Raw genomic sequence first — 1,153,433 nt, 5'->3', positions numbered from 1 at the left:
AATTTGCTTGATTCATTATGGTATTATATGTGGATGTGCGTTCAGCATATTTTGTTATATAGTGTTAGGCCTTGGGGCGATACCTACGCACTGAAGTTAAGAACACGTACAAGTAAGCCTTTTGGTTTGTATTGCGTGGATATGCTTTTAATGATGCGTTACCGGATTGTAATTTTGCATTTTCTTTGCTAGCAAAGCACGAGAGGTATGGGAACAAAAGGTAGGCTTTTTTTATCGGTCAATTTGCTGGATTCATTATGGTATTACATGTGGCTGTGCGTTGGGCGTATTTTGTTATATGTTTGTGTGGATGTATATGTTGTGTTTGGCCTTGGGACGATAACTACTCACTAAAGTTCAAAACACGTACAAGTAAGTATTTAAATGTTTGTAGGGACGTACATGTTGGGTTTCTTTGTTGCTAATAGGAGCCTTTGTTACATTTAGAGGTTGTGCTTTTTCTGTTGTGAATGTGCGCTTACTGTTGTGGGCCTTTTTCAAGCGCCCCAGAACGCTAGCAAAGCACCGGAGGTATGGGAACAAAAGGTAGGCTTTTTTATCGGTAAATATGCTTGATTCATTATGGTATTATATGTGGCTGTGCGTTGGGCATATTTTGTTATATGTTTGTGGGAAGGTACATATGGTGTTTGGGCTTGGGGCGATACCTACGCACTGAAGTTAAAAACACGTACCAGTAAGTCTTTTTGTTTGTATCGCGTGGATATGCTTTTAAAATGATGTGTTACCGGATTCTAATATAGTATTTTCTTTTGGGTTACGTTGAATACTAATAATAACTACCATAAGTTTATTGGGGCTTGGGTGATAAGTACGCATTAAAGTTAGGAACACGTTCAAGCAAGCATTTTTTTGTATCGCCTGAATGTACATTTAAATGATGTGTTACCGGATTGATTTTTTCTAGTTTATTATCTGTCTGTGGGACACGTAGATGTTGTGTTATTACGTTGCAAATTGGTGCCGATAGCATCATGGCGCAGTTAGGGGTATGTAGAGGTTGTGCTTTTTTGGTGCGAACATGCGCTTAGTGTTGAGGGCTTTTTTCGGGCGCCCCAGAACGTTAGCAGAGCACCGGAGGTATGGGAACGAAAGGTAGCCTGTATTTATAGGTACATTTGATTTATTGATTATGTTTTAATATGTGGCTGGGCATTGAGCATATTTCCTTATATGTTTCTGGGGACGTACATGTGGTGTTTTATTTTCCCAATTTGCGTCTATGTTGTGCGTTTTTGGTGGTGGGCTAGAACCTGGACTGGATCTTTTACTGGTGGCTTATGCTGTGCTTTTCATAATTACAGGGTAGGCACTTTTTTAGGGACCATTACTGTCATGTGTGCTGGCCGTTTAACATTGCGCTACGTCTAATTCTAATAATCACTGTTAAAGGTTTATTGCAACTTGGGGCAATAAGCATGCACTCAAGTTACGTACACGTACAGGTAAGCTTTTTTTTGTATAAATATTGCATGGGTGTGCTTTTGTATGATGTGTTAGCAGCTTTTAATTTTATATTTTGTTATATGTTTGTGGGACATATAGAGGCTCTTTTTTATATTGCAAATTGGCGTGTTGGTTATTTGCTTTCTTTGGCGGGCCAGCATATGAGCAATGCACTGAGAAACAGGAACGGAAAGGTAGGCTTTTACATTGGAGGAATGTGCTTCATTGATTGGTGTCTTATATGTAGCTGGGCGTGAGGCATACACCTTAACTTTAATACATATATTTCCGGCCCGAGAGCACCAGGCTGCAGTTAGGGGCACGTAGAGGTTGTGCTTTTATGTTGCGAATGTGCATTTACGGTTCTTGGCTGTTTTCCGCCGGGCCACAACGCTAGCAGAGCACCATAGATATGGGAACGAGAAGGTACGCTTTTTTATCAGTGAATTCGCTATATTTATTTCGGTGTTATATGTAGCTGGGCATTAGGCGTATATTCTTATATGTTTGTGGGGATGTACATGTTGTGTTTCTATGTTCCCAATGTGCGCCTTTGTTGTGTGTTTTTTTAAAGTGGGGCAGAATGGCAGCACAGCACCATTGTTAGGAGAACGGAAAGGTAGGCTTTTACATTGTGTAAATTTGCTTTATTTAGTTGGCTCTTATATGTAGGCGGGCGTGGGGCATTTAACATAACTTTAATACTGATATTTCCGGGCTAGTAGAATCATACCACAGTCGAGAAAACACACAGAGGTTATGCTTTTCTGTTGCAAATCTACCACAGGATGCTATCCTCCTCACTCGCTGCCTTCTCCCTCATACAGCTCTCCTCACTCGCCTTTATCCTGCTTCATCCAATCGCCTCATCAATTCCCTTCCTTGTCCTCATGCTTTTCTTCTAATCCTCACTCTCCTTCCCAATTCATCACACTGCTCTTCGCCTCCTAACTCTATGCTTCATACTACTCCACAGCTAATAACAATTCAACACACATATTTCCACTCACATCACATACATACACTCAATAGCACATTGCTAAAACACTATACCGTTAGCAAAGCCAAAGGCTCTAACTTAAACAAAAGCGAGACCTAGTGCATTTACAATGCTTGTTCTTTATTACGACTTACAACAGCAATTTTAAGTTGTTGAGTTCAGGATGTTCCAGAAAATTCAGGGGATTTCCAGATAAACATGTACAAGAAGCCGACCTATTTGTGAAACGGAACAGTAAACATCGAGTCTGGTTTAAAGTGAAAGTGCAGGCCTCTTCCGGGAATTTTCAGAAAGGCAGGGAGTTCCCGCTGGCATTTGAGTTTTTTTCTACATACAAATGTTTGCACAAAACAGACAGCTTGAAAACAGGTTATATCCAGAGAAGCATCCCCGATGGCAGGGCTTTAAGTGGGATGAAAAAACTGGGGGGTCTCTCAAAGGGGCGTGGTCAAGTGTAATTTGGGGCGTGGCTTTAAAACACTTATGCAAAAAATCTGTTTAGCATAGTGTGCCGCACAACTTGTATTTTGCTGTTTCTGCCATTGCATCCAGATATGTGATAGAACAAGTAACATCTTACTTACAACAAGTAAGTACTATTTGCTTTGTCAATGGTTATTAGTTGCATAATATAAATAAGCTGCAACTATGGCTTGTTACGTATAATATTGAAAAAGCTTCCAATTAAAGCCCTGGTGACCCTACCACAATGGTGCTGCTCTTTCAAAAAGAGACGGAAATCCATAAAGAAAATGACTCTTTAAAGGATTTCCCTTCCCTCAAAACGCTCACCTGGCATGACGTCATGCCGTAACTTCTCCGCTAGTGAGAAGTGAGGGCAGGCAACATCGATGTGCTTGCTGTCTCGAAACGGGTGTCTATCGGCTGTTTTGCGCCCTGGCACTTTTTTCCAGACTACAGTGACAGCAAACTACTGTCACTGCAGTCCGGGGGAAATAAACAGACCACCTGTGCCAGGGCTCAAAACAGAGCCCGATAGAGACCCGTTTCGAGGTCCCCTTTAAAAAACTGCCGGTGCTCAGACCCCTGGAGACCCGGCCCACTTAAAGCCCTGCCCGATGGAAAGCTCTTCCCAGGCAGTTCAACTCTTACCCCTTGGTTCTAAGGCCAGATCAATGCCTAGTCATGTGGATCAGGTTGAGCTAAAATTTGTCCAGGGAATGGGCAATGTTGTATGCGCAGTGCATTTTAAATCTGTTTTAATGAACTGTATATCACTGTCGGAAAGGTCTTGTTTTCAATTTTTTTGTTTATTGTGAAAGTGGGTGGTCCACTGCTGCAGCGTTTCTGGGCCCTTCAACTTTCTCCATAATGTATGATGAGATCAATAGTCCTCTGATGGACTTTCCTCTGTGCTGAGAGGGATCGAATATTTGGGGATGCTGCAATTATCTAATTAGGACAAGGAATAGGGTAACTGAATCACAAGTTAGGTATTAAACCCAAATAGGTTAGTCTCAGGAAATTCCATTTATATAGAATACTAGCAGCCCGCCCGACGTTGTCCGGGTATGAATTGCTACCGGCCAGTAGTATATTGTTTTGTAGGATTTCGTTTTGATAGCATTTCTTATCTGTGACAGGCCTGTGAAACGCTCCGATTCACAGTGCACTGGTGATGCCCTTAAGAGTGCGCGGTCAGTAGTGTGTGAACTCAAGTTTCCCTACTTTATTTTTCCTTGCAATATTATATAGCGCAAACCCGACAACATGGCATGCGCACAATTTACATTCCAGAAGAACACATTCATTTGTGGTAGGCACGGGGAGACAAAGCGATTTGCCTGGAATCACAGGATGTTGAGCTGATGCCGAGATTCGAACGTAGCTCCCCAGCGCTAAAGTTCGCAATTCTAGAACTTGTGACGGGAGGTGTGTGTAAAAGTGTATGTCGGTGCTGGCCATCAATGAGAGAGACCTGTGCATTTTTCAAATGGGTGGTGAAAAAATATGAGTATGTTGGTGGAGATGTGGGCCGCCGTGCCACCAATGTACTTACCGGGGGAGGGTAAACACCCATTATTCCGCAACTTTCTTTCCGCATACCATCACTCCGCATACTTTCATTACGAAAGTACCATGACTCCGCAATGCCATTATAAAGCATGGCATTACATTTTATATGATTTTACCACGCATACATTTACAACGAAATTCGTTGTAAATGCATGAATGGTAAAAGCATGTTTTTTAAAAAATGTTTGGATAAGGTAAGTATGGGTATAGCGGTATATGTTTTGGGGTACTGAAGTATATGTTTTGGGGTGTTTGGGTATTTTAAGGGTTCAGATATAGTTTTGGGTTATGGGGTACAGGGGTATTTTAGGGTTCAGGGGAAGGTTTGGGTTTTGGGGTATAGGGTTATTTTCAGGGCTAGGTTTGGGTTTTGGGGTACAGCGGTATTTTTAGGGTTCAGCGGTAGGTTTGGGTTTTTGGGTACAGGGGTATTTTAAGGGTTCAGGGCTAGGTTTGGGTTTTGGGGTACAGGGGTATTTTAGGGTTCAGGGGTAGGTTTGGGTATTGGGGTACAGGGGTATTTATAGGGTTCAGGGCTAGATTTGGGTTTTGGGGTACAGGGGTATTTTTAGGGTTCAGGGGTAGGTTTGGGTTTTGAGGTACAGGGGTATTTATAGGGTTCAGGGCTAGGTTTGGGTTTTGGGGTACAGGGGTATTTTTAGGGTTTAGGGATACGTTTGGGTGTTGGGGTACAGGGTATATTTATAGGGTTAAGATGGGTTAGTGTTTAAGGGTGTTGGGGTATTTTAAGGAGTAAGGGTGGGTTATGATTATGGGGTGCAGGGGTATTTAAAGGGAGCAGGGTGGGATTCGTTTTTAGGTTGTAAAGGGTAATAAAATAAAATAATAAAAATAATATTAATAATGCAATTAAAAAAAAAAAATGTTTTAATTAAATTTTAAAAATGTATATAAATATATATATATCTATACTACTATTATAAAGAGAGAACCCAAACCTTTGAGCCGGGTAATCTCAAAAAGTACAGCACCAATCACTACACCCAATACACCATTGGAAAGGGGAGATGTAGCAGAAGGACATTATAGATGTGGACGCCATATACATTAAAAAAGACAAAACAACCAAAGTGGTAAAGTAGTCCCTTGTGGGCGTGGGCGTGTCAAAGGTGGGCGTGGGCGTGTCAAAGGATAGATGTGGGCGTTTCGAGGGGCATGGCCCAAAGTACAAACAAACATATGCCAAACGATTTCACTGATTTCATTGATTTCACTGTGCGAGGCACACACTTCAGCACACACTTCAATGTGCATAGTGCAAATGCGATTTCACTGATTTCACTCTGTAAGGCACACACTTAACTGTGCATACCGCGCATTTCCAAATCTATCAACAAAGGTGCGCACATTCATAAATAATTCACGCCTTCGTGGGATAACATCAAACAATGGCCGCGCCTTCAAAAATAATACACTGTCAGAGGGGGCACGCTTCAACACTGCCTATCACTCGCCTGAACATTCGCGCATTCGTCAGCATTACCCTTCCAACATTAACGCCTTTGTGAGATGACATCCAAAAAGGGGCGCGCCTTCCATAATAATACAGTGTCACAAATGGGGCAGGCTTACAAAAAGGCACGCCTATCATTAGCACTTTGTTAACATCGACGTTGCTTCGCACAGCCCACCAATCACGACACACAATGATTAACAGACACACGAGTTGCGATAATAAATATAACAAATCTTTAACCATTTGACAAACAACAACGTTGTCACTGGGGGATGAACGGAAACAAAAGAGGCACACATTTCTTACCCGAGAAAGACAGTCGACGGAACATTCACAAGACTTTACTCACCAGAATCTGACTAATTACGTATGTTGCGGACAAAATGTAATACTTAGACAAACATTTCCGAATTTCAAACACTCAGCGTTATCAGTGGTATACTGCCAGTGCTTGCGCCGATAATAAAAAAAACAAACAAACAACATTATTAAAGGGAACGAAAAGGTAAACAAGGAAATACCCTTTCACAAACAAGCTATTTGCTTCAAAACCAAAGTGGAACACTGCCAGTACTTGCGCCAATAATAACAAAAAAAAAAACCAGCAACATTATTAAAGGGATCAAAAAGGTAAACAAGGAAAAACCCTTTCACAAACAAATTATTTCCTTCAAAAACATGTGAGCAAGCACTGTAACACTTGCTGGACTTGCGGCGCAAATGAGAACATTTGGGAAACTACAACATTCGCACAGGGGGAACACTGTCAACAAGGACAACAAAACAAAATTAGGTGTGGCTCAATGAAAACCTGCGGCTGAATTAAACACACATTACTACGCAGACAAAAAGTAAAGGCAACACTGAACATCAGCAAAAGTACATTCATCCTAATTCTAAAGAAACAAAGAATGTTGTTTACTGCCAGATCTTACTATAATGTAATACTTCATAATTAACAACATTACACACTTCACTTTTCATCCCCGGACAACGTCGGGACGGGCTGCTAGTATATATATAAATACACATATATACAAACATATATTTGATGTTTTAATAATGTAACTTTTACAATGTATATGACTTTACCACACATTTATTTGCGTTATAATGACATGTGTGATAAAGTCATATGCGTTGTAAACGTTTTAGAAATGATGTCTTTGCAGAGTAATAGTCCTGCGTAATAAAAATTGCGGAGTGATGGTATGCATGCGGGATGTTGGTTTGCGGAATATCATCACATATTCCCGGGGGAGGGATTTTAAAACTACATCCATTTCATTAATAAATAATGTAAAAAGCAGGGGGGGCAAGGACACGGCTTTGTCTAATACCTCTCTTTACACTAAACTTAGGGGTACACTCTCCTTTGATGCCAAATTGTACGCTTGTTTGTAGTTTTTGATAAAGCCTGGCCAAAAAGAAAATGATGCCCTCCGGAGCCCCAAGCTGTAACAAGGTTGGCCATAGGATGGAGTGGTCCACTAAATCGAAAGCGCTGCTTAAATCTGCAAAGCAGAGATAAAGTGAACCTTGTTTGGCCTGGGTGTACTTCCCGATCAATAGATCTAGATTTACACATTGGTCAAGTGTACCCTGCCCTTTCCGAAAGCCATACTGGCTATTAGCCAAAATCCCTCTGGTCTCCACCCATTCTCCAGCCTGGCTAACAAAACTCTACTCGTGATCTTGACTGAGGAGTCTAAAAGGGAGATAGGACGGTAGTTTTTTGCATCTGACTTATCGCCCTTCTTATGAATCGGAATAATGATAGACTCCCCCCAAGTCAGGGGGCCTCATTGCATACAGCTGCATTAAAAACAATTGCTAAAATGGGGCTCCATAGCACAGGAGAGGCTTTATAGACGTCAATAGGGATCCCATCTGGCCCCTTGGCCTTCCCCCCTTTGCTGGGACAAATGCCTAATTCCACCTCGGAAACAGTAATATCCAAAGGCACAATAGGCCAATTACTGTGATTAATTCCAAGACAGTTATCAGACTTAAAAATCATAGAGAAGTGGGATACCAACCCCTTGCTAGAAACATGCGAATGAAGGTCAGGGATAGAATCCTCCTTAAGAAAAGGAGAATTGACCTTAGCCCAGAAGAGGGCACAATTAGACAATTCTGCGGCTTGGTTCAAATTATCCCATGCCTGCTGTTGTAGCTCTTTTTTCCTATATTTCAGGGCAGTTTTATAATCCAATCTCAGCTTAATAATCATTTCTGTATCCCTCTGCCTTTGCGTTAAAGCATGTTTTAATTCTGTTAAGAGTGTAGTACAAGAATGATCAAACCATCCCTGTCTATGTTTAAAGTGTCTTCTATCAGGCCTAGTGAATATAGCATCAATACCTTTGTTAATGTCTTTAAAAGTGTCTAAAACACGGTCTGAGTCATTATTATTATTTAGGATCAGGGTACACCCTTTAACAATGGAACTCAGTAATTCAACTGATTTTTCCCTTTTCCATCTCAGTCTTACTCTGTTGGGCCTATGTGGTTCGATATTCATAACTATTTTCCCCGAGTGGGCAGACCTATCTCCCCAGATTATAGTTTCTAGGATAATGCAGTTATGGTCACTCAAAGAGGAGACATCTATCCTAGGGGTCTGACAATAGGGAACAATATTGGAGGAAACAATTTCATGATCTATTATAGAACTAGTTTTCCGACTCTTAAACGTAGGAATAGTCTGGCCATTTGCATCTTTCGTGTAGGTCAGAATTTCCAAATCATAGCCCCCCATGAATGTATTAAGTATCTCTCCATAACTGTTGTGACGAAAATGCAGATCATCAAGACCAGCATTATTTTTGACCCCACAGACCCTTTAAGTAGACATTTCACAGATTGGAATGTTAAAATCACCCACCCAAATAAAATAAAAAAGGACATTAGTTTCTGCAATCAAATTTTCTATAACAATGGCCAAATCCTTTACAACTTGCATCCGGGTATTATCAAAGATTTTATTATAAAAATTAAGAAGAAGTACATTGCGGCCATCTCTCCCATACAACCATAGTATCTGTACATGATCACCCACTGTCAAATACCTTTTTACAATTATAGCTAGGTTGATAGAAACTAAAGTCAAAAGGCCACCTTTTGCTCTTCCAAACACAGACCTCTTTGCTATTAGATTGTATGAGGCATAACCCTCATAGTCGACAGGATCCGTGCACCACGTTTCTTGGAAACAAACTATGTCATGTGCATTAATTAAGTTCATCCAGCCCAAAATATCACCCTTGGAGTTCAACCCAGCGATATTCCAGCTAACGACTGAAGTTCCATTTTTCCCAAGGTTCCCAATCCTATCTATGGTAAGCACCTCTTCTTGAACAGCCCCTATATTATGTTCACCATTTAACAAATCACTACCGGCTGATTCCGTGCTTAAATTGTCCCTAAGTAAAAGTCCTCGATCAACAGATTGTTCCCTATTTTCATCAACCTGGCAGACTAGAGTCACTTTAGTCTTATTGTGACAATCTGGATTAAGTCAATCGTTAGCATCCAAAGTACTCAGGGTTTGATATCTATTTGACACTGTGACGTCAAACACCGGGCATAAGTTAGGGCATTTACTGGGAGCAGAAAACCCTCTGTTATCTCTATCAGCAGTTTCATTAATAATATGGCTATAAAAGAAACCAAGTGGGCGTAGACTAATACCTTTGTCAGAGTGTGGTAGCGAGGCATCTCTTAACAAAGCGGGCGCAAAATGTTGAGGGGATTTAAAATTAACAATGATACAGTCGCCTTCACTACTCTTTCGTGAGTTAACAATCCAATTGACCCTTCTAGTTGTAAGGATCTGGTTAGAATAATTCAAAGCGAACCCACATTGCTTATGGAGCCAGAACACTGTTTTGTTTTTAAGGGAATTATGAGATTCTTGTTGGTTTTGGTTCAGATGTTGTTCTTGGGGTGGTACATTTGTTAGGACAACCACGTATGGGGCACAATCAGGGGGTAGATTAATAGTATGGCTTCGCCTAACTTCATTCAGCGTCAAGCCATTCTCGCGTTCAACTACTGTCAGATTCTTTTTACCACTTGTCGGTTGAGAGTTAGTTTTATCTGTAGCTTTCGTGTTCATCTCCCCATTTCGTTTGGTCGCAACGTTGGGTATACCTTGAACAGCTTTGCTGACCGTATGTATTTCCACTTTGTCCCTAGATCCTTTAACCAATTTACTATAGACTGATAGTTGGTCTCCCAGCCTAGATACCTTGTTCGTAATAAATTCAAGCTTTTCTGTTAAGGGTTTAATTACATTTTCAATTTTCGCACTCATCATATTAGCTAACAGTTCAAACTGACCAACATTTAATGTTACTGTACTAGAGATACCTGTTAACTCTTCTCCCCCCAATTAACATATTGGCGATGTTTTGGCTCCCTTTTTGTTATTAGTTACTCCTCCTTTGTTGGGGCCTTTCTACATCTCCTTCTTGTTTTAGGGGCCGAAGACCTCTGAATAGAGGTGTTAGAGGTATCAACTAGTATAGTAGGTGATATGGGTATAGGAATTTGGGCTAAAACCTCAGGTGTTACACTAACTAAATTACTTGATTCCCTGCTCAATATAGGTGTAGTTGCCAAAGGTATCTGGGGCGTTACTGGCAAACTTCTTATGCAGAAGTGAAAGGTGGCGTTCTGATTTGTCAATTTCATTGTTTGTTTTATTTACTGCTTTCACCAGGTAAATATCGAGCGTGGCGCTAGCTAGCTCAAGGAGGATGTTATTGCCTTTACGCTTTGCCATTGTTAAAATACTAAGTATATGTTATTTCCACTGTGCAAAAGCTATTACGAATTCAATACTAAATAAACTGTACACCAAACTTCGTCATAAAGTTAATAGTGAAATATAATAATATGATAAAAATAAAACACTACAATCAAGCTATAGCAAGCTCATTGTCCCATTATATGTCCATTACTGGCACTTATGAGTCTTACTTCATTAAATGCGGTGTCCTGTTATAAGATAATAAGACCAAGAGATAGGGCCCAGCCCAGCCACGTCCAGCCTCAGACGGCCTCAGACGGCCCGCCCTTTGCCCGGGCTTAGCCCGGTGCAGCCCGCGCGCGATCCCGCGACGCGGGGGCGCAGCTGTGCTTTATGCGCCTCCGGGCACGGTGAAGGCATAGGCGGCTTCCGCCGCTAGGGAAGCTGGGAGTTGTGGTTTCCCTGCTCCTCGCACGCCTCGCTGCGGTGTTGTGGACTGAGGCGGCGGGAGGGGACCAACACAGGCAGCAGCAGGGCAGAAAAGTAAAGCAGCAGCTCCAAGGTGAGTGCCCCACAATGGTCAAATAGCTGGACCCCCAATATCAAATAGTCGACTTCAGAATGTGCCCTGTTCAAGCACCTCTTATGTTTGGTTTATTAGACCATGATGTTGCTTCATCTATGATAAGAATCTAGGGCACCTATAGGGTTTACATTACTACTGGTTTCCATCCTAGTTCACTAATGACATTGCCCTTATTGGCGATTCATTAATGTTTCTAAGCTCATGTTTGAAAACTATCACTTTTAATAATTGTCTGTCTAAAAGTGAAATAATCTGGTGTACAAGAGAGAAACGCTTCCCTTTGTTAAAGAAATACACTTTTTTTTTTAATTTTTAAGAGACTGTATCATTTTTCCACATTTTGCTTGTAGAACTGTATACATGCCAGATGTTTTCATGACTTGGCTTGCACACAGGTTCTTCTAGCCAAGCGAGAGCCTTGGCTCGGCCCTGGCTTGGTTCGCTTTAATAATTTGTTAGAACACGCACCTCTATTTGCAACTGGGGCTCAGTGAATGGGACTGTTAGCACCGTGACAAAATAAATTGCAAAAGGCAAGGACTGGAAAAATGGAGCCCGGCCTACATGCACCAGTTTGACAACTTCACCATCACGGCTTCTCATTGCAGAGATGAAGAGGAGTGTGTGCAGTGAAAATACATTTAAAATATATGATCCCAGGGCAGTGCTTCCAGGTTGTTGTGATGTACGTGAGCGTAGTCACGAGTTCACAGGGAGAACTGACAGGCCCTGAGGGGATGGGAACATACTTTCAGAGGGAGGGTGGGGGGTTAGAGAGTAACACCTGCAAATGCATGTGTGAGTTGGTAGTTTGGTCTGGGGGCACTGGGGCAGATATGCTATGTTTGTCTTAGGTTTTCTCATTGTTCTCATTTCACTAAGAACTTTTAACGTGTTAATTTTTTTTAAAAGAATTGTTAAATATATACAGTGACTGGTTTGCCAATAAAATAGTAAATCTGCACCCATAAAAGAATGGGCGTAAATGTACTAGTTTTGGGAATTCACAAAAATTAGCAGTTTTACCCTTGGAATGCTATGCCTGCCTCAGATTTCTAGGCACGTTACTGACAATCAAATACCCAAAAGATGATGAATTGAATACTTAAAAATAGTCTAGCCATTGCCAATTGCTAGGTGTAGCTTTCGAGCCCAATGTTTTTTGCCCATTGTGCCACTCTAAATAGAGGCCCACCTAATGCAAATCAATACTGAGAGCCCCTGTCTCATGGGAACAATTCCACCCAAGCCTTGGTTTTCTCACCCCTCCAACCTACAGACACTGCAGTTTTATTTGGGAAATTTGAGATTCATTCCCCGAATCTCAGAGACTCAGTAAGCTACGTCCCTGATTGGCCTGCAAAAACAATTAGATGTACATGAAAATTTCACAAATAGATATGTTTTGTAAAACCAACACACTAATTATATTTCATCAAACACTCTTTACAAAGCGATAGCTGGCTTTGCTGGCCTTGATCAGTGACATTAGCTTTGTTTCTAAACCTAATGTTTCTGAAAAACATTACGCCGCTGTTATTTAGTTGTTCACTTGTAGCGTGCCTGAGTAACAAGCATCAATACGGTTGAATGGCGTAGTGGTTCCTGTTACTGTATTTAATGGGATATGATTTTGTCCCTACTTTTTATGAATTGGCTTGACAGCCCAACTGCCTACATAAACTATTGTGTCTAAATCTTCTAAAATATAAATCAGGTGGACTTTTACTCTGGTTAGGCACATTTTTATTCTAACCCTTGTGCTATTGGCTGGTTGGTGTCCTGCTGCCTTCTAAGAAGAGGTAAGACTATTTAACACTGGGGAAGTCATCTGAAAAGAGACACATTAAATTCTTTATCTCATAGATGTTTGGCGCACAGAAACAATTCAATTATTTTTGGCTTTTTTTCTCAGCTGAAGGCTTTTTTTTTTATAACGTTTCATTCAGGACGCAAAATGCAATCCAGACTTATTGGTTTAGTAAATAGATGTCTTTAAAGTAAGCCTGAGCGTAGTTCGCGTAGCCGCACTCCGCAGAGCTACGCGAAGATGCACTTGCACTCCGCGAACTACGCATAACTCCGCGAACATGCGTAGTAGCTTGCTTGACCCGTTCGCGAGCCGTTTTTCGTCTTCGGGAGCGCCGTGGAACTCTGGAACCTGCTCGACACCACATCTCCAGACGTCGCCTTCCTCACGGAAACATGGATGAATGCCTCCTCAGCGCCCAACATCGCCGTCGCCATCCCGGACGGATACCAGATCACCCGGAGAGACCGCGTCAACCAGACAGGAGGAGGCATCGCCATCGTCCACAAGAACACCATTCGCATCACGACCAACTCAGACGACACCCTCACAGCCGCCGAACATCTTCACTTCCAGATACACACTGACCCCAAGACCACACTCAGAGGCACCCTCATCTACAGACCCCCAGGACCTCGCACACAATTCAGCGAAGACATCGCAGACTTCATCAGCCCGCACGCCCTCGCCTCCGCTGACTACATCCTCCTAGGGGACCTCAACTTTCACCTGGAGAACAACAACGACAACAACGGCACCACCCTGCTGGACAACCTCGCCAACCACGGACTCAAGCAACTGGGGAACACCCCCACCCACTACGTCGGACACACGCTTGACCCAGTCTTCTCCTCCAGCAAGTACATCTCCTTCAGCCACTCCACCGGACTCCACTGGACAGACCACAGCTGCGTCCACTTCAGCTTCAGAAAGACCATGACTCACCACCACCTGCAACAGGTTCCCAGCAGGAGCTGGAACAAGATCACAACCGACCAGCTCACCACTTCACTGAGCCAGAACCCTCCCGCCAGCTCAACGGACCCCAACCAAAGAGCCAACAACCTCACACAGTGGATCACCAACTGCGCTGACGACCTTGCACTTCTGAAAAACCATCCCAGCAGTCCCGGCAGCAAGAAAGCCTCCTGTTTCAACGACGACCTCAAGAACTCCAAGAACTGCCATACCCTCGAGAAAGCCTGGCGAAAAAACCTAACTACAGACAACATGGCCGCCCTCAAGCACGCCACCCGCTAACACCACCAGCTGATCCACACCACCAAGAAGACAGCATTCAAGGAACATCTCGACAACAATGCACACAACAGCAAGGAACTCTTCAGCATCGTCAAAGTGCTCTCCAACCCCAGCGCCGGAAACAACGACATCACTCCCTCGCAAGACCACCGAACCGACACCCCCCACGACCACCCTCCGCGACTGGACCCCGGTCAGCACCGAAGACACCATCCACACGATGAACACCATCCACTCCGAATCACCAACCGACCCATGCCCCCACCACGTCTTCAACAAGGCCGACTCCGTCATCGCACCCCAAATCCGGGACATCATCAACTGCTCCTTCAGCACCGCCACCTTCCCGGAGAGCTGGAAGCATGCCGAACTCAGCGCCCTCCTGAAGAAACCATCAGCGGACCCCGCCGACCTCAAGAACTACTGCCCCATCTCGCTCCTCCCCTTTCCTGCCAAAGTCATCGAGAAGACCGTCAACAGACAGCTTGCTGCCTTCCTCGAGACAAACGGATCCCTCGACCACTCGCAGTCCAGCATCCGCGCCCACCACAGCACAGAGACTGCCCTCATAGCAGCCACTGACGACATCCGAGCCCTGCTCGACAACGGGGAAACAGCGGCCCTCATCCTCCTGGACCTCTCCGCAGCCTTCGATACTGTCTGCCACCGCACCCTAGTGCAGCGCCTCAGCAACATCGGAATCCAAGAGAAGGCACTGGAGTGGATCATCTCGTTCCTCACCGGAAGAACCCAGAGAGTCCGTCTCCCCCGTACAGATCCAAGGCCACCAAAGTCATCTGCGGTGTACCACAAGGATCATCACCCAGCCCCACCCTCTTCAATGTCTACATGAGCCCCCTCGCAGCCATCGTACGCCAACACAACCTCAACATCATCTCCTACGCCGACGACACCCAGCTGATCCTCTCCCTCACCAATGACCCAGCCACCGCCAGAACCAACCTACACGAAGGGATGAAAGATGTAGCCGAGTGGATGAGGAACAGCCGCCTGAAACTGAACTCAGACAAGACGGAACGGAAGTTCTCATCCTTGGATCATCACCCTCCGCCTGGGACAACTCCTGGTGGCCCCCTGCCCTGGGCAGCGCACCGAAACCAACGGACCACGCACGCAACCTGGGCTTCATCCTGGTCTCCTCCCTCTCGATGACCAGACAAGTAAACGCCGTCTCATCATCATGCTTCAACATCCTACGCATGCTCCGAAAGATCTTCCGATGGCTCCCCACCGAAACCAAGGAAGATGGTCACACAGGCACTCGTTACCAGCCTACTGGACTTCGGAACACCCTCTATACAGGAACCACAGCCAAACTCCAGAAAAGACTCCAACGCATCCAGAACGCCTCCGCACGACTCATCTTGGACATCCCCCGACACAGCCACATCTCCAGACACCTGAGAGACCTTCACTGGCTCCCCATCAGCAAGAGAATCACGTTCCAACTCCTCAACCACGCACACAAGGCCCTCAACGACCTGGGCCCCAGGTACCTCAACAACCGCCTGACCTTCTACACTCCCACCCGCCAGCTACGATCGACCAGCCACGCCCTCGCCGCCGTGCCATGCATCCGAAGATCCACCATGGGAGGAAGATCCTTCTCCTACCTGGCAGCCAAGACTTGGAACTCCCTCCCCATCCACCTCCGCCTGACCCAAGACCACCTCTGCTTCAGTAAGCAACTTAAGACATGGCTGTTCGAGCAGTAGCGGACCCCCCTCCCCCAAGCGCCTTGAGACCCTCTGGGTGAGTAGCGCGCTATACAAATATCCTGATTGATTGATTGATTGATTGCCTGCATGCTCGGGATGTGTAGCGCGCGAAGTTACCCATTAGGTTTGTCCCGCCCGCTCGCGTCCCCTTATTTCCGGTCACTACTAACGTGTTCGCGAGTTATTCTGTGCCAGATTGCAGTTTCTGCGTGTTCGGCAACTCGATCTTACCGACAAGCATCCTCGCGCACGCGAAAATGCTATTGAGCACGCGAGAACTACGCTACGCAGCAGTTTGCGGAGTATTCGACAACTTCGCGTTCTCCGCGGAGCGCGGAGTTGCCGAAACTCCGCAAACTCCGCGAACGGAGCGTAGTTCTTCGCCCAGGGTTACTTTAAAGATGGCAACTGTGGGGTTAAAAATAATTGTCGGATCATCCATTAGCTAGAAAATCCAAGGGATTTTCAAATTTATATTTACAAGAAGTTGACCTATTTCCCGAAACAGCAGAGTAAACTCAGAGCCAGGTTGATGTTAAGGCACCTGTTTCTTTCTGGAATATACAAAAAGGCGGGGAGTTCCCACTGAGTTCTGAGTTGCTTTCAACATGCAAACCGTTTGCACAAAACTGACAGCTTGCAATGATTATATTCAAAGAAGAGTCCCCGATCAAAAGCTCTTTATTGTCATTTTGACTCTAACCCGAAACGAAAACAGGCTATAACCAGGGAGGGGCAGTCAACCACAAGGAGGTCTGCACACAGTTTTTTTGGGAAGTGGAGCAGTCCAATGACTGCTCGGGGGTTGTCCTTCATTTGGTGCCACATATGTAGCCCAAGGGATATATAATCGCCCATTTTGAGGTGTCAGCCTCCATTTTGTGTTGGTGACACAGTGGCATGGTGGAAGGTACCTGTGCGAGATTAAATTAGTATAAAGGTCCAGTGGTAAGCATAGTTTAGAGCACTTACTGCAATGGATTTTATTGTTGCTGGAGAAGACAAGGTGTCCCACCCAGGCAGAGAGGCTATTGACCGAGGCCGGGCACTTGGACCAGGCGTAGTGCCAGCGCTATGGTGAGGGGGAGGAGGGAGTAGAGGATGAGAGATGGGGTATTAATAGGAGCGCAGAAGCTGGGCAGGTGCAAGTTGATTTTCATGAAGTCTATGACCAGCTAATGCTGGAAGAGGCTGAGGCTGTGGATTGGGGAGTAGGAGGAGAAGTGACTGAATAGGATTGACTGTAGCAATGATTCCTGGCTGGTGAGGGCACCTAAGGGGGTCAGGGCAGTGAGGTGAGAATGGTGGCACCTGTGGGCCCCTGGGAGCCCCATGGGATTGCAGCATATTGGCCGCTAGTTTAGAATGGAGTGGGAGGGAGGAGGAGAATCAAAAGGAGGATTTGCATGAGGCTGTTAGGCCAAGATTGGGGAGTGCAGTCAGTGCCTTGGAGGTGAAGCCCCCGAGCAGACTAAATGGTAGGGTGAATAAAGCAAGGATATGGCAGAGGTTAGGGGATAGTGGAGAGACGGCAGGGGATGTCAAGTTGCCATCCAGGGTAGGCCCATACCCACAGAAAGTCACGCAGAGGAGGGAAGGGTGGGTTTTGGTAAGAAGGCAGAGAGCTTCAGAGCAGTGGCGTCACTAGGGGGGTGCGGACCGCACCGGGTGACACCCATCATGAGGTGACACCAATCTGGTTTACGTTACGGAGCTCCTGCGCCGCGCGCGATGGACGTAAAGACGCATACAGAGAAGACATTGCTTTGTTACTGTCCTATTCCCTAAGCTTCAGTCTATTTAAAAGGGTACAAGTTATGTAAGCATGCATCCGTGAAGTCAGATTGTGAGCCACTGGAACATTAAAAAGAAGAAAAGATTGTGTGATTTTACTCTTACAAATTAGCTGTCTGTTAAAGCATTTGTACCCTGTTAAAAGAGGCAGGTTTGCCATTTTTTATTTACATCGATTTCTTGCTTGGCATTGTGATACAGGTAGTTTTGCGTTTTGCTTTTTTTCAACAAAATTTCCTGGCACTCCTCAAAGGAGCTTGGCAATCACAGACATTTTTAAAGCTGAGTGCCACCTGCTGGCATGCAGATCCGGCAATTTCAGAAGTCAAGAACAATTGTTGTTCTGCAAGAGAGAAACCCACGGGTCAACGTCACCGAACCACGGAAACCCAAATGAATTCTAAGCTGATTTAACTAGGAAAGCCATGGCCACATTCCACCTATGGCGGATCCTCGAACTGTCATGTAGAGATGTCGGTACAGGAACCACAGAGGCCCAAAACATGCCACCAGCATTGCGCTACTTTTTTGTGGAGCAACTCGGCTGTGAAATACAGCCCTGTCATAGACCCCCTGCCTAATTGTGTCCTCTCCACTTACTGGGACCAGCGTCGAACTGGACCAGAAAGTAGAAGCTGGCACAAAAATGAAAAATGAAAGTGACCCTCATTAGCGAAAGAGATAAATTAAAAAAAATTGGATCTGTTCTGCAAATCGGGGTAGTTTTGTATTTATAAAGAACATGCTGTATAGGTGGAGTGCATGCATTTGTGTTTGTTTAAGGCAATCTGTGTCTTATTGTCAGAGAAATGTAAAGAAAAACTATCGTAGTAACAGTCAAAAAACGGCTCACCCACTGACCTGTCAGACCAGTCCTTCTGGCTGGTCTGACCCGTACAGGTAATGCCCCCCTACCATAAGTAGGTGTTTCAGGAAGTCACGGGTTCTGCCACGGAAATATGATGCACTGTTGATTCCCTTCGCAGGGAAGAGTAGAGTGACATCATACGCATTACATATGCCACCGCTGTGCCATCTCCATGCGAACGGAGGGCGAAGGTGAGTCACGAGTGAGAATCGATGGGCCTCTGTACCTTCCATTCGTGCCAGTTGCGCAACGGAATCTCCCAGTAGGTGTTACTGAGTTTAGGTTTGTTAAATATCACTGCGCTCCATCTGTTTTCCTATAAGGACCGTAAAGTACTGATAGCCACCGAGCGATTGCCAGAAATAGTCCACTCATTGGGTTTTCCAACAAGAAGACATTTACCACTTCAAAGCCCATATACCAATCTGTTAATACAAATGTATTTATTTAAAATCATGTCCCCCTGAGAGCCTCAGCCCTGCAATCTCCCAACAAAGAAAGTCACAGGCGGGCTCCAAATTCTGCGAAGGCATTCGAGTTTGAGTAAGACTTTGCCAGCTTCCAGCCCCCGCCCTCCCCTCAGGTGTGTCAGCCCTTCTGGCCAGCTTTATTCTTTCTTAACTCCCAAACTGTGGTGTGGAAGGGATGCAGCGAGGCGCTGCTGAGATCACAAGACCCCTCAATAGTGATGTAGCCAGGAGCAGGGGCACGTGCGCCCTTGTCATGGGAGACAAGAAAGGCTCGTGGCCTTGCAGTTTTTCTGCGTATTAGCATTAGTTAATTGCCTATGCTTGCTGCTTTTGGGGAAGAAGAAAATAGAATAAACAGATATTCCACACAGATAAGCAGGCTTGGGCCTGGCTCAATGCCTTTGTGTTTTTAGATTGTATTGCCAAGCTGCTTAATGCCTTGGGTGTTTATGGGGTGCAGTGGGACCCGGCGAGCATGGCATTAAGCTTCCACCTTGTCGGGTATAATGGCCCCTGCTATGATCTGGAAGCTATCTGTGGTGGGTGAGTCTGTTGCAGTAAAACCCAGGTGAACACCAGTTGTGAACCAGGTGAACACCAGTTGTGCAGCAGCATATTTTTGTCTCCTAATAGATTGATTGGTCGCACTGGCGGTAGGTCAGAGGAAGTCAGGAGGGTGCGGAGAGTGAGTCACTGCCTCTCACTGACGGTCAGTGTGAGTCACAGGCTCTGCACGACAGGCCGCAGGGCACTGGGTTCGGCGGTCGTAAAGAGCGACCCCTTGTGGACACTGATTCAGCCGGGAGGGGGGGTGTATACCCAGAGACCGCAAATTCAGCACTCCATCTGATCTGGGCCACCGTCCACCTCCGTCACTTCTTTCCATTGGCGTAAGAAAGCACTTCGGGTTAATGCTCCTACTGCAGCGATCCGATGGTCTCAGATTCAAGCTTGGGTGGGCTACCAGCGGCCTAGCGGCTGGAGCTGCCCACTTTGGAGCTGCAAACTAGGTTCGAATCCCGGCCACAGCTCATCAGCCTGTGATTCTGGGCAAATCACGTAACTTTTCCTGTGGAGGAGGTCCATGCGGTAAGTCATGAGGGGGGGTGACACCACATGAGTTCCCCGCACCGGGTGACACCAACCCTAGTGACGCCACTGCTTCAGAGGAGGGGGGTTTACCAGCACACCAGGCCTTGCTTCTATTTTTTAGGTCAGTGTGACGGCTAGGGGGGCCTTACTTGGAAAAGCAACATGAATCCCAATGACACAGAGGAGAAGAGACAGCGCTGCCCATGCAGCTAGCTGAAATTTGTAGGGTGACCTCAAGATCACTGCCCCAAAAAGGTCTGGTGGGGACTTGAAGGTGCAACGGGTGGAAGGATTTGGAGCATCCTCCGACAGGAAGGGCCACAGGACTATGCGTCTTGCATCATTGGAGAAGTGGGGGTGCAAGGTACGGCCCCCCTGATAGGTTGGCATATAAGTGTATTCTGCATGTAAACGGGCCTCTTAATTGGTAGGTAGACAACATTATACTAAGAGAATTAGCAGCACACCCTGAGCAAGCCATACTTTATTATGAAGATGAAAGTCTAGAGGAAAGGGATGATGATGGTGAGGACAGGCAGATGCCTTGCATTGGTGGAAGGAAGGTGTGGTGGGGGAGTCTTCTAATCCTTCTACAGCTAGTGTTTTCCCGGACCCACATGCGCAGCAGCTCCCAGTAGGACAGATCACGACCTGGCAGCAGGAGAAGGTAGCGAAGAGGTGGGACCCAAGCGAGGAAAAACCTTTGCCACCAAGTAAAATACCAAGATGTGGGCCACATAACACTTGCATAGTGTCAATTGGGCTGGAGGTTAAGGAGCCTCAGGAAATAGGGAGGCCCACCTAAGGAAGCGGCGGTGTGGTGTGGTCCTGAATTGCAGGGGGAAATTGATCCAAGCCTTGGCTGTCAGGTGAGAGAAGGACCGTCCTCCACTGTTGGCTCGATGGATCGTGGAGTGTCTGCAAGGGAGAGGGAAGCTGATCGAAAGTGTCTGGTCGGTTGGTGGAGACTCAGGTGTTTGTTGAAGTATGCTGGTCCTTCGTTGTGCAGGGCCTTGTCGGCGTGGGTCAGCATCTTGCACTAAAATTAAAGAGGTGGCATTTAAAAAGTTGCCTTATATGGGCATATCCTGCCCATTGGGGGCCCACCTCATGCAGTGCAGTAAGGAAAGGTTTTGGAAGTGGGAGTATGTTGAAATGCTAAAGGTGCTCCATAGGGAATTTGGTCCAAGGAAGGTTCTAAGGAAAAAAGAATTGGAGTTGTCAAAAGGGCTGACGGTGCCGGTGACAATAAGAAATTGGACAGCTACATTTCTCATGTATGCAAGTGTGAACTGTGAAGAGTACCCAGAGAGGTCACTAGCATTCTTTAAATACATAGATGTTATCAGGACAGTTGAATAATGGAGGCTATGCTTGGGCCCAATACAACGAGGAATTCCAAGCCCGTATGGCGGTAGACCCACATGCTTAATGGGAGGAACTGGACACAGATTTATGGCAACTCACTATATTTTTATCTCTAGCGGTTTGCCAGTGGTGTATAAGCCCTTTCAGGGGCGCCACATCTGGGAGGGGTGGGGGATTCAAGCAAAGGATAGGGCAACCAGAGTGGGTCCTGAAGGGACTCCAATAAAGGACTCTGCATGAGGGAAATTTGTAAGGTGCAACATGAATGTTCTAAATCCGCAGGCAGACACCCATTGGTCAACTGCTTTGGGGTAAGTAGGTCGTCCAGTTATGCAGCAGGTTATGGAAAGTAGCAAGGGGCCCCAGGGGGGCAGCAGGGGTTACATCAGGGCAACAACATGGACTGGCCATGGGCTGCTAGGCAACTAGGGGTGGTCTGGTATCAGGAGGGAAGGGATTGTATGCCCATTAGGTTACAGAGACTGTAACGCTGGCTCTCACAATATGACAGGAATGACAATGCTAGGCTACTACTACAAGGTTGCAAGGAAGGTTTCAGATTGGATTGACGTCAGCAAGCGAGCATGCAGAAGTGGCGAGGGATAATTTCAGCAAGGAAATTCAGGAAGGTAGGAGGGTGGGCCCCTTTGAGGAATAGCCATTGGAGCACCTCATTGTGTCTCCTATTGGCGTAGTTCCCAGAAAAGAGAAAGGACAGTTTAGGCTAATTCTGCTCCTTTCATGGCCTGAGGACAGTCCGTTAATGATTTCATACTTGCAGAATAGGTTTTAGTGACGTATTCATCTTTGGATGTGTCCTTGGCATTAGTAGAAAAAGTGGGAAAACCCAGTTCTGAAGACTGCCAGAGCCTGCTGGTCAGCTTCCAGGAGGACATGGGTCATTTGGGAGTGCCATTCACCCAAGAGAAGACAGTAGGACCCAGCTCAGTCTTGTCTTTTCTGGGTATTGAGACTTACTAAAAGGGCATGGAAGCTTGTTTGCTAGAGGAGAAAAAAACTAAGCATGCATACTATGCTGACATCAATGTTGGGAAAACCACAGATGGCGGTAGAGGAGATTCAGGTCCTATTGGGTCATCTAAACTTCGCCTGCAGGGTGGTGTAGCAGGTGGAACATTCTGTAGACAGTTTGGGGTGTCTCTCTGGGAACTGACATTACCTCATCACCATAGCAGGCTGTCAGAGTGAGAATGTGGAGATACTTCTTACAATCCTTCAATGGGATTACACTAGCAGCTTTGACTGACATAGAGGGGGACGCCCAGTTTCTTTCAGACGCAGCAGGGGTGCGGCTTTGGCCTTTTCTGGCAAGGCCATTGGTGTGCAGAAGATTGGCCAGCTTCATGAAAAGAAGGTGGTCGTAGTATTGCATTCCTAGAGTTTTTTCCCATGGTAGTGGCAGTGGTGCTATGAGGGGAACAGTCTACACATAGCAGAGTTCTTTTCAGAGTCGACATCATGTCGGTTGTGCATGTGGTTGATAGGCAGTCAGCCAGAGAGCCACAATTGTGGCAGTTGCTGAGAGTTTTTATCTTGCACTACTTGAAACTCAACATAATTTTTAGGGAGCCTAAGATCTGCCCAGTGAGTGCAATGACATTACTGATGCTTTGTCTGATTCACGGTGGGAGAGGTTCCATGGGCTGGCTACAGAGGCAGACCAAGTGAGGACAAGGATGCAGCAGGAGCGGTGGTCTCTAGGAGAGACTAGGAGGACTTGGTCTGAAACCCTAGCAGTGGGGGGCAAGTGGAGGTCGAAGAAATGGGACCGGGTAGAAGATGTGGTGCAATTTATACTGTCCCTCAAAGACGAAGGCCAGACAAGTGTGACGATTTTGGTCAAATGAGAGTGTATTGCCTTTATGGGCAAGCTTTGTGGAGTTATGCCCCATCGGCTGGTGACTTTGAGAAAAGGATGTTTGAGGGCTGGGTAAGGGGAGTTGCTCAAGGTGGGCGCAATTGGAGACCTCTGACCTTGGAACAGTTTAAGTGAGACAAGTAAGGCCCTTCTCAAAGTTTGCAGGGGGGATAGTGAAACAGTTCTGTTTTCAACCCTTCTGTTGCAGATGTTTTTGAGCCTTTCTGGTGTCTGAGCTACTGGGGGGCAAGGGGGGCTTACTTTGGGAGGAGGTTAGTTGCTGTGAGGATGGCTTGTGTGTTTGGTTGTACAAGTTTAAGAGAAACTGGAGGAAAGAGGGCAGGAGTGTTCTCCTGAGAATATATCTCTTAACGCACATGTGCCCAGTACAGGTGGGCGCAATTGGAGACCTCTGACCTTGGAACAGTTTAAGTGAGACAATTAAGGCCCTTCTCAAAGTTTGCAGGGAGGATAGTGAAACAGTTCTATTTTCAACCCTTCTGTTGCAGATGTTTTTGAGCCTTTCTGGTGTCTGAGCTACTGGGGGGCAAGGGGGGCTTACTTTGGGAGGAGGTTAGTTGCTGTGAGGATGGCTTGTGTGTTTGGTTGTACAAGTTTAAGAGAAACTGGAGGAAAGAGGGCAGGAGTGTTCTCCTGAGAATATATCTCTTAACGCACATGTGCCCAGTACGCTGGGGTTCAACCCTGCGACCTGGAGCAGTCATTGAGGGGAAGGTATTTAAACACATGGGTGGTAAGCCAGTTACATCTTTCGAACTGGTGTCTGTTATGCGTAAGGCATAGCCACTGATTGGCGTGACCCACGCAGATTTGGGACACATTCTTTCAGAATAGGGGTAGCGGGTAGGCAGGGTTGGAGTAAGGTGAACATCATGGAGCTGGTTAGATGGTCATCAATTTGCGTTCTGAGATATGTCAGAGGGAAGATTTGAGGCAATAAGCGGATAGGTTTTTCTACTTTATTTCTGTCACAGGTTCCATTCCCAGACCCCAAGCATCAGGGCTGAAGATCTGGATTGTGGGCCACTCTTTCATTAAGTGGGCGGATTGTCACACGAGGGTCAGCATTCATGGGGCAAATTTCAGGTTAATAATGTTTTATATTCCTTGCTTGGGTTGGAAAAGGATGGATGAGATGGAGGGAGCTTCTTTCCTGTCTGAACAGACTTTGCATTAGTGAGAAATGTCCCGATATACATCAGCTTCACTTAGGGGAGAGGACCCAGTGGTGCAGAAGGGCTTGGCGCTAATAAAATCTATGACGGAGGACATGAGAGAGATCCACACTCTATGGGGAGGTTGCCACATACTTTGGACAGAATTCATACCCAGAAGCGTTTGGCGTGGTGTGGTCAAGCCATCAGCCATAGGTAAGGCCCGGAGGAAGCTAAATAAAGAAATATCCGCTTTCTGCAGGGACATCGGGTTAGGTAAAGTAGTACCCTCATATCTCTGTTATGAGGATGTAGAATGTTTAGAGGAGAACAGGTCCATTTATCTTTCATGGGCATGGAACTGTACCTGTTATGGTTAAAGTTAATTTTGGCAAAGGTTCTAAATATTCATTATTGGGGGAATTCCTCTTCAACAACAGAGGAGGCAATTGGGTAGGGGCAGAAAAAGGGCGGAGCAAATTTGCCCACCCTTTTTTCTGGGTGGTGGTTGTCTGAGAAATTGCCATGATTTACAGAAGTTTATTGTTGTTGTCAGTGGCAGATCAGGCTGAAAGGGAACAGGTGGGTAAGGTCAAGCATGGATGACCTAGTATGTTCAAGGTTAGGTAGATAGTTGAATGGGTTGATTGGTTAATAGAGGTAAAAAAGGAAGGGATTTTCAAGGTTGACCAACACTGGTGCAGGTATGTTATTGCTGATTTAAGTTGTGTGCGTGGAAGATATTTTAGGGGTGGGGGAGCTATCAAATGTAATTAAATATGTATAGTGAGGTTGTAGTTTTGTAAGACAGAGCCCAAGGTTATTTAGTGATGTACACCTGTTTCAATAAACAGGCCTTTTTTACAAAAACCTGGTTTCAATGCTGCTCCGCTCCTCCCCAAAGAAGGACTCCCAGATTGAAAGCTTTTTGTGGTCAGTTTGACTCTAACCCCTTTAATCCAAAGCCACCACAATGCTCTGTCACGTGGATCAGGTTGAGCTGAAGTTTGTCCAGGGACGGGGCGATATTGCAGGTGCAGTGCATTTTGAATCTGTTTTCACAAACTGTAAATCACAATCAGAAAGGTGTTGTTTTCGATGTATTTATTATTGTGAAATTGGGAGGTCCAGGCAACTGCTCACTGCTCAGTTGTTAGTTGCTTATGTGTGGCGTGTCCATGGTTTCAGTGTGCTTATGATTGACATTCCATTGCCAAATGTGTACTGATGAGTAACACGTAAGTCAAGTGCATGTAAAGTCACAAATACGTTCTTTTGAGCAATGAGATGCTCAAAGAAGGCATTGAAATTCCTGTATAATCCGGAAATAGAAGGTCCCTAACCTTTGAGACAGAGTTTTGAATTTTCGAAGCTGTGCTTGTGTGTAAGAGAGACGGCATGCACTGTAAAATTCCACATACATTTGTTGAGTAATTAAACTGACAACAATGTATCTATCACTAACCTATAGTTTGCTGCTGAGTCGACCACCGAGTTCTGTACTCATTCGACGTGGTTCCTGGGTACGCTTGCAGTGAGGAAGAATGGCAGTGTTTAATTTGAGCCGGTGGTTTCCGGTGCTCAGCACCGGCACTTAATCATCACCACCAGCGCTTGAGCACCAGTTAAACACATTAATTTTTGGTAGGCACGGGGAGATTACGTGATTCACCCAGAATTCATGGGATGTTGAGCCGAAACTGAGACTTGGTTCCCCAGCTCCGAAGTCGGAAGCTCTGGCCATTGCACCACATCCTCTCCTCACTTAGGGGTTTCATTGTTAGTAGTTGGCAGTGCTAACAGGAGAAATAGGCTGGTCGAAGCTGCCTTCTGAGGAGAGCTCCGACCCTTCTGTTTTTTTTGCAAATTAATCACTGGAGAATGGGTATCTCTATACACAGCAGAGTCTGGGTGAAAGATGATCCAGCCAATGTGTGATTTTTTCCAGTATCAGGTACTAATATACTGACAACGCACTAAGCAGCCAAACCACAGCACACGATGTCACGGGGTCCCAGATGACATAAGGGACCTTTGAGAGCAGAGACATGCATAAAATATAAAAAGATGGGTCCAGAGATTCTCCACAATGACCTCCACCGGGCACAGCTCACAATTGACTGCCTGAGGCACAATACAAATAAGTAGCACACGCTGTAACACTGCATTTACAGCAGAGCTCATCGAGCATAGAGGTGTAAAAATAGATGTGACACTGCATTTTTGTGAAAACAGGCATTGAAAAAAATCATTAAAATGTTACCAGACCGGCAGGTCTAGTGATTTGAACAATCGATTAAATCTAACTTGCCCTTGACCCATAAACTTGTCTCAAATTGTGTGATCCAATGCTATTACTTCATTTAACTGAGTCAACGTTTCTTTCATTATCACATATGAGAGCGCATTCAAATGTGTGAGTTCAGCATTTGATATAATAGGCTACACGTTTGCTCCATGTATAATTGGGATCTTGCCCACATATAGGGTACACATGACCCCCTGATTTGATCTCAGAATTGCATAGACATCAGGGTGTTGGACAGGAATGTTTCTCAGTTCATGTTTGAAAATTATCGCCTTTAATAAATATATCACTATAACACACATTTATCACGTTTTATGTATTTTCGGAAATACAATATTAGCAAAACTAAGAAATGCTACATTGGACCCAATTACGAGTATGTTGGGAGGAGCGGAATTCCTCTGTGGTACTGTGTTTCCCGATTATGCCTGAACATTGGACCCAAAATTGCTTTGGGAATGGCTGCATTGCGGCCCAGACCAGTTCAGCCGACCCCACCCAACCCACAGTCAAGGGAACAGGGAGGAGGTGATGCTCTTGCATGTGAAAGGCAACATATTTCCCCTCCCTCCCTTCCTCGTCTCCCTCTTCTCCCGTCCCATATATTTATCTCCAGTGAGTGGGGGTGGAGGTGTGTGTAAAAAAAAAAGTGTGTATTAAACCCATGTGTGCGGTCTAGTAGTTGGTTGTCGGCGGAGTGAGAGGGGCCAAAGGAAGAGAAGGAGGAACGACAGGAAGGGGACAGTTAGGGTAGGGACGGTGAACCTGAAGGAAGTGTAATAAAGAGCTAGTGAAGACATACTTTCGTGTAGCGTCATTACTGGTAGCACGATGCTACAGCTGGCGATGAGGGTGGGATGGTGAGTCTGCCACCCCTGAACCCTTAAACACAAGTACCCGTCCCGAGCAGCACACCAAAGAAGTCGCCGTCGCGACACGTGTGCCTGGAAACCGCTGCCAAAGGAAGAGGCCAGCGGTGAATGCGCCGTGCTTTGTGACGTGACCAGCCGGTCATCGAAGCCCAGCGAGTGAAGCGCGGTCGAGCGCTGAAGTGACCCAGCGGAGGAAGCGCTGTAGAGTACTAGCATCGGGTGCTCACCCTAGATGCGTGACGAAGCGCGGGAGAGGTAGCGACGTCGGGAGCCCACCCCGGTCCTACCTGGTAGAAGGAGATCATGCGTGAAAGGAAGCGGTGGACAGTGAAGGCCCCAGCACCCGGCGTGGATCTCATCGGCTCGGTGAGTGTTTGAAGCCGGCCGAGGACTGGAGTGCAGTGAAGGGAGCCAAAATCTCGCTGAAAACGAGATTTCGAGTACGGCGGCCATCTTAAAGTCAGGCGGCCTATAAAGACGTCCCTGAATAGTTCCCCGGGCGGCCATCATGAAGTCAGGCAACATTAAGAAAGCAAACAAACACTGGAAAAGGAAAAGAAACAAGCATTGGCGAAGAGCAAACAAGCATTGATACATGCAAATCAACAAGCATTGGACAAACCTTGGCAAAGGAAGAAAACAAGCATTGATACATGCAAATCAACAAGCTTTGGACAAACCTTGGCAAAGGAAGAAAACAAGCATTGGCGAAAACCAAACAAGCATTGGCAAAGACAAGCAAACAAGCACAGGCTACGGAAGAGAAACAAGCATTGATACATGCAAATCAACAAGCATTGGACAAATCTTGGCATAGGAAGAAAACAAGCATTGGCGAAGACCAAACAAGCACTGGCAAAGACAAGCATAGGCTAAGGAAAAGAAACAAACATTGGTACATGCAAATCAACGAGCATTGGCAAAGGAAAATAAACAACCATGGGAAAATCGAGCAAACAAGAACTGACAAAGATATTAAACAAGCAGTGGCCAAGGCAAAACAAGTATCAGACCAACAAGCATTGGCAAAGACAAAACAAACATTGGAAAAGGAAAACAAGAAAACAAGCATAAGCAAATGCAAGAAGGGTAACTAAGCAAGCACAATCAAAGGCAGAAAGGCGCCAACTTAAGAAATAAGTCGCAGAAAAGGTGTGAATATAAGAAAACAAGGAAAGAAAAGGGAAATAACAAAGAACAGAGGAACCACCGGAAAAGGAACGAGCAGTAACAAAGCATAAGAAACAAGCATTGACAGATGCAAGAAGCTGAATCACCACAAGTAACAGACGAATAAGCATGAGGAAAAGTGATGGTAAATCAGTAATCAAACAGAAAGGAAGCAACACACAAGCGTAAATAAACACAATGGAATCAGCAACAAGCATGAGCCAAAGCAAGTGTGAGGTAGACAATAAACACACGCGACAAGCAAGTGAAACCCAACATCATCACTAACCATGGATAAATTCAAGGGTGCAATGTTGAACAAACACGAGTGAACCTAAGGAATGAAATTGTGGTGACTAAAACAAAACAAACATTAGCAAGTGTGGAAGCGAAAACATTGAGAAGAGCAAGCGAATACGCAGTGGCATAGGTGATGAAGGAACCCATGTCGGAGAAATCAAACAAACACATGCAAACACCAGGACTAAGCAAAGTGAACAGCTCAATGCCCCGCGACTACAACAGACCAGAATCTTCCCCTCTCATGGCGGGAGGAAACGTAGCACAGCGGTTCACTCCATACATTGAAGTAACGCCCCCAGCGGTGCAGACTGATGATTGGATCTCAGATCTCAAACGACACTGGTGGCTGGAAGCATTGGAGGATTTCCTAAAAGCCAATGGTGAGCAAAGAGAAAGAAAATGTCTGGTGCTACTCCTCCATCTGGTGGGTCCTGGGGGCCGATGCCCAATCAGAACATTTTCCAAAGAAGACGCGGAAATCTATGAAAGACTCCAAGAGGAGCTCTGTGCCCACCTCAATGCACAGGCAGATGTGGATCATAATCGCATGGTTTTCAACACAGCACAGCAGGAACCAGGCGAACCGTTGCCAAATTTCATCACTCGGTTGCAAAGCCTGGTACGAGGCTGCCATTTCAACACTTTTACAAATGAGGATGCGGTTCGACTCCGGATAATTGAAGGCTGCGCAAACCCTGACACAAGGCGTAAGATCCTGCAAGGGCATTGGTCGTTAAAGGAGATCATCAAGAAGGCCGAAATTGGAATGCAAATCAAAGCAAGAGACAGATCGAAGGACGTGCACCTGATAGCAAACCATCAAGACACCTGGGAAGACAATGGGAAAGACACAGTGCCAAGGAAAGCGACAAGGAGTACTCAGAGTCAGATTACTCAGCGTCCGACTCCTCAGAGTCAACCAAGGATTACTCGGAGTCAGATTACTCAGAGTCAACCATCCAAAAGACAACTCCCAGGAGTTATTTACCCCCCAGGAGTCCCTCAAGGAGTCATTCAAAGTATGACACACACTACTCTGATGAGGAGGGAGTGTCCAGTGGGACAGGTCGCACTCCTGGACCCGATGGCATTCTGCACAACGGGTCCAAATGGTCAACACCGGAAATCGGCGCAGGAACATCAGTCGCCACGAAGTGAAGACGAGTCCGAGGAAACATCTGGCAGGAGAACACATCATCCCCAGGTCAGAGGTGTTAGAGCACCAAACAAGCGGGAAGAAGAAACAGATCGCACCAGACGGACTGGTCCTCCACAACAACAAACAAGAAAAGATCCATGCATCTATGGCCCCGCGACAACAAAGGAACAGAGAGGAAATTGTTAATCTCAGGTGAGAAGGACAAAGAGGCAAAAGCTTGGGATCAAGCACAAGGAACAAGCACGGGATCATCAAACAATCTCCCGAATGAGACAACATTGAAGATGCTCCAACAAAGGCACACAGGGAAGCATCTCAAAGACAATTCAGAGGCAAGAGCAATTAGTCACAGACTACGGAATTCAAAAATCCATTACTCAAGACAGTTTCAAAGAAACGTTTGAGAAGGAAGGGGGAGACGGACCTCTCTGACTTAGAGTGCACATCTGTCCGATCCTGGAAGTCGACCAAAGATTCCTCTGAATCTGACAGCATGTCTGTCCAATCCGGTGAGTTGGCTGAGTCATGGTCCCGACCATGGCCATGGTATCAATCACCCGAACATGACATAGAATCACCTGAACATGACACTACATCCCTCCAGCGCACCCCGTCCCAAACTCAGGTGCCCGCAGACTCGATCACCTCACAAGACAATCCATCATGGCAGTCGCCGGTAACTCATGACCTGAAGCAGATGCCGTCACCCCTGGTGGGGTCAGCAAGGTTGACTCAAAGGGCACGCCGAAGGAAAACGAACAGAGGAGACCCTTCATGTCGAAGGAGAGAGGAAAGTGCACCTGCCCAGATAGCTAAAGGGGTCATCAGCCTGAGATGCGGAGGGGAATGGGTGAGACCATCAGAAGCAGCAAAGGAGTCCCCGGACCAAGTGAGGATGACTCGTTCAGACATTACCCTGCCGTCAAGCGTACATGGCTCTGAACGAGAGGACAGTGCTGCCTTCGACTGGACCGGACAAAAGTACACAGACTCACGCATGGGTGCTCGGAAGAGAACCAGAACAGCATCCGCTCATGACGGCGAGCAAGCGACAATCGCACAAAAGCCTGTCACAGTCACCTCCCGAGGGACAATTACCAACACCCCAGAAGATGAAGGTGAGCGGACAACCCGGAAGTACATTGGAATGTGCCATGAACTGGTAGACAAGAAGGTCACACAAGACATCATGCAGTTTCAAAGATGTAGTTGTGTTGTCAAGGAGATGCTTGTCAAGGCGAAGGAATATCACACCATGGACATGGATATGTACTCATATGGATTAAAAGGGGACAACTGCAGGCCTGTGTGGCTGACAGTATACTCAAACTATGAAGAGGCTCTTGACAATGCAAGGGAGCATCAGTTTCCTGAGAGGCCTGATCGGACAGCTGCAAGGCCAAAACCGGAAGTTCAAGCAGAGGGTGATCCTGACGACAGAGTGGTGGATCACGACAAAACATTCAATGACCCGTTCGACTGACAGAGCAATCGTGATCCATTTGTTTTGTTTATTTGTTAACAAAGGGGGAGATGTAATAGTGTGCGGTCTAGTAGTTGGTTGTGGGCGGAGTGAGAGGGGCCAAAGGAAGAGGAGGAGGAACGACAGGAAGGGGACAGTTAGAGTAGGGACGGTGAACCTGAAGGAAGTGTAATAAAGAGCTAGTGAAGACATACTTGCGTGTAGCGTCATTACTGGTAGCACGATGCTACGCCATGGAAGAGGAAATAGTGTGCAGAATACTGCCAGAAAATGTGGGTCTGCACAATTAGGGGCACATTACGATGCCGGACTGAAGACCATCCGTGCTAGTGGTGGAAAACATTCATATTCTCGCTCCAGGTGCGGTCATTGTGACCACCAAATTACAATAGTCCCACAGAGGCCATTTACTGTCCGGCGCAGTCTTTCAGGCTATGCACGATTTTTGCGTACGCAAGGGTGGTGGACGGAGCCAATAGAGCAGGACCGGGGTGCGTAAACATGTTCCGTCCGCCAAACAGATTACGATGTTGAGGCAGCCTTTCCCACCGCCGCGTAAAAACCACCATATTGCGGATGGCGGAAAAACAACAACAGAGAGGAAGAGCCGATACAGAACCCATCTAAACCCCTAGAGCTGCCATGGATCCTGCGCAACAGGCCTTCACGCGGCACTACCTGCTGCACCTCCGGCAGACAAGTCGCCGCCGCACTCAACAGCAGAGGTACGTACCAATCATCCCCCAGCATGCAACCCCTGAACAACTACAACTCTCAGTAAGCATGGCGGCACCACGATGAATGTGGCACCCTGCCAAATGCTAAGTGTGAGGCCCACCCAATCCTCATGAGTCTGTACATATGCGAGTGTTAAAGAGTGGATAAAGGTCCAAGTCGTGTGTTATGCAGCAGATCTTGTTGCGACCCTTTCTCTTTTTTGTACGTTGTGGTTAACATCCTCCGTGGCCTGGGCTGGTGGAAGTATGAAAGTAGACTCTGAGTTGTCGCCAGCTATGGGCTCTTGTAGGTTATTGCTGCTGCTGCTCATGTCCAAAGATCCCGGAGGCAACGGTGAGGCCATCAGCTGGTCCCCCCTTGCCCCAGGGTCTGGTGCCCCTTGCCCATTGTTTGCGTGTTTTGTGCCCGTGACACCGGCACCTTTGACGACACCTTTGCTTGAAGTGGTAGACTTTGTGTTAGTAAATTCCTTTAGGTCCGCCAAAAGCTTCGACATCACCTTCGGGAGGGCACTTAATTTGCTTATTATTGGTGAACAATCGCAGCTTTGACACAGGTGGTCGGTGGCCGCCTGGGCCAGTCTAATCAGATTGTTTAAGTTTGTGATTTACTCATCTATATTGGCAACATTCACAGCCAGTTTGTTTAATAAGCTAATTTGAATGTTCATTTTGTTGACTTGGTATGTCATAGCGTCTACTGACCTCTGTAAGATATTCAGTGCAGTGGCCCAGGACGATTCTTCCCCTAGTTTGGAACCAGTGGGGGAGCAGGGTGTTTAAGGGCATCTTTCCCCTATGATGAGAGCATAGTTTCCCACTCTTTAGATTGAATGTAGGAAATGTCCTTGTCCGGGTCAAGGGCGTCATCGTCATAAGGAAATAGTAAGATCCATCCCTGCCCCTGCCCCTGAGGTGTTCTTGGGACGAGCTCACTCGTGCCATCCCACTCACGCCATCCCCGAATTGTGGTGGATGCTCTGTTAGTTCGTTTAATATCTTGAACGATGTCTCCAAGCTTCCCTTGTTGCAAAGCATTGGCCATTTCTCTGCCAAGGCTGCTACCCCTACCTCTTTAATTAAGCTAGGTGAGCCAAATTGAATTTCGCCACCTTCTTGCATTGAGGAGAGTAAGGGCTGAGTGACGTTCCTTGTTGGCGAATTAGTGGAAGTAGGCTTACAAACTAAGCAGGCAGAAGGTTTAACTAAAATTGTGATCGGTTTCTGTGGAGGGCCTGCTGTCTTTCCAATTTTTGCCTGCCCCTCCATTGATGTAACCTCAAGACTGGCCAGCGGTGTAATTGGTAGACCCCTGTGGGGTGTGTCAAGCTCTGCAAGGTTGCTTGTGGCTAGATAATTTGACGGATTGCCAAGATGAAGGTTGGCGTTGGTGCTCCCCTTACTAACAATCACAGTTGCGCTCAAGGGAAAGGGTAAGCCCTTAATGCTCATGTTACTGGAGAAGACGGCGGTGCCTGCGTCTTTCAGAAAGGCAAATTTGGTCATGATTTTTGGTTGCAGGTAGACAGACTTGGGACCTACGGGGCCTATGGGTCTGGATTCCAAGGTGTGAGGTAGGGAGTATTTGCTATATTACTTGAGGGTAAATGTAGTGTCAGATCGCGTATCTGGTCTGTATCTACTGTAGATTTTCCGTAAGCCGCCTTCTGCTTCTTTTTCTTTGGTGGGCCCGCCGATACCCCTCTGTTTCCCAGATCGCATGCTGCTGTAATGCTAGATGGATTTGCTCGGGAGATGTATTACCTGCAGGTTCAGTAGATTTGATGTACTGGGGGGGGGGTGTAAGGGCGCATGGCCAGAAAGGACGAAGAGGAGAAGTCGCAAGGAGTCAGAAGCACAGGTGGTCAAGTAAGCAAGGGAGCAGGAAGCAGAGAGCAGGGCACACTGGTGAGAAGCAAGCCGCACCCAGCCTGGGCTGTTTCCGCAGGCTCCCTGGGCACGCACTCCGCAGCCGCCCCTAACTGTGGCAGCGCTCGCTTTCTTTCTCTTACCTGCTGCTGATACTGCTGCTAGATACTGCTTTCCGCCCTGTGGCTGACCTATTGGTCCGCTTTCCACGCTATCTCCTTCGCGTCCAGTCCCTTCTGCGCAGCGGCCACTGTCTAAAAGATAGACCAGGATGTGGGGTACTGAGTGCTGGTGTCGAGTGCTGGTGCTGAGTACCTGGAGCAAGGGGCTGTCTCAATTGCGGAAATGGAGCTGATTGCAGTGAGAGGGCTTGCTCGGACCATAGTCAGACTCGATCCCGGTCACGGCCTCGACCTCGGTTTAAGCCCGTCATGGCCCATTTCCTCCAAGGCGCTCCACTCTGCTCTCAGCGCTCCACGAACGCTCCACGTCACGCTCCACTCCTCACGGCCCCCCGCGGCCCTGCGATCCTAAGGCCCCTGGTCCACACCCCGCGCTTCACCGTTCCTCACTGCTGCTGTACTCGCTGCATCACTCGCCTCTCAAATCTGAAACATTGTGAGAAATAACCTAGAACAGGCCCAAGACTCAAACAAGAGACAATATGACAAAAGGACTGAGGAATTATTTTAAGGTCGGAGATTTCGTTCTTTTGATGATGACCTCCTCAGATCATAAGCTATTAGGACAATGGCAGGGACCATGTAAAGTCATAGAAAAGGTAACCCCAGTGATCTATTGTCTGGAAATGTATCTGGGGGAAAAACCTCCCAAATTTTCCATATTAATATATTGAGAACGTGGAAAGGGGCTATGCCAGATTTATTAGGGAAAAGTAAAGAGCCCCCACCCCTATATGGGCAAAGTATTGACCCTGAGTTACCCCCACCTAAAGCATAAATTGGTTACTCAGTTACAATCTTAGCAGGACATTTTTTCCTTATCACTCAATAGAACAACATTGTTAGAACACGCTATACATACCCTTCCAGGGAAAAAGGTACGGCTGTGGCCCTATCACATACCTGAAGTCAGAAGAGGCCTAACTGAGCAAGAGGTTCCACAAATATTGAAAATGGGGATAATAGAACCCTACACTAGCGAGTGGAATTCTCCTATAGTATTAGTCATTAAACTACTTTCCTCCATCAGGTTTTGCATTAACTTTAGGGAGGTTAACAAAATCTCCCAATCTGACTCCTACCCCCTCCCACTTGTAGACGAGATAAAATAAAAGATCGGAGAAGCTCAATACATCAGCACTCTTGAGTTGTGCAAAGGTTACTGGCTGGTACGCTTAAGACAACAAGACAAAGGAAAGACGGCAACCTCCATGGCAGGGGGTTTATATCATTTTAATGTGCTTCCCTTTGGGTTTGCACAGTGCCCCAGTTACCTTCCAACGACTAATGAACACTATGAACAACATGCAGCAGCTAATATTGATGATATTGTCATCCATAGTTCATCGTGGATTCAACACTTAGACTGCCTGACCAGGGTTATTCAAGTATTAGGAGACAGTAGATTAAAAATCAATCCATCCAAAACCATTTGGCTACTAAGTCAGTAAAATATCTAGGTTTCCTTTTGGGGAGGGATATATCAGACCTCAAGAAGAGAAAATTGCGGCTCGTCACCCAACTACCTTTTACCCAAATAAAGAAGGATCTTAGGGCCTTTATAGGTATCCTAGGATGCTATAGACGCTTTATCCCGAGGTTTTCACAAGTGGCTGCCCCATTGACAGACCTCTTAAAGAAAACCATCAAGACTGAAGTAGAACTCCACCATCCCTCTCTGGTAGTTTTACACACCGTCAAATGCTTAAAACAAACACTCACCTCTAAGCCCATGATTAGCTCTGGTTATACCAAATCATTTATCTTACAAACGGATGCCTCTGAAAATAGTTTGGGGTAGTTTTGTCACAACAGGACAGTAAGGGAGATGAGTGACCCATTAATTACATCATACGTAAATTATTTCCAAGAGTACAGAATTATGTGGTAGTGGAAAAAGAAGTGGGTCATCGAGTCCCTATGTTACTATCTTGAAGGTGGAGAATTCACCTTAAATACAGATCATGCCCCATTAGAGTGGCTGGCCCGAAAAAAGGGAAATAATGAAGGGATTTTAAGATATTCCTTGCCTTACAACCTTTCTGCTTTAGTACATGTCATAGGCAAGGAACTGAAGAAGCCAACACAGATTATTTATCCAGATACCCTCAAGAATAATTTCTTGCTGGCAAGAAAGTTAGGGAAGGGTGATGTAAGAGAGCTCAGGAAGACCCCTACGAACCCTCCTACCTACTTCATAGTCCACAGCTGTCTCCTTCATTGTCATCCTGCCTTCCAAGCCTGACCTATAAAAAGAAAAGAGAGACTAACATTAAGGCTCCAATATTATGAAAGGGCTACTCATGTCCCCTGCAGGGGGAGGAGACAAGAATCGAGATAACCTATTCTGAAGGAAAATAGGAGGAGAAAAGGAGCTCACTGCCAGCAGGAAGGGGAAGCCTGAAGTCGAGGATTTTGTAGCCAGAAAGGTGTGTCCAGAAGATGCAGAGAGCTAGGACCACACTAGCCAGATGCAGAAAGATGCCGATAGAGATGACCATGCCAGCTGGGCAGAAGAGGACGCCGACCTCAATGAGATACCTGACACGTGGAGCGAGGAGTGGTGGTTAACCTTGGAGAACGCGTACGAGTGACCGCATTGCATAAGAGTTGCGGCAGACGTGTATACGTGAACTAGAAGAGAATGGGAGACTGCTATGGGCGATCAGGACTTTGGCTGGGTATGGGAAGGCATACGCAGCTGCGTGGGGTGTGAAAGGTGTTATCTGTTCTTTTGTCTTCCCCGGCCTGCCTCTCATTAGCTTCTTTTGAGCATTAGGTTTCTGGCAGCATTTTGTTTTTTACAGAAGATATCTTGGGGAGAAAGCCCCAACTCCAGAAACTTCGTAAGGTCTATGAATTGCCCATCTGTATGATTATAGTTTTCCGTATTCTTTCCGTTAGGTAGGGCCTATCCAAAAGTAAACCAGTTGAGGGAATTATAGCCTGCTACCAATAAGCTCTTCTATTTTTTTCCTCCTTTCCCTTTATTCTTCATCCTCACTAAAATTACAATATTTAGACGGTACTCCACCATTCACTGGGTGTGGTGATGGTACCTATTCTTGCTGCTACTGAAGAAAGTACTTTTACTTACTGCTGCTCATTGTTTCTTATTTTTGAGCCTCTGGGTGACACCCTCCCATGTGGCATGAATGCTCTAGAAGAGAACAGATGAAAGAAGAAATTAGCAAAGACTACTCAAGAGAGCATAGCTATCAAAAGAAACTCTAATGTCATCATTTGTAAGCTATTACAATAATAAAAGACTCCATTATTAAGAAACACATTCAGCCTCCTCACCTCTTTTTCCGCCAATCCCTCCCACAATAATCTGGAAGGGGCCTTTCTATCTCAGTTCAAGGAGCGTGGGGGCTCTGTTTGTTCCTGTTGTTTCTGGGGGGTGAGCTGCGCCGTGCAATGGATCAGGGGTGCCGCTGGGGGAAGACTACACGCCCCATACCTCTGAGCATTTCTAGCATTTACCAAAGGGCCCAATGCTCCCGCTGTTGTGGGTAGCATGAAGACTCTGTTTGTTCCTGTTGTGGCTGTGAGGTGTGGTGTTGCGGGCTAGCCTTCGAACCACCACATGAGGTAGCGCGATGCCTCTTGGGATAGGCGCGCACCAGTGTGTATGGGGCACGGATTGTAGCGTATGCCCCGCGATCTCCCTCCGATAATAAAGATACCTGTAACCTGCCTTACGTTGTCAAGAGCTTCATTATGGGAAGAATCCAACTCTACAAACTGGCAATGAGGTGGAAGAATCTTGACTTGCAGCCGCCTACGTTCCGCAACTTGAGACGAGCACAGTGCAGAAGCACGCCACATACCTCGTTTAAGGTCAGTCGGAGGGGGAGTGCAGTGGTGAAGCAGCCGGCTGTGGGGGACATCCTCATTCCCTCCTGCACGCGCAGACTGGCCTCCCTGTCCGCCGCACTCCAGGAAAGTTTCACAGTCCAGTGCTGGTGCGCGCCCATTTTACTAGCCCCACGGGAGTGCGCAATGAGTCAACAGCCATAATTGAAGCGTGTGTGGTGCGTCTATGCGACGACCAACATCTAGTGCCCTCGTTATATTCCACGTGGACACATCACACAGACGTGCACCCAGGCCTTGCTTCTTCAGGCTGCAGATCCCTGTGCTGGCTAATTGCAGCATGTCTGGAAGTCCTCACTGTGAAACGCACACTTCCTGCATCTACAAGGCCCTTAAGACCAGGTTGGCGCGGCTTGTTGTGCGTGACATTCTTGGACACACAGGTGTTCAACCCTGCAACAACTGGCTTGGGGGTAAACTGGGACTTTTCTCCTTCATATAGTGCCAACCCTGTCTACGGTTGCAGACAGCTTGCTGTCGCACCTCCTCTTATCAGGTGTTTCCCCATTCCTACATCCACCTGTCAGCCATGATTTGTGCAGAGACCTTCTCGCATACATACCCTGTTCCGTTCCTGCTGAAGCAAGGGTGAGCCAGCCATGAAATGGGCTGATTGGAGAGGGTACTTCCTCAATTATCTATCTGCCCTGGAGGAGGAAGGAGAAGAGGCCTTCTCAAGTAAACGCAGGAAGAATTTCTATTGCACAATCTGGGTCCGGAAGGCTTGAGGGTATACAATAGCATGGTAAAAAAGCCTAAGGGTCCCAATGATGCAGATGTATTCCAGCACGGGTTGGAAGACTTGGACAGTCATTACCAACCAGTTGTTTACACTGCCATAGACAGATACAATTTTTTTCAGAGGAAACAAAACAACACGGAGACAGTGGAAGACTATGTGGCTGCCCTGCAAAGACTGGCCGTGAATTGCAAATGTGGCCACCTTCATGACGATCTAGCACGAGATCAGATCATAATACACACATTCAACACTAATGTACAGGAGAAGTTGTGGGTTAGTGGGATGCACCCCTTAACAAACTCATAGCAATTGTAAAGAAAGCAGAACTGTCCAAAAGATGTGCGGTAACTGCTAAGAGAGACAGTGAGAGCAAACCTACTGTGTACAAAGTGAGTGACACAAAAGCGCCCAGTGACAATCCACCTCCCAGCGCTGGGACCAGAAACAGTAGGAAGCCTATGAAGAAATATACAGGATCCAACAAACCCCCTAGTGACCAAAGGGGTAGTTGCTACAGATGTGGGATTCACACTCACATGGCTAAAGAAAGACGTGCCTGGCTTTCCGTGTCAAATGTTCGTTTTGTGGGGTCGTGGGACACTTTGGTAAAGTCTGCAGAAGGAAACCCAGCAATGCCATGGTCAAATGTGTTATGTATGATTCTGAAACAGAGGGTGGGGAGGGAGATGTTGATGATGATTGTATTTTATGCATTGACGACCAAATCATGGATATTGATTGCAACAGCAGTGGAAAGCCCTCCTGTATGTTAACCATTGGGAGTGTCTAGGTTTCCGTGGTAGTGGACTCAGGGTCCCTATACACCATAATTCAACAGAATGTCTGGGAAAGAGACTTTGTTAACACTATAGGGAGTCATCTACTCCCCACCGATGTACACCCAGTCACCTTCGAGGGAGAGAAAATCCCCATGGTAGGCTTCCGCCAACTTAGATTTGAATTCAAAGGGAGGGACTCCTTAGGCAAACTGTACATTGCGGAAAAGGGACCGACCAAGGAGAATTAGGCATCCAGCTCAACCTCAGGAGAGAAACACAAATACTGATGACAGACAACCCACCCGCATCTAAAGAGGTCAAACTGAAGGAAGAGTTCCCCTCGATGTTTGGCAGGACCATCGGGAATCTTTCCAAGTTCTCGCACAGAATACTAATGAAGGATGAAGCCTTACCAGTCAGCCATAAATTCCAGAATATTCCGTTCAACTGCAGAGAAGCGGTGCAGATGGAACTGAGGCGCCTTAAAGACAACGGTATAATCGAACCTGCAGAATGGGTGGGTCCCTTGGTTGTGGCACGGAAACCAAGTGAGAAGGTGCGTCTCTGCATAGACCTTAGTGAACTGAACCAAAACATACTCGTGGACAAATTTTCGTTACCAAGAATCAACGATTTGTTAGCTCAGACCAAAGGGGTCAACTGGTTCTCACCGATAGACCTCACAGCGGCGTACCATCAAATATCGCTCCCCCCCTCCTGCAAAAAGTTAACGTCATTCATCCCTCCATTCGGCTGCTACAGATTTCGGTGAATGCCATTTGGCCTGGCATCAGCGGCTACGGTCTTTCAAAAGTTAATGCACAAATTGTCAGGGTCTGACTAACGTGCCTACCTAGAATTGGACTACGTCTCCCAGAATGCCTAGCAAAGGGGGGAAGGCATATATTCTCTAGGACGCCATCTACTGGTGCTTGTGATTTGTCTTGCTGAGCCCATTCGGATGCGGACGCCCTGTCCCCGCGGAGTTCCAGGGAAGGTGTGGTTCGTGTTGTTCTGTGGCTGCAGAACAAGCTGTAGTGATCCTTGTTACGACAGATACCGGCTGGTACTGTCGAGCGGTTTCTACCGCAAGACGCGTGAGACGCCAGGATTGCCCCCTCCGCGTTCTTGCGCTTCTGGTTCCAATTGTTTATGTGAGTAACAGGAGACGCTTGGATTTCCCCCTCGCTGTTACTCACGGGACACGGATTTATCTGTGCATCAAACACCGGCGGGTGTTGTACTTCATAGGTGGCGTGGGAGACGCGGGATTTCACCCTCCACGCTCATCTAATTTCGACCATTGTTTCTCGGCTGAGAACTCTAAACGGGAGACGCAGGATTGCCCCCTCCTGTTCCAGGGACTTTACTTTTGTTGTTCTTTTTCCTTTTATCAGCGGATGCTGATACACCTTACAAGAAGCGCCTGGGAGAGACTGTTATCTATCCAGACGCCTCTTGAGAACCCCATGTACAGTCACAATTTCCACAGGCTACTGGTGAGTGAATGAGGGTGATACAGGTGGGAGATTGATGTGTGTGTTACTGTCAGGAGACAAACAGGCTATAACAAACTGTTCTTCCATTTAGTCTGAGGAAGATTCCATCAGAGGGAAGGGTCTATTATTTCCTGAGAGTTATCAGGTGAGGAATTACAACAGCACATGTGACATGATTGAGGAGTTAGAGTACAAGGAACTAACGTGTCCTTCCTTGTCGTTACAGGTCCTTTTCCCTGCTGTTCCTTCCCCTTCCCTGGTTTTTCCCTCGCCTGACTGCTTTTACACTCTGGAAATACTCAGTCAGAGTGTGGAGACGTCAGGAGGTGGACCCCTATTGAGCATCTTTCCGATCCTGAGGACTAGCAGCCGTGACACAAATTGTTCAAAGACATCAGTGCCGTCTTATATTTCCAAGACAACATACTCGTCATGGGGAAAACCAAAGAGGAGCATGACAAAAAACTGAAAGCGGTACTACGGACAGACCAAAGGCCTCACTGCGGAACTGGAGAAATGCAGGTTTTGTCTATGCACCGTCACATATTTGGGGCACAAAATTAGTGACAGAGGTATTTCTCAGAAGAAAGCCAATGTAGAGGCCATCAGGTCTGCATCCACACCTCGAAACAAGGACGAGGTCCACTTATTCCTAGGATTGGCCGAATTCTAGAGCAAATTAGTCTGGAATTTTGCCACTAAAACACACCATTTATGTCAAATTTTAAAGGAGAAGAATGCCTTCAGCTGGACATCCGAGTCTAACGAGGAATTCGAGAATGTCAAGAGGGACATTTGCGATGTTAATCCCCTGCACAGATTCGACAGCTCTGCTCCCAGCATATTGACCACCGACGCCAGTGAGAAGGGCTTAGGGGCTGTCCTTTCCCAAATTTCCACAGATGGCATGGAAACCACCATAAGTTTTGCCTCCTGTTCCCTCGCCCAGAACAAGGAGAAGTTCAGCATCATCGAGAATGAGATGCTAGCATCCATTTGGGCCATGGAGAAATTTTGCCAGGCTCTGGCAGCGCACTTGCCTGGAGAGATGGTGGCCTAGGCTCCCTCCCTTGTTCCCCTACTTCCTATGTGAAGACTGCAAGTTGTTTGTTGATTGCTCCTGATGGTCTACCTCGGGTCTGACTTGGTCGGAATGAATGTGAACTCGCACTGGTGATACGCTGACACGTCTGGGGGGGTGGGGGGCAGGGTTAGGGGTGGGGGGAGTGGATGTAGTTGAGAGGAGGGGGCAGGGGGGGTTGGGAGGAATGGGTGGGGAGAAGGGTTGTTGGTCAGGAATGGGGAAGAGGAGCTACCGATCCTACTGGACATTGTGCACGAGGAGGGGGACTATAGGGACGGAAAAGCAGCACTGTCATTTCCCGGATGACCGGTTGTCGCTGAGCCATTAAGTATTCTCCAGCACAAAACTCTGTCCGCTGTTGCGCCGCTCGACCTCCGGGGTGTGAGCTAAATGGCTGTGTGACACATAGGGTGGAGGGTTATATATATAAGGGTCAACGGAGGGAATGACGTAAATGCTCTGACTATACCACCTGTTTTGCTGCAATAAAAAGATATTTACATCTCTGGGGCTTCCGGTTTACCCTCAGAACGGACCACAAACCATTGAATAGAGTTCTCACGTCCAACGGTCATGCCAGTGCTACTCCTCACATCACAAAGATGACCCTCAGACTGTTGGATTTTGTCTACAATGTTGAATACCTACCTGGAAAGAAGAACAAGGTGGCGGATTACCTCGGCCGATCAGCTGCCATGGATGGGGCACCAACACACACGGAATGGGAGAAGTACACTGCAGTTTTCATGATGGACCAAGAGAATGTTATCAGCGCACAGGAGTGGGAGACAGCTTACAAAACGGATCCTCAACTCTTGCACGTACAAAAGCTGGTTACACAAGGATGGCCCGAGAAGAGGCATGTTAGCGACGACCTCAGGAAATTTTGGGAGGTGCGAGACCAACTATCCATTAGCGACGATGCTATCTTTTTGCTACGTGGAGACAAAGTCGTTCCCCCAAGACAGTTAATAGATCGCCTCCTCAGCATAATGCATGAAGGTCACTTGGGAATTGTGAAGTTGAAGAGGAGAATTAAACAGTCGTATTGGTTGCCCGCCATTGACAACCAGGTGGAGAAGTGCGTGAGCGCATGCGAACATTGCAGCAACGCAGACAAGTCAATGACCTTGCTAAGACCGCCTCTGGGAAAGTTCACCACTCCCAACAACCCCTGGGAGGAATTGTCAATTGACATTTTGGGCCCTATTCCAGACTCGTGGGGTATACCCAAATATGCAATTGTCCAGGTCAACAGATACTCCAAGTGGCCGGAGGTAGAAGTGTGCGAGAAGGTGGACACGGATGCTGTCAATGCCATTCTCACCACTGCATTCTTGAGAGAAGGGATTCCAAAAGTCATCACGAGTGACAAAAGTACCCAATTTACTTCAGAGAAGTGGAATGCCTTCATCAGGAGTAACAGAGTCACAACCAAAAACACTCCAGTGTACCACCCGGCAGGTAACGGCCTAGCAGAACGGTTCCACACGGTGCCTATGGGTTCCATTCAAGCAGCCATCAGTGCGGGTAAGAGCTGGGAGACAGAAATCAGAAACACGAAATGGGCATACCGCATCACACCCACCTTGACTGGCTACAGCCCATTCAAGATCCTACGATGACTGGAACCGTTCACAGGGACAACACTGTTTGGATGAACCTCAAACTGCAGAGCAAATGGTCCCCAGCCATAGTCAGAAGCAACTTGGAGAAGGCACAGAAAATTTACACGGACAACTATGATAAGAAGCATGGAGTGCGAGAGGTCTCCTTAGCAACGCGGGATTGGGTCAGGGAGAAACTTGGCCACCTAGGCAAGAAAGGAGAAGCAAGTTCAGCAGGCCAGGACTTACTCACGCTCCATCTTGCTGAGCGATGTCAAGGTGTGGTCGCAAAGTACAAAGGCCAAGTGCGCCAAAGTTATCTAATGGAACAAGGACAATTCTTCCACAAGCACTGGATATACTGGATGGGAGCCTGAAAATGAGGTAGACGGGTTGGCTACAAGCACACCGAGAAATGGCATGATGAGGGAGACAGGGGGTGATTCTGGGACCACAGAGGAGAAGAATAACTCTGAGTCCACACGACACACTACACCCCAAGCTACCAATGACATTCGCAACCCAGTCACCAGGCAAGGGACTTCTACTTCACATGACAGGGGCCCAGAGAGTAGTGCCGTGGAGGCCAGTTCCCACACAAGCGAAGCACATGAGTCACGGGTACCCTCACACGCACCAACACAGGCAGAGGTGTGGTGCTACCTAAGAGATACAGTGAATTTGATATGTGATTACCTACCTCCTGACATTCACGGCACTGTGATGTAATAACTCTCGCTCTCTCTCTCATCCTCCTTCTCTCTCTTCCCTGCCCCTCTTCATGCTCTGTGACAATAATAGTTACCTGTTGTTCTTGCACAGGCCTTGTTGAGGCGCCACCTATATTATGTAAGTGTATACGTATTGCTTAGTTTCTTAATTGGTTGTTGTTAAGGGGGAAGATATGTGGTGTCGCGGTCTAGCCTTCGAACCACCACGTGAGGTAGCGGAATGCTTTGTGGGATAGGCGCGCACCAGTGTGTACGGGGCACAGATTGTAGCATATGCCCCGCGCCCTCCCTCCGATAAAAATGAAACCTGTAACCTGCAAGAATCCAACTCTACTGTAGGTGGGCCGTACCATGGCTCAAGGGCGCAGCTGGAGGAGGAGAACATGCCACATACCTCCCAGCCTTTCAAGTGCTTATCAAAGGGTGCAAATCTCCTGCTATTCTGGGGAGTGTGAGGACTGTTTGTTCCTGTTATTGCTGTGAGGTGAGCCGCATCATGCTGTAGATCTGGGGCGCCGCTGGGGAAGGACTACACACCTCATACCTCTCATTAGTTCCAGCATTTAGAAAAGGCCGCAACGCTCTCGCTATACAGGAAGTGCCTAGGCAAAGCCTGGTCCAAGGGTGGGCCCATCTGCGCCTGTCCACGGTGGGTCATGCTGGGCCGAGCTCCCCCTCTAGGCCTTTTGCCCTGACCAGCAGCCTATGTTGGTGATTAGGCCCATCATATTATGGAGGTGAGAAAGTTAAAGCTATGGGGAATCGGAAAGCTGGAGAGATTGCTGAAGCAGCACACTCAGCAGTTACCACTGAAAGCATGCTTGAGCAGGCTTTTTAGGATTGTTTCTAGCAAAATAGATTTAACGAACGTAGACTCTAATTTTTTTTTTAACACTCTTTATTCACAGCTGTGCAGGACACAAGAAAGCAGTTACATATCGACATATGCATTCAACAGGCAATTTTTCAGTTTTCTCCCCAACAGTGTCTTCCCTTAATCGCAGGGTTACACATAAATCACGTACAGTGGGGTGAGTAATATAATGTCCTTGAATGTCTTTGATATATTACATATTTCCCGCACTAATGCGGATCAGCAGCATGCCCTCAACGTTGTCCTGTATTACAATAGGAAGGAAACAAAATGAAAAAACCCAATGAACCTCCCCCACCCCTAGTAGCCGTCCCGTACTCTAGCCCTCCCTCCTCCTGGTGGTAACAGAATCCTCCCTGAGCTAACTCCAGCCGACTATACCAAGTATGTACGCTGTCATGCACTGAGTCCAAATAATCTGTGCGCTTCCTCAGGTACTAACAGACCTCGCCAGAGTAACCTCCGTATTGTGTGCGGTCTCTACGCTCCATCCCCTTGTGCCAGGACTAGGTCTATCCCCTCCAGCGCCACCAACATAATCTCCCAGTCTTGTGATATAGGATATTTCCTCTGACCTCGTTCCTCCTCCCTTCGGATAGCTGTCCCCTCTGCTCGTCCCCACTTCACTATCTCTATCTGCCACAGTGATGCCCCCGGTGGTCTGGGGGATTTCCACCTCATCGTCAATGCTCTGACTGCCAGTAGGAGTGCCAAGTCAAGGAATTTCAGCTGATCCTTCAGTGTCTTACACCGCCTACGGGACCCCACCAGGCAGGGCAGAGCCTCTCCGGGCACTGGCAAATGAGTGACCGTCCGTAGTGCTTGGCATACCTCCGACCAATACCCCCTGTATGCGTGTGCAGGACCAGACCATATGGAGGAACCCAGCCTCCTCCTCCCCACAACGTGGGCAACAGTGGGGGGAATTTGGAAACATTTTGTGTAGCCTTTTGGGGGTCAGATAGGCTCTGTGCAAGACCATCACCTGTATAAATCTGAATTTAACGTTCCGTGAAAAAACGTAGACTCTCATTAGAACATGGAGCAGTGTCTTTTCAACATCATGGGGCTGATCGTGGCCTAAATCTGTGCCCTGCGGTCGAGGTAGTCACTAATGAAAAATTAGCACCACCAGAAAGAGCATGGGGATGCAAACAAAGTTACTATAGCTGTGGCAGTCCCTGATTTGTTGAACCAGGAAGACAGCTACACAGCGAGTCACCACATCCAACTTTAGTGGCCAAATGGAAGAGGCAGCACAGTAGCATTGTTGAGGCTAAAAGAAAATAGCCTGGTAAAAGGGGGGGGGTAAAAAGAAGCAGCTACCTCGCTGCCAAAACAACCAAGGCCCTAATCAAATCTTTCCTTGGATTAAACCATCGGTGGCCCCACTACAACTTTCATATGTACTACTCCCCAGACCTTTGATCCTCAAATACCTGAACTTATACTGCAGGACACGCACTGTGCTAAGTTTATTTTGTTGAACATTTTATTGTGGTTTTAAATTAACCAGGATCTCAAATATAGTACAATTACAGCAGAATCACAGAACAGTGGAATCGTCCAGAACCACAATACAGCATAAACAAATCAATATGCTCATTTGCAAATAATCTCAAGAAATATAAACATTTAAAGAAACAGGACAATCCTATCGAAAAAATATGGCAATTTTTGAGATCTGCTTTAGTACACATAGCACTGCGTTCAGCTTCGAACAAGTGGCGCACAGAAACGTACTGGGATAAGGTTGGGTCCACTTTGGAAGAGAAACTCAAACCACTAAGAGATCAATTGTGTCTTATTGAGGGTCTGTTGAGTAACTTGCGGTAAGCTGGGGGCCTCTGAAAATCCAATGGATGGTGGTCCATCTCGTCATGTTAAATGACATGCCCCATTGTCTCAATCATCCCGAATACCCCAGTTAACCCATCGTTTGGAGACAACTAACTCACAGGCTGCGAATAATAATCCAGTGGATCCCCTGGTTGGCATAGGGGGCATTCAGTCTAGTGCCGTGCCTAGGAGCTTATCTATTATCAATTCTAATACCAACCCACAGCCCCACAAGGCCTCATCAAATCATGTAACGTCAATAACTAATCCATCAAACAAATACTATGGCAGTCCTGTAAAGGCCCTTTGCAAAGATATTGTCTTGCTGATGCAGCATGCCCTTATGTTTTAATTGTGGCTGGGGTCCTTCCCCTAAAAGAGGATCAGCAGGAGTCTTGGAGCCAACTTTGGAGCAAGACTGGACATTGGTGTCTAACTTTAAAGCCCTGATACTTCGGGCTCAATGAAATTCTATTGGTGTAGAGTGGGCTGGCTGGGCCCCTCCCAGAAGAATATCCACAGTGACTGTATTGTTATCAATTTGAAAAGACCTGCTAGTGTGCATAAAATATTAAGAGAAAAATAATATCATATGCATAATGAAACTGTGATTGTTACTTTGACGCTAGCTTACTTCTACAGGCCACTGTTTTCCCAAGGGTCCCTTCTTCTCAAATGTTGCACTCTCCCAACATCATTCCTTGTGCCAATGCTTTTTTTTAACTTAGCGATCTTGAACATATGGATTGCCTAAAGTAAGTGTTCATATTATCATGACCGGGTGAAGTGAAGAACTATTAGACCCCTCCTAAGACAATGGCTGTAAAAGCTATATCAATCACTAACTCTAGCCACCTTCACACAGCATTTTGGTGTAAGGGCCAAGTGTTGGATCCACAAATAATCAGAGCAAGCAAAAGCCTATCACCATCTTTAACTCCTATCACTCCCAGCCATCTTATAATGTACCGTGCACTATGAGGGCTGCATGCAATACTCTGTTGTAAATATTAAGTTGGAATGTGGCGGGACATAAATCACAGATTCATATAACAGACTGGCAAAGATTCCTCAGGAATTATGATATAATCTTATTTCAGGAAACATGGGATATTCATCCCACACAATTTGATGGGTACCAATGTTATCCTCCCCTGCTAAGCCTTCGCCCAGTGGACGTGCCGCAGGGGGGTTGGATACTTGGATAATCATAAATACAGGGGGTAATGGGAAAGTCATTGCGACTCACGAGAATAGTTTCCAAGCCATCATTACTAAAACCTCTATTAACCTGTACATTGTACATTTTTACAATAGTGATTACACTAAAATACCTAATTCAAGGTTCCCACCATTATTCAAATTTATTTCTAACTTAATGGATAATATAGGCTCCCTTGGTCACCCCTTACACCTTTGTCTAGCTGGTGATTTCAATATGAGCATTCCGAATATTCCTGACGTCCTGTCATCAATGCTTGTACTACTGTTTGTTGTAATACTGATTCTTGTAGCTAGGAATTACTCACATTTCTTGTCTCAATGGGAAGGAAACATCCATTTACTGCTGTAGAACCAAGCGGTAGCAAGGTCCCCACATAAAGGTGTGGAGGAAGCCACTCAGTTATTGAGTACGTCTTTAATACTAATAACTTGGAAAGATCTAATACAACAGGGCATGGTCACCCTTGTCCTTCAGGTATGACAACCCAATTGAAATCATGCTACTACTCCCCTTCAGGAGAAAATTTAGAAGAGATCTTGGAGCTCCCAACCTCCAGCCTACAATTGATAACATGAGGGTGATTTGGAAGCTGCAAAACATTGGTCAGTTCTTTAAAATGTTAATCGGGGCCAAACAAGAACTAGTTTTTATTTGTCTGTCTGAAGAGGCTCAGGGCTTGACGGGGGTGGTGATAACTTTTACAGACGTGTGCCTTTAGATCAGGAAGTGTTTACTCAAACCAGCTAAGCCTGCAGTCAGTGCCCCAAGATGGTTTAACACCGAGGGGGTCATTTGGATAGCGGGCGGATCGCCACCGTCCGTATGGCAGTGGCAATCAGTCCGCCAAAAACAACCGCCCACATAGAATTTCCCCCCGCCACATTACCATGACGGACTGGACCCCGGCGGAATGGAAGATCGTCCACCGGTTTTCTGCCAGTAGGCAATCTGCCAGATTGCCTACCCGGCAGAAAAGCCCAGGAATATGGTGGCAGTGTCTGGTAGACACCTCCATCCATATTTGTACGCATGGGGAATTTGGCATTGGGGGCTCATAGAGGGCCCCCAGGGATTCTGGGGGGTGGGGGTGCACATGGGGGGCACCTATGGTACCCCCCTGCAGTTCCATGCACAACATGGCAGGCACCGCGCGGTGCCTGCCACGTTGTGCATGGAACTGCACGACATGCCTTCTTGGCACTGCGGCAGGCGGTGCTGAGAGCACCGGCCTCCACAATGTCAAGAATGCAGGATGTGCCCGCCAGTGTGGCGGGCTCATCCTAATGTCACCAATGAGACCCCCGCACCAATGGCGGGCGGTACCATTCAACGAAAGGATGGCGGGCGGACAAAGTCCGCCCACCATCCTAATGATGTCCTGAGTGTTCTTTAGTAAATAGGGCCCTTTGTGCAGTGTTGGTGGCTGAACTTGGGGCTCCAGCTTGGTGCATTTATTACACAAGCGATATAAACAAGTAATCAATACACGCCGACAGGAAGTTATATCATCTCACTGGGAAACACTTCTACAGGCATCATAGCAGGGTAATAGTAGGACATTGCGGTTTACTGTCTTAGAACTTAAATCTAGTTAAACAGTATCTTCAACCATTTCTTGCCATACTATTGGTAGTAATTGGGAAGAGCATTTTGGGGAAATGTATTCTCCCGCAACCTCTGTAGACACCTTCTTAGTTGACCGATTGGTAAGTGTCACGTTTCCAAACGAACCCGTCTGCAGTTGAGCTTACAATTACTCAAAGTACTGGCAGCAGGGTCCCACTTCTTATAAATGTTTTTAATGGTCTTGCAAATCTGTCTATGACTAGTAAATGGAACTCTTCAATTATAATTCTCAAATGTAAAAAGGGCGACCGCTCCTCACTATCATGTTACAGGCAGATCTCTCTTACATATACCACTGCCATAATATTGGGCCGAATTATTTATAATAGGATGATGGAGTGGGTGGATAATGACTCTGTACTATATGGATGTCAACACGGATTCAGACACAAACTGGGCACTACTGAGCAGTGCCTTACCTAGTGCTAGGTAAATATACGGTGGCTAAACTATCTACACTTTACCTAGCATTTACGGATCTGACGTTGGCATTTGACTGTGTAAGTAGGGTCAAAATATGGCGCATCCTTATTACTCGGGGTCTTGATACTACACTGGTACACTTTCTTGCCCATTCTGACGAGGGACTGTGGGCCAGGATCCGTATTAATCAACTTGAGGAGGTATCAGGAGACATATCGTGGAGTTAGGCAAGGCTGTGGATTGGCCCCCTTTTATTCATTTTATATGGACATCATCTCGACCCCTCACTTTTGTGTGCCACACAAGACATGCCAATTATAAAGGAAAACCCCTTCTAGCTCTGTTGTATGCAGTTGACACAGTGCTCATGGCACATACTCTGAGGGCACTGCGTCAGTTAGTAGACAGTTTTGTTGATTTTATGGCTTCCCTTTATCTTAAGAGAAATTTCACCAAGTCTCATATCATGTCTTGTGGCCCTAATTGTAGACCTTTGACAACCATGTCAATTTTTGACAGTTCTTTGACCAGCATTAGCACCTTTCCTTCTACTGGCAATATTCCTCTTTATAATCATGTCGCCCAGTATGTGCACCGAGATTAAAGTTTCTTTGGTGCGTGTTTTGAAATGTCATCAAACCAATTGTTCTGCAGGCTGGGCGACCTTTGCCTCCCAGTTAAAACACCAAGCAAAAAAGTTGCACTTTCGCTTTCAATGTTGACTGTTTATTCAGCAGTTGCAGTGCCAGGTCGATTCAATAACAGTAATTTAGGAAAGTACCTGAATGTTTATATTTCAAAATTAATTTTCCATCTGTTTGTCCCTTTCAATTAATATTAATCCTAGTGTTGTCACGTTTTATGGGAGAAGCAAGGACACCTTATCATATTGTCACAATAATTTGAAATATTCCGATATGCTCCACATACAAAAAATTATGCGTAAAATGTACCACAAAATGCACATTTTGGCCAGTTGCATGTCAGTATACTGTTCGTCTTTCAAAGTTCGCCTTTAGACACCGGTGGCAAATGAAATTCCTCTCAAAAGCATATTTTGAATCGGGACCACGGGACAGTGCATCTTTACGAATGGCTCTTCGGCAGGACCTTGGAGTGTTATTGCAGTGCAGTAGCAAAAGCAGCTCACATTGTATCAATTCTCCTCCATATGCTTCTTTCTTTCACCACAATACAATTCCTGCCTCTTTTTCCACTCTTGCAGGTTCTTCGATTCTTCCTCTACTAGTCACTGTTTTCCCATCTATATCACCCTCCTTCTCTCTCCCTTTCTTACACATGGTAAGCGTGAAGGTCTGATGATGAAAAAAGTTCCTGGGCTCCAAAACTAAGTGCCAGTGCCACCCACCTGCACAAATTAAGCACTGGGCTACAGATATCTTAAAACTTCAGGCATCTGGAAGTAAAGCTGTTTCTTAGGTTGTTTGTGAAGATCATCCAGACTGAGGCCGCAGAGACATTCCTCAGGTTATAGAGAGTGTACATGCAGTGACGGCTCCTCGAGGGAGAGCTGCGGGCAGTTGGGCGGGGGAGGGGCAGGGTGAGGGGTAGTAAACTTCGGAATGCGGCCAAACAGTGTTGTGTATATAAATAAATAAATAAAACGAATTACATTGCACGTGCTGTAACGCTAAATCGGCGATGCAGCGCGCAATTTAATTCGTTTTATTTATTTATTTATATACACAACTCTGTTCTGCCGCATTCCGGAGTTTACTACCCTGCCCCTCCCCCGCCCAGCAACCCACAGCACACCCTCGAGGAGCCGCTACTCTGTACATGGCTGAGCCTAAGGTATCATCGCTATTACTCCGGTGCAGAGATCCTCCAACCTCATGCTTTGAGAGCCTTCCAGGAGGTTAACATTTTCTGGTCATTCTAGATGATCATACAAAGTTCCCTGAGGTAGAAATAAGACATTCTACTGCAGAGGAAGTGATTCTAGTTTCATGCTTCTAACAATGTAGCTATCCCTTTAGTGTACAATGAGCTTACATGCTAATGGCTCAACCATAAGAATTATCTGTGGTGTTTCTATTTTTAGTTTAATATATTTATTAAAGTAAAGGCCAAACATACAAAAAGCAAACATACTCTTCCAGAAGTACATTATTGAAACTTCAAGATAAAAGTAACAATATATAATATGTAGATGCATTCAGAAAATCAAAATAGAAATGTAATTGAAGGGTAGCTATAAGAAAGTTTATCAGGAAAAGAAAAAGAGAGAAGGAACAGAGAGCAATAAAGATGAAAAGGGGGAAGGAAAAGAGCATCCTACATTAAATTATCTTATAACACTATCACAACCTTATAATGATAGATTATTACAAGCAAAAACAGAGCAAATAAAGTGTATAATAAGAACATTATACTAGGAAACTTGTTGTGTAGTTACTATAAACCTATATAGGATCTGCACGTTTAGACACCATAGACTGTGGGATTGGTGCCCAGACTGATTCCAGACACCCCCACCGGATAATAGTTCTTGGCAACTATTGAACATGACATCTCTGTCCCATCAGGGATCGTGGAAACAGTATGATACTTTTCACTCGTGCTCACTTTGTCTCAGAGAGATGCACAAAATAAATGGTGGGGACGTTTTCAATAAGCTTTTATTGAACCAGCGTCATTCTAGTGTAAAATAGGTGTGCTGAAACAACCATAAGACAGAAAGAGATATAAATTATTATAAGCCTCAACAGAGTAAAAGGATGTTATATTTCTACCATAGTGCTAAAACAATGAATACAGACAGGTATTAAAATGCATGACAGACAGCAAAAATGCGTACTCCTACGATGCGACCGTAACTAGAAGTACCTAGGTGTGCCTAGCATGTATGTAGGTGTAAAGCCAAGAATCTCTCTAGAAGAAAGCCAAACCCATTACCTGAAGTGAGAGGTTGTGGGACCCTGTCTTGGTCTCGAGATGGACACCCTGTGAGGGATGTCAGTGGACACCCTGTGAGGGATGTCAGACTACTGCGAGCGGGAGTGTCTGCATGCAGGAACCTCAGTGTCTTGCATCAGTTTGTCAGCATGGAAGTCCTTATTCTCCTCTCCATGCCTCAGCAAAGATATGGTGTTTATATACCCAAAGTGGTACCCTCAGGGCATCAACCTTGCTGTGTTTTGTCGGACTTAGGATGACGGAAGGAATGACCCCTATACATAGTTATTATGCAGGAGATGGTAGTCATGCTGAGTTTCCAAGAATCCTCATGCATAATGAATGAGGCTAGCTTTCAGGGAAAACTCCACGTCCTGTAAGCAGTACCCTAACTAGGTAAAAGGTCAGTCCCAAGAACCGTTATGTAGTGTAATGGCAGGGGAAGATATAGGTGAAAGGTTAGGTTGCTACCTGAGTCTATATTGGGGTACCTATCTGAACCATAACACCCACTCCTCATCCGACTGAATGATATACTAAAATTTTAATGTACTTCTAGGCATTGTACACAAACAACTAATTAGTCCATAAAATAGTGAGTAAAAAATGCTAAAATTGTATCTTAAGCGGTAGAAGGCTTACTAAAATATGTTCGTGTACATAGCTCGAACAACTATGAGTGTCTGAAAGCCAAGCAGTTCAGCAAGAAAAAGTGTCTATTCTTTAAAAATTCCAAATTTGGTTGTTTTGAAATAGGCCAAATTTTTTCCCAGCACACGATGAGCCAAATGTTTATGTGTCCTGGCTCGGAGACACAACATCACTGTTGCTTACCATCGCAGATGACGATCCCTGCAACACCTAACAGATCTGTTCAATCGAGCACAGGTGATCTTCTGTTCTATCCACAGCCGATGCTGGGGAAGCCTGTGTGACATCCAAGGCCTGAGTACTTGTTGAGGAGCCGGTATCCGTTCCAACAGGAGCTGAAGAATCCTGTGGTGGCTCTAAGAATGCAGACATCAACATGGGAATACGCCAAGGACACAGCAGTATATGGGCAGTTATCGGGTCCAGTAAAGCATCCACGTCCGGTGGCGCAACCAATGGAAGTGTAAGACAGAGATCCCACACGCATTCTTATCCGCAGAACAGGAATCGGAGGACAGGCAGAACACAGTTGATCCATACTGTTCAGAATGACTGGAACCAAGACTAGCTCAGTTTGTGAAGGTGAGGTGTGCCCAGATAGAGCACCATGTGATCACAGTAGCTGCGCTCCAGGAGGGTTTTTTCCATCTCCTTGGTGACTGGGACGACCATTGTGTAACAGAAAGATAACAATCAGGGTTCCTGCTATTAGGAACAGGATCATCGGAAGTTCTCTAAAAATGCTTCTGAATAAGGAGTGTACCAAGTTTGGAATCACTCCGAAGACGGTCTGAAAGGTGCTTAACAGTCCAGAACCTACGGTCCTAAATAGGTGTACTACACTGTTGTATCAGACATGTTAAAGATATGTTGTACCATTTCTGTGAAATGGAAATGGCAGTTTGCTCTTACTAGTGCCAGTATCTCAGCTGAAGACCTTGCGACCTGGAGATCAAAAGTCTGTCGGGCGGAGGTTAAGGGCACGGTTTTCTGTAAAAGCATGGATTTCATTCGGCTCTGAGTATCAAACCGTATAAAGGAAACATTCAACGAAGGCCATAACAGAGCCTCTCTGATTGTGTGGGTCAGTGGAAACAATACTTGCCTACAACAAGTAACCCTGGAGTCTACAGTGACAAAATATGCGATTCCCAGAAGCATCCCACAACAACCTTGATCATTCAGCATCAAGTAACTCCCATTTGAACGCAACTTGAAAACTGGATTAATCACGGCAGCTGGGGACCCTTTCAAATGACAGGATAAGTTTGCAACTGAACCATTACAGGCCCGTGAAGCATGATTTCTTGGCATATGAGAGATCCACTTAAAGAGTTCTTGCAGTTTGTACCGCTTAGAAACACCTCCATGTCCCCACTCCTGCATCAGAATCTGAATGGTAATTCCCAAGATTCCTTGATAAATTCCCTAACCATCGCTTCATATTTGCCTGCCTGTTGTTGTTCTAGGCAATAATGAAACTGGAAAGTTGTGACCGGTAATGTTATATGGCCATAGATTAACCATTCTGTGGAGGGTGACTCTACCACAGTGAAAGATAACTGGTCTAGTTTTTCAATACGCAGCATTGTATATGTTGCTCTCCTTTGTGCCATAGTTATCTGTTTTTAGTTAGATTGTATGTAGAGAACGAAGACATACTGCTGATAAATCACCAAGGCACATAACCAGCGCGTAATGATTGCAGCATCCAGCTTAATAACATAATAGAACGTAGCTGAGACTGTCCGTGCTCTACTATGGCTAAATCCTGTTCTAGTATAACTATAGCAGAAGATACAATGTTGCCCAGTGAATAAATCATGGATGTTAATGTAGTCATACCATTGTCAACTACAGCTAACGACTTTTCTATGTTAATCCTGTCTTTTTCACGAAGTCTCTCCACAGCTTCTTGTTGAGAGATTTTACAGATTTCATTATAGACAGCTTATAAGAAATGTTTTTGATGTGGCTTTTAAGGACCTTATAAAAAAATCCCTTAACTCCACCTCATGTGATAGTAAGGAGAAGTGCTTTTTCACCTGGGACAGTGTCGAGAGTTTTAGTCAATCGAGGCACAACGTCCCAACACTGTATGATGTCACTATCCCCGGATGTTCTCGTTGTACATTGCTTTGGTCCGGCCTATGGATAATAAACCCTTCGGTGGTACCCCTGAATCTTGTTTGACACCTATTTGTGTCCTTGGGCCAAACTAACATTCCCTTCCAACTGGGGTCTGATGAATTGTAACAAATGCTGCCATCTACTGTATCCCCACAATGTATTGTAAAGTTCTGCCACCCCTCAAAGTGTGACGTGTGGGAATCTGAGGCGTGTTCAAATCCTTGTTCTTGGCTATTCAAAGACAGGAAGTCTGTTGCACAGTGTCATTCAGAAATATGATGCTGTGGAATGAGGCATGCTTGAAATAGTGCTTCTGTTCCCTAAACTTGCCATTCCTTTGAGCCCCAGACTGATTTTATGTCTATAGTGTCCTTCCATAAGTTGAAACCCTGTTCAGACAGTTGGGAATAAATAATGCAGAGTAGATCTGTTTGGTGTTTGTTAGCATATTTTTCAGTGCATTTGTAGGTGCAACCTTGTAATAATATGAGGTCGCGTCAGAAGGGTTAAACCCTGAAAAGTAAGGACATTTCTGTGCAAATGTATTCAAACTACCTTCTGGTGGTGTCGGGCAATGTTCCCATTTGTGGTAAATAAAATTACCCGGGCATAATTTCTATACATTAATAAGAAATAAGGATAACTCATAAAATGAGAGGCAGAGTCCGTGGTGTCCGAGTCAGAAAGGGCTTTATTACAATGACTCGAGTCAACGGAGAATAGGGTTCCATCACCTCTAAGGTTCAGGAAGGGATATCTAACGTTTTATTCACATAACACATTATATATAGTAAAACCATACAATTGAAATGAATACAGTAGGCGGAACATGTGAAAGAGAGAGATAAGAACACATGGGCGTGAAAGAAGGCGTGTAAAGAGGCGTACACGTGGGTGTTCACTTGATGAGTCATAGAAGTGTCATAGGTGGGTGGATGCATAAAGGAGGTCTGCAGGGTCAGCAGAAACCTTTACCCTACAGATGCGCGCAAAACTGGTCATGACGTGAATTTGACGTGTTACTAGGGAGAGCTGGGGGAAGTTGACTTTAGCACTAGTAGAGGAGACTGGAGTCTGGGATGTCAGAACGACCTGCACCTTTGGCATATCTGATATCTTGTGTTTGGAGGATGTATTATCTGAAGTAAAGGTCGCTCGAGCAGAAGCTATGCCTCACTGGATGCTAGTGTGTGCATACATTTCTTCGTGCAATATGTGGGGGCCATGGGCCTTCTATGGCAACGGGTTCAGTAAATCACTTGCATGGAGACAGAAAGGCTAGGCCCTATGCTCTGCAGGCGGAATATGTTTACCTCTTTCATTAGACTGGAATGTGTTTCCTCGGAGCTGAGCAGATAACTGTAGGCAAAATACCGTCTTGGCAGGCAGGCCATGCCGGGCACCTCTCGGCTGAGCAGGAAGTAGGGGAGAGGTCAGGGACGCATACCTAAACTGCAGCTTTCAGAGTCAGAAGAGGCTGGGAGCCTGAATTCAGGGCCTGGCTCGGCTGGGCCACAAAAAAACGTGTGCATCTCGACATTTAAACGTGTACCATGTAAATGCATTGGCAACGTAGGCCTAAATGCGGAATTAATGTTTCATTCATGGAAGGCCTAATAACTGACATGTTAATGTTGAACGGAAATGCAGGAACGTTATGATTACATGTACAGGATGGGATTTACATGAATAATATGGACATACAGGGGCATAGGTACATGGATAGGGTGCGAGTGGGGGACACACTGGCTACATACATTTTCTGTTTCCTCATTCCCTCCTTGTTCCATACTGCGCCCTTCAGGATACATCTATTTTCATGAGACCATCTATCTGTTCATATAGCATCATTTGCTCGCCTTTTTTCATTCGTGCACGGGAATGTGAACGTGGACGGGGAATACAGGCAGTGGCACACAAGCCGCAAATCGCTGGGCCACATTGCAGACAGAGACAGCAACGGAATACTATGAGCAGTATTATTCCTAGGAATGACAATACTTTCCATCCCCAAGCTGAGATCACACTCCAGAGCCAACCGGACCAGGTCCAAGTGCCTGGATTCTGGTGCATCTCGTGAGCTATCTTATGGAGTCTTGTTATTGCTGCATACACTGATGGTGCGTTATTAGGAATAAACACACAACAACTCGATCCGATCACTCTACAAGCTCCGCCCCTATCGGCTAGTATGACGTCAAGAACAAGGCGGTTCTGAAGAACAACAAGTCTCATAGCAGACTGTTCCTCGGTCAAGTTTCCTAAAGCAGAAGTAGTCTCATTCACTACTGCTTCCAATGTTCTGGTTAATCTGCGTATTATTTTACTATTTTGGACGGGACCTATGAACCAGAAATAACCTTTAATGTAGTCCTTGTACTGGTCCCACGCTGACTCAGTATAATCGATAACTGGGGGAAGGTCCCTCTGATGTCTAACATGCATAAGTTGGGAATCTCGATGATAATGGGATGGGGCTAGGAAAACAGGTGGCAGTAGGAACGCAATATAACATGTTCCACCCCAATCTAAGGGCAGACGTACATAGGCTGTCTGACCACAAATGAAATAGGAATGGCGGGAAGCTTTGAACGTAGACTTTCCTTTATCATTGAATTCGACCACAGTATTACAATCACTGTGTCCTAGGTGTACTGAACCATTCTTTCTAACGCATAATTCACCTTTCACTGGTAAGACTGTTATAAACGATGTACCTATATTGGTCTCGGACTGGACGTTCAGAATCATGAGGCTAAGGGAAACATTCCCTAATTCGTACACTTCATTTTCTAGATCTGTTCCTGTCCTTTGGGGAAAACCATCTTTATCGGGAAAACATGCCTTATTCATGACTATATTCAGATTTCCCCATATCCAATCACTCTGGGAATTCGTGGACTGTCTGTCTTGTGTTGATGACATTAAAGCAAACCAAGCTCCGCACGAACCATTGTGCGAAAACGGATAAGGAAAGAGGGGCAGAACTCCCTTCATTTTCTGATAAGGTGGGAGTCGGCCACATACCCAGCAATTCGTGACATTGCTGGTCTGGTGAGAATGATGTAACATACGAATAAAAGTATTGTTGCGTAGTGCTAGTCGATATGACAGTTCATGGGGTGGCAGGTCACTGAATGTGTGCTCTGCAGTGTCGTTGAAGGAAGAATGTACATGTGAACCAAGTGGAGGAAAGAAAACATCAAGTGTCAAGCTTATACATATAATCGATATACTCAGGAAAAACATAATGATCAGGGTTACTATGCATCTACTGCGTAAGTTTTTGCAGTACTTTTCTCTCGTTTTCTTCTGCCTATCTCTCTGACTATTTGGGTCTACGATCTTATACATGTCAGGAACCTGTCTAACCGCTTCACCCGAGGGGGACTTAAACAATTAAACGCTGTCTGACTTACTAGACCGAAGTTTCAGTTTATACTCCTGTTGCGGAGTCTTTTCTAGCAAAGGGGGTTTAATGTCAATGTTCTCGGGACAGTTCTCAGAGTCTTTCACTGAACCAAGTCCATGGAAACGCTTCACGTGATGGGCATGGAGCCAGCCCTTCCTTCCCTCGACCTTGACGGCGGTCCTCGTTGTTAACATGACCAATTTGGGTGCTTTCCAGCGGGGCTCCAGAGGGCTTGAACGGTCGAAATTGCGAACACACACCAGGTCTCCTGGAACAATTGAATGATTCTTCACCTGGGTGTTGTCGGGGAAGGCAGCTGCAACCTGTGAACGACAAGAAAGGAGTGCAGACATCAAGGAAGCCAGGTAATCTGTCAGCATATTACTGTCAACACTAGTTATTTTTCGTGGCATAGGCGTACCCCACATATTCGGCGGTCTACCGAAAACCACCTCGTACGGGGATAGTCCGGTTCTGGAATGAGCTACCATATGCATGTAAAAGAGGGCAACCGGCAAGGCTACCATCCAATCCACGCCTTTTTCTGCACAGACCTTCGCTAACTTGGTTTTGAGAGTCTGATTGTGTCTCTCTACGAGACCAGCTGCCTCTGGGTGTCATACGCAATGGAACTTCCACTGGTACCCTAACAGAAGAGATACTTGTTTCATTCGTTCAGAAGAGAATGGCTGTCCATTATCTGTGTACACGACACGGGGCAAGCCGTATCGGGGGAAGAATTCGCGGACCAACTGCCTAGCAGTGGTCACAGCAGTATAATCTGGGACTGGGTACGCTTCTGTCCATCTAGATAGTGCACATACAACTACGAGGACATACTTGAATCCTCGACATCTGTCCATCTGAATATAATCCATCTGGAGGACTTCAAAAGGGTGGTCAGGAGGATGAAATCCACCTTGTTCCACGGGAATGCCTTTGCCTGGATTGAACTGACAACAGATCATGCAGGTACGCACTTTCTGTTTCGCTGCTGCACGTAGATGCTTGTTGAACCAGATGTTCTGTATACTGTCTAACATGGCTTTCTCTCCTAAATGTGCCAGACTATGTGCGGTATTTATAATAACTTGAACCATGGAGTCAGGGAGGAACCACGTGGCTTTGCCTTTTGTCATCCATCCCTGGTCTGTCTGGACCCCTCCTTGTTCAGTCCATTTCTTGATTTCATCTGGAGTGGCATGTGTCTGTATGTCGAGTACATCTTGTGAGGGATCCCTGACTGTCATACAATTCGTCAGTGATGATACTTCAGTCCTCGTCGTGTCAGCTGGAATATCTGTTTGAGTCTGAGCTGTAAGTTTAGCTGTTCGATCTGCCAGGTCGTTACCCTGGGAAATGGTGTCTGTGACTTTGGTATGTGCTTTGCACTTCATGATGGCTATGTCTGTAGGCAAGTGTATTGCATCTAACAGAGCTTGAATGAGGGGACCATGCTGAATCTTGGCCCCATGAGAGGTCAGAAAACCTCTCTCTTGCCAGAGGACACCAAAGTCGTGTACGACTCCGAATGCATACAGTGAATCTGTGTATATGTTTACTTTCAGGTTCTGGGCTCGTATACAGGCTCGGGTCAGAGCGATGAGCTCTGCTGCTTGGGCTGACAGGGTGTTAATTCAATGTGTTTCTATGACTTCAGTATCAGTGGTCACTGCATAGGCGGCCACTAACTCTCCTGTGCTTGTTCTCATACATGAACCATCTACATAAAGTGTCAGGTCTGGGTTGGATAATGCAATGTCTGTCAAGTCTTGTCTTGGCTTCGTCACTGTGTTAACTATTTCCACACAGTCATGTGGTGTAGGGTCTGTTGTGCTCGAGGGTAAAAGTGTAGCAGGGTTCAGAGTATTGCAACGTCTGATCTCTATGTGTGGCTGAAACAATGTCAGTTCATATCCTGTCAGTCTTGCTATGGTCAGGTGCTGTGTCTGTGTCCTGTTCAAGAGAACTTCCACTGAGTGTGGTACTTGTACTGTCAGGGGATGTCCTAACACTATAGAATCGCTTTGCCTGATTGCTAGAGCCGTTGCTGCAACTGATTTGAGGCACGCAGGCAGAGCCTGGGCCACTGGATCCAATGTACTAGAAAAGTAAGCACAAGGCTTGTGTTTTCCTGCTTGATCTTGTGTGAGAACAGATAATGCTGTGCCATCGCGTTCAGTGACAAAAAGTGTAAAAGGTTTGCTGTAACATGGTGTCGCTAAAACTGGTGCTTGACATAAGGCTTTCTTCAATTCATCAAATGCAAGTGTATGTTCCTGAGTCCAAGGGAGGACAGTCGAAGTCGCTGCCTCCTGTGTTGTTAACTGTATGAGTGGTTTGGCTAGATATGCGTACTGAGGAATCCATTGTCTGCAGTAAGAAGTGAGGCCAATGAAGGCCCGTACTTCCTTTTGTGTCTTGGGCTGTGGAAGATGTGCTATTAACTGAATGCGGTCTGGTGTCAACTGTCTACCCCTCTTGGACAGCAAGTGTCCAAGGTATACCACTTGCTGGACACAGAATTGTAACTTTGAAGGGGACACTTTGTGCCCCTTTTCTGCCAGGAAGTTTAAGACTGTCAGTGATGCACGTTCACAGTCTCGTTCTGTTCGGGCTGTTATCAAGAGATCGTCAACGTATTGTAGTAATGCAGTGTCAGTAGGCATGTGAATACTGTCTAGTTGTCTTTTCAATGCTTGACTGTAAATACTAGGACTTTCTGTGAACCCTTGGGGAGCCCTCGTAAATTTGAAGCTTCGTCCATTTAAACAGAATCCGAAGAGGTATTGGCTCTCTGGATGGATCGGGACACTAAAGAAGGCGTTCTTGAGATCTATTACAGTAAAGAACGTCGCTTCGGAATCAATTGCAGTCAATAATGAAGAAATGTCTGGGACTACTGGGTACTGTGGTATTATACATTTGTTCAGTTCTCGGAGGTCAATCACTAATCTGTAAACCGGTGGTGCATTCGGGTCAGTTCGTTTAAGAATCGGAATGATAGGAGAATTACATACATTGGAGTCAGTTTCTACAACCACTCCTTGTGCAATGAGTTCGTCAACAATTTTCAGTAATGCAACTACAGCATCAGGTGGCAACTTGTATTGTCGGATTCGTGGCAGTACAACTCCTTGCTTGAGTGTGACACGGTATGGTGTAATGTGCATGTAACCTACATCAGTCGGACCTTGTGCCCATAAATGCTGTGGTACATTCTGTAGTCTGGGGTCGAAATCTCTCAGTACATAATGTCCTTTAAAATCACGTAAAAACAATCTCACTCCTTCCGGAGAACAACAAATCACTGCACCTAGTTCTTTCAATGTCTTTACACCAAGCAAGTTTTCTGGACATGATTTAGTAAGCAACAGGTCTGTAGTACGGGACAATGGACCAACTTCTAGGGAAATTGGCTTTGACACTTCGTTAACAATAGGCTTTCCTGAAAATCCAAGGGAAACATTCTGTGAGCCTGAGAGGGGTGCCCCTGGAACCTCGTCATGACTGATGGTAGTTCTGCTTGCCCCTGTGTCAATCAGAAATTTTCTGTCTTTCCCTAATACATGACTATGTACATAGGGACCCTCTTGATCTACAGGTACCTCGATAAGGGGCAAACCAACCTCCCTCTCTAGGCTGTTTCATGAGTACTGTTGATAATCTGGATAATCTGACTGGGCGTACTGGTACATTTGTTGTGTGACATGTTGTGTGGCAGCAACGGGTTGGGGTACAGCTACTGTCTGTTGTGCGTTCTGTGGAGTTTGCGTGTTCTGCGGAATGTTATCCTGTCTAGGAGGACGCGGTCTTTCCTTTGTCTTGCCAGTAGCTATGTTGTGTTTCAGGACAGCACATTCATTTATATAGTGACCTGGCTGTTTGCAGTAGTTACAGTTCCCTTTGACAGGTGCCGTGCCCCTTTTCTGGCCATCGGCTGGAACTGATTGAGCGACTAGTACTTTCATTTTCGTATCTTTCATACGTCTCTTTTCGTGTTCTTGTTCGTCTCTAATTCTGTTCTGATGGTACTGTAACATTTGTAACATTTGGGAAGGACTATTGGCTTGCCAAGTACTCTCAACCTTCAGTACTCTATTTTTAATCTGTGGTAAGGAATTCTCTACTAATTTTGTTACAAAAAGATGTGGATACGATTCACTACTTGTCTTCAGGCCACTGTTAATAATAAAACATTTTTCGAATCTAGAATAAAAATCACTAGTGTCTTCATCTTGTTTCTGTTTGCAGGCTGAAATAGCATCCCAATCTTCCTTTTTAGTAGTCAATAATCTCGGCAAAACCTGTATCAATAACTCGGGTAATTCTTTAGCTCTGTCCCCAAGACCAATACCAGGGGCTCGTGTTTTATCCTCGTCTTCTAATTCTGTCCAACTAATCTTTTTCTCTCCCACCTCCCACTCTTTTTCTCTAAGCTTTTCGTAAATGCCTGCTGGTAACAGTACTTTCAATAATTTAATCGTATCAGCGTACGTGTACTCCCCCATGCGAAGCATGTCCTTTAACTCACGGTGGAACCCTGCTGGGTCTTTATCATGACAGGGCAGTAATTTTTTCATCTCCAATAATTCCATTTTCGTCAAGGGTGTGTAAACATATACTCGTTGAAGCGCACCTCCTGTAGTTCTAACGGGATGAACCTCTCGTAGGGGGTTCTGTCTGTCTATGTAAAAGGTCTTTCTTTCTTGGTGTGGAGCAGGAATCAAGTGCGGGGTCAGAAAAGTCAAGTACTTATGTCGTTGATCTAGAATGACATTAATTAATTCAGTACCTAGGCCTCTCCATCTTGCTAGGAGTAAATCGTCCAGTAATTTATACAAGGGACCTGGATCAGAATGCTGACTCTCATACAAAGTGATGAGATGCTGAACCATGTAAATACCAGCTAAACGCTGTTCTTCCAGTGGAAGACTCAAAAATGTTTGCGCTACTATGTCATCCTTATATATGTAAGAATTACAAGCCCATTGCACCGCTGACCGGGCTAGTTCCTGTTCATGTATAGTACTAAGTTCGCTACTCCCTACTCGTTTTTTCAGTGCATGTTCAGTAGCTTGGAATAGGTGTTCGAGAGAATATCGTTCTGGTATTGGAGAGAGGGATCGCTTATTGTAATCTAGGCGTATGGGTCTGTCAAACGGTCTTGCCCTACCTACATAATTCATTTTATTCATTTCCCCTGTTACTACATCATCGTCCTCTGAGACTTCGTCGTCCTCTTCCTCAGCTTGTTTCTCGGCCTGTTCTTTCTTGTGTATCTCAAATATTTCTTTACGAATTTTCCTGTACATGCTTTCTACTCTATTCTGTGTATCATGCTTTCCCATAGCTATATTATCACTCCAATTCGTCATACCTTTAGTTACTTCCTTATCTGGCTGGTCACGTTCCCTGATCAAACAATTAACCAAAAACTGTAAGAGCATGCGTTGAAGCTCCACTTTTCTATTTGACATGGCCTCATGTATACTTTCTGGTCCCTCCCCCGTCCTAATGAAGTGGTATATTCTGTCTAAATGTTCCTTCATGCCTGGTAAAGTAATCAAATAATCTGCAACGCGTCTTAATCGTATTGAGTATATGAGCATTGCTCCCTCACCTGGTACTGGATCATATATACAATCGGTAAGGGACTGTCTAAGGGTTGCTAATGTCATTGGTTTTGGCGTGTGTTGTAATGCTAAATCTCGTAGTGTTCGTTTTAGTGGTGGTGGGGTGTGCTGTATATCTCTAGAGGGCCCCCCTCCTGATGCTCCTAGACTAGAATCGTCTCGACTTGAGTCGGTTTTCTCTGTCAGTGACACTACTGGTAATGCGGGTTGGTCTTGTACTACGGGGGTTTGGTGAAAAGGATTGGTAGGGTTGGGAGGAGGTAAATCTTCATTTACATATTCTGGAGCAGCGTCGTCTAAATAGGAGGAAAGAAAAATGTCCGCTGCGGTCTGTTTATGACTACGAAGTTTAGTCGGGATCAGTGGTGGCGGCAAGTTACTGGGTACTTCCGGGGTCACTTTAGGTAGGCCCTCGGCTAGGTTGGGATACATGCCTTTAATAAGGGCATTTCTTTGTCTATCTACTTGTTCTGCCTTAACCCGTTCACCTTCTTCTATTAGCTCTTTTTCTTTGGCTTTTTCTGATACTTCTCTACTTCTTTCTGCTTTGTGAATTTCTTTCTCTGTTCTTCTATGCGCTTCTTTACGCCACAACTCTATGGCATCTTTCTGGGATTGTCTAGCTTTCTTTTTCCACAGTGCTTCCTCTACTCTCATGATGCAATCAGCATCCCATGTCCCTGAGACAGGCCATCTATATTTCTCTTCCAGATCCTTCGTGTAATCTACCCATAAGTCTAAAAACAGTATGGCATCTAGGCCATGTTTCTGGTACATAAAGTGTCCAGGAGTGTCCCTAGGCGGGACAGGAACTGCCTCTTCGAGTATCCCCTTCCTGGTTCCTATCTGACGTAATTTCGAAAACAGCGGCATGTTTGAACTAACTTGAACGAAAACACAATAAGCACAATAATAGACTGTAAACAATCATTCATACCATGACATTAAACATTAGAAACAGATACTAACTAGTACATGGAAAAAAAACACAATCCTGAATTACTTATTACTTTATGCACTGCTAAACAGTACAGTCATACCGGTCTCATGAAGAGACACGTCTTTACCGTATCCACCTAAATGGACACGTCTGTACCGGATCTGTGTACCCAGACCCGTCTTGACCGGGCTCAAGTATGAACCCGTCTATATGCGTTCCCAACAACGGTACTCACCAGGAAGCAAAACTGAAGGCCTCAGAAACTCGATACTGGACTGGACTGCTACGGCTTCTTGCTGCGCATGCGCCTCGGAACAGGTGGGCCTCAGGATACCTCGGACCTTGCTCTCTCGGCTTGGGCTCTGGTCGGGATAGTCCGCAATCCTCACCGCCTCGTGTGGATGCCTGGTCGCAGTCTCCGTCTCCTCCGTAGGCCTGAGGGAGCTAGCAGGAAAACCCGCGGATGTGCACAGAATGGGTCCGTCATGGCTATAGAAGTGGTCAGGGGGCTGCGCTTACATCACCGGTGAGTGGGGAAGGGGACAGTCCCTATTCAGGCACCAAATTAATGTGGTAAATAAAATTACCCGGGCATAATTTCTATACATTAATAAGGAATAAGGATAACTCATAAAATGAGAGGCAGAGTCCGTGGTGTCCGAGTCAGAAAGGGCTTTATTACAATGACTCGAGTCAACGGAGAATCGGGTTCCATCACCTCTAAGGTTCAGGAAGGGATATCTAACGTTTTATTCACATAACACATTATATATAGTAAAACCATACAATTGAAATGAATACAGTAGGCGGAACATGTGAAAGAGAGAGATAAGAACACATGGGCGTGAAAGAAGGCGTGTAAAGAGGCGTACACGTGGGTGTTCACTTGATGAGTCATAGAAGTGTCATAGGTGGGTGGATGCATAGAGGAGGTCTGCAGGGTCAGCAGAAACCTTTACCCTACATATGCGCGCAAAACTGGTCATGACGTGAATTTGACGTGTTACTAGGGAGAGCTGGGGGAAGTTGACTTTAGCACTAGTAGAGGAGACTGGAGTCTGGGATGTCAGAACGACCTGCACCTTTGGCATATCTGATATCTTGTGTTTGGGGGATGTATTATCTGAAGTAAAGGTCGCTCGAGCAGAAGCTATGCCTCACTGGATGCTAGTGTGTGCATACATTTCTTCGTGCAATATGTGGGGGCCATGGGCCTTCTATGGCAACGGGTTCAGTAAATCACTTGCATGGAGACAGAAAGGCTAGGCCCTATGCTCTGCAGGCGGAATATGTTTACCTCTTTCATTAGACTGGAATGTGTTTCCTCGGAGCTGAGCAGATAACTGTAGGCAAAATACCGTCTTGGCAGGCAGGCAGGCCATGCCGGGCACCTCTCGGCTGAGCAGGAAGTAGGGGAGAGGTCAGGGACGCATACCTAAACTGCAGCTTTCAGAGTCAGAAGAGGCTCGGAGCCTGAATTCAGGGCCTGGCTCGGCTGGGCCACAAAAAAACGTGTGCATCTCGACATTTAAACGTGTACCATGTAAATGCATTGGCAACGTAGGCCTAAATGCGGAATTAATGTTTCATTCATGGAAGGCCTAATAACTGACATGTTAATGTTGAACGGAAATGCAGGAACGTTATGATTACATATACAGGATGGGATTTACATGAATAATATGGACATGCAGGGGCATAGGTACATGGATAGGGTGCGAGTGGGGGACACACTGGCTACATAAATTTTCTGTTTCCTCACATTGGTGGTATGTAAAAACATTACGTGGGATACTGGATTTGTGTAAAAAGTGATGACCATATGATGGTAACAGTACATAGTGTAAAAATCAGATGTGTTCTCTAACATTTCCATGCTTGAAAATGCAGTGGATTGTTCTAAATCAGACAACATATTATTTGCAGTTTCAAAATCCTAAGCATCAGAAAATGTACTGAAGGTAATGATAATATTTAGATAAATTTTAAATACCTGAGGTATTTTTAAAAGTTCAGTGGGACCAAATAAATGATAATCAACCTTGTCCCAAACTATACCATCAGGACTTGGAACAGCTGTAATGTTTGCGAAGGACTGCTCTCTTTGTTCACGATGAGGTGATGTATGAGGTTTCAGGACCAAGTTCGCATTTGATACTGCAGAACATTCTGGAAGATAGTTTCCATTCATGAGTAAGCAAAAGACAGTCACTAGGCCAGTCCAGAACAGAAAAAACAGCATATCAGTTATTATCCAGAGCTAGAGCGAAGCTGATACTAGAAGTCACAAATTTGTTGCTTACGGGAAACTGGAGCTGGCGTTGTTTCAGGTTCACTGGGATCCAGAGAGAAGGTATCAAAATCGATGAAGTAGCCAGATGCAGTTTGATCTATTTTTGATAGCACAGGTTTTGTTGAAATGGCAGATGTCTCTTGTAGAGGCTCATTTATGTAGACATCGGTGTAAGGCTTTCATTTGTGTTTTCACAAATTCTGTTTCAAGAGGTACGAGTTCCATTTCATTGATGGGTATTCCATTACTTTGTATTGGCGACTCTTCAAATGTTATGAGACTTTCTGTCTGAACTTCCTGTATGGTAGCGAGAGGAGAGCATTGGCTACCCAGGAGCCCACAAGACCTGCTATTTAGTATCGGCCACATAGTGTGGTTTGATCAGATCGATGGAGACAAATCTCTTTTCTTTTTTGCCGGCAAGAGGCGGAAGAAGTACTGTTCTTGTTCCTTCGACAGCCAGGACAGGTACAGGTGCAGGCTTTTTGTATGATGGCCCAAACTCTTTCTTGTCCACAATCTTTTCTCTGAGCGGATCTCCGACTTTTGGGATCCAGACAGGTCTTGCAGTAACTGATTTGACTTCCCCAGTGACGGTACGTTTTACTTGCACATTGCTTTGCAGTGCCCAGAATTCATTGAGAGCCTGTAAAACAGCCAAACGTTTATTGATATCAAATGGTTTTTCATCCACCATTTGTTGCTTTCAAAATCAAGATCAGGTACCCACATTCTCGTCCCAAATAGGACTTCGTAAGGAGTGACACCTACTAGGGAACTTCTTCGCATATTATTGAGTGCGCGCTAGACCTCATATAAGTGATTGACCCAACTACCACCTCAACCTAATACTCTTGCTGTTAAAGATTGCTTTAAGTCTCAGTTTTTCCTCTCCATTACTGAATTTCCCTCAGGAAGGTATGGAGAGGAGCAATGCAATACTGAAACTTCCCATGGCTTCCTCGTAAGCCTTATTGCTAAACGCGGGGCTGTGGTCAGAATGTAATGTGTCAACTGCGTCTGTCCCTATGAAGACTTGCAAATCTTTTATAACAGTTTAAGCGTCAGCTGAGCGCTGAGGCCAAACCCACAGGAATATGGAGAATAAATCCACTGCCACCAAGATATACTTGTAAACCCCATCTGATTGTAGAGGGCCACAGTGATCCAAATAGACACAAGTGTGTGGTCTATCTGATAAAAGTAATGGTGTCTGTGCTGGACTTGCAATGGTGGAACTCTTCATCTGCTGACAGATGTCACAATTTAAGACAAAATTCTTTGTCAGTTTAGTTAATCCTGGCCACCAATAGTGTTGTTACCGTAAAGAAACCATCACAGTAATCCCTGCGTGTGCAGTACCAGACCATCGTGTGCAGCTAGTATTAAGCATAACCTGCTATCCATGTTTGGTATTATTCTATTCCCCCACTCCCGGAATTTGAGCATACGGAATGTTAGTTTCTTCTAACTTGTAGCAGTACTTGAGTGGAAAGCCTTTTGGTAAAACTGTGCTGTTTTTGCGTGAAGCAATGACAGCTACCATTATCTGTCCGTCTATTCTCGTTTTTGAATGAGTGATTGCAGCTACGGCAGCAGTTCGTACTGCCCCTTTTGCAGCTGAATTCCCTTCAACATGAATGCCATCACGTTGATGACTCAGCTTGTGTATCACGTAAGCTCTCGGTAGTTCATTTTTCAACTCAGCTACCTGCTCTCATAGCATTTTATGCTTAAATGTGCCACCTTTTGAGTCTTTAAAGCCATTCTGACCTCAGTAGTGTAGTTATTCATTGCATGACTGGACACAATAAAGGAACCGCACACAATCAGTGTGGTGAATTCTCGATCCGTATTTATTAGGGCCAGTAACAGGGCTTTTAGTTCAGCTAGCTGTGCTGTGAAGTCTCCTAGAGACTATGTCTTCGTACTACTAGGATGGAACTTGCCTTCCTGCATACAACCCTTCACAATCGCACATGTGACGCTGTATTGTTGTTTACTTGCCATGGCCGGCTGAGCAGAACCGTCAGTTTAAATAATGTATTCATACTGATCTAGAGGCATTATTTCATTAGGGAGAGGATATTCGTGTTCATATTGAACAAATACTTGTGCTTTTAGTGTAGAGTCAAATTTGTAATCTACATCTGTTGCAGGTAGAGAATTAGCCCATTGTACCCATCTTGGATTTAAAGCTTTAGCATTCGGAACTCTTGCTTTTGTAACAGCCTTTGAGGCCGGTACAAGGCCGGTACTGGAGTTATGACAATTATTTGTTTCCCTTGAGCCAGTGCTCTTTCTCTCACTACAGGGGTCTGTACTGCTGTCAGAATTCTTTCTGTAGAAGCAAAATGCATTTCAGCGTTTGGGTACTGTTTCTCCTTCATTGAAGGTTAGGTACCCCCACTATAACACGGATCACCAAATTTGTGGTGTTGACACATGTGTGTAGGTGTTTTGAAGCTATCTTGTCGGCTTGTAAGGAAATAAGGATATCTGTGTGTTCCTGTGTTCAATGCCTAACTGAAAAATCAGGTCTTATTAGGTCGTAGAAAAGTTACACTTTTTCTGCGTAATCTAGAATGTAAGTTCTGCCAAAATGTAGGAATCCCAATATGGATTCAGGTTTTTCAACAATTTAGGAGATTGGAGTAGCACACATTTTTCTAAACCGTTAGCTGCCAGGCTTTTCCCTTCACTTGAAAGCTCATATGCCAAAAGTAGGACATTGATTTGGGCTATTTCCGATTTTTTAAAGTTGAACTTGTAGCCCTCCGAGGCGAACTCCAAAATGATGTTGCTCACCCTGTCAAGTGATCCTTTAAATCATCATCCATGAGATAAATATCATCTACATAGGACAATGCCTATCCATCCAAATTCTAAAGTAACTCTGTTACGCTAGCAGAGAACAACCCAGGGCTATTCCTATACCCTTTGGGGAGTCAGCAAAATTGACGCTGTGAACTGAGCATTGAGAATGCTGTTAAATATCTGCTTTCAGGCGCTATATTTTGGCAGAAAAGTCCATTTGAGATATTTAGTGTTGTTTTGTATTTTTTCCGCACAATGTTATTTATTAATGTGGCACTGTATGCATTCTGTACTGCAGATGTTTTATTGCATGTGTTCAGATGTCTGTAGTCTGAATTATCAGGTTTCATTATGGGAAACAAATAATTATTCATTGAAGAGGTCCAACTTTCAATTACACCCTGGTGTTCAAGTTGATCTAAGATCTCCATGACCTGTTTTTTTGCCTCTTGTTTTATTGGGTACTGTCTCTGTGCAGTTGGAGTATTTTTTACTGGGATTACATGGTGAGGTGACTCAGCATCCCACCCAACATGGTTGCAATATAATACTGGAGCAAGTGCTCCGCCCACTCCGGCGCGTATGTATGTTTTAAGTATATTGGAACGAGGTCAGAAAAAGCCAGTAAAATTACCATTTCTCCCTTTGGGCAATCCATAACAGTTTCAGGTGGGCAATCTTTTTTCATCTAAAAGGATGTCATAGCCATAAGTCAGGTTCTCCCAAAAGAGACCTTTAATTTTTCTGGGTTTGTCCCCCTCCATTTGGAGTGTTATATCATGTAAGCTATGTGGGACACTTACACTTACACTTTGAGGTATTTCCACCGTGATATGTTCATTCAACTCTGCAGTCACCAGAAATTCCATCAGGTTCTGCCTGTGGACTTTGTACGCTCTTCTTGCCTCTGTTCTCACCGTTCTTCCCTCGCAGAGGTTTTTGATGAACCCTGAAAAGAATGAGAGGAACGTGTATCAGTATCCTGATAACTGTCAGGTTTTTTAATGTTATCTCTATTCCTAAGGTTGTACCTCCTTTCGGAGGGCTACTGTTGAGGAGACCCACCCTTGGATTGTGATCTATTCTCTCTTTTCTTTTGTTTTTTATTGCTATCCCATTTCTTTTTAGAGGAATGAGGTGCTTGCTTGGTGTTGTCCTTTTCAGGCAGCGAAACCTATACCCCAAGAGGTACAAGCCTCTATCTGGGGAGCTATCCCCTTTAACAAGCAGATTGTTAGCATTCTGTGTTTTTCTTGAGGGCATGTGCGTGGAAATACTGCCTTTAGCCGTGTTATTTTTTTAGCTATCCAGAATGGCATTTGCTCGCGTTTGGTGGGTATTTCAGCCATAACTGCATGTAGCGTTTGTGGTGTTATTTTAGTTGTAGATCCCTGAATTTGTCCTGCTTGTGTAGCTCTTGCTGGCTGAAGTGTGATTGTTCTCATCACGAACTGTGTCAGGTTTCTGTAAAGTTTTATTATTTCTTTATGAAGTGGACGTAAGTCTGCTACTGGCATAGTGTCAATATCTGGATGCGGTGTGTAAGCAGCTAGGACTGGCCAAGTTGCTCCATCCTTCCAAGCGGACTGAGTCTCACTTTTTCTTTTGTGTGTGCGAGGGCTCTTTTAAACCAGTGTATGTGCTCCTGGTAGGTGAGCGGAACTTTAATGTCCTCATACGGACAGTATTCATTTGGTGTTTTATCTTCAGTATAATAATTAAATGTATTTGTTTGTGCATCTGCTTGTGGGAATTGAAACCATGAATAGAATTCTTCTGTTTTATAAGATTCGTGTACCGCAATCACAAATGTTACTGTCCCACCCCTAGCTGTGACTCCATAGTCTGCTAGTTGTAAAGTAAAGGCAGTTCTGACATTTTCTGAAATGTTTATTTCCCCTTCTTGATCTTCCTCCCTAGCTGCAGCACATTGTGCTGGTGCAACGGTGTCTTTGTCAACCATTGTTTTGAAATAGAAGATTTTTCAAGGAAACTGAGATAAGGTTTTATGCACAATAGGAACTATTTGTCTTTCAAGCTTGATAAGCCTTCTGGGCCTCTGAGAATAGCACAACTGAACTACTTAGATTTGACCATTAAATAAGTACCAAACCAACATTGGTGGAGCCATGTCGTATAGTTCCTACGAACCTATATTGGATCTGCATGTTTAGCCAATATAGATAGTTGGATTGGTGTCCAGACTGATTCCAGACACTCTCACCGGGTATGTTTGCCTGTATACAAGCTAGTTCATAGTGCCACTAGAAACCTTGCTTACCAAGAAGAGAATAGTTCTTGGCAACTATCGAACATGACAGCTCTGTCCCATGAGGGATCATGGAAACAGTGTGATACTTTTCGCTCAGTCACTCATGCTCACATTGTCTCCGAGAGATACACAGAATAAACGGTCCAGACAAGTCAAGTCAAGCAAGCTTTAATCGACAAATGTCATAAAAGCATAAAATACATAGAATTCATCTCAAAAATAAAAATCTATAAAATTCATAATACCTAAGATATAGTTCATCTCAAAAGTTAAAAATGCATACAGTTCATAATACCTAAAATACACAATATACTACAAAAGCACAACATGGACGAATCACCCCTTGATAATTTTGCTCCTAATGGTCCAAGACCACCCTAGGAACTTTGCCGCTGCTATATAAACAGGAGAATTGGTACTTGTACAAATAATTCTAGCAGCAACCATGCCACTCCTGGTACCTAGTAACTTACACATTGGGCGCAACCAGATCCTGCGCGGGGCGGAATACGCAGGGCACCCAAATAGCATGTGGGTAATGGTTTCCATGGGGGCCGGACAACAGGGACAAGAAACTTTTCCACCATTTGACCACCTAGATGTGAATGCTCTAATTGGTAAACTACCAATTCTAAGATGGAAATAGAGCTTTCTATCCAGTGGCTTGGTTATATCATCCCAGAATGTTTCTAGGGTAATCACATCCTTGAAATCACGGAAAATCCCTGTGAGCGAAAGTGGAGCAGTAGTCCTAAAAAAAAATTGAAGCTACCACCTCCCAATATATACCCTTTAGGGCCTTTTTTGGTGGAAACCTAGCATTAAGTGGATCCTCCCATAACTCTTGCATTCCTAGTTCTCCAAGAATCCCCCTGACACCAGATAACCATTTGATTTTGTGAAAAGTGTCACATTTAATTATATCCATAAGTCCTGTTGGAAATATTCTTAATTCAGGAGTTGACCATAAGCGCCTCCAGTATAATACTGGTCGCAAGTTAGCAATAAGTTCAATTGGCCTCATTCCTAAATCATAAAAAACAGGACACATAGGGGTACTCTGGGGTAGGTTAATGAGATTGCGTAGGAACCTATTTTCAGATGCAGTCATTTTACCTAAATTCTCAAATCCCCAACTCTCTTCGCCGTAAAGGGCTGAATTAACCACCTTTGCGTCATAAACGCAAAGAGCAGGGCAATTGGTTTGGTTAGTGACTTAGCATGCTCAGAGCTCAACGCTCCAGCCAGTTGGCGATGTTTAAGCGTTGCCAGCTCAGCCTGTTGGTTCCATCGCAAATCATGTTGGATATTAACACCCAGGTAGCTAAATGCCTTTATTTGCTCCGGGGGTAATTCATTCATAAATATGCTGCCCTTGAAGGATTTGTGCTGATTAAAAGTCATGAATTTAGATTTTAAAACATTTACTTCAAGACCTCGGGTGGTGCAAAAATCTTCAAAAATACCTAACGCTTTTTGCAGTCCACTTGGGGTCTTTGCAAAGATTAAACAATCATCAGCGAACATTAAAATAGGTACTTTCGCACCTGCTAAAATTGGGCATCAACATTAGCTTAAATCGGTAGTTTTGCCACGTCATTAATATATAGAGAAAACAGGGTCGGCGCTAGGACGCAGCCCTGTGGTACCCCTCTTTCTACTGGAAACTGACTGGAGACGCTTCCAGGGTAACCCCATCTAATCTGCGCAAAATTATGCTCGTGGAGTCTCATAATTAGCGAAAGGAGGGCGCAAGGCATACCCATATCATGTAAAACGGACCACAGGATTGAGCATGGAACAAGATCGAAAGCTGCCCTTAGGTCAATAAAGGCAGCATATAAACTACCCTCACCTAATTGAACAGTCTTCCAATAAAGCATTGCAAAATGCAATACTTGGTCCACTGTGCTAATACAGGCTCTAATCCCTGCCTGGAGGTGCGATAAGATGTTCTGCTCACGCTCCCATTCCTGCACTTTATTTAAGATCAGTCTGCCAAAGATCTTTTGCATAGTATCAATCAGACTGATCGGGCGGTAATTAACGGGGAGTGACTTATCCCCCTTCTTAAAAACTGGTTCCATGATTCAGGTATGGGTGCTCCCTTTGCTATTGCATTTACTAGCAGCAAAATATACCTTCCCCAAGATTCTCTATCATGCAAAAATATGTCTGCTGGGACACCATCTATACCTGGCACCCTACCTGTTACCACAGAATCTAGGGCACAATTTACATCCCCAATATTAAATGCTTCTTCCAAAAAGGGTGTATACATAACCTCTACGCTTGTGTTTGATTCCACACCTTTTGCATATCGGGGTTTAAAATAAACCACCCAATCTTCCTGGGCTACCCACTTCTGTGGGTTTTCAGGTTTCCCACCACAGCCCCACTTCTGTATACATTTTCAATTAGCTTTTATTGAACCAGCGTCATTCTAGTGTAAAATAGGTGTGCTGAAACAACCATAAGACAGAAATGGATATAAATGATTATAAGGACCAACAGAGTAAAAGGATGGTAGATTTCTACCATAGTGCTTAAACAATTAATACATGAAAAACAAAACAGGGCTGGCTCTAATCAGCAAGGCTGAGCCTATATCATAAACAACAAAACAAAGATGCCAGTGCTGATAAAAGTGAATAAAAACTGGGATAAATCCTCCACTAACCGAAAGTCAAATTCAGAAAAGGGAATGCTTTTTAATCGCAGCTTTATTGTGTATTCAATAATATTTTATAAAATGCATTTGTACATTTGGAAATGAAACATTAAAGGAAAAACAAGGATGCAAAGGGGACACATGAAAAAGCAATCAAGTTAGAGCGAACCACCATTCGTTCCTACAATCATATCACTTTCACCAAGCATTCAACAGCACACAAGCTAGTCTCACACATACCATATATACATTATCTACAACAGGAGAAACAAGAAACACTGGAGCTGCCTTAATGTAAACACACTATTTGTACTCCGTAGTGACAAATGGGACATTAACAAAGGTTTAGCAATTTCGAACAGTTTTTCGCAAATCCGATAGAAATTAGAAAGTGTCCAACAAATAGCTAATGATCTATGTAGAGTTGTAACTCTTAGATCAATGGCAGACCAGTGTGAAGAAGGGCCTACGCGTTTCGAATCTCCTATAGTTCCTTGGAGATTCTCATCAGGGCCTCGGGCAACTGAACAAAAAAGAAAAGAAATAGAAGACATTTTTACAAAACATGAAGGATGGCGACTGACAAGCATAGCCAATACATAGCAGGTAAGAACATTAATGCGTCTCATGGAGAGGACACACACTTCAGAATCTCTTAAACTCAGTTCACCCCAGTCTTTAAACTGTTCCTGATTGGAGAAGAAACCATGGAGAAAAGGGCACAAGCAAAAGTGCTCAATGTTATGGTCAGTATGGACTGTTATAAAAAGAACTGTCAAGAGGACCATTAACCCCCTAATAGTAGTTAATGGCAGGGATACAGTTGGGGGCGGACTTACCACCTAGTGTTGCAGGCGGTGGTCCGCGGCAGGGAAGTGTCGGGGGAGTGGACCCAACCCTCTGTGAACAAAAGAATTAGCAGTATGAATTTTAGTTCCTCCTCGGGGGTATCGATGGAAGAATCACGGGGCGCAAGCCCAGGGAAAAGGATCTTACCGCTCAAGTGAGCTGAAATGTCCTAGCGCGTTGAAAGGGGTGGAAGGTCTGAACTGGCAGGGCTGTAAAGCGACGTATCTTATGCTGTATGCGTTGGGGCGTCCTATATGCCAAAAAGACAGAATTAAAAGGGATCAGGCCTCTAAACAGAGTAGCGCTGACACACTACGCAGCGTCATAAAGATAAAAATCACCTTTGAATCCAGGGCGGTGCGCCTGTCGTTAATCAGGCATCCTCCGTGAGAGAGGAAAAACAGCGTCAGCACAAGCAGGCAAATGTCCGGTGTGCCAGCAGAACCTGAAACGCACGGTGACATGATTAAAGATAACAGCGCTAGGCGGAGGCTACTTAAAAATACAAGGACTGGGTGCTGGGGGGCTGGGGGGGCAGCAAGTACTTACCAGGTTCAAAGGAGATGGTCCTGGAAACCCGCACTCGGTCGGCGTCGGTGCTAGCGCTAATCACTCGCGCATGCGCATCGCCTGATCGCGGGAGGCTGCGTGTTATATAGGGAGGATCAGGGGCGGACCTTAGCGAGCGAGTGGCTTGCATGCTGCAAGATAGCATGGTGTGCAGCTGAGTTTACAGATATAGCGGTAATATATACAATCTGACCTCCGAGGTGGCAGACAGTGAACCAGAGGCGTGGGGTGTCCACATAACTGTCCTAGGGGTTACAATTTGAAGATTTCAGAAAGCTCATTTAAACCAGACACCGCAGTGTCAAATTTGACAATTAGCATGGCTTCTCATTTGGACAGCAGAACGCTCATATCGCCTCCTCGGGGGTTCTTTTCTATCTTGGATATCACTGTCCATTTAAAGTCATTTAGTCCATGTTGCTTCTTGTTCCAATGGTTTACTAACGGGGCATTTTCGACTTTTCTCTTCAGTCTCGATTTGTGTTGCGTTATGCGTTGGCGCACTTCCTGCTCTGTCTTTCCAATGTACAGACAGTTGCATGGGCATATGACTCCATAGACTACAAATTTCGATTTGCAGTTGCTGAAAACCTCATGTTTCCATACACACAAATCCCTCAAGATGAGGCTGTGGCGGTTCTCTCTTTCTTTCTAGACTCACGTCCTAGACCCATGCAAGTCCCCACAGAATTCCTGCTAGAGTTGGCCTCATTTGCCTTGAAGAAAAATTATTTTTGCTTTAACAAAGAATTTTTCTATCAAGTAAAGGGGGTGGCAATGGGATGCCCTTTTGCACCGGAGCTGGCTGTGTTATTTATGTCTATGTATGAAGACACTCATATACATAACAACAACCCGCATGGAACATACATTCGTAAATGGTATCGTTTTATAGACGATGTCTTTATGATATGGACAGGGGGAGTTGACAACTTGATACAATTTCATCAATGGCTCAACAACAGGACACCAGACATTCAATTTAGCCTTTCCCACTCTGAAGCAAAAATCGCTTTTTTGGATGTGGAGGTTTTTCCGAAAGCAGGAAGGCTGGCTACGACTTTATTCACCAAATCCACAGATCGCAATAAAGCGTTACTCTATCAGAGTAATCACCCCAGAAGCCTCAGGGATAATTTACCTTATGGGCAGTTTCTGCGTGTACGCAGAAACTGCACATACGAAAATGATTTCTATCACCATGCAGAGAAACTTGTCTCCAAACTCTGTGATAGGGGGTACCCTAAAAGATTAGTGAGGGACTGTATGAAACGAGCAAGGTGGACCCCCCGCGAAACCTTATTGGAACGCAAAAAGAAACCCGAACAGAGACGACAAGTTTGCGTAACAACCTTCTGCCCGAATGCAAACCAGTTAAAACGCATCATCGGTCAAAACTGGCACCTGGTACGCAACCTGGATGAGAGCCTCAAAGATCCCCCACTTTTTGCTTTCAAACGAGAAAACAGTGTGGCTAACCATGTGGTAAGAGCCGCAATGCATACCCAGAACCAACCTTCCCTACGTGAAATGATGGGTTTGACACCCGTATTAGGTCACCATAGATGTGGCACCTGCCTTTGTTGTGAAACAACCATACAGGGCATGGTTTTCCAACATAGGGGAATATCATGGAAACATGAGGTTTTCAGCAACTGCAAATCGAAATTTGTAGTCTATGGAGTCATATGCCCATGCAACTGTCTGTACATTGGAAAGACAGAGCAGGAAGTGCGCCAACGCATAACGCAACACAAATCGAGACTGAAGAGAAAAGTCGAAAATGCCCCGTTAGTAAACCATTGGAACAAGAAGCAACATGGACTAAATGACTTTAAATGGACAGTGATATCCAAGATAGAAAAGAACCCCCGAGGAGGCAATATGAGCGTTCTGCTGTCCAAAAGAGAAGCCATGCTAATTGTCAAATTTGACACTGCGGTGTCTGGTTTAAATGAGCTTTCTGAAATCTTCAAATTGTAACCCCTAGGACAGTTATGTGGACACCCCACGCCTCTGGTTCACTGTCTGCCACCTCGGAGGTCAGATTGTATATATTACCGCTATATCTGTAAACTCAGCTGCACACCATGCTATCTTGCAGCATGCAAGCCACTCGCTCGCTAAGGTCCGCCCCTGATCCTCCCTATATAACACGCAGCCTCCCGCGATCAGGCGATGCGCATGCGCGAGTGATTAGCGCTAGCACCGACGCCGACCGAGTGCGGGTTTCCAGGACCATCTCCTTTGAACCTGGTAAGTACTTGCTGCCCCCCCAGCCCCCCAGCACCCAGTCCTTGTATTTTTAAGTAGCCTCCGCCTAGCGCTGTTATCTTTAATCATGTCACCGTGCGTTTCAGGTTCTGCTGGCACACCGGACATTTGCCTGCTTGTGCTGACGCTGTTTTTCCTCTCTCACGGAGGATGCCTGATTAACGACAGGCGCATCGCCCTGGATTCAAAGGTGATTTTTATCTTTATGACGCTGCGTAGTGTGTTAGCGCTACTCTGTTTAGAGGCCTGATCCCTTTTAATTCTGTCTTTTTGGCATATAGGACGCCCCAACGCATACAGCATAAGATACGTCGCTTTACAGCCCTGCCAGTTCAGACCTTCCACCCCTTTCAACGCGCTAGGACATTTCAGCTCACTTGAGCGGTAAGATCCTTTTCCCTGGGCTTGCGCCCCGTGATTCTTCCATCGATACCCCCGAGGAGGAACTAAAATTCATACTGCTAATTCTTTTGTTCACAGAGGGTTGGGTCCACTCCCCCGACACTTCCCTGCCGCGGACCACCGCCTGCAACACTAGGTGGTAAGTCCGCCCCCAACTGTATCCCTGCCATTAACTACTATTAGGGGGTTAATGGTCCTCTTGACAGTTCTTTTTATAACAGTCCATACTGACCATAACATTGAGCACTTTTGCTTGTGCCCTTTTCTCCATGGTTTCTTCTCCAATCAGGAACAGTTTAAAGACTGGGGTGAACTGAGTTTAAGAGATTCTGAAGTGTGTGTCCTCTCCATGAGACGCATTAATGTTCTTACCTGCTATGTATTGGCTATGCTTGTCAGTCGCCATCCTTCATGTTTTGTAAAAATGTCTTCTATTTCTTTTCTTTTTTGTTCAGTTGCCCGAGGCCCTGATGAGAATCTCCAAGGAACTATAGGAGATTCGAAACGCGTAGGCCCTTCTTCACACTGGTCTGCCATTGATCTAAGAGTTACAACTCTACATAGATCATTAGCTATTTGTTGGACACTTTCTAATTTCTATCGGATTTGCGAAAAACTGTTCGAAATTGCTAAACCTTTGTTAATGTCCCATTTGTCACTACGGAGTACAAATAGTGTGTTTACATTAAGGCAGCTCCAGTGTTTCTTGTTTCTCCTGTTGTAGATAATGTATATATGGTATGTGTGAGACTAGCTTGTGTGCTGTTGAATGCTTGGTGAAAGTGATATGATTGTAGGAACGAATGGTGGTTCGCTCTAACTTGATTGCTTTTTCATGTGTCCCCTTTGCATCCTTGTTTTTCCTTTAATGTTTCATTTCCAAATGTACAAATGCATTTTATAAAATATTATTGAATACACAATAAAGCTGCGATTAAAAAGCATTCCCTTTTCTGAATTTGACTTTCGGTTAGTGGAGGATTTATCCCAGTTTTTATTCACTTTTATCAGCACTGGCATCTTTGTTTTGTTGTTTATAAACAATTAATACAGGCAGGTATTAAAATACATGACAATCAAAATGCGTACTCCTACGATGCGACCCTAACTAGATGCACCTAGGTGTACCAAGTATGTATGTAGGTGTAAAGCCAAGAAACTCTGTAGGATAAAGTCAACCCCATTACCTGAAGTGAGAGACTGCAGGACCCTGTCTTGGTCTCGAGATGGACACCCCGTGAGGGATGTCAGACGACTTAGAGCTGGAGTGTCTGCTTGCAGGAACCTCAGCATCTTGCGTCAGTGTGTCAGCATAGAAGTCTTTATTCTCATCTCCCTACCTCAGCAAAGATATTGTGTTTATATATCCAAAGTGGTACCCTCAGGTGATCTACCTTGCTGTGTCATGTCAGACTTAGGATGACGGAAGGAATGACCCTTAAACATAGTTATTATGCTGGAGATGTAGTACTGCTGAGTTTCCAAGAATCCTAATGCATAATGAATGAGGCAAGCTTTCAGGGAAAAGCCCACGTCCTATAAGCAGTACCGCAACTAGGTAAAAGGTCAATCCCAAGAACTGTTATGTAGTGTAATGGCAGGGGAAGATATAGGTGAAAGGTTAGGTTGCTACCTGAGCCCATATCGAGGTATCCATGTGAAACATAACAAACTAGAAACTATGTATTGGAAGTCAAAGAGCCTTAATGAAGTGCAATAGTAGGCATGTACTTGGTAAGAGGTGACCATACCATATCCTGTTTAAACTAAATATGATGAGAATGCAATGGTATGTATCCAGTCTATGATTATGAAACACTAAATTCCACCAGAATTGAAAGGTAATATTGTCCTCAGATTTCCAGTTGGAGGTGTTCACCTGCAAACCAAGTGCAATTAGGAGGTCCACTAATCTTCCCATCTTTTTTTGTGAGTCCATAAATAGTGTAGGCCACCAGTCTAATGCATGTGGTGTAGAAATGCCCATAATAGACCCAATTCTAGCCCACAACTGTACCCAGAAATCAGAAAGTGTTCGGCATAAGAAAAACATATGAAGATAAGAACCAGGAGAAGTACTGCAATGGTCACAAGTATCTTGTTTAAGAAGTTTGCGTTTAAATAGGTAAGTGGGAGTGTGGCACAATCTGCTGAAGAACAATTATAAAGATTAGTTTTGGCCAGACAAACTGTGGAACAAATCTTCACCCATAATTTATCCCATGAGGAAAGAGCATCACCGACCGCCGTCCGGATTACGATGTGGGTTTTCAACGACCCGACAGTGGTGGTCCAACTGGCTGCCTAGTCATCGAACACAAAGGATTTGGGGTGCATACTCACCCAAATCCGCTTCTCTCCAGCAGTCTCCTCCAGGTCCCCCTAACCCCTATAATATGATCCTGTGGGTGCTGGAATCCAGGTAATCCTCATTGACTGGACTGCGCACATTCCGCCACACTCTAACAATGGGGTACATGGTGCACAAGGCACATCTCCAAATATGTGATGCAAGCCAAATTCACATGTTTTATGTGAGTTTTGTATGCATTTGCAGCAACATATTTGGGGATATGTGCTCTGTCGTAGCTGCGACCGCCTCGTAGCAGTGGTTGCATCACAATACGGTGGGGGAAGCTTCCTGTCCTTGGATGTCGGAAAGGGCTCCTGAGAACGGCAGTTGGATAGTCATCTTACCCGGCATCGTAATGAGGCCTAATTAGTTAATCAAGTGTTGAGTTAGATTTTTACTTAAAAAGATATAATAGTTTCTGCTTTGGGAATTATGTGGGGAAGAATAAAAGGAATATCCCCTGAGTGAAGGATGGGTTAATCTCCAGGAGTCTGAGAGGGCGTGTTGTGTTATAGTGAGTGAATGCTTTGTGAGCTTTGTGTGGGGCAAACCTTGCAGTGGAATGCCGATCCAGAAAAGGGTAAAACACCTGATTACAATCACTGCCTACCGAAAAGTTGTCAGTGGAGTGTTGTTTAATCTCGTGGAAAATCTTGTTTCACTAATCTGTGTTTAGATGTGTGGCATCATAGACATTCATTATTATAAAAATAGTATAACCTATTTAAAGTTGAACTAAGAACCACCTACCCTCTTCATCATTCTCCATGAGCAATATATTAAGGGGCTTATGGCAAAGCATGAGCACACCATCCTTATGAACTACAGAAGGAGAAAAATATAGTTTCCCACCCATTGTTTCGTATGTTTAACAATATCTATTTCTGTATGGTGCATTTCCTGAAGTAAGGCTAAAAGATATTTCAAGAGTGAGAGGTGGGATAGAACTCGTTTGATAGGATTTTTTAAACCTTTGATATTTCAGGATGTGATCCTAAGATTCATTCTTGAGTATAACATTATCAAACATGAATATAATAGATACAAATTGCAATCATGGGGGAATGGATAGACAAGAGGAAAATAAAGAAACTCTGCAGTAAGCAAGATGGTAGAACACAATCAATAAGAAAACACACATGAAAAAATGAAGTAGCTGAAACCTAAACTTATCACAGATGACAAGCAAAAAGGGGATTGCTGGCATGAATACAAGGAGAACATTATGGCAGGGAGGACGAAGACAAATGGAGGAGTCTACAGAAATGTTTGAATCTAAAACAACGATAGGGAATAAGACAATGGCATTAGAACTTAACACCTAAAATAAAGACACATAAGGACATGCATGAAAAATACAATTTGACAAATGGAATGACAATCAAGCTTTTGGCACTGGACCTGATATCCATTCCTTGTAACAATGCTGACGAATGAAGTATAGTAATTCGGTTGAATCTTCCAAGGTATAGGTTCGTTCATTGTAAGTAATTTTGAAGAAACATGGGTGAACCAACCCATATCTAATATTCATGAACTTGAACTGAGGACTTAGTTCATGGAAACATTTCCTTCTAGCTGCTGTTGTTTTGGAGATTTGCTGAGAAAAATGACCTTGTTACCAGACCACTGTAAGGTCTCAAGTTATTTGGCTGTGTAAAGAACTTGCATTAAGTTAGTAAACTGTAAAAAGAAAATAATTATACCCCTAGGTCATGTAGCAGATGATGTTGAAGATGTTTGGGGGCCTTGATGATGGGATATTTGAATGCTGAGAGGGTTATTCTCTTGTAGATGAGCAATGGAGGATATCGCAAAAAAAACGATCAAATTGGAACTTTCCAAATTTCCCAGGATACGATATATCTGAAGATTGTACCTCCTGTTTTCTAAATCTTCAGTAGTCCATTTAAGCTGTTCAAATTCCTTTGTCAAGTGGGTCACATACAGAATGGAATCCTCCACATCGCTGGCTCTTTGCCCAATGTCAGCAATGCGTGGGTTGTGTGAAGACCATTTGTCCTCAATTTTCCGAAGAGATGTGTTTGTTTCCACTACAAAATGTTTTAGAGCTCTAATTTCTTCCATAACATTATCTAGAGTTAGAGGAAAGTGATTTGGAAGGTGAGTCCAAGTCCATTTTTTGGGTCTTTTGTCTGAGCCAGAGGATCTATTCGATTATAGCTCCTAGGCCAGAGGTCAAAACCCCCTGTAATCACCAGCCCCTTCCATTAGGGTTGACATTTAATTAGGAGAAATGTCCTTTTGATGAGATTTATTCTTCATAATAGGACTATTGGAGGAAAGGAGAAGTCGAGCAACATTCTTCTGTTTACAAGGTCTGCCCATATATACAGAGGACTATGAACCGATTAAGGATAATGGGAGCAATAGTGAAGTCAGAGGAGAAGAAAAGTGAAGGAGGAGAGCGAAAGTGTTTTAAATCACCATGCAAGAAACTCAGTTCCATAAATATGATCTATTCACTGAGATATTTTTAAAAAACGCAGCCATGTAATAATGGCTGCGCCTCTGTGGGAAGTTAGAACGAAATAGTAGGTCATAAGCTGCTAGAGCACTATGCAAGTTGTTATATCTGGGGCTCTCTAGTTGGCAGAGGTAGGTACCAATGTCCAAATAGGGATCCTTGCTTCTAGTCAGGCTAAGGGGGATACACTCTTAGATAACCCCTGCTCACCCCCTTGGTAGCTTGGTATGAGCAGACAGGCTTATTAAAGGCACTGTGTAAAGTATTTGTACCAACACTCACAGTAACACAGTGAAAACACCACAAATGAACACCACACCAGTTTAAGTATCTTTATCTAATTTAGACAAGACCAAAACGACAAAAATTCAACATACACAGTTCAAGAATAAGCCTTTGAAAAGAGTTTGCGCCAAAATAATCCACAGTTACGTCACTTTTAGCCCAAAGTACCTGTAGATGCGACAAAAGTTCCAAGAGGCAAAGGAAGCTTCGAAAAACAAGCGATGCGTCACTCCTGAGATCCTGGGGAGGCAATGCGACAACCCCGCTGCACGCAGCGGGCGTGTTGCGACGAATCCGGTCTGTAAGTGGAGCGATGCGATATCTTGTGTGGATTCCGGCACGCAGCTTGTCCGGTAGGATGTGTCTCGCACAGGCATGATGCGACGATCTTTGGGCGGCGACGATCTCCGGTTCAGCGGCGATGCGCGGCGCAGCATTGATCCTCTTCTACCGCGGCCCCTGGATTCGATGGCGCTGGACTTTGCGACGATGTTCGCAGCGACTGGATGTGATCCGCAAGCAAGCGATGCGACGGTTCTCCCAGCAACGACAGGCTCTGCGACGATACTCGCAGCAACAGGAATCTTCCAGCACCGGGTCGATGCGCTCTGTTAGCGAACAATGCGTATGTTCTTGCAGCGGCAACAGGCGCTGCGATGATCTTCATGGCGATGGGAATTCTCTTGCACTGTTGACGAAGCGATCCACAAGTGAGCGATGCGTGCAAATTGTAGATCTTCTTTTCTTCTTTTCCAGCTCCCCAAACAGCATGAGACAACCTCCAGAGGCCCCACAAATGGATCAAGCACCCTAGGCTGGTCTGAACTCACACAGCAGAGTTCAGGGGGAAGCTGGGGGTGAAGTCCTTTTGTTCCTGGGACTTCTTAACAGGAGGCCAGCTCTCCTCAGGCTCTTGGAGATCTCTTCAAGCAAGGGGACACAGCAACAGCACAGTCCTTCCCCTCTCCTTGGCAGCAAAGAAACTGCAGGTCAGCCTTACAGCAGGTCAGTCCTTCTTCTACAGTCTTCCTGCTTTCTCCTTGGCAAAGGATTCTTCTTGATTCCAGGATGATCTAAAGTTCTGGGGTCTGGGTGTCCCTTTTAATACCAATATTTCCTTTGTTCTCTGAAGGCAGAGGCCTTTGACTTTTCCAAACCATTTCTGGTCAGTCCTGGAGCACTTTGTTTACCTGACTCCTTCTTTCCTTTGAGAGAGAGAGGGGCAGGGTCGTCAGCCGCCCAGCAGGAGGTGGAGCCATCATTGTGGAAGGCAGGCACAGCCATATTCAGGCCCAGGTGCTATCCCCTCCCACCACTCAAGATGCAGATGGAGCTATTCAGCCCTGGGCTGACTCACCCAGCCTCCTGGGGCCACCCCAGCCCCTGTCACTCACAAACTAAACAGTTAATGGCACACAAAGGTCAGACAAGAAAACAGCCACTTTCTAAAAGTGCTGTTTTCAAACACAGGATTTAAAAAACATCCTTCCTAAAAGATGGGTTATTAAATTCTGAGTTCAGGGATACCAGATTGCAATTTTTTACCTTGCTCCTATGGGAAGATATGCAGGTAGGAAGATATGCAGGTAAACATTTTCAGACAGCATTCCCGTTTCTAGCCTATGGGCAAGATAGTGAAAAATGAAAATGGTTGTAATTCATTATCAGAGCATGTCACCCACACTAGTATATGCTCCACCTTACACATACACTGCACCCTGCCCAGGGGGATACCTTTGGCCTTCCATAGGGGTGTCCAATATGTACAGAAAGGGAAGGGTTAGGCCTGGCCAGTATGGACACTGGTCAGGGCAGCATGGCAGTTAGCAACTGCACCCAGGCACTGGGGTAGCAGGCCTGAGACACCATTTTAGGGCTACTCATGTGGGTGGCACAATCAGTGCTGCAGGCCCACTAGCAGCATTTGAATCACCAGCCCTGGCACACTCAGTGCACTTTACTAGGGACCTACTGGTAAAACAAATATGCCAATCATGGATTACCAATCACAGTAACAATTTACCTAGGGAGCACTTACACTTTGACACTGATCAGCAGTGGCAACGTGCCCAAAGCATGTAAACCAGCAAAAACGAAATCCAGCACAGCATCAAAAATACAGGAGGTAGAGTCAAAAAGTCAGGGGAAACCACACCAAAGAGGCCAGGTCTAACACAAGTCATATTTGATATGCAGATATAGGCATTTCCCTGGAGTCCTCTGAGCACGTGATGATGCTTGAATTCTCCTCAGCGAATGCGAGGCCTATGATGGTGGCTCGGCATTACGTGTGTGATCCAATATGAAATGAAAATACAGCCCACGCGGTGCCAAAGAGAATTGAAAACAGTCCAATGAAGTAGCGCGCACCTTCTGATTTTACATTCTGAGGAAGAGGAGAGAAAGCATTAACCCCTTGAGCGCTCATGACTAGGTCAGCTCATCATGAGCCACGGCGCTCCGGTGCTCATGACGAGCTGAGCTCGTCACCACCGCGCCCGTTTCATGGAACGCTCGCACGCTGGGCAGATTCCCCTGCTGTGCTGAACGTTACATGGGAACGGGTGTGGCCATGACGAGCTCAGCTCGCATTGAGCAGCGGAGCGCCATGGCTCATGACGAGCTGACCTCGTCATGAGCACCGGGGCGCTGTACGCGCCCCTCGCCCCCAGCACAGCGGGGGAATGTGCCCTGCACAGAAGGGGTTAAGGGAAAATCCATGCTGTCAAAAGTCCGCCAGAGCCACTCATGAGCCTCAAAGGCCAGCGATCATCTTGCACAGCGTTCGGCCATGCACCATCTATCAAGTTTCAAGCATCTTACAGACAAGGCTTTGACAGCAAAACTGTTCCTTAGATTAACCCTCATCATACAGGCTAAGGCATCTCACAACAAAACTATTGTCTTCAGGTTATACAGCACTCCTAATCTTAGGACTCTGCCAGCACAGTGATTGTTTGTGTTACACAGTTCTGCAGTCATAGACATGGGCCTATCAGATCTATTATTGTGCTAAGTATTTTTTTTAATTTTTTTTATTTAATGCGATTTTATATAGCGCGAACTTTACCCGAAGGTGTCAGAGTGCTTTACATAAGAACCAGTTGCAAAACATTAGGATTTAGGATTACATGCGTTACATAAAAGATACACACAGAAAAAATTGCAAATGTACAAGATGTAAAGTCACACAAGGAAGAGATACAAACAGGAAGAAAAATTGCAAATGTACAAGATGTAAAGTCACTCAAGGAAGAGATACAAATGGATATACCCTAAGAGTCACATAGGAATGGTAGAGAGTACAAAGGTCTACTGCATATACTAGTGATTAGAGTTATCTCTATATACATAGGGAAGGGATATGAATGGATATACTCTAAGAGTCCCATAGGAATGGTAGAGAGTACAGAGGTCTACTGCATATCCTAGTGATTAGAGTTATCTCTATATACACAGGGAAGGGATATGAATGGATATACTCTAAGAGTCACATAGGAATGATAGAGAGTACAGAGGTCTACTGAACACACTAGTGATTAGAGTTATCTCTATATACATAGGGAAGGGATACGAATGGATATACTCTAAGAGTCACATAGGAACGGTAGAGAGTACAAAGGTCCACTGCATATACTAGTGATTAGAGTTATCTCTATATACATAGGGAAGGGATACGAACGGATATACTCTAAGAGTCACATAGGAATGGTAGAGAGTACAAAGGTCTACTGCACATACTAATGATTAGAGTTATCTCTATATACATAGGGAAGGGATACGGATGGATATACTCTAAGAGTCACATAGGAATGGTAGAGAGTACAAAGGTGTACGGCATATACTAGTGATTAGAGTTATCTCTATATACATAGGGAAGGGATACAAACGGATATACTTTAAGAGTCACATAGGAATGGTAGAGAGTACAATGGTTTACTGCATATACTAGTGATTAGAGTTATCTCTATATACATATATATATACAAATACTAGAATTGCGTGGGAGTAGGGAGGGTGGGAGGGATAGTGGGGTATGGAAAAATGGCAAATCAGAACCATTTGAGGATCGTCAAGGGGGAAACGAGGGAGAAGGGTAAAGGCAGAGGGAACGGACAAGATGGTGGGCCAGGGTCAGGAGAAGGAAGCGGTTGAGAGCAGCAGCAAAATGGCGGCCATAGAGGAGCAGAGCTGGGGGGGGCAGCCACAGGAGCAAGGAGGGAAAGGGATTGGGGGACCACCGAAGCCAAAACGAGTCAATTAGATGGGCAAACGCTCAAGGGCCACTGAGCAGCAGAGTCGTCGAGGATGTTTAAAGGCACAGTCTCTGAGTCGCAAGGGCAGCAGCAGACCCTATAGATTCAGAAGTAGACCCTATAGATTCAGAGATATGGATATGGTAAGGAAGTACCATGTATTAAACAGATCTAATAGAATTAGGAGCATGAGAGCGAAGCTATACCTTAGGTCTCTAAATAGGCAAAATGTCTTGCATCCTGTTACATCAGAGGTCTTCAAACTGTTTGATGCCAAGACCCCCTTGACAAAATTCTTTAGGCATAAGGACCCCCACCTGACAAAACCTTCTGGAACCTAGTACTCTTCATCATCAACAACAATCAACAACCATAAACGTGCCAATTGCCACAGCAAATAATTTTTGCGGTGTGGAAATAACATTAAACAGTGTTTAGCAAACCAAAAGTCAGTGAGCATGAGGCTGTGGTCAAAAGTGTAGCTAAAAACAAAGAGGCTCATTTAGGAGGAATTGGTTCAGGGCAGTGCCGCAAGTCTTCTTCCTGCTCGTCCCTACACCAATGTGAAAGGGTGGGAATGCACCATATTTATGAAATACAGTGCATTCTGTCTGTTTCTCATGCCCTGGCGCACAAATTGCTGCCTAGCACCAACATAGGCAGGATTGTTTTTGTGCAGGGAGAGCACCTTCCTTCACAAAAAGAATCATGAGAGGAGTTTTCCTCTTTCTATGTGAGCTGCAGAATACAGCACACATGGAAAGAAGAAAAACTTGGAGAAATTAAAACATTTCTCCACGTTACGCCACCGCTGGGGAGGCATATCTTTTTGGTGCTGCCCCAGGTTTACCTAATTTCGTAAATATGGGCCAACAACAAAATCCATGGGTGTTGCATTACACAAGAGCCATGGAACAGTGACTTGCACTGCTTTGTATTACTCCATATCTATGAGGGCATGCAAAGCCATGCAGGGTGACTTTGCGCCGCCTCGTAGGTTTGGTTGAGACGCATGTGCTGCCAGAGTGTCGAAAAAAGTGATGATCTGGCGGCGCAAGCCTCTCATAAATAAGCCCAAAAAAATCTGAATGTTTTTTAGGCCTTTCACCATCAGGTACCTACATAAAAAATAATGGGCAGCGTAAACGAAAAATGCATTTTCAAAGTTGTTAATCAGTGTGAAATGCACTGTAGTACTTTATGAAACCCCTATTAGTTAATGCACTGCAGAGGTCTGTGTGTAACCAGAGACCCACACAATTAAATCTTGGTTGGTGCACTGGAGAATAGTGACTTGTGTATTTTTAGTGCTATGAGGTCACAGCCTGTGACAGAAAGTACTGTGAATATGTAAGTATTTTTTTCATTCTTAAATTACCAGTGTAAGATCGACTGATACAAAATGTACAAATAGTTTTATGATCAAATGGTGCTTCCAAAATGTAGATTTTACTAATACCAGAGCATATGTCATGCAATTTTATTTTACATAACTGTCCCTTCAACACCTCCTTACAGGGTACTACGGGCTGTGTGAATACAGTTATGAGTAAAAGCAAGCACTTCACAGCCCAGTTGTTACCTCTTTGCACTACCACTCAAAAAACCCAAATCATTGCCATCACAAAGCTTGGAGTGATTCACTCAATTAAAGCCAGAACCGGCTCCCAAGCACCCTTTACACTTGTAGATGAACTAATAGCACACATTTGCATTTCATTCAGGCAAGCCAGCACCCTAGCCTAAATGCTTTTCACAGCACAGTAGACTCAAGTAAGGAAACTTCAGCTGAAACATTTTCACAATCGAAATCACCCGGCTGTCTTTTTCCAAAAAGAAAGCAAACGTTTTGGATTCCAGGCACAAGTGAAGCTGGGGAATGCGTGACGCCCTTCCCAGGACCCCACGGCCCCCCTGGGGGTCGCGCCACCGATTGAAGATCTCTGTGTTAGATAGATGCCCTTTGTTGCAGCCAACTGGGCTCAAACCTATGTTCTGTGCCACCATTCTGACTTGCAAGCCCTGAAAGCTCCTTCTTTACGGAAGAAGCAGCCGAACACTCACTAAACAACAGTGTGTATTCATTGGTTTACTTCATTTCATTTGTGAGTAGCTCAAGGCAGCTAGCTCAGTTTGAAATTTGTCATTTAACAATTAGTGTATAAAACGTGTGCAGTAATATAAATATCATCTCTTTTAACACAAAGGGTGTTAAAAACGTTGGTTCTACAGAAAAACCTGGTTTGGGACCATGAAAGTTAGTCTTACTGTCCAGACCACCTCAATATTATTATAAGGTAGCAGTCTTTCAGTCTTTTTTTCCTCTAAATGTATATATATGTCAAAATACAGTGTCTTGAAGCTCTCAAAGAAAATAATTGTCACAGTGCAACTGATAAGGACTCAAAGACCCCTAAAAAGCCATAAAATAAACAAAATTGCTGTACAATATGGTTAATACGGCCAATTTTCAACCTTCCTTTTCTTAACATCATGGATAGCTAGGTGACAAAACTACTTTAAAAGTGCACATAACTAAATCATCTTCTCTATAGCCATCATCATGATGCTGCCAAACATATTGATAGACACAAGGAAAGAGCTCCTATACTTCTTGAGGAGGACACAAAAACGTCTATACTCTTTAGCCTTTCTGAAGCCTCTGACACCATCAACTATACAGGTCTACTGGACAGCCACAAATATTGCATTGGCATACCCAAACCTGCAGTGCAAGGGTTTGAATCATGTCTCATCAATCGCAGAATTGAATCAGTTGAATTGTCCATCTACACAACCAATGTCATATGGTCTCCCTCAAGAATCCCTCTCATATCTTAGTTTTAATATCTGCATTGGCTCCCTAGCACAGCATCCTAAGCAGTACCAGGTGGCTCTCAGATGCACAACTCAAACGTCCAGTGGCGTTGCCCTACTGCTTTTGAGCAGTGCAAATCAAAGAAAATACAAAATGAGAAATTTGAGTTATTATCATTTTATGTTTCCTTTGTTCCTGCTCTGCTCTCGGAGCAGGGCAGGGAGGAGTGGTTTGCCCACTCCTATGTTCTCAATGACTGTTTGGTCGGCCCTCTCAGGCTGCCCAAAACAGTCATGCACGCTTTCCTTCTTCATACTGCATTATAGCCTGTGTGGAGAACATGCCCAGGCCCCTATTCCCTGGTTCAGCGTTGAATCGAGGCGCTCAAAACCAAACACAACGCTGAATTGCAGCATTGTGATTGGTCAGGGGAGCCTTGCGGTTGTTCCTGGCTTACTGTTGCTTGAGTTCCATGAGGCGAGCAAGAGCAAGGAGCAGACGCGGGACCCGGCAGCAAGGTAAGTTTATATTTTTTGTTTGTTTTGCGCAACCCCACACCCCTCCACCTTGTAGTCTTGTAGTCATAACATCCACATGGTAAGTAGAGCCTGATGGTCAATCATAAATGTAAAGAGTTTCCATAGAGGAAAAGATGAAAATGCTCAGAGGCCCAGACAATGGCAAGGGACTCGTTTCCTGCTGAGATGCAGTATCCGAAAAGATGCACAAAGTTCCCCTAGGGAGTAGTATTAGTATAGTGGAGTGGTATTGCTTCCTCTCTCTGAGTGTGGTTGTATGTGAAAGTCAGGGACAGGTATCCCTTGTCGGAACTAGGGATGCCTCACACAACAGGCTGGTTTAATGGCTGCTGTCATATCACCAGCCAATTGTCTCTTGTCATCATCGGCTTCCTGCTCCTACGTCAAGCCGGCGCTGCAATGCCTGACGGATAGCACTTAGTGCTACACTTTTGTGGAGATCTTTTGTTCCTGGCCGTGATTGAGTGAGTGTGAGGGGCCTAAGTGATTAAGTAGTGAGCGTGAGGTGAGGTATGTTAAAAAAGGTTAGTGTAGTCTACTCTGGTCAGTTTATTTATGTAGCTAACTACCTTGTTAAAATAAGAGGGGTATAGCGACTCAACCAAGCTATGGGTGGGGGACCCGTTCAACCCTCGTCAGTGATCAGGTCAACATGTTTCATGCCATCACGGCAATTCGTCAGGACCTAAAATAGTGCTCATAAACTAGAAAGGAGCCCAGGGTGGGCTAAGGAGTGTAGCGGATACAACCTGAAGGGTCAAAGACTGGAACAGGAAGAGTTCCTGTGTTGCAATCCGCCCCTCAATAGCTACAGACGGTCCCCACAGACTGCTCTCGTGGGACTTGCGCTATCAACTAAGTACCTTAGAGGCGCGAGGAAGTTACCTCTGCACCTAATCCCACAACACCGACGCGGCTTAGCACGTGAAGCAGCAAGGTAGTTAGCTACATGAATAAACTGACCAGAGTAGACTACACTAACCTTTTTTAACATACCTCACCTCACGCTCACTACTTAATCACTTGGGCCCCTCACACTCACTCATTCACGGCCAGGAACAAAAGATCTCCACAAAAGTGTAGCACTAAGTGCTACCCGTCAGGCATTGCAGCGCCGGCTTGACGTAGGAGCAGGAAGCCGATGATGACAAGAGACAATTGGCTGGTGATATGACAGCAGCCGTTAAACCAGCCTGTTGTGTGAGGCATCCCTAGTTCCGACAAGGGATACCTGTCCCTGACTTTCACATACAACCACACTCAGAGAGAGGAAGCAATACCACTCCACTATACTAATACTACTCCCTAGGGGAACTTTGTGCATCTTTTCGGATAGTGTTTGATGGGACGTGCACACTGGACCCCTCTAAATATTGTCCCTTCCCTGTCCCTCCCTGTTGTTCACTGCTGAGATGCAGGCCATTTCAAGCTTGGTGAGAATATAATGTGCATATGCGATTGGGTGCTGTGATGCTTCAGGTTCATTGTCTTGTTTTGCCAAAGTAGCCGCAAGTCCCACAGGGCTAGCATCAATGGTTAATTCAGTGGATGGTGTGGTTTTAATTATTCATGCAAATTGACATGCCTTACCTACCATACCTTACCAGTGGATGCAGTGGCATCATAATGGCCTAGATTGTCAGCCTTTGGATATTTGGTCACATATTTCTTGAAATGCAGCTCTTTACCTTTAGGACCAAATGTATCCTTTGGTTCCTATCAGGCTTTGTGCAGTATGATCTCTAGTATGGTACGTCGACGTTTCAGATGCACGTAGTCAGCGCATCACCAACAGGGTCGAAACGTCGACGTACCATACTCGAGATCATACTGCACAAAGCCTGATAGGAACCAAATGATACATTTGGCCTACAAAGACTATTGTATTGACAATTGACAATCCCAAATAATCTGTAAATTGTATGTGAGTCTGCCGCTGCACAAATTGCCTTATTCTTTCACATTTCACTTTGTATAGCATGGTATGTTTTGTATTTTATGGACAGTACAACCATTACTGAGAGAAATAGTCAAAAACATTGAGAAAGTTTTTCAGTAAATATTTACTTTCCAATGCATATGGGGTCAGTGTCAAATGATTGATACTACAACGTCTGTACCCCTCCAGGGACACACGAGTTGCATTACGGGCCTTGTATGGGTTCAGGGATGTTAAGTTCTGTCAACGTTTTGAGTTCATCCTTGACTTGCTTTTTAATACTAAATGGTAATGCCCGTAAAGTATTGACTCTGACTTCAGTGTCAATGCTGCTGAATATGTCAATATTTGAGCAAAAACATTCCATGTCTGCAGCTGCCTCCACCACATACACGTCTGTCAGTGATGATTAATCATCAACCTTAAAACATGGACAGAAAACACTGGACACTTGAGGGGTTTCTGTGACTGATAGAATTATATGCGCACGCAGGCCGATGCACTAAGGTTATGCAATCAGCTTTAGTCACCAAGTTGACTAGCTTAAGTGTATACAAATAAAGGATATAGCACACAATTTTACATTTTTTACATGTTCTCTCATATCTTGGTCGGTTTCATTGGCAACACTGCTCCAAATTGTGAAAACCTTTGTCTTTTGATGTCTTTTACTTCCAATGATGATGATTCTGACTAAGTATCAGATTTTAGACGAGCGACCACCTCTCTAACACTTTGGTTAGTGAGAGGAGTGTATTTTGATTGGCTCTCATGGACGATTTGTCATCTGAGCTCAGGGGTACCTGCGAGGTCTGGCCATTCCTTCCTCTACCCTGACACACTAACAGGAAATTATCTTTCTTGCCTCAGTTGTGCCATGTGCTCAGAGTTGCTGGGGCTGGGGCCGGGCATGCGCCAGAGTGGAGGAAACGGAAATCGCACCATGAGCAGGTGTGAGTGACACTACTGATGGCTCAAGGTGGAAAAAGAAAATGTTGTACACCTCTCGTGAATTCATTTCCTCATAACAGTAACTTTTATTACTTGTGTGGTGTGGAAAATATTAATCAACGTAGTATAGAATGCACACACATATACACTTGGGAATACTAATCTGCTTGCATGGAGAAAATATAACTGACTAATTAATGTTGTTGTCGTGATGTGAAATAATGCAAAAGCTTCGAAATAAACAAAAGTGGCATAAATGTGCTTTTTGTGCATGTATTTGTGGCAGATCCCTAAGGATAAGTGAGTATAAATTGCATATATGTTGCTTGTTTGCTAGGTAATAATTAACAGGGAAACCTTAGTATGGGGGGAGGTAAACAGAAGGGTCATATTTCCATAATTAACATTTATTTGTGTTTGTTTCTATGATAGTTCCCATTCTGGCTCGTGAGGCCTACCTAAAAAATTGAGGCTTTTGATTACTGCGACAGTGAGAGATACTGCGCACGTGTGGCAAAATCCGAGATTGAATGTGAGCTGCCTGTGCCTGAACGAAGTCAGCTCAAGGACAACATGCCTTGGAAGTCCTGATGACTGCCAAAAAGAATAAACGTTTGAGTTACTGAACGTGGGAAAAGTTCATGGAGTTGCTAGTTGAGGATGTGACTAGGCGAAAGACTTTCTTAAACAAAGGAATCTTTAAAATTCAGCTGACACAACGGAAATTGAATATTAGAATGATGAGGTGATGCTCATCCACCCCAAATTTGTCCAATCAGAATCTGAGTTCATATTGACAGTTACTTTTTAGATAGATAAAGTTAGTGAAATAGTGTATAAAAACCCCCGACTTTACTTAAGAAGTACCCTCCTCTTCGATTTCCTCCTGAGATGCTGTCGGAATGCTGATTTACCTGAGATGTAAGATTTTCTTGAATACATGTTTTATTTCTTGGAGTGAGAACTGAGCTTTAGATGAGGTTATTAGTTAGGGAAGTTAGGAGAAAATGAATTTTGGGAACTATCTGTCTTTTGCTAATACTTGCGTTCTGAAACCTAAATAATAATGTCTATTTCTGAGTTTCTGAAATAAAATGAACATAACGGTTTGAGTTAAAACTTCCTTCTATAAAGTTACTTTAAATAAAGAAATTAATAAAGTGAATAAAACATCAGACATGTTAAAGTTTGCTTTTAATAAAAAATTTGATAAATGGAGAATTAAGCTGGTCTTGTATTTTCCTACGCCTAATTTTTTACTAGCAGATTTGTCGACCATAATGGTGGTGTGTCTGAATAAAATGTCTTATTGATAAAAACTATGGTAAAACTCATTTAAACTGCAGGTGTAAATAGTATACATATTTAGTTTTGATTTAGACACTCCGCCATGATACAGCAGCTCTCCTTTGAATTTCACCAATCCATGAAGTAGGATGTAAGTGTTTTGTGAGAAACCCGCAGTGTTATGGGCCCCACTGATGAGTAGATGTATGATTTGGTACTTCAGGGAAAGGTGATATGGTTTTAGGAAATATTTCCGGAGTAGCGCTGCATCACTACCTTATAACTGATGGGTATTTTGCCAATATTATATATAGCTTCTTTGACCTCTGTCTTAACCTTGTGGTGTCCCAATATTTCTGCTTGGCTTGGTATTCATCAGCATTTGACGTTCTAGCCATGGACAATATGCCTTTGGGATGTCCTGGATTTCGTTAGAGTTTCTATCTGAAAGCCTCAGACCCCACGATTTGAGATCTTGGTGCTTCCTCAGTGTTGTAATTGTTAAAATCTCAGTCCTGCGCACATTCTTTCAGTCTTTTCTCGAATGTATCAATCGTTCCACCATGTGTCTGCACTGTTGAATGAAAGAAATACCTTTCATAGTCAACATTTGTCTTTGGTAGGAAATAGGTCATCAGCTGTTGTTTTAAATCACCACAAGAGGCATTGCCGATCTCTTCAAATTTGTAGGCTGTGTCCCATGCATCAGAGCCAACACAATGCATGATAAGGCAAATTAGTATGCTTTTTTTTCAATCCCAGCCCACCCCACCCCCATTATAAATGTTGAAATCTTTTCTCCATTAGCACCACCTGGGATCCAGGTGTTCCTGTTGACCAGACTGATAGGCATGGGTACCCCCAAACTGAGAAGGGTTCGGAGTTCATTGGGGCAGAAGTCACATAACACTATGGTAGGGTCACATAGGAATCAGTCAGTGTGGCAGGCTTCTCATCTTTAGAGGACAAAGAGGACATACTTCACTAAGTGGTGTGACAAAGGTGACCTCAGCAGGATCCGCTTCAGAGGAAGTGGTGCACCAACTTAGGTTGAGAGTTGTCGCCTATGTATTTCCTGGAATCACCAGGACCTGTGTTGTGCTGTATAGATAGGAACAGAGACAGATGAATCTAGGGATCTGCTTCTTTCATTTGTTAAAGTTGTGCCTATTCTTGAGCGCCCGCCCTTCTTCTCTTCGGAGCATGTTCCCCAAAGTGCATCACAGCTCAGTAACATTTAAAGGGTTTTTAGGGTGCTGATCAAGATACATTTTGGGGTTCCCCGTTTGGAAAAACTATGAATTTGTTACTGCCTTTTGGCTTATTCAAGCCCTTGTGATGCCAAATAATACAAAATTATTTGTTAAACCTTCAGAATCAGGGTAGCGTCAAAAAGACTAAAACTGCTTGATGTTTGTCAGTCAAATAGTACAAAAGGAAAGCTTGAAGTGTATTGATAAAGTGATTTCCTATTGAGTTAGGATCTAGATGTTTTTTTATTTGCGACAGCAACATCTTATACTGAATTTCGTGTCTAACCACTTTGTTACCCCCTTTATAGGCAAACATGCAAAGGGCAACTTGTTCGATTTTTAGTGGACTAGTGTACAATATTAAAATAAGACATATGCTATTAGCGCTTGAAATTGGAGCTTTAGTATCTGAATATCTATAATCGTAAATATATCCTTCTGTATTTCTGGCGTTCTTGTTGCAACAGTGAAAATCAAAGCAGTGCTCTGAGGATTTTCAGCATTTCAACAGTTAACTTCTAAAACGTTTTGCCTAATTTCCAGGGGCGACTACTCCACTAGGGTGGAGGAGCGTCGTCCCACTGCTTTCTCGCAGAGTGAGAAAGCCAAAACCTAAAATGATAATAACTTAAGTTTCTTCGCGCATTGCTACGGAGCTGCTCTGCTCTCCGTGCAGGGCAGGAGTGGTTTGCCCACTCCTGAGTGCACAAAGACTGTTTGGTCGGCCCTCTAGGGCCGCCCAAACCAGTCAGGGGCACCCTGCCCTTCTCCATGCAGGCTGCACTGCATGAGAACATGCCATCCCCTACAGTCCCTGGCTGGGCGCCGTCCCGACCAATCACAATGCTCCACTGGAGTGTTGTGATTGGCTTTGGGGAGGGAGCCTGGTTGTCTGCTTCCTTTTCCTGTCGGAGGCAGGAGAGCAGGAGTAGTGAAGACACGGGACCCGGGCCGGCAGGAAGGTAGGTTTAAATTTAGTTTTTTTTATTATTTGACCCCCGTCCCACAACATGTCCCCTCCCGTGCGACCCTGTGCCACCCTCACCCCGCGAGCCATGCCGGCCGCTACTGCTAATTTCTTTTCCCCTGTCTTGACCCTATTCTCTGATTTATATTTGTGCTCTTCTCTGTTTAGGTAGCTACCTGTGAACCTTGTGGGTAAGAGAAATAGGAAGGGGTAGAATAGAGTTGCCAGACAGAGATATAAAGATGACTGTATAGCAAGCAATGAAAGTAGATGGAAAGGGGGGTAGAGATAAAGATGATGTAGATAGATTTGTGAGGTAGAAAAAAAAGAGAAGTAAATATGGGTTGAGACAGAGATGATGTAGAAGGATATGTGAAGTATGGAGATAAGTAAAGTAAAGAGAGCAATGTGAGGCAATCAGAAGGAAAGATAAAGAGATGTAGAAATGGGAATATGTATGCAGAGAACAAGAGGTTTAGAACTGGGTATGCTTTTACAGTGCAGGAGAGAGTGGTGGAGATATGGGAATGGACTTGTAGAAAGAGGCAGATGAGTGCAGTACTGCAAGGGGTGAGGTAGAGAGAAAAGTAAGGTAGGTAAAGGCTGCTGAAGGAAGAGGTAGGCAGAGATACTTGAGAAACAAGCATTGGAAATGCAATAGGTCTCGCATTAGAAAAGTTGGAGCTATTGGTCTTGTAAATGACAATTATTTTATTTATGTGTTGGTTTTTAAAATAGCTAAATTGATAGCTTTTTCATTTACAATGCCAATAGTTATAACTTTCGCGAATGTGACACCTATAGCATTTGTAATGCAACATGTTTTGTATATACGTGACTTAGATGTATTGATATTACAAATAACAATGGCTTTTAATTTTTTCAAATAATTAATACTTAAATAAAAGTGATTGTAATTTATAATGGCAATAGTTTAAACTTTTGAAAATAACTTGTGTATTTTATTGTGATGAAAATTCAAGAACAGAAGTGAAATATTAACATTTTTTTTGTGACATTTGTAATAAAGCTTGAAACATTGAGAGAACATATTTGAACCAGTGATGCTGTGGTGGTGCTGAGTGATGCTGTGGTTGCACTGAGTGATGCTGTGGTTGCGCTGAGTGATGCTGTGGTGGTGCTGAGTGGTGCTGTGGTGGTGCTGAGTGGTGCTGTGGTGGTGCTGAGTGATGCTGTGGTGGTGCTGGGTGGTGCTAGGTGGTGCTGTGGTGGTGCTGTGGTGGTGCTGAGTGATGCTGTGAGGGTGCTGCTGAGTGGTGCTGTGGTGGTGCTGAGTGATGTTGTGGTGGTACTGACTGGTGCTGTGGTGGTGGTGCTGGGTGGTGCTGAGTGGTGCTGTGGTGGTGCTGAGTGATAATGTGGTGGTGCTGAGTGGTAATGTGGTGGTGCTGAGTGGTGCTGTGGTGGTGCTGAGTGATGCTGTGGTGGTGCTGAGTGATGCTGTGGTGGTGCTGAGTGATGCTGTGGTAGCGCATAGTGATGTTGTGGTGCCCCTGAGTGATGCTGTGGTGCTGCGATAGATAGATAGAGTGAGGGCGATAGATAGCTCGAGGGAGGGCGATAGATAGATAGAGTGAGGGCGATACATAGATAGAGTGAGGGCGATAGATTGATAGCGTGAGGGCGATAGATAGATATATTGAGGACGATAGATAGAGTGAGGGCGATAGATAGAGTGAGGGCGATAGATAGATAGAGTGAGGGTGATAGATAGAGTGAGGGCGATAGATAGATAGATAGAGTGAAGACGATAGATTGAAAGCGTGAGGGCAATAGATAGATATATTGAGGACGATAGATAGAGTGAGGGCGATAGATAGATAGAGTGAGGGCGATAGATAGATAGAGTGAAGGTGATAGATAGATAGAGTGAGGGCGATAGATAGATAGAGTGAGGGCGATAGATAGAGTGAGGGCGATAGATAGATAGAGGGAGGGCGATAAATAGAGGGACGGCGATAGATAGAGGGAGGGGGATAGATAGAGGAAGGGGGATAGATAGAGGGAGGGCTGTAGAGTGAGTGAGGGTGGTAGAGTGAGTTAGGGCGGTAGAGTGAGTGGGGGGGGTGAGGGGGTGTGAGGGTGAGGGTGCATGTGAGGGGGTGTGAGGGTGGGTGGGGAGTGAGGGTATGTGAGGTTGAGGGGGTGTGAGGGTGAGGGTGGGTGAGGGTGTGTGGGTGAGTGAGGGTGTGTGGGTGAGTGAGGGTGTGTGAGGGTGAGGAGGGTGAGGGGGCTGAGGGTGAGTGAGAGGGTGTGAGGGTGAGAGGGTGTGTGAGGGTGAGGGGGTACGTGAGGGTGAGGGGGTACATGAGGGTGAGGGTCAGGGGTGCGAGGGTGTGTGAGGGTGCGAGGGTGTGGGAGGGTGAGGGGTTGTGAGGGAGGGTGAGGGGGTGTGAGGGTGGGAGGGGGTGTGAGGATGAGGGGGTGTGAGGGTGAGGGGGTGTGAGAGTGAGGGGGTGTGAGGGTGAGGAGGTGTCTGGGGTGAGGGTGTGTGAGGGGGTGTGAGGGTGAGGGGATGTGGGGGTGAGGGGGTGTGTGAGGGTGAAGGGGTGGGTGTGAGGGTGTGTGAGGGTGAGATGGAAAAAATCCGGGCAGTAGATACCATGCGTAGCAAATGGTGAATGTAGCGAGTATTATCTACGATATGGGGAACAACCATGAGTTCTAAGCTACCTGCTCTGAAAGCTGTCACTCGTAAGGGATGTCTCAAAAAGTGAAATCTGAACAGACACTCCGTATTGAAACATTAGCTGTACGGCATGGAAAAGCGGTGCCTGCAGTAATGTGTAAATAAACATAATATTCTAAAAACAACGGAAAAAGTGTGACCACTGGTTACGTGGGTGTGGCATCCGGGGCAGTAGGAAAGGCTTTAGTGCATTGTCATCCTGATACAGTTGATGGATGCATCAGAAAGAATGGGCAAATGGCATAACAATGTGAAGTCTAAACTAGGAGACCACGGTGCTGATGGTCCCCCCTTTCGTCATTTTCAGCGGCTATGGAAGACCTCGGTGCTCTGCCTGTTCATCCTGCTAAGGTTTCCCACGTGCTACTATCTTTTGGGGTCCCCAGGGCGGCTGTGGAAGAGGTGTGCTGGCACTTGCACGTCGCATCAGTCCTGGTAGGGGTGGGCAAGTTAGAGCAGCAGGGAGGCGCCTGGCAGAGAAATGGCAGCAGAAGCGCTCACCAGGACGCTTGCAATACGGAAGGCTACCAAATTGCCTATTCTCCGGGGGAGTGCGCTAAATAACATTAAATACCTTTACATTTCCTTTTGATGTTCCCCACTAAACTAATTAACAGAAGTACTGTAAAGGGTTTGTGGGTGAGACGCAATGGAAACTCTTATCAGCCACATCTCTGCAGCTTTAGAATGTCTTGAAGACCACCTCTGCCCAGCTGCCACTTATGCGTTAATTAAACTTGTGAGTGGCGAAAGCAGCTTTCTAAAGCAAAGCATCCTTTCTAATTCTGCCCACGTTTAAAACAAGGAAAACTCGGCCTTACACATTTGCAATTCCGTATTTTTCGGATATTAAGCCTTTCATGTATTATTCCAGCGCAAACACCATGGAACTTTGTGAACAATATTTCCACTGCAACGCTAATAAAGATTATTTAAAGCAAAACATAGAAACCTGATGAATATGCCGAAGAGCGCCTAGAGGTGGATGGGCTATAAAATGTGCACTACTATTAATCTGAACTAACATAAAAATCAATTCACAAAACATCAGGGGCTATATTATCAAAACCTGCACCAGTGCACGAGTTTGCGGTGTAGTACCTGTGTTCGTTTTTGTGCCTGTGCCCATGATGTTTTGGGATCTGTTTTTTAATTTTTTTTATTTAGATATATTTTATTTTTTCGCTTTGGACACCTGGTCGCAATTAAGTTTGGGAAAACACGTTTTTAGCAGATATTTCAAGCGTTCTAATAATGCGCACATCGTGCAAGAGGCCCTTGAAGAAACACGCAGCTTGCATGCGCGCATGCGCCATTGATACACAATGAATGAACCTTTCTCAATGCGAGTTCCACATTTGTTGACAACAATGTGGAAAATTAGCAGCACCAGTCACACAATGTATGCGATGAACTACGTAGATTGCACTTGTACCATAGCAGTTTGTAGCAACATTTTCAGAATCAGATGAGAAAGGCAAATTTTTTTTGTATCATTGTTAACACACGTTACGAATTGAATAAACATTAAGCACAGCAGTGGGAAAGCGTCCAGACATACTGATAAAGCAAATCTACCCCGCTGCGGCAAGCAGTAATGGCCAGAGCGAAAGCAGATGGAAAGGGAGACAAGGTGAAGAGAAGACAAGCATAAAAAAAACAAGCATGAAAAAATAATGTCCAGAGCGAAAGCAGGGGGAAAGGGAGACAAGGTGAAGACAAGCATGAAAAAAAAATGCATTGCTGTGGGGAGGGGGGAGGAGAAATATGACACGGCCTGGCGGCCGTGAAAAGTGCGAAGAAGAAAGCCTTTGATGCAGCAGGGGGCGGAGCGGATCACTTTCAAGTGAAGCTGCTGGCGGCAGATGGCTGGCTTTCATGTGCATGCACCTTTGCGGTCAATGTGCTTGCGCATTGAGCTTGCTTTTTAGGGGCACTGCATGAAATCGCCCGTTTAGTTAAACTCTGGATAAGCCCCTATATTCTCCCAAGCTCAATGCGCAAGCGCATTGACAGGCGAGACCTAATCAATGGGCAAGCGCATTGACAGGACAGACCTAAAAACGAAGATGCAAGATAGACAGAAACAAAATGAGAAGACATATAGAAAAGCAAGGCAAGTAAAGACGGTAGTAGGGAAGAGAGAACGGTTAGAGAGAGGTCAAAAGTAGAAAGGGAAATGTGATGTAGCATGAAAAGAGAAAACTGTCACACATGAAATAGGAAAAAGAGGTGAGGTTTACACAAAGATTTTTGAGAAAAGACGGTGAAACAGCAAGATCAATGAAGAAAATGGTTGAGAGAGATAGTTAAGGGGCGGGTGAGTTGAAATGGGTATGGATTGAGATAGAGAAATAGAGAATGGGAGAAAAGAGAAAGATACTTAGAGAGATAAAGGAATGGGACAGAGGTAGAACGAGAGAAAGGGAGGGAGAAAGGTGAACAAATTAACTAATGTTGAATAAAATTGGGGTTAGGTAGTGAGAGGAAGAGTGGGGGAATAGGGATAGGTGAGGTAGAGAGGGAGATAAGAGGTAGACAGAGAAAGGAAATTGACACGAGGAAGAGTGGTGAGGTAGAGAAAGGACTGAGAGATAGGTAGAGAGATGTACGGTAGTAAAGACATGGAGAAAGAGAGATGGAAAGGTGAGATAAAGCCAGAGATGAGGTTGTATGAGGATTGAAGCTGTTGCATTAGAGATACAGGAAGGTTACATCGAAAAGTATAAGTGAAGTACAGAGAGTGGAATGAGGTAAAGAGAGCTGAGGTACAGAGAAGGGATCAAGAGTGATAGTTTTAACTTTTGGCACAGAGCATGACAGAGAGACGGGCGTGCCCTAAAAAGATATTATTTTTTTTGCAAAGCCCAGTCTGGCTATCTTAGTATAAGACTTTGCATCCAAAAATATGTATGCTTGTGCTGATCTGCTTAAACTACAGCCATGTTATTCCCCTTGATGCAGGTGGTAAGCAGCACTCTGCACTATTTGTGCTGTAAAAGGGGCCTTTCCAGCAGAAACCACGTTTGCGTTGGAGTGGAAATACCCTTGCAAGAATTTGTCCTGCTTTGTTTATGCCACTTTATGTAACTTTTCCCTGGCACGCACCCTAATGTTTCTGCTAAGCATCCTCGACTATCAAAATAGGAAACAAAGCTGTTTTTATGAGCAACCTTATTATGGCAGGTAGTAAGACCCTTCCACTCACACTACAAGGGGGCTATGGGGTCGCTGGAAAAGTGCCCACTTTACCCATGCCTTAAAACGTTTCTGTAACACTGCGCTGCGAGAGGGGCGCTGGACTCAGGGATGGTAAACATGTTATGTCACCGGAAAACCCCTAGGAGTCTAAATAAAAGTGAAAGTAGATCAAACTAAATACTATTTAAATGACGAAACCTCCTTTAGTCATCGTTGAGTGAGTGCAGCAGCGTGCAGCAGCCCAGAGCCAAGATGTGCCGCGGAGACTGCCAGGTCGTGCTCCGCAGCCCGACTGGCAATCGCGCCATCATTGACGTTGCTAAAAGCACGGAGGCTTTTAAGAAAACAACGGTCAAAAAATTCAAAGAGCTGGCGGTTGAAAGAATGCAGGAACCCACCTTAACAATAACAGGTAAGTTGGAGCGTAGCTCCCACCTGCTGCAAACTGCAAGAATTACAGTATCCTGGGTAGATTTATCAAGACTTTGCGCCACAACAAAGTCACCAATGTAGCGCCTGGTGGCACAAAGGATTGATAAATTATTTAATTTTCATAAAATAATACAATTGTGCTGGAAAGTTGCTTTAAAGTAGTACAAACAGTGCTTTGGACTTTGTTGTTTCGAGGAGGCATTAAAAGGGTGGTATTTGGGTATTCCAAGGCTACCACCCATAGTCAGACCATGCCTTGAATCAAACAATGAGACTTCCTACAAGCAAGCATGAAGTATGATAAACGTATTTATTTCGCCATACATTTCACTCATTTCATGTGTGCTTCACTGTGCAGCACACATTCAATGTGTAAAATGTACATACAAGTGTATTGCACAGGATTTAGTACTGGAGTGGTTTCCTTCAAGTAAACATGTATGTTAGACATCACACACATGATTTCGCGCTATGGCGCCTACCGCTATTAGGGCACTACTGGAAAGGGAAAATTGTAAGACAATGTGAGACTGTGTGTACGCCATCGTAGGGGAAGACAGCAGCAGCATGCCATTTTTTAAAATTGAATACGGCTCTGCATTGCCTTTTTCTCTTAGCACAATTCAAAAACGTGTGTTGCCTCACCTTTTCGCACTATAATTCGATATTGGCAGATTATATCTTCGCTGTTAGTTTAAATTGCACATCTCTTGCACACACCATTGTAAAGTTTTCTTTTTGTGTTTAGACGCATGTATGTGTTATGTAATTCATGTACTCTGAGGTACTTATGTATAGCAACTGGTTCTATTGTAAAGCAACACCTTCGGGTCAAGTATGTGCCATACAAAATCGCATAAATAAATACATTAATGACTAAACCTGCACTTGCTTTTTTGTGCATTAATCACATGGAACACGGTTTTGCCATAAAGTGTATTCATGGGGGATGTTTTACAGGGACATACAGAAGGGGTGACATAGGTCAATTATTGCTTACCTGACTGGTCAGTACCTTGGAGTCAGGAAGGGTGTGACTGGTGAAAATTATGTCACGTTTCTGGTTCCTGTGATTTGAATAGAACCAGTAAAAGTGTTTTCTATAACTTTGTTTTAACTGTATAATGTAAAGCCCCATTAATGGCAGTATTGAATTGAACGAGACAAGTACATTTATGCAAATTGATAGTTTTTAACTCTAAGGGGGTTATTTAACATTCAGTGTCGCAGAGTACCCTGTCCGTCAAACTGATGGTCAGCCCTCTCCATTTAGAATCGGGTAAACTGTCATGTTTCTGCAGGTGCAGACTCTGTTGCCTCTGCTGAGTAAACCTTAGACCAACAGCCCCAAGGTCAACGGATGTTCTTCAAAGTACCTCCGACTGTCCTCCCTAGTTAGGGCAGATGTACTTCTTTCCTGTTTGTGGCCACCAGGAAAAGCCTGGCAGACATGACAAAAACAAACTCCTGCTTTAGGAACTTTGTGTTTAAAAAACAAACAAGTTTGCGGGCAGTACAGAAAACATGGTGGCTACTCACTAAACGTACAGTGCCTTCAGAGGAGCTTTTGTTGCAGTGGCTCCTTAAGGCATAGAGATCTCTTCCGGGAAGGCAGAAATGTCCAAATGTCCATCTCCACCACCCCCTTTTGTACCGCTTTTGGCCGCCATAAGTGTGGCAGGGTATGCTCAGACGCGAGTCCCTTGCTCACTTTGCCACTGGATTCAAGCAAGCCGGGCTGAAGACGGCTGGAATGCCAGAAACCGGTCCTCGGAAGCTTGTTTCCGGTCCAGGGAAGACATGGCTTGGCAGTTCGGGCTGGACTGTTCCCATGAGACACAGGGTCAGACTGATTTGCATATAGCCATGTCTGAACTGGGGTGGCAGAGTGGGCTAAAGAACGGTGATGGATTTAACCCAGATCTTTTGACTGGGTATGAGTGTTTGATTGATTCAGATGCTCCGTCCATCACCACCCCCTTTTGTACCACTTTTGGCCGCCATAAGTGTGGCAGGGTATGCTCTGACGTGAGTCCCTTGCTCACTTTGCCACTGGATTCACTTTGCCACTGGATTCAAGCAAGCCGGGTTGAAGACGGCTGGAATGCCAGTAACCGGTCCTCGGAAGCTTGTTTCCGGTCGAGGAAAGACATGGCTTGGCAGTTCGGGCTGGACTGTTCCCATGAGGCACAGGGTCAGACTGATTTGCATATAGCCATGTCTGAACTGGGGTGGCAGAGTGGGCTAAAGAACGGTGATGGATTTGACCCAGATCTTTTGACTGGGTGTGAGTGTTTGATTGATTCAGATGCTCCGTCCATCACCACCACCTTTTGTACCGCAAATGTGGCAGGCAGTCATGCACTAAGGTGTTGGAGGCTATAGCCTCTGCCACCCTGGCTAGTCGCCATTGTTGAAACAACACTCTTAGCTTCATTTCTAAAAGAATTGACTAAACTTTTTTTTTGTTTTTTTGTTTTTAGTTCTGTAACTCTTAAGTATTGTTTCTGGCACCATTAAATTGAATAGGACAAGTGAAGGTATGCACAGTGACAGAGTATAACTTTTAACTCAAATCTTGTTTCTGGCACCAATGAATTGAAGGAGATGAGTAAAAGTGTGCACGGTGACCATTTTTTTATTCTATAAGTCTGTCTCGTCAGTGACATGGGTACTGGTTAGGCTAAGGAAAGGTGTACACAGTGGCCGCTTTTTTTTTAACTCAGTAACTTTAAAGCACTGACTCCAAGTTTTTTATAGTTATGTTTCTCCTGGTTGTGCAGGGGTTAGAATTCTGAGTTGGGTGGTATTTTTCACCAGGTAATTGCTAGATACAATACTGTATTTATCAAGCACCAACATCTGCATCTGCATGTAATACCACAATAGCTCAGAATAGGTGTGATTTATCTCACCTGATAAATCTAGACCAGCGTATCAGATTTTTTCGGGTGCAATAAATAGGAGTTTTAACTGACAAACTCAAAAACAGTCCCACAGTTTTTTCGGTCATTCAATTGAGGGACAAATAAAAGCGTGCTCGGTGACAGGTTTTAACTTCATAAATCGAAGTCAAATTCTGGTACCATTGAATGGAATGAGGAAATGTGTGCACAGTGACTGTTTTTTTACACCATAATTCTAAATCTGGCATCACTGATTTGCATGGAAAAATAAAAGAATGTGCTGACATTTTCTTTAACTTTCAACCTCTTAAACTAATTTCTGGCAACATTGAATTGACTTGGACAAGGTAAAATAAGCACAGTGACAATTTTTTAGTCCTTGAACTCTAGGTCTTGTTTTTCGCACTACTACACTTCATTTGTAGAACATTAACGTTTGCACAGTATTGCTTCTTTCTTACGATCTTGACTAAGGGTCTGTGTTAATATTGATTTGAAATCTTGGTGGGTTTTAGTGGCTTGAGGGTAAATTGAGCATCTATTTTTGTGAATTGCAGAATTGTTTGCGTATTTGTTGACATTAAGTGGATCCTTGGTTGATCCAACGTTTGTCCCAGCCCACCTATTATTGCCTCCAGGGCTTGCTCCCCTCCTTTCCCCTTCTCCTTGTCAAGTATAGGTTGTGTGTAGAGTGCCAGTGGCTCAAGTTAAGCTCTTTTCCCACACCCCAGATTCCAGTGGACTCCGGAGCCCTGCTATCCTTCCCTGCCATGGTCACCTCTTCTGAAGTGCAAAGAAGGCTTGGTGACGCCCCGAGAGAAAGTGTGGTCATTGGAAATGTGGAGTGGACTGCTCCAAGCTGATCTTCTAAATGAAACAAAGGAAGCAAGGGAGGGGGGAGTCTTCTTTCATTACGTTTCTCTTTTGTATTCTAAAATATAATTCCTTACTAATAGTAAAAGTGGAAGTTGTCTCAGAGGAAATTTCTAAAAGGGCTGGAGTATACCATTATTTAAAAGTAGAAAGAACATTGGGCTCTCAGATCTAAGAAATAGTACTGGGCTCACTTCGATAGGTGAAGACTAAAGTGTAACACGGGGTGAGGCCATTTGTTCTTGTGTCATCTGTGCAGAAACCTACTAAGCTCTTCAACTCTCACATGTGCAGAGTGCCATTCTGGCTAGGGTGTGAACCTTGGGCAGACTAGGGCTCGCCGACTGGTGCTTGTCCTCCTTTGGTCGCATAACAGAAGCTTGGGTTGCAATCCACTGCTCGAAATGATTGCTCCTTTTTGGCCCTCAAGGGTAGAAGAAATCTGGGCCTTTTAAAGATTGTGTAGCTTCTGCTCAGATTGCCAACCTTGATTCCCTTTTCACTTCTTTCCAAGCTTATGAAGTGTACTTGTGCAGCAGTAGGTACTGTCCTACTTTTTTTAAAGGTGCACTTGTTACCAACTCCTATTCTTGCATGTTTGCCACCATTTTATTGATTGGACCGCATCTCTGCATTGAGGATGTTGCCATGTGGATTATTGCACCTTGTCTTACTACCATTTTTGTGGTGTACCCGCACACAGCATGCTGTTGCCTCTCTGGCTAGGTCTGTGCTTTGTAGCTCCCTATATGCTTGAGTTCTGACTATAACTGGTGTGCCTATATCTCACACCTCCTGCTCCATCACACTGCAAGGAGCTGCACTCCAAGGCAAGATAAGAGCACCTCTCTGGTCAAAACATTTCTCTTCAGGGTGTAGTGTGCTACTCATATGAGTAGGTAAGAGCACCCCACTGAGGGCTAGACAGCGATATAGGATTGCTATAGTACAATGTAATAAAATAAAGATTCACAATGGCATGACTACAAGGTCTTCTCTGCCTTCCATTACTTTAAGTGCACTGCCTTACAAAGGATGTCACGGTTTATGATCTTGAAAGGCGAGCTGTTCTGTCCATGTCTGCCACAAATCGTATCACTTTTCGAGAACGAAGTGCTTTAGAAAGTAATGTTATGGTTCACAAATGAATTTCAGTTCACAATTGCCAGGATGAAGGCTGTTGATTTTTTATGTGTCCAAGATTTAATTGAGACTGCCGGTTGCCTCATTTTCTTTTTTATAAAGGTTTAATCTAACTTGAGTTGACATCTCGAAAGTCAGCAGCTTTATCGGTGTTTACAGCCGAGACATATTAATTTTGCAACGACTTGATTTTATTTCCCATTGTTTTTTAGACTATTCTTAAAGAAATTATGCAGATTTTTTTTTATCCGATGTTTTCTTGGGACTGTTGTTCCCCCAGCACACCTGCGGAGGATAAGGATTGCAGGACACACCATGGGTTTTTAAATGGTATACATTGTAATTATGTTGCAAAATTGCAAAATGCACCGTTTAGACAATTTTTAACTACAAACACTTTTCTGAGGAAGAGCGTCCTGCTGCATGAAATTCAGAATGACTCCAGTGCACTTCAAAGACAGAAACTTAAACTCTACTACTTTCAAGTCATCAGCTGCAACTCCTGGGAAATGAACTTCCTCCCATAAGCATATTTTGAAAAGGCGTGCGCCACACACTGTCCTTTTACTTCCACTGAAGATTCCTTCCACAAAAGCTTCATCACTTCGAGGACGCTGCCAAAACCCTGCAAGGGAGCCTGTATTCGCCGCCACGCCAAACCCCTGTAAGGGACAAGCTCTTGCCGCTCTTGCCGCTACGCCTCGCCGGACCCGCTTCGCGGGTCCCGCAGCGCGGCTCGAAGCGGATTGAAGAAACTGACAAGGGGGCAAATTCCAACCGACCGGCAGGGCTGCGAGCAACTGCGGGGACTCCGAGGACCAGGAGTCCCCGCGCGCCCCTGGACCAGCTGGGCTGCTCTCCCTGCCGGCTCCGCCCATCCGCCCTCAGTTTAAAAAGGCGGTTTCATCGGACAATCAGTGGATTCCTTCCACAAAAGCTTCATCACTTCGAGGACGCTGCCAAAACCCTGCAAGGGAGCCTGTATTCGCCGCCACGCCAAACCCCTGTAAGGGACAAGCTCTTGCCGCTCTTGCCGCTACGCCTCGCCGGACCCGCTTCGCGGGTCCCGCAGCGCGGCTCGAAGCGGATTGAAGAAACTGACAAGGGGGCAAATTCCAACCGACCGGCAGGGCTGCGAGCAACTGCGGGGACTCCGAGGACCAGGAGTCCCCGCGCGCCCCGGGACCAGCTGGGCTGCTCTCCCTGCCGGCTCCGCCCATCCGCCAGGTAATTGGACTGCTACTTAAAGGAGGCATCGCCCCCGCAGCGCGGGAGCGCGCGGGAGGGCGCCGGGAGAAGCCCGGGACAAGGGCGGGACCGTTTGAGGCCGTTCGAGGACTAAGAGGACTGGCCTGGCCCACCCCCCTTGGTTTGTGTCGTCTGGCCTGCACACCGCTACCAGTGAGTACATTGCTGGAACTGTAACTGAAATATATTATGAGTACACGGGGCAGTCGCAGCAAAACTGCAATGGGGTTGAGCAAGCCCAGCGGGACACTGGATGATTTTCTTGTGAAAACGAATCTGGCAATAGACGCCGAAATTACTAAAATGCAGAAGAGGGTTTCAATTGAGCTAGATGCTGCACGTAGGCTTTCTCAAACCTTTGCCAATTCCCAAAAATCTTCTCTAGGTAGAATTGCGTCTGCTGCATCTCCGCAACACGCTTCATGCCCTCCCCCGCTGATAATTCATGCCGATATTCACCATGCTCCCCCTTCTTCTTCCCTCCCACTAGAGCCCATATCCACCTTAACTACTGTGCCCTCTAAATCTCCTGAGGGAATTGTGCCCATCGGACCTGGAACTACCATCATCTTGCCGGACAGTCCTAACCCCCCTCTCTCTGTAGTAAAAAATAAAAATAAAGATGGCCCAACGCTAAAAAAGAAAAATAGCGCTAGATCTGCCTACGCCCGCAAAAAAGCAAAAATTGCAAGGCAGCAGTTTTTCAATAATAGGCGAACATTATCCACCACAGGGGAGTCTACACAAATGCCAAACTTGGATAACCAGCTAATAGGGGGGGACAGAGAACACAGCAATTTTAATATGGTCCCTGCCCCTACCCCAGAGCCCCTCCCTGCCTGCGGTGAGAAACCAAAAGAGGGAGGGCAAAGCGAGACAGGGAAGGATAGAGATAAGGCGGGCGACGATGAAGATTTTCTCAAGACAGTTTGGGTTACTTTAAAACAACTATTGTCACCTCTGGAACTCAGACTTTCACGTATTGAGAATAATCTTCTCGAGATGGACAAGACCTTAGTCTCCCTGGCCACTCTTAGCCTAAAACAACTGGAAGCTAGTTATCCCCGTATTGCTGAGGGTGTCCCCCAGGATGGCGATGATGGCATCCAATCGGCTCCAGAATCTAACGCTATTTTCCCTGCTCCTCTAATAGTGCCCCCGGTTTTGCCCCCACCCTTACCAAAACCTACTCCAATACCCAAACCCCGGACAATCCCAAATGTTCCCGTTCCTCTCATATCAAAACCCTCAAAACCAGTGACAAAAGGCTCCGAGAATCAGACTCTACCCAAAACTATCCCTAAGGCAGCTCAAAAGCCTAACAAGATCAACACCCCCCCTCCTCCGCCTATAACTAACCAACATCAAGGTCACCAGAACTTTCGTGGGGGCTACATCGATCTCCCTCCTGACGCCGGGCCCTACGTCGTCATTCTGGCCGGGGTACCACCACTTGATCCTCATTCTATGGAGACCCAGTGGTCCCTAAAGAATAAGGTGATTTACTGGCTCAACGTCAACAGGCAGCTCCCTAATACTATCAGGACCAGGGTCCTAATGGTCCGGAGAGTCCCATGGGTGGGTCGTACCTATAAATCCATCCCTGGAGACTGCATAGTGGTCTCATTTGCAGACCCCCACACAGCCCAACTTATCACCACATGGGATCCATATGACACTGACCAATCTATCGTCACCAGACCCCTTACTTTTTTCTACCCCCCTAAACAGACTGTTGAGCCACCTGGGGCTTGGTCAATAGCCCACAACCGTAGATGGAAAGGACAGGGGCACGGCTGGCAACCCACTAACAACTGGTGGGAAGGAGCACCCACTATGAACAGGTTTGAGTGCTTGGACCAGGTGGATTGACTGGGAACTAGTCTTCCCTCAATCCCTACTAATGCACATAATCCTCCAATGGATACCGTCACGAACGAAAAATCATTGCCCACAATCCAAAATCCAAGTCTAAAGGGGATAGACTTAACCTGCACTGAACAGCACGCCCTTACTGCACAGGTCACACGGCAGATAGAGCTGGCACACCCCCAAGTTCCGAAAGGCATAATGGGGAACGAAGGTCATCATCCTCAGGAAAGTGGAAACCCTATGCACTCTCTCCTTTCCTGGAATGTAGCAGGCCTGGGTAGTAAGATCACCCACAAACCCTGGCTGGAGATCGTGCAGAAGTATGGCATCCTTTGTCTCCAAGAAACCTGGCTTGTAGAGGAAGCCCACATCTTGGGCTACCGAACATTTCATTCACCCGCTGTCACATCAACCCAGGGTCGCAATAAGGGGGGCTTGTGCATATACATCTCGAATGTAGGGGATGTAAAAGTTTACAATTTTTATTCCAATCAGTACTTCCAAATTATACTATTTAAATGGGGCACTACACAAAAGGTGATACTTGTGAATTTCTATAATAATTTGCCAACTAGTGAAGTGGAATCGAATATGAACAATATGATCCATCATATCCACAAAATGAGAGATCAAGGCACGGGGGATCATATAGTGCTGTGGGTGGGAGACTTCAATTGTACCATCTGTCCGTCTTCTGAGTTAGGTTTGTGCGGCCTTTCAGACCTCGGGGAGGATTGTCCATTGCACTTCTCCCACACCAATCTGGGGTCTCTTCTCAACAACGTCATATTCACTTTTGACCTCACTTTTATCAACCAGGCATGCTCCCCGCCGGTTCCCTTTGTCCCAACGTATAATGGAAGAGGTTGTAAAACCACAATCGATTTTGCGCTGATATCACCCACTCATCCTGATTTTATAACTTTCTGGGAAATCGGGGACGACCCTATGAGCGATCATTATCCCATCACTTTTGGGGTAAAGCTTATGGAGGGTAAAGTAAAGGAACCTAGTAGGGTTTTATACCCACATGAGGTCACCCTAACCAAGACCAACGGGTACGTAATTAAATGGGAGAAAATGAACCCTATATCCTTCTTTCAAAATTTCCTATCGTCCTGCTCTACAGACATACTTGTTTGCTTAGAAGAAGATACTGACCCAAAGACCATCATGGCTGCCTTTTCTAACATTCAGCGACACATAAAAAATGCACTAACTAGGAGTTGCAAGGACAACGGGAGGCATACACGTGGGTGGTTTGATTCTAGATGCACATCTGCCCTGAAAAACCTAAAGAAAGCTTTATCTGCTATCCCAAAAGACAGGGTTCAAATTCGCCAGGCGAGACAAGATTATAAGCTGGCAATTAAACAGCGGAGGGCGACACTGAAGAAGGAGGCCTGGGAAGCTCTGGGGGAAGCCACTAGGAACAAGGACACTAATCTCTTTTGGAAAGTCATAAGATCCGTATATAACTCAAAAGATAGAGACAATTCTATAGATGTAGCAATAACGGCAGAGCTCTGGGTAGAACATTATGGTAATCTTTATACCAACAGCCAGGGTGACGCCCCGAACCCACGTAAGGTGACTTCATCTACGGATAGCATAACTGAGGATAACCCGCTAACTGTCCCTCCAGTACCCCCCTACCCGATTGAACTGGTATTTACCATTCTAGAAGTGGAAGATGCCCTTAGGGAAAGTCCGTCAGGGAAAGCCCCCGGCCCTGATCATACCCCAGTGGATGTCTATAAATCAAATCTGGATTTTTGGGTTCCCACCTGGTCAGACGCGATCGTAGTGCCCATTTTTAAAAAGGGGAATAGGGACGACCCTGCTTGTTACCGTCCAATATCGTTATTGGACGGACTTATGAAAATCGCAGGTAGGATCGTCCTTAAGAGGATACAACACTGGGAAGCAGAGAAAAAGGTCATCTCGGAGCTCCAATATGGGTTCCAAAAGGGACTAGGGACACTGGAGCAATGTTTAAACTTGTCTCTACTAGTCTCTAAATACACTGAGGCCAAAAAAGGGGACCTATTTGTTACCTTTGTTGACCTTAGCTCCGCATTTGATTGCGTGGACCACGCGCAGCTCTGGTCAACATTGGAACACATCGGGGTGGACTCAACCATTCTCACATTCATTAAAGAACTATACAGAGATGCTGGGGCCAGAGTAAGATTCGGGACCCAGGGGCAATGTTCTCAAAAATTTGCTATAAACAGAGGGGTTAGGCAAGGCTGCATACTTGCGCCCTTGCTCTTTACATTTTACATAAATTCCATCACTGAGAACTTAATAACTCTCCCAAGCGATTACCCAGCTGTCAATGGTAGGCCTGTACCCATTCTTTTATATGCCGATGACGCGGCAATCATGTCGAGGACAAAAGTAGGCTTGCAGAGAGCAGTAAATGAATTTTCATCTTACATGGGTAAAAGAAACTTGAAGGTGAATATTTCTAAAACCTTCTCCATGTCCTGCTCCCAAAAGAACAACAGACCACAATGCTCAATATATTTGGAGCAGCAAAAGATCGCGATCACGGACACTTTTTGCTACTTGGGCATTGTTTTTGACAGGAGGGGAAGGTGGAAACATGCAGTGTCAGCCAGGAAACTCGCCTTCAGCCGCGCCATAGGGGCCCTACGAACCTTTGCAGGCAAAATCGGGGGTAAACCCATCAGAGAAATGTTACAGATCTACCGGGCAAAGTGCATAGCTACGGCCACATATGGAGCAGGTCTTTGGGGTTTCGAGAACGTCTCCTCACTACAAACTTGCGAGAACATTTTCATTTGTTACTTACTAGGTGTGCACAAAACCACCTCGACCTTTATGACTCATATTGAGACCGGCCTTAAATACCTCAGTGACATTATAAAATTATCACCTTGTTTGCTTTGGTATAAAATTTGGACCACAGTGGAGTGCCAATTGAACAGAAACCTCATTAAAGACTGCATAACTTTGGATGGTGCAGCAAAAGTCAAGTGGTTGCGATACGTCCAGATGATGTTTTCTAACATTGGACACCCTGAATTTTATGATGATCCAGAGACTCTACAAACCTTGTCCAGGCCGGCCCTCAAAAAACTTCTAATTACACACCTAGAAAGTGCAAGATGGGACACAGAGAAACTTAAAGGCACTACTCTGAGCTATCAGCAAATTACCCCTACCGAAGGCCTACAATTTTACCTTGGGATTGAAACAGCACCCTACCCTCGCATGCTCTTGACTAGGCTGCGCTTAGGGATCTTCTTCCGCATGGTCACTTTGCCGAAACAGAACGACTGGGCCTCTTTGAACCTAATATGCCCATGCGATGACCATTCAACACAAAGTAACATTCATATCATGTTCTTTTGTAACCTGTACACCACCCCGAGGAAACTTTTCCTTCTACCACTACTTAAACGCTGGGGGATAAGAACATGTAAATCTGCATACTTGAGATTACTGCTGCTAGAAGATGAGGATGTTATCTTTGTTGTTTCTCGCTTTTTAATGTCAGTGATGAAATACAGAAACTCAATGAGTTAAGTATCACATGTCTAAATTAACTGATCACTGTAACATGAGGCCCTTCGTCCAAATGACTGCTGCAGATTTTAATCCTTGGAGAAATGTTTTATTTACTTTCGTAACTTTGTGTGAAAATTGATTTAAAATTTTTGTATAAATTGTACTTGCACGCTTTTATGATTTTTTGATAAATCGAATAAAGCTTATTTGATTTGATTTGATTTACTTAAAATGTAGAAAATATCGCCTCAGACCTTCATCGAATCTCCCACCGTAACCATACCCTATTCCAGTCTATTTAGCAGCGACAGAGTCCATCTTATTACAAAGGTATTAAAGGCTCTGAATTATGACAATAGGGCTATTTATCAGGGTATAGAGAATTTACAGGTTTACTCATATGTTAGCAGAGCTAGTCCCAGGTATTTCGAGATCTCAAAGTGTTAGAATCCCTTTCAGAGGGTCACAGGGCGCACAAGGGTTGCTGGGCCCTGTTGTGGAGGTTTAGGCCTTTTTAAACCTGATGTCTTGGGGCTGACCTGCAAAGGATTCAGAACAGCTGGGCCAAGTACCTCTTTTGCACAAGACTCTCAGGATAGTGTGGCCCAAGCAGTCCAAGGCACTGGAAGGTGGATACAGGGAAGTAGACATGGGCCCACAAACCAAAACACGTGCAGCAGCAGCAATAAATCTATGTCAAGCCAGGTACTCACCTTTGAAGAAAAATAGAAAGATGTTATTTCTACTGCTATCAACACAAACAAAAAACTGCACAGTCCCCTGAGGTTGGGGCTCAAGTGTTTCTTTAAGTGGATCTTCAAGTGCCACTCCCTACTCGCAATAGGGGTTATTCCCCATTCACAATAAGCAACATCCATGGTAAGCCGCACTAAGAGTCCTATTCTCAAGAGCCCACTTTGACTCTAATATAAAGTGAACAGTGTTACAGCACCTCAGCGCTAACTAGCAGCAAGTACCCTGGGGCAGACTGGCCAGAAATCCGTCTTATCCGCACCCACAGGTGTGAAGTATCCAGAGTTCTTGAGCATGCCCCATCCCCGGCTGCATGAAGCAGAACCAGCTGAATTCAGGTGAGCTTGCTACAATTGAACCAGGCAGACTGAACTTAGCGGGTGCAGAGATCCTCAAACGTGGTTGCACTCCTGAAGTGACCGGAGTTTCTTTGCAGCTCTGCCGGTGGTGAAAGTATTCTATCCTTCTCTGGCATATGGGGAGGTCACTGACTTTGCCCGTCTCACGAGTAATGATCTGATCAGTGCAGCAGAATATTCACAAAGGCACTCCTCTGACATACGGGGGTCACCGCCTTTGCACATAGCCCGATTGGTGCAGCCATGTCCTGACTCCTTACAAAATTAGTCCACTTGACAGGGCTCCTGATAGGACCTTGCTCCCTCCAACACTCTCCTCTTCCTCACAAATGAACCCTGGTCTTGGCAAGCAGGCAGGTGTTGGTGCACAAGGCTCCAGGGCAAGTGGTCTTAGATTCTGTTGGGGATGAGCCCTCACCCAGCAGGAAGACTAGCAAGCCTTGGTCCCCAGGCCGTCACAGGCAGACATCTTGTACAGCTTCCCCTCCTCACACAGCCTACCTGGCTGCTTGATAGATAAACATTTTTTGGGTCTCAAACTCATCAAAAAGTCCATTTCCAAACACCAAATATGATTTGGGGCAGGAGTGTTTGGCGTTTTTGTTGGAGGTCAGCTTCTTTTAAAATGCCCACTCCTGTTCCTCTTGAAAGCAATCTGTAACAGCAGGAGTGACTCCAACACTGGCAGCCCAGGCCATGGGAGTAATTAGAGCTCATACCTGGATCTTAGTGACAGTGATAAGTGTATTGAAACTTAGCACAAGGCCTCAGCCCTACTCTTTATGATTTTCTTATCAGATCTATCGCCTTCCTGAAATGCAACCAGGATCCTTCTATGTGAACTCTCTCTGAATCAAAAAGCACCCTTTGAAGTGTACAGGGGAAGCCTGGCTCGCCCCTCATTAGCGTGTCCCACCCAGCTCACAGGAATGCAGCAATACACAAATCTCTCTAGGGGGATTGCTCTACCTCCTCATGTTTTATCAGGCCTCACTGTACAGCCCTACCTTCTTTATGTTGTACCACTCACAGGCACACATACGCCAAGCGGTAACTACACAAAATATCGAATTCAGAATATCGAATGGACAAAATATTGAAGTCAAAATATAGAATGGACAAAATATCGAATGGACAGAATATAGTGGTGAAAAATATCGAATTGAAGGTAAGTAATTTAATATCGATTTTTAAAATGTAGAAAGTCAAAATATCGAATTTTTAAGTATATCGATTTTTTTTAAGTGTTTTGTATGTTAGTATATGTGTGGAAAATGTATATTATTTTTGTAATTTATTTTAAGTAATTAATTTTATGTTATTTAATTTTTGCGTAATTTAATTCTGTAGCGGGTTGTGGGTTTATAGGGGAATAGGGTGGGTAGCAATTTAATATATTAAATTAAATATACATTTTTAGAAATTACTAATTATTTTTAATTTAATTTTGCGTTTTAGTTCTGTAGCGGGTTGTGGGTTTATAGGGGAATAGATTGGGAAGTAATTTAATTGTAATTAATTACATATTTTTATTTATTTAAATTTAATTGGTATTTAATTTTTAATTGGTAATTAATTTTTATTAATTGATAATTATGTTAATTTAATTAATTTATTTACTGTAGCGGGTTGTGGGTTTATAGGGGAATAGGGTGGGAAGTAGTTTATTTGTAATTAATCAAATATTTTTATTTATTTATTGGTATTCATTTTGACTTAATTGTTGAGGAATTTTTAATTGGTAATTAATTTTTATTAATTGATTAATTGATAATTACGATAATTGTAATAATTTATTTTCTGTAGCGGATTGTGTGTTTATAGGGGAATAGGGTGGGAAGTAATTTAATTATAATCAAATACATATTAAATATCATTTTTGTGTATTGACAATTTACTGTTAATTACTTATTAATTGGTGTTAATTTTTATTATTAATTAGTTTTTGTTATTGAAAATTAACTATTTGTTAATTCATTATGAATAGGTAATTAATTTTAATAACTAATATTTATTTGTATTTTAAATGATTAGTTATTACATAATATTAAATTGGTAATTAATTGTAATTAATTATTTATTGGTATTGATATTTAATGTATTTTTATTAATATATTAAATCATTACTTTCCCTACTGTTGCACTTTCTGCAGTGGGAATAGTAATTTTTACCCCTACGCTATCCAACACTTTCCCCACTGTTGTACTCTCTGGAGTGGGAATTGTAATTTTTACCCCTACGCTATCCAACGCTTTCCCTACTGTTGCACTCTCTGGAGTGGGAATAGTAATTTTTACCCTTACGCTATCCAACGCTTTCCCTACTGTTGCACTCCCTGGAGTGGGAATAATAATTTTTACCCCTACGCTATCCAACGCTTACCCTACTGTTGTACTCTCTGGAGTGGGAATTGTAATTTTTACCCCTACGCTATTCAACGCTTTCCCAACTGTTGCACTCTCTGGAGTGGGAGTAGTAATTTTTACCCCTACATTATCCAACGCATTCCCTACTGTTGCACTCTCTGGAGTAGGAATAGTAATTTTTACCCCTACGCTATCCAACGCTTTCCCTACTGTTGCACTCCCTGGAGTGTGAATAGTCATTTTTACCCCTACGCTATCCAACGTTTTCCCTACTGTTGTACTAACTGGGGTGGTAATATTAAATTTTACCCTCCCGCTATCCTACGGTAAAAATATTGTATATTTTTTATTAATATTACGTTAATAAATATATATGTATTAAACATTTAAATTGTATGTTTTTTTTATAACTTAAATTAATTTTTTTATAATGTTAAGGTTATTTAAGTATTTTTAAGTAAGTTTTAGTTAATTATATTTATTATTTCATTAATTTTAAATTACTTTTAAGACATTTAAAAAAAATCGATATTTTAAATAACTATTTTTTACAACAATATTTTTGATTCGATATTTTTGTACTTACCTGTTTGTAGATAGGAATTCGATATTTTTGCATTCTATATTTTGGCATCGATATTTTGGTAAGTCTATATTTTTGAATTCGATATTTTATCAGTGATCCACGCCAAGCACCTGCATTTCACATGCACGCACTGCACAGCACAATGTCATTCCATGCATTGTACCCCTCCGATGCACACATACATCTAGCACATGCATTCACCATGCACGCACTGAGCCGTACTGCCTTATCCCTGTATTGTAGCCTATCCCAGGTTCACATACATTCAGTGCAGATACACCACTTATTCTCTTCTCAGTACTACACTAAACCCATGTAGGCCAAGGGTGAGATAACCACACAGCAGCAGAACTTTAACTGAATGAGCCTGTAGGCCTCACTCCAGTGACTCACGTTAAAAGGGACCTGTTTGCTATTACAGATCACTACAAGGTATGCATCCACTACCGCTCTTGTGCTGCTTGACTCCTGGTGAAGGCGGTAGCCTCTCACCACTATGAGGGCAGCACCTTGGGCTCCTCTTCCAGTCCAACAAACTGCAATCCATGAAACATACCTATGTTGTGTCATACAAGCATGATCTGTGTTTGACTGTGACAACAGACATTGGGCAGGGGTGCATGTCTCAAATCTCAAAATATACTTTATTCGGTTTTTGTGATACAAAACCATAAAAGTTCATAATAAATACAATATACAATCCAGATAATAATAAAAACATTTTAAGAGACCAGGATACTGTAAGGTAGGGTCCCAATCGTAAAAATTCTTTTCCACTCCAAGGTTAAGACAGAATCAGAGGAGTTAGTGGTTGGACGTAAGAGTTCATGGTTGGTCATTGTTACATATCCAGATGTTTCCCAGAAAATCATAATGCATTTAAAGGATCCTGCCACATGGGGTATGATTTCGGGAGGGGAGGAAAACACGGGATTATGGGGTAGAAATCATGTAAGTCCCATATAGATATTGGGCCGTCGCTTACTTGAGGTGGCCAAGTTTTCAAGTAAGGGACGATATTTCGGTCTCTAAATCTCACTAGTACCAGATCCCCTGCAACATCTTTAGGAAGGGAGCCCAACCAACCCACCCTTCTGACGCTCCTTATTGCTCCGTATAAGTTACGAGGCAGTGGCCTATTTTTGGACAGCCAGAATTTGGTTTTATTAGCTAAGTCATATTGACTCTCAGTTTTACCAGGTGGAAGAGCAGGTACACCTGCAAGGATGCACACGTATGGGGCCGCCTCCGGTGGTAAATGAATAGAATTAAGTTTATTATGACCTACTCTAGGTGCGGTCGGCTGGGGAAAGGAAACTTTAGCGGGGTATTTAGCTGTTTTTTGCCCTGAAGCACTAGGGCCAGCAGGTTGTGTTTGACGCCTTTTATCCTGCACAGGAGGTATAGAGCCTAGGTGGGTAGGTGGTGACTTAGGGCGATTGGATGTGTTACTGCATTTGTCAGCCAGCGAGTTTGACTTGATGGCTTTCTCTATTCCAGAAAGCCTATCCCCTAACATATTAATTTTTTCTAACAACGGATCTATCATAGAGTTAACCAAAGGGAAGGGGGTGTTATGACCTCTGGAAACTCGGCGATCGGTGGGATCATTGGGGAGTTAGCAGTGGATGGGCTTAGACACAGTTTTTGGGTTTTGGGGTTGTTTCCACCTTGATTGATATCATTATGTTTCCTTTTCACAGATGGGACCTGAGGGAGTTCAGTAGTTTGTCTGTTCGGGCTGCGAGATTTGTATAATGATATGGGAGGATCTAAGAGAGTAGCCTTATCCGGAAGTATACTAACACTTTTGGGCAGAGGGGGAGTTTCCAAAATAGCATATTTGGTTTTACATAGAAGGTTTAACTCTAACAGGGAGAACGTTTGCCCAGTACCTGCTACACTGATTGGATGATCCCCCTTAGAGGTCATAGTGGTAAGAGGATATAGGGCAGTGGTATGTAAAAAAGTCCACAAATATGGGAACAGATCGGTTAGAGGGGGTCTTTACCTTCTATATAATAGGCCTTCAGTGTGCCAGCCAAAGGGGGTGGCCCGTCCCGTCCTTATCCGGCCTTTGAGGGCCGCAGAGGGCCCGCCCTTTGCCCGGGCTTCGCCCCGGGCTATGTCCCACGCGCGTCCCGCGTCGCGGGATTAGGCGCGAGATTTAAGCACTGCAGGCGGGGGGGGCGGGAACGCCGAAGGAAGAGGCAGCAGCTGGGGAGCAGAGAGCCTGCTGGTCCTCGCAGTCCCTCGGCGTCTGCAGCACTCCAGGTCCTTGCCCCTAAGCACGCCCCACACAGAGTCACGAGCTCTATCAAAGCGCAGGAAATCCCACGTCGTCCTTCCATGGGATCAAAACACCGTGAGCGGGACCCGCGGAGCGGGGGCTGCGATAAGCTTTTATAATATCCAGGGGGGGGCGGGAACGCCGAGGGAAGAGGCAGCAGCAGGGGAGCAGAGAGCCTGCTCGTCCTCGCAGTCCCTCGGCGTCTGCAGCACTCCCGGTCCTTGCCCCTAAGCACGCCCCACACAGAGTCACGAGCGCTATCAAAGCGCAGGAAATCCCACGTCGTCCTTCCCTGGGATCAAAACACCGTGAGCGGGACCCGCGGAGCGGGGGCCGCGATACGTTTTTATAATGTCCAGGCGGGGGGGGCGGGAACGCCGAGGGAAGAGGCAGCAGCTGGGGAGCAGAGAGCCTGCTGGTCCTCGCAGTCCCTCGGCGTCTGCAGCACTCCAGGTCCTTGCCCCTAAACACGCCCCACACAGAGTCACGAGCGCTATCAAAGCGCAGGAAATCCCACGTCGTCCTTTCCTGGGATCAAAACACTGTGAGCGGGACCCGGTGCATGTCCATACCACGTGGAGGACTAATTCGTCCCAGCACACAGGCTCTAGCTTCAGGCAGCACTGCTGTCCTTCAGGTCACAGAGACCTTACGAGCTCGTAATTTTGACAACATAGATATGCTGTGGTGTAAAAGCATCTTCCCGATTAATGTGTCTAACAACATAAAAAAAATCTTACATGCAAAGAGTATCAGATATAAGAAATGTCAGGCTACAAACATCTTACAGACCCAGGCATGGGCAGCAAAACCACCCCATAGCTTACAAATGTCTTCCAGGCTCATATAACTCACCTTCGGGTAGGTTACACGGCTGTCGGAGAACCAGAATTAACTGGCAGGCTTCACAGGCCCAAGCCTGTGACGGCAGAGCTATCCTTGGCTTGTAAAAGATCTTACATTCAGGGTCTGGGAGTTAATATGCCCCACAGTACAAATCTCTAGCAGCGTTCTGGACATGACAGCAAAGCTATGGTTCAGATCTCCAATCTCGGAAATTATCTAGCCTCTGCTAAGGTAGTTTTTCACACTTATAGCAACCTGACTGTCTCATACCAATATACTGGAGCCCCATTTTGTTTTTCAAGCTTTGTATGTGTTTGCCACACACTCACTAAATAAATAGATGAAAGTATGAATTAAGTGATGTATATCATTACAATTGTGAACCGATAATGCTAGTTCAGTTTGCATTTAACATTTTTGACAATCAGTTCAAAAACGTAAAAAGCAGCATGACTTTTTACTAATGGGTAATAAAAAAGATCAGAATCAAAGTGCGCTTGCGACTTTAAGCTTCTCGTGTTTGGAATGATGCACATTAAAAAGTTGACTTTCACCTATTGTTTAGAAAGTTGTTTCTAAAGAAACACATGTGACTTGCAATCTTTGGAATTGGTCGTAATGTTCAAACCATGTCAATAAAACAGGTGTATTTTTTTTACTATTAATATTGGATATATATCATATATATGGATTGAGCACAGAGACAAAAACTTTCAGCGGCGACATGAAACTTATCCCAAAGCAATTGATTCAGACTCAAATCACCATCAAAACATACGCATAAAACATAAACGATTCGGTGCCAAAGCAATGAAGGAGCTTCCATAAAGGGCCTGCCTATCTGGTGTTGTTCAGTGTCTTGATTGGTTGATCTGTATCCTTCTGCTACTGATGTTACTTGCATTTAAAGAAGTATATTTTTTATTTCCTTTCAATCACTCCATGGAACTACACGGGTTTTCTTGTCCTCTCTCCCTTGTGCTGCCTCCTTTGCAATTTTCCAGACCCTCTTAGATCTACGTGTTGCTTTCTCTGTCCCTTCCAACCGCCCTTTAAAAAAAATATCCCTCCTCGCCACCTCCGCTCCGCTGTAGGTCCCTAACCACCCCCTTATTGTCTCCCCTTCCATTCCCATTTCCCACCAAATAAAAAAACAAGCATTTACAATGCAATGGTCTCGGCAATATTATAGGTAGAGCTATTGGCATTGCTTATTATTATTATTATTTTTTTTTATCCCTAAGTAAATGTTATTGTCATTTCTCTTGTCAATAGCTTAAGTGTTTGCATATGTGTTACATATTGCATTAGACATATTGCATTAGCAGAGAGAGAGTGAGGTAGCGAGATAGAGAGGTATTGAAATAGAGAGTGAGTGATGTAGTGAGAGAGTGAGGTAGATAGAGAGTGAGGTAGTGATGGAGAGTGATGTTGTGAGGTAGTGAGATAGAGAAAGATTGATGTATTGAAAGAGAGAGTGAAGTAGTGAGTGTTAGTGATGTTGTGAGGTATTAAGATAGAAACAGAGTGATGTAGTGAGGTAGTGAAAGAGAGAGTGTAAGTAACTTAGTGTATTTGAGAGTGAGGTAGTGAGATAGAGTGAATTAGTAATTTAGAAAGATAGAGTGAAGTTGTGAGGTAGTGAGAGAGTGATGTAGTTATTTTTTGAGAGTGTGTGGTGATATAGTGAGGTAGTGAGAGTGAACTAGAAATAGATAGAGTGATGTAGTGATAGAGAGGTAGTGAGATAGAGAGAGAGTGAATTTTGAGTAGTGTGTTAGAGTGAGAGATAGTTACTGTTGTAGTGATATTGTGTTGCTGTGAGAAAGAGAGTTGAGTAGTGAGTTAGAGAGTTAGTGAGAGAGTGTAGTATAGTGAGTGATAGTGAGGTAGTGAGAGATAGTGAGGTAGTGACAGATAGAGATGCAGTGAGAGAGTTAGGGAGAGAGAGAGTGACGTAGTGAGAGGTGTGGGGGAAGAGGGTGGTGTGGGGGAAGAGAGTGGTGTGGGGGAAGAGAGTGGTGTGGGGGAAGAGAGTGGTGTGGGGGAAGAGAGTAGTTTGGGGGAAGAGAGTAGTTTGGGGGAAGAGAGTGGTGTGGGGGAAGAGAGTGGTGTGGGGGAAGAGAGTGGTGTGGGGAAGAGAGTGGTGTGTGGAAGAGAGAAAGCAACACAGAAAGCAAACACAAAAAGAGAGAATCTAAGCAAAAAAATACAAAATGGCTTACTTGCTGGTCCTTGCACCACGGAGAAAGCCGGACAGCCACAACTGCAAACAGAGCTCACAGGACACGGGCACACCGGGGAAAGGGGTCCATACACGACGGGATGAACAGCTCACAGAGAAACATAGAAAGCAAACACAAAAAGAGAGAATATAAGACAAAATTACAAAATGGCTTACCTGACGGTCCTTGCATCACGGAGAAAGCGGGAAAGGCACTACTGCAAACGGAGCGCACAGGACACGGGCACACCGGGAAAAGGAGCACACCGGGAAAAGGGGGCCATACACGACGGGATGGTGACGCTGTCAAATCGGACGGGACAAACAGCACACAGGACACATCGGACGGGACAAACAGCTCACAGGACACAGGGAAACATAGAAAGCAAACACAAAAAGAGAAAATGTAATCAAAAAATACAAAATGGCTTACCTGCCGGTCCTTGCATCACGGAGAAAGCGGGATGGCCACTACTGCAAACAGAGCTCACGGGCACACCGGGAAAAGGGGCCATACACAACGGGATGGTGACCCTGACAAATCGGACGGGACAAACAGGACACATCGGACGGGACAAACAGCTCACAGGACACAGGCACCGGGCACCTGGCGCACTACAATGGGCAGACTGTAGGGCAGAGGTAAGAAGTAGGGTTGGTCTGGACCTTCTGCAGGCGAGAGAACCCCTTATAAAGGTGCCCCTAGACTCGGGCCAGAGGCAGGCATGTGAGATCCATACCAGCCTCTCTGGGTGGCACTGTTGGCACAGCGCCCTCCCACCCACGCTGCTTTGACACCTCACTTCATCCCCACAGAGGAACATGCAAGCTCAGGCCTGTTACAGGCATGTTACATGCAGACTGTCACAGGGTCCGCCAGGTTTGGAGCCCCTTCGCCAGGGTCTAGCTTTGCCAAGTGGTGTGCCAGGCCACGGTGCCCTCCTGTGCCACCCTGAGAGGGCACCACACCCACACCTGGATACATTGACAGCCAGCACTCCCTTCGCCATTTCTGTGGGTTATGAAACAGTGCCAGAGACCCTTAAAGTCGAAACCAGTAGCCTTGAGCTGTCCTGCAGCCGGTTTAATATCATATGCGATGTGACATCACAGAAAGGCTGCGCGACCATCATTGCCCAGCTGTCCTGGTGGCTGGCACGAGCTGCAGCAGCAAAAATGACTTCTATGCATCCGTAAAGTAAAAAATAACAAGAATAAATCGTCTGTTTTGTAAGTAGAAAAATGCCATTTCATATGCACATTTCATATACACGTGTTAGGTACATTTGCATTCACGCGAATTTACTAACCTACAGTAATGCTGGAAAGAACCGCAGCGCTACATAGCAAAAAAAAAATAAAAAATGCAACAATCTGTGAGAGATGGATATAATTGTACAGAATCTACATGAAATGGATAGAAGGATCCAAAATCTCCCTCACATTGATAAAAGTGTGATACATATTCTTAAAATCGATATATTTTCATTGAATGCTGAACTAAACACAATGGGGCTTATTCACGAGCCCCCGTTGTCCGGCAGGTGCGTCACTTTTAATATGGAAAAAAGTGACGTTCCAGCGCGCAAGGGGCTTGTACATAAGCTCCTATGTTCCCGAAATGCATGGAATCAAGGAACATATGTCCGAAACATATATGTGTGTATAGATTTCTCACACAGGCACGTAAGCACACACTCACTCTCTCTCTCTCGGAGAGCGCACGTTTCCGACGGTTGAGCGACTCTCATGAACTAACATTAAGTTGCAAAACATGTCCTTTAAATGGTTTTAAAACACCATGTTTGTCCGAAATTTTTTGATTCAACTGAATATCCCCGAATTATTGATCTTAATTAAACAGCCGCTCCACTTAAATTACTAAATCGTCCCCGTCCCCCCCAGTTCATTCTGGAATGGTGCATATGTGTCATAAATCTAATAATATTGAGAGAGCACAGCTCCTTCCGAGTGATAACGTGCTCTTGGGTGATATCCCAGCAATATCCCTCACGGAGAGACAGTCTCTGAAATCCATGTAAATGCCCAGACCAATATGTATTATTTGATGGTACCACGCCATTCTTTAATTCCTAACAGCCGCCAAATTATTCTGGAATTATTTAACTGTAGCGTCCACCACCCTAGCGCCTAAAATGACCAGGGATCGCTCTGAGAATAAGTGGATTGTACACACCGCACTTTAACGCCTAAAATGGCAACAAGTCAACTTGCACTTCATCTAATGGAGAGCGGGTGAACCTCAAAGTATCTTTCCAAGACTGCTGGGTGCTGACCACTGTATTAACGTCTTCAGTTTGCTAGGGGGGGCCAGAGCAAGACGAAGGAGCTGCGGGTGGAGGGAAGGGGGGGCAGAGCAGAACGAAGGAGCTGCTGGCAGAGGGAAGGGGGGGCAGAGCAGGACGAAGGAGCTGCGGGCGGAGGGAAGGGGGGGTGCAGAGCTGGACAAAGGAGCTGCGGGCGGAGGGAGGGGGGAGCAGAGCTGGACGAAGGAAAGCTGAGGGCGGAAGAGAGAATGTAAGGAAAAAAAACAATATGGCTTACCTACCGGTCCTTGCATCACGGCGAAAGCGAGACGATCCTCATGTGAAGACAAAAAAAAAATAATGGCGGACACAACGTTCCAAATTTTTCGGATTGGGGGCGTGTTCGGTGTTCTCAGAATGGGTGTGGCCTAAAAGTGGAAAGAAGAACACCGAACACACCTCCAAATCCGAAAAGGATGGAGTTCGGAGGGACAGCTCTCTCCTCCAATGGCTGGCCTCCGTTTAGGAAGCCAGCAAATGGGAGAGAGGCAAAAACAGAGGCGGGACAAATAGTCCACTCTAAGAAACATTAAATCTCGGTACTTCCGGTTCTGCCTGCGGCAGACCGGATATTACCTCGACCTAAAAATGGAAGGGAGACTCAAGCCAATGATACCAGTTCTAACAGATAGTATAAGCACAATCTTCAGAATGAGCACACATCTATCTCATAATTCCAAATGCAACAGCAACTATAAATTAGTCAAGTTAATTTCTTTAAAGAACATTATTTAAAGCGATGCATTCAAATTCACAACTGTGAAGCGGGGACTGACCTGAAATGAGAGGAAAAAGGATGTTTCTAAAAATTCTTCAAATCCATCTGTCACATCAAGTAAGTAAATGTATTGATTTCTGAGCCTCATTAAAAATGAAATGGCATATAGGTAGATACTGAATTAGATTGGAGGCCTGGTTTAGCCACGTACCGGCAGTTCTTTAAAATAAAAGTTATTCTACCAGGGGAAGGAAATAGCGTCTTTCTCTGGTCACAACATATCCTCCACTTGTAGCCACAGGCTCTCTTTGTGGAAGGAGTCATGGCTTTCATTAATGACGTTCATACCGAAAGATCCAAATGCAGGAGCCAGCCACAGACGCAGGGGTTGAGAAGAAACATCCTGACCAGGTATTGGGCATGAAGATGCAGACCAATCTAAGATGTGTGCCAGTGACGTGTATTGAATCTTTCTGACACAAACAAGCACTCTTGCTTCCGATTTCCAGACTATGCTCTTTTGTAAAAAAAACATTGTGTTAGCTTTTAATCCAAATTTTATCCTGAGCAACAAAAAAACGTGATTCTTGATGTCCCATATTTCTATGTATGATGCTGCATATTTAAGCAGGTGAGGAAGTGCTAGCAATAAACTCCCATTAAGAGGTGAAGGAAGCAAAAAAAAAATTACAATCATTGTTCAAAAACTATTTAGAGTAGCGTGAATACAATATACCCCTTTGCTAGGGTCTTTAAGAGATCAACAGTTTCAAGTTGCCAATCAGTACTTCAACCCTCTGAGACTGAAAGCTCTGCTGTGCACTGAAACCACTATACAGCTGCAGAATAACCCTATGTGGAGTCAGCAGAGGGTGAAATCAATGGTAGTTGACTGACTAATGTTAAAAGAATAATTACAAAAAGAACGGTTGCAGTAACAAGTGCATAATGTGGAGAAAAATATAATTTAACAATTTGATCTAGGCACACAGAAATTAAAGACAAAACATTTAAAAGAGTCTAGCCAAAAGGAAGCCTGTGGGTATGAAAACCGGTGCAGCAGAAGGCTTCCTGGTAATCTGAACAGGAAACCAACATAAAGAGATCAGGGTTGGTCATGACTTCTTTATCACAGCACAATGCGGGTTTATGGTAAGGACTTGTGGCCGCAAATATAAATTACGATTTGAAATATTCAGTCACGGCTGTATGTTTGACTCACCAAGGTGTAACCTCAACTAAATGGAAATAGAAACGTGTCTGAGAAAAGCCAAGGTACATTAAACAGTTACAGCAATAATCTACTTCAAAATCCGCAATATTTTTTTACACCAACCTCAGACTCTATGAATAAAATTTGTTGTGCTACACAGCACCCATCTGACCTTTCTGGTCACAACCATAGATTTTATTTCACACGCTTTCATTGTGCAGTTACATATCATAACGCTTCGATTTTGAAATGTGTGAAAGTCGGCGAATATAAATGATGTCTGTTACAGTCTACATCATAAACCCGCAGTAAGTTTTGTATCAATGCTGCACCATTTTCTAATAGTGTCTAGACGACAGAGTGAAGAGGTTTAGGAACAACACATTTTCGATATGAGGCTTCAAGTAAAACCCCGCTTTGCTAGAGAGAATCTTTTTGCGATTTTTTTAAACCGGACGTTCCCTCGGCTCGAGAGTTAAAAACACAAATTTTCGTATGAGGCCAGACCAAGTATTACAACATGGGCCTGTTCTAGTTCAAATAAAAGTCAAATCTAGAATAAAAGGACAAACGCACCAAAGATCTCATCTGACGAACGTTTAAAATGGAATATATGGTACCAGCACGGTTTGTTATTGTACCAGAGAACAAACTGGCTTGCTGCTCAATCAGTAACAGGAATTTTCATTTGGGCAGGCCAAGGGCGCATTCGGGTGGGCCACTGCAGGCCCAATTTGTCGCTTCTGGAGGTAGCCTTCAAGCCGTGATTACATCATATGTATTTGCAAACAGGCAGCATGATGCAACGGATTGCTTCTGTGTGTACAAAGAGCATGTGGAGAGTTATTTGAAAGTATTACCATGGTTTGGTCCTAACTGCAAACCCTCGAATTCCGTCTGCCCAAGCAGTAAGAGCAATGTAAACCTAACGTGAACTCATAGATGCTTTGAGAGGCACAGGCTCTCTTCTCAGGCAGCCACATACATGTTTCAGGGAGTTCTGTATAAATGACCGCATTCTCTGTGTGCAGTCTTTAAAAGGGGGTGAGGGGTGGGAGGCCTCCTGTGCAGTCTTTAAAATGGGGGTGGGAGGCCTCTACGAATACGAAGACATAATTATTTGGAAACATTGTTTTCCAGCAAATCTCAATTTACTTTTTTTCAGTCTTGACACTGTCTAAAAAATGATGTTTTCATAATATTCTGGTCACAAATCAGCTGGTCGACCACAACTGGCATATCTCGATAAGAAATAATTGTGACCTCTGCGGAAATCCCGATAGCTAAAAGACAGATAATACAAATGACACGACTAGTGTCTGTAACAACGGCTGACTTCGACATTGGACTGTTTATAACAGGCCATTTTTGAAGGCTAAGCTGAAAATTCAAAAGAAAAATCTTATACATTGAATGATTTCAACTTTGAACACATTTTTCATAATGTATTAGAACATGCGCAGGTAAAGTACTTTATAGCTGTACATACCAAATTAACAATGCAGTAATTCAACAAGAATGGGCTTATCAAGGCACAATTGTATTGTTGTAGATATTTGTGTATGCGTTATAAGTAGAGCTTTCTACCTCTTTCTTAAATAGTGGTTCAAAGGCATAAAAAGTGAAGTATAATTAATTTCATGTCTTAAAGCACTGAGCCGATGCCGGAGCCTGAAGCAGCTTTACCCACCATTGGTACAAATGTGATTAGAAAATCCTTCAGTACTTGTAGAGTGAAACAAGATTGAGTCATTCAGGCAGCTTGGTATTGAAACGGGGATATAGGTTACCCCACAGTCCTTTACACGCCACTCACAACAAAGCTCTAATTTACAATCAGTTTGTTTACTACCAACGAAGGAGCTGCGGGCGGAGGGAAGGGGGGCTGAGCAGGACAAAGGAGCTGCGGGCGGAGGGAAGGTGGGCAGAGCTGGACGAAGGAGCTGCGGGTGGAGGGAAGTGGGGGGGGCAGAGCTGGACGAAGGAGCTGCGGGCGGAGGGAGGGGGGGCAGAGCAGGACGAAGGAGCTGCGGGCGGAGGGAAGGGGGGGCAGAGCAGGACGAAGGAGCTGCGGGCGGAGGGAAGGGGGGGTTTCAGACCTGGACGAAGGAGCTGCGGGCGGAGGGAGGGGGGGCAGAGCTGGACGAAGGAAAGCTGACGGCGGAAGAGAGAATGTAAGGAAAAAAAACAATATGGCTTACCTGCCGGTCCTTGCATCACGGCAAAAGCGAGACGATCCTCATGGGAAGACAAAAAAAAAGATAATGGCGGACACAACGTTCCAAATTTTTCGGATTGGGGGCGTGTTCGGTGTTCTCAGAATGGGCATGGCCTAAAAGTGGAAAGAAGAACACCGAACACACCTCCAAATCCGAAAAGGATGGAGCCTATTCGGAGGGACAGCTCTCTCCTCCAATGGCTGGCCTCCGTTTAGGAAGCCAGCAAATGGGAGAGAGGCAAAAACAGAGGCGGGACAAATAGTCCACTCTAAGAAACATTAAATCTCGGTACTTCCGGTTCTGCCTTCGGCAGACCGGATATTACCTCGACCTAAAAATGGAAGGGAGACTCACGCCAATGATACCAGGTCTAACAGATAGTATAAGCACAATCTTCAGAATGAGCACACATCTATCTCATAATTCCAAATGCAACAGCAACTATAAATTAGTCAAGTTAATTTCTTTAAAGAACATTATTTAAAACGATGCATTCAAAGTCACAACTGTGAAGCGGGGACTGACCTGTAATGAGAGGAAAAAGGATGTTTCTAAAAATTCTTCAAATCCATCTGTCACATCAAGTAAGTAAATGTATTGATTTCTGAGCCTCATTAAAAATGAAATGGCATATAGGTAGATACTGAATTAGATTGGAGGCCTGGTTTAGCCACGCGCCGGCAGTTCTTTAAAATAAAAGTTATTCTACCAGGGGAAGGAAATAGCGTCTTTCTCTGGTCACAACATATCCTCCACTTGTAGCCACAGGCTCTCTTTGTGGAAGGAGTCATGGCTTTCATTAATGACGTTCATACCGAAAGATCCAAATGCAGGAGCCAGACGCAGGGGTTGAGATGAAACATCCTGACCAGGTATTGGGCATGAAGATGCAGACCAATCTAAGATGTGTGCCAGTGACGTGTATTGAATCTTTCTGACACAAACAAGCACTCTTGCTTCCGATTTCCAGACTATGCTCTTATGTACAAAAAACATTGTGTTAGCCTTTAATCCAAATTTTATCCTGAGCAACAAAAAAACGTGATTCTTGATGTCCCATATTTCTATGTATGATGCTGCATATTTAAGCAGGTGAGGAAGTGCTAGCAATAAACTCCCATTAAGAGGTGAAGGAAGCAAAAAAAAATTACAATCATTGTTCAAAAACTATTTAAGAGTAGCGTGAATACAATATACCCCTTTGCTAGGGTCTTTAAGAGATCAACAGTTTCAAGCTGCCAATCAGTACTTCAACCCTCTGAGACTGAAAGCTCTGCTGTGCACTGAAACCACTATACAGCTGCAGAATAACCCTATGTGGAGTCAGCAGAGGGTGAAATCAATGGTAGTTGACTGACTAATGTTAAAAGAATAATTAGTAACAAGTGCATAATGTGGAGAAAAATATAATTTAACAATTTGATCTAGGCACACAGAAATTAAAGACAAAACATTTAAAAGAGTCTAGCCAAAAGGAAACCTGTGGGTGTGAAAACTGGTGCAGCAGAAGGCTTCCTGGTAATCTGAACAGGAAACCAACATAAAGAGATCAGGGTTGGTCATGACTTCTTTATCACAGCACAATGCGAGTTTATGGTAAGGACTTTTGGCCGCAAATATAAATTACGATTTGAAATATTCAGTCACGGCTGTATGTTTGACTCACCAAGGTGTAACCTCAACTAAATGGAAATAGAAACGTGTCTGAGAAAAGCCAAGGTACATTAAACAGTTACAGCAATAATCCACTTCAAAATCCGCAATATTTTTTTACACCAACCTCAGACTCTATGAATAAAATTTGTTGTGCTACACAGCACCCATCTGACCTTTCTGGTCACAACCATAGATTTTATTTCACACGCTTTCATTGTGCAGTTACATATCATAACGCTTCGATTTTGAAATGTGTGAAAGTCGGCGAATATAAATGATGTCTGTTACAGTCTACATTATAAACCCGCAGTAAGTTTTGTATCAATGCTGCACCGTTTTCTAATAGTGTCTAGACGACAGAGTGAAGAGGTTTAGGAACAACACATTTTCGATATGAGGCTTCAAGTAAAACCCCGCTTTGCTAGAGAGAATCTTTTTGCGATTTTTTTAAACCGGACGTTCCCTCGGCTCGAGAGTTAAAAACACAAATCTTCGTATGAGGCCAGACCAAGTATTACAACATGGGCCTGTTCTAGTTCAAATAAAAGTCAAATCTAGAATAAAAGGACAAACGCACCAAAGATCTCATCTGACGAACGTTTAAAATGGAGTATATGGTACCAGCACGGTTTGTTATTGTACCAGAGAACAAACTGGCTTGCTGCTCAATCAGTAACAGGAATTTTCATTTGGGCAGGCCAAGGGCGCATTCGGGTGGGCCACTGCAGGCCCAATTTGTCGCTTCTGGAGGTAGCCTTCAAGCCGTGATTACATCATATGTATTTGCAAACAGGCAGCATGATGCAACGGATTGCTTCTGTGTGTACAAAGAGCATGTGGAGAGTTATTTGAAAGTATTACCATGGTTTGGTCCTAACTGCAAACCCTCGAATTCCGTCTGCCCAAGCAGTAAGAGCAATGTCTGGACCTAACTCCAAACCCTTGGATTCCAGCAGGCCAGGCTTTGACACAAGTACTTGAATGCTAAGCATATTATAAAGCATTCAAGATGAAGGAAGTCCCTATTACTAAACGAAAGCCTTGACACCAGTGCCCTCATTGCTCCAAAGCACCTCCCCCTCATGACCTCCTCCTCGGATTCCCTCCTTGCCATCCTCCAACACTGCCCTTCATCTCTCCATAGCATCTTCCCCTCATGACCTCTCCCTCAGACTCCCTCCTACCACCCTCCACCAGTGCCCCTCATCGCTCCATAGTCCCTCCCCCATGACCTCCTCCTCATACTCCCTCCCTACCACCCTCCACCAGGGCACCTAATTGCTCCAAAGCCCCTCCCCCACATGACCTCCTTCTCGCATTTCCTCACTGCCACCCTCCACCAGTGCCCCTCATCGTTCCATAGCAAAATCTAATTATACCTCATGACCTTCTCCTCAGACTCCATCCCTACCACCTTCCACCAGTGCCCCTCATCACTCCAAAGCACCTCCCCCATGACCTCCTCCTCAGACTTCCTCACAAACAACCTCCACCAGTGCCCCTCATCTCTCCGTAGCTCCACCCCATGACCTCCTCCTCAGATTCCCTCATTGCCACCCTCCACCAGTGCCCCTCAGCGCTCCATAGCCCCTCCCCCCATGATGTCCCACACGGATTCCCTCATAGCCACCCTCCAACAGTGCCCATCATCTCTCCGTAGCCCCTTTCTAGTATGCATTTTATTTGTTGTCTAGCGCTACTCGTAGTGTAGGGTGTCACAATACTTTACATCACGCACACGTTATGCAGAGACAATAAATCATACAAGTATGTAAATCAGCCTATAGGGAATGTCACATAAGCTAATGAAGATTACCAGGTGTAGGAATCACATGTCATCCATACTGCTGGGCAATATGTTTTAAGAGGGTTAGGTCTGGAGAAACACAAACACAGGATTTACAGCATACCCCAGTGGTTGGGGGTTGGCTTTACTGATTATGTGTAGAATGCCCAAATAAACTCTTTATTGCAACATTAGAATTATGGAAGACTGGGAAAATGTGAACTAACTAGCAATACACAAAAATAAAATCTAATTATACCAGTGGTTCCCAAACTGTGCGTTGTGGCTCCCTAGGGGGGCGTCAAACCTAGCCAAGGGAGCCACGCACCAAGCACTTTAATGTTTTTAATATTGAAGTGTCTGTTTGCTTCAGTTAAACTAATTAGACTTAAACGCATGATGTAGATGATTTGTAAGTGGCATGCCTAAAGCTGTAAACGTAGTACTTAATTGATGACATGTTGCGGGAGATGACCTCCATATTTCACTGGATCCCCACGTTCCAACACTCCCAAAGTAAGCGAAAGATGCCCGATTCGTTATTTTAGACTCGTTAATCGTTTACTTTTTTTTCCAAATGCATTTCACACCAATGCAAATTATCTCAAAAGTACAGTTGTCCTGTCTATTAAACACACAAAGTATTATTACGTTTTGAAACTTGTACTTGAATCATAGGTACTTCCAGTACGCATTTCTTTCAGTACACACACATTTACAGACAGGCCTGCTCTCTCCTTGAGCACAGGGTACGGCATAATGCCATCATTTGGAATCAAGATAGAGGGACGTTTTAAAAACAAAATCACAGGAATTTATTAGGCTTGCATTGATTTGGAGGCAATTTTAGTGGGAAGACCGAAATAATAAAACTGTATGTGGTTTAAAAAATCGTGAGTCACACTGCTGAAACAGGTATGACATGGGTGGAAATGGAAGTGCATGCAAACATTCTTCAAGCGCAGAAACACTTTGGCAATGGAGCCTACATGCATAGGGGTGCTATCTAGCACTGTAAGTGGGATTAAAAAGTTTGAGAGGGTAGTCTAAAAAAGGCATGAGCAAAGAAGTGTAACTAGGAATATTTTATTAGAGGCGCCGCCTTAGTAATATGAAACATACTGCGTATATGATTATAATACCTTCATCAGCATCATCCCAATTATTTTCAGGTAGAAAAATGCAAGTACTCCCAAAGCCAAGCTTACATCCCCCCACCCTCCAAAAAAGTAACATTGGGGAGCCACGGGCAATGGCCAATTGGTCAAGGTAGCCACGGGTTGAAAAAGTTTGGGAACCACTGAATTATACCACTCTGGTTTGAATGCAGGTCTTTGATGACAGTCCATAGGTGACTGTCCTATGGTACGATTGTAACTTCTGAACTGCAAGTAATCAAAGGATCTCTGTGACAAAGGCAGTCCCCCACTGAGCTATCCACGTTAACTACAGTTTTTCTGCATTTAAAAACTACAAACAGACAAAAGATTGCTCTCCAGCAGGATCATTAATCCCTAGAGTTATCTGGACATTTTATTAGTTGTGGTGCCTCCTTGGCAGAACAAGTCATGATAATGATACCAACAATTTAAACAAACGATTTAAATAAAATATACACAGCACACAAAGTATGTCTTGCTCACAGATGAAAAAAAAACGCAACAATAGCCACACATTATCTTATCTGCTCCTTACAAACTCTGTCAGAGCCCGATCTGAGCAGCTCAAGGGGTCAGGAAAATGAACCTGCATAAACAAGCTCCTCTTCACCAGAGCCAGTGCTGAAAAGAATGAAATATCCACGCAGCAGAACGGTACACAAATCCAGTGCCAACGAAAGTATTTGTCACCTTGGCACTGCCCCTATTGTATCTGCACGAGTGAGCGGGGACACAGCCCACCTTTCTAATAGGAGATGCAGATACGTGATTGGGGGAGCGAGCCCAGGCCCAATCACACAACTCCTAAAGAAAGAAAGAAAGAAAATAACATTCAGAGAACGTTTTAAATTGCAGTGGCCATTTTCTGTCGGCCTTGCTGATGTCATTGCCATGGCCAAGGTTCATGTTTGGGTGGGCCAGGCTCATGTTTGGGAGGGCCTGGCCCACCCGGCCCACCCTCTAAAACCGGGCCTGATCAGTAATACAGAACACTACCGTAAAATGGGCTCTGCGAGGATCTCCACCCTTGATTGTCCTGCAGCAGGACAGTAGGAGGCTTTTAGAAACATATAAACCTAACGTGAACTCATAAATGCTTTGAGAGGCACAGGCTCTCTTCTCAGGCAGCCACATACATGTTTCAGGGAGTTCTGTATAAATGACCGCATTCTCTGTGTGCAGTCTTTAAAAGGGGGTGAGGGGTGGGAGGCCTCCTGTGCAGTCTTTAAAATGGGGGTGGGAGGCCTCTACGAATACGAAGACATAATTATTTGGAAACATTGTTTTCCAGCAAATCTCAATTTACTTTTTTTCAGTCTTGACACTGTCTAAAAAATGATGTTTTCATAATATTCTGGTCACAAATCAGCTGGTCGACCACAACTGGCATATCTCGATAAGAAATAATTGTGACCTCTGCGGAAATCCCGATAGCTAAAAGACAGACAATACAAATGACACGACTAGTGTCTGTAACAATGGCTGACTTCAACATTGGGCTGTTTATAACAGGCCGTTTTTGAAGGCTAAGCTGAAAATTCAAAAGAAAAATCTTATACATTGAATGATTTCAACTTTGAACACATTTTTCATAATGTATTAGAACATGCGCAGGTAAAGTACTTTATAGCTGTACATACCAAATTAACAATGCAGTAATTCAACAAGAATGGGCTTATCAAGGCACAATTGTATTGTTGTAGATATTTGTGTATGCGTTATAAGTAGAGCTTTCTACCTCTTTCTTACATAGTGGTTCAAAGGCATAAAAAGTGAAGTATAATTAATTTCATGTCTTAAAGCACTGAGCCGATGCCGGAGCCTGAAGCAGCTTTACCCACCATTGGTACAAATGTGATTAGAAAATCCTTCAGTACTTGTAGAGTGAAACAAGATTGAGTCATTCAGGCAGCTTGGTATTGAAACGGGGATATAGGTTACCCCACAGTCCTTTACACGCCACTCACAACAAAGCTCTAATTTACAATCAGTTTGTTTACTACCAACGAAGGAGCTGCGGGCGGAGGGAAGGGGGGCTGAGCAGGACGAAGGAGCTGCGGGCGGAGGGAAGTTGGGCAGAGCTGGACGAATGAGCTGCGGGTGGAGGGAAGTGGGGGGGGCAGAGCTGGACGAAGGAGCTGCGGGCGGAGGGAGGGGGGGGCAGAGCAGGACGAAGGAGCTGCGGGCGGAGGGAGGGGGGCAGAGCAGGACGAAGGAGCTGCGGGCGGAGGGAAGGGGGGGCAGAGCAGGACGAAGGAGCTGCGGGCGGAGGGAAGGGGGGTTTCAGACCTGGACGAAGGAGCTGCGGGCGGAGGGAGGGGGGGGCAGAGCTGGACGAAGGAAAGCTGACGGCGGAAGAGAGAATGTAAGGAAAAAAAACAATATGGCTTACCTGCCGGTCCTTGCATCACGGCAAAAGCGAGACGATCCTCATGGGAAGACAAAAAAAAAGATAATGGCGGACACAACGTTCCAAATTTTTCGGATTGGGGGCGTGTTCGGTGTTCTCAGAATGGGCGTGGCCTAAAAGTGGAAAGAAGAACACCGAACACACCTCCAAATCCGAAAAGGATGGAGCCTATTCGGAGGGACAGCTCTCTCCTCCAATGGCTGGCCTCCGTTTAGGAAGCCAGCAAATGGGAGAGAGGCAAAAACAAAGGCGGGACAAATAGTCCACTCTAAGAAACATTAAATCTCGGTACTTCCGGTTCTGCCTTCGGCAGACCGGATATTACCTCGACCTAAAAATGGAAGGGAGACTCACGCCAATTATACCAGGTCTAACAGATAGTATAAGCACAATCTTCAGAATGAGCACACATCTATCTCATAATTCCAAATGCAACAGCAACTATAAATTAGTCAAGTTAATTTCTTTAAAGAACATTATTTAAAACGATGCATTCAAAGTCACAACTGTGAAGCGGGGACTGACCTGTAATGAGAGGAAAAAGGATGTTTCTAAAAATTCTTCAAATCCATCTGTCACATCAAGTAAGTAAATGTATTGATTTCTGAGCCTCATTAAAAATGAAATGGCATATAGGTAGATACTGAATTAGATTGGAGGCCTGGTTTAGCCACGCGCCGGCAGTTCTTTAAAATAAAAGTTATTCTACCAGGGGAAGGAAATAGCGTCTTTCTCTGGTCACAACATATCCTCCACTTGTAGCCACAGGCTCTCTTTGTGGAAGGAGTCATGGCTTTCATTAATGACGTTCATACCGAAAGATCCAAATGCAGGAGCCAGCCACAGACGCAGGGGTTGAGATGAAACATCCTGACCAGGTATTGGGCATGAAGATGCAGACCAATCTAAGATGTGTGCCAGTGACGTGTATTGAATCTTTCTGACACAAACAAGCACTCTTGCTTCCGATTTCCAGACTATGCTCTTATGTACAAAAAACATTGTGTTAGCCTTTAATCCAAATTTTATCCTGAGCAACAAAAAAACGTGATTCTTGATGTCCCATATTTCTATGTATGATGCTGCATATTTAAGCAGGTGAGGAAGTGCTAGCAATAAACTCCCATTAAGAGGTGAAGGAAGCAAAAAAAAAATTACAATCATTGTTCAAAAACTATTTAAGAGTAGCGTGAATACAATATACCCCTTTGCTAGGGTCTTTAAGAGATCAACAGTTTCAAGCTGCCAATCAGTACTTCAACCCTCTGAGACTGAAAGCTCTGCTGTGCACTGAAACCACTATACAGCTGCAGAATAACCCTATGTGGAGTCAGCAGAGGGTGAAATCAATGGTAGTTGACTGACTAATGTTAAAAGAATAATTACAAAAAGAACGGTTGCAGTAACAAGTGCATAATGTGGAGAAAAATATAATTTAACAATTTGATCTAGGCACACAGAAATTAAAGACAAAACATTTAAAAGAGTCTAGCCAAAAGGAAACCTGTGGGTGTGAAAACTGGTGCAGCAGAAGGCTTCCTGGTAATCTGAACAGGAAACCAACATAAAGAGATCAGGGTTGGTCATGACTTCTTTATCACAGCACAATGCGAGTTTATGGTAAGGACTTTTGGCCGCAAATATAAATTACGATTTGAAATATTCAGTCACGGCTGTATGTTTGACTCACCAAGGTGTAACCTCAACTAAATGGAAATAGAAACGTGTCTGAGAAAAGCCAAGGTACATTAAACAGTTACAGCAATAATCTACTTCAAAATCCGCAATATTTTTTTACACCAACCTCAGACTCTATGAATAAAATTTGTTGTGCTACACAGCACCCATCTGACCTTTCTGGTCACAACCATAGATTTTATTTCACACGCTTTCATTGTGCAGTTACATATCATAACGCTTCGATTTTGAAATGTGTGAAAGTCGGCGAATATAAATGATGTCTGTTACAGTCTACATTATAAACCCGCAGTAAGTTTTGTATCAATGCTGCACCATTTTCTAATAGTGTCTAGACGACAGAGTGAAGAGGTTTAGGAACAACACATTTTCGATATGAGGCTTCAAGTAAAACCCCGCTTTGCTAGAGAGAATCTTTTTGCGATTTTTTTAAACCGGACGTTCCCTCGGCTCGAGAGTTAAAAACACAAATCTTCGTATGAGGCCAGACCAAGTATTACAACATGGGCCTGTTCTAGTTCAAATAAAAGTCAAATCTAGAATAAAAGGACAAACGCACCAAAGATCTCATCTGACGAACGTTTAAAATGGAGTATATGGTACCAGCACGGTTTGTTATTGTACCAGAGAACAAACTGGCTTGCTGCTCAATCAGTAACAGGAATTTTCATTTGGGCAGGCCAAGGGCGCATTCGGGTGGGCCACTGCAGGCCCAATTTGTCGCTTCTGGAGGTAGCCTTCAAGCCGTGATTACATCATATGTATTTGCAAACAGGCAGCATGATGCAACGGATTGCTTCTGTGTGTACAAAGAGCATGTGGAGAGTTATTTGAAAGTATTACCATGGTTTGGTCCTAACTGCAAACCCTCGAATTCCGTCTGTCCAAGCAGTAAGAGCAATGTCTGGACCTAACTCCAAACCCTTGGATTCCAGCAGGCCAGGCTTTGACACAAGTACTTGAATGCTAAGCATATTATAAAGCATTCAAGATGAAGGAAGTCCCTATTACTAAACGAAAGCCTTGACACCAGTGCCCTCATCGCTCCAAAGCACCTCCCCCTCATGACCTCCTCCTCGGATTCCCTCCTTGCCATCCTCCAACACTGCCCTTCATCTCTCCATAGCATCTTCCCCTCATGACCTCCCCCTCAGACTCCCTCCTACCACCCTCCACCAGTGCCCCTCATCGCTCCATAGTCCCTCCCCCATGACCTCCTCCTCATACTCCCTCCCTACCACCCTCCACCAGGGCACCTAATTGCTCCAAAGCCCCTCCCCCACATGACCTCCTTCTCGCATTTCCTCACTGCCACCCTCCACCAGTGCCCCTCATCGTTCCATAGCAAAATCTAATTATACCTCATGACCTCCTCCTCAGACTCCATCCCTACCACCCTCCACCAGTGCCCCTCATCACTCCAAAGCACCTCCCCCATGACCTCCTCCTCAGACTTCCTCACAAACAACCTCCACCAGTGCCCCTCATCTCTCCGTAGCTCCACCCCATGACCTCCTCCTCAGATTCCCTCATTGCCACCCTCCACCAGTGCCCCTCAGCGCTCCATAGCCCCTCCCCCCATGATGCCCCATTTGGATTCCCTCATAGCCACCCTCCAACAGTGCCCATCATCTCTCCGTAGCCCCTCTCTAGTATGCATTTTATTTGTTGTCTAGCGCTACTCGTAGTGTAGGGTGTCACAATACTTTACATCACACACACGTTATGCAGAGACAATAAATCATGAAAGTATGTAAATCAGCCTATAGGGAATGTCACATAAGCTAATGAAGATTACCAGGTGTAGGAATCACATGTCATCCATACTGCTGGGCAATATGTTTTAAGAGGGTTAGGTCTGGAGAAACACAAACACAGGATTTACAGCATACCCCAGTGGTTGGGAGTTGGCTTTACTGATTATGTGTATAATGCCCAAATAAACTCTTTATTGCAACATTAGAATTATGGAAGACTGGGAAAATGTGAACTAACTAGTAATACACAAAAATAAATTCTAATTATACAGTGGTTCCCAAACTGTGCGTTGTGGCTCCCTAGGGGGGCGTCAAACCTAGCCAAGGGAGCCACGCACCAAGCACTTTAATGTTTTTAATATTGAAGTGTCTGTTTGCTTCAGTTAAACTAATTAGACTTAAACGCATGATGTAGATGATTTGTAAGTGACATGCCTAAAGCTGTAAACGTAGTACTTAATTGATGACATGTCGCGGGAGATGACCTCCATATTTCACTGGATCCCCACGTTCCAACACTCCCAAAGTAAGCGAAAGATGCCCGATTCGTTATTTTAGACTCGTTAATCGTTTACTTTTTTTTCCAAATGCATTTCACACCAATGCAAATTATCTCAAAAGTACAGTTGTCCTGTCTATTAAACACACAAAGTTTTATTACGTTTTGAAACTTGTACTTGAATCAAAGGTACTTCCAGTACGCATTTCTTTCAGTACACACACATTTACAGACAGGCCTGCTCTCTCCTTGAGCACAGGGTTCGGCATAATGCCATCATTTGGAATCAAGATAGAGGGACGTTTAAAAAACAAAATCACAGGAATTTATTATGCTTGCATTGATTTGGAGGCAATTTTAGTGGGAAGACCGAAATAATAAAACTGTATGTGGTTTAAAAAATCGTGAGTCACACTGCTGAAACAGGTATGACATGGGTGGAAATGGAAGTGCATGCAAATATTCTTCAAGCGCAGAAACACTTTGGCAATGGAGCCTACATGCATAGGGGTGCTATCTAGCACTGTAAGTGGGATTAAAAAGTTTGAGAGGGTAGTCTAAAAAAGGCATGGGCAAAGAAGTGTAACTAGGAATATTTTATTAGAGGCGCCGCCTTAGTAATATGAAACATACTGCGTATATGATTATAATACCTTCATCAGCATCATCCCAATTATTTTCAGGTAGAACAAGCATTAGAAATGCAATAGGTCTCGCAGCATTAGAGTTAGTGCTTTTAGAATTGTTAATGGGTTTTTTTGTAAATCTTTAGCATGAGGTTGAGGGTGAGTGAGGGTGAGTGTGAGGGTGAGGGTGGGTGTGAGATTGAGTGAGGGTGGGTGAGTGTGAGTGAGGGTGAGTGAGGGTGAGTGAGGGTGAGTGAGGGTGGGTGAGTGTGAGTGTGGGTGAGTGTGGGTGAGGGTGAGGGATTGAGGGTGAGGGGTTGAGGGTGAGGGAGGGTGAGGGGTTGAGGGTGAGTGAGGGTGAGGGGTTGAGGGTGAGTGAGGGTGAGGGGTTGAGGGTGAGTGAGGGTGAGGGGTTGAGGGTGAGTGAGGGTGAGTGGGGGTGGGGTGAGTGAGGGTGAGGGTGAGTGAGGGTGAGTGTGGGTGAGTGTGGGTGAGTGTGGGTGAGTGTGGGTGAGGGTGAGGGGTTGAGGGTGAGGGGTTTAGGGTGAGGGTGAGTGAAGGTGGGTGAGGGGTTGAGGGTGATTGAGGGTGAGGGGTTGAGGGTGAGTGAGGGTGAGGGGTTGAGGGTGAGTGAAGGTGAGGGGTTGAGGGTGAGTGAGGGTGAGGTGTTGAGGGTGAGTGAGGGTGAGTGGTTGAGGGTGAGTGAGGATGAGTGAGAGTGAGGGTGAGTGAGGGGTTGAGGGTGAGGGGTTGAGGGTGAGTGAGGGGTTGAGGGTGAGGGGTTGAGTGTGAGTGAGGGTGAGGGGTTGAGGGTGAGTGAGGGTGAGGTGTTGAGGGTGAGTGAGGGTGAGGGTAGGTGAGGGGTTGAGGGTGAGTGAGGGTGAGGGTGAGTGAGGGGTTGAGGGTGAGTGAGGGGTTGAGGGTGAGTGAGGGGTTGAGGGTGAGTGTGGGTGAGGGTGAGTGTGGGTGAGGGAGGGTGAGGGGTTGAGGGTGAGTGAGGGTGAGTGAGGGTGAGGGGGTGAGGGGTTGAGGGTGAGGTGTTGAGGGTGACATGGGCGTCCCAAAAGTGGGGACCCCGGTCAATTGCAGCCTCTTATGTGCCGTTGGAGGACGATGAAGGCATCCCACGGGACAGGTTGTTCAACGTCCTCAGCCCAAGAGGGTCAGCAGCTGTTTGCGCTCACACGTGGGAAATGGGGCCTCCTCTGCCACAAAACGCTTAGAAGATCAAACAAGCAGCTCAGCTAGTATTCTAGCACTGATCAGTACCTCATGTCAACACTTTGACTGCGGGTGACATGCCTGGCCGCCATCTTGAATTGTCGTGTATTCCGATGAGCTGCAATACAAGTACGCCTACTTCTCGGGTCTACATCATAAAAGCATAACGTTCGTACTATCGGCAGGGCTCGGCACTACGTAATACATATGAGGCGAAACCTACTATTTTAACATAATGTATTTACTGTTATACCTAACAATTATTAACTAAGATCTTAAGAGTAATTTCAATGATTTAGTAACGTTTGTAGTACTTTACGCTAATGTGCTCAAGAAGTACCCCATTCTAAAATGGCCGCTAGATTTGCAGTTTTCGGTCATCAAACCCACGATAACCAACATCAAATTGGTTTCTATCTCAGTTAAGGCTCATTGAAGTACAACCTTTGTATTCCTAGTTAATATATGTTTATGCAATCAAGAGCATTTCGAAGCGGCCGTCACAGGTTATCAACTTCAACTTTAGCCTCTCCTCAACCGCGCCTTCCCTCTATCTGCAATCCATTCAGATCGAGTAAGACACAATCCATGTGGCTCGGGGAGTACTATAAAACTGAAAGCGTTTGTGATTGGCTGTGGTAGAGCGAGCGCTCACTGTCCGGCTATCCGATTTGCTGTCATTGTGCGTAATTAAATATGCTTTGCTACTGTGTTTGTGACTGGCTCAATATTCCATGAGCAGCTGTGCCATTAATACAAAACTTTTGAGGAAGGACTGATGAGTAATGGAGCCTGCCGTTAATAATCGCGCTCCTAATTTTGAAGGGATGTCCTCCCCTATAGGGGGTGGCCCGTGTGCCCTGTGCATGACAGTCCCTTCGCGCTATACCTGCCCCCGATGTAACGTGTCTTACTGTGGCTTGAGCTGTTACCGTGGCGTGCGGCATCGTACTTGTTCCGAGGCTTTCTACCGGGATGAGGTGCTTCGGGGACTACAGGAGGCAGCTAGGAGCGAAGGGCGAAAAGGGGATATAGAAGGTATATTAACAAGGTGGAGATGAGGGTGAGCGAGGAGGGGACGGGGGGCGGGGGGGGGGAGGACTTTCACATCGAAGGGCGGTGGGGCCAGGGAGACGAGAAAGGAGCAGCGAATGGAAACTAGCGGCAGGCAGGCAGGGGAGGAGAGGAGGAGGGGGGAGGAGAGTAGGGGAGGCACGGCTCATGACCATAGCCGTGTTCGGGTAGTCAAGTAATGGCCGTCAGCCAGGCAGGATTAGATGAGGGCCGGGGGTGACATTCCTGTGCGGTTTGGGGTTTAATCGCGTCATTGTTGTCTCCATCGCGGCCATCAGAAGCACAGATATTTCTGCTCGCCATTGGAGCCGGCTCCGACATGGAGATCAAAGCAAGGTGGGGGGAGGAAGCAGAGGGGGCGCCCGAATGCAGCATTGTAACACGGCGTGCAGGGGAGGGGGCGGGGAGGGGAGGGGGCGGAGAGGGGAGAGGTGCGACACGGCAGGAAGACGGAAGGAAGAGAGGGGAGGGGGTGGAGAAATGTAAGTGCAGGGGAGAGTGGGTGTGGACAAATTTATTTGGCATGTCTGCAGAGCACATTACCTCCTGCACCTCGTGTATATGGAGAGTGCAATCTGTTGTCACTAAATGTGCTATTTGATGGTAAAAATGAAGTGTGCTGGGGAAACAAAAAAGAAGCCGGAGGGAAGAGAGGGGAGGGGGGAGGAGAGCGAAAGGATCGGAGACACGGCGGGTAAAATAAACAAAAAAAAGCCGTAGGGGAGGGGGGAGGAGAAATGCGACACGGCGGGAAGGGGAGGGGGCGGAACGGGGGCGACACGATGGGTGATTGCCAGTGGTCCACAAAACCAGCCTCTCTTGAGTGGTAAAGATCTACGATGATCTTAAAGTACGGTATACACTGTGGTGTTTTGTGAGTTGATGCCAGATGAACTAGTCACAAGTGCTCCCATTCATTTTCTGCTCGTGTGCATTGTTGCAGTGAAGTCGCACAAGCTTATGCACGGAGGGCACTAAATAGCACGAGGGGCTGCATGAAAGATACATGTTTGCCTCAGTTATTTAAAACGCACAAACACCGAGTGCAACAGAAGGACAAAGAGGGAAAAAAACAGCTCAGTGCTGTGCCAGGCACGAAAGGCCCAATCATCTCCCCCCAGATAAATCTCACAGCTAACGCTAGTTAGTAAAGTCCTGCCGTGAGGGCTATTAAATGGTTCAGCATATTGGGTACTGTCCCAGGGCATCCTCTAACGTGAAATGTGCACAACTGCCTTCTTACTGGGATAATAAACATGGCCGACGCTTCTCACGTGCGCTTGGTGCCCTCAGCAACGTTACCCAAGGGCTCCTGCAACCAGCCGCATGCCAGAGACTGTTCGGTCGCGTTCATTAATTGGTGCGGGCGCAGTAGTATATTGCATGGCGGGATTACTGGCCGCTTTGTTTCCTGAGAGGTTGCGGCGGCTTTGTGTTGGAGGCCGCTCCATCGACGGGAGAAGGTATTTACCATGATTAGCAGTGTCTGAAGATTACAGGTTGGGCCCGTCGGTATCATGCTTTCGGGGCGAGCTTCAGTATGCCGTAAATGCAGGATCCAGCCAAAGTGTACGTCTTGGCAGAGAGCTTAAGAACAGTTGTTTGCCATGGAGCCTGAGTCAGACCTCGGGAGGAGGAGAGGAGACCTAGCTAATAAAATACAGGCTTTCAAATCAGAGTGCAGGCATGATCTGCCAAAGACAGTGCAGGCATCTGTTGTCACTAAATCGGCGGGTAAAATAAACAAAAACAAAAAAAAAAGCCGGAGGGAAGAGAGGGGAGGGGGGAGGAGAAATGCGACACGGCGGGAAGGGGAGGGGGCGGAACGGGGGCGGAGAGGGGAGAGAGAGAGAGTAGGCAAGGGTAAACAAACACGGACGTGCACGCGCCCGTGACTTTTAAGGTCAATGCGCATGCGCATAAGCTTAATGCGCATGCGCATTGACCTTAAAAGTCACGGGCACTGCAAGGAATCGCCACGATTCCTTGCAGTTGGATAAAGAGTGGATGAGCCCCTATAGTCTCGCTTGCTCGATGCGCATGCGCATCGACAGGCGAGACCTAAAAATGCAAGTACTCCCAAAGCCAAGCTTACATCCCCCCACCCTGCAAAAAAGTAACATTGGGGAGCCACGGGCAATGGCCAATTGGTCAAGGTAGCCACGGGTTGAAAAAGTTTGGGAACCACTGAATTATACCACTCTGGTTTGAATGCAGGTCTTTGATGACAGTCCATAGGTGACTGTCCTATGGTACGATTGTAACTTCTGAACTGCAAGTAATCAAAGGATCTCTGTGACAAAGGCAGTCCCCCACTGAGCTATCCACGTTAACTACAGTTTTTCTGCATTTAAAAACTACAAACAGACAAAAGATTGCTCTCCAGCAGGATCATTAATCCCTAGAGTTATCTGGACATTTTATTAGTTGTGGTGCCTCCTTGGCAGAACAAGTCATGATAATGATACCAACAATTTAAACAAACGATTTAAATAAAATATACATAGCACACAAAGTATGTCTTGCTCACAGATGAAAAAAAAAACGCAACAATAGCCACACATTCTCTTACCTGCTCCTTACAAACTCTGTCAGAGCCCGATCTGAGCAGCTCAATGGGTCAGGAAAATGAACCTGCATAAACAAGCTCCTCTTCACAGGAGCCAGTGCTGAAAAGAATGAAATATCCACGCAGCAGAACGGTACACAAATCCAGTGCCAACGAAAGGATTTGTCACCTTGGCACTGCCCCTATTGTACCTGCATGAGTGAGCGGGGACACAGCCCACCTTTCTAATAGGAGATGCAGATACGTGATTGGGGGAGCGAGCCCAGGCCCAATCACACAACTCCTAAAGAAAGAAAGAAAGAAAATAACATTCAGAGAACGTTTTAAATTGCAGTGGCCATTTTCTGTCGGCCTTGCTGATGTCACTGCCATGGCCAAGGTTCATGTTTGGGTGGGCCAGGCTCATGTTTGGGAGGGCCTGGCCCACCCGGCCCACCCTCTAGAACCGGGCCTGATCAGTACTACAGAACACTACCGTAAAATGGGCTCTGCGAGGATCTCCACCCTTGATTGTCCTGCAGCAGGACAGTAGGAGGCTTTTAGAAACATATAAACCTAACGTGAACTCATAGATGCTTTGAGAGGCACAGGCTCTCTTCTCAGGCAGCCACATACATGTTTCAGGGAGTTCTGTATAAATGACCGCATTCTCTGTGTGCAGCCTTTAAAAGGGGGTGAGGGGTGGGAGGCCTCCTGTGCAGTCTTTAAAATGGGGGTGGGAGGCCTCTACGAATACGAAGACATAATTATTTGGAAACATTGTTTTCCAGCAAATCTCAATTTACTTTTTTTCAGTCTTGACACTGTCTAAAAAATGATGTTTTCATAATATTCTGGTCACAAATCAGCTGGTCGACCACAACTGGCATATCTCGATAAGAAATAATTGTGACCTCTGCTGAAATCCCGATAGCTAAAAGACTGACAATACAAATGACACGACTAGTGTCTGTAACAACGGCTGACTTCGACATTGGGCTGTTTATAACAGGCCGTTTTTGAAGGCTAAGCTGAAAATTCAAAAGAAAAATCTTATACATTGAATGATTTCAACTTTGAACACATTTTTCATAATGTATTAGAACATGCGCAGGTAAAGTACTTTATAGCTGTACATACCAAATTAACAATGCAGTAATTCAACAAGAATGGGCTTATCAAGGCACAGTTGTATTGTTGTAGATATTTGTGTATGCGTTATAAGTAGAGCTTTCTACCTCTTTCTTAAATAGTGGTTCAAAGGCATAAAAAGTGAAGTATAATTAATTTCATGTCTTAAAGCACTGAGCTGATGCCGGAGCCTGAAGCAGCTTTACCCACCATTGGTACAAATGTGATTAGAAAATCCTTCAGTACTTGTAGAGTGAAACAAGATTGAGTCATTCAGGCAGCTTGGTATCGAAACGGGGATATAGGTTACCCCACAGTCCTTTACACGCCACTCACAACAAAGCTCTAATTTACAATCAGTTTGTTTACAACCAACGAAGGAGCTGCGGGCGGAGGGAAGGGGGGCAGAGCAGGACGAAGGAGCTGCGGGCGGAGGGAAGTTGGGCAGAGCTGGACGAAGGAGTTGCGGGCGGAGGGAAGTGGGGGGGCAGAGCTGGACGAAGGAGCTGTGGGCGGAGGGAGGGGGGGCAGAGCAGGACGAAGGAGCTGCGGGCGGAAGGAAGGGGGGGCAGAGCAGGACGAAGGAGCTGCGGGCGGAGGGAAGGGGGGTTTCAGACCTGGACGAAGGAGCTGCGGGCGGAGGGAGGGGGGGGCAGAGCTGGACGAAGGAAAGCTGACGGCGGAAGAGAGAATGTAAGGAAAAAAAACAATATGGCTTACCTGCCGGTCCTTGCATCACGGCAAAAGCGAGACGATCCTCATGGGAAGACAACAAAAAAATAATGGCGGACACAACGTTCCAAATTTTTCGGATTGGGGGCGTGTTCGGTGTTCTCAGAATGGGCGTGGCCTAAAAGTGGAAAGAAGAACACCGAACACACCTCCAAATCCGAAAAGGATGGAGCCTATTCGGAGGGACAGCTCTCTCCTCCAATGGCTGGCCTCCGTTTAGGAAGCCAGCAAATGGGAGAGAGGCAAAAACAGAGGCGGGACAAATAGTCCACTTTAAGAAACATTAAATCTCGGTACTTCCGGTTCTGCCTTCGGCAGACCGGATATTACCTCGACCTAAAAATGGAAGGGAGACTCACGCCAATGATACCAGGTCTAACAGATAGTATAAGCACAATCTTCAGAATGAGCACACATCTATCTCATAATTCCAAATGCAACAGCAACTATAAATTAGTCAAGTTAATTTCTTTAAAGAACATTATTTAAAACGATGCATTCAAAGTCACAACTGTGAAGCGGGGACTGACCTGTAATGAGAGGAAAAGGGATGTTTCTAAAAATTCTTCAAATTCATCTGTCACATCAAGTAAGTAAATGTATTGATTTCTGAGCCTCATTAAAAATGAAATGGCATATAGGTAGATACTGAATTAGATTGGAGGCCTGGTTTAGCCACGCGCCGGCAGTTCTTTAAAATAAAAGTTATTCTATCAGGGGAAGGAAATAGCGTATTTCTCTGGTCACAACATATCCTCCACTTGTAGCCACAGGCTCTCTTTGTGGAAGGAGTCATGGCCTTCATTAATGACGTTCATACCGAAAGATCCAAATGCAGGAGCCAGCCACAGACGCAGGGGTTGAGATGAAACATCCTGACCAGGTATTGGGCATGAAGATGCAGACCAATCTAAGATGTGTGCCAGTGACGTGTATTGAATCTTTCTGACACAAACAAGCACTCTTGCTTCCGATTTCCAGACTATGCTCTTATGTACAAAAAACATTGTGTTAGCCTTTAATCCAAATTTTATCCTGAGCAACAAAAAAAGTGATTCTTGATGTCCCATATTTCTATGTATGATGCTGCATATTTAAGCAGGTGAGGAAGTGCTAGCAATAAACTCCCATTAAGAGGTGAAGGAAGCAAAAAAAAAATTACAATCATTGTTCAAAAACTATTTAAGAGTAGCGTGAATACAATATACCCCTTTGCTAGGGTCTTTAAGAGATCAACAGTTTCAAGCTGCCAATCAGTACTTCAACCCTCTGAGACTGAAAGCTCTGCTGTGCACTGAAACCACTATACAGCTGCAGAATAACCCTATGTGGAGTCAGCAGAGGGTGAAATCAATGGTAGTTGACTGTCTAATGTTAAAAGAATAATTACAAAAAGAACGGTTGCAGTAACAAGTGCATAATGTGGAGAAAAATATAATTTAACAATTTGATCTAGGCACACAGAAATTAAAGACAAAACATTTAAAAGAGTCTAGCCAAAAGGAAACCTGTGGATATGAAAACTGGTGCAGCAGAAGGCTTCCTGGTAATCTGAACAGGAAACCAACATAAAGAGATCAGGGTTGGTCCACTCTAAGAAACATAAAATCTCGGTACTTCCGGTTCTGCCTTCGGAAGACCGGATATTACCTTGACCTAAAAAGTGTGTTTGGCGTGCTATTGGTGGTGGTCAATCTTGAAACGGGTTTTTACCCATTTCAGGATGACCGCCTGAAAGTGCACTAGTCCAGGCTTGTGAAGTGAGCACCAAGAAATCATGAGGTCATATTATGTGAACAAATCCATTCAAAGATGGCTGCCAAAGATGCATGTATCCGCATCGCAATTGTCTACCAAAAAATCATTGACAAAGCCAATAGTTTTCACTGATAAGAATTATTGGGTTTGTAGTGCTTGGTGTAAAGAGGCTCAATAAGGCGGCATCTGTTTTTATTTAGTAGCTGACACATTGCATATAGATTGGGGCAAACCAGTGCAATTTTCACTCGCTCAGTCAGAAGAAAAACATTACTTGTGGCAGCTTAAAGAACAGTATTCACACTCAGGTAATTCACAATACAGATAGCAATAGCCATCAGTCACCCTAATAAAGGGGTCACTAAAAAGGTGGGGGCCTGAAACAGAGTCCTAGCTATTTGTTAAGCTGTTTCTGGAGCTAGGTATTTTAACTCCTCCCATTTCCATATTACTTTATGCAGTTGTATACCATTTTTAGTCTCTGAACATACTGTGGTTTTCACCCAAATACTATTCTTTGATATTTACAGGTTTTAAAAATATAGTTTATTTGCGCGCTGCACGTTTGCTTTTATCTAATTTTTACAATTAACAGTGAAATGTAGCGTTGTTACACTGCCAAGGCATTGTAGACCATTCCCTGACCATCATGCTTCTTTGCTAGCAAATATAATGACAGAGTGTCAGGGACCAGTTGTATGTCAATGTAAGCAATCAGAAGATAAGAAAAGAAACATGGTGACTCAGGCTTCAGTTCAAAAAAATTCTAAGTTATGTTTATGCTCCCTAAGATCTCAAAAACATTATTAAAAGGTCTCAGGAGAGTGAAGTATGGCTATTATTTAGCTATTAGTTAAATAAAGATGTAGGGTTAGTTACCACCTAAAGGATCACTGTACACAGTAAGAGAACACAATTATTGCATTCAGAGATACTTATGTTTATTGCTTGTTTCACTAAATGTGATCTTTTATTGTCCACAGGCTGTGGTGACCTCAGATTTGTATTTGAAAGCAAGCAGCTGGAAGAAAAGAAAACATTTGGCTATTATGGCATAGAGCCCATGTCAACTATAGTCACCGTTGTGAAACAGTCAGGTGGCTAGTGGCGGAAGCTCAAGCTGGGAATTCAGGCGTGTGGATACATTATGAAGGAAGTGCATCAAAAAGTGAAATTACCACGCCAGATACCTCTATATACCAAGTTTATTTAGATTTTTCATCTATAAATCCGTTTTATCAAGCCTTCATCTCTTGATTCATAAACCAGCCCTGCACCAAACAACACCCTAATCTTTTCCACACAAATGAAATGACAATATCTCGCAGTAATAACTGTATCATGAATCCATCTCTACCAGATGATCTCGGAGACAACCTTTCAGCTTCTTTCAGAATTAGCCAATCCCATTGTAGCCTGAAACATAACTCCCTGACCCAAATTGCCCAGTTAAATACTCAAAGTACCCAGTCCGCACCAGAGAATCTACTGTGAAATGCTGTGGTGACAATGATTAATGTGACTAAGAACAATATCAAGATGGACATTTGGAAAACTAAGCACACATTGAAAGAAGATGGACATACCATAATAAGGATGGAATCAAGTTCTTGGGGAAAGAAAAAAGGCATCAAGCCCAAAATCGGCACTACTCATGTTTGCTGTCATTCAGTTATCCTCATTAATTCTATTTCAGTAACACCAGTAGAACAAAAACATATATGCATCATTAAGAATTTTGGGACTCATTTATAGCCAAGCAAATAGTCATTTATAAAGCATTGGCAGGAATTGCTGTCATGGCCGTTCCTGTCAATGAATTTTGCTGTTTGGTGCAGGGCTATATCAGCATGGCACAACCCTGCACCAAACAGTATTCATTTTTTTTTTAATTCTGTTTTTTATTTTCATGTGAAATATAGGCAAATAAATCAGGTTACATATAAATACAAAATACAGATAGCATATATATCCCCCATACAAAATCTTGACTAATGACTACGATTCTCTGGTGAGTTCCGGTTGGCTCTTTGGATAACTATATAACACATTCCCAATATACATCTTATAACTCCTCATCCGAACTATCGTCTTCATGTTCTGGTAGTATTCATTTTTTTATTTAAAAAAGTAAATCCCAAAATGGGATTTTCTTTTTGAAAATGCAAAAAGTAATTCTCCCCTCAGGATGGGAGTCATCTCACATGGTGGGGTGGGGCATTATTTGTTTTTTTACAGTCCTTCACTGCCACCACTTGTCTAGCAGTGACGGAAAGTAAATACATGGCTAAACATCTGCCTACCGTTATCGGGTAGGGTGACTTATAGCCATTCCTCCGACAACCCTTAGTCCTTCGGGCCATTCGAGTGGTTTGGCTATGGTGGTGATGGAGCCAAACTGAAGGAGAGGCAGGCAGACCTTCATGATGGTGGTATACATAGTATATATACCACCACCATAGAAATCGGGCTCTTAATGTCCAAGATGGTGCCCTATTTTTTGTTAACTTAGGGGCTAGCATCTCTGTGGTTTCATAGGCAATTATGTCAAATCCTAAAAATCATTAATGAGCTGGTTTATCTTTTCTGAAATTGCTGCCACTAAGCTGTGCTGATCAATTTCCTAATGTGCAGGATACCACCAGTGGCAGCGACTCATTTTGGGAAGTGGTGGGGTGGGTGTAGGGGGAACACAAACAAAAACTAAAAGAATTTTAAATACATTTCCCTTACCTGCTCCGATGGCATCTGACTTGCTCCAGGTGTTTGTGTCCCGTCAAGGAACTGCTGCACACTGCTCAGCCTCCCAACGCCCAATCCCGGCGCTGCTGTCATGCTGGGAATACTACTCTCAGCATGTGAGCAGTGCTGGCATTGGTCTGAGCGCCTCGATTCGGCGCTCAGACATAGACTGAGAACCTGAGTTGGTTTCTTCCCCCAAGCTGTGCAACACAGCTGGAGTGGAGCCAAGCCGAGTGCGCATGATGGTTTTGCTGGCCGCAGATTGCCGGGCAAACCGTCATACGCACTTGGCGGTGCCCACCACTCCCCCCTCCTCCCTGGTGCTGCAGCGTCAGTGTGGGTAGCCACGACCCTCCCTCGGCTCACATTCACAGCCTGCAGGACGAAAAATAAAATGATAATAAAATGTTTTATTATCATTTTATTTTTTGTCCTTTGCCTCTTCTGGCTTTCAGCAGGGGTGCTTAGGGGTGTGATGCTTCTCTGCCATAACGGAGGAGCCACTCCTGGCTACCACTGTTGTACAATAGTGCAAACTGCCTTTACCACTGTGATGAATATCCATAGAATCGCCCACCACTGTTGAAGAATTTGCACATAAAAAATGTAATTAATTCTGCACCTTAAGATTTTCATTGTTTTTCCAGTGCAACAGTTTGCATTTAAAATATCCTATAATTTGTATTCATTACAGCCCGTTCCTCACACACACCCTCTTAAACCCCTGGGAATTAAACTGGTCTGCCTCTCAACAGTTTTTAGCTCATCAGTGCCATTACAGACAAAGATGAGCCATATGCAAATCATTACTAACCCCTACTGCAAAGAAAGGTCCAAACTATACTAGGGAATTCAAGCAACCCCAGACAAATTTCACCTTTGTTGGGTTTCATAAGTGAGGTTTTGCGAAAGGCAGTGAGAGGCAGTATCTACTCAGTATTGAAAGTTGCCTGGCACTATTTCCATCCTAAAGAATGCAGGTGAAGGAAAAGGCAAAAATCGGAACTCCTTGCAAACTAAAGAAGTCAACAATTGGAAAGGTGCACACAAGGAAATATGCACCATCAAGCATGGAACTAGCTCTGCTTGATCAACTCTCAGATCCCTGAAGAGATGATAAAATAAGAAAGATTGTAATTACCATGACATGAGTTTATTATGCTTTAATTAATTGACATTGGAGCAGCATAATTTGGGCCCCACCCTCTGTGTATACAATATTCATATTTTATCCCTTTTTGTAATTTCATTTCGTAATATATAGCTAGAACTAGTTTCTTCATGGAACACTCAATTTGGATAATTTGTATTCTTTACATATTGAAAATTTGAATTCTACCACTTTACAATATCTTGATTCAGGATGCATGAGTAACTTAATTTCTTGCCTGTGATCATATCTTTAAGTTATCCTTGTTAATTTTGATGATTTTATTAAACAAAAAATCCGAAAATAGAGTTTTCTAGTTGCATACCATCCTCTTTATCGTTATTATAGAATTGAATTGCTTTATTGAAATGTCAGTGACTTCTGAAAGCTCGCTCTCCGTCAACGTTTCAAGTTGACTATCAAAGGTCCATACTACCAGTAGGGGATGCTGTTTGATGACTATACTAAGGGATTGAGGTTTAGAGACCATCCGCCCAATCAAAATGTTGTATATGTGCTAAGGGCATCGGGTAATGAATTGGTTGTAGCACAAGCAACTTGTTGTCACTGTTTCTATACAGATTTTTTGGGTGGACATTGTGGGCTGGTTTACAAACTGCTGGATGTGGAGGGGAGATTGCAGTATGAAACCCAAAAGTCTTTCCAAAGGACATCAACTAAGACATGAGTTTAATTTCTTTGAAACTTTGCTAAGTATGTACCTTTGCCCAATCCCAAACGGAACCATATAATGACCACACACAATGCAGTTAGCAAACGTCTATTTATTTTAGATCAATAGACACTCATTTATATAATGAGATTCTGAGTTTTTGCTTAAAACCATCCTCTGACCATTTGCACACCTGTAAATTCTCGCTGCTCACCACCACAGTGTAGGCATTACTATTTAGAAGTGTTTGTCACTAAAAAAAAATGTTTGCAGATTTTGTTTCTTGAATCAAACAACCATTCACATATTTCACTACTGAAGTTGTCTTAGAAACAGGGCGCAATCGAAAAAAACATTTTTGAAAGTGCATGAATTTAAAAAGTTGCCCCCCTCTAAATCCACATCTGATAGGAGAGGAGCCAAGCATATGATGTTTCATGTGTTGTTTCAACTTGATCTAAAGTGCTCCAAAGATTTAAAGGCATTAGCCCCACACATGAAAAAAAGTGGCGTTTTCTCCCAGTCTACTAACTTTTATGGAAAACCATACTTATCACAGCACTAGAGACACTTTGGTAATTGATCGTATATGTGAACTTTGGGGCTATTTCACTGCATGATCAAACATTATAGTCTGATTGCAGCCTCAAGCGTCACCTCTTGCCATCCTCATGTGTATGTGTGTATGTCTGTGCACATGCGCACTTGCCAAATTATAGCCTGCAAATTTAAAGGGACAAAGCACAAGAGGAGAGAAGGAATACAAGATCAGTATGCAAGTGAACCTTACTTACTAGTAGCATAGTCATTTTTACAAAACATCCGTGTTGATGTGCAGTGGCTGCATTTACGTGTGAATGAGGTGTCCCTTGTAGACAATTCAATTCAATTCAATTCAATTGATTTATATAGCGCGCTACATACCCAGAGGGTCTCAAGGCGCTTGGAGAAGGGTGGGGAGTTACTTGTCGAATATCCAGGTTTTAAGTTGCTTTCTGAATGCTAGGTGGTTCTGAGTGAGGCGAAGGTGAATGGGAAGTGAGTTCCAGGTTTTAGCCGCCAGGTAGGAGAAGGATCTTCCTCCCATGGTGGTTTTGTTGATGCGAGGTACAGCAGCAAGGGCTTGGTTGGAGGAGCGTAGCTGGCGGGAGGGGGTGTAGAAGGAAAGTCGTGTGGTGAGGCATTCAGGTCCGAGTTCGTAAAGTGCTTTGTGTGCGTGGGTTAGGAGGCGGAATGTTATCCTCTTATTGACGGGGAGCCAGTGGAGGTTTTTCAGGTGGCCAGAAATGTGGTCTTTGCGCGGGATGTCTAGTATGAGTCTGGCTGAAGCGTTCTGAATGCTTTGGAGTTTTTTCTGAAGTTTCGCGGTGGTGCCGGTGTATAGGGTGTTTCCGTAGTCCAGGCGGCTTGTAACCAGTGCGTGGGTGACCGTTTTTCTAGTTTCGGTGGGGATCCAGCGAAATGTTTTTTTGAGCATGCGAAGAATGTTGAAGCAAAATGATGAAACGGCGTTGACTTGTCTGGTCATCGAGAGTGAGGAGTCTAGAATGACGCCCAGGTTCCGTGCGTGGTCTGTCGGGATGGGTGCTTTTCCAAGGGACTCTGGCCACCAAGAGTCGTCCCAGGCGGAGGGGGAGGTACCTAAGATAAGGACTTCTGTTTTGTCGGAATTCAGTTTCAGACGGCTGGACTTCATCCACTCGGTTACTTCTTTCATTCCTTCATGTAGGTTGGTTTTGGCGGTGTTAGGGTCTTTGGTGAGTGAGAGGATCAGTTGAGTGTCATCAGCGTAGGAGATGATGTTGAGGTTGTGTTGGCATGCGATGGTTGCGAGGGGGCTCATGTATATGTTGAAGAGGGTGGGGCTGAGTGAAGAACCTTGTGGTACGCCGCAAATGACATCAGTGGCCTCTGACTTGAATGGTGGGAGGCGGACTCTCTGGGTTCTTCCGGCAAGGAACGAGGTGATCCATTCCAGTGCTTTTCCTTGGATTCCGATGTTTCTGAGGCGTTGTAACAGGGTGCTATGACAGACTGTGCCGAAGGCTGCGGAGAGGTCGAGGAGAATGAGGGCGACTGTGTCTCCATTGTCCAGTAGAGTTCGAATGTCGTCTGTTGCTGCGATGAGTGCGGTCTCAGTGCTGTGTTTGGCTCGGAAGCCGGACTGTGAGGAGTCGAGGGATTTGTTGGTTTCGAGGAAGGCGGCGAGCTGGTTGTTGACAGCTTTCTCGATGACTTTTGCCGGGAATGGAAGGAGCGAGATGGGGCGGTAGTTTTTGAGTTCGGTGGGGTCAGCTGTGGGTTTTTTCAGAAGGGCGCTGAGTTCGGCGTGTTTCCAGCTTTCCGGGAAGGTGGCGGAGATGAGGGAGCAGTTGATGATGATTCTCCTTTGGGAACTAGAGTTGAGATAGTGTCACCATTTTGTTTTCAGGTGAAAGTCTGTACTCAGTTTCAAGCAGTCCTTGTTCGCAAACCATATTGTACTTAATACCGAGAACCATTAAACAGTGTTAATGAGTCTTTTGGCACACAGTATTTACATTTAACATGCTGCGGCACACCGTAGTACCCTTAAACGTCAGTTGCCACTACCACCCAGATGAATTGTTTAATTCCAGTGAACTGTAAACCAAAATGAACGTTCAAGCCAGTGATATACAGTGAGGTATATAACATGATGTGCTATGGTACACACTCCAATGCTGCAAGCATGACTTGTGTTATAAACCACACGTGTGTTCCCATAATAGGTGACCAACACTCTTCTAAGGTACCTGTTATCTGCAGTTTTTTCTCTGTATGGGAAAATAGTCCAGAATGAGACTAGTTTCATATTAAAACTGTAGTTATAATAAAATTATTTAATATCTAAGGATTACGTACCTTAATGGTGAATACATTGCCCACTTTATGGACATTTGGTAAGTTCCTGTTCGGTTTTGTATGCGTTAAAATAAATCTTGCCACCTGCTGAATAAAATAATAGAACCCGAACTCAATGACGTTTCAAAAGCCTTATCCAACTGTATCTGAAACTGAACAAAACATTGTTACGAGGCACTCCTGCCAAAACCATGTTGCACGCTCTATCCAAATTTGTGAATTCGTTTAATCTACGGGAATATGTTGGCTGCATCCCGCAGCTTAAATTATCCATTATTTACCGGTGTTCGGGCCAGCATTTCCGACAATCTTTTCTTGATGATTGCGCCTACTACCACGCCTGGACCGAGTGCCGTTTTTGTGTCATATACTCTCTACGTCACGAGTGTAAAAGACAGATCAAGTCTGCAGTACCAGTGCCAGCGTCCCGCACAAACGTTGTTGCCTTAGGCGGGCCTTGCAACTGAAGCTCTCTTCTTTAAACGGACCTCCCCGTTGTCATGAGGCTCTGCGGCCTTGACCACAATAGACTCCATCTTTAAACGGGCCTCCCCCCATTCATGAGGCTCCATGGCCTCGACCCCAGTGGACACCATTTTTGTGTGGGCCTCCCCACTCTCCTGGTGCTCAATATCCTTGGCCCCTTTTGGCCTGGAGCTAGACATGTGTGACTCATATTTAGGCATCTTACCTGGCGCCAAAGTCGGTACCTGCTCAGGGGCTAGCCCAGTGGTTCCCAAACTTTTTTGACCCGTGGCTCCCTTGACCTAATTGGCAGTTGGCTGTGGCTCCCCACCATTTTTTTACCCGCGCGCCGGGGTGTGGCGGCGCACTCTTTGGGAACCACGTGTCTACATGAAGAATCACGTCTAGACGTGATGAAGGATTCAGAGAGTAGCCATCACTGTCATAAAACTTTATTTGCAATCACAAAGATCTTATAAAGTACATCTCAATGCATAAAGCACTCCCACTAAAAGTAACCAGGCTAGAGAAAGGCTCAAGGAGGTCTGTGGCGTTACAAGAAGTTTACGTTAGGAAGTTTACGTGAGGTGGGCTCTGATCATGGGCATCCGCAGAAATGTTTTCGGGGGGGGGGGCACATTTTTAACTTCATCACCATCCTCCTTGCAACCTTACCCCCTCTGCCTTACACCCTTCTCCCCCTCCACGTTGCACCCTTCTCCCCCTCCCCCTTGTACCCTACTCCACCTCTGCCTTGCACCCTTTTCTACCTTGCACCATTCTCCCATCTGCCTTACACCCTTCTCCCCTTTGCCTTGCACCCTTCTCCCCTCTGCCTTGCACCCTTCTCCCCTCTGCCTTGCACCATTCTCCCCACTGCCTTGCACCCTTCTTTTCTCTGCCTTGCACCCTTCTCCTCTCTGCCTTGCACCCTTCTCCCCTCTGCCTTGCACCCTTCTCCCCTCTGCCTTGCACCCTTCTCCCCTCTGCCTTGCACCCTTCTGCCCTCTGCCTTGCACCCTTCTCCTCTCTGCCTTGCACCCTTCTCCCCTCTGCCTTGCACCCTTCTCCCCTCTGCCTTGCACCCTTCTCCTCTCTACCATGCACCCTTCTCCTCTCTACTATGCACCCTTCTCTACCTTGCACCCTTCTCCCCTCTTCCTTGCACCCTTCTCCTCTCTACCATGCACCCTTCTCCTCTTTGCCATGCACCCTTCTCCTCTATGCCTTGCACCCTTTTCCCCTCTGCCTTCCACCCTTCTCCTCTCTGCCTTGCACCCTTCTCTACCTTGCACCCTTCTCCCCTCTGTCTTGCGCCCTTCTCCTCTCTACCTTGCACCCTTCTCCCCTCTGTCTTGCGCCCTTCTCCCCTCTGTCTTGCACCCTTCTTCCCCTCCCCGTTGCACCCTTCTCCCCTCTGCCGTGCACCCTTCTCCCCTCCTCCATGCACCCTTCTCTACCTTGCACCCTTCTCCCCTCTGCCTTGCACCCTTCTCCTCTCTACCATGCACCCTTCTCCTCTCTACCAGGCTCCCTTCTCCTCTCTGCCGTGCACCCTTCTCCCCTCCTCCTTGCACCCTTCTCTACCTTGCACCCTTCTCCCCTCTGCCTTGCCCCCTTCTCCTCTCTGCCTTGCCCCCTTCTCCTCTCTGCCTTGCACCCTTCTCCTCTCTACCATGCACCCTTCTCCTCTCTACCATGCACCCTTCTCCTCTCTGCCTTGCACCCTTTTCCCCGTCTGCCTTGCACCCTTCTCGGCCACCCCCTTGCACCCTTCCCACCCAATGGAGGGGGCTGCCACCTGGAACAATGGCACCATTTCAAAAGCATGATGGTCTCCCCATGCCTAAAAATTAATGTGTCCGTCTGCAACGCGACTGGTGCTAATGTAAAGCGCTCTGATGCCTTCGGGTGGAGTTTGCGCCATATAAAACTGCAAAAAAATACTTGGTAGGGGGCCTTGTGCTGCTTTTGGGGAGCATTGAATCAGATGACGTAGTAAACGCCTGTAACCCTGCCCCCACCCACCCAACGCTCTCCACCAGGACCCTGACCCTGCACCCGCCCACCCAAAGCTCCCCACCAGGCCTCTCACCCTGCACCCACCCACCCAACGCTCTCCACCAGGCCCCTGACCCTGCACCCACCCACCCAATGCTCTCCACCAGGACCTGACCCTGCACCCACCCACTCAACGCTCTCCACCAGGCCCCTGACCATGCACCCACCCAACGCTCTCGACCAGGCCCCTCACCCTGCACCCACCCACCCAATGCTCTCCACCAGGACCTGACCCTGCACCCACCCACCTAACGCTCTCCACCAGGCCCCTGACCCTGCACCCACCCACCCAAAGCTCTCCACCAGGACCTGACCCTGCACCCACCCACTCAACGCTCTCCACCAGGCCCCTGACCATGCACCCACCCAGCGCTCTCCACCAGGCCCCTCACCCTGCACCCACAGTACCAAAAGCTACTAAGTAACCATAGTGCACCAACTCTGTCAGACTCTGTTGGGTATAATATGACTTTGTGGGGTCCTCCCCAGAGTGATGCAAATAAGCAACATAACATTATAGGACAGCCTAAATCAACAAAGAAAAAACAGAAAGTCCGGTTCCACTTAGATTCTAAGTTATTTTCTAAAGGCATATGTTTCTCTTACTTGGCATCTATCTAGGTTTTGGTTTTTTAAAGAACCTACGATTCTCTCTCCAACCCCTAGGTCGCTCTCACTCTTTCTCTGTCACTCTGTTACTCTCACTCCCATCTCACTCCCATCTACTCATATGGTGGCCTTTGCACAGAAGCCGGATGGAAAACAATGTCCTGCCATCTACATAGCACTTAACCCTAATATCCATCTACCCTGCACTGCACCTTTCAGGTCTTTCACCTTTCCTTATTCATTTATGTCAAACTTTTTTCTCTCTCCCCTTGTGCCCTACTTTTCCCTCATCAATCTTTCCTTTTCACTCGAGTCGGGAGAGGCGATCGACGCAATAATAAAGAAGAGCAGAGGTGCGGTGCAGTACAACAGAGAACCACACCTTTGCTAACAAGCAAGAGTAGGGCAGGGAGGGACAGAGACGGCATGTGGTGGAGAGGGCGGAGGACGGTGTGTGATGGAGAGGGCAGAGGACAGGGTGTGATGGAGAGGGACAGAGACGGCGTGTGGTGGAGAGGGACAGAGACGGCAGGTCTCCCCAAGGTAATGCAATCCTGCCGTGCGCGCGCTAGGCTTCTGTAACTGCAGTATGGCCCATTGTCATTCTGTGTGAGAGAATCGCCACAGACAGAATGACAATGGGGCTAATTGACAGACTGCAGGTCTGGGAGGAGCTGTTGAAGCCTCTTCAGCACTTCAAAGAAATGTGAGATGGCCTCCAACAGCGAGTGCTGCTGACGGCATTTCTCCCCAGTATGTAGCGCTGCCCTGCACTTTCCCACATCGTGCCGCGGCGCCCCTGGCTCCTCATAACGGCGCACCAGGGCGCCGCGGCGCACAGTTTGGGAATCACTGGGCTAGCCGGTTGGCCACTGTCTGCTGCTGCCAGGTGCCATCCTTCTGGATGTTGCCAGGCCTTTGTCTCCTGAAATATACTAGGTGCAGATGGATTAGAAGACCTCCCGCTGTGCCCCTTGCCACCATTGTACTAAGTTCTGCCTGCCCTTTGCTCTCTCCCCACAATTCCCCTTTCGCCAGACTCTCAACGTCATAATCTAGCAATGGGTGCTCACACTGTACCCCTGACTCTTTGCGAGCACCAATTTCAAACTGTTTCAGAAAGGGTTCAAGTTCAAGTACAATATGATCAACTGAAAACGTACCCAAGAGGCCGTACCTTGGCTTTCCACCGTCGTACTGATCAGGACATGTAGTCCCGTAATCCAGCCTGGCAGAGTATGGCCTGAATCATTCCACCAGTTGCACCACTGAGGTCTTGCTGGACACTCCTGTGGCCATGATCTTGCCGTCCATCACAGAATTCCAGCTAGCCACCCGGGGCTGCACTGTCTCTTCACCTCTGGCCTTTGAGCCACACATAGCACTCCAGAGTCTGACCCCCCAGCCCGCGGGCCAACCTGAAAAAGTGAAAGGTGGTCCAATGTGCTAGTAAATGGTACCCCCTCCGCCCTCGACTGTCCGAACACTTTCCTCAACCATCTACTTTGTGGGGCACTGGTGCACGGAGAACAAACCAAACCTGCCGATCTGGCCTCACCTTCCCCAAAGTCACCTACCAGTGGCAACCAGCTCTGCCCCGTATGACCCGTCCTCCAATACACCTTGCCCGGTGGCTTCACCACCGACAAGCTGGCTGCACTACCCAACCTCGGCCTAGGTTCTTTCTTCCCCCTCCCCTCTACCCCTCTCTCTTATTCTAATCCAAACTATCCACTGTGGCTAAGCGTCAGGGTTGGTCCCATGTGTGCTCATGAGCACCAAAGAGTTTACCACTTGGCTCCAAGGGGACCCAGCTGGACCCTGCCTGCCTTCCCTACCTTCCCTGCCTTCCCTGCTCAGAATGGCCTTAGCTCACGCTGGGACCCTGGCCAACCACGTTTTCCCACCCCAGGTGGTGCTATTAAGATCTTTCTTCCATAATTCCTGTTCGTCTACCTGTTGTCCCTCTTCCTCTGTCTCTACTCCCTCAGCCACCCAGTGTACAAACACTTCCCTGAAGTCTACTGCAGGCATGGGCTGGGCCGGGTCCATGCCCCTAAGCAGCTCCCTTATTTTTTCTTCCAGCCTCCCCCCCTGAAATGGTTCCATCTTTTGCCGACCTGTAGAGCCCCCACTAAACCACTGCCCTTCCCCTCCCTCTATACGAGTCTGGAGCATCCCACCCCCTTTTTGCATTGGCGAGGCCTCCCTCTCACTCCTGGAGGCCTCACGATGTGCGGCTACAAAAATGCCCTCTCAAGGCCCCGTCCCTTTCTGGGAGGCCTCGCGACATGCTCTTGCGTCATTCACCACCTCGTGGACCCGGCACATGGGCGTGGCTGAGCTTTCTGTTCCAGGCAGCATGATGCTGGGGCAGCCTGCATTCACCCCTCTGAGCAGGGCTGCTCTCTGAGTGTGAGAGAGGCCCCTCATGCTCGCCTGGGACACCTTCTGGGATTGCGGCCTGCGCAGGTTGGTTCAGGCCAACACTGCCTCCACGACTTTGCGAGAGGGCCGTACCCTGTCTGCTGTGCCCTTACCAGGAACCGGCCAAAACGCCCAACCTCAGTCATCAGCCAGATGGCCTGGACCACCTTTTCGTCTTCTGCCTCAGCAGGCACTGCCATCAGGTAGGATAAGCCAGAAGTAAAACCTGAGACTAACACGATGCCCCAACAGCAATTAATTAACCAAATTGTGCCAACAGAACACTATGTACCAATCACTGTGCTACGAAGACAACATTGTGGCTGGTACCCAAAATGGCAGGATATGTATATGTTGGGCTACGAAAGTGGCCCAAAGGGAGCCGAAATCTCTTGTGCAACCACTTCCCCAAAAATCCTGGACTAGACCTCCCTGTGGTCGGCTGCCCGCTACGTACCCAGTGTAGTGGTACAGCGCAAGACCTGTTATCGGTTAAGTGGAAGAAAGGAGGCAGAAACAGGTGGCAGTGTTTCAAACTCCAGCACGCAACTGCTTGTGGGCATGGCACTCCCTTTTCTATTTATTCTCTCATGACCTTTAACGCAGGGTGATGGTGCGGGTCATCTTGACGTCACAGGACATGACCCTGTGCCGCTTTACATTCCTCCGAAACATCGTGGGTCTCGATGTATTCACCCACAGACATAGTCTTCCAGCTTGTTGGGTCTTTTAATGCTGGGTCTCAGATTGCATGGGTGATGGTGGCTGGGAGCAGCCGAAGCGTTAGTCTCTAAGGCTTAGGACAGCTGCAGCTTCTGTTGGCTGGCTGGGGTTGTAGCCAGGTTTGATGTTTGAACTACCACAGTGTCATGGTGCTGGTCAATGACTTGTTCGTCTTCCCACCTGCGACTAGCTGTGGAAGGCAGCTGTGACCTTTATGGGCACGATTTTGGCTGGTGCCACATGGTGAAAGCCGAGATGTTCTTGGTAATGCAAACAAAAGTGGTCCTAGCTGTCATCATTATGCCTTATCTGGGGACAACCGGAAGGGGTTGGGCCTCAAACGAGGAATGGAATTTCCTCCCTGGATGCCGATCGTGCACAAGAACCCAGCCTCCTATATGAGTGTCTCAGTTTTTCTCTCGCCTGGTTGTGCTGGTCATTTTGGTTCTTTGCAGTTCTCCTCTTTCAGGTAGCTTCCAAATCTAGAGGTTCAGGGATCCATCCTTCTGCATGCAGGATGTTGTTTTGAACTTTCCTTCCAAACATGATATCAGTGGGTGCACTTTGGTTTTCACTGTGAAGGGTACGCTTGTCTGCCCCAAGTGTCTTATGAAGGACGTCTTCTACATCTGCTTGCTGCTCATAACCTATGGAGATTGCTATACGAAGAGTGCGCACCAGCCTCTCAACCACGCCATTGGCGCAATCATCTGGTGAGTTAGCCAGGGGCTGTATGTATTCCTTGAAGTCCCTGCTTTGAAAGGGAGGGTCGTTATCACTTTTGAGAGTTTTGGCACTCAAAACAAAGCAAATATCTTATAAAGGCACTTTCTGGTAGGGCTGAAAGTTGTGTTTAATAACACCTCAATGACAGGCAACTTTGAGAAGGGGTTCGAGGTTAGACCGAACCAGCATGAGCTGTCCATTGGGTGAACCACCCGAAATCCACACTGATCACACCAAAGACCTTGGCGGGGCTATCCGGAGTCTTGCAGACTTGGCAACAGTGGCACCGGGCAACCATGTCGTCAATTTCAATATTTAGGACAGGAAACCATACCTTTCGCCGTAGGTGAGCCTTCCTTTTCGTTGATCTTTGTAGCCCAGTGTGTGTGAGGAGTGTGCGAGCATGGTTGACGGCATCTGACGGGAGACTGCAATGTGGTTACCTCGGATGAGAACACTTTAGTCTGTACAGTGGTCGAAGAGCACTAAAAAGTACGTTATTATTCTAAACTTGCATTAATCACGATGGTTGCTATAAAATGACCAAAAAGGTTTAATGTAAAAATTGCTTTCAAAATCTAGATTTTAGTAATACCCAGACTGTACATAGTGCAACGTTTTTAATAACTGTCTTTTAAAAGCACACACTTCACACTTTAGCTGGTAACTCCCTTATTATATCTCTAAAAAAAATGTGCGTCATCATGAAACTTCAAGTGATTCAATCAATTAAAGCCAATTCCAGCTTCCAAGCACCCTTTAAATTTGTAGATTAACCATTTACATTTATTAGGGAAGCAGGCACTCTGGATGGGTTGTTTAGGTTTCTGCCCCTCCCTCCTTTCACAGCACAGGAGACTCCCTGCCTTACGCATCAGCTGAAGCATTACAGTTGTCTGAACGGGGTGGTTATATTTTTACACCAAGTAGGGGGAACTGTTATTTCTAAAATAAAAAAGGATGGGCACATCATCTCCCTCCACTTTGACCACTGTAATACTGAGTGCATGCTTGCTGTTTATTCCACAGAGTGGAGGGGTTGCATTGGGTGATGTCATCATACTTCTGGACGCCCTGGAGGAAGGCTTTCCATTATTCGAATGTGATCATTTCCACAGTGTTTTGGAGACATAGGTCTGATGCTATGGCGTCAGCAATGTCTCTGAGTGCTATAGTTTTTGGGCACCCAATTTCTGTGATCCAGCGTACTTACTCAGCAGCATCAGACAGCAGGCTTAGTGAGGTGTCCATGGACTGCCTTGGATGTCTGGTAATGTAGTCGTCGAGATTGTCACTGCCTTGTTGGTAGTACACTCTCAGTTGATAGTTTTGTAGCTGCAGTCCCCATTTCTCGATGCGGCTGGTGGGTGAGGCGTTGTGCCAGCAAAGCAGGACATGAGTGGTTTGTGGCCAGGTATGACCGTGAACAGCCGTCCATAGAGATAAAGGTGAAAATGAAGTTAGCCCCATTTGATGGTGAGTGCTTCCTTCTGTGTGGACATCTAGTGGCTGGACTGTGCCGAGGCCGATGGGGCTGGTGTCAACCACCAGTTCAGTGTCCTTTGCTGGGTCGAAGTATGCCATCACAGTATCGTTGAAAAGGGTATTCTTGCTGGTCTGGAAGGAGTATTCCTCCAAACATCATGACCAATAGATGGAAGGCTTTGTGAGACACTGGAATGAGCCTGGGAGTTTTGTTAGATCAGTGATGGACCTCTCACAGTACATTGCGAGGTGGAGGAAACTCTGGACTTCGGCAGCAGTGGTAGGCTTGTGGTGCTATACTTAAGGATGAGTGGTTAAGAGAGTTAAAGGAAGATTGAGTGTTACAAAGTGTGGTAGCATTTTTGGGTTCAGGGTGGATGAGAAAAGCTGCATGTGGAAAAGATGTGATTAGATTCTGGAATGTGAAAGAGGAATTCTCTGTAGGAGATGGGCTTATGATAAGGGGAAGCAGATTAATTCCACCGACGAGCTTGAGAGACCACACTAATTCTATGGCGCATGAAAGACATTTAGAGATTACAATAACAAATGCTAGGATTTGTTCTGACTACTGGTGGCCAGGATTGGATATAATGATGGAAAGGAAAGTAAGAGATTGTGTTGCATGTTTGATCAGGGATAGAATACTAAAATATAGGACCCAACTCATGTGTATTTGCAAGTTATTGTCTGACCCTTAGGATGGAATAGCTTTGGACATAATTGGTCCTAGTCGCACTTCTAGTGTACATCGTTACATTTTGAGTTGCATGAACATGTACTCCAAGGGGTCAGAATTATTGATTGTTTGTTCGATCGAAATGTGTTTGGTGGTTCATTTACTCGATGGAATATTTGATTTTGTTAACAGACAACTGTGTTTAACTGCCTTCAAGAGAGATGGAACATTTCTTGAAAGATAAGGGAATAGTGCACAAGAAGTTTTTATCATTCAGAAATTAATAGCTTGATTGAGTGATTCAGCAACAAAGGAGGTCATACAGCATGCCAAAGCATGAGGTACACCCTGGACAAAGGAAGTGACAGAAAAAGTGAGAGTTTATAGGTTTACCCCTCATTCCACAACAGGTGTGCCTCCATATGAGTTATTCCAGCGCAGGAAGCCAAATTGTTTGACGTGTCCTACTTGGGTGAATAAAAGAAGAGGATGTGGAGTTCATCGAATATCAAGGGAAAACTAGTGGCTGATGTGAGTAGAAAGGCAAATTTTAAAGAGAAAGGAGGAGTTTGATGATCGTAAGAGGGGTAAGGCGACTAAAACACTGGTTGGGAATTGGTACATGTACCAACATTTCCAAATTCAGCAGTCCTTTGAAGATTATCGAACTGTTCAAGAATGCTGTGAAGATTGATGCCCACCAGATATGGAATTTAAGCAGAGTGGTCAAATGTAGTATGGGGGGCTCTGTTCTTACTGGAATACAACTTGAAGATGTATAATTGCATTCCGGAGAAGGAATGACAAATCACAAGGATTTGCAGAACTGCAGGAGCTCTGATAGAGATGCTTTGCTTATATGGGGGCAAGGTGTGGGGTATGCTGGAATACTCTGTAAAGGGTGTTCTGAGAAGGTTTGCGTTCGAAGAGAGAAGATGGAGAGACACATGAAGGACAGCTGGATGCGGTTATCAGGATATTGAATAAAAGCTGTTGAAGAAACCATCATTGGATTCGCTGCAATGTACTTTCTTACACTTCTCCCCGTGGGTAAATACATTATTCTATTCGTCGAATACCTCCTAACTTTTCTGCCTTGGAATGTTGCTCTTTTGGTGTGGTCTCAACATACTAAAAGGACGGCTGTGTACTGACACCTATGTCTATTAAATGAAAGCAGATACAGTATAAGGTACTGCTTATCTAAAAATGGAGGATTTTCTTCTGCTTTGGTTAGCTTTTTCTACCTCGATAACTTGGATGATTGCTTAATAATGACTTTCTATCCTTGGTAAAATAATGTAAATTTTCACTTCAGATCAATGGTAGCAAATCAGTATGCCAGAGCTAATAAGGGGGTCTGATGTGAGAGGACTTAGGGTTGTTATAAGGTTGCACCATAAAATGGTTGATGGTCTGTGCTGACCAATTGACCATACAATTCGACAACACCGAATCAGACTCCTGACTGGGAAGAAAATATCTTAGAAGTGATATCCCAGAAAGGTGCTGCGATGCCCTGCTAATAGCAGATTGAGCCCAAGTGGTAATTTAAAGTAACTAATGGTTAGATATTTTATCAAACATTGTACACTGTTCTATCAGTCATTTCATAAGAACTTGCATGTCACTGCAAGGCTAATCATTGGCTGATGCCAGCCCACAGCCAGGTCACAGTACATGTTTGGTTGGTGTGAGGTTTTAGAAATAGAATATGTCCCAAACATATATTTCTATTATGGAATCCTACAAGGATGCACGTTTTTGCATGCCTGGAAAATCAGTGGCTTTAAATATGTTTAATAGCACATCAGACAATTCTTCTTCCTAGTGGGTGCTCCATCAGTGTTGCTCAGAGTCAGGGTAGACCACTGTATTTTAATGTTAAGCTATAGGAAGATTCTCCTTGTGGTAGCTGCAAAGGCCACTTTACTGATGTTAGGGTAGGCAGGAAGGTTTACCATTACATCTGGTAAAATATAAGCTGTTGCTGAATAACTGTAGTTCTTATCCCCCCCCATTTGTTTGGGGGAATACACTTTGTGCCTCAGTGGCTAAGACACAGGTTGATCTTTTCCTTTCTTTTGGCAATGATGGCCTGCATGTTGCCGAGCCTCAGCATCAGCTCCAGATAAAGAAATGGAAACTTTACTTTTTAGTCCTTGTTCTACATTGTAGGAATCTTTATCAAGGTCATAAACGTGATCATAATTCCCCTTTGCAATCAGGGATCATGGAACACTTTTTCAACAATATTTGTCTTATATAAGATCATGATTTAGCAGAGAGACTGAAGAATGCAACATGGTGATAGGTTGCTGTGCCCCTTCTGAAAGTATATCATAGGCAAGAATTTCCAAATCTAAGCTCCCGGAAAAAAATGTTTCTCTCTACTTCATTGCAAAAACTATGATAAACTTGCTGTCTTATGTTTAAATAATGAGGAATCAACAGCCTGATAGGCTTGGATTGAAAGAGCTGAAACGGGTATCCTGTCCTGTTAAGGCGAGAGGACCTACCACTGTCCATGATACCTTGCACTGGCAGATATCAGAGGTATGGAAGAATGACATCCCTTTGGCAGGTGATTGGATTATAACCTCTTTGTTGACACCATAAGCAAAATATTTTCTCTGGCATGCACTAAGATGCTTGCTTTCGTTTTCTACGTTCATGCATGGTTGAGGTAGATTTAGATGCTCAAATTGTCTAATCTCGGGAGCCAGGCTGATAAATTCAATTATTTCCTGTTCAGATGGTAAAGTTGGCCCTGAGGCCTGGTCAGCTGGTTCTGGGTTTCATGACAACCTCCACTGTGGTCTTAGTGAAACTTGCAGTAGATCTTGATACCATCAGTGCTTGGGTCAGTAGTTAGAAATAAGGATTTTTGTCACTTGGCAGTTCTGGAACTTCAGTATAACCACAGGACATAATTAAAGCAGAGGAAAAAGGCAAAGCTATGTCTTCAAGCAATGCATTAAAAAAGCATTGCCAAATGATCCAGGTTCCAGTAACATGGATGCAAAGTCTTGCCGTTTTTTTGTTTTTGATGTAGTGAAGAGGTCCATCTTCTGAAACTCCCTCTTAACGAAGATGTGATGTAATAAGTTGTTGTCCAGAAGCCATTTGTGATTCTCATTGTAGAAGTGACTTAGGAAATTCGCTTGTTGGTTCAAGGTTCCTACCTAATGTACAGCGTTTAGTGATGGCCCCTGACTAAGGACCACAAATAGATCTTTTGAAACTCCTAAAAGAGTTGTCTCAATCTCGTGCCTCCTTGTTTATTTAGATAGTACATGGTTATGTATTGTCTATTTGAATATGAACCATGTTTCTTGTCAGAGAAGGCTGTGAAAGCCAAATGGGCTGCTTGAGGTCTTGTACAAACAGCACTCCCAGTTTGCTCCCCGTTTAAAGAAGCATCTGTGTCAAACGTCTGAGTTAGGTGATCTTGCTGGAAGGGGATTCCTTGAAGCAAGCTTGCAGCTTTGTACTATTATAAGGAGAATCTTCTTGCCAATATCAAAATGTGAAGGTTGTCTTAAAACTGTGGTGTTTCTAAGACCATTGATGCTCAAGCTATTGCTGGAGAGGCATTAGGGAGTTTTGTATTTGAAACGGTAGAAATGCATGAAGATATAGAATGCAGTAGGGAGGAGACATTCCGTGCTGTTGGATTGGCAGTCCAGATTGCCTTTCTCCAATATTGACGACACTCTCCTCAGATGGAAGCACTTTCCTTACATTTTCGTTAGTGTTGCTCTGTGGTAGGATAGCACTTGAGCAGGTGTTGGTGTTGACGTTCTCACATTTCTCTGCATGCCTAGATGAATTAGTAGGGCTTTTGCAGTCCTAGTCCGTTATGTTGGGCTGTGCACTTTTATCAGCCAATTGTTTGGGTAAGGATAAAAATATTCCTTTGGCAAGCTATCTGGGCTGCCACTACTTCCATGCAGTTTGAAAAGGTTTGAGGAGCTGCCTTTAAACCAAAATACAACACTACGAACGGGTAATGTGCATTTCCTACTACGAGCAACAAGTACTTCCTGGGACTTTTGAAAACTGAGAAGTAGAAAAATGTATCTTGAAAATCTGCTGCACACATCCAGTTGGCTTGCTTGAAGTGAGAGAAAATGTAATGAAAATCTAACATTCAACACTTTTCCCTAGTGATCTATTTGCTATTTTACATATCTAATATGAGTTTGAAATTCTCTATTCAGGCCTTTTTTTTAATAAGGAAATATGTTAAATACTTGAATACATCCCTTGCCCTTTCAGAGGGGGAGAAACTTGTTTGATTGCTCGCTTTTTCAATAGTTCAGATGTTTCCTAATTCAATAAGCTGACAATTTGACGTCAGCTTTGGTGGAATTAGCAGAGGTTTTGCCTTAAAACAAAGCGGGTAACCACACTTTGCTATACTTAGTACTAGGGATTCAAACACTGAGCGAAGACACAACATAGACCACTATAGGCAACTATTAGGATAAATGTTTTAGAATGATTGAGTCTAAGGTCCCAGTGTCCAATTTAATGTTTTCTCTGTGGCAAAAGTTAATAATATGAGGTTATTTGGGCATACGTCTACGTGGAGTAGTGCGCAGTAAGAGGCCATTTTGAGGTTTCACCTGCACAGCACTTGAAAACTCTTGTAATGAAAAAAAATCTTTAAAAGTGGCTCTCACATCACTCTTGTTTCCTTGCATCCTATTGGTCAGCGGCTCCTCTTGTCCTCCGGCTTCCTCCTGGGATTCTGAGTCTTCGTCCATGCTGTTGAGCATGGAGCAAGTACTGCTTCCTGTAGCGAGTGCCTTTCCACTAGCCGCAGATTCCCTTTTTTAATCCTCCACATGCGCTCGTATAGAATGTATGTACATGCAATCCCTCTCCTTCACTGCGACCTTTCGTGGTTGTTTTTACCCCTCTCCCTCTGTTGTTTTTAAAAGTACTCCCAAAGCCCCCGCACCACCCCTCCAACGTTTCCACGTTGCAGCTGGCCCAGATAAATGTTCTTTCTTCTGGAAACTGTGGCAAGTGAGGGCCCCCCTTGTCTTCAACAACAAAGTGGGCAGTCAAACAGCTATTTTCCTGAGTCTTGGTCAAGCACCAGGGGAACCAGGCTGCATTAGATTGACTGCTTTGAACAGTCAAACTGAGGAGGACTTAATTGGTTTTCAGATGTTGCTGTTTATAGGTCTCGAAGAGACATGCGGTGTTTAATCTGTTGGCTTCAGCCCACCCTCAGGCTCTCTATTTGCTCGCTCCACCATCTATCTCATATTCTTTGAGCCATTTGTTCCTAACATGCATGGTCATGCCTTGTTTGTGTTTAGCCCTCCCCCTGAGCATGGACCAAGTACTTGTAAAGATACACTGCTGCCTTTTTTATGACCATTTTAGGACCTATGTTTTTATTTCTTTTTCAGAACTCTACACAGTGCTCATGCTTTTATCAGCTCCATCTGCCCCGTCCACAGATCATCCCCTCCCGTCACTGCTTCTCCCTTTGTTGCTGCATCTCCTTCCTCCCGTCTCTACTTGCTCCCTCGCACCTCCCGGTGCTTGCCCCATCCGCAAATCACCCACCTCCCGTTACTGCTTCAACCACATTGTAGTATGTTTTCTTCTAGTGAGTGGTGGTGTTCTGCCTTTTAATGTCCTGTTAATGTATAGCTGTTGTGCTGATTAGAGAATGCGTGCATGGCTGCTGTTACGTGGTACACATGTATTCTCTGTTTATTTTCTGCACTTGTGGTTACTAGGTGTGTGTCTTTCGGCAATGGTGTTTATAGCTGGAAAATCAGACCTCAAGTGAAACAGATGTGCATTATCACAGGGCATGTCAGAGCTTCTAAAGTGCCTGTGTTTTCTGCTGTAATTGCATAGCCACATTTCTCCTGTGCAAAATGATTGAACTGTTAGTGTCTCACCTTGCTGCTTCTCATTTCATAGGGTGGGACTCTATTTCTTCAAATTCCTCCCATCGGGGCACTTTCTTACTTTTTCTGCATTTACTGGAGGGTTTCTGTGCGCCATTGTTGCTTAACTTGAATTCTGTTCAAAGGAGTCAGGCTGAGTTTTGATATGTTATGTTATGTTACCTGTTTTGTAGAGCGCAACAGCTGCCCCAGCGATGGGGCGTCCCGGCGCTAGAACCGTAACACAATCTGCTGGATACGAAAGAGGGACCTACGGGGAGGGTATCATCAAGGTCTGCCTGCCCCTCAGTGTCCATGGCAAAAGTAGTATTTTAATGGGTTGTATGACGATACCCGCATGTGATTACATCGCATGCCTTAACAACGCGGTCTTTACCACAACCGCGTCTTTACCTCGCATGCCTTTACAACAAATTTCGTTGTGAAGTCATGATTGGTAAAGGCATATTCATGGTAAAAGTTTCAACCCAGCCCCCTGCCCTGAGCCGTAAAACCCAGCCCCCAGTCTAGAAACCTACCCCAACCACTTCCCTAAAAACATCCCAGCCCCTCACCCTGAGCCCTAAAACCGACCCCAGCCCTAAACGCTACCCTGATCCCAGCCCTAAAATCATCCCAGCCCCCGTCCTGACCCCTAAAACCAGCCTCCCCGCCCTAAAAACAGCCCAGCCCCCTGCCCTGAGCCCTAAAACCGCCTGAGTCCTAAAAACTACCTCGACCACCAGACCTGAGCCCTAAAACCTGGTACCTAGCCCTAAAAACGACCCGAGCCCAGCCTTGCCCAGAAAACTACTCACCAAGCCGAGCCCTGATCCTTCCAGTTCCTCAGCATCTTGTCCGGGCAGGAAGTATCTCGAAGTCTCCAACACCTCTCACCACTCGCCCATTCACTCCGAGTCTAGAGTGCTGACTGCCTTTACCATGCATATGCCTTTACAATGAAAATCGATGTAAAAGCATGCGTGGTAACAGAATGTGTGTGGTAAAGGCAAGCGTGGTTCAGACCATGTGGTTAATGGTGTATCCCATTTCAATGTGGTTACCAGTGCAATGTATATCCTCATCTTCACTCCTGTATTCTTTCCAATCTTTGTGCAGTTTTATAAAGTGCCAACACCACCCGAAGGTAGTGGAGCACTTTACATTAGCTCCAGTTCCATTTTTGTGCAGTTTTAGACAGCACCAACACCACCCAAATGTATTGAAGTGCTTATATTAGCACCAGTTCCTTTACACAAGGGTTCATCTATTTTTGTAGGCATAGAAAGATTAAGTGATTTGACCATAATCAAGGATGTTCAGCTGACGACTAAACTCAAACCTGGTTTCCCATCTCCGTAGTCTGCAGCAGTGACCCTTACACCGCAACCTCTCCCAAGAAGACGCCAGATCATCTCCCAAGCCTTGGCCTCAGTTCCCCATTTTGTGATTATGGCCAAATCCCTTAGGGACATATGTATGAGCCCTCTGTGCCGCCTGAGTGTCACTTTTTGGAACACTCTGGCAACGCACACTACAAACTCTTATTTATAAGGTCACGCAAAGACACTTTGCCTGGCTTTGAATGGCCTCATAGATCTGGACTAAGGCAAAGCAGCGCAACTTGCTACGCTGCCTTACTCGGCACCCATGGATTTGAACTCTTCCCCAGATTTACAAAACCATGTAAACCTGGGAATGCACCAAAACCTTACACCTCCCCATGGAAGGTGCGATGAGGAGAAATAACTTGTTTTTCTTCTTGTATTTTTCTCTTCCCAAGTGTGCTACATTCTGCAGCACACATAGAAAGAGGAAAAAGCCTCCCCGGACTGTTTTTGTGCAGGAAAGTGCTCCTTTCCGCACAAAAAATCCTGACGACATCACAGGCATCCTTCTGCCATGGTGCAAGGGTGCCTGCACTGGCGCTAGGCTGCAAAAACAGCACCAGCACGGGGGGAAAGGACGAGAATGCACCATATTGTATAAATACAGTGCATTCCTGCCCTTTCACTTTGACGTAGGGCAGTGCAGTAAAGTGACTTGCTGCACTGTCCTACACCAAAACCCCACAAATGAGGTCCTTAATCTCCCTGTGGAAGACGGCATTTGTTGTTGGTTGTCCATCCACCTTCTGCCCATCACTGCTTGCCCCTTCCGAACGCCAATGCACAGATCCCCTCCTTCCCTGACTCTGCTTTTCACATTTTTTAACACCACCCAAAGGTATTGGAGTGATTTACATTAGCACCAGTTACTTTGCACAAGGATACATTCATTTTTGTAGGCATGAAGACATTAAGTGATATGCCCAGAATCAAGGATGTTAAGCGATGTTGAAACTCAAACCCAATTTCCCAGCTCCATAGTTGGCATGTCTGGCCCTTCCACCACATCCTCTCCCACAAGGATGCCACATTGTCTCTCTAAACTTGGCCTGAGTTCCACATTTTAATGATTACTGGCAAATGGCTTAATCGCTCTGTGGCTGTCCGCATTTGCTCTTGGTTACCTGTCCACCCCCTCCCTGCGCTGCTTGCCCCCACTGAACTCTATTCTACAGAGCCCTTCCTCCACCGATTCTGCTTTCACATTTGTTTTGTGCAGTTTTATTTATCACCAACACCACCCAAACTTATTGGAGCGTGTTACATTAACACCAGTTACTTTTCACAAGGACACCATAAACGGGCAAATCCCTTAATCTACCCGTGGCAGCATGCATTTGCTGTTGGTTACCTGTCGACCTTCTGCCTGTCGCGGCTTGCCTACGCTGGACTCCAATTTCTCAGATCTCCACTTCCCCCAGATCCCCTCCTCCCGGAATCTTCTTTTCACATTGGATATTTTTGTGCAGTTTGATGTAGCACCAACACCAAGCAAAGGTATTGATATGCTTTACATAAGCACCAGTTACTTTTTTGTGTGCAGTTTTATATACTTCCAAACACTACCCGATGGTATTGGAGCAATTTACGTTAGCTCCAGTTACTTTACACAATTAAACTTTCATTTTTGTAGGCACAGGGGGATTAAGTGATTTGCACAGAATCAAGGATCTTAAGCCGACACCAAAAGTCAAACCCAGTTTCCCAGCTCCATAGTTGGCATCTCTGGCGCTTTAGCCAAATCCTCTCCCAAGAAAACACCACATCACCTCTCAAGCCATACTTCCACATTTTGTGATTACGGGCAAATCACTTAATCTCCCTCTGGCTGTCCACATTTGCTGTTGGTATCCCATCAACCTCCTGCCCATCACTGCTTGCCCCTGCTGAACTCCATTGCACAGACTCCCTCTTCCATCAACGCTGTTTTTCATTTTTTTTGTGTGCAGATTTATGTAGCGTTATATTTGCCATTAAGTGGGTGAAAGCTGTGACTTCATCTTTGTCGTGTATTTATGTTATCCGCAGAGGCCTAGCGGTAGGGCCCTGTGCTGTACAGCATACACTGATGCCAAACATTCTACCTCTTCCACTCTCCTACTGTTTTTCTAAACCCTGCTCACAAATCAAAATAATTTGCCTGAACCCTTCAACTGTCCTTGTGAGTGCTGCTCCCTAGTTTAAAATGTGTTTCAGTTTATGAAAAAATAAGAAATCGGAGATTACGTGTTTGCAAGACGCAGATGGTGTGCCTGGTTAGCTAAGTGCCAGTAATGTGTAGCATGAACACATTGCTTACCAGGCATTAGCCACTGTACGGCCGAATATGCATGGCAGTATGTTTTTTTTGTTTTTGTGTTGTAATTCTTTATGGAAATCGAGATCACATAACATGTGCACAGGTAGAAACAAAATACTATATGCAGTACATTTCATTGGGGAGGAGAGGGGGAAGAATAGAGGGAAGGTGGGGGAGGAGGGATCAAGGGGAGAGTTCACATAATGCACACAATACTGACTTTCCCTGCACTGTATGTTCCTTCAGGTGTCAGTTGACAGTGAGCCACTGTCTCCGGTAAGGGGGGTGGGGCCCTGGTCAGTTGGCAGCAAGAAGAGGGAAGGGGGGGGGGGGGATATGCCCCTGGGTGGATTTTGTTTTATATATTTTTATAATTTGTTTTCGCGAGGTTAAGTAGCAGATCAAGACAGAAACTATGCAACACTGTAACTCCAATTTAAGGGTATGTCTGTTCATTGTGTGTGTGAGTGAGGACCTGTAAACCATACTCTCATTCACAAATGCATACCTCTCATCTTGCAAATCAGCTTGGAGGTTGAAAGACACGCCCAATGACATCACAGGATCATTGGCCCAGTGACATATCAGAAAGTGATGTCACGCGACCCATGGCATCGAAGGACGTGATTATGTTGCCTCGGCCTCATCACAGAAAGTGAAATGATAACTCATCATTACTTAACCGCCCCCTTCATTAATGAACAGGCAGGTAAATAGCTTATGGTCGGTCCTCTGCACAGACTGTACACTGGCATTGCAGCTTAGACTTAGACATTTCTGACTGTCTTTGTTTACTGAGCCTTCTGCATGTTTTCATTGCCATTTATCGTCTTATCGTCCAGAGTTGCATAGATGTCGGGGTTTATCTCCTTCAAGCGCCATCTGTGCCAGACTCTGTTTCAACATTTCTTACCCTGCTCTACAGCTTCCCTCCATCCTTCTCTAGCGCCACTTTTCCTAGTCTCCCCACCTTAGCCAAAATTAGTCAACCCTCTTTGTCTTTGAACTTGTGCTTTTTCCATGTTCCATGCGCCTAGTCTCTCTCCCTCACTCCTGTGTCCAGATCACCAGATTGTATATTGCGGTACCACAAATGTTCCTAGGTAATCAATTTGAGAAAAAAAGCAGGCAAGCATTACTACTGATTTAAGGCCTTAAATGGACCATTATTACAGTGCACCAGAGATTAGCTCCATCAAAAATGTATCTCATCATAATGAACACAGCTCCAGCTGTGTTCTAATTTTGCTAATGACAGACAAGTATTATAGATCATTGAAATATCACGCCCAAGCTGACCTGCCATAAGTAACAAGAATTAGCAAAGCCAACAGGTTTTGCCTATGCGAGGTCTGTTGGCTTTGTCAGTGTTTTTTTCAACATGTTGCAAAGCAGCGCGGGCTGCTGTACAACATGACTGAAAGTAAAGAAAAATACATCACTATGAAGTGTTCAATGCTGGCTGTGTAATAGCGTTTTTCTTTTTCTTTACTTTATGGTATGTTGCACAGCATCCCACGCTGCTAAGCAGCATGTTTAAAAAACACTGACAAAGCAAGTCAATAGATCTCTCATAGGCGCAACCTATTGGCTTTGCCAGTGCTTGTTAATAAATGTGATTTTGAGCCTGGCACGCCCAGTCGTAACACTCGCGCTCTCAGGCTGTTGGTGGCAATTAAATAGAAACATAATCTTTCCATAATATTTCTCTCTCCTTACTTCACCTCTTCTACTTTAACCCTCTCTCTAAACCTCTCTATCCATCACTGCTTCTATATGTACCTTCATTCTTTCTCCGTCTCAGCTCTTTCCCAATATACCCAGTTCATGTCACTCACTTTCACCTCTTTCTTGCCCCTCTATCACCAACTGTGCCTACAGCTAAATCGTTCCCTCTCGTTCCACTCTCTATCTCATTCCTCTCTTTGCACTTCACTTGGCTTTTTCTACCTGACATCCTTATATCTCTCCACCATCTACTTCACCTGTACCAGATCTCATCTCTGTCTTTAGAATGTGCATTTGTAAAGAGCATGCTCACCCAAGGATATCTTGGCAGTGGATAACAGATGTTTATTGTTATCTAACTCAATGGTACTCATTTTTTTTTACCTCGGAAGGATAAAAGGCTGAGTGGACCTACCTGGATTCGAATGAGTGGACCTACCTGGATTCGAACCTGTGTCCATGAGGTCGAACATAGGAGGGTCCTACAGTGAATGCATTAGTCCACTAAGCCACCTGACCAAGCTCTCACCTCTTTCTCTCTCTCTCTCTATGTCTCTACTGCCTTACCTCTCTCTACGTCAACACTCTCCCTGACGCCTCTATCTCATTTATTTTTTCTACCTCACATGTCCACGACTACCTCAGCACTCTCACACCACCACTCTCTCTCACAACCTATATCTTAATTTACCTCACCATTAGTTCATTACTTAATTTCTCCACCTCCACTTCTCTCACCCTACCTGTTCCCATTCCTTCACCTTTCTAAATATCTTAATCCTTTCTGGCTTTTCGTATTTCTTTACCTCTACATCTATCCATTTCAACTAACCCATCCACCTCCATCTCTCTCTACCTTTTTCTTGATAGATCTCTCTACTCCACCATCTCCCCATCACACAAATCTCTACCTCTGTACAAACCTCACCTCTTGTTCTTAATTTCATGTGTTTGTCAACTTTCTCTTCTTGCTCTACATCACATTTCTCTTTCTACTCTGCACCCCTTTCTCTACTTCCCCTATCTTTTTGGATTCCCCACTACTGTTTTTACCTGGCCCATCAATCCGTTTAGATTCTCTATCGGAATGTGCTAGGGTTCACAATACCCTATCACGGTATGTCCAATGCTCCAATTAGGCTCTCTGGGGTGGTGTACTTGGGGAGAATATCTCAATTATGAGGCACCAGTCTACGACATCTGGACACCTGCCAGCTAAAACATGGGCAATAACATGGTTCTGACCAGGTAGGCATCAGAGTATTTGTGAGGGCAACATTAAACGGGAGCAACAGTTCAGATGTTGACAGACCGTAGAATTTCTGTCAAAACATTTGTTTTAGTTTCAATGGACAACAGCTGTAATTCTCGTACCTGTCTTTCCTTTGAGCCACCACTAAAAACAAGTCACTTTCTTCAGTTAGTGGCCCATGTTGTTAGTCAAGCTCTGTCTCAAGGAAGTTATAAAGGCTACAGGCATTTTGTAAATCAATGGGTAAGCAATCAGGAGTGTAATGATCAATCAATCAATCAACTACTCACCCATGAGTGTATTAAGGCTGAGTGGGGTGGGGGTCTGTGGTTAAGTCAAGAGCCAGGTCTTGAGGTCCGTCCTGAATTGCAGCAGCGATGGTGATTGCCAGAGGTGAAGAGGCAGGGAGTTCTAGGTCTTCGCAGCGAGGTAGAGAAGGATCTTACCCCAGCTGTGGTCTTGCAGATCCGTGGGATGATGGCCAGGGTCGGTTGGGTGGAGAGGAGATGTCTGGTGGGAGTGTAGAAGGAGAGGGGCAGCGAGCCATCCTCCTCACAATCACCATCTTCAATATCCTGAGTTGCCCCCTGCTCTGGCACAGGGTAAGTATAAGAGCCTAAAAGAGTAAGAGCTTCATGATGGCTGCTACATGGTAGAGGTACAGGTTTGAGCCAGGGTGCATGACAACAGGTTGCGCTTTTGCAATCTCATAGTGCAACATTGGTTGAGTTTGAGCTGATGCTATTTATGGATCTGACATGGGCATTGGTCTGGATCCTCCAGTGGTGTCAGTTGTGTCAGAACCACATCAGCAGGAACTGGTGTGGATCTTAGGGCTTGGGACATATGGCACCACAGAGGAACCTACTGGCAGTAATTAAACTGGAGGTCGCTGCAATCCTTTTGGACTCCAAGGCACGCCAGAGGTGCACTAAAAATTTGAAGTAACCTTCAGTAATGCCTTATCATTCATCCTGGGCTCCTCACCCTCCGCCTGGGACGACTCCTGGTGGCCTCCCGCCCTGGGCACCGCACCCAAACCGACAGACCATGCACGAAACCTGGGCTTCACCCTGGACTCCTCCCTCTCCATGACCAGGCAAGTCAACAGCGTCTCCTCGGCGTGCTTCAACATCCTACGCATGCTACGGAAGATCTTCTGGTGGATCCCCACAGAGACCAGGAAGACCGTCACCCAGGCCCTCGTCACCAGCCGACTAGACTACGGCAACGCCCTCTACGCCGGGACCACCGTCAAGCTCCAGAAGAGACTCCAGCGGATCCAAAACGCCTCAGCCAGACTCATCCTCGACATCCCACGTTCCAGCCACATCTCCGGACATCTGAGAGACCTTCACTGGCTCCCCGTCAACAAAAGAATCACCTTCCGCCTCCTCACCCACGCACACAAAGCCCTACACGACCAAGGCCCGAGCTACCTCAACAGCCGAGTCAACTTCTACGCTCCCAAACGCCACCTCCGATCAGCCAACCACGCCATCGCCGCCGTCCCCCGCATCCGAAGAGCGACTACAGGAGGAAGGTCCTTCTCCTACCTGGCCGCCAAGACCTGGAACTCCCTCCCGTCCGACCTGCGCCTGACCCAAGACCACCTCTCCTTCAGGAAGAAGCTGAAAACCTGGCTGTTCGAGCAGTAGCGGCACCCCCCCCCCCCCCAGCGCCTTGAGACCCTACGGGTATGTAGCGCGCTTTATAAGTGTATCTGATTGATTGATTGATTGATCAGGTAGAGAGACTATCTAGCCACAAATTCCTCACTTTAGAATTATCCCCGGGCATCAGACAGTACCCCTGCTCACCTGTAGGTGGTGTCGATCGTCTCGTCAGAAGTGACATGCGTGGTGCCTATATAGTCACCACTCCTAGCACTCTGAGGACAGTTTCTCATTTCGACTGTCCACACCAGAAGCGTGGCACCACGAAGAACACTGACCACTGGTTTTGAAAACTAGAGCCCTGAAAGGGGAAAATCCCTGTACCTAGAAATCTGTTTGCAGAGCGGAGAGGATGGGTGGTTTGGTATGGAATCTGCAGGTAGACAAAGTTTCTACCAGATAAGGCATTACCAAAGGTAAGTCATTTTTTCATCTGATAAAGACTTCTAGTCGCAGATTCCTTATCTTAAAATAGATACCCAAGCAATACCTCCACGGAGGTGAATCTGTGAAACAATTGCATAACAAAAAGTCCTGCAGGATCGTATGGGCAAAGTGCTCGTCCTGACGGTCCTGACCATCCAGCCAGTAGTATTTTGTGAATGTGTGTAGAGAGGCTCATGTTGCTACCTGGTAGGTGTCCTGGACTAGGACTCTGGGTGGTAACACATGCTAATGCTGTGGTCCCAGCCATGACTCTGGTGAACTGAGCAAGCAAGCCCTCAGGGGGTTACTTTTTGGTGAACTGAGCAAGCAAGTCCTCAGGGGGTTACTTTTTGTCCAATTCATAGCAAATTTTAATGTAGAGCATGATCCATCTGGATATGGTTTCTCTTCTTTCCTTTTTCACTCTGACATACCCCATGAAGAGTTGGTCTTCCACCTGGGACTCTCTCATGTGGTGGAGGTAGAATGACAATGCTCTTTTTGGGTTCAGTCGATAAAGTGGCTCTTGTTTTTCTGTACACCATGCCACAAACTTGCCCCAATCGCAGACGCATACCATTTTGGGAGAGGGATGCCTGACTGCCACAATAAAATTCTAGACTTCGAGTGGAAGGTCAAAAGCTAGCAACTGTCGTTGCTCAACCTCCACACAAGAAGGCAGAGCAGTGACATGTTCAGGTGGGGACTCTTCCCTGCTGCTGCAACAGAAGATCCTCCCAAAGGTGCAGCCTGATCGGAGGACCGATGGCCATGCTTAACAGCTCAGGATACCAAATCCTCAGAGCCCAGTATGGAGCCACAAGAATTACTTGGGCCCAATCGTACCAGATCTTCTTGGGAGCTCCGGGCAGGAGTGGTATGAATGGAAAGGCATTCAGGAAGACTCCGCTTCACTTGAGATGAAAATCTTGTATGAGCAAGAGCCATCTTGGAAACTCCAGCGTGCAAAACTTCTGACATTGTGCGTTATCGGCAGTGCCAAACAGATCTAACGAAGACTCTCTCCACTGCAAAATGAGACGACTTGCACCACCTCCAGATAGAGGCGTCTCTCTTGATCGTCTAGGCATCTTCCACTGAATGTGTCCACCCTGGCGTTCAGAGAGCCCCCCAAGTGTTGAAAAACCAGGGAAATGCCCTGATGTTACAACCATGTCCAGAGTTGCAGCCTCTTGACAACAGGTCCACCACCCCACCATGCCCTTGTTGTTGCAATACCACATGGCAGTGGTGTTGCCCGTCAACACCCGCACTAGACTTGATGGAGGGTAGAAAGGTTTTCAATGCCATCTGGACTTCCGGAGCTCCAGAAGGTTGATGAGTAGCCAGTATGTCGCTGGAGACCAGAGGACTTTGATCTCCACCTCTCCCAAATTGCCGCCCCATCCTAGAAGTGACTCATCCATCACCACTGTCAGATCTGGTTGGAGAAGGGGTCTGCCTTTGAATCAATCATAGTTTGTTAAAAACCACTGCAGATCTTGTGCAGTTCCCTCTAAGATCTGGGTCATGTTGGAGACATTCCACTGATGTTGTGCCCATTGGAACTTCAGGTACCACTGCAGAGCCCGCGTATCCCAGCTGATATGCGTCACAAGCAAGATTCAGGAGTCTGTGAGGCCAATCAGCCTTAGAGTCAGTCTCACTGAAATTCAGGATAGAGGCTGAAATATCAGTATCATAGCCTGAATATCCTGTGCTTGCCGTTCAGGAAGATAAGTCCGAACTGCACCATGTCCAGAACGACTCCATCCAACATCCTGGGGCTAGTCTGCCTTCAATAGCCAGTATTTGAGATAGGGGAAAATTGGCACCTTTGATCTACACAGATGAGCTGCGACCACCACCGTCACCAACTTCGCCGGAGTGGCACCGATGAGGCCAAAAGGGAGCACGGAAAACTGAAAGTGCTTGTGGCTCTCCGCGAACCACACGTAATGTATGTGGGCAGGCAGGACGTGAATGCGGAAGTAAGTCCAAAGCTACCATTCAGGTTGCCGGGTCCAGGGCAGAAAGGACTTGAGTGAGCATGAGCATTTTGAATCTCTCCTTCTTGAGAAAGATATTGAGGGAGTGCAGGTATAGGATAGTACAAAGGCCTCTGCCCTTTTTGGGCTCCAGAAAGTAGAGTTAATTGGGGGAGACCTGAAGGGGAGGGAGAATCCCCTTTGGGCAATTTGTAGAACCCATTGGTCTGAAGTTATAGACCTCCAGTAGAGCAGGTGATGGTGTATCCTGCCTCGCACTGGGTGCCCACAATTGTAAGAGGGCAAGCTATAAGGGTTAGGAGGCTGTGACTGCTGGGGCGTGGTGGACTGGCCCAGACTCTGGCTACCCGACCAACGCAGAGGTTGGGAAGCTTGTATGCCACGGCAGTTGGGAGGGTAAAGACGCAGCTGGAAACCCCTTCTTTGGCCACAAAAGGGTAAAAGGGGTATTGGGGTGGTGAGGGGCCATAGAAAGGCCCAAGGACCTGAACATAGCCCTGCTGTCCTTAAGGAAGTGCTCCAGTGCTGAATCCTCCTTGTCTCCAAAAAGATGAGAGCCATCAAAGGGCATGTACATAGGCAATGTTTGGACCCCCCCATAAAAGCCAATTGTCCTCGCCAGGTGTGGTGCCATAAGGCCACTCTCAATGAAATCGCTCTCCGCAGCGAGTCGTTGTATACAGTCCACACCTGATCGTGAGCTTAGCTGTGTCTCTCCCGTCAGCAACAGCCTGGTAGAGTACAGGCCAGGACTCCTCCGGGACTATTAGAAGCACCTGCACAACTGACTCCCATACAGTATGGGAGTAACGGCCCAAAGGGTGGTAACAGTCTAACGTGCCAGGCTGGTGGAAGAAAACACCTAAGGAGACCAGCCTCTTGGTTTCCCTATCCAGGGGCAGTAGGGAATGCACCAGGATTTACACTGGGGGCAGAGACTTATACTACCAAGATCTCTGAGGTGGGGTATTTTGTGAGGAATTTGAGGTCCCCTGGGGTGGTTGCAGAGGTGGCGGGCAATCGTCCTGTTCAGAGGAGCCCCCATGATGGGCTTGGACCAGATCCCAAGCAGGACGTCAGTAAGGGCTTCATTGCATGGGAGAGCGTTTTTTTTCCAGGCGATACTTGGGGCAGAAGCAGCTCTGTCAAGATGTTCGTCTCGACTGCCACAGAGGGCAGGCTAAGGAACACGACCTCGGCTGCCTTTCTCACCACCATTACAAAGGACGGTCCCTCCTCTACAGCCACGGTAGGCGGAGAAAGCATGCCAGTATCTGGAGAAGTGTCCAGCCCACTGGTCTCTGCCAAGTCCTCACTCCAGTCCATTTGTGGATCTAAAGACTTTATTCTTGAGAGCCCAGAAAACCCTCCTAATCTTTCCGGAGTTGTAGCCCATCGGAAAAGGGCTTAGGCACTGGCCTGGAAGCTATGACTCAAGTCTGCTCCATGTTGGTTTTGAGCATCAGAATGGGGACGGCGACACCATTAGAGCTGGGGGCATTGGCATCAGAGAAGGTCGAAGTGGTACAACTGGCGCAAGTCCATATCTATCCCTGGGTCCAAGAGGTTCAACGGGCACCGGAGCAGCCGGCGTGGAACCAGTAGAGGCTCCTTCTGAACCCATTGGGGCCTGGAGGCATACAAGCGGGAATGGGCTGCTAAAATATAAGGCGCATGGCCATTTAAAACTCCTGGAGTTGAGCGGGGAACGCTCCTGCTCCTGGAAACTCAGGAAAGCACAGAGCCAACCCAGACTCTGGCTCAACCGTGGAACCAGGCCTCAGATGTCAACACTCCCTCATCTCGTTGGAAAGGCGAAATCAAAGACTGCTTCAACTACTTTTCTTCTTTTTGTGATACTAACCCAAGTGGCCCTTGGAATGTGAGGAGGATCTGGGGCTCTGTGACCAATACCAGGACCTTCCTCTTATGTGCTGGAGATCGTAGCGTTGTTGCTCGACAGTCAGCAAGAAGCTTGAGGGACTGCTCCCTTAAGGTCTTGGGGTGCTTGGTGCGGCAATCAGTGCAGATGATCGTGTCATGGTTGCGATCCAGGCACAAGAGGCAAACAAGATGCAAGCCCATAACCAACATCTGTTGATGACAAGTGCAGCAGGGCTTGAAGTCCATCTTCCTAGTGGACTTCCCTGCAACCCTAGGAGAAGAATGCTCAAACACCTTTGACAAAATGTAAAAAAACCTCAGTCAAAAAGTGACTGCTGGGTTAGCTCTCTCCATATCTGTGCTGACTGGAGCGGAAAGAAAAGAACTGACGTCAGTGTGCTGGGATTGCGCCTATATTGGCACTACACATGTCACTTCCAACGTGGACAATACCCACGAGGCCACGCAGAGCTGATCGATGCCACCTACCCGAGTGGAGGGGTACTGCTCACAAAAAAGTTTCGGATGCAGTCTGACTCCTGGGGATAATTCTAAGATAAGCAATCTGCAGCTAGAAGTCTGTATCAGATGCAAGGCTTCTTTAAAAACCTCGATCTACTGAAGGGAATGGGCAGTGACTGTGACAGCGCCAGCCACTTGCTGCTGGAGCAGCATCTGTGCGAAGCCCGCAACTTCTTCTCATGTTGGACAGAATAAAACTTTGCCTCCCATTCTCAGATAACAGTGATGACAGCATGCAGGGGTGGTACTTATATGTGGCACTACTCTGTCACTAATGGGCTGGTATGGAGCCAGCGGAGAGTCACATGATGTCTCCCAGGGAGCATGGTAGTACTGCTACAAAATTCTCCAAACCCAGTCTAGTGCCTGGGGGACATTCTATGGAGAGGTATTTGCGGTTAGAAGTATCTCCATCAGAAATGTGTGATTAGATGTGGAGAAGTGTGGCTCAGGGGTTAGAGGCGGCAGACCCGGAAGCTGAGATCGGTCCTGGACCAGGGTTCAATTCCCCGCCTCGGCGGGTCTTGGGCTCAAAAATTCCACGGACTCAATAATTCTCATTACGGTGCGTACTTGACTCACGGGTTCACACTCAGCGACTCTGGGCAATAGCTTGCTTAATCTCCACTACGGCCCTTCGCGGCGGGATGCCTGGCTTTCACCTTGTGGATACCCTGCTGGGGTTATCTCACAGGGGAATACCAGGACGGGTTCCCAAGGCAAGCGCCTTGATGCCTTCGGGTGATACATGCGCTATATAAATCGCAATACATTTACAGATGTGGTGTCACTTCATGGGCTAAGGCTCACATGTTTGTACCTCTGTCCCAATCCTTCTTGTACAAACCACAAGACTCACCTATTCAACTGATACCTGTGTCTGTCACCCAGAATCTTGCAGGAATTGCCTACAGACTATAATGAATGAATGAATATGCGACTTCTAAAGCGCGAACTTAGCCCAAGGGCATCAAGGCGCTGAGACAGACATCCATCAGACAGAACCGAATCCTGCATAAATCGATCTTCAGGGGAACAACCATGTCTTGAGGGCTTTACGGAAAAGTGAATGTTCTTGTTGTCCCGAAAGGGAGTCCAGGAGAGCGTTTCAAACATTTGCAGCTGCAAATGAGAATGTCCTTCCGCCCCATCTCATCTTTTTAACCCTAAGAACCACAAGGAGATTATGTTCACATTATTGTACTAGATAAGTCTACATGTGTTTCATGTCAACTAGGGATGGGTAGAATGTTTCATTCAGCCTGTGGAATTGGCAGAATTTGGTGACTCAGTGTTAATGTTGTAACATGGAATTCTGGCCATATTCTGCCAATCGCTGCATGGCAGAATTTTTCCCGTGAGGCTCCAGAGGCTCCAGAAATGTGAACAGGATTTGACGTCCTTTAGAGCCATTTTCTAATGTGGATAGTCATGGTAAGAGAGCTGCTTCCGAGAAGATTTACTGCTGCTTGAGTAGATTTTGTGCTGTGCTCTCTTGCGCACCGCATTGTGCCATTGCACTGAGTTTTCAGCACTGCTCGCACTACTGGCGCTAAACTGCAGCGTAACATGCACATTTCCTTTAAATGGCAAAACCTCATGGATTCTTGATGATTTTTTATGTAACTCAGCAGCACTCCACAAGTTCCAACCTCCCCTAATGTCAACATAGCCCACCTTGAATGTTGTAAAATAACCTTATCAGTTGACCACAATTGCATCCAGGAATCTCACAAATGTATAAATAGTGTATTGGTGGTCAGTGTTCTGAAGTTTTCAGTTGTTCACTGGCCTCTGGGGGAATGGATCACCTCTGAAAGAGGCATAAGTTATTCAATGATACAAGCAAACATTAATGTTTGGTCTGTTGCCAGTGAGTAACTTTTTGGATCACAAAAATAACCTCCAGTCAGTTGTCCCTCTATTAGGAAACGTTCCAGATAGTTTCCAAAGACACCTTATTCACAGAATATACATAGAGACTGATCCACTTCATTTGTAGGATAAGAATATAAAACAAGTAAAGTACTAGAAGAGGGGAGTCTTCAGTGAGAGAGGTTAAGGAGTGAATAAGTATGGAGACTATGCCATTGCAGGTTCTAATTACATAAATTAGCAAAGAATGGAATGAACAACTTTGTCTTGTTTAAGGAACTCTTATAGATGGAAGCCAAAGAGAGCACATTCACAATGGGTGACAAGAATTGATACATCCAGTCAAAGTCTTTGACATGCATGGCTTTGGATACTAAACTTGCAGATGATGAGATCATACCATGGAGAGTACACAGACGTGAAAGATGATGGAGACTTATATTCTCTGTCTGCACTAGATGTGATTCCCTTCCATAAACAGTACAGCCTGTTTGTGCATTGCAACAGCATCCTTCTACCTCAATCTTGGTTTGACCTCGTACCCTCTGATAGCCCTAGTGTCAGCCGATCAAAGGGTAATACGAAGTTCCCTATCTGACCAGGAACATTCAGGAATGGTGCGATGTGTGACATAAACAAGGCTGGCTTTTTCAGTGCCTTAGGCCATCGACTGCTGCTGCTTTGCAAGGTGGGAATGTGTGATGCCCAATTCATGTCTCTCAAGGCAGGATCAAGTATATATGTCTCCCAAGGGCGGGAGGGTGCAAATTATACTTACACTGTGCCTACTCTTTGTTTTCAGAACAAAATAACTGATGCACCATTCAGAGTACAAATTACTTTATTGTTTGAATATTCACTCGACATGACTGATATTCAATCCAACCTATTATATTATGATAATTGTGCTATATAGAACTCTTTCCCATTGATTATCTATTTGGTATCACAAAATGGAATAGGATCAATTTAAAATAGTTTAAAAAAATATATACAATGAATAAAAAAAGTATAAAAACTGTAACTCCATATACGTTCCGAAGAGATTTCATTGATTTGTGTTCCTATGACAATGACCTGTTTCCTTGTTCCAAATGAAATTTATTTATAGGCTTGTTACGCGCCGGCATCACACCCGAAGGTGTATCTCCGCGCGGTGCTGTGAGGTGAGCAGGTCGAAGAACTCCTCCTAGAATAGTACAGTCTTTAGGCGTTTCCTGAAAACTGAGTGACTCTGGCATTCTCTAAGGGAGAGGGGGAGGTTGTTCCATAGACGTGGCCCCATGATGGAGAGGGCACGGCCTCCCTGTCTGGTCTTGTGGTGTCTAGGAACCAGAAGCAACTGTTGGTTGGAGGACCTGAGGGTGCGGGATGGACGGTGATAAACAAATTTATCAGCCAAGTAGTGTGGTCCCAGATTGTGTAAACTTTTGTGTATCACACAGCTGATCTTGAATTCTACCCGTTTCCGGATAGGAAGCCAATGAAGGGCTTTAAGGAGGGGGAGGGACGGTGTTCTGGGGGGGGTGTTGGTCACCAGCCGTGCTGCGGTGTTCTGCACCACCTGTAGTTTATTGAGCACTCCCTCATTGGCAGCTAGGAGTAAGCCATTACAATGAAATGAAAGAATGGTTGACATGGTCTACATGTGAGCAAAGAAAGTGAATGAATTTGGATGAATATTTGGCCTAGTGGTTATTTTGTTGAGTCTGGACCCTAGATTTATTGACTTTGGGACAATTACTTCATCACCATGTCCTAGATTAATTAATGCATTAAATACGGGAGCCCTTAGAAGCTAGGCAAATGTTGTTATAAAGTGCAATATGAAAAACTAGACATTTACAGGACAGCTTCATTGGGAGGATGGCATAGTGCTGCTACTGAGACAGGCGTATGGAGCATTTGTGTAGAGGGCTGGTGAAAACTACCACATGAGACTCAATAAGTACTAGATTCAAGTTCCCAAACAATCAGTAACAGTGTCATCTTGAGAGAGAAAAAGTGTGAAGATTCATAAAAGTACACCAAATAGAGGTACAACTTTGTCAATATGAAAATTATATGCAAGATTTCCTAGGTGTCAATACATTTTTTTTGTTCAATCCAGAGTAAAGCAGACATTGGTGGAGTGAGAATAGACCTTTCGAAATTGAACACCTTCTCAAGGTGATCCAGGCTTGCTTCGAATACTAAACACTCTTTTAAAATGTTCCTCAAACACCTTGTTTAGCTTCTCTCCAATCTCCAAAATATTTGGGTCCTGTAAAGAAAAGAAGGAAAATCAATATTTTAAACTAACAGGTTATGTGAAAGTATAATCTCACTAGCACAACGGTGCTAACTTTCTCATTTTGCATTTTCATGTTTTTTCATATTGCTTTTGCAAACTTCTTCCATATACTGCTAAAAATCATTTTGTCTGTAAAAATCATTTTGTGTGAATATAAGCAAAAAATCTATTTTGAAGACCTTGTTTTCCTGCATAAAAAAAACTTGTAAATTGCATGAAACATGCTATATTTTTCATAGGATTTCACAAAAGTTACAGCGACAAAATCCTGTGGTTTTTTATAACCCTAACGAGACAACATTATTAGTTACAGAGAATCCAAGGTCAGGGTAAAAAAGAAACGAATTCCGGAATATAACATTTGAGACATAGTAGGCAAAGGCTGTGCCTCAACTCATGGAAAGAATAATATACGCTAGAATGGGCATTGCTCATAGAATCCTGGGGTGCACAGAAAGGAAAATGGAGTCGAAGGTTGGACACACAGCATGGGCCTCGGGCACAAGCCCACCCCTTAGTTCCAGGAGGGCAGGGGAAGCCCAGATTCACCACAGTTTACCTAGCACAAAAGCCCAAATCAATAGAGCTGAGTCTCTAGAACTCAGGTGTTGGGCCCTACTGAGGAAAGAAGAAGGCTGGTTGGCTTTCCTTTGGATGATTTAATCATAAGCAACTAAATAATGTTGAAAATGAAAGTAGCAAAGCAGCCTGAATGAAACTATTGAGAAAAGAATTACAATGTTCACAGGACTTTAAAGCCAATTATTACTATTAACCCATCCAGCGGTTAATTTGTAAAAAATAAAGGGTAGGGGCTCTCACCAGGAGGCAGCTTCAACCCCCCCCCATTTCTACGGTTAGCGCTGCCTACCACAGAACCAACAAACCCTACAAGTGTGGAGAGGATGTAGCTAATGGCCAGAGCTGGCGACTCTGCAGCTGGGGAGCCAGGTTCGAGTCTGGGCGTCGCTCAACATCCTGTGATTCAGGCCAAATCACATAATATATCTGTGCCTACCAAAAACGAATGTGACCTTAACTGGTGCTCAAGCGCTGGTGTTGATGAATGAGTGCCAGTACTGAGTACCAGAAACCACCGGCCCAAATTAAGCACTGATTAAACCTCAATTGAACCACCGTTACTGAGCTGCAACGAGGAGGCAAGGAGAGATAAAGGACTGACACACACCATAGGCAGGAGTGGGGTTACTGTACAACACACACAGTGTCAAGGAAAGACAGAAAGTAAAGACAAATAGAGGGCATCAAGACAATAGGCATACAGCGCAGCAAACAAAAAGGACAAGGAAGGCTTAGGACAGATATTTAGCATAACTACTAACCCTGGGCGTAGTTCGCGAAGTAGCGCTACGCGTAGCTACACAAAGTGCACTTTGCACTACGCGAGATACGCGTAGCACTACGCGAACTGCGTAGTACTCTGTTCGCCATGATTGCACAGTGCCGGATGCTTGTCCGCACTGTGCAATCATTGAAAACGGCATCTTGCACAGTGCAAGCTGTCGTTTGCTGACGCTCGAGTAGATTTTTACTCGAGCGGCAGCTTTCTCAACGAGGACTGGTAGTTTCTCATCGCGAGCAGTCACGAGCATACACGACCACTCGCAATGAGAAACCTGACCTCCCCGCGTTGAGAATCTCGCTGGGAGGTTTATTTACCATGCTCGCGATCGGCAACTTTTTGTTGCTGATCGCGAGCGAGGAAAAAGTCTCGTCTGGATGTCATTTTGCTTGCTCGCGGTCGCCAATTTGACGTTGAGGACCGCGAGCAAGCAAAAAATTACTGCTGCGCTATGCGTGTTTGCACTGTGCTACGTGCAATTAGCGTAGGGCAAAGTAGCGCAAACTTCACAAACTACGCGAGCGTAGCATAGTGCTTTGCCCAGGGTTAATAACTCCTACATAGTTACTGAACAGCAAACAGATAGAAAAAGGAGAGAACTTGGATAGCCTTGACAATAGGTTGAGGGATGAAGTTACTGACACAGAAATGGGCAAGAGGTGCCTCAATAAAGGCAATCAAAGTGACCCAAGATCAAACTATTAGTGCACAGTACACAGAAAAGGACAGGCAACACAAAACATACACTAGGACATTTGGCCACTAGGTCAAGAGTTCACTGTCCATTATAAAGGACTTCGCATAAACAGAAGTGTTAGTGAAGTTAGTGATTCCACAGCAAGAGGGGAATGGGGTGAGTGGATTAAACACATATGTAGGGTTTGTGCTTAGTGCTGGGAGTAGAATGCATTGAGCTTCCTCTGTCCATTCTCTCCCAGAGATTCTAGTGTTGCCAGGTAGCCTTTCTGTTGGGGAATATATTGGTTTAAAGCACTGTAGGGGTTGGAGCTGGATGGAAAGCTGGCTGCGAAATCCGGTCGGCCGTGTAGCTGTTTACAATAAACCTATTTCAATCTACCTTCGCTCAGCGTGATTACTACAAAATATGGCAACGAGTTGGCGACACGGCTGCACCTTGAACCCGAAGTGTGCAGCAACCTTCAAGCCGTCTACTTTTTACTAACTTCCCCGTCCAGGTCCCTATGAGACTTCTATCTACCTGGAAAGCTGTTTTCTCACTCTCGTTACTGCTGTGCTACGTGGTGTGCTGGAGTTCCCAAATCAGCTGTGGCACTAAGCAGGACGTAAATTGGGACGGTACCTGTTATTACACCGGCGATTTCCTTCACTATTCTCCAGCGCTGTGCCTGTTTGCCAGTGAAGATACCAGTTCAGCAGTTTAATTCTCCATTTTGATGGTGTTGTTCCTGCAGTCCTGTATTTTGTGGTGCACTGCGGACCTACACTGGTATCACGAGGCACACCTTGCGGCAGTCAGATGAGATCATTTATACACGCACTCTTCTATAAAACATCTTTCACGTCTTGCCTGGTCAGTGAGTCTGATGGCATCGCAACGTCTTTCTTCAATGTGAAGTCCTCCATGTCTTGCCTGGTCCGTGTGCCTGAGTCTGCCACAGTGTTTTTAGGGTCGAGGGATCCTAGCAGCGAATTCCTTTGTGACGGCAAACAGCTGTTGTATTTTCTCTGCAACCTCTGACGTGGAAGCCTATGACTAGGTGGATCACAGTGATTCGCACCCCATTGTTCCGTACTCGTGTATGACGGCACCCAGCTCCTGGGTCTTCTCTTCAAGCCCTGATACTACTCGCTCTGAGTAGGCGGATCACAGTGATTCGCACACCAAAGTTCTTGTCATGAACGAATCACGTTCTGCAATTTCGTTAAATGGTGTACTGAGTGAGAAAACACATCATGGTGATTTGCACACCTTTTTAGCAAGCAAGAGGATCACAGTGATTTCTAGCACAGTTTTGTGCATTCTTGTTTTCTCTCCCACGCTGCTCAGTGATTCGCACACTTATTCTCTACCACAGTGCAATACTTAGCAAAATTACTCATGTTTGGCCTCTTATAAGTCTTGTATTCATACTGCAAGGTTGTTATAATTTTAGAGGATCTGTTTTTGCTTCTAGTTATTGTTTTTTCTTGGTGCTATGTGTACCATGCAAGCTGTTACACCTCCTCCCTCATTTTGAAACAATCCTGGCGAACCACCTGTTAGGTGGGAGGTATGGTTCTTCGCATTTGAAACCTATCTTGGGGCCATAGGCACTTTGAGATTTAGTGCTGAACGAAAGAAATGTTTATTATTCAATTCTTTGGGTTTTCAGGGGAGGTCTATATGTAAACATTTACCTGAACTGACACACCAGGCTGGTGACAATACAGATAAATACCAAGACATTATTACAAAACATAAGACTAGATTTGACAAACAATCTAGTCTCATGGTCCTTAGACATACATTTTTAAAAAGAAAATAGGGTGATGGAGAAGATATTGATGCTTATATATCAGTGTTATATAGGTTATCATCAGTTAGTCAATTTGAGATGTTCACTGATCAACTGATCAGAGATCAGTTTGTTTGCCAATGTAAAGACAAACAAATCAGACAAAAATGGTTATCTATGAGAAATCCATCACTAGAAAAAACAATCAAAGTGGCAAAAAGTATTGACATTTCTTAAATTTCCTTGAAAGAGTTGGATGATAAAGTTCTTGTTCATAAACCCGTTAATGTTGTTGGGAGTCGAAAGCTGAAACAAAAAGATTTTCGCAGTGGAATGTCGGCCAATGTTAAAGGTAAGAGTCAAGTTCACAGTACCAGTTTAAAAGCAATATGCTTTTGTTGTGGTAATCCTCCACTCCAAAGGGGGAAGATGTCATGCAGCTAATGTGGTGTGCAATTATTGCAGGAAAACTGGACATTTTGCCATGGTGTTTCTAAAGAAAACAATTCAAAAGAAAGTAGTGGCGGTGTGGTGGAATCTGATTATGAATCGGACTCAGAAGTCGTTTCGATTGGGACAGATGTTCAAGTGGGCATGTCGCCTGAAGGAACTGAACCTATTGAGGGTGATCCATCAAAATGTGTTGATCCTATTGTTGAAGTGACTGTTGGGGGTAAAGTCATTAATTTGTTGGTTGATTCTGGTGCCAGGATTACGATGATTACTCAGAAGCTGTTCTAGGAAAGTTGGGGTGATAGAGTACTTATGCCACCAGACAGTTCTCCAGTTTCCTATGAAGGGCGTAGTATTGAACTTGTTGGATACATTGAGGATGTACTCATGTTCAAAGGAAGGAGGATCAAAGCTAAAGTTTATGTTGCTCTCAAAGGTTTGAATATTTTAGGCTGGTTTCATCAAGGGTTGTCCGGTATGGTTCAAAGACCAGGTGCCAAGGAGCAAGTTTTAGTAGTTGGTTGTGATGAGGAAGAGTGCAAGTGGAAGAATTAGTTTCCCTCAGTTTTTGGTGAAGGTTTAGGGAAAATACGTGGTTTCAAACACAAAATTATTGTGAACGATGGTACTTCACCTGTAAAACACAAATTGAGAGGTGTCCCTTTAAGTTTGAGAGAAGACCTGGACCAAGAGCTCAGATCCTTGTGTTATAAGGGGATCATTGAACCCACTGACTCGTCTTTGTGGTTGTCTCCCTTGGTGGTAGCACGCAAGCGGTTTGGAAAATTGCTTGTGTGCGTTGACTTGAGGTCACTAAATAAAGAAATCTGGGTGGATTTACATCCTCTACCCAAGATTTGCGACTTGTTTGCATGTGTCAGAGAATCCAAATATTTCTCAAAGCAAGATTTCGCTAGCGCTGATCATCAGATTGAATTACATCCTGATTTACTTGCTTTTACAGCATTTGTTTCCCCTTTAGGAACCTTTCAGTACAAACAGATGCTGTTCAGTTTGGCATCTGTCGCCTCTGTATTGAGAGTAATGCAGAATTTGTAAGGGCCTGTGGAAGGTGGGTTAGTCTTTCAAGACAATGTTTTGGTTCACACCAAGGATGTTCAGTCACATGATACTATTTTGTTCAGCATCTTGGATATTTTTGAGAAGCATGGTGTTGTGCCTAAGACTGAAAAATGTAAGTTGTTATGTGAACAGGGCATTAGACCTAGGAAAGGACTTTTAGATGTTATTGTTGATGCTACTTTGAATTCCTTGTTTCTTAATTCAGGACTAAACAGTCCTGTAATAGATGCCTACTACAGAGATAATAATCATATATGTGACACGCAAACATTCAATTAACTCAGACTTCCATGGAACCATCAAAAAGAGCACTTACAGTCTAAAATCATATGTACTACGTAGCCGGTAAGTTTTGTGTTGTCAACAAGTTTATTTTTATTATTTATAAAAACAGAACCAAGTATAAAAAGCCTTTCAGTTAAAAACATACACATATATGTATTCCTTTTGGCAAATATTCACATATTCTTATTTGCATCCGTGCACTGTTGGTTTTAAAGCACTATGACAATTCAAAAGTACATTACTTTATAAAAGGAATTTGAGCAAACAGTACATTCAAAAAGATTTTTTTTTAAAACAAGTCGACGCGTTTCGGTGGATCTTTGCTGTGCGCACCACCTTCCTCAGGACAATATTTAAACAGTTCTGTGAAAGCAATTATTAAAAACAGTAAAATCAAACTTTATACTCGGCATACGTTTACAAAAATAACAATATGACCATACATGCTATCAATTTATATACTGGTTGTCCGAATACCATTAACTATTGTAAGCCTGTTGCAAGCAAGAATAGATTGTAGATACAGGACTACTCATTTTCTGTCTTATACATTCCTATACTTCTACTACCCAGTTTCATTGTCTTCTCTAAGCATTACAGTTGAACCTTTCCCTGTGCTAATTTTGTGATCCCAATGTCTTACATGCATTCCCACATTCATACATGTTGTTGCCTGTTCTAGCACAACATATGGTCTATACTAGATTCTTACTAGGGTGGGCCTCATACATATAAAGGTTAAGCACCCACCTTCTAGGTTGTCTTTTATCAGCATAAATCATGAGTCTCTTAATCAATTGAGTCGCTGATTCCATATGGTTATTTAATTCCTGTATCAATAACAGACAGAAGTGTCATAGTTTTGAAGCCTTATTCCCCTTCGGTTCATTGTATTTCTATACATAGTACTTACTAATAAAGAAAATGATGGGTTACAGATCAACGGGATTTCTTATATGTACTAGAAACCTCACGTCCTCATGGTCGATGAATATGTTCTTTAAAATACAAGAGGGCACCTATTAGTAAAGAACATTGAGATGTTTAAGGTGCTGTTCTGGCGATTGAGTCTCCATATTCAACTTATGTTTGATAGTAGTGGTATTTTTCTTACCAATGTTAAAAATGATTTGCAGATGGATGTAAGGTTATTGTATTCCTTTCATCTGAGATCTTGCTGGGGATTACTTCAATCTTCTCCCTTGCAGCATGCAGCTATATCAGATAAAATATTTTATTTAGGGACATACTGCTTTACTCTTGGATCAACTCAGTTATGTTTCTCGAGTGACTGGGCGGTGTTAATACCACTGTTCCATAGACCTTTAATGGTGACACACCAAGGCTCAGGATTAACGTTTATCCACCTGACATACTAGCTACATAGTCACTATTGTCACCCCGTGTTGCTAAAGATTTAATCAGGGTTATTTTCTGCTGGGTCTAATCATTTAGGTGTTGTCTTACAAAGCGCTGGTTAAGTATAAACATTGTTTATCGTGGGCTTGGGTTCGTTCTTTTTCACTCCCTCGTTATTATGTGGATAAAACGATTTAATCAGTGACCTTTATTCTATCGGAGGAACGAGCTACATATTGCTACTGGGAGAAAAACATTGGCTTTTTAAGGTGGCGGAATAACATATCTTTCCCAGTACCTCACTCCCTTACTGTTACTGCAGCTTGCAGAACATGGTCATACTCATTAAGTATACCTCGTGGTATCCTACACTAATTCATTACGAAGAACCCTTCATTATAGGAAAGTCAGAAACCCTTGACGCGACCCACTCTTACCTGGTGCCTCTCTGTATATCATCTCTCGCAAATTCTGATCGGTTGCTCGTCTCATTCGCTTCCTGTTTTTAAAGCGTTCAGGTCCGATCACGTGGTTTCACTTAATCGGCCCCGTTTGTTTCTATATTGAGAACTTTTCGGCCATCTTAGAGTGGTGTTTTGTCTCGCTTCATGTATGGTAATACGTACATCACCTTTAATGTTTAGTTGTACATATTAAGTTTGTTGGGACCTAATATTCGTTGGGAAATGCTATACTGTTTCCTTCAGCGTATATCCAATTATTATAACGCAAAAAAACTTTTTAAATTCACCTATCTCGGACGTCTTATATTCACCAAAACCCCATAAGCGGTGGTGTTTATTATTCTTGTTCACACTTCTGCCGACTCAGGTTACACTAACATTGTGTTTTGAGTTATTTATTTAAGTAATTTTGTATTGATGGACTTCCTAGGCGGAATTCTGAGTCATAACCTTTGAATGTAATTCGGCCTCCTATTTGTTATGCATTTCAGTTACTTATTCATGCTTTGCCTTGCTTTCATCTTGTAGTTCCTCACTCGATGTTTCTGTGGGGGGGGGGGGGGGGGGCACAGTTAGAAATACTGGTAGCCTAAATATTACAGTTTATTTGTATATTCTTTCCCATTCTTCACGATTATTTAATCCATGTGTAAATGTTTTAAATTTACACATGTAAAATTGCTCTCTTATTTTTCTTTAGTTTTCAATATTGCCTCCTCGTTTAGATAATTCTATTTTTTCAATGACACACCATCTGAGGTCTTCTACTTTGTGTTTGTTGTCATACCAGTGTTCAGTGAGGGGAGCATTGCATTTATTGTTTTTTAATGCTGATCTATGTTCATTTAATCGTGTCCGAACTTCTCTGCCTGTCTCCCCTATATATCCTAAGTCACAGGGGCATTGGATGAGATAAATGACATTTTTTGTTCTACAATTGAACATTTCCCTAGCTGTATGTTCAATTTTATTTATTGTTATTTTTTGTCCTGTAATGATCGATTTACAATTAACACAACCACTACATGGGTATGTTCGTATTACTTTTTTGTCGGTGTCTATGCTTTTTTGGTAACTAGTCTTTTTTTCTTTGTACGTTTTTACCAGTCTGTTTCTGATGTTCCAGTTTCTTCTAAAGGAAAACAGGGGTTTTTCCAGAGTTGCCATATTCTTGTCCTGTAACAAACTCCAATTTCTATTAATAATATTTTTAATTTTATTACTTAGTAGGGAGTAATTTGTGACAAAGGTGATTCTGTTCAACTCAGTTTTGCGGCTCTTGTCACTATCAAACAATAAATCACGATTATAATATTTGGCTCCCATAGAATAAAGATCACTGATTAAATCGTTTTATCCACATAATAACGAGGGAGTGAAAAAGAACGAACGCAAGCCCACGATAAACAATGTTTATACTTAACCAGCGCTTTGTAAGACAACACCAAAATGATTAGACCCAGCAGAAAATAACCCTGATTAAATCTTTAGCAACACGGGGTGACAATAGTGACTATGTAGCTAGTATGTCAGGTGGATAAACGTTAATCCTGAGCCTTGGTGTGTCACCATTAAAGATCTATGGAACAGTGGTATTAACACCGCCCAGTCACTCGAGAAACATAACTGAGTTGATCCAAGAGTAAAGCAGTATGTCCCTAATTAAAATATTTTATCTGATATAGCTGCATGCTGCAAGGGAGAAGATTGAAGTAATCCCCAGCAAGATCTCAGATGAAAGGAATACAATAACCTTACCCATCTGCAAATCATTTTTAACATTGGTAAGAAAAATACCACTACTATCAAACATAAGTTAAATATGGAGACTCAATCGCCAGAACAGCACCTTAAACATCTCAATGTTCTTTACTAATAGGTGCCCTCTTGTATTTTAAAGAACATATTCATCGACCATGAGGACGTGAGGTTTCTAGTACATATAAGAAATCCTGTTGATCTGTAACCCTTCATTTTCTTTATTAGTAAGTACTATATATAGAAATACAATGAACCGAAGAGGAATAAGGCTTCAAAACTATGACACTTCTGTCTGTTATTGATACAGGAATTAAATAACCATATGGAATCAGCGACTCAATTGATTAAGAGACTCATGATTTATGCTGATAAAAGACAACCTAGAAGGTGGGTGCTTAACCTTTATATATATGAGGCCCACCCTAGTAAGAATCTAGTATAGACCATATGTTGTGCTAGAACAGGCAACAACATGTATGAATGTGGGAATGCATGTAAGACATTGGGATCACAAAATTAGCACAGGGAAAGGTTCAACTGTAATGCTTAGAGAAGACAATGAAACTGGGTAGTAGAAGTATGTAAATGTAAATGTATAGGCATTTATATAGCGCACTACTTACCCGTAGGGTCCCAAGGCGCTTCGACCGCTGCGAAACCCTTCCTGGCTTCCCTGAGAGATGGTCCCTTAATGGGTATCTCCAGGGTGAGACCAGGCATCCCCGGCGGTCTGGTGGGGCCGTTAGTGAAGATGAGGCAAGCTAATGCCCAGAGTTGCCGAGTGTGATCGCTGATCAGAGTGGGCACCGAGGCGAGAGAATGATCGAGTCCGCTGACCCTGGTCCAGAAACCTGCCGCGCCGGGAATCGAACCCTGGTCCCGGGCCGTCCTCTGCTCTCGGGTCTGCCGCCTCTAACCAGTGAGCCACACTACTCACTATAGGATAGGAATGTATAAGACAGAAAATGAGTAGTCCTGTATCTACAATCTATTCTTGCTTGCAACAGGCTTACAATAGTTAATGGTATTCGGACAACCAGTATATAAATTGATAGCATGTATGGTCATATTGTTATTTTTGTAAACGTATGCCGAGTATAAAGTTAGATTTTATTTTTTTAATAATTGCTTTCACAGAACTGTTTAAATATTGTCCTGAGGAAGGTGGTGCGCACAGCAAAGATCCACCGAAACGCGTCGACTTGTTTTAAAAAAAAATCTTTTTGAATGTACTGTTTGCTCAAATTCCTTTTATAAAGTAATGTACTTTTGAATTGTCATAGTGCTTTAAAACCAACAGTGCACGGATGCAAATAAGAATATGTGAATATTTGCCAAAAGGAATACATATATGTGTATGTTTTTAACTGAAAGGCTTTTTATACTTGGTTCTGTTTTTATAAATAATAAAAATAAACTTGTTGACAACACAAAACTTACCGGCTACGTAGTACATATGATTTTAGACTGTAAGTGCTCTTTTTGATGGTTCCATGGAAGTCTGAATTAATTGAATGTTTGCGTGTCACATATATGATTATTATCTCTATAGTAGGCATCTATTACAGGACTGTTTAGTCCTGAATTAAGAAACAAGGAATTCAAGGGAACTCTCTTTATTTGTTTGTTTTCATATACCCTGTTCCCTTGATACATAAGGGTTACTCTCCTTTGATTTACATTGTTATTGTACGGCTGGTTAGCCGGAGAGGTAGTCACAACATTGTGTAACCCACAATGGACTCGATAAAAATCTTTGGTTTTACTGAAGACCAATTTTCGAAAATCATTGGAAGCTCCAAAAATATTAACACCTCTGCCTTGACGGATAGCAATGCAGAAAAGTGGAATAATTTTTGGAACCTTAAAAAGAAGGTTACACGGACTGAACTACACGCTGAGTTCCTCATTGAATATTGTAAGAAGGGCATTATTCCCATTGGATTACAGGTTAAGAATGAACCAGGCCTCTTTGTAAAAAATGATAAATTCATAGAGCACTGGACCCTGATAGCAAACAGATGCAGCAGGGACTGAATGCTGCTAATAATTGAAACTGCACAAGAATTTATCCTAATAGAAAAAAGAGAGTTAGATAAACTAGAAGAGGAATTAAAAGCCAATATGAGTAATGCACTAGAGGAGGCGAAACGTAAACTCAAAGAAATAGAAACTGATGTTGAAGGGTATAAAGAATATTTGATCAATAAAAAAACAAACTGATGGGGCGTGGCTTGCGCGCCGGACGGAGAAGACGCTCTTCCCGTGAGCTCCGTGTCGGACTTTCTTTGAAGATGCCGTGAGAGCGTTATAACCTGCTCTTTTGCCATCGGAAGCGGCTCCGTGGACAGCGGAAGGCAACGCGACCCAAATGCAGCCATCGGAGGTGGTTTTCGTGCAGGGAGGACTCTGACTGCACAGCGGTAATCATTCCTTCAGACGCAGCGCGGGCGGCCGCCATTTTGTGCGCTGCGCCCGTGTTGCCGTTTTTTGCTCTCTGCTGCATCTCCCTTCCTACTGCTGGGCATTATCCTTCAACTTTGCCCATATTATGCACTACATCTCGTCTTTTTTGCTGTTCCTGGCCTTTTTGGTTGCCTTTTAATTATGCTCTTGCATAACTCTACGCTCTCTGACAGGAAAAGGTGCCGCCATTTTTCTCATGCCATATTTGAAGTGCTATGTATGTTTTGCCCGCACACTTGACTTTTACCTCAGCGTTACTACACGCTTCTTGTTCCTTTGTTATCCAATTACCATCGGTATGTTTCCACTTCCTCCATGCGTTGTTCGTGCTGCCTGGTGAATGGCTTGGCGCTACATTTCTTTGACTCTACACTCCATGACGCCATGAAGGTTTGCCATACTGTCAACTATTCAAATCAGTGAATGCCTATTGTTTGTCCTCGTGTGGCTGTTTTTTCAACTGCGCATTGCTCAATAGTGCCTTTCAGTGTCCTCTTTTTTGCCACAAGGTGTGCACCTATTACATTTGGGCGTTCACATTATATTTTATTGTCGACAGCAGCATTGGTCACAACTTCCTTCCTTCAGCCTGCATTATGGCGAATCTCTCTACTTCGCCGAAACTGTCGCAAACAGGAACAAAACCTAAAAGGCAAAAGAATGATCCTCCCTCCCCTATAAACACTTCGAACAATCCTGTTCTTGACTCAATTCTTGAGGAGGTGCGAGGTCTTCAACCTTTTATGTCTGCTACCAACGCTAAACTTCAACAAATCGAGGAACGATGGGTTGTCATGGAAAATAAGGTTTTGAACTTAGAGCAACGTGTCAGCGATGTCCAAGACCTCTCAACCAAGATTCCACTTTTGGAACAAGAAATTCATAAGCTCAAATTGCACACTGAGGATTTGGAAAATAGAAATAGACGCAACAACCTACGCGTTTATGGTGTTCCGGAAAATTTGGAGGGGTCCGACATGGTCTCTTTTATTCGAAAACTTCTTCAGGAACTTTTGGAACTCTCCCCATCGACTCATCCTCTCAACATCCAGAGAGCACATCGTCTTGGCCGTATCAACTCCAACGCAACCAAACCACGTGGAATCATCATGCTATTCTTGGAGTTCACCGAACTCATGAATGTTCTAAAAGCTGCCAGGGCCAAACGTCACCTTCAGTGGTCTGGCCACAACATCTTCATTTCTCAAGACCTCTCTTCTGCTACCAACGCTCGTCGCAAGGAATTCCTGAACCTTCGTCCCACGATGCGTCAACTCAATATTCAATATGGAATTCTTCATCCCTGTTTCTGCAAGATCACACATAATGGGCGTACCAAGTCGTATGATGATCCTCAGAAACTTCGAGACTATTTGATGAGTATCACTCCTTCTACCATGGAAACTGCCAGCTAATGTCTTTTCGTTTTTCAATGTTTCTCCTTTTCTAAACTCACTCCTTCCAGTCATATATCCGCTCTTATCGTGTATCCCCTTTCTTCCTTGCTAGTACCCTCTCTCTCACATCTTTGTATATGTCCTTTCTCATATGTCCGTATCTGGTTTGCTTATGGGTCATGTCCTCTCCCTGGTGTACCCACGTCTCGCATGTTTTGGTTACTGTTTTCTTCTCAGATCAAGCCTGTGTGCCTTGGTCTGTTTCTTCATTATCTCTCCATCTTTCTGTCTCTTTCCTCTTTTTTTCTTTTCACTCTTTCTTCTTGCTTCCTTCTTCTCAGGCTTCCTCTGCTGTTTTCTTTACTTTTATATATCTTTTTCCCATGCTACCTGACTTTTCTTTCCCCTCTTGAAATGAGCGTTACCCTACCCAGAAGTTTAACCGTTATTTTTTGTCTCCTTCTATGTAGTGACCTCCTTGCTGTGTGTTGCACCCACTCTTCGCCCATTCCTCCCTTCATCCGACATGTGTAATTTTGTCTCTTGGAATGTTCGTGGTCTTGGTCATCCTGTCAAGCGTCAGAAGGTATTGTCTCACTTAACCAAATTTCATTCACAGGTTGCCTTTCTTCAGGAAACTCATTGCTCAGACATTGATTCCCTTAAATTGAAAAGACAATGGGTGGGTCAAGTTGTATTTTCTCCTGCTGTCAACAAAAAAGGGGGGGTTGCTATATTATTTCATAAGTCTTTGAATGCTCAAATTATCTCCTCTCAAAACGATGATGAAGGTCGTTGGGCAATGGCAAAGGTTGTTATTCAGAACAAGACGATGGTCTTATTAAATATTTATGGTCCTGTTCGTCCAGATCCCAAATTTTGGAAAGATATTAAATTGCTTATTTCATCCATTGATTGCCCTAACTTCATCGTTGCTGGTGACTTTAACCAATGGCTAGATCCTTTTTCAGACCGATTATCTTCCAGTAAATTTCAACCTGATAAAACCCATAAGGCCTTTCAATCTGCCATTGCCTCTCGACCTTTACATGACTCTTGGAAAGTGTGTAATCCTGATTTACTTGAATATACTTTTTTTTCTAATGTTCACCACACACGCTCAAGGATTGATTATATTATGATTAGTAAGTCTCTCCTTCCCTCCCTTCAAAAATCTGTTATTGGCTCTATCTTTATTTCTGACCATGCACCGGTCTATACTACCCTGGATTTATCCATTACTCCATCCACTTTCAGTCGATGGAAATTTAACTCTTTTCTTTTATCAGATGCCACTTTCATGAAAAAATGTACTGAGTTTTTTAATGAATATTTTTCCCTTAATAACCCCGTTGACACTTCCATTCCTAATACCTGGGATGCTTTTAAGGCTTCTTTTCGTGCTTTTACGATTTCCTATGTCTCTGCCAAAAAGAAGCTTAACAAGCAAAAGTATGAAGACCAACTTAAACATATTAAAACCCTTGAACATACATATTTCTCCTCCAAATCCCCTTCTGCCCTTCAGGACCTGATTTTGGCCAAAACTGACCTAAATAAAATTATCACCAATGAAGCTTGTCATACACTTCTTAAAATAAAATCTAAATACCATGGGGGTCAGAACAAGGCAGGCAAAATGTTGGCCAACTACTTGAAAATCAAATCGGAACGTAAAGCTATTGGCCCAATTTTTAATGACTCACTCAATAAGCTGGTTACCTCTGATGAAGATATTGCTGAAGTTTTCCACAATTACTACCAAGCTTTATATACAGATGACACTCGTCCTACAGATGCCAACCTAACAACTTTTTTTGATGGTCTTCCCTCTCCTCCAGCCCTTCCTGATGAATTTTCGCACTTAGAACGTGAAATTACCCTCCAAGAGATTACCTCAGCCATTCATTCCCTTAAAAAATCAAAAGCCCCTGGTCCTGATGGCCTTCCGATTGAATTTTATTCCGCCTTTCATTCTTTTTTTGCTCCCAAACTCCTTCAATTATTTAACTCCTTTATCTCTGATACTAAGGCCTCTGGTTCCTTTTTAGACGCCCTCATTGTCATCATCCCGAAACCTGATAAGGATCATACCCAATGTAAAAATTTCCGCCCCATTTCCTTAATTAATTATGATTGTAAAATTTTTGCTAAAATTCTTTCCTCTCGCCTCGATTCTATTATACCACGCTTAATCAATACAGATCAGGTGGGATTTGTCAAGGGCAGACTTGCTGCTGATAACGCACGTCTTTTTTCCAATGTCCTCTCTTATAGTAAAAATGTCAAAGTCCCATTGGCGGCCCTATCCCTAGATGCTGAAAAAGCTTTTGATCGTATTAATTGGCAATACATGTTTCAAACCCTTACTTGGTTTGGCTTCGGTCCAAAGTTTATAGCATTAGTTAAACTCCTTTACTCTTCCCCTCGTGCTAGTATTTTTGTTAATAACCAATTTTCCAGATTTTTCTCTTTAACAAGAGGCACAAGACAAGGATGTCCCCTTTCCCCTTTATTATTTATCCTTTGCCTTGAACCCTTTTTGCAACGTATTCGTTCCAACCCTCATATAACTGGTTTAAAATTCTCCTCTATTGAAACTAAACTCTCAGCGTATGCTGACGATGTCCTCATATATATGTCTAACCCTGAATCTTCCCTTCCGCCCTTTTTAGATGAAGTTCAGTTATATTCCTCTATATCGGGATATAAGCTCAACCTCTCCAAAACTGAAGTTCTTCCCCTTAATTCTTTGTGTTTTCAATATATGTTCAGTAACACTGATTTTGCATGGTGCCCATCTAAAATTAAATACCTCGGTATATGGTTCTCTTCCTCTCTAAAAGACACCCTTAAATTTACATTTGATTCGTTACTTAACAAAATTCAATCACTTTTACAGATTTGGTCTCCCTTATTTCTTTCTTGGTGGGGCAGATTGGACACCATCAAAATGATGATTACCCCTCATGTTTTATATACAGTATCTATGCTCCCTTTCAAAATTCCTAAATCCTATATTTCCCGTATCAACTCAGTGTGTACAAAATTTTTATGGTCCAATAAACATCCCCGCATAGGACTACATAAGTTAATGCGTCCTAAAAATGAGGGTGGTGTTCGTTTCCCTGATTTTTGCTCTTACCACTCTGCCTTCCTCATCAAACAATCCTTCTCATTAGCTTATGATTTCCTTGACACTCCTGTTCCTAAATGGGTGCTCTTAGAACGCTCCTTTCTGAAGGATTTCTCATTTCAACATGTTCCTTTCATGACAAATTGTACCTTTATATCCAAATACCCTATTTTGAAATATTGCCAATCTACATTGCAAAGTGTTTTTTCCTCCTCCCTTTCCCCTCTTCAATGTTTTTTATCATCTGTAGTTTGGTACAACAAATTTCTCAGATATAAAGGTAAATCATTCTATTTTAAACACTGGAAAGAAAAGGATATCATGTTTGTACATCAATTTTTTCTTGATTCTACTCTCCTCTCGTTTGTAGACCTACAAACTAAGTTTAACTTACCTTCTTCTTTTCTTGCTGAATACTCTATTATAAATTCTGCTATTCAGTCTCATCTATCCTCATTATCCTCCTCTTCCGACTCCTTTTCTTCTTTCACTCCTCTCACTCCACTTTACCCTCTCTTCTCTTCCCAACAACCCAAAGCTGCTCTTGTGTATTCGCTCTTATTATCTAACTGCTCTGTCCGAACTAAGTCTACAGTGGAGATTGCTTGGGAAAATGATTTGGATGTCTCCTTTGACACTGCGTTATGGGATCGTTTATGGTCTCGCCTCTTTAAAGTTTCTGTTGCTGCACGCACTACCCAATCCTTACTTTTTATTTATCACAGAGTTGTTATTACCCCGGTTACTATTCATAAATTTTCTCCAACATCTTCTCCTTTGTGTTGGTCCTGTTCCACAGTTCCTGGTACTCTACCACACCAACTTTACTATTGTTCCCCAGTTTTGTCTTTCTGGACTAATGTTTGGAATATATGCATGAAAATGTTATCTTTTTCTTCACAATTGTCCTTTATACACATATTTTTAGGTTCCTTAGCTGATGATATTGATATTCTTACACCTTCTTCTGCTAAACTGTTAGATCTTTTTATTGCTCTTGCATTTAAAGTTGTGTTATCGTGTTGGAAAGATAATTCGAAACTCTCGGTCCACACTTGGTGGAATTATATTTGTGACGAACATAGAATTTCTATTGCCTCTTCTACCTCTGTTCCTTTGAAAATTAAATCTGACTTACTATGGCTCCCCTTTACTTCATACCTCTCTTCCAATCCTCCCCCTCTACTGCGTGCTTCTCATCCCTCATGATCCCTCCTTCTCTCTTTCTCTTTCTTCTTTCATCTCTCTCCTCTCTCCTCTTTTTCTGTCTTCTGCTTTCTCCCTTTTCCTCTCTCCTTTCTGATCCTCTCCTCTCTCCTTTCTATCTGTCCATACCTTTTTCTTTTCTCTTCCTCTCTTTATAAATTACTGTAGATTGTTGTCTTTCATTGTTATTACACTCATATGTACTTTTTCCTAATTTTTCATGACATATTTCTTGTATCACCTTTTATTGCTTAATAAAAATTTCTTAAACAAAAAAAAAAAAAAAAAAAAAACAAACTGATCAAAGATGTGTCTAGATTTAGTAGAGAATTAATTTATCCCTATACAAAAAAAGACTACTATGATACTCCTGCACAGGATACTACTTATCAGAAAAAAACTTGGTATCCATATCGCCCTAGAGGTATGAAGAAAAACGTGAGTTTTTCCGACACCTCATATGCAAGCACTGAGTCAGAGGAGGAAGGTCAACCTAGTGACAAGAACAGAAATGATAACCATCAGGGACAACACAGGGAACAAAGACCTTTTTTAGGACAACAACAATCCAGACCGAATCAAGTAAACAGAGGGAGGGGACGTGGGAACTACCAACGACCAGCACAAACATACAGACCCCCATATATGAGAACGAGAAGCCAGAAACAATGGGATTAACACCCTACGATAAAGCTCCCATTATTAATTTATCTAAAAAAGTTCTAAATAAATCAGAGGAGGTAGTACTAGATTTAGGCTTAGGATTTGCACCCACGTCTAAACCCAATAGTTATGACATCCAGAAAGATATAAAAAGTTTATTTAGAAAAATTAGGTTAAAATATTTTTTCCTCAATAAAGAGCCAAATGAAAAAATAAACCTCTCTGGTTTAAAGCCGGCTTCTACGTGGACACCAGCTCGTACTATGGTACACAAAAATGTGGAATTATTTGAAAGAGCTGTGGACAAAGACATTGAAGATCTGTTAGACTTAGACCTCAAAATTTATAACAACAATTTGTCAAAGGAATGTAGAGATGCATTATTAAACTTAGAAAAATGTGACCAGCTCACAATAAAACCTGGAGACAAAGGTGGGAGTATCGTGCTGTTAGACACTGATGACTACAATAGAAGAATGAGGTCCCTGCTAGATGTAAATGAACACTATAGGAAATCAACTAGAGAAGAATGGAAAAACTTACAAGTCAATATAAAAAGAGTTCTCGACTTTGCAAAAGAAGATCAAATTATATGCACTGAAGAGTATGATTTTTTATATAATAAAGACCCAACCCTTCCAGCTATCTATGGACTACCTAAAGTCCATAAGAGCATAACAGACCCTCCAATGAGACCAATAGTTTCTAGTTTAAATTCAGCCACTGAACCACTAAGCATCTACGTAGATAAATTTCTACGACCATTGGTGGCATTACAAAGATCTTATATAAAAGACACCACCGAAATGATAAAAAAGGTAGAAGGCCTGAAATTTAACAGCAATAATCAATGGATGGTGAGCCTCGATATTGAGGCGTTATATACGAACATCCCGCAGAAAGCAACAGTAAATACGGTTAAGGAAGTCTTAATGGACGAAAATGGTGATCTATCTGAACACTCTTACTTTATAGTGGAGCTGGTTGAACTAATCCTCATGAATAATATTTTTATCTTTGAGGACGATCTATTCTGTCAAACGAAGGGCACCAGCATGGGGGCCACCTGTGCGCCGAGCCTGGCGTGTCTCTATGTTGGTGCTTTTGAGAATAAACACATACACAATGAGGCGGCCCATTTCTTTGAAAACGTGACCCAATGGTCACGTTTCATCAATGACATTTTCTTTATATGGACAGGGGAGGAAGCAACCCTACTAGAATTTATCGACTGGCTGAACTGTGGTGACCCCAACCTAAGATTTACACATAATATCAGTCAAGATCACTGCGACTTTTTGACATCAAAATACAAAATAAGGACAACATACTCAGCGTGGATTTATATGTCAAACCAACAGATAGGAACACCATGCTGCACTATGACAGTGAACACCCCAGATGTCAAAAAGATAATATCCCGTTTGGGCAGTTTCTGCGTCTACGCAGAAACTGCTCAGATAAACGAGACTTTGAGAAACATGCAGGCAATTTAAAAAGGAAACTATCTAGCAGAGGTTATCCCAAAGGAATCATCAAGCAAGCATATAAAAGAGCCAAATATTATAATCGTGATTTATTGTTTGATAGTGAAAAGAGCCGCAAAACTGAGTTGAACAGAATCACCTTTGTCACAAATTACTCCCTACTAAGTAATAAAATTAAAAATATTATTAATAGAAATTGGAGTTTGTTACAGGACAAGAATATGGCAACTCTGGAAAAACCCCTGTTTTCCTTTAGAAGAAACCGGAACATCAGAAACAGACTGGTAAAAACGTACAAAGAAAAAAAGACTAGTTACCAAAAAAGCATAGACACCGACAAAAAAGTAATACGAACATACCCATGTAGTGGTTGTGTTAATTGTAAATCGATCATTACAGGACAAAAAATAACAATAAATAAAATTGAACATACAGCTAGGGAAATGTTCAATTGTAGAACAAAAAATGTCATTTATCTCATCCAATGCCCCTGTGACTTAGGATATATAGGGGAGACAGGCAGAGAAGTTCGGACACGATTAAATGAACATAGATCAGCATTAAAAAACAATAAATGCAATGCTCCCCTCACTGAACACTGGTATGACAACAAACACAAAGTAGAAGACCTCAGATGGTGTGTCATTGAAAAAATAGAATTATCTAAACGAGGAGGCAATATTGAAAACAAAAGAAAAATAAGAGAGCAATTTTACATGTGTAAATTTAAAACATTTACACATGGATTAAATAATCGTGAAGAATGGGAAAGAATGTACTAATAAACTGTAATATTTAGGCTACCAGTATTTCTAACTGTGCCCCCCCCCCCCAGAAACATCGAGTGAGGAACTACAAGATGAAAGCAAGGCAAAGCATGAATAAGTAACTGAAATGCATAACAAATAGGAGGCCGAATTACATCCAGAGGTTATGACTCAGAACTCCGCCTAGGAAGTTCATCAATACAAATTTACTTAAATAAATAACTCAAAACACAATGTTAGTGTAACGTGAGTCGGCAGAAGTGTGAACAAGAATAATAAACACCACCGCTTATGGGGTTTTGGTGAATATAAGACGTCCGAGATAGGTGAATTTAAAAAGTTTTTTTGCGTTATAATAATTGGATATACGCTGAAGGAAACTGTAGCAAAATGCCCAAGTATAGCATTTCCCAACGAATATTAGGTCCCAACAAACTTAATATGTACGACTAAACGTTAAAGGTGATGTACGTATTACCATACATGAAGCGAGACAAAACACCACTCTAAGATGGCAGAAAGGTTCTCAATATAGAAACAAACGGGGCCAATTAAGTGAAACCACGTGATCGGACCTGAACGCTTTAAAAACAGGAAGCGAATGAGACGAGCAACCGATCAGAATTTGCGAGAGACGATATACAGAGAGGCACCAGGTAAGAGTGGGTCGCGTCGAGGGTTTCTGACTTTCCTATAATGAAGGGTTCTTCGTAATGAATTAGGGAAGGATACCACGAGGCATACTTAATGAGTATGACCACGTTCTGCAAGCTGCAGTAACAGTAAGGGAGTGAGGTACTGGGAAAGATATGTTATTCCGCCACCTTAAAAAGCCAATGTTTTTCTCCCAGTAGCAATATGTAGCTCGTTCCTCCGATAGAATAAAGATCACTGATTAAATTGTTTTATCCACATAATAATGAGGGAGTGAAAAAGAACGAACGCAAGCCCACGATAAACAATGTTTATACTTAACCAGCACTTTGTAAGACAACACCAAAATGATTAGACCCAGCAGAAAATAACCCTAATTAAATCTTTAGCAACACGGGGTGACAATAGTGACTATGTAGCTAGTATGTCAGGTGGATAAACGTTAATCCTGAGCCTTGGTGTGTCACCATTAAAGGTCTATGGAACAGTGGTATTAACACCGCCCAGTCACTCAAGAAACATAACTGAGTTGATCCAAGAGTAAAGCAGTATGTCCCTAATTAAAATATTTTATCTGATATAGCTGCATGCTGCAAGGGAGAAGATTGAAGTAATCCCCAGCAAGATCTCAGATTAAAGGAATACAATAACCTTACATCCATCTGCAAATCATTTTTAACATTGGTAAGAAAAATACCACTACTATCAAACATAAGTTGAATATGGAGACTCAATCGCCAGAACAGCACCTTAAACATCTCAATGTTCTTTACTAATAGGTGCCCTCTTGTATTTTAAAGAACATATTCATCGACCATGAGGACGTGAGGTTTCTAGTACATATAAGAAATCCCGTTGATCTGTAACCCATCATTTTCTTTATTAGTAAGTACTATGTATAGAAATACAATGAACCGAAGGGGAATAAGGCTTCAAAACTATGACACTTCTGTCTGTTATTGATACAGGAATTAAATAACCATATGGAATCAGCGACTCAATTGATTAAGAGACTCATGATTTATGCTGATAAAAGACAACCTAGAAGGTGGGTGCTTAACCTTTATATGTATGAGGCCCACCCTAGTAAGAATCTAGTATAGACCATATGTTGTGCTAGAACAGGCAACAACATGTATGAATGTGGGAATGCATGTAAGACATTGGGATCACAAAATTAGCACAGGGAAAGGTTCAACTGTAATGCTTAGAGAAGACAATGAAACTGGGTAGTAGAAGTATAGGAATGTATAAGACAGAAAATGAGTAGTCCTGTATCTACAATCTATACTTGCTTGCAACAGGCTTACAATAGTTAATGGTATTCGGACAACCAGTATATAAATTGATAGCATGTATGGTCATATTGTTATTTTTGTAAACGTATGCCGAGTATAAAGTTTGATTTTATTTTTTTAATAATTGCTTTCACAGAACTGTTTAAATATTGTCCTGAGGAAGGTGGTGCGCACAGCAAAGATCCACCGAAACGCGTCGACTTGTTTTTAAAAAAAATCTTTTTGAATGTACTGTTTGCTCAAATTCCTTTTATAAAGTAATGTACTTTTGAATTGTCATAGTGCTTTAAAACCAACAGTGCACGGATGCAAATAAGAATATGTGAATATTTGCCAAAAGGAATACATATATGTGTATGTTTTTAACTGAAAGGCTTTTTATACTTGGTTCTGTTTTTATAAATAATAAAAATAAACTTGTTGACAACACAAAACTTACCGGCTACGTAGTACATATGATTTTAGACTGTAAGTGCTCTTTTTGATGGTTCCATGGAAGTCTGAATTAATTGAATGTTTGCGTGTCACATATATGATTATTATCTCTGTAGTAGGCATCTATTACAGGACTGTTTAGTCCTGAATTAGGAAACAAGGAATTCAAGGGAACTCTCTTTATTTGTTTGTTTTCATATACCCTGTTCCCTCCTTTGATTTACATTGTTGATGCTACCACACCTGTTGACAAGATGGGATAAAAGACACTGTTAAGACTCTTCGAGTATTACTCACGCTTTATTCCAGATTTTACTACCATTGTATGCCCTATTAACAATCTTCTTAAAAAAATGGGTATAATTTGAGTGGTCCAGTGAGTGTGCTTCTGCCTTCCAGCAAGTCAAGTTGTGTTTGAGCGAGAGTGAGGCTCTCAAACCTTATGACTGTGATTTTCCATGTTTTATAATTGTTGATGCAAGGCAAGTTTGATTGGGTGCAGTTTTGACAAAACAAATTACGTAACGAAGAGAGCACTGTAGCGTTAGCTTCAAAAGTTCTTAAGAATGCTGAATTGTAGTATTCTGTCATTGAAAGGGAGCTTTTGGCTTGTCTGTGGGTAGTGGGAAATGTCACCACTATGTATGGGGCAGACATTTGCTGCTGCGAACAGATCACAAACCATTGGTCAATATCCTTGTCACAGGTGCTAACAAGTGTTGTACACCTAGGATATTGAGAATGGTTTCTCGTTTAATGCAATATCAATTTGATGTGATTCATATCTCTGTTGGTAGGAATGGTAGGACTGATTTTTTGTCCCGCTTTCTTTTGAGAAGTGATGAAAGTGATGGTCAGGAATTTTCATGAACTATGTGAAGAAGACTCTGAGTGTTGTTTCATAGCTGCTCTGGTGATACCAGAAATTAGTCTTGGCTCGGAGGAGAATTGGATCAGTGCCTTAAGGGATGATGTGGTTTTACAGCAAGTTTGCGAGGGAAACAACACTTACAACGCAACTTTTACAAACGCACTACCTTTACAACGAAACTTTTACAACGCAACATCCATTACAACGCATGCCATTACAACGCAACCATTACAACGCATGTCACTACAACGCATACCAGTACAACGCATGTCATTACAACGCAGTCATTACAACGCATACCATTACAACGCATATCTACACTATCCAACACTTACCCTACTGTTGCACCCCCTGGAGTTAGAATAGTAATTTTTACCCCTACACTATCCAATACTTACCCTATTGTTGCACCCCCTGGAGTTAGAATAGTAATTTTTACCCCTACACTATCCAACACTTACCCTACTGTTGCACCCCCTGGAGTTAGAATAGTAATTTTTACCCCTACACTATCCAATACTTACCATACATGCAATGTAATGGTATGCGTTGTAATGGTATGCGTTGTAAATGTAGTATGCATTGTAGTGGAATGCGTTGTAAAGGTAGTTCAAAGAATTCGTTGTAATGGCATGCGTTGTAATGGAATGCGTTGTAATGGATGTTGAGGTGTAAAAAATGTGTTGTAAAGGTATGCGTTGTAAAAGTATGCGTTGTAACGACATACATCCAGTTTGCTAATTAATCAGAAGCGGTTGGCCCAGGGAGAAGGTTTTATCTCCTCTTCTACAACCTTATTGGAAGGTTGAGATGGAAATATCCTTAGAGGATGGGCTTTTGCTGTGCCCAGATAAACGTATTCCTCCTCACAGTATTAGAAGGATTATTATCAACAAATCTCCTGAAGGTTATTTGGGCGCAACTCTCACCAAGCGTTTCATCCGTGAGATATTTTGGAGGCCTAGTAAGGATGCTGAGATCAGCGAAGTAGTGGAGAATTGTGTAGTGTGTGGTGCGGCAGACAAATGTTTGAAAGTGGCCACGCCCCTACTTTCCATTGGATGTCCTTTGGGCCATGAGTAAAGGTTGGGTTAGATGTTTTGGGTCCTTTTGAGTCTTTACCTGGAGGATATCGCTATATTTTTGTGCTGCTGGATATGCATCCAAGTGGTCAGAAATCAAGATGGTCAAGGCCCCTAGTGCATCTAGCCGAGCGTTGTTTTTCCAGGAGGTTTACATGAGAGAGGGATTCCCTGAGGTACTGGTTTCACGCAATGGTACACAATTTGTGAGTGGTGAGGTTAAATAGTTTCTTGATTCTTGCAACATTAAGCAATTGAAGAGTTCCCTTTATCACCCACATACGAATGGCCTTGTTGAGCGAATGAACAGAGTGGTGGGTGAGTGTGTCAGGTGGGCAAAGTCGGGCAAACATGATGTGGGAAAGTTTTTGGACAGCATGTTGTTGTTTTATAGAACTACTCCTCACTCCATGACCCAGATTTCTCCTTTTGAATTATTGAGGGGCACGAGAGCCAACACAAGTTTTAAACCAGGATAGATGAATGAGTGGATCAAGTCAGAGTCTGATGCAGTGAGTCTTATGGACATTGCAAAAGGGAATGTGTTAAAATCTCAAACTAAACAAAAGTTTTGGTTTGATCAAGAGAAAGAAGTCAAAACCGTTCCGGTGAGTGTGGGTGATTTGGTGCAGGTTACGTCACCTGTCCATGTGAAAAAAGGCTTGGACAAGTTTGGTGTTCCAACAACAGGGATAAAGGTTCGGCCAATGCTATCCAAGTTGAAGGAGGAAAATGGTGTAATGTTGGCAGAATTGTTAAGGTAAAGAGGAGGGGTAATCATGAAACAGGAGGTATTTGCAAAACTGAAGATATGGGTGACTCCAGAGGGGTTTTCGTTTGAAGAAGTCATCCCCAGTAGGTATTGTGTGTAAACATGTGTAGGATGTTGTGTATTTTATTTTGGTTTTTGTTGTTGCTGTTAACGAGGAAGGAGACTATGTATTGTTTATGCTTACTGCTGGGAGTAGAATGTATTGAGCTTCCCCTGTCCATTCTCTCCCAGAGATTCTAGTGTTGCCAGGTAGCATTACCGTTGGGGATGTATTGGTTTAAAGCACTGTGGGCGGTTGATGATGGCTGGAAAGCTGGCTGCGAAGTCCTGTCTGACGTGTAACCATTTACAATAAACCTACTTCAATCTACCTTCACTCAGCGTGATTACTACAATATACCATGTGGTTACCAATGTCCAAGTTTACTTTAAAGATAAGGGTATAAAGGAGAGTGAAGATAGCCTGACCAGAGGGGATTAGGAGAGGAGGTCACATAAAATCCCTCTTGGTCGGAAAACAGAACCAGGAGAATGAGGTCGCTTATCTTGAGAGGATACATACTGTGTTAAAAGATTTGAAGTTCATGAACATCAGCCGTATTTCTCGAACAAGTTTTCCCACTGTATTGTAGCAACGGCTATTAGACTGCGGTTCCTTCAAGAACATAAAAAAATTGTTCTTGGTGTTCTGCAATATTCTTTTCACTTGGCCCAGCCAGATAGGGCGCTGAATATGTTGAGAATAATGAGGGACCTAAAAAAATAAAACACATCACATTAGCAAGCATATCAGGTATACAAGTGCTAACACTGTTTTGGAGGTTTAAATCTAAGTCCATTATGTATTTGCTCATATAACAAAATCTTGTGTTTACCTTGGTATGGCTCAAAGCGGTGCATATAAAGTTTCCCAAACTTTTCCTTATTCTAGAAATTATTTTAGTATGGGGAAAAGTTTGAGAGTCAGTGTTTTATCTGTAGGGAGATAGAGTATTAGAGCCACACACTCACACACATATTCAAGGCACTATACAACTTAGGCCCCAACAGCTTGAACAGCCGTATTTCCTTCCTCCAACCACCCAGGCACCTCCACTCTGCAGGACTTCTACTCACGCACATCCTACGCATACACAGACCCGGATCATGATGGGCACTATGAAGAACCGGGCTTTTTAGAACCCAGCGGTGCCAGGGGCACGCCCAAAGTCTTCGGATTCACCTGTCTTGGTATACAGAGACACGGAAAACTTCTGGGTGGCGTCAGAGACCAAGTTTATTAGCTGCAGCTAGTAACGGTGATCCTAGAAGTCCAGCATGGAGTAATTCTCAGAAGACTGCTCAATTCTGTAGAGCAAGACATCTCTTTTTATACACAATATTCACTTTACAACATACACCCATTGCGCAAAATTCTGACCAATAAGGTACATTCTCAAACAAAGTATCACATGACGAAAAGCTCAGTCCACAGTAACCCAACCCAAAGTTAATCATTGGGAATGTCCCAAATCCAATCTCTACAAGCCGGACAAACCCATAATTGAAAGGCACAATGCCTGTAATAAAGAAGCATAGAAAAGGAAACAATGACTGTTAGCGAGCAAGATAAGGCATGTGTAAGGAGACTAAAAGTTAACGATGTCCTGAACAGTGATTGGCAATCTCAGACAACGATCAAACCAGGGAAATTGGCTCGGCAGGGTCAGTTTCAGGTGAAGGAATCAGATCCTTGCAATTCACCTAGGAGTCAAGAAAGACCCTGTTAATGTATACCAATACGGGAAGGCCAGGCCGCTTCGTTCGTTCGACCACATTCGTCGGCCTACGTGATGGCAATACAAAATGGAGGCTTGAACAAAATGGAACCCATGTTCGAGATGAAATCTCCGAATACGTAATGAACTCGCTAGTTAACGTGACAAATTCACTCCATATTAGCAGAACTCACTAAATACGGTTCAACATCACCAAAATCGTAACGGAACCATAACCTTACGAGACAAGGTCCGTTTTCACAGAACCTCAACTATCTTACATCTACCATAGGCTGTGCTGGGCCCACCACACTCACAGGTGATAGTGCACTTTACAAATGCACATAAAAATTGCATATAAATGTCAGAATCACTCTGTGTATCAAAAATGTTTCTGCAAGTTGAAAATATAGGAAACTTGAGGGAAGTGTCAGTATATTTTCATACCTGGAACTGAAGCCCGCCAAATCAGTTGAAGAATGGAGAAAGACATTAACACACAAAAGATGATGGAGGAACACTTTTAATATTCAACCCATCATTCTTTTGCCCACCATGCCACCTGAGTTTGGAACTAGACATATGGAAATCTGTCATGACCCTGCTCCAAATGGAAAAGTTCAGCCCAAACTGCCAGGCCAGGTCCTCCCTGAACCAGAACAGAAGAAACCCAAGCCCATTTTCACTTCTATTAGGGCTCATCAGTCTACTATTGCTTGGTTCCAGTGGCACAATGTGCACAGGAAGCACGTTTGGGCATATCCGACCCAGCTGGGCCATCAGACTGAAGCATGCAAAAAAGTGATTTCTGGGATGTTTGAATTAATCTAAGCCAATGGTAATTACTCGGGTCGCATCCTAGTCCATCGTTATTTTGCACACCATACCACCTCAGCTTGGATTTAGCCATTTGTAAATCAGTCTTGACCCTACTCCAGTGGGATCAGTCCAGCCTGAACTGCCAGAACAGGTCCTCCTTGAACAGGAAGACAAGAAACAGAGGTAGGTGTCACCCTGAATCAGGCTCATAAGTCGAGTGCAACTTGTTTCCATTGGCACAGTAAGCCTGGGACCCAAGTGTGGGCATATCCTATTAAGACAAAAACGGACCTCAGGTTCAGATTGGAAGGGAGCCAATATTGGTTAGGATATGGTGTAGAGGTGCTGTGGTCTTAATTATTACACTCTATCTGAAGTTATGCTAGTGTCTGGCCCAGATGATTCATAAAATCAATTCAGGAAGCATTTAAAGCGTGCAGGGAAGCATTGTTCAGCATCACAGACCATCTGTATGATGAGTTAGGTCTTTACAGTGACCAAAAGTGCACCATTGGGGCTTCTTGGGGCCATGTGAGTGTGCAATCAATGGAGCCTGACATCACTTATGTCACAGAAGAACCATTCTGCTTGCCTTATATGGTGTGGTATGCCTAGGAGGGTGAAGTGGCATGTAACGTGATTTGGGGGCATCTTTGACTTACCTCATGCCTTGCAGAAAGAAAATCACAAATGCTTACTGTCTGATGTGACCCTCTGTAAGCATGCATCAGCATAATATTATTGCACGCCAAAGATCTTTGTCTCTGCTGTTTACGGCACGAAGTATGCAGTTTTTGGGTATTACCGTCACACCCTGCTGTTGAAGATGGAGCCTATTCCAAGAGTCAGACTGGCAAAGAGACGCTTTGGATTATTTTCGCCAGAAAAAGCATAAATATAGTCAGCCCTTGATGGTGACATGGGACAATTTAATACGAGGCAATTGTACAATTTAATGTGTGTGTACAGTTAATGTGGATGAAGTCCTGGGTATTTCTGTCTTCGTGTGGTCCATGGCATGGTGCATTTGGCTCCTTACACTTTTATAATATTTGCAGAGATGGGTGTTTATAAGTGACGGCACTGGTAGTTATACGTCAATTGCTTTCTGGTTGCTTTGCAGTAAAGTTCCAGATTCATCCTTGTATCTGAATGCAGTATTTAATTATCAATGTAAATCATATTTTGGTTGTTCATATATGTGTGGATTACCTGTGGTAAGAATACTTTTATAGATATTTACATTTTGAAATTCTCCGTCGCTGCGTGATTCTGTTACTCAGAAGTTAGTGCATGTTGATGCTCATCTTTTCCTTCAATTGCACTGATCATTTTCTTAGGGGTTGCTTCGTCATAACCTTTATGTTAGGGTTGCTGGACATGGTCTCCTGTTTACATCGGGAAAAATAGTAACCTTGGTCTAGCAGGCTATCTTCTAGTTGCGTACATCACTTTCTGTAGCTGGATACTAATATTTTTATATCTGTTTTCTGCTTGGTGACTCAATTTGTGCTATTTTAAGAGATTTTATGTCTGTTTTTTTAGCAGAATTTTTAAGCATAGCACCATAATATAAATGATAAGCTAGAAAAATGACAAAGCATTTTGCTATTTTTTTTAGCAAAGACTTTAAGAATAAGATTCGACAGACATTCGCGGTAGCAGATTTTGGTTTTCAGTGGTGTTGTCGTGCTTCCTGCAAACAAAGCACCTCTCGACTTAAAGATGGGAACTGCCCAGAGTTCTCTCCTATTGCTCTACATTTGTATGTATGTATGTATGTATGTATGTATGTATGTATGTATGTATGTATGTATGTATGTATGTATGTATGTATGTATGTATCATTTCACTATGATTTATACTCCCTCACAGCAGAAGGTGCTGCAGTTGATGGAACAATGCTCAGAAGTTCGAAATCTCAGCTGGATGGTGCACTTTTCAGTGAGGATCTGACAACAAGGGAATGGGTGCATGGTTGAAAATGAGGTTTGTCAACAGGCCAGTAGTTGAGGGAGGTGTCAGATATTTTGGTACTGTGTAGTTAGTCGACAAGAGAGTTGACATAGCAGGCAATAAAGTTGCTTTAAATGGAGAAGACTGTCATCGTTTTAACATGGTTGATCAGGCGTGGGCCTCAACAATTGTAGTGGCATGATCCAAGGCAGCAGAGTAAAGCATTCTTTTAACTCCTTTCTATGAAGCCGGTCTAGCAGAAAAGTAATTGTAGAAGATTCTTCTGCAGATGAAAAGTGTGCCCCTCATTACAATGGGTTTTTGGTTGAAAAGGTCTTGCAGGTGTGATAGGTCACAGGGCAGACAATAGATGCTTTCCCCTTTTGGTTGGGATAACCACTACATAGTGTATTTAGTAACTAGATTTTACAGAGTGCAAAGACAGACTTTCTGATCTTGGCAGTTTTTTAAATATAAAGTGTGGTGTCAAAAGGTGCAAGACTCAAGCAGGGTTAACTAGTTGGAAAAGAGATAGATATTTCCCATGGATTCTCCAGTGAGGAAAATGCCCTCAGGTGAAACTCTTGAAAATGCTGTAACCTGGCATAAAAATGATCTACAATCAGAAAAATGTCCTCAGTATTAAAGGGTTTCCTTCTCTTACCAGGCAGAAGACAAGTGTACATTTTCTCGGTCCCTCGCAAAAGTAAGACACTCTGAAAAAGCATAGCTTTTAGAAGACTCCTAAGTGCAAGATGTGCAATAGAAACCTGACAATTTTTACCAACAGTTGAAGTTTAAGCATATCTGCCCCGTTTGCAGGCCAAAAGGTCCAAACAATAAGGTAAACAGGCTACACTAAGATGTATTAAACATGTATCTTTAATACTTTGTTGTTTATGTTAAAGTTACCAAGGAGTCCTACCCTGACAATGAGGAATGTTTCAAAAGCTTGTGAAGGCATGACATTACCAATACTACAGAATTGCACGTTAATTGTATCAGTTTCTTTAATTTACTGTTTGCAAATCTACGTAAGTTGCACATTTACAGTTCCAGCACTCAACTTGAAAAATATATTTGTTTCTTCTTGTTAGGCGTAGGATTTAATTAGCGATCATTACAATCTGGCACAATTCTGCAGAACTGTGTTTTTGTCTTTGTTTTAAAAATAGGCCAGTGCGTTAAGGTCATCACCTTTGGTAACCAACCATTTTCCATCCAAAGCTATATTTCCCTTCAGCTTTAGTAACCTCTAAATACTAATGAAGGCCAAACATCTATGTTGTTATAGTTAATGGTGGTGACATTTGTATTCTACTCTTAAAGTTCAATAAATCTTTATTTGGCTTAACCAGCCATAAAAGAGTACAAAAAAGGGCTTTCAGTGCATCAACAATAGCAGCATCGATTTCCAGCCTAGGACAAATGACCATAGAATAATACTACATAATTGACTAAAATTCTTTCGCTGGGGAAACCGTGATGGCTTCAAATGCCAATATACATACAGACCTGACTGGTCCTGAAGAATGCCTAGAACCATTTGGTCTAATTAGGCAGAAACATGTTGACCATAGACCAATAGGGAACATCCATATCCCTATTCACGCTTAGCTCTTTTTTAAACCTATCCACTGGGGACACTAATAAAGCATTGACCTTGTCTATCCAGGAGATAGTTTTAACCCACTTTCTGATTATTTGTTGTACTCTGCCCCTCACTCTGACCTACATTGGATGACTAAAAACACCTTACGCTCCTGTCCTATGGGGGAGTTGAAGCCCACACTGTGTACCTTGCGGTCACAGTGTGCAAGAGGGAACCCAATGATGAAGCATGTCACCTTAGGGTGAGTGAGGGTTCACATCTTAACATATGTGTATGTCTATCCCTCCACCATCCTAAACTCCCAGTTTGTGAGTTATACAGATACACCATCCGGTTACCTATTTTGTGAGTTTTTTTATTCTACAGTCATATACACCTTCCCAAAGTGTAAGATCTGAGAATTAGCTCCTGCTATGCACTTCAAGAGCGAAAGGGGCCTATGTGGGAGGCTGCTCCTTTGGCCACCTGGCCATGGCTCTGAAGCATGATCCCTCTGGATAAAAGGAAATTGTGTAACTACTTAGATTTTAGGGATGTTTTCGAAAACGTTTTTATTCTGCTAACTCATGTAATTTCTTCTGTGTAGCCCTCAGTCTTACTAGTGTCAAGCCCAAGGAGCCATTTTGGCGGTGGTGAGCATTAGAAATAAAATAAATAAACATTATGGTATAGGATCTCATGCAAATCATGTCTTGTGAAGTTCTCCCATATGGACTGGGTGTGATGTTAGTACTATACAAAGTCAAGAAATACAAGCTCTTAAATACTGGAATAAATAACCACCCTAAATGTACATTAACGTAAAGCACACCTGTAGTGGTAAAACGTTCCCTCATGATGTGCTGTTTAGTGTTACTCAGGTTTGTTGTAGCCATGTTTGCACCAATACAGTAGTTATTGGGGTCAATTTGCAGCATTGCCTCCTCAATCACCTTACCTTTATACATGGGTCCTCGATGAATAAAATGCTTTCATCTTCACAGTAAAGCAGCAGAAGCAGAAACTCACATTTCTATAAAGGAACAGAAACAGGTTGAGGCAGGCCAGAGAACACAAAAGACAGCAGACAAAATGGCACGAATGAGTGGAAGAGCTAGATTCTTCCACTGGCTGGGCGTCAGGGGCCCCAAGAAAACCTTGGCAGACATCTGACAGTGTCCTTCAAGGTGAGAAGGTATCAGGTGGGTCTCACTTTAACTGCTGCTCAAATATATATGGGCCTGATGTTGTAAAGGTGATAACAGGTGTGACACACTTGCAAAGGATGGAGTACGTTCATTCTTAGACAACAGCATTGAGCGGGCAGCCCCTTGCTGGCCAGGGTCAAACTGACCACCAAAGAACGTTCACCTTCAAACAAACACATTGAGTCTCATAGCACTGAGATTCCACTGTATAGACTGCGCGAGGAACAGTTTAATAAAGGCCAATACAAATCATCTCCATCCCTTATATACAACAAACAAACTAAATACAATGTGAGCTACTAGTGAATGACACTAAGGATATCACCAGAAAGAAATTACATGGAACTTTAAAAATATATTATAAACTAAACATCCTACACTGAAAGAGAGAGAAACATTAAATACACTATCAAGTAAAAATAACACATCAATTTATTTGTGTTGCAACACATGGGATGTTTTTTCAAAAACATATGTACAAACAACAAAATAATGAAAGCAAGGACTAATAAGCTAATAAAAATAGGGCCTTATTTAAAAAAAAATTGGCATAGGAAAATGCAGCAAGTCTTTTTGCTAAACAGCCCTATGCCAATTTGAAAGGGCAGGGATGCACTGTATTTACGAGAACCAGTGCATTCCTGTACTTTCAGCCAGCGACGGCGCACAATTTGGTGCCTAGCACCAGCGCAGGCACCCTTGCACCATGGTGCAAGGGTGTCTGCGTTGTAGGCAGGATTGTTTCTGTGCAGGAAGGAGCATCTTCCTGCACAAAAACAATCCAGAGTGGCGCTTTTCTCGTACTATGTGTGTTGCAGAATACAGCATTCATGGAAAGAGGAAAACATTAGGAGAAATGAAAACATTTCTTCTTGTTGTGCCTGCTCTGGGGAGTCGTAAGATTATTGCACTGCCCCAGGTTTAAACAAATTTGTAAATCTGGGGCAGCATCAAAATCCATGGATGCTGTGGAGGAACACCCACCGCAATGCCCATGGAATGCCTCCTTTACGCAGACTAAAGCAACGCAGAGCTTTGCGCTGCCTTGCCTTACCCCAAATCTACGAGGCCATCAAAAGCCATGCAGGGTGCCTCATTGGATGTAGCCTTACCGCTAGAGTGGTTGACCTTGAAGCTGGGAAACTGGATTCGAGAATCAACAACAACGCTCAACATCATGTGATACTGGGCAACTCACTTAATCTCCCAGTGTCTAACAAAAATGAATTTGTCCATCTGTAATGAAACTGGAGCTCATGTAAAGTGCTCTGATACCTGATAACTTCGGGTCTAGTACCCGCTATATAAAACTAAAAAAATAAATTAAAAAAAGATATGATTGAGAGACCTGCACAACCGGATCATTGGGCAAAAATTATGCTTCTGCAGAACAGACCTCTTGTAAATAAGCCCCTAAGTCTTTTAAATATGCTAATGGCCTCCGATCTCTTATACTCCTCCCTTCTATGGAAGTGACAAATCTCTTATAGTTCTCCCTTCTCTGGAAATCGGCAAAGCATAACTTAGGGCCTGATGTAGATATCAGTTGACAGATTACTCTGCCACAACGGTGGGGGATATTCCGTCCACTGAAATATAAATCCCATAGGATATAATGGGAATTCTATTTCGCCAAACAGGACATCTTTCACAATTGTGATACAGTAACCCATCTGCCGAGATCTTAATCAGGCCCTTAGTCTCACCACTCTTTCAGTCTGAGGGTTTGTCCCACTTTCTTCTTCCTCTTCCAAAGTCAACTTCCTACATCAACATGTAGCCACGACATCTCTCAACTTGCCTCACTAGACAATCTCCTCCTTTCTGATACAGTGCACCCCTACAGCGATTCGGCCGTTCGTTATTCTCTATAAGAACATGAAGGGGTAAAATGGGTACACACATTCAACTTTGAAAGGACCGTTTTGAATGACTTTTCACTCTGCCGGCTTTGACATTCACCAATCACCACTTTGACCACGCCTTTAGAAACTACATTTTCTTTGTTTTTTCTGCCACTTGACACCCATTCCTTCATCCAAGAGGGCACCAATTTGGTATTGTGAACTCTTCCCTTCTTCATTTCAAATGGAGACTTAAGGATTGCCTCCTGATTAGTGGTGTGAAACACCCACACAATCTCTTCCAGCGAACTCTCAACATCTTGTCCGGACACATCAGCAATTTGGATAATGTTATTTTATGTTATTATAACTTCTATAGCGCACGATTACCCAGAGGTGTCTTGGCGCTGAAATGAACTGACTCTGACTGCTCCTGCCTATCTTAATTCTGGAAAAGCCATGTCATTAGCATTTTCCTAAAAACGCCCAGAGAGGTGGAAGCTTTTATTTCCTTTGGTAGCGTGTTCCAGATTTTGGCTGTACGGTAGGCTATGCTTCGGCCCGCCCATCTTGCCGTTCGAATCCTGGGACCTACCATTAGCCCGGCATAGGAGGACCTCAGTTGTCTGCCAGGGTTATACCATGAGTATAGGCTTTTCAACGCAGTCAGTCCGATTTTATTCAGGGCCTTGTAAGCCAAGCACAGCGCTTTGAACCTAATTCGTTTTATCACTGACAGCCAATGAAGTTTTCTGATTTCTTCCTTAACTGATACACATTTTGGTAAGTTCAGTAGGAGCCTAGATGCTGCATTTTGCACCATCTGAAGCTTTTTTAGATGTTGTTTTTGTAATTCAAGATAAAGACCATTACAAAAGTCCAGCTTTGATAGCACCATGGTGGTGACTACTGTTCTCCTGGATTCAAGGGGAAACAAGGGCAGAACCTTCTTTAGTTTCTTTCTCAAATAAAACAATGCTGAGACTGTTGCATTCGTTTGTTGGGTGAAGGAGAGTTTACTATCTATCAGAACCCCTAGATTCTTGGCTTTTTCTACTGGTATAGGTGTTTCTCCAATTTCTGTTGGCCACCAATGCACGTCCCAGACCGGCTGGAGGTTGCCAAAGGTAACCACTTCGGTTTTATCTGAATTCAGCTTGAGGCAATGTCTTCCCATCCATCCGCTGATTTCTCTCATACAGTTTTGGAACTGAGTTGCTGGGGAAGGAGAATTTTTGTACGCCGCGATCACAATCTGGGTATCGTTCGTGTATGATGTTAGATTAAAACCGAAGTTTCGAACTAACGGAGCCAATTGTGATAATACCTTTCAACAATCGATTTGTTCTTTCCACTATGCCACCCATTTCGCAGTGGATTATAAAGAGTAGTGGGATGGTGTGTGATACCATGTCCCACCAACAATTCCTTGATATCATGAGAGACCAATTGAGTGCCAATATCAGTTATAAGTGCTGGTGGGACACCTTCTTCCAAGAAAATCTTTCTCAGATCGCGAATGTTGGCTTCTGTGGTAATTTCCCTCAAAAACTTTACATACAACCACTTTGAAAAAACATCAACACCAACCATTAGAAATCTGTACTCACTACGCAATTTGAATACTCGACCAATAAAATTTGCACACACACACTATGCCAAGCTTTCCCAGGATTCATAACGTGTTCGACTGTGTTCCAAATTTAAGAATTTTCTTACCTTCTTTGCAAACAGTACACCTTTCAATCCACGAGGTGACTATATCATCCATACCTGGCCACAAGAATCGATCTTTGAGATGGCGCTGAGTCATACTCTGTCCCAAATGGGCCACATGAGCTATAGCTATGTGTTTAGCTCTCAAACCCAATGGCGGTATAAATCTATCACCCCCTCAGCAACAATTTGTCTACACACATGGACTTTAATTCTAAAACCTTGACATAAGGCTGTACAGAAATCGACACACAACTCTCTTCTCTTTCCAGAAATCAACATGCATATGACTTCCATAAGAATCTCATCAGCATCCATCTCACGATACCACTTCTTTACTGTAAACGCACCAGCCTCTTCCTCCACAGCATCTTGCACTGAAGCTCCTGCACATTTATTTTCACAAGGTGGCACAGCAGGACCATCTACCAACTTCCAATAAACTGACATTCTAGACAAGACTCAGCTTGGATATTTTTCCAGCCCTGAATATGTTCAATGGTGTAACAATATTTCTGGAATCTAGCAGTCAGTCTTGCCAACTTTGCTCAGCCTTTACCACCTCCTCCAGGAAGAGGTACTTTAACAAGTGTTTGTGAAATGATCTCAAGATAACCTGTGTACCTCACACATAAGTCTGATAATACTCCACAACCTAGGCAGCTGCCAATGTCGCTCTCTCTCTCTATAACAGAGTAATTTCTTTCAGAACTTGTTAAGAGTCCTTGATGCAGTGCTACAGTTTTCTCAATGTTACCATGTTTTTGAGAATTGCACCGACTCCTGCTCTTCTCGCATCAACAGTTATGATGGATTTGAGCTTGATGTCAAACGGTACCAAGATCCCCGCCTCACAAATCTCTTTTTTTATCATAGTAAAAGTTTCTTGTTCCTGAGCCCAAGCACAATTCTGACCTTTTCCGAGCAACACCCTCAAACTCTCCGTTTTGTCCAGAAACCTTTCCATAAACTTTGCATAAACCGCTATCAAACCCATGAAGGATCTTAACTGCTCCTTGTCCTGAGTTGCTGGTGCCGGCTCAATTGCCTTAAACAGATTCTCTTTAGGTCTGCTGATAGGGTATACCTCAAGTATTCAACCTGTTCTTCCAAAAAGGAACACTTCTCTTTGCAGAGTGAGACCTACTTCTGCAATGCAAAGCCCACTTCAATATAACATTATGTGTCAGGGTTCCCCAAAGGGTAGGAGGCAAATTCCACAGAAGCGAAGATGAAAGTCCCCTACACTTCCAAACAGCAAGGACAAGAGTGGTTTAAACACACTCAATGCCGCCTGCTCCCAAAAAGTGTGGGGGGAATAATCCAAGGAGTGTACCAACTCTCCCCCAGCTGGATGATTGTAGCTGTAGTCTTGAAGTCAGGAGAAAGCTGTAACAAATATACAGTGCGTCTAAACCTCAAGTATAACCTCCAAAACTTACATACATGTGTTCAACATGAAGCTCCACTTACCCCAGCACAGTGAGCGTCTGATCTTGAGTGAAGAGACACCAGGATTACTCCAGAGAGGCAATGAGCCAGGTAGGAACGGAGTGACACCCGGCTAATAGCAACACAAGTGAAAGACACACTCACAACTAGGGGAAGTCTTACCGGCTATGCACAGAACTCAGCGCGGTAAGAACATGAACTAGCCAAAGAGGCCACCCAGTCCTGCTCTTAAACTAAAGACGGAGCAGACCGGGAATACAAGAAACACAGATGAAAAACTTCGCCCCACGATATGGAGCTAAAGACAAAATGGAACGGAATACACACGTCCGACTCATAACCTTAAGACAGAGCGGAACGGGTGTACACCAAACACGCGCACAAATAAGAAGCCCCGTCCTACCCCTAACCTGAAGACAGAGTGGTACGAGGCTCTCAAATGGCCAGAATGACACAGACTTACAGAAGACACAATGGAGTGCCGTCCGACTCTTAAACTGAAGACGGAGCGGAACGAGCACTTCACGGGACAGACACACACAAAGACTTTACTCATGAACACGATGTAGACAATACAAGGTGGAGGTGATAGAGGAAAAATCAGGGGAAGGCTGAATGCGGAGGTGCAGGATAGCGGGGGCAAGACACTCCGCTCCTCGAGGGAGGGTGAGGGAATCCGGGGAAAAATAGGTAGACAGCAAGATACCAAGGATCTATCCACCAAACGAATGGCCAAGGAACAATATCAGAAACTCGAGCAGGAAGGAAACCAGGAAACAAGGCTCCGGCAGCTTCAACGAAGCGCGAAGAGCGAACGCTGGTTAAAGGGGGCGTGGTCACGTCACAATCAGTAAGCCAAGTGGGGATTCACGTGAGAGACGTCCTTTTCAGTTCCTTATGGATCGTCTCCAAATTACAGGACAGGGCACAAGGAAACACAAGGAGCTCTATTAGGGGATATCTAAAAACATGCAATTCTGGTTAAAAGGGAACACAATGCTGAACACATGCTACAGAGGGTCTGTGAATCCGACCACCCCTAACATTATGTCCGTCAATGGTTTTGCCAAAAATGATCATGTCATCTTGAAAGTACACAATGTTCTCTAAGGGCCACATGCATCAAGCAAAATACCGTTCGCAGAATCTGCCCCCTTGCGACCGGTATTTTGCCATTTGGGATGCATCAATCCAAAAGCAATTCGCAAATACCTAATAGCAAATTTAGCGATTACCTATTTTGCAAATGCAGTTAGGGAATCTAAATGCGATGCATTATGAATTTGCAAATTGCTTTTTCGCAATATGGAATCGCAAATTACCATCAACTTCAAGTTGACGGTAATTTGCAATTCCTTGGAAAAATGCAAAAAAAGCATTTTTCAAAGTGCATTGTGGTGCATACACATTCCCTTAGGGCATATGTGTGCACCACATGTGCATATTTACCTTTTTGGGGGTGCATCAGGCTTGCCTTTTGGCCCCCATGCACCCTTGAAAGTGCATGCGCATTTTGTGAGTACCTATTTGGTACTTTCAAATTGCGAATGCAATCCCATTAATTCCTGTGGGCCTATGAATGGGAAGCCATTCCTTAATAGCGAATCGCAATTTGTGCTTCGCTATTAAGGAATATGTTGGAATCACATTTTTTTTATCATGCATAGATAATTGCAACTCCTTAATAATATATAATATATAATAATATCGATTCCTTAATAATTGTTCCTACCTTTGATGCATGTTCACCTAAGCCATTTAAAACTTCACTGATCATGGAGTTGAAAACACCTTTGCTGCCGATGATAAACCAAATGAAAGATTCCGTCCATAGTTATGAATGCGGTCAGTGGCTTAGATTCTTTGTAGAGCTTAAACTGATGGTAAGCACTCATTAAGTCAAACTTAGAAAAATACTTCCCCCCTTTCAACATCAGAACCAATTCATTAATGTTAGGTACAGGAAACATGTCTGCTACCACACTTTGATTTAGTGACCTGAGGACAACACAGATTTGTAACCGTCTATCAGATTGTTTTGTGATAACTACGGGCAACACCCAACTAGATTCTTCTGCATGTTGTATAATCCCTTCCTGCATCATTTTTGGACTCAATTTTTACCTCTTCCTAAAGCACCACTTCAACTCTCCTGAGTTTGTGTTGAACTGGGACAGCTCCTTTTTGTGAGTAAAATTTTATAAACTTATCATTTTGTTGTCCCAGCTTATCTTCAAAATATATGTTTTACACCAGTGGTTCCCAAATATTTGACTCCTGAGGACCCTCAGTGCGTCACTACTGGAAGATGGGGACCCCCAAGCAATTTGCACTATTTAAATTTCAAACATTGACACAGTAATTCATGAAAAATACACAAACAAGTGCACACCAAACAAATACTCAAACAGCTAAAGATTTTATTATTTGATATTGAAATAATTTGCAAAAATATGAAGATTTTAATGGGAAGGTTGGTGCTGCACCTCGGCAACTATCTTTTCAATGTTTGCTTTTATTTCGTGATACAAGGCTCCTGCTGCTGCCAGGGCCATACTGGAAACCCAAAGCAACCCTGGCAAATGCTGTCAGACCAGTACCTGTACGGTGCGCACCAAGTGCAGCGAGTGAGCCTCACCACTACAAAGGGAGCTTTGGGGGGCTCCCCCCCTCCCAAGAAAACTAGGGGGAATGGTGCATTACACATACATTTGTCACTATACATTGAATTGTATTAGCTTTTAAAGCAAAGTAAATGATGACCTTACTATGTACCAGGATACAACAAACTTTGTTGGGGCTGTTCAATGATTCCCACACTATCATCCTCCAAGACTGCCTCTTATCTCTCCATACCACTCTGTCACATATATTGCATTTGTTTTATAGCATCTCTCATACCAGTGTAAGGCAGAGACAATGAATCATACATGTGTAAATCAGTGAATAGAAAATGTTACATAAGGCAGAGGGGACTTCAACGCATAGGATTCACATATCATCTATACTGGTAGGCCTTTTTTAAGAGTGCTTGGTCTGGAGAAGCACAAACTCAGAACATAGCACAGTGGTTAGCATTGATGTTAATAATAAGAATGTATTTCTACCCAAATAAACCTTTATTAGCAGCATCAGGATAAGGAAAGACTGAGAGAAAACATAACTACTAACTTGTACCATGCAGTTTGAATGCAGCTCTTTGATGGCAGTTCATAGCTCACTGTGCCAGTTTATGATTGTAACTCATTTATTTATTTATTTATTTGTTTATTTACGAGTTTATATAACGCTGGAATCGACTCCAACTGGAGTATCTCTGCGCTTTTGGGCCGGTTTACATACACAGGGGAGTGAGTAATGCTGAAGCTAGATCTCGTTTTTAAACAACAGGGTTTTAAGGTGTTTTCTGAATTTCAGATGTTCAGTGCATAGTCTGAGAGTCAGAGGGAGTCCGTTCCACAGTGTGGGTCCTACTACAGATAATGCTTTGCCTCCGTGCCTGGCTTTTTTGGCGCAAGGTACTACCAGTAAATGGTTTGTGTTGGATCTAAGCGATCTGGAGGGGATGCAGGGAGTAAATTTCTGTTCCAGGTAGGTAGGGCCTTGTCCATTTAAGCTTTTGTGAATAATACAGCATATTTTGAATTTTGCCCTTTGTCGGATGGAAAGCCAGTGTAGTTTGTTTAGGAGTGGTTTAGATGCTGTTCTTGGAGGGGCATTTAGGACTAGGCGAGCCACCGTGTTTTGGACTACCTGGAGTCTAGCCAACACTCCCTCGTTAGCAGAGAGAAGCAAGCCGTTACAGTAGTCAATTCGACTCAAAATAAGGGCCTGCACTAGAGTTTTCCTGAAAGAGTCGGGCAGCAAGGGAAAAATTTTGCGCAGCATGCTAATGATGTGAAAGCATGAGCCTGCAACGAAGTTGCTGTGTTGTTTGAGCGACAATTCCTGATCGAGGCGGATCCCTAGGTTTTTGACGACCTGTTTGGGTTCTGGGACCGTACCAAGATTAGATGGCCACCAGTCCGGGGTCCACAGTAGATAGTTGGTAGACATCCACTGTGCAACGGCCTTCATGCCTCCAGAGAAGGAGTTCCTTAATTCAGCGGTGAGAGTTTTAAAGGGAAAGAGGAGCTGCGTGTCATCCGCATATGACACGGGGATGAAACCAAATTTGCGCATCACTCTTGCCAGGGGTGCCACGTAGATGTTAAAGAGTGTTGGGCTCAAACAGGAGCCCTGTGGCACCCCTTTTGAAATCTCTACCTCCGCTGATCGATATGCACCCATGGTGACAGTCTGGGTGCGATCGGATAGGAAACTCCTTAGCCAGGCAAGGGCTTTGTTCTTAACTCCTACGTTCGACAACCGGTCAATAAGGATGTTATGTGGCACGGTGTCGAACGCTGCCGACAGATCTAGTAACACTAGGATCACAGAGTAGCCTTTGTCCGGGAACATGTGCAAGTCATCGGTAACAGACAGGAGGGTGGACTCTGTGCTGTGTTTTGGCCTAAAACCAGATTGTGAATAGTCTAGGCCGCCAGCTATTTCAATGTAGCTGGATAAGTGTCGGTTTACGTATTTCTCTGTGAGTTTTCCCAAAAACGGTAGCAGGGAGATGGGCTTGAGGTTTGCTAGTTCGGTCTATGGTATAGCAGTGTTTTTCCTAATAGGCCCAACTAGTGCCTGCTTCCATTGTCTGTGGACAGAGCCTGTACTAAGTACTCATGAACTGCACAGTAACAACATAAGCTCTGTGACAAAAGCAGTAACCCACTGAGCTATGCACATAAAATATTGTTTTTTTAAATGCATGGTACACGTTCTTTGCAGGAGGCATATTAAACCTCTGAGCTTCCTTAGAGGAGTCAAAGCTGCCACTAGACAAAACTCCCTTCTCTCTCCAGCAGGTACATTAATCACTTTCACTGTTGCTTTGAAAATTGATGACTATACCCCTGGGTGTTATGGAACACAGCGGAAGCAAGATGGCGGTGTGACGACGCCACGGAGAGGAGGCTCCCGATGTGAACCCTCAGCCCCTCGCGCTCGCTACAGTTGAATGTTTGAAAATGCCGAATATGCCAGATATGCCCTTGTAATTTCTGAAAACGCTCTGGCTGCTGAAAAGACGGAGACAATCTTTTAAGAAAGCTTTTCCGAGTTGTGTCTCGCGCTACAAGCAAAAAGCCCTTCAATAGCGCTGCAGAGATACAATGTTACTTGCGTGATTGAGGGGAGGCCTGATTCTCTCGTCCCTTGCCGTGGCTGACGCTGCAGTGTCTTCAGCGCGAGAAAATTGCTGAAATTTGCTGTAGCTTTGTTCGACCAGGATTGGGCTTGGGCTTCGGCTCAGGGCGGCGGTGCTTTAGAGGGCTGCCGTTTGGAGGGCTGCCGTTTGCCAAACTGCCGGGAGGAGGAGTCACCAAGTCGGCGAACGTGAACGCTTGGAGCACCCTTGCAAGGGCGCTCAACTGCATTGGAAGTGCAAGTGGAGGCAGAGATAGATGTTCTCCCACAGCCTCTAAAGCAGGTAATAAACTGTGTTGGGGAGACAAACCACCGAAAATAGAGAGGCTGCCTTCACTGGCCGACTTGCCAGGTAAAATACGCTTTTGAGAATTTATTTATTTATTTATTTATTTTTTGAGGAGCTTTGTTCACCAGTGGCTTTTGGATGCATGCTACCATCGGCATATAGTCTGACTTGTCAGTAAGACTAAAGCAACTGTAATAAGAACTGTAGTAGAACTTAGAACCGGCGTCTGAAAATTAAGGCTAGCCCCGGTCTGATTGCTTGACGTGTTTGGGGGGAGCAACATTGTTAGTCCTTACACTACGCCAAGGGGATCAAGCAAGCATATTGCGCTAATGGCGCCCAAAAATCTCAAGAGCAAACTCACTAAAGGCACTCCCTTGAAAAACGGAGCGGGCGAGGAGACTCCACCAAATTTCAAACCGATTTCACCAGCAGTGGTAGCAAGGGTGCCCCGGCACACTGATAGGCAACCTGACAAGCAACATGCTATTCAACTATCTCCAGACGCACTGAACAAAACTAGTTTTACTACAACAGATACTATAAACAAAGATAAAGATAAAGACAAAGGCAAGGACAAAATCGAAACAGCAGGAATATCCACCAATAAATTTGATAAATCCAGTGATAAAGAAGGCAAAGCGATGTCGGATTTGGTGGGACGATGCGCTACCAATAAGGCGGACAAGCTGGGCAAGGCAGAACATAACAAGAACACGGTGGCAGAGGCCCATATCACGGATGTTATTACTAAGCCTGCTCCACAACCTGCGCAATCTCTCGACTCTCCATTGGGCATAACTCCGATTATAAATCATGAGAGAAAAGACAATCTTTTTGATGACGCTGATGACGCTGATGGCGTCGATGGAAATGATGGCGTTGATAATCAGATATTCTTGGAGGTTAACTCAGATGACCCGGAATATGAGGAGATAATTGAGGGTGGTGATACAGAGGGGGGAGAGAGCACACGCGAGGACATAGGGAATAGCTCTCTGCAATTAAAAACTAATAGATCCTCAGCTCTAAAAAAAAGGGAAAAGCAAAAAACAAAACTAAGAAAGGGGGGAGAAACATGATTCCCACGGCGTTATTAAATACATTAATACCAACCATTGCTGGAGGAAAATTGCTCGCAGATCAGAGCCCGCTGAGCAAATGGATTCAAGCTTCAAGAAGAGAAACAAGCAAATTACCATCGACTTTACCAGTTGCAGATGAAAACCTCAAAAAAGATCATTTAAAAAGCCTGCAGACTATTCTCCCCGGGAACACTGCCTTATTTAGGGCAGACTCTCTCCCCCTGCCTCTGCCTCCTACAATTGACCCCCCCGCCCCCACCCCCGCTCCTATGAATACAATATCTACTGGAAGCACTCTTGACGGCAATAAGGATACTATGGGGAGTATTGGGAACACTCAGAAAAATAAACCTCTTGTATCTACCTCATTTCATAGCGATTCCGCCCTAATATCTAACATTTCTTCACCACTGACCTCTCCATCGACCAACGCTGGTAATGTAAATGCTTCATCTTTAGACCTAATCTTAAAAACACTAATGGATCATCGCCAAGAAGTACAAGACAACTTCAGACAACTACGGGAGGATAATACTAAAATCCACAGCTCTCTCCAGGAAGTCACTAACAAACTGAATGGCGTGACAAAAGAAATTGAGGATATACAACAAAGAGTAGTTGAAGTCGAGGAAACGCTTGCTACTACTACGGCTTCAACGGATCAACACAATGTAGAAATAGGAACTCTGCAGAGTAAAGTCGAAGATTTGGAAAATCGGCAGAGGCGACAGAACCTGCGACTCTTTGGGATACCTGAAGGGTCTGAGGGGGCTGACGCAAGGGTTTATATGGTCCAAATACTACAAAAGGCCTTTCCGGATCTATCTGACTGGGACTGGGACTCTCAACTCCAGCGAGTACATAGACTTCCAATCATTCCCAGAACCCAGGAGAGTAAATACCCACGGCCCTTTCTAATCTATTTTGGTAATTATTTACTTAGGCAAGCAGTTTCAATGAAAGCCAGACCAAGAACTCCAGTGACAATTGATAACTTAACTTTTTTTGTAAAGTCAGACCTGAGCAAAGCAACAATGGACAGAAGGTGGGGCCTACGCAAATTGATTGATCCCATTAAGTCTCATGGAGCAATGGTCTATCTACAGGAACCGGCCTGCCTCAAAGTTATTATGTCTGGTCATAATTATTTTTTCACGACGTCAAAAAGGCGGAGCATTTTCTTTCGAAAATGGACTCTAAATTAAAACCTTAATTAAGAAAATAATGGGGAAAAAGGAGAGATGGAAATAATAAGATACATTTGCCTAACTTGTTATGATGCTAATCTGCTATTGGTGTTATATGTGTTTCCAACTGATTAGGGCAATTTCCATGTCCTCTGAACCCTGCTATACAGCTTTGGGTCATTTGTCTTTCTGTATGAGAGCAATACAGAGGGTTGAGGTTCCTAGGGAATCCTCTCTGGATGGCTGCCCCACAAGCGGCAGCATAAGATAGGGGGATGCTTCTGGGTGGGCACTGGGGGAGGGATCTAGGAGAATGGAAGGGTGGGAATGGTGGGGTGGTGGGAGGGGGAAAAAGAGAGAAAACCTTTATTGCAAGAAATGGGTATGCTTCAAATAAAAATACAAATTATTTGCACAATAGGGACTATAAACAGAGGAGACTCAATACTATTGAAAAGACTATAAGATATAAAAATGTTTAAATTAAGATTATTAAGTTGGAATGTGGCCGGTCTTAATAGTAAACTAAAGAGAAAATTGGTACAAGAAGAGATTGAAATGTATGAACCCCATTTTGCGTTTCTTTCAGAAACTCATATTAGCTATCAGGAAAGAAAACTACTATCCCAAATGGGTTATGAGTTGGTGGTATGCTCTACTTTGGGTGCTTCTATTCGAGGGGTAGCCATTCTAAAACAAAAACGAATTTTGACCGAAATTCTTAAGACAGCTTCAGATACACGGGGAAGGTGGGCGATAGCTCAGATACATTTCGAAAATAAAAAAATTGTTTTTTGTGTGGTATATGCGCCCAATATCGACGATCCTAAATTGTATGAGCAATTAAGCATAGAGTTATTAGAATGGGAGGGGGAAATTTTGTTAATGGGTGATTTCAATTGTGTTATTGATTATAAAATAGATTCCACTGGACTGGGCACCACAAATAGGATGCGCAAGGTCAGATCTGCAATACTTGAACTGGGAAGATTACATAATTTGAAAGATGTATGGCGCTCTAAATACCCTCTAATAGCAGGTTACACTTATTACTCAGCGCCTCATAGATCTTGCTCCAGAATAGACATGATTTGGGCATCTGATCAAATTGCAGACTATTGCAACATGGAATTATGCCCAAGAGTCACATCTGATCACAATCCGATGCTACTTGTCATTGAAATTAGAGACCAAAAGAGGGATACACGAAATTTCACATTCCCAAGATACTTATTTGTAGATTCTGGCTTTGTTACACTATTGAAAGCACATATTAAAGATTTTATAGCGCTAAATATTAATTCCGCTAACATAAATATTGTATGGGACACTTGTAAATGTAGCATTAGGGGATTTGCTCAGCAATATATATTGAGGACAAATGCAGATAGTCGTCGAACTATTAAAACAACTACCTCTAATATACTACAAGTAGAACAACAGCTTGCCGAAGCTACTATACAAGCAAAAACAAGTATTGATGAGCTAAGAATTAAGTTGGCGGAACTACAATCGTCTATTAAAAAGACCCTTAGAGAGAGATATAGCGCGAAAATTCATAAACACAAAATGGCTCAATATGAAGGCGGTGACAGAATTGGTAAAGTGTTGGCATACAAGACAGCCGATAAGAAAGCTAGAACTAAGATTAAGACAATTATAGGTTTAGATCAACGTGAGTATGAACAACCAGAACAGATTCTAAATCAATTTGTTAGCTATTATCAAAATCTGTACACTCGAGACAATATTCCCTCTAAAGTTACAATACTGCAATATCTCAATAAACATCTACCATCACAAAGAGACTTAGGTACTGCAACTTTGCAACAACTAAGTTAAAAAATAACACTAACTGAAATAAATTTAGCAATTTCCGCTCTACCTTTGGGAAAGGCAGTTGGAGAGGATTGTCTACCGCTAGAACTTTATAAAATATGTGCTCAGGAACTTCTACCTTTGTTAGAAGAAGTTATCAACTCTATAACCAACTCTGGGAAAGCTCCAACATCATGGAAAATAGCCAAAATATTTTTTTTCCTAAAAAAAGGTAAACCCTCGAAAGAATGTGGCTCTTATCGGCCAATATCTTTGCTTAACTCAGATGTAAAAATATTCTCTAAGATTTTGGCTAACCGTCTCGCTCCCATCATGCCAGACCTGGTTAACTTACAACAACACGGCTTTGTGTTAGGTAGAGACACTACGGCCCATGTAAACACTGCAATTACAGCCTTTGATGTTGCCGCAACTACTCTCACCCCACTCGGAATGGTCATGTTGGATGCGGAGAAAGCATTTGACCGAGTGGGGTGGGAATATCTGTGGGAAGTACTAAAGAAAAGGGGCATTAGTGGACAATATCTTGACTGGGTCTGTTCACTTTATGACAACCCGCTGGCCAAGATTAGCTATGGGGGGAAGGACTCTGCTAACTTCCGGATAGGAAGGGGAACAAGGCAAGGATGCCCTATGTCCCCCTTGCTTTTTGCCTTATCTTAAATGCATTAACTGAACAGGCGAATATTATCCCAACGTATCATGGCGAGAAAAGCTTAAAGATAACGGCATTTGCAGATGACATCGCGGTATACACAACAGACTTAGTCAGGGCTATACCCGAAATAGTTGAAGAAGCTACACAATTTGGCAAGGTGTCAGGTTATAAATTGAACGTGAGCAAGACACAAGTCATTACTAATTATAACCCAGATGAACCAATACCTGGCATATGTCAAAGTGCGACATATTTAGGAATTAAGATAGCAGCCAATATGGAGAAGATAATAAATATGAATTATGATTTTTTATTAAAGGAAACTGCTTTAACTTTAAAAAAATGGCATAAGATCCCGCTCAGCCTAGTAGGGCGAATCAACCTTGTAAAAATGAAGATACTACCTAAAGTATTATACCTTTTTAGGGCCATACCTTTACAACCTAATAAACTCTTTTTTTAAAAATTAGAAGGTATTTGTAGTAGCTTCCTATGGGGATATAAAAAAGCACGTAGGGCAATGAAACTTCTGGAATTACCAATTGAAAAGGGGGGTCTTTCTTTTCCTGATTTAAATTTATACTTTCTCGCAACCTTTTTTCAGCGCATAAGAAGCTTGATGAAAAGTGAGAATTCACTATTTTATCATCAATACATGCTGGGACCAGATTGTAATCAATTCTTATTTCGCTTACATGATCCTAACTATTTCAAACGTGTTAAATTTAAGACGGCTAAACATATTAAAAAGATTTGGGATCAAATTATTTTTTTAATGCTGAACTTACGACTATGGGGCAACCCAGGACTTCCAGATATATTTTCAGATGGGACAGGAAATCTTTGGATTCGAAGGGGTATCAGTACTCTGGGGGATTTATATGGCCCAAATGGCTTTCCGGATTTTGACATACTAAAAATCATATTTGGCCTAACAAATGATATGTATTTTAAATATATACAGATAAGAGATTACTTGATACGCAAAATGAAAATAATGGAAGTAACACAATCAGATACTTTAGAATGTTTATACTCTGAAAGAACAAAATAACTTATCAGTTTGGGTTATGAACATTTGTCACGTGGCAAATATGATGATAGTACTAAAATTGTGTCTAAATGGTCAGACAGACTTGGCATGAATATTAATTTGGTGCAGATCGCAACCTCATTATCACATATAAATTCTATAGTACACTCCTCTAATTTAAGATTACAATCATATAGAACAATCACACAACTATACTACACTCCGCAAAGAATTTTCAGTTGGACACAGGGCAATTTAGTAACTGAGAAAACAAAATGTTCGAAATGTGATTTGACAGCAGCTGGAATAGAACATATGCTGTTTTCTTGCCCAAAACTACTTACATACTGGGAAGGTATAATCGATGTTTTAAAAAGTAAACAAATTAATACCCCGTTGCTTTCAGCACATTTGGTGCTTTTGGATATTCAAGACGTTAATTGCTTGTATAAAGATCTTATAACTATAATATGTGCTAGGTTAGTGATAGCAAGATCATGGATTTCTAAAGAACCACCAAATATATCAGAATGGTATAGTCTGGTAAACGAAATAAGAATAATGGAACTCACGCTAGCAAAACACAGAGGCCCAAAAGCGTGCAAAAAAAAAGGAAAAGATTTGGAAACAGTTTTTTGAATTTTGAAAACTTAACTACATAACTTTTATTTTAAAATGAGGCCAAACGTATTTGTGATTTTGTATTTCGTGTTAAAGACTCTATTTGTTTCGTTAAAATGTATTTGTTTCTCATCTGACCTTTACATATGTTTTTTATTCTTTAATTTCTCTGGAATTAATTGAATGGTTTACTAAAGTATACTTTGATATTTTTCGTTATGTAAATGCAACCTGCTCTTTCTTGCAATAATAAACATACTTTTAAAAAAAAAAAGAAAATTGATGACTATACAAGGACCTTTGCAGTGCTTTTAAAACTGCTGCCTGCGGACCCCCTCAGAATGTGTCTCGGACTCCTAGGGGTACACGGACTCCAATTTCTGAAATGGATTCATCCTCCACCACCTTAACTTGAGAAGGAGCCCTCAGAATAACAATCATATACCTTTCGTTTTATGCCCCTCTTCTCAAATGTAATGTGTACCTCCATATACCCCAAGATATTGATAGTTGCACCTGGATATCCCCCTGGGGAAATATCTTCAGGCTTTAGTGCAATATCACTCCACTCATTTTCCAGCATTGATTTTGGAATTATTTGTGCATGGACCCTGTGTCCACCATAAGCTGGGCAAATCACCCATTTATTTCAGAAGTGGTCTTGGGTATATTTTTCCTCTTGTCTCCTTCCATCAATTCTCCCTCACATCCCACACTGAAAATCTTATCAGATATTTCAGTGTTAATGGCAGGGATATTTGATACCACTGCCACCTTGCTATGATTAATAATGTTACACATCCTAGCAAAATGAACTATACAGCCACATTTTCTACACTCTTTGTTGCTGGCGGATCAACATTTGGAGTCATTTGCAAGACTGGTTGCACCCCTAAAGATGTTGTTTAAGTTGTGCAGAATTCTTGCCAGACCAGTCATAGGTTTCAACATTTCTACTGTATCTATTTCTAATCTGCTGACTGGCCCCACCTCTGAAACTTCAGTACCTTGATTTGTCAACTCCATTTCCCTCCTACATAAATCAGATTTGATCGACAACTTTGGCAATATCTATGACAGCTTTCAATGTGGGATTCTTTACAACCCACAATCTCTCTTGAATTGTTTTACTTTTCACATAGTACAAACAGCTGGTCTCGGATGAGTTCTCTTGTAATTCCTCTAAATTGACATTTGGTTGATAACTCTCTTAGTCTGGCTACAAACTCCTCAATGGACTCTTCTACTTTCTGATGATGAGTATAAAATGTATATGTTGTCATGAACAGATTCTCTTCCTTGGCATATCTTATTTCCAATCTGCATCTGGCCTTTTTAAAAGGTTGTCTATTAGGGTCTAGTGCTTGCAGTAAATATCTAAATATACACGGACACTCTTTTCCTAAAGTGTTCAGCAACACCGCTTTTGCCTTTGTAGGGTGAAATAATTTTCTATCCAGTGTCACTAAGTAGTTATCAAACATTAGAATTCAATTCTTACAATTAATTGGTGTGGTGCCAGCTTGCATTTAAAACATGGTGGTGGGATAACTGAAACATGAGAGACTGGAACATGAGACACGTCTCCGTGTGAACTTTCCGAAGCTTACATTTCTAACTTACCTATATGTTATTTCTATTTTCTTTTTGTCAAATGTCTGGTACCAACTACCATTATGTGTTTATTTATTTTAAAACAAGCATTAGCCTCTTACTGATTTTGTGTAAAAGAATGTTAAACAACCATTGTGGAATATTTATCAGACTAATCATGATTATCAAGCACTCTAAATTACTGCTTCATGGTGTGCGCATCACCGTTGTGAGATGCACTTCAATATGATTAGAGGTGTGGGTATCACCAGCGCTCCCTCATCGCCAGTGTTCCAATACGATTAGAAGTGTGCGCATCACCGACACTTCATATGCTTGCAAGCCAATGTGTGATAATGCACTGATAAAAGACAGTGTGCACATCAAGGTGTGCGCATCACCAACACTCCAAACACTCGCTGGCTGATGTGTGATCAGTAAAAGGCATTACTGTGCCCTCGCTTTTGCCTCTTTATGGGCTTGACAGGTGTCCGGTGTGTGTGCCTACGTTACAATGTCAACTGCATGAATTACTCGTGCCGCAGATGGGCGTGTCACCGAAACATTCCTTCCCTCTACTGGTCGTCCATTGATTTATTTTTGTATCCAATAAGATGGACACCCAGCGTAAAGGTAGAGGTTAACGTCATACACACTATTGGACCTGATAATCTTCAGGTAGTGTTTCCTTAGACTTTTTGCTTTTTCTTCTGGAAGTTTGCTGATTCTCTTGTGTGGCCCTAGGGCTCAGGGTACTTTCCCACAGCAAATGCAGTGGGAACGTGTGTGCACCCTTCCTACACGTGTTAGGAAGTGCTGCTGACATGGTGTTCTTAAACACAGGTCAGGCTGGCCATTGCAGGCAGGCGTGCGCACTTGCATGGTTCATGCTTTTAAACATGTGTTCAATCTGCCAAGGCAGGTCTCGGATGGTGCCATTGGGAGTGTACTCAGGCTGGCCTTTCAAAACCACTGGCCATCCTGAAGGGCCCTTTCACTTCCACTCAGAGTGGAAGGTGAAGGGCCAGACAGGTATCGCTGTGTGTGCCCTGCCCAGGTAGTAGGGAAAACCCATGCCTATTTTCCCTACCTATGAGGCATGCTCTTCCCATAAGTTAGCATGGGGTACGGGTTGACAGTACTTCAGGCTGTAATAGTGGATTGCAGCGGAACATCCTCATGATGTATCCTATCAATGAATTCACAATGCCAAACCCTTTCCAGTGGTAAAGGGGAACGTGGCATTATTCGCTCAGAAATACAACTTATGGAAATGTGGACATTTCTGTGCTCTAAAACTCTTTGTGTGCCATGGTGCTTGGGGCCGGTCAACACCAGCTGCTAGGGAAGTGCATCTGGGCATTCCCCAGTGACAGCCATAAACCAGTGGGCATACAACTGGAATGGCCGACCTCTGCCATTTGCGGGCCTGGTGGAATAAACAGGAGGAAGGGGTTGTGGCCTCAGGAGCCAGATCATGGCCCCCATAAAGATAGAGGTATGCATTCCGCAGCCTCATGGCAGACAGGACGAAAATTTAGGGGACACTTTTGTGGTGCAAAGGTATACCCTTTGAACACCCCAACTTCAAAGACCTACTGCAGTATAACTATTGGTGCCACCCTACCACAAGGGAGAGATCCACTTGTGATCACACAGGACCAGAGAACCAGGACTGCATGGTGCTCATTGCCAGAGGAGTCATTTGGGCACCAGGAGGATTACTTCCATTGTGAAGGACCACATGCCCTTCCTCAATAGTGGCTGGCCTAGGCCGACTACCTTCTGAATTGTGGCACTCTGAAGTGGGCTCCTCAAGGACCTGTTGGCTGGTCCCCTGTTCTCTCTGAGATCTCAGGGACATCAAAGATCTTCTGCGAGGGATCCGCACCACCTACTGGTGACATCTGGAGAGGGGCGCCTTCTCAAGTGCCCACATCGCCTGCTGAACGGACAGCACAGTGTGAGCTTGGAACTAAAAATCGTGCCTGGAGACTGGAATGCCTAGTGTGGAGTCATGCCCGCATCTAAGGTGAAGTGGCCTCTGCACTGCTAGGACCTCGCCACACATAAGCATCTTGTTGCTGGCGAGTGGATTCACCAGTTACAGGATCCAAAGTGGCCCACTTCATTGATCGTGCTGCATATCTCTTGTGCGACTCGCCGACTGTCGGCTCATTGCGTGCGGTGTTCGATTCACAGGTTTGACCCTCAGAGTTGGGGGCTGTACCTATTGCAGTGTCTCATAGTACCTCATGAGATATTTCTGAACTTGCACCTGGGTGTATGGGATCGAAATCATCTGGTGCAACCTATATCAACGTGCACCAGACCAAGTGCCACATTTCCAGGGAAGTCCGGAATTCGCAACTCTTCGCCGTGGGATCTGAAGAGTATGGTGCGACCCATCTGGTTGTGCACCAGATCTTGTGCCCGGATTGCCTGGGTACAACTCTGATTGTGTACTGGACGGGGTGCCTTCTCAAGCTCAGAGGTTTCCCTTGTGTTATTCTCCATGCACCACTTGTTCCCTTTCTGGCCCAATCACGGTGGAAAAACCTGCCTTCTCACCACCTGGCCCTCTCGACAACTCCTTGGCGCCAGGTAGGAGTGAAAGTGATTGACTAGGCTGGAGGAACGCTTCTGATGAAGTTCAGAAGCAGGTCAAGAGACTGTGTGACCCCCCTCCTGTGCTTCACAGAACAGGCTGGTGCCCAGATAGACTCCTGTTTGTAACGGATTATTTCTCCAGCCCGCTTCTGCTTTGCAACTGGTTGGTGAACTTCCTGAGTGTCACCAAAACCCCCTTGTTTACACCTGAGTGTTGTTTATTCTTGCTAATTATCCCCACCTGCTTTCCAGGGACCCAAACTAAGTGTGACCTCTGCCACGTGTGGCCTCGTATCTGGAGGGAGGGGCTGGTGATTTTCCATCCGGGGGTATAGGACTGTAGGGGTGAATTGGTGAGTGGCGGGAAACTTGGAGCCACAGGGTCTGCAGCGTGTTATCCATTAACCTACTGGGTATCAGTTGCACCACATTAGGGTGGTGTATGTATGTGAACCAGGCTGGCACCTGTGGCACTGTGTAGCTGTGCAGAGTGAGTCTGTGTGTGTGCGTGGATGTGTATGTGTGTGTGTGTGTGAGTGACAGTCTGTCTACCGCCTGTAATTCACAACATTGATCTACGGTGTTGTTTTATATTGTCATTTGTTTCCTGCATGGCCCCTTTTAGTTTTCCCTATGTTAGCCTTACTACACACGTTGTAGGCCTCATCTTCCTTTGCAGGCATTTCTATATAAACATGCTTGCCTTTGTGCCACATTGTACTTTCACATGGAACTTGCATATGTTTTCGCGTTCCATTCTTTTCCTAGGATTTAGTCTGGGTACACCCTAAAAGGGCAAACAACAATGTCCCATGTAATTCTTTCTAGCCAGACACTAGCACCTAGACATAACACAAAAATGCAGCTATTGTTTATGTGCACAAATATCCTATCATATAGAGGAGTACCTGATCCACAGACACAGATGGAACAAGAGTTCTGAGACAAGAGCACTGCATCCGCTGAGATGTAGAGTGTCCATCTGTGCACGCTAAGGTACAGGGTCTGCTAGTAATACCAGAGATCTTTTATATAATTATCTAGCTTTAATAGTAAGGGAGGGGGGCTAGGTTACTCTGTCCTAAAAAATTAAAGGGATTTTCATGGTATATGGATTATTAACCATGCTATTAGTATTTCTATTATGCATTTGTTTCCTAATTGTGGCATATATAATGCATTTCAGAGCACAATAGTTTGAATACATATTGTAAACTCTCTGTGTCTCCTTGTTATCTTATTGTGAACAAGTATTAATACGAGAACAAAAGGGTGTGTCCTGTTACTGCGATCCCTAAGAGTGTTGAGAGTGTTGTACTCTGGGGGTGCCAATTCACTTGTTTCTCTGGTAAGGTTAGGAGGGCAAGTGTGGCACTATAGCTAGTCGGACTCGGGCTCATGGATACTAAGGTGGCATGGTGACTCTACATACTGATGTTCTATGGTTCCATGCATAGTTCTCACCACCCCCCCTTTTTGTAAATAGTTCTGTTCTAGAGCAGAATCTCTGCAACAATACTTTTTTTTTTTAAACTTTATTTTCAAATTTTGCAAAATACCATACAAGCATACATTTCTGTCAGCACGAAATGGATATGGAATACAGAAAGCATGGATCACCGTGGTATATGTAACATAGACAGCAGGTTTACATGTGTACTGCATGTTCTTGGAGGTACATTGTTCGAGACAGTTTAGACATAAGTAATACCCATTCTCACCAATATCACAGCTAACACATTTGTAGTACAGCATCCCACAGCAGGCGGATGCTACCCCAGGCAAATTAAGCTGACATATCCCTTCAGTAATACAGCAATATTTAATCAGTATCTTTCAGTAGGATGGTGTGATCTAGTCAATTCCCTCTTGCACTTCTGTTTCAGGGGTACGGGCTTCATCTGTCGGTGTCTCCAGTTGTAGAAGGTATGTTTGCAGGGGACCCCATATATCTGTCGGCTTAGAAGCCACAGGCTGAGTTTCTGCATATATTCTATGTTGTTCCTGGCAATATGTCATATCCTGCACGCATTCCTTGAATTTAGGGGCATGCCCTCTCCCCCATCTACATGCAAGTCGCCTTTTGGCCAAGAGTAAAAACACGTCCAAGAATTTCCTGCTGCCCCTCTGTATTTGTGCCGTGTAGCTAATAAAAATATCAGGGGGTCTATATCAATAGTAATAGCGAGCATTAGTTCCAGAGCTTCATGGACCTGTCCCCTGTATTGCCTTACTTGAGGGCATTCCCATGCCAGGTGTAAGAAGCCAGCTCCGGGTTGTCTACAACGTTCACAGCAATCCGAGTCAGCTAGATGAAACCTGTATTTACGGGCAGGGGTATAGTAAAGTCTGTGTAGAAATTTATAATGAATGATTTTGAAACGACAGCTGGACATTATGCTCCCTGTAACTCCACAGCAATATTCCCATTGCTCATCAGTCACTTCCCTGTCAAAATCTGTATTCCAATGTGTTCTAGCCGTGTCTGTCACTTCCTGAGTATGGCTACGAAGGCTACTGTAAATGCCGGAGACCAAATGTGCGCCATCAGTGTTGCATAAAACAACATTCAGAGGAGCAGTGCAGAGCGTCTCCTTTGGGTACTCTGGGAGCAGGGCCTTCATACTTTCTCTCAAACGAATATAATAAAAAACCTCCAGAGGGTTAGGGGTATATTCACCAAAGAACTGTTCCCGAGAACAAAATTCACCTCCAATAAACAGGTCCCCCCATGTGGCTATATTGAGTCGTCGGCTTAGTTTCTGAAAGCCCACTTCTTGTAGTAATGCTACCCGGGGATGATATGTAAGGGGCATTCGGGACGCATAGATTAATGACCCCTGTAGTCTATGCACTATTCTCTGCCAGGCATCGATCGTGCATGTCACAGTGGTCGGCCGGGTGTCCAGTGTACTGGCGGGGCCGTAAACAATGCCATTCAGGGGTAGGGGATGAGCAATCCAGTCCTCCACCGCTATCTGCGGCATGTAGCTAGTAGGTTTAACCCAATGATACAGATAGTGAGCCTGCACACTTGTAGTACGCCTCAAAGTCTGGTATATCAAAGACCCCTTGTTATAAGGTTGTGCCATAACAGCCCATTTGAGTCTCGATTGTCGCCCCCCCCCCCCATACTAGTCTAATCAGTTCAGACCTCAAAGTCTTAAAAAACAAAGATCCTGGGTGGTAAGGAATATTAAGAAAGTAATATAAAAAGCGGGGTAAGATGACCATTTTAATAAGGGAGACCCTGCCAGCCATCTACAAAGGAAGACCAATCCAGCGCGTATCTGTATCCGTTAGTTTGGTAATGGCCGTGCCATAATTGAGTCGTAACGTCTCATCCCTATCCCTGGAGATCTGGATTCCTAAATAACGCAGGTCAGAGTGACACCATTCCAGGGGAAAATCCAATGGGAATTCAGACACCACGGTAGTTAACGGAAAAAATGGTGACTTCCCCCATTTAATTGCCACTCCAGATAACCTACCCAAGACAACAAACTCCCTCAGTAGGGCATTCAACTTATTTTGCGGGTCCGTGACGTAGAGTGTGACATCGTCAGCATACAATGAGATGAATAGCTGTCATTGAAAGCAGCGAAAAGAGCTGTCCTGATGTAGCTGTCTTATACGACACGCCATGGTTCTATCGCGATGGCGAACAAAAGGGGAGATAGCGGACATCCCGGCCGGGTGCCCCTAGTTATCTTTAAGGACTTGGAGAGGTGACCATTTGCCAGTACTTTTGCCGTGGGCCCGGTATATAATAACTGTACCCACTCAACGAAGAGTGAGGGGAAGCCCATTTTCCGTAAAACAGTGAACAGATATCGCCATTCCACGGAATCAAACGCCTTAGAAGCGTCTAAAAAAAACGCAGCGAGTGGGAATTCCGGGGCTACGGTTTGTATGACTGAGAAGATAGTAGGCAAGTTATGGGAAGTTACTCTCGTCGGGACAAAGCCCGACTGATCGGGGAGTATAATTCTGGTCATAAGAAGTGACAGTCGCGTAGCCAACACTTTTGCCAGAATCTTAGCATCACAGTTTATTAACGATAATGACTGGTAGGAATCACATTGAGTAGGAATTTTACCCGGTTTCAGGAGAGACGTGATCCCCACCTCTCGCATAGACCGGGGCAGTATCCCCACCTCCAGAGAGTCCTTAAACACTTCTATTAACACTGGGGCCATTATATCTATGTAGCATTTATCGAATTCAGCTGGGATCCCGTCTAAACCGGGTGCCTTCCCGTTACTAAGGGACATTATGGCGTCTTGAATCTCATCCAATTCAATTGGGGCACTAAGGAATGTTCTATGTACGTCACTCAGCCAGCATAAGGCCACCTCCCGCAAAAAACCTTCTAGATCAATTTCCCCTGTGGATTGAGTAGTATATAAGTGCGCGAAATGTGTTTGAAGAGCAGCTAAAACGCAATCGTTATCCTTACAGGCCTCCTCCTCTGCATCATTGAGTTCTAAGATGGTGTTAGTACCCCGAGCAATCCGCACTGCCATAGACAGTGCTCTCCCTGGTCTCTCTCCCTCACCATATTTGTGAGCCTTCCAATATTTGTTCCTAAAATTCACTTCCCGCATCGCCTCCCCCTCATACTCCGAGAGTTTGGTTCGGAACTGTTGGTGCACATGTCCTGTACCGTCCCTCAACATCTGTCTCTCCAGTCCTTTCAGTTCCTCTTCTAATTTACGTATTGTGCGCTGAATGTCTCGTAATACCCCAAAACTTTTGGCAATACACCACCCCCGGACTGTGACCTTGAAGGCCTCCCATACCGTCTCGACACTGTCCACCATGTCTTTATTTTGAGGAAAAAAATCCTCTATGTCTTCCCTTAGTTCTTCGCGAAAGACAGTATCCAAAAGGGCAGTTGGTTGTAGCCTCCAGGGGCGCCGGGGACAATCATAGCCCGGCATAGCCAGTGTAATCAGCACCGGACAATGATCAGACTGAGTCCTGGCCAGATGTCTGGCGTCAGTCATACCAGGAGCCAAATCTCTGGATAAGAAATAGTAATCAATTCTTGCCCATGTCCCTGTATAAGAGGTGAAATGTGTTCCCTCCTGACGCGTGGGGTGCAAATGCCGCCAACTGTCGACTAGTCCGCCCTCCTCTACAATGCACCGCAATGTCTCCCTCATCCTGGGATGGTATTGTGCCTGTCCATCTGCTCTATCTAACGTTGGCGTCACTGCCACATTAAAGTCGCCCCCCAAAATGATGTGTCGAGAGCCAATATCCAAGATCTTTCCCCATATTAGTGTGAAAAAGTCTGGAGTATCTACATTCGGAGCATAACAATTGACAATGGTAACAGTGTCCCTGCCCAATCTCCCCCACAATATCACATATCTTCCAGCTTTATCTATTAGCTGTCCCAGGAGTGTGAAGGGAATCATTCGATGTATCAAAATAGCTGTGCCTCTAGCATAGGACGAGTAATAAGAAAACACTCTGACACCTGCCCACCTGCTAGCAAAGGAGGGATTGGTGTGAGGGGGTATATGCGTCTCCTGTAACAATACCACATTTACCCTGTGTCTATAGAGGTAGGCTAACACTTGTCTACATTTGCGAGCATCCTTAAGGCCTCGAATATTCCAGGATAGTACTGTACAACTGTTTGTAGATGACTCACCCATCAGGAGTAATCATGACATATCTGACATACAACCATAATGTCCACACCAATTCTGCCTTCTCCCATAGTCCAACACTGTCCAATATTTCCTCTCGTGCTTCCATAATCAACATAATAACTGGAATAATTTCCCTCTTCGCCCCCCCACCCACCGAGGCCCCCCAATCGAGCCCCCAGTCCCTTCCCCTGCCCACCCTTCCCCAACAGTGCAATCTGCCAGTACGGACCATGTTCCCAACCCCTTCTCCCTCCCACTGAAGCATGCCAGGGATAGTTCACCCCTCCCCCCTCCCTTCCCAAAACAGGCCCATAGAACAATATAGTAGGGGTAAACTTATTAGGGTCGCACTCCAGATGGCACGGTGTAACCTTGCCAGTAGCCCAGGAGCCAGACAAGTCTAGCAGTCCTGAATCCAGCAAGGGTGTCCGGTACTACAAGATGACTAACACCTTATGTTCCCTACTGTCCCGCTTCATATTGACCACACATATTTAGGGTACCAACTTGTTACACCAAATCAAGAGTCAAGTTACAGTGGTATACATTACAGTTTTCGTAGAGTATCTGTCGCAGAACAGGTCCACCAATGTCCATTACATATGTGGTTATCAGCGGTTACATCTCTGCCCGAAGAGCTCTGCATGGTGGCAGTCGGTCATTCCACGTCCGACAGTTGCGATTGAGTAGAGTCAGTTTCTGCTGACGTGGCGACCTTTCGTCTTTAAGAAATTTTTCAACTGATTGCGTTGTGGTGTGGATGCTTTGCTTTCCCTGGTGGGTAATACGTAGTCGCGCTGGGTATAGGAGAGCATAGTCTACTTGTTCCTGTCAAAGCTTCTGTTTCACCCCATTAAACTTTCGGCGTTCCTCCTGAACGCGAGCAGTGAAATCCGGAAAAATGGTAAACTGCACTCCCAAATAGCTAAGCTGCCGTTTGTCCCTCGCCACCTTCAGAACCACGTCACGATCTCGATAATTTAACAAGCGGGCTATCATGGGGCGAGGGGAATCTCCGGGAGGCGGTCGCGGTCCCAACGTTCTGTGCGCCCTTTCCACTATAAATTGAGCCGAGAGGGCACCCTCCTCTGTGATTGCCATGAGCATCTTCTCTACATACTGTTCAAGGCGTCCCTCCCGTGTTTGTACTTTCGGGTATTCCCAAAATGCGCACGTTGTTGCTGCGGCTTCTGGCTTCAATGTCCTCATTCTTCGCGTCAATTATCTGCATGAGTTTGTCCATTTGGGTCATAGCCGTTTTGAGCTGCTCTGTGACATCTTCAGTGTCGGATATGAGTTCTTCCGCTTCTTTGAGCCTACTTTCGTGGCCAGCAAGTTTGTGGGATATACCATCAATAAGGGTCGTTAATGTGTCCACCTTCGTCGCTATAGTAGCAAACCCTTGGCGCATTTCTGCTAGGATTGTTTGTAGCTCTCCGCCCTTATCCGTGCTTTTCCCAGGCAGCGGCTCCTCCTCAGTTGGTGCTTCTTCGGGTGGAGCTTGTTTGGGAGCTCGTTTGTTCTCAAAAGTGAGCCGTGGTTGGCGGGGATCAGGACGGCCCATACTGTCTCCGTAACGTCGATCCTCAGTAGACCAGGCACTCGCCTATACAGTATTGGTGCAATACAGGATACACAATTGTAGCTCCCACTATGGGGTATGAGGGGACTGTGAGGGGTTCTCTCCAACCACAGTGTGTAAAATGTCAGCAGTGGATGCAGTCAAGAGCGACACGGCAAGCTATCCAGGCGCAGTATCGTCGTGCGTCGCAGTTCTGTTCTCCCCCACAGAAGGTATCCTCAAGTATGCCAATCACCTTAGCCAGTTCGTACTATATTTATAGCCTGTCAGTAGAGTCACCGTGACATTCTGCCTCTTGTTGGTCTGCGGGTAGAGAGGAGGGCAACAATGACCCCCCGAGAAAAAGTCTCCAGGTTTACATCAGCCTATATGTCACGTGTGGGATCTGCCAGCCCTCCACGTCTCCTTCAGCAGTGGCCTGACTCCGTTTGCGCCTATAGTCCAGTGCAAAGGCCCATATATCCTGTGCGCGGTGTCTCCTGTCACTATATTATGTGACAGCGACACCTCCCGTGGGTCACAATGTATTATCTGCTTTCTGCAGTAGCTCTCTATGTTGCTCCCTGCACTCGAATTGCCTCCAGGCTGCACGCCGTCATATTACTTAGCACCCTCAATATATCCGCTTTAGCATGCACTCACAGCATACAGGCTATTAACTCCAGGGATGTGGTGATGGATAGTCCCAGCCTTCGCCGCTATGTCTTCTCTGCACAGTTCACCAGGCAGATTTAGGGTCGTTATGGAGCCTGTGGCATCTTACTTGCACTTCAGCAACATGGCCGCCGTCATGATTCCCTCCTCGCCACCGGCGCTGCAGCTGCCGCCTAACACACTGCTTCCCCAGTGACCAGACGCCGTTTTAATCTTATCTTGCTTCACCTTTGCAAGCCTCGCGGTACCGACACCTACCGCGGTATGGTGAGCGTTGTTGGGGTCTTTAATTGTCGTGCGGCCCACGCGCCTCGTGGGCACCACAGCGCTCAAGTGATTGCCGTCCCCCGGTCTCAGCTCCAGGCGAGTCCCGGATCGCGACCGCTGCAGCAGTCCGTAGCGCAAATCAGCCTCGCCTCCGCATCTCCGCCCGTCGGACGCTACTCAATCGTGCATACACCAGTTCCGCCACCTTTTCCCACCGAATGTGGGTATTTACAGGAACATTCCGTAAGGATAATTGTTATATAGGCTACCGGACTGCGGGAGCCTCGTTAGTAGGCGGCCATTCCGCAGCCCCTGTATCTCTGCAACAATACATTGATTTCTGGCCAAGCACATTTAATATTGGTTGTACCCGTGTAGCCTCAGAACGCTGTGCTGCTAAAAAGTATTATAATTCCTTGTATGTACATATTTCTGATGTTGTTGTGACCCAGGGTGCAACCTATAACTGAGTGATAATGAATTATGATAATTTTGGGGATGAGCCTGGGGCCGACAACGTGTTGCACCGCATAAGGGTGCTGTGTGGGGTGCAGAATAGGAATTAGCCCAGGTGTGCATGCTACTGATATGTTATGTTATGTTATGTTATGGAAATTTATATAGCGCTCAGCTGCCCCAGCGAAGGGGCGTCCCGGTGCTTGTAGCAGAAAGATGATCAAACTGTGGAGGCCCAGTAAGACAGATACCATGAGAGGAGGTGTTATTTTTTGGTAGGGAAAAAATGAGTCTTAACTGCCTTCCTAAAGGACAGTAGGTTGTCCAGAGCTCTGATGTGGATCGGGAGCGAATTCCACAGTTTTGCTGCCAGATAGCGGAAGGAACGACCCCCCGCTCTGCAGCGTTTAATGCGGGGCACCATGACCAAATGCTGTCCCATGGAGCGCAAACGGCGAGACGGTACATATGGAATTAACAAATCGTCAAGAACTTTAGGAGTAGCTAACTTCAGAATTTTAACGGACATACATAACGTCTTAAATTAAATCCTTTGTGCCAACAGGAGCCAATGCAGCCTCCGGATGGTTTCGGTGGCAGAGCAGAACCTAGGAAGGCCGACTAAGGCCCTTGCAGCTGCGTTCTGGATACGCTGCATCCGGATGATTTCGGCTTGATTAGCCCCCAAAAGTAGGGAGCTAGCGTAATCCAGACGAGAAAGAATGGTAGACTGAATTATCAGCTGCCTAGTGGATGCGTCAAAGAATTTTAAAATCGGTTTCGTGCCACGTAGAATGCCGAAGCACGTGGCCGCAACTTTTTTGGTATGGCCACAGAAACTGAGGGAGGGGTCTATCCATACCCCCAAGTTCTTAACCTCATTTTAGGTCTCGGGCGTTGAACCGCGCGAAGTGCGATCTCGCCAGAGACCTATTGTTAGGGATTCCTCTTTCCAGGAGAGGGGACAGGAGCTGGCCGCGCGCTCGGAATTGAGCGGGCCACGCGCACGTGAACGAGCTCGCTGTGGCCAGCTCCTGTCTCCTCTCCTGGAAAGCCGTACCACACAGCCACACCTCCCCTTGCTCACGGATGCGCACAAACAGAGACACACACACGAGCGCACCTATACACACACACGCACGCACACATACAGAGACCCCCGCCCAACCCCGCCGCACACACACAGAGACACACACACACACACGAGCGCTCCTACACACACACACACACATACATACAGAGCCCCCCGCCGCACACACACGAGCGCACCTACACACACACACACATACAGAGCCCCCGCCACACACACGAGCGCGTACACACACACACACACACACACACACAAGACCCCCCCCCGTAAGGACCACTTACCGCCACTCCGGACTTCAGCCGCCACCGTGGGGCTCTCCCTCGGGCATGGGAGCCCTGCGTCACCAGCACTGCTTCTCTCCGTGGGCGCGTGCGCGGGCTTCCGAAGATGGAAGTCCCGCCCCACGGAAGGTTTCGGTTTCGCTCACATCTTGTTTAACTGATGCTAGAGTCTATCAATAAACACATGTTGCCTCCTATGAAATTCATTGCTGCGCATAAAGACCATCGTGGTAGTTTACGGAGAATTGCAGCTTTTGATGTTATGATCCAAACTCTTAGAAGTCGCAAAGAAATGTCCAGTCTTTTTTGCTCACAAAAGTAGCTCTAACCGGTAGTCCAGACCTTCTCTCTACGTTTAGTTATTTAGTACGACATTGCTAGTTTGTATGTTTTTCTAGTACTCAAACTGTGCTGTGCGATTGTGGACATATCAGTGTGTATGGTTGCATGTCTGTTAATGAATGTCTTATATTGGATTAGATGGATGAGTGAGTGTGATGCCGATGGCCTGGCGCGTGGTCTGACTTGTGTAGACCTGATCCCTGTTGATGAGCGTGACCAAGCTGTTTACTGGCGTTACATAACTGACGTACAGTAAGCCAAACACTTATTTTTTATTACTTTTTTTCTCTAGTTGCTCAGAAAAGTTTTTTTCTTAAACCGCAGTGACCCTTGGCAAACATGTTTTAATACCATAAATAACCGTGCTGGAGGTGTTGCCCATGAGATAATTGTCTTTCCTATGCGCCCGCGATGGGTAGATAATTCGGTCGGTGGTATCTCCTACCGTGCAAATTTATGCAGTGCCCGCTCGCTATATTACCTCAGCAGAACTCCGAAGTTAATTTTTTTAATGACACACCACACTCAATTACTCCTAAACTCTTGTGTGTATTTGCTTCTGCTGAATTAGGGCCTCAAGAGGCTGTTTGCCTACTGTTGGCTGGGTGCCTTTTGGCTTTGACTTCTGAAGTCATATGAGGCCGATCCTGCTACTAGCAATCCCCCTTGCTCTGTCTTCCTTTGTTGTTCAGTTTTAGAAGTTGGCTGCTTTCCCATACGTGTTACACGGCCAAAACTTAGTAGAAACTGCAGGAGGATTTCTGCGCATGGGGCTTTGAGGTCCCGAGGACTGGTTGGTATATTTAAAATATCCCGGCTCGGTACAGAGTCTGTAGTATTACCCGATCTAGCGTGGGACATTCACAATTCCAAGTCCTGCATTTTTCAGAAAAGAGCATAGGGTGTTATGCAGACTAGTTCCAGCACGTTAAGTTCTTGGAAAATATTTTACGTGGTATTAACAGGTTGCGTGTCTTGCTTGGTGCTTACTGCTTGAAACCATCCTAACCCCTTCCCCAGCTCTCCAATGCTTGAGGTGCATCATCAGAGCTGTGTGAATAATAACCGCGTCAGCCCCGTGCCTGAGGTGCATCATCAGAGCTGTGTGAATAATAACAGCTGTGAGCCCGTGCCTGAGGTGCATCATCAGAGCTGTGTGAATAATAACAGCTGTGAGCCCGTGCCTGAGGTGCATCATCAGAGCTGTGTGAACAATAACAGCTGTGAGCCCGCGCTTGAGGTGCATCATCAGAGCTGTGTGAATAATAAATGCGTCAGCCCCGTGCGTTAGGTGCATCATCAGAGCTGTGTGAATAATAACTGCTGTGAGCCCCGTGCCTGAGGTGCATCATCAGAGCTGTGTGAATAATAACAGCTGTGAGCCCGTGCCTAAGGTGCATCAGAGCTGTGTGAATAACAGCGTCAGCCCCGTGCCTGAGGTGCATCATCAGAGCTGTGTGAATCATAACAGCTGTGAGCCCGTGCCTGAGGTGCATCATCAGAGCTGTGTGAATAATAACAGCGGTGAGCCCGTGCCTGAGGTGCATCATCAGAGCTGTGTGAATAACAGCTGTGAGCCCGTGCCTGAGGTGCATCATCAGAGCTGTGTGAATAATAACAGCTGTGAGCCCCGTGCCTGAGGTGAATCATCAGAGCTTTGTGAATAATAACTGCGTCAGCCCCGTGCCTGAGGTGCATCATCAGAGCTGTGTGAATAATAACTGTGTCAGCCCGTGCCTGAGGTGTATCATCAGAGCTGTGTGAATAATAACAGCTGTGAGCCCGTGCCTGAGGTGCATCATCAGAGCTGTGTGAATAATAACAGCTGTGAGCCCTTGCCTGAGGTGCATCATCAGAGCTGTGTGAATAATAACAGCTGTGAGCCTGTGCCTGAGGTGCATCATCAGAGCTGTGTGAATAATAACAGCTGTGAGCCCGTGCCTGAGGTGCATCATCAGAGCTGTGTGAACAATATCTGCATCAGCCCCGTGCCTGAGGTGCATCATCAGAGCTGTGTGAATAATAACAGCTGTGAGCCCGAGCCTGAGGTGCATCATCAGAGCTGTGTGAATTATAACAGCTGTGAGCCCGTGCCTGAGGTGCATCATCAGAGCTGTGTGAATAATAACATCTGTGAGCCCGTGCCTGAGGTGCATCCTCAGAGCTGTGTGAATAATAACTGCATCAGCCCCGTGCGTGAGGTGCATCATCAGAGATGTGTGAATAATAACCGCTGTGAGCAACAGCATACTCTTGCACACACTCTCACTTCTCACCAATTCAAAGTTTGCTAAACATTTTATGCAACGCATTGTCATACACAATGCCAATAACTCAAACTTTAATGCTGCGAGACCTATTGCATTGTAAATGCTTGTTGGGTATAGGGGTCTTACCTAAGACGGAGAACCACCACTGGTCACTCCATGTCTCGGTGTTTTTGCCAACTATCAGGACCTCAGTTTTATTAGCGTTCAGCTGTAGGTAGTTAGATGTCATCCAATCTGCCACCGCAGCCAGACCGTTTTTGAACTTAGAGGTATCATGGCTAGAGCTATCCGAAAGAGCCACCACTAGCTGCGTGTCGTCAGCATATGAAACCATGGTAAGGTCCCATTGCTTGGCGACAGCAGTCAGTGGGTGGACATAAAGATTAAATAATGTGGGGCTCAGAGCCGAGCCCTGGGGAACACCCTGCTCGATCGGATGTGTTTGGGATTGGAAGGGGCGGTGGAGACACAGAAGGATCTACCTGTCAAGAACGATCTGAACCATTCGAGGGCCAGGTCAGTGATCCCAATCTCTTCCAGGCGGCGAAGCAAGACCTCATGTGAGACCGTATCAAAGGCGGCACTGAGATCTAGCAGGATTAGTGCTGCCGTTTGACCAGAGTCAAGCATGGACCGGAGATGTTCTGTCATTGAAAGGAGGGCAGTCTCCGTGCTATGACCAGCACGGAAGCCATGTTGAGAGCCATCTAGAATGTTATTAGACTGTAAAAAGTTGGTGAGTATGCTGTTAACATGTGCTTCAGCCGCCTTAGCCACCCAGGGGAGGAGAGAGATTGGTCGATAGCTTTCAGGCTTGGTCGGGCCCAGGGTGGATTTTTTGAGGATGGGGGTGACCCAAGCCTGTTTCCACTTAGTTGGAACAGTGGCCGAAGTAAAGGAGGCGTTGATTAACTGCTGCAAAGGTATCAGACAGAGCGAGGAAGATTCTTTGATCAGAGCAGGCTTAAGCGGATCGGCTGGGGAGCCAGATTTAATTTTAACATATAGTTTACATAGTTCTTTGACGGAGATCTCTGGGAGAACGTTGAGGCATGAACTCGGCCTGGGTCTAGGGGGGATGTACTCCTGAGGTAAAGTTACGACCGGAAATGATCGGTAAATAGCCCGTACTTTTTCCAAAAAAAGGAGGCTAATTCTTCACAGTGATATTCTGAAGAAATTGCATGTGCTACGACCTTCTTAGTGCTGAGATCCTTAAGGATTTTAAAAATGAATTTGGCAGGGTTAGGACTAAGTCTAATCTCATTAGCGTAATAGGCTGCTCGCGTCTTACAAATGGCTCTATGATAGACTTTTTGCTCTGCCAGGTACAGTGCTTTTTTCCCTGGGTCATAGTCTTTTCTCCAGTCTCTCTCCATTTTTTTGCATGTCTTCTTCAATGATGTCAGAGTGTCGTTGTACCAGGGACTTGGTTCCTGAGAGCGGCATTTGCTTCAGGTTGCTGGGATCAAAGAGTCGAGGGCCCGGGTAATCCAGGCACAAAATGCATCATACCCTATCTCTACATCATCGAAGGGGTCTAAGGGATTGTCTTTAAGGAGATGGTGAAAGTCCTCAAGCTTAAGCTTCCTCCAAGGGCGTTTAAAGACAGTTCGTTCTAAGTTTTTATGGAGCTGTTCTAATACGGGAAGGGACAGTTCGACCATCAGGTGGTCAGACCATGCCACCGGGGTATATATCTTATCAACACGATTGCGCCTAGTACTACTAGTAATATTGGCAAGTGTGAGTTATACCCAGAAATACAAGATGTTCATGTTGCATTGAGTAATGTGTGTGTTGAATGCAAACAACATTTATCTACATCCGGTGTGAAAGTCTCTCATTTGTGTTGTGCAGTGCATTTACCATGATTGCGTACTGTGTGTTTGCTTTACAAATTGCCTCTGTGTTAAGCCTGACAGCCCAGTGGCAAGCAAACAAGAGTGAGCACGGGTTGTACATTGTGTGAAATCACTTTCCCTTGACAGGAGCGGTGAGTTCTGCCGATTTCCAACATATGCGCTTTACTGCTCTTACTTGCGGGTGTATTTTTTCCTTTTAAGATGGCCTACAAGCGTAAAGTTAGTAGTCATTCACACACTCTTCTGCACTGGTTCAAGGGTGATTCACTTGTGTAAAGTCAGCATCCGACATCATGCGCACGCTCAACTTCGCTTGTTCGATGGTGGGCTTTACGAAACACAAAACGTTAATACCCACTTACTTCGTTGCAAGTACTTGCCAAACAGTACACTGTTCATGATAATACTCGCACTGGTCCTTAGACACTGAACTGATCCGAATCGTGCGTCTCCATTGCTGCACAGGTTTCGTCTTTTCTTTTCGCACTGCTGCTGCTGTCTTCACCATTCACTGCGAATCTCCTTACTCTCCACTTGCCAGCTCATTGCCAAACTTTGTTGTAAAGGGAATGGCAGGTACGAGATGCTTGCAAAGGATGAAGCTCGTTTATTCTTAGACAACAGCATACAGCGGACACTCCTTTGCTGGCCAGAGTCAAACTGACCACCTTCAAGCAAACACATGTAATCTCACAGCAGGCAGATTTCACTATGCAGACTGCGCGAGGCACAGTTTAATAAAGCCCAATACACCACCTGACCAAGCCCGGACTGACCATAGCAGGCACCGGGCGTTCCCCCGGTAGGCCGCTAAGGTGGGGGCCGGTTTTGGGTCCCTGGGGGGCCGATTTTGTTACCGGGGGTCGGCAATATCGGCCCCCTGTAACAAAATCGGCCGAAACCGTCCGTTGCAACGTTGCAAACTGCTCGGCTGGAGGGGGAGGGAGGGGGAGGTAGCTGAGCAGTGTGCCAGGGCCGGTTTCAGTTCCCAGTCTGGCCCTGCACCTGACCTAATAGAGGTAGGTAATCAAGAATCCAACTTGAAACTAACAAACTCTTCTTGTGTGCCTAGGCCACCTATTTAGTGTCCGACAGGTGGCTTAGCTGACCTGCCATTTTGCAGAGGAAACTGCCTAAAACAATGGCTGCCCCAGTAGATGATTGGCAGTGGTTGGCATGTGTAATGCATCTGCTATGTTTATTCAAATAATTGATAGAATGAGTCGCCATGTATGATTGCAACTGATTTGCATCTATAATGTGTTTTCATTTACTTCCCTATAAAATGAGTTATGTCTATTGGGCAAATCCGCCCAGATGAATGGCATATGTTTTGAATTTCCACCGGCAATATTACACCTTTAAAAAGAACTAATGTAATTTATTATTCTAGATGGAATTTAATTGGGGAATAGTGAAGTTTTTCTTAAAATTAGAGAATAATGTGGAAGTAGCACTTCTATGCTATAGGAATTAACTAATCTCAGGCTGAAGGGACTTTTTTCTATCAGTACACTAGGGGCCTGATTATGAGTTGGTCAGTGTATTCCCACATGTGTCTAAACTCCTGTTTACGCACGGTTCAGAATTACGAGTTTGGTTGTGCTTAAAAACACCCGATACGGGGGCGTGGCCAAGATGGCGTCCGAGTAAGACGCACTTTCGAGTCCCTCCGGCGCCCGACCTGCTTAGCGTTGTATAGCATCGTCCACAGGGTGCTGACCGGCCTCCAGACACCTGCAGAGGCCACTGACATCGAGTGGAGCGGTCCGGCGTTGCCGGCGGGGCTGCGGAAGGCCGGAGAACGCCGTTGGAGGAGAGGCGACTTCCGGCCTTGTGAGCACCGGCCTCGCGTGGGAGGGAGGCCGGCCCTTGAGTGCGGAGGCACCCGGCGCCGACTGGGCGCGGTGTCGCGGAGCCGTAGAGTTCGTCTGCCCTCCGTAAAGCCTGCCGGTTCTGCAGCACGCCATCGAGGGTGACCTGGCGGTTTGGGACGCTCTGTTGCAGCCAGCTGTGGGGAGTTAGTAGCCGGCGAACCACGTGGAGAGTGTAGTCGGGCTATCGGCGGAGATGAGAGAGGTTGGGAGCGGCCATTAGAGGAGTGCACCAGAGGGGCTGGTTGCGGCCGCTGGAGGAGGGGGACGGCCCTACTACAGAGCAACTTTGGGATTTCTGGTGCCCTGACCGCAGCGTGAAACGGCTGGTGACGAGGGGGTAGGCCCTGACCGGAGAGCACCGGTCTGGGTTGAGAGCGGACCCGGACCCTGAGGACGACGCGGAGCTCCGCGGTACGAAGACTGCCACAGCCTCGGGCCTTCTGGGTGGATTGCCTGCCATCTGGAGCCGAGACACGGCGTTTGGTTTCCTGGGGGAGAGGTGCTGGGGGGTCCGGAGGCCAGAGACACGCCGAGGCCCACAGTAGTGGTGTGGCCTACATCGCCTGGCGGACTGGAGAACTGGCCTGGTCTATTCCCCGAATGAGGCCGTGCCATAGCCTTGAGAGGAGTGCAGGGGAACACTGCCGGAGCGGGGGAGCTCGGACTGGTGGCCCCGATCTACAGTGGCGGAGGACCCAGGATCGGGCGCAGTGCATTCTGCGGCCTTGGGCTGCCGGCCGCACGTATCACTGCATTGACTTTGGAAGACGCCTCCTGGCGGGAAGCTTTTATGACGCCATCTTGGCTGGGCAGCCACTGACTGTGGCACAGTTACGCGGGGGCCGAATCTGGATACCTAGTGAAGTCTTGCGCTGCGCCTGAGCACCCCCTGTCCCTGGGGAGTGAGTGACAGACCTGGTCCCACGCCACAGCCGGAACTCTATGATGTCCAACACGCTTCGTAAGGGAAGACTGGGAAAGGACGGCACCTCTAAGTCCTCGCAGCAGCCGGCCTCCCCCGGGGCCAGTGGTTCGTCCAAGCAGTCGGACGATGAAGCGCCCGCTACCAAGGCTTTTATGACTGAGCTATTCACCTCTATTAAAGAGGACATCTCTGAGCTCCGCGCCCAGTTGGCATCGGATCTCCGGGAAGTGCGGAGAGAGGTAGATGGAATTGGTGAACGTGTAGCGACGCTGGAGGATCACGATCTGAGTGTGGCGAACGACGTGCACCAACTACAACAGGACATCATCCATCTTACTGAACAGAATTTGGACCTGCAGACCCACTCAGAGGATTTAGAGAATCGTTCCCGGAGGAATAACATTCGCATAAGGGCGGTCCCATGGGACGAGAAGCTGGGGACCTCCGTGGTTATGTCCAAGCCCTGTTCTTACAGATTTTAGACGGGGAAGATGTGCAAGAAATTAAAATGGATAGGGTACATAGAGTCGGTCTGCCTAGAAGGGGAGGGGGTCCCCCTCCGGACATCCTTGTTTGTGTGCATGACTTTCAGGTGAAGGAGTGCATCCTGCGGAAGGCTAGAGCCATCACTTCCTTGCAATTCAGGGACCACCGTCCACAGCTCTACCAGGATCTGGCAGCGTCGACACTTCAGAAGAGGAGGGAATTCCGCCCTGTAACCTCCTTCCTGCGGGAACGCAACATTTCATACTCCTGGGGGCACCCTTTCCGTATCATATTTCGATGGCAAAATAGGCTGGCGCAAATTCGCTCCCTGCAGGTGGCAAAGGATCTTCTGGGCCTGGAGGACGTTCCTCCCTCCCAGGCGACACGTTCCTCACCATCGAGGAGACGACACCGGTCTTCCTCCTGGCATAGAATTGGTTCGTCCCCGAACCGGCGGCGACCGGATCGCGCTGCTAGCTTGCAGGAAAGGGGTGATGCGGTGGCGTCGGTGGCCTCGGCCACAGTAGCAGATTCTCAACAAAGCTCTGGAGCAGCGTGATCCCAGATTTTATGAAGGTTTGGCGCCGGAGGGACTCTGGCCCTAAGGTCCCGGGGTACTATTGTACTTTTGGAGAAGACACCCCGGACCGTGGCCCTGGGGGTCCCTGAGTTGGTGCCCCCACCCCGATTCCAGTCCGATGAGGGCCTTGTGAACTATGGTCCATTGGAACTGCTGAGTACTCTGTTCAGGTTCAGTGTTTTGAGTTATGCCTTATTGGGTTTTTGGTTGCAGGTGGGGTGGAAGGTGGGGGGTTTCGGGGGCAGGGGGCACTGGGCGAGTGTTGGGGTTTGGGGCGAGGGGCGAGGGGGGAGTGGTGGCGACCGTAAAATGTGTGTGTGAGGTATTGTTTGCGCTAGTGGTGTTCTCCATTGTGATTACTATCTTGAGCTTTACTGAGGAGTATACATTTTCTGATGTTTGCATGGATGGGGGTTCTCTGGAGCTCTGGGAAGGGGTGTGTACTGCTCCCCATGGGCAGGGGGTACTTGGGACATTGATATTGGTGTCTCTTTCCGATTGTTCTCAATATGCGGTGCTCTGCGGATTATCTTGTCTGACTGGCTCTGGGAGGTCCAATGCTGTGGAATTGCAGGAGGGAAGGGGGGATCTGACGAGTGGAGTGGAGGTGGTTGTTGGGAGGTGGGTCTGGCCCAGGGAGGTGATCGGGGACTGGGCTCTGATCATCCTACTAAGCACACAGAGCGGAGTCTCCCGCCATCATTATGCCTGTTAGTATAGGTACCTGGAATGTGAAGGGTCTCAATTCCCCGCAAAAACGCCAGAAACTCTGGAAGTACCTATCTGATCATCATCTTGATGTAGTTGCCCTCCAGGAAACCCACTTAGCTAGGAAAGATGAACATAGACACTTCCCCCTTATTTATAGGGCATCCGCGTCCACCAAGCATAGGGGGGTGGCCCTCCTGTTCCGGGCGTCTCTCCACTTTCAGCCTCTGGGGGTGAGTAGTGATAAGGAGGGTCGCTGGCTGATGGTGAAGGGGTCATTATATGGCCGACAATGTACGTTTGTGGTGGTTTATGCTCCTAATGCTGGACAGAATGGTTTTTTACAAGGCCTGATGGATAAGATGGGGGACTTTGTAGAAGGGCACTTGTTCCTATTGGGGGACTTCAATATGGTGTGGGACAGGGATATGGATAGTTCGGGGGCGCGCAGGGCAGACTCTGGGATCTTTACGGATGAAACGCAGCGGCAAATAGGCGAATTGGGGTTGGTGGACAGCTGGCGCTTCTTACACCCTCAGACCAAGGATTATACATTTTTCTCTCATGTCCATCGCTCGTACTCTCGTATAGACCATATTTCTATTAGCCAGGCCCTTAGGGGGGATGTCCGAATTGCTAGTGTTTTTCCACTCTCAGTATCTGACCATAGCCTGGTGGTTCTTGGGTTGCATTGGTCCGTGGGGGGGGACGGTTGGCGGAAGTGGTACTTCCCTGCAGCGTTGGTTCGGGATGAGGTGTCTTGTAAGGAGCTGCGAAGAGCTCTGGGAGAGTTTTTTGCTCTTAACCCACCCTCTGATACATCAGTATATACCACATGGGATGCATGCAAGGCCTCAATACGGGGTACAAGCCTCGCCCTCAATGCGAACCTCAACAAGCTTCGGAGGAAGGAGAGGGAGGCCCTAGAGATGGAACTCGCTGCTTTGGACCAGGCGCACAAGTCGAACCCCTATAGGGTGACCCTTCGACCACTAAAGGCGGTGAGAGGGAAATTGAAAGCCCACTACAACAACCGGGCTGAGTTTACCCTCTTGCGCCTCCGACGCGTCTCCTACTCTCGGGGGAACAAGGTGGGGCGTCACCTGGCCCGGCAGCTTCGTGATAAACGCGAGAAGGATTATATTGGGGGCATACAGGACCACACAGGCTCTGTTCGGCACGGGGATGCGGACAAAGCAGCCCTTTTTGGCCGCTTTTATGCAGATCTGTATTCGAGCGACGCCTTTGACCCGGATGCCCAATCTGCGTTCTTGCATGGTCTCCCTATACCACAGGTCTCCAGGGAATGGAATGACTTGCTGTCTTCCCCCATCACTAGGGAGGAGGTATTGGACGACATTAAGGCTCTGAAACTCCACAAGGCCCCGGGCCCTGATGGTTACACAGCCCTGTTCTACAAGACGTTTGCGTCGGACCTCTGCGATTACCTGGTTTCCCTCTTTAATGCAATGGCGTCTGAGGGGAGAACTTCTGAAACTACGGCCGAGGCTCTGATTACCGTCCTCCCCAAACCGGGGAAGGATCTTACCAAATGCGCGTCTTATCGCCCGATAGCGCTCCTTAATCTAGACGCTAAGTTGTATTCTTCTATTCTTGCTGGTAGGTTACAGGATTTGATGCCGGCCCTTGTCCACCCGGACCAGTCCCTGTTTATAAAAGGTCGGCAAACTCATGACAACTTGAGGCGAGTGATCCATCTAATCGAGAAGGCTAATAGATTTCGCATACCGGCGGTATTGGTAGGGCTCGACGCGGAGAAAGCCTTTGATCGCGTCGATTGGGGCTTTTTACATCGCACACTGGAGGCCTTCGGTTTTTCACCCCACTTCATAAGAATGCTTGAGGCTAACTATAACAACCCCACCTCTCGGGTGCTGATTAATGGCCATAGATCCGGGAGTTTCCACCATTCCCGCGGAACACGTCAGGGGTGCCCGCTCTCCCCACTTCTCTTTGCTTTAAGCATTGAACCGTTGGCCTTAGCGATTCGGGAGAACGAACAAATCTTGGATCTCCCCTTCTCAGGTGAACAACATAAGATTTCGCTCTTCGCGGACGACGTGTTACTTTCGATTAGGGATCCGGCACTATCGTTACCCTATGTCCATACGGTGCTCTCGGACTTTGAGACGGCGGCAGGATTCAAAGTCAATTTCGACAAATCGTATATTCTGAACCTGACTCTACCTCCCGAGGAGGTGCACCGAATTCGAGCGCTTACACCATTATCATGGTCGACTTCGTCCCTCTTGTATTTGGGTGTGAGACTGACCTCTACCCTAGGCGCACTGTTCCAGGCCAACTTTCCCCCGATGCTGGCGGCGATACGCGTGGAGCTGGAGAGATGGAAGCCGAAGTACATCTCGTGGTTGGGTAGGATTCATGCGCTTAAAATGGTCCTCCTACCAAAACTTTTGTATCTCTTCCAGGCATTGCCCATTCCGGTGGAGTTGGACTATTTCCGTCGACTAAAGACCTTGATGTTGAAATTTGTATGGCAAGGCGGCCGGGCGCGACTTTCCTATGCAGTACTTCGACGTCCTCGAATGGAAGGGGGGGTGGGGTTCCCAGACATGCACTTGTATTATAAAGCCGCCCAATTAAGAGTACTGGTGGAATGGTCCCAACAGCTCTCAGAAAAGCACTGGCTCCATATGGATCGGAGTGTGGCCGGAAGATCCATCTGGGACCTGGCCTGGAAACCTAAGGCGGACCGACCCAGAAACGCGTATATTAGCACCCCAACCAGCACGGTGCTGAAGGTCTGGGACACGGTCAGTGGTGACGACCGGTGGACCACCTTCCCGTCCCCATTTACTCCCATCCATTTCAACCCGGCCTTTCCTCCGGCCCTGACGGATGGACACTTTGGTGTCTGGAGAGAGGGTGGTTGCAGAGCCCTCACTCACCTGTTTCATGGTACGGTACCTCTTACCTTCCATAACTGTATGCAGGATTATGGGGTTCTGCCCACTGAGCGCTTTCGGCACCTCCAACTCCTACACTGGGCAACGTCGCCTGGAGTGGTGGATGCCGCTACTAGACCATTGACGAAGTTTGAGGCCTTTATTCTTCGCATGTCCACCATGAAGGGAACGATTTCCTTCATTTATGGGATGTTACTTGACACCACGGTGTCCCCCCGACCTCGATACATGGACCACTGGGAGACCGCATTGAGTAGGGACATTTCTGACAATGAGTGGAGGGGCCTTTGGCGAGATGTAGCGGCACATAATCATTCAACAGATCTTAGAGAGGCTCATCTGAAGCTTATATTTGACTGGTATCTATATCCATCTAAGTTACATCGGATATTTCCGACGACCTCAGATAAGTGCTGGCGTGGCTGCGGTATGCTGGGTGACTTCCGCCACATCTGGTGGGACTGTCCTACCATCCGTCCATTCTGGTCCGAGATCCTATCCCATATCAAGGATGTGATGGGCTATCCGATTCCGGATTCCGTGGAGTATGTCCTGTTGGGGCTTAGAGACCCGCTGTTGGAACACCAAACTAGGGCAGATAAACGCATTATATGGCTGTGTCTGGGAGCGGCCAAATTGCCTTTGGCAGCCGCTTGGAAAATCCCGACAGCTCCGGCTATCTCTTTATGGCACGCACGGTTATGGCGACTACTGAGTATGGAGAGACTGTCAGATATCTTCTTGGGGAATTTTAAAAACTTCATGTTCAACTGGGGACCCTTGGTTAGGTTTTTATCTCAAGGTTTGCCATCTGCGGTATGCCCCTCAGCTCTTCGTGCATTACATCTCTTCCAAATTTAACCGCCTGCTTGTAGGACGTTGTTTTGAGTGCATGATGGTTGCCACCACCGGGGACAGGGTGGGGGGTGGGGGGTTGTTGGGTTGGGGTTGTTGATCTACTTTTGGTTGCGACAAAATTTGCATGTGAAGACGGATTGCACGGCCTTCCTATATGATTGTGATCCTGGTTGGGACACCACCTACTTTTGAGACATTTGGACTGTTTGCTGAGACATTGGTGCTCCCTCCATCGAAGGAGAATGGCGAACAATGACATTTGCACTGCGTCTGACAACGCTAATTGCCGTCTCCCTTTATGTAATTTTGGTTTTTTCTGCAGCACTGTTCTCCAGCACCCCCTGTGTGGGGATTTATGGCGGGATGTCGCCGGTTTCTTTATTCTCTCCTCTTTCTTTTTCTCACTTTCTTTTCTCCTCCTTTTCTTCTGCTTAAAACTTTGAATAAATAAAAATTTTACAACAAAAAAAAACACCCGATACTGTATCTCAACCTTTGTTAAATTTCAGCGGGTCAAACCCTTTGTACAAATCATGAGGAGCACCTAACTAACATGCAATGCTGCTGGTAATGCTGGAGAAAATCCAGTTCGAAGAGACTGCCCGAACTTACTTAGACTAGTAATGAATATTAGCTTAACAGGAAGAGTATTCCAGCTTCTGGTGGAAAGGTCGGAGAAAATGTGACTACTCAATTATGCCTTAAAAAATAAAAAAAATAAGATTTTGGAACAAAACACATTATCTTAGTCAAGGTAATGAATGAAGATGGTGTGCATTACAGAACCTGGAAGTGTTTGATCAAATGCAACAGGCACTCTGGGAAACAAACACAGAAGGAGCTGGTGTTATTCAAACCACGGGTTTGTGAAATTTTTGTTATGCAAAGTTTGCAATTTTTTTTTACAGTGGTGTACTTGGGCAAGCAGAACATTTCTTGTGGAAGATAGGTTTAGGTAGAAAATGTTATGGTTTTGCATTCCATTTCCACGCAGGATACTTTGAAATTAATTACATGAAATTTAATGTACCTTTGCAAAAATACTATATTCTAATTTGAACATTGTTAACCTGCACAGGGTAATTACAGACTCTACCCATGTTTTTCCATAATCCTTCAAATAAGGCATGATATTACTCAGATTTCTCATATGAAAGAAACATGACAAAACAATAGCTGATATCTGTATAGGTAATGACAATTTAGAATCTATTTTAACCTCCAAGTTCCAATTGATATCTTCGGGCTTAGGTAGGTGTGGAAATCAAGAGGCCCTGCACATGAAAGCGGTAATGAATAGGTAAGACCTTTATTAAGCATACCTCACCCACTAAGGGCCCACCAGCAACTGACACACATTGAACCTTCAGCACCAAATTCCACGCTACCTAACATTCTAACACATCACACTTCTCCCTTCTTTATTAATACATGTATTTCATTTTCTTTTGTATTAACACAATATCTTTTTTAAACGCGAAATGAGAAACCAAACCTATAAAATGCAATTGAAATTAAAGAGCAAACCACAAATGTACATGTAACTGAAACATTTACATAATATCATAACAAGCAAATAATCAATCACTAATCTGCATAATTTGATAACTCATCCCACAAATACATTATTCACCATATATGAATGACAACAAAATAATAAACTTTTCATGGTACAGAGTCTTTCAAATAAACAGTTTTTACAATGTTCCTGCTACTTCTCCTGTCGTGTAGTTCCTATTAATCCTTAGAATCTGCGCATTGTATGGACAACATAAACTAGGGGCTTGGTGTCAAGATTGATTCCGGACACCCCTGCAGGATTTTTTGACCTATAGACCAGCTAGCTCACGGTGCCACAGTAAGCCGCCTAACGTATCAGGGAGCGATTTGTTTCTGGCAATCACTAAACAGGACAACCCTGTCCCCTAAATGGATCGTGGGAACAGTACAGAACCTTTCACTCAATCACTGGTGCTCACTTAACTCAGAGGAATATACAGAGAACACAAAGTGGGACGTTTTCAATAAATTTATTGAACCAACATTATTTTTGCAAAAAATATGGAGACAAAGCAGATAAACGTGATTACAAGCACCAAAAGTGTAAATAGTAGGTAGAGGTCTACCATGGTGCTGAAACAAAGTATATATGCAAACATATAAAACAAGACAGTAATCAGGCGTACTCCTATGATGCGGACCCTACTCTATGAGTACCTAGAGTGTGTGTCGGTGTAAAGCCAAAAATCCCCCCAAGGGACGATCCAACCCCCTTACCTGATGGGATAGACTGAAGGACTCCGTTTTGGTCATGAACTGGACACCCCTCACCAGATATCAGAACGCTGCGTGGCGATTTCTCAGCATGTAAGGACCCTCAGTGTCAGCAGGAGTGCCTCCTCTACTAATATATTGGGAAGCTTATCTTTTATAATAGAAAGCAGCCTTGTGATGTGCGTATAGATTTGTGATGTAGATATGTAGATAGCCCTGTCACCCCCTGGATGAAGATAGTGATGACATTTGTACATTGTACAAAATGCGACCTTATACATGATGTTCCGGGCGTTGAGATAATGTTGTGCAAAGCTAGATGCGTAAACAAGTTTAGTTTCAGGGAAACTAATCCAACATTGTCGTGCCCGTGGATATGTGCAATGGGTCACAGCTGAAAATGTTATGTGAGGACAATGTAAGAAATAAGCTACTTCGCTACGTGGCCTAACTCGGAAATGTAACACTCGTCAACCCACTTGTATCCCGTCGCAAACTTTGACTAGGATCACTCTATCGTGACCATTTAACAAATTTTGCAAGACATCACCTCGCCACACTTTCTGAAATGGACATTGGGATACTCTACTCAACTTAAGTTCTTATCATCATCTATCTTTACTGCATTCTCAAATAACTTGATGATCCACTTCTGACCAGAATATTTGGACCATGATGATTGTCCAGTGGGTGCTTTAACATTTGCTGTTACTCTGCTCCTGAGGCGGAAAGCCGGGAGAGTGCTTAATTTTAAACTTGTTATTGTAATCTTGTGTATTTTAAAAGCTCACTCACCCTAATTACTTTAGCTGACAAGCCGGATCGCCGCTAATAGGAAACGGCGGGGAAACGCTATCCCAGCGCCTCACTTCGATCTTAGGCCACGCCCCCTTCAGAGGCCACGCCCACCGCCCACTGCTTAAAAGGGACGCTGAATACGAGCGTCACCACTTGCTGTTACTCTGCTCCTGAGGCGGAAAGCCGGGAGAGTGCTTAATTTTAAACTTGTTATTGTAATCTTGTGTATTTTAAAAGCTCACTCACCCTAATTACTTTAGCTGACAAGCGGGATCGCCGCTGATAGGAAACGGCGGGGAAACGCTATCCCAGCGCCTTGCTTCGATCTTAGGCCACGCCCCCTTCAGAGGCCACGCCCACCGCCCACTGCTTAAAAGGGACGCTGAATACGAGGGTCACCACTTGCTGTTACTCTGCTCCTGAGGCGGAAAGCCGGGAGAGTGCTTAATTTTAAACTTGTTATTGTAATCTTGTGTATTTTAAAAGCTCACTCACCCTAATTACTTTAGCTGACAAGCGGGATCGCCGCTGATAGGAAACGGCGGGGAAACGCTATCCCAGGGCCTTGCTTCGATCTTAGGCCACGCCCCCTTCGGAGGCCACGCCCACCGCCCACTGCTTAAAAGGGACGCTGAGTACGAGCGTCACCACTTGCTGTTACTCTGCTCCTGAGGCGGAAAGCCGGGAGAGTGCTTAATTTTAAACTTGTTATTGTAATCTTGTGTATTTTAAAAGCTCACTCACCCTAATTACTTTAGCTGACAGCGGGATCGCCGCTGATAGGAAACGGCGGGGAAACGCTATCCCAGCGCCTTGCTTCGATCTTAGGCCACGCCCCCTTCGGAGGCCACGCCCACCGCCCACTGCTTAAAAGGGACGCTGAATACGAGCGTCACCACTTGCTGTTACTCTGCTCCTGAGGCGGAAAGCCGGGAGAGTGCTTAATTTTAAACTTGTTATTGTAATCTTGTGTATTTTAAAAGCTCACTCACCCTAATTACTTTAGCTGACAAGCGGGATCGCCACTGATAGGAAACGGCGGGGAAACGCTATCCCAGCGCCTTGCTTCGATCTTAGGCCACGCCCCCTTCGGAGGCCACGCCCACCGCTCACCCTCTCTCTCTCCATAAAAATGTGCCTCCACAGGAAGCGCAGCGGACAAGCGCAGCGGGCGCGCCGATGGCGCGCCGAAAGCGCGCCTAAGGAAAGCCCGTCTGCGCCCGTCCGCGACCGACCGAAGCCAGAGGCAGGTCACTCTGCCCCTCTTATCCAGTATTCCAGCTTGCAGCTGACCGAGCTACAAGGCAAGTGGCCATTGGCGAACGCCGCCGTTAACCAAATTACCAAACTTGTCCTCTTACCCTCCCATACCTCATCCCAATCGATCTCCCAGTCTCTGCCCTGCGCCAGTTGTTCTCCAGTCCCGTTTTCCACTGGCCACCGTTCCACAGCCGTCTCCTCAATGTATCTTAATACCAGATCGGCAGTTAAACATCAGCTCGATCTCTTCTCGCTATTGGAGTCCCACAAACCCGACTTACTATTCCTTACTGAGACTTGGTTCTCGGACAGTTCTCTCCCCTCCTTACTGGCTATACTCCCACCATCCTATTATGCTATCCGAGTCGATCGTCCTTCCGGAAAGCCCGGTGGAGGGGTGGCCCTGATTGCCCGCAAAGAACTTACGTTCCAATCTTTAGCATTCTCCTCCCTGGGCTCATCAGACTGTCTAGTTGCCCGTTCACTTTCCCTGACCCCCCCTCTCACGTGTGTTCTTATCTACCGACCTCCATCTTCCCCGCAATCGTTCCTTCCTAACTTCCAAGACCTGATGGCTACCCTAGTTGTCAACCACTCTTCCATCGTAGTCCTTGGTGATTTCAACTTCTGGCCCTCCGACCCCGCGGAATGTGCAACTTCCAAGGAGTTCTCAGACTCACTCCGTTCGCTCAATTTTATTTCTGCGGTCCAAGCCCCCACCCATAGGCTGGGACATATCCTTGATCAAATTTGGTACCGAGACTGTCCGGTCTCCTCACTCTCCATTTCTCCCTGCGTCTGGTCGGATCATTTTCTGATCACCTTTTCTTTATGCCCCCGCTCACTCCCCAAACCCCTTCCTGTCAAAAACGTCTGGGCTAAGCATGGGCAAAATCCGCGAATTCTCGCGATTTTTTTTTTTTTGTGTTCGCAAGTGTTTCTGCCAGTTCGCGAGGATTTGGTACTAGTTCGCAGTTGCGAACTTACTTGTCGGCTCGCAACGGTCGCGACTATGTTGTTTCTACGTCTGGTTCATCATCACAGCCTCCCAGCACCCTCTGTTTCACCACTGGCACCCTCTCTTTGACCCATGCCACCCTCTGTTACATCAATGCCACCCTCTGGTTCATCATCACTGTAGAAGATGGGGGGGAAAAGCAAGCCCACCTGCCCTGCTTGAACTGACATGAATTAATTTGGGGTTAGTTTATTAACAACACCTGCCCTACCCCAACTGACAATAATGAATTAGGGGCTAATTAATGTGTCACTGAAAGAATTTCAAGTTCCAGCCTGGCACCTGCTTGTCTGCTCCTTTAGCTGTAAATCAGGACCTTTGTGGCATACAGTTAAGGTCAGAGCAGGGTCACACAATAGTTGCAAGCAGGCAACCGACTTCTGGAGGGCCCCCTCAGGAAGCACTACAGAGAATCGTTACAAATCATGAGGTTGACCTTTTGCACCTGCTCATTGCTTTTGCTTTTGCTAAAATCGTTTTTCGGTTTTTTCGCGCTATTCGCGGGGCGCGGCGTCGTGCGAAACCGACCGCGGAAGCCGCCAATTCGTGCGAATGAGCATTTTATTTTTTTGCGGCTTGTTGTTTCGCGAGTTTTTTTGCAGTATTCGCGAGCCGCTTGCAGCGCAACACGCGAATTTACCCCAAGGTCGAGTACGGGCGCGGCCATTTTGTTTGCGTGACGTATTTCCGTTTCCGGCCGCTATGTTTAATCTCGCGCAGTAAGCGCATTGCGAGTAGAGGTTCGCACGAGATCGCGAGGAAAATCTCACGCGAACTTACTTTCGCGCTCGTGAACGGGCGCCGGCCATCTTGTTTTTCATTCATTTCCTGTGTCTGGGCATGGTGTTTAATCCTCTTGGTATCTTTGCCATCCTTTGCTTGTTTTCAGTTTTTTTTTTACGATTTTGCTTCTTATCTATCCCTCTCTTTTCCTAGCTGTATATTTTTGTCTTTTCTGCTATTTTTCTTTACTTTTAAACTACTTTTTTAAACTCTTTTCTTTTCTTCTTCCCTATCCTATTCTTTCTTAATTTTCTACTTCTTCCTACCTTACCTGCCCAGACCATGGTCAAGCCAGGCGCCGTGAAGCTGCCCAGGCACTTGAGGGCCGCAGCGGCGGCGGGGAGTAGTGCTGGACCCAGTGCCAGGACAGCATGCGGGAGATTGAGGGGGGAGCAGGTGACGCGACGGGAGATATTCAGCCCGGAGGAAGTGGGCGCGCTGGTCTACTTCGTCCAGCGCCGCCTGCCCAGGACCATCGCGGGAGGCGGCAGGATCGCGGCCGGCGGCTACAACATGCGGGAGCGCCGGAAGCGGTGGGAGAAGGTGTGCTGGGCCATATCCCACCTCTACGGGGTCCAGCGCACCTACAGCCAGGTCACCCATCGCTGGACGGACCTCCTGGACCGTGAGCGCGACCTGCTGGACCAGCTCGGCTTGGAGATCCCCGGGCTTGGTGAGTAGTAGTAGCCATTTAATCACTCACTACTATGATGTTTTCTCCTGCTCTGTGTTGTTGTATTGCAAATATTTGTTTTTTACATGGAGCAAGCCAATAATGCCGCTGATGACGATTACATTGTAGTTAAATTATATTTCAAAATCTTCTGTGCATTTCAGGTGCACTGCTCTCCTTCTCAGTGGCGTTGCTTCTATGCTTATTTGTTTTCTATTTCGTGGTCTCATTGGCCTGAGTAACTATTATGTATGAGTGTACTTTACAGAACTGCGTAATGCTAGACACTAGGGGGCAGATTACATTTACAAGCCCCTTGCGCCACGTTTACGTTGCCTTGCGTGACGCAACAGCGGCGTAAACGTGCCGCATCCCTGCGAGTCATTTACAGCATGACGCATCTAGGGAGATGCGTCACGTTATAAAGCCATGGGCCTGCACCACAATGGGTGCGTTCCTAGTACGCAGGGTGGGCGGTCCGGCGGCTGTGCGCCTCGCAAAATTGCCTGCGTGAAATCTACAAGATTTAACGCAGGCACTTCTGCGACGCTGCTACGTCAATTCAATTCCTTATGTCTGCTCGAAGCAGGCGAAAGGACTGACACAGCATGTTAAGTATTGGGTGGCCCTGAGCATTACTGGAGTTGCATTGCGTTGGCGACGTGACTCCAGCGATGCGCCGCTCTTACGTGACGAGATGCGTCACGCAAGTGCCTACCCTTGCACCAGGGCGCGGCGCATTGTAAATGAGGCGCATCTGCCGTGTCGCAAGTGTAGTTTTGCGTGACGCATTTGATCTGGCGCATCTCTGGAGATGCGCCAGAACGCGTAAGTAAGTATGCCCCTAAGGGGCAGAATTGCAATTACCGTCGCATCCCTGCAAAGTAGCAGGGATGCGCCATTAATTGTGCGGCCCACTACCACCACCAAACATGGTGCGCCGTATTTGCAATGCGGCGCACCATGGGCCCAAAACGTCACCGAAGCTTTACTGCTGGAGTTGCGTCACAACGATGGCGCAGCTCCAGCAATGCTCTGGGGTACCCTATCTCCCCAATGCTGGGTCAAGCCGTACGTCTGCTTCAAGCAGGTGCAGGGTTTGTGTGACGCATCATTGTCCTAAAGGTGACTGATTGAAATTTTGTAGATTTCCCTCAGCCACTTTTAGGATGTGTTCCAGCGCAGGAATGCCCTCCCTTGCGCCGGAACGCCCCCTGATGGCGCAGGGCTTTATAACGGGATGCATCTCCCAAATGCGTCACGTTGTTATAATATTATACGCCGCACCATGGCGCCCTTTTTTGTTTAGCTGCTGCGTCACAAAAGTCACGCAAGAACGGCGCAAAAGAGCCGCAAGGGGCTTAAATCTGCCCCTTCCTTTGTACCCCTGACAATAAGAAAAATAGTGGCGGTGGATTGATAGTTTGACTATTTAAATGACTGGTAATGTAGCAGGCACTGATCTGACTGAAATCACAATGGAGTTTGTCTGTCACTTTGCGTCTTGCCTGCGGACTGCTGCCTGCCAGTCCTAGGTGAACGTTTCAGTACTTTGTTTAGTGAGTTACGTGACTTTCGAAGTCACAGGTCCGCAAATAAATGAAAACTAACCCTAATCAATATAATTTCGCGGAAATATTTTGTTATTGTTCTTTTGAAATGTTTGATTTGGTTGACATTGACAAGCAACAATCATCCATGTTTTCTGTTCTTTCTTTCATGTTGTACGTCAGCTCCCCCCAGGGGCGAGAGGAGGACACAGGAGCAGCAGGCGGCGGATGCTGTTCAACAGGGCCAGGATCGGGCAGGCGAGGGCTCCTCTGCTGGCCCCAGTAAGTTTTCATTTTAGACTAGTACCTATTTTTCCTAGCGTTCCTCATTTGACTTTTTTCAAAATTGTCTTTGATCTTCTTGTAGACTGTATCTAAATTCTTATCCTGCCTCTACTATGACTCCCTGTGGTATTACTAGATTATTCTTATTAGTCTGTCTGTGTAGCTAACTAAGATTGCACGGTTGGCGAAACTCCCATGATTCTAGTCAGCAATAGCTCTATCAACTTAGTGCAGTCCTCTGGGATTGTCCATAATGTCTTTTGAAGTGTTCTATCTGGACTCATGCTTGCAAAAATTGCAAAACCTTTCGCTCAGTCACTCTAGTCTGGACCAAAAAACACAGATTGTATTTAAGTTTAAAAGCTTTATTAAAAGTAAACACATTTATTAAAATGAAGTCATAATAAAACTAAACGTTTAACTGATAATGGGAAGTGGTTAGTGCTGACGATTAATTGAAGACATTTCTTGTGGTCGAGCCGAGCTCTCACCTGGTTTCAACTTGATCTTGTTGTTAGAAGTCCATCTTCTGTCTGTGTGGAGAAAAATGGTGCGTGTTAAAAAAACAGCCTTCATCAGTTGTGCCAAAAAGTGCAGCAAGACAACCTTCCCTGGAAAAAGGGACATTTTTTTTAACTTTAAAGTAGACAGTCACAAATTACATTGTTTTCACATGTCTTCATTCCTAGACCAAAGACTAGTGAGTGCTTTATTCTAACATTCTTAAATGTACTTTGTAGGTGGAACATCTGGTGGCGGGGCCAGTGTGGAGGTGGTGGTGCTCGACACGGAGGCGGAGGGCGATTCTTCAGGGGAGGAGGCGGCGGCTGTGAGAGTTGAGACGGTGGTGGTGGCGGCCAGAGGTAAGCTCTTATATATTCCTTACTTATTGAGATTGAAGACTAGCTGGGAAGGCAAGAATATGAGATGCATGGCTGGGTGAATGATGAAGCAATGATGGGTGGAAGGACAACAGCCTGGGTGGGTGACACAGAAACTGTATGTGTCCATATACCTGGATCATGCTACTATCTGACTCTTAGATAGCATATGTGTATCTAGAGCAGGGGTACTCATAGTACGGCCCGCGGGCCGGTGGTGGCCCGGCAAGCCTTCCTTGGCGGTGCGCAGACCTTGCAGACAATCACTGCTCCCCCGGCCCCCACAGAGCAGAGGCTTTTTTGTATTTCACCTGTTAGCGCCCCTGCATCTCCACTCTGACAATCACTGCTCCCCCGGCCCCCACAGAGCAGAGTGGAGATGCAAGGCCACAAAGAGGTGAAATAGAACAAAGCCTCTGCTGTGTGGGGCCGGGCAAGCAGTGATTGTCAGGGTGGAGAAGCAGGGGCGCTACAACAAACAAAGCCTCAATAATATGTTAATGGTCTTTTAAAGACCTGTTAAGTACTTTGGTGTTGTTGTCTGTGTGTGCGCGTTGAGGAAGCGGTCTCAACCCGGGCTGAAGGCTGACACAGATAGACACACACACAGTGAGATGACAGAGGTGGAGGGAGAGGGAGGGCAGGAGGGAGAGAGAGATGGAGAGGGAGGGCAGGAGGGAGAGCAGGAGGGAGAGAGATGTATGTAAATGCTGGGTCTGGTGGTTCAGTGGATGAGGGCATCTGCTGCAGGGACCTGTGTGCAACCTCATGGTCACAAGTTATCGTTTTGCTTTAGCCCCGCCCCTCTGACTCCGCCCCCACCAGTGCGGCCCTCGGCCACAAACTACACTGTAAATTTAGCCCCTGAGAGAAAGTTTGTGAGTACCCATGATCTAGAGAGAGTAGACGGTCAGTGGATGAACTAAGTGTAACTTTGAAGAGCATGTAACACTGCACCCGCACGTCCGTTCCAGTGTAGGAAAGGCAAGGAAAAGAAGTTTTAATTTTGTCCAAATACTACCATCAATAGTAGCAGTAGTTTGTATTGCAAGCACAGCATAGATCCGGTTATTACGGTGGCCACTCCCTACCTCTCTTAATAAGTTTAGTAGTACTCAGTCATTCATGTGTGGATGTATCACTGGTCACTCAATAAAAAGCAAAGCACCTAAAGTCATCCCATATATAAGCAAAAACATCCCATGTGAAGTGATAGATAATCAGATTATTTATCTTCTTCAATTTTCCATTTCTAGTACTCATTTCCACTGTAGGGTGAAAGTTAAATTAATTAAGCAGTAGCCCTTGAGTTGTAACAGAGTATTCTCAGTGCCACCCGTAATAGAAAAGTAAGAGCTTCACCACCTGCATGTACTGGACGGGTACAGTAACGCAACGCAAGTCTAGGTCACTCCTCATGGCGTGCGTCTCTTTTTCTCGGGTGCAAGTTTACTGCGCTGGCATTATGCCGGCTTGCAGAAGATAACGTACCAATTTTCCTAAACAAGAGACAAGAAGAAGAATAAGACTGGTGTACTTTCATAGTCGACTCCAATGGAAGTCCATAGTGCTCGTAGAATTTGTTCCTTAAACTCCCACTAATGTTAGAGCAAGGATGAAGAAGTGTGAGGTTAGATAGATACTGGCCTCAATAGTTATGTAATGCGCTTGCAAGTTGCTAGTTGTAGTGCAACACAAATTTCTGCTGAATGATTGAGTTAATCTTAAAGAGCATTGGTTACAGACTATGTCTTTCTTTCTTCATATAGGTTCTCCTTCCAAACGAACAAGGAGGAAGGAGCTGGCTAGAGCGGCCCGGCAACGGAGGATCGATGCCACTGTGGCCGAATATCGGCGGCTGGTGGCCCTGGAGGACGAAGAAAGTGTGCAGTCGACCACAACAACTACGTTGTCTGCATCGGCCTCCGTTCCCCCACGGGCTGCCAGTGCCACCCAGCACAGTGGTCCACCCAGACTGAGCCGGGCTGCCAAAGCCAAACGCCACCGCCGAGTAGCAAGGACGACAGCTTCCTCTCACAGCCGTTGCACCTACAAGGCATTGAAGGCACGCCTGCGCCGCAGTACCCTGATGGTGTCCCGCCTCCAGCAGGAGCTCCACCACTTTTCAAAGGAGTTGGAGGGGCTCCGCGTAGAGCACGCCTTGCTCCGCCAGGAGCATGATGCCCTGGCCCAAAAAGTTGACAGCATCCACCCATAGTGTCCCTTGCCCCTTTTTTAGAGACTTTTGGGGGGTGGGAATTGGGAGTTGGGTTTTTGGGGACTTTTGAAGGACAATCGTTGGGGTTAGGGAGGGTCTTGCGGGAGATTATTTTGTTAGGGATATAAATATACTTTTTCAAACTTTATCTGAGCATACCCGTTTCTTACTGCTTGCCTGGTGGGTGGGGGTTTAACAGTGACTTTGTTTTCCTGAAAGTTTAGTTCCATTTTCTTCCTTTAAGTGTAAATGCCCAAATGTTTTCAACACTAAGTGCCTCTCACAGACTAAGTGAAGTGAATCCAAGAGTCCTAGGACTTTAGTAGTACTACCTTCAGTCTCTCGTCTCTCCTACTAATACTCCATTATACCCCCAAACCACAAAACGCTTATCTTACCTGTAATTTGTGTTTGAAAGTAGGGCTAGACCCAGGGCTGGCTCCACGGGAAACAGCGAATAAGGTTGGCAATCTTGGTCGGATAAAATTTCCTCATAGCGGTGGTACTAGTGGTGTGACACAGTGGCAGTTGCATGCCTATGAAAAAAAAGAAAATGAAATCTGGTTTGTCCTCCTGAGCAATTCAACGGTACAACTGAGAATATAGCAGGTGACAGAAGTACAGTAGAACAGTGCCACATTGTAGCCTAACAAATGGTAAAGTATAACTACTAATTCGGTTGAAGTTCTTTCACATTAGCAATGGTTCTTTGTCAAGCAGAGTAAGAATATATCCTCGGATTTCTTCACCAGCCTGTTGCTATCACCTTATCCTCCCCAGCAAGTGTGTGGATTTATTGCTGTAATTTAGTCACACATCAATCAAAACCACACAGCCCGGGGGAAGAGGGTTAGGGTTTGAAAAATGGATGGGTACGGGGGTTTTTGGGAAAGGTTTTGGGAGACAAGAAAAAATAGCACAGCATAGACAAACAATTGTGAACATAAACAAATCTTTGGGTACAAACCTATCCATCAATCTTTGAAAGTGCATGCACTACTGCATGCATGTCAGTGAAAAGTAAGTAGTACATTCGACAACTGTGGAAGAAAGAATGCGACAGTACAGGGCCTGTGTGGAATTATTGATAACGATATTCAACATAAGGTCTCTGTAGCCAGATACCCGAGAGCCTTGCTGGTCACTATAAATCCATTCACAACAACACTCAATGGGGTTGGTCTGGAAGGTATAGTAGATAGAAAAGGAGAAATTGCTTTTTTTCTAGGTGTCCCCTCACTCACCAGGGTTGCCCCTTGGTGACATGCTTCATCATTGGGGCCATCCCAGTCCTCTACGGCCTGGGGCGTGCTGCGACTTGCGAATTACGTAGGAGCACTTACAAATGACTATGTGTGGAGCAGATGTGATAGTGGAGTGGACTAAGTGATGTGTTAAGGGATCAATTTAGAAGCAGAGAGAGATCCAAGAAATGCAGTCACAGTCAGAGAAAAAGGCAAGGGATACTGTATCTATGTGGTTGTAGTGGTCCTGTTGGAAGTGGTAAGTAAGTTGCCTGCAGAAAAAAAATCCTCCTATTAGCGGCACTCCTCCATTGCAGCCGACGCTTCGTCCATCGATGTTGGTCACCAGAAGACACCCTGTAAAAAAAAGCACAGCATAGACAAACAATTGAACATAAACAATTCTTTGGGTACAAACCTATCCATCAATCTTTGAAAGTGCATGCACTACTGCATGCATGTCAGTGAAAAGTAAGTAGTACATTCGACAACTGTGGAAGAAAGAATGCGACAGTACAGGGCCTGTGTGGAATTATTGATAACGATATTCAACATAAGGTCTCTGTAGCCAGATACCCGAGAGCCTTGCTGGTCACTATAAATCCATTCACAACAACACTCAATGGGGTTGGTCTGGAAGGTATAGTAGATAGAAAAGGAGAAATTGCTTTTTTTCTAGGTGTCCCCTCACTCACCAGGGTTGCCCCTTGGTGACATGCTTCATCATTGGGGCCATCCCAGTCCTCTACGGCCTGGGGCGTGCTGCGACTTGCGAATTACGTAGGAGCACTTACAAATGACTATGTGTGGTGCAGATGTGATAGTGGAGTGGACTAAGTGATGTGTTAAGGGATCAATTTAGAAGCAGAGAGAGATCCAAGAAATGCAGTCACAGTCAGAGAAAAAGGCAAGGGATACTGTATCTATGTGGTTGTAGTGGTCCTGTTGGAAGTGGTAAGTAAGTTGCCTGCAGAAAAAAAATCCTCTTATTAGCGGCACTCCTCCATTGCAGCCGACGCTTCGTCCATCGATGTTGGTCACCAGAAGACACCCTGTCCACTGCCTGCCTGATGCTGAATTGTGGCTCGCTACTGTGAAGCCTGACTCCATCCTTTTTTCCCCATTGCAGAGACTGAAACCCGGCCTGTAATTATTCAACGAAAAACAGGAAGTGATATAATATTACAACACCACTGATAAATAAATATAAGGTATGTAGGCTGTGGAGTGCAAAAAGTCACAATTTGATTTTCCTAGTAGACAGTACAATATTTTTGAAAGTGCGTACTCTGTCTGAGTCACCTTTTGAAGGATAAATAAGTATGGGCAAATTAATGTAGCGGATCTTTCCCCTCAAGCTAGGTGTACTGTAAACTGTGTTTTAGAACAAAATTAGATCTTTCTAGCAGTGCTCCCACCCAGACCCTTACTAAAGCCAGTCGCAAAAATGTAGAAGACCCCCAATCAAATCTCAAAAAACGAGGCCTAGCAGAAAACTGGTGACAAAACTTACTTTGAAAGTAAAAGTAGGCCGAAGTACCCCCTTCCTAATTACCCCTTACCCACCGTGGATTGCATTCAAACCACTTGCAAGCAACCAAGCAAAATTAGCCATAGCCAGCATCGCTCCAAGACTCGAAATCCCCCCCACTCAAACACATGCAATAGAAATGCTGCTAACCCTAACGAACCCTAAGTTAAGAATAGTGGCAAAGGCTTTCTTTAACTATGCCAAATCCCCCCTTTCCCACCATGGATTTTCTTCAAATGACTTGCAACCAAAATTACACATTCTCACGAGTGCTCTAAGACCCCAGAACTCAGTTGCAAAAATCTAGAACACCCCGAAACACATGCAATCCTGCTGCTAGGGCTAACCCTAACGAACCCTAAGTTACAAAAAGTGCCAAAAGGCTTTTCCGCGAGGATTTTGTCCCAACCACTTCTACCCGGTATTAGACCTTCCCAGGAATGCCCCAAGACCCGCCAACCCACCCGCCAAGAAGCATAACACCCCCAAACAGGCCAAAAGCAAAATCTCATACTTGCAATATTTCTCGGCCTTCGGTCCAAACGCGCTGCGTAGCTAGGCCATAAGTCGGGGTTGCCACGACGGATTTCCTGAAAAGCAAATGCAATCAAGATTAGAGTGTCCCAGCAGTGCTCCCAGACCCCGAAACTCACCCACAAACACCAGGAAGCCCCCCAAACAGGCCCCCGAAAACGCTACATTGAGCAAAATGTCAGAAATAGCCCAAAAAAATCGGCCTGGATTTTGTCCCAACCACTTCTACCCGGTATTAGACCTTCCCAGGAATGCCCCAAGACCCGCCAACCCACCCGCCAAGAAGCATAACACCCCCAAACAGGCCAAAAGCAAAATCTCATACTTGCAATATTTCTCGGCCTTCGGTCCAAACGCGCTGCGTAGCTAGGCCATAAGTCGGGGTTGCCACGACGGATTTCCTGAAAAGCAAATGCAATCAAGATTAGAGTGTCCCAGCAGTGCTCCCAGACCCCGAAACTCACCCACAAACACCAGGAAGCCCCCCAAACAGGCCCCCGAAAACGCTACATTGAGCAAAATGTCAGAAATAGCCCAAAAAAAATCGGCCTGGATTTTGTCCCACTCCCAACCACTTCTACCCGGTATTAGACCTTCCCAGGAATGCCCCAAGACCCGCCAACCCACCCGCCAAGAAGCATAACACCCCCAAACAGGCCAAAAGCAAAATCTCATACTTGCAATATTTCTCGGCCTTCGGTCCAAACGCGCTGCGTAGCTAGGCCATAAGTCGGGGTTGCCACGACGGATTTCCTGAAAAGCAAATGCAATCAAGATTAGAGTGTCCCAGCAGTGCTCCCAGACCCCGAAACTCACCCACAAACACCAGGAAGCCCCCCAAACAGGCCCCCGAAAACGCTACATTGAGCAAAATGTCAGAAATAGCCAAAAAAAAATCGGCCTGGATTTTGTCCCAACCACTTCTACCCGGTATTAGACCTTCCCAGGAATGCCCCAAGACCCGCCAACCCACCCGCCAAGAAGCATAACACCCCCAAACAGGCCAAAAGCAAAATCTCATACTTGCAATATTTCTCGGCCTTCGGTCCAAACGCGCTGCGTAGCTAGGCCATAAGTCGGGGTTGCCACGACGGATTTCCTGAAAAGCAAATGCAATCAAGATTAGAGTGTCCCAGCAATGCTCCCAGACCACGAAACTCACCCACAAACAGACGGAACCTTCCCTAAGAGCACCTAAAAGGCAAGCAAGTCATCAAAAACACAAAAAAATTTCTTCCTGGGATTTGGTCCAAACCACTTTTATCCGGTATTAGAGCTTCCCAACAATGGTCCCAGAGCCGTCAACTCACCTGCAAAGAGGTACAACAACACCCCCACAAGTGCTGAGTCTTTCTTCATTGGGCGTAAACCAGCCCTCTGGTTTGATGGAAATAGGAGTCTGGAGGAGGAGGATAGAGGAGCATGTTCTTCTGAACTTGTGAACCTGAGGAATGCAGACTGCGGCAACTTCAAATCAATTAGCAAACCAGTGAAGACAGTTCTGCTGATGGGCTTGATTTTGTGATTATCTGATTAAAGTTTGAAATATATTAACTGTGCACAACAAAGAAAGACAGACACACAGGAATAAAAGTGAATAGGGACGAAAAAGAAAGTTATTGATTCGTTGTCTCATTTTCAGGGCTCGGTATCACGGTCCAGGAATAAGAATAAGGCTTCGTCATCATACTCTGCGAATTCAGGCAGGGTGAGCTCAGTGTCACCTGACAGAGTAGAAATTCCCTCATCTATGTTGCTGGCCACCTCCTCTTCATCCGGCACGCTCTCTCGTACTCTGAAATCTGGTGGTATGAGGTGCTGATTCATCTTGATCATTGTTAACCTCTCCACATTTTTGGGCGAGAGGCGGCTCCGTTTGGGAGTTACAATGCCACCAGCAGCACTGAAAACCCGTTCAGAAGACACGCTTGCGAGTGGGCAAGACAAGTAGTTTAAAGCCAGGTTGGTGAGCTGTGGCCACAATTCTTTTTTCCCATGCCAATACGCCAATGGGTCAGAATTAACATAGACCTCTGTTGAGTCATTCAGATAGTCCTTCACCATCGACTCAAGGTCCTCATCCAAGGTTCCTCCACTTTGCTTAGCTCTTGCTGTGCCTCTGACCTTTTGAGAACCAAACCCACGCAGAGCTAGCCAATCCTCTTCAGCCTCCAATGTTTCTGTTGTGTTTCGTGCAGATGATCCGGTTGCCGGTGTCTTTAACGGCTGAGAGGTCACTTGTGCCACAGCCACAGGTGCAGAAGTGGATTGTTTTGACTGGGGATGGCCTGCTGATGTACTGCCATTTCCTTCAATTTCCAGCCGTTCTCTTTCAAACCTCTTGGCTGACAAGGCTAGCCAACGTTTGTACTTTGGAACATGTTCATCATCAAAAGGAAAGAATGCTTGGCCTGCCAGCGCCTTTTTGTAGCGTGGATCCAGAATAGTAGCACAAATGTAATGCTCTTCTGAGTGGATCTTTTTAAGACGTTCATCACCTTGTAGGAGCTCTAATAATTTCTCAGCCAGAAGCAAAGAGTCTTGGTTTTTGTCATCGTCTGCAAACACAGAACACACCTCCTTCAGTTGGTCCTCCAGCATGTACAACAATGGGATAGCTTTTCCCAAATTAGAGTCCTCCTTGCTGACTGCACGCGTGAAGAACTCAAAAGGACGAAGCATGCGTGTCAGGCTTTGAACTATGTTCCATTGCGCCGCACCCATCCTCAGCTCCTCTGTACCCTCTGTAAGGAAATATTGATCGAGTTCCGTATACTGCTCATACAGACGCTCAAGCATGTAGAAGGTTGAGTTCCAACGTGTTACCACCTCCTGGATGAGTGCTTTCACTGGCATTTGATGTTGATATAGCAGGCTCCTCAGCTGCTTCCGGGCCTTAAAAGAATGGCTGAAATGCTTGCACATTTTTCGGCAGGTGTCCAATACACTGTACGCTGCACTGCCTTTATTACCCAAGAATTTTTGGACAACCAGGTTTATACAGTGCGCCAAACACGGCACTCTGAAATAGTCACCCAGCCTCATGGCCTTAACTATATTGGCGCCATTGTCCGTGGAAACATAACCAACCTGGCGTTTTAGTGGGGACAGCCACTTAAGGACCTTTGTGTTAAAGACATCCAAAATGTTTTCTGCTGTGTGACGTTTCTCCAAACCAAACATGGCTAGTGTTGCATGTTTCCGTGCAGCTTTAAAAACAATGTCCGTGTCAACACCTGTGTTTAGCTTTGCTTTAGCCCCTGAAAAAGAGACCCAGTGTGCAGTGATGCACATGTAATCAGCGCCTGCGCCACTGGTCCACATGTCTGTTGTCAGATGTATAGTGTGAACAGCACTCTTCTGCAAAGCTGCCCCAATCACCTTCAGAACATCTTCATGTAGTGCTGGAACCGCAACTCGGGCAAAATAGAACCGGCTAGGAACCTTCCATTTAGGGCAGAGCGCTGCCACTAATTCTAGAAAACCAACCCCTTCTACAAAAGAAAAAGGGAGAAGGTCCAGAGCAAGCATTTTAGCCAGCTTAGTGTTATACAGACGCGTCAGTGGGTGGTTGCGTTCATATTGCGCTTCTGTAAACAACATCTTTTTAATGTTGCCCTGGACCAAGGATTTACGGGATGATGATGATATCTTCGACCCAGTTACGCTCGCTGATGAACTTTTCCGCATTGATGTCTCACTCTCTCCCACACTCTTAGTGTGACTCACATGGGGTGTGCTGCTGACAGGGGTACTGGTTGTAAGTGAAGTGTTTGAATCGTCTTCTTCCTCCTCGTCATCATCAGATGAAAAATCAACATTTTCATTACGTGCAATTCTGGCTTGCTTAGACGCCTCTAGGTGCGGAAACCATTGGACAGCGTGCGCTCTCTCAAGATGACCTCTCTGGCCTCCGGTACCATAGTTAGAACCAAGCTTACCACGACCAACTCGAACCTTACAAATGCTACAAATGGCTACGTTTTCCATTTTTGGGCAAACACTAAAGAAGTCCCAAACTGGAGACTTGAAATGTCTTTGGGGGCCGGAGGAGGCGGCGATACTGGTGGTGGTGGTCCTGCTGCTAATGCCAGATGAAGTGGAGGATGTGGATTGCCGAACTTCAGTACGTTTTGCACTTTCACCACCACGAATTGAGGTCGAGGACGAGGTGGGTACCTTCTTGCGAGGAAGAAATATGGAAGCGGTAGGTTTTGGTGTACTACTTAACTCCAAATCTAATGATTCCATTTCCATTGCCTCCTCGCCGACATCATCATCACGCTCAGCAGCTTCTCGGGATAGGGTCAAAATGTCTCTTTGCTGCATGCCCGGTGGGGCTGCAGTGACCTTTGTGATGACTGGCTCGTCGTCATCGTGAGAGGCTTCATCACCAGCAGTATCTGTCACTTCTTGTTGAGCCTCATCACACTCCATAGGTATGAGTTTTTCGACAACCTTCCTTTTACGCTTAGGTACCTGTGTCAGATCATGGTGTGCCTCACTGTCAGACCGCAGTTGTGGTTCCCAAGACAGATCACTTGCATCAGAACGAGGTGGGCTTGAAGAAGATGTAGACACCCCCCTTGATCTTTTCCTTGCTAGGGATGTGGAAGACAATGAATGATCATCAGGAGGAGTGGCTTCCAATGATACCTCGGCTTCATTGTCGATTTCCTGATGTGCCCCTACTTCGGGAGGAACAACTATTGTGGGCACTTGTGAACCTCCATGCACCTTTGCTTGCGCATCTCCTTTTGCTGCCTCTCCTTCCACATGTACTTGGGCGTGTACTTGCACATGGTGTTGTTGTTGCGGCTGTGGTTGTTCAACACTTGTCAGATGAGTTACAACAACCTGTGTTGATTCAGGGACATTGCTGCTACTTTCTTGCGATGAGCCAACATCACTGGTCGATGGTGATTGGAGAAGTACACTGACTGCCTCTGAAGCACTCAAGGGCTTTGACTTAAGTTGGCGTGGTGGTGGAGGCACTGAACCCAATGGAGCAGGGGTGCTGCTCCCAGCTTGGTCCCCAGCAGATCCTGCTGCTGCAGGCGTACTTTTTTTTTTCTCCCAAAAAACGTGGCGGGTGGCACACCAGCCTCCTTGGTAACTTGCTTCTTCTGCTCCTTACTAGCAACTTTCTTGCTAGAGGAGCTACGGAGACCTTTTTTTGGGGCCATCTTCTTCAGAGCAGGTCAGACAGCAGGCCGCAGTTGCACGAATTGTAGAGTTGTCTGAGGCCAGACGTGACGTCGCGTGACGTTATGCTGCACACACACACCGCTGCAGGACTTCTTCCTGGCACTGGTGGTTCTCTTGAGTCTTGTGCACCTAAAAACAATGGAAGACAGAGGAACATCAGTTCAGTTATACAGCACAAAAAAATCGAAAAACACTGCAAAATCAGCACAATCCCAATCCATCCATGCCCTCCATAATGTTTAAATTCAAGACAACCCACAGAAAGACTAGGCCCATGCAAGACTCACTACCCCTGGGCATAAATAAAGGTTGAAAAGTAGGCAAAATGGTTGCAGGCCTAACAACAAAGCCTGCATTCAAAATGGCCACTTGCCTGCCAGCACATGGCCAGTGCCTGTAGCTGCACTCAAAATGGCCACCAGCCACATGGCCTGTCCCTCCCCATGAACACCCCCAAAAATCGAAAAACACTGCAAAATCAGCACAATCCCATTCCATCCATGGCCTCCATGATGTTTAAGTTCAAGACAGCCCACAGAAAGACTAGGCCCATGCTAGACTCAAATACCCCTGGTGAAAAGGCCACAAGTACAGGCCCAAAAAACGAAAATCACTGAAAAATCAGCACAATCCCATTCCATCCATGGCCTCCATGATGTTTAAATTCAAGACAACCCACAGAAAGACTAGGCCCATGCAAGACTCACTACCCCTGGGCATAAATAAAGGTTGAAAAGTAGGCAAAATGGTTGCAGGCCTAACAACAAAGCCTGCATTCAAAATGGCCACTTGCCTGCCAGCACATGGCCAGTGCCTGTAGCTGCACTCAAAATGGCCACCAGCCACATGGCCTGTCCCTCCCCCATGAACACCCCCAAAAATCGAAAAACACTGCAAAATCAGCACAATCCCATTCCATCCATGGCCTCCATGATGTTTAAGTTCAAGACAGCCCACAGAAAGACTAGGCCCATGCTAGACTCAAATACCCCTGGTGAAAAGGCCACAAGTACAGGCCCAAAAAACGAAAATCACTGAAAAATCAGCACAATCCCATTCCATCCATGGCCTCCATGATGTTTAAATTCAAGACAACCCACAGAAAGACTAGGCCCATGCAAGACTCACTACCCCTGGGCATAAATAAAGGTTGAAAAGTAGGCAAAATGGTTGCAGGCCTAACAACAAAGCCTGCATTCAAAATGGCCACTTGCCTGCCAGCACATGGCCAGTGCCTGTAGCTGCACTCAAAATGGCCACCAGCCACATGGCCTGTCCCTCCCCATGAACACCCCCAAAAATCGAAAAACACTGCAAAATCAGCACAATCCCATTCCATCCATGGCCTCCATGATGTTTAAGTTCAAGACAGCCCACAGAAAGACTAGGCCCATGCTAGACTCAAATACCCCTGGTGAAAAGGCCACAAGTACAGGCCCAAAAAACGAAAATCACTGAAAAATCAGCACAATCCCATTCCATCCATGGCCTCCATGATGTTTAAATTCAAGACAACCCACAGAAAGACTAGGCCCATGCAAGACTCACTACCCCTGGGCATAAATAAAGGTTGAAAAGTAGGCAAAATGGTTGCAGGCCTAACAACAAAGCCTGCATTCAAAATGGCCACTTGCCTGCCAGCACATGGCAAGTGCCTGTAGCTGCACTCAAAATGGCCACCAGCCACATGGCCTGTCCCTCCCCATGAACACCCCCAAAAATCGAAAAACACTGCAAAATCAGCACAATCCCATTCCATCCATGGCCTCCATGATGTTTAAGTTCAAGACAGCCCACAGAAAGACTAGGCCCATGCTAGACTCAAATACCCCTGGTGAAAAGGCCACAAGTACAGGCCCAAAAAACGAAAATCACTGAAAAATCAGCACAATCCCATTCCATCCATGGCCTCCATGATGTTTAAATTCAAGACAACCCACAGAAAGACTAGGCCCATGCAAGACTCACTACTCCTGGGCATAAATAAAGGTTGAAAAGTAGGCAAAATGGTTGCAGGCCTAACAACAAAGCCTGCATTCAAAATGGCCACTTGCCTGCCAGCACATGGCCAGTGCCTGTAGCTGCACTCAAAATGGCCACCAGCCACATGGCCTGTCCCTCCCCATGAACACCCCCAAAAATCGAAAAACACTGCAAAATCAGCACAATCCCATTCCATCCATGGCCTCCATGATGTTTAAGTTCAAGACAGCCCACAGAAAGACTAGGCCCATGCTAGACTCAAATACCCCTGGTGAAAAGGCCACAAGTACAGGTCCAAAAAACGAAAATCACTGAAAAATCAGCACAATCCCATTCCATCCATGGCCTCCATGATGTTTAAATTCAAGACAACCCACAGAAAGACTAGGCCCATGCAAGACTCACTACCCCTGGGCATAAATAAAGGTTGAAAAGTAGGCAAAATGGTTGCAGGCCTAACAACAAAGCCTGCATTCAAAATGGCCACTTGCCTGCCAGCACATGGCCAGTGCCTGTAGCTGCACTCAAAATGGCTACCAGCCACATGGCCTGTCCCTCCCCATGAACACCCCCAAAAATCGAAAAACACTGCAAAATCAGCACAATCCCATTCCATCCATGCCATCCATGATGTTTAAGTTCAAACTAGCCCACAGAAAGACTAGGCCCATGCTAGACTCAAATACCCCTGGTGAAAAGGCCACAAGTACAGCCCCAAAAAACGAAAATGACTGAAAAATCAGCACAATCCCAATCCATCCATGCCCTCCATGATGTTTAAATTCAAGACAACCTACAGAAAGACTAGGCCCATGCTAGACTCAAATACCCCTGGTGAAAAGGCCACAAGTACAGCCCCAAAAAATGAAAATCACTGAAAAATCAGCACAATCCCAATCCATCCATGGCCTCCATGATGTTTAAGTACAAGACAACCCACAGAAAGACTCAGTCCACCCACCACTGAGTACCCCTGGGCAAAAGGCCCCAAAACAGCCCAAAAATCGAAAATTCCAAAATTTTAGTTGCAGCAACTGTAATGCCCCAAACAAACTTACTTGTAAAATTTCTAATCCAACAGTGATCCAAAGAAAGTCAAAAAGGCCTCAAATCCAAATATCCAGCAGCATCCACAAAAAGTAATCCTTCCAGCTCCAGATCCAAATGAAAAGTGACCAGGAGATGGACAAAGCACTGGGAGGAGCCTGCTGAACAGGAACAGGAAGTTGAAGACTGTGGGGCACTTCCTTCCTCCCACCCCCCTCCCCCCCTCCCCAAAATGGACTCCTCGCTAAAAAAGTGCAGGCAAATGTCAACCTAAGGAGTTATTCAGATAAAAATCATCATTTCTAGAAGGTTTATGCTGCTTGCTGGTGGATTTCTTGTGCAGAATTGCAAATTTTATATTTTCGCTCGCCGCATCTCAAATCTCGCAATTGCGAAGTACCGCGAGACGTGATCTCGCCGTACTCGCGTTGACAAACTCTCGCTGGCAATCCGCGATGACGTTGCGCGCTCGCCAATTCCCGCGGGATCACACAGCAAGATCCAAAATGGCGCAGCACTCGCAAACTATCGAGAAAAACAACCCGGCAAACGATGATAAACGCCGCGCGCCGCAAAAATTGTATCACCAACGCCGCGCGCCGCAAAAAAAAATCCGCTGCGTGCGAATTTGCGGATTTTGCGGGAAATTCGCAAATCTTGCGGATTGCGAATTTCCCAAAAATCCGCAAAATCCGCGAGCGAAACGGATTTTCCGCCCATGCTTAGTCTGGGCCCGATCATGGAACCGCGTTGATGCAGCGGCTCTGTCGGCCACACTCTCTTCATCTAGCCCCGACCTCTCAGGGCTGCCATCCTCAGCACAGGCTGAATCTATCAACAGCTGGCTGCGGGCTGGCTGCGATTCCATCGCCCCTCTGAAATTCATCTCGTCCAAACGCCTCAAAGATGCCAACCGATGGTTTTCCAACGACCTGAAGGCTCAAAAACTCAACCTCCGCCAAGCGGAACGCCTCTGGAGACGAGATACTGCCCCACCTCTAGACTCCAATACACCCCCCTCTTAGCCCAATATAAGAAGTCCATTCTGGAAGCCAAAAAGGCTTACTTCTCATCCAAAATTCAACTTGCGGAGAACCGACCCAGAGAAATATTCTCCATCGTCCAAGACCTGGCTTACTCTGATAGAGCTTCTCTCAAACCCCTTCCTTCTCAATCACTTTGTGACTCCCTCAATTCCTTCTTCCTCGATAAAATCAGCATGATCAAGGCCAAGATTCCTTCCCCATCCTCCTCTTTTACCGACCCCTGCTGCCCTCCTGCTGTAGCTCGTCTGGACTCGATTCCCCCCCCTCACAACTGATTCTTTCACCTCCATTCTCCCTATGGTTAAATCCGGCTCCCCCTTGGATCCCTGTCCTGCCTATATCCTGAAGCAGATCTATACCCATTGCCCCACTCCACCTCTCTTGTTTCTCAACAGCTCCTTATCCCAGGGTATTGTTACCCCTTCACTCAAATCGGCGGTGATTGTACCTATTTTAAAAAAACCTGGCGCGGATTCCTCAGACCCAGTCAATTACCGCCCCATATCCCTTCTGCCCTTCCTGGCAAAAGTGCTGGAACGCCATGTGGTCAGAACCTTGAGCCAATTTGTGGAAAGATACAGTGTTTTGGCCCCAAGGCAGGCTGGTTTTAGCCCCGCACACTCAACCGAGTCAGTAATTATATCGGTCCTGGACAATCTTCGAGAAGGTATGGATTCCAGTCAGCCCCAGGCCCTGGTCCTTCTTGATCTCTCCGCCGCATTCAACACGGTGGACCATACCATCTTACTTTCACGCGTCGAGGCGGCGGGAATCGGAGGGACTGCCCTGCTATGGCTCTCCTCCTTCTTGAGTGGGCGCACCCAAGCGGTCCGCCTGGGCGAGTACTCAGCTGACTACCGCCCAGTCCAGTGCGGGGTCCCCCAAGGATCCTCCTTGTCCCCTCTGCTATTCAACCTTTACATTGCCCCCCTTATTTTTGTGTTACAGCAACTGGAGGTCTCTGTCTACAACTACGCAGACGACCTCCAGCTCATTTTTTCTCTCTCCTCCTCCCCCCAGTCAATTTCCAATTTTCAGTTCATCATGACTTTTATCCAGGACTGGATGAACTTCAACCACCTGAAACTCAATCCTGATAAAACGGAATTGGTGTTGACGGGTGGTTGCTCCAGTCCTTGGTCCTCCTCCTTCTGGCCCCCTTCTCTAGGTCCCCCACCCACGCCGGTCCCCTCTGTCAAAACTCGTGGATTCAAAATCAACAATCAACTCTCCCTCCACTCTCAAGTCAGTGCCGTCATCTCCTCAGCCTTCCTCTCCCTCAGAACTATCCGGAAAGTTTCACGATTTTTCTCTCCATCCGCCCTCAAACTAATATTCCTGGCCATGGTGACGTCTCGCTTGGACTACGGCAACGCCCTCTACCATGGCATGCCTGCGTACCTCGTGAGGCGCCTACAACTAGTTCAAAACCAGGCGGCCCGACTGGTTTTTAACTCACCCAAGTCACAACATGTCACCCCCCTTCTCAGATCCCTCCATTGGCTCCCTGTTTGGCAACGCGTTCTTTTCAAGCTTGGTTGTACCATCTTTAAAGCCCGGTCTGGCACTGCCCCGGCTTTTATCAACACAGCCATTCAAGACTATATCCCCCCTAGAGAACTGCGCTCCACTACCCAGCAACTGCTGGTGGTACCTCGCTTCAAACGGAAAAAGTGGGGAGGTTCCAAATTCTCTACCACGGCCCCTGCCTTCTGGAACTCTCTCCCACTCCAACTGAGGTCTTGCTCCCAATATCCCTTATTCCGCAAAGACCTCAAAACATTCCTCTTTACTGAAGCCTTCCAACCCTAACCACCCTGATCCCTCAGCTGTCATGCCCCCTGAGCAGTAGTAATCACATAGCGCCAAGAAACCGCCTGGTGTACGAGCGCTCTATAAATTCTTTAAAACTCTTTAAAACTCAAACTCAACATTCACACATTCAGCTACGTTCAAATTTAAAACCCCAGTGGTAACATCCTTGTCATAACTTGCTTTCCTTTTATCTTTTACTCTCTTTACACCAACTGATGTCACCACTGGTATTAACATATATATTTTTTTCCATGACATCCAACCAGTAGACACACAAGTGATGGCTTTTCTCGCTTTGAATAATTCAAAAGATGATTGACCTGTTGAAGCATGGGGATTCACCCAGTATGCAAAAACCCTTTTCTTTAGTTCACCTTTCCAAGGTAGACCACTCACATGTGAGATCTGGATTCCTTCTTTCAGAGGTTTATTAAAATGTTCTACCACACCATTTGTTTCTGGGTGATAAAGTGCACACTTCTTAATCACCACTGCATATTTCTGTGGGAAAACTTCCATTTAACCAGCGGTGCCTCTTCTGCTATGGTGGAGAAGCGCCACCCCACTGCCCGCAGAGGCAAACAAAAATAAAACAATCTAAATGCATATCATTTTATTATTTGGCTGAGCCTTGGGGGTGGGGCACAGAATTGCAGCAGGGGGAGGAGTGGTGGACCCTGCTGTCATTGAGCATGTTGATTTGGCTGCTGTCTTAAGACGACCAAACCATCATGTGCACTGACATCTCTCCAACCCAGCTGGGTTGCTGGGTGAAGAGACCAGCAGGCACAGGCTCCCAGCTCCCGATGGAGTGCAAAACAAGCCTACACCCCTGAATCCAGACACTGCTCTCATGGTGAGAGCAGTGTCTGGATTGGCTACAGGAGAAGCTGGGAGCTTCAGCCTGTGTTCAAAAGAGAAGAACAGCGACCAGAAGACCGTCAGGCACATTAATTTTTTATTTCTTCAGCCCCTTCGCCCTGACACCCCGTGCGGCCCCCTCCCCTCACTGCCGCACCACATTTCAATGACATCAGCCACGACTGCATTTAACGTGAACAGAACTGTACTCCATTGTCAGATAGAATTGATTTTTGAAAAACTTTAACTGAGAACACCTCTTCCAAAACTTCACAATATTTTTTGAAGAAATGTCAGGCAGGCACTTAAATTCTGGCCATTTGGAATACAGAACAATTGACACAATCAAAATTGGAGTGGCACTTACCCTTGTACAGGCCCACGTATATCTATGGCCACTTCCTCCCAAGAAGAAGGTACGTTCCTTTTTTGCATTGGTGTTTTCCTAATCTTTAATACTTTATCAATTCAGCACCCTTCGTTCAACTGTGACATCCAGACTGGGCCACCAAAAATCCTGTCTGATCTACTACTTGGTTTTGACAATGCCTAAATGACCAGTATATGCAAATTATGCAAGTTTTACCCTTAAAGATTGGGGAGGTAGTAAATGAGTTCCCATGAAAAAGTAAACCATCTCTCACACTTAATTATTCACGTACATTCCAACATGATCTCAGCTTCTCATCTCTCTTTTTATTCCACCTAAACCACTCATGTTGCAACCATGCGACAATTGCTTAAAAATAACCACCTTCCCAAGCCTTAAACTCCCTTTTATTGCATATACGTCACATCTAAGGCAGACCTTAGGTAGGTAGCCCTTAGGGCAGGTTGATTTGTAATAAAAAGGATGGACATCTACTTTTAACCTTTGCATAGGATAGCACTGGGATGCATTAATACATTTAATAAGTGTCAAATTTTGATTGGAAACAGGTAAACATTTCATGTCTGGTATCTGAGAAATTGTACCTTAAAACCTTCTTTAAAGGTAAAGTTGGATTTTAAGCTACAATTTTGAAAATGCCACTTTTAGAAAGTTGTTACAGCAAACAAATGATGGACGGAATGCTGACAATGCAAACATTCTCCCCCAGTCAAAAGATCTGGGTTAAATCCATCATTAGTTTGCAGACTATGCACCCCAGTTTGGACCCAGACATAAGCAAATCAGTCTTGACCCTGTGCCTCATGGAAACAGTCCAGACCGAACTGCCAGGCCAGGTCCTCCCAGGAACGGAAACAAGCATCCTGGGACCGGTTTCAGGGTATGTCACCCTTCTTCAGCCAGGCTAGCTTGAATCCAGTGAGCAAGGGGCCCACGTCTGGGCATACCCATCCCACTTAGGGTGAAAAGTGTTACAGCAAACAAATGATGGACAGAATGCTGACAATGCAAACATTCTCCCCCAGTCAAACAATCTGGGTTAAATCCATTGTTATTTTGCCCACTACGCCACCCCAGTTTTGACCCAGCCATATGCAAATCAGTCTTGACCCTGTGCCTCATGGGAACAGTCCAGACCGAACTGCCAGGCCAGGTCCTACCTGGAATGGAAACAAGCATCCTGGGACCAGTTTTAGAAAGTTGTCATTTTCCTGTATTATTTGGTACCTTTGGCCTGTTACTGGGTGACATGACTTGGAGTAGTTGGCAGTTGGACTTTGTTTATTGTTTATTTCTCTCAGAGATCCACACAATTGAGGGATTAAATATAGGACCCTCAGACCCACTCTTCAATTCACTTTCTGGACCCGTGGAAGGACTGTCGGAGGACTACCTGCAGCTGTGGTCTGCTGTGTACACCACAAGACTGCTTTGCTGTACCTGGAAGGACTACTTTGCTTCCTGGAGCCTACCTTGAACCCTCAGAGTTCTGCCCTGATACTTGAGCCCTGGTCCACTGCTTGAACCCAGTACTACCAGGTGACTCCAAGAGCTAGTTAGCAGGCCTCCTTATCCGAGCCTCAGAGACAGAAAACACTCTGACCATCTTGAGCTCCAGTCCTGGACCCTTGGTGACCCTAAAGGTGGCCAGATGAACATTTTTGGCTAAAAACTGCTCTGAGAACCGAGAGAAGATCAGGACCAACCTGCTTTTTCAGCCGCCAATGGTGCATCTCTTGTGAGCAGCAGTAGCTCGGGCTACTTTCTTCTTCAGGGCAGCAAATCCTGTTCAGCTGTCCTTCACTCAAGGGCTATCTGGCCTCATGGAACTCTCGTCAGCTACAGCCTCATCATCCTGGAGATTTTCAACTTTCAAAAAAGAGACTAATGTCAATATGTACAACCGTTTTTAGTGGTTGCAAATGGAGATTTGGGTTGTTTGCAATTGCTATAAAGGGTTGTAGCAAGTATCAACCCTATTTTAAGAGTAGGTTACCTGTTACAGACTCACACAATAGGGCATGCGACTTGCTATTAAGAAGGAGAGCACCAAGGGCATCCCTTCCTAATAGCGAGTCGCAGGGGGATGCATGATTATTTTGAGACCGGAATGTGGTCGCAAAACAATCACAGCTCCACGCCTACTTCAAGTAGGTGGTAACCCACTAACAAATGGGAATGGATCCCCAGGGGACACCTTGCCATTTGTGATTGGCAGCTCAAACGTTTTTTTAAGGGCAGGCAGTGGTCTCACAGAGCACTACCTACTCTTAAAAAATTTAACTGAAACATTTCATTTTTAGGTCGAGGCTACCGTCGCACTGCGAAGCAGTGGGGCGGAGCCGAAGATTTAATGACTTCAACAGTGGGGCTTTAACCCGCCTCTCTCTTCCATTGGCTAGCTTCGTAAATGGAGGCTAGCCATTGGAAGAGATGTGTGTCACTCGGGGCTGGAGCAGATTCGTGGGCGTTTCTGTCTTTTTTTTAAGCCCCACCCCTTTTTTACGTCATGCAGAGGTGGGCCCATTGTGGGTGTTTCCTTTTTTTTCCCAGGGCTGTTTTTTCGTCAGTCTGTGCCAGCTCGGTCCCGGTTCCCTCTGAAGCCTCTCCCGCACCCCATTGTTCTGCTCTATGGGCCCATTTAAAATATCTTTGCCCAGCTGACTTCCCGCACCGTGTCCGTACTTTGGACTCTTCTGCCAATGGCCGTCTAATGTTACTTGTTTTCTGATAGTTGCCTGGTGCGGTTGTTGTGGCGCAGCGTGGGCACTGCTCAGTGTCCGATAGCTGGTGGTCGGCCTGTGAAACAGTTGCAATCAATCACCCCCTTATCAGGCACGGCCCAGCGCGGCTCGGAGCTTGTTAGGTGATTCTCCTTTGCCAGCACGGGGTTATGTCATGGCCCTCACCTCTTTCCCCTTACACTTAATTTAACCTTTTCCCTCTGTGCTGCGTGATGGGCGCCTCCACACCCATATGAATTGGTCTAAAGAACGAATTATGCAAATTCCTTATAAAACACTCGCTTGTACAATCGTGCAGATATCTTCTCCGGGTGTGCCTTTCGGAAGAGGGCACATCCGGTGTACATCCCTACCTAATGTATCCAACATTTCGCCAACCTCCACAGAAACTCTGTCACAAGGAAAGGGCAAGCGTCGGGGGTACGAACGAGCTAGTCGTCCTCAGATTTCCGTAATGGCTGGTCCTTTCTGGTGTGCTCTGCAAAGCAGGCTCAATTTACGGCCAGAATCACGAAGGGAGACGGGGTGGGCTTTACAAGAGGGCTTCGGGGAACGGTCCGGGCGCTGTTCCCCTTTCCTAGCTTACACAAGATAGAAGCCTCTCTCCAGGCACTAACCAACAAACCCACATTTTGGGGTACCAAGAAAGTGAAAGAGCGAACAGGCAGTCGATTTTAAAACAATAATATCCCCTTTTCACGTGGCTGTAATTGGGCTATTCAGCTCTTCGGTGCCCGCAGTCCATTCTGAAACTTTACCCCTCCAATTGTAAGCATTGGAACTGCGAGCCACATTTTACGTTTTCCCCTCTAAAAGAAGCCTTTAATAAACCGTATTGTGTGGGTTTCCTTAAGAAGGCATGCAAGAAGGGATTGTGCAAAAGCATCTGTTCAATCTGAGTGTAAGAACAAAGGAAAACCCAGCGACGTGTAGCCTCTCCAGAGTGTCCTCCTGGCGGACATGCATGTGGTTCAATGTGTAAAACTAATCATCTGCAACCGGAGCCAGTAGTAACCAGTTGCAACTGGAATTTCCACCAGGCTTTAATCAACGTTTTCTGAGCTCAGCACTCCATTGTGTAATTAGCTATTTCATTCATGTCATTGTGCCTCATCACAAATCTTTGTTTATTTTTGCAGCTCAGCCTTCATGCATTCCTGTTATTCCCTCAGACATATGTTTTGTAACTATTGACTGCTCGCGTCAGTCGCACGAGGCTACGGTTTAGATATGTATTGGTATAGTCATGTTTAAGAGTAAAAGATTCTGACATGTTGTTCACCGGCCTGACGCAATGGTATCACGCGTGCGTGCGGGCCCACTGCGTAACCACCCACTGCAGAATATTCTACCATTCATTTTTCTAGTTGTTTTTGAAATACATCCCATTTACGGGCAGCATTTTAAAAAAAAGTTGTTTTATTTAAAAAGCATATATCAAACAACAGGAGAGTGTTAATACACACAACAGACAAGGTAAGCTAGCCAAATTCTGTTCAAAGTGCTACTGAACTGTTAGAAGAGGCTGTTATTTTCAGTTGGAAAAATAGAGTGCACGTGTTCAGAGATCTAGCTAAAAGGACCCTCAGGCCCCAGTGAAACACTGGTAGCCGGTTGTCTTCATTGGGTCCTCCTTTTTTGCTAGGAAAGTGAAAGTGAGTTAAAAAGAGTATGCACTACTCCTCAAAATTATTTTAATAAGAGGGTAGCTCTAACTCTGTTAAAAACAGTGTTTGAAAAACGTGATTATTTTTCTGGACTACTAAAAGGTTGTGCAAGTTTGAACCAATTAGTCCCATTAATGAAGTGAAAGAGAAAAAAATATATAAAATACGGTCAACATGTTTCTGCCTATTAAGCAAAATTCGCTCGGCATTCGTCAGGACCAGGAATACAATATCACTCGCTGTTCGGAGCACGCTAAAGTGCTCAGATACAGGGAGTAATGACACTGAATAATACGACCTGCAATTTGTCGAGGCTCCTTTTAGGAAAGTCCTCCCCAAATTTCTATAAGCTCCTTGTTATAGGAGAAACGGTAAGAATCTGTAAGGGTAAATAGAAAAAACAAAAATGTCCAAATTACGAACCCTTAAATATATGAATCTACCCTATAGAACTCTAATCATGTGCACATAATTACTAAGACCAAATTGTATCTAAAATAAAGGAAATTATCCTTTTCAAAATCAAAGAAAAACCATGTTGGAGGTAAATCTATTATTCATTCAATATTGCAGACAGAGACTTTTCATTGTCCTTTCAAGCATTAGATACCAACATAAAGTAAGTGATTGCCTTAAAAAACAGTGCTCTATCAAACCGAATAGGTTTGAAAACTTGAAATAATTACACCAAAAAGACACCTTTGCAAGAAGCATACAGAGCGCAATGAACTCCAAAAGGGGAAACTAAGCCAGACACTTACATGATATTTTTAGATAATGAGCCCCATGGGCATAGCGGCAGGAGGAAATCTTCACGTTTGGGCTCTAACATGAAACACAACGGAAAAGAATTACTAAGTGTTTCCAAAACCGCTAATTGTAAAATATTGAATCTTTAAATCTCATGTGGTCTAGGGAGAGACTCACTTGTCACCAAACGGCTCCCCGCTGGAATACCTACAAGCGGCCACTTCCGCCGCCCGTATCGACAAACGCGGTAGTGAAGCCGTGCAAGAAATAAACACTGGGAACGCGCAATGCGTCTGGGACGGTGATGCCGGTCACGTGACTGACGTGATCGCGTCACACTTTTAAAGGGGCCAGTTTGTTTACAAGCACGATTCAGAGCGATCTTTGCGAAAAGAAAGAACTATGAGGAAAACACCTCGAAAAACACAACAAATGGAGGTAGTTGCAATTGTGTGAAAAATTGTTGGGTTTTGTGCTAAGCCCATGGAGGAGGAAGTAGCTCATGTATATTTTTTTGTATTAGGGTTAGTTCATAATGAAGCCAACCTTTTACATATACTGCAGTGTTAGAAAAGGGCCTTGGTTTCATACCCAGTCCTCGCCTGGATCGTTTCAAACTGAAATGCGAACTGGGTGAGTTTTTTAGGAAACTCAGATTAAAATCTTTCTTTGAACAACAAAATACACAACTCCCTGCCACATTGAGTGACACCAATTTTAAAAGGAGATCCAATTTCACTCCACCAACCCACTTGATACCGGCTGATATCATAACTTTTGAACAGGCGGTATCTCGGGAAGTGGAGACTTTGACTGAGCCCACCTCCTTTAAAAACTTGACAGCAGGAGAATACAAGGCTATAAAATCTTTGCAAGAGAACCAAGAAATCGTAATCAAAAGTGCTGACAAGGGGGGAGGCATAGTGATTCAGTATGCCACGGCCTATGATGCTGAATGTAAACGGCTTCTAGGGGACACTACTAGCTATACCGTGCTCCAACAAGATCCTTCTCCTTTCTTGAAAGATGAAATCCTGGAGCTGGTCTCCACTGCGGAAAGAGACGGTTACATCAGCAAACAAGAGGCTGATTTCCTTACCACCTCAGAAGAAAAAATCCCTTACTTTTACACCCTTCCCAAAACCCATAAAAAACGCACACCACCGCCGGGAAGACCAATTGTGTCTGGGATTGGGTCCCAGTTGGAACCACTCTCTAAGTATTGTGATTTTTTCTTCAAACCCTTAATCCAATCCACAAGTACTTACATCAAGGATACGAAAAGCCTCCTTTCAATGTTACTTAATGTAGAACTTCCAGAGGAACCTTGTTATCTAGTATCCTTAGACATTGAAAGTTTGTATACTTGTATCCCTCAGGATGCAACTCTTAAAGTTTTGGCAGACATCCTGGACCAAACCACATGGTCATATAACACCTCTAAGACCTTCGTGATAGATTGTGCTACCCTGGCATTGAAACAGAATATTTTCCAATATCAAGACACCCTCTATTTACAGAAGACTGGCACCTCGATGGGCAGTACCTTTGCCCCCAGTATAGCGGGGTTGTATGTTTACAACTTCGAAAAAACGCACATCCTAGCAAATTCCAATCCTTATGCTCTCAATGTTATCCTGTGGCAGAGGTACATTGATGATGTGCTTTTAATCTGGAAAGGGTCAGAGGAAAGTCTACTATCTTTTTTTGATTGGGTCAAAACTTGCGACCCTCATTTAAGATTCACATACCAGTATGATTCAAAGTCCATTGTCTTCCTAGACGTCACACTCACAAAAACTGGAAATCGATTAACGAGCAAAACTTACTATAAACCAACAAGTAAGAACAATCTTCTCCACTTCTCCAGTTTTCACCCGCGTTCATTACGCGAAAACCTCCCCTTTGGCCAATATCTACGTGTACGTAGAAATTGTAGCAATCTTGCGGATTTTAACAAACAAGCGGATGACCTTACACTAAAATTAGAACAGAGAGGTTACCCTAGAAAAATCCTACAAAAGAGTCGAAAAAGAGCAAGAAATAATAACAGGGAAGCACTTTTGGAAGATAATGTAAAAGAAAGTGAATCCGAGGTCCCTCTGACCTGCGTGACTACCTACAGCAACATTTCTAACTCTGTAAGTCGTTGCATTGGCAAACACTGGCAAATCCTGACGAGTAATGGTAGAAATTGGCAGAAACCATTATTTTCTTATAAAAAAGAAAGGAGTTTGCAAGATGCTCTGGTACATACCCGCCCGAGAACTAATCAAACCAAACATGATGCCACTGTTCTGAATGCCTGGGGTCTGCCTTCTATAACTGGCCATTTCCCGTGCGGGGGATGTAGTGTGTGTCACTTAACATCATCTACAAAAACACTACAACTAGAAGAGGGTAAAACTTGGCACTTACGATGTCACACAAATTGTAATTCAAGTAATGTCATCTACTTGATTACGTGCCCCTGTGGACTTAGATACGTAGGGATGACCACCAGAAAAATTAAAACAAGAATAGGAGAACATCGTAGTAACATTCAGTGTGGCAGAAATACCACAAAGATGACTACCCATTTTCAGAGCAAGGCCATTGTCCAAACGATGTCAAATGGGTAATAATTGAACAGTTGAATTCCACTGATGAAGGTACACTGTTTGAAAAGGAGCAGCGATGGATATACAGTCTATCTACTCATAAACAGGGTCTTAATAATGACATCCCTTGGAGATCAGTCATGCGTAGATAGACGCACTATCCACCCTAATTTTCAATTTTCCTCCGTTTCCATCAGTTTGTGGTTTTTTAGCTCATGAACACAGAAATAAGAACTTATGTATCTCCTATGCGATATATGTAAAAGGTTGGCTTCATTATGAACTAACCCTAATACAAAAAAATATACATGAGATACTTCCTCCTCCATGGGCTTAACACAAAACCCAACAATTTTTCACACAATTGCAACTACCTCCATTTGTTGTGTTTTTCAAGGTGTTTTTCTCATAGTTCTTTCTTTTCGCAAAGATCGCTCTGAATCGTGCTTGTAAACAAACTGGCCCCTTTAAAAGTGTGACGCGATCACGTCAGTCACGTGACCGGCATCACCGTCCCAGACGCATTGCGCGTTCCCAGTGTTTATTTCTTGCACGGCTTCACTACCGCGTTTGTCGATACGGGCGGCGGAAGTGGCCGCTTGTAGGTATTCCAGCGGGGAGCCGTTTGGTGACAAGTGAGTCTCTCCCTAGACCACATGAGATTTAAAGATTCAATATTTTACAATTAGCGGTTTTGGAAACACTTAGTAATTCTGTTCCGTTGTGTTTCATGTTAGAGCCCAAACGTGAAGATTTCCTCCTGCCGCTATGCCCATGGGGCTCATTATCTAAAAATATCATGTAAGTGTCTGGCTTAGTTTCCCCTTTTGGAGTTCATTGCGCTCTGTATGCTTCTTGCAAAGGTGTCTTTTTGGTGTAATTATTTCAAGTTTTCAAACCTATTCGGTTTGATAGAGCACTGTTTTTTAAGGCAATCACTTACTTTATGTTGGTATCTAATGCTTGAAAGGACAATGAAAAGTCTCTGTCTGCAATATTGAATGAATAATAGATTTACCTCCAACATGGTTTTTCTTTGATTTTGAAAAGGATAATTTCCTTTATTTTAGATACAATTTGGTCTTAGTAATTATGTGCACATGATTAGAGTTCTATAGGGTAGATTCATATATTTAAGGGTTCGTAATTTGGACATTTTTGTTTTTTCTATTTACCCTTATAGATTCTTACCGTTTCTCCTATAACAAGGAGCTTATAGAAATTTGGGGAAGACTTTCCTAAAAGGAGCCTCGACAAATTGCAGGTCGTATTATTCAGTGTCATTACTCCCTGTATCTGAGCACTTTAGCGTGCTCCGAACAGCGAGTGATATTGTATTCCTGGTCCTGACGAATGCCGAGCGAATTTTGCTTAATAGGCAGAAACATGTTGACCGTATTTTATATATTTTTTTCTCTTTCACTTCATTAATGGGACTAATTGGTTCAAACTTGCACAACCTTTTAGTAGTCCAGAAAAATAATCACGTTTTTCAAACACTGTTTTTAACAGAGTTAGAGCTACCCTCTTATTAAAATAATTTTGAGGAGTAGTGCATACTCTTTTTAACTCACTTTCACTTTCCTAGCAAAAAAGGAGGACCCAATGAAGACAACCGGCTACCAGTGTTTCACTGGGGCCTGAGGGTCCTTTTAGCTAGATCTCTGAACACGTGCACTCTATTTTTCCAACTGAAAATAACAGCCTCTTCTAACAGTTCAGTAGCACTTTGAACAGAATTTGGCTAGCTTACCTTGTCTGTTGTGTGTATTAACACTCTCCTGTTGTTTGATATATGGATTTATAAGGGGCATGAGAGTGTTTTCTTCTGACCCTTACTCTCTTGTTGATGGAATTATTTAAAAAGCAAACACAGAATTGCGGGTCTCCTGTATCCAGCAGGCCACCATTCCTGTGTCATTGTCCATTCCGAATGGGTCGCAAATTGCGACGTGCCTAATGAATTTTGATGAGGCAGGTCATTTGCGACCCCATTGGGAATCGCAAAATGAGTCAGAGGCACATTCACACATTTCCTTTTGCAACTCGCAAATTGCAAAATCGTTAACATTCGCAAATTTCAAGTCGCAAAAGTAAATGGTTGTTCATGTAGCCCAATGTCGGAACATAGAAATCTTCACCGCTATTTTGGCCAGTGGCTCTCAGCCTACTCCTCAGACTGCCTGCAGCCTTGCTCCTCTGAACTTTACCTTCTCAGAACATGTTTGATGAAATTTCTTCTAAGCAAAAAGGTATGTGCCGACCGGGCCCAATTCACTTTTTGTATCCAACTCATGCTCTAATTCAGTCAGTCATAATTGTTGGCTTTGACCCGGTCTCACTCGACAAGATGTCTGTAAGTGACGCTTTGATCTTTTAGAAGCTGGTTTTACCTTACATTTTCAAAATTCATAACTCTGGTTCTACTCATTGGATTTTCGTCTTTTTGGTTTCGAATAATTTGTTAAAATGTACTCTATATTTCTAAATTGATGTGGGATTTTTCGTATGCTGTGTTTTCACTATTACTGTTTGTGTGCTGCTTAAATACTTTACACATTGCCTCCAAATTAATCCTGACTGCTTTTGTGCGAAGCTGCAAGAGGGTTAAGCACAGGTTGATTTAGTGAGTTCTGTAGGTCATCCTGACATGGATTGAAGCTGTTGCTTGAACAGGGGTCCCCCACCATTCAATCAACAACGCAATTTCGCACATTGGTGTTCAGTGGTGGAGTCTAACACTCGTGGTTGTGCAGTGTCAAACATTGATTGGTGAATCACAGAAATTCCATTTAAATAATCTGACACCAGGCTTTACATCTTTTTAAATTCTGCTTATTTTTCTATTGGCTATTTTCTCTTTTTTTCTTCATTTAAGTTGCCTACCTTCCCTTTGTTGTTGTAGCATGGAGATGGAGCAGCTCAACGTTGACACCCTCACCAAGCCTGGGCTGCAGAGGCTCTGCATGGAAAGGGGGCTAAATGCAGGCAAGGAGGCCACAATGTTGGACCTGCCGATAGCCCTGAGGAACTGTGAGGAAGTCAAGAGGTTGGAGGCCACCCTTAAGGAGGATGACCTGGAGGAGCATGGAGTTCACTTGAATGATGACGAGGAGGTGGAGGACCCAAACCTGACTCCTACGCTCCAAGGAGAGCACAAATCGCTCCCAGAGGATGGCCAGGGTGTAGAAGGGAGCAGTGCGTCTGCCCGGAGTCTGGACCCAGAGGAGCTGGAGGATAAGAAGGCGGAGAGGGAGCTCAGATTGCAGCAGGCCATAAGAGAGCCTTAGCCAGAGAAAGGGCTATCGTTGAGGAGAAAATGGCTGCGGCTGAGACAGCCTTGGCAAGGACAAGACTGGCCATGCAGGAAAGGAGAATGGACCATGAGTCTCAAGGAGCTGGACATCAGAGCCAAGCAGGCAGAGTCCAGCAGTATTAGTGGCAGATGGCAGGTGGCCAGAGAAATATAGGCAAGCATTTAGGGAAGAGGCCCTAGCAGACCTGGGTATATTTTGTGGCTCATTTTTGCAAGGCAGTGGATGGTTGGGTGAACTGCAGAAAAGTGAGAGATTTCAAGGTGCTGTAAAACTTGATTGCTATAGAGCACATGTTCAGTATTTGATTTACAGATCTGCGCCAACACCTTGTGGATAGTAAGCTCACTGATCCCAGGCCCTGAAAAAAGTTCTCATGGGAAAAGGTGCCAGCCCCAATCTGACCAGAAAAACGGATTTGTTGACAAGTACACTAGTAAAATGTTACCCAAGTGTTATGAGTCTTAACAGTTAGGGCACACAGAGGGTGATGCCAAGTGTCCCAAGAGGGCATAGCCCCTCAGTTATGTTATGCTAGTGTGATTTGATATAGTGTGGGTGACTCACTCCCAAAAGAGTCTCCCGGCGTTCAAAGCAGTTCTAGACAGGAGAGTTATTGAAAATAGTCAGGTCTTTAAGAGTTTTTTTTAAACTGTTAAAGTTTGAGCAGGAACAGATGTGAAAAGGACATTTTCAGAAAATTACCTACCGCATATTTTCCTGTATGGATACTGCAAGGACATAGCTATAGTTGATACTTAGATCTGGGATGCCTACTGGGTAAGTAAGGAAGACATTTCTCTTTAATGCCAGACAAAGATTCAAGAACGAGACAAAGAAGCTTAAACAAGGAGCATTTTTTTCAAAGGAAGCCAGTGAAGGAGTTTCAATGTAGACTCCTATTGGAAACGATGGCCAAAGGTAAATCATGTAGTCTCAAGAAATGTAAAATAAAAAGGTAACCCCTTGGCAGTAGGGTATCTTTTGAGTGGCACAAAATGTGCCATTTTTCTGACTAAGTCTACCATCCAAACACCAGTGAATCTGTTAGGTGGTCGTAAGTCAGTCACTAAGTCCATACTTATCGTCTACCAGGGTGTGGGAGAATGGGATTGGGATGTTAAAATCCTGCAGAAGTTTGAGGCTTAGCGTTTGTCTGTGCACAAATTGGACAGGTCTACACACAGGCTTTGGCATCTTTGAATAAGATTGACCACCAAAACCAGCGTTTACAATTTTCAATAGTTTTCTGTTTCCCCGGGTGTCTTGCAAGATACGCTGTCATGTCCCCAGCTTAAAACTTTGTGAACCTACTCAGGAGCTGGGCCATAATTTTTTGATCAAGGTAGTAGATATCTTTAGAGATGGTGTGTTATTCATTCCTTAACAAGTTTTCAGGATTAATGTTACGGTAGTGTAGTGCCTGCCGTCATGGTTGGCAAAACCAGGATGGCGGGCTGGTTGGCAAGATGGCCGCTGACACCTTACGCACATGTGCAAACATTAGCGCATGCGCGTGAAGAGAGAAGGCTGATCTTAAGCCCTCCTATCAGCTCCAACAACGCTTCGTGTTCTAATTCAGTTTCCGGGGCTTCTCTGTTGGTTTCCGGGTCACGGTGGTGGCGTTTTCGGGCTCGTCGGGATTTCGGCGTTCACCGTGGTACGATCCTTTCCTGAGACATTTTCAATCTGGCACGTCGCATTCGGAGCATTCTTATGTAAGTTTATCCTCGTCCTGATATTGAAGTCGAGGTTCTGGCATTTCTGATACCTTTGGTCCTTAGCAATCTTGTCATCGATGTATGCCTGATTATTTCCTGAATATTAGAGGAAATAGTACTTTTTGGTTTTCTTGTTTCTCCCTCGCTATAGTTTAATGAGTGGCAATGAGTGTAAAACAGGCGTGATTCTCGACGGGTATCGAGAGTAATTCAGGCTCCTCAATTTAGAGAGAGAACCTATATATTTTCAACACAGTGTGTTTTTAGCACTTTTCTCTTTTGGGTTATTTCTATGTGCGTCAAGCCACTCATATAGGTGAGAGTATAAGCTTTAAGAACTAGTTTATGCTTGTTTTATGATAGTCATAAAAAGTGACTTTAGATTATTGTTATTGCAGATAGGTCCAGGAAGTCCTTTGATCTCAGCTGTCTTATCTCCCCATACGTTAAAACAACCTGAAGATAAGGTATAGTAGTAAGAAATCATATCACATATTTAAGTACCTGATAGCTAGGGTGTGATACTAATTGTTCTTTTGCTTTCTTTCTAAAACATAGCTGATGACTGTTGGAGGTACACCTGCCTCCGGATCCTCTACTGCCTTCCTGACGATCTATCCAAAGAAGACCCTTTTTCTCCCTCCTTTCCTAATTTTGTCTTCCCTTCTTCCCCCTGAGTACCATTATTTGTTTACCAGTTCATACTCTGGCATTTGGTGGTGTTCTGGGGAAGTTGAGGACCTGTCTTCACTTCTGTGGTACTCCTGAGGCAACAACAGGTGAAAGCACGACAGGTAGGCCGTCTTTAGTTTGTTCTCGAATTCCGTCAGGGAACAGGTTGCCACTATCTTATAATCAGAATGATGTTGAAAGGGACCTCCTGATCTTTGGACACGGTCGGACCACCCATATGGGGGAGAAAATTAATTTGTTTTGACCGTGTCCTGTAAGTGATTATGAAGCCATACTCGTCAAAAAGGAGCATTGCATCTTTCTGGATGTAAGCGCCTTTGCAGAATGGAAGAATTGCAGTTTTTTTTGATTGGTGTAGATGGTCACCACGTGCCTGGCCCCAAGAAGGTGCTGGTTGGGTTGGGTCTGGATGGCATAGTACTGAGGCAGATGTACATTTTCCCTTAAGGGTTTCTAAGGGCCATTGTGCCTCCCTGACCACTGAAAAGGGGACCTTTTTACATAAGAGCTTGATTATGGGAGTGACAATGTCTGGAAAATGGGTGCTAAAAAATCTGTAAGAATAAGCAAAACCCAGGAAGCTTTGCACTTCGTTAATGGTCATTGTGGGTGTCCAATCAAGAAGTTCCTGTACTTTCTTTTGTCCATAGTTAAACCGGCATAGGACCAAAGGTATCCAAGAAACTCTACTTGAGAAACATGAAAGGAACACTGCTGTAATTTTGCATAAAGGTGATTTTACTGAAGGCGTTGAAAAACTACTCAAACATGATTGTCTGGTTCCTTCTGAGAAAAAATAAGTATGTCATCAATTTATACTATGACTAACACACCAAGAAACTCCTGGAGGATTTCATTTATAAAGAAATGAAATGCTATGGGGGTATTACAGAGTTCGAAGGGCATGACGGTGTTTCAAAAATACCAAATTTGGTATTAAAAGTAGGTTTGCACTCGACACCCTCTCGAACTCTGATTAGATTGCTAGCCATCTGCAAATCCAGTTTCATGTAAACTGCGGAATGTCAAACCTGGCCTAAAAGTACAGGTATTAATTGGAGCGGGCACTTGTGCTTGATGGTTGCCTTATTGAGAATACAGTAATCTACACACGCCTGAAGTTCACATTTTTTCTGAGGAACATAGAACAGTTGGGGAGGACACTGAGGCAGTGGAATGATGAATAAAACCTTTGTCCAGTAACTCATCTAGATACTGACATAGGTATTTTGTTTCTGGCTCAGTTAGCGCATACACTGCTGCTACGCAAGGGAGGCCCCGCAATTAGGTCTATTTGGCAATCATAAGCCCTATGGGGTGGTAACCAGGAAGCTTCCTGTTCGTTACAAACGTCTTGGAAGTCTTGGTAACATTTTGATGAGGTAGCCAGGGAACTTAAAAGGCTCTGATTGTCTTACCCAATAAATCAATGGGCTGGTAAGGTGCCTAAGATGTGCAAGGGTTAGGTATGCCAGTTTTCTCAATTAAATATTTTTCCTCTGTTTTGATCTATACTATTCTTGGTCAGTTCGAGGGTGTTCCCCTTTTCATTCTCCTAGTCGATGATCAATTTTGCCTACATGGTCTTTAAATTTATAGCATTCAGTTGAGGGTTCAATAATCTGTGCTAAGACATCCTTTAGATCATCCCGCAACCCTCGATAAAAGATGGGCGTTCGCTTTTCTTCTAGTCGAATAGTTTCGTCTACAAGTGAATTAAAGGTGGGGAGTCAGGATAGCATATCTTTATTGCCTTTAGATCATCCTGCAACCCTCGATAAAAGATGGGTGTTCGTTTTTCTTCTAGCCAAATAGTTTCGGCTACGAGCGAAATATAAGCGGTGAGTCAGGATAGCATATCTTTATTGAACGTGTTGCCACTTGCTTGTATGCATACATGTTTAGAGAACAGTTTCTGCATTGCCTCTTAAATTTATTAAAATCATACAATAGGGTATCATTGTTCTCCACTAAAGGGATTTACTGGTTGGCTACATTGCCCCTTAAATAAGAAATTAGCATGGCCACCCTAGCAACATCATTGGGGAAGGCACTTGGTCTACACAAGAATTGCAGGTGACATTGGTTCATGAAGGCAATGTAATTAGTAATGTCTCCAAAGAAACGTTCCGGTGGAGCTTGAGGGACTGGAACTGGTGTGGTGACAGTGAGATTCAGCAGCTGTGAACCAGTGAAAGTAGCCAAATGTTTTCCAGCAAAGTCATTAGATGGGAGTGGTTGTATTAAGGAAAGGGTCTCTTAAGTATAAATCTTTGTAAGTATTACTCCATCCTCTCAGTACCAAGGATTTTTCCGGGGTTTATACCTTTGCAATTCTGTCTTTAACTCAGTATTCTCCTGGCGCAAAATGTGCACTTCTTCTTGCAGTGTAGCAAAAGCCATAGGTAGGTCTACCACAAAAGGGGAATTTATCCGAAGGGGCCTGTGCCCAATCTTGGGTATCGATGCTGTCTGACTCCATCACTCAGGTGGAGAATACATTTTGAGGCTTGACTTTCTGTAAGGATATGCCACTCACCTGCAAGTCATAGGATCTCTCAAGGTTCGAGGAGAGTCCCCCCAAGCCCTTAGTGCACAACTCTCAGCAAGGGTTTGCAGAACTTGCACCGCAATTGTTCCCAATGAGGAAGGTGGTTAGGGAGAGAGAGAGAGAGAAAGAGAATAATCACCATCTGTGTCTCTCTCTGGGTCGGTTCAGTTATGGTTTGGTAAGTTTTGAGACAAGATAGGATGACACAACCTCCTTCTGACAGGGAGTTCGAACCCAGGCATCTACTGCATGGCTGAGGCATGGTATATATCTGCCCCAGTCAAAATGGGCACTGTTATGACAGGGCCAAAATCCAGTGAGATTTCTCAAGATTTAGCTCACGAGACACATGCTTTTGCCTGAAATGCTTACGGTCAGAGAGGAAAAGAACTGGGCCATACAAGGGGGAAGTGAGTCCTCCGGTGCCAAATACGAAAGGGACATGAAGAACTAGAGGGCCTTCTTAATTTAGCAGCACACATATACTTGTGAAGGGACGGTGAGGCATGACCAATAATGGAAATGCATAGGTGATTCATAAGAGAGGAGTGGGTGCGGGAGTGGCAAAGGTAAAAATCCAGGCAAGGGGTGTAATTTGTAACAATTCCAAGGAGGAGTTTTGTAAGGCAAAGGAGTGTCCAACCCTGGAGGGCATGAGACGTTAGGATGAAAACCAGGCAGCTGGTGATAACTCCGGAGGTAACCTTATCTGTTGGGAAAATTACCTCCTGTACAGTGAGCCTAAGGCCCCTGTGCATGGAGCAACAAGTGTTAGTGTTATCCCGATGCAACAGGGCGTTCCTACTGGGCCTGGCTCATAAAAATCCTCATGTGAGGACATCGTCGGGGTCCGGTTGGAGCTCACAGGTTCCTAGCGGGTGCCTGGCATCGTGGGCGGTGTGCCAAATCGCCACCACCCCCCTCCCGTGACCCATGGTGCATTGAATGATTGTACCTGTTAATAAACTCGGTTCCTCTCTACTCTCGAGGGAATCTGTACCCAGCATTTTTAAATATTCTTTACACTAGTAGCCCCTGGTTAGGGTGGGCCTTAGTGCGCCCATACCGCCGGGTTTCACCACCACACTCTTGGTCCTGATGAAAGCCTGACTAACGCTCCCACATAGGCAGAAACATGTTGGCCACACTCCCAGGGATAAAACTGTACTTTTAATTCAGTTCTTTATCCTACACTTTAGATATTTTATTCATGTCTGATTGGCAAAATTAATAAAGTATTTTTTTGACACGATCGAGACATTTTTAAACTCACAACTCACTTTTCACTGATCACTTATAACCAGCTCCGCAGTAAACTGGTGTCGTAGCACACTAGGGTGGCATTCGGCCGCTCATGGTGGGGCCCAATGATGAAGCATGTCAGCAACTAGGTTGGCGAGTGAGGGCTTTTCTAGAAACCTAGCGGGTTTTCTTCACAGTAGATTCTCACTGTGACTTTCAACATGCTTGCTCTTCTCTAATTTTTTATGACACACTCTTTTGTTGGTTTTAAGGCAATACTTTTGCCAGGTTTCCTTCCCACTTTTATTCGCCCTGGAAGGGGATAGCCTCAGATACTTTCTGCAGGGCCTATCTCACCTGCCAGGGCAGTTGGAAAACAGGGATAAAACTGAAGGCTTCCCTGAATCCCTTACCTGTTGTTGGCACCCCCTTTAAAATGGTGGGCATCAACATTATAGGACACTTGGACCCCCTAGGCAACAGATTTATCTTGGTTTTGGTGGACCATGCCACTGGATACCCAGAGGCAATCACTCTGAATTCTTTAACTGCACCTACAGTGGCTAGGGCCTCATGGGCCCGGGTAAGGTTCTCCAAGGAAGTGTTTTTATGACAGGGGTACCAACTTCATGTCTGCATACATGAAGTCAATGTGGAAGGAGTGTGGGGTAACTTCACGTTCTCAACCCCTATCATCCTCAAGCCAATGGGCTTCTTGAAATGTTCTACAAGACCCTGAAAGGCATGATTATGGGCCAGCCTGAGCCCATGTGGTGGAAGTGGGCTGTCCTCTTGCCATGCCTGCCTTTTGCCTACAGGGAGGAGCCACGGACCGGAGTTGGGTTTAACTCATTTAACCTACTGTATGGCCACACTGTTAGAGATCTCTCAGTCTGGTGAAGGAGGGGTGGGAGCAAGCTCCCCAGACACCCTCCTAGGATTTCAATGTTAACCCCCAGGAACCAGATGGCTACATTCTGCCTCCCTGTGTTCCCTCACTCATTGTCTTACACATTTGTGTAACCATGATATTGATACTGGGGACGACCTACCTTTTAAGAATAAAATCTATAGGCTGTATGACAACATGAAGGCCAGCATTAATAGAGGAGGTGTCCAAGATGCTGGAACTGTGAGTGATTGAACACTCCAGTTGTCCCTGATCCAGCCCAGTGGTGCTGGTACCTAAAGCTGCCCTACTGGGTGCCGCTCCAGAACTCCAGTTTTGAGTGGACTACAGGGGGCTCAACTCAGTCACAAAGACTGATGTCCAGTCCATCCCCAGAGCTAATTAGCTCATTGATTGGTTAGGGGCTGACAAGTTCCTGAGGACCTCTGACCTTACTTCTGGGTACTGGCAGATTGGCCTAAATGAGGGGACATTGAGAGGTCTGCATTCTCTACTTCAGAGGGCCACTTCACATTAGAGTGATGTCCTTTTGATTGAAGAATGCCCCTGCCACTCTCCAGAGGTTGGTGAACCAGGTCTAGGCTGAAATGGAGGCCTTCAGTGCTCCTTATATGGATGACATAGTTGTCTTCAGTAGTAGCTAGGAGGACCATGTTTCCTCCTCGGATACTGCCTGCAGCCTTGCCCCAATAAACTTTACCTTCTCCAAACATTTTGAAGAAATTTCTTCTAAGTCTGATGATAAGCGCCTACCAGGCCCAATCCACTTTTTGTATCCGCTTTACCCTCCATCACTATCGACCATATTTTACGAGTATGATCACTTCTTCAGCAACTAGATGTCCATGTGTGAGAAGGATCAGGGGACCGAAGATGGACTTACCGAGTTGTCTCCATGGGGGGAGTCCTCGAGGCGGGTGGAGCAACAGAACTTTGTTCACAGACTACAACGTCCATGCCCCTCTCATGTTTGTTTACAGAGAGACGCTGACGTCAAGGATAACCCGGAAGCATCCCTGAGAGACCTCGGAAGCACTCACAATGGCCCAATTAAAGACGGCCAAGATCAAGGCAAGGAGTCCGTGACCAGAGGCGAGGAAGGACCAGGAAGGAAGACGAGCGAGTGGAAGAGCGTGGAAAACGGAGTGAAAACTGAAGACGCGGTCCTGTGAAGGAAGACGCGGGACCCGAGGAGCAGAGCGTGGAACCATCAGGACATACCGAAGAACCGGAGGAGAGCTGGTCCGAAGACTGGTGGTGCCCGGAGGATGCTGGGGAGCGGCCGCAACTCTAGAGAGTTGTGGTGGAGCCGGTGAGTGACTGCGGCTCGAGGGAACCGGGAGTGGGGTTGTGGGAAGAGAGAAGGGACACTGGGGCGGGATACGGGTAGTAGGAAGCCTTGCGTGTCCTTCCCTTCTAGTTGTGTGGCGATAACAAACAAGAAGGCAGTAAACTCTAGCATCTAATAGGCTCAGGAAATTCTGTAAGCCTTGTAACCTTAGGAGCATTTCCCTAAGCACTGCCCATATTCCTTTATTATTATTATTATTATAGGTGTTTATAAAGCGCCTGGTGACGCAAAACCAACCCTTCCCTCACAAAACCCAAGCCTTCTCACCAGGGAAAACTCTCTTGACACCAGGGTGTGGTGAAGGTAAACCTCATTCACATATTTGCCCCAAACTCTTATCTCACGGCTTCCTCTTTTCTTTCCTCCTATGAGCCTCCGGGAAGAACAGCCTGACACAGAGGAAGAGGAACAAGAATCCCTCAGCCGGAGAATTACGCCAAGCGCAAGCTCATCATCCAACCCTTCAGAAGAGGAACCAGAGGAAAAGCCCCCTACCCTACCTCTGCCTACCACTATTGAAAATAAAAAGCCTCCTGTTCGACAATTTATACTGCCTCCTCGCCTGTTTGTCAAACTCGTCCTCCCACATCATGGTTGGCGCTTTGATCTTTTAGGAAGTACTTTTTGACTTAAACTTTAAAAATTCATAACTGTGGTTCAACTAATTGGATTTTTGTCGTTTTGGTGTAAAATTTTTTAATAAAAATGTACTCTATTTATCTAAATTAGTGTGGGATTTTTCTTGTGCTGTGTTTTTACTTTATTCATGTTTGTGTGCTGCCATAACTTACCCATTTTCTCCAAGTTAAACCTGACTGCTTTTCTGCCAAGCTACCAGTGGGATAAGCATAGGTTAATTTAGTGACTTATGTGGTTCACCCTGGCAGGTAGTGAAGCAGTTAACTGAAGGACCCCAGCAGGTCACCATCCCTGTGTGTGCTGACTATTCCCAATGGGTCGCAAATTGCAACCTGCCTCATGAATATTGATGAGGCAGGTCATTTGCAATCCCTTTAGAAATCGCAAACAGTGTCTGAGACACTGTTGTACATTCCATTTTGCGTGTTGCAAATTGTGAGTCGCAAAACGTCGCAATTTACGACTCGCAATATTGAATGGTTGTACATGTGGCCCTTGGGCTGTACCCCACAACGACCCCTATGGGTAAGCTTTTGTACCACTGTCTGCTCGTCGCACACCTGAATGTGGATCAGATGTGGAAACAGCTGCAGGCATCTTCACTTAATATGTGGTAGGGGAAGCTGTGGTCGATTTATGCAAAGAAAAAACTCACAGCAGTTGTCCACGATAGAGTTGCAAAGCTTGACTTTAGGACCCGATTATGAGTTTGGTGGTCCTGGAGCGAGCCGCCTCGCCGCCGGCCCGCTCCAGGATTGCCAAACAGGGCTGCCGCCCGTCTGCCAGATTAGGAGTGAAATCGTGGTCGGGCGGGCAGTGTGGCGGTTAATGCTGCATCGCGACAGGACTGCCACAGCACGTTTCAACATGGATGGACTGTGAAGTCTATGTCATGCTGGAACTGGGGGTGCATACACACTGGGGGGGGCAAAACATGTGCCCCCTGCATGGACCAACATGCATGTGGCATGGGGGGCCCTATAGAGCCCCTTTATTTCCTGACCAACAGAAGTTTCATGGAGTAATAACCTCCAAGAAACCGCTGACAGTCAGGAAACTCATAATATGCATGGCTGACTGCAGCGGCCCCATCACCATATTGTGAGCTCCTGACTGTTGCGCCATTGCCAGGGAACGTGGTTCCATGTTGGTTGCAGCGATCCAATGGCGGTCAGACCACCAAAGTTTTAATACGGTGGTCGAACCGCCGGTGCAGCAGTGGCCGGACCGCCACCGCCGTGCCACCATGATTTTGGCAGTCCACGGACTGCCAAACTCATAATGAGGCCCTAAGACTCTGAGGGATTCTGGGGTGTGCCAGATGCCCTCCTCTGCAGCTAGGAGTCAGTAATCATCCTCAAGACAATTGGACTAGGGGTCAATATGTCGTATTGTGGGGGGTTTTGTTTTTGTTTGTCACTGAGGGGTAGGGGGAGTTCCCTGGGGAAGCAAGTTCGAAGCACTAGCGGGTAAAACTATCATTTTATATGCCAAACAATGTAATTTTGACTCTGCAAGCTGACAATCAATGCACACATTTTTCCCCAAAATAAAATAAAAATTAAAAAAAAAAAAAAAGGAGAATGTGAAAGACAGGGAAGCAGTGACATGGAGAGAATCACACATTGTAAATGAACCTGCAAGAATGAGATAGAGGGGCAGTGAGTGCCTTTTGATGAATGAAAGAGGCATGCAGTGGAATCAAGACTACATAACCTTGGAATTAGGCAACCCCAACATCCGTCAGCACCAGCTGCAGGTTTCCGAAAAAATCTTTGGGTGGCAACACTTATTTTTTTTTTACAAATTAAGCTCTGGCAAACCTATATATCAAAATATTTTAATCAATTTCCTTCAATGTATAGTAATACAGTCTGCTGAATTATTATATCAAACAATTAAAATAGGTAAAAATATATTTAAAATTGCTCTCAGTGCTTCTGAAAATGAGAATTTACTATGGAATGTTCAATCCAGCCACTGTTAAGAAGGAAAGATATGCAGTACTGTTTCACTGGACAAGTTGCTATCTATTTTTGTTTGTTTTTACATGATGGCAGGTTGTAACCTTATGGAAGTCAGAAAGCATCTCTTTGAGAATGATATATATATATATATATTTCCCAAGCTGCAGTTTTTTTGTCATTATGTATAAGCTGTTGTGTCATGTGAATTTGCAATGACGGATCCCTTGTGGCTCCTGATGGACTCCATAGAACTGTGACGTAAGTGTTGGAGCGGAGTAAAGTGAATGCAGGTTAATAATGTTGAGTTTATGGTTACCCGCAAAAGAATAAAGATTTGTTATATAATGCTCTGTGTGTGGGTAGTCATTGGCTCGTGTAATTGCTACGAGATAGGGGATAAGTAACCCGAAGATCAATAGTGCTCTCTCAGAGTGTGCCTCCGTCGAAGTGCGGAATCGACATTTGGCATATGTGGAGTGAAAGTGCAGTCCAGGTCAAGTATTTCAAGATAATTAAAGTTTCACAAAGAAGTCTACACATCATTGGCAGAGAATCTTATGAAAATGATGCAAAAATAAGTACTGCACTACTACGCAATCTAAAGCACTATATCATACGAAGTGATAACAATGAGAGGCAGAGATCGACCAGATATCCGGCTGTACGAAGAGACACGTACAAGAAACGCAATTCAAATACAATGAACAGCCATCTGCTTACCAGACCTGAGTAAAGAGATTTATCATACCACAGTGCTGGGTGGAGTGGCCCTAGAGGAAGCAAGCGAGATTGTACTTGCGCAGCTATCCATACCCGAAGCAGCACACCACCGAAGAGCCAGGTGGTGTCTCTTGAAAGCAAAGGGCTCACGTGGAGACCAAGAGGGAGGTCAAGGTTTCATTGACTGTCCAAGATTACCCAGAGGCCAGCACAGTACAGGGCCTTAGAGATGATATGAACGAAGCAGGTCTTAGCAGACAGCAGACGGTGTTGGAGAGAACTCCACCCTCATTGTCAGCCAATCTCGTAAATTGTTACATTGCTGCTGCCTTCTTGAAACCGCCATTCTATATCACCAAATGCTGAATATTGGTGACAGACGGACTGCCAGGATAGAGACATTTGATTATTTCATTGATGCGATAGAAGAAGCAGATCACAAGATTATCAAGTACCTTAAGAATATTGGCGGTGAAAGTTAAAAGAAGTCACAAAGAAAATGCTGCAAGCTGATGAAATTACATACAATCATATCAAAGCAGTGTTGAACCTCAACTTCAATCCAAATCCAAATGTAGATTATGAAAGGTACATCTTAATGACAAGAACAACAGAAAGCTGGTGAGACCATCCACAAATATGTTGAGAGTGGATACGGTCATCAAACACTTTAAATTCAATTAATTTATTGATGAGGAAGCCATATGCCCCGAGTGATTGACGGGTGCTTCTCAGATTAGTTCAGACAACGGATGCTGAGAGAAAGTATTATTTTGGTGCGAGTTCTCATGGCTGCCACAGAGCTGAAGAATGTGCTGATCAACAAGCAGCTGACATGGAGGCTAGCGGCCAGAGTGAGTCAATCATGAACTGAAAAGAAAGCAAAAGCACAATCCGGCCCTTGGGCAGATCTGCAAAGGCTGTGGAAAGGAGAACCATTTTGTAACAGTCTGTAAGGCGAATGAAAAAGAAAGCGTATTACAGTGCAAAGACAAAATGGCTACCCGAACATTCCAAAAGGGACGTTCGGCGCACTTCCACAAGAGCAAGTGACCACATCAGCTGAGGGAAATTGATACCAAATGAAGTCGATTGGCATCTAAATCATCATCAAACAGTTCTTCTGTATCAATGTCAGTGAAAGTGAAGAAAATGATTGTGCCATATCGATGTTTACCTCAAAGAAACGTGTGCATGTAGGACTGGCCGCAGGTGAGGAAAAATACCGGTCCATGAAAAGTCGACACAACAAAACTCCAAAGTCATTCAAACATTGTATGAAAATCACACTAAATAACAAGAAATATTATGCCTGAGGAGAAATATAATGAACTGTCTTTATTAACTTGACTTTTGCTATAGAATACTAAATTGTATATGTGGAATGCATCGATGCCCCTAAAAAGTCAAGGTTCTTTTGTAGCAACCAAGAAACACACTAAAACAAAAGTACAAGCACCCATTCATGTACCTCAATGTATGGTGTCAACTGCCTGTTTACTTGTCTTCACCGCAGCTGCTGATATTATACTGATATCTATGAACTATAAAATGAATGCTCCTCACGAAATAGTAAGTCAATTCCCTTTGTTGTTTCAGGGGTTGGGAAACCTCAAAACTATGAAAGTCCAATTACATATTAATGAGGACGTTTGTCCTATTGCTCAAAGACACAGATAAATTGCCTTTCACTTTTGGGAAGCTGTTAAAAAAGAACTTAAATCCTTACTCAAATATGATATCATCCAGCGTTCCACTGTTTCAACTCCATGAGTTTCTCCTATAGTGGTAGTATTCAAAAAGAACAGTGAAGGAGCTGTACACATCTGCGTGGATATGCATCAAGCGAACAAGGCAATTGAAAGGGAACAACACCCAGGTCCACACATTGCAAACACGATAACACAGTTGAATGGTGCAAAGCTATTCTCTCGCCCTGATCTGAATAATGGTTATCATCAGTTGGAACTTGAGGAGATTTTAACTTTTCCTACACATATTGGCCTGTTACGTTACAAAAAAACTCTGTTTTGGTGTGTCATCAGCTGCGGAGCTGTTAGATGCCATTCAACATATCATACAGCCTGTAATTATTGCTTTCAATAATAGAGATGACATATTCGTTTTTGGAGTTACACAGAAGGAGTAGGATACAGCTCTCACAAGTGTGTCGTTTGCTCGCTGATGCAGGTTTTTGGGCCATATCTTTTCTATTGCCACAGCACAGCAGACACCCAAATGCTCGAAGACATATTGTGGCATGTGCCAGCAGATGTTTTTCCCAAACTGAACATGCGTATTCACCACCTGAGAAAAAAAACATAGCAGTGGTGTGGATTTGTGAACATTTATCCATATTCTTGCATGGGAAGCCCTTCACGATTGTGACAGATCATCAAGCAGTGTTGACCATATTTGACAATCGAAAGGCAAAATGCCTCCCCGCCTTGAATTTTGGGGTCTGCAATTGCAAGAATACAACTACTCCATTTTGCATCATCCAGGGAAAGATCAAAACCCTGCAGACTACTTTTCACGAGTGCCTATAAAGTTTCCTGGCACCCCTCCAAGATGGCTGAAGCATGCATCCATTTAATTGTGAAATCAAGCACAGCACCAGCATTTCGTTGGAACATATTGTCACTACCACGAGTCAAGATAGTGACATACTAAAACTGAAAGACATTATTACACATCTTTCTTGGTACCAGCACTCTTGACCTCTTACCAGTGACAGTGAATACCAGAAGTTTAAAAATATCAAAGATGAACTATCTGTTACTCAAGAAGGCATTATTCTAAGAGGTTCGAGAATTGTTATTCCAGAGAGTCTACAAAAACAGATAATTGAACTGGCTCATGAAGGAGATCATGGAATTGTTGCCACCAAACCAGCTCTTAGAGGCCAAGTTTGGTTCCTACATCTCGATGAGAGAGTTGAAAGAGAATTGAAGGCCTGTCATCTGTTCAACTGCCTGTCATCAAAAACCACTCACCATAACTTAAACATGTCAGAGTTGCCAACACATGCATGGGAAAGAATTGCTGTTGACTTCTTTGGTCCTCTTGACAACGGACAACACCTGATTGTGACAACTGATTAATACTCTTGTTTTCTATTGATAGACGATATCTCATCCTCACTCAAGAAAGAGTCATCGACAGAGGTGGGAAAATCATAACAGAACAACCGCCTATGTCAAAACAGTCAGAGGCTGAAGGAAACACCACCGGAATCACTGATGTCAACCCTGCGAACTTGGTAGCGTAAACTCTCATCAGTCCATAGAACACTAACTAGCCCCAGATCAGATGAACTTCATCAGAGAAAACAAAGGTAAGGCTCCACAGGACTGGAAGTTCCCTCAGATGAGAACTGGAACTGGACCTACCAGGTACTTGGGGAGGGCAATATTTAATAAGACACGAAGTCATAGGTCCTTGACAGACTTCAAGAGACTTCCTTGAAGATAGTTTTTGCCGCATAAAAGTAATTTTTGTTGGGGAGTTGCCAAGGGGGAATAACCGGAATGCTCCCTTCGAAGAGGTACCGGAGAGGGGATGACAGGCACTCTGCATTGTTGGGGAGGCGGGTAGTTTTAAGTCCGTCATGCAGAGAGGAAGGGTGTAGGGTGGTAAGGGGGGTTGGGAGCTACAGTAGTTGTATTTGCAGTTATAGCAGATTGACACACATAGCAGCAAAAACACGAAATCATTACTTGGTAGAACAGCATCACCATCCCGACGAATACATCACCACCGGGAAGCAGGCGACAACAACGTTCAGACAGCCAGATCCTACACCCATCATAAACAAAGTAAAAACCAGCAGGTAACATACACCTACAGCTCCTTTGATGGAATGTGAATGAATTTAAAGACAAACTGGAGAGAGGGCTGGTATTACAATATGATGAATGACAATCGCCTGATGTGGTCCAACTTCAGGAGACCCACCTGGTAGGCACCTCATGTAAAGCTCTCGACAGATGGGGTTTCAAGCTAGTGGTACACTCTGGCTTCACCTCCAGATTGAGGGGTATAGGGATCTTAGTCAGGAAAAAATTTCCCCTAATCATACAACAGACATGGACGAACAAGGTGGATTTCAAACGATATCAAGCCACTCAGAGGGAAAACCCATTAATATAGTCAGTCTACATCCCGCCGGCACTTCATACTATAACTCTACCTGCACTGAGCACATTCCTACTCAAATTTCCAGAGGGGGAGCTGATAATCGGGGGGACTTCAACATAACCCCCTGCGACCAAATAGACCGTCTCCCTCCTAGGAAACCGACCAAAACACGTCACAGTTCTCAGATTTCCTGGGAGCCATGGGACTCGTTGAGGTCTGGCGAGCAGAATACCGACAACATTGACAATACACGTTTTACTCTGGAGCACATAATAGTTTATCACAAATAGATTTTGTTCTCACATTGGCAGACAGAATTGCTAGGTTCACGAAGGTACACCACCTAGCAAGAGGCATCTCTGACCACCCCCTTTCCTGGCCAGCTACCCCCCAGAAATCCAAAACCAACGCTGAATGTTTTCTATATTCCCTGTGTAATTAAAAAAAACACAAATACGTAACGGCCTCTCCACAGCCACACAATATTAATTCGCAGAAAACAAATTCTTGGTGACTTCTCCAATCACCCTTTGGGAAGCATATAAACCAGTAATCAGGGGACAAGCCATCGCCCTCATATCAGGACACAAAAACGAGTGACTGATGCCCTAGCACAGGAAGTACTGGACCTAGAAGCACTACCCTCTCAAGACCCCTCTGACTTCAACACACATCGACTCAACACAAAAAAGCAGGAATACAAGGAGCACATGTGGGAGGAAGCCAGAACTAGACAGGCAACTTCCAGACACAAGATCTATGAAGTAGGGGACTGTCTGGATAGACTTGACCGAGCGGATAGATGGGTGGCTGGGCTCCAGACTGACTCAGGGAACCTAACCAAAGACCTGCAACATATTGTAGGAGCATTCACAAGCTATTATACGAAGATCTATACCCCAGTAACCACCGCCATAGCAACAGAAATAGCTGCAATCCTCAGGGACATCCACATTGCCACACTCACTGCAGAAGAGACACTGCAGCTCGAGAGTGACCTCACAGTAGATGAAATAACATCAGCTATAGGTAGTATGCAGTCAGGGAAGGCCATCAGACCCAACGGCATCCCAATCGAATTGTACGAAATGACAGAAACACCATTAGCACCACACCTTATAGAAAAGTACAGGGCCAGCTTGGAGGCCGGGGAGCTCCCCAGAGACCAACATATGGCGACAATAGTCGCAATCCCCAAAACAGGCAAACCAGCGGAGGAGTGTGCCTCACCGACCCATCTCACTGCAGAAGCAAAAATACTGGCTAAAACACTTCCAAACAGATTGACACCATACTGGTACACTCAGACCAATGCGGGTTCATGCCGGGCAGGAACACAGCCCTTAACTTACGTCATATCCATAGGGTCCTGGGAAAAAGAAACACCATCCAGGAGGAGGCCATCATCCTCTCCCTGGATGCCCACATGGCCTTCGACACCATTGAATGGGGCTTTCTTTTTGCAGTCTTAGAGCGTATGGGGCTCGGCCCTAAATTCATGTCCTGGGTCCGCCTCCTATACACAAAATGACTGGCACAGGTAGTGGTCAGTGCCTGACTATCAGCGACCTTTTCCCTTGGGTGAGGGACATGAAAGGGATACCCCCTGTCAATAATCCTCTTCTCTCTTGCACTAGAACCACTTGCGGCGTGGATAAGGGGGGACCCCGTGATACGGGGACTCCGCTGGACGGCGGACTGGGAGGACCGTATATCATTATACGCAGATGAAATTCCGCTGTACATTGCATCACCAACACGCTCCATAGCCAGAATAATGAACATTTTCACAAACTTTGGGATATATTCTGGGTACACGATAAATTGGAACAAATCAATTTTTTATGTCCTCAATGATCCACCCCCAAGGATAAAGGATACTTAAGGGGTACGAGGTGGCCGTGGTGGCATACGGCTTTCGCTATTTGGGTATTTTCATCACAACGAACCCTGAGGAGTTCACGAATAGGAACCTTCAGGAACCCATGAAATGCCTACAAAGCGATGTAAAACATTGGCAATTCCTCCCATTAACGTTACTAGGGTGTGCCGCACTCTTTAAGATGATGTAATTACCCAAATTTCTATATGCCCTCCAGCACACGCCATTCCGTATACCACAGACCTACTTTAAGGCAATTGATGCTGAAGTTCGTGAAGTACTATGGGATCAAAAACCACCCCGCACAGCCACCAATAAATTAGTTAAGGGATGGTACGATGGCGGCATCGCACTCCCACACATACAAGCGTATTACTGGGCTTCACAGCTCATAGACCTTAACCAGTGGACACACTGCCCTTATACTGACCCTGCATGTATAGGACCCAAGTGTGGCTGCGCAGAGTAGGGCTAAGGGAGGATGCAAGGTGCGCGTATTGTAAACTGCAGGAGGCCTCCGTCCTGCACCTGGCTTGGAAATGCCGGATGTGGCGGGGTAGTGGTGGTATGTTTTTGATGTGCTGGATGAAATGCTAAGCAACAGGTTGGAGTGCTCCCCATTGGTTGCCCTACTGGGATATGTGAGAAATGTACCGACAGATAACAGGAAGCTGGCAGCTATGCTCTCATTAGCTAAGAGGTGGTTAGCGATCTGCTGGGGGCATAAACGCAAACCACGCAGAAACGACTGGCTTAGGGATGCGGCATTCTGCCATAACCAACTATCTGAACTCTGGGAAGTAATGCCTGTGCGGTCGTGCCCTTAGAATATATGGGAACCGCTGCACAGTTTCCTCAGAACTTATCCCCTTGAACAAGTGCGGGGCCCTGACACACTTGCATAGGTGGAGCGACGGAAGTGTCTGAAAATATGTGTCAAGGTACCTTCTGCCCCAACATACTATCTCATTGGTGACGGCTAGAGACCCCCCCCTTACCTTGCTTCCTCTCTTTCTCCCTCTTTTTTTTCTTCTTTTCGTTTAACTAGCTGCTGTCCTCTCTCAGAGGACTATTGGACTGATAATTCATCAGAGGGTCAAAGGGACAATGTATGCATTATTGGATTTGCACTGCCATTGCTACAACAAATACGTTCGAGAATGTAAACATGTACTGAGCATGCATCATGTCCCCCCTTGCCATCAACCACTGCGCAGCTTGCTGTTCTTTGTATTGATGAAAAACTGTAAATAAAGGTTCAAAAAAAAAATACTGACCTTGCATTTCAAATGGATCATGACATCCTGGGTGAAGGGGGTTCCCCTATGGCACACAAGAAGCTGGGCGGGCATAACAAACTGACACAGTTTACCCCACTTTGGGAGACTGGGAAACTGGGTAGATTGATTAGTTGTAAAGGATTCCAAAAATGGAATCTTATCGAAATCTCAAGGGTGGGCGATTTCTGGGATAAGGGGAAAGTTGCCCCATTCGAAAAGCTGAAACAATACAACATGGCCACAACGAAAACATTCCGCTACTTACAGATCAGGCATGCACTTATGGCAGTGATCTCTGTGGGGACGACACTCCCAGAAGCATCACCATTGGAGGACAGGCTGCTCACAGAAAGGATGGACCGTAAAGCAATCTCGCTAATTTACCAAAAATGTATAAGAAATGTGGCAGATCCAATGCCAAGTCTCCGTGAGAGATGGCAAAAAGACATGGGGGAACTAGACGACACTGGCTGGCAAAAGCGTCCCGCGGGAGTTGGCAATACTCTCTAGATTGGAGTAGTACAACTCGAGGTGCCCGCAGAACTTACCTACCCAGGGAAACACTTGTTAGAATGGGAAAAGTTAATTCCCCGCTCTTTTTGAGTCAGTGTGGAGGAACAGGCACATTCTACCACATCTTATGGGACTGTCCTGAGACCAGGAACTCCTGGAAGACAATCATGAACACAATCATGCAGGTACGCAGGGCCCCTGTGCGAGCTGAACCCAAAAGATGCCTTCTCAATGTGTGGGAGGCCACAGACCTTAATTGTAAAAATAAAGACTGGGAGACACTAGTCATGATGATTGCAAAGCGCAATGTCGCTAAACATTAGGGAGCGCAGCCTACACCAACATATGCCGAATGGTGCAAAGATATGGATTGGGCCATGGTAGCCGAGAAGGCAGTTTATGTAAATAGGGGTGCCCCAAGAAGTGGGAGCAGCTATGGAGAGGATGGAATTTAAACAGGGGAGGGATATGCATCCTGCCCTGCTGGGGCTTTCGCTGGAGGAGATCTGAAGAACATACCAGGACAAGTTTACAAATAAACCTCAAAAACTGAATATGAACAATATAAGGGATGGACATACTTTTATTACAAATATTTTGTTGCATTATTGCCAATATTGTTTGAACTATATTAATAACTTGTGCTGCTATCAATAAAAATAGTTTAAAAAAGAAAAAGAAAGAGTCATTGGAGATTGAACGGCATTGTCGCAATGTGGGTGTTCCTTCATTCTTACATACAATAGTCCACCTTTCAACAATTGAGAATTTAGAGACTTTCTCAGTCATCGTACCGTGAAGCATCAGAGGAGCACACCTCTTTGGTCACAAGCCAATGGCCTTGTTGAATGTTTCATGAGTACTCTTAAGAAAACTGGTGAGCATGGTGTACTAGAAAAGCTCGATCTTAAAACTGTCTTAAATCTGTCTCTTCAAGCTTACGATCGACCCCTCACTCGACCACAGGTAAAAGCCCTGCAGCCTTGATGTTCGGGAGAGCCATGACGACTCAGAAACCTCAACTGTCCAACAGAAGATCAAATACTGAGGAATAAACCAGCATGACTTGGATAGTAAGAGTAAAATGAAGGCCAATGCAAGCCATCATTGACATACAAAAGAAGTTATGTTCTCTAGAGGAGATCAGGTGCTTATTTGTGAGCATAGAAAGGACAAATATAATGCTACTTTCGATGCTAAGCCATTTCATGTTTTGACCAGCAAAGGACACATGGTGACTGCCCAACGTCCTGGGATGTCCATTACGCAAGATTCCTTGCATTTCAGACATGTGGCTCATCGCTCATCAGACACTAATGCCAATGTGGAGACTGGGTCTGAAAGGTGAAGTGAAGACCACCGGATAGCTGTTGCTTCTACATCACCAAACCAGGTCATGGACACTCCTACTGCCTATCCCCAGTTTCTGAAGAAGAGGTCAGGATGTGTGATCAAAGCACCACGAAGATTCATTGAAGAGATAATCTATACTACTATTATAAAGAGAGAACTTGCACCTTTTGGCCAGGTAAACTCGGGAACCACAGCACCAATCTACACACCCGATACATCTATGAAAATGTCAGGGAGTGTAGATGGACATAGGCTATATAAATTTTAAAAAAAAGTAAATTAAAAAAATTACGTTTGTAAAAAAAGTAGTCCCCTGAAAGTAGCGCCGGCTGGGACCTAGCGCTGGCCGCGACGCGACGTGCGTGATGACGACGAAGGAGGAACGGCGGAGCAGTGACGAGCGGCTGTGCAGTGAGGAGCGGCGGCACAGGTAAGGAAAGGGAAAGTGAGACTGTGTGATGCAGGGGGAGGCAAGAAGGAGGCAGCAGTAAATGAAAATGTCGGAGCGCGAGTGAGTCGGGGCGGGAGGGGGGCGCGAGTGAGTCGGGGCGGGAGGGAGCCTGTGCGGGAGGGGGTCGGTGCGGGAGGGGGTCGGTGCGGGAGGGGGTCGGGGCGGGAGCGGGTGTACTGCCCCCAGCCCCTTTCTGCCCCAGGCAACGCTGGGGCGGGCTGCTAGTTGTTTATATATTTGTAAAAAAGAATGACATTTTTTTATTTAACAAAACAAAAGGGGAGATGTAGTGTTGTGTGAGTTTATAATGACGGAACCCTTGTTGCTCCTGATGGACTCAGTAGAACTGTGAGGTAAGCATTAGGGTGGAGTGAGGTGAATGCAGGTTTGCAGTTACACACAGAAGAATAAAGATGTGTTATACTAAGCCCTGTATGTGGTGTAGTAATTGGCAAGTAGCCGGGCTGGGGAGGACGCTACATAAGCAGCATCAAAAGGTATTACAATGCCTTGTGATGGGAAATTTCTAAACAAAATCTTGAGATATTTTATTACCATCAGCAGTATTCAAGGGAAATCTATGCTATTGCAAACTTTAACCTGGGAAGAGGTCAAGCATAAGCCCCACTGTCATACGTTAAGAAAGAAGCAAGAGCCTCATCCTTCCAGGGTTACAGCTCTTGCCTGATATTGGAACCACCACCAGCATCAACAGTGCCAATGACTCTGTCTTTATACCGCTTCCAATCTGCCTCCTCCATTGACCTCTAAATCAAACTGTAACTCTTGCCACCTTATTTGGGCGTGGACTGAGGGGTATTCCAAGTGGCGTAAAGTGGCCTGTGGTTCCTGGTACCTCAGGGCTGGTAAACTTTCAGCCCATCAGGTCTGGGGCACCATGGACAGTGTCCCTTATGGTCACATGTGCATGGAAAACCGAATGGGGGATTCCTCACAGGTCACCACGCACATAGATGGAGTCCTCCAAGGCTGGCAACGGTCACTCACTACACCAGAAGATGGGAAACGTGGCCCATATGGCTGTGCAAATGGATCTCACCGGCTAGGAACATGCTGGCATCTGGAGTTTCCATATGGAAATGCCATTGTTGTTTGCCTTCTCGCCTAGTGGCCCTAAAGGTAGCATCAACTTCATAAAAGAGAGGCCCAAGTTTAAGCCTTGGAAGGAAGGTCATCTTTTTACATTTTTTTTATTCGACAGTATCAAAATTACAGAATACATTAATCATTCTATACATTCATATGACCAAAGAATGCCCCCCAAATGCACATTCCAATCTTGCATTTCTTAGCACCTTTTGCAGCATATAAGCTAAATTCTAAATTCAATAGGTTATACATTTTAGCACGCCACTGCTCGAAAGGGGGAGGCTCAGGCTGAAGCCAATCAGCAGCGATACACAATCGAGCTACGACCATTGCCATAAAAATTAGATAGCGATGTTTAAACATGGGCATCCCTTTTTCTAAGTCCTTGCCAATACTTATTATCATTAAAGCTGGAGTAATTTTGATAGGTATCCCAGTAATCTCTGACAAAAATGTGTATGTCCATCAAATATCTAGACAATTTACTACAGCTATAAAAGTCATGCCTGCATGGCTGTCCGCATTATCCCCCCCACACCGAAAACATTTCCCATCATATCTCTTCCCCCATTTTGACATCCAAGCTGGAGTGTAGTATAAATGAAACACAGTTTTAAAAAATTGAGTTCTCAAATTAGCAGATGATAAAGTTTCCCTAGACATAGTAATAGCTTTTTGTATAGAAATATCATGTTCCCCCAACACATTGGACCATTGAGTATTATGTTTCTCCAGATCGTCTATCCTAAATGATAGAAAAATCTTATATTACACCCCTATTTTCTCCTGATGCTTTATACTTTCAATAAGTTGGTTCGGGGATAACACCATATTAACAACACAGAGCAAAAAATTTCGCTGAGCGCGCTTAACGCTATTTTTAGTAACGCTGGCTATCGCTGGATTGAAAGGGTTAGATAACGCAGTATTATCAACAATTATATCCACAGCGTTAAACAATCCAGCGATAGCGGTAGAATAAGGGGACATCGCCGGAAATCCAGCGATACAAATGCGGCAATCAGGGAATCCTTGTAAATAGGGAGATGTGGATTCAGGCTTAGAATCCACCTCCCTTTATATATATATATAGCTAAGTCTGACAATTTGCAGACGTTAGCTAATGGCAATAACTGCGGTTAGCGCAGCTTTTTTTATCGCTATGGGTTTCCTGTGCCATCTTGTTAATAGGGAGAAGCGCTGTTAGCGATATTTTCTCTGTTGTTTTTTTGAAGAAACGCCTACTTTGCATCTCATTAGAGATGCAAAGCGAAGCGCCGTTACAAAGGCTGCTAACATGCGCTAATGCATGTTAGCTCTGCCTTGTAAATAGGGAAAAACCATTATCTCTGCTTTTTTGGCTTTTAAAGCCAAAAAAGCGGAGATAAGGCCCTTGATGATATGCCTCCAAGTTTTCCCGGACGAGAAAATCCTGAACTTGCAAAAACTTTAAAAAATCAGTTTTAGGCAAATTATATTGCTTAGCCAAATCCAAATAATCATTTTGTATGGTAGCCCCAAACACTTGCATGATTTCTAGCACTTCATGAATTGTAAAGGTGAAAAAGAAAAATTACAGGCTGTTTGACTGACTTTACTTGTGGTTACTTACCAGAATGTTACGGGGAGATATAAGCATGTTAAGAACCTGATTCTCAGAGTTCACAGCAGGCCCTGAGTCCAACTTCACTTGGCAGAAAGTACAGATCCAGGTGTCACTGAAACATAAGGAGTGAGAGGGACAGTTACATAAAATTTTTAGATCTTTGGTAAATGGAAAAGAGAGAATACACCTAGAGTGGCAGAGACATGTGTGAGGGTGGTAAGGATATGGAGTGCCCAAAGGGGCGAAGGGTTGAATTTTCTGCCTTTGGCTGAGAGAATGAGAAATTGAGATCTGAAAAGGACCTACTGACTTTTACTCAGAGCAGGGGAGGCAGTGGTAGTGATAAGGAACAATCATTGCCTTTATCTCTGGTAATGGTGTAACATGGAGATCAGTGGGACTGAGGGCTGAGGGTGAGGTATCAGATAATTTATTAGAAATTAGAAGGTAAATATAGGAGCAGGAGAAAAACTTACTGGATTTAAATGAAGAGGGTTTATGAATGTGGTAGTAGCACTCTACATTTTCTTTTAAGAACTCTATCAGACTGTTGTATAAGTATATATTGTCCTTATGAAGGGCACAAGCATGGAAGAACTATCGGACTTCAACTGACATGTGGGTAATAGCATCGAGAAATAGCTCTCCGTCTTGACCTGCGCAAAAGGAGTGGTAAAGTATGCGAATAGCTCACCTCTTTGCCTTTTGAGGGAATGAGGTGAAAGTGTGGGGTAACAGTTCCCTTTCAAACCTGAGAACAGAGAGTGAGATTTACCCAGATGGGCTTAGATTTACTAAACTGATATGAGTAAATTCTAACACATTTTCATACACTTTGGGCGAAATTCAGGAAAAAAACAGATCAGACAGTCTAGGTATCACACTTGCAACTGCTTATCATTTTTACTGTTTAAATTATTTATATATTTTTGGCTATATCGCTGGGACTTAAAGAGACACAGGACTTTCCACTTTGCATTTTTGTGTTTCTATAATGATTTCTCCTTTTTTTTTCTTGATAAAACTAAATACATTTCAAAGTATTGAAGAAACAGGGCCTGATTCTGAATGATTCTTTTGTGTAGTGGCAGACCTAAAAGAAGACAAATGTATTAGCCAATAGTCCCCAGCATAGTCGTAATCTCTTCTTTTGCATCATTCTATGAGTAACATTTTCTAAAAAAAATGATCATATATGGCTTCCAGCCATGAGACTGTTGGCATAGTGAACGCCTTAGCAGAACTTTGAGGCAGTGTTCCTTAAGTGTCTAAGGTGATATCCCTTATGTATAGTAATAGAAGATTCTTCTCTGGGAGGCCTAAGGAACTGTAAAGCGAAGGGAGATTGTGGAATTAATTCACAGACATGAACTCACTTCTATGCTGTATATGCAGCATCAGCATAGTATTAATGGAGCTACTCCCCAACAGTGACATTTTTTTATTAATTTCTTTATTAGTTTTATACCTCCAAATCAGTAAATCAAGCGAAGTACAATCATACAGCTTGCCCGCCTCTGTCGAGGTCGTTCGTATTTCAGCAACAGTACAAGACAAAGTCTATATCAATTATTACATTTGTGGAAATTCCTCTGTCCTCAATATTCTCAGCGTCATTTCGTGTTTAAACATAGCTCAACAGTAATAAACTCCCCCCTCCTCCCCCCCAACCCCCCTTCCGCCCCCCTCCCCCTACCCTCTCCCTGCTGCTGGGTCTCTATAACTTGAAGTCTAAACAAGATAATCCCTATGCTGGGTCTCCGTGCGTCTCTCCCCCTTGTCCTGGGGCCTCCCCCTGCCCAAAAGACGTCGACCCTGAACTGTCCGGTATAGACTGGGAGGCCTACCCTGCCATCTCCTGAATCATTGCTCCCCACGCCAGTAGGACCACGGGTAGTTTGTCATCCCTCCTGGTGTTCTGCATGTGTCCCTCCTCCGCCAGTGCCCACTCCTGTAGATACGCCCTCCAGAAGTGTGACTCAATGGTTAGAGCGGCAGACCCTGATGCAGAGGTCTGGCCCGGGACCAAGGTTCAATTCCCGCCTCGGCGGGTCTTGGGCTCAATTTCCTCGGACCTGATAATTCTCGCCTCGGTGTCTATTCTAATCATGGGTCCCACTCTGCAACTCTGGGCAATAGCTTGCTTAATCTCGACAACGGCCCCAACAGCGCTGGGATACCTGGCTTCACCTTGGGGGTGCCCAGGAGTGGACATTTCACAGGGAAAAGCCAGGAATGGTTCCACAGTGGTATGCGTTACAGCGCCAGGACACCCCAGTTGGGGTATTAGTGCGCTTTACAAGTACAAATTCTTCTTCTTCTTCTTTTGCTAATAATGGCCCCTGCTGGGATAACCAATGGATCGCAATATGCCGCTTGGCTACAACTAGGACCAACATCAGAAATCGCCTGCTTACTTTTCGCTTAGGATCTTGAGGAATCAAGCCCAGGAGACAGGCAAGCGGTTCTAGGGCTACTGTCAACCCCGTTACCCTGGTCTGATCCTCAAGGACCACCACCCAGTACGTCTGGATCGCTGGGCACCCCCACACCATATGTACAAAACCCGTCTGAGTACTACGAAATCTATGGCAGTGTGGATCCCTGGTGTTATCGATGGCCTGGAGTCTCTTGGGTGAGAGATAAGTCATGTGTATGATATTATACTGGATTTGCTTGAAACGATTACTTACCGACACATTTTGCACACTCTCATATATTTTTTCCCACTCATGTGGTATAATCTCCTGTGGACACACCCGCTGCCATTTATGTTCTATCATTAAGGGGCCTATCTTTTTATCTTCCCTGAGTGCCCTGTAAAAATGAGTCACAAACTTACGTCCCCCTGCCATCGCGATCATGGTCACCAGGGTTCGGGTGTACACCGGAGCCTCCGGAAACGAGGGCCATAGTTGCTGCGCCGTCGCCGCTAATTTTGCGTATTGTAGAAATTGCCCCGGTCCCAGCTCAAAGATGGTCTCTGCCTCCTGATAAGTGATGAATTTATCGTCCGGATAAAGGTCGGACAGCATCAGGCAGCCCCCCTCCTTCCATTTATCTGTTGACATGACCTGGTCTATTTGGGCAAAGGGTGGCATCTGCCAAAAATCCATCTCTGGGTCAAACGGCCTGTCTCGGATTAGTCGCCGTACCAAGGGTTCCATATCGTGGCCACCAGCCGCACCAGTGGAGGACCGTGTTCTCGTCACCCCCCTACCTGCCACAGAAGCGCTCTTAGCTGTCCCTCCCCATATGGACCTGCCAGTAGGGACCTCTCCCAAGAGGGGTCCGTGTCTAACTAGGCGATAGCGTGTTGCAATTGTGACGCAAAATAGTAGAGTTCTAAATCCGGGATCTCTGAACCCCCTTTGCCCCATCTACGTTACAGAATCTCTAAACTCACCCTACACCGCTTCCCATTCGATAGTAATAGGACCAGCAGGGCATCCAGTTCCCTGAATACCCAGTGTGGAAGTTCATAGAATGAACCTTGCATTGTGTGTAGACAGCGAGGCAGGACCACCATTTTTATTAAGGCAATCTTCACCATTAGGGAAAGTTTAAGTGTGTTCCAGAAGGCGATACTCCCCTGCAGAGCCCGGATTATCCTCCCCATGTTATGCTGGTAAAATACTGTTGCGTCCCTTCCAATCCATATCCCCAAATAGCAAAGCCTGTCTTCTACCCATGGACGCCCCATCTCTGGGCGTTGGATCCCCTCCCAGTCATTCCCTGATCCAACCGAGTAAAGCTGTGATTTTGTTTTGTTAATAGAAAGCCCAGAGGCGGCCGTAAACTGTGACAGTGCAGCCATCAGAGTCGGCAATGACTGTGTCGGCCGATTCAAGTAGATCAACGTGTCATCGGCGTACATTGATACGGCATGCTCTATATTCCCAAACCGTATGCCCTGTCCCTCAAGTACCCAGCGAAGATGACAAGCCAGCGGCTCCATTGCCAGGGCAAAGAGCAAGGGGGAGAGCAGGCACCCTTGCCATGTTCCCCCTCGTTATGGGTATTATGTCTGATACGTAGCGTCCCACGCGAACCCTGGCCACTGGTTGAGCATAGAGCAGTTTTATCCAGTTTACAAACCCTTCCCCTAATCCCATTTTTAAAAGTACCTGCCAGAGATAGGCCCACCTGAACGAGTTGAATGCTTGTTCGAAATGGAGGAACACTAAGGTGTTCTTCTGGGCTCGTCCCTCCAATGATTGCATAACGCGGGCAAGGCGGCGAATATTCCGCAGCGTATTTCTGCCCGGTATAAACCCAGACTGGTCATCATGGACCAGCTGCCGGAAATAGGGGAGGAGCCTACATGCCAGCACCTGGCTGATAATTTTAAGATCCACATTCAGCATTGAAATGGGCCCATAAGAGCCAGGAAGGAGGGGATCTTTATCTGGCTTGGGGATCATCACAATCAACGCTTCCCGCATGGAGTCTGGGAGCATACCTCGGTCTTGGGCTTCCACAGTATTTTCGAGGAGTTTCGGGATTAGGACCCCCGTACTCCTTATAAAGTTTGGCGGCTATACCGTCCATCCCGGGGGACTTCGCTGTCTTCAGGTGGGCGATCGCTGCCCGTATTTCCTCCCCCCTAAGGGGGTGAGGTAATATAAATTTTATGGTCATGTTGTGTTCCCTAGCGAGTACCCCACCGACTCCATGTACGAGTTAAAAGTGCATGTAACTTCCCTCCTGTACCAGCTATGAAGACGCAAATACATTTGCGTCCAACGTTAACTTGTCCTCTTTCAGACCCACCATGAATGGGTTTGATGGTCCGTTCCTAAGTATGCTATGCCAACGTCTTTTTGAAGTGTACTCCTACGTTTTTCAGCCTGGCTGAAAGTAGGCCCTGAATCTCTGCCACCGAGCCTCTTTTCTGGCTTCTGACTGCGAGGGCCTCTGCCCGAGCAGCCCCCGTACCCGTGAACTCTGACTTACTTCTAGCGCGGCCCTCCGTGCTCAGCTCAGCCTGCTGCCTGCCAAGATTGACTATAACCTTCGAGTTATCTGTTTTCCTCCCCGAAGATACATTCCGGCCTGCTAGCTTCAGTAAACATCCTTCCTCAGCTACAGGGCTAAAGGGCCGACCTGTCTTTATGCAAGTAATTCATAGCCTCTGTTGCCATGCTTCCATGGAAGGCCCCATGCCCCCACGCTTCTCATACAGACACTCAGGCGCTTATACACGCACTCACAGCAAGTATAGAACAGCTTCTGCTCTAGAGACCTTTCTGCCCAGATAGCTTAGTTCCTAAACATCAGATATCAGATATGATAGAAGCACAAGTTGATCTGACATGCCAGACTTCTGTCTCTTTCCGTCAGTGTAAATGTCAAGTCCCCTGCACCCCGTCTATCACACGTCATGCAGCTGCGCGCGCATCCAAGCTTCCGATTTCCGCTGACATTGCAACATTCTGTTAGCACCACCCCTTGGTGCCACCCACTTGCGTCACCTATCAGTGACGTTTCTAGCACACACGCCTAGTTACGCCTAGTTTACGCCTCTTGATGATGTACTAGCACCACGTGTATACTGTTATCTTGTCTTCTCTCAGCTGTTACGCCTCTTACATTGAACATTATGATGAAAATCAAGTATATAAGCTATGTATTGTCAATAAACGTTGGCGCGCTCATCTATCCCTTCTGACATCCTGTGTGGTGGTCAGAACATGATATCCTGATTCCTTTATGAGGAATAAAACCCTTAGAAACTCTTACACCACGGACTCTGTTTTCCTTCTTTCCGATTGAGTTATTATTGATTAAGTACTTACCTGCATAGAAATTAAGAGAGTAAATTAATTATTTACATCATTTTGGCGCCCGAATAGGGACCCCTCCCCCACCTCACGCGCCGGAAGGTGCGTTGCAATCCGTGTCCCCTGCCATCAGTTAGACGGACAACACGTGTACTGGCAGGATTTCCTGCATCCCCCTCTGACACACGGAGGTGACGAAGACTGCGATCAGTGCCCAGACGAGGCGGTGAGGAGTGCGGAGGATCCCGACCAGAGCCCAGCCGAAGGAAGCAAGGTCCGAGGTGTGAAGAGGCCCACCAGTTTTCCGAAGTTTTCCGAAGTTTTCCGAAGTTTTCCGAAGTTCCGAGTCGAGTCCAGTCGAGTTTCCGAGGCCTTCTGTTTTCCGTGCTTCCCGGTGAGTACCATTGCTGGGTCGTATCTAGACGGGTTTGGGTACGCAAGTCCGGTCTGCACTGTTTTTAGGCAGTGTATCTGTACTGTTTAGCAGTATATAAAGTATTCCGAATTTCTGCACTGTTACAGCAGTGTATCTGTATCGTTGAGCGGTACATTTAGAGTAGGGGGAAGTTAGCTATGTCTTTAAATGTTTCATGTGATTAATGTCGTGGTATGAATGTGATTGTTTTTGTGCATTATTGTGTTTTTGTATAAATAGTTACAGTTGACATTAAGTATCAAGGATCAAGCATTCCAGTATCAAGTAGGCACAATGCCGTTTTTCAACAAATTAAAGCAGATAGGAACTAGGAAAGGGATGTTAGAGGAAGAAATTCCAATCCCCCCTAGGGACACTCCAGGTAATTTCATGTATAATAAGCATGGCATAGACGCCATCTTGTATCTAGAGTTATGGACAGATTATACCAAGCACCTAGAGGAAAGATACCGATGGCCAGTTAACGGAACATGGGATGCCGAGTGCATCATAAAGGTAGAAGAAATATTACGGAAAAAGAAAGCTAGACAATCTCAGAAAGACGCCATAGAATTTTGGCGTAAGGAATCACGTAAGCGTGCTGATAGAGCACTCCGTAGAGAAGACAGGCTTAAAGAATCAGAAAAGGCCCAAGAAAACGAATTAGTTACTGAGGGAATTCGAGTAAAAGTAGAACAAATAGATCGTATCCTAAATGGCAAAGTGAACAACATGTATCTTTTGGCCGATGGTACCCCTGACGCCATTTCAGAAATACCGAAAAATTTGCCGTCACCATTAGTTCCAACTAAGGTAATGCATAAGACTACTAAAGACATATTCCTAAATTCATATCTCGAAGATGTAGCGCCAGCTTACACCAATCTGCCTGTTCGTGCCCTGCCTACTGACAGGGCCGGGGGTGGTACTGCCCCCCAAGATCACTCTCAGCCGACACCGAAAAAGACTAGTCCCGTTCCGCCAGCTCCGCCACTTCCCTCACCTAAAACTGATCTGCCGAAACCACTTCAATCAGATCCTACTAAAAGACAAATTCAGATACTGACTACACACAGAGATAATGCCCAAGTTTCCGCTTCAGGAGGTGCGACCGCGGGTCTCCAGACCCCGCCACCGACTCACAGATTAAATCTCAGAGGTATGCAGAGTCCTTTTACGCACAGATCCCCCCGTTCTTCTAATTCATCCCGTCTTGATGCACTAAAAGAAAATATGTCAGTTTGTAGATATGATCCAGAACCTGGACAGGACGACTTAATGGTATTAGCGTCTTTACGGTTAAGATCTGCTACTGATAGTTTGTTATGTTATGCAGGAATGAAGGAGCACCTAGATAGAATATATGAGTTCGTTCAAACGGGAAAGGACCCCGACAGTATTAAGGATGCCCTGGAGAAACAGAAAGTTACCATGCAAGCACTGATACTACGATTTTTCATAAATTGTCTAATAAGAGAACGAGACAGGCCCGGAACAGAGCAGAGTGAATTGGATGCATTGAACAAGTGGGGTCAAAATATAGCCGATGGAAAACATGACAGACAAAATTGCATAGAGGCCATGTATAAAAAGATTAAGAAAGTAGTGATAGCAGTACACGAGAAAGAGAAAGAAAAGGCTCCCTCCGAGGAGGTAGAAGAATCTGAAGAACTAGAACCGACTACAAGCACTATAGCATATGTAGGTAAGGGAACTTATCTTAGGAAGGGTATCCGTCCAGAAAGCAAGAGAGTTTTCTTCTCTGCCTTAACGAATCCGAATTCTGCTGAACATCAGTTCCAGGAAACTGATAAACGGCTTCGAGATCGAGTTGGGTACCATGTACTCAATTCTATGGATGAACAAGAATTAGCCCGATCAGCGGTATCATGGGCCGAAAATGCAAACATATATAATGATGACACCGTAGCACAGACATTTCTGAACCTCTCCCCCGACGAACAGAAATTAGCAGGTATATATATGATTCAGCACCTTCTCATTAAGTACAGAAAACATTATTCCGATCCAGGTCCCTTACATGAGACACTAGAAGCACTACTGATGGATAGATGGAGAGGCCTAAGCACTAAATTAGTTCAAATAATTCTAGAACAACGACGCAGATATGACACCTTTGTAAGTCCTGAATATGTTCCCGCCCCACCTCCAGAAAGGAAAATGTACCATATGCAGTGCGGGGGTGGTATTGAAAGTCAGAACCCCTTACGGGAAGTGCACCCTGTTATGGGTGAGGATAAAATTTTGAAACGCGTGTATGTACACACGCCTCTAACTAAATTAGAACTGTTAGAAATGAAGAAATTAGTACCGTGCCATGACAAAGACCCTGCAGGTTTTCATAGAGAGCTCAAAGACATGTTACTGATGGGGGACTACACATATGATGATATCATGAAAATGTTGAAAGTATTATTGCCTACGGGTATATTCGAGAAATTAAAGGAAAAGGACTGGGAGGTGGGAGACGCAAAGATTGCCTGGGCAGAAATAGAGGATGAAGAAAAGAAACGGGTTCCAGGGTTAGGCCTTGGGGACAAAACTAAAGCATTACCAGGTTTAATAGTACAGGTCCTGCCCAGATTATTGACAACTAGAAAGGAGGATTGGGATGCAATCTCGTCCTGTAAACAGAAACATGATGAAGATACTAGCGACTTTTATTCAAGATTCGAGAAATGTTTTATTATCAATAGTGGCCTCCAGCCAAGTAGCGAGTCGTACCCACATCTTTTTGTATCAAAGTTAGTCGAGAATTCCCTACCGTTAGTTAAAAATAGAGTGTATAAAGTCGAGAGTACATGGCAAGCAAATACGCCATCCCAGATGTTACAAATGTTACAATATCACCAGAATAGAATTAGGGAAGAACAAGATCAGGAACAGAAGCGCATGAAAGACACGAAAATGAAAATGTTAGTAGCCCAGACGGTCCCATCCGACAGTCACAGGAAAGGTACGACCCAGACAAGTCACGCTGCAGCTCCTGTTAAAGGGACATGCAATTATTGCAAGCAGCCAGGTCACTACGTACACGAATGTGCAGTTCTGAAACATAACATAGCGACAGGTAAAACTAAAGAGAGACCGCATCCGCCTAGACAAGACCATAACCAGCATCAGTCTACACAGAATACACAGCCCATGCATGCATCCGCACAGACAGCACAGACCGTAGCAGTACCACAGCCACAGCCCATTGCTGCAACTCAGCAAGTCTCACAACAGATGTATCAGTATGCCCAGTCTGCTTACCCCGAATATTCCCGATATACATGAAACAGCCTAGAGAGGGAAGGTGGCTTGCCTCTTATCGAGATTCCTGTAGATCAAGAAGGTCCTTATGTACACAGTCAAGTATTGGGGAAAGATAGAAAGTTTTTAATTGACACAGGGGCAAGTCGCACTACAATAAGTCATGACGAAGTTCCAGGGGCACCCCTCTCAGGCTCACAAAATGTTTCCCTTGGTTTTTCAGGACAACCTATTGTAAATGAAGTCTCAGAACCAGTTCCCCTGGCTGTGGGTCCGTTATCACGCGTTACAGACCTGTTACTAACAAAATCATGTCCGGAAAATCTATTAGGAATTAAAACACTGAAGGCTCTAGGGGCTATAATATGCTGCTCCCCGGAGGGGGTTAGACTCTTTCTGCGGGATTTCAAGGGTCATTACGTCCTTCGTGAGTTTGACGTCAGATTGAAAAATGTACCTGATTACTTGTGGGCAAAAGGCCCAACTGATGTAGGATGTATGCACATTACACCATACCGCGTTACCCTCAAGGCAGGTGTTGTATTACCCAGAATCAGACAATACAAGTTACCACCCGATGCTGTAGCGGCTTTACTGAAAATCATTGAAGAGCTCATTGCCCAAGGAGTGGTCGTCGAGACCGACTCCAATATCTGTAATTCACCCATCATTCCGATTCTTAAACGTACTGATCCCAATGCACCGCCAGTATATCGGCTGGTGATTGATCTTCGAGAATTGAATAAATGCATTATCCCACAGTATCCTGTGGTCCCCGATATATCATCTCTCTTGACTGCTATTGATTCAGAAGCAACGTTCTTTACTGTAATTGATCTCAAGAACGCCTTCTTCAGCGTGCCTATTGATCCAGAGAGCCAATATCTCTTCGGATTCTGTTTAAATGGACGCAGTTTCAAATTTTCGCGCGCACCTCAAGGATTCACAGAAAGCCCCAGCATCTATAGTCAAGCACTGAAAAGACAACTAGATTGTATTCAAATGCCAGTTAACACCGCTTTACTACAATACGTCGATGACCTGCTGATCACCGCACGAAGTGAGCCCGAATGTGAAAAAGCATCACTGACAGTTTTACATTTCCTGGCCGACAAGGGACACAAGGTGTCTCCTTCGAAGCTACAATTCTGTGTTCAGCAAGTTGTGTACTTGGGTCACTTGCTGTCCAAAGTGGGGAGACAGCTCACTCCCGATCGCATTCAGTTAATTGTGAACATGCCGCAACCCAAGACACAAAAGGAAGTACGGGCCTTCATAGGCCTCACCTCGTACTGCAGACAATGGATTCCCCAGTATGCATTTCTAGCTAAACCACTCATCCAGTTAACGACACAGGAGGCAGCGACTTCGACTGTCCTCCCTTGGACTCAGGAACACACACAAGCTTTTGAAGAATTAAAGAAAGTTTTATGCCAAGCACCAGTTTTAGCGACACCATGTTACAGCAAACCGTTTACACTTTTTGTTACAGAACGTGATGGCACAGCGTTGTCTGTCCTCACTCAAGACCAAGCAGGTTCACATAAGCCTTGTGCTTATTTTTCTAGTACATTGGATTCAGTAGCTCAAGCACTCCCTGCGTGCTTAAAGTCAGTAGCAGCAACAGCGTTAGCAATAAGACAAAGTGATTCAATTGTTTTAGGTCATCAGTTAACAGTTCAAGTACCACATTCTGTAGAGGTTTTGTTAAACAGAACCCAGACTCAACACTTAACTATAGCACGACTGACAGGTTATGAATTAACACTATTCCAGCCACACATAGAAATCAGACGTTGCAGCATCCTGAACCCCGCAACACTGTTACCTACAGTTATGACAGATCCAACTCCGCATGATTGTATAGAAATAATTAATGCAGTAACTAAGCCTAGACGAGACCTAACAGATGTCCCATTGACAAATCCAGACCTGACACTTTATGTGGACGGTTCATGCATGAGAACAAGTACAGGAGAATTAGTGGCCGCGTACGCCGTGACCACTGAAACTGAAATTAAAGAAACACATCGTATTGACACACTGTCTGCTCAAGCAGCAGAGCTCATTGCTCTGACTCGAGCCTGTATTCTAGCCAAGAACAGAAATGTTAACATATACACAGATTCCCGCTATGCCTTCGGAGTTGTACACGACTTCGGAGTCCTCTGGCAAGAACGAGGTTTTCTGACTTCTCATGGGGCCAAGATACAACATGGCCCCCTCATTCAAGCACTGTTAGAAGCAATACATTTGCCCTCGGGCATATCAGTCATGAAGTGTAAGGCACATACCAAAGTCACAGATTCCGTTTCCCAGGGTAACGACCTGGCAGACCAGACAGCAAAACATACAGCACTGACTCACACCCAGACTACTGATGTGACAAAGACAATAGTCCAGACCCAGTGTATGGCAGTTAGAGATCCCACCCTAGATGTAATTGATATCCAGACACATGCTACTCCAGAGGAGATAAAGAAATGGACTGAACTAGGAGGGATTCAGACAGATCAAGGTTGGGTGACGAAGGGAAAATCTATATGGTTTCTCCCCGACTCAATGGTTCAAGTCATGATAAATACAGCACATAGTCCTGCCCATCTTGGAGAGAAAGCCATGTTAGACAGTTTACAGAATCTCTGGTACAACAAACACTTACGAGCAGCAGCAAAACAGAAAGTGCGTACTTGCATGATCTGTTGTCAGTTCAATCCAGGTAAAAGCGTCCCTGTTGAGCAAGGTGGATTTCATCCTCCCGATCACCCTTTTGAAGTCCTCCAGATGGATTATATCCAGATGAATAGCTGTAGAGGATTTAAGTATGTCCTTGTAATTGTTTGTGCTCTGTCCCGCTGGACCGAAGCATACCCAGTCCCAGACTACACTGCTCCGACCACTGCCAGACAGTTGGTTCGTGAATTCTTCCCACGGTACGGTTTGCCCCGTGTCGTGTACTCAGATAACGGACAGCCGTTCTCGTCCGAGCTGATGAAACAAGTTTCCCTCTTGCTAGGATATCAGTGGAGGTTCCACTGTGTCCGACATCCCGAAGCAGCTGGCCTTGTAGAAAGGCATAATCAGACACTAAAAATCCGTCTTGCCAAGATCTGTCAGGAAAAAGGGGTCGACTGGATAGTCGCCCTGCCCGTGGCACTATTCTACATGAGAATGGTCGCCCACTCGAGATCAGGGCTATCCCCGTACGAAGTGGTCTTTGGCAGACCACCGAATATGTGGGGGACGCCCGTTCCGAAAAAGATCACTGATATTGATTGTAACATGTTGACAGATTACCTTGCCTCCTTGATGTCTGCACTCCAATCATGTCGTTCACAGGTTGCCGCAGCCTTCCCTGACAACACCGATGTAAAGGCGCATGAGGTCCGCCCAGGTGACCTGGTAGTCGTCCGGAATTTCGACCGGAAAAGTCCGCTGGAGCCCCGCTGGAAGTCTCCAAAGACCGTTCTGCTTACCACCAGGACCGCCGTGAAAATCGAGGGGAGAAAGGGGTGGGTCCACACGAGTCACATCAAGCTATGCAATGAACTAAAAAACGGACTGAAACAGGACTCTGACTCGTCCACCCCCACCAAAGACTGTGTCGAAGCACAAGACGTTACTGTGCCTAAAAGAGAAAAGACTCCTCAAGAACTTTACCGAATGAAGCTTCGATCTAGCAAGTCAGACAGTTTAATTGTTTAAGTCCTCCCTTAGGTGAATCGGTTAAATAGTTTCTGACATGTATCCCCTAGATCGAGTTAGAGAGAGAGAGGAAAAGAGAAGAACATATTGCAAATCACTTCGTAGTCACTGCATAGTGACACTAATAATCATGTTTATTCTGAGTATTCTAATTATTATTGCCAGCATTCTGCTTCCTATGTACTGGCCTATTTTCAGGCGTGAACAATCTGCTTACAATGTCTCTGCTGAACACACTTTTAGTGAACTTCCCGCACATGAACTCTCTTACAGACTTGCGCTGCGCAACAATACATTCATTAGTATGTTACACCATTCCCATCAGACAAGTAATGCTACAGACTGTTGGATATGTGGCCGACTCCCTCCCTACCAGAATTACAAGGGAGCTCTGCCCCTCTTTCCGTACCCATTCACTCACAATGGCTCCTGTGGAGCATGGTTTAAAATAATTAATTCTTTAGATCCTGATATTGCTGTTTTCGATGGGGGCTGGGTTTGGGGAAACTTGAACTTAGTCCTGCTCAACGTCTGTTATCCTGATCAAGAAGGACTTCCCACTCGAATAGGAACTGATCTAGAAAATGAAGTATATGGATTAGGTAATTACACAATTAGCCTTATGATCCTCACTGTTGAATCTGAAACTGCTCCAGTTCTGCCCCATATGTTAGTATTACCAGTCACAGGTGAATTATGTGTTAGCAAGAAAGGTTCAGTACACGTAGGTCATAGTAAATGCACTACTGTGGTCGAGTTCAGTGACCATGGTAAATCGTCTTTTAAAGCTACCAGTCATTCCTACTTTGTTTGTGGTCATACCGCATACATACGTTTGCCTCCAGATTGGGATGGTACCTGTTACATTGCCTTCCTTCTGCCACCTGTTTTCCTAGCTCCTCCTGATTACCATAGAAATACGAATCTAGCACCGAATAGACCCAAAAGAGATATTCCCCTTGTCGACTACACAGAAACGGCATGGGAACAGTACACCGATTTCAATAAAGGATTCTTTTTCTTCCTAGGACCTGTCCAAAACAGTAAATTAATACGTAGATTAACGAGAACACTCGAAGCAGTAGTGAACGAAACTGCCTCCGCCCTAGGTAACTTAACAGAGGAGCAGTCTGCTATACGGACTGTTGTCCTTCAAAATCGTCTTGTGATTGACGTCATCTTGGCAGATAGAGGTGGAGCTTGTAAGGTCATCGGGTCAAGTTGCTGTGTTTTCATTCCACAAAACGCACCATCTGTCTATCAAGCTATCACCCGTTTACATAAAATTGCAAATCAGATACATCAGAATCCAGGCACCTGGACTTGGTCCGGTTGGTTCTGGACTACGTTGACAGCTTGGGGATGGAAGATCTTATCGTTCCTAGGCATTGGCCTTGTTATAGTATTCAGTTGTTGCCTGTGCCTGCAGTGTGGGCCAGCGATATGTGGACTGTGTGCCACATCCTGCATTGAGCATTCCAGTTGCCTCTCAAACAGTCAAAGAAAGAAAGACGAACATATACTGTTACAAGAACAAACTGATCGATTTATGAGGATCGATATATCATGAAGGGTCCGTAGGGAACAAGGAGGGAATGAGGTAATATAAATTTTATGGTCATGTTGTGTTCCCTAGCGAGTACCCCACCGACTCCATGTACGAGTTAAAAGTGCATGTAACTTCCCTCCTGTACCAGCTATGAAGACGCAAATACATTTGCGTCCAACGTTAACTTGTCCTCTTTCAGACCCACCATGAATGGGTTTGATGGTCCGTTCCTAAGTATGCTATGCCAACGTCTTTTTGAAGTGTACTCCTACGTTTTTCAGCCTGGCTGAAAGTAGGCCCTGAATCTCTGCCACCGAGCCTCTTTTCTGGCTTCTGACTGCGAGGGCCTCTGCCCGAGCAGCCCCCGTACCCGTGAACTCTGACTTACTTCTAGCGCGGCCCTCCGTGCTCAGCTCAGCCTGCTGCCTGCCAAGATTGACTATAACCTTCGAGTTATCTGTTTTCCTCCCCGAAGATACATTCCGGCCTGCTAGCTTCAGTAAACATCCTTCCTCAGCTACAGGGCTAAAGGGCCGACCTGTCTTTATGCAAGTAATTCATAGCCTCTGTTGCCATGCTTCCATGGAAGGCCCCATGCCCCCACGCTTCTCATACAGACACTCAGGCGCTTATACACGCACTCACAGCAAGTATAGAACAGCTTCTGCTCTAGAGACCTTTCTGCCCAGATAGCTTAGTTCCTAAACATCAGATATCAGATATGATAGAAGCACAAGTTGATCTGACATGCCAGACTTCTGTCTCTTTCCGTCAGTGTAAATGTCAAGTCCCCTGCACCCCGTCTATCACACGTCATGCAGCTGCGCGCGCATCCAAGCTTCCGATTTCCGCTGACATTGCAACATTCTGTTAGCACCACCCCTTGGTGCCACCCACTTGCGTCACCTATCAGTGACGTTTCTAGCACACACGCCTAGTTACGCCTAGTTTACGCCTCTTGATGATGTACTAGCACCACGTGTATACTGTTATCTTGTCTTCTCTCAGCTGTTACGCCTCTTACATTGAACATTATGATGAAAATCAAGTATATAAGCTATGTATTGTCAATAAACGTTGGCGCGCTCATCTATCCCTTCTGACATCCTGTGTGGTGGTCAGAACATGATATCCTGATTCCTTTATGAGGAATAAAACCCTTAGAAACTCTTACACCACGGACTCTGTTTTCCTTCTTTCCGATTGAGTTATTATTGATTAAGTACTTACCTGCATAGAAATTAAGAGAGTAAATTAATTATTTACATCAGGGGCCTCCCAATGCCTCCTGACTGTCCACGTCTATGCAAGGTAGTTGCAACTCCTCAAGATAGGCCTCCACGATCTCGGGCCATGGGGTGCTGGGGCTCGGAATATATTTTGCAGAAATGGGTCCGAAATACGTTATTGATCTCCTGTTGGGTATATACCGTCTGGCCCAGATCATCCTCCAGTGCCAGAATCGGGTGGGGTTGAGTTTCCGGCCGAATCAGACGTGCTAATAACCACCCTGCCTTGTCGCCCTCTGTGTACCCTCGTCGCCTGCTGGCGTTTCTATTAAATTTGTCAAGCGAGTCCCATGTGTCCCCCAACTTCTGGCGCAAGGCAGCCCATTCCGGTAGCCTCTCCTTGTCCGTGGAAAGGTCAGTCTCCAGTGCCGCCATGTGTTCCTCATACCGCCGGAGATTGCGCTCTGACACTTTTTAACCCCTACCTCGGTGGACAAACATATTTCTCGGATCACCACCTTCATTGCGTCCCATTCGGTCACCCTGGTGCTGGCTGAGCCCCAGTTGACCTCCAGATAAGCCTCGAGCCCACGTGAAATTGCGTCTCGATAGATCGGTCGCCAAAAGCCTCGGTGTTTAGCCTCCATAGTGGAACCTATGGCCTTGGTCTGTCCAACGAGTATGTGAGTAAGAGCGGGGAGTGATCAGACAAATATCGGGCTAAATATTGTGTCTCCGCAATCCGATGTATTGCCATTCTTTGGATAAAAAAATTGTCCAGTCTACAGTGGGTATTGGCAGCAGGTGTGTGGCACGAGTACACCCGACGACCGGGGTTGCGGTGTCTCCATACATCCAATAAGCCATTATTCTGAAGCATCTGGCCCATCGCTTCTCTCGTTCTAGGCTTGGCCTCCAGTTATGGGGGGTATCTGTCTAACTTCCCATCAAGGGCACCTGCCCTGCAATAATCAATTCTGTGGCGGGGTCCAGTTCCAGCTGTCCCAGTACCCGGCCCAGAAACGCCCCATCATCACTGTTCATAGCATAAATATTTACCAGGCATATACTATGCCCATCTAGCGTCCCCACTACCATCACAAATCTCCCCTCAGGATCCTGTTTAGTGTGCAAGACCTTGGAGGGAACGCCCTGGGCTACCCAGATTAGCGCTCCCCTGGCAAACCCCGAGTAAGATGTGGCAAAAAACTGACCCTGCCATCTACGTTGGACATGTTTGAGACAGTCTCCCCACAGGGGCGTCTCCTGTAGCAGGGCTATGATTACCCCATACTGCCTAAGATAGGTAGCCACCCGGATTCGCTTGACCATGTTATTGAGCCTCCGAACATTCCATGTTATCAGTTTATACCTTTGCGTGTCACCCATCTTTTGGTAGCAGTTGTTGATGTCGCAGCACCAGATTGTCATATGAGGGACCCCCACAATATTGCAGTGACCCCTCAAGATGCAGACTTCTCCTGCGTCCCATGAGACAGCTAAGACTAGACCTGGCAGCAACCCCAACAGAACCAGAACGTGAAACCCCAAGTCCCCCTACCCACAGGGAGTAGTACTGCATTCTCATAACCCGGTCCTGCTCAGAGGACTCCGAACCCCGCCCCAGAGCTCCACCCACCCTCTATACCACCCCCCTCAACTTGAAATTAATGAATAGAAAAACACAAGAACGTACTTTCTCAAGTCAGGAGGAACCACTCTCCCCCAACTCTGATGTTCAGCCGACTGAATGGCACAGCGCAGTCCCACCTGACCAGTGGTCTAGCCAGGCCGCCTCAGCACTCTACAGCAAGCAAATTGAATCTATATTTGGCATAATAGTGTAACCTCCTTAAGAAACAGGTTTCCAGCCCGCCCCCCCCCCCCCTTTCCCCGAGTCTCCGGGCCAATGTCCTCTTTTACAAGTCTCTCAGGACCGGCCAGTTCCCCATGGGTCAAAAACAAATACTCACAGTGTCCATGACCCCAAATTCCTTGAGCTCAGCATCAGGTCCACCACTCACTTGTCTCCAGAGTTCTCAACTGCTGGGGGCACCTCCCAACTCCGACTGTGTTTTCTGTACCAAACATAATGGAGAGAACTGGTTCTGTGTCGGGATCGCCTCCAGTTCCGCAAGGAGAGTGCCATCCGGTCCCTCCGTGATACGTCCTCCATCTTCTAGATAACGTCCTCTCGGGTGCTGATCCTGCTCTCGACGTTGCTGGTTCCAGCGCCGCGCCTCTCCGACGTTTCTGCTCCTGCCAGCCCTGTGTGTGTTCTTGGCCGGCCAATCAGCCGCTTCGGAGTGGTTACCAAAGAAGAGTGTCTTGTCACCATGTTGTACTCAAAGCCTGGCCGGGAACAGCAAGCTGTATTTAATATTCTGGCTTTGCATCCTGCGTTTAACCCCCAGGAAGTCGTTCCGTAGATCTTGCACCTTTTTCGTATAGTCTGGGTATACATGGATGTCATGATTATCAAATCTTGGCGGGCCCGTGTTGCGGATGTGTTGTAGGATCGTGTCCCGGTCTCTAAAGTTGAACAGTCGGGCTATCATGGCTCTAGGTGGGGATCCTGGTTTTGGTGGCGGCCCCAGAGTTCTGTGAGCCCTCTCCACTGCAAGCACTGCAAACAGTCGTAGATTCAGGAATGCCTTGCCAATCCAGTCTTTTAGAAATAGGTCTGCCGCCGGCGCTTCCGCCCTTTCTGGAAATCCCAGGAAGCGAAGATTATTCCTTCTTGACCGTCCTTCGGCGTCTTCCGCCCGATCCTCCAGCCGGGCCGTGTGATCCTGGAGAGCTGTGACTGTCTTCCTCAGCTGGTGGTCTTCAGTTTGCAGTGTGCTCAGGTCCCCCTCTGTGGTGGTAACTCTGTCTGCCACCTTTCTGAGATCCAGGCGCAAATGAATGATGTCCATAGCCATCATGTCCATTTTGTTTTCTAACGCCACCCGGGAGTCAAGGATCGCATCTAAGATATCGGTCTTGTCCCGGGCTGCTGTGTCCTGGTGGGTCTCCTGCTCCGTTCTGAGGTGATCCACCGATGTTGGTCCTGGGACAGTGTACTGCATTATTTTATTCATTTGGGCTCCTCTTGTAGGCCGGTCCCTCCCCATATCCAGCGCGGCTGTCCTAGGGAGCTTCCCGGTGCCGTCCTCGGCAGGGAGAAGGTAATGGCTCAAGCAGTGGTCGGGGGTCTCTCAGGCGCTCAGTCCCACCCCTGGGGGCCTCAGTACCACCAATGTCACACAGGCTGTCCCTTCTGTTGACCAGGGTCGGTATCGCCACCACCACCAGACCTCGGGACCTTCACTATGCGAGTCCGTCTCCTCGTAGGTGATCGGTTAGTCCTCCGCCAAATCAAGAAGTGAGCACCCTAGGGCCACCGACGCGTCGCACATCTCCGCCGGCGAAAAGTGTTGTTGTATGGGGGGGGGTTCCCACCCCTGCTGCTGGGCGTTGCAGGCTGTGCAGTCCACCCCTCGGGCCCTCAGGTGTCCCCCACATCATGACCAGCTGTTTACCGTTGCAATACAGGCCGGGACTACCTCATTAGTCTCGCTCAAGCCTCTATGCTGGTTACTCGATCATACAGGCCCTGCCTTCTGGCCCCAGATAGTGCAGTCGGGGACGACCCTCGTGCCACCTCCGGACCCCTCCAGTCAAAGCTGCCCCACTGCGGTCTCAGGTATGCCGCACCTGTAGCTTCAGGGTGCAATATGTTACAGGGAGGGCCATCTCACTCCAGCCATCCAGGTCGCCTTGAGCACAAGTTGCTGTGTGGGCCCCCGCTTCTCTTTCAGGTAGTGGTAGCCGGGGTGCATGTAGGTCGCACCACACCAGCACTGCGTGGGTCCCGCCTCCAGCCACCAGAGTCTCGTCGGCCAGTCGCCGCACACCGATGTCACCAGCCGCCCGCACTCCCAACCGGGGCCTCTCTATGCCCTATCACCAGTGACGGGAGCCCACCCAGGCACACCACCACTCCTCACCAGTACTGCTGTGCGGAGGCCGCCATTACCGGACCTGTGTCTTCAGGGTACTATATTTCTCAGGAGGGGGGTCTCAGTTCATCTATCCAGGCCGCTTTGGGCACAAGACCAATGCGGGCCCCGCGTCGCTTCCAGGCAATCGTAGCCAGGGTGCATGTAGGCCGCACCGCACCGGCCTTGCGTGGGTCCCGCCCCCGGACGCCAGAGTCTCATCAGCCAGCCGACTGTGCACCGCCGTCACCAACCACCTGCACTCCCAACCGGGGCCTCTCCAAGTCCTTTCTCTGGCAACGGGAGCACCCCCAGGCTCCGGCGCTCTCCAAGTATGTTACCGCACCTCACCATCACTGCTGTGCGAAGGCCGCCATTATCGGGGCCCAGGCTCCAGCGGGTCCGCTGCGGGCCGCACGATTTTCTCCAGTTGCGGGCAATATTTCCGTCCCAGCTCCGGCACCTTGGAAGTCAGGGGGGGGGTTCCACCACTGGATTGAGTCACAAAGACACCATTACGCCAGGATTATGAAACCATTGGGGCAGGAGCTGTGCGAAAACGCGTCTAGGCGGCCATTTTGTCAGGCCGCGTCCCCCCTCTGCCCTCCCCAACAGTGACATATCCTGACCAAAGACAAACATGCTCATCAAAATATATAAGATCTTGGGTTCCACCCTCGCTGGTAACATTATAATGATCAGCGATTTTGTCCCATTAAAAGGACACTCGTGGGTATTGAACACTCTTGTCACGGCAGGACTCTCACCCATGAAATGCTACATTATCCTCACATAGGCAACAAAACAATATACATAGTGTGTACATAGGCTGTGGGGTTTTAGGTTTAAACCTATAATAACTGATAAAAGCCCACTGAAATAAAAATAGTCCTCACCAGTGAAAACATATAAACACTGAAAAAACACCTGCACAACCACTAACTAAATGCCATTCACACAAAGGAAAAAGAAAGTGAGTCATTTTGTTCTTACTGAAGCGGTCAATAAAATGTAACTTTGTTATACAAGCTAGTAGTAAGAAAGACTGGCTAACATTATTCTGCTTGAGTTTTGTTCTTTAGGGATGCCACTAAAATATTGTTTTTTCTTCCTTTTACTTTTTTCAGTTTTATGGCCTTTGGTCTGAAGATGCAGGGTTTAGTTTCACGTTTTAGGTTTAGTTTAATTATTTTATAAACTGTAGAGAATCAGGACATATCCAACTCACTTTTGATATTTTGGCTGCATTTGATTCTTTCACTGATCGGTAAAACGGCTAGTTTCATAAAAATCTTTCCTAATATGTGTCATCACATTTACCCACAGAGAATGGGTAAAAACCCTTAATACATCAGACCATAGTTTCTAGTGAATATTGTTTGTATTTGTAGTGATTCAGTTACGTATATAAAAAATGTGTGTGATGACCTGTCAAAATTGATACCCAAGCTGAAGTTATTCCCTGTAGGAGATCCTTGCCACTTGTTAGATGGTATGTTGAAAGCATCTTTGCAATCTTCAGAGTTAATGAGGGATGCTATTGACTTTTTAGTCCATTCTGGTGCACTGTTTTCTTATGCCCAGGAACTAAAACGCAAATATTTATCAATTTGTGCTTTATGTGGCATCAAAGAAAGAGTCATCCCAACTGTGTCCCTTAGCTGACGGTTCTCAGCCCAAGGGGCTATGAATACTGAGAGGGCCTTTTCACCGAAGTTTACATGGGAAGGAAAGCACGAGCGCACATGACCAAAGACTCACTGAAGAAGTATTGTATGGTGTACTACAATAAGATTAATTTGCAAAAATCTCTTTGGACCTCATATACGCTATATGTACACTGTCTATATACCATGTTTTTTCAGTGCAGAAAGCAAGCAATGATAAAAGCAAAATGTTTCATAAACACCAGAAAAACACTTTTTCTGTTGTTTTTAGTGGCGTGAAAATGTGTAACCACTGATAACAACAGTTTTTTAAGATATTGAAAACACTGGAAAAAACTCCACCAGAATTTACCAAAAATAGAAACTGAAAACAGGACAGCCTATATGTACAGTATTTAGGACCTCATTTACTAAATATGCATTCAATAAAAGTGGTTGCAATCTGTGCCCTGACTTACTGAATGCATTGGAATTTTGCAATCCGACCTATGTACTAACAGGTCGGTTCATAAAATACCCAATTGTAATGGCCCGCAATACTACCAATTTCAGGAGTATTAATCTGAAACATGCTATGATTTGCTGGCATCACCAGAATAGTAGCCTTCTGGGGTCAACAGGCAACCATGTCTGTGATTACTTTTAAATAAAGCAATCTTTAAAAAAAAATAAGTATGCTTTCCTTAAAGGACAAAGGGATGAGATAAAAAAACAAAGTGATACGTTTTGCAAACTGCAACTGTCAGAACAGATTATGTTCCCAAAACACTATTACATACCATAAGAAATAAGTATTTGGAAGGGACGCCTTTATCACGCCACTTCCAAATACCTATTTGTTATGCTTCCCTAAACCCAATAAACGATTCAGAAAACCTTTTCCAAATCGTTAAATGACCGTAGTACATTTGAAAAAGGGTTTTAGCATTCTCAAACCCTCTGATTTACCAAATCAGAGGGTATGTGAATGCATAAATGTTTGTAAATCTGCCCTATATGTGTTATTTGATCAAATAATTACCAAAGTCTGATTTTGTTGTAAATCCTCTGTCATTTATTGAAAGGACCAATTGTTTCTTTCAATTCCCTTTATGTATATAATGTATTATTGTGTGTATTGATTTACTATTCTCTAATTCCAATATTCCAATCTACAATATTAAACACAGCAAAGCAAAGATGATCCACCATTGCCTATGGTACTGTTATCCAAAAGTTCTGACAGTGTCAATTCACAAGAAGCTTATTTGCAATTATGGTCTTCAACCAAGGAAATGCGGATCTCTGAGGCCTTACAGCAGGTTAGGACATAGGTGATCACCTTTGACGAATGTCTGACTACAAGGCTCGTCCCACCCCAGAGTGTCCAGGTAGAAAATGACTACCTCCTGACGAAAACGCAAATGGAGTAACCCCCAAAAATGCATAATTTACAAACTGAAATTTATTTGCATGCCTTAGGGTGCATGCATATTTGGTCCTGAAGAAAGCCATACTGACCCCCTGGGCAGGCACTGATATTATGGCAAAAACATGTAGACCATTTTATAGGATGCCAGAGGTCACTAATTCCTCATCATACATTTACCACTTATTTTAACCTTGTCTAAGGTTACCATTATTATAAAACACTCCATGTGAGGTTGGTAACCCAGATAGCAGTTTTAATTCAACCCTTTATCTCTTCTGAAGAAAAGGAATCATTAAAAAAAAAAAGAAAAGCAGCTCTGCTGTAATCAGGCATTCAAGCACACCCGTGACACATTTGTTGTCTTAATTGAGACCTCAAAGATGAAGCATGCCACCAACTAGGTTGGTGGGTGAGGGGTCTTTTAAGAAAACCAATAGGTGTTTTTTTCACACTCTGTGTGAGGGACATCCTTAAGATATTTGGTAGCATTGCTTGCTGCACTTTGTTTTTTAATATTATGTTAGGAAGGTGAACGAGTCTTCTCTCTTCTCACTCGCCCCTTTGTTATTTAGTCTTCAATCAAGGAGATCAGGCAAGATAATCTCATTCCTCCATCATTTAGTTTAACTGCCTGGACCCTGAGTGCTTAATTAACCCACTATGACAGTATAAATAATAGTATGGACATGCAGAAATGTTCGAAACTACTTTTCACAAGACCTTCACATACCTTCAAGTTTAAGTGATTCTATATCTGGGAAAATTGTTAGCATTTTTTTCACGCAGCAATCCACCTTCCTACGCGACGTAAAACTGCAGAAATAGGCCGTATTTACCATTATACTGTGCATCCCTGTCCTTTCCTAGCTCTGGCACTCCTTTGGCTGCTAAGTGCAAATGTAGGCACTCTTGCGTCATGGTACAAGGGTGCCCATTGCCAGGCATTCATTTTTACATTCCAATGGTTAATCGTTTCCATGTATTGTAGGCAGGATTGTTTTTGTGCAGGAAGGAACACCTTCCTGCACAAAAACAATACTGAGAGGCATTTTCCTCTTTCTATGTGTGCTGCAGAATTCAGATCTCTTTGAAAGAGGAAATAAGAGGAGAAATAAAGATATTTCTCCTCATTATGCCTCTCCTGGGGAGGCGTAGCATTTCAATGCAGTCCCAGGTCTACCATTAGTGCCAAAATCCATTGGTGGATGTATGGGACCACCTACGATCCACTTATGGAACGCAAAGTAACACAAGGCAGCAATACACTAGATTTACTTGAGCTGGCCTTGCAAGGCTTGATAAATCCCACTTAACTCTTGTGTTGCCCTTGCACCAGATTTATCAAGTTTTTTCGTCGCTCTTGCGCCACACAGGGGCGACGCAAAACCTTGATAAATCTGGCCCCTGGTGTTTAGTGAAATTTAAAGATTTGCCTTAGGATAAATTTAACAGTTACAGCCATATTTTTGAGCATGCTAAAATGCCTTCAAGTTGGGCATTTCAATGAGCGATAAGGCCTTGTTTCCTTCCTTGAAATTTCTCATTATCTTGGTCAGCATTTACATTTTTGTATCTATTTGAAGGTCTTCTGCATTCTTTTTCATAACCACAGAATCCTGCATCTGCGTAGCTCCTTTTTTCAGCCTTATCACAGGATCTCCATAGGAGCCCTTCATATGAAAACTTATTAATGTTTGTCTTACCTGTAAGTATGCAGCTTAGACTTATTTGGGGCACTGGGAAATGCCCTTGTCATATGTTTCTGTTACTCACAGATAGATGTTTCTTACAATAGTAGTTTCAGACCTCATGTTGTGTGGGAATGTTTTCTTTAACAATCTTAACCGGCAGGCAGACTCAAGGGTGGGCCAGGAAGAAACAATGCAACCTTATCTTGTGCTCGTCAAATCTGGCCTCCACTGACTAGCTATTATTGTACATTTGGCTCCTATCACTGCTTTCCATGAGTGCCATTACCAGGCATTCATTAGGTCACGCCTAAGCCATCCCGTTAGGGACGCTTGGCAAGATTATAGTAAGGCTTTCAAAAGTGTACCCAAACTGCGGATCGGGTACAGTGCATGTGACCACAACAACGCGCATTGTGAACAGCTGCCATTTGCTACCAGACAATTTGTGCGCGCGCGCAGCGCTCCGCCTCTGCTGCCACTTCAGCTTATCAGGTTGCACACCCCCTCACCCCTCGCTTGCCAATGCCCCTCCCACCCTTCCTTTGCTCTCCGCCGCGAGTTTTACAGGCTGCTCTCCGCCCCCTTCCTTAATGTCCCTACCCCAGCACAGAGCGCGCATCACTTGTTTACTCTCCCAATTTGTCTTACTGGCTCGTGTTCTTTCGCTCTCTTCATCTCTGCCTCCTATTTCTCATCTTGTCTTTCATCATCGTAGTTTTTTCCGCCTCCATATCCCCCTTTCTATTCTTGTTTTCTTTCTAGTTTCCAGCGTTTCCTTTCTGTCTCATTGTCATCTCTCTCCCTTCTCTGTCTCCCTTCTCTACCTCTTTCCTCTCTCCCCTTAATTTATTTCATCCTCCATACCTCTCTCCTCCTCCTTTTTCTCTATTTTATTCATTCTCTCTTATACAAACAGGCGCGCACAGAAGTCCTACTCTATTTTATTTTACACTTCTGTCTAGTATTAATTCAGTTCGCACAAATCCTTGTTTCTAACGCTACAACAAGGAAAGGCAAACTTTGGGTCTGTTACAGCTCAGGCCGTTTCATTCAGCATGGCCACGGGATGTCCACCCGAGTCAGTTGGCAGCAATGGTCTGTTTTTCTGATTTATTGTTGAGCACTAACCCCTTGCCCCCCCTGCTGTGACAAATCCTGCAGCTGCAGCGAGTTATCGCTGCTGGGCCAAAGTCGGTGTGCACCCGTGCTAATAAACACACAAGCCACCCGATATCCATCGCAGGAGTCAAGTAGTACGGCTCTGTGTGATTCACTACTTGGCCTTAGCTCACTTCAGGTTCCCTGGTCATCGCATTCCCCTGTCGGATTCTCCTTCTTTCCCTACTGCTTATATTTTCCTGAATATCACTCTCTCCCCACCCAGCACTCTTTTCCTGCCTCACCTCTGTGCTTCTTGCTGCCTGCCCTCGACTTCAATACTCTCCTGCCTCTGTGTTCTGCATCACTCTCTTATTCACTTTTATTTAATGTTTACTTCACGCACCCAAACACGTATGCTTTTACCCAGAGACTGCTGCAAGCTTCTAATTGTCTTTGCAGTGTGTTGCATTGTTTGGGCACTTTCCATCCATGCTTCAATTACCTCCCCCTCCCCCACCACAGATAGCGTTACTCTGCTGGCCTCTCCACTCTCCCTGCCACCCCTGCCTCTCTATACTGCAGCAGGCCGAGAGGGAATGCCATAAAGAAACCTTTCGAAAATCTCTTCTGCTCGGGAAGTGCCTAGTGCACCCATCCTCGCATGCCCAGACAGCGCTCCCAGCTGAGGTGTGACCAACAATGCAGTTGTTTTGAATAACAGACATTTTCAAATATATGCAAACCCAAGAACAATTTAACAGTCTGCGAATACTGGCGGATACTAACTTATTAAAGTGTCACTGAAAATAGGAAAACATGTTTGCTCGGGGCACACCAGTTCTAAATGGCTGTTTTTAGTTTCATTAAGTGTAAATTAATGACGCCAACTAAAGCAAGTTGCCTGCACCAGGCGCTACATGTGCTTCTTACACCCCGCACTCTCGCACACCTCCACTTCGTGCGTGCGCGCCGCGCTCCGCCTCTGCTGCCACTTCAGCTCACCAGGCTGCACACCCCCTCACCCCTCGCTCGCCAATGTTCCTCCCACCTTTCCTTTGATCTCCACCGCGAGTTTCACAGGCTCCTCTCCGCCCCTTCCTTTAATGTCCCTCCCCCAGCACAGAGCGTGCATCACTTGTTTACTCTCCCAATTTGTATTACTGGCTCGTGTTCTTTCGCTCTCTTTGTCTCTGCCTCCTATTTCTCCTCTTGTCTTTCATCATCGTCGTTTTTTCCGCCTCCATATCCCCCTTTCTCTTCTTGTTTTCTTTCTAGTTTCCAGCGTTTCCTTTCTGTCTCAATGTCATCTCTCTCCCTACTCTGTCTCCCTTCTCTACCTCTTTCCTCTCTCCCCTTCATTTATTTCATCCTCCACATCTCTCTCCTCCTCCTTTTCCTCTCTTTTATTCATTCTCTCCTATACAAACAGGCGCGCACAGAAGTCCTACTCTATTTTATTTTACACTTCTGTCTAGTATTAATTCAGTTCGCACAAATCCTTGTTTCTAACGCCACAACGAGGAAAGGCAAACTTTGGGTCTGTTACAGCTCAGGCCGTTTCATTCAGCATGGCCACGGGAAGTCCACCCGAGTCAGTTGGCAGCAATGGTTTGTTTTTCTGATTTATTGTTGAGCACTAACCCCTTGCCCCCCATGCTGTGACAAATCCTGCAGCTGAAGCGAGTTATCGCTGCTGGGCCAAAGTCGGTGTGCACCCGTGCTAATAAACACACAAGCCACCCGATATCCATCGCAGGAGTCAAGAAGTACGGCCCTGTGTGATTCACTACTTGACCTTAGCTCACTTCAGGTTCCCTGGTCATCGCATTCCCCTGTCGGATTCTCCTTCTTTCCCTACTGCTTACATTCTCCTGAATATCACTCTCTCCCCACCCGGCACTCTTATCCTGCCTGACCTCTGGGTGTCTTGCTGCCTGCCCTCGACTTCAATACTCTCCTGCCTCTGTGTTCTGCATCCCTCTCTTATTCACTTTTAATTTAATGTTTACTTCACGCACCCAAACACGTATGCTTTCACCCAGAGACTGCTGCAAGCTTCTAATTGTCTTTGCAGTGTGTTTCGTTGTTTGTGCACTTTCCATCTGTGCTTCAATTCCCTCCCCCTCCCCCTCCCCCACCACAGATCGCGTCACTCTGCTGGCTGGCCTCTCCACTCTCCCCGCCACCCCTGCCTCTCTATACTGCAGCAGGCCGAGAGGGAATGCCATAAAGAAACCTTTCTAAAATCTCTGCTGCTCGGGAAGTGCCTAGTGCACCCATTCTCGCATGCTCAGACAGCGCTCCCAGCTGAGGTGTGACCAACAATGCAGTTGTTTTGAATAACAGACATTTTCAAAGATATGCAAACCCAAGAACAATTTAACAGTCTGCGAATACTGGCGGATACTAACTTATTAAAGTGTCACTGAAAATAAGAAAACATGTTTGCTCGGGGCACACTAGTTCTAAATGGCTGTTTTCAGTTTGATTAAGTGTAAATTAATGACACCAACAAACGCAAGTCGCCTGCACCAGGCACTACATGTGCTTCTTACACCACACACTCTCGCACACTCAAACACACTCATTACACTGTGCCCTCACACACTGCCCCGTCACACACTGCCCCCTCTGACACTGCCCCTCACACAGACCACACACAGAGACCACTCACACACTGCCCCCTCAGACACTGCCCCCTCACACACTGCCCCCTCACACACTACTCACACACTGCCACCTCACACACTGCCTCCTCACACACTGCTTCCTCACACACAGACCACTCACACACTGCCCACTCACACACTGACCCCTCACACACTGACCCCTCAACCACTGACTCCTCAACCACTGACCCCTCACACACTGACCCCTCACACACTGACACCTCATACACTGCACACTCACACATTGCTCACTCACACTACTTTAGGACACACACACTGCACAATCACACACCTCACACACTGCCCCCTCATACGCTGCCCCCTCACACAATGACCCCTTACACACTGCCCCCTCACACATTGCTCACTCTTACTACTTTACGGCACACACACTGCAGAATCCCACCCGCACCCTCACACACCCTGCATCCTCACACACTTTCTTTACACTGCACACATACACACTGCCTCCTCTCACACTGCCCCTTCACACATTAGCCCCCACACACTGCCCCCTCACACACAACCCCCCAAACACACACACCCCAAACACACACACCCCCAAAACACCCACACACAACCCCACACACACAACTCCACATACACACACAACAACACACACACACAACCCCCTACCACACACACACACACACAACTAAAAACACAAACACAACCCCACTCACACACAAAACCCCACACACACAACTAAACACACACACAACCCCACACACACACACAACTAAACACACACACAACACCACACACACACAACACACAACCCCCCCACACACAACCCCCATGCAAACACCAACACACACACACCCTCCACACACACATAACACCACACACAACAAAAAAAACAACCCCACACACAGAACACCACACACAAGTGAAGACACTGAGCAGTTCAGTGTAGCATGCTTAGGAGAACATGTGGGTGTTATTCCCTCTGAGGAATGGTGTAATGTGTACGAGGAAGATTAGGTGATGGAAGAAATTATGGTCAGGAAAGGGTGGCCTGCTTAGGACTGTGTTCCTACAGAATTAAAGGTATTGTGGTAGCTGAGAAATGAGTTGTTGGTAGAAGACAACAAAATATTGTGAAATGGCAGGATTGTGTCACCTGTAAAGTTAAGAAGCCGGATTATTGAATTGTGCCAGGAGGGGCTTTTAAGGGTAGCAAAAATAAAAAAAACATATGAAGGAATTGTACTGGTTGCCTGGAATGGGGTTGGCCGTTGAGAGGAAGGTCCAGTAGTGCATTTTGTGTGAGAATGCAGATGGAAGCCAAATTACACTAAGACCACCTTTGTACCCGCTTAGTGTTCCGAGAATGCCAGGGGAGAAATTTGGGGTGGAGATTACAGACCTGATTTGGGATGGATCTGTTCAGAAATATCTATTGGTTGGGGGTGATAATTTTTCTAAGTGGCCCGAGGTGGAGTTAGTGGACCATGTGGATGCTAGTTAGTACTGTGATTAGATTTCTAGATAGAATCTTTCTGAGGGAAGGGTTATCCAAGTCTGTGATCACTGATAATGGAGTGCAATTTGTGGTTGTGGCATTCAAAACGTTTTTGAGATGGAATGAAGTGAAGCATTGTACCACATCACTTTACTATCCAGCTGGAAATGGAGCTGTGGAAAGGTTTAATAGAGTGCTCAAAGGGGGCAATACAACTGGCTAAGAACAATGGTTTCGAGTGGGAGGTTGAATTGTTTCGTACATGGTGGGCATTCAGAATGGCGCTGTGTGCTTCAACTGGACACAGTCCTTTTGAGTTGATGAGAGGGAGGACTGCTTTTATGAAGGATAACATTGGTTGGATGGCAAGTATTAGAAGAGTGAATTGGGAACCGGAAGTGGTGAAAGGACGTATTGACAAAGCTAAGCAAGTATACAAGCAATATTTTGATATGAAACATGGGTGTAAGCCTGTCAGTTTGCAGGTGGGAGACATGATAAGAGATAGGCTGATGGGAGCATTAAGATGTGGACAGAGCAGATTTTCGAGACCACATAAGGTGGTCAAAGTATTTTGCAATGCTGCACTATTGATTAATGGGAAAGTGCAACACTTGAGTGCATTGGCAGTTTGGAACTAGGAAGGAGTACACATCAATCAAAGGGGAAGAAGTGTTGGTGGGAGGAGGACAGGGGATACCAATGTGTCTATGGAAACCAATGAGGCAACGGGTATCAACCCAAGAGGAAAAAAGATTGCAAGGGACACCACCACGGATGGAGATGAATTTGGACCAGGAGGAATTATGCTTTCCGAGGGTGCACAGGAGAATTGGGAGTTAAGACGGGGAGCTTTGGTAGGATTGCAAGGAAACCAGATTGGTTGAGAGAGCATGTAGGTCATTAGGGTTTTAGTGTCATTGTTTCAATCATTGTAAACTTTTGTACTTTGGTTGAACTAACTATCTTTGGTGTATGTCATTGAAATTGTATTTCTTTAAAAATGTTGTAATACTGTGAAGAGTTATGTACATACTACTTTGTTCTGAAATTGTTTTTTCATGCTGTGCAAAGGGGAAGATGTGCTGTGATCCTCACCTGACTTTGTAGGTAGAATGATGAGCGGGTGAGTGGATGACGCAGTGAGTGTAATGTTGTGATATCAGGACAGGTTTGAGGTGCAGAATATTCTTTGTCTGTACCAGGATTACGGAATAAAGTATTAAACTATTCTCCTGGCTACGACCCATCATTACAGATAGCAACTCTTTCTCTGTTTTGTTTTTTTTTTACAGAAAAACCCTGTTCCAGTTGCCAGGGCCTGTCAACTTACTCTTGCCTAGAGAGCAAACCATTATCTGAGCCTCTTTGCTCATCTCCGGAAAATTAGCTATTAAAAAACTAGTGATCTGAATGAAACTAAAAATACATTAATAGCATCCCGTACCGTAGCGCAGGATGAGCTCTTCACATTTAATCTGGTTAAGGCTTATACTAAATTGCATTCCTCTCTAAATCCTTTTGACTTCCAAAACCTTACCGTTGCCCCATATAGATTTAGGGCAAAGAATTTAGAGTCCTGTAGTGGAAGGAATCTATGACAGGCTGGAGTGTGTTGTGACCTCAGCAGAGCACTGATTCCAATTGCCAGCTCCAGTAATACCTAATAGTCTTCAACTTTACTGATTTTATGAAGGCTGGTAAGTCAATTGCTGTTTCTTGCACCATACTCCTCAATAAAAAATCATCAAATACACTGGTTCCATCAATGATTCGTGCCATAATGTCAAGCAAAGCCTCCTGATAATATGTCTGAAAATGGGGAAACACTAAAGCACCCTGGGCCTCATTTATGAGAAATGACGCACCGCTGCGGGAAAGCAGCGATGCGTCACTTCTCAGTGCATACTCTTTGCGACATACCTGATGCGTCATATTTAATGTATGACGCATCATGTCGCAAGGAGTTACAGATACGTCAGTATTTGACGCTTCCTCTCTGTGCATATCACTCAGGTCTGGGCCACCTCGTACTCGTCCTCTGACTGCACCGTTCTGGGCAAGTAATAACGGACACTGCGCTTTCCAGTGTCCCTCCTGTTTACAATATGAGCATTGGTTTATCCCTACAGTTGGAGCCCCGCCTGCGTCTCTGCCTGTTCCCGCCCCTCTGGACACGGACCCTCTGGCCCCTCTCCCCCCTCCTTGTCCTCGGACAACTTGCTGAAGCAGCACCCGTGTTTTAAGATCCTTGGCCTTTTTCTCTACTTTATCCTTGCCTTTGTTCTCCCTATGCTCGTAATATTGGGCCATGCTCAAAATCACGGAAGGAGTGGAGGTAGTCCAGGTGCTTTCTGCGGCCTGCAGCCGTGCAGAAATTTCGGGTGCCAAGTTGGTAACAAATCTGTTCACAAACAACCTAATTCCACCTTCCGTGGCCAGATCCTGCCCACTAAAGTCAATAAAAACCCCCTCAAACCTGGTAAAGAAATCGGACACACTTTCATCCTTTTCTGCCTACAAGCTGTCAGTTTGTCCCAGTCAACCTTCCGCGTAGGAATCAGAGTATGCATGTATGCCATTATTTTTGCTGGCAAGGAGGTGATTTCATTTCCAGGCTTATCCCCAGGCTTACGATCTCGGTCCCAACCTTTCAACTCGTCCCAAGTCCCCCCTAGTTCAGCATGATCGGCGTCATGCACCTGCCGCCATATATCAACAGGAACTAGTAACCCAAAGAATAGCTCGACATCTGCCAGGGTCATCACGGCTGAGGCCGCAGCTTCGGTCAGTTCCTTGTAATAGGCGGTGGGATTCTTGCGGGGATCAGGCAGTTTTGGGATTTCAGGGCAAGAACCTCGCTTCGCTTCCACAGAGTGTACACCCATTGCTCCTGGAACCGGGCCTCTACTCGAGCCCTTATTACTTGGTCAGCAGCATTGCGTGCTTCAGGAATTTCGGGGTGAAAAATAGGGTGTACTTCTCGCATGGGATGCTGGGAAGTCCAATTGGGACTTTTTATGAACATTCTGCCTCGATATTTTACTAATGTGTCGACATTATTGTATACCTCCTGTGGATCCATATTAAACTTATGAGTCCAGTCTCGGATGGTATATAGTATCTGAGGGGCCCTCCCATCCCGGAAACATAGTTCCCAGGCACCGATGAGGTAGCAAGACATCTAATATAGGGCATGCTGCTGCATCACCGGCTCCAAATCTTTAATAGTGCTCCATACATCAGCTACTGTGTATATATCTTTCCGCATCCATTGGGCGGCCTGATCTGCTACTGCTTCTTTTTCGCTGTACCCTACAGACGCTCTAGTGAATAATCGCTTACTGCCCAGGCCTCCCGGCTCCCCTTTCGGCGGAGGCTTGGGGCGCAGCCACCATTTGAAGGGGTACCGCGGGGTATATGCGTTGTGGTGCATATGGTGGGGGAGGTCTTTTATCTAACAAATCCTCTATTTCATCTTCTGCCTCATTTCGTGTCACATAACTCTTGTTAACCTGCAACCTAAACTGTCTGTCTGCATACTCAATATTCTGCTCGGTCTTATTCTTGTCATGAGCAATGGCTTTCTGAGTTACAGTCTGCCCTTGCTGTATTTTCAGGAGTTTTTCAGACCGGATGCGTCTCCGCTTTGCCTCTTTCTGCCATTTATTAAGGGTATCGAACATGGCCTGTCTACTACGTTTAGCAAATAGGCGTTCCTGCAGATACTGGATCTTTTTCTCATCAAAAGACCCGGTTTTTGGCCATTGCAATTCTACATTGTCCTTGGTGTACTTGTTCCACAAGGTATTAAAGAGGAGGGGTCCTATCCCATGTTTGCAATGCATATCATGGCTGGGAGTTCCTTCCGGAGGGGCAGGCTGGCTTTCATCCAACCTCGTGCTCCCTCGGTGAACACAGCCAAAGCATAGTTTACTAAAGCACGGCATTGCCCCTCTCTACCTAAATTGAGCTGAAAAGGAATCAAGAATTGTTAATCACAACACTCTCATACACATGGCCATGTCTTCATTCGATTTCACTCTTACACACATTAAGTAACCACAGCGCGAAAACAAATCTTCAATTTACATCAGCATAAAAGACAAAACGAAAACACAGATATTTGCAAGCAGGAGGTGGAGCCCGTCGACTCTCACCTATGGAGAACCCTTTCCAGAACTTCAACGCTCAAAAATGACAACGTTCAACAGTCTTGTCCTTTGACTGCCTAGAGATAGCCACACAGGTTTCTAAACCACAGACCGACCTACGGGCCATCCGACAGCATTCATGGTTCACCTCCCGAACTATTCTGGCTAAGCCCGCCTTTTCAAGCGCTGCTCCAGATCTGTCCGAGCGCTACCCAATCTCAACTGCCAGCATTCCCGAGAGCAGTCCGGCATGGAGAAAACCGCAATTCACTCCAAGGCGTCTGGTCTCAATCTCTAGTTACTTTCACAAACAAAAACAGGGGCGTCTGCACGCGCAGTTTCAGTGCTGCCCCGTCAGACCCCCTTTTCCAAAGTTCTCCGTGACCCAAAGGTCACCAAATGCCAAGTCTCAAATCCAAAATCCGAAAGATATCCAACACAAGACAAGACACTCACCTGGTGCACGCAGGTCTGATTGTACGTTCTTCACTGCCAATTCCCGTTAATGCCAAATTGGCTGGTTCTCGGGTTACACCCGAAGGACTCCGGCGTGGGGTCACTAGCAGCTGAGGTTCTCGCGATCGGGAGAGCGGAGCAGACCCCAAATTCTTTGGTCTATTCTTCAACCCCCCGATCAAAATCGCCCCTTTCAATGTCCTGTTTCTTTTCTGATTACAGAGAGACGACCCCAACGTGGAGTCCCGGCGGAGTCGCCAACTGAAGTACCGAAAATTATTATTACAACCCAATTAGAGCCATACTTACATTTAAAGCATTTTATTGAGACCTTCACAAATACAAAACAGTTGTCGCAAGGAGTCAGTGCTTATGGTACAACCATATAGGAGCGCAGCCATCACGTAAGGGCTCTGCAAACGTAATGTCCATCCAAACGTGACGCCTGGTGCGTATGCTGCAACAATAACTTCAGAAATAAACAAACCCCCTCAGAACTCCCCCTTCCCTTCCCAACCCCTCAAACCCCCCCTCTCCCCTCCCGTCCAGTGCTAAAGTCGCCCTCCCACATCACCCCTCCCAAGCCGCCCGTCCCTCTCAGCTGCTCATAATCCTAGACTCATTAGTTATCTGAATCCGCTTGTGAAGTCAATCTCAACAATCGAAGATATCGGGGGCATGTAAGTTCTTTAAATTCCTTAACAAGTAGTGAGTGAAACGGCTGCCACAGGTCATTAAACTGCTCCACCTCTCCCGCCACCATCAGCGACAACTTCTCCATCCCCAGGACATGCCACAATCTACGCAGCCAACCCGTTGTGGAGGGGAGTGTGGTGGTGCGCCAGTGAATGAGTATATTTTGAACTGCAGAGCCCAGCGCTATCGCAATCTGCCTCCCTCTACGAGACCTCAGAGGGTACATTAGCCCATTGGGTAAGCCCAACAATACATATGCAGGGAAGCGAGGCAGTTCACTATCAAAGTTTGAGTCAATCTCATCTAAGACTTCCTTCCAATAGGGGCACAGTAGGGGCAGTCCCACAAAACATGTGTGAGTGTGCCTATCTGCACACAAGCCCGCCAACAAGTGTTCTCGATGTTACGATTCATTTCATGCAATCTCTCTAGTGTGTAATACCAATATGTGGATACTTTAGTAAACGCTTCTGTAAGTCCAGTGTGGTACGCAGAGTGTCGTGCTCGGTAGGAAATGTGGTCCCACTCTGTGTGACTTAAGGCCCTCCCCAGTTCTCGTTCCCAGCGTTCCCTACCCGGGTTGTAAAGATGAGAGGAGGAAGGCTGCAAGAATTTATATAGATCTGAAATGAGTTTCGTGTCTGAGGTGCGTGTCACAAGCCATTTCTCATAAGGCAGGAGTTTCCTATCTGCCGACTCGCGCACCTGCGGCTGCAGCGCCCAGTGGCGCACCTGCATATATTGCATCCTTTCCGTCTCGGGCAATTGATATTCCCTCCTGAAGTCTGGAAACGGGATGACGCCGTCCTGGGTATACACGTGAAATAGCGCTCCGCATCCCGCAGCCCGCCAGCGCGCAAAGGCCCCAGGTTCCATCCCAGGATGAAAATCCGGGTTTTCAACCAATGACGTGAATGGCGAGGGGAAGGTAGTGAGATCATGCATCCCATTAGTGGCATCCCACACTCTCATCGGGACCCGTGTGATAAAAGACGCGTATAAGTTGGGGGGGGGGGGCGGTGAGCCCTACGTAAGAAGGGCACCTCCCGTAGAGTCCGGCCCGCGACCGCCTGTTCTTGAAAAAGCCAGTGTTTATCAGACTCCCACTTGCTCCACTCCACCAAATAGCGCAATTGTGCCGCCTGGAAATATTTGCGTAAGTCCGGTACGCCTAGTCCCCCAGCCTCAGGGGCTAGTGTGGACAGGGCCCTCTTGAGCCTGGGTTTGCGATCCTGCCAGATGAAGCGTGCAAGGTCCGGCTGAGTCTGTTGGATCCATCCTTTCGGGGGCTGGAGCGGCAGAGCCCGGAACAGGTTTAGCGCCTGTGGCAGGATGGTCGTCTTCACTGCGGCTATTCTGTCTAGCCAGGACAGTGTGCCCCTGTTCCATCGACCTAGTTCCTCCTTTATTTTCTTTCCCAAGGCGGCGTAGTTAGCGGTCACCATGGCGGGTAGGGTGGGTGCCAGTAGTATGCCCAGGTAGGGCACCAGGTCTTTAGACCAGTGCATGGGGAAGCGGTCCTGCAAGTCGGTTCTTGTGGCATCAGTCAATGAAACGTCGAGGGCCGCCGACTTCCCCATATTAATTTTGAAGCCCGCGACAGCAGCAAAGGTCTCTAGCTCAGCGACGCACGCCGGAGGTGCCCTCCTTGGATCAGCCAGTGTCAATATAATGTCGTCTGCGTAGAGGCTAATGGTGTGTGTATACCTCCCCATCCGTATTCCAGTCGCATTCGGGTTTTGGCGTATCCTTTGGGCAAGGGTCTCCATATAGAGTGCGAAGAGCAGCGGGGACAATGGGCACCCCTGCCTGGTGCCCCTCTCTATCGCAAACCTTTGGGAGTTGCAGCCATTCACCCGCACCACTGCAGACGGGAATCTGTAGCAATTGAATACTAGAGTGCGAAATTTCTCCCCTATGCCCACTTTCGATAGGACCCTCTCCAAATATGGCCAATGCACCCGGTCAAAGGCCTTCGCCGCGTCAACAGCCAGCAGCATTCTCTCCCCGGGTATCCGGGAGGCCTTCTCTAGGATATGAACCACTCTCTTGGTATTGTCCACCGTTTGCCTCCCGGGGACAAACCCTGCCTGATCTGGGTCCACCAGTCCCGGTAGATGAAGTGCCAAACGGGCCGCAAGGATCCCAGTATACAACTTGAGATCGATATTCAAAAGAGAGATCGGTCTGTAAGAGCTGCATTGAGTCCGGTCCTTCCCTGGTTTAGGGATGACCGATACTGTTGCTTGGAGTAGATCTGGAGGGATAGCTCCAGGAGTGGAGAATGAGTTAAAGAGGCGTGTAAGGATCGGCGCTAGCACGGAGCAAAATGTTTTATAGAAAAGTGATGTGTAACCGTCCGGGCCCGGAGCCTTCCCGTGTTTGAGCTTGGAGATGGCTGTAATCACCTCCTCAACACGAATGTCTCTTTCAAGGTGCTCTGCTTGTTCTGGAGTGAGGGAGGGAAGGTCAACCGAGTTCAAATAATCTGCTTCTACCTGTGCCGACGGGGGTTCGCCCGTGTATAGGTCAGCGTAGAATCGGCGGAAATCCTCCGCTATCTGGCTATGCTCTGTAGCTGTCTCCCCAGCGGAGATCGATAGCTCCTTTACCAAATGTCTTTGATGCGCCACTCGGAGCTTGTTCGCTAGAAGCCTGCCGCATTTATCACCGCCCGTGTAATACGTGTGCTTCAAAAGTAATGCAGCATATTCCGCTCTGTCCATATCTAAGGCTGACAGGAGTTTCCTCGCTGCCTTAAGTTGCTTCCAGATTCTGGGGGCTCCCGTCCTCTGGTGTACCTTTTCCAGCTCGCGCACTTTACGGGTGAGTTCGTCCCGCTTTTGCTGTCGTTCTCTATTCTCCGCCGTGGAAATAGCAATGAATTCCCCCCGGAGCACCGCTTTCAGTGCTGCCCACTGTGTCGCCTGGGTGGTATCAGCATTATCATTGTGCATTTGGTAATCACGTACCGAGTCCTGTATGTGCTTCACCACCGTCTTCTTGTGCAGAAGAGTATCCCTGAGGCGCCAGACCCCGCGCGAGGGGGACATCGGTGGCAATTGGAATGTGCCTGTGACAGGGGCGTGGTCCGACAGGGAGAGAACCCCTATTTCGGAGGCTATGGCTAGGTCACAGACCGGCCCCGTGACCAGAAGGTGGTCCAGTCTCGCATAGGTCTTATGTGCGTGTGAGTAATAGGAATAGTCTTGGGTGGTGGGGTGGAGGCGGCGCCAGAGGTCGTAGAGATCTAGTTCCTCAAGTTGGGATCTGCCCATCTGCGAAATTTCCCCCGTCTGCGGGTGTCTCAGTGCTGATCTATCTAAGGACGAGTCGAAGACCATGTTCAGTTCCCCCCCTATGATTATGTGCCTGTCTGGGGTGGCGGTGATATCCACTATGGCCGAATTAAGAAATCTTTCCTGATGTTCGTTGGGACTATATACCGACCCGATGGTGAACACCAGACCTCCCGACTTGACTCTATAAGCTAGGAGCCTCCCTTTCTGTTCTGCAAATTTATGTAGGACCTCCCCTTTAAATGTTCTGGACACTAGGATTGCTACTCCGGCTGTCTTGGAAGTGTTGGAGGAGAAAAATTGTGTTGGGAATTTGTGAGAACGCATCCTCTGACAGTCTCGGGCTAGGAGGTGGGTCTCTTGCAAGAGACACATGTCTGCGTGTGTGTTTTCCAGTAAGGATAGCACTGCTCTCCTCTTGACAGGGTTATTCAATCCTTTCACATTAAGGGTGACGACCTTAAGGGCTGTCATCGGTGTGGGCGAAAACAGAGCTCAAGCAGTGAATCACGGCCCAGGAGGGGCGGCCCTGGTGCAGGCGGCGCGTAGGAGCACTGGAAGGCTAGAGTGAATGTACCAAAAGCACTGGACGGACCCTGTCCCTCCCCCACCAACTCCCCCGAACGTCCCCCGAACTGCCCTTCCCCTTCCATCCCCCTCCCCTTCTCCCTCTACCCCCCAACAAACCCCTCATGCAAACAACCAACCTCCCTCCTCCCCCTCCCCTCCCTCCCTTCCTCATCCCCCTGAAACCCCAACAATTTCCAGTCCCAGTCATGTCCCAGCGGACAAGTCTGTGGTGATTTACCAAAGTGGACGTCCGGCCACTTACTCCTCCCCATGGCCCCCCTCCTCCCCCTCCTCCCAGGACCCCAAACCTGCAACATCAGTAAGGCTGTGGTGTTCTCCCCCCGGAGCGTTGTTATGCTGTCAGCGCCACATCACCATTGGAAGCAGTGTCCCTGGCCACTTCGGAAACTGCATTCGCCATGCCAGTTCTAATGGTGGGTGAGTCCGGTCTTCTGGGGGTGGCAGGCACCCGTCTCCTCGATACCCTCTGCCAACTGTCTCTAGGGCCGCGTCTCTGGCTTGGCGTAGTCGTTTCTTCCTCCTCCGCTGTGATCCCCAGAACCTCGCACGTCTCTTGCAGTGATCGCAGTTGGTGCATCGTGCCATTCCACCTGAAGAGGAGGCGGAAGGGGTGTCCCTAAGGCATAGGACGTTTCATGCTCTTTCAGAAAGTCAGTTGCAATCTTAAATGATTTCCGCTTCTGGAGGGTGATAGCGGACAAGTCTTGATACAGGGCCACAGAGTGACCGCGAAAAGTGAATGAGGGTTGCTTCCGTGCCTCAGCCATGATGCGTTCTTTCAATGGGAAGTCTGGGAGAAATGCTAGTATGTCCGGGGGTGGCGCTGATGCACATCGTGGCGGTCCTACTCTGTGTGCCCTATCAATCCGGACTGGGAACTCCACTGGTTCGCCCAGGATAGCCCGGAACAGGTCTCGTAAGTAGCCAGCCACATCAGAGCCCTCTTCTGTAGATGGAATTCCCCGGATGTTGTTTCGCCGTGACCTGTTTTCAAGGTCTTCGTTGTGCGTTTGAAGGTCCAGATGCTGGTCTCTCAGGCGCAACACCACCTGTTGCAGCTGCACAATGTCCTCGTCGAGTCGGTGATTCGTGCTCTCCACCGTGGCCACTCGCTCCCCCAAATCATCTACCTCTCTGCGCACCTCCCGCACTTCTCCCGCCACTTCCTGCTGCAGTGTCTGAAAATCGTCTCTGAGGGTGCTGAACAGAGATTCCAGGAACGATCTAGTGACAGGCGGTTCCCCTCCACTCGCACCCTGCGATCCTCCGGCGGAGCTTGGTGACGGTTGTCCCCTATCTCCTCTCTGCTGAGGCCTGTTGCATTTCTTGGAGAGTGCGGTCCCCTCTTTTGGTACCTTTACCAGACGCCATTTTGGAACGAGTGCAGGCCGAGTCGTCCCATCCCCTCAGTTCGACACTCCAGGCTGTGTGGATGTCCTCTTGGGCTGAGTAGGGGACCTTCGGTCGGCATCAACGGTAGCCTCGAGTATGTTCGGAAAAGTCGCTTCCAGCACTTCCGGACTAGGCCTCAGCCGCAGCCGCGACGGCGGGCGCTGTTACACCGCTCGCCTGTCCGTTGGGTCCTGCTGGTCTCCGGTCGTAGTAAACTCTGCTAGGGACTCTGCTTCATGGAAGGGATCAGGTCGCTCCGGTGAGACCCCACTCGAATTCCAGCTTATGGGCCGCAACTGCAATCCTCGATGCCGCCCCCGCGCTCGTCGTCACTGCTAGACCTTGATCGGTCCCGGAGGGGGTCAGCGCTGCGGGGCCTACCGGTTCGCCTCGGAACCCCTCGGGTGCGGTCGCTGGCGGAGGCCTCTCAAGCCGCCCCTCTCGCCGGCCAGTCCAGTTCAGCCGTGCCGCGCGGTACGAAAGCAGCAGCCGGCGGTCGGTTAGCGTGTGCTAATCCATGCTTCGGAACCTCCAGGTCACATGGGGCCTCAGCTGCTTCTTCTGCTCGCCTACCAGGCCGGAGGGGCTCCAGGGGAAACCAGGTAATCAAGACTCGGGGCGGAGCTCCGGGCTATTGCCCCGGCTGCTTCGGTTCACTCCCAGCGAACGTTCAGTCGACCAGGCCGAAGCCACGACCTCGAGTGCCGCCCACAGCGGTTCGGCCAGAGCAGGCCCACCCGTCAGGTCTCCGGCTATTATTCAAGGCCGTTCGGGCGCTGTGGGGCAATCCTTCCCCCGGCGGTGTACACCGGCCGAGGATGGGCGCGGCGTGTGGCTGTTCACATTGCCTTCCCACGTGCTTCGGGGGCCGGCCTCTTTCTCCTCCGACTCCCGGTCCAGAACTCCAATGCCGTCCGACGGGCTGTCCTGAGGCCGATTTGAGGCCAGTTTCGGATCAGAGTCTTCGCGTCGGGTTGCACCACCTCTCCCTGTGCCGCTGAGCTCCAGCGGGGGGAGAAAAAGCTATATTTCAGGGCTTGGGCCTAGTCGGATCGGGGAGCTGCGAGAAGAAGCGTCCTCTCACTCCGCCATCTTGGCCACGCCCCTAGAGCCATAATTACAACTAGCCCAATACCCATTACCAATAATCAGTTGGTTGGCAGTGCAGAAGGTCCAATCGTTTATTATAACAAACAAACTCTGCCAGAGGAGCTCCTTGCGACCTAACCCCACGAGGTCCGCCAAGAAGACTGCTGGCACATTGTCAGAACATCACATATATACTGTTACATTTCGAAACCGTTACCCAAGATGGAAAAATACAAGTTGGTACAGGTTGGTGCAGAGGGAAAGACCATATATGGGAGACAAAGCGCTCTTGGTTTAGCTCATCTCATTATAGCAAGGTCGTGAGGGTGACTCCCTTCTGCTAACTCCGAGAGAGTCCGTGCAGCACCCCTCGGAATGTGCTTATCCAGCCTCCTCCTTCTACCTATAACCTTGACAGGCCTAACGAGCAGAAACAGCAGTTTGCAACAGTTGGGCTATTTCACAGGGGAACGGCTTTGGTAAAAATACAAGGATAGGGCTTGCTAGCGCAGGGATCGAGCGAGGCCACAAAATGGCGTTGGTCGAGTCAAGCAAGTACGAAAACGTGCAATGCGGTGTATGTTAAATACTAAATTACTGCTCTTCGTGTGTATATTATTATTTGCGTTTTCTTCGTTATTATTCTAGGTGCATCACGCTAATTACAAAACAGCGACTATATGGTTCATGGAACCGAAAATAAATTCCGGTTCCTCAGTCTGGAATACTAAAAAAAATCTATCAGCGATGTGGTATTAAATCGCTGTGAGAAACAGGTGTATTGAGCAATATCTGGATGATTTACTCGCCAGGGGTCATCTAAACTAAAATCTTACTTTATAATATTGATCACACTTGTAGTTATTGGCTTTAACTGCTTTTTTGCCTGATTAGACGTATCTAGGGTCAAGTCTTGAATATAATTAAAATCGCCCCCGAAAATATTGGATCCTTCTTACCCCATTGCGAGATTAAGTAGCTGTAGCTCTACATCATCGTTAACAGGGCCGTAATAGTTCACCAGGTTCAGCTGGGAGTCTTGAATTGTAACCTTTAACTAGAGCCAACTTCCTTCATCATCCATAGTTACATGTCTCACCTGCCAATAAATAGACCTACCCAAATAGATTGCCACCTGCATTGTGACTCCAGCCGAGACAAAATATGCATAAGAAAATTGCTTCGGAATTTGAAGTTTTGGTTTGCTACTTTGGAGGTGGGTCTTATATAGAAAACTAGCTTCTGGACTGAATGAGGACAGCCATCTCATCAAAGCCCCATATTTACATTTGTTCAGCACATCACTGGCATTGGATGATAATGCCTTAACATTATTCAACATTTAAACATTTTGCTATAGTTCAAGCATGCACTCTCCTTTTTGACCCACCTCGACCTCCTCGTCTAGATCATTTGATAGTTTTACTAATGCACACATTGGACTTCCTCATTTTTGTTGCATGCCCTCCAACCCTGAACCCCCGAACCACAACCCCAATGTCCTTCTGAGCCCCACACCCAATGGGGCGGAGGATTGACTATCCTACCAACGACCCCCCTCACCAAGTTCATTTGGTCCCATACTGCTGCACCTGGCATCCCTCGTGGCTGCCCCGAAGGAAAGGTGACTTCCCCCACTCCCAGCTCCTAACACTCTTGATCCAATACAGTCCATTCTCACAATATCTCAACCTCCGGGGGGAGAGGAAAAAAAGAAGAAAAAGCCCAAAAAACAAAAACATCATCAGACAAATCTTGGATGACCTTTACATTTTTAGACAGAAATTCCTCATCTACTTTTACAAAGAGATGAAACAGGCCCTTCACCAACACCTTTAATTTAGATTGCTGTACCACGGAAGCCTGAGTGCCCTGAGTCCTGAAAAAGCCAGCAAGTCTTCTAAATCCTCTACAAAGCCGTGCCACAGAGGCTGACATATCTGAAAAAGTGCGAAACTGGACATTTTCAGAGGTAGAGAAACATTTTCTCTCAATTGCTTTAGTTAATATCTGTGTTTTAATGCTCCTCGTCTGCAAAGTTCCCTAAAATGGTGTGTGGATACTTCAAATTGGGCGACCGTTGACCTGGCACCCAATAAGCCCTCATAATGGACAGGTCTGCTGTGATATTGGGCAATGCTTGGGCTTTAATCAGTGAACCCACCAACTGGGGCACATTTTGGCCCCTGCTCCCCGCTGGAATGAACACAAAGCGCAAATTGAACCATTTTGTATAGTTTTCAAGTTCTTTTATCCTATTTTCCAAATATCCCTTTTGCTTTTCCATGATGCACACATTTTTCTGAACTGATTACATCTACTCCTCTAAAACTGGTAGCCTAGATTCTGTCTCTTTTAGCCTGACTGGTAGCAGTGCCAAATTCTGCTAGATTTTAGTTAGTCTATTAGAGAGAGCTGCAATCTCTTGTGCATTTGAGAACATGAACTCCAGAATCTCGAGAAGAATAGTATCAAATGTGGTTTTGGCAGAGTGCGAGTGCCTGTCCCCCTACAGAAAATTCCCCTCTTGTTCAGACCTTCCGCCCTTGAGAGCTTGCTACAGGATCCGACTGATGTGGACTCTAAAACGGACTCAATATCCTGTGGTATCGAAGCTTTCAGAGGGGGCATGGGGTCTTCTTAGTCTCTGACACGGATATTGGCGGACCTCCTAACGCCACAATTTGCACTGTTTCTGCCACAGTGAACTCAGGCTCAGACTGTGCCTGTGTCTTGCCCAGGCAGATTTTAGTTTGTTTCACAAACAGGAGATACTCTAGGCCTTATTTCAATTAACATCGCCCCAGTTGTAGGCCCTTCTTGCTCCTCCTGACTGGAGCCCGCTGATTCTGTTCCTGTGGAGGGTTGCCCGGGTGCGGAAGACTCAAATTCCCCTGCAACACAGAACCGTTCAGATTCCACTGACTTATCGCTCTGATCATTAGTCCTGCTTGTATTTGATAGCACCTCTGCCTGAGTCTCCATTCTCATCTGTTGGCTCCAAATTGAGGGCGCAGCCGCTGATTTGCACTGTAATGCGCACCTTTTTGCTCCATGGGGGCTGTAGGGATGAAGCACTGGAGGTGTGTATACAGCCAGTCCCGTAAAATGTTGTTGTTGCATTATATGACTAGGCACTTCTGTTAACCTATGTGCGGCCGGTAAGTGTGATACAACCTTCGATCAGGAGAAACTCAGGGATCAGTTAGGCAGGGAGAGAATTTAATGTGAACATGCGCCATCAATACGGGTGGCTTCTGTAAATTTGGTGAAGTTTGGAATAAACTAAAATGGTCAAATCATTGTGTTTTATTTCAGGAACAAATGTTTGGGTGATGGGGCACTCTTATGTCGCAAAAATTGCAAGATGGGTGAAGGCAGTCACTTGGAAACATGGCTTCAGCAGCACCAATATATCCTGGTTCGGATTTCCGGGAATGCGCTGGGCTGAGCTAGTAGGAACGCTGCGCAGGACTTTGAATGAGGGTAGACCACAGCCGAACATCATAGTGGTGCATCTGGGGGGGGAAATGACCTGGCGGCAGAGGGTAAGAGGCGTCTGCTGGAAGCAATGAGGGGGGACCTGAGTACACTAAGCAGTGAGCTGGGGTCGTGCGGCCTCTGGTGGTCAGAGATGACTCCTAGACCCATATGGCACGGAGCTAGATCCCAGGAAGCGTTGGAATTTGCCCGCAAGCGCGTAAACGCAGCCATGCGAAAATTTATGGAGATGCGGGGGTTGGGATTCATAAGACACGGCCTGCTGCATGCGAAATCCGTGGGTTGCTGGGAGACGGACGGGGTACACTGGTCCAAGGTAGGCATGGCGATATTCTTGTTAGACCTAGGCGAAGCTCTAGAGGCAGTGGGTTGCAAGTAGCTGAGATGCAAGGAGCTAAGGGTGGGGGCTCTGGGTACAACAGAGGCCACACCCAGGGCTGTGGAGGAGTTACAGGGCGATCCCAAAACAGGAAAGGCGCAGGAACAGGACCTGAAGCCTCCAGTGCCAAGCGCACCGTGCATAAGTCATTCATGCTTCAAGGGGTCCGTATTGGGAACTTGGAGTACGACGGCGCCCCGTTAGTCCTTAGGGCGGTTGTAAACCTGAGCAACCGGGGGCTTGCCATATAGCGCTCCGCCCAGCTGGGGAAGGTGTGAGTCACTCTCCCTTGTTCAGTGGGCGGAGTTATGGTGGACGATAGGTTCACCGGTGGGAGGAGTAGGTCCTCCTAGGTACAACACCGGGCTATGGCCGCTGGTGGTTCTTTGGCTAAAACTTCAGGCGCCCTGCAACGAGGGGTTGCGGGGGGGACGGGATCGCCTGTAAGATAACCCACCTTTTATTTGTGTAAAAAATAAACCTGCAGCTCCTTTTCCAAAATACCACTGTGTCTGTGTATTATTGTATGAATGCTGTGGGGTGCTGCGGGTGGTGGCATAACGATAGAGGTACTAAGCAGGATGCCCGTGGTCCCTGCAAGGGACCCCATAGGAGGGCAGCCCCTGTAGTACCGCTGAGGGCAGTCGGGCAGCACAACCTTGGGGGGGCGGCGCGAGCGAGCCGCTGGGGAAGGGGCGGGGCAACAGGTACATAGGGGTGGCTCCTCCTCCCTCGCGCCCTCTTTTGCTGCTGCTCCCCACCAGCCGGGTCGCGTTCCAAGCTGCTCCCAGGCCTCTTCATCCACCTCGGCCATTAGGTAGCTCCCCCTCCCCACTTCAGGACCCCCACCCTAGATCCTAACCCTTACCGAATTCCCCTCCCTACCGCTCACCCGTTGTAAGGGTGTGAAGTGGGGGGGGACTGCTATTAATGTTGTCTCTTGTTGCAGGATGAGTTACAGGGCGATCCCAAAACAGGAAAGGCGAAGGAACAGGACCTGAAGCCTCCAGTGCCAAGCGCACCGTGCATAAGTCATACATGCTTCAAGGGGTCCTTATTGGGAACTTGGAGTACGACGGCGCCCCGATAGTCCTTTGGGCGGTTGTAAACCTGAGCAACCGGGGGCTTGCCATATAGCGCTCCGCCCGGCTGGGGAAGGTGTGAGTCACTCTCCCTTGTTCAGTGGGCGGAGTTATGGTGGACGATAGGTTCACCGGTGGGAGGAGTAGGTCCTCCCAGGTACAACACCGGGCTATGGCCACTGGTGGTTCTTTGGCTAAAACTTCAGGCGCCCTGCAACGAGGGGTTGCGGGGCGGACGGGATCGCCTGTAAGATAACCCACCTTTTATTTGTGTAACAAATAAACCTGCAGCTCCTTTTCCAAAATAACACTGTGTCTGTGTATTATTGTATGAATGCTGTGGGGTGCTGCGGGTGGTGGCGTAAGGATAGAGGTACTATGGTCATTAGTCCTGCTTGTATTTAATAGCACCTCTGCCGGAGTGTCCATTCTGATCTGTTGGCTCCAAATTGAGGGCGCAGCCGCTGATTTGCACTGTAATGCGCACCTTTTTGCTCCATGGGGGCTGTAGGGACGAAGCACTGGAGGTGTGTGTGTACAGCCAGTCCCGTAAAATGTTGTTGTTGCATTATATGACTAAGCACTTCTGTTTATTCCCCTTTCCTCAACTTTCTCTTCTTCTCCACTTTTCACCTGCACGAGGCTTGCGTTGTGCCTGTGAAAACTCTTGCGTTTAATATATCTTAGCTCTTATCAGTTCCTTGGTACCGAAAAACTGTGTCCTTCCTCTTTTGTGTGGAACATTTTTTTAGTTTACTTTCCCTGACTGCACGCATTGAAACACTGTCGCATATTTAGTTTATTATCCCAGGCTGCACGCATAGAAACATTGCTTTGGAAGATGTAGCTGGCACGGCTACATTAATGCCCAGAAGGTCAAGCTGCATTTATACACTCCTTGATAAAAACAAACTTGTTTTCTCACATAGAGAAATACATGTTGGTTTGTTCTGCCTTATCACTTTCAAATTTCATCCACCGCCACTGAACAAAACGCATCGCCATCACCTTGCCTCCCTAAGGAAACCAATCACTCTTTCCTAAAATTAGTTAGTGTTGTAAAGATGCGTGGTAAGTTTTAAAGGCGAGCTACCCAAATATAATGTAAAATTTGTCTGCACCAACGAGTCTTTAAGAACGAAAATAAGGAACCACACTGCCATCTTGTGGTTAATTATTCACATTCCGACTGCGGCTGAACATCTATCTATACATGAGAATCAGAGGGAAAGCAAATGTAAATCTTACTGTTCTCTTTCTATTACAGACGTAAAAGGTCAAAAGCAAGTGAGGCACTAGTTTCAGTTCAGTAAAGAGAAAATAAAATCTTACCGCTGACAAGGAGACTACATTGCGAAAAATGCAATAAGGCTCCAACATTTTTAATACAGAAACAGGTGGGTGTAATTGCTGGAGCTTGCTTAAAAATATATCTTTGCATCCAGAAAAGATGTGGACTAGAGTGCATTTGTGGCAGTTCTCTGGCTACCTTTCTCCATCCTTGTGATGGAGTTGCTACGAGCAATAAAGGAACACCTGCTTTTAACAGGTGGATACCATGTAATGCTGGAGTTGTAAATGTAAATTGATACTTGTATAGCGCACTACTCACCCGCAAGGGTCTCTAGGCGCTTGTACGAATACCGCTGTGGAACCCATCCTGGCTTTCCCTGTGAGGCGTCCACTCCTGGGCACCCCCAAGGTGGAGGCCAGGCATCCTTAGCGTTGTGGGGGCCGTTGTGGAGATTAAGCAAGCTATTGCCCAGAGTTGCAGAGTGGGACTCCATGACTGGAATAGACACTTAGGCGAGAATTATCAGGTCTGTGGAATTTTTGAGCCCAACACCCGCCGAGGCGGGGAATTGAACCCTGGACCCGGGCTAGACCTCTGCATCAGGGTCTGCCGCTCTAATCATTGAGCCACACTTCTCCGTGGTGCACCAGTGTCTTCAAGTTCAGAAGAAGTGAATGGCATGCATTGTTGAAGGAAAGGCCACCCGACAGTGCTAGACTCCAAACATCAGATCAGATATGGAGTCACCTGCTTCAAATGGATACACACAACAACATTATGAACAGACACAGCCATCGCACCCCAACTTCGGAAAGTTATCAACACCTCCCTCAAGACAGCCATTTTCCTGGACAGCTGGAAGCACGCTGAAATCAACGTTCTCCTCAAGAAGTCCAAGGCGGATCCCAAGGACCTCAAGAACTTCCGGCCCATCTCCCTGCTCCTTTTCCCGGCAAAGGTCCTCGAGAAAGTTGTCAACACGCAACTGACCCACTACCTCGAGGACAACAACTTCCTAGACCCATCCCAGTCCGGGTTCCGAAGAAACCACAGCACGGAGACAGCCCTCATCGCCGCCACAGACGTCATCAGGACTGAACTGGACAACAGCGAGACATCAGCCCTCATCCTCCTAGACCTGTCAGCCGCCTTCGACACGGTATGCCACTGCACGCTAAAAACACGCCTCCAAGATGCCGGAATCCAGGAGAAGGCCCTGGACTGGACCACATCCTACCTCTCCAGAAGAACCCAGAGCGTCCGCCACTCCCCCTTCCGCTCCGAAGCAACCAACATCATCTGAGGCATACCCCAGGGCTCGTCCCCCAGCCCGACGCTGTTCAACATCTACATGGCCCCCTTGCCCAAGTCGCCCGCCAACACAATCTCAACATCATCTCCTACGCCGACGACACCCAGCTAATCCTCTCCCTCACCAAGGACCCACACACCGCCAAGACCAACCTCCACGAAGGCATGAGGGCTGTCACGAAATGGATGAGGAGCAGCCGGCTGAAGCTGAACTCAGACAAGACAGAGGTCCTCATCCTCGGGCCCATGCCCTCTGCCTGGGATGACTCCTGGTGGCCCACCACACTAGGACCAGCACCGACGCCCACGGACCACGCACGCAACCTGGGATTCATCCTCGACTCCTCCCTCTCCATGTCAAAGCAGGTCAACTCAGTCTCCTCCTCCTGCTACAACACCCTCCGCATGCTCCACAGGATCTACAAGTGGATCACCACCGTAACAAGGAGAACTGTGACCCAGGCCCGCGTCAGCAGCAGGCCAGACTACCGCAACACATTCTATGCAGGGATCACGGCCAAACTCCTGCGACGACTACAACGCATCCAAAACGCCTCCGTCAGACTGATCCTCAACAGCCCACGCCGCAGCCACATCATCCCCCACCTGAGAAACCTACACTGGCTCTCCGTCAAAAAGAGGATCACCTTCAAGCTACTCACCCACGCACACAAGGCCCTCCCCTACACGGGACCAGCCTACCTCAACAACAAACTCAGCTTCTACACCCCCACCCGCCAGCTCCGCTCAGCCAGTATCGCCCTCGCCACTGTTCCCCGCACCCAACGAACGACCGCTAGTGGCAGATCCTTCTCCTTCCTCGCCGCCAAGACCTGGAACACCCTCCCCACCCACTTACGGCAGACCCAAGACCTGCTCACCTTCGGAAAACTCCGCAAGACCTGGCTAATCGAGCAGTAGCAGCACCCCCTCCCCCAGCGCCTTGAGACCCTTACTGGTAAGTAGCGCGCTCTATAAATTCAATGATTGATTGATTGATTGATGAACATACACCACCGGGCCTATATGCACTTGCTCTATTCTGCACATTTAACTGTTGGATGCAGAAAATTTTCCTTACACTTCAGTATGATTTACTAACAGGGATTAAGGACTTACAATATACATGCAGAACCTTGTCAACTACATCTTACTTGCAAAACATCCTTTGCTCGTCACCTTACTTCTCAGGGCTCCAATTTTCAAATTTATGTTTTCACAGCTGTATTTAACTTCTAAACAGGCAGCCAGCCACAAGTGCAGTTACATTACAGGCAATAGGTCCATGACTTGATGGTGCAGCAGGTGCAGTGGCACTAGGGCCAAAAGTTGTCAGAACTCCTCTAAACACATAATATTGCTATTAGATCAATTAATTCTTGTATATCCTTCTTTCATTTTTCAAAAGGGGGCTATTACTTACCTGCACTATACCACTAGTAACAGCACAATATATTGCCTTTTTGTATATAAGCATTCATTCACATTGATAACTTTATTTCGGTCAATTGACCATAAAAGTGCATATACAATACATCAGCACGATCATTAAAACAATAAATATACATAAAGTGTAAAAACAGCATTAAACTAGAAGTTATCAGGATACAGCGATAAAAGCAATAAATACATCAATTGATTTAATTTAAAAAAGTTTGTCTCCTGCGCCACATGCTTAAAAGATAACGTGAGACCGCAAACACAATCGGGGGGTGGGTATCATAGGTTAATATCCTACAAGCCTGTGTAAAGTGCAAAAATCCCAGGTTCCTGCATATAGGGATCAGCCAACATTTCCTAATGGCAGAATAGGCAAAGCAAAAAAACAGTACATGGGTTACATTCTCTTTTTTATAGTTACATGCAGGGCAAGCTTCAAGTCATAACCTGTTAACAGAATTTCTGTAACTTATATTGTTCAACTACTCACCAAGCCACAATTTACAACAAAAAACAGATTATTATTAATCATATAGGTGAAACTTAATGCATTTACCAATCCTTGTTACTTTTCTTACTCCCTCCAAATGTTCTGTTGTATGCACCTTGTTTGCCTCCTTATGTGTGTTTTGCTTAAATGTATGTGCTGCACATTCTTGCTCACTTCCCTGATCTTTATCTGGCGGTCTGCTTGTCTGCTGTACTCCAGGGTATCAGAAAAGAGAGTAAAATTAGCGCAAAAGTAGCTCCTTCGTACACCGCGACTTCCCCCCGACGTTGACTAACCACTCGCCCAGACTACTTGTGGCTGATTAGCCCTCACCTCTGCCCATGGGGGAGGTCTAGTAACACTGGAACTGCTCTTGAATGGAGCATTTTGGTCCTCACGAAAGCCTCACGAATATCGTAGTAGGCTGAAAATAGTTGACATACAATTTCAGGGATATTGAGGTACAATTTTTTAGCTAATGCTTTTAATCATGTCCTAAGACCCTTTTATTAAACTTTTTTAAAAGGGCATTTCTTAGAGACATTTTAAACATTTAGTCACATCTCACATGGCACTCATCTCACTTCACAATACCCACTCCGCTGTAACCAGGCGTTGAAGCACAGCTGGGTTGCATTCGGTAACCCAGGTGGGACCCCAATGATGAAGCATGCCACCAACCAGGTTGGTGGGTGAGGGGTCTTCTTAAACATCCACTGGATGTATTTTCTCCTGTTCAAATGTATGCGTCACTTTAAGTGACCACATCCCTTTGTGGGTATGTCCACGTTGTTTATTGCTTAACTAGGGGAAGAGGACATAGCCCCATTTAATCTTTTCCTCACTCTTCTGTTGTTCATCTATGATCTCACGAAAAGAATGTCCTTAAGTGCATGGACATATAGTGTCCAAGGAGGCAGCTGGCACTGATTGGCCTGTATGCAAGGCTGGCTGAGGAGAATATTATTTTGCAGGTACACGTTTCCATGCATTTAACCTATCAAGAGAGTCGTCAGGAAGGTGTTCGAGTTAGCTCTGTTGGTGGACACATGTGCCACAAAACTCTCAGGGATTGGATGCTTAGTTAAAAAGCCAGGGTCACCTCAAGCTGGTCTATGGGGACCAGTGATTTGTTGATTGACTGGAGGGCCAGAACATGGCTTTGCCCAAGTAGTGATGTTAGGGCATTGTTGAACAGCAGAAAAGGGTCGGTGAATGCCTGGACAAGCTGAAGGACCTAGTGAGGACATTTGTTTTTACCGCCATTGTGGGTAGATGGAGCTCAAGGATTTAAGCAGGCCTTCGATTTAAAATAGCAAAAGATGTACTTCCTTCCATGCTGGTCCAGGGCAAGGCACCAATCCAGTATCTAACCCACTGCAAAACTGTAGATACATGTACCAATGGTACTCATCATAAGGGGTGGGGGCTAACTCTTTCCCTCCATTGTCATCTCTATATGGCTGGCACTGGGCACAGTCTGAGCCAAAAAGCTGGTTATAGACTGTGCGCAGCAGAGGAATAGTGTTTGAGTCTGAGATTTTGAATACTGACTGCGCAATATTGGAATATGGTCGAGTCCTTGATAGAGATTAATTTGGCAACCGTGACTGGTTGTGGCTCCACTTGCAACATCAATGGCATTGATGCTGGCACTGATGTCTATGAGACTGCTGCAGTGTTAGGTGCTAAACCGGAAATCGGTACTGATGCTGGTGCAAAACCTGAGGTAGTTCAAGGGGCACACAGGGCATCGAGGGTGAGAATCTTGTAGTAACCTGATAGGAGGCCATTGCAGTGGAGACTACTGCAGATCCTTGGCGCTCAAAGGTGCACTAGATTGAGCCAAAAGTGTGCCAAAGATGCGCAGAATGGCCTCTCAAAAGTCTTTGATCTGTCATGATGTCGCCGATGGGCCCAGAAACTAAGGATCATCTCCTTGGTGGAATGGGACAGATATTCAGAGATAGTAATGCCCTTGTGCCTTCTCTGAAGAATACAAGTGGTGGGAATAGAATGAGTCCTGCTTGGACTTATTATGTTTCTTCTTAGATTTGACCGAAGACTTCAACCAAAATAATGATCTTCCACTGGCATGACTTTGGAAGTGGGTCCACACTCTTGACTTTGGCCTGGAGCAGGTGTGTGGAGTCTTTTGGGTTTTGCCACATAAAGCTTTCCCATGCATTTACGAACAGCCTTCTGATTCATCTGGGCTCAGCCACTGCTAACCTTGGTGTTGAAAGTGGTACAAAAGGGGGTGGTGATGGACGGAGCATCTGAATCAATCAAACACTCACACCCAGTCAAAAGATCTGGGTTTAATCCAACACCGTTCTTTAGCCCACTCTGCCACCCCAGTACAGACATGGCTATATGCAAATCAGTCTGACCCTGTGGCTCATGGGAATAGTCCAGCCCGAACTGCCAAGCCATGTCTTCCCTGGACCGGAAACAAGCTTCCGAGGACCGGTTTCTGGCATTCCAGCCGTCTTCAGCCCGGCTTGCTTGAATCCAGTGGCAAAGTGAGCAAGGGACTCACGTCTTAGCATACCCCGCCACACTTATTGTCAGGTTTCACCTTGCTGCACCTGCCTAAACTGTTTATACTACAACTTACATGAGCCTTTGCTACAGGAAGTATAAGGGCTAGAGGAATCGGGGGAAGGTGCGCGTAATTCTGAGTCCGTTGTCAGTTGTGTTGGGGAGTTCCAACCGTCGTTTGCTTCAGGAGCTGCTGCTCTTGGTTCGGAGCGATGCTGTTGTGGATCCACGGTTCGTCTAAAGGTACTGTTTCAAGTATACGCTGGGAGCCATTGCTCGCGTATAATCCTGCTCGTTTGTTTCCTGTATTGGAATCGGAGGAAGTGCATCGGCTGATGCGTGCCGGTTCTGGTATTTGGATTGTTCCGCAGAACGTAGTGGCAAGACGCTGCGCATTGCCGTGAATGGTGTTGTGCTTTGAGAAGGAGTTTTCTGTGTTTTCTGAGCAGCGGAGCGTAGTGGGGTTCTACACGTTACCGTGTGCTAGTGGTAATAATAGATCCGGAGCAGAGTGGTGGTCGAAACTACCCGCTGCCGGATTGGTTGTTCGGTACTTTTTCCTCACGAAGAAGCGGAGCAGAGTGGCGGTAACAACCACATGTTACCGTTTCGTCAATGCATAAAATAGAGACTCACTATATAAGGAGCTTAGAGGTGGTCGCAACTTCAAGTTGCCTTACAATGTTATGGTATTGATTTCCTTCCAGTCTGGGAGTGTACATTGGAAAATACCTGATTAGAGTGCTTTCAGAGACTGTTCTCTCTAACTCTACCAAGGTCGTAAATTCATCTGGGGAAGTGGACATTCGGGGGTCTAAAAACGAGGTTAATACAAAAGGGTCATTACGAAGTTCACCTCCACATAATATGGTGCGTAAATACAGGGGTGTTGGTCTGTGAGTGTGGTATACAGAAACCTAGTTATGATGCTAACCAGTATGTTTGTTTGCAGGAGAATGGGCTAGAACTTTCTTATTCCTGCTGGAAGAATGATTACAGCTCGATAAGGTATTAGAGGTTCTAGCGAGAATTATTGAGGGTAGTGTTGAATACTGCTTAGTATTTATATATGTTCTGTGCTTTGTCATTTCAGATCCCTTGTCCCTGCTGACCCTTTCCCTTCCCCGGTCTTTTCTTCTCCATTTTTTCCCTCGCCTGATGGTTCGAACACCCCGTGTTTATATTCAGGGTGTTGGTAACATCTGGAGATGGAGCCATTTGTTCATCAGCCGGATCCTGCGAGGCGGGCCCTGACACTTATGGCGGCCAAAAGCGGTACAAAAGGGGGTGGTGATGGACGAAGCATCTGAATCAATCAAACACTCACACCCAGTCAAAAGATCTGGGTTTAATCCAACACCGTTCTTTAGCCCACTCTGCCACCCCAGTTCAGACATGGCTATATGCAAATAAGTCTGACCCTGTGCCTCATGGGAACAGTCTAGCCCGAACTGCCAAGCCATGTCTTCCCTGCACCGGAAACAAGCTTCCGAGGACCGGTTTCTGGCATTCCAGCCGTCTTCAGCCCGGCTTGCTTGAATCCAGTGGCAACGTGAGCAAGGGACTCACGTCTGAGCATACCCTGCCACACTTATGGCGGCCAAAAGCGGTACAAAAGGGGGTGGTGATGGACGGAGCATCTGAATCTGAACCTTGGTGTTGTGCCCTGAACAAAACACCACACACACACCTCATGGAGATCTGTCACAGACATCTGTTTGCAACAGTACTAAGAAGGATTAAACCCTACATTCTTACAGGTGACATGATACCTTGCACACTGAAATTTTTTGCAGGAAAAATGGAACTTCACAAAGTGAAGAAAAAGAGAAGAATAGCTCTAAAATGCCATTCGTGATCTGCAAGGTATCTTTGTCTGAGTTGGAACTCTCTGTTGTTCATATAGCCCACAAGGTGTTGAGCCGGCTATTAAATGCACTGATGTTCCAGCCATGTCCAGAGACTCGGGCCTTTTGACAGAGGGTCCACGAACTCACCACACCCTATTTGGCAGATTTGGCTACATGGATGTGATGTTGTCCATGAACACCTGCACCAGCCTTCCTTGATAAAAAATAAGAAAGGCTTTTAATTCCAAGTGATTCACCTGAAGCTCCAACAGGTTGATGTGGAGCTTGGACTCCGACAGAGACCCAAAGTCCTCTAATCTCCACCTCGCCCAGATGGTCGCCCCAGCCCAAGAGTGACGCATCTGCATTAACGTTAGATCCGGTTGGAGAAGGGAGAGGCGTCTCCCACTGATCTAATCGCAGTTTGTTAGCCACCACTCCAGGTTTCGTGCAGTTCCCGCAAAGATCTGGACCAAGTTGGAGAAATTCCCCATATGCCGTGACCACTGGATCTTCAGATCCCACTGCAGAGTCAGCAAATCCCAACAAGCATGAGTAACAAGCAGGATCCAGAAGGCCCCACAGCCTCAGAATCAGTCTCACCGAAATCCATCATAGAAGCTGAAACATTGGAATCATAGGCTGACAATCCTGGATTCGCCATTCAGGAAGACAGGCCCAATACTGCACTGTGTTCAGAACAACTCAGATGAAAGGGAGCATCTGAGAGTGAGTCAGGTGCGACTTCGGCATGTTGATAGGGAGTGAGTTAGGTGCGACTTTGGCATGTTGATAGTGAACCCCAGTAAGTGCAGGATGTTTGTCGTACTCTGAAGCTGAGTGACAACTGCTTGGGATGAGTCCACCTTTAACAGCTAATCACTGAGGTAGGCGAAGGCAGTAATCCCTGACCTCCGCAGATGAGTTGCAACCACAACCATCACCTTGGTAAACACCAGTGGGGCACTGTTAAGGTCACAAACTGTGATCTCTGCCCACCATGAACCACAGGTAATGTCTGCGGGCAGGCAGGACGGGGATATGGAAACATGCATCCTGAAAGTCCAACTCTACCATCCAGTCTCTCGGGTCTAGAGTAGACAAAACTTGGGTGAGCATGAGCATTTTGAAACTTTTCTTTTTTAAATGAAGAGTTTGAGAAGGCACAGATCTAGTATAGGGCAAAGTCCTTCATCCTTCTTTGGCACAATAAAGTTGCAAGAATAACAACCACATTCTACTTCTGATGCAGGCACTCTCTATGTGGTTCCCATGGTCAAGATAACCTGCACTTCTTGACAGAGCAAGGAGAGGTGATCCTCCGTCAGCCATCAGTAAGTGGGTGGCATGGGTGGGAGGGGCTTATCACAAAGGGGCGGGACTAGCCTCTTTGGACTATCTCGAGTACCCAACGTGCTGATGTCACTGACCACCAGTAGGGCGGGTGATGGTGTATCCTGCATCACACTAGGTGCCCATGAATGGTTTCAGGGCAGACTAAAAAGGCTTGGAAGCTGCCAAAGGTGTGGTGGGCTGACCTAACTGCTGGCTGTCTGTGCCACAAGGTCTGTGGGACACACGCTCTTGGCCACGAAAAGGCTGGGAGGGTTTGGGCACCGCTGGTTACCCCTTCTGTAGTCACAAAGGGGTGGAAGGTGAATTGGGGTTGATGAGGGGCCATTAACAAGCCAAAGAACCTGGCTGTAGCCCTGCTATCCATGAAGCACTCCAATGCTGAATCCGCTTTGTCTCCATGAAGGGGAGAGCCATATAAAAGCATGTCCATAAAGGAATCCAATGACATCCAATGAAAAACTAGATGTTCTTAGCCAGGCGTGGCGCTGCAAGGCCACCAAATATGAAATTGCTCTACCCAGCAAGTGAGTTGTGCCAAGTCCACATTGAGTGGTAAACTTAGCGGCAACTCTCCGATTGGCAATAACCTGAGAAAGTATGGCCTCACTTCCCCCACGACGTAGGCAGCAATTGCACAATCAAATTTCATAGTGTATGGGAAAAACAGCCCAATAGTCACAGGATGTTCACCAACTGCAGTGCCAGGCTGGTGGCAGAACATTCACTTACTGAAGGTATCCAGTCTCTTGGATTCAGCATCCGGTAGAGTAGTAGGGATCACACCAGGGTGGATATGGGATGAGGAAGCTTGGACCACCAAGATCTCCAGGGTGGGATGATGGGTAAGAAAACTGGGGTCCCCAGGAGTAGGGCGATTGCAATGGGCAATTATCCTACTCACAGGAGCCCCTATGCATGGCTTGTACCAGGTCAAAGTAGTACTTCTGTAAGAGCTTCATTAAATGGGAGTAAGGGTTCTCAGGGGATAACTCCTAGCTGAAGCACCTTTGTCAAGACATTAGAATTGACTGCCACTGAGAGCAGGGTAAGGTCCAGGACCTCAGCCTTCCTGCGCACCGCCATTGCAAATGAGGCTCCCTCTTCCGTAACCACACTAGGAGGGGAAACCAGGCCAGTGTCAGGTGTGGGTCAAACTCACTGGCCTCACCCAGTTCCTCACAACAGCTTACCTCTTCTTCAAGTGATTCATCTCCATAAGAGTCCATAGACCCCTACCAAACGTCTCTCTCACCATGCCTATCTATCATATCTGGCACAGGCTCAGGCTCTGCTCTGGGAAAATGTCATTGGTTGACGCTGAACGCAGCATTGGACAATGCCCATCAGGAATGACGATGGGATGGAGCCTCTGAGGGGCATCAGCACTGGAGCGGGCACCGAGGAGGTAGTCTTGCTGGTGGCTCCACTCTAGATCCAGTAAAGGATCCATGAGGCCCAATTGGCACCAAGGGCAAACCTGCTGCTGAGGATCCAGTATGGGCTCCTCCCACACCCATGGGGCCCGAAGGAGCTCCCGAGGGGCCAGCCACACAAAGATAAGGCGCATGGCCTCAGAAAATTATTTTCGTTGGGTGGGCTTCCTTCTGGTTCCAGGAAAATCGGGGAACCGCGGAGCAGACCTAAGATCAGGCACCACCGACCCATAGAGCCTGGAGTGCCAGCATTCCCTTGTCTAGTCAGATGACTTTGATGGATGCTGTGAAGTTGAGTTCTCTGATAACTTTGAATGCAATGATGAACATTGAGAGGGACTCCACAAACGGTCCTGGGACCTCCCAGGCGAATTTGACCTTGAGCATCGCCAAGTCGGCCACCTTTGGTTGGCGAGAGGCTTAAGGGTTCGGTCTCTCAGTACCTTGAGGTGCATGGCGTGGCAGGCCCACATTGTCAGAGACATTTGGTTTGATTTGAATTCATATTTGTAAAATGCAAACGTTTCCCCAATGGCATCTTGATGCTAACTTAGACTGGAACTCAAACAAAGCTACAGACTTCCGAGATAATTAGTCATATCCAGGGTGAAAAGCCAAGACTATAAACCCTTCCTAAAACTGAGAAAGGAGGTAGCCATTTTCAATTCAAGAGGTAGACGATTCTAGTGTGCAGCCGAACAAAGCATCATGCTCCACCCTCCCCAAGTTGCCAGTCTGTGGGAGGGAACTGCCAGGTCATGAGAAAAGCTGGAATGGAGAATCCTGCTCAGGGATTACTATCTAAACCTATTCCTGAGGTAAGCTGTGCACAAGCCCTGAAGAGCCTTGGAAGTTGTACAAAGGCCCTTAAAAAATATATGCTTTCCCATGGCCAGCCAATCGAGATTACTGACAACTTTGGAGGCCGAGCCATATCTAGAGGTCTTGGTTAGAAAAATCGGCTGGCGCATTTTGAACAATTTGCATTTTTTTCGAATGCATCTTTGACAAATTTACATAAAACCCATTGCAATAGTCCATCCTCAATAGCACTAAAGCAATGACAGCAGTTTTCAGCATGTCAGAAAGTAAGTAATCCACAATGTTCATATGAATGCAGAAAGAGGCTGAGATAACTTTTTTCGCTTGTTCCTTTTTAGATCAAATGGTCGTCAATCATGACGCTTACGTTTTTTACCTTCTGTATTGGCTTTGGCAGGGTGCCACGTTTTTCCTGCCACCAGTCTGGAAACCAGAAGATAGGATTATTGTTGAACAGAATTACCTCAGTATTTGTAGAGTTCAATTTTAACCGCATCCTTGCTATACTACATTCCCGCTGTGCGCTGCAATTTTCAAAATCCCATTGTTTGTGACAAGGTCAACTCGTCAAACGCACAGCACAGATAACACCCATGACAAGTTGACCTTGTCACAAGCATCGAAGGGGTTAAACAGTTGTGTTCCATCCAAAGATCCACTGCACTTATGAAGCTTCTAAAGGTCTTACTCATGTCTAGGCCTTTATCATTTATAAACAATTTTGGGTATCGTCAGTATAGAATATGAGCACCAACCCTAATGACTTAAATAAGGCTTCCAAGGCAAGCCCCCCGTGCTTTGAAGCCAACCGGTTTCTTTGGTGACATCCTCACACAAGGATATGAAATCTCAAAGCCAACAAAAAGTCAAAAAAAGACCAGACAAAAAACGATGGAAGGGTGTCTTCGACTGGGTTAGCTCTATCTGGAATAGAAAGGAAAGAACTGACATCAGTGTGCCAAGGCGGCACCTCTATAGGTACCCCAATTGACATTTCTGGCGTGGGTGTCACAGCGATAGCCAAACAATGTCACCTGCCTGGGTGCAGGGGTACTGCTAGACAATCTTCCAGATCCAGACATAGACCTGGGGATTTCGTAAGTTAAGCAATTTGCAACTAGAAGTCTCTATCAACTATACCAAGCAGGGGTCTGTCACTGACATTTGTCTGTGACAGGCCCCACATGATTTGAAACAAGTTGGTTTCTTTGGTGACATATTTCACACAAGGAACTTAAATTTCAAAAAGATTCCACACAAAGTTGAAAAAAGGCAGTCAAAAAATGACTGCAGGGTAGCTCAGCGCTATCTTGCACAGAAAGGAAAATACTGACGTCAGCGCACCGTGGTGGCGCCTATATATGTATCGCGCCAGTCACTTCTGGTGCAGAAGCCGTCGACATGGATCCAAAAGACACAGAAGAGTACTGCCCAAAATCTTCCGGATCCAGTCTGACACCTGGTGAATATTGTAAGATAAGGAATCTGCAGATAGAAGTCTCTTTCAGATTGGGCAGTTCTTCTGTCCACTTCACTCACACATAGACATATAGCGATGCAGTGCTTGAGTACATTTTAGCCTTGTGGGATTTTAAAATATTGGATTGTGCTGAAAGTCACCAGTTTTCTTAGAAATGTAGCATGCAGTGTGGGACAGTAAATAATAATTCATTCAGGAATGTTTGCAAAATGGCTGGAATTGAAAAACTTAGATGAATTAAATGGTCAAAGATCACAGCCTCTTGTTTACATGTTTAGCTAGAAACCCACAAGGTAAGGTTTTCCAGTGGGAAAAATTCGCTGAACAATTGAGCTTTTTCTGAGATCCTTTGGGACCAGCCGGTAAGCTTGGGATCTGTTTTTGTAGTAAGGCTAGAGACTGTCCTCTCAAACACTGGTGGCCAGTTACTCCTAGTTGTATTATGTGCATCCTGTTGGACATTATGGTTGTTGGCATGCAAAGGACCCTAACAGCCCTGGGAGCCCATTGATCATCCAATAAGTGTGTTTTTTACACAGATAAGATAAGGAATATGCTACTTACCAGTATGCATCTGTTCTTGGCATAGAGGGCTGCAGAGTGGTACATTATGAATAGATCGCCATCTGGTGTTGGGCTCGGATGATTGCACTTGTTTTTCTCTTGGAGAGTCTTTTGTAGCTTAGTGACTCCTCCTTTGGTTGCTAGTGCGCATGGGCATCGGCTCCATCCTTAGATTGTTTTGCCATAGTAGGGTTAGATGGAGTAGTATGATAGAATACAGATAGAAATGCCCATGTAAGTGAATCTAAATAAGATATTGTTTGAACAGACACAGGTTTCCTGGGAGGCTGGGAGGGCATGTACCACTCTGCAGCCCTCTATTCCAAGAACAGATGCATACTGGTAAGTAGCATATTCCGTTCGAGGCATATGGGCTGCAGATGGTACATTATGAATAGACTATACAGCAGTTCTCTCCCTAGCGGTGGTCACCCGTGCCTGTTGCAACAGTCTGAAATAAAGTCTTTAATACAGCTTGTCCCACTCTAGCTTGTTGTGTTGTGTACACATCTACACAATAGTGCTTTGTGAAGGTATGCGGTGTAACCCAGGTAGCTGCTTTGCATATGTCATCTAGTGGGATGTTTCCCAAGAATGCCATAGATGCTCCTAGTTTACGTGTAGAGTGAGCTCTAGGAGGAACAGTTAATGTCCTCTTTGCTTTTCAGTAGCATATTTGTATGCATTTTACAATCCATCTGGCAATGCCTGCTTTAGAGATGGGATTGCCCTTATGTGTAGAAGAAAACGCTACAAATAGCTGTTTTGTCTTTCTGAAAGTTTGTGTTCTTTCTATATAATACAATATTGCCCTTCTGACATCTAATGTATGTAGGGCCCTTTCCGCTACTGTCTGTGGTTTTGGAAAGAATACCGGTAGTTCCACTGACTGGTTGATGTGGAATGCTGAAATTACTTTAGGCAAGAATTTTGGGTTTGTTCTAAGAACCACTTTTTTTTGGTGTAACTGCATGAATGGTTCTTGAAATGTAAACACCTGCAATTCACTTACTCTTCTGAGTGAAGTGATAGCTATGAGGAAGGCCACCTTCCATGTGAGGAATTGTATTTCGCACCTATGCATAGGTTCAAAGGGTGGTCCCATTAGTCTGGTAAGTACTATGTTGAGGTTCCAGACTGGGGAAGGTGGTAGTCTTGGTGGAATTACTCTTTTGAGTCCTTCCATGAAGGCTTTAATTGCTGGTATTTTAAACAGGGAAAGATGTTGTCTGTTTTGTAGGTACGCCACTATAGCTGCGAGATGAACTCTGATAGAGGTATATGCTAAGTTACATTGCTGCAAGTGTAGTAAATAGCAAATAATCTGTTTAGTGGATGCGTCCAGAGGGTTGATGTGATTACTGTTACAGTGTACAGCAAACCTTTTCCATTTTGCTGCGTAGCATGCTCTGGTGGTAGGACGTCTTGCTTGTTTAATGATTTCCATACAATCTGGAGGTAAATCTAAATATCCAAACTCTATGACCTCAGGAGCCAGATCGCTAGGTTCAATTGTTTGGGATCTGGGTGCATTATTTCTCCATGGTTCTGTGTAAGGTGCATGGGTAATAATCTTAGCTTTTGATGTGGCACCTGTGAGAGTTGCAGTAGCGTGGTGAACCACGGCTGTCTTGCCCACGTGGGTGCTACTAGTATCATTGTCATTGAGTGCTGTTGCAGTTTCCGAACCACTAATGCAATTAGTGGGAGAGGGGGAAAAGCGTAAGCAAATTTGTTGGACCAATTTATCCATAGTGCATTGCCCTGGGACCGGTGGTGTGGGTACCTGGATGCGAAGTTTTGGCATTTTGCGTTCTGATGATTGGCAAACAGATCTATCTCTGGTTGCCCCCATCTTTGGAAGAATGGCTGCAGTATCTGGTCGTGCAGCTCCCATTCGTGTACTTGTTCTGACTCTCTGCTTAGGATGTCTGCTATCTGATTTTGAACTCCTGGTAGGTGTTCTGCTAACAGATAGATCTTTTGAGGAATGGCCTATCTCCAAATGTCCTGTGCTAGTTTGGATAGTTGGAGAGAGTGTGTCCCCCCCTGTTTTTGAATATAATACATTGCAGTCATGTTGTCTGTTCTGATCAGGACTGCTTTGTTGGTTATCTGCATTTGGAAAGCTTTTAATGCTAGAAATACTGCTAGTAGTTCCAAGTAGTTGATGTGCAGTTTCTTTTGCTGCACACTCCATTTCCCCTGCACTGTGTATTTGTCCATATGCGCTCCCCATCCGGAGAGCGATGCGTCTGCTGTCAGTATCAGTTGTGGAATCGGTTCTAGGAACGACCGTCCCTTGGAAATGTTTGTTGTGTTCCACCACTTCAGAGAGCGATGCGTACGGTCGTCTACCAACACCAGATCTGTAATCTGACCTTGAGCCTGATTCCACTGTGTCGCTAGACACTCCTGTAGTGGACGCATCTGTAGTCTGGCATGTGGTATTAGTAGTATGCAGGAGGACATCATGCCTAACAGCTGCATAAACACTCGTGCTGGTAGTGAGTGTTGTGGTTGAAATCTTTGTATCAACGTGACCATTGTTTGTATCCTGATTGGATTGGGGTATGCTTTGGCTCTTTCTGTGTCTATAGTAGCCCCCAGGTATTGTTGAATTTTGTTTGGTTGTAGGTGGGATTTTTTGTAGTTCACCGTAAACCCTAGGTGGTGCAGTAATTGAATGGTCTTCTGTGTGTTGTGAAGACATTCTTCTTGTGACTTGGCCTTTATTAACCAATCGTCCAAGTAAGGGAAGACATGTATTTGTTGTCTTCTTAGGTGTGCTGCCACCACTGCTAGGCATTTTGTGAACACTCTTGGTGCCGTTGTGACGCCAAACGGAAGGACCTTGAACTGATAATGTTGTCCTTCCACTACAAACCTTAGGTATTTCCTGTGGGCTTTGTGAATTGGGATGTGAAAGTAAGCGTCTTTTAGATCCAGTTTAGAAAGAAAGTCCCCTTTCTTCAGTAAAGGAAGTACTTGTTGGAGCGTGACCATGTGGAAATGTTCCGAATTTATGTATGCATTGAGAGGTCTGAGGTCTAAGATTGGTCTTAGAGACCCGTCTTTTTTGGGGATTAGGAAGTATAGAGAGTATACTCCTGTCCCTTGCTGATGTTTTGGAACCTTCTCTATGGCATGCTTTTGTAACAGTGATAGTACTTCTTCTTTTAACAATGTCAGATGGTCTTGACTCATTGGACGCTGTTTGGGGGGGATGTTTGGTGGGGTAGCTGTGAGTTCTAGGCAATAATCATGTTGGATATTTTGTCTCACCCACTTGTCTGATGTGATGTTTTCCCAGACAGGTAGGAACTGTGATAGACGTCCCCCGACCGGTGTTATGTGGTCTGGGGGGAGTTGTATTAAGTCACTGTTTTGGGGTTGGGGAGTTGCGGTTGTTATTATTTCCGCGACCTCTACCCTTGTTGTTGTTACCTCTGTAACTGCCTCTTGAATTACCTCTGGGTGATATTGGTGTAAAAGAGGTAGATTGCTGACTTGTTCCTGTACTTTTTGAGCCCCCTCTATAGGTGGATCTACGAAAGGAACCCCTTTGTGTTGGCTGTTGTAATGCTCCCATTGACTTAGCCGTTTCTGTGTCCTTTTTCATCTTTTCTAAAGTCTCATCTGTGCCTGAGCCGAAAAGTATCTTCTGATCAAATGGTTGGTTCAATAAAGATGTTTGTACTTCTTGTTTGAACCCTGAGACTCTAAGCCATGCATGTCTTCTTATCATGAAGGAGGAGTCACTAAGCTACAAAAGACTCTCCAAGAGAAAAACAAGTGCAATCATCCGAGCCCAACACCAGATGGCGATCTATTCATAATGTACCACTCTGCAGCCCATATGCCTCGAACAGATAGTTATTTTCGGCTGGAAGACTGTAAAATCTGGGCAACAGTATTTGGATGATTCAGAACCAGAAAAAAAATTACAAATATTTGGTAGTATGGTTTGGGGAAGTGGGGGATGACATATTGGTACCCTTAAGACTAAGGCATCAGCTTTGAGCTCTGTATTTTTGTGATCATGCAAATAACATATATATATATATATATATATATATATATATATATATATATATATATATATATATATATATATATATATATATTCACTGAAAAAACCATTGGTTATAGACCATATATAGTTAGGGATTAGCATTTACAAAACCTTAATTTACTCGCACAAAACCATAGAAATTCCATATATAGTTAGAAGCGCTAACTATATGTCGCGCACACGCAATCCACTGCTGATGATGTCACATATTACATCATTCATGACATGGTCAGTGACATCACTGATGACATCACTGATGACATCTCAAATGACATCACTGATGACATCACTGATGACAACATCCAGTGACTGTATGTTTCTGTAAAGTTAAAATATGTCTTATATATTGAAGAATGAGTGGATGTGTAAGTGTCTGGATGAAGGATTTAGTAGGTGCATGACTGACTGTATGAGTGAGTGATTAAATGTGTCTCACTGAGTGCATGGGTTAGTGACTAAACTGTCTTAATTTGTGCATCATTATGTCTGTTGTTCTGTAAACTGTTGCATGTGTTGATAAGTAGCTATATGAGTAACTATATGGGTTATTGATTGGTTGCCCAAGTATTTGTATGGGAGACTGAGTGTGTGTGTGGGTGGCTGGGAGGTGTATGACTCTGTGCATAGATGTGTGAGCAGTTGATTCACTAGATGTATGGTTTCAAAAGTGCATGTGGAAACAGCTGTATGGGCGGTTGACTGTGTGCATGAGTGTATTGGTGAGTGAATGGATATCTCAGTGCTACATGTCAAAGTAAGTACATATGTAAAACACAGTACATGTGAGAGTTGACATATATAAATAACTGTGCATAAGAGCCAGTGAATGTGTGAGTGGCTGTATGGATCATTGTGAACTTGTATCAGGGATTGTATAAGAGAGTAAATATGTGTTAGTATATGTTTGAATAAGTAAAGTTTGTATAACTGTATAGTTGAGGAAATGGAGGTGTGATTGATTCTTTGCATGACTGACTAGGTGTGTGAGTAACTCCATGGATGAGTGACAGTCTGTGAGTGTCTGTTTACACTGATTGTATCTAAGGTTATATTAGAGTCTGAAGAGGTTCATCGTATTATCACATGAATGATTTCATCAGTGATGTGATCAGTAATGTCAAATGAGATGTCAACAGTGATGTCATTTGAGATGGCATCAGTGATGTCATCAGTGATGTCATTTGAGATGTCATCAGTGATGTCATCAGTGATGTCACTGACCATGTCATGAATGATGTAATATGTGACATCATCAGCAGTGGATTGCGTGTGCGCGATATATAGTTAGCGCTTCTAACTATATATGGAATTTCTATGGTTTTGTGCGAGTAAATTAAGGTTTTGTAAATGCTAATCCCTAACTATATATGGTCTATAACCAATGGTTTTTTCAGTGAATTTTCAAGGTTTTGTAAATGCAAATTCCTAACTATATATGGACTATAACCTATGGTTTTTTCATTGAATTTCAATGGTTTTTTAAAAGCTAATATCTGTAGCTGTACAATGTATTGTTCTTTAAATCTTGAAATATATTTTTCATGTTCTTTAGACAATTTTTTTAAAACATTTTTTTTTGTTCCGCTCCCAGTCCGCGAACCGGTCTGCTTCCCGTTAGCTCAATTTAAAGCCGCGGCTTAGTACGCGAACCGGTCAACGTTCCTTTAGCGTAACTGTTACGTTTGCATGACGTTTTGCGTTATCGCGTAATACGTCATTGGACGCGCCAAGTTAGCGTACCCGGAAGTGGACCGGAAAGCGGAGCAAAGCGCGAAACGTAAACACAGCAGGTCATGTGACTCGAAAATAACACTTTTCATTGGTTCATTTCACTTTTGGTTTCCTAATGATGTAATACTTGGTCATGTGATATAAAATTAACACTTTTCATTGGTTTAGAATTTTTCCTTCTCCCAAATGATGAAAACCCCTCCTTCTTTCCTCACTCTGACTTTCATCTTGGTGAGAGAAAGACCCTTTTTGATTCATCAGCAATGGCTTCAATGGTTGCTTCAGCCAGTGTGCCCCCACCACCTCCTCCACCTCCTCATGGGAAGAAAGGACCACCTGCTTCACTAATTATAGAAGAGGAGGAAAATCAAGAAGAGGAAGAAGAGGAAGAAAATCAAGAGTTTTTGCCAGAGGAGCCCAGAAGATATAATAGGAAAGAAAATTATATCTGGCAATTTTTTAAATTTCCTGCTGACCAAAAGAAAGTTAATGCTAGATACGTATTTTGTCGTATTTGTGGCTATCGTCTTTCAAGGGGCACAGACAAAAAGTACAGCTATGGGAATCATACAATGCACAGGCACATGAGTCGGTGGCACCCTAACAACTACAGTAATGCCCAGCTTCGAGACCAACAACAAAATCCCCCACAAATGGCAAGAAGATCTGTTGTTCAGGAGGTATCGGGACCGGAGGCGAGGGAGGTGATCCCGAACATCCAGATCAACATGGGAGAAGTGAAGCAAGTCTGTGTGTGGTGCAACCAGACACTTTGCTACCGCGAAAGTAGCATTACCCTTATAATGAGAGCCATCACCAATCATGTGTGCCCAAAACGCCCCAAAAAGTAAATTCTTTTTTTTTTTGTTGCTCCTGTTGAGCCGTCTTCGATGAATCATTTTTGTTTCCCCCCTCCCCCCAAAAAATAAAAAAAAATACAAAATGTTCAGAAAAAAACAAAAAAATATAAAAAATGTTCAGAAAACTAATAAAAAAAATTTAAAACAACAAAAACAAAAAAAAACAGTTCTTTTCAGAACTACCTCCCCATTATTAAAAAAATTGGTAGAATTCTTTGAACTCTGCCAAGCTCTATTTCTATTAGTTCGCTCCCAGTTCGCACTCCGGTACGCGTACTTTGAGCGTACCAAAAATTTTTTTTTTTTAAAAAAGGAATAGTAAGTATAAGGAAAGGAAACAGACAGTTATGTTACAAAAAAGACAGCTATAGGGAGTAAAGAAAAGATACTGTTACCCGCAATTCACTTCTGATCATGTCATATATTACATAATTTTTGACATGGTCAGTGAGATCATCAGCAGTGGATTGCGAGTAACAGTTTTTTCTGTTTACTTCCTATAGTTGTCTTTCTTGTAACATAAATGTCTTTTCCTATCCTTATACTTACTGTTCTTGTTTTAAAAAATTTTGGAGATCATTCAGAAACAGTAACATTAATAGAGACAGAATTAGTGAATAATAATGAAGAAGGATGAGAAGAGAGGGACTGAGAAAAATACTGGAAGGAGTAGAAAAATTAAGTAATAGAGAAAGGAAGGAGAGAAGTAGCAAACACAGGAAAGTAAAGATTAAAGAAATGAAGCAGTAGAACTAATAGATGTTAAATATGATAGATTAAATGAATGATTGAGGGTGACGATAAGGTGTGTCCTCTCTAAAAGTTTGTTTAAGGTGAACCGTACTCTGGGTTGCATATCAAATTTATGCTTGTTGAAGAATACAGACGAGATAATAGATGTGAAGACCTACCATTGCAGTAAAACATGCCCATTTATTACATCAATCATAACATAGTCAGTGACATCATCAGCAGTGGAATGTAGGTTAAAAAAGTAGAAAACATTTACCTTATAATTCATGTTAACTTTTCAAGCAAATTTGTCATACATTCAATCTGTAAAAGAGAGAACAAACATTTCCAAAAATATTAAAACATGTATTTAAAAATTAGAAAAAAGAAGGGAAAAGGTTCAAGAAGAAACAGTTTTTAAACAACTTTGACATTTACAGAAACCTCTACTTCTCTACGACCCCTACACAATCCTAAAGATATTTATTTTAAAAAAACAGTATCTTCATGCTGATGAAATGAGGCCTATTTTGAAACATGATGCTTCTTTTGCATTGCTTATGTCTCACAATAGTGATGCAATAACAGCGCAAAAAAGATGTAAAGCCATCATAAAATTGTGTCAAACATTTTAAATGATTGTTTTAGGATGCAAATAAGATGTGTGCTTTCAAGAGCTTTCTTTGAGGTGAGGCCTATTTCTTTTTTTTAAAAAAAAACAATACCTAGAAGTACAGCACTGTAAGCATTAAAATTGACACTTACAGAAGACTCTGCTTCTCCATATCTACCTCACATTTCTAAATATATATCATAATTTCAAAAAGCATAACATTAATTATACATGTTAAATGGTTTATTTTTGCTGTTCTCAGAATGTATCAAATTTCACTTAAATCAGTGACTTGAAGGTATTCATCATGTAACAGCGGGGGAAAAAAAACACAATCAAAATGACTGTGTTTAAAAAACCCATACAAACTAAGAAAACTGATTTCAAAACTCCTTAAAATTAACTTACTTTCAATGACGTCGAAGGATGTCCTATAAACAGCATCCACTCTGTTGTGCTATAAATATTTTCAGCCCGCCAGTTTCTGAAAGAAAACCTCCATCGATACGAAAAATATGTAACATAGAAAAAAAGACTTCTCTCATTCTATCACATGTTTCCACTAGGCCAAATCATGTTGCCGCGATTTGCAAGTCTTGTAATTCTTCCAATCAAATCCCGACATTTTCTATTTTCGCAACTTTCAAAAAGAAAACATTTGAGATTATTTTCACAATCCTGGACTACTAATATCTTACTCTTCTTTGTCACTCATGTTCTCCTTTTCCTATGACACTGTTACTGTTTACTATGATGCAGACTTACTTGCATCAGGTTTATATAGTTGGATTTTTAATCTAGACAGCATTGCAGACTTACATTCCCTCTACTTAAAATTTTGGTTTTAAAAACACCAGATAAGAATTTTTAAGGTCAAACGGCAATTTTTTTTTGAAAGTTACAATGGAATCATTGCAGAATGACCAGCCGTTTTTAGACTTTAAGTAAGCTGTATAATGTCCTGATGTTGTTGATAGACCATCGTGATAGATAATTGCTACAGTTACAAAAGTCCTCCCTGATATTGACAGCTGAGAAGCCACAAAATTTTTTATTAAAGTTGACAATTTTGAACCATCAGGCCTACATCGTTGGATCATTAAAATGACATACTGGCCATATCTAAGTATAAATAATGTTGACATCATATCACATTTACATTGGGTACACTCCATGTTGTGATCCGCTGCATTTATTAGCTTATTAAAGGACACTGATTTACTGTCTGGCAAAGTTAAATATATAAATCTTTCTGAGTCTACACTAGTAGTACTTGATACCATACAGTTCTCGCAGTCATGCTGCCATTGATAACAAAGCCCAAACAGGTGATCTACATCTACACCCTCATCTTGCAATACATCAAGCATATACATTAAAAACTCCTGACAATCTTGCTGATTATTTTCAGAGAAGTCTGTTTGCCCTGAACATTCATCTAACAGATAACGAACTTCAGACACACTTTCTACTTTTGTTCGATCAGTGCTACATTTCTCGAAAACAGAATTCAACAAAGAGCATAAAATTTGTTCTGAATTCAACAGAATCTGTTCTTTTAAACTCTCTAGTGAAAAGAGAACATTAACCACTACATTTGCATAGCAGTTGACACCAGAACTGTTTTCAAATTGAAAACCGACAACATCTTCAACAGAATCCACTTTCTTTCTGCTAACAATTTTCGGTTCATTGACTTTTAGTCTTTTTGCAACAACCTCCCTACTATTATTGATATTTCTACGTTTCCGGCCTACCACACGTTTCTCAAACAAAGGATATTGAGGCAAATGTGGCGCATACTCTCTTCTTAACCTATTGTATTCCTTAACACAATCTAGATCCGCACAAATGTTTGTGACATCACAGTCAATCAAGTACAATCCCGATAAAGTTCTAACTCGTGACAATGCCACATATGCCATACCCTCCTTGAACACAGAACTGCCAATATTCACCAATGCACTGTCTACACTTAAACCTTGCGATTTATGGATTGTTACCGCATATGCCAAGCAAACAGGAAACTGTTTACGGCGAACATATAAGTCTTTAACAAGCAAAAACCGAGCAGAACAACGACCAATTAGCTGTACTTCCTCAATGCCATCAAATTTAATTCTTAAAAATTCTATTCCATCTCTATTTCTATATTTCTCAAAATCAACAACATTACCCATTGATCCATTCACCAGACCTCTTTCTACATGTAAATTCCTTCTCAAAATGATTCGGCAATTTAAACACACATTCAAAGTCTTTTCAAAACCCGCTGTTTTAGATATAGTCTTCTCTAATGAATCCAATTTTGATTTCAAATTGTCTGACAAAATAATTGTTGATCCCATGTGCTCTATTTTGTCGATAGCTTCAAGTTTCACAATCTCTTGCTTTTCTAAATTCAACATTTTGTTGTTGAAGATGGCACATTCTGCAAGAGTTGGCATCAAACATATCCCGGATTTCTTCTCAGTAATTTTCTGAAAAATATTCTCAGGCACAATCTCTTGTTTGGGATATAAATTTGACAGTAATCGTGCATTTAAAGCTTCTTTCCCATGCTCGGTCACTTTTCCAATTCTAATATCTTGTAGAATATTCTTGTAATCTTCATCCTTTGCCTGACGCATATTTTCATGCAGTTCAGCATAATTGAAGTTTAACCATATATTGACGTTGCCAATGCTCCCTAGACACTTCCTGGTATCTTCATGCGTGAGTATTTTGAACACAGGTTGACCTTTTACTGGTGTCAGCTGCAGAAGATCTCCAAAAACAATGATGTGTTTGCCACCAAATAACACATCATATTCAGTTTTAAGTACTTCTTGCATTCTCAAATGCACAAAGGCAAGCATGACATTGGAAACCATGCTTACTTCGTCAATGATAAGTAGTTTCATTTTCCTCAAGACTCTTGAAACTTCACAGCAAGCATCCCCAGATAACTTGTGGTATTGTAATTTGTTGTCATGCTCCACCGGCAGCATCAGTAGACGATGCAAAGTAATACCTTTAATGTTATGTGCTGCCAGTCCAGTAGGAGCGGTGACAACACAAGACAGCGATGACTCAGTCCTTTCCTGCAAATAACAAGAAATTGCTTTAATGAGGAAACTTTTTCCAGTTCCCGCTTCTCCACTCACGTACAGTCGGACAGGCTTCAACGATGTACATGAGCACTCTTTCTTCTCATGACTTAATCCGTGCTCAATTTCCTTGGTAACTTCATCATATATTTTCCTCTGCTCAACGTTGAGTTGTTTTTCCAAGTCTTCTAAGTTAACTGAATCCTCCTGAGCATGTGCCATGGCTCTTTCCACTTCATTCATAGCAGTGGCAGCTTCATTTTCGATAATAGGTTCTCCAAGTGGATCTTGACTCAATGAAACAGAACTCTGACTGTCCTGAGAACTGTCTCTGGCAATCTCGGCTGCAATCGTTGCTTCCTGCTCAATTTCCAAAGTTAGCATTTCTTGATATTTAGGAAAAGCAGTACATTCTATGGACTCCTTGGCTGCATTGAAAGAGTCTTCGTAACAAAGGAAATCTCCAAGCAGTTCCTCTTCTGCACGCCAAGGCTTGAAAAGTTGCAAAAGTGCTAAATAGAAAAACTCCTTTTTTTCTGGAGATTCACCACTCAATTTTCGATGGTTTACTAATTGGCATTTTCTTTGCTTGACCAGGCATCCCTCACTTCCAATTACAGCATACACTCCTTTCTCAATATCTTCTTTGATGTTCCTCTTGAATATATAATTTTGGAGAACCTCATATAGACAAGCATTCTCAAGGAGACTGCTTCGATTTGGATAATATGTATCCAACATGTTGGTCTTCAAAATGTCGGTACTGTTTGGTTCCTTTTCTGCCAAATACTCAATTTCCCGGACAGGTTTTAGAACTCGATTTCGCGTTGCAGCAAGACCAAGACTCGCCCAAACGATACTCCTGGATTTGGCATAGAGACTTGCTGAAGACAATCGATCAGAACATTCGTAAGCTCCGATTTCTCGATGCGACAACATCTTCAGACTGAAACTGTACAACTTCTTGCTGAGGCTCTTTTCATGGGAAATGTCCTCCCACATATCCTTCAGTTCTGTCTTTTCTTTTTTGGTGATGTAAGATGTGACATACCGAGCCACAGCCATACAGTTGTCAGCCACAAACTGTATATCCATGTTAGCATTCCACATGGACAAAATCACTGGGTTGTAGTCATTGATGTACTTGGACTCTTCGTTCCTTTTCAAATTGTATGTATTCTTGGGTGATTTCCTCGTCACATTATGTCGCAGCGAAGACATCAAACTGTTCACTCTTCCTTTAGAAATCACCGGTCGTGGAAAGTTGAAACGACATTTGGTGTAGAACTTGTCCTTGTTTCTGAATTTACGACGACAGTACTTTCCACAACGATGGCTTTGGAAACGTAGAACTTGTTCTCTTAGGCTTTTCTTCTCCGTTGCGTTTGGAACAGCACACGTAGAATACTGTTCTATGAAATTCATCACTAAGTCATCCGGATCTGTTCCAAATTTAGGTGCATCCTTGATCCACAATAACATATGTATATGAGGGGCACCTCTTGCTTGGTACTCCTTTCTCCAGAAGAAATCCAACACCTCTCCAAGAGGTGGATTCTTTTTATTTGTGATGAAAGACATCATAGCTTCAAATCTATGATTGAAGTACCTGCATACATTCACAGGATCCAAAGAACACAGTTCTCCAGGTGTCTTGAATTCAATGTTTTCAATATTTCCATTTGCCTCTCGTAGAAATTCAAGTAAGTCTTCCCAGCCATACTCGGCACAGCTCAGAGTGAGGAACCATGTTGGAGTTCCTAAGTTCCTCAGCATACATTTTAAATCACCATGACGACGGTACCAGTACTCATTAGTACCACGCTGACACGCCATGAGATTAATTAAGTGAGAATCCAAAATACTGTCTTGGACATTGACTTTATGCATAAAGTCACTTGCCGAGATGTTTCGCATCTGTGTATACCACTTTTTAAAATGTGGTTCACTGCATATGACAGTCCTGACAGATCGCTTTCAAACAGGAGATGAAACAAATAGGGAATGCATTGACGAAACCTAGGATCTTCTGCATACAATCGTAAAGTCCGGTATTCAGACGCTGGAATTTGATGAGGTCGCTCATCATATCTTCCTCCTTGACCTGTGGGAAATAGCTGTGGGAAACACCGAGCTTCCAAACTTTCCTCCCAAACACTAATGGGACTCCCTTTGGCTTGTTTCATTTGAAACAACTCAATAGCATTCCCCATGACTTCCTTGGAATGCAAAGGATGAACACTATAATGTTCATATATTTCTTCACTATTAGACACCTCTACTTTCTCAATTTGGCCAGCACACAAAACGCTATCCTCTTCATCACTTACTTCCTCTTCTGCTACATATACATTCTTATAGTACTTATTATTTTTCTTCAAATACAAAGTTGCATTTTTCACTTTCCTAACATCCACTAAATCTTGCCATATTTTCTTATTCTTTGTCGGAACCCCATTAACCAAGATAACCAGAGGTTCCTCTTCCACTTTCTCAACTCCAATTGTGTTAATGTTTTTGTTTAAATCTAGAGGCAAATAAACAACTCTTCCCTTTAATCCTCTCTGTAAATCTGTTGGAGGCAACTTACCTGTCTTTGGCTCCATTCTTACAATAGCCTGAAAGGGATGGATACTTTGAATCAAAATAGATTCATAAGTATTTAAATCCTTCAATTCTGAAGGAATCTCAACCAATTCCAGATTATTATGAACTGCCCTAGCAGGCATCTGGTTTTGATTTAATTTATTACAACAATAAGTACACACACGTTGGTCCACTCCCAAATCAAAACAATTTTCTACCATCAAGTATGTGGCAAAATCCTTCCATTCACTATTATTTTCCCTTTCAGTTTTTGCATATAAATCCACTAACTTAGTCTGATTCTTATAATAAGTGCGTCGACAACATACACACGTGAAATTAGGCCTCTCACTTGATTTCATCTGAAACGTGGCAATTTCCTTCTGAAAATTATTTGAACTAGAAACCTGTATATTATCTTCAACATAACCCTCTACTTCTGGGTCAATTTGAACATTCTCATCTCTACTACCAAAGTAACAAAACTCAATTTCTTCACAAATATTCTTCACATCTATTTCAGAACCATGCAAAAGAGCAGCACATAATTGTTTAAGCATAATTGCTGGACTCTTAGCATAATACAACATTCTCACTAATTTTCTCACTTTATTATGATGCACTGCTAGCATCCTGAAATGATGAAAAACACTCTGACATACTCTCCTGGAAAGACAAGCCAGTGAATGACCACGCAAACCTGTCATTTGTCTCACTCTGCAAGGATCTAAATCTTGCAACAACTTTATTTTCTGCTTCAAACTTTTCTTATTAAATGTCCGTATAAAATCACAAAGCAAATTGATGGAAACCTGTCGCACACTGCAAATAGAACTACACTTCCAAATGTACACAGGACCCTTAGGACGTCTTCCTAAAACCTCATCACTTAGCGCCTCTTCTGTCTCTGTTGTCACAAGTTGTTCTTTTTCAACTGGACAACCATCCTTCACTTCATAAGCTCGACCACTGGTGTCAACTGCAAACACCAAATCATTATCCTGAAAATAACTCTCCTCATTAAAAAATGCCTCACAACTTGAACTATGCATCCATTCTCCGGAAAAAACTTCACAAAAGTTAGTACGATTTACTACTCTCTTCCATCTACTTTTTGTTTTGAAATCAGAAATTACCTTGCTTAGTTTCCTAATTCTATTGATTACCAAAATAAATAACTTTCGCTTAATTTCAAAAGCATGATCAATAATTTTCTCTACATTTTTCTTCTTCTTATAAAATGCCGCTTTCTGTTGGCCTTTTTTTTTAATATTTTTCAATAAATTAACTATTATTCTGTTACTGAACATTCGATTTCGAATGTCCCTAAACTGTTGTTTCCTTCTACTATCATGCACAGAGTTATCTCTTCCTCTACCAGTAACATTTTTGATGGGTCTCTCCTTTCCATTTAAATTGCTTTTCTTTTTGTGGACTGAAACATTTTTTGGAGAAATACTTTTTTTACTACAAATATTTCTTAAGAATGATTTCGTGCTCTTACCCGGACCTTTCTTGGTGTTTTGACAAGTATTTGGGGAAGAGGACTGCTGCAATAAAACATCATCCTGCTGTCTTTGACGTTTTCTAGCCTTTTTAATTCTATCTTTTGTAGGCATTTTCCAAACTATGAAAGAATCTGCAGTTGAATCTGTGGAAAAATATAATAAAAAATGTTATTAACCACTATTACCAAACAGTAAATGAATAACAGTCATCTAAAACTTAATGCCCTACTAATTATTTAACATAGCAAATCTTTTGCACCAGCACTGCATCACAAAAATGACACTCAATGGTACAAAACAGGCATAGAACAATCATAAATCACTCCCTAATATTTTAAATGATTAATTCAGGATGACGATAAGATGTAGCCTATCTAAAGGTTTGTTTAGGCCCAGATCTTTGGACTGGGGTGAATGTGTGTCATTGATCCACATTCGGTCCATCACCTGTTTTGTTTATGTGAGGTGAGGCCAACACATGGTTGCAGATAAGATTTTCAATGAAAAAAACCAAAGAGAAAATACATGTAAAGACCTACCAATGAAGTAAGTCATTATTTGAAAACCATTACATTTCTGGAAATATGCACTGCTAGTGCTTCATAAGTTGTTTTGGGTCATATTTATAAGGCATTTGAGTGTCTATTATGCTATTTTACGTTCTTCATGGTGCAAATGTCTTGTAAATACGCTCCCACCTGCGGTTGGCAAATTTAGATTTTGATTATGGGAGTTACATAGGCATGTTAATAATTTCCCAAAAATGGTGTATGACCCCAAACAACCTATGAAGCTCTAGTAGTACATATTCAGAAATTTAATTGATTTCAAAATTCGTTTTTAAACACAGCATATAAATCAATTGTATACCTGCATTCAAGTGGAAATGACTGAAAATGTCCTTGAGACACATGAAAGCGTTTTCTGGAATGCCCTAGCACCATTTTTTGGACATTATTAACATGGCTATGTAACTCCCATAATCAAAATCTAAATTCGCCAAGCGCAGGTGAGAGCGTATTTACAAGACACTTGCCCCATGAGGAATGCTTGCCATTTAAAAAGGAAAAATAACATCAAAGACACTCAAATGCCTTATAAATATGTCCCAAAACAACCTATGAAGCTCTAGCAGTACATATCCAGAAATGTAATTGATTTCAAAAATGGTTTTGAAAAACAACATATCTGTTTCAGCTTACATAAGAGACCATGGAATGAGCTTCATATACAACAATAACTTGTGTTACTGCATGCCAGAATGGTACACCGAATATGCAATTACAATTTCTCAAAGAAACAAAATCTATTTCTATATCACTACAGACAAAGCCACAGTTTAAAAACACAGCTTTCTTCATCATTTTCTCCTTAGCAAGATTTATCGCAAATGCGATAAAAAACGGGCGCAATGCATGAATATCGCTGAAAAGTCAGCGATATTCATGCATTATCCAGCAAATGCTCTTAGCCATGTTATCCACCTCCCATTGGATAACATGGCTAAGAACTGCTCGCAAATGCGAAAAAAAACGGCTGCAATGCATGAATATCGCTGAAAAGTCAGCGATATTCATGCATTTTCCAGCAAATGCTCTTAGCCATGTTATCCACTTCCCATTAAATAACATGGCTAAGAACTGCTCGCAAATGCGAAAAAAAACGGCTGCAATGCATGAATATCGCTGAAAAGTCAGCGATATTCATGCATTATCCAGCAAATGCTCTTAGCCATGTTATCCACCTCCCATTGGATAACATGGCTAAGAACTGCTCGCAAATGCGAAAAAAAACGGCTGCAATGCATGAATATCGCTGAAAAGTCAGCGATATTCATGCATTTTCCAGCAAATGCTCTTAGCCATGTTATCCACTTCCCATTAAATAACATGGCTAAGAACTGCTCAGGGCCCATGAGGAAGGCTTTCCATTTAAAAAGGTAAACATAACATCAAAGACACTAAAATGCCTTCTAAATATGACCCCAAACAACCTATGAAGCTCTAACAGTACATATCCAGAAATGTAATTGAATTCAAAATTCGTTTTTAAACACCGCATATAAATCAATTGTATACCTGCATTCATGAAGAAATGACTGAAAATGTCCTTGAGACACATGAAAGTGTTTCTGGAATGCCCTAGCACCATTTTTGGGACACTATTAACATGGCTAGGTAACTCCCATAATCAAAATCTAAATTTGCCAAGCGCAAGTGGGAGCGTATTTACAAGACACTTGCCCCATGAGGAACACTTTCCATTTTAAAAGGAAAACATAACATCAAAGACACTCAAATGCCTTATAAATATGGCCCAAAACAACCTATGAAGCTTTAGCAGTACATATCCAGAAATGTAATTGATTTCTAAAATCGTTTTTAAAAACAGCATATCTGTTTCAGCTTACATAACAGACCATAGAATGGGCTCCATGTATCACAATAACTTGTGTTACTGCATGCCAGAATGCAACACCGAATATGCAATTACAATTTCTCAAAGAATCTAATTCTATTTGTATATCACTAGAGACAAAACCACATTTTAAAAACACAGCTTTCTTCATTATTTTCTCCTTAAATCATACTATTCTCTATCTAAATTAAATAAATCTTTTCTCACCTTAGCAAATATTTTTTGAGTTTTGATAACAGTCTCAGAAATACACCAAATTGTCTCCAGCAGAAGAAAAAGGATGCACTCCAGAGGCTGCAGCTATTGAAAGCACAGAAATACAGATATTCATTTCACATATCTCTCATATTAGCCAATCATAACTCTTCCCTCACTTTTTTCAAATCAAAACCCTTCCCCCCTCTGCCCTCTCTGCCTTTTTTCCATAGCAACCACCTCCTGGAAGAGCTCTCATGTTTGCAAATTCACACAACAATGTTTCAATTGAACTCTGAACTCTCAGTGCACCTGCGTATCCAGTGCAATCTTTCATAAAATGTTTCTTCCTTGACCATTCAAATTACATCTTTCAAAGAACACATCCATGCACCCTAACTTTCTCTTTTCAGAAATGGAAATGCACCAATCACTGCTAATGATTCATTAGCATTGGAAATCCACAGTTTTTTTTCTTTACAAACTCCCACTGTTTCAACTGCCCTTTCATTACCACACTTCATCTGACTGCAGCACAACCTTCACCCACCATGTTTAACGTCTGGATTGTTGGACATAGTTACATCCACTGGGCTCAAAGGTATGCTGAGAACAGAAATTTACCTAACCTCAATTTACAAGATGTGGAAATTAAGTGGTTGGGCCAAAGAGGATTAAAATGTCACCAATTGATACCATTGGTGAAAACCTTTATGCATTTGCCAAAACCTGACCTGTTAATAGTGCACTGTGGAGGTAATGATTTGGGCACTTTGACAGGGGTAGGTCTGGAAATGCTTTTAAAGGACACCTTTGAGCAATTAATGGCACTTTTTCCTCAAACTGCCTTGGTATATTCCAATATATGCCAAAGACAGAAATGGAGGTGGTCCAACCAATTTTGTCCACAAATTGAGAAAGCGAGGAAGCATGTAAACAAATCTGTGTCAGCTTTCATGAGAGACCATGGAATGGGCTCTCTGTACAACAATAACTTGCGTTACTACATGCAAGATATCTACAGAGGAGATGGAGTTCACTTCTCAGATGAGGGCAACAGAATTTTCATTCTGAATTTAAGACTGTGCATTGGTACCTACTTATAAGTACCTAAATGTACCATAAACCCAAAAGCTCTTCTCAGAGCTACCCTTCATCTGATCACACACTTTTATTATTTTTTTTCTAACTTTTTTCTGTAATTTTCAACAAACTACGCTTAAAGAGCGCTATCCGGTACGCGAACTGGAAGCTAACCGCGCAAAATTTAAAAAAAAAAGTTTTCTCTTCGCAAATATAGTCCTCCTCAGCCACCCTCAGAAAACGTAGGGGGGCAAAATACTTGTACCATGCCCCCTTCTACCCATTCAGAACATTATTTACCCTCCATTTTATACCTTGATTCGACCGAAACACAAAATGGTGGACTCCCGTTACACTCCAAGTACGCGGACCGGACCGCTATCCGGGAAGCGGTCCAAAAAAAAGGTGGGAAAGTAATTTACAGAAAAACGACTAGAGACACTCTCACCAAATATAAATTAGCTCATACTACATAACAATCCCTTTCTTTCTCATAAATTTGATTGAATTTTCATTTAGCCATTTAGCCTTTAGACCTCTCCAAATACCGTGAGGTAAATTACTTCACAAAACACATCTGAACTGTTGGAATTGACAACCAATGAAAATGTTACTTTCATTTTCTACTTTTATTACCTGACATTTGATTGGTTATATACTTGAATATATATAAAGGAAGAGAAGAAAACACAGCCATTTTGACTACTACTTCTTGTTGTACAACACCTTTTAATAGCTTCCAAAAACTTCAACTTCTTTGTGAAGGTAAGATATAATTTTTAAAAACGAAATATATTGTGCACTATAACTTAATATAATAGAATTTTTCTGCTAGATATACACTATCCCTCTGTAGTAGTAATGTATTTAGATAGACTTCTCTGTTATAGTTATGAATGAAGTTAGGCTTGTCTTGGTTAAATCACATACACTTTTTTATAGTCCTATTTCCACTCTGATACTATACACTGCCAAAAGATAAATTCACTAATAAAAACTGCCTATCTAAAATTAATCCCAACAGTGCCCTATCTCTACTAATATATATTTTTTTAATCCAAATTTCAGGCAAAATGGAAGGCGAAAACCAAGTTTCTTTTGAAATGGACCTGCAAGAGAGCAGCCAGGAATTGATTGAACAAATTGACATAGAATTTATGGATCAAAGCTTGGATAATGAACTGCTGCAATGTGTCCAAGCAGTAGATGCCCTCCTTGCAAATGAGGACATTTTACAACCTCACAGATTGCAAACAATATTTCATGAAAATAATGACATTTCAGACACTGAAATGTTAGAAAGTTTAATAAATTATGAAAAACAATGAAAATAACAAAAATAACTTTAAAAATAAAGAAAACAAAAAAAAACAAGAAAAAAAACAAACAATTAACATACAGTCTTTGAAAAGTGTATCATTCTATTATCCTTATAGTACGCTGCCCAGAACGCTTTCCGGTTCGCGTACTAGACGCTCATCGCGAAAAAAAGAAAATATATATTTTTTTGGACCCTGCTGGGCCCTTTTAAAAACACCACATAAAACCTAGGGGGTCAGGGAGGATCTACTATGCCCCCTTATGGAAATTTCCCTCTTTGTTTTGGCCTCCTCTTGTCTCTCGATCCTACCGAGAGACAAGATGGCGGCTGCACCGGACTGTTTAGAATGTTGACAGACACCGAAGAGCCAATCAGCTTTCCGTGCGCAAAGTTCCGTTACGCGAAAAGTACGCGAACCGGATCGCTGCCCGGACCGCTGTTACAGATATATATCTTGATTTAAACGTTAATTTCTCAAAATCCACTGAAGCACATATATTGAGACCTAGCAAAGGCACATCGGGCTAACAGTCCCTACAATTTTGCCAAGTTTCGTGAAAATCCATTCAGCCGTTCGGGCTAAAAGTGAGTCCAACCGCCCTATGGAAATTAACATGGAAAAAACACGTTTTGGGACCCCCCTTTTTTCTCGGCCCCCCCTTGACACGCCCCCCCCCCAAATTTCCAGGAGCTGCTCAGAAACAAAATGTGCCATTTTCCTGAAAATTTCAGCCAATTCCATCCACAAACGCCAAAGTTATTAGGCATAGAATTTTCAGAAATCCCATAGGGAAAAAATCCTAACTATATATACCTACTGGCGACCGCCAGTAGGTAATATATATATATATATATATATATATATATATATATATATATATATATATATATATATATATATATATATATATATAATATTTTGTCTCTGTTACATGTGTAATCTCAGTAAAATTAATGCTCACATTAAGCTGTATGCGGACAGTATTTCCTGCCAAATTCACTCAATAACTAAATAACAAAATAATTGCAAATACTGTGAAATCTATTTTGTCTTAATGACCATCCGCTAGTTGACACCAAACAAAAAGTGAAAGACTACTGTTTCCGTCTGAATTAATCACATTGGGATTCCTATTTATTCAAAATCACCTTTTTCATTCAAATTTATGTTACTTTTCAATTATTTCGAAATTGCAACAATAAAAATATACATATACTATACAATTTACATCAATATACAGTACATTCACAGGTACACCCACTCTAGATGTGTCTCACTCCCAGTCACTCCCACTGAGACAAATCTAGAGTGGGTGTGCCTGTGAATGTACTGTATATTGATGTAAATTGTATTGTATATGTATATTTTTATTGTTGCAATTTCGAAATAATTGAAAAGTAACTTAAATTTGAATGAAAAAGGTCATTTTGAATAAATAAGAATCCCAATGTGATTCATTCAGTCGGAAACAGTAGTCTTTCACTTTTTGTTTGGTGTCAACTAGTGGATGGCCATTAAGACAAAATAGATTTCACAGTATTGGCAATTATTTTGTTCATGTAGGCCTTGCTTTGCTGTTGGGAGCCTAGACCCAGTGGTGTTGCTTAAAATTCACTCAATAGGCTGATACAACAGCTGCATATTGCTATTTGAGCTTCCGGGTGTTACATTGCAGGCACAAATTCTATTAAAAATCATGCTCCAGGACAAAGAATTTGCCTTTGAAGGTAGCTTCTCAAATATGTGTTTTAAAGTTAGAGGAGCAACTCTGAAGAATTTAATTTGATTGAACTTAGCAATCGTGCTGCTCTAGCTTTTAGCTCTTGGGTTTGCATGTCTAGAAAATACTTTGAAGAATTCAGAATTTGACCAGTTGTAGTCCAAGTCACTGCCATATTTGCAATTCTAAATGATGGTATTGTCTTAGGCTAAGAATATTGCTTAAGGAAGATTTTGCCACACTGAAATACAAAATACATGCATGGATGATTTGAGACTCATATACATGTGGGCGGAGGAGCGTCGACCCACTGCTTTGTCGCAGTGTGAGAATCAGAAACATAAAATGGTATTATAAAATACTATTTATACCAGTAACGACGCGGGACTGGGCCGGCGAAGGTAAGTTAACTTTTCTTTTTTTTAGTTTCATTTTAAATGAAACCTCCCTCTCTGCCCACTTGCCCCCACCCTATGCGCCTCCCCGCCTGCGAGACGTGCCGGTGTATGCATACAACACATAAGTACACATTTACACAAATCAGGTCAATCTGTTTCCCCCGCTGGAATTTCGCGTGCGATAGAAACAAATGAATAGTGCTCAGAGTCGTCAGCTGGGTGGCTTTAATTCGGAAACGTTAGAGCCCCTGATGTACCTCAGCCACCTTTTTATGCTAAGTGGAACTGTCTTAAAATCAACGTTTAACCGTTTAACGCTTACGGAAAGTAGTGACACCGTAATTGTTTGGTTCAAAGGGAATGATGCACAATTAATTTGCTGCTTCATTAAATCTGTGGAATATGTTCTGAAATCAATTCAGTCATGAAGTTCTTTATAAGGGTTTTTGTGCAAGCCTGATTTTTTACTGGTTCTTTTGCTATTACACCATTACCATATGTTCTAGCTACGTAATTAACTTTTAAATGGCTTCTCTTTCTGGACAGCAACATGCATTTTGATAGTCTTTGTGAGCTACGTATCAAAAATGGATTCCATTTATTTCACCTCTTTTATTTATTTTTATTAATGTTTTGCAATGGTTCACTAACTATAGAGTTAAGCTGAATACTGAGTCATTGGAATAGAGAGACAAAAACACCAAAAGAGCCCTGAAAAGGGGAATTAAGAGCTCAGAGACGTGAGCACAAGGAGAGAGAGAGAAATACAATGTTCTCACCTGGGATCAGACGGCGGTTTAGGAATATGGCAATTGTCATGAAAAGCTCTTGGACACCCATCGCAACAGGTGAGTTCCCCTCCATCTTCACACACAGCACACTCATCATCATTGGTCTCCTGTTGGAATGGAACATTGTTTCACATTAGCAAAATAATGGATTTACCAGTAAATTCAACTTTTCTGTAATCAAAGGTAATGGATAGACTCATCAAGAGAGGGTTTGTTGGATCCTGTGCATGCAGATCTTAAAGGTGCAATGAAAGACAAATGTGAGGACAATGGATTGCACAATTACCGTAATGCAGAACCTATAAGACTACCAGATTGCAATCAAGTCGGAAGCTGATCTGTCTAATACGCTTCACCAAGATAGTGTTCATCCCTTTAGACACATTTTAACTTCATCACTGTACAGACGCAGAATGGCTTTTAAAAAGTTTAATGCATAAAACTCTAGTACCAATAAAAGCATAGCAGAGCGTCAAGCTTAAGCTAACAACTTTTCTCTTCCAGGATTCCATATTACATCACCATGGCCTCTACTGATGCAGTAACCCCCAAAAGCCTGGGGCCACAGAATCAATCTCCCTACGAATAGAATCAGGATGGCGGAGGTCACTTATCCCCCTTGCATCTGACTCATTAAGATGTCCGCCACTATGACCCCCCCCCCCCAATAAGTTGTGTTTGTTGCTCCCATGGAGAAAGAGGTGATGTTACATACACATCACCAGTTAGATCCTACCCCCCACCCAGGGCACCATGTCTCCACCAACAGCTTCACTTACACTTGGCAGAGACACATGACGTCTGGTTGGGCATTCTTACTCCCACCCCTCATCCTCTCACTGCCACTACAACCCATCGCACATGGTAAAGTTCCTTAGCTTCAATATTCTCGGACCAAAGGCACCTACTGAAAGAATAGTACCTAATTATAGACCCTGACTGCGACATATATTTACTGCAGGGGACACACTTCCTGAAGAAGGACTGCGCGAGGATGAAGTCTTTCTGGTTTGATAGGCAATTTTTTATCTGGGCCAGGTAAACAAGCAGAAGTGCCAATCCTGTTGGCCCCTAAAATTCAAGGACATGTCCAGAAGACCCAAGCGGAGAAGACTGGAAGACCACTTTCTCTACAAATATCGTTACCCGACAACACATTAATTCTTGCCACACTACACAATCGCCCTTGCCACGCTATATGCACCCAATGACGGTCAGAGGTAATTTATTCTGAATGCTCAGGGCCTGGTCACCTACTTCCTCTCCTGATACAGATATAATGATAGGGGTGAGACATTAACCTTGTCCCTGATGCCACACTGGACAGATTGACTCAGAGAGTAGGACAAACAAGCGCATTCTCTCAGTAAGGCCTACGCTGGCTGCACAAGGTGGTTCTCTCTGATGCATAGAGGCTACAGCATACAGCTGCTAGGGACTATACATTTTTTTTGCATCACACCAGACATATGCCCGATAAGGCTGCTATCTCCCTTCTCTTCGTATCTTGATGGCGATCACACAGCCGGAGGTGGGCATTATGACTCTCTCAGACCATTCCCCCATCACATTCACATTCTATATTTGGAGACGCACTTCATCACACAGACCCTAGTGACTTAACCCCTTCGCTGCGGGGTGTTTTCCCCCGCTGTGCGGGGGGGGGGGGCGCGTAGCGCCCCCATGCTGGTGACGAGCTGAGCTCGTCATGAGGCACAGCAGAGCTGCCCTCATGATGAGCTGAGCTCGTCACGGCCGCACCCGTTTTTAGAACATTCAGCACAGCGGGGTAATTACCCCCGAGTGTGAACTTTCCAACGGCCGTGGCGAGCTCAGCTCGTCATGAGTACAGCTCAACTGTATTCCATGACGAGCTGAGCTTGTCACCAGCATGGATGAGGTTAACAACACTCTCCTGACATATGACTCTACTCTTCAAGAAGTCCAGGAGGGGATCCATAATTTTGGAAGATAAACAACACCCGAACACCCCCATCTCCTGGTTTCGAAAACTCTTGATGGCAGTCAGTAGAGGGACCTTCATAGCCATTTGAACATGATTGAATGAAATCAGAAAGGCCAAACGCCTCTTCCTGGAGGAACAAGTACAAACTCTTGAGACCACTCATAAACAGTCTGGATCCCACAGAGTACGTAGTCAGTTGACACTAGCTCGCAAGCAACATAATGCCTTAGATACTGACAGAGTGGAATATGCCCTTCACCGCTAAAAACAGAAATACTATGCTAGAGGGAATAAAGCCTGTTGATCCCTAGATAATAAACTCTGGGCTCACATTCATATAAGTAGGATCTCTGGGATCCACTTACAGAAAGGGTGTGTGGTGCACAAGGATGAAGAGATCACTTGGCATTGAGCGTTTTTACCCTGATCTTTACACTGCAGACAAAGTGAACCCAGATGACACGGATGCCTATCTCGCTACTGTCCATATAACACCTCCCGACACCTGAGGTGCAATCCCTGGAAGTAGAAATTTGCCAAGAGGAAGCCATCTCAGCCAGTACCTGATTACAACCAGGCAGGATGGCTTCTGCCCAAGCTTTTACAAAGCATTTGCCACCCAGCTGGCCCCACAAGTTACTCACCATTAGAATTCCTTCAGGGACCTAGATGCCCTCCTTGACTCCATGTGGAAGGCAGTGATCACAGATATTCCCAAACTTCGGAAGGACCCAACCAAATGCTCCTCTTACCACCACATCTCCCTCTTAAATGTTGATGCTAAATGTTTTACAGGCATCATTGTGGAGCACCTCAATCCTCTTACGCTAGGCCTTGTAGACCCAGACCAAGTGGGATCTATACTGGAGCGGGCAGTGACAGCAATACCAAATGACTGCTATACCTTATAGATAAAGCCCACCACTCTTGAACTCCAGTTCTCCTCAAGTCAATTGACGTTGAAAAGGCATTTGATCGTGTGCATTGGCCATTTGTGTGGCAGGTACTCGACAGGATAGGACTGGGCCCACCCTTCAAGAGATGAGTGACTTGTAGCTACAATACACTATAGCCGAGTGAGAGTTAATTGCCTAACCTCCCGTGCGTTCCCCATCACTAGTGGTATGTGCCAAGGCTGCCCTCTCTCCGCACTCCTGTTTGCCCTTTACATGGAGCTGCTGTCAGGCAGGATTTGAGGAAGTGTGCAGATCAGGGGCTTCACTTTAGGCCACCTAGAACACAAGATAGCATTATACACAGCTACTGTTAGACAGTTTTCTCTCTATAGCCGGCTTTAAAGTCAACATTCAGAAGTAAAAGGCCCATAACCTCACAATAGCACAACATGACAAACTCCTAGAGCATCAGTGTACATTTATGTGGGTGGACTTTGGGTCCACTAACTAGGACTTATAATCTATTCAACTCTGGGGAGATCAGTAGAGTGTAACTATACAGATCTCTTGGACACAGAACGCTCTGCACTACACAATGCTGCAGGAAAAATGACTCCTCGCTAAGATATTGTATCCTATGAAAATTCACTGCAACCACCTTCACGCTGCTCAACAAACTACAACATTTGATTGAAGCCTTTATCTGGGAATGTAAAAGACACACATTGCCCGTAAGAGAGCCTACTCATCACTAGCTGGATGGGGCCTTGGAATATACCATCTCACACATTATTATTTAGCAGCCCAACTGGGTCTACATAGTAGAATAGAACAGAGAGCCTGTGATGAAACATTGGTGCTTCATGGACCAAAGTATAGCTGGAATACACATTTGGAAACTTCTCTGGCTCCTAACACGGCATCAACCACTAAGAGTTTATATCTCAGCTGTCACACATGCCACAGTAGAAGCATGGGACAAAGTTAAGCTATCTAAGGGTGTATCGTCACACATTCCCCCTCACTCCAATCATAGGCAACCCAGAGTTCCCACCCACAGCAGTGGGACATGCTATTTGTAAGAGGCTAGGACACTTATTCGATCACAAAGCCCTTTTGGATTTCTCACAACTTCAAACAAACTATGGGCTACCGGCTGAAGAAATCGAATAGTTTCTTACCTGTCGGTGTAGTTTTGCAGCTTGAAGATCTTTCTGGATTTACTATGCTGTGCATATTCCGCCATCTTGTGGTTGGAGTCGGAAAGTGCTTTGTATTTTGTATTTTTTTTTGCTGTGGGAGGTTGCGAAACCTGATCCCTCTGGTGAGGCTACAACCCCCATCGTGTGTGTGCAGGCTCTCAGATTATTTTTTCCGCCAAGGAGATCGGAGGTGCCCCGAAGACTTCGGTGAAAAGACAGCAACAGATGCAGCAGGCAGAAGAGGCCCACCAGAAACTCCAAGGAGATAGGTGGTAATAACAGTGTTGCATGAAGGAGAAATCTTGAGCAAAGCACCTTGTTGGGCGCTGCTCACATTATTCCTCATGTACCAAGGCAAGTATAAATCCATTAAACACTGGGCCTCCAAGCCCCCCCCCCCTACCCGCACCTCTTGGGAGACAGAACCCTCACAAAATTCGAAAGTGGCTGATTACCAGGCAGTACAACAAAGGCCTTCTCTCCAAAATGTATGTCTTTCTTAATACATCTTTTATTTAGCGGCCTGTTTAAGGTTTCCTTCACATGTCATGAGAAAGACAGGATTTGTTATATGGTAGTTTGAACATTCAAGGGAGCATGGGCATACCACTCCCAGGGATGTCTTTCTCATTTGTTATATTTAATACAGACACTCACATGGAGTAAACACAGAAAACCATAATTTACGAGCTGTTATACTGTTGTGTGCCACAGCGCGCATGTGAAACTGGTCCTGAAGAAAGCCACAGTGTCCCTATGGGCTTTTAGAAATTATGGCTCAAATATGTCAATTGAAACAGAGGATATGAGAACTCATTGCCTTCTCGGACCACATTCCCCACCACTTTAATCTTTGCCTAAGGTCACCACTATTAAACATACCTCATTGGCTGGTTACCTTGAGGCAATTTTAATTGACCTTTTCCTCACTTGAGAAACACCAAAAACAAACCCGCTCCGCTGCAATCAGGCATTGTAGCACACCCTTGAAGCACTAGGTAACTTGGGTGGGACCCCAATGATGAAGCATTCCACCAACTAGGTTAGTGAGTGAGGGGTCTTTTAAGAAAACCTAAAAATATTTTTTTCACACGGACGTGCTAAGGACATCTCAAGCAGGCAGACAAACAAAGTATGGTAAAGTGCTCTCTTCAGTTTGTTGAGTACATTAATTAGGGAAGGTGAGCAGGCTTGTTATCCTTCTTTCTTAATACATCCACAGACTCTGTAAAATCACCAGCCCAGTTGAGATGAGAGGGGCTGGAGCGCACATTTACATCTAAAGAATGGACCCACATGCTACACAGAGAGCACACCTCATTCCTGAGTGAAACAGGACAGGAGGAATTACTTAAGGTTACCCATTGCTGGAACTACACCCCTGTAAGAGTGGCCAAGTGGAGGACCGGCAACTTAGACACCTGCTGGCACTACTGTGGTCATGCAAGCACCCTGCCCATCTACTTTTGCACTGCTCCAAACTTAAAAGATATTGGAGGACTTACTCAAAGACATTAATGAGAAATTTTACTACGGACAGCACCAACCTGCCCAGTTATATTCTTTTAGGGCTGCAAACGCACAAACATATCCACTGCATTCCAATAAGGAAAAGGCCATAACAATGGCACTCTTCTAAATGGGCTCCGACTTTGTACCGGACTACACTAATTGGCAGCATACACTGTAGGATATTGTTGGGATGGAGAATATCACAGCCTCACTGGATGCTAAGTTGCCACAGTTTCACAAAATGTAGGGTGCATGAAACCAATTTCCAGCACAGAAATTTCCTCACCCCTGTGCACTTCCCTTCTTTTCTGTAAATCCCCTATCTTGAAGCTGCATTCTCGCCTCTCTTCTTCTGCGCTGTCCACTGTAAAACACCATAATCTATAGTGCTTCATTGATATGTAGGTGAGTTTGTGATATAGGTCACATACATATTTTGTGATGAATATTTCCGAAGACAAATATTTTGCATTCACTCACAGCTAACCCAAGTTGGATCAGATCGCCATACTGGACAATCCTCTATGATCCTAGGTATATCCACCCCATCTTGCTATGATGTACTACCAGAAATAAAGCAATTTATAGATATTTTCTTTGAATTGTACATATCTATATACCTTCATCACTCTTTGACTCATATCTTGTCATTTAACTTCTATCATATAATGGTTAAGATGCAAATGCTGTTTTTCTACCTTTGCATTTCATTTTACCACCTCTCCATCATTAAGTGTGCTGTGACTGTGGGATGTTGCTTTGTGAGTCATCTCTGGATCAAGTTATACCTCTTATCTCAGCTGGTTCCTTAACCACTCTGCTTTTAACTTCAGGCATGTAATTCAATGGAAGAGTAGTGTGTGACGGTAGAATTTGTTTTCTGTTTGACTTTTACATTGCTTAATGTTTTGACATTCCATTTTCATGGAACTGTTCTAAGAACAGTAAAACCCCTATATTATATATATAAGAAGACAATCTGTGAAAGTATGGTTAGCTAGTGGAGTTAATGAAGTTGCAAAAGGTGGATCCCAGCAGCTATCCACCTCTTTTTTCCTGTCCTGTAATGCAGCTAGTGTAGAGTTTAGTGGTATCTCTTGCCTTCCTACACTGTTTCAGGACATAAGCTCTCCTGTCTGCAGCTATATCGAAAAGTTGGACCAGCTGAGATACTGTCAGTATAAAGATGAATCAACTGAAGAACCTGCCAGTGACAGCTGGTGAAGGAGGGATGTATGACATTACAACGCATGCTTTTACCACGCATGCCTTTACATCGGAGGTTTTACAACGCATGCTGTTACAACGCATAGTGTTGAGCGGTGCTGGATAGTGAATAGTTTAATTTACTATTCCAACTCCAGTCCCCGTGGAAAGTAGGGAAGGTGTTGGATAGTAAATTAAATCTATTCCCTACCCTAGAGCGCCCCCCAGCGCAATGCGTTGTAATGGCATGCATTGTAAAAGTTGCGTCGTAAAGGCACTGCGTGGTAAAAGTTGCGTTGTAAAGGATGTTTCCCGTGAAGGAGCATTAACAACCAACATATCTAATTTTTGGATACACATCCCTGTTGACCCCTGACAAAACCAAAAATGATTGATTCATAGGAGTAATGTGCGCGGTAAGGTCTGTTTGTGGACTCCCATTTTTGCGGACAGAGGGACATTTTGTAATGAGTTTTCATTGTTTACATATATATGAAATAATTAGAACCAAGAAATCTTCATTAAGCATCCTGTATTGCTTCCAGGGTTAATTCAAAGGCTACAATAATGCAAAGCTTCTCAGAGCACTTTAATACTTAAGAGACAACTTGATATGTTAGCAACTGTCACAGTTTTAGCATTGTCCTAGTAGATGTGCATCATATTGTGCACCTTCTTATCAGCCCTTTATTCCTTACAGAAGTCATCCAGAAGCAAATTATCCTGATGTGTTTCTCCAGGACTTCTTCAAACTTTGGAAGCAGAGATATAGGCCTAAAGTTCCCTCGGCAAGCAGGGTAAAAAGTTTTTTTTTTTTAACAGTGGCTTGACCATCGTGTGCTTCCTATCTTGTGAAACTATGCCTGTAGAGATGGACAGACTTAGGGGTGATTACAAAGTCGTTAGGAAACAGTTTCGAACAAATTGATCCTGGAGTCATTTTGGAATGAATTAGGCCCTGCGAGTCCGGACAACCGATTATGATGGTTCCCAACATCGTTCTGTCAGACTCGCATTGACTTAAATGGGAGTCTGTGTTCCAAACGAGAACAAAGGCTCCCATCGAAAAAAGGGGTGGTTAGGGAAAACCTTGCACTCTGTGGCGGGCACCCCATGGTGCCTGCCAAATTGTGCATGGTTGGGAAAAGGGGTCCCTTGGGTACCCCCACGGGCCCCAAACGGATGCCTCGGGGTTAAGGGGGGCCAGGAACGGGCCCCCAAAGACAGATTCCGACAGCCGTTTTGTGTCAGGCAACCCGAATCGTAACGGCTGTCCGAATCGGTCATCATAATCACTCGTCCGGGAAAACGTGTCCATAGAGCTGTACTGTTGGTCTTGGGCCTTTTTGGCAGGATCACCCCTAGACTTTTTGCCTTTAGCCTCTGGCATGGTGGTAGTGATTTTAGGCCTCTGCACACCTTAGCACTGTGGCCCAGTGTAAAGTGCATGCGCACTCGGAGTGCGTGTGCTGAGAGTGGCTTGCCCTCCCATAGGAATGCATGGGGGATATGTGTGTCCATGGTAGTTCCTGATATGTGGGGAGTGCAGGGTCGAGTTTTGTACGTGCGAACTCATTAGGATAAATGCTGCACGATGGTGTGCGCAGATTTATTGTGTCTAGTGGAGAAGTGCCACTTTTAGAAGTTGGCATTTCTGTGTGCTGTGAGATGTGAATCGCCTGTGTGGCTTGTCAGTGACAGGGGCTGGCTGGTGTGGCTGGCTCCAGGAGCCAGGATGAGTCTTCCCGGTGGTGAATAGGGAGTTCTGCATGTAGATGGGAGGGAGGAGTTGCACCTGGGACCTGAATAGGGCTGTGCCTTCCCTCCACAATGCTGGCTCCACCCCCTGTGGTGTGTCTGATGTCCCTGGCCTGTCTTGTGAATAGAGAGGGGAGCTGAGCAAAACAAAGTGCTCCAGAACCAGTTGTATCTGGTTCTCCCCTTGCCTGCACTTTTGAGAACAAATAATTTAGCAGTATAAAAGGAGGGACTGTGACCCCATGAAAATGTTCTTGTTTTTGGACTTGAAACTACCAGGGACCTGCTCCTGCTGGGGCCTAGGGGAAGGCTAGCCTCCCTAAGCCCTGCCCTGCCTCTGGATGTTTGGAGGACTTCTTTTTCTGGGACCCTTTTGCTTTGTTGCTATTGTCAGGACCTTGGAAAGACTTTGGCCCTACTTTGACTTCAGGACCCTAGAAAGACTTTAGGAGTCCCTTTTGCACCCTGGGAGCACTGTGCTCATTCTCCTTGTTGGCCCCCTTTAAGAGGGAATCCCCAGCGTAGGGATTATATTTAGTTGCAGGTGCCCACCCTGCGTCTTTGCTTTTATTTAATAATTAATACGGGTGCCCACCCCTCTTATTTTAGTCCAACACGGGTGCCCATCTTGCCTCTACCTTTATTTTTTATCTCGAGGGAGCCTACCCCTCATTTGCCCCTAGAAAAGAAAATCACCGCTGCGGCACCGAAGAGCCGCTGACATCACTCTGGTGCTGCACTGTTATTGGCCTCAGCCATCAGGGACTCCTGCAGTGTCACCGGCGTGCAGCGAGAGGATTGGCCCATCCTTTAGGGCTTCCCCACGCTCTGAGGCGGAAGCGGAAGAGACCAGCAGAGCGCTTTGAAGCAGGGCTCCCATGCTGGAGGGGGAGCCCCGCGGTAGCGGCCAAAGTAGAGAAGCCCTGGGTCCCAGAAGGGGGCCCGGGTGAAGTTGGTGGCGAAGCCTGTCTGTGCGGGGCTCCCGTGGGAGGAGGAAAGCCCCGCAGGCCTACACCCAGCGCGAGGAGGAGCCCCCGCCACAGAAGTGCAGCCCGGTGAGTAACAGTGGCTGAGGGGGGGCTCCGTGAGAAGCTATTGGTAGTGCCTAAACGAGGCACTGTGTTAGCCCAGTCTAGAGCGGCTCCGCCTGCCAGAGGGCCGCTCCCACGAGTTTCCCCAGTATCTTAGAGCCTATGTGGCTCCCATGGTGGCTTATTTGCTTTCTGAGTCTAGATGGCACCATTGTTTGATGTCTGGCCCATAGGGGCAGATGATTATTCGCCCGCAATTGCTCCAGCCTCGGGGCATATTTCATTTTAAGAAGCGCTAGTATGCTCCACGTTCTTGGGGGAATAATTTGGTCTACAGAGCCCGGGTGGCTCCAAACACTAGCCTAACAATTTCTAAGAGCCTAGGCGGCTCCAACGTTTGGCAACATTTTTTCAGGAGCCAGAGTGCTCCAAGACACATGTTTGTTTTCCGAAGCTTAGAGGGCTCCCAAGTTTTGCACATTTTGTCCTGAGGGCCACTAAGAGCCCATGTCGCATTTTCTGCACTTCCCAGCTGCCCAGCAAGTAGTGGGCAGCTGCACCGTTTAGGTCTTTTTGCATTTTACGGGACATGTGTTAAGTCCAGGAGTGAGACGCGCTCCTTCACCTTACCTTGGCATGCCCAGCTGCACAGCACTCATTGCCAGCTGCTACGTTTAGGCCCTTCAGCTAAGACTACCAGCTGCCCAGCAAGTAGTGGGCAGTTGCCACGTTTAGATTTGCGCCAAGTGCGCCCCCATGACTGTCGCTGCCTTGGCAGCGCGCCCTGACTTTGGACAGAGGGCATTTGAGCCCCTTAGAGATGGCCAGTTGGACCAGGGGAATATAAGGTTTATAGGGCGCAAGGCCCTAGTGTGAGTTATATAGGTGCTAGGAAATGTGATGTTTATAGTATTTGTTATGCACCTTGATTTATGCTTATAGATGTGCTTTTAATGCTTATTAGCTTTTTACCTACTGTCTTATGTTTTATTTGATTCCTTACTGTAGTCTAGGTTTGATTTATTCCCCACTACAGGTTATGTTATTAAGTTTATTTCCTAATGCAGGTTATGTTTAGGAGATTATGGTTTACCCTAGTTTAGCTTATGAGGTTGGCGCAGAATAGAGTTTTCGCCTTAGGTGATACTGGGCCTGTTATGATTTATGTTACAGGTTGATGCTGAGTATTATGTCTGCCAGTGATTACTGGTTGTGTTCTGAGATTATGATATGTTCTGACTTTTACCAAGTGAGGTTTCTGACTGTGGCCCACGTGGCCCTGTCATGTGTAAATAATCCCCTGTAAATATTGCCCAGTGCCAGTTGGCACAGTGCATATTGTGTAATTACCATCTTATCAGGCAGATGCATCAAGCAAAATACCTCCCGGTAGCGATTCAGTAAAATAGGCCGATACCGACCGCAAAACCCCCAAATGCAATGCACCAACCCAAATCGGTAAATATTAAAGAATCGCTAAAATAATCCCCTCGGTAAATTACCGAATCGCTATCCAGCCAATCGGAAATAACGAAAACCAAAGCAGGCCCCGGAAATACCGAATCGCTAATAAAGAATCGCAACGGAATGCATCAAAAATCGCAAATACCGAAAATCTCAAAAATTGCTATTTAGCATGAGCAAAATAAGGGGAATCTCAAACTGGAGGTAAAGTTATTTGAATGAAGAAAAAAATAAAAATACATTTCTAACAGGTGCTGACAATCAATAACTCTTCAAAAATGCCCCTGGAAACCCTGTTAGTCAACCAAAATGGCTGCCCCCTACGTGCTTGCTCGGAGGAGGAGAATCAACGCCCAGGCCCAGCGAAGGAGGATGATCCAGTAAAGGGTCTTCAAGGTGCGCATCACATTGCTGGGGCAAACAGAGGAGCAGGTGTACGATAAGTACAGACTCAGCCCTGCCATGATCATGCGTTTAATAGCAGATCTGGCACCACAACTGCAGCACCAGACCCGTAGGACCCACGCATTACCAGCCCATGTCCAGGTCCTATGCAGCCTGCACCTGCTGGCGTCTGGAAGCTTCCAGGGGGTCATTGCAGAAGCCGGAGGCGTGTCACCAAGCGCACTATCACGCTTCTTCCACAGGTTCCTGGATGCCATGCTAGCATCGATACGTCGCCACATCACCTACCCCACAACCCACCAGCAGTTGAACCGCACCAAGCGTGAGTTCTACCGGTAAACATCGTTTACCACGATGTTTTAACAACGCGGTACCTTTAGCACGCATCCCTTACAACGCAAGTCGTTACCGCGACTTGCGCTTGAGGGCGCTAAAGGTTTACAAATAGTATATTTACTATCCCAACACCTTCCCTAGGGTCCACGGGGACTGGTGTTAGAATAGTAAATTATACTATTCGAAATCCGCACCCCCAACGCAAGTCGTGGTAACGACTTGCGTTGTAAGGGATGCGTGGTAAAGGGATGCGTTGTGACGGTATGCTTTGTACCGTCACACATCCGTTCTACCAGGTGGCACAATTCCCCCATGTGATAGGGTGTGTCGACTGCACCCATGTCCCATCTATCCTCCCTCAGCCACCGAATACATCTTCCGCAACCGGAAGTCATACCATTTCATTAATGTGCAGGTTGTGTGCAATGCCAAGCACATCATAACGGGCCTCGTAGCCCAATTCCCAGGGAGCACACACAACGCATACATCTTCCGTCACAGTGGCATCCACAGTCGCCTGATCAACGGTGAATTTGGAGTAGGACACCTACTAGGCACGTATTGATGCAACATCATTAAATCCATCCCCACATGTACCATTGCATTCATGCAGCTGACCATTCTCTCCCCATCATGCAGGTGACAGCGCTTACGCCTTGCGAGAGTATCTACTCACTCCCTACCTCAACCCAGCAACACCACAAGAGCAGCGCTACAACAGAGCACACATCAGCACAAGGAATGTGGTGGAGCGCACATTCGGCATCCTCAAGAGTCGCTTCAGAATATTGCACAAGACAGGAGGTGCCTTGCAGTACGACCCAGTGACCTGCTGCCAGATCACAGCTGTCTGTGCCATCCTGCATAACATTGCAACAAGAAGGGGGATACCCATAGAGGTGTACGGTGAAGACGAGCTACGTGCACAGCAACCCCCCTCCCAACACCGACAGGCACATGTGCCCAACACAGCAGAAGGGCAAAGGAGGCGGACATACATCACACGGCATCACTTCTGAGACAGGTAAGAAAGAGCCATGACAAGATGATATGCATTGCAAGGGTTTAATGCCCATTAACACCTGATTGATGCTGATTAAAGTAACAGAAACATGATGCAGCTTGAATTAAATCAAAAGGGAAAATGTCCATTGACAACACGGGTGCTGCATGTGGCACTAACGTTGTCCCATGGTTACCTCACCATGGCCAGGGAGCCATTGCATCATGGCTATTTACGTTTGCCACGGACACCCAGCCTCCTGCCCGTGACTCCTCAACATCTCCTTGCTGACTTTCAGTGGCTGGTACGCAGCGTGCGCTGTGCCTCCTCCCGCTTGTCTCAGGCATGGTGACGCTGCTCACACTTGAGGCTGCCTCACTCACCTCATCCCCTCCCACACTGCTGATACTGGCAGTTCCAGACTGCAGATGCTCCACTGCAGTGGTCACTCTATTGAGGCTCCTTGCCACATCCCCACAATAATGGCCCAAGTCTACCTGCAGGGACACCGATCGGCGGGCTAGCACAGCTGTGCTGTTGCACAGCTTCTTGATGGCCTTAATTGTGGCATTGGTACTGAGCGAGTACTGCTTTTGTCTCCGGCGCTCACTCTGTTGGCCTGCGACAACAGCACGTGTCAGTTCCTGTAGGCATACCTTAATGTCATTGTTGCCCTCTACAACGGTTGTGGTCAGCTCTCGCACAGTGTCAGTCATGGATGCAAATCTGTTGGACATTCTTGTCATGCTCATGTTCATTGCACACATGTGTCTCCCCTGCAGGCGCTGAACACGCAGCATCCGGGTCTCGACGACTCCATACACATCTGCAAGATCAACTGTTGTCGCTGCAGCCCTACCCAGGGATCGGGGCCGCTGTCTAGCTCGCAGATGTGCTGCTGTACGGGCGGCTGGGGTGTTGACAGCCTGCTGCTGTACATTTGTGGCTACTGTCCTCTGCTCCGTCTCCATCTCCTGCAGGGAGGGGACATTTGTCCTGCGGCTATGTGTGGTTGACAGGACTGGTATAGGTGGAGGTGGTGTTGGTGTTCTTGTCCGCGGTGGTGGTGGCGGTGGCGGTTGTGTTGGTGTTCTTGTCCGCGGTGGTGGTGGTATTGGTGTTCTTGTCCGCGGTGGTGGTGGTGATGTTTGCGGTGGTGGTGAAGGGGAAGGACTGCCTCCATGTTCCAGCGTGTTCTCCGCATCGGTCACCACTGGGGTCTCACAGATGACTAGGCGGCCGCTGTCATCTGATTCCATGGGGGAGGCATCTGTGTGTGAAACAGAGCATTGTTATGAATTTGTGGATATTGTTATTTTTTGCTTTTGTCATCTACATAAAGGACATATAGGGAGTGACATTTGGCTCTTTGCTGCTGTTTTCATATCATACACCTCAGGGGTCAGACATGCACTCTTTCATGTTATGACTATGACTCCCATGATGCAACACTCTGTTGAGGGATTGTGCTTTAGGCACGGCTACTTGTGCACTGTGTTTGGCATGGGGAAATGGGCAGGGGTTGACAAGACGCTGCGTATCTGCGCTGGCATGCATCTTACCTTGTCCACCTTCCGCAGCACCCGAGGTGTCCAGTTGGGTGACCCCCACAACAGCTTCCGGTTCGATTGTCGACTCCACAAGGTCCTCGAGGGCTGTCTTCGCTGCCACATTGGAGGACCCACCCCCTGTGCCAGCCGCATCCTTCACCCTTTCCGCAATCCTCTCCTTAGCTGTTATGAGGAGGTCGTACCACCGTTTTTTAAGGTCCTCGATGCTGCGGTGGGTGACTCCGACAGCATTCACGCTGTCCTTGATGCGCAGCCACATCCTCCACTTCTCCGCCTCTGGCACCTTCAGGGAGAGCTTGCCAAACAGCCTTTGATGCCTGCTGCTGAAACTCTCTATTAGAATCTCAAGTTCCTTGTCAGAGAACTTTCGTTTTCTCTTCCAGGGGGTGTCCTTTCCCTTGGGTGCTTCTTTCTCCATAATGCACTGCTGTGCAGGTCCTGGTCACTGCTGGCTATGTATTGCTCCTCTGCTCCTGTGCTCTGCCTCCTTCTCTGAGCTCCTCAGGGCACTGAGTGAAGCATGGGCTGTGCTACTTCCAGGTTGTGATGTCATCAGCCTGCTTCCGATGCGCCGCGTCTTTTTGCGATTTCACTAATACCGAAATCGCAAATACCGATTCGGTATTTGCTAATTCGGTATTTGCTAATCTTTATTTTGGTGTCCGCAGCCGTGTTTACGGGATTTTTACCGATTTTTACCGATTCGGTAATATTTAGCAAATTTATTGATGCATAGCGGTTTGCATGTCCTTATTAGCGATTCCTTATTTTTCGCTATTAAGGACTTGGAATACCGATTTTTGATGCATCTGCCAGTATGTGTTTTATGATAATACAAAGGCTATCTTTATATATAACTGTGTGTGGAGTTCCTTTTGTGGTGTGCCTAGTATGTTGTTAGTGTGTGTGTTGTGCAAATGCATTACACATCGCCACCGGGATAAGTCTGACTGCTCGTGCCAAGCTACCAAGGGGGTGAGCAGGGGTTATCTTTGGCCTGTAACTCCCTTTCCCTGACTAGAATGGTGGTCTCTGCCTGGCTTTGGCGCAAGCCTTAGCCATCCAGAGATTCCCATTTCTAACATGTACGAATCGGCTCTGAAAGACTCGGGCTGTCCGAATGCCTTTCGGAACAGATTCGGACTGCTCATACAGTTTCCGGGCATCGTATTGGGTTGTTGGGAAATGCGTACTATTCGTTCGGAAACAAGGGTTCCGAATCGGATTCTGCAAAACTGAATCCCATTCGGAGCCTTTCTGAATGACATCGCAATCAGCAACTTAATAGTTTCCGAATTATAGGGAGAATTTCTCAGCTCCCAAGTGAAAGAATGTGGGGAGGGGCAGGGTCGAGAGGGAAGCCCGATGTCAATAGAGACCAATGTATGCGTTACATAGTAGAAAAAACTTTCCATGGTTATTCTTGCATATTACATCACTAATCATTGGGAAAATGTATTAAAATGGCTTTGAGAATTACTATAAAATCAGCCACCTAAACTCTCTCAATGGGAGAGAAGCACTAACAATGTGCAGTGTCCTTGTGGGTTCATAGCTGCTTAAATTCTGCTTTCAGATATGCAACAAATGTGACGCACCTCTCACAGTGGCAGACCATTCTATGCTAATGATTATGGGCCAGGATTTAGTAAGAAGGGTATTCGGATAAAAAAATGCTTTCTATTTTATATTATTCACTCTTTGTTCATGTGTGCAACACTGCTTTTAATATGTGTTGTCATATTTTTATATAGTCTACACTAGAACAGTTTCTAATAAAACACTATAAAGAACACACTCATATATTAGGCCTAGGCATGAAATTTCGCTGGGCTCGCTGAGTTTGCAGAGTTTTTACCACTCCGAGCAGCATGTGGAGTACCAGAAAACTCTGCAGAGCTGAGTTTTTTCCTCGTCGTGCTCACCAACGTTAAGCTGTTGAGCACAAGCTAGGAAAATCCCACTCCAAACCACCTCCCGGTGAGATTTCTCAATGCAGGGGGTGGCGAATGGTCGCTACCTCTCACGTTAGAAACCTTCCGTTCGTGTTGAGGAAATTACCGCCCGAGTAAAACATCTAAACGGTATACAGTCATAATATCGAGTAAAAAATATTGAATGGGCAAAATATTGAGTTAAAAATATAGAATGGGCAAAATATCGAATGGACAGAATATAGACTACAAAAATATCGAATAGAATAGCAGTAATATCGAATCCAAAATATAGAATGGACAAAATATCGAATGGACAGAATATAGACAACAAAAATATCTATGGACAGAATATAGACAACAAAAATATCGAATTTTAGGTAAGTAAGTTAATATTTATTTTTTAATAATATGAAAGTGTTTTTTATGTTAGTATATGTGTTAAAAGTGTATTTCTATTGTATAATTTATTTTAATTAATTAATTTTATGGTATTTGATTTTTGGGTGATATAGTTCTGGAGCGGTTTGTGGGTTTATAGGGGAATAGGGTGGGAAGTAATTTAAATATAATTAATTAAATATTTTAATTTATTTATTGGTATTTATTTTGAATTAATTGTTAATTAATTTTTAATTGGTAATTAATTAAAATATAATTGGTAATTAATTTTGATTAATTGATAATTTTGTTAATTGTATTTATTTATTTTCTGTAGCGGGTTGTGGGTTTATAGGGGAATAGGGTGGGAAGTAATTTAATTATAATTAATTAAATATTTTAATTTATCGGTATTTATTTTGAATTAATTGTTAATTAATTTTTAATTGGTAATTAATCAAAATATAATTGGTAATTAATTTCTATTAATTGATTAATTGATAATTATGTTCATTTTATTAATTTATTTTCTGTAGCTGGTTGTGGGTTTATAGGGGAATTTGGTGGAAAGTAATTTACTTGTAACTAATAAAAAAAAAATTAATTGGTATTTGTTTTGAATTATTTGTTAATTCTTTTTCAATTGTTAATTAATTAGCTGTTATTGGTAATCAATTTGTATTAATAGGTAATTATATTTTAGTAATTAATTTTTGTAACTATTTTTAATTGATTAATCATTATGTTATATTAAGTTGGTAATTAATTTTAATTAATTTGTAATTGGTATTAATATTTAATTTATTTTTAATCATATATGAAGTACTTACTTTCCCTAGTGTTGCTCTCCTTGGAGTGGGATTAGTAATTTTTACCCATACGCTATCCAATCCTTTCTGTACTGTTGCACTCTCTGGAGTGGGAATAGTAATTTTTACCTTCTCCCTATCCAACGCTTTCCCTACTGTTGCACTCACTGGAGTGGGAATAGTAATTTTTCCCCCTACGCTATCTAACGTTCCTACTGTTGCACTCTTTGGAGTGGGAATAGTAATTTGTACACTCCTGATATCCAACGCTTTCCCTACTGTTGCCCTCTCTGGAGTGGGAATAGTAATTTTTACCCCTATGCTATCCAATGTTTTCCCTACTGTTGCACTCACTGGAGTGGGAATAGTAATTTTTACCGCTACGCTATCCAACGCTTTCCCTACTGTTGCACTCCCTGGAGTGGGAATAGTAATTTTCACCTTCCCGCTATCCAACGCTTTCCCTACTGTTGCACTCTCTGGAGTGGGAATAGTAATTTTTATCCCTACGCTATCCAACGCTTTCCCTACTGTTGCACTGTCTGGAGTGGGAATAGTAATTTTTACCCTCCCGCTATCCAACGCTTTCCCTACTGTTGCACTCACTGGAGTGGGAATAGTAATTTTTATCTCTACGCTATCCAACGCTTTCCCTAGTGTTGCACTCTTTGAAGTAGGAATAGTAATTTTTTCCTTCCTGCTATCCAACGCTTTCCGTACTGTTGCACTCCCTGGAGTGGGAATAGTAATTTTTACCCCTACGCTATCCAACCCTTACCCTACTGTTGCACTCCCTGGAGTGGGAATAGTAATTTTACCCCTACGCTATCCAACGCTTTCCTTACTGTTGTATTCTCTGGAGTGGGAATAGTAATTTTTACCCCTACGCTATTCAACGCTTTCCCTACAGTTGCACTCTCTGGAGTGGGAATAGTAATTTTTACCCTACCGCTTTCCAACGCTTTCCCTACTGCTGCACTCACTGGAGTGGGAATAGTAATTTTTACCCCTACGCTATCCAACGCTTTCCCTACTGTTGCACTATTTGGAGTGAGAATATTAATTTTTACACTACCGCTATCCAACGCTTTCCCTACTGTTGCCCTCCCTGGAGTCGAAATAGTAATTATTACCCCTACGCTATCCAACGCTTTCCCTACTGTTGCACTCCCTGGAGTGGGAATAGTAATTTTTACCTTCCCGCTATCCAACGCTTTACCCTACAGTTGCACTCACTGGAGTGGGAATAGCAATTTTTATCCCTACGCTATCCAATGCTTTCCCTACTGTTGCACTCTTTGGAGTGGGAATAGTAATTTTAACTTCCCGCTATCCAACGCTTTCCCTACTGTTGCACTTACTGGAGTGTGAATAGTTATTTTTACCCCTACGCTATCCAACGCTTTCTCTACTGTTACACTCAGTGGTGTGGTAATAGTAAATTTGACTGTCCTGCTAACTACTGTAAAAATATTGTATATTTTTTATATTATGTTTATATATATGTATTATTTAAAAATTAAATTGTATGTTTATTTATTTTTAACTTAAATTAATTATTTATTAATTTTTAGGTTATTTAAGTATTTTAAGTATGTTTAAGTTAATTATATTTAATATTTTATTATTTTTCAATTACTTTTAAGACATTTAAAAAAGTCGATATTTTGACTATCAATATTTTTTACAACAATATTTTTGATTCAATATTTTTGCACTTACCTGTTTGGAGATAGGAGTTCGATATTTTTGTATTCTATATTTTTAACTCGATATTTTGCTTCATCGATATTTATGTTAATCGATATTATGTCAGTGATCCATCTAAAACATCTACTTGAGTGACAGAAAGAAGCAAAGCTCTCTTGCGAGTGATGTCATTCGTGCTTAGTTTACAGCGCGGGACAAACACCTGGTGCTAAAAATCTGCACAAACGGCGCAACGTAACGCAGTCTACAGCTTGCGGAACTTCATGGAGTTCCGTGAACTCCGCCCAGGCCTGTCAAATGCCTGCGACTCTTACTGGCAATGTTATGTTCCTAATGTGAATTCCTTTAGGTAAATTGATTTGGCATTTCATCGGTCACAACCTGTCCCTTTTTCACACTCTAAATGATAAATTGGCATATTTGAACTTCCTCAGGGCCAATGGGAGTCTAAAGTGTGCTCAGGAATTACCTTGTCACATATCAAAACCAGATTATATCACTCGTACTACGATGTCACCCCTTAAATAGCGCCCTATAAAGATTTTAAAAAATCAAAATCGTAGTGCAGTGGGATAGAGGCAAAAAAGTGGAGGGACAAAAAATAGGTAATAACGGATGCATCAAACTAGATACCAAGATATTCGTTCATACCAAGCAGACATATAGACACACATGGGAAACATCCTTTACCAGGCAGTCTTAACAACAATCTGCCCTTACAAAGCAGTCACTACCCCGACTTCGATGTTAGCACGCATTCCTTACCACGCAAGTCGTTACAACGACTTGCTTTAGGGAAAGTGGTGTTGGACTGGTATTGGATATTCAGTCCAACACTTTCTCTACTGATACACCCACTGGAGTTGGAATAGTAATTTATACTATTCCAAAGTCCAGCCCTCCCCTAAGGCAAGTCGTTGTAATGCCTTGCGTGGTAAAGGAATGCTTGGTAACATCGCAGTCGTGTAGTGACTGCGTTGTAAAGGTATGGGTGGTAAATGCATGTGTGGTTCCCTTATGTATTCACTCACACATTTACATGATGATAGTAGTGGTGACATTATGTCACATGAATATTTACATATGACACTTGGGGCCAGATGTAACTCACCAAATACCGGTCGGTAACGGCCGATTTCATCCGTTACCGACCGGTATTTGGTTTGTGACATGTAGGGGGCCTGAAATGTACCGATTCGGTAAATTTACCGATTCGGTAAAATACCGAATCGGTAAATCTACATGTAGGTGGCACTGAAAACAGTGCCACAGGCCCTTTAGAATTTGTTATTTACCATCAAATACTATTTGATGGTAAAAAACGCATTCCTGTGTAAATGCACATCTGTGCATGTACACCTGTGCCATGTGGCACACCTACATTCCCTAAGGGCATGTATGTGTGTCACATGGCGCACAAGCATGAATCAGGGGTGCAACAGGGTGTCAAAGTGACACCCTGTCCCCCTTGTCAATTCGGTAATTACCGATTCGGTAATTGCCATTGGTTCCTATGGGCCTCAATGCCCATAGGAATCAATAAGAAAATCAAAGGGGGGAGGGAGAGGTGGTGCTGTGTGGCACCGAGGTGGACACGTCCTCCTCTTGCAAAAGTACTTGTAATCAAAAAGGTCCACCTCAAAAAAAGGGGGGCTTAATGCGTATCCTGTTGTTCTTGGAATACACACATATGGTTAAAATACCCCTCACACACCAAAAGGGCCCTTGGTGTCATGCTTCATCATCGGGGTCTTCCCGCCCGGCTGCCGGACGGGGCAGTGCTGCAACAAGCGACTACGCTGGAGCACCTTTATAAATTGTGGGTGCTATGTGAGTGTCAGGGGTGATAGACTAGTGATGTTAAAAAATACCTGGCCTAGTGATACAAAAACTATTTAATAAACACTGGCTGGTATTGTTAAAAAAAGTGGTGTCGGAAAGGGTAAGCGGGTTTATGAGCTTACTTTCCTGTGTGGGTCGACATGTTTCGGGGGATTACCACGGAGGCCACGGACGGAGGAGGAAGCACAACGAGGCTGGGGGTTGATTGGACTCCTATAATACCCTTCGATCTAGTGTTGGCCCATGAGGCACTGTTCCTCATCATAATGAGCATACTACATGAGTATCTCACTACATAGTTAGGGATGTGTATTGAAATATAAAATATATATACATACACATTGATCCCTTTTTTCACCTTTTTGTAATTAGACCCACTGTGGCGACACACTAGTGAGTGACAGGGGGATCTTTTACCCCGGTCCTGACGAAGGGGCACCCACAATTTATAAGGGTGCTCCAGCGTAGTCGCTTGTCGCAGCACTGCCCCGTCCGGCAGCCGGGCGGGAAGACCCCGATGATGAAGCATGACACCAAGGGCCCTTTTGGTGTGTGAGGGGTATTTTAACCATATGTGTGTATTCCAAGAACAACAGTATACGCATTAAGCCCCCCTTTTTTTGAGGTGGACCATAGGAATCAATAGCAATTACCGAATCGGTAAATACCGATTCGGTAATTACCGAATATTGCCGAATCTTTAATTTATTCGGTAAATCTACCTACATAGCATTTACCGATGTGTAAATACCGAATCGGTAAAATACGGTATTTACCAATCGGTAAATACTAATTACCTACATCGGGCCCTTGATTCTTCAAAATGTTTTTGTCCCCTTCTTAATTTATACACAGCTCATCATTAATTCCGTTTGTGTGACAATGTTATTAGGCCAATGTTAATGATTTGCTTTGAGTTATTTTGAAATTATGTGGAATAATAATATGCTTAGTCTAGACATTTCAAAAACCCTAATTTCTGGACTTATGTTCACCTTTGAAGGCATTTCATATAATTGTGTTTACATAAGTTTAACATGTAGATTCATAATCAGAGGCATGTGAATTGAAAATTAATAGCTTTGAACAATGTATACAAAAGTAGAGATAATCAGCCCAGTTGATGCCACACTTGTAAGAATGTTCTTTTAACATGATTAACTGATAAATGAGTCTTAGAAGGGTCTAATGAGTTAGGACAGTGCCTGGGTTTGGATTTAGGACATCATTTATGCTTTAGTGTAGCCAAACAGCTGCAGAGGACCGCCTCTTCCACCCCATCTGCAGCCAACCAGGATAAGTGTTCTCCATCTAACAAACTCGTGGGCATTTACCAAAACTGTTTCTTCGGACACTGCAAGAGCTCTCTCTTTGAAACTACTCACTGCCACCTGGCCAAAGATGGCACAAAGAAAAACTAAAAGATGGGGTTGTTTTGCCATTGGGAGTTTGTTCACAGCAAGTCAGGTACAATCATATGTGTTTCCTCCTGTTCAGGTAAAGGTTTGGCATCCATGTTGTCAGAACGCACATTTTAAACAGGGCAGACCTTTCTCTTCGCTATTTCCACCAGTGTTTGACAGCAGTCATGATTTTCAGAAATAAGGCGGGAAGCTATTAGTGGCAGACAGGAAATCTGCCAACTATTGGTAGATTCACTATCGCAGCTCACCTCTAAATTGTCACCTTAATCTTTCTAACTAGTTGTGATGACACTCCACCATGATACAACTAAAATGCCTAATAACCGGCTTACTACTAAAGCCCTTGTAAAGCATAGGAAAGCGAGTAAAATCACATTTTTAACACAGCATAGCTGAAGTATTCTCCAGGCACTAATGTTATGGCAGTGGTTCTTTAGACGCGACACATTTTTAGCAATGGTAAGAGGGGTATAAAGTTGTAGAGATGTATGATGGAATTTACACCTACCTCAGGAGCGTCTTCTGTGCACAATACGCAGTCACATTTCCTTGGGTGAACAATGAGATATCCTTGCTGCAAGTCAACAAAAACAAATGATAATGAAATGTTTAGTACCTGCTAAAGACAATGCATCATGCTAAGTTCTATCAGAGAAATGGAGGCTATCCACCAGTGCTTAATAGGTAAAACAATTAAGTGCCAGGACTCTCGTTAAGAGGCCTCCGAAGCTTACACCACCCATTGACATTGCTGGCGTTGCCAGTGACAGTAGCCAACAAAACTGCTAAACAGCAAACTGCTACAAGTGTGACAATTAAGACTATTCCAGGCCCCCAAAGATATAAAAATAGCTGGTCAGCATGTATTAGTTGTTTTTATTGTATACTGAATTAATAAACGATTGCTGTTCTACTCATCTTAAAATCATACAAACAGCGCCACTATGTGGTAGGTGTCATACATGCCGGTGTTAACAATTAAGTGCCGGTGCTGAGCACCGAAAACCCCCGGCCCAAATTAAGTGCTGTTTTCCACTCAAGGGATTATCTACTTTAGAGAGATGATAAGAGTACAAATCTAGAAACAGCATGCAAAGTAACCTTGTGAACAAATCCCATTTGTACAGCTTGGATGAGGCTCACACTGCAGGAAGACACGCCTTAGGAGCACATCACTTTTGGGCAACTGGGGTCCGATGCCTCTTGGCCAGAAGGGTTCCGATCGACTCTAACACAGGGAAAACGAAATGGATGATCTAGAAAGCTGCCACCAAATATAGTGAGTGACAGAATGTTTAACATGCAGTGAGCAGTCTCAAGCCATTGGTCACCCTTTCTGCATAAAATGATTTGTGCTGAGGTCATGGGAATTATAATGGCATTTCCTTAGCAGGTGTTTCCTTTTGGCAGAATTCTCTGAAATGTATTTATTGGTGGGTGTTAGTGACCCAATGGGAGAGTGTGCTTTGATTTGAGAAGACTTTGAGAAGATGTTACATTAATAAGCAGCCTGGATCATGTATATCTTTAGCTCCCTGAATGATAGTATCCCATAAATAGATAGCTCATCGGAATACAATAAATTCCTACATATGAACCTTTTGTATTGGAGATAGTCAATACAAATTATACAAACTACTTCCTAGGGACAATACTCTAACAGCAAAAGTTAATATATTACTAGCTTAAGAAACACTTAAATGTGTTGAAATTTAAAAGCATCTCCGATTTCTTATGTTATCATTAAAAAAAATTAAATTGCTGATATTGTTTTAGAAACTCTCTACAAACTATAAGAAGTATACCTTCTACATGGGGCCAAAAGATGTTCTCTGCCTTTCTAAATTTGTTAGCATTGTTTTTATATTTTTGATTGACTGGTATGTACAGCACTGCAGTGATCTAGTATGCTAGGACGAGGATCAACATTTATTTTTATATGTGGCTTGAATGAAGTGGCAGGGTTTTCCTTAAAGATGTGAGCTGGACAATGCCTTGTTGACATTGCTGACTTATGGATGGAATGACAGGGAATGAGGCATCTTTCCTGCTAGTGTAAGGAGGGAGGGCCAAAAGGAAATCGATAGGCGCAAGTGGGTGGGTCTTAAGGGAGGAGCACACCTGTTATTTTACCGCAGACTCTTGAACTATAAAAGGTGTCTATTGAGATTTCACATTCTGTCCTAAGGGGAAAGAGGAGAGAAGGAGCAGCTAATATCGTTTGGTAGTTTGGGCAGCTGGAGCTGTCTGAGGTCCTATTGGGAAGATCAGAGAGGCTTTCTATTGTGCTTTCCACACCAAACAAGACTGGAAACGGTGAGTGGTTTTCTTCATCAAGTTTATTCTGGGTTCAACGAGCCACCGAGGCCCCCACATGACTGGAGAGCTCCAACTGTCAAGGGTGGAACTCTGATGCTCGTGAGCAGCTATGGCAACATCACAGGGAACGTGTTTCACACGACTCGACTAACGAGTCCGAATTGGTTAGACACACCTGACACTTTCACCACCTTGCTGGCATTCTACCAATGGCCACCAAGTACCATAAGAGCACCTCCACAAACCTTATTGATACGCACAGAATCACCATACCCTGCACTTTCTTTTTTAACAAAGTCTGTATTCTTAACACGAACCATGTCGCCAGGGCACAGCAGAACAGGTCTCACAGACTTCTTAAGATCATATCTATTTTTAATTTTCTCTTGGCCCACTTCCAACCTGGACTCCAAAACCCCTTGATCCACCCAGCATGAACTTTTGTCATGAACAGTCTTGAGTAACCAGGCAGGATACAAAGCGGACGTGGCATGTGACCTCTGAGAGACACAAAAGGTGCAACTTTGGTAAGAGAATGTGGTGTGGTGCGATAAAACCACAACATTGCCTGACCGCAGCCTCCACAGCAAAACCGTTGTTCCTTGCCCACTTGATGCATTCCACAACAACCCTATTCATCCTTTCCACCAAACCATTGATTTGTGGATGGCAAACAGAACTCCTCAAATGTTTAATTCCCACATCATCCAGAAACATGCTCATCGCTTAGTTCACAAATTGTACTCCATTATCAGACACAATCACCTCTGGGAACCATTCTCTCATAAAAATCTCCTTTAGGAAATTCACAGCAACGCAGTGGGTGACGCACAAAAAACAAACTTCTGGCCATTTACTATGGTAATCCATCAAGAAAATCGCAAAACATAAATGGTGAGGAAGAAAATTGAAAGGTCCCACCAAATCTATTCCAACCTTCAACCAAGGCTTCTCAGGAAAAGGAATGGGTTGTAACGGTGGTGTGACAACTTGGTACCCCTTTTCAGCCCCAGCACAAACAACAGACTCTTTAACGACTGACTCAATGTCTCTATCGATGGATGGCCACCAGAAGTGTAATCTGACACGCCTCTTGGTCATTGTAGACCCTAAATGCCCATCATGGGCACAGCACACCAGTAGAGGATGAACTCCAGCAGGAGGTACACACCTGTCATCTCTCATAATCACCCCATCTTCAATTGACAAATCCTCAGCAATTTTACAAAACGGTTGGTCTTCAGGAGACACACACCTTTCTCTGGGCCAACCTTTCACAATGTATTCCTAGACTTTGCACAGCACAGTATCCTCAATCTCCACCTTCTTCCACTCACTCTCGCTACATGCTTTGTTTACCACAGCATCAGCATATGCAATGAAACAATCCTCTTTGTCCTCCTCCACATCAATCCTTTCCTCTTCATGGATAGGAAGTCTGGAAAGGATATCTGCCCTGACATTATCCTTTCCCGGAATGTGTTTCACAACAAAATCATATTTGAGTAATTTAGTAGTCAGGCGTGCTATGCGTGGTGTGGCTTACTTGAGTCTGTCACCCCCAAGAATCTAGACAAGGGGCTTCCGTTTGTATCACACATTTTCTGCCCCAAACGTAACTCCTGAATTTCTCACACGCCCAATAGCATGCCAATAACTCTTTTTCGATCACTGAGTAATTTAGCTCAGGATCACGCAACACTCTGGATGCATAACTAATGGTCATTTCACCTTTCTCCAGACTCTGAGTCAAAACAGTGCCTAAACCATAATTACTGGCATCTACTGTAAGATGCAAAGTACACACAGGTCGTAGGTACTAAGGGTTTTAGCATTAATCATCTCGGACTTGACCAGCATGAACGTGTCTTGATAGTTATCGTTCCATTAAAACGGGACATTAGCTCTTAACATACTTGACAGAGCCTTCATCTTAGAAGCATATCCGGTATAAAACGTACCTAAAACTTGCCCAACCCCAAAAAGCAGCTCATCTTTGTTCCTAGGGCTCGGGCAATCAACCACAGCATTCACCAGACCAGGCAGAGGGCTAACGCCTTTGTATGAGACCATGTGTCCCAAAAACTCAATTTCTCTCCTTAAGAATTCACGCTTTTCTTTTTTAACAACAACACCCTTTTCTTCAAATGTCCAAAGCACTGCCTTCAAATATTCCTCATAATCCTGTAAATGTTTAGAGAAGATAAGAACATCATCTTGAAAGATGACAACACCTTTAACACCATATAGAATCTGTTTCATTAGGCGTTAAAACACCAATGCAGCCGATGCCAGGCCAAACGGCATCCTGCAAAACTGGCAAGAACCGAATGGGGAATTAAATGTCGTGTAATGGCGACAGTCATCATCCAACACAACTTGGTGATAAGTTGAAGCGAGGTCGATCTTAGAGAACCACTCAGCACCTCTCAATTCCTCCAAAAGGTCGCTAATCTTGGGAAGAGTGTGGGAATCGACTTAAATTTCTTTATTTAGACTTCTTAAATCAATGCACAAACAAATATCCCCATTATGTTTGCGAACAACCACCAAAGGTCTCAACCATAAGCTAGATTCTATGGGTTCAATGACCCCACTATTCTGTAATCTGTCCAATTCTTTCTTAAGATCTTCCCTGAGACTGTAAGGCACAGATCTACCCTCATGCTTGATAGGGATAGCCTCTTTTTTTACCTTAATTCTGTGTTTGGATCCCACAACCTTACTGAAATAGTTGAAAAACACCTGCGGGAACTTATCTTCCAAACACACTGGAGTTGGAATGTCTTTGATAACCAGAAATTTTTCGCTAGTGCCAGGTCTCAAAGCCATACTGAAAAGTCCCTGGTGGTACCACCCAAGAATATTCAGACCTCGCACAGCAACATAGATATGCCCTTGGATCTTACGCCCCTGAACTCAAGCATGTCTTCAATTAATCCTTCCAACTCAAATCTTCTCCCCTCATAGGACACAGGCGCTCTGTCTGGAGGACAAAGTGGCCTATCACTCCATGTGTTTTTTAATAATTCATAGGTGATCATAGAAATCCTTGCACAAGAGTCCACCAATACATTGAGACTCTTGCCTCCCACAAGCACATCAACATAAGGATCCACACAATTATTTGGGTCCCCAGAGACAATATCACCATCAGTAACAACCAGAATCATGTCTTGCAAATCCTTCAAAATTTCATGTTCACTCACTGAACTTCTTCCATCACACAACTGAACTTGGCCAGACACTTTTGCAAAGTTACCAATTTTACCGCATTCACGACAACCCACACTCCTGGCTGGACAAGCTCTGTTGTCCCTTCCATGTGGCGCATAACAACACCTGTAACAAATATTGGATTTGTTAAAGAAAATCTTCTCATACACCTTGTTTTGTTCACGTGAAACAATGCTAGCTGCAACTGCATTTACAGACTCCTTGTTTAAATAGGTCACATTGAATTCTTTGATGGATAATTGTGCCAATTCGACACTTTTCGCAACCCTAATAACAGCCTCCAGACCAGGATTTCCCACTGTTAACAGCTTTTGTTCAATGTGCTTGTCCCAACAGTGAGTGATAAACTGGTCCCTTACTAACTGGTCATGATACTTGCCAAATTGACATTCTGCACAAAGTTTTCTCAAAGCACTTATATATGTGTCAATATTTTCACCATGTAATTGTGCACGTTTAAAAAATGTATGCCTTAGCACAACTAAACTAGGCTTGACATCAAATTTTACAATTAAATTTCCAACTGCTTCCTGGTACTCATCAATCACTTCCCCGTCACCCTACACTACATCAGGAAGATGTTTGAAAGCTTCTCTGCCTTTAAATACCAAGGAGTGTAGCAGCAGGCACGTTTTCCTTTCAGCCCTGAAACGTGACGCACCAATTGCTCCAAGGTAAGTCTCAAAAGCATCAAACCACCGTCTCCACTGAATCTGTGGACTTCCTGGACTCTCTAAGAAAGGTGGAGGTGGATTAACAGATTGCATAATCCCAGGAAGCTCAACTATGTAGAATGCAAAGGTAATAGTGCTACCCACAGCTATGTGCCCTTAACAGATTTACATAACAGAGAGCTTACATAGCCAGAAATGCAACTTAAAAGAAATACAAAAACAGAGTTCAGACTGGTGTGACCATCACCGCAGTAAAGTGATGCGCAAGAATGTACGTCGTGACATCCAAAGTAAACTGACTTAGGTGGGCATGTTACCGATCTTGGGCCCACATGCATCATCCCGGGATTTTGCGAGTTCTAAAGTGCGAAAAATAGCGATTCGCATTTTAGAATTCGCAAAACGGGATGCATGATTATTTTCGGTAAATTTATGCGATTTGGTAAAAATCGCAATTTTTACCGAATCGCATAAATTACCGAAATACAATTTGCGAATTCGCTAATCCCATTGGTTCCTATGGGCCAAAAGGCCCATAGGAAGCAATGGGAAGGCATTAGCAAATAGCGATTTTCACTTTGAAAATCGCAATTTGTTAATGCATTTCATGGGTGCAGGGGGGGGGTCCAAAGGACCCCCCCATGCACCCCTGAAATTTATTTTTCGCATCATGTTTCACACACACATGTCCTAAGGACATGGGTGTCCGTAACATGAATGTTGACAAAAATGCATTTTCAGCGTTTTAAACACTTTTTGCAAATTTACCGAGTGATTCAACCACTCGGTAAATTTGACCCCCTAATTGCGATTTCGCAATTTTAAAAGTAATCATGCATTGCTTTTAAGAAATCGCAAATTTGCGATTTCTTAAAAGCAATCGCAATTTTAGAAATCGCAAAAATGTTGCGATTTCTAAAATTGCTTGATGCATCCAAAAAAGCATTTTTGGAATCGCAAACGGCCGATTTTAAGGAATCGCACCGTTTGCGACTCCAAAAATGCTTGATGCATGTGTGCCTAGGTATGTGGCATGCCAAACACTCACCTGGTGTGCGTGTCACCGCAGTGTATGCTGCTGGTGTAAAGTGCTTGTGAAAAGATAAGTCGACAAATCTTGCTGATCGGAACAATCAGGGAAAATCGGCATTCGCACCACACAGCTCCGCAATGTTGATCCCAGGAATCTGAGTGAAGCAGACATGCGCACTAATGCTGAATCAAATTCTGGAAACTGGTGCGCTGAATCACCTTGTATGAAAAGCACACACCACACACTTCACCTTTAAACTCCCAGTAGAATAGTGGAACAGACACTAACATCGGCTGTGTTGCGCTTTACCATGAGCTGCTGACAATCACGAACGACTGCCACAGTATCTGTTTGCGAGTGACCTAGACGTACAACCGGCAGTGTCTGCGTGCGTTTGAAATCATTTGCGCAAGATGTCTGTGGCACTGCTCCAGCAATAAAACCACTTGTGCTGCACCAGACACTTTCCGCCAGATCTCATATTGTGAAGCAAACTTCCGACTCCACATCCAACGGCTCGGTCAAGTCTTGAGTGACATCGTCTTTTCAGCCTCGTGCCTCATCAAAGTAAATTTTGTGAAGAATAATTCAGTCTCCATATCCAAAGAGTTTCTTACGTCTTGAAAGGCAGAGTCTTTTCTTCTTCGTGTCCAATCCAAGCAAAATAATGTTGCGGTGGTTCGCCCAGTCGTCGCCAAAGCTATATTGTGCTTTCTGCTCCAAACAAGACAGGAAATGGTGAGTGGTTTTCTTCATTAAGTTTGTTCTGGTTTCAACGAGCCACCGCTGCCCCCACATGACTGGAGAGCTCCAACTGTCAAAGGTGGAACTCTCATGCTCATGAGCAGCTATGGCAACATCATAGGGATTCCAAAGACTGTAATAAACAAACCTTGCTAGCCACAACACTTTCCTTTTATTTTGATGTAAGTAAAATATACCGAATTGGGTAGTGAGTTCATTGAGTGTAATTATTTGCAGCGAACTATCTCTGACTTCCGAAACCTCTACCATCTCCCCAATTACAGTTTGACTGAAATAGTACCTAAAGTTCAGGAAACCAAAAGCCAGACGCAGTACTCATGATAGATACTGCCCAGTGACAAATAACACACAAAGAACCCCAAAACATTGTTTCCAGTTTGGCATAATTTATAGATTCAGATGGTTTGCATTATCCTGCTAGGCATCTAATAGTTGATAATCAAATCGTTTTTAAATTGAGTTACCATAGAAATTGTGATAACAAGATCCGTGGTAATTCTGCGGATTGGTGAGGGTGTGCCTGAAGGCTCCATCTAATCCTTTCTAAGGGTACCCCCCCACCACCACTTATAATACGTGATAACGCTGCCCCCATAGTTATAATGCTCCTGGTATCGCACATTCCGGGCGACAAAGTTACCAGGCATTACTCTGGGTCATTAATAATGCACCTTTGGAATCCAGTTATCTACACATCTGTAAAGAGGCAATGTTAGGGACAACCCCACAATGCCCAATGCCTTTTCTATAGATGGGGCAAGTGGCGTGGATCTTAACATAGAACTAACTACTTCATTACACTGTCCGAAGAATCAGTCAATGGCCATGGAATATTTTTCTATAGAGGACTTAAAGCCAAATAGCTTCTATTTTTTAATTTACTTAATTTTTCAGAAGAACTGCAAGTTCCCCTTGTATTTTGATGGGTTTCCCATCGGCACCAACAGCTAAAGAGAGTATAAAACATGAGATCTGGCTCCATACGAAATAAAAACCATTGTTAAATGAATAGTTAACACAGATCAAAAACAGTCAGGAAAGACAGACCCTAGTAGGTGAGTTCAAAGTTCGGCTCTGTAAAAGACGTAAGAGAGCATTACAAACACCAGAAAGAAGGAAACTCCTTCTTGTTGAAAAAGAGCAAAAATTATGGTTTTGCTGATAATGAAGGAAGCTTGTAAAGGGCACTATCACCCCATGGGAGTATCCTGTGGCTAACTAGTAAAGAAATCAGCTGGGGAAACATAGCCAAAAAGAAACATAATAAAAAAGGATGTGCAAAGTCAAATGATCATTAGGAAAGAGAAGTGATGGTTGAAGAGCATTTGAGGCTTTAGAGGCGAGGAAAGAAAAGACGCGCCTGCTCAGATGACTGTCTTGAATTTCAGGAATGATGAGCAGTCATTGAGAGGAAGATCAGAATGGCTGACTATTCTTATAATGTTAGAATCTTAGTTGAAAATATCCAGAACTGAGCAACGAAAGGACCAATGAATCAGGCAGAAGGCCCTTGAACTTACTTCTGCTGGGAACTGGTAGCCAGGGCGTAGAAGGTTAATTAGCGAGTAGGTGAAAACGAAGTAGGACTTGACAGATGACCCGGAATGAGACCAGGCTCCTAAATAAGAAGTAACAATTCAAACATTGGAGGAGAACCAAAGTAAAAGGGCACAGAGCTGAATATGTTTAGATAGGTAAGAACGTGCAATGTTATCAAGGTGTTCAAAACAAAAAACCCCAAACTACACTAAACACAGAGATGAAAGGTTTACAAAAGTGCAGTAGAGAAATATACACAACTATAAGGTTCGACAGATGCTTGAAGTACAAGAGCAGGCAAGGAAAGTTTTGATCTTGTAGAAGAGGCTTTCTTGGTACTATGCCAGCTACTCTACTAAGGAGAAGCAAGGGTTAAGTCATCCAGCTTGGGGTGAGCTAGTCCTCCACATGCAGCTGAAGCTTGCCTCCATCTTTGAGTATAAACTAGGAGCAATTGTGGTATAGGAGATAGAGGCGCAGGTCTGAGAAGAGGGAGGTGCACAGAAATGATACAGTGAAAGAGTTGCAGGAAGAAAATAATTTCCTATGGGAGGTGGGGGACGCCAGGATATGGGAAATGGCGTTCTGGAATTCCATTCAATTCAATTCAATTAGCTTTATTTGGTTAAAGTGTAGCTACCATAAAAGCAAATGTACATACACAGATAATAAAATCCAAATTCATTAAAGGCAGCAAAAATTCAATCACAGTTCATAATTACATTAAAACATCATACTTTTTCTTGCATGAATTGATCTTAAAATAAATGTTGCAGCATAAAAACAAATCCCAGGCTCTCTTAGTGTAAACAATAGACTCATAGCAGCATTGCTGGTTTTGGTGTTATATTTCATAAACAATTGTTTTAAATAGACAATTCTAAAATTCAAGTACAAGTCGCATGAAAGTAGAAAGTGAAAAGTGATCTGCTTAGTATGCCCATCACGTGGACACGGGGAGACTGGTCGCTGTTTCATTATGGGGAACACAACTTAGTAGTGAACAATGCCTAGTCTCATTCTTGTTAAAACAAAGCGGTGTGACGGTCTCGTGACTAGTGTTAGATAGCTTTGAAAGCCATTGATATCTATGTGCAAGTGGTAAAGCTGATACGTGGTTTGCTACCCTAATGTTCTCAACCTGCACTCCTAGTTATGGTACATGAAAGTATTCTTTATCTCCTGTTTAGACAACCTTGTTATGTCATTGAATTTTCCAGGGTCATCAGATTGAATAGATCTCTAAAAGCATTAGCTATATATTTAAGCCAGCTATATATTTAAGACAGCTATATATTTAAGCCAGGGGAGCTTAAAATAATTGTCCAATTGTCCAATCGCATAAATATAGTCTCCTCTTTTGACCATATTGATCTCCAGAGCAGTATGGGTCTATGTGCAATCAAGTCTGACAGGTAATTGAGCCCCACTTCGCTATGAATTCGTTCATTGCGAAAGGAATTTTCCTCTATTTGCAATTCTTGGCTGGAATGGTGACCCCAAACCCCTGCGCCATATAGTACAACAGAGGCGCATCTAGCTTTGTAAATATATGTCATGTCTTTGATGCGGCGACCCCCAATTCTGGAATTAATGGTGGAGGACAGGATGAAAAAGTGATCTGCTTATCAGGTCCCTTAGACCACAGCCTGCTCTTACAAAAAGAAATTTAAACATTTCATTTGATTTGTTGAAAAGCATCTGGTTTTCATTTGAGATAAACAGGTTGCCTTTAAAAACCAAATGCTTTATTAAAAAGCAATCCCTGACATGGTGATCTGGTGCCCCAGCAGGCCACACTCCCTGTGATGGCTGCAGTTCCTAGTGGGTCGCTAACTGCAACCTACTTTATTAATATTCATGATGTAGGTCGATTTGAAACCCATTAGGAATCGCTACTTTAGATTTTTACCTTTTTGTACATTAGGAATTATGATTTCCTAATTGTGATTTGGTAGGAATTGCACTCAGGAAATGGCAATTCCGACTTTCTATACATATGGCACTATCCTATGTGCAAATAGGTCGGTTTGGAAAATTCAGATTAAAAGTGGGCTACAATCATGATGTAGCAAATTACGACTCATTTGATTGGAGGTAATCACAGGGATCTTCATGAGTATAATTTCTTCCTTTAATTGTGTTTTTAATCAAATGCCTGAACACATGCCATCTTTGCAAGCCTTCAGCGGTATAGGTAAAATTATTATGTGTATCCCAGTCTGTGGCAAAAATCTTTGACCTATTTGAAGCAGGACTTTTGCTTGCATAAAGATTAGAAATGAATGGGCCTAGTATACACCCTTGTTTAATCGCTCTTTTTAAGAATGACCTTTTTCCACAAATGGCAAATGTAACTCATGTGTAAGATTTGAATGGAACCAGTGCTTTAAGTGGGATGACAAAAATGGGGGGGGGGCTCTATAGGGATGTGGCCTAAGAAGCCTGATTAAAACATATTTATTAGAGACTTTACTAATGCAGCTAACACCATATAATAGATGTGGACTAGAATTGTATGCTTTGTAACCTTATATACAGAATTATGCCTTAAAAAAACATTATGATAATCAGACAGAGTAAGACAATAAACAGTTTCTATAGCACCCTTAGACGGGATTACCAAAAGATCAAGTAGGTCCTTTTAAAAAGTTTCCCATTATTAAGTTAATAATTCTATGCATGAGTAGTTCAGCCAGTCTAGGAATTTTCTTCGAATTCTCAGGCTTATAGTTATCATTTTATAATGGGTCAAAAAGTACCACCAATTTCAGCATGCAACAAACAGTACCTGGAATGGATGAGCTACTCACACATGAAACTAGGTAAATTTAGAGCTCTGGTAAATTTAGAGAATACATCATACACATTATGAGGTTTACAGTTTGGTTTGCTGGTCAGATGCCCTCAAAATCGATAGTTTTAAGGAAGGTGGCTATAGGGCAAAGCACAGGCATGTACTCAAATGAACCGTTATTATTGAATCGGAAAATGCGTTTTGTGAACCGATTTTATAAGAGTGCAATGCGCATTGATTCACCTTCATCCTATTTCCAAACCCAGAAGAGAAAAGTGATTGCCAGCTGCATACGATACGATATTGACTCATACCTAGAGTGAACATCCAAATGTTTCAAACATGGATTTCAAACTGTGAAAAACGCAACAAGTTTCTCTGCACAGATATTGAGTCGGACACTTCTAAAGAGAAACTGTACCAGTTCAGGCTGAAATGGAAATGAAACAGAGCAGGCAATTTGTGAATCAAAGAGAGTTCTGAGAAATATAATAAAACGATGGACATTTTTTTAATAGAGTGCAGCCGCTTGCTCTTCCAGGAGGTCTGTTAAATGCCTTTCCGAACCTGGTCGCTGCTTAGCTATTAAAAAACACTGCTTTATCCAGATCCGCACTGCACAGAGCCCAAGCACAATTGCCTTATCTTTGCAGCTGGTGCGATGACTAGGCTTAGTGTGGGTGCTGGGATGGAGAAGTACCCCACAAAATAATGAATATGCACCCCTGAGTGCCCAACTGTACTGTTGTCTGGATCCCTAATGCTGATTTTTGATGTCATAGCCAAACACGGATCATGCGTGTGTGCAATGACAGGCCTGTCTCATTGATTGCGCTTGTTAGACCGGGAGTGGCACCCAAAGTGCTACCCTTATAGTTGTGGAAGGCTAATGCCATCACCAAGAGTTAAGCAGATCGGTATTGGCAGCATACCATGTAATGATCAATAGGAGTAAAGAACTCAATTTTTTCCCTGTGTCAAAGCAGCGAGGTCTACAGGCTCACTCACCTTTTTTTAGGTTCCACTGCTATGTGCTACCCTTGGCCTACATCAGTTAGATATGAAGTGCTGTGTAGTGCAGCAGTGGTGACTGCACTGGTTGTGTGTGTGCCTGCGAATGGTACAGTTAAGAGTTAGAGCAGTACTGTGCAGTGCATGCATGGTGAGTGCATGTACTGTGCATATTTGTGCCTGCAAGAAGTACCTCACATGAGAGATGTAGTGCCGTGAAGTGTGTCCATGCAGAGTGCATGTACTGGGTGTATGTGAACCTGCGAGAAGTACAATATATGAAGGGTGTAGTGTTATGTTATGTAGATTTGTATGGCGCAGCTTATCACCCATGGGAGTATCCAGGCACCACAAAAAAAGCGTAGGTCTTGTGGTGCTCCTAGTGGAACATCCAGGTTTTTAGCTTCTTGTGGAATTTGAGAAGTGGCGTGGTGGTCCTCATGTGTAGAGGCAGTTGGTCCCAGCTTTTGGCTAGGATGAAGGAGAAAGCGCAACCTCCTTTCCAGCTTCTGCAGATGTAGGAGATTTATGTGAAGGAGAGAGAGGTGGGGCATAGATGTCTGCAGTGTTGGTAGAGTTGCAGTCAACCATTGAGGTAGGCTGGTCCTGAGTTGCGGAGGGCTTTGTAGGCTTAGATAAGAAGCTTAAATGTGCAGCATTTCAGAATGGGAAACTAGTGCAGTTCTGCAAGGTAGGGCATGATGTGTGTGATTCTGGGGATGTCTAGGATGAATCTGGTGTGGGCGTTCAGGATGGTTTGTAGTCTCTGCGTGAATCAATGCTTAATTTGAGCCAGTGGTTTCTGGTGCTCAGCACCGGCACTTAATTGGTTTCCGGTGCTCACCAGCGGTACTTAATTGTCAACAATGTACTTATGACAGTCTGCCACATGGTGGCGCTGCTCATCTAATTTAGAGTTGAGCAGAATAACGGTTGTTTATGAATACAATATACATAAAAAATTACTAATACCTGCCTCCTCAGTCCTTCCTTTGAGCTTTGGGGACCTGGAATAATCAGCTCTGTCGCACTTTCAGGTGAGAGAGATGGTTATTAGTTGTTTTGGCAGCGATGACAGGGGCGATGGGTGGTGCAAGCTGCAGTGGCCTCCTGGTCAGGGCCCTGGCACTTATTATTTTAAAAATCAAGCACTGGCATGAATTGGCTGGAGATGCCAACATTTAGCATGTTGCCTTAGTCAAATCTGCGGGTGATGAAGACCTGGGTGACCATGCGTGTAGTATGCATTGGTAGCCTCTTGAAGATTTTGCGAAGCATTCTGAGCATTTGGAAGCAGGATGCAGTCATGGCGTTGACTTGTTTGTTCATTCAGAGCTTGTCATCAACAATGATGCCAAGGTTTCAGGCGTGGTTTGTGGGGGGTGGCCATCAGATCCAGGTCGGGTGACCACCAGGAAGAGTCCCAGGGGGAGTTCTTCTTTCTGAAAATCAGGATCTCCATTTTATACGTGTTGAGTATGAGGCAGTTCTCTCGCATCCAATTTGCTACGTCGAACATGCAGGCGGTAAAGTTGTTTGTGTCGGTGAGGGAAAGCATCAGTTGAATGTAATCGTCGTAAAAGACTACGTTGAAGTTGTGAGTTCTGATGACGTTATTTTAGTTTTGTGCAGTCTGGGCAAAGTGAAAGTGTGTGCTGGCTGTATGTGTGCCTGCAAGTGACCCTATACAGAAAGGCTACAGTGCTGAACAATTAGAGCAGAGTGAACGTGTGTGCTGAATGTAAGTATACCTGGGGTGGCACAATGCATGGATGTAACAGTGCAACAGTGTCCGCAGTTCAAGTGCGCCTGTAATGGTACATTACATAGAGGACCCTGGGTTCCCTTTTGGGAAGCCCAGGTCTACTAGGGGAAGAAAGACTAGTGGAGGTTGAGTAATCTCCACAGACAAATTTGTGTATTGCTGCATTCCTGAGAGCTGGATGGGACACACTGGAGAAGATAAAGAGAGGCCCTTCATGTACACTTCAAAGGGTGTTCTTTGATTTAGTGAGAGATTACCAGAAAGGGGTCTGGACACAAATCAATTTCGGCGATGGGGCTGATAAGGTAATCATTAAGAGTAGAGCTGGGAGCCTGCAATTTCAATTTACCTTTTAATGCACATATCACTGTGGCTGACATCCTGAACTCTAGGCACTCCCTTGGCCTTTGTTGTGGAACTAACAGCTTTGGAGTTTCTGTTTGCTGTGACAGACAACTTTGCATGAGGAAGAAAGAGAAGAGAAGTGTACAATTCAAAAAATAGAGAACCACAACATAAAACCTCAAAGACCCTGACTCAAAATCACATTTGGTGTCTGGAAATAGACTATATGAAGTGGAGGTTAAGACTCCCAAATTGTTCATCTGCCAAGCAGCCAGACTGGCTGTGTGAGAAGGGGACGCTCTGTAGGACTTCTGCCTTTGACCAGGTCGGGTGCCAAGGCCTTATAGTCTCCCTACTGTGTGAGAGGACATGACCCAGTACCAATGCCTGCCCTGCTTGCCAAGACCAGTGTGCCCTGTAAGGGATTGAGGTCCAGTGAGGAGCCCTGTCGAGAGGACTCCCGGTGCAAGGTGTGAGAAGACGGCTGCTGTACCGATCAAGTGATTGCCTGTTTGCACATCTAAGCGGGCGACCCCTGTATGCCAGAAGAGGGCTGCTGTGAAGAAAGCTGTGAGCTGAGTGGCATGTGCGGAGAGTACAGCCTGCACAGTATCATTGCGGTGACCCTATGTGCCAGGAGGGGCTGCCTTTGAAGTTATTGCTACCAATGAGGGCCAACACCTGTGCGGGACCTTGGCGGTGACCCTGCATTTCAGAAGGTGATGGCGCTATGGTACAGACTGCTATGCATGAGGGGAAGCGCCTTGTTTGGGAGTTTTGCGGCAACCCTGTATGCCATTAGGAGCTCTAGGTATTTAATGTGCTGTGGGGAAAACTTTAACGTTGTGTGGAAATGGGTCAAAGGAACAATCGAGAATTGCATCCAACATGTCCCACACAGATCTGGAGAATCTGAATCAACCCTCTTGCCTCGTTGCAGAACTCAGAACTTACCATGTAGGAGGAGCACCAGTGTCCCTCCAATCGATTTTGGGGCGGCCGTGTAAGCTTATAGAGAGCCTGTGCTCTCCAGTTGCTGCCCGCCTCCCACATACAAACTGACTGACTAAGACTAGAGCCTTTTGCGTGCCCAGGGACGGGGCGCTCGCTGAGAAGCAGCACAAGGCCTCACTGCTGGAGTGGACAAGGTCAGTTACGAGCCAACCGGGCCCTGGTGGAACTCGCTGCAAAGGGTGCTGCAGTGCCAAATACACTTTTGACTACTTTCTATGAGCCAGAGGGGACTCTTGAAGAACTACTAGTGAGCATTCCCTGGATGCAGCCACAGATGAACAAGGAATAAACCTGACCACATTATGAGGAGCGGGTGGGACAGGGATTTGCCATTGAAACGCTAGAGCCCCAACCTCAAGGGAAATTGTTTTATTGCTTAGGAATGTTGTAATCATTCTCTGAATGCGTAGAGTAAGAAATACAATACTCCCCTTATTATAAACCTAAGTATTTGACTGGACACTAATTTATTGATAATCCTGTGTGCTCTTGAAGTTATGAGTTGTGTTCACTAATCTGTTTCTACACAATCAGGCAATGAACTCCCCCCCCACCCCCAGAGGAAGCCTTTGACTATTTGTCCACATCTACAACTAAGAGTTAAGAGCAGAACTGGTATATAGTACATGGTACAGTTGTTCAGGTTCCATAGTAGGATGGACCCTGGGACACCAGAAGTAAAAGGCCTCAACCAACATGGGGGTGGGGCCCAGGAACTTCTGTGTGCCAAGTGGTACTATTAAAGGCATTCTGACAGTGGGGTTTACTAGAACTGGTATCTACCAAAGGCTGACTGGCCACACCGGGCAGTGGGCATTTATCCGGGAGGTTGGAAGGTGGTGGGCGCTTTTGTTACTGGAAGCGGTTTACAAGCCGTGCAGCCATTTTAAAAGCACTGCAGAGTTCCTTGTATATCCAACAGTTTTCAGGTAACAAAATAGGTGGCAAGATAACTCTGGTGATTAATGTACCTGCTGGAGAGAGAACAGAGTTTTGTCTAGTGGCAGTTTTAACTCATCTAAGGTAGCGCAGAGGGTTAATATGCCTGCTGCAAAGAGTGTGTGCTATGCAGATCACAGAACAGTATTTTATGTGCATAGCTCAGTGGGTTACTGCTTTTGTCATAGAGATCATTTTGTTACTGTGCATTTCATAAATTACAATCATAGTCTAGATTAGAAAGCTATGTTATTTTGTCCCAGTCTTTCATTTTCAAAATTATGCTAGAAAGGGGTAGTTTGGGTAGAAATACATTCTTATTAGAAATGTCAACCCTAAGCACTGTGTTATGTTCTGAATCCTGAGTTTCTGCTTCTCCAGGACAAGGACTCTTAAACAATGCCTACTAGAATAGATGACATGTGAATCCTACACCTTGTAGTCCCTTTTGTCTTATGTAATATTTTCTATAAACTGATTCACATATATAAGATTCATTGTTTCTGTATGTGTGTGTGATGTACAATGTTTTGACACCCTACACTAGTGTGAAAGACACTATAAAACAAACTAAATACATGTGAGAGAGCTGCTATGGAGAGATGAAAGGCACTGTTGGAGGGTGATAGTGAGGAGCCCCAATAAGGATTGCTGTATCCTGGTGCACTGTAAGGTCTTCATTTACTATGCTTTAAAAACTGATACAGTTGAATACATAATGAAAAATGTGTTGTAGGGATGGAGCAAGGTTTCACATATTCCGAAACTTGCTTGTATTCAGCCCTCTCTAAATAACTTATACAATATTAACCAACATGTTTTGTTTACTAATATTCGCACTACACAACATTTCTAGCACCTGGGGAAAGCTTTTCAATGTGCTTTTACTAACGGTAACTTTAATGCACGGGTCTCCAAACCGGTCCTGGAGGGCCGGATCCATGCCAGATTTTTTGGATATCCCCATTGAGATACATGTAGTTATTTTAAAAATCTGGCATGGATCCGGCCCTCCAGGACCGGTTTGGAGATCCCTTTAATGCATTTAAATGGCTGCCGAAAACGTGGGAAACCTTCTGCGCATGCGTCTGCCACACTCACGTGGTATGACGTACCTCTCTGCTTGGTGGGAAAACTTTGCTTCTGCGCACTAATGCCAAAAATGGCGGCATTACATTTCACATGCTAATGCTTATGCTGCAGCTTATACTAAACTTGCTCGTTCTGCTTAATCATTAATGCTCAAGTTAAAATAAATTAATGGGGATAGAGTAGAGATAAGTGGTATACAGTGCATTCATTTCTTTTTGTATCCTAATATGTTTCTGTTTAATTTTGCTACTAGCTCGTATTTTGGGCCTGACCACTGACACATCTTCCATCTTGGATGACCTTGCACATGCTCACCCTGACACTGAATTTGCTGAAGCACTGGCATTGAACATCTGCCAGCCCACTTCTTACCCACGATGTGCCTGGGAATCTGCTCATCTGACCTCTAGAAAGTAAGAAACCAAACACATTTGTATTCAAAATGTGTACCAATAATGTTGGACGGGGGGGGCGCTAGAGGGCGCACTGCGGGATGGCTGACTACTAAGTCGGCTCCGCCGGACGGGCGCGACTCCTCGGAACCCTTGGCCCTAAACCTGTCCCGATTCCAGCGCAAAACGGCGGAATGGACGGCTGATGGACTCGCCTTCGCTCTATGGCGATCTCGGCCAGGAGAAGAACCGCACGCCGCAGAAATCGGCATGACCTCTCACGGAGCGGACCGGCTACCCAAAATGGCGGCGCGCGGCCGTAGTGACCGCGGATAAAACCACGAGATGCCGCCCTTGGACGGCCACCGGTCAAACCCCCTCTCCCCGCGCTAGCTGTGGAGCGCTTGTATCAGCGGATTTCAGGTACGGTGTGCCTGTGCAACACGCGGAAATCACGGCGGACAGTATGCGTTCCACGGCGGCCAAAATGGCGGCGGCGGTGACACGCACACTTGGCGACCCTGCGCCGGACACTGCCTGCTCCCTATCGTGATATACCAGCGTGCCACCAGGCGTGGAATATCACTTAGGGCGGCTACTACGACGCCTTGGGAGGAGAATCGACTGGAGGTGAGCTGCACAGAGCGTGCACGTTGGAAGCTGCTCGCCGCTGCTGTCCGCTGCCCTGAAGGCGCGAACTAGACCCGCCAGCACAAGCGAGACCGCCCCACACGGCCTGGGAGATACGGGGACACGGCAAGCACCCGGCACCATATGCACCGGCACAGGACATTCCTGCACAGTGCGCTGGGCTGCCCTGCACCTCTGTAGAGTTCAGTACATGGCCCAATGAGCAGGGCTTCGGCGCGGAGGGCGACTGGAACACGGCTGCGACACACGCAGACAACGACTACGGCAGCACTCCCTGCGAGCCCACCAGTCACTAGCCCAGCTGGCCCCCCGGGCATGATGGGTAAGCCGGACAAGCAACAGTCAAAGCTGCCCTTTGAAGCAAGGAAGCAAGCGACGAAACCAGGCGCTGCACAGGGCACTGACGGAGACCAGGTACTGGAAGAGGGCGCCGGCATGGAGGCGGTACTGAGGGCTATCCAGCAGAGTCTACATGACATGAATGGCAAGATGGACAGTGTCGTGGCGCGGGTGGACTCCCTATCTAACAAGCTGGAAAACCACGAGGGGAGGCTGGTGGAAGCGGAGCGCAGGATCTCCTCGGTGGAGGATCACTCCAGAGACATCGCAAAAACACATAGCGCCCTTGAGAGGACCCTGGACACCCTAAAGGCGAAGGTGGAGGACCAGGAAGCGAGGTCCCGCCGCAACAACGTACGCATCTCGGGCCTGCCAGAATCCACCAACACGGGCAAGATGGAGACGTACGTGGAGAACATGCTGAAGGACATCTTCGGGGCCGACAGCTTCTCTGAAGTCTTCCTGATCGAACGCGCCCATCGCTCTCTGGCCCCCGTTCCGAAACCAGGGGCTCCGCCTCGAATAATCATCGCCCGAGTACTCAACTACAGGGACAGGGACACTATACTCCGACTGGCGAGGGAAAAGGGCGCCATTACCCATCAGGGCAACTCGCTGGAGTTCTACCCAGACCACACCATGGCAGTGCAACAGGCCAGGAAGGAGTTTGCTACAGTAAAGAAGAAACTTCGTGAGCTGGACATTGGATACGCGATGCTATACCCTGCAAAACTTAAAATCCTGACGGATGGTAAGCCGGTGATCCTCACGACGGTGCAAGCCGCACAGGAGTACGTCAAGACCCTCACCAAACGTCGGAAAAATCAAGAGAATGCGGGCAGAATGAGCGACAACGACTGACAACGCGATGGCTCAACGTGCGTTTCTTTGGACTGCTTCAGCACTGTTGGTGACGCACGACGGACACTACAAACTGGGTGAAACATTGCGTGGCATGCCACGAGACTGGTGCTCCCACTGCAGACGGACCCTGGATGAGAGTCGTACATGGCGGTAGCGCAGTGAGTACTATGGGGAAATGTTAATGCGGAACCAGCACAGGAGCATTGGGCCTCCACTAACTAATGACAAGTAACTAGCGAGGTGCGCTACCTGAGACTTCACTGTGCAACCCCGAGACACTGACATTGAGGATGATTGGTAATACTTGCAAGTGTTTCTATACTTTGGGGGGGGTTGGAAGAATTTTGAAGGTCACTAAGTGCCCGCGGGAGATCGGGGATGGGGTGGGGAGGATAAGGTGTTCATATTGACGATATAATAGTATGCTAATCGCGCCCGTCCACGTCCACTATGTGGATGGAGATGTGTGCTTCGGGCGGCACCCCCAGGAGGGTGTTCCCCACAAAAAGTTTACTCACTGTTCTGAAGTTCGGGGGGGAATGGCTTTGGCGAAGTTTGGGTGCTGAAGTGGGTGGTGGGGGGATGGGGAAGCTGATTGTAGTTACTGTGTTTGCACTGTGTCTGAGAAGCATTGCGACCTCTTTTGTTGCCTTCATTGCGAATGTTAGGAATGTACTGTTTCATAGGTGGCCACACAGATCACGCGGCGCACAATTCCACCGGACCACACACTAATGGCGCGCTTTGACACACTAAACCTCATCACTTGGAATGTCAGGGGACTGGGGAACCCGAAAAAGAAAAGGCAAATGTTTGCGTACTTTGACAGGCTTAAGGTCGATGTGGCCTTCCTACAGGAAACTCACATGGCACCCACTTCCACACACGGGCTGGGGAACAAATGGGCAGAATCCACGACTGGCTCCTACTACTCGTCATACTCCCGTGGCGTTAGCATAATGATAAAAAAAGGAACTCACTTCAAAATCACAGACACGCACACTGACCCAGGGGGCCGATATGTAATGGTAGTTGGCGAGACGAGACATCATAAACTGGCTCTAGTGAATGTATATGGTCCGAACGTGGATGATGCAGGTTTCTTTGAAAGGCTATGGCATATTGTAGCTGATGTGCAAGCGGACAATGTTCTCTGGGGAGGGGACTTCAACGTCACACTCAGGGACGGGCTCGACAGGGCAGCACACACACTTGAGCAACATACCAAGGCGAGGGAAATGCTACTTGACGCAATGTCTAATTTACACGTCAGTGACTTGTGGAGGTTATCACATCCGGGGGAACAGGTAGCCACACACATCAATGCTGCAAACAGGAGCTGGTCCAGACTAGACTTTTGGCTAGCCACGCAGGACGTCCTTGCCTGGGTGGAACAGATTACACATCTCCCTAGAACACTGTCGGACCATAGTCCTGTGCTCCTACGGTTACGGATCCCACAATATGTCCCACCGCCCTACACCTGGCGCTTCAACGCGCAGGCCTTGCGCGACCCGCTTTATGTAGATACGGTCCAAACAGCGATCACTGACTACTTTGAACTGAATGCCCCCACCACGGAGGACCCGTGCCTCCTATGGGAGGCATTTAAAGCGACAATACGGGGCGTGTGCATTAACACGTCTGCTGGTATACTGAAAGATATTCGTCACCAACTTACCAGGAGGGAGGAGATGCTCCGGGATTTGGAACAGCGCTACACGGACACTGGGGACACGGCACTACTAAGCGACATACAATCAATACTGTTAGAATACAACACGTTTGCTGATGAAGAACTCAAATACATTTTCAAGAGAACAACGGCCAGGAGATATGGGGAAGGGGGTAGGCCGGGCAGGGCCCTAGCAGAGAAGATTTGCTCGGGAAGGGCGCCACAACATATAGCATCTATTCGTACCATACAAGGCACACGCGCGCATGACATACCGACCATTATGGGCGAATTCAGGGAAACCTACGGGGCTCTATACGAGGCCAGACCGCAGGTGCCACGGGAGGAGATACTGGAATACATGGCTGACGTAGAGATTGCCTGGCTGGCGGACGGGCACAGGGAATATCTAGCTAGGCCCCTCACGACACAAGAAGTCGTTGACACCATCAAAAGACTCCCTAATGGCAAAGCACCGGGCCCAGATGGCTTCGTCATAGAATTCTATAAAACGTACGCTAGCACGCTAGCACCACATCTAGTGAATCTGTACGAGGCCGCCCATGAAGCCCAGACTCTGCCACCGACCATGAGAGAGGCGTTGATTATCGCCATACTGAAACCTGGTAAGGACGAAGAACAGTGCGACTCCTACCGCCCTCTCTCATTGATAAACGTCGACACCAAGATCCTAGCCAGCATACTGGCGGACCGACTAAAGCCACTAATGCCGATGTTAATAAGACCAGACCAGGCAGGTTTCATCCCAGACCGGTCGACCGCACACAACACTCGCACCCTCTTTGCTCTGGCGCACTACCTGGCACCGGATATCAAGGCGGTTGCTGTCTTGCTGGACGCGGCTAAGGCATTCGATACGATTGACTGGCCGTTCCTGCACGCAGTCCTGCTCCGGATGGGGTTCCCCCCCTTATTCATTGGCTGGATCACGATGCTGTACTCTGGCCTGACGGCCCGCATACGGGTAAACAAACATCTCTCATCCCCGATTGACATCAGGCGTGGCACCAGACAAGGGTGCCCCCTATCGCCTATGCTGTTTGCCCTTATACTGGAACCCTTGGCGTGTAAAATAAGACAGCACCACCACTACTCAGCCATTCAGCTACCTACGCGGCCCATACACATTGCCTTGTATGCGGACGACATGGTTTTATATGTGAAAAACCCGGAGTCGAACCTCAACCCCCTAATGCGGGAATACATTAAATTCGGCCAATATGCGGGGCTCCACATTAACTGGAGCAAGTCCCTCATACTCCCTCTGACAGACAGTACCCAGCCCACGCCGCTGGATTATCCCCTGGAATGGCAGGAGGAGCCGACGAAGTACCTAGGCGTATGGTTCCACAGAGATCCGGAACTAGTCGTCCGCACCAACTACGGGAGGGCTGTCTCTGCTTTGGAAGACAAGGTCAAGAGATGGATAAGTCTACCGCTCTCACTGGCAGACAGACTTGCCATTGTGAAGATGGTGCTCCTGCCCAAATTCTTGTATCTTTTTAATAATATACCTATTAAGCCCCCGGCGGAGGTGTTCCGCAATATTAAATCTCTCATGCTCTCCTTAATCTGGGCGGGTAAACAGGCTAGGTTAGACCTGCAGACTCTGACGCTCCCATACGCTAAAGGGGGTTTCAAGGTGCCGGACATCTATCTATACTACCAGTGTGCTCAGGCGCAATACGCGCATTACTGGTTCCACGAGATTCCTTTCCTCACGCATGTGGCTGTTGAGCATGGAGATGCTGACCCCATCCCACTAACGAGTATATTAACACACAAACGCCCCAGATTACACGACCACGATATTAACCCAGTGAACACCACGATAGAAGCATGGAGGACACTCAGTAAGATGGCGCGTTGCACACCACTCTATGCACCGACACTCCCGTTGGCTCACCACCCGGCGCTGTCTGTCACGCAAGAACAGGTGGGGATAGACCTCCTCAAACGAGCTGGCATAGACACCCTTGGGGATTTGTACAGAGAAGGGCACTTTGTGCAGCTGAACCAACTCACGTACATCCAGAACCCAACGCTGTTGTTTAGCTTCAACTATTATAGGCTTCAGAGGGCGGTGAAGGAACACTTTGTGTCTTTTCCAGCAGAACCGCAAGCACTAGCACCACTGACACTCGTGATCAACACCCCCTCAGCTGCACACCTGGTATCCCGACTGTACCGCTGCGCACAATTTAGCAATGGTGGTAACACTACAAGAGCCAGGGAGAAATGGCAAGCGGGACTGGGGGAGGATCTCACGGAAGAGGACTGGGAGGCCTCCTGCATGCTTACGGGGATGCTGACACCTAACGGGAACCTTAGACTGATCCATTACAAATATTTACACCAGATGTACCACACCCCTGCACGTCTGCACAGATATGGGCTGAGAGACACCTCGAATTGCACTAGGTGTGGGCAAAAACACGCGGACTTCATTCACTTGGCATGGCACTGCGCTGCTGTAGCACAATACTGGGACCAGGTGATACGGACACTCAACACTATGTTGGGAGCCCAATTGCCGTGTACTGCCAAAGTCTGTCTCCTGGGATTGGTGCCACACTTGCGAGCGAGACGGCGTAAACTTTGTGTGATTGCGTTATTAATGGCGAAGAGAAGAATATCACTACACTGGAACAGTAAGCGAAAACCAACAGTGAAAAACTGGCTGGAAGATCTGGCCTATTGTAGAGACACCTTAGTCACGTATGAGGAAGAGTTGCCTATGGGGTCCCGCCCCAGAGACTTTTGGGGGCCCTTCCAACAATATATGGCGTCAATGGCATCTGATGATAATGAGGGCTGAGCGCTCAACAGTCTAAGACTTATTGCCACTATGAGCTACACTTGATGGGCCAATGAGGGGGAGAGAATGCTGTGACACAGTGCTTTAAGGTTTACAGGGGGTTATTGCTTTGTTGTTTGTAATGTCCCCCCTAGGTTATGGGGGCTTTTGTCAAAAAATACCAAAAAATGTAAGACTGATCAGGCAAATCTACCATGCGGATGCACTGTCGAAACCACCGCCTACAATACTACCGAACATGCGCCGCCGGACCTATGGTTGTCGGCTGATGGGCTGTGTATGGGTAAGCTGTTCATTTTTCCTTGCGTACTTCGCAAAGCCGGCCTTCTAAGGTTGTAGGCGAGATTGACTGTACTTTTTCTATGACAATGCACAATAAATGTCTTACCCAAAAAAAAAAAAAAAATATATATATAATGTTGGACGGAATAAAATCATGGGAAAAGTAAATTGTTGGTTGGGATTTCAATCAATATGATTCAAATTGAAATTACATCATCTTAGTATGGTGTGATGACCTCTCCTCGTCTTTCCAACCAATCACTGAAGGGGAACACATAGATTTGCAACATTTAGGGGTGGTACATTGCGAAATGGTATAACTAAGGTAAGCTCAGATAGAGAAATTGTGCGAATAGCTGACCTGTCACTGACCCAACGCACTCAATAGGCGATCAAGAGCAGAGGTGCTGGCAGAGCACTCTGTCAGAAGAATCGATTACCCAATCGGGGTATTAATTGGCTTTCCTACAGAGAGAAAAAACCAAATATTCCAACACTGCAGCAGGATCCGCTGCTTAACAGCAGGGGCACCACTTGTTGATCATTTCAGGGACAAGAACCACACCCCAGAATCCATGACATGGGTTGTACTTGAAAAGATTACCCTGGGACCGCGAGGAGGCAATCTGAACTCTATTCTCAACATTAGGGAGTGTAAATGGATGCACAAATTCAAGACTGTCAACAGAGGGCTCAATGAATTAGATGCCAATTTTGCCCAAATGGCAGGTCTAGACCCAGAGTAAGCGTTTTGTCTCTTAGATATGAGTTTACACAGCGCAGGAGGTTACCTCCCCAACACCAGCCTATCTACAGGCATATTCTATGTTAGCAATTTCATTGTGCAGGTTTCATGTTGTATCTAACCGCATTAACCATGACTTATGTTAACATTGTGCATTAACCACATCTTCCAAATTGTATGATTTATGGCTATATAGGCATAATACTACTGTATGTTCGTATCAGTATTCTAGCTTATTGTGAAGCCCCTTCTAAATCAGTTTGTTTCTCCATTTAGACATACCATGATTGATATGAAAATGTCCAGGCTAACTCGAGAGAACTCCACCACTCCATAAGTTTGCCCTTCTGAATGATCAGTTAAAAGACATTGACTTGGAGCGAGACCTTCTTTCTCTCAGGGGCCTACTCAGAATGACTACCGATCCACATAATAATTATTTATCGTCAAGACATTATGGTGTATGTATTGGAACTACTGACCACGATTGAGACCCGGCGGCAGACCGAGACTCGGCTGCAGACTAACTATGTTACACAATTAGCATCTGACCGAACCCTTTCTGAAGTACGTAGACCCGTTAGCAAAGAAAGGCATCTTTTTTTACGCTCCCCCACCCGCGCGTCCCACGTTGACAGGGCGCTCTATGCTAGGTGCCGGTGATTGGCCCGGACTAGCCGAGCCCTTTTGCACTTAGCATCCAGCGGCGGCACCGCGAGCATCCCCAGATGCATCGAGGGGGCGACGTGGGCTGACGGCTGCTGTCTCACGCCGACAAGGTATTTAACCAAACGCGACTCAAATATCCCGTTTAGGCTCTTAACACGCCAACTATTGTAACGGCACACCCGATCTTTAGCTATTATCTTAACTAATGTGCAAGCCCGGTTTAACTGGTTCAGTCATAGTATGCTTTAAGTTTTCCCACTGCGGTTTTTAAGCTCTTTGACTGACTGGCCTATTGTGTTAATTCCTTAGAACGGTGCTCGCTATGCACTGAACTCCAAAAACCACACGCGACAAGTCACAGCCCATTCTGACGTGTGCTGATGGCTGCTGCTTCACGCCGACAAGGCATTTAACCAAACGCGATTCAAATATCCCTTTTAGGCTCTTAACACGCCAACTATTGTAACGGCACACCCGATCTTTAGTAATTATCTTAACTAATGTGCAAGCCTGGCTTGACCGGTTGAGTCATAGTATGCTTCAAGTTTTCCCACTGCTGTTTTTAAGCTCTTTGACCGACTGGCCTACTGTATTAATTCCTTAGAACGGTGCTCGCTGTGCACTGAACTCCAAGAATGTCCACTGAAACCACACGTGACAAGTTATACCCAATTCTTCAGTGAGGAGCATTGTCCAAGTAAGTCTTCCCCGATTTAATTTAACCCGATGTTTTTGGCTTCACAGCCAACGACAGTCCTTTGAGACCTTTTTCTCCATTTTGTGTATTGTAGAATTTCAAGGAGCACGCCCAGGCCCAACAAACGACGGCACAGACGCTGACTGTTAATTTAATGTGGGTACTTCCTGCACCTACTCTTTCATATCAAGACAGTTCACCACACAGATAACTAATTCCAGCCTTCGCATTGTCTTATAGGCTCTCTATCCACTGTCCTGACGAAGACCCCAACATGAGGCATGAATAACCCTTAAGCGTACATGGGGGTCGAAACGTAGACTACGCCAGCCTAACACACCATAGGACTTAAAGAAATGAACATACCTAACCTATGTGTGATGTGATTTGGGAACATTTATACTACCTTGATTGTAAAGGCGTATCTGATTTTAACGTGATGTTCTTAATGTCACACCACCTTTACCCAGTCCCTCACAACTTTTGCACTTCCCTCCCCCTTTCTCACTGAGAGCACTTTTAATGTAATGATATCACAATTATATTGAACTAACGTTGTTGATATACGAGACATTTCATGTTGAAAAATTTACAGAAGTAAATGATTGCAAGAATAAATGCAATTTGAATTTGAATACTGCATATTTTTCTTTCAATTTGTTTAGTTATTTTCAGTGAAATGCATATGTGGTGTTTATCTGTATGGAGTAATACAGAATAACTTGTAAACTAATTGATCTGTAACTCGGACCACTCCTTCTTTGTACTGACTGAATTTGCTGAAGCACTGGCATTGAACATCTGCCAGCCCACTTCTTACCCACGATGTGCCTGGGAACCTGCTCATCTGACCTCTAGAAAGTAAGAAACCAAACACATTTGTATTCAAAATGTGTACCAATAATGTTGGACGGAATAAAATCATGGGAAAAGTAAATTGTGGGTGGGGATTTCAATCAATATGATTCGAATTGAAATTACATCATCTTAGTATGGTGTGATGACCTCTCCTCGTCTTTCCAACCAATGACTGAAGGGGAACACATAGATTTGCAACATTTAGGGGTGGTACATTGCCCTCGAAATGGTATAACTAAGGTAAGCTCAGATAGAGAAATTGTGCGAATAGCTTACCTGTCACTGACCCAACGCACTCAATAGGCGATCAAGAGCAGAGGTGCTGGTAGAGCACTCTGTCAGAAGAATCGATTACCCAATCAGGGTATTAATTGGCTTTCCTACAGAGAGAGGTGTGACGCTGGCATCGCACTTAGCTGAGGTCACCTGTCCTGATCTGCACCTGTGTTTTCCCGTGGGCACCTGATTAGTCGGGAGCCTGGTCCTGGTCCATATTTTGCCCCAGCCCGTGACCAGGATTGGTCATTGTGAGGTTCCGTAGGTTCTGAACCCGTTCAATGAAGGTCGTCAGATATAGACGATTTTGGTGTCAGCGGACCGCAAATGACGAGTGTGGTATGTACGAGTGTTTTCGTCATAACCGATCAATGAGAACACTACGTATTCATGGATTTCGTTCGAACCCTCGGGTTCCATTTTGTGTACGGCAGCCATTTTGTGTGGTTGCCCTCACATAGGCCGATGACTATGGCCGAACGAGTCTTTGGGACACGTACACCTTTAGCTGACTTTTGTGTGACCTGGCCGAACTGACTCCCTTGCCCGAGGCTGACCTCGTTGAGCCAGTTCCTTGTTAAGCAGCTGGTCAGATAGAGATCAAAGAGCAGGACATTGCTGAGTTTATGGTACATGCACACACCCTTCTATCTTGCTTCTCATCTGCTTCTGTTCCTTCCTTTATGGCTTAATTATTGATTTGGGTTGAGGTCTTTACGATGGGTTTGTCCGGCGTGTTCGAAACAGGAATGTTGAATTTTGCTTTGTCATTTCTGGTGGGCTAGACAACGGAAAGTGGGATTGTCGTTATGCGATATGTTTGAAATGTCACCCTTCTATTTTTCAGTTTGTATGTAATTGATGCTAGCCAGGAATGTGATTTTTAGCATAAAAGACAATGCTTCGCTCTCTGAATGTGTGCAATCTCTAGCGAACCACCCGTGTTGTGCTTCGTAGATCTCTGTTCCTGGTTGCAGCCAATAAATTTGGTCTTTGACGTCATCAAGAAGTGTCCTGTGTCTCTGTTTGCCGAGGCAGGGGAATCCGAAGACATCGGGCGTTATCCCTGGTGCCGCTGGGTTTTAAAACCCGGTTCTTCAGTTGGTGCCTAACGTGGGGCGACTTCAGCGGTACCGGTCCAAGCCCGAAGATCGTGAGGAGCTTCGTGTGGAAATTCTGGAGGAAGGCCTGCCACTTCATCGACCCCTGTATGTCGTCGTAGTCCGAAAGTCTTTGCTGCGAGGTTCCCAGCTTTCCGACGGCTACGAAGGACTGCTGCCCTGACTGTCGCCCTGTCTTGGAGCCATTAGACGATTTGTAGAGCGAGACGATAGACGGGTCTTCTGGTGACGCCATCGACATTTCAGTTAAGTATGAGTGGAGCGTCTCCCAGTCCTTAGTTTTGTTTGGTATCCCTTCGGGATCGCTTTGATTTGGTACCTGCAGGCCCCAAAGCCGAGGGACTCGTGTATTCACGAGACTATCGTTTGGAGATTTCCCTTGAAGTTTGAAGCTAGACTAGTGAGCGACGATGCCTGGTCTTAGCAGACTTGGAAAGATATTTGGTTGTGGTTGTACTAGGAATTCCCGATTGGAGGATTCGTGTCCGGTTCCTCCGATTGGAACTCCAACCTATGAGCTCTACATAAAACATGGAGTGTGCCCCATCGGGTATAATGAAGTATGGGTTAAATATACCAAGAAAGACGGTGTCCTACAGTGGCCCCGTTATGGTAGCTTTGAAACAGAGATTTTAGACAATCTCGAAGTTAAACTGTTCAAGAAGAAAGCCCGTCCAGCGATGTTTGACTCTTTCCGCTTATGGCGAAAGGAAGCCAAACAGAAAGAAATTAAGTTAGCGAAGCGAAATAAACGAGAACGAGGTATGTCAATGGTGCAAGCTGCTATACAGTTTAGGGATAATGAAGAAGAACAAGAAAGCGAACAGATGCTTAGGCAACGTAAACTAGAGGTAGACAAGTGCTACCCAGCTTTGCCACCTCAACAGCAAGAAGAGAAGAAAGATCTTGTGAAAGATCCTTTAATGTTACATCTATTGAGTTCGCCACCCCTTATGTGCAGAGTGCTACAGCACCTCCGCCACCTATAGTTGCGCAACCTCCGGTTGCTTTGCCACCTGTGATTCAACAGCCGACTCCTCTTCCGTTGGCTCCTATTCCTTTGGTGCAGCCTTCTCAAGGGCCGCCGACTTTGCTACCTCCTTCGTCTGCTACTCCTACACATGTATTGTCTGTTCCTTCTGTTACTGTTCCGACTTCGGTTTCTTCTCATTCTGCTCCGTCCCCTGTTCTTTTGTCAACTTCTCCTTCTGCTCGACAGAGAATGACTGATGTTGTTGCTGGTCTCCTTTCTCCTCTGTTGGGTTCATTGGGTATATCTCCTGTTGTAGAGAGTAAGCAATTGCGTAGCCAATTGCCTAGTCCTAATGAACGGACTGTGTTAGATCACTTAGCGCGTAAATGGGTTTCGTATCCTTCGCACTATGACCTTGAGGGTGTTATGGATGTTTTCCATCAATGGGAAGCACCGAAACAAAGATATGTTTTCGATATGATGTGTTCTTTCCTTCGTGAACAATGGGTAGATGATGAGGTAGGACAAACTTGCTTGAGTTGTACCGTATACTTTCTGAGTTTGCGAAAGGGACTGTTGTGGGTCTTGGAGTTGAGAAAGCAGTTGCGACGTTGTTGTCATTTAGGAGTGTATCTCCTTCTCAGCATCTGTTTGAGCCTGATTCGTCAGTTAGGAGAAAGGCACGTCAATATCCGATGCGTGAGGTTCCCCCAGTTTGGAGACCTGGTGATGGACAAGCTGTTCCACCTGTTCAGCCACACTTTCAGCTTGTCTGGGTACATGTTCCATGGAAGCGTGCTGAAGTTTTAGCTCTTAAGCAGACTTTGCCTGATCCGCGTAAAAATCCAGCAGGGTTCTATAAGGAGCTATCTCAAACTGCGGATTCATGTTTTATGAATCTAGCCGATATAGACATGTTGTTTGGGAAGTTGTTCCACAGCCTATTTGGGGAAAGATTCTCACACCGATCATGCGCATGCATTAGGTGATACATGGAATAATCTTAGAGCTGCAGATGATAGACAAGTAGGTGGTGCTAAACCTGAGGATGTGATTGCTGAACTCCCTGGTAGGATTATTGATTATATGAAGACGTTGATGCCTGTTGCGTGTCAATTGGGACAAGTTGTCTGCATGCAAGCAGAAGAAGACTGTGTCTGATTTTTTCACTAGGTTCGAAGAGACATTTGTAGACCACAGTGGTCAGGACATGAGTACAGAAGGTGGTCAACGGTTGTTCGTTGACAAATTTGTTCATAATTTGCTTCCCGAATTATGCACTAGGTTGAAGGATTCTGAGAGTGCTTGGGCTGTTTCTACGTCAGCGCAGATTTTGGCTACAGCCCAGTACTTTGAGAATAGAAATAAGGATGAGATAGAGAAAAAGGATAGGAAGACTAAGGAATTGAAGACTAAAGTTCTTCTACAGCAAGCTTATCTGCCCCGTAATAATCAGCGCGATTATCAGCAACCTCAGCAGTATCAGAGAAACTCGCAAAGGTTCGAGTCTTCTCAACAGCGTTTTCCCGTAGGTCCTAATCAGTGTGCGTATTGCAAAGAATAGGGCCATTTCAAGAGTAGTTGTCCGGTTTTATTACAGCGCACAAATGGTGCTTCTGGTGTGAGAGGTCGAGGTGTTCAACAAGCTCCTAGAGGTAGAGGTCGTGGTCAAAATGTGCGTCCTTTGCCTCCACAGAATTCTATGAATAGCTTTGATCAGCAGAATGGTGGTCTGGTAGGACGGCACAGTACTATGCGGATGATTACTATGTTGAAGGTGAGAATGTGGATGGAAATGATTGCTAGGACAGCCATAGACAAAGAGAGGGAGTTGTTTCAGTTCCAGTAGATCAGAGTGGACCTTATGTTGAAGTGATTGCATCAGGTGTGTCTGAGCCTTTTCTGTTGGATACTGGTGCTGCGAAGAGTTCTATTATGCACTCTAAACTCCCTGGCGCACCTTTGTCTGGCTTAACGGATGTTTCAGTGGTTTTTCTGGCGCCCTGGTTACGAATCCGATTTCTAGTCCGTTGTCTATTTCTGTTGGACCTTGTGAATTCGAAGCACCCCTCATTCTGACGACAGGTTGTGGTGAGAACCTGTTGGGATTGGATTTGTTGAAGAGATTGTATGCGACGCTATATTGTTCTCCTACGGGAGTACATCTTACGTTGGGTAAAAGAGTGATCTCTCTGATGTATCTGTCTAAAGATCGACTTCCACCTGAATTGTCTTCCCTCCCTGATTCTCTTTGGTCTACTGGTCCGAACGATGTGGGTCTCCTAGACATTCCGCCATATGTTGTGACATTGAAAGCGAATGCTAGATTGCCACGTATTCCGCAATATCGGATTTCAGGTGATGGTGAAAGAGCACTTCTGGCGATCATCTATGATCTAATTGAGAAAGGTGTGATTGAGGAAACGAGAGGTAATGTGTGCAATAGTCCGGTTTTGCCTGTTCTGAAGAGAACTGATTCTTCACAACCTCCTGTATATAGGTTTGTGATTGATCTCCGCGAGGTGAATAAGATTGTAGTTCCGCAATTTCCTGTTGTGCCTGATATCACCGCTTTACTGACTTTGATCCCGGCTACAGCCACGTGATTTTCGGTGACTGACTTGAAGAATGCTTTCTTCAGCATCCCGATTGCCGTGGAGAGTAGAGATATTTTTGGCTTATCTTTAGGAGGACAAAGTTTCCGGTTTAAGCGCGCTCCTCAAGGCTATTGTGAGAGTCCATCGATCTATAGTCAAGCTTTGAAAACGCAACTTGATTTGCTTATTTTACATGATGGTGCTGCTCTTATTCAGTACGTTGACGATCTGTTAGTTGCTGCTGACAATGAAGAGATTTGTAGAGAGGCTACTTTGTCGTTGTTACGTCATTTGTCTGATTTCCATCATAAGGTTTCTCTTTCAAAGTTGCAATATTGTCGACAAGAAGTTACCTATTTAGGTCACCTCTTATCGAAGGAGGGAAGGAAACTGACCCCAGAAAGAATTCAAGCGATTGCGAAAATGAGTGTGCCTACGACACAGAGAGAAGTACGTGCTTTCCTAGGTATTACATCGTATTGTAGACAGTGGATCCCTAATTTTTCGTTGCTTGCGAAGCCTTTGATAGCTCTTACTGTTAAGGATACTCCAAATCCTATTCCTTGGACTGACGAATGTCAGAAGAGCTTTTCAGAATTACGCGATGCGTTGTGTTCGGCTCCTGTGTTGGGTACCCCCGACTACAGCAAGCCTTTCACATTGTATGTCCACGAGAGAGAGGGATGTGCATTGTCAGTTTTGACTCAACAGTTTGGCGATAAGCAGCGTCCATGTGCTTATTTTTCGTCGACTTTGGATCCGGTAGCTAGAGCATTGCCGAGTTGTCTGAGAGCTACAGCGGCAGCAGCTGTTTCTATTCGACAGTCTGCTAGTTTAGTGATGGACAATACACTGATTGTGATGGTTCCACATGCAGTGGATACCTTGTTGAATTGTACCAAGACACAGCACTTAACTAGTGCTCGGTTGTCGGGTTACGAATTGACCTTGTTAGCGAGTCATGTGCATATAAAGAGATGCAACACGTTGAATACAACTACGTTGTTGCCGATTTCAGTTGAGATAGCTGGTACTGAACAGCATGATTGCTTCCTTAGGACAGAGAAAGAAAAGAAAGGGAGAATAGATCTTAGGGATACTCCTCTTCCAGAATGTAATGGTACTTTATGGGTTGATGGTTCGTGCTTCAAGTTTCCGAATGGTGATACGACTGCGGCATATGCTGTTACGACCTTGCATACGATTGTTGAAGCTGCACGTATCCCACATAATTCAGCGCAAGCAGCAGAGTTGATTGCAGTGAGAAGAGCGTGTGTGTTGGCGAAAGGAAAACGAGTGACTGTGTATACCGATAGCCAGTACGCGTTTGGCGTTGCTCATAGTTTTCGACGTTTGTGGAGAGAGCGTGGGTTCCTGACTTCGCATGGGACCAAGATCCAGCATGGTCAGTTAGTTAATGAACTTCTTGAATCACTTACTTTGCCGTTGCAAGTTGCGATTGTGACATGCAGTGCGCATAAGAAAGTTACGGATGATGTTGGTCGTGGTAATGCGTTTGCAGATGAGGTCGCGAAAGAAACTGCGAGAAATGTGATGAGTCGAATGTATGTTGCGGGTCCGGCAAGATGGGTTCCGGATGGAAGTATGTTGTGTGAAGATACGATTGAGAGTGTGAAATCCATCCAAGCTGAAGCTACAGAGAAAGAGTTGAATAAATGGAGAGAGAGTAAGGGTAAATTGGATTCGATTGGTTGTTGGATTGATTTGTCAGAGCATCAGAGATGGTTGTTACCCGATGCGTATGTACTTCCAGTGGTTACAATGGCTCATGGATTGGCTCATATCAGCGTGAAAGGGATTTGTAAGTTGTTAGCTCCAGTATGGCAGAATGTTGGTATTCCTAAATGTGCAGAGAATCTGGTTAAGAACTGTATGGTGTGTTTGATGTACAACCCTGGTAAGGGAATTCCAACTCCAGCTGGTCATTTTGCTCCTCCAACGTATCCGTTAGAGGCTTTGCAGCTAGATTTCATCCACATGGAGAGATGCAACAACCTAAAGTACGTATTAGTGGTTGTTTGCTCTTTTTCTAGATGGGTGGAAGCCTACCCTTTGAAGGGCAACACTGCTTTGTCCACAGCGAAAGCCCTTAGTAAGGAATTTTTTCCTAGGTATGGTCTGCCGAGAATGATCTGGAGTGATAATGGGAGTGAATTTGTGGGTCAAGTGATGAAGAGAGTATGTGATGGGTTAGGTATTCGGCAAAAGTTTCACGCTGCAAATCACCCCCAATCAGCTGGTCTAGTCGAGTGCTACAATGGCACTCTCAAACTGAAATTAGCAAAAATTCAAGCAAGCTCTGGTTTACAATGGCCAGATGCCTTGCCTTTAGCCCTTTTGTCCACTAGAATGACTGTGCATTCACGAATGGGTTTGAGTCCATACGAGGTAGTTTTTGGTCGCCCGGCAAATGTTTGGGGAGAGCCGCGGCCGACAAAGTTTAGCGAAATAGAACATCCTGTGTTGCTTGACTACCTGTATGAATTGACAGCTAAATTGCGTGTTTTGCATAAACAGGTTCACGATACATTGCCATAAGCTTCTGAAGATCCAGGACCCACCATTGAACCTGGATCCTGGGTCCTAGTCAAAAACTTTCAGCGGACCAAGAACGAGCAGCCCCGCTGGACTGGACCATATCTGGTGTTGCTATCTACCCGTTCCGCAGTACGAGTGCACGGTAAAAAGAACTGGATCCACGGTGTACATTGTAAGAGGGCCCCTTTGCCTCTGCCGTACGACCGGTGGGTCCAGAAAGGACTTCCTGATTCTGAGACTGAGACCGTGCCTCGTTTTCTGCCTTTCAGCGATGCCCGTTTGATTGGAACGAATACTGAGCAAGAAAGTGATGAGCTTCTCCAAGAAGCTGTGCCTCCATTGAATCGTTTGAACACTTCTGAACCCGAGCTCCTGTTCCGTGAACAGACATTGCCTAACAAAGAGCGTTATAATTTGCGACTGAGAGTCGCGGGACTAATAAAAAACTGAAATTCTTTCTTTTACTGATTTTTGAAGGTTAGCTCTCCTCCGAGGAACTACTTTGATTTTTGTTTTTCGAACCGCCATCCGGGTTCAGCTGTAGGGTCGCGGTTGTCAAGTCTTTGGAGTGCAAGCCGAAGACATTAGGTCGACGGTTCTGGTTGGTCTAAGGGAGTTGCCCTGGACTGACAGAAGCATTCCTTAGCATAGAACACCCTACCACCGCGAGCAGCAATTAGAGAGGATGGAGTTTTTCGAGATGGAGAGACCTGTTGAAAGAATAAGCTTTAAGAGCAAAATGTGTAAATTGATGAGTCGAAAACGTTTTTTAATATTGTGTTTGCTTATATTGCTTAGCTTAATGATGTTTTTAATTGAATATGTAACATTCTCTTTTCAAGTGACGTTCATGCCCACTACACAACCTGTACCCCCTCCTACTGTTTTTTCTCATTCTTTTCACCCTCTGCCCGAACATGCAATTGTTAGAAGATTGGAATTTGCTAATAATTCCTTTGTTCAACTCCTGCATCAACACCAGCTAGTAATGAACACAACAAATTGTTGGGTTTGCGGCCTTATGCCCCATACTACTGATAAAGGTATTCCTTACCTGGTTTTGCCTTTCAGCTACAATGGTTCTATTTGGGTATACAGAACGATGTTCATTTATGCTCATGGAGTCTATCCCCTACGTTCCGTGAAAGGTAGTCCGACGACTAGTGCTCTGGTCAAGGGTATAGTCGACATGATTAGAGGAATTAGTTCCTATGAGACTATCCCGAGAGATGAGACACAAGCATACATTGGTTGGAACTTTACTGGATATGGAGTTAGTCTGAGTGTTAACCAGCGAGCGAAAAGTTCTCCACCGATTTAGATAGTGCCCCATCAGGGTCACTATTGTCTGCAAGGCAATGGCAAGAATCCGAGAGCTCAGTTAGGGAAGAGCGTTTGCACTGAGACTTATGTATTTGCGTCTCAGACTTCCCCAGCGTTTTTAGCAGCTAAGGGTACCTATTTTATCTGTTACGATAAAGCGTACACATGGTTGCCCCCTGACTTCTCGGGCACATGTTTTGTTTCGTTCCTGTTGCCTCCCACTTTTACAGCTGCGGCAGATTACCACAAGACAAGAGTTGCTAGAGGTGTCTTCAGTAAGGAAGATACCGCAGGACAAGAATTGGGAGATTTCTTTAAGGGTTTTCTGCCAATCTTGGGACCTATGGCTAACAGCAGGAACATTCGCCAGTTGACGAGAGTGGTTGAGTCCACCATAGTCGAAACTGCCGGTGCCCTTAGTAACGACTGCTGAGCTCCAGTCGGATCGACTTATGACTCTTCAGAATAGGGTTGCGCTAGATGTCATACTTGCAGATAGAGGTGGAGTGTGTAAACTGATTCAATCGAGCTGCTGCGTTTTCATTCCAGACAACGCTCCTACAGTCTTCCAGGCCATTTCCAAGCTACATAAGATCTCCGAGTCTGTACATATAGACGAGGGAGATTGGTCGTTAATGGGATGGTTTTGGGGATTGTTATCCATGTGGGGATGGAAGATTCTGATGGTCATTGGGATGATCTTAGCTATCCTTTTCCTGTTCTGTCTTTGTGTACAGTGTGCTCCTGCTATATGTGGCCTCTGTGCTACTTCGTGTGTGAGGAGACCTGTCCAAAGAGAGTTGCTAAGTACTAGGATGATGCTACAGCAACATCTTGATGATCTGATGAATATAGACCTGGATTCAGACTGACATGGGTTTGGGTTTGTTGCCTATGTAAGGGCAAAAGGAGGGTCTGAGGTTCCATAGGTTCTGAACCCGTTCAATGAAGGTCATCGGATATAGACGATTTTGGTGTCAGCGGACCGCAAATGACGAGTGCGGTATGTACGAGTGTTTTTGTCATAACCGATCAGTGAGAACACTACGTATTCATGGATTTCGTTCGAACCCTTGGGTTCCATTTTGTGTACGGCAGCCATTTTGTGTGGTTGCCCTCACATAGGCCGATGACTATGGCCGAACGAGTCTTTGGGACACGTACACCTTTAGCTGACTTTTGTGTGACCTGGCCGAACTGACTCCCTTGACCGAGGCTGACCTCGTTGAGCCAGTTCCTTGTTAAGCAGCTGGTCAGATAGAGATCAAAGAGCAGGACATTGCTGAGTTTATGGTACATGCACACACCCTTCTATCTTGCTTCTCATCTGCTTCTGTTCCTTCCTTTATGGCTTAATTATTGATTTGGGTTGAGGTCTTTACGATGGGTTTGTCCGGCCTGTTCGAAACAGGAATGTTGAATTTTGCTTTGTCATTTCTGGTGGGCTGGACAACGGAAAGTGGGATTGTCGTTATGCGATATGTTTGAAATGTCACCCTTTTATTGGTCAGTTTGTATGTAATTGATGCTAGCCAGGAATGTGATTTTTAGCATAAAAGATGATGCTCCGCTCTCTGAATGTGTGCAGTCTCTAGCGAACCACCCGTGTTATGCTTCGTAGATCTCTGTTCCTGGTTGCAGCCAATAAATTTGGTCTTTGACGTCATCAAGAAGTGTCCTGTGTCTCTGTTTGCCGAGGCAGGGGAATCCGTAGACATCGGGCGTTATCCCTGGCGCCGCTGGGTTTTAAAACTCGGTTCTTCAATTGCACCATTCTAGGTAAATATAATCAATGTGATATGTCCTTGTGCTATTTCCCTTTCTCACCCTTCCCAGGTACCAATGTCTAAAGGTGTTACTGTGGTTTCTTATAAACTCTATGTCTTGCTGATTATATTTTTACTTGTAAAATTTATGGTCACAAGATTGTGGCCCTTTTCATTTGACTCAGAAAATCTATATTGATAAAGGTTTTAAAACTTTCCCGAGTCTGTGGTTATTATAAGAAAGTTAAATGTGTTTAAATACTATCTGTTTATGCTAACTCCCTGATCCACAGGACTTATAAAAAGGTGACAAGGATTGGTAAGTCATGGTTTACAGGTATAAGACCTAAATCTGACCTCTGGACAAACTGATAGAGTGAATAAATTAATAAATTGGTTAGGCAGGACTACTATTTCAATGTGTGAATGTTGTATGGGCCCCAGGTGAGTATGGTAAACTGAGTTGGTCCCTGTGCGCTTTATTAGTAGAATGTGTCATCTTTTCCATTTTTCCCCAATTTTGTTTTGAGGAACGTCCAGAGCCCCTTGTAGTTGTCAGGCTCATTATGAACCGTACGAGAGCTGGTCTGACAACATTTGCCAGGGCTGCTTTGCATTCCCAGCCGGCCCTGTTATCTACCTGCAACTCGATGTTACAGCAAACGTCCTTAGCTAAAACATTTAGGCCGTACTTTTGATTAGTAGCAATGAAGGTAAGTCTAAAGAACACTAGCCCAAAAGGAGCCTGTCTGGATTTCTATTTTTCATAAGTGACGTGCTGGGCTTCAACAGGTCCCTGCCCACTCAAAGTCCTTGAAAGCACCCTTCTTTCCAGGGGCAGCTCCTCTGCTAAGGCAGCGGAGTGTCGCCCACTGCTCTTAGAGCAGGAGAAAGGAAAAATAAAATGATAATAACCCTGTTATTATAATTTACATTTTTACTACGGTGCTAGGTTAGGGCGGGGCTGGGGTCACCGGTGGAGAAGTGATTTGTACACTCTCTAAGTGCTCATGATTGGCCCTCTTGGGCCAGCCAAACAGTCATGCACACTTTGCATGTTCCCCACCAGGCTGCATTACACAGCCTGGTGAGGAACATGCCCAGGCTTCCATTCCCCGTCAGACCAATCGCAACACTGCATTGCAGCGCTGTGATTGGCTTAGGGGACGGAGTCTGTGAGGTTCATGCTTTCGTCGAAGCTGAGGAGAAGGCGGTGTGGGAAGGGACCGAATCAGATGGGAGACGGCGGCTGGCAAAAGGTAAACATTTTTTTGCTACCCCCGTTTCCTGTCAGCTGCCATTGCTTCTTTCACAGTATCAGTGTGTGATAAATATTCCACTGGCAAACCCTTGGCGGCAGGAGGAGTGCTTGTTATCAGCAATTGGCCAGAGTCTCTCCTCTAGATCAGGATATGGGAGTGGAGTCAGAAGCATTAAAGAGATAAAGGCTGATGTATAAAGTATTTTTGCAGTTTCAAACATTCCAAGTCGTAGGTTGAACCGCAAACATGATTTAAAAAAATATATAACATTTTAAAATCAGTAAATATTTACTGATTTCTAAAATGGAATTGAAATCCCATACCGATTCTGTACTTGGAAGGGGCGCACAGTAGGTGTCTCTTTCAAATAACGAATCGGTATGCGATGTATCAATGTTTTGCAGTCAGATTTCACAAATGATTGAAAAATCACAGAATTCCAAGTTGGGGTGGTAATGCATTCGCAAAAGAGAAGGAGTCAACCTGGGTCCTTTTCCCCATTTTGAATTAAAAAGAAAGTTTATTAGGAAGTAGGTAGTGGTTCCTTTGAAAAAAAAGTTTGCTTTCTTGAAAGGAGATTACAGACATGGTGATCTCCTGACCTTAGCAGGCCACCATCCCTGTGATGACCACCAATTGGAGTAAGTCGTAAATTACAACCTACCTCAATGATACTCATGAAGCAGGTTGGATTGTGAGTCACTCCGAATTTAGAGCCAGATGTATGAAACAATGGTTGCAAAATACTGGTTGCAAATTGCAATCAGATATGTTTGACCAGTTATTATTACATCAAACCCTAGATTGGCTGCATAAGCACAAGAAACTGCCGGTAAACAGCCTTTACAACGAAACTTTTACAACGCACTATAAATTACGACGCAACCGTTACAACGCAAACCATTACAACGCATTGGGCTGGGGGGTGCTCTAGGATAGGGAATAGATTTAATTTACTATCCAACACCTTCCCTACTATCCACGGGGACTGGAGTTGGAATAGTAAATTAAACTATTCACTATCCAGCACCCCAAAGCGCTATGCGTTGTAATGGTATGCGTTGTAAAAACTGCGTTGTAACGGCATGCGTGGTAAAAGCATGCGTTGTAACGTCATACATCCGAAACTGCCTACCTGACTAGGAGAACTACATTCAACATACCTGCAAGGTCTTAGGTGGATACGTGAATAACAACAGAGGAAACATGGTACAGTGCATGTCCATCTGATGGGATTACCACTACTGTTATTAAATTGTGGGGAGCTGTCCTTTGATCCTGCTCTGACTGCAAATCTTTGAAGTACGTCATGTCTCTTACCCCATAACCAATTTCGCGCACTATCTACAAGTTTGTACAGAGGGTAACACAGTGGTGCAGGAAAAATATATAATCTGTCTGCTCAAAGATCTGATATGGCAATTCCCACATATAAGTAAAGGGGAAGTTAAATCAGGCCAGAGACAGTTGGCAACTGGACTTCTCATAGTAAATAAACAGACTACAGAAGATAAAACGTGAAGCAACCACTTTGAAATGTGTGAAGAAAATTTTGCTAGATCCTTTTATTTTCACTCGCTAGAGCGAGAGGTATCGTGAAAATTTTGAGGCCCAGTGCAAGGCAGACATCACTCACCATAACGAGTGCCTTTATCTGTACACCAGCTGCACGAATATCACTGTCCCAGGAATTGAAGTCTACTTCATCGTCTTCAGCCAGGAACTCTACAGGGGTGCACCATTTTGTGTCTGTTCGGATGCACTTGCCATGCCGCTCTGCAGAAGAAGAGGTAACGAAAAAAACTCCAGCGATTAACATCACCAAACTGAAGCAGAACGCCCTGGAACCACAGCACGAAAGGGAAAAAAGACAACAAGAATTTAAGCAGAAATGTTTATTAATGCCCTGAAAGTTAGCCTCAATCATCAGGGGGAGACTTTTTGATGCCCCCACCCCAATAAATGCATTTACTCTGATGAGAGGTTAAGCTTCTCATTAAGTAAAGGATGCTATGGTCTCAGCAGGTGTTAAGTGTTGTTGTCATGTTGCCTTCTCTGCTTTGTGATCCGATGCACAGGCACACTACCCTAACGTGCTGAATGGACAGAACATCGTTTCCTAGGAGGGTGTGTTCAATGGTGACCCTCTTTAGAACATGTAATTTATGAGCAATGGCCAAGATCAAGGGCTGGAGACATTGGCTTGTTTCTCGGTGTTCAGTTCTTGACCTGCTGTCTTACCCCACTTTCTTCTGTAACTTCTTCTGGGGTTCTTACTGGAGAAGTGTAATTTTTTTGATTCCATTCTCATATACTATAGGAGGAGTGCATCATAATCATGTGTAGTTATCACTCTAATATATTCTGTGTGATTAATGTTACTTAAAAAAAATGGGTATGACATAATTTAAAGTAATGAATGTAAAACTAACGAGTTTTCTAAATTGGGAGCATAAAGAAATATGACTAATAAAGGTCTTTGTCACATTAACATATTGGTATTTTAGAAGAAATTAAATGTTAGACCTGTCTCATTGCAAAGCTAAATAGATAGGGTGTTTGTGTAGACTAATGTTTAAGCATTCATACGTATAATGGGAATTATATTGATGTCGAAGTATTTTGAAGATGACATTTTAATGTAAACATTTGCATTTGTTCATTCATCAAGAAACTGTATTTGCAATATATTTAGTAATGTGCACGTATCTGTAACCGAGTGCACAATTAAGTTGACTACATTTTGAGGCCTCACGTATAATTTCAGTGCAAGTACACAATGCAGTTTAACATTTGATTTATGTTTAACCTTCAATGTGGAATGTTTTGTTGCATTTTGTTTCCACTGCAGGAGTGGACAAAGTCTCATTAGTTAGCATAGAAGAGTTTTGTTTTCATTAGATAGCAAGGTGCGAGAGGACAAAATTGGAAAGGAAAAACATGGTAATGAGCAGAGAGACAAGTTCTCATGGAGGAGAAGAATGACCTAGGACAAATTAAGTTGCAATTTATCGATGTGGAAAAGGTGGTGGAATTATCCAATTTGTGCCAGAGTCACAGAACCTTAGACGTAACAGATATTATGTGCTGCTATTTAGTGAGGTTCAAAGAGACATCTTGGGACTGCATGGGGAGCAGACCTCTACTTCTGCTTTATGTGGTTTTATGCTACATGCCCCGTGCTTAGAGTGCTTCTACTGAAGACTCTGACAGCTGACACCTTTCTATTCTAATCCCAAAATACAAATGCTTTTTAGAGTAGTTGGTCCTATTAAAATAGAGTAGGGAAAGTTAGGGCTAATGCTTACCATTCAAAATCCTCTGATGCAATTTAATTCTCAATTCTTTTTCTTTATTGCTTACATTGTGGTAATTTAATTGGTAGTATTCTTTCTTCTGTATAGGGGAACCTCTTCTGGAGAATTGAACACATTTTATTTGTTTTGTAGTTCTGTACCATCATGCTAAGATTATGTAAATCTATTTTTGAATTTATAATTCAATCTCACTAAACTCATTTTCAGTTGTGGCCTGGATTATTGTGTAAACACAACAAGTGATGGACTGAATGTGGATCAATGTCACACACTCCCCCAGTCAAAAGATCTGGGCCCAAATCCATCGTTCTTTTGCACTCCACACCACCCTGGGTTAGACAATGGCAATATGCAAATCAGCTCTGACCCTGTTGCCCCATGGGAACAGTCCATTCTGAACTACAAAAGCCATGTCCTTCCCAGAACGGAATCAAGCATCCGAGGACCGGACCGGTTTCGAGGTAACACCTCTCATCAGCCCGGCTAGCTTGACTCCAAGTGGTGTGGAGTGCCTGGGACCCACGTCTGGGCATCCCCAGCGCACTTAGGGCGGCAATTGCAAAAACAACAAGTGATGGACTGAATGTGGATCAATGTCACACACTCCCCCAGTCAAAAGATCTGGGCCCAAATCCATCGTTCTTTTGCACTCCACACCACCCTGGGTTAGACAATGGCAATATGCAAATCAGCTCTGACCCTGTTGCCCCATGGGAACAGTCCATTCTGAACTACAAAAGCCATGTCCTTCCCAGAACGGAATCAAGCATCCGAGGACCGGACCGGTTTCGAGGTAACACCTCTCATCAGCCCGGCTAGCTTGACTCCAAGTGGTGTGGAGTGCCTGGGACCCACGTCTGGGCATCCCCAGCGCACTTAGGGCGGCAATTGCAAAAACAACAAGTGATGGACTGAATGTGGATCAATGTCACACACTCCCCCAGTCAAAAGATCTGGGCCCAAATCCATCGTTCTTTTGCACTCCACACCACCCTGGGTTAGACAATGGCAATATGCAAATCAGCTCTGACCCTGTTGCCCCATGGGAACAGTCCATTCTGAACTACAAAAGCCATGTCCTTCCCAGAACGGAATCAAGCATCCGAGGACCGGACCGGTTTCGAGGTAACACCTCTCATCAGCCCGGCTAGCTTGACTCCAAGTGGTGTGGAGTGCCTGGGACCCACGTCTGGGCATCCCCAGCGCACTTAGGGCGGCAATTGCAAAAACAACAAGTGATGGACTGAATGTGGATCAATGTCACACACTCCCCCAGTCAAAAGATCTGGGCCCAAATCCATCGTTCTTTTGCACTCCACACCACCCTGGGTTAGACAATGGCAATATGCAAATCAGCTCTGACCCTGTTGCCCCATGGGAACAGTCCATTCTGAACTACAAAAGCCATGTCCTTCCCAGAACGGAATCAAGCATCCGAGGACCGGTTTCGAGGTAACACCTCTCATCAGCCCGGCTAGCTTGACTCCAAGTGGTGTGGAGTGCCTGGGACCCACGTCTGGGCATCCCCAGCGCACTTAGGGCGGCAATTGCAAAAACAACAAGTGATGGACTGAATGTGGATCAATGTCACACACTCCCCCAGTCAAAAGATCTGGGCCCAAATCCATCGTTCTTTTGCACTCCACACCACCCTGGGTTAGACAATGGCAATATGCAAATCAGCTCTGACCCTGTTGCCCCATGGGAACAGTCCATTCTGAACTACAAAAGCCATGTCCTTCCCAGAACGGAATCAAGCATCCGAGGACCGGACCGGTTTCGAGGTAACACCTCTCATCAGCCCGGCTAGCTTGACTCCAAGTGGTGTGGAGTGCCTGGGACCCACGTCTGGGCATCCCCAGCGCACTTAGGGCGGCAATTGCAAAAACAACAAGTGATGGACTGAATGTGGATCAATGTCACACACTCCCCCAGTCAAAAGATCTGGGCCCAAATCCATCGTTCTTTTGCACTCCACACCACCCTGGGTTAGACAATGGCAATATGCAAATCAGCTCTGACCCTGTTGCCCCATGGGAACAGTCCATTCTGAACTACAAAAGCCATGTCCTTCCCAGAACGGAATCAAGCATCCGAGGACCGGACCGGTTTCGAGGTAACACCTCTCATCAGCCCGGCTAGCTTGACTCCAAGTGGTGTGGAGTGCCTGGGACCCACGTCTGGGCATCCCCAGCGCACTTAGGGCGGCAATTGCAAAAACAACAAGTGATGGACTGAATGTGGATCAATGTCACACACTCCCCCAGTCAAAAGATCTGGGCCCAAATCCATCGTTCTTTTGCACTCCACACCACCCTGGGTTAGACAATGGCAATATGCAAATCAGCTCTGACCCTGTTGCCCCATGGGAACAGTCCATTCTGAACTACAAAAGCCATGTCCTTCCCAGAACGGAATCAAGCATCCGAGGACCGGACCGGTTTCGAGGTAACACCTCTCATCAGCCCGGCTAGCTTGACTCCAAGTGGTGTGGAGTGCCTGGGACCCACGTCTGGGCATCCCCAGCGCACTTAGGGCGGCAATTGCAAAAACAACAAGTGATGGACTGAATGTGGATCAATGTCACACACTCCCCCAGTCAAAAGATCTGGGCCCAAATCCATCGTTCTTTTGCACTCCACACCACCCTGGGTTAGACAATGGCAATATGCAAATCAGCTCTGACCCTGTTGCCCCATGGGAACAGTCCATTCTGAACTACAAAAGCCATGTCCTTCCCAGAACGGAATCAAGCATCCGAGGACCGGACCGGTTTCGAGGTAACACCTCTCATCAGCCCGGCTAGCTTGACTCCAAGTGGTGTGGAGTGCCTGGGACCCACGTCTGGGCATCCCCAGCGCACTTAGGGCGGCAATTGCAAAAACAACAAGTGATGGACTGAATGTGGATCAATGTCACACACTCCCCCAGTCAAAAGATCTGGGCCCAAATCCATCGTTCTTTTGCACTCCACACCACCCTGGGTTAGACAATGGCAATATGCAAATCAGCTCTGACCCTGTTGCCCCATGGGAACAGTCCAGTCCGAACTACAAAAGCCATGTCCTTCCCAGAACGGAATCAAGCATCCGAGGACCGGACCGGTTTCGAGGTAACACCTCTCATCAGCCCGGCTAGCTTGACTCCAGTGGTGTGGAGTGCCTGGGACCCACGTCTGGGCATCCCCAGTACACTTAGAGCGGAATTGCAAAAACAACAGGTGATGGACCGAATGAGGAACAATGTCACACATTCAACCCAGTCAAAAGATCTGGGTCCTAATCCATCGTTTTTTTGCACTCCACACCCAGGGTGGTGTGGAGTGCAAAAGAACGATGGATTTGGGCCCAGATCTTTTGACTGGGGGAGTGTGTGACATTGATCCACATTCAGTCCATCACTTGTTGTTTTTGCAATTGCCGCCCTAAGTGCGCTGGGGATGCCCAGACGTGGGTCCCAGGCACTCCACACCACTTGGAGTCAAGCTAGCCGGGCTGATGAGAGGTGTTACCTCGAAACCGGTCCGGTCCTCGGATGCTTGATTCCGTTCTGGGAAGGACATGGCTTTTGTAGTTCAGAATGGACTGTTCCCATGGGGCAACAGGGTCAGAGCTGATTTGCATATCGCCATTGTCTAACCCAGGGTGGTGTGGAGTGCAAAAAAACGATGGATTAGGACCCAGATCTTTTGACTGGGTTGAATGTGTGACATTGTTCCTCATTCGGTCCATCACCTGTTGTTTTTGCAATTCCGCTCTAAGTGTACTGGGGATGCCCAGACGTGGGTCCCAGGCACTCCACACCACTGGAGTCAAGCTAGCCGGGCTGATGAGAGGTGTTACCTCGAAACCGGTCCGGTCCTCGGATGCTTGATTCCGTTCTGGGAAGGACATGGCTTTTGTAGTTCGGACAGGACTGTTCCCATGGGGCAACAGGGTCAGAGCTGATTTGCATATCGCCATTGTCTAACCCAGGGTGGTGTGGAGTGCAAAAAAACGATGGATTAGGACCCAGATCTTTTGACTGGGTTGAATGTGTGACATTGTTCCTCATTCGGTCCATCACCTGTTGTTTTTGCAATTCCGCTCTAAGTGTACTGGGGATGCCCAGACGTGGGTCCCAGGCACTCCACACCACTGGAGTCAAGCTAGCCGGGCTGATGAGAGGTGTTACCTCGAAACCGGTCCGGTCCTCGGATGCTTGATTCCGTTCTGGGAAGGACATGGCTTTTGTAGTTCGGACTGGACTGTTCCCATGGGGCAACAGGGTCAGAGCTGATTTGCATATCGCCATTGTCTAACCCAGGGTGGTGTGGAGTGCAAAAAAACGATGGATTAGGACCCAGATCTTTTGACTGGGTTGAATGTGTGACATTGTTCCTCATTCGGTCCATCACCTGTTGTTTTTGCAATTCCGCTCTAAGTGTACTGGGGATGCCCAGACGTGGGTCCCAGGCACTCCACACCTCTGGAGTCAAGCTAGCCGGGCTGATGAGAGGTGTTACCTCGAAACCGGTCCGGTCCTCGGATGCTTGATTCCGTTCTGGGAAGGACATGGCTTTTGTAGTTCGGACTGGACTGTTCCCATGGGGCAACAGGGTCAGAGCTGATTTGCATATCGCCATTGTCTAACCCAGGGTGGTGTGGAGTGCAAAAAAACGATGGATTAGGACCCAGATCTTTTGACTGGGTTGAATGTGTGACATTGTTCCTCATTCGGTCCATCACCTGTTGTTTTTGCAATTCCGCTCTAAGTGTACTGGGGATGCCCAGACGTGGGTCCCAGGCACTCCACACCACTGGAGTCAAGCTAGCCGGGCTGATGAGAGGTGTTACCTCGAAACCGGTCCGGTCCTCGGATGCTTGATTCCGTTCTGGGAAGGACATGGCTTTTGTAGTTCGGACTGGACTGTTCCCATGGGGCAACAGGGTCAGAGCTGATTTGCATATCGCCATTGTCTAACCCAGGGTGGTGTGGAGTGCAAAAAAACGATGGATTAGGACCCAGATCTTTTGACTGGGTTGAATGTGTGACATTGTTCCTCATTCGGTCCATCACCTGTTGTTTTTGCAATTCCGCTCTAAGTGTACTGGGGATGCCCAGACGAGGGTCCCAGGCACTCCACACCACTGGAGTCAAGCTAGCCGGGCTGATGAGAGGTGTTACCTCGAAACCGGTCCGGTCCTCGGATGCTTGATTCCGTTCTGGGAAGGACATGGCTTTTGTAGTTCGGACTGGACTGTTCCCATGGGGCAACAGGGTCAGAGCTGATTTGCATATCGCCATTGTCTAACCCAGGGTGGTGTGGAGTGCAAAAAAACGATGGATTAGGACCCAGATCTTTTGACTGGGTTGAATGTGTGACATTGTTCCTCATTCGGTCCATCACCTGTTGTTTTTGCAATTCCGCTCTAAGTGTACTGGGGATGCCCAGACGTGGGTCCCAGGCACTCCACACCACTGGAGTCAAGCTAGCCGGGCTGATGAGAGGTGTTACCTCGAAACCGGTCCGGTCCTCGGATGCTTGATTCCGTTCTGGGAAGGACATGGCTTTTGTAGTTCGGACTGGACTGTTCCCATGGGGCAACAGGGTCAGAGCTGATTTGCATATCGCCATTGTCTAACCCAGGGTGGTGTGGAGTGCAAAAAAACGATGGATTAGGACCCAGATCTTTTGACTGGGTTGAATGTGTGACATTGTTCCTCATTCGGTCCATCACCTGTTGTTTTTGCAATTCCGCTCTAAGTGTACTGGGGATGCCCAGACGTGGGTCCCAGGCACTCCACACCACTGGAGTCAAGCTAGCCGGGCTGATGAGAGGTGTTACCTCGAAACCGGTCCGGTCCTCGGATGCTTGATTCCGTTCTGGGAAGGACATGGCTTTTGTAGTTCGGACTGGACTGTTCCCATGGGGCAACAGGGTCAGAGCTGATTTGCATATCGCCATTGTCTAACCCAGGGTGGTGTGGAGTGCAAAAAAACGATGGATTAGGACCCAGATCTTTTGACTGGGTTGAATGTGTGACATTGTTCCTCATTCGGTCCATCACCTGTTGTTTTTGCAATTCCGCTCTAAGTGTACTGGGGATGCCCAGACGTGGGTCCCAGGCACTCCACACCTCTGGAGTCAAGCTAGCCGGGCTGATGAGAGGTGTTACCTCGAAACCGGTCCGGTCCTCGGATGCTTGATTCCGTTCTGGGAAGGACATGGCTTTTGTAGTTCGGACTGGACTGTTCCCATGGGGCAACAGGGTCAGAGCTGATTTGCATATCGCCATTGTCTAACCCAGGGTGGTGTGGAGTGCAAAAAAACGATGGATTAGGACCCAGATCTTTTGACTGGGTTGAATGTGTGACATTGTTCCTCATTCGGTCCATCACCTGTTGTTTTTGCAATTCCGCTCTAAGTGTACTGGGGATGCCCAGACGTGGGTCCCAGGCACTCCACACCACTGGAGTCAAGCTAGCCGGGCTGATGAGAGGTGTTACCTCGAAACCGGTCCGGTCCTCGGATGCTTGATTCCGTTCTGGGAAGGACATGGCTTTTGTAGTTCGGACTGGACTGTTCCCATGGGGCAACAGGGTCAGAGCTGATTTGCATATCGCCATTGTCTAACCCAGGGTGGTGTGGAGTGCAAAAAAACGATGGATTAGGACCCAGATCTTTTGACTGGGTTGAATGTGTGACATTGTTCCTCATTCGGTCCATCACCTGTTGTTTTTGCAATTCCGCTCTAAGTGTACTGGGGATGCCCAGACGAGGGTCCCAGGCACTCCACACCACTGGAGTCAAGCTAGCCGGGCTGATGAGAGGTGTTACCTCGAAACCGGTCCGGTCCTCGGATGCTTGATTCCGTTCTGGGAAGGACATGGCTTTTGTAGTTCGGACTGGACTGTTCCCATGGGGCAACAGGGTCAGAGCTGATTTGCATATCGCCATTGTCTAACCCAGGGTGGTGTGGAGTGCAAAAAAACGATGGATTAGGACCCAGATCTTTTGACTGGGTTGAATGTGTGACATTGTTCCTCATTCGGTCCATCACCTGTTGTTTTTGCAATTCCGCTCTAAGTGTACTGGGGATGCCCAGACGTGGGTCCCAGGCACTCCACACCACTGGAGTCAAGCTAGCCGGGCTGATGAGAGGTGTTACCTCGAAACCGGTCCGGTCCTCGGATGCTTGATTCCGTTCTGGGAAGGACATGGCTTTTGTAGTTCGGACTGGACTGTTCCCATGGGGCAACAGGGTCAGAGCTGATTTGCATATCGCCATTGTCTAACCCAGGGTGGTGTGGAGTGCAAAAAAACGATGGATTAGGACCCAGATCTTTTGACTGGGTTGAATGTGTGACATTGTTCCTCATTCGGTCCATCACCTGTTGTTTTTGCAATTCCGCTCTAAGTGTACTGGGGATGCCCAGACGTGGGTCCCAGGCACTCCACACCACTGGAGTCAAGCTAGCCGGGCTGATGAGAGGTGTTACCTCGAAACCGGTCCGGTCCTCGGATGCTTGATTCCGTTCTGGGAAGGACATGGCTTTTGTAGTTCGGACTGGACTGTTCCCATGGGGCAACAGGGTCAGAGCTGATTTGCATATCGCCATTGTCTAACCCAGGGTGGTGTGGAGTGCAAAAAAACGATGGATTAGGACCCAGATCTTTTGACTGGGTTGAATGTGTGACATTGTTCCTCATTCGGTCCATCACCTGTTGTTTTTGCAATTCCGCTCTAAGTGTACTGGGGATGCCCAGACGTGGGTCCCAGGCACTCCACACCACTGGAGTCAAGCTAGCCGGGCTGATGAGAGGTGTTACCTCGAAACCGGTCCGGTCCTCGGATGCTTGATTCCGTTCTGGGAAGGACATGGCTTTTGTAGTTCGGACTGGACTGTTCCCATGGGGCAACAGGGTCAGAGCTGATTTGCATATCGCCATTGTCTAACCCAGGGTGGTGTGGAGTGCAAAAAAACGATGGATTAGGACCCAGATCTTTTGACTGGGTTGAATGTGTGACATTGTTCCTCATTCGGTCCATCACCTGTTGTTTCTGGATTATTGTGTGGCCACAATTTGGTTACACTGTATTGGAATTTTGAATTGTGATTATGTTCTCCCTCTTTCCTCTCATGCAACTAGCAAAAAATCATCTAGTTGAGGGTAAATGTTTAAATAGTCACAAGCTCTTTCATTACGCACCTTTCCTTTGCAATACACAAAAGATTGTCTTAATTTCTTCATTTTCATATTATGTACACATGGAAAGGAAATATCATCGTCAGAATTTAGCCTGACATAAATATGTTATCCTAAACATAATTTACAAAAGTATTACTCCATTGGAGTTAATAACAGAACATCTGCACCTAATGAGTTTTTTCTCCCAATGATATTCATGACAAGACATTCATGCCAGACTAGCCTCTACCATCACACTCCATCCACAAGTTATAACAATAGTACAAAGGGATACCTTTTGACATCAAACAAAAAGTGACCGTTATCCTGCCCCGGAAGTGATGTCACTTCTCTTACCGGGATTTCCGGGGCCCCAGGGGCAGTAAACAACATTTGATGAATACCTACAATTTCCTTTCACATATTTCATAACAACATGATCATTGTGAACTATAGATTAAAAAAATTCTAAACAACATACCCTCTGACATTTTACTAGTAAAATATATACAATGCTACCAACATGTAACGGCAAGAGAATCATGTACCTGTATTTTGTTATACTCCAGCCTCACAGCAGCTTTTTTTACATACTTGAGTCTAGATTTTGTATAGATGCTATGCTTGGGGAATTCTGCTGCACTGTCAAGCACTGTAACCTTGACTTTATCTAAAAACAGGGCTGCTCAGTGAGTTCGTTCCAGGTAGTGGGGAGCTGTGTTAAAGACAAGCCTGCAGGGTCTTTCGGCCCCTATTTCACCAGGTAGAGTGTCACTTGGAAAAACACCTAAAAAGTAATTCTTAGCGTATTTATGACGGCTTAAGAAATCCCGAATTTGAACAGTGTCCATTTTACAATATTTTAAAGATAGTCAAACAAAATATGCCAGTCGTGGTCGTTGCAGTCTTCTATGTCAGGAGTCAGATCGAAAGTGAACAGCATGTAGCCCAACCCACATCCTTCTCTTGACACAATGACTCCCGAATCACGCAGATGCTTCCCGGTTATCGAAACCAAGCCAGATATTCCCTAATAAAATTAGTTTCTCCAAAGGTGGGTGTGTACAGTTTTGGAGGAACCACAGCCCCCTTGTGGAACAGTGCCACATAGTTGATGTTGTATTGTTATCGACAGACAAAACCTATGATTTTACGTTTCTGTAGTTGCCCCAAAAATAAATGTTGCTGCTCGGTTAATATGGTACTTGCTGGGATGATGAAAATCTTTGGAGATACTCTTTCAAAGGCGTACATGGCGATCAACAGCTGTAAAGCTTTGGTGTGAGCCAGTCTGACCTTTTGGGACCCTTTCACTCTCTTTACAAACAAACTAGCAGACAGTATGACCAGTTTATACTGTTCCTCATCCCCGCTGATGAGACAGTACGAGTCCTTGTTGCAGTTAAGTTTGATCTTAAGATCGATACCTTTGATGTGCAGTTTATCTTGGAACAAAAGGTCTGAATGTATACACCCAAGGAGGTCAAACTGTCTCCTGCTGGTGGCAAAGCTTGCTCTTTTTACAAAACCTTCATTGTCGCCATCCAGCTCTGAGTTTTCAAAATGTGCAAAGGTAGCTTTGCAGAAGAGTCCTGCTGAAAGTTGTATTTCCAGGGCATCGCTACTGTCAATCAATCAATCAGGGGGATTATAGAGCGCGCTACTCACCCGTGAGGGTCCCAAGGCACTAGGGGGGTAGCAGCTCCGGGTCAGTCGAAGATCAAGGTCTTGAGGTCCTTCCTGAATGTGTGCAGAGTTGGGGAGCATCTGGTGTTCACCGGGAGCTTGTTCCAGGTCTTGGCGGCGATGTAGTAGAAAGCTCTCCCACCTGCTCTGTTTCTGTGAATGTGGGGGACTTCTTCCAGTGCGAGGTTGGCGGAGCGGAGGTTCCTCTTTGGTACATGGAAATCGTTGAGGTATTTGGGTCCGATGTTGTAGAGGGATTTGTAGGTGTTGTTGAGAAGTTTGAAGGTGATCCTCTTCTCAACGGGGAGCCAGTGAAGGTCTAGTAAGTGTTGGGTCATGTGTTCATGATGCGGTGTCCCGAGGATGAGTCTGGCTGCATCATTCTGGATGGTCTGGAGTTTGTGTAAAAGAGTTCTGTTGATTCCGGCGAATAGGGCGTTGCCGTAATCCAGTCTGCTGGTTATGAGTGCGTGTGTGACGGTCCTTCTGTAATCGGGGTAGGGTCCATTTGAAGGTGTTGCGGAGTATGTGCAGGCAGTTGAAACTGGTGGAGGCGACAACGTTGATCTGGCGGTTCTTGGAAAGGGAGGAGTCGAGGATGACGCTGAGGTTCCGTGTGTGGTCTGTAGGGGTGGGTGGATTCCAGAGGGCGGAGGGCCACCAGGTGTTGTCCCAGGCGGAGGGTCCAAGTATGAGGACCTCAGTCTTTTCTGAGTTGAGCTTCAGGCAGCTATCCTTCATCCAGGCTGCGAAGTCTTTCATTCCTTCGTGGAGCAGAGTCTAGTGTCTTCAGGATTCTTTGTGAGTGAAATGATGAGCTGAGTGTCGTCATCGTAGGATACTATGCTGAGCCCATGTTCTCTGACAATGGCGGCGAGGGGGGCCATATCGATATTGAAAAGCATCGGGCTGAGCGATGTTCCTTGGGGTACTCCGCAGCTGGTATTGGTGGGTTTGGAGAGGAAGGAAGGGAGTCTGATCCTCTGGGATCAGCTGGAGAGAACAGATTGGATCCAGTCAAGAGTTGTATCTTCTATCCCGCGTTGTGAAGTCTGGCTGAGAGGGCCGCAGTGTGTCCCTGATCGAGTAGTCTGTGGATGTCGTCAGCAGCGGCGAGGAGGGCGGTCTCTGTGCTGTGGTTGCTGCGGAACCCGGACTGGGAGGCATCTAGGATGGAGTTCTCTTTGATGAAAGAGGTCAGCTGAACACTTACGAGTCTATCAGTGACTTTGGCCGTGGAGGGGAGGAGAGACATGGGTCGGTAGTTTTTCAGGTCCGTTAGGTCGGCCGTTGGTTTCTTGAGGAGGGGTTTAACCTCCGCCCTCTTCCAGTCGTCTGGGAAGACGACCGATCCGAAGGAGGTATTAATGGTCCGTCCTAGTTCGGGTGCAATGGCGCAGGCGACCCTGTGGAATATGTGCGGTGGGCAGGGGTCCGTTGGTGCTCCTGAGTGGGTCTTCTTCATGGTTGTGGTGATGAGCTCAACGGTGGTAGGATTCCAGGTCATGATGGCAGGCTTATCGGCAGCTGTGGGGAGGGGGGTAGTGTCAGGCATCTGTTCGCTGAAGTTGTCGTAGAGGACCTTGATCTTCAGGTGGAAGTAGGAGCTGAGCTTATCGCAGAGTTCTTGCGATCGTGTGACGTCCGTGGCTTCGCTGGGGTGTTTGACAAACTGCTGTATGACATTGAACAGTTCCTTGGCGTTGGTCTGGACTTTGTCTCTTATGAAGGTCCGTTTGGTGTCACTTATGCGCTGGTGGTATTCCTTCAGGGCCCTCCTGTGGTTGTTCTGTGCTTCCAAGGTTTTCTGGCTTCACCAGGTTTTCTCTAGGCGTCTGCAGGAGTGCCTGGCTTCTTGTAATTCTATGGTGAACCAGGTGGCCTTCAGAGGGCGAGGTTTGGCGGGGTGAAGGAGGGGTGCGAGTTAGTTGGCGCAGCAGGAGATCCAGCGATGAAATTCTTTGGCTTTGGCGTTGGTGTCAGTCGTGGTGCTGGGGGGTCTTGGAGGAGGGTGCAGTTGAGGTGTTCCTATGTGACCTTGCTCCATCCAGTTCCTTTGTGGCATGCGCGGGTGGGTTTGGGTGCAGTGGTGGTGTTGAAGGTGAAATGGACACAGTTGGTGATCAGTCTAGAGGGGCTGGGGGGTGTGGCTGAAGCGGATGTGTGCCCCTCCGGCGAAGAGGAGGTCAAGGGTGTGCCCACTTTTCTGGGTGGGCGTATTGACCAGCTGCTTCAGTTCCGAGGTTAGCGAGGTTGTCTAGGAGCAACGTCCCTGGGTGGCGTTCGGTGAGGATCTTCAGCAGTCGGTGTGCCTTCGGGGATTGAGTGCGTGGAAGAGTCATAGGGGTGGAGCTCGGGAGATCCAGGGGTCCTGGTGTTGGCCGCGGTGGGGATGTGGACGGTCGCAGACAGGCTTCCCTTAGGGCAAAAGTAAATGCTACAAGCTAAAAAATAAACAAAACACGAGGCAAAACAGAGGCAAAAGTAAATGCTAAATGCTAAAAAATAAACACAATAGAAGAAAGAAAAACAGAATACAGTAGTTAATGAACTCGGATAAACGTTGGGGAGGTCATGTGGGCACACGAGAAAAGATACTGGAGCAGCAGAGAGCAGGGGCTGCCGGCCCGAACCCTGGAGGCAGCAGAAGGGCTCAGGAAGCGGCGCTTGCACGTGGTGCTGCTGGGGAGAGTGCTGGCCTGGACCGAGGTCTAGGTGGTCAAGGTGTAATTTAGAATGCACTTGATGTAGGCTCTGTAGCCATACATGTTATCACTTGCGTAATGAGCCTATTACCCAGGGCAATGTTCACCTGATTCAACCTGGTTGTGATGGGATAAATGATCGTCGCCACTTAAGTGGCGGCCGGTATGTTGGCACTGTCCGCTTTTACAATTTTACAGACAAGATGCAGCAGAGTATTGTTGAGCTCCAAATACATATCCATGCACCCTGAAACAAAAAACTCCATCAACACCAATGGTGTCCAAGTGGCTAGAGGTGATACTTCCATAAAGAAAACTGCTTTTGATGCTAGTCTGAGTGGGTTTTGGAGAAAACAAGCCTAACTCTGACTTGTCACAATCTCCTGATGTGCAGTGTACGGAAACCATGGTTTCAGGTTGCTGCATTAAAAAAATATTTATGCATACAGGTGTTCTCTTCCACCTTACAGATCTTCTTTTGCTAGTGCCTTTTGAAGATTGTCTGCTTTTTTTATAGGGAGCCGGTGGACCCATATGCCTCGTTATACGTTTCGGTGTTGGCTATGGATTTGTTTATGGCATCAACCACTGCTACAAAGCTGAGGTAATAGCAGTGAGGAAACCCACTGTGGATGATCAAGGGGTCATAAATTTGGCCTTGAGCATTGTAAACGTATTCCATGCTCTCGGGTATTGGATTTTGGTTAGGGCTACCTCCCAGTCCCTGTTAAGGTCCACAGGTTTAAACAGTTCCATAGTGTAGTTAGAAATGTGATTGTCAGGGAACATGTCCTTGGATGGATATGTAATATAAAATAAAGTTGTCTCCATATTGGCACCGTCAGAGAGCCCCCATACTCACACACCATACAGGGAGCTGGCTACCACCCAACTGTTTAATTTCTCAGGCCATCACCTCCTTTTGGCAAAGGCCTATCTGTTTGCACCACTATTTTTTGTTTCAGAATCTTTTCAACCCTGTACACTCGGTATGGATCGTCAGGTACCTTTTGTAAGTCATCATTGTAAAAGGCACCCGACACAGATTCACCGGCATAATCCTTTAACCTGTAAATATATATATAATTTCCTTAAGCTCCACACTCTCCACTATAAATATTTAATCGCTAAAAGTCAGCCGGTAGCCCTTCGTAAAGACCCTTTTCACATTTGACACCCTAACATGATCACTTTCTTTTAAAATAGACTTCTTTATCTTGACAGTGAAACGACTCCTGCACACCGTTCTTCACACTGATAAGAAATTATCGGGTGTTACCTCTATGGGAGGCATTTTGATGGTTCATGTGATAACTGGCATTAAAAGCATTTATAAACACCTGTAGAATGTCCACATATCGAAAGGTGTTGTAGGCCGTGAAATATCTCCACATCTTAGATTTTAAATTTCTGTAAAATGCTCTATCACAGCTGCTTTTACCTCTGTGTGCGTTACAAAATGATGAAAAGCATACTATTTTAATATTTTCTGAAATTACTTGTTTAAAACTTCCTTTCGGGCGTCTGTTTGCAGTTTTTGAGGGATTTGCCCTTTCATGAAGATGGCTCTAAAAGTCGTAGTGACTCTAGTAACGGTTTTATTGCTTAGCATACTTAGACAATACAAATTGATCTATATCGAGCTCCATTATTATGCTTTCCTGGATCTTGAAGACTAATTATATCCGCCTGCCATCGATAATCTAGCTGTGCATTAACGATCGTCGGTCTCCTCTTAAAACGCCTTCTTAGCGGGCTTGCAGAGTGAATATGCCTCTTCCCCAGATAACCAGTTCTTCACCTATGCAATGTTTACCAGCTCATTTTCAACTCGAGCCCTTCTAAACGGAGCGTTGGCACTTAAAAAGCTTTCAACCCCGCTTGTATCATACTAAAGCTACTTTGACCCAGCCCAACGTTATCAGCCCGACATCCCACGAAATGAAAGACAAAGATTTTGTGTAAGGGGATTTTATTAAAAATAAAGAATACGCATATTGATATTTTTACAGCTATAAAACTCAATTGCTCTAGACAGGAATTCCAGTCACCCCTCCTATAACCTTGTACACTCTGAAATAATCTGCAGTCAAAATCTCCAAGGCGATATGTAAGCTGGTCGTTGGTGATAGCATTAACTTCTGCATACGGTATTTGGGGGAGCTCAAGTATTCATCCATTGTAAGTAGCCACACATTAACACACCAGTTGGCTATACATATGGGACTGTCACATAGCATCGCCGTGGGTGGTTCAATAAGCTTCAGAAAGCGCAGAGTTGTGGGTGGTATGTCGGCTATTCTTTCTTTAAGCAGCACGTAAATCAATCTGGCTTTCACAACAATCGCAGCAAAACCTTTAACAGGCCATATGTCGTCGTAGGGTATGCCTGGAACTTCCTTTCCAAAATCTATAATGTTGTAGGTACAAACACATTTCATACACAGCTCTATGTTTTTGATTGTGGAGCTTCCAGCCTAAACATTATAAACGGACAATGTTAACCGTCAGCAGCACTCCCTCTACCCCCACTCTTTTTGCTGATGCTTTCTAGGGTTCAAAAGGAAAGAACAGACTCAGTAGCAGTTCTGAAATCTTGAGAGTTGCTGATATTTATAAAGATGTAACCAGTGTCGGAGTTTGCATGCGGCTGTTGCCTCTGTAGCCAGTATCTCCATATCTTCATAGACCGGTGAGTTAGGAGCTGTTATAGAGTCCATAATACCATCTTCTATTTCAACGAAGTTATTTCCAACAGTTGTTTTGTTACTCGAGACTTCACTGCAGCTGCTGGAGCCCTTAATAGAGGATATTGGTTGAGGCAAATTCTTGAGGCTGAGCATTTGCTACTGCGGCCAAGCTCCTCTTCAAGACCGATTGTGTTCAAACCACCATCAGAGGGGGTCTTTTTGATCAGATGTCTGTCTTTCTTCATAACCTCCGATCGATCTCTTTCTGGAGGGCTGCTCCTGGGTTTGGCATTGGTTGGTTAGGAGCCTCCTTATATGTATTCTAAGCATCTAAGCATCGAAAAAGGGGGCGTACTCCATGACATCACATCATTGTCACACATTTTCCTAGCGCTGTGGTTCGTCGGGGCTACTGCATAGCCCTAACCATGTGGAGGGGCCATGAGCACGTGACTAGGATAATGTCACAACAAATGTGATCCCCACCCCCTTTCCCCCCTCACAGTGGTATCATTTCTGGGCCCAAGGGGGTCGGCTAATCCCAGTAACTGAAGTGACGTCACGGACCGTGGCGGGATAACTGATTTTTTGTTTGATGTCTAAAGGTACCCTTTGTACTACTCAGAAACAATAACCACATCAGGAGAATAGGCCAAAAAAACAGGGTTGTCTCAAGATTGGTTCTCATCCACATTAAGTAGCTTTCAGGAAATATGAGGATGTCCTTGGCTAAGGGATGAAGGTAAAACCCAGGCGCCAAATGTAAACATGAGATGCATGAATTAGTAGCAGGCAGCAAAAATAAAAAAATGCCAAGACGCCGACTTTTTACAATTACACTAAATGCTGTCGGACAGCCAGGTAAAAGCTTGAGTTTGTATGTTTATTTAGAAAATAAAACTACACAAGGTAACAACAAAACACTTCTTTTTGTAAGATCTCCTGATGCGGTGCTAAACAGGGATGTTAGTTAATTGAATGGACCCGGTAGGCTTCTTCTGAAATCATCATCAATATAGAAATGATGATAAACAATGCCTTCTTGTAATAATAACAATAGTAATAATAATATTAATAAAAATAATAACAAAAATAATAAGAAGAAGAATTAGTGGCAGAAAACGTAAGTCTAACCTGTGGCAAAGCGACGTTTATGGAGCTCTCCAGAGACTGATCCACAAGCCACTGGGAATTTGTCAGATGAGAAGAGAATCTTCTGATTATCAGTGAGCTCAACAGTAGAAAGACACCTGCCTGTGGGTGAAAAGGAGGGATGTGACATGGTTAACCTCAGTGCCCATTAAAGCAATCAAATAAAAAGCCTGAAGAGCTCAATTATGAAACCCACCCACCACAGGTCAGTCTCCTAAATTCACACAGTCCTAGCACCTTAAGCCTATTCTTCCATCCAATACCCTGTACTCACCCTGTTATTCACAATTCACGTACAACCTGTCCTTCAGCCCATCTCTCATTCTGTTCAAACACTCACTGACTTCAGGACCAATCTTCTTAACAATAGGCAGACATCCTTGATACTGGGGCTGTCCTTTCACCAATTTTTTTTAAAACGTATTTTTATTACATTTTTCAAAATATGTAACAGAAACACACGAGTAACGTATGCCCCCTTTGGGCTCTTGACCACGTGTCTCCACAAGGGTCAGCAGCCCATCCTTCCTCCCCTCTCCCTTTCAATCCTCTCCCATACCACAAAGGACAACAGTATCAGAGTTATGTAAATGGTCCTAAAGGAGCCTCCATGTGGTCTCAAATTGCTGTTGCATGTTTTGCAGATCTTAAGTTAGTCTTTTCATTGCCATAAGTGACCAGAGTCCCATGGAACAGTTTGCAATGTCCAGTTTAAGCAGTTTTTTATCAACTGGCCACTAGTTCTTGTTTTGTAGTTAGCAGTGTGTAAAAAATACCTGTCCATGGACGCCTCATTAGGCTCTAGCATTCTGAAGGTTGCATGCCTAGTAATGTCACCAATGGGTGATTGGGTATAAGGAAACCACAGTGTCCCTGATATGGCTGAGTATTTCTTTCCAGTAGATAAAACTTTTTGGGCATGCCCAGAAAGTGTGCAGACTCGTCCCTTCCTTGCTGCACCTCTCCAACAACGATCATCACAATTTAGGGATATTGACCAACAGGGATATCCTTTCCCAATGCCCTTTCCTAACATGTCATGCACAGCCATTTATGATTATCTGTAATTGTGATTAGTTTATCATAAATTCCCAAGAACAGACATTTGGTGGAGTTGTACTGGGTAAGACGATTTTCAAATTCTGTAACATCTCTAATACTTGCCTCCTTATTATGAGGGTTCATTGCCTAGTGCAGCAAGTGAAAATATCTATGTCTTTTGTCATGCCCTACCACAAATTCCAGTTTACATTCTTGAAATGATTTGATCCTCTTTTAGAAACAAGTTGTGCATCATTATACAATCACCCTTCCTCCACATAGCAACATGCTTCTCATCTTAGACTGGACTAAAATTGTCATTACCAAGCAATGAGTTCAAAGGGAGAGGAATGTCATAAGTTCCCTATGTCTAGTTACTGAAATACATACCTCCTGTGTTGGTCGAAGAAGTCTGAGACATAAGTCACAGATGATTGTTCCTACGGTCGGGCCAATGTAGGGAGCCACAAGACCACCAAAGAAGGCCCATCATTCCATAAATGCCCAATTTTTCTTTGCCTCTACAAGGGGCTACTCGAAGGCCAACCTTAAATGTATGGCCAAGTAATAGTTTTCTAAATCTGGGACTTTCAACAATATATTCCAATGGTATTCCTGGCTTGCCCTCTGCCAAATGAATTTGTCACATTCCTTTTGCAGGAGCGATATTTGTGATATGGGGTTAGTCACTGGCAATGCCTGAAATAGGATTAGCAGCCGTGGTAGGATATTCATTTTCAGCACAGCCATTCTGCCAGTCCAGAAGATATAGAGGGTCACTATCTATCGAAATGATGTGTAATAACCTTAATAAGTTCATGATAATTAGCCCCAAAAAGAACACATAGCGTAGGTGTTAATCAGACTCCCAGATATTTCATACTACTCTTTGCCCACTGGAATAGGGCTGTGGTTTCGAGAGTATACTTAACTGCCTAACTAAGATGGATTCCCAACATCTCAGGCTTAGATTAAGCCGGAAAACTGACACCTTTCTGAATTGTTGCAGAATTAGCATTGCCATTGGTATGGAGCTCATGAAGTCTGATGAAGATTTAATCTGAGAACAAGCCTCCTTGCTACAAACTGTGTCCACCTCAACACCAGAGCCTCAAGTGAGAACTGGTCTATGAGGCAGTGGGACCTTTCTCAGCAGCCATGTTATTGAAGTATGGTGTATGACTGCCTCAAATGTGTGCTACAGATTATAAATACAGTGGTAGATAAACTGGGAATCAAATTTTCCATGAAGAGTGGCAGGATGCGGATGAGTTCAGCTTGTCCTTTTTGTGTTTTCCCTTTTACTTGAACCAACCCAAAGACTTGAAATTCAAAGAGGACCCATAGCAGGAAAGAGATTGAGAACAGGGCCGTGCCCTGGACTTCGTGGAGGACGTGGGCAGGTTCCACTTCCAATGTTAAGTGACGTACAGCTTCGCTTCAACATCCCGGATCGCCTTGAGGTTCATGTGGGCACACTCCTTGCACAACTTGGAATCATGCCCCAAACACCAGAGGCATACCTCATGTGAGTTTTGACATTCCCTACTATATTTAAACCATGTAGTATTTGGAGGGGACATACCATGCAGTGGTGGTCTACTGGTGGCACTTACATGACGCAAAGTGGTAGTGTCACTTCTGTGGCATAACAAAGTCAATGCTGATCCTCATGACACTACAGTGACATGCTGAATCAATGCTGTTTAAAGTTTCTGGATCTAGTCAAGCACCTGTGGATAGTCTAAAGGTGTGCAATCTGCAATTAGAAGTATTCATCAGAAGACATTCTTCTCATTATCTTGAAATCTAGGTCATTGCTTCCTAACTTGAGTTCACTGATTGATGACTTCTCCTCGTTTTCAGGTTATAGGATCAACTTTGGCAAGAGTGAGGTGCTTGTCCTCTCCAACACTTTTGATTTCCAAACACTTCTTAACATAGGTAGAATGGGAAACACGTCTCCAGTGGCAAACACCGAAGAGGATTGGGCATCTTTACTAGGCTCACAAGATATGAAAATGAGGGAAGCATGGCATAAAAAGTACATATTTGTAAATACTGCTAAATTGGCATTGGACAACATTCAGTCTGCATTGGACAAAACATTCCTCTCACAATCCCTACCCTGTTCCTCCCCCATCCGTCACGTCTACCTCTTCTCCCTACGTTTAGCTTCCCACCCCCTCTACTCATATTTATACATCCGATATGAGGGTCAACAAAAGACATAAAAGCAGGTCTGTCATTTTAATACAATGGGTGACTAAAATGCCACATACAACTACACATACAGGATTCAACAGCCATAAGTTAATTCATGTGTTCAAGTGAAAACACTCAAGGGGAGGGGGCGTGGCTAGCGGCTGAGCATGGCGGCTGCCTGAAAGGCAAGCTCCGTGGATAGAGCAGCCTCTCCAAACATCCGCACATTAATCCGGCCACAACAAGGTCTATACTGAGGGGACCCGACGCCCGGGACCGGGCGGTACCTGGAGCACTGCCGCTGGGCTGAATCGGACGCCGTGGAAAAAAGTTATCACCGACGGCAGCAGTGGCCTTTAGAGGGACTTCGGACCAGGGGCTCTCCTGCTGGTGGAACCGACCGGATATGCAGCGGACCTGGACGCAGCATACCGGAAGCGCCCGGCCTTGACGTGCCTAGCAGCGGTACTCAAAAATTTGACAAAACTGAGGAGAGCTGCGGGGCACCGGAGATAAGAACGGCGAGGAAGCAGTGGTGACACGAGCGGCATAACGAGCCGGACTGCGGGCTGAATTATGAGGTGGTGACGACGGCGGATAGGAGCGGACCGCCATCTTGAGGCAGTGCGACTCACTCCGAGTCCCAACGACGCTGACTGCCAGCAACGGACAGCGACGATGTCCGTCTACTGCAGAGACACCGCACACAAGAAGACAGGAGTGGTGTAACTACCTGAACCGGGGGAAGGCTCAAGTGAGGTGGCTGAAGCCAATAACGCGCACCTGCAGACCACGGAGGCAAGAGCTGACGGGCTGATGGTAGGCGGTGATCCGGATGCAGAAGCATACACATGAGCGCCCAGAAGCCCGGCACCCCCTGAATTGATGAGGGACGGCCCCGTAACGACAACGTGAGCACTACGAGACGGGTCAAGTAACAAGGCAGGCCAGACGCCCGCACGGATGACACGGCTCCCCACTGGGCCAGACCAATAAGAACCAGGGTGACGCACGAGACACGAGACACAGACACCCTTCTAAACGGCGCTGGTGGTCCTGTGTTAAGTGCCGGATAGTGCGGCCTGCCAGCACGCATCTAAAGCAGACACAAGGAGTGACATCGGTCACCAAACAGGATATAATCGAACGCCCAGATCCTAGGGCAGGACATCACCATCGCTGGCTAATCCAACTAGCGCCTAGGTTTAAAGGTGGAATACTGAAGACCGACGCCTGGGTGGCAGCTATTCTGGCCAAGTGTACATCCAGTGGTGCGTGACAGTGTTGCGGTGTGAGTGCTTTAGACTATATCTCAGACCAGTGACAAGATACTCAGGCGCACCTATTGAAACCCGATCAACGCCACCGTGCATAGAGCCTGAAACGTAAACGGGCGCAGTGCTGGCCACCATGGCGGGTAAGGGCGGAAAGGGTGGCACTACACAGACCAGAATTGATAAGTTTGCCTGTGATAAGAGCGTGTCTTCCCCAACGGACGGAAAGACACCGGCGGGCAAAGCGGCAGATGGCATGAGCGGGAAGAAAGCAACGCTGGATGATGTCATGAAGGTCCTGACGCAAGTCCAAGCAACGATAGGCACGATATCCACCGAAATTACTCTCATAAGGGCGGACTTCCACAAAATGTCTGAGAAGGTGAGCACCATGGAGGTGGTTACGAAGTCTCTGGTCGAGGATGTCTCGGAACTTCAAATAGCGGTGGAGAAGATATCGGCGGAGAATAAGGTGCTGCGTGAAAGGTTGGACGATCAGGAAGGGCGTTCTAGGAGGAATAACGTGCGGATCCTAGGGGTACCAGAGTCTGAAGGCACCAGAGCGATGGACCTCTACGTGGAGGAGCTAATAAAGAAGGAACTCCAACCTAAGGGCCTGTCCGCTTTCTTCTCCGTTGAAAGAGCACACCGGGTCCCAGGTGGACAACCTAAGCCGGGTGCGGCCCGCGCCTAATTCTAGTCAGCCTGTTCAACTTTTGGGACAGAGATGCCATCCTACAGGCGGCACGAGTGTCACCGCCGGTAAAAATTCAAAACTCCACGCTAGCCTTTTTCCCGGACTATACGGCGGAGGTGGCCCGCCGTAGGAAGATGTTCCTGGGTGTGAAAAAGGAACTCAGAAAGCGTGAGATTCCATACTCAATGCTGTTCCCGGCCAGGCTGCGTGTAGTGGCGGACAACAAGACTTGGTTTTTTGATAATCCTGAAATAGCCAGAGATTGGCTGGACGGATGGAGGCCGGCCACCCAACCACGCCGCTCAAACAGAACAAACAAGACTCAATGGGCAGGAGGGCATGGAAGCTCACAAGATTCTAGGCACGAATCAGAAGAACACTCGCAGATGAGAGACAGCGCAGACGAAGAAGCCAACGAGGAACAATAACTGCCGGTGATTATAAACATTCTAAGAACTCAGCAGAGTGCCTGACGGACTGCCACTGGATACCGTGCTAAGGGCACCTGGAGAGAGTGAGAGAGGCTGCCATCTCCGGAGAGTCCTTCGCCCCATCCAGCAAGTATAATTTGTGTGGGGAAAGGGTTGAGCACTCCGCTTAGTTGGGGAGGCGGGAGGTTTCATGTCCGTATAGCTGAAGGGAAGGGGGGGGGGGGAGTTGGGGGAGGGATTGTTCTCAATGTTAACAAACTGTTCACACTGTTTGACTCGAAAAGATTTACTATGGCACACACACAACAATACATGGACTGCTATACGAATTACACGACAGGGTAAGCTCAGGGCACACATGGGTCTAACACTGCAGGATGACAATGGCGCACGACACTCGGGGTGGACCGGTAGAAGGGGGATCTGATCGAGGGCCAATACCACCTTTACAACTGATGTCCTGGAATGTGCGGGGATTGGGTGACAAGATGAAGCGTGGGCTGGTTTTGCAGGGCATCCGGAGGCTGGGTCCCACAGTGGTTCTACTACAAGAAACACACTTGGTGGGTACCGCTAGCCGGGCATTGGATAGGCGTGGGTACCATATGATTGCGCACTCAGAATTTTCTTCAGGATCACGGGGAATGGGCATACTACTAAAAAAGTTGTCCCGGTTCATATTACAATCCACTAAAACAGATGACCAGGGCCGTTTCGCAGCAGCACACGGACAATGGGAAGGGAAGTCACTGACTCTAGTATCAGTATATATTCCGCCAGCACTTCACACAGTCGCCCTTCCCGAATTGGGGAAATTCCTATTGGAACTCCCAGAAGGAGACCTTATAATAGGAGGAGACTTTAATGCGGTGGTGCACAACGCGCAGGATATGTTTCCGCTTCGCACGCCGAGCCCGGGTCCCTCCCGATTCGGCGATTTCCTAGTGGCGCAGGGTCTGGTGGACCTCTGGAGACAGTTTCATCCTGAAGATAGACAGTACACATACTACTCCGCTGTTCACGACAGTCTGTCCCGTATCGATTACTTTCTTGCTTTGGGAGGTGGTCTCCTCACCGTGAGTGATGTGCAAATTAGACCCAGGGGCATCTCAGATCACTCGCCACTGACGCTGACGTTATCCTGCCCAGAAATAGCTAGAAAACGAATATACTCGATCTTCCCCGGTTACCTCAAGGTACCGCACATACGTAAAGAACTGAAAAAGGCTACATGATATTATTTTGCGGAAAATGCGACCTCGTGACATCACCGTCGGTCCTGTGGGAGGCTTACAAGACGGTCTTGAGAGGACAGGCAATAGCGTCTATAACAGGACATAAACGCACTCAAAGGGAGGAACTGACAAAACTGGAACTTGAACTTGAGCAAGCAAACTTGGCACACATGACGGACCCAACCACAAATACACTGCATACACTACAGCTCTGTCAGCGACTTCATGGAGACCATCTTCGTAGGAAGACGGTCGAGAACATCACAGCGACGACACATAGAGTCTATGATATTGGGGATAAGGCTAGTAAACTCCTGGCCTGGTTGGATACAAAAAAGGGAGGTGCCAAACATATACTGCAGTTGAAAGGCTCTAACGGGGAGGTGGATACACGCCCATCAGTGATAATTGAAGCCCTGGCTGATCACTTCCAAGACGTGTACGCCCCTGAGGTGACCATAACACAGGAGGAGGCAGTAGTGGCGCTCCACGGGGTACCAACGCAGACCCTGTCACAAGAGGCAAGGGGGGAGCTTGACGCAGACCTGTCAATGGAGGAGATTCAGCTAGCCATTAATGCATTAAATTCGCGTAAAGCCATGGGCCCCAATGGGATCCCAGTAGAATGGTATAAGACTATGTCCGAAGAGTTATGCACACCATTATTAGATATGTATAACGAAAGCCTAGAAAAGGGATTTCTGCCCCTTGACCAACGGGTAGCAACCATTGTGGCAATCCCAAAACCAGGTAAACCGCCAATTGAGAGCACATCCTATCGTCCTATCTCCCTCCTTAACGCGGAAGCCAAAATTCTGGCAAAACTGTTGGCTAGCAGACTGATGCCTCACCTCACGCAACTGATCCATCCAGATCAGTCTAGATTCATGCCTCATAGGAGTACAGCGCTCAACCTTCGTAGATTACACAGAGCACTGGCAAGGGCCCCATCTCTGACGGAACCAACGGCTATCCTGTCATTAGATGCCAGGAAGGCATTCGACATGGTGGAATGGCACTACCTTTTTGCAGTCTTGGACCATATGGGCTTCGGCCCCAGGTTTATCTCGTGGATTCGATTGCTGTACACTGACCCGGTGGCGCATGTGGCGGCGAACGGACATATCTCCCGGGATATATTCTTGGCTAGGGGGACAAGGCAGGGGTGCCCGCTCTCGCCTTTACTGTTTGCTTTAGTCCTAGAACCACTGGCAGCAGTCCTTAGAACATCCCAGCTGCTGAGAGGGATACGATGGGGGAAAATTGGGAAGACAGGGTCTCCTTATATGCAGATGATATGCTGATCTACATGTCGGATCCGGAGAGGGGGATCCCGATGTTACTTGTGCTGTGTGATGGACATGGTCGCACCTCCGGATATAAGATCAACTGGACTAAATCGGTCATTTATGTACTTAGGGGCCCCGCCCCGAACCTGCCGGCCGACTGCCCATTGACGGTGGCGAACGACACATTCAAATACTCAGGGATACACATCACTCGAGATAGTAAAGCCTTCTACGACCTAAACCTACTGCCGCCGCTCGCACGGCTTCAGGCAGACGCGAGACATTGGAAGACGCTCCCGCTGACGTTACTGGGAAGGGCGGCCCTATTTAAGATGAAGGCGCTGCCTCATTTTCTGTATGTGTTAGAAAATGCGCCGATATTAGTGCCACCTTCATACTTTCGTAGAGTGACGTCGGTAATAACTGGGCTGTTGTGGGGGGACCGCCCGGCTCGAGTGGCACACAGGAAACTGGTCAGGGACTGGTACAGCGGTGGGAAAGCCCTGCCAAATGTACAACTATACTATTGGGCGGCTCACCTCAAGATTATCAACCAATGGTTACATGCGCCGCAGGACAACACGGCCTATCATGCAGACAGAGCACAGCTAGGTACACACAGTCTCTTGGCCCCGCTGTACAACAAGGGCCTGTTGCTGCAGCTCAAGAGACCTACTAGACACACGGTGGCGATATGGCACAAAGCCCAGGCGAAACTGCAGTAGGGGGGTGTTATAACTAAACTTACGCCTCTATGGGACACTAAGGCCTTGGGACAATTAAGACATAATAAAGGGTTCACACAGTGGGATAATATTGGCATTTCCACGGTAGGAGACTTGTGGACGAGAGATGGAGTAATCCCCTTTGAACAGCTACAACAACAGTATGGCCTGGGAGTCAACGAGACTTACCGCTACATCCAAATACGACACGCACTACTGACAGCGATTGAGGAGGATGTACCGGCATCATCCCCGCTAGAAGATCGCCTATTGACGGACTACATGCAGACAAGCGCCACCTCCCTCACATATCGGAAACTATTGAATAATCTACCAGACCCATTACAAAAACTGAAGGAAAAATGGGAGAGTGAGATAGCAGAGATGGATGAGACGGAATGGAATGCGGCGGTGGCCTCACCAAAGGAAGCCGGCATCTCAGCGCGATTTAGGCTTGTGCAATTTAAGATACTAATTAGGGTGTATTATACGAGGACCACATTACACAAAATCCATAGGGCTGATCATCCGTACTGTCTCAGGGGATGTGGTAGGGAAGGAACACTATTTCACACACTCTGGGAATGTCCGATAATTGCGGAATATTGGAGGCAGATAATGCGTACGATTTCACAGACTCTAGAGGTCTCAATTACACCTGATCCACGTATGTGCCTGCTGAATGTCTGGGGGCCTAATGATCTGACGCGCCAGGGACAATAATGGGCTATTATAGGTTTCATGGTGGCCAAGCGAGATATAGCACAGAAATGGGGGGCGGTAGAGGTCCCGACCCGAGCACAATGTTGTAGAAATGTAGATATGCTCATGGTGATAGAGCAGGCAGTGTATAAACAAAGGGCTAATCCTCGAAAATGGAATAAGGTATGGCTTCCGTGGAATAGCTATCGGGGGGATATATGTGAACCATTATCAGAAGAGGACACAGACGATTCAGAGGATGAGGGTGATGTAGATTGAGACCTGAGTGGAGGGGTAACAGTCAAGATAGGATAGGAACAGGGGGAGTGGCGGGAGGCTAGATTGACCATGGGGGACCCTGAGCGGAAGGATGTATAGAAGTACCAGAAAGGGCTTGTTCATACAATTCTTAGAACATGGGATACAGTGATGTGAACTGCATATTTGATCTATCGAGTCACAAGTCGAGTTAAGTTTATAAAATTATAAAAGTAAGACATACACTAAAGCTTTTGGTGCAGGTTTTTACTTTTCTGATAAATGATTAATACATTGATACTGAACTGCAATTCGTCCGCCGGAAAGATATGTCCTGATATATGTAAGTACTGAACAAGTAGCAGCCGGCCTCCGGGTTGTAGGCGAATGCTGTGTACATTGCACGGATGTCAATAAAGTCTTACAAAAATTTTTTTTTTTAAAAACACACAGAAGGGAACATTGAAGACTACCTCTCTATCTTTCTTACATTATGCCAAAAATACACCACATATTGTGACATCATTGAGAGCTGTTCATTCTCTCGCAAACTGTTTTTCCAAATACCATGTGCACTGAGTTTGACCTTGGCCAAGATTTAACAATAGTTACTGTTGATATATTTACTGACTGGGATGGTATTATTTGATATTGTACTGTATGAAAGATTAATTATCATAGAATGGAAATAATGAATTGTTTATAAAAAGGAGACCCCAAAACAGCAATTTAATAAAGAGTTGTACCTATTGATGGGTAGGGAAACTATAGGGATCCAAACATGGAGCTCTCACTGACATTTCCTGTTAAGACTAATAGCAGTTTGTGTACTACCTCTAGCTACAGTCACACTATTACTATGCATGTGCTAGGATTATATTTTAGGATAAATCAGACAATTATGAAAGAGATAGTGGACTGTATGGTACGTCAGCAAATCCAAAATTAAAAAGTTGTATTGAAATTACAATTTCAGTAGACTTGGTTACAACTTACCAAAGCACAACAGCATTATTTATTATTTATGATTACTAAATGGAATTGAATCCTTCGGCCTCTTAAGAAAGGTAATAGTTGGACACCTAATTACTGCTATTTAGTATCTTCGTCTTTCCTGACTTTGACTAAAGAAGATTTTATTGAATGTGTACTATGGCTATCTTGTGTTTTAAGCACTTTGAATTTCAAGTACAGCACTACATCTTAAAGTACCTCCATGCCTAAATAACATGTTCTTAGGACATCCTTGCATCTTGTAAATGGCTTAAGGTTGACTACTGAAGCAATTAGTAGGCATCAACACAAAACATAGACTGTCTGGTCAACAGGCAACTACCAGGGCCCAAAACCCCGCACAAATGTTACCCTTATTTCATGAAGGAAGGGCTACCTAGCAGTGTCCTCGTTGCCCATCATAAACCAGGTTATGTATGATTCTCTCGCTTTGTTTACTCTGTGATGACAGAGCTGTGCCAGTGAAAAAGAGCCTTGTTTATGTGTGTGCCTGTGAGGGCACAGATGATACACTAAGGGTGCTTATCTTTCAAAACAGCAGTCTAAATTACCCCATTTTCCTCGTCTCTGTCCATTCCCTGTTTAACATGTCTAGTTCCACGAATGGACTGGCTATGGGGTAACAACTGGTAGAGCACGGCCTAGAGTTTAGACTCAGCTACACAGGAGTAGCAGTATAATGTCCAGCCCTTAGGCATGGATTGAGGGTTGGGGGATGGAGTTGTAAAATGCACTGAAATGGTTGGGTGCCGGTTAGCTACAGCAAGAAGAAGATCATCGCCTTTTCCACAAAGCGGACACATGTAATCCTTTCAATAACTCACAGAAGAACAGCAGTTCTTTTTCCATGATATTAATGCAGCAAGTCTGCAGTTTCCTCAAGATCGACTTTGCAGCACAGAGCATCACAGGACCAGAATAGCTAGCAAGTGCTGCATACTAGATTAGATCTCTTAGTCTGGGCTGAGGGGTGATGAACCCAAGATACAGTACCTCTCCCACAGAACATCCTCAAGCCCCTGACTTTACGTTTGGTGTAACTTTAGACTGGGAAGATGAAGAAGACCTGACTTGGACAGGGGTGTAACACAGGCCCCCGCAGCTCACGCGGTGCGGGGGACCCTAGCTCCAAGGGGCCCCCTCGGCACTGCACTCTGGTCGGAGAGCTCCTGATTGAGCCCGGAGGGGGCCCCCCTAAGTACCGTGCAGAGAAACGCCCCCTCACTTTTCGTTACGCCAGTGGACATGGAAAGAGAGAGGATTAGATATGACACTCCAATTAATGAAGGGAACTAATGAATTCAGACTTTCCTACAGGTTCAACACTCCCCCAGTTCAAATCTTACCTACGGTAAGAGAGTACATTTTGCACATCAAATGTAGCTTCTATTAAGAAAAATGAAAACAATGCCAACCTTCACATATTCTTCATCCTTCACCACACATAGCAGTTATATTTCAACCTTTTGGTCCCACAAATTACAAGGGACGCTGTTTCACTGCAGGAGTGTGGAGACTACATAACCTAGATGGAGAGGAGGCCCTCTGAAGTCTACAGCTGTTTTTACTCATGGAGCGCTATATAGCGGGCATGGGTTCCCTTCTGCGCTGGACCCTGTTTTACTACAGAAGTGTGGAGGACAACCCTGGGCTGCGAGGAGGAGATGCAGCCATTTGAGGTCCACAGCTGTTTCCACCCGTGAAGCACAATATGTAGCTCGTTTGGGTCCCGAGTTGCACGGACCACGCCAGGGCAAAGCCCGGTCCAAAGGCAGCACCATCCGTGCCCCAAGGAGGCTGGGCTGCGTCCCTCCCCCATATCCCGGCCTGAGAGTCTGGAGGAGAAGTTTTTTGCTGTTAGGGCGGCCGATTCTCTTTCCCTAGTCTGATGGTACAATGATTGGGCGTTAGGCAGTTCTCTCCTGTAGCTGTAACCAGTGGCTGGCAGGAGACCCTTTATCCCATCTAATTGTACTTTTGCTCTGTAAATCCAGTTTGTCTGGCTGTCTCGCTTTTCTACCTCATTAAGAGATCTATTTGCTGGTCTGACATGTGGAAGCATAAGGCTCTTAGTAAATCAGTAACAACCATGGATGCTTTTTTCAACAGGGCTGCAGGTGTCCTTTATAAGGAAATTGAACTGGCTACGCATAGGCTATTGCGCTCCTCCTCATTGATCCTGCCTTCTGAGCTGAGGACATCCTAGTCTACCCATTGATGTGGGTCTGGGACTGATTTATTTTCCTCCGCCAACAGGTTGCAGACGGACGGCCCCTCATCTGTCCCCATGGACCTGGGTGATTCTTCACTTAGTGGGCCTTGCTCTTAGGATAGCTGTACAGGAGCAGCTGCCATAGAAGCTTTGAAGAGGGGTTCCAGGGCAGCTGGAAAGAGGAAGAAAGTACAGCCTAGTGGGAAATACAGCGCTCTCAGGCTAACTTGGGTCAACTATTGAGGGCGACATTCCTGAGTCTCTGGGGCAAGTTACTATGGAAGTTGTAATGGTCTCCTTTCAGTTTACGTTAGTTGCAGCCCTGGCCAGTAAGTTGGAGCTCACTTGACAGCAATTGAGATGGAACTCTCTAATTTCAGTCACTCATCACTGCATGCAGTAGCCCGCATTTCTACCTCTGCTCCTGCATGTCCATCCTCCACTGCTACATTGCGTCCTAATCAGCCTGCTGTAGAGAGGATGTGTGGGCCAATGGCTGTAGACTCAGAGAAGAATGTTGTGTCGTCGGTCACAGTGGGGGCTAAAATCATATCCCATATACCCACAGGGGTTGCGTGGATGGTGGGGATCCTGCACCGTTTCAAGGTTCAAGGTCGGACCGCTGGTTAGGGGTGGTGATGACCCTTCTAGAAGCCAATCCACAAGACTCCCTTTGCCTAAACCTGTGTCCCTAATTTACCTCCCGTGGCAACGACCTATGTTGTTATATTGGGCAATGTCCCAAAGTTTTTTGGTGATACTCAGGAGAGCTCCTATCAACTGAGGAATAAAGTTGCGCATTGGTTGGGCATGAACACTGCCTTGGAGGTTTGTGTCAGAACTTATATTAACATGGTTCGACAGGCAAGCTGGCTGGGAAAAGGAGAGAAAACCCTGGCAGAGGACTGGGTGGTCATACATTTCAACAGCCCACACATGCCAGGGATGATTTTAGACTGCTTCAAGGGTGTCTCTTTTAATGGCCCTGTCTCTTCTATCCTGGCACTCCCATTGGGATTTTTCTATAAACCACGGGATGGTGTTTCTCAACATGACCACTGGCAACATTCGAGATGGCAGGCATATGTGAGGGCTGCTTGGTCTGCGACTCCACCAGAGCTGGTCCTTTCTAACAGATTTGCCGCCTTGAACCACTTGGATGCTTGTGATTGACTGCCAGGGGACACAGGGCAGAATACTCAAGTAATCTGTGAGGCCCTGGATTTCCCACTGCAGCAAAATTTGGCTTTGATGGATTGTAATCCCAGGACCATCTGTAAATGTATTTCTTGAAATGTTGCCGGTATCTCTAGGAAACTTGATGATCCAAAATGACTGGCCTTAACAGAAGGTTTGAAATAATCTGTCTCCAAGAGACTTGGGAAATTGAGAATTGTAATTTCTTACAGGTATGTAAAACACTGTTCTTACTGGTGTTAGAATCCAGGACTAGCTGAGTGTTAGACCTGACATCATTGGCTTGAGTCCCTCCTCCATTTTTCTGTTTGCCTCTACTGTTTTACGATGTTTTGCTGGTATATGCTTTGGGCGCCGTGTCACTGCTGATCAGTGCCATAGCGCAAGTGCTCCCTATGTTAAAATGATGTATCTATTGTATCCATGTTTGGCTTATTTGGTTTACTGTCAGTCCCTAGTCTAGTGCACCAGGAGTGCCGGGGCTTGTAAATACAAATGCCGCTCGTGGGCTTGCAGCACGTGTTGTGCCACCCACAGGAGCGGCCTTGTAAAAGAATGTCTACGGGTCGGTCATTGCGAGACCCACGTACAGTCCTGTACTGTCACGCCGGCTGCGCAGGTATCCCTACTTGCCAGCCCCTCCAACCTTCCCTTAACTTCATGTTAGTCACCCCTATGGTAGGCCCATGGGCAGGGTGCATTGTAAGTGTAAGGTAGGACAAGCCTGACTAAGTTGGCATGTCCTGATAGTGAAGTGCCGCCATCTTAGTGCTTCACTATTGCGAGGTAGCCTGCTCTCCGTTGGATAGAATGGGCCGCCGGGATTATTAATACTATGATCCTAGCTGGCTCGGAGAGTACGGTGCAATGTCGAGTTTGGTATCCCTGAACTCGGGGTTTAATTACGCATCCGTTGGTGTGGATGGTTTTTGGACTCTGGGTTCGAAAGTAGTACTTTTAGAAAGTGTCTATTTTCTTGTCTAACCATATCTGGTCTCTGCTGGTCTTACGTATGTGACAGGAGCTGGGTGGCTCCAAGAGGTCTGGATGAGTCAGTGTGGGATGAGTGGGACATTTACGTTGAGAGTAGGGGGAGAGTAGTTGTTGATAGCCTGCCTTGCCTGATACAATGCTGGCTCCACCTCCTGCCAAGCGACTGATGGCTCTGTGCCTGCCATGGACGATCCTGGCCCCACCTCCTGCCAGGAGGGCGATAGCTCTGCTCCTGCCAGTATCAATGCTGGCTCCACCTCCTGCGGGGCGTCTGAGGACCCGGCCCGGCTCAATGAATAGGCCAGGTGCGACTACCTAGCTCCACCCACCGCAGACCCAGGGTGTTGGGAAACCCCCGGCATAGACAAAGGGATCAAAGACGAAAAGGGGTATAAGAGAAGGACCCCTGAACTAGGAAATCAGATCACTTCTGACAAGGAACCCTGTAACCAAGGACAAGAAGCCTGCTGATCTAAAGGACTGCCTACCCCTTCTGCCAGTGTGCTGTTGTTGGGGGAATCCTGCAGTGCTTCTTTATTTTTGCCAAGGAACCAGGAGAGAGGAACTGTGTGTGTACTCTCACGCTTGCTAAGAAAATCTCCAAGGACTGGAAGAGTGCCAGTCTCCTGCTGAAGTCACAGGGCTAAAGGACTTCATCTGCTAAAAGTGCTATTTGCTGGAAGTGTGAATCCAGCACCTCTGAAAGAACCAGCAATCACGACGATCGGACGCTGGGCCCGACCGACGCCAGCAGCAACGCCAGTGAGTAGGAGTACGGCTCTAACTCCAGAGGACCTCGTGTCTGCCCCGCTGCTGTTCGCATCAACCGTGTGCCCTTCGACGCCGTGAGCGCTGCTCACTCTGGGCAACTGCATCATCGACAACGCCTGCTGAGGCCTGATCGACACCGAAGACGCGACGCCGGATTGCTCGACGCCGCTGATCATCGTGCGCTTCATTTTCCTAAGGTACTGTGTTGTTGGGGGTCCGTGTGACTCCAGGCCCGGCGCAGCGCTCCTCGCGGTCGACGCCGAACCTGTGGATTATCTTTGCCCCGGCGTTGTGTAGCTCCCGTGTGAGTTACCCTGTTGCTAAGAACTGTGTTTCCAAGAAGAAGAATTGCTTGATACTAAAGACTTTTGTGCTAAAGAAGAAACTACCTTTGAACTATCCTTTTTCCTTCCTGAACGTATTTATTCCGATTGTGTACAGTTTTGCCGTTATTTGGTCTTGTGCTAAGTCTTATATAAAAATACTTATTTTTATAATACTACGGTGTCGTGTCCATTTGTAGTGTATTCACTTTATTACTGTATATGGTCATAATTGCTTAACACACAGCCTCTGAGATAAGCCTGTTCTGCTCTGCCAAGCTACCAAGGGGGTGAGCAGGGGTTATCGAAGGGTGTGATCCACTTGCCCTGACTAGAAAAGGAGTGTCCCTATTTGTCAGAAGTGTATACCTCTGCCAACTAGAGACAGCCGGTTCTAACATTGGCAGCAGCGGTGAGGATTTGGACCTTGCATTTATGACCCATGTACAGTGATTAGTGTGCGCTACGTAGTGAAAGCAGACCATAACGCAGTCACAATCTGGTTCGGAAGGATCCTATTTTTGTTCTCCGCTTTCCTGAAACTTGATTTTCTGAACACTGCCAGTTTTAACCATGAGTGACAACGGAGTCACTGCCCCTGCTATCGTTATTGTTGAAGAGTTCGAGAGGAGTAAGCTAAAGAGATACAAGAAAGATGAGCTGAAACACTTTTGCAACCAGTTTGAAGTTCCTACCACCGGCCTCTCGAGAAAAGATGATTTTTATAAAGCATTACAGGCCTGGTGGGAGTCCAGAAATCCCTCTGATGTGGTGGTGGTACCCACAGAGGAAGGGGATGAGGAGGTGCCAGTGAATGGACCTGTGCCCTCTCCCGGAAGCAGTGTTTCCTCCAAAGGTCTTTCCCCTGAAGAAAGAGAAGAAAGGGCGAAAGAGCGAGCTTACAACATGGAGATGGCAAGGCTAAAGATAAATGGGCAGTTGGAGTTAGAAAATGCAAGAGGTAGAGATCAAAAAGTTGGAGTTTGAACGAGAGAAGTTAGCTTTGGAGCGTGAAGCCAGGTTGAGGGAACTGGATATCCAAGCTAAAAAGTTAGAGTTGAATCCCTCTGGTGGCAGCATTCCATCCGAGCCTGCAGAAAGTAAGTTTTACTTCCCGAAAGATGTGATCAAAGATTACAATAAGAATGAAGATATTGGTCAATGGTTTAAAGCATATGAGTTAGCATTGTTGGCCCACCAGGTCCCTGAGAAGAATTGGGGAGCGGGGTTGTGGGGTCGCTTTGTGAATGAGGGAAGAGATACCCTGTTAGACATGCCTGTTGCGGATAGGATGTCGTATGCTCATATGAAAGATGCTTTAATGTTGCGATATGGTTTAACCCCCGAGCAGTACAGACAAGCTTTTAGAGAATGTAAGAAGTTGCCTGGTACGACGTGGGTTGAATATGTGTCTTATTTTTGCAGAGCCATGGATGGTTGGGTAAAGGGCAGCAAAGTGGAAAGTTATGAAGCTCTCTATGATTTGTTTGCCTGGGAGCACTTGTCTAATAACTGTTTTCCAGAGCTGCGCCAGCACCTGATTGATAGCAAGATATCTAACCCTAGAAAACTTGCTGAGGAGGCGGAACCGCTGGGTCAGTACCAGGGTCCACAAGGGTCCAGTGGGAGACTCAGCCAAAGGTGGGCAGGGTCCCCAGCAGAAGAGTGGGGGGGACAAGGGTAAACAGAAGGAGTCTCAGAAAGGGCCCCAAAGTAATCCCCAAGGGAACCAAGGGAAAGGTTCCCAGCCTCCCCCTGAGAAGAAGCCAGGGGCCCCGACGGGTAAACCTGTTCATAGGGGCCCCCTAACCTGCTACGGTTGTGGGCAGGTGGGACACCGGTTTTATGACCCCCAGTGTCCCAAGAAGGATTCGAATGCACCGCCGCGTGCACCCCCTCGTCAGTTGGCAAGTGTAGCCTTGGGAGGGGAGGAGATGGTTGTCCATGGTGGGAGGGGTCCCGCAGAAATGTCCCTGGTCTCGCTAGGAGACATGCAAATGGTCCCTCCACCCCCTCTGCCTAGTAACACTAGTAAATATAGGCAGTGGGTGACCATTAATGGCCATAGAGTGGAAGCTCTCAGAGACACCGGAGCGAGTGTGACAGCTGTCAAGTGTCACTTGGTGTCCAGAGAGCAGGTGGTCCCCCACGCATTCTACCCCGTGATAGCTGCCGATAACTCCCAGAAAGAGTGTGAGGTGGCTCAGGTTTCCTTTGAATGGGGGGGAGTTTCAGGTACTCTTCAGGTTGCTGTGAGGCCCGCCATGCCTGTCGACTGTCTCCTGGGCAATGATTTGGAAGACTCCCCTTGGGCTAAGGTGGAGCGAGCGGCGCACTTGAAAATGTTGGGTGTACCGGAGTGGGTGTGTGCAACCACTCGATCCATGACAGCGAGTAAGGGTGTTGATGGGGTCCCGGAGCCTGAAAGTACGGCCCAGGACCCAGCTGTGAAGAGAAGAGGCAGGAGGCGCGGGAAACCGGCCCCCGTTGTTCCCGTGGTCCAGAAGGAGGTAGACCCTGAGGGGGATGCCCTGGAGCCCACAGGGGAACAAATTGCCGAACTGGGAGATCTGCCTGAGCTGACCCACTGGCAGCAGGATGGTGGTCCCTCCAGGGAGGAATTCTGTGCGGAACAGAAGGTGTGCCCTTCTCTTGTGGGCATGAGGCAGCAGGCCTCAGCCCAATCCTCAGGTGATCAGTCAGGGTCACATTTTGTGTACTGGGAGAACGACCTCCTGTATAGCGAGCCTAAGGCTGCTGAGCCTGGGTCAGCCCGTGTGCTGGTGGTACCCCAGCGCTTTAGAGCCTTCCTACTGGGTTTGGCTCATGACGTACCGTTAGCTGGACATCTGGGGCAGGACAAGACCTATGACAGGCTTGTCACCCATTTTTATTGGCCTCAGATGCGTAGGGATGTAGACATCCATTGCAAGACTTGTCGCACTTGCCAGGCAAGTGGGAAAAGCGGAAGGAAGCAGAAGGCTCCCTTCCAACCTTTTCCGGTGGTCAGCACCCCCTTTGACCGGGTGGGTATTGACATTGTTGGGCCCCTGGACCCCAAGACAGCCCTGGGCAACAGGTTCATCCTGGTCTTGGTGGACCATGCCACAAGGTACCCGGAAGCCATCCCTCTCAGGACAGTGACGGCCCCCGTGGTGGGACGGGCACTGATGGGTGTTTTCTCCCGGATGGGGTTCCCCAGAGAGGTGGTGTCCGACCGAGGCACCAACTTCATTTCGAACTATATGAAGTCTCTGTGGAAGGAGTGTGGGGTAACCTACAAGTTCACCACTCCTTACCACCCTCAAGGAAATGGGCTGGTTGAAAGATTCAACCGGACCCTGAAAGGCATGATTATGGGTCTTGAAGAACCAATGAGGCGGAAATGGGACGTCCTCTTGCCATGCCTGTTGTTTGCTTACCGTGAGGTGCCGCAGAAGGCTCTAGGGTTCAGCCCCTTTGAGCTCTTATACGGTCACCCGGTAAGAGGACCTTTGAGTCTGGTCAAGGAAGGCTGGGAGCAATCTCCCAGGAAACCTCCCCAGGATGTATACAGCTACATGCTGGCCTTTCGGAACCAGACTCGGCGCTTCAGAGAACTTGCTCAGGCAAATCTGGAGGCCAGCCAGGAGGAGATGAAGCGATGGTACGACCGGAATGCCACTCTGGTAGAGCTTCAGCCTGGTCAGGAAGTGTGGGTCATGTCCCCTGTGGAACCTTGTGCGCTCAAGGACAGGTGGACTGGACCGTTTAAGGTTGTGGAGAAGAAGAGCGATGTCACCTACTTGGTGGACTTGAAATCTCCCAGGAACCCCTTGCGGGTCCTGCATGTCAACCGTTTGAAGCCCCACTTAGAAAGGTCCGAAGTGGGCATGCTCCTAGCTACAGATGATGGAACAGAGGAGGAGAGTGAGCCTCTTCCTGACCTCCTGTATGCTAAAGAGCAAGACGGGTCAGTGGATGGTGTGGTCCTCTCTGACACACTGACCCTTGAGCAGAGACAGGATTGTCGCCAACTGTTGGGGCAATTCCCGGATCTGTTTTCCTTGGTTCCGGGTGTCACGCATTGGTGTGTCCATGACGTTGACACCGGAGACAGCCCTCCTGTGAAGCACAAGGCTTACAGGGTGACTGACAAGGTCCGAGCGTACATTAAGGAGGAGGTCTCCAAAATGTTCGCGTTAGGGGTGATTGAGTCCTCTAGCAGTCCTTGGGCCAGCCCAGTGGTCTTGGTCCCGAAGGCTGCAGCGCCTGGTGCTTCACCGGAACTACGGTTCTGCGTGGACTACCGAGGGCTCAATTCAGTCACGAAGACTGACGCGCACCCCATCCACAGAGCGGATGAGCTCATCGATCGGTTGGGGGCTGCCCGGTACCTTAGTACGTTTGACTTAACGTCTGGGTACTGGCAGATCGCCTTGACTGATGGGGCAAAAGAGAGGTCAGCGTTCTCCACACCAGATGGGCTATACCAGTTCCGGGTGATGCCCTTTGGGATGAAGAATGCCCCTGCCACCTTCCAGAGGTTGGTCAACCAGGTCTTGGCTGGACTGGAGGAATTCAGCGCCGCCTACCTGGACGACATCGCAGTGTTCAGCGCCAGCTGGGAGGAACACTTGCGCCACCTCCGGGAAGTGTTGTTGGCCCTGCGTGGAGCAGGCCTCACAATCAAAGCCAGTAAGTGCCAGATTGGGCAGGGTTCTGTGGTGTACTTGGGGCACCAAGTAGGGAGCGGTAAGGTGGCCCCCCTGCAACCCAAGATTGATACCATCCTGGCTTGGGCACCGCCCAAAACCCAAACGCAGGTGAGAGCCTTCTTAGGACTCACGGGTTATTACAGGAGGTTTGTCAAGGATTACGGCAACATTGTGCACCCCTTGACCTCGCTGACTTCCAGGAAGCAGCCACGAAACGTGATCTGGACTGATGCCTGTCAAACGGCCTTTGACACCCTGAAAACTGCAATGTGCACAGCACCTATACTCCAAGCACCCGATTTTTCGAAAGAATTCATTGTTCAGACGGACGCTTCAGAGCATGGCGTGGGGGCTGTTCTAGCTCAGGTGAATGAAGAGGGCCGAGACTTGCCGGTAGCCTTCATCAGTAGGAGGTTACTTCCCAGGGAAACGAGGTGGAGTGCGATAGAGAGAGAAGCATTTGCTGTGGTCTGGGCGCTGAAGAAGCTAAGACCCTACCTGCTTGGGACTCACTTCCGGGTTCAGACAGACCACAGGCCCCTCAGATGGTTGATGCAAATGAGGGGTGAGAATCCAAAACTGTTGAGGTGGTCCATTGCTCTACAGGGGATGGACTTTACGGTGGAACACCGCCCTGGTACAGATCACGCCAATGCTGATGGTCTGTCCAGATTTTTCCGCCTTAGTGATGAGGACTCCCTAGGTTAAGGGTAGTTCTCCCCACATTTCAGCTGGAGGGGACACGTGTTAGACCTGACATCATTGGCTTGAGTCCCTCCTCCATTTTTCTGTTTGCCTCTACTGTTTTACGATGTTTTGCTGGTATATGCTTTGGGCGCCGTGTCACTGCTGATCAGTGCCATAGCGCAAGTGCTCCCTATGTTAAAATGATGTATCTATTGTATCCATGTTTGGCTTATTTGGTTTACTGTCAGTCCCTAGTCTAGTGCACCAGGAGTGCCGGGGCTTGTAAATACAAATGCCGCTCGTGGGCTTGCAGCACGTGTTGTGCCACCCACAGGAGCGGCCTTGTAAAAGAATGTCTACGGGTCGGTCATTGCGAGACCCACGTACAGTCCTGTACTGTCACGCCGGCTGCGCAGGTATCCCTACTTGCCAGCCCCTCCAACCTTCCCTTAACTTCATGTTAGTCACCCCTATGGTAGGCCCATGGGCAGGGTGCATTGTAAGTGTAAGGTAGGACAAGCCTGACTAAGTTGGCATGTCCTGATAGTGAAGTGCCGCCATCTTAGTGCTTCACTATTGCGAGGTAGCCTGCTCTCCGTTGGATAGAATGGGCCGCCGGGATTATTAATACTATGATCCTAGCTGGCTCGGAGAGTACGGTGCAATGTCGAGTTTGGTATCCCTGAACTCGGGGTTTAATTACGCATCCGTTGGTGTGGATGGTTTTTGGACTCTGGGTTCGAAAGTAGTACTTTTAGAAAGTGTCTATTTTCTTGTCTAACCATATCTGGTCTCTGCTGGTCTTACGTATGTGACAGGAGCTGGGTGGCTCCAAGAGGTCTGGATGAGTCAGTGTGGGATGAGTGGGACATTTACGTTGAGAGTAGGGGGAGAGAAGTTGTTGATAGCCTGCCTTGCCTGATACAATGCTGGCTCCACCTCCTGCCAAGCGACTGATGGCTCTGTGCCTGCCATGGACGATCCTAGCCCCACCTCCTGCCAGGAGGGCGATAGCTCTGCTCCTGCCAGTATCAATGCTGGCTCCACCTCCTGCGGGGCGTCTGAGGACCCGGCCCGGCTCAATGAATAGGCCAGGTGCGACTACCTAGCTCCACCCACCGCAGACCCAGGGTGTTGGGAAACCCCCGGCATAGACAAAGGGATCAAAGACGAAAAGGGGTATAAGAGAAGGACCCCTGAACTAGGAAATCAGATCACTTCTGACAAGGAACCCTGTAACCAAGGACAAGAAGCCTGCTGATCTAAAGGACTGCCTACCCCTTCTGCCAGTGTGCTGTTGTTGGGGGAATCCTGCAGTGCTTCTTTATTTTTGCCAAGGAACCAGGAGAGAGGAACTGTGTGTGTACTCTCACGCTTGCTAAGAAAATCTCCAAGGACTGGAAGAGTGCCAGTCTCCTGCTGAAGTCACAGGGCTAAAGGACTTCATCTGCTAAAAGTGCTATTTGCTGGAAGTGTGAATCCAGCACCTCTGAAAGAACCAGCAATCACGACGATCGGACGCTGGGCCCGACCGACGCCAGCAGCAACGCCAGTGAGTAGGAGTACGGCTCTAACTCCAGAGGACCTCGTGTCTGCCCCGCTGCTGATCGCATCAACCGTGTGCCCTTCGACGCCGTGAGCGCTGCTCACTCTGGGCAACTGCATCATCGACAACGCCTGCTGAGGCCTGATCGACACCGAAGACGCGACGCCGGATTGCTCGACGCCGCTGATCATCGTGTGCTTCATTTTCCTAAGGTACTGTGTTGTTGGGGGTCCGTGTAACTCCAGGCCCGGCGCAGCGCTCCTCGCGGTCGACGCCGAACCTGTGGATTATCTTTGCCCCGGCGTTGTGTAGCTCCCGTGTGAGTTACCCTGTTGCTAAGAACTGTGTTTCCAAGAAGAAGAATTGCTTGATACTAAAGACTTTTGTGCTAAAGAAGAAACTACCTTTGAACTATCCTTTTTCCTTCCTGAAAGTATTTATTCCGATTGTGTACAGTTTTGCCGTTATTTGGTCTTGTGCTAAGTCTTATATAAAAATACTTATTTTTATAATACTACGGTGTCGTGTCCATTTGTAGTGTATTCACTTTATTACTGTATATGGTCATAATTGCTTAACACACAGCCTCTGAGATAAGCCTGTTCTGCTCTGCCAAGCTACCAAGGGGGTGAGCAGGGGTTATCGAAGGGTGTGATCCACTTGCCCTGACTAGAAAAGGAGTGTCCCTATTTGTCAGAAGTGTATACCTCTGCCAACTAGAGACAGCCGGTTCTAACACTGAGCAAAGGGGCAGTTGATAATTTTTGTTTCACTGGCAATAAAAGGGAGGTTTGAGGCGTTACCCATTGGAGCCACCAGCTTGCATGCTTTACTATTCTCCGCTGGCCCAAATAAGCTGATAATGTTTAATTTTTAGAATGCCAAATCCCTTCTGCATGAAAAATGCAATGTTCAGATATTGGGCTCTTTTGTAAAACATTTGATGGGTTAAAAAACAGCTGTGGCATATATTATGATGGCGGGAGATTTTAACATCAACCTGTGAGGGGACCCGAGGGAAACAGGGGTTTTAAATTCTGCTTGCCATCTTGTGTCCCACTTAGAACATAGCCAACAGGGTACTACTTTAAATACATTATTGAACAAGTTCAACCTAGCTTTTACAATGGATAAGAAGTCTATGATTAGAAGGGATGTTAACCCCACCTTCATAGAAAGAGGTTGTGAGTCGTTAATGGATTTCATCTTTGTTTCAGCACCTCTCCTGTAGCATATCAATGAATTTTGGATTCCAATGAACCCTTTCAGTAACCATAATCCAGAGTGAGTCTCTATCTGTTGATCTGCCCTGATTAAAAGCCCTAGGGCTAGTGGTTCACCATGGCTACATGTCAGGTGAGGGGACTTAAATGGTCCCAGATAATAACCGAGGAGTTTTACAAGTCTTTGTACTCTAATTGTGAAAGGGACTGAGATACCTGTATTTCCACCACAAATAGTGCATGTGACATTATGAGGTCCTTCTTTGAGATTTCTAAAACAGTGTCTGGCCTTGTGGAGGCACCCATGTCCCGAAGGTGCATGACTTTTCCAAGATGGTTTGATTCTAGCTATTTTAAAGCGCTAGGGGGTTTAAGTGTGCTTCAAGTCATAAGCCCAGGGATCTAGCCCTGGTTAAGAGGTGTCATTATATGTGTAAAAGGGAACACATTAGGCACAATAATGACTTAAAGGAGGAGGCTTGGGCAGACTTAATTGAGGCTAATACCTTCAAATGTATCTCGAAATTCTGGAGTATTATTAATGGACCTTTTCATTTTTTCAGTGCATGAGGAATTAGGTGTATGCTTTAATTCCGACATCATGGCCTTTCGACCCCTGGCAGGTCTGGTATTAAATTAAGCATGAAGATTCTGCAAGATAGTTTGTCCCAGGAACATGCACTTTATGTCCCTTGGCTCAAGCCTATTTGGGACTCTTTTCAGAATCTAGGCAGGGGTGACCTATTCAGCTCACCTGAAGGGATCCTTAAGGCTGATTATGCTTGGGTTAAAGAATATTTGCTTCCGGCAAATGTTTATGGACAGAGAAGGAACAGTATTAGCAAAGCCCTGTGTCCGAAGTCATATTATGTTGAAGACAGTATCATCTACAGAACCTTACCTTCTTTCTGTAAAGAACAGTTATGATTGATTCCTGTTAACTAGGTTTTGATTGGTTCTATTGCTCTTTTTATTAGCTTATCCACGTAGAAAGAAGAGGGGGCACAAATTTACATCCTGCGGCTGTGACAATAGGTCTCCACAGGATACCCTGCATTTTACGATGCTCTGCAATTTGCATGCGATGATCCAGAAGGCATATCTCGTTCCTATTTTGAAAATGGCAACTTTTTCCTAAGTTAGGCCAGCTCCAAGGTATTTACAGATGCTCTCAGGAGAAACTATCCGACCGCCCCACATAGGGGGCACTCTCCAAAGCCTCCTTCATATCACCACATCTAAAATGTTGATTCAATCCGTGCCCACTTAATCAAGGAAGGCTCTTGATGAAGCCACCTGTAAAAACAGGTACTTTTTCTCATGGTAGTCACACCTCAACCTCATCACATATCTCACTGACGTGGTATGTCCACTGATTGTTAGTTCATTTCAGATGGCCATCAAAGCCTTTTTTCCTGGCCAATGTCTAGTGCTTAAATCAAGGTGTAATAGCAGTCTAGATTCTCCCCACTTCACCACCTTCCTTTTATATTCTGCCCTCAAATTGAGGTCTCTAAGCTCCACTCTTGATTACCACCATGCCAGTGCTTGCTGTGACTTCTTTAGGTGGATTTAACTTCTGAAGAAGTGTAAAGATTTCCCTACACCTTCTTGACTCGTGCTGAGTCAGTCTCAATAGGTCGGCAAGCAAGTGAGCAATTTTCAAGAGCCTCATTGTGCAGTTCGATAGAAACTCCCAGAATTGTTACATAGGTGAGGCTGTGCAGGTTATTCTGAATTTCTATCCCCTCTTCCAAGGTTGTTAGCACATTCACAGCATTGTGCTTGAAGGACTAATGGCCTTGAGATTCACATCTACCGCTGCTGCATGTTCCTCCTAGGCCTGCAGTCTCCTTTAATTGCTCTCAGCTCTTTGTTCCAGTGGAAGCACCCTTCTGGATGTCCTTTCCAGCTATCTTTCCACATTCTAAAGTGTGTTTCTGATGAACCCTATTTCATGTTTTAAATCAGAATGCAGAGTGTTTACGTACACCAAAGAGTACTCTCCGCTAGTGAAAGAGCAGCCTCCTCAAGGAACTGAGTGGACAACTCACCCATGCCCAGTTTAGAAGAGCCTGCTCACGATGCAAAGAAGTCTACATTCCCTTTGTGCCTCCTGACATATATGACAAGGTTCACAAAAATAGCCCCCACTAGGCAGGGTAACAAGTTAGATTCTGCAGAGCTTGGCAGTACTTTGGTCAAGTATTAGAACTGATTGAATTAATAGGAGCTTTCAAATATGTGGCCCAACCATGGGACGTCTTCAGAGCTGAGGACCCCATCCATTGAATTGGACCCTTTCTGTGGCTTCTAATGTTACAGGGCTTGAGCACCAACTGATGAATAATCTCTACACCTGTTTGCTTCTAATATCTGTGAGTCACCTACCAAAGCATACACCTTACTGCAGCTTTGGTATGCAGCACTAATCCAGGTCTCATACCCTGCCACTTCTCTTTCCTGATCAAGAGACAAGGATGCCTTCCATGCAGCTTCCTTGTTCTCACTTATGGATCTGTTCAAAGAAAGGCCACAGTTGCCCTAGCATTTTATGTCTCAGCAGGCCTAGCAGAGTATGCTCGACAAGTCTTCAGTAAGACCACAACTACCCCACAATTGCAGTGTTTAGGATCTCCAGGAGTACCACACCTTCCAGTTGTCAAGTGCTAGCTGCAGTGGCATAGCAATTATTCAGGGGAGCTAGGCCAGTCTGAAGACAACAATGCAGGTGGGAAAGCCAAATAACGGTGCCATTGTGCATGCACTCTGGCCCACACCCTCTATTTTCTGTTTAAATTGTCTTTATTGTAAGAATGAACAAGAAATTTTCAGTTATTGCTTAGCAAATTGAAATTGGTGCCAACAATTCTTTGTTTTAAATACAATCTTCTATGCTTCTGAATTTAAATTACCATTGTCTACTGACCTATTTTTCCCAATACTATGTCCCACACCATGGGACCCTAAAAAGTAAAGTTTACCTGTCTGCTCATGCCTAGTGTTAGTAAACGCATGTCGGTGGCTTGATTCAAAGAGCCATTCTCTGCCGCAAATGTACATTTAAAGCTGAAAATTGCTCCATTTACATTTATTGTGTATTGACAAAAGAATACGTAGCAAGTACACATGCATTTACTAATATGGATTTGTATACCACAACTGCGTACAACTACACAGTAGCAAGAGGCGAGGAGCACTTGTGAATAATCAGATCACTCCAATTTTTGAATTTTTGGTCCTGTGGGATCAACTGTCCATTTATCCATACATTTTGAACCTTTCTCAAAAACTACTGCACAGATTTACACTAGATCACAAAAAGCACACTTCCTGTGTAAAGATCTAGCTTCCTGACAAATGTGTATAATTCTTTTCAGCTGTTTTATCTGTATCCCTGACTAATTTATCCCGAGCAAAATGCAAGCGAAAAAAGTGTTTTATGGATCCACCCGATAACAGATCACTCTGAAGCTTTTGGGGAAGGAACGGAGGAGAATAAACCTTTTTTGAAAAGTTTTGTCAAGATTCATCAATCGGTGTGGAAGTTGTTAGCAAAAATAAAAAAGACTCTTACTATGGTAATTGGCTAACGTATAACTACACAGTGAGAACCACTATTACGTCATATTTGAACAAAGACCCGGATATGGATACACATAACATGCTCTATCTGATACTCAGGGAAGAACATCCAGGCGGCGCCAGTAGCCTGTAAACAAGCAATGGCACACAAGTTCTGTGCCCTCAAACATCAAATTAATCACTTAAATTAAGGCTGAAGACATGACCTGGTGATTGGTAATGCGTGGCTGGTTCCTGGTGCCTTGATGTAGACGGAGAGTGATATCCGGAGGCAGATGGACTTCTTTTTATTGAGGAAAAGTCATCCTGTTTGATTAAAAAAAGAAAAAGTTAAGTCACTGTTGTAAAAAGTCACTGTCTCCTTTTCTTAAGGCCTCCCTGTGCAAACCACTTGTACTTAAAGGATTGTACAGGAAATTATAAAGAAGCTTAATGGTACTGAATCCCAAACAAATTGTGCAAGCTATGTGTTTCCATCTGAGCACACAAACAGACCACTCATTGCCTCATCACAGATTTTTTATGACATAACTTGTATATTTTACAAGAGCCAGCATTCTCTGTTATTTTTGAATGTTTTTGTATGTACTTGGTTTATTCTAGTTTCGCTGGAAAGGGAGGAAAGATGCTCAGATGTAATCTTTAAAATGTATAAATAGCTTTTTTACAATAGAATTCAATAAGTACCCATAAAGAGACATCCACATACAAACACTGTTGAGTGCCTTTACAGAAGACTAACATTTTTAAGAGCTCATGTACTCAGTAGAGAAACCCTACTGATGTGTTAGGTTGTCCAAAGTCACAGAAGTATATCATCAGATCCTAAAAGACTATGTTGATGAAGTTTTGAACATTAAATCAGATTAAGCTATGAATCAATTAAGGAGATAAGCGAGATCAAAAGTTGGTTTACCAATGATTTAGAATAGTGGAAGAGAGAACTAAGGAAGAGGAAGTGGAGTGAATTCAGATTCGAGGAAGATTTGTTAGGCCTTAGGTTGGCTAAAACTTGTATAAAAAAGATATCCAAGATAGAAAAAAGACAGAAAATACAGCTCACTCTGAAAAATCGAAAAATGACTTGATAGAACTACTTTACAGATTTAAATCTACAATAATCCAATACATCTCAAAGGAATAGAGTAATGCCATAACATTTTTTCTTTCAAAAACAACCTGCTGATATCAGAAGTAAGAGAGGATGAAGACTGCCATGCTGTGCATCCCTCTCAGAAAAATGGCAAATGGTTTCTTTAAAAAAAGTTACTGAGGAACATCATTAAGATCGTTAACAACCTTAACACCAAAGAATGTCCAGGAAACCCGTGCACAGTGAAGCTGCCCAAAGGGGAATTGAAGTGTTTGCCCCTACTTTAGTGCAAATGATGAATAAATATTCCTAACTGGAGAGTTAAGTGAAGAACTAAAAAAACCTTGGTGTTTTCCACTAGTAAAGAAGCCCACTTTCTACAAAGAGGACCCAAAAAACTGTCAGCTAAAACACCCATCATAACTTGCACGACTTGCCATGTTGTTGTCTTGATAGCTCTTTCATTGTTTCTGTACTGTTGGCAAACTGGTGCTTTGAGAATGGCGAGTGGCAGGAATGTTGTGAGCATTCATAACCATAACTGGCAAATTTAAGTGGTTTAAACAAATTCTAGCAAGAACCATAACTCACCTTTTGGCTGTTCTTTTTCCAGTGAATTTCATTGTTTTTTTTTATGAGGTTCTTAATTTACATCCTGGGTCTGGACCAAAACCTCTACTCAAACACAACAGCCACACAACCACAGTTGTGCACTGCCTTTGGCAGACTGTGGCCTGGCCCTGAGCTCCACGCACTGTGGACAGGCAACCACCTGTGCACACAGCCTGTGCCCAAATTGCAGCAGGAACTGCGCAGTTGTGGTTGGGAACATGATCTGCACCATATCACATGCCTTCAAAGCAAAGCCGGACAGTAATTTTAGTGTTTGAGTGTGCTTTTTTTTTTTTACAATGCATGAAATTCATGAGTCAGATGTGACACACAAATCAAAAACAAAATGGTGGTCAAATGCAGCAGTTAAAATGGCCGCTGGAAAGCTTTTGAGTAATCTGACTAACAAGTTGTGCGGCTCTTTTAGGCACTTTTTCTTCAGGAGTGATTTGTATTTTCCATGGGTATGGGTACCCCTGACCGCTGCTCTGCAGTAAGTCACCTTTGGGTTTGGCACACCATGGCTTTAAGAAAATTAGATTCACATCACAATAATTGTTAGTTGGAGAAAACTTGTGAGTTTTAAGATTGCAGAAAAAAATGTTATCACTAATCCAGCCAATAACATTTTGTAAAAAATTCAAAAAGTGATCGACATGAATCCTGAGTTAAAAAGGCAGAGATACTTCAAAGTGCTAAGCCTTTAAATCCTGCTCTGAAAGTCAGAATTTATGAGTCGGTGAAGGGGTGTGTAGTGGCTGCATGCGTTTGTGAGTGGGTGTGTGAGTAGCTGTGTGTGTGTGTGAGTGGGTTTGTGAGTGGCTATATGGGTCTGTAAATGGGTATGTTAGTGGGTATACGGGTCTGTGACTGGGTATGTGAATGGCATTATGGGTTTGTAAGTGTGTGTGAGTGGCTTTGTGGGTGTGTGAGTGGCTGTATGAGTCTGTGAGTGGATGTGTGAGTGGATATGTGGGTGTATGAGTGGGCATGTTGGTGGCTGTATTGGTCTGGGAGAGGGTGTGGGAGTTGTTTTGTGAGTGTGTGAGTGGATGTGTGAATGACTATAAGAGTGTGTGGATGGGTGGTGACTGTGGGTGTATGACTGGATGTGACAGCGGGAGAATGGGTGTGTGAGTGGGTGTCTAGGTATCTGTGTGGGTGTGTCAGTAGCCATAGCTATGTGAGTGACTGGGCAATAACAGAACCTCACCTGCCCCTTTATCCAACAAGCGTCCATAGATTTGCACAAAATACCTACACAACTAGGGTAGTTTCTACTGGGTTAATTACTAAGTGCTACCTTGGTGGGTAAATGGCCAGTGCACCTTCTACACTACATCTGCATAATACACCACAAGGCAATGTCTTCAGTGATCTTGTGCGCGTTTGAGCAATGTGATTGTTTCTCATGCATCTTTATCCAGAAATCTGTGATAACATGAATCAATCAATAGAGAAGAACACAAGACTAAAAAGAGGTAAGTCTCCACAAAACAAGTGTACTTCCTTTTATCTGTATGAAGTAAGTGCTTCTTTGTTTGGTGAAGTTGTTGTCATATTCCTCTGCATCAAGGACACATCACCAAATTCAGCGGGAAACACACTAGGGTTCTCTTAGTAAGTTGTTCATTAACGTGGGAAAAGGAGGGTAGACCATTGCATACTACTAAGAAAACAGAGCGGGGCCAAACAGGCGATCCATGCAGATGATTTTGGGTATTTGCATAGTCAGGGTAATTAAAACAGGGAACCAAGGATTCTGCTCTCAAAACAAGAAAGAAACAACTTATCAGAGCCACCACAGATCAGACTGCACTCCAATAGTTCCACTATGCATTCACCTCCATTAAGAGTTTCAGATTGTATTTCAACGTGGAATACAAGAGGAAACACACTTCCTTTGCCAAGCCCAAAAAGTTAGACCATTTATGCTTTACAGAAGTGAAACTTCAACAGGGGTACATGCTGAGTTTATATTTGTAAGTGCTTCCCATTGTGGTTTAATTTCTGTGAAATGAGCATCAGGGTCATAATGGAACCTCAGTTTTTCCAAGAGTTGTCCATAGTTTTGCCTAAAAAGTCTACCCAACTGGAGTACTTTCTATTGGTTATTTATTAAGTGCTGCCTCATTGGGTAAATGTCTAGTGCATATTCTACACTACAGCTGCATAAAGGACCACAAGGTAATGTCTCCAGTGACCTTGTATGCATATCATTTTGGCAGCATGATTGTTTCTCGAGTGTTTTATTCCACAAATCTGTGATAACATGAATCCTCATTAAGTGAAGATGACGAGACTACAAAGAGGTGAATCGCCACCAAACATGGGTCTTCTCTTACCTACATGAAGTAAGTGCTTCTTAGTTTGTTGGAGATGTCCTTGTATTCCTCTGCATCAGGAACGCATCGCCAACATTTGCGGGAAATGCACTCAGAGACCTTCAAGTAATGGGGAAGGGGAGGCATGTGCCCCCTCCCCAGGCCAATTTTGGACCTGGGAATGATATATCATTGTGCTGCTTTGAATGCTGGGTGCCCTGAAGCTTAATCAGAGTACCAAGTGTGCAGCGCTGGGGACCGCAGGGAGAGTATTAATGCCCTTGCAATCCCTTCCAGCAGCTTTCCTCCAGCGGGAGCCGGCATTGCTCTCACGCGCAGAGAGCAGCCAGAAATGCTGCTCAATGCATGTGGGAGCACTTTGTTCACCTGTTTTCATGCCCGCAGTGAAGCGGTCAGCAAACAGTTGAAAAGTCTGATCTGAGCAAGCAGGATCCGTTTACCTGCTTCTGCCTGCTGGGAGCGGAATTACTGTTTTCCACACATATCTTTAACACGCATTAATATGTAAGTATATGGGTAAGTATTTAAGTAAGTGTATTTTATAGGTATTTGGTACATTTTAATTTTATAATTATTGTTTACATTTTTATTTTTTATTTTAATGCTAGGTTTTAGGGACGGGATATAAGGGATATAGGTGTATTGAGCGGGGAAGTCTATTTATACGCAGCTATAAACTATATATATTTCTAAAATTATAATAGGTTTTAGGGATGGGATGTAAGGGATATAGGGGTATTGGGTGGGGAAGTGTATTAATGCTCAGGAACTATTTTTAATACTTTAGTATTAATATTTATAAATTCCAATGGTTTTAAATTAGTATTAATTTTTTTTAATGTCATGCAATTGTAAAATTAGTATTCAGGGATGGGGTGCAAGGGATATAGGGGTATTGGGTGGGGAAGTGTATTAATACTCAGGTATTCATGTTCATACATTAGTATTAATATTTATAAATTTTAATTTTTATAAATGAATAATTATTGTAAGTTTCAAAATATTTGATAACATTGTAAAAGTAATATTTAGTGACAGGATGCAAGGGATATATGGATATTGGGTGGGGAAGCATATTAAAACTCAGGTATTCATTGTAATACTTACAGATTAGTACATTAGTATTAATAGATAATATTTGTAATTTTGTACAATGACTGAGCCACAGCAACGAGTGGCCGGGTACAGCTAGTTATTAATAATATTAAAATAATCGCATTTAAAAAAATAAAAAATGTGTATTTAGGGATGGGATGAAAAGTTTATGGGGGTATTTGTTGGGGAATTGTATTACCACTCAGGTATTAATTGTAGTAATTGAATAGTTAAAGGTAACTTCTTTATGTAAATAAAGTTGAAGAAAAATTCATATTTTTTAAGTTAAATATCATTATATATTATTTACATTTTAAAATATTATAAATCAATTTAAATATATTTATTTGTCAAAATTACATTACATGAAAAGATGTAAAATCAAATTCAAGGTCTAATTTCAATATTATTTATTTAAACACAGTATAAAAATTTAACAAATTGTAAATAAATAGTAAATCTTATAACATGTTTAACAGAAATATAAAACACACTTTGTGTAACATGTTTTTATAACAGTTTATACATTTTTTCCCTCGGTTTACCATCAAGTTCAATGGCAAATATTGTCCTTTTTTCATTTTTATATGCTTGATGCTCGCGGTTATTCATATGTTTCCACAGTTAGCGGAGTGTTGAAGTCAAGATAGGAAGCAAGGAAGCGCTGCAGTCAAGTAAGATCAATTTATTTTACATTACTAGGTATATAGGTGGCTACATTTATTGTAAGGTACAGGGGGCAGGTAGTTATATGTTAGATAGAAATACTGGTGGGTTTTATGGGTTTTTATCTGTTCTCTATTCCCATGCATGTTGTGTTCATATACTCAAGTCAGTACGATAACTTTTAAAAAAGTTTAAATTTTTTGTCCTACGTGTTTTTTATACTGTTTGTAACCGTCTCGAAATGTAGATCATGTGGCTACAGCATGAAGATAGATTTATTGAATCCAGTGCTACAGCATTATTTTGGAGATATTTGAATTTGGAACAGTGTTATTTTTTAAGGTTATGTTTTTATTAACAGAGTTTCGGATATGGATCTTCGATATTTTTTATTGCTGCCATCAACAGTTCTGTATTACTTTGGGCTTGTTAGGGAAATCTTTTTTTTTTTAGAATGTATTTTTTTCGAGCGATTGCAACAGAAAAAAAACTAAACTATTTTTGAATTTTTTAAACGTGTTTTTAGAATCAAAATCTGTATATTTGTAATCATTCAGCTACTGGTGAGGGTTTGCATTTAAAACCATGCTTTTTCAGAATTTCTTTTGTTTCCTGTGGATGTTGATTTTCATGTATATGGATTATTGGAGTACTGTTGACTCTTGTTCACACATTTTAAAAAGTCCTGAAGAGTTGAAGAAAGAATATATCTACTGGTAGGAATTCAAAATTGTTTTAATTTAGTAAAAAATAAATAGAAAAACGCCAATTGAATTGTTAAAACAGGCAAATATTTTAGGCAAATTTGTATTCGTAATGTAATATGTAATGTTGAATTTGACTAAATAGTCTTGCAGACAGTTTGTTACTCTTTTTGGATGTACGTGGGCACAGGTAACCAGACAGTGATTGCACAGGTCTCATTTCTTAAAAACTTTGCTCCTTTTTCAGAATTTCCAACTAAAGAATACGTTTGGGTGAAGTTTGCCAATTGATTTGCTGAAGGAATTGTGCCATTCATCAATGACATTGTAGTCTTTGCACCTCCCTCTAAGCATGTTGTGTAGCAGTTCTACCATTCAATGGGAAATATTGGCCTCTTCCTGTGACCTGACCTGCTTAGATGGTCAATCCATGTATCTTTAAAATAATTTAGTAGTGGTGCCAAATTATTTTCCGTTATGTAAAATCTTCAGATTCAGAAATTGTTGTCTTATACTCGTCTACACTGTCAGGAGGTACGAAGCATAAGGCAGGAAGAAGTTTTATTCAAAATGAAGTTTACTGTTTGATAAGTAGCCCTCAACTAAGGATTATGTTTTAATTTTACGCCAGTATGCCTGAGAAAAGTGAAATACCTGTCCCTGAATTTGGGTGGTAGGTTGGTAATTTTGTAATTGCATTAACCATTGATAATTCAGAGTAAATTATAACTTTTCTAGGACTTCTATTCATTGTTTTGGATTTTAGAACTGTTAATAATTCAGTGTATGTTGACGATTGCTTAACAGGGAGTAAACTATACACTAATTGGACAGGTGTGTTATTTATGTTTGCATGAATAGTGTACATTTGGGCAGTTGGATGTGGTGTTTATTTAAGAGAACCATCCCTCTTCATTCAACTATTTTTAAGTGTTAAAAGGTTATGGTTTATGCAAAATATTAATAGTCTTTTTTGAGGGTTTTCGTTGTCATGCAGCAGGAAAGGTTCTCCAGAGAAAGTGATTGTTAGTTCAGGTTGGATGTTAATGTCAGAATAAGACTGTGGTGTTATTTGTTAGGGATTACTTGCCTGTTTTTGTCTTTGTACCATTCTCCTCATATTGGGAATTGTGGGCCTAATATTGGCTATGTGCATTTGAAGACTTTCAGAAACCTGTCTCAAAATTGAGCCACATGGCTCATAAGAGGTGGATGCAAGTACTTTAACTTCTTTTAATGTTTTCACATACTTCAATCCTCATTGCACAGGCACAGTGGTTAGGCTCAGTTGTCCTTACTACAGTGTTTTCCAGAGTAACCACTCTACCTGTGCAATAGGATGAAAAGTACTCCATGTACCTCTAATGACACCTGGGCTCACTTAACCTGTCCCTACAAAGGTAGCCAGCACACTTTAGCAGTGTGTTGCTTCCCTGGGATTTGACATTGTTTGCTTGATTAGATAACTCCTCTGACGTTTGTTCTGCTAAAAAAGAGAGATAGCAAAAAAGTGTAAGTTTTTGCTATTTTATTATATGTTTGTATATTTTATTTGCCTGTTATAAAATTGAAAAAATGTTTTGTTAATATTTAGAATTTTCCTGTGGAGAGAAAAAGACAGTTAAGACACTCTGTTGGAAAGAAAACATTTATTGCTAGTTAACCTCTTCCATGCGCAGTGGGCGTGTGCAGAGGATGGCCGGGCGTCAAAGCGGTTATTATTTTTCACCTGGAATTTATTTTTTGATATTGTTGAAAAATTATTATTTGTTTTCCTTGAAATTGGTGAGTTCTTTGATTTTTAAGGATGTTTTTGGTAATGTTTGTACTTTGTAGTGTTCTTTAGCTAAATTTGGCGTTCTTCAGTTTTGTTGATATCTGTCCTAAAAGGAAAAATGCTATTTATTCATTAACTTTTTGTTTTATGGTGTTTTTCTTATTATTTGCTGTTGATATCAAGAATACCTGCATGAATATTACTGTTTTTGTGGTTTATAATATGTCCTGTAGTTTTATTTACTTCAAGTTGTTTCATAGATAGGTATATCTGTTTTAACAAGGAACAAAATACATGTTGTTAATGTTTTTTAAAGTATGTATTTTATGAACTTGAGCATCTTGTTTTAGTTAAATATTTGAGGCTTTTAAACTACAAAATGTTTACTTTAGTCACTCTCAGCAGTAGTTCCGAGGTAAGTCCTTGATGGATTTTGAATAGTAATTTTGTCCTCTATTAATTGCTTAGCACATGACCTGAGATAAGTACCCACTGGATTTAGAATAGTAAGTTTGCCCATTATTCACTGTCTAGCACCTACCCTGAGCTTAGTGGATGGTGCTGTTAGAATAGTAATTTTGGCCCTTAGCAGAGGTGTGGAATTTAATAAAATATCTACTTGTCCATGAGGCAGGGTGCTTCTAGAATCTACTTGTCCTGTAACAAATCCACTTGTCCCTTTTGTGCCATGTAATGTGGCAACAAATTATGACAGCAATCTTATTATATATAAGAGCTCTAAAAAAGCCTCTACGATTATGCAGGGCTCCTTCCATAGTTGGGTTTGAATACCAGCAATTCCCTTATGTTGCCATGTTTCTGCAGATCTACATTCTGGGGTTGAAGGTAATAGTGGGGAACAGTTCCAGGGTTGGATGCCCCTTTCAGTCTGGACAAACCTACTAACTTGCATGTCTTAAGGGTTTTAACCAACTCTTCTCTAATATTTTCCCATACTACGAAAGGTTGAAAATGTACTCCGGACAATGGCAGACATATAACTTCTTCCAGGGTTGGGAAAAAAAGTGGTTGGAGGGAAAGTGAACCTGCAAACACTCAGATTTTCACCTGAGCAAATCTACACTTGGATATTTTCTCATGCTGAAATGCAGTACACAAATCTTTTTTAGGAGTGCTATTTCTTGGCCTACTTGTGTAAAGTCTTGTGAATTCACACAAGTCGTATATCTGCACTTTATTTCAAGGACATGGGTGCACTTTTGAGACTTTATTTAATAATTGGGCCCCTAATTAGGTCTGAAGTTAACCATGACCGTTTGTGTTTATTCAAATTCTGTCTCTGTCTATCGGCTAGCTTCACTTTGAGTGACAGCATTCTGTTCTTTCACCAGGAGAATATCGACACAGTCGTTTTGTTCAGTGCCAGGAACACTGTGGCAATGTGTGCTTTCGAGACCAACATGTTTTTGCTTTTGCCAATGTTTGTTATAACGGTGAGGGCCCGGCAGCTCCCACACCAATAAGGTTTCATAAAAAGCATGCCAAAACATGTCACACATTGACAAAACTAAAAGGCTGCCCAACAATATCAGACCTACTGGCTTTACCCAAGCTTGTTTATTTTCATATTTCCCATAATATTATTAAAACTGCTTACACTGTTTTTTCCATTTTATATATTTTTGGGAAATATTTGCATACTGTAACACATTTTACTAAATGATACTGCAAAGAAATGGTACCTAAAATTTACAGTAGTTTAGCGAAATGCTTTTGCATTTTTTTGTAAACATTTCTTTTTAAAGCGAAGAATCATCCATTTTGCTATCTAGGTTCTGCAAATATTTGCATCTAATCAGAGAGTATTCTAGGAGCATTATACATAGCCTCATATTGCTAAACATTGACAAAGTGGGTACACGTTTTTAAACTGGAACCTCTGTAAGTAGTGCAGTCTGAGCTTAATTAGAGCGCTCACCCTAATATTAAAGGCTTTGCATTAATGAACCATAAATACAAGTTTGAACAGCAGTAACACATGGAGACAAATATTACCTTCAATCAATCAATCAAAGACATTTGTAGAGCGCACTATTTACCCGGAGGGTCTCAAGGCGCTGGGGGGGGTGCTGCTACTGCTCGAACAGCCAGGTCTTGAGCTTCTTCCTGAAGGAGAGGTGGTCTTGGGTCAGGCGCAGGTCGGTCGGGAGGGAGTTCCAGGTCTTGGCGGCCAGGTAGGAGAAGGACCTTCCTCCTGTTGTCGTTCTTCGGATACGGGGGACGGCGGCGAGGGCGTGACTGGCTGATCGGAGATGGCGTTTGGGAGCGTAGAAGTTGATGCGGTTGTTGAGGTAGCTCGGGCCTTGATCGTGTAGGGCTTTGTGTGCGTGGGTGAGGAGACGGAAGGTGATTCTTTTGTTGACGGGGAGCCAATGCAGGTCTCTCAGATGTCCGGAGATGTGGCTGTGTCGTGGGATGTCAAGGATGAGTCTGGCTGAGGTGTTCTGGATCCGCTGGAGTCTCTTCTGGAGCTTGGCGGTGGTTCCGGCGTAGAGGGCGTTGCCGTAGTCCAGTCGGCTGGTGACGAGGGCCTGGGTGACCGTCTTCCTGGTCTCGGTGGGGATCCACCGGAAGATCTTCCGTAGCATGCGCAGGATGTTGAAGCACGACGAGGAGACGGCGTTGACTTGTCTGGTCATGGAGAGGGAGGAGTCCAGGATGACGCCCAGGTTGCGTGCGTGGTCTGTCGGTTTGGGTGCGGTGCCCAGGGCGGGGGGCCACCAGGAGTCGTCCCAGGTGGAGGGCGAGGAGCCCAGGATGAGGACTTCCGTCTTGTCTGAGTTCAGTTTCAGGCGGCTGGTCGTCATCCACTCGGCTACCTCTTTCATCCCTTCGTGAAGGTCGGCTCTGGCGGCGGCGGGGTCGTTGGTCAGGGAGAGGATCAGCTGGGTGTCGTCAGCGTAGGAGATGATGTTGAGGTTGTGCTGGCGTGCGATGGCCGCGAGGGGGCTCATGTAGACGTTGAAGAGGGTGGGGCTCAGCGAGGATCCTTGAGGGGCGCCGCAGATGACTTCGATGGCTTCTGACTTGTACGGTGGTAGTCGGACTCTCTGTGTTCTTCCGTCGAGGAAGGAGATGATCCACTCCAGTGCCCTCTCCTGGATTCCGACGTTGCTGAGGCGCTGCACTAGGGTGCGGTGGCAGACAGTGTCGAATGCCGCGGACAGGTCTAGGAGGATGAGGGGAATGTCTTTCCCTGATCTAGAATGTGGTACTGTAAACTGGCAGCCAAAGGGGTTGTGCTGCAAGGGGTGGGGACTACTTGTCCCGAGGACAAAATACAAATGAAAACGTGTTGCCCTTGACCCCAAATAATATGTCTTGGGTGTCGGACTATAGGAATTACACATCCCTGCCTTAGTCACTGTCCAGCACCTGCCCTGAGGAATGTACCTGGTGGAGTTAGAATAGTAGTTTTGCCCTTTAGTCACTCTCAGTCAAACAACTTTATTCGGTTTACAGGTGTAAAACCATAAACGCTCACATATAAATAAAATCAGCAATGATAAAATTCATAAAACCATTTGTCCAATTCAATATATGCAGAAGGTTAGTTCATAAATAAGATATCAATTAAAATCAGAACTCTAGTAAAATCAGTGGTTAAAATAGACCTAGAGATAAATAAAGCCCACAGACCTGGCGATTTATTATGTCACTGGCTGGGGATTAAGTTGATTAATTGCCCTCCAGGGTACTGCCCTCTTGTCAGGTAATGTCCTGTTTTTTACTGCTAATTTAAGGAAATTAAGAACAAATAAGACAGAGTCTTCAGATATCAGTTGTAAATATATCAGTGCTGGGCGTGACTGCCTAAAATTCAATCTCCTTAAAACAGAGACTATTAGTTTCCTCTGGGGAATTGCATAGAAACTGCAAAAGAATAAAAAATGAAGCAAATCCTGCAGCGACTCACCATCGCAGCCGCAGGATTTGAAAGTATGTCCTCTATGGCAACCCCCAGGGAAAGCTAACATAAGATGAAAGAAACCCAGGCGAAACCTAGTCAGCAGAAAACGGTTGTATGTGCTGAAAGAACCTAAAAGATAGCGCTCTGTAGTTGAAAAAGTTTTCAGGATTATAAAGTTTCATACACTAACGGGGTCATTATGATAGCAGGTGGATTGCCACCACCCATATGACAGTGGCGATCCGCCTGCCAAAATCTACCGCCTGCATAACTTTCCCCCCGCCACATTACGATGGCAGGGGGGACCTCGGCAGATGGGAAGACCGTCTGCCAGTTTTCCGCCGGTAGGCAAGCCGCCCGATTGCCTACTGGGCGGAAAAGCCGAGGAGTATGGTGGTGGTGCCTTGCACGCACCGCCATCCATATTATCATCATGGCGTTGAAATGCCTTTCCATGGCGGAGACTCCACCATGGAAAGGCATGCGGTTTTGTCTTTGGGGGCCCCCGGGGTGTTTATGGGGGTGGGGGTCCACATGGGGATGCACAAGGTGGCAGGCACCGCACAGTGCCTGTCAGGTTGTGTGTTCAAATGCACAACTTGCATTTTACACATTGCAGCCCACCGCAATGTTTAAAATGTGGGATGTGCCCGCCAGTCTGGCGGGTGCATCCTAATGCCATTTGCGGGACCACCGCGACAATGGCGAACGGTCCCGTTTCCAGATATGGCCGCCCGCCATCGTAATGGGCCCCTAGGTTTCTTCAGTTCATGCTCTTCCCTCTCTAGTTTAAATAGGCTACTGAAGGAATCCTTGACCCAAATCAGATCCTTTGTAGATGCCATTTTCAGATTACTATATAGATCTGGTCTGCCCAGTCTATCAAAACTGGACCTTCTATATCTTAGCCATGATATATGATGTGCGTGATCCAGCAACATATACTATTTCAATATCCGCTGGGTCAGCATCAGATCCTCATTACACCATGTTTTCATCCAAAAGATTAGTGGGCGTAAGGCCAAAGTATCACTCAAATAAGGGACCCCCAGTTCTTCATGTACAACCATGTTTGAGGTCCCAATTGGGAGGCCCAATAAATACTTCAAGAACCTGTTCTCAGCCACTTGCAGATCTTCCATAGCCAATGCCTCCATATTTTGCTTCCATAAGCAGCCAACGCGACACATTTGGCCTGATATATTTGTAGCAGCGCTGCTATTAGTCTTTTACCTAATTTTGTATGAAGTCACCCTTCTTTCTCTGCTTTAATGGGCCCCACTTCTGATGATCATCAAGTATTACTCCCAGTTATGAAAAAACCATGGTACGGGGACTTTTAGTCACTGTCCAGCACCTGTCTTGTGGTAAGTAATTGGTGGAGTTAGAATAGTAATTTTGGGCCTTAGTCACTGTCAAGCATCTGCCTTGAGGTAAATATTTGGTGGAGTTAGAATAGTTATTTTTCCCTTAGTCACTGTCCAGCACCTACCCGGAGGTAATTACCCAGTGAAGTTAGAATAGTGATTTTACCCTTTAGTTACTGTCCAGCAACTGTCCTGATGCAAGTATTTAGTGGAGTTAGAAAAATTATATTTTATAAAGTTGCAATATTGTTCTATATATTACAATTTAAAATATACAAACCCAGAATGTGTTTGTCGAGCCAACTTTTACTAATTTTGTGAGCGAAATCTGTAAGTTTAGGAAAATATAAACTAATAGATAAGTCATATAACGAGGTAGTACAAATGAAAGTATTTTCTTGTTAAAGTTCCACTTACCTGGACAGGTAGATGGTATAGTTTGTGGTAATCAAGGCTTGCTTCCGTCAGAATCTCGGTGTGGTCGCGAACGCAATCAGTGTAGTAGTGGATGCTAAATGGTGGGCGGCCATTTTTATGTGTGGTGAGGTAAATGAAAATTGAAATAGATATGTGTTGGAATGTACGCTTCCTAGTGAGTTTTATTGTGAATGTGTAGTTTATTTTGTTCATTTAAAAAAAAAAAAACTTTATTTTACTTCCTGTTGTAAAACGAGAGCCATTTTCATTTGGGAAAGGTGAAAGTAAGGAATTAAAATAAAAGTAGGACTAAGTTGCAAACATATTTGGGAACATGTTTATTCTATCATAGTTGTATTGCGTTCTGTTTCAATTATTATGTTTATTTTTAGAATCTGTAAATGTGTTGTTTGTTATTTTTACAATTTCTTTTCATTTTTTTTAAACATTTTGTCAGTGAAAGTACTTTTCTGCATAGGCTGTAATAATGTATTTTAACGGTATGCGTGCTGATGTGATATGTGGTAATTGTGTGTGTGGTAAGGACACATTTAGGGCCCATACAGACTCTGACCTTGGAAACCATGTAAGAATGAATGTTTTGGTGCACCGCCTCCAGTTGGCGGCTGAGGGGGCACATTTATCCCTGCACCTTATGGCAGGCACCTTGAGGGGCCAGCCATGGGTTTCAGGGATGAACTGCACCTCCCCTTTCACTAAGGGAACATGCATTACGGCTGGTTTACGGGTGTAATGCATGCTCCCATAGTGAAATATAGGAATGCGACAGAACAGTGTTCGGTTGCATTCTAATGAGGTGCTCGGGACCGCCAAACGGGTGTTGGTCGGGCCCAGGCCCACCCACCGACGTCAAAATCAGGCCTTAAGTGTTACTCCATGTATATGCGTGGTAGTGTGTTTTGTGGTGAAAACATTCACTGAAGTAGTAAGTGCATTTTAAAAACTGCGTTATTGAGATGTGCATGGTAAAAGCATTCATTGCTCCATCATACATCCAGTCACAGGGGCCAACCATGGCCTAGACTGAGGGCCACACTGCCCCCCTTCCTTTCAAAATTTGGATAACCCACGGGGAGCTGGTGGTCTCCAGGGCCGTAAACAGCCTGGGGAGGGGGCTCCTTACTTCCCATAGATGTAAAATCGATTTTCTTCTCATACAATCTGATTAAATAAGGATAAAATAATCCATAAAACTTTCCCCCCCCCTCAAAAATTTGAAAAATACAACTGTAGGGAAAAATAAATCCTCCATAGAGAAAACGACCATCCAAAAACCATAAAAACCTGACAATGTACTAAACATAAGAAACGCTCCAGGAAACCCGAAAAAATTAAGAAGTGTAAGATATATAGTAGTTAGTAAAACTAACATACACTTCTTTAAAAAAAAAGAGACTTCTTGCGGCACCGGTAACTTCCTGAAATAAAAACCTACAAAATAAAAGCACATACACTCCCACCCACATAAAACGACACATAAAAATTTAATATTATTACTACTAACCTTAAATTAAAAAAAAAACAACACATTAAACACAGTATTTCTAACTCTCTAAACAGGCCCCAATTACGTAAAAAGGAGTAGTTTCTGTCCTGTAACTCCAGTTCTGTAGTAGGGGTATCTCTGTTATAGTCATAATCTAGTGAATAGTCCCGCCCATGTGCGCGGACCCCGGAGCAATCAAAAATAATCTCTCAAGTTGTCAAAAAATGCAGAACTGCACAGACACTTAAGAGAGAATTTAAAGACAGATAATGCAGCCTATATCCACAGGCTACACTGTCCAGTACTTCAACTAGAAATTCCACCAAAATTCCTCACAAACAGCATAGCCTGCCCAGTTTCCTCCACAGAGAAACTTGCCTCTACCAGCAAAAGCCTCTGGAATGATAGAGAGGAAGGTATGGACAGACAAGCCCCATGGGCTGCCATTATGTGGCTCAAATAGGATACTGTGCCTTTAAGAGAACTTTCCAGAACTTCTCCCAGTATCCCAGAATGCACAGCAGGTCCCTTTTACTTTCAATTCTTTTTGAAGGCTTAACACGCCAGACCTGTAGCATTCCTTACATAAATATCTTTCTCCACCGGGGAGGCGGGCGGGCGCTTATGACTATAACAGAGATACCTCTACTACAGAACTGGAGTTACAGGACAGAAACTACTCCTTCTGTAGTAGGGGATCTCTGTGTATAGTCATAATCTAGTGAATAGAATGGCAAGCCCATCCCCACACCAAGTTGCGGTGGAGACTAAGAGAACAAACCACTACTGTGCGAACGAATTTCGCAGCGAAGCCTGCCCAACCTGAGCATCTGATCTGGCATCAGTGTCCAGACAGTAATGCTTAGCAAAGGTATGAACAGACTTCCATGTGGCCGCCTTGCAGATTTCTGCAATGGGAACATTGTGGTAGCTTTGCCCCTGGTGGAATGAGCCTTAGGCTTACCTCCTAAGGTCCTATTAGCTTTTTGGTAACACAACTGTATACAGGACACAATCCACCTAGAGATGGACTGTTTAGAGGTAGCAAGACCTGTCCTGACTGATCCATAATTGATAAACAATTGGTCTGACCTACGAATATCTTTGGTTTTATCCAGATAAAATTTCAACACCCTCCTAACATCCAGGGAATGTAGAGACCTTTCCGCTGGAGATGAAGGATTCTGAAAAAACGTAGGCAAAGTTATGGTCTGGTTGACATGAAAATCAGAAATAACCTTGGGAAGAAATTTAGGGTGAGTACGCATGACAACCTTAGCAGCATGAAATACAGTATAAGGTTCTTGGCAACACAACACCTGAATTTCACTCACCCTGCGGGCCGATGTAATGGCCACGAGGAACGCCGCCTTCCAGGACAGTTGCTGCAACGAAGCCTTATGAATAGGTTCAAAAGGCTCTTCAATCTGGACAGCACCACATTCAATTCCCATGAAGGCGAAGGAAGACGGACAGGAGGGAATACTTTCTTCAAGCCTTCCAAAAAATCTTTGATCACAGGGATCTCGAAGAAGGAAGTCTGTGAAGGGCATTTCCTGTAGGCAGTCAATGCAGCAAGATGGACCTTAATGGAATGGAAATTAAGGCCAGACTGCGCCAAATGCAGAAGATAAGGAAGGATGACATCCTCCTTACACGTCGTAGGGTCAAAGTTCTTGGACTTGCACCAGATGCAGAATCTCTTCCACTTGGAAGCGTAAGAAGTCCTAGTGGAAGGTCGCTTAGCCTCCTTCAGTATGGCCATACAATCTTCTGGTAGATTCAAATGGCCATATTGCACTATCTCAGGAGCCATGCCGCCAAACTCAAAGACGAGAGGTTGGGGTGCACCATCTGCCCCCCGAACTTCGTGAGAAGGTCCAGCCTGCACAGCAGCCGAATGTGAGGAAGGAGAGACCAATGAAGCAGGTCCGTGAACCACCACTGTCTGGGCCATTCCGGTGCGATCAGGATCATCCGCGCCGAGACTGGGATAGCTTGATGAGCACCGCTGGAATCAGGGGAATGGGTGGAAAAGCGTACAGAAATCTGTTCGACCAGTCGATACATAGGGCTTTTCCCAACGTCCCCTGCTGGTAGTACCTGGAGGCGAAGTCTCGGCATTTGCTGTTTTCGGCGGTGGCGAACAGATCTACGTCTGGAGTCCCCCACCTTGCAAAGACTTCTCCTAGCACTTCGTCGTTTATGACCCATTCGTGGTTTTCCTGAATCAGTCTGCTCAGTGCGCCTGCCTGAACATTCTGCACACCTGGCAGATGGGTAGCCGTTATCGTCAGTCCTCTGGCTAGAAGCCAGCGCCAGATCGTCTGCGCCTCCTGCGAGAGGGTGCGCGATCTAGAGCCCCCCTGCTTGTTGAGGTAGTACATCATGGTCGTATTGTCCGTCTGTACAAGCAGAGAGTCGGTCTGAAAGGACGGATGAAAGGCCTTCAGTGCCAAGTGAACAGCTCTGAGTTCCAGGAAATTGATGTGGTACGTGGACTCCGACGGAGACCACATCCCTTGAAGAGCATGCAGAGACAGTTGTACCTTGTCGTCCCAAGATCCTCTGCTCTGATCCCACTGATCCTCCAAGCACTCCTGCAGAGGTCTCATGTGCAGCCGTGCGTGAGGCATGAGGAAGATACAAGAGGCCATCGACCCCAGTAGAGAAGACACCGTCCTCACTGTTGTAGATGGAGCGGTCATAAGAGCCTGAGCCTTCCGAAGGATCGATAGTCGTCGCTCCTCCGAAGGAGAGCTGCTTGCTGAGCGTATTGATGGAGGCTCCCAAGTACTGAATGCACTGGACCGGAGTCGGGACAGACTTGGACATGTTGACATGCAACCCCAGCTTGTTCAAAAGAACACACGTCTTCTGGAAGTGTGCTTGAGCTTGTCTGCAGCTCCTATCGCCCACTTTCGCTCCTCAACCTGGACTATAAGATCTTGGCCAAAGCGTTGGCGATGCGGTTAGCGTTGCTGGTCAACACCATTATATCTCCGGCACAATCAGGCTTTGTCCCTCAGCGGTCAACCTCGCTGAACCTACGCACGATTTTTTCGGTTCTCCATAGAATCGATCCAGCCACCCCTGCTGCCACGGTTTTTTTGGACACCGAAAAAGCTTTCGATACGCTGGAATGGCCTTTTTTTCTAGATGTGATGCGCAGGATGGGCATGCCCGCGATGTTTGTCGCGACAGTGGAACTGCTGTACACTGCTCCCGCGGCCCGCATTCGCGTAAACGGCACCATATCCGACAAATTTATTCTATCTAGAGGTACCCGTCAGGGATGCCCCTTGTCTCCCTTGCTTTTTATTTTGGCGATGGATCCCCTGGTGCGGCACTTACAGGAAAAACATCTCCACAGAGGGCTGCAGTTCCGCACAGGCCCTCTATTGGTCTCGCTATATGCGGACGACATGGTCTTATATGTCCGCACTCCGGAGGCCAATCTGCGACCCCTGCTATTTGAGATTGAACGCTTTGGTGAATATTCTGGCCTTAGGGTCAATTGGCACAAGTCACAGTTATTTCCCCTCACCCCCGCCACCACGCAATGGCCCTGCTCCCTCCCACTGGAGTGGTGTGAGGACTCTGTTAAATATCTGGGGATACACATACACCTTGATACCATGTCCATTATTCGTTTAAACTATGGCAGAGCCCTTGATTTTCTGGAGGATAACACTGACAGATGGCTGCGTCTCCCTTTGTCAATGGCTGGGCGCATTGCCATTGTAAAGATGGTTGTTCTCCTCCGTTTTTTGTACCTCTTCAACAATATCCCAATTCCACTTACCAAGGTTTTTTTTACGCAATTACGCACTGCATTGCTGAGATTGGTATGGGGGGACAAACGCCCACGACTCGCTTGGCGCACGCTAACACTACCATACGAACGGGGCGGCTTTGGGGTCCCGGATTTCCACCTTTACTACCTGGCCACCCAGTGCTCCTACGCACACTCTTGGTATCATCCTGATGCCAGGATCCCGCACTTGAGACCTGAAGCTGACGCGGCGCTCCCAGTGAGCCTTGCGACGGTTCTTCCTAAGGGTCTCCCCCGTGAAAAACAGGACATACTCCCGCTCACCACAAAGACATGGGCCTGGGACAACCTTAAGCGCTTGCTTCGCATAGATACACTGTACTCCTCCGCCCTCCCACTACCCAACTCCCACTGGCTCCCCATAACAGGCGAAACGGTGGTCTGTAGAACGCTGGCGAAGTTCCAGTTACACACGATTGGTGATCTGTTCCCCAATGGCCACGTATACACTATCACTGAAGATCCCCGATTCGCAGACCGCACATTCATGGGCACATTCATTCTTACAAGAATGCGAGCGATGCTGAGAGCTACCTTCGACACATTTCCTCTCCCGCCTACCGATACTCCGGCCCTTACACACATCATACAGAACACATCAGGGGCCCACATGGTGTCCAAACTTTACAAACTATGCTTGCTTTCACTTCCCTCGTCAGACGAAACGGTCCGTACCGCTCGGGAGCTAGATCTAGGCACACAGATCACGGACGATCAATGGGAATCGTGCTGTGTCATGACCAGGGAGGTCTCCATGAATGCCAGACACAAGCTTATACATTTTAAATTTCTCCGTAGACTGTACCACACACCGGCACTTTCACATAAGATCGACCCCACCAGATCCCACACCTGTCCTAAATGGGGCACCCCCCAGGCTGACTTTGCTCACCTTTCCTGGACCTGCCCGAAATTATACATGTACTGGGTTGAGATACACAGAACGTTAGGTGACATACTGACACTATCATTGACTGTCACGCCCGAGATTGCATTGCTGGGGTATGTGTCCAATTTCCCTCGTAAAATCCGTAGATTGGCGTTCATTTGCTTCCTGCTGGCCAAGAGAGAGGTGGCGCTGCTTTGGTGCTTGCGACGCGCTCCCACGGTTGCGTCGTGGCTTAGGAGCGTGGCATACTGTAATATGAACAGCGTGGAATATTCGGAACAGCTTCCGACCTCCTCCCGCCCGTGGATATCTGGGGCCCTTATCGCCATTATATAACTGAAAGGGCGAAGATAGCGCCCTCTCAATCCCTACATCCCAACAATCCGACAGGGGTGGGTTAGTTCGTGAGCTCTCCCTACTTACACCCGCTTTGAGATTGCCCTCGAGGCGGCACACTTACTTTCCTTGTGAATGATGACCTGATTCAGGTAGACCAGGGGTTCTGCTCTTTTCCTGGCACTGGAACATATTCTTGCTAGAGCTGTGGGCAGTGGAGCGATACTGATCCGTCCCGTGGTTTGTTCTGTCCCCTGACACTTGTGTTGGCTCTTGCTGGGTACTTGCGCCCCTCCAAGATGGTGCCGGTCATCATCGCTTTTTGTATTGCCCTAGGATGGTTGTCACCGGTAGCTATGTGCATTGTCTTACTAACTGACTTAAGGTGCTGTTCTCGCAAGATATCCCGTATGATTTTTTTTTTTTTTTTATACACCTTTTTCTGTTATTTACGTGCATTTTGATTTACAGTGTATCCACACCTGTTGCCTTATTAGAAAAATAACACTACTGTATATATGCTATCCTGCTATGCAATCTTACTGTACAGTTGCAGGTTTAATTTGTGTTGTTGATACCGCCACTTGCTATTCCAGTGTACAAGCTATGTATCGAATTGCTGTAAATGTGGATTGCTTTACTGACTTCAATAAAGTGTTTACAAAAAAAAAGTGTGCTTGAGCTTCCGAGAAGGAGGACGCTTTGATCAACCAGTCGTCCAGGTACGGGTAGACAAACACCTTGTTCTTCCTCAGGTGTGCCGCAACCACTGCCATGCACTTCGAGAATGTCCTGGGCGCTGACTTCAGTCCGAATGGCAGCGATGTGTACTGATAATGATTGGAGCCGACTTGGAATTGCAGGAACTTCCTGTGCTTGTGTGCAATGGGCACATGGAAGTACGCATCCTGTAGGTCTATGGCACACAGCCAATTCCCTTGCTGCAGCTGAGGATAAATCTGATGCAACGACAGCATGCAAAACTTCTCTCTGCGAATCCACTTGTTTGCTTGTCGCAAATCCAGAATGGGCCTGAACTCGTTCTTGTCCTTCTTGCGAACCAGAAAGAACCGTGAGTACAGACCTCTTCCTCTTTGGGAGAGAGGTACATCTTCTATCGCCCTTTTCCTTAACAGGGTATCGGCCTCCGCCTGGAGCTCGAGCAGTTGAAACTGCGAGCCGACCGGTGGAATCGCTGGAGGCGGGCTCGTGAACCGAAGACTGTATCCATTGCAAACAATATTCAGCACCCACTTGTCCTGAGTAATTTTTCTCCACTCTGCCAGAAAAAATGGAATGCTTCCCCCCACCGGAGTGGGTAACGGATGTGGGGGAAGTAGACGCTCAGGGCCTAGACCCGGCCGGGCCTTTGGTCGCTGCTGCTGACTGTTGGCCGCCTCCGCCTTTCTGGCGCTTCTGGAAGGGCCTTCGGAACTGCTGCTGTTGTTGCTGCTGCTGCTGTCCCGAAGCCTGGCCATGCCCTCTGCCCTGTCCACCGAACCGTCTCTGGAACGGGCGGTAAGATTTCTTGGTCTCCTTGGGCTTTTCCAGACCCACCGCCGTGAGCGTTTCTGCTCCGCCTTCATGCGGGCCATTTCATCATCCGCATGTTTACCAAAAAGGGTTTCGCCAGAGAATGGTAAATTGGCACCCTTTGTTGTGCTTCAGGCTTCAGCGACGTGAGACGGAGCCAGGCGTGTCATCGGTGGTTAACTCCGTGGCAGTAGCCATGCGCCGCCAGGATGGAAGAATCGGCTGCCGCACTGATGACCTGATTCGCCACCAACATCCCCTCATTCAACACCTCTTGGAAATCTTCTCTTGTCACAAGGCAGGTGTTCCACAAACTGCTGGAGGGATTCCCAGAGGGCTCGGTCATACCGCCCTAACAAGGCAGTGGCACTCACCGCTTTCATGGAAGTTGCCGATGTCCCACAGACCTTCCGCCCCGCGGAGTCCAACCATTTGGATTCTTTATCTGGCGGGACTGTGGACGACGGAGTGGTGGCATGCTGCGTCCGAGCCACAGTCACTATCACAGAGTCTGTTGGAGGATCCCCCCTCAGGAAAGCTGGATCCGAGTCGGGAGCCCAGTACTTTCTGGAGCCTCGAGGGGGCCGCCTTAGCAACCGCCGGGGTGAGGAACATTTCCATAGCCGGTTCCTCCAAGCCCGGCACCAGCGGCAGTAACGGCCGGGACAGATGTTTCTGGTGCAGCGTCTCGAAGATCACCAATGTTTTTGGCGTGGGCAACGTCAACGTGATGCCCAACTTCGCTGCACCCCTCAAGAGGACATCATGAAAAGACACAAGATCGTCAACCGGAGACACCCTTGTCCCCGGAGACTCCGACAATGTCGGTGAATAGTCTCTGGTCTCTGAAGACCCCGTATGCGAACGAGACCTGAGCCTCCTGTGGCGTCTCTTCGACCGCGTCGATGACCTTTTGTGACTCCGCGACCGCTCCCTCCTCCCGGAACGAGATCGCGACCTCCCAGTTTTCGGACGCTCCACCCGCTCCCGCGGAGGAGTCTTCTGTGGCCTATCCAGGGGTTTCGGCCGAGGCGTCCCCTTAGGCGGTGTAGGGAAGCGAGGCAGTGGTGGAATAACAGGAGGCACCTCCGGCTGCGGAACGGCATGAGGGGGAGGAAGTGGAGGTGGCGGAAGAGGAGGATTGCTTGGAGGAGCCTCCTTAGGTAGAGGGGGAGGTGGAGGCTTCTTAGGCGAAGGCGCTGTATAAACCACCGAGTACACCGAGCCCGGTAACTTCTTCGGGGGAGGGGACTGCGACCCAGCCTCTCCAGACGGTGATCGCCATCTCCTGCGTCCTCCCCCAGATCCAGCGTGACTTTTGGCGCCAGAACTCCTTCTGCGCCGTTTAGGAGAGATGGAAAGCCTCCGAGACGCTGATCTCTTTCTCCTCGATGTCGAGCGTGTCTTCGACGCCGAACGCCGCCTCCGCGACGTCGAGCGTGTCTTCGACGCCGAACGACGCCTCCGCGGCGCCGAGCGTCTCCTCTCCGGCATCGAACACCACCTCCGCGACGCAGAAACCTTCTTCTCCGACGACGAACGCCGCCTCTGCGGCGTCGAACGTCGTCTCCTTGACGTCGAGCGTTGATACCTTCTCGGCGTCGACCGCTTCCTCGAGGTCCTCGACGTCGAGGATCCCTTCAATGCTGACCGCCTCTTCGACGACGACCGGCGGTGTCGCCTCAACGGCGAGCGCCAACACCTGCTGCGTTCCCTCCGACGTCGACGGGTCGATGCTGAAGTCGACGTCGACGACGAAGAATCCATCGACAGTGATCTCGACGGCGGCCTGCCCAGGTCCTTCGATGTCGATTCCCCACGTCCTCTCGACCCGTAGCCCCGGGGAGATGGGGAACACACCGTCGTCATCCCTCTCGATGTTGTAGTCGATGCCATCGACGCCGACGGAGATCGGGAGCGTTTGCTGGTCTTCCTGCCTCTGGGAAGCCCCCCAGAGGCCTCAGCAGGGGCAGAGGGAGCCTTCCCAGCCTGCCCAGACCCATCTGCAGCCTGCAGTCGTCTCTCCTCCAGGCCTTGCAGCCTGCTCTTCAGCCTTTCCCTCAGGGTCCTTGCTGTGAAGGTCTGGCAGATCTCACAGTCCTCAGGGGCATGTGTAGCAGGGAGACAGAGGATGCAGACGTCGTGTGGATCCGACTTGGACTTCTTCCTTGCACATCCTGGCACTTGTCGAAAAGAGCAGGCATTTTAGAGCCCTAAAAGCCTGAACAAATACACAGAAGTGAAGAAGAAAACCAAGCACACAAACTGAAACACTTTTAAAACATAAAAAGTGCACAAAAATCCAATAAACCCTTGCAAAGGGAGAGCTCAATGCTCCAGGGTCCTGCTAGCAGGAGCTGGAAAAAAGAACTGAAAGTAAAAGGGACCTGCTGGCATTCTGGGATACTGGGAGAAGTTCTGGAAAGTTCTCTTAAAGGCACAGTATCCTATTTGAGCCACATAAAGGCAGCCTATGGGGCTTGTCTGTCCATATCTTCCTCTCTATCATTCCAGAGACTTTTGCTGGTAGAGGCAAGTTTCTCTGTGGAGGAAACTGGGCAGGCTATGCTGTTTGTGTGGAATTTTGGTGGAATTTCTAGTTGAAGCACTGGACAGTGTAGCCTGTGGATATAGGCTGCATTATCTGTCTTTAAATTCTCTCTTAAGTGTCTGTGCAGTTCTGCATTTTTTGACAACTTAAGAGATTATTTTTGATTGCTCCGGGGTCCGCGCACATGGGCGGGACTATTCACTAGATTATGACTATACACAGAGGTCCCTTACTACAGAACTAACTAAACAAACAATGTGTAACTATAACCTGTAACAGTTCCGAATATCACTAATAAATATCTAAACATACTAAACACTATCTAACTATGTCCAAAATACATTTTAAACTTATTTAAAACAAAGAAAACAAACCTTACCTTTAGCAACGTGAACCAGCTCCCAACCGCAAGCTTTTCTTCAACCAAAAGACCCACAACAACATCGAGCGGTTACAAAATACAAGGCCCCAACCAAAATAGCAAGTTTAAAAATAGTGAATTTAGAACTTTTAAATTATTAAAATGTTATTTTATATATAAAAATTGTACAAGTATTTAACTAAAATACTACAAACATCATACAATTTATTAACAATTACTACATTATTTGCAACAATTGTAAAATTATAATAAAAACTATAACATTTATTTATTTATTTTATTTTAGCGATTTCTAAAGCGCCTGGTGACCCAAGGGCATCCCCGCGCTATATAACTTGAATCCTATTGAGAGGGGAGGTAACCGAAGGGAGTTATTTGGGAAACAGATGGGTCTTTAGTTTTTTGCGGAAGGCAAGGAAGTTGGATTCCAGTCTGAGGGCGCGAGGGAGTGCGTTCCAGCCCTTGGCCGCCTGAACGGAGAATTGTCGGCCTCCTGTGCGGGCTTTTTTGAATCTGGGGATGCGGACTAGATTCTCATTTTGAGATCGTAGCGATCTGGTTGCTGTATAAGGAGTGATCATTTTACTAAGGATCGCTGGACCAGATCCGTTGTAAAGCTTGTGTGTTGTACACATTGCTTTAAAGTGCACCCTTTGGTGCACGGGGAGCCAATGCAGGGTTTTGAGGGCTGGCTTGGCGGATATTCTGGAGGGGGTGTTGGTAATCATGCGTGCTGCCGCGTTCTGTGTCCGCTGGAGTTTCGTGATGGTAGCCTCGGGGGCTCCCAAGTAGACCAGATTGCTGTAGTCCAAATGGGACAACACTAGGCCCTGGATAAGGAGCTTTCTGGACATAGGTGGGAGTAAGGGCAGGATTTTACGGGTCGTACGCATAAGCCCAAAACATGTGCCCGAGGTTTTGGTTGCCTGGGTTTTCATCGTAAGCTGTGGCTCTAGCCACACCCCGAGTGTCTTGATTTCAGATTTAGGGGGGGGAATTTCTCCGAACACATCGGGCCATATTGTGGGAGGAATAGTTGTCCATTGCTTGCCGAGTAACATTACCTCTGTCTTAGTCCCATTCAATTTCAATGATGATTCGTTCATCCAGTTGTGGATATTTATGAGGCAGTTAGTCAGATTTTCAGGATGGTCAATCAGCTGGGACAGGGAGACGACTAGTTGGGTGTCGTCAGCGTAACTCACCATTTTGATGTTAAATGGTGTTACCACGTCCTCGAGGGGGGCCATATAGACATTAAAAAGCGTTGGGCTCAGGGAAGAGCCCTGGGGGACGCCGCTAGTGAGTGGGAGGGTGGCTGAGTGGTGGCTGTCATCCCACACTTGAAAAGTGCGTCCTGTAAGATAGGATTCGATCCATTTGATAGCTGTCCCGGTAAGTCCTGCATTCGCCAGTCTACTTAGAAGGACACGGTGGTTGACCGTGTCAAAGGCTGCACTTAGATCCAGGAGGATCACTGCCACTGATCCTCCTGAATCTAGTAAGCCCCTTGCCTCTTCAATCACTGCAAGGAGTGCGGTGTCCGTTCCGTGGCCTGGGCGAAATCCGGTTTGGGATTGTCGGAGCAGTTTATTCGTTTCAAGGAACTGGGATAGTTGGATGTTTACCAGTTTCTCGGTGACTTTACTAATGCCAGGGAGTAGGGATATTGGCCTATAGTTGGACAGGTCCGATGGATCTAGCTGGGGTTTTTTTAAGAGTGCTTTGACCACAGCACTCTTCCAGCTGTCGGGGACGGTTCCATGGGAAAACGAACAGTTGATAAGGTCCGTAATGGTAGGGACAATTACTGAGGCTACGGTCTTGAGGAACCTGATAGGGGCTGGGTCCAAAGGGGATCCACTTTTCATTTTTACTAGGGTTCGCTCAACTTCTGCGTGGGTGACAGGTCGGAAAGTCTGAAGCGATGAACGACAGATGCTTTCGGTCGGTTCGAAGGAAGTACTACTTTCCGTGAGGCTGGGGGAGCTGGGGGGAGGGAGGGAGGCCAGGATGCGGGTGATTTTCTCGTTGAAGAAGTTGGCTAGCTCATTACTTCTGTCAACTCTGGGGGTGTTGGAGGAGGAGGTGGGGACCTTGGTCAGCTCTTTGACGATCAAAAAAGATTCTCGGGTTGAATTGGATGCTTCTTGTATTCGTGTGTTATAGTAAGAAGCTTTGGCAGATTTGATAGCCTCTTTGTAGAGTTTGACCGCAGACTGGTAGGCTTCTTTGTTGGCATGTTGCCAAGTCTTTCTCCAGAGTCGTTCGGCCTTTTTGCAATTTTTGCGAAGTGTTCTTAGTTCTGCGGAGTACCATGGTGCTGAGCCATGTTTGCCGTTTTTATTTTCCCTATTTCTGAGTGGGAGTACGAGGTCTAGGGAGACGGTAATCCAGTCTCTGAATCTTCTGTCTGCCGTATTTGGGTCTTCGGCCTGAGCAGGGATGTTTTTTTCCAGGGTCTGAGCCCATTCGTCCGTGGAGAGTCTGGGCCAAGTCCTATCCTTACTGAAGGTAGGGGGTGTACGGTTTTTCGTGAAGGTTCCAGGTAATTGGAAAGAGACCAGGAAGTGGTCTGTCCAAGGGAGGGGAAAGGCCTCCTTTGCTAGCATTGAGGACGAGTTGGTAAATACGGGGTCTAAAAGGTGGCCCTTGGTGTGAGTGGCTCCGGAGTTTAATAGACGGATGTCGAAAGCCGCTAGATCTTGAATCAGATCATAGGCTACCGAGTTGGCCGGGTCTTCTAGGTGGATGTTCAGGTCTCCAACTATCATATAGTTTGATAAGGAGTGGGCCTGAGTTGTGACTAAGTCCAGAAGCGAACAGGTGAAGGGACCCGGGATGCCGGGAGGGCGGTAAATGAGGAGTCCTGTAAGAGAGGTGGTTGGGTTGAGTGTGACGGTAAAATGCAGACTTTCTGCGTCGGTAATCTGTGCGTCGTAGGTTTTGCAGTGGAGGTGTTCTCGATGGATGATGGCTACCCCGCCTCTTCTGCCTAGAGGACGGGGTAAGGATTGAATACAGTAGCCCTGTGGTGTTGCTAGGACCATGTCTGATTGTGAATGAGGGCCGAGCCATGTTTCCGTGAGGAAGAGTATATCAATTCCATGGTCTTCTATGATGTCGGCAATCTGAGTCGCATGTTTAGGAAGTGAACGGCAATTCAGGGAGGCAAAGTTAAGGGAGGCGGGTTTGCTGGGTTTAGTGGGTAGCGTGAGCTGCACTGGTTTGCATAAGGAGCAACGAGTGAAGGGTCCCTTGAGATTATAGATGTAATCACAGGAGGGTGGGGGAGGTCTGAGGCTCAATAGATCTCTGCGGGAGTACTTTATAGTTGGGTGACGGGATTCGGGCAGGGGTTCTGGCCCTAGGCCCGGTCGTGCGCGGACGGGCTTGCCTTAGGCGCGCCTTCGGCGCGCAAACGGCGCTCCCGCTGCGCTCGTCCGCTGCGCTGGGGAGGTCGACACATATGTAATGGATGTGATGGGTGTGGCCTCGCAGTGGGCGTGGCTACGCCTTTGGCGCGCTGGCGGTGATGGCGTTTCCCTGAAGGTGGGGGTCTGAGTTAGCGCGTAGCAGCAGCGCTTTCAGCCAGGTGAGCAAGAGCGTTTTGTGATTAAAAGAACAGTAAATTTTGTGACAGTTTTAAAAAGTGAAGATAACAAAACCTCCGGCTTTCCGCCTCAGAGGGGTTCCAGTTAATGAGAATCGTTGCGCTTTCGAGCGTTTAAGTAGTAGGTCGGTGGGCGTGGCCTCGCAGTGGGCGTGGCTACGCCTTTGGCGCGCTGGCGGTGATGGCGTTTCCCTGAAGGTGGGGGTCTGAGTTAGCGCGTAGCAGCAGCGCTTTCAGCCAGGTGAGCAAGAGCGTTTTGTGATTAAAAGAGCAGTACATTTTGTGACAGTTTTAAAAAGTGAAGATAACAAAACCTCCGGCTTTCCGCCTCAGAGGGGTTCCAGTTAATGAGAATCATTGCGCTTTCGAGCGTTTAAGTAGTAGGTCGGTGGGCGTGGCCTCACAGTGGGCGTGGCTACGCCTTTGGCGCGCTGGCGGTGATGGCGTTTCCCTGAAGGTGGGGGTCTGAGTTAGCGCGTAGCAGCAGCGCTTTCAGCCAGGTGAGCAAGAGCGTTTTGTGATTAAAAGAACAGTAAATTTTGTGACAGTTTTAAAAAGTGAAGATAACAAAACCTCCGGCTTTCCGCCTCAGAGGGGTTCCAGTTAATGAGAATCGTTGCGCTTTCGAGCGTTTAAGTAGTAGGTCGGTGGGCGTGGCCTCGCAGTGGGCGTGGCTACGCCTTTGGCGCGCTGGCGGTGATGGCGTTTCCCTGAAGGTGGGGGTCTGAGTTAGCGCGTAGCAGCAGCGCTTTCAGCCAGGTGAGCAAGAGCGTGTTGTGATTAAAAGAACAGTAAATTTTGTGACAGTTTTAAAAAGTGAAGATAACAAAACCTCCGGCTTTCCGCCTCAGAGGGGTTCCAGTTAATGAGAATCGTTGCGCTTTCGAGCGTTTAAGTAGTAGGTCGGTGGGCGTGGCCTCGCAGTGGGCGTGGCTACGCCTTTGGCGCGCTGGCGGTGATGGCGTTTCCCTGAAGGTGGGGGTCTGAGTTAGCGCGTAGCAGCAGCGCTTTCAGCCAGGTGAGCAAGAGCGTTTTGTGATTAAAAGAACAGTACATTTTGTGACAGTTTTAAAAAGTGAAGATAACAAAACCTCCAGCTTTCCGCCTCAGAGGGGTTCCAGTTAATGAGAATCGTTGCGCTTTCGAGCGTTTAAGTAGTAGGTCGGTGGGCGTGGCCTCGCAGTGGGCGTGGCTACGCCTTTGGCGCGCTGGCGGTGATGGCGTTTCCCTGAAGGTGGGGGTCTGAGTTAGCGCGTAGCAGCAGCGCTTTCAGCCAGGTGAGCAAGAGCGTTTTGTGATTAAAAGAACAGTACATTTTGTGACAGTTTTAAAAAGTGAAGATAACAAAACCTCCGGCTTTCCGCCTCAGAGGGGTTCCAGTTAATGAGAATCGTTGCGCTTTCGAGCGTTTAAGTAGTAGGTCGGTGGGCGTGGCCTCGCAGTGGGCGTGGCTACGCCTTTGGCGCGCTGGCGGTGATGGCGTTTCCCTGAAGGTGGGGGTCTGAGTTAGCGCGTAGCAGCAGCGCTTTCAGCCAGGTGAGCAAGAGCGTTTTGTGATTAAAAGAACAGTAAATTTTGTGACAGTTTTAAAAAGTGAAGATAACAAAACCTCCGGCTTTCCGCCTCAGAGGGGTTCCAGTTAATGAGAATCGTTGCGCTTTCGAGCGTTTAAGTAGTAGGTCGGTGGGCGTGGCCTCGCAGTGGGCGTGGCTACGCCTTTGGCGCGCTGGCGGTGATGGCGTTTCCCTGAAGGTGGGGGTCTGAGTTAGCGCGTAGCAGCAGCGCTTTCAGCCAGGTGAGCAAGAGCGTTTTGTGATTAAAAGAACAGTAAATTTTGTGACAGTTTTAAAAAGTGAAGATAACAAAACCTCCGGCTTTCCGCCTCAGAGGGGTTCCAGTTAATGAGAATCGTTGCGCTTTCGAGCGTTTAAGTAGTAGGTCGGTGGGCGTGGCCTCGCAGTGGGCGTGGCTACGCCTTTGGCGCGCTGGCGGTGATGGCGTTTCCCTGAAGGTGGGGGTCTGAGTTAGCGCGTAGCAGCAGCGCTTTCAGCCAGGTGAGCAAGAGCGTTTTGTGATTAAAAGAACAGTAAATTTTGTGACAGTTTTAAAAAGTGAAGATAACAAAACCTCCGGCTTTCCGCCTCAGAGGGGTTCCAGTTAATGAGAATCGTTGCGCTTTCGAGCGTTTAAGTAGTAGGTCGGTGGGCGTGGCCTCGCAGTGGGCGTGGCTACGCCTTTGGCGCGCTGGCGGTGATGGCGTTTCCCTGAAGGTGGGGGTCTGAGTTAGCGCGTAGCAGCAGCGCTTTCAGCCAGGTGAGCAAGAGCGTTTTGTGATTAAAAGAGCAGTAAGTTTTGTGACAGTTTTAAAAAGTGAAGATAACAAAACCTCCGGCTTTCCGCCTCAGAGGGGTTCCAGTTAATGAGAATCGTTGCGCTTTCGAGCGTTTAAGTAGTAGGTCGGTGGGCGTGGCCTCGCAGTGGGCGTGGCTACGCCTTTGGCGCGCTGGCGGTGATGGCGTTTCCCTGAAGGTGGGGGTCTGAGTTAGCGCGTAGCAGCAGCGCTTTCAGCCAGGTGAGCAGGAGCGTTTTGTGATTAAAAGAACAGTAAATTTTGTGACAGTTTTAAAAAGTGAAGATAACAAAACCTCCGGTTTTCCGCCTCAGAGGGGTTCCAGTAGTATTTATAATATTTATTATAATAATTTCATAAAACAAAATGAAAAAACAATACATAACATTGTTGTTATTTTTTGTGTATAATAAAATTAAACATTGGGTCAAACATTTTATTAATTGAAAAAGATATGTTATAATGATTAATATTAATATTTTAAACATATATAAAAAAGTATTATACATGTATATTATATAAAAACTGTTCAAATTTTTTTAAATAAATGTATCCAATACATATTACTGTATAAAATATGATTTGTAAAAAACAATTATAATATGTTAATTATGATTCTGTATTAAAAAATATACAAACTATTGTAAATGTACATTTTCTGATTTCAGAAATATATGCACAAATATGTTTCTAATTAATGGTAATGTATGACATTATTTTACTGCATTATCCAACCCAAATTACCCAATAAAAATGTGTTATTACTTCTACAATAACAAAAAAAGTATACTGTTCTAATTATTTTTTAGTTCTCATATGGTTTACTTTTTACCTTTACAAACTACACTTTATTCCTAATAATTATTATAACAAATAAATATTTTCAATTTATTGACTACCATTTCCCATTTTTCAAATAGGACAATATTCAATATTTTATTTTGCATTAATAAATTGAACTATATTATTAAACATCTTAAAATGTATACTTAAACTTTATTTAAGTCCTACACTACACCTAATAATAAACTAGTCCCACTCCAGTGTAAAATAAATTGGGGTAGGTGCTGGACATTAAACCTAATTAATTTACTATTCCCACTCCAGTCTAAAATAAATTGGGGTAGGTACTGGGCACTAAACCTAATTAATTAACTAGTCCAACTCCAGTCTAAAATAAATTGGGGTAGGTGCTGGACACTAAACATAATTAATTTACTATTCCAACTGCAGTCTAAAATAAATTAAGGTAGGTGCCGGACACTAAACCTATTTAAAGTACTATTCCGACTCCAGTCTAAAATAAATTGGGGTAGGTGCTGAACATTAAACTTAATTAATTTACTATTCCAACTCCAGGCTTAAATAAATTGGGGTAGGCGCTGGACACTAAACCAAATTAATTTACTATTAAGACTCAAGTCTAAAATAAATTGAGGTAGGAGCTGGACACTAAACCTAATTAATTTACTATTCCCACTTTATGTTTTTAAACACTCTGCACCCTTATTCCATATAATCCCACCATCCCACATCAAAATTTTGAAATGGAAATTCGAAATTCTAAATTTTGAAAAAAATATATAATTTTTTTTATTTAAAACATATATTTTTAAAACACTCCTCACCCTCATTCCCTATAAACCCAACATCTCGCTCCTAAAATGAAATACCAAAATTGAAAATATCTATTCATAATAAAATTTATGAAAATCCAACTTATGAAAATACCACAACACATTTTTAAACACTCATATACTATAAAAACTACTAAACGCTAATAAAAATGACAAAACACTTTACATTTAATTTAAAAAAAACAAATATTAAAAAAACAATACTATACCGATATGTTGACATTATGATATTTTGACATTCAATATTATTTACTTAGATATTTTACTACACACTTAAAATTCGATACTTTTACCGTGATACACAAAAGATCGATATTTTTTACCATCGATATTTTTATATATCGATATAAAAAATTGGATATTTTGACTGTTCACCGTTCGGTCATGTGTTCGTGAAGCGGTGTCCCAAGGACGTGTCTGGCTGCAGCGTTCTGGATGGTTTGGAGTTTGTGTAGGAGAGTTCTGTCGATTCCGGCATATATGGCTTTGCTGTAGTCCAGTCTGCTTGGTTATGTGCGCATGGGTGACGGTCCTTCTGCAGTCGGGGGGATCCATTTGAAGGTCTTGCGGAGGATGTGCAGGCAGTTGAAGCTGGTGGAGGTGACGGTTTTGATCTTACGATTCATGGAGAGGGAGAAGTTGAGCTGCATGGTCCGAGGACGAGGATCTCGGTCTTCTCTGAGTTGAGCTTCAAACAGCTGTCTTTCATCCAGGCTGCCACGTTCTTCATTCCTTACTGGAAGCAGAGTCTGTCTGGTGTGTTTGAGATTCTTCGTGAGTGAGAGGATGAGCTGGGGATCGTCGGCATAGTATACAATGGTGAGCCCATGCTGTCTGACCATGGCGGCAAGGGGGGCTTTGTAGAAGTTGAAGAGCATGGGGCTGAGCGATGATCCATGGGGTACTCTGCAGATGATATCAGTGGGTTCGGAGAGGAAGGGAGGGAGTCTGATCCTTTGGGTTCTGCCGGAGAGAAAGGATCGTATCCAGTCGAGGGCGGCTCCTTGTATTCCCGCGTCGTGAAGTCTGGTTGCGAGCGTGCGATGGTAAACGGCTTCAGAGAGGTCTAGAATGATGAGGGCCGCATTGTGTCCTTGGTTGAGTAGCATGTGGATATCGTCAGTGACAGCGAGGAGGGCGGTCTCGGTGCTGTGGTTGCTGCAGAATCTGAACTGGGAGGCGTCTAGGATGGAGTTCTCTTCGATGAAGGTGATCAGCTAGGCGTTTACGAGTCTCTCAGTGACTTTGGCTGCGAAGGGGAGGAGAGAGATGGGCCAGTAGTTTTTCAGGTCTGTTGGGTCAGCCGTTGGCTTGGCAAGAGCATAACCGCTCCTGCCAAGCCATAGCAAACTCTGCTCTGCTTCTAGAAAGCGTGAGCAATAAAAATGCTCAAGCCTACCAGAAGCGGAGCAGAATTGCTTTTAGACAGAGGAACTGCATGTTCAGCAGGTCCCTCTGTCCAAAAGAAATTCTGCTCCCTCTGTATGTGGGGATCCATCAGGGACCACATGGGCCTTCAGGCTACCCCGCATTCCCCATTAATGACAAGTGGGTGCCACAACAAAGGCCTGCACCAGAGGATGGGGTACCCGGGCCACAATCAGCCTAGGCGAGGGGTTGCGCATCCCCCCTTCCATTATTATTATTTTTTTTTATTAAAATAAAGAGCCCGGGGGATAGGGTCCCTGGGACCAAAATCGACCCACTAAGGTGGGCAACTCAGCCTCTCTCCCTTTGAATAAAAAGAAAAGAAAATGTTGGGGCCTGGAGGGTAGGGTCCCTGGGGCAAAAACTGTCCAAGCAAAGGGAGGGCCCCCCTACCAGAATAAAGAAAAAATTGCAAAAAAATAAAATGACCAGCAAGTCACCTGAGGCCTGCACCCTTTCTCCACCACTCTACAAACACGCCTCCTGGTGCACTGCCAGTTGGGGAATCAAATCCCCTTTGGTCCAGAGGGTCTTGGGGGCCAAGAAGCCCTCCTGTTACCTCCAGTAAGTCTCAAACAGTGGGATTGCTGAGAGATCTTTGGAGGCCACGCCCCCTTTCTCCACCACTCTGCAAACGCGCCTCCTTGGGCACTACTGATTAGAAGATGAAGTCAGGTTGGATACTGAGGGTTCTTGGGGGCCAACAAGCCCTCCTGTTACCGCTAGTAAGTTCCCACACAGCCTGATTGCTGAGGGGATTTGGGGGCCACGCCCCCTTTCTCCACCACCCTGCAAAAAAGCCTCCTGGCGCATTGCTAGTTGTGGGATAAAGTCCCTTTGGCTCCAGAGGGTCCTTGGGTGCCAACCACCCCTCCTGTTAGCTCCAGTAAGTCCCACACACCATAATAGCTGAGGGGTTATCATAGGGCATGCCCCCTTTCTCCACCACTCGGCAAATGCATGCTGCTGGTTGGGGAATGAAGTCCTCTTGGTTCCAGAGAATCCTTGGGTGCCAACTACCCCTCCTGTTAGCTCCAGTAAGTCCCACACACCATAATAGCTGAGGGGTTATCATAGGGCATGCCCCCTTTCTCCACCACTCTGCAAATGCACGCTGCTGGTTGGGGAATGAAGTCCTCTTGGTTCCAGAGAGTCCTTGTTGGCCAACTACCCTTCCTGTTACCTCCAGTAAGTCCCACAGAACACGACTGCTGTAAGAACTTCGCAGGCCATGCCCCCTTTCTCTACCACTCTTCAAACACGCCTCGTGGCGCATTACTGCTTGGGGGATGAAGTCTCCTTGGCTGCTGAGGGACCTTGTGGGTCAAGAAGTCCTCTTGTTACCTCCAGTAAGTCCCTTGCAGTGGGATTCCTGAGAGCTGTTTCAAGCTACCGTCCCCTTTCTCCACCACTTGTCAAACTCGAATACAAGTTAAACAACCATAGCAATTGGCTTAAAAACCAAAGGTTACAGGAATGTTATAGTTAAGAAATAGAATTTTAAAAAACTTTAGAAATTCACTGAAAAAAACAAAGGTTACAGGGATGTTATAGTTAGCTTAGATTTCCCATTGTACAAAACCAGTGAAATTCAGCAGTTACAGTTACATGAGCCGATTATAATTTACGCCCCTGCAATGAACTGCTTATGACCTCACATATAGCATCACTGATGACATATATACTAAGCTACTACAAAAGTTTAATTAGTAAGGCCAGCTCCCGATACATGCGGGGAGTTGGCTGGTGCCTTGGGGCTCCCCTGTTCCCCCAACAAGTATATGGTGGGTGCCCTGGGTGGGCACCAGGGCACCCACCTTTAAGAAATGTGGGCCCGAGAGATGGGGTTCCAGGGGCCGATAGCGGCTTTGGGAGGGTGGCCACGTGGCCCCTTTCCCTTAATGTTTAGAAATGGCCCTGAAGATGGGATCCCCAAGGTCTAACAAGGCTCAGGGGCAAGTTTCCCCTCCACTTTATTGAAAATAAACAGCCCTGGGGGTTGGGGTTCCCGGAACCTAACAAGTCGTGGGAAGGGGGCCATGTGCCCCCCTTTAATTAATTAAAGGCTCGGGTTGTGGGGTTCCCAGGGCCTAATATGGCTGTGGGAGGGGGCCACGTAACCCCCTTCCCATTTAAAATACATAAGGCACTGGGAAATTGGGTCTCTGGGCCTAATGAGGCTCAGGGAGGCTAACCACAAGGGCCCCCTCTACATCAAAATATATACAGCCCTGGGGTAGGGGGTTGCCAGGGCCATATTAGGTTCGGGAAGGGGGAACATGCAGTTGGCTGCATGTGTGCCCACCCCTGCCGTGCACGGTGTGGGGTTGGATTTAGGTATGGTGATTAAATACTCCTTTACGTTAAAAAAAACTAAAACATTCACTGAAATAAACAAATGTTAAAATGACATTATAGTTAGGTGAAATGTTCAGTAACAACGTAATGTTTAAAACTCTAATTATCACAAGTAAATATAGCATGTGCTCTAAGGTAACTATAACTTGCGCCCTCTCCATGCACTGCTAATTACCATTCATATTACATCACTCATGACATCTTCTATGACATCATTGATAATAACACTACAACATTTACAGTGAAATAATCGATGAGAAAACTGCATGGCAGTAGTGCAAGTAACAAAGAAAAGATAAAAACTTGATTAATAAACATATCAACACAAAGCATTATACAATTCTAAACACAACTGACCCAATCCTCTAATAAACCCAACAACCTAAAAATAAGTAATACTATTTTAAATAACAATGATAAAAAAGAACAAAAATAAAAACAAAGTATTATACAAACATACCATAATTAAAAACATTATTAAAATTGACAATATTTTATACTTTAATTAAATATTTAAACAGTAAAAAACTATATATTTTCCTTCAATATTTTGGTATGCAATATGTTTGTAGTCACTAGATTTTGACAATATTATCGTCAAACACAGAAATTATTGCTTTCCCATTTTGTTCAGAACAGCCATCTCTGTCATCCAAGTTGTGCTGGACAGTATTAATTCCTTGGTATCAAATTCATGGCCAATCCATATGGACACAGAAATTGAGGAAATGGTAAAGTTTTGCAGGGAAATGGTGACACCCAAGCAATCTGTAGCCACTTAGATTGTACTTCAGATGGCCGTGCACATTGTGTATGTCCATGCTATGTCTAAGAAGATGGTCTTGGATGTGAAAGGGTCCAAAAATGGCTTAATAGTCAACAATATTTGTATTTGGTTCACTTTGAGCCATATGCAAGAATTTCTAAATACCTAATGACCTTAAATGCATTTTCGCTTCATACAATATTAGGATAAGTATAGTGCTTAAAAGACAACACAATGGCAGTGACTGATAACATATTATGGGTGTACTACTTCTTAAACGCCTCTATTAGAGAAGAGCACACTTTGAGCTAATATGGTGGGAGTAAGGGAGGAAAGTAACAACAGAGGAATTAAATAAAATAAAGACGGGAAAGTGTAAAAAAGTACCACTAGTGCAGATAAACTGAACAGTTGTGATACTTCAATCCCAATCAATACACAGGTATTAAAAACAGCAAGGGGATTGGAGTGTGCAAGGGCTCATTTGTGTAAATTGTGTGGAATAATGAAATAATGGCAAACTACAGTTTGATAGAAAGTACAGAGTCTGCAATTAATTGCCTTCTCCTTGTATTTGTACTACATCATCACAACGCAATTATTAAAGGATGGTCATTGAAGCATGTGAAAGTTAAATGGTACACATAATGCAACAGTAGAAACAAAGATTGGTAGGCTACACTGGTGCTGTATAATCTTAAGTCAATTAGCATGCACTCCAAAGGAAATGAAGGCTTACCTGCAGACAAGAAGTAACAGATGGTGGGGTCTGAGGAACACCTGGATTGTCTACCTGAGAATGAGCTATCTGCAAAAGGAGAAATAATTATCACACCTTTGAATTGAACCAGTGGATGTTAATAGAGGGTAAGTGAGGTGACAGCAACTAAATATTCAAATAGCTTTGATGGTACGTCTTTTAGGGGACTAATACCGGTCCCTTATACAACATCCCTACAATGTACAACTTACTGTAGAAAAAAATCTAACAATCTTATATGTGGAGCAGAAATTGATTGTGCTGCTCAATTAGCCATATACATTGCTGTGTTTATGGAGTGCAATTGTTTTACATGTACAGTGAATGCTCAGATAACAGTACATTATTAGACCATTTATAGTGGAGCGGACATCCACACAATCAAGTCTCTAAACTTCCATGAGTTGATTTATTGTTATGTTCTAGAACTTCAAGGGCTTGAATGACCACATTAAGAAAAGTAGCTATCCTTTGATATATGAAGTGACATGACCTGTTCTTGTAATTTAGCAAGAGCTGCATCTCCTGGGAATGAGTTGCCCCTTCTTGGGGCATTTGGGATAGGAATAGGTGCTCTATGCAGGGTTTACATATCATTGAACTTGTTGAGCGTATATGTGCCACCTCAACGTGCTAAATCCTTACTGGAGGTGGTCAAAACAGTTGTCTTAGTTCTCTCCCAGGGTACAGCTATCATATGGGAGACTTTAATGCTCCTTTGAAACCACATCTGGACTGCTACAGTTAGTGGGGAAAGAAAGGTTAGATCATTAGATGATGGGATGACCTCACTTGGACTGTGCGATGCCTGAAGAGTTTGGCACCCCCACTCTAAAAAATACACACACAACTCGGCTGTGCACAAAACACTCTTCCGCATAGATGTTTTACTCCTCCTGGCAACAAATATCCAGCATACGATAACTGTGAAATTCCTCCTACAAGGCACTTCCAATACCACCCCAGTTACAATCCAAATTGTTTTCCTACTGTTTAAGATCATCCGGTTTGGCACCCTAATGCTTTATGCCTTGTGGATGATCAATGCTCCAAGTACCTGCTGACAGAACTGGAAGACTACTTTGACTTAAACAAGGGGACAGTGACCTCAGCGGCTACCCTAACTTGGGATGTTACTATTACTGTGGTGGGCATTCCTAATTGTAGGGAACAAGACAAGCAGTGTCAAATTGTAGACCTAGAAACCAGAATTCTAGTACTAGAGACGTAAGGTTCGGAAAGTTAATCGGAAAAAGCCTGCTGTTAATTAGAGTTGGACAGGTTCTCCATGTGGAAACTCTGCTTGGAGGAGGCCAGGCAGTCCCGGATTGCCTCGACTCAGCAGATCTATGAATGGGATGGCAAAACCAGGGAGTTTCTTTATTGGCTACCTACCAGGGAAATGGCTTCCCAGGTGATCCCAGAGAATCTGGATAAGGAAGGCTGACATCTATGTAGGGGCAGCGGAGATCGCATCTACATTTGCAGTTTTCTACCAGACCCTCCTAGAGGAACTACCACTACCGTCACTAAATAGCTTAACCAGAGCCGAGCTAAACAAGCCTCTTAGAGTAGAAGAGTTGAAGAAGACCTGCAGGGAATGAACGCTGACAATACACCAGGACCAGACAGCTTTTCGCCTTGACAAGTATAGCAAATTTTAAGAGGTCCTTTATCCCAGTCTCTTAGATGTGTATAAAGAAGCAGTTGAAGAGCTTTCAATACCCTGGTATACGTATTGCCTTAGAACCTGCCCTGATGTGGAGCGTAAACCTTTTATGTATGGAGACTACAATGAAGAAAGATCTCATTAAATGGAACAGGCTCACACTGCATAGCCTCAGCAGGGCAGCCATTCTCAAGATGATCTTCCAGCCGGGCTTCATCTACATCGTGCAAAACTTCTCTCTGATCATCCCACACCAATGGTTAAAACAATTAGCAAGTAAACAACGAGGACTGGCCCACTGTGTTGGAGTGTTGGAATCTAGTTAGTATTCCATGTCACCTGTAAGCGTAGCTGTATCAGCTGGGCACAAGCAGTCTTTGTTTAAAAACCCCTCACACACCACCTGGTTGGTGTCATGCTTCATCATCGGGGTCCAGCCAGGCAGCCGAGTGCCACCTGGCTGTGCTTCAACGCCTGAATACAGCGGAGCGGGTGTCGTGCAATAGTGTGAAGTGAATGAGAAGTGAATGTTAAAATACACCTCTGGGAATCCTTGCCTGGTAATTTTATTTGTGGCGGCCCAGGGTGTTAATTAAGAACTATGTGTTGCAACTAGTAGTAAAAAAAATATGATTACTCAGTTGACTTGGTTACGGTCTACATGTTTCAGTCCCTGTAGAGTCTAGGCGGGACTTTCTTCAGGACCAGGGTGAGTGAGTGGCAAAAAGGAAATGGGTGCATCAATAAAGGTCCCTCATGGGACCTTTATTGATGCACCCATTTAGCTATCTATGATGCATCACTGCTATCTCTCTCCTCTCAGTACATCAGTAACACTTCTCTCACCAGTACCTGCCTCCCTCTGGTCGACAACAAACAGCTAACTGCGGCGCTAATATTGAGGTGTCTGTACACAGTAATCACTCTTTAGACAGGCCTGAAGTACCCCCCTGGTCGTCAAAGACATTAACTGTGGTGTTAGTATTGTGACATATGGACACAGTATACCCCTTTCTTGGCTGTAACACATGAGACCCTATTGACTCCCCTCGTTCCCTCAGTGTCATATTCAGGCATTCATTTTAAATGACCTTACTCCACATATTGACTCATTATACTCCAGCAGCGGCGCCCCACGTCTGCATGGCGTTGACACCACATCCAGCACTGAAGTGCCAGTATCGTGGTGTCTGCACACAAATACTCCACCACCCCTTTTTTTGCTGATACAATTGACTCTTCATGATTCCTCAGCCTTGTATTTTCAGGCTCCCCCTTTTTAACGTTTGTCTTTCTTTTTTCACCTTTGCCCATATTTACATGGGCCCATAGCATACTAGAACCAGCGCCGGCCTTACTAGCAAGGCGCGCCACGCCTAGTACTGCACATGCTCCGGGGACTACTGTCTACCGGCGCGCATGCCCACGACCTCCAGTAGCACTGCGCGATACCAACGCGCCTCCCCCAGCCTCCGGTGATGGCCGCTTCTTAAACCGGACGCTTCCCGCCGCCCCACACCAGCCGGGCCACGGAGGACCAAAGCTTGGTTTACCGCGGAGCACTCCACATTCACAAGTAAGGCCTCGCTTCTCTTTCAAACATCGCCGCCAGCACGGCGACAGAATAATTTTCGCCTCCATGGCGACAGACTTGCCTTCTCTTCACAACAGGGGCTTTGACCATTATTTCCCTCCCTTATCTCTAGATAGTGACAGGAGTGGCTCCCCCACTGTGCCCCGATTCTCTGGATCTTCCTAAGTAGCGATGTAAATATTGGCATTTTATTTTTGGCAATTTTTAATTGTTTGTGTGTCCCACCACATAACATTTATATATATGTCTGTCACTACGTAATTTTTAAATGTATGTGAGGCTCACTATAATAGCACATTTAAAAACGATTTTATTGCGCTCTAGAGCACTTGCTCCTACGCAGCCTGTACTCAACTCCTTAGTGGCGCTAAGGCTAGCTGCCATAGGTGACGGCACCACCATGGCTAAGACACTGGGGGCACCTAGGTTACTGAGAACACCCACCAGGCCACATAGCGCCACCGTATTAATCTACAGCACAGGCATGGTAGCACTCATAGCATACTGTGCTCTACCCACTGTCACTTGTTCTCTCTGATAGCAGCAACCACCTTGCACGCCATCATACACCTGTTGTAATATAGCGAACGCACGCTTGCAACAATTTTCTTAACGCACTGGTGTGCATTGTTTGTTCTTCCTTCCAACAGGATTTTTTCGCTTCCTTGAAGGTGCCTGTCATTCACAGACGCACCTTCCACCATCTCTTTTCCACACACCTTAGCGCGTGTGTAGGAGATCTAATCACGTGGCCTCCTTTTGGCCACTCACTCACCCTGGTCCTGAAGAAAGTCCCGCCTAGACTCTACAGGGACTGAAACATGTAGACCGTAACCAAGTCAACTGAGTAATCATAATTTTTTTACTACTAGTTGCAACACATAGTTCTTAATTAACACCCTGGGCCGCCACAAATAAAATTACCAGGCAAGGATTCCCAGAGGTGTATTTTAACATTCACTTCTCATTCACTTAACACTATTGCACGACACCCGCTCCGCTGTAGTCAGGCGTTGAAGCACAGCCAGGTGGCACTCGGCTGCCTGGCTGGACCTCGATGATGAAGCATGACACCAACCAGGTTGGTGTGTGAGGGTTTTTTAAACAAAGACTGCTTGTGCCCAGCTGATACAGCTACGCTTACAGGTGACATGGAATACTAACTAGATTCCAACACTCCAACACAGTGGGCCAGTCCTCGTTGTTTACTTGATTACACTTCAGGGGTAAGGACTCGCCCCTAACAAAACCCTTGCTCTCTATTTTGTTTATCCTACTCATTCAGCAGCGCACAGCTGCGAGAGCGTTGCTTTTTTAAGCGTTCTTCATTCAATTTTTAACACACTACCTTGCCAACCCGCTACAACATGTCAGAGAATCAAGGTCTGGGGTTCACCCTAGATGATGTCAACAATATCCTATCTAATCCCCCATTGATGGCGGATTTCAATATGGGCACCACCATTGCCCAGACTGCAGATTGGGAAAGCTTGAACGAAAAGAAAAGGAATCGCATCCGTACCACCCTTCATGGAATGATACTTACTGAATATTTGAGGAATAACACTGCGCCAAGGGGCCTGATAGTAACCAATGCACCCCGCATCTTCTTAGATGACCCCACCTTCAGAAGAGACTGGGCACAAATTGCATGGAGGTGCACTAGAGATTGGATGATCTTAATTATCCAAACAGCCAAGCGACTATCGGATGCCTTCTTAGTGGAGATCCAATCCACTGAGGCACACTTCAAAGCAACTCTCACATCCTTCAAAAAGCGACTGGATGAGACCAATAAAGAAATCAACGAATACAAAGAAACATTAACACAGAGCAAGATAAATAAATTTCAAAAGGACCTCAAAAAATTCTCCTATGCCAAGACGTATCCATACTCGGAGCCCGATTATAAACCATCTCAGAAAAACGACTCTTCTGGGGCATCATCAGATGAGGACTCATCAGGAAGCAGTACCTCCAGCACCAATAGCTACAAGAAAAAGCAGTACAGCAGAGGAAGAAACCCTAATTGGCAATCACCATGGAACCCTGCCGCATTGGGCCCTCAGGGCCATTTTCCAGGACAATATCCACCAATGCACCCGCCCTATGCATATGGATGGGGCATGCCCTACGGACCACCACCGCTTCAGCCTTTCAGAAATCACAATCAAAGATTCCCTTTTTTAGGAGGAGGCCAACGAAACAGAGGCAAGAGACGCAGAGGCAACCAAGTACACTGGGAAGACCAGAACGACGGGGCAATAACCAGGAGCAAAGCGAAAGACCAACAACCAGGCCCCAGCACGAAGTAAGCCTGGTCACCAACTTATCCAACCACGTGATTACCCCTGATGAGCAAGCAGTGTTAGAAAAAGGCCTGGGCTTTTTCCCAACAGCACGACTGGACAAATTCCAGTTACACTGCGAATTGGCCGCATTTTTTAGGAAATTGAAGCTCAAGGCCTTCTTCGAGAACACTACTTTTGAGACATCTAATGACGCTGAAGGAGACACCACCTTCAGAACAAAATCGACCTTCATGCCACCTCCGAGTGCAATTCCAGCAGAAATCTCTGTTTATGAGCAAGCGGTGTTCAAGGACATTGAGGAACTGAAAGAGGGCCACCCATTTCATAACATCAGCAACAAAGAGCGTAGCTCCCTCAATTCCCTCAGAGATAATGAAGCCATTGTCATCAAGCCTGCAGACAAGGGCGGAGGCACAGTAATATTGAATAAGGAGGACTACAGAAAAGAATGTAATAGGTTACTGAGCGATACCAAGAACTACAGAAGACTGACAGAGGATCCGAGCACCAAGCTAAGGGAAACCATTGCCAGCCTAGTCGGGGAAGCAGAATCAGCGGACCTCATAACAACACCCAGTGAAGCAAAATTCCTCACAACCACTGAGGGAAAAATTCCCTATTTTTACATTGTTCCAAAAACACACAAAAATCAGACCCCCCCTCCCGGCAGACCCATTGTCTCCGGAATTGGTTCCCTCCTAGAACCACTCTCACGCTACTGTGACTTTTTCTTACAGCCGATAGTGAAATCCACCCACACTTACCTACAAGACACCAAGGACCTCCTCAAACTCATGGACGGACTTAGTTATAACCCTGCCACCTCCTTGCTGGTCAGTCTAGATGTGGAAAGCCTTTACACTAGCTTACCACAGGACGACACCCTAACAGTACTAGAAATTGCCCTAGCCAATACTGCTTGGCCGTATCGCACTTCCCCCAAATTCATATGGGATTGTGCCAAATTAGCCCTCAAAGAAAACTTCTTTGAATTCGAAAACAGGTTGTACTTACAAACATATGGCACTTCCATGGGGAGTGTTTTTGCCCCTAGCATAGCAGGATTATATGTACACCATTTTGAATCTGTACATTTGTTCAATAACAACGAGCCGAAATTCCCGGAGATCCTGTTCTACAAGAGGTATATTGACGATATCCTCATGATTTGGGAGGGGAACACAAAATCACTATCCACCTTTTGCCAATGGCTCAACACCTGTGACCGCAACCTGAAATTCACCTACAACTTTAATGCAGAAAAAAACACTTTCTTGGACCTAGACATAGAGGCATCCAGAGGCCTACTCAAAAGCAAAACCCATTTCAAACCAACAGCTCGAAACTCATTGCTACATTTTTCCAGCTTTCACCCCCGACCACTGAGGGAAAATCTTCCCTACGGCCAATTTCTAAGACTCAGACATAACTGCAGCGAAACCGCGGATTTCAAAGAACAGGACAAGGACCTTAGTGTGAAGCTTAGACAACGAGGGTACCTGAAAAGAATCACAGAAAAGGCTCAAAAACGTGCTAGGAATCAAAATCGGGAGAGGTTGATCGAAACTGGTACCAGGGAAACAACATCCCTGCCCCTCACCTGTGTGACCAAATTTAACACCGTGGCCACCCAGGTATATAAAATCATACGAAAGCACTGGAACATCATAAACACTGGCAAATTACAATGGGACCCCCCCCCCCTGATCTCGCACAAAAAAGCCAGGTCCATAAAGGACGCTATCGTGTCAACAAGGCCTAGACTCCTACCGCCACCTAAACCTGCCATCACCAACATGTGGGGTCTTCCTAATGTCACAGGACACTATGCATGTGGCAACTGTAGTGTCTGCCACCTTACCCACACCACGAAAACCCTGTCCCTTGAACCAGGGAAACAGTGGGAATTGCGCAGTCACACCAACTGCAACAGCACACATGTGATCTATCGCATCACTTGCCCGTGCAACCTGTGGTACGTTGGCATGACAAGCAGGAAAATTAAGACCCGAATATGTGAGCACCGCAGCACCATCCGGTGTAAGAAAAACACTACAAGACTGGCCAACCACTTTCTGGAAATGGGCCATACCACAAATGACATGCAATGGGTTGTGATTGAGAGCGTTGATCCTAACACTCTCAACGTCCAAGAGGAGCAGCGTTGGGTTTACCGTCTATCCACCCATCTGAGTAGGTTGAATGATAATATCCCATGGAACAGTCTAAGTAACCACTAACCACCACTCACATAGTACTATATCAGTGGCTTCCACAAGAACTTTCATGCCCATGAAGGGGCACGAACTATGGCGAAAGTGTCCCTGTACTTCGACACAACACTCTGACACCACCCGCATGGGATCCTCATGGGACCTTTATTGATGCACCCATTTAGCTATCTATGATGCATCACTGCTATCTCTCTCCTCTCAGTACATCAGTAACACTTCTCTCAACAGTACCTGCCTCCCTCTGGTCGACAACAAACAGCTAACTGCGGCGCTAATATTGAGGTGTCTGTACACAGTAATCACTCTTTAGACAGGCCTGAAGTACCCCCCTGGTCGTCAAAGACATTAACTGTGGTGTTAGTATTGTGACATATGGACACAGTATACCCCTTTCTTGGCTGTAACACATGAGACCCTATTGACTCCCCTCGTTCCCTCAGTGTCATATTCAGGCATTCATTTTAAATGACCTTACTCCACATATTGGCTCATTATACTCCAGCAGTGGCGCCCCACATCTGCATGGTGCTGACACCACATCCAGCACTGCAGTGCCAGCATCGTGGTGTCTGCACACAAATACTCCACCACCCCTTTTTTTGCTGATACAATTGACTCTTCATGATTCCTCAGCCTTGTATTTTCAGGCTCCCCCTTTTTAACGTTTGTCTTTCTTTTTTCACCTACTAGAACCAGCGCCGGCCTTACTAGCAAGGCGCGCCATTCCTAGTACTGCACATGCTCCGGGGACTACTGTCTACCGGCGCGCATGCCCACGACCTCCAGTAGCACTGCGCATGCGCTATACCAACGCGCCTCCCCCAGCCTCCCGTGATGGCCGCTTCTTAAACCGGACGCTTCCCGCCGCCCCACACCAGCCGGGCCACGGAGGACCAAAGCTAGGTTTACCGCGGAGCACTCCACATTCACAAGTAAGGCCTCGCCTCTCTTTCAAACATCGCCGCCAGCACGGCGACAGCATAATTTTCGCCTCCATGGCGACAGACTTGCCTTCTCTTCACAACGGGGGCTTTGACCATTATTTCCCTCCCTTATCTCTAGATAGTGACAGGAGTGGCTCCCCCACTATGCCCCGATTCTCTGGATCTTCCTAATTAGCGATGTAATTATTGGCATTTTATTTTTGGCAATTTTTAATTGTTTGTGTGTCCCACCACATAACTTTTATATATATGTCTGTCACTACGTAATTTTTAAATGTATGTGAGGCTCACTATAATAGCACATTTAAAAATGATTTTATTGCGCTCTAGAGCACTTGCTCCTACGCAGCCTGTACTCAACTCCTTAGTGGCGCTAAGGCTAGCTGCCATAGGTGACGGCACCACCATGGCTAAGACACTGGGGGCACCTAGGTTACTGAGAACACCCACCAGGCCACATAGCGCCACCGTATTAATCTACAGCACAGGCATGGTAGCACTCACAGCATACTGTGCTCTACCCACTGTCACTTGTTCTCTCTGATAGCAGCAACCACCTTGCATGCCATCATACACCTGTTGTAATATAGCGAACGCACGCTTGCAACAATTTTCTTAACGCACTGGTGTGCATTGTTTGTTCTTCCTTCCAACAGGATTTTTTCGCTTCCTTGAAGGTGCCTGTCATTCACAGACGCACCTTCCACCATCTCTTTTCCACACACCTTAGCGCGTGTGTAGGAGATCTAAACACGTGGCCTCCTTTTGGCCACTCACTCACCCTGGTCCTGAAGAAAGTCCCGCCTAGACTCTACAGGGACTGAAACATGTAGACCGTAACCAAGTCAACTGAGTAATCATAATTTTTTTACTACTAGTTGCAACACATAGTTCTTAATTAACACCCTGGGCCGCCACAAATAAAATTACCAGGCAAGGATTCCCAGAGGTGTATTTTAACATTCACTTCACACTATTGCACGACACCAGCTCCGCTGTAGTCAGGCGTTGAAGCACAGCCAGGTGGCACTCGGCTGCCTGGCTGGACCCCGATGATGAAGCATGACACCAACCAGGTTGGTGTGTGAGGGGTTTTTAAACAAAGACTGCTTGTGCCCAGCTGATACAGCTACGCTTACAGGTGACATGGAATACTAACTAGATTCCAACACTCCAACACAGTGGGCCAGTCCTCGTTGTTTACTTGATTATACTTCAGGGGTAAGGACTCGCCCCTAACAAAACCCTTGCTCTCCATTTTGTTTATTAGCAACCATGATCCATACCTTTGTATGTGCGGGCCACCCCAGTGCACTACATTTGATAAGTGAAGGCAGTTGGTCTATGATGGAAGGATTGGTATGGCAGAGCTCTGAGTATTGGGCGACACAGTTACTGATAGTAAACGATTGGCTCAGTGGAGGGTGGGACAACCAGGCCTTCCAGTCTGAATGGTCACTATGGGCTTGGACAAAGTTCTGGAATTACTTTACGGTAACTCAAACCTCAAGGGTTCCCAGAAGTTACCAGCGTAGTTTTCCTGGTCTAGTGCTGCGCCTAAAAGGCATTGAGCAGAGACTGACGCATTAAACCACTTTGTGGCAGCAGAAATGGTGATCGCACACAACCCAATTTGCAGACTTTGGCAAGTGGGACCTTATCCAAATCACAAAACTGGGGAATGTTAGGCAGCCTTCACATATGAAATAATTTTAGGAGCTTCAAACAGAATTTAGCCTACACAAGTCCTAATTATATAAATATTTGTAACTCCGACATGGCATATTTGACACCAGGCCTTGTTGCTGGACCTCCCAGAATACAGCCCACTCGAGGTGAAAATCTTAAGGGGCCAACGGGCAAAGGGTGGGGTGGTGGGTTCGCTAATCTACCAGTCATTGGTCATTCATTTTCCAGATCTGTTTCTGGTTTTGAAGGCAAAATGGGAGGCATGGGTGAGACCAGAGGACAAAATGGATTGGTAGGAGGCTAGAATGGCTGTAAAGTCCTTTTCAAAAGACTCACGCCATACATGGTTATTTAGGTAAGGTACACTTATTGGAGATAATAAGATGAGAAGTCTCTCACTGGAAAGCCTGGGCCAATTGTCATTGTATGAAATCTGGACACCATGGTTCCACATACCAGATTCCATCCAACCTCATTGGCTAAACTAAATCACAACTCCACTGCACAAGCTGCAGATTTACATAAGCTTTACCTATGGTGATATAATTGAAAAGAATAAATATAATGAAATTGCATACTTGCAATTGTCAGCACTAGTGTGACAATTAGTAATCTTTGCACCATACAGGCTTCATCTTTAACATTTTCCAAGTCCTCATTTACTCCATTTCAATGTACATCTGGATCGCAGCTAGATTCTGAGGCACTATCATGACCATTACTTTCTTTAGGCCACAAACACTTTCACACCCAAACAACCTTGCACATACTCCACACATTCCCATCTGTCAGTTCCACTACCTGATGTCCCACTCTAATTATTTTAATGGAAATCCAAAACTTAGATTCCTCAGATCCAACCAACTTTCCTTTTTTTACAAGCACCCATTCACCAACCTTGAATTGTTGTATATGACACTTTTGTACACATTTCGACTCAACTTTGTCATTGGATCGCCATCTATCAGTCCCTCTCACCAAACCACCATATACTTTTGTCCTCATTTCCATCATTCACATCCGGTTTAAATTACACACTGCTTTTCTACCTCTGATTTTTTCAAATGCAGACATATCTACCAATGATCTGGGTGTGACCTTGCAATTCCATATTAAGTCTTTAAGGACTGATGACAATTTTTTTCCATCGGCAAGTGCCAACTGTAATAGTACACATGAGTGCGTATGTGATTAATACCATGTTTTTCCAAAACGTCTTTCATTTCCGAAGATCTCAACTGTAGACCAGTGTCTGTGGCCAAACACTTAGGAAAACCTTCCTTCTCAAACACTTACTTAAGAAAATGTATCCCTGCATGTGAATCAACCTGATGAACCAATTTAACCTCTGGCCATTGAGGTAGCTGATCAATAAGAACAATGGCAAAAACATGACTGCTAGATAAACACATGGGACCTGCAATGTCAAGAGAAACCCTTTCCCATAACCTGCCAGGTTTAAAAATTTGAGCTTTCTCATAGTTGATTCCCTTCTGCATGTTCTAACTAAAGGCACATTCAATACATGAACTAACTTTGGCGTCAATACATCTATCAATGGCAAGCCACCAAAACTCACTGCAAATTCTTCTTTTCATGCTACTCATGCCAAGATGGCCTTCTTGAGCCATGCCTAACACAAATTGTCTTAACTGTGAGGTACCACTAAATGTTCTCCACAAAACAAATGATCATCTAATTCTGATAACTGATTTGCAATGTAAAAATATGGTAACAAGTCTTTGTTCAAAAACCTCTTTTCCAGCCATTTTGACTTATTATATTGTATGACCTCCTGAATTTCCTCATCTTGGTTGAATGCATCCTTCCATTGATCTTGTTTAATGCAGCCACTCGACACCTCACAGATGGACACAACACTCTCCAAATCATCATCAATAATGCACATGTCCCCATCCTCCTTTACTGGTAACCTGGACAAACAATCCACTAGAATTTTTCTGGCACAAGGAATGTACTCAACATTGAAATGAAACTCTTACAATTTGTGTTGCTAGGCGTAGACTTTCCACAACCTTTGGTGGTAAATAACTCCACCAATGGACAACCTAACTTTAAATTGAGTACCATAGATATATCTTTCCTTTTCTAGACTGGAATACTTGAATTCTGCATCTCTTACTGGTCTTGAGGTGTACGCAATTGTGACCAACTTGCCCTCATGGTTTTGCATTAGAACAGCACCAATACCAACGCCAATACCAACATTACTGGCATCTGTATCATTAACCGAGTTGCACGGAGTGCCAAATGTTGCCAATGCAGGAGCTGAGGAAATTTCGTTCTTTTTTTAATATTCTTTTATCGAAATTTTCAAAATTTATAGAGTTTCTGCATGGTCTTGCTTAGTGTTACCAAAAACTAATATGTCATCTTGAAAAGACAGTGCATTCTTTACATCCTTGAATAACTTATGCATCTGCGGAGAGAGAAGCGCGACAGCAGGAAGAATACAGGGGTTTGCGAAAACGTCCAATATCTCTAAAGTGGGTGCATTTGATAGAATTATTTTTAACAGATGCGAATAAAACATCAGAGGATTCACAACCCCTGCTCATATTGAATGATCTGACTAATTAATCCACCCCCTAATATAGCAACTCTGTTGTTAATGGATGTCGTGTGGGTAGGGGGCGCATTCCCTCCCTCTCTCCGCTCCTTCCCTGCCCCTAGTGGGGATGATCCCCCATGGCTTCTTCCCTCTCACCATAATCAGATGTACTCATCGCTAGGTACCGTTTGCCCGTAAAATTTGAAAATTGTACAGCGGCAACTGTTTAGTTCTGTTTTGTTTTGGTTTTACAGGGGGTGGGATAGGGTAAGAGAGGCTACATTGAGTTTTAGCCCCTACACAAGCTAGTCATGTACTTGATGATGTATCGCGATAATGATAATGTACATGACTCAATGATATTTTGAATACTATGTGAGTATACACTGTACGCACTGTCAGGTCAATATGTTAAGATGTGATAGTACAACATGTATTGTGTAAAACTGATGTGAAACACTGCACATAAAACTTCACATGTGTCCTGATTATCCAAATTGTAAATCTGTGTTAGACCTGTCTGACTTTTTGGCGAAGTCCCTCCTAATTTTTATTTATTTTGTCCCCTTTTTGCCCCTCATACCCTTATTAATTTTTGTGTCTACTGACTTTTTATAGGTGTTGGCCAGGGGGATAGGTGTTCCCTCCCCCCTTATAGTTTTTTACCTCAGGTCCAGAGGCCTGTTCTGACAGGAAAGTTGGCACCACCTAAAATGGTGGCCACCAACTGCCCCAACTGTCACCAACAGAACCTGGCCATAGACCAACATAGGGCATTCCAGAACCTTCTGGTCCATTCTGGACCACTGAAGGGCAGCCTATATAAGGCGGAATGCGGGGCAGCCATTTTGTCTACCTGTGGAAGTCAGCTGGAGGACAGGTGGTAGCTAAGGGTGGGAAAGGGTTAGACTTAGGGTTGACCTCCTGAACTGGGAAGCTGCCTATTTGGTCCAACCCCCAACTCCCCTTTTGGTTATTTGTCCTGGCCCCGCTGTGGGAAGCTACTGGAGACCCTGGGCGCCTAGCTAGCCCCTTGTCTAAAATTGTACAGGGACAGCTTCAGGAGAAGGAGACTGCAGCGCTGCGGTGTGCAGTCCTCTGCCCAGCATAGGGAGTCCAGAGACTGGTAAATGGTTCTAGACTGACCCCTACTTTGTAAATCCCTGGAGAAGATTGAAAAGAAGGACTCTCCTACGGAGAAGGGCTGATCCTGGTGCCCTCCCCTTGTTCTGCTTGTACCCCAGTGCTGCCTATCTGCTGAGATCGCGCCCCCCCTGGTGCCAAACCCCTACCTGCGACCACCAGGGCTGGAGAAGCGGGGACCGCAGGACCACGAGTCGCTCTACACCTGGGTCGGTGTGGAAACGCTGAGGGAGCCGGACCGGTTGTTTAGTTGGCCGTGCTGTCCCTTCATCTGGGCGAGTGAGCGACGCGCTTGTGGAGCTGTGCCAAGGGCTGAGGTGAGGAGCGGAGCCAGGGAAGTCTTCGGCGGCGTGGGGAGTGAGCCGGGAGGAGAGAACAGCATCGGAAGTGCAGCGCGACCTCCAGCGGCAAGACGCTGATCTTTCGCGCATGCTCTGTGGCGCCGCCGGGCTCCGTGAGGTGGAGCCGGATCGAGGAAGGCGGGAGCAACTGCGGAGGAGCGAGAAGCATTGCGCATGCCCCCCGTGATCAGCGCGTCTCCGGCGAGGGAGTTTGAGGCTTTCTTTTCCCCCCTTCGCTCAGGCGCTTCAGAAAGGAGCCAGCGCGAGCGGAAAGGGGGCCTTCCTGTGTGCGCTCCACTGATTCTCTGCCCCAGTGACGAGGAGGCGAGTGCGCTTCATTATTCCCCCCGCCCCAGCACTAAAAAGGCAGCTGGCTCGGCAGGAGGGTTTGAAGTGAGGCCGGTGGGACCTCGAAGGAGCCGTAACTGACAGTAAGGAGGTCATCTGGAGGGGGAAGGTGGCACTAGAGCCTGTGATCATCTGGTAATCCGTTAAGGGTTGTTGTTCCTCTCAACTACTACAATTTATAAAGTGGTGGGAAGCCTGAGGAAACCCTCCTTGACTCTGGAGATTAGTTAACTGCACTATCAATGTTAAATTAACCTGATATCTCTGAAAGTGCCTGCTGGAGAGGGAAAGGGTGCATGTCCTCTTAGTGAGTTGAGGTTCAACTGTGGCAGAGGGGATTGTACCTACAAATCTGGAATACTAGAGCCTGTTCTAAAGTAAAGGGCTGGTATTATCTCGTTGAGGAGTCATAGGAAGCTATAATTTAACAGATTAAATAAGCGCAGTGTTTGATGAGGTAAACTGTTAACCCTGCTGAATGTGGATTTGTTATAATTGAAAGGGTCATTATTGATTAATTGGAAAGTGTAATGCATCTTAGAAACTCTATTGATAAATTGTTTAGTAGCTCCTAAAGTAATTATTGATTCTAAGGTACAGGTTCTCCAAATGCAAAAGTGTGATAAGATTTCAGAAGTACAGTGACAGTTAGTAATGTAGAAAAAGTGATTATCTGCTAATGATTTAAAACGTGTAATTGCTAACCCTGAAAGTGATCTAAACTGATTTGAATTATTTATATGTGAGTTACTGTCTTGACAACACAGAGCACATTATTTTTATATAAAGCAGCACGTATTTTCATATAATTTTGGTGTAGTGTTTTTCTTTTTGAGTGCTATTGCGTGGAATTACTTTTGGGTGGACTGCAACCTTTACACTGTGCCTCTAAATGTTAGTCTTGCCCTAGGCCAGGCTACCTAAATTCCAACATATTGGTTAACATATGAACTCTTTCTTTTTCTCCCCCCCCTCCTTCTTCTGGGTGGACTTCCTTGATTACGCTAGAAAGGCTTTAGAGGGTTGGGTCAAGGGCAGTGAGGTAAAGGATTATGAGGGGCTGTACGATCTGTTTTTGAGAGAACACCTCCTCGAGAAATGTTTTCCCGAGCTGCGCCAACACCTGGTAGACAGCAAGCTGACCAATCCCCGGAAGCTTGCAGAGGAGGCGGACATCTGGACAAGTACCCGGGTGTCCACCAAGGGGACTGGAGGGGAATCTCAAAAAGCCGGACAGGGCGCCCCCCAGAAGAAGGAGGGGGGGGAGAAAAAGAAAGAGTTCTCTAAAGGTCCCCAAAATAACTTCCAAGGGAAGGGAGCAGGTTTCACCCCTAGGGCAAACCCGCCCCGGAACCCTCATCCTGGCCAGAGCCAGCAGCCCAGGGTTCTCCACTGTTTTGAATGCGGTGGCGTTGGACATTATAAGGGAGATGTCAGATGCCCAAAGAGACCACCCCCTCCCACCGGAGGAAAGTCACCGGGAGTAGCTAGTGTAGCGCTCGGGGAGGAGTTGCCCTTAGATAAGGGGGGTGAGTGGGCGGGTGTCACCTTAGTGTCCCTGGGAGAGCGGGAGATGGTGCCAAAGATCCAGGTGCCCCCAAATACTACAAAGTATGGGCAATGGGTTACCATCAATGGCCAGAGAGGGGAGGCTCTGAGGGATACAGGAGCCAGCATGACTATGGTGAGAAGTCAGCTGGTGTCCCCAGAGCAGGTTGTTCCCAATGTACTCCACCCCGCCGCGATGGCTGACGGCAGAATGGGCCACTATCCAGTGGCTGAGGTTCCCTTTGAGTGGGAGGGGGTTGCAGGTTCACTTCGAGTTGCCGTAAGCCCTGCCGTGCCAGTCGATTGTCTGTTGGGGAATGACATGGAACACAATACTTGGAGAGAGGTGGAATACCGGACGCATTCTGCGATGCTGGGTACACCTGATTGGGCCTGTGTCAGCACACGGTCTGCGACTGCCCGGAGAGGGAGTTCGCCTGGGTTGGAGCCTGGAACAATGGCCCAACCCGCTGCTAAGAAGGGACAGACCCGGAGACAGAGAAAGCCTGCTCCGGCTTCCACATCCCATGAGACAGATCGGCCACCTGCGGTGGTGGACCAGGAGTCCGTGGAGGGGGAAGTAGACTCTCTGGAGGATTTGCCCATCCCTGCGGAGTGGCATGTGGAGGGAGGTCCTACCAGAGAGGAATTCTGTAAGGGGCAGAGGGAGTGCCCCACCCTTGAGGGACTGAGGCGACAGGCTGAAGCCCAAGCAGCAGGTGATGTTACGGGACATTACCATATTTACTGGGAGGATGGACTCCTCTACAGTGAACCCAAGGTACCCTCGCCTGGTTCATCGAGGGCCTTGGTAGTCCCGCAACAGTACCGAGCCTTTCTTTTGGAACTGGCTCATGCCATACCCCTGGCAGGACACTTAGGCCAGGACAAGACCTTTGCACGGCTTGTTCTCCACTTTTACTGGCCTCAGATGAAAGCGGCGTCCAACACATACTGTAGGACTTGTGTAACCTGCCAGGCCAGTGGGAAAACAGGGGTGAAGCTAAAAGCTCCCCTGGAACCACTTCCAGTCGTTAGCACCCCCTTTGAGAGGGTGGGCATCGACATTGTAGGGCCTTTGGATCCACCAACAGCAGCTGGTCACAGGTTTATCCTGGTACTGGTGGATCATGCCACACGGTACCCAGAGGCAATACCTCTGAGGACAGTCACTGCACCTGTAGTGGCAAGAGCCCTAATGGGAATCTTTACCCGAGTGGGATTTCCCAAGGAAGTTGTGTCCGACAGGGGGACCAACTTCCTGTCAGCTTACATGCGGGCAATGTGGAAGGAGTGTGGAGTGACCTACCGGTTCACCACTCCTTATCACCCCCAGTCAAATGGACTGGTTGAGAGGTTCAATAAGACCTTGAAGGGCATGATCAGAAGTCTGCCCGAGAGCCTGCGGAGGAAATGGGATGTCCTCCTACCCTGTTTACTCTTTTCCTACAGGGAAGTGCCCCAGAAGGGAGTGGGCTTCAGCCCCTTTGAGCTTCTGTATGGGCACCCTGTACGCGGTCCTCTCAGCCTGGTGAAGGATGGTTGGGAGAAATCTCCCAGGAAACCCCCCCAGGATGTGGTGAGCTACATGCTGGCCTTCAGGAGCCAAATGGCGAAGTTGTGGAAGCAAGCTTCTGACAACTTGGAGGCCAGCCAGGCAGTCATGAAGGAGTGGTACGACCACAACGCTCACCCGGTGGAACTGGAGCCTGGACAGAAAGTGTGGGTGATGGAACCTGGAGAGCTTAGCGCCCTCCAGGATCGCTGGACAGGCCCCTTTGAGGTGTTGGAAAAGAAGGGTAAGGCCACATACCTGGTGGACCTTAAGACCCCTCGACAGCCCCTACGGGTGCTACACGCCAACAGACTCAAGCCCCACCATGAGAGGCCCGAAGTCATGCTGATGATGGTGACTGACGGGGGAGAGGAAGCGGAAAGCGAACCTCTCCCAGATCTCTTTTCGTCCCAAGAGAAGGATGGGTCAGTGGAGGGAGTGAATCTCTCTCCTACTCTCACTCCTGAGCAACGGGAGGACTGCCGCCAGATACTGGAGCAGTACTCTTCGTTGTTCTCCCTTGTCCCGGGAAGGACCCACCTGTGTACCCATGATGTGGACACAGGAGACAGCCCACCAGTGAAGTCCAAGACCTACCGGCTGTCTGACAAGGTGAAGGCTAGCATACATGGAGAAGTTGCCAAGATGCTAGAGCTGGGAGTAATTGAACCTTCCAACAGCCCTTGGTCCAGTCCGGTGGTGCTCGTGCCAAAAGCCGCACCACCAGGCACCACACCTGAACTGAGGTTCTGTGTGGATTACCGAGGACTGAATTCAGTGACAAGGACTGATGCTCATCCGATCCCTAGGGCGGATGAATTGATTGACCGGCTAGGAGCTGCCCAATATCTGAGTACCTTTGACCTCACTTCAGGGTACTGGCAGATCTCCTTGACAGATGGAGCAAGGGAAAGGTCAGCCTTCTCCACGCCTGAGGGACACTACCAGTTCTGTGTGATGCCCTTTGGGCTCAAGAACGCCCCTGCCACATTTCAGCGGCTGGTGAACCAGGTCCTCTCTGGAATGGAGAGTTTCTCTGCTGCTTACTTGGATGACATTGCTGTCTTCAGTAGCAGTTGGGAGGACCATCTGCAGCATTTGCAGGCCGTTCTCCAGGCCCTGAGACAAGCTGGATTGACCATCAAAGCCAGCAAATGCCAGATTGGGCAGGGGTCGGTTGTGTACCTTGGACACTTGGTGGGTAGGGGGACTGTGCAGCCCCTGCAGGCGAAGATTGAGGCAATCATGGCCTGGGAACCCCCCAAGACACAGACTGAGGTCCGAGCTTTCCTGGGCCTCACAGGTTACTACCGTCGCTTTGTGAAGGGGTATGGCACTATTGTAGCGCCCCTCACAGAGCTCACCTCCAAGAAACAACCTCGACGGGTAGTTTGGACAAAGGCTTGTCAGCAAGCCTTTGAAAAGTTGAAACAGGCAATGTGTGCGGCACCGGTCCTGAGGGCCCCAGACTTCTCCAAGGAGTTCATTGTCCAAACGGATGCATCAGAGCATGGCATTGGGGCAGTGTTATCGCAACTCAACGAAGAGGGCCTGGATTAACCTGTAGTCTTCTTATCCAGGAGGCTGCTTCCCCGGGAACAGAAGTGGAGTGCCATTGAGAGGGAAGCTTTTGCGGTGGTGTGGGCTCTGAAGAAGCTGCGGCCATACCTCTTTGGCTCGCACTTCCTGGTTCAGACCGACCACCGACCCCTTCGTTGGCTGATGCAAATGAAGGGGGAAAATCCCAAGTTGTTGAGGTGGTCCATCTCCCTACAGGGAATGGACTTCCGGGTGGAACATCGGCCTGGAGTGGACCACGCCAATGCAGACGGTCTCTCCAGGTATTTCCGCCTTAGTGATGAGGACTCCCAAGGGGTTGGGTAGTTCTCCCCACTTTCAGCTGGGGGGGACGCGTGTTAGACCTGTCTGACTTTTTGGCGAAGTCCCTCCTAATTTTTATTTATTTTGTCCCCTTTTTGCCCCTCATACCCTTATTAATTTTTGTGTCTACTGACTTTTTATAGGTGTTGGCCAGGGGGATAGGTGTTCCCTCCCCCCTTATAGTTTTTTACCTCAGGTCCAGAGGCCTGTTCTGACAGGAAAGTTGGCACCACCTAAAATGGTGGCCACCAACTGCCCCAACTGTCACCAACAGAACCTGGCCATAGACCAACATAGGGCATTCCAGAACCTTCTGGTCCATTCTGGACCACTGAAGGGCAGCCTATATAAGGCGGAATGCGGGGCAGCCATTTTGTCTACCTGTGGAAGTCAGCTGGAGGACAGGTGGTAGCTAAGGGTGGGAAAGGGTTAGACTTAGGGTTGACCTCCTGAACTGGGAAGCTGCCTATTTGGTCCAACCCCCAACTCCCCTTTTGGTTATTTGTCCTGGCCCCGCTGTGGGAAGCTACTGGAGACCCTGGGCGCCTAGCTAGCCCCTTGTCTAAAATTGTACAGGGACAGCTTCAGGAGAAGGAGACTGCAGCGCTGCGGTGTGCAGTCCTCTGCCCAGCATAGGGAGTCCAGAGACTGGTAAATGGTTCTAGACTGACCCCTACTTTGTAAATCCCTGGAGAAGATTGAAAAGAAGGACTCTCCTACGGAGAAGGGCTGATCCTGGTGCCCTCCCCTTGTTCTGCTTGTACCCCAGTGCTGCCTATCTGCTGAGATCGCGCCCCCCCTGGTGCCAAACCCCTACCTGCGACCACCAGGGCTGGAGAAGCGGGGACCGCAGGACCACGAGTCGCTCTACACCTGGGTCGGTGTGGAAACGCTGAGGGAGCCGGACCGGTTGTTTAGTTGGCCGTGCTGTCCCTTCATCTGGGCGAGTGAGCGACGCGCTTGTGGAGCTGTGCCAAGGGCTGAGGTGAGGAGCGGAGCCAGGGAAGTCTTCGGCGGCGTGGGGAGTGAGCCGGGAGGAGAGAACAGCATCGGAAGTGCAGCGCGACCTCCAGCGGCAAGACGCTGATCTTTCGCGCATGCTCTGTGGCGCCGCCGGGCTCCGTGAGGTGGAGCCGGATCGAGGAAGGCGGGAGCAACTGCGGAGGAGCGAGAAGCATTGCGCATGCCCCCCGTGATCAGCGCGTCTCCGGCGAGGGAGTTTGAGGCTTTCTTTTCCCCCCTTCGCTCAGGCGCTTCAGAAAGGAGCCAGCGCGAGCGGAAAGGGGGCCTTCCTGTGTGCGCTCCACTGATTCTCTGCCCCAGTGACGAGGAGGCGAGTGCGCTTCATTATTCCCCCCGCCCCAGCACTAAAAAGGCAGCTGGCTCGGCAGGAGGGTTTGAAGTGAGGCCGGTGGGACCTCGAAGGAGCCGTAACTGACAGTAAGGAGGTCATCTGGAGGGGGAAGGTGGCACTAGAGCCTGTGATCATCTGGTAATCCGTTAAGGGTTGTTGTTCCTCTCAACTACTACAATTTATAAAGTGGTGGGAAGCCTGAGGAAACCCTCCTTGACTCTGGAGATTAGTTAACTGCACTATCAATGTTAAATTAACCTGATATCTCTGAAAGTGCCTGCTGGAGAGGGAAAGGGTGCATGTCCTCTTAGTGAGTTGAGGTTCAACTGTGGCAGAGGGGATTGTACCTACAAATCTGGAATACTAGAGCCTGTTCTAAAGTAAAGGGCTGGTATTATCTCGTTGAGGAGTCATAGGAAGCTATAATTTAACAGATTAAATAAGCGCAGTGTTTGATGAGGTAAACTGTTAACCCTGCTGAATGTGGATTTGTTATAATTGAAAGGGTCATTATTGATTAATTGGAAAGTGTAATGCATCTTAGAAACTCTATTGATAAATTGTTTAGTAGCTCCTAAAGTAATTATTGATTCTAAGGTACAGGTTCTCCAAATGCAAAAGTGTGATAAGATTTCAGAAGTACAGTGACAGTTAGTAATGTAGAAAAAGTGATTATCTGCTAATGATTTAAAACGTGTAATTGCTAACCCTGAAAGTGATCTAAACTGATTTGAATTATTTATATGTGAGTTACTGTCTTGACAACACAGAGCACATTATTTTTATATAAAGCAGCACGTATTTTCATATAATTTTGGTGTAGTGTTTTTCTTTTTGAGTGCTATTGCGTGGAATTACTTTTGGGTGGACTGCAACCTTTACACTGTGCCTCTAAATGTTAGTCTTGCCCTAGGCCAGGCTACCTAAATTCCAACAATCTGCAAATGAAAAACCTAATAAAGTTTGTGTTAAAAAAGATAAATAACTTATGCATGACTCTCTGGGGCACTGCTGAGGCTGAAATTAATCCAAAAGGTAACCTTTTGTATCTAAATGCCCCTTCAGGAGTAATACATGAAGTGTAAGGTTTGCTGTCCTCCTGCAGAGCAATTTGGTGATAAGCATTGGATAAATCCAGTGTTGAAAACACCGCAGCCCCTCTCAATGCCAAGAACAATATTTGGTAAAGGGTGCCGATCCACCCATCACACATTCATTCAGATTTCTCAGATCAGCACAATGTCCTATTTTTCCATTGGATTTGTTTACCCACTACAACAGGTGACAACCATTCTGAAGATTCGATCCCTTTAAGTACGTCCTGACTGTATAGTCTTTCTAGTTCTTCCCTTAAAGCCTCTCTCATGGATAAGGGGATGTTTCTAACTTTGTGTACTTTAGGCACAGCATCTTGTTTTTGTATCATCTTATATACAAAATCCTTGTCCTTTAGGAAATAAACTCTCCCAATCTACTGCTTGATCTTCAGTAATCTTCGATATTAGGTCACTAAATGCTAAGACCTGTTCAGAATGATAAGGATTAAGAGTAATTAACAAATCCCTTTGCTGCGGCAATCCCAACAAACAAGATCCCTCCTTGGCAACATAAACTTTTGCTACAATACAATAGTCTTGCCTTTGAAACTAATGTTGGAAGTAAAGTACCCTAAAACCACATTAGGTGTATTTCCATATCCAACCAGTTTAATGTCCAAAGGTATCAATCATGTGTCTGGAAATTGCTTCAACCATTGATCTCCTATTAATGTGTGCCTAGCTCACTAATCAGCCATAGCTTTGACATCTTTACCATTAATGTTAATAACACAAAATGGAGCACCACTACTTATTTAATTGACCTCATAAATACTAAGAACAAATTCCTCAGGTATGTCATCGGATTCTTGATTGATTTCTTTGACTTGGGCAAATTTGTACCTGTACCTTTACTTGCTTCTATTCCTACACATTCAGGGATACTGTCCCTTACTATTACAATGCCTGTAGATTTGTCCTACACCTGCACATGACTTGTCATTTGCTAAGTGTCCTGATAAGACACATTTAAAACAAAACAAAAAAAATCTACACTTTGAGTGAAATACTTAGTTGTACCTATACCAATTTCACTTGGTGCTTTACTATCACCCACAGCCTTCTTTACTACCTGTACTTCAGTAGTCAGTTTTACAGCTAATTCCTTCATTTCTAACTTAATTTCCTCAAATCTATAACAAATCTCTATAGCCTTCTCTAATGTTAGCTCTTCTGGGCTAATAATTTCTCTTGCACTTTTGAGTCACTGATTTTGTGAAATAATTGATCCCGTAAAATCTGGTCATGAAAGTCGTCATATTTACATTAAGCTGCCACAATTCTTAGATCATTAACAAAGGAATCAATGGATTCATTGGGCAATTGAATCCTCCATAGAAATGTGTGTCTAGCAACCACCTCATTAACATTCTTGATATAGAAAATATCCAATTGTTAATTGGCAGTTTCATATACGTTGACATCACCCTCTTTATCATCCTCTTCATACATAACAATAGGTGGCAAGTGACTTAAAACACGTCTCCCTTCTGAACCTAAACAATGTTTCAAAAAAGCTAGTTTCTGTTCAGTATATACACTGTTGTATGGTGTTTTAGATTCCGAATGGTTTTTCCCGATTCATGCCCTTATATAGGTACAATCCGCATTGCCCTTATATAGGCATAGAAATCAAGCCCTTATTTAGGCATAGCCCATGCTACCCAAATACAGGAAAGGCTACTTCCATCTGTTCATCAAAGGTCCCAACGATTTCTTGGAAAACCAGCTTAAGAAGTTAGGGGCTTCCCCTTGCTTGAATATTGATTTCTACTAAACACCTTCAAGGTATGAATATACATTCACTTGCTATAGCAAAGTACTGTGGTTCAGAGCAGTTTGACGACCTACTTGCCCGACGCAGCTCGCTACAGCAAGTGCCGAAGGAAGCCGACACTCCAGCTAAGGCACTGATCAGGAAGCTGCCCTCCTCTGCTGAGAAATCCAGCTCCAGTGTTTCTACCTCCCCTTGCTGGGTGTTGGGAAATCGAGTCCCGAGACAGAGATACCAGACCTCCTTCATTCTAAGGTATGGAGCTGATTAGAACCTAGAGAAACCTTTGGTAGATTCTTGGCAAAAACTAAACCTATGCTAAAAACCATACTTACCTCTTCCCTCGTACTAGACTTAGGTTAGGTACATTGGGGTAGGCGTATTTTAGAAGAACCAATTGAGTATTTTAGTCTATGTTATTTATGTATGTATTTTTATATGGATTGGAAACCATACAATGTTCTTACAGTATTATTTCATGTTTACGCTGTACGCATTATACTTTGCAGCCTGCCTAACGATTGCAGCAGTTCACCTATCTTGCATGAGAAAGAAGACTGTTCAATAAACCCTTTTTATTGAAACGCCCGTCTCTCTATTTCTGTGCACTCTCTGTAGAAACGAAGCATGCACGATTGACTAAGTCAAATACTTATCTATTGTTTCCACGACTCTGAAGATACTTGTTCCAGTCCTAGGGTATCAAAGTTGTCATGTTTATGCGGTTGTCAGAAACTAATCTCTTCTTGTGAATTCGCAAAAGTTTCTAGTGACCTCTGAGCTAGCTGGCACTCACAATTAAGTTTAGTATATTCGATAGAGACCTACTGCAGAGCCTATTGGGAATATAGGAACTACACTACAACACCACCTCCTATAGCTTCTAAATAAGCTTCAAAACCATCTTTCCATTGCTTCCACTCCAAACAAGAATCTCCGGGGCTGGGTAGAAAAGATAAAAGTGCAACAATACCATCCATATCATAGACAATAACCTATTGTTCTACTTATTACACTAAAAAACTATAACGTAGCTTAATATTGATTACATTTTGATCATATATATATATATATATATATATATATCCGAATAAAGTCCCTCTAATTCGGCCGTTGCTTGAAGGCACCAATAAAGAGCGCGGAACAACACATTTTGTCAGATGCTATTGTTTATTGTTCCCAAAATGAAGCAACAGCCATGACACATTTCGTCCCTCACGGGGGACTTTATCACATGATGCGCTGTTAGCCATTACAGTTTCCTTAAATACATTGCACACTTTTTTTGAATTTTTGAATTTTTGGACCACGTGATTATTTTCTTAAAGTGACCAGTGAAATTAAAAGAAGGGTTACGGAATATAGTAATACATACAGTTGGTAGCCTCTCCATATAATCTAACAAAAGCGGGTGACTTCAGCATTTTCAGCCCACTATGTTCATTATTGTAGCTAAAGTACATGATCAATTATGAAATTGTAGATCAGATATATTGTCATGTTCTCATGTGGATCAGTATGGCATTATACTCAAACGTGATAGTGGGGATACTGGTGAGACATATTTGCAGAATTTGCACAAACTGCTACATTTTTGCACAAATAACTGTTTACATATTTATAGTTATTTTAATTATTTATGTACTCTGGTCTTATTAATTACTCTGCATTGAGATTTAGAACATGATGCACGCATATATTTTTATTGTTGTGCATATGAAGATATGTATTTATATATTTATATATTTATTACATTTGCATTTGTTGCACATTTAAGCATTTATGCTGTTTACAAAAAAACAAGGAAAATTGCCATATCAACTTAGAAGTTTCTCAAATACGAATGTATGATTTTGAGGAGAAGCAGAGTATTTCTTCTATGTTTTTGGTGGAGGTCATGTGACTCACTAAAGGGGTTGGACACCTAGCAACTTTAAAACAATTGCAGACGCTATATTTTCTGTGTGATCAAGGGTACAGCGGGCTCGAAACTCGTCGCAGAGGGGGAGTTTGAAAATAAACATGTACCTGCCAGAGCTGTGTGGGTCAGTTTCTCTCTTTTCGCCACAATGAAATTTGGAGAGTATGCTTTTTGTGAAGTAACGACGAAAGTGGGTTGTCTTTGACAACAGTACCCCCTCCCCAGAGGCTGGCCTCCTCCTACAACCAAGACCAAGAGGATTCCGGAGAGGAGTAGTGTGCGGTGGCCCCCTACAGCAGCGTGATTTTCGCAAAAGCCGAGCGGAAAACGAGGACGACTGTGTCAGAGGACCCATTGAAAACGCAATCCGATGCTGAGTGAAAGTAATAGTGCTGCATGTAGGTGAGGAGGTAACGGCTCAAAAGCAGCGAGTGGTGGGGAATGGCGAAGGCCGACTCCAGTATATAAATTTTCTCCACTCTGAAGAAAATGTCAGCCGGCTTAGAGAGTGAGCGGGAAGCAGCAGCTGAAGAATTGTTCAGCAACCTGCCAAAAACGAGCATCAGTGCATTGGGTGTGGAGGGCAGTCAAAGTGTAATGAATCAAGACGTGAAACAGCTATTGAAAATGTTGGGGAAGAAGATGAAAAGTGAAATTACCAAATGGTGGGAGCATAAGTCTCTCACAAAATATGAGGAGGTGGGACGAGTCACCCGGGGGCTGAGGATTCTTTTGGCGCCAAGCTTTGAGGAGCCTAACCCCATCATGGTGAGAGAATGGGGGGTAAGTAATTTGGTAGCATCCATGAATTTAGTGAAAATTTTGATAAAATACGCAGTTATTGATCGGCAAGCCCTTCTGGAAGATATCAATAAAATCAATGAAGAGCTAGATAAAATAGTCCAAATCTAACAAAAGGAACTAATAACTAAAACACGAAAAGAAATAAGCAAACGACTGCGCAAACATGAGGACAAAATTAAAATATGCAAAGCGCATAAGTTTGCCCAGGATCAAACGGACTACGAACAGGGGCAAATGTATACTTTTTCACGCAAATTTGAACATGCGAATAAGCTTAAATTCAATGGTAAAAACTCTACCAACCAAACAACACAACAACATCAGAAACCGAAGGAGACACAATGTCTCTATAGAGTGCATCAGGCTCAGATTACAGCAGTCATGAAGGGCTCAGTTCAAAGATGGTGTTAAATATGGGTGAAGAAATTGATTTTTTAGTAGAAGACTGGAGACAAACGCTCCGTCCGAGAAATTGGAACAACCAAACAGAAAAAGGAGGAATGCAAGGAGGAGAGCAAGGAGAAAAAGCAAAAACAACAAACTGAAGCAAAAGAAAAACAGCAATGGTTCAGGAAGCAGTGGTAGCGGATTTGACCATCAGAAATCTGTCTGATATCACTCTAATGCAGTGGTCTTCAAACTTTTTAACGCAGCACCCCACCAGTGAAAAAATCTAATTGATCGGGCCCCCCTGCTCCAGAATGATTCACAATATTTCCATTAAATTGGCACTGTTTAAATATGTCTCAATTTATTTAAACAGGAGACATAGTTAAACATTCCAGTTAAATCCTCTTAGTGTTTTAAAAAATGCAACCAAATACATGAATGCCAAACATACTATTGTGGTCAGGCAGGCCTTACTTCGTGTAAAAATACCTACAGTCTGATTAATAGAAATGGGGGTGGGGGTGTAGAAGAATATTTGGAGTCACTTCCCTTCTGACAATTTCTCCCAGCCTGATATACATGAAATAAGCTGTTAGAGATGGCACATTACAGAGAGGCTACAGCTGCTCGTTTTCTTCCATGCTTAAAACAAAACACTGCTGTGAGCATAATGCTTCTTTTGGGCACAGCCTGCCCCCCCCCCCCTGGGATCAATCGAGGCCCCCCTAGGGGGGCCCGCCCCCCAGTTTGAAGACCCCTGCTCTAATGGCAGCGGAAAAACAGCTCCTCTCTCTAGGCATCAATTTCTGCCCTGAAAGTTCATTTAATTATGCTAACACCAGGGTAGACATTTTTTGTTTCATTAGAAAATTAAAACTAAAGAAATTCTTCACGATCAAAGCTGGTAGTACCAGTCCCAATGAATTGACTAAAGAACACAGTAGTAGCACTACACCTCCAGTAATTCCAGCATCAGATGCTGAGATTTTTTAACTCTTCATGATTTAGGAGCTTTATCCACAGATCTACCACAATCAAATGATTTAGACTGAACCAGTACTCAGATCCACCTACAAAGAATAGACATTCCACAAAAGGGAGCAGGAGAGGGTCCTTTCAAATCAAAAAGTACTTTTATCCCTATTATGCCAAAAGACACCATAGACATTTTTCATGAATGCGTAATTGAGGATCTTAAAAAATTGAATCAGAGAGTCAATAAGCAACCTCGTCATAAGAAAAGCTACAATCAAATGCAATATGTGAACTTGATGAAGAAACTGGGTGATAACCAAGAAGTGATAATCAATAAATCAGACAAGGGAGGAAATATTGTCTTGTGGCCCAAGAAAGATTACATCAAGGAGGTGATGAGACAATTAAGCAATGAGGAATGCTACAAGAGATTAAATGGAACTGAATACAAGAAAGCCAAAGAGGTGTTAAAAAAACTTCTGTATAAATACAAAAGAGAAGCTCTGTTTTCATCTACAGAATTCAACTTCCTACATATTGAAAATCCAGTAATTCCTATCTTGTATTTAATCCCCATGGTGCATAAATTAGTTTCTCCGACGCCTGGCAGACCAATTATTTCTGCGATTAATAGCGTGGGTGAACATATCTCCCAATACATTGATTACTACTTGCAGGACTTTGTCAAGAATCTTCCTAGCTACATTAAAGACAATGGGGATTTTCTGAACAAGTTAAATACTATAAAATGGGAAGAAGGCTGGGGTCTAACATTGGACATTGAGTCACTATACACCAGCATCAATCATGAAACAGGATTAAAGGCTGTCAAGCATTTTTCGGAAAAAAGATCATGCGAATACTATGGCCATAATAAAATGATATGTGAGTTGATTGCTTGGTGCTTAAAAAAAACTTCTTCATGTTCAGCAAAGTAACCTGGAAGCAAGAAAAAGGTGTGACTATGGGATCCTGTTTCTCCCCCAGCTATGCATGCTTGCATGTTGGCTGGTGGGAGGAACAGGTCCTAAGAAAAACACCAAATATACATCATGCACGTCATTGGCTTAGGTTTATAGATGATGTTTTCTGTGTCTGGGATGGAGGTGAGGGGAGTGCTCAAAAATGTGGGAATACATTGAACAACAGTTCTAGTAACCTATTCTTCACATCCAATATAAGTAAAGTAAGAGTAGACGTTTTAGATGTACAAGTTTCAATCAACAACCACACTTTAGACAACTCTATTCAGAAAAGCCACAGCGGGGAACAGCTACTTCAAGCGAGTAGTGGCCATCCAAGACACCTCACTGAAAGCATTCCATTTGGCGAGCTATTAAGACTCAAGCGCATATGCAGCTCACAACACGAATTTGAAAAGTGCTGTAAAGAAATGGTAGGGAGACTTAAAGAGAGAGTGTACAGCAAATCAGTCCTTTCCAGGGCACTGAGTAAGGCACATGAAAGGCCCAGAAAATCTCTACTGCTTCCTAAAGATACAACTGATATTATTGAGGAAGATAGTCCCCGCCTCATCACTACATTCAGTAAGCAAGAGAGAAAAATAAAGCCAATTATCAGAAAGAATTGGCCTATAGTGCTTACTGATGGAGTTTTGGGCAGTAGACTGCCAGAGGCACCTACCATCACTTACAGAAAATAGAGATCAATGAGGAGCCAACTGGTGAGAATGAATCCTGAACTTGGTGTTGCTAGTACATGGCTCAAACAGAAACTAGCTTCCACAAATGCTCATCTTGCCGAGCTTGTAAATTCGGCATTAATACAACCCATTACAGTACTCCTTTTTCTGACACCAGTGTGGCTATTATAGGAAGCTATGGCTGCAGAACTGAGTATGCTGTGTATGTCCTGACGTGCACCTGTGGCTTGCGTTATGTGGGTAGCACCAAGCTGCAGGTGCATGTCAGAATTCTACCGCATCTCAGAGCGATCGTGAACAACGACAATGCCTATCTGGTCGCTAGGCATTTCAAGTCTGTTCATAACAATGAACTGAAATGCCTTACATATTATTTGATCAATGCAGTAGGGCCCCTGAGAAGGTGAGGCAACAGAGAAAAGCTCCTAGGAAAATTAGAGACACACATTATTTTAGAGCTAGACAGCAAAAGTCCTAATGGGTTGAACACACTGAAGACATGTATAATTATTTGTGAGCATTTACCTTAGAGCGGTTTGTCTATAATATAGCTAATTAATGTAATGGTTTTTATTTTTTATAATGAATGTACATTAGATGGTTTGTCCTGTAGGAATAAGTGAGATCGATAGAAGAACATGAACCAACCATAATTTTCTATGTTGCTTCACTGGGTTATACTTGAAAGCATAAAAATTGAGAAGAATTTCCTGTTTTTTTATCCTTATTACTTGAAAAATAGGGTATTTTAATGGAAGTATAGGTTAGGTGTTTTTATTAATAATATTCATTAATACAAAAACACATTTTTTGATTGTGTAGGAGCACTTCAGCACTTTATTCAGACCACTTTTGTAGCACATAGAGGAATCCATCCAGACAGTTTTTAAAAACATGTACCCGCAGACTTGAGTTGGGGACGAAAACAATGGCAATATTTATTATGCATTGATGCAGATATAAAAAAAATTGTATATCAGATATATTGTCATGTTCTTATGTGGATCAGTATGGCATTATACTCCAACGTGATAGTGGGGATACTGGTGACCATATTTGTAGAATTTGCACAAACTGCTATATTTTTGCACAAATAACTGTTTACATATTTATAGTTATTTTAAATATTTATGTACTCGGGTCTTATTAATTACTCCGCATTGAGATTTAGAACATGATGCACACATATATATTTTTATCATTGTGTATATGAAGATATGTATTTATATATTTATCACATTTGCCATTTTTGCACTTTAAAGCATTTATGCTGTTTACAAAAAACAAGGAAAATTGCCATATCAACTTGGAAGTTTCTCAAATACGAATGTATGATTTCGAGGAGAAGCGGAGTATTTCTTCTATGTTTTTGGTGGAGGTCATGTGGCTCACTAAAGGGGTGGGACACCTAGCAACTTTAAAACAAAGGCAGACGCTGTATTTTCTGTGTGATCAAGGGCACAGCGTGCTCGAAACGCGTAACAGAGGGGGAGTTTGAAAATAAACATCTACCTGCCAGAGCCGTGTGGGTCCGTTTCTCTCTTTTCGCCGCAGTGAAATTTGGAGAGTATGCTTCTTGTGATATATATATGTAAACAAGGTGACCCCTGTGCCAGGGATCCGTTGAAAACGCATTCAGCCAAAATCCACTTCTTTTTCAAGTTGCTTTTTTAACATATCAGCAAACAGCTATGCCCCAACACGTTTCGGTTCTTCACGTAAACCTTCGGCTGAGTGCGTTTTCAACGGATCCCTGGCACAGGGGTCACCTTGTTTAGAAATTACTGGCTGCCCTGCCATAGAAAACTTGCTCCGCGCCAAACAAGGAGCGCTGACGTTCTAAGTGAGGGTGTGAAAGGATATCTATCTATATAAATAAAAATGTAAATGTCTGTTTGTTCAAAATCGTAAATCTCCGAAAGTTCTTTACCGATTGCTTTGAAATTTTGACACAACGTTGGATTCGAACACACACGTGTTTTTATATACACAACATTGGATTCGAATACACGGGTGTCGAATACGCACGTGTTTTTAATCGAAAGCCCGAACAGACATATAAAAATGTCAATGTTCGTTTGTTCAAAACCTTAAATCTAAGAAAGTTTTTCACCGATTGCTTTGAAATTTTGACACAACATTGGATTCGATTAAACGCATGTTTATATATACACAATGTTGGAATCAGAATACACGCGTATCGAATACGTGCGTGTTTTTAATCAAAAGGCCGAACAGACACATGAAAATGCCAATGTTCGTTTGTTCAAAACCTTAAATCTAAGAAAGTTCTTCACCGATTGCTTTGAAATTTTGAAACAACGTTGGATTCGATTAAGCGCATGTTTATATATACACAATGTCGGAATCCGAATACGCCCGTGTCCAATACGCACGTGTTTTTAAATCGAAAGTCCGTACAGACCCTATTGATTTGGTTGCTGCGCAACAACTACAAGGGACGCATAGAGAAAATCGTCTACATATATTAGGATGGACAGTTGGTGTCAGGATGGCAGACCGGGAAGTGGGTGGAGCGAGGGGGGAGGAGTTGGTTTACTTTGAAACATTAAGAAAGGACGCATAGAGACAATAGTCTACATATATTAGGATGGGCAGTTGGTGTCAGGTTGGCAGACCGGGAAGTGGGTGGAGGGAGGGAGGAGGAGTTGTTCACTTTGCAACATTAGCGCATGTTTATATATACACAATGTTGGGTTTGAATACGCGCGTGTATATTACATATTAGAAACATGCGCTTACTCTTTTCTTTTGTTTCCATTTAACCAGACTGAGCCACAGCAACGGTTTTTATTTTTCATAATGAATGTACATTAGATGGTTTGTCCTGTAGGAATAAGTGAGATCGATAGAAGAACATGAACCAACCATAATTTTCTATGTTGCTTCACTGGGTTATACTTGAAAGCATAAAAATTGAGAAGAATTTCCTGTTCCTGGCATTGCTGTGTCTCAGTCTGGTTAAATGGAAACGAAAGAAAAGAGTAGCGCACGTTTCCAATATGTTTAATTAATATATATATATATGAAAAAGAGGACTGTGAATCACCGGGACGAGTCCACACTTACCATGTATGGTGGGTAAATCATTGTGACTAGTCCACAAAAATTATGTATGGGAACCTGTCGAATCAAGTCACAGAGATAAAGTTTAATACACCATGTATCATTGTGTAAAATGTATTTAATTTGATATGCAAATGACTGAATATGCTCTATATAATAAGGCGTTCAAATTGTTGAATGGTGTCAGCACAGGTGTGCAAATCACTGCAACAAATTAATTCCAGCTTATAATAAGGTATCCAAATTGCTCAATGGTGTTAGCACAGTTGTGTGAATCACCGCAACAAATTAATTTTCCAATTGTACCAACTTGTATAGGGTGTCCACACAGGTGTGTTATTCACTGCAACAAATTAATTCCAGCGTATGTAGTGTTGGTATGGACTTTTCCCAACATTAAAAAATAATAACCACAGCACATGACAGGCTTAACATTTCCACGTGTTTCAGTTGATTGTATCAGGAGGCTGACTTCTTCCAAGTGGTCTGGGAATACTTGTTAAATGTAAGTACTGCACCACAATAAACAGGAGAAGCGTGGCTCAGTGGTTAGAGGCGGCAGACCCGGAAGCTGAGATCGACCGTGGACCAGGGTTCGATTCCCCACCTCGGCGGGTCTTGGGCTCAAAATTCCACGGACTCGACAATTCTCGCTCTGGTGCCTACTCAACTCACGGGGTCACACTCTGCGACTCTGGGCAATAGCTTGCTTAATCTCCACTACGGCCCCTCGCGGCGGGATGCCTGGCTTTCACCTTGTGGACACCCTGCCGTGGTTTCTCACAGGGGAATACCAGGACGGGTTCCCTAAGCAAGCGCCGGGACGCTTACGGGCAGCTGTGCGCTTTACAAGTCCAGCACATTTACATTTACATTTACATTTACATTCTTCCGGGTATTTTGAAAACAAATTCATTTTTCTCTAGAATAGCCCTTTAGAGTCTCCTAAATGATCAGTAGGGAAGTTAGGGGAGAAAGTGTTCTGGTTGGGATCGCCACAACTCTAGCTAAAAAAATATTGCATGGAGGTTGCATCTTTGAGCTCTCCACCTCCCCTACTGGTTGAATGGGGCCAGTGAGGGACTGGTGTGCAAAACAAGTGGAACCTCTCTATAAAGCTAGAAAATGTCCCTGTAAGCTAAGTTAGATTGGGGGCAAATGGTGGAAACACTATGGACTGGTTAGCTACTAACACAATGAAGATTGCTGTCATTTTCTGAGTTGAGTCCACTGTAGTGACTGCACTGTATGTATCTGACGTTTCATGGTTATGTTCTCTAGTAAAATCAAAAAAGTTGATTTGTAAAAAATTCTATTTAAAAAAGACCATATATAGCATCATCTCATTTTCTTCAGTTGGAACTGGATAGCATAACTTGTATAGTAAGGAGAGCTACCATTTTAAAGTAACAATCTTACATAGAAGAATTATTATTATGGATAGGCACCATTTCATTTAACAGCATCCTCTACAATCCCACATGTTTAGATTTGACTGTCAAATAGTGAAAACCAAAGTTACAAGACAAAAAAGGTGCTGAATAAAAAGTTATCCTAAACAGATTTTGAGGGTAGGCAGACAAGCATAAGTATTCATGCTACAGTAAGCATGTAACAGAAATTGCATATGGTAGATATAAACCAATGGCAATGGGCACCTTTAATTTCAGTATGGACAGTAGATCTTTTACCTCCTGTAATGAAATCTTGTAGACAGGGTGGATGATCACATAGTAAAATATTTAATGCATAAACCTGACCATTTAGCCAATGTATTATTATAGAAAAATGCTTAGCAACAGGTGGAAAGAAGATGTGAAGAAAATATGGTTTATCTCATGGTAGTGATGAACAATTTAGAGGAGAGTGGTGTGGTACAGCTTCAGAGGAATTTCACTACAGGTTTTTTGATATACCTGTGTGATCCAAGGAAACTATTTAGGTAGCAGTAGTTACAAAAGTAATATAAGGGATACCAAGGAAATGAAGTTGTTGTGCCAAGTGGGTCAGGAATGTTAAGATGTAGCAGTCAGAGTACAGATTATTCAATGGAGACCTAAAACAATATAGAAACCTGGAAAAAATGCAAATACCAACAGTGGAATTTACAGTAGGAGGGTGACTGCCTATATTGGAGCTGTGACTTGACTTTCGATCTGGAGTGTTCTTGGTGTTGTCACTATTTTAAAAGGATTGTTATTGTGAAGGCGATCTATCTGATGGTCAGGTGGTAGAGAGAGATGGGTATATAAATAATTCCTTTCATTGATGGGGTAAAATTAAAGGTTGAGATGTTTTAATTATTTTTGCCCAGTTCCAACCAAGGTTCCATTTCTTTGAGAGAGTCTCACAACTATGAAATTTCATTAGTAGTGGGACATTTTAAAAGATGCACAAATACATATGAAAGTGGTTTTAATTTTCTGAGATCAGACCTCAGATGTCTTCCAGTATCACAACAAAACACACAGATACATGTGTGCATGTACAGATTCTCCTACTTTACTCAGGACTCCTATATTAAACAAATAAAATAAATAAACTCTGAACAGATGTAGTAGGAAAACATTAAAGCACATTTCCACAGCCAGAATCAATATTCTGATCAGAAGTTAACTTTCTTGATACTTACAAGTAAAAGAAAATTAATGTATACCTTGAAAATGTATCAAAGTATGATCAAATCTGATTCCTGCACAATGAACTTTAACTGAAGACAATGGACACCTGAATTGGCCATGTACATATAGTCATATTAAACGTTTTGTAACATTAGCGAGACAAACATAAAGCAACCATCACTGCCAACTCATTATAATGTAACCAATGTAATTTCCAGAGATGCTCTCTCTGGATACAGCTCAATAATAGACCTACTATTACCAATTCTTCAAACTATATCTAAAGTGGGCTTTGGCTCTGCCCAGAGAAGTATCACTAGCTCAGATCATAATATTTGCTCTTTGGTGCATTAGTCTCCCTCTGATGGAAAGCTTGCATTGCAGTGCATAAGGGGATATATTACACCTCAAAGGTACACTGAATAATTCTACGTTAAATTCTTTATCTTACAGATGCATTCTATGTTTTCACCGCATCATGCTTTTTTGAAGTGTTTTTGTCAAGGCTCAAAAGACAAACCAGATCTATTGGCTTTTCCAATGCCTGTCCTTACATATTGTCTCCTATTGCAAGAAGGTTATTTGTATCCTCAAAACTCAAAAATGTCATAAGCTCTTATTTTCCTTTATCTTATCCCTAATTGCCTATCTGCTGAGGACATCTCCCACAGTACTGGTCGGCAATAATGCAAATGCTACTTACCAGTATGCATCTGTTCTTGGCATGTAGGGCTGCTGACATTCATATCTGTGCATAGATCGCCGCCTAGTGTTGGGTCCGGATGATTGCACATTGTTGTCCTGGAAGAGTCTTCGAAGTATCACGAGATAGGTGGCTCCTCCCCTGGACTACAGTGCGCATGGGCATCGCCTCCATCCCCAGATTGTTTTTAGCCATTGTGGCCGAGATGGAGTGAACTATGTGAGTGATGACCATGCTATGAGCATATATATATGAATACTGCAGCTGCTACAGGCGCCGGGGAGGAGGGCGGGCGATATGAATGTCAGCAGCCCTACATGCCAAGAACAGATGCATACTGGTAAGTAGCATTTGCAGTTTGAGGCATGTGGGCTGCTGAATTCATATCTGTGCATAGAATACATAGCAGTCCCCCTATTATTGGCGGCCGCCCGTGCCAGCTGCAGCAGTTTGGAATAGTGTCTTGAGAACAGCCTGACCTACAGCTGCCTGCTGTTTAGAGTGCACGTCTACACAGTAATGTTTAGTAAATGTATGTGTGGTAGACCATGTGGCTGCTCTACATATATCCTCTAAGGGAATGTTCCCAAGGAAAGCCATAGAGGCCCCCAACTTTCTGGTGGAGTGGGCTCTTGGTGGAATTGTAAGAGTGTGTTTAGCCTTTGCGTAACAGATCTGAATACATTTCACGATCCACCTAGCAATACCAGCCTTGGAAATAGCGTTACCTTTGTGGTGTGATGCAAAGGCAACGAAAAGCTGCTTAGTCTTTCGAAAATCCTTGGTCCTGTCAATGTAATACATTAGGGCCCTTTTAACGTCAAGGGTGTGGAGCATCCGCTCCGCCAGCGACTCAGGATTTTGAAAAAACACCGGCAACTCGATTGTTTGGTTCATGTGGAATTGAGACACAACCTTGGGTAGAAATTTAGGGTTAGTGCGAAGCACCAACCTGTTAGCATGGACTTGGAAAAAAGGCTCTTGGATGGTGAGGGCCTGCAACTCGCTAACCCTCCGTAGTGATGTAATTGCTACTAAGAAAGCCACTTTCCAAGTTAGGAACTGAAGCTCGCAAGAGTGTAGTGGCTCAAAAGGAGGACCCATCAGCCTTGTAAGAACCACATTGAGGTTCCATTCTGGAGCTGGTGGTGTCCGTGGTGGAATTACCCTTTTGAGTCCTTCCAGAAATGCTTTGATAGCAGGCACTTTGAAAAGTGAAAGGTGTTGCCTATTCTGGAGGTATGCGGCCATCGCAGACAGGTGAATGCGGATGGAAGTATACGCCAAATTGCATTGGTACAGATGGAACAGGTAACAGATGATGTTCTGAATGGAAGCATCCAGCGGGTTAATGTTGTGGTTCACACAATAAATGACAAACCGCTTCCATTTAGCCGCATAACATGCTCTAGTAGTGGGCTTTCTTGCCTCCCGAATGATTTCCATGCAATCCGGGGGAAGATTGAGGTAGCCAAACTCTAGGACTTCAGGAGCCAGATCGCCAGGTTGAGCTGTTGCGGATCTGGGTGCTGAATGTCGCCATGGCTCTGCGTCAGAAGGCTGGGTGTGAGATGAAGCCTTTGATGCGGTACCACGGAAAGTTCCAGAAACGTGGTGTACCATGGTTGGCGAGCCCACGTTGGAGCAACCAGGATGAGAGTCATCGAGTGCTGCCTGAGCTTGCGTGCCACCAGCGGTATCAGAGGTGCTGGGGGAAAAGCGTACGCAAATCTGCCTGACCAGTTCATCCATATCGCATTGCCCTGCGATTGCGGGTGTGGGAACCTGGCGGCGAAGCTTTGGCATTTTGCGTTCTCCCTTGTGGCGAACAGGTCTATCTCTGGATGACCCCACCTTTGGAAGTACGGTTGGAGTACTGATGGGTGTATCTCCCACTCGTGCATTTGGTGGCTGTGCCTGCTGAGCAGGTCCGCCATCTGATAGTCTTTGCCTGGGAGATGTTCTGCCATCAGGAAAATGTTCCTCTGAATGGCCCACTTCCACATGCTCTGAGCCAGATGAGACAGCTGCGGAGAGTGTGTGCCCCCTTGTTTCTGGATGTAGTACATGGCCGTCATGTTGTCCGTCCGGATCAACATGACCTTGTTGCACAGATGTACTTTGAATGCCTTTAAGGCCATGAAGATTGCCATCAGTTCCAATACATTGATGTGCATCTTCCTTTGCTGTAGTGTCCATAGTCCCTGCACTGTGTAGTGGAGTACATGCGCTCCCCATCCCTGGAGAGAAGCGTCCGTTGTCAGGATAATCTGTGGCACAGGCTCTTGGAACGGTCGGCCCTTGCAAAGGTTTTGTGGATTCCACCAATGCAGAGAGTTGAACGCCCGACCGCTCACCAACACTAGGTCTGTTAGTTGTCCGTGAGCCTGAGTCCACTGACGTGCTAGGCACTCCTGAAGCGGACGCATATGTAACCTCGCGTGCGGGACAATGGAGATGCAGGAGGCCATCATGCCTATCAACTGCATGAACACTTTCGCTGGAAGCGAGTGCTGAGGTCTGAACCTTTGGATCAGCGTCTGCATACTGGCGACTCTCACTGAATTTGGCTGCGCAGTGGCCGCCAGAGTGTTTATTGTCGCGCCCAGATACTGCCGTATGTGGGCGGGCTGGATATGGGATTTTGGGTAATTCAGTGAGAATCCCAGATCGTGCAGGAGATGAATGGTGCGGGACACGTGGTTGGCGCACTGTTGTTCCGACTTCGCCTGAATGAGCCAGTCGTCCAGATAGGGATAGACGTGGATGTTTTGCCGTCTTAGATGCGCCGCCACGGTCGCCAGGCACTTTGTAAAGACCCTGGGCGCTGTGGTGACCCCAAAAGGCAGAACCCTGAACTGGTAGTGCTGGTCCTGAATGGTGAACCTTAGGTACTTCCTGTGTGAAGGATGCAGGGGAATGTGAAAGTATGCATCCTTGAGATCCAGAGTAGCTAGGAAGTCCCCTTGCTGAAGCAGCGGGAGAACCTGCTGCAACGTGAGCATATGGAAATGCTCTGACAGAATGTACCAGTTGAGGGGCCTGAGGTCCAGGATGGGCCTGAGGGATCCGTCCTTTTTGGGGATTAGAAAGTACAGAGAGTAAACCCCTGTTCCCCTTTCTTGCAGTGGAACGAGCTCTATTGCCCCTTTTTGCAGCATGACTTGGACTTCCTGCTGCAACAAGTGCAAGTGCTCGCCGGACATAGGACGGTGTTTTGGAGGTATGTTCGGTGGAGTGGAAGTGAGTTCCAGACAATAACCGTATTGGATAAGGGATTTGACCCACCTGTCCGTGGTGATGGATTTCCATGCGGGCAGGAACTGCTGGAGTCTCCCCCCGACTGGTGTTGTGTGGTCGGGGGGCAGTGACAAGTTTGCTGGCGGTGGAGGACCTGGAGCTGTTATTTCCACGTCCCCTGCCTTTGACGTTGTTGCCCCGGTAACCACCTCTACCCTTGTTGGTGTACGAGGATTGGGTGTTGCCTTTATAGTATTGCGTGGATTGCGACGCTTGACCCCTTGAGGTGCCTCTGTTATTGGAGCGGCGAAAGGAACCACCCCGAAACTGCTGGGACTGTAAGGCACCCATAGATTTAGCAGTGTCAGTGTCTTTTTTCATTTTTTCAAGGGTTGCATCCACTTCTGGCCCAAACAGGTGGTCTGGATTAACTGTTTGGTTTAGGATGGTAGTCTGAATGTCTGGTTTAAAGCCTGATATTCTAAGCCATGCATGCCTACGCAGTAGCACGCTAGTGTTTATAGCCCTGGAGGCGGTATCAGCCACGTCTAGTGCGCACTTAATTGAAGCGTTGGTGATAAGCTTCCCCTCCTGAATCAACATTTCAGCTCCCTCCTTGTACTGATCAGGTAAGTGCTGTAGAAGGGTTTCTAGGGTGTCATAGCGTGCCCTATCGTAGCGTGCAAGTAGTGCTTGCGTGTTTGAAATGCGCCACATATTAGCTGCCTGCGCAGCAATACGTTTCCCTGAAGCCTCAAAGACCTTCGATTCTTTGTCTGGGGGAGGAGCATCACCCGTGGTCTGTGAGTTCGCCCGCTTACGTGCGTTGGAGACAACCAAAGAGTCCAGTGGCAACTGTCCCTTGATGTACGTTGGATCAGTGGGCGCTGCCTTGTATTTCTTGTCAATACGAGGATTAATGACTCTTGCCCGGGTGGTCTCCCTGAAAACCTCAGGCGCATGCTTTAGCACTCCTTTGAGCATTGGCAATGTCTTGACAGTCTTTTCAGCCACTGAGAAAGTGTCAAAAAGAAAATCGACATCCACTGGGTCCGCATGGAGGTCGACATCATGATTGGCCGCAGCTCTCTCAATTAGAGCGTTGAAGGCTGCAGAGTCCTCTGTTGGGGAAGTTTTTGCAGCAAAAAGCTGCGGCTCATGTCCTGACTGAGGGTCCTCAGGGTCGCCTCCAGCAGACCATGGCTCATTGACATCCTCTGGATCCGAGTACGCTGGGTAATTGTACTTTCCTCCTCGTCCCCATCACCCTCCCCAGCGTTAGAGTGAGTGGGTGAGAGCTCCAGACCTTGTGGAGATGCAGGCTCCATAGGGGCAGATGCACCCGCAGAGTCCAACTTCTTTTTAAGGGGAATATGAAAATGCTCCAACACAGGCTCCGGGGTGATCTTCCTTTTAAGGAGAGAGAGCTTGCCTGTGTTGGCGTCGATGACCACCTCCCGACGCTCCTCGTCCGCTAGTGGCTGGTGCCGTGGCTTCGGCACTACCAGGGATGCTTTCGGCGTAGACACCAGCTTCAAGGGCACCCCGGCCCCATGCTTCGGAGCGAAAGCCTTCGGCGCCGTCTTTGGCGGCAGCGTGAAGTGAATAGGCGTTTGCGCCTTCGCCGGCTTCTGTGGAGGCTTTGGCGTCACATCCTTCGGCTCGAGATCCACTGCCTCCTTCCGAATACGTTGAAGGGACTCCGCGACCTTCTTGGTAAATGAGGGGGAGGGCCGGACCGGCTCGAGCGAGTCCTCCGAATCCGGATTCGGGTCAGCGATCGCAGGCACAGTCTTCGGAGCCGATACAGCACCTCCTTTTGCCTTGACGACAGGGATCGGTGCAGCCAGAGACTTTGGATCGTCCTGACGCTTCTTCGAGGCTTTCTTAGGGTCATCGACCTTCTTGGCGTCGACGCGGCTCTTTAGAGCGTCGACCAGCTTCGGCGCCGACGCAGCCGCGTCGGGCGTCTTCGCCTTCGGCTTCGACTCGGGGGTCTTCGGATCGCCCATTTTGGCGTGGCTCTTGAGATCGGCGCCCATCTTGGATTTCTTCGGCGCCGAGGCCTCTGGAGCCTTTGATCCCACCAGTGCGACTTGCACTTTCGGTTTCGATACAGGTGGTGTGGACCCCGATGGCTTCACTTTCGGTTTCTGTACCGGGAGTGGCGCATCACCAATGTCCGTGGCCGGGCCCGGAGGCGGGGCCGTGGGACGAGTATTGAGGTCTTGGGTAAGGCCCGAAGGCGATCCCTCGACCTGGGCCTTATGCTGGGGTTCGGCCCCAGAGTCAGTAGGAGGATGCTCCTCTTCCGAGCTATCCTCTACGGTGGCAATGGCCCCGTCGTCGTCCCCTACCTCCTCGACGACTTCCTCGAACTCTTCGTCTCCCGCGTCGTAGTCGTCTTCCTCCGACGCAGGGTTAGAGTCCGAAACATTTTGGATGGTGTCGTCTTCAGCATCTTCTTCAAAGATGTTCGCTGGAGGGGGTACCGATAACTGGGCCTGCAGTCTTGCGGCCCGACGTAGCTTGAGAGTCTTCTTCGACCGGAACTTGGAGCAGGCCATACACCTGGCCTCGTCGTGGTCCGGCGACAAGCCTCTATTGCACACTGGGTGCACGTCGAGGTGCGAATACTTAGAGGCACACACCGGGCACCTCTTAAATGGAGTACGTTCCATGTTGCAGTAGTCTGGAGCGTCGTGTAGGCCCGTCCGCACCGAAAGCACGCGGAAGGGCAGCAAGTGTTCGGAGCCGATGAATAAACCAACCCGAACGATAGACAATACCGACGCGAGTCCTAAAGACCTTTTGGTCTCAAGTAAGGAAAGTTAAACAACTATCGATTCCGACAGAGGGAACCGAAACACATCCGAACCCAATGGCGGAAAAAAACAATCTGGGGATGGAGGCGATGCCCATGCGCACTGTAGTCCAGGGGAGGAGCCACCTATCTCGTGATACTTCGAAGACTCTTCCAGGACAACAATGTGCAATCATCCGGACCCAACACTAGGCGGCGATCTATGCACAGATATGAATTCAGCAGCCCACATGCCTCGAACACAGGGTTCTTACGTGGAGAAGCTTTTGCACTAAGAGTTGCCCGAACCAGGCATCCAAGTCAGTAAGATGTTTCCAATTACCTAGGTGCTCACTGCTGAGATTTGTACATGATCTACAGAATGCTACCATTCAATAAACATTTGTTATATTGTTATATGTCAGTCATTGGCAAGATACCGATCAAAGTGAACGTGTCATCTACAAATATGTCTGTTATGTTTCTTTACAATAGGGCACATGCATCAAAGTTAGGAATTGCGAGTCCTTAATAGTGATTATTAAGGAATTAATTACCTATACATATAGGTTTTGCAATGAAAATTGTGATTCCTACATATTCCTTAATAGCGAATCGCAAATTGTGAATCGCTATTAAGGAATGTCTTACCATTCATTCCTATGGGCCTAGAAGCCCATAGGAATGAATGGGTTTCCATTAGCAATTTGCGAGTACCAAATAGGTACTCACAAATTGTGCATGTAATTTTAAGGCAGCAAAGAGGCCAAAAGGCCACCCTGATGCACCCCCAAAAACATGTAAGTATAAACATGTGGTGCACACACGAGTATGCACCACAATGCACAGTGAAAAATGAATTTTTTTGCATTTTTCAAAGGAATTGCAAATTACCATCAACTTGAAGTTAATGGTAATTTGCGATTCCAAATTGCGAAAACGCAATTTGCGAATACCTGATGCATTGCATTTAGGGAATCACAATTTGTGATTCCCTAACTGCATTCTCAATTAAGGGAATTATAAAAAATTGTGATTTCCTTAATTGCGAATCTCAAAAAAAGTACATGCATCTGAAAAGGCCATTTTGCGATTGCAAACGGCCTATTTTTGCGATTCGCACTGTTTGCGATCGTAAAATGGTTTGCTGCATGTGCCCCAAATTCCATTATTTGCGTGTTGTGTTTCTGAGACAACACAGTTTCCCCAATAGTACCAAAATGACAGATTGAAGAGACAGTATGGTTATTTGGAGTTATTTTAAAGATAAAAAAACACATGATATATGGAGGCAAATGTACTTGGACAGAAGAATGTTGAGCATGAACACTCAAGGGCTAGGAGAGATGGATCTGTTTAATACGTCTCTAAAGGGGCTGGCTGTTTGAAAGGAAATCTTTTTCATATGTATTTATTACCACATCTTGAATGAGCGAATAATTAAGGAGCCAACCAGGTTGTTACCAGTAGGACTATGGTGCTTGCCGAGAACATTGTAGTGGACGAACAATTTTCTTTTCCCAGATAGTTTGCATATAGAGAAAGAGAATTCCTCAAAATCACCCACAAAGGACTGTGTCCTTACTTGTGTTGTCAAATTGAATCACTCAATTTTCCAGCAAGGTTACATACCCAAAAATAAAGTGACAGACAAGTTAGAGGTTTCTCTTGGACTTGAGCTAGGTGAGCATCAATAACAAGATGCAAAGCATTGATATCATAGTTAAAGAATGGCCTTGGTGCATCTTAGGGCATGGGCCAGGAGGATCAATGACCCAAGACCTGCTCTGGATCACTCCTTTAGGAAAGAACAGCATTAAAGTGCAATAACATGAAACCCTGAGCTAATGCCAAGCACAACAAAATGACTTCAATTTCATGTAACTACATATCAGATTAGCAGTATTTCCCAATTGCCCAAATCGAAATAATTAACTTGCCAGTCAGACAATATACATTCCTAACCAGAATGTTCTCATTCCAACCCACAAAAAGTTTTAAAACAATGACTATCGTATTCCTTCAGTACTATGCATGAAAATGACCATTGGCAAAGACTGATGTCATGTCACACACTAAGATTTCCGCCATTTTCATGAGAACAATTGTGTAGTGAAGTAAATAACCTGACTTCACAAGCAAGACTGAGCTTCATTAGACAACAGCAGGCAGCTTACAATTTACTCACACTGTCTTCTACACGTTCGAGCAAGAAAGGCTTTTATTTGTGGCGGAAGGTGAGAAGTTTCCTTGTCAGTGGCGTGGCATGTTAATGACATGCTCATAATTCTGAAGCAATGAGGTGGTGGGGACAGTCTGGTGAATATGATGTAATGAAGGGATGGTACAAACACATATTTGTGAGTAATTTACTTGGTATGGTCAGGTTTTTTATCACGATGCAGTCATGTGGTAGGAAAACGCTCTTACCTTTTTCCGTTTGACTGTGGGGTAGTAGCTATCTATGGTATTGAGAGCCTGCTTTAGGTACTTGAGCTGCAAAACAAAAACACAAATGAATAAATAAGAGGTGAGTCACCAAAGCTGGTGACAGAAGGCTTTCAAAAATAGAACGCAGCTTGCCCTTTAGATCCAAAAACCCAAGAGTTCTTGCTTCAACCAAACACTCTATTCAAAACATTGACCATAATTACTATCCCTTTTTAGGTCTCGGCTAGCGTTGCTGCACACATGTGCAGATCACTCGGCGAGATTTCATGATGTAGAGGAGTTTCAGTAAAGGGCTTTAAGACCCGCCCCTCTTTTCCATTGGCCGGCGTCACCATTTATGCTAAACAGTGGCCAGCCATTGGAAAAGAGCTCTTTATGACTTTATGATGTATACTTTTGGCTTTTTCGGCCATCCCACTTGGACGGCCTCGCCTGCTTTTCTTCTGCAGTGAAAGGTTTCTTATCTTTATGCCCCATAAAGATAAGAGATCGAGGCTTGTTAAGAACTTGTGCCCTGTGCAGATGTACACTGAAACACTATCACTGGGCACACCATATGAGAAACTAACAATGCAGACAGATCTTGGCATCTAATGGTCAAGTTATTAGTACATATTACGCTTTACACATGCCACTTTACAACAACAATATGCTACTTATTCCCGGCATAAAAGCAGAAATCGTTTCTGACGTTAGTGTGGATTTTGCAAAACAGTCTTTCAACACCAAACAAAACTGCTCCACGCCATTGTCCTTTTTTATAAATGTATCACATGTGTCCCGAACTATGACAACTAAACCTCAGGTCCCAGCCTGCATTATCCGTAAAGTGGCTCGTTCTACGGTTTTAGGCATCATTTCCTCATTTGTACTTTGAAATTTTAGCTTCATTAAATGCAAATGGCCTGTGACCAATAGAGGGTGGTAGAGGATTGTAAAACGAAGGACTGCTAAGGAACTCGCTTCTTTATTTAACCATGAATAAATCGGAAATGCTAGCTTCACCAAAGCTGAATCTAGGCAACTGTAGGAACCCTCATACGCCAAGAAAAACTAGGAGCCAGGCTTATGTTTGAAGCGTGCTTTATTCCCCCGGAGCGCCGGGGCTACGTGACTCTCCTGAGCTGGCCGGCCCCACACAAAATGGCCGCCTTCCGATTCCTGTTGTCGGCTTCCGGTTCTGGCTCTGGTTGCGGACAACTAGACCATTACCACATATCTCCCCCCTTTATGCAATTGATAAATGTAACAAGAATAAACACTCTTACTTAATGTCCATATCAAAGTCTTTGAACCTCTTGGGCGTTCTCACGTTTCTTCCGGCTCTCGTCTTCACCACTCCTTCATCCTTCTCGCCTCTTTGTGTTTCCGGTACGGCAAACACACTGCGTGCCTCAGATCCTTCCCTTTTTCCTTCCTGTCTCTCTTCCTCACTTCCTTTCCTGCTTGTATTAACTCGTTTCTTTCTCTCTCTGTCGCTCCCGTCCAGTATGCTCTCTCTCTCTTCTACTTGCTGCGTCCCTTCTTCTACCTGCTCTTGTCTCCTTCCTCGGCATTTCTCCTTGGCCACCTCTTCATCACTTTCCATTTCTTCGTCTGATTCCGCTCCCCCACCTCAGTATTTTGCTGCATTTCGCCATTCTGTCCTGCGACCACACCTTGCCATCGCTGAGTAATGCCGACCTGGCATACGGCTCGAATACCTACAGGGGCGGTGTGAACTTACTCTCTCCTTTCCTTCTCATGGTCGCCACCTTCACTCTCACCCAGTCACCCTTCTCCAGTGACACTCCTTGCACATTTCGTCTCTTGTTAAAATGTTCTGTGTACGTCTCTTGCGCTTTCTCCAGATTTCTCCGTACTATTGCCGGAGACCACTTGCTTTGCACTACCATCTGCTTCCATGCCATGTTGTCCTTAGTGAACGGTTCTCTTCCCCTCAACACCTTAAAGGGGCTGTAGCCTGTGCTGCCTGGTGTGATGCGGTAGGCCCATCACATCTTGGGCAACTCCTTTTCCCAATCTTGTCCGTCAATTATGGCTGCTTGGACTGTCCCCATTATTACTCGATTGAAACGTTCCACCAGTCCATTCCCAGCTGGGTGGTATATGGGAGTGTGTTTGACCTCTATCCCATTCCTGGACATGAAGGCCTCCCATTTGGCTGATACAAACTGTGGCCCATTGTCGCACGTTATGATCTTGGGGATCCCTTCCTTTATGAATATGGCGTTCAAGAACGTTATCACTGCTTCGGTATCCACTGTGTCCTTCACTTCTACCTCCGGCCATTTGGAGTACCTGTCGATCAATACTATAGCGTACTTCTATTCGCCTTCAATGTTCAGGATGGGTCCAATGATGTCAATGGACACCATCTCCCACGGTCCTCCCGGCACAGGCAATTTCCCTAACTGTGGCCTCAACATAGATTGGGATTTGTCCGCTTTGGAGCAGGAGTCACACAGTCTCACGTATCTTTCCACTTGCGCGTCAATTGCCGGCCACCAGTACGCCTGTCTGGCTAGGGCTTTCGTCTTTGTGATTCCCTGGTGTCCTTCATGTAGCAGCGCTATCAAATGGTCTATGAGTCCCTGCGGGGGGATGACCTTGTCACCCCTGAACAGGAACAGGGGGTTTTCCCCAAGTGACAGCTCGTCTCTCACTTCCCAATATCTCCTCAAGGTCTCTTTCAGGTGCCTCTTCTCCGGCCACCCATGGATGACATACCCCTTTATCGCCTCCAAGTCTTCATCTAGTCTATAGGCCTCCGCCCATTCCTGCGCACTGATCACGTGCTCCATGTCTTGCACGGTCGCCACCATGTAGCCTTCCCATCCCGGTGTCTCCTGTTCTTCCGCTCCTTCTTTGGCCGCCGCCCTACTCAGGAAGTCTGCTACTTTGTTCTGAGGTCCCGGTATGTACTCCACCTCGTACACGAAGTCTAACAGTCTTAGTGTCATTTTTGCTATTCTCTGGGTGGCGTGTGCATGGCCATTGGATGCTAGTACCTTTATTAGGGGCTTATGGTCCGTGCGAACTAAGAACTTGGCTCCCCACAAGTATTGTCTGAATCGTTCCATCGCCCATATCAACGCTAACATCTCTTTTTCAATGACACTGAACCTCTCCTCATTGGGTGCCAGGGATATGGAAGCGAAGCGGACTGTTGATACCTCACCATTGACTGATCTTTGCATTAATACTGCCCCCAGGCCTCGGTCGCTGGCATCGGTGGTTAGTATGGATTCTGCATCCGGATCAAATCTTTTGAGAGGTATGGCCTCGCCCATTTCCTGCTTCAAGGAATCAAATTCCTCCTGCTCCTCCTTATTCCACTTGAACCCATTTCTCTCCTTCAGCAATTGGCGTAGGTAGTGCGTCTTAGTGGCAAAGTTGGGAATTAATTTGCTATAGAATTCGGCCATGCCCAGGAATGACCTGACATCTTCTTTCTTCCCTGGGGCCGGTGCGTCCCTGATCGCCTCCATGTTGGCTCTCTTCAGCTCTATTCCTTTCTCGCTTACTTCATGGCCTAAGTAGGTAACTGACTGCACCCCTAATTTGCACTTTGTCCACTCTGCGGTGAGTTCGTTTTCTTGTAATGTGCGTAGCACGGTGTGCAGTTTCTCGTTGTGCTCCTGTTTGGATTTCCCCATTACGAGGATATCATCCTGGAAAAATTTAACTCCCTCCACCTTTCGAAAGAGTCTGTGCATCAACTTTTGAAACACGGCAGCCGCCGACGCCAATCCAAACGGCATTCTCACAAATTTGTAACACCTAAACGGTGTTATGAAGGATGTGAGGTGGCTGCTGGAGGGATGGAGTTTTACCTGATGGTAGGCTGACGACAAGTCCACCGTCGAGAACCACTTAATCCCTTTTGTCTTGGCCAGCATCTCATTTATGCGTGGGAGTGGAAATTTGTCAATTAGGATGTTTTTGTTAAGTTCCCTGAGGTCTACACACAGCCTCACTTTCCCATTTGGCTTTTGAGCTACCAGCAAGGGTGACAGCCATTCTGCGCTCTCGATGGCCTGTATTACTACACTTTTCTCCAATCTGTCAAGTTCCTCCTGTACTGCCTCTCTGCTGCGGAAGGGAATGTTTCGTACTTTGTGTACGACCGGTTTCAGCGCCAAGAAACCGCTCAGGTGTATGTTGCGCTCATTAAATATTTTAAACTTAAACTTAAACTTTTTGCTCCTTCTCTCAACCGTATCATGTGCTTGAACTTAGCCAATTCTCCTATCTGTCTGCTGAACACTTTCGGGTACTCTCTGTGCCAGGCTTCATCCTCGCGTCCTTTCTCCATTTTCATCAGCGACACTTTTTCTATACCTCCTGGATTCAGCTGGATCCCCAGTGCACCTTGATCTTTCCAGCTAAGCACTGCTGGTCCCTTCTCCGCTATGTACAGTTTGCAGTTGGCTTGGCTTCCCTCGAACTCGAACAGTAAAGGGCAATAGCCCAGCATGGGTATTCTCTGTCCGGTGTAGGTGACCGGTCTCACATCCATTGGGCGCAGTGTTTCCTTTATTTTCGCCCCGAACTTTTCTTCCCACACTTGTCTTTGAATAATCGTGATGGGGCTCCCGAGTCTGCTATTATTTCAATTGGCACTCCTCCGATGTGCATGTTGAGCCTGGGTTTGTCTGACTCTTTACAACCCACGTCCAGGACTTGGGCATCGATGTAGAGGACTTCCCCCAGGTCTTCTTCTTCCGCCTGTGTTTCTTCTTCTTCTTGTCCGCTTTGCTCTATGTATTTGACTGTGGCCCTCTTGGGTTTCCGACGGCACACGTTCTCGTAGTGCCCAAATACTCAGCAGAATGCACACTTCGCCCTAAAAGCCGGGCACACCTTGTCGTTGCACAGGTGCGATGCACTTCCACATCTGTAGCAGCTTGGTCTATCACCCCTTACTGCCTTCGGGTTTGTCCCCCCAGTCTGTTGGCCTCTTCTGATGTCTTGGCCTTTGGGTGGTTCCCATTGCCTGGTTTTGTTTCCTCTGTTGTGCATCATGACTTTACAGACTGTCTGCGTGCCTCCTGTGTCCTTTCTGGCTGCTTGTGCACATTGTTTGGACATCTTAGCTTTCTTCACCAATGCCCATACCTCCTTCAGGGGAGCGTCGCCATTAACCCATAGTTTTTCCTGAACATGTGTGCTCGATGTGTGCATTATGATTTGGTCCCTTACCAGCTCATCGTGGAGGGTGCCACATTTACACGTCAGTGCCAACTTTTGCAGTGCCGCCACGTACTCATCGACCGTCTCTCCGCTTTCCTGTTTTCTCTGAAAAAATTTGTGTCTGTCGATAGCCACACACACTACCGGCCTGTAGTGCGCATCCAGGTCTTCCAGTGCATGCCTGAATACATCTGTGTCGGTCGCGTCCCTCGGACCTTTGACTATGGTGTCGTACACTCTCAGCCTCTCTGGGCCTAGATTGTGTAATAATATCTTCCTTCTCCTCGGGCTCGTGTACGCCACTTCACTCTCCTCCTCTAGTGCCTCCAGATAATTCAGGAAGTATCGCCTCCAATCCTCCCAGGGCATCGCGGGTTCACCCCTCTTTGGAAGGAAGGGCACCATATGGGTGAGGGATGTGGACGGTGTCGCCATTCTTCCGTTGCCCCTCGGGCCTACCTGAGCGGGAGCAGCATTGTTGGGTGGACTGCCTGGTGCCTGTCTTTCGTCTCCGTCCCCTACGCTGTTTTCCCTGCTGTCTGCGCCACCTGTTGCTCCCTCTGTTGTTGGGTTCGTCCTCGGTCTGCCCCTTTCTCCTCTGTCTGGCCCTTCACCTCGCACCTGCTGATTCGCCAGCGTGCCGTGACTCGAGGGGTGGTCAGGCGCCAGGTTGTGCTTCCCTCTCCTGATCGCTTGTCTTGCCGGGTTCGCCGCGTAGACCTTTCTCAGCGCGATGCACCTTCACTTCCCGCGCTTCCCGCCTCCGTTTACCTGCTGGTCGGTTGGTTTTGTAGCGTTGCGGGTACTGCCCTGTAGTTCGGCAATAGTGACGTCTCTCGCCCTCTGCCGCGCTCCGGGGTCTTCGCCTGAGCTCCACTTTCTAATTCCTTCATATGCACTCGTTCCTTCGTTTCAATCTACTTTCTTTTCAATCTTTCGTTTTTTTTTTCCTGCTAAGATCTGGCTTTGATCCCTCCTCGTTGCCATTGTAGGAACCCTCATTCGCCAAGAAAAACTAGGAGCCAGGCTTATGTTTGAAGCGTGCTTTATTCCCCCGGAGCACCGGGGCTACGTGACTCTCCTGAGCCGGCCGGCGCCACACAAAATGGCTGCCTTCCGGTTCCTGTTGTCGACTTCCGGTTCCGGCTCTGGTTGCGGACAACTAGACCGTTACCACAGCGACGTAATATATGTTGTTGGAGGTTCGTAATATTACTGTTTCATAAAGCCAGATATGGGAAATTTCTTTCAGTCGTTTTTGTGATTTATGGAGTCTTCTCTTAGCTTCATTATGGGGGGATATTGTCTGCTGCATGAATTATAACGTAGTTTCGGGGGTTTCATAGCATACTGAAAATATTTCAAGTGCTGGAATTGTTCATATTCTGTGTTCAAGAGAATGTTGGATTCCATTCCCCAGACCTGCAGGGGAGCACCTTTGTGCAATTATATTACCAACACAGGGTGTTTACCAGAATTGACTAACTGTACGTTTTCCAGGGCGATAAATGTAGCTTTAAGAGAGTTCATGCCATTTTAGTATCTCCAAAAAGCAGCTCCCTGCTTTTCCATAAGTTTTTTTTAAATTATTATTCATTACATCTCCTAGGGCTAGGCACTCCACTCCCTTTCTGTGCTTTTTATTCCTTCGGAATATTCACATCGGGACATTGAAACATGCTCAAAATGTTGAAGAAGTCTTGACCTGTAGTAGATGATGCTTCTTAAGGCGTTTGTTGCTACGTGGTATATATTAGTAGCACTGTTCCGGACTCACAGGGCCTCGAGTGGAGTTCACTGTTCTGTCCGAAAGGAGATACTGGGACCGAGCTTACAACACTGGCCAATACCTCCCAGTATAATAACAGGAATTCCAAGTCCCTTTCACCCCTCCCCCCTGAAAGGGGACTACTAATACATGGACCTGGTAATGCCGAGTCCAACTGCGCATGTTTTTCTCCCTTCCACACGAAAGGCTTGTTTTTTTGCCGGAGGGAGGCTAGGGGAAGCAGGGGAGCCGAAATCCTTTCATTTCAGAGTTAAGGTTTCCAGGTCCCGTGTCTTCAGGGCCAGAGTTATCAGATCCTGTGCGGGAGAAACCGACGATTCCGGCCCTGGAACGCTCGAACACATGTAGTTGCCCTGAATCTGCTCATGTAAGGGAACTTGTGCCCGGTTACAAGCAATTGAGATGTGAGAAGCCAAGCAGATGTAATGGCCACCAAAAAAAGAACATTAGAAAACAGAAGCTGAATGGGAGTAGACTCCGAAGGATCAATAAGCAGTTCCTGGTACCTTCAAAAGCCATTAAAAGATACCACAAAGGAGTCCATGTCTTGCTCACAGTATGAGACGAAGCAAAACCCCCAAGGAGTCAACATAAAATCAGAATCTGCCACTCATGCCTGTCTGGCACAAGGATGGGGTGAGGCTAGAAGGATACATTATTACTTGTGACGCTCTGTCTGTCAAGGAACTCTATTAAGTCCTCTGGTAGATGGATTCTTTCTTCGTTCAGTGAGAGTTCGAATCTTGGGGTATATAATGCTTCCTTACCAATTTATCTGTGGTGCATCTTTGTTCTTGTCCTCACAGTTTACTATCCTGTGTGTAATATTTTTTAAATAAACAGCGGCAAAGCAGTCAGTAGGTGACTATGGGAAGAGCTTAAAAACGGATAATTTGCTGACATCATAGGCAATACTCACAACTAATATACAAAAAAATTGATCATGCGTTTGTAAATAAGCCAGAACCGTCGCTCCAGTACTCGCTGGATAGGTCAACTGTATATCTACCCATAAGTGGTACAACTGATTTAGTCAATCCTATCCTTGAACATCCTGTCCCAAAAATGCTTTTCAAGGGGGCAGATCTGGAACACATTCTGCCCCTTAGTTAGAACTCAAACCAAGCCCATTGAGCACAGTGGATCATCAAAATGTGCACTGTGCAGCCACCCTCATCTTTTCGTCCTTAACTTCTGAATTTTTATCAGTTCTTCCCTCCAGAGCAGCACTGTCCCATGCACTCTAAAGGAAGTCATTATCACACCTTTGTTACAAAACACAAATATTGGTACATCAAAGCTGTCCAATTATAAGTCCATTGTGGGATTGCCCATCATTATTGCAGGAAGCAGCTACTATTCAGCTTGAGGAGCACCTACAAAAGCATCAGCTCTGGACATGGCTCTGTCATGCTTAACTCCTGGCCTTGGAATTGAACTGGCCTCCTCGAGTTGGTAGATTCCAAATATAGGTGACCTAACCCTTCCTGGAACTCTTCCCTCACTTTGACTTAATGGACTACGAGGTGATTTTGCTGCTGCTGGCTTAGGTGGGTGGACAGCAGAACCCAGGCTTGCGTTGTTTCACTTGGTCCTGTCAGAGTCTTACCAGGCAGGGAACGGAGATGTGGGGTCCCATAAGGCTTGTCCCTCTCACCAGTATTGTTTAACGTGTACATCCGGCCTACTAAATTTGATCAGACAACCAGAAATTATGTTTATTTTATGCAGACAACACACAGCTCCTGATCAAAGTAATTGGAGAAGGATACATTATTAAAATCCCAAAGAGTGTCTAGCTTAGATTGGATATTGGATGAACTCCACCTGGCTTCAGCTAAATAGGGCAAAAAACTGAGTTTATATTTTTTTTACCTCAAAAGCGAGCTATCTAACTCCGGGTTCTGGTGGCACGTCCCTCATCTACATGGCCCAGCACTATTCCAGGTAAGAAATTTGACAGTAAAATTACACAACAAAGTGTTTATGAAAATCAGGTTAGAGAAGTGGTACATACCATTTTCTTCCAGGCCTCTCTTCTGTAGAAGATCTTTGATGTTATCCGCCCTCAATATTGGTCAATTGAGGTCAGCATTCTAGTCAATTCAAGGCCAGATTATGCAAAATTCCTCTAAGGGTCTGATTACGAGTTTAGGTGTTTGTATCACACATGACAAATAACGATACCCCACGGTACGTTATTTATGGTATGTGATAAATAACACCTTTTACAAATTTATAAGGAATAACTAACATGCAGGTTTTGTTGTTTAACTCACCACAATTTGCATGGTACGATCAATGCCATACTATTTTTAATTTACCAACAGTTGAGGTATTTAATGCATCAATAATTAGTGGATGCATTAACTACAGCCAAACTCATAATTCCGACCCATGCTTAGTCAGGGATTTACGCATGGGTCTGAATTAACTGACCCACTCGTAATCAGGCCCTACTTAGGGATCCCGGCGTATTTCATTCACAAATTATAAGTGAGCCAAAATGCAGGAGTCATGTTTGCCCTAGGTGTCCCCTAGTTTTCCTATCTCCTTGGCACACTAATCCCAACATTGCCGTGTAGTAATGAAAGGAGCCTCAGGCATTTAATACACCTTACTCTGTTAAATCTCTAAACAGAATGCCCAACTTCTTTTCCCAACCTCCCACCAATTCTCTGTCAATCTAAAGACGGCACTCTGGGTAGTGCGGCAAAGCAAATGGCTTTAACTTAATCAAAGGCAAGACCTATTGCATTTTCAATGCTTGTTATATGTATGGGAGTCCCCCTAATTATGCCCCCTTTGTTTTAGGTTTTTTATCAATGATAACATTTAACATGTCATGAGTGATTTAATATGTAAGGCCATACGCAGTCCATGAAGGGGGCATTGCTTATAATTAGTTCACCAAACCATAAATGGAGTATTTCAGCATGTTTCTGGGTTATTTAACGTTAGATCATATCATTATAACACATAACTATAATGGCACTTTAACCGTTGGTTTTATTGACTACATATATATAACAATACTTTACCTACACATAATGTTACATGTGCCATAGAGAATTTAGAAAAGAAACCATACTTAGTGAAGTTTTGTCCCATGTCAGAAGGTGGAGGAGAGCTTAAAAGTCGAAACTCCCTACAGCTTGAAGTACCTTGGTTCAAATCCTGTCTTGCACAAAAATGCTTCTATTTTTGGTGCAGTGACCTTAGTTAAGAATTGTATGTCCCTTGATACCGAAAATAATCCCACCTTGCTAGTTTAGAAAAAACCTCCCTCCTTCCTTTGAACTGCATGTGTCTACTCCCTGACAAGACATGAACATTCTGCTACTCAAGGTTTACCCAGTCACTATTTTGTCTACTTATCATGATCTGAGAAATCTATCGACTCCAGTTATCAAACATTCCTTTTTCTGGATGTTATCTTGTCTTCTCTAATTTTCTGAGTTTTTTGTGACGTTATATAATGTTGTGTTTGATGAAGGTGGGCTACAGTCAATGCACAAATACTTAAAGCAAAAAAAGCAAGCGGAATGAATTTTGCTACTCATGTGACGTGATTTTGCTTCAGACCTACTCCCATCCATCAGATTTGAAAACTGGTGAAAATTTTTTACACCATTTACTTTCTTATGGCAGCAAAGGTAATGTGACTACAGTTAGTGCTATGGTTGCCCTAGTGCTAATACTACTTGCTCCATTTTCCATTACACAAGTAGTGGAAATGGTATACAGATTTGCGCTGTTTTTGTTTTGGGTATTTTTTTGCACTAGTTCAAAATTACTTTAAAAAGTCACAAGGGGTTCTTAAACATGATGCACCCTTTGAACTAAAGACACCTACCTCCTTCAGGGCAATATCTGGATCCCTGGGAGTTTTAAATACTGCTCCAGACTTGATATCCTCTACATCAGGGGTCTCCAAACCGGTCCTGGAGGGCCGGATCCATGCAGATTTTTAAAATTACTACATGTATCTCAATGGGGATATCCAAAAAATCGGGCATGGATCCGGCCCTCCAGGACCGGTTTGGAGACCCGTGCTCTACATACTAGTCTACCCCATATCAATGAACACTGTCATCGAGGTTTGATTCCCATCACAAGTCCTACTCTAGCAGGCCTCCCTACCTGAGGACAGGAACTAGTGCCAAAAGGTTCTGATTCCAGGCTAGAGTTCTACTGTCTACCTTTCTTTTGACTCAGGAAATCTTACACGTGTAAGGATAATGACTCGAGCATGCCTTAAGGCAAAATTAATTGCTAAGTGTCTATGAAGTCAATAAAACGTCGTTGGTGATTCAATTTGTATTTGGTTTTAATTCAACCAATAGTATTAATCATATTACGTCATATGATGCATAATTCCTTAGATGACTATCAGGTAGGAGCGATGAAAACACAACATTGGTAATATGTAATCACTTCACAATTTTGAAAGAAACCCCAATGCATTTAGAGCTGCAGCTCTTCTTCAAGGGAAACATTTCTAGAAGGAAAATAAAGTAGAAAATATGTATAACAAGAGTCCCGGGGGGGGATGAATCTAAATAATTTCAGTCCTGGGCCTGCACGTGATCTAACTGTCTGCTGACGCAAACGCTGTCAGTGAAGGGTGAAAAGGAAGGTGTAACCTTGATATTGTGCAGTGTTGAATGAAAAAAGGAGAAAAAAGAAGAAGAGTCTGCACAAGAGACGGCGGTGTAGCCAGTTTACTTGCTTTAGGCACACTCGAGTGCGGTCCTGTCGTCAAGCATAATAGTAGTACTGTAGTGAACAAAATACGGAAAGTACTGATAACAGCCGGTGACCGGAAAAGTGCTCATGCTTTCATGTAAGCCAGTACTGGCTTGTGATTGTGATGACAAAGAGAGATAACGTAGTCGCGTAGTCGTGCTTGAACGCCACAGCGGCAGGCTAGGCATGCACTTCCCGTAACGTGTAGCAGAGAATAAGTGGATACGAACGCGGTGCAATGTCTGTGACAAACGGGTGAAGCGTTTACCGTAACATAGTAGCGGTGAACTGTGCTCAATGCGCTCCATGGATACGATCGCGAGTAGTGGGTGAAAAGCCCGGAAGGACGCGACATGGCGTTAAAACAAGAGTGGTCATAGAAAGAGGACTGCGGGTACGGTGTGAGCACGGAAAAAAACAATAAAGTTACATTCAAGTTCGATGCCATTAAACATCGTAGGACACTCAGTGAATAAATCTGAAAAACCATACAGGATACACAATAATAAAAATTGAGTGAAGATGAGAAGCTTGCTGTAGAAAAATTACTGATGCAAAAATACTGGTGCAAAAAAGGGCATAAGCATATAAGAAAAGTCTTAGAAAAATAAAGAGAATAGAAAGGAACCTAGAACATAAAACAGGTATACACAAAGGGAAAATGGTGACCGGGGGAGTAAGAGGGATACAAGTGCGAAAAAACAAGTGAAAAGTGGGAATGACTGGTGAGATGTGCAAAAACAGATGTTGTAGGGACAGAGGGAAATCAGAACAGGGTGACACGGTACAAGTCCAGTATGTTAAAGGAAACCACTAAATTCTAGTCTCTCATTGAGACACATCGGGTGTAAAGAGTTCAGCTTGTGCAACCAATACATTTCACGTAGTAAAATAATTTTTTTATGGTCTCTGCCTTCAGTTTTCTTGACAACCTCCAATATCAGGAACCGAATTTGGCTGACATTATGGGCATGTTTAACGTAGTGTGCTGCTACTCATGATTTAAGATTTTTCATCCGGATGTTACTGCGATGTTCAATGAGTCGAACCTTAATTTTCAGCTTAGTTTTACCTACATATGGTAGGCCGCACGGGCATTTGAGTAGATAAACAACATTAGTGGTGTCACACGTGGCGTTCACCGGAAGGTGGATAGTAGTTCCTTGTGTGGGGTGCAATAACGTGGTGCCAGTTATGATACTGTTGCAATTGCCACAGTTATGGCACGGAACTGTGCCTTTATATGTAGTAGGGATGATGTTGCATAGTTTCAGCATTTTTTGAATGCTTTTGATCGTTGGTAAGCGAAGATGGGTTTCTTCAAGCTCATTTGGTGGAAACTTGTAAAATGCAGACAATTGTTTCGGTCGGTAGGCTTGGTGTTAATTGAGGTCTTGTGATCGACAATTCTAATGGCAACATCTAAAATAGATATTTGTGATGGACTGATGGTATAAGTAAAATGAATTCTTTCATTGACTTGATTGAGGTGGCCAATGGCTGTGGTCAGCTCTATTTCTGAACCAGTCCATATTAGGAAAATGTCGTCAATGTATCAGTAATAAACTTGTAGATGTTCTTGCCAATCTGGGTTCGTCAGAATTGATGGGTTTCATATTGGTGCATTAACAAATTAGCATACGTAGGGGCGGCGCAATTACCCATGGCTACTCCCGAAAGTTGAGTGAAAAATTGAAGTGAGCATTTGAAATAGCTGTGATGCAGAGTAAATTGCATTCGTTCCATAAGGAAAACTTGTAGATCTAGTGGTTTTTGTGTGTTTAACAGGGAATATTCCATGGCTTGTAATCCAAGATTGTGAGGAATGGATGTATATAATGAGTTAACATCAATAGTGCAGAGGAAAACTGATTGATTGGGATCAATCACGATGTTACTGATTTTCATAAGAAAATCTGTAGTATCTTGAATGTAACTGGGCATGCTTGTGACACTGGCTTGTAAATGTTTGCCGAAGTGCCAATCGGCTTGTGAATGAAGTTACGAGTACTCACAATTGGTCTGAATGAGGGTCTTAAGGCGTGTTTATGGATTTTTGGGACCATATAAAGATATGGAATTTGAGGATGATCTTTAAGCAGAAAGGTTTTGTCACGTTCCGAGATGGTTCCCAAAAGTACAGCCCGGTCAATAAGAGTTTGAAGAACGTCTTTGAATTCCTTGGTAGGCTCAGAATTAATTTCCATGTATAGTGCAATGTCGTGTAAATGAGCGGTAACACTGTCTTTGTAATAGCTGGTATCGAGGATGACGAGAGCGCCACCCTTGTCAGCCTTGCAAATTGTGATATCGTCGTTGGCTGCCAACTATGCTAAGGCTTGTTGTTCATGCTTAGACAAATTGGATTTACGGTGTTGGTGATTTTGGAAAATGGTGTGTAGGTCTTTTTCAACCAAAACTTTGAAAGTATCAAGAATCTTGTGAATTACTGGTGCAAGAAAATAACTTTTAGGTCTTATGTCCATAAGAGTGCTGGTGTCTTCTCAAGTTTGTGATTCACATATGTTGTGAAAAAGTGCTTAAATCTAAGAGATCTCATAAATTTGTAGAAACAAACTTGGGTGTCCAATTCATTTGAATGATAGGTAGGGACGAACAAAATACCCTTTTGTAATACTTTGGCTTGAACAGCGCTGATGTTTGCTTTGTAAATATTGATGACTAAGTTTTGTGACTCCTTGTCGATTTTGCCACTGATTGTTGAGTGTCTTTTGAACTGCGTCCTCCTGGATCGCCAATTTGGTTGGTGCCTTGTCCTAAAAAAGACAAGGTAGCTGTTGTCGAGTGTGTGGAGGATGAAGTGGTGGGTTGGCTGTCCGTTTGTCAAGGAATCTGGTGCTGTGTGTCCCGTGGGGGACCAGTGCAAGATGAATCATCTGATGAAGAGGTTTCGCCTTCTGTTGATCTATTGTAATGGGATCGTTGATGTCTTCTGGCGGCGTAGATCTCGGCCCAATTATAGACTACGCCGAGTTTGTAGTCCTTTGTGTCTCTTTTGAACTTTCCTAATTTTCTTTAATTGATTTCCTTCGTGTATCTGTCTAACTGAGTGTTGATGTCTTCCAATGTTTTGTTCAACTCTTCAGATGTCAACTCGCTGCTTAGTTCTTGCTTTAGTTGGCTCACTTCGTTTTCAAGTTCCTCAAGCATTTTGGAAAGTTCCTCGACTATTAAAAGGATCAAGTCGAGGGAACATTTGTTTAAAATTCCATACCATTTTTCGGTGAATCGTGAGTTGTTTTTAAAGAGGGTAGATTTCAGTGGAATGGGTAACCCCCTGGGAATTCTCTGGACTTTGTGGTATCTGATGAGGGTGCTTGCGTGCAACCGCTGATTGATTTCTCTCTTGGCTGCGTACAGAAGCTGTCGGATATTGGATTGCACTGATCCTGTGCTGGATGAGATGCATTTGGGCTCTTGGATAAGCGGATACATTTGGTTTGTATCCTCTGTAGAAAATTCAAATGTATCGGCCTTGTTGCCTGTCAAATTTGTAATGTCAGTATATGACATGATTCCTTTGTGGGTGCAGTGCGGTGTGGACAGAAGCAACTTGGAAAAAAGAAATGAAAACTTCTGCACTCCTTATTTTTCAATGAAAATTATTCTCAGTTCATCTGGTTAGGGTGCTCGAGGTGATCACCTTCTGACCTTTGAGGTGTAAATCGTAAACCTCCGGAAACCTTACGCGTGTAAGGATAATGACTCGAGCACACCTTAAGGCAAAATTAATTGCTAAGTGTCTATGAAGTCAATAAAACGTTGTTGGTGATTCAATTTGTATTTAGTTTTAATTCAACCAATAGTATTAATCATATTACGTCATATGATGCATAATTCCTTAGATGACTTTATCAGGTAGGAGCAATGAAAACACAATATTGGTAATATGCAATCACTTCACAATTTTGAAAGAAACCCCAATGCATTTCGAGCCGCAGCTCTTCTTCAGGGGAAATATTTCTAGAAGGAAAACAAAGTAGAAAATATGTATAACAAGAGTCCCGGGGGGAATGCATCTAAATAATTTCAGTCCTGGGCATGCACGTGATCTAACTGTCTGCTGACGCAAACGTGGTCAGTGAAGGGTGAAAAGGAAGGTGTAACCTTGGTATTGTGAAGCACGCAAGAAGGCTGTCATTGCTTTAGTAATGTCCAGACTGGACTATTGCAATGCCCTTTATTTGGGCATTAATAAAGGCCTTATTCAGTGGCTACAGATGGTGCAGAATGCCGCGGCCAGGCTGGTATTGAACCTTCCTAGACATCATTCAGTCACGGCCTCCATCAAGCTTTTGCATTGGCTTCCGATGGACCGTAGGATTATTTTTAGGATCCTATGCCTGACTCATGAAGCCTTTTATGACTCTGGCTCAGAGGGCATCAAGTCGATTGTTCATCATTATGCTCCTGTATGATCGCTCCGGTCCTCGGATAAAAACCTACTCACTTCTCCCAGGTTTAAGAAGGTTAAATGAGGTGGTAGAGCCTTCTCCACAGTTGCGCCCAAACTGTGGAATTCCCTTCCAGAAGAACTTTCTAGTCAGGTCTCCCTTTTGCTTTTTCGTAAAACCTTAAAGAACTGGCTTTTTCTAGATTCTTTAGTTTGAGCATGTTCTCTCTCCCAGCTTTTCATGATGTTTTGCATTCAGCGCCTTGACGCCCTTGGGCTAAGTTCGCACTCTACAAATGTAATATTAATTCATTCATTCACCTGTCCTGATCAAAACAAAGGTCACAGTCCAGATTTGTGCAACACATTTTGAAAGTTCACTTACAGTGGAGATAAGATCCTTTCCTCAAATTAACTAAGTTGCATTTATCATCTGTCTTGGAAACCTCTAGATTCGCTAGAATGCTGGTGATGAGGTCACCAAGGTAATAGTTGCTAATCTAATTAGTCCAAACAACTACAAAACTGCATAATCCTATTAGTTATCTAGGTATTTGGGTCTCAAATGAATTTACACAACCCTTCATACTTAACATTTAATTGAGTTACCAAGATTCTCAATAGTTGGCATAATTTACCTTTAACTATAATTGGAAGAGTGGCATTGATAAAAATGATGGTACTTCCATTATTTATTTTTGTTTCCACAAATGTTCTTATCAAAATTCCTCCCACTTATTTTACTGAAATAGATCAATTAGTTCGGAAATTTATTTGGAGAGGGAAGAAACCACGGACGAAATTAACAATATTGCAACTGCGACCAGAAGAAGGTGGCTTGGGGTTACCAAGACGCTCTCTTGGACTGGTGTGGACATGCATTATCAGCACCAGATTATGGCCCTAACTTTTATCTATATCAAATTGTATTAGAAAAAAATACAGATCTAAAATATTTTATTAAAATCCCTAAAAGCTACCAATATAAGACTCCCAGCATCATCCATGATAGACTCCATCGATTAAAAGAGGAGTATCAATTCACACCACTACACCCAGAAACTAAATTGCTACACTGTAGGGAATTAGGAGATGCAATTGATACACAGACATTGAATAACTGGGTTTCTGTCAAATTAAAGATTTTAGATTTACAAGCAGAGGTGAAATCTTGGGGACAAATTAGACAAGATAAAATAGAAGAAGTCCCGACCCTAATATTCTCCTATCTTCTTCAAGCCTAGTTAAGAAATTGCGGCTCCTGGGGGCTCCACTTTCCGAAGCCATCACCTATGCGTTGGACATCAAACAAATGGCAGGGATCGGAAACTGGTACCATATCTTGCAGCAACACATATATGATTACTTAGTCACAAACCCTCTTCTAAATATACAGGAGACTATGGGCTGTCATATTGAGGCAACCCAATGGCAGGACTATAATAAATGGTCCTCCAAGGCCATTCGCAGGCACATTATAAAAGAATGTAATTTTTCTCAAAATAGTAATTATACTATACCCCCACTCAGCTGCACAAATTGTTCCCAGAAACATCATCAGATTGTCCTAGATGTAATCATTCAAGAGGGGACTAGTTGCATATGTGTTTCTCCTGCCTGAAATTGACTGTCTACTGGACTAGGGTCTTTCAGTCGATTAGTCAACAACTCAAATGCAGCATAGACCCCAATCCTACGGTAATTTTATTTGGGATCTCTAACACTACTTGAACGGTGCTACAACAACAATTTGTGTTCAATGCTTCATTAATAGCTAGATCTTTGATCCTACAAAATTGGAAATCATTGGATCCACAAAAACATGCACAATAGGTAATCAAAAGGAGAAACCTGAAAGAAAGAGAAAAACTTTATTCCCTAGGGATAGGGGCTATCTGGAAATTTGCACAAATATGGGGAGCAGAATAAAACCAATAGAGGCAGGTACTACAAAATAACATAAATGAAGAAATAGATGTTGAAAACTGGTCGCAGCTATAAGAATTCACAACCTAGTCAGTGAGTTTCTATGATCTATTTATTACATTGTATTTATATTAGTACCCAGCCATAGCTGTCCATCCCCAAATATTAATGAATTATATTTTACATGATGACTATTAATAGCATTTGAATTATGAACTATCATGATATTATACTTCTTCTTTAATTTTCTTTTCCTTTCTGTTTCTGGGGAAAAATGTTTTGTGATTATATATAGAATGGTCAGTGATTTATGCAATAAATATAGCTTTAAAAAACTACAAACCTGCAATAATTTTTCTAGTGTGTATGTGTCACTATAAATGCTCTTCTTCCAGTTTTTGCTGGTTTTGCGACCTCCAAAGGCTTGGAACTCATTTGGATTGAACCACCGTCCTTCAGATAAAATACATGGCATGCCGGCCCCTGTAAAATACACAAAGAATGCTCATGTCACACATCAAATGGAGAGTCACATTCTTTTGCATGACAAACCTTATTAAAGGCTTTCAATTCTCTTGAACGTACACAATTTGGGTCAAGATAAGGGACTCGTAATGCTGATCTAGATCACCAAATGTAATTCTGCTGCTAAAGATGGACATGATGAACTGATATTAATCACTGAAAATTTAGATCTGATGAAAGGGTACCCAAATGTGTTCCTTGGCATCAACCATAGATGCTTCTTTTAAAACAGAATTGAGTTCAAAGGGGATGGATTATATGTTGCCCTTGGGGTGAAGCCTCATTCACTATTAAATACAGATGAGAAATCAGTAACAGATATGGTCCACTTCTCTGAAAAGGAGTCTCTCAAGTGGCTGAATATTTCCAAGAGAAGAAGTGATGTTCTGGTTTGAATTTTGAATAGGTGTCCATTGTGGTAAAGGCCATTCTAGGTTTGCGTTGGTAATAGATGGAATGATATTACAGCCAGTAAAGAGCTATATTGATGTCAAAATAACTTCTGCTGGGCCCTTTTCCTGGATAAACAAAGGGCTACCTTATAAGTAGAGTTGGGCATTGAAGGGTTTATTTGCTCTTTCTATGAATATGAATACAGCAGCCAGACATCCACAGGTTTTAAACTGTTTGAAGGCAATATTGAAACATCTATCTATATTACATGGCAGTGAAGTAAACTCAGAATTTAACAAGGTGACTACTGAAAAGTCCCAAAAAACGTACTATTACCAAATGGTTGTTAGAAATAGCTACAGCAATATATTGAAGATTGGCAGGAGGTACAATGACAATTTGCTTTACTTCCCTCAATTAAAGATTGTTGAAGAGGAAAATTTGAGTTAAATGTGCCATAAGTGGATTTCCAGGAATTTACCACAACTTTTCAGTTTGAAGTAAGGTGTTATTACCACTTCACAAAACACACAAATTCCACTAAAATGGTCAGGCAATTCTCGTTTGTTAGCATCAGCACAAAGCGGATGCTAATTGTATATCTTTAAGTGTGAAAGCACTATTTCTGCATGTTAATACCAATAAAAAAGGTATTCATAGTATTATAGTAATTACCTGTTGAAGTAACACCAAGATCGAATCGTGGCACTGATGGTGGCTTGTCAAAACAAACAAGTGAGGGGGCATGGACAAGATGGCGAACGGGTGAGACGTGTCCCGTTCTTCTCCCCGCTCCTGAGTGTCATTGCAGCCAAGTTTTGCGCCCTTTGCCCCTCCAAGACGAGCGGAACCCGAATCAAATGACGGAGCGGACCCGGGGGGGTCCTAGAGACAGTGTGCCTTGGCCCCGAGATTGCCTCACCAGCTCGAGGAATTGCAGACCGGCAGGAGCGCGGCGCGAACAAAATGGCGGCGTCTCTGTGGCTGGCCGAGTGACCGGGCCTGTCGCGGTTGCCGCCGGAGATAATTGTACATGTGCTAGCTTGCAGAGAAGTGTGATTCCCGTGCAGTGCCGTGGAGCCTGAGACTAGACATCAGCCTGTGAGGTGAAGGGCTGAGTGCCGGTGCTGCCGCCTGCTGCAGGGGTCCCCCCTTGGAGGTGGCGGCTGGGAGGAGCGGGACACCGCTGGCCAGGCGCTGCGGATTGTCGGTGACGCTGAGGCCATTGCTAGCACAACGTGAGAGGCAGGCTGCTGGGCCCATCTGTGCCCTGGAGTGTGGAGGAAACTATGAGTGGCTGCCCACCGGTGATTAGCACAAGGAACGCACCAGGTGAGTGGGCCCCGGGTGTCGGGAGGGCCCCGCCGGGGCCACGGAGGCCAGCGGTCGGCCTCGCACCCCTCAGCCCTTGGGGCAGCATCTGGATGCTGGGATGGACCCTGGAGGTGGTGCATCTCGGCATCTGGAGGCCGGAAGGCCTGCACAACTGCGGCTGGGCCTTGAGTTGGTGGTGAAGAGGACTGGAGTCTGCCTAGCGCCGGGGACTCGGGCCTGGGGAGGCCAGCAACTGGTTAGAGCCCAGCGGGTGTAGGGTGGGGTGCGCGTCGCGAGGCCCAGCCGGAACGCCCCAAAGTGTAACCGCCCTGCCAACGACGGCCTAAATGGGGTGACCGCTCCTGTAACGAACATGGCAGCGGGCAGGGGCAGAAAGGACAGGTCTCTTAAGAACATGCTGACAAAGGTCCTGCAGCCTGGCAGGGGAATGGAGGGGCCTCCCCGCGAGACCACCCAGGAGTGGAGAGTGACCCCCTGGATGCCCCAGTTACCCGTGCTTTTCTGGAGACACTCTTTGGCACCCTCCACGAAGATTTCTGCACACTGAAGGGTGACATCGCCCGTGAGATCAAAAAGGTGTGAAGAGATGTTGATGCGGTGGGCGAACGCGTTGCCACGCTTGAGGACTAGGATAAAGCTCAGTCGGGGGAGGTAGAACACTTGCAGCAGGAGGTTCTCCTGCTTAAGGAACAACAGATTGATCTTCAGTCCCATGCTGAAGACTTGGAAAATCGTTCCCGCCGAAATAACATCAACATCAATGGAGTGCCATCTCAGGCAGAGGGGTCAGACGTCGCTACCTACCTTCAAGGCCTCCTCCGGTTTGTCCTGGGTGAGTCCGAGAACTTTGAGGGTAGGGGTATGGGGGACTGAAAGCCCTGCCACGATACAGGTCATGGAAAACAAATTTTTAAAGCGCGTATTATTAATTCCATCGGGTTCATCAAATAGTTTCTGTCATGACGAAATGGGAATGAGTTATGTGAGTGACATCATTCGTCTCTCGCCTTTATTATTATGGGGCAAAATATGGCTATCTGAGGACCTCCAGCTTTCCAGAGATATTCTCCAAGACTGTAAGAGCCTTGATAATGCAAAGCAGATCCCTTGGTTGTCATATGTCAGTGACATGTTACATAAAATAGGTCTGGGTCATGTTTATGACAATCCTGAAAATATCCAGGGAGACATTAAAGCCCAAATTAAAACAAGTTACTGGAAATCTTCACACTCACTATGTTTGGTTAGGCCAACAGGATGTGTGGTTAAACTACAGCACAAGTTTTATTTAACTTTTACAACCAACGTGCAATGGCGGTTTTATCTTACAAGGTTCAGGCTAAACATTCTTCACTTTCTTTTTGCCTTTCCTAAACAAGGGGGTTGGTGCGAGAGGCTGCCCCCTTGTCCTTGTAATAACAGAGTTAGTCAGAGACAACATGTATGGTGCTCTGACTAACTCTGTTGTCCTCTTTTGTTCTTTATATAAGGAACCAAGGACCAGATTTATCAAGCCCATTTTGAAGGGGCGGCAACCATGTAATTATAAAGAAGGTTATGACTACTTGTTATCGTTATCATCTTCTGGAGTATGTTGCGCCATGTTAAACTTTATACGAGTGTCACTCCAGATTAGGAAACGATATGGCTAACCTGGCCTTAGACCTGTACATTGTTGTGGGAACCTGTATTTACTTGTTGCTGTATGATGGCCATTCAATTATAAATATTCTGTGTAATAATACTTGCTGACTTAAGGTGATTAGTATGGGTTCTATTGTCTGTATGTTTCATCCTGATAAATGATCTGTGGAATGTATCAACTTATGTTTTAATTTTCTTAATGTGTAATTTTCGATGGTTCATTTTAAAATTAAAATTGTAATAATGTTTTGTAATTTAAAATGTACACTTTTATGATTCTCTGTTTGAATCGAATAAAGTTTTTGAACCGACTTTGAGATGTGTATTGACAGGGCCCATCAAGTGGGGCTCCAGTGGCGGGCGCCGGCACCCCCACCTGACATTTTAGCTTACCTGCCGGACTTCCGCCTGAAAGAGCGCAATCTGTGCACGGCTAGGGACAAACAGCCTCTCTCGTGTACCAGGATCACCAGGTAGCCCTCAACCAAGACTTAGCCCTGATAACTCTTCAGAAGCGGAGAAACTTTAAGGTGGCCATGGCGTATCTTCAGAGTCAGAGAGTGCCATACTCATGGGGACACCCCTTCCGGCTCATCTTCAAGTGGCAGGGTAAACTCTGCCAATCTTGCTCGCTACGGACACCTGTCAGATCTTGGGCATTGAGTTTCCGCAACTGGAGGATGCCACTCCAGCACAAAGGCAGGCCCCCCGGGAACGATTGCCGAAGGTAAAGGGGAGGCGAAGCACAGAGCGAGCATTGAAACCAGACCCGTTGGTGATGTCACTGGAGAGACAGGCAGTGCTGGAGTCTCTCTCTAAAGGGTCACTTCCACATCATGAAGGGACAGCTAAGTAGTTCATAAGCGGCTGGGATGGGTGTGGACAAACAACTCAGTGGGCGGGAGGACCACTACGGATGGCCGCACAAAGACTCTCTACTGGGACTTTACCACGGACTCGCATGAGGGGTTAGCGAGCCCTGGACAATATGGGACTGGGGAGGGGATTGAGGTTGAGGTTAGGGAGGGAGAGGGAGGGGGAGGGGGTCTCAGGGGCTGGGACTGTTGCGATGTTGCTTTTTGGTACACTAAGGGGGGTGGTTGGCTACATGTTGGGGATGGGGGATGGGGTCCGGTTGATAGGATGTTCAAAGGCACACCGCTTTGGCTGCTTGAGGCGTTTTACCATGCAAACTCACATATTTCCACGCTGGGGGGCGGGGGCTTCCCCATGAGGAGAACCACAGGTCTCAGGAGGCTTGCGAGTGTCAACTATTGTCAAGGATCATGGCTGCTAAAGACGTGAAGATACTAACACTCAATGTTAAAGGGCTCAACAACCCAGTTAAAAAGCGAGCAGTCCTGTCATACCTAGAGCAAACAGGGGCCGACATCTGTCTCCTGCAGGAGACCCACCTTCTAGCAAAATACCACCACAGGATGCGATCCAGGGCGTTCACCCACAAATACTTTTCCTCCACAGGGGACAAAAAAGCTGGGGTGGCCATACTTGTATCCCATCGTTGCAGGGGGATGGTGAAGGAGAAAGTAGCAGAAATCAAAGGGAGACCCCTGGCCTATAATATACAATTTGGGCCCCACCTCTTAGTGATTGGCTCCATATATGTCCCAAATGCAGGGCAAGAGAGTTTCCTACAGACAGCGCTTACGGATGCAATGGCTCCCCAGAATCGCATGACTTTGATAGGGAGGACCTAAACTTGGTAATGGACTCGAGTAAAGGATAGATCCCATACCTCCTACTTCCAAAGGGGGGAAATGTCACGGGGGAAGGAATTGCTGCGCAAGATGGGCTTGAGCGATCTTTGGAGGGAGGCACACCAGACTTCCACCCAATACACATTTTTCTCTCATGCCCATAAATCATACAAGCGCTTAGATAATTTCCTGGGCACAAGGGATCTCAGAGGGGTAGTGAAGGAAGAGAGCATCGAGCCAACTGCCCTTTCAGACCATGATGTGCTGACAGTACCTATAACGCTACCAATTGCCCCACGCCCAACGGGCTGTTGGAAACTCAGGGAAACCATGCTCCATAAGAAAACTGTAGAGCAACAACTCACTAACTGCATACAGGACTATCTAGTCTTCAATAACTCCCCAGACGTAGCAGTGATGACTTTATGGGAAGCGTTGAAGACGGTGGCACAAGGGGAGCTGATAGCGATAGCAGCGGCTGACAACAAGGAACACAAGGAGTTTTGAGAGGCCCTGTCTGCTCAAGTGAAGGAATTGGAAAGGGTCCACCGTAGGACGGGGGCTTCCAGAGTGTGGAGACAACTCAAGGCTGCACAAGCTCAACTAGCAGGGATCGACCTGGATAGGGCTGAATACATGGCGGTCAAGCTAAAACACTAATTCTACATCATTGGCAACCGTACAGGCAGCCTCTTGGCCAATAGACTTAGGGCACTGAGGCAACAGACTCAAGTGACCTCACTGCGGGGAGAAGATCAAGAGGAAGTCACAGGGGATAATGACATAGCCCAGACCTCCGGGACTACTATAGGAAGCTATATACCGCTGATGCTTCCTCTGACCAGAGCTCCCTAGAATATCTTCAATCGGTCACTATGTCTACTCTCACTCCGGACCAGGCGGTAATTCAAGATGCCCCCATCCGGATAGAGGAAGTAATCACAGCGATATCGCGCCTCATCCTGCTCAAATCCCACGGACCGGATGGATTCCCGGCCCTGTACTATAAGAAAGTTTGTAACATCCTGGCCCCGCTTTTGGTAAGACTGTTCAATTTCTTTGGTAAGGAGAATCCAATCCCGACCACAATGCTCGAGGCGGCAGTGGTGGTCCTGCGGAAGCCCGGTAAGGATAGGCTGCAATATGGCTCATATCGCCCCATATCACTACTCAATGTGGACTTTAAGATATTCACACGAATACTCGCCACTTGTCTGGGCCCCTACATGCTCAACCTGATAGAACCAGATCAAGCCGTGTTCATTCAATCTCGCCAATGAGGGGACAATACCAAGAGGATACTACATCTCATTGACAAAGCTCACCAAACGCGAATGGACACGCTATTGCTGACGTAGACTCTGAAAAAGCATTCAACCGAGTCGATTGGCGGTTCCTGGGCCATACACTGACTAAATTTGGACTCAGGGAGACGTTCCGGGAGTGGGTCGGATGCTGCTACAACAGCCTCCATCAGGTTACATGCCACCTCCTCGCGACCGTTTGCGATCCAGAGGGGAACCTGGCAGGGATGCCCCCTGTCTTCCTTAATATTTGCCTTGTATATCGAACCTCTTGTGCAGCGGGTCAGGGACAATCCCACTATTCAAGGGATCCCATTCGGAGGGGAAACACACCCGATCAGCCTCTACGCCGATGATGTAATAGCGGCGCTGGTGAACCCGAGTGTCTTGCTTCTGGCCTTTTTGACGGAACTTGATATCTTTGGCAAAGTATCCGGCTACTGAGTTAATGTGGGGAAATCACTCATCCTCAACCTGAACCCGGAGTCATTGCTGACTCACTCACATGACAACTCCTTGTATGGCATCCGCAAGGAGGCCTCCATACCGTACCTAGGATTAGACTTGGTAGCAACTGTGCATCAGACGGTTCAGCTAAACTATTCCAAGCTAGTGAGATGAGTGAGGCAGGACGTGGGCGCCTGGTGTAAACACCACCTTTCTCTACTAGGCAGGGTAGTGACGGTCAAGATGTCGCTTCTCCCAAGGGCTCTCTTCTTGTTTCAGACTTTACCGGCACTGACGCCCCCTGGGGTGATTGCCTTGATGCAGTGAGACAATAACCAGTTCATTTGGGCTGGGGCTCGACCCCCGCATGAGCAAGGCGTTAGGCCGGTCGGAACAGGGTGGGCTGGGGATTCCCAGCCTCCTCAGCTACCATAAGGCGACCCAGCTGAGGTACCTGGTGGAATGGGCAAGGCCAGAATCCAAAAAAAGATGGGTATTTCAAGACTGAGCCCTAGCAGGCATCCCTCTCTGGAGATTCCTTTCCTTAAAAAAAGCTCAGCGCCCACGCAGCTTGATGAGATATCCCATCACTAAATCGGTGATATCGGTTTGGGATGGAGTAGCGGTTGCCAGTAAACTTACTACCTTCCCACCCCCCCTGACGCCACTCTTTGGGAAGAGCGAGTTTACCCCAGGCTGGTCCGACAACGCATATGGGGCCTGGCAGGACACATCGTGCCGATCGGTGGGTCATCTTTTTGACCGCTCTGGTGTCATCTCATTCCCCCAGACGAAGCAGGAGTATGGGATTCCTGAAACAGAACGTTTCCGTTATCTGCAATTGCGGCATTGGGTACACCAGCCAGGGGGGAGAGCGGAGGGAGGTCGTCGACTGACCAAATATGAAAGGTGGCTTCTCACTAAGACTAACGATAAGGGCCTGATTTCAGAACTGTATGACATGCTCCGTCACTGCCCATGCCCACATCGAGCAAGCAGCACTTGGTGAGGGAATTAGGGGGCAACCTCACGCAGGGGGACTGGGAAGGCATCTATTAAAAGGCCAAACATACAGCCAAGAATGTAGCTAGCATAGAAACCGCCATGAAAATCGCCACTTATTGGTACCTTACACCAGTGCGCCTCCACAAAGGCAACCCGCAGAGGAGCCCTGCCTGCTCGCGTGGCTGTGGTAATGACAGTACGCTCCTACACATTCTGTGGGACTGCCTGAGGCACTCATCCTACTGGAATATGATCCTCGACACTGTAGATAACCTATATGACAGACAAATCCAGAGACTTCGGTTTTACGTCATTCTAGGTCTTCCCGACCCTATCACGTATCCACTCAAAAGCATGAGGGGACGGCAAATGGGTATGGCACTCGGGGCAGCGCTGCAAAACATATTGTCTCAATGGGATTCCCCCACTTCACCTACACACATTGGTTGGCTGCATAGGCTTTGGTATATCCTGGGGATGGAGTACATCTTGGCCACCCTGAACAACTCCTCGGCTTCCTTCCAGAAAGTGTGGAGCCCCTTCATAATACTGCTCTCGTCAGAATTCCACGAGATCACACAGCCCAAATATCTACGAGTGCTGCGTCTCTCAAATCTTTGGCACAACGCACCATCTTCCCCAACTGCTTAATGCACGAAACCAAGCGTGCAGGAATGAGATGCGCTTCAGGAGCACAGGACGTTACCGGACGGGAGGGGGTTGTTGTTTCGGGTGTTTTATGAGGGTACATCTTCTAAAGTGGTAATCTATTCATCGTGGATCACATGGCTATTGACTCTTATTTTTACCAATTGTGTCATAGCCGATGGAGCAGAGGGGCTTCCTTGAGCGTGGTCCGAAAGAGCAGTGGAGTACCTCAGTCTTAGAGCTATTAAACTGGAGAGAGTTGTTTTTCAACCAGTCGGCAGTGGCAGTCATACAGCGGTGGAAGGTCTCTGTAGACACAGCATCTTCTCCTTCAAGTGAGAAAATGAGCTGGGTGTCGTCGGCATAGTTAATCACTGAGATGCCAAAGGATTTGATCAGATTGATCAGGGGGCAGAGGTACAGGTTGAACAAGATAGGGCTGATCGCTGACCCCTGAGGGACACCCTGTCCCACTCTCCTAATGCCTGATCGAAAAGGGGGTAAAGCCACCATCTGGTGTCTGTTCTGAAGATAGGAAATCAGCCAATCTCGTGCCAATCCTGCTACCTCGGCCTCCACTAGCCTGTTGATAAAAATGGAGTGGCTGACCGTGTCGAACGCGGCCGACATGTCGAGCAGCACTAAAAAGGCTGCTAGACCATTGTCGACCCGTGATCGAAGGGTGTCCAACACGACCACCAGCGCCGACTCCATACCGTGAGCCGGCCGGAAGCCGAACTGGGCCACATCCAGACAGGTGTTACTTTCCAAAAAGCTGGATAGTGACGGGGTCACAAGATTTTCCATGATCTTGACTGGAAAAGGAAGCAACGAGATTGGCCGATAGTTGGACAGACAGGTGGGGTCAAGAGTGGGTGTCTTTAGGAGAGGGGAGAACACTGCTAGCTTCCAGCTGTCTGGGACCGTGGCAGTGCTAAAAGACTGATGGCAGATGGAATATAAAGGTTGGAAGAGTTTCTCCTGGAAAGATTTCCAATGTTTGTGGGGGAGTGGATCAAGAGGGGAGCCAGAAGACACCCCACTTGCTAATGCACAGAACTCATCGAACGGGGGGAGCGTAAAACTCTCCAGCTGCCGGTGAGCTGCCTGTTCTTCCAACTCGGCTAAAGTGGGGGATAATACAGGGACGGCCAAGGGCTGAGGGCAAGGATTGCCTGGAGTAGAGAGACCACTCAGAATATTAGCAATTTTATCCTCGAATGCTTTTGCTAGGGAGTCGCAAAGAGATTGTGAGGCCCACTAACAACCTGTTAGGAACCGGCGCTCAAACATCGTTTTGTTTACCTTACGATCGCTCCCCCACAGTGCAAAGGAAATTTCACAACATGGCAGGACCTAGCATGATACAGAATGGAAACAACACATTCTCTATTCAATATCCCTCGAATCTATCGAAAAATGCCTCTAAAACCTTCAACCACAATTTGTTCAGAAAAAACCCAGATACCCTGTTCCTCGATCCCTCCTTTAATGCCAAAAGAGGCATTTTGCTCAATAACCTCATATTCTTCACAGGAAAAATAGCAAAATGTCAATTGGCCTTCGCCAAGCTATTAAATGCCCAGGAACATAAAAATATTCCCTACGGAACTAGGATTACGACGGCACCCACGCAAAACCTTAGAGCTACACTGAACATAATGTCCTACAAAAATGGCACCGTGCTCATTCAAGCAGCTAACAAGGACCTAGAACTATTCAATAAATACTTCTTCACCCTTAAAACACACACCATCACCACAGGCAGCGTCGTTCAGAACCTAACCACTACTACCACCCCTTCATCTCTTGATGATCAAAGACCCCGTACCCAACTTAGGACTGGTGAAAGTAGCATTAACAATTATCATCAGCTCTGTATTTATAAAAAACAATCCATCATCCCATCCCTCGTACCCCAGGGCCTTTCTTCTCCCTCCACCCCCTCAGCTCATCCTGAAGATCAACGACCCCCTACCAGAACTGTGGAAACTAGCATTAACAATTCCCATCAGCTCGGTGCTTTAAAAAGCCAGTCCATCAACCATCCCAGGGTACCTCAGAACCCAACTTCTCCCTCCACCCTAACAGCACCTCTGGAAGATCTACGACCCTTGCCTCAACCTAGGTCTGTTGAAGGAAGCGTCAACAACTTGACTCCCTTTTCACACACCATAACAACTCCCTCATCTAGATCTAGTAAATACAACAACAACGCCCCTCCTCTCAACACCCAACTTCAGCCCCCGCCCTATCAAGATTCTCCCAAAACACATCCATTTGTCACCGCCTGAAACTTACAAAACGTTATCCTAGAAATCAGAAACATCCTTCAACTCGCTGAAAACTCCCTCTCTACACTTAAACATCTCGAAAAATCCCTAGCAACGGTCGTGAAGGAGATAAAAACTATCCCCCTACCGCTAACCGATAGATTTTTTTGCACATGCAGACTCCCAAACAATATAACGGACCGTGAAATCCAAACACTATTACTTGTATGTGAAACTACGGTTGGCCCTACCACTAATATAGATGAATACGCTATACTCCCAATCCCTAGCGATCCAAGCAGAACTTCCCACCCAAGACTTAGAGGAATAAACCGGAATAACCTTCATTCATTAACCGCATACACGGAGAACCCTGAGCCAACTGGTAGGAATTCCTCAAACGCGCTCTTCTGCCTGCTACTGAATTGCTGCTCAGCCCCAAAATACACCTTAGATATCGCAGACCTTGTCCTCAACATGAAAATGGATATAATCATGCTCACAGAAACTTGGCTTAATGAATCATCCTCCCCTTGCCTAGACCTTCTAGTCCGTCCTAACTATAACATCATTAGATTAGACAGAACGCACAAAAAAGGCGGAGGCTTAGCCTGCATACATCGTTCAGACATCACCATCTCGAAATTTCACTCGGAACCCCTAGACTCTTGTGAATACCTGGGGATTTCTGTTAAATCTTCGAGTATCCACTCTCACAATCTACTTATACTCTCCCATCCTCCAGGTTCGAATGCTGATTTCACAGACCAGCTTATGGAAATTATTACCTCAAACTCTTCCCCTCACTCCAAAGACATTTACCTGGGTGATTTCAATCTCCACTGGGATAACCCCCTAGCAAGCAGGTTAACGCTCTCAAAACCTTCCTAGCAGACCATTCCCTTAACCAAGTTATCGCAATGCCCACTCACTCAAAGGGTGCCACTCTTGATTGGATCATATCTAAACAAAATACTATTGAATCACTCTAGGTTATTCCCTGTCACTGGTAAGATCATCACATTATCACCTTCCAAATTCCATCAGCTTACAAGAAAATATTCTCGAAACAAAGCAAGCAAAAGCATTGGATAAGAGACACAATAAACATAGATTGGAACAACCTGGCCTCCCACTGTGAGAAGGCTCTCACTCCCCCCAATAACGTCTCAGACGTCAACGTCCTCACAGCTCACTACAACTCCTCAATGGCCATAGTCTTCGATCAAGCCGCTCCACCGAAACTCAAAAGAATTCCGGATAAAGACAAAAACCCATGGTTCAGCGGAGCCTTAAATGAAGAGAGACGCAAACTTAGATCTACGGAATGGAAATGGAGGCAACATCCCTCCCCCAATCATCTTAAACTTCTCCGGAAATCGAGAAACTCCTCCAATAAAAACATCCTACAATCAAAAAGACTTTTTCAGATCAGAACTAGACAAGGCCAAAAATAGACCAAAGAAACTCTTCAAAATCCTTAAACAACAATCTAACAAATTAGCTAAATCCTCACTCCTAACATCGAAATCACAGTTGAGCATTGTAGAATTTTCTTCATTTTTCACAGCTAAAACTAACTCCCTTCAACTCGAACTGAGTGCTGCAGCATGCAACTCGGCCACCCCAAAGAGCAGTCAAGCCGAAATTCCTGCACTGCATGAGCGACCGCTGACCAAAAATAACTCTCACTGGGCCACTTTTAAACTCTACAATCTCGATGACATCACCAAGATTCTAGCGACGACCAAACTTAATAACCACTTCAACAACCCTATCCCCTCAAATTGCTTACCCCATAACTTCCATATCATCTCACCTCTCTGGGCCAAAATCATCAATGCCTCACTAGCACAAGGGCGCATCCCAGATTGCCTAAAAACAGGCCAAGTCACCCCTAGCCTAAACAATCCAATAGCAGATAACTCCGACCCCAACAACTTCAGACCAATAACCAACATTCCCATGCTAGCCAAGGTCCTGGGAAAATGTGCTCAGCAACAACTGAGCCAACACATCTCGCACTTCAATCTACTGTACATTCACCAATCGGGTTTCAGACCTGGGCATAGCACAGAAACAGCCATCCTGCACATAGTAGATGACGCCCTTCAAGCCCTTGGCCGCAATAAAACATGCCTGCTAGTTTTACTCGGCCTCTCAGCCGCCTTCGATACCGTCAATCACAACAAATTACTAGGAAGACTAGAAAACAGGATGGGTTTATCTGGTAAAGTCCTACAGTGGTTCAAATCCTTCCTGGAAAACAGAACGCAATCGTACATGATCAACAACAATCTCTCTGTTTCCTCTCCTAAACTACTGGGAGTTCCTCAAAGCCCCACACTATCTCCCACTCTATTCAACCTATACTTCGCATCACTCACTGAGTTACTACAGCAGGAGAACTTCTCTTTCCACATGTACGCGGATGACACCCAACTGTACATCAAGATCTCCTCCATCGAAGAGATAAGGACTATGAATCTAGCTCTCGAAAAGTCAGTCCAATGGCTAGTTACCAACTTCCTCAAGCTAAACTCTCAAAAAACAGAGTTTCTCTTAATCTCCCCTGCGAAGAACTCCACTGAGACAAAGGAGTGGATCAAAATGATCACTGCATTGAATTGCACGCCAGCTGTAATTGACTCCTCTATATCTCTAGGAATCACTCTGGATAGGAACTATAACATGCAAAATCACGTCAACATATTGGCTAAAAATGCCCGCTTCCATCTAAGCTATCTCAGAAAAATGAAACTATTTCTCGAGAACTCAGACCTCAAAACTGCAGTCCAGTCCTTAGTTATTACAAGACTTGAATACGAATGTATCACCCTCGCTGGGCTTCCCAAAATCTCAATCACCCCTCTAAAAGCCTGTCTCAATGCCGCTGCAAGACTCATAACAGGTTAGAGGAAATGTTACCACATATGGCCACACCTGAAAGCTCTTAACTGGCTACTCTACGAAGCGCGAATCCACCTAAAAATGGCTTGCATCACACACAAGGCGCTACACCATAACATCCCCTAGTACCTTGCCCAAAAACCTACCCTATCTGGAGGGAACAGACATTCAAGGAGCGCAAATAATCTACTTCTGAAACCCTCAAGGTTCAAAAAGACTAAAACTTCTAACAGAGCATTCTCCGGAGCAGCGCCAAGAATATGGAACTCGTTTCCTCCATTCATCAGAAAAATCTCTTCTACGCCTCTCTTCAAAAAGGAAGCAAAATCATTCCTAATGAGCAAATTCCTACCTTAAATCCACACAACCGCGACTCCAGTTCTTCAACCCCTTAGCTACCTTTAATCTCGGGTTTCCAGACCGCAAAGTGGAGACCTACAAGAACTTGATTTGTCTTTTACTGCTCAGAACATTTCTTCTCAGTACAGCCACGAGAAGTGAAGACCTACACGAACTTGAATGGTCTTTTACTGCGCAGAACAAATATGCCCAAAGCTGCTACTCTTTGTTATGTTCAGATTATGTTTTCTGTGTATGTAATGTTCCCCCGTTGATTATGATCATGGTACGCCTTATGTAAAGCGCTCTGATACCCTAGCTTGGGTCTGGTTTGCGCTCTATAAAACTTTAAAAATTAAAATTAAATAAAATATGATTGTAATTGCGGATTGCCTCCCTATTTGCAAATATCTATTCCTGCTGCCACTGAATACACCCTTTGTTTTGAAAATTTCAATAAAAACATTTAAACTTAAAACAAAAAATGACACTTCACCTGATGCCTGGGTGCACAGCGAGAGTTACACTTCACTCATAATCCAAAGATATGTACAAATATGCAAAATTCCAACCTATATGCTACTAAATTAACATTCATTGATTTATTAAGTTGTGTAATATAACACATTTAACACAAATATTGATGAATTAGTTGTAACAATATTCAATTTGTTTCAAAGGATTATATACAATATTTCTTGATATTGATCTTTAAAATCGTGTAGTTCTTCAACATTCTGATGTAAAAGATGCCCAATGCATTTCGGGATAATGGATCCCTTCTTCGTGGGCCTCTATAAATGCAAACAAATATAGAACTGGATTGGTAAATAATGCTCTATTGTATACAAGGATAAGAGCCATAACAGAGGAAAGTAAAAGAAAGAACTCGTGGCAAGCAAGAGATGAAAGAACAAAGGGGAATAGGGCAAATTAAGAGGTAATCAGAGCTAAAACTGCAGAAATCCCCAAAAAATATGAGAGAGCGCAAACTGACCTAAATGTACAAGTACATCACTCTTACACGTAGTAAGCACAAGTCATGAAGAGAAATGCCATGAGTGCTGATATTATATGCATCTATATTCTGAAATGTGCAGTTAACTTAGAGATTTAAGTAGAAGTGGAACTAATGCAGAAATGTGTGAAATTATATAACCTTATTAGACGTGATTAATCCTGAATCCATGTCGTGTAGCTGCTAAAATGTAAGATGGCATGCGGTTAAACGTAGAACGTGGTAGGCCTCAGGGCCAGAGCTGGAAGGGATGGGAAAGGTGTTTGTTTTCACGACATGGATTGCACTAATGTCTTTTAGTAGTAGCGTTAATGGGCCATATTTTATAGATGTGTTTACCGAATAATAGAATAGAGTATTAACATGCTATTAATTAAGGAAGGATTTGAATGGTATAATCATTATGAGAAATGCTGTAGGCCTGAAATGTTATAGACATTGATTTACACGTATTGGTCTGTGCCGAGAAATGTTGCAAACTTTTTGGAAGTCTATGAGAATTGGGATCTTGGCTGCAGATGTCTGTCTGCAAGAGAAAGGGGGGATCCAATTATAAATGAAATGAATAGAGGTTTGTTCAGGAGTCGGCACAGACATGGAGGAGGGTTCCGGAATGTTTTAAGGGGTATCAGCGGGCCGGAGAAGAGTCTGAGAAGCAAGGTCAACTCTAACGCACGAGGCCTCATCATGGAAAAAGCCAGAAGCTACACCACGTGAGGGGCGTCTCACGAGGGGCGTCTCAAATGCTGTTGTATGTTTTGTATTAGGGACAGCACCCCTGGGTGGAGTTAGAGCAGATGCCTGAGGACCCTTTAGAGAGCGGATGGGTAGGCAGAGAGGGGTCATGACTGGAGGACCATAGGTTTTCACCAAGAGACTAAGAGTGGGTGATCTTCCTAGGAGGTCATTCACCGCTGACACCTTTTGATAGGTTGAGACTTTGTTAAGTAGGGATACCATCCACAGCAGGGTAGGGACAGCCTAACCTGTATTTTCCCTCCAGCCTTAAATGACGGAGAGATCTCAATACGTGTCCATGCTTATAGCTTTATTATTCTTAGAACTTGTACTTGTAGTCTTCTTTGCTCGTCTGAGGGTTTTCAGAGAGCACATGTATGTAGTTGGGCCCGTGTATCTTGTGAATCTCATTCTGAGATGCCTGTACTTGCAGCTTATCCTAACTTTATAATAAACCTTTGAAAGCTAGAAGTTGTTTGTGATCTTTCAGAGCGGAGTCCATTATTGGGTGAACTAACTTGGTAAGAGATGCACTTTCTTCCCTCAATGACAGGCAACAAAGGTTCAGTCGACCAGAACGGGGTTTTAGATCAATAGTGATAAGGTATCGATCAAAATCTCGCCCCCGCAGTTGGTAGCTATAGAGGATGGTTGCCTTCTTGAGGAAGGTGATCTAGGCCAGGTTAGATTACCCCAAGGCCCCTAGAGATCGATGATCGGAAGAACCGCCCGCCGAAGAAGGTCCGGATGACGTGAGATAGAAAAGCAGCAGTATCGGTCGAGAGTGAGTATAAAGGGTCATGCGTGCTAGATTGCGGTGTTTTTGTATTGTATCTATGTTGTAATGTCTGGCGGAGTTGAATGCCTGTAAAGTGACTGTGGAACAGGTTGTGAGCGCGCGCAACCGGAGGAAATCTTAAGTTCAAGGAGAGCTTAAGTGGTTCGGGTGTATCGGACATCCAGAGTAATTGTCAACCAGTGCGAAGGGGGTCATGAGGTACCATTGATCACCCGAAAGACCGAGATAGGGGGAACGTAAGAGTGAGTGCGTGAGTAACGGACGCTGGTCGGAGGTTACTGTGTGTGTAAGCAACCTATCAGAGAGACGACAGACATTTCGTCAGTTGTGTTGACAATTACAGATAGACTGTGGACGTACAGTCGAGGGAAGTGACCGCTTGGTCGGAAGTAGTCATTTTTCAGGGTATGAATGGGACGCATGCATGACCGGGAGAAGAACTGAGAAAGGAGGGGTGCTGCTGCGAAGCGGAGACGAGTGACGTCAGAAAGTGCCGAGCTGGGATTGGCCGGCCGGGGAAAGACCGCGCTGCGATAGGCCAGCTAGCAAAGCCGCGCTAGGATTGGTGGATAGTCATCAGGAAGTAAACAGAGTATTGAGGCTGGAAATTGTGCGTATAATTATGAAGTGTTTTAAATGGTTGAGAGCGGCGTTTAAGAAAGAGAGGCGGGGATCGTATGAAGGGGAAGAAGCCCCGCCGGAGGGTACGCCGGCTCGTTATATGGCGGCAAATGTTGGGCTGCATACAATTTTGTGGATCTCAGAGTGGAGTAAGATTACAGAAGGAAATGAGGAACTGACGTTTCCGAAGTACGGGACGTTCAGATTAGAGGTGTTACACCGATTAAAAGCAGTTATGACCTCAATGAGACCCTTACCTAGACCGACCCAGTTTGAAGCTCTCAATGCCTGGATTAGGGCAGCGCACGAGAAGAACATGAATAGACGACAAGAAAGGGTGAAACGATCGGTAAGGGCAGTGCAGGATGCCAAGTGGGATGCGGATGCTAAAAGATGGAGAGTGCATAACATGGAAGTAAATAAATTGTACCCAGTGTTAGAGATGCCCGGGAACAAAAGCCCGCTAGAAGAAGATGATGAGAGCGAAACAGAGGACAGCCTGATAAACAGATTATTGACAGATAGGCCACCCCCGTATAACAGAGCAGGGGGAGATGTCGAGCATAGTGAAAGGGAGGGGGGCAACGCAGGAGAGCATGGACCGCTTCCCAGTTCCGATTGGGATCCCGCTGCAAAGAAAGAACTGTCCCAGCCTAGTCCGGTGCAGCAGGTAGTAGGGAGGTTTGTGGTACAAAGGGTGCCGGAAACGGAGTGTGCCACATCCTACGCACTGCCAGATGCCCTAAAAGTACCTGTTACCATAGGTCCTATAGTATCGATCTATGACCCAGAAAGAGCCAGAGGGGAGGAACGGGTACGGAGGGACAGAGAAAGAGCAGAGATGGCAAGGAGGAACGATACGATCAACTCCCCAAGTCAGTTGCCGATACCAAGAGAGTGGAGCACCCCAGTACCCACAGCAGGGGATCCAGCAGGGGATCTGGGGGGCCATAGATGGCCAGTGGATATGAGGGGATCAGGACGGAAATCCTTTCAGGAGTTAAACGAGTACATGAAGAAGTGGGATGAGGCAGTAGAGGCTCACAAGAGCATCATAGCTGCGGAAGCTGGAAGGGAAAGTCAGGATAGCAGAGCCCGGACTCACTGCGGGGCTGAGGAGAGCAGTCCGGAGTGGGACGGGAGGGAGAGGGATAGTAGGGGAGTCACCCATTGGGCCCGGAGTGGAGGTAGATCAGACCTGGAAAACGGGGGCCCCAAGAGCGGGGGGGTGTCTCGCCCAATACACAGTGAAGAAGACAGGAGGACACGGGAGTACAGAGACAGCTTTAAGTGTATCCACTGTGTGCCCGGCAACAGAGAACAGAATGGGAGTTGCGAGGGGCCGCGCCACAGTCCCTGTGATAACGGACATGAGTGCAGTCCAGGGAATATGGGGAACCAAGAAGGATCATATCAGATACTGAGTGATACTAGACAGAGAGAGAATGGAGACCGGAGGGAGAATAGCAGAGAGTCCTATTGTGAAAAGAGAGAAGAAAGAGAGAATGGGCAAAGTAAGATTGGGGGTGACAGGCCCGTGTTCCATCACCTTCCAAGATCGGATGGCCAAGCATGGGACTTGGAGAGATGGGAGCCAGGGAGGACACTCCTTAACTCTCCCGAACCCAAACGTAGGGCTCGGAGTTGGGATGGGAGAGAAACCTGTGAACCTCCTTCGAAAGAGATATTGCGAGCTGAGATAAAAGCCAAGAGACTCGATGTCGCCAGCTTAAGGTCAGATCTGGATGACATGGTAGATGGTACCCTGCCTTTAGAAAGAATGGAAATGTATGAGCAGGATGAAATACTGTTCATGGCAAAGGACATCACTCGAAAGGCGAGAACAATCCATGAGAAGTTAGTCGAACTAGCAGGCAAATATATGGTGGACCTGTCAAGGACCAAAGCATTACAGGGTAACAACAGACTACATTATTCAGATCGAGACCTAGATGAGAGGAGAACGATCGGACTGAAAACGCACATAAGGGAACTGATCACTGGAATAAGGACATGGAGGGCACTAGATAAATGGGAAGAGAGGTGGTCCAAGAAGGGGACCGTCAGGAGAAGCATGCTTGGTATAACACCAGGAGGACCGCAGAGGATAGAGGCATACCCTTTGCGTGAAGTTGCAAATGGGAACTATGTGCACGTGCCATGGAGTAGGGGAGATTTAGCTGCTTTTACCACTTCTTTCCCCAAATTGCGGGAAAATCCAGTGGAGTGGTACAAGCAAGTTGAGAGATTCGTAAAAATCTCAAAGGTCCTATGGATAGATCTGAATACGCTGTTTGACATCGTAGTGCCAGGAGATTTGTGGACGGCATGCAAGGTTAGCGCTGAGTGGCCCACGACAGAGCCAGAGAGAGATGCTAAGACTAATGGGCCGTCCGAGACCGTAATGGCAAAATACGAGAGAGTGATGACTTGGCTGAAGGAGAAAGTGCCAATGCAAGACATAGATTGGGTCAAAATAGATCGAACTAGACAGGAACCCAAAGAGACAGTTCACGAATACTATGAGAGACTGCTGAAAGCGTTTAAACAGTATAGCGGTCTGGATGTAATGGATCCAAAGGACATAGGGCAATTTGTGTCCAAGTTCGTCCTGGGCCTGAGACCGGATATTAGTTTAATGATTCAGCAACACTTGATTTGTTGGCAAAACAAACCCTTAGATGAGATCCTGAGATATGCCAGGTACTGTTGTGATGAGATAGATTCCAAGGCAAAGAAGCTAAAAGAGAAACTGATGGTGGTGCAGATGCAGGCAGCCGGAAAGGGGGGACAGCAGCAACAGCCACAAGGAGCAGGAACTGGGGGAAAGAAACAGTATAGCCAGAACAAGGGCAATGAGGAGAACTCCACCTTTAGACCTAGAATAGATATAGCTGCCTTGAAGAAAACGACTCGGTGCCACCAGTGTAACGAGGTGGGGCATTGGAAACGCGAGTGTCCCTACAATGTTGAGATAGGAGAACAAGAGGTAGAGGAGGAAGAGGTCCAGAGTGCGCCTACGAGAGGGGTAACGCAATACCAGGGAAAGGTGCTCAAAGGGGGGGGGCCCTCCTCCCCGAGCCCAGTTCCCTCAGCCACCCAGAGTAGGGACTATGGGTAAGACATATAGACAGATGCCCCTGTTTGTAGGAGGAGAGGAGTGCTATTATGTGGACCCACTAACTGGACAGAGAGTGGAAAGGGAGGACTGTACCCTCGGGGCAGCCTTGGAGGTGGATCAAAGGGGACCCTACGTTGAGGCCGAAGTGGCAGGGTGCCCCACGACATTTCTAGTGGACACAGGAGCCACTCGATCCACGATCAGATCAGCCGCAGTTCCAGGCCTGCCCATGTCTGGAGAGACAATACAAGTGGTGGGGGTCGCTAACAGGAGAATGACCAGCCCATTGACTGAACCAGTGCAGGTGAAAATAGGGAAGTATAGCGATGAGCACCAGTTTGTGGTTTGCGATTCTAGTCCTGTATGTCTGCTAGGAAGAGACCTTTTGTGCAAGTTAAATTGTACCATATACTGCACACCGCAAGGAGTGGAGGTATTGACTAATGACGATGATGCTGACTTCAAAGTTGCAAATTCCAGAATATGTGTGGAGCTGTATCCCACTCTGACAGTAGATGAGCTCCCCTGGGACCTGAGGGAGACAGTGGCACCAGAAGTGTGGGATTTCACTGGGGAAGAGATTGGATTGGTCAAGGGGGTGGACCCAGTGAAAATTGTAGTGAAACCGCATGCTGAGTTTCCAAGAACACCCCAATATAAATTGACTCCAGAAACGATTGCAGGCATAAAACCTGTGATCGAGTCCATGATTAAGCAGGGAATACTGAAAGAAATCGTGGGTAGTCCATGTAACTCCCCGATTATGGGTTTGCAGAAACCAAACGGGAAATTCCGGATAGTACAGGACCTCCGAAAGATTAATAACATAGTTGTTTCATGTTGTCCAGTGGTACCGAATCCATCAGTGATACTGTTTCAGATACCGTTCCAAGCTGAATGGTTCACTGTGATTGATCTTTGTCAGGCTTTCTTTTCGATCCCTCTGGACGAAGAGAGCCATTTTCTTTTCGCATTTAAGCTGGAAGGTCGCGTCCTAACATGGTGTCGTATTCCTCAGGGGTACACAGAGAGCCCATCGATCTTTAACCAGCTTCTGAAGAAAAATCTTGAAAGTCTAGTGCTGCCCCAGAGGTCAGTTCTGGTCCAGTACATAGACGACCTACTTGTGGCGTCAGAAACAGAAGAAGCTTGCAGGGAGGACTCCATTGCTTTGCTAAATCACCTAGCTGTAAATGGGCACAAGGTGTCCCCGGGAAAGTTGCAGTACTGCCTGACAGAAGTGCAGTACTTGGGACACAGAATTGAGAAAGGCAAACGAAAGGTGTCACCAGACAGGATAGAGGCTATCATGAAGATGAATGCGCCTAAAACACAGAGAGAAGTCAGGATGTTCTTAGGGATGGTGGGGTATTGCCGACAGTGGATCGCGAACTTTTCACTGAAAGCAAAACCCTTGCAGAAACTGACGCACAAGGAGGTGAGCGATCCGGTACCATGGGACAAAGACTGTTTGATGGCGTTCCTACAGCTGCGAGAGGACCTGTGTCGTGCTCCGGCTTTGGGAATGCCTGATTACGATAAACCATTCTTGCTTTATTGTTGTGAGAGAGAGGGTTGCGCGCTGTCTGTGTTAGTCCAAATTCATGGGAATGCCCGTAGACCAGTCGCTTATTTCTCGGCTACTTTAGACCCAGTAGCCGCAGCGTTGCCCGGATGTCTCAAATCCGTTGCCGCAACAGGTGTCAGCATCGAGAGGTGTGAGAATATTGTCATGGGGCATCCGTTAGAGGTGCACGTGCCCCATTCTGTTGAACTGTTAATGACCAGGACCAAGACACAGCATCTGACCAACAGTAGGCTCACGCGCTATGAGCAAGTTATCCTTGCTGCAGAGAACGTGACCCTCAGGAGATGCTCTGTCTTGAATCCTGCTACCTTGATGCCACTCCCAAATGATATCGATGATGATGATGAATGTACAGACCATGACTGCCTCGATGTGACTGAACTATGCACCAAACCTAGACCCGACATCGTAGATGAGCCACTGACTGACCCAGACGAAATTTTCTTTGTCGATGGCTCATGTGTAAGAGACGAAGTTGGGCAGTTGAGAGCAGCTTACGCTGTTTGTACAATTACTGGAGTTGTGGAAGCTGGATGCCTGGAAGGAGTACACTCCGCTCAGGTAGCCGAGATTATTGCCTTAACGCGTGCTTGCCTGGCAAGCAATCAAATTCGAGTCACCATATACACCGACAGCCAATATGGTTACGGGGTAGTTCACGATTACGGGCAGTTGTGGTCTCAAAGAGGTTTCATGACCTCTTCAGGCTCTCCCATACGCAATGGAGAGTTTGTGCGCTTGTTGTTAGAAGCGTTGCAATGTCCAGCAGGTATCGCAGTTGTGAAGTGCACCGCACATACCAGAAACATGGACTTCGTGTCACAAGGCAATAGATATGCCGACGAAGTCGCGCGGTATTGCGCGGAACAAGGGTACTCTTTCACAGAGGTGGAAGTGGGTGGAATAAATGTAAGAACTGAATTAGCTATGATACTAGAAACTGTTGACTCTTGGGACGAACTAAAGTGCATGCAAGAAAATGCTCCTGATTTTGAAAAACAAACATGGGAAAAGGCAGGATGTGTGGTGGGTGAGGCCCATTTCTGGGTCTCAGCAGATGGCAGAGCAGTGTTACCCAATGAGATGGTGAGCCCAATGGCTAGACAAATCCATGGTCCCGTACACCTAGGGAGAGACGCTATGCTGAGAGTATTTAGGCAGACCTGGTATAATCCTAAATTCAGAGTAGCAGCCGAAGCAGTGTGCCAGCGTTGTGTGACCTGTCAGCAGTTGAATGTAGGGAAAAAGACACCAGTTGCCCTGAGCCACATAGGGAGGTCAGGGGGTCCATTCAACCGCATGCAGTTGGATTTTATCGAACTGCCAAGGTGTAACCGCCTCCGTTATGTCCTGGTGGTTGTTTGCGTATTCTCCAGATGGGTTGAGGCATACCCTACACGTAGGTGCGACACCCTTACAGTAGCCAAGTTACTGCTTAGGGAGCTCATTCCGCGCTTCGGGGTGCCGGCCTCTTTGGAATCAGATAGGGGAACGCATTTCAACAGCGAGCTTGTGAAGATGATTTGTGCGGCTCTGAACATAGATCAGAAATTGCATTGCAGTTACCGACCAGAAGCCTCAGGAATTGTGGAGCAGATCAATAGCACTATTAAGGCCAGGATTGCAAAGGTGTGTTCATCAACGTCCTTGAGTTGGCCTGACGCTCTGCCATTGGTCCTTATGAGCCTCCGTAGTACCCCAGACAGAAGGACGGGGCTGTCACCTCATGAGGTGTTGATGGGGAGAGCAATGAGGTTGCCATCTGTCCCAACTGCCGCACTGTTAAACATCACAGATGATATGATCCTGGACTATTGTAAGGGGCTGTCTGACGCCATTCATTCTGTGTCCCTTCAGGTGCAGGCTGCCGAGGTTCCATCGTGCCAGGACCTGTGTCATGACCTGTGCCCTGGAGACTGGGTGCTTGTACGAAAGCACGTGAGAAGAAGCTGCCTGGATGTTCGTTGGCGTGGGCCCTTCCAGATCATCCTGATCACGAACACTGCAGTAAAGGTGGGAGGCCTGCCCAATTGGATCCACGCGTCGCATACGCGGAGGGTTCCAGCACCTCTGGAAGAAACAGCTCCTCTCTCGGATAGACGTCCAGCTGCGGACTGAGAAGCCATAGAGGGGGCCAGCCAAGCTGTAGAGGTGCCAGAAGAAGCGGGGAACGAGTCTGACCAAGCTGAGGACGGTCAGTACAACAGCGAAACAGACGACGCTACTGAAGGAGAAAGTAGCTGGGAGTACGAGTCAGACACTGACCGGTCTGACAGAGAGTGCGAACAGACCAGAAGAAGAAGGAGTAGAAGGGTACGTGGAGAAGCTAATTGGCCGCAAAGAAGGAGCTCCAGCCTGAGGTCAACTCCAGAGAGAACCCTTCCTCCGATATCAGAGGACTCAGACCCGGAAGAAGGTGCTCAGGGCGCTGAAGCACCGGACTTGAGAAGGTCAAGAAGAGTGCGTGTGCCTAGCAGAAGATACGCCACCCCTGAGTGGACATATCTGGCGACAAATGTCTTTGGAACAGGAGACAGGGAGGATACGAGCGGTGGTGGTGTCCAGCTCTGAGCCCATCATCACAGTGGAAGTACAACTGTTAGTACCCGGAGTCGAAGCAGAAGGGTCACTAACTTTTACACTCCCCAGCCCTCCCCGCCTCAGCAAGTTAAAGCACATGTTTTTCACAGAATTGCAATTCCCCGACTTTGGTACAAAGATAACAAGCCATGAAGAGCATATTCTTCGTTTGGAAATATTGAACTATGCTGTCAAAGCTGCAGGCACAAGCCTGATTGTGGATGCTTAGAAACTTTGTAAATAATCGAGAAAAAAGAAGATTACCTAGCGCCCAGGAAGCAGAGAATCTTAGGGACCTTCCTTTGAGTTGACGGAGAAGGGCTAGGGTTGTCTGTATTGAACTGTTTAAGGACTTTCTGCAAAGAGGTTGTCAGCTTCCAGTTGTGTGGTTCTAAGGACAAAAGGAGTAAAAAGGACTGTAAAGGAACGAGAAGAAAGGAACTTTGTGCTGAGATAAGAGAGAGCCATACTGTCTGACGAAATGGAAGCCGGCACCCCGAATCGCAGAGCCAAATGTATAATAGGCACACTAATAGTAGGAGTGATAATATTAATAGTTCTAGTGGTCACAGTCTCCTATGTAAAGGGACATGAGGAGGAGGCAAAGGTAAGCGATGTGAAATCTGTAGTGACACTTAAACCCACCGTTGCTGGTGAGAAAGGGGAAAACATTCAAGAGAAAGCGTTATTAGCTGCAGAAGCTCGCAGGTTACACGTAGATGAGTCCCAAGGCGACTTTAGGTCAAATGCTTATGCTAAACTTTTGTATGAATACGTGGATGCCATGGAGGTTAAGGACTGCTATGTCTGCATGCAGTTGCCGGCGTCTGTAGATGAAGGCATTCGATATCATCACCTCCCGCTGACATATGGCATTACATGTAGCTTATTGCTTAGTATATTTTATGGGAGGGATAGTTTTGAATACTATTTTTCCAATTATGATTCAGTGTTACCAGAAGTCCCAAATTATAAGCAAATGAACAAATGGGACTACTGGAAAAGTGAAGACAGATTGGCCAAGTTTTTCATTCCTTGGATTACCTTAGATACTTCACATGCCCGCAGAAACAATCTGACATGCAAGGTGTCAGAAGTCGAGAAAAAGTTCATAGGGCAGGTGGATGATCGATACAGGAGACAAAAGATTTTGAAAAAATCAGGACAATGGAAAACAGATTGGACCGAGGAAGAGAAGGCACACAAGAGAAAGGGTAGTAGTGGTCCAATAGCTTTAGATAGAACGCAGAGAGGAAAGCTATGTCTTCACCGAGCCAAAACGTATTATGAAAATGTATTTGTGGGAGAAGTTAGCTGTGAACATGCTTTCAATCTAGAATATTATACTAAGGATTTCCTAAAGGGAATGCAAGTGATTCCAAATGTATATTTTGTATGTGGAAGAAATGCCTACGTGAGACTACCTGATAACTGGTACGGATCATGTTACTTGGCAATTATCTTCCCCAAAATATATCATGCCCAAGACTTAGAGATCATCGAGGGCAAGGCATCATCGAGAGGAAGGAGAGATATAGGAGATGCAGAAATGGTTGGAGATGTATTTGGAGCTGTGTTCCCTCTTTTGGGACTAATCCTTAATGATGTCAAAATTAGACGACTGGCAACAGTCGTAGACAGGTTGTCTGCCAGCACTGCTCAGTCCTTAATGCTGGTGGAAGGAGAGATGCAATCGATAAGGGCCATGGTTCTTCAAAACCGTCTTGCATTAGACGTCCTGCTAGCAAAAGAGGGCGGAGTCTGTAAGGCTTTGAAGGTCCAGGAATGTTGCACTTACATTCCAGACAATTCAAAGCCCCTTGAGAAAGTTATTATGAATATAACTGATATTCACAAAGAGATCGAAGATCTAAGTAGAGAAAATGTTTGGGAAAAAGTGGGCCATGGAATGAGTGAAGCTGGAGGTTGGCTCACCACATTAGGCAAAAGCTTCGTGTGGTATATACTGAAACCTATCATCATAATATTGATCTGTGGGATCGTGTTGTGGGGATTGGTGAGGGTATTCAAATGGTACAGAGCAAGGAGGTTGGAGAGGGCCCAGAGAGAACAGCTGCAGAGATTAGCTGCCATACAAGATAATCAGTACAGGAGTCTGAGGGCTCTGGAAACGCAGAAACGAGGTACACTAGCAATCACTGCAGTTTAAGTGTTAGTGATGACCCCGAGAGGTCATCAAAGGGGGGAACTGAGAGAGCGCAAACTGACCTAAATGTACAAGTACATCACTCTTACACGTAGTAAGCACAAGTCATGAAGAGAAATGCCATGAGTGCTGATATTATATGCATCTATATTCTGAAATGTGCAGTTAACTTAGAGATTTAAGTAGAAGTGGAACTAATGCAGAAATGTGTGAAATTATATAACCTTATTAGACGTGATTAATCCTGAATCCATGTCGTGTAGCTGCTAAAATGTAAGATGGCATGCGGTTAAACGTAGAACGTGGTAGGCCTCAGGGCCAGAGCTGGAAGGGATGGGAAAGGTGTTTGTTTTCACGACATGGATTGCACTAATGTCTTTTAGTAGTAGCGTTAATGGGCCATATTTTATAGATGTGTTTACCGAATAATAGAATAGAGTATTAACATGCTATTAATTAAGGAAGGATTTGAATGGTATAATCATTATGAGAAATGCTGTAGGCCTGAAATGTTATAGACATTGATTTACACGTATTGGTCTGTGCCGAGAAATGTTGCAAACTTTTTGGAAGTCTATGAGAATTGGGATCTTGGCTGCAGATGTCTGTCTGCAAGAGAAAGGGGGGATCCAATTATAAATGAAATGAATAGAGGTTTGTTCAGGAGTCGGCACAGACATGGAGGAGGGTTCCGGAATGTTTTAAGGGGTATCAGCGGGCCGGAGAAGAGTCTGAGAAGCAAGGTCAACTCTAACGCACGAGGCCTCATCATGGAAAAAGCCAGAAACTACACCACGTGAGGGGCGTCTCACGAGGGGCGTCTCAAATGCTGTTGTATGTTTTGTATTAGGGACAGCACCCCTGGGTGGAGTTAGAGCAGATGCCTGAGGACCCTTTAGAGAGCGGATGGGTAGGCAGAGAGGGGTCATGACTGGAGGACCATAGGTTTTCACCAAGAGACTAAGAGTGGGTGATCTTCCTAGGAGGTCATTCACCGCTGACACCTTTTGATAGGTTGAGACTTTGTTAAGTAGGGATACCATCCAGAGCAGGGTAGGGACAGCCTAACCTGTATTTTCCCTCCAGCCTTAAATGACAGAGAGATCTCAATACGTGTCCATGCTTATAGCTTTATTATTCTTAGAACTTGTACTTGTAGTCTTCTTTGCTCGTCTGAGGGTTTTCAGAGAGCACATGTATGTAGTTGGGCCCGTGTATCTTGTGAATCTCATTCTGAGATGCCTGTACTTGCAGCTTATCCTAACTTTATAATAAGCCTTTGAAAGCTAGAAGTTGTTTGTGATCTTTCAGAGCGGAGTCCATTATTGGGTGAACTAACTTGGTAAGAGATGCACTTTCTTCCCTCAATGACAGGCAACAAAGGTTCAGTCGACCAGAACGGGGTTTTAGATCAATAGTGATAAGGTATCGATCAAAATCTCGCCCCCGCAAATACATATTAACCATGATCCCGTGAAACATGCAAGAAATAAGAAAGTGAAAGTGATCACCTGACCACCCAAACGCCTAGTGCTACGACACAGTTCGAATATACAGCAAAATGATGATGCTTACTTAATGTGAAGCACAATATCCTGCGTGAAAAATAATCAGAGGTTAATGCATGCGCGATCATACTGTCGAATATAACAAAGGAGAAAAAATGTGTAACTAACCAGGAATTAACATACTGCCTCCCTTGTGTAATACAGAGACCACCTGATGAAAGCAACCAGATAACTGAGTTCTCAATGTATTCAAGAGTCGAGCGGCTACCTCCACTATGACCCAAACCAAAATCATGTACACTGCCAACACTGAAATAAACAAATATGAATGTATCAACAAACGGTCAAAACAATGTCACAGCGAACATAAGTGAACCAAAGCAATCCCTCATTGGCGAAACCTACCAAGGTATCCGGGTACTCCTGGGTCTCCGAATAGCGGTGTGTTGTGTAGAAACCGTGTGAATGTGGTTGCCGGTATTTAAAGCGACGACAGGAAGTGGAAAGCGGACTCAGAATGAAAACCAAGCATGATCGCCATGTTAGAATATCTTGCCTAAAGTGATTGTGAGGATAAAACGGAATGTCCGATGTGCAGCACTATGACATACAGCCCCTAACAGGCTCATAAAATGGAAATGTGAAAATGAGAAACCACACAAGGTACTACTGTAGGAACCCACTGCACTAACAAAATGTGGTGTAAGTAGTATGTAAAACATGGGCTGAACAATGTGGACCCGACATGGTCGACATGTTGGGATGATCATCCCAAGGTATAAGTACAATGAAATGAAGTGATAAAATCATAAACACCGAAAAGCAACACCCTGTAGGTCATTTAAAATGAATACGAGAAAATGTGTTACAGCAGTGATGTGAGGCCTCTAATAAAAATAAAAATGAAAATGCAAATGACAACTACAGTGGTATGACCATAGACAATGATAACGCAAAGGCCACGTGGAGAACAGGCAGACTTGATCCTGCGGATAAACCTGCGAAGATAGTCATGATGATAACATATAGAAGTCTAAAACAAAACTGCGATATTAAATCAGTCAATTTCGCAAATCAGCACTAGGCAGACAAGTGAAGACTAATAAGAATAAAAAAGGTACACCACATTATAAACACACTTATGTTGGAGAGCGGAAATTTGTAGGTTGGAAAAAACCCTTGTTGTCAAAAGAGAAATGTCTCATAGTGCCATTGTGTACACTGTAAAGATTAGTTCAAAGTACTGCACCATATGATGCCAAATGCTGGCCAAGTTAATGAGATATGTAGATGAACCTATACAAAATCATGCGGTACATACATAGTTTGTGTAACACATTGTGAAATAGAAAGCAAAAGCAACCTCATACATAGTGTTATCACTGACAGCATAAGCATCACAAACTAAAGGAAGCAAATCATATCCATTTTATCATTCAACCCATTCAAGGTTATAGTATTAAACTGTTTTATCCACCAGATCTCACGCTGGGATAACAGTTGTGAATTATCTGTATCAATGCTCATGCGCAAGGTTTCCAGAATAATACATCTAAGTTGTTCTATATTGTGATTGTGGTCTGCCCAATATACAGCTAAACTAGATTTAAGATTCTTCTTGTGAATCATACTTTTATGCTCAGTGATACCCATGTTGATCTTGCGCTCTGTTTGCCTATATACATTAGGCCACATGGGCATTTGATACTGTAAATCACAAAAAAAGAATTGCTATCGCCTGAATATCTCAATCTAACGGTTTTACCAGATTGTGGAAAGGTGATGGTATTCGCTGTGATTACATTATTGCAATGCAAGCAAGTTTGACATTTACGCATGCCAGTTTCGGTGGTACTTTGTTTGAATTTGGATTGCGTTAACATCTTTTTAATGTTCCGGCTGCGTGTGTGTGCAAATAATTGTTGTTCATCAAACAAATTCTTGAAATCAGGTCCGTGCTGTAGAAGTTTCCATCGATTCCTGATATACGTTTTAATCACCGCTAATTTCGTTGAATATTTGGAGACAAAAACCATGTGGTTTTGTGGTGATTTGGTCATCGTAGTGAGCAATTCCTGCCTCTGGATGGAAGAGATTCTTGTTTCTGCTTCAGTAAGTAAGGAAGATGGATAACCCCTTTTCTTGAAGTTGAATATTTGAATATATGTAGCTGAATTTAAAGACACTGGAGTATATGCAATCCTTTTAATTCTCGGTATGGGTAACAAGTGCTCCTAGATCATAGTTTAGGTTAATCACATTAATGATGAAAATCAATTACTTCATGAGCAAGTGTAGTTACTACCTGCAAAGGAAAAGAAGAAAGCCAAATGCATTCACATATAACAAACGGTACCCAGGGCCAAGTTTTAGCCAAAACTCTTTAGAAATTTTTCTTTTTTATTTCAAAATAAGTTTTATTTTCAAAATTATGTTTAAACACAGTTTTCTACTTTGAACGCCTGGTTACAGCCAGGTGGTGAGATGTAGAGGGTGTAAAGAGGGTGCTCTTGAAAAAAGAATAGAGGTATAGGAAAATTTAAAGAATATAGAACAATTGGAATCATTCAATAGATCAAGTCTAGAATTACACGTGTTGTAGGTGGAGACCTTCCCCAGGCGTTATTTAGAGCCAAAACGCTATTTCTTTCTCAACAGAGTACAGTGAATTCATCATCTGTAGGTTTTCCGCAGGTGGTGGTGGGGGAACAGCGACGGGGTGCAGGCCCACGATGGGTGGTGAGCGTCAACGTTTCGACCCTGGCGCTATAAGGGTGAGTCTACTCCTCAGCTACGGGTCTTCCTCAGGACGGGGGAAGGGGACCTAGGGAGTAACCATAGAGCGTAAGTGACTTGGCCAACTCAGTCAAACTGGTTAGAACGTGGCGTCCATGGGTACTGACCTATGAAGATTATTGAGGATTATGGAGAGCCCCCAGCAGGACGGTGGGCCACCTGTAAAATGGGAAAGGAATGCATAAGGCTTGGTCCTATTGTTACGGACTGGAAGGATTGAATGAGACAATTATCAATGACGGGCACTCACCGTTTAGTGTTTAGCCCAGGACAATCATGATTTTCTAGAATGGTTTCCTACAGTTTTCAAAAGACGGGGGAGTCAATCCCAAACGAGCTACAAAACAATAACAGACAAGGACGAACAAATTACACACTGTGAGTAGCTACCAATGGTGACAATATTCACTCAACGCGTGTTTGGCCACAGATCAAAAACATCATAACTGGAGGGGCGTGGCTAGCGGCCGATCATGGCGGCAGCTTAACAAAGGAGCTCCGGGAGCGAGGCGACATCCCCCGGCGATCCGGCACGTTAATCCGTCGCAAAAAACACTCCGAAGGAGCAAACCGGGTCGAGGACCGAGCGGTACCCAGCAGGGAAAATATAAAAGCCGGTCGACACCGGGAAACGAAGAAACAGTACACTGCGTGGCGCGGCCTGTAGAAGACTGCGAGCAGCGGACTATCCCTCAGCAGAGATCCGGGCGGAAGTGAGGAGGCGGCGGGGCCCTGGCGCCGGAAACAAGCCCTGAAGCAGGAACCAAGGAAGGTGCTATTAACGGAAGGGGCTAAAGCAACAACATCAGCCGCCGCAAAAAGACCAACGGAGGGTGAAAGAAGCATAAAAGGCCGGTAGGGAGGCAGAAAGTGGCATTAAGGCCCAGACGAGTGCTGCGAGTGAGGTGCGGCTCACACGGACAGTCAGTGCAGACCTGGCGGGAGGCCGAAACGCGGCAGGAGAGAACTGCAGAGCAGAGACCCCTATACCCGTATAGTGATTTGGAAACGGCGCCGGGGCTGAAGGGAGCGGCATAATCTGAGGCACATGGTCGGGAAGTGGACAGAGAAGGACCATATCGTGACTGGGCCCAATAGATTAGGTACACAACACTCACATCGCATCCGGCCAGTGAGCGGGTCCGCTCCTTCACTAGACCCCGGGTCGAAAGGTACTGGACAGAGACGTCCCATTGGCGAGGCACTGGACAGGTGCGAACAGCGCTGAAGAGCAGGAGGGAGGCAATGATTCCTACGGTACAGCTGCAATCATCGCAAAAAGACTAAGAACTCGTGGAAGTGGGCTCCGCCTGGAAAACAAAGGCAAAACACGCCGCGCTGAGGCCCGCAAGAGTAACAGAGGTGGCCATAGTGACCGGTGGCTCGGACAGGTAGGAACAGGCCAACGAGGGCGCGGCCGTAGGCCTCTTTCACGAAGACACAGCGAATCTGGGGATTTCCCTCCCGCCCCACGTACGGGACTGTGGGAAGAACATTAGCGAAAGTGTCGCTGCCTCGAGAGGAAGGACACTGTTTGGAGACCCGGCAAGTGGCCCATAGTGCTTACTCGCCCCATATCTCGCACTGGCTAGTAACGAACCACAAACGACCCGGAGACTGCGGTCGGAGAAGAGAGAAGGTAGCTCGCAGGAAAATCCTGGAGACACGGTGAACACACGGCGAAGGGGCGAGGCAGACTCGGAAAAGAAAAATATGGCGGGTAGGGGCCCTAAACAAAGCTCAACACAGGCTAAACTAGATAAATTCGCCTACGACAGGAATAACCCTCCTCAGGCGGAACCTCGCAACTCCACAGGGAAAGCACAAGAAGAGGATGGAGCAAAAAAGGCAACGCTAGAAGATGTAATGCGGGCCTAGGGCAGGTACAAACAACGGTGGGTTCCACGGCCACAGAAGTCACCCTGATTAGAGCAGACCTCCAAAACATGAGCGAGAGAGTGAAGCAGGTGGAGGTGGTGACGAAATCCCTGGTGGAAGACGTATCGGAGCTGCAAGGGGCAATGGAGAAGATGGCGGCCGAAAACAAGTCCCTCAGAGACAAGATGGACGACCAGGAAGGACGCTCGAGGAGGAACAACGTCTGAATACTGGGGGTTCCGGAATCAGAAGGGAAAGTTGCAATGGATCTCTACGTGGAAGAACTGATTAAGACACACTTGAACCCGAAGGGCCTCTCACACTTTTTCTCGGTGGTAAGGGCCCATAGGGTACCCGGTGGGGAACCAAAACCGGGAGCCCCCCCCCCCCCCCCCCCCACCCGAGACCAATCCTGGCAAGACTTTTTAATTTTCGCGACCGGGATACCATTCTACAGGCAGCGAGGGTATCTGTGGCCATTCAGATCTAGAATTCCACGGTAGCCTTCTTCCCAGACTATACCGCTGAGGTGGTGCGCCGGAGGAGGACTTTTCTGGACGTTAAGAGGGCGCTACAGGCCAAGGAGTTGCCCTATTCCTTGCTGTTCCCGGCGCGTCTCAGAGTGGTGGCAGAGGACAAGGTATGGTTCTTTGAAACACCGGAGATGGCCCAGGACTGGTTGGAGGGCTGGAGGCCAGCGAAGCATCCACATTGCCCAAATAAAAATGCCCGAAAGCACCGGGACAATAGCCAAGCGGGATCACAAACATCCGGAAGAGGGGGAACGAACAGGTCACCAACGCCTGAATTCCAGGGAGCGGAAGGAAAAATAGCACCATGATTTCTCAGTGTCAGCCACAAAGATGCAAACTAAAGAACTCTGAAGAAGGGACACGCTTGGACACTGGCCTGGGGAGCTCGGAGGAGGGCAGGGATGTCGCCTGCTCCGGAGGATACTCCACCCCAGCGCGCAAGTACTCTGTTGAAGGGATGAATTAAGCACTCTGCTATGTTGGGGAGGTGGAAGGTTGATAGCCCGTTAAGCAGGGAGGCAGGGAGGGGGGAGGAAGGGAGGGTTAGTTTAGAAGTTTCTGAAGTTCCACGAGTAAGGTCAAATTTCGTAAAAGGACACATGAATGGTTTAGGCCAAATAAGTGTCGGGCACACCCCGGGAGTGAGATCCGACTTTCACTTTCAGAAGTGTAGGATAGAAAATGCAAGACGTTCAAAGACACGCACCTGAGGAGGGGCTGCGAAGATCACGAGTGGTGCCTCTCCGACTCATGTCATGGAATGTGAGAGGGCTGGGAGATAAGATAAAGAGGGGACTGGTGGTGAACACAGTGAGAAGGCAGGGACCGGCTCTGGTACTCCTCCAAGAGACGCACCTCACTGGGGGGGGCAACTAAAGCTCTTGATAGGAAAGGCTATAAGATGGTGGTACATTCAGAGTTTACTACGGGTTCTAGGGGCACGGGCATACTAGTGAAGAAGTCAGCGCAATTCATTACATTGAGCACCAAGACAGACACACAGGGGTGTTTCGCAGCTCTTCAGGGACAGTGGGAGAGGAGGCTACTGAACGAGCGTCCGTATATGTCCCCCCAGCACTTCACTCCGTCACGTTACCAGCGCTAGGTGAATTCCTACTGGACGTACCCGAGGGGGATATAATAATTGGAGGGGACTTCAATGCAGCAGTAAATTCCCTAGTGAATAGGTTCCCGTCGGTGCCTCCAACGGGGGACACCTCACGTATTCAGAGATTTTTGACCGCAATGGGACTAATAGATATATGGCGCTATACACACCCTGCTGCGAGGCAATACACTCACCACTCCACAGTCCACAATAGTCTGTCACGGATCGACTACTTTTTAGCACTGGGAGATGGGGTACAACACGTAGACACTATTGATATACACCCAAGGCATGTCAGATGACTTAGGAACTTAAACAATGTACCTTCAACGGCCATACCCACACCATGCACCAACACACGAATTGTAACTCAATGGGGGTCATTTATGCTATCTTGTGCCCCTGTGGTGTCATGTATGTGGGACAAACTGTGCAAAAAGTAAAAATACGTATTCTACAGCATTGTAGTAGGATGTGCTGTAAGACCCAGGGAGCACCTCTAGTAGAACATTTTGAGAGGTTTGGACATCCCCCAGAAAGTCTAAAATGGTGGGTGATTGAAAAAGTAACCGCCAATGCAAGTGGGGGGCAATTTTGCTGGGGTACTCAACACTAGAGAGTGCAAATGGATGCACATCTTTGATACTGTAACTAAGGGACTTAATGAATATGAAGAGATTTCCAGACAAATGGCCAGTTTGAGCAATGGCTAGCTAGTCTGCACCAGTTTTGTGCTCATACTCTCTTTTATAGCAATGACCATTCCAGGCTCCTTGACATACAGCACATTGGTTTTTACATGATGATCGTCCCATTTAATGTGACCTACCTTTCTGTGAATATTGTATTATATTTTGTTTATCCTGAACACACTGTTCGGCTCATTTTAACTTGTGTAAATATAGACACGAATTGCATCCGTGTACAGATGTGATGTCTAAGGAACTTCTGGCATTTGGGCACATGCCTATATTTTGTTTGTCCTGAACACTCTGTTCGGCTCATTTTAACTTATGTAAATATAGACATGAATTGCACCTATGTATTGATGTGATGTCTAATGAATTTCTGTCATCTGGGCACATACCTATATTGGAATGTATTTAAACAGACCACTATATTATATTCAATACCTAACTATGTAAATACTCCTGGCATTTAATGCAATGTTTTGATATTTGTGAAATCGGCATTTATTGAATGTATTTACTTTTCCTAAATCTGTTTTCTTATTCTATCCTCTACTTGCTCATGCTTCAAATTCAACTGACACAGTCTTTTGTCAATTTCCCCATATACGGTGTGCCACCACGTAGCCACAGTTAACGCTGCAACGTGGACGTTGCGCATGGCTTTTCGGTGTATAAATCCATCAGTCACCGCGGAGGCCGTCTCTTTGACTGAGCCCCGCCAGTGACTAAGGAACTAATTTACAGGTACGCCTTATTATTGGGAGTCTTTTTAAACACAGGACATAACGTCTGTACCCATGCCCTGATTTGGTCTTCTTTACTTGCAGACGATTTGGTGACTCACGCGCCTTGTGCTTTCTCTAAAGCGCCGCCCGCTAGCTTTGACAACGGGTGAGGGATGATGTTTTTGACCTATGGCCAAACACGCGTTGAGTGAATATTCTCACCATTGGTAGCTACTCACAGTGTGTAATTTGTTCGTCCTTGTCTGTTATTGTTTTGTAGCTCGTTTGGGATTGACTCCCCCGTCTTTTGAAAACTGTAGGAAGCCATTCTAGAAAATCATGATTGTCCTGGGCTAACCACTAAACGGTGAGTGCCCGTCATTGATAATTGTATCATTCAATCCTTCCAGTCCGTAACACTAGTACCAAGCCTTATGCATTCCTTTCCCATTTTACAGGTGGCCCACCGTCCTGCTGGGGGCTCTCCATAATCCTCAATAATCTTCATAGGTCAGTACCCATGGATGCCACGTTCTAACCAGTTTAACTGAGTTGGCCAAGTCACTTATGCTCTATGGTTACTCCCTAGGTCCCCTTCCCCCGTCCTGAGGAAGACCCGTAGCTGAGGAGTAGACTCACCCTTATAGCACCAGGGTCGAAACGTCGACGCTCATCACCCATCGTGGGCCTGCACCCCGCCGCTGTTCCCCCACCATCCCCTGCGGAAAACCTACAGATGATGAATTCACAGTACTCTGTTGAGAAAGAAATAACCTTTTGGCTCTAAATAACGCCAGGGGCAGGCCTCCACCTACAACAAGTCTAATTCTAGACTTGATCTATTGAATGATTACAGTTGATCTATATTCTTGAAATTTTCCTATACCTCTATTCTTTTTTCACGAGCACCCTCTTTACACCCTCTACATCTCGCCACCTGGCTGTAACCAGGTGTTCAAAGTAGAAAACTGTGTTTAAATATAATTTTGAAAATAAAAATTATTTTGAAATAAATAAACTATTCTAAAGAGTTTTGGCTAAAACTTGACCATGGGTACCGTTTGATATATTTGAATGCATTTGGCTTTCTTCTTTTCCTTTGCAGGTAGTAACTACACTTGCTCATGAAGTAATTGATTTTCATCATTAATGTGATTAACTTAAACTATGATCTAGGACCACTTGTTTCCCATACCAATTATAACCCAGGTCCTTTAGATTTCTTGGGTGACTCCATTCTCGCTAGCATTTATCCTTTTAATTCTCAGCATTTGAGAATATGGTACATTATGGATGACTGGGTGGGTGGAAACTGGACAATAGCAACAAATTATTTTTGTCTGTTTCCTTTTTGTAAATGGAAGTTTCCAAGTTGGGGGCAGATTTGGTGATCAAAACGTCTAAAAAAGGGAAACTCTGGGTGCTGATAGAGTGTGTAAACTGTATGCGTGTATTTTTCTGGTTCAACTCTTGAATCTTTTACTTTAATGCTGCCTGAGATCTATTCCAAATAAAAAAGATGTCATCAATGAATCGTCTGTAGAAAATCGAATTAGAGTTCCACTCTAAATCTGTGAAAATGTAATCCTGTTCGGGGGTAAGGAAAAGGTGTGCACAACACAATTTTAATTATGGTGACCTGTCATATTTGCAAAATATAAAGTTATCAAATATTTTTGCTATTTAAATAGCAATTTGTTTTATTGTTCTTATTCTAAGGGAAACAAATAGCAAATTAGAACAAAAATGCTCTGGGACACAACGAATGCGAATGTGGTGAAGCCGAAGATCATACTTACTTTCTGGAATATACCATTTAACTTTAAGTTAGGAAATATTTTAAACTAATTTTAAAATTGTAAAACGCCTAAGAATATTTGCTTGCAAGATAATATTAAGAAATTATGCATTAACATTAAGGTTACATTATTAATAATACCTTGAAAATATATTCATTTTACAATTACTTCTAACTGATTTATGGATGGAAAAGTAGCCATACTGTTTAAAACATTCATAAAATATTGAAGCTAAATATTGTTAAGCTCTACTAAGGAAAATGCATTCCTTTATGATTGGCTAAACCTACTGAAATAGAATTTTTGTTGATTCAATATATGCACATAAAAACACATTTTTTTAATATTTCCAGAATTTGGCGAGGTAAAACTTATAGTAGGAGGTGACTGGAATATTACTATTGATCAGGTGATTGATAAATCTGGTCTCCAGATATTAGAAACAATAACAAAAGATGCCTTTTACCAGATATATAGGAAGATCATACCTTACTCGACCTTTGAGTTTTTTTTTCCCCACAAGTAGGAAATATACCTTTCACTCTACAGTCCAATGTATATAGTCATGGATTGATTTAATTTTGAAAAATAAAGCTCTACTCCATAAAATACATAATGTGGTGTACATACTTGTGATACAACGGACCACACATTTTGGACCTTCATAGGCAATACCCATGACAAAGACATGGAGAATAAATAACTAGAGATTCAAGGAACTTAAGGAAAAGAGGAAGTTTCAACAAATACTATTTGGATACTAATAAATCAGCTTCCAATAGCTCACAATTTGCTGAAATGTCCTAGAAAAGTGTATATAAAAGGGATTGCATAAGAAAGAGTTCAAAGTAGCTCAAACAATAGTAAGAGAGAAAAGAATAACTCTGGAACTCTAGTTACACTTATTACCATTTGTGTTCATCGAATGAGAGTTTGAGAGTTCTCCAAAAAAAGAAATATGAATGGTAGAGTAGAAATAAATTATTTATCAAACTTGGTTGCCATGCGACCTTTAATGCTCTGGAGATCTACATAGACCAATGATGAAACGAAATTTACTCAAACAATTATTAAGGACTGTCTACAATTGGATAATAATTTGCGTATTCCCCGGTTAAAATATATTGGTGATCTACATCATGAATTATTTAAAATTAAGATCTATGAAAATCCAGAGTATGTGTTAACCTTATCCAAACAGGAGATTAAGGATACCTTCTTGGAACATAAAAATGAGATTCACATAAGGGCTGTAGGAAAGAAAACCACATATATATTTTGTAAATCAATTGAGCTCCGAAATGGTTTCCAAGATTTTTTGTCTGTAGTCGCTAAGCCTTCACATCGTGTTGTATTAACAAGATTGAGATTAGGAATTGTACATCATCTGGTTGCATTCCCTGTTATGAAATCGAGGCCAATGTCCGCAAGCCCTTGCGATGAGCGATCCAAACAGAGCACCTTGCACTTTTTGCTCCTATGTAACCTTTACCTGTATTTATAGATGTTTTTATTTAAAGCCACTTTTTAAGAAATACAACATGAGAACAACCCATGCTGCTATGAAATTACTTGTTACCCTAAATGATCCACAGCTATTTTTTTAATGTTGCATTATATATTTAAAAAGCAATCGATGTGAGAAAAAGTATTGCCTCTATTTAACTGTTTTTTATCTTGTAATTAACTGTATCGTTTATATTCGGTTGTTTGTTGTTTTTAAGAAATCGTGTTTATTTAATACTTGTTTCGCTTTTCTGGTTGTTATACATGCCGAATAAAGCTTACTGAACTGAATGTTAGACTCTTTTTTCCTCTATGCTAGTAAAAGTGTTGTACCCCTTTAAATGTAAAGACTATGAGAGTGGGGAGAAAGTCAACCATCTACTGGCCATATAACTGAAACAGAGAGAAGTATGATTCTCATTAGCAGCTATATATGATGTGAATAAGGCAATTCTTTCACATCAAGTGGATAGAGCAAAAGAATTTGTATCCTTTAACATGAGCTTTTCCCTTCTGCTGATCCTATATAATGGCACTAGAGAATAGCTTCTTGGATAGAATATCCATACCAACATTACCTCAGGACCTAAGAGATGAGCTGGAACTTTAAATATCAGACTCAAAAGTAGTAGAAGCCATTAAACTAATGGCCTCTGTAAAAAGTAACAGAAGAAGAATGATTACCACTAGACATTTAGAAATCATCAAAGAACCAATGGGTGCTGTCTATCTTTCACTAGAATTTAACATAGGGCACATACCTCTAGTTCCAAAACCAACAAACGTTACCTATATTGTGCAAATTTCTGACTAATATCTTTGTTAAACTGTGATATGAAAATCTTAGAGAAAATCCTGGTTCTGAGATTAAATAAAGTTATACTACTACTGATCCACTGTAATAATGTCAGCTTGGTAACTAACTGATCATCCAAGAATCACATGTGTTTGCTACTTCTGCTGTTACAGTATACCAAAAATGACAAGCAGAACAATCTGGCCTTCATCATCGATACAGAGAACTCATTTGATCAAGTGGACTTTGGCTACTTATTTCATATTTTGGAGAAAAGTTAATTCACAGACAATAGCAGAAACCCACAGTGAAGATACTGCAACAATTACATGTCTGATACCACTGCAGTCATAAGAGGGACTGGACAACCGTGCTCTTTGTCACCATTTCTCTCTTTACTACACTAGAGCCCCTGGTAATAGATCTTAAAATATCTAAGTCGATTAAAGGTAGTTGAATCTTATGTTATTAGCCGATGATAGCTTATTAAAACGGAGCTACCCAAACTCGTCATTATTGAGGTTCCGTGATTCTGAACCCGTTTCATAAAGGTCATCGTATCGTGACGATTTTGGTAACAGTCAACCGCAAATGACGAGTGCGGCAAGTACGAGTGTTTTCGCCATGTTTGATTGATGGATTCACCATGTATTCATAGATTTTGTGCTGAATCTTCGGTTTCCATTTTGTGCACGGCAGCCATTTTGTGGTTGCTCTCACATCGGCCGATGACTACGGCCGAACGAGTCTTTGGGACACGTACACCTTTAGCTGACTTTTAGATGACCTGAGCGAACTGACCCTGTTGCCTGAAGCTAACCTTGTTGAGACAGTTCCTTGTTCGGCAGCTGGCCAAGATAGAGATCAAAGAGCAGGACATTGCTGAGTTTATGGTACACGCACACACCCTTCTATCTTGCTTCACATCTGTTTCTGTTTCTTCTTTTATGGCCTATTTATGATTTAGGTTGTGGTCTTTTATTATGGGTTTGTCCGGCCTGCCCGAGCAAGAATGTTGGGGTTTCCTGTGTAATTGATGGTGGGCTGGACAATTGAAAAGTGGGCTTGTCGTTATGCGATACCTTTTGCAATGTCACCTGTGATTGGATAGTTTGTAAATAATTGGTGTTTGTCAGGAATGTGATTTTTGGCATAATAGACGATGTCTCGCAATACGAAAATTGAGCAGTCTCTAGCGAACTACCCGTGTCGTACTTCGTAGACTTCTGTTCCTGGTTGCAGCCAATAAATTTGATCTTTGACGTCACCGAGAAGTATCCCGTGTCTCTGTATTCTAAGACAGGTGAACCCGAAGACTTTGGGCGTGCCCCTGGCGCCGCTGGGTTCTAAAACCCGGTTCTTCATTATCAGTGGTCATAAACTAAATTTTTGAGTTTTTTGTATTATAAGGCTACACAATTATTTGGATAAAGAGTGTAGCAATGACTCTTGCTCCTGAACAGGCATTACCTTTTAAATAAATCCCATACAACATGCAATATCTTGGGTTCCTGATGAGCAAAGGCATGACCCAAATGGTAATAGATAATATACAGGATTAGTAGATGAAATGAAGAAGGATTTCCTGAAAATAAAAACTTTGCCTGTCAATCAGGGGAAGAGTCTAGACAATAACAAGCCTTGCCATAGCCAATAGGTCTCGCCTTTGGGACCTTATAAGTGTTTAGTTATCCAGCACAATATCCTTGGTGCAACAACATCAAGTGTTGCATGGCTAAACACTTATAAGGTCCCAAAGGCGAGACCTATGGGCTATGCCAATGCTTGTTTTTCATTGGGTTCCTTTAAGGGGTGATGAGGAAGAGGGAATAGGCGCAGGAACTGCACAAGGGAATTGTGGGAGAGTAGTTATCAGGTGGAGAGCTGTAGGCACAGGATATGAAGTCACTGGAAATAACAAGCAGTGAGGTGCAGGAGGGGTGGCACAGGAACATTTCTTCATAGAAGGTTTTAGTGGCTTGTTTTCAAGCCGTGGCGAGAGCTCACACAGCTTTGTTGTGCATTTGAATGAGAAAGCGAAATATCAAGCACGGCGTCCCTGAATTCTTCTGTAAATGCAACAAAAAGAACGTAATAATTAACTTTTGAAAACACTATTTCAAGAAGGTGTAATACCCCTAGAAATGATACACCACTGTAAGATGGCGCCTTTGTAGTCTAACAGTTTTGGTTGCACCTGCAGATGGGCTGGGTACGATGGGGTCATGCAGGGTGGTAAGCCTCTGATTGGCTGACAACGGGTGACAGAGACAGGCCCGAAAAGGGAGTCACGAATTGTGCCAGCAGCCAACTGAGGGTGTCTGACGTGTTCTAGATTGCAAAAGGGGATGAGCCCAGAAAGACTGAAATGGTGACCAAAAATAGAAGCAGGTGAGCTGGGGTTACAGCCATGGGAAGTGGTGTGTACGAGGGGGTGCGGTTAGAATTTGGGCTTCTGAGAGCAATGGTTTCCTTGAGTAAAGTCTAAGTCGGGAAAAATTGTTGTTTTGGTCATAAGGGGTGGTCCGAAAAAACATATCCTGTAAAGAGAAATCCCTCCCTTCTCAGTTAGAAAAGAGGCTTTAAGGGGAACCTGCCAGCCTACTATACATACTGACTTTAATCTTGGTTATCTTTATACACACATTCTTAAACTTCTGCACTGCACTAATGTCAACAGGAAGACAGTTTTTTTCATTTTGCTGAGCTAGAGAGGCTACGAATTGCACAAATGCACCCTCATTCTCGTGCTGTCACAAGTGTTAAAGGATATTTCACAATGTCCAAAGATGGACTCATGTCTACGGTACCCCGCAAGAAAATAAATGTTGGAAATAGAGATGGCTTGAGTTGAATTGGCCATCACCACAACCTGGACATAACTTTACAGGACCCACCAAAACCCTGCCTGAGAGTACTTTCTTGTTTTAGGATTACACGAAGATATATATAAATCAGTGTGACGTGTTTTCTAAGATTTGCTATTTTCATGTCTGAATGCAGCTGCACAACACTGTATTTTGTCTCACTTATCCCTGGAGCAAGTGGCTTTGACTACTCATGATTGCCAAGAGGACTTCTCCTGTACTGGAAAGCTCTTTTCTGTGCTTATCCGCTTACGTTGAATTGAGAACTTGGGTCGACTAGTACATAGGGCGCCATTCTGCAAAACTTGAAAACCAGCATGCCTTTCAAAAGCAAGAATTTTTTTTACAGTTGTATTCATGCAGCATTTGGTTTAGTTAATGGAGGTGTTGATCGAGGCAGGACATTCCCCTACCTATAACAGTCGCAGGGCAAGGTGCCTATTAAATACACATTTAAACCACCGAACTTTGCAGTTTTACAGTTTCAAATTCTCACATAGGGGCTCATTAGGATTGCGGTCCTATGCTTTTCCACGGCGGAATTTCTGCTGTGGAAAGGCATACGGACTTTTCTCGGGGGGCCCTTGTGGGCCCCCAGGGGTGAAGGGGGGGTGCACATGGGGGGTACCTATGGTGCACGAAGCGGCAGGCACCACGCGGTGCCTGCAGCTTCGTACACGCAAAGGAAAACATGGTTTTTTAACATTGCGGCGTGTGCTGCTTCAAGCAGCACCCGCCACAATGTTAAATATACAGGATATGACCGCCAGGGTGGCGGTCACATCCTAATCTGCACAGAGGGACCGCCGCTGCCCCTGCGGATGGTCCCTCCTACTCTGGGGTGGCGGACGGACGCAGGTCCATCCGCCATCCTAATAGGCCCCTTAGTCTTTAAATACCACTAATGCATATTTAGATCATAAATGCAGAATCAATTATACCCGGTTCTGAACGTTAAACATTTTAAGAGTATTAAACTAAATGTATATATCTAGTCTGCGAGCGGTTAAACAGCTAGTGCTACTTCTTCCTTCCTCTATGTACTGAAGAACAACAAGCACGCGCGCCTTGCGCTGAAAAGAGGCAGCAGGGGGAGGAGGGGGCCTGCACTGGTTTCCCTTGCGGGAAAGAGCAGGAACCATCTGTTAATTACAAACAGGTGGTTTTGAAAGCCTCTGCTCTAGCAAGGGAATCGCCAAACGTGCACGCGTTGCTATTGAAATCAATGCAACGTGTGCACGTTTTGGGACGCAAAAGCAAACTGATTAGTAAAGGTCTCTCCTACATAACGCATGCGCGCTGCGTAGGCTAGACCTAAAAATGGTAGTAGCTCCAGGTTAAATTATGTATTGGAATGCTACCCTCAAAATGCAGTCCTCATAGCTGCAGACAACTGATCTTTTGCTAAATATATATATATATATGGAACAGAAAAGGCCAGATTAACAATGGCAAACATCTAAACAGCTACTGTTTCTGGATGCCTGAGACTTCCCCCTTTTCAGAAATACTACATGGCCCACAAATTTTCTCAAATTGCATTTTATTGGAACCCATATTTGGAAACCCTCAAATGGATTTATTTATTTATTTTTGAGATTTGTAGAGCGCAGCGTATGCCCGTAGGCGTCTTGGCGCTATGACTCAACTAGTGCCTCAGAGAGAGCAGTATGCAATTTTTAAAAGGTGATGAGGAGGGGAGAAGAGCTACTGGTCAAACAGCCAGGTTTTCAACAGTTTCCTAAATTGAAACAGTGTGGGTGTAGATCTAATCACCAATGGAAGCGTGTTCCAGAGTCTGGCTGCGGTGTTGGTGAAGCATCTGTCTCCCCAGGTGACAGTCTTGGTCCTTGGCACCACTAGTGTGAATTTATGGATCTTAGTTGTCTGGTGGGGCGATATAGAGTGAGCTTCTGTTTAAGAAACTCCGGCCCTAGCTGATGGAGGGCTTTGAAGGTAAGACACAGAGTTTTGAATTTAATCCTGTTTTTGACGATCAGCCAATGATAGTTCCTGATTACTTGTTTAATCGGTTTGAATTTGGGGGTCCCGGATAGCAGTCTTGCTGCCGCGTTCTGGACCTGTTGTAGCTTGACGACCACCCGAACTTGAGCATTTGCAAATAAACCGTTACAGTAATCCAGAGAGGACAGTACCAGTGAACTCACCACAGTTTTCCCAGCATTTTCTGGAAGAAATGGAATTATTTTTCTTAGGAGTTTAAGTTTATAAAATGCTGAGGACGCTGCCTGATTGGCATGATTAGCAAAATTCAATTTCTCATCAAAGATGACTCCAAGATTCCTGACTTTCTGAACTGGAGTTGGTAAAGCTCTGAGTAGGAACTGGAGGAATACCTTAACAAACAGTCTAACTGTCCTGCAAGCTTTCTATATGGAAAAAACATTAGAGAAACTCTGAAATTCTCATACTTACAAGCCTGTTCACCATATGGTTATCAATACATAAACGCCTTATTACGAGTATCGCCATCCATAGCACCGCCGTACTTGCAGTGGGGGTCAACCACAGCAGGACCGGCCTCAGGGCAGTCCGACCAGTGCGGCTGTACTCGGCACTGACCTGTGGAGGGGGTGCTGACCTCAGGGGTAGGCGCTGTGGTTAGCAATAACTTATCATAGGAGAGATGTGGGGCACTTTTGCCCGGTGATAGTGAGAGAATCAGAGAGGCGGTGATGGGGTGTTGGGGTGCCTAAAACGATTGTCGCACTAGGCGCCACCAGTGCTAAAACTGGCCCTGGACCACCGCCACACTGCAGGCCCACCTGCAGTATTATACGTGTGATGGTCAGACAGCCACAGGACCAAAGCGTCCAACGGGCATCCAGGATCCCGCTGCAGCTGTGCAATGGTCAGGAGCAGGAATATACTGGTGGTGCCACTGGTGCACCTGTCCACTGCCCATTTCATGATGGTGAGCCCGCCTTGAAAAGGGGTGGTGGAGAGGCAACTAAGGGGGCACTATCAGGGCCTCTGTGCTGCTCCTGGGCCTAGGGGTTCATGGGGGGGGGGCACATGTTGTGACCCCCCCAGTACTAGCACCCCTATTGCTGCAAGGTGTGGCATGCATGCCACACTGTGCAGGAATGTGCTGCAGGCACTGTCACACCAGCGGGCTGCATGTTAGTTAGGCTCTCCTATGAGCTTAGCACCCCACTGCTGTGAGACCCTGAAGCCCAGCCCGCCCGACAAGGATTAAACTCCTAAATGGGCAGGTGAGCGCACTATGGCCTTGGTGGTCCTCCAGCAGACGGTGAAGTTGTAGCGCCTCTGGAGGACCACCAAAGTAGATAAGGCCCAAAGTGTTGTGTCTAGGGAGGGTGCTTAATTTTACTGCTCTTGTCAGAACCAACACTAAAACAAAATCGCTGGCACGTCATTCTACTGGAAAGATTGGGACGCCAAAAGCATCCAAATTTTAGACCAGCTTTTCTCAGGGATTGACTTAAAATACTATAAGGATCTGTCAGACAAATTCGACCTAGGCAGAGAAGAATTCTGAAAGTATCTACGATTATGGCATGGCCTGATAAACACATTTGTACAAGCCATACATCTTCGAACATTCCTTGATACAACATTATTTTGTAAAATGGGAAAATGTAGAAAACTGATATAACGATAATACAACAATATAATAACAGAGCAATACTTTAAACCAGTGTTCCTCAATCTGGGGGCGCGCCCCCCGCGACGCCAACTCAGGGGGGGCGCGCACTCCACCTAAACTCTTACCATTGTTTCCCACATCGCAAGTCGTTTTGCTTCTGGTATTTCTTTACCCATTTCAAATGGGGATTTTAGATGTATACAGCTCCGTAACAGCAGCCCAATCAACACATAGGACCGTCACCACTGACGCTCCACCAATGAGGAGGCAACAGCATAGATGGCAGGAAGTGCCGCAAAATTTACTTGCAAATAACTCTTGCATACACCTACTTGTTTCTTCGTTCCTGCTGTTTGTTTTGTGTGAGCTGCCTTTTCTGCCTTGATTCTCCTTTGTGTGCTGTGGAGGCTTTCCTGGTTTTACCGCCGCGCAGTGAAGTGGTTTGCTGGTCTCTTGACACCTTGGAAGATCACCCACAGGTAAGTGGAATGGGCTTTTGTAATAGAAATTGCGCCCTAATATACTGCTGGGCCATTTAGTGTTGGACAGTTTTCGAAGTCCGTGGGGTGAGGTGAGTGGGGGGACATGGAGGGGGTTCAGCGGTCACAGAGGGTTGTAGGGGAAATGGATGGGTCACGACGTGCCCATGCTTTTTAATTTCAAGGGAAACTTTGCCTCCCTTCTGGGAAGACGTATCCATCCCCTGAGTGGGTTAATTGCTAGAGCTGAAATGGTTCAGCTGCAGTGGGAGGCAGGGAGTCTCCTCTGCTATGAATGCGAAAGCAAACAAACAAACAGACAGTCTACAGTGGACTGTCTGTTACTTCGTGTTCCGTTTCATGGCAGAGTAGAGACTCCCTGCCTCCCACTGCAGTTGAAATGACTGTCTGTCCCCGTTTGTAAGTGCTTGGTGAAAAGTGGCATAGCAAAAAAGATGCCCCCCCCCCCCCGCTTGCAGAATGTGTGGAGAGGCCCCAGAGTTCCACATATGCTTATTGGTCTGGGGCTGAATGGGGCGCCACCTGAATGGATGAATGGCCCCTTGAGCTGCAGGAGTTGCAGGGGCATGTTTTGCGCCTCTGTCTTGTTGAAGTTAAGCTGCTTAGTTTGGGCGTACAATGTAGGTAGGGACTGTTCCATTTGCTGGATATGAATGGGAAGCATTGGAGTTTAGCTAACTACAAAAGTGCGTTCGTGAAAGTATTGGGGCGTAAAACTGAGATGGGCAAAGGATTTGAAAGATACAGTTAGAAAGAAAATGAGGAAGGAAATGGCCAAACGTCTGCTGAAGGACATTTTGATGTCTGCTTGTTCAGTGAGTTAATCATTTTACCCCTTAAGGTGGTGGTCAAAAGAAGAAAGTTTCCATACAGGCTCATTGACAACCAATCATGGCCTGAAGCACAATCACTCAGTGTATGAATGTAGTGCTTGACACGAATGTTGCCCCAGAAGTACCAGGAAGGTGATGCTCTTTCCTGATATCCCCTAACCGGTTCACCACCTGCCAGAATATAACACTGCACAGGAATAGTGATGCCCGTCAGAGGAACACAGGGAGACAAAACAAGGAAAGTGGGGGACAAAAGAATATGTAGATGTCTTCTTTACACCTGAAGGATTAATTCCTGGAATCATAGAACGTCTGAATACCAGCTTCCTAGGTGGATGTAAAGAACACAGGTTAGTGCAGTAATACTAAGTGTAATAGGTAAGTACAATGATAGAGAGAACAGATACCTACAAAAGTGGTGTGCAAGTGCTAATCCGTGAACTTGTAAAATGTGGAGGGAATGGTATCCAGGAACTGTAACTCTGTCTCCTGTGTGATATACAACAAGTTGAGGAAACCTGTCTCAAACTTATGCAGAACAATGAGTAAATACTTGCTCCTGCATACCTGTGTATCTTAATGAAGGGAGCCTCAAAAGCCTGGAACTGGAATCAATACTCCTCCAGTTCCAGGTAACATGGAATCAAAACCGGGACTAGTATCAATACTCCACTAGTCCCGACTATACAGTAAGTAAATAAAGACACGCAGTCTAATCGCCCCCACTAACAGTGTGGAGATCCCAAAATAATCAAACAATGACCAGCACAACTAATCCCTTGTAGTCAGGGAAAACTTCGAGACTCCTATAACCTATAAAAAAACACTAACGCGTGTAAATGCTCAACACGCTTCCGAAATAACAAATGAAAATAAGAGCACATTCAGATTTCAGCAAGGGCCGACAGTACCTTACAGATGAAGTACCGACGCCCGGCGAAGACCCGACGGATGCCGCAGCTCGCCACCACCGTGACCCGGAACCGCAATACAGGAACAAACAACGATACCGGAACGGAACGCGAAGCGTTTACTGCAGGGAAGGGGGGTGGTTAAATGACGCGTCGGTTCTCTCTGCGCATGCGTGTCTCTTCGCGCATGCGCTGTATACTTGCCAACCACCAGGGGCTGATGTTTGCCAACCAAGCGTTTGTTTACAGGCACGACAGTATACCCCCCTACTCCACCACCAATAGGTTTGGGTTTGTTTGGATATCTGCGATGGAAGAGGCGTAACAACCGTGGTGCATGTATCTGACTTGCAGGTTCCCAGCTACGTTCCTCGATACCATACCCTTTCCAATGAATCAAGTATTGTAACCTGCCTCTACAACGTCTAGAATCGATAATCTTTTCCACTTCATACTCCTCTTCTGAATCTACTATCACCGGACTCAGTCGTGGTTGGATGCGTGTATCTGGTGCAACGGGTTTGAGGAGGGATATGTGGAAGACTGGGTGTATCTTCATTGTTGGAGGCAGGTCTAGTTGTAATGCTACAGGATTTATGACCTTGGTTACATGAAAGGGTCCTATAAACTTAGGTCTGAATTTACAAGAACCTCTCAAAGCCAAATGTCTCGTGGAAAGCCACACTTTATCTCCTGATTGGTACACAGGTCCTGGTTGTCTATGGGTATCTGCGTCTTTCTTATATGTTGCCTTGGCTCTGTCTAAGTTGTCTTGTATAGCAGTATGTGTTGTCTGGATTTTCTGTACCAAAGAGGTGACGGAGGGAGTGTTACAAGATACTGACAGAGGAATGGGCAAAACTCTGGGATGAAAACCATGGGATCCATAGAAGGGAGTAAATAATGTGGAAAAGTGATGACTGTTATTGTACGATAGCTCGGCTAACCAAATCATTTCATCCCACTCCTGATTTGACTGAAGGGACTGGCATCTCATAAATTGTTCCAAGCTCTGATTGACTCGTTCGGTTTGTCCATCCGTCTGAGGATGATGACTTGAAGACAACCGAACATCAATCTGTAATAAGGTACATAATTGTCTCCAGAACTTGGATACGAATTGCGTTCCTCGGTCCGTGATAAGCACAGAAGGAATGCCATGCAGCCTAATGATGTTATGTAGAAAGACTTGTGCCAGAATACTCGATGTAGGGAGACCAGATAATGGTATGAAATGGGCAAACTTAGTGAATAAATCTACCACTACCAGTACAGTGTTATTACCCTTCTTAGTGCGTGGCAATTCAACGATGAAGTCCATAGACACCGTATGCCAAGGGCTTGGTGGCGAGGGAATAGGACATAAAAGACCTACTGGTTTGGTGTGAGAGGCTTTGCCTTGTGCACAAATAGCGCATGTTTTAACATATTGTTGTACGTCCTGATTAAGGGATGGCCACCAGCAATAGCGTTTCACCAAGTCAACCGTCCTCTTATACCCTGGATGACCAGCTATGCCTTGGGTATGACACCAGTTCATTACAGTCTGTCTCTGATGATCTTCAGGTAAGTATAGCCCATCATGTACATATTGTAACCCTTGTCGTGTCTGAGTGTTCTGAGTCTTGAGAAAGGCGTCCGCTTCTGGTTTTTGCTGAGCGCTAGCTACCTCTCTCAGGAACTGTTCCTCTGTGACTGTACCACCGATGATTTTCTTAGCCTCTATGATGGAGGGGGGATGCTCATCTATCGGTGGACTATCAAACCCCAAACGGGATAAGGCATCGGCTTTCCTGTTCTTCCTTCCTGCTCTAAAATGGATTTCGAAGTCATAGCCACCAAAAAACTGAGTCCACCGCAACTGTCTCATGGACAATGCTTTCGTGGTTTTCAGGTACTGTAAATTGCGATGGTCTGTTATGATGGTGACTGTATACCTGGAACCCATCAGGTATTGCCTCCATTCTTCCAGCACCTTCTTTATTGCAAGCAACTCTCTTTCCCCAATAGCATAGTTGATTTCTGCAGGTGTGAGCTTATGGGAGTAATAAGCTACAGGATGTAATTCCCCCGTTTCGGGGTTGGCTTGAGATAATACTCCTCCTACTGCCGCTTGAGAGGCATCAACCTCTACCACAAAGGGACTTTGTTGATCGGGATGTCGAGGTATCGGAGCCTCAGTAAAGGCTTTCTTCAATATCCGAAAAGACTGTTCTGCCTCTGGTGACCATACAAAAGGTGTATCTTTTCTCAAGAGCTTGGTGATGGGTGGTACAATTTCAGAAAAGTGTTCGATAAAACGCCTGTAAAAATTGGCGAAGCCAAGAAATCTTTGTATGTCCTTAACTGAAGTGGGAGAGGGCCCTGAACCACAGCTTGTACCTTGTGAGGATCCATCTGCAATCCCTGGGAGGATAATATGTACTCCAAAAAGGTAACCTTGGACCTGTGAAAGAAACATTTGTCCAGTTTACAGAACAGGTAATTATCCTTTAGTCTCTGTAATACAGCTTGAACATGACACTCATGTTCCTTCAAAGTTGCTGAATAGATAAGAAGATCATCGATGTATGCAATGACGCAGCTATCCAGTAGGTCTTTCAGCACATCGTTAATGAAATATTGAAATGCGGAAGGCGCATTACAGAGCCCAAAGGGCATTACCATATATTCGTATAGTCCATATTTGGTGCAAAACGCCGTTTTCCACTCATCTCCTTCTCGTACCCTCACGAGATGATATGCCCCTCTAAGATCTAGTTTGGTAAAATACTTGGCATTCTTAACCTGATCTAGGAGAGAGGAGATGAGTGGTAACGGGTATCTGTTCTTTATGGTTACTGCATTAAGGGAACGGTAGTCAATGCAGCAACGCAAACCACCCTCCCGATTAGGAATAAAAAAGAGAGCAGACGATGCTGGAGATCTAGATACTCTAATGAATCCAAGGTCCAACATCTTATCCAAATATTCTCTGAGATAGATATTTTCCTTTTCGGTCAAGGCATATACTCTGCTCGTTGGAATACGAGCTCCTGCTTGTAGGTCTATTCTACAGTCGTACACCCTATGAGGGGGTAGACTGGTGGCTTCTTTGGCATCAAAAATCGAGGAATACCTGTGATATACCTCTGGTAACTTTGCATCAGGCTGGTCCACCTGTTCATCTTTTTTCACGTCCCCTGGCTCCTGCTCTACAGGAGTCTTCAAGGGTTCCCCCTCTGTAGTACTTAATAAAGTGAGGGGTGTACTGACCAGTATAGAGGCAATGTTTTTCTTGTGGTTCTGACAAGACATGTCATTAAACACGATCTGTTCCTTCTGCCAATTAATGGTAGGGTTGTGATGTCTTAACCAGGGGAGACCTAAAACTACTGGGAACTGCGGGGATTGAATGATATCAAAACAAAGGGATTCCCTATGGGCATCTGCTATAATTACTTCTAATGCCTCTGTAGTATGTGTTATGGGGCCAGATTTTAAAGAACTCCCATCAATGGTATAAACTTCTTCCAGGGGTGCCTTAGGTATGTAGGTAAAATGATTCTCTTTGGCCCAATTACCATCTATAAAGTTACCGGAAGCTCCGGAATCGATCATTATTGCGACTTCTAGTTGTTGAGTTGGGCTTTGCAACAAAGAAGGTACAAAGAAATGACTCTGTGAGTGAGCTAATGAGGAGACTATTGATCCTGAATGACCCGAGGCCTTAGTCTCTCTGGGCTTCGGGTCCTCTAGTTTTCCGACTGTCTCTTTGATTTAGGTTTAACGGGGCAATCCCTCAGGAAATGTGCAGCTTTACCGCAATACAGACACAATTTAAGGTTCCTTCTGCGTTGTTTTTCAGTTTCACTAAGGGGGCCCTTAATACTCCCTATCTGCATAGGTTCTGTACTGTCGGCACTCCCTTCAGGTTCTGTCTTACTTTCTTTAACATGTATCCTATTGAAGTCGCCTTTAGACTTATCCTTCCTTCTTTCACCTAAACGGTGATCCAACTTTACTACTAGATCAATGAGCTCCGGACATGTATCTGGAGGGTCCACCACATGAGCTAAGGCGTCTTTTAACTCATCACGCAGTCCTTTATAAAACAAGGCGCTGCGCTTCTCACGAGGTCATTCTGCTTCTGCCACTAGACGGTGAAAAGTGGATATGTATGTGGCTAGATCTTTAGACCCCTGTTTGAGTGTCAAAAGCTCAGTATCTGCTGCATGTGTAAAGGTGTGTTCGTCAAATAATTTCCTTAATTCCCTCTTGAATGCGTTGTAGTCTAGGAGAAGGGGATCATCTCTCTCTATTAAGGGTATAGCCCAATTAGCCGCAGGGCCTCCTAAATATGACAGGACTAAGGCCACCTTAGCTTGATCAGTGGGGAAGCATATCGCTTTACACATAAAATGTAGTTGGCACTGACTAATGAAAGCGGCACATTTGGCTGGGTCTCCGTTGAATCTTTCCGGCGGAGCTAAGGGTATAGGGGGAGGAGGAGTGACTACTTGTATTACAGGGGTTTGTGGTCCTGCACCTCCTGCCCCACCATCTAAGTCCATTCTATCCAATCTATCAGATAATGATTGGGTTTCTCTTTGGAGATTACCCATCATGTTTGCCAAATCACCTAAAGTCACCTCCATGGTACTTGGGTGGCAAATCAATTAGGCTTCGCGTTCTGTAGTGCTTGACACGAATGTTGCCCCAGAAGTACCAGGAAGGTGATGCTCTTTCCTGATATCCCCTAACCGGTTCACCACCTGCCAGAATATAACACTGCACAGGAATAGTGATGCCCGTCAGAGGAACACAGGGAGACAAAACAAGGAAAGTGGGGGACAAAAGAATATGTAGATGTCTTCTTTACACCTGAAGGATTAATTCCTGGAATCATAGAACGTCTGAATACCAGCTTCCTAGGTGGATGTAAAGAACACAGGTTAGTGCAGTAATACTAAGTGTAATAGGTAAGTACAATGATAGAGAGAACAGATACCTACAAAAGTGGTGTGCAAGTGCTAATCCGTGAACTTGTAAAATGTGGAGGGAATGGTATCCAGGAACTGTAACTCTGTCTCCTGTGTGATATACAACAAGTTGAGGAAACCTGTCTCAAACTTATGCAGAACAATGAGTAAATACTTGCTCCTGCATACCTGTGTATCTTAATGAAGGGAGCCTCAAAAGCCTGGAACTGGAATCAATACTCCTCCAGTTCCAGGTAACATGGAATCAAAACCGGGACAAGTATCAATACTCCACTAGTCCCGACTATACAGTAAGTAAATAAAGACACGCAGTCTAATCGCCCCCACTAACAGTGTGGAGATCCCAAAATAATCAAACAATGACCAGCACAACTAATCCCTTGTAGTCAGGGAAAACTTCGAGACTCCTATAACCTATAAAAAAACAGGAACACGTGTAAATGCTCAACACGCTTCCGAAATAACAAATGAAAATAGGCGTACAATCAGATTTCAGCAAGGGCCGACAGTACCTTACAGATGAAGTACCGACGCCCGGCGAAGACCCGACGGATGCCGCAGCTCGCCACCACCGTGACCCGGAACCGCAATACAGGAACAAACAACGATACCGGAACGGAACGCGAAGCGTTTACTGCAGGGAAGGGGGGTGGTTAAATGACGCGTCGGTTCTCTCTGCGCAAGCGTGTCTCTTCGCGCATGCGCTGTATACTTGCCAACCACCAGGGGCTGACGTTTGCCAACCAAGCGTTTGTTTACAGGCACGACAATGAATGAGTACATCTGCCAGGAAAACTGAGCAGTGAAATGCATGAACCTGCCTCGGGTAGTGGGGATGTAATGAATCTGAAGCTGTTGCTGCTGAAACAGCCAAGTGCAGCATACATTCCACCTTTACCTTGTTCTGGTTCACTTAGCAGGTGTAGTTGAAGGGCTGGAACATGGGGACAAGGTGTTTCCAAAGGGATGTTCTGTGTCATGACTACCTTTATGGCAGTTAAGTACTTTCAGGCAATTGTTTACAGTGACCTCAGGATCAGGACAGTCAATGCACTACCTCGACAAGTGCTCTTGGGAGGTACGTGAGGCAAAGGCTGGTGCAAGTATCCTGCAGGTGTTTGAAAAACTCCCAAAAGTTTTTAGTCCCATAGAAAACTAAGCCCTCAGACCAGCAGACGAAAGCTCAGCTCATAATTAATGTGAAATGGTGGGTGAGTGAGTAAGTGAAGGGATTGGTGGATGGGGGAGCGGTTTAGTGAAAGGGTGAATGGATGGATAATGAGAGAAAGGATGGATGGGTGAGTGGGAGGACAGGTGAGGGAAAAGGTAAATAGATGGATGTATAGGTGGAAGTGTGGATGATGTGCGAGTGAATGGGGGAATGATGAGTGAAATGATGGATGGATTGATCAATGAAAGGGTGGATGGACGAATGAAAGGGTAGATGTAAGGATGGATGAGCGAGTGAAAGGTAGGGTAGATGGACAAAAGGATAGGTAGATGAGTGAAAGGGTAGATGGATGAGAGAGGATGGATGAGTGATATGGTCAATGGATGAATTCATGAGTGAATGAGTAGATGGGTGGGTGGGTGGATGGAAGGCTGGCTGGATGCCTAAGAGAAAGGGGGTTGGAGAGAGAAAGGGAGGCTGGATGGATGACTAAAAGGGTGAATGGGTGGAAGGTTGAGTGACTGGGTAGATGGATGCAGAGGTCTAGCCCAGGACCAGGGTTCAATTCCCCGCCTCGCCGGGTCTTGGGCTCAAAATTCCACGGGCCTGATAATTCTCGCCTCGGTGCCTATTCCAATCATGGAGTCCCACTCTTCAACTCTGGGCAATAGCTTGCTTAATCTCCACAACGGCCCCCACAATGCTAAGGATGCCTGGCCTCCACCTTGGGGGTGCCCAGGAGTGGACGTCTCACAGGGAAAGCCAGGATGGGTTCCACAGCGGTATTCGTACAAGCGCCTTGAGACCCTTGCGGGTGAGTAGTGCGCTATACAAGTATCAATTTACAATTACAATTTACAATGAGTGACTGGGTGGATGGATGAGTAAGTGAAAGAATGGCTGGATGGGTGAAAGGGTAAATGGCTGGATGGATGAATGAGTGTACGGATGGATAGGGGAAAGGGTGGATGGAGGGATGGATGAGTGAAATAATGGATTGAAGGATATATGATGGATAGTTTTGCGAATGGTTGAATATGTGTGGCCATGGATGGGCACATAGATGGAAGGACATGGTGAAATGAATGAATGGTGAAAGACTGAATGATGGATGGAAGAATGATTACACCTTGTAGCCCCATTATCTTCAGAACATTGACTTTCACATGTATATGAGTCTTTGTCTTTATATTATATGTGTGTGATGTAAAGCACTCTGACACCGTGCTGCACACACTTGGGATGAGTAGCACTAAAAAAGAAATCAAATACACATGAGGGACAGTTTATGCGAAGATGGGGGGCACCATTGGAGGGTGGTAGCAGGGCTGACTGGCCGCACCAGGTATCAGGCATTTCCCTGGGAGGCTGGAAAGGTGGGGCGGGTTTGTTACTGGGGGCTGATACTGCAAAGTTCATTGTATATCCAGCATTTAAGCTGCATCACTTATATTCAGGTATGGTTCACCAGGGTCTGATGACTAATGTACCTGCAGGAAGATTGAGTTTTGAGCTGTGTAATAAGTCTGTCATTTAACCACATTCTTACCACACCCACTCAGTTAACTAAACACACTTATTGTGTTGGACATTATTTGCCGGATATGACCCGGGATATGAGGGTGGAGGTCGAATATGTGGTGTACGATTTTCCAGAAATTTCTGTCAGCTGGTGGGGGGGCTCGGCATTTAAAAAAATTCAGCTGGGGGGGGATCAGCCTACAAAAGTTTGAAGACCTCTTCTCTAAACCAATAGAAGCCACCCTAAAGTGTCAATGACAAGCAAAACTGCAAAATCCCTATGCAGAGGAGGACTGGTCAAATCTATCACTCATCTGTGGGAGGTACTTCTGAAGTTTAGTTTCTATTCGAAAATACAACATTGGCATTAGTCTACTTAAAAACTGAACTGAGCCAAGTCGTGGCCCACGTCACTCTGCTGGAGGTGTTACCAGACAGGAGCCTACGTCAATCATAATTTGTGGCACTGTGCACATATATCGCCACTTACAATAAATCTAGTGTTGCAGCTCTGCTGACTTTTGGCTTGGTTAGTTCTATAGAAATAACATACACTCATACATCTACTAATAGCACCCTATTATTCCCTGCCTCTCCAGACTTGGCACTACTGAATGACATGTTGGATGTAGTGGGAATTGACAAACCATGAGAAAAGAAAGTTTGATATGACAAATGCAGTGATTAACCTTTAAACCATCTGACACTAGAAATTTGCAGTTCTCCCTTCATATGAAAAATGGATGAGTGAGTAATGACAATAGCTACACTCATCATATAAACGTAGTGCTCATGATTGATATTTAATGATATACGTGGCTTGCATCGGAAGGAATAAACAGGGCTTGTCGGGCTTCTGATAAAAAGTAGCACAATGTTCTGTAGTGGTTTTACACATTTATTACCTTGAGCAATTTTGGTCGCTATCCTATTCTCTGGTGTGTTCTACCTTTTCTTGTCATCTTAATAATAATAACTTATTTTTTATACAGTGCTATGAACTGCACTTCAGTGCCCTGTAAGCAATGTAGGTGTCAAATCTCATCCAATAAGGGCAAATAGTTGTTTGTATATCACGCAGTATTTAACATAATGTAATATGTGTGGGAAAAGAAATCATTTATGGTATTTTGGCGATAATAAGAACTATCTATATGGATCTTCATTCTGTGCTGTAAATATGATTACCTAACTTAATATACTTACTTCATAGACTTTAGAAGGATGAAAATCTAATCTTGCTAGGGCAAGATAAAGATTTGGGACTGTCAGACTAAAGCATTTTTAGTGACAAACAGTGAACATTCTAACCTATCTTGAAGAGCACATATGCGGAACCATGAAGAGGTACCACATATTATTGGAGACAACAGCAAAATTGCTTACCTTCTTCTTTGCAGACACTGGTCTGTTACTGCTACAGTAAAACATGTTTGAATCATCTTGAGTTTTTTTAATAAAAAATACAGGTAAGATTTAGCAAAGCCAACAAGTTTGACTTTAATGTGTCAATGCTTGGAAACTGCAAAAACAATAATTGATGGACAGGATGCAGAACAATGTCCTACATTCACCCCAGTACAGAGATCTGGGCCTAAATCCATCGTTTTTTTGCTCACCATGCCATTCCAGTTTGAACACAGCCATATGCAAATCAGTATTGAGTCTTGACCCTGCGCCCAATGGGAACAGTCCAGCCCGAATGGCCTGGCCAGGTCCTCCCTGGACTGGAAATAAGCATCCTAGGACCGTTTCACCCCTCATCAGCCATGATAAATTCACTTCAGTGGCATGGATAGCACGGGACCCACGTCTGGGCATACCCGTCCCACTCGGGGTGACACATGCAAAAAGAATAATTGATGGACAGAATGCAGAACAATGTCATACATTCACCCCAGTACAGAGATCAGGGCCTAAATCCATAGTTTTAGTGCTCACCATGCCATTCCAGTTAGAACCCGTTCATCATCTCCTTGTGTAACGCTTGGAAGCCGCATTTATGCAGGCCTTTGCACAAATTGGCACATTAAAACAAGACCTACTAGCTTGGTTAATGTTTACTTTTCATTTACACTTTACAATGAATCCTGACTTCACATTGTATACATTTTTAAGTCTTGATAGTATAAGGTCACCCTATTCTCCATCACTCATCCACAAAATATACTTGAGTGAATAGAAATTTACCAGTAGTTAGTTTCTTCTTGTGCAAGATTCCTTGTTTATTGCCGCAGGTCACTGGGAGCTCCGGGGACAAAAAGTTCACACCTGATGGTGAGCAGCACTTTCTTTTTGCATTCCCTATCCTTGGATCACTCTCTGCTGCAATACAGAAAAACATACTTGTGATTAGAGGACAGGTGGAGTCGCCACTATCACACAATCCCATCCGCTGACCAGCTAAAATCAAGCACATTGCAAGGCGGCTCCAGAAATAACTCAATTTCCTTTTTGTTCCTCAATAACAAGATTCAGTCTAATCAAATTAAAATGTGTTATCTGTTTCAGTTTAAATAAAACTGTTATGAAATTTAGATGAGAAAAAAAGTAAATTAGAATTACGTACAACCAATGATACAGGAAAACACGGATACAAAATAGTGATAGGGGAAAAAAAAAAGAAAAGGTGATAATTGGGGGAAACATGGCGGCCCTAGGCTAATGCGGCTTGCACGTCGGAAAGCAGTCTCCTGAGACCTTCATCGTTACCCTGGCGGACGGCTGTAACTGAGCGCGGGTTTCTTCTTTTTTTTTACTGGCTGTGGTTTGGATGTCGCTTCTCCACTTTCTCTGTTGTAATTTACCGAGAAACGCTGAAGAAACGCTGAAGAACGGTGTACTCTCCGTTAATGTGCCCGCCATACACGCTATCGCTCTCCGCCTCTCTCCCACCTTGGGGGCGGGCAGCCGTGGAGATCAGGCGCGGCCGAGCGGCCGCTGCCCGGAATACGCATACAGCAGCAGCAGCAGTACTCAGTGGGTGGAAAAGAGAAGAATCTTCGAGAGCAGTGCCACTAACCAGCGTCATTATCGAGGAAAAGAGTGACACAACAATAGTTGCAACAGAGAGGGGGAGTAACGAGCCGAGTGAACAGAACTTGGTGTCTCACGATTCAAGTAAGGTCTTTAACTTTTTTAAGGGAGTAGAGGCAGAAGTGGACAATGAGTTGTGTAAAACCCCACCATACCCACAAACAAGAGTGACCAGGAGTAAAACTAAAAACAAGGGGAAAGTGTTAGGCTTGGAGGGGGATAAACTACCGGTCCCAGAAGGCACTAGGGGAGAGTCCCAAAAGAAGGCACAGGAAAAAAAGAAACTAGACACAACAAAAGAAAAAATCAAAGACACCACCAAAAAGTAACCCCAAAGTAAAAATAAAAATAAGAATAAAAAAGTAAAAGCTCCTGGGGGTATAACCCCGTCCTTGCGAACATATTTTTAGGCTTTACCACAAGTGCTATGAATCACGCAGGACATGGCTGCTGCTCTGGAAAACACTAAATCAATGCAGAGCGAGCATGAACAGTCCAAAAACCAACCAGCTGTATTGCTCCTAGGTTCAAACTCACCTCTAGTTACCTCACTTGAAGAGGGAGGATTGGAAATGGCAGAAACATCTACTATGCCCGACTTGCCTATAATAGGAACACACACAGCGAGTCCTAGCAATAATCCTGTCCCTGCCCAACTAAAGGATACCTCAGAAAATTAGGTTTTGAGAATTGAAGCGGGGAAGGAGAAAATAGCAGTTGCTCAAAACTCAGACTTGGCTTTTGGCAACGCGCTTGAGGCAATAGTATCCTCCATTGCAGCAATGAGGGAAGAGATAAGGCAAGATTTTTTGGTTTCCAAAACTAACCAAGCTGAAATAAGGGTAACCTGTGAGGAGTTGGGTCAAAAAGTCGATAACCTTGGTGGAAGAACGGAAATACTGGAAAGCTCGGTAAACGTCTTGACCGCAAACCTGGAGTCAGTAAGGTCTAAAGTACGCACTCTCCAAGGTGAGGGTGAAAATATGAGGGAAAGGATTGAAGTCCTGGAAAATTATTCTAGATGTAACAACATCCGACTCCTAAAAATTCCAGAGGGGGAAGAAGGAAGTGACCTCAAAAATGTTATAGTACAATTACTAAAAAGTTCTCTTACATTGGAAGAATCTGCAGAAGAGCTTGAGAGAGATATCCAGCGAATTCACAGAGATACGTTCCGTCTGAATCCAGCAAGGACCAAACCAAGGAAAATCTTAGTTAATTTTTTGACGTACACTATTAAAGAAACATTTTTAAACCTTGCTTTGAAAGCAGGCACAATGAAGAGCCCCGATTCTTTCTTTTGAAATACGATCAGATTTATCAAAAACCACGCTGGATAGGCAGTGGGAGCTTGGAAGGTGCATGTACTCTTTTCGATCATTTGGAGCAACAGTACAGATGAGATTCCCTGCATTTCTCAGAGTCATGTATAATAATAGGATGCACAATGTCAGGTCTATACATGACGCTGATGATCTATTAAGCTCCATTAAAGATCATGCTCAAGCTCAGGCTTATGGTTCAGGCTCAGGCTCATAAATAAATAAGCTAATACAGCCAATTTTAGAACGAGTAGAACGAATAGACACTACTAAAACAGGGAAGGAGGAAAGGAGAAAAAAAAAAAAGAAAAGAAAGAGGGAAAAAAAGGAAAGAAAAAAGAAAGCTAAAAAAAAAAGTAAAAAGAATTCAAGTAAAAAAAACCAAAATAAACAAATCACTAAATGAAACAAAAAAATGGATGTACTTTATCAAATTGCACAATAGGGCTATTAAAAGGGTAGCAAAGGGTGAAACGCAAGGGGAAAAAAAAATATATATATATATATATATATATTACCTACTGGCGGTCGCCAGTAGGTATATATAGTTAGGATTTTTTCTCTATGGGATTTTTGAAAATTCTATGTCTAATAACTTTGGCGTTTGTGGACGGAATTGGCTGGAATTTTCAGGAAAATTGAACATTTTGTTTCTGAGCAGCCCCTGACAATTTGGGGGGGTTTCATCAAGGGGGGGCCGAGAAAAAAGGGGGGTCCCAAAACGCGTTTTTCCCATGTTCATTTCCATAGGGCGGTTGGCCTCACTTTTAGCTCGAACGGCTGAATGGATTTGCACGAAACTTGGCAAAATTGTAGGGACTGTTAGCCCGATGTGCCTTTGCTAGGTCTCAATATATGTGCTCCAGTGGATTTTGAGTAATTTAGGTTCAAAAAAAGATATATATCTGGGCGGAGCCTAACCACACATCTGATCTGATTGGCTGTCAGCACTTCATCCAAGAAGTGTTGGCAGCCATCTTGGGACCAATATACATGATAGAACCTCATTAAAAAGCATTGTAGTTAATAGAGGGTTTTAGGACTTTAGTTACATTATAAATCATTTGTTGATGGTACCATACTCGTTTTAGGAATTGTGGTGGGTTCTAAGGTGATTTTACCATGTGAAAAAACCTTCTGCTGTGATATCATGAATATTGTTTGAAAGAAAACTAATATCTCATGATTTTCCCACAGTGGTTTGGAAGGGGATCTATAAGCTAAACTGAAAGCATATTTTCTGTAAATTCACATTATCTTTCTCAGTCATGTGAAAATGAAGTCTGACATTCTCAGTAATACATGTACATCCAACAAGGACAGAGACTGTCAGTTGATTCCTTTGTGTTCTACTGCAGCCTCCTAGAGTGTTCTAAAGAACAACTAGAGCGCTAACAGTCCTACTTATTACAAAGGTATGGCACACCTGAAGCCATCTTGATTGGAATAAAGTGGTAACTCTTAAAACATTTAATTTAAAAAGAAACAACATGAGGGGGTATATTTTGCCATAGAAAGTATGATTAGTGCTGCAGAATGAAAAATTAGGGCACATTTTGAGTGACTTCTCAAATCCTTTTCTATTTCATTAAAACATTCTGACATGCAGTCTCCCAAAATGGCCACCAGAGACAAAAGAGCCCAAATGTAGCCCAAATATCACCCAGATGTAGCCCAAGTATAGCCCAATGACAGAATGTCCCAGAGTGTTCTAAAGAACAACTAGAGCGCTAACAGTCCTACTTATTACAAAGGTATGGCACACCTGAAGCCATCTTGATTGGAATAAAGTGGTAACTCTTAAAACATTTATTTAAAAAGAAACAACATGAGGGGGTATATGTTGCCATAGAAAGTATGATTAGTGCTGTAGAATGAAAAATTAGGGCACATTTTGAGTGACTTCTCAAATCCTTTTCTATTTCATTAAAACATTCTGACATGCAGTCTCCCAAAATGGCCACCAGAGACAAAAGAGCCCAAATGTAGCCCAAATATCACCCAGATGTAGCCCAAGTATAGTCCAATGACAGAATGTCCCAGAGTGTTCTAAAGAACAACTAGAGCGCTAACAGTCCTACTTATATATATATATATATATATATATATATATACATATATATATTCACTGAAAAAACCATAGGTTATAGACCATATATAGTTAGGAATTAGCATTTACAAAACCTTGAAAATTCACTGAAAAAACCATAGGTTATAGACCATATATAGTTAGGAATTAGCATTTACAAAACCTTGAAAATTCACTGAAAAAACCATAGGTTATAGACCATATATAGTTAGGAATTAGTATTTACAAAACCTTATTTTACTCACACAAAACCATTGAAATTCGCATATATAGTTAGTTGCACTAACTATATATCGCGCACCCGCAATCCACTGCTGATCATGTCACATATTACATCATTCATGACATGGTCAGTGACATCACTGATGACATCACTGATGACATCTCAAATGACATCACTGATGACATCACTGATGCCATCTCAAATGACATCACTGATGACATCACTGATGACATCTCAAATGACATCACTGATGACATCACTGATGACATCTCATTTGACATTACTGATCACATCACTGATGACATCATTCATGTGATTATACGATGAACCTCTTCAGACTCTAATATAACCTTAGATACACTCAGTGTAAACAGACACTCACAGATTGTCACTCATCCATGGAGTTACTCACACATCTAGTCAGTCATGCAAAGAATCAATCACACCTCCATTTCCTCAACTATACGGTTATACACACCTTACTTATTCAAACATATACTAACACATATTTACTCTCTTATACAATCCCTGATACAAGTTCACAATGATCCATACAGCCACTCACACATTCACTGGCTCTCTCACATGTACTGTGTTTTACATATGTACTTACTTTGACATGTAGCACTGAGATATCCATTCACTCACCAATACACTCATGCACACAGTCAACCGCCCATACAGCTGTTTCCACATGCACTTTTGAACCCATACATCTAGTGAATCAACTGCTCACACATCTATGCACAGAGTCATACACCTCCCAGCCACCCACACACACACTCAGTCTCCCATACAAATACTTGGGCAACCAATCAATAACCCATATAGTTACTCATATAGCTACTGATCAACACATGCAGCAGTTTACAGAACAACAGACATAATGATGCACAAATTAAGACAGTTTAGTCACTAACCCATGCACTCAGTGAGACACATTTAATCACTCACTCATACAGTCAGTCATGCACCTACTAAATCCTTCATCCAGACACTTATACATTCACTCATTCTTCAATATGTAAGACATATTTTATCTTTACAGAAACAAACATTCACTGGATGTTGTCATCAGTGATGTCATCAGTGATGTCATTTGAGATGTCATCAGTGATGTCATCAGTGATGTCACTGACCATGTCATGAATGATGTAATATGTGACATGATCAGCAGTGGATTGCGGGTGCGCGATATATAGTTAGTGCAACTAACTATATATGCGAATTTCAATGGTTTTGTGTGAGTAAAATAAGGTTTTGTAAATACTAATTCCTAACTATATATGGTCTATAACCTATGGTTTTTTCAGTGAATATATATATATATATATATAATCTTTTTTTCTTTTTTTAGAAGGTGATATTGAAGTAACTTACAGACCAAATTTTGGTCCAAATCGTACCTTACCATCTCTTTATTGCTAAAATTACAGCCTTTCATCTTTCCCATCTCTTCCGTTTACTTATGGAAGGTGGCAATGGAGGGTTAAAGGAGGCTGCGGAGCGGCGTACATCTGGCTTAACCCCAAGCCAGAATAAATAAGGGAGGGTTTCCAAGGGGGTTGGTGGGAGGGTCGGATGGTAAAAAAAAAAATGGAAAGTCCTCATTTGAAAATTCACTTTATTTATACTCACAACCAAATAACTGACAGGTTAAAAACAAATATAATAAAAATAATAAAGTTAGAGAAATCAACGGAAGAATAATGTCACAAGGGAACAAAATAAAACATGACAACAGTTAATTATATGTCCTGGAATGTAAATGGCCTGCGCGGGAGAGGGAGAAGAGAGCGTACTTTACAATATTTGAGAGACTCACAGGCGCAGATCATTGCATTGCAGGAAACACACCTTCTTAAATCAGAGGCGGTCAATATATTGAAAAAACAAAGGTGGATAGACAAATTCTGTTCCACAGACCACAATGCTAACATAAGAGGGGTAATATTTATATTTAAAAAATCAGCAAAAGCGCAAATACAGGAATATAAAGAAGACAATACAGGGAGGTGGTTAATAGTTAAAGTTTCTCTTGATGGTCAAATAAGGACACTGATAGGATACTATGGCCCTAACTCAGACGATCCATCACACCTGGACGCTGTAAGAGATCAACTAATATCAGTCCAGGAACCAATAATTTGGATGGGAGATTTCAATATCGTCTTAGATCCTAAATTAGACAAATCAACCAAATCTAGAATTTGCAGTTCAGTCAAATCCAGAGATACCCTCAAAAATATCATGACACATTTGGGCCTGGCAGACTTATGGAGAGAGCGAGTCGGCAATAAACCAGGCGTTTCCTTGAGGATCAGTCGATTCAAACATAAATCTAGAATTGACTATGTCTTCTTTAGTTATTGTCTAAAAGACGCACTGGAGTCGATCGAATATATACCATCACATCTCTCAGATCACTCTGCAATAAAATTTACTTTAAAACGTAATATTTTGGCTAACCACCCATCCTGGTCTTTTGACCGGACATTGCTGCTTGAGGAGGAGGAGGTCAATTTTTTGTCAATTGAATCTCTAGTCTTCTTTGATATAAATAGAGACTCCGCAGGTCCAACAGCCGTCTGGGAAGCCTTCAAAGCCTTTCTAAGGGGGCAGATTACTAGTAGAGCCTCTTATAGTCGGAAATTATATACTCAAAAAATAAAAAACCTAGAACAAGAAATGAAACTTTTTGAATCTAAGATCGATCCGTCTTTAGCAACATCCAGCGATCATGAGAAACTGGCTGAATTAAAATCCCAATTGGAAAACACCTTACAGGAGAGAATAAACAAAAGATGGGAAGTGAGTAAATCCTCCCAATTTGAATTTGGAGAAGCTGCAGGAAAAGTACTTGCGTGGAAAATAAGAGCAGAAAAAACCCTCAACTATATCAGAGAAATCAAGATACCTGGAGAGTTAGAAACAAGATCCTCTAACTTAGAGATAGGGAGAGCTTTCTTTGACTTTTTTGAGGAGATTTATAAAGAGAACCTCTCCAATGATCAGCAAGCAAGGGACAGGTGGCTAGAGGCCATAACCCTCCCAACTTTATCAATAAGTCAGAGTAATCTTTTGGAGGTCGAGATCACTGAAGACGAGGTCAAGAAAGCAATTCGCCACTCTAAAAAAGGAAAGGCGGCTGGTCCGGACGGTTTGCCTGGAGAAATTTATAGATCCCTTGAGGATATTGTTGCTCCCGTGCTTACGATACTCTTTAATGGCATTCTAATACATGGGAATCAGCCCCCAAAAACTTGGGGAGAAGCTACAATCGTGCTCATCCCGAAACCGGGGAAATCACCATTGGACTGTGGGTCATACAGACCAATATCATTACTCAACAATGACTATAAACTTTTTACAACAATTATCTCTACAAGGTTGGCTAGTGTCATTGGGAAAATTGTTCACCCCGACCAAAAAGGCTTCATCAAGGGCAGACAACTAGCGGAGCTAACATATGAAGCTGTGGGGGCTATAGACATTGCTACGGCCTTTTCTTTACCTCTGGCCACATTGACTCTGGACGCAACTAAAGCGTTTGACAGAGTCAACTGGTTATACCTTAACGATGTTTTGAAAAAACTTAATTGTGGGGAGAATTTCTGTAGGATCATCAAACAGCTATATAGTGCCCCTTCTGCCAGGTTATTGGTTAATGGATCTCTAACCGAAGCATTTAATATAACTAGAGGCACAAGACAGGGCTGCCCGCTTTCCCCTCTCCTATTTAATTTATACATCGAACCGTTCGCTCAGCTTTTAAGGGACGAGGCTAATATTCCATCTTTTAGCTTTGGAGAGTGGGAAAGGCGGGTAGCAATGTATGCAGATGACATTCTGATTTTCACATCTGACCCAGTAAGAGCATACCCAGTAATCATCCAACGGGCGGAGGAATTTGGCCGTATATCGGGGTATGATATTAATTCCAGTAAAAGTGAGATAATGGCTTGGAATATACCTAACATTCAGTTGGGGGCAAATATATCCTCATCGATGCGCTATTTAGGAATTAGAATAACCCAAGAAGTGGCCAGCATCGGGCAAATCAATTTGGAAAGGGTACACACTGAGAGTAAAAAGCTCTTAAAGTCTTGGTTACATCTACCACTTTCAACTATAGGTAGGGTGAATTTGGTAAAAATGTGTATCCTTCCAAAATTCACCTTTGTCTTCAATACTATTCCTGTTGCCTTTGATTAAAAAATGATTGAAAAATCTCAAAGAGAAATCAACTCTTTCATATGGAACTACAAAACCACAAGAATTGCGTGGAAAAAGTTAAGAAGAAGAAGAGAGAAAGGGGGCCTTGCATTGCCAGATCTAATGTATTACTCATGGGCCTTCCAGCTGTCACATTCAAGAATGCTTCTTAAGATGCCATCTAATCTTGCAACTGACTCTATGTATAAGGCTATGTTAATGGGGGCTAATCTAACATCTGATAGCTTTATGTTCAAATTTGGATGTCAGAAATTCTTTAAAAATATTAAACTAAAAATTGCACAATCATGGGGTAAAAACTGGTATAACATTAGAAAGAAACTGGGTCTGTCATATTATTCCAACTACTCTCCAATCTGGGATTCACCAGGGTTACCACTTTGTCTGCGGGACAGTCTTTCCACTATAATAGAACAAGCAGGCATTATAAGATGGGGTCAACTACTGAAAGATGGTAACCTTATAGCATGGGATGAGTTACAGGAATTGGTTGGCGCAGGGCTGTCAAGATTTATATATATTCAATTAAACAGCTGGGTGAGATCTCAGACTCGTACTGACGTCAACCTAGGAAAAATAAGCATAATAGAACAAAAATTGGTGGAAAGAGCTATGGGAGGAAAGGAGGTAACTACCTAGTATTGGCAGCTCTTGGAGGAAGTTGATGGGGAATTCCAACTCCAAGATGAATTATGGGGAACGGCAATTGGCACCTCATGTGAGGAGAGATGGCAAAACTCTTTCATTTTATTATATAAAACCATAAAGCCTTCATGGCTAAGACGAAACCACCTATTCTCCGCACATCGTGCATACATAACCCCGTTGAAATTATCTAAATTTCTATCAAATAAAAAATGCAATAAATGCAATTTGATAGGTGCCTGTAATATACATATGTTCTTTGAATGCCCTGACATCCAAAATTTCTGGATAGATGTGAAGGAAACGTTAAACTCTATCCTAAACACATCTCTAGAAATAACCCTTTCTCTTGTCATCTTTGGGTTGGAAGATAACATCAAAGGCAAGGCGAAATCCCTTCTTTTCTACGCAATTTTACTGGCGAGAAGACAAATTTGCATAAATTGGGTAGAGAAAACACCCCCATTACACTCTCGGTGGCACTCCTCTTTATATGAAACATCTAAAATGGACCCTAAAAGAACAGCTAGTAAGAGGAACTTGGCCTTTTGGGATCTCCTAATTAACTGGAGATGAACCCGGGGTTGTTTTTTTTTTTTTTTTCCCCCAGGTCCAATGATTAAGCCTTATTTACTCCTGGACCAGGGCTGGTTAAGTTTCGATAAAGGTTCTACAGGTTGAAATATACCTTGATGGAGCAAAAAGCAACTGTACTTCTTCTTATGGAACATCTCTACTATCAATATGTTAAATCATGTCTATAAGTTGTGCCAGGTGGTTGGTATGGTTCTTATTGAAGAAAAGGCAAATGAGGACACAAAAAAAAAAGGGACAAAAAAAAGAATTTCACCTACTCCGCATGTTGTAATTCAAAAGAGCTGCGGTGAAGAGATGACTTGTGAAAAAATGAGGAACTTTAAACCTCTAGTTCTCTGGGGACGGATACCACATTCATTACATAACATAACGTGCACTTCCTCTCAAATCTTGGCGGTGCGCACGTGGTTGAAGAGGGCTCCTCATAAGAGATCTTGATCTTCTTTTGTGAATACCAAAAGTCGTAAAGTTAGGATTTTGTCTCAGAATACTTTTGTGAATCGGGCCCAAAGTTTTCAGATTGGTTATGTGTGACATTGGAATAGTTTCAATGCACTTATAAGAGAAATTCAAATGGAAATGAGTGACACTTTTTCAGGAGTAAAACAAAGCATTCAAATGCTTTGAAAGAGCTAAAATATAGGAAGAAACGTGAAACTTTAAACTAGTGCAAAACTCCTAAAGTCACTAATCTAAAACCTCTTTCTAAAATGTCATTCTGTAATTCATAATGAACAGCAAAGAGTGCAGCTCAGAAAAAGTATTGATTGCCCCTCTATGCTTCTAGCTGAGTTGAATACAGCTCAGGAAACAACTCAGAGAACTTCGGAGCTAAAAATATGTATTTTAGTTGGTTCAGATCACACATTTATGATACGATCAGCATTTAATCCACCCAAAGTGCAAATGTGAAATGCGCATTAGCTTCCTGTACTTGGGTAATCAGGCCTCACGTTCTGAGAAAATGATGCTGCTTTCTCAGTGGGTGTTTCTAAATATAAAATGCAATGCAGACAGGAAGTAGCTTGATGACAATAAACGGAAGCATCCTGGACAAGAGTCTCAGTTGTGCTCCCGTATTTACTGAACCCACCTGCTGCTTGCTGTGCGCCTAACAGCACGTCCCAGGTTGGCGATAAATGTCACATTTCCCCATCAATTGGTATCGGGAGAGGGAGGCTGAGATAAGAGGTAGCCTTGCTTAAAGTGGCCCTTCAGGGAGGTTTCTGCAACTCCCTGAGCACATGCACTCACTGGGACACGTTGCACCTCGCTCCTCCTGGACTGTCAGTCACTTCTCCTGGAGCCCTGGCATGCTACTTCCCTCTATTAGCATGCATGCCAGGGCTTTTGCGGCAAGGAGGAAACTCAGGTGATTTCTCTCACATCTGGGAAGCTGGCTGCTAGGCAGACATCAGCTGTGGTTGCACAGCAGTCCCTTGAGTACTCTGCAGAGCTCTCCCTTTCTTAGTGATAAACTATTTGGAACTGGAACAAGTGAGTGAGTGAATCCTACTTTTATGCAGCCAAGCAAGGTATTTTTCATTCTGAAGTAATCATAACAGTGGCACAGAGGATAAGGATCTTCTTCCCTGACTCTCATCTGCCACAGAGAAGAGTGGTCAGGGGAAAGACAAAAGGTTAGGCTCACCAACGGGGGTCCCTGTCACCTTGAACAACAGAGACTGCAGTCCCAACCATCACTCCCTCCCACATCTACTCAGGGGCGGCTCCTCTGTTAAGGAGAAGGAGCGTCACCACAGTGCTCTGAGAGGAGAAAAAAATAAAAAATAAAGTGATAATAACCTTGTTATTATGATTTTAGGTTTCTTTGCTATAGGGCTGGGGTCACAGGGGGAGAAGTGGTGTGCCCACTCTAAGTGCACATGACTGTTTGGCTGCCCGTCTGTACACCGCTAAACAGTCATGCACACTTTGCATTTTCCCCACAGGATGTAATGCACAGCCTGGTGGGGAACATGCACAGGCTCCCTGTCCCTGACTGAGTGCCGACACAATTTGCCAGAACTGTTTTGGTTGTCAGTCCAGCCCTGATGGCAGTGCCCTAGGAGGGAAAACCAGTAGCAAACCTCAGCAAAAGGCTTAACCAAATTTCTAAAGGAACCTTGTCTCCTCCTTCCCCACTTTACTGCCTAGGTCTCTTCCCCCCAGCCTCGGGGATGTCACCAATACACTTCCACACTCTGGGAAAACAACTACACCTTTACCTTGTGCACAATACCAGGCATGTGGCCTTCCAAAATGTATCTCACCTGACTCCTTTACTCAGATTCACTCATACACACATGCATGTACCATACAGGTCACAAACCCAAACAGGTGATCACATAACCTTTAGATTAGGGTTAGCGCATAGAAACCAAACTTTACATGAGTGGACCAGTAGGCCTACACTTGAGGTGACACAGATAAAAAGGTAATGGTCAGCACAACTATGGATTCACAAAACATGGCACGCTTCTACCACCTTTCTATGTACCTAACCCATGACAGGGGCAGTAATCCACGGTCAGTACAATGAGGGTATGGTGTGCTGCTCCAGGTCACAGGACAGGTCCAGTACCTCACCCAGGTCAAGAGACAGGCCTAAGGCTCTGCAAACACACTATATTCGTCTGATGGTAGGTCCAAAATTTAAAAAAAAGGAAACAAGATACACACAGCTTAGCAGAGGAACACAACTATACATCAAGCAATGTAAATTCCTATCCCAAAAATACTGAACCCCACATTTGGTAAACATTCATAACTGCACGTTCCGCTATTATAACTTATACCTACAAAGTTGTCAGGATTGATCATATTAGACAAAACATTTCTCTGACCAAAGAATGCTTGACACTCATTAGTGTACAATGCCAGAGAAAACCCATTGCACTTATAGGTAGGATCAGTTTACTGGTTGCTAATGTTGATTCAAAGGCATACATTAATTTAAACTGTGGTTGCTCTACGTGCTACATAATCTGTACTGTTTACCTGAAACCCTTCATGGGTAGAGCCTAGTTTTGGGGTAAAGATATGGTTATTTCTTGATTCCTTGGGAACTCCTGAGCTAGAGGTAAATCCAGAATCCCTTCGCAACAGTCGTCAGTTTATGAACCTTAAGTGGCTGATGGGTATATAGAAGGTAATGAGCAGAGTAACAAATAAGTAGGTGGTTACTTTAATCTTAAATATTTAATGAACGTCAGTTGTAACTGTTTGTAGATAACATCTAGCCTGTGGACTGGGACTAATTCCGCGATACGTAGTTAATTGAAGCACTAAAGTTTACAAATTGGAATAATATACTAATAATTGGCTTCTTCCAAACACTAAGTGTAAATACACATTACACTGCAAAGGTATTACATCATCTGTGAAGAACCCATGAAGGAGGAGTTTAAGCCTTTATCACCTTGCTTTCTTACAGTGAGAGTTCCTAGAGAAACGACCCATACATAAAGAGATGCAGATGGTACACTCCAGCAATTGAAGAGGACAACAAAAATCTTTAGAATTCTCGTTGCTTATTCTGGAAATACCCAATAAACAACATTGCAAAATTTAATATGAACAAAATGTGAAATGATTATAAAATAAGCATAGGCAAAATCAATAGGTGTGTTTTCTTTTTTTACTATAGGGAATGTTTGGTAATAATTGGGAGACCAAAAGTGTTTCCCCTACCAGTTCTAGAAAGACAATCCCACGGTGAAGCATCATCTTGATCACCAAGTTCGATGGACCATCACAGAAGTGTGTTATGAAGGAATCATAAATTGTGAACTTAAAAGACATACACAGCAAAGTTTGGCACTAGGCCAGTGTTATCTTTGCATATTTAGGAATGCCTATGGGTTTGGACGTTTTTACTTCGTGAAGAAAAAAAGCCATATAGCTAACAATATATCATAACAACAAAGTAAAACAAATGAATGTGGAAGAGGCGTTGGTGATTACCAATAGACCTTTATGATAGGCTAAGGCCTCCAAACAGCCACACATATCCTAAACAAAGAAAACACAAATCAGCAATTGATATTTTATAGCATAGGCAAAGTAAATACTTCAAAGAAAACACGTTGGATCTCATTTACAAGCTACACCTTATGTCATACTAGCAGTGTAACAAAAATGGGAACACAAATGCAACAAAGTACCATCCACGAAATATCATTGCTGTAGTTGAGAGCCCTTCCAAGCAACAGCACATCATAGCAAATGATGGAAGCTAATAGATGAGGTAGGCTGCCCCAAAGCTAACTCGCTACCTGCCCAACTTCCTATTGTATTATTTTTGTAGTATAAAAAGCATTATGTATACCAAACAGGGAAAGCACTGTAGCCGGACCTAAAAAGTGTCAGGCAGGCAGAACTTGTCCCCTATAAAAAGAGAGCAAAATATTTACTCGTATTCAAGGTTGAAAGATAATAGAAATTCTGTAATGCAGTAAAACAGTGTGAAAGTGGAACATACTCATAAAGGCCTATATCGTATCACTTACTTTCAATGAGTCTAAGGTTACATCGTTACACCTTCCTGACATACATACATCTTAAAATTAAAATATACAGTAACGTTTGAGGATTGACGGCCCAACGCGAAGGTTCGAAGCTTAACAACCAATGGCAAACTGTGGTGTGCACTGTGACCATATGGTTTATATTTAACACTGTACAAACTGAACACATGCTGGGTCAACTCACGCCTATAACACATTATTATGCCATTGTCATGGGTTGGCTTCATTATCACTTGGCCCCCTCATGCTTGTCAAAGTCCTTTTCTGTTTGTCCATATCTGCAAAAGTGGAACACTGCTCTTTCCTAAATCTATTTTAATAAACGCCTCTCCTTTTAAAAGGAAAAAACTCTCCTGGCACATGCTACATTTTTCCTGTATATATCAAGCAGGTCCTTGTTAGAGTTCAGGCAACAGCCTCTTGGAACAGTTTGTCTGCAGGCAAGAATCAAATTATGTGTCGCTTTCTCTCAATTGATGCACTCACTCCATGCGTCTACTGCACTGCGGCCTAAATCGCTGGTGGATGAGTCTGCAAACATTTGGTTGCCCCCTTCATAAACACTGCAAACTTAGATCTCTGAATTCTTATTCATCCCCTTGGTTTCATCCTCTGGTCATTTCCTATGGTGTTGGAGCAAGTGGTGACAGCCATCTTCATCTGTGACCTAGAAATTAGTGTGCTTGCCACTGTTGACCCAGCAGTCTCTCCAAATGTAGATCTCCATCTGCAGATCCCGAAGGTGCATTTAGACATACACCTTGCAGCTCCCCGAGGTATATTTACAAGTGGATTTTGGCCTCTTTTGTTCCTTATTTCTGAAAGTTACAGAATAATTTCTAATTGGTGTCGTGCTCTGCTGATTGGTATGGAGGAGCTCTGTCAGTGGTTGGCTTTGTGCTCTGCTGATAGGAGAAACCAAGAGTCGACTTAAATGTAAGAAAATTCAATGCTGTAGCCTTAACTTCTATCACTGTCTTGCACTCTGCCCATTGAGCCTCCTCTACCTTCTCCCGCTCCTCTTGTTGCTCCCCTGCTGCTGGGAGGACCCATGGTTCCTCCGCCTGTGTCCTCTATCTTCACAGCTATTGTCAATGAGCAGAACAAAAAAAACATAATGGTTTACAGTACTTCACTCCTAGGGTTGTTGACCTCCAAACACTATGCAGAAGTTCTCCCTAATAACCCTAAAAGGCTAGTTTGTGTGCCCGCACTTAATTTGTAACAGTGGTTGCAGGTAATGGGAAGCAGAACTAAGTCTTAGTGAGTGGTCAGGTCTTTTTTTCATCCTCGTACTCAGACCCAGAAGAAGAGAGACAGAAAAGGAAAAAATAGGAAGGAAGAGAAAAATAGTAAAACTTCTCAAATGCAGAAAGTAAGGCTGAAATAGAAACTTTAAGAGTCAGACAGAAGTGTAGGATGGCGGAAATAAGACAAAGTATGCTTGGTATTCTTCATTCTCGTCATCTTGCAACATTGGAAAACTTTAGGCCCTTGCACTTATTTTTGTTTTTCATAAATTAAACACTGGCTGTGGCTCACCTGTGGAACACCTGCAGTCAAGCTAAGTAATATGAGCTGCAAGTATAAATGTCTCTGCTACATCTGTTCTCACCCATAATAGTCCCGGACAGTTTTCCTCAATCCTCTAGTGTATAAACAAGAGAGAAGTGTTGTTCTTTGACTACACAGAGTTCCCTGTCCCGTAGCATGATACTGGTATCAACAGTTCTCTTGACAGAGCACCGTGGTATCAGAAGAGAACAGTACCGGAGTGTGACAGAACTAGCCAAAACAGAGGATTCTGCCTGGGATCAAAAACTGTGGTGCATCAGGACTAGGGTAGGGTAGGGTAATTTTTAGGTCGAAGCCTACCAAACAGAACAACTGTCTGGTTTGCTAAAGACATCTTGGGGACATTCAGAAAGCTGCCCTAGGAATGCATTCAGTCCATTGCTGACCATTGGCTTTGTGGTTTGTAACTCACGCTTTCTGGCTTCTATTTGTTGGCTTGATTTGCTTTAGGCTGTCCAGCTTTAGTTCTTCTCTCTCATTGCCCAAACCTTATTTACTGTACACTTCCATGAACTCGCTTTCAACAAACGGGTCTTTAAATCTTGTTCTTATCTTGTCAAATTTGCTGTGCATTCCAAAACAGAGGTTAATTATTAAGCTGTCTTCTGAGAGAGCTTGGTGTTTACTTTTCTTTGTCTGCCTTCAAAGTGAGAGAATGTATGTAACAATCCTGCTGAGTACCCATGTAAGAGGAGAGTGTGTATGGTGTTTATTGTTTCTAGCACACAAACAAAAAAATGAACTGTGCTGATTTTCAGAATATATCAGAATTAGTACAAATAAAGCATTTTGTTTTGTAATTCTGTAGTGTGATGGAAACAAATATTTGAATTTGATCAAAACAAATCAATACACTAGGTGATGACATTTGCACACATTGTCATTTGTATGCAATGAAACCATATTTTGGTGCAAATGTGATGGTAATTTCAATTGAAAATGTGATGTCTGTTCTGGCAGTGCGCTCCCACACCATGCATACTCCATACTGCGCCACTCCACTCCACTCCACTCTATGTCCTTCCACTCTATGCCAGCCACTCCATACTACAACATGCCACTCCACTCTATGCCCCTCTACTCAAAGACACTCTATGACACAGCACACCACTTGACTCCACGCCACTCCATTTTATGCCACTCTACTCCACTCCACATCACTTACCCCACTCCACTCTACGCACTCCACTCCAATCTTTCCCACTCCACTCTAATGTATCCGTCTACCCCACTCCACTTCGCTACAATGTATCCCAATTTACTTCACTCCAATCTAACCCACCCCATTTCAATCTACCCCACTTCAAACTATCTCACTTCAATGTACCCACTCAATAGTTGGCCTAATGGCTAGGGCGGTCAAACTTGAATCTGGGGAACTGGGTTTGAGTCTCGGCAATGACGCTGAACATACTGTGATTCTGGGAAAATCACTTAATCTCCCAATGCCTAACAAAAAAAATGAATGTGTCCTCATGTAATGCAACTGGTGCTATATAAAGCGCTCTGGTACCTGATTCGGGTCAAGTTTGCGCTATATAAAACTCTCTAAAAAAAAAAAACAGTCTACCCCACTCCACTCAACCCCAACCCACTCCTCTATGCTCAAATCTACCTCACTCCAGACTACTCCAATCTAACCCACTCAAATCCAATCTAACCCACTCCACTCAATCTAATCCAATCAACCCTACCTCACTCCAATCTACCCTACTCCACCCCACTCTACATCAATCTCCCCAGCCTACCTCACTCTACTTCAATCCACACCAATGTACTCAACTCCACTTCGCGACAATCTACTCCAATTTACTTCACTCCAATCTACCCAACTCCACTCCAATCTAACCCACCCCACTTCAATCTACCCCACTTCAAACTATCTCACTTCAATGAACTCACTCAACCCCAGTCTACCCCACTCCAGTCAACCCCAACCCACTCCACTAAGCTCAAATCTACCCCACTGCACTCCAAAATACTCCACTCTACTCCAATCTACCCCACTCCAGTCCAATATACCCCGCTCTACTCAATCTAATCCAATCAACCCCACCCCACTTCAATCTACCATACTCCACCCCATTCTACCCAACTGTACTTCAATCCACAATATACCCCACTCCAATGTACCCCAATCCACCCCAATTCCACCGATGAATGAGCCGGAGCACACTTGGGGGTGCTATGAGGTATCTGTCGATACGCACCAAGGAATTTGTCGATAGCTGTTTCAGCGTCTTCTCCCCCATCCACGGCAATGCGCAGCGCTCGGTTGAGTGTCCTCATCAGAAGTTCTACTTCCCCATTTGCTTGTGGCCATAGCGGTGTCATCTTCCGGTGGCAAATCGCCTGATTCTCGAGGTACTCCTGGAATTCTCGGCCGTGGAATGGGGGTCCGTTGTCAGACGTTATCTCTTCCGGTAGTCCCATCATTGCGAAGGTTTTGTCTAGGACCTTCTTCACCTGGGAAAATGCTGTCGATGACACCACTCACTTCGACAATGGGTAACTTTCAGAATGAGTCAACCATGACCAGCATGTGACGTCCATCTGGAAAGCTCCCAAAGTCTAGGCTGATATGTGTCCAGGGGGTCTTGCTCGGTTCTTCAGTGATCACGGGTGCAAGCGCTGGGTCTCCTCCAGTGATCGTGCAGGCGAGGCAGTGTCTCCCCATTTCCTTCACCATGGAGTCCATTGCCGAGAACCAGACCTTGTCCCGCAACCTGGCAGTTGGTCTTCGGCATTCCTTGATGGCCAACATGTGCCAGCGTGAGGATCGGTTTCTGCAAACTCTCCGGGACCACTATCAGGTGTCCTCTCAAGACAACTCCTTGTACCCCCACACTGAGTTCATTGCGGACCTGCCATAGTTGTTGTCAGGCGTGGCTGACTTCTGGCCGGAGGACGCGGGCTCCATCCATGAAGTGGACCCATCCATCGCTCTCTGGAGCTTCTCTCACTCTGGAGAGAGTGTGGTCTTCCTGAGTGACCCGGCCAATCTCTTCGAGCGTCATGGCCTTGGGACACGCCCCTTACGACACTAGTTGACGAAAGCTTTGGTGTTACAGGTATCCGACGACGGGTCCGATGGCATCGTGGACTCTGGTTGACGAGACAGATAGTCGGCGGGGTTGTGGGCCCCTGGACGATAGATTACTTTGAAGTTGTATGACTGCAACTGCACTGCCCATCGTTCGATCCTCGGGGCGCTAGCCGGGAAGAGCCTGCAAACAGTGGGAGTAGCGGTTTGTGATCAGTAACGACGTGGAACTTCTGGCCGCATAGATACAGGTGGAAGTGTTGGCACTCGCATTTGATAGCCAACATCTCTCTCTCAATTTGAACGTACCTGGTCTCAGTGAGAGCCTTTCTGGCATAAGCGACTGGCTTCCGGACCTCCGGGCCGTGTTCTTGAAGGAGGCCTGCTCCTAGGCCTACAGGGCTGGCGTCAACGACCAGCTCCGTGCGTCGTCTTGGATGGAAGTAGGCCATCACTGTTTTGTCTAGCAGCCCCGCTTTAATGTCTTGGAACGCTTTGTTGGCCGCCGGTGTCCACTCCCACTTGTGATCATCGCGTGTAAGGACCCGCAGTGGCTCTGACATTACTGCAAGGTTGGGGATGAAACACCCACAGTACGTGGCCATGCCGAGGAAGCTCCTCACTTCGATAGAGTTTTTTGGCGTGCTGGCCGCTCGGATGGCCTCGGCCATTTTCGGGTCTACCAGGAACCCTTCTCAGGTGAACGTATATCCAAAGAAGTCAACTGTCTCCTGATAAAACAAGCATTTGGACTTGTGCAGAGTCAACCCACAGTCTACTAGCCTCTTCAGAGTGGCTCGGAGGTGGGTGTGATGCTCCTCGAGCGTGTTAGAGAACACCAGTATATCATCACTAAGGTTGATCACCCCTTGCAGCCCCAACAGTGCTTCCCTGATGGCATTTTGGAAGACCTCAGCGGCTGACGACATTCCAAAGCTGAGCCTCTTGTATCTTCGGAGGTCAACGTGCTCCGAGAAGGTGGTGATATACCTGCTCTCGGGCTCCAGTTCCATCTGATGGTAGCCGGCGTTCAGATCTAGCTTTGAGAACCATTTGGGCCCATGTAGGTCCGCCACGATGTCGTCCATTGTGGGATTGATGTGACGTTCCCTTTTTACAGCGGTATTTGGCAGCCTCATGTAGACACAGAGCCAAATGGCCCCCGGTTGCATGGGTTTGGGTGCCACGACCAGCGGGGACACCCACGGGGTAGTGCCAGAGACATTTTTGATCACATCCAGATCCTCGAGCTTCCTCAGCTCTTCGTCCACTTGCGGGTGCAGGTTGAACGGCACCCGCCTGTGCCTGAGGCCCACGGGTCATACCGAGGGGTCAATGTGGAGCTTGAACTTCTTGCCCTTGAGCTTTCCCAGTCCTTTGAAGAGAGCCGGGAATTCCTTTAGCATCGCTTCAGCATGGGAGTCATGGATCTGATTGGCGAAGAAGACAAGTCCTAAGTCCTTAGCCGTGTGGAAGCTGAGCAAAGTCCCCTTTCTTCCCTCGGTGATGTGGAACCTCGCCTCGGTGGAGTAGTTTCCGCTGGTGACGGTGGTCTGGATGACGCCACGGAGAGAAAGCGGGTTAGTCCCTCCATACGTGTAGATTCGGGCCGTGGAAGGTGCAAGTGGGGGTCGAGGTGATAGGCAGTCATACTGCTCCGAGTCCATCACATTGACAGATGCACCAGTGTCAATGAGGGCTTGTACATCAGTGCCTTCGACTGAGACAGAGCATGGGAGGTGGCCTTTGACGAGTGCCTGTTCTGCTGACGTACGACACCACAAACACTTCCTGCTCCTCATCTTCATACATTGGGCGTCGTTCCTGTGGATGGTCCTCTGCTTTCGACAGCAGGTCATCGAGACCTGGCGAATATGTTGGGGCATGGTTCTGGGTCTTGACGATGTTTGTCTAAACCGCCCACCTCGGCATACTTTGGCATAGAGATTCAGCTTCCCGCAGCAGAAGCATGTCTTCCCCTTCGCCCTGCAGAAGGCCGTCGCGGGTGATCCTCACCACGGTATCCACTTGGTCCACCTGGTGGTGGTCTGGGCGCCTGGCGAGTCGCAGTGGGGCGTCTCTGGATTGCTTCCACCCTCTCTTCCTTGATCGGCGGGTGCCAGGGTGCATGTGAGGCGGCGACCGGTGTGTGCAGGGCGGCTTCCCTTTCCTCCGCTCGGACGTCCGACAGGTCGTGGGAGTGGGCCAGGACCAGGATCTCGTCCGGCGAGATTCCTGGTTGCCAAAGGATCAGCTTCCGCAGGAGTTTGGAGCGGCAACCGAGGATGTTTTGGTCTCATCACTCCTCCCGTTGGTCGGTAAACAGGCACATGATAGCCAGCCGGCGTAGCCGTGTGTAGAAATTATCAACAGATTCTGAGTCCATCTACCATGCCCTCTTGAACTTGAACTTCTCAAAGTCGGGGTTGAGTTGGGGATCAAAGTGCCTGTTGAGCGCGGCGACCGCCGCTTCGTAGTCGTCGTCATTTCCCGTGTTGGGGAGCGTCTCAAAGAGGTCATAGATTTCTGCGCCCCCATAGTAGATGAGGAGTGACGTTTTACTGTGCCATTGGTTTCTCTTGTCCCTCTGAAATAGTGGCTGAGCCGTCCAACCCAAGCTCTCCATCTCGGCGTGGCAGTGGTAGGGTCTGAGGCTTCACTGAAAGGGGGCAGAGGTGCGACCGCAGTGTGACTGTGCCCTGTGGGAGGCGGATTGGCACCTCCGCCTGGATTGCGTCCTCCATCTTGCTGGATGGCAGCACCAGCCGCCGGTGGGTTGCTCATTGTGGCCTTGCGATGGTGCGTAGGTGCAAGGGTGTGGCCGGTGTGCTGGCAATCTGTGCTTGGGCGTGTGAGTCAGCGTGTGGCCTCGGGCCGTCTGGTGGCTCCACGTGCGTGGAGGGAGTGGCAAGCTCCCTGGCGCAGTTCTGTGGGAGCGAGAAAGCGTGAATTTGGCAGGCTTATGTGTAACTCCGCCTCACTACCAGTTCCCTTCTCCTTAGTGTCTCCAGCTGTCTTCCCCTTGTTAGCTCGCTGCAGAGGCATAGCCTTGCCTATGGAGCCTGCTTTTGGTGCCCTCCTGAATGAGCAGCACCTTGTTACTTTTTATCTCTACAACAACTGTCCCCCACACTGCCAGTTGATCAGCTCGCAGATAGGATGCAGGCGAGGGGAGCTGACGCGGGTCGGCGGGCCTAGACGTGGCTCTTGGGTGCAGGGAGGGCGGGAGCGGACGCAGTCTCCAGGGTGGCTCAGTGCAGGAGGGGCAGGACAGGGCCGCCTGGCTGCAGCAAGGCGTCCGGAGCTCTCATACACAGGCAACGGGCACCTACTCACGTGGTCACAGGCCTCGGTGAGCGCCGCCGGCTCAACGCGCTCCCGTTGGGCAGCAGGACGCATGGGCGGGCACAGGTGAAACAGCCCTGGAAGCGGGCAGGCGCTGCGGTGACCAAGGCTGCGGACAGGCAGGGTCTCCGGAGGCGGCAGGCTTCAGACAGAACGGAGCTGTGTGGGTGGGCACCGCACGCTTCCCGCGGGACACCAAGCGGCTGCAGAGGGAGCAGGGTAGCCCGGGGGGGCTCTGCACGCTCCCAACAGGGACAAGGAAGGTAAGCAAGCACGCGAGGGGTGTTAACGGCCTCATCGCCAATGTAGTGCGACGGGGCCTGAGAAACACTTAGCCGCAGCAGCGCTCAATAAATGCATACGAGATTACCACTTTCACTCTCGTGGCCGGAAGACCCCGAGCAGTCTCCGACAGTTTATTTATCCCCTCGGGGCGAGCCCTCCCCGAGGGGTGTGTGGATGCATGAAAGTGGCAACATTGTAATAGAGGGCCCGGGTGGCTCTCTACACCACCCATCCTGAGTCCTTGGAGCTGACCATCTCAAGGTATTTTCGGAGTTGCAGTTCCTCCCAATGTCAGGTACTGTTCTCTCACCCAAATCTAAATCAATCATACATGGTCAAGGACTCAGAGTTGCCCGAGGGACTAAAAGTGCTCCTTTCCCACCACCCCACTGCTTCCACTCCATACAACCATGACACAAAAACCAACCACTCATCCTCAAAACATTCAGAATTATAGATTGGGCCTGGGATATCATATAGGTAACATTTGTTCATTTCAGACATGCTAAATATCCTAAAATGCTGCCTGTCCTCTCAAAGTCATGCTGTGCCCCCGTTTGTTGACATGCACACACATTCCTCACTGCAAGTACTGAGAACTGTGTGTGTGTGTGTGTGTGCACGCGCACATGTGCCTTGGGGTTCACGTCCACAACAGAATAAACAAGCATCGGCAAAGCCAATAGATCTAGCCTATGCAAGAGCTATTGGCAATGTGTTTTAGCCATGTTGCACACCCATGTGGATGCTGTTCAGCATGGCTAAAAGTTAGTGGTGTGGTGTAGAGTGGGGTAGGGTGAGGTGGGATTGGTTGGAGTGGGGTAGATTATGGTGGAGTGGATTTGGGTACGTTGGGGTAGAGCGGAGTAGGGAAGATTTGCGTGGAGTGTGGTAGATTGGTGTAGATTTGAGTGGGGTGGATTGTGGTAGATTGGAGTGAAGTCGACTGAAGTGAGATAGATTGAAGTGGGGAACTTGGGTAGATAAGTGTGGTAGATTGAAGTGGGGGTAGATTTGGGTGGAGATGGGTAGATTGGGGTGGAGTGAGGTAGACTGGAGTGGAGTAGATTGGGGTGGATTAGGGTGGGGTAGGGTAGATTGGGGTAGAGTGGAGGGGATATATTGGGGTAGATTGTGATAAATTGGAATTGAAGTAGATTGTAGTAGATTGGAATTGGGGTAGATTGTGGTGAAGTGGGGCAGAATGGAGTGGTAAAAATTAGAGCGAAGAGAAGTTGGATAGATTGCAGTAGAATTTGCAGTGGAGTGGGGTAAATTGTAATGGACTGGGGTAGATTGGAGTAGAATGGTCACCACATTACCCATCCAAAGATAGCGGAAAGGTTTATAATTATTTGTGTGCAATATTTAGGATATTTTTGATCACTAAAAATTAGAAATAACGCCAGCTGGATATGGCCCACTCGCAAATGGAGGAACAGTATTGTTTATATAGTTGGAATGCATTTCTTGCTATTTCGCGACGCAAACAGCACTCTATGTAGTAAGGGAGTTTTGAACTTTTTTATTTGGAACAATAATTGTGTGAAATATTAAATATTCCCCTTCTTTTGAAATGTGGCTCACTTTTTTTTTTTTACTGAGTTTTATGTGGCGCGAATTTGACCCGGTAACGGGTATCAGAGCGCTTTACATAGCACCAGTTGCGTTACATGAGGACACATTAATTTTTGTCAGGTACGGGGAGATTAAGTGATTTGCCCAGAATCTCAGGATGTTCAGCGTCATAGCCGAGACTCAAACCAGGTTCCCCAGATTCGAGGTCGAGGGCCCTAGCCGTCAGGCCAACTCCTCCTCCTTTATAGTTAGAGATGATGTCTCAATAGTAATTTATTTTGTACTGGTGAACTCTCCTTACATTCTAAATCAAGGTAAAAACACTAGATTTATAACGAATATTTTTACAATACTATTTTTGCAATTTCAATGATTTACATTTTTCGGGGATTGCTGGGGTTATTTGACTATGTTTAAAAATATATACAAGAAGGGATGAAAAGGCTTACACGGACATTGTCTTTGGAAAAGTATAATAAGGTAAGAAAATATATTTTTATAGATTCTACTGACCTAATCATAGGATGTCAGCTTCAAAAGTTCCCAAGAATATTTTCTGATAAAGAGTATTATTAAAAAAATAAATAGAGTTCATGCTATTGTCTTATCCTGTATTAAAAATATTATGAAACACAAGCGTCTACTTTATAAGAAATTGAGATCCAGGTGCATATCTTTTTAGTTATGGTTTGAGGGTTCTACAACTATAGCATTTATGCAATCCAAGATTATTTAAAATGTTTGTCTTGCCTCTTATAAGATTTAAACATATGCAAATCTCATAGACTGTTTAGTCAAAAGAAGGAAAACATACTCAGGAAATGTACTTTGATGTGCGGTCTATAGTAGAATTGTGCCATTATGAGATATATATAAAGTATTGAATTGTACATGGCATATGTCTGATTTAAAATGAGTCACAACAAGAAATATACTTGTTTTATGAAAATTGCGTGCCATTAGATGACTTGTATATTTTTGTACCTATAGGTTTTTAACTCTTTGTATGAGAAGTGTTAGTTTTGTCTTATATTGTGCTTATACTAAATTATATTTTAAGTATTTTTATCAGCCATGAAGAATTCCCAGTGTTTACTGGCCAAAACACGTTGGCAGTGCTCACCATACTTTCCACTAAACATAAAGAACAATGGGCCTGATTATGATGGCGGGTAGGCATGGGCGGAAAATCCGTTCCGCTCGCGGATTTTGCGGATTTTCGGGAAATCCGCAATCCGCGAGATTTGCGAATTTCCTGCAAAATCCGCAAATCCGCGAGCAGCGGATTTTGCTCGCACTGCTCGCACTGTTCGCGTGAGTTCGCGCCCCGCGAATAAGTGCGAAATTGCAGAAATACGATCTAAGCAAAACTGAAAGTAACTACTTACCAGGTTCAAAAGTTCAGGCACATCATTAGTAGCCATTTCCTGTAGTGCTTCCTGAGGGGCCCCTCCAGAGTTCAGTTGCCAGTTGAAACTATTATGTGACCCTGCTCTGAACCTCAGAATAGTTACACATATGCCACAAAGGTCATGAATTACAGCTAAGGGAGACAAGCAGGAGCCAGGCTGGAAGTTAAAATCCATTAATCAGCCCCTAATTCATTATTGTCAGTTGGGGCAGGGCAGGTGTTGTAACTAATTTTGCAACAATGAAAGCACTTAGCAAGTGCAAAAGATCACTAATCAGGGCGCACTAAGGAAGCAGGTGCCAGCTAAAAAAATATTCTGTGACACATTAATCAGCCCCAAATTAATTCAGGTCACTTGAGGCAGGGAAGGTGTGCTTTGCTTTGCCGAAAATAATGTACACTGGACAACCAGAGGGTGTGGTGATGAAACAGAGGGTGGCATGGGTGGGCCAGAGGGTGGCATGAGTAGTCAGAGAGTGGCAGTGGTGACAGAGAGTGGCAGTGATGAAGAAGAGTGTCCCAAACAGGTTGGACACGTAGAAACAACAAGTTCGCAAAACTTGCGACCCGACAGGTAAGTTCGCAAATTGCGAAATTGTAAAAACCCTCGCGAACTGGCAGAAACACGGGCGAACACAAAAAAAAAAAAATCCGCAAATTCGCGGGAATTCGCGGATTTTGCGGATTGCGAGTTCGCAAATCCGCAAATTCGCGGATTGCCAATCCGCAAAATCCGCTGACACCCACTGACAGGCTGTCGGTGGCGGTGTCCCTGCCATCAGAGAGATGTTTCCTGGCCGCCGGGGGGGCGGAGCTAGCCAGCAATCGCGATGGCCGCTTGATCCTTCGGCTCCGCCGCGCCTCGTAATTAATCCTACAATATCCTGCATTTGAGTGAGATTTCAGGTGCTTCTGCCCTTCCCCGGGACCCGCTCTCTGTCCAGGAGCCAGCGGTATCCTCGCCGCCGGGGAGCAGTGCGGAAGGACTCGCTATAGGAGCGGCGCCTGTGGACAGGCGAGTAGGCCCAGAAACCGCAGGCTTTATTAGCTGTCCTTTCCCGAGCAGCGTAACGTGACGTGCGGCCAAAGGCGGTGGTGTCCCGGCAAACTGACCCTGGGAGAAGGAAAGGGTCTCAGAAGACTCGTGGAGCCCGCAAAGCGTCCGGCTGGAGAGGTCACTAGAGCAGCGGCATCGGAGGCCGAGTGGGCTCTATCCGACCCTGATCTTCGGCAGCAGTGCCCCCTCCGCGATAGACGCAGCACCATGGGGAGGATCACGCAGCGGTGCCCAGCGTCGGACGGGGAAGCCCAGAGCCCTCAACTCGGGGTTGCTGGTCTCCCTGTGTGGCGCTGCCTGGCGTTCGGACCGGGGTAGTGGGCAATCGGTGGCTCAACCCCTGGTGAAGAGAACGGGCCCCAGGTGGCCTGCGGAGTGCCTGCGGCGGCGTATCGGAGCAGACGCAAGTGAGGAGGCATCTGGAGACTAATCTGCGTCCCTTCGCCCTGGCCATCGGCAGTTGAGTCTGTGGGGACCCTGGAGGGGTCCTGCTGAGGGGTGGTGACTTGGAACTGACCCGGACCCCAAAACGTAAGCGTGGGCAGAGGCGAAACTAAGGCCCTTAATCCCAACTGACACGCGCCATCTTGGCTCTGCCGGATCCAGCGGAGGAATACCCCAGACGGCTGGCTCAACGCAGTGGATGTGCTTCTGTCCATAACCAGGGAGGGGGCAGACGTCTTGGGCCCCGGCAACTGCCACGAGATCCCGGTCCCTGAGCTGGGTACCCACCCCAACAGCAATTGGATGTAGGCAGGCCTGGCGTTGTGCGACCGTGAGGCAGTGGGACCCCACCTGTACGAGCCACTGGTAAAGAGGAGCAAGGGAGTAGACCAGGGAGGTTGGTGTGTTCAAGCCAAAAAAGGGTAGCATACCAAGTGGTGCGGTCACAACTGAGTTGCCTACTCGGCAGCGGTGGATGCAGGCGTGGTGGCATATGAGTGGGATCTAGGATAGAGATCTGTTCCACGATAAGGCGAGTTGGAGAGTAACGGAGGTGCTGATACTCCGGGTGACTTGATCCGATCAACAGGCGAGAGTTACTCCTCGTAGCTGCCTGAGTGCGGCCGCAAGGGCAGTCTGGAATAATGGTGAAGGGAGACAAGACCCAAAGTAAACTTCCTTTCTCGCAAAGGCGCTCGCAGTTGCAGGGAGCGCCGGCCGCGGAACATGCGACGGCGCCTCCGGAAGACGAGCCGGCGACTGGATCGGACATTAAGTCTCTCCTAATTTCGATGGAGAAAGGTATACAGACTAGTATATCTTCGTTGGGCTCTAAGATAGACGCCATCACTTATAGGGTGGACCGCATGGCAGAACGTATAGACAAGCACGCAGAAAGGCTGGACATGTCGGAGCGAAGAGTCACTGAAGTAGAAGAAGCTCAGGTGGAACTCGATACGAGTCACAAAAAACTAGACAAACTCATGCAAATCCTCCAGGATAAGACAGAGGATTTGGAGGCCCGCTCCCGACGCTATAACCTTAGAATTACGGGACTGCCAGAAACAACCTCGACGGACCCCATGGAAACGTTTGTGGAAAAACTCCTCACAACTCTTCTGGGAGAGGGGGCATTCTCGACAATGTTCGTGGTGGAAAGGGCGCACTGCACATTGGGTCCGAGACCACGACCGGGGGCTCCCCCCGTCCTATCATTGCGAAGTTACTTAATTACCGCGACAGAGACACCGCTCTCCGACTGGCGGGGTCGAAACCTTCTTTGCAATACGAGGGTTCGTCCATTTCTTTATACCCGGACTTCACCGCTAGGGTTCAGGAGGCACGCAAGCACTTCATACCGTACAAGAAGCAACTCAGAGAACTTGGCCAGGACTATGCGATGCTGTATCCGGCAAGACTCAGGGTGAACCGGTGGGGGCACTCGCACATCTTTACGGACACTGCAGCGTTAAAACGAGCAATGAAGAGCTGGGCAAGAGACCAGTCTGACGGCGCCAGAGGCTCGAATGAAGAGGGCGGTGACAGCAGCCAGCTGGATGAGCAGGAATGACAGTGCTGCCGACAAAGGCAGTAGGACTTGCATTTGCCGCTGAGTCTTCCACATAGGGGTTGTTTTCCTTCCTTTTTCTCTTGTTCCCTCCCTTGCCCCCCCCTACTATCCTTCCATCATCTTTATTCTGCCTCAGACGGGGGGTGGAATCTCCCCAGCCTTAATTGATGCTCTGGCCTTGAGCAAAGGACATGAGGGACACTAACAAGCAGATGTGTGGCTGGTGGAGGGGGGGGCGGAGGCTGCTGGGACTTGCGTGGCCTGTTGGGGCCGCGGTGTACAGTTGAGGGATGTATACTATGACGTGAGGGGGCTCGGGCGCTGGACTGTGGTGGGGTTGGGGGGGAGGGTGGGTTGGCACACAAGGTCATTTGCAAGGGTAATGCATTATTGCTCATCAGGTGCTGGTTATATGGCGCAGCGGTAGCGGGGACGAGGCTCTAGAAACGCAATGTGTAAGGAACAATTGCTAAGACTGCTAGGTGACCTTGGCCCCAGCGCGCAATGCACCACGGGGTTTATCTTGCTTCAGTTGGGTGTTGGTGAGGAGGGGGAGGGCTGGGGATCGGCCAAGCCAAGTTAAGGGAGGTCTGCTGTGGGAGGGGGGAGGGGATGTTCTTTGAATTTTTGTTGCGTACAGTTTGGGACGGGAGGGATTTGGTTCTTCTACCGCACACATGGCCTTTATCTGCACCACAGGCTGGGAAGACTCGGACGCCCTAGGCTTCTGGGGGGGGGTGGCTGTCAATAGTAACTTGAGCTTGCAAGATCCGGCACCCACGATCCGTGCTCTCACTTGGAACGTTAGGGGGCTTAACGACCACCGCAAACTAAGGAAGGTGCTGAGCTATCTACAGCGACACAGGGTGGATTTAGCACTCCTCCAGGAGACCCATTTGCTGATAGCTAGCAAGCTGCTCCTCAGTAGGGGGTTGGCAGGTAACTCCGTATCAGCCGGTTTCACGACGCATGCCCGAACGTCCTGGCCTGGGGTAACCCGAAGACCATGCTAACTCAGACCCTCCTCAAGGTAGATCCGGAGGGGCGGTATGTTATTTCCAGGTGCAAAGGGAAAGGGTTGGAATTTGTTGTAGTCAATGTTTACGGCCCTAATTTTGACTCCCCGGACTTTTACAGCACATTAGCATTAACAGTTTGTTCTCACACTTCTCCACAGATGCTCTGGGGGGGTGACTTCAACTTAGTATTGGATCCGGTACTGGATAGATCGGCAGGTCCCCCACGCAGGCTATCAGCTGCTGCGCAAAAGCTGCGTATGGAGCTCCTTACGCTTGACCTTGAGGATGTATGGCGCTTTAGGCATGCTGAGAGGGGTGGATACACACATTACTCCGCATACCATGATATACACACTAGAATCGACGATTGGATGGCGACACCGGCAATACTGCGTGGAGTCAGGTCTTGCACAGTGCTACCGCGGCACCCTCTCGGACCATTCCCCAGTACTGCTTGAGATGCACGTGCCTGCCAAAAGCATACCTCCGTTCACATGGCGTTTTCCACCCTATTCGCTGTTGGCTGAACAGTTTCGGGGGGAGCTAGCGGAAGACATAGACGTCTTCTTTGATACGAACGTTGGATCGGTCGATAGCTACCAAACATTGTGGGAAGCGTACAAAGTGTATACAAGGGGCATGGCCATGTCTAAACACTCTAGTGTCCTCAAATCAATTCGAGGTCGGCTGGCGATGCTAGAGATACAGTTGTCCACTCTTGAGATACGGCAGTGGGAGAGCCCTAACGCGGAGATCCTGGAGGAGATCAAATTGCTGATCACTGAAGCGGATAGGGAGGTCCAACACATGGGGAAATACGTGACGGCCAGGACGTATGGTGAGGGGGAGCGCCCTAGCTCTCTTCTGGCCAGACTATTGAAAGGACATAGAGGGAAGACGCTGGTTACGGAGCTAAAGACAGCTGACGGTGGTGTGCTCACGGAGGAGGCTGAGATAGTTGAGAGGTTTAGAGAGTTTTACTCGGACCTGTATTCGTCAAAATGCGGTAACATGGAAGACGACATTTCAGATTACCTGGCGCATATTGCATTGCCCATGCTCACAAATGCGCAGCTGGAATTTCTCATGTCACCTATCTGTAGGGATGAGATTGTGGAGGCACTGGCGGGCATGCGCTCCGGCAGTGCTCCGGGTGCTGATGGACTCACGGTGAGCTTCTATAAAGCATACCAGGACAAGCTGATCCCACATCTCTCTGCATTATTTGACGATATTTGTGTAGAAGGCAGTATGCTGCAGTCGATGAGGGAAGCATTTTTAGTGACTATACTTAAACCCAATAAGCCCCACGACGAGTGCAGCTCTTATAGACCTCTCTCACTCATGAACGTGGATGCCAAATTGTACGCCAAGGTACTGGCGACGCGCCTTGCCCTTCTAGCACCTGAGCTGGTTGCCCCAGAACAAGCTGGATTCATTCCTAGTCGGAACCTCACGTATAACATTAGGACGGTTCTTATTATTATTATTATTATTATTCCGAGTTTTGTATAGCGCCTGGTTACCAATAGGCATCCCCGCGCTTATCAGAACATAACACTGCTACAAGAATACAAGGATTAAACAGAGAACAAAAAAGTTTTTAAAAGTTTACGAAACCTGAAGAGACTGGTTTCGGAGCGCAGTTGTAAGGGCAGTGAGTTCCACAAGGAGGCCACATTTATTGAAAACCTTCTGCCACCAGTTCTTGCCTTTTTCACCCTACCAACCTGAAGGAGATGTTGGTGGTCAGAGCGGAGGGAACGAGAGGCCTTATAGGGCTGGACCATCTCCTCAAGAATAGGTGGACCCACCCCGTGCAGGACTTTGTGGGCGATGCAGAGTGACTTGAATTTCACCCGGTCCCTCACAAGGAGCCAGTGCAGTGCCCTCAACGCCGGGCGGGCAGATTGCCGCCTAGGGAGACCCGTCAAAAGCCTGGCAGCCGCGTTCTGCACTTGCTGCAGTCTGTTCAGGGTAGATTCGGGTGCGCCCAGGAATAGCGCGTTGCTGAAATCCAGCCGCGAGATGATAAGTCCCTGGATGAGAAGCCTTCGAGTGGCCAATGGGAGCAAGGGCAGAATCTTCTGGGCTGAACGGAGCAGGCCAAAGCACACGCCAGCAGTCTTTTTGGCATGGGTTTTAAATGATAGGTCCTGCTCCAGCCATACCCCCAAGCTCTTGATCTCCTGCTTGGGGGGGGGGCATCGGTCCCAAACAGTCTGGCCAGCTGCTGGGGGGCAAAGATGGAGAGGAGTTCCCCAGCAGCATCAGTTCCGTTTTGGAGCCATTTAACTTTAGGGCTGAGCTGCACATCCACGTGTAGATTTTTTCAAGACACGTGTGCAGCCGGTCGGGATGGTACGCCGACTGGGAGAGGCCTACCACCAGCTGAGTATCATCAGCGTAACTGATGATTTTGATGCCCAGCGGCCGTACCACATTCTCCAGGGGGGCCATGTAAACGTTGAATAGGGTAGGGCTCAATGAAGAGCCCTGTGGCACACCGCACTGGAGAAGGGTCGAAGTTGATTTTTCCTGGCCTTCCCACACCTCAAATGTACGACCCTCCAAAAAGGAGGCGAACCACTTGAGGGCCAAACCTGTGACCCCCACCCCCGACAGCCGTTGGAGAAGCACCTGATGGTCCACGGTGTCGAAAGCAGCGCTGAGGTCCAGGAGGATCACTGCCACTGATCCCCCCGAATCCAGCATGCTCCTCGCATTCTCCACGACCGCCAGCAGGGCGGTGTCGGTCCCCTGACCGGGGCGAAAACCCGTTTGGGAGTCGCCCAGGAGGGAATTGGCTTCCAAGAAGTTGGAAAGGCGGCTATTCACCATCTTCTCAGCCACCTTACTGATACCCGGCAGCAAAGAGATAGGTCGAAAGTTGGCGAGATCGGCGGGATCGAGGTTAGGCTTTTTCAAAAGAGCCTTAACCACCGCCCCTTTCCAACTGGGGGGACCACCCCATGGGCGAGAGACAGGTTTATCAAGTCCGTAACAGGGCCAACGATAGTAGATGACACCTGTTTAAGATATTTAATAGGAGCTGGGTCTTTCGGGGAGCCGCTCTTCATAGATCTCAGCACCGACAAGACTTCCTCCTTAGTAACTGGACCGAGGGAAGCCAGCTCCACCAATGGTGACTCATGTTGGGAGCTGGGATTGTCCTCCAAAGAGGAGATCTCACCTAGCCGGGGAAGGGAAGCCAGTATGTTGTCGATTTTACTTTTAAAATACGAGGCCAGTTCTGTGCATTTTTTGCGAGGGTCCTCGTGAAAAACCTGAGGATCGGGGGCATTGAGTAGCTCCTTAATGACCCTAAATGACTCTTTGGAAGAGTTGGCCGCAGAGCCAATGCGCTCTTCAAAGAATCGTGATTTTGCCACCCGAATGGGGTGATGCAGCACGTGAGGCAAGACGCGAAGGCTATAGCCGTGTTTCTGGACATGGAAAAGGCATTTTAATCGGTGGAGTGGCCTTTCATGATCCGAGTACTATGTCGAATGGGCCTGGGAGAACCTTTTCTTCAAATGATCGGAGCCTTATACCATGATCCATCTGCAAGGTTACGCATTGGGGACCTGGTTACGGATCCTTTTCCCATAGGGAGAGGGACTAGACTGTCACTGGCACGAAGGTGTCAGCTTCCCGGCACACAAGATAGTAGTGTCAACATATGCGGATGACACCCTGCTTTATGGCCGTTACCCTGAGAACAATTTGACATCGGTAATGCGAGAGGTGGTGCGCTTTGGCGCTCTCTCCGGCCTGAAGGTAAACTGGACGAAGTCAGTGGCCTTCCCTCTAACCCCTGCTACCAGACGCTTTGACTCGGAATACCCGCTGCAATGGTCTCAAGAATCGGTACGATACCTGGGGGTGCAGCTGCACACTGATTCAGACATACTAATGAGAGAGAACTACGGGGTAGCGTACAGCAGACTTGAAGAAGATGTAGATAGATGGTGTGGGTTACCGCTATCTCTGATGGGCCGCAGAGCCATCATGAAAATGGTGGTTCTACCCAGATTTCTATTTCTGTTCAGCGCGTTACCGATGGTTTTGTCTAAGAGTTTCTTTAAGGCAGTCACGCAACTCATGATTAAATTGGCCTGGGGCGGCAAGCAACCCAGAGTGAAGTGGACTACTTTAACAATACCGTACGAGTTGGGTGGCTTGAGTGCTCCTGACTTAGAAATATATTACAGAGTTGCGCAAGCTTCGCATCTGCATACGTGGATACACGGCGAGGCTAATATCCCTCATGTGCGACTGGAGCGCCTGTTTGCGGCTCCTCTTCCCCTCCCGGCTACAGTGTTCACGCCACTAGATCGTAGAACGGGCGTACTGGACTCTCTGGCTGCCACAAACCATGCTTGGCACTCCCTGAAACAAGTACAGCACTGCGAGGTTCTGTACTCCCAGGACATGCCCCTGGAGTGGGGGTTATGGCTTATGGCGTTAACAGACAAAGAGGTGACACAAGCCCTACGCAAGTTGGGCGTTGCTAAAGTGGGAGACCTGTTTGCAGAGGGAAGGGTGAAGACATGGAAACAGGTGTCCTCTGGTGCCGGTGCTACCTCATTGCTGGCCCGTTTCCACTTCCATAGAGTGCGTAGTGCACTATCGGACTTCCTGGGCCCAGACCTTATGGAGCCACCGGAGATCCCAGAGCTCACACATGTTATAAGGACAGTGGAGCCCCGTAAACTGGTTACCACTTCGTACAGGATGGCCATATCGCACAGGGAACAGGACCTAATGAAAGCCAGGGTTGAATGGCAGGGTGATCTACAACTCACGATAGATGATGCCATGTGGAGATATTGCTGTGGGAACACCAAGAAGATTTCTCTAAATGGGAGACATAGACTTATTCACTTTAAGTTTCTCCAGAGAGTGTATTATACTCCGAAGCGGCTGCACAGGTATGGTCTGAGGCAAACAGCGGAATGTGAGCCATGTCATGCACCGTCCGCAGACTTCTTGCATCTGGCGTGGCAATGCCCGGCTATCCAGATATACTGGGTGGGTATATTTAAGGAGATGAGTGCCATTCTGGAGGTTGATCGGAGCCCAGACTGCGCTGCTGGGATACTCCAGAGGTCTGCCGGTGGCGGTGAGACGGCTGGCAGATATGGGAATATTGATGGCTAGATGAGTGGCTGCGTGCTGTTGGATGAGAGGTCCGCCTCCGACAACTAAGAGGTGGGTGCATGATATGATCTATTGCTGCATGCAATCAGAACACTATAGTGAACTGCTACCCCCGACTTCCCGGCCGAAGAACTTCTGGGGTTTGTGTCTAACACATTTGAATGCGGAGAGCCCAGGGGGAGAGGCAGCGATAGTGGGAGATAGCAAGCCGGTGGCGCCAACAACTGAGCAACACATGGGCAAGGACTAGATATTTCTTCCAGGGCTGCGACTACGGCGGAGGTTCTGAACTCGGAGAGCGCGTTCCCCCTTACTACTGGGGGGGAGGGGCAGCTAGTGCTAGTGGCTATAGGCAGGCTATAACAGTTCTGACCCGTGCCAACAGATGCATATGCAACAGGGGCGTATAGAAGCTACAGAATTCACAGTAATGGTCGGGAAGGCTATGGTTGTGTGTGAGGAGGGGAGGGGGTGTTTTTGTTTTTTTCTGTGTCCTTGAGTCAGTATATGTCGATAGACCTAGGTATCGTTAATTGTGACTACCGTATTCGGTGGTCTTTGGGGCTGGGCGGGTTGGGGGAGGGGGTCTCTCATCCAACTCTGGGAGGGCTTACACAGCTTCAGGGCGCCTGCGATAGGATGTCTCTAGGAGACTGTTGCATCGCTGCCGGACCCCCGGGTTGTTGGCATCATGGCTGTGTTCCACTAGTTTGTCTCGGCTATTGACCTCATTCCAACTGCGGCCGGCCCCTGGGTTGTAGGCCTGGAGCTGTGTAAGACTGATTCAACAACAATAAAGGTTTTGGAAAAGTTAAAAAAAAAAATGTTTCCTGCCCGCCATATCACAATGGCGGGCAGGGTGATGGCGGGCAGGGTGATGGCGGTCGGAAAATCCTACCGCCACGCATCCGACGGGCTCCTTGAGCCCACCGGTATGGTGGAGGGGCTTGTAGTCCCTACCATGTTGGCGGTGCTACAATATCCTTTTCCACCGGCCTTTTGCTGGCAGAAAGGCACTTTGGGGGCCCCCCTTCCTCCCTGGCCACCAGACATGGGATCCGGGGTACACCTATGGGTCCCCTCGAGATATCCATTTTTTACAATGCAGCAGGTGCTGGAGCCAGCAGCACCCAACGCAATGTAAAATATAGGCATTGAGACCGCCGTGGTGGCGGTCGTATTGTAATGCCTACGGTGACACTGCCGCCTTGTAGGTGGGCGGTCCTATTCCGCGATACGATGGCAGATGTCATCGTAATCAGCCCCAAAGTTTTGACTGCAAACAAGACCTCTTCCACTTTATTTAATTTGAAATTATTTCAACTAGTACAAATTACTTCTAATGTTCACAGAGTGCTCCTTCTATATATGTGCATGTCAAGCTTACATTATTGTTTTTTTTATTTACAGTTAAACCAAGGAGTATAGCTCCTGTAGTTTGGACCGACTTGAAGTGCAACGTTATACCCTGTAACAGTGGTTAGTTGTTTTGGTTCAAGTTTGAAGAATGTTTGAGAAGAAATGTAAATTGATACTTGTATAGCGTACTACTCACCCGCAAGAGAAGAAAGGATTATCACACCCCAATGACTCATGATTTGAGCATACTATTAGCCTTTAAAATAGGTCTTGTGGATTTAAAAGCAGCAGAATCAAGAAATCCATCTTCTATTATCCTGTCTGGCCCTTGTTAGTTTGCTTTTTTTCTTTGCACAAGATTGAAAAGTTCCATAATACTAGCCCTATGCAATAGTTTTCTGTTATTTTTCCTCTGACACTGCCTGTTTCTTGTCACTCATTTTCTACGGGTTAATAACACCTCATGAATTAAACTAGCCACATGCCCAAGATCTGAATCAGCTTTGAACGAACATTAAGAACCTGATCTTTGCAACCGTCACACATTGTTCAATCCAGAAAGAATGATAATTACGGAACAATCCAGGATACATTTCCAGTAGGCTATATCATATCAAATCAAACTTTATTGGAGTATCCAAGACCCACATAAAAGTGCATAAAAACAATCCAATAAAAAAACACAACTATATACTACAAAGCATAGTATTTATATATTACACAACCAAATAGAGAAATGGTCCCATGCAAAAACAAATTTCCTTTATGCTAAAAAATTTGTAATGCTATTCTATACAGTGTAAAACTATGTTTCCTTAATACAGGGATTAAAAGCTTTTTGCAATAACTACCAGACAAAAAAGTAAAATACAGTAAAAACTGTGCAGATACACTATCACATGGGCAATTATAGTGAGAGGAATACTGATGGTGTCTCAATGGGAACCAATACATATATTTAACAGTTCCTGCCCTAAAACTAAACAATAACAACCTCTCCTACCAATCTTGTGTAACCGATAAGTAAAATTCTGAACCAAAAACACTTTTTAATGTGGGTGGGCGTCGCTAACCAACTATGATGGCGGATGCACTCTAGAGAGGCTCCATCCTATGGCCCACTAATCCGACGATTATCCAACGCCTGCTACAGCCATCAAACCCCAGGTGCTGGAGGAAGTTAACATGGGACCGGTTTTTGGCTAATCAGCCGTAATCAGCCGTCATCAGCCAGGGTAGTTTGAATCCAGTGGCAAAGTGAGCAAGCAACCCATGTCTGGGCATACTCTGCCAACTTAGGGCGAACAAAGCAAAGCCAAACCGGTCCTAGGATGCTTGTTTCCAGTCCAGGGAGAACCTGGCTTGGCAGTTCGGTTGGAACTGTTCCCATGAGGCACAGAGTCAGGACTTATTTGCATATGGCCAAGTTCAAACTGGAATGGCATGGTGAGCAAAAAAACGATGGATTTAGGCCCAGATCTCTGTACTGGGGTGAATGTATGACATTGTTCTGCATTCTGTCCATCAACTGTTGTTTTTCCATTTGTCACCCTGAGGTGGACGGGTATGCCCAGACGTGGGTCCCGTGCTCTCTATGCCTCTGGAATCAAGCTATCCTGGGTGAAGAGGGGTGAAACCCAGAAACCAGTCCTAGGATGCTTGTTCCCAGTCCAGGGAGAACCTGGCTTGGCAGTTCGGGCTGGACTGTTCCCATGAGGCACAGGAACAAGACTGATTTGCATATATCTGGGTTCAAACTGGAATGGCATGGTGAGCAAAAAAACGATGGATTGAGGCCCAGATCTCTGTACTGGGGTGAATGTATGACATTGTTCTGCATTCTTTCCATCAACTGTTGTTTTTCCTTAAACTATGAGGCGCATGCAGCAAGCACCCATGTGAAAACGGACAGGGATGGCAGTTTGCTAGCAAGGATGATCAGTCAGGAACATGCACAATCACATATACTTCGAAAGCAGTCCGCCGCAGGACAGGTACTCACCAAACAATTTGACATCCACTGTGAATTTGTGTCACACTACACCAGAGTATAAAATCCCGAATCTTTCCTGCACCGGCAGAACTAGAACTATTTCTGTTCCCTCTGGGCCTACACCAAGTGTCTGCAGAGCAAAGAGACGACCTAGACGCACCAGTCATGCTACTGGAGGTCCAGATGGCAATACAAGCGTTCAGACTGTCAGACGAGTACTACAAAGCATATCAGCTGTCTCTGGCCCCACAACTCCTTTTGGTATATCACAATGCACAATTAACAGGGGTGCTACCAGGCACAATCCGAGAGTCATTATTACTGTCATTACCTGAACCAACAGAAACACAGAACTGTTAGGCTCATACTGCCAGTTAGCACTATTGAACATGTATTACAAAGAGCAAGCTAAAATAGTTGCAGACAGATTGGCTCCACTTGTGCCACATCTGCTCCATGCAGACCAAAATGGGTTTGTAACGGCCGCTCCACATCCCTGAATCTGCGGCGTTTTTTCAGGGTACCATACTACTCAAGAGAGAGTTGGGCACGCTCTGTCTGCTTAGTGCTAGACTTGGAAAAGGCATTTCATACCCTAGAGTGGGGATTCCTCTTTGCTGCACTCCGGAAATATGGTCTAGAAGATGGGTTTCTAGGACCAGTAAAATTAATTTATACACAGCCCTTGGCTAGAGTTAGAACAGGCCTGGATCTGTCTGAGCAGATTCCAATTGAACGGGGCACATGACAGGGCTGCCTGCTCTCCCCTTTATTGTTCGCATTAGCCACTGAGCCATTAGCCGAGTCCCTCCCTAGGTCACAAGAGGAATGGGGTATCCCTTCGGGAGCTAGGATACACACGGTCTCATTGTATGCAGACTATCTTCTGATCTATCTCAAAGATGTTGGGATTTCATGTGCAGCAACAGAAAAAACATTGCTAGATTTTGCCTCTGTCTAGGGTCTTCGAGTGAACTGGGAAAAATTGTGCCTGTACCCTTTTTCAGAAATCCACCCCGGACCCACATCTGCTTCTTAGTGGCACGCCAGTACACTGGCAACTAACAACATTCTGCTACCTCTGGGTACTCATATACAGGGAACATGCGGACCTATTTGAGGGCAACCTGGTTCAAGCAGTGCATGCACAAATGGCCCTCTGGAGTACGCTAACCATGACAATTACGGGACGTATTGAACTTCTGAAAATGGTGGTGCTTCCACGTTTCCATTACCATTTCACAAACCTGCCAGTACATATCCAATAGCTGTTTTTAAGTGGGTTCGAGCACGATATGAGGCAATTCATATGGCATGGATCATGCAGTAGAGTAGCACTAACAAAAATGTACCCCTCGCCTGATCAAGGGGGCCTTGTGGTTCCTAATATGGAGCAATATTATCTAGTAGCACAGCTCCAGTGGGTGGCCAGATGACTCAGTGCACGACAATTAGAAGATACTGTCACGCTTGCAGCGGGATACAGGCATTCCCAGATAGTAGTGATATTCCATCCAGGTAGGAAGGGAAAATCGCGTACCCAACTACAAGTACAAGTAGCTTATAAATGCTTCCGCCGCAGTTTAAGACTCACAAAAACGGTCACTCCATATGCGCCATCACTCCCTATAGTTGGAACCGCCAAGCCCTCACTGGCCTGGAACTCTCCCGATGGGACGAAGTGAGAGTGCACACTCCAGGAGACCTATACAGCGATGGCCACCTGCTACAGTTTGTGATGCTCACTGGCAAATCCGGATTACCACAGGGACAATTCTTATCACATGCAGAGGTGGTGCATATATTGCACATGTTGTGGGGAGATATAACTCAAGAGCCTGCCACCCACTTAACACTGTAGTATCTGCACGAGCTGGGCACAGTCCGACATCTGACTAGATCGTTGGTAGACTCCATATGTAGGTACACAGCTCCGCCACTAATATCCCTCTGAGCCCACAGGGACAACGACTTGCAGAGACGTAGTATAGACCGGGAATGGGAGAACATTTTGGTAAGCCCCACACATGTCCCTCAGAATTCCAGATTCCTGCCCATTCAGTGTTACATAACACACACAGCTTATTTAACAGCGGCCAAAATAAATCACTATTATAATCGATATGATGCCAGATGTCCAAGGTGCAATATGGTGGGAGCAGACCTACTACACATGCGGTGGACATGCATGGTTATCCGACCATACTGGGACATAGTCACCAAGCATCTGGCTCAATGTACAGAGTACACCTTAGATTAGACATGGGAGACATGCCTACTAGGTTTATATCAAAGGTCCAAAAAGCATAAAGTGAAAACCCTTATATAGACTTGGGACTTATACTGTCCAAACTCCTACTCACAAGGCGTTTGGAAATCCCCTGAACCCCCAACGCAAAGGCCTGATTTCAGTCACTTCTCTGTTGGGCGCAAGCAATAATTATAGCCGTGAAGAAACGGTGGGGATATGGAAACAGCCACTGGCAACGCTATGGGACACGATATTGTCAGACTTCCGTACACTGTGGCAGAACTACTCTGTGTCTGAACACGATGAGGAGTAAGATTTAATTAATAACATAGGGCGAATGGCATGCAGGCATGCCAGCAATAGACAGTGAGGCAGGCACATAGGGCTGAGGGAGTGGTTAGCCCCTAACACCTATCCAGGCAAACTATTCCAGAATTCCGAAAGCCAACACTGGGAGGGGTGGGCACTGGATGGCGACGGGAGGCGGGTGAGCGGAGGTGGCACAAACACAACGTGATGTTGACGTGGAACTCTTGAAAGAGAATGCTGATTTAATTGATTGAAAATGCGACAACGGGTAACTGTAATGTTTTTTGTTATAATAAGTTTATGTTACATAAAGATTGAAATTATTGGCAATAGACATCACAAATATTGCAAATGTTTTAGGCATGACTTTGTAACAATCCATCAAGCTGAAACATAGTGGATTCAAGCCATGAAACATCTATAGCCGAACCTCAAAATGTTTTGTTGATGTATGACCTAATATGCGTAAAACAAGTATTTGAAATTTGAAAGTTGAAATTCAATAAACAAATGTAAACAAAGAAAATCAATCATTTTTAAATGTGCATCTAGGTCTTTATGGTCGGTGTCTCCCGGATACGGGACAAAACTTCCCGAAGCTGAAGCTTTATTTATCTTCTGCACAGGCATAGGATGGTTGATTGAACTGGGAAGGATGCCCTAAAACTACAAATATAGTGCGGACATATGTAATCCATGGTATACTCAGGCCTTTGTCATAAGAGAGGCAATCATTGACGATAAGCTGATTCAGGTTAGCTCCAGCAGTCAAACAGGTAACCACAATAAAATTGGCCCCCGTTTTATGCAACCTTTTAACTAAGGGAGTCCTCATTCCTCATGCCCTATATAGTGTACAGTCGATTGGGGCACTGCGAGTAGCCACCTATAAATGCAGTTTTCCGCAGTCCAAATTGCAGAGTAGTTTGCATAACCCCAGATACTTGCTCCATACATTGTTGAGGGAGCACATTGGGCCTTATAGAGTGCAAGTGCGGATATAATCAAGGGGCTGATTAAGATCAGTCCGTCCACCATCGTATCGCAGATTGGGACCATGCGGTACCTGCCACATGGTACAGGAATCTGACGCCAAGGCCGGGGGGGGGGGGGGGGGGGGAGGAGTTTCTGCCACGTGCCCCAAATGTCCCTATCTGCCACCCTTTTCATGGCGGGTAACCCGCAATGTAACGCTGGCGGAAAGGGAAATCGTAATCCCAAAGTATTAGGGTCTGGTAGGCACGGCCAGCATTGTATGGACTACGAGCCCCTCTGCCACACCGGTGGGCTCAAGGAGCCCGTCAGATGCGTGGCGGTCCATCTTTACAACCACCACACTTCCGCCCACCATCATAATATGGCGGGCGGTAAAATTGCTTACGATGGCAGGGAGACCACCATCGACAGACTGTCGGTGGCGGTCTCCCTGCCATTGTAATCAGCCCCAAAATTACCACCCGAAGTCTGAGGCAGATTAAAATGTGCTCGCCCAGATCAGGAGAGCTTCATACTGCAATTAAGAATGTTAGAATTCCAAGAACCAAACGAGTCAAAAAGTACCCCTAGGCACAGTGAACTTTAAATTCTTTGTAATCTAAGAGGTACTCGGTGCTTTTAAATCCTAGTTCTGCTTAATATAAACCTGGATAGTATACCAATTGTGATTTCCAAAAGTTGCCATCAGCACCAACAGAAATGGTCTCTTTATTTTTTATGGTAGTAGCAACAAGATTAAGTCTCTCTTGTCAATTTCACAAAATGTTCAACTTGCCTAGTAAATGACTTACAATTTTTTTATCATATAATTAACTTCGAAAATTCACCCTTTTCTTGTTGTTGTTGAAATAGCAATTCCAGTTATATTTTAACAGAATCTGTATGCCAAAAATACATATTTCTCCCAGTTCCTGGTGTTTAGAATTTGCCTGGATTTCACATATGGTTCAGGCAGACTACATGTCTAGTGCAGTTTAAGGAGGCCTGGGGTTGCGTGGTCTCTTCAGTGCCATTTCTATGGGATCAAAGGTTGTGACATTACGATTGACTTGACAGGTTGTTTTCAGTCAAAACCGCAATCATAACAGTGCCAGCACCTGAAGGATGCTACCATGATTTAAGGAGCCATATTTTGACAAATATAATCTTTGTTGTACCAGTGTTCTAAGCAGGACATTGAATGCTCTGTGCAGTTCGGCAAATCTTCCGTAGGCAAGTGTTCAATGGTGCACAGGGCTGGGCTAGCCGTAGCGGGCACTGGACATTTCCCCGGGTGGCCGCCAGGGTGGAGGCCGGTTTCGGGCCCCTGGGGGACGATTATGTTACTGGAGCGGCAATATCCCCCGGTAACAAAATTGGCTGAAACTGGCCCTAGTAAGCAGCTCGGCTGCTCCCACCTCCTTCCCCTCTGGGGGGCAGCCGAGCAGTTTGCCAAGGCCGGTTTTGTTTCTCAGTCTAGCCCAGATGTGGCTTCTAGCTCATTTGAGGTTGGCGGGTTTAAGTTGAGATATTATATCACTGCGATAATTGAAACATGTGGGGTGGCCTAACAGCTACAGCTGCCTTCTTTGGAACTTTTCAGAAAAGGGGGTGGTGATGAACAGAGTGTCTGAATTAAGCAGACCACTCTTACCCAGTCCAAAGATCAGGGCTTGATCCATCACCGTTTTTTAGCTCACTGCACCATCCCAGCTCAGAACCTGGCTACATGCAAATTAGTCTGACCCTGGCCCAGTGCATCATGGGAACAGGGCAGACCACCCCCTTTTCTGAATCGTTTTTGGCCACTATAGGTGTGGCAGGGTATACTCAGACATGAGTCCCTTTCTCACTGCTCCATCAGGATTCAAGCAAGCCGGGCCGAAGACGGCTGAAATGCCAGAAACCGGTCCCCGGTAGCTTGTCTCCTTTCTGGTGAAGAATTGGCTTGGTAGTTTAGTCTGCCCTGTTCCCATGATGCACTGGGCCAGGGACAGACTGATTTGCATATAGCCAGGTTCTGAGCTGGGATGGGGCAGTGAGATAAATAACGGTGATGGATCAAGCCCTGATCTTTGGACTGGGTAAGAGTGGTCTGCTTAATTCAGACACTCTGTTCATCACCACCCCCTTTTCTGAATCGTTTTTGGCCACTATAGGTGTGGCAGGGTATACTCAGACATGAGTCCCTTTCTCACTGCTCCATCAGGATTCAAGCAAGCCGGGCCGAAGACGGCTGAAATGCCAGAAACCGGTCCCCGGTAGCTTGTCTCCTTTCTGGTGAAGAATTGGCTTGGTAGTTTAGTCTGCCCTGTTCCCATGATGCACTGGGCCAGGGACAGACTGATTTGCATATAGCCAGGTTCTGAGCTGGGATGGGGCAGTGAGATAAATAACGGTGATGGATCAAGCCCTGATCTTTGGACTGGGTAAGAGTGGTCTGCTTAATTCAGACACTCTGTTCATCACCACCCCCTTTTCTGAATCGTTTTTGGCCACTATAGGTGTGGCAGGGTATACTCAGACATGAGTCCCTTTCTCACTGCTCCATCAGGATTCAAGCAAGCCGGGCCGAAGACGGCTGAAATGCCAGAAACCGGTCCCCGGTAGCTTGTCTCCTTTCTGGTGAAGAATTGGCTTGGTAGTTTAGTCTGCCCTGTTCCCATGATGCACTGGGCCAGGGACAGACTGATTTGCATATAGCCAGGTTCTGAGCTGGGATGGGGCAGTGAGATAAATAACGGTGATGGATCAAGCCCTGATCTTTGGACTGGGTAAGAGTGGTCTGCTTAATTCAGACACTCTGTTCATCACCACCCCCTTTTCTGAATCTTCTTTGGAACTTGGCATCATGTTTGAATCCCGGCTTTGGCACAACATTTGTTGATTCTGGGCAATATAGCTAACCCTCAGTGCTTAAAAAAATAGGGTAATGTCTGGTTCTTATGTAAAGCACTGTAATGCCCCAAGGCAGAGCAAGCACTGTATAAACCCATAAGAACAATGCAAATCTGGATTATCAGAAGTTCATTTCCATGCCAGTAGGGTAGCACAACACAGATTGTGGATGCCTACAGAAGTACTCAACAGACACTTACGCTGTTTCGTCGACTGTTTTGGTGTTGGTTTCTTCTTTAACTGTAGGGCTTGCTCCTTAGGAGGGATGCCTTTGGCTATGAGAGACTGTTGTGTTGTCTCACTAGAAGGAGTTTTCTTTTTGGGATGCTTGTCAATCTCCTCTGATGGGCTGCTTTTGGTGGTAGCACAATCTTTGTCTACTGAGCCCTCTCCCACTCCTGCTCCGGATGAGGTTACGCCAGGGAATTCTGGAAAATAACATGTGTACACTGATCATTAGAAACAAATACGCAAACGTAATCTAATAGAAAGGTAATAAAGGTGTAAATATATTTCTTTAGCACAGCTTGACATGGGCACCTCATATACTGTATTTTCGTCTAAGCTTTCAAAGGCTGTGGAGATGGCTTGTTTTGGAAGATAAGCCTAATGTCGGGATAAATAGGTAGCTCACGGGCCACAAATAAAACAAGAATGGAAAATGCAATAGGTCTCGCCTTTGATTAAGTTAAAGCCATTTGCTTTGCTAATGGTACTGTATTGCAAATCAAATGGCTTTAACTTAATGAAAGGCGAGACCTATTGCATTTTTAATCTTGAAGTAGGGAGATGCCACTAAAAAAATCCGTTGCTACCCCACACTCAATTGTCGTTTAGATCAGAGTGTAACAAAGGGAGAACATAATTTTCTACTTCAGGGACATAACCTAAGCCAAACTAGGAAACCCCTAACTAGGAGACTGTACAACCAGAGAACATGCGTATTTGCGGATGCTTCAAGTGCTAGAGGTGGTTAAATCGTACCGTACTAAGTAGGCAAGGGTTCATCATCATCCTACAGGACCACATTCAGCTGTACTTGTAGAACAATATTCTCCGAATTCGGCAGTACACAGACTCTGAAATAAGGCAGTAGAGACAGACACACACACACACACCCCTTGAATGTTATTCTATCTAACTGTGTGCAAGGTTGCTACGCAGCCATGTTGCACTGTTCTTTCAATCAGCGCTTTGCATACAGGGACTCGTAGGGCCTTACTTTGATCCGAGAACGTAGAACTCCAAGTCCCATCATGCCCCTGCTGCTGACTAAAGCCACATTTGGAAGAAGGTGACCCCTCCCATGACAAGCTATCAACTATTAACTAGGCTTCAAGAATCGATGGCTAGCTTTCAAGAAGTGCCTTGCGTCATGCAACATTTTAAAGGCGCTGTGTTTTGAACGCCGAGGTTCAGGCCCTGCATGTTATCTGTGATGTTATTCATGCTCCGATCTGAGGATCAGCGCAGGGCTGACCGGGTGAGAACAAGCACATGGCCTGGGGGTGAGTTGGGGGCTGGGGCCCTGCACAGGTCTCAACCGGTCCCAAACAGGTTATGCCACATACAGTGATCAGGCAAAACTGACCATACCACTGCTGGGGGCAGTTCCCAATGCTATCAAGGATGCAATACTCTGTATGCGTCCCACTTCCAACCAGGCCCGGTTCCAGGAATTTTTATTTGGGTGGGAAAAGGGTGCTTTCGGGTGGGCCACTGCCGGCCCAATTTGTCGCTTCTGGAGGTAGTCTTCAAGCCATAAATTACATCATATCTACTTGCGAAAAGTCACCAAGATACAACGATTGCTTCTGTGTGTATACAGAGCATGTGGAGAGTTATTAATTGGCGCCCCACCACTAACCTCTTTCTCTGTAGTTACCTTTACTACCATCCTCCAACAGTGCACTCCATCTCTCAGACTCCCTCACTACCACCCTCCACCAGTGCCCCTCATCTCTCCATATCTCCCACCTTCCCTCAATGACCTCCTCCTCGGATTCCCTCACTACTACCCTCCAACAGTGCCCTTCATCTCTCCAAAGCCCTTCCCCCTCATGACTTCATCCTCGAATCCCCTTAGTACCACCCTCCAACTGCACCTTCCTCTCTCCTAAGGCCCTCCTCCTTGGATTCCCTCATTGCCACCCTCCACCAGTGCCCCTCATTGACCCATAGCCTCTCCCCCTATTGACCTTCTCGGTGGATTCCCTCATTGCCACCCTCGAACAATGCCCCTCATCCCTCCGTAGCCCCTCCCCCAATGACCTCCTTCTCGGATCCCCTCACTTCCACCCTCCAACAGTGACCCTCATCGCCCCAAAGCCACTCCCCCCATGACCTCCTCCTCGCATGTCCTCACTGCCACCCTCCAACAGTGCCCCTTACAATCTCTCCCTATCCCCTCCCCCTCATCACCTCCTCCTAAGACTCACTCACTACTACCCTCAACCAGTGCCCCTCATCTCTCTGCATCTACCACCCTCCCACTATTGACCTCATCCTAGGATTCTCTAATTGCCAACCTCCACCAGTGCCCCTCATTGCTCCATAGCCTCTCCCCCTCATCACCTCCTCCTCAGACTCCCTCACTGCCACCCTCCAACAGTTCACTTCATCTTTCCGTAGCCCCCCTTTGACCTCCTCCTAGGATTCCCTAATTGTCACCCTCCAACAGTGTCCTTCATCTCTCTGTAGTCCCTCTCTCATATTCGATTTCATTTGTTGTATAGCGCTACTCATAGTGTAGGGTGTCACAGTACTTACATCAAGCAGAGACAATGAATCATACAAGTATGTAAATCTGTCTATAGGGAATGTCACATAAGCCAATGAGGATTACAAAGTGTAGGTATCACATGACATCCATACTGGTGGGCAGCATGTTTTAAGAGGGTTTGGTCTGGAAAAGTAGAAACACAGGACTTAAAGCATACCACAGTGGTTGCGGAGTTGGCTTTACTGATTAAAATGTATATCTGCCAAAACAAACTCTTTATAGCAAAATAGAGTAATGAAAGACAGGGTAAATTCTAACTATATTGCAACACCAAAAAAAATAAGTTCTAATTATACCATTCAGGTTTGTATGCAGCTCTTTGATGTTAGTTCATAGGTCACTGTTCTATTTTAGGATTGTAACTTCTGTACTGCAAGTAACCCACTGAGCTATCCACATAAATACAGTTTATCTGCATTTAAAAATTTGGAACAGACAAAATATTGTTCTCCAGCAGGATCATTAATCACCAGAGTTATCTGGACATTTTAGTAGTTGTGTCTTGCATCCGTCACGATAATGATAGAACGATATAAAATATACACAGCATATACGAAGTATGTGTCATGCTGGGCCTTCATAGATTTTTAAAAAAATAACTAATATACACACATCCTAGAAGCATACATCTAGCTGGGCCTTTGCAGATTAAAAAAAAACGGAACAATAGGCACACATTCTCTTAACTGCTCCGTTCAAACTCTGTGGCACAGCCCGATCTCATAAACAGCTGAAGGGGTCAGAAAAAGTGAATCTGGATCAACAAACTCCTTTTCTCCAGTGCTGAAAAGAATAGATCCACGCAGAAGGACAGTGTGCACACTACCCGGTGCCAAAGAGGATTTCTCCCCTTCGCCATGCCCCTGTACCCGCACAAGTGGGCGGGGACACAACCCACCTTCCTAAAAGGAGATGCGTGATTGGGGGTGCCCCTTGAGAAAAAGCCCAGGCCCAATCACGGAACTCCTAGAAAAATAAGAAAAATAACGTTTAAATGAACGTTTTAATTGCCGTGGCCATTTGCTGTTGCCCCCCTGACGTCAGGGCCACGGTTCAAGTTTGGGTGGGCCAGGTTTATGTTTGGGTGGGCTAGAACCGGGCCTGCTTCCAACCAACAAAAGGCCACAAACAACCCAAATATAACTACTCTAAAAGTATGCAACCACATTGCAGCACCGAGCTCCCAGAAGCACAGAAAACCGAATTAGCAGAGCCTACTTAGAGAAAATTACAACAGCCATTAGCCCGACAAGATGCAGCTCGGCATGCCATTTTTTCACATTGTGTATAGTTGTACGATCTTGCCGCATCCGGGACGGCTGCTAATTGCTTTTCTAACAGTTCTGAGAAAATTAATTTGCGCAGTGCCTCGAACGTTGTCTTGGTGCGGCAGCTGGGGTGGCAGGTGCCACCGGGAGCAGAGATGTACCTGAGAACTGGATCCGAGGGTGGAGACAAGCAGAGAAGTACAACAAAAAACAGAAACTCAAGGGGGCAAAAATGAAGTATTTCTCAAGAACCGACGAGAATGCCATCATCATACGCGTATTTAAACCCACACGTGGTATCTTTTTCTGAATAAGTTCACGAGTCACTCGTTATTAAATCTACTGATAATGACAGGTATTTATGTAATCGCGAAATAATGATTATATTGATTGATTGATAGGTAGGTATGCAGATGCCCCGAGTGTAATACGATATTTATTAGCACTGCTGAGTGCGTGGACAAACCATGCGATTGTCATGAATAATGAATTGCGCTCCCTCAATAATGGCTCTCCATACATTGTTTACATAGCGCTCCTTTTTCGTGTAGAAACGTCATCAATGAAGATTTTTTTTAAACCAGAAAATCGAGACAGAATGGGTTAAATACACGATGCAAAATGGGACACGCGATTGTCATGAATAATGAAATGCGCTCCCTCAACAATGGCTCTCCATACATGGGTTACATAGCGCTCCTTTTTCGTGTACAAACGTCATAAATTAAGATTTTTTTAAAACCAGAAAATCGAGACAGAATGGGTTAAATGCGCGATGCAAAACGGGACTCTGAAAAAGCATTTGAGCTTCATTAGAGCACTTTAACTCTGTTTGATAACCTGCGTGAGGCAGTAAGCAGTGTTTTCTCACATGAATTAGGCGGGACTCTTATAACAACCTGACATTGCACCTTTGCGCTGTACTAGTGAATACGTGTACATTGAAAAGCCCAATTGTTCTAAAAGGGTGGCAGGAAAGAATAAGCATTTCGTAACAACAAGTAACTACCACAAGGACAACTTTGTCTCGTGTGCTTCCTTTAAATGAGACACTTGGAGAAATATTTTTTTTTTTTTTTTAAATCATCAGTGCCGGCAATTTATTGAAACTCTGACCGAGACTTCATGGATGCTTTCTATGTAAAGTCACTACGATATGTAATAGGTGAAGCAGTGAACTGTGCCGTTCACCGTACTGTGGTAATAAAACCAAGCATTGATCTCTTGTCTTTATGGGGCCATGTGTTTCTAATTAGAAACACATGGCCCCATAAAGATAAGAAAGTGCTTTGCGACAGCAGCAAAGCAGGCGACCCAGTCCGAATCGGAGGTGAAAGGGCGTCCACAAAAAACCCTCATTTCCAATGGCAGGCCACCGTTTAGTATAAACGGTGATGACAGCCAATGGAAATGAGGGGCGGGGCTTCAAGCCCTATTCTCAAACTCCTCATTGACAATAAATCTCGCTGAGAGAGCAGCGCATACGCTGCAACTCTCTGCAAGACCTAAACATTTTTTTGCTTAAAATATTTAAAATTATACTAAACAGTGGTCTTATGAATAAGAACGCATACTTTTTTAAGGCAGTGTGTGGGCTAATTCTGTGGCTGCATGTGGGCTGCTTTTGTGAGCATCTTTACGTAATGAGTAGAATGCAGTTGCAGACAGGTCTGTGAAGGTGGTGGTAGGTTGCATTGGGCATGCAAAGCAGCACGGGGAGGGAGGTCTAATATGGTCTAGAATGAACTGCATCATGTTTTATCAAGTGGATCGTGGCTGGCGGTGCCATTCTAATTTGAAAATAAGTAAAATACCACCTGACCCACAATTTTCAAATGGGGTGGCACTTTTTTGAAGTTTATATTAGAGCATCAATATGTGCACCAGATTATCACGTGGATGATGTCATCAGTGATGTCATTTGAGATGTCATCAGTGATGTCACTGACCATGTCATGAGTGCTGAAAAATGTGACGTCATCAGCAGTGCATTGCGAGCGTGCGAGTTATAGTAAGCTCAACTAACTATAACTGGCGAATTTCTCTGGTTTTATATGAGTCAAATGTCCAACTAACTATAACGTCCCTGAAACCTATGGTTTTTTCTGTGAATTTCTAAGGTTTTTTTAAACGTTAATTCCTAACTATAACGTCTGTAAAACCTATGGTTTTTTCAGTGAATTTCAAAGGTTTTTTAAATGTTAATTTCATATTTTAATTTTTATAAACACCTATATTTTCTCTAATTGTTTTTTAATAATTTGCAACTCTATTATCCTTTTTTTAAACATTAAAAAATATGTAATGTTTTATAACTTCCCCAAAAAATATTTATATCATTTGTTTAGGGGGAGAAAACTACAGTCTTGTACCTGTAATCTACTAAGCTCGATCAGCACGTGAATCCTATCCACCACATTTCAATGATGCACATTTTGTATCTGACAGGTTTGTTGCACCTCGTCCCGCGTAACAACATATACATATGAGGTCACGCCAGCTGCTATTTTGGTATGCGACGGGTATGCACTACCACGCCGCGCATTACGTTATTACGTATGGGGTCATGACCGCTGCGCGTTGCGAATGCGACAAGTGCACGCTGCCACGCCGTGTGTTACCTCATTGATGTACAGTGTTGTGCCGCGTACGCCATTCCCTCATTTTTTTTGTCTCAAATCTATATCTAAATAACTTTAAAGTGTATATGAGAGCAAGCGATAATCAAACATATTTTAAACATTTATATATTTCTAACTGTAATAAATTTATATTTTAGCAAATATATTTTTGCAAAATCACGTTGGTGTGGTCCCCTTTGTACACTAGCTGCGCGATTGCCATGTGACCACATAAAAAGCATTTCATTAGTTCATAACATTTCCCATTGTAACAGTTGGAAAACGCCACCCATTTTAGTCAATCTCTGTACTGCATTTGAGCTTTTTTCTAAACTTTTTGCAATGTACATATATCTTACACTACACACAACATTCAACCATCATCTTCATCAATATTCATGGTCTGTAAAGTAGCCTTCCACCTGTGATAGCCATACACCTAAAAGTTACATAACCAAAATTTTCTCCAATACCAGAAGTAACACGGTTGCATACGCAGTCCACAGCACAACGTAATGTAGTACGGCCCAGAGACAGTATCATGCATAGATAATGAACACACGGACACAGATAGATAGTGGAAATGGGTACGGGCATGTGCGCTTGACTCGTTTTTATTACAAGGTTCACATATCCAGTGACGTCTGTGGTGGATGCGTGTGGAGTGAGTGTAAACCAGCCCTCAGGGAATAGTTGCTGCTATCATCAACTGCAACAGTAATCATTGGATCACACACAGACATTCAATAATAAAAGAATCAATTGTTTGTACTGCAGTAAGGTAGAGACAGTAGATGTGAAGTAATACAGAAAAATATTCTATCGTAAAAGAAACACAACTTGTGGTATACTGAGACACAATTAATAGATCTAAAATAATACACAAAAAGATTGTATCATAAAGGGTCCATCAGTTCTAGTGCACTCAGATAGCCACATCAAAATCATTCAGCATGTCAACAACCAGCGATGATGTGTGCTATAGACGGGCAGGCTGTACTGGGAGTAATATCTGTTGCCATCAACAGAACATCATCTGCAATAGCAACTCAATCTAAATTGTGAACACTGGTGTCTACAGTGTAGGCCAGAGAGAGCGGTCAGCAAATGCCCACAGCTACGTAAGGTGGAATTCAGCTACACAGTTTGTCATACACTAAGCAACAAAAAGCATGTCTGGAGCCTGTAATAATACGTATGCATGGTGTAGACAGAGCGCACTGCAGCAATGTCTTTTCCTACAGAACTGCGTCCTCTACAAGATCAAATCAATCTGAATTGTGAACACTGCTATCTGCACTGTTAATTGTAGACAGGACTCACACAGACATTCATGAATACTTTATCTCACTTTCTCTTCACAAAAGACAACAACATAAATTGCAGAAAAATCTGCAATAAATAAAACAAAACAATTCAAATACCATTTCTGCTGTTTACAGTGTAGACTATTCAGTGTTCCTTTGCACTTGCAAATTACATTTGGTCATTGTAGTAAACCCATAAGTCATTTAAAAAAATGTCTTCAAGCAAGTATACTAAAAACATATTATGTATATTCCAATACACGTTGTAGTTACTTGACTACTGGATTCTATAATTAAACAATCAGCACTCGATCTAAATTGTGAACACTTCTGTCTGCATTGTAGGCCAGACTCACTATTCATTAACACCTGACAGCCATGTACCGTTCAATTCAAAAGCATGGACTTGGTTGCAGCAGATCAGAGGGGGTACACAGAAATAATAACAAACTTCAACTTATGACATCCTCAATCATACAATCAAGACCCCGTTTCACTGTTTGCACCTGCTGTACCACGGTGCACTCCACTGACTGGTGTCAACCAAGCACAATAGTCATGTGCAACAGTTAGATACGGAAGCACCGAGTCCGATGCACCTCAGTGGTGGGAGTTCTATGAAAACCAAGCAACAAGTAATATTGCACATCATCCATTCTGGGATTAAGACAACTTTCCACTGTTGGGACCTAGAGTTTGATGCACCTCATCGGAGGGGGTACCACAAATCATCACAAACTGTGACTTCTGACATCCTTAATCATACAATCAAGACCCCGTTTCACTGTTTGGACCTGCTGTACCAGGGTGTACTCTACCGAATGGTATCAACCAAGCACAATAATCATGTGCAACAGTTAGCTACAGACTTTAACTTCTGACATCCTCAATCATAGAATCAAGACCCCGTTTCATTGTTCGGACCTGCTGTACTGCGCTGTAGTCCAGCGACTACAGTCAACCAAGCCCAATAATCCTGTACAACAGTTAGCTGCATAAGCACACACTGTGATCCATCTCAACAGAGGGAGTTCTGTGAAAAGCAAGCAGCAAGTTATATCGGACATCGTCCATTGTGGGAACAAGACACCATTCCACTATTGGAACCTAGAGTTGGTTGCACCCGGTCGAAGGGAGTACCTTCATCTCCACTCTCAGATTCAGTTCTAACATCATCCATTGTGGGATCAAGACGCCATTCCACTGTTGAGACCAGAGTGGATACACAGAAATTATCACAGACTTTAACTTCTGACATGCTCAATCCTAGAATCAAGACCCTGTTTCACTGTTCGGACCTGCTGTACCGCATTGCAATTTCAACTTCATGCATAGCAATGGCTGCTTCATTTTCCAGTATTGGTCGTCCAAGAAGATCGTGACTACATGGACCACTAGTTTCACTATCTTGAGAACTTTCATTACTAATTTCAGCTGTAATAGTCTTTTCCTGTTCAACTTCATCATTCAGTAAGTAAGAATAACAGAACATAAAAGCAATATACATCTAAAGAACCTCAAATCTACTGTGGGTCATAATATAGCTCAACTTAGATTTACCATCTTGGAAGTTATCAATGTACAGAGTGATACAGATCCTCACAAACAAAGACTAAGAGCAGAATATTACTGGATATGAAAAATGGAAAGTCTTTGCCCCCAAGGAATGAATGATAGAATAGAATTATTGTGCTTTCTGTAACCATCCTAAACCAATTATGAATGTAATTTTAACCCTGTATAACTTGTATACTTAGATTAGGTGATCAATATGGTGAACCATATGAGTCCATCCTCACCCAATATGGCCAACACATTTTCGGTAACATTTCTCCAATCACAATAAACTTGGTAGAATTCATTTTGCACTCAAATGCATTTCATTTCACCCCTTTAGGTAAATTCTTCTGCTTTTATGTTTATTTACTTGCACATCTGCGCATAATATTTTTAAGAGGTGAAAAACTTTGGCGCACACTCCATAATGCGATATGATCACTCCTTAAAATAGGAGCAAAATCCAACATTGTTATAGAATTACATCAGAGTTTCTTTGAATTGTCTATTTTTCATATCGCGTCGCGACCACGAGACATATCATCGCCCAATAGCAAACCTCGGTACAAATTAACCCGCCAGAATAAACCACATAACTATCGCTATTGGTTATCTCATACTAAAGATCTCGAACGACCGGAGTATGCCAAACTTGCCATAGTTTTTCATTGAAGTAAGTGCTTTAACTGCATCTAGACAATTTCTTATGGTGCGCTACTTTTGAATTAAGTCGGGGCTCTAAATTATTACCGAATTTTGGCCTCCCGATTTCACTAATTTTAATTTTGATATATATCGCTTACGTTTTTTGCACACAAAATGATCCATTTCTTTGCATGCCACCCCCCTCAAAGGCCATATGAAATCACCATTAGAAGTAATGACAATACCGTTCTCTATGTATACTTGCTAATCTACCTTCGACATGAATACAATGCTATGTACACTTGTATGCTAAACGTTGCCGCGAATGTAATGAAATGAAAATGTATGATATTGTAAATTGAGGTTAGACTATGTTTTACTTTATGTTTGAGACTAGCTCATATGGTTTCCGTTTCTCTCCTTCTGTAGACCCCTGAAGAAGGTTCATAATTTTGACCCGAAATGCATTGGGTGGAAAATAAAACTATGAAGAAATATTAAACACATAAATGTATGGATAATGAAAAATGATATGCAAGGAAATTTTAAATAAATATTATTCTTGAAACAAGAAAGAAAGTTCAACAAACTGATTATTAAAGAGAATAACTGATAAAACTTGAATGTTAAGTAAAAGTGCACGCACCCGTCAGGACGGAGACACCCGTCCAACCTAGCAAAATTTGTACTAGAGTGCTTCCAGACAAAGCACTGGGATGAAGTAGCACACAAATTACCAAGATAAAAAAAGATTATCTGAGATTCAATCGAGTGCAGCAACGGACTTTCATATTCTTACAACTTCATCATTCAACATTTATAAATATATAGCAAAAATTGTACATGCAACGCTACCTTTACATGTATTACAAGAATCTTCGTAACAGTCAAAGTCTGCAAATAATTTACTTTCACTACACCATGGCTTAAACAGTTACAGAAGTGCTAAATAGTAAAATTCTCGCTTATCTAAAGTTTCACAACTAACTTTCTTGTGGTTTATGAGATTACTCTTTGCATGTTTTACTAAACAACGACATCCAATTACAGGATATTTTCCTTCTTTTACATTCTCTTTAACATTTCTTTTCAAGCTGTAATGTTGAAGTACTTCATACAGACATAGCTGTTCCAGATGTTGACTCTTTTTCGGTTAATATGTGTGCAACATATTAGTTTTATGATTGTCTGTACTGTCTGTTTCATTTACTGCTAATTCTTCAATTTCTTCAAATGATTTCAAGACTCCATTTCGTTTGCAGGCAAGTCCTAAACTTATCCAAATAATTCCTCGTAACTTTGAATTTAAATTTGAGGAACACAATCAGTCTGAACATTCATACAATCCAATTTCTCGGTGGGAAAGCATTTTCAAAGTAAATCTGTACAATTCTTTACTAATGCTTTTCTCTTGTGCAATTTCTTCCCACAGTTCTTTCATCTATTTTTTCCTGATGTTGTTATGACCCCTGCAGTATATAGTATTGTGCAGCATTGAGCTCAGCGGCTCCCTTTCAGCGTACATTGCATAGTTAGTCATCACCCTCGGTCAATGCTTCAGCTATCGAGTGATGCCCATCCTATATGCTCTTTATTAAGACAAACTTCCATTACATAGGGCACCTAAATGATAGCACTGTATATGCAGGGCTCTGCAACCCAGAAACTACTGCCGCAGCCCTTAATGAGCATAGTAAGGCGCATCACCGACAGGGATACATTCAAGGGCACCAGGGAGTTGAATCAATAGAGCCATTAAAAAAAACAATAACCCCCCTCCTCCCCCCCAACTTGCACAACATTCCATTGGGTTCAGGTCACAAAACAATTTAGGGTCATAGGACAAGAGTAACAAATAAGAACATAGACAGATCCATAGAACTGCATTCACCCCAAGATCCCGCCCACACCCGGCCCTCCCCTCCCACCCATGCCAACCCCCTACCAGTAGGTCCCTACGGTCAACCCCCAGAGACATCAGTAGGCGCAGCCGGGGCATCAAACCACAATCCCCTATAATCAGCCAACCTCTTCTATATTTTATAATGTTTGCGTGGGCATCCACAGGCCTGAAAGATGGGTTGCTCCAGCCCCATATTAAAGTCAAGGCCATTTGTCCGGGCCGATAGTGGTGGAGCCTGGACATCCTTCCATTTCCTCGCAATATCGCGCTTCGCCAAGGTGAGCCCTAGGAGTAACAGGTGTCGCTTGTAGGCATTGCCCCCGACTCCCTCCATGACATGTAGAAGGGCGAGCTGGGGCGTACGTGGGAGTTCCCACCCCAAGACCTCCGCTAGGCAGGAGAACACCCCCCTCCAAAATCGATCCAACACAGGACAGGACCACATAGTATGCAAGAACGTTCCTTCCTCCCGACCACACCGAAGGCATTCCGGGGAGGCCACCATACCTGCCTGCCACAGCCGGACCCTTGTAAAATAGACCCGATGTAGGTACCTAAACTGTATCAGTCGGAGACGCATGGCTATTTCCGCCCCCCCCCCCCCCGCGGAGCAGCTAGAGCCTCTCTCCAGACTTCCTCTTCTAAAGTGCCTACGTCTTCCTCCCCCGTCTTTCTCAGCCCGTCCAGAGTCGGCACACTGTGGGTGACCAGAGATTGATAGATCTTTGCTATTTTCTTGGTCTCCAGATCGCCCATGAAGACCTTGGCATCCAGGGGGCTAAACTCCCGAAGCATGGCAACTCCCTCCAAGTAGGGGGACAGCGCATGACGGAGCTGTAGGTAGCGGAAGAACTGAGTCCTTGGCATGGCAAATTCCCTCTGGAGCTCCGTGAAGGACTTGAAGGTCCCATGACTGAGCACATCGCCCAGGGTCGAGACCCCGATGGCATCCCATCCCCTAAAGCCTTGTAGGGCCGCCAGCTCTAGCAGGCGCCCATTATGCCACAGCGGGGTTTCCCTCGTAAGGGTATTCCACCACCCCATATGCTTCAGTGATTGCCTCCAGATGCGGAAGATCAGCTGTGTGCCCGGTGGTAGCTCTTTTTTACAGAGGCGCCGAGTATAGTATGGTATGTAGGGAGTGTGGGTCCATCAGGCCGCGCTCCAGCGCGTATGCCGTGTCCCCCCTGTCCCCATACCACCAGTCATTCAGTACGAGGAGGTGAGAGGCCTGGTATTAGGACAGGATAGTGGAGGTTGCCAGCCCTCCGCAGTAGGTGGAGAGGAAGCATTTGCGAATCGCCACTCATACTACTCCACCTGCCCAAATAAACTGCCCCAGCGCAGAATTCACCTGCTGGAACCATTTTGGCGCAATTGGATAGGGATGGTTCTGTAGCTGATACAGCAACCGGGGGAGTGTGACCATTTTAAAAATAGCCGATCGGCCATAGATGGTAAGAGGCATGCGCAACCAGAGCTTCATATCAGCGCAAGCGCGTTCCCACACCGGTGCCAGGTTTCTCTACCATGCCACCTCCGGCGTGTCGGAAAGGAACACCCCCAAATACTTAAGGCCGCCATCATTCCGCTGCAGTGCAGAGACCCAGGAACCCACCATCCCGGGGTCACCCAGTACCCACAAACTGGACTTCCGGGGGTTCATGTACAGTCCGGAGGATTCCCCAAAGATGCGCATGATCTCCAGGATCCTCGAACCCGAATTGTCCAGCTCAGTTAAAAAGAAAAGGACATCATCAGCGTATAACGCGATCCTGTCCGATAAACCGGGTGCCCAATCCAGTCCCTTCAGTTGCACATCCATACGCACCCAGGCCGCCAGCGGCTCCATCGCTAAAGCAAAGAGATAGGGCGACAAAGGGTAGCCCTGTCTAGTACTGCGCCGCACTGAAAAGCTAAGTGATGTAGCCCCGGCTATCTGACCGATGCTGTCAAGTCGGCATATAAAAGATGAATATACGACAGAAACCGGGGACCAATGTTAAGTCTGCGCAGTAGGGCAAACAGGTAGACCCAGCTGAGGGAGTCAAATGCCTGATCCATGTCTGCAAGCAGGAAGGCTGCAGGGACCCCAAGCCAGTGCCACATGTGCCCTCCGAATATTATGCCGGGTCGCCCGTTGGGGCATAAATCCGGCCTGATCCGGGTGCACCAAGGCTGATATGTGCGGCAAGAGGCGGTTTGCCAGGGCCTTAGCCAGGACTTGGCCTCAACATTTAGCACGGAAATAGGGCGCTAGGAGGCGTGTGCTCAGGCGGCTTTCCGGCTTTTGAAACACTATCACCTCCGCATGCCGCCAGTCCGAGGGAAGCCTGCCCGCCTCCCTGGATTCTTCCACCACGGCTCGATAGTGTGGAGCCAGCTGAAGAAAATACCTCTTAAAGAATTTGCTGGGGAATCCGTTCGGGCCAGGAGCCTTCCCGGCATTCAGCTCCCCAAGCACCCCACCAAGCTCCTCGTCTGACAGGGGAAGATCTAGTTGCTATCGTGTCTTGTCAGAGACCGCCTTGGGTGGAAGGTCTGCAAGAAACCTGCCCACTCACTCCACAGCCAGGCACTCCTGGGGGGCATAGAGGGCAGCGTAGTAATCGGCGAAACTATCTGCGATAGTTTGGGGGCCCGCAAGCGGTGCCCCGCAATCATCAAGCACCCCGGAAGGACCTGGGGACTAAATGTTCCCTGACAGAGCCTATGTAACATTTTGCCGGACTTGTCTCCCCAGTGGCAGATTCTGCTACGTGTCGCCAGCCACGCCTGCAATGCCTCCTCCAACAAGAGGGAGGCGTACGACTGCTGCGCTTGTATCAGGCATCTCACCCCTCTACCCCCATCCGCCTCCCCACTCTGACGTTCTAGCTGCTCAATCTCCGCTTCTGCCCTGACCAGCTCCTCCCGGCGCTGCCGGCGAGCCCCCGTACACCAGGCTATATCCACACCCCGAAGAGTGGGCTTCATCGCTTCCCAGACTGTTGTCACTTCTGACACTGAGCCTACGTTCGTGGCCAGGAAGCCTGCAATCGTCTCCCTCATTTGATTGTCATAGTTTTCATTCAGTAGGTGCCACACCGAGAGGCGCCATCGGAAAGGCGACGCCGCCCATCCAGTTGCAGTACCACGTAAATGGCAGAGTGGTCGGACAGCTCCCGCGGGTGAATACCAGCTGACACCACCCTCGAGGCCACCCGTCTAGGGACATAGAGGTAATCCAACCTGGAAAAGGACGCATGCACCGACGAAATGTAGGTGTACCCTCTCTCCTTGCCATGGTGGAGCCACCATGTTTCAACCCAATCAAGGCTGGAGGCTAGGGCATGTAACTTCGTGGGTTGGGTACCCCCTTGACACCCACCCTTCCTACGTCTTTCTCAGGAAAGATCCATGACATTGTTCCAGTCCCCCCCTATGGCGGAAATCCCCTCAGGTATATCAGACCATGGTGTCAGCAGCCTTTCTACTAAATGCCACTGCAGGGGAGGTGGGGGGTAAACACAACCAAAGACTACGGGAGCCTCCCCAATGGCACCCCGGATAAAGACATAGCGCCCCTGCCCATCCACCCACTGTTGCACATGTATATAGGGGACCCTGCGGTGAATTAGAATGGCTACCCCCCTGGACCCCTGTGTAAAACCAGCATGAAAAATGTGTTGATAGCCATAGCGCTGCAGACACAAAACTTTGGAGCCCATCAGGTGAGTCTCTTGCAATAGAAGGAAGTCAGCCCCAACCCTCTTGGCCTGGCGCAGCACTGCTCCCCGTTTAATCTTATCAAGGAGCCCTCGAACATTCCAGCTGACAACACAAAGTGTACCCATGGATCCCGGGGCCATCAGCCGTTCACTAGCCATCTAAGAACACACAAACCCTCGACCCTATCTTGCAGACCTAATGAAGAGGAAACCCTCCAAATGGAACCCAGTATGGAAGTGCATATCAACCCTACAACTAAACCATCCCAACCCCCAACAACCCCCCCACCCCATACCTCAAAGAACTCTGAAGTACCTGTCGCGGTGAGACAGGGACCAAGCCCCCAACTGGGGGACCCGGGCCCATCCCACCAATGGATCCCTAACTTACCACCCATTACAGTCCCACTTGCTGCCTACGGGCGTTGAGTCAGTAGGGTAGAAGCCCATCTTAGAGCTCCCTCGGACATTTCGGATAATGGGTTACACAAGGTCCAATCAGGAGGACTCTTCCGCCCGGTGACTGCCTGCCGGGGCGGATGCGCCAGTGTCCTGTGGCTGTGATCCGGTGTCTCCCTCCAGCGCTGGACTGCAGGACAGCGACCGCCTCTGGGAATGAGATCATCTGCTGCCGTGCCTACGCGGCCTCTGTGAGCCTTTCCGCATCCCTTCACTCATTGAGGAGTCCGAGTGTATGCCAGGCGGCGTGTGAGGTCTCACTCATACAGTTTCATCCGTCCACTTGAAGACGTTCTCCGGAGAGTCAAAAAACATGGTGCGGGACTGGAACACCACGCGAAGGCGCGCCGGGAATAGGGCATATGGCAACTTGAGCTCCCACAGCCAGGCCTTAGCCGCCTGGAAGGACTGGCGCTGCTGGTGCACAAGGCGTGCATAGTCGGTGAACACCATGATGCGATGGTTGTCATAAAGCAGGGGTTCCTTGGCCTTGGCCTGTTTCAAGATCGTGTCCTGGTCCTAGTAGTTCAGGAGCTTCGCAATAACTGGGCGAGGTCGGGCTCCCACCAGCGGCTTCTGTGCGAGCGCCCTGTGCTCCCGCTCAATCACGAAGGAACGGGACATGGCATCCGGAGGGAGACAGCCCTCCAACCACTGTGTGAGGAACCGCTCCATGTTGCCAGATTCACATCCCTCCGGAAAGCCCACGAAACGCAGGTTATTGCGCCGGGTCCTCCCTTCGGCGTCTTCAACCCGCAGCGCCAGGCCCCTCTGGGTAGTCTCCAGCTTCGCCACCTTCTGTTTGAGAATAGTGATATCGTCCTCCACACCCGACACTCGTGCCTCCACCTCTGTTATGCGGGACACTGCGTTGCGTAAATCCTGCCGCAGCAGCATCACATCCGACCCAACCGCACCAATCTTGGCGTCCAACATGTCCCGCGATTGGATGATCGCCGCCAGCAACGCTGCATTGTCCGGTGGGGCCTCCTGTATAGAGCCGCCCGCTCCGCCCGCCGTCCCGGGGCCAGTGAATTTATCAATGGGCCCATGCATGGCCGGGCCACTGCCTCCTTTGCCCCTCGTTATGATCAGTGCCCGCCGGGGCCCCCCGGGGGCGGACCAGTCACCAGCTCGCCTGACCTCCACGAGCTGGGCTCTCCTTCGGTCACTGCACCCCCGCACGCCAATGGCCAGTTCCTTTAAATACGTAGTGCCAGAGCGTGTCACCGCCTGGGACACCGCCAGCATATAAGCGCCGTCGTCCAGCAGGGGGGACGGGGAGACCACCCCATCAATGCCACCTTCACTGTCTCTTCTCAGGGCTCGCCCACTGCCTCTCCGCCTTATGTGTCTATCGCCGGGTCAGATGTCCCCAGCAGCTCCCCTCCGTGGCACCTCCAGTCGTTCCGGTGGAGAGAGGGGGGGCCCGGCTCTCCACTCCTGGGCCCCGATGTAACCCCCAGGCTGCACCCCAAGGATGTGGGCCTGGCCGACAGCCCTGGCGGCACCCACCATCCCGCAGCGTTCCGGCGCGGCCCGACCCAGCCGCCGAGCACCAACCAGTCCCAGAGATATGCCGCCTGAGGGCCGCTCTCCGCTCGTCGTCTCCCAGCCACTACCACCGCTTCTGAAGTTGTGCCGGGGACTGTGGCCCTCCAGGCCCCCGCTGCCGCCGACACCTCGTCTAGGCCAGTCCTGGGCCCATGCGCTGCACCAGGCACTTCTTCCCCAGTACCCAACTAGGGGGGCGTCTCACCAGGGGTCCGGGGCTGCTCCGCTCCCTGCAGGGACCCAGCGCCGCCAAGCCACAACCTCAGGCCAGCCGCCACCACCCGTCCTCCAGCCGCCGCCTGCCGCTCTAGCCCGGGTCACTGACTACGGCACCTCCCGGCTGCACACGCGGCAACCGGGCCGCGGTCCCCGAAGCTGCTGCGCCGGCTCTCAGTCAGGCTGGCTGCCCGGATCAGGAACAAAGCGTCGCCTCCAGCGTCAGCAGTCAAGGCGCTCCCTCCAGGACCTGAATTACGTCTGAGGGAGCCAGGATAATTAAAGGATCGTCTTAGGGCTGGACGGAGCTCTTCAGCACACGTCCGCCATGTCGGCCTGGTAAGCCACGCCCCCCCCCCCCTTCTCTTCTTTTTAACTTGCAGTTACTCTTTGGAAATTTCTGAGTTATTGTGTGCCTTACAGAAGAAAAAAAATGATTTACTCTTCCTTTACAAATGACTGGACAGGAAAAACCAAACCGACATCTGGTGTAAAATTTTCCTTTAGCCTTGTATATTTTTCTGCAATACTTTCAACCACTGTAACTTTGGAAACTTAAAACTTGCTATCTCAAGATTCTATCTCCTTCTCTTAGTATATCACATGTCACATACTATTCAATGAAAGACAATACTGTTTCATCAGAATCATTTCCAAATTTAGGTTTATCCTTGATCTAGCATATGTATATGAGGTGTACCTCTTGCTTGATACTCCTTTCTCCAAAAAAAATCGGTAACCTCTCCAAGAGGTGTATTCTTTTTATTGCAGATAAAAGACATCATAGGTTGAAACCTATCATTATAATATCTGCACACATTTACAGGCTCCAATGAACACAGTTCACCATGAGTCTTTATTTCAACATTTATTATATTGGAATTCGCTTCTCTTAGAAAGACAAGCAAATCTTCCCATGCATAGTCTGCACAGCTAAGTGTGACAAAACATGTTCTTGTACCTACGTTTCATAACATACACTTGAGTTCTTCATGACGACAATACCAATACTCATTTGTTCCACGTTGACATGCCATCAAATTGATTAAGTGTCCTTCTACATTTTCATCTCTTTCTTGAAATTTCGCCACAAATTCTTTCGCAGAAAGAACTTATTGATAAACTTTAGTTTTATGTATGTGGTTCACTGCAAACAACAGAGAAGATACATCACTTTCAAACAAAAGGTGAAATATGTATAAAAGGCCCCCTTTCTGTTTTCACTATATACAAATGGTCTGGAGGTGGAATTGTTGAGGGGGGGGCCAGGATCTTCCGCAAGTAAGGAAACGACCGATCCCCGCTCTGCTCTATGCGGACGATGCCGGGATACTGGCTCATACCCCACGCAAATTACAGAAGGCCTTGGATAGGTACGCAGACTTCATGGGGAGCCTTGATTTACATATAAACATAAAAAAGACGTATGTAATGGCAGCAGGCACAGGGAAAAAAACGGGTCAAAGATATATTCCTTAGTAAACAAACACTTGAAGCTACGGCCCACTATCCCTAGTTAGGCATCATAATGGATGACAAACTGAACTGGAAAGCTGCAGTTGAGGCAAGAAAACATCTTTTTATGAGAGCAATTGCTGCACTCATAAATTTCTCCAAAGGCTGGGCAAGAGGTCTCCGGTAGAACTGCTAAAAATCTATAATGCTAAATGCCAGGCAATAGACCTGTATGGGGCAGGAGTGTGGGGGCACACTAATATCGGTGTCTTGCAGGTGGCAGAGAATACATTTTTAAGGTTTATTTTAGCGGCACCAAAAAGCATTTCCACATTAGCATGTCACATGGAACTGGGGATCCCGTATTTAGGGGACCTGGTAAAAATTCAACCACTTTTACTTTGGCGACAAATATGGATTTCCGAAAAGAATCTACTAACTAAGCAAATCATGGCAGACTGTATGTCACTAGATCACTCACTGAAAATCAGTTGGCTCCTCTACGTGAGAATTTTTTTAGCTGCCTTAGGGTTAATGTCCTATTATACAACCCCTGGGACGATCACTGAGATTTCGAGGAAGGATCTGAAAGCAAGGGCATTGAGCCACTTAGAAAACTTAAGGTTTGCAAATGAGGCAACGAAAGCCTCTGCCCAACATGCAATTGCGGTCCAGATCACGCCGTTAATTCAGCCTTACTTAACACACGATCTCAAAGTATTTGATCGACTTCTTTTGACGAGATTCAGGTTAAATCTCTTCCATCGATTAGTCGCTTTTCCAGTGAGAAACAGCTGGGACCCAATTCTTTCGCCCTGCCCCTGCGATGAAACATCAGAGCAGACGACTATACATACTGTCCTGTTCTGTAAGTTCTATAATGGTCATCGTAAACTTTGGTTGTTACCTCTGTTAAAACTGTGGGGCATTAGGCGATGTCGTCCAGCTATGCTATGTCTGCAGTTTCTAGATTCTGAATGTATCTGTTATCATGTCGTCAACTTTTTGAAATGTATTTTTAAACACAGGACAAATTTGTGAAGAGCCTTTTTATCTGTGAAATGATTTTTAACCTATACATAGACAGTGAGTATTAATGCTAGCGTGGAAATTATTGTGACTGTGTATTATGTGATAATATGTTTTTTAATGGATATGTTGCTTTTATGGTTTTCTATTTTGTAAAACCGAATAAAGATTATATATATATATATATATATATATATATATATATATATATATATATATATATATATATATATATATATATATATATAAAATGCACCGTCGAAATCTAGGATCTTCAGATTATAATCTGAAATTTCAAGTGATCAAATTGAGAAAGTGGACAAGTCAAGGACTGAAGATATTTATGAACATTACACAACATAGCCTTTGCATTCAAAAGAAGTAATAGGAAGCAGCATTGAGTTATTTGAAATGAAAAAAGCACAGGGAACTCCAATGAATCTATGAGGGAAAACCTTGGTAGGTCATTATTTTTCACAGCTGTTTCTTACAGGAGAAGGTGGACAGTATAATGATTGACCTGTACAGATTGAGGCTTCAGAATATCAGTCAACAAGATTCATCTTCTAAACGTATTACCTGTTCACCCACATTTACAGTTTTGTAATAAATATTGTTCTGTATAAGATATAAGGTAGCCATTTCAACTTTGTTAACACACACAAATTCTTGCCATATTTTCTGACTTTTTGTTACTACACCATTTCCTAGAATGACTATGTCAGGAGGTCTTCAGGGATCGGGACTCATACCGTGATGGGGATACTGACATATTCCCGCTTCGTGCACAGGGTGTGAGCGGCCCCTTTAAACAAAGCCACTATGGAGCAGAGGAGGAGTGCCCGGAGAGGACGTCATCGAGATTTGTCCTATCCCAGGGAGAGATGAGGGATAATACGGAAGACGCCATGTACGGAGTGGCATTCACCGGGATTCCAGTTCGGAAACCAGAGAGCCCGTGGAAGACACCGGGAGAGTTGGAGGGAAGCCGCCAACCTGGGGCAGGATCCGAAGAACCCACGGAGGTGCTGAACGCCGCCGAGACTCCTGGACGCCAGATACACCACGCAACGCCCCGCCACTCTCCAGGAGGAGCGTGGCTGGAGCAGGTACGTCGCAGTATACGGGGTTTCAATTTACCACAGGGAGAGAATGGGTAAAAATGTGGAGGGTGGTCACGTTTGTTCTCTTACTATCAATTCACATGGTGGCGGAGCTTGGTGCATCCCTCACAACCAGTCCCTGCTACGACCTTAGAGAAGGTTCTCCCCCACTGACCCCTGACTTTTCTTTTTTTTTTCATACAACGCTGGTCCTCTGGAGGGAAAAGGGAAGCCTCAAGTAAACCACGTGGACCCCTACAACAAGGGCAGAACAGCAAGCTGATATCCCCAGGACTGGGTGTTCTACAGTGGACTTCATTTTTTTTTGGCACAATAAAAGTAAAAGAACTCTACTATTCGGTGGTCCTGCCATATTTTTTTTTTGAAGGGCAAGTTCAGGGTGTACCATATAACCCCTCCCCAGACCTCTCGAGACAGACTACTGCCTAATTTTCCTCTTTCACTCCACCAATAGTTCCGATATTTTTCTTAAAATCCACTCTTCTTTCAAACCTCTTTGCAAGTCTGTTGATGGTAGTTTACCTGTTTTTAGGCTCCATCCAAAATATAGTTTGAAAAGAATGAACACATTGAATTAGAACTGACTCATATGTATTCAAATCTGCCAGTTCCTCCGGAATAGCTACTAATTCTAAGTTATTATGTACTGCTCTAAAAGGAATTTTGTTCTCTTCTAATTTGTTATAAAAATATTTTCAAATACGTTGATCACTACCTAACTCAAATTGACCTTCCACCAAGTATATTGCAAATTCTACCCACGTACCATTGTTCTCCATTTCACTTTTCAAATACAAATCAACGTCCTACTTTGACTTTTATAATCAGTACGTCGACAACAAACACAAACATAGTTTCGTATTTCAGACCACACTACATTAAACTTTCCAATTTCTTCTTCAAACTGATCAGTGCTAATCACTTTCCTATATCCTCCAACATCTGTAATTGTCAAACTTTCACTTTCTATGAACTGCTCCTCTGAACCAAAATATCGCATTTCAATATCATCACATTTTTTTGAACTAATAAAGAAGCATATAAAAGACTTGTACTCAGTTCACTTAAAAATAATTCAGGACTTTTTACATAGTACACTTTCCTCACAAACTTTTGCATTTCTGAATAACTTACTGCTAACATCCTCAACTGATGAAAAACACTTTTACAAACTTTTCTTCAAAGACAAACCAGAGATTGCCCATACTTCTCAGTAAAGTTTCTTACATGACATTGATCTAGTCCTTGTAACAACTTAACGTTCTGTTTAATACTTTCTCTACAAAATCACAATGAATAACTTCTGTTTTAAATTGAAAGCACTATCCACTATACTTTCAATATGCTGTTTCTCTTTCAATTCAAAAATTTTCGTTTGATATTTGCGGCATGTTTTCATTGAATTCTGAATCACTCTAGATCGAAAAAGTCTCTGACTAATTTCATGAAACTGCTTTTGTCTCCGAGTAACAGATACTATTTCTTTATCATGTTTCCTTTTCCTAGTATTTGAAATTGAACTCTGCTTCACCTTACTTGAAAAATTCTTCTTTTTCCTCTTGTGTGATCCTTTTTTCATCTTACACTTATAGTAGTACAAACTGTTTCTGTACTAACATTTTTTTCTAATTCAAACTTTTGCCTTTTGCTGAAACATATATTTTTCTTCTCTTCTCTTTTTTTTCACTTCTTCATGGCATTTCCAAATTTTAATCCAAATAAAATAATTTTCTGAAGGACAAAAAATAGATTCAATTATTTTTCACATTTGTTCACTATGTTAAAATAATAACATGCAATTACAAAACTTCCACTAACGACTTCCACACCCAGTACAACGTGATTGAGCATGACAGAGCAGCACTAAGATGACAAGTAGTGCCATAGAACATACAATAAGTATTTATTTAATTATTTACATACACCTTTACAATTTATATGTAACTGCACTAGATCATTCTTTTCACCTCTCTGCCGCACCGCACCAGCCCACACCACTCTCTCTGCAACCCACCGCAGACAACTTTATAGATAGTATTTTTTTTAATTTTAATCTATCTACTTAAGATGATGTTATCAACCAAACAGCACACACAAAAATTACCATTATTAGCCTACAATTTTATCTACAACTTCACAAACACAACACTGCCCCCCTGGCTTTAAGTGCGGGGGTGTCTGTGGAGTCTGAGCACCAGCATTTTATATTAGGGGCCTCAAAACAGGGCTTTATGGGGTCTATTTTTGGGCCTCGCAAAACTCATCTGTTTTTTTTTCATTATTGCACTGCAGTGAGACTGTGAAAGCATGCACATTACTCACTACTTAGAAGTGCAGACATCATGCCAGGTGGCTCGTACTGTAGGAGAAGGGAAATCATTTAAAAAGACACATTTTCTCTCAGAATGTCCCTTCTCTTTTTGCAACGCAGGAGCAACATCATCGTGGGGTAATTAGCAAACAGACCACCAGGCGCGCATAACCCATAGCCCCAGACTCTCTCAAACAACTTCCCGGGTGCACACACACAGCAGCACCAGAGTACTTCACAGGTCTTCAAAAGATCATTTTTTTGGTAAAGAAGACTCTGTTCTTTTTCACCCCTTTTTACAGTTCCTACATCCCCACTCTGCCTATTGCTGAAAGAATTAGGTTCCACCGAAATTTTGTTCTGGTTGCGCCTTAGGAAACGACCACAAGTAGGCAACTCCAGCACGAACCTGCTCTGACCTTACACATTCTCTTGTTTTAATGCTACGAAAACACACGCTTTGCCTGCATCACTTAGTTCTCACACCCCCTCTTTAATATGAACATAAAAGCTTTCCAATTACTTTTATAATCCTATACTGTGCGTCACGTGGAAATATAGAACTCAAGATTCTCACCACCCCAAATTACCTCTTTGGTATACTTTCTCAAATGTAAGAAGTAGAGGTATTCAGTATCTGTCAGCCACGGCCACTTTAAAACAGTGTACCTATATACAACTCGACAAAACGTTATGTTTCTAAATTAAAGTCCTACACTTAAAAGCTCCTTTACATTTCATTCACTATATGTACCTTTCTTTAAAACACCACCAGAGAAGGATGGTGAGGTATGCTCCACAAAGAGTAACTCAAAGCTTTGTTATTCTTTATAAAAAAAATCTGCCTGTCAATGCTTTTCCGCAAGCCTTTTCTCCCTCTTAAGAGGCTGGATGGAGGAGTATAATACGTTATATTTAGGATCAGGGGCGGACGATGCACGGAAATAAGAACATATAGTTGAATAAAGGGCGAGTGAATGCATGGCCAGATACATCAATGCATAGATACATAGATGGATGTATCAATGTATGGATGGAACGATAAATGAATACAGGGACTAGTACTTACGATAGACGGGTGGGCTGATAGATGCTTAGGATTGGTTCTGGGACAGATGTATCTATGGATATATAGTCGTATGGCTGTATGAATGGCACAGTGCTTACAATAGGCGAGTGGGCTTATAGATGCTTAAGATAAGTGCAGGAACAGATATATGTATGTATATAAGTAGGAATGTATGCATCAATTAAAAGATGGTTGGATGGCGCAGTGCTTAGGATAGGTGGATGCTGGGCTTTAATTGGGCAGGGTCTGAGGACTGGTACTTATTTTCAGGGAGCCTCCAAACGGGTCTCTATCTGGCTTTATTTTCAGACCTCGCAAACATAGTAAATTTTATTTTCGGCCCTCGCAAACATAGACAATTTTTTTTTTTTTTATTACACTGCAGTGACAGCATGCACATCGATGTATGCATGCTTATTTTGCTCACCACTGAGAACTGGAGACATCACGCTAGGTTACCCACGTTGTAGAAGGAAGGGAAATCTTTTAAAGAATGCTTTTTTCTGAACGTAGGATAATTGGAGAGGATTTTCTAAAGCACACAATGATACTTATTTTGATTTAGACCACGGCCCAACTTGCGGAGCCCACACCCCTTTAAGAGCTTTAACCCCCCCCCCCCTTTTAGAGCCCCCCCACTTTTTTATCTCACTTACAACCCTAACTACACCATAGTAACAAAGAAACAGTGTAAGCTTCTATTGAAATCCTTCTACCACAGTACAAGGGTATCTATCAGCACGAAGATTTCTTATCCACAGAAATGTTGTGTAATCTGTGTACTTGTCTGCTGGAACACTCATCACCAAAAAGTATTAAAACATGGGCATTTGCCAGAAAAACATATATCATACCATAAAGCGATTCATAAATGGGCACACTGTCACTGCACCACCCTCTTCCCCATCCTTCCTTAACTTTACAAAATTAAAGAAAGAGCCACACCAAACCTAGTAGACACGCTATAGCAGTACAGGAACTTATTTCAACAACTGTCTACAGGAACGCTCATGAGCAAAGCGTATTAAAACATTCAAATTTGTGGGTAAAACATATACCATGCCATAGGGCACTTTATAAGTGCTCCCAGTAGTACTTCATCACCTTTATTAGCTCGACATGTGCATGTTACTATATTCTGTGTTTTAATCAGAAACATACCCACCACCCCCACAACCAATCCGCCCTTCATTAATCATATGAAATTAAACAGAAACCCCCACCATTCCTAGTAGCGCCACTCTAGCCATGCACAGGCTTAATTTTAACAGGTGTGTGCGGAACACTTATCAACAAAAAGTATTCAAACATGCAAATTGGCGGGAAAAACCAAATCAATCCCATAGCATGGTTAATAAATGGGCCCAGTGAAACTACATTACCTTTACTAACTACACATGCCCACGTTACAAATGTCCGTCTCATAATCAGCAACATACGCACCTACTCCACCCCCACCCATACTCATGGTTAAGCTCACAAAATCAAACAACGAGACCCAGCACTCCTGTTACAGCCACTATAGCCATACATAGACTTGACGTCAACAGGTGTCTGCCGGAACGCTCCTCAGCAAAAGCTATCAAAACCTGCAATTTTCCAACTCAAACATACACCATACTATAAGACGGTTTATAAATAGTCACAGTACCACTTGGAGAACCGTAGCCTTAAGGCCCGGCGGCGCAGGGTACGCCTGAAATCCCCGGAATTCACCTGCCTTGTCAAATACAGAGACACGGACTCTTCGTCTGGCGTAGAAGATTGTATTTATTAGCTGCAGCAAGTACAGTGGTCTTAGAAGTCGTTGATTTAACGAGGTTCAAAAGAGACCGCCACTTAACTCCGTGGCGCAGAGACTTATATACGGTACAACACAATGCAAAATACAAACACACAAGAGCATGAGACATAGGCAAATGTTATAGACAATGCTTTAAGTCTAAAGTAACCCAAGTTCCCGGTTATGTTTGGTACTCGACCCCTTAAGTAAATTACAAACGAATCCACACAATTCAGTTTACAAGCAGAGAAAACACAGCTGCATGCTCTAGAAGGACAGTCGTGAAACAGGAGAATGCATGAGACGTGTAGCGAAGGACAGCAGATAAGATAACCCACAGGAAAGAATGGTGAGAACCAACAAATAGTCCGGACGGGGGTTAATCAGCTCAGACAGGAATTAGTGTACTCGGCCAGGCCCTGAAACTCGTTAGTAAACAAGGGCAAAGAAGCCACCTGACACGTAAATGCAGAAACGACAAAAACATCGCGCTCGCCGTGCTGCCTGAGTGAGGGCAACACAAAATGGCGGCGGCTACAAAATGGAGGCTGAGCACGAACGAATTCGCAATTTACAGAACCCCAGACCCTCCTTTTGCCATTACTCAGGCAATGACAAACAAACTCATGCTAATCTGAGTCAGAATCAACGTCAATGTTCATGAAATCCTCAAGCTGTTGCTGCACCATCATCCTAATATTCTCTGTCTTTGGAGTTACAGACTGTGGAAAACATAGAGTAGCCAGTAGGCCACAAACTGCAGGACCACATTGAATACACAGACAACAAGAGAATATGATGGCTAAAATTGCTCCAAAGAAAGTTAGGATCTTCCATCCCCAAGTTGACAATATTCCCCAAAACCATCCCATAAAGGACCAATCTCCTTCGTCCTGATGAATCGACTCAGAGACGGTATGCAATCTGGAAATGGCCTGGTATATTGTCGGAGCATCATCTGGAAAATAAATGCAGCAACTAGATCCGCTCAATCTACAGACGCCTCCTCGGTCTGCTAAGATCACATCTAGCGCAATCCGATTCTGCAACGTCATAAGAAGGTCAGCCTGAAGCTCTGCCGTAATATTACTTAGCGCACCTGCAGTAACATTGATGGTGGTCTCAACCACGTGAACCAATTGCCTGATGTGTCTGCTGTTGGCCATTGGGCCCCAAAAGGGAAGGAATCCTTTAAGGAAGTCTCCTCCCTCTTGTTCTGCTGTGTCTTTGGAATCAAATACACCTCGGCTATATCTAATTCTGTGGTGGTCTGACCGAGCCGTATATGTAGCGGGAAGGAGGAAAGCTATATAACAGGTTCCAGAAAAGTTAGAAAAGAGCCCCGTATAAGCTCTGTCATTACAAACTAAATATGTTCCTCGCGACGGAACCAATGGAGGGAAATCTAGAGACGAGAAAATGTAAGTGTACAGACAACTCTGTTTGCTGTCAGTCTTTTTGCCATTAACTTGGAGACAAAAATTACCTTGATGGGGTACGGTCCATACTGGAGAAGACCCACCCTTTCTAGTTCTGTCGCCAAGTCTAGAAACATAATGGGTAACATTCCATCCCTCATAAGCTCTCTTCTCGTCTAATGGAATCTTGTTCTTCTCTACGATCTTAGCCATCATCACTATACCCTTAATTAAAGAGCTTTGGCTAAAATCCAATCCATTCCCAAAAGTTTTAACAGAACTTCTAAGTCTGTTGTGGTATGCGGCCGAAAACATAGCCAGATAGGCCCAAGCTGAACCCTCATATGAAAAAGGAAGAACCAGATATGGCATTCCCTTATGTGTATTGTGTGGCACAAGTCCGAACACCCAACAATCAGTCATATTAATAGCCAACTGATGCTGGTGTAACAGCTGGACAAACGTATTGTTCATATATTCGCCTCTCCTTATCTGCTCATGCGGAGGTAGAGTATGCATTTTATGTGAAAGGACAGTAAGATGAGAAGGCAAAGAAGTTGTAGAATTAACAACATTTTTCTGCTGCAGAACATGTACGATCCAACCTGTGCAGGCTAATAAAATACACAAAAACATAAAAACACACAAAGTTACGCCAAAACGACTACGTAATAATTTACAATACTTCATTTCCTGCTTCCTATTTTCCCTACCTACAATTATTGTACCATCCATCTTTATCTAAAAAAAAGGTAGCTCACGGCAATCTTCCTCAATCACTCAGCTACTTACTTCTGTATATCCTGAGGCACTAGCCACTTGCTAATAGAACGAAAACCAGGTTACAGTCTGAGTCTCCTACCGTGACCCTGCGACAGAGATGGATGGCACATTTAATACTAAATATCACACAAGAAACAAGGGGGCAAAAAGATCAAAAAGAAATGTCTTTCGGTAAAAAGGAAAAAGAAAATGTCAAAGTGTTCAGTTTTTCTGGCCAACTTTCGACCTCAAATTGTAGCGTGTTTTGCTTGGCACTGTCTGGTCCTTAAACAAAGTCTCTGGATTGGTAGTGTCTATTCGAAGATGCGCAGGCACAGCGGCTTGAAGAATGTCGCCATCAACTTTCTCAGACTGGGTTCCATAAATATGAGCGTCACTGAAAGGCACAAAACAAGGAATCGCTACAGATTCAGATTCTCTTATGCCGCTGCGGATCCACTGATCAAAGGGTAATGGCAGAGGCACTTTCTTACAGTGCATGCCATGAACCCAATTTTTCTTGCCGACCACTTTCACAGCTGTGCGAGTGACAAGCAGAACTTGTCTAGGTACTGACCAGCAAGGCTCCAAGCTCTTAGTCCGCTGAAAATTCTTGGTGCAGACCCAGTCGCCGGGCAAGATGGTGTGACCTGGGTCTGTGGAGGCCTCTGGCAAAGCACTTTGTACCTGTTGGCGAATAACACTTAGTTTAGCAGTCAAGTCATGCAGGTAGTCAATTAACAAAGGATATGGTATGTCTGAATATTTCCTGGGACGAGGGACACCCCAAACATTAGCTGGGCATCTGAATACCACTTCATATGGGCTAAATCCCATACGAGAGTGCACAGTAGTTCTGGTTGACAAAAGAGCTAGGGGCAAGGCATCAGGCCAGGCAAGACCTGTGCTAGCTTGAATCTTAGCTAGTTTAAGCTTGAGTGTACCATTATAGCACTCAACCAAACCCGCTGACTGTGGATGGTTTGCCGCATGGAACTTCGGTCTGATACCAAGACCAGAACACACTTTTTGCATAATTTGACCCACAAATTCACTTCCATTGTCACTCCAGACAATTCGCAGCAAGCCAAACCTGGGAAAGAACTCTTTGAGAAGCACCTTAGCAGTGGACAAAGCAGTGTTATCTTTCAAGGGGTAGGCCTCTATCCAACGGGAAAAGGCGCATACCACCACCAGAACATACTTGAGGTTGTTGCATCGATCTATGTGAATGTAATCGATCTGCAACACCTCAAAAGGATATGACGGGGAGAAAAATGATCTGCCGGAGTTGGGGTACCCTTTCCTGGGTTATGCATTTAACAAACAATACAATCCTTAACCACATTCTCGGCACATTTCGGAATTCCTTCATTCTGCCATACAGGAGCCAAGAGCTTACATATGCCTTTCGTACTAATGTGAGCTGGACCATGAGCCATAGTCACAACCGGCAACACGTAAGCATCCGGTAATAACCATCGTTGATGTTCCGACAAGTCCGTCCAACAACCCATCGAATCTAACATTCCCGTACTTTCTTTCCACGTACTCAATTCCTTCTCAGTAGCCTCTCCCTGAATCGTTTTCACACTCTCAATCGTGTCTTCACACATTCCAATTTCCCTAACCCAATTCGCAGGACCTGCCACATACATTCGGCTAGTAGTGTCTCTAGCTGTAGTTTTTGCTACCTCATCTGCAAACGCATTTTCACGACCAACATCATCTATAACTTTCTTATGTGCACTGCACTTTATGATTGCTATCTGTTTAGGTAAAGTAAGTGACTCAAGAAGATCAGTCACCAACTGACCATGCTGAATCTATGTCCCATGAGAGGTAAAGAATCCTCTCTCCCTCCATAATCTACCGAAACTATGTGCAACACCAAAAGCATACTGGCTATCAGTGTACACATTCACTCTCTTTCCCTTTGACAACACACACGCTCTAGTCAAGGCTATTAATTCAGCTGCTTGGGCTGAATTATGTCCGACACGTGCCGTTTCAACAATTGTGCATAATGTGGTGACAGCATAGGCAGAAGTAGTTTCCCCATTTGGAAGCTTGAAACAAGAACCGTCCACCCACAGGATTCCATCCGGGTCCTTGAGCGGAGTATCCTTCAAATCAATCCTACCCTTCATTTCTTCTTCTGTACGAAGAAAACAATCATGTTTTTCCTGAACGTGTTTCTCATCTGGGAGTGGCAACAGTGTGGCTGGATATAATGTATTACATCTTTTGATATGCACATGACTTGCCAAAAGTGTCAGCTGGTATCCAGACAAACGAGCACTCGTGAGATGCTGTGTTCTTGTTCTATTCAACAGTGTATCCACTGCATGTGGAACCATAACAATGAGTGTGTTATCTAACACTAATCCAGCAGACTGTCTGATAGAAATCGCCGCAGCTGCTGTAGCTCTGAGACAACTGGGCAAAGCTTTAGCTACTGGGTCTAATGTAGTGGAGAAATAGGCGCATTGCCTCTGCTTATCTCCAAATTGCTGTGTCAAGACTGACAATGCGCAACCCTCTCTCTCGTGAAAATCAGGCGACGGAGGGAGAAGGGAGGGTTGGCTGGCCCAGATCTCCAAATCTATGCATGGGCGTTTCAGCTCACGCACACCCGTATGCTACTTAAAACCCCTACATTTACAGGGCTGGGCCTTCTTTTTTCTACGTTACTTGAATGTGAAGGAGTAGACCAATCTGCTTTTTTGTTTAAATTTGGTGACCCCAAATTCTTCAAGAAAATAAAATTGAAAGTTCTACAAGGGATTGCATCTACTTGGTATAAAGTGAGGCAGGCGATAAATGTTGGCTACTACTCTGGGAGGGCTCCCATATGGGATCTACCCATCCCCCCCTCATGGACAACAGATGCCCTTATTAACCCGCTAATAGTGGCGGGTATAAATAGATGGGATGACCTGTTTATGGAGGGGACATTACTTCCATGGGACTACTTAATAAACAGAGTAGGCACAAGTTTCTCGAGATTTAAATATATTCAGATCTCCAGCTGGTCACAGGCATACAAAGAGCAGCCAGCATGGATTAGTAAGCTGCCTATAGGTGGCAATAGTGACTTGGTAACTTGCCTCTTGGACAGTCCAGCCGCAAAAAAAGAAATTTCATGTTGGTATAACAAAATAATCGATGAAATAGATGCCAACTTTCATCTACCGACGTCATTATGGGCTGAACTAATGCCAGGCGTAGATGTTGAAGAACTTTGGATAGCTTCTTGCTCAATGCTCTGGGACCTAGTTAAACCGGCATGGCTTCGTAGAAACCACCTATTCACTATACATAGGGCATACTAGTCCCCTCAGAGGTTGACTAAGTTTTCTTTAACAGGCCCAGTCTTATGCCCAAGATGCGGGTTAATCGCAGCATCAGACACCCATATGTTTTATGAATGTCCAAGTCTATCCGCTTATTGGGTAGCCATTGGTAATAAGCTTTCACAACTTCTGGGTGAACATATCTCCATAGACCTTGCTCTTGTTATATTTGGTCTCAAGAGTAAAACCCGCAATGCCGCAACTAATCTAATATTCTACTCCATTCTAGCGGCGCGTAGGGAGATATGCAGGCATTGGAAAGACGCTCAACCACCTACAGAGCATGAATGGCGAGCCTCACTTCTCCAAATTTCCAAACTCGATCTCGCCAGAGCAGGAAACCCCAATAGGAGAGCTTTTTGGGCTATGCTAGGATAGCAGCGATAAACTTGGGGGTTTTTTTTTTTTTTTTTTTTTTTCCCCAAGTCCTATGATTAACGCGTACATTGCTTATCCTTGCTGTCATGACTAACAGTCCTGGAGCTATGGGGGTCTCGATAACTTGGACACTATCTCCTGAGGCACATCCCTAAGCAAATTCATGTTTGGCTGTTGTGATTGGTGCTGAGGGGAACCGGTCTTCTTCCCTCCCGAATGAACTTTCTCCTACCAGCTATAAGCTGAGACAGCACTGCACGCGACCATTCTTTCCTTTGCTCTGTGGCGGTCCTTTGGTTTTGATAGATTGGAGCTTTGCACGTAAATGAGGACAAAAAAAAAAAAAAAAAAAAACTTTTCTGACATTCATCCGTCCAAGGGAGTGGATGGGGCGTATCTTTCAACGTAAGTGCCAACAATGGTTTAGCCAAAAGTGAAAAATTAGGAATCCATTGTCTACAGTAGGAAGTGATACCCAAAAAGGCACGCACTTCTCTCTGCGTGGTAGGTACAGACATCTAAGAAATAGTCTGAATACGTTCTGGGGTCAATCGCCTTCCCTCCTTCGACAAGAGATGACCTAAATAGGTAACCTCTTGGCGGGCATATTGCAAATTAGAGGGTGACACCTTATGATTTAGAGCAGACAAATGATACAACAACGCAACAGTAACACTCTTACACACATCTTCCGTATCAGCAGCCACCAACAAATCATCCACATACTGAATGAGCGTAGCACCTGGAGGCAAGGAGAAAGCATCAAGTTGTGACTTAAGAGCCTTGCTATAGATGGAGGGACTTTCACAATAACCTTGAGGTGCTCATTTAAATCAAAAAACTTCGGCCACCTAGAGAGAAACCAAAAATATCCCTACTTTCTTCAGCAATAGGAATACTAAAGAAAGCATTTTTGAGGTCTATCACTGAAAACCAAGCTGCCGAAGCAGGAATCATCGTCAATAAGGCTGTAATGTCCGGACCATCAGGAAACTGTGGCACAACAATTTTTTTGACTTCTCTAAGGTCAATAACAAATCGATAAACAGGGGGCTTTGAAGGATCGGTTCTCTTAAGAATTGGGAGAACAGGACTATTACAAACGTTGCCTCTTGTTTCTTCAACCACGCCCTTCTGAATAAAGTCATCAACAATAGCCAAAAGCGCTCTCTTACCATCGCTAGAAATACGGTACTGGGGAATGCGTGGCATTTTCTTTAACTGTGACAACATACGGTGGGATCGCAAGATGACCCACATCATTTGGACATGTAGCCCAAAGACTTTCAGGAAGAGAGAGCAACTCAGGTGGAAACTGATCTCGGGATAAATACATAGAAGATGTCAATTTTTCCCTAACGTAAGCTGCACTCCAGAAGGAGAACAATACAGCGTTGCATGTAACCTTTTCAACAAATCCAGACCCAACAAATTCTCACCACAACCTGTTGTCAGAATAAGTGAAGCATTCAAATCATAGGGACCAATGGAAACAGGCAAGGGACAAGAAACTGGATTACGAACTGGGGCGCCAGAAAATCCTACAGAAGTATTTATTAAGCCAGACAAAGGTGCCCCAGGGAGTTTAGAATGAAAAATAGAACTTCTCATCGCACCAGTATCCAAAAGAAACAGCTCTGAAACACCCATAGCATTGACAGTGACATACGGCCCTTTTTGATCTACTGGAATCGACACAACTCCCTTGCTTCGTCCTTGGCTGTCCTATTCAGTATGAAAATCTTCAATCCTATTTTCAACACGATAATCATCATTATAATACTGCGCAGACTGGACTCTCTGCTGATCAAAGAAATTTGTAGCAGATGGAGAAAAAGAACGCTGCTCCTGAGAGGACACACCTCGTCCTCTACCTCTAGATCCTGACTGAAAATTACAACGACCTCGTGGAGCAGATGTCCCATTATTACGCTGTAATAAAACCGGACAACTATTCTTAAAATGTCCTTCTTTCTTACAGTACGCACATTGATTAGGTCCTACCAAAGATCGCGGTACAAAAGACTCAGGCTTCTGGAACACCTTCTGAAACTGTGGCGGTTGAGAAAACTGAGACTGCGCAAGACGTGGAGGATAAGCCTGCTGCAAAAGAACCTTCTTTTTCAGATCTCTATTTTTCTTCTCTTGTTTCTCTTTCTCCTCCTTATCTCTATTCTCATAATACTGTGCAGTAGCCAATATTTTAGATGGGGAAGAAACAGCCCATGCACTTTCAGAACTCTTTAATTTATTCGATAATTCGGGAAGCAAATTATATACAAACTTATCCACAAACAATCGCTGACCACCCTCTACGCTCAGATCCTGACCACTATGGTCAATAAACGTCTCTTCAAAACGAGTGAAGAAATCCGAGAAGCTTTCGTTTTTCTTCTGCTTGCATGCGGCCAGCTTATCCCAAATTACTCGCACCGCAGGCATCATTGTCTTCATTAATTCAATTATTCTGCCTGGTAAGGCAGTAATCAGATCATCGGGCTTCGCACCACCCACTTGACCTGCATCAGCGGCTCTAAGAGCAGCCCAATCACCACCTAATTCAGTATCATGATTTTCTCTACGAATCCGTGCCCACAATGCTTGTGGAACAACATTCCCAAATAACATCCAAATTCATTATACAAGCCTCAACTGTTTGAGACAATTCTTTATAATACCCAGCAGGATTCTTACGGGAGTCCGGAAGAGTCTGTTTAAGCGCCAATACTTCAGACCTTTTCCAGGGTTCGTGGACCCATATACACTGGAAATGGGCAGGGATCTGTGGTGGACCAGCTACCGCTTCTCTCCATACGGGAGGAACTTCACGCATCGGATAATGCTTAATACCCTGTCTATTAACAGAATCAGCCTCAGAAAGAGTCAGGGACAGAAACATGGCCCGAAATGCAACAAGTTTTTTCACCGCGTCTGCAACTTGTGGTCCTCCAGTAAAACCTTTATCAAAATCAGCTTGTAACTTCAGTAGCTCCGAAGGAACCGAATCCATCTCCATATCTTCCCATCCTTTAATAAGAGTTTGACACATAACATTAAAAACATATCTCTGCGTGGGGTCCACCCATTGATGAAAAGAACTCATAATGTCCTCGGTACTATATTCTAGTCCCTTCTCAATCCATTTACGAGCAAGAGATCCCAAAACTACTTTCTCATCCGTAAGAAGAAGTTGACAACAAGATTGTCGTCTAGAAAAAGCTGGAGACATATTCAAGGACCCAAAGAAAGGAGAAAAGAAGTTTGAGACAGCATCTGCTATTCTCCTCTGTGAGGTAGGAGAATCCCTTAAAAGAACAGGAGTCATGACAGATGTAGAAGGCAACGGAGACTGAGACGTAGCCGATTGAGGAACAGGAGCAGGGAATTGTAGAGAAGGTGGGGGCTGAATTACAGGATGTGAAGGCGGAGCAGAGACAAGCAAAGGAGCATTAGTAGGCTGAGCCAGTTGCTGAACAACCGGAAATGGAGCAACCACTGGTTGAGCAACAGGAGGGGGTAATGGAGGTACATTATGAATTTGGGCATAGGGCGGAGGTGAATTCAATAAACAAGACATTATGGAATCTTCTTCCAGTTCCTTACTTTTATCTGAAGGAGAAGTAGGCAACATCGGATAGCATCTATCTATCGCCATGCGATGTTGTCTTTCCAGTATCTCATTCGCACCATCTACTTCATTATTTTTAAACTGCTGCGCAGCCTGTATAATTGACATGTCTTGTGCTTTCTTATCTTTTTTTGCTTGCTTAATTTTTTTCTGTCTGGCTTCCTTACGCCAAAGGCGAAAAGAGTCAAACGTTGCCGGCCGGGTTTTCCTTCTAAACAGAATTGCTTCCAAATGATCTAATATGGCGGGGTCAAAACTACCATTTTGGGGCCATCTTAGAACTCCACTGTTTTCCGTGTATCTGACCCATGTCTCATTAAAGGTAATGGGACCAATACCATGTTTCGAATAGAGCTCATAAGTGGGAGTTCCAACTGGAGGAATCGGACATAAATCCTCCAACTGGAAATGCCTAGTACAACCTAAGCAACAAATTCTTCTAAACTTACTCAGTCCAGGCATCGTTAATTCTCTAAACTGCTCACAAACAACAAGGGGTATGAATTAATAAAACAGCACAAACGTACTTACCCCTTGGCTTCAGGTATTGCAATAACTGAATAAAAACCAAAAACAAAACAAAACAAAGTTTGTGGGAGCGACCCACCAAATACATAACTAAGGATCGTCCTACACCAGCACAGGTACGTCTATTGTCTCGCTTTACCAAACGTCATCAAAGGGTCCAAGGCAGGGCGACAGTCAGGGCAGCAGTCGTCAGCAGCCGTCAGAAAGGAGTAGCCGCGCTGTAAAAGACCTTCGGTCCACTTTCGACATACAGGGGTCGATCACGTGGTGCGCTTCCTCTGGAATTTTCTTGCGGGGCTCCTCACGACCGTCGGGCTCAATTGCTACCGATGAAGTCGCCCCACGTTGGGCGCCAGTTGGAGAACCGTAGCCTTAAGGCCCGGCAGCGCAGGGTACGCCTGAAATCTCTGGAATTCACCTGCCTTGTCAAATACAGAGACACAGACTCTTCGTCTGGCGTAGAAGATTGTATTTATTAGCTGCAGCTAGTACAGTGGTCTTAGAAGTCGTTGATATAACGAGGTTCAAAAGAGACTGCCACTTAACTCTGTGGCGCACAGACTTATATACGGTACAACACAATGCAAAATACAAACACACAAGAGCATGAGGCATAGGCAAATGTTATAGACAATACTTTAAGTCTAAAGTAACCCAAGTTCCCGGTTATGTTTGTCACTCGACCCCTTAAGTAAATTACAAACTAATCCACACAATTCAGTTTACAAGCAGAGAAAACACAGCTGCATGCTCTAGAAGGACAGTCGTGAAACAGGAGAATGCATGAGACGTGTAGCGAAGGACAGCAGATAAGATAACCCACAGGAAAGAATGGTGCGAACCAACAAATAGTCTGGACGGGGGTTAATCAGCTCAGACAGGAATTAGTGTACTCGGCCAGGCCCGGACACTCGTTAGTAAACAAGGGCAAAGAAGCCACCTGACACGTAAATGCAGAAACGACAAAAACATCGCGCTCGCCGTGCTGCCTGAGTGAGGGCAACACAAAATGGCGGCGGCTACAAAATGGAGGCTGAGCACGAACGAATTCGCAATTTACAGAACCTCACACTACACCAGCTCAACACCCGCCCTTGCTTAACTTTACGCAATAAAAGAAAAAGCCCAAGAAAACGTAGAAGCGCCACTATAGCCAATTTCAACAGATGTCTCCCAAAAAGCTCATCAGCAAAACGTATTAAAACATGCAAATTTGCGGGTAAAATATATACCATGCCATAGGGCGCTTTATATTTGCTCCAAGTGGTACTACATCACCTTTAGTAGCTCCACATTACTATATTCTGTATTTCAAACAGCAACATAACTACCTCCCCCACACCCACCACCGCCCTTGGTTAATCGTAGGAAATCAAACAGAACCCCCACCATTCCTAGCAGCGCCACTATACCCGTACACAGGCTTAATTGTAACAGGTGTCTGCCGGAACATTTATCAGCAAAAACTATTCAAACTTGCAAATTGGCGGGTAAAACATAAACCATCCCATAGCACGGTTTATAAATGGACCCAGTCGAACTACACCACCTTTACTAGCTAGACATCTATAGGTTCTGAAAGTCGTTTAAACACTCTGTAGAGTGTATAGCAGGGCATGGGGAGAGTAAACAAAGTTCTAATTCCCAAAACTTTTGATATACCGTCCCTTTACTGTGTCTATATTGGATATTAAATGGAACGAGTGTCTCAAAAGGGATAGTGAAGCTCAGCATCAGTAAAACACGGACCACTTCAACACCTACAGATATCCACCACAGCGACACAGCCTAACAAATAGCATCACTTAAAATCACATGTAGTTCTTTAAACCCTTCCTTGCTCATGACGAGCTGAGCTCGTCATGAACAATGGGAAATAAGGAGGTCCAGACAGGAGGAAAATCTCCCTAGCAGCAATAAGGTTAATGTCAACAAAGTCATACAGAAAATATACCGCACATTAAATTTATTTTATCTCTCACACATTTATAAAACATCTCTTCTAAAGAAGCACTCCCCAACCACTTCTATTTCATTAGACCAGACAATAATTAATATGTTTACTACCATATATTTTTGTATATCTACCTTTTCATTAATCACTATTAAGAAACTACAAAAACTATTAACTATACCCAAATGCAAACCAGAAGCCATGTTCATATTATATCTGAACCTAGGATCACATGATTCAAACTATGCGTACATATAAAAGGAACGTATCACTTTTCCCATCTCCATCTCCTCTCCATGTAATTTCCAAACACTGTAAACGGCCCCACTGTACAACGACCTACCTTGACTTATATTCAAATCTACCTCTCAGTGTCAAAAATGAGACCACAACCTGCCCACATAACATTTCTGGATTTCGTTTTTATCGCTTTTAACTTAATAACACATACATCTCCTACCACCACCCCCGTCCCCACTATTTCCACTAAAAGTATAATTTGCAAACGTGCGACATTTCCCCGAATACATTCCAAACACAAATTAACGCTGTACCTCATTTTTAAAACCATACAGTCCTATAAAGATGACAAACTACACTTCTTCTTTGTGAAAAATTCCTAAACATATATAAAGTACTTATTTAACAACAGCTCAATTTTTAGGCATATTTTTGCACCAATATCAAAAACCACACTATACTAACACTATATTACTTTGGAATAAAAAATACTTTAAAAATTAAAAACATCACCTCAAATACTTAATCACTACTACAGAACACATAACACACCTTGTTCATTTCTAACTCACCTTCGTAGTTGGTATGCAGATTTCAAATATCACACATGCATGGAATTCTTTCTTCGTCACACACTACATGTAAAGCACCGCTTTCATCAAGAATGGAACCAGTGTGGGAGGAGCTTCGCGCACGTCCAAGATGGCCACGTGAGCTTAGGGCTCCCCGAGACCCCCGTTGCCCCTGGCTACATCCTGTCAATTATCCTGATGCCTGAAGGTGGATTTTTGTAGCGGAACCGAAGTAGAAACGGTGGCTGAAAGTCGCATCCCGATCGACCGCCGGAAACTGAAGCTGGAGAGCCGGGAAGTTTGTGGCCTGTTTAGGTTGGATGCCCGGGGACTTGATTTGGCATTGGATGCAGGCCGTAGTGAATCAACAACGGAGCCGGAGACCGGAAGTCGCCGGTCCGGCCTCACAATTGGGCTTTGTTTCTTTCCCGAGTCGACAAGTGAGCCCCCAGTCACTTCGCTATGGAACATATCAGATAGAGATAAACCCTGATCGAATGGCAAACAACTGGTGAACTAAAGAAGAACTAGTGATTACTTGAGGGCCCAGATCGCAGAGTTATATCCCTTTGTCTTGAGATCGCACCTGTGAGTGTGCTGAGACTCACGCGGTGTAGACTTGTGTTTTGCTGCATTTTTGGCACACCGAGTCATGTGACAGGGGGCAGAGCACCCTCGAAGGGTAAGAGTGAAGAACTTTGCATTCGCCCAGCTGTGGCGCCCGTATAGCTGGGCCGCTTTGGGATGGGGATTGCGTGTCTTGCTCCTCGGATGATCCTAAAATGGCGACCAAGCCGGAGGTGGAAAAACAGCAATCGAAGGCTGCTAGAGGAGCAAGATACACCTAATCCAATAAATTGGATCGATATACGCAACCTAAAGGTTCGCCTGCTGGATTGGGGAAATTGCAAGATGGAGCAGTAGAGGCCTCGGCCATGGCAGAGGAGCCTATGCTACCGGACGTGATGGCCGCCATTGAGGGAGTGAAGACCTCCCTTGGTCAGAAGATGGAGTCCTTGGATCACAAACTGGACACAGTCTCTATTGAAGTCAACTTGATTCGAGAGGACCTCACGAAAACGAGTGAAAAAGGGAAGTCCTTGGATATTAAAACGGCTAGCCTTACGGATGAGGTGGCGTAGTTACAATTGGAAGTTCGGACCCTTAAAGCTTCTGGTGAACTTGTAAGCCGCAAATTGGACGAATTCGAAGGTAGGGCCCGAAGAAATAATGTACGTATTATTGGAGTGCCGGAGAAAGCAGAACGAGAGACTGCTGATATTTTTGTGGAGGATATTATAACCAACCATCTTAAGCGCAAAGGCCTGGGAAATTTCATTACTGTGGAAAGAGCACACAGGGTTCCCGGAGGAAGGCCACAAATCGGGTCTCCACCTCGACCGTTGATAGTGAGGATGTTTCATTTTAGCGACAGAGACACCATCCTGCAGGCTTCCAGATCTGGAGGACCCCTAAAATACGAAAACTCTTCCATCAGCTTCTTTCCGGAATTTACGCAGGCGGTCCAGAAGCAGAGACAGAGCTTTATGGGTGTCAAACGGAAGCTCCGTGACAAGGGACTCAAGTACGCCATGATGTACTCTACCAAGCTGAGGACAGAACATGACGAAAGGGTTTATTTTTTTGATAATTCAGAAATTGCCTCGGACTGGTTGGATAGTCTCTCCTCCCGAGATGAACCCCAGAGGCAAAGTAGGGAAGACAAAGAGGGTTCGCAAGAACAAGAATGAAGACTGTTATAGTTGCTGGAAGGACCGGAGTTGGTCGGGGAATGGACTATTGACGCAACATTTCCTCTACCATGTTTATCACAGATGTTGGTTCTGTAGGCACAAGAATGTTGAGGGGTCATACGGGGAATTGGTGGGTCTTTCTCCTCCTCAGATTTACTTTTTGGTAGATTTTTTAGTTAGATTAAGGGGCGACAGGCACACTGCAAGTTGGGGATGCGCAATAGTCATGAGCTGGAGTGCAGAGTGGGGGGTGGGGAGAAGGAACGGTTGGGGGAAGGTGTTGGTGGGAAGGGGATTGTTGTTTTGATGTTCATGTTTTTTCAGGGCATTACATTCCAAGGCTTCGAGTTGAATAGTAGCATGTTCATGGTGCAGGAGTTGGAGGGGGGTCGAACCCTTTTCATTATTTATGATGGGGGGTAGGGGGCTGAGGGTGTTGAGTTGGAATGTGAATGGGTTCGGGGATAAAATTAAACGTAGTATGGTTCTACAATTTCTTAAACGTCACGCCCCTGATGTAGTCCTACTGCAAGAGACACATTTGGTAGGGAATTCATGTAAAGCGATGCATAGAATGAGATATCGGCTGAGTGCGCATGCGGGATTCACTTCGATGTCCAGGGGAGTTGGGATCCTACTCAAGAAGACGCTTCCGATGGTAATAGACGCCGTTGTGGAGGATGATAGGGGAAGATACATAGCGGTGTATGGGCGATTGGAGGGTTACACTCTTTCTTTAGTGTCGATTTATGTCCCCCCAGGTATGCAGGCAACTACTTTCACTGATTTGGGGAAGGTCCTTCTGAACCTCCCGAGGGGATTGTTGATCGTGGGAGGTGATTTCAATGCTGTGGTCTCCGGCGCCATAGACAGGCATCCGCCTAGAGATATGGGGCGGGCGCTAAGATGGCTTCCTGATTTTATGGATGCGTTGGGTTTAGTCATCGGTTGGAGATTGTCTCACCCGGACCAACGTCAATACACCTTCCATTCTGGTGTCCATGGTAGTCTCTCTCATATTGATTATTTTTTGGTGCCATCGGCCCAGGCGTCATATGTTATGGAGGTGACACACCTGGCAAGGGGCATATCGGATCATTCGCCTCTCTGGTTCAGATTCGAGATGGCCTCTGGATCGGAAGGCAGAGTGGCCCCAATTAACCCCTGGTATTTGCGTAGTCCTAAAATCCTTAAGGATCTGTTGAAGACGTTAGAGCATTATTTTCAGGAAAACAAGGGTTTGGTGTCATCGTTGATCTCGCTTTGGGAGGCTTTTAAGGCAGTCGTGAGGGGCCAGGCTTTGTCACTGATCGCAGGAGCTAAAAAAGGTAGGAATGAAGAAGTCGTACGGGTGGAGTCTGAGATAGCTAGCGTCGAGGCTGATTTGGAACAGGAAGTGACCGTGTCAGGCTACATGTTTTAAATCTTAAGCAGCTTGAATATAGAGCGCTGGTCACTGAAAGTGCCAGAGCTTTGAGCAGGGAGCAGCAGGGTAGGTTATACTATGTTGGAGATAAGGCCTGGAAATTGATTGCTTGGTTGGATAAGAAGGATGGAGCAGACCGAGTTGTCCCGGAAATTGAGATGGCGGAGGGAGTGCGAATTACAGACCCCCAGGGGATAGTAGATGGTTTCGCTGATTATTTTCAAACGGTGTACACATCGGTGTCGGAGCGGCCTGAGGAGGATTCTCGCTTGTTGTTGAGAGATATTCAAATCCTGTGCCTTACAAAGGAAGACCGCAATTTTATGAACAGTGCGCTCACCGCAGATGAAGTAGCCCTGGCAGTGCGTTCTTTGAATTCTGGTAAGGCATTGGGCCCAAATGAACTCCCGATTGAGTTGTATAAGCTCAGGCCGGATAAGGTTGCCCCTTATCTTAAAGGTATTACCATATGATCAAAGAGTGGCCTCGGTTGTGGTTATACACAAGGAAGGGAAGCCTAAATCCAACTGCGCTTCTTATAGTCCTATTTCGTTATTGAATGCGGAGCCTAAGATCCTGGCCCAATTGCTGTCCAATAGGCTCATTAAGGTGATTAGTGAGCTGATACGCCCTGATCAATCGGGCTTCATCCCACATAGAAATACGGCTTTAAATCTACGCCGGTTACATGGATTTCTGGCCAGAGCGCATACCCTGAAAGAACCAGCCATAATAGCGTCGTTAGACGCAACGATGGCCTTTGACACGGTGGAAATGGACGTACTTGTGGGCAGTCTTGGCAAAGTTCGGATTTGGTCCTGAATTCATCAATTGTGTGCGTTTGTTGTATACTGAACCTCTCACCCAGGTTGTAGTGAATAATCGTGTCTCGGCACCATTTAGTCTAGCGCGGGGCACTAGGCAGAGATGTCCGCTTTCTCCCCTTCTGTTCTCATTGGCTCTCGAGCCCCTGGCGGCCTGGATCCGTTGGGATCCCTCGATTCAGGGTATTCGCTGGTCCCCACAGTTGGAAGACCGATCTCTCTCTATATGCGGACGACATTCTGCTTTATTTGACCTCACCTAGGAAATCCCTCATTGTAGTTTGTGATGTTTTGGCCTCCTATGGTAGAAATTCAGGGCTTATTATAAATTGGCAGAAATCCCATCTGTTTGTTCTGAGTGGAGACACCCCTGTTCCCCAGCAAAACTGTCCGATTCAGATCTCCAAGGGAGGATTTAAATATCTGGGGATCTTTATTTCATTGGACCCCACAATTAGATATGAGAGAAACCTCCTTCCCCCCTTGATTAGGTTAAGGAGTGACACGGCCGGACGGAAGAAACTTCCGCTCTCCCTATTGGGACGGGCAGCTCTTTTTAAGAGCCCTGTTTTCTTCACGCCCTTCAGAATACGATGGATATAGTGCCGGCTAGTTATTTTCGAGAGGTGGAGGGGGTGCAGCGTAATTTGTTATGGGTGGGTAGGCCCCGTATTGCGTTGACCAAATTAACGCTTCCATGGTACGATGGAGGTATAGCCCTCCCTGACATTAAGAGGTATTATTGGGCTTCACAGTTAGGTGCCATAAATTTGGGTACTTACGGGCCCGCAACAGATCCGGGATATGCGATGGATAAATGGCTATTTCCAGGTGACAAATAGAGTTTTATATGCCAGGGCTACAGGGAGGAGTTTGACAGGACTAACTAGGGTGGCGGTGTGGATATGGCACGACGCTACTAGTTCGTTAGGATGGAGAGACCGACTTACTCTAGCCACCCCACTGTTCGGATAAGCTGGGCAAGCTCTGGAATTCGAAGGGTTTTGATAGGTGGGACCTGATAGGCATTGCTACTATTGGCCATATCTGGGTAAAAGGGAGGATTAAGTCTTTTGCTGAATTACAAACCGAGTTTGAGTTAAGTAGGACGGAATATTTCCGATATGCGCAAGTCAGTCACGCACTAAAGTCGGCACTGCCGGTGGAGGAAGAGATACCTGAGGCTTCGCCGCTAGACAACAGAATATTAGACGGGCACTGGCCAGAGAGTAATATTTTCCTGATTTATAAAAAACTGATTAACAATAGAGCAGACCTCCTTGTGGATTTAAGGGATAAATGGACACAAGATGGTATTGAGTTGGATGAGGGGATTGGCAGCCGGACGTATCCTCCCCGAAGGAAGTTGCGATTCCAGCGAGATTGAGACTTGTCCAGTTGAAAATATTACATAGAGTGTATGTCACCGGCCCACATTTGATTTGGATGGGACTATCTGAGGAAGGTTTGTGTAGGCGAGGGTGTGGTCAGCTGGGCACGTTCCTTCATATCCTTTGGGAATGTCAGTTTACGGTGGAATATTGGGGTAAGGTACATGATGTCATGCAGGAAGTACTGGGGGTAGCAGTGTTACCAGAGGCTAGGAGATGTCTCCTTACCATCTGGGAGCCCACGGATCTAAATAAGGCACAAACCAGGTGGGCTACTTTGGGAGCAATGATAGCTAAACAGAATATTGCTCAGCATTTGGGGTCAGAGAGGCCGCCTACTCTGGATGGGTGGAAAGAAAGTATGGATTGGTGCATGTTCCGAGAAAAGACTGTTTATTTGGCGAGGGGTCAACCTCGTAAATGGGCTACTGTTTGGGGATCGTGGAATCGATATAGAGGAGACATATGTGTACCACCTGTGGATGTTGTTTTTGATATTCCTGCATCCCTGTAACCCTTACAGGTACAAATATTTTGCCTTTCTATCCCCCCCCCCTCCTCCCCAATATTCTCGATGTGATGTACTGTTTTGTGGGAGTGTTCCGCCTCTGTACTATGCATTTATTTTGATGCCTTGTTTTCAATAAAAAGAAATATAAAAAAAAAAGAATGGAACCAGAAATGGCACAATTTCTCTGTTGCTCCACACATAAATACATTTAAAGAACAAATCAGAATTCATTCCTTCAACGACATACCAAAACTTATCTCCATTGGTTAATTTTGAATTTTCCATACAAAAAGCTACTTAATATTACGCCCCACATACAGGTCACAAGTTCAACCTATTTTGTCACCACACTTTCTGGAACACTCTACGACACCTGCAGGTTAAAACTTCATCAAATTTTTTTTGTAACCTATTGATATACTTTTGCAACATTTTATCGCACATTTAACGGCACATGAATGTTAAAAGTTCACAATAGGGGTCAGTAGTTCATCAGCTTTATCCCCCAACTCCAGCAGCACCTCAGCTTACGCCCCCAGCGCCATCAGACCCGTAGGAGTCAGTGTTTTCCACTTTCCAAATAACAAATTCATTTCATACACACAAATTTACCTTCGCACTCCCTATATAACACCCCCTGAGCACCATACACAAGTTACAATGTTCGAAACAAAAGTTCCTCCCAGTAGCTATAACTACATGCTGACACTACTTGGACAGATGTGGCGCAGTGGCCAGAGCACATGTCTGCACACCATATGACACACAGTTTGGGCTTACGCTTTCATCCCAGAGTCCGGCAGCAGCTCACCTTAGCGGCATGAAACTCTACACACTACCTCACATATTTTCCGTACCCCAGGGCTTTCAGACCAGTAGGGGTCAGTAGTTGGACCCAGTAGTTATAAACACATGCTGACACTACTTCCACAGCTGTAGTGCAGCTGCCATGGCACATGACTTCACAGCATAAGACACACAACTTGGGCTCACCCTTTAATCCCCGAGTCCCGCACAAGCTCACCTTAGCAGCATCACACTCTAGGCAATACCTCACTTAATTATCGTAGCCTAGCACTTTCAGACCGGTAGGTATGAGTAGTTCACTTTGCACCCCCTGTATAGCACACCCTAAACACCCCACAGAGCTTACAGTGCTCCTACCATCCTATTTCCCACTGTTTTCGCCTGTTTGTCCCCTTACTCGCTTCAAACGGAATCACAAAATGGCGGCCAACACTTCCTAGTTGCAACCACTCGCAGCCAATAAGCAGCAAGCTCATGCTCATAACGCCTCAGCCATTCAGATGGCAGAATTCTCAAATATCGATATCTGTACATTTCGATATTTCTCAAAAACTACTGAACGGATTTACACCAAATAAACAAAAGAGAGCTTTCTAGACCAAGACCCTTTCTCCCTGCCAAATTTGGGGTAATTCTGTTCGACCTGTAGCCTTGTCTAAAGTTTCCTATGGAAATTAACATTGAAAAAACACGTTTTGGGACCCCCCCTTTTTTCTCGCCTCTCCTTGACGAATCACCCCCAAACTTTCAACATAGGAGCTGATCTCAACAAAGAATTTGTGTTGAAAATTTCGCGAAGCTTTGTCAATTGACGCCAAAGTTATTGGCAATAGAATGTTGCCATTATCCTTTGGAAACTAGGTCCCATCTATAACTACCTACTGGCGACCGCCAGTGGGTAATATATATATATATATCACACACAAATGCTTCTGAAGATAATGGAACTATGTCTGACCCAAAACTACTTCCTCTTCGACTCCAAAATCTATAGGCAAGTCCTTGGTACTTCCATGGGGACTTGCTTTGCGCCGAGCTTTGCCGGTCTCTTCATGGGGTACTGGGAAGAGGAGGTGGTATATAGATCATCAATGTACAAGGAGAAAGTCATCAAATGGGTTAGGTACATTGATGATATCTTTGTGGTTTGGTCAGGCACAGAAATGGAAGCAAAAAACTTTGTGGATGAACTAAACTCCAACGACTTTAATTTGAAGTTTACCAGTCAGTGGGCAGAGAATAGTCTTGACTTGCTTGATCTAAGGTTGAAAGTGGAGAACAACAGATTAGAGAGTATTCTCTACAGAAAGACGACAGCAGGCAATAGCCTGCTACATGCACGCAGTTGCCATCAGAGCTCATTAATACAGAGTATACCAGTAGGAGAACTCTTAAGAGCGAAAAGAAATTGCAGCACATCCGCAAGCTTCTGTGAAGAAGAAAGTAACATGATTGAATGATTTAGAGCTAGAGGATATACAGAAAAAACAATTGACAGAGCAAAAAGGATAGTGGCAGAAAGAACAGAGACTCACTCCTAGTTGAAAAAGATAAAAGGGGAGAAGGTAGTGAGAACATGAAAACCCGCTTCATCACCACTTACAGTAGTCAGGCGTTTATGATCAAACGCAGCCTGAAAAAATTCTGGCCTGTTTTGCAGACAAATCCTGAAATTGCAGGCTATGTGGAATTATATCCGCAAATAACTTTCAAAAAGGCTAAATCACTGAAAGATGAGCTGTGCAGTGCAATAACAACTGGTAAAGAAAAACCAAGGGGAATACAAGGATTCTTCCCTTGTAGAAACTGCAAGGCATGTAAGCACAGTAAGAACTGCAAAGAAGTAAGACTCTCACCAAAAACTAAACCCTTCATAATACAAGAATATACATCATGTAATACAGAGTTCGCTGTATATGCTCTGTTTTGTCCCTGCGATAAAGCCTACATAGGCAGCACGATACATAAAGCCAAAATCAGAATTTTGGAACACTTAAGGGCCATAAAAAACTGTGATAAGGCGTATCCTATGGCGAGATATTTTCAGGCGGAACACAATCAGAACACCAATCTATTGAGATTTTGTGTCCTGGACATGGTAAAACATGATGAAAGAGGGGGTAACAAAATCCAAAAACTTCGAAGATTGGAGTCCAGGTTCATTATTAAATATCAAACAACAGTCCCGAATGGACACAACTGTGATGAGGAACTAGAAACTCATCTAGGTTAAGAGACTAAATTAATTAAATGTCGTGTAGAATAGCTCATGATTGTTGTTTTAGAATGTGTATTGGAAACAGTGAAGATTTTTTGAGGTAAATAGGAGAGAAATATAATGAGAGAATTATTCGGCAGACCTAATGTAAGAATGAAAGGAATTGTTTGCAAAGAATCTGAAGTGTCACCGCAGCTTGAGAACCACACCGGTCTTAAGGACTTAAAAGATGATGTCTTATAGTCTTGTATTACAAAATAACAATGATTTTAAAACACAAAGGGTTTATGTTGGAATATGTGTGGTTAATGTTTTTTTTTGTCTATGTATTTTCATAGATACTAATGAAGAATTGAAGAGGATGAAAATATGAATTTATGTCAGCCGTGAAATTAGATGATTGATGAAGAGAATGAATTGGTTGAAGACAGCTAACTGTTAAAGGGGGTTATGAGGTTATGCCCACTTGGGCGGAATAACTCTTGGGTAATGCTATAAAGGACTATGAAACATAAGCCAACTGTGGCGATATGATTGTTGGTGCCCGATCTGAATCAGTAGGGCAATGCTGATATGCCCACTTGGGCGGAATAACTCTTGGATAATGCCATAAAGGACTATGAAATATAAGCCAACTGTGGCGATATGACCGTTGGTACACGATCTGAATCAGTAGGGCAATGCTGATATGGAAGAGAGGTGAACTAGCTAGTAGCTAGTATAATAAGTCGGGTGATGTCTGACCGTATATTTTGTACCCCCAACAATTGCTGAACTCTCTGAATGCAAATGCCAGCATACGATCTAAGACGATTAATGTAGAGAATGAAATGTTTTCTGAGCGAACATGTAAATAGAGTTAGGAGGCTAGGCCCACTGGGGCAAAATAACTCTGGTATTATTTCAAAAAGAAAGGATGAGGTAAGTAGCAAATAGCTAGCAAGAATCTGGTAACTCGAAATCAATGACTTAACGGGGAACTTTCTAATACTCGATTACTATAATTTCTAGTATGCAAATGCACGCATATGAAAACTGTCAAAACGCACTCTTCGACATTTATAGTATGAGGCTGTATAACATATTGTACATGGTTGTTTGTTTTCATTAGTAACTATTCACTTTTACTTTGCAGCGCTACTCTGCTTTCTATGATTATTCACAAGTATGTCACATGTTTACTTAAAACCTATTGTGAGTCTAACACTTTCACTCGTGCGCAAGGGAGGTGAGCTCCTGAAACTGCATTAAAAGGCATTTCTCCAGCAAGAAGTTGTTTGTGTGTTCTCTGACCAGAATGGGAAAGTCGGAATTCGAATTTATATATATATATCTCCTGGAAAACTCGAACCACCTCCTGATTTCCGCCACAGCAGACAGGCGAGGAAAGAGACCCAGACCTCGGAGGTATTTTCAAGTGGGCAAGATGATTTTATTGCAAGTGACCCAAACACAATATATATATATATATATTACCTACTGGCGGTCGCCAGTAGGTATATATAGTTAGGATTTTTTCCCTATGGCATTTTTGAAAATTCTATGTCTAATAACTTTGGCGTTTGTGGACGGAATCGGCTGAAATTTTCAGGAAAATGGCACATTTTGTTTCTGAGCAGCTCCTGGAAATTTGGGGGGGGTCGTCAAGGGGGGGCCGAGAAAAAAGGGGGGTCCCAAAACGCGTTTTTCCCATGTTAATTTCCATAGGGCGGTTGGACTCACTTTTAGCCCGAACTACTGAATGGATTTCCACCAAACTTGGCAAAATTGTAGGGACTGGTAGCCCGATGTGCCTTTGCTAGGTCTCAATATATGTGCTCCAGTAGTTTTTGAGAAATTAACGTTCAAAACAAGATATATATCTGTAACAGCGCTCCGGGCAGCGATCCGGTCCGCTTACTTTTCGCGTTTCGGAACTTTGCGCGCAGAAAGCTGATTGGCTCTCCGGTGTCTGTCAACATTCTAAACAGTCCGGAGCGGCCGCCATCTTATCTCTCGCTAGGATCGAGAGAGAAGAAGAGGTGAAAAACGAAGGGGGAATTTATTGAAAGGGGGCAAGGTATACCCCTCTTGACCCCCTAGGAATGTTGTTGGGGTTATTAAAGGATCCCATGGGGAAAATAAAAAAAAAATTATTTTTCACGGTAGAAGCGCTTCACGGGCCGCGAACAGGGCCGCAAACTGGTAGCGAAACGGGAATTCGCCATTTTGTGCTTCGTTAATTAAATTACTAGGTATAAGGGGGTGCGGGAGACGTATCCTAATCCCCTATGTTTCCTGAGGGTGGCTGAGGAGGCTGATATATGTTGATACATCTCTTCCAGCGGCTGTGCGTGAGCTTTTTTTTTTTTTGCTGCGTGACAGTCCGGAGCGGCCGCCATCTTGTCTCTCGGTAGGATCGAGAGAGAAGAAGAGGTGAAAAACGAAGGGGGAATTTAATGAAAGGGGGCAAGGTATCCCCTTCTTGACCCCCTAGGAATGTTGTTGGGGTTATTAAAGGGTCCCGTGGGGAAAAGAAAAAAAAAATGATTTTTCACGGTAGAAGCGCTTCACGGGCCGCGAACTGGGCCGCAAACTGGTAGCGAAACGGGAATTCGCCATTTTGTGCTTCGTTAATTAAATTACTAGGTATAAGGGGGTGCGGGAGACGTATCCTAATCCCCTATGTTTCCTGAGGGTGGCTGAGGAGGCTGATATATGTTGATACATCTCTTCCAGCGGCTGCGCCATCTTGCCTTTTTTCCAATGCCACAATTTTGTCGTGCACGGCAGCCATTTTAGATGCCAGGCTGGTCCCAGGCTATCACCTACCCCTGCGGATGTAGTTTATGGCCCCAGCTGTAGAGAATTCAGACATGCCAACCCTCCCGATTCAGGCGTGAGACTACTGATTTCAGTGCTAGTCTCCCGCCTCCCGATTTCTGCAAGCAAAAACCCGGGGGCATATTACGAACAACTAGCGATAATTTTTGTCTCTAACTTGTTTAGAGACAAAAATTATCGCCGCACATCGGCGATTTTTATCGCAGATAAACCTTGCTATTATCGCAGAAAAGTCAGCGATATTCATGTATTATCGAGAAAATGCTCTTAGCCATGTTATCCACCTCCCATTGGATAACATGGCTAAGAACTGCTCAGGGCAGGTGTTAGATTTTGGAGATATTCGCGCTTAGCGCGAATATCTCCAAAAGTTGGTAATAGGAGATAGCGATGTTAGGGACTGTTTCCAGTCGCTAACATCTTGGCACGCCACTTTGCATGTCATTAGTGATAAGTATCACTGACATGCAAAGCGGGGCCCAAGATGGTCGCTATCTCCTTTTAGCTGTCACTAACTGGTGTTAGCGACAGCTTGGTAATAGGGAGATAATTTTATCTCCGCTTTCATGGCTTTTAAAGCCAAAAAAGCGGAGATAAACCCCCTTGATAATATGCCCCGCGATTCCTTGGGGGTTTCAGCTGACAGGGCTTGGTATTGTGTTACATGGTAATTTTTCCAGGAAACGTCAGAGGGTCGATGCAGGGGTTCTAGAAGAGGTGATAAACCATTTAAGCCTCATGAACAAGCGCATGGTCTTTTAAAGATTTGTGAAGTACTCGGGGCGGCGGTGTGTGTGTGCTCTCTTTCAGGAGCGGGCGGGGGGGCACTGCCAGCAACTTGCCAGGTCAGGTAGTGTTCAACACGTGCATTACCCTTTCTCTGCCTGCTATTGCGCTCCATGCTTCGGAAAGGTAAGAAAAAGAACGTGCATTTGAGTTTGAAATCTCCGATCCTGCAGCAGCACACTTCCAAAGCCCACACATGACAATAACCCGATTCAAGGCCCCATTCACCCGTTTTTAAAAAAATAGATAACACTCCAACAAAGTAAGATTATAAAACTTTATTAACTTTTAACTATAATGAACGGAACAAAAACTAAAAACATTTAAACATTTTTCAACCCAAAAAGCAACAATGGTTAGAAGCTGTCTTTTGTGCGAATAGTCTCAAGGCAGCACAACGTGCAGAGTTCTGGACGGCACCCAGGTGATGTCGCCTGGGTGCCGCACTGGTTTTGGGATCCTACAATGCAGCACAGAAAAACAGCGTGGTGCGTCCCGGGTGGTGCGGGGGGAGGCCTCGTCAGTAGCGGTCTGTTGTGCGAATAGTCCCAAGGCAGCAGAACGCGTTGAGATGTTGATGGCACTGTGTCCAGTGTCCCATGGCTGACACAACATGTACGACAGGCACCCAGGTGATGTCCAGTAAACTGCCGCACTGGTTTTGGTATCCTACAATGCTGCTCCGAAAATTGGCGTGCGGCGGCCCGGGGAGGGGGGGGGCGTGGGGGAGGCGGCGTGAACGGGCCTCCCCAGGTGGCGGCCATCCAGCTGAGTTGCGCCCGCTCTTGCGGCTACAGCGTCTCGCTCACCATGTTGTTGAGTTGCTCCCACTCTTGCAGTGCAGCGATAGGCGGCTGCCACATGACTCTTAAAATGGCGGACGGCTCCTCGGTTTTGGGCCTGGTCCACTGAAATGGCCCTGGGACACCTTGGAACTCGGACGCTTGCCTGCTAGGGCTTGGGCTCCATTCTCGAAAAGCGTCCCCTCAGCCGTGAAGATTCTACAAAAGTCTTGGGGGCCCCCGACTCCCGCAGGCTTCCGGTGGGGAGCGGCTGCCATGATTGCTCGCGGAATGACCACGACGGAGCCACGAGATGGTGGTGCTCTCATCCTGACGCCAGCTTCAGTCTGAATGATCCAGAAACAAGGTGGGGCTTTCATCGTTTGGGAAAAAAAAATGTTCTAAACCAATGAAAAGTGTTATTTTTAGGTCATATGACCAAGCCTTCCATCTTTAGGAAACCAAAAGTAAAATGAACCAATGAAAAGTTTTATAAACAAGTCACATGACCTGTTATGCGGCATAGGGCTACAAAAAGCGTAGAAAATCCGTTGGCACGTGAGGCGGCGTCAGTAGCGGACCGATGTGCGAATAGGCCGAAGGCAGCACAACGCGCTGGCACCGAGGTGGTGTCAAGCAAATTGCCGCACTGGTGTGGCCATCCTACAATGCTGCGCCGAAAGACGGCGTGTCCAGCTGAGTTCCGGTCACTCTTGCGGTACAGTGAGTCGAACGTGCCGAGATCCGGATGGCACCGAGGTGGTGTCCAGCAAATTGCCGCACTGGTGTGGCCATCCTACAATGCTGCGCCGAAAGACGGCGTGTTCAGCTGAGTTCCGGTCACTCTTCCGGCACAGTGACTCGAACGCGCCGAGATCCGGATGGCACCGAGGTGGTGTCCAGCAAGTTGCCGCACTGGTGTGGCCATCCTACAATGCTGCGCCGAAAGTCGGCGTGGGGTGCCCCGTTGGCTTATGAGGTGATGTCAGTAGTGGACCGATGTGTGAATAGGTCAGAACCAGCACAAGGCGCCAAGATCCGAATGGCAAGTCCTGGATGTTGAGTGCCTCAGTTGAGATTTCTGAGCAGTGCTTGTAAGACTGTCTGAAGCTTATTTGCACCTGCTGCAGCTTCACTATTGCCCTGGTGTGGCCAAAGGTCGCACATGACATAGGCGGTCGGCTCCCGAGGTCCGGCGGAACTTTTTTCCTTTTCCTTTCTGCTTCTTTTCCTACAATCCGTTTCATCTGAAGACACGACCAGGTCCCTGAATGTGTGCAGGGGGACGCTATTGATTGAATGAAAATGGCGGCTTGACACAAAGCTGACTCAAGCGTTACTGTTGATGCTATACAGACAAAAATTGGTTTTCAGTTTGTACATTCTTCAGGTTTTTTTTTTCCATCCAAGTCTGATTGAGAGTTTGTAGAAAAATGGCTTCAGATTTTCCACATACTACTCTTCAACATTCTTCCTAAATGTAACAATGTGAAACTCACTAGGAGAACGGCTGTTTATCTTTCCTTTCAAAATGCTGCCAACAATATTTTCTGAATGGAAGACACCATCTTGTAGCATAAAGGGCCGAAAGGGGTTCTGGTCTGGCCGATGGTTGGTGGAGACATTTTGACTATATCTTGGACCTGCCCGGCCTCGCCCAAAATGGCGCCGGTATAAATGGGACTCGTAACTCCTTGTTGTGTACTGGTTGAACAACCTTGATATCACGAGATATGAATGCAGTTTTGATGCTCATGGCGGGCGGGGACGAGAATTGATTGAATATTTCGACATCCCTATTGATATTAAGTTCTGATGTGTTATTGATTACTGTAGTATTGAAAGTTCGAATTAACGTCACCCATGGTACTTGCCCGCAAATGTATATCTAGATGATTTTTTTGTAAGTGGCCCTGTCGTATTTTAATTACAAAATGTACGTCCACCGATTCCGCAACTGTTAGACACCTTAGTTCTTGCAACCTAATGGCCCGCTCGTTGCGTTCCTCTACAGTGTAAATGTCGCCTCATCATATACGATTTCAGTTTGCTCCGTGGCCGGCCCATGTGGTTATAGGCCCGTATTTGTATACTGACATTTTCACAATAAAGGTTTTTAAAACAAAACACGGTAGTAGTATTTATATTGGTAAAGTTTTTACTTTTAGTCACTGTTTTCGAATCAGTAAAAGGCAAGTGAAATAAAGCAGTCCAATTACATGACGGATAAAAGGTATAATATGTAGGAACGCAGTAAAGATAAATGGTCAAGGGCAGTTGTGTTTTTCATGTCTGCAACATAAAGTGATCGATAAGAATCTGATAATCAGGCGTATCGGCGACTAAGACAGCAGGCGGAATCTCTTTTACTCAACGGCTCCGTCATGGAAGGAAGAAACGCCCTTTTTCTCGAAAAAGGAATATATTTTACTTGCAAGACAGTTGTAAATTTTCCGGGAAAGTACATTAGCCTGGAATATTATAACATATGTTTGAAAAAAAAATATTGTTCGAAAACAATAAAAAGCGTATTTTTTAGGTCATATGACCAAGCTTTTCATCATTAAATTAACAAAAGTAAAATGAACCAATGAAAAGTTTTATTAACAAGTCACATGACCTGTTATGCTTACGTTACGCGCTGCGCGCCGCGCCTCGGATCACTTCCGGGTGCGCTAACGCGGCGTGTCATATAACGCATTACGCGACAACGTAGGTCAAGAATATAGTCAAAATGTCTCCACCAACCAGCGTTCGGAACACAACCCCTTTCAGCAGTCCAAAAAGTTCTGTTAAATGACAATAGAGGGGACAGGCAACAAGAACCATCAGTCAAAGAGGGGAGGGCAAGTTCTTCTCTTCCGGGTCATGTTGGGGCGCTACCGGAACTGATCGAATTGGTAGTCTACAGTGTTTCTGGATGTTTCAGACTAAAGCTGGCGTCAGCATGAGACCACTACCATCTCGTAGCTCCGTCGTGGCCATTCCACGAGCAATCATGGCAGCCGCTCCCCACCAGAAGCCTACGGGAGTCGGAGGCCCCCAAGACTTTTGTAGAATCTTCACGGCTGAGGGGACGCTTTTCGAGAATGGGACCCAAGCCCTATCAGGGAAGCGTCCGAGTTCAAAGGTGTCCCAGGGCCATTTTAGTGGACCAGGCCCAAAACCGAAGAGCCGGCCGCCATTTTGAGAGTCCTGTGGCAGCCGCCTATCGCTGCACCGCAAGAGCGGGAGCAACTCAACTACATGATGAGCGAGACGCTGTAGTCGCAAGAGCGGGCGGTAAACAGCTGAATGGCGGAAGAGGCACAGTGTAGCAAAAGCGGGCGGAATGGCAACTGAAACGGTAAAGGGGCGCCCCACTACAGCGTGTCTTCAGGTCAAACGGATTGTGGGACAAGGTTCAGAATTGAAGAGTCATCAAAAGGCAAAAAGTTCCGCCGGACCCCGGGAGCCGGCCGCCTATGTCGGGGGCGATCTCAGGCTACACCAGTGCTATAAGACTTGGGGAGGGTGTCGGAGCCAAGCGTCTTCTCCGAGTCCATGGCCATCACACCGCCCCTCAGGGGCCTCCGTCAAGCTGTTTAGGAAGGTAACATATCACATTGTTTTCTAATGCAGTCAGGTCCACAAACGACACTCACTTACTTTGAGAATAGTGAAGCTGCAGTAGGTGGAAATAAGCTTCAGACAGTGTTACAAGCACTGCTGAGAACTCTTAACTATGGCACCCAACATCCAGAACTTATGCCACTTGAGAATGGCAGTGACATCGAAGCAACTTAGGGACCAAAACCATTAACGTACTTTCACGTATGAAAATCTTACTTGGGGAGGGGGCAGGAGCGAAGCGCCCCCTCCCAGTCACGGCCACCACACCGTATGTTGAAAATTTGAAGCCATCGTTCTACAAAGTCAACCAAACTTGGATTGAAAAATCTAGAAAAATGTACAAACTGAAAACCAGTTTTGGTCTGCATAGCATCAGTAGCAACGCTTGAGTCAGCTTTGTGTCAAGCCGCCATTTTGATTCAACAAAGCACAGGCATTGAAAAAGGCTCAAACTCAGATCTCTGAACTATGGCACCCAACATCCAGGAGCTTGCCATCCGGATCTTGGAGCCTTGTGCTGCTTTCGACCTATTCACACATCGGTCCACTACTGACATCATCTTATAAACCAACGTTATGTAAATAGTTTTTTAATAAAATGTTTTACCCTGTTTCTTTGCTGGTGTGTTGTCTATATTTTTAATATTTGCATAGGGTTTGTCGTTATTTTGTGCGGGATGGGTGATGGAGCCGAGCTGTCTTGCAGCCCTCATGGTGTGGAGCTCAGTTCATCTAACTATTTTCGTATTTCTCATGAAGGGTTGTTCCTAATATTTCTATTTTAGCGAGGTCAAAAAGAGATCCAATTAGTGGCCTACTGATTTTGCTCGATTACTTTTATTTTTTTACACGATTTTTCACTATCTGCAAAGACTAAACAGAGTATTGCGACTTTGTGCTTGTTTGTAAATAGAGAATGATCCAAAGAGAACCAATTCTAAAACAGTAAATGCTTGGACAACAATCAATCAAATGGAGAGACAAGCAGGCACGACGGATTACAACGGGGGCAAAGGCTTGCGTTAACTACCGTTCACTATCTGCAAAGAGAGAGTACTACTAAGACAAAAGAGGGGAGGGGGGGGTGCAGCGTTCAAAGCACATCAGCGTGCATAAATACGAAAATGTTTTTATCTATCACGTACTTGACATTTTAAAGCTTTTCATATTTGCTATTAAAAAACCAATGAAATTCACAGAAAAAACCATAGGTTATAGTGGATATTTAGTTAGGAATTTGCATTTACAAAACCTTGAAAATTCAATGAAAAAACCATTGGTTTTAGGCCATATATAGTTAGGGATTTGCATTTACAAAACCTTATTTTACTCGCATAAAACCATTGAAATTCCATATATAGTTATAAGCGCTAACTATATATCGCGCACCCGCAATCCACTGCTGATGATGTCACATATTACATCATTCATGACATGGTTAGTGACATCACTGCTGACATCACTGATGACATCTCAAATGACATCACTGATGACATCTCAAATGACATCACTGATGACAACATCCAGTGACTGTATGTTTCTGTAAAGTTAAAATATGTCTTACATATTGAAGAATGAGTGGATGTATAAGTGTCTGGATGAAGGATTTAGTAGGTGCATGACTGACTGTATTAGTGAGTGATTAAATGTGTCTCACTGAGTGCATGGGTTAGTGACTAAACTGTCTTAATTTGTGCATCAGTATGTCTGTTGTTGTGTAAGCTGCTGCATGTGTTCATCAGTAGCTATAAGAGTGGCTATATGGGTTATTGATTGGTTGCCCAAGTATTTGAATGGGAGGCTGAGTGTGTGTGTGGGTGGCTGGGAGGTGTGCGACTCTGTGCATAGATGTGTAAGCAGTTGATTCACTAGGTGTATGAGTTCAAGAGTGCATGTGGAAACAGCTATATGGGCGGTTGACTGTGCATGGGTGTGTTGGTGAGTGAATGGATATCTTAGTGCTACATGTGCAAGTAAGTATGTATGTAAAACACAATACATGTGAGAGTTGACATATATAAATAACTGTGGATAAGAGCCAGTGAATGTGTGAGTGGCTGTATGAATCACTGTGAGCTTGTATCAGGGATTGTATAAGAGAGTAAATATGTGTTACTATATGTTTGAATAAGTAAAGTGTGTATAACTATATAGTTGAGGAAATGGAGTTGTGATTGATTCTTTGCATGACTGACTAGGTGTGTGAGTAACTCCATGGATGTGTGACAGTCTGTGAGTGCCTGTTTACACTGAGTGTATCTAAGGTTATATTAGAGTCTGAAGATGTATTATCACATAAATGATATCATCAGTGGTGTAATCAGTAATGTCAAATGAGATGTCAGTGATGTCATCAGTGATGTCATTTGAGATGTCATCAGTGATGTCATCAGTGATGTCACTAACCATGTCATGAATGATGTAATATGTGACATCATCAGCAGTGGATTGCGGGTGCGCGATATATAGTTAGCGCTTATAACTATATATGGAATTTCAATGGTTTTATGCGAGTAAAATAAGGTTTTGTAAATGCAAATCCCTAACTATATATGGCCTAAAACCAATGGTTTTTTCATTGAATTTTCAAGGTTTTGTAAATGCAAATTCCTAACTATATATCCACTATAACCTATGGTTTTTTCTGTGAATATATATATATATATGTGTGGCGCGTATATATATATATATATATATATATATATATATATTACCTACTGGCAGTCGCCAGTAGGTAGTTATAGTTAGGATCTACTTTCCATAGGAAATCCGCAACATTCTATTGGGAATAACTTTGGCGCCGGTGGACGAATCTTCGCGAATTTCTCAAAGTTCGTGGCCCGCTCCGCTCCGCTCCTTCCCTGAAAATGTGGGGGGGATTCGTCAAGCGGGGGCCGAGATAAAAGGGGGTCCCAAAACATGTTTTCCCCATGTTAATTTCCATAGGGCGGTCAAACTCACTTTTAGCCTGAACGGCTGAATGGAGTTCCACCAAACATGGCAAAATTGTAGGGACTGGTACCCCGATGTGCCTTTGCTATGTCTCAAGATATATGCTCCAGTGGTTTTTATGAAAATTAACTTTGAAAAAATATATATTGGGCTACATTGGGCTATATATATGTCAGAGCCCAAATGTAGCCAAATGTAGCCCAATGTAGCCCAAAGATGGCCACCAGAGACAAAAAAAACCAAATGTAGCCCAAATATCAGCCAGATGTAGCTCAACAATTTGCTATTAAAAAACCTATGAAATTCACTGAAAAAACCATAGGTTTCACACACGTTATAGTTAGGAATTAGCATTTAAAAAACCTTTGAAATTCACTGAAAAAACCATAGGTGTCACACCGGTTATAGTTAGCTGGAAATTTTACTGACATAAAACCATTGTAATTCCCACGTTATAGTTAGTTGGACTCACTATAACTTGCGCGCCTGCAATGCACTGCTGATGAAGTCACATATTACATCACTCATGACATGGTCAGTGACATCACTCATGACATCACTGATGACACCATCCTTGTGACAGAGTGACAGACCTCCTTTCAGTGTAATGTTACCCTAGAAACACATATTCAAAAAAAGAAACTAAAATTTTCAAAAAAATAGAGATACCCTAACCAGTTTCAACAACCAATTCAGTAATACCACCATCTATATACACATCCACTCATTCACCAACAGTTCTATATAGTCACTCATACATAGATTCACTCATCATATGTAGTGAAACACCTATACATCCTGTTACACACCGACAGTCATCCAAAAGTTACTCACACACATAATCACACATGCAAATAAACTATTGATCATCCATTTATTTGCATATACAGCTATACACACACTACCACCTTACTTCTAATGAAACTTACACATACTCTCTTAAACAATCACTTATAGAAACATATACTTATTTAAACAGGAACTCTCACAATCTCTCACTCTCACATATACTCACTTATATACATCAATACTCACATATACTAGATTAAAACATATGTAGTTACTCATTAAGACACTAGTGAGACAGTCATTCACTCACTAACACACACATATACACACTCATCCACCCATACAGTCCTGCACATATGCTGTCTTCAAAACACATACAAACAGTGGGTCAGTCATTGATGCATCTAAGTGCTAAGTAATACCCCCACCAAACCATACAGACACTCATACTGATACTAAAAAATATAAAACAACAAAAAAGAATTAAAAAAACAGTGACACCATCCTTGTGACCGAGTGACAGACCTCCTTTCAGTGTAATGTAACCCTTGGAACACATATTCAAAAATAGAAACTAAAATATAAAACATATTGATTTTTCAGAAAGACACACATTCCCTGGATGGTGTCATCAGTGATGTCATGAGTGATGTCACTGACCATGTCATGAGTGATGTAATATGTGACGTCATCAGCAGTGCATTGCAGGCGCGCAAGTTATAGTGAGTCCAACTAACTATAACGTGGGAATTTCAATGGTTTTATGTCAGTAAAATTTCCAGCTAACTATAACTGGTGTCAAACCTATGTTTTTTTCAGTGAATTTAATAGGTTTTTTAAATGCTAATTCCTAACTATAACTGGTGTGAAACCTATGGTTTTTTCAGTGAATTTCATAGGTTTTTTAAATGCTAATTTCTTTCTATATCGAGTTTCTAACCTATGTTTTTTTTTACAATTTGCTGTTTTGTGTAAGTATTCATTTTTGAGTTTTTTTTTATATCATTTTTTCCTTTTGCGCTCTGGGTGCGCGCTCCGGTAAGCTCTCCGGTAAGCTCTCCGGTAAGCTTCCCGGTAAGCTCACCGGTAAGCTCACCGGAAAGCGCACCCAGAGCGCTACCTTCGTTCGTGAAAAAAAATATGAATGAAAAGTTAATAATAATGCAAAACATTTTGTACCATACAAATAAAATCAGTTTTTTTTTAATAAGGAAAATCATTATGCATTTCCGTAAAAGTATGATGACGTCACTTCGGCGCGCAACGTAATCGCCCTCGGAAGCGCTTACGTTCGCGCCTCGTATACGCCCCCGGAAGCGCCTACGTTCGCGCCACGTATGCGCCCCGGAAGCGCCTACGTTCGCGCCGCGTGTGCGCACCCGGAAGCGCTCCGGAGCGCGTAGCGTAAGCGCGTCGGGTCATGTGACCTTAAAATAACACTTTTCATTGGTTGCTAACAGTTTTTTTTACAAAGAATGAAATCCCCACCCATTTCCTTCACTTCTTCTTTCCCTTTTGTGACTGCAAGACCTGCCTTTTTGCTCCTGGATATTTCTTGGTTTTACAATGGCTGCCAGACAATCCAGCAGTGAGGATGAACCAGAATTCATCAATGAAGAGCCTCCTCAACGAAAAGTTAAGGAACATTTCATTTGGAAATTTTTTAAAATCCCACCTGGCCAAAAAAAGGTGAATGCTCCAAAAGTGGAGTGCAGGATCTGCAAAGAAGAGCTGTCACGGGGTAACCCCTTAAAAAAGTACTCATTTGGGAACTTCACAATGATCCGGCATGTGGAGAGGAAGCACCCCCAGAATTTTGCCCGGGAAAGTGTCAGGGCTCTGGCACAAGAGGTGCCCAGTGATGGGGCCTCTACATCCACCGGAGGAGCAACTTCTTCTGGGAGGGGGCAATCACAGGAGCAGGTGCCAAACATTCAACATGCATTTAACCATGGTGTCCTCAGATGCAGATACTGCAATCAACTCCTCACCTATGGGGAGCAAAGTGTCCAGCTCATGGTTCGAGCATTGGAGAACCATCGCTGCCCTTCCCACCCCTAATTTTTTTTGGTTTTTTTGCTCCTGTTGAGCAGTTTCCATTCCCTGTTTTTGTTCCTGTTTAGAAAAAAGAAGAAAACAAAAAGTTCTTTTCAGAACTACCTCCAATTCTCAGTTTTTACAGTGAATATATATATATATATATATATATATATATATATATATATATATATATATATATATATATATATATATATATATATATTCACTGTAAAAACCATAGGTTTCACACCAGTTATAGTTAGGAATTAGCATTTAAAAAACCTATTAAATTCACTGAAAAAACCATAGGTTTCACACCAGTTATAGTTACCTGGAAATTTTACTGACATAAAACCATTGAAATTCCCACGTTATAGTTAGTTGGACTCACTATAACTTGCGCGTGTAATGCACTGCTGATCACATCACATATTACATCACTCATGACATGATCAGTGACATCACTCATGACATCGCTGATGACACCATCCAGTGAATGTGTGCCTTTCTGAAAAATAAATATGTTTTATATATGTATATGTAAAGGTCAATGGAAGAATAAATGTTTAAATAAGTGTCTTAATGGATGTTTTAAAAAAAAAATGATTGGTTAACTGGCTTATTAAGTGTATCATAGTGAATACATATATTAGGGAGTATTGTTTAAATATTTAAATGTTTGTATCAGTGTTTCACTTTGTGTATAAGTGGGTGCATGGGTTGGTGAGTAGCTACATGTGTGTGTATATGGAAGGGGCGTGGCTTGGGCGCCGATGGCGATGGTCGCCTGAGAGCTCGGCTCCGGGACTGAGCCCGGGATTATCCTGTAAATCGGAGGCCGTGGGGCACCCTAACCCCTACAAACTGTTGATCGGCCCGATGGGGACCTGCCAGGGCACTTGGCGCAGTCCGAACGTGTGGTGACCCGGCGGACAATCGAAGTTTGTGGAACCGCGGAGTGCGACCCAACATGGCGCCCGGACTTCATTGTCCCCTTGGCCGGGACCATTAGACTGGAGGAGCATCACTAGCAGTGGCGCACCCTGTGATATGAGGGTCTGGATATCGGTCTGATTGGACTCTGGCAACGGGGATCGCACCTAGATGGTCGGATGCCCTCGCTATAGCGGATCCCGGCACACGGACGCCTGGAGGCCCTGACCGTAGCGCCCACTCCCTACACCGCACTTGGCTGCATCTCCCTGACCGACCCACTCCCATGGGAGGCACAACCCTTTGGCGCCACAAAGTATCCGGTGGAGTTGGTGACCCTCATTCCGGGACCTCATCAGCCAAGCGGGCCCGCCCGACCTGGCGCCGATTGTCTCCGCCTCCTCTTCGGTGCCCTCAGACGACGTGGTGGTGGCGCGAGCCGAAGCTGGGAAGGTCCAACAGGCCCTGGAGATGGGGATCACCGGCACTCGACCCGAAGACCAGCAATCGGGAGAGACATAGCCGACGCCCGCACTCGGTGGCGCCTGTCCCTAGATCCACACTGTGTGCTTCCGGCGACATGGGGAAACCTAGGGGAGCCAAGGGGACTACCCCAGCCGCCTCAGACTCGGAGACCCCGGACAAGGAGGAACGTGGAGACCCGGAGAGTTCTGGAGGTGCACCAATGCAGCAGCAATTTGACCGCGTCTTGGAGGCGATTGCGACCACACGCTCAGCCCTCCAGCAGGACATTGCCCAGGTGGTGACGAGCCTAGGCCTCCTTAGAGCGGATCACGGCAAGCTTTCGGATAGGGTCAAGGAAGTGGAGAGCTCGGTGAAAACCTTGGAGCCGGCGCAGCGAACCTTGGCCGCGACTATGAAGGATGCCCTGTCCCGGATTACTGCCCTGGAGCAGCGAGCGGAAGATGCGGAAGGCCGTAACAGGCGAAACAACATTCGTGTGGTGGGCCTGCCGGAGAAGATTGAGGATGGAGACATGGTGGCATACTTGGAAGCCTGGCTCCGAGACACGGTGGCCCCGGAGGGTCTATCCTCCTTCTACACCCTGGAGCGAGCTCATAGAGTCCCAGCGAGGCCACCACAACAGGGACGTGCCCCGCGACCGGTGGTGGCACGGTTGTTGCACTTTCGGGACAGAGACCTCATCCTCAATGCCGCCAGACATAATGGCCCATTCAAAGTGGCGAACAGCCAGGTGAACATCTTCCCGGATTACACCTATGAAACCCAACGCAGGCGGTTTTCATTCTTGGCGGTCAAGCGCGAGCTCCGGAGCGAGGGCATCCAATACTCGCTCCTATTTCCTGCAAGACTCCGCATAATTGTCGATGACAAGACTCAATTCTTTGATACCCCGGAGGATGTCTGTAACTGGCTTGAACTCTATAGAGCTGGGAAAGATGGCTTTAGCTCCTCATCTCAGCTGGCGGCGGAGCCGGAGCAGAGACGGCGGTCCAAAAGAATTCGGAGTCGCCGTGGCCGATCAGGCGGACCCTCAACTGCGGAGACATCGACGGAGCGGAAGGGAGTGCTGGAGGTGTTATCTGCGCTATCTGGCTCACGAGACGGTGCCATTGAAGAGGAAGCGGACCCTGGTGACGAGGGGGCACCGACGGACTCCGAGGAATCGGTGACTGATAGCGTCCACACGCCGGTGATCACACCGAAATCGGTGGAGGACCTTCTGGATGGACAGGGTTAACGGGGTGAGCTACATCCATTTGGGTGGGGGCCCGAAACGGGGGTGGCGGGTACCGACAATTGATGCTGACTCCCGGGGAAGGGGGGGTGGGGTGCCTTGCTTTTGCCCCGAGGGTTTGTGGTACTGTTTTGGGCTTGCTTTAGTCCTGGTAGCCAGGGCGTCGAGGGCCCACTGCCAACGCCCGGCCCGCACCTGGCCCCTAAGGCCTTCCTACGGTGGCGACCGCAGGATTAGTTGGGGACAGTGGGTTTTTGGAGGGTATGGTTTGGATGGGAACTAGATGGTGCTATTTGGGTCCTGTTCTGGGGAGGGTGGATGGGGGTTTGGTTCGAATTGGGGTTGTTGAGTTTTGGCTGGGGAAAATGGCCGCCATCAGTGCTGGGTTGATTGATGCTCTTTCTTTGTTGGGACCCGGATGGGGAGACTTTGCACGAACGATATGGGACAATGGCTGATGTTGCTAATGTGAAATGTATTACTTGGAACGTGCGGGGGCTCCACACCATGTCTAGGCGTCACAAGGTCCACGCTTATTTAGTGCGTAGGGGGGTACAAATGGCGCTGCTGCAGGAGACCCATCTGAACAAGGCGGAAGGGGCGGCGCTACAGCGTAGGTGGAGGGGGCAGGTCTTTTGCACTTCGTACTCCGCGTATGCCAGAGGGGCGCTGATTTGGGTTAGAGCTGGGGTTCCCTTCCAGGTCACGAAAACAGTGATAGATCCAGAGGGGCGTTATGTGGCCATTTCGGGCACTTTGGGAGGGAGGGACCTAAACGTTTGCTGTGTGTACGCTCCCAATACGGACCAGATTGCCTTCCTTTCCAGATTATCGGGCTCGTTGGCCCACTTCTTCTCCGGGCCCCTCCTGCTCGGTGGAGATTTCAATTCAGTAGTGGATGTGGACACTGACCGCTCGCATCCGCCCCTCCCTGACTCTCCGGTTCGCCGTGTAGCTAAAGGTCGTAGGGACTGGCAGACGCACTGGGGTCTAACGGATATTTGGAGGGCGCAACACCCCGCAACTAGGGACTATTCCTACTTCTCGGGCCTCCATGAGTTACACGTTAGACTGGACGGATTTCTTGGCTCGGCTGAACTGGTTTCGGCAGCGGTCCGGTCTGAATACTTGGCCAGGACCATCTCGGATCATAACCCCCTCCTGCTGGACCTTCGGTGGTTTCCGGGGGTGCCTGCGGTGCCCACCTGGAAGTTACGTCCCGAGATCCTTGAGGACAGCGTTTTCAAAGCGGACCTAGGAGATAAGATCTCGGAGTACTTCGCGTCCAACGGGGGCACCGCGAGCTCGAGAGCGCTGGAATGGGACGCTTTTAAGGTGGTGGTGAGGGGATACTGTATTTCCAAGAAGGTCGGCATGAGGCGAATTATCCTTGCCGACTTAGATACAGCTGACCGGAAACTCCGCGAGTTGGAACTCCGCCGCCCCGGGCGCCCTGAACTACAGGAACGCACAGCGGAGGCGAAGGAGGCGGTAGCGGCGGAGGTCGAACGGCTGCGCTGTTTCGACTACAAGGCCTACACGGTAAGGTCCCTCGCAGAGGGGGATAGGTCGAGTGCGCTGCTGGCATGGCTAGCCAACCCCACGCGCCAGTCCTCATTGACGACGTCCATGCGCATGGCGGACGGGACCGTGGTACACACTCAGCCTGAGATTCTGAGCTGCTACCTGCACTACTACGAACGTTTGTACCGCAGTCGCTCTGTCAGAGACCCGGACCTGCTTGATAATTATCTACGGCCCCTGGAGCTCCAAACAGTGGAGCAGGACGTGGCGAAGGCCCTGGGGTCCGACATAGAACTGGGAGAGATCCGCAGCGCCATTAAAAAGATGGCGAGGAATAAGACCCCGGGCCTAGACGGCCTTCCTGTGGAATTTTATGCAGCTTATGCTGACCTCCTAGCCCCAAGGTTATTAATAGTATATAGAGAGGCGAAGAGGCTTGGTCGGCTCCCAGGCTCGATGTGCGAAGCCTTAGTGGTTCCCCTCCTCAAGCCCGGAAGGGACTCGTCCGATCCGGGGTCTTACCGTCCCTTATCAATGTTGACGGTTGACTATAAAATACTGAGCAGCATCTTGGCTTCGAGGCTGCTGGGTCACATGGGCTCTCTGGTACATGAGGACCAGGCTGGATTCATCCCCAGGCGAAACACGACCATGAACATCCGCAGGTTGTTCCGCTTGCTGGGAGAGCCGCTCGTGGATGCCCCGTGCCCGGTAGTCCTATCGGTAGACTTAGAGAAGGCTTTTGACAGCCTGGAATGGGACTACCTGTGCACTGTGTTACGGCGGTTCGGCCTTGGCGAGGGCTTCATCAGATGGACCACGGTCCTGTATGCCTCTGCATCGGCCAGGGTTCGGGCGGGCCCGCTAATTTCCTCACAATACCCGGTGGAGAGAGGCACGAGGCAGGGTTGTTCGTTATCCCCGCTTCTCTTTGCGCTGGCGGTGGAGCCACTCGCGCTGCACCTCCGATCGGGAGCCCATTATAATGGCTTGTGGACACCTTCAGGCCCACACTACGTTTCGCTGTATGCAGACGACCTGCTGCTCTTCCTTGAGGACCCGATTGCTGCCCTGCATGGAGCTGCGACGGCGCTCACGACGTTTGGGGAGGTCTCTGGCCTCCGGGTGAATTGGGCTAAGACCTGTCTTTTCCCGGTTCGCAAAGGCGCCCCTGGCCCTGCTCTCGGTAGAGAGATCAGATGGGAACCTGACTGCTTTAAGTACCTGGGGGTGTACGTCTACCATGAACCATCTGACATCCTGGATGGGAACATTGCCCGCGGCACTCAAGCACTACGGGGCAGTATGGACTTCTGGGCTACACTACCGCTCTCGGTGGCAGGGCGGATCGCTTTGCTCAAAATGGTGGCGCTTCCCCGGTTGCTGTATTATTTCCGGGCGCTACCGATCTGGGTCCCACCGGCCACGTTTCGACTATTACGATCAATGATAGTCGGATTCCTCTGGGGCTCGGGCCGCCGAAGGGTGGCCCTCAGGACCCTGATGAGGCCGAAAGCCGAGGGTGGGCTTGCGGTGCCGGACTTTGAAAAGTACTACTTGGCGGCGCAGCTCCAGACCTTCACCCAGGAGATCGCCCGGGAATTCCGGGGCCCAGAAGACAGGAGAGGTACGGGTATGGCCAGGCATGTTCTCTCCTTCATAGCGCTGCGACAACGTTTGGCCTTACAGGACTTGTCGCTAGAGGAGAAGACCGGTCGCCTGTGTTGGAACCGAGCTCACGCCCGGGGCCACCTGAGAATACCGTATGCGCCCGAAATACCTTTGGGGATGCTGACGGCCTTGCCCCATGGCGGTGATTGGTCATGGTTGGCAAACTGGGAGGACGCAGGCTTACAATTGGTAGGTGACCTCTACGAGGACGGATCGCTCTTGCCCTTTCAGGAGCTCATTGATCGCTTCGAGATTCCTCGCGGCGACTTTCTATTGCACTCGGCCCTAACCCGAGCGATCCAGGCGCACTGGAAATGCGGGCAAGAGGAACCCCCTATATCTCCGGTGTGCCAATACGTCATGATGTCGGCGGGTACGGTGAAGGCGGTCACTTGCCTCTACGGTAGACTGATCAATGAGGGGCTGGCCCCCCTCACTATTCTGAGAACCCGTTGGGAGGAGGACATTGGCAAGGAGATCCCGGAGACGACCTGGTCCCAACTGGTGCGGCGAGCCTGGAAGGGCACACGCCACGCCCGCTTTCAATTGGTCCACTACTACGTACTCCATAGGGCATATCTGACCCCGGCGAAAATCCAACGATATTTTGCTACGAGCTCGGCGAACTGCCCCAGATGCCCGGCGCCGGAGGCAGACCTTCTCCACATGTTGTGGTCCTGCCCGGGATTGTCCTCCTATTGGATGGAAGTGGGGAAGACCCTGGAGGAGGTGACAGGGAGATCCTTATCGGTTGATGCGGCAGTGGGACTCCTGCACTGGTTTCCACATACCCCAAAAACAAAATTACTAGCAAATTCATCGATTTGGGGCTTCTCCTTGCTAAACGAGAGGTGACCAGGAACTGGAAGGCACGGGCTGGTCCGACAGGGAGCCGGTGGCACAGCGAACTCTTGAAGTGGGCAGCGGGGGAAAGCACACTAAGATACCAGCTAGCTAGGAGACAGTGTAACGAGAAGGCACAGGAGGCAGCGCTAGAATGGGAGACGTTAGTGCAGGCCCTCAGGGATTATTGCGCTCCCAGCGACTCTGAAAGTGAGGAAGCAGCTCGCCCCGAGTCCCGATAGACGGTTGCACTTTACAGCTCTGTTGATTTCCCTCATGGGTCCTCTCACAGATCCTAATGCGGTTGTTACCGTGCACTGATGGCGGGGTTGGGTAGGGATTACTTTGGTTCATAGTGTTTTGAGGGTGGGGTTTTTCTTTCTGGGTTTTGTAGGCTTGTTTGGAAAAGCAGATGACGGACAGTGGATCATCCGGACCAGCTTCGCCTTCCTGCTGAGCCCCCATTGAATTTCGCCGCCCGACCGTAGGGTTGTGGGCTGAATGGCTGTGTAAGAGTACATACTGCTGGGGGACGGAGGGTTGCGTTTCATTGATTTTGTTTGATCTATAATGCTGGCCGAATATGTAACGATTTACTGATTCCTGCAATAAAAATATATTTAAAAAAATAAAAAATAAAAATGTGTGTGTATATGGGTTATTAGATGTTTTTTTAGTATCAGTATAAGTGTCTGTATGATTTGGTGGAGGTGTTACTTAGCACACAGATGCATCAATGACTGACTCACTGTTTGTATGTGTTTTGAAGACAGCATATGTGCCGGACTGTATGGGTGAATGAGTGTGTATATGTATGTGTTAGTAAGTGAATGACTGTCTTACTAGTGTCTTTATCAGTAACTACATATGTTTTAATCTAGTATATGTGAGTATTGGTGTATATAAGTGAGTATATGTGAGAGTCAGAGATTGAAAGAGTTCTTGTTTAAATAAGTATGTGTTTCTATAAGTGATTGTTTAAGAGAGTAAGTATGTGTAAGTTTCCTTAGAAGTAAGGTGGTAGTGTGTGTATAGCTGTATATGCAAAAAAATGGATGTTCAATATTTTATTTGCATGTGTGAATATGTGTGTGAGCAACTTTTGGAAGACTGTCGGTGTGTTAACGGATGTATAGGTGTCTCACTACATATGATGAGTGAGTATATGTATGACTGACTATATAGAACTGTTGGTGAATGAGTGGATGTGTATGTAAATGGTGGAATTACTGAATTGGTTGTTGTAACTGGTATAGGTATCTCCACTTTTTTGAAAATGTTAGTTTCTATTTTTGAATATGTGTTTCAAGGGTTACTTTACAGTGAAAGGAGGTCAGTCTCTCTGTCACAAGGATGGTGTCATCAGTGATATCATGAGTGATGTCACTGACCATGTCATGAGTGATGTAATATGTGATGTCATCAGCAGTGCATTACACGCGCAAGTTATAGTGAGTCCAACTAACTATAACGTGGGAATTTCAATGGTTTTATGTCAGTAAAATTTCCAGGTAACTATAACTGGTGTGAAACCTATGGTTTTTTCATTGAATTTAATAGGTTTTTTAAATGCTAATTCCTAACTATAACTGGTGTGAAACCTATGGTTTTTTCAGTGAATTTCAAAGGTTTTTTTAATACTAATTCCTACCTAAAAGTCTCACTTTATAAGTAAGACTGTTAGCGCTCTAGTTGTTCTTTAGAACACTCTGGTACATACTATCATTGGGCTATAGTTGCGCTACATCTGGCTGATATTTGGGCTACATTTCTATTTTTTGTCTCTGGTGGCCATCTTTGGGCTACATTGGGCTATATTGGGCTACATTTGGGCTCTAACATATATATAGCCCAATGTAGCCCAATATATATTTTTTAAAAGTTAATTTTCTTAAAAACAACTGGAGCATATATCTTGAGACATAGCAAACGCACATCGGGCTACCAGTCCTTACAATTTTTCAATTTATATATATTTTTTTTATTTTTTTTGTCCTGGAGCGCTCCCGGTGCGCGCCCCGGTGAGCGCCCTGGAAAGCGTAGTATTTTGAAGCACCCCGGTGGGCGAACCGGGAAGCGTCCCGTTAGCGCCAATGTCGCGATCGAAAACAACATCGTGACGCGTCGCGTAAGCGTGACGTATCGCGTGGCCGCGCGATGTATCTTATGATGCGCTGCGTAAACGCACCCAGAAGCGCTCCGCGGCGCGGCCCGGAGCGCGTAACGTAAGCGCGCCGGAGCGCGTAACGTAAGCGCATCGGGTCATGTGACTTGAAAATAACACTTTTCATTGGTTCCTAATATTTTTTTTTCCAAATGAGGAAAGCCCCCACCTTTTTTCCTCATTCTTACTTTCTTCTTTGAGAGAGCAAGAGCTATTTCTTTGTGAGAGACCAATAATGGCTACTCTACTTGCTGCTGCTGGTGCTCCAACACCACCACCACCACCACCACCACCAAAAGGACCACCACCACCTCTGCTTTTTGGTGGTGAGCAGGACGAAGAGGAGGAAGAGGAGCAGGAGGAGCAGGAGAGACAGTTCCTACCAGAGGAACCCTACCCAACTCGTGTAAAGGAGCACTACATTTGGCAATTCTTTAAGTTTCCTGCAGGACTGAAGAAAGTTAATGCCCCTAAAGTAACATGTCTAATTTGCAAGAACATCCTTTCACGTGGCAATCCTACTAAAAAATATAGTTTTGGCAACCACACCATGATTCGCCACATGGAGAGGTGGCACCCAAATAATTTGGCCCAAGCACAGGTGAGAGCTATGGCTGAAAACCCACAGACCCCTCAGCCTAGCACCTCAAGTGCGGAATCATCTTTTGCAGCACCTGAAGGGCGTCAAATGGTGCCCAACATCCAAAGCAAATCCTCAAACTTCAAAATATTTGTATTTATTGTGGGGCTACTATTGCTTATGGTGAAAAAAGTATCACCTTAATTAACAGAGCAGAAGAAAACCACAAGTGCTCTCACAAACGAAAGCAATGATTCTTTATTGTTTTTTTTTTGCTCCTGTTGAGCCATTTTCAAATCCTTCTGTTTTTTTCGAAGTACTAAAAAAACAAAAAAATATATAAAATTGTTTTGAAAAACCAAAAAAAGTAAAAAATGTTCACAAAAAATATATATAAAACAACAAAAACAATTAAAAAAAAGTTCTTTTCAGAGCTACCTCCCATTTATATAAAATGACTTAAATTTTTAAACTCTGCCATTCTCTTTTCTCCCCGGTGCGCTCCCCGGTGCGCCCCCCCCCCGCGAAAATAAAAAAAATTATATTTTTCTTTTTTTGCCCAGCGGGACCCTTTTATAGCCCCCACATCAAACCTAGGGGGTCAGGGGGGGTCTACCCTGCTCCCTTATGGTCATTTCCCCCTTTGTTTTAGTCACCTCTTGTGTCTCGATCCTACTGAGACACAAGATGGCGGCCGCTCCGGACTGTTTCGAATGTTTACAGACACCCAAGAACCAATCAGCTTTCTGCACGCAAGTCGCGTGGTGCGCCCAGAGCGCGTACTGGGGCGATGCCATAGATATATATATTTTTTTTACCTAAATTACTCAAAATCCACTGAAGCACATATCTTGAGACATAGCAAAGGCACATCGGGCTACCAGTCCCTACAATTTTGCCAAGTTTGGTGGAAATCCATTCAGCCGTTCGGGCTAAAAGTGAGGTCGACCGCCCTATGGAAATTAACATGGGGAAAACACGTTTTGGGACCCCCCTTTTATCTTAGCCCCCGCTTGACAAATCCCCCCCAAACTTTCAGGGAAGGACCGGGGCGCCGCGAGGCCATTTTGAGGAAATTTTCAGGCAGATTCGTCAACCGGCGCCAAAGTTATTCCAAATAGAATTTTGAGATTTAACATTGAAAAAAATCCTAACTATAACTACCTACTGGCGACCGCCAGTAGGTAATATATATGTATATATATATATATGAATAAAAGGGGGGTCCCAAAACGCGCTTTCCCCATGTTAATTTCCATAGAGCGGTCGATTTCACTTTTAGCTCGAACGGCTGAATGGATTTACACCAAACTTGGCAGAATTGTAGGGACTAGTAGCCCGATGTGCCTTTGCTATGTCTCAAGATATGTGCTGCAGTGGATTTTGAGTAATTTAGGTTCAAAAAAATATATATATCTATAGGCGCGCCCCTTTACGCGCACCGGGGAGCGCACCGGGCACGCCACGCGACTTGCGCGCAGAAAGCTGATTGGCTCTTGGGTGTCTGTAAACATTCTAAACAGTCTGGAGCGGCCGCCATCTTGTGTCTCGGTAAAATCGAGACACAAGAGGTGGCAAAAACAAAGGGGGGAATTGACCATAAGGGGGCAGGGTAGACCCCCTCCTGACCCCCTAGGTTTAATGTGGGGGCTAAAATAGGGTCCCGCGGGGCATTTTAAAAAAATATTTTTTTTCGATTTGCACGGGGGGAGCGCCCGGTACGCGCACCGGGGAGCGAAGCACAGGGAAAATCCAGGACCATATTTATGAAGGCCTTGCGCCGCCAGTTTTGCGCCGCCTGTGCATCACTTTTTGTGACGCACCAGCGGTGTAAAAAAAAGCGCATCGTTACGCTATATTTAAAAAGTGACGCATCTAGGTAGATGGGTCACTTTTTTAAACCCTGCGCCACATTATACCTGCGTAAGGTATAATGTATGCAGAGGGGGCGTTCCCCCGCAAAAAGCTTCGTAATAGCGACGCAGTGAAATCTATGAGATTTCACTGCGTCACTTTTAGGATGCTGTTGCGTCAAAATCTTGCACCTGCCTCACAGCAGGTGTAAGACTGACGCAAGACCTTTCACATGTTGCTTTCCCCATGTGAAAGGACGCATTACTGGAGTTGCGTCACTTTTGTGACGCACTCCAGTAATGCGTCAATTTTGTGTTTACAGGTACGTCAGAAATACTGACGTATCTGTAACTCCTTGCGAGTTGATTCGTCATACATTAAATATGACATTCTGGAATGTCATAAGGAGTGCGCACAGAAAAGTGACGCATCGCTGTTTTCACGTAGCGATGCGTCACTTTTCAGAAAGCGCACCGGAAAGCGCACCGGGGAGCGAAGCACGGGGAAAATCCAGGACGATATTTATGAAGGCCTTGCGCCGCCAGTTTTGCGCCGCCTGTGCGTCACTTTTTGTGACGCACCAGCGGTGTAAAAAAATGTGCATCGTTACGCTATATTTAAAAAGTGAAGCATCTAGGTAGATGGGTCACTTTTTTAAACCCTGCGCCACATTATACCTGCGTCAGGTATAATGTATGCAGAGGGGGCGTTCCCCCGCAAAAAGCTTCGTAATAGCGACGCAGTGAAATCTATGAGATTTCACTGCGTCACTTTTAGGATGCTGTTGCGTCAAAATCTTGCGTCTGCCTCACAGCAGGTGTAAGACTGACGCAAGACCTTTCACATGTTGCTTTCCCCATGTGAAAGGGCGCATTACTGGAGTTGCGTCACTTTTGTGACGCACTCCAGTAATGCGTCAATTTTGTGTTTACAGGTACGTCAGAAATACTGATGTATCTGTAACTCCTTGCGAGTTGATTCGTCATACATTAAATATGACACATCTGGAATGTCATAAGGAGTGCGCACAGAAAAGTGACGCATCGCTGTTTTCACGTAACGATGCGTCACTTTTCATAAAGCGCACCGGAAAGCGCACCGGGGAGCGAAGCACGGAGAAAATCCAGGACCATATTTATGAAGGCCTTGCGCCGCCAGTTTTGCGCCGCCTGTGCGTCACTTTTTGTGACGCACCAGCGGTGTAAAAAAATGTGCATCGTTACGCTATATTTAAAAAGTGACGCATCTAGGTCGATGGGTCACTTTTTTAAACCCTGCGCCACATTATACCTGCGTCAGGTATAATGTATGCAGAGGGGGGCGTTCCCCCGCAAAAAGCTTCGTAATAGCGACGCAGTGAAATCTATGAGATTTCACTGCGTCACTTTTAGGATGCTGTTGCGTCAAAATCTTGCGCCTGCCTCACAGCAGGTGTAAGACTGACGCAAGACCTTTCACATGTTGCTTTCCCCATGTGAAAGGGCGCATTACTGGAGTTGCGTCACTTTTGTGACGCACTCCAGTAATGCGTCAATTTTGTGTTTACAGGTACGTCAGAAATACTGATGTATCTGTAACTCCTTGCGAGTTGATTCGTCATACATTAAATATGACACATCTGGAATGTCATAAGGAGTGCGCACAGAAAAGTGACGCATCGCTGTTTTCACGTAACGATGCGTCACTTTTCATAAAGCGCACCGGGGAGCGAAGCACGGGGAAAATCCAGGACCATATTTATGAAGGCCTTGCGCGGCCAGTTTTGCGCCGCCTGTGCGTCACGTTTTGTGACGCACCAGCGGTGTAAAAAAATGTGCATCGTTACGCTATATTTAAAAAGTGACGCATCTAGGTAGATGGGTCACTTTTTTAAACCCTGCGCCACATTATACCTGCGTCAGGTATAATGTATGCAGAGGGGGCGTTCCCCCGCAAAAAGCTTCGTAATAGCGACGCAGTGAAATCTATGAGATTTCACTGCGTCACTTTTAGGATGCTGTTGCGTCAAAATCTTGCGCCTGCCTCACAGCAGGTGTAAGACTGACGCAAGACCTTTCACATGTTGCTTTCCCGATGTGAAAGGACGCATTACTGGAGTTGCGTCACTTTTGTGACGCACTCCAGTAATGCGTCAATTTTGTGTTTACAGGTACGTCAGAAATACTGACGTATCTGTAACTCCTTGCGAGTTGTTTCGTCATACATTAAATATGACACATCTGGAATGTCATAAGGAGTGCGCACAGAAAAGTGACGCATCGCTGTTTTCACGTAGCGATGCGTCACTTTTCAGAAAGCGCACCGGAAAGCGCACCGGGGAGCGAAGCACGGGGAAAATCCAGGACCATATTTATGAAGGCCTTGCGCCGCCAGTTTTGCGCCGCCTGTGCGTCACTTGACGCACCAGCGGTGTAAAAAAAAGCGCATCGTTACGCTATATTTAAAAAGTGACGCATCTAGGTAGATGGGTCACTTTTTTAAACCCTGCGCCACATTATACCTGCGTCAGGTATAATGTATGCAGAGGGGGCGTTCCCCCGCAAAAAGCTTCGTAATAGCGACGCAGTGAAATCTATGAGATTTCACTGCGTCACTTTTAGGATGATGTTGCGTCAAAATCTTGCGCCTGCCTCACAGCAGGTGTAAGACTGACGCAAGACCTTTCACATGTTGATTTCCCCATGTGAAAGGACGCATTACTGGAGTTGCGTCACTTTTGTGACGCACTCCAGTAATGCGTCAATTTTGTGTTTACAGGTACGTCAGAAATACTGACGTATCTGTAACTCGTTGCGAGTTGATTCGTCATACATTAAATATGACACATCTGGAATGTCATAAGGAGTGCGCACAGAAAAGTGACGCATCGCTGTTTTCACGTAGCGATGTGTCACTTTTCAGAAAGCGCACCGGAAAGCGCACCGAGGAGCGAAGCACGGGGAAAATCCAGGACCATATTTATGAAGGCCTTGCGCCGCTAGTTTTGCGCCGCCTGTGCGTCACTTTTTGTGACGCACCAGCGGTGTAAAAAAATGCGCATCGTTACGCTATATTTAAAAAGTGACGCATCTAGGTAGATGGGTCATTTTTTTAAACCCTGCGCCACATTATACCTGCGTCAGGTATAATGTATGCAGAGGGGGCGTTCCCCCGCAAAAAGCTTCGTAATAGCGACGCAGTGAAATCTATGAGATTTCACTGCGTCACTTTTAGGATGCTGTTGCGTCAAAATCTTGCGCCTGCCTCACAGCAGGTGTAAGACTGACGCAAGACCTTTCACATGTTGCTTTCCCCATGTGAAAGGACACATTACTGGAGTTGCGTCACTTTTGTGACGCACTCCAGTAATGCGTCAATTTTGTGTTTACAGGTACGTCAGAAATACTGACGTATCTGTAACTTCTTGCGAGTTGATTCGTCATACATTAAATATAACACATCTGGAATGTCATAAGGAGTGCGCACAGAAAAGTGACGCATCGCTGTTTTCACGTAGCGATGCGTCACTTTTCAGAAAGCGCACCGGAAAGCGCACCGGGGAGCGAAGCACGGGGAAAATCCAGGACCATATTTTGAAGGCCTTGCGCCGCCAGTTTTGCGCCACCTGTGCGTCACTTTTTGTGACGCACCAGCGGTGTAAAAAAAAGCGCATCGTTACGCTATATTTAAAAACTGACGCATCTAGGTAGATGGGTCACTTTTTTAAACCCTGCGCCACATTATACCTGCGTCAGTATAATGTATGCAGAGGGGGCGTTCCCCCGCAAAAAGCTTCGTAATAGCGACGCAGTGAAATCTATGAGATTTCACTGCGTCACTTTTAGGATGCTGTTGCGTCAAAATCTTGCGCCTGCCTCACAGCAGGTGTAAGACTGACGCAAGACCTTTCACATGTTGCTTTCCCCATGTGAAAGGACGCATTACTGGAGTTGCGTCACTTTTGTGACGCACTCCAGTAATGCGTCAATTTTGTGTTTACAGGTACGGCAGAAATACTGACGTATCTGTAACTCCTTGCGAGTTGATTCGTCATACATTAAATATGACACATCTGGAATGCCATAAGGAGTGCGCACAGAAAAGTGACGCATCGCTGTTTTCACGTAGCGATGCGTCACTTTTCAGAAATGAGGCCTCCAGTTTATTCACTGTGTCACCTCTACGACCCTTTCTTGCGTCAATACGTCCCTTTTGCATACATTACACCTGACGTAGGAATAATGTGGCACAGGGGTTTACAAAGTGACGTATTTACCTAGAAACGCCACTTTGTAAATATGAATAAATAAGGTGCATTTTTTATTGGACTGTTGCATCACAAAAAGTGATGCTTTGGTGGCGTTAAAGTGAAGCATGGCTTCATAAATGAGGCCTTCTGCCTTCAACTCCAGCAATGCATCTTTTTTTATCCTTCCACACCCCTGTTCCTTTTCAACATTTTCTTTGAATATCAACATTCCCCATATTCACTCTTCTTCTCCTTACTTTCTTTCCTAACACTCACCTTCTTTCAGTCCTCCTACTTCACTTCCTTTCTCCTCTCATACCTTTCTGTTCCTTCTTACTCATTCTCCTTTCCATTATCAATGCACTCTATTTCACTTACTCTTTTTTCATTTTTTTAAGAATATAGCTCTTTGATGAGAATTGGAGGTAGTTCTGAAAAGAACTTTTTGTTTTCTTCTTTTTTCTAAACAGGAACAAAAACAGGGAATGGAAACTGCTCAACAGGAGCAAAAAAACCAAAAAAAATTAGGGGTGGGAAGGGCAGCGATGGTTCTCCAATGCTCGAACCATGAGCTGGACACTTTGCTCCCCATAGGTGAGGAGTTGATTGCAGTATCTGCATCTGAGGACACCATGGTTAAATGCATGTTGAATGTTTGGCACCTGCTCCGGTGATTGCCCCCTCCCAGAAGAAGTTGCTCCTCCGGTGGATGTAGAGGCCCCATCACTGGGCACCTCTTGTGCCAGAGCCCTGACACTTTCCCGGGCAAAATTCTGGGGGTGCTTCCTCTCCACATGCCGGATCATTGTGAAGTTCCCAAATGAGTACTTTTTTAAGGGGTTACCCCGTGACAACTCTTCTTTGCAGATCCTGCACTCCACTTTTGGAGCATTCACCTTTTTTTGGCCAGGTGGGATTTTAAAAAATTTCCAAATGAAATGTTCCTTAACTTTTCGTTGAGGAGGTTCTTCATTGATGAATTCTGGTTCATCCTCACTGCTGGATTGTCTGGCAGCCATTGTAAAACCAAGAAATATCCAGGAGCAAAAAGGCAGGTCTTGCAGTCACAAAAGTGAAAGAAGAAGTGAAGGAAATGGGTGGGGATTTCATTCTTTGTAAAAAAAACTGTTAGCAACCAATGAAAAGTGTTATTTTAAGGTCACATGACCCGACGCGCTTACGCTACGCGCTCCGGAGCGCTTCCGGGTGCGCACACGCGGCGCGAACGTAGGCGCTTCCGGGGCGCATACGTGGCGCGAACGTAGGCGCTTCCGGGGGCGTATACGCGGCGCGAACGTAAGCGCTTCCGAGGGCGCTTACGTTGCGCGCCGAAGTGACGTCATCATACTTTTACGGAAATGCATAATGATTTTCCTTATTAAAAAAAAACTGATTTTATTTGTATGGTACAAAATGTTTTGCATTATTATTAACTTTTCATTCATATTTTTTTTCACGAACGAAGGTAGCGCTCTGGGTGCGCTTTCCGGTGAGCTTACCGGTGAGCTTACCGGGAAGCTTACCGGAGAGCTTAACGGAGAGCTTACCGGAGCGCGCACCCAGAGCGCAAAAGGAAAAAATGATATAAAAAAAACTCAAAAATGAATAATTACACAAAACAGCAAATTGTAAAAAAAAACATAGGTTAGAAACTCGATATAGAAAGGAATTAGCATTTAAAAAACCTATGAAATTCACTGAAAAAACCATAGGTTTCACACCAGTTATAGTTAGGAATTAGCATTTAAAAAACCTATTAAATTCACTGAAAAAAACATAGGTTTGACACCAGTTATAGTTAGCTGGAAATTTTACTGACATAAAACCATTGAAATTCCCACGTTATAGTTAGTTGGACTCACTATAACTTGCGCGCCTGCAATGCACTGCTGATGACGTCACATATTACATCACTCATGACATGGTCAGTGACATCACTCATGACATCACTGATGACACCATCCTTGTGACAGAGTGAGAGTCCTCCTTTCAGTGTAATGTAAGTCTTGAAACAGATATTCAAGAATAGAATTTAACATTTTCAAAAAAGTGGAGATACCCATACCAGTTACAACAAACAATTCAGTAATTCCACCATCTATATACACATCCACTCATTCACAAACAGTTCTATATAGTCATTCATACATATACTCACTCATTATATGTAGTGATACACCTATACATCCTGTTACACACTGACAGTCATCCAAAAGTTACTCACACACATATTCACACATGCAAAAAAACTAATGAACATTCATTTATTTGCATATACAGCTATACACACACTACCACTTTACTTCTAAGAATACTTACACATACTTACTCTCTTAAACAATCACTTATATAAACACATACTAATTTAAACAGGAACTCTTATAATCTCTCACTATCACATATACTCAGTTTTATAAATCAATACTCACATATACTAGATTAAAACATATGTCGTTACTGAAAAAGACAATAGTGAGACAGTCGTTTACTCAATAACATACACATATACACACTCATCCATCCATACAGTCCTGTACATATGCTGTCTTCAAAACACATACAAACAGTGAGTCAGTCACCAACCCATACAGCCACTTATACACAAAGTGAAACACTGATACATACATTTCAATATATAAAAGTTACTTGCTAATATATGTATTCACTAAGATACACTTAATAAGGCAGTTAACCAATCAATTATTTTAAAAACAAACATCCATTTACACACTTATTTAACCATTTATTCTTGCATCGTACTTTACAAATACATATAAAAAAAAAATTTATTTTTCAGAAAGACAAACATTCACTGGATGGTGTCATCAGTGATGTCATGAGTGATGTCACTGACCATGTCATGAGTGATGTAATATGTGACGTCATCAGCAGTGCATTGAAGGCGCGCAAGTTATAGTGAGTCCAACTAACTATAACGTGGGAATTTCAATGGTTTTATGTCAATAAAATTTCCAGCTAATTATAACTGGTGTCAAACCTATGGTTTTTCAGTGAATATATATATATATATTCACTGAAAAAACCATAGGTTTCACACCAGTTATAGTTAGCTGGAAATTTTACTGACATAAAACCAATGAAATTCCACGTTATAGTTAGTTGGACTCACTATAACTTGCGCGTGTAATGCACTGCTGATGACGTCACATATTACATCACTCATGACATGGTCAGTGACATCACTCATGACATCACTGATGACACCATCCAGTGAATGTGTGTCTTCCTGAAAAATAAATATGTTTTATATATGTATATGTAAAGGTCGATGGAAGAATAAATGTTTAAATAAGTGTGTAAATGGATGTTTTTAAAAAAAATAAATGATTGGTTAACTGGCTTATTAAGTGTATCTTAGTGAATACATATATTAACGATTAATGTTTAAATATTTAAATATATGTATCAGTGTTTCACTTTGTATATAAATGGCTGCATGGGTTGGTGAGTAGCTACATATGTGTGTATATAGATTATTAGATGTTTTTTTAGTATGAGTATGAGTGTCTGTATGGTTTGGTGGGAGTGTTACTTAGCACATAGATGCATCAATGACTGACTCACTGTTTGTATGTTTTTTGAAGACGGCATATGTGCAGGACTGTATGGGTGGATGAGTGTGTATATGCGTGTGTTAGTGAGTGAATGACTGTCTCATTAGTGTCTTTATCAGTAACTACATATGTTTTAATCTAGTGTATGTGAGTATTGATGTATATGAGTGAGTATATGTGAGAGTGAGAGATTGAAAGAGTTCTTGTTTAAATAATTATGTGTTTCTATAAGTGATTGTTTAAGAGAGTAAGTATGTGTAAGTTTCCTTAGAAGTAAGGTGGTAGTGTGTGTATAGCTGTATATGCAAATAAATGGATGTTCAATACTTTATTTGCATGTGTGAGTATGTGTGTGAGTAACTTTTAGATGACTGTCGGTGTGTAACAGGATGTATAGGTGTATCACTACATATGATGAGTGTATATATCTATGAGTGACTATATAGAACTGTTGGTGAATGAGTGAATGTGTATATAGATGGTGGAATTATTGAATTGGTTGTTGTAACTGGTATGGGTATCTGAATTTTTGGAATTTTTTAATTAATATTTTTCAATATGTGTTTCATGGGTTACATTACAGTGAAAGGAGGTCTGTCACTCTGTCACAAGGATGATGTCATAAGTGATGTCATGAGTGATGTCACTGACCATGTCATGAGTGATGTAATATGTCACGTCATCAGTAGTGCATTACACGCGCAAGTTATAGTGAGTCAAACTAACTATAACGTGGAATTTCATTGGTTTTATGTCAGTAAAATTTCCAGCTAACAATAACTGGTGTGAAACCTATGGTTTTTTCAGTGAATTTAATAGGTTTTTTAAATGCTAATTCCTAACTATAACTGGTGTGACACCTATGGTTTTTTCAGTGAATTTCATTGGTTTTTTAAATGCTAATTCCTAACTATAACTGGTCTGAAACCTATGGTTTTTTCAGTGAATTTCATAGGTTTTTTAAATGCTAATTCCTAACTATAAGTCTCACTTTATAAATAAGACTGTTAGCGCTCTAGTTGTTTAGAACACTCTGATACATTCTGTCATTGGGCTAGAGTTGGGCTATATTTGAGCTATATTTTTTTTTTTGTCTCTGGTGGCCATCTTTGGGCTACATTGGGCTACATTGGGCTACATTTGGGCTACATTTTGGCTCTAACATATATAAAGCCCAATGTAGCACAATACATATTTTTCCAAAGTTAACTTTCGTAAAAAGCACTTCAGAATAGGGCTACCTGTCCCTTTAATTTTCCCATTTTTTTTTTTTTTTTGGGGAGCGCTCCCGGTGCGCGCCCCGGAAAGCGTACTTCTATAAAGCGCCCCGGGGCGCACTCCGGGGAGCGTCCCGTGAGCGCCAATATCGTGAACGAAAACATGATTGTGACGTATCGCGTAGCCGCGTCCGCGTGATACTCACGGCGTAAGCGCACCCGGAAGTACTCGAGCGAATACGATCGCGCAACGTAAACATCCGACGCGCTTACGCGACGCGCCCCGGGGCGCGCCCCGGGGCACGTAGCATTAGCGCGTCGGGTCATGTGACCTGAAAATAACACTTTTCATTGGTTCATAACAGTTTTGGTTTCATAATGATGAAGCCCCTGGTCTTGTGACCTGAAAATAACACTTCTCATCGGTTCAGGACAGTTTTTTTCCAAATGATGAAAGACCCCACCTTTTTTCCTTATTCTGGCTTTGTCCTTTGACTGAGGAAGACCTGTTTGTACCTCTCTGTACCTTTTTTATCTTTATAATGGCTTCAGTAGCAGCAGCAGCTGGTGCATCTGCCCCACCACCACCACCACCACCAAGAGGACCAGCTCAAGATTATATTGGTGGTCAACAAGAGGAGGAAGAGGAAGAGGAGGAGGGGAGGAGAAGATGGCTGCCTGAACAAAAGACCCCATACAAGCCCAAGCCACACATTGTATGGGAGTTTTTTTCACTCCCAGAGGGCAAGAAAAAAGTGAATGTGGCCAAGGTAACTTGCCTAATCTGTAATGAAGAACTCTCAAGGGGCAACCCAAACAAAAAATATTCCTTTGGTAACTATACCATGATTCGACATATGACTCGTAAGCACCCTAACAACTATTCTCGTGCAGAGCTCAGGGAACTGGCCAGTAACCTCCCCCAGTCTTCAAGGACCACCTCCCAAAGAAACGAACCCACTTCATCGGGACCAGAAACATCAGAGATGATGCCTTGTATTCAGCCAAGATTTGCTGATTTTAAAATCACTTGTACTGCATGTGGCAAGCTTATCGCCTATGGTGAACAGAGCATAAAGCTCATCGTCCTTGCAGGTGACAATCACAAGTACCCCAAAAAGAACTAATTTTTGGGGTTTTTTTGTTTTTTTGCTCCAGTTGAGCCAGTTTCAATTCCCTTTTTTTTGTTTCTCCCCCTAAAAAAATACAAAAAAAATATAAAACTGTTTTGAAAAGCCAAAAAAAGTACAAAATGTTCAAAAAACACAAAAAAATATAAAACAACAAAAAGAAGAAAAAAAAAAGTTCTTTTTAGAACTACCTCCAATTTCTAAAAAAAGGCTTCCTTTTTTAAAAACTCTGTCATTCTTTTTTCCTCATAGTACGCTCCCCGGTACGCGCACCGGGGAGCGCACCAGGCGCTCCCCCCGCGCAAAATGAAAAAAAATATATATTTTAAATGCCCCGCTGGACCCTTTTATTGACCCCACATCAAACCTAGAGGGTCAAAGGGGGTCTATCCCTGACGCCTTATGGTCATTTCCCCCTTTGTTTTAGCCACCTCTTGTGTCTCGATTTTACCGAGACACAAGATGGCGGCCGCTCCGGACTGTTTCGAATGTTTACAGACACCCAAGAGTCAATCAGCTTTCCGTGCGCAAGTCGCGTGGCGCGCCCGGAGCGCTCCCCGGGGCGCGTACCAGGGCGCACCTATAGATATATATATTTTTTTTAACCTAAATTACTCAAAATCCACTGGAGCACATATCTCGAGACATAGCAAAGGCACATCAGGCTACCAGTCCCTACAATTTTGCCAAATTTGGTGGAAATCCATTCGGCCGTTCGGGCTAAAAGTGAAATCGACCGCCCTATGGAAATTAACATGGAGAAAACGCGTTTTGGGACCCCCCTTTTATCTCGGCCCCCGCTTGACGCATCCCCCCCAATCTTTCAGGGAAGGACCGGAGCGCCGCGAGGCCATTTTGAGGAAATTTTCAGGCAGATTCGTCAACCGAAGCCAAAGTTATTCCAAATAGAATTTTGAGATTTAACATTGAAAACAATCCTAACTATAACTACCTACTGGCGACCGCCAGTAGGTAATATATATATATATATACATATCTTCTGAGTAGGTTAGTGTGGAGCTAATAATAGATATATCTATACTTACCTATGTACACATACCTTCACAATATAGTGGTATTCATAGTTTTGGTTATGCTAGTTTTGTAAAACAATAGTTTAGTATTTCACATTCGGACATACTACCCTCATAAATGGGAACTTCCAGAGGAAACAGTAGTTTTGCACTCCGTTCTCCCAGCAATTCTCAATTTGCCTTGGTTTTTCAGGTACAGATTTTACCTTCTTTCAGTAGTGCGAAGCCCTGGAATGAAAGACTCTAGATCCACAATAAATCCAAACAGCTCGTAATTTCAATGGGCTAGTAACTCATAGTCTTAAGTGACCAGCCATGGCTCACCGGGTGAGGCATGCTCTGTTATCATCATAATGCCAGACATTGGTCGTGCACAAATGATTTCAAATAATATACTCTTCCCTGCTCTATATTCTGCCTTGAATCTCTCCCTGCATTGTTTTCTACAAGAACACATGGGAGGGCACACACATCATTGGCTCGTTGAACTTACCCCTGAAATGTGGTTGTATGGCCTTCAGGCGAGGATACTTCTTAAGGTTGTGGCAGGAGAACAGATTCTGAAGAAATGTTCGGATCTTGTCTGGAGAATCATTTTCTTGGAAAGAGAGCAGGTCATAGACCACCTCACTAACATGCTTTGATTCCTGGGTTAGTTTCTAGCAAAACAAGACAATTAACAGTTTAACAGGTGGAACCCTAACTCCATGAAGCTGATTACCGCATTTACCGTCAACATTGCAGAGTGGATTACTTTTCCGTGTATGTGCACTCCAAATCCAAAATATCGTCACAGTGTGTTTGCAGACAGTCAATAAAGAATCCAACTATCCAAAGAAACTAAGAAATTGAATTATACATATCATTACCTAAAATGTAAATATATTAGCTTTGAAAAGTAATCCATACAGTACGTTTCACCAACTTAAAAGCTGCAGATATTTCAACTAACCAGTATTAAAAGTTATCAACGTTATTTCATTTATCCTGAAGGATAGCTTTCATTAGTTAACAGATATATATGCTGATATCTGGACTCATAACATCACATCTAAATTCACTCCCTCCCTCTATACCAGTGGCCAAAAGAGTACATCAAGGGCATGTGACGTCATGTGACGGTCTCCATGTTATTTCATGCTTAATATTGCTAAATGCTCCCATCAAGCTATCTACATTCATGCTCTACTGTAGTAGAGCATGACAATGTTTCTCGTGTTCCACCTGCAGCTAAATGTGTTAGAGAATGGGCTCTTATGAAATGGTTTAACACAAAAAATGTGTAAAACCAAGAAAATATTTTTTCCTAAAACAGGTTTTAAAAAATTACTTGATGTTCAACTCATGTGAAGTATCAAATGCATTTCCTAAGCAATCTTTTGCTGGAGTTTCCTTTTTCACAGCTTAAAGTGAAAGCGCGGTTTTCAGTTAATGGTTTGAAATGATTTTACACAATGTATGGGGAAAACTCATTGAAATCGCCAAGTTGGCTTTAGAATAGCAAAATTAGTTCAATTCTGATATACAAAAAAATAGGGGAGAGCCTTTTTGGGGCTCCCAAAAATAGCCAAGTCAGGGTCGAAAACGGAACTTTAAATGATTATGATTAAACAAGGCTGAGGGTGGAGAGAATCATTTACTTTAATATATCTACATGTAGGTCAAAATTAGCATTAGAGAAAATATTGAAGAACATTAAAGATGCATGGTTAATTGGAGACAGCAGAATGCAGAATAATTATTATAACTATTATAAATTTCAATTGTAAGGGCAATTTTTAAGGTGACAAATCTCGCGTAATGTGATTGTCGAACTAGCCAGTCAGTCAAGAGGTCTTTATTCGATTCACATCATAAAAGACAAATACATATATATTTAAAAACAATTCATTTTGCATATAAGATAATAAATACATTACATTTAAAAACAAGTTAAGAAAAGTATTAAATTTTTAAACATTGATGAACGAGAAGACCCCTTGCTGCATAATAACAGTGCTACTTTAAACAAATAGTCATAAAAACTATATCATAAAAAACGTCATTTGCCAAGGTTACGGGTTCGGATTGACCACGCCCAACTCACAAATTTTGCTACACCAATAACGATGGAGGGGGAAGTATCAGTTTTAAGAATCCTAAACGCTGCAAGAGCAGAGCTGGTGCCTAGTAACCGACAGACTGGTAAAAGCCAAACTTTCCTGGGTAACAAATACATAGGGCAGCAGAAAAAAAGATGTTCAATATTTTCCACTGCTGTTACACAGAAGGGGCACTTATCACTACCACCAGTAGTCCAAGAGTGCGTAAGCCCCCGCACAGGTAACGAGCCTACTCGTAGTTGGTGGTACAGTTTGCGATCCTTTGGCTTGGTGATTAAGTCCCAATAAGCTTCATATTTAGGGACATCTTTTACAACCAGAAATTCCAGTGTCATGGTAGGACCATCAACCATAGCGGATCTCCTCTCAGTAATCCAATGCCAGTAAATATCTTTGAGGGCCTTCTTTGAGGGAAAGGTCGCGCGTGCTGGATCAACCCATAATGCCTCCAAATTTAGATTTTTCAAGAGCCTCCTGAGGTGACTGAACCAGGGTACCCTGTGAGACCCTTCAAGACCCCTCACATCGTCAATGGCCTCAGCGAACAAGGATAATTCAGGTGTAGTCCACAGGCGCCGCCAAAACGCCAGTGGTCTATACCGTACCTCATCCTCTATGCATTTGACACCTAGGTCAAGCTGCAGGGGTAAGCAGGGTGTCGATTGTGGGAGACCAGTTGCCATTCTCAGGAACCTATTCTGAGCCACCCTCAAAGAGGATAAATCACTATACCCCCACAGTTCGGCACCGTAGATAGTTGCAGGAATTACCTTGGAACCATAAATTTTAACCAACGGTGCCATGGGTTTGGTGAGAGATTTTGCATACTCCTTCAATAAGGCTCCCCCAAGTTGCGCGTGTTTCAGGGTCATAAGATCCATTTGAGGTTTCCAGCTCAAATTCTCACTTAATGTGACACCCAGGTATGTAAAAACCTCCGTTTGATCCAAAATGGCGCCGCTCATTGACACCTTGGCCTTGTCGAACTAGCACTTTTTTCAGTTTAATCAAAGTCTCTGTTTTATTCTATTTATTTTTAACATTTATAAAGCGCTCTGTAACCCTGCGGGCATCCTGGCGCTGAGAGGATGACAAGTAGTCGGAAGTAAAAATAGGCTGTCCAGAGACTATGAGGCAGGCGGCAAAAAAACTGTATTGTTACTAAGCAAAATTCTCAAACCTTTGGAAAGAGCCAGGTCTTAACTCTTTTCCGAAACAACATCAGACTTTGACTGCTCCTGATTTCCAAGGGAAGGCGATTCCAGAGGTGGGCAGCTGCCACACTGAAGGCTCTCCCCCTCAGAGTGCTCTTCTATGTCTTGGGGATTCTAGCCAGACTGGCAGAGGAGGAGCGGAGAGTACGAGTCAGCTCATACCATTGGAATCTATCCTGGATCAGCTTGGGACCTTGCCCATGGAGTGCCCTGAGCACTATACAGAGATATTTAAACAAAATCCTCTGGGCGACTGGCAGCCAGTGAAGCTCTGCCAGTGCTTGAGTTGTCGAGGAACAACGTGCTCGACCTAATGCTAGCTTAGCTGCTGCCACCTGGATACACTGGAGCCTAGCAATCAGGTATCCAGGGGATTCCAGAAGCAGGGCATTACAGTAGTCCAGGCGGCTCAGTATAATACTCCTCACTACCGTAGTTCGTGTCAGTGCGGGCAACAGTGGTAGCACTTTCCGGAGTCCTCGAATAAGGGTGTAACAGCCTCCCACCAGCTTGTTTACGTGAGATTCCAGATTTAATTTCTCATTAAAAGTAACCCCCACATTTTGTATGGTAGTCACTGGCGTTGGCGTACCATCCGAGGTTATGGGTCAGAAGTCAGCTGGCAGGACTCGAGGGACCCTACCAACCTTGCAATGCAAGATCTCAGTTTTTCCGTTATTAAACTGAAGCGAGTTTTCCTTCAGATATTTCACCATTTCACCATTTCTCGCATGCAAGCGTGGAAAATGTCCAATGTGTCGACCTGGTCACCCTCAAGGGATACCACGAGCTGCGTATCATCAGCGTAGTTGATCACGCTGATTTTGTGTGCCTTAATGATCTCCAACAGAGGACGCATATATGTGTTAAACAGTACCGGACTGATGGAGGAACCCTGTGGTACCCCATGCCTATTCTCTACAAATTCCAACTGGTAGGGAGGGAGCGCTAGTGCTTGCCATCTGTCTGAGAGATAGGAGCACATCCAGCTCAGTGCTGTACCTGTCACCCCTAAATCTTCCAGCCTTGACAGAAGATTGCCATGGTTGACCGTATAAAACGTGGCAGTATCAACACTGCCGACTGACCCCTATCCGCCCGCATTCGAAGATTGTCTAAAACGGCCACCAAGGCTGTCTCTGTTCCATGCCCCGGTCTGAACCCCTGTCTCTGTTCCATGCCACGGTCTGTTATCAAATACCATTCAGTATTGAATGCTGCTATGCAAAAAAAAAACATGTTCATGATTGTGATTGAGTCTGTGCCAAAAGCCCACTTAGAAACGGTTCTATTACTAAATAAAATACAAATTAGTAAATTATAATATAAATTACAATTATTATTTTAATAATAGTTTTAAATTTCATATGTTTAAAACAACATGCACACATACAGAAATCTGTGTGTGTTTGTTTAAATAAGTACATATATATATTTTGTATATTGTTTAAATATATTTCTTTACATTATATTACTGTATATGTTAAAATATTTCATGTTTACTTTGTCTTTCTTCTTCAGTGGCATGGAGGGCGCTGTTTGCAAAGCGGCCCATCCCAGCAATTAATACATCATCGCACGCCCCTAATGGGCTGTCTTGTATAGAGCTGTGCAGTGCTTGTGGGGAATCGTGGTGCATAAATAATTACATGATGGTTGCACACAAAATAACTGGTTCAAGACTTTAAATAACCCCCAGCTTATGGAGTTCAACTCAATTCTTTGCTGCATTCCCACATCCAGGTTCGATATTCATCTCCCCTGTAGCCCCGACCCAGGGGTGGTGCCTCTTTGCGGCAGGACGGCCAAGTATACATCAAGCTCAAAGGTTGCCCCTCCTTTCAAGAAGCACTCACACCACAGTGCTCGCTTACAGCATTTAATAGGTGCAGGTAAAGTCCAAATGCTGTCTATTATCAGCCACTTCGATATGCCTTACGCGTTTCAAAATGTCTTTCTTCTTCAGAGGCATGGCGGCCGTTGTGTGCAAAGCGTTTAATTCAGATGCTGATTTCAGTCATACAACATTTTAACTTTTCTGCAACCAGCAGCATGTTTTCTGATATATGAACAATAATTTGAGTGTCGTCCGCATAGGACAACACCTGAAAACCAAAAGACCACACCAGCTTAGCCAAGAGGACAACATATAAATTAAACAGGGTTGTACTGAGGGAAGATGTAATGATTTTACCCTAAAATTTCCACAACTAACAGTATGAGTCCTGTTAGTCAAAAAAGACTCCAAAAGGTTCAAAGCGGCATCTCACAACCGTGCCTGGCGCCGTCTTTGCACCAAGAAGGAAGGAGACACTGTATCAAATGCTGCAGACAGGTCCAACATTACAAAAATTGTGGAATGGCCTTGATCCACCGGGCAACTTTGATGGTGCACAAGGGGGTTCATGGCCCCCAGTAGAACGATGACACAAGGAGACTACATCGATCTTGCCCTCCACAAAGAGGTGCTCCTGCAGACTGGTCCCTGAAGGTGGCGGGACTTACCATTGTGCTCTTAGCACACGCAGCAATAACGATTCCTAGGACACTTTGATGGTGCACAAAGGGGTTGGTCCCCCCGAACAACGACGCTGACACAAGAGGACTCCATCCCCCATCTTGCTTTGGATCAGGAGGCACTCCTGCAGACTGGTCCCTGAAGAGAGCGGGGCGTACCATCATGCTCTTAGCACACGCAGCAATCCCACTTCATGGGATGCTCATGGGACATGCCCATCCTGCACCTGTCATCACCAGAAAGAGAAAGGTCAGGGCCACCCCATTGATTCTGTGACCAGGTGCTGCATATGGATAGTTCTACATCATATTCAAGGTACTGATGCCCCTACTTTTCACTTGGCTAACTCTCCCTCTGTGAACACTGATTTCCAGGATGGCTTCCGGTCAAGGTGGGACCACTGGTCTTTGCATAGCTGCCCCCAACATACCATGGACTCCTATATAAGCAACTCTTAGGGCATTTGTAGAACCATTGGTTTAAATCTGTTGTGTGCTGCTCCAGGGGTTGTGTTAGACAGTATGCCTCCTCGCTGTGCATGCTGCAATATTGTGTGAGTTCTATTTGGCTTCTCGGGGGCTGCTGTGGTTAGCTGGGGTAACGGTTGCTCTGTTGCTACAGTGTCTAGTGTGGTGCTATTGGGTATGAATAAGATTGTTATTGTATTTTCCCTCCATTAATCCCCAGCTATAGGTACGAGGAAAGCTGTTGATGCTACACCCCGCCAACAAACCCAACAAGTGTGCTAGGACATCTAGAGATTCCAGTACTCTCAACCAAATTAATAATTTGATTGAGGAGATAGAGACAATATTGAATCCATCTGCATCTACTTCATCTCAGGGACCAGGGAAGGGTGTAAAAGCAACCCTACCTGATATGTTTGGGAAGAAGCCTAATAGAGTACAGATGGGCAGGAGTAAATGTCCTCTGAACTTAGTTCTCGCAGCTTACACTGCTATGGATGGGAAATCCCCCAGGTGTGTCATCCACCCCCTCTAAAACTGGTAGTAGTCTGCTCCAACAGGTTCATCCCTCTGATGGAAAGTGTTACCAGAGGTTGCTTGCAGAAGAGTGGAGGTTAGCATTACTACACAATCACATGAAGCAACGTGTATGAAATGGTACTAGCACTGGCCGAAAGGAGGTGGTTAAATCCCTGGAACATAAAGTTGACACCTCTGCACAAATGTTAGTCCAGGTCACTACATTGTAAGGTCACGCAGCTATTTTAACTTCCCCACTTTCCCTTGCCATTCCTACTCCTCTAGTCCTTCAGGAGCACAGAACCAGGGAACCCTTAGGCACGGAAAGAACAGCACTAGCCTGCTCTGGCTGCCCATTCCAAGCTACCTGGTGTCAGGGAAGTAAACAAGAACTGGCTGCTGAGCAGGCTTGAAAACATGTGATAATCACCCCGATTATCCTAAATCACCAGCTCCCAGCAGAACAATTTCTCTCATATACTTCAGAGTTATGCATATGGATATCTGTGGATCCACTTGCAGCAAAAGACTAACCCAGACTAGACAGAGCGAGGGTCACCACAAAATCGAGTAAAGGGAGTCTCTACATAACAAAGTTTTACACTGGCTAAGGGGGAAATACCAGTGCCAGTCAATTATCATGGAAGATATTCTGAATGTGCATAGAAACTCCTCAGAGCTCGAGTCACACGACTCCATTGAAGTGTCAGTGGCCTCTCTAAAGATCCTCAATGGTTTTCTGGCAATTTAAGCTTGAGAGATCCGTACCACAGACACTGGGATCCAGCTATTATTTTGATGCACTAGAGGGAGTTATGGGCACTTTTGAGCGAGGGAGGGTGCTACTAGGAGGGAGCATCAGTTGAGCGGTGCAAATTGACTGCAACCTATAGTAGCCCATAGCACCCTTGTCGTGGAGCCTACCGTAGCTGGGCCCGAAGGCTTGACCTCCCCATTGGCAGTAGTGGCAAACATTACCTTAGAGGACAGGGAGGGGCCCTTGGGCACCATATCGAAGCAACTGAGACCCTTGTGACAACTGCAGATCCACTCCTGGAATGTGACTTGCTTATGTAGTATGCTGGTCAACGTACTATGGGGTGACTTTATTGATTCTTTCCATCTTTACCTCTTCCAGGAAACTTGGACACTAGACCCATTATACTGGTCTGGGTTTGCTACCTTTTCAGTAAATGTGCTCCCTTCCATGACTGGCCACCCCTCCAGAGGCCTCCTGATATGGGTAAAATTCTCCCTTAATTGGGATCTTGAGCAACTAAAAATAGTCGCCGGATGTGCTAGGGCTGTCTACAAGGACTAATAACGGACACATTATTAATATCTACAACATTTAGAACAGCTGTCTCTCTGCTACCCTAACTATTCTTGATAATCATTAAGAGTCATTCCCCCACAAACCTAAACTCATCGGGGATAATTTCGATACTACCCTTGAGTCACTGGACTATATCACGCTGGTAACCAAAGCAGAAGATGCAGCCATGGCTATACCTGAACTGAATGCACCCCCCCCCCTAAAAAACACATTCTGCAGTGGCTACACAAATGGCCCTGTTTACAATCGCTCATAGTGTCTGGGCATGCAACGGCAGGTCAGACTCGGACCATACTAGGGCTTTTACCTTCACCAGGGGTTCTGCAAAAAGCAGAATCAATTACATATTGTTATTTCTCAATCTATGGAACTGGTTGGTGGACTTCCATGTTACTAACAGGCAGAGAGCCATCACTATCCACTCCACCTTCACCCTTAAAGAGAGGCTGTTTGAGAGCTTGCACCAGAACTGGCTACACAGGGATGTAAATGTTGGAAACTCAAGGAGGGCTCTTAAGTGGCCAAAAACCAACTCCTGCCCTACACCACTTGCCCAGATTTTTAACCTTTCTGATTCAGTTCTCTCTCCCCATGAGGATGCCGATGCAGCTGATACACCCATCTCTACCATCCATGGCCACTACTTTGCTCTTTCAGTCGACTCTTTGAGGTGGAGGTGGATGCTGGCACGCACAAAAGAGCTATCTCTGAGTCCACCCCCTGGTTCTTCAAAGGGTGCAGACAGGCCAAAGCACATTTGCTAACTACCATTGAATCATTGTGCCCTGTGCAGATTCGCAAGGCAAGGAGTTTGTACAGAAAGGTACTAAAGGCCAGCTAAAAGATCTAGGAGGAGTAAAATTGGATAGGATTTTCTAGCAGACTCTGGCACATGGTAGTTCAGAAACCCAAACTTCAACAGTCCATCATATTCAACCGTAGGCCATGGTCCAATACTTTGGCAAACTCTACTCTACACCTTCCCTAGCACAGCTGCCTTCAGCCACTGATTTGCACTCGCAGGCTAATGTAGATTCAGTGAAGTTCAAGTCTATCTGCTTTTCTTTAGATGACAACAAGGAAGCAATCATGTCCCTGAAACCCTGGGAAAACACCCAGATTAGATCTCATCCCTGGAGACGTTTACCATTCTGAAATCGAGATCTGGGCCCCATATATTAATATACTGTGTAACTGCATCATGTTAGGTGCTCCTCTTCCTGATTCATGGATAGGAGTAGTGATTAGTCTAATATTTAATAAGAATGCCAGGTCCGCCCCAAGTAATTATAAACCAATTAGCCTTATTGACATTTTACAGAAGGTGTGTTGCTGCCAGATTTTGGCTATACTTCAGGCGTGGGCCTCTGACTTCAATATATTCTCGCCGTTCCAGGTCAGGTTCAGATCGAAGGTGGGAACAGTGGACGAAATATTCAGATTCTTGTTTATACTTTGGAAGTATATCAAGATTCTGAAGGACTATCTCTATGTTGCCTTCATTGACCTGAGAGTAGCTTACTCTGGTCCCTAGAGCTTGCCTCTGGGACTCAAAAAGGTCAATGGGGGTTCCTCCCACCTTGGTAGGGATCTTGGTGAGGATGCATGGGAACAACTATGTCCAAGTGTGATAGGGGAAGGATGAGGCTCTAATGGACAGGATTAACGTTATAAAGGGGGTGCGACAAGGTTACGTCCTTGCACCAACGCTTTTCTCCCTGTACATTAATGATGTGTTTAACTACCTCCACAAATGTATCTATGAGGTCCCTAAACTCAGCTCTGCTTCCATCCCGACCTGCTGTTCGTCAACGATACGCTTCTCATCTCAAGAACCACTGTTGGGATACAGAATCTCCTAAACAAATTTCAAGACTTTTGTAATCACAGCGGGCTTGAGATTAATGTCAAGAAAAATAAATTCATGACCCTAAGGCCGCATAGATCCTTCCATAGAAACTTGACACTGGGGACCAGTGTACTTGAGGAAGTCAAGCACTTCAATTACCTTGGTATCAGGTTCAGCAGCTTCAAGTAATGGTCTTCTCATATTGAAAAGTCCAGGGCTACCTTAGTACATAAATCAGCCGCTACTGGGAAGATGGACAGGGATTTCAATCAGAATGCAGTATCCTCAGCAGTAGAGATCTACAAAACTGCTGTCCAGTCAGCTGCTCTTTACAGGGCACAGGTCTGGGATACAGGTCAATTGGACTCCCACATAGTCAGAGGATTTTTTTTATAAGGTCCTCACTATCCCTCCCCCAATATAGGCCACTCGCCTCCTTGTATTTCGACTTAGCTTTAAAGCGGATTGGAAATCTCGCTGTTCTGAGACCCTCGTTATGCTGGGTTAAGATATGGTCATCCCCAGAGCTTGAACCGTACAGGCATGGCCTTCGTGAACTTATCCTACTGGATAAGGACACAACAGTTTCCTTGCTATCTCATATTAAAAAATGTCTCTCACCATAGGGCTAGAAGCCTTGTGGACTAGACCCTCTGCCATCAATTCTGCAAAAAGGGTTACTGCGAAGAAAGCATTCTGGGGGTGTATAAAAAGAGAATATAAGTGGGAAGCTGATAGTGACAACCTTACTAGAAGGTTCTTGTCTATAAAACCTTCACCTCAGTTTGAACCTTACCTTAATGAGGTCACTGCACAGTGGGAAAAATGCTTTTTATTTAATTCAGGGTTGGCATACTAGCAGTGAACAGATTCACATATAGATGAAACAAGATGAGTCCAGTAGTGAGCGATAAACAATTGCGTTCGATATGTTTGGATAGGGTAGAAACCATGCTGTGCTCTCTATTCCTCAGCAATAGCAAAATGGTTCAAATCCTATTGGTAGAGTCAGGGGTTCCAGCACTATTTACCTGTTCTTTGAATTCTGAGCTCAGATACGAGCAGATTAATAGTATGTTGTGTAAGCAGATTTTTATTGGCAGTGTGTGTGATCAGACACAGTTTCTGCTTCCCGCTATAGCACCAGATATTTGTACCCCAGCCAATTTGGCTGTGGAAGAAATCAGAAAGTAACTCGACCGCAGCCACAGCATTAGAGCACTTGCAGTTTACTTAATCTGGTTGACCTGTGGGATTATGCAGAGTATGTGTGCACAGTTGAGTCGTGATATGTGAGCCACCGTTGTCACATCGCGGGACATGTGGATGCTATGCAGTTTTTTTTTCATCATTATTCATGATATCTGAGTTTTATCCTGTTTGCTTTCGAGTGCATTAATGAATTTCATTGGTGTACTTCCTTTTTAATGTTCTAATTGTTTACATTATCTGTGATTTTATCTAAACACAATTAAGACTATATAGTGATATGCATGAACTGCACCTTGACACAGCAGACCATTTTAGGGTTTTGTCTATGGTCTGTGCTTGTATATTCTCTTTTGTGCACTCAGGCCAATAGTGAAGTACTCTATGAACACTTTACGTAAGATCACTGTACTGTTTTTGCATAGTCAAGGCACTGTGTTTATCTTGTTTTACTGTGCTAATTGAATGGCCTACAGCCAAAATTAAGTATTATATTACCTTACCTAAGAGTGGAATCTGCAGCAGCCACCAAACACGATTCAGTACTATGAACACTCCAAAAACCATTCTGAGAGGGGTCCAGGACCTGGGTGCTAATGAACTTGCCCAATTTGTTGTTGATTTTTCAAGAATATTAGCTGGTGCAGGTAAGAGAGAGATAGGATGACGATTTCCCCAGGCTCCCCATTGGGTTTCTCCTTCCAGAGCTGGGGAAATACTCCAATTATATGTATCTGATTATAGATCTTTTCAAGAAAGGCAGTTCTCTGGTCCGGTAACAGTTGCAAGATTCTGGGTGGATATGGATCATCAAATGATGTCATGTGCATGAGAAGATTTTTAACTTTCAAGTGAGATATGGGGGGGGGAGAGGACAATATAGCAGTAGATACCCGGTCAATCAAATCAGAATGATACTGCTTTACAGCAGCCCTCTTTTTTAACAAGTCAATATTTGATAGCAAATCAACTGCCAAACACCCCAGGCTTTAAAAATTAAATGCAAGTTGTGGTGATAGGTTCCTCTGAACATGCACATGGGATAGTCATGTAAACATGACACAAGGCCTTCCACATTGCCAATAAAATTCATAGCTGCAGCGTGTCTCATCGTTAAGTGTGAATACCTTCAACTAATCAGGGCTTTTTACCCAAATGGTCTTCACTGGTGGGGTCTCTGAGCTTATAGTTACAATGTTAACAGCAAACTTTCATGTCCCAGAATACTATCTGATGTCTCTTAAAAGGTCAGGACTGACTTAAAGTGAGACATTTGCCATAAGGACACCTGGCAGTTAGGAATGTTCACACAACAGCAGCAGCACCTTAATTTAGTACGGCAAAGAGTGCTAAAAGAAGTGGTCACCGTGCTTAAAGCATCACGTTTCTGGAATCTTAAAATGCAGGGCTACACATTAATCTGGCACAATTCAAAATTTTAAAGGTTTAACAAGGAACTATGCTATTGGCAGGGTTGACCACCAATACAATGTCATAATATTTAATAAGGTGTCTAAGTATTTTAATGTAGCACTCTTACTTTTCTAATCCATTAATAGTCCTGTAAACCAGACGGAGACCTGACAGGGTGAGCGTAAGAGGCAATGAGATGTGAGAGAGGGTAAAGAGATGTAAGTGCTAGTGAGAGTACGACTGATAGAGCATCATTGTCCTCTTTCATTTCTACGGATGCATTATAATCATGAGTAGTTTCCACCTGCATTTATTCTTTTGTTGTATTAACATGAAACAGTAGAATGTGTTTTGTATTAATGTGAAAGGTGATGTGTTAGGGATATTCACGAAGAAACTAATGTTGCAATACATACTTGTTTAGCTGAAAACATTAACATGCATGGAGGAGAGGATACATTTGTACAAGGAGTGCTGATAATGTGAGACAGTGTTCTTTCTCACTGGAGAAGGCCTGGGAATCAAGGTCATTGAGCCAGAGGCTGGGAGTATCGAAACTAAGTGGAAAATCACCTACGAGGAGAAGTCCAGCAGGATGAGACGATTGCATGATGTGTAAAGGGCGTGTCTTATGATTTTTGTGATGGAATTAGGGATAGTGCCCCGGGGGTGGAGTGGGGAGAGGAGAGGAGAGGAGAAGCATCTTAGAACGACCTTTAGGCTACTTGACCCATTGAACGTGAGTGCACTTCTTAGGAAGTCTTCACGTACTGACACCTTTTCCTAAACTTGCCTGGGGACTGTTAAGTAGCGATGTCACGTTGGTGGTAGAGTAGGGACAGACTAATGCTTTTTTTTACTTACGAACCTCCAATGAGAACTAATCTTGATGTGGGAGCACTCATTGCTTGCATTCTGATTTTGGAATTTGTCATTCTTTTCAAGCTCTAGAGATTGAATTTCGCCCGTAGGTTTGACTGTATTAGTTCTGATGTATTTCTTAAATCCCATCTTAAGGTGTTTGTACATCCAGTTATTTTTGGCTTTGTAATACACCAACTAACCTAGAATCTGGAGGCTGTGATTCTTCAGAGTCCTGAACTATTGTGCTTGTGAACCTCTTGTGACAAGTTATTTCTCCACTCTAGACTTCTAAGCAGGTACAAACGGTCCATTGTCCGGGGGTTCCAGGGATCATTGACAAAAAGGAACCTGCCCTTATCAGCTGATAGCACTGTTGGATGTTGGACTGTTGGAGTGAAGGAAGAATCTAGAAAAGTTAGGGAAAGTTTAGCCCAAAGAACCCAAAGGATGAGAGCCCAAAATATTGAGAGAGGAGAACAACAGGACCTAGTGGATGAGAGTCGAGTGAATGTGGTTTCGGGCCGAATGCGTGCAGTCCATGAGATATGATTTGATTCTGATGTCAGGCTTGACGAGTAGCCTAAGATCCCCGGATAGATTTGAGGTGTAGAAGACACAGAGTTGATGTAATTGTCTGACTAGTGATTTTGAAGAGTCTTGAAGAGCTATTGACGACCCGTTGGCGATAGTGAACAAGTGTGAGCAAGCTTGTTAGAATCGTGTGGGAAGCATAGTGCACAACGGCGGACCACAGCGATTCGAGTGGTCAGCGCAGGTTGTGGGTCACGGTGTGTGAATGGTTTGAGAGATTCCATCCCATTGATTGTTTTTTTTATGTGACTGTCCCATTGTTTAATTGGCAGTTACTTGAGGAGAGGCAGACAATTAATCAAGACTGTCCTGTCATTTTGTGGACAGTCGGATATGCAACTTTCCGGTCGTTTAGTGGACAGACAGTTAGTAGATTCTATGAGTGATGAGTGTGAATGTATAAGGTGAGGTTGTGAAGGAAAGTGAACCGCGACACTGCGATAGGTCGGTTTGTGTAAAGGCACGCTGGGATTGGTGGATTGTCATCAGAAAGTTGAAACGAAAACATCTTGTGGAAAAAAAATTATTTGATTCAATTATGCAATGCTTTAGAGTGTTACGAGATCTTTGTAGAGGAGATAGAGGAGTAGTTACTCGGGTGGGTGAGGAAGCACCATGTCACAGGGCCAGAGTGGTTGTAGGCATCAAAGGAACCTTGAGTCAGGAATGAAGAGGAGGAGACCCGGGACGTTCAGTAATATTGAGGTTTACTACTCAGGGAGTACTGTGGTCGCAAAGAAATAGTGCCCATTCAGTGTTGCCATGGACGAAGGGAAGGGGAAAATGAATTGTCCCTACAGTACGGTGGAGTCCTTTTGGCAGGATAGCTTGTACGACGTTCCACGTTGGCTCAACTACGGTAAGCGGACATCCTAGACAGTGTTAAGAGAGAAAAAAAAAATACAGGTCAGTGGGATACTCGAGGGAGTCACTTTTGGCAAGGACGGGTGGAGTGTGAGGGGGTCACCGCTGACTACCATCACCTGTGCTCAAAAGCAAAAGAAAATCAGTGCCCACCCTCAGAAACCTACCCATTCCCTCCCCGTGAAAACAAAAGCCCTTGCAGGTGACAAGTACCTGCTTCAGCCAGACTCCTCCTGGAGAGTGCTGGGGCGACGCATGGGGTCGATGGCCTCCTGGCGTCGAGTCCTCCTCCGGCTTCTTCTCCTGGGCTTCAGGAACGCTGAACAACTCAGGATCCAGCAGCTGCTTCTCTGGTTCTCTTCCACTCTCGTCTTCCCCAGTCTGTTTTCCGGCTTCCGAGATTCCTGGTTCTGGCTCCTCCTTTTTCATCCCGGCGGGCCATCTGAAAGGTGGGAAGGGTCTGACGTCATGCTCCCAGATGTGTCCTCCTGTAGGTCCCAAGTGGACTTAAAGGGGCCAGGTCATTCCTGTGCACGGATGAGGATTAAAGCGTCAACATCAGACGAGGCTTGTGGGGCCCAGGGAATCTGTGACACACCACCCGGGGATACCCCCAGTAAATTACATGGCCACAAATGTAGGACTTCATACCATAGCTTGGCTTAAAAATTGGCATAAGATTACTGAAAAAGAAGTAGATTTGGCTTTTCCACGTTATGGTTTATTTAGATTAGAGGTGCTATACCAGTTGAGGGGAGTGATGGCTTCGTTGTGACCTCCACCTAGACCAACACAGTTTGAGGCATTAGATGCATGGAGGAGAGCAGCACAGGCAAAGAGTAGAGAGCGAAGTCAGGGAAGGATGAAAAGAATGAGGAAGGCATATCAGGATGATCGATGGGACACAGAGTTGACACCATCGAGGGAGAGAGGATATTTCTACTATTAGTGAAAACAGGAGACACTCGGGTGAGGAAGGAAGAGGATGATAGTGACACTGATGACAGCGTGTTAGATAGGTTGCTAGCAGAGTGTCCTCCTCCATACAATCCAGATTCAGATGAGGGAAGGCGAGCACTCGCGGAGAAAATGGGAGAACCACAGATGAGCCCTAGTTCAATAGTAGTGGGAAAGATTTCAACAGGAATGGAAATACCAGCATCGAGAGGTACAGAGATGAATGGCGTTAATGCTGCTACGCGATTACCGGAGGCCTTACGGTGCCAGTCACCATTGGCCTTATAGTGTCAGTGAATGATCCAAATAAAACAGAAGTCAACTGCTGGGGAATCATTAGTCAACCACAGTCAGGAGTAGAAGAAACGATCACTACCAGAGGTAATGGTACTATAAGCGGAAATGGTCCATTTTTGGTGCCTACAGAGGCTAGTACTCTGTTGCCAGCCACTGTAGACTCTTCTAGAGTGTGTGTTGGGTCTAGTGCAGTAAGATTAGTGTCATTGGCGGACTCACGTTCAGATTTGAGGATGTGAGAAGCTCCAGTTAGAGGAACATCATGGAGGATAATAGGAGGAGGAGTTGATCAGGGAGATTCTGGGAGTCAGTATGTTCCACAGAACATAGCAGAAGGAAATCCCTGCTGGAATGAGAGCAGTGAAAGCGAGGAGCTGAGTAGTGCATCAAGTCAGGGAACAATCAAGGCTGCAGTAAAGGCTAAGGTGCTAGACGTAGTAAGATTAAAGGTAGAAGTGGATGAGCTTATAAGCTGAAACTTGCCCATGGAAAGGATAAAACTTTATGAATAAGATGGGTTGCTGTTTGTGGCGAAGGATGTTACCCTAAGGCAAGGAGGGCACTTGAGACGCTGATGGAAGTGGCACAAAAGTATGATGTGGATTTGTCTAAAACCAAAATGTTACAGGGAGGCCATAGGTTAAGTTACAGTGATCAAGAATTGCAAGAGAAAAGAGTCATAGTATTGAAAACCCACATTCGAGAATTGGTTGTAGGGATACCAGCATGGAGCATGCTTGATAAATGGGAGGAAAGGTGGTCCAAGAAAAAGAATGTCAAGAAAGGGATAGGAGATACACCACCTCCGGAAGTGAAAATAGCAGGAGTAGAGGCTTACCTATTGCGAGAGGTACCAAGCGGAGGGTTTGTGTTTTGGAGCAGGGGTGACTTGGTAGCATTTACAAATGATTTTCCTCAGATGAGGGAGAAACCTGTTGAATGGTAGCAGCAAGTTGATCGCTTTGTCAAGATTTCAAAAGTCTGTGGATTGAATGTAATACTTTGTTTGACATTGTGGTACTGAGTGATTTGTGGTCTGCTTGTAAAATTGCAGTTGAATGGCCATCTGCTGAACCCGACCGAGACCCCATAATGCATGAATGTCCTTCACCTGTGGTTATGAAAAAGTTTGAGCAGGTAATCACATGGTTACAGTCCAAGATTTCCCCACAAGATATTGATTGGGTTAAAATAGATTGGACTACCGAAGAGTCCAAGGAATCAGTACATGCTTACGATGAAAAACTCTTACAAGCCTTTAAGCAGTATAGTGTCTTGAACACTTTAGATTCAAAGGACATGGGGCAGTTTGTTTCCAAGTTTGTCCTAGGATTGAGTACAGAAATTAACTTTATGATCCAGCAGCATCTGATCTTTTGGCAAAATAAATCAGTGGATGAGATTACACGGTATGCCATATATTGTAGTGATGAGATAGACTCAAAGCATAGGAAACTAAAGGATAAGCTAATGTTAGTCCAGATGAGAGATGATGATAGGGTAGGCAAGTGTTGTTGAGTGGAGGAACATTGGGACGGAAGCAGGGAAACAACCATGGAGGAGCCCAGAACGCATCGGTTTATGTGGGTCGGGGGAGAAGGGAAACCCATAGATCCGAAGATGGGGATTGATGTTGGTACCCTAAAGAGCACCACTGCATGTCATTTTTATCAAAAAATTGGGCATTGGAAGTTCAAGTGTCGATTAAATCCATCAAATCAGATCCGCGATGAGGAGCTAGTGCAGGTACCTGAGGTTGTAAACACTGTGACGAAGCCAGAGTCCATTCACGGATTGGGTCTGAGCCCACAAGTGCCAGTTCCCCAACCTTCTTTAAATTCCACAGTATAATTGAGTGTACCAGCAGATGCCCTTTATCGAAGCTCTAGATAAATTTGATCCAGACCCGCCTGAGGGAGGAGGAAGACTGTACCGTTGGAGCAGACCAGAGCGGACAGATGTGGACAGTCATCCCATCACATTCTTAATTGATACTGGTGCTACCCGTTCTACTGTGAGGTCGACAGTAGTCCAAAACATACCCCTCTTGGGACAATTGATCCAAGTTGTAGGAGTTGCTAATAAGAGAATGACCAATCCATTGACATATGAGATACCTGTAAGAATAGGAACCTTTCAAGATCATCACCAATTTGTGGTGTACAATTCAAGTCCAGTCTGTTTGTTGGGTCGTGTTGGACGTGGCCCTTTCTGCAGGGTCATCCCTGAACGATTTGCCTTCCTCCTGTATTGATTCTGACCTGTTTTTGTTGGCTTTTGGACTTTGGGCACTTTACTACTGCTGATCAGTGCAAAAGTGCATATGCTCTCTGTATAAAGTGTTATGGTAATTGGTTGTCCATAATTGGTATGTTTCTCTTACTAGTAAAGTCCCTAGTAAAGTGCACTAAGTGTGCCAGGGCTGGTAATGCAAATGCTACTAGTAGGCCTGCAGAACTAATTGTGCCACCCACACAGGTAGCCCTAAAAAGAGATCTCAGGCCTGCCACTGCAGTGCCTGCGCAGTTTGTTAACTGCCTTGTTGTCCTGACAAGTGCATCCACTTGCCAGGCCTTACCCCTCCCATTTTATGCACATCAGACGCCCCTATAGTAGGCCCAAGGTACCCCCCTGGGTAGGGTTGTAATGTATGTGAAAGGTAAGACATGTACTGAGGTGTGTACCATGTCCTGACAGTGAAATACTGCCAAATTCGTTTTTCACTGTTACAAGGCCATCTTGCCCATAGGACAGAATGGGGAATACTGTGTCACATGTTTCCAGCATATCTTCCCATAGGCATAAGATGGAGAGATGGAGTTTAGTGTGCCTGAACTCAGAATTTAATAACATCCTTTTGTGAAGATGACTTCTGAATTGTGTGTTTAGAAACCACCCTTTTAGAAGTGGCTTGTTTCTTGTCCTAACCATACTGCGTGCCTCTGCCTGGTTGTATATTAACTGTCTGGGTTTGGATGTGACAGGGTCTGGGAAGTGTCCTGACACCAGGGAGGAGTAGGTGAGATAGCAACAGGCTAGCCTGCATTTGTTGTGGAGGGAGGAGTAGCATCTTTGTTGCGAAGAGGGCTGTGCTGCTGCCACAACAAAAGAATGGCTCCACCTCCTGTGGAGTGTCTGAGGCCCAGACCCTCAATATCAAAGAAAGAAGGTGTGCACTGGTAGGAAGACACCCAGGTCTGGCTCAGAGCCCCCTGAACACAAAGACTTCAAAGGCATTTAGGGGTATAAATGTGAGAGCTGAAACCCCTGAACTCAAGACTGGACTCAAGCCTGAAAAAGTATTGAAACTACTTTGTGAACAAGAGGAACCTGTGCCAAAGAAGGACAGATGAAGAGACTGAAGAGAAGGACTGCTCTTGCTGTGTGTTCTGGGGCTGGCCTGCAGTTTACTGATTTGACTAAGGAGAAGTCAAGGGACTTTGCTGTGTGTTGTGTCCACCTGCTTGAAAGGACTTGCTGTGTGTTGTGTCCTGAAGTAACTTGTCTCCAAGGACCGAGAGGAGCTGGCTCCCTGTTGTGGAAACTCAGGAACATCAAAGTTTCCAAGTGTGTCTCAGAAAAGCTGTGTGAGTATGCTTTTTGCAGGATGAAACCTTCGTGATAATTGCCCAGTGACCGTGTGGCCCGGAACAGTCTTGCACCCTGCCTCGATCGAAAGCACGACCAGAAGTGCGGTGATTGTTATTGCCATCAGCCCGGACCTTTGTCCCAAGGGGGGAGCCGTGCAAAATCGCCGCCGACGACCCGAGCATGCCTTTGCCAAGGAGAGTTCTGTGAACCTTCACCATCATGAGTCCGAGGTCCCTTGCCCAAGAACAACGGAGCCGAGCCAGGAGCCGATCCGCTGTAAGGCCACTGCCTGGTAGCCCGACTCTCACTGTGAGGAGCAGCCGCCGCCAACCCGAAGCCGACCAGCGTGACTCCCAAGCCGCGAGGAGAGGAGAGAAAGACTGCACCCCCCCAGGTAAGGCTCAGCGAGCGTGCGTGTGCCGTCGCCTGGGGCAGAGTGTGTGCTACGAGAGACCGCTCTCGGCCTTTCCCATCTTTGAAGCGCGAGCCTCTGCTCAAGTCAGTATCGTGGCACGTACTTGCAGAGGAGTGACAGTACCGGGGTCGGATTTCCTTCATAACAGCATTGGAGACATATTTGGGCAGTCGCTGACCGCGTGTCAGCCAAGAGTGGCGTAGAGACCTTTACTAGCACCGAGATCGGTGCTGAATTACTTTTACGATCCGCATTAGTACTTGCACTACGAACTGCATCATTACTTGCATTTACGATCCGCATTAGTACTTGCACTACGAACTGCATCATTACTTGCATTTACGATCCGCATTAGTACTTGCATTACGAACTGCATTATTACTTGCTTTGACGATCCACATTAGTATTTGCATTACGAACTGCATTATTACTTGCTTTTATGATCCGCATTAGTACTTGCATTATGGACTGCATTATTACTTGTTTTAAAATCCGCAATAGTGACTGCAATAAGGACTGTCTTATTTCTACATTACGAACTGCATAACACTGCATTAGGACTGCATCGTGAACTGATCATTAATACCACAAGAACCTGCAAGTCATTGTTGGCCTAATAACCGACACAGTGAAATATTACGAATAGGCATATGCTGGATACTGTTATCGTTTGGTCTCCTCGTATTTGTACGTGATAAAGTTACCGCTATTTTTCTAAATCAATGTGGTGTCCATTTGTGGTGTTATCACTGTGTTACTGGGAGTGTGGTTGCAAATACTTTACACATTGCCTTGGAGATAAGCTTGGCTGCTCGTGCCAACCTACCGGGGGGTGAGCAGGGGTTATCTAAGAGTGTGTCCCTCCTTTCCCTGACTAGAAGAAAGGGTCCCTATTTGGACTAAGGTACCTACCTCAGCCAACTAGAGACCCCAAGTTCGAACAGGTCGTGACCTTTTGTGTAAATTAAATTGTACCATCTATTGCACACCCAAGGGAGTGTAGTTGCAGACTAATGATGATAACATTGCATTTAAATTGGCGAATCAGAATCTCTGCATAGAAATGTTTCCCGTGTTGACAACTGAAGATCTGCCATATGGCTTGAGTGACTCAGTCTCTCCAGTGGTGTGGGATTTCACGGTAGAAGAGTTAGGACTGATTTGATTTGAGGGGTTTAGCCAGTTAAGATACAGATTAAGCTCAATGTTGAGTTTCCAAGAACGCCCCAGTATAACCTGATGCCGGAAACGGTGGCAGGAATCAAGTCTGTGATTGAGTCTATGATCGAATAGGGCATTCTGAAGGAAATAATGGGGAACCCATGCAATTCCCCTATACTGGGACTGCAGAAGCCAAGTGGGAAGTTTAGAAACGTGCAAGATCTTCCAAAGATCAACATGATTGTAGTTCCGTGTTGTCCTGTGGTACCGAATCCATCGGAGATCCTGTTTCAAATTCCTCGTGAGGCTGAATGGTTTACAGTGATTGATCTATGTCAGGCGCTCTTCTAGATACTCTTACATGAGGAAAGTCAATTTTTGTTCGCTTTGCGTCTCGAAAATCATTTGTTAACGTGGTGTCGCATCCCACAAGGGTATACTGACTCATAATCAGATTTTGAAAAAGAATCTTGAGAGTCTGGTAGTGCAGCAGAGTTCATTTCTCATGTAGTACATTGAGGACCTCCTGATTGCATCGGAAACGGAGGAAGCTTGTAGGATTGATATTGTTGCACTGTTAAATCACCTGGCAGAGAATGGAAACAAGGTGTCCCTAAGCAAACTTCAGTACTGTTTGCCTGAAGTCCAGTATTTGGGTCATCGCATTGAGAAAGGCAAGAAGAAGGTGTCTCCATACAGTATTGAGGCGATCATGAAAACAAATGCGCCTACCACACAAAAGGAAGTCAGGATATTTTTGGGAATGGTTGGGTACTGTTGTCAGTGTATTCCCAACTTCTCATTGAAGGCAAAACCTTTGCAGAGGTTGACACGCAAGGCTGTGAGTGATCAGGTACCATGAGATAACGACGGTTTGGTTGCCTTTTTGGAGCTGAGAGAAAGCCTATGTCATGCCCCAGCTCTAGGAATGCCTGATTACAATAAATAATTCTCATTATTTGTTGCAAGCGTGAGAGTTGCACAGTCAGTGCTCACACGGACTCATGAAGGTTTCCGTAGACCAGTTGCCTGCTTTTCAGCTAGGTTAGATCCCGTAGCCTCAGCGTTGCCCGGATGTCTCAAATTTGTTGCTGCCACAGGTGCCAGCATTGAAAGGTGTGAGTATTGTGATGGGTCACCCTCTTATGGTTTATTTTTCACATTAAGTTGAGGTCCTGATGACGAGAACTAAGACACAGCATTTGACGAATAACAGGCTCGCCCGCTATGAGCAAGTCATTCTTAGATCAGAGTATTCGACTCTGAAAAGATGTTCTGTACTAAATCCTGCTAAAGAGGTGTGGTGCAGCGGCCAGGGCAGCTGACTTCAGACCACTGGGCTCACAGTTCGATCCCCGACTCCGTCGGTAGCTCAGCTCAGCACCATGGGACTCCGGGCAATAGCAAACTTCATTTCCACAACGGTCCACAGCACCTTGAGACCCATAAGGGTGAGTAGGTTACGCTTTACAAATACGGATTTACATTTATTTTATTTTACATTTACTTTGATGCCTATTCCAAATATTGAAGATGAAGATGGTGAGGACCATGACTGTTAAGATGTAATTGAACATTGCACCATGCCAAGACCTGACATCGTTGATGAACCTCTGCCCGAATCAGAGGAAATCCTTTTTGTAGATGGCTCATGCTTAAGAGACAACGCTGGTTAATTTTTAGCAGTATTTGCTGGCTGAACTATTTCTGGAGTTGTGAAAGCTGTTTGTTTGCAGGGAGAACACTCCGCACAGGTAGCTGAAATTATTGCCTTGACACGTGCAGGCCTGGTTTCTGGTCAGATCCGAGTTACCATCTACACCGATAGCCAATATGGGTTCGTGAGGATCATGACTTTGGACAGCTATGGTCACAGAGGGGGTTCCTAACATCATCAGGAGCTTCCATCAGATATGGGGAATACGAGGGACAATTGGTGGAAGCCTTACAACAATCAAAAGAGATAGCTGTGGTCAAATGTACTGCCCATGGGAAAGGGGAGGACATTGGGACACTTGGCAACAGGTATGCCAACAAAGTTGCACGTTTCTGTGATGAACATGGGTGCATTTTTAATAGGGAATATAGTGGAGAGAGCACAGAAAGAACCAAACTCAGCATGATGTTAGCCATTGCGGACACCTGGGATGAGGTCAAGCATCTGCAGGAAGAAGTGTCAGGCCAGGAATAAGCTGGATGGATTAAAGCAGATTGTGAGAAGAGAGATGATGGTATTTGGGTTTCAACTGATGGTCGAGCAGTGTTGCCAGATCCATTACTGAGAGCTATGGTGAGGCAGATTCATAGAGCAGTTCACATTAGAAGAGATGCCATGGTGCGAGTGTTCAGACAGACGTGGTTTAATCCACGGTTTCGTGCATTTGCTGAAGCAGTGTCATAGATGTGTTACATGTCAACAAATAAATGCTGGAAAGAAAATTGTGGTTGCATTGAGTCACATTGGAAGTTCTGGGGGACCCTTCAACAAGATCCAACTAGATTTTAATGAGATGCCTAGGTGCAATGGATTGAGGTAAATTCAGGCAGTAGTCTCACGGTGGGTGAAAGCATATCTAACGAGAAGGTGTGATAGAGAGTTGATAACGCGTTTCAGATTTATAACTTCATTGGAGTCAGACAGAGGAACGCACTTCCACAGTGAAGTTATGAAGCTGCTTGTACTGCCTTACAAGTTGGTCAGAGATTGCATTGTAGCTAGAGACCCGAGGCATCAGGCCTTGTGGAGCATATTAATGGGACTCTCAAGATGCGAATGGCAAAGGTTTGTTCATTCAAGTCTCTGAAATGGCCCGATGCATTACCTCTGGTGTGATGAGTGTGCATAGAATCCCAGATAGGAGGACAGAACTCTTGCCCCACGAGATCCTGATGGGGAGGGTGATGCGTTTGCCAGCAGTGCCATCTACAGCATTGATAAACATCACCGACGATTTGATCCTTGATTATTGTAAGGGACTGGCTGATGTGGTCCGTTCTGTGTCTCACCAGGTTGAAGCTGCGACTGCCCCAACCTCGAAGTACCTCTGCCACGATCTATGTCCAGGCGATTGGATACTAGTTTGAACGAATGTTTAGAACTGCCTTGATGCTCGTTGGAGAGGTCCATACCAAGTAATTCTGGTGACAAATACAGCTGTGAAGTGTGGCGGCTTGCCAAACTGGATTCATGCACTGCAGAGTTTCAGGACCCTCGGAAGAAATAGTTCCTCTCCCAGAAAAAAATCAAGCTGTGACTGCGAACCCACTTAGAGGACAAATCAAGCTGTGGGGGTTACTGAAGAGGCTGGTTGCACACCAGAGCAAGCTGACAAGGGTCAAGCTACACAAGGCCCATGTCTTGACTCTGAGGGAGACAGTAATGTTGCAAGTGGTGCAGAGTCAGACTCGCTGAAGGAATTGGTGTGCAAGGTGATCGGGTGTAGAAAAGGAGAGCAGAGTTCACAAGAGAATCATGGCCTGTGAGATAGGTGAGGCAAAACTTGAGACAGCGGCTGAAAGAGATCTTGCCCCTGTGCCTGAATCAGAGTCAAATTGGAAGTGACACATATCATGCACAAGAGGGTTTGAGGAGATCAAGAAGATTAAGGGTGCACTCTCAGAGGTATGTGGCCCCAGAATGGACTTATCTGATCACAGATGCCGGGAACAGTGGGGACAGGGAGACTGAGGTTTTTGTGAGTGGTCAGCAGAGTTTCAGAACTGATCATTGAAATTGAACTATTGGTTCCTAGAATAGAAGCCACTTGAGTGTTGACAGTGACTGTATCAAGACCTCTGATATTGAGTGGTGTGAAGGCTTTGATTCTGCAACATTTGTCTTTTCCCAGTTTTGGATATGAGCCTCCTGCTCAGGAGATCGCAGCAGTTTGTCTTGAGATACTATATCATGTGTTTGATGAAATTGGCTCTGAACTTGTGAGAAACTGTGAATTGAACTGTGAATTGTCAAAAAGACTTTTGCTTTAAAGAAAATAACCTAGGCCCGAGTAGAAGAAGAATAAAATGAGGGGCTTTTCGTAGAAGAAGAAAGAGGGCAAAGGAAGTCTTTTGAATTGTGTAAATATGAGTGCAACAAACTGTGAAATTGGTTTCCAGTATTCCAACGAGCTGTGCGTGAATTTTGTTGAACAGCAATCAGAGGCAGAGAAAGAGACTTTGAGTTGATCCTTTTGCTGTGCTGAACTGAACTCAGTTAAAAATTGAGTCTGGAAATCCGAACCATAGCGTGTGATAGTAGTAATAGCAGTAGCTATTATGGTGTCTGTAAAAGTGTCACACGAAGCGGAAGTTGATTGGATGGGAATGCAAGGGACATCCACACCTACCAATTCTAGTGCAAAAGAGGGTACAATAGGGCGGATAAGGCTATGCTAGATCAAACTAGTCACATGTTGCATGTAGATTTGTCTAAGGGTGATCATACGTTAAATGCCAATGGGAAGTTGTTGTATGAGTATGTAAACACAATTAATGTGAGAGATTGTTATGTGTGTATACAGTTATCTGCGTCGGTGGAGGATGGGCTCCGTTATCACTACCTGCCATTGATGTACGTAATTACATGTAGTTTGTTCCTTAGTATGTTTTACGGTAAGGGTCACTATGAATATTATATCTCCACCTCCGATGTGGTGCTTTTCGAAGTTCCCAATTATAGGCACCTGAATACGTATGATTATTGCAAGCAGGAAGAGAGAATAGGGAATTATTTCATACCTACTGTTACCTTAGATACAGCTTATTCTCATCGTCATAACCTAATGTGTATGTTGACTGAAGTAGAGAAGAAGTTCATAAATAAAATAGAAGATAGACATAGGCAATTAGCAGATAAACTTAATAGTAGAGAAGGGAAATTTGAGTGGATCAAGGAGGAGTTAGCACATAATGCAAAGGGGAGCTATGGTCCAATAGCTTTAGATTTTGAACAGCGAGGAAGACTTTGCAATAGACAGGTACAGACTTATTATGATAAAATCTTTGTTGGACAGAGCGTGTGTGATCACATTTTCACAATCGAAGCCACCGCAAAGAAATTTTGCAAGAAGCGGTGCAAGTGGTCCCAAATATGTATTTTGAGTGCGGGAAAAATGCATACGTGCGATTGCTACTGAATTGGTGTGGCACGTTATGTAGCTGTTGTGTTTCCTAAGATTTATCATGTTGAAGATCTGGGACCGTTGGAAGATGGACTACACCATAGAGAGAAGCGAGGTTCAAGTGAGATGTATTTGGAGCAATGATAACAAGTTTGGGAGCGGTTCTGAAAAATATAAAGATTAGAAGGTTGCCAACTATTTTGGATAGGTTGTCAGCAAATACAGCTCAGTCCTTGTTGCTTATGGATGAAGAGATGGTGTCAATAAGAGCCATGGTGATGCAGAACTGTCTTGCATCAGATGTGTTATTAGCAAAGAAGTGGGGAGTCTGTAAAATGTTGAGGGTTCAACAGTGCTGCCCACATATCTCAGACCATAGCAAGGATCTGAGGAAGTATATAAGTAACATTACTGAGGTTCACCATGAGGTACAAGACTTGGTAACAGAAGGAGTTTGGGAAAAGGTTGGGAAAGGATTTGCCAACCTTGGTAAGGGAATTCTTGGTTACATTCTGAAGCCCATCATTATACCAGTGGTTTGTGTGATTCTCCTGATTGGAGTGGTAGGGGCCTATGAATGGCATAAGTCAGGACAGGCTGAGAGAACTCTTAGAGAGAGGGAGGGGAAAATGAAGAGACTGCAGGACAGTCACTATGAGAATTTCAAAAGTCTAGAAAAGTTCTGACAGGAAAGACTGACTACTACTTATGTTTATCTCGGATCTTTCTACAGGGAATTGTAATTGATTGTGATGACACTTGCCATCAGAGGGGTGGACTGATAGAGTTTGATTGTGCTCTTTTATTTGTAGGGGTGCATTAGAATCACAAGTAGCTTGCACCTGCATTTATTTGTGTTGTTGTATTAAAGGTATAGAGACAAAATATCGAGTTTTAATTATCAACTGGACATAATATCGAGTAAAAAATATAGAATAGACAAAATATCGACTAGACATAATATAGACTACCAAAATATCGACTAGAAAATTTTAATATCGAACAGAATGGACATAATATCGAATCAAAAATATAGAATGGACATAATATCAACTAGACATAACATAGACAACAAAAATATCAGATTTAGGGTAAGTTAATATAAATTTTTAATTTTTGTGTAATATAATTCTGTAGCGGGTTGTGGGTTTATAGGGGAATAGGGTGGGAAGTAATTTAACTATCATTAATTAAATATGTTATTTAATTTATTGGTATTTATTTACAATTAATTGTTAATTAATTATTAGTTGGTAATTAATTAAAATATAATTGGAAATTAATTTTAATTGATTAATTGATAAATATGTTAATTTTAGTAATTTATTTTCTGTAGCGGGTTGTGGGTTTATAGGGGAATAGGGTGAGAAGTAATTTAATTATAATTAATTAAATATGTTAATTTATTTATTGGTATTTATTTAGAATTAATTGCTAATTAATTATTAATTGGCAATTAATTAAAATATAATTGGTAATTTTATTTTAATTGATTAATTGATAAATATGTTAATTTTAGTAATTTATTTTCTGTAGCGGGTTGTGAGTTTATAGGGGAATAGGGTGGGAAGTAATTTAATTATAATTAAATAAATATGTAAATTTATTTATTGGTATTTATTTAGACTTAATTGTTAATTATTAATTGGTAATTTATTGTAATTGATTAATTGATAAATATGTTAATTTTATTACATTATTTTCTGTAGTGGGTTGTGTGCTTATAGGGGAATAGCTTGGGAAGTAATTTAATTGTAAGTAATTACATTTTTTAAATATATTTTTTGTGTCTAATTTTTATTTTTATATTGTAAATTAATTTATTGGTAATTGGTAAATAATTAGTATTAGTAGGTAATTTTTATTATTTAATTTTTATTTGTAATTTTAATTGATTAATTAATATGTTTTATAAAAATGTAAAATATTTTAATTATTTTGTAATTGGTATTAATATTTATGTTATTTATATTTATATATGAAGTATTTACTTTCCCTACTATTGCACTCACTGGAGTGGGAATAGTAATTTTTACTCCTACGCTATCCAACGCTTTCCCTACTGATGCACTCCCTGGAGTAGGAATAGTAATTTTTACCCCTACGCAATCCAACGCTTTCCCTACTGTTGCCCTCACTGGAGTAGGAATAGTAATTTTTACCCCTACGCTATCCAACGCTTTCCCAACTGTTGCACTCACTGGAGTGGGAATAGTAATTTTGTACCCCTACGCTATCCAACGCTTTCCCTACTGTTGCACTCACTGGAATGGGAATAGTAATTTTTACTCCTACGCTATCCAACGCTTTCCCTACTGCTGCACTCTCTGGAGTGGGAAAAGTTATTTTTACCCCTACCCTATCCAATGATTTCCCTACTGTTGCGCTCTCTGGAGTGGGAATAGTAATTTTTACCCCTGCGCTATCCAGCGCTTTCCCTATTGTTGCTCTCTCTGGAGTGGTAATAGTAATTTTTACCCTCTCACTATCCAACGCTTGCCCTACTGTTGCACTCTCTGGAGTTGGAATAGTAATTTTTACCCCTACGCTATCCAACGCTTTCCCTACTGTTGCACTCACTGGAGTGGGAATAGTAATTTTGACCCCTACGCTATCCAACGCTTTCCCTACTGTTGCGCTCTCTGGAGTGGGAATAGTAATTTTTACCCCTGCGCTATCCAACGCTTTTCCTACTGTTGCACTCTCTGGAGTGTGAATAGTAAATTTAACACTCTCACTCTCCTACGGAAAAAATATTGTATATGTTTTGTTAATATGTATGTATATATATATATCCCACTCCACGAGTGCCGGAAAAGAGAACAAGGCTGTCTAGGCGGTCCGAGTTATTAAAAATTCACTCCCAGGCTCCCTTCCACCAAGGAAGCACTCGGACACTTCAAGTGCTGTTTCAGTATTTAATCAGCAAGGGAAAAACGATGCGTTTCGGGGATTAGCCCTTGATCACGCTCGAGTATACTACTGTCCACCATGTTTAAATACATTACGTAAAAAAACTAAACACCTCATGTGACTAACAGGAGCAACATTGGCGGCCATCTTGTAATATGCAAATTCGCATCTAATACAAAGAATCGATTTATATACACAATTGTTAAATAAAAAGGTGTTCATCAGTATATGTACATATGAAAACAATATAATGTCATCTGTATAATACTCTCGTTTTCATGTTTTATACATAGTAGGGTTTTATCAAACTATGTTCAACCACATTTTACGACGTCAGTTTGATCGAGTTTAGAAAATGGTGGTACCAGTTAGAGTCATATTACCGGTAATGATAACCCAGGTTACTGTTGTCACTGTATTCCTGGAATTTTTTATCCTTATTTCTTTGTCTTGCCCAAGTGGGAGTATCGAAACTAAGTGGAAAATCACCTAGGAGGAGATGTCCAACTGGATGAGATGATTGCATGATGTGTAAATGTAAATGTAAATTGATACTTGTATAGAGCACTACCCACCCGCAAGGGTCTCAAGGCGCTTGTACGAATACCGCTGTGGAACCCATCCTGGCTTTCCCTGTGAGGCGTCCACTCCTGGGCACCCCCAAGGTGGAGGCCCGGCATCCTTAGCGTTGTGGGGGCCGTTGTGGAGATTAAGCAAGCTATTGCCTAGAGTTGCAGAGTGGGACTCCATGATTGGAATAGGCACTGAGGCGAGAATTATCAGGTCCGTGGAATTTTGAGCCCAAGACCCGCCGAGGCGGGCAATTGAACCCTGCTCCCGGGCTAGACGTCTGCATCAGGGTCTGCCACTCTAACCATTGAGCCACACTTCTCCACTGTAATGGGCGTGTCTTGGGATATTGGTGTTAGAATTAGGGATAGTGCCCCGGGGGTTGAGTTAGGAGAGGAGAAGAGATCGACGGAGAGAGAAGGAGCTTCTTAGAACGAGCTCCATAGTTTTAAGCTTCTTGGCCCATTCAACATGAGTGCATTTCTTAGGAAGGCTTCAAGCGCTGACTCCTTTTCCTAAATGTACCTGCAGAATATTAAGTAGAGATGTCACGTTAGTGGTAGAGTAGGGACAGACTAATGCTTTTTCACTTACGAACCTCCAATGAGGACTAATCTTGTTGTGGGGGGCATTAATTGCCTGCGTTCTGATTTTGGAATTCGTCATACTTTTCATGCTATAGAGATTGAATTTCGCCAGTAGGTTTGTCTTTATATTAGTTCCGATGTATTTCTACAACTTCATCTTGAGGTGCTTGTATGCCGAGTTATTTTTGGCTTTGTAATAAACCAACTAACCTAGAACCTAGAGTCTGTGATTGTTAAGAGTCATGAACTATTGTTCTGGTGAACCTGATGTGACAAGTTATTTCTCCCCTCTACCCTTCTAAGCAGGTTCAAATAGTCCATTGACCGGGGGTTTCAGAGACCACTGACGAAATGGAACTCGCCCCCATCACAATACACAGGCTTTCTATGCTTAAAACAGTCTAACATAACTCAATTGGACACATTGCCAATGACAGGACAACCTGCATGCATTACCTTTCCCTTAAATTAAATATGTGCATTTGAAGTTGCAATCGTTGGTGTAACTGCAAGTAAAAGGTCATGTCTGGACGTAGCAAGAAAATTGTGAAGCAGAAGGCTGGTCCCAAGACCAGGTCCTCCAGAGCTGGTCTGCAGTTTCCAGTTGGCCGCATCCACAAGTTTCTGAAGAAGGGAAACTACGCACAGCGGATCGGCTCTGGGGCTCCAGTGTGCATGGCTGCTGTTTTGGAATACCTCACTGCAGAAGAACTGGAACTGGAAGGAAATGCTGCCCGGGAAACCAAAAATCCAGAATTGTTTGCTCGATATCTGCAGCTGGCGGTCAGGAAAGAAAGAATTGAACAAATTGTTTTCTGGTGCTGGAGAGCCGCCGTGACTCAGGAGAGTTACGGCAGGGCCGGTGAGTGGGATGTTACAAGGGACAGAGGGCGGAACACGGGAATGTGGCGATAGGAACCGAAGGATACAGACATTCTGTTTTTTTTGTAGTTGTTGAACTCAGTTATCCTGACATATCGTTCTTGGCCTTAGTACTGTGACGTAACAGCTGAACTGCCTTCAATTAATGGTTCTCGAGTAGGACATAGTTTTGGTTGGTTTAAATGTTCGATTACGCATCCAAATAGGGTGTGATGATCAAGATTCTTGAGATTTGTTCTCACATAGTGTGTATCAGCTTAAGTTCTTCTGCAGACTCAATTATTCTCAATTCCCCTTCTGTTTCGCTAAATCACTCGACCCTACCAAGAAAACCAGCACTGTGTGGTGTGGTGACTTACGGGTAAAACCCTTTACAGCCTCGTAGGACTAGTATTCTGACGGTCCCTTTCTTTTTACTTCTTTTATGAGCCTCCGGGGAAATCCTGTGGACTCCGAAGACGAGGAGCCTGGAGCAACATCCGTAACAGCCCTCCTTCGAGAAGAATAAAAGCCGGAAGACACTTACAGCGACTCACAAACCTTTGTTTCCCAACCTGTTATTAATAAACAACCTATTTGCACTTATCTTCAGCCTCCATGCTTGTTTATCCAACCTGCGCTCCCACAAGTGGTGTCAGAAGTGGGATCGAAAGGCGCAATGGAGGCGCACTTGCCAAAATGGCGGAAAATCAAGAACACCTGGGGAAGGTGATGGAGCGGTTCCTGACTGTGGTGGAAGAGGACCGAGGAAAAATACAGCAAGTTCTAGAAGGACAAGGGCAGACCCAAGAGACAGCACTGGGTAAATTGACGGAGGTCTTAGGACAACAGAGAGGCCCTACAACTTTGCCCTCAGTAGTATTGCAGAGATATGTAAGCGGAGAAGACCCTGATTTCTTCTTCAACAATTTCGAGAGGATGGCTGCTGCAGCGTCGTGGCCCATGGACAAGTGGGGACAATATCTAGGACCCCTATTATCGGGCGATTTACAAGCAGCCTATCAAGCAGCAACGATACAAGGAGGTATAACTTATGTAGATATAAAGAAGTGTATCATGGAAAGGTTAGGAATTGATGATGAATCTTATAGACAAAAATTCCGCCAAATGAAAGAAGGTCCCCAAGAGACACCCGAGCTTTATATTTCAGAGTGAAAGATATGGCAAATAGATGGTTAAAACCAGCTACCATAGACAAAGATGGCATCATGGCAAAAATTTATTTAGAACAGTACTTAACTTCTCTAGTCTTCACCCCCCTATACAGAAATGGGTACGCCAGCAAGCTAATTTCACTCTTGAGACGGCAGTAGAAATTGCCAGTGCTTACAGTAGGGCCCAGGACTTACAGAAAGGCAATGACTATTCAGGGAAAACAGGCGGGCCCGTACTACATCGACCCCCCTCGCCCACCTCCACATAAGAAACCCGAACCTATAGCCATTGTACCTGGACCGCCCATGATTCGAGCTCCTATGGGACCCCAGTGTTTTCAATGTGGAGGGATGGGGCATATTGCACGAATTTGCCCACAAAAAGAGAAAGAAGAGCCTATGGAAATTGGTGTAGTTCGTAATTACTATTGTTCTCCCTCAGACAGAAAACAACCACCATACCATTGCACCGTATCTGTAAACGGTCAACGAGTAACTACCTTAGCTGACACTGGATGTCTACACAGTGTAGTGCGTCCACAAGACTTGGGTTCTCACATCGGTCCTATCGATGGAGCAGTAGCAATACGATGTGTACATGGGGATACAAAACCCTACCCAACTGCACAAGTTCGGATACAACATCCAAGAGATGAGGGAACCACTTTGACTGTTGGGTTAATTCCTCAACTACCCGAACAAGCCATCCTGGGAAACGATTACCCAAAACTTGAACAGTTACTACATGATAAGCCACAACAGGAGGAAGAGTGGTGGTCAACCGCCCCGTTTGCTCAAGAGAAAGGGAAAGAGTGGCCGGAGGCAAAAATGCGGAAAAGCAAACGACAAAGAAGAGCGGAGAAAAACAAGAATCATATTGTATTGCCAGTAACTATAGACGAAAACCCGTGGGAAACAGATAGAAGTTTCCATGCAGCTCAGCAAGAAGATCCAGCTTTACAGGGAGCCTGGAATCAAGCACTGAATGAGGAGGATCCTCAGCATGTAGGTCCCTATTTCTTTAAGAAAAATGGTTTGCTGTACAGAAAGGGGAGTCCGACACAAAAAGCCCAAGTGTTAATTCCTGGTCCGTTTAGGGAGAAGGTGCTATATCTGGCTCATAGTCACTTACTCGGGGGACATTTCGGAGCCGATAAGACAGACAAACAAATCCTAGAACTCTTCTATTGGCCAGGGATCTGCCAACAAGTAAAACGTTAATGTCGAGAGTGTCCTACATGTCAACGCAATAGTAGATACCACCCACCTAGGGCCCCCTTACAACCCCTCCCCATCATAAGTGAGCCCTTTAGTAGAATAGGCATGGATATAATAGGACCCTTGTTGCCCTCCCGTAGTGGATGTAGATACGTTCTTGTTATCGTAGATTACGCCACTCGATTCCCAGAAGCCCTATCACTACGGAGACCAGATACTACCAATGTTGCTAAAGCCATGATTACTGCCTTCTCTAGAGTAGGGTTTCCGAAAGAAGTTATAACCGACCAGGGGACCCCTTTTGTATCCCGATTAATGAAGCAGGTGTGTTCCCAGTTATGAATTAAACAGATCCGCACGTCGGCTTATCATCCTCAGACCGATGGATTAGTCGAAAGATATAATGCCACCAACAAAACTACCTTAAAGAAACTCCTAGCTTTGGAGACAAGGAGATGGGAAGACATGCTACCTTTGGCTTTGTTTGCCATTAGGTGCAAAGAACAAAAAAGTACCGGATACTCACCCTTTGAGTTATTGTATGGTCACAAACCCCGGTCTTTGTTGGAGATGGCACAAGAACGGTGGGAAACGGAACCACACAATACCAAACCCATCACAGAGTATGTGTCCAACCTACGAACTCATTTGAGTCAAATAAGGACGATTGTTAGAAACAACTTGGAGGAGGCCCAAATAGCCCAAAAGAGACAGTATGATAGAGGGGCTAAAGAGAGAACATTCCAAATAGGAGATCCCGTGTTATTGATGATGTCCTCCTCCGATCATAAGCTGTTAGGACAATGGCAGGGACCATATATCATAATAGACAAAGTAACTCCGGTGACATACCGCATTGAGTTAGATCCCATTCGACATGTATCCCAAGTGTATCATGTTAATTTATTGAAGAAATGGGAGGGTCCTATCCCAAACAGTGTGAACATGGCAGGACTGGTGACCAGTTCCTTTGAGCAATGTATAGATCCTGATTTGCCTGTATTCTTACGAGAACATCTAACACAGGTGTTAAAACAGTTACAGGGAACGTTTTCCACTACTCCAGGCAGGACTTCCTTTATAGAGCATGCAATAAGAACGACCCCAGGGAAACGTGTACGGTTAAGACCTTATTGCATTCCTGAAGCACGTAGACAGACTATACGTGAAGAGATACAGAAAATGCTACAAATGGATATTATAGAACCTTCCATGAGTGAATGGAACTCTCCGATTGTTCTAGTTCCTAAACCCGATGGTTCAGTACGTTTTTGTATTGATTTCAGGGAGGTGAATAAAATATCAGAGTTTGATACTTATCCCCTACCACGAGTTGATGAGATGGTGGAGAGAATTGGTCAAGCTAAGTACATCAGTACGCTTGATTTGTGTAAGGGGTATTGGCAAATTCCCCTTCGCAAAGAAGATCGAGAAAAAACAGCATTCTCTACACCTGATGGGTTGTATCAGTTCAAGGTTCTACCCTTTGGGTTACACGGAGCACCCGCTACTTTTCAGAGGGCTATGAATGTAATCTTGCGGCCACACGAACAGTATGCTGGCGCTTACATTGATGATATTATCATTTATAGTGAGACTTGGGAACAACACTTGAGTCATCTCTCCAATGTAATCCAGGCTTTGGGAAAATACGGGTTACGAATAAATCCTGCCAAGAGCCATCTTGCATCTCAAACTGTAAGATATCTAGGTTACTTGTTAGGAGAGGGAGTGATTAGGCCACGAACCTCCAAACTCACAGCGATTACCCAAGTTCCTTTACCACAAACCAAAAAGGATTTGAGAGCTTTTCTGGGACTGTTTTGGGTATTATCGAAGATTTATCCCACAGTTTTCACAGAAGGCAGCCCCTTTAACCAACCTATTGCAGAAAAAAATTAAGACCGAAGAGATTCTCAAACATCCTCCCTTTGAGGTCATACAAGCTTTTGATTCCCTTAAAAAAGCTTTAACATCAGATTCCATTCTAACTAGTCCAGACTATTCTCTTCCCTTCATTCTTCAAACGGATGCCTCAGACCTGGGTATTGGGGCAGTTCTTTCACAAGAAATGGCTCAAGGAGAAAGACCTATCCTGTATATTAGCCACAAGCTATTTCCGAGAGAACAAAATTACGCCACCATAGAGAAGGAAGCCTTGGCCATCAAATGGGCCATAGAATCTATAAGGTACTATTTTGAAGGTAGAGAGTTCACCCTGTATACTGATCACGCTCCTTTAGAGTGGTTAGCCAGGAATAAGGGGCATAACGAGAGAGTGCTCAGATGGTTTCTTTCCCTACAACCATATTGTTTCCATACCAAGCATAGGAAGGGTAAAGACCAAGGCAATGCTGACTTTTTATCTCGTTTTCCTCAAGAGTCGACCCCATGTAGTAAGACAGCAAGGGAAAGGGGATGTGAGGAGGAACTCACCGAGGTATCCCCCTGGGCGGATCATTCAAGTTGTTCACCAAAGGACCGAGTGTGTCGGGCCGACTTCAGGAGTTCCGATCCCAGTTCTGAAAATCCATGCCGTCTTACCGTGTCCCTGCAGGGAACCGATGGCAGTCAAGACCCGGAAGGGGTTGGACATGACACAGGAAGTACAGACAATAACCAATGAAAAGCGGAGGTCGCAAGGAAGAAGGCGCGTCGGATTGAAAAGTGGGATCGACGGTGAGGAGGCCAGTGGAGGAGACGGAAACCATTCAGCGGGACCAGACCAGCGTGACAGAGCTCCAGAAAGAAGACGGCGCCGAAGAGGAATCGGACGAACCGTGGTGTGAGGACTGGTGGAGTCCCCCGGAGGATGCTGGAGAGCGGCCGTGACTCAGGAGAGTTACGGCAGGGCCGGTGAGTGGGGTGTTACAAGGGACAGAGGGCGGAACACGAGAAGGTGGCGATAGGAACAGAAGGATACGGACATTCTGTTTTTTGTGTAGTTGTTGAACTAAGTTATCCTGAAATATCGTTCTTGGCCTTAGTACTGTGACGTAACTGCTGAACTGCCTTCAATTAATGGTTCTCGAGTAGGACATAGTTTTGGTTGGTTTAAATGTTTGATTACGCATCCAAATAGGGTGTGATGATCAAGCTTCTTGTGATTTGTTCTTACATAGTGTGTATCAGCTTAAGTTCTTCTGCAGACTCAATTATTCTCAATTCCCCTTCTGTTTCGCTAAATCACTCGACCCTACCAAGAAAACCAGCACTGTGTGGTGTGGTGACGGTAAAACCCTTTACAGCCTCGTAGGACTAGTATTCTGACAGCCCCTTTCTTTTTACTTCTTTTATGAGCCTCCGGGGAAATCCTGTGGACTCCGAAGACGAGGAGACTGGAGCAACATCCGTAACAGCCCTCCTTCGAGAAGAAGAAAAGCCGGAAGACACTTACAGCGACTCACGAACCTTTGTTTCCCAACCTGTTATTAATAAACAACCTATTTGCACTTATCTTCAGCCTCCACGCTTGTTTATCCGACCTGCGCTCCCACACAAGTCCACAAGAGTCAGATTCTTCCACAGCATTTTTACTTGATGATACAATTCTCTTATGGTATGGGTTCAAAACAACGCAGCCTGCATTGAGTGCATTTTCTTTTCTGTAGACTAATTATGATGTTGATGTTGATGATTTGTAAGAAACATGCCTAAATCTGTAAATGTAGTGCTTAATTAATGGCATCCCGAGGGAGACGACCTCCATATTTCACATTCAACATTCCAACACTCCCAAAGTAAGCGGAAGATGCTTGATTAATTTTGTTAGACTCATTATTAGCTTTGCTTCTTTCAAATGCATTTTACACCAATTAAGTTTTTAGGAAAGTACTGTTGCCCTGTCTATAAAACACACTAAGTATTATTAAGTATTGACATTGTTGAATGTGGTTGATTCGTTGATTCCAACCATGATCCCCTTAATGACAACTAATCGCCATACTGGAGAGGATGGCTTGCTGGAAAAAATTGAAATTCTGATAAAATCATTTATGCACCCTCTTTTAGAAAGGACTAGGTTGATTAACACGCTCCTAGACTTGATTGACAAAAAAGTAGAACGAAACACACTCCTATTATCAGACTTGACGAAGGAGTTGATTAATACAAACCCTATAATAAAATCTGGAAAAACGATGTCAGAAACAAAACAAGTCCCATTACATTCTACCCTTTCTACAAAATCTTGCCCTGGTGGGAAAAAAACTATCCTGTGATCCCCCCAAAAAGGTGCAGACACCCCTTTTGCTGAAGAAGAAGCCTGTAATTATAGCTCAACTTCCAACTAAAGTGATCAAAGGGGGAATAATTTTATTTCAAAGGAAAAGATAGTACTCCTGCAAAGTAAGGTTATTAAGGATAATGGGGATAGGAATTCGCATAATACAGACTGGCAATCACGCAGAATAGTAGATCTACCGCCGGAAGCTGCCCCTTATGTGATCGTCATGGCGGGTGTCCCTGAGCTCTTTTTAGGCACTAAGGAAGACCATCGAGCCTTAAGAAATAAAGTTACCTATTGGTTACGTAACAATAGACCCTTGCCTGCCCACATTAATGGGGAAATTTTAAATGTTAGGCGTTCAACATGGGTGGGCTCACGACCTAAAGATAGGAAAGGGGATGTAATCATCATAAACTTTAAAGATCATAGAGCTGTCAGGCACATCGGGGATTGGTATGATCCAAGCAGTAGTGACTCTATCTCTACACATTATCTTAGCTACTTCTACCCATATGCATTAGCCCAATATCCTAAAAACCGTGAAGTAGAAAGGCAGTTTAAAAATAGGTTCGGCTCTGATCAATTTGGACATACTTAGACTTTTTTCTCCCAACCACAGAGGTTTCCCAATTTCTATCCTAGGCAGAATTATCCACCAACCCCAGGCCTTAATTTTAGAAACAATTATTTGTGGGATAACAGAGGTATAGCTCTACGTGCTTATAATATACCTGTCCACAATCGGTTTGATGCATTTTCGGGCCTTGATTTTGTGGATTGACAAAAACAGGATATTTCTCTTATCAAAACATCAGGACTAGGGGAGAACAGTGATGAAATCAAGGAGAATAGAAGAGATCAGTGGTCATGGGAGGGTGATGAGAACATTATCCAAATTGTAACTGTGCCCACTGTAACTCATGGTCATAATGAAGAGGAAGGCTGTAAGATATCTAGTAACCTTGATTTAAAAGAAGGGGGAAAACGCAGAACAGTATGTCCCTCGACAAGCGGAAAGGATCTGGGCAATGACTCTTTGGGTGATCATTTAGTAAATGAGAATAGAAAATCTTGTACACTTTTATTTTGGAACGTGGCAGGACTGAGGCAGAAAATCAGTAATCCATCCTGGGAAAGTGTTATAAATGGATCAGATATCCTGGCCTTGCAAGAAACCTGGTCCACTGATCCAGTGTTTCTAAGTGGGTATAGAAGTTTTTTTTACTCCGGCTGTGGGGGGTCAATATGGGAGAGCAAAGGGAGGTCTAATTACGTTCCTCTCTAATCGGCTCAAGTATGAGCAGGTACATTTTATGTCAAAATCCAGCTATTATCAAGAAATTATGTTAAACAAGAAGGGAATTAATTTTGTTCTCATAAATTTTTATAATATCCCGAAAAATGAAATCCTTAGCACCTTAAAAATGCTGAGGGAGGATATACAACATGAAATTGATAAAAATGACAGGGAAGTAATAATTTTATGGGGGGGGGGGGTTTAATTGTCCACTCTGCAAAAAGGGCAAACAAGGCATCTGTGGCCTAATGTTAGAGCAGGACATCAACTTAACACATTTCGATCATTCTTTGATTGGGGATACATTAAATGAAATATTGTTTATGTACAATTTGGGATATGCTAATGAAATTGCCCAAAAACCAACCACTTTTGCCCCCACATTTATTGGTAGAAGGGAATTTACCACAATTGATTTGATTATTTCCTCAAATAGCTATAGCCACAAGATTAAGAGGCTAAAGACTATGGAGGTACCATTAAGTGACCATCTGCCTCAAATAATGGAGGTTGAAACCCCATTTTTTGAGCAGCATGATGATGTGCTCCCCTTATGTACAGTTCCTGATGTGGTCCTTGGGAGATAGAATGGGTATTCTCTAAAATGGGGTAAGGTGGTCCCAGAAATGTTCCTAGGGAAATTGTTGAATGTCTGTTCGGAAAGCTTTGCGATTTGCCTGGACGAGCAGTCTAATAGCAAACAGATTATAGAGCATTTCAACATTATAGCTTCCACAATCAGAAACAGCTTGTGGGCGGAGGCAAAAAAACAGGCGAAGGGTAATAAAAGTTGGTTTGATAAAGCATGTACAAGGGCACTAATTGATTTGAAACACGCTATTCACAGGACACCCTGAGATCCCTTACAAATAAGAGCCTGCAGGAAAATATATAATGAGGTCTTAAAGAATAGGAACAATGCAATAAAAAAGGAGGCCCTAGAAGCTTTATGTGCAGTGTCACAGTCCAAGGATGCATCTGCTTTTTGGAGGGCTGTAAATGCCCCCCTCCTCTATGACAATTGCAAGGCACGAATGGAGATTGCTATCGCTGAGGAGGATTGGGTGGAACATTTTTCTAACCTCTAAAGGTGCCAAGATGAAAGCCCTACAATAGGTCCTAGTTTAATGGGTAATATAGGGGCAGGGGATGAGAAACTGGTGATAACTCTGGAGGAAGTCATGTCGGGTTTGAAAGCAACAAAAGGAGGCAAGGCCGCAGGTCCTGATAGGATCCCAGCAGATCTATATAAAGCCAATAGCGAGATCTGGGGCCCCATGCTATTAAAACTTTTTAATGCAGCACTAGCAAGGGGATTGAACCCGTCTTGGTTTACTTCGGTCATTGTACCGATATACAAGAAGGGAGACAGGAAAAACTGCGGTTGCTACAGACCAATCTCCCTCTTGGACTCTTCTATAAAAATCCTTGGCAGAGTTATCTTGGCAAGACTTCAAAGTTGGGCTGAGGAGAATGAGATAATGAGTGACCTACAGTTTGAATTTCAGTAGGGCATAGGAACAATCGAACAATGTTTAAACTTAATGATTGTTCAACAAAAATATACTAGGGTAAAAGGAGAACGCCTGTACCTTACATTTGTTGACCTTACGTCGGCGTTCGACTGTGTGTCACACGTGAAATTGTGGGAAATTTTAAAAGGGTTGGGCGTGGAACTTCCAATCATTTGCTTTTTAAAAGAATTATATGCGGGAGCCACAGCATCGGTTCGTTATGGAAAGGGGGGTGAATGTACCAGAAAATTTGGTGTTGGACGCGGAGTATGCCAGGGGTGTGTCCTGGCTCCTTTTTTATTTCTGGTTTACATAAATGGACTTGAGCGACATCTGCTGCAGGAGTGCAGGGATATGCCTAGGGTTGGTAAAAGATCAATCCCTGCACTCTTGTATTCAGATGATGCAGTCCTAATGGCACGGTCCCCCCTGGCCCTTCAAAATTTGATAACATCTTTCGAGAAGTTCATGTTGAGTTAAGATTTAAAAATTAATTGTAGTAAAACCTTCTCCATGAACTGTGGCAAAAGAACCGGAAAGCAGATGAGAAAAATGTTTATAAATAACGTTCCTTTGGAAAACACCTCCTCTTTTCCTTATCTTGGCATTCTGCTTCATGAATCGGGGGTTTGGACAAGTGCAGTCAAGGCCAGAACTCTTTTGTTCCTAAAAACAATAATGGCATTAAAGAATTTTATAAAAAAGCTGGGTAAAAAACCAATAAGAGAAATCCTAACTATATATAATGCCACGTGTACATCGGTAGCTTTGTATGGCTCAGGTCTATGGGGGTATTCGAGCATAAATTCAATTCAAATAGCCGAAAATAAGTTTATGAGGGATGTGTTAGCAGTACCACAAAGTGTGGCGACTTATATCTGCCACACTGAACTTGGACAACTTCATATGTCAGACATAATTAGAACACAACCCATCCTTTTGTGGCATAGGGTGTGGACAACGAATGAGTGTGTTGTGAATCGGACTATGTTGCAGGATGTGTTAAAATCGGAAAATGTGGGTAGATTTGACTGGCTAGATTGCGTCAAACGTTTTCTTATTGAAATTGGTTGCCAATAATATAATGATGATCCGCTCACTATGGTTAATATGTACAGGAAATTGTTGAGTAAACTGTGTATGGAATACCTCGAGGAGAGGAGAAGGCGAGATTAAATGAAAAAAAAGACAGTTACCTCGCATCTCCTGCTAATAACTGGTGACAAGACATATTTAACCCTACCGATGTCCAATTATGATTGATTTCTCTTGACCCGTTTTAGATTAAATATTGTTTTTAGACTCTTGGCCTTCCCAGAAATGAATTCATGGTCTCGAAATTTGCCTATGTGTCCATGTGATGAATCCTCGTCCCAATCTGATATTCATATTTTATTTTTCTGTAAATTTTATATTTTAGCAGGTAGAAAATTTCTTATCCCAATTCTCAAAGCAATGAATTTAAATAGATGTCGCCCAGCATTTTTAGAACTTCAGAGAATGGACACTGTCTTAACTGTTGCAGTAGTTTTGGGCTTTTTTAAACTTGCTTTTAAATTGCGGAAAACAACTGGTTTTAATGAAATATAATAGATTTGTTCCTTTTTAAATTTTCCCTGTGTAAACTGTAAATCATATTGTGAACTTTTATGGTTATTGTCTTTTAACCAAATAAAGTACTTTTTGACTTGACTTGAAGTATTGACATTTGTACTTGAATCATAGGTACTTCCAGTACACATTTCTTTCATTACGCACTCATTTCCAGACAGGCCTGCTCTCTCCTTGAGCACAGGGAAGTAAAACCATATATAGCATAATGTTAACATTTGGAAGCAAGAAAGCGGAATGTTAAAAAAAAAATCTGAGGAATTTCTTTTACTTGCATTGATTTGGAGGCAAGTTCTAGGAAGGAAATAGCAAAAATAAAGCTGTATGTGGGTTAAAAAATTGTGAGTCACTCTGCTGAGACAGGTGTGTTGGCACGTATGATATGGGTAGAAATGGAAGTCCATGCAAATATTCTTCAAGCACAGAAACACTTTGGCAATGGGGCCTACATGCATAGGGGTGCTATCTAGCACTGTAAGTGGGATAAAAACGTTTGAGAGGGTAGGCATGGGCAAAGAAGTGTAACTAGGAATATTTTATGAGAGGCACCGCCTTAGTAATACAAAACACCCTGCGTATGTGATTATAATACCTTCATAAGCTTCATCCCAATTATTTTCAGGGGCAAAAAATGCAAGTACTCCCGAGCCGGGCTTACATCTCCCCACCTTCCAAACAAAGTAACAGTAGGGAGCCACGGGCATTGGCCAATGGGTCAAGGGAGCCGCAGGTCGAAAATGTTTGGGAACCACTGCTCTAGTATCAGCAGTCTATCTCTTCCCACTTTTGGTATTAGTTCCCATAGTAAAGAGGCCCAAATGTTGGACACCTACCCTTCTCATCCTGAGAGCTCTCTCATATGATGCCAGCCACTTTTCTATGTCGTCCCCCTCTACATACTTGGTTCAATCCCTTTTGGCTACCTGGCATCATAGACACCCTCTGAAGTTACCTCTGGATCTTTGTTGCTACCACCAAGTCCTTGGGATTTCTTCCCCAGCCAGACCCTCTTCTCCTCCAGGGCCAGTCTCCTTTCTTCCAGGGCCAGCTTCCTCTCCTGAACCTTCAAGAGTCTGAGCTGGGTTCCCAAATCCTTAGGCCTTCTCCTAGAAGTGGAACTCCTTTCAGGGAGGGTATTCCTGACTCTGGAATTCAGGAGGTATTCCTGACTCTGGAATTCCCTGCCCCTTGACATTCGTGCTGAGAACTGCTATGCTCGCTTCCGTAGAGCCATCAAAACCTGGCTCTTTAATCAATAACTTTTATTCAGTAGTGCTTTGTTGCTTTCTGCCTTTTTTAGCGCCGGGAAACCCTTTGGGGTAGCTGTCGCGCTTTATAAACCTAATAAATAAAAATAAATAAATAAATAAATTCCCTGAATGAGATGCGGGGACCACACTCTCTTAGTCCACCTCTGTTTAAGAAAATTCACTGCCATTCTCCGCATTCCCACTCTCCGGGATGACTGTCTCCTCCAGCTAAGCCTGCGCTTTCCTTGCTTCTTTACAGTTTCAGAGGGCTTTCTCGAGATCCTTCCTTACAGCAGTGACTTCTGGAAAAAAGCTTCTATTCTTTTGCCGTTTCAAGAAGTCTTTATTCGATAATTAAATCATAAAAGACATGTAACACAGTATACAATTCTCTAAAATACATGTACATTCCATAAAAATAAATAGAGTAAATATAAAATAGTCGAAGGACCATATTAAATCATTTATACAAAACTTCATTGAAAATCATTAAAAGTTACAATGAATCCTTAGTCAAATGACCTTGATAATCCTGAGGCATGTAACAGATCCACATTTACACAAGACCAGTAGCAATTTTATAGATTGGGCTACAGCCTAAGATAAGTTCATAAATCTGGCTCTAAGGGTCCAGGCCCAACCTAAATATTTGGCTACTCCAATTACAATTAGGGGTGACAGTTCAGACTTGAGTAACCTACTAGCATTAGCTGCAGAACGTGTTCCCAGGTTCCTACAAACTGGGCTTAGCCACTTAGCTGTAGGGGCTATGTACAGCGGACAGACAAAAAGAAAATGATCAACGTTCTCTTCCTGTCCCGAGCAGCTAGGACAATGCCCCGGGCCACCCTTCCCCCATTTTTTAGTATACTCCCCTAGGGGCAGAGAACCGCACCTGAATTGATGAAAAAGTTTGCGGTCCAGGGGCTTAGTTATTGCATCCCAATAATTTTCAAAACTGGGAACATCTTTCATAACAATAAAAGTGCCAGTAAGGTTAATGGCTGTCAGTCCAAAACGTCTTTTATCCGCCACCCTTTCCCAATAGTGCAGTTTTAAATCCTTCTTAGAGGGAAAGATTGCATTGACAGGGTTTGACCAAAGTTCCCCATAGCCCATGTGACCTAGGGCGGTTCTTAAGGCTTTGAACCAGCCAATGTTAGAGGAACCAGGGAGATCCCTAACCTCTAAGCATGCTCTTGCGTACAGCTGGAGTTCGGGCGTAGTCCAAAGGCGTCGCCAGAACGCCAGAGGACGCAGTCTGGCCATATCCTCCACAGGCTGGCACCCAAGATCAAACAAAAGTGGAAGCCGAGGGGTTGACTGTGGAAGGCCAATAGCCAACCTTAAAAATTTATTTTGGGCAACTTTCAAGGGGTCAAGATTACTATAGCCCCAAAGCTCCGCTCCATACAAAACAGATGGTAAAACTTTCATGCCATAGATTTTTATTAAAGGGGACATGGGTCTGGAGAAGGAATTTTTATGTTCCTTAAGCAGGGCTCCTCGTATCTGCATATGCTTCAATGCCAATAGATCAACCTGTTTAGACCAACCAAGGGTCTCACTGAACGTGATTCCAAGGTAGGTAAACAGCTTGGTCTGTTCCAAAGGTGTACCTCATATGGTAACCCTAGCTGAAATCGGAGAGTGTCCTCTTAGTACCATAAATGTTGTTTTAGATACATTTTCCTCCAGCTCATGCTCGCAGCAGAACAGTTCAAACCTTACCAGAGCCTGTTGAAGGCCCTGTCTGGTCTTAAAAAATTAAAAGAGTGTCGTCTGCGAACATGAGCAGTGGGATTTTCATTCCAGCCAGGGACGGGGCATCAGTAGGCTGGTTGGCAAAATACTGCATAACCCCGTTTATATATAAAGAAAACAGGGTAGGTGCTAGGACGCACCCTTGCCTTACACCTTTAGCAACTGGGAATTTATCTGTTACCTCACCTGGTTTACCCCAACGCACTTGGGCATATGTATGGGCATGAAGGTTGACCAAAAGGCGTAAAAGGGGAGCAGGCATGCCCAGCTTCGCTAGACAGTCCCACAACTTAGCCCTAGGGACAAGGTCAAATGCAGACCTTAAGTCCACAAAGGCTGCATAGAGGTTACCTTTACCTAGGGTAACAGTCTTCCAATAGAGAAGAGTAAACCGTAGAGCCTGGTCTAAAGTGCTCACATGTGACCGGAAGCCAGCCTGAAGAGGTGTAAGAATATTGGACTCGTCAATCCATTCTTGAATCCTACCAAGAACAAGGCGGGCTATGATTTTTTGGACCGCATCAATTAGGCTGATCGGCCGGTAGTTGGAAGGAACCGACCGATCGCCTTTCTTGTAGATTGGCAGGATTTCAGCCCCAAACCAAGAATCGGGGACCTTAGCACCTGAGGCTAGAGCATTTGCCAGATGGACTAGATAGGGGACCCTAAGGTCCTGATCCTGTTGAATTAGATCTGCAGGAATGCAGTCCGGGCCGGGTGCCTTGCCCCTTGGGATAGATTGTAGAGTATGTTTAACTTCACAGCTTCTCTTCTGGAAAAAAGCTTCTATTCCTGCACTGCATCCTTAGCGCCTTAATCTTGAGTGTGGGCAGGGTGACCAAGACAATCCCCTGTTCTTCGTCTTTGAAGCCTCTTTGCAGACTTGGCAACTTCAGAAAACAGTGTCTTTGGAATTTACAGAACTTGTCTCTCGTGAATCTTTTCACTCCATTGTCAACTTGGCAGGTTCTCTCTGTAGTTGCTAACTCATTAATTGTCTGGTACAGCTAAACACAAGTTCTAGATCCCACCGCTAGGCCACCAATGTGAGGATCTGGGTGTATTATATGGCTGTGGGGCCTTACAGTGAAATACATTAGCAAAACCTTTATTGGGTCCAGTCAGGTTCGTTTGAACAACCTTAAGATCAACCCTGGGAAGCTATGGCTTTCGAACAGCAAGGCTTCAACAAAGGAAGTTTGAGTATAGCCTTTAACAGTACCGAACAATGAAATGAGAAAGCCACAAAACACGAAAGAAACATTACATCAATTTATGAAAATAGAATGTATTTTCATGAGTTTTTGGAGTGCAAGATAAGCAAAATTGGCCAGAGGGTAACAAATATATAATTTTTAAAAGATGTTATCACTATTCATTTTAAATCGCAAACAAGCATTGGTCAACAAAAAGTTTGTTCGACTACTCTGTACCAGCTTGGGTGACCAGATCTGACAGGATGGAGGTCTAGGGGGTCAATGGACAGTTACCTGGACACTAGAGCATTTTTCAGTCCAGTTTCAGCCTTTACAGGCGTTAAGGGAGTGGTCCTGATGTTGGGAATACAAAATGAAAAGGTGCTTAACTATACTCCGGTTGTGATGCAGTCGTCAGGGTTGCCTTTGTGAGGGTTCCTCCGTCCATAAGTGATGTGGGGCACCTTTAGCCACAGGGTCCCACGAAGTCCTCTATGCGGCGGCAGGACACGCAGCAGTTGGGCTTTTGCTCTCCAGATAAAACGGTTGGTGCAAAATCCGTTAGTGTGGGCTACTGTCCCTCTGGAGTGACCGATCCGGACTTTAACTACACTCCTGAGTCCAGCGGACTTGGATGCAACTTTTGGCCAGCAAAGATTAGTCTCTCGAGGTTGCCAGCGGCAGCTAGAAGCAAATCTTCTCTCTTAGCTTGTAGCATAATTTCATATTGCAGCACAGTGATAAGATTATTTTAGTCACATGATGACTCCTAATTAGCAAGTTATCTTGATTGGGGGAGTACATTTCAAATATTGGACTGAATGGGAGAAAGAGGGCATATGGACTATTGAACATGAAAGAAAGTGCAAGGAAGCGAGGTTTTAAACGGTGAGGTGGGGATATTAGAGAGTGATGGGAAATATGAAGAGTACAGAAAGGTGTTTTCTTTAATGTATTTTGTTGCACAACAGTTGGAGCATGAGTTCATTTAGTATAGAAGCACGTCAGGTTTGCAGGGAAAGGAGACCTATTTTGAAAACACAGGGTTAGGAAATGATTACTCTGGGGTAGGGAGGGGTCAAGGTTAAGAAAGGTGTGAGTTTTGTATTATTTACGTTTTTGCACATATCATTGGGTTTATGAAACGTCTGCTTAGTTGCTGTTTTTTTCATCTGTTACAGTGACCCCTGAAGAATAGTATTTAAGCTCGAAATGCATTGGGCAATTAAAAAAGTCTGCTTTGAAGCATGGTTTACCTCACGTGCTGCTGGGATAAACCTGGATGGGCAACAGTAGGCATTTGAAACTGTTGAATAAAAGTAATCTGGTACAATCACGCTGTCCCCGGAGTGAATAAATAAGCTTGAAGCTGGATGTAATGAAGATTGGCAAAAACATTGGTGTACATGAAGAATTGATAATCTGGGAAGAAGTGGTTTACTTTTCAGAGATATTTTTCTACATAAACGCAGTGCGAAAGTTGGGTGCGCGATGGATGCTCCTTTTGGATGCAACTCTCAGAAAGTTGGCATTTTCCTTCCCTAAACTTTCTGAGGACTTCTAGGAGATTCCAGGCGCCTGAGCCTTTTAATTGCACCCCCATCAGGAATGTGTATTGGACCTAGACTGTGAACAATAGGACCTGGGTGCAGTTGGGAGAAGGCGATCATGCAATGAAGGGACAGGCGGAGCGGATTCCTGCCCCACTTACTTTTCAAGGGGGCACCTTCAGCATGCTCACAAAGAAAACTGACACCAGCCTATTGTTAGCCTAGACCACAGGGAGCCTGGGCAGGGGAAGAAAGAACCAGGTGGGGGGATAGCCCTGACGTTTCCCCTACTTTAAAGGCTGGCACCAGATATAAATATTGGACCCTCAGACCAACTCTTCCGTACACTTCTGGACCTGTGGACATTACCAACAATGAGTCTAGAGGACTGCCCTGCTACCTGAGACCTGACTTGTTCTTCAGAGGACTTCCCTGCTCCTATCAGACACCTGCCCCGTTGCTTATGGACTGCCTTGTTACCTAAAGGACTGCCCTGCTTCTTGAGTCCTGCCCTGCTCTCTAAGAAGGAAGACTAAACCTGTCTTCATCCCAGTCCAACCTGAGTGAGTTAATTAGTCAATTGACTGACCTCCTGTTCTCAGCTACGGGGACACAACAAGCACAAGAGGCCTCCCTGCAACTGCCTAGCTGACCTGCTGCAGCTGGACATGCTTGAGCCCTGCTGGCCTATGCTGGAGTGAGTTACAGTCCCCAAAAGGTGACTCCTCAGGTCCTGGACCCTTGGCTGGAATCAGGTGACCTTCTCCTGTTAATTCCTGAAGTTTTGACTCTGCATGCCAGACTTTCAGAAGATATTTTTTTCAGCTGGACTAACCTGGTCCATGTATCCAGCCTACTCTACATCGCAGTCAGCCTGAGCGTTTGGCTTTGTCCTGGACTACCACAATCAGATATTCACGGTTACCGCTTTCAGCTTCTTGGAGCTATTTTCATTTGAAACGTTTAAAAAATGAAATGCTGGTTCTACTGATTTGATTTAATTTGCTTTGGTGTCAAATTAATTATTAAATATTAAACTGGTGTGGGATATCTCTTGTGTTGTATTTTCACTTTATTACCATGTTTGTGTGCTGCATAAATACATAACACAGTGCCTCTAACTTAAGCCTGACTGTTTTTATGTCAAGTTACCAAAGGATTAAGCACAGGCTAATTTAGTGACTTTTTGGTTCACTCAGACAAGGTTTGTGGTTGTTGCTTGTGAAGGGTTTTTATCCCCCTCAACCCAAAAGACAATTTCCTATAACCTGTCAAGCAGTATGTGGCAATAAAGTAGGACCTGACATTTTAATGTCAAAAAGGATGCTCACAGCCCCACCCAGTGGTCACTCTAAACCAGTTCTGGGACGGCTCTCCTTGCCACTGGGAGAGGTGCCTGGCTAAATAGAAGAGCAATAGAGGAGGCAGGCTCAGCTGTGAGCTACATGAAAGTGGTAAGTAGAACTATTCAACTTACTGGCCCGGAGTACATTGTTGGTACCATATACTAGGGACTCATAGGTAAGTTAAATATGCACTTAGGAGTATGCCAATTTCTTCATGTTGAAAAGCGGAGCACAAGCAATTTACCAGTAGTTATGAGTAAAGTGCATACAGTTCTCTAGCTTGCAAAAATAGGGTTCTGCAGAAAGGTCAAAACAATTGGGGAGACACTGCAGAAAGGGCAAATTTCCAACACTCACTTTAGTCAACACCACAAACAACATTTTAGTCTAAACGAGGAAATACATTATGATGACTAACATAATTTACTCAAATTTTACATAATACCTTGGACTTCATTTTACCTATGCACCTAAAGAATATCTCATTTAAACACAGGAAAATCCTACGATTCTCTCCTGAGCTAACCAAACAAAAATTAGAAACTAGCTACTATGCAAAAAAATACAACTTGCTGAGCCAGATTCCGGGAAAAACTTGCCTCTTTTTGCCTAATACAATTGTAGAAATCAGGCATTCTATTGCAGGAGAATCTATTCCTGCCCCTGAGTGGATTGACAAATTATTCGTACAATATTTATGAATTCTGCTTTTATTTCCTTCACCTCCTTCTCAAGAGATGGCTTGATTACAACTATAAGCCAAAGGATAGCCTCTGGTTTTCCATTTGATCCCAGACCAGCACATTAGCTCAGTGAAATTACTCTATTCTAACTAGACAAATTACTAATGTTCTTCAATCTGTCATTTTCTACAGGCACTATCTCTAGATCCTGAAACATTGATGTTCTACAAACTCTCCTTAAAAAACCGTAGTTTAAATAATTTAAGTAACTTTTGTACAATTTCACTTCACCAATACTGGTCAAAGTTACAGGAGAAATAGTTTTTTTAGCAAGTGCAAAACTATGTGGAACACAACGTCCTTGGCAGAAGCACTGAACTGGCAATGCACTCTGTGGTCAATGACATCTGCAGATTGGTGAACAATGGTAAGGTTTAAGCTCTGGTCCTTGTAGACCTGTTGGCCACTTTTTGCAAAATTGATCATGCAATCTTAGGGCGTTATTACGTGTTCTGCGGTCCTGGGAACACCATACTCACGGTGGCCATCCGATCACCAATGTCCGCCTGACGTATTACGAATGCGGTGGTCGGACCACCAGCAGCTCACTACAACACCACGAGCACCTCCAGGATCCTGGATCCCGCGGTGCTGGCGAATTGTGAAAGGAGTAGGAATGGAGGTGGTGCCGATCCTGGCACTGCCATCCATATTACGACTGCCACAAGCCATGTAATGGCAATGCTCCCACCATTAAAAGGCTGGCAGATGGGCAAGGAGTGGGGTCGCAACAGGGTCCTCTGGCAAATCTGCCCTTGGGGGTGGGTGCAGGGGGCACATGATGCACCCACCCCTACAAGTGCATAGTCATGTGTGCTCTGTGTGGCATGCATGAAATGGTGCATGCCACACCGTGCACGGATAAGCATTCAGTGCCGTCATTGCGGTGGTATGCTGTAAAGGCTCTCCTATGAGCCTATCATACCACCCCCATGAGACAGCCGCAGCACCGTCTGCCTGCCCAGATTTATACTAGTAATATGGTGGGTGGGCTCACCGCGGCCTTGGCGATCTTCCTGGGACTGTGGCGGTCCTAGTCAAATACCACCAAAGTTGTAATAAGGTCCTTAATGTGTATGCTTAATGAAATAAGGAGGTCTCATTTAACAGCGAATTGGCTTTCCTCATCTCCCTCTAACATGTACCAAGTTTATAAGTAAAAACCAAACACTTTCAATGGTGATGTCCCTCGGGGCTCAAATCTTACGCCCTGATTTTCTTTTCAAGTCAAGTCAAGCAAGCTTTATTCGACGATTGTCATAAAAGCGTACAGTACATATGAAATATATATATAAAATGAATAAATACTCTAAAAACTGCATAGTCATAAAAAAATTCATAAAACCACTACTAGTATACGATCAAGGGTACTATTACACATTATTTAGACAGGGAAATTTTATCACCCATAGTATAAAAATTCATCTGATAACAGTCTACTTCTAATAATCCATGCCCACCCCAGGAATTTTGCCACAGCTACATACACAGTCATATTTGTACAGGTACGAATTATTCTGACTGCAGCCAATCCACTGCTGGTGCCCAATGGCCTACACATTGGGCGTAGCCAGATCCGGCGAGGAGCCTCATACACAGGGCATTCGAACAATAAGTTACCAATGGATTCCGAAATTGCCGGGCAGGCTGGACAAGCGGCTTTGGCCCCCCTAGACCAACTATTAGTGAATGCCCTTACAGGTAGACTCCCAATTCTCAGTTGGAAGTAAAGTTTGCGATCTAGGCGTTTTACGATGAGGTCCCAGAAAGCTTCCAAGTTTGGCCCCTCTTTGATGTCCATAAACATGCCAGTCAAAGAACACAGAGCAATTTTCTTAAAGGTTTTAGAAGCCACAGACTTCCAATACAGGTCCTTGAGAGTTTTCTTTGGGGGAAACCTGGCATTTGCCGGGTCCTCCCACAGTTCCCGTAAGCCCAGCTCACTCAGAACACCCCGGATGTGCGCTAGCCACTTGATTTTATGTGAAGTGTCATTTCTAATTATGTCCAGCAATCCCCTAGTGTATGTTTCCAATTCGGGCGTAGTCCAGATCCGCCTCCAGTATAAAACTGGGCGGAGGGATGCAATAAGAGCTATTGGGGACAATCCCAAATCAAGAAAAAGGGGATTCAGGGGAGTGCTCTGGGGTAATTTTATTCAATTCCTTAAAAACGAATTTTCTGAAACTGATATCCCCCTGAGGTTCTCAGATCCCCAAATGTCCACTCCATAAAGGGTGGAACTAACCACTTTGCCATTGTAAACCGCTAGAACGGGGGCTAGCGGCTTGGTAAGGGACCTGGAGTGTTCCAGACTCAGGGCTCCTGTAAGCTGCCGGTGTTTCAGAGTAGCCAGCTCGATCTGCTGGTTCCAGCATAGATCGTACTGGATACAGACCCCCAGATAACTAAAAGCCTGGACCCTCTCCAGGGGACGCTTATTCATGGTAACAGTACCCTTAAAAGTTTTTGGAGCATTAAAAGACATAAACTTTGATTTAAGTACATTAACTTCTAAACCACGAGCGGAGCAGAATTCTTCAAAAAGCAGCAAAGCCTTCTGCAACCCGCTTGGGGTTTTCGCTACTATAAGGCAGTCGTCGGCAAACATTAAAATGGGGACTTTGGCTCCTGCAAGGATAGGTGCGTCACATTTGGAGTCAATTAATATTCTGGCCACATCATTAATATATAAAGAAAATAAAGTTGGCGCCAGAACACAGCCCTGGCGCACTCCGGTTTCAACTGGAAACTGGGTAGTGACTAGCGAGAGGAGGGGCCCGGGCAGACCCATATCTTTGAGGACATTCCACAGGATAGAGAGAGGGACCAGATCGAATGCCGCTCTTAAATCTATGAACGCAGCATATAAGCTGCCACGTCCTATTACCACAGACTTCCAGTACAGCATAGTAAAATGCAATACCTGGTCGACTGTGCTGATGGAGGTTCTGAAACCTGCCTGCAGATGGGACAAGATGTTATGGTCTCGTTCCCACACCAGTACTTTATTAAGGATCAGCCTGCCAAAGATTTTTTGGGAGGTGTCGATCAGGCTGATGGGGCGATAGTTTCCGGGCTGGGATTTGTCTCCTTTTTTAAATACAGGTATGATTTCAGCCCAATTCCATGAATGGGGTATAGAAGCTCCCCTCGCAACTATGTTTGACAGAAGGAGTATGTAAGGGCCCCAAGAATCTCTATCCTGCAAGAATAAATCCGCGGGTATGCCATCAATACCTGGCGCTCTACCAGGGACCACTAGGTCTAAAGCACATTTCACATCTTTCAGAGTAAATGCATTTTCCTCGAAAGGTGTGAATGGTATCTATATGGATAGGTTTGTGACATCACCCTTTGCGTATTGTGGCTTGAAATAGGATACCCATTTTTCCTGGGGGACCCAATTCTGCGGTTTGTCTGGATTGCCTTCCACACCCCACTTGTAGACATTCCAGAACCTACATGAATATTTATGGGATCCTGCCTCCTTTAGATCATTCCACCTTCGCTCGTCCCAATCGCGTTTAGCTTTTGAGACGGCATTTTTATACGTCACCCTGGCCAGCCAAATGTTCTGGCTTGACCCGTTTTTGATTGCTCTGCCCAGATCCAAGCGGGCCTGCCTGCATTCCCCTGAGTACCAGCGTGGTGGTTGAGGTGTGCAGGAACCGTTTTTCTTACAAGGCCTAACAAACAAACTTTTCAAATCACCAAAAAAGGCCTCATGGATCCTGGTTCCCTCCTCTATTGATGAGCGCAATATATCCTCTTTCAGTAATACCTCTAACTCACGGGTTGCATGGGCAAGCTTGCTAGATATAAAATCAACCTTCTCTTAGTTTATCGAAACTTTGGACCAGCGGACGTGTTGTGTGTCGTTTGATAATACAGTATCAATGGAAGGAGTGCTACCCTCCTCCTCTCCTAGATGGTCTGGAGATTCCCAGTAGGTGAGAGTCATACACAGGGGGTTGTGATCGCTCTCTACCCTATCAATAACTGACATATCCTGGAGATGTCTCCAAAGACCCAGGCTGACCAAGATGTAATCTATTCTACTCTCACGGGGACCATTCTTAAATGTATTTGCCCCGGACCTATCACCAAAGGTCCTGCCATTGGTTGATCTTACACCTTTGTTAAGACAAATAGAATTAATTTGAATCGCTAATTCTGACCATCTTTTGATTGGTTCGAGATCGAGTTTGGGCACCCCCCACTCCCTGTCTTCTTCGTCCGATATGTTCCAATTATTATTTAAAAGAGGTTCAAAAGTTACATTAAAATCTCCCCCTACAATTGAGTTTGAATTGACAGAGTGACATTCAAGCAAATCTTCCAGGAGTGACAAGACTTCAGATTTCTTCCCCCCGGTGCTTCGAGCATATACATTGTAAATGTGGATGGGCTTTTGATTTAAAAACTCAATTCTTAAAACCTGCAAATCCCTGTGGTTAGTAGGTATGGCTTTGATTATCACAGCTAGGTCCTGTCTGACCCATATCGACAGACCACCAGATGGGCGGCCTCTCCCTCCCTTCTCTGCTGGAATACTGTGATTCAAATACCCAGGAAAGTGGAGTGGATCTAATAACCAGGTTTCCTGGAATAAACATATTTTGTACCGACAAATGATGCCCACTCCGTTGATTCTATTTTGGATTTCAAACCTGCTATGTTCCACGAGAGAACCGTCCCGGATTTGCCGATGGTGGGCACAGTACCATCATTTTGAGCTACCTCTGCAGCAATGTCTGGGGTAATAGATATAGGTAACGTGTAAATCAGCAGAGGTGACGTATTAAAAGAGTTATCCAGGACACTAATTTAACCATGCCCAGTATTTTCGCCATTAGATAAATCGCTATGTACTTCTGAAGGGACTTGCAGCTGTAGTCAATCATTACAATCTAATCTCGAGCTTACCATATGAGTGCCCCTATCATGATTTCCACTTTCAGTCAGCCATTTCTGGGGAGAGTTGATCTCATCTGGATCCTAGAATAGTCCGGAGAACAAGATCTAAATTCTAAATTTAATAGTTCTCCAGCTATCATTGGGTTTTGAAAAGTAATTCAATACAGTCATAAGCATCACCCTGGGAAGTAAGCCTCACTGTGCGGGAAATATCCTCCCTAATAAATGACCTACATCCCCTTACATACCTAATCCAATGTATTGCTTTATTGGTCAGAGCTTCAGATGATTCGTAGTCCCTGCCAATAGGTAACTTTGGAATGTTAATCAGGTACACTGATGGAGGTTTACGTAGGTGGGAATTGTGTGGCGGGACATTGGTACTAGATGGAACAGATCTTTTTTCCTGGCGGCTACTTGCGACTTTCTGTTCAGCCTGTCTTGCTCTGGGAGAACACTTGCCCCCCAGATTCCCTTGTGCGCTGCTTGGTGGTATCACAGGCACAGTTTCACGACTTAGGGAGTTGTGTTTAACTTTGAGTTGCTCTTCTCTCTCCCCTAACCACCTCACTAAACGAGGAACTAATGACTGAAGGGACATCCGGTAAGGTAAGTGGGGAGGGAGCGTTCCCAGTGCAACCCGCTGTACTTAGATTATTTAAACCTGTGGGTTTGATTACCGTAGAGCCACATGAGCCTTGACCAGAGTCCACCCTCAAGGTGTTAACTACAACAGTCAATTGATCAATCTTAACTTGCATACTTTCCGCCAGATCACATAGGTGTTTAACAACTTTAAACAAGGGATTATAATTTGGTTCTGCTAGCCGAGACGCCTCCAAGGCAGTAAACACATGTGAAATGCCGTCTGTAGAGGAAGGACCACACACGAGTGCTTCGGGCCCATTTTCAGAATAACAGTTTTCAATTTGAGCTAAAACAGAAAACCTGTCGCTACAGACCAAGGCAACTGTATCTTCAGAACTCTGAACAGGAGCTGTGGTGGGATGGTTCTGATCTAAATTAGATTCAACCCCCTCGGCTAATCCCAATTTAGCCCCTGCATTAGGTTTGGTTAAAAACATTTCAGGAATAACTGCTGCCCCCCTCTTCTGGCTCCTTCCTTCTTGAACACCCATGTTACTACATCCCTCAGAGGCCCTCTCTCCAGAATTAGGGGCCATTGTTAACAAATCTGAACAGTCTTGTACCAATTCGTCGATCCGATCCATTACACAATTACCTCCCGCATGGGCCAATTGCTTTCTAGGGGGTTTGCACCTTTGTCTCTTAGCTTGTTTTTCTCCATTGGCCACCACACCTGCAGCTTCACTGGTATCCTCAGGGATTTTTCTTTTCCCCATTGTTACAGTACTTAGGACCAGCGAACAGATAGTTGGTATTTAATGTACAGTACCTTTGGATACAACTGGAAGAGGGGTGGCCCAGCCCCGCCTCCTCCTGCCCCGGACTGCCACAGACTGCCCTGCCCTTGTCCCGGGCTTCTGCCGGCGACGCCCGCGCGCGTCCCGCGAGGCGGGGGCCGAGCTGTGCTTTGAAGCGCCTCCAGGCGCGTGATTGGCGGTGGCGGCTGCTGCCGCTGGGGAGCCTGGGGCTGGTAGTCCTCCTGCTCCTCACTGCGGCCACTGTGATGGTGTAGCGGTGGCGGGAAAGGAGGACGGAAACCCAGCAAGCAGACTCGAGCAAGGTGAGGTTGTTTGTAGATGCCCCCTCACAAGTGGAAAATGCCCCTGACTTTCTAACATCTACAAGTGCGCTTTTGGTCCAATTATAATCTAAAATGGGTGCTCAGTTATACATGTATGCAGATGACACCCAATTTATCTGTGGCCCTGAGCAGGGCACTTCTCCCATCTCAGCCATGACTTAAACCTGCTTTGGTAAGCTAGAGGATGGCATGCCGTTTTCTCAGTTTAAAGAAATGTCACTCGTGTCTACTATTTAAAAACTCTTCAAAATATCCTGCCTTTCCTCGACAGTAGTCCGCTTGAGATTGAGATAAATGTGCTGATCAGTCATGCGTTGACTTTGGAACCTATATTTTGTTATCCACCCCAGCAAAAGCAATAAAAATCTACAGTTGGTTCAAAAGAGACAACACGGCTTGTCTGAGAGGCATCCAGGCATCAGCACATCACTCCAATTTAGAGGCAACTACACTGGCTTCCTGTACGCCGAAGGATCCCTTTTAGAGACTATGACGAGTGGGTGACCAGACGTCCAGGATTTCCCCGGACAATCTCAGTTTTTAGAGGACTGTCCAGTGTCCTGACACTTTTGTTAATTTTAAATACATGTTCCGGTTTTTGGGACAAAGGTTAGGTCCTCCTGCAAAACAGAAGTGAAAGGTATGCTCTCATTCACAGGCGCCTCTAAAGTCTTAAATAATTGAAGTACTTTATTGGTTTCTGCCCAGCAGCACAGGAGGAGGTCTTGCCATAGATAATATTGTGTCTATATGTATATATGTGTATATGAGTGTATATGTATGTCTCTAGATAGATAGATAGATAGATATATAGATAGATAGACACACATTTAAAAGGCTCTGCAAAAAGATGGACAGGCCGATATAAAATTGAGACTAAAGGATTTAGTCCTACTTATATGTCTGACATGTCCCGGGTTTTGTTTCTCAAAATCCCTATGCACTAAATCTTGCTTATTTTCCTTTAGAAAACAAGTGAAGTTCTTGTTTTCTAAGCAAAAGGGTTGCATTGTTCACAGCTGTGGACAACTAGATATCAGAGCGTCATAAAAACGTATCTAAATAAATAATACTAAATAAAATCTGAAATAGTTTACCGCAGGAGTGGGGGGGGGTCATGAATAAGGTATTAAATTGAATTGACATATGGGTACAAATAGAGAGGGGTTAAACAAATTCCAGTGTACGTTTGGTTCAGAAAAGTAAGCGTTTATTGGATGAATCTTGTTGGGGGGAACGGCAGGTAAATATTGTCAATGGGAGGTTTGGGAATTAGGTTAGTGTCCTTCACAGAGAGGGTAGAAAATGCATGGAACCATCTTCCAGCAAGTGAGGTGGGGTGGGGGAAATTCTCTTTGTGAATGAACGAATCAGAATACCAAAGATTGATACAGAGAAGACCAGAGCCATAGGCTGCAGAGGTTCCTTGCTGTTTAAAGAGGCTGGAACATCTCAGCAGATAAAGGCTTGACTGTACTAATGATTTATACATTTTAATGTAACTATGTAAGGAACCTACAGACAGAGGACATTCACAAAACGTGTCCACTCTGGGTTAAAGAGGCCATGCAAAGTAATGAAAGCCTGAGGAATAAGGAATGACAGTTAGATAAGGAAGCATGAAAGGGAAAGAGTAGGCCCAGTTTGAACACACTGAGTGGTAAGGAGGCAATGAGCTGTGTTAGAAGAAGATAAAAACAGAAAAGCCAGTTCACCGTAAACATCTCCTCAGTGATGATTGCATTGTCACGCAGTCCGTGGAGCAATGGGAAGAGCTTGGTCACTGCCATGGACAGGGGCACCTTCTGCTTCCTTAACTCGGATTTCAGCCTCTCCTCCTCGGACATCCTGCTTGGAAGATGGAGACATTGTTAAAGGCCCATGTTACAAGAACATTTTGAGATTACATAGTTTGTTTCAGTGAGATAAGCGCTTCAGGGGAATGGGGTTATAAAAGATTGCACCTATCTTACGTCCTGTGTTTATACAGATTTTTTTGGTGCCACGGACCGGAGATTCAAAGTCCCCTAAATCTCCCAGGGCAGAGAACTGTCCTTACATACAAACACAACACAAAATTAGTCCAGCACACTTAAACAAAAAATAACCAAATTTTATATACACATATTGATTATTCAAAGGCACAATAAGTGGTCTTGTAGAAGTTCATTCTTTATTAAATCTTCATTTAAAAGTCTGTAGCCATAGCCAACGTGTTTCGTCCTTCACGGACTTCTTCAGGGCGAAATAAATCTGTAACATGGAATAGTCATACGCCAGTTTCAGTATGTCCTCTTATAAAGGACAGTCATACAGCACAAGTCTGAAAAGAAAGGGTTTTACGACCTCCTTATGATAATACTTCCTCAAAATTTGTGGTAACTCGCTTTCACGTTGGCGGGGTCTGTTGAAAGATTCTTATTTAATGTTGAATGCGGGACATAATGCATTTCGGCATGAAAGTGCCTTCCTCAGACGTCCATAGCAAACCTGGAAACCCACCTCCCCTTCATTTATGTGCTGCAACCCTTGACTGTGCAGGAAGTCAGCGCACTCCTACAAATTGCCTGCGGCTGTAGTGAGTTGCGTACAGACTACAGCCCCCATCATGCAACAATCCGGTAAGTACCGATGGTGGAGTAGGGGTTTAGGAAGTCCTTAGTGAGTTTTTAAAATTGAATTATTAGAGTCTTCCTCGGGTCCCCGAACGTTCTGCCACAGTCCTCCAAGATGAAACGGGCCATACAGCAAGGATACAGTGACCCAGCCGTCACGTGAAGTCACGAGCCGCTTCTTGCGGTGGCCGCAGAACAGCCTGAATTCTTGGGGCGGGACTGCGAAAAACCGATACCTCGGTGAAACAAAGAAGCCCAGCGTTGCCACTGGAACCAGCACAGTCGCAGCCATCTTGTAGAACGGGTCCTCCAAACGCGGTTGCCAGTTCCCGCGTGCAATATCAAACAACGACCACTCCGGATGTGAAGAGATCAGAGGACACAGCGGGGTCTGTTGAAAGATTCTTATTTAATGTTGAATGCGGGACATAATGCATTTCGGCATGAAAGTGCCTTCCTCAGACGTCCATAGCAAACCTGGAAACCCACCTCCCCTTCATTTATGTGCTGCAACCCTTGACTGTGCAGGAAGTCAGCGCACTCCTCCAAATTGCCTGCAGCTGTAGTGAGTTGCGTACAGACTACAGCCCCCATCCGGCAACAATCCGGTAAGTACCGATGGTGGAGTAGGGGTTTAGGAAGTCCTTGGTGAGTTTTTAAAATTGAATTATTAGAGTCTTTCTCGGGTCCCCGAACGTTCTGCCACAGTCCTCCAAGATGAAACGGGCCATACAGCAAGGATACGGTGACTAGAATACTTTGTCACCGTGACTTTCTCGCTCTCCTCTCCGAAGGAGCTCTTTAAAACTGTCGACTCCCTGGTCAAATTGCAAGCCCCTGACCCTGTCATTCCTTCGCAGGATCTTTGTGATAAGATTGCCTCCTTCTTCCATACTAAAATCCAGGATATCCACCTGGCCCTCGAGGATCAAAGAGCTGTTCTCAGTGCATCAACACCTAGGGTAGAGATGAGCCTGATCACCACAGAAATCTCCCCACCATGCACCCTGGATTTTTTTCCCCCGCTGGCCTTGCAAGATCTTGAGCTACTGCTAGCCAAGACCAAGTCTGGTTCCCCTCTGGATACCTGCCCACTGAAAGTCATCAAGCAGTGCAGGGAGACCCTCTTACCACCGCTGCTAGAGATAATGAATCTAGCCATCAGAGATGGTATTTTCCCTGTAGAGTGGAAGAAGGCGGTAGTAAAACCCCTGTTGAAAAAGGCCTCTCTGGATCCGGGGGTCCTAAAAAACTTCCGGCCTATCTCCCTGCTCCCTGCCCCAGTGAAGATGCTTGAGACACATCTTAACAAGCATCTCGCCGTCTTTCTGGAAAGCTCGGGATGCTTAGACTCCTCCCAGCATGGATTCAGGAGAGAATTCAGCACCGAGTCAGCCCTCACCATCGTGCTCGACAAGATCCGCACGACAGTAGATGAGGGCCAGACCTCTCTCCTGGTTCTGCTAGATCTAACTGCGGCTTTCGATACCCTCTCCCCCTCAGTACTTACATCGCGGCTGAGGGAGGTGGGGGTGAAGAACGCAGCTCTGGATCTTTTGACCTCTTTTCTCACGGGGAGGGAACAAAGAGTCAAGCAGGGGGAGTTCCTATCTCCATCCCGACCTGTGCTATGTGGGGTTCCTCAAGGGTCAGCACTCAGCCCGACCCTTTTCAATATCTATGTTACCCCACTAGCCAAATTAATAAGATCGTTCGGGATGGAGGTAGTCTCGTACGCAGACGACACTCAAATCCTCGTCTCTCTTCCCCATTCAGATGAACTAATCGCCTCCAAGTTTAAATCTTGTATGGAGGCGGTTGGTCAATGGATGATCCAGAACTCTCTGAAACTGAATGGGGAGAAGACTGAGGTGATGGTGTTTGGGGGGAAAGAAAACATCTGGTCAGCCAATTGGTGGCCCGACTCACTTGGAACATGCCCTTCCCCCACATCTTCTGCCAAGAATCTCGGGGTGCTAATAGACCCTGCCCTTGACTTAGGCAGCCAGGTGAGCAGAACTGTCTCCACCTGTTGGGGCCTGATTCACACCCTACGAAGGATCAGGAAATATCTCTCCTTCCAGGCAAGAAAACAAATAGCCGTTGCTCTCATTGGCTCGCGTCTGGACTACTGTAATGCGCTGTATGCTGGACTTAACAAAGGACAGCTGCAGCGCTTACAGGTAGTCCAAAACGCCATAGCCAGATTTGTCCTGGATATTCCCAGACGCTCCTCGGCCACTGCAGCCAGGAAAACGCTGCACTGGCTGCCGGTAGAACACCGAATCCGGTTTAAAGTTCTATGTATGACCTACAGAGCCATTGCCAAAAAGAGCGATACTGGAATAAGATCCATCATCTCCCACTATGTCCCCCGAAGGAACCTGCGTTCCTCTGGGAAATTGCGTCTGGCAGCCCCCCGTGTACGAAGAGCCAAATGGGGTGGCAGAGCCTTCTCCACTCTTGCTCCTAAGTGGTGGAATGAACTTCCTCTGGATCTGAGATCTCTCCCGTCCTTACAGAACTTCCGCACTGCTTTAAAAACCCTTCTTTTTCAGCAAGCATATGTGTAGGGTTTCTTGTCTTTTTCCTGATCATTCTCTGATCATTTTGCTAGGCGCCTTGATACCTGCGAGTTATTGTTTTGCGCATTATAAATTTCCTTTCAATTCAATTCAATTCACCCAGCCGTCACGTGAAGTCACGAGCCGCTTCTTGCGGTGGCCGCAGAACAGCCTGAATTCTTGGGGCGGGACTGCGAAAAACCGATACCTCGGTGAAACAAAGAAGCCCAGCGTTGCCACTGGAACCAGCACAGTCGCAGCCCTCTTGTAGAACGGGTCCTCCAAACGCGGTTGCCAGCTCCCGCGTGCAATATCGAACAACGACCACTCCGGATGTGAAGAGATCAGAGGACACAGCGGGGTCTGTTGAAAGATTCTTATTCTTATGCCTGTATATATATATATATATATATATATACAGGCACAAGCACTCTTGGGACTTCAGCTTATTCAGTAGAGCAAATGCATTTCGGCACCTTTGCCCTCTTCAGTGCTCAATCACAAAAACCATTACAGTCTCGCAAGTTTTTTAAATTGCCTCCCTGTTCTGATCATTGGTGGGGTCGAAATCACAGGCAGCAACAAAGGATTAACACAGTTCTTAAATGTGAATACTGTTCCTTAGCCGCCATATCTGCCAGGCACTATACCACATGATGATCCTTTTGTTTTCTTTTAATAAACAGTTCTTAAAGTCTCTGCGGACAATCCCTCATGGAAAACAAAACATTTATTGTCCTTCTACTGTGCCTTTCATGCAGAGTGATTTAATAGTTCTTTGCGCACTCACAGCCCTCGTCCACCAACCTTCAACTGGTGCCATCTTGATGGTGTGATAAGTCCCTCGCCGCTTCAACCCTCCGTGTGTGGCATTTTCAAAGGGCAACCTCTTGTGCAAATAACTATGCGACCAGTCCAGTCGCGAAGATGCCCCGCCGCTTCATCGTCGGCTCTCGAGTGCTTGGGATTGTGAGCGCTCACGAGAACGGAGGGGACCTTTGCTGCAGGTAGACATTGGCAGATTCACAGCGATGTCTGCAACGATTTTCCACCTAACGGGAAGAGACTTACCATAATGACGAAGGAAGCAGCATCCACTTGGGTTGAGGAACTGTCAGGCCTGTTACACACGATGAACTACTGAGACCAGAAGGCCTAATGTGTACGCCCACTGGGGCGGGACCTGCTATTGAATAAAAAGTGTGTTCCAAATTGTAGAGAGCCACCCGGGCTCTCTCCTACATTGTATCCCTTTGCCTGCACGCACGCACGCACACCCCGGGGCGGGCTCGCGCCGGGGGTATAAATAAACATGCGGAAGACCGCTCGGGGTCTTTCCGGCTAACTCTATAACCAGTGTGTGTGTAGTTATTCCCAGTTCCACTCACCCACGTGTGTCCTGTGGCACCGTGTCGCCTGCCTCCAGCTGCAGTGCCCACCCGCGTTGCTGTGCCGTCCCCGACTCCCGAGACCCGCCCACGCGTCTCCCGCGAGGGAGCGCCTTCAGCTGGCGGGGCTCGAAGGGTGTCGGCGTGCTGCCTGAAGATCCTGCGGGTGAGTCTGCCATCTGCCCCGCTTGCGCGACACTCGTGTGTGTCTCTCCCCTGGCCTGCGCGGAGGCGTGCACCCTGGGACGGGTCCTCCGACCGCCGCGAAGCAGGATCTCTGCACGCGGCTACACCACGTGGCACGGCGAGGCCTATCGCGGCCCCCGCCTGCACTGCTCGCAGAAGACTGCGTGTGAGCCCAAGCCTCGCCTCTTACCACGCCTGCCCTGCCCACAGCGACATCGCGCGGAGCGACTGTGTGCACCGTTCACCGCTGCAGGCTCCCAGCGAAAACAAGCACTGGCAAAGGCAAATCGCCTCCTACCCTCACCAGGCTTCCCAAGCATCCGGCCTGCAACAAACCTAGTCGGAAAGGACAAAGGCCACATAGCTTGCATGGTGGTTCATCCTGCAAACAATCATTGGCAAAACCAAGCGACTTTCCATGAGCCATAAGGAAAACATCATACTACAAGGACAGAGCAAAGCCACCACATTCCACCACGACACCGGAAAGTTCCAGGACCACACACATAAGGCCACACTATGTCTGTAGTCGCGACAGGAGCGGCCCAGGACGGGGCGGGTCAGAACCCACCTCCAGCAGTCCAGCCGCCGCCAGTGGTACCCGCACCACAACCACAGGCCCATGCCCAAGCAGGAGCCCCCATGCCAGCGGCGCCTGCCCACCTCCACTCCGGCGCGGCGCCCATTCCACCCTTCAGCGAGACAGCGGACCCGGCAACAGCGGCGCTTAGGTGGAAAGCGTGGGTCGGGAGGCTCAACCTCTACTTTAAGGGCACCAGGGAAACGGATGGCACAGTGAAGAGGTCACTCCTCATATTATACGGGGGAGGTGAAATCTACGAACTGTTTCAGTCACTCCCCAACACAGGGCCTGAGCATGTCTACGATGCTGCGGTCGCGGCTTTAAACGCGCACTTTGACCCCCAGCTCAATAATGACTTTGAAAAGTTTAAATTCAAACGTGCCTGGCAGACTGACCCCGAGTCGGTTGATATGTACTATGCCCGGCTCCGCCGGCTCGCAAGCACGTGCCCGTTCAACAACCCACGGGAAGAAATAAGGGACCAGATCATAGTGGGGTGCAAGTCAAAGCTGCTGAGAAAGCTAATCCTCAGACAACCGGGCATATCGCTCGACGAGATACTAATCCTAGCCAGGTCGCACGAATTGTCTGACGCCAGGGCGGAGGAAATGGAAGCAGCGTTACGCACGCCGGTGATTGCCCCGCCTACTGTGAGAACAACGCCGATCAAGGAAGAAAGAGTCGACGCGATACAAAGGAGATTCCCACCAGCGCGACAACGAAACACCCCGCCGAGAGGGAACCAATGCGGATATTGCGGAGAAGATCACCCGGCCACGGCCACATGTGGCGCGAAGGGAAAAACGTGCTTCAAGTGTGGACGCATGAACCACTTTGCTGCCGTCTGTCGGGGAGGGAAGTTCAGGTCAGCCGGTCCACGAGCCAGGGCAGTGACGCAGCACATCCGACAGCTGTCCCTCGACCACGAACCGCCTCCTCCGGACACTCAGGCCCAGGAAAGACGGCCAAGGTATGAGGACGATGAGGACGACGAAGTATACGTTGTCTCTTACGTAAGCAGAGCGTCCACAAGAAGGAGGCCGCCGCCCATGTGCTCCATAGCAATAGATGGCACCGAAGTCAAAGCCCTGATAGATACGGGGGCGTCCGTGAATGTCATGGATTCGGGACAATACGAGAAGATGTCTCCGAAGCCCATACTGACACCCTCCGCAGCGAGGATCTACACCTACGGGGGCACAGAACCGCTACCACTAAGAGGAGTAATTCAAACGACGGTAGTCAACGGCGAGTATTCCACTGAAACCAAATTTCACATCACTGAAGGAAAGAAAGGTACGCTTCTGAGCTGCCACACGGCAGAGGACCTCGGCCTAGTATTCTTTGCCAATCAAGTGCATCAGGCGCATGCGGATTTCATGCTGAAGGACTTTCCGGAGCTGTTCAAGGGCCTAGGAAAACTAAGGGGCCGAAAATTCAAGCTACACATAGACACGTCAGTCAGGCCCGTGGCACTCCGCCACCGGAGGGTGCCCTTCAACTTAAGGCCACAGGTCGAAGAGGAGCTCCGGAAGCTCTAAGACCTAGGAGTAATCGAGAAAGTGTCGGGCCCGACACCCTGGGTTTTCCCGCTGGTAGTCGCACCAAAGCCGAAGCAACCAGGGGCAATCCGACTATGTGTGGACATGAGGCTACCCAACACGGCCGTCAAGCGCGAAAGACATATCACCCCCACCATGGATGATATAGTAGCGGACCTAAACGGGGCGAAATGGTTTTCAAAGTTAGACCTTAACTCGGGTTACCATCAGCTCGAGTTGGAACCAGCCAGCAGGTACATTACCACCTTTTCGACCCACGTGGGGTTGCGACGCTACACCCGGCTCAGCTTTGGTGTCTCCTCCGCGGCGGAGGTCTTCCAAAATGCCATTCGAGAAGTAATATCGGGACTGAGGGGGGTGATCAACCTCAGCGATGATATCTTGGTGTACTCCGCGACCCTACAAGAACATCACATCAACCCGAGGGCAGCCCTTCAAAGACTTGCGGACAGTGGACTGACCCTACACCGAGCAAAATGCTCCTTCTACCAGGAGTCAATAGACTTTTTTGGATACATCTTCACGAGGGAGGGCCTGAAAGTAGACCCCAAGAAAGCGGAAGTGATCAAGGCAGCCAGCACTCCCAGAAACCCAACTGAAGTACGCAGCTTCTTGGGCATGGCCACTTACTGTGGTCGGTTCATACCCAACTTAGCCGCGATCGCAGAACCTCTCAGAGCCCTCACCAGAGCCGACCAGAAGTGGGACTGGACTGGAACCGCAAACAAAGCCTTTCAAGCAATCAAGGCCAACCTTCTCGATGACACCACCATGGCCTACTTCCAGCCACGTCGCCGGACCGAGCTAATCGTCGACGCCAGTCCCGTAGGCCTGGGAGCGGTACTCCTGCAAGAATACGGACCCGAAGAGTAGAAGCCAGTTGCATATGCCAGCAAAGCACTGTCGGACACCGAGACCAGATATGCACAAATAGAAAGAGAAGCCCTGGCCATCAAGTGGGCATGCCAGCATTTTCACCTCTACCTCTGCGGGCAAGAATTTACGGTGGTAACTGACCACAAGCCACTGCTACCCCTCTTTGCGGGGTCATCCCGACTAGCACCCCCATGCATTGAACGCTGGGCAGTCCAGCTGCAGGGATACCACTTCAAAATCGTGTTCCGCCCAGGGGCCCACAACCCGGCCGACTACCTGTCCCGGCACCCGGACGTCATCAACCAGTATCTGCCTAAAGAAGAAGGTGGAGAAGCCGAAGAATTTGTCCACATGATCTCGCAGGCTGCGTGTCCGGAGAACATGTCACTCAAAGAGATTGGAGAAGCAACCGCTGTGGACGAGACACTGGTGAAAGTTCGCCGGGCTCTGGATGAAAACCGGTGGGCCCACTTCCTCGATGGTGCCTCGAGCCTCCGGCCGGAGGTGAGCCATGCACGACAGCAACTGTGGCAGATACGCAACGAACTGAGCGTGGGGGATGAAGGAATCATCTTGCGAGGACACCTCATCGTCATACCGGAAAGTCTCCAACAGAGAGCCCTAAGTCTAGCGCACGTGGGACATCAAGGCATGGCCAAGACAAAAGCACGCCTAAGGAGCAAAGTGTGGATTCCCACCATGGACAACCAAGTAGACGCCATGATACGGTCCTGCCATGCTTGCACGATCACAGGCGGAGATCCAGCCCCAGCACCTGTTATCACGAAGGAAGCACCTCAGACACCCTGGACACACCTCAGCATAGATTTTGGCAGCTTTCCGGACGGAAGACACAAGCTAGTCTTAGTCGACTCGTTTTCAAAATTCCCAATAGTTGAAGTCATATCATCAACTGCGTTCCCGCAAGTCAAGAGGGTGCTGAGCCGCGTCTTCGCAACGATGGGGCTCCCGGAGGAAATCAAGTCCGACAACGGACCCCCCTTTCAAGGGAGAGAATTTCAGTCATACCTGGAGAACCTTCGGATCAAGCACAGAAAAATCACCCCGCTGTGGCCCCAGGCAAACGGGGAAGTTGAAAGACTAATGCAAACATTGAACAGAGCACTCCGGATTGCGGTGGACAACGGGGAGGACCCGGAAATAGCCCTCGACCAATTCCTAGGAGCATACTGACAAACGCCCCACTCAACGACAAAGTGTGCTCCTGCCCATGTGCTGTTCAAGCGGGCACCCCGGGACAGCATCCCGACCGATAGCACCTGGGTGCCAGCAGAGAGAAATGCTGAGACCATTCAAGCCAGGAGACAGAACACCAACACAAAGGCGAGCGAACATCGTCATGCCAAAGAACCCAACCTAAAAGAAGGAGACTTGGTAGTCGTCAAAGACCGCCATCCAGGATGGAAATTCCGAACACCGTTCGAGTCGGAAGTGTGGAGAGTGGACAAGGTCCAAGGGACAATGGTAACGGCGAAGCGGAATGGACAAGTAGTGACGCGGAATGTGTCATGCTTTAAGAAAGTAACCGAGACAACTGGAGGACAAAGAATCGTAGAAGAAACGGAAGCTGGGGAATATGAAAATCTGGACCTCGACAGGAGCCCCCCACGGTCAACAGTGATACAGCAACGGGGTGAGAGTCCACCCAGACCGACACCACAGAACCTCGTCGCAGAGCAAGGTCGACCAAGGGCGACTGGTGTGGGTGTAAGCACTGAGGCAACCCCGGCCGTGGTTGTCGAGCCACCATGTGCCCGAAACCCAAGATACAGTCTGAGGCCCAACCCGAGACCTAACCTGCGTCTGAGAGACTTTGCCTGGACATCTCCATGAAACAAGGTCCGGCGTCTGCAGCGTGAACAGAACTAAATTGAAGGAGGGATGTAGAGAGCCACCCGGGCTCTCTCCTACATTGTATCCCTTTGCCTGCACGCACGCACGCAAACCCCGGGGCGGGCTCGCGCCGGGGGTATAAATAAACATGCGGAAGACCGCTCGGGGTCTTTCCGGCTAACTCTATAACCAGTGTGTGTGTAGTTATTCCCAGTTCCACTCACCCACGTGTGAGGCCTTGTTGATGCGCCACACAAATCAGCCTGTTTTCTTCATGCATTACAGCCAGTGAACAAGAGCAGAAGAGTTGCTCGAAACACGTATGGCATCGATTGGGAGAGCGGGAAGCATGCTGTGACTCTGCTGCCACTAGCGTATTGTGTTATTCAACCCTCCGTGTGTGGCATTTTCAAAGGGCAACCTCTTGTGCAAATATATAGTGCAGGACTGTAAATACATCATAAATGCTTGCATGCTGCCCTCCCACCTAAGCCATTACCTTAGAAGAAGGGCGAGAGGACGCCCGAAACGCGTAGGGAACGAATATGGCAGAAATGTGCTGTGCGGAAGGAACTTGTTAAACGAGCAGCCTGGCATGAATAAAGATACTTTAACACCGCGTGTGGGCCTCCAAGTTTCGGTGTTTTCATATGGAGTATGAAGGGGCCGGCCTGATCGCAGAGAGGCGGTTCCAGCGTAGCTACTGATGCAACGCAGATGGAGCAGTGTGTATTCTGCGAGGTGAAATATGCAGCGCGTTCTAACTTGCACCAACTGGCACAGCAACCCACTGGGGATCTGAGCACTTTGTAGGGAATGGCAGCAGCTCCTACTTCAGGATTGTACAGATAAGAACTCGTAATACCAGAATGCACTTTGCATACGTCCGAGGGGTGGGACTGTAAATACATCATAAATGCTTGCATGCTGCCCTCCCACCTAAGCCATTACCTTAGAAGAAAGGCGAGAGGACGCCTGAAACGCGTAGGGAACGAATATGGCAGAAACGTGCTGTGCGGAAGGAACTTGTTAAACGAGCAGCCTGGCATGAATAAAGATACTTACACACCGCGTGTGGGCCTCCAAGTTTCGGTGTTTTCATATGGAGTATATAACCGCCGGCCTCGTCGCGGAGAGCTCCGCACTGCGGAGAGGCGGTTCCAGCGCAGCTACTGATGCAACGCAGATGGAGTAGTGTGTATTCTGCGAGGTGAAATATGCAGCGCATTTTAACTGCACAAACTGGCACAGCAACCCACTGGGGATCTGAGCACTTTGTAGGGAATGGCAGCAGCTCCTACTTCAGGATTGCACAGATAAGAACTCGTAATACCAGAATGCACTTCGCATACGCCAGAGGGGCGGGACTGTAAATACATCATAAATGCTTGCATGCTGCCCTCCCACCTAAGCCATTACCTTAGAAGAAGGGCGAGAGGACGCCCGAAACGCGTAGGGAACAAATATGGCAGAAACGTGCTGTGCGGAAGGAACTTGTTAAACGAGCATCCTGGCATGAATAAAGATACTTACAGACCGCGTGTGGGCCTCCAAGTTTTGGTGTTTTCATATGGAATATATATATAGAAATAAGGGGATCGGGTCACATATATAAAAGTACTTCACTTAGCAAGTTTTGACCTGACATACATCTCCCTCGCATATCGCCACACTTATGAGTTAACATCCCTTGAAAAACTCTTCTTAACATCGCCCTTATTTGAAAGCTCACTCACCATCCTTCACTAATTTTACTATTATCCCCTTTTTCTCCTCCTTTGCCAAATTGATTTTAGATACACGATTTTAGAAAATACTAATCTATATCACATGCTGCCAGGCCTTATTCCTTTAGAAATTTGTAAAAAGTACTTTACAGTAAATACTGGCAATATATTTTAATTATGAAAATGTAACAATGAAAATCTGAAGAAAATGGCTGTTATTTTTTGCCTATCAAAAGAAGGTTAATGTGGGTTAACAGTCCAGTCTATTTTTAAATGGAAATCAAAGAGGGACCTTTTGCACTTTATCACTTTAAATAGACAGTATTTGGCGGGACTCAATGGTCCGGTTGAAAGCTTCTGCCGAAACGCGTCGACCGTCCTTTTTGTTTGCACATGGTGTCAGAGAAAAAATAAAAAATTACCTGAAAGAAACTTGCCATGCTGTGAATCCCTCTGTGCCGTAGAGACTATAGGTGGGGGACCTCACCGAGTTGTTTTAAGGATATTGGTGCAGAGGCTGATCTGCACACCACAGGCACTCCACAATCGAGGCGAAGCAGTTCCATGCCGTTGATCCAGCCCCGCCTTAGGAAACGGAGCTCTTTGTACTGACGCCTCTGCCACGAGTCTCGGGTAGACGAAGGAAGACTCTCAAGCACTTTTGTACGAGGCGGAAAAACTTCTGTGGTGGAGCGGCTAAAACTGGGCGGTGAGTACAGGGGACTGTGGGAGACGTTGCGGGATCCTATCTACGCTGTGTAGGCAGCGGGAGGGGGTATTACGCACGTCGACTCAGTCCTTGCTGGAAAAGCGCTGCAGTGAGTAACCGCACGGGAGCTCAGCTGATGCGGTTTGAAAGTGAAACGGCTCAGCGTGCAGCATTCTGCGTGCGACTCATCACAAGAAAACTAACGTGGCATACAGTGGATCAATACACGCCGTACACAACGAGGTGTAACAGAGAGAGGGACCCGGCATGAAGTTGAAGTTAAAATGCTTGTAAAGCGCACGACTACCAGGCGGTTTCTTGGCGCTAGGGATACAGGCCCCAGGAGGGTTGGGGGAAGCTGCTATGGCGAGAAAGCTTGCGAACAAAGGAAAGTCTTCAGGGCTTTGCGCAAATCAAAGTAGGAAACAGAGGACCTGATGGTAAATGGGAGAGTATTCCAGAAAGTGGGAGCAAGGACTGAGAACTTCAGGCCCCCTGATTTCTTCTTCCTAAAGCGAGGAACAGAAAGGAGGGACTGGGATGAGGAACGCAGCTCTCTGCTAAGGATGTATACTTTAATTTCGGAGTTGATAAAAGCTGGGGCGGTTCCTGCCCGGGCCTGAAAAGTCATGCAACCCATCTTAAACAAGGCGCGTTCCCGGATAGGGACCCAATGAAGGGCTTTAAGTAGGGGTGTGACATGATGTGATTTGGGGAGGTTACAGATAAGTCGGGCAGCTTGATTTTGGACAAGTTGAAGGTGCCGTAGATCATAAGCAGGGACACCAGTGTACAGAATGATGCCATAGTCAAGACGTGACATGACCATGGCCAACGGAATGAGTTTAAGGGCAGAGAAAGAAACAAAACGGGAGATCTTGCGGATTGTGCGAAGAGTCAGGATGAGACCACTGAGCTGATCTGGGAGTGCAAGGTAAGGTTGTTATTGAGTTTTATCCCTAGTGTTTTGACTGAGGAAGAAGGTGAGGGAAAAATACCCATAGAAGGGGGCAAGAATAAGGGGGTCCAGGGACTGGAGCTGCCACATGTAAGTACCAATTCGGTCTTGTCAGGGTTTACCTTTAGGTGATTGCAGTTCATCCAGTCCCTGATGAAAATTATAACGGAATGAAAATTGTGAATGGACTTGGGGGAAGAGGAAAGATTGAAAATCGGATGTATGTCGTTGCAACGCATACTTTTACAACGCATACCTTTACAACACATTTTTTACACCGCAACATCCATTACAACGCATTCCATTACAACGCATCCCATTACAACGAATTCTTTGAAACTACCTTTACAACGCATTCCACTACAACGCATACTACATTTACAATGCATACCATTACAACGCATACCATTACATTGCATGTATGGTAAGTATTGGATAGTATAGGGGTAAAAATTACTATTCTAACTCCAGTGGGTGCAACAGTAGGGTAAGTGTTGGATAGTGTAGGCGTAAAAGTTACTATTCTAACTCCAGGGGGTGCAACAGTAGGGTAAGTGTTGGATAGTGTAGGGGTAAAAATTACTATTCTAACTCCAGGGGGTGCAACAGTAGGGTAAGTATTGGATAGTGTAGGGGTAAAAATTACTATTCTAACTCCAGAGGGTGCAACAGTAGGGTAAGTGTTGGATAGTGTAGGTATGCATTGTAATAGTATGCATTGTAATGACTGCGTTGTAATGACGTGTTGTAGTGGTATGTGTTGTAGTGACATTCGTTGTAATGGTTGCGTTGTAATGGCATGTGTTGTAATGGATGTTGCGTTGTAAAAGTTTTGTTGTAAAGGTAGTGCGTTGTAAAAGTTGCGTTGTAAGTATTGTTTCCCTTGAAAATCAGCTGGAGGTCATCGGCATAATTAAATACCGTGACTTCCATCTGCTGTAGTGCAAAAATAAGAGGGAAAATATAAAGGTTAAACTGAAGAGGGGAGAGGGAAGAGCCCTGGGGAACACCACATTGAACATTGCGTGAGGGCGCAGAGAAGTCGGCCAGGTGGACGGCCTGCGTGCCGTCCCTCAAAAAGGAGGAGAGCCAAGCCAAGGCGGGCCCCTAATGCCGGCCGCCTCGACACAGGTGAGAAGGATGGAATGATCAACCATGTCAAAGGCGGTGGACAAATCAAGGAGGACCTGCGCCTGGGGCAAGTAGTAACAAACAGATAAAATCTCTCGAACTGATACGGACACCTAGTGCGGACAATTACGATCAAACCCACAAGCGCATCGCGTTTAAGAAAGTAATAAGCGATATTAAGTGATCGCAAGTGAAAGTTAAAAATAAATAAGCCAAAAATAACCAAAAAAAAGACATGGCAGAAAGAAATTTGAATCGGGCACAGAGAGCCAATGAGCTTTTGGACAATAACATGGCAATTAAGGATACGTCCAGCACAGGCACTACACAAACAGAAGAAAGGAGGAAGACGGTCCAGAACCTTGTCAAAGAGCTGCAACAGGCAAGAATAATGGAAATAAATAAGTGGTGGGAGAAAACAACACTGGAGAAGTAAGTAGAGTTTAAAAGAGTACCCAGGGGTTTACGTATTTTAATCATGCCCACACTTAATGATCTGGGCATGGATTTAATTAAACAATGGCAAATGGACACAAATGAGTGCTCTCTGAGGCTAATGAAAACACTAATCATACATGCTGAACCGAAACTGGAAGGCACCCTGGAAAGAATTAAAGCCATGGAGGAAGAATTAGAGAAACTACCAAACAACAATGAGAAAAAAGAACTGATGGAGGTCATGGAGAATAAGATAACTAAACATGAAATAGATGTGGAGAAAAGGAAAGCTAGCAAATTTAATTGGGATCGTATCTATTATGCTAACGCCGCATCTATACATTTGCCAGGAAATACGACTCTCTGAGAAATAGAGCGGTGATGGACAAATGCATAAGTCATGATGCACAGGGAATGTATGATAGCTCTGATTTGAGCTCAGTTAACGAGGAAACAGAGATCTCAAAACTGGATTTTTGTGGGGAAATGAGATTAGCCCAGATGGAGATGCGACAACGAGGCCAAGCGAGGGGAGCAACATGGGGAAGGGGAAGGGAACAAAACCCCCCTCAACCAGACGCAGTAAGAGAAGGAGCAAGGCCCAAAAGAGGCTGTAACGAGGTAGGGGCGCATACCTCTCATGAATGGTGGAACCCTCGCCCTGCTGACCCTCCACCGACTCCTTCTTTTCAGTCAGGACGTTGGAGAGATGAGCGACGCGATATGGAAGACTGCGACAGCAACAGCGGCTCCTTTAACTGGGCGTTCGTCGGTGAGGAGGAGGACCCACCCTCGATGGACGTCAGAGGCGTCCAATTGGCCAAAAGCAGGGAAGTGACGTTCGTTGGGTGTGCAAGCACCCCGGAGGAGGAGAGACAGGCGGAAGCAAGAGGAACGGAGAACGGAGACGAGACCGGAGAAAGCGCGGAGGAAGCCAGCCCGGAGGAACATCGCGGAGGAGGCGGAGAAGCGGAAGGCGAAGGGAAGCCAGGAGGCCAACGACCCTGCGGACCGCCGTGCCACGCTCCCGAGGGAGGAGTGTGGCTGACACAGGTACGGCGGCGTTGGGCAGCTTGGTTGGGAAGGCGAAGCGAACGAGTGTAAAATAGTGTGCATAGCCCCTGTTCGTTCCTACCCTGTGTGGTTCTCCCTTCCCGTCCGCTACCCTCCCTCCCTGTACCTACCTGTTCACCCCAACTCACTGGCACTATCCTAGTACTGTAAATAAGATTGAGACACGAGACACTGGGTTTCCCTCACGTACCCCGGTCCCCCTGGTGCAAACCCCATAGAGGACAAGACACTAACGGCTCCCTTTTGTTGGTTTCCTTTCATGTACCCGAGCCTGAGACAACTGAGAGAACACCTCGTCGAGTAGACCCCTGGGAGAACAGGCTTGCACCAACCGTCTTAAAGAGACCAGAAAACCAGCGCCACGGACCCCAGCGTGTTCGCAAGAGAGAGACTAACTCTTAGACATAGGAAGACGTTGATGTCCAAACCCGCAAGAGCGATAAAAATAAAACCCTCTTTAACCCCATTACTTGGTGTCACGGTCGTACCTACTCCCACGCCTACATTGGTGTCAGAAGTGGGATCTTCCCCCACGGAAACGACCATGGCCATGGAACAAGTAATCCAGACGCTCATTGACGGACAACAAAAGCTAGAATGGGCGATTAGCCAGCAGATTAACACTGCAGATGCCGACAGAGAACTTTTCAAAACCTCCCTGACTCAGCAAATGGACAATCTCCACAAAGTCGTACAAGCACCTAGTGCCACGATACCGAGACTAGGCGGACCACACCCATCAGGAGTGGCCCTGCAGAAATACGTGACAGGGGAAGATCCAGACGCGTTTCTGTTGAACTTTGAAAGGGCAGCTAGGGCCTGTGGGTGGCCCGAGGACAAATGGCCGTTCTTCCTCGCCCCCCTGTTGACAGGAGAGGCTCAGGCCGCCTACCAAGTGGCCAACCACTCCGGTACTTCCTCTTATATGAACATTAAAACAGTCATACTAGACCATTTGGGAATGGATGCGGAGGCATACAGGCTTCGCTTCCGAAAAGAGAAAGGTATTACTGGGGAGAACCCTAAAACCATGTACTTGAGAATCAAGATGGCTGCAGAGAAATGGCTAAGACCCGACACACGCTCCAAGGAGGAGATAATGTCTAGCATTATCCTGGAACAGTTTATGGATGTTTTGCCCTATGGCACCCAAAGATGGTTGAGGCAACATCCAGGTCTGACGGCAGCCCAAGCCATTGAAATGGCCTCGAATTACAACAGGGCTGCTCCCAGAACATTCACATGGGATACTGACAAGAACAGCAAGCCAGTCCCCTCTCCGGCCAAACAGGAGAAGGATAGAAAGAAACCAGTCCCCGAGCCACTGAAGCCCCGACCCTATCGACCTGAAGGACCCCCCTTCCTGAAGGGCCCACAATGCTATGAATGTGGAGAATGGGGTCATATAGCACGACTGTGTCCCCACAGAAGAACAACAGAGGAGCCCATGGAAGTTGGCTACATCCCTAAAGCCGTGATGTACACCGCCGAAATGGGACCATCATTCTATGTAAGGGTACGGGTAAACAGCAGACCAGTGAAAGCCCTCCTTGATTCAGGGTGTAGGCAATCTGTTATTCAGGGAAAGTTGCTACGGCCTGACCAGGTAGGCCGCGATGGTAGCGTACACATTAGATGTGTCCACGGAGACGTCAAAACCTACCCACTAGCACGCATATCTATCCATCCGATAGGCAGAGAGCCCTGTATAGTGAAGGTGGGGGTGGTGGAGACCTTACCTGAAGAACTCATACTGGGAGTCGACAACCCCGATTTCCTGTCCCTATTCAAGAGGGAACTTAAAGACCTTCCAGCCGGGGCATACCTGTCGGTCGAGCCGTGGGCTTTAGATAAGGGATTTAAATTTGCCCAATCCAATGACCTTTCCCTGCTTAATGCGTGGGAAGCGGCTCACATCGCGCAAAACACACCAACTCAAGGGTACCCCAGGTTCAAGATAGAGAACGGATTATTGTATAGAGAAGGGAAGGCTGGTGATCCGTCGCAGCTGGTGGTCCCAAAAGACTTCCGAGAGCAGATACTGTTCTACGCCCACACCCACCTCACAGCAGGACACAGTGGGGCCGAGAAAACGACTCAGAATATAGTACGGTTATTCTTTTGGCCAGGGATTTATAAAGAGGCAGAGATTTACTGCAAACAATGTGAGGTGTGTCAGAAAAAGAATCTGACCCGTCCCCCTGCAGTTCCCCTACAGCCCCTACCCATCATAGGAAATCCCTGGGATAGAGTCGGTATGGATCTCATCGGTCCCCTTCCTCGGACCTCCAGAGGGCACACCTACGCCCTCGTGGTAGTTGATTACAACACCAGGTTTCCAGAAGCCTTCGCCCTCAGTGCCCCTACAACCAAGAATGTAGCAGAAAAACTGGTTGAGTTGTTCTCCCGGGTAGGGTTTCCAAGAGAGATCCTGACGGATCAAGGAACACCCTTTGTGTCTCGGATGATGGTTGAGGTGTGTAAGTTGCTGGACCTCCGCCATATCCGAACGTCCGCCTATCATCCCCAAACGGATGGCCTCGTAGAGAGGTACAATAGGACCTTAAAGTCCACCCTAAAAAAATTGTTGACTGCAGAAAACAAGGACTGGGATAGGATGTTACCACTAGCCCTATACGTAGTGAGAGCCCAAGTACAGAGTAGTCTAGGTGTTTCACCATTCGAGCTCCTTTATGGAAGACAGCCCAGATCCCTTCTGGAAATCACTAGAGAAGCCTGGGAAACAGAAGAGGCTGCGGAACAGAGAAGTCTCCTAGAGTACACCCAACAGTTGAGGTCTAGACTGGGGAAGCTCAGGGATTTGGCTTACTCAAACCTAGAGAAAACCCAAAGAAGCCAAAAACAGTACTACGACAAGGGCAAGAAATGGAGGACCTTAGATGTAGGGGAGTGGGCCCTCGTACTCCTTCCGTCCTCTTCACAAAAATTTAAAAGTGAATGGAAAGGGCCCTATAAAGTCCTCAATTCGTATGGGAGGACGACCTACCAACTGCAAATGTCTCCCAACCGGAGGCAGACCTTCCACATTAACCTCCTAAAGCGGTGGTTAGGACCTCCCCCTCGGTCCGCCCACCTAGTGTTGCCCTCCAGCAACCCTACCTCCACCTTGGGGGATCTTCCAACGAATCCCGAGTTGACTGATAACGAGAAAAATGAGTTGACCAAAGCCCTGACCCCCTTCTCTGCTATATTCTCAGACACCCCGGGGTGTACCCATTTGGCAGAACACCAGATCAAAACGAAGGATGGCCAAGTGGTAAAACAGAGGGCTTACCGGATTCCAGCAGCAAAGAGGGCCGATGTGAGGAAAGAGGTACAGGACATGTTGAGATTAAGGGTGATCAGGCCGTCCAGGAGTAATTGGGCATCACCCATTGTCATGGTTCCGAAGCCCGACGGGTCTACCCGTTTTTGTATGGATTTTCGCGCCTTGAATGATATATCCTCCTTCGATGCCTTCCCCATCCCCAGGGTGGACGAACTAATCGAACGTATTGGGGAGGCACGATACATCACTACCCTTGACCTCACAAAAGGGTATTGGCAGGTCCCACTGCGGGAGGAGGACCGCCACAAAACCGCCTTTGCCACAGAGGATGGACTCTTTGAGTTTAATGTACTTCCCTTTGGTCTCCACGGAGCCCCGGCAACATTTCAAAGACTAATGAATAAGGTACTAGCCCCACATACCCGATATAGTTCTGTGTATCTGGACGACATAGTCATTTTCAGTACCACCTGGGAAGACCACCTGGAACATCTAACTAATGTCCTGAGGGCCCTGCAGGAAGCAGGGTTGCATGTGAATGCAAAAAAATCACGAGCTGCATTCCCGAAAGTGAAATACCTGGGGTTCATGCTTGGCGAAGGAGTGATTGCCCCACAGGAAGAGAAAGTCAGAGCCATCTCACAGACACCCTTCCCAGCAACAAAAAAAGAGCTACGAGCGTTTCTAGGCCTTATCGGTTACTATAGACGCTTCGTTAAGGATTTTGCAGACCTATCCAGTCCCCTTACCGATTTACTTAAAAAAACTGTCAAGAACACCCTTCCGATGCCTCCATCCGAAAAGGCCCAGGACGCCTTTCAAGCACTGAAGACTGCGATCACAACCAGTCCGGTCCTCATACCACCAGACTTTGACAAGACTTTCTCCCTGGCTACCGATGCCTCGGACAGCGGAATCGGTGCAGTATTGTCCCAGGAAGGGGAGGATGGTATCGAACATCCTATACTCTACGTGAGTAGGAAACTACACCCGAGGGAACGCAAATACCCAACGGTGGAAAAAGAATGCCTAGCGATTCGCTGGGCAGTAGATAAGCTACGATACTACTTGGAGGGCAAGGCCTTCGTACTCTTTTCAGATCATGCCCCTCTGCACTGGATGCAGAAAAATAGGTCTCAAAATGCGAGAATTCTGAGGTGGTTTTTGTTCCTGCAGCCCTTCTCCTTCACAGTGGTACACAGGAAGGGTAGGGACAATGGGAACGCCGATTTCCTTTCCAGGATGCCTATTCGCCCCGAACGGGCGAATCCAGGGGGGGAGGAGTGTAACGAGGTAGGGGCGCATACCTCTCATGAATGGTGGAACCCTCGCCCTGCTGACCCTCCACCGACTCCTTCTTTTCAGTCAGGACGTTGGAGAGATGAGCGACGCGATATGGAAGACTGCGACAGCAACAGCGGCTCCTTTAACTGGGCGTTCGTCGGTGAGGAGGAGGACCCACCCTCGATGGACGTCAGAGGCGTCCAATTGGCCAAAAGCAGGGAAGTGACGTTCGTTGGGTGTGCAAGCACCCCGGAGGAGGAGAGACAGGCGGAAGCAAGAGGAACGGAGAACGGAGACGAGACCGGAGAAAGCGCGGAGGAAGCCAGCCCGGAGGAACATCGCGGAGGAGGCGGAGAAGCGGAAGGCGAAGGGAAGCCAGGAGGCCAACGACCCTGCGGACCGCCGTGCCACGCTCCCGAGGGAGGAGTGTGGCTGACACAGGTACGGCGGCGTTGGGCAGCTTGGTTGGGAAGGCGAAGCGAACGAGTGTAAAATAGTGTGCATAGCCCCTGTTCGTTCCTACCCTGTGTGGTTCTCCCTTCCCGTCCGCTACCCTCCCTCCCTGTACCTACCTGTTCACCCCAACTCACTGGCACTATCCTAGTACTGTAAATAAGATTGAGACACGAGACACTGGGTTTCCCTCACGTACCCCGGTCCCCCTGGTGCAAACCCCATAGAGGACAAGACACTAACGGCTCCCTTTTGTTGGTTTCCTTTCATGTACCCGAGCCTGAGACAACTGAGAGAACACCTCGTCGAGTAGACCCCTGGGAGAACAGGCTTGCACCAACCGTCTTAAAGAGACCAGAAAACCAGCGCCACGGACCCCAGCGTGTTCGCAAGAGAGAGACTAACTCTTAGACATAGGAAGACGTTGATGTCCAAACCCGCAAGAGCGATAAAAATAAAACCCTCTTTAACCCCATTACTTGGTGTCACGGTCGTACCTACTCCCACGCCTACAGAGGCGAAGAAAAGAAAAAGTAAAAATAAAAAATATATCATTTAACAAGAATCTGGTCATCAACATTTCAAGCATGATTCTAAATCCAGACCACATTAGTCTCCTCAATAAAGGATTGACCTTTTGTCCAAATACAAGTATGGATATTCCAAATTTTCGTATCGACCTGTACAAATTTTGTCGCAAAGCCAAATTGAAAAAATACTTTAAAGAGAAGCCAGCAACCATAGGGGGGCCACCAGGCTCACAATCTCAGGATATCTCCCCCTTAAATCGCAAAGATCTACCGGCCCTAAAAGCATTGTCCAATCTTGGGAGTACGAATCCAGACAATTGTTTGAGTTTTAGTTCCAATATTGAAGATGACCTAATATTCTGCAAAAAAGAAGGCATCAATACTCATCACAGTGGTGAAAGTGGACTAAAAACTCAGTCTAAATTCTGTCCGCAATTACCCCCAGGGAATAAGGTTGACTTATTTCATGAGATTGTGGTAGAAGAAATCAATCAACTCTGTATGAGAAAGCAAAAGAAGAATAACAAACCATTGTGGAATCTCACACAGAGAGAACAAAAAGCATTGAAAGACCTGAGAGATAATCCAAACATCATCATAAAGGCCGCCGATAAGGGCGGAAACATTGTCCTACAAAATCGAGAGCAATATGTTGCTGAGGCCTATAAACAACTTAGGAATCAAGATCACTACCAAAAATTGGAAAAGAACCTGATGGAACAATGGACCATGGAATATCACTCACAACTATTGACCTGGAAAGAGAGGGGTTTAATTAACTTTGAGGAATACATGTACCTCAAGGTGGACAATACAGTGACACCCACAAAATACATTCTACCGAAAGTGCACAAGTCACTCATTAATCCCCCAGGAAGGCCGATAGTGAGTTCCATGGGCTCCCTTATGGAGATGACATCTCATTACATCGATGTGTTCCTGATGGAATATGTGATGAAGTTACCGTCATACTTAAAGGACACCACAGCCTCCTTGAACAGATTGAAAATCATCAACTGGAACAACCAGCAGACCATGATCACAATCGATGTGACTTCATTATACACTTCCATCTGCCATAAGGACGGTCTAGAAGCAGTAAGTAAATTCCTAGAAACAAGATCATTGAGCCATCTGGAACACTCACAAATGATTGTGGACATGTTGAACCACTGCTTATCACATAATGTCTTTCTCTTTAATAGGGAGACATTTCTCCAGAGGCAAGGCACGGCAATGGGGACTTCTTTTGCCCCAACGTATGCCAATCTATTCATGGCGGTCTGGGAGGAGGGTATTCTACAGAGTGAGTGCATGCACAACATTAAATCGTGGATGCGATATATCGACGATTTATTTTTGGTATGGGAAGGAGATGAGTCGATACTTGGAGAATTCATTCTGAGCTTGAATCAAAACAACTACAACCTATCCTTCACGTCCGCTTGGAGCAAGACACAAGTAACTTACTAGGACTTTGAGGTGTTCGCAAAAATCAGATGCTCTGTACTAGAATGCATCAGAAACTCACGGCTACCAACAGTGTCCTTCATGCCAACAGTGGACATCCACAACATCTGAAGTGGAGCATTCCATATGGTGAGATGCTCCGCATCAAGAGGAACTGTTCAGAAACCATTGATATTGAGAAAAATCTAGAAGATACAGGCGCTAGATTTCTGGCAAGAGATTACCCTCTCAAAGTCATAGAAGATGCTCAAGCTAGAGTAAAGGAGAAGCCAAGAGTAGAATTATTGAATGAACAGGAGCATAAGGGAGATGATGATACAACTCGGATCATCCTGGATTTCAACATAGAAAACAAGTGCCTGGGAAGGATCATTAAAAAGCATTGAAATATACTACTGCTTGACGACTCACTGAGGAGGAAGCTACCATCTACTCCCAAAATAACATATAGAAAGACTGCCTCTCTGGGAGATATCCTGACGCAGAGCCATTTGGACACACCCGAAAAGGAAAAAGGAACATGGCTGACAACTCCTGGATTTTGGAAGTGTTCCAAATGCAAAGCATGTGAACATGGAATAAATACAAAATCGTATCTTATGTCGAATGGAAAAAAGGAGTGGATCACGGCACATATCACGTGTGAAACAAAATACGTGGTATATGTTTTAGAATGTCCCTGCAAACAACTGTATGTTGGGAGCACCATCAATAAACTTAAATTACGCATTCTACAGCATCTCCGAGCAATCAGAAACAAGGATCTAGCATACCCGATGGCAAATCACTTTTCCGAAAAACATCAAGGGAACATTCAAGGGCTACGATACTTCGGAGCTAAAGTGATCAAACAAAATGAACGAGTGGGAGACAAGGCCCTGGAACTCAGAAGAGCAGAGTCCAAATTCATATTAGCTCTTGGAACAGAAAAACCTTTTGGCCATAATTTAGATGCTGAACTGCACGTTCACCTATAAACATCATGGAATTTAAATTTTGGAACCAAATTGCTCAGAAAAGATCTGGTAAAAGGAGTGTGAAGAAAAAGAGAGGAGAGGTAAGTAAGAAAAAGAAAATAGGAATAAACAAAAAGATGAATTCCTATCCTCCATGATGTTGCCCAACTGAATGATCGGACAGTCACTGAATTTGAAGAAAACCATATATGTCAATAAAACCTGTAGAGATCGAAAAGTGAGGTAAGGGGCAAAATAACATCTGCAGCTGGACTTTTAAAGATAGGGGAGCCAAGTAGGAATTATACCATAAGGGACAAGACCGCCTCTAGAACTAGTAACAGAACCACTCAAGTTGAATATTAAAACTGTAAAACAGCCCAAGTGAACATCATGGATATTTCCAGATTTCAACTCAAAAATGTGAGAGAAAAAGAAAGATAAAAATCTCCTGGAGAAAGACAATGTTTTGAAATTTGCAAATTTGCACAACATATTTTGCACAATGCACATGTCACTTTAATCTTTTAGTTCTATAACATGTCTTGGGAGGTTGTTAATTTCTATAACGTAGGCATCTGAAGTTCAGTTTTGCACAAAGTACTTTACTTATGTATTTATGACAACTTCTTTGCCTTTTCCTCGAAGACATGTCTTGTGAATTGAGAATTGAGAACTGATTGAACTTACTGCCTAGATGAGTGTAAATTGCACTTAGCACATGTCACTTTCCTTTCTCCATATACCAATGACAACTTGGAAAAATGAACCGCTCAAGGGAAATTCAGCTTACTACATATTCTTATGAACGGTTTTAGATGTTCTAGTTCGTCTCCAGTTCAAATTCAATTTTAATGCAACCTTAAATTGTTTTTAATCTGTCCCAGAATTGATATAGAAATAAGGGGATCAGGGTCACATATATAAAAGTACTTCAATTAGCAAGTTTTGACCTGACGTACATCTCCCTCACCTATCGCCACACTTATGAGTTAGCATCCCTTGAAAAACTCTTCTTAACATCGCCCTTATTTAAATGCTTTTGCTCACTCACCATCCTTCCCTAATTTTACTATTATCCTCTTTTTCTCCTCCTTTGCCAAATTGACTTTAGATACACAATTTTAGAAAATACTAATCTATTTCACATGCTGCCAGGCCTTATTCCTTTAGAAATTTGTAAAAAGTACTTTACAGTAAATACTGCCAATATAGTTTAATTATGGAAATGTAACAATGAAAATCTGAAGAAAATGGCTGTTATTTTTTGCCTATCAAAAGAAGGTTAATGTGGGTTAACAGTCCAGCCTATTTTTAAATGGAAATCAAAGAAGGACCTTTTGCACTTTATCATTTTAAATAGACAGTCTATATGGCGGGATTCTATGGTCCAGTTGAAGGCTTCTGCGGAAACGCGTCGACCGTCCTTTTTGTTTGCACATGGTGTCAGAGAAAAAATAAAAATTACCTGACAGAAACTTGCCATGCTGTGAATCCCTCTGTGCCGTGGAGACTATAGGTGGGGGACCTCACTGAGTTGCTTTAAGGATATATGTGTATATAAATATATATATATATATATATATATATATATATATATATATATATATATATATATATATATATATATATATATATATATATATTCACTAAAAAAAACATAGGTTTTAGGCCTTATATAGTTAGGAATTAACATATAAAAAACCATTGAAATTCCTTCTATATAGTTAGCTGGACATTTTATTGACATAAAACCCAATGAAATTCCATATATAGTTAGTTGCAATAACTATATATCGCGCACCCGCAATCCACTGCTGATGATGTCACATATTACATCATTCATGACATGGTCAGTGACATCACTGATGACATCACTGATGACATCTCAAATGACATCACTGATAACATTATCTGGATGAAGGATTTAGTAGGTGCATGACTGACTGTATGAGTGAGTGATTAAATGTGTCTCACTGAGTGCATGGGTTAGTGACTAAACTGTCTTAATTTGTGCATCATTATATCTGTTGATCAGTAAACTGCTGCATGTGTTGATCAGTACCTATATGAGTAACTATATGGGTTATTGATTGGTTGCCCAAGTATTTGTATGGAAGACTGAGTGTGTGTGTAACTGGCTGGGAGGCGAGTGACTCTGTGCAGATCAATGTGTACTTGTATCAGTAATTGTATAAGACAGTAAGTATGTGTTAGTATATGTTTGAAAAAGTAAGGTGTTCTGTGTTTAACTGTATAGATGAGGAAATCGAAGTGTGATTGATTCTTTACAGGACTGACTAGGTGTGTGAGTAACTCCATGGATGAGTGGCAGTGTGTGAGTGTCTGCATAGGTGTATGAGTGCATATGACAGTGTTGTAATAATGAGTGACTGTATGTACGAGTGATTGTATGGGTGAATGAGTGAATGTGTGCGTAGACGTGGGAATCAGTGAGTGCGTATGTAGTAACTGGTATTGGTGTGTCATGATGTCATCAGTGATGTCATTCGAGATGTCATCAGTTATGTCATCAGTGATGTCATTTGAGATGTCATCAGTGATGTCATCAGTGATGTCACTGACCATGTCATGAATGATGTAATATGTGACATCATCAGCAGTGGATTGCGGGTGCGCGATATATAGTTATTGCAACTAACTATATATGGAATTTCATTGGGTTTTATGTCAATAAAATGTCCAGCTAACTATATAGGAGGAATTTCAATGGTTTTTTATATGTTAATTCCTAACTATATAAGGCCTAAAACCTATGTTTTTTTTAGTGAATTTCATTGTTTTTTTAAAGGCTAATTCCTAACTATATATAGTGTATAACCTATGGTTTTTTCAGTGAATTTCATTGGTTTTTTAAATGCTAATATATAGATATGTAAGGGCAGAAACCTATGGTTTTTTCAGTGAATTTGCAAGGTTTTGAAAATGCTAATTCTATTAGCGGATAACGTTTAAATATGTTACTATCCTTGTGGGACCACCTGAGCAGCCCTAGGGATCCGATTTTTGATGCATGAACAATGGTTGGATGCATGATGGATGAATGATTGTTGGGTGGATGCATGGATGGATGCATGCATGATAGATGGGTGAATGGATGCATGAATGATGGATGGATGCAGGATGGATGGATGGGTGGGTGGACAGCTCTGATGATGCACCTCACGTACGGGGCTGACGCAGTTATTATTCACACAGCTCTGATGATGCACCTCACGCACGGGCTCACAGCTGTTATTATTCACACAGCTCTGATGGTGCACCTCACGTACGGTCCTGACGCAGTTATTATTCACACAGCTCTGATGATGCACCTCACGCACGGGGCTGATGCAGTTATTATTCACACAGCTCTGATGATGCACCTCACGCACCAGAGGAGGATGGAGTGCTCATTGAGGGTACAATTGCACACACTTGAACTAGATATTGCCCCACTTGACAAACCGCCTGAAAGTAGTGGTGAAAGGGCAGCCTGGGTAACCCTTCAGCAGAAACACCCCCCCTCAAAAAAAAACCACAAAAAAAACCAAATCAAGATCCCTCAAACCGCTGTGAAAAGGGTAGCTAAATTTCTGGGTCAAACGGTGGCGGCTGGGAGATCTAGGGAAGGAGAACATCCTGGCAGGATGTTTGCCTCAGAGACAGGGGAGAAGGGACTCTTGAACAAGCACCGAGCCATCTTCTTTGAGAAATTTGCGAAGATTCATCAAACAGGGCCAAAGTTATTCCCAATAGAATGTTGGGGATTTCCTATGGGAAACCGTCCTAACTATATATACCTACTGGCTATCGCCAGTAGGATATATATATATATATATATATATATATATATATATATATATATATATATATATATATATATATATATAATATATATATATATATATATATTTATATATATATATATATATATATATATATATATGCACGAAAATTCGTCGCAAGCCAAAGCAGCCGCCTCAGCCCAACACTCCAACACTGACGAAAGAACGGACCCAAATTAGGTGCTTTAACCGTGGTGTTTTATTTCAGCAAGCCTGCCGCCGCCATAACGCGTTTCGCCTTTCACAGCTTGATCACATGGCCAGTTGCTAGTAGCCAATGCCATACATTTAAAGTGCAAGTGCGCGCGCAATTCCTACAAAGTATTCAACAACATAGAAAAAATACTTCATTGTCAAGTGCTAACATTTGTATGCCAATATTATATACATACTATGTTAAATGTACAAGTGGCTTAATTTATAAAATATGAATATATATTTACACCTTAAAAACCACAAAAATTTAAATAACTGTATAAATACAGGTTATTCACAACGTGAACGTGAACCCACAAGAATTAATCATAGATTCACAAGGTTTAGTTGTTCACATAATTACTCACTCCCCAAATGTACAAGGCACTCGGCAGAAGAAATAAAGCCCCAGTGGGCACAGAATCTTGTAAGATTGCACTACAATGTTACACATTTCATTCTGACATTGGCACAAATTGAGTGTTAAGTGAATGAGATTTACTAAAGTGCTCGTGCTAGTGCTCAACATATATATGAAAAAGAAATGAAAACCATTCAAAAGAAACACATGTTGTGTTTAACCCCTGGTTATAGAAAAAACAGGAGGAAACCCATAAACCACGTTGGGATGGGTATATTATGTAAGCAAAAAACAATTCCCAACAGGTATTATTGAGAGACAGTTTCAATTGTGCATGCCTTTAGGCATTACTAAGAACAGAGACAAGGAGTCAATTAGATTTTGAAGAGAGGTGGTATTATTCACCAAGGACAAGGGGTATTCAATGTACATTTACAGTTTGAGACAGCACTGTAAAGATTAGATCTTGTGACAACCCAGAGGCACTTGGTGCAAGGTGCTATATACAGTTAAAGTGAAGTGAAAGTGCAAGTGCTTTTTAAAAAAACAACAGCATTGGAGGCGCATAGAATATAGTATATACATCAATTACAGCTTCAATTACAATACAAGTTACAATCACTTGGAAAACAGTTATTTTCTTGTAAGAGCTTAAAGTGTCATATGCGTCATTTAATTCAGGCTGTGTGGTCGACGGCGTTTCGATCCCCTTTGGTCGGGATCGTCATCAGGACGGGGTTGTCGATAAGTACAGTGAGGAAGCCAAGCAGGGATGCGTGGCTTGCGGCATTCGGGGGAACTGTGCGCTGGTTGCTGGTAGCGACTTGTCCTGGGACTGCTCACGTAGTTGGGCAGCGTCTGAAGAAATGAGGGGCGCAGAAGGCAAGAGCTCATCTGGCGTGGCTGTTCAGCAATGAATGCATCATTGCTGAACAGCCACGCCAGATGAGCTCTTGCCTTCTGCGCCCCTCATTTCTTCAGACGCTGCCCAACTACGTGAGCAGTCCCAGGACAAGTCGCTACCAGCAACCAGCGCACAGTTCCCCCGAATGCCGCAAGCCACGCATCCCTGCTTGGCTTCCTCACTGTACTTATCGACAACCCCGTCCTGATGACGATCCCGACCAAAGGGGATCGAAACGCCGTCGACCACACAGCCTGAATTAAATGACGCATATGACACTTTAAGCTCTTACAAGAAAATAACTGTTTTCCAAGTGATTGTAACTTGTATTGTAATTGAAGCTGTAATTGATGTATATACTATATTCTATGCGCCTCCAATGCTGTTGTTTTTTTAAAAAGCACTTGCACTTTCACTTCACTTTAACTGTATATAGCACCTTGCACCAAGTGCCTCTGGGTTGTCACAAGATCTAATCTTTACAGTGCTGTCTCAAACTGTAAATGTACATTGAATACCCCTTGTCCTTGGTGAATAATACCACCTCTCTTCAAAATCTAATTGACTCCTTGTCTCTGTTCTTAGTAATGCCTAAAGGCATGCACAATTGAAACTGTCTCTCAATAATACCTGTTGGGAATTGTTTTTTGCTTACGTGTTTAACCCCTGGTCATACCCCATGGGCTAATCCTCCTCCTATTTAAAAGAAGCTCTTAACACAGATTGCGAGGAGGCATCAGATGGTCAAATATAACAACAACATTGTTATTACTTTAAAAACCAAGAACCCATATGGCAAACTATGCAAATCACAATAATTAGAGAATCCATACTGAAATAATTATTACGCAGAAATTTTCATATACAAATGCTCTCATCTGACTATAGACAAGTGTATAGATCTTCCGTCGCATTAAGACCCTGTGGCTGCTTGCTGTCTAATTCTAGGATGTATCGGGTTTCAAGCAGGCGTAGTTTCGCCTCCCGGTCACCCCCTCTTTTCATGGGCCATACTGCATCTATGACAAAATAAAACAGATGTACGGGGTTGGAACTATGCTGTTGTTCAAAGTGCCTAGCAACAGGATAGGCCTGATCTTTGTTAGAGATAGCTCTAATGTGCTGAAGCACACGTTTGTGGACCGGCAGGCGGGTGCTCCCCACATACCTGAGACCACATGTGCACTCCAGCACATATACCGCGTAATCTGTCCTACATGTAAGGCGTTTAGTAATGTTCCTCGGGGTACTGGAGAATGGGACAACATAGCTGGATTTGTTGATCCCATGTTTGCATGCCTTACACTGTATGCATTTTTTGAAACCCCCTCCCAGAGCCTTCCACGTTGATGACATCTGTGGTTCTAGAGCATTTTGGACTAAGGCGCTAGCCATGGATTTGGATTTCCTAAAGGTCAGGAGTGGTTTCTTCGATACCTTGTTACCAATAACCGGATCCCCCAATATGAGGTTCCAGTTATCACAAAATATCTTTCTTAAGGCTGAATGCTGCCTACTGTAAGTAACAATCATACGAGGACTGCTGCCCCCCCCCATCGCAGTTGTTTCTGCCTCCCTATTTCTCGGGATCAGGGCAGATTCCCGGGATATCTGTTGGGTCCTCTTCTGTGCGGACTCAACCAAGGATCTAGAGTATCCCCTTGCAAGGAATCTATTTTTACAAGCTTCCTGAGCTAAGGTGCATTCCTCCTCGCTGCTACAAATGCGTCTGATACGCAACATTTCCCCGTAGGGAATGCTGCGTATCAAATGGCCAGGGTGGTGGCTGGCTGCGTGCAGGATGGTGTTGCCTGCAGTCGGCTTTCTGTATAGTCTAGTTTGCATACAGTTTTCACTGACATATATTTCCATATCCAGAAAACAGACTCTTTCCGCATCAATGCAAGATGTAAAATGCAGATTCAAATTATTTACATTTAGCCTTTCAACAAATTTCCTTGCTGACTCCTCCGTCCCTTTCCAAACAAAGAATAGGTCATCAATGTAACGTAAATAGGTGACCACATGCTGTTCCATGGTTACTAGCAGATCCCCCGCCAGGACCTGTTCCTCCCATAGCCCCATGTGCAAACATGCGTAGCTAGGGGAGAAACAGGCCCCCATGGCGACACCCCTGATTTGATGGTAAATCTGATTATTAAACAGAAAGAAATTCTGCTCCAAACACATTTGGACCATGGATAACAGCATCCTGTTGTGAACCCCATAATATATGGGGCGTTTGTTAAGGAAATGTTCTATTGCCTTTAGTCCGTCTCGATGGGAAATAGAGGTGTATAGCGAGGATACATCCAAAGTCATAAAAATAAGGTCTGGGCCCCAAACCAAATGCTCTGTCTTACGAATGAAATCCGTTGAATCTTGCACATATGAGTCCAATCCTTTCACCCAATCCTGAAGAAAAAAGTCTATGTATTTTGATACATTTTCTAAGGAGCTGTCTATTGCGGAGATTATTGGGCGTCCAGGGGGTGTAGTATAGTTCTTGTGGACTTTGGGGATTAAATAAAACGAAGGAACCACTGGATGTTCTTTTCTCATGAAGCGGAACTCATCCTCCGTAATGATGCCTGCACTTCTCCACGCCTGGAGCTTGGCTGCCTGATCTCCCCATGTTGCCTTCAGTGTGGGCCAGTTACTCTTTCTATAACATGCAAGGTCATTGAGCTGTTTTTCCGCCTCCTGCAAGTATAGGTCCCGAGGCCACAAGACAACATTACCCCCCTTGTCCGCTTGACGCACCAAGATATTGTTGTCCGCAGTAAGTTTGTCCACCAGTTGTATGTAGCTCCAATTGCGTTTATTCATGATATTGCGCTTGCTGTTGGTGGCAACATATAATTGTTTTAATTCTTTGGTCACCAGATCATGATAAACGTCTATATTATCATGGAGCATGATGGGCTGAAAAGTAGATTTAGGCTTGAAAGATGTCAAACCTGCTGCTGCATTTATTCGCTCCATGTTACAATTGCCCCCTTCATTTCCAGAAGATTCATTTTGGAGAGACCATATTACATTAACATCTTCCTGGTCCCCCACAGTCAACAAAGTGGGGCTGTTAATTTCTGCAGGATTTTGTTTCTTGGATTGGAGACAGTGAAATTTGCTTAATTTGAGTTTACGGATAAACCTGTAAGTATCCATTCGTGCATCTGCATAATATAATATAATAAACTTTATTCGGATTTTTTAAAAAGATCCATAAAAGCAGTACATAGTAAAAAATAGATCTGCAGTGCAATATAATTACAGATAACTTTAAAACAGCAAAGGGAGTTTCGGTAATTTACACAGTACTATTACATTTATAGGTTTTTCCTGTGTCCGTGTATACATTTCAGAAAGTTTAGAACATGGTAACATGTGGCTTCGGTATCCAAAAGCTGCAAGCTCAACATGGCTGCTCGACATTGTCTAAGGCCCCAAGATTTTAAAAGAGTCAGTAACCAAAGTTTGCGGTGTTCCTGATAAAATTTACAGAACAGAACAGTGTGAAGAGTGGTTTGTTTTGATTTCCCATCGCATGGACATAGAAGTGGATTTGGGTCCCAAACATTTGGCATTGGAAAAGCTACCAGTTTGTGAAATATATTCAGTCTGAATCTTATCAGGAGAAATCGGTCAAAGGTGCCAATGTCGAGATTTAAATAGGGCTGCATTAAAAGAGTAGATTGGACCATTATTGCGTGCTGTACCGACTGTTTCCCAGCTTCTGATTGTAATCTCAGATTACCCAAATGGTCCAAAGCTCGTGTTTTTAGGTTATTTTTTGAGAGTTCTCCAATTTTTTCGGGGTTTGAATAATATTTTTCTATTCCAAGGTCAGAGAGGAAGGTCCGGATATAGGCCAGCCATTTAATTTTTAAAGCGTAGTCCAGGGACATTGCATCTGCCAGTATTGTTTTTGTAATGTCGTTTTTATCTGAAGCCCAGATACGTCGCCATAGGAGGAGTGGTTGAATTTTCGCGAGATCTTCAATATATGGAACGCCCAATTCTAAGTGACAGGCGTAAGTCGAAGAACTTTTAGGGGCAGATAAGAGGAATTTGAAAAAATTGTTTTCTGCAATTTGCAGAGAGGTAACATCCGTATGGCCCCATAATCCTGCTCCATATAAAGCTGTAGATTGGCATTTTGCTTTATATATGGTCATCAATTCCCTGGGCGGACGTTTTCCTAGTTTTTGTGTAAACGACACCAATGCGGCTAGTGCTCTTTTAAAACAATGTTTTCTGGCTTCTACTGCTGGCTTCCAGGAGAGTTTATTATCTATCATGACTCCCAGATAGCAATATTCGTTTGTAGAGTCTATTTTTTGGTTGTCAAGATAGATGGATTTTTGCTGTATCCTCCCAACCCCAGCCTTCATTACGAAAGTCTTTTTTACGTTTATATGAAGGTTGAGGGTTCTCATGAACTGCGAATATCTGTTGAGGGATCTCTGGAGTTCGCGGGGGGTTTGTGCGAGGAGGACGGCGTCGTCCGCATAGAGCAGAGCGGGGATCGGGCGATGTTTGGCCAGTGGAAGGTCACGGGCACCCTTCAGGAGCTCTACCTCCAGGTTGTTGGTGTAGAGGGAGAAAAGGAAGGGTGCCAGGACGCATCCTTGTCTAACCCCACGCTCTACTCTGAAGGACGCCGTCAGTTCCCCCTTTGTGCCGTAGCGAACTCTTGCGGATGGATTAGAATAGAGTTCCCTTAAAAAGTTCAGGAGTGATGGTTCTACCCCCATTTGTGCTAAAAGGGACCACAATTTTGTATGGGAGACACAGTCGAAGGCCGCAGACAGGTCTACGTAGGTCATATACAGTTTTGCTTTTTTTGCATGCACATATTTTCCGAAAATTACCGATAAATTTAGGGCTTGTTCCACAGTTCCCAGTCCTTTTCTAAATCCGAATTGTAGGTCGGATAGGATGCCACTTTCTTCCACCCAGTCCTGAAGTCTTTCTAGGATCACTCTACCTGCTATTTTCCCCAGTGAATCCAGCAAGGAAATTGGGCGATAGCAGGCAGGGTCCATGCGGTTACCTTTTTTGAATATCGGCACCATGATGGACCTTGTCCATGACTCCAAAATTCCTATTTTTGCCGTTGCGGTGCAAACCCTTGTTAAGATCGGTGCCCAAAGTTCTGATTGATATTTAAAAAAGTCTGCCGGGACTCCGTCCGGGCCTGGAGCTTTTCCTTTTTTGGTTGAGTTCAGTGCCAGAAGGATCTCGGAGATTTCGAAATTTATATCTATAGGGTATGGTAGGAATGTTTTTTCCTCCTCTTCCGTCTCTTGATCAGAGGTTGGTTTTTGGAAGATGCTGGTAAAATGTAATACCCAAGCAGCTGCGTCTATAGCAGCTTCAATTTTTGGGCACGTGTCGTCTGCCAAGAAGGGAGTTCTTATGATTCTCCAGAAGGCCTGAAAGTTTTTTTCTTGGGCACTGGTGTGGAGTTCATGCCACAGCGCTTGCTTGAGTTCCTCTTTCCTCTTTTTCCTTGTTTTGTGATATTCACTTCTGAGGGTGGCTATAGTGCGAGGGTCCCTTTCATTTTTATTTAAGGCTAACTTCAGCTTTGTGTGAGCCTTAGTACACTCTTGGTTGAACCAGCCTTTGGGCCGGGATGGACCGGGTTTTTGTTTTGCTGTAAGTAAAACCTTTAATTTGTCCATAATTTGGGCAAAGTTATTTAGAAGCTCTTCGTCCTTTGTTGCTATATCCAAACAAATTTTGATTTGGGGATAGACTGATTTTATTAGCTCTTGAGTGAGTTCTTCTGGATTTATCCTTCCCCATTTTATTGAGTACCCGTTTAATTTATCCATATTGATATTTTCCTGGGTCAATGCATTGGCTATTGTTACTGGAGAACATTGTTGGTAGTTTAATGCGACTTCCAAATTTAATATTGCATGGTCACTTTGAGGATTCGGTTTGACTTCAAAGTTTTTTACTCTTGATTGTAAAGATGTTGATATTATTATGAAGTCTACCGTGGTTTTATAGCCTCTTCCTAAGTAAGTAGGTGCTAGTGAATTATCTCCATGGTCCGAGGTGTTTGCTATCTGGAGATCCAGGTCGGATAGGAGATCATTCATTTGTCTGCCCATGTTGTTATGCGAAAAATGGGTGAGTGAGAGGCCTTCTTCTGTCACCATGCCGGGACATTTTCTTTTTGGTTGGGTACAGGGGTGAAGGTTGAAATCACCTGCCCATATTATTGTTGCCGGGCCTTTTTCTCCTTGTTTCATTCTGAGGGTGGTTAATTTTTCGTGGAGGTGGGTCAGGACTCCCTCAAAGTGTAGCTCATCCAGGTTGTTATAAAAATTAATAATAACCATTGACTCTTTTTTCGGGAAGGAAAGACCAAGGATCTGCAAATTAGAGGCCAGTTCTATGGCCTTTATTTTGGCGTTTTGGATAGTGTTGGCTACGTAGATACACAGGCCTCCCTTTGGTCTACCTATCTGTCCCGACTTTGCAAACGAGGGGTACGTCTTGTACCCCTGCAGGTGGTGTTCTTGTAATGACCATGTCTCCTGTATGCCTATTATTTGGTGGTTATGCGTATGATGCATAATTGTCCCATCTTCTATTTTTGTCCTTAGTCCGGCGATGTTCCACGAGATCAGGCTCAGGATTGTTGGACTATCCCTTGAGCTTTTTACTATTTTTGATTCATTAAAAGTCTCTGGGGCTGGAAGGATCTCTTGGTCCAGGGGGACTAATGGAGAGACCGTGGGTTCAGATAGGTCTGTGTGGATTTGGGAGTGTTCTTGTGGCTGTGGTAGTCAGTCAACGCACTCTAAGGCGCTATACCTATTTGCTAAATGAAGGCCGTTCCAGCTATCCCAGCATGTGGGATCACTGTGCTTTCTCCAGTGATCCTGTCCACTCCATTCATCCCTTTCTCTGCCTTGGTGATTAAGGCCTAGTGGGTTGAATGGGGGGAGCCGTCCTTGCCGCGGCTGCTGCCAATGATGAATATTATGTTGCGTGAATTGTTGGGGTTGCCACCACTGTTGGGAAGTGTGATGTAAATATTGAGAAGGATGAGCAGGTGGTTGGGTGACGGGATGTGGAGTTTGAGGAAATTGAGAGGGTGGTTGCCACTGGAAGGCTGATTGTTGCGGTACTTGTGGAAATCGTGACGTGTGTGGGGGCTGCTGGTATTGATATGTATTGTATTCTAAGGGATTTATGGGCCCAGTGTTTAATGGGAAAGCGGGACAGGGGAAATGTTGCCTTGAGGATGGGGGTAGGAAATAGGACAAGGGAAGGGGATTTATTTGGGTGGCGGGTCCTCTGTTGGGTGAGTTACAGATATAATTTGATGCCCCTATCTCCCTAAATTTGATACTGATGACGTCCCCCGCGATGGACTTCGTGCTTCTGCCGACCCAATCTCCTCTACGTGCGGAGAAGATATCACCCCTGATATGAGCGGGTAAGGGTTTGTGGAGTTGGAGCCACTGGGCACATTTATTCCTCAACTCTGCGAAAGTTTCTCTTACGCCCTCCTTCAGTGGGGGAACAGCTGTTAGCACCACCACGAAGGGAGAAGCTTCCGGAGGTAAATTGATTAGTTTGGGCCGAGACTGCTTGATCTTAGGTTCTAGTGGTTTTTCTGGGAAAGGGGTCTCTACTAGAATGGTGGTGTTTCCATTATTACCTTTTTCTTGTCGGTTGTTTGTTTTGGTTTGACCTGCTAGGTCTATTTGTGTTGCGGGGGGGAGATCTTTCGCGACCGGGGTGTCTGGGGGGGCATCTGAATTGCTCCCTTTTTTGGCTGGAAGTTGTATTGCTGACGCCTTTCTAGTTGGTAAAGTGTTAGGCTTGATTGTTGTGCCTGTTGTTTGTTTGATGGTAGGTGTTTTTTTTGGGAGTATTTCCTTTGCCCCGTGCGTTGGAGCGGGACCATTACCGCTTGTCTTACAACTGCATTTCGTGTTGATTAGTGACGTGAGTCTGTCCAGCTTTGATATTAGAGGTTTAATTTGTGCTGTAATTGTGGCTTCGAGGTCTGATTTGAGGTCCATTACCATGTTTTCCACCCAGCAGGGGATACCTGCCGAGGAGTTTGAGGTGGGCGTGATCAGGTTGTGATTCTTTATTTTTGTTTTAGATTTTTCCTTGATATTTGGCGTAGCCATGGAGAGGGTAGAGGTGTTTTTCCTTGTTTTAGTTGGTTCTGAGGTCAATACTGGATCAGGTAGTGTGGGATTACTAATGACACTCTGGTCTAATTTTTCGGTTGGTGATTGGCAGGCTTCTAAGTCTGGGGTTGCCTCAAGGTCGACGTATGATTGATCGGAATCTGTTTGGGTTACGGATAAATCTACAGAGTTTGGAACAGTCAACGTGGGAACAATAGTCAGTGGCAATGGTAAAGAACAATTGTTGGCAACCTGATGAGCGGGGGAGTTTGCGGTGGCAAGTGAGCCTAACGAAGAGCGTTTCGCCTGCATGAGGTCCAGGGAAACTCTTTTTTCCAGTAGAATTATGCTCTTATCAATGGTATCGTTTACCCTGGATATGAAAAGGTCTATGGGACCGGTCACTTGTGTCACCAATGTGGCTTTTTTTGACGTGCTTCTAGTTTTGGGACGCATCGTGATCGTCGATGATGTAAGTCAAGGATCGTGAGGGCCTGTGGGGACGAAGTGAAATGCAGGGTGACAGGGCCGGGGCCATCCTCATTCGTCCTCGAACGGCCTCAAACGGCCCTGTCTTTGCCCAGTCTTCGCCCCGGGCTGCGTCCCGCGCTGCGGGAGTGTTGAGCCGAGATATAATGGGCGTGTTAGGCGGGGGGCTGGCCGGCGGGGAGAGCGGACCGGATGGTCAGTCCGTGGTCTTCGCAGGGACTCCTGGATGTTGGAGTCCCTGCACACTCGCAGCCCACGCCTTGCCTCGCGCCCCTGCCTCCGCCTCCAGTGACCAGGTGCTGTGGATTACAAACGCACTCCTGTGCGCAGCGGCTCCCGCGGAGCGGGAGCGGCAAGCCGTGTGGGCGGAGCTGCCCTTGGATTCCTCGGAGAAAATGGTAAGCCTCTGCCTGTAGGTTTGAGCGTCCCAGGGAATAGCAGGGGAAAGCGCCTTTTACACTCTCAGGCGGGCGGGGGGCGGGCCGGCGGGGAGAGCGGACCTGATGGGCAGTCCGTGGTCTTCGCAGGGACTCCTGGATGTTGGAGTCCCTGCACACTCGCAGCCCACGCCTTGCCTCGCGCCCCTGCCTCCGCCTCCAGTGACCAGGTGCTGTGGATTACAAACGCACTCCTGTGCGCAGCGGCTCCCGCGGAGCGGGAGCGGCAAGCCGTGTGGGCGGAACTGCCCTTGGATTCCTCGGAGAAATTGGTAAGCCTCTGCCTGTAGGTTTGAGCGTCCCAAGGAATAGCAGGGGAAAGCGCCTTTTACACTCTCAGGCGGGCGGGGGGCGGGCCGGCGGGGAGAGCGGACCGGATGGTCAGTCCGTGGTCTTCGCAGGGACTCCTGGATGTTGGAGTCCCTGCACACTCGCAGCCCACGCCTTGCCTCGCGCCCCTGCCTCCGCCTCCAGTGACCAGGTGCTGTGGATTACAAACGCACTCCTGTGCGCAGCGGCTCCCGCGGAGCGGGAGCGGCAAGCCGTGTGGGCGGAACTGCCCTTGGATTCCTCAGAGAAAATGGTAAGCCTCTGCCTGTAGGTTTGAGCATAATTAAAATTGTTCGGCGGACAATATGACAAACCCAAAGCAAGAACTGCTTCCTCCTGCTTGGTCAATTTTGGGTGAGTTACAGATATAATTTGATGCCCCTATCTCCCTAAATTTGATACTGATGACGTCCCCCGCGATGGACTTCGTGCTTCTGCCGACCCAATCTCCTCTACGTGCGGAGAAGATATCACCCCTGATATGAGCGGGTAAGGGTTTGTGGAGTTGGAGCCACTGGGCACATTTATTCCTCAACTCTGCGAAAGTTTCTCTTACGCCCTCCTTCAGTGGGGGAACAGCTGTTAGCACCACCACGAAGGGAGAAGCTTCCGGAGGTAAATTGATTAGTTTGGGCCGAGACTGCTTGATCTTAGGTTCTAGTGGTTTTTCTGGGAAAGGGGTCTCTACTAGAATGGTGGTGTTTCCATTATTACCTTTTTCTTGTCGGTTGTTTGTTTTGGTTTGACCTGCTAGGTCTATTTGTGTTGCGGGGGGGAGATCTTTCGCGACCGGGGTGTCTGGGGGGGCATCTGAATTGCTCCCTTTTTTGGCTGGAAGTTGTATTGCTGACGCCTTTCTAGTTGGTAAAGTGTTAGGCTTGATTGTTGTGCCTGTTGTTTGTTTGATGGTAGGTGTTTTTTTTGGGAGTATTTCCTTTGCCCCGTGCGTTGGAGCGGGACCATTACCGCTTGTCTTACAACTGCATTTCGTGTTGATTAGTGACGTGAGTCTGTCCAGCTTTGATATTAGAGGTTTAATTTGTGCTGTAATTGTGGCTTCGAGGTCTGATTTGAGGTCCATTACCATGTTTTCCACCCAGCAGGGGATACCTGCCGAGGAGTTTGAGGTGGGCGTGATCAGGTTGTGATTCTTTATTTTTGTTTTAGATTTTTCCTTGATATTTGGCGTAGCCATGGAGAGGGTAGAGGTGTTTTTCCTTGTTTTAGTTGGTTCTGAGGTCAATACTGGATCAGGTAGTGTGGGATTACTAATGACACTCTGGTCTAATTTTTCGGTTGGTGATTGGCAGGCTTCTAAGTCTGGGGTTGCCTCAAGGTCGACGTATGATTGATCGGAATCTGTTTGGGTTACGGATAAATCTACAGAGTTTGGAACAGTCAACGTGGGAACAATAGTCAGTGGCAATGGTAAAGAACAATTGTTGGCAACCTGATGAGCGGGGGAGTTTGCGGTGGCAAGTGAGCCTAACGAAGAGCGTTTCGCCTGCATGAGGTCCAGGGAAACTCTTTTTTCCAGTAGAATTATGCTCTTATCAATGGTATCGTTTACCCTGGATATGAAAAGGTCTATGGGACCGGTCACTTGTGTCACCAATGTGGCTTTTTTTGACGTGCTTCTAGTTTTGGGACGCATCGTGATCGTCGATGATGTAAGTCAAGGATCGTGAGGGCCTGTGGGGACGAAGTGAAATGCAGGGTGACAGGGCCGGGGCCGTCCTCATTCGTCCTCGAACGGCCTCAAACGGCCCTGTCTTTGCCCAGTCTTCGCCCCGGGCTGCGTCCCGCGCTGCGGGAGTGTTGAGCCGAGATATAATGGGCGTGTTAGGCGGGGGGCGGGCCGGCGGGGAGAGCGGACCGGATGGTCAGTCCGTGGTCTTCGCAGGGACTCCTGGATGTTGGAGTCCCTGCACACTCGCAGCCCACGCCTTGCCTCGCGCCCCTGCCTCCGCCTCCAGTGACCAGGTGCTGTGGATTACAAACGCACTCCTGTGCGCAGCGGCTCCCGCGGAGCGGGAGCGGCAAGCCGTGTGGGCGGAACTGCCCTTGGATTCCTCGGAGAAAATGGTAAGCCTCTGCCTGTAGGTTTGAGCGTCCCAGGGAATAGCAGGGGAAAGCGCCTTTTACACTCTCAGGCGGGCGGGGGGCGGGCCGGCGGGGAGAGGGACCGAATGGTCAGTCCGTGGTCTTCGCAGGGACTCCTGGATGTTGGAGTCCCTGCACACTCGCAGTCCACGCCTTGCCTCGCGCCCCTGCCTCCGCCTCCAGTGACCAGGTGCTGTGGATTACAAACGCACTCCTGTGCGCAGCGGCTACCGCGGAGCGGGAGCGGCAAGCCGTGTGGGCGGAACTGCCCTTGGATTCCTCGGAGAAAATGGTAAGCCTCTGCCTGTAGGTTTGAGCGTCCCAGGGAATAGCAGGGGAAAGCGCCTTTTACACTCTCAGGTGGGCGGGGGGCGGGCCGGCGGGGAGAGCGGACCGGATGGTCAGTCCGTGGTCTTCGCAGGGACTCCTGGATGTTGGAGTCCCTGCACACTCGCAGCCCACGCCTTGCCTCGCGCCCCTGCCTCCGCCTCCAGTGACCAGGTGCTGTGGATTACAAACGCACTCCTGTGCGCAGCGGCTCCCGCGGAGCGGGAGCGGCAAGCCGTGTGGGCGGAACTGCCCTTGGATTCCTCGGAGGAAATGGTAAGCCTCTGCCTGTAGGTTTGAGCATAATTAAAATTGTTCGGCGGACAATATGACAAACCCAAAGCAAGAACTGCTTCCTCCTGCTTGGTCAATTTTGTTTTCGTGAGATTGATCACTGAGCTGGTGTTTTCGATTGCGCCTGATTGCGTTGCTGGGATCGGTTCCATCTTCCCTTCGGGGGTCCCTTTGCTTTTGCCTTTGCGGCTCCTGCACTTTTTGCGGCGTTGGTTCCGCCGGTAGTTGCACCTGGTGTTCGTTTTGTTCTCGATCGCAGAGTGTCCCTGCGATCCAGGCATAGGCAATCTACTTCTTCCGCAACGGTAAGCCTGGTAAACCCCAACGCCTGGTCCGTTCTGCCTTCGCTTTCCGGTTCGCTCTCGATATTGGAACTCAATTCTGAACTGGAGATGGAGCTGTCACGGGCGGCAGGCACTCCACCCTGTGCCCCCTTGACTCTAGCTTTCACCCCATCGAACCGTCTGGCAAAAGTAAAGATTTGGCCGTTAGCATAGTCCAAGCGATCTCTCTCAAACTTGTAGGCCTTCCTCCTTTTAATGATCTCCTCTTCCTTATTCAAACGGACCAACATTTCCTCACGCAGTTTCTTAGTCTGATCATTTATGCCCAATCCAGTTATTTCCTCCTCCAATTTGTCAATCTCAATCTGCAACTTATCACGGTCGCTTGAGGCATATTTCACCAGAATTCTTAACAATTTTGCAGATGACTCTAAATTGGCTTCAGCCCATTCCTTCAGCATTAACGGGTCAGGGTTCTCATAACTGGGGGCTAATGTTATTCTAAGCCCCCTTGGTACTCTGTTGACTTGCAAGTACCTTGAAAGAGACCTGTGCTCCCACCATTTCGACTGTTCTGATCTCATCAATTTCTCCAATTTCTTGAATAAGTCTCGAATGGTGGGATTCCCTGTGATTGCTTGCGCTGCCTGTGGGACTTGGCCAGACCCCCCAGCCGGGGAATCTAGAAACATTGTCTCTGCCGCCTCCTCCCGCTCACGCAACTTGTTCGCGGACATTACGGCACTTTAGGCTGGGAGCTTTAATCGCTCCACCACGATTCGCTGTTCGGTGCTAATCCAGTGAGCAAGCACCGTCACACACGCACACTCCTTACCGGATCGTCCTTTCAAAGACCGTTCTCGCCGATTCACCGTTACAAGCGCTGTCCGGCGCTTCCTTCCTTCAGGTGTCAGCTTCAAAACAGTCCGATAATTCCAGGCGTCCGGGGGCAATGCGGCTTACTCCTCCCGGAGTTCGTAAAACCTCTTCCGGGTGACCAGTCAAGGGAATGCTTCCTGCCGCTTAGCCCAAACCAACAAGGAGGGGTTCTGTTCGTACCGTGGAAGCCTCTACGGTAACACAAATGCACGAAAATTCGTCGCAAGCCAAAGCAGCCGCCTCAGCCCAACACTCCAACACTGACGAAAGAACGGACCCAAATTAGGTGCTTTAACCGTGGTGTTTTATTTCAGCAAGCCTGCCGCCGCCATAACGCGTTTCGCCTTTCACAGCTTGATCACATGGCCAGTTGCTAGTAGCCAATGCCATACATTTAAAGTGCAAGTGCGCGCGCAATTCCTACAAAGTATTCAACAACATAGAAAAAATACTTCATTGTCAAGTGCTAACATTTGTATGCCAATATTATATACATACTATGTTAAATGTACAAGTGGCTTAATTTATAAAATATGAATATATATTTACACCTTAAAAACCACAAAAATTTAAATAACTGTATATATATATATATATATATATATATATATATGACACATGGGCACACAATTGTCAGGAATACACACTGTAAGTGGCCCCACCAGTTTTATCTTTGGTCCGTTGTGTGCCCCCCTGAAAATCACTTCTTGCGATGCCACTTTTAATTATTTGACAAAAAAAAATCAGTCTTAGAGGTTTCAAGCAAACCCTGTATCCCACGCTTCCACTACGATAGCGAACACAAGCATCCTACTCTTGAAGAGTGAATGAAGCAGCGTGTCCTTTCTTGTAACTGCTGCTTTCCCTTGCACACAGGGCAGGGAAAATCCATCAAAGTGAAATGTTTGCCGCAAATTGGCCCATCTGTTGTGTGTGCAAAACACACCTTTGTTTATATCTTGTACACCAGTGTACATAGACACCCGCCTAAGCACTCGACAAATGTAAGACTGGCGCCGCAGGTATCACTTTTTAAATGCATAAATTTCCACCGCCGCCGGCTACCTTTCCAACTCTTCTCAGGTTTCTTTTCGCTGCCATGCACGAGGAAAACACACACTTCGGTGAAACCTCTCTCTGGCAGCCTGGCTGCACGAAAGAGAAGATTGGTCGTGTCCGTAGAGTCATGCTCAGAAATGAAATCCTGCAACCAGATTCTGAATCAAAGAGCGGTTCTGGGCAATCGCGTTAACAATTTACATTTTACACATTTCCCCAAGTCATCGTCAAATAACCGAAACGAGGAGATATCGAAGCAAGGCTTGTAGGTATTTGAGCGAACAATTGCCTGGCGCTCAGATTACAGCAGCTTGGCACACCATCTTTGCGAAACGCTCTTGCTTGCTGTCACTGCGCGAGAGGCGGGTATGTGTGTGCACGGTGGGGATTTACCTGAGATCAACAACAGGTTCCCCTTGTGTCCCGTAGTCACAGGCCCGCACGCGTCCACCTGCGCCCCTCCCACCAAGTTTCCTCTCACCTTTTGAAACCCTGACCGCGGCACGCAGGACCCACCCGGGGCAGCGGCCCCTCCACTCCGCTGTGGTCAGTAACCTTAAGCCCCCTCAACACTCCCCTTGTGAGTGATCCAGCAGCGCCTGTCCTTCCAGCAGCGCTCCCCTCCCCACCGAGCTGCGCGCCAATCCCGAGGCACCGGGGCGGGCTCCGCCCGGCTGCTGACTGCCCCTGGGACTCCGGCACTTATAACCTGCCGGACAGGCGCTGGGTGCAGTGGTAGGGGGCTTGAAACGAGCATGGTCACCCGCAGCCAGGATTAGGAGGGGAACACCTTGGAGAGGCGGGGCGCGCTTCACCCGTGCACACAGGTGGAGTCTGCGCGCCTTGCAGGACTTTGGCAAGTACCTGAAGTTCTTGAAGGGACGCGGCGAGCATGGGAAGGGGGACCGCTCAGGGCGCCCGGGCTGAGGCGCTGCTGTCATTGCTGCTTTTGTTGGCTGCAGTTGGCATTGCCCGAGGACAAGCCGTGGCGCAACGGGACAGTGCCCCCTTATCTTACGGAGCCCCGTATGAAGCGGAGGGGGCGCCCCTGCTCACCAACAACGGCGTCCGAGTGCCCTTCGGCAAGTCCGTCTACCTGGATCCCGTGCAGGACCTGTCCATTACCGTGCACCCGGGCGACCGGTGCCACCTGTCGGTGCTGGACAATGACCCCCTGTCCCAGAGGCCCGGCCGCCTGTCCCCGGCCAGGTTTCCCTGCGACTTCGGCCCCGGAGAGGTGAAGTACACGCACCTGTTTATATGCGTGCAGGGCATGCGCTTGGGTGCCGGCCAGCAGACGGGCTGCCCCGGCGTGCACAGATCGTTTACAAAGGACTTAACCTCCGAACGATGGGCCAATCCCACCGCGGCCCTGAAGCGAGCCCCCTGATGACGTCAGAGCTCCTTGACCAATCGGAGCGCGGCTCCTTCGCCGGCCCCGCCCACAACCAGGCGGCGGCCATCTTAAGGCAGCTCGGGCGGCGGCGGTGATCTCGGGGGCCAAAACGAGGGGTGGGCACCCTCGAAATTAAAATAAAAACATTAAAATGAAAGAGAGAAACCCCCCAAGCCCCCCCCCAAGCCCCTCCCCCCCAAAAAAAAAATCGCGAAAAATCGCGGGGTGCGCGCACGCGTTCGCGCTTATAGATATATAATTGATTCTCTTCTAATTTTCTCAGGAACCACTGGAGGGATTTACACAATTTTACCAAAAGCGTGATCTGCATACCAGACACTACCATTTTGACAAGTTTGGTGTAATTCCCTTCAGCGGTTCAAGCTGTAGCTGAGTCTAAAGGTCCTATGGAAATTAACATGGGGAAAACACGTTTTGGGACCCCCCTTTTTTCTCAGCCCCCACTTGACGAATCCCCCCCAAACTTTCAGGGAAGGAGCGGAGCGGAGCGAGCCATCTTCTTTGAGAAATTTGCGAAGATTCATCAACCAGGGCCAAAGTTATTCCCAATAGAATGTTGGGGATTTCCTATGGGAAACCGTCCTAACTATATATACCTACTGGCTATCGCCAGTAGGTAATATATATATATATACATATATATATATATATTCACTGAAAAAACCATAGGTTATAGACCATATATAGTTAGGAATTCGCATTTACAAAACCTTATTTTACTCACACAAAACCATTGAAATTCCATATATAGTTAGTTGCGCTAACTATATATCGCGCACCCGCAATCCACTGCTGATGATGTCACATATTACATCATTCATGACATGGTCAGTGACATCACTGATGACATCACTGATGACATCACTGATGACATCACTGATGACATCTCAAATGACATCACTGATGACATCTCAAATGACATCACTGATGACATCACTGATGACATCTCATTTGACATTACTGATCACATCACTGATGATATCATTCATGTGATAATACGATGAACCTCTTCAGACTCTAATATAACCTTAGATACAATCAGTGTAAACAGACACTCACAGACTGTCACTCATCCATGGAGTTACTCACACACCTAGTCAGTCATGCAAAGAATCAATCACACCTCCATTTCCTCAACTATACAGTTATACAAACTTTACTTATTCAAACATATACTAACACATATTTACTCTCTTATACAATCCCTGATACAAGTTCACAATGATCCATACAGCCACTCACACATTCACTGGCTCTTATGCACAGTTATTTATATATGTCAACTCTCACATGTACTGTGTTTTACATATGTACTTACTTTGACATGTAGCACTGAGATATCCATTCACTCACCAATACACTCATGCACACAGTCAACCGCCCATACAGCTGTTTCCACATGCACTTTTGAAACCATACATCTAGTGAATCAACTGCTCACACATCTATGCACAGAGTCATACACCTCCCAGCCACCCACACACACACTCAGTCTCCCATACAAATACTTGGGCAACCAATCAATAACCCATATAGTTACTCATATAGCTACTGATCAACACATGCAACAGTTTACAGAACAACAGACATAATGATGCACAAATTAAGACAGTTTAGTCACTAACCCATGCACTCAGTGAGACACATTTAATCACTCACTCATACAGTCAGTCATGCACCTACTAAATCCTTCATCCAGACACTTATACATCCACTCATTCTTCAATATGTAAGACATATTTTAACTTTACAGAAACATACAGTCACTGGATGTTGTCATCAGTGATGTCATCAGTGATGTCATTTGAGATGTCATCAGTGATGTCATCAGTGATGTCACTGACCATGTCGAATGATGTAATATGTGACATCATCAGCAGTGGATTGCGGGTGCGCGATATATAGTTAGTGCAACTAACTATATATGGAATTTCAATGGTTTTGTGTGAGTAAAATAAGGTTTTGTAAATGCGAATTCCTAACTATATATGGTCTATAACCTATGTTTTTTTCAGTGAATTTTCAAGGTTTTGTAAATGCTAATTCCTAACTATATATGGTCTATAACCTATGGTTTTTTCAGTGAATTTTCAAGATTTTGTAAATGCTAATTCCTAACTATATATGGTCTATAGCCTATGGTTTTTTCAGTGAATATATATATATACATACATATATAAACATATATCATCTGTATATCTATATAAATACAAACATAAATGCATGCATACATATACTTATATGCATACAGATGCATGTTATTTACGTGAAAGTTGAAAAAACACTAATAAAAGCAAAGCTAAAAAGCCACCTCATTACAAACAGAATGGCTTTAACTTAAACGAGGGCGAGAGCTATTGCATTTTCAATGCTTGTTTACTTTGGTTCCATCAAGAAGGCATTCAGATGTGTCACACATTTGCCATAAATTCTGAATGTTAGCACTCTAGTTGCACATTAGATCACTGTAGTAAAGCTACTGCTCACCAGGGACGTCTGCTGCTGGTATTCAAAGTGCATGTTTCAGTCTGCATGTCAGAATTTTTTTAATGAAATAGAAGAGAATTTGAGAAGTCACTCAAAATGTGCCCTAATTTTTCTTTCTGCATCACTAATCATAATTCATATGGCAAAATATACCCCCTCATTTTGTTCCTTTTTAAATTAAATGTTTTAAGAGTTACCACTTTATTCCAATCAAGATGGCTTCAGGTGTGCCATACCTTTGTAATAAGTAGGACTGTTAGCGCTCTAGTTGTTCTTTAGAACACTCTGGGACATTCTGTCATTGGGCTATACTTGGGCTACATCTGGGTGATATTTGGGCTACATTTGGGCTCTTTTGTCTCTGGTGGCCATTTTGGGAGACTGCATGTCAGAATTTTTTAATGAAATAGAAGAGGATTTGAAAAGTCACTCAAAATGTGCCCTAATTTTTCTTTCTGCAGCACTAATAATACCTTCTATTGCATAATATACCCCCTCATTTTGTTCCTTTTTAACTTAAATGTTTTAAGAGTTACCACTTTATTCCCATCACGATGGCTCCAGGTGTGCTATACCTTTGTAATAAGTAGGACTGTTAGCGCTCTAGTTGTTCTTTAGAACACTCTGGAACATTCTGTCATTGGGCTATACTTGGGCTACATCTGGGTGATATTTGGGTTACATTTGGGCTCTTTTGTCTCTGGTGGCCATTTTGGGAGACTGCATGTCAGAATGTTTTAATGAAATAGAAAAGGATTTGAGAAGTCACTCAAAATGTGCCCTAATTTTTCATTCTGCAGCACTAATCATACTTTCTATGGCAAAATATACCCCCTCATGTTGTTTCTTTTTAAATTAAATGTTTTAAGAGTTACCACTTTATTCCAATCAAGATGGCTTCAGGTGTGCCATACCTTTGTAATAAGTAGGACTGTTAGCGCTCTAGTTGTTCTTTAGAACACTCTGGGACATTCTGTCATTGGGCTATACTTGGGCTACATCTGGGTGATATTTGGGCTACATTTGGGCTCTTTTGTCTCTGGTGGCCATTTTGGGAGACTGCATGTCAGAATGTTTTAATGAAATAGAAAAGGATTTGAGAAGTCACTCAAAATGTGCCCTAATTTTTCATTCTGCAGCACTAATCATACTTTCTATGGCAAAATATACCCCCTCATGTTGTTTCTTTTTAAATTAAATGTTTTAAGAGTTACCACTTTATTCCAATCAAGATGGCTTCAGGTGTGCCATACCTTTGTAATAAGTAGGACTGTTAGCGCTCTAGTTGTTCTTTAGAACACTCTAGGAGGCTGCAGTAGAACACAAAGGAATCAACTGACAGTCTCTGTCCTTGTTGGATGTACATGTTTTACTGAGAATGTCAGACTTCATTTTCACATGACTGAGAAAGATAATGTGAATTTACAGAAAATATGCTTTCAGTTTAGCTTATAGATCCCCTTCCAAACCACTGTGGGAAAATCATGAGATATTAGTTTTCTTTCAAACAATATTCATGATATCACAGCAGAAGGTTTTTTCACATGGTAAAATCACCTTAGAACCCACCACAATTCCTAAAACGAGTATGGTACCATCAACAAATGATTTATAATGTAACTAAAGTCCTAAAACCCTCTATTAACTACAATGCTTTTTAATGAGGTGCTATCATGTATATTGGTCCCAAGATGGCTGCCAACACTTCTTGGATGAAGTGCTGACAGCCAATCAGATCAGATGTGTGGTTAGGCTCCGCCCAGATATATATCTTTTTTTTAACCTAAATTACTCAAAATCCACTGGAGCACATATATTGAGACCTAGCAAAGGCACATCGGGCTAACAGTCCCTACAATTTTGCCAAGTTTCGTGCAAATCCATTCAGCCGTTCGAGCTAAAAGTGAGGCCAACCACCCTATGGAAATTAACATGGGAAAAACGCGTTTTGGGACCCCCCTTTTTTCTCGGCCCCCCCTTGATGAAACCCCCCCAAATTGTCAGGGGCTGCTCAGAAACAAAATGTTCCATTTTCCTGAAAATTTCAGCCAATTCCGTCCACAAACGCCAAAGTTATTAGACATAGAATTTTCAAAAATCCCATAGAGAAAAAATCCTAACTATATATACCTACTGGCGACCGCCAGTAGGTAATATATATATATATATATATATATATATATATATATATATATATATATATATATATATATATTACCTACTGGCGATAGCCAGTAGGTATATATAGTTAGGATTTTTTTCCTATGGGACTTTTGAAAATTCTATGTCTAATAACTTTGGCGTTTGTGGACGGAATCGGCTGAAATTTTCAGGAAAATGGCACATTTTGTTTCTGAGCAGCCCTTGAAAATTTGGGGGGGTTTCGTCAAGGGGGGCCGAGAAAAAAGGGGGGTCCCAAAACGTGTTTTTCCCATGTTAATTTCCATAGGGCGTTTGGCCTCACTTTTAGCTCGAACGGCTGAATGGATTTGCACGAAACTTGGCACAATTGTAGGGACTGTTAGCCCGATGTGCCTTTGCTGGGTCTCAATATATGTGCTCCAGTGGATTTTGAGAAATTAACGTTTTAAAAAATGTATATATCTGTGACAGCGTCCCAGATAGCGCTCCAGATCGCGTACTTTTCGCGTCACGGAGCTTTGCGAAGCGATGCTGATTGGCTCTCCGGTGTCTGTCAACATTCTAAACAGTCCGGTGCGGCCGCCATCTTGTCTCTCGGTAGGATCGAGAGACAAGAAGAGGTGAAAAACGAAGGGGGAATTTAATGAAAGGGGGCAAGGTAGACCCCTCTTGACCCCCTAGGAATGATGTTGGGGTTATTAAAGGGTCCCGTGGGAAAATTAAAAAAATTGGATTTTTCACGGTAGAAGCGTTTCTTGGTTCGCGAACCGGGTCACAAACTAACGGCTGAATGGATTTGCACGAAACTTGGCAAAATTGTAGGGACTGTTAGCCCGATGTGCCATTGCTGGGTCTCAATATATGTGCTCCAGTGGATTTTGAGAAATTAACGTTTTAAAAAACAGATATATCTGTGACAGCGTCCCGGGTAGCGATCCGGTTCGTGTACTTTTCGCGTTACGGAACTTTGCGAAGCGAAGCTGATTGGCTCTCCAGTGTCTGTCAACATTCTAAACAGTCCGGAAAGGCCGCCATCTTGTCTCTCGGTAGGATCGAGAGACAAGAGGAGGAGAAAAACGAAGGGGGAATTTAATGAAAGGGGGCAAGGTAGACCCCTCTTGACCCCCCTAGGAATGATGTTGGAGTTATTAAAGGGTCCCGTGGGGCAAATAAAAAAAAATTGATTTTTCGTGGTAGAAGTGCTTCCCGGTTCGCGAACCGGTAGCGAAACGGGAATTCGCCATTTTGTGTTTCGTTTTAATTAAATTACAAGATGGAGGAAAAACAATGTGAGAAAGGGATATAAGGGGGTACGGGAGACGTATCCTGACCCCCTATGTTTTCTGAGTGTGGCTGAGGATGCTCATATATGTTGATACATGTCTTCCAGCGGCTGCGCGTGAGCGGATTTTTATTTTTTTGCTGTGTGACGTCTGTTAACGTTCGAATCGAAGGAAATCAGGAAGTGTTGACCGCCATTTTGTCACTGCGAGTAAATATATTGTTAAAATAATTGTTATAAATTAATCCGTATTGATAAACATTGTTTGCACCATTTTGCCTTTTTTCCAATGCCACACTTTTGTCGTGCACGGCAGCCATTTTAGATGCCTTGACCCGACCCACTCTCTGCACGCCGCCGATCCTCAGCATGGCTCCCCACCCTCGCAAGCATCTCCTCCACGCACTGGTCACCCCCGCTCTCTCTCTCATGCATGGGCCATAAACCTCCCCCCATCTGCGCTGCTCTTCCCTGAGAATCACACCCTGTGCCCGCCCGACACCTCCCTTTCGCCCTATTCACTACCGCACCCTCTGGGGGTACGGGAGACATATCCTGACCCCCTATGTTTTCTGAGGGTGGCTGAGGATGCTCATATATGTTGATACATGTCTTCCAGCGGCTGCGCGTGAGCGGATTTTTATTTTTTTGCTGCGTGACGTCTGTTAACGTTCGATTCGAAGGAAATCAGGAAGTGTTGACCGCCATTTTGTCACTGCGAGTAAATATATTGTTAAAAATAATTGTTATAAATTAATCCGTATTGATAAACATTGTCTGCGTCATCTTGCCTTTTTTCCAATGCCACACTTTTGTCGTGCACGGCAGCCATTTTAGATGCCTTGACCAGACCCACTCTCTGCACGCCGCCGATCCTCAGCATGGCTCCCCACCCTCGCAAGCATCTCCCCCACGCACTGGTCACCCCCGCTCTCTCTCTCATGCATGGGCCATAAACCTCCCCCCATTTGCGCTGCTCTTCCCTGAGAATCACACCCTGTGCCCGCCCGACACCTCCCTTTCACCCTATTCACTACCGCACCCTCTGACACTCTTCTTCCTCTGTGTCTGATTGTCCAGGCCGGTCCCAGGCTATCACCTAGCCCTGTGGATGTAGTTTATGGCCCCAACTGTAAAGAATCACCCCTCTTCAAAGGAGTTACAGTAGATCAAGGCCCCCACCCCATGAGATCCGTCACACCACACGCGTTCCTACTATCTGATAACGATCCTGTATTGTGATTGGGGAGGGGATTCTCACTGTGAGGGTGTGTGGGACCGAGCCTGAAGCGGAAGATTCCAGGGATGCCTTTTTGTACATCAAAGTCTTCACAATTATGTGTCACATTAAAAATATATAGCACTCCAACAAAGTAGTAGGATTATAACACTTTAATAACTTATAAATATATACAACGCTCCAACAAAGTAAACACATTTAAAAAAATGTTTTTAAACAAAGCAACAATGGGCTGCTGTGAGGTGGCGTCAGTAGCGGTCCTTTGTGCGAATAGGCCGAAGGCAGCACAACGCGCTGAGATCCGGACGGCACCCAGGTGATGTCCAGTAAGTTGCCGCACTGGTCTTGGCATCCTACAATGCTGCGCCGAAAAACGGCGTGGGGCGCCCCGGGTGGGGGGAGGCGGCGCGAACGGGCCTCCCCTGGTGGAGGCTCCTCTGCTGCAGTGGGGCGCCCCTTTAGCGTTTCAGTCGCCACTCAGCTGTTTACCGCCCGCTTTTGCTGCACTGTGCCTCATCCGCCATTCAGCTGTTTACCGCCCGCTCTTGCGGCTACAGTGTCTCGCTCACCATCCAGTTGAGTTGCGCCCGCTCTTGCGGCTACAGCGTCTCGCCCACCATCCAGTTGAATTGCGCCCACTCTTGCGGTGCAGCGATAGGCGGCTGCCACAGGACTCTTAAAATGGCGTACGGCTCTTCGGATTTGGGCCTGGTCCACTAAAATGGCCCTGGGACACATTTGAACTCAGACATTTGCCTGCTAGGGCTTGGGCCCCATTCTCGAAAGCGTCCCCTCAGCCTTGAAGATTCTACAAAAGTCATCGGGGCCCCCGACTCCCGCAGGCTTCCGGTGGGGAGCGGCTGCCATGATTGCTTGCGGAATGGCCACAACGGAGCTACGAGATGGTGGTGCTCTCATGCTGACGCCAGCTTCAGTCTGAAACATCCAGAAACACTGTAGACTATCAATTCGATGACTGCCGGTGGAGCCCCAACGTGACCCGGTAGGGAAGAACTTGCCCTCTCCTCTTTTGACTGATGGTTCTTGTTGCCTGTCCCCTCTGTTGTCATCTAACGGAACCTTTTTGGATTGCCGAGTGAGAAAAAAAAAGGTGGGGCTTTCATCGTTTGGGAAAAAAAAAAATTTCAATCCAATGAAAAGTGTTATTTTTAGGTCATATGATCAAGCATTTCATCATTAGGAAACCAAAAGTAAAATGAACCAATGAAAAGTTTTATAAACAAGTCACATGACCTGTTATGCGGCTTTGGGCTATAAAAAGCCTACAAAATCCGTTGGCCTGTGAGGCGGCGTCAGTAGCGGACCGATGTGCGAATAGGCCGAAGGCAGCACAACGCGCCGAGATCCGAATAGCACCGAGGTGGTGTCCTGCAAGTTGCCGCACTGGTGTGGCCATCCTACAATGCTGCGCCGAAAGACGGCGTGGGGTGCCCGGGGGGGGGGGGAACGGAGGCGGCGTGAACTGGCCTCTCCCGCCTACCCCGGTGGAGGCACCTCATCTTTAGTGCGGCACCCCTTATCGTTTCACTCGCCGTCCAGCAGAGTTGCGCCCGCACTTGCTGCTACAGTAGGCCGAAGGCAGCACAACGCGCCGAGATCCGGATGGCACCGAGGTGGTGTCCAGCAAGTTTCACTGGTGTGGCCATCCTACAATGCTGCGCCGAAAGACTGCGTGGGGTGCCCGGGGGGGGGGGCGGCGCAAACGGGCCTCTCCCGCCTCCCCAGGTGGAGGCACTTCATCTGCAGTGGGGCGCCCCTTAGCGTTTCCCTCGCCGTCCAGCTGAGTTCTGCCCGCTCTTGCGGCACAGTGCCTCACCCCCCATCCAGCTGAGTTTCGCCCGCTCTTGCGGTACAGCGTCTCGCACGCCATCCAGCTGAGTTCCGCCCGCTCTTGCGGTACAGTGACTCACCCGCCATCCAGCTGAATTGCGCCCACTCTTGCGGTGCAGCGATAGCCGGCTGCAACAGGACTCTCAAAATGGTGGCCGGCTCTTTGGATTTGGGCCTGGTCCACTAAAATGGCCCTGGGACACCTTGGAACTCGGACGCTTGCCTGCTAGGGCATGGGCCCCATTCACGAAAGCGTCCCCTCTTTTGACTGATTGTTCTTGTTACCTATCTCTTCTGTTGTCATTTAACGGAACCTTTTTGGACTGCCAAAAGGGGTTCTGGTCCGACCGCTGGTTGGTGGAGACATTTTGACTATATCCTGGACCTGCCCGGCCTTGCCCAAAATGGCGCCGGTATAAATGGGACTCGTAACTCCTTGTTGTGTACTGGTTGCCCAACCTTGATATCACAAGATACGTATGCAGTTTTGAAGCACATGGCGGGCGGGGACGAGTACTGATTGAACATTTGGACATCCCTATTGATATTAAGTTGTGATGTGTTATTGATTACTGTACTATTGAAAGTTCGAATTAACGTCACCCATGGTACTTGCCCGCAAATGTATATCTAGATAATTTTATTGTAACTGGCCCTGTCATACTTTAATTATAAAATGTACGTCCGCCGTTTCCGCAACTGTTAGACACCTTAGTTCTTGCAACCTAATGGGTCGCCCGTTACGTTCTTCTACAGTGTAAATGTCCCCTCATCATATACGATTCCAGTTTGCTCCGTGGCCGGCCCACGTGGTTATAGGCCCGTATTTTTGTACTGACATTTTCACAATAAAGGTTTTTAAAACAAAACATGGTAGTAGTACCTAGATTGGTAAAGTTTTGAATAATAGCCACTGTTTTTGAATCAGTAAAAGGCAAGTGAAATAAAGCAGCCCGATTACATGACGGTTAAAAGGTATAATACGCAGGAACGCAGTAAAGATAAATGGTCAAGGGCTGTTGTGTTTTCCACTCCTGCAACATAAAGTGATCAATAAGAATCCGATATTCATGCCTATCAGCGACTAAGACAGAAGGCGAGCCTCTTTTGTTCAACGGCTCCCTCATGGGACGAAGAAACGCACTTTTTCTCGAAATAGGAATATTTTACTTGCAGGACAGTTGTAAATTTCCCGGGAAAATACATTAGCCTGGAACATTGTTAGTGATAAACTGTAAATGCATCTGGGTCCTTTGCTTTACAAGTCAGAGTGAGAAAAAAAAAGGTGGGGCTTTCATCATTTGGGAAAAGTAATGTTCGAAAGCAATGAAAAGTGTTATTTTTAGGTCATATGACCAAGCCTTTCATCATTAGAATAACAAAAGTAAAATGAACCAATGAAAAGTTTTATTAACAAGTCACATGACCTGTTATGCTTACGTTACGCGCTGCGCGCCGCGCTCTGGATCGTTTCCGGGAAGCTGCGCCTCGCGCACCGGAGCACTTCCGGGTGCGCTAACGCGGCACGTCATATGACGCATTACGCGACAACGTAGGTCCAGAATATAGTCAAAATGTCTCCACCAACCAGCGGTCGGAACACACCCCCTTTCAGCAGTCCAAAAAGTTCTGTTAAATGACAACAGAAGGGACAGGCAACAAGAACCATCAGTCAAAGAGGGGAGGGCAAGTTCTTCTCTACCGGGTCACGTTGGGGCTCCACCGGAACTGATCGAATTGGTAGTCTACAGTGTTTCTGGATGTTTCAGACTGAAGCTGGCGTCAGCATGAGAGCACCACCATCTCGTGGCTACGTTGTGGCCATTCCGCGAGCAATCATGGCAGTCGCTCCCCACCGGAAGTCTACGGGAGTCGGGGGTCCCGGTGACTGTTGTAGAATCTTCAAGGCTGAGGGGACTCTTTTGGGAATGGGGCCCATGCCCTAGCAGTCAAGCGTCCGAGTTCCACGGTTGCCCAGAGCCACCTTTGCAGGCCAGGCCCAAGTCTGTGTAGCCGACCGCCATTTCGTGAGGTCCGTAGCAGCCGCCTGTCACTGTACCGCAAGATTGGGTGCAATTCCGTTGGATGGCGGGTGAGACGTTGTAATAGCAAGAGGAGGCGCAATTCAGCTGGCCGAGCGAGGCACTGTGTCGCAAGAGCGGGCGCTTGTCAGCTGGTCGAGTGAAGCGCTGGGGTGTAGCTGAGAAACCTCCACCTGGGGAGGTGGGGGAGGCTCGTTCGCGCCGCCTCTCCCTTCTACTGCACCCCACGCCGTCTCCTGGCGCAGGTATATGTGATGGTCGGACCAGGGCACCGCAGGACGTGTCTTCAGGTCAAACGGATTGTGGGACAAGGTGTGGAGCAGGCGCAATTATCTCGGGGGCCTCCGTCAAGCGGTTCAGGGAGGCACCGCATCACATTGTTTTCCAATGCAGTCAGGTCCACAAACAGCCCCCATTTACTTTGAGAATAGTGAAGCTGCAGCAGGTGCAAATAAGCTTCAGACAGTGTTACAAGCGCTGCTCGGAACCCTCAACTATGGCACCCAACATCCAGGACTTATGCCATTTGTGCAAGGCAGTGACATCGAAGCATCTCAGGGACTAAGCAACATACCATATCCAGAGTCCTTCCCACAACCTCTGCCTTCCTTCTTACCTAGTTATTGTTCTTTCACTCCCACTCCAGGCTTTTAGTCTGTGGATGGAAAACCATGAACCTACACTCACCTATGAAAATCTTACTATTGATGGTTGATTTTGAGCCCAAAATACAAAGGCTTGTTTGGATCGATGTTGCAGCAGGCTGCCATGTAAATAGATATTTAATAAAACGTTTTACCCTGTTACTTGTTGATTCTGAGCCCCAAATACAAAGGCTTGTTTGGATCGATGTTGCAGCAGGCTGCCATGTAAATAGTTATTTAATAAAACGTTTTACCCTGTTACTTTGCTGGTGTGTTGTATATATTTATAATATTTGCATAGTGTTTGTCGTTATTTTGGGTGGGGTGGGCGGCGGAGCCGAGCTGTCTTGCAGCCATCATGTTGTCGAGCTCAGTTCCTCTCACTAGTTTCGTATTTGTCATGAGGAGTTGTTCATAATGTTTCTATTTTAGCGAGGTCAAAAAGAGATCCCATTAGTGGCCTACTGATTTTGCTTGATTCCTTTTGTTTTTTTAACGATTTTTCACTATCTGCAAAGACTAAACAGAGTATTGCGACTCTGTGCTTGTTTGTAAATAGAGAATGAACCAAAGAGAACCAATTCCAAAACAATAAATGCTAGGATAACAATCAATCAAATGGAGAGGGAAGCAGGCACAATGGATTACAACGGGGGCAAAGGCCTGTGTTACCTACCCTTCACTATCTGCAAAGAGAGAATACTCCTAAAAGAAAAGAGGAGGGGGGGGGGGCAGCGTTCAAAGCACATCAGCGTGCATAAATACGAAAATGTTTTTACCTACCACGTACTTGACATTTTACAGCTTTTGATATTTGCTATTAAAAAAACCATTGAAATTCACTGAAAAAACCATAGGTTATAGACCATATATAGTTAGGAATTAGCACTTACAAAACCTTGATAATTCACTGAAAATACCATGGGTTATAGACCATATATAGTTAGGAATTAGCATATACAAAACCTTATTTTACTCACACAAAACCATTGAAATTTCATATATAGTTAGTTGCACTAACTATATATCGCGCACCCGCAATCCACTGCTGATGATGTCACATATTACATCATTCATGACATGGTCAGTGACATCACTGATGACATCTCAAATGACATCACTGATGACATCACTGATGACATCTCAAATGACATCACTGATGACATCTCATTTGATATCAATGGTCACATCACTGATGATATCATTCATGTGACAATACAATGCATCTCCTCACACTTTAATATAACCTCTGTTACATCCAGTGTAAAATACAGAATATAATTTTTTAAACCATTGACACACCAATACTAGTTACTACATACGCACTCACTGATTCCTATGTCTACACACACATTCAGTCATTCACCCATACAATCATTCATACATACAATCACTCATCTTTACAACACTATCATATGCACTCATACACCTATACAGACACTCACACTCTGCCACTCATCCATGGAGTTACTCACACACCTAGTCAGTCCTGTAAAGAATCAATCACACTTCCATTTTCTAATCAATACAGTTAAACATGGAGTACCTTACATTTTCAAACATATACTAACACATACTTACTCTCTTATACAATCATTGATACAAGAACACATTGATCTGCACAGAGACACACATCTCCCAGCCAGCCACACACACACTCAGTCTCCCATACAAATACTTGGACAATCAATCACTAACCCATATAGTTACTCATATAGCTACTGATCAACACATGCAGCAGTTTACAGAACAACAGACATAATGATGCACAAATTAAGACAGTTTAGTCACTAACCCATGCACTCAGTGAGACACATTTAATCACTCACTCACTCATACAGTCAGTCATGCACCTACTAAATCCTTCATCCAGACACTTATACATCCACTCATTCTTCAATATGTAAAACATATTTAAACTTTACAGAAACAGACAGTCACTGGATGATGTAATCAGTGATGTCATCAGTGATGTCATCAGTGATGTCATTTGAGATGTCATCAGTGATGTCATCAGTGATGTCACTGACCATGTCATGAATGATGTAATATGTGACATCATCAGCAGTGGATTGCGGGTGCGCGATATATAGTTAGTGCAACTAACTATATATGAAATTTCAATGGTTTTGTGTGAGTAAAATAAGGTTTTGTAAATGCTAATTCCTAACTATATATGGTCTATAACCCATGGTTTTTTCAGTGAATATATATATATATATATATATATATATATATATATATATATATATATATATATATATATATATATATATATATATATATATATATATATATATATATATATATATATATATATATATCAGATTCAAACTCCTGCTACGCCTCCCTTTAGGACATGAATTCCGAAGAAGAGAAAACACAGGTACAGACCACTTCACAGCGCTGCGAGTAGAATTATAAGGTTGTTTATTGACCCCTTGTCGCCTTGATAAGGTTAAAAACATCTGTACTACCAGTCTGTAACAAGCTGTACACTTCAAGTTAATTATGACACTGGTGTTTCTGGTCTAGGTCTTACAGCCAAAGAACTAGCCCTTAGGGGTCAGTAGGCCTTCATGACCATAATTATGGCTAAGCAATATATTCTCCGAATCCACTAGTGATTTGCTGTTTATGACCTTGTGTCAAACAACATAGAACACATTCATGCAGGCTTACGTCCGTTTCTTGGGTGATTCTTTTGTCATGCCAAGAAAGGGTCATTAGTCCCCAGTAGGGTGTGTTGTGGACCTGCTCTTAAGAGCTCCAGTCTGTGGTCCCACCTATTCACGAGGTCAGCAATGCCCGAATCCTCTGGTGACCTCGTGAATAGTTGAGACCATGGACTGGGGCTTTTAAGAGCCAGTCCCACAACAAAGCCTATGTGGAACCAATTACCCTTTCTTGGCATGACAAAAGAATCACCAAGAAAGGTATGCAAGCTGCATAAATGTATGCATGATAGTTAAGATGATGTACTATAGATTAGAAGTTGATGAGGCTCTCCATGGACCCACTCCTGTTTCCCCTATATTGATGTAGTGATATGATCAGCTGAGCCAGTACACTCGTTTAACTCCAATGAAATAGGCCACCTTGAAGAACTAATTGGACTTATGTGTGACAGGGACCTCTCCGTGGGTGCAGACTTTAACCCAACGTGTGCTATAGTGGCTTCCACTGGCTCCTACTCCTGGCCCATTCTATCCAGGCGACAGATTCAGCCACCCTATACTGCAAGAGCTCAAATTCCAACCCTCAATTGCAGGTACAGCAAGACACACCAATGGGCAGACTTCCAGTTGCTCAACCGTGGGTAGCTGTGGCTTGGAGCAGCTAGGCTTAAACAAGGGAACTAGTGTAAAATCGTTAAATGCACCAAACAACAGAATAAAGGAAGTCACATAACACAAAATAAATCTATTAAAAAAGATTACATTTTAATGATTTGATTAATTTCTAGACACCAAAAGGGACAAAATTCACTGGAAGGTTCTGGAGATATATATTTAAGTAAAACTTAAATCTCTGTTTCTTTGTCCTAAGCACAAACAATCATTGTCAGCAATAAAGTTTGGAACCTTTCAAAAAGTTTTGAAGAGTTGTGTTTGAATACTTCGGCCTGGACTGAGCATCCAATTCCAACAGGTAGAAGGTCAAAGGTCCCACTAAAGAGTATTGGACAGTTACCTGGTAATCAAAGCAGTCTCAAGTCCAGTTCTGCACTTTAAACAAGGACCGCCAAAATGGAGAAGTCCTAATACTGATGATATAGTATGCTGAAAGATGCTCTGGGCTCTGCAAGGTCGACGGGGAAATTCCACAGTCCACAGGTCAAGTGGGGCAACTTGGACCACAGGAGTCGATGTCCCTCTAAGTCCTCTTTGAGCCAGCAAAGGTCCAGCTAGGACTGGGCTACTGGTCACTGGTCACAGCAGGTCTAGCGGTTACAATTGGTGTGGGTTAGTGTCCATCTTTGGTGACTCTTCTAGGTCCTGCATGCTCGGGTGCAACTTCTGAGTGGTAAGGAGTGGTGTCCTTCACTACACGGTGGTGGTTAGAGTCAATTTGAAGTAAGCGGCTACCAACAAGCCGGAACGGCTACTTCAGCTTTTATGGTCCTGGTGCCGGAATAGGGAGTCAAGCAATTGACTCTTGGAGTTCACCTTTTCTGTCTGGAACTCAGGAGCATCTTTTTCATGAGCCACGCACGACAGGTAGACAGGGGTGGCTCCTCCATGTGGGGGGAGGAGCATTGCCCAACTGCTTTCTCACAGTGCGAGAAGCAGAATCATAAAATGGTATTATAAATACCATTTTATATTTCTGCTTCTCACACTGTGAAATAGCAGAAGGGTTTGGTTGGGTCGGGCAGGTGGGTGAGTCTGCTCGAAAACAGGGGGGAGTGGCTAGCTCAATGCTGCAGGGCCCTGACTGTTTGGTCGGCCCAAACCAGTCATGTGCACTCTCCCTTTTCTCTATTTTAAAAAAAAATATTTTTATTATTTTGAAACACAAACAAAACATGAGGAATAATCATAATGTTTGCAGATAGTCCCGGATCACACATTCGGAGAGGCAACCATATATTCCAACAATTCAATAAGGCACTTTGAATCTCAAATCTGAGTCTGCATTACAATACCAGCCTCCTTCAATAACATGATAATTCCGGTTATCCAGAGCTCTAGATTGTTATATAATGTTCTATGTATGGCCATCCTCAACATCCAACAACCCCACTCCCCCCCCCCTGCTGCCAATGCTGCGACTTATTCAACAAGTGTTATTAATGCACTACATTAATGTGTGAAGAGTATGCTGAGTGTCCCTCTCACTGTATTAAAATCTCCGCCATTACTCGGAATATCAGGGATCTCCCCCCGCATCGATCTCCCCAGGAGCCGAGGACGCCACCCGCGATCGTTCCCCCTCCGTTGATGTGTCAGAATCCGAGCCAGAGTCTCCTTCCAGTAATGAGCTCCAGCACTAAAGCCTCCCATGCCCGTGCCGCCTCCAGGGCCCTATCGCTATGGGATCTGTGAGCCTGCTGCAGTCGCACGGTCCCCTCGCTGTCCGCCCACAGAAGCATTGCCGCTTTCCATCTACTAAAGCTAGGGCCAGCCGCTGCCTTCCACTTTGATGTAATTTCTCTTTTGGCTAACACCAGCCTCAGATCTATAAACTTGCTAGTTATCTTATTCTTACTGGTATGTGAAAACCAGTGTAGCAGGCAAGCTCCTTTATCCAGTAACACCTGCCATTCAGTCACCTTGCAGCGCACCTCGATCCCACCTCACAGGCCTCTAAGGTCGTCCGACCTAGTCCAGAGGGTAATACTACCCTTACTTCTACACAGGCGCAAAGGTCTTCTCGCGTCACAGCGGCAAACCCCAGCTATCGTGTGCCATCCAGCGTGGGCTACCCGTGGGTCTGCAGGCCGCCCAACACCAGGTTCCAAGTCCCACAGCTCACTGTCAGTCTCGCAAGGCCTCCCTAGCGTTCCAGACCAAAAAGGGCTCCTCACAGTCCTGCGCCAGATGGCATGCCCAGCACTGCTCCCCGGTACTGCGCCACCGTGCTAAATCCACAATCCCAGGTCCAGCCAGCCACTGCACAGCAACCGCAGGTCAGCCCAACTCCAGGGCATCAATCCCCGGCACCCCGGCGTCAGGCTGCCGTCTGCACCCACGCTCAATGGGTCTGCTAGGGGGGGTTCCACCACCAGTGTCCGCTAAGACGCCGTCTCCTCAGCGGCCTCGGTACCAGCCTCCAGGGACCCAAAGCGGCCCAGACCCCCGCGTCCAGCGATGTCCAGGAGGGGGGCCCCCCAGGGATAGCGAGCACCAGCCCCCGCCGGTCCGTGCTGCAGGGCAGAGCACTCAGACCAGATCTCCCAGCGGGGCACAGTCGGCACACAATCATCCTCAATAAGACCGGGAGGGCTCCCGGTCGGTCCCAGCACAGGGCCCCCTGTCTGCGAGCTCCGATCTCACTCCAGGCCCTCTACAAACCTGGAGGGCCAGATATTGAACGCGGCACTCCGGCGGCTGCAGCTTCCCCCACACTTTCTCGCCACAGCTCAGGGCTCACCTCCGCTCACGATCAAGGCTGCAGCTGTTCTGGTGGGTCGCGCTACAGTGGGAGAGCGACCCACACCACCGCCATCACTCCTCCGCTCCTCAGCCACGCCAGTCCCACCTCCTGGATCAAACAAAGGAGCTGGGCGCCATCTTGATTTTATCGGCAGCTAGCCCCGCTCCAGCTAACAGCCGCTACCGCCGTCGTGCCTGGCCCGATTCCCGGCAAAGTTCAGCGTCTGCCGCTTCCAGGGCGCCCCACACTCAGGCGACTCTGCTTGGGGGCACCGGAGACGCTTGCAGCAGGAGAATGTAGAGGATCGGGGATTGGGCGGGGAGCTCTGTGCTCACGCAGCCAGCCTCATCGGCTCCTAAGCCACGCCCCCTCTCCCTTTTCTCCATGTAGGCTGCATGCAGCCTACATGCAGGGCCGGACTGGGAATCAAAACCGGCCCTGGCAAAGTGCTCGGCCGCCCCCCCCCCGGGGGAGGTTGGGGGTGCGATTGAGCTCTTTGTCGTGGCCGGTTTTCGGACGATTTTGTTATGGGGCGATTTTGCAGCTATGCTGAAAAATCGTCCCTGAAACAAAAACATCCCCCAGGGACCCAAAACCGGCCCCCACCCTTACGGCCCACCGGGGGATTGCCCGGTGCCCGCAACGGCCAGTCCGTGCCTGCCAACATGGAGAAAATTGCCTCCCCTAAGACGCCTGTGGGGTCGGCACCCAACTAATCACAAAGCTGCCATTGAAGCATTGTGATTGGCTTAGGGGAGGGGGAGGCTGCTTGCTTCCTGTTCCTGCGGAGGCAGGAAAGCAGGAGCAGACCGAGCAGAGGACGCAGAACCCGGAAAAGGTATGTTTAAAAATATATATATATATGTTTAAACCCTCCCTTCCCGCACGACCCCCCTTCCCTTGCAACCACTCGCCCAGTCCACACCCCCCAGTCTGCTCTAACCCCCCCTCCCCCCACCCGTGAGCCATGCCGGCCGCAACTGCAGCTAGAGTTCTTATTTTTTGGTAGGTCAAGGAGCAGCAGGTACAACCTCTCTTGCCCGGGTCAGCAGGGAAGTCCATCTTCGGTCCTCTCTCCAGTCAAGATGTAATCTGAGGTTCAGGGTGTCATATTTATGCCCAGAAAGTGTCCTGGGGGGGATGAAGAGGTCACTGACTAATGGGCTACCAGGTTTCATTGCCCTATGATGACGTCCAGCTATGTATGCATCTTAGCAATCCCCTAGTACAATACTCTGCCCACTCACAAGATGTATGAACCCGTCTCTCGGAATGGGGATTATGGTAGCCCACTCTAGAGGTGCTGCTACCTGAGGACTACATGCCAATGGAAAAAAACGGTTTGGTAACTGGTTTACCCTCTCTGTTTTTGTCACCAGTCCATCTACCTGGACAAGGGGGCAGCCCCTCTCAAGTGTGGTTGCCGTTTGCCCATTGTTAGACCTGGCATCTTTGGCGTGATTACCCCCATCTTTTTGCCTCTGCCTCCTGTATTTTTCGATGCTGTGCTGGATTCGTTTTTGCCGGTTTAGATGCTTTGGACACTCTGCCACTGCTGATCAGTGCCAGAGTGTAAGTGCTCCCTATGTAAATTGTTATTCTGATTGGATATACATGTTTGGCATATTTGTATCACCATGAAGTCCCTAGTAAAGTGCACTGGGTGTGCCAGGGCTGGTGATGACAAATGCTACTAGTGGGCCTGCAGCACTGATTGTGCCACCCACAGGAGTAGCTCTAAAATGGTGTCTCAGGCCTGCCACTGCAGCGCCTACGGGCAGTTTAGAACTGCCATGTCCTCCTGGTCCGCGTCCCCGCTGACCAGGCCTAACACTTCCCTTTTCATGCACATCAGTCACCCCTATGGAAGGCCCAAGGTACCCCCCTGGGCAGGGTGCAGTGTATGTGAAAGGTAGAGCATGTACTAGTGCAGGTGACATGCTCTGGTAGTGAATTACAGCCATTTTCGTTTTTCACTATTGAAAGGCTATCTTGCTCCATAGGTTAACATGGGGGATGCTGGCTACAGTGGTTAACAGCATTTCTTCCCATAGGAACAAGATAGGACATAAGTATCTAGTATCCCTGAACTCAGAATTTAATAACACATCTTTTAGGAAAGGTGGTTTTTAAATCCTGTGTTTGAGAACAGCACTTTTAGAAAGTTGCTGTTCTCTTGTCTGACCCTTCTGTGTGCCTGGGCCTGTTTGTGTATTGACTGTCTGGTTTGTGAGTGACAGGGGCTGGGGAATTCCCCCAGAGGCTGGATGAGTCAGCACTAGGCTGAATGAAGCAATTGCAACCTGAGTGGTGGGAGGAGTTAGCACCTGGGCTGAATAGGGCTGTGCCTGCCTGCCACAATGCTGGCTCCACCTCCTGCTGGGCGGCTGAGGACCCTGCCCCTCACTCTGAAAGGAAAGATGTAGCCAGCAAAACAATGTGCTCAGGATCCACCCAGAACTGGTCCAGACCGGGCTCAGGGCCCACATGCACAGAGAGAACAAAGACTTTAGGGGTATAAGTACAGGACCCCTGACAACAGAAAATTAGATCATCCTGGAATCAAGAAGGAACCTCTGCCAAGCAGAAAGCTGAAACTGAAGAAGGAAGACTGTCCTGCTGTTGCTCTGCTGGACTGACCTGCTGTTGCTTTGCTGCCAAGGAGAGGGGAAGGACTTTGCTGTGAGCTGTGTCCCCTGTCTTGAAGGAATCTCCAAGGGCCTGAGAAGAGCTGGCTCCCTGTTCTGAAGTCCCAGGAACAAAAGGACTTCACCCCCAGTTTCCCTGAACTCTGCTGAGAGAGTTCTGTCCTTCCTAGAGTGCTTGATCCAGTTGTGGGGCCTCTGGAAGTTGTACCTGAGCTGGGAAGCTTGAAACTAAGCTTGAGAGACTTTTGCAATTGAAAAGTGTTGCATCACTCCCTTGCGGAGCGCATCCCCGACAGTGCGAGAAGTTTCCCGCCGCTACGAAGGTAGAGATCGTCGCAGCGCCTGACGCCGCTGCCAGAACCGTCACATCCTTCGTTTGCGGGACGCACCAGACCGGTGCGGGAGAATCGAACATCGCTGCGAGTGTCGTCGCAGAGCCTGTCGTCGCTGGGTGAGATCGCCGCACGGCTTGCTTGCGGACCGCATCACGTCGCTGCGAGCATCGTCGCAGAACCATCCCATCGAGGAGCTGCGAGAGAGAGAGGATCACCGCTGGACCACACATCGTCGCCCCGGAGATCATCGCAGCACCTACGAGATCGTCGCATCGTGCCTTTGCGAGAACAAACTTCCTACGGAACCTACGCACCGGAATCCATACAAGTGGCCTTCCTCCCCATACAGACCGGATTCGTCGCAACACGCCCGCTGCTGCAGCGGGGCTGTCGCATTGCCTCCCCAGGGTCTCAGGAGCAACGCATCGCTTGTTTTCCACCGCACCAGCTTCTGCTTTTGGAACTTTGTTGCAACTAAAAGGTACTGTGAGTAAACGTGACGCAACTGTGAACTTTTCACGCATCTGTGGATTATTTTATCGCAACTTAAAGAACTTTGATTACAACCTTAAGAACTCTTTTGAAACCATATCCTTGAACTGTGTAAGTTGGATTTTTGTCGTTTTGGTCTTGTGTAGTTTAGAATAAATATCTTTATTTTCCTAAACTGTTGTGGAATCAGTTTGTGGTGTTTTCACTGTGTTACTGTGAGTGTTGGTACAAATACTTTACGCATTGCCTCTGGTTAGCCTAGACTGCTCAGGCCAAGCTACCTAGAGGGTGAGCAGAGGTTATCTTAGAGGGTTATCTCCTTGCCCTGACTAGAAGCAAGGGTCCCTATTTGGACAGTGGTACCTACCTCTGCCAACTAGAGACCCCCAGTTCTAACATTGGTGGCAGCGGTGGGATTTGAACTTGTATTTGTACTTGACCCACAGTAATTGGTGTACATCACTAGTGAGTGCAGACCACTACGCCACCGCATACTACTGGTTTTTGATTTTTGCTATTTTTGAGTAACTCTTCTAAAGCATCATGTCTCTGAATGGGAAGGCACCCAGTGAGAGGGCAGAAGTAGAATTGGAGTTTGCCATTGGAGATTTGTATTCCTACAAAGTCGAGCAACTTAGGAAATTCTGCCTTGAGTTTGAGTGCCCCATAAAGAGCGCCTACTGAAAGGAGGAGCTGCAGAGAATCTTGAAGGCCCATTGGGAGGCACAAGAGGAAAATGATGATGTAAATGAAGAGAATGGTTTTCAAGTCAAAGATCTGCTAGTGGGCAGAGTAGGCTCAGGAGCTGGCAGTAACCACTCCGGTAGGGGCCTCACCCCAGAAGAGTTACAAGAAAATCAGAGAATGAGAGAATATGACTTGGAAGTCATGAAAATGAAACTGAGGCAATTGGAATTGGAGAAAGAAAGGGCAGCGGAAGACAAGAGAGAGTCCCGTGCCCTAGAGGAAAAGAAATTGCTTTTGGCTCATGAGTTGAGCATGAAAGAACTGGATCTTAAAGCCAAGGAGGTGGATGCCAGTTCAAATGGTGGCAGCGCGCAGCCAGTTCATGGGGGTAAAGTATATATCCCCAAAGACCTGGTACAGAATTACCATAGGAGTGAGGATATTTATGCCTGGTTCACTTCGTATGAGATTGCATTGAAGATGAATGGGGTGCCTGATCAGCATTGGGGGGCGGGCCTGTGGAAACATTTTGAGGCTTCTGGGAGGAGTGCTCTAGAGCCCTTAGAGATGGCAGGTGCCAAGACCTTCCCCAATATGAAGGAGGCCTTATGTCTCAGGTATGGCCTTACTCCAGAGCAGTATAGACTGCAGTTTAGAAACTCCAAGAAGAAAGAGTCCGAGACTTGGATGGAGTGTGTGAATGGGTACTCGCGTGCACTGGAAGGTTGGATGAAGGGCAGTAAAGTAACTGATTTGAAGGGGTTGTTGCATTTAATCAGTTGGGAGCACTTGAGTAGTCTTTGTGTTCCAGAGCTGCGCCAGCATCTTTTAGACAGCAAGATGACAGACCCCATTGAGTTTGCTAAGGAGGCGGACCGCTGGACCAGTACCAGGGTCCACAGAGGATTTGTCGGTACCACAGCCAAAAGTGGGCAGGGTCACCAGCAGAAGAGTGGGGGGGACAAGGGTAACCAAAAGGAGTTCTCACAAGGGCCCCAAAATAGTTCCCAGGAAAAGGATTCACAACCCCCCAAATCTAAACAGCCATGGCCCTCTAAGGGCAGGCGGGACAATAGAGACAGGAGAAATAACCAGGGTCCCCCTACCTGCTATCACTGCAATGAGGTGGGCCATATTGCTCCGAAATGTCCCAAGAAGAAGCCCGCACCCACTGGTGCTCCCGCCCCAGCGTTAGCTAGTGTAGCTTTGGGTGGGGATTTGGTTTCTAGTGACTGGGGAGAGCTAGCAGTCATGACCCTTGTCTCGCTAGGAGACCGAGAGATGGTCCCGGAAACCTTACTGCCCTCTAACACTAAGAAATATGGGCAGAAGGTGACCATCAATGGGAGGGAGGTCGAGGCTCTGAGAGACACCGGAGCCAGTGTGACATCCGTGAGGTGTCAGTGGGTGTCGGACGAGCAAATCATCCCTGGCGTACTCCGCCCTGTAGTGGCCGCTGACAGCTCAGTGCGCCTCTGCAAGCTGGCAAAGGTTTCCTTTGAATGGGGAGGAGTCTCTGGTCTTTTGGAAGTAGTTGTCAGTGATGCCTTGCCTGTGGATTGTGTGTTAGGCAACGACCTGGAGAGTTCTCCATGGAAAGACATAGAACACCAAACTCACTTGGAGATGTTGGGTCTGCCTGCGTGGATCTGCGTGACCACGCGTGCTATGGCAGCCAGTAAGGGTGAATCAGCAGAACCGGAGCCTGAAACAGTGGCCCAGAGACCTGCCAGGAGAGAAAGAGGCAGAGGGCGCGGGAAACCAGCCCCAGCCGTTCCCACGGTCCAGGAGGAAGCAGAACCTGAGGGGGATGCCCTGGAACCTACAGGGGAACAGGTGGCCGAACTGGGAGACCTACCTGAGCTGACCCATTGGCAGCAAGAAGGTGGTCCCTCCAGGGAGGAGTTCTGCCAGGCGCAGAAGGAATGCCCTTCCCTCATTGGTCTGCGGCAACAGGCTGTAGATCAGGCAGCAGGTGGAGCAGTCAAAGATCACTATGTTTACTGGGAAGGTGACTTACTTTATAGCGAGCCTAAGTTTGCTGAGCCCGGTGCAGCCCGTGTGCTGGTGGTACCCGAGCGCTTCAGAAACTTCCTAATGGGTCTGGCTCATGCCGTGCCTCTTGCAGGACATCTGGGGCAAGACAAGACCCTGAACCGGCTTGTCACCCACTTCCACTGGCCCCAGATGAGAAAGCACGTCGGTTCCTTTTGCAGATCTTGCCAAACCTGTCAAGCTAGTGGCAATACTGGAATGAAGTTGAAGGCCCCCCTTCAACCCTTCCCAGTGGTGAGCACCCCTTTCGAGCGGGTGGGCATAGATATCGTAGGGCCCCTGGACCCCAAGACAGCCTTAGGCAACAGGTTCATCCTGGTCTTGGTGGACCATGCCACCCGGTACCCGGAAGCAGTGCCTCTCAGGACAATCACAGCACCCGTGGTGGGCCGTGCATTGATGGGGATCTTTTCCCGTGTGGGGTTCCCCAGAGAGGTGGTCTCCGACCGGGATACCAACTTCATTTCTAAGTACGTGAAGTCTCTGTGGGAGGAGTGTGGGGTAACTTATAAGTTCACCACTCCTTACCACCCTCAAGGAAATGGGCTGGTTGAAAGGTTCAACCGGACCCTGAAAGGCATGATTATGGGCCTAGCGGAGCCCATGAGACGGAAGTGGGACGTCTTGTTACCATGCCTGTTGTTTGCCTACAGGGAGGTGCCTCAGAAGTCCTTAGGGTTCAGTCCCTTCGAACTCCTGTATGGCCACCCTGTCAGAGGACCTCTCTCGCTGGTGATGGAGGGTTGGGAAAAGTCCCGTGGGAAAACCCCCCAGGATGTGTTCAGCTATGTGCTGGCCATCCGCAACCAGACACAACGCTTCAGGAAACTCGCTCAGGGGAACCTGGAAGCAAGCCAGGAAGAAATGAAAAGATGGTACGATCAGAATACCACTCTGGTCGAATTTCAACCTGGGCAGAAAGTGTGGGTGATGGCGCCAGTGGAGCCTTGCGCGCTCCAAGACAAGTGGTCTGGGCCATATGAGGTAGTGGAAAGGAAGAGCGAGGTAACCTCCTTGGTTAACCTGAAGACTCCCAGGCAGCCCCTGAGAGTCTTGCATGTGAACCGCCTCAAACCACACTTTGAGAGGTCTGAAGTAACCATGCTCATGGCTACAGATGCAGGAATGGAAGAGGATAGCGATCCTCTCCCTGACCTCCTGGCAGTCAAAGAGCAAGACGGGTCAGTGGATGGTGTGGTCCTCTCCCCCACCCTGACCCCAGAACAGCACAGTGACTGTCGCCAAGTGTTGGGTCAGTTCTCCTCTCTGTTCTCCCTGACCCCAGGAGTCACCAACTGGTGCATCCATGATGTGGACACTGGAGACAGTCTGCCTGTGAAGCAAAAATTTTACAGGGTAGCTGACAAGGTCAGGGCCAGCATCAAGGAGGAGGTTTCCAAGATGTTGGCGCTAGGGGTGATTGAGCCCTCCAGCAGCCCCTGGGCTAGCCCAGTGGTCTTGGTCCCCAAGAAAGCTGCTACCCCCGGTGGCCCTCCAGAACTCCGGTTTTGCGCGGACTACCGTGGGCTCAATGCGGTCACGAAGACTGACGCACACCCTATCCCCAGAGCTGATGAGCTCGTGGATCGGTTGGGAGCTGCCAAGTACCTCAGTACATTTGATTTGACTTCGGGGTACTGGCAGATTGCCTTAACTGATGGGGCCAAAGAGAGGTCAGCATTTTCAACGCCAGAGGGGCACTTCCAGTTCCGTGTCATGCCCTTTGGGTTGAAGAATGCCCCTGCCACGTTCCAGAGACTGGTTAACCAGGTACTGTCCGGGCTGGAGGAATTCAGCGCCGCATACCTGGATGACATTGCGGTGTTCAGCTCCACGTGGGAGGAACACCTGCAACACCTCTGCGAAGTGTTGAAGGCTCTGCAAAAGGCAGGCCTCACTATCAAGGCCAGCAAGTGCCAGATAGGGCAGGGATCTGTGGTGTATTTGGGACACCAGGTGGGGAGCGGCCAGGTGGCGCCCCTGCAGGCAAAGATCGATACCATTCTGGCTTGGGAGCCCCCCAAGACCCAGACAGAGGTGAGAGCCTTTTTAGGACTCACCGGGTATTATCTGTGCACAGCACCGGTGCTCAAGGCACCTGACTTTTCCAGTGAGTTCATAGTTCAGACGGACGCTTCAGAGCATGGTGTGGGAGCAGTACTCTCACAAGCCACTGAGGAGAATGGAGACCAGCCAGTAGCTTTCATTAGTCGGAGGCTACTCCCCAGGGAACAGAAGTGGAGTGCGATTGAAAGGGAGGCTTTTGCTGTGGTCTGGGCTCTGAAAAAGTTGAGGCCCTACCTGTTTGGGACTCACTTTCGTGTTCAGACCGACCACAGGCCTCTCAGGTGGTTAATGCACATGAGGGGCGAAAACCCAAAACTGTTGAGGTGGTCCATCTCCCTACAGGGAATGGACTTTACGGTGGAACACCGCCCTGGTACAGAACACGCCAACGCTGATGGTCTGTCCAGGTTTTTCCGCCTTAGTGAAGAGAACTCCCAAGAGGGTGGGTAGTTCTCCCCACTTTCAGCTGGAGGGGACATGTGTTAGACCTGGCATCTTTGGCGTGATTACCCCCATCTTTTTGCCTCTGCCTCCTGTATTTTTCGATGCTGTGCTGGATTCGTTTTTGCTGGTTTAGATGCTTTGGACACTCTGCCACTGCTGATCAGTGCCAGAGTGTAAGTGCTCCCTATGTAAATTGTTATTCTGATTGGATATACATGTTTGGCATATTTGTATCACCATGAAGTCCCTAGTAAAGTGCACTGGGTGTGCCAGGGCTGGTGATGACAAATGCTACTAGTGGGCCTGCAGCACTGATTGTGCCACCCACAGGAGTAGCTCTAAAATGGTGTCTCGGGCCTGCCACTGCAGCGCCTACGGGCAGTTTAGAACTGCCATGTCCTCCTGGTCCGCGTCCCCGCTGACCAGGCCTAACCCTTCCCTTTTCATGCACATCAGTCACCCCTATGGAAGGCCCAAGGTACCCCCCTGGGCAGGGTGCAGTGTATGTGAAAGGTAGAGCATGTACTAGTGCAGGTGACATGCTCTGGTAGTGAATTACAGCCATTTTCGTTTTTCACTATTGAAAGGCTATCTTGCTCCATAGGTTAACATGGGGGATGCTGGCTACAGTGGTTAACAGCATTACTTCCCATAGGAACAAGATAGGACATAAGTATCTAGTATCCCTGAACTCAGAATTTAATAACACATCTTTTTGGAAAGGTGGTTTTTAAATCCTGTGTTTGAGAACAGCACTTTTAGAAAGTTGCTGTTCTCTTGTCTGACCCTTCTGTGTGCCTGGGCCTGTTTGTGTATTGACTGTCTGGTTTGTGAGTGACAGGGGCTGGGGAATTCCCCCAGAGGCTGGATGAGTCAGCACTAGGCTGAATGAAGCAATTGCAACCTGAGTGGTGGGAGGAGTTAGCACCTGGGCTGAATAGGGCTGTGCCTGCCTGCCACAATGCTGGCTCCACCTCCTGCTGGGCGGCTGAGGACCCTGCCCCTCACTCTGAAAGGAAAGATGCAGCCAGCAAAACAAAGTGCTCAGGATCCACCCAGAACTGGTCCAGACCGGGCTCAGGGCCCACATGCACAGAGAGAACAAAGACTTTAGGGGTATAAGTACAGGACCCCTGACAACAGAAAATTAGATCATCCTGGAATCAAGAAGGAACCTCTGCCAAGGAGAAAGCTGAAACTGAAGAAGGAAGACTGTCCTGCTGTTGCTCTGCTGGACTGACCTGCTGTTGCTTTGCTGCCAAGGAGAGGGGAAGGACTTTGCTGTGAGCTGTGTCCCCTGTCTTGAAGGAATCTCCAAGGGCCTGAGAAGAGCTGGCTCCCTGTTCTGAAGTCCCAGGAACAAAAGGACTTCACCCCCAGTTTCCCTGAACTCTGCTGAGAGAGTTCTGTCCTTCCTAGAGTGCTTGATCCAGTTGTGGGGCCTCTGGAAGTTGTACCTGAGCTGGGAAGCTTGAAACTAAGCTTGAGAGACTTTTGCAATTGAAAAGTGTTGCATCACTCGCTTGCGGAGCGCAACCCCGACAGTGCGAGAAGTTTCCCGCCGCTAAGAAGGTAGAGATCGTCGCAGCGCCTGACGCCGCTGCCAGAACCGTCGCATCCTTCGTTTGCGGGACGCACCAGACCGGTGCGGGAGAATCGAACATCGCTGCGAGTGTCGTCGCAGAGCCTGTCGTCGCTGGGTGAGATCGCTGCACCGCTTGCTTGCGGACCGCATCACGTCGCTGCGAGCATCGTCGCAGAACCATCCCATCGAGGAGCTGCGAGAGAGAGAGGATCACCGCTGGACCACGCATCGTCGCCCCGGAGATCGTCGCAGCACCTACGAGATCGTCGCATCGTGCCTTTGCGAGAACAAACTTCCTACGGAACCTACGCACCGGAATCCATACAAGTGGCCTTCCTCCCCATACAGACCGGATTCGTCGCAACACGCCCGCTGCTGCAGCGGGGCTGTCGCATTGCCTCCCCAGGGTCTCAGGAGCAACGCATCGCTTGTTTTCCACCGCACCAGCTTCTGCTTTTGGAACTTTGTTGCAACTAAAAGGTACTGTGAGTAAACGTGGCGCAACTGTGAACTTTTCACGCATCTGTGGATTATTTTATCGCAACTTAAAGAACTTTGATTACAACCTTAAGAACTCTTTTGAAACCATATCCTTGAACTGTGTATGTTGGATTTTTGTCGTTTTGGTCTTGTGTAGTTTAGAATAAATATCTTTATTTTCCTAAACTGTTGTGGAATCAGTTTGTGGTGTTTTCACTGTGTTACTGTGAGTGTTGGTACAAATACTTTACGCATTGCCTCTGGTTAGCCTAGACTGCTCAGGACAAGCTACCTAGAGGGTGAGCAGAGGTTATCTTAGAGGGTTATCTCCTTGCCCTGACTAGAAGCAAGGGTCCCTATTTGGACAGTGGTACCTACCTCTGCCAACTAGAGACCCCCAGTTCTAACACCCATCAAATGTGTCTTCTCCTTTGAAAATTGCCCTTTGCTCCAAAACCCTTTGCCTTGTTCCTATACTTCGGTATGTGGGCCCAGGAAGGCAGAAGACTGTGGGGGTCGGCAACTGTGTTGTAAATCACCACTGGAAACACTGGACAACTAAGAGCAACTTTCTAAAAGTTGCTTCTCCTTAAAAGTGATATTAAATCCAACTTGGGCATCAAGTCAGGTTTAATACCACAATTAATTTGATACCTTGAAGTACCCATTTTAGCAGTACCATTCAGAAGTTATCAGGACTGAGATGTTAGCCTGTGACTCTGTACTTGCTAATGGGACTAACTAGCCTTTCCACAGTAAAAATTACAGTTTGGGATATTTACTATTAAGCCAAATTAAAGTAGATGTCCCACTAAATACCATACAGTTCCTTGCCTTAGAGCTCGATAAGTCTTCCTTAGGAGAGATTTATATATATTGATAAGGGAAATGTGGACTTTGCCCTTGGTTTAAGTGGCAAAGGTAAACTAGCAGTTTAAAACGGCTCTTCTAAGCTTCAGTGGCAGGCTGGGAGCCATGTTGTACTTTACACACTCAATGCTGCAGCCCTGCATGGACACTTTAACTTACAGACCCTGAGTACCCTTGGTACTATATATTAAGGACTTACAGGTAAGTTAGCTTATGCCATTTGGGGATAGCCAATTCAACCTCTATTTTGTGAAGGGTTAGAGCACTGGTACTGAGGTCAGGTTAGAAGGCCTCAAAGGACTCTCAGTGACAAAAAAACAGCAACATCAGCCCAAATCTTGCTGCTTATCGTGCAAAAAGTGGCCTTTCCTTACAATACCTAACATAGAATAAACACAGCCATCTACTGGTCACTTTGAAAGAATACATCTTATTGTCACAGGTGTGCTTTCTTTACATATTGTACAAACTGATTAATATCAAAGGTAAGCAAACAACATTTTATTTTAAGGGGGTTCTAAATATATATGCCTTTGTGCCTTCGTAATCAAAGTTATATTCGACAGAATGTTTTTTTCCTTGTTGTGGCGCCTGCTGCAGGCAGTGAGCGGGGATGGGGCCCTCTGGCCAGTGTGGAGCGACCCCAGCCTAACTGGAAGTACACTTTGTGTTTGCCCACCTAGACCGGTAGGCATGCGTGACTGGCAGGATATGTGACACTAGCAGATCATTGATTGAGGCCCTAAAAGGGATCTCCAAGCACTGTAAAGAGTGAGAACTCACTGACGTAGAACAACACTTGTGGCAGCCCTGGCTCAGCTTCTGAGAATGCGGGCCCCAGGGGAAGTAAAGGTCGCAGACCAGTCTTCCCCTGGGGTATTCGCGCGAGACCGGAAGGACAAGGTGTAGGGGTGGGATTAGGATGGGATGGGGTGGGGTTTAGGAGGCTATAAGGAGTGGGAAGAGGCGGAAACAGCCCTTCTTAACTCCTAAGCACCACCGGGGGGTCGCAGAAAGTTTGTCGTCGGCAGGTGGGTGGTTGGGGCGTGGGCCGATTTGGCGATCGTGGGTGTTTAGTTTGTAGGCTTTGGTAAGGGGCGTGTGGGTGTTTTTTCTCAGGGGCTGCGTTTGTCTTTAATACTTTGTTGTTCCGGCAATTTGTCTATTGTATGGGGCGTGCGGTGTTTTTTCTCATGGTCTGCGTTTGTTTTATACTTTATTGTGCCTGCAATTTTGACGGAGTGTATTTCCTGTGGTTCCGGAGCTCTTCGCATTTGGTCCGGTGGGCTGCATTTGGTGTACGTTACCGGGTACAGTGTCGGGGGTGGGCGGGTGGGGCCGGCCGGGGGGGGCGGCTTTGTTGTTGGGGCCTGTGGACCAGGGCTCCGAGTGTGTGTACGTGGCACCTGGTGTCGGCGTCCGGCGGTAGTGTGCGGGTGGCGGGCCTGGTTGGGCCTTGTTTCAGCGGAGGCGTAGGATGCTTCTTGGTCCCGGCGGGGGGGGCGGCCTTCGGCGCCCGGGCAGAGCGGGAGGGGGCCTTGGCGTGCGGGGGGGGGGCTGACTCGGCTGCTCGTGTCTGGGTGGGTGGCTGTCGGCGGTATGCCCCGGTTTTGGGCTGGTTCTGCTCGGACTGCGTGCTGGCGGCCGCGGGGGGAGAGAGAGGGTCGGCGAGCCTTGATGTGTGCCTCGTGGGCTGTGGGGGGGCCGGGCATTGGTTGGGCTGTCGGTGCTCCCTTTCCACGGACGTTTTTTCCCTGTGGGGGGGGTTGGCCCGGGGGATATATGGGGGGACGGTGCTGGTGCCCCCCCCCCCCCTTTTTTACGCTTGATGCTGTTGTCCCGGCTGCAGGAAGCAGGATTGTGGTGTGTTTTCCGGCGGGTCCAGTTGATGTCGGGGGGGGGGCGTGGCATTTTTGCGCTTAGGCCTTGCTTTGGAGTTGCTGTGTGGGAGGGCCTGGGGAGGTGGTCGGGCGGGCGGGTGGGGGTTCCGGGGGCACCGGAAGTAGGGGTGAGGGACCGCCTGACGGCGCGAGGCTCGGTGGTGCTCAGGGCTCACCAGGTTGGAGCGACCTGGTGGGGGGAACCTGGCCCGGCATTGTACCAGCGGCACGTGGACTGCCAGTGGGGGCGCACAACGGCCTCTGGGGCGCTGGCCAGAAGCTGTAGGGGGGTCCGCGGCGGCCTGCCCCTCCATCGTGGGATCGTGCAGCACACAACATTTCAGCTCATGGAATTGATGATGCAGTTGCTAGTGTGTGACGGTGTATGGTGTCTGCGGAGGAGTGGGGTTTGTTTGGTTGACGTGGCTGTGGTGATGCGGTAGGGATGGCGCGTGGGTTTGTGGAAGAATGATGCAGTGAGTGTGGGGTGGCAGTTGAGTGGGGGCCACTAGAGGGGTGGGGGGGGTTTCTGGGTAACGGCTGTTTGTTGTTGCTACAGGAGCTATGCTGGGTGCGGACTCACAACGAGAGCGGCGGCGATGGGCACGCCGGTGCTGGAGGAGAAGGTCCTGGTTTGACGCTGAGGTACGGATATGAGAATGGGGGGGGGCGGTGTGGTTGGGGGGTCCCGGCTGGTTGGCCGGGGTGCACTGGTCTGTGCTGCTTGAGGGGGATGCAGGCTGCTGCGGTGGGCCGCTGGAGGTCTGTTTGTCAAACATTTAAAACAAGTGTAAAAAGGAGAAACGGGGGCACATGTTGGGTAGGTAAGGGGAAGGGACAGGAAGCTGTTGGATCACTCCGGTTGCGGGGGAAGCTGAGGTTGGGTCAGGGCGTGTTCTCATTTCAGCATTGTGGGTTTTTGTGCCAATGTGCGTGTCGGAGCGCTTGGGGGGCCCGAGGGCCGGCTGCCTCGTGGATGGAGGGTCAGTTTAGGCGATATGGCTTGCCTGCGGCTAGGGCGTACAGTTAAGTTGAGTACCATTCGAATGGGTGGACTGGCTAAGGAAGGTTGGATGCTGGGCGACGTTGTGCGGGGGATCGTTGGGGTGCGTTGGTCCTTCTGGGTCATCTCGTGAGGTGGGGTCCATGGGGGCTTGGTGTCATACGTGGAGCCTGGGGTGCAGGCGTCTTTACAGCTTGTCTGTTTGAGGGGGGCCCTCAGGAGAGGGGGTGGTTTACGCAGAATGTCCCGCGGGGGTCCTTTTTGGGGGGTGCAGAGTGCGAGGGTGGGGCTGGAGGAGAGCGGGGTAGGACTACGGAAGTTTCTGGTGAGGCCTGCTGGTGGTGGTGGCATGACTGGCGCTGTGCTATGCTCTAAGGTTACAGGGGTCTTTGGTTTCTGGTTTCCCCCAGGAGGCGGGTTGCTGTGGGCAATGGAGAGTGGCGGTTTCATGGGCGGGGTGGCAGTGTTCGGCAGGGCGGCGCCTGACGTGTCTGTTGGGGCACGTGGCGGGGTGCATGATTCTCGAACGGGGTGACGTTTTGCGTTTCTGTTGCGGGTGAGATTGGTGGGGCTGGGTCCCTGGCTTTTGGGGTGGGGTTTTGGTGGTTGCTTATTGTTGGGGTGCAGTGGTAGTGGGGGTGGTCTGAGATATGGGGGGTGGGGGGGGCTGCTGGCTCGGCATACTGGTGCAACAACGTATTTTTGAGGACGCTGGGGGGACGGGGCATTTGCTGAACGGGGGATGAGGGAAGGGGATGCCCTTCAAGTAGGACTAATTGTTCTTTTCTACTACAGGAGTTGGGTGTGGAGCTGGACCCCAGGCGGTCGCCTGGCGGGGGAATGGCCCCTTCTCCTGGGCGTGACTCAACGGAGGGAGCTGAATGGCCAGTTCCTGGAGGAGTGCGGAAGGTTGAGGAATGCTGGGAGACGGGGGTGTTGTGGCCAGTGCGGATGGCATTGGTGCGTGACAGCGGATGGTCCCGAGCTGCATGTACGGGTGAGAGACAGACATGCAGTGGGATTTCTCTGATATGGTTTGCACTGTGACTTATGGAGGGGGGCACGGTGTGGGGCTGGGGGCGAGTTGGTCCCCGTTTGGAGCGGGGAGCCTTATGACGAGGGGGCAAAAGGGGGGGCTCTGGACCTGGAGGGAGGTGTAGGTGGCTGAAGGGGGTGAGCAGGTTCCTGGGCCGGGGTCGGCCTGTTGGTGCATTGATACACATTGCAATATTTACGAGGTGGACGGTCGTCCATGGGATGGGGGGAGTCAACGGTCATGGCCGATTTTGGCCTGCTAGTTGTCGCTTGTCCACACTGAACGCGGGTGCAAGCGAAGGAATTGCATCGAGGTTGGGGGACGTCAGCGGGGTTGAGGAGCCCGCCAGTCCACAGGGGAATGTTCCTTGTTCCTGAGAGCGGGGTACTGATGGTGGATGGTCGTTCACCACGGGGGTGATCATTGTCACAAGCAAGAGTGTCACGAGCAATGGGGTGGATGGTCATGCATCGCAACTGGGGCACTAGCAATGAGCATGGTCTTGGCCTGATGATCCTAGCTGTTTCCATGGAAGGCTAGCTGGGGGTGGATGGTCGTCCACCGAGGATGGGGGCGCTTGACATGAGCATGGTGGAGGCTTGTGAGTCCTCTCTGTTTCAGGTGGAAGAGCGGACGGGTGGATGGTCATTCACCGCGTGGGGGGGTGCACTTGTGACGCACAATTATTGGTCCCATTGGAGAACTTGTTTGCGGATGGAGGCGAACACTTGGGTGGATTGTCGTTCACCCGGATGGGGGGGGGGGCGATTGGCGTGAGCAAGGTTTTGTGGCCTGGGGACTCTGGTGGTTGTTTTTGATGGTCGGCAAGCCGATGGGCGAATGGCCGTTCGCCGCGCATGGGGGCGCTTGACATGAGCAAGTTTCTAGTCCGAGGATCCTGTCTGTTTCAATTTGGATGTGCTAATGGGTGGATGGTCATTCACCGCGTGGGGGTGCACTTCGGCTGCACGATGTTTCGGTCCCACTTTCAAATTTGGTTTTCTTATGGGGCGAACACTAGGGGGTAGGATCGTTCACCGGAGGGGTGCGGTTGGCAGGAGCTGATTTCTGGCCAGCGAAGCCTGGCTGTTTTGCTTGGAGGACAGGAAATGGGTGGACGTCGTTCACAGAGGAGGGGGGCCTTGTCACTGACGGCTTGGCCTGTGAATGGTTGGTTGCTCTGGCTGTATGCAAAAGGTGGATGGTCGTTCACCAGAACGGGGGCGGTTGCCGCTATCAAGTTGGCCAGAAATGCTATTTATCTGCCTGAGGGCAGGGATGGTGGTGGATGGTCGTTCACCGCGGGGGGAGCTCCTTTCAAGGGTGGAGATTGGCCCATGTAGCCTGGCTGTTTTTGCTTGGAAGACAGAAAATGGGTGGACGTCGTCCACAGAGGAGGGGGGCCTTGTCACTGACTGTTTGGCCTGGGAATGGTCTGTTGCTCTGGCTGTATGCAAAGGGTGGATGGTCGTTCACCAGGAAGGGGGCGGTTGCCGCTATCAAGTTGGCCAAAAATGCTATTTATATGCCTGAGGGCAGGGTGGTGGTGGATGGTCGTTCACCGCGAGGGGGAGCACCTTTCAAGGGTGGAGATTGGCCCATGCTATGTGCTGGTGTATGCGGGACGCAGTCCTGGATGGTGGATGGGCGTGCACGTGGAAAGCGGGCTTCTTCCCGGCCCCAGATTTGGCCTGACAGGATGTGCTTGGTATCTGGCAGGGTTGTAAGTGGTGGATGGTCGTTCAACGGCAAAGGGGGACTCCTGTCACTGGCATGGTTGGTCCGATGAAGGTTGGATTATTGGGTTGCAAACAAATATGGGCTTGGTGTTTTACTGTGACAGGGGGGCATCTTTCCCGGTCGGGGATTGCCTCGAAATAGGGTATTTTGGGGCCCGGGAGGCATCGATGGGGTTATGGCTGGTCAGCCACAGGTGGCCACATAGGTGGCGGAGGCATTCGCTTCGCTCGGGGGGTGGGGCAGGGAACCGCCCTCCGGGATTTCCCTGGTTGGCCGTACTTTGGAGGGGTGGTGAGTCAAATACGGGCGGATCCACCCCTCGGGGGGGAGAACGGTACACTGGTGACTGATAGCGGGGCGCGGGAGGCAATGAAAGGAAATTCAACAGAGGATGTGCGGAGGGCAAGTGAAGGTGAGAATGGTTAGAGGAAGGAGGTCACCGAGTGAATGGGGGAAGAGTCAAACAGGTGAGATGGTTTGGAGAAGGAAGAATGGAGAATGAGTCTGAAGCAGATGGGGAATGTATATTTGATGCATTTATGTACCATGTAATAAAGTTTAAAGAGATGGGGAATGTATATTTGATGCATTTATGTACCATGTAATAAAGTTAAAGGAGTGCAACCTTGTCCTAATAAAATGGCCTTTTACGCTTCAAGTAACAGCGTGGAGTGTGGTTCTTGCGCGATGCGGGCCCCAGGGGAAGTAAAGGTCGCAGACCAGTATTCCCCTGGGGTATTCGCGCGAGACCGGAAGGACAAGGTGTAGGGGTGGGATTAGGAGGGGATGGGGTGGGGTTTAGGAGGCTATAAGGAGTGGGAAGAGGCGGAAACAGCCCTTCTTAACTCCTAAGCACCACCGGGGGGTCGCAGAAAGTTTGTCCGCCCACCCACCCTACAGGTCCTGAGTGATGGCCGTGGGGTGTTTTTTTGGGCTGCGTATGCCAGTTTAGGGCAGGTTGCATAGGCGTTGCGGTACTTTGGAGGGGTGGTGAGTCAAATACGGGTGGATCCACCCCTCGGGGGGGAGAACGGTACACTGGTGACTGATAGCGGGGCGCGGGAGGCAATGAAAGGAAATTCAACAGAGGATGTGCGGAGGGCAAGTGAAGGTGAGAATGGTTAGAGGAAGGAGGTCACCGAGTGAATGGGGGAAGAGTCAAACAGGTGAGATGGTTTGGAGAAGGAAGAATGGAGAATTAGTCTGAAGCAGATGGGGAATGTATATTTGATGCATTTATGTACCATGTAATAAAGTTTAAAGAGATGGGGAATGTATATTTGATGCATTTATGTACCATGTAATAAAGTTAAAGGAGTGCAACCTTGTCCTAATAAAATGGCCTTTTACGCTTCAAGTAACAGCGTGGAGTGTGGTTCTTGCGCGAACAACCTTTGCCCCTGCCTCCAGTGCAAAACCAGCCAGCACTCTGCCGCACAGCAGGCACTGGCAGAGACCATTCGCAGCACCACGCCATTTCTGACTGGTAAGTGACCCTACAAGTCCTGGAGCTGAGGATCCGTGAACTACCGCAGTTTAGACAATTATTAAAAATCAGCAGTCCAGCCCTTATGTAAAGAGACACTGCCTAGTAATACACTTTGTGAGTAACTTTTTATCCCGAAACACTTTGCATTCTGGGAATTGTAGTTTTCTCTTTTTCAATCCGACAGAATGGGCATGATATAAATCCCAGCACGAAACGTACACCTGGCTTTATAAAAATTATCAGACTTTGTGATCATGTGGGTTGCTTCTTCACTGCACTACTGGAGTTTGAAGAGCCTCGGGGCACTTGTGACCTTCCATTTCACGTGCCTTGAATCAGTTTTAAGATGTTTTTAGAGCTTCTCATTGCTCACAAATGTGTAATTTCTGATATGTAGCTCTTTTCATTGACTTCATTGCTTGATTTTACTAGTGAGAAAGTGTCACACATTTGCCCATTGAGCGTCACTCATAAGTATGCGGTAACCACAGAAATGTTACACCTAAGCAGTCTGAAAACTTAGAAGTTATATCCATTGCCACCAGTTGAGCACGTCTCAGGTCCTAATGGAAGCAGACCCTTTGAAAGTCAGCAGTGCAGTATTATATTTATATAGCGCTCCCTGCCAAGTGCACCTGCCTGAACCAGCGGCACCGGTTTGTAGTAGTTCAGCTAACTTACTGTGGCTGCTATTAATAAATAAAATGAAGGCTTCGATCATTCTGAGCTGCCTGCGCCCTATGCCTGTGGTGTACTGAGTCTGAGAACTGCGCAGTCACGCAGTCTGACTCTGCTCTGCTCAGTTTTCAGCTGCCTGCCATTGGCGCACTTTAGGTCAGTGACTTCTTAGAGTTTCTCATTGCTCAAATGGGTGTAATTTCTGATATTTATATATTTCCCTCTTTTTCATTGCCTTGTATTGCTCGCCAGAAAGTATCACTCATAGTCGTTGCATGTCACTCATAATTGCACTGGAATTATGAAAATGTCACACATAGCAGCAGAGGCGCAACTAGAGCCAAATTTCAGGGGGGGGGGGGCTGAACCTTTAATTAGTTGGCAGAGTGGAGCTGCAGGGGCTCTTAGAAGGGGTGAAACAACAGCAAGGCCTAGTTAACATTCAAATGGTCTTTTAAAGACCTTGAAACGTTCGGGTGCGGCTCTGTGTGTGCCCGGGATCTGTCTCATCCCCGGGCTGCCACACACGACGGGGGTGGGCTTAAGCCCGGTGAGTCCAATGGGTGTTGCGCGCCTGCATAGCAGCAATCTGAAACCTTGGCAGCCATGCATAAGGGGGGTGACAGAGACACTCGTAGGACCACCACCCCTTCCACAGGCCTCAGCAATGTTTCATTCACAATCTCGCAATTTCAGAATCGAAACATTTTCAGAAAATATTTATTTATGAGAAAATCATTGTTACTCAATAATTTGAAACAGCTAAAAACCATTGACAACGCAATGTCAATTTGTGTTATGTAGCGCGATTGCATACGAGCCAATAGACCCGATTCAGGTGGGAGACTCCCACATTTGGAAGCCAAAAATGGCTTTCTTTTGGTAGTCTCCCGCCTCAATTTGTCTCTGCTTCAATAGAAGTCATTATGTTTTTAAAGTCTCCCACTATCCTCTTCCAAAACGATGGCGTTTATGGAATGCAATAACAAAAAGCATCAAAATACCACTTGGGTGTCACACTATGGGAATCACAGAGACTGATATTGTGTTTAAGCCACTACCTTAATGGCTAAAGTTACGCCACTTTTAAATAACCCCTCTTTTTTAATCCTACTCCGTAATAAACCCTGTCCTCGGAGATGTAAACTCTCCGCCACTTGCAGCAACTAGATACTGAGGAATATTATTTTAATGCACACATCCATTCATTCACTCTCATCTCCATACCTCTCCCTGTTCTTCATCGCCTCGGCGCCACTATTCTATCTACTTCTCGGTTTCGATTTCGCTTTCACCCCTCCCTTTTGTTTTGCAGATTGTTATAGCGCGAATTCGACCCGAAGGTATTGGAGTGCTGAGCACTAGTTGCGTTGCACAAAGACACACTATTTTTTTGGGCAGTCCCGGCGAGATTAGGTGATTTGCCCAGAATCACAGGATGCTGAGCTGTCACCCAGAATCGAAACTGATTCCCAAGCTCTAAAGTCGGCAGCTCTAGCATCTAAAGCTACATCCTCTTCCCTCTCAGTTGTTCCAGCCCTTGAATCTTTCAGTTGACTCTCTCTCCTCAGATCTCACTCTCTCCGCTGTCAGTCCAGTCGCATCTTCCTGAATATAATCTAGTCCGTACCTCTCCTCCAGGTGACGTATGCAGTCCACGAAAGTTACCACCTCTGGTCTCAGCCTCTGGACAGCTGGGCCCGCCTCTGACGTCAAATGAAGCAACAGTTCACGGTCGAATTCAAAACCCTGGCGGGACTGTTTGAAAGCTTTAATAAACGGAATATGAAATTAAACAGCGGCCGGACAGAGCAGAGACTGCAATGGGCTTCAGCTCCTGCTGTGTGTCAGACCCCAGAAGGAGGGATGCGGGCGGAGCGTGTGGGAGGGGCTTCTGGAACCTGTATGCTATGTTGAGTCATGCTGTGGGATTTCGAATCGGGAGGGGCGTGTGCTTAGTCAGCAACCCATGTGTGTTTTTACAGCACTGTAACAATCCAAAGTAAAAAAAGATGTGAGAGTGTTAAAGGATGCTTATAAACAATATACAAAAAGCACCTTCCTGTACTGATGTGCTGAATAGCGCCTTTCCAAGCCTTACAAAGCCCAAAAGCGCGTTCGGGTGGCAGACTGAGCGGGTACTGCGTTTGTTGTGCATGTTCTATACCTGAAGTAACCTAACTGTGTCACCTCTTATTTTATTTTTACTTTTTTTTAATTATCCTGATTGTATTTGTAACTTGTTAGTGTGTAAATCTCCTTATGTAACCTACTTGGTTCTATTGTAAAGCGCTCTGACTCCTTTGGGTAAAGTCTGCGCTATATAAAACTGATTTAAATAAATAAATGTTGCCATGGTCGGAGTGGGATCAGCAACAGTCCCGGGCAAGCCAAAAACAGTGGCCCACATTTGGGTGCCACCTCCTTTCATGAGGTTAATATCGAGGGACTTTCTTACCATCAGTATCCTATGTCTCATTTGTACATCTCCACCCCCCCTCCCCCCCTTCATCCGAGTCTCACTTGTACACTCCCCCACCTCCCCTTTCGTGTGTCGCAGCCCGGCTGCTGCAACTGTGGGCTGGGCTGGGCTGTGTCTGAAGTCTTATCTTCGGCACACCCTATTTTTTTCCAGGTCTCTAAAGACCATTGGCATGTTTACATACCTTTGTTAACTGGTTACCAAGGCTTAGTGTTTTTTTCGGGTTCCAGTACCCCCTGGGCCCCCACTCTGCCTACTCCTTACATTGTATTTTACATTTACTGCCGTAGTGTGAGAATGTATTTCATGAAAAGGAATATAAAGTAGAGTTGCCAAAAGAAAGATGCCAGCCATGTGTTACTTAAAGAGCCTGCAAAAAACTGATCTTGAATCTAAATAGAGTTATAAATAAAAAAATGTGTATTCATTTGTAATGTGACTTCTCTGTCTTTGTTACCTTTAATTATTATACAACAAAAGAAGAGAGGTCTGAATTTAAGTGCCAAGGTTGTTAGGATTTGGTTAAATTCAGCTAAATACCACGTGGTTAAATTAATCAGTCAACATATTTCTGCCGTACTAGTGGTATGTATTCACCAAGGCATTCTTCAGGACTAAACCCCGGTGGTATGGACACTCTAATAGTCCACCCTAACCTGGGGACGTGAAAGTGAAAAAAGAAAGGTGAAAAAAGTGCTTAAAAATTAGAAGAGCAAATGCTCATTCTGAAAAAACCCCAAATTCAGGGGTGTATCAGCACCTGTAAGACAGCTGAATTTAACCAAATCCTAACAACCTTGGCACTTAAATTCAGACACATATACCACCTACACGTGTCTTAGGGATCACTCATTAAAGTTTTTTTGATACCCTGTTAGGCACTCTTAATCTGTAATTTTCACAACACGTCCTCCCCACACGACCAGCTCCGCAGTCTTTCTGGCGTCGCAGCACACCGAAGAGACACTCGGTCTCTTCGGTGGGGCCCGATGATGAAGCATGACACTGACCAGGTCGGTGTGTGAGGGCCTTCCTACTCAATCAGAGTGACTGTGTTAAAAACCCTCTTATCTTTTGCTCCATATTCCTGGCAGCCTTGTGACTGACCAGACCTCTCTTCTTTTGTTGTATGACATTTAACCGGGGATTAAGAGAGTGTCCTTGATTCTCCCTACCTCTCTCTTTGTTGACATATACCTTTAATTATTAGTCATGGATCATTCAGGCAGCCCTAGAACACAATTAAAAGTGCGTTCTATTTATATTTGCTGTTTGAAGTATACACAGATAAGTGCTGAAAATACGGCTTCAGGTGACTGCTTATTTTTGTACTGTCTGGGACATAAAAATAATAAGCTGGCAACCCTAATCACAAGACTGGAAGTTTGTTGCAGGATCAGCTCATTATTTATTTCCTCACCCTCGATCCCTGATTAATGCCATAATAGCAGGGCTTTAAGTGGGCCGGGTCCTGCCGGTGCTCAGCACCAGCAGTTCGTAAAAGCAGACTCCGAGACAGGTCCGTATCAGTCTCTCCATTTTCACCCTCACACTCAGACCAGAAAAAAATCTTACATCTGCATCAGTTCACTGTTTTGATGTAACTTTTGTTTTTTTGCAGTTCTGTATTCCTAAACTTGAAGTGCCTTACATGAGCACCAACAAGCACATCATCATTTATTTTTTGGTAGGCACGGACGATTAGGTGATTTGCCCAGAAATACAGAATGTTGAGCCGACGCTGAGACTTAAACCTGCTTCCATTAGCTCCAAAGTTGGCAGCTCTAGCCATGATGCCTCAACCCCTTGCACAAGAACTAAAGCATTTTCAATATTATATACAACAAAGCCATAGTTGTATGTATGCTTGTAGTATATTCATCCTATGCAACTAACAACCTTTGACAAAGCCAAAAGTCCTGGCTTGTTTTAGGTGTAATGTTACTTATGAGGAGGCCATAACAGAAGCAGTGAAACACCAGTCGGGTGGCACGTTATGCTGAGGACAGATTTTTAGCATAAATGTTGTAAGCCATGGCCTTAATTATATCGCCCCTTTGAGAGACACCCTGTAGGAAGCTGGCTCTGTATATACTATACCAAAATGAGGTATAGAGCGCACTGAGTCCAGTGGAACCCCAATTGAAGGCAGAGGTAAAAGTAGATAGTACCTTACTCTCTATTTGTGGTAGTGTGGGCGAGCAGTAAGGCTGTATCAGAGGGTAGTGTTAAACATTTATTATACACGCTCAGGCAACAAATGTCACACACTCAAAGACTGAATTAAGACCAATTTGTTTGATTAAAAATATTATTTAGTTGTTTTATTTCTAAAACCAAGCCAGACCTGGTGCAGGTAAGTGAAATAATACTTTGCAAAATATTATGCAATGATTTACAGTTGAATGCAGGTTCAAATGCAGTTGGTTGATTTAGTGGTAAGTATACAGTTCAACATTACTTTTCAGTTACTTTACAGATTACTGTGCAAGTTACTTTTTAGATTTCTTTTTAAATTACCTTTGCTAATCAGTGTGATATGCCTAGATATCACACTGAGACATTTCCTAGACAAAAGGTAAGTAAATCAGTTTTTACACATATGCAGTTTTTCAATTTTTCATACAACAACTCTACACTTGGAAGAATTTTCAAGGAAAAGCGGTTAATGCAATCCTATGGGAGGAAATGAAGTTATCAGTTCGCAGGTAAGTACTGGTTTGTGATGTTGGTATTTTGTGGTTAGAACCTGGGTTCCCCAGGGTTGAGGATGCACTCTCAGAACACCCTCATCGGCACTAGGGCGGTCGCTTGCAGAGTGCTGAAGCCCAATGTTATACAATGTGGGATAGGGGACCTCCAGTTGGTGGCTGATCACAAGCAGGCCACAAGGTTGGGGGAGCAAATCTCCTAGTGTTGGGCTCAGGGCAAAAGGGGGTCAGAGTTAGCATAGAAGGTGCACCCACTGTGGCACAGGGCAGCCGAGTGCAGGGTGCTGTTTTAGCATCGGGTGGCTTGTTGTTTTTAATGGGGAATGCCGGTATTGGTTTTTGGATGCAGGCTCGGTCCAGGAAGACTTCTGGGAAGAACCAACAGCTGGGAAGATAAGTTGGAGGGCTCATGGACGTAGGTGCACCTCAGGTTCTCTTCTCCAGGGTGCAGGGTGGCTGGATGCAGGAGTGTCTTTTGAGGTCAGATTTCACCTTACTGTGCCACTCACAGTTGGGGGGTCTCCGTGCAAAGGTTGCAGGTGACATCTGGGAGTCCTGGAGGGGTCAACCCACAGTGGACTCAGACTCTGGAGCACTGGGGGACCTCGCTGGGACTGGTGGGCCACCCAGATTTGGGCCGTAGGCTTCGGTTGAAGTGGTGGTTCAAGGTGTCTGGTTTCTTTATCCTCAGCAGGCTCAGCGTCTGTTTTGGGAGTTTTTTTTAACATAGCTGTTGTTCAAAGGAGATCCGGTCTTTGTTGAAGGCTGACAGCCCTGCCAAGGGTTCTGGAGGTTGCTGGCTTCAGAACAAGGCGACTTTAGGTGCAGGATCTCTGGAAACTGCGGACTGGCCAGTAGGGCTGGAGCCAAGTCAGTTCTTCTTTGCAAACCTCCTCTGCTGGGCGTCTTCTTTCGTCCTTCTTTTTAGGTTGCAGGAATCTGCTTTTTTGGTTCAGGGCTGCCCCCTAAAAACTGGATTTAGGGGATGTTTTAGGGGTCTCATGGTCAGTAGCCAATGGGCTACTGACCTTAGGGTGACTACACCCTTGGTGTGTTCTCCCCACATAGGGGAGTGGGCACAATTCCTAATCTTGATTGAGAGTGTCTGCCATATGCAAGATGGTGAGCACTGAAGAGTGGGTTACACCTCACCTCCCCCACCTGAGGAGTGGGATTGGCAGAGGTGGGCACACCTTCTGAGCTGTGCTAATTTTTCCCCACTGTCTTCCTGCCGAAAAAGAGATGAGACAGGAAGGGGGCCTGCCCCTGATTTTTTAATTCAGATTTATATAGCCCAAACGCGACCCGAGGTAATGGAGCGCTTTACATGAGCACCGGTTACGTTACACAAGGACACATTCAGGCACGGGGAGATGAAGTGATTTGCCCAGAATCACGGGATGTGGACAGGACCCCGAGGCTTGGACCTTGGTTTCCAGCACCAAAGTTGGCAATCTAGCCATCATACCACATCCTCTCTACCCCCGATTGCAGGAGAGGCTTGGGGTCACGTTACAAAGGCAGTAAGGCCTTTGACGCTCCCCTGCCATAGATGGCTCTTCCTGGCCTGGGGGAGGTGTGACCACTTCTGCCCAGGAAAGTCTTTGTTTCTGGGCTCAGGGAGCGAAGGCTCCCACCTTAGGGGTCCAGAAACATCTCTCGTGGTAGCAGGCTGGTGTGTACCAGTCAGGCTGTTAATTTTTCAAGGGTCATCTCTAAGATGCCCTCTGAGAGCATTCTATAATAAATCCCACACTGGCATCCTTGTGTGGTTTTATTATGCTGAGAAGTTTGCTACCAAACTTCCCAAAATTCAGTAATGCCATTATGGGGCTGTGGAGCTCATAATGGCAGACTCCCACACCACATACTCTTTATGGCTTTACTGCACTTACAATGTCTGAGAATGGACTTAGACACTGTAGGGGTACAGTGCGCTTGCAACCGTACCTTTACCAGTGGTATTGTGCACCCAGCTACAGGGGTGTCTTACCTATACCATAGGCAGTGGGTTGGAGGCATGTGTGCCATGTCGACTCTTCACTTTTCTCTGCACTAAAACACGCAGCCTGCAATGGCAGTGTGGGTGTGTTAAGGCATTGGACCTCTAAGAGTGACACAATATGTGCTGTAGCCCTTAGGGGCCTTCCCTGGTCACAGGGCCCTTGGTACCCATGGTACCTTTTACAAGGAAAGTACATGTGGCCAGAGAGGTACCAATTGGGGGCACAAAGGTACAGTTTTGGAAAAGAACACAGGCCCTAGTGACCCAATTGGCAGGGACCCAGGGCACATCAAGTCAAAGTGCATTAGAAATCTTGCAAAAAGTGGGGGGATTACTGCAACAGAAGCTCAGCTTCCTACACTCCCCAGTTTTTCATCCCACTTAAAGTGCTGCCTAATAGCAACAGCTTAACTTATATCTGAAACTCTGTGCCGCCGTCAATACCATGCTGAGTTACTTCAAGTGTCTGGGAATGCACCCTACATTCAGATAACTCACTCCTCATTCTCGCCCTTTACTTTCACGCTCACAGTGCACTCACAGTGATCACAATGCACTCACACTGTTCACCATGCACCAACACCATTCACCTGCTCACCCTGCACTCACAGCGATCACTCTGCACTTACAATGTACTTGCCCAGTTCACCCTTTACCTCTCCCTGTAGTCACACCAACACACTGCTCCCCCGCACTCGTGACACTTCACCCGCCTGTCCCCCTCACTGCTCAGTCTGCAATCTCACTCAAACAAGCCCATCACTAACCATGCATTTATTCATCCTGCTCTACACTTACATCTGCACCATATGGTCACCTCACTCACCCTGCACCCACACCTCTTACCCTACTCTCACAATGTTGCATCACTCACCGTGCACCAACATGGGCACTCCTGCCACCCACACAGTGCAGAGGATTAATGTGCCTGCTACAAAGAACATGTACAATGCAGATCACAGAAATGAATGTGAGTGTACTATGAGTAGCGTTATAAAAAAATTAAATGTTTGTCAGAAAAGTACTATAGAGAGATGAGGTGCAGTGTTGGTGAGGGGTACTGAGGAAATTTATTGGATAAAGAGGAAATGGGGGAGGGGCACCAATAGAAAATGTTGCACTGTGTGTGGCCAGTGCTAGGGCCACCTCTGGCTGGGAGTGTTAGCCCTCCCCCGAAGTTCAGGTCTAGTTGCGCCCCTGCTTGCTATCATGTACTTGCCCCCACGCAGCTTGTCAAATTAGTTTACAACACATAGGTAAGTAGAGGAGAGAAGATACATGAATAACAGAACATGTGTGCTTTGCATTAGTTCCTTTTTGTGTCTGGTTGAAAGGGCATGGGTTATGAGCAGGGGCGCAACACCCATAGTGCTAGAAGGGCTTTAGCCCCCCACATTTACCCCTTCCACCCCCACCCTCCATCTCTGTCATGCATCTCTCAGCTCGGCCTGCTGCAGCTTGAGCGGCTGGGGACACAGCTGGGCAGTGTATGGAGTCTTATGTCCGCCCGCCTGAGTTTTTCAGGGGTCTTTAAAATACCATTGACATCCCTTTGGAACTGCTTAACAAGGCTTTGTTAGTTTTGTTTACTGGTTTCAGTATCCCCTGGTTCCCCTCTCTGCCTATTCCTTACATTTTTATTTTATTTTTACTGCCACAGTGGGAGAATGCGTTTGGTGAAAAAGGCATCTCACAAGTAGGCATGTCACTATTCCAAAATATACAGGTGAGGACACAGATGCACAGCCTGTGCAATCCTAAGAGTGAGTTATAAAGTAGATAGTGAAACTGTAATAGGTGCTCAAAGGGTGGCGTCTTCCGTCTCAGACGTCAGATATCAAAGAAACATGTGCTCCCAATAGGTCATCGGTTGCATCCCCTTTGGCACTCAAACGAAGGTTCCTTCACATAAGGACTCCACAGTTCAGTGATGGTTTCAAAATAATATGTTGTCTTTATTCTTCAATATTCATTTGTGACATTTTTCAATCATTTCATGTTTATAGGGTGATTTATTTCATGATAACCCAACATTTATGCCAGCTCCAATGCATTTCGGGCATTACATATCCCTTCCTCAGGGAGCATCACTGCAAACATAAGATTTAACCATAATAAATAACATATACTGAAATATCATCATATCAAACATAATATCCCATAGATCCAAGAATAGTGAATAGTGAAATAACACTGCATGGTGCCAAAGTGACGTGTGTTCGTGAAAAGTGCACAGGTTGCCAGCGCATATATAGAATTAGTGGGCACTTACGTTGGATTATTAACATAGGCACCCGAGACTTCTATGTTATTAATCCAAAGTAAGTGCCCAATCCAAAATACAAATACTGAACTTTTGTTGTTGTTTAATGGGTCTGCAAAGGCAGTAAATAAAAAAGTATGTATTCATTTGTAACATGGCTTTTCTGTCTTTATTTCCTTTAGTTTAATTACACCTAAACTGTAATTTTTAGTCATGAATCATTAATGCTGCCCTAGAACACACTTAAAAGTGCTTTCTATGTGCATTTGCTGTTTGAATTATGCACAGATAAGTGCTAAAAATACCAGCTTTAGGTAATTTTGCTTATTTTTGTACTGGCTGGTACATTAAAATACCAGTAGTGCTGGGTGAAACCCGATCAGCTGGCAATCCTAATCAGAAGACCAAAAGTTTGTTCAAGGATCAGCACATTATTTCCTTCACCCTCCATCCCTGATTGTTGCTATAATAGTAATAGTAAAACATATCTGAAACCCTATGCCAGCTGTAATAACAATGCAGAGTTACTCCAGGTATCTGGGAATACATCCTGCATTCAGACAAATCTTTCCTCATTCTCATCATGCTCGCCCTGCACTCACAGCGATCACACTGCAATCACACTGCTAACTATGACCTCACGCATTCACCCTCCTACGCTGCAATCACACAAGCACACTGCTCATCCTTTATGCACATTACACTCCACTCACTTTTCACTTTCACCACTCACCCTACACTCACAGTGATCACAATGCACCTGCGCTGGTACCCTACACTCACGCCACTTACCCTGCACTCAAATGACCACACCTCTCACCTTGCACTCACAGCGACCACACTGCACTTATGCCCCTCGCCATGTACACACACCGTTCTCCCTCCACTTACCCTGTGGTCACATAAGCACACCGCTCACCCTCCAATCACACCACTGACCATGTACTCACACTTTTCAGCCTGTACTTGCATGAGCAAATTAATGATCTTGCACTCAGGTGACACTTCACTCACCTGTCACTCTCACTTTGCAATTATAAACAAGCACATCACTCACCATACATTCAGTCCTGCCACTGTGCACTTTCACCTGCCCCCAAACTCATATGTCACATCACTCACCTTGCAGTCACTCCTCTCACCATACTCTCATACTGTCACATCGCTCACTGTGCACCACATAGGCATGCCTGTCACTCACACAGCTCATCCTTAACTCATATCGTCACTTATATTAGCACAGCACGCACCCTGCACTCACACCACACAAACACAGCACTCACCCTGTAGTCACACCACTTACTCTGCACTTCCTCCTCTTACGCTATACTCATACCGACAAACCCCTCCACCTGCATTTATACAGACACTCTGATTATCCTGCCTGTACACGGGGACAATAGTCTGCCGGCACTCATAGAGACACACCACTCACTCTGCATTAACTCCTCTCACCATGCACTTCCCAGTGCCGCTCATCCTGCACCACATACAGGCACACAACTCTGTAGTGTTCTGTGATTTAACTCTGACTGCTCAGGCACCTGTAGTTAGACTTCTTATATCATGGTGTTCTTTATTCCCTTTTAGAATGTGGGGGTTGAGGTTTTGACAGTTATTCCTGACTAGCCTATCCTGCTATCTGTTGCTGTGTATCTCTTGAGAGTTAATACATATAAACTTAAAGTAATGAAGTCTGAAGAACTTACTACATTTTTGATGGCGACGATCCTCAGGAGATTATAAAGGACCCACATGGCACCTCGTAGTGGAGACAGAAATCGACGCAGAGAGAAAAAACGGCAACAGAAGTAAAAAAGAAAATAAGAAGGATCGTTTGGAAGAAATCGCCAAAGAGATAAGTTATCATTTGAGTGAAGTAACAGAGTGCTCGGAACTGTTTTTGTATGCAACAGGAAGGAGAAGCAGCTAAAGCACTGTTAACTGCGCGATTGGCAAAGCGTGGTTGGAAACGTGGCAAAGCGTGGTTGGAAACACGAGCTGGAGCCCATACTAACGCTGAGTACAAAGTGTGTCGGCCATTTTAAGTTGGTTGGCAGAGTGCGAAGCGTAAGAGAAACAAACGCATTCGGACCAATAGCGTCATCCATTTTATCGTGGTTGGCAGAATCCGTTGCGTGTTCTCAAATACGAGAATTTTGTGCAGGCGAAATAAAGATGGTTGGCAGAACATTAATATAACGTGGAAACGGAGAGGCCACCATTCTTAAAAATTATCTCTAAAGATTTTATAAAGGAAGCGCTGCAACAAACTTATTAAAACAGTCAGGAACGGCGCAGCAGTGTGCTTTGGGATGTAAAAAAACAGCAACTTCCATGTTATAAAGCAGTAGTTTCCATTTTGGCACTGAACATTGGAAATGAAACCAATATATATATATATATATATATATATATATATATATATATATTCACAGAAAAAACCATAGGTTATAGACCATATATAGTTAGGAATTTGCATTTACAAAACCTTGAAAATTCAATGAAAAAACCATAGGTTATAGACCATATATAGTTAGGGATTAGCATTTACAAAACCTTATTTTATTTGCACAAAACCATTGAAATTCCATATATAGTTAGTTGCACTAACTATATATCGCGGACCCGCAATCCACTGCTAATGATGTCACATATTACATCATTCATGACATGGTCAGTGACATCACTGATGACATCACTGATGACATCTCAAATGACATCACTGATGACATCACTGATGACAACACCCAGTGACTGTATGTTTCTGTAAAGTTAAAATATGTCTTACATATTGAAGAATGAGTGGATGTATAAGTGTCTGGATGAAGGATTTAGTAGGTGCATGACTGACTGTATGAGAGAATGATTAAATGTGTCTCACTGAGTGCATGGGTTAGTGATTAAAGTGTCTTAATTTGGCAATCATTATTTATGTTGTTCTGTAAACTGCTGCATGTTTAAATCAGTAGCTATATCAGAAACTATATGGGTTATTGAATGGTTGCCCAAGTATTTGTATGGGAGACTGAGTATGTGTGTGGGTGGCTGGGAGGTGTATAACTCTGTGCATAGATGTGTGAGCAGTTGATTCCCTAGGTGTATGGGTTCAAAAGTGCATGTAGAAACAGCTGTATGGACAGTTGACTGTGTGCATGAGTATATTGGTGAGTGAATGGATATCTCAGTGCTACATGTCAAAGTAAGTACATATGTAAAACACACTCCATGTGAGAGTTGACATATATAAATAACTGAACATAAGAGCCAGTGAATGTGAGAGTGGCTGTATGAATCATTGTGAACTTGTATCAAGGATTGTATAAGAGAGTAAATATGTGTTAGTATATGTTTGAATAAGTAAGGTGTGTATAACTGTATAGTTGAGGAAATGGAGATGTGATTGATTCTTTGCATTACTGACTAGGTGTGTGAGTAACTCCATGGATGTGTGACAGTCTGTGAGTGCCTGTTTACACTGAGTGTATCTATGGTTATATTAGAGTCTGAAGATGTATTATCACATAAATGATATCATCAGTGATGTAATCAGTAATGTCAAATGAGATGTCAGTGATGTCATCAGTGATGTCATTTGAGATGTCATCAGTGATGTCATCAGTGATGTCAATTGAGATGTCATCAGTGATGTCACTGACCATGTCATGAATGATGTAATATGTGACATCATTAGCAGTGGATTGCGGGTCCGCGATATATAGTTAGTGCAACTAACTATATATGGAATTTCAATGGTTTTGTGCAAATAAAATAAGGTTTTGTAAATGCTAATCCCTAACTATATATGGTCTATAACCTATGGTTTTTTCATTGAATTTTCAAGGTTTTGTAAATGCAAATTCCTAACTATATATGGTCTATAACCTATGGTTTTTTCTCTGAATTTCATTGGTTTTTTAAAAGCTAATATCTATAGCTGTAAAATATATTCTTTATTAAGTGACGTATCACGTAGCCCGTGAGACGCCTCATGATGCATCGCATAACCGTGACGTATCGTCTCTGCAGCGCAAACCAAACCCAAAACGTAAGCGCGCCAGAACACGCTTAAAGATATATATATATTTTTTTAACCTTAATTAGACAAAATCCACACGTGCACATATCACAAACGTTCCAAAAACACAATATGTCGGACTCCCGTTACGCTGCCGGTTAACTGCCCGGTTAACGTACCAGGAAGCACCTTTACCGCGAAAAATCGCAATTTATTTTTTCTTTTGCCCCGCAGGGAACTTTAATAGCCCCCTCATCAATCCTAGGTGTTCAGGAGGGGTCTGCCTTACCCCTTTCATTCATTTACACCTTTTTTTTTTTCCACCTCTTGTCTCTCGATCCCACAGAGAGACAATATGGCGGCCGCTCCAGACTGTTTACAATGATAACAGCCAATCAGCTTCTCTACGGCGAAAAAATCGGATTTTTTTTTGTTGTTTTTTTTGGCCCCGCGTGGCTTTATAATATCCCCCTCATCAATCCTAGGGGGTCAGAAGGGGTCTACCTTGCCCTCTTTCCTTCATTTCTCCCTTTGTTTTGGCCTCCTCTTGTCTCTCGATCCTACCGAGAGACAAGATGGCGGCCGCTCCGGACTGTTTACAATGTTGACAGCCAATCAGCTACTCCTCAGACTCCCGTTACACTGCCGGTTAGCTTCCCGGTTAGCTGCCCAGTTAGCTGCCCGGTTCGCGTACCAAGACGCGTCTCTACGGCGAAAAAATCAGATTTTTTTTTTTTTTTTTTGGGCCCCGCGTGGCTCTATAATATCCCCCTCATCAATCCTAGGGGGTCAGAAGGGGTCTACCTTGCCCCCTTTCCTTCATTTCCCCGTTTGTTTTGGCCTCCTCTTGTCTCTCGATCCTACCGAGAGACAAGATGGCGGCCGCTCCGGACTGTTTAGAATGTTGACAGACACCGGAGAGCCAATCAGCTTCGCATCGCAAAGTTCCGTTACGCGAAAAGTACGCGAACCGGAGCGCTGCCCGGAGCGCTGTTACAGATATATATCTTATTTTAAACGTTAATTTCTCAAAATCCACTGAAGCACATATATTGAGACCTAGCAAAGGCACATCGGGCTAACAGTCCCTACAATTTTGCCAAGTTTCGTGCAAATCCATTCAGCCGTTCGAGCTAAAAGTGAGGCCAACCGCCCTATGGAAAAATGAATGGGAAAAACGCGTTTTGGGACCCCCCTTTTTTCTCGGCCCCCCCTTGACGACCCCCCCCCAAATATTCAGGGGCTGCTCAGAAACAAAATGTGCCATTTTCCTGAAAATTTCAGCCAATTCCGTCCACAAACGCCAAAGTTATTAGACATAGAATTTTCAAAAGTTCCATAGAGAAAAAATCCTAACTATATATACCTACTGGCTATCGCCAGTAAGTAATATATATATATATATATATATATATATATATATTCACTGAAAAAACCATAGGTTTCACACCAGTTATAGTTAGCTGGAAATTTTACTGATATAAAACCATTGAAATTCCCACGTTATAGTTAGTCGGACTCACTATAACTTGCGCGTGCAATGCACTGCTGATGACATCAAATATTACATCACTCATGACATGGTCAGTGACATCACTCATGACATCACTGATGACACCATCCAGTGAATGTGTGTATTTCTGAAAAATAAATATGTTTTATATATGTATCTGTAAAGGTCGATGGAAGAATAAATGGTTAAATAAGTGTCTAAATGGATGTTTTTTTTAAAAAAATTGATTGGTTAACTGGCTTATTAAGTGTATCTTAGTGAATACATATATTAGCGAGTAATGTTTAAATATTTAAATATATGTATCAGTGTTTTACTTTGTGTATAAGTGGCTGCATGGGTTGGAGAGTAGCTACATGTGTGTGTATATGGGTTATTAGATGTTTTTTTAGTATCAGTATGAGTGTCTGTATGGTTTGGTGGGGCTGTTACTTAGCACATAGATGCATCAATGACTGACTCACTGTGTGTATGTGTTTTGAAGACAGCATTTATGTAGGATTGTATGGGTGGATGAGTGTGTATATGTGTGTGTTAGAGAGTGAATGCCTCTCTCACTAGTGTCTTTATGAGTAACTACATATGTTTTAATCTTGTATATATGAGAATTGATGTATATAAGTAAGTATATGTGAGAGTGAGAGATTGAAAGAGTTCCTGTTTAAATAAGTATGTGTTTCTATAAGTGATTGTTTAAGAGAGTAAGTATGTGTAAGTTTCCTTAGAAGTAATGTGCTAATGTGTGTATAGTTGTATATGCAAATAAATGGATGTTTATTAGTTTATTTGCATGTGTGAGTATATGTATGAGTAAGTTTTTGATGACTGTCGGTGTGTAACAGAATGAATAGGGGTATCATTACATATGATGAGTGAGTATATGTATGAGTGAATACATAAAACTGTTGGTGAATGTGTGAATTTGTATATAGATGGTGAAATTACTGAATTGGTTGTTGTAACTGGTATGGGTATATCCACTTTTTTGTTAATGTTAGTTTCTATTTTTGAATATGTGTTTCAAAGGTTACTTTACAGTGAAAGGAGGTCTGTCACTGTGTTACAAGGATGGTGTCATCAGTGATGTCATGAGTGATGTCACTGACCATGTCATGAGTGATGTAATATGTGATGTCATCAGCAGTGCATTGCACGCGCAAGTTATAGTGAGTCCGACTAACTATAACGTGGGAATTTCAATGGTTTTATATCAGTAAAATTTCCAGCTAACTATAACTGGTGTGAAACCTATGTTTTTTTCAGTGAATTTAAAAGGTTTTTTAAATGCTAATTCCTAACTATAACCGGTGTGAAACCTATGGTTTTTTCAGTGAATTTCATAGGTTTTTTAAATGCTAATTCCTAACTATAACTGGTGTGAAACCTATGGTTTTTTCAGTGAATTTCATAGGTTTTTTAAATGCTAATTCCTAACTATAACTGGTGTGAAACCTATGGTTTTTTCAGTGAATTTCATAGGTTTTTTAAATGCTAATTCCTAACTATAACTGGTGTGAAACCTATGGTTTTTTCAGTGAATTTCATAGGTTTTTTTGATGCTAATTTTTAACTTTTTGTAGGGCTTCATACCTATGTACTTTTTAGTGAATTTCTAAGCTTATTTTTTCACAAATGTCTTTAGCTGAGAAAGGTATGTTTTTCTAAAAATGAACACTATAATGTATATTAAGATACTATTTTTATTTTAAAAGAGTATTTTACTTTTTTTTTATATTTGACTCTGGAGCGCTCCCGGTGCACGCACCGATGAACGCTTCGGTGCGCGTACCGTCAGCGCACCAACAAAAAAAAAAGAAAAAAAAAATTAATGAAGGAGTGACCATAAGGAATGGGGACAGAGAGAGTGGTGTTAAGAGAAAGAGAGCTAAAGGGAGGAACACAGAGGGACTGTGTAATAGATAGTAAGACAGATAAAAAGTGTAAGAGGAAGTAACTGAGAAAAGAAAAATGAATAAGGGAGCAAAAGAAGAGAAGAAATAGGAAGAAGACTAAAGCAGAGGTTCTGGGAGAATGTAAATGGATGATGAAAGTAAAAGGAAGGACAGTTAAGTATGGGAATGACAGGTAGTGACGGAATCAGAGGAAAGGAATAGTAGGGACGGAGGGAAAGTAAATAGCAGTGAATATAAGTAAAGAGGGGTGAAACAGGGTACATGTAAGTGAATAAGGGTAAGACATGGGGAATAATAGAGCGAAAGAAGAGAGAGAGTAAAAGAAGGAGTGTCACAAAGGGACTAAGTGAACCAGTAAAAAAGGTAAGTGAAGGAGTGTGCATAGACAGAGGTACTGAAAGAAGTTGAATGTGGTAGGAAGTAAACATGGAAGAAAAGAATAAGTGAGGGAAGCAAAGTAAGGAAACAGGGGTGAGGTAGGGTGAGAGAAAAATAGTGAAAATAAAACCAAAGGTGATAACAAAAAAGATTTTGTAAACACACTTAACGTTTATGAGCCTCCTAAGCCCCCCTCAGAAAACCTAGAGGGTCAAGAAGTCTCTACCGTGCCCCCTTCTACCCATACCGAACATTGTTTACCCTCCATCTTGTGTCTCGATTGTACCGAAACACAAAATGGAGGACTCCCGTAACGCTGCCGGTACGCGTAAAGGAGCGCGCACCGGTAAGCGCTCGATAAAAAAAGGTGGGAAAGCAATTTACAAAAAAACCACTGGAGACACTTTCATCAAATATAGAATAGGCCCTACTACATAGCAGTCCCTACCATTTACCCAAACTTGGTGGAATTCCATTGAGACATTTAGGCTACAGGCCTGTCTAAATATCCTGAGGTAAATTACATGACAAAAACACATATGAAATGTTAGAATTTACAACCAATTAAAAAGTTTCTTTCATTTTCTACGATTATTTCCTGACGTTTCATTGGTTAAGTACAAGAATATATATAAAAGAAGAGAGGGAAACACAGCCATTTTGACTACTGCTTCCAGAACTACATTTGAAAACAAATTACACTGACAACTTCAACTGATTTCTCCAAGGTAAATTGTTATTATGGAAGTATATTGTACACTTTAAGTTAATTTCTGAAAAAATATTCTGTTAGTTATATACTATCCCTCTGTAATAGTTATAGATTGAGATAGACTTCTCTGTAATAGTTATGGATTGAGTTAGGCTTCTCTGGTATACAGTACCCTAACTCTACTAATATAGTTAATTTGTATGCAATTTTCAGAAAGAAAATGGAAGGAGAAAATCAAGCAAATGTTACTTCTATCAAAATAAAGGTGGAAAAACCAGAAGAGCAAAAAGATGAAGTAGATTTCATGGATGACTCTTTGGATGAACAGTTAATAGAATGTTTGGAAGAAATGGAATCATGTACTTATAATTATGAGGAAATTCCGGACAATATTATGTTAGAAATTTTATTAAATTATGAAAAAGAATCAGAGGAATAAATTTATATTTAATAATTTCAAATTGTTTGAGACAATATTCATTTTTATATGTAATTCATAAAGTATTACCAAAAATGTTTAAAATATAAAGTGAGACTTATAGTATACTGTTCAACTATTTTTCTGTTACATAGTAAGTTTACTCATAGTTACTACCTTTCTCCCACTATATTATCTCATATGAATATTTTACACCTCATTTTCATAAGGGAGCAGGATAGACTACTCATGATCCCCTAGAAATTCTCAGGGACTGCTTAAAAGATCTGTTTCTGCTTTCCAGACAGACTATGTTATGAATTCCATATACCACAAAAAATACAATAACAACATGCAAGATGTCTACAAAGGAGATGGTGTACATTAAATTTAAGGCTCTTCATTGGTACCTACATGTAGGTACTTACATAAAATAAAAAAATAAAAAAAAACAATTAATAAACATACAATTTTTTGAAGTGATTATTTTTCCATAGTACCCTCCTTGATATGCTCCCAGTGCGCGTACCAGGCGCTTCCCCCGCGAAAATCGAAAAAAAAAAAGGGTGAGACCCCGCGGGGCCCTTTAATGGCCCCCACATCAAACCTAGGGGTACAGGGGGTGTCTACTCTGCCCCCTTATGGTCATTCCCCCCTTTGTTTTGGCCACCTCTCGTGTCTCGATCCTACCGAGACACAAGATGGCGGCCGCTCCGGACTGTTTAGAATGTTTACAGACAACTGAGAGCCAATCAGCTTTCTGCGCGCAAGTCGCGTGGCGCGCCTGGAGCGCTCTCCGGTGCGCGCACCGGAGAGCGCCTATAGATATATATATTTTTTTGAACCTAAATTACTCAAAATCCACTGCAGCACACATCTTGAGACATAGCAAAGGCACATCGGGCTACCAGTCCCTACAATTTTGCCAAGTTTGGTGGAAATCCATTCAGCCGTTCGGGCTAAAAGTGAAATCGACCGCCCTATGGAAATTAACATGGGGAAAACGCGTTTTGGGACCCCCCTTTTATCTCGGCCCCCGCTTGACGTATCCCCCCCAAACTTTCAAGGAAGAACCGGAGCTCGACAAGGCCATTTTCAGGAAATTTTCAGGCAGATTCGTCAACCGGTGCCAAAGTTACTCCAAATAGAATTTTGAGATTTAACATTGAAAAAAATCCTAACTATAACTACCTACTGGCGACCGCCAGTAGGTAATATATATATATATATATATATATATATATATATATATATATATATATATATATATATATATATATATATATATATATAAAAAAATATATATATATATAAGAAAGAAGTATGACGGTGAGGGTTGCATTATGCACCACGTCGGGCCGGTCGGATTTCCTAGACTTGCCCCCGCCAGAAAGGATTCCTGAACTGCAGGGTTGAAGCGTTACGAGGACTGGAGGAAGCGCAGCTGCGCACATGTACTTTTGGGCAAAGCAGTTCAACATGGACTATGGAATAAATATCTCGCCTTCCACTCCACTCAGGCGATACCTACCTATGCACGGCTGTGGCATGCTGGGCCTTGTAGGCGCCGAAAATCAAGCGGACTACAAGTGGTATATGCGTCACGAGGTTAATGCAGTGGGAGGAGCTATGGTCTATTAGTGGGAAGGCAGGACTGGCCTCTCTCACCTACATCCATTTAGACGAGTACATGCACCTGGCGCTGAAGAGGCGATGAACGCCGAAATGCATCCACCATAAGAAGGGAACAGAACATTCTCCCTGTGTTTCATGTGCAGCCTAATAAAGCACTTCCAACCATTCCTCGGCTGTGGCCTTACTCGTTCTTTGAAGGAGTGGAATTTTGATATATATATATATATATTTTTTTTAATATTAAGGAAAGTTTTGTTAAAAAAAAACAACATAAACAGTTAAGATGCAGTCTGTTTCTGCACCACCTCCGTTTCTGGAAACTCCAGGAAATCCACCTATAGCATGGAAAAAATGGTTTGATGCTTTTGAGACTTACCTGGGAGCGATAGGTGCATCTAGGTACCGTGCAGAGAGAAAGAAATACTTACTTCTACATTGATTAGGATTTGAGGGGATGGAGATTTATAAGCATCTACCTCCTTTAGTAAGAGACCATGCAGAAGAAGATATTGATGAGTATATAGAGACTATAAGGAGGCTGGAATTGCATTTCGATATAAAGCCTAGTCTTGTGGTAATTCGGCATAAATTCTTCAAAAGAGAGCAATTGCCTGGTGAGGATGTCGAAACTTATGTTTCTACACTTAGACAATTAAGTGCAGAGTGCCAATTTGAGGCATTCAGAGAACAGTTGATTAGAGACCAGTACATTTGCAAATGTTCAGATAAGTCTATTCAACAAAAGTGACTTACTTTGGGAAATCCTACTTTGGAGGAAACCATTCGCACAGCTAAGAGCATTGAATTGTCTAAAATAGAAGTAAAAGAACTTGAAAAGAAACGTGAGGAAGCAGTTGCTGTGGTCAGAGCTAAAGAGACTAAGACAACACCTTGAACACAACGTAATGAAAGGAACACTTTCTTCAAACAAAGTGACATTTGCTATAGATGTGGAAATTTGTCACACAATAAGGGAAACAAATTCTGCCCTGCAAGGAATTCCACTTGTCGAAATTGTGGGAGATATGGACATTTTGCAAAAATTTGTCAAAGCAATAGGCAGTCAAACCCAGGATTCCAGAAAAAAAGTCAAAGTAAAGGAAATTCAAGTGGGGTGGGAAATGTTTCTGATACTGTGCCTTCTACGAGGCCGGGTCACCCCTCCTGCTGCCAGGCGCCTTCCTTCCTGTCTGCCAGCCTACCTACGCGACCCAGCTGCCGCTGAGCCGCACGCCGCCTCCGCCGATTCCCGCCGCTGCCTCCCTGCCCACCTCCAGCCCATTGGACAACCCGCTACCCGCCTCCCAGCTGACCCGCCCTCCCGGCTACGGACTTAAGGAGAGCGCTGCTGACATCGCTGGAGTGACCACTGTGCCTTCTACGAGGCCGGGTCACCCCTCCTGCTGCCAGGCGCCTTCCTTCCTGTCTGCCAGCCTACCTACGCGACCCAGCCGCCGCTGAGCTGCACGCCGCCTCCGCCGATTCCCGCCGCTGCCTCCCTGCGGCCCCGCCCACCTCCAGCCCATTGGACAACCCGCTACCCGCCTCCCAGCTGACCCGCCCTCCCGGCTACAGACTTAAGGAGAGCGCAGCTGACATCGCTGGAGTGACCACTGTGCCTTCTACGAGGCCGGGTCACCCCTCCTGCTGCCAGGCGCCTTCCTTCCTGTCTGCCAGCCTACCTACGCGACCCAGCGGCCGCTGAGCCGCACGCCGCCTCCGCCGATTCCCGCCGCTGCCTCCCTGCGGCCCCGCCCACCTCCAGCCCATTGGACAACCCGCTACCCGCCTCCCAGCTGACCCGCCCTCCCGGCTACGGACTTAAGGAGAGCGCTGCTGACATCGCTGGAGTGACCACTGTGCCTTCTACGAGGCCGGGTCACCCCTCCTGCTGCCAGGCGCCTTCCTTCCTGTCTGCCAGCCTACCTACGCGACCCAGCCGCCGCTGAGCCGCACGCCGCCGCCGCCGATTCCCGCCGCTGCCTCCCTGCGGCCCGCTCACCTCCAGCCCATTGGACAACCCACTACCCGCCTCCCAGCTGACCCGCCCTCCCGGCTACGGACTTAAGGGGAGCGCTGACATCGCTGGAGTGACCACTGTGCCTTCTACGAGGCCGGGTCACCCCTCCTGCTGCCAGGCGCCTTCCTTCCTGTCTGCCAGCCTACCTACGCGATCCAGCCACCGCTGAGCCACACGCCGCCTCCGCCGATTCCCGCCGCTGCCTCCCTGCGGCCCCGCCCACCTCCAGCCCATTGAACAACCCGCTACCCGCCTCCCAGCTGACCCGCCCTCCCGGCTACGGACTTATGACGCCCCCTCAGCGACCGCACAACAGACGCGCGCAGCGGGAGCACCGACTGAGCGCCGAAGGTGCGCCAAAGGTAAGCCCGTCTGCGCCCGTCCGCGCCTGGACCGCGCCCAGTGCCAGGACCCCTGGGCCTCGCAGACACCAGCCCACCCGCCGGACCTACGACGCCGCCACCCTCAACGCACTCAACACCGGCCGAATCCCGGGATGCTACCGAGCCACCCCGCGACGAACACACGGACCCTTCAGCTGCCACGCCTGCAAGTTCACCTGCATCCGGACCTGCCCCGCACCAGCACCCGCCATGCCGAACACCAGCAGCAACCACCTGAAGTGCATCCTCCTCAACACCCGCTCCGTCCACAGACACGCCATCGAACTCTGGAACCTCCTCGACACCACAGCTCCTGACGTCGCCTTCCTCATGGAAACCTGGATGAACGACTCCTCAGCGCCCGACATCGCCATCGCCATCCCAGAGGGCTACAAGATCACCCGAAGAGACCGCGACAACCAGACTAGAGGAGGCATCGCCATCATCTACAGGGACACCATCCGCATCAAGACCAACACCGACGACACCCTGAAAACCGCCGAACACCTGCACTTCCAGATCCACACGGACCCCAAAACCACCCTCAGAGGCACCCTGATCTACCGACCCCCGGGACCACGCACACAATTCAGCGAGGACATCGCCGACTTCATCAGCCCGCACGCCCTCCCCTCCGCTGACTACATCCTCCTGGGGGACATCAACTTCCACCTGGAGAACAACAACGACAGAAACACCACCACCCTGCTCGACAACCTCGCCAACCTCGGTCTCAAGCAGCTGGTGTCCACCCCCACCCACCTCGCCGGACACACACTCGACGCCGTCTTCTCATCCAGCAAAGACATCACCTTCAGCCACGCCACCGGACTCCACTGGACGGACCACAGCTGCATCCACTTCACCTTCAACAGAACGACGATCCACCACCACCAGCAACAGGTTGCTCGAAGAAGCTGGAACAAGATCACAGCTGACCAGCTCGCCGCTTCCCTGAGCCAGCTCCCTCCCGCCAGCTCAGCGAACCCCAGCCAGGCCGCCGACAACCTCACGAAGTGGATCAGAAACTGCGCGGACGAGCTCGCTCCACTGAGGACCCCGCCCAGCAGACCCGGCAGCAAGAAGGCCCCATGGTTCACCGACGAACTCAAGAGCTCCAAGAAGAACTGCCGAGCTCTCGAGAAAGCCTGGAGAAGGGAACCAACACCGGACAACATGACCGCCCTCAAGCTTGCCACCCGGAAGCACCACCAACTGATCCGCGCCACCAAGAAAACTGCATTCAAGGACCGGCTGGACAACAACGCACACAACTGCAAGGAACTCTTCAACATCGTGAAAGAGCTCTCCAACCCCAACGCCGGAAACAACGACATCACCCCATCGCAAGACCTCTGCAACTCCCTCGCCTCCTACTTCCACAACAAGATCGCGGACATACACAACAGCTTCAGCACTCAACCGACGCCGCCACGACCGAACCACCGCCCCCCACCACCACCCTCCGCGCCTGGACTCCGATCAGCACGGAAGACACCGTCCGCATGATGAACTCCATCCACTCCGGATCTCCAACCGACCCCTGCCCTCACCACGTCTTCAACAAGGCCGACGCTGTCATCGCACCCCACCTGCGGGACATCATCAACACCTCCTTCGACACCGCCACCTTCCCGGAGAGCTGGAAGCACGCCGAACTCAGCGCCCTACTCAAGAAACCTACAGCAGACCCCACCGATCTCAAGAATTACCGCCCCATCTCGCTCCTCCCGTTTCCAGCCAAAGTCATCGAGAAGACCGTCAACAAACAGCTGGCCGCCTTCCTCGAGACGAATGGATCCCTCGACCGCTCACAGTCTGGCTTCCGAGCCAACCACAGCACCGAGACCACCCTCATCGCTGCCACCGATGACATCCGAGCCCTGATGGACAACGGAGAAACAGCGGCCCTCATCCTCCTAGACCTCTCCGCGGCATTCGACACTGTCTGCCACCGCACCCTAGTGCAGCACCTCAGCAACGTCGGAATCCAGGAGAAGGCACTGGAATGGATCATCTCCTTCCTCGACGGAAGAACACAGAGAGTCCGTCTACCACCGTACAAGTCAGAGGCCACCGAAGTCATCTGCGGCGTCCCTCAAGGATCCTCGCTGAGCCCCACCCTCTTCAACGTCTACATGAGCCCCCTCGTGGCCATCGCACGCCAACACAACCTCAACATCATCTCCTACGCTGACGACACCCAGCTGATCCTCTCCCTGACCAACGACCCCGCCGCCGCCAGAGCCAACCTTCACGAAGGGATGAAAAACGTAGCCGAGTGGATGACGACCAGCCGCCTGAAACTGAACTCAGACAAGACGGAAGTCCTCATCCTGGGCTCCTCGCCCTCCGCCTGGGACGACTCCTGGTGGCCCCCCGCCCTGGGCACCGCACCCAAACCGACAGACCACGCACGCAACCTGGGCTTCATCCTGGACTCCTCCCTCTCCATGACCAGACAAGTCAACGCCGTCTCCTCGTCGTGCTTCAACATCCTGCGCATGCTACGGAAGATCTTCCGGTGGATCCCCACCGAGACCAGGAAGACGGTCACCCAGGCCCTCGTCACCAGCCGACTGGACTACGGCAACGCCCTCTACGCCGGAACCACCGCCAAGCTCCAGAAGAGACTCCAGCGGATTCAGAACACCTCAGCCAGACTCATCCTCGACATCCCACGACACAGCCACATCTCCGGACATCTGAGAAACCTGCATTGGCTCCCCGTCAACAAAAGAATCACCTTCCGTCTCCTCACCCACGCACACAAAGCCCTACACAATCAAGGCCCGAGCTACCTCAACAACCGCATCAACTTCTACGCTCCCAAACGCCATCTTCGATCAGCCAGTCACGCCCTCGCCGCCGTCCCCCGTATCCGAAGAACGACAACAGGAGGAAGGTCCTTCTCCTACCGGGCCGCCAAGACCTGGAACTCCCTCCCGACCGACCTGCGCCTGACCCAAGACCACCTCTCCTTCAGGAAGAAGCTCAAGACATGGCTGTTCGAGCAGTAGCAACACCCCCCCCCCCAAGCGCCTTGAGACCCTCCGGGTAAGTAGTGCGCTCTACAAATGCCTTGATTGATTGATTGATTGGTAAAGAATGTGATGCTATCAAAAGTATTCAGGATGATCTTAAGGAAATGATTATGGTGGTACATGATGAAGAAATGATCACAGGAGATTCATCTGAATGTATTGATCCGTATGTTGAAATTGGTGTGGGTAGCAAAACACTTATGCTGCTTGTTGATTCAGGCGCAAGGATAACTATGATTACACAAGAGTTATTTGGTGAAACATGGCCTGAAAGAACGTTAGAACCACCAGATACAGCTCCTGTTTCTTATGAGTGGCTTAAAATAGATTTGGCTAAGTTATTTTGAGGATGTCCTACAATTTAAATTTATGTCGCTATAAAGGGTTTAAATATATTGGGATGGTTTAATCAGGGTTTGTTCCAAATGGTTCTGAGACCAGGTACAAAAGAGCAAGTAAGTGTGGTTGATTCTTCAGACTACACAGAGAAATTGAGTCTTGCTTTTCCTGTAGTTTTTGGGAAGGGTCTTGGAATGATCAAAGTTTTTACCCATGAAATAAGAGTGAAATATGGAGCTATTCCAGTTAAACACAAGGTGAGAAGTGTACCATTTAGTGTAAGAGACAGTTTAGAGAAAGAATTAAATGAATTATGCATGAAGGGCATCATTGAGCCAATAGAGTCATCTTTGTGGCTATCTCCACTTGTAGTGGCACGAAAAAGGAATGGTGATTTGCGTGTTTGTGTGGATTTACGCAGTCTGAACAAAAACATCTGGGTTGACTTGCACCTCTTGCCCAAGATCACGGAATTGTTGTCACTTACAAGAGGGGCAAGATGGTTTACTGAGTTGGATTTGGCATCAGCATACCATCAGGTGGTATTAAATCCATCTTCTAGACATTTGACTGCATTTGTCTCTCCTTTTGGTAGCTATCAATACTGCAGAAATGCGTTTAGTCTTGCGTCGGCTGCAGCAGTTTTTCAGAGATTGATGAGTCAAATGTTTAAAGATACTCCTGTGTCATTGTTTTCCAAGACGATGTTTTGATTTTCGAAGAAACAAGGGTTGATCACGACAAATCGTTAAATCAAGTGTTGGAAACTATGCAAGAAAAAGGGATTGTACTCAAAGGTGAGGAGTGTTTGTTTCTCAAGGAAAAAATGGAGTTTCTGGGTAATGTAGTTTCACATGATGGAGTTGAACCCCTGCCGGGGTTGGTCAAGGCTATTGTTGATGCTAGTCCACCAACTGATAAGTCTGGTTTGAAATCTTTTATTGGACTCAGTGAATTTTATTCTAGATTTATTAAGGATTATGCTTCAATGGTTCAGCCTTTGACTAACATGTTGAAGAAAAGTGTCCTGTTCAAGTGGGATAAGGTTTGGCAGGAAATTTTTGATTGGATAAAATTGCAGTTGGTTAGTGACAGAATTCTGAAACCTTTAGATCCCAACAAAAAATGTACTATAACTGTGGACGCAAGTCAGGCGGGCAACTAGAGCCAAATTTCGGGGGGGGGGCTAATTCTTCCAACCACAGACAGAGTGGCTGTAAGAACGGGTGAACACACAACAAAAGCCTCATTTACAAATAATGGTCTTTTAAAGACCTGTTAAGTACTCGGGTGCAGCTGCAATTAGTTGCTCACCAGCCCGCGAAGACGTGTCAGCCCGGGCTGACACACACGACGGGGTGGGGGCTGAAGCCCTATGAGCCCAATGGGTGTTGCGCGCCTGACGCAAGTGGTTTTGGACTTGGTGCGGTTCTTACTCAGGATAATGGACATACAGACAATACTATAGGCTATGCTTCTAGGGTTTTGAGAGGAGCAGAAAATAATTTCTCAGTTATCGAAAAAGAATTGTAAGCCTGTTGGCGGGCAGTCAGAAAGTTTAATTCGTTTATTTGGGGAAGTCATTTTGTGCTGAGGACTGATCATAGTCCATTAGTATCTATATTGTCTGGTGAAAAAATCAAAGAGCACACACCCAGAATTGCTAGGTTGTCATCGAAATTGCTACAATACAATTTTGAAGTTGTTTATTTACCTGCCTTAAGGAATGTACGGGCAGATTACCTTTCACGATTTCCAGTTACAGCAAATGATTCAGAATTTGAGAAAGAAGATGATCAGGATGACTGTTTTGTTGCTGCATTAGATGTTGAAGGTATGTGTGCTGTGGGTGAATTTGAGTGGAAAAGAGAGTTGATGAAGGATGAAGTTCTTGTACAAGTCATTAATTTTGCAAAAAAAAGGTTGGCCTAAGGAAAAAAATGTATCTTATCAGTTTCAAACTTATGTAAAGATTTCTGAAGAATTAACAGTAGAAGATGGTATTCTTCTACGTGGTGAAAGGCTTATACCTCCTGAAAGTTTAAGGATACCTTTTTTAAATGGTGCGCATGAGGGACATTTAGGGAAGACATTCACTAAACGTAGGCTGAGAGATGTGGACATGGACGTATGTGTAGATGAACTTGTTGATAAATGTGTAGTTTGTAAATCATCTGACAAGAGTCACAAAGTGAGGACACCACCCATGGAACCAATTGATTTCCCAGGGAGACCGTGGGAAAAAATTGGTATCGACTTAGTGGGACCGTTCAATCTTCTCCCATGTGCATCACGTTTTGCAGTAGTAGCTATTGATTACTATTCAAAATGGCCAGAAGTTCGATTTATCATGAAACCTACTACAGCAATTGTTATTCATATTTTGAAAGATATTTTCTTGAGAGAAGGTTTACCTACTTCTATAATGTCTGATAGTGGTGTACAGTTTGTCAGTTCAGAATTCCAAAATTTCTTGAGACAAGGTGGAGTTATACATCAGAAGAGTTCATTTTACCATCCTCAAGCAAACGGCCTCCTTGAGAGGATGAATAGAGTTCTAAACAATTGTGTGCAGTGGGCTATTGCCAGTAAGTGTGTTGTGGAAAATGCGCTGCGTTCTATGCTCTGGTTCTATCGCACTACTGCACATTCGTCAACTGGAGTCTCTCCTTTTGAACTTTTGAAAGGCAGAAAACCTTCCACCAAAATATGCCCAGGTTGGATGTCAAAATGGGTAAAAATGAATGTTATAGATTAAATAGATAGCTATGCTAGAGGTAATGTTAGCAGAGCCCAAGAAAATCAGAAGGAATATTTTGATGAAAGGAAAAAAGTTCATCCTCACAGGATTTGTGTTGGGGATGTTGTGCGGATTAAAAGTCCGGTTCACATAATCAAAGGGCGGAAAAAATTATCAGAACCTTGTATTGTTGATAACGTTTGTGGAAATGCTGTGAGAGTTAACAATAAGAATTGGTGGAATATTTGTAGAGTTGTTAAGGAAAAAGATCGGAGTGTTGATTGTAATGCTTCTTTTGCAAACTCCAACTCAAATACAAAAAAATTATTTTATGAAGCAAAAAACTGACAAGAAAAATGACAATGACATTGTACCAAATCTTCGCAGGAGCATGAGAATATGTAAAGTTCCACTCAGATTTAGATGAGTTTATTTTATTTTGTATATTCATTCCAGTCTGTATTTTGAGTTAAGACTAAATTACATTTCTTTTCTTGTTATCTTTTCCTCTGTTGTTCTTTTCTTCTTTTCATTTTCGTCTTCTTTACTCTGCTCCCCTATTTCATCTTGTTTTTTTTCCTTTAAGTTTTGGGACAGAGGGGATAATGTAGTGTTCTGTGATTTAATTCTGACTGCCCAGGCAGCTGTAGTTAGATTTCCTATGCCATGGTGTTCTTTATTCCCTTTTAGAATGTGGGGGTTGAGGTTTTGACAGTTATTTCTGACTAGCCTATCCTGCTATCTGTTGCTGTGTATCTCTTGAGAGTTAATAAATATAAACTTAAAGTAATGAAGTCTGAAGAACTTACTACACACTCGCTCTGTATTTTCACCACTCACACCATCCTGCATTCACTCTTCTCACTCTGCACGCATGTCTTACCTACTTCTATCGTTCAGTGCCACAGAAAGCACTAGTGGGGTTTTAATTTCAAAGGTGAACACGCATTCTGCAAATTTACATGCTCAAATTGGTATAATTTTGTTGATAGACATATTCCGGATCTGTATAACCAGGTCAAACTAAGGAGGAGAAGGAGAGCGACTCACCCAAAAGCAGACCCAGGAGCTTCATCGCAGAGGAGTCTTGCCGAGCTGAGCAGAGCTGCTGGGCTATGTAGAGAGCCACCCGGCCTCTAACCAACAATGTATCCACTTGGACACGCATACACACACACACACACCCTCGGGGCGTGCTCGCCTCGAGGTATAAAATAAACGGCGGAAGACCGCTCGGGGTCTTCCGGCATACCTGTAATCCAGTGTGTCCGTGTCTTTACTTGCAGCGTCTCCTGACCACGTGCGAGGCCCCGACCTCGCCTGCAACATTGGCGACGAGGCCGATACCGCCCCCGCGCGTGCCCTGCCACCTGCTATTGACCGCGGCCATCCTCCGCCGACATCGCCTCAGCTGCACTGCCTGCGCCGCCCAGCCTGGCGGGGGCACCCACCTGCGAGAGCCGCTTGGTGGAACACAGCCGATCTCCTGGTCCCCCCCAGCCCGCGCGTTGGCTCGAGCCCTGCCCACGCGTCTCCGTTGCTGGAGCGTGTTCAGCTGGCGGGAGCTCGCCTCGCGTGAAGACCGGGTGAGTGTTTGACTGCGGTCACGCCTGCGCAGCGCTCCTGCGGCCTAGCCTGCCCCACCCCCTGCTCTGCACGCGCGCCCAGGGCCTGTCTCACACCGCTGAGCCCCAGGCGCGAAACTCTAGCGCACTGCGTCACGTGCGCTGCCCCGGAGGGGGAGGGGTGAAGAGGAGCGACGGTGCACGTCGGCTCCGAGCCTGCTCTGGCTGTCCCGCCTGCCCTGCTCGTCGAGGGATCCCTGCCGCGCCCCAAACTCAACAAGCACTGGCGCATGCAATTCATCAAACCTTGGCATTTCAAGCCCAAAACAAACAAGCATTGGCACATTGGTGAAAGCATCTCTCCCGAACGTTGGCACTCCAGAGGTCTGTCTCCTGCCCTACTGACTGCCACAAGGAACCATTTGACCTTTGCTCATCGCGACGCTACCCGCAGTTAACCCCTCACTGTGCCACATACCGCTTCTCCTGGGGAGGAGAGAGTTTAAGTGCCCACACGTAGCAACGCAATGTCTGACCCCGCTCAAGGAGGCGCGACAGCGGCGACGGCAGCGCCTGCACCAGGCACAGCACAACCGAACCCTGCCGGCCCACCTCAGAATCGTGCTGCCGGCCCGCAGATGGTCAGCCATGCCCACACAGGGGTTGCCCCCCTTCCCCCTTTCAGCGAGACGGCCGACCCGGCAACTGCGGCGCCGCGGTGGAAGGCGTGGCTGGGCCGACTAAATCTATACTTCAAAGGCACCCGCGAGACAGACAACACAGTCAAAAGGTCGCTCCTGATCCTATATGGAGGCCCAGAGATCTACGACCTCTTCGAGACTCTCCCGGACACGGGTGGAGAAGATGATTTCGACGCGGCGGTTGACGCGCTAAACGCTCACTTTGACCCCCAACTGAACAATGGCTATGAGAAATTTAAGTTCAAAAGAGCCTGGCAGACGGAAGCTGAATCTGTAGACATGTACTACGCCAGACTGCGCCGGCTGGCCAGTAGCTGCCCGTTCGCTAACCCGAGGGAGGAAATCAGAGACCAAATTATTGTGGGGTGCAGGTCAAAGCTGCTTACAAAACTCATCCTCAGACAGCTCGGGATCATGCTGGACGAAATCCTCGTCCTCGCTCGCTCCCATGAACTGTCGGATTCGAGGGCCGATGAGATGGAACTAGCCCTACGCTCACCCATGGCCCCGCCAGACACTCCCAAGATGGTTCCAATCAAGGAGGAAAGGGTGGACGCGTTGCAGAGAAGACCACAAGGCACTCGCCCACGCCAGTGGCAAGCCCGAGACGCCCAGTGCGCGTATTGCGGTGGAGACCATCCGATGACAGCGGTATGCAGCGCAAAAGGGAAGACGTGCTCAAAGTGTGTCAGGCTCAACCACTTTGCAGCAGTGTGCCAAGGAGGGAGATACAGACCGAACGCCCCCAGGTCAAGGGGAGGATATGGACCCAGGTCTCTAACGCAAAGAGTAGGACAGCTATCGCTGGAGCCGGAACACCCGCCACCTGAAAATCAAGCGCAGGAAAGAAGGCCGCGCTACGAAGATGATGACGACGATGAAGTGTACGTCATTTTGTATGTCAGCAGAATATCCACAAAGAGGAGACCACCACCCATGTGCACAATCTCGGTTGAGGGTACCAAAATGAGGGCACTCATTGACACCGGGACGTCGGTGAACGTAATGGATTCCGAACAATACGAGCAAATGTCGCCCAGGCCCACGCTTGCGCCCTCGAGCGCGCGCATCTACACCTACGGGGGCACTGACCCACTGCCACTACGAGGAGTCATCAGCACCACCATCGTCAACGGCGATTACTCAACTGAAGCCCGCTTCCACATCACCGAGGGGAAGAAGGGCACTCTCCTCAGCTGTCACACCGCCGAGGACCTGGGACTAGTATTTTTCGCACACCAAGTTCACCAATCGCACGCCGACAACATGTTACAAGAATTTCCAGAGTTATTCAGTGTCTTAGGAAAACTCAAAGGAAAGAAGATTCGACTACACATCGACACCTCTGTACGTCCAGTCGCCTTAAGACACCGGAGGGTACCCTTTAACCTCCGCCCCCAAGTGGAAGCTGAACTCAAAAGATTAGAAGATCTAGGGGTTATTGAGAAGGTATCTGGACCAACCCCCTGGGTGTCCCCACTAGTTGTGGCGCCCAAACCCAAGCAGCCAGGCGCCATCCGGCTGTGCGTCGACATGAGGCTTCCCAACGCCGCTGTGAAGAGGGAGCGCCATATCACCCCGACGATGGATGACATCGTCGCCGACCTGAACGGGGCGAAGTGGTTCTCCAAGCTGGACCTCAACGCTGGGTACCACCAGCTGGAGCTCGAACCGGAAAGTCGATACATAACAACTTTTACGACTCACGTCGGACTCCGACGATACAAGAGGCTGAGTTTCGGCGTATCATCTGCAGCCGAAGTTTTTCAAAACGCGATAAGAGAGGTCCTGTCAGGTTTGAGTGGGGTAATCAACCTGAGCGATGACATCCTCATATATTCCAACACTTTGGAAGAACATCACGCCCATCTAAGAGCCACACTGCAGAGACTAGAAGAGCACGGACTGACCCTGCACAGAGCGAAGTGCTCTTTCTATCAAGAGCGGTCGACTTCTTCGGCTACACATTCACGCAGGAATGCCTGAAGGTAGACCCGAAGAAAGCGGAGGCAATCCGGAACGCGAGCACTCCTCGGAATCCATCTGAAGTGCGGAGTTTCCTCGGAATGGCCACATACCGTGGCCGGTTCATCCCCAACTTAGCGGCCCTGGCAGAGCCATTGAGAGCACTCACATGACACGACCAGGAGTGGACATGCTCTGCGAACCAAGCACTCCAGGACATCAAAGCGAGCCTTCTGGACAAGGCGGTAATGGCATATTTTCAACCGCGCAGGAAGACAGAACTAATCGTGGACGCCAGCCCGGTAGGCCTGGGAGCTGTGTTACTACAAGAGTACGGCCGAGATTAATGGAAACCTGTTGCCTACGCAAGCAAAGCCCTTACCGATACAGAGACCCGCTATGCCCAAATAGAACGAGAAGCGTTGGCCATAAAGTGGGCATGCCAACACTTTCATTTATACCTTTGTGGACAGGAGTTCACCATCGTGACTGATCATAATCCACTACTGCCCCTTTTCACCGGCTCATCCAGGCTGGCACCCCCACGGATCAAACGGTGGGCAGTTCAACTGCAGGGTTACAACTTTAACCTAGTATTCCGGCCAGGGGCTCACAACCCGGCAGACTATCTGTTGCGACACCCAGATGTGACCAGGAAGGCGCTCCCGCTGGCAGATGGACAAGGGGCCGAAGAGTTCGTCCACATGGTATCTGTAGCAGCCTGCCCCGACTCGCTAACTCTGCAGGAGATAGGGGAAGCCACCACCGCCGATGAGATGCTGACTCGGGTCAAGAAGGCCCTCGAAGACAACAGCTGGACTCGGTTTCTCGATGGAGTCCAAGGCTTGAGACCGGAAGTAAGCCATGCCGGACAACAAATATGGCAGGTCCGAAATGAACTGAGCGTAGGAGACAAAGGGGTCGTGCTGCGAGGACATCTCATTGTCGTGCCTGAAAGCCTCCAACGGCACATGCTAACCATCGCACACGTGGGCCACCAAGGGATGGCCAAGACGAAGGCCAGGCTTAGAAACAAGGTCTGGTTCCCCGCAATGGACAGTATGGTAGATGACATGGTGCGCTCCTGCCATGCTTGCACAATAACCGGATCCGACCCGGCGCCGGCCCCAGTAATCACGGAAGATGCGCCCACAAATCCATGGACTCACCTAAGCATTGACTTCAGGAGCTTCCCGGATGGCAGACACACGCTTGTGGTGGTTGACTCGTTTTCAAAATTCCCGGTAGTGGAAGTCATCCCCTCAGTAGCTTTTCCCCAGGTCAGGAGGGCACTGGATCACATCTTTGCCACAATGGGGCTTCCTGAAGAAATATAATCTGACAATGGGCCGCCATTTCAAGGAAGGGATTTTCAAGCGTATCTGGATGGCCTCAGGATAAGGCACCGAAAGATAACACCATTTTGGCCCCAAGCCAATGGGGAAGTAGAAAGACTCATGTGGACCCTCAACAGGGCCCTCCGAATCGCTGTGGAAGGCGGGACTGACCCGGAGGCTGCCCTGGACCAATTTCTAAGCGCATACCGACAGACCCCACACAGCACAACAAAGTGCGCCCCCGCCCACGTGCTGTTCAAGAAAGCGCCACGAGGAAACATACCGACATCACCCACCTGGACGCCAGAGGCAAGGGACGGCGAAGCCATCCAGTCGCGGAGGCTTACGACCAACCAGAAGGCGAGCGAGGCTCGACACGCAAGACATCCTGGAATAAGAGAAGGAGACACCGTGGTGGTCCAAGATCGACATCCGGGTGGAAGTTCAGGACCCCTTTTGAACCAGAGAAGTGGACCGTTGAGAAAATCCAAGGAACCATGGTGACGGCGTGTCGAGGCCGCATGGCAGTCACCCGCAACGTATCCTGTTTCAAAAAAGTGGGAGTGCCGGCCAGCACTCCCCCGAACATCGGGGAAGCCTCAAGTGCGGAGCCAGATAACCAGGAGGAAGACGGACTATGGGCTGATGATCCCACTTCACGACCGAGCCAGGACAAACCTGACGAAGACCCAAGCCGACCCAACACGTCTCGAGACACCCCGACAAGACCTCTGTCTCCGGTGCGGAGGGCTGAGGTGACCCCGGCTGGGGTTGACAGCTCCCCCGCATGCAGAAACCGCAGGTACAATCTGAGGCCCAATCCAGGCCCGAGCCAGAGACTAAGAAACTTTGCCTGGTCCTCCCCATAGCTGACAGGATGCCTGAAACGAACTGAATTCAAGGAGGGATGTAGAGAGCCACCCGACCTCTAACCAACAATGTATCCACTTGGACACGCATACACACACCCTCGGGGCGGCTCGCCTCGAGGTATACAATAAACGGCGGAAGACCGCTCGGGGTCTTCCGGCATACCTGTAATCCAGTGTGTCTGTGTCTTTACTTGCAGCGTCTCCTGACCACGTGCGAGGCCCCGACCTCGCCTGCAACAGGCCACAAACGTCAAGCAGCCACAGTCACAGTCACAGCCCTCCCAATTCTCTGGAGGGGGGGAAGGTTGGCGCCGTTACATGAGCAAGCGCTGCCGGATTGAGCGCCGGAACAGGCCTGCGGGGTAGAGGGGCAGCAGCAGCTTGGAAGGCTTGAGAGGGCAGGCTGCAGCAGAGCGTGGGCCTGCAGAGGCAGCCTGATTGGATCCAAGTGTGGCTTGTGGGCATTTCTGGTTCTCGGTGTGCTTTGTTTTCCATTATGAAAAGCACTCAGGTCACACACACCAAGCTTCCCTCTGTCTTTTTTCCTGCAACTGCTTCAGTTGTTTACCGCTCCTCACTTTGCTGCCTCAGCCTGTATGGATCCAGGTGGTGGGATCCAGGCAGTTGGAGGAGACAGGAGAGAGAGACCCTGCAGGGAATCTGCAAGAACTCCTTTCACCCGACCCTCACATGGGCCCGCCTCTCATTTTGCATTCATGCATCTCATCTGGCACATTGGCACATTTTTTACACTACAATTGCACCACTAATGCTGCACTCAACCACTCTATTCACGAGCACTTACATGAGCACACCTCTTACTTTGCACATATAAAATTTACACAACTCTCATGAATATACACATATTTCCACAAAAGCACCCACAGAATACCTGCTCTTTCCGTGGTACTAGTTGCCTACTTAATTCCATCTTCAACAACGGGGATGGTGGAAGAGGGGAGTGGACTGAGAATGGAGGATGGCAGAAAGAGGGAGACTAGGGCTGAGGCAGTGGGGTATGCTGGATTGTGGATCATGTGACACCTTCAGCAATTTCTGGCTTTCCATTCACCACAATGCTTTATTCCGGGACACATACTCTTTTTTTTTTTTTTACATTGTAAGTTGGGTCTCAAAAACCCATAAAAGCAAAGTGTTAGTGGATGAAATCTATGGTTGCAGAAGAAGTCAAGAATTTCATAAGATCAGCTGGATGCTGTGATATTACATGTTAGAACAAGGATTAGTTAATTTCCAATACTGTAACTGCTTGATCCACATGTGCAACCAAATATAAACTCGTACTGTTATTTTAAGGAAGAGCACTTTTCATTTACATCATACTTCTAACAAACATTGACAAGGCAATATATATATATTTTTTTAACAGCGTGTAGAGAATATGTGTTTATTAAGCTTCACTAAAAGGCAAAGCACGTAAAGCAGAAGCAGTAGGGCAAGCTTTTCTAACACAGTAAAAGCAGTAACTAATGGGAGTGTGAGTGGCGGTGTGTCTGTTTGTGACTGTGACAGAGTACAAAGGTACGAAATTCCAAGAAATATAGTGAGAATGTGTTTGGGAGAATGTGTGTGTGTGTGTAAGTCTATGTGTGTTGTACGTGAAATTGTGCTGCTGGTCTGGCATACTGGAGGTTATTTTTGCCTTATGGACAAGGGCACTAATAGCATATGGATCAGAGGTGTTACCTATGGGAAACTGCAGGCCCTGGCATGCTTCTATGAAGATATCATCATTGCTGTGTGGACTTGAACTGTCTAACTGAGAAAGTCGCTAACCTAGTCATAGTCAGAGGCAAAAACACAGAACATGTGCCACCACAGCTACGGAATACCCTGACATGATGCACTTCATTCTTAGCATATGGAGTAGAGCCATAACAAAATATTGAAACTGCTATTTGAGGTAACTCTTGTCATAAGATGTCCTGTACTCGTTTTATATGGGGTGTCAATATCAAAATGTGGGCCCTTGTATACCGGAGGGAATTTTTAGAGGTACCCATGACCTGGGCTGTAGTATCCATGGTAAATTTCTGGCACTGTTATATCGAATGTAGTCCTTGTCATAAGGGGCTCGCCCATGAAAACATGATGACCTTGGTATACTGGAAGTAATTACTGACTTAAGACATTTGAAAAAATGAGATCTTCTCCTAGGAAAGGCCAGGCATCCCCGGTGCACCATGAAAGTTCTGGAATATTTTATGAATGACCTAAAAGGGTCTGCCGAGTTTTAGAAATGTGACCCAAAAATTTAAAAAAAATCTCAGGGGAGAAGTTTACTCTCCCTTAAATCATCTACAAGAAATCTGTTAAATTGTTTTGCTTGCTGGAATTTGGGGGACGAATCACACCCACCACTTACATAGATCTTTTTCCTCATATAATGTCTATGAGGTCAGCTCTGACCCCATTTCTAGAAATTCTTGTCTTGCCCCACTGCTGGGAGCAGGACTGGCTTTAATGCGGTGCGACTGGTGCACCCACACCTAGCGTTGACTTTGGTGTGGGTGCACTTAGTTTAAAAATAATTTGGGGTTTCAAAGCTCACGAACTTCCTTGTGCATCAGGAAGTTTTCAGGCAAGAATAAAAATGTCAAAATAACTCTGGTGATTGATGTTCCTAATAGTGAGTGTTTGGAATTTTGTCTAGTGCAGTTTTGGCTCATGGTAAAGTAGCGCAAAGGGTTAATGAGCCCTGCTACAAAGAGTGTACCATGCGATCAAAGAACTGAGTGTCAACGAACTATGAGTAGCACTATAAAAAATAAAATGTACGTCAGAGAGAGGTTACGAAGAGATGAGGTACACTGTTGGAGAGTGGTAATGAGGGAATTCATGGAGAAGGAGGTTATCAGGGTGGAGAGTGCCAAAAAAGAATGTAGCGGCCGCCTCCCTGGCTGGGAATCTTAGCCCTCCCGAAGTTCAGGTCTAGTTACGCCCCTGGTTATGAGTTTTTGTGGCCTAAGTGGGAATTGTTATGGGGCCAGATGTACGACGGTTTTTAGCGTGCGCAAACGGGTTTTAGACCCATTTGCGCATGCTAAAAATCTTGGCCCATGTACAAAACCTATTTTGCGATTTGCAAAATAGGTATTGCGACTCACTATTAGGAAGGGGCATTTCCCTTCCTAATAGTGACTCATGAGCCATGTATGAATGTTTGCAACCGCTATTGCGGTAGCAAAACACTCGCAAATTACCACCTACTTCAAGTAGGGACCCCTTTCTTCTTGCAAATGCAAGCAAAAATATTTTTTTAGGGCAGGCAGTGGTTCCAGGGACCACTGCATGGCCTTAAAAAATTAAACGAAAACGTACATTTTTTTTTTTTAAATGCATCCCGTTTTCCTTTAACGAAAATGGGCAGCAATAAAGAAAAACTGCTTTATTTAAAAGCAATCTCATACATGGTGGTCTGCTGAGCCCAGCAGACCACCATCCCTGGGAGGGCCAGCCATTCCCAATGGGGCCGCAAAATGCGAGGGCCTCATTAATAATAATGAGCCTCGCATTTTGCAACCCCATTGGGAATCGCATTCAGTGTCTCTGACACTGTAGTACATAGTAAATATGCAACGCGCAATTTTTGAATCTCAATCGAGCGCAAATTACGAGTCGCAATTTACTATGGTCGTACATCTGGCCCTTGGCTTCTTGCATGATGAATAGTGGAATGCACTGCCACTGATTCCATGACTGTATAGCTGTGCATGTTCCTGGAGTAGAATAAACTAAAGAGAGAGATTGTTGCAAACATACCTACCATCTGTGACTTTTGCAGCTGAGGCCTTGGCAGTGGGTAACTTTGTGGGCAATTCAGGGAGCCTTGAAGACACAGCATCTGGCATTAGGGAGCCAGTGATGTGCTTGGAGCATTGGTGGTTAAGGTTCCATACTGGATGGTGTAGGAAATGCTTTCCTGTCGAGTTTTGGATCATTTGCATTTTTTTCGTGTACAAAAGGAGGGGCTCAAGATAACAACAATTTCCATCATCTACTTGAGGCATACGAAGGACGAGCATGGCCTGTAGTTTCTGAGGTAAGACTAGAGAGGAGGGAAGATTTGTGGAATAGCTTGCAGGATGTAAAAAGTACTTCTTGACACAATTTATCCGAGGAATTAAGAGTGGTCAGAGTTCATGATTATTCTGAATTTTCTTACTTAGTTTGATGTTGATGGTGGGCACTTAGTTTGATGTTGATGGTGGGCACTATCTTCCTTGGGTCCAGATGGTATTAGTTTAGTAGTTCCTGCTGCATAAACAGTGGATTAGCACTGTGTCTGCCAGTGATTCTGTATCAGTGGATTGGTTTTGTGACCCCAATGTCTCAGTATCAACGGAAAATTGGCAATGTTCCCATCAGTGACTCAGTGTCTGCAGCGGCAAACAATCATCAGCGTGGGTTTTGTGCCTTCAGTGGCTCATTGTCATCATCAGGAGGTTGAGTTTGTGTCCAACAGTGACTCAGTGTCTTTAGTAGCTTACCATTAGTGGATTGACGCTGTGTTCATCATTGGTTTACTTTCACAAGCAGACTAATAATGTGCCAACCAGAGACTGTATCTTCAGTGGATTGGGTGTGTCCATCAGTGGCTCTCTGTCCTCGTGGATAGGTATTCTAATGCACTGATTGTGTGTAGCAGGTACAGCAGCCAATAAAGGCACATTCGGCTGCATTGAGGGCCCAGTGAAGTTTAGAGGAGCCTCAGGATTGGCTCCATAGTGTCTAAACCAGCAGTGCCCATCCGGGGCATCTGTGCCACCCTCCCAGCCACAAAAGAGCAGCAGGATACCCGTGAAAGGTGCAAATAACTGCTGCCCTCATCTTCCTGGACCTCTCAGCAGCCTTCGACACCGTATGCCACCGCACCCTGATACAGCGCCTCAGCAACACCGGAATCCAAGGAGCGGCACTGGAGTGGATCATCTTGTTCCTCGCCGGAAGAACCCAGAGAGTCCGCCTCCCCCCGTTCCGATCCACGGCCACCAAAGTCATCTGCGGCGTCCCGCAAGGATCCTCACTCAGCCTCACCCTCTTCAACGTCTACATGAGCCCTTTCGCAGCCATCGCTTGCCAACACAACCTCAACATCATCTCCTACGCCGACGACACCCAGCTAATCCTCTCCCTCACCAACGACCCCGCCACCGCCAAAGCCAACCTCCAGGAAGGAATGAAAGACGTTGCAGAATGGATGAAGATCAGCCGTCTGAAACTGAACTCAGACAAGACGGAAGTCCTCATCCTCGGACCATTTCCTTCTGCCTGGGACGACTCCTGGTGGCCCCCTGCCCTGGGCACCGCACCCAAGCCAACTGACCACGCACGCAACCTGGGCTTCATCCTGGACCCCTCACTCACGATGACCAAGCAAGTCAACGCCGTCTCATCATCCTGCTTCAACACCCTGTGCATGCTCCTAAAGATCTTGCGATGGATTCCCACAGAAACCAGGAAGATGGTCACCCTGGCCCTCGTCACCAGATGTCTAGACTACGGGAACACCCTCTACGCTGGAACCACAGCCAAGCTCCAGAAAAGACTCCAGCGCATTCAGAACGCCTCAGCACGACTCATCCTGGACATCCCTCGCCACAGCCACATCTCGGCCCACCTGAAAGACCTGCACTGGCTCCCCGTCAACAAGAGGATCACGTTCAGACTCCTCACCCACGCACACAAGGCTCTCCACGACACGGGCCCGAAGTACCTTAACAGCCGCCTCACATTCTACACACCCACCCGCCAGCTCCAATCCGCCAGTCTCGCCCTCGCCTCCGTCCCACGAATTCAAAAATCCACCGTCAGAGGAAGATCCTTCTCCTACCTGGCAGCCAAGACATGGAACTCCCTCCCCACTCACCTACAGCTGACCCTGGACCATCTCTCCTTCAGGAAACAACTCAAGACCTGGCTGTTCGAGAAGTAGCGACCTCCCCCCTCAGTGCCTTGAGACCCTACGGGTGAGTAGCACGCTATACAAATTTCGTTGATTAATTGAGTGTGAGAAACCCCCAGCATTGCAGTGTATTGATGCAGCTCACATCGACAGCTCTTGAGGTCCTTATGTTGGGGTGGGGGGGGGGGGGGGGGGAGTGAGACAAACACCAGCAAGCGGAGACGCTTTAAGGCATAGGCAAAGTGGGCTCTGGCCCAGGGCCACATCCTTCCAAGGGGCATCCTGATAGTCAGTTATATTCAGTAGAGAGTCCTGCCCTGATGACTTTAAAACATTTTAGACAGAGCGTTTTGAATTCTATAAAAAATATTTTAGATCAATACAGGACCTCACATATGAGAAATAGGAAGGTGTCACAGAGATTATTTGCAGTAATATTAGGGAGCTGCTGCTGCTGCGTTACAATACTGAAAACACATGTCACTGTCCCTGAATAGTAGATGTAAACACATTACGAATTTGGACAAGTCACCTGGCCAAATAGGGCATGAAAGAGCTGAAACTGGATCATAAATTTAAAGCTGCTCCGAACAGGGGCCCCCAAAATATGTTTGGCCCAGGGCCCCCAAAATCCTTAAGATGTCCCTGCCAGCAAGGTGCTGGCAGCCTGCCCAAACAGCGAGCCCGGAAGGGCAGTCAACCTGAAATTCTGCTTTAAACAAATACCTGCATCCTCACTGGCAGAATTAAGAGTAGCCATAATGTCACTGGACACTGCAAATACTGGCTCTGCTGGTTAACAAAAAAAATACTTGCAGAGAGCAACTGCAGTACCCTCCTTCATGGATCTTTTATACTGAAGATGTGGTTGATGTAAATGTAAAAAAATGTAAATTGATACTTGTATAGCGCACTACTCACACGCAAGGGTCTCAAGGCGCTTGTACGAATACCGCTGTGGAACCCATCCTGGCTTTCCCTGTGAGGCGTCCACTCCTGGGCACCCCCAAGGTGGAGGCCAGGCATCCTTAGCGCTGTGGGGGCCGTTGTGGAGATTAAGCAAGCTATTGCCCAGAGTTGCAGAGTGGGACTCCATGATTGGAATAGGCACCGAGGCGAGAATTATCAGGTCAGTGGAATTTTGAGCCCAAGACCCGCTGAGGCGGGGAATTGAACCCTGGTCCCAGGCTAGACCTCTGCATCAGGGTCTGCGAGGTTGCAAGGGCTTCCCTCTCACATTTAAAAAGTTGGAAGGATGTACATTGTGTAAAGAAATGAGACGACAGATTGGGTGAGATAGAGAGACTCAATAAAATGCTCAAGTGGTTAATGTGCCTTCTGGAAACTGTGGGATTGCAGACAGAGGTTCTGCAGCTTTGTGTTGACTGTCAGCTCAGGAGCAGTGCATCATTTGTAAAACAATAAGTGCCAGGGTCCTGGTCAGGATGCCATCGCATCTAGCTCCACCCGTTGCCGCTGCCAATGACGGTACCTACACAACTATCAACTACCACATTGCTACAAGTGTGACCGTTCAGACTGTTTGATCCCCCCAAAGCTGTAAGAATGGCTGCCTTAGGCAGCAGGTATTTGGTTGTTTTTATTGTATATTGAATGAATAAACTGTTGTTCTGCTGAACTTTAAATCGCACAAACAGTCTCACTATGTGGCAGCTATTCCAAGTGCTGGTGCTAGCAATTAAGTGCCGGTGCCGAGCACCGGAAACAACCGGCTCAAATTAAACACTGCTCTGGAGTCCTTCACCAGCACAGCTTGTTGCTCAGGCTCGCTTGCGCTCTCTCTGGTCCTCCATTGCGCACTCAGTGTGTCGGCCTGTCAGTGGAGGGGGTCGAGGGAAGGATAATGTCACTTCCAACAGGAGATGAGTCAGCTACCACCACCGCGCCTGGCTTTCAGGGGGACACACATCTCTGTGCTCCTAGCTCGCCACCTAAGCCAGCCCCACATGATCATGTGATGGCCGAACAGGCAGTGGGCGAAGTACAATAACATCTGTAAAGAAGCAGTCCAACACATCAGAAGTGACACAGGAATATTTATTCCAGGAAAGGCCGTTCCCTTACATTCTAGTACAGCATTACACTAAATAGAGGGACATAACAACCCCAACATTCTGTACCATAAGTAATACAAAAGGAGGTCACAGGAAATACAATATACAGTAGTGTAAGGAACACCACAACATCCCTGAGAGGGGACTGATGGGGAGGACAGAGGCCCACGTGCCTCTAGCCGCAGGCCTTCAGTTGGATTTTTGAGGCCCCAACGGGCCACCGGAGGTAGCTGAAAGGACACAGACAGACCCCACCTCATTGCCCCCCCACAAAACTCGCCTTTGGTTGGCCTTCAAACACTAGCCCATCACGCGGTCCCCGACTGCCTGTTTTACCAATCCGACCTCGGCCACAGGCTCTTGACACAGCGGCCAACATTGTGCAGGGCTCGAACTACAGGTATCCAGAGGCGAGACCCAAAGACTTGTGCATTCTGTCCACTGGACTGAGAACCTTTACATTCATCATTCCTAGTGATATTGGCTCTTCTTGAAAGAAATGAGGGCAATTACTGGACATTACTACAAAGAAGGAATAGGGCAGACCCAGGATGTGAATGTGGCCCCGTAAAAATTGATTAATAAGTACATGAAAGGAGCGCCCTGCAGGCACCTTGTGACAATGACCTGTATGGTGAAAATATCATTTATTTTGAACGAAGACTGAAAAATCCCACATTCAAAAATGCCTGTGATAGGTTCATGCCTTCTCAGTAGCACCAGAAGCAGTATCCTGTGAAATGACCACTTACAATACCTCAGGCCCTGCAATGCGACGCCACAGGGCCAGGATATGTGCAGAGGAGAGGCTCCATTGCAGCAGAGAAACAAAGGAGAGACCACTGCTGGGGTGCTTTGTCGGCTACGATAAGATCTTCATTCAGGTTCCTAGTTGGATCATTTTTGTGACTAAAGAGATGGATTTTCTGAAGAAATGTAATAACCGTGCCTTGCCTGCTCCCATTGTTAACCTGAAACACATGGTATCACCCGCAACGTGGTGACGTATGATGACATCTTGGAAAGTTTCGATTGTGACGTATCCTTTGTACAAAGGGCTGGTAACCAGGCAGCTGCAGCATTGCCCTCAAGGACACCGGACGCAGAAGACACTGCTGGCGGCTGGGGACAGTGAAAGGCTAAATCTGCAGGGACCGAGCAGGCTTCAGAGAGGAAGGGGGCAGGGGTGGGTCAATGGGGACAAGGTGAGTAAATAAACCAAACGAAAACTGTACTGAGAACCAAACCGACCTGAAAAGTAAATTAGAAACCCAAATGAAAACTAACTTGAAACAGCCTTGAATTTCCAGTTTACCTCAATCCTTAATTTTTTTTTGCCCCATTCTTAATCCCTACTCATTAAGGGTGTAGCCCCTCCAAGCCCATGTTGCGCTTTACTACCTTATATTTCATATTTCCACACCAATTCCTTTCTTCTTCTCCTTACACAGTTCTTGCTTCCCTTCCACGTTTCCCCACTCCCCTACCTTTTCCAAACATACCCCTTCCCTGATCTCTCTTTCCCTTCCCTTCCCTTCCTTCACTATAGGCTCCTCTCCTGCCATACCATTATCCTCTGCTCTCTTCACATTCCCTTCCATTACGTTCACTTATCAACAGTAGGGGCCACCACTAAGCACGGGTGGTGGTGCGAAGGGTATGAGGGGGAGGGCAGTAGCAGAGGGGGTAATTTAAAAAAAACTGACTTACCTGGATACTGCGGCCTCTGCTCCGTCTCCTCCGTGCTTCAACGGGTAGCTCCCAGCCTCCTCTGTCCAATCACAATGCTGCTTAAAGCATCGTTGGGATTGTCAGAGTGCCATGGTTCAGTGCTCAGACAGGGGCTTGACGGCTTTGCATGTTCCTCATCAGGCTGTGTAATGCAGCCTGGTGGGGAAGATGCATAGTGCGCATGACAGTTTGACTGGCCCTCTTGGGCCGGTCAAACTTTCATGCCCACTTTAGAGTGTGCTTTATACTCCTCCCGTGCCCCCTGCACTGGCCAACCCGGCCCACCCCACCACACCCGCACCCGAGTAGGAAGGAAAACTAGAATAATAATAACATCAGTTATCATTTTAGTTTTCCTTTTTACACTGCACGCAGAGCAGGGGGGCGACGCTCCTCCGCGTCAGTGGAAGAGCAGCTGCTGCTTATCAACTTCCTTAACCACACTTTACCATCCCTGGTTTTCATCTACTTCGACTTCATGTTCTCCTTCTATTCTACTCACTTCACCTTATTTTCTTCCATTACCTTCCCTTCCCTTTCCATCCTTCCTTTATTGTTTCCTTCCTTGTTTCCCTATATCCTCTCCTCTCCCCTCCCCTCTCTCCTCCCTAATTCTTCTACCCTCTCCCCCTTTCCTTATCTCTTCTATCCATGCCTCATTTTCCTTAGTTTCATCTGCTCTTTCTTTCTCTTCCCTACCCTCCCGTTTTCTTGCAGTTCAATCCCTCCCGTCCCTTGAATTTCTTTCCCACCCCTTCCCCTTCCATATCTCTCCTCTCTTCCACGTTCCTTTCTCCTCCTCTCTCCTTTCCTCCCCTTCTGTCCCTTTTTCCCTTCATATCCTATCTCTTCTGCCCTCTCACCGTCCCTTCCCTCCTCTTTACTTTCCCTTCCTGTCCCTCTCCTAACCCCCCTTCCCTTTCCCTCTCAGCTTCCACTCATTAGGCTCCTCAACCTTACCTCCTCTACCCTTCTGTTCTGTTCCAGTCCAATATATCCTCTCACCTTTTCCCTTCATTTAGCTTCCCTCCACTCCCCTTTCCTATCTCTCCTGTCCTCCATGACCCCTTCCCTTCCTCGCTTCTCTCCTTCCCTCTGCTTCCACCCCTTCCTTTTATAGGGCTCGACCTCTGCCAATGCCAATGCGCTTGCGCATTGCAGATGTCGAGACATATTGGGGCTTAACGAGAGCTTAACCAAACGGGCGATTTGATGCTGTGCCCGTGAAAAAAGCGCGTGCACGGATCAAAGCCACCAGCTTCCCTCCCACTAGCTTCCCCCAGCGAGCGCTCTGGCATTTCACCTCCCCTAATTATTCACGGCCGGCCGGCACATCAAAGGCTGCTGCTCCCCGTGCGTCTCGTCACCCTTACTCTCCCCTATTCTTCCCTTCTTGCCTCTCCCCGCCCCCCCTCCCCACCACAGCAATGCCGAGGGTTTGTTTCACGTGTTGACTTTGTTCACTCTCCCAGCGTGTATTACTCACTCGCTTTCTTTCTCCCTTTCGCTCTCTTCACCTCTCTCGTTTTTCTCGCCCCCTACCTCCTATTTCTCCTCTTTTCTTTCATCGTTGTCTTTCTTTTTTCGTAGGGCCTTGGAGTAGTACCAACACGCATTACCCAGCATCGAAGCTCCGCAACTGGACCGGGTTCACCGGCCCGACATCCACTATAGCACCTTGCAGCTAATGTCAGCTTAGTCCCACCACTCACGCATGCGCAGTGCGTCGCATCGCAGCCATAAACCTGGTTGGTGAAAGTGTCAGCGTGACTACCGACCACCCAGCACATGACAAGTAACAGACCCCTTCCGCGTCCGTACACACCCGCACGAGGCGCTACAAAGATGTTCACAGGATCAAACGAATTCACCCTTCATGTAGCGAAACACAAACAAGAATGACCACCTCAAGCAAGTACAAAGAACCCCCCACAGGAGCAGAGGAAAAGGGCACCCAGATGAGTAAATCGCTGTGGTGCCAAGTGAATGACACAGGGTGCTATACACATGCCAAAAGCACAAGCGCCATCATAAATGGGGGGTATTCTTTCACCTATGAGCCTTGTCTACTCCTCTGGGTTTTTTTTACGTTCACAGAGGGCAACAGTAAACAAAGTCGTCCGAAGATATTGGAGCGCTTTAGGCGAGTACCAGTTGCATTACACATGGACACATTCATTTTAAGTGGGCACGGGGAGATTACGTGATTTGGCCAGAATCACAGGATGTTGAGCTGTCGCCGAGACTCGAACCTGGTTCCCAGTTCCTGAGTGGGCAGCTCCAGCCGTTAGCTCACATCCTACCCCCCTTACGTATGCGTGCTAAACGGCAGGCATATTGTACAGCTATGCAGCAACTATAGTGGCAAGTTTTTTTAAATCAAGTCAGTATTACTCCAAAGGAGTTTCAAAATCATTGGAAAAAAATAAGATATAAGAATCACAGTCCATATTATGAACAGGTAAGAAGAGGCTGCATAGAGGAGAATGATAAATTAATTCTTACTACAGCTTGATATTTTTAAGCATTTGCAGTGGCTGCAGGTCTTCAAATGAGCACTAGAATAGCCTTTTCTCATATCAGCCTCCCTCCCACAGGCAGCTCGACCTCAGGCATTCACCCCAGCGCGCGCTCGGCCTCACTTCTCCTCCCCCCTAATTACATCCCTGCTGTTTCACACTTCTTTCACGGCCGCAAGGCCGTGCTTCAAAGGGATCCGCTCCCCCACCCCCTGCTTTAAGTAAAAGCTTCTTTCGGCGATGTTCTTGTTTTAGTTTGCATCACTTTTTTAGTTTGCACGTCACAAAGCTTATTTTTTAAATGTTCACAGCTGTGATTTAACTGACTTTGCATCCCTCAGTGTTAATAGAGGTAACTATATAACATGACCTCGAAATACATTTGCCTGGTTGAATACAACGTTGGTCATATTACCCCAGAGAAAGAGACGTAGCCATGTGGCTTAGATTAATAGCAGATTGTGGTTTTTTTCGTTCACAACAGGGTCGGACTGGGGCAATCTGGCAAGCCAAGTGGGCGGGTCCGACATGCCTGTGTGTGGCCGTTTTTTTTTTGGCACTTTTGTGGGCCTGTTTTGTGGTCTTGTGGACCGTTTTTTTTACTGTTAATTTCCCTTAGTTTAAAACAAACATTTCCATTTGCAAGTTTTTGCAAAATATTAAATTTTATGTATGGATCCTGTACTTTAATTGCTGAGTCCCTGTCCCTCTCTTTCTCCCTCCCCTCCTTTTTTCCCCTCTCTTCCTCCCCTTTTCTCTCTTTATATTACCTACGATTTTTTACTTGCATTGTCTTGTTTTTTTTCTTGCCTTCTGCTCCCCTGATTGTTCTCATTTTTTGTGCCTTCTTCTCCTCTGATTGTACTCTTTTTTTCTTGCCTTCTGCTCCCATGATTGCCCTCGTTTTCTTGACTTCTGCTTCCCTGATTGTACTCGTTTTTATTCTTGCCTTCGGCTCCCCCACTCCATCCATCCATCCATTCCCCCAATCCGTCCATCCATCCATCCCCCCACTCCATCCATCCACCCCCACTCCATCCATCCATCCATCCCCGCACTCCATCCATCCATCCCCCCCACTCCATCCATCCATCCATCCCCCCCACTCCATCCATCCATCCCCCCCACTCCATCCATCCATCCATCCCCCCCACTCCATCCATCCATCCATCCATCCCCCCACTCCATCCATCCACCCCCCCACTCCATCCATCCATCCATCCATCCCCCCACTCCATCCATCCACCCCCACTCCATCCATCCATCCATCCATTCCCGCACTCCATCCATCCATACCCGCACTCCATCCATCCATGCATCCATTCCCCCGACTCCATCCATCCCTCCCCGCCCCACACTCCTTCCCTCCCCACACTCCATCCCTCCCCCGCCCCACACTCCATCCCTCCCCCGCCCCACACTCCATCCCTCCCCTGCCCCACACTCCATCCCTCGCCCACACTCCATCCCTCCCCCGCCCCACACTCCATCCCTCGCCCACACTCCATCCCTCGCACTCTTGCCCTTCCTCTATCTCTCACCCTGCCTCTATCTCTCGCCCTCCCTCTATCTATCTTTCGCCCTCCCTCTATCTATTTATCGCCCTCACTATCCATCGCATCACCACAGCATCACTCAGGGGCAGCACAACATCACTATGTGCTACCACAGCATCACTGAACGCCACAGCATCGCTCGTCACCGCCGCAACATCATTTAGAGCCACCACAGCATCAATCTGGGCAACCATTCAACAACAACTGATTCCAATATGTTCTCTCAATGTTTCAAACTTTATTATAAATGTCACAAAAAATGTTAATATTTCACTTCTGTTCTTGTATTTTCATCACAATAAAATACACTAAACATAATCTTCCAAAAAGTTATTTGCAAAAGTTTAAGCTATTGCCATTATAAATTACAATAACTTTTATTTAAGTATTAAATATTGAAAAAAATACAACCCATTGTTATTTTTAATATTAATACATCTAAATCATGTAAATACAACACATATTGCATTACACATGCTATAGGTGTCACGTTTGCAAAAGTTAACATTATTGGCATTGTAAATGACAAACTTATTAATTTTGCTATTTTCAAAACAAAAACATAAATAAAAATTTTGTCATTTACAATACTAATACCTCTAACTTTACTAATGCGAGCCCTATTGCATTGCAAATGCTTGTCTTTATACCCTGTCTCTTCTGTCCCCTACTATCCCTTTCCCTTCCCTTTCCCTCTCCTCCTAGCACCTTCCCCTCACTTCCCTTCCTCTTCTCTTCCCTCCTCTTCCCTTCTCTTTCCCTCCCCATCCCTATCTCACCACCTTTGCACCCTTCCCATGCCTCCCTCCTCTTTAATCCACTCCTTTTCCATTCCCTTCTCCCTGTTCTCTTTCCTTCCCTTCCACATCTCTTCCCTTTCCTATCTCTTCTCTCCACTTCAACCCCCTTCCATTCCTTTAGCATCCTACCCCTTCCGTCCACCCTTCTTTTCACTCCCCTTCCCTTCCTATTTCTTCCCATCCATTCAGCTCCATTCTTCTCTATCCTTTCCTTCCCACCCCTTTCCTTCTTCTCTATCTCTTGTCTCCTTCCCCTTTCCACCCCTCCCCTCCCCTTCCCTCTGCTCTCCTCTCCTCTTCCACCACTCCCATGCTCTCCTTCCACTCCCCCTTTCGTTCCGTTCCCTTACCTCTCCTCTAACCTTCCCAAAGCCCTTTTCCCCCACCCCTCTTCCTTCTCTTCCCTTCCCTTGGTATCGACTGTGTAGCACTAGTTAGTATGTAGTGTTTTGCTCTTTGCTTCACGACATTTAAAAACAAAGTTCACCAAGCTCAGCTCCTTCCCGGAAAGTCTCGGGGTGATTCGTCAAGTGGGAACATAGAAACGGTGTGTTGTGTGTGTTTATGGGATTGTGTGGGGGGGGGGGGAGGTGGCAAAATGCAATTTCACAATGCAATGCCACAAATTTTATGGCAGACAGCAAGATCTTAAACCAGAATTAGGTATGGTGTAAATCTATTTAGTAGTTTTAGAGAAATAATCTGTTCAGTAGTTTTGGAGATATTAATGTTAAAAATTAGAGATATATTGACTGTTGGTCCTTCTGGAGTCGCGCAGATCTGGGAATAAAAAAAATGAAAGTGCTGTGATTATGAGGTTCTTTCTCCCGTCAATCATTTCCCACCTGCCGAAAGGAGATCGTCCTGCGGAGTGAACTCTAATTGGCGGTCTGCAACATCAGAAGAAATATTTAAGCTGCCGGTAAAAGACAGGAGGGTCTTGTTCCCTGTGTCCTGAAAATGTTTTAAAAATGCCACTTGAGGCATGGCCAGGATGGCAGGAACAAAGGATGTGTCATTGCGCTCCTCCACCTGCCTGTTGCTGTAACTTTTCAGTTGTGGGTTCGTGGCTGCCCATGGACAACTGTGGGGGCCTTGACCCGGTCTTAATATGCTGATGTGACCTTGGTTGATATACTTCGACTGCCCCAAACAGTGGGTGGGCTAGTGTTGTGGCTCTTCATCACAGGCTGAGTACACTCAAGATAACGGCCAAAGTGCCTGAGACACTGCAGTCAGGGCAATCAACTAGGGAGAGCGTTGATACACAGCTGTAAGACCAACGCCCGGCCCACCGAGGCCCTGGGACACATAAAACTGGATAAACCCACCCTTTTCATGCCCTAGAGTTGAATCAGGGCCCTGGAACAGCTTCTTTAAACAAAACTGACGAGATTGGGCTTCTGGTGTTAACATGATCCCTGCCTACTTGGAAAGACTGAAGACACATGGCCGGACTGCCCAAGAAATTAAAGCACTCCTTCCCCAACATTGGATATTTGGGTGGGGAGACCTCAAACCTGGAGTGAATTTTGAGGTCAGGTAAGCAGTGTAGAGTCCACGCCAGCCCAAGAGCATGCAAATGAATTCCCCACACATGGAGCTCTGTAATAGATGTCTTTAATCCTCAGCATACAATCTCACACTGCACTCTCCTTACATCATAACCATTAAAAACCACTGAATGATGTCATGCTTCAACAGCGTTTCTATTTCTTTATTGGCTTTTTGCAAATGAAAAGCGGCTCTGCAGTGCCACTGGGAAAAACGGCGAATGTCCTCATTAATATGAAGTTGCACTTAGATTTTCTTGAGCCTTCCTAAGCCATGAAACAACAACAGGAACTGAGTCACAATTTCAAATTGAGTGAGGAGTTTGTAATTGAGAGATAGCCATCCCATCTCAGCATCAGTGGCACAAATGAGTAGGCATGCACTGGACGAAGTACCTTGAAGAACATAAATTTGTGCTTGCACTGTCATGGCTTTATTTTACATTGTGGCTGTGAATGACCCTTAACTCTTATTTGTTTGACTATAGAAATGGGGTAATCCAATTGGTCGAGGACCTGGGCGTAATTCGATATGGAAAACAACGGTCCTAGACCTTAATTCATCGGCTGAAACAATCAGTACATAGTCACTCAATAAAAGAACATTTGGAGCATGTTATTGTAAATCATCAGCTCATAGTAGTTAATACTTTAAACCAAAGGGGAAGCAACAGACCAATTTCAAATGTTACCAAGTAATTTCATTAATTGCATATCAAAGGATTATTATTTGTAATTCACAATGATATATTTATACAAAAGCGAGGAGTTGCCCCAAGGGAAGAATGTGCAGAATAGAAGTGATTAGAGGTGTTGTCGGTGTTTGAGTAGTGAAGAAAGGAATCTAAGAAAATTACAGAAAAATATTTACAGTCTTTTACATAAGTAAGGATCGGTATTGGAATCACAGTCCAAAAGTACACCTGGCCACAATGGTAATTATATACATAATGATACAGTTCATCCAATTTCATCATTTATGCATTTGAGAATTATTCTTTTGTATTGTATGTGTCATTTCATTTCATGAAGCTTTATTCGGTTCATAACAGTTGATGACCATAAAAGCACATAGCAAAATGCAACAGGATAAAATACAATAAAATGACAGTAATGTTTAAAAAATCATACTTTTCCTAAAAGCCATAGATTTACAAATAAAACTCGCAACATAAAAACAAATATAAGGGCAGTCCATGTTGTATAATAAACACATTGCATCCTCCACAGTACGAATACCATACCTAAGAAATATTGGTTTTAAGTATGTAATCCTTACATTTTGAAACAACGTACAAATCAGCATAAAGTGCATTGTGCTTTGTTTATAATGCCAATAATAAACAACTACTGCGCAGATAAAACTTCTGGATTTACCATTTACAGGCTTTGAAACCGAATGGTTTGAATGAACGAACTGAATTTTTATGTTACCTGTGAATCTCTTTAAATGATGTATTGAATTGCGCTTTAACTTCTGTTAATTGATGCCTTACATTGAATTGATTTTTTTCTAATCCTTGTTTACAATAATGCATGTTAGGTAATCCGCTTTGGTTGCAATATGTTTGTATGCATTGAGTTTACCCTCTTTGACTCTTCCAACATGGCCGCCGTACTTTTCCCCTTACTTTCCGGATATTGAGGCTAGTCCATCTTACTATTTTTAGCATTTTTTTCCACATTACACAACAGACGCGGAAACGCCACGCTGATATTTAGCCGGTTCTGAATGAAGCACGCGAAACCAAATTACCGGGTAAGAATTCCTACAACTATTGAAACGATCTCGTTTCAATACGGGCGTAAGACTCGCATTTATTTATTGAAGCGCTCTCGTATAACGGAGTGCGACGCTCGTAATTTTTTTGATGGTAGTGCTACCAGCCACACTGTATACACTTCCTCAATGATATCGTGTAAGTGTATAACCGACGGTTTTTATCCCAACAGATTAACTTCGTCTACGTTAATATGGAAACGTGAGTAGTTCTAGTAGTAATACCAAGAGGCACGATCACTCACACAAAACTTTCACGAGGGTTAAGGGTCTTTTTCACTGAGTTTCTTCAATGTTGATTTAACATGGCATGCATTATGTAATTGTGTTGATCCTATGTTGTTTTGGATTGTAGCTCATTGGTTGCATTTTACTATTATTTTTAGAAATCACTCCCTGATGAAGAGCAGGTTTACTGCTCGAAATGCATTGGAGAACTGATTATGTTGAAGTGAAAATTTTCGCCTATTTGAAATAATTGAAAAGAAAGAATACATGGTTAAAAAATGAAATTGAACTTTGATTCCCAAGAAATCTCAAAAAAACATTGAATAATTAAAATGCAATTTATGATTGAACTTGAAGCTCTTTTTGTGATCACTAAAGGAGTGCCCCATTGGGATTTGTGACCAAGCCTTTTTGGAAACACACATTCGTGCTTTATCTTTACGTTTTATAGGACGGAAAACGTACCCCTGGGAGCAACCTAAAATTGATAAATTTTCTTTATAAACATATGTTTTCAAAACAAGTATACATATAATTTACCAAATCTAGGGTTGTGCACTTGCCTACGAGTTGTTATTAAAAAATATTTAACAGTGATATGGTACCTATGCATGAGTACCATCGAAGTACATACAGCAACAAGGAGATGAAGTAGTGTCGATTGGTACATACCGGCAATGGGCATGATAAAATTACCAAGCTAGTGGTTCTTGCCCAATTGTACCTTGCATTGTTAGCCAGTATTTCATGGAAATACAGTGATAATAATGTTATGTAATTAACGATCATAGTAGTGGGATAACCTGAATGAATATATACATATATACAATTAGACCAGCAGGTCGTTGACATGTAACAAAACAAATAAAATTGCACCTAATGCAATGTTGACACATAAACACAGTCTATACAGTATTACTACAAAGTCTTATTAAAAACTTGGTGGTGTCAGACATCCATAGTAAAACCACCAATGTACAATTGACTTTTGCAGTTCAAAAGGCATTAGAAGGTTACAGTTGTGGTGGGGTCAGACATACATAGTAAAACCCAATGTACAATTAGCGATTATGGTACGAGAACATTATATGGTTAGAAGATCAAGGTTGCTACTATTGCTATTACATATCTAGAATATCCACTTGTCTCCTGATCCTCCTGTTCATTTAGTCGTTTTGAGACTGTGTTTAGAGAGTATATCCATCTGCATTCCCGTTTACTAAGGATGCTACTTAAATCACCGCCCCTGGGGTTAGGTAATACTTTTTCAATAACCCACCATTTTAGACTAGTGGCATCATGCTCAGAAGTAGTAAAATGGTCTACTAGTGGTGCACCTTGTACCTTGCAGCGAATTCGGCTGCAGTGTCGTAATATGCGGCACTTAATTTTTTGGGTAGTTTGTCCAATATACATGAAACCGCATGGGCAGCTGATGGCGTATATCACCCCAGATGTGTTGCAGTTACTAAATTGTTTCGGTGTGTACAACTGGTTGTTATGTGTAAACACCGTCAATTCTACAGTCATTAGGCATGCTTTACAAGCACCACATTTCTTGTGTCCTAACACTGGTGGAAGCCCACACAGCGTAGTTTGGCTCAAAGTGCAAGCAGTAGGGAGCAGTGATTTTACCAGGTGGTTCCTAATTTTTTTCCTTTATGGAATGCATGTAGAGGAGGGGGTAAGTTACCCAATTCTTCAGTGACCAAATGCCAATGTTGTTTGATCGCCTTTTTTATGGCGTTACTCTTGGTGTTAAATGTGGTTACACATACCAGACGGTCTTCACTAGCCGTTGTTACTTTGGGTGTCAGTAGATGTTCTCTGTGATTGGGCTAAGCACGCTTCTGTGCTTTTTTGAGGAGTCTAAGTGGATAACCCCATTCACTCAGTCTAGCAATTAGTAGTGCAGATTCGTCAAAATATTCTTTCTTTTTGGTACAGTTCCTGCGTAACCTCAGGAATTGGCCAAAAGGCAAATTATCCCCAAGGTTACGAGGGTGGTGGCTTGTGTACCTCAGCAGAGTATTACGTTCGCTGGTTTTCCTGTAAAGACTCGTGTAGAGCCTCCCTGATTCACTCTTGATTAGGATGTCCCAAAAATTAATTGTTTCACTATCAGCTTCAAGTGTGACTTTTATATCATCAGAACAACTATTCAACCATTCATGAAAAGAGTTAAGGAGTTTCTTACTGCCACCCCAAAGTAAAAGGACATCGTCTATATAGCGTTTCCAAAATGATATATGCATCCCAAAGAGGTTTTGCTGATTGAATATATACTGATGTTCATATTCGCTCATGTATATGATAGCCAGGTTGGGGGCAAAGCTTGCCCCCATCGCCACGCCCTTGGTTTGGACATAGTATTTATCTTGAAAAACGAAAAAATTCTTTGTCATAGCAATCGTGAGCAGTTGTACAATAAATTCAGTAGGGACTCTATGTAGAGCTGGTCTTTGATTGAGCACAGTTTTAATGCATGTTAACGCGGATTGTTGTGGGATGTTGGTGTAAAGGGCAGTAATGTCCATAGTTGCCAAGAGACAGGACTTCGGATCGTTGTTGCTATATTTACTTTGATGGTACTCATGCATATGTACCATATCACTGTTAAATATTGCAACACCAGTCCCGGTAGTCTTTTTACTATGCCCACTATGACGCGCATTTGTCACGATGTTAACGCGCTTCCGGGTCTCTTGCTGTACACAAGCGTGAGGACTAACTTGCAGACTGAGACAGCGCAAATTACAGGTAATGCCTCATTGATAGTGGCTTACAGATAATTTGGGTTTACGGACTGTATCCTCTTGTGTGCTTTTGACACGGGGATTTACTGACGCCTTCCCCGTATCTTTCGTTTCAGCCTCAATTAAATTGAAGGTTATTGGCATCCAATTTCACGGAGCCTCACACGACGAATAAGGGGAGCAATCACTCCCCAAGCTTCAGAGCCTTTGAAAGGTAAAACGCTAAGGGATTTTATAATCCAAGACCCAGTATGTAATCTTCTTAGAAGGACCCTAATTGCGCATTGTTTGTCTCATAGGTGAACTTAACTCCTTCCTCCAAGGTGAGACAGTCCACACACGGATAATCCCCTTCTCGTTATTATGGGTAAGCACCCTCCCGTATGGATGTTTATTAAGCATGTAACATCCTTGCAACAGCCTTATTCTTTCCTTAATCCTTTTAGGGATACCAAGCCCTGATGAAATTGCCCCTATGTCCTGATGAAGACTGGCACGGCCCAGGTTTAAATCGCTCACAAGGCCATAAGATGAGTCGAAACGTCAACGCTCACCCCTGACCCCGCCTGGACTCTTGCTCACCTTTCCAGACGTGCCCAAATTGGAACATATGTTTACATTTTTTGGATGAACTATATCATTATGTATGTAATTACCATTGTGGCCAGGTGTACTTTTGGACGGTGATTCCAATACCGATTCTTACTTATGTAAAATACTGTAAATATTTTTCTGTCACTTTCTTAGATTCCTTTCTTCACTACTTTCTTAAAAAACACCTCTAATCACTTCTATTCTGCATGTCTTCCCTTGGGGCAACTCCTCGCTTTTGTATAAATGTATCATTGTGAATTACAAATAATAATCCTTTGATATGCAATGAATTAAATTACTTGGTAACATTTGAATTTGGTCTGTTGCTTCCCCTTTGTTTTAAAGTATTAACTACTATGAGCTGATGATTTACAATAACATGCTCCAAATGTTCTTTTATTGAGTGACTATGTACTGATTGTTTCAGCCGATGAATTAAGGTCTAGGACCATTGTTTTCCATATCTTTTTTTGTTTTGAAGCAGCCAATGTAAATTGCTTTGTGTTTAATGGGTTGAAGCACGACACAGGAGACAGGCTTTTCAACTTTTCGATCGGCATGATGTTAATCAACGCATTACTGTCTATGATAAAGGTGATGGGTGAACAGTTGACTTTCATTGTAATCTGAGGGCAGTGTCCAAATAAATTAGGTTGTCATATTTGGTGGTTTGCCTTCATCTTTTGCGCTTTCTTGCAGGCAGCAAAACCTACGTGATCCTGTTGATATCATTGCACATCCATTTTCTTTACTGGTGCTTGATAATGACGTTGAAGAGTCCCCGTAGGATGAATTTTGACGACGATCAACTTTGTCGGGTTTCTACTTGTAACTGATGTTGCTCTTTGGCCTTGTGGGCGAAGCGAGAATGCTTCTGAAAACATCTGGTGTTCATATTCTATTCCTTCTGTGACATATTTGTTTTCTCTTTCACTTTGCAAACTGTTATGAAGTGGTTTTCTTCCCCGCCATCTTTACACGTCGGTCCTATGGCTGGACATTTGACTTCATGGGGAAATGAAAACTCACATCGGAAATACATTTTCTTTTTGGAGAATTCCGTGCATCCACCTTGTGCTCACTTTTCATGACCAGCGCTGATTTATTTTTCACCGCTATTTCATCAGCCCTGGTAGCCATTAGTAATTTCTCTAAACTGAGCATCTCTCTCAACATGCTTTTTCTGAAAATTCCTGAAAAACAGCCATCGATGACTTTGAAGTGTTTGGCTTCTTCATCATTAAATTCATTAAACTTACTGTGTTTGATAAGCACATCAAGTCTCTCAACAAACTCATCCTTCATTTCATTAGCTTGCTGTCTCCCTTGATTAAAAATGTACCTTTCATAGTTAACATTCTACATCGGGTTGAACATGATTCCCAATGCTTCTTTGATATGGCTGTTCAATATTGCATCAGTCTGCAAGATTTTTTCAGCACTTCTTTTACTCCGTCACTGGCGAGGTTCTTAGAATATGTTATGATTTTCTCATCATCTATTTTTTCTAGGGCATCTATGAAGTCAATGCGCCTCGATCCATATAGTCCACCTAGCGCCAATATTCTGCCTCTTAGTGGTGTCCAATGGCGGTGATGGTTTTAGGAACGAGGCTGCATCGTTTTTTTGTGCACCGTTCTGCAACCATGGAAAAATTCCTCTACTCTGATGGTTTTCGCTGCACTGAATGCCACCTGGCACATCACGCATTGGCCTCTCACCCACGTCTGGGTCCTCACACCTGCTATGAGGTTGTGTGGGGCTTCCTTAGCCATGCTGGTAAGTACGTTTGTATATTCATACCTGGTTATCACTGCCTTTAGTGTTTGCATTGTATTGAAGCCGGCTCTGTGTTATTATCTCTTCTTTTGGCCTTACCAGTGGGTTTTTGGTGGGCTTTAAAATATGCTCTTTTGTTGTGCCTTCAATTTCTTTGATGGCCATGTCTGGGCTGTAATGGGGCTTTGACTTCATACACGCAAACTTCGAAATGAATCTAATCAATGTGGACGCATCTGACATGCACAAGCAGTTTGCTGTATTGTTGCAAACTCTCAGGAAGAGCAGTCTTGTTTCTTCAGGGCATGTATCCCACCTTCTTCACCAGTTGTATTATCATGCCCACACTTTAACACCTCCCAGCAGTTATGTAACTCCTTGTTCATTCCACCCATAACCACAAGGGTCCTAGCGCACATAGTCTCACAGCACTACATGCAGCATGCTGGCAGTAGCCTGCAGTAGGGAACTGTAAAGGGGGTTTCCCTGGAATCACAAAGGGGCGTGGATAAATACGCTGTATCTGCAGCACCTCCCAGAACCTATTTACACCTGACCACTCCCTGGACCACATTGGGCACATCTGGGGTGCACTGCTCTGCTCAGAGATCAAGTAATTTTGGCAACCCTCTGGTCCCTCTGCTTGAAAATGCCTATGGGAACTATTGCTAATGTTCTTGTGGCCTTCACTAACCTCGCTGAATGGAACCAAAGCACCTGGGGTGATCTGGGCTCTCTCCCCCATGAGTCTTGTTGGTACATTTAAAAGACTGCTTGCCGGAGACTCCTCTGATTGTGTGGCCTTTAGAAGAGTTTCCCTTCTCCATATCGGTCAGTAAAATGTCCCAGAAACAAAGGCAAGAAGGACCATGGAGCAGTGTAATTTCGAATCCACCCTTACATGCCACAGAAGTGCAAATATATACTTGCACCTGCCATTATATTCACTTTGGGCTAGATGTAGGTAACTCTAATTTACTGATTCATAAATACCGAATTTTACTGATTCTGTATTTATGAATTGGTAAATTAGAAGGAGGGAGATGTAGGTAAATCAAAAATCTGATTTACCGAATCGGTAACATTCGGTATTTACCGATTTGGTAAATACCGAATCGGTATTGCCCATTGATTCCTATGGGCCTTGAAGCCCATAGGAATCAATGGACAATACCGATTCGGTATTTACCGAATCAGTAAATACCGAATGTGGCAAGGGTGCAGGCGGTGTCACTTTGACACCCTCTAGCACCCCAATTCCGGACTTGTGTGCCATGTGGCAGACAGACATGCCCTAAGGGCATGTCTGTGTGTCACATTGCACAGGTGTGCATGCACAGATGTGCATGCACACCTGAATTCGGTATTTTACCACCCAATAGGATTGGGTGGTAAAATACCGATTCTTAAGGGCCTGTGGCACTCTTAGGAGTGCCACCTACATGTGGATTTACCGAATCTGTAAATATACCGATTCAGTATTTTACCGATTCCGTAAATTTACCGATTCGGTAAATTTACAGAATCGATAAAATATAGGCCCCCTACATCTGAAAACCCTAAGACCGGTCGGTAACGGCCGAATTTGGCCGTTACCGACCGGTATTAGGGCTCCTACATCTGGCCCCAAGTGCCTTAATTTAATTGACACGAGTGAAGCATTTAAACTCATTACTTAAATGTATTTACCGTAGAAACCAGAGATTTATATACATGTGTCAACTAATGTTTATTTTAAAGATATATTGTTTTTTCTTTATTGTGTTTTAGATTCATACTTGCATTTCAAATTATATTGCAACTGTAAACATATATCCTATTGCTTAAGTTTTGGGGTTCATTAATGTTAGAAAAACCAAAGGGGATGATGGGCGGAGCATTGACAATACAAACACTCACCCCCAGTCAACTGATCTGGGTTTAATCCATCACCGTTCTTTAGCTCACTCTGCCACCCCAGTTCAGACATGGCCATATGTAAATCAGTCTGACCCTGTGCCTCATGGGAACAGTCCAGCCCGAAATGCCACGCCATGTCTTCCCTGGACCGGAATCAAGCTTCCCACGACTGGTTTCTGGCATTACAGCCGCCTTCAGCCGTGTTTGCTTGAATCCAGTGGCAAAGTGAGCAAGGGACTCACGTCTCAGCATACCCTGCCAACTTAGGGCGAACAAAGAAAAACCAAAGAGGATGATGGACGGAGCGTTGACAATACAAACACTCACCCCCAGTCAACTGATCTGGGTTTAATCCATCACCGTTCTTTAGCTCACTCCGCCACCCCAGTTCAGACATGGCCATATGAAAATCAGTCTGACCCTGTGCCTCATGGGAACAGTCCAGTTCACTTTCCTTTGTCCCAGTTTATCGAGATCAACACAATCCTTCACCCCTCTCAATCTGGGTTCAGAGCAGGATTTTCAACTGAAACCACTTTGTTGGGGGTCACAAATAGGTTTCACCACGTCTTGGATGATGGGGAAACAGTTGCGCTTGTATTATTAGATCTTAGTGCAGCGTTTGACACTATCTCCCATCCCATACTAGTTAACATGCTGAGGTCCACCGGCATTTGTGGTTCTGCTCTGGACTGGATTGTTTCTTTCCTCGATGGCCGTACTTTTCAGATCTTTTCCGCTACTGATTGGTCTAACATCTATCCATTTCCCTTTGGGGTACCTCAGGGCTCGATACTGAGTCCCTTACTTTTTAATATGTTAGACCTTTAGCTGACATTGCTGAAGAGATTGGCCTGACTCTTTTTACCTATGCTGATGATTCTCAGATCATCTTTCACTATCTCGTTCTGATTTTGGTTCTACATCCTGTCTCCAATCAGGCCTTAGGCGTATTGCTACATGGATGAACCAGAACTTTTTGAAACTGAACGGTGAAAAAACCAAGGTTTTAGTTCTTGGTAAGGAGAAAGAAGTATGGGGCCCATTACATTGGCCTGTTGAGATGGGAACTCTCCCGCGGCCTTCCAGACACATCCGTAATCTGCGCGTTTATATTGATGATTCTTTATCCATGCATTATCAAGCAGTCAGGATCACATCCACCTGCTTCACCATCTTAAAAAGGCTTAGGAAAATCCTTTGGATGTTACCTAAGACCACCCAGAAAACTGTGATCCATGCCCTTATCACCTCACGGCTGGATTACGGTAATGTCCTTTTTCTGGGCGCTAATAAGGCTGTGGTCCGTAGACTGCAGCTGGTGCAAAATGCTGCAGCGAGACAGCTATGCAGTGTCCCCAAATTCACTCCCATCTCCGGCTATCTTCGCGACCTACATTGGCTCAGGGTGGAAAATCATATAAAATTTAAAGCCCTGAGTCATATGTTTAAGATCAAATGGGATTTAGCTCCTCAATATCTGCTCTCTTTGGCCTGCCCATATGTTCCTATTCGCCATCTCCGTTCAGCTTCCTTGGATAATTTCGTGGTGCCCAGATTCAAACTTGCTAGGATGGGTGGCAGCTCTTTATCTTGTCTTGGTCCTACTCTCTGGAATGCTCTCCCTCCTGCCATCCGCAAATAATCTAATTACTTCCATTTCTGCAATTCCCTGAAGACCTGGTTATTCAATCAGTAATTTTCTTTTCACTCTTGCTTTTCTGCTCTCAGTCCCTGTCCTGGCGCCAGGAAACCCTTTTTGGGTAGCTGTTGTGAGCTTCAAATTTAATAAATAAATAAATAAATAAATAAAATACTTTGATTTCTTTAGTGGAGCAGACAAAGTGAATTTTTTAAATCGCTTTGTGTTTTGTTTTGCATGATTAGTGCTGATAGAAGAGTGTGTTTGTAAAAATGGTAAAGGAGGGTGAAGCTTTACAAGGAGTGAAAACTACGTCATAGTGAGCCGCGCTGAGACTGGTCGGTTTCGGTTTGCGCTGCACTGTTATTCGTTGATACATCATTGAGTGTTGCGCTGTGACTGGTAGTTGATGCTGAATGAGAACCGTGGGTAAAGAAATTATCTCCTGGTTTGAGACAAAATTTCTACTGTATTTATTGATAACATTGCTGGAGGTTGAAGTTTTTCAAGGGTATAAAAGATCTGTTTAGGGGATATTTGAGAGTCCCTGTTAGAAAAGGAAAAGAGGTGCCGCCCGAAGACCCGGCAGGTCATTATATGGCCATAAATGTGGAGCTTCACACGTGTAGAGATGAAGCTGCCTCCTAGACCCGCACAATTCGAGGCACTTGATACATGGGAACATGTAGCTCATACAAGACCAAAAGAAAAATTTCAGGGTAGAGTCAAAAGGGGCAGTACATACTTGTGCTGAAGCTAGATGGGATGAAGAACAACAAAGGTAGACAAGCTAAATTATTGAGACAGCTAGGTTATACCCTACATTAATGAGTGGGGAACCACAAAACAGAAAAAGAGAAGAGTAAAAATAAATCGGAATATAAAATAGAGAGTGCAAAGGCAACCGACGAAGTTATTGATAGCGATTCTGATGATTACATTTTAGATATGATGTTGTCAAGCCATCCACCACCTTGTAATGAGAATCAACCATCAGGAATTAATGAATGTTGTTACTGGTGGAAGTTCAGAAGGAGCCCCCGTTTCTGGAGTCCAAAATGGTGTTAATTCACAAGGATTTGGTGACTTGAACAGATTTTTCAATGGGTCCCTACAAGAACTTAAGAGTTCAGGATTGAGCAGAGACATCTAGGGCCAGATGTATCAAGATACCGTTTTGCGAATCCTAAATAGCGATTTTTTGCGAATCGCTATTTAGAATTAGCAAAACGGTATGGATGTACAAAATCGCAAATTTTTTGCGATTCCTTATTATTCTTTATTTGCGATTTCGCATTTTGCGAATTCGTAAATAAATAATAATTTTCAATGCATTCCTATGGGCCAGGAGGCCCATAGGAATGATAGTGCAATAATTCTCAAATTGCGAATTCGCAATTTGCTAATCGCAATTTGAGAATTATTTCAAGGGAGCAGGGGTGTCTCAAAGACACCCTGCTGCACCCCTCAAATCTACATGTGTGTGCATGTGGCACACATACATGCCCTATGGGCATGTATGAGTGTCACATGCCACCCTTACAAATGCCAATTAGGGCATTTTTAAAAGAAATCGCAAATTACCACCAACTACAAGTTGATGGTAAAATGCGATTTTTTAACACAAATTCGCAAACCAAAAATGTGTCATACATATCATTTAAGGAATCGCAAAATTTGCGATTCCTTAAATGCTATGGCAAAATAAGGAATCGCAAATAATTGCGATTCCTTAAATTGCGATTTTTTCTTACATATCAAAAATCGCAAAACGGCCGTTTGCGAGTCGCAAAAGCCTTGATACATCTGGCCCCTAATCTCCCGGAAGGGAGAAAGCAATAGATGTGGTCAAATTAAAAATACAATTGAATGAGGTGATTTTAAGAAATCTCAATCTTACCAGATTCGATACCTATCAAGAGAATGAGTTCATATATATGTGCAAAGATATTACCAAACTGCAGGACAAACTCATGATAAACTACCCCTTATGGCTCAAAAACATGATGAGGGGAAAGTGCTAGCACATCCCACGAGGAGGGCAGACTCTTGTCTTAGCCGCAAACAACTTGGGGAAGCCTGTCAAGGTACTGGGTCACTGTCTCCTAGTGGGGCACCCCTTTGTCATGCCAGCTCACCCTCGACATGAGAATCGTTTGGGGGTGAAAAAGCACAGTGTCAAACACAATTTGGTAATTCCATAATGGAGATGGCATTCTCGAGTTTTCTCGGTAGCCAGCCCATGTTACTCTGAGACTGCTGGTCACTTACAGAAAAACCTTGCTTTACAGGATTACTGTAGGGATATATGTGTATAAACATATATATCCGCAACTTTCATGTAATACACTCTACTTTCTGGGCTTAGGAGGACAACCTTAAGAATGACTTACTTACAATAAGGCAGTGGTGTGGCTCTGCAGCAATTGGGGTATGCAGAGTCACTCTTAAGCAGACAGGCTGCTCCTGCCGGGCTGCAATGGTAGACCTGCCACACACTTTTATTGAGTCACACATGGTGGCACAACCAGTGCTGATGCCCTGGTGATGCCTTTACCACCCTTTCCCTGGGTACCACGGGCACCATATACTAGAGACTTATAAGGGAGAAAGGCACCTTGCCAATTGGGTGCACCAGTTCATATCACTTTTTGGGGGAACAAGCGTGGGCACTGGGGCCTGGTTAGCAGGTCCTAGTGCACTATAACGAGTCCAAAGCCAGCATCAAGTAGTTCAAATGGGGGCAAAAGGTGTCAGGGGGTCTGCAAAGAAGGTTAATTTCCAACACAAATGTAATTAGATTAGAATTAGAACAAAACCTTTAAGCAATAAGTAGGATCTTATACTTTTGATAAAAATCTTTAGATTGCTCTAGCGAACTTCCAATATTCTGTTGCCCACTTGCAATTATGGATACCAGTACAACTAGAATTGTTTCTGAAAAACACAATGGCCATACTATGCTACAGATGGGATATTACACACTGCTCCCAGTTAGAAACTTACAAGCCCTATCCTGAAAGCCTATCTTTCAAGATGCATCTAGAATACCTTAAGTTTACACTGAACCATAGTACCAAGTGTTTTATAATTTTGTAAAGATTGGTTATTTTACCTTTAAACAATTTTATAAGGCATTGGCCTGACAAAAGAGACAATACTGGAACATTAGAACTTTGTAAGGGTGGGATCAAGATATTAAGCATGTTCTGTTCGTCTGCCCCTGCGAAATAGTGGTGTAAGCTATGAAATATAATGTGCTAAAATTCAATGATTTTATTGCCTTAGTGCTGCACCCACTGATGAATTTGTGTGCTACGATGTGCATACATTTTAAAAATAGTCTTTACCTATGTTGTAGCAGCATGTTAATGTGGAGACTGTCACATCCTTTATGTGTCGTTAGCAATTATTTATAACTGTATATTTTCTTGATCTTTGATGAGATCTAAATTAATTAAACTGATTGATTGATTAATTGATAGCAAGTCATGCAGGACCACCTGAGGCACCCAGCACAGGATTTGGCTAGGGTACAAGAGGCAAAACCTACCATCAGGGCAACCATATGCAAAGTGGGACAGTCCTCATGAGATGGGTATCAAGAAGATCTGCCCCTTGGATGCAAGATTTAGTTTGTGCTGGAGTGAGAAGTTCCTACCACCTACACTGAAATGAGAGCTTTTTAGGATTCAATGGGAATTACAGGAATTTTGTGGCAAATTATAGAAATATAGTTACCCCAGTGAATTCTTTGACCTCCAAGAAGCAGGTCATATAAGTGATCCGGACTAATGGGTTTTGAAAGGCATTTGAGGAACCAAAGAAGGCACTATGCAATGCTCTAGTATTGAAAGCACCTGACTATGGTCAGACTTTAATTGTACAGACTGATGCCACTAACAAATGAGTTGGAGTACTATTAGCTCAACAGGACCATAAAAGTAGAGAGGAACTTTTAATAGTAGGAGGTTACTATCCAGAGAACAAAAGTGGGTGGCTATTGAGAAGGTGTGCTTTGCAATAGTGTGGGCCTTGTGTAAGTTTCATCCATACTTCTTAGGACACTAAGCTTGTGGTGCAAACAGATCATAAGCCATTGAAGTGGCTGATAGCTATTAAGGGAGAAATTCCTACGTTGTTGAGATGGTCTATCTCTTTGTAAGGTTTATACTTTGTAGTAGAGAACATAGCTGGATTGAACTGCGGGAATGCTGAAGGACTTACCCACCAGTTTTACAAATTTGACAACCTAAAATGGGGAAGTCTGATCTGGGAGGGGCATCTTTTTGGACAGAAAAGTCCCTTGTATTGTAGTAGATGTGAACCTGAGTGACCCAGCTGCAGTGATAGCTGGATTCTTGGTAATTAATTTTTGGTCATGAACGATCAAGGTTCATGTGAGTGTTCCATGACATAGACTTGTCTCGCAATTTGCAGTCTCATTAGACCAGGAAGGTCACACCATGTGCTACTATCATACTGATGGAGTGTCTGCAGTCTTAATGGGAAATGAACAGCATACAGTCTGTGGTGGCAATATACAATTTTTAGGTTTTGCCTCCCTAGCACTTGCGCTGAGCTTTTGAAATCTATTGCATTTAATATAAATCTTAAAAAGGACTTACATCCCGCTCTCACTTTTCACTGGTATGTGTGCTTGCTACTTACTTTTCCTCCATTTCTATTGGTTGTCGCATGCCATTTCCTGTTATTCTTCCTGTATTTTTTCTTATCAGTAGCCCATGGCCGACGTACTCCTATTTATCTGCCCACCCTTCATCTAAACTCCCCAGGGAAGCATGCTTTTCAAGTGTACTTGTTTGTTTGTCCAATGTCTCCCCATGGCAGCATGCATTTTAAGCTTGTTAATATTTTTGAGGGCAGGAGTTATTTCTCAGGAAGCCACGAAATACAAAAAAGCACTGATGAGAATACTGCCCATTGAGTCACAGGATAGACACTAATCCATCGGAGAGACAAGTGTTGAATCTTCCAGTGCTTGTATTTGCTCATGCTCACCCGCCCGCACCCCTGTGACAGACGCACTTTGTGATGCGCTTCCTGCACTCTGCAAAATAACAGACCCCACTTTTTCATAAGTGTCTCTATTGCAGGTACTTAGTAACTGAGGGTGGATTATATAATTATCTTTACGATTCAGCAGCAAAGTACTATCATACAATGTGACAAATGCACCCTATCAATTCTAAAATTGCTGGGATTCACCATCAAACCCGATAACAGCTTGGGACTTCCAATATGTAAATTAAGCTATGGCGTTCAGCTTATCACTTGTGCCTAACCGCAGACCCAATCGGGACCATGTTGTGGAACAGCCATGTTGGTATAGTTCATTCCTTTGCATCTGTGTTTGTTTGCTCTGCATGGTTCCAGTTTGGAAGGGTAGTGGTCTTGCTTGCTGCGATTCGTAAACATTAAACTTAGGCCTAAACTGCTCTCTCGCAGAATCAGTTATCTAGCAGTGCTCACTTGTTTCTTAGGAGGGGGGACCTAACGCAGTAACTCCTAGAATCAAATGTATGCATCTGTTTCCAGGCAATCCCATAAAATTACACAACTCTAGTTTTGCAAAGTGAATGGAATGCATAAAACCTCACAGGGGATCTCATGCGGTTTCCTTTTAATGGCATGTTCCTCTCTGTGGGATATAAGATGTAAGACCGTGAGGCCGGGCAGTCTCTGGGAACATTTCTTTCCCGTCTGTTATTAGTCTGCATGAGCTGCTCTCTTCCAATGCTCCTTCCTGTGGAGTTTCCATGTAGAGTTAGCTTTGTCATTAGACTGCTGAGTGCTTCACGTTCGGCACACCAAGGGCTTCGTCTGAAGACTTTCAGACATGCTTCCAGATTTTAAACCTTTCTTGCAGGCTTGGCACTGAAAAAAAATCTGAAGGTGTTACTGTTGAGTTAAAATGATACAGTTGATGTTGGTATAAATGATGGTACCCTTTACTATTGACACAACAGCATCTCGGTTGCAGATCTGTGTTCCTGACCTGAGATATGCTGTTTTTGATTTTCTACTTCACCAAACCTCAGACTCTAAAATCTGTATTACTGCCAAAAGCCAGGGCATCACAATAGTATGCAGGTTGTTAGATTTTTAGGTGTTTTATGCTACGTAAGGTTAATATTTATATCCATGTTTCCATATTTTCATGTAATCTTAAATGTGATTGTGTGCAGACATAAACAATCACAATAGTTGTTGCATTGTACTGTAACCAAGTTACACTCAATACAAAGGGTCACAGACGAAAAGTTTAAAATACCCCTTTCATTACTTTTCTGTGAAAGAAAAGGAGGTTCAAAATGTAACAGAGAAGAATGGAGCAGTGAATCTGGAAAATCATAGACAGCTAATTATAGTTTGTGATGAAAAATATAAGTCTGGAGTGTACAAACTGCATCTCCACAAAATTACTCCACCTGCCACTTTTGATTCTTAATTTACTGCACCAACCTAATACTGCATAGTACTGCAATCTATTATCCATTTCAGAAACTGAATAGCTTGACATCAAACTGAAGCGGGATCACCTGCACTAAATGATGCGGGGTCTGCAAACTACACTCCTATCTCTGTCTAGGTCATAAGAGTTTCTCTCATAAGCCTAACCCTCATACACCTCATTCAACACATACTCCTGAAGAGCCCAACACACACACCACTTACCAAAATTTGGTGCACACAACAGAATACTCGTTCATCACAGATCCCACAACACTCCCTACAAACACATTTTCCAGAGCTACATGTCATAAATGTGATCAGATATCATTCTGCCCAAGAAAGCTGAGACTCAATACACTGTTTCACATGCATCACATCAAAAGATGTCCTCCTGAGCTGTAGGTCTTTGGTCTTTAATGCAACTTGCATATCTTCACTCATTCATATTATGATATTTCTACATTTCCAATTATTGGTGTTATTTTACATCTTGTCATTACACCAAAACCTCGATTTATTCCATTCGATACTGCATTACACCAAAACCTCGATTTATTCCATTCGATAATGCTCGATAAACTAATCCCTCGAGATATCACGCGTACATTCGAAAACCCTGTTTGGTGTGCATACACAGGGATAAGAAGCTGTGACATACCATCACAGAACTTAGGTCACTCGGCATTACTCAGCCAGTTGGGCGCTCATGTAATGCGCACGTGAGGATTGGAATTTTCTCTCACACCCCTGAAGATGGGATTTGTATACCCCAAAATGCTTTGGAAACAGTTTTGTGAGAGTCATTTGTTGTACAACCTGAGTATCATATAGATACACATCATCATTATTTTGTAAATTGCCATTTGAAATTTTTGTATTCTATAGGAAATTTGTGTTCGCAGCGGAGAGTATTCCGCATACAATGTTTGCAACAAATAAAAGGAAAATATATTGATATTTTGGCATAATCACTGTCAAAAATGTGGATTTGAGTTGTTGAATCTAATCCTATTTAGAAACACAAAATCCACTTACTGCTGTGTGGAAGGGGGGCAAGTGAAATTCCACTTGTAATTACCTACATTGTTTACACCTGAGGCAGGCAACCTCATCCCAGCATGCTTTAATGTTTAAGAAACAAACATTAGTTAATTCATAGTAAAAGCACATCTATAATAGGAGTGCACAACGATTCACATGCATAACTTGATTCTCTATTGTAACACATGTAATACCCGTTTTAACAAAATGAAGAGAGTTGGCAGAAAACTAAGTATTGAGGAAGGTATAAATTGGGAGGTCAAGACAAGATGCACTTCTGTAACCAATAGAAGAAATTATATTTGGCCTAATCAAAATTAACGAATGCACAAAAGAACACAAACTGGTGAAGATATTTGTATGAAAATCATGAGCAATAAACCTGTCTGTAGTGCTAAAATTGAGAATTGGCAATTAGGTATCCATTTGACCACCTTTAACTGCTTTTATGAAGCCATGTCAGTTGCGGGTACCACCATCCACATATACTCTTTCACAAAATTCCTATATCCCCTAGAGGGACATAGGTTTGTTCTCACTTGAGTGAGTTGTTTTGGAAGCATTCTAGTGTGTTATTGCCAACAACCTAGCTTGAGGAGCTGTACCTTGCCCTTCCTACCTTGGTCTCCCAGGTAAACTACACAGACCTCCTCTTCCTGGTCTTGGTAGTCAGGATGAAATGTTCACGCCCCAGAAACACTTCCCAAGTGGCCCAAGGAGCCAATACAGTCTCAGTGGGCAATATTGGAGTCCTCCAAGAAAGTCACAACTTGCTTCACTAGTTTCTGTTGGTAGCAGGGGCATTCGTTACTCCAAAGTGCTTCAATGTGAATTGATATAGGCCCCCCGATGTCTTGAATGCATACCTCTTGTTGCCCTATTCAACTCGGGCAATTTGACAATGCTGTTGTTAAATCAGTAAATATTTAAGAAAGAAATTTACCAAAAGTCCTATTCTTCATTAAGAAAAATCACACTATATACTTTTTGTGATTTGGGTTGTTTATTTACCCATTCTTATTTCTTCTTTTTTTTGGAGAATATAAAAAGATTTCCTCCTACTTTTTGGAGAATCACACAAAAACTTTACACATACATTTAACATTTACTACAAATTACAAAGACAAATTTGTAAATCATGAAACAATCACATAATGACCACATCAAACACACGATATGTCAATAGGCTATTCAACATTAACTACACCATATCCATGTGATGTATACAAGTCCTTGCATACGTCAACACCAATTTAGGCATATGCACACAAAAATCAATTTTGACTAATCTAAAAAACCATTATTCAACATCAAATATTGACTCAGCCGACGCGTTTCAAGACTCGTATCCTTTATGGGCTTTCATCAGGGCTTCTTAATTCAAGAAGTATGGACATATCTACAAGTAAAACATGACACGTCAGTTCAATTACCTCCCTTGTCCTTTTCAATAGAAAATCACTACCTAAAAGGCAGACCGTACCTTTCACTGATTAATTGACCGCCAAATCACTTCATATCAGCAAGACCGACTCAGAGCAGCAAAATAAAAACCAAACCAATAAGTTGGTTTAATTCAGACTTATCCAAGTAAGCATCATACTCCATGGGAGGGGTCAGGAATATGCAACACGTACCTTGGGTATTTCTACTGTGGCCTCTCTCTTTACCTTCTTATACCCATCTGCACCAATGTAGTATGTTGTATTTCTAAAAAGAACCAAACAATGAGCCACTCACTTGTTTGTTAGACATGTACCTAGATTGCTTGTTAGTCAGTTTCCACTATTAGTTACCTTGTTTCAATGAGGGCCAGGCTTCACCTATTTTTAGCGCTTTTCTCTCTTTTTCTCCTGAGGGGCAGGTATGCACACTTCGCCCGCCGCCAGCGCTTCTCTCTCTCCTACAATAACAAAAGCGGTAACCTTAATGTTTATGACGAAGGAAACCAAAACCGGGGCTGCTGGATGACGCTATCACGCGCGCACTGCTGGTGCCGTTTTTGTGCCTTAAAGCATGATTTCCCTCAGCTCACGAACGGGCCTCAACTCCGATGCCGGGTGCCGTAATCGTCTCCCCGTAGCTCTGTGCGATATCGGAAGTGTGTATATATCACTTCCTGTTTATTTCGCGCAGCGCGCCTAGCATCGAGGGCAATGTAGTTCATGCGGCAACAACACTCCGTTTGAAGCCTGAGCTGTGATTTCGTATGTATTTTGCACCCGCGTTTGCTGGAGGTTGTTGCAAACCGCTCAAGGCATCTGTGGGAGCCTGTTCTCTATTCATGAAGGCGCGCTCCAACATTAACAGCAACCCTTCTTCTTATTAAATTCTTATGCATCTGGGCAGATTTTCGATTTGTACAGGCTTGCCTTAACATACACGGCTTCCCTTATTGAGTGCATGCCCAACCAATGGGGGATTGATATTAAAATATTTTGCATTTTGCTGCTCGACTCGGCCTTATTAGTATAATTCGGTTTTCGAGCCACCAGGACTCGCTCACAGAGGTTCATTATCTCTAATCAGATCAAGCATATTCATATACCAACTTCACTCATATTCACCAAGTTAGTGAGTCAGACATCTTGTTCACACTGTTGATTACTGTAAGACACATTTTGTTCAAATATCACGCTTTAGACAATTCTGACATTTCGTTCAAGCCTGTGAGCACACTATTGTATTTCATTATTAAATATGCTTCCTTGGCTAAAAGTATAGCTTCCACATCCCTCATGGTGCCAGAGCCCTTCAAGGCTACCAGCACAGTCCATTTAAAATCTCTTTCAGAGTGTCCCTCTTTTAAATAATGGTCGGGGCTGTGCTGTCTTTCTTTTTAATTCTTGACCGGTGCTGTGATATCCGTTGATTAATCAGCTGGTTTGTTTTCCCTATGTAGATCTTACTACAAGGGCAAATAACTGCATAGACAACATTCCTTGTCCTACAGTTAGTAAATTTGATATGTTTCCATTTTATGCCCTGGTGTACAAACTCAGTCCCTTCAATCATGGACTCACAAGCGAGGCAACTTCCACATTTGTGGTGGCCCTCCACTGGTTTCATCCCTAACTGGGATCTCAGATCTTTTTTTATTTCCTTAGGAAAGATATCGGCTCTCACCAGTTCTTGCCCTATGCTTTTGTTGTTTTTCATTGCAAAGAACGGTTTTGGGAATTGTACTTCCTGGTTTTCGAATAGGTGCCAATTGCGTAAAATGATCTGTTTGAATTTATTGGTGGCAGGGCCAAACTTGGAAATGCAAACAAGCCTCTCCAACTTTGGCTTTTCTTATTTTTGGAGCAGTACCTCTCTTGGCGTATACCAAGCACACTTCTTGACGTGTTTAAGCATTTTTCTCGGATACCCTCTCTTTTGCATCTGGTCACAGAAAATCCCCACATAAACCTCGAAATCATCTTTTGAGGAACAATTTCTTTGAATACGTAATAGTTGCCCATAAGGGAGATTTTCTTTTAGGTACTTGGGGTGTGCGCTCCTGAAATGTAGTATTGTATTGTTATCCGTGTCTTTGCGGTGTAGTGCTACTGAGAGCAGTTTAGCAACGATAAAGTTACCTCTTTGTGGCTTATGTGTAATACATGGTCCTAGAATTGAGTGTGAGCATTCTAACCTTTTGTTCTTATGGGAGTTCTCTGTGGCATGAACAGGCTTCACGGATGCTTCATTTGGAGTGAACCAAGCAGGCCTACAGCGGCTAGTATCAAAGTTGCTAGAGCAATTGTGTTTGGTCTAGTCAGATTTCCACGTTCTAAAAGTGGGATGAGAAACATTGTTAAAAGGGTCAGGTTGGGCTTTCTCTGACTAGAACTGGTGGGTTTTTCCTGCAATCTAATAGCTCTCCTATCTTTAAGATAGTATTTCTCTATTGTATTTTCCCTGCTTGGTCATGCTGGAATTGAAGCATCATTGCTAAATACAATTCGGATCTTAAACTATTCATTCAGTATGCTAATCTTGATATAGTTTTTTGTAACTGAAATCTGGCGTTATGAAGTCTCTACACAAAGGAGAGTGTATATTATTCTAATATTTTGCACTGAAAGCACTCCTCTTAGTTTTACTGAAGCGCTACAGACATTTTTTGAGACTGTATGAGATGCTTTTCTTTTTATCCTCCGCAGCATTGAAATTCTTAGTATGCCAGTTTAAAGTTTCTCATAAATTTACTATTATTTTTATCCAGGGTGTTGATATCGTAGTCTCAGTACAATGTTTGCAGAGATTGCTCAGTTGTGATTGGGCAGATCTTAGACCAATCACAAAAGTCATAATAGTTGATGATTCTAACTTATGGAAATGTCATAGTACTAGCTGGCTGTACTTTATTGTTTGTTTTTTTATTTCAGCATTTTACGATTTACTTTACTTTTTTTTCATTAGGTCTTTCTCAGCCTCTATACCCTATACACAAAACAGAGAATATGCAGAACTTGATTGCTGCCCCTCTTGGGATAACTAAAATCAGCAATGTGTTAACTCCTCCTTAATCTGATCAGTACACTGTTTTTTCAGATTCATAATCCCTGGTACTATGTCACACAACTCTCTTCATTTGGTCCAATAGCAATTTAGACGATTACAGAAAATACTGACTCACTTAACACAGTTCTGGAGTATAAATCTGTATTGCTGCAGGATAAGAGCCCGGTGACTTTTTTGTACTCCTTTCATATTTTCAGAGTATGTCTTTGACAAGTAAGCGGCTGAAAATAAACAAAGACAAGACATTTTTAGATATGGCATGGCTCTAGGATTATTCCTTTTATATTACCACCAGTTACTTCATAGAAGCACACAGGTAACTAATTGCCTCTGCATTTAAACCTGCTTTTCACAACTCTGTTTTAGGGTCATTTATAGATAGTACCAACATTGACCGACAGTACAGGAGCGCTTTATATTACCACCAGTTACTGCACAATATATTGCCTTTCTCTAAAAACACAACACTTTTACGGAGTTTCTTCAACTTATATTGCACAACTGCTCAACAAGATAAAACTTACACACAAAAAACGTATAATTACTCACATAGGTGAAACCTATTGCATTTGCCATTGCTTGTTATAGTGAGTGATCAAGTAATATGGCTCAGCTTAAGCTTGCCCAACATCAGGACAGATTTGGGGAGACAAAGCGTGCATGTTTGAATGCACTGTGTTGGTATGTACGTGATCCAGCGTGTGCTATAGTACACGGAGACGTGCATTTTTGAGTGTACCACACTAGTGTGTTCATGCGCTGGTGTGTGTTACAATACATGGAGACTCTGTGTGCATGTTTGAATGCACCACAACGGTATGTACATGAGCAAGTGTGTGTAACAGTACAGGGAGATAGCATGTCCAAGTTTGAGTGCACCACGGGGGGTTGCACATGAGCCGGTGATGGCTACAGTACATGGAGATAGGTCATGCGTGCATATAGTAATCACGCTGGCTTGTACGTATACCGGGGAATGGTACAGTGATATAGGGCTACCCACATGTTTTTTGTGCAGCAATAACTATGCATGAGTGCATGCGAGTTGTACAGTGCATGAGGGCTTGTTAGTTCCATATTGGGAACCCCAGGGCTTGCTGTAGGAACATGTGATGGGGCCCCCTAGACAGATTTGTGAATTGCTGCATTCCTGAGAGTGTGGTGGAACACACACTGCAGGAAGAAAGAGCGAGGCTCATCAGATTCTTCAAGAAGTCAGAGGTTCACTGGGGCCTTGAAACATCTCCGGGAAGAGATTCGGCTGATAAGGGAATCATATTTTTTTGATGCACATATCACTAAAGCTGACATCAAGATGTGATCCTTTGGTCACTTCCATGGCCTTTATTTGGGGCTATCAGATTTGAAGATACTCCTGATGTGATAGACTGCTCTCTGAGGGAACAGCAAGAATGAGAAATGGGCACTTCAAAGTGGGCAACAACCAGAACACAAACTTCAAGGACAGAGACACTAAGGGCCAGATGTAGGAAGGCTATTACCTGTCGGTAACGGACAAAATTAACTAATTTTGGCTGTTACCGACCGGTAATAGGCTTTTCTGATGTAGGGGCCAAAATTAAGGATTCAGTAATTTACCGATTCGGTAACTTAAGGAATCGGTAAATTACAGATTTCTTAAATACCGATTCGGTAAATTAGCGAATTCCTAATGTAGGGAGCACTTAAATGAGTGCTTATCCCATGTTAGGATTCGTTATTTACCACCAACTACAAGTTGGTAGTAAATAACAGGAAAAAAAACAAAAAGCAATTTTATGCAAATTGCTTTAGTGCCATGTTGCAGACATACATGCCCTTAGGGCATGTATGTCTGCAACATGTACACCCATACACAATTGAGGGGTGCAACAGGGTGTCAAAGTGACACCCTGCCACCCTTCAATGTTTTCCCCCTTTTACCGAATCGGTATTTACCGATTCAGTAGTTTCCATTCATTCCTATGGGCCTCCATGTCCCTAGTTTTGTTGGGACTTTGTTTTATCGTACCTTGTGCCTATTAACAAGGGGTTTGGGTGCTTGGAGCACTTATAGGTGTATCCTTTGATGTCAAGAGGTACAGTGCCTGTACAGAGAAACAGTATAGACTTCTAGAAACCTTGAGTCAGAGCCTAATCTCATGTTTTCTTGTTTATAGGATAACACATACATACATAAGAATCAAGACTTTATAAGGGGGAAAAGGCTAAGCACACAACATTCCTTAGGTATATATATATATATATATATATTCTGGGCTATAGGAACACACATTCAGGAAAGCTGGAACAGAACTGTAATAACCATCTGCTTTGTCTTGTAGATACAAACTTGGTGAAGCCTAAACCTGTCCCGTTAGACGATTGCTGGTTGCAGTGTCTTCCCCTCCTTTCCTTGTTGTGTTCCCCCTTTTTCCCCCGCATCACCGCTTATGTGTTAGTGATTATACCTGGCACAGGGAGGTGATAAGGGGCGAAGTTGGAGGCCTGGCATCGAGCTCCGTGGCACTCCTGCGACAATTGGAACCGAGCACGACATGCTTGGAGTGGAAACTTTTAATGCGATCCTTATCAGCAGTTTTCCTTATTTTAGTTTATACAATATGTACTTCAGCTCTGTGTTCAAGGATGTGGTTCCAAACCATACTCCTTAAGTTTTGTAAGGGTATAAGCAATGGACATCGAAACAGGTCCCTTCCAGGCCCTGTAGTCCTGTCCTTTTTTTGTAAATTCCAAGATTTTTACTGAGATATTTTTATAAACAAAAGAGGACCAAGTAGAGGCAACATCAAAATGCTGGAATAGCCAGTTACATGGAGAATAAGTAAGTAAGCAACATACTTTAGATCCGGTAATGATATACAATTTCTATAAGAACATGAGATAAACAAAAGCATGAGCTCAGCCTCATCATAACACAATATAGGATAAAGAGTAAAGAAATTAAAAAATAGCCGGGGGCGTGGTTTGGACGCCGAGAGAGATGGCGTCTCTGTGATTCTCTCCTCCTGTGCTGAGGCCGTTGAGCGAAAGTGGAACAAGTTCCACCTCTCCGGGACCAACACGAACACAAAAATCAACGACCGGAATGTGAGGGGAACAGATAGAGACCAAGAACGACGGTTTCTGTGGAGGGGAAGTCGATTTTTGGCTGCTCCGAAGATCCCGCTACGGTAGCTGCCGGACGGCAGAGAGCGAGAGCAGGTGAAGAACCGCGTGACTGCCCCAGATGTCGGTGAGCGAAATGTGAGGGTCCCGACTGGGCAAGGAATGGGCAAGGACGGAGCGCTGAGGGCTCCGGTGGTGAACTAGATCTCTTGAAGGAAGCGTGAGGTGAACCGTGAGTACTGCACCCGTAATTTGGGCAACTCTAGATCTGCAATAATAATGACCGCGGCTCGCTCTCACGCAAGATGGCGGCGTAATGCAAGTCAATGAGGAACCGATATCCCCGGCTACAGCTATCCGGCTCAGGCGCTGCAATCACCGGCGCTACTGCAACGATGCAGATCATGATTGTGAAGAAGTGAAGGCACCCACCCAGCGGTAGCGGCAGGAAACGTAAATTTTGGCGACTTGGTCTACTTTAGCAATCACACTAAGTTCAGTGGAAATATGCTGATTCATGGCGCCAAATCAAAGTCTGCATTACTAATAGGAAAGTGACTACTACTAATCGCATAATACAAAGGCTGTGTGCGGAATGTATGCGATGGAAGCAGAATTATGAGCTATATCTGTGCCATGTACTAAACTGAAAATTAAAAAAAAGGGAATTTCATGGACTACTTGGACGTAGGTTTTTAGAGCTGGTACCCTATATATGCCGCTATTGAAGATGGTGATATAACTAGTCTGACAGAGTGGCCTAACTGGTGCAAGGCCTTGCATTCACGTGGTGGCTCCTAAAATGGCGGCGCAGGCTTCCGCCGTAATCTGAGAAGCGCTCGTCTCATCAAGGTGTCCGAACAAGATCAGGACGCAAACAGATAGGTTATCCACCGTTCAGAATCCCGGGTGGTCCCATATGGCTATTGAACACTTACTGGTATCAAATTAAAGAATAAGGTCAGAAAAGACTGATAATTACGAGTACTCTGCAAGGGCAACTATAAATACAAGGGGTCCACTGTCTACGATCAGGCAGTCTACAACACGAGCAATCATGGCGGATAACAAAGACCTAGCAAAAAGCTTAAAGAGACTTAAGTCTGATCTGCCTTCACCTGGCAAAGGAAGGAAAGATAACCCGGATACGATAGACTTAATACTTAATAGACTAGACGAAGTAAGGGATCTGGCGAAAGCGACCAAAGAGGAAGTAGCAGCGATCAGACAAGATAACCGCGACACCAATGCAAAACTACTAGAGGCAGAATCGAGGATTAGCAAACTCGAGGATATGGAAGTCAAGACCTGTAACGCCATAAAACGGTTATGCATAGCAGCGGACCAAACAACACGGAAACTCGCTGAGTTGGAAGACAGGAATAGAAGGGGGAATCTACGCATTTTTGGTATTCCAGAAGGTTCGGAGGATCAACTAGGGAGCTGCATGGCCTTTCTTGAATCCTGGTTCACCCAAGCTACTAACATGACTTTCCTACATCCATTGGAATTCGATAGAGCCCATAGAGTCCCGGGTAGGATATCTAAGGATCAAAAAGGTCCCAGAGCTATTGTTTGTAAAGCACTACGGTACCAGCATGTAGAACAAATTCTCACCTTCATGCGAAAAAACAATCACATTCTGTGGAAATCTGCTAAGGTCTATATCTCGCAGGACTACAGTAAAGAGACGGTAGACGTCAGGAAGGCATTCTTGGCGCTCCGCCCGCTGTTGAAGAAAAGGGGCTTCCAATATGGTTTTGTTGGACCGGCAAAGTATCGAGTGATTATTCAAGGCTCTCCACACATTTTTTCAGATCCTCTGAAATTGAAACGTATGCTAGATGGCCCTGAGGACTTGGACATGGAGACAAACAATCCCGAAAGTCCATCAGACCAGGCTTCAGCCTCAGGTTATAAGTGAAGGTCATCATATCTCACACATCTTCCTATGGGTTCCTCTTCCTTGTTGCGGAAGGGTATTGTATGCACCAGAATCTGCTCAAACTCTTGTATTCAAACTCTTGTACTCAAGCTCTTGTACTGCTCAAACTCTTGTACTTTTGAATGTCCAGGTTAAGGTCCAGGTTAAGAGCGCACTGGTATTCCTATCGGTCTTTTGGCTATGGAGACCATGTCTTCACTTTTGTATTTTTGTATCTTAGTATAGCGAGCCTCGAGAGATGGGGCTCTATTTACAAGTTAATACGTTTAGCATGCCTCGTTACATAAGCCTACACCAGTTGGTAATGTTGTTGGTTCTGTAACTCACACACACTGATGAGATGCCATGTTTCATATATCTCTTCTCTTGAAGTCTTTGAATTGCATCATATGCACTAGGTTACTAGATGTATGGTTTAACGTGTTTACTTTAGTTAGCAACAAATCACGAGGCTACAGAGATTGTTCATATGTTCGTATGTTCCAAACTTCTATGAATATGTTTAAGCACGGGGAGATCGCATTGCACTCTCTCTCCAATCACCATGCCTACTAAATACAGGTGGGGTGGGGAGGGTGGGGGATTGAGGGGATTGGGGGTCAGGGTATGTGTTATATGTCTTTTAGTTTTGATTCTTCTTCTTCTTCTTGCTTGCATTTTCTTTATTGCACTAACGCTTGATGGTGGTGAGGGTCATAGACTCTATGTTCGCTCATATGTCCCTTCTGGATCTCAAGGTGTTGATCGATTAGCATACTGTTGTTGGTACCAAGTGACTGATGTCTTTATTCAGATGAAGCTTCACTTAACTATTCACACATAACATGGTGAATACTCCAATGGGAGTACGTAATATGGACAAAATGAAGATATTATCTCTCAACGTTAAAGGGCTGAACCAACCTGTCAAGAGACAAAAATTTTTAGACTATATACGAAGATTAAAAGGCGATATTGTATTATTACAGGAGACAAAACTTGAAGCTAAGCAGTTCTATCACCTGAGGAATAAGTTCTACAGTGAGGTTGTGGGTGCCGAGTCTGTGCATAAAAAGAATGGTGTTTTAATACTTGTTGCGAAGAAATCAAAGGTGGAGGTTTTGTCTTCTGAGGCGAGTGTGGACGGGAGGTGGGTTACGGCCAAACTAAGTAAGGACAATACAGAATTTTATGTTACAAACATATATGCCCTTAACACCAATGACCTCAAATTTTGGGAGGATCTGAATAAGCATATGGAAAATATCCCGGATAATGCTATTCACATAGTGGGTGGTGATTTCAATCTCCCGATGGACGCAACGTTAGATAGGGATTCCCACTGCCCCTTCAAAGCCAGTAATTCTCATAAAGCCTTCCTCAATCTATGTCAACGCTTTCATTTAGTGGATGCATGGAGGCTTCAGAACCCTACAGGGAGGGACTATACTTTTTATTCTACACCACACGACTCGTACTCCCGGATCAACTACATCCTCATAACACAGAACGGGGTTCCCAGAATAGAATCTACCACCATAGAGCCTCGTGTAATGTCTGATCACTCTTGCGTCTCCTTATCCATTGCAAATGCCAAATCCTCCCCTCGTCAGACGTCTTGGCGCCTGAACGACGAGATCCTAAGTAATGCTCAACACCGGTCCACAATACAAGCTGCGATTGCTTCTTATCTACAGATTAATAAAGAAGGGGACACATCTGATCTCATTAGATGGGATGCCATGAAAAGCACCATACGGGGGGTATGTATCAAAATTAGATAAGCTATGAATAAAAACTATAATGCGAAGTTGGAATCCTTGGAGAGTGAAATTTTAGATCTTGAAAGTAAGCATTTGAGGGTTAGAGATGATATGTCTCTTTATGCTTTGGCGAATAAAAAATATGAATACAATAAAATAATCAGTGAAAGAGCGGGAGTTTGGCTTGACAAAAGACGGAGATTTAAACTTTGTGAGTCCAATAAAGCTGGTAAAAGCCTAGCTTCGTATTTGAAATTTAAGGTCCAGAAGAATTCTATTAGCGTCCTTAAAGATGCCTTTGGGACCTCACACTCAGAGCCAGAAAAGATAGCTGAGGTGTTCAGGGTATTCTATGAAGACCTCTATGCAAAGAATACAAAGGTGGAGGAGGACAAGATTAAGAATTACTTGGATGAGTGTGATCTTCCACAGCTGTCTGCCGAGGATCAGGTTGGTCTTAATGGCCCGATTAGTGCTCTAGAAGTGGAAAGCGCAATTAAAAAACTGAAAGCAGGGAAGGCACCAGGCCCGGATGGCTTTACAGCAAAATTCTACAAAACATTCCCCACTCTATTAACTGAACCCCTACTACATCTATTCCAGGAGATAAATAGCTCTGGTGAAATCAGAGGTACTCTAGCAGAGGCAATAATCGCAGTACTTCCTAAAGAAGGGAAAGACCCATTGCTCCCAAAAAATTATAGACATATTTCACTAATTAATATAGACTGTAAGATCCTGGCTATGATACTTTCCGCCCGTCTTCAGAAGGTCCTTCCTCAGTTAGTCCACCCATCTCAAGCTGGCTTTCTTAAAAATAGGTTGTCCAGTGACAATACAAGGATCTTGGCACATGTGCTAGAAAAAGCAAAATTTCTAGACACCCCTACATTGGCAATAATGTTGGATGCCGAAAAGGCCTTTGACAAGGTTGACTGGTCCTTCCTTGAAGCAGTCCTTAACAAATTTAACTTAGGGGAAACATTTACACGTCTAGTAATGTCCCTATATTGCTCCCCTTCGGCAAGAGTTAGGGCGGGTGGATCGTTCTCCTCCTCATTTTGCTTTAAGCAAGGTACGAGGCAGGGGTGCCCCCTATCGCCTTCGTTATTTTTACTGGCAATCGAGCCGTTCTTATACCATATAAGGAAAGACCCTAAAAACGCAGGCATACCATTTGGAGATTGCACGGTCAAATTAACAGCATATGCAGACGATGTGCTTGTTCTTTCTGAGCGAGCTGAGGAGGCCATACCTGCACTCATGTCGGATATTGAAGATTTCTCTATGGTCTCGGGCTATAAGCTCAATAAAGACAAAACGGAGGTCAAACTCCTGAACAATATAGGTAATAAGGGGATCATAGGGGACTCTGGTCTTACATGGCAGCCCAAATGCTTTAAATACCTGGGGTTGGACTTCGATAAAGATTTGGTCTCCACTCTGAAAATAAATGAAGAATTGACTCTGAAAAAGATATCTACACTACTAGAAGGTTGGTCTCCAAAATTTCTCTCTTGGTGGGGCAGGGCTGAAACACTCAAAATGATGTCGACTCCCTTAGTTAACTACCTGGCCAGCATGCTCCTTATGACGTTCTCGAATAACTTTGTTTCTAGAGTAGATCAGCAGTTTGGTAACTTCCTGTGGCGAGGTAAGAAAGCCAGGATATCTCTGAAGAAGCTTCAATTTGCGAAAGATAAAGGCGGCCTGGGTCTACCTTCGTTCAGGAATTATCAGACAGCCTTTCTTTGTAAACAAGGTGCTCAATGGTTAATAAAATCACCAATCTATACTCCTGTATGGATTGATATTGAAAAATCAATAGTGGGCCATGCTCCTCTTGAGTCCTTGCTCACCATGGACCTGTCGCACCTGCCACACTCAAAATATATAATGCTAAACACCAGAAGGGCCCTACTTAGACTTGACCAAACGCACAAAACCAAATTGACATTTTCTAAATCATCATGTATGTCCCTATGGAGAAATCCTTACCTTAAGCATGCGGGTAAGGAACTCTTCTGGGAATCATGGTCCGAAAAGGGTATTAACCTTGCGGGAGATTTGTATGAGGATAGAGACCCAATCCCGTTCTCAAGCTTGCAGCAGAAGTTTGATCTTACTCCGATAGATTTCTATAATTTTCTGAAAATCAAAGCGGCACTAACTAACCGTAACTTCTCACCCTACACTCCATGGCTAACAACGCATCTCCCACGTCTTATGTACGCAGGTCACTTCGTTTCTAAGGTATATAAACTATTACTACCATTTCCCAAGAAAACTCACAAAAATGTGGAAGCGAGATGGGAAGCGGAACCGAATTCCACAGGAATAAATTTTGACTGGGATTTGATTCATAAGTCTGCACTTGCCCACAAAGTGTCCCCCATCCTATTCCAGACGAAGTATATGCTCATAAATAGATTGTTCTGGACTCCAGAAGAGCTATTTAAATATAAATTACGTGACTCTCCGACATGCTGGAATTGCCAGTCAGGGTCTGGTGATCTTGCCCACATGCTATTCAATTGTCCCTTACTAAGAGAATACTGGGGGAAAATATTTGAATGCATTCATCACGTATTCAAGATAAAACCTGTACAGGACTTTGTGTATGTTATTTTAGGGGGGCTGGAACCACGATTATCAAGTGATCACGATCGCCAGCTTTTGGATTTAATGTTAACATTGGCATGTAAGGTGGTTTTATGCAAATGGAAATGTACCAAGGAGGTAAACTTCAAGATCTGGCAGGAATGGTTGTCTTTTCTAAGAGGCGCTAATAATCAGGCATTACAGTCCTCTACGTGGTGTCCATCCAATAAGAAGTTGTGGAAATCATTAGACATGTCTTCCTTCCATTATGACCCACCTTGATGCAGATCGTTCTTGTTACAGTAACCTGTGATATATGAGTGTACATCTGCGTTCGTATGTTAGAGTCCTACCCGCTACATCCACACATTGAGTGTTCGGCATGTTAATCTATGTCAATGAGACAAGCAAGAATTGATTTTTCTCCTTCTTTCTTATCATTTGTCTTTTCTGTAATTGTCTAACAAAACCTGTATCGAATCACTCTGTAACGGAAGAATTATTGTACTGTCTTTACTTTTGGTTTGTTACCTCAATAAAAACGATTTGAAATAAAAAAAAGAAATTAAAAATAGCCAGAAAGTGACTACGCAATAGAGCATAGTATCACCTATACAGTACCTACATTAAAGCATAATTGATACATGTTCACACATAAATTGGGTTACATATCTGGTACATATAGTGAATCAAATTCTACTGGGAAATGGCCTGCTGTCTATGTCTGAGTACAGACATTGATCTAAATCCGAACACAGTTACTTGTACCTCCATCATTTGGGGGTTTTGTCATGGCGAAATAACTGTCCAAGGACTCCCAGACTTTGTTAATCTGTGGTTTCCAGGGAGAGTTCTGGAGAGAGATATTAAGTGCTCCTCTTAGAAAAATGATCTAGTTCAGCCAAGCACAGAAGGAGGTAGCAGCTGTGTTCTTCTAATTGCCCAATATCGACTTACATGCTGAGGTCTGTAGTATGCCAAAAAGAGGTTTATTGTTCTGTGAGTGGATCTGGGGGTCTAGGAAACCCTGAATTAGAGAAAGTCTTTATTAAGTTGTATCCTGCATAGAGAGTGAATATAGTCAAAAACGCTATCCCAGAAAGGGGAGACCACCTTGCAGAGAAAGAGTAGATGGCAAAGGTCACCAGTAGCTGCCTGACAATTCCAACAAGTTGGCTCATCTCCAAGCACCATTTTATGGAGTTGAGCCTGTGTAGAAAAATGACCTAAGGAGGAGATAGTATTTGTTTGGAAAAGGGAGGGAGAGATCTTATAGGATACGATGGACTTCCAAATTAATTGCCAATTTGAACCATTGCTCTCCCAGTTATTTAAGACTGCTCCTTCTGATGGATGCGTTTTTGAGTTTGGAGTACTGGTGGTCTGAATTATTGAGGGAGAGCATTGTTTTAATGATGGAGTGATCTTTGTCAGGGCAACTGATCTCAGACAAACTGAGTTTGAGTTTGAGGAAGTCATACAAATCTATGTCTAGTAGATTGTATTGTTGTTGGAGTACTCTGAAGGAAATAGGTTCTTCTGGGGTGCCCAGTTGCTTCAAAAAGTGGATGCCTTTTGACGGCCATGATTTCCAGAAAATTGTTTTCCCTTGAATTTTGATATTTGGATTGTGCCAGATCGATATCATGCTCGAGTGATCAAGAGGAGTATTTAAAGTTTTATCGAGTTCTCAGTGCTCTTTTAGTGTTGTTAAAAACGATTTTACCAGAGGAAGTGGGTATTCTGTTTCCTGTTAAAAATGAGACAGGGTGAATTACGCCTAAGATTTATTTTTCAATTAATAGCCAGGATGGAGTGTAATCAAGACGTTGGGTAAGCCACAAGGATACTTGATATTTTTATAAGTCAGCTAGGTTCACACCACCAAGGTGAATGGGTAAGTGTAGTTTTTTGGAGAGAGATCCTAGTGCATTTATTTTTCCAAATACATTTTGATAATTGCTTATCCAGTTTGTGATGAAGGCCCTTCGATAGTACAAGGGGTAGCATACTAATAAGATAATTAACTATCGGGCCATCATTTTGATGGTCTCAATGTGGCCCCACCATGTGAGAAATTTAGGGTTCCAGCCTTCCATCAATGTTTCGACCTTTTTCAGTGTTAGTGTTTCATTAAGGTGAAATGTTTTAAATAAGTCTGCATTGAATGCTAGGCCCAAATATTTAATGAAGTGGGGTTGCCAGGTTACACCTATAGATATAAAAAGGTCCCTCAAGCAAAGATTGTTCAATCCATTGGTTTCAGACTTGTCTTTACTGAGTTTGTAGCCTAACACCCGAGTATAGCGTTCTATTGTCTCTAGTAGAGAGGGACTAGAGCATGCCACATTTTCAGACATAATCAAAATACCATCAGCATATGCAGCCACCTTTATTGTCTTTTGGTTGAAAGTAACTCCAGAGATGGAGGGGTTTGTTCGGATCCTGTGGAGGAGAGTCTCCAATATCAGGATGAAGAGGGATGGAGACACTCGTCGGCACTGGTGGGTGCCATTCTCCAAATTCAAGGATGAGGATAAGAGACCATTTGAACGTACTCTAGCAGAGGGGGTGCTCTACAGAGCCATGACCATCCTTGTGAAGGTCTCACCTAGACTGTACTTCAACAGGGTCTCTTGGAGGAAGGACTAAAAGATCCTCTCAAATGCTTTCTCAACATCTAGGGTGACAGCTACGGTGTCGGACTTAGACGGTTTGGCTTTCTCAATGATGTGACATAGGAGACGAGTGTTGTCCCTGGATAATCTGTTTCTCATGAATCCCACCTGGAAATGGTCAATTAAGGAAGGTAACAGCAGTACTAGTCTTTTACAGAGGATTTTGGCATAGATTATTGCATCTAGATTAATTTGAGAAATTGGCATATAGTATTTTACCAGCAAGGGATCTTTACCCTCCTATAAGGGCTTCGCTGGTTGTGCCTGTGATGGAACCTGAGTCTGAGAAGTGCTGGAATAAGGCGAGTAGTGTAGGATTAAGTACTGATGTAAATGTTTTATAACATTTTGCTGAGGCCGTCAGGGCCTGGAGCTTTGTTAGATTTGAGGGAGTCAATTTCTTTGGAAACTTCCTCACGTGTTATTGGTTTACTAGGCCGCATTTTATCCTGGCCCATGATAGATGGGAGTATAATCTCCTTGAGATACTTCCTGCACTCCTCTACTGGTGGGCCTGAATCTTCCTTGTAAAGGGATACGTGGAAGTCTTTAAGGATTTATATGATTTTGTCAGGTTTTGAATGTCTGACATTAAAATTGTATGTGAGTGAGTTAATGGTCCTACGATTTTGGTTATGTTTTAAGAGTGAGACCAGAATTTTCCCTGCTTTGTTGGCTTCTCAAAGTTTTAGGGACTTGCTTTTATTAATCCAGATCCCCGCTCTTTCGCTCTGAATTCTGTTGTATTCGTATTTTTTACTGGAGAGACTGGAAAAGGTTTGTGTATCCGGATGGGAGATATATGTTGTTTCTAGTGTTTTGATCTCTTTTTCCAAGGAATCAAGATCCCTGTTGTGGGCTTTGTTTAATTTAGATTGAATTTCAATTAGGGTACCTCTAACAAGCTATCCAAGCGTTAGCTGTGGAGAGCAGCCCTCATGCTAAGTCTTAAAGGAGTATAAGGCAGTATCACAGTAAATAGCACTAATACACAGTGGGCCCCAGGGGGATGGGACCAAACCACATACTAAGAAAATGGTATAAGAACCACAACTTGAGCCAGGACAATTTCAAGAGGATGTAGAATTGGTGGGACCCCAAGTAACCACCCAAGGTGAGTAGATAAGGACCCCATGGAATGCGTGTGCAGTGTGCAGTGTGGGAACACAACTGCGTGCTCTGTACAAGTCTATGTTCAAGTCGTGGATGGAATTTTAGAGATTATTAAGGACCCTTCCCAGTGGACTTCAAAGAAACCCAGTGGAAGACAGAAGGTTGGCGCGCCACCCCACCCATGGATACTGAAGTACCCAACTTACCTATCCCAGGGAAGCCGGGTGCATAGGTGTGAAGTGACATCGGAAACCGCTGTCAAACTCAATTGAGGATTTCAAGAAAGGGCTGCAGCTGGAAGGGAGAAGAATGTCCGTTGCAATCCAAACATGGATTCTTGTCGAGGACTACCTGAAAGCAGAGGGGACAGAGTCTGGGTCACTTGAGAGTGACCAGGGGCTCGGTATACAAATGCCCACCAATGTCGGGTGCTTCAGGATAGTTGATGGTGATCTTGACTCTGCAGCTATGGGGACCAGGCAACGTTGAGGATGACCAGGAGCCAGATGCGAACAGTCCCATGAAGGATGTCAAGTGCTGAGGGGTCAGTGTATGGCGGGAGCACCAGCAAGCCATGGCAACAGTAACCCATGCAGAAGGTCAAGGAAGTGTATGGTTTGGACCAGCAAGGTCCAGGAGACTCACCACAGCCAGGGGAGTCAGTTGATGGAGCAAGGTTTCATACGTAAAGAGACTTGCTTGGACTCAATCCTCTCGAAATATTAATCACCATGTTTTGTCTCACTAATAATTAGACCACACGACATTTATAGTATATAGGGGAAGCTTGCCTTTGTGCTTTTACTAACAGTAACTCGAGTGACCTAATGTGGCCGCCTAAAACACGGGAACTTTACTGCGCATACGTCAACCACATCCACGTGGTGTGACATCTTTCGCTTCTGGTGGGAAATCTTTGCAGCTGCGCATTAGTATTAAAGATGGCCGCTTCATGTCTCACATACTAAAGCACATGCTCCTGCTTTAACTAAACTGTGTTCGTTCTGCTTAACTATTAATACTATAGTTAAAATAAAGTAATGGGAATAGAGTAGAGATAAGTGGTATACAGTGCATTCCTTTATTTCCTTGTTCTAAATTGTTTCTCTTTGACTTTGATGCTAGCTCGTATTTGGGCCTGAAGGGTGCCTCTGAACTCCATCTTGAAAGAGCTGCGTCTGCACAGAGGAACTCAAAATCTCTGAAGCATTGGCATTGAAACGCAGCCAAGTCCCGACTTACTCGCGATGTTCATGAGCACTTTACCTTATGACCCGAAGCAAGAGAAAGAGAAAAGCACAAACTTTTATACATTTGTATATTAAATTGAAATAATACTGCTGGGTGGAATAAAAATCATGGGAAAGTAAATTATGGGCGGAAACATTGATCAATATTAATGGAAGTGATCTCATACTGGTATGGTGTGATGACCTCTCCTTGCCTTTATGACCAATCAAATCAAGGGAATACATGAGTTCGCAACACTGGGGGGTGGTACACTGCCCTGGAAAATGGTATAACTAAGGTAGGTATAGTTAGATTGTCCGACTTGTCACAGACCTGTCACTGACCCAATGTATGCTGAAGGAGATTGAGAGCAGAGGTGCCAGTCGAGCTCTCTGTTAGAAGAGCCGATAAATTGCTGAGGGAGAAGAATCGATGACCCAGTCGGGGTCCAAGTGTTAGCCGCAGACAGAGAGGGGTGTGACGCTGGCGTTGCACTTAGCTGAGGTCCTGTCCTGAACTACACCTGCCCTGTCCTATTCTGCACCTGCCCTATCCTGTTGGCATCAGATTTGTCGGGAGCCCTGTTTCTTTGCCCCAGCCCGTGGCCAGAGTTGGTCCTCGCACCATTGCAGGTAAATATAATCTGTGTGGTATGTCATCGTACTGTTTCCATTTCTCGCCCTTCCCACGTATCAATGTCCAATAGAAATCTCGCAATATTTCCACAGATGATCACTTTGATTATTATTTTCTTGCTTGAAAAGTCTTTAACTGAACTTTTATGGACTCTTGCAAATAAGAATTTACATAGATAAAGTGTTTAAAACTTTCCAGAGTCTGTGGTTATTTTACGAAGGTAAATGTTATTATCTACCTATTATACTCCCTAACTTTTTGATCCCTTAGGACTTTGAAAACAGGTGACCAGGATTGGTAAGTCAACGTGTACAGGTATAAGTCCTAAAGTGAATAAAATCCTGATAGGCAGTAAAGTAAAGCTAGGATTGTAGGTGTGTATGTTTATGGGCCCAGGTGAGTATGGTAATTGAGCAGGTAACTCCACGCGCCATCAGGTGCAAGCCTGGAGCAATCAGGAGAGCCCAGGAAAAGCAAATTTAACCCGTAATTGGACCCACAGGCCGGAGGTACAGGAGTAGCAAGAGGACCTCGAGCAGCTTCACAAAACAACAGGCCATGGAGCACTCCGTGCGAGGTGGTTGAATATCTTTGTGGAAAAAGTCACTATAAGATTGTGGCTACTCGGAGCCCAATGCACGTGTTAAGGAATTGCCATCAAGCACATGCACTTGCAAATACACGCTGTGCACAGGGGTTCAGGTATTGCAGCCCCCATGAGGGATACTGGCCTCGAACTCCGTGAGAGGGCAGCTTGGGCCTCAAGGGACATAGAAACCCACCTTCTGTGTTGCTGGACCCTTCGGAGTCCTTAGGAGCTTGGAATCAGCGACAGCAGTGTTGCGGTGCCTGTGAATGCAGGGGAGTGACTTCTTCACTCACTTCAAGGGAGATTATCTTCAGGTGTTTTGATGCTCCACAGGTCCTACATGGATCCTGTATGGTGCACAGGCACTGATGATGCAGTAGACTGAGAGGGAGACAAAGTAAGGTCCAAACGAAGTCCAGCAAAGTCCAGAGTGCCCAGATGGTCAAAGTGCAGTGGTTTCTGTTCTGAATCTTGTCCACAATGAATCTAGGGTTCTACAGCCTGGTAAGCCCTTAAGTACCCATGGGAGAGGGATGGGGAAGATTCAGGAGACACTCCCAGAGGAGGGTCTGGACAGGGGGGAGGTTACTCCCATGTCCTTTGTCCAGTTTCGAGCCAGAGTGGGATCCAATGGCTCCCAGGACTGGTTTGAACTGGACTACGCACAGGGACACTAAATGTGCCCCTCATGCAGACTTTCATCCACTGGCAAGCGCACCCACCCAGCCTTAAAACACTAAATCCTGTATGGGAGGTGGTCACACCTCCCTGTGACAGGATCTATGGTTCTGCCTTACCCTGTTCGAGCTTGGCTCAGCAGCAGAAGAACAGAAATCTGTCTCTGGTTGGCAGCAATCATTTTGTGCTGTCCGGAGCTAGTAGGCTGGTACCGGGAACACCAGGGACCCAACTCAGGACCCTTCTGAGTGGTTGAATCATACCTCCCACACTGGTTACCGGTGTGGGGGTATGATTCCAACATGTTTAACACCAAACACAATAGGGTTTGTTTCAGCCAGTTTAGAGTTGGTCATCATGCGATTGCATAATGCCTCTCTATAGTAGTATATGGCTGGTTCGCTGACAACACGGGAGAATGGACTCCGTAGGCTGCAGGGGTGTCCTGCTCATGCAGGTGCACCCTCTTACTTAGAACCAAGCACCTTGCCCTCAGGATTGTAAAGGCCTTCTATAGGAGTGACTTATAGGGTTTAAGTGCAGTGACCCTTAGATATAGTAAAACTATATCTTAAGTAAGTGGTGCATACATCGACTTACATAGGCTGCATAGGCAATCCTGTAGTTCCATTTTGCATGGCCTCTCATGGGTGGCATAATACATGCTTCAGCCCATGGGAGGCCTGTGGGGTACCAATTCCCTGGGCACTTGTGTACCATATACTAGGGACTGACAAGGGTACCCTAGTATCCAATCTGGAGTGTACCTAAGTACATACCATAACATGTTAGGGAGAAAGCAGATAGACTGGGGTCCTGTTTAGCAGGATCCCAGTTAGACTAGTCAAAAACAGTGTTACATCAAGCTAACTGTGTGGATAACCATAAGAAGCAGATCCTACTTTCCTACAGGGTAACTTTAACACTGGCCTTGAGAGCCTCCCGGTGGTTAGCCGGGGAAGTATCAGATAGCATATTTTCTTTCAGGTGGTTCTTAATTGTAGATTCAAATGTGGCTCTAGATACAATGTCTTTGATTGACTCTTCATTGAATCTCCAGATCTTTTTAGTGGGTCTTGTGTTGAGGCCCTTGAGCGACAGGGTCACTGCTGAGTGCTCTGAAATTAGCCTGGGTAAGATGTCCGTCTGGTCTATTAGCTGTGTGTGGGCCTTGGAAATCAGAAGATAGTCAATCCTAGAGGAAGAGTTATGGGGATTGGAGTAGAAAGTGTAGTCCCTAGTTTCAGGGTACTGCAGCCTCCAAGGGTCAAGAAGGCTGAACCTGCTGCAAAGTTTGAGAAGGTATTTATGTGACCTTGTGGATTCAAGTGCCCATTTGGATTGATGGTCTAAGTTAGGTCAATGGGGATATTAAGGTCACCCCCAAAAAGAATAAGATTGTCAGCTGGGATTTGATTCAACGGAGTGGCTAAGGAGTCCCAAAAGTCTAAGTCCTCACCATTTGGGCCATACACGTTAAGGACGTGAAGGCGATTTTTATTTTTGGATTGTTTTATAAGGTTCCATCTACAGTAATCATCTGTGGGACTTAACACTTTTTATTGTTGGCCGGAGAGCAGAGGATGTCAGAGAGCCAGCTACTCCCAAAAGAGGCCACATCTCTATGGGATTCTTTTGTTTCTTGAAGTAGAATCAAGTCTGCTTTGAGTTTGTAGAGGTAATTCTTGATTTTTTTCTATTAACCGAATGGTCGAGACCCCTAACATTTAGTTACACAATTTTCAGATACATATCAAAGGGATATTTACTCATAGTGAAGAGGACTGTCTCTGTAAAAGTGATGCTTGAGTGGATAGCTAAGCGTGTGGCCAAAAAGTGGTCGGGACACTAAGATCAGCTTGGGGAGAGTCATGTGAGGTCAAAGAGCACACAACCGCCAGAGGTCGGAGAGAGTTTAAGACCAACACGAGATTCTGTGGTCGCAGGGCAGAGTCGTATAACAAAATAGGACAGCAGGTCATACCTGGGAGTCTGTGAATCCATGGTACTGTTTGTCTAATAGGCTGAGTGTGAAGCATGTGAGAACATAAGAGGCAAAGGACAAAACGTAACTGAGACTAGAGCAGAGAGTAAAACAGAGATGCCAATTGTAACACAAAAGAACTCAAATCTAAGCCCAAGCCCAAACCCCACCCTCCCTTCCCCATCCCTCCCATCCACCCACCTCACCGCAAACATTGACTGTGAAGGTGACAACAGCGGAGTGTCAAGCATAGAGAGTAGGTTCAGGCCTGACCAAGCTAATGCTATAAAGCTATAGTGCATAAACAAGAGAAACTGGGTAACCATAGCGTGGCCTTGCCTGGCCGGCGTAGTGTAATGCGAATGAATAGTAGAAATAACAGAACACTGCTGAGAGTGTACAGCAATGACTAGGAGGCCCAACAGGCGCACTCTGTGTAACTGAACGATAACAAAACAGGAAACGCTAAGGTGCCATCCAAACCTGCTCAAAAAGCAGAAGTATCAACCAGAGTTTTCAAAAGTATTCGTGAAAAAAATTGAAGAGATCAGCGAAGGCCTTTTAAGTCAAGTATTGGGTCGAATAGTGGCACAGGGAGCATGTCCATTCAGGTTCCTTCCCTTTCGTTCAAGAAATGTTGCAGGGCTTTGTGGTCGGAGAAAATATGTTGTCTTTCATCAAATAAAATTCTGAATTTGGCAGGAGTAATGAACGGGAATTGTTTGTTTGCATTTTTCAGTCTCTGATGTAGTGCAACGAAGCCCTTTCTGGTCTCGATCGTAGGTTTGGAGTAATCTTACGAACATAACAAAGGATTCGTTCTGTGTGCTGGTATCTCAGTGGGCGACAGACAATCTGGCGGCTTTAGTTTTTGTGTGGAGACTTGAAAGAGGGAACGTGATGAGCTCTTTCCAGTTCAAACTCTTTTTTGAACACTATGACTGTCATTTGTGGAATCCATTTTCCAGGGAAGCCAATGCAAGAATCCGCTGAATCCTCCAAACCCTCCGGAAGGTCAAAGATACGCTGATTTCCTCTGCGATTCCTGTCGTCTAACTCTGATACCTCTCTCTGAAGGGTTTTATAGGCAGCCAGAAGTTTATTTATGTCTCTGGAAGAGGCAGTGGCATTGTCTTCCAGGGTGCTAATACGTGATTCTGCCTCTGTTGCTCTGTTCTTAATGGCATTTATATCTTATCTGATAGTGGAGAGCTCCTGCTGCATCATGTCTGTATTGACTTTAGTAGATTTCACAAGCGTGTGGACTTCAACAGTTTTATTAGGATCCTGTTCATGGTGTTGTTCATTTCAGATTTTTCTTTGATGGGCGAATCAGGCAGAGGAGGTCCGGGTTTGGTGCACTTGTTGCTCAGTTTGGGCACTTTGTCTGCCATATTTTTAGAAGTTGGTGGATTGCTGCGGCGGTGCGCAGCAGAAGCCAGTTTACACCCTCTTGATCTTAGTGTTCTCATAGCGTACTTATGACGTAAGCGTTCTTATATCGTTCTTATGATTTAAGTGCTCTTATGACGCACTTATGGTGTAAGGTAGAGCTGAGGAAGATCAGAGCACTGATGCAGGTGGATGCCGTTGCAAATTGATATGGAAAGTCGTGGAAGATAGCGCTAAAGTGATGGAGCTCGATGTTCTGGAACAATGTTCCCGACTTTAAGTCTGATGGTTCTGGAAAGAGGTACACCGCCTATAGTCTGATGGTGAAGTTGATGTTATGTCCCCACCACTTTTCCCAGGGCGTAGGGAGAAAATCCTTTTGACTGACAGTCCTCATCCCGAGATAAAAGACGCAGCACCCTGTATTCTGTGCTCTGTGCCCAGTGATCTGTGTCATTTTGCAGGTAAGAGACAGGAACAGGCTGGTCCATTCTCATTAAGAGTCATAATCTGGAGAGAAAGCTGGGATCAGCAAGCTCTTTTATCTGAATAGAGAGCCATGTGAATGGGCACCAAATTAGGGAAAGATAGAGTTCACAGTGTGATACACACAGTCTTTTGGTGAGCCAGCGGTGCTCCCTCCTAATCAGGGAAATGATCTAGGTCAGTTAACCTCCGGAGGGCCCTGGTGTTGGCACCACACACTGTGCGCTGCATACTGCTGCCTGCAATCAGAAGGGCCTCATTGTGATTGTTGATTCTGTGTCATATCTGAGAATACTTGATTGCTAGGCCACGCAGGAACAGAGGTGCCTTGTCCCAAATCCACCCTGACAACAACCCAGAGCTCGATTAGTACGAGTCCCTAAATTATTATCTTGGGGGGAAGGGGGATATTGGATAAAATAAAAAACAGAGAAGAGAAGAGACTGTCTTGGATGGTCCTGCTCATCTAGTCCGTCCTGCAGACTGTTCGGTTGCGAACCTGAATAGGAAGAAATTATTACTATCTGAATACTCCCTACTCAACTCTCTCATCTCTATATCTTATTATTTACCTTCTAACCTACCTCTAACTTCCAAGAACTAGCCTCTCTTCTACTGGTTGCCTTAGGTTCTGTTCTCACCACAGGTAATCTTCTCTTGTATTATTCTTTGCGAAAGATTTGGTGGCTGGTTTTCTTCCTAATGACTCCCTCTTCTAATCTTGTAACTCTGCACAATTCAATTAACACATATATTAACTCACTTATTAAAACCTTTGGCTCTCTCTCTCTTATTTACTCTACTACCTTCTATACTCACTGATTTTTTATCTGCTTGTGGTGTTATCTTTCTTTCTCATTTGCTATTTATTTCTTGTTGACTTTTCTTGTTTAATAACTAGTGTTTCTTTCCAACTTCTCTAGGTATACACAAGAACAATTGTCTTCTTCAACGTTAATATTCAGTCCTAGGAATATCGTTTTTAAATACAAGGTAAGTATCGTTTTCTCAACGTTCCCTCAGTACATGTACTGCAACAATTAGTTCCTTCTTATATGACTTAGCTTTTTAATTGATGTTGGTTTCTCTCCACAGGAGCTCGAATAGATGACTGTGCAGAACGACGTCTTCAGAAGTAACGACCTCCGCAGAATCAATTCAGCTGACAGCGGTAAACAGGTTTCTCCGAATAGCGTTTAGCGATACTAGAATTCTCGCTCAAACACTCACCAAGACTTTTCTCTGGCAAATATTCTCCGGACTTCGGCGACGCTTCCGCTCAGGTTAGAATCCTAGGTGAAGTGCGCAGCTTCTTTCTAGCGCGCGCCTCACCTGAACTCCAGCGGTGACATAATACAACAACTAGACAGCTGACCCGAGCGCGAACCCGGCGGACACCTTAGTACGCCAGATTCGCGTTAACTCGGACCAAGAACTCTTTGCTGGGCGAAGTCTCCTACAACTTGGCCCCCTATGGGTAATTGAAGCCACCTGAGCCTTGCGGGTCCTGACAGTCTGTCAGCGCAATGTTAGGGTCAGACAGAGAAGATCGCCGCTGATGTCAACCGACTAGATTGTGATGAATACATGCGTCGGGAGGAGCACTGCGGACTGATCCACAATTAAGGGTCAAATCATCCCTCAGGACTTACTTGGTGAAGTCTTGAGCATAATCTCTGTTTAGTGCACTCATTAATGCGGAGAGAAGGTGAACATTTTGTCGGGAAAGCCGAGAACGTCAGAGCTCCACCAAAGAGAAAAACGCCACTAAATGCCTGCATAGCGTTGGATCCACTCCAGGGTCAGTTCCGGTGAAGCAGAGCACCTAGGGACTGGTAGGTAGGTGAATGGAACTAAACATTCTGCCAAGATAGCGCACTGTATCGACTGACGGCAGCAAATATAGAATATTATAGCGCATGCAATTTTATCGCATGCCATTACAACACAGTCGTTACAACGACTGCGTTGTTAGTATGCAAAACATTCACATCGCAAGTAATTACAACAACTTGCTGTAGGGGTGCGCTGGACTTAGGAATAGTACTATTTACTATACCTACTCCAGTTTGCGCAACAGCACAGAAGGTGTTGGATTTTATATCCAATACCGTTGCACCCCCCTATAGCAAGTCGTCGTAATGACTTGGGATGTAAAGGTATTGCATACTAACAAAGCAGGCTTTGTAAAAATCGCGTTGTAATAGCTTTGCGTTGTGGAAACAGCATTGTAAACTGTGTTTTCCGGCGGGGCTATACAATCAGGCAACCATGTGCAGCGCTGTCCAAGCCATGCCCCCAATATCTCACTGTTTTATATTAGGATTTTAACTTATAAACTGCAAGTAACAAAAAGATCTCTCTGACAAAAAAAGTAACTCACTGATCTATTTTACGTTACATGCACTGCGAGAACTGCATGGTACACCTTTTTGCAGCAGGCATATTAACCCTTTGAGCTACCTTACTTCCACTAGACAGAACTCTGATCTCGCCAGGAAGAACCTTAATCACCGGAGTTATTTTGACATTTTTATTGTTCCCTGAAAATTGTTGGGAGGTCAGGAACGCGGCAGCCGGTGCTTTTAAAACCATAATATGCTCGCAAAAAAGAGCTCCATCCCAAGTCAGTGCCTGGTGCAGTGGCGGCTGCTATTAGTGCTTAGTGGTGAGGTGGGGGGTATACAAATAAAAAAAAAGCGCACAGCAAAAAATTATTAAAAGCACACTTACCTCGTGCTCCAATGGCCGCCAACTTCCTTCTCTGAGTGATACTGGACTGTGACTGCGCATGCTCCTAGATATAAAATCCCAGCGCTTCTCTCATGCTGGGAATACTAATACGATTGGTCTGAGCAGCTTTGGGTGTTTTTCTAACCTGGCTTTACAACACAGCCGGCTTGGAGAAACTTAAGTGCACATGTGCGTTCGGCTGGCCCAGGAATCCCGGCAAAATACGCATGCGCACTTAAAAGTGCTCACCACTCCTCCTCCTGCCATGCCTCTCCAACAGGATTGCCTGGCCCCGCCCGCCCCACTGAAGACTCACTTGTTAGCTTTTAGGCAAAAATAAAATGATAAAATGCTTTATGGATCATTTTATTTTACCTCTTGTAGCAGGGGGTAGCACTCCTCCGCCATCACGGAGGAGCTGCCCCTGGGCCCACTGCCCTACAGCCCTGGGCTAGGTCCTTTCTTTGGAGCACAGTGACCCATTCCACAAGCCCAAGAGATGCACTTCGTGGAATCAGATGGGACTCGCCCTTGTAGAAGATAAAGGTTTAAGAAGCATCTCATATTAACCTGCAACTGCTGTTCGTTAGCAGGTGAAATGTTGCAATAAAACATATAATTAAACTGCTTCTTCTTTCGAAGGTGGCAAGATGTGTGATTAAGTGGTAAGTCCATGGCAATTCGTTTATGAGACAAACATTCGAATCCTAACTTCCACACTTCATCAGTTTGTGTGATCCTAAACACATCACTTTATTTGACTGTCTGCAAACACTTGGAGTGCACAGAAACAGGCGATTCACCAGCTCAGTCCTATACAAATACATGTACTTTGTAAACCAGCTCCTTTTTGTCGTGGATCTTGTTCCTGACAAAAAACAGAGTCACATTTTGGAGAGTCCCCACTAAAAATCGGACATAAAATGCCCAGATCACCAATACTATACCAAAGTGAAACAATGTTAGTCCAAATTTTGACATACATACAAAATTGAAAATTCGCACAAACATAAAAACAATTCTTAATAACGGTGGTGTAGATAGAACTTTTTGTCTGGCAGGGGTTTTTTATACCCTTGTGGTCTGATAATGGCATAAACGAAGGCTCGCGGTCACCGAGGGTGTAGTCTGATGGCTGGAGCTGCCGAATTTGGTGCTGGAAACCAAGGTTTTACCCTCTGGGTCGTGCCCACATCCTGTGATTCTGGGCAAATCACTAAATCTCCCAGTGTCTACCGAAAACAAGCATTGGCATAGCCAATAGGTCTCGCTTTTGGAACCTTAGAAGTGTTTAGCCATGCAACAATGGATGTTGTTGCACCAAGGATATTGTGCTGGATAACTAAACACTTATAAGGTTCCAAAGGCGAGACCTATAGGCTATGCCAATTCTTGTTTGTGTCTGGGACTGTCAGCATGGAAAAAGCTCCCCCTTGAGCTTCACTCACTGGAATCAATCACCGTGTTAAAAAAAAAACTAAAGAGATGGCTGTTTGTTCAACAGTAAGTGATCGCTACATAATTAGTGATTTTACCCAATAGCTTAGTGCTGGGACACTCCTAGGAGACACTGCGCGCTAAATAAATCCTGTTTCATTCATTCATTTGTAAGCCGGTGTGGAAGAGGCTGAGGGCAGGCAATGATAGACAATGGAGTTCCTCCAGGATGGGAAAAAATGTGCTTTGTTTTCCTTTGTTTTGCGTGCAACTGAAAAATATTTGTTTATACATCTTTCGTAGACAATGCAGGCCCCTACTCCAGTTAAAACATTATTATAACATGGATTAAAGTCATTAAAAAGCACAGTTAAATTTGCCATCTATTTAAAACTTCTTAATTAAGCAGTTGACAGTTCAGAAACAAGCTAAACCTCAACCAAAAGTTTCAATTTATTGCATCTTAATTGTGCAATTTCAGAAAAAGTTGCAAATCAACTGTTCACTTGACAGACAAATCTTTGAGAAGTCTTTCAAGAACGCGAACGGCAATTGGGAATCTAAATGGTCTGGAACAAGAAGCTTGACAAAATGATCCCATAGTTAAATAGGCAAAGCAAATTCAATGCACTGTGTGAATAACTCTGCAGACAGCTCCCCAGTGAGAGCTGTCTTCAGTGGGAGAGGAACGGAGAAGTGCAGCGAGTAGTAGGGATGCTGGGCTCCAGTGTGAAACTCAAGAAGTTGCTTCTACTGTTGGCAGATCTGCACTCAGTCAAGGTGTGGGTTAAGAAGTACTACTTATCCACATCACCAAAGCCATAGTGTAAAGACAATGGCACAGTGTAATCATCCACCAAATGCGGCAGCCCTTTATTGATAACACAGCAGCTCACAACAAACAGCTGAAGCTGTTCGCGGCCAGACACACACCTCAGGAGTATGCTTAGAGCATTTCGATCTTCGAAGCAGCGCTTGTAGAGGGAAGCTGGCCTCCTGGCCTGTGCCAACCGGGCCACCTCCTTGAACCGGAAACAATGCATGCTTATTAGAAAGAAGGTCCAGCTAACCTCTGCCAAGGAAAGCATTGCTTTCCACTGAACAGTTTCTTTTAATGCATAACCCTACAGGAGCCACCTGCACAGATCCCTATTGAGCACCACTCAGATGGGTGCACATTGCCCAGAAAGGGTTAAACCTGTGCAGGGAGACAACATCTCATTAAATTGGCTTTGAGAGGATGTGTGATCGACACAAGGAACTCCGAGGCAACAGAATTCCACATCTGTACTGATTGATGTGTGAATCTGCCTTTATATAATAAAACATACGTGTGCAAGGCACAACGCACTATAAATACAAGCATTTGCAATGCTATTGGTCTCGAGTTTGGGACGTTGTAAGTTTTTACCTATGCAGCAAATTATCCTGGGTGCTGCAACATCTACTGTTGTTTAACTGATAGAGCGCGCAGGTCGCCCGACTCTTTATTTCACCAGATTACACGCACTTGGGCCCATGTCGTGGTTTACCACTATACTGTGGTTCCGTGGTTTCGAATTGGGTTCGATAGTTCCTAAACCCGGTTTATAAAGATGGTCGGAAATGGACGATCTTGGTGTCAGCAGACCGCAAATGACGAGTCTAACGTGTTTGAGTGTTTTCGTATGAATCGATATAGGAGAACACTCTACATTTGAGGATTTAGTTTGAACCCTCGGGTTCCATTTTGTATGTGGCAGCCATCTTGTATGGTTGCCCTAACATAGGCCTTGCGATTGTGGCCGAACGAGTCCTTGACACATACGCCTTAGCTGACTTCTGGTTGACCTGGCCAAACTGACTCCTCGCCTGGGGCGAATCCTGCTGTGCCAGTTCCTTGGTTAGCAGCTGCACTGATAAAGATCAAAGAACAGGACGTGGTCCGATTTTATGGCCCACCGTTCCCACTCCTCTATCTCCTTTCCATCTGTTTCTGCCTTTCCTTTACGATGTTCATCGATCTGGGTTGATGGTTTTATGGTGGGTTTGTCCGGCCTGATCGAACAGGAAACTTAGCATGACCGCTGCCTTTTCTAATTTCCTGACTCCTATTTTGGGACAAATGGGTATGTCTCCTATGAATGAGTGTAGACAATTGCGTAGTCAACTGCCCGATACAGATGAACGAGGGATTTTAGACCATATGACACGTAGATGGGTGACGTATAAGTCCCAGTATGACCTAGAAGGTATTATGGATGTTTTCCGACAATGGGGAGCACCAAAGCGGCGTTATGTCTTCGAGCTTATGTGTGCGTTCCTCCATGAACAATGGATGGATGAAGTGGGTAGAGTTCCTGTAGAATTATCTCGGTTGCGTTCAGAGTTTGCCAAAGGAACGATTGTGGGTCTACCCGATGTTGAGAAAGCGGTATCAACGTTACTATTGCTCTGTAGCGATGTTCCTATTGAACGGCTATTCGAGCCAGATTCGTCAGTTGGGAGACATGCGCGTCAATATCCGATGCAAGAGGTTCCTCCAGTATGGAGACCTGCTGATGCTGCTGCTCAGCCACCTGTTCTAGCGCACTTCCAGCGAGTGTGGGTACATGTACCATGGAAGCGTGCAGAAGTTCTAGCACTTAAGCAGACTTTACCAGATCCGCGAAAGAATCCTGCGGGGTATTATAAAGAACTTGCGCAAACTGTGAGTTCATGCGTCATGAATTTGGCGGATATAGATATGCTTTTTGGGAATGTTGTTCCACAGTCCATTTGGAATGTTATTCGATATACAGATCATGATGCTGAATTAGGCGATTCGTGGGTGAATCTTGTTGCAGCAAATGATAGACAAGTGGGAGGTGCTAAGCCTGAAAATGTAATTGCTGAACTTCCTGGTAGAATTATCACTTTCATGAAGACTTTAATGCCTGAAGTCCATGTTAATTGGGACAAGTTGTCGGCTTGTAAGCAGAAGAAAGATGAGTCTGTCTCAGACTTTTTCTCGCGTTTCGAGGAAACGTTTGTAGATCATAGTGGTCAAGATATGGCTACTGAAGGTGGCCAGAGATTGTTTGTTGATAAATTTGTGCACAATCTTCTTCCTGAGTTGTGTACTAAGTTGAAGGATTCCGAGAGTTCTTGGCCTGTTTCTACTTCTGCTCAGATTCTTGCTACGGCTCATTACTACGAGAATAGGCGAAAGGATGAGTTAGAGAAAGCGGATAAGAAGACTAAGGAATTGAAGACTAAGGTTCTTCTACAACAAGCTTATCCACCCGTGTTAATAATCAGCGTGATTACAGCAATCACCACAGTATTCGAGGATCTCGCAGAGAGACGAGACTCCTCAACAGCGTATTCCCTATGGGCCTAATCATTGTGCGTATTGTAGAGAAGAAGGACATTACAAGAATAGTTGTCCCGTTTTGTTGCAACGTGCAAATAGTGCTCCTGGTGTTAGAGGTAGAGGTGCTCAACAAGTGCCTAGAGGTAGAGGTCGCGGACAAAACGCGCGCCCTTTGCCTCCGCAAAACTCAATGAATAGTTTTGATCAACAGCAGAACTCTTCTGGTAGGTCTACACAGTACTACGTAGATGATTATTATATTGAAGGCGACGAAGAGCAAAGTAATAATTGTTAGGACAGCCATGGACAAAGAGAGGGAGTTGTTTCAGTTCCGGTAGATCAGAGTGGACCTTACGTGGAAGTGATTGCATCAGGTGTGTCAGAACCTTTTCTGCTAGACACTGGTGCTACGAAGAGTTCTATTATGCATTCCAAACTCCCTGGCGCACCTTTGTCTGGCTTTAATAATGTTTCTATAGGTTTTTCTGGCGCCCCCGTTATGAATCCGATTTCTGTTCCATTGCCTCTTTCTGTTGGTCCTCGTAGGTTTGAAGCACCCCTTCTTTTGACTACAGGTTGTAATGAGAACTTGTTAGGCCTTGACTTGTTGAAGAGATTGTATGCGACTTTGTATTGTTCTCCATCAGGAGTACATCTTACTTTGGGCGAGAATGTGATTTCTCCGATATTTGTTTCGAAAGATTGTCTTCCATCAGAATTGTCTTCACTGCCGGATTCGTTGTGGGCTACGGGTCCAAATGATGTGGGCCTGTTAGACATTCCTCCATATGTTGTGACGTTGAAAGCGAATGCTCAGTTACCACGCATTCCGCAATATCGTATTTCAAGCGATGGTGAATGAGCGCTTTTAGCGATCATTTATGACTTGATTGACAAAGGCGTTATTAAAGAAACTCGAGGTAATGTGTGCAATAGTCCGGTTTTGCCTGTTCTGAAGAGAACAGATTCTTCACAGCCTCCTGTATATAGGTTTGTTATTGATCTCCGTGAAGTGAACAAGATCGTTGTTCCACAATTCCCTGTTGAACCAGACATTATGGCGTTACTGACTTTGATTCCGGCTTCTGCTACTTGGTTTTCGGTGATTGATTTGAAGAATGCTTTCTTCAGCATCCCGATTGCCATAGAGAGCAGAGATATCTTTGGATTCTCTTTAGGAGGACGAAGTTTCCGCTTTAAGCGCGCTCCTCAAGGTTATTGTGAGAGTCCATCTATTTACAGTCAAGCTCTGAAGACACAACTTGACTTGTTGGCCCTACCTGAAGGTGCGGCCCTCATTCAGTATGTTGACGATTTGTTGGTCGCTGCCGATACTGAAGACATATGTAAGGATGCCACTGTGTCCTTGCTGTCTCATTTGTCTGAATGCTATCACAAAGTTTCTCTCTCGAAGCTACAATTCGGTCGCCAAGAAGTTACCTATTTAGGTCACCTCTTATCGAAGGAGGGAAGGAAACTGACCCCAGAAAGAATTCAGACCATTGCGAAAATGAATGTCCCTACGATACAGAGAGAAGTACGTGCGTTTTTGGGTATTACGTCGTACTGTAGACAGTGGATCCCAAATTGTTCCCTTCTAGCGAAACCTTTGATAGCTCTTACGGTTAAGGATACTCCAAATCCGATTCCTTGGACTGAGGAATGCCAAAAGAGTTTCTCTGAGTTACGAAATGCGTTGTGTTCGGCTCCTGTGTTGGGTACTCCCGACTACATTAAGCCTTTCACATTGTATGCCCATGAGAGAGAAGGATGTGCATTGTCGGTTTTGACCCAACAATTTGGCGGGAAGCAACGCCCATGTGCGTACTTTTCGTCAACTTCGATCCTGAGGCTAGAGCGTTGCCGAGTTGCCTGAGAGCAACTGCAGCAGCGGCTGTTTCGATTCGACAATCTGCTGGTTTGGTTATGGATAATACGCTAGTGGTTATGGTTCCACATGCAGTGGATACCTTGTTGAATCTGACGAAGACACAGCACTTGACTAGTGCTCGGTTGTCAGGGTATGAGCTTACGTTGTTAGCGAGCCATGTGCACATCAAGAGGTGCAATACCCTAAATCCGGCTACGTTGTTGCCGATTTCACTTGAGATAGACGATGATAGCGAAGAGCAACACAATTGTTTTTTGAGAACTGAAGAAGAGACGAAAGGGAGGATAGATCTGAAAGATACTCCTCTTCCTGATTGTAATGATGCCTTGTGGGTTGACGGCTCGTGTTTTAAATTACCAAATGGCGATACCACTGCAGCATATGCCGTGACGACTTTACATACAGTTGTCGAAGCTGCACGAATTCCCTATAATTCTGCTCAAGTGGCAGAGTTAATAGCACTTACGAGAGCATGTGTGTTGGCGAAAGGGAAAAGAGTGAATGTGTATACTGATAGCCAGTATGCGTTTGGAGTGGCCCATAGTTTTGGACGATTGTGGCGTGAACGTGGATTTTTGACATCGCATGGGACGAAGATCCAGCATGGGCAACTGGTGAATGAACTTCTTGAATCTCTTACGTTACCTTTGCAAATAGCAATCGTAAAATGCAGTGCCCATAGAAAGATCACGGATGATGTTGGTCGTGGTAATGCGTTTGCGGATGAAGTTGCGAAAGAAACTGCTAGGAATGTGGCGAGTCGAATGTGCGTTGTGGGACCAGCGAGATGGGTTCCGGAGCAAGGCATGTGTGAAGACACCATTGAGAGCGTGAAGATTATTCAGAGTGAGGCCACTGAGAAAGAGTTGGATGAATGGAGAGAGAGTAAGGGTAGGTTGGATTCGAGTGGTTGTTGGACTGATTTGTCCGAACATCAGAGATGGTTGCTGCCAAATGCGTATGTGCTTCCAGTTGTTACAATGGCACATGGATTGGCACACATTAGTGTGAAAGGGATTTGCAAGTTGTTGGCTCCGGTTTGGCAGAATGCAGAAATACCCAAATGTGCAGAGAACTTGGTCAAGAATTGTATGGTGTGTTTGATGCATAATCCTGGCAAGGGAACTCCAACACCAGCTGGTCATTTTGCTCCTCCTACGTATCCGTTCGAGGCTTTGCAGCTGGATTTTATCCATATGGAAAGATGCAACAACCTAAAGTATGTGTTAGTGGTTGTTTGTTCTTTTTCTAGATGGGTAGAAGCTTACCCCCTTAAGGACAATACTGCTTTGTCCACTGCCAATGCTCTGATAAAAGAATTCTTCCCTAGGTTTGGATTGCCGAGAATCATTTGGAGTGATAACGGAAGTGAGTTTTTGGGACGAGTGATGAAGAGAGTGTGTGAAGGTCTCGGGATTAGGCAGAAATTTCATGCTGCAAATCATCCCCAATCAGCTGGTTTAGTTGAGTGCTACAATGGCACTTTGAAGTTAAAATTGACCAAAATTCAAGAGAGCACTGGTTTGCAATGGCCAGATGCTTTGCCATTAGCGCTTTTGTCCACCCGAATGACTGTGCACTCGCGAATGGGTTTGAGTCTGTATGAGGTTGTGTTTGGTCGCCCGGCGAATATTTGGGGCGTACCAAGACCAACGAGATTTAGCGATCTTGAGTATCCTGTGTTGCTTGATTACTTGCGTAAATTGACAACTAAAATGAGTGTTTTACGCCAACAGGTGCACGACTCTCTTCCACAAGCTGCCGAAGATCCAGGTCACCTTATTGAACCTGGCTCCTGGATTTTCGTGAGGAATTTTCAACGCACCAAAAACGAACAGCCCCGTTGGATTGGACCTTACCAGGTCCTCTTATCGACGAGATCTGCGGTGCGAGTACGTGGAAAGAAACACTGGATACACGGGTGCCACACGAAAAAGGCACCCTTACCTTTACCATATGACAAGTGGGTTCAAGACGGTCTTGCAGATTCAGAAACTGAGACTGTTCCGAAATTTGTCACATTCAGTGATGCTCGTTTGATTGGGACTAACTCAGAACAGGAAAGTGACTCTCTTTTGCAAGCAGCAATACCTCCTGCAAAGTGGTTGGACACTACCGATCCTCAGCTGTTGTTCACCGATCAAGAATTACCTGGAAGAGATCGATACAATTTAAGATCGACAATTAAGGACAAATAAAGCTAATAAAGTTGATTTTTTTTTACTGTTTGCAGGTTAACTCTCCACCAAGGATCTACGTATTTTTGTTTTTTCTGAACTGCCATCCGGTTCTTGCTGCTAGGGTCGCGGTTGCTACCAGTCTTGGGAGTGCAAGCCTGAGACACTAGGTCTTGGGTTCTGTTGGTCCGAGGCAGTCTTCCTGGGTTCAGCGGAGGCCCTCTCAAGCAGAATCAACCAACCACCGCGGGCAGAAACTTTAGTTTAGGATGGATTTCTTTGAGTTGGAGAGACCTGTGCAGACACTGACTTTTAGAGAACGTATTCGTAAAATAATGTTGAAGAAATGTTTTTTGATACCATGCATACTTTTACCACTGAGTTTTGTAATTTCCATAATTGGTTATGTAGCATTTGTTTTTAAAGTGACGTCTAATCCCACTGTGCAATCTACACCTTCACCTACTGTTTCCTCTCATTCTTTCCACCCTTTGCCTGAATATGAGGTAGTCAGACGTAAGGAATTCGCTAATAATTCCTTCATACAGCTTTTACATCAACATCAGTTAGTGATTAATACAACTAACTGCTGGATTTGTGGTTTGATGCCTTATACCACAGATAAAGGAATTCCTTATTTGGTCCTGCCATTTAGTTTGAATGGTTCGATCCGAGCTTACAGAACCATGTTCATATATGCCCACAGTGTTGACCCTTTACGTTCACCGAGAGATAATCCGAAGAATAGTCCTATAGCTAGAGGCATAGTCGACATGATTAAAGGGACTAATGCAGTAGAGACTATTCCGAAAGACGAGAGGCAACCATATAGTGGTTGGAACGTAACTGGATATGGAGTTAGTCTAAATATTAACCAGCCCCATAAGGGCTACTATTGTCTGCAGGGCAACGGTAAGAATCCGAAGGCTCAGTTAGGGAAGAGCGTTTGCGCTGAGACTTACGTGTTTCCGTCTCAGTCTTCCCCAGCGTTCTTAGCTGCTAAGGGTACCTATTTTGTCTGCTACGACAAAGCATATACATGGTTGCCCCATGAATTTTCGGGCACATGTTTTGTTTCCTTTCTGTTACCCCCCACTTTTACAGCTGCGGCAGATTACCACAAAATGAGGATTGCTAGAGGTGTCTTTAGCCAAGAAGACACTGCAGGACAAGAGTTGGGTGATTTCTTTAAGGGTTTTCTGCCGTTCTGGGGACCCATGGCTAACAGTAGGAATATTCGTCAGCTTACGAGAGTGTTTGAGTCCACCATAGTTGAGACTGCCGGTGCCCTTGGTAACCTGACTGCTGAGCTCCAGTCGGATAGACTTATGACACTTCAGAATAGAGTTGCCCTAGATGTTATTCTGGCCGATCGAGGGGGAGTTTGTAGATTGATTCAATCAAGCTGCTGCGTTTTTATTCCTGACAATGCTCCGTCAGTTCTCCAGGCCATTTCCAAATTGCACAAAATCTCCGATTCTGTCCATTTGGACAAAGGGGATTGGTCTTTGATGGGATGGTTATGGGGATTGATATCCACTTGGGGTTGGAAGATTCTGATGGTCATTAGTGTGGTCTTAGCGATTCTGTTCATGTTCGGTCTTTGTGTACAGTGTGCTCCGGCTATTTGTGGCCTTTGTGCTACCTTGTGTGTACGGAAGCCTGTCCGGAGAGAGATACATAGTAATAAGATGATGCTACAGCGGCATATCGATGACCTGATGAATATAGATCCGGATTCAGATTAAATTGAGTTTGGGTTTATTGCCTATGATAGGGCAAAAGGAGGGTCTGTGGTTCCGTGGTTTCGAATTGGGTTCGATAGTTCCGAAACCCGGTTTATAAAGATGGTCGGAAAAGGACGATCTTGGTGTCAGCAGACCGCAAATGACGAGTCTAACGTGTTTGAGTGTTTTCGTATGAATCGATATAGGAGAACACTCTACATTTGAGGATTTAGTTTGAACCCTCGGGTTCCATTTTGTATGTGGCAGCCATCTTGTCTGGTTGCCCTAACATAGGCCTTGCGATTGTGTGCCGAACGAGTCCTTGACACGTACGCCTTAGCTGACTTCTGGTTGACCTGGCCAAACTGACTCCTCGCCTGGGGCGAATCCTGCTGTGCCAGTTCCTTGGTTAGCAGCTGCACTGATAAAGATCAAAGAACAGGACGTGGTCCGATTTTATGGCCCACCGTTCCCACTCCTCTATCTCCTTTCCATCTGTTTCTGCCTTTCCTTTACGATGTTCATCGATCTGGGTTGATGGTTTTATGGTGGGTTTGTCCGGCCTGATCGAACAGGAAACTTAGCATATGTGCGACCGTTTTGGTGGGCTGGACAACGGAAAATGGGATTAACTTTGACTGTCGTGATTCGCTACCTTTTGAAATGCTACTTGCTCATTGGTTAGTTTTGTATGCACTGAATGTAAATTGTGATGTTGCCAGAAGCGTAATTTTCGGCATAAAAGACCGAGTTTTGTTCATTGAGATGGTGCAGTCTCTGTCGAACTACCCGTGTGTACTTCGTAGACCTCTGTCCCTGGTTGCAACCATTAAACTTTGGTCTTTGACGTCATCAAGAAGTATCCCGTGTCTCTGTTTGCCAAGACAGGGGAATCCGGGGTCTTTGGGTGTTGCCCTGACACCGCTGGGTTATTGTAGTAGTATTGGTTCCGAGAAAACCCAGTACCTCATTACTTTTGTGAATCGGGAGAGTTTACACATTACCATCAGTAATTCGTGTGTTTCCCCTTACTACTATTTCCAGTGTACCTGACTTACCACCTAGACACAGGTACCTATGTTCCCGATGAAATCAGGAGCTAGCAGGGGTAGAAGATAAGATAACTAAAAATACCTTATTCATTTGAATAACAATATTATATGATTTGTAATAACCACAGACACCTGAAGGGTTTTCAAGAATTTTATATAGTAAAAGTTTTGAGTTCGTATGCCATGAGAATAGTTTATACAGATTAGAACATCAATAACCAGGAGAAATAACTAAAATGTAGCTATCAGAGTGAGCACCATTGAGATTCAGTAAACTAAAGGAAAAAGGTAACAAGGAACATGCTATTCAGTTTCAGGCTTATACTAAGGCAGGTAAGTGGAAAGGACATATAACTAGAATAGAGCTCTAAACTTCGTCAGTGATTTATAGGAAAAGACCTGACCTTATGCTATCTACTACTTGGTGGTTTTGATACTAAGGGAAGGTAAGAATGGAACACACTGAATAAGCAGACAATTCAATATTATCCTATAGGCAAGGGAAGAAGTGGAACATAACTAAAACATTTGCATGTAAATCTTTCGGAAAATGACAGGGAAAATATCATAGGCAAGAATGCTTTATTAAAAGGAGGAGAAGAAAGAGTATAGATAGACGAACACCCACAATTATATAATTACCTAGGACCGGAATGAGGACTAACCCTGGCCACGGGTCAGTTGGGGAAAAGGCGAGGACAAGGACCCTCAAGGACTTAGGATGCCAGTAGGCGAGCAGGTACAGCTCATGGACAGTCAGGACAGGATACCCCTCAGGATTTGGATCAGGACTGGGCTCATCAAAGGGCACGACCAACACCTGCAGCTTCGGATGCAACGCCTGCGCTACTCCCTCTCTGCACGGAATCCGCCAATAACCCCGATTGGGTTTTCGAATCTCCCAGCAAAGTGCTTCGCCAGCACTTAAGACTATTCCACCCCAGTGAGTTTGTGGAAATTACGGACAGAGTGCTCCGCAGCTCTCTGTATCAATCACCTATAGAGTTCGTAGGGTCGGTGACAGGTCAGCTACTCGGACAAGTCGGACAATTTCTCTAGCTAAATCTAGACTAGTTATACTGTTTTCGGGTCAGTGGTCCACCCATAAATGTTGCAAATGACAGGATCCCCAACTTTGGATTGGACAAGAGAGGTGGTTAGGTCATTGTCACCACCTAGAATTCGGTGTTCCCATAATTAATATTCAATTTTCGTACCCACCCCTTACATTCCAGTTCCCATGGCATACGTGTAAAAGAGAACAATAGAGCACACAAACATTATCGTTTAAGTCGATACATTTCAGGTACAAGTCGAAGTCTTCTCCTAGGGCAGAGGGTAGGTTCCCAGGAGCATCTCAGTTTCGGCAGCCAGCTGGCTGAGTTCCACTGTTGCAAGACTTCGCTTCTCATGTCACGTGACAAGGTCCCTTTAGACTTCTAAGATGGAGAGGCTCCCAACTCCCAGGCCCATAGATACGTGGTACATGAAAAGTAAGCGAAAACAAATTAGAAACACAGAAAAAATGAATACACTGTATACCATGATTAGCTTCACTGCAACCCTTACTTTATAATATCTATAGCATTAGAGGTTAAAGCAGAAATAGACAGCTGAGCAAAAGCGGCGGTAGCAAGCAGAGAGCATGTTAAAAACAAAGCAGCCATTTTAGCAGTAATGCGCATGTGCGAAAAGTCCCTCCAGAACTACGAGTGCGTCACGTCACATGGGTATGACCGACGCATGCACAGACTGAAATCCCGCATAGCAGCGACCATGTCAGTTGCAAGCTTCGTTACGATTAATAGACACATAGGCAAGCATCTCTGGGACACCCGCGTGTTGTGTGAAAGTGCATTATTAATGACAAAACAGGTTGGTTAATAACTTTATAGGTTATACGAGGTTCCTGAATGAGAGCAAGTCGCTTTACGTGCGAATCCTTGCTCCATCAGTTTAACATGTACCTTTTTTTTGTTTTGTAGTTTTATATAGGGCAAACTAGACTCTAATGTATTGGAGCACTGAACATGAGCACCAGTTACATTAGACAAGGAAACATAGGCTTATTATAGAACTACATTGAGAATTACTCATTTCAGGTGTTATTATTGTAGAACGAGTAGTTTGAACTTACATGTCTGGAAGTGCCACACTTTCTGTGTTGTTGTAATGTGAGCGTCTAGGCTGGCTGATCTCCCCGTACTTGATGGGGGGCAAGCTGTTTTTGCAGGTTTCTCCCGCACCAGCAATGACCAAGTTCTGGCCACTGGGTGTCCATCGCAGACTAAGGGGAGCATTGGGGATGGGGAGATTGCACAGTGGCCGTCATCAGTTTGGTTGGGGCAAGAGGGGGGCGTTGTGTTCCCCTGCTGTTTTGGGCTGGGAAGGAATGAAGCCTGAATAGGGCGATTTGATGAAGAATGTAGGTGTGGTGACATAAGCATCACGTGCTAGGCTGTCATGGGGTTGGGCTGTATGAGCGAAGTAATCGCCATTTTGAAAGAGCACTTTATAAACACAGCTCTCAAGGCAGCTATGATTTACATGTTCTTCTCTGGACAGCCATGTCTCTGAAGCAGTGTGGGATCATGCTAAACAAAAGTCACCTAGAAGGAAAGTGATTATTTTTTAAGAAAAAAAATGATGAATAGCAGTTTTTCAATAAATTGATACAAATCATTGTTAAGAATACGGTTTTCCAAAAAGTGTGTATAAGCTACAGGGGAAAGGTAGTTATTGGAATGAGCGAGGAAGCCCCTTACCTTGTGGTAGGGGTCTCTGTGTTTTTTTACAGCATCAGGTGTGAGTGGTGAGATTTATTTATTCTAAAACGCTCAGGGATTTGCCCAAGCGCCTCATACTTTGTGCCGAATTTCCAGCTGCCATGCAGTTTATAAATCAAGAAAAGGCGTAGACTCCCAAAGCTTGCTTAAAGCTCGAATGCAGCATCTATGAAGTGGCGCTGCAGTAATAAAGTGAAACATGGACATTTGCTGGAAGAGCGAAATGGAAGGGAGCAGGCAGTGGTTGTGCCGTACTGAGAGCAGCAGTAAAACAAGACACACGATTACACGAAATAAGTATTACACCTTCATGGGCAAATTGTGGAGGGGGGAGGGCAATGGCACATTCGAGCAAGCGGGTGCACAATTTTCTTTGATCAACACAACACATGGGGAGGAGAGCGAGTGAAGCCACTTAATGAAAGTAAATAAAATAATTGTGGGCAAGCAACACAAAGGGTACGAAGGTGGGGAAGGCACAATGGCATGTGCGAGTAATTCTTTGATCAACACAATGCACGGGGAGAGCGAGAAAGTGTCTGTAAAAGATAAAGCATGACATCATGAAGGGGCACTATGCTGAGCCAGGAAACATCATGCAAAGAGTGCGCAAACACAAAGGGAACAAGTGCCGAAAGTGAAAGTGATCGTGATGCACTCAATTACCCCTGACGGAGAAAAGACAGATGGCGGCTGCGTGCGTGCACGCGCATGTGCACGCAAGCTTGAGGCCACCAAAAGCCTCTGGTAGCTCTTTGAAAACCCCCTTACTAAAAGTCGAGCAGAGCAAGCAGCGCATGCGCTGCTCTAGGCTCGACCTAAAAAGAATGAGTCATTGTGTAACGTAACTGGTTCTCATGTAAAGCGCTCCAATACCTTTGGGTCAAGTTTGAGCTATATAAATCTGCACAAAAAAAAAAAATCTGCACTAAAGGTTCGTTGCAGTGAACACAAAAGATCACCCCTGCTGGAGCAGTGTTTGCCGGCCTGAGACGGACCAGGAAGAGATATTCATTAAAATGAAAGAGTTTTCAAATATAGCTACGGGTGGGCGGGCGGGCGGGCGGCTACGCTCCGTGCACGGAGTGTGCGTAGTGCCGGCTTCTACGCATTTTGCGTAGCAGTCGTAGAATCCGGCACTACGCACGCTCCGCAGACGGAGCGTAGCTGGCCGCCACCCGCCTCCCTCCTGCCCTCCCTAAATACTTTAAATTAATAGTGTAAAAGAATTAAAAGGCACTTACCTTGCCCGCCGCTGCCCGCCGCGTCCCCGGGGCTCGCTATCTTCATTGCTTCCGTCTTGTGTACTAATGCGCATGCGGGGGTGGCCGCGCATGCGCATTTCTCATGAGAAATGCGCATGCGCGGTCGCCCGCGCATGCGCATTAGTACACAAGACGGCAGCCATGAAGATAGCGAGCCCCGGGGACGCGGCGGGCAGCGGCGGGCAGCGGCGGGCAAGGTAAGTGCCTTTTAGTTCTTTTACACTTTTAATTTAAAGTATTTAGGGAGGGTGGGAGGGAGGCCTGCGGTGCGTAGTGGGGCTACGCGGAGTGCGGAGGAGGGCGTAGTTTCTCGCCCACTTCACGTAGCTCCGCGAAGCCCCACTACGCCCACTACGCCCAGGGTTAGCTTGGCGATGGATAATTTCAAATAGAAATAGACTAGAATTGCAATTGGCATCGATTTCTCTCAGTTTCCCCTGCGCAGAGAGTGGATGCTGGCGTCAATTTGGGCAGATTTGCCTGGAAATCAAACTAGTTTGATTTCATTCTACTAAAGTCGACTTTAAATAACTTGTGTGCAGTCACAGGGGTTGTTACTACAACTATTTTCTCAGGCCTATTTTTAACTCCAGAATCTCCATTTACGCGCTACTTCGGGTTATACAGATCTTAGTAAAAAATACACAGATGTCGTTTCTTCCGCCATGTTAGTCTAACTGCAGCAATGGGAGTCATCCAGAAAATGCATTGTACTAAGAAGTGACTCGTTTTTGACAATGTTTGACTTACTGTAGCAAAGAATGTCATTTCAATATATTGCTAGGTCCGCTACGTGCATTTATGCTGTGCTGAACCACTCCGATGGTAAAATCTACACTATATAGGTTGCTTACTACACACTGCCTGCAACGTGCACTTTTATGGTGCGGTTTAACTACCGCCTTTATATCCTGGCGAGAAAGGTTGGGGTTCACTTCCCCTACTTGAGCCCCAGATACAAGCAAACAATGTTTTGAGGACTGAGAGTCGGACAGTTTTCAATGCTGGGTGAGCGGACATCACCCAGGAAAATCAAGAGCACTTTCCTTTAGCCTGAAGCACCAGCTTCTGCCTGACCCAAGACCAGAGGACATTGTGAGGAGAAATAGATTGCCTGGAGGGAATGAGGTGCAGTAGGGATCCTGCTGGGTCAGATACAGGTCTGCCGACACAGCTGCACCAATTGGGCTGTCAGGTCTAATGCCAGAGACAAGATTTTTGTCTCATTATCTCATTCTGGTTCTACCCACAAGGCCAATCACTGCAGCAGTGCAGCCAAGTAATTGAATTCTAAGTCTAGGATATAAATAGCACCCCCAGTGGATAGTAAACCAGTTTATCGCATGGTACTCTGGGCCTCCCAGTATTCTATATCAATTCAGTCACTAAGGAATGCAGCACTTTAAAACATTTCAAGGGTGCCACGATTGTAAGATTAATAAAATAAAAACACCATTACAAAATTGACAAAGTAAAACAAGAAACATGTGAGCACAACCATCTTCAATAGCACTACATGACCTTTGAGAAAAAACTGTGCACAAAAGAAGGTTTTGGATCCTACAGCTGACCAGCCTGGACCTCAACAATTGCTAAACAGAACAAGATGGCTAGTCAGGATTGTTTTCAGAAAAAAAGGCACAAGACTCCCGATTGCCACGCGGTGTCGTCCCAATCTCAGCAAGCTGCCCTCAAATAGATATGCATCTGCATGGTATATTTTAATCCGCAAGTATGTAAACCTGTTTGAAGGGGGTTATCCAACTAAATGTTTAGGCATAAAACCAACATTAACACGTAAACATCCTAATGTTATTAACTGTGTATTATACACATTTAGATTGAGTATAGCTAACGTAGGCCTGCATTTTAAAACGGCTAACGTTGGTTGTCATTTTGCTTCGTGACACATTAACTTTTATTTCTAGGCGTAGCTGGATTCAAATTAACAAATGAGATATTCCTTTGTTTTCATTCCCATTTCCATGAAATGCTATAATTTCTTGCAACAGTACACCTGCAGGCTGGTCCAATGTATTTCATTTGTTGCAGATAAATGTAAGTTTGAAGAACGCAAAGAGTAGTTGTATTGTGGAGGATCCTGAGAAGCTAATGAGCTAAAGACTGTATCTTTTCACACTAACCTGCTTGGATTGTTTGATTGGAATTATGCGTAGGTGTAGGAAATGTTAGAATTGTGTGATTTTAAACCTAGTGCAGACTAGATTGTAGTTCAGGGATAACTTGTCCATTTTCGAGACAGCTTAGCGCAGTGTAGGGTACTCGGTTTATGGAAGAACTGTCTTTGAAAAACCTTTCTATGAAATGACTCTATTCTAGTTTGTCCTCTTCTTTTATAACTTTGATTGATTTGAACTTCATATTGATTGTTGCATTCATATATTGACTATTGATTGATACTAACTTGATGATTTTGCCTTCTGTAAACATTTGAACTTTTAATAAACCTTTGTGTTATTCGAAAACGTAATCATTATCTGTCTTTCTTGTGGAGCATAATGTGTGTCATGTTATTTAACTTAAGTAATTTGTCGACCAGCCTCAGTTGCAAACCTTCATTCATCAGATAGTGCTCAAACCTTTACTCATCAGATAGCGCTTTATGGACACCAAATTTGCACAAAGAAAAGTGTGAACATGCTTGTCTCCCATTTCAATCGTGCATCAATTGACATACAGTGAGGTTGCTCTGTACCCTTTCTCAGAGAGAACAGGCACAATGTCGCCCAGTTGACCTTCAGACCACACAGAGCAGAGGGGAAGCGATAGATGCAAGGAACCAAGCACCTTCAACCCTCTGACACATGCTTGTGTGCTTGCTGCACATTGCATGACGGAGGCTCATGGCCAATTCGAGAAACATAGACAGAGGACATCCATATTGGGTGCCCTACTGCACATTCCAGCTACTGGAGATGATTTGAGCTCTGCAGACTCTTGCTTTGTGTATGACCTCTAGGAGTGCAATTCATTGCATCAATCGCTGTACAAAATCATGACCTTCCCGGTGTTTTAGGTTTTTCTTGTTGAACATCATCATAATCCTAATCACAAAATGTGTAAGAATCAAAAAAATCTGTCCAATTTAATTTTGTTATGGGTGTTGTCACATTTGATTGTGAATCACCCTTTATATTTGGATCTCTAAATCCCAAATCACAGTCACCTCATACATTTAAAAATTCAATGGCAGGGCCCGAAGATTATTTCATTTATTTATTTATTTGCGAGTTTGTACCACGCTGGACTCGACTCCCGAAGGAGTATCTCCGTGCCTTTGACAGCCACAGCATAAATAGGGGGACAACCAGCTAAGAAACATTCTAACTTTGAAATAGGAAAGTTTTAAGTTGCTTTCTAAAAGGGAAGTGCTCTCTGCATTGTCTGAGAGACTTGGGGAGGCTGTCCCATAAGGAGGGCCCTGCCACAGATAAAGCTCTGGTCCCATGTCTGGCTTTCTTAGCCCTGGGTACACAGAGCAGGCCTTGCTCACTTGACCTAAGGGAGCGGGTAGGGACATTGGGGATGAATTTATTTGCCAAATATGCTGGCCCAAGTCCATTTAGGCTTTTGTGTATTATGCAGCATATTTTGAATTTGGCCCTCTGTTTGACTGATAGCCAATGTAATTTCGCCAGCAGGGGTTTAGAAGGGGTTCGAGGAGGGGCGTTCAATACTAGGCGGGCAGTGGTGTTCTGAACTACCTGGAGTCTTGTCATTACTCCTTCATTTGCAGACAGTAGTAGGCCATTACAGTAATCTAATCGGCTCAGGACCAATGCCTGTACCAGAGTCCGCCTAGTAGAGTCAGGAAGCAATGGGAACACTTTCCGTAGCAGGCCAATGATGTGGAAGCAGGTACCCACCACGTGGTTGCCATGTTGTTTCAATGAGAGCTCCTGATCTAATCACACTCCCAGGTTTTTTACTACCTGTTTGGGCTCAGGGACTGGGCCAAGATCTAGTGGCCACCAGTCCGGAGTCCACAGGAGTTTGGCTTCACCGAACAGCATGACTTCAGTCTTTCCAACGTTGCATTGCAAGTAGTTAGACGACATCCAATGTGCCACCGCTTTCATTCCCTGGGAAAAGGATTTAAAAGGAAAGAGGAGTTGGGTATCATCCACGTATGATACCGGGATGAAGCCATAGGTTCTCATGATGTTGGCCAGGGGTGCCACATAGATGTTAAAAAGCGTGGGGCTCAAACAGGAGCCCTGTGGCATCCCTTTGCCGATCTCCACATCCTCTGAGTGATATGCACCCATGGTCACACTTTGGGTGCGGTTTGATAAGAAACTCCTCAACCATGCCAATGCCTTATGTTCCAGGCCGATGTTAGCTAGCCGGGTAGTCAAGATGTTATGTGACACGGAGTCAAACGCCACAGACAGGTCCAATAGTACCAGGATCACAGAGTGGCCTCTGTCCTGGAACATATGTAGATCGTCTGCGACTGACATCAGGGTGGTCTCGGTACTGTGTCTTGGCCTGAACCCTGACTGGGAATAGTCCAGCCCTCCTGCCAATTCGATGTAATTGGACAGATGTCGATTGACAAACTTCTCAATGAGTTTGCCAAGGAAAGGGACCGGGAGATTGGCCTAAGGTTGGACAATTCTGTCCAGGGGGTTGCGGTGTTTTTTCTTAATGGCCTAACCAATGCGTTTTTCCACCCTAATGGAACCTCTCCTGTGCTGAGAGAGAGGTTTACTAATTTCTGGATCCCAGGACCCAGATCGTTAGCAAGCATTGGCATGATCCGTGCAGGGATGGTATCCGTTGGACACCCACTCTTAATCTGAGTGATCAATGATATCACCTCCTCTACAGAGATGGGAGAAAATATGGCGAGGGAGTGGGTGGGATGAGATTGTTCTTCCACAGTCCGTGGAGGGGTTTTATCTTCCCCGTCAGATTGGTTGGAGCTGATAATTTTGTCATAAATCCCATCTATTTTTTTCATAAAAAATAAGGAGGTGTCATCACAGAGTTGCTGCGACGCCACTTCTGCAGTCTCACAAGCTGCTGGTTTTGTGAATGACTGCAGGATTTGATATAATACTTTCAGGTTTTTTCCAGCCGCCGAAAGTTGTGATGCAATATGACTTTTACGCGCAGCGCGAATGGCTTTGTGGTAGGCCGCAAGGGAATCCCTATAATTTTTCTTGTTTTCGACCAAGCGAGATGCTCTCCATTTCTTTTCTAGTTTCCTAGTGGTTTGTTTGAGAGATCTTAAGTGTTCTGAGAACCAGACTTCTTGTTTGCATGCTGGGCGGGGCTTAAATACTTTTAATGGGATGATATCGTTTATAGCTTCAGCAACCGCCCCTTCAAATCTGGTCAAAGCAGTTACAACATCTTCAGTGGGGCTGGGCATAGGTTCTTTATATCTCTCTTTAAAGGACTCAGGAGTAATTTTGTGCCATGGTCTCCTTTTACTAGGTAAGGCAATCTGTCCTGTACAGGGCAGATTGATAATAGGGGTGTAGAATTCCATGACGAAATGATCCGTCCATTCTACTTGATATGGGGGCATGCATTTAGTCAGAGGGGAGTTATATAGAACTAGATCCAGGGTGTGTCCTGCCTGATGTGTGGGGCCACTATTAATTTGTTTTAGACCCAGTGATTCAAGATCCATGAGTAGGGTTTCTGCCTGATTACAATCTATTAACTCACTGTGTACATTGAAATCTCCTAAGAGTAGGAAATAATTGTTACCATGCACATGGGGTGCTAGAGCCTCTATAAGCGAAACAGAAAGATTAGTACACGGGCCAGGAGGACGATAAACCAAGGCTCCTTTCCTGCTCTCTTTTGGCGTAGAGTTGATTTTAAATATCAGTAATTCTAACTCAGGGGTACATAGCTCATCCATCACAGTGACGTTGATTTCCTGTTTGTGAACATTTGCTATCCCCCCTTCTGTCTTGGTGGGTCGATCCAACCTGACTATTTTATACCCGGCTGCAATTCCCAGGGTTATTGCCGGGACTGAGTGGGGCTTTAGCCAGGTTTCTGTCAGGAAACATAGGTCCGGTTCCTCTGATGAGATGAGGTCCCATACCTCTGTGGCGTGCTTCGATAAAGATCTAATGTTGCAGAGCAGATTTTTACTCCCTGGGGGTATGCTAACGCCCACCTTGTTACTCAGGGCTGTGTGGTGTTCTTTTAGCGCCTTGTCAAATGGGTTATCAGTGGGGTCCCTGTCCTCTGATAGTAGATGGAACTGTGCTTTACAGTAGCGGCATGCGAACGGGCCCTCTAGACTTATTCCAGCCCTATTATCACAGGCCCTTGAGAGATAGTCTTGTATCACTAATAATACCTGGGAGGAGTAGGTTCTCCGGATGGTGGTGGAGACTCCTGAGGCGTCGGTGGGTCTCGCCATAGCCCCCAGCTCCTGGCCCCGTCCTGTCGCGGACGGGCGCAGACGGGCTGGTCTTTGGCTCGTCTTAGGCGCTGGCTTAGGCGCCCCGCTGCGCGCAACCACTGCACGCTTGATCCGACGAGGGGCTAAATAGCCCTCAGAAGTGGACAGCTAGTGTGCTAACCACTCGACTTCCTGTGGGTGTCTGGCTCTTACCTGCCCCGCCCTCCGCACTACGGTATTGGCTACCGAGTCGGACCGGGGCGGGCAGGCTGGAGTATTGAGCACAGACGGCTGAAAATACAATGTGAGCCCCTAGCAGAACCGGCAATGTGCGAAATGCTAACACAGAGTGAGTGCAGTTAATTTATTAGTCAACTTCAACTTTACAGCTATTCACCGCTAATACTAAGTGCTGGGTTCTTTCTTAAAATTAGCAATCAATTTTAAAATTCATACAATTAAAAAAACATTTCAGCAGAGCATCCGCTCTAAATATGCTTGCAGGCGCCAAGCGGGGTTGGGAGAGGCTGCCACCGCCGTCCCTTACCGCAAATGGTCGGTGCCTCCTCGCAGCCTAAATAGCCCTCAGAAGTGGACAGCTAGAGCGCTAACCGCTCAACTTCCTGTGGGTGTCTGGCTCTTACCTGCCCCGCCCTCCGCACTACGGTATTGGCTACCGAGTCGGACCGGGGCGGGCAGGCTGGAGTATTGAGCACAGACGGCTGAAAATACAATGTGAGCCCCTAGCAGCACCGGCAATGTGCGAAATGCCAACACAGAGTGAGTGCAGTTAAAATTATTAGTCAACTTCAACTTTACAGCTATCCGCCGCTAATACTAAGTGCTGGGTTCTTTTTTAAAATTAGCAATCAATTTTAAAATTAAAACAATTAAAACAATTTTTCAGCAGAGCATCCGCTCTAAATATGCTTGCAGGCGCCAAGCGGGGTCGGGAGATGCTGCCACCGTCGTCCCTTACCGCCAATGGCCGGTGCCTCCTCGCAGCCTAAATAGCCCTCAGAACTGGACAGCTAGAGCGGTAACTGCTCGACTTCCTGTGGGTGTCTGGCTCTTACCTGTCCCGCCCTCCGCACTGCGGTATCGGCTACCGAGTCGGACCGGGGCGGGCAGGCTGGAGTATTGAGTACAGACGGCTGAAAATACAATGTGAGCCACTAGCAGCACCAGCAATGTGAGAAATGCCAACACAGAGGGAGTGCAGTTAAAATTATTAGTCAACTTCAACTTTACAGCTATCCACCGCTAATACTAAGTGCTGGGTTCTTTTTAAAAATTAGCAATCAATTTTAAAATTCATACAATTAAAACAATTTTTCAGCAGAGCATCCGCTCTAAATGTGCTTGCAGGCACCAAGCGGGGTCGGGAGATGCTGCCACGGTCGTCCCTTACCTTATGCTTGGCTTTCCTTAAGGTACAAAACAGGAGCCGAATAAAAACAATAGCAGATGAACTACATTTCCTACCTGGCCAATTAGCCACCAGGAAATCCTAGAAGGTCCTCTAGTGGGAGTCTTTTGACGTCTTTCATTGGTGTATGGCTGCCAGGTTATGTACATCATTTTGTCTGGTTGCGCTGTAATGTTTTCTGGAGTGTCTTACTTCTGGAGAATAACTTTATAATATCTTTCAGACATTCAATGGCTTGTTCCCCGGTGTATTCACTCTATATGGAATATCTTGCTATTCTTCCAGCTGACAACTCTTTGTGACAGAGCATTGTGATTTCCAAGCATAGATTGATCATCTGGGTAGCCCTGGTAGGCATGGGTGTGACATTCCCTCAGACTCTTATGAATTTGCTGGTGGAGGTGATCTGTTTGGGTGGGAACAGGATTTGCTGTTCCACGAATGGCTGACCAGATGTGTTGTGTGCAATCCCATTTGGCTTCCAATTCTGAGGGAAGTCATGATCACAACTGGCAATCTTGTCCCTGAATTTAGTATGCTCAGAGCAGTACACAGCTCCCTGTGTCTTATGTGACATTGTCTCTTAAGACCAATGGTTCTAGAGACAGCCCTACCCACTCAAAGTGAGAATTGTGACCAGACTAGAATTTCAGGCAGTCTAGCACTGCCAGATGGGCCCACAAAACCAAAAAACACCTCATTCTCCGGTACTTTCAAGACAGCCCATCTGGCAGTGCCATTTTACCCGAAATTCTAATCAAATGAAAAAAATAGTGGTTATTTCCACTAGAAACGTTGGGACTGAAGCAGGTTAAAAGTACTCAAGCAACTCAGGTGTCCCAATGTCCATAGTTCATATAATTTAAATTGATCACAGATGTGTTTCTTTCAATATTGCATATCAAGAACATTTAATTGTTCATTACTCAACAATGATATGACATCAAACAAAATAAAATACCAGACAATAGCACCATTACAAGTGACCATGTGTCTTTTTCATATTCTGTTCAATGTATTGTTCACAGTTTGAAAGGGTTTTATCCAAGCCCTGTAACAAAAAACATCCGGTGTCTCAAAAAATGCTATGGGGTTTTTACTGAGATGTCTACTGCATGGCCGCTTGCTTGTGACATGACTGGATGCAGTTTTCCATAGCTCAGTTTGAGTCAGAAAGTTACTGCTCCCAGCGGGTCAGTCAGGAACCAGCCCTGGAGTATTTTCTTGGACACCAGATGGTTAGTACCAAGGGTGATATCGCTTGGTGCAAGTTGTTGGGAGCTTATACAAGATCATGTACACAGTAAGCTGCACAATTAAATAACACATTTACAATTTGATGGACATGAGGAAATATAAATTTTATGGTCAAGTTGTGTTCCCTAGCGTGTACCCCACCGTCTCCATGTACCAGCCTAAAGTGCATGTAACTTCCCTCCTGTACCAGCTATGAAGACGCAAATACATTTGCGTCCAACGTTAACATGTCCTCTTTCAGACCCACCCTGAATGGGTTGAATAGTCCGTTCCTAAGTATGCTATGCCAACGTCTTTTTGTAGTGTACTTTACACGTTTTTCAGCTCTGGCAAAGTAGGGCCTGAATTCTGCCATCGAGCCTCTTTTTTCCTGCTTTCTGACTCTGAAAGCCTCAGCCCAGGCTGTCTCTGTACCCGTGACCTCTGACTTACTCTCTGTGCGGCTCCCGGCGCTTAGCACAGCCTGCTGCCTGCCAAGACTGACTTCAACCTTCGAATTATCTGTTCCGCTCCTCGAAAATGCATTCCTGCCTACTAGTTTAAGTAAACATCCCCCCAGCTGCAGAGCAAGGGCCCGGCCTCACTGTCTACGTGCAAGTAATTCATAGCTCTGTTACCATGGTAGGCCCATGCCCCTCACATTCTCATGCAGACACTTAGGCGCTTATACACGCACTCACAGTTAGTATAGAATAGTTTCTGCCCCAGAGACCTTTCCGTTTAGATAATATGGTTCCCAAACATCAGATATCAGATATGATAGAAGTACGAGTTGATCTGACATGCCAGACTTCTGTCTCTTTCCGTTAGTGTAAATGTCAAGTCCCCTGCACCCTCCAGTTTCACGTCAATCACACGTCATGCAGCTGCGCGCGCATCCAAGCCTCCGATTTCTGCTGACATTGCAACATTTCTGCTTTGTGCCACCCACTTGTGACACCTATCTGTGACGTTTCTAGCACACACCTCTAGTTCACGCCTTCTAATTACGTATCACTACCACGTGGACGCTGTTATCTTGTCTTCTCTCAGCTGTTACGCCTACTCTATTGGTTTCTATGATGTGATTTAAGTATATAAGCTATGTATTGTCAATAAAATATTGCTCTATCCCTTCCTGAACCCCTGTGGTTGCAGGAACATGATATCCAGGTCATGACCATTCCTTTTTGAGGAATAAAACCCCTAAGAACTCTAACACCACGGACTCTGCCTTTTTCTTTCCGATTGAGTTATTATTGATTAAGTACTTACCTGCATAGAAATTAAGACGGTAAATCAAATATTTACCACATTATTTTGGGGCCCGAATAGGGACCCCTCCCCCACCCCACGCGCCGGTTGGTGCGTTGCAAACTCTGTCCCCTGCCATCAGTTAGACGGAAACTACGCGTACCGGCAGGATTTCCTGTATCTCCCTCTGGCCCACGGAGGTGACGAAGACTGCAATCAGCACCCAGACGAGGCGGTGAGGAGTGCGGAGGATCCCGACCAGAGCCTAGCCGAAAGAAGCAAGGTCCGAGGTGTCAAGAGGCCCACCAGTTTCCGAAGTATCCACGTGTCGAGTCGAGTCGAGTCCGGTCCAGTCCAGTCGAGTTTTCTGAGGCCTTCTGTTTCCGTGCTTCCCGGTGAGTACCATTGCTGGGACGTATCTAGACGGGTTTGGGTACACAAGTCCGGTCTGCACTGTTTTAGACAGTGTATCTGTACTGTTTAGCAGTATATCAGTTATTTCAAGTTCTTGCACTGTTCCTAGCAGTGTATCTGTGCTGTTTAGCAGTACATCCGGTATAGGGGGTAGTCATATATGTCTCAAATATCTTTCATGTGATTAATGTTGTGGTATGAGTGTGACTGTTTTTAATGTGCATTATTGTTCTCTTGTGTAACTAGCTGTGTTCAGAATTAAGTAGCAAGGATTGAGCGTTCAGTATTAAGTAAACAAGATGCCGTTTTTCAACAAGTTAAAGCAGATAGGAACTAGGAAAGGGATACTAGAGGAAGAAATTCCTATCCCCCCTAGGGACACTCCTGGAAATTTTATGTACCACAAGCATGGCTTAGATGCCATATTATATCTAGATTTATGGGCCGATTATACTAAGCATCTAGACAAAAGACACAGATGGCCTGTTACCGGAACATGGGATGCCGAGTGCATCATGAAGGTAGAAGAAGCACTATGGAAAAAGAAAGCCAGACAGTCTCAGAAGGACGCCATAGAATTTTGGCGTAAGGAATCACATAAGCGTGCTGAAAAAGCACTCCGTAGAGAAGACAGACTTAAAGAATCAGATAAAGCCCAAGAAAACGAATTAGTTACTGAAGGGATCCGAGTAAAATCAGAACAAATAGACCGCGCACGAAACAATCTCGTAAATGGCATGTATCTCGTGGCCGAGGGTTCGCCTGAGGCCACTTCAGAAATACCGAAAAATCTGCCGCCACCATTGGTTCCAACTAAGGTAAATCACAGGACTACTAAAGACATATTTCTGAATTCCTATCTAGAGGATGTAGCACCCGCTTACACCAATCTGCCTGTCCGCATCCCGCCCACTGACGGTGACGGAGGTGGCAACCCGCTCCCAGACCATATCCCACCGTTACTGCAATCAGGTTTCCCCGTTCGACAGCCCACCGTTCCCCCACCTCCACCACTTCCCGCGCCTAAAATTGATATACCGAAACCGCTTCTACCTGATCCTACTAAAAGACAAGTTCAAGTACAGATACAGACTCCACAGAGAAATAATGTCCACGCTTCCGCCTCAGGAGGTGCGATGGGGGGTCTTCAGACCCCGCCCCTAACACACAGATTACACCTTAGGGATATGCAGAATCCTTTCACGTTCAAATCACCCCGTCTCGACATACTCAAAGAACCGCTTGCAGTTTGCAGGTATGATCCAGTACCCGGCAAAGACGATAGAATGATGATGGCATCACTACGCTTACGACATGCTGCAGATTACCTACTGTTATTTTCAGGAATGAAAGAGCACCTAGATAGAATATATCACTTTGTTCAGACTGGGAAAGACCCTGAAAGTATTAAGGATGCCATGGCACATCAGAAAGTTGACACTCAAGCATATATACTACGTTTTTTTATAAATTGCCTAATAAGAGAACGAGACAGGCCCGAGACAGAACAGGAGGAATTAGATGGACTCAACAAGTGGGGTCAAAATATATCCGAAGGAAAGCATGATAAAGGGGGTTGCATAGCCAGTATGTACAAGAGAATAAGAAAAGCAGTGATAGAAATACACGAAAAAGAGAAAGAAAGGGCCTCCTCCGAGGAGGAGGAAGAACCTGAAGAATCAGAAAGGACTACAGACACGATAGCGTATGTAGGTAAGGGAACTTACCTTAGGAAAGGCATTCGTCCGGAAAGCAAGAGAGTTTTTCTCTCTGGCATAACAAAACCGAATTCTCCGGAACACCAGTTCCAAGAGACTGATAAAAGGCTTCGAGACCGAATAGGGTACCACGTACTCAATTCTATGGATGAACAGGAACTAGCCCGGTCAGCAGTATTATGGGCTGACAACCCGAACATATACAATGATGACACAGTAGCGCAGACATTTCTGAACCTTTCCCCAGACGAGCAGAAATTAGCAGGTGTATACATGATTCAGCACCTCCTCACGTTATACAGAAACCAACATTCCGATCCAGGTCCCTTACACGATACATTAGAAACACTACTCATGGATAGATGGAGAGGTCTAAGTACCAAGTTAATACAAATAATTCTAGAACAACGACATAGATATAACACTTTCGTAAGCTCTGAATATGTACCCGCTCCGCCCCCAGAAAGAAAAATGTATCATATGGAGCGTCTGCATGGTCTTGAAAGTCAGAACCCCTTACGAGAAGTGCATCCAGTTATGGGTGCCGATCATAACTTGAAACGTGTGTATGTACACACGCCTCTGACCAAGTTAGAACTGTTAGAAATGAAGAAACTAGTACCGTGTCATGATAAAGACCCTGCAGGTTTTCACAGAGAACTTAAAGACATGTTACTGATGGGGGATTACACATATGAAGATATCATGAAAATGTTAAAGGTATTGTTGCCTACCGGCATCTACGAGAAACTCAAGGAAAAAGAATGGGAGGTGGGAGAGAAAAAGATTGTATGGGCAGAAATAGAAGACGAGGAGGAAAAACGTACCCCAGGGCTAGGCCTTGGGGAGAAAACTAAAGCATTACCGGGTTTGATAGTACAGGTTCTGCCAAGATTACTGACAACTAGAAAGGAAGATTGGGACGCAATTTCGGCCTGTAAACAGAAACCAGATGAAGATACTAGTGACTTCTATTCAAGATTCGAGAAATGTTTCATTATTAATAGTGGTCTTAAACCAAGTAGCGAGTCGTACCCGCATCTTTTTGTATCGAAGTTAGTGGAAAATTCCCTGTTAGCAGTTAAAAACCGTGTATACAAGGTTGAGAGTACATGGCAAGCAAATACGCCATCTCAGATGTTACAAATGTTACAATACCATCAGAACAGAATTAGAGAAGAACAGGATCATGAACAGAAACGTATGAAAGACACGAAAATGAAAATGTTAGTGGCCCAATCGGTTCCAGCCGACGGCCAAAGAAAGGGTACGACCCAGACAGGTCACGCCACAGCTCCCGTTAAAGGGACATGCAACTATTGCAAGCAGCCAGGTCACTATGTACATGAATGCCCAGTTCTGAAACACAATATAGCAACAGGTAAAACTAAGGAAAGACCGCATCCGCCTAGACAAGACCAGGCCCAGCAACAGACTTCACAGAATGTACAGCCCATGCAGAATACACAGCATACACATGCTTCATCTCATACAGCACAGACGGTAGCGGTACCACAGCCACAGCCCATTGCCGCGACTCAACAAGTTTCACAACAGATGTACCAGTATGCCCAATCTGCTTACCCCGATTACCCACGATACACATGAAACAGCCTAGAGAGGGAATTTGGCTTGCCTCTTATTGAAATTCCTGTAGATCAAGAGGGTCCTTATGTACACAGTCAAGTATTGGGAAAAGACAGAAAGTTTTTAATTGACACAGGGGCAAGCCGCACAACAATCAGCCATAATGAAGTCCCAGGGGCACCCCTCTCAGGCTCACAGAATGTTTCCCTTGGTTTTTCAGGACAGCCTATTGTAAATGAGGTATCAGAACCAGTCCCCCTGGCTGTGGGTCCATTATCACGCGTTACAGACCTGTTACTTACGAAATCATGTCCAGAAAATCTGTTAGGTATCAAAACATTGAAGGCTCTAGGAGCAGTGATATGTTGTTCCCCGGAGGGAGTTAGACTCTTTCTGCGGGATTTCAAGGGTCACTATGTATTACGAGAGTTTGATGTCAGATTGAAAAATGTACCAGATCACTTGTGGGCACAAGGCCCAACTGATGTAGGCTGTATGCATATCACACCATACCGTGTTACACTCAAACCAGGTGTTGTTCTACCCAGAATCAGACAATACAAGTTACCACCCGATGCTGTAGTGGCTTTACTGGAAATCATTGAAGAGCTCATCGCCCAAGGAGTGGTCGTAGAGACCGACTCAAATATCTGTAATTCCCCTATCATTCCAATTCTTAAACGTACTGATCCCAATGCACCGCCAGTATATCGGCTGGTGATTGATTTACGAGAACTGAATAAATGCATTGTACCACAGTACCCTGTGGTCCCCGACATCTCTTCCCTATTGACTGCTATTGATTCCGAAGCAACGTTCTTTACTGTAATTGACCTCAAGAACGCCTTCTTTAGTGTACCTATTGACCCCGAGAGCCAATACCTTTTTGGATTCAGTTTAAATGGACGAAGTTTCAAATTTTCACGCGCACCTCAAGGATTCACAGAAAGCCCCAGCATCTATAGTCAAGCACTGAAAAGACAACTAGATTGTATTCAAATGCCAGTTAACACCGCTTTACTGCAATACGTCGATGATCTGCTGATCACCGCACGAAGTGAACCCGATTGTGAACAAGCATCACTGACAGTTTTACATTTCCTGGCCGACAAGGGACACAAGGTGTCTCCTTCGAAGCTACAATTCTGTGTTCAGCAAGTTGTGTACTTGGGTCACTTGCTGTCCAAAGTGGGGAGACAGCTCACTCCCGATCGCATTCAGTTAATTATAAATATGCCGCAACCCCAGACACAAAAGGAAGTGCGGGCCTTTATAGGCCTCACCTCGTACTGCAGACAATGGATTCCTCAATATGCATTTCTAGCTAAACCACTCATTCAGTTAACGACACAGGAGGCAGCGACTTCGACTGCCCTCCCTTGGACTCAGGAACACACACAAGCCTTTGAAGAATTAAAGAAAGCTTTATGCCAAGCACCAGTTTTAGCGACACCATGTTACAGCAAACCTTTTACACTTTTTGTTACAGAACGTGATGGTACAGCGTTGTCTGTCCTCACCCAAGATCAAGCAGGTTCACATAAGCCTTGCGCCTATTTTTCAAGTACATTGGATTCAGTAGCCCAGGCACTCCCTGCGTGCTTAAAGTCAGTAGCAGCGACAGCATTAGCAATCAGACAGAGCGATTCAATTGTTTTAGGACATCAGTTAACAGTACAAGTTCCACATTCTGTAGAGGTTCTTTTAAACAGAACCCAGACTCAACACTTGACTATAGCACGACTGACAGGTTATGAATTAACACTATTCCAGCCACACATAGAAATCAGACGCTGCAGCATTCTGAACCCCGCAACATTGTTACCTTCCATTATGACAGATCCAGCCCCGCATGATTGTCTAGAGATCATTAATGCAGTAACAAAGCCTCGACGAGACTTAACTGATGTTCCATTGACAAACCCAGACCTGACACTTTACGTGGATGGTTCATGTATGAGAACAAGTACAGGAGAATTAGTGGCCGCGTATGCAGTGACCACTGAAACCGAAGTTAAAGAAACACATCGTATTGACACACTGTCTGCTCAAGCGGCAGAGCTCATCGCTCTGACCCGAGCATGTATACTAGCCAAGAACAGAAATGTTAACATATACACTGATTCCCGTTATGCCTTCGGAGTTGTACACGACTTCGGAATGTTATGGCAAGAACGAGGTTTTTTGACCTCTCATGGTGCCAAGATTCAACACGGTCCCCTCATTCAAGCACTGTTAGATGCAATACATCTGCCTTCAGGCATTTCCGTCATGAAGTGTAAAGCACATACTAAAGTTACAGATTCTGTTTCCCAGGGTAACGACCTGGCAGACCAGACAGCAAAACATACAGCACTGACTCACACCCAGACAACTGACGTGACAAAGACAATAGTACCGACACATTGTATGACAGTCAGGGATCCCGCACTAGATGTAATCGATATTCAGACACATGCTACTTATTTATTTATTTATTGTGACTTATATAGCGCCCTATAACCCAGGGGTCTCTAAGCGCTTTGTTAGGATCAGCTAGACAATAAAAGATGCATCAGAATTACATTTAAAGGCCACCCCACGCTTGCTGGAAAAGCACAGTTTTTAGTTGTTTGCGGAAAGGCATTAGTTTCTTTTCATTGCGGAGTTTCAGCGGTAATTTATTCCACATAGCTGGCAAAGTATGTGAAAAAGCGCGTCCACCCACAGTAGTCAGTCTACAGCGTGGCTGAACCAGATAAATAGAGTCAGCAGATCTAAGCGCCCTCCCTGGTTTGTAAAGGGACAGACGAGATTTCAGATAGGTGGGTGCTCTGCCATGAAGCGCCTTGTGTACAATGCAGAGCCCCTTGAACATTAATCTCTGCCTCACTGGCAACCAATGGAGTTCCCGCAGGAGGGGGGATGCCTGGGTACTCCTTGGTTTCTTGAAGATGAGCCTAGCAGCATCATTCATTACCGTCTGCATTCTATTTAAGAGACCCTGTGGGAGTCCTATATACAATGAATTGCCATAATCCAGCCTGGCCAAAATCATTGCGGAAACCGCGCTCCTTAAGGTGGAAAAAGAAAGTAACGGGGAAACTTTCCTAAGTTGGCGAAGGAGGCCGACGCAACAGCCCACCACAGCTGAAACTTGCTTTTTCATGGACAACTTACTGTCCACCTGGATGCCCAGACTCTTGACCACCTCTGCCGGTTCTGGCGGCGTGCCCAACTCCCCAGGCCAGAAACGATCACACCAAGGGTTGCCAGCGATGGTAATCGGCAACACCTCGGTTTTGTCCGGATTGATTTTTAGGGAGTTGCCGGACATCCAGTTAGCTGTGCTTCTCAGAATGTTTTGCAGTCTGGTAAAGGCATTCTGGCTATCCTCCAGCTGGATAATAATCTGGGTGTCGTCTGCGTAGTTATATACCTGACAGTCCATTTGATTAAGCATCCGAATCAAAGGCTGCAGGTATATATTGAACAATAGGGGTGACAGAGCCGACCCTTGTGGGACCCCGCAAGTGATCGAGGTTGCGGTAGAAAGCATGTCACCCAATTGCACTTTCTGCGTCCTCCCTTGAAGAAAGGATGTGAACCATGCCAATGCTATGCCCTGAATGCCGATATCCCTCATCCGCGACAGTAGTTGTTCATGACACACGGTATCAAATGCCGCGGAGAGGTCCAACAGCACCAGGGCCCCCGGGATTTTCTTGTCTGCTCTGTTCCTAAGTTCATCCACGATTGACAACATCACCAGCTCCGTGCTGTGGTTCGTGCGGAACCCTGCTTGGTTCGGTTCTAGCAGCATGTTACTTTCCAGATGTTCAGAGAGGGTGATAAGGACATGCTGCTCCAGAACCTTCGCCAGGAATGGTAGCTGGGAAATTGGTCTGAAGTTCTTCAGACATTTTGCGTCTGCCCCTGGTTTTTTTAACAAGGGAATCAGACGAGCTTCCTTGAAGGCCGATGGCACTTGGCCCGTTTGTAGAGAAAGATTCAGGAGACTCAGCACGTCCTCCTCAATGCCCGGGAGTGCAAGTTTAAACACTTCAGGTGGGCATGGGTCCGACCTAGAACCGGACTTAACCCGTCCCGTGAGGGAGACTAAACTATCCTTAGTGATCAAGGGTAGATTAGAGAGCGGGATTGTAATTGGCAGTATGGCTGGGACATCCACCGGTGGACAGTCAATTTGCGAGGTTGCCGCAATTTCAGTGACCAAGTCAATGACTTTGTTGGTAAAGAAGTCCTGGAACTTCTGACAATCCTCCTGACTAAAGTCCGGGGACTGTTCCTTATTCTTCCTGAGCTCCGTAAGGACTCGGAAGACTTCTTTCTGAGGGTTCGTGGCTGAAGAAATCCTCTCTTCGTAGAACTCGGACTTCCTGGCTATAATCGCTTGCTTATAATCAGCGAGAGCCCGTAGGTAGTTACTGCGAGAGTCAGGACTATAGTTTTTCCGCCAGTATCTTTCCCGTTTACGTAGCCCCCGTTTCTGAGCTCTGAGTGACTCATTGTACCATGGGGCCCCTCGTTTCCTATCCGAGCGGTTCACCCTACAGATTGGTGCAACTGTGTCTATAGCAATCTGAAGTTTGTCCGTGAGTGCCCCACAAAGGGCCTCTGGGTTGAGGGGGCGATCGTTAGCAAGGGAGTTGGTGCGAAGTATATTTACCATTTTTTCCCCATCGATCTTATTCCACTTCCTAACTGCCTTCCATCCTCCTTTAGTTGTTGTTTTCTGTCTATTCGCCAAAACCTTGCCTCTCACCAAGTAGTGGTCAGACCACACGCATGGCTGAGCCGCAACCATGTCCTGAACAGGAACTGTCGTCCACACCAAGTCTAGAGTGTGTCCCTTGGCATGTGTTGGTCCTCTTACTTGTTGAACCAGGTCTAATGAGGTTAGTGCCTCATCAATCTGTAACGCCTGACCATCTTTTGGGACCTTCTCCCAATGGTAGTTAAAATCCCCCATTATCATTACCTTGTCATATCTTGAGCGAATGTCCTGTACCAGTCTTATGAACAAGTCAGGGAAGTCAGGCGTAGTCCACGGAGGGCGATAGACTAGCATAATCAGCAAACAGTCCGTTCCTGATTGCAGCTTAACACCCATCACTTCCGCACCTGCTAAATTTTCCATCAGGACCCTTTCGACCAAAAGGCGTGAGTTGTACAGGAGGGCAACACCTCCCCCCCTCTTGTCTCCAGATCTATTGTGGAAAAGTGCCGAGAAGTCGGGTGGTAGGGAGGCAACGAGATCCGGCATAGAGGAATCCTCTAACCATGTCTCGGTGAGTCCCAGGAGATCTAGTTCTCCTCCTTCTAGAAGGGTGAACACCTCTAGATTGTGTCGTTGCAGGGAGCGAGTATTAAGTAGGCCAAAGCGTAAGCCTCGGGCTTGACTTATCACCTTCCGATCCGACTGGGGAGTGGGGGTAGACAGGAGTCTCTCGCGCTCAAGAATGGCGACACATTCTGGGCTGATATCAAGATTACAGGAGTTCAAAGACTCCAACTCACCTCTGGAGTAAACCAAGCGAGAACCAGGGGTCGTGGCCCCGGGTCCCGTCTGGGCCCTGATGGGCACAGATGGGCTTGCCTCTGGCGAGCCTCCGGCGCGCCCACGCTGCGCGCATACGCTGCGCGCCTGCATGAGGGCAGGGTTAAGTAGCCTCGAGCGTGCAGGTGGCCAGGCAGCAACTAGGCTGCAAACCACAATGGCGTCCCAAAGCGGCGCTTCCTCCCCCAAGATGTCTTCCCACCCCAAGAGAGCAAGAAAGCAGCTAAAGACCCGCTCAACAGATGAAATAAAGAAATGGACTGAACTAGGAGGGATCCAGACAGATCAAGGTTGGATGACGAAGGGAAAATCTACATGGTTCCTCCCCGACTCTATGGTTCAAGTCATAATCAATACAGCACATAGTCCTGCACATCTAGGAGAAAAAGCGATGTTAGACAGTTTACAGAATCTCTGGTGTAATAAACACTTACGAGCAGCAGCAAAACAGAAAGTGCGTACTTGCATGATCTGTTGTCAGTTCAATCCAGGTAAAAGCGTCCCTGTAGAGCAAGGTGGATTTCATCCTCCTGATCACCCTTTTGAAGTCCTCCAGATGGATTATATCCAGATGGACCGTTGTTGAGGATTCAAAAATGTTCTCGTAATTGTTTGTGCACTTTCCCGTTGGACCGAAGCATATCCAGTCCCAGATTACACTGCTCCGACCACTGCCAGGCAGCTGGTTCGAGAATTCTTCCCACGGTACGGCTTGCCTCGTGTCGTGTACTCAGATAACGGACAGCCATTCTCATCCGAATTAATGAAACAAGTTTCCTTGCTGCTAGGATATCAGTGGAGATTCCATTGTGTCCGACATCCCGAAGCCGCTGGCCTTGTAGAGAGGCATAACCAGACACTAAAGACACGCCTTGCTAAAGTTTGTAAAGAGAAAGGGGTCGACTGGATAGTCGCCCTGCCAGTTGCATTGTTCTATATGAGGATGGTCGCCCACTCGCGATCAGGACTATCCCCGTATGAAGTGGTTTTTGGCAGACCACCGAATATGTGGGGGACGCCCATTCCTAAGAAAATTACCGATGTCGATTGTAATATGCTGACAGATTACCTTGCCTCCTTGATGTCTGCACTCCAATCATGTCGTTCACAGGTTGCCGCAGCCTTCCCTGACAACACTGATGTAAAGCCGCATGATGTCCGTCCAGGAGATCTGGTCCTGATTAGGAACTTCGACAGGAAAAGTCCGCTGGAGCCCCGCTGGAAAGAGCCGAAGACCGTTCTTCTTACTACGAGGACAGCGGTAAAGGTGGAAGGCAGAAAGGGGTGGATACACACGAGTCATATTAAAAAGTGCAACGAACTGAAACCAGACCCAGACTCGTCCACCCCCTCCAAAGACTGTATTGAGCCAAGTGACTTTAAAGTTCCCGAACGAGAGAAAACTCCCCAAGAGGAGTACAAACTGAAACTTCGATCTAGCAAGTCAGACAGTTTCATTGTTTAAGTCCTCCCCTAGGTGAATCGGTTAAATAGTTTCTGACATGTATCCCCTAGATCGAGATAGAGAGAGAGAGAGACAACTCAAGAAACGTACATATTGCAAATCACTCCGCAGTCACTGTATAGTGACATTATTGATTATGTTTTTCCTAAGTCTTCTGATTATTGTTGCCAGTATACTGCTTCCTATCTACTACCCTATTTTCAAGCGTGAACAATCTGCTTACAATGTCACTGCTGAACATTCTTTTAGTGAATTACCTCCACACGAACTTTCTTACAGACTTGCGCTGCGCAACAACACATTCATTAGTATGTTACATCACTCCCATCAGACTAACAATGCTACAAACTGTTGGATATGTGGCCGACTCCCTCCCTACCAGAAATACAAGGGAGTTCTGCCCCTCTTTCCGTACCCGTTCACTCACAATGGCTCCTGCGGTGCATGGTTTAGAATAATTAATTCCTTAGATCCTGATATCACTGTTTTCAAAGGGAGCTGGGTTTGGGGAAACTTGAACTTAGTTCTGCTTAATGTCTGTTACCCTGATAAGAAGGGACTCCCCACTAGAATAGGAACTGATCTAGAAAATGAAGTATATGGATTAGGTAATTACACAATTAACCTTATGATTCTTACTGTTGAATCCGAAGCTGCACCAGTTCTCCCTGCTATGTCAGTATTACCAGTCACTGGTGAATTATGTGTCAGTAAGAAAGGTTCAGTACACTTAGGTCATAGTAAATGTACTACTGTGGTCGAATTCAGTGACCAAGGCAAATCTTCCTTTAGAGCTACCCGTCATTCCTACTTCGTTTGTGGTCATACCGCATACATACGCTTACCTCCAGATTGGGATGGTACCTGTTATATTGCATTCCTTCTGCCCCCTGTTTTTCTAGCTCCTCCTGATTATCACAGAAATACAAATCTAGAGAAAAATAGACTCCGAAGAGATCTCCCGATTGTCGACTACACTGAAACGGCATGGGAACAGTACACAGATTTCAATAAAGGATTCTTTTTCTTCACAGGCCCCGTTCAAAATAGTAAATTGATACGCAGATTAACTAGAACACTTGAAGCAGTAGTGAATGAAACTGCCTCCGCCCTAGGTAACTTAACAGAAGAGCAGTCCGCCATGCGGGTTGTTGTTCTTCAGAATCGTCTTGTTATTGACGTCATCTTGGCAGATAGAGGCGGAGCTTGTAAGGTCATCGGGTCAAGTTGCTGTGTTTTCATTCCAGAAAACGCGCCATCTGTATACAAAGCTATTACACGACTTCATAAGATTGCAAATCTGATACATCAGAATCCAGGCACCTGGACTTGGTCCGGTTGGTTCTGGACAACGTTAACTGCTTGGGGATGGAAGATCCTATCCTTCCTAGGCGTTGGCCTAGTCATAGTATTCAGTTGTTGCCTGTGCCTACAGTGTGGGCCAGCGATTTGTGGACTGTGTGCCACATCATGCATTGAACATTCCAGTTTTCTCTCAAAACGTGAAAGAAAGAAAGAAGAACAAATGATGTTACAAGAACAAACTGATCGATTCATGAGGATCGATATATCATGAAGGGTCCGTAGGGAACAAGGAGGGAATGAGGAAATATAAATTTTATGGTCAAGTTGTGTTCCCTAGCGTGTACCCCACCGTCTCCATGTACCAGCTTAAAGTGCATGTAACTTCCCTCCTGTACCAGCTATGAAGACGCAAATACATTTGCGTCCAACGTTAACATGTCCTCTTTCAGACCCACCCTGAATGGGTTGAATAGTCCGTTCCTAAGTATGCTATGCCAACGTCTTTTTGTAGTGTACTTTACACGTTTTTCAGCTCTGGCAAAGTAGGGCCTGAATTCTGCCATCGAGCCTCTTTTTTCCTGCTTTCTGACTCTGAAAGCCTCAGCCCAGGCTGTCTCTGTACCCGTGACCTCTGACTTACTTTCTGTGCGGCTCCCGGCGCTTAGCACAGCCTGCTGCCTGCCAAGACTGACTTCAACCTTCGAATTATCTGTTCCGCTCCTCGAAAATGCATTCCTGCCTACTAGTTTAAGTAAACATCCCCCCAGCTGCAGAGCAAGGGCCCGGCCTCACTGTCTACGTGCAAGTAATTCATAGCTCTGTTACCATGGTAGGCCCATGCCCCTCACATTCTCATGCAGACACTTAGGCGCTTATACACGCACTCACAGTTAGTATAGAATAGTTTCTGCCCCAGAGACCTTTCCGTTTAGATAATATGGTTCCCAAACATCAGATATCAGATATGATAGAAGTACGAGTTGATCTGACATGCCAGACTTCTGTCTCTTTCCGTTAGTGTAAATGTCAAGTCCCCTGCACCCTCCAGTTTCACGTCAATCACACGTCATGCAGCTGCGCGCGCATCCAAGCCTCCGATTTCTGCTGGCATTGCAACATTTCTGCTTTGTGCCACCCACTTGTGACACCTATCTGTGACGTTTCTAGCACACACCTCTAGTTCACGCCTTCTAATTACGTATCACTACCACGTGGACGCTGTTATCTTGTCTTCTCTCAGCTGTTACGCCTACTCTATTGGTTTCTATGATGTGATTTAAGTATATAAGCTATGTATTGTCAATAAAATATTGCTCTATCCCTTCCTGAACCCCTGTGGTTGCAGGAACATGATATCCAGGTCATGACCATTCCTTTTTGAGGAATAAAACCCCTAAGAACTCTAACACCACGGACTCTGCCTTTTTCTTTCCGATTGAGTTATTATTGATTAAGTACTTACCTGCATAGAAATTAAGACGGTAAATCAAATATTTACCACAGACAGACTACTCATTAATGTCATGATGTCATTCCTGAGAGGACATTTGTGAAATCTGCCGATCTAGGCCAAAAAAAGGGCCATACAACAGAGGTTTCAGACAAGTGAGGTGTCATCACTAGATGTGTGGAATGTTTGCGTCTTTTGTTGGTCATTGCCATTTTACAAGAGTTGAAAAATTCTGTAAGGTCAACTTTTCCCTTCAAGAAGTGGGCTTTTGTCCTCATCAACATATCCAACATATTCAAATTGTTCTGCTCTAATGTATTTCTTGATTTAAACTTGTTGATGAGACTTATATTCTATCTATAGACCAACAACATTGTTGGGTGTTTCACATCCTCCCAGGACTAAGAGACCAAGACCCTATAATTTTCAATAAGTACAGTTTCAGTCCCAAAGTCAAAGCATGATTCTGTTGCTATTGCTTAGAAAGCAAAGCTTGCCCAGTCCTTCAGTTCATCTTTAAGGAATGTTCTCACAAAGGAGGAAATCAAAATGTGCTCACAAAGATGGGAAACAAAAGTTAAAATGGGTCAACTGTTGAAATGTACAAAGCAATAAGTTCTCCTACTTTAGTACGCCAAAAGTTTGTGTTGCCCTGGTACTGTTTGTTAATTTGGCCTATTATTGCTCATGAATATAGTATAGCTTTGCATGTGGTCAAAGATATTTTTTAAACAGCTAGCACAAAGATGCAAATTTACCCAGAATGCCTTTAATTACTGGAAGGGCCAAATAACTTTTTGTACCAATATTTAGTAAGTGGGTCATTATAAAGTTTTATATGCCCAAAGCACTAAAGGAAAACCTCATAATTATGGATTAGGGCACCAAATGCAAACTAACCTGGAGACCACCACACTATATTTAGTGGCTGAAAAGAGACTACCTCATTTTCAGCTACCAACATCATTTGTTCGAGCTTGGACTTACTTGCAGAAGATCTGAGGAACACAGAATAGACAGTCCCCAATAATGTATCCAGTTTCTTGATTATCTGCACCATTTTCAAGGCATCAACTCTTAATTCTCGGTAATCAAAACAATGCTGCTAAACTAGATGTGGAATGGATTGTTTAAGGAAAGTAGCAACACCATTATATTTGCCCAGCATCAAAGAGGCACTATCCATCTGATGCCAACATAACTATTTTCATAAGGTCCAGATCATTGGTAGTGGAAGCTCGTCTATAGCTTCAAAGTGCATCACACTGCTGATGGCCTCAAGTAAATCAAAAATCTTATTCTACAATGGTTCGCATAGGTATCATATAAATAAAATTATAATACAACAAAAAAAGGACAAAAGAAGCCTCAAAGATATTAGCAATATTGACAACACCTGCCAGAGACAAATTAGTCTGCCACATTAATATAACAAAAATAAAAAGTGATGACAACGCAATGGAACACCACTGTAAAACAAAATCATTTTTATAAATATTTATATATGCACTAGTGCAATCCTATCCATCCAATCATGAGGATCGGACTGTCTCCAGATCTCTCAAGGACAATTATTGTCACAGTAAGAACAAGCAATAAGTAGAACATGAGTAATGAGTCCCTACTGTCAAAGCACCAAAACAATAATATACATAACAATAATATTCAAAAGGGGCTTTTGTTGAGTAACGGACAACTACTGAGCAGTTATTGGTACGAATTATAGAGAGAATAGACACATACAACTGTCTATTACACTGATCTGTCGATGGCGTTTCGGCCTCTGGAAGGATGAGGGGTCTCATCAGACTTTATAATTGCATGGACACACTGAATGCCAACGGGCATGGCATGGAACTGTGAGCATGTTCACTGAGTAGAGAAAAAGATATGTTAAAAATATCCCTTTCTGCAGGATACCCTAAACTTTTTACCTTCTTCCTCCTCTTTTCTGGCCTTGTTTTTGTTGGCTTGAGGACTCTGGGCACTTTACCACTACTAACCAGTGCTAAAGTGCATGTTCACTTTTACCTAAAACATTGTAACAATTGGCTAATCCACAATTGGCGTATTTAATTCACTTATAAGTCCTTAGTCAAGTGCTCTATATGTTCCGAGGGCCTATAAATCAAATGCTCCTAGTGGACTTGTAGCACTGATTGTGCCACCCACATAAGTAGCACTTTAAACATGGCTCATGCCTATAACTGCAGAGCCTATGTGTGCAGTTTTAAACTGCCATTTGAACCTGGAAAATGAATCGACTTGCCAGGGCACAGCCTTTCTTTTAATTACGTAAAGGTCACCCCTGAGGTAGGCCCTGGACAGCCCAAAAGCAGGGTGCATTGTATTATAAAAAACATAGGACATATAGAGAGGTGTGGCTCACTGGTTAGAGGCGGCAGACCCGGAGGCTGAGAACGGCCCGGGACCAGGGTTCGATTCCCGACGCGGCAGGGTCGAGGACCAGGGTCAGCGGACTGATAATTCTCGCCTCGGTGCCCACTTTGGGCAGTGATCACACTCGGTAACTCTGGGCATTAAGCTTGCCTCATCTCTACAACGGCCCCCCACAGACGCCGGGGATGCCTGGCTTCACCTTGGAGATACCCAGCATGGGACCATCTCACAGGGAAAGCCAGGACGGGTTCCCCAGCGGTCATTCGCGCCAGGATACTCCGGTAGTAATTGAGCGCGCTACAAAACACCTTACATATATTTTTAAGTTTCAAATGTCCTGATAGTGAAATCCTCTTAAATTAGTTTTTCACTTATGCAAAGCCTATCTCTCCCATAGGATAACATTGGAACTGCCTTATGACATTTTATAAGTGTTGTTTTCAATTGGGAAAAAATAGAAAAACCAAAATATGTCTCTGGTCTCACAATTAAAACACACAACGTATGGAGAAATGTGTTTCTAAATTGCAGTTCTGAAAATGACACCCTTAGAAAGTTGCCATTTTCTTATTTAAACCATTTGGTGCTTTCTGCCTGTCTCTGGAAAACACGTCTGGAGTGGTTCACAGCTGGCTTCCTGCATTCCTTCTAGACAGGAACACACAAAGGAAGGGTATGTGTGGCTGAGCAGCCATCTGCATTTGATGGGTCATCCTGAGGCAGGATGAGAAAGAGGAGTTGATCCTCTGCACCTGAAAGGGCTAGGTGCTCTCCCCACTCAAAGGGATGCATACCCCTTGCAGTGAGTCTGGGGCCAGGGCACAAAAGGCAGGGTTTGTGTGCTTCAAAGCATCTTTTTTAAGTCTTCCTACTTTAAAGGCCAAAGTACTGGAACTCAGAACACTTCTGGAACTGAGGACATTCTACCTGCAAACTGCCACTTTGCTTAAATTGATTTGCTGTGTTGGTCTGCTGCTTATTGCCTGGGAGTGAGAAGGACTAGACCTGAGCCTCTACAGCCCCAGAACCTGAAGAATCTCCAAGGGCGTGTTGGCTTTCCTTCTGTTGTAAAGTCTCAAGGCCTTCATAGACTTCCTGCAACTCTGCAACAGCACCTGGACTCTGCAATCTGTTGGCCGTGCCTTGCCAAGTGGTGCCAATCCAGTCCTGGGCCCTTGGAAGTGACTTTCCTCTACTGATCTGGCAGAATCCACACATCAACGACTTTATGCCAATCCAAACCAATGCATCTCCTTCGACAATGATGTCTTTGTCACTTGATGACATTGCTTTGACAGACTACGTGGCTCAATGACGACAGACTGTGCGCCTCGACTACACGGCATCACCTTCATCACAAAAGGGTTAGTCAGCTTGGCTTCACTGACTGTGCTGATCGGAACTGATGCATCTCCTGCATCCAAGGGATCAACGACAATGCTTTGCCTCCTCTGCTCCTCGCATTGGTTCCTCAACATTGACACATCCTCCACCCAAGGTACTTTTTAAGGGGGACATGCATGCGTTCTGTAGCCAGCCAGCCTGCTCTGCATCACGGTCTGACGGAACTTTGAATTCACCCTGGTCTAATGTGACCAAATGTCCCTGGTTGGAGCCTTATGACTCTAAGCACTATAATTTAATTAAAAACTTAATAAATCATAACTCCAGTTCTACTTATTGGATGTTTGTCAGTTTGGTCTTATTTTACTCACAAACGCATTGGCTATTTTCCTAATCTAGTGTGATGCCTTTTGTGGTGTTTTCACTGTGTTACTGTGTGTGTTGTGCAAAAATACTTTACACATTGCCTCTTAGTTAAGCTTGAATGTTCTGTGCCAAGCTACCAGAGGGTGAGCATTGGTTAATTTAGAGTGCGTTACTAATTTACACCTACTAGGATTGTGCTTCATGCTTGAACAGGATGCATACCTGTGCCAACCAGAAACTCAATTTCTAACACTATACATTACTCTCTACAAAGGAGGGAGTAAGCCGGTTTTCCGCAGATTGACCATTGCTCCAAGAACCACTCGATGAAGCCATGGGCAGGAGGGGGATAGCGCTGAAAAGAGTTACTATACTGGCATTTGTGATAATGCAAAGTGTCAGTGGGTGACTGTATGCTGATAAGGCCACCACGTAAATGATAGAAACAGGGGAGCACGGATCTTCCCTCGAGTAGCTGCCAGCTGGTCCACATCCCTCACGAAAATCAAAGGCATTGTTTTTGTTCCCCCAGCTATCTTCACATACAGTGCTCGGTAGTCATGGATGACTTGAACAGATAAAATTTAAGGGCTCATCCTGACTCCCAGCAATGTTTTGATGAAAATCTTCATCTCCTCAGTCACAGATCTTTCCCATTCAAACACTTCTAGTCGGCTCGATCTGTGAGTGGCAGATCGTTCAGTTTCATGTGCACTCCAACACTAAGCCTAGCAAAGCAGCACTTTGTTTCTTAGTATCACCAAAGCAAATTTGTTTGTAGTAATCCAGTTTCAGATAATTCAGTTTCTAGCCATCGCTCAATTTCGTCCCATTAGAAAAGTTCCCAATCATCTTTGCTGTGCCGCATGCTTTGCAGAGCTGGCCTATGTCAGGACTTTATTTAAAAAGCTCACTCAGTTGTATGTAAACTTTCCTCCATGATTTCTGTGCCTCAGCCTCCACAATTTGCTTTGTCTACTCTTCTTGAAATATAATACAATTCTTTCTTTGCACTGCCCTCTGCAGAAGAAACAGCTTTGCGCTTGAACATTTTCGCGAAAACCAGTTTTCGCCTTTTTACGCTACAAAGCCTGTAAAAAAATGGAAAATGGTTCAAGTTTGCTCCTATGCTCATTAATGCAATCTGTCAGACAGTACTGTGGTATCTTCTGGAAAACGTAGCAAGTAATTACCTGGATTTTTCTGGTTGTTCTCATACATATCCATCCAAACCAATACATAGTACTGTCTGCAAGCCTGCAATAGAGGAAATCTGGTAAAAACATGTTGCTATGTTACAGTGTACCAAGATCACCACAAGGAAATTCAACCAAAAATATTACCTGTTTTTTTCTGTTTGTACTCAGATCTACCCATTGAAATGCATTTGTAGTCCAGTCTGAGAAATTTGTAATCGAGGAAGAAAAGATGGTTAAAGCATGTTTTATATTGCTCTGTATCAAGTGCACCACAAGGGAAATGTAACAAACAATGACCATTTGTCTGCCTGTATTCATGTCTGCCCATTCAAATGTTTGTGTAGGTCTGTCTGAGAAACTTGCTGTAGAAGAAAAGTTGTGGATTATGAACTCAATTTTCCCAAGAAAGACCAAATCCCACCAGGAATGCCTACAGAATTACCTTGTATTTGTGGGTACTCATGCCTGCCCATTCACATCCAAATAGCTTACAGTCTGGCAGGTCTGCAGTTGAAGACATGATATTTAACAAAAGCAATATGAGTCACAAACTCAATGTACATGACAGTTCCCAAGGTAACATTATGGAAAACAATTGAGCGTTACTTAGGGTTCCAGTTTCTACCAACAATGCGTGTGATCACATGGTTCTTTATTAGCATCTATAATTCTAAACATGTTTGCAAACCTGCATTGCGTGTTACACCTTCTGTGACACAGCTTTTCCCTGGCATTTATAATACATGAACGGTATAGCTGGAAAAACTAGTAAATTCATTTGGAGGGCTGATTCACGTAAGAGCCTTCAAAATATCGCTCAGAAAAATGATACAGAGGGTGGGTTGCACTTTTCCTTTCTAAAAATTACTTATCCAATACTTGCATTTTTTAATAGATTTCTAAAAGTTGGACAACAGACTATAGCCCTGCAAAATGAGAGTAGCAGACTTTGCCTCATGTTATCTATCTGACACAACTGTGCTGGAAAAAGACAACAGAGTGGACATTCCTTTAGCAATTACTTTTCGACTATAATTTCACAAAACAAATATGGCATAAGAATTTTACTTCATGATATCCAAACTACCTCAGCGATATGAAAGCTAGGTGTAGGCCCTTTGCAGTACAGAATTGATTAGCACAGTTAGAGTGTATCTAGAAAAAGTAAAATCCATAAACCAACAATTAAGGCGTCATTTTCCTAGTAAAGCAAATGCGTCATAGAGCACACACTGAGTCTTACTTATTAGCTTCACTTCATGTTGCATCCGCAGCCTCATAAAAGGACTTCTTGAGCCCATTATCAAAAGCCATTAGGGACAGAAAAAATGACAATGTTGACACCCACAAAATTCTATGACCTTGATGGACAGCCCTTCCATGCAATGGCAAACCAGGACAATCCATGAAAACTACTATCTGAAGTAAGCGATGCAAAAGCCCACTCTCTCTTTCCTCTTCAGCACTGTCATAGTGTTTGTCTGGTTCTGTCAGGGTTGGACAAACACATGAAACCACACTAACACACATACACAAAACCACAAACACACACGCATGTGCAAACACATACACACACCACCTTGCTGTTCTTTTGTTTTCCTTTTATAACTGTCCATATTTTGAAAGTTGTGTATCTTAACCACACACTTTTCCACAGTTAGAATTTGCAGATATGTGACAATTGCGTAGTGTAGTCTGCAGAAACCAAGGATTGGAGGTACATATAGTCTGAATCTGACAAGTACTGTGAGAAACTGGCACTGCCTTCTGTCTCAATGCCAGAGCTCTCAATCGTGTCCCATCATAAACATGCACACACAATCTCTACTCAATCAGATGCCTGGGTGAGACTCAGTGCACAGTATGCAATGTGCAAGAGTCAAATGCTGAACAAAAAAACTACAGGTAAACAGCATGAGGAAAAGCTTGTATGGAATCAAGATGAAATACAATGTGAAGCACTTATGTCCCTCAGTGTATTTTATTTTAAATAGACTGGTAATGGGGTAACAGGAGCTTTGCAGTATGAAGAAGAAAAATAAACTGGTTGGAGTTACTGGACCAAAAGGTTGATGATTCTCTGATACTTAATAACTAGGACAGTCCAATGAACCACCAAATCTTGCATCCCCCCGCATGATAAACTGAATGCTCGCTTCCATGTTCCATATCATCCTGTGCATATGTGGGTACTGGAAGTAAGCACCAATTCCTCGGACAAGCCAAGGCCAAGTTGAAGAGTACTCACAGCATCCATACTTTGACACCAGCATAATTTCTACTTATCACATGATTGATCCAAGCACCTCCAGACAACACTGTTTTTGCTGTGTAAGTGAGTCAATATAACTGTGATGGAAATACCCTTAAAAAACTGATGCAGTTCAATATTGCTTATACAGAACTAGGAATGCTCGAGTGCCCATTCAGAATATGAAGCCTGGCTGACATACAAATGTTTGGTCATTCTATAATGGCCCTAGCCCGGATAATTTATACGTTTTCTATGTATGTCAACCATTTTCTTCCATCACTTTTTTGTGTCTGAGTTTTTGACATGGTAGCTGTGAAACAGACCCTTTGGCTCTAATATGCCGATAAGTGGGCTTAGGTTGAGCCCTCCCCCCAACCCTGCTTTCAGACACTGGCATTTTTGCTGAGCCCTTTTCAGCAGCTGGTTGGAGACTTCAGGGGAGTTGAATTCCTATAGCCTGCGCCCATGGTTTGGGGTCAAGGACAACAAATGTTCATGTGTATTTTGTCTTTGGGACAAAAACCTCGTGCAGCACAAACCCCTTGGCTGCCAATTTACAGTACCACATTATGGATCACAGAAAGCCATTGTCTTCAGTGTAATGTTTGTGTCCATATGTTAATGCTACGCAAACTAGAATTTATGAATCATTCATGCAAAGCCTTTATTATTAGGGTGAGCACTCTACAGAGATGTTGTAAGCTCAGACCGCACTACTGAGAGTGGATCCAGCATAAAAATGTGTACAAACACATTTGCAATTTTTAACTATACAAATCCACATATGATGCTCCCTAAATGCTCTCTGATTAGATGCAAATATTTACAGAACCTGAAAGCAAGAATGATAAAATGTTCACAAAAAAATGAACAAGGGAAACATTTTTTTGCTCAACTACTATGACATTTGGGTACCATTTCTTTGAAGCATCATTTAGTAAAATGTGTTGATGCGTGCTAGTATTACCAAAACTATTCATAATAGAAAATCAGTGTAAACAGTTTAAACAAGATTAGTGGAAACATGAAAATAAACAAACATTGGCAAAGCCAATAGGTCTGACATTGGTGGTCAGCCTTTTTGCTTTGTCAATGTGTGTCTTACTTTAACATGATTTTGGTGAAACTTTATTGTTGTAGGAACTGCTGGGCCCTCACCATAATAACAAACAGGGTAAAAAGAAAAAAAATGTTTTTGGTCTTAAAAAGCAGACATTGCACACTAGTCCCCGGCACAGACCAAAACTACTTTGTGTGTTTCTTTGCTGCTCCTTGTGAAAGATCAGAATGCTGTCACTCACAGTGAAGCAATTTGATAGATAGACACAGAGAAAGGAATAGAATTTAACTAAAAACAAAAGGTCTTGGTTATCGCCAGACTTAGTTGGGGGTCCAATTCTTAAAGAAAGTCACAAAAGTGTTGCCACTGTGTGTATGTATATATAGAAGTATGTCTTCACTGTTTATGGTCACGTGGTTTTGAAATGTGAAAAAACATGTATATATAAACTAACCAGTACTGCATGCCCGTTATGTGAACCAGGGTATTCGTTACCTGAAACGTGCCATGCCGAGTGAGAGGAGGGATAATAAACGTACCTAAGAAGCTCCACATTGCCTGGTGGTCCGTTTTTTCTGTGTTGCCATCCTGGAGAAACAGAAAGTATCTGTGTATGTATGTATATATATATATATATATATATTACCGCTCCGATCGTAATAGACACTGACGAAGGAAAACCGAAACGCGTTTGTCTGCTAAGTGTTTTGAAAATTAAATAACTGAATTCAACACTTCTCCTGCGAGTGCCGGATTTTCTTTCCTTTGAATGGGAGACGATCGGATCGGTAATTTGTAACGTGGGGCGCCACCACGAGAGGCACCCGTCTGCGAGTGCCCCGGTTATTTAGGTGCAACGGAGCGGCGATATATATATATATATATATATATATATATATATATATATATATATATATTCACAGAAAAAACCATAGGTTATACTCCATATATAGTTAGGAATTTGCATTTACAAAACCTTGAAAATTCAATGAAAAAAACACTGGTTTTAGGCCATATATAGTTAGGGATTTGCATTTAGAAAACCTTATTTTACTCGCATAAAACCATTGAAATTCCATATATAGTTATAAGCGCTAACTATATATCGCGCACCCGCAATCCACTGCTGATGATGTCACATATTACATCATTCATGACATGGTTAGTGACATCACTGATGACATCACTGATGACATCTCAAATGACATCACTGATGACATCACTGATTACAACATCCAGTGACTGTATGTTTCTGTAAAGTTAAAATATGTTTTACATATTGAAGAATGAGTAGATATATAAGTGTCTGGATGAAGGATTTAGTAGGTGCATGACTGACTGTATGAGTGAGTGATTAAATGTGTCTCACTGAGGGCATGAGTTAGTGACTAAACTGTCTTAATTTGTACATCATTATATCTGTTGTTCTACAAACTGCTGCATATGTTGATCAGTAGCTATATGAGTAACTGTATGGGTTATTGATTGGTTGTCCAAGTATTTGTATGGGAAACTGAGTGTGTGTGTATGGGTGGCTGGGAGGTGTGTGACTCTGTACATAGATGTGTGAGTAGTTGATTCACTATATGTATAGATTCAAAACTGCATGTGGAAACAGCTGTATGGGCGGTTGACTGTGCATGAGTGTATTAGTGAGTGAATGGATATCTCAGTGCTACATGTCAAATTAAGTACATATGTAAAACACAGTACATGTGAGAGTTGACATCTATAAATAACTGTGCATAAGAGCTAGTGAATGTGTGAGTGGCTGTATGGATCATTGTGAACATGTATCAGAGATTGTATAAGAGAGTAAAGTAAATATGTGTTAGTATATGTTTGAATAAGTAAGGTGTGTATAACTGTATAGTTGAGAAAATGGAGGTGTGATTGATTTTTGGCATAACTGACTAGGTGTGTGAGTAACTCCATGGATGAGTGACTGTCTGTTTACACTGATTGTATCTAAGGTTATATTAGAGTCTGAAGAGGTTCATGGTATTATCACATGAATGATATCATCAGTGATGTGATCAGTCATGTCAAATGAGATGTTATCAGTGATGTCATCAGTGATGTCATTTGAGATGTCATCAGTGATGTCATCAGTGATGTCACTAACCATGTCATGAATGATGTAATACGTGACATCATCAGCAGTGGATTGCGGGTGCGCGATATATAGTTAGCGCTTATAACTATATATGGAATTTCAATGGTTTTATGCGAGTAAAATAAGGTTTTCTAAATGCAAATCCCTAACTATATATGGCCTAAAACCAATGGTTTTTTCATTGAATTTTCAAGGTTTTGTAAATGCAAATTCCTAACTATATATGGAGTATAACCTATGGTTTTTTCTGTGAATTTCAATGGTTTTTTAATAGCAAACATCAAAAGCTGTCAAATGTCAAGTACGTGATAGGTAAAAACGTTTTCGTGTTTATGCACGCTGATGTGCTTTGAACGCTGCCCCCCCTCCCCACTCCCCTCTTTTCTCTTAGTAGTACTCTCTCTTTGCAGATAGTGAACGGTAGTTAACGCAGACCTTTACCCCTGTTGTAATCCGTCGTACCTGCTTGTCTCTCCATTTGATTGATTATTATCCAAGCATTTACTGTTTTACAATTGGTTCTCTTTGGATCATTCTCTATTTACAAACAAGCACAAAGTCGCAATACTCTGTTTAGTCTTTGCAGATAGTGAAAAATCGTGTAAAAAAATAAAAGTAATCGAGCAAAATCAGTAGACCACTAATTCAATCTCTTTTTAACCTCGGTAAAATACAAACATTAGGAATAACCCTTCATGAGAAATACGAAAATAGTGAAATGAATTGAGCTCCACACCATGAGGGCTGCAAAACAGCTCGACTCCGCCACCCACACCGCCCAAAATAACGGCAAACCCTATGCAAATATTATAAATATACACAACACACCACCAAAGAAACAGAATAAAACATTTTATTAAATAACTATTTACATAACTATTTTATACTTTTTATTGCCCGATCCGGCTAGCTCAATCGATCGAGCATGAAACTCATGCACTGATAACAAGCGTTGAGAGTTTGTAGAATGATGGCTTCAGATTTTCCACATACGGTGTAGTGGCGCGAACTGGCAGGGGGCGTTTGGATTCTACCCCTTCTCCAAATAAGATTTTCATACGTGAATGTTCGTTCATGCTTTTTGTCCCTGAGTTGCTTCCATGTCACTGCCTTACATAAATGGCATAAGTCTTGGTTATTGAGTGCCATACTTCAGAATTCTAAGCAGTTCTTGTAACACTGTTTAAACCTTATTTGCACCTGCTGCAGCTTCACTATTCAAAGTAAGTGGGGTCCATTTGTGGACCTGACTGCATTGGAAAACAATGTGATACGGTGCCTCCCTAAACCGCTTGACGGAGGCCCCCGAGGGGCGGTGAGATGGCGCGGACTGAGAAGGGGCGCTTGGCTCCTGCCCCCTCCCCAAGTCGTGTTGCCCTGGTGAGGCCTGAGATCGCCCCCGGCATAGGCGGCCGGCTCCCGGGGTCCGGCGGAATTTTTTCCCTTTTGAAGAATCTTTCATTCTGGACCTTGTCCCACAATCCGTTTCACCTGAAGACACGCTGTCGTAGGGCGCCCCTTTACCGTTTTAGTTGCCATTCCGCCCGCTTTTGGTACTCTGTGCCTCTTCCGCCATTCAGCTGTTTACCGCCCGCTCTTGCGACTACAACGTCTCGCTCACCATGTAGTTGAGTTGCTCCCGCTCTTAAGATTTGACCGAACTTTTTGGACTGCTGAAAGCGGTGGAATCCCGACCGCTGGTTGGTGGAGACATTTTGACTATATTCTGCACCTGCATTGTCGCGTAATGCGTCATATGACGCGACGCGTTAGCGCACCCGGAAGTGCTCCGGTGCGCAAGGCGCAGCTTCCCGGAAACGATCCAGAGCGCGCCGCGCAGCGCGTAACGTAAGCATAACAGGTCATGTGACTTGTTAATAAAACTTTTCATTGGTTCATTTTACTTTTCTTTTCCTAATTATGTAAGACTAGGTCATGTGACCTAAAAATAACACTTTTCATTGGATTAAAACATTTTTTTTCCCCAAACGATGAAAGCCCCACCTTGTTTCTGGATGTTTCAGACTGAAGCTGGCGTCACCATGAGAGCACCACCATCTCGTAGCTCCGTCGTGGCCATTCCGCAAGCAATCATGGCAGCCGCTCCCCACCGGAAGCCTGCGGGAGTCGAGGGCCCCCAAGACTTTTGTACAATCTTCAAGGCTGAGGGGACGCTTTCGAGAATGGAACCCAAGCCCTGGCAGACAAGCGTCCGAGTTCCAAGGTGTCCCAGGGCCATTTTACTGGACCAGGCCCAAATCCGAAGAGCCGGCCGCCATTTTAAGAGTCCTGTGGCAGCCGCCTACCGCTGCACCGCAAGAGTGGGAACAACTCAACTACATGGTGAGCGAGACGCTGTAGCCGTAAGAGCGGGCGGTAAACAGCTGAATGGCGGATGAGGCACAATGTAGCAAAAGCGGGCGGAATGGCGACTGAAACGATAAAGGGGCGCCCCACTACAGCAGACAAGCCTCCGCCATGTGCTTCAAAACTGCATATGTATCTCGTGATATCAAGGTTGGGCAACCAGTACAGAACAAGCAGTTACGAGTCCCATTTACACCGGCGCCATTTTGGGCGCGGCCGGGCAGGTCCAGGATCTACTGAAACATAAAAAATGAGGCTGACGTCTCTGAAGCAGTTCACGAACAGCAGGACATAGCAAATAAACATGAACTCTCTAAAGCTGTTAACTCACTGCAGAACAAAACAAGTGCACCTGAAACCTCTGGAATAATTGTCGCTCAAAAGAACAACACACAAAACTCTGTAGAGCCTGAAGAAAAAAAAACAGAAGGGCACTGTAGTTTCAGACACACTTAACACTAATGACGAAACAAAGATATCGTCTGTTTATAAAGCAGATATCATCTTGACAGAATTGACAAAGAAGTGTACAGACACCAATGCATCAGCATTCTCGGAGATAACATCTTAAGGAACAAAGAAAGACCTGTTCACTCTTGACACCCCAGGTGCTGTGTATATTGCACTATAGTGCTGCATCGAGAAAATGGGCAACCCTATTGATGTGGATTTTTCATTATTGATTATTGTAAAGAAATGGCGACTCCCCCCTTTAGCAGATTAGCTAAATGTTTGCGTAATTTAGGCATAAAAGTTATATTATTGTTGTTGTTGTTGTTATCGTTATAGTTCTGGTTAATTTCAAAAAATGGTTAAATATATTTACAGTTTTTGTTGCGTTCGTTATATTTAAATATTAATAAAGTTTTAAAATGTAACTGTCTTGGAGTACTATATTTTTTTTAAAAATCGGGTGAATGGGGCCTTGAATCGGGTTATTGTCATGTGTGGGCTTTGCAAGTGTACTGCTACAAGATCGGACATTTCAAACTCAAATGCACGTTCTTTTTCTTACCTTTCCGAAGCATGGAGCGCAATAGCAGGCAGAGAAAAGGTGATGCACGTGTTGAACACTGCCTGGCCTGCAAATTGCTGCCAGTGCCCCCCCGCCCGCTCCTGAAAGAGGACACACACACACCGCCGCCCCGAGTACTTCACAAATCTTTAAAAGACCATGCGCTTGTTCAATGGGAAGTGGATAACATGGCTAAGAGCATTTGCTGACTAATGCATGAATATCGCTGACTTTTCAGCGATATTCATGCATTGCGGCCGTTTTTTATCGCATTTGCGATAAACCTTGCTAATAGCAAGGTTTATGTGCGATAAAATTCGCCGAAGTGCGGCGATAATTATTGTCTCTAAACAAGTTAGAGACAAAAATTACCGCTAGTTGTTGGAAATATGCCCCCGGGTTTTTCCTTGCAGGAATCGGGAAGCGAAAGACTAGCACTGAAATCAGTAGTCTCACACCTGAATCGGGAGGGTTGGCATGTCTGGATACTCTACAGCTGGAGCCATAAACTACATCCGCAGGGCTAGGTGATAGCCTAGGTCCGGCCTGGACAATCGGACACAGAGGAAGAGAAGTGTCAGAGGGTGCGGTAGTGAATAGGGTGAAAGGGAGGTGTCGAACGGGCACAGGGTGTGATTCTCAGAGAAGAGCAGCGCAGATTTGATTTGATTTGATTTGATTGGCGATTTATATAAGCGCAACTTTGCCCAAAGGCGTCAAGGCGCAGAAGATGGAATATAATAGCCAGGTACTAAAATGGAAAGGGGAAAAGAAAAGTCTAAGAGTAGGCTTCAGTGAAGAGCAGGGTTTTGAGGCCCTTTCTGAAGAGCAGCAGGGAGTCCTGGCCCCTGAGTTCCAAGGGGAGCTCATTCCAGAGTCTGGGGGCAAGTGTGGAGAATGCCTTACCACCCCATCTAGCCTTGTCAACTCGAGGAATGGACAACAGATACTGACCGGAGGAGCGTAGTGTCCTGCCTGGGGTATAGGACGACACTAAAGTTCTGATGCCCTCAGCACCAGCGCCGTGAAGGGCCTTGTGGGTGATGGTCAGGATTTTGAATTTGATTCTGGCATGCACCGGAAGCCAGTGAAGGTTTCTCCTGATCCTGGTCCCGGAGGAGCGTCTGGGGGCGTTGACAACAAATCTTGCTACCGCGTTCTGGATAACCTGCAGGCGATGGAGAAGTTTAGCTCTCATGCCAAGGTAAAGAGCATTGCAGTAGTCCAGTCGCGAGGATAGAAGGGCAACTGCAACCTGTTTCCGGGCATCAGGAGAGAGGTAAAGAGTAAGTTTTCTTAGAATTCTCAGGACCCCACAGCAGGTTGCAACAGTTCTACTTACTTGCTTATCAAAAGCAAGTGAGGTGTCAAAAATGACTCCCAGGTTACGGGCAGAAAGGGAAGGCTGGGGACAGGATCCAAGGGTCTGGGGCCACCAATCATCTGACCAGATCTCCTTTTTTCCCCCGAAGATCAAGATCTCCGTTTTCTCCCCATTCAATTTAAGATAGTTCGAGGCCATCCAGCCTGCCACAGCTTCCATACAGTTTCGGAAATTGAGGGCCGTGGTCTCAACAGAGTGGGACAAGGAGACCATGATCTGGGTGTCGTCGGCATATGAGAGCACTTCCAATCCAAAAGATCTTACCAGTCTAGCAAGTGGGGCCACGTAGATGTTAAACAATGTGGGGCTCAAAGCGGAGCCCTGTGGAACCCCACATTGCAAAGGCATGGCATTGGAAAGGAAGTCACCCAGTTTGACCCTTTGCTCCCGATGGTTGAGAAAAGAAGTGAGGAGGCTAAGAGCAGGCCCCTTCACCCCCGTCTCACTGAGACGGGCGGCCAGAATGGTGGGGGACAGGGTGTCAAATGCTGCCGTGAGGTCGAGTAGGATCAGAAGAGTGGTCTGACCACTATCAACCTTGGCGCGGATATTATTGACCACCACTGTAAGGGCTGACTCTGTACTATGTGCCTTTCGAAAGCCATGCTGAGAAGGATCAAGCAGGCAGGTCTTATCTAGAAAGGCACTAAGATGGTGGTTAAGATAGGCCTCCAACATCTTAGCTGGAGCAGGAAGAAGAGAAATGGGACGAAAATTCTTCAGAATCCCAGGATCCAGGGAGGCCTTTTTTAAAAGGGGCTTAACTATGGCAGTCTTCCAAGGGGCTGGGAATTCCCCGCTAGAGATGGCTCTATTCATAACTTCCATCAAAGGGGGAAGTAGAGTATCCCTGCAATTTTTAAGGATTTTAAGGGGACAGGGATCCAGAGGGGAGCCAGACTTGGTTGAGTCTAGTAATTTATCCAGTGTCTCCGTCGAGAGAGGAGGGAAGTTGGTCAGAATATCTTCGGAGGCTAAGGGCTGATCTAAAGTGGGATAGGAGACATGGGTAAGATTATGACTCTGGAGAGGAGTATAAATGTCCGAGATTTTTGTGTGGAAAAAAGTGGCAATCTGATCGCAAAGTTCTTGAGAAGGTATGATGGGATCAGGGTGTTGGACTTGAGATAAGTTTTCTACCACCTTAAAGAGATCTCCAGGGCAGGAAAGAGATGATGTTAACTTAGAGAAGTACATTTGTTTTTCGGCTAACACTGCTGTTTTATAGCTCTTAAGGAGGTTTTTATGCTTGATCCGAAGATCGGCATCGAGTTGTGCTCTCCACAGCCTTTCAAGTCTCCTACACTCCTGTCTCTGAAGTCGAAGAACTTCAGAGTACCAAGGTGCTGACGGGCTTTTCCTGGCACAGTAATGAGATTTGAGAGGGGCTAAGGTATCAATAGCCAGAGAGATGGTACTTGCAAGCTCACTGGCGGTGGAATCAATATCCTGAGAGGGAGGAGGGTTGAAGCTAGCAAGAAAAGGGCCAAGAGATTCGTTGGTCAAACCCCTGAAGTTCCTCTTTAAAACCCAGCATTTACTGTCCGAGTGGGAAATAGAGAGGGAACCTGGGAGAAATTCCAGGGGAACTGCTAAGTGATCTGACCAGGAAAGGGGCAGGGGGGACCCAATCTCTAGTCTGGGGTCATTAGTGAAGACCCCATCCAAGATATGACCAGCAGAATGTGTAGGGGATAACACTTTTTGGGGAAGATCAAGAGAGGCAAGAGCGCCCAAAAGTGATATAGTGTCATCAGAATTGGAATTTTCTAAATGAAAATTAAAATCTCCAAGAATAGTCAGAGAAGGCCTGTTAATGAATGGTTCAATTGTTTCAAGTAGGTCGGCTACAAATGGTGACCTAGAGCCCGGGGGTCTATAGATAAGAATGCCTGCAAAATTTTGAGTAGGGGAAGTTTTAAGAGAGAAGAAGAGAGCCTGAAAGAGTTTCTGGGGGGAAGGGAGGGGCTCTATGTGACAGGTGATAGAATTCTTGTAAATAATGCCTATTCCACCCCCTCTGCGGTCTTCTCTATCCTGTCTAACCATAGCATAACCATTAGGGAGGGCATTGATTAAATCGGGGCCGGAGGAATCCGAGCCCCACGTTTCGGTAACAAAGACCCAGGGGGGTTTTCTTTCTGAGACGAATTCTCTAAATGCAACGTTGTTACTAACCAGAGAACGAGCGTTGATAAGAAATCCCACTTCTTTAGGAGGAGGAAGGGGTTCATGTCTCACACGGGCCCTAGAGGGCTTAGAAACGTAAGCATGGTTAAGCGTGCAGGGGGTGATCGAGCAACTACAAGAAAAGCCAGGGAACAGTTGCTCAGGGGAACGAGTGTGATGGCATGCTTGTCTAGGGGGCCTAAGAGATGTAAGAACGCCCAACAGATCCCCAAAGGCATCTGAAGATATACTGGGGAGTTGAACAGCCTGCCCGGCTCCTGGCGCCACCTTGGCGCTGACGGGCGCAGACGGGCAGGACTCTGGCATGACTCCGGCTAGAGTCCGGCCCGCCCGCTATGCGCGTCCGCTGCGCGGAGAAGAGGGACGTCCCCTTTTAAGGGCGACTAGAGCGCGTCCGCGCGCTTCAATTCCCCCAATATGGCCGCCAAAACCACGATCGCCTCCCCGGGGCCGTGCTCTCAGCGTCAATGCTCGGCTGAGAGCGGCCCGGGCAGCGACTGGTCAGGGAAGGTCCTGGGGCAGCAATGCGAGTGGTTACAATAGGTAACACAAGCTCCGCGGCAATACAATGAATTTTTAGAGGCTTTCCGGATCGTGCCTACACTGAGCCTAAATACGCTTTCCAAGTCAAGCTAGGCAAGTAAAATGAGCAATTTAAAACAAATAAAAAAGGCAAGAGTGCAAGGAGAGCCTCCCGGCTAGTCGCCTCAGGAGGGGAAAGTACTTCAGGCTAAAGCGAGCGTAGGGCTAAGGGACCCCTTTTAAGGGCGACTAGAGCGCGTCCGCGTGCTTCAATTCCCCCAATATGGCCGCCAAAACCACGATCGCCTCCCCGGGGCCGTGCTCTCAGCGTCAATGCTCGGCTGAGAGCGGCCCGGGCAGCGACTGGTCAGGGAAGGTCCTGGGGCAGCAATGCGAGTGGTTACAATAGGTAACACAAGCTCCGCGGCAATACAATGAATTTTTAGAGGCTTTCCGGATCGTGCCTACACTGAGCCTAAATACGCTTTCCAAGTCAAGCTAGGCAAGTAAAATGAGCAATTTAAAACAAATAAAAAAGGCAAGAGTGCAAGGAGAGCCTCCCGGCTAGTCGCCTCAGGAGGGGAAAGTACTTCAGGCTAAAAAAAAAAAAAAAAATGGGGGAAGTATATGGCCCATGCATGAGAGAGAGAGCGGGGGTGACCATTGCGTGGGGGAGATGCGTGCGAGGGTGGGGAGCCATGCTGAGAATCGACGGCGTGCAGAGAGTGGCCCTAGTCAAGGCATCTAAAATGGCTGCCGTGCACGACAAAATTGTGGCATTGGACAAAAACGCAAGATGGCGCAGACAATGTTTATCAATAAGGATTCATTTATAACAAAATATTTACTCGCAGTGACAAAATGGTGTTCAACACTTCCTGATTTCCATCGAATCGAACGTTAACAAACGTCACGCAGCAAAAAAAAAAAAAAAAAAAAGCTCACGCACAGAGCGGTTTTTAGCCATGTTATCCAATGGAAGGTGGATAACATGGCTAAGAGCATTTGCTGGATAATGCATGAATATCGCTGACTTTTCAGCGATATTCATGCATTGTGGCCGATGTGCGGCGATAATTTTTGTCTCTAAACAATTAAAACGAAGCACAAAATGGCGAATTCCCGTTTCGCTACCAGTTTGCGGCCCAGTTCGCGGCCCGGGAAACGCTTCTACCGTGAAAAATCAATTTTTTTTTATTTTCCCCACGGGACCCTTTAATAACCCCAACAACATTCCTAGGGGGTCAAGAGGGGTATACCTTGCACCCTTTCAATAAATTCCCCCTTCGTTTTTCACCTCTTCTCTCTCGATCCTACCGAGAGATAAGATGGCGGCCGCTCCGGACTGTTTAGAATGTTGACAGACACCGGAGAGCCAATCAGCTTTCTGTGCGCAAAGTTCCGTTTCGCGAAAAGTAAGCGGACCGGATCGCTGCCCGGAGCGCTGTTACAGATATATATCTTGTTTTGAACGTTAATTTCTCAAAAACTACTGGAGCACATATATTGAGACCTAGCAAAGGCACATCGGGCTAACAGTCCCTACAATTTTGCCAAGTTTCGTGCAAATCCATTCAGCCGTTCGAGCTAAAAGTGAGTCCAACCGCCCTATGGAAAAATGAATGGGAAAAACGCGTTTTGGGACCCCCCTTGGGGGGGTTTCGTCAAGGGGGGCCTGAGAAAAAAGGGGGGTCCCAAAACGCGTTTTTCCCATTCATTTTTCCATAGGGCGGTTGGACTCACTTTTAGCTCGAACGGCTGAATGGATTTACACGAAACTTGGCAAAATTGTAGGGACTGTTAGCCCGATGTGCCTTTGCTAGGTCTCAATATATGTGCTTCAGTGGATTTTGAGAAATTAACGTTCAAAGTAAGATATATATCTGTAACAGCGCTCCGGGCAGCGATCCGGTTCGCGTACTTATCGCGTATCGGAACTTTGCGATGCGAAGCTGATTGGTTCTCCGGTGTCTGTCAACATTCTAAACAGTCCGGAGCGGCCGCCATCTTGTCTCTCTGTAGGATCGAGAGACAAGAGGAGGCCAAAACAAAGGGGGAAATTACCATAAGGGGGCATAGTAGATCCTCGTTGACCCCCTAGGTTTTATGTGGAGGTTTTAAAAGGGCCCAGCAGGGTCAAAAAAGATTTTTTTTTTTTTTTGCGCGATGAGCGCCTAGTACGCGAACCGGAAAGCGTTCTGGGCAGCGTACTATAAGGATAATAGAATGATACACTTTTCAAAGACTGTATGTTAATTGTTTGTTGTTTTTGTTTTTTTTTTTTTGTTTTCTTTATTTTTAACGTTTTTTTTTAATTTTGATTGTTTTTCATAATTTATTAAACTTTCTAACATTTCAGTGTCTGAAATGTCATTATTTTCTTGAAATATTGTTTGCAATCTGTGAGGTTGTAAAATGTCCTCATTTTCAAGGAGGGCATCTACTGCTTGGACACATTGCAGCAGTTCATTATCCAAGCTTTCATCCATAAATTCCATGTCAATTTGTTCAATCAATTCTTGGCTGCTCTCTTGCAGGTCCATTTCAAAAGAAACTTGGTTTTCGCCTTCCATTTTGCCTGAAATTTGGATTAAAAAAATATATATTAGTAGAGATAGGGCACTGTTGGGATTAATTTTAGATAGGCAGTTTTTATCAGTGAATTTATCTTTTGGCAGTGTATAGTATCAGAGTGGAAATAGGACTATAAAAAAGTGTATGTGATTTAACCAAGACAAGCCTAACTCCATTCATAACTATAACAGAGAAGTCTATCTAAATACATTACTACTACTACAGAGGGATAGTGTATATCTATCAGAAAAAGTCTACTATATTAAGTTATAGTGCACAATATATTTCATTTTTAAAAATTATAACTTACCTTCACAAAGAAGTTGAAGTTTTTGGAAGCTATTGAAATGTGATGTACAACAAGAAGTAGTAGTCAAAATGGCTGTGTTTTCTTCTCTTCCTTTATATATATTCAGGTATATAACCAATCAAATGTCAGGTAATAAAAGTAGAAAATGAAAGTAACATTTTCATTGGTTGTCAATTCCAACACTTCAGATGTGTTTTGTGAAGTAATTTACCTCACGGTACTTGGAGAGGTCTACAGGCTAAATGGCTAAATGAAGTTTCAATCAAATTTGTGAGAATGAAAGGGATTGTTATGTAGTATGAGCTAATCTATATTTGGTGAGAGTGTCTCTAGTCGTTTTTCTGTAAATTACTTTCCCACCTTTTTTTTGGACCGCTTCCCGGAAAGCGGTCCGGTCCGCGAACTAGGAGCGTAACGGGAGTCCACCATTTTGTGTTTCGGTCGAATCAAGGTATAAAATGGAGGGTAAATAATGTTCTGAATGGGTAGAAGGGGGCATGGTACAAGTATTTTGCCCCCCTACGTTTTCTGAGGGTGGCTGAGGAGGACTATATGTGCGAAGAAAAAACTTTTTTTTTTAAATTTTGCGCGGTTAGCTTCCAGTTCGCGTACCGGATAGCGCTCTTTGAGCGTAGTTTGTTGAAAATTACAGAAAAAAGTTAGAAAAAAAATAATAAAAGTGTGTGATCAGATGAAGGGTAGCTCTGAGAAGAGCTTTTGGGTTTATGGTACATTTAGGTACTTATAAGTAGGTACCAATGCACAGTCTTAAATTCAGAATGAAAATTCTGTTGCCCTCATCTGAGAAGTGAACTCCATCTCCTCTGTAGATATCTTGCATGTAGTAACGCAAGTTATTGTTGTACAGAGAGCCCATTCCATGGTCTCTCATGAAAGCTGAAACAGATTTGTTTACATGCTTCCTCGCTTTCTCAATTTGTGGAGAAAATTGGTTGGACCACCTCCATTTCTGTCTTTGGCATATATTGGAATATACCAAGGCAGTTTGAGGAAAAAGTGCCATTAATTGCTCAAAGGTGTCCTTTAAAAGCATTTCCAGACCTACCCCTGTCAAAGTGCCCAAATCATTACCTCCACAGTGCACTATTAACAGGTCAGGTTTTGGCAAATGCATAAAGGTTTTCACCAATGGTATCAATTGGTGACATTTTAATCCTCTTTGGCCAAACCACTTAATTTCCACATCCTGTAAATTGAGGTTAGGTAAATTTCTGTTCTCAGCATACCTTTGAGCCCAGTGGATGTAACTATGTCCAACAATCCAGACCTTAAACATGGTGGGAGAAGGTTGTTCTGCAGTCAGATGAAGTGTGGTAATGAAAGGGCAGTTGAAACAGTAGGAGTTTGTAAAGAAAAAAAACTGTGGTTTTCCAATGCTAATGAATCATTAGCAGTGATTGGTGCATTTCCATTTCTGAAAACAGAAAGTTAGGGTGCATGGATGTGTTCTTTGAAAGATGTAATTTGAATGGTCAAGGAAGAAACATTTAATGAAAGATTGCACTGGATACGCAGGTGCACTGAGAGTTCAGAGTTCAATTGAAACATTGTTGTGTGAATTTGCAAACATGAGAGGTCTTCCAGGAGGTGGTTGCTATGGAAAAAAGGCAGAGAGGGCAGAGGGGGGAAGGGTTTTGATTTGAAAAAAGTGAGGGAAGAGTTATGATTGGCTAATATGAGAGATATGTGAAATGAATATCTGTATTTCTGTGCTTTCAATAGCTGCAGCCTCTGGAGTGCATCCTTTTTCTTCTGCTGAAGACAATTTGGTGTATTTCTGAGACTGTTTTCAAAACTCAAAAAATATTTGCTAAGGTGAGAAAAGATTTATTTAATTTAGATAGAGAATAGTATGATTTAAGGAGAAAATGATGAAGAAAGCTGTGTTTTTAAAATGTGGTTTTGTCTCTAGTGATATACAAATAGAATTAGTTTCTTTGAGAAATTGTAATTGCATATTCGGTGTAGCATTCTGGCATGCAGTAACACAAGTTATTGTGGTACATGGAGCCCATTCCATGGTCTCTTATGTAAGCTGAAACAGATATGTTGTTTTTAAAAACGATTTTAGAAATCAATTACATTTCTGGATATGTACTGCTAGAGCTTCATAGGTTGTTTTGGGCCATATTTATAAGGCATTTGAGTGTCTTTGATGTTATGTTTTCCTTTTTAAATGGAAAGTGTTCCTCATGGGGCAAGTGTCTTGTAAATACGCTCCCACTTGTGCTTTGCAAATTTAGATTTTGATTATGGGAGTTACATAGCCATGTTAATAATGTCCAAACAATGGTGGTAGGGCATTCAAGAAAACGCTTTCCTGTGTCTCTAGGACATTTTCAGTCCTTTCCTCTTGAATACAGGTATACAATTGATTTATATGCTGTGTTTAAAAACGAATTTTGAAATCAATTACATTTCTGAATATGTACTACTAGAGCTTCATAGGTTGTTTGGGGTCATATTTATAAGGCATTTGAGTGTCTTTGATGTTATTTTTCCCTTTTTAAATGGAAAGTGTTCCTCATGGGGCAAGTGTCTTGTAAACAAAACAGGTGATGGACCGAATGTGACCCAGGGTGGTGTGGAGTGGAAAATAACGATGGATTTAGGGCCAGATCCTTGGACTGGGGTGAGTGTGTGACATTGATCCACATTCTGTCCATCACTTGTTGTGTTTGCAAGTGTCTTGTAAATACGCTCCCACTTGCGCTTGGCAAATTTAGATTTTGATTATGGGAGTTATATAGCCATGTTAATAATGTCCAAACAATGGTGCTAGGGCATTCCAGAAAACGCTTTCATGTGTCTCAAGAACATTTTCAGTCATTTCTTCATGAATGCAGGTATACAATTGATTTATATGCTGTGTTTAAAAACGAATTTTGAAATCAATTACATTTCTGAATATGTACTACTAGAGCTTCATAGGTTGTTTGTGGTCATACACCATTTTTGGGAAATTATTAACATGCCTATGTAACTCCCATAATCAAAATCTAAATTTGCCAACCGCAGGTGGGAGCGTATTTACAAGAAATTTGCACCATGAAGAACGTTTTCCATTTAAAAAGGGTAAAATAGCATAATAGACACTCAAATGCCTTATAAATATGACCCAAAACAACCTATGAAGCACTAGCAGTACATATCCAGAAATGTAATGGTTTTCAAATAATGACTTACTTCATTGTTAGGCCTTCACATGTATTTTCTCCTTTGTTTTCTTCAGTGAAAATCTTATCTGCAACCATGTGTTGGTCTCACCTCAAATAAACAAAACAGGTGATGGACCGAATGTGGATCAATGACACACATTCACCCCAGTCCAAAGATCTGGGCCTAAACAAACCTTTAGATAGGCCACATCTTATCGTCATCCTGAATTAATCATTTAAAATATTAGGGAGTGATTTATGATTGTTCTATGCCTGTTTTGTACCATTGAGTGTCATTTTTGTGATGCAGTGCTGGTGCAAAAGATTTGCTATGTTAAATAATAAGTAGGGCATTAAGTTTTAGATGACTGTTAATCATTTACTGTTTGGTAATAGTGGTTAATAACATTTTTTATTATATTTTTCCACAGATTCAACTGCAGATCTTTTTTTTAATTTGAAAAATGCCAACGAAAAATCGTATTAGAAAGGCTAGAAAACGTCAAAGACAGCAGGATGATGTTTTATTGCAGCAGTCCTCTTCCCCAAATACTTTTCAAAACACCAAGAAAGGTCCGGGTAAGAGCACAAAATCATTCTTAAGAAATATTTTTAGTAAAAAAAGTATTTCAACAAAAAATGTTTCAGTCCAGAAAAAGAAAAGCAATTTAAATGGAAAGGAAAGACCCATCAAAAATGTTACTGGTAGAGGAAGAGATAACTCTGTGCATGATAGTAGAAGGAAACAACAGTTTAGGGACATTCGAAATCGAATGTTCCGTAACAGGATAATAGTTAATTTATTGAAAAATATTTAAAAAAAAGGCCAACAGAAAGCGGCATTTTATAAGAAGAAGAAAAATGTAGAGAAAATTATTGATCATGCTTTTGAAATTAAGCGAAAGTTGTTTATTTTGGTAATCAATAGAATTAGGAAACTAAGCAAGGTAATTTCTGATTTCAAAACAAAAAGTAGATGGAAGAGAGTAGTAAATCGTACTAACTTTTGTGAAGTTTTTTCCGGAGAATGGATGCATAGTTCAAGTTGTGAGGCATTTTTTAATGAGGAGAGTTATTTTCAGGATAATGATTTGGTGTTTGCAGTTGACACCAGTGGTCGAGCTTATGAAGTGAAGGATGGTTGTCCAGTTGAAAAAGAACAACTTGTGACAACAGAGACAGAAGAGGCGCTAAGTGATGAGGTTTTAGGAAGACGTCCTAAGGGTCCTGTGTACATTTGGAAGTGTAGTTCTATTTGCAGTGTGCGACAGGTTTCCATCAATTTGCTTTGTGATTTTATACGGACATTTAATAAGAAAAGTTTGAAGCAGAAAATAAAGTTGTTGCAAGATTTAGATCCTTGCAGAGTGAGACAAATGACAGGTTTGCGTGGTCATTCACTGGCTTGTCTTTCCAGGAGAGTATGCCAGAGTGTTTTTCATCATTTCAGGATGCTAGCAGTGCATCATAATAAAGTGAGAAAATTAGTGAGAATGTTGTATTATGCTAAGAGTCCAGCAATTATGCTTAAACAATTATGTGCTGCTCTTTTGCATGGTTCTGAAATAGATGTGAAGAATATTTGTGAAGAAATTGAGTTTTGTTACTTTGGTAGTAGAGATGAGAATGTTCAAATTGACCCAGAAGTAGAGGGTTATGTTGAAGATAATATACAGGTTTCTAGTTCAGATAATTTTCAGAAGGAAATTGCCACGTTTCAGATGAAATCAAGTGAGAGGCCTAATTTCACTTGTGTATGTTGTCGACGCACTTATTATAAGAATCAGACTAAGTTAGTGGATTTATATGCAAAAACTGAAAGGGAAAATAATAGTGAATGGAAGGATTTTGCCACATACTTGATGGTAGAAAATTGTTTTGATTTGGGAGTGGACCAACGTGTGTGTACTTATTGTTGTAATAAATTAAATCAAAACCAGATGCCTGCTAGGGCAGTTCATAATAATCTGGAATTGGTTGAGATTCCTTCAGAATTGAAGGATTTAAATACTTATGAATCTATTTTGATTCAAAGTATCCATCCCTTTCAGGCTATTGTAAGAATGGAGCCAAAGACAGGGAAGTTGCCTCCAACAGATTTACAGAGAGGATTAAAGGGAAGAGTTGTTTATTTGCCTCTAGATTTGAACAAAAACATTAACACAATTGGAGTTGAGAAAGTGGAAGAGGAACCTCTGGTTATCTTGGTTAATGGGGTTCCGACAAAGAATAAGAAAATATGGCAAGATTTAGTGGATGTTAGGAAAGTGAAAAATGCAACTTTGTATTTGAAGAAAAATAATAAGTACTATAAGAATGTATATGTTGCAGAAGAGGAAGTAAGTGATGAAGAGGATAGCATTTTGTGTGCTGGCCAAATTGAGAAAGTAGAGGTGTCTAATAGTGAAGAAATATATGAACATTATAGTGTTCATCCTTTGCATTCCAAGGAAGTCATGGGGAATGCTATTGAGTTGTTTCAAATGAAACAAGCCAAAGGGAGTCCCATTAGTGTTTGGGAGGAAAGTTTGGAAGCTCGGTGTTTCCCACAGCTATTTCCCACAGGTCAAGGAGGAAGATATGATGAGCGACCTCATCAAATTCCTGCGTCTGAATACCGGACTTTACGATTGTATGCAGAAGATCCTAGGTTTCGTCAATGCATTCCCTATTTGTTTCATCTCCTGTTTGAAAGCGATCTGTCTGGACTGTCATATGCAGTGAACCACATCTTAAAAAGTGGTATACAGATGCGAAACATCTCGGCAAGTGATTTTATGCATAAAATCAATGTCCAAGACAGTATTTTGGATTCTCACTTAATTAATCTCATGGCATGTCAGCGTGGTACTAATGAGTACTGGTACCGTCGTCATGGTGATTTAAAATGTATGCTGAGGAACTTAGGAACTCCAACATGGTTCCTCACTCTGAGCTGTGCCGAGTATGGCTGGGAAGACTTACTTGAATTTCTACGAGAGGCAAATGGAAATATTGAAAACATTGAATTCAAGACACCTGGAGAACTGTGTTCTTTGGATCCAGTGAATGTGTGCAGGTACTTCAATCATAGATTTGAAGCTATGATGTCTTTCATCACAAATAAGAAGAATCCACCTCTTGGAGAGGTGTTGGATTTCTTCTGGAGAAAGGAGTACCAAGCAAGAGGTGCTCCTCATATACATATGTTGTTGTGGATCAAGGATGCACCTAAATTTGGAACAGATCCGGATGACTTAGTGATGAGTTTCATAGAACAGTATTCTACGTGTGCTGTTCCAAACGCAACGGAGAAGAAAAGCCTAAGAGAACAAGTTCTACGTTTCCAAAGCCATCGTTGTGGAAAGTACTGTCATCGTAAATTCAGAAACAAGGACAAGTTCTACACCAAATGTCGTTTCAACTTTCCACGACCGGTGATTTCTAAAGGAAGAGTGAACAGTTTGATGTCTTCGCTGCGACATAATGTGACGAGGAAATCACCCAAGAATACATACAATTTGAAAAGGAACGAAGAGTCCAAGTACATCAATGACTACAACCCAGTGATTTTGTCCATGTGGAATGCTAACATGGATATACAGTTTGTGGCTGACAACTGTATGGCTGTGGCTCGGTATGTGACATCTTACATCACCAAAAAAGAAAAGACAGAACTGAAGGATATGTGGGAGGACATTTCCCATGAAAAGAGCCTCAGCAAGAGGTTGTACAGTTTCAGTCTGAAGATGTTGTCGCATCGAGAAATCGGAGCTTACGAATGTTCTGATCGATTGTCTTCAGCAAGTCTCTATGCCAAATCCAGGAGTATCGTTTGGGCGAGTCTTGGTCTTGCTGCAACGCGAAATCGAGTTCTAAAACCTGTCCGGGAAATTGAGTATTTGGCAGAAAAGGAACCAAACAGTACCGACATTTTGAAGACCAACATGTTGGATACATATTATCCAAATCGAAGCAGTCACCTTGAGAATGTTTGTCTATATGAGGTTCTCCAAAATTATATATTCAAGAGGAACATCAAAGAAGATATTGAGAAAGGAGTGTATGCTGTAATTGGAAGTGAGGGATGCCTGGTCAAGCAAAGAAAATGCCAATTAGTAAACCATCGAAAATTGAGTGGTGAATCTCCAGAAAAAAAGGAGTTTTTCTATTTAGCACTTTTGCAACTTTTCAAGCCTTGGCGTGCAGAAGAGGAACTGCTTGGAGATTTCCTCTGTTACGAAGACTCTTTCACTGCTGCTAAGGAGACCATAGAATGTCCTGCTTTTCCCAAATATCAAGAAATGCTAACTTTGGAAATTGAGCAGGAAGCAACGATTGCAGCCGAGATTGCCATAGACAGTTCTCAGGACAGTCAGAGTTCTGTTTCATTGAGTCAAGATCCACTTGGAGGACCTATTATCGAAAATGAAGCTGCCACTGCTATGAATGAAGTGGAAAGAGCCATGGCACATGCTCAGGAGGATTCAGTTAACTTAGAAGACTTGGAAAAACAACTCAACGTTGAGCAGAGGAAAATATATGATGAAGTTACCAAGCAAATTGAGCACGGATTAAGTCATGAGAAGAAAGAGTGCTCATGTACATCGTTGAAGCCTGTCCGACTGTACGTGAGTGGAGAAGCGGGAACTGGAAAAAGTTTCCTCATTAAAGCAATTTCTTGTTATTTGCAGGAAAGGACTGAGTCATCGCTGTCTTGTGTTGTCACTGCTCCTACTGGACTGGCAGCACATAACATTAAAGGTATTACTTTGCATCGTCTACTGATGCTGCCAGTGGAGCATGACAACAAATTACAATACCACAAGTTATCTGGGGATGCTTGCTGTGAAGTTTCAAGAGTCTTGAGGAAAATGAAACTACTTATCATTGACGAAGTAAGCATGGTTTCCAATGTCATGCTTGCCTTTGTGCATTTGAGAATGCAAGAAGTACCTAAAACTGAATATGATGTGTTATTTGGTGGCAAACACATCATTGTTTTCGGAGATCTTCTGCAGCTGACACCAGTAAAAGGTCAACCTGTGTTCAAAATACTCACGCATGAAGATACCAGGAAGTGCCTAGGGAGCATTGGCAACGTCAATATATGGTTAAACTTCAATTATGCTGAACTGCATGAAAATATGCGTCAGGCAAAGGATGAAGATTACAAGAATATTCTACAAGATATTAGAATTGGAAAAGTGACCGAGCATGGGAAAGAAGCTTTAAATGCACGATTACTGTCAAATTTATATCCCAAACAAGAGATTGTGCCTGAGAATATTTTTCAGAAAATTACTGAGAAGAAATCCGGGATATGTTTGATGCCAACTCTTGCAGAATGTGCCATCTTCAACAACAAAATGTTGAATTTAGAAAAGCAAGAGATTGTGAAACTTGAAGCTATCGACAAAATAGAGCATATGGGATCAACAATTATTTTGTCAGAGAATTTGAAATCAAAATTGGATTCATTAGAGAAGACTATATCTAAAACTGCGGGTTTTGAAAAGACTCTGAATGTGTGCTTAAATTGCCGAATCATTTTGAGAAGGAATTTACATGTTGAAAGAGGTCTGGTAAATGGATCAATGGGTAATGTTGTTGATTTTGAGAAATACAGAAATAGAGATGGAATAGAATTTTTAAAAATTAAATTTGATGGCATTGAGGAAGTACAGCTAATTGGTCGTTGTTCTGCTAGGTTTTTGCTTGTTAAAGACTTATATGTTCGCCGTAAACAGTTTCCTGTTTGCTTGGGATATGCGGTGACAATCCATAAATCGCAAGGTTTAAGTGTAGACAGTGCATTGGTGAATATTGGCAGTTCTGTGTTCAAGGAGGGTATGGCATATGTGGCATTGTCACGAGTTAGAACTTTATCGGGATTGTACTTGATTGACTGTGATGTCACAAACATTTGTGCGGATCTAGATTGTGTTAAGGAATACAATAGGTTAAGAAGAGAGTATGCGCCACATTTGCCTCAATATCCTTTGTTTGAGAAACGTGTGGTAGGCCGGAAACGTAGAAATATCAGTAATAGTAGGGAGGTTGTAGCAAAAAGACCAAAAGTCAATGAACCAAAAATTGTTAGCAGAAATAAAGTGGATTCTGTTGAAGAAGTTGTCGGTTTTCAATTTGAAAACAGTTCTGGTGTCAACTGCTATGCAAATGTAGTGGTTAATGTTCTCTTTTCACTAGAGAGTTTAAAAGAACAGATTCTGTTGAATTCAGAACAAATTTTATGCTGTTTGTTGAATTCTGTTTTCGAGAAATGTAGCACTGATCGAACAAAAGTAGAAAGTGTGTCTGAAGTTCGTTATCTGTTAGATGAATGTTCAGGTCAAACAGACTTCTCTGAAAATAATCAGCAAGATTGTCAGGAGTTTTTAATGTATATGCTTGATGTATTGCAAGATGAGGGTGTAGATGTAGATCACCTGTTTGGGCTTTCTTATCAATGGCAGCATGACTGCGAGAACTGTATGGTATCAAGTACTACTAGTGTAGACTCAGAAAGATTTATATATTTAACTTTGCCAGACAGTAAATCAGTGTCCTTTAATAAGCTAGTAAATGCAGCGGATCACAACATGGAGTGTAGCCAATGTAAATGTGATATGATGTCAACATTATTTATACGTAGATATGGCCAGTATGTCATTTTAATGATCCAACGATGTAGGCCTGATGGATCAAAATTGTCAACTTTAATAAAACAAATTGTGGCTTCTCAGCTGTCAATATCAGGAAGGACTTTTGTAACTGTAGCAATTATCTATCACGATGGTCCTTCAACAACATCAGGACATTATACAGCTTATTTAAAGTCTCGAAACGGCTGGTCATTCTGCAATGATTCCGTTGTAACTTTCAAAAAAAAATTGCCGTTTGACCTTAAAAATTCTTACCTGGTGTTTTTAAAACCAAAATTTTAAAGAAAGAATTTTGGGATTTCCTGTGAGGAATTGGAAATTGTTCATCAAGTAGAGGGAATGTAAGTCTGCAATGCTGTCTAGATTATTGGTCCAAAACTTTTAATTATAATGTCAATTTAAAAATCCAACTATATAAACCTGATGCAAGTAAGTCTGCTTCATAGTAAGCAGTATCAGTGTCATAGGAAAAGGAGAACATGAGTGACAAAGAAGAGTAAGATATTAGTAGTCCAGGATTGTGAAAATGTTTTCTTTTTGAAAGATGCGAAAATAGAAAATGACGGGATTTGATTGGAAGAATTACAAGAGTTGCGAATCGCTGCAACATGATTTGGCCTAGTGGAAACATGTGATAGAATGTGAGAAGTCTTTTCTTGTATGTAACATATTTTTCGAAATGATGGAGGTTTTCTTTCAGAAAGTGGCGGGCTGAAAATATTTATAGCACAACAGAGTGGACGCTGTTCATAGGAGATCCTTCGACGTTATTGAAAGTAAGTTAATTTTAAGGAGTTTTGAATTCAGATTTCTTAGGTTGTATGGGTTTTTTAAACACAATCATTTTGATTGTGTTTTTTTTTCCCCGCTGTTACATGATGAATACCTTCAAGTCACTGATTTAAGTGAAATTTGATACATTCTGAGAACAGCAAAAATAAACCATTTAACATGTATAATTAATGTTCTGCTTTTTGTACTTATGATATACATTTAGAAATGTGAGGTAGATATGGAGAAACTGAGTCTTCTGTAAGTGTCAATTTTAATGCTTACAGTGCTGTACTTCTGGGTACTGTTTTTTTTTTAAAAAAAAGAAATAGGCCTCACCTCAAAGAAAGCTCTTGAAAGCACACATCTTATTCGCATCCTGAAACAATCATTTAAAATGTTAGACACAATTTTATGATGGCTTTACATCTCTTTTGCGCTGCTATTGCATCACTATTGTGAGACATCAGCAATGCAAAAGAAGCATCATGTTTCAAAATAGGCCTCATTTCATCAGCATGAAGATACTGTTTGTTTAAAATAAATATCTTTAGGATTGTGTACGGGTCGTAGAGAAGTAGAGGCTTCTGTAAGTGTCAAAGTTGTTTAAAAACTGTTTCTTCTTGAACCTTTTCCCTTCTTTTTTCTAATTTTTAAATACATGTTTTAATATTTTTGGAAATGTTTGTTCTCTCTTTTACAGATTGAAAGTATGAAAAATTTTCTTTAAAAGTTAACAAGAATTATAAGGTAAATGTTTCTACTTTTTTAACCCGCATTCCACTGCTGATGATGTCACTGACTATGTTATGAATGATGTAATAAGTGGGCATGTTTTACTACAATGGTAGGTCTTCACATCTATTATCTCCTCTGTATTCTTCAACAAGCATAAATTTGATATGCAACCCTGAGTACGGTTCACCTTAAACAAACTTTTAGAGAGGACACACCTTATCGTCACCCTCAATCAATCATTTAATCTATCACATTTAACATCTATTAGTTCTACTGCTTCATTTCTTTAATCTTTACTTTCCTGTGTTTGCTACTTCTCTCATTCCTTTCTCTATTACTTAATTATTCTACTCCTTCCTGTATTTTTCTCACTCCCTCTCTTCTCATACTTCTTCATTATTATTCACTAATTCTGTCTCTATTAATGTTACTGTTTCTGAATGATCTCCAAAAATGTTTAAAACAAGAACAGTAAGTATAAGGATAGGAAAAGACATTTATGTTACAAGAAAGACAGCTATAGGAAGTAAACAAAAGATACTGTTACTCGCAATCCACTGCTGATGATGTCACTGACCATGTCAAAAATTATGTAATATATGACATGATCAGAAGTGAATTGCGGGTAACAGTATCTTTTCTTTACTCCCTATAGCTGTCTTTTTTGTAACATAACTGTCTGTTTCCTTTCCTTATACTTACTGTTCTTTTTTTAAAAAAAAATTTTTGGTTCGCTCCTGGTTCGCGTACCGGAGTGCGAACTGGGAGCGAACTAAAAGAAATAGAGCTTGGCAGAGTTCAAAGAATTCTACCAAATTTTTTTTATAATGGGGAGGTAGTTCTGAAAAGAACATTTTTTTTGTTTTTGTTGTTTTAAATTTTTTTTATTAGTTTTCTGAATTTTTTTTATATTTTTTTGTTTTTTTCTGAACATTTTGTATTTTTTTTATTTTTTGGGGGGAGGGGGGAAACAAAAATGATTCATCGAAGAGGGCTCAACAGGAGCAACAAAAAAAAGAAGAATTTATTTTTGGGGGCGTTTTGGACATACATGATTTTTTATTGCTCTTATTATAAGAGTTATGCTACTTTCGCGGTAGCATAATATTTGATTGCACCTCACACAAACTTGTTTCACTTCCCCCATGTCCATTTGAATATTCGGGATCAACTCCCTTGCTTCTGGTCCCGAAACTTCTGGCACGACCGATCTTCTGGCTATTGCTGGGGAATTCTGTTGTTCGTCCCGAAGCTGAGCAGCACTATAATTATTTGGGTGCCACCTACTCATGTGCCTGTGCATTGTAAAATTCCCATAACTATATTTTTTGTCCGTCCCCCTTGAAAGGCGATCATCACAGATACGGCAAAAGACATATCTGGCGTTCACTTTCTTTTGCCCTGGTGGAAATTTAAAAAATTGCCAGATGAAATTTTCCTTCCTGTTGTACCTCCTGGGCTCCTCTGGCAAATATTCAGGCTCTTCCTCCTCTTCCTGATCTTCCTCTTCTTGAAAGATTGGTTGAGTAGGTGGTCCTTTCTTTCCATGAGGAGGTGGAGGTGGTGGTGGGGGAACACTACCAGAAGCAACAACTGAAGCCATTTCTCTGGAATGTAAAAAGGTCTTTCTCTCACCAAGATGAAAGTCAGAGTGAGGAAAGAAGGAGGGGTTTTCATCATTTTGGAAAAGCCAAAGTTCTAAACCAATGAAAAGTGTTAATTTTAGATCACATGACCTAGTATTACATCATTAGGAAACCAAAAGTGAAATGAACCAATGAAAAGTGTTATTACCGAGTCACATGACCTGCTGTGTTTACGTTTCGCGCTTTGCGCAGCTTTCCGGTCCGCTTCCGGGTCCGCTAACTTGGCGCGTCCGATGACGTATTACGCGACAACGCAAAACGTCATTCTAACGTAACAGTTACGCTAAAAGAACGTTTACCGGTTCGCGGACTGGGAGCGGAACAAAAAAATATTTTTAAAAAAAATGTATTAAAAACATGTAAAATATATTTTAAGATTTAAAAAAGAATACATTTTACAGCTACAGATATTAGCTTTCAAAAAACCATTGAAATTCAATGAAAAAACCATAGGTTATAGAGAATATATAGTTAGGAATTAGCATTTACAAAACCTTAAAAATTCACTGAAAAAACCATAGGTTATAAACCATATATAGTTAGGGAATAGCATTTTCAAAACCTTATTTTACTCGCATAAAACCATTGAAATTCCATATATAGTTAGATGCGCTAACTATATATCGCGCACCCGCAATCCACTGCTGATGATATCACATATTACATCATTCATGACATGGTCAGTGACATCACTGATGACATCACTGATGACATCATCCAGTGAATGTACGCTTCTGTAGAGTTTAAATATGTCTTACATATTGAAGAATGAGTGGATGTATAAGTGTCTGGATGAAGGATTTAGTAGGTGCATGACTGACTGTATGAGAGAGTGATTAAATGTGTCTCACTGAGAGCATGGGTTAGTGACTAAACTGTCCTAATTTGTGCATCATTATGTCTGTTGTTCTGTAAACTGCTGCATGTGTTGATCAGTAGCTATATGAGTAACTATATGGATTATTGATTGGTTGCCCAAGTATTTGTATGGGAGACTGAGTATGTGTGTGAGTGGCTAGGAGGTGTGTGACTCTGTGCATAGATGTGTGAACAGCTGATTCACTAGATGTATGGGTTCAAAACTGCATGTGGAAACAGCTGTATGGGTGGTTGACTGTGTGCATGAGTGTATTGGTGAGTGATTGGATATCTCAATGCTACATGTCAAAGTAAGTACATATGTAAAACACAGTACATGCGAGAGTTGATATATATAAATTACTGTGTTTAAGAGCGATGAATGTGTGAGTGGCTGCATGGATCATTGAAAACTTGTATCAGTGATTGTATAAGAGAGTAAATATGTGTTAGAATATGTTTCAATAAGTAAGGTGTGTATAACTGTATAGTTGAGGAATTGGAGGTGTGATTGATTCTTTGCATGACTGTCTAGGTGTATGAGTAACTCCATGGATGAGTGACAATCTGTGAGTGTCTGTTTTCACTGAGTGTATCTAAGGATATATCAGAGTCTGTAGAGGTTCATCGTATTAACACATAAATGATGTCATCTGTGATGTTGTCAGTGATGTCATTTGAGTTGTCATCAGTGATGTCATCAGTGATGTCATTTGAGATGTCATCAGTGATGTCATTTGAGTTGTTATCAGTGATGTCATCAGTGATGTCACTGACCATGTCATGAATGATGTAATATGTGACATCATCAGCAGTGGATTGCGGGTGCGCGATATATAGTTAGCGCATCTAACTATATATGGAATTTCAATGGTTTTATGCGAGTAAAATAAGGTTTTGAAAATGCTATTCCCTAACTATATATGGTTTATAACCTATGGTTTTTTCAGTGAATTTTTAAGGTTTTGTAAATGCTAGTTCCTAACTATATATTCTCTATAACCTATGGTTTTTTCATTGAATATATATATATATATATATATATATATATATATATATATATATATATATATATATATATATATATATATATATATATATATATATATATATATATATATATATATATATATATTACCTACTGGCGGTCGCCAGTAGGTAGTTATAGTTAGGATTTTTTTCAATGTTAAATCTCAAAATTCTATTTGGAATAAGTTTGGCGCCGGTTGACGAATCTGCCTGAAAATTTCCTCAAAATGGTCTCGCGGCGCCCCGGTCCTTCCCTGAAAGTTTGGGGGAGATTTGTCAAGCGGGGCCGAGATAAAAGGGGGTCCCAAAACGTGTTTTCCCCATGTTAATTTTCATAGGGCGGTCGACCTCACTTTTAGCTCGTACGGCTGAATGGATTTCCACCAAACTTGGCAAAATTGTAGGGACTGGTAGCCCGATGTGCTTTTGATATGTCTCAAGATATGAGCTCCAGTGGATTTTGAGTAATTTAGGTTCAAAAAAATATATATATCTGTAAGCGTGCCCCGGTACGCGCACCGGGTAGCGCACCGGGCGCGACACGCGACTTGCGCGCGGAAAGCTGATTGGCGCTCGGGTGTCTGTAAACATTCGAAACAGTCCGGAGCGGCCGCCATCTTGTGTCTCGGTAGGATCGAGACACAAGAAGTGGCAAAAACAAAGGGGGAAATGACCATAAGGGGGCAGAGTAGACCCCCCTGACCCCCTAGGTTTGATGTGGGGGCAATAAATGGGCCCCGCGGGGCAAAAAAATAATACATTTTTTTTTCGATTTAAGCGGACGGTGCGCTTACCGGTGCGCGCCCCGGGAAGCGCACGAAAGTGAAAAAAAGTATGTAAGAGTTTAAAAAATGATAGCACATTTTTATTATTGGAAGGTAGTTCTGAAAAAACTTTATTTTTTATTTTTGTTGATTTATATATATTTTTTTATTTTTCTGAACATTTTTTGTTTTTTTGGTTTTTATGAACTATTTTATATTTTTTTAGGGAAGAAACAAAAAACTGGGAATTAACAGTGGCTCACCAGGAGCAAAAAATAAAAAAAAGCTACTGCTTTCTTTTCTTGCTGCTGTGGTGGTTGTCTACAGCATCATTAATGAGGGAAATACTTAGTTGCCCGTAGCAGATGGTCTTTCCACAATAAATGCAGACCATCTTTAATCCACCAAATTTAATTTGTATGTTTGGCATCATTTCGCGCCCTTCTGGTGCTGCAACCGAAATTTCACCTGGGGAGGTGCTGGCCTGAGGATCTCTGTTCTTCTGAAGCATGTCCCGTACCTCAGCCTGTGCCAAATTGTTAGGATGCCACCTCTCCATGTGGCGGATCATTGCATAATTCCCAAAGGAATACTTTTTCTTTGGGTTGCCCCTGGAGAGGACTTTGTTGCAAATCAAACAGGTGACATGTGGGGCATTCACTTTTTTTTGCCCAGCAGGGATGGAGAAGTACTCCCATATAAAATGCACTTTCACATGCCTTTCCCTAGGTTCTTACCGCAAGAATCTCCTAGGCTGTTCCTCCTCATCATCTTCTTCCTCCTCTTCTTCAACTCCTGGAAGGATCTGGGGTGGTGTACCTTCCTTTCTGGGTGGTGGTGGTGGTGGTGGGGGTGCACCGGCTGCAACTACTACTGAAGCCATTTCTCTGTTCACAAATAGCTCTTGCTCTCTCAAAGAAGAAAGTAAGAATGAGGAAAAAAGGAGGGGGCTTTCATCATTTGGAGAAAAAAAAAGTTGAGAACCAATGAAAAGTGTTATTTTCAGGTCACATGTCCCGACGCGCTTACGTTACGCGCTCCGGCGCGCTTACGTTTCGTGCCCCGGGTCGCGCTCGGAGCGCTTCCGGGTGCGTTTACGCAGCGCGCCCAAAGAACGCATCACGCGGTTACGCGATACGTCACGCTTACGCGGTGCGTCACGATGTTGTTTTCGATCGCGGCAATTGCGCTGACGGGGCGCTCACCGTTACGCGCACCGGTGCGCTAAACAGAGTTGTGCTTACCGGTGCACTGCCCAGTGCGCGTAACGGGAGCGCACCAAGGCAAAAATATTAAAAAAAAAAAATAATTAAACATAAAAAAAATTGTATTAAATAAATATAAAATACATTATTCATTTTAATGAAGTATCTATTTTACAGCTATTGATATTTGCTATTAAAAAACCATTGAAATTCACAGAAAAAACCATAGGTTTGAGACCATATATAGTTAGGTGAATATTTTAATCATACAAAACCAATGAAATTCCCATATATAGTTAGTTGCACTAACTATATATTTCGCGCACCCGCAATCCACTGCTGATGATGTCACATATTACATCATTCATGACATGGTCAGTGACATTACTGATGACATCACTGATGACATCTCAAATGACATCACTGATGACATCACTGATGACATCTCAAATGACATCTCATTTGACATTATTGATCACATCACTGATGACATCATTCTTGTGCTAATTCGATGAACCTCTTCAGACTCTAATATAACCTTAAATACACTCAGTGTATACAGACACTCACACACTGTCACTCATCCATGGAGTTACTCAAACACCTAGTCAGTCATGCAAAGAATCACTCACCTCCATTTCCTCAACTATACAGTTATACACACCTTACTTATTCAAACATATACTAACACATATTTACTCTCTTATACAATTCCTGATACAAGTTCAAATTGATCCATACAGCCACTCACACATTAACTGGCTCTCATGCACAGTTACATAGGTTTGAGGCCCTATATATAGTTAGGAATTAGCATTTAAAAAACCTATGAAATTCACTGAAAAAACCATAGGTTTCACACCAGTTATAGTTAGGAATTAGCATTTAAAAAACCTATTCAATTCACTGAAAAAACCATAGGTTTCACACCAGTTATAGTTACCTGGAAATTTTACTGACATAAAACCATTGAAATTCCCACGTTATAGTTAGTTGGACTCACTATAACTTTTGCGTGTAATGCACTGCTGATGGCATCACATATTACATCACTCATGACATGGTCAGTGACATCACTCATGACATCACTGATTACACCATCCTTGTGACAGAGTAACAGACCTCCTTTCAGTGTAATGTAACCCTTGAAACACATAGTCAAAAAAAGAAACTAATATTTTCGAGAAAAAAAAGAGATATCCATACCAGTAACAACCAATTCAGTATTATCACCATCTATATACACATCCACTCATTTATCAATAGTTCTATATAGTCACTCATACATATACTCACTCATCATATGTAGTGATACACCTATACATCCTGTTACACACCGACAGTCATCAAAAAGTTACTCACACACATACTCACACATGCAAATAAACTATTGAACATCCATTTATTTACATATACAGCTATACACACATTACCACCTTACTTCTAAGGAAACTTACACATACTTACTCTCTTAAACAATCACTTATAGAAACACATACTTATTTAAACAAGAACTCTTTCAATCTCTCACTCTCACATATACTCAATTATATACATCAATACTCACATATACTACATTAGAACAAATGTAGTTAATGATAAAGATACTAGTGTGACAGTCCATTCACTCACTAACACACACATATACACACTCATCCACCCATACAGTCCTGCACATATGCTGTCTTCAAAACTCATACAAACAGTGAGTCAGTCACCAACCCATGCAGCCAATTATACACAAAATGAAACACTGATACAAACATTTAAATATTTAAACAATACTCGCTAATATATGTATTCAATAAGATACACTTAATAAGCCAGTTAACCAATCAATTTTTTTTTTTAAAACATCCATTAAGACACTTATTTAAACATGTATTCTTCCATCGACCTTTACATATACATATATAAAACATATTTATTTTTCAGACAGACACACATTCACTGGATGGTGTCATGAGTGATGTCATGAGTGATGTCACTGACCATGTCATGAGTGATGTAATATGTGATGTCATCAGCAGTGCATTACACGCGCAAGTTATAGTGAGTCCAACTAACTATAACGTGGGAATTTCAATGGTTTTATGTCAGTAAAATTTCCAGGTAACTATAACTGGTGTGAAACCTATGGTTTTTTCAGTGAATATATATATATATATATATATATATATATATATATATATATATATATATATATATATATATATATATATATATTCAATGAAAAAACCATAGGTTATAGTCCATATATAGTTAGGAATTTGCATTTACAAAACCTTGAAAATTCACTGAAAAAACCATTGGTTATAGACCATATATAGTTAGTGATTAGCATTTACAAAACCTTAATTTACTCGCACAAAACCATAGAAATTCCATATATAGTTAGAAGCGCTAACTATATATCGTGCACCCGCAATCCACTGCTGATGATGTCACATATTACATCATTCATGACATGGTCAGTGACATCACTGATGACATCTCAAATGACATCACTGATGACATCACTGATGACATCTCATTTGACATTACTGATCACATCACTGATGATATCATTCATGTGATAATACGATGAACCTCTTCAGACTCTAATATAACCTTAGATACAATCAGTGTAAACAGACACTCACAGACTGTCACTCATCCATGGAGTTACTCACACACCTAGTCAGTCATGCAAAGAATCAATCACACCTCGATTTCCTCAACTATACAGTTATACAAACTTTACTTATTCAAACATATACTAACACATATTTACTCTCTTATACAATCCCTGATACAAGTTCACAATGATCCATACAGTCAGTCACACATTCCCTGGCTCTTTTGCACAGTTATTTATATATGTCAAGTCTCACATGTACTGTGTTTTACATATGTACTTACTTTGACATGTAGCACTGAGATATCCATTCACTCACCAATACACTCATGCACACAGTCAACCGCCCATACAGCTGTTTCCACATGCACTTTTGAAACCATACATCTAGTGAATCAACTGCTCAGACATCTATGCACAGAGTCATACACCTCCCAGCCACCCACACACACACTCCGTCTCCCATACAAATACTTGGGCAACCAATCAATAACCCATATAGTTACTCATATAGCTACTTATCAACACATGCAACAGTTTACAGAACAACAGACATAATGATGCACAAATTAAGACAGTTTAGTCACTAACCCATGCACTCAGTGAGACACATTTAATCACTCACTCATACAGTCAGTCATGCACCTACTAAATCCTTCATCCAGACACTTATACATCCACTCATTCTTCAATATGTAAGACATATTTTAACTTTACAGAAACATACAGTCACTGGATGTTGTCATCAGTGATGTCATCAGTGATGTCACTGACCATGTCATGAATGATGTAATATGTGACATCATCAGCAGTGGATTGCGGGTGCGCGATATATAGTTAGCGCTTCTAACTATATATGGAATTTCTATGGTTTTGTGCGAGTAAATTAAGGTTTTGTAAATGCTAATCACTAACTATATATGGTCTATAACCAATGGTTTTTTCAGTGAATTTTCAAGGTTTTGTAAATGCAAATTCCTAACTATATATGGACTATAACCTATGGTTTTTTCATTGAATTTCAATGGTTTTTTAAAAGCTAATATCTGTAGCTGTAAAATATATTCTTCTTTAAATCTTGAAATATATTTTTCATGTTCTTTAGACAATTTTTTTAAAACATTTTTTTTTGTTTCGCTCCCAGTCCGCGAACCGGTCAGCTTTCCGTTTGCTCAATTTAAAGCCGCGGCTTAGTACGCGAACCAGTAAACGTTCCTTTAGCGTAACTGTTACGTTCGCATGACGTTTTGCGTTATCGCGTAATACGTCATTGGACGCGCCAAGTTAGCGGACCCGGAAGTGGACCGGAAAGCGGAGCAAAGCGCGAAACGTAAACACAGCAGGTCATGTGACTCGATAATTACACTTTTCATTGGTTCATTTCACTTTTGGTTTCCTAATGATGTAATACTTGGTCATGTGATATAAAATTAACACTTTTCATTGGTTTAGAATTTTTCCTTCTCCCAAATGATGAAAACCCCTCCTTCTTTCCTCACTCTGACTTTCATCTTGGTGAGAGAAAGACCTTTTTTGATTCATCAGCAATGGCTTCAATGGTTGCTTCTGCCAGTGTGCCCCCACCACCTCCTCCACCTCCTCATGGGAAGAAAAGACTACCTGCTTCACTAATTATAGAAGAGGAGGAAAATCAAGAAGAGGAGGAAGAGGAAGAAAATGACGAGTTTTTGCCAGAGGAGCCCAGGAGATATAATAGGAAAGAAAATTATATCTGGCAATTTTTTAAATTTCCTGCTGACCAAAAAAAAGTAAATGCCAGATACGTCTTTTGTCGCATTTGCGGCGATCGTCTTTCAAGGGGCACAGACAAAAAGTACAGCTATGGCAATCATACAATGCACAGGCACATGAGTCGATGGCACCCTAACAATTACAGCAATGCCCAACTTCGCGACCAACAACAAAATCCCCCAGAAATGGCAAGAAGATCTGTTGTTCAGGAGGTATCGGGACCGGAGGCGAGGGAGGTGATCCCGAACATCCAAATCAACATGGGAGAAGTGAAGCAAGTCTGTGTGTGGTGCAACCAGACACTTTGCTTCCGCGAAAGTAGCATTATCCTTATAATGAGAGCCATCAACAATCATGTGTGCCCAAAACGCCCCAAAAAGTAAATTCTTCTTTTTTTTGTTGCTCCTGTTGAGCCGTCTTCGATGAATCATTTTTGTTTCCCCCCTCCCCCCAAAAAATAAAAAAAAATACAAAATGTTCAGAAAAAAACAAAAAAATATAAAAAATGTTCAGAAAACTAAAAAAAAAATATAAAACAACAAAAACAAAAAAAACAGTTCTTTTCAGAACTACCTCCCCATTATTAAAAAAAATTGGTAGAATTCTTTGAACTCTGCCAAGCTCTATTTCTATTAGTTCGCTCCCAGTTCGCACTCCGGTACGCGAACTTTGAGCGTACCAAAAAAATTTTTTTTTAAAAAAGGAACAGTAAGTATAAGGAAAGGAAACAGACAGTTATGTTACAAAAAAAGACAGCTATAGGGAGTAAAGAAAAGATACTGTTACCCGCAATTCACTTCTGATCATGTCATATATTACATAATTTTTGACATGGTCAGTGAGATCATCAGCAGTGGATTGCGAGTAACAGTTTTTTCTGTTTACTTCCTATAGTTGTCTTTCTTGTAACATAAATGTCTTTTCCTATCCTTATACTTACTGTTCTTGTTTTAAAAATTTTTGGAGATCATTCAGAAACAGTAACATTAATAGAGACAGAATTAGTGAATAATAATGAAGAAGTATGAGAAGAGAGGGACTGAGAAAAATACTGGAAGGAGTAGAAAAATTAAGTAATAGAGAAAGGAAGGAGAGAAGTAGCAAACACAGGAAAGTAAAGATTAAAGAAATGAAGCAGTAGAACTAATAGATGTTAAATGTGATAGATTAAATGAATGATTGAGGGTGACGATAAGGTGTGTCCTCTCTAAAAGTTTGTTTAAGGTGAACCGTACTCTGGGTTGCATATCAAATTTATGCTTGTAGAAGAATACAGACGAGATAATAGATGTCAAGACCTACCATTGCAGTAAAACATGCCCACTTATTACATCAATCATAACATAGTCAGTGACATCAACAGCAGTGGAATGCAGGTTAAAAAAGTAGAAAACATTTACCTTATAATTCATGTTAACTTTTCAAGCACATTTTTCATACATTCAATCTGTAAAAGAGAGAACAAACATTTCCAAAAATATTAAAACATGTATTTAAAAATTTGAAAAAAGAAGGGAAAAGGTTCAAGAAGAAACACTTTTTAAACAACTTTGACACTTACAGAAACCTCTACTTCTCTACGACCCCTACACAATCCTAAAGATATTTATTTTAAACAAACAGTATCTTCATGCTGATGAAATGAGGCCTATTTTGAAACATGATGCTTCTTTTGCATTGCTTATGTCTCACAATAGTGATGCAATAACAGCGCAAAAGAGATGTAAAACCATCATAAAATTGTGTCAAACATTTTAAATGATTGTTTTAGGATGCAAATAAGATGTGTGCTTTCAAGAGCTTTCTTTGAGGTGAGGCCTATTTCTTTTTTTTAAAAAAAAACAGTACCTAGAAGTACAGCACTATAAGCATTAAAATTGACACTTACAGAAGACTCAGCTTCTCCATATCTACCTCACATTTCTAAATGTATATCATAATTTCAAAAAGCATAACATTAATTATACATGTTAAATGGTTTATTTTTGCTGTTCTCAGAATGTATCAAATTTCACTTAAATCAGTGACTTGAAGGTATTCATCATGTAACAGCGGGGAAAAAAAAACACAATCAAAATGACTGTGTTTAAAAAACCCATACAAACTAAGAAAACTGATTTCAAAACTCCTTAAAATTAACTTACTTTCAATGACGTCGAAGGATCTCCTATGAACAGCATCCACTCTGTTGTGCTATAAATATTTTCAGCCCGCCACTTTCTGAAAGAAAACCTCCATCGATACGAAAAATATGTTACCTAGAAAAAAAGACTTCTCTCATTCTATCACATGTTTCCACTAGGCCAAATCATGTTGCCGCGATTCGCAAGTCTTGTAATTCTTCCAATCAAATCCCGACATTTTCTATTTTCGCAACTTTCAAAAAGAAAACATTTGAGATTATTTTCACAATCCTGGACTACTAATATCTTACTCTTCTTTGTCACTCATGTTCTCCTTTTCCTATGACACTGATACTGCTTACTATGAAGCAGACTTACTTGCATCAGGTTTATATAGTTGGATTTTTAATCTAGACAGCATTGCAGACTTACATTCCCTCTACTTAAAATTTTGGTTTTAAAAACACCAGATAAGAATTTTTAAGGTCAAACGGCAATTTTTTTTTGAAAGTTACAACGGAATCATTGCAGAATGACCAGCCGTTTTGAGACTTTAAGTAAGCTGTATAATGTCCTGATGTTGTTGATAGACCATCGTGATAGATAATTGCTACAGTTACAAAAGTCCTCCCTGATATTGACAGCTGAGAAGCCACAAAATTTTTTATTAAAGTTGACAATTTTGATCCATCAGGCCTACATCGTTGGATCATTAAAATGACATACTGGCCATATCTACGTATAAATAATGTTGACATCATATCACATTTACATTGGCTACACTCCATGTTGTGATCCGCTGCATTTACTAGCTTATTAAAGGACACTGATTTACTGTCTGGCAAAGTTAAATATATAAATCTTTCTGAGTCTACACTAGTAGTACTTGATACCAAACAGTTATCGCAGTCATGCTGCCATTGATAAGAAAGCCCAAACAGGTGATCTACATCTACACCCTCATCTTGCAATACATCAAGCATATACATTAAAAACTCCTGACAATCTTTCTGATTATTTTCAGAGAAGTCTGTTTGACCTGAACATTCATCTAACAGATAACTAACTTCAGACACACTTTCTACTTTTGTTCGATCACTGCTACATTTCTCGAAAACAGAATTCAACAAACAGCATAAAATTTGTTCTGAATTCAACAGAATCTGTTCTCTTAAACTCTGTAGTGAAAAGAGAACATTAACCACTACATTTGCATAGCAGTTGACACCAGAACTGTTTTCAAATTGAAAACCGACAACATCTTCAACAGAATCCACTTTCTTTCTGGTAACAATTTTCGGTTCATTGACTTTTAGTCTTTTTGCAACAACCTCCCTACTATTACTGATATTTCTACGTTTCCGGCCTACCACACGTTTCTCAAACAAAGGATATTGAGGCAAATGTGGCGCATACTCTCTTCTTAACCTATTGTATTCCTTAACACAATCTAGATCCGCACAAATGTTTGTGACATCACAGTCAATCAAGTACAATCCCGATAAAGTTCTAACTCGTGACAATGCCACATATGCCATACCCTCCTTGAACACAGAACTGCCAATATTCACCAATGCACAGTCTACACTTAAACCTTGCGATTTATGGATTGTCACCGCATATGCCAAGCAAACAGGAAACTGTTTACGGCGAACATATAAGTCTTTAACAAGCAAAAACCTAGCAGAACAACGACCAATTTGCTGTACTTCCTCAATGCCATCAAATTTAATTCTTAAAAATTCTATTCCATCTCTATTTCTGTATTTCTCAAAATCAACAACATTACCCATTGATCCATTTACCAGACCTCTTTCTACATGTAAATTCCTTCTCAAAATGATTCGGCAATTTAAACACACATTCAAAGTCTTTTCAAAACCCGCTGTTTTGGATATAGTCTTCTCTAATGAATCCAATTTTGATTTCAAATTGTCTGATAAAATAATTGTTGATCCCATATGCTCTAATTTGCCGATAGCTTCAAGTTTCACAATCTCTTGCTTTTCTAAATTCAACATTTTGTTGTTGAAAATGGCACATTCTGCAAGAGTTGGCATCAAACATATCCCGGATTTCTTCTCAGTAATTTTCTGAAAAATATTCTCAGGCACAATCTCTTGTTTGGGATATAAATTTGTCAGTAATCGTGCATTTAAAGCTTCTTTCCCATGCTCGGTCACTTTTCCAATTCTAATATCTTGTAGAATATTCTTGTAATCTTCATCCTTTGCCTGACGCATATTTTCATGCAGTTCAGCATAATTGAAGTTTAACCATATATTGACGTTGCCAATGCTCCCTAGGCACTTCCTGGTATCTTCATGCGTGATTATTTTGAACACAGGTTGACCTTTTACTGGTGTCAGCTGCAGAAGATCTCCAAAAACAATGATGTGTTTGCCACCAAATAACACATCATATTCAGTTTTAAGTACTTCTTGCATTCTCAAATGCACAAAGGCAAGCATGACATTGGAAACCATGCTTACTTCGTCAATGATAAGTAGTTTCATTTTCCTCAAGACTCTTGAAACTTCACAGCAAGCATCCCCAGATAACTTGTTGTATTGTAATTTGTTGTCATGCTCCACCGGCAGCATCAGTAGACGATGCAAAGTAATACCTTTAATGTTATGTGCTGCCAGTCCAGTAGGAGCAGTGACAACACAAGACAGCGATGACTCAGTCCTTTCCTGCAAATAACAAGAAATTGCTTTAATGAGGAAACTTTTTCCAGTTCCCGCTTCTCCACTCACGTACAGTCGGACAGGCTTCAACGATGTACATGAGCACTCTTTCTTCTCATGACTTAATCCGTGCTCAATTTGCTTGGTAACTTCATCATATATTTTCCTCTGCTCAACGTTGAGTTGTTTTTCCAAGTCTTCTAAGTTAACTGAATCCTCCTGAGCATGTGCCATGGCTCTTTCCACTTCATTCATAGCAGTGGCAGCTTCATTTTCGATAATAGGTCCTCCAAGTGGATCTTGACTCAATGAAACAGAACTCTGACTGTCCTGAGAACTGTCTCTGGCAATCTCGGCTGCAATCATTGCTTCCTGCTCAATTTCCAAAGTAAGCATTTCTTGATATTTAGGAAAAGCAGGACATTCTATGGACTCCTTGGCTGCATTGAAAGAGTCTTCGTAACAGAGGAAATCTCCAAGCAGTTCCTCTTCTGTACGCCAAGGCTTGAAAAGTTGCAAAAGTGCTAAATAGAAAAACTCCTTTTTTTCTGGAGATTCGCCACTCAATTTTCGATGGTTTACTAATTGGCATTTTCTTTGCTTGACCAGACATCCCTCACTTCCAATTACAGCATACACTCCTTTCTCAATATCTTCTTTGATGTTCCTCTTGAATATATAATTTTGTAGAACCTCATATAGACAAACATTCTCAAGGTGACTGCTTCGATTTGGATAATATGTATCCAACATGTTGGTCTTCAAAATGTCGGTACTGTTTGGCTCCTTTTCCGCCAAATACTCAATTTCCCGGACAGGTTTTAGAACTCGATTTCGTGTTGCAGCAAGACCAAGACTTGCCCAAACGATACTCCTGGATTTGGCATAGAGACTGGCTGAAGACAAGCGGTCAGAACATTCGTAAGCTCCGATTTCTCGATGCGACAACATCTTCAGACTGAAACTGTACAACTTCTTGCTGAGGCTCTTTTCATGGGAAATGTCCTCCCACATATCCTTCAGTTCTGTCTTTTCTTTTTTGGTGATGTAAGATGTCACATACCGAGCCACAGCCATACAGTTGTCAGCCACAAACTGTATACCCATGTTAGCATTCCACATGGACAAAATCACTGGGTTGTAGTCATTGATGTACTTGGACTCTTCGTTCCTTTTCAAATTGTATGTATTCTTGGGTGATTTCCTCGTCACATTATGTCGCAGCGAGGACATCAAACTGTTCACTCTTCCTTTAGAAATCACCGGTCGTGGAAAGTTGAAACGACATTTGGTGTAGAACTTGTCCTTGTTTCTGAATTTACGACGACAGTACTTTCCACAACGATGGCTTTGGAAACGTAGAACTTGTTCTCTTAGGCTTTTCTTCTCCGTTGAGTTTGGAACAGCACACGTAGAATACTGTTCTATGAAACTCATCACTAAGTCATCCGGATCTGTTCCAAATTTAGGTGCATCCTTGATCCACAACAACATATGTATATGAGGGGCACCTCTTGCTTGGTACTCCTTTCTCCAGAAGAAATCCAACACCTCTCCAAGAGGTGGATTCTTTTTATTTGTGATGAAAGACATCATAGCTTCAAATCTATGATTGAAGTACCTGCATACATTCAATGGATCCAAAGAACACAGTTCTCCAGGTGTCTTGAATTCAATGTTTTCAATATTTCCATTTGCCTCTCGTAGAAATTCAAGTAAGTCTTCCCAGCCATACTCGGCACAGCTCAGAGTGAGGAACCATGTCGGAGTTCCTAAGTTCCTCAACATACATTTTAAATCACCATGACGACGGTGCCAGTACTCATTAGTACCACGCTGACACGCCATGAGATTAATTAAGTGAGAATCCAAAATACTGTCTTGGACATTGACTTTATGCATAAAGTCACTTGCCGAGATGTTTCGCATCTGTATACCACTTTTTAAGATGTGGTTCACTGCATATGACAGTCCAGACAGATCGCTTTCAAACAGGAGATGAAACAAATAGGGAATGCATTGACGAAACCTAGCATCTTCTGCATACAATCGTAAAGTCCGGTATTCAGACGCAGGAATTTGACGAGGTCGCTCATCATATCTTCCTCCTTGACCTGTGGGAAATAGCTGTGGGAAACACCGAGCTTCCAAACTTTCCTCCCAAACACTAATGGGACTCCCTTTGGCTTGTTTCATTTGAAACAACTCAATAGCATTCCCCATGACTTCCTTGGAATGCAAAGGATGAACACTATAATGTTCATATATTTCTTCACTATTAGACACCTCTACTTTCTCAATTTGGCCAGCACACAAAACGCTATCCTCTTCATCACTTACTTCCTCTTCTGCAACATATACATTCTTATAGTACTTATTATTTTTCTTCAAATACAAAGTTGCATTTTTCACTTTCCTAACATCCACTAAATCTTGCCATATTTTCTTATTCTTTGTCGGAACCCCATTAACCAAGATAACCAGAGGTTCCTCTTCCACTTTCTCAACTCCAATTGTGTTAATGTTTTTGTTCAAATCTAGAGGCAAATAAACAACTCTTCCCTTTAATCCTCTCTGTAAATCTGCTGGAGGCAACTTCCCTGTCTTGGGCTCCATTCTTACAATAGCCTGAAAGGGATGGATACTTTGAATCAAAATAGATTCATAAGTATTTAAATCCTTCAATTCTGAAGGTATCTCAACCAATTCCAGATTATTATGAACTGCCCTAGCAGGCATCTGGTTTTGATTTAATTTATTACAACAATAAGTACACACACGTTGATCCACTCCCAAATCAACACAATTTTCTACCATCAAGTATGTGGCAAAATCCTTCCATTCACTATTATTTTCCCTTTCAGTTTTTGCATATAAATCCACTAACTTAGTCTGATTCTTATAATAAGTGCGTCGACAACATACACAAGTGAAATTAGGCCTCTCACTTGATTTCATCTGAAACGTGGCAATTTCCTTCTGAAAATTATCTGAACTAGAAACCTGTATATTATCTTCAACATAACCCTCTACTTCTGGGTCAATTTGAACATTCTCATCTCTACTACCAAAGTAACAAAAGTCAATTTCTTCACAAATATTCTTCACATCTATTTCAGAACCATGCAAAAGAGCAGCACATAATTGTTTAAGCATAATTGCTGGACTCTTAGCATAATACAACATTCTCACTAATTTTCTCACTTTATTATGATGCACTGCTAGCATCCTGAAATGATGAAAAACACTCTGGCATACTCTCCTGGAAAGACAAGCCAGTGAATGACCACGCAAACCTGTCATTTGTCTCACTCTGCAAGGATCTAAATCTTGCAACAACTTCATTTTCTGCTTCAAACTTTTCTTATTAAATGTCCGTATAAAATCACAAAGCAAATTGATGGAAACCTGTCGCACACTGCAAATAGAACTACACTTCCAAATGTACACAGGACCCTTAGGACGTCTTCCTAAAACCTCATCACTTAGCGCCTCTTCTGTCTCTGTTGTCACAAGTTGTTCTTTTTCAACTGGAGAACCATCCTTCACTTCATAAGCTCGACCACTGGTGTCAACTGCAAACACCAAATCATTATCCTGAAAATAACTCTCCTCATTAAAAAATGCCTCACAACTAGAACTATGCATCCATTCTCCGGAAAAAACTTCACAAAAGTTAGTACGATTTACTACTCTCTTCCATCTACTTTTAGTTTTGAAATCAGAAATTACCTTGCTTAGTTTCCTAATTCTATTGATTACCAAAATAAACAACTTTCGCTTAATTTCAAAAGCATGATCAATAATTTTCTCTACATTTTTCTTCTTCTTATAAAATGCCGCTTTCTGTTGGCCTTTTTTTTTAATATTTTTCAATAAATTAACTATTATCCTATTACGGAACATTCGATGTCGAATGTCCCTAAACTGTTCTTTCCTTCTACTATCATGCACAGAGTTATCTCTTCCTCTACCAGTAACATTTTTGATGGGTCTCTCCTTTCCATTTAAATTGCTTTTCTTTTTGAGGACTGAAACATTTTTTGGAGAAATACTTTTTTTATGACAAATATTTCTTAAGAATGATTTCGTGCTCTTACCCGGACCTTTCTTGGTGTTTTGACAAGTATTTGGGGAAGAGGACTGCTGCAATAAAACATCATCCTGCTGTCTTTGACGTTTTCTCGCCTTTCTCATTCTGTTTTTTGTAGGCATTTTCCAAACTATGAAAGAATCTGCAGTTGAATCTGTGGAAAAATGTATTAAAAAATGTTATTAACCACTATTACCAAACAGTAAATGAATAACAGTCATCTAAAACTTAATGCCCTACTAATTATTTAACATAGCAAATCTTTTGCACCAGCACTGCATCATAAAAATGACACTCAATGGTACAAAACAGGCATAGAACAATCATAAATCTCTCCCTAATATTTTAAATGATTAATTCAGAATGACGATAAGATGTAGCTTATCTAAAGGTTTGTTTAGGCCCAGATAAACATTGCTATTAGCAAGGTTTATCACAAATGCGATAAAAAACGGCCGCAATGCATGAATATCGCTGAAAAGTCAGCGATATTCATGCATTTTCCAGCAAATGCTCTTAGCCATGTTATCCACCTTCCATTGGATAACATGGCTAAGAACTGCTCGCAAATGCAAAAAAAAACGGCCGCAATGCATGAATATCGCTGATCAGTCAGCGATATTCATGCATTTTCCAGCAAATGCTCTTAGCCATATTATCCACTTCCCAATAAATAACATGGCTATGAACTGCTCAGGGCCCCATGAGGAACCCTATCCATTTTAAAAGGAAAACATAACATCAAAGACACTCAAATGCCTTATAAATATGGCCCAAAACAACCTATGAAGCTCTAACACTACATATCCAGAAATGTAATTGATTTCAAAATTCGTTTTTAAACACAGCATATAAATCAATTGTATACCTGCATTCATGAAGAAATGACTGAAAATGTCCTTGAGACACATGAAAGTGTTTTCTGGAATGCCCTAGCACCATTTTTGGGACACTATTAACATGGCTAGGTAACTCCCATAATCAAAATCTAAATTTGCCCAGCGCAATTGGGAGCGTATTTACAAGACACTTGCCCCATGAAGAACACTTTCCATTTAAAAAGGTAAACCACAATGCAAGAATATCGCTGAAAAGTCAGCGATATTCATGCATTTTCCAGCAAATGCTCTTAGCCATGTTATCCACCTTCCATTGGATAACATGGCTAAGAACTGCTTGCAAATGCAAAAAAAAAACGGCCGCAATGCATGAATATCGCTGAACAGTCAGCGATATTCAAGCATTTTCCAGCAAATGCTCTTAGCCATGTTATCCACCTTCCATTGGATAACATGGCTAAGAACTGCTCGCAAATGCAAAAAAAAACGGCTGCAATGCATGAATATCGCTGAACAGTCAGCGATATTCATGCATTTTCCAGCAAATGCTCTTAGCCATGTTATTCACTTCCCATTAAATAACATGGCTATGAACTGCTCAGGGCCCCATGAGGAACCCTATCCATTTTAAAAGGAAAACATAACATCAAAGACACTCAAATGCCTTATAAATATGGCCCAAAACAACCTATGAAGCTCTAACAGTACATATCCAGAAATGTAATTGATTTCAAAATTCGTTTTTAAACACAGCATATAAATTAATTGTATACCTGCATTCATGAAGAAATGACTGAAAATGTCCTTCAGACACATGAAAGTGTTTTCTGGAATGCCCTAGCACCATTTTTGGGACACTATTAACATGGCTAGGTAACTCCCATAATCAAAATCTAAATTTGCCAAGCGCAAGTGGGAGCATATTTACAAGACACTTGCCCCATGAAGAACACTTTCCATTTAAAAAGGTAAACATAACATCAAAGACACTAAAATGCATTCTAAATATGACCCCAAACAACCTATGAAGCTCTAACAGTACATATCCAGAAATGTAATTGATTTCAAAAATCGTTTTTAAACACAGCATATAAATCAATTGTATACCTGTTTTCAAGAGGAAAGGACTGAAAATGTCCTAGAGACACAGGAAAGCGTTTTCTTGAATGCCCTACCACCATTGTTTGGACATTATTAACATGGCTATGTAACTCCCATAATCAAAATCTAAATTTGCAAAGCACAAGTGACAGCGTATTTACAAGAAATTTGCACCATGAAGAACGTAAAATAGCATAATAGACACTCAAATGCCTTATAAATATGACCCAAAACAACCTATAAAGCTCTAGCAGTACATATCCAGAAATGTAATTGATTTCTAAATTCGTTTTTAAAAACTACATATCTGTTTCAGCTTACATAACAGACCATGGAATGGGCTCCATGTACCACAATAACTTGTGTTACTGCATGCCAGAATGCTACACCGAATATGCAATTACAATTTCTCAAAGTAACAAAATCTATTTCTATATCACTACAGACAAAGCCACAGTTTAAAAACACAGCTTTCTTCATCATTTTCTCCTTAATTCATACTATTCTCTCTCTAAAATAAATAAATCTTTTCTCACCTTAGCAAATACTTTTTAAGTTTTGAAAACAGTCTCAGAAATACACCAAATTGTCTTCAGCAGAAGAAAAACGATGCACTCCAGAGGCTGCAGCTATTGAAAGCACAGAGAAACAGATATTCATTTCACATATCTCTCATATTAGCCAATCATAACTCTTCCCTCACTTTTTTCAAATCAAAACCCTTCCCCCCCTCTGCCCTCTCTGCCTTTTTTCCATAGCAACCACCTCCTGGAAGACCTCTCATGTTTGCAAATTCACACAACAATGTTTCAATTGAACTCTGAACTCTCAGTGCACCTGCGTATCCAGTGCAATCTTTCATTAAATGTTTCTTCCTTGACCATTCAAATTACATCTTTCAAAGAACACATCCATGCACCCTAACTTTCTGTTTTCAGAAATGGAAATGCACCAATCACTGCTAATGATTCATTAGCATTGGAAATCCACAGTTTTTTTTCTTTACAAACTCCTACTGTTTCAACTGCCCTTTCATTACCACACTTCATCTGACTGCAGAACAACCTTCTCCCACCATGTTTAAGGTCTGGATTGTTGGACATAGTTACATCCACTGGGCTCAAAGGTATGCTGAGAACAGAAATTTACACAACCTCAATTTACAGGATGTGGAAATTAAGTGGTTGGGCCAAAGAGGATTAAAATGTCACCAATTGATACCATTGGTGAAAACCTTTATGCATTTGCCAAAACCTGACCTGTTAATAGTGCACTGTGGAGGTAATGATTTGGGCACTTTGACAGGGGTAGGTCTGGAAATGCTTTTAAAGGACACCTTGGAGCAATTAATGGCACTTTTTCCTCAAACTGCTTTGGTATATTCCAATATATGCCAAAGACAGAAATGGAGGTGGTCCAACCAATTTTCTCCACAAATTGAGAAAGCGAGGAAGCATGTAAACAAATCTGTTTCAGCTTTCATGAGAGACCATGGAATGGGCTCTCTGTACAACAATAACTTGCGTTACTACATGCAAGATATCTACAGAGGAGATGGAGTTCACTTCTCAGATGAAGGCAACAGAATTTTCATTCTGAATTTAAGACTGTGCATTGGTACCTACTTATAAGTACCTAAATGTACTATAAACCCAAAAGCTCTTCTCAGAGCTACCCTTCATCTGATCACACACTTTTATTATTTTTTTTCTAACTTTTTTCTGTAATTTTCAACAAACTACGCTCAAAGAGCGCTATCCGGTACGCGAACTGGAAGCTAACCGCGCAAAATTTTTTTAAAAAATGTTTTTTCTTCGCACATATAGTCCTCCTCAGCCACCCTCCGAAAACATAGCGGGGCAAACTACTTGTACCATGCCCCCTTCTACCCATTCAGAACATTATTTACCCTCCATTTTATACCTTGATGCGACCGAAACACAAAATGGTGGACTCCCGTTACGCTCCTAGTTCGCGGACCGGACCCCTTTCCGGGAAGCGGTCTAAAAAAAGGTGGGAAAGTGATCCACAGAAAAACGACTAGAGACACTCTCACCAAATATAAATTAGCTCATACTACATAACAATCCCTTTCATTTTCACAAATTTGATTGAAATTTAATTTAGCCATTTAGCCTGTAGACCTCTCCAAGTACCGTGAGGTAAATTACTTCACAAAACACATCTGAAGTGTTGGAATTGACAACCAATGAAAATGTTACTTTCATTTTCTACTTTTATTACCTGACATTTGATTGGTTATATACTTGAATATATATAAAGGAAGAGAAGGAAACACAGCCATTTTGACTGCTACTTCTTGTTGTACATTACAATTGAATTATCACTAAACTCTTCAACTTGTTTGTAAAGGTAAGTTGTTATTTTTAAAACTAAAGTATATTGTACACTATAACTTAATATAGTAGACTTTTTCTGCTAGATATACACTATCCCTCTGTACTAGTAATGTATTTAGATAGACTTCTCTGTTATAGTTATGAATGGAGTTGACTTGTCTTGGTTAAATCACATACACTTTTTTATAGTCCTATTTCCACTCTGATACTATACACTGCCAAAACATAAATTCACTGATAAAAAATGACTATCTAAAATTAATCCCAACAGTGCCCTATCTCTACTAATATATATTGTTTTAATCCAAATTTCAGGCAAAATGGAAGGCGAAAACCAAGTTTCTTTTGAAATGGACCTGCAAGAGAGCAGCCAGGAATTGATTGAACAAATTGACATGGAATTTATGGATGAAAGCTTGGATAATGAACTGCTGCAATGTGTCCAAGCAGTAGATGCCCTCCTTGCAAATGAGGACATTTTACAACCTCACAGCTTGCAAACAATATTTCAAGAAAATAATGACATTTCAGACACTGAAATGTTAGAAAGTTTAATAAATTATGAAAAACAATAAAAATTAAAAAAAAATTAAAAAAAAAAGAAAACAAAACAAAAAACAAAAACAACAAACAAAACAACAAACAATTAACATTTAGTCTTTGAAAAGTATATCATTCTATTATCCTTAAAGTACGCTGCCTAGAACGCTTTCCGGTTCGCGTACTAGGCGCTCATCGCGAAAAAAAAAAAAGAAAAATTTTTTTTGAACCCTGCTGGGCCCTTTTAAAACCTCCACATAAAACCTAGGGGGTCAGGAAGGATCTACTATGCCCCCTTATGGAAATTTCCCCCTTTGTTTTGGCCTCCTCTTATCTCTCGATCCTACCGAGAGACAAGATGGCGGCCGCACCGGACTGTTTAGAATGTTGACAGACACCGAAGAGCCAATCAGCTTTCCGTGCGCAAAGTTCCGTTACGCGAAAAGTACGCGAACCAGATCGCTGCCCGGAGCGCTGTTACAGATATATATCTTGATTTAAACGTTAATTTCTCAAAATCCACTGGAGCACATATATTGAGACCTAGCAAAGGCACATCGGCCTAACAGTCCCTACAATTTTGCCAAGTTTCGTGCAAATCCATTCAGCCGTTCGAGCTAAAAGTGAGTCCAACCGCCCTATGGAAAACTCAATGTTAAAAACGCGTTTTGGGACCCCCCTTTTTTCTCAACCCCCCCTTGACGACCCCCCCCCAAATTTCCTGGAGCTGCTCAGAAACAAAATGTGCCATTTTCCTGAAAATTTCAGCCAATTCCGTCCACAAACGCCAAAGTTATTAGGCATAGAATTTTCAGAAATCCCATAGGGAAAAAATCCTAACTATATATACCTACTGGCGACCGCCAGTAGGTAATATATATATATATATATATATATATATATATATATATATATATATATATATATATATTCCTTACATTTGTACAGATTTATGTTTTTCTATGAATCCCCACGAATTAAAAAAAGTAGACCAGGAAATAATACTCCTGAAAATTATTTGTGAACTGCATTTTATCACAAACAAATATGCATGTGTAGATTTACTCATGGAAAATCTCTTAATTCCTGAAGTTCCTGAGAGCGGTTTAGGCACTACCAACATGTGCACTTGATACCATGCCTCAATAGGCTGCTAAAGACCTCACAGTCTTATAATGATTAACTTCGCTAATCAGCCTTTTTCTCTTTTTATCTTGGCTCCACAGAATGACTTCTTGTAGTAAAACTTGCCCCCTAAGATTTTCTGAAATTATTTGGTAATCGCATTTTAATCTTGGATCAGTTATGAGGCACATCCTCTGTTTGGGGAGAAAATGTGGCCTTACGGCTAAAGCAGTCGACCTCGAAGCCAGGGAACCGGGTTCGAGCCACGGCAACGACGCTCAACATCCTGTGATTCTGGGCAAATCACTTAATCTCCCCGTGCCTAACAAAAATGAATGTGTCCGTCTGTAATGTAACTGGTGCTCATGTAAAGCGCTCTGATACCCGATGTCTCGGGTCTAGTTTGTGCGATATAAAACTCAAAAAAAATATTTTAAAAATAAGCACTCTGTTGACTAGAGTACCCTGTTGACTAGACGTCTCCTTCCTGAGGACACAACAACCAAGAGCACTGGTGAGCAATTCAAAATATTATTTTACAAGTCCTGAAGTCCTATGTCAATGACGCTGTTGACTAGACCTCCTATTGGGTTTTGATCTTGAGAAACCATTCAGCAATTGCACTTTAACCCGGGCTCTGTCAAGTTGTATGATGTATAGATGGGCACCTTCTTGACTAGTCCCATGTCAGCTTTTGGGGCCAGTTTAGAGGCACTGTGCACAGCTACAGGGTCAGCCCTGTACCCCATCTAGGGGAAAAAATTGCACTTCAGACTTATTGTGTATCTTAATATTCAAACCTTATATTCATGTACTTTTTCAAGGTACAGTGACCATTTTTCAATCATATCTTTCAAATTGTAGCAACTTCCTATTTGTCCAGGGTTTTTGTCCCTTCAGTTCTTTAGACGCACTGTTATACTGTTGATATGTAAAAATGCATCTATGGCTTTTTTATGTAATGATTTTAAATAATCGCACATTTTTTTTTTATCTTAGCTTAGCTTACCTTTTGAGTGTGTGCAAGTTCACTTTCCCTCCAACCACTTTTTTCCCAACCGTGGAAGAAGTTTTACATATGCCCATATCAGAAGTAACATTCCAACCTTTCTCAGTATGGAAAAAGATTAGCGAACAACTTGTGAAATCCCCTAAAAAATGCAGGTTAGTAGGTTTGCACAGACTCAAAAGGGCATTCCAACGCT

General features: G+C 45.1%; 1 protein-coding gene and 1 long non-coding RNA gene across 3 annotated transcripts; one reads left to right on the top strand and one right to left on the bottom strand.

Moving 5' to 3' along the window:
• Positions 1 to 105,967: 105,967 nt before the first annotated feature.
• LOC147683310 (uncharacterized) lies at positions 105,968 to 158,220 on the top strand. Its single transcript, XR_015300938.1, has 2 exons — positions 105,968 to 106,464; positions 155,008 to 158,220. It is a non-coding gene; the product is annotated as an uncharacterized LOC147683310 (long non-coding RNA).
• Positions 158,221 to 192,450: 34,230 nt separating this feature from the next.
• Positions 192,451 to 960,668, bottom strand: LOC147683309 (nuclear body protein SP140-like protein). Of its 2 annotated transcripts, none has more exons than XM_086943760.1 (17): positions 960,406 to 960,668; positions 876,467 to 876,599; positions 818,286 to 818,451; positions 733,176 to 733,403; positions 688,214 to 688,348; positions 629,437 to 629,576; positions 610,999 to 611,064; positions 566,286 to 566,354; positions 528,561 to 528,660; positions 500,232 to 500,351; positions 482,162 to 482,301; positions 440,616 to 440,681; positions 417,646 to 417,764; positions 333,376 to 333,481; positions 226,481 to 226,555; positions 219,962 to 220,153; positions 192,451 to 193,890 (listed from the first exon to the last, which is right to left on the bottom strand). In XM_086943760.1, exons 2-17 carry the CDS (start codon positions 876,596 to 876,598, stop codon positions 193,792 to 193,794), a joined length of 1,953 nt encoding a protein of 650 aa, XP_086799886.1. In that variant the 5' UTR covers position 876,599; positions 960,406 to 960,668; the 3' UTR covers positions 192,451 to 193,791. The 2 variants fall into 2 exon arrangements, with proteins under 2 accessions (XP_086799886.1, XP_086799887.1); XM_086943761.1 differs by having other exon boundaries at positions 876,467 to 876,602; positions 960,406 to 960,561.
• Between the last annotated feature and the right edge of the window lie 192,765 nt (positions 960,669 to 1,153,433).

The sequence above is a fragment of the Lissotriton vulgaris genome, chromosome 11 (genome assembly GCF_964263255.1).
Source record: "Lissotriton vulgaris chromosome 11, aLisVul1.2, whole genome shotgun sequence".
In the NCBI taxonomy this organism is placed as follows: domain Eukaryota; kingdom Metazoa; phylum Chordata; class Amphibia; order Caudata; family Salamandridae; genus Lissotriton; species Lissotriton vulgaris.
This window is presented reverse-complemented; position numbering and strand designations above follow the sequence as displayed.

Coding starts and splice junctions, on each gene's coding strand:
- LOC147683309 (XM_086943760.1), bottom strand. CDS start 876,598: ATGTCCGAGGAGGAGAGGCTGAAATCCGAGTTAAGGAAGCAGAAGGTG. Junction 500,352..528,560: donor CACGCATTACCAATCACCAG/GTCATGTCTTCA, acceptor TTTCACCCACAG/GCAGGTGTCTTTCTACTGTT. Junction 417,765..440,615: donor GCACAGAAGACGCTCCTGAG/GTAGGTGTAAAT, acceptor CCATTCCAACAG/GAGACCAATGATGATGAGTG.